Source organism: Cydia pomonella, chromosome 7 (assembly GCF_033807575.1).
Source record: "Cydia pomonella isolate Wapato2018A chromosome 7, ilCydPomo1, whole genome shotgun sequence".
NCBI lineage: Eukaryota > Metazoa > Arthropoda > Insecta > Lepidoptera > Tortricidae > Cydia > Cydia pomonella.
The window spans coordinates 2,763,991-3,731,331 of record NC_084709.1 but is presented as its reverse complement, the minus strand read 5'-3'; the positions used below and the strand labels follow the sequence as shown (position 1 = coordinate 3,731,331).

Genomic DNA, 967,341 nt, shown 5'->3' with positions numbered 1-967,341 from the left:
CTGTCCGGGATCGAACGCGTGACTGCGCCAAGCCAGGCTAGCCACCCGTGAATTTTGGACGGCGAAAACTAGAACGACATTGTTTTGGAAAATATATTATACCGGATGAAATTATTATGTTGCTACCGTACTATTATATATGCTAAGGAGAGAATATGTGGGTCATACTGAATAACTTTTACTTTTTTTATACTACGTCGGTGGCAAACAAGCATACGGCCTGCCTGATGGTAAGCAGTATCCGTAGCCTATGTACGCCTGCAACTCCAGAGGAGTTACATGCGCGTTGCCGACCCTAACCCCCTCCCACCCTCGTTGAGCTCTGGCAACCTTACTCACCGGCAGGAACACAACACTATGAGTAGGGTCTAGTGTTATTTGGCTGCTGTTTTCTGTAAGGTGGAGGTACTTCCCCAGTTGGGCTCTGCTCTAGATCTGGAATGACATCCGCTGTGCTGTGCCCTACCACACAAAGCGAGATGACATTCACAATGCCCATACCTCTCTTATGGACGTAGTTTAAGGACGTACCCGGGTCCAAACCCCGAAACTTCCGAGCAAACCCCGAAATCACGAAAAAAAAATCAGCTGTTCCATAGAAAACATTGACATTTTATTCATCAAAATATATGAGACAGCATATTTTTGCAATTTTGGGGTTGGCCCCATAGCAAAAGTTGTTCAGTATGATCCCTCAGCGTATGGTCAAACATGACAGTTTCGACCTGTCTGACTTAGTGGGTAGTGACCCTGCCTATGAAGCCGATGGTCCCGGGTTGGCGGCAGGCTGCTGATTTTAAAAACACTCGCGTTGTTTACGTGAAGATGTTAAGCATAATTTATTTATTCCAGAAAAAGTCTACTTCACGGCAGTAGAGTAAACTACTTGTAAGTAGTAAGTACTTGTATGGCAGACTTCATTTAAAGTTACTTAATTTTTTTGTTTTTGCGTAAAATACCCATTGATTCCTACTTCTTCTTCTTAGCGTCCCGGCTTATTGCCACGGCTCATTGGAGCCTGGGGTACGCTTGGCAACTATCCCCAAGAATTGGCGTAGGCACTAGTTTTTTTTATTCCTGGACGTTTTGCGTAAACGCACTTTCCCAACATTAAAATAAAGGCACTAGTTTTTAGAGGCAGAGGAAAAACTAGACCTTAATGGGATTAGTCCAGTTTCCTCACGATATTTTCCTTCACCGAAAAGCAACTGATAACTATCAAATGATATATATCGTACAAAGGTTCTGAAAAACTCATTGGTACAAGCCATGCTTTGAACCCGCAACCTCAGGCGCTCAGCTGGTATTTCCTCTTAAATATCTCCATACCAAATTACATCTAATCGGTTTAGCAGTTTAAGAGTGAAAAATAAATATCTAATAATATAGTACATTAAGATACAAGTGCGAAAAATAGGAAATTCGAAACGAGTGGCGATAAATTAAAACACGACCGAAGGGAGTGTTTTAAATCGACACGAGTTGCGAATTGCCTATTCGCACATGTATCGTGCAACGTTTTACAGTACATATGGCCCTTTAAATGTTCGACACAGTAACGTAATATGCCAATTTTCGCACTAGTGCGATAAAGTAGCACCATATGTACTGTAAAGTATATAAGGTTGCAATCAAAATAACCTTATTAGACCTTGCAACCCATTCGACCGGGAAAAAGTGCTCCAGTGATGCAAATCCGCAATAAATTGCCACTCGATGATGGATTCCGAGCATTAATTTGTGTGAAATCGCTTGGAAAATGGAAATTTTGTGCACACCCTAACACACACTACCTGGCAAGCTCAGAGAACTACCGCGAACACCTAAGTTCTCAAATTGCGGGTATCTTTCTCTTTTACTCGAATTCAGACGTAATTAGAGTGACAGAGAAAGATGCCCTCAATTTGACAACTTCGAGGTTTAGCGGTAGGCCCTCAGATCACTTGCCAAACGAAAATGAAACTTATTAAAACTGAATAAGGTAAATTGTAGTTGTTGTTGGTAACACGCAAGTGTTTTAAACGGGCTTGCTTGAGACGTGAGGAGAATATTATTACTTTTTAATGAGGATCAAGGTTTATTATTGTCACGGGTGTTTATGGAAGGATAAGATTATTATTTTGAGACTTATATGGGTAGTTAGTAGACTTGCTTGGTGCTTTCGGAATCAGAATGTATACTAGTCGACTGTAATTGTAGAATTAAGATTTCGTATATAAAAGTATAATTGTGTACTTTTCACGTATGGACTCCCAACTCAACTATAAGATTCATTTCGATACGCTGTAGTCAACTATAAAAAAAAATTGACCAATCACGTGCCGCCGCGCTCCCATAGTAGAGTCGCGCGTTTATGTATTTTGTACTACATTTTTGTCTGCTGAGATACTTACCAATTTTCATTAATTATTTAGGTTTTATATTAAGTATTATTTTAGATGACTCGTAGAAAAGGATTGTATACAAGAGTTGCTTAAACACGGTACTCGATTGATTATAGTTTGGTATAAGAAGTCTTAAACCATTAAAGTCGACGACCGGACCTTTACTTTCACAACCGGAGTGTTTCGAGCCCAAACAAAATAGTATTTTATACAATCGTGATATAATAGAGAGCTTTTCACTCGAGTACCGTGTTTTGGCAACGGAGCTTGCTGAGTTGCCAAAGTGAGGTACGAGATTAAAAAGCTTGATTATATCACAATTGTATACAATACTTTTTCTATGAGTCAATAAAAATAATACTTCACACTAATAAAATCATACAGGTAAACAAGCCAAAAGTATACAGCTATTTAAGATATGCGAGCAGCCGCGATACCTTCATACTCGTACGCGCCCCGGCCGCCGGGACCCGGCTGGGTGGTCAACGACACCTGTCGTAACTCATGAGGCCCTGGTACTTGCTCCTTGCTAAGTTCAATTTTTAGACAGTTTTTTCTCGATTTTGGCCACCGTAGCCTATGGAGACTAACATGCAATGGTAAGCGGTTTTCGTAGTCTAAGGATGTTGCTATATTAAGGGTGTGTCACATGTGCGTTTATGACTTATGAAGCAATTGTTTATACTGTACAACCTAAAATAAATAAATAATTTGAGCTATCGTTTTGTTTCGTCCTCTTGGCCGCGGTGAGCTGTGATTGGTCCATTTCTTTATAGTTAAACTAAACCGTTTCGAAATGAATATTACAGTACATATGGGGCTACTTTATAGCACTAGTGCGAGAAGTAGCATATTACGTTACTGTGTCGAACATTTAAAGGGCCATATGTACTGTAAAACGTTGTACGATACATGTGCGAATAGGTAATTCGCAACTCGTGTCGATTTAAAACACTCCCTTCGGTCGTGTTTTAATTTATCGCCACTCGTTTCGAATTTCCTATTTTTCGCACTTGTATCGTAATGTACTATTATATTTGAGTTGGGAGCCCATACATAAAAAGTACCCAATTACAGTTTGGTGTACGAAATCTTAATTTAACCATTACAGTCGACGAGTAGAAAAAGTTAATATTAATAAAGATTTAACCTTTTTAGTGATTAATAATCAATATTATCGCCAATTAGTCAGCATTAAGTAGGTAAATACTCGTACTAGGTCTCTTATCTTAAAAGCCTCCTCATTAAAAGCTGCTACTTACAGCAATTTTATTCGTTATCTAGATATTTACTTAGCTTGGAGTGTATTTACTAAGCCGGCTGGCATACAAGTCATCTCTAGGGATTATATGTACTTAAAGTAAATATTGTTTTATTTTCTATATCAGTTAGACAATGTAATTCATTAGGTAGGAATAAGCTGTAGGTATCTTATTTATTCGTTCCTTCAAGTTTCTTTTGGTTACAAAATAGGTTTTTACTGAATTTCTACCAGTTAAATATTCTCCCTCTCTTCCCAGCTATGTATCCCACATGGTGGTGGGGTCAGCTTTCCTGCTTAACCTTCTCCACTTCGCCCTGTCTACGACATCTTCCTCGAATATCTTGCACTCACTCATGTCCTATAACACTACATCTTTCCATCTTGTTCTGGATCTTCCATAGGATCTTCAACCTGAGATGGAAAGTTGAAGTGCCAAATTTCCTACGTAGTCAGAAGGCCTCTTCTTTTCGTGACCATACCATCGCAGCCTACTCTCCTGTATTTCGTCGGCGATGTCACGCACACCCAGGCTTCTTAGTTACTACATACCTATACAAAAGCCAGCCTGTAATGACGACACAAATACATAGAAAATTACACACGTCAAAGACAAACGACTGCGTGAACTCGATCGCGGACCAACTCACTCACACTGATGTACCTGTACTGATGTGCGAGGTAACTTTTATAAATTTGTATGGCAAGCGGCTAATAAATCTGCTTGATCATAAAATATTCCAGTTAATCGGCATCGAAGGCAAATTGTGAGCTAATTTGCAATTACTATTTTGATTGAATAGAGAAGTACTTCAAATATAGTCTTTACAGTACATATGGTGCTACTTTACCGCACTAGTGCGAAAATTAGCATATTACGTTACTGTGTCGAACATTTAAAGGGCCATAAGTACTGTAAAACGTTGTACGATACATGTGCGAATAGGTAATTCGCAACTCGTGTCGATTTAAAACACTCCCTTTGGTCGTGTTTTAATTTATCGCCACTCGTTTTGAATTTCCTATTTTTCGCACTTGTATCGTAATGTACTATTATGCCTATTGTTTTACAGTTTATTTCAGTTATACGGACCTTACGGAGAAGGAATGAAAATATACAATTTCAATTACTCTTTTTTTTTATACTACGTCGGTGGCAAACAAGCATACGGCCCGCCTGATGGTAAGCAGTCTCCGTAGCCTATGTACGCCTGCAACTCCAGAGGAGTTACATGCGCGTTGCCGACCCGCGTTGCGCGTTTTGTTTTATTTACATATATATTTAGACAGTCGCACCCGAACTTTAAGATGTGTCAAAAAAATCCTAAAGATACGATGTGGATTGGATTCTCAGTGTCAAAAGTGACGTTTTTATTTGAATAAACGTCACTTTTGACGGTGATATATGATAAATATATATTCACATACCTATACTGTTTCTTAAAATTATGAAATAATACTATTTCGAACGAAATAATAAACAGTTTGTTATTGACATCTATTAAAAACAACTTTGTGTTTAAAGATTTTTTTTTGTATTTCCATTTGTTCTGCTAATAATTTCCATAACAAAGTTTACCTTGTTTTCTTAAACTATTGTTATTGAAAACTAAGAAAAAGTGACCAAGTCCTCCAGTGGCGCAGGCCGGATTCGAACCCGTGTCCTCAGCTCACGCGTCTTACGCGTCTTTTTCAACTACCTGACGTGTCTAGAGCTATTATTAAGAGTATGGAAGGTAGAGGCAAGGAACAGAATCTCCATATACCAAAAAGTGTCCGACAAAAAACCATAAATAGGTGGCGCTACAATACGTAGAATACTTGAGAAAAAAATCTAATCATAGACAGCGCACTTCACTCCGTCAATAACGCCTAGGTTCTTAGCTACTCTAGCGCTACTCTGGAGAGATTTGGAACTATTATTTATAGCCGACAGCTGGACACTTTTACAACAGCTTCGCTTTCTCTCACAATTGAATGCGCTCTTGACATTAGCACCGGAGTGCGACTTGATTGCGTGGCGATGGGCGGCTGTGAGAAGGGAATGCCTGAGATTCTGTGAGATGATGGATGCTAGGCCCTCAACTGTTGTTGTGTAGTTTTACGCTGTTAATTTATATAATTTCATGACGTATTGGTTGCGACTGTAATGTTATGGAAATATGTTTGAAATAAATAATAAATAATAATAATAAACAGTTCTGCCTAAGGAGATTCTGTTCCTTGCCTCTACCTTCCATAATTAAGAGGAAAGGGGACGGCCGCTTCTCCATACACACGTAGTCTCCATTTACCTCTTTAGAAATTGTCATTATGGAAAAATATTACATCATTACATCATTTGATGTGCATTACCAATAGCTATGCCCGTACGTTTGACTTTTTAGATTTAGTAAAAATTGGGAGCGAAAAACAGTTTACATAATAGTACATTGTACAACGAGGGGGGTAAGTGAAGTTTTGGATACGAGGGGGGTAATTCCCGACTGGAGGGAATTAAAGACCCAAGTTTTCAATATTCTTACCCCCGGAATTACACACATTGTTTTTCATCACACTTGCGAAGAAAAAACTAAATTTTAAGCGAAATAATTCTTAAATACGGTGACATATCAAACATTCGTCCACCGTTTTGTAATTTCTTGACAGGTTAGGCATCGAAGGCAGAGATCTATCCGGCATTCAGCCCTGATTAAAAATTATGTAATAGTACATTACGATACAAGTGCGAAAAATAGGAAATTCGAAACTAGTGGCGATAAATTAAAACACGACCGAAGGGAGTGTTTTAAATCGACACGAGTTGCGAATTACCTATTCGCACATGTATCGTACAACGTTTTACAGTACATATGGCCCTTTAAATGTTCGACACAGTAACATAATATGCTACTTCTCGCACTAGTGCTATAAAGTAGCCCCATATGTACTGTAAAAATATTTTAAACGGCTGTTAAATTAATCAAATTAAGTAATTTTAAACATGAACAAAAATATTAAATTATAAACGTCAGTATTTTAAGAGTAAAACTCATTTATGCTACTTCATTTGTATGAATAAATGAGATAATAAAAAATGATATAACTCCCTAGGGAGGTATAGCTTTTTTTACTATCTATAAATCCCACGGGAATAAAAGAGCCCTTTGTCCTTCAGTACACCTGCATGAAATAAGATCTTTTTCGAGCAAGTGGGATGAGAAAAAATTTAAATGCTCCCAACTCTAATAATGAATAAACATTCGAAAAATATCAAATGTAGGATGATGGCCGTGGTCGATTGTGCCAAAATTGTGTCAAAGTTTCTTCAATAATGTTAATATGCAGAGAGGAAAATGAGAACTAAATTTGTACAAGCTCGGTTCTCCATACAAACGTAGTATCTTGTTTCTGACCACTCTGTCACGCTGGTAGTGTGTGTTCTATCAAATAAATGAAAAAAAGTCGAGTGCTATTGCATCTCTGTAGATTATAATTTACATGAGAACAAAAAAAATCGGCCAAGTACGAGTCGGACTCGCACAGGAAGGGTTCCGTACCATTATCTATAAAAACGGTCACCCATCCAAGTACTGACCCCACCCGACGTTGTTTAACTTCGGTGATTGGATGAGAACCTCGAGATTGGAAAGAAATATTTATTTTATTCTGTTTTTTAGTATTTGTTGTTATAGTGGCAACAGAAATACATAATCTGTAGAAATTTCAAATGGCTAACTTTTACGGTTCATGAGATACAGCCTGGTGACAGACGGACGGACGCACGGACCGACGGACGGACGGACGGACGGACGGACGGACAGACGGACGGACGGACGGACGGACGAACGAGCGGGCAGCGGAGTCTCAGTAATAGGGTCCCGTTTGACCCTTTGGGTACGGAACCCTAAAAATCACCTCATACAAAAAACTACACTTCGTCACAATTTTGGGGATAAAAAAAAAACAACGAAAATAATTTTGAACCATTTACGCTCTCATTTTAAAACGACTAGCTAGTTTGCTCTGAAATTTTGTACTTATTAGGATATTTATTTGGTACTCGTATAGCTACTGTATGTAATTGCATGATTTCTATAGTAATCTAAATTGATTTTTTTTCTTATTTATGTTAATTATAAGATGTAATGTTAATTATAAGATGTAATGTTTTGAAAAGATGTGTCCCGCTGAGTTTCTTACCGGTCCTTATTGGGATACCCTCCTCCAATTGGGAGGGGGGATTTAGATCTTCTCAGGTCAAAGGTGTAGGGTTAGAGCCGGTGTAGCTTTATTTCACGTTCATAAGTGCATTTTAATATGCCTACTTCTTCTTTTTTCCTCGCGTTGTCCCGGCATTTTGCCACGGCTCATGGGAGCCAGGGGTCCGCTTGACAACTAATCCCAAGATTTGGCGTAGACACTAGTTTTTACGGAAGCGACTGCCATCTGACCTTCCAACCCAGAGGGTAAACTAGGCCTTATTGTGATTAGTCCGGTTTCCTCACGATGTTTTCCTTCACCGAAAAGCGACTGGTAAATATCAAATGATATTTCGTACATAAGTTCCGAAAAACTCATTGGTACGAGCCGGGGTTTGACCCCGCGACCTCCGGATTGCAAGTCGCACGCTCTTACCGCTAGGCCAGCAGCGCTTCTATAATAATTTAATATGCCTACTTGAATAAGAAAATATCTTTATCTTCATCTTTATCTATGCCTGTAATTAATTTATGTAGCTTCAGACACCATAGTTAAAAAAACCGGCCAAGTGCGAGTCGGACTCGCGTTCGAAGGGTTCCGTACATCACACAATTTTTAGCAATGTGTTTTTAAATTGTGAAACGTGAGTAAAATTTCTTTCATACAAAACTTGTCATTACGGGCCTATCTATATATACCTCATGTCATTGTATCTGCAAAGTTTCATTACAATCCAACACGTAGTTTTAAAATGAGAACCAACTCTGTTTCTATGGGAAGGTGAAATTCGGACGAGCTTTCTGCAGATTATTAATACTAATAAATAATAATAATTATAAATAAACAAGTCGATTTTGCCTCCCGATTGAAGCGGAATAAGAATGAGTAAAAAACAAGGTTATAGTCACGCATATTTGTTTATTTGGTATTTAGGTCTGAATTCTAGATTTTCTATTTAAATTAATACATTAATTGACAGTTATAAGTAACGCTTACAACAAGGGGTACAAAAATAAAATATAAAAAATGACTATCTATAACAGTGGTTCCCAACCTGGGGCTAGACGGTAATTAACCGTAGATTTTCTTTTTTTTCTGACAAGGAAGTAAGAAAAGTTGGGAATCCCTGAATCCACTTAACTCAGACGACCTACTTACCGTAGAAGTTATTACAGTGGAGCTGAGTTAAACATAACTAATTATAAGATTTAGTTTGACCGCCTGAGTTAAGAAGTACGGCTATCTACAGAACATGCGCGCATTTATTTATATTTTTTCGGAGAATCGGAGATTGTATGAGGTAGGCAATAATGACAGCTAAATGCAATAGTGCCAGAATTTAAATTATATATATTGTTTTGATTGAAAGTAAGATCAGTTTCCGACAGACATTTCTTTCATTACAAGATGCTCTGATGTATTGAGGTAACTTCGAAAAAGGTACAGTTTCGAAACTCGCAAGTATATGTTAAAACTAAAAGGACTTGATACATTGTTAACACTTACATCGCAGCCAAACATACTATATCTCAAATAAAGCTATGCAAGTACATGGATGATATCGCATATAATGAATTTAAAATACATCTCAATGTTTTGATCTGTTTACAGCGTTCGTGGTCAACGGGAGACTCAAGAAAAATATACATTCGTCTATGTCAAAATTATATATATTAATTACACGCGATATAATCCTAGAGTACCTATCGAGGTAACCGAAGACAAAATTATACCATATCTTGTTACATGTTCTTGGAAGCCGAAATTACCCCACTTTACCTTATGAAACCTCCAACTAGCTTTAAGATTCTATGACATATCCATTGGAGCAATCATCCATAAATTTCATATTTTCTATTCCCATATTTAATATAAGTAAGTGTACCAAACTTTATTCACGGAACACTCATGGGATCACTTCGGTGTACTGACGTGCTGTCTGAAAGTTTGCAAATTTGCAACATTTCCCCATGAAAAAAATTCGGAAACTACCTACTCATATTTTGATGAAGTTTCCTTTATTTCTTGTGAAATTTTCGTGAAATTTCGAGGAACTTTCCAACTTTATGGAAACTTGCAACTTGCACATCTTTACTTCGGTATCTTTCCGCCTGTCACTGTTTTATTTTTTAATTTAACTTCAAGAATAAAATAAAATGCAGTGTAAATTTTATTTACTATTGCATAAACGCGATCATTGCTTTCGTGAGTAAATTAATTCGCAAATATATTGCAAAATATATAATGTAGACCAAAGTCACATTAAACTTCGTTTAACAATTTACAAGACACAATTTTCAAATGTTAATAAAATATTAGCAATTCAACGTTACAATAATTCCTTATTACACATTCAAGAATTAAAATTTCACCGTCTTAGATTTAGTTTTGACAATCTGGTTAAGACAAAATATTTAAGCCAAAGAAGTTTCTTATACAGAGAAAAATAATGCCCCTTAAGTACATAACAGCCTTCTTATTTTGTATTCGTTTTTTTCGTTACAGAAGTTTTTCGTTTTAAGAGGGAAGAATAGCTTATCGAATCTCACGAAATAACGGTATTTTTTCTATGAAATTCCATTTCGAGAGAAAACGGTTTCCATTAAATAAATCTTCACAAATCACTTTGATTTTGATGTCGATCGCTTCAGCGTATATTCTAGGTTTATAGGTGTATAGGAAAATAAGGAAAACCTATGAACCTAGTTTCTAATTGTGTCAATAACAACAACAAAAAAATCATAGAGAAAGGAAAATATTTAAAAGTGGGAAAACGTTCTTTCTTTTTTATGGACGATCAAGTGGTATACTCCCATCTTAAGAGCTCCTCATTCTGGGTGGAATACAAATACAAAATCCTAATTTGAGATAAAAAAATGTATAATTCTCTGTTGAGTTACGAACGTTTTTTATGTGTAAGTGGAAGATTTAATAGGACATGCGTGAAATTGCGCTTATTCTGTACAGAATAAGCAACGTTATCTATTCACAAAATGTTATCGAAATCCGACAACAAAATAAAAATCCGCCTTTTTGCCATGTTTTCATTAGAGATGCACCGGATATTGGGCTACTATTATTTTATCATCAGTGCTCCCTATCCGGCTGGATACCGGATAGTACCTTTCCTGGATTTTGAGGTAAACAAATTGAATCTAAAAATAGATATAAGAACAGATATAATCGATTGTCATCTTGGCTACCCGCGTAGCCAACATGCCAATCGTTAACGCTCCGTAGCGTAACGTAGTCATCTCTCTCTATCACTCTTACATATTAGTGCGACAGTGACAGTTGCGTTTCATTCGCTTCGGAGCGTTAACGATTGGCATGTTGGCTATGCGGGCCAGTTACTTCTACGCTTACGACCTGAATGTATATTATAAATATGTTTACAAAAAAATTCTTGTGATGAACATGAACTGTTGTGTTGCAGTATAAAATATGAAGAATATTTTTACAATTAAAATATTACCTATATTTGGTGACCTCACGCTTTTCAGAAACACTTCATAATGCGATGTTTAGTATGTGATGTAAACATCAACAGACGTCAAACAGACGTCATAATTATAAACGTAAAGAATGCAAATCGGAACACATCGTACCCTATTTTAATTGTTAATTATCTACATTAAAACCGTTCCACGGACACACCAATTACCTTGAACTCTCGCACTGTAAACCGACACCATATTGTTTGTTTCGACTATAACTTTTTTAGTGTCCTGACAAAAATTTACGAATTTAGTAACGATCTTGGGTATTTGTTATACTTAAGATTCCTCAGTAAGCTCGGGTGAATTTCACCTTCCAATACAAACGGAGCTTCGTTCTCATTTTAAAACTACGTTTTGGATTGTAAGGAAACTTTGCACCTACGAAACAAATGACATGAGGTATATCTATGGTTGTAATTAGTTTATATAACTCCAGCTTATAAAACAAACAAATTTTGTATGAAAAACTTAAATTAGCTGTATTTTTTACTCTCTGAAGCTACATAAACTATAAGTCTGTATCTTTAGGTATTTCAAAAAAGGTTAACAAAATCTACCCTCAAATGGCTCCTTAAGGCAGCTGAGGGTAGATGAAAACATTACATGATCAAATAATGTAGGTTTAAAGTCAGGTCGTTCAGTGACAGATCCAGGCGGTTTCGTATTTGGTTGGTTAACCGATAAATATTAAAACTACCCGAAAATGTACAAATTGTTTGTTTACCTTTTTTTAAATACCTAAAGATGCAGACTATAAATACAGGAATAGATATACCTTATCCTATTGAAACTGCAGTCAAAAGATTTAATTTGTGACCCATTTCGTACCTTGTCCCAGTGACAAACAACATGAAAGTCGCTAGAGACATTCTTCTTACTTATCTATCTCTCCAAAATTGTACCATGTGTCAACACCGGTCAACACTTTAAAAAGTTATGATCGAAAGACGTAACATTCTGTACCCCTAGTGTAACTTTGATCGACATCATAACGTGACGAACGCGTTTGCGTTAACTCTCATTTTGTATAGGATTTTGAGTTTTCAAAACGTCCCGCTTGGCGCGCTCTTTCTAAATCCAATACAAAATGAGACTAAACGCAAACGCGTACGTCACGTTTCGCTATCGACTAAATTTACACTAGGGGTACTGATGTTTAATCACAAGTATGGCGTCGGTCCGCAATGTATCGGTACACACATGAAAGGTGGCTAGAACAAAAGGCTGCAATCTCATCGAATATCTTTTTCCTGTTCATAACCTTCCAAAAATTATGTAAATTGAATTTATAGGGTCCTCCCTGGGAACTACCTTAAACCTTTCGAATAGCTCAATTTTCTATAAGGAAATAGTCTTTTATTTTCATAACTATACTTCGATTTTTATTATTAGAAAAAGGGTAAACGATCTTGATGTGTCTTTTTATTGAAAAACGCCATTAAAAATAGTATCTAACACTTATGAAACCAAATGAATGTAAATAATCATAGATATTATGTTATATACTTAATTGTAACTTATTTTCCTCCTTCATTAAAAAGGCACGTCAAGATCGCTTACCTTCTTTGTAATGCTAAAGACGAAGTATAGAATAAATTTGCAGATTGTTTATTTGGTTAGGACATCTGTATTTTACAGAAGATATTTGATTTTGCCGGTGAGTAAGGTTGCCAGAGCTCAGGGGGGGAGAGGGGTAGGGTCAGCAACGCGCATGTAGCTCCTCTGGAATTGCAGGCGTACATAGGCTACGGCGACTGCGTATAAAAATAACCGACGTAGTACAAAAATAATAAGATTGATTAAAATGTTAATGTTAGTGACATTCAAAAAATATCAAAAAAATGGGTACAGGGTAGTGGGTACTGACTGTAAATTCTATCGAAAATTGTAGTAATCATAGATACGTTTATCAGTTTTTAGTAAAATAAGAACATAATATCTGTAATAAATAAATTTAATAATTATTATTGGACAATTTTACACGGATCAATCTAGTCCCATTGGGTTATTATTACTATAGAGAAGCAATATCAAACAACGAATTTATCGTAATCGCAACCTGTACCACGCGACCAAAACGTCGTAAAAGCCCAAAAAAATCATGGCGCTTACGCGTTTAGGTCGCGAGATTCACGCTCCGCTTCTATAGTTTGTTGTCAAAACAACAACAACTTATGACAAAATCTGTGCCGGTTCTATACGTAATAATAATAATACAATGCCAAATCCCAAAGAAAGCTCAATAAGGCTTAGTTCTGGTTACTAGACGACGAAAATAAATTGAGCTATCTTAACGATGTAAGGTAGTTCACTTGCTGGATCCAATTAGTTCTTCCACACTGTACAGCCATATAGTTCATCTAAACCACGGGTCTCCAAACCCCGCAAGGCGTTCCAATCCGGCCCGCGGACATCAAATGCGACAGCTCACGGTACAGCCCGCGGGCGGTTGCCAAACGGATACCAGACTCCTGGGGTTCAGCATTCATTGAGTTCCTAACAGCAACCACTAACCCCCCCCCCCCCCCCCCCCCCCTCCTCCAAAAAAAACCAGATAGTGGCCCGCGCGAAAGTTTCTGAGGTGCAATATAGCCCTCGGGTAAAGAAGTTTGGAGACCCCTGATCTAAACCATGCATATAAATTATTAATACATCTAGCCATTTATTAAGTATGAGCATGACTGACACGTCACGAACAGCCATCCCTCGCGCGTCGCATGGTCCATATTACAGTTTCATCAAGTCTCTATTGATTGGGCTTATTATAAAGTAATTGAATAAATATGTATCGTACTTTTTATTACTCAAATATTAAATTCCTGAATAAATTAATGTGCTAAACTTACAAAAAAGCCGGCTGTACACACTCATCAAGAAACCCCGAGGCAGGCCGAGAACGAGTGTAGAAACTGTGTATGTGCTACTTTCTCGCCAGACTGCTCTTTTTCGTCTCGTCTCGCCCTTAATCCGATTTTGCTGGAGCGGTGCAGACTAAAGACTATCGGCGAGAGGCTCTCGACGAGTGTGTATTGCCGGCATTACGTGACAGCTACTCCATAAACGTCCAAAAATTAACTGTCATAAAGACCATCGTTCGACGTAGACGAGAGATAGTACGTCACCATTATCCCAAGACCCTATATTAGTAAACAGAGTGACAGTGACGTAGCTGACATATGGCAGATTTATAGTTATGACATGACTCTCAAACCATGACACTCACTGATCACTTTGACAAATCACGAATACCATTCTTTTATTATTCTCTCCGCTTTGGTTTGAGTGTCAATAGTTATTTTAAACTGTAAATTATCTATTTAACTATAACAGTAGCTACTATCAGTCTGATGTCAACAACATTAAATCTACCTAATTATATTTTATTTACATCCTCTATATTAACAATTAGAAGTTATTTGGAGTTATAAATATCTGTGTGAGTATTTTAGGACACTAACAATAGAAAAAAGAATATGATAAACAATAAAATTGACGAAAAATTAAAAAAATCGGGATCGATTATCCCCAGTTTCATCTAATCTTTCATTTTTATCTTAAGGTAAGGCATAAATAAGAGTATTTTTGGTATTTATGATTTTTCAATGAACTATTGTTAGCGTCTTAGCAAAAATAAACTATTTCAAGTTAAAACTTTAAATACAATGATCACTGAGGAGGAGTTTGATACAGTGATAATTATACAATAATAATACATTATAAAATTCACTCCCAAAGCATATACGCTAACATATAAAGTAATATTTTTTAGATGCAACGTGTTCAAAGTGTTCAAACCATCGAACTATTATTACTACATATAAAACCGGCATAGGGAACCAGTATTTTGCGCCATAAGTTGTTGTTGTTTTGACAACAAACCATAGAAGCGGAGCGAAGCGTAAATCTCGCGACCTAAACGCGTAAGCGGCATGAATTCTTACGACGTTTTGGTCGCGTGGTATAGATTGCAATTGCGACGATTTCATATTTGGGATGGCTTCTCTATAGAAATAATAACTCAATGGCATAAACAATACTGCAGCAAACACAGTTTTTTCTTCCTAGCATTTGTCCCGGCCTATTACCACGGCTCATGGGACCCTGGGGTCCGCTTGGTGATTAATTGCAAGAATTAGCGTAGGTCTAGTTTTCACGAAAGCGAGTGCCATCTGACCTTGTAATGTAAAATACTTGAACAAACACAGTAAAAGTCTAAAATTAAAACAGAGAGCCTAGAGTGTTCGTTTTAAAAATGGTTATTAACTTTTAAGTATTAAGGTTTAAGTAATCTTGATATTACAATGAAAATAGATACATAGATCATTTTAATAAAATGTTAAACAAGGGCTTGAAACATAATATGAAAATTTTGTTTAAAGTGGAGGACCCTCGCGAAATTCCCTTTTCATACAAACTTAGTCCTTAACGTTATTGAAAATATTTTAATACAATTTGTTGTATGTCAAACTCAGCTATGTCCCAACGTATGTTTTTTCGATTTTTTGCAATTCATATATATATATATATATATATGAATATATATATATATATATATATATATATATATATATATATATATATATATATATATATATATATATATATATATTTAGGAATATTTAGAAGTTTGTTTTTCGCTCCAAATTTTACAATAATAAAAAAATCTATAAAAGTCAAATGTAGTCATAGTTATGTTTCATATACATCAGAGTATGTAAAAATATTTTCCATAATGTCAATATCCATAGAGGAAAATGGGGACTACATTTGTATGGAAAAGCGGCCGTCCTCTTTCCTCATAACAACATTGAAAACTTTTCAGATTTACTTTGCGATACGATCTCTACTTTAAAACAATGTTGTTCAAAATAACTTGAAATAAAATATGGCTCTGCATATCAGCAAGTAATTTTTGGAATCGTTCCAACTGAAATAAAATACGCAGATAATTCTTGGTGACTTTTATTTGGAAATATTGCCGGTATTTCGATTTAATAAATCTCGCCCATATGTTGTTTCTGTAAATTGTTTGCGTCAGTTTTAAACGTATAAAAAGACTTTAAAATTATGGTTTGAACGAAAATAGAGTGTAGATTTTGTTGAATAACTGGAAAACTTGTTTTAATTTAATGCATTCATTTCTGTTCAAAATATAATGATTTTTAATAGAATACAATTGCAACAGAATTATTGTTCACACATTTACCTACTCAAGAATAAAAAAGTTTAATCGTATATTTACCATTAGTCGTTTCTTTTTAGGGTTCCGTAGCCAAATAGCAAAAAACGGAACCCTTATAGATTCGTCATGTCCGTCTGTCTGTCCGATTCTGTCACAGCCACTTTTTTCCGAAACTATAAAAGCTATACTGTTCAAACTTGGTAAGTAGATGTATTCTATGAACCGCATTATGATGTTCACACAAAAATAGAAAAAAAACAATAAATTTTGGGGGTTCCCCATACTTAGAACTGAAACTCAAAAAATCTTTTTTCATCAAACTCATACGTGTGGGGTATCTATGGATAGGTCTTTAAAAATGATATTGAGGTTTCTAATATCATTTTTTTCTAAACTGAAAAGTTTGCGCGAGAGACACTTCCAAAGTGGTAAAAAGTGTGTCCCCCCCCCCGTAACTTCTAAAATAACAGAATGAAAAATCTAAAAAAAATATATGATATACATTGCCATGCAAACTTCCACCGAAAATTGGTTCGAACGAGATCTAGTAAGTAGTTTTTTTTTAATACGTCATAAAAATTAAAAAAAAAAATTTTTTTCATCAAACCCATACGTGTGGGGTATCTATGGATAGGTCTTCAAAAATGATATTTAGGTTTCTAATATTATTTTTTTCTAAACTGAATAGTTTGCGCGAGAGACACTTCCAAAGTGAAAAAATGTGTGTCCCCCCCCCTGTAACTTCTAAAATAACAGAATGAAAAATCTAAAAAAAATATATGATATACATTGCCATGCAAACTTCCACCGAAAATTGGTTCGAACGAGATCTAGTAAGTATTTTTTTTTTAATACGTCATAAAAATAAAATAAAAAAAATTTTTTCATCAAACCCATACGTGTGGGGTATCTATGGATAGGTCTTCAAAAATGATATTTAGGTTTCTAATATAATTTTTTCTAAACTGAATAGTTTGCGCGAGAGACACTTCCAAAGTGAAAAAATGTGTGTCCCCCCCCCTGTAACTTCTAAAATAACAGAATGAAAAATTTAAAAAAAATATATGATATACATTACCATGCAAACTTCCACCGAAAATTGGTTTGAACGAGATCTAGTGAATAGTTTTTTTTTAATACGTCAATAAATTAAAAAAAAATTTTTTTCATCAAACCCATACGTGTGGGGTATCTATGGATAGGTCTTCAAAAATGATATTTAGGTTCCTAACATCATTTTTTTCTAAACTGAATAGTTTGCGCGAGAGACAGTTCCAAAGTGGTAAAATGTGTGTCCAAAGGGGTAAAATGTTGAACAAGATCTAGCAAGTAGATTTTTTTTAATACGTCTTAAATGGTACGGAACCCTTCATGCGCGAGTCCGACTCGCACTTGGCCGCTTTTGTTTAAATTATAACTTATCAGATTTCAATTTTTTTTTGCAAAACATTGGCTATAACATAATATATTTTCCAAGCAAACAGGTGACGGGTTACCTTTCTCGATTGGCTTATTTTATTTATGATATTTTATATTTAATACCATCGCAAGTCTTCTCTGTATCGTATGAACAGATTGTTAGCAATAAGAGCAATCGAATCAGGTCTTTTTGTAAGGAAATATCTATTCCTCATAAATGTAGTCAGTGCACAGTATATTATGACTTCAAAGATTAATGTTTGTTTAAATTTACTTGGGCCATCGGATAGGATCCTGACCTTATTCTACACGTTAATCACATCAATTAATTCATCCATTACTACATCTGCCCAAACATCTGTTTTTGTTAGAGAGGCCACGGACTGGACGCACGCGACGCGCGGCGCAGCAAGCGGGGCGGCGGACGGAGCGGCAAGCGGCCGCCACTGTCGTCCAATACAGATTCATTCAAGTCTATACATTTTGATCGTGCTGCTCGGAAACCGGCGGCGCGATCGGCCTAATGTAATTTATCTATATATCTATCTAATTTTATAAAAAAAACATGAGGCCTAAATCGAATGAGCTCCGTTTGGGCAATATTTTGCATGATGGCTTGCATTTGGCAAGATTCGCTTGAAAAAAACTGGCGCTTGAAAAACGTTTAACCTAAAATTTGTCATATCAAGACTTAATTCACATGTTCGTAAAAATGCTGTTCTTTTTTCAGATTAGAATTTGAAGTACCTAAAATAATATACAATATATTCATAAATCTACAGCTTTAGCAGGATCTGGGTTAAACAGCGAGTTTTTTGCATGATCCTCGTACAAAAAATGATGTAGGCACATACGGGATTAAAAAACAATTTTACACATCAACATACCAACACACATTCCTATCTATTCATATTTCACTAAATCGACAAAGCGGTGATTGCATCACCATCTATCTACAATCTTAAAAATTATATGTTTAATTTTAACTACATTAAGTATTTTATAATCAGTTAAAACCCTGATGTTTTTCTATTCGTTAATTTTCTTTCTGTCTTCACACACTTCGTGTTTCTATTTGCTGGTACTTATACCAATATTAATAAGTTTGTTCTATTTTTTTTAATATACACTACATATATTATAACTAAACACTGTATTACGATTGTCTTTAAAATTATCTTTGTCAAGGCCTTTGGTGTAAGTTCACTACAGCCGAGTTATGCACTAAATGGTCTTAGTCACTATGTTACTGTCACTTGGACTTGAACTTCCATCCAACCTCTGGAGTTTTAGGTCCTGCAACAATAAAATCAATTATTTGAAAAACGTTAAACGTAATTCTATTCTGTACCCCTAGTGTAAATAAATTCGATTTTGAAACGTGACGTACGCGTTTGCGTTTAGTCTCATTTTGTATTGGATTTAGAAAGAGCGCGCCAAGCGGGACGTTTTAGAAACTCAAAATCCTATACAAAATGAGACTTAACGCAAACGCGTTCGTCACGTTATGATATCGATAAAATTTACACTAGGGGTACTGATACAAGTACACAAAAAGTTAAACGTAATACTGATAAAAGTTATTTCTGATACAATTGCGGAAAGTAAGGAATTTGAAATAAGTGGTGATGTTTTAAAAACAGTGAAATACGAGTTGAGATTCGCCTTTTCTCACTTATATATACATTTTACAGTTAATTTAGAGAAAGAATAAGACATAGTGAAAACAAAAAATAAGTACTCCGATATTATTCATTCAATATTTTCAAATCATAATTGAATAACCAAACTTCCCTAAAACAAGGAAATTGTTTGGCACCTTCATGCTAATTTTTAGGCATCAATTGTGACTTTCTTATGATAATAGGTCCAAATGACTGGTATTCACTAATCAGTTGACAATAAATCAAACTATGTGTTGATTGATGGGTACGAGGGAAATGCAATTACTTAGTTATAGGTTTTGTTAATAAAACTTCAGTTAGAATTCTTCACTATGTTAAGGTATTTATTTGGATATAATTTGTGAATTTTTTTTGGTGTCTGACTTGTAACTAATGCCAATTTTATGGTCTTGTACTAAAAGTACATTAAACTACATTTGTGTGTAGTATTGCATATTTTCGTTGTTTGTTATTTTTTTGTTATTTTAATTTGTTACACAATGCAATTTAATCGTTGACTGTCATTGGCCTTCTTTTATGTAAGCATACATGTATTCAGTTATATTTACGGCTGTTGTTTTCGTGAATACCAATAAAATAAATAAAACTTACTCGCGAGGAAGCAAGTCGTTGTACAACGATCTCAAGCCGGTCGCCTGCCGCTGCGATAAGTGGTACTGTGAGGCAGCAGTCATAGTCCACCGTCCTGGTTCCATTTACCTAAGAAGAAGATGGTTCCAGTTATATATTGAAAGATACTAGAAAACAGTGAAAAAGAAAAGAGAAAGTGACAAAATGAAAACAATGAAAGGAATAAAGGAGAAAGAAGTAAATTTAAGGATGCCCGATTATAGGATCTAATAACGTCTCAGCATTTGACATGGGGGCATTCCACAAAACTGTCTATAGACTGCGAGCCAGGAACAGATTTCCATGACCAATCGCCTCCCGGGTGATTACTCGTATAGTGGTTAACGACTATGTATGATAAACTCTCGTGAACGTAAGCTGCCGCTCCGTTGGTGGGCACACGTAAAAGAATTAATGGTAGTGATAACAAAATTATGAAACTTTGCATGTAGCATTCTATCAGGCGTTTTATTATTATTTTTATACATAAATGGTAAGGCGCGTATTTTTTACATGTCCATGTGACCAGGTCCAGGTTAGAATTTTCTCTTACAAATATATATTTCCTTGAACAATCTTAATAACAATTAATTAAACAGTTGGTCCAAATTAATAAATTGTAATCAAAGTAAAACAATGAACATTCTAGGGATCTGCACATTGTAATTTATACAAGTGAACAAAAAAATATGCTTTTTATACAGCTAACTTAGTGTTATCAAGCTGTATTGTGAATTTAAGGTAATATATTGACTATTAATTCTCTTTCACTTGCTTGTTTATATAGCAGCAGGGTTTGCTTTTATTTACTCTGACATCCATTTTAACTTATTCTTATTCTTACACTTTCATAATTACAACAAGTCTCACAAGAATCTTGGTTGAACTTTACTGACCTGCAAAATCCTATCAAAAGGCCTCAACAGTCCAACAATGTCAGCCGGACCTCCCTTCCTTATCCGATTGATGTAAACACCCCTCTCGTACAATCCATCGGACACGGAAAACCCGTAGTCGTCGTAAATGGCGTCTTTGTACAGAATGACGTGGTGGATGGAGCCTTTGGCGGGAGAAAGGGTATCGCTACTGTAGAGACCTGAAGAAACAAATAATTTGAGATGATTGCAAAGGTAGTCTGTGAATCTGTGATGCAGTTATATTCAAATCCATCAATGTTTAATTACACAAAATTTTTGGTGATTTTATGGTGAAAGAGGGATGTTTTTAGTATGCATTAATGCGTCCCCAATGTCTGCTGAATATTTGTCCTAACACGTATTCTCCATTATCTATTCCGTTTTATTTATATAAAAATGTTTCTTTGCTCGATGATTATATTTTATATATTATTTATGGAAGTGTTAAAGTCAGGTTTCAAATGAAATCAACACGATAATAGATAAAATTAAACTTACTCGGCACATCATTCTCATAAACGGGACTCGTAGAAAATTGAAAACTCGTTCCAGGTACATTTGGTTTCAAAGGTGATTTTTGTGGAGTCGTTACTGTATAAATTCCATTATTTAAGTAATCATTATCCCAGTTAGGCCTTCTGCTTTTAGGCGATACAATGCCATATGGGGCCATTTGTACATAGTCACATTTGCAAGAAGCCTTTTCCATATTATGCAACTGACAATCCTTCATATTAGTAGTAAGTATTTCTATTTGTTGTACATCATCCTCTCTAGTTATATGTTGTTTGTTTTTCAACGTATTTTCTGGGATTATGCAAGTGTTTTCATAATGAAAGGTCTTCAGAGAATTGTTTAGTGAATAATTCGGAAGAGGCAGATCATTTACTCCGAATGGTGCAACAGAGTTATAATTTGATGCCATCAACTTATCTTCATCGGTGGGTGAATATGGTTGCTTTTCGGTGAGTCTATTTTTGTCAGGTACAGCGTATTCTATGACCTCGGAGTTACCTACAATATAAACTGTATTACAATGTTAAGAACATCTATTATAATCATATCATATTTTTATTTTATTTTCAAATTATTCTCTTACCACAACTAGCGCTAGATCTGACAGGCGTGTTTTGATCCCAGGATTCAACAGCGCTGTCATTGGATAGACCAGGACTAGAGGTTGAGTGGCTGGAATCCCTTGCACTGGATTCTGCACTCTCTACCGAACCTGAGTAACAAATTTCATGGTTTTATGTAATTCATTCTAATTATATTATCCAAAACCCATTTCTTAAAAAAGTAACTTACCGGTCATTTTTCTACACAGCTGTAATTGCACTCTCTGGCCACTCTGTTGTAACAATTTAATGGCTTCTGAAAGGGGCTTATTTAAAACACTCTCTCCATTTATTGTTAGTAGTTCATCACCTATTGCTAGTTTTCCACATTTTTCTGCCACACCACCTTAAAGCAGAAATCTCAATAAAAAACAATTCATTTTTTTGATACTTATTGTTTGAAGCTTTATTAATTATTTTCTTACCTTCAACAAGTCCGCTGAGTAATATTGGCTGAGTTATATCTTCGCTTCCAGCAATAGTCAAACCAAGAGGTCCATTTTCTTGTTTGATTAACTCAACAGTAAAAACTGCTGTATTTTCATTACTACCGTGACTTCTTTCACTTTCTTTCGCACTGTTATTAGGACTATCAGTGTGGTGCCCTGAATCATCACCGTTGTGTACTACTGCTTTAATTTCTATATTACTGAAGCTCTGTAAAGCTAGTTTTGCGTTGTGCCTATGAATATTAGACCAATCTTCTGTAAGGTCTCGCTTTCTTATTTTGAGAGTAATTATATCGTCTGGAGAATTTTGAAGAATGTTGAACGCAGTGTCCTAAAAAATGGTCATAATTTTACTAATATTAATGAATAACAAGTACAAGTACATATAATGAGCATTTTATTTGAATATACAAAACAAACATGATTATAATATAAATAAATAAATAATCACCATCCAAAACACAGGCTTTGTCTATATCTTTGTCTAACAGACTTATAAAGCCTTTATCTTGCTCAACTATCCTCATGACACAGCAGCGTTACCACTCTGAATTGCCGAGGAAATTTATTGAAGCAGCTACGTATCCATTGTAATTCTAGCAGTAAAACTACTCACTAATGACGAGTTGTGCAGAGGCTATCCGTTGATCGCCAACAGTTGATCTCCGGGTGCTAAGGCAATACTGCGGTGCGCCACAGAGCCCAGATTGATATCTGATATAACCAGCCGTAAAACTACTTACTAAAGACAGGTTGTGCAGAGGCTGTCCATTGATCGCCAACAGTTGGTCTCCGGGCGCTAAGGCCCCACTGCGGTGCGCCACGGAGCCCGGTTTTATGTCTGATATAACCATTGGCTCTTCGTTGCTTAACAGCTTCTGTTTGCAACCTGAAAACATCATACATATTTATTCATAAACGTCTATAACTGCTATTGAAAATGACTATCTGCCACTTCAACATTTGTGTTTACTAGAAATATACAAAATTTTACAAAGGCCTAAAAAGGTTAGTAATAACACTAATAATAAAACTGTTAAGGACTAAAATGACAATGTAGTTGACACCACCACAGAATTGTAGTTACACCTTTACGAACTATTTTCGCTTCACATCGATAAACCCCTGTTGTCGAATATAACAATGAATGAGTTAAGTATACCTTATACCATGAACGTAGTAATATTTTGGAACTGTTAGCTCATTACTTAGATATTTTTTTTAAATGTTCATTTTAAGTTAAGCTCAAACTAAAGAAATTTGATAGAATTGTCATAGGTACCAACATTCGACGCGAGAGGTAATAGTTAACTAATATTTATCAGAACGCCGAATGTCTTCTCAACTTCATTTGTTATTATTATGATACAACCTTAACACGACTACATCAACATCAAAATCATAACTAAATTTGAAAATCTGAATAACGCTCGCCGCCAACTTTATTTCTATACTTAATCGTCTTTTTTTGCTGTTGTAATGGTAGGCAAGGATATACACACGTATATAGATAAATACATACTTATACATAGAAAACACCCATGACTCATGAACAAATATCTGTGTTCGTCACACAAATAAATACCCTTACCGGGATTTGAACCCAGGACCATCGGCTTCACAGGCAGGGTCATTACCCACTAGGCCAGACCGGTCGTCTAACGTTCGTATAACGTTAAACCGCCAAGTATTTTTACAAACCAAAATCAAACTCAATGTCACATTTAATTTGGAAAATACTTTCCTCTTCGAGTAATGAAAGAAAATGTACATGTCACTGTTATTGACAGATCGGAAACAAGACTGATGATATTTAGCTCTAATACTGAGTGATTTCTTGCGGGGGAGTGTTTTTGTGACATTTAGGGAGAATTACAGATTATACCTATACACTAGAAAAATGAAAATGGATCACTTTTAACAAGAAATAAACAACACAAAATCAATGTCAGGTAAATATAAAATAAGGACTGACAAAAAAAAAGATTTTTGGTGGTTCATTGTTTACTATATATGTACCCATTTTATTTATATTATAATCATTAAGTAAGTACAAACGAGATGCAGTGATTGTGATATCAAAATGAGATCAAATTGAGATAAAAATAACTCTTAAGTGATTTAGTTACGTCTGACCAAACAAACTATAAAATGTATTTTTTTTATAATAAGCTTGTTACAGTTGTAACCTAGTGTAAAAAGAAAACCATTAGTTTAAGTTAACTTAAGTTTCTTATAAGAATTGCCATGCTCTTACAGGGCTCATGTTTGAAACTTTTATTTCATAAGAACTTATGTACAATATGAAAGCAAATAAACTACTTGAATACTTGAATAATTGACCATACTTAACTCTGACAGATAAATTTGTAGGCTATAGTGAATCACTTTTATCATGGGGTCGAACACGAAAATGCGTATATTCATACATTTCACCAAATCACTTTTCGACATTGTTTGTAATTGTTTGTGCGAAATTAACCTTTTCGAAGGCAACGACGTATATATCCGAACCGGAGGTTCAACGCCAACGACGGAATAATCCGTCAAAGACCACACAGCAACATGGACCTACGTGCATGTATATAAAGCTTAATTTCAGTTTTGACAGTTCGTTGACGTGGTGTCCGAGTGAAAGTTTTTGTGTTTGACATGGCGTCGAAAAGGTTAAGCATCAAACTAAATCTTACCAGTAATAGTAACACCGAGTCCCGCCGTCGTCTTCGCCAACTTCACATTGAATACCCCACTAGATGCCTCAATAGTGTTCGGCATACTAAACTCGACGTTCAAAGTTAGGTACTTTGGGTTGTGCGAATCGTTCCGTCGTTGTAGGATCTCGTTGGCAATGTCTAGGGTTAAGTTCTCGTGGCCGTTGATCGACATCACTCGATCTCGTATTTGGAGGCAGCCGGATCTAAAATGAAATACAACAAAGTTTTCTGCAAAATTTGGATAATTAAATTCAAAGTAATTCTAAACATTAACATACCTAAGAGCAGAGCATTTATTTTACATTTGATTTGGTTTCAATTACGTTTTTAAAATGGCTTCAATTGTATGGCAAAGAATGCGTTGAAAATTTTTGCAGGGACCACATTTATAACGTCTCTTATGCGTAAAAAAGACCACGCGGATACATGCGATATGAAGAGCGCGCAGTTCCCCTCATGGACAGCTAGACTGCTGCTGTGTCCTGATGGAACCTCTAGTTGAATATTTAGTGTCTATCTCTTTTTCTTTTCATCCTATTTAACCCTAATGAAGCATGAAATGTGAGACATATATATATCCTAGCGAACAATTGCGCGGCTACATGTGATGTGAGGAGCGCGCAGTTATTCTCATGGACGGCTAGACCGGTGATGTATCTTGGTGTTGGTCTAATGTTCAAAGATTCGGTCTCGTTCTAAAATAGTATGGAACATAGACAAACTTGTAAGCGGGCGGCGACTGCGCGGCGACATGCGATATAAGGAGCGCTCAGTTCTCCTCATGAACGGAATCGCTGCTGTGTTCTGGTGGAACCTATAGTTGAATGTTAAAAGTGTCTGTCTCCTTCTGTTCCTAATGAATCATGAAATATGAGACATATATACTTCTTAGCGGGCGATTGCGCGGCTACATGTTGTATGAGGAGCGCGCAGTTTTTTCTCATGGACGGCTAAACCGCTGTTGCTGTCTGGGTGTCACCTCTAGCTGAATGTTGCTCTTTCTAAAACAGTATGGAACATTAGACAAACCTGTGGGCGGGCGACTGCGCGGCTACGTGTGATATGGGGAGCGCGCAGTTCTCCTCATGGACTGGTAGACCGCTGCTAGCTGTTTCCTGGTGAAACCTCTAGTTGTATGTTCAGAGAGTCTCCCCCCCTCTAATGCCAAAATGATCATGACCACTTACGATCAAATCACTCACTATCAAGAGTCAAATGACATATTTCGGGAGATACCTGTAAGCGGGTGACTGCGCGGCGACATGTGATATGAGGAGTGCGCAGTTCTCTTCATGGACGGCTAAACCGCTGCTGTGTCCTGGTGGAACCTCTAGTTGGATATTCAGGGAGTCTGTTCGGCAGACGCCCATGCTCATGTAGTTCTGTTGGCTGTCTGTTGAAGAAAATGCTTATTTAGGTATAGGAACAATGTGCGAAAAGTGGGTTAGCCAAAAGTGATAAACGTCCGCAAATATACTTAAATAATGTATGGAAGTTATCACGTAACTTTTCGTTTCATCTGTCATTCTGATACATTTCGTTGGTTACCATTGGTGATTGTCGATATACGGTTTTCAACTTGAGTTTCGTATCAACGGCCTAAATTGATAATTAGAGTCAAATATAAATCTAAAATCCCCTTCGGCCGCGTACGCAACCAGAGCTTCGTAACCAGATGCGATCGAAAACTATTTCTGCCTTGTACGAAACCGGTTGCGATCAAAAACTAATTCCGTCTTACTAGTTATCAGTTACGATCGAACACTTTTCTTTGTTGTACGAAACCTTTCGACTGTTGATAAAGTCAGCTAAGATTATATTTATACACCTTGTTATACAGTATAAGTACTGTACGCGTTATATATCTAGTCAAAAATCAGAACACAAAAATTGTACCAGTTGATAATATTCAAATACTTTGTTGGCAAATACAATGTAACCTTGTTCCTTAAAAGACACTGGCTTAAGAGACATGGAGCACTGACATTCAGGATAAGAAATTATCATGAGTATCATGACAAAATATTTGAAAAAAAAAACCTATAGCTAGATGGCCCAGACATTGGTTTCGTATAAGAACGAGAAGTGTTCGATCGTAACTGGTTACGGGTAAGACGAAATTAGTTTTTGATCGCAACCGGTTTCGTACAAGGCAGAAATAGTTTTCGATCGCATCTGGTTACGAAGCTCTGGTTGCGTACGCGGCCGAAGGGCTAAAATCCTAGTAAGATTGGTTGCAATTTTAATAGGAAAATAGATAAGTAAAATATTAAAAATAACATACTTGCCCTATCACGCTAAAAACCATAAGTGACATTTTAAAGCTCGCTAAATTCTTAATAAGGGAACTTATAACATGTTATTATTAAGTCGATTATTGTTATTAACTTTTACCACATTTCAGATTAGCCATTTAAAGAGTGAGCACTACTTTTTTGTCTATGGTCTGAGTAAGAAAGTAATAAATGTAAGCGATACAAAGTAATCACAAAGGGCTCATATTGCAAAGTTTATTAGTACCAGCTGACGTGAATTGTGGGATCTTCCCCAACCCCGTATTTATGTGGTAATAAAATTAATTAATAACTATTGTTGTTTGTGGAAGAGCGGGGAAAATGTATGGTTTCATTTTTCACAATAAATGGTTTGGAAAAGTAATTATATTTTATTTTTATTGCTGCTGTTGTTACTTGTGATGGTGTGGTTCGAAAACCCAATTCTTGACGGTTAGTCATTTTTGAGACGATGGAACTCTTTCAAAATGTGAATCTAACGTATTAGGCATTCATCTGTCATTTTGATATTTTTTTTTATGTTTATTTAGCGTCTGTTGATTTTGAAAGCGCCTGTTTCAATGTTCTTTTTTTATAATGCAATTTTTCACACTTTTTTATGTGCTTTTTCAGTAGGAACGTTATACGACCAAATTGGAACAATGCTTATACGATGTCATAGCGATATGATACCGATCTGTCAATGTCAAAAGGGGCGTTTTTAGATGAATAAATGTCACTTTGGACACCGACAGATCAATATCGTATCGCTGTGACATCTAATAAGCATTGTTTGAATTGGGTCGTTAGTAGGAAACAAATCAAATTATTAATATAAATTATAATAAGTAATAAAGGCTGTACATGAAAAAAAAAAATATAAATTTTAAACTGAAATAAATGAAAGAAAAAGTGGCCAAGGCCTCCATCCAGGTCATGGGCCCTGGGGCTGGAAACGAACCAGCGGCTTCTGCATTCGCAGCATACCCTCAAACCCTCGGCCACCCAGTCAAGGCGGTATTAATCGAATTTTATCGAGTATATGCAATCTCTTGACGTTGTGCGAATTGCGTAGGCAGCGAACTGGACGCAAGCGGCGCGCGATGCGGCGAGCTGCAAATCAAGGCCGTTCATAAATTTGGTCGAACGCAATGTACCCATGAATGGCCTTGACACCGTGCGCCGCTTGCGTCCAAACAGCAGGTTCAACGTTTTATGCAATGTGCACTTAGTACACTGCCCGCCCGTACTTACCGTAATCATCTTGTAAACCTAGTTTAGGCATGGAGCTTTGTCTGTAGTTCCTTTGGCGATGTTTCTTGGCATTCAATGTCGAAGTTCCAGATAGAGAATTTTCTGAAACAAAAAATAGAATAATACTTTTCTACGGTAAAATATTTTCTTCGAGCAAATTATCCGCCTTTTTCAATAAAAGGAACCGAAAATGTCCAAGTTTCAACATTCAACTTTTCTTTTAAAAGTTAATACATTTTAGCCTAGGGGTAAAACTAATAAAAATCCATTATTAAGCGCCGAGTTAAACTTTTCAAATTCTAAAATTTACACAGAAACTCCAAAATACCGAGGAAAAAATACATTCATTCAAGGAAACTCAACAAACGCAAATAAAAAAGTTGTAGGATGGAACTCTAGTAAGTCTACATGGTGAATTTTTTTTTACTTAATACAATTGTAATCATCTTAAACTGGGGCTCGCTAGCGTGAAACTTAAAACAGCTTAACTAAAATAACTTAACAATATCAAAATCACCAGTACCCGTACCATGAGTCACTGACAATGTCAATTACTTTTTGCCAACGTAATTTACTTTTTATACATCTCGCTCGCACTTTTATATACGAGTACGAGTGAGATGCATAGAAAGTAAGTTACGTTCTCAATAGCGTTTATGTCAATGCCAAACTGGTGGTAGCCACGAGTCCTTAATTAAAGATTTTTTTATAATATTTCCTTATATTGTTTGAAAACATATAAACCCGATAAATGCTTATTTTTACGGTATCCTTTAAATATAATATACCTACCCACGGAATAAAACTTTCAGCCAAGTTTATATTATATATAAAAATCTTGGTTACCTTCAGCATAGATAAGACTTCCGAATGAATGTTATGGAATTTTGACTCTTAGAGGCTCTATACATCTCTAAGGATAATTTAATAAAAGTAATTTAGTTCTGACATTTAGCGATATTTACACCTCTAAATAATTTAAGATTTTTTTTGTATCTGTTTGTTTTTTATTATTATTATTTTAGTTTTTTTATTTATTGTATTTTATACTTAATTGTTGATGTGCTTGTTTTTGTTTGTATGTAAATTCCATGTTGACGTGTAAAAGTGCCCTTGTGGCCTATTTGCTGAATAAATGTTGAAGTTGAAGATATAGCTATAAGAAATCTTTAGAATAAAAAGCTTTGAGTGTTTACTCCAAACATAGATAAAACCCCATTTTCAATAAGTGTTAAGCGACCTTAGTAAAACCGTATTAATCCTAAGTTTAACCATACGTTCAATACAACTTATTACACGTAACACCTTGGATTTCACGGGCCTATAAATCCCGGTCTTTGAGGCTTGCGTGGGTATTATTTTATTATTATTCTGTCTTACCATATCTCGGGACCATGGGGTCCCGGACCTTTGGGAGGCATACGTGGGGCCGAAGCCAACAGCGCAGAGGCCCTTTAAGACAAATTAATCTACAAGCAAGGGATACACGTCGCAGATACCATCTCCGAGCGCACAATATGATACATCCGGAGATGGTCCCCGCCAGGTGCAAAGACTATTGCAGTGCAGCACTTTTGTGCTGCGATGGGATCTAAGGTCATAAGGCTATTGATTTGAAAGTTGGATGGACTGGTTAATAGGCTATGGGAGGAGACTAGCGGACACCTGCCGTGACAATCAGTCTCGGAATTGTGTAAGACAGGCGGTGACTCGCCAACTCATTGAGTGGGCCCCACAACGGCCGCACGCACAGTGCGACAATAGGGCAACACTTTCGAGCGGCTGTGAGGTTGTCGAGAGGTGAGTCTGCGGAAGCCAGATCCCGGTAATCCGTTCAGCAGGCCGCCGGCGTTATGACATTTTACACTTCCAACCTGGAGCATAGGTCCCGCTCTTGCGACTCCACTCTGGCCGGCCGGTGAAGGCAAGCGCAGAGGCGAGGGCCTAATAAAAGGGCCCTCTGGAATAGGGGTCCGCGGTGTCGCCAATAGGGGTCCGCGGTGTCGCCAATAGGGGTCCGCGGTGTCGCCCTTATTATTATTATTTTTTTTTTATTCATTTTAATTAACACAGTATAACAGTTAAAACTAAAGCACTGTGAAATTACATATTGAACCTAGACAATCTAGACATGTATAATTGGAAAGAGTTGACATGAAACATCAAAATACTACTTAGAATACAGGTGACACTTATAACACAGAGGAGGGACGAATATCCATCATCTCGCTGAACCTCAGACATTCATCACGCACTGACATCCATCTACTTGCAAACACATCACATTCAGGCGCTGATGCGAGGAGTGAATTCAAGCTGCGTAAAGCTCGAACAAAAGGAGCGTTCCTGCGCGACACAGTTCGGGAACCCGGCACAGATAAAAGACAGCGATTACGAGGCCGAAACTCAAATCTAGAAGGTGTTGGGACAAACAGACGCACTACTTGTGTTGTTAACTCGACACAGTCAGAGTCACCGCGTAAGATATTACAGATTGTAGTGAGAAGTGCTGAGCTGCGTCTTACCTCTAGGGAGTTAAATCCCATCATTCCCAACAAAAACTTGGTAGGATAAAGGAATGGGTAATACCCGTACATTTTTTTGTATAGGAAGCGCAAGAACACTTTCTGTACTTTTTCCAGTTGTAAGACATATGTTGTCTCGTAGGGACACCAAACGACAGAGGCCGTCTCAAGCTTACTCCTCACTAAGGCATTGTAGAGCAGTTTTATTGTTCTTGAGTCAGTAAAATCCCTGGCATTTCGAATGACAAATCCCAACCTCTTGTAACAATTACGGGTCAATGCATTCAGGTGCTCATGGAAATTGAGACGAGAGTCTAGAATGACACCGAGATCGCGGATGGAGCTAACACGAACTATTGCGTCTGAACCCAAAATATATGTGTAGTTAAGTGGATTTCGTGCCTTGCTAAAACTTATAACCGCACATTTAGAGACATTAAAGGATAGTCTATTTTTTACGCTCCACTCGCGCAGTTGGTCAAGATCCTTTTAGGGTATATAGATACAACACGTAGAGGCCTTTTTGAGAGCTGTAATGTCATGTAGAACGCCTGCTAGAACCCGTTCACAGGCGCTACAAGTAAGGAAATCCATGTACAATGGATAGATAGATAGAATACTCTTTATTGGCACACCTCAGTGGAGTGAGCATTCTACGCTTAGTTATTTCTCTATGGTATGGTGGTATGGTGGTATGGTATGGTATGGTAGCTTTTAATGGTTTTAATGATTCGGAGTTAGAATTGAAGTTTTTTTAAAGATAGATATCAGACTAAAGTTTGTCTAAAATATTCCAGGGTCATAAAAAGACCAGAAAATTATCCTTTCTGCACCCAATATTTATGGAGATTTAAACCCAATTTGCGGTTAAGATTTGTTGTATAAATTATTTATATATCGCCGGAAACCGGTCCCGATTTTCCCGTGCCCTCATTTTTAGGGTTCCGTAGCCAAATGGCAAAAAACGGAACCCTTATAGATTCGTCATGTCCGTCTGTCTGTCCGATTATGTCACCGCCAATTTTTTGATATCAGAGGACCTAACGCGAAAAACGATAATCGATATTAGAATTTTCTTTAACTGCTCTAACTAGTGTGTAAATTTCCAATACGGCCAAACCTAATTAATACCACAAAGATTAATTCTGCCAAAGGAAACCTTTGGTTCAGAGAAAGCCGTTTTTACCTATTTATGTAATGTAGAAACACAACTACAACCAATTAATCTGTAAATAAAGTCGAACTTTTCCACTTTGACCTTACTCATGAAATGTGTGACGCGATTCAACTTATCTATATATGAAATATGAATATACATGAGATTTTGCTTCAGATAAAACGAACACAGCTCAATATTAATCTCACTCCACACCTTCATAGGAATATAGAGCTTACCCTCTACATAATAAGGCTGAGTATGCACGGGTAACATTTTGCCAATAGCTGTATGTTCACAGTTTGAGGGTTATAATGATTATAGAGTTAATTCTTAGCGGGCCCCGGGCGAAACTGCTCTGAAGCGTCTAACTTGAAAACAGATGTGTGGTGCAAGTCTCAAGCTTGAGTCGTTTAGTAATGCGTTGCATTTTATGAGTAAAATGTCTTCAAGTATCGACATACTTATGCTTCATGTTTTATGGATGCCGATGGATATAATCACAAAGAACATGAACTTTATGCGGTGCAGACACAATAATTAAAAATGTCATGAAAAAATTGTAATTCTGACATTTGCACTCCAATTTTCTTCTCTCCTATTTCATTTCGTTTCAATCACAACAAAAAGTCCTTTCTGGCATGCATTAGAAATATCATTTTGATTTAATATCTCAAAGCGTCTTACTCTCACTCCAGTCAAGGAATATCAAATCAAGATAATGTTGATGATTAAACGATTACCTACAGAAATATATGTCTTGTAAACTCTGTAACCCTAAAACAATGTTCCACATATTACAGTTAGATTAGATACTCTAATATTGTAAACAGTTCCTTGTTTCCTATCATGTATATTATTTGATATATATTTGATATATATATGATATTAATTCTGTTTTAATTTATGTTACACTACGCAAGTTCTTGTATCGATCATTTAATATGTTTTTTTTTTTCATAAGTCTCAACCGACAGGTCTCTCAATAAAAACTATTTATTGAATATACTCGCTGCCGCTCATAATTTGCACCAACACGATAATAAGTAAGAGCGTATGAACGGCAACTTGGGCCATATAAGTCAAAAGACTCAAGTTTTGATGTTTATAACGCGTGCCGGCCAGAGACTAATAATTTAGTAACTTTGATCGCTTGCGCTAATAGTCACTTTTAACATCATCATCCTAACAGCCGGAAAGCGTCCACTGTTGGACTTAGGCACCAAGGATCACCACAAACATTGACGACCGGTCTAGCCTAGTGGGTTGAAGTTGCCAACCACATCAAAACATTCTTAAGTTTACGTTCAAAAATCGACTCATTTCTCAAACATCAATGTAACTCCAGTTTATCATCCATCAGTAGGATACCTATTGTTACCCGTTAGAAAGGCCAAACATTAAATCTATCGTAAAACAAGACGTAAATAATACAGGATGAAATTTTAACCACCGTTCATACTCCGCGCAGTGACTTTATAGGTCATACTGAACAACTTTCATTACTGGCTCAATGCCGAAATCGCAAAAAAAAAATGGCTATCCCATAGAAATCAGTGGCATCATTGCAGCCGGAATGTATGAAACAGCCATTTTTTTCCCGATTTCCGCATTGGTCCCATAGTAAAAGTTGTTCAGTATAACCTATAAAGTTACTATGTAGAGTATGAATGGTGATTAATTTCACTCTGTATAAGTCAAATAGGACCGTCAGTAATCCCACTGGACTTATTTCCATTTAAAGCGACTTTTGAAAAATAACTTCCGACTTAAAAGTCGGGAAGACGATTTGTAACAAACCCCGGGCAGACCAATTCATTACATACTGCTAAAGAAATCGCCTCTGGCGAAAACTTAGACCGGGAGTTTCAAGAAAGTAACTTCTTGAACTAACGAGAATGGACTTTTAATAAACGGAGTTAAAAATAAACTTGACACTAATGATAAATTACTTTTTTTATGATATGCGAATCACCTGATGAAGCGCTGGTGGCCTAGCGGTAAGAGCGTGCGACTTGCAATACGGAGGTCGCGGGTTCAAACCCCGGCTCATACCAATGAGTTTGTCGGAACTCATGTACGAAATATCATTTGATATTCACCAGTCGCTTTTCGATGAGGGAAAACATCGTGAGGAAACCGAACTAATCCCAATAAGGCCTATAGGTTTACCCTCTAAGTTGAATGGTCAGATGGCAGTCGCTTTCGTAAAAACTAGTGCCTACGTCAACTCTCGGGATTGCAAAATGCCGGAACAACGCGTGGCAGAAGAAGAGATACGAATCGCCTGATGGTGAGTAACAGCAACTTTGCTGGTTAAAATGGTGTAGAAGTGCATATATGTATGTTTTATGTAATAGGGAGCAAACAAGCAGACGAGCTGCCTGATGGGAAGCAGTCATCGCCGCCCATGGACATAAGCAACATCGGAGAAGCCACTTATGCGTTGCCAACCTTTAAGAACCCTAAATACCTGCTTCTTGCAAAACCCCATGTCATAGCGCAAGGGAAACCTTATGTAGTTTATTATCAGTCAAAACTTTAAAAGTTGAAGACATTGCAGTCTGGATATCTGCGGTAACAATGTTGCATACAGATTATATTATTTGCCGGGATCCAAACCTTTAAAAAAGTTGATATGGCCAAATACAAATTTGGCTTAGGTCCGGTTTGGAATAGCTTAAGTAAGTAGGTATATAAACTATGTAGGTAAGCGACGGAATATAAATATAGGCAAAACTCTCAAAGAGTTCTTTGTGGCAATCTTTGTAGCGAAACTTAGGAAAGTCCTTTGACTAGCAGTTTTTCTTCAGTTTGGTGATATGTTGGTCATCGTTCTCTGTACTTATCTCTAGTGTACCCGTAGGTACACACCTACCCTATACCTGCCCATGGAGAGCCATGAGCTATATGCCTGGGAGCCACATGTAGCCTAGTGACGCCATTCTCAAATGCTTGCAATTCTCAAGATAGTTAAGGAAATTGTATTACATGAACAACTGGTGCCTATGATGTGACCAAGATCGTCAGGAACCATATCAAGAGAGTAGTTTTGTGAATCTTAGGGAAGTTCTACATTCTGGAGTCTTTCTTCAGTTTGGTAATGATTAAGTTCGTCATCATTATCTGTACTTACCTCTAGTGTACCCGCCAAGAGCTATATGCCTGGGTGCCACATGTAGCCTGGTCACTCCATGTTCACAATTTTCAAGATAACACATGACCTCCTCTGCTGTGTAGTTGTTGCCGTCGATGACGTGGTCATCAAAGGCGAGGATCTGGTCTCCGGGATGAAGGGCACCACATCTGGAAAAAATTAATAAAATAAAATGGCTGGTAAGATTAATTCTTGAGCCTAAGTTGAAATGGGGGCCTAAATAGCAAAGATGACAATCGTTAAAATATTTAGATAGAAACCACGGTTACAATCATTAGAATTATTTGTCGCTACTGGCGACATGTTTGGAACCCACCGGAGGAGTGAGTGCAACCGTATTATGTACCTAAATGTTTTAAAATGTCTCAAAAAGTTTAATTTCGATGACATTCGTCGTTAGAAAACGCCAATCGTCACTTGACTTTTCGTAGTATGTATCATCATTACAATGCAGTACGGTCACGTCTGAAAATATCGGTACGGACAAAGTGCCAAAAATATGTATACACTACCCTAATATATGGGCCATAAGATCGAGTATACATATTTTTGGCACTTCGAACGTGTCGATGTTTTCAGACGTGGTATGGGCACGTCATGAGGAGAGACTTATGACATATAGGCAAAAGAATATTAGGGATGAATGTTGCTGGACGGAGAGCGGATGGTAGACACAAAAGACGATGGATGGATTGTGCGAAAGAGATATGAGAAAGAAATGAGTGACGAGGTTACGAAAAATAGAGGAGAATGGAAGCGAAAAATATGTTGTGCCGACCCTACGTAACGTTGGACAAGGGCAGGAAGAAGAATAATTCAGTACTAGCATACAATTTAGTGAATGAAACACAATAAGAACATTAAGATCGTTTTACGGTTTCACTCACGTGTTTTTTCGTCTTTCCATCCATCGTGAACGTTACTTGATCATGCACTAATGGTGCTTGAATATAGGCTCTCCGAAACATGCAGCGCGAGTGACTAAAATACTTGAGCGAAATCGCATAATTATTTTAATTTTAGTAAGTCCCAAGGCAGTTTAAATTCGATTACAAGAACATTTTTTTTGTAAGCCTAATTTGGGCGGGACATGGTACCAGGCAGAATGATGGCAGGTGGACCAAAATGTAGACGAATTAGTGGCTGCTTTCGGATGAAAGGGGCGCCTGGCGTCCGTTGGCTCGTTGGGGGGACGACATTCGAAACATCGTGGGACACTTCTGGATGAGACTAGCCCAGGACGAGGATAAGTAATTAATTATTAGTATACTTAAGTATGTTTTACTCATGTAAGTGAATTGTAATATTCTTATGAGTAAAAAAAAAAAGATTCTTTAAACCTAAACCTATAAATAGTGTACACGAAGAGGGACCTATGCTCAGCAGTGGGCGACTGGAGGCTAAAATGATGACGATGAGCCTAATTTAGTGTCGCAGTACTGAGCAAAGGCCTCGCCTCGTTTCCTCCACTCAATCCTGTCTTTTGTAATTTCCCGCCAATCCGGATAAAATGCGTCCAACTCATCCCGCCGTCTCCTTTTCTGCCTGCCCGCACCCCGGCCAGCACCATCCATGGTGTTCCTTGGGTCCCACTCGGTAACCATTTTAGCCCATATTTCAGGGTCTCACTTAAGCTTAGCGGTCTTGACACCTACATCTACAACTCGAGTTCTGGAGCGCAGTTCCGTGTTTATGATTCTCTATGCGCTCTAATATGCGCTATAAGACACACACTACATTTAAAACTTTGGCGTTTTGATCACATAATTAAATCACATATATAACCGGATCTATGTTATAAGAACATCTTCAAACGTTCAAATAAATCAACTTGAATAAGTGCTAAAAAGAACTTAAAGTGTAAAACAACTCAATATTACATTAAAAAGATTTGTAAGACTGTCCGGAAGCAATGAAGAAAGTTTGTTATAAAAGGATTTGGCTCCTGATTAATAGCACTTGCAAAGAAGCTTTTCTTCAAGCCGATATAGCTTGTTAAACCGTGATCGGAAGTATACAGGATGGGTTTGAAATAGGAGCAAAAATGTAATCATGGGGCCAATTAATATTGTCCCCGTGGTCTCGGCGTGGTAGTGGTCTTCTCCGAAATACGAATAGCATCGGAATTCATGATTTTAATCGATTTGAGGTGCCATTCTGTACACTGAATAGTTGCCCCGTAGCAATAATTACAATTAAGCTGATTGAGACGAACAATTGGTCCTCTAAATAATGAGATGTTATCAATAAGCTTAATTTGTGAAATTGGATTGATTTTATTAGTTATATCGATCTCAATTTGGAGTGGATTCCTGAGGTCTAGTCAAAATGACAATCGTATTATAAAAAGACTTCTTGTTTCTGAGTTATATACCTATGTATATTGTTAATGTATGTATATCGTCACCATCCAGCCACCTCACCCATAGTACAAGCTTGCTAAATAAATAATAAATAAATATAATAGGTCATTCTTACACAAATTGACTAAATCCCACAGTAAGCTCAATAAGGCTTGTGTTGAGGGTACTTAGACAACGATATATATAATATATACATATTTATAAATACTTAAATACATAGAAAACACCCATGACTCAGGAACAAATATCCGTGCTCATCACAAAAATAAATACCCTTACCAGGATTTGAACCCAAGACCATCGGCTTCATAGACAGGGTCAATACCCACTAGACCAGACCGGTCGTCAAAAGTAGCTAGATCGATTTGTGTAAGATTGTCCCCGACTATTAATGAATCAATTTGGTATTGTATTTTATTGCATTCGCTCCCAATTAAGTTTTATTTCACTCAGTCATGGGAACCCTTTGGTTATATTTTTTTTTTGCAATTCAATTTTGTAAGAATCACAAAGAAGAAGGCGCTTAAGCGAGTCAGGGCATAAAATTTTATGTGAAAACGTATTAAGCGATTATTCTTCCTGCATCTTTGCAAAATTTAATCAAGGTGTTTTAATAAGTTATATAAAACTCGTTAAACTACGTTTACCTACTATTATTATGAAACTTTCATCCGGAAGGTTAGACCTTTCAACCGGATTATCGTTTTCTTTGTTTGTTTGTTTGAAGTTCTAACGAAGGGGCATAGCTATGGTTCATATACAATAAATAATGTAAGAAAAATTCCGTAAACAGTTTTGAATGATTCACGGTTAGTTTCACTAGACTTGAACTGACCGGGATATAATATAAACCCTAGTTACCCGTGAACAAGATGCATGTAACTGCGTTGAAATATCGGGTGCTCAAAAACCATATAAAAGGTAATCACGGTTTATATCCCGGTCGATTTAAGTTTAGTGAAAAATTCCAGGTTGCATGGTGTGGCGATCGTTAACAATCCTCTAGAATGTCATGTCAACGTAACTACAAACTTACATACTCATCAGTAAGTAATTTAATTAGATTATGCAACTTTGCGAAAACTTATAGACAAAGTAAGCTTTAACTTAATTAAGCCATTGTTTTAACAAGCTATATCAAGCTTCCAAGTTGAGTATATACAACTACGTAAGGGGTTATTCATTAATTACGTCACTTGAATTTGTTACAATTGGTCACATTTGGCACTCTTGGCGTGACGTCACATTTTTGGTAATTTATTTCAATTTTCAACTAAATCGGCAAATTGAATTAGGTATTATTAATATTTTATCAAAATATTGATGAAAGAAATATTAGTGATTTTATAACGCAAAACTGATAAGGTAAGAAAATTAAACTAATAAAAGCGATTGTCGTTCCAAAAACTTGTTATTTAACTGTACAGCAAATATAATTAAAAAACTTTCGGTTAAGTACTGATGAAGTAACGTAACAAAGTTCGTGACTCCCCCTACTCCTTGTCACAACAGGTCACATTGATCATGACACATGATTGATCTTGACCCTCCCTTCCTTCTTCTAAACCTATAATGTAATTAATGGATGACCCCTATCTACCGATGAGTCAATTTGGACGAACACTATGTTATCTACATACAATTTGTCTACGTAAGTGGAAAATGGGACATTTAAACACAGTGCTGGAAGCCAATTAGAACTTATATAATGATAATGTTGTTATTCTTCGCCCGTGCACTCCGCTCGTCCCATTACATGTAACAACAAGTACGAGCGAGATGGACGCGCAAAAAATAACAAAATTACATATTTTTGATATCGGAATGTAAGTTCGAATTCACCTCCTGGTAGCAGGTTCTGCTGAATACTACCAGATATGAGTTATATATTTTTTTTTATAAACTCACAGGCCAATTCGAATGTACACTCACATTATAAGGACATCTAACTGATGTAACAGTTCTCATGCATTTCACTCGTACTTGTCCGTACATGTATTGGCGAGGGCGAGATGCACATCAATACAATCCTTCAAATATCATTCTGATGTTAGTGTACTTTCGAATTGGCATGTTAGATAACCGATCACACAATAAGAAAACCGTAGTAGTAATTTTTTATACTCTGAAAATTCACTTATGGACTTTTTTATTCTTTGTAAAACTTCGTAATAGGTATCATAATTCCTTAAGGACCCTATATTACCTACATTTTTTTTCTTAATGCTTCTTTCTTCGAGAAACTAATTCTAAGTAATTTACAAATCGCATATCTTAAATTTGCCCTCGATGTGTATTAAAATTTAAAACATTCGCTGGGCCCTCGCATTTGGACACTAAACTATTATTCTGTGTTTAAGCACTAACCCTTCGCAGCTCGGCCTTCGGCCTGGCGTGTAAGTGCGCCGCCGGGCCGTCGGCCGTACGCGGAGCTTGACCTTCGGCCTTCGTAATGGCTATCCACGACAAGTTTCAAGCAAACCATTGCGGCTATGTTTCTAATACAACCTACTCGCATTTTTTTTTGGTGTTAGTGTCATTTATTGACGATGAGTTTTTCGGAACTTATGTACGAAATATTATTTGATATTTACCAGTCGCTTTTCGGTGAAGGAAAACATCGTGAGGAAACCGGACTAATCCCAACAAGGCTTAGTTTACCCTCTGGGTTGGGAGGTCAGATGGCAGTCGCTTTCGTAAAAACTAGTGCCTACGCCAAATCTTGGGATTAGTTGTCAAGCGGACCCCAGGCTCCCTTGAGCCGTGGCAAAATGCCGGGACAACGCGAGGAAGAAGAAGAGGAGTGTCATTTATTAACGATATATAGAAAAACATAAACTTACCTGTCACTTATACTGGCCGGCAATATACTGTCAATATAGACAGCATTGCAGCTCCCGACCCTCTGATACGTGTCGGATCCTGAACTGTACACGTCGTCAGAGTACCTATGGTTGGCTAGGAATAACCCCAAATCCTCATTGCACGGTCTCTCTATCTCTATCAGAAGAGGTCCAGTAGCAAGCTTCACGGATTCCATGATAGAAACGTCGTATTCTATAGTCAGGCTGGTCATTTGAGGGCAGTTTTGGAGGATCTGATGGACCTCTGAGAGGGTCTTGTTGGTAAGGGAGATCTGTGGACAAAAATAAATATTTTAGTATATTCGATTACAGCAACCAATTGGGTCCCACAAAATGGAGGTAGCGTCTAACCTCGACACCTCTGCTAAGATGAATCTAGACCGGGATACGCGGAAAGGGAGGAGAGTGGCCTTTGCTCAGTAGTAGAACACTAGGCTCATGTATATAAATATCTCATCAGTGTACTATTGTTTAACAGGCTGCGTGCCACGAAATCCGAGTTGTTTTTGATGCCTTGACATGCGATATTTTTTATTTGATTCTAAACTTCCCTCTGGTGTTGCAGGTGTCCATGGGCGGCGGTAATCGCTTACTATCAGGTAATCCGTCGGCTCATTTGCCTCTATTATAAAAAAAAAAAACTATTAGGTGGATTCAGTGTCTATTGCTTTGTTTATAAATACTTGTAGATTTATTTTGTTTCTATACCTACAAAACAACATTTTAACGACCGGTTTGGCCTAGTGGGTAGTGACCCTGCCTACGAAGCTGATGGTCCCGGGTTCAAATCCTGGTAAGGGCATTTATTTGTGTGATGAGCATGGATATTTGTTCCTGAGTCATGGGTGTTTTCTATGTATTTAAGTATTTATAAATATTTATATATTATATATATATCGTTGCCTAAGTACCCTCAACACAAGCCTTATTGAGCTTACTGTGGGACTTAGTCAATTTGTGTAATAATGTCCTATAATATTTATTTTAAAAAAATTACAAAATAGCACGTACAATAAATATATATATATTATGTGAGGTATCATTGAATTGAAGTTTTTAAAATCAATATGGTATGTAATTTGTTTAAGAGCGATATTATTTGAATGTTGAATATAACGTGAGAGTTTTTAACCTTTTTTTGAAAATGTGTTAATATGTTATGTTCAAGTCTAGAATAAGTGGTTCTCTCAGATGTTTAATCTCAAGGTATATCGTATACGTACGTGGTTTAGTCAGAGCCCTAAGCTAGATATTTCTATCTTTGACAAGTCAATTCTAGAATTTATTAAACCCCATCTTCATCTTCCTTGCGTTGTCCCAAATTCGCACGCTCTTATCGCTAGGCCAATAGCGCTCGATTCTATCAAATCCCAAAACGCCAAATACAATCGAGGTTTGACGTAGCGATATCGCATTTGTTAGGCTGTTGGAAGTGTCCGCGTATTTGAATGTTTGTTCCTTAATCAAGGAAAAAGGTTAAATGTTTAGCTTAAGCTAACCCTTAATAATATAGAGCAGTTCAGCCATCTCAAATCGGAAGCAGAAGCTGGTTATAAAATATGACATCTAAATAGTGCCTGCCCTATTAAAGCACGGCTAAAAAGCTGCCAAATTGCGAAATTCAATCTTCGTAAAGTAATTATAACATTATAATGAACAAATTCAATATTTACCTAAAATTATCAAATAATTTACAGTTGAAAATTTAATCTCGTTGTATAATTACTGTTGTTTAGTAAAATAATTGAAATTCATGTTTCATAAGTTTGGTTGTAGCAATTATGGATGTTAAATGAAATATAAGCTACTGCAATTAATATTTCAACTACATCTAAAATATGTTTATTTGAATTTTAGACGAGATATGAAAAATATTAAGAATGTTTAATAATTGTTTAATTGTAGGCTTTTATTTTTGAAGTCATATTAAAATAACGTATCATTATTATTTTCCAATTATTACAATTAATTAATACAGTGTCAACTTAGGTTTAATTTACTTTGTATGCACTATGTACATTGACTGCCGGAAATATAAGCTTTTTAACCCGCTTTTATTAGGTCTACCTGTATATAACTATGTAATGGAATCTAAGGTAACTAATTTAACCATCTTCCAAGGATCGTAGCGTCATGAAAATTGGCAGCTGTATATAGTTTTGATTACAATATAATAATATGGTACTGTCGAAATGATCTGATGATGGAGCCGGAAGATATGAACTGGAACTTCATGATGGAACATCGTATCATAGCGGTGTTTGGATTTGTTAGAAAAGTCTTGTAATGAACTTTGACTACGAATAGGTTTCAAGGTCTGATGATGAAGCCGGAAGATAGGCACTGGCATTCCATGATGGAATATCGTATCACAGTCGTGTTTGCACTTGTGAGAAAGGTCACGTAATGGACTTTGACCACGATCAGGTTTCAAGGTTATAACAAACCACCATGCAATCTACACCATAAAAAGCGTATTTTGCTAGTGTTTTTTAAACTATAATTTTTTTATTATGTTCGGAAAACGTGTGAAAAATAGAGTAACCGCAGTAGAAATCAGCAGTTTTAGGTAACTCAAAGAAACTCAAATATTTATTTGATTGATTTAAATATTTTCAGTACCTACAAATTCGTAGCAGATATTTAGATAGTAAGTTTTCTCTAAGTTAATAAGCGAACAATCAAACCTTCCTGCTCCTATTGTAAATATTATTTTTAGTATTAAGATGTGCCGTTATTTTAGGTCCTTGCTGTCTGAGTATTGATTAATACACTTGAACTGTAACACCGCTTAGTAGAATTAATAGACATTGCCTGAGGCATATTGGAATATCGGTTTGGTTTCCGGCCTTAGATGGCATCAATCCCTAAGGAATTCTCTGTATATTCGATTCATTAGAGCACTATAGACTCTCTTGTGTGTTATTTGGCTTAGACACCATCTGCCAGTTGCTTTGCTTTTTAATTTTGTGTAAATAACTGAATAATTTCGCGTCGTTTGCAACATTTTAAGAAAGGGCCTTTTCCGGGGGCGAGGAGAAAGAGAAAAGGTGTTTGCGACATTTTAAGAAAGTACATTTTCCCTCTTTCAACTATTATCGTCCGCTCATACTTACATGGTCGACCTTTAGCAGCCATTCTCCCGGCTTGACCTTGAACGTGCTGTACACGGCATCGCCTGGCCGGACATGTGTCACAACCAGCGGCTGCGCGTCTAAAGACCTGCTTAGCACCAGCTCTTACAATAGGCAGATAGATAGAAATCACCTCGTACTCACATGGTCGACATTGAGCAGTTTTCTACCCTGATAAAATTATCCACGACTTTCAGCCCAAGATGAAAGCTGTGACCTGTTTTTGATATACATATATTTGCATAGGCAAAAACGCGATGCTTTTCCACGAGTGAGCGGAAAACCCGTTGTGTTGCTGACATGTAGCCTATTGGAAGTAATACATGAATTGCTATCTGTGATCGACAGTAACAAGCAACCTCTCGCTGAAGCAGATATTGACATTCACAAGATGAGAAAACTTACGTGGTCCACTTTGAGCAGCCGATCGCCTGGCTTGACCCTGGACGTATTATACGCGGCACCTCCCGGCCGCACGTGCGTCACAACCAGCGGCTGCGCGTCCAAAGACCGGCTGTTCAGCACCAGGTCTGCGCTCCCAGAGTTCTCAGGTAGACCTCCTCGGATGGTTATACCGAGAGAGCCATTGATTTTCTCCATCGGTACCTCTGCTAGCTTTGTCGTGATGTATAGCGAGTTTTGTGATGCTGTGGATAAAAAATATTAAGTATTATAAAATTCGCAAACCTACAGCAAAAATGGTGAACCGGCGATCTAGTCAGGATTGCAAGGAACAGTTGGAAAGTAGTTGCAGTGAGGGTATAATTGCACGGGGCCCAATTAAATTACAGAAAATATCATTAGACACCAAACTTGCATACATCCTTCCAGCTAAAGCGATCGTCAGAAACAATCGAAAGATGAATTTGAACAGGAGTTAGTATCATGTATTGAATAACCATTTCCAACATTAAAAGTGTTATCCGTCATGGAAATCAGTAAAAGAGAGTCTTTAGAAAAAACGTAATTGCTATTATAGGATCGTATGTCTTCTATGACAAATTGACAATCGCTTACATTTACGTTCACCGGGTGGAAGATGGCCATATCTGCGGCACCAGATAAAGCAAAATATATCCTTTTAGGATACACACCTTTATTTGTAAATCGAGCTGTGAGTATACCCTTTCTGCTGATGATACTGTCACCTAAACTAGTCCAATCCAAAATGAGTCCTACTCACACTTCCGTGCGTATTTAGAATATTTACCATAATTGGGCAAATATTATTCAACAAAACGCTCGTTCCTCCACATTATCGAGCAACCGCAAATCCCCCTTATTGGTTAATCGACCAGTGAATCATTGTCATTACATAGTCAGGGGGCCCAAACAAAACTGAGTCCTTTTCAAAAGCAACAAGAGTAATTTTAGAATGCATAGTATTCCACCTCCAACGACGCTCTTTCCTCCACATTATCGAGTAACCGAAGCACCTCCTCATTGGTAAGTAGTGGATTATTAACCATACAAAAATAGTCAGCGGGCTCAAGCAAAACTGAGTCTTTTGCAAAAGCAACAAGAGTGATTTTACCTACCTTTCTCTCATCTTAGCGTCTATCCCGGTTAATTCTCAGCTATTGCTTCAGAGCCCAGGGTCGGCGATCTATTTTTTTTCACCCACACTTTTATTTCTAGAACCTTACATATTTTTAGCTTATAAGCATCCACTGCCGTAAAACCCAAGACGAAAGCCGTTTCCAGAGTAAGTGAGGTTGGTCTGAGCTGAAAAGTATTAGGGCCCCATACATACACCATTCAGAACACTTACCATAATTAGGCATATAGTATTCCACCTCCAGCGACGCTCGCTCCTCCACATTATCGAGTAACCGAAGCACCTCTTCATTGGTAAGCCGAGCCGTGGAGATCCCATTCACGCTGCAGATTCGATCGCCAGGAGCCAGTCGGTCCGATTCGTGAGCGACTGAGTCTTTGGCGAATCCGACTATGGACGGGACGATGCCGGGCTCGGAACGACCTGTGGACAATCAGACAGATTCTGTTAAGATTTTGTAATGGCAATATCATAAGTTATTCCATAATTAAATTATATTACTATGGTATGCAGAGCCATAGTGCTCACTCCATACATCAGTTTTCTTACAAAAACTAATTTTCGTAGTCGACATCTAGCGTCAAGTATCAGATTTATCAGTACCGCTACTAGATACTAGATGTCACGAGTGTCGCTGTATGTATTACAAGCAGAAGGAGTTGAAAAAAGAGTTCCGGTTGCTCCGGTTATAATATTAGCCGAAAATTGTTGAGAATTAGACTTTTCGTACGTCGCGATGTAAACATTCAACATAAAAGGGTGAGGTGACTTGCACCTTATTGAATATTTAATTTTTCCTTAATGTCAAAAAATACTATTAGGTATTAAAACTTGTAGACCGAAAGTAAGAGTAAAATAAAAAAGTACAAAGAATTGAATCGATTGCACTAAGAAACGAAACGTTTTTATTTTTTGATTCATGAGATAATATTTAAAGTGTAAATTGAGTTTCCATTTATGATAATAAGCAACAGTAATGTTATCGCTATAAGTAAGTTTGGTTAATTATATATTTATACAATGTGACCCACTTTTATTGCTGCTAAATGTAATATCGAACAACTTGATTAATACCCTCTGTGAAACCTTTTCACATTTACTACGTCATTTGTATTACATTGATTTAAAAAGTTAAATTACTGTATTACTTAATGTGAAAACATGGCACCCTTTGCAGACGCTCCTGCTTAGTTAAAATAACTCGTAATTTAGTATATTGCTTTCAAATATGACCTGTAACTCCAGTAGCCGTGTAAGAAGTATAATACTCTTACGGTAGATGTCGCTAGACGGGTCCCTAAGGCGCGTATGGTGGAAATATTCGCTGTCCTTGAATAAAGTCTCGGGAGCTCAGTTAGCAATAGGCTAGTGACACTCGCCCGAGACAATTTTGTTCGAATTTTAATTTGTTAAGCTTTACTGTGAAAATGTTCCATGGTGGGTCACAAATCAGTTTGATTGTTACCAACGTCAACAATATCAGCTATTAGTTCTAAATGGAACCCAATTTCCGATCCGATAAAATAACCATTAATTCAGCAATAAATGAACCCAACTTGCATATAAATAATGGATTGTACGTGGGCTAGTGGATCTCAAAATTTGATGTTTACTATTTTGCTGAACCACAACTAAATTGCAGTGTTACAAAAGTTCAGGATAATATGGGGAAACAGAATTTGAAGCTCGAATTTACTCTTTTTATCCAAAAAATTGAAAAGTATCATTTAAATTAAATATCACTTTTTCTTTTTTTTGGGATTTGGTATGTTTGCCACTAAACATGAGGAGCTTTTAAACTTATCAACTTTTATCAATATCTCAAAAAAAACTACGATAAAAAAAATCTCCCCAAAATAAGCGCGGTCCGACTGTAGCTTAAGGGCCAGTAAGCTCGGTTCTCCATACAAACGTAGTTACGCTCTCAATTTAAAACGACTAGCTAGATTGCTCTTAAACTTTGTGCTTACAATAGGATACGCTATAATTAGTTTATATGGAGTCTTAATGCTAAAATCATTACATATGTTAACGGCCTAACTTTGCCTAACGACCAGAAATAGTATTAACTTACAATGTCACCGTCAATGATTACATCAACAATGTAAGTTGCTAAAAGCCGTAAAATATTCCGAATTATGCTTTACGCTAGCTAATATCACTATCATCTAAATGAGCTTTCAAAGGAAAGTGCCATTTCATATTTTACGATCCACTTCTACACTTTTATGAAGGTAGTACTCTGTTTTATAGTCGTGTTACTGGGTGAGTGAGAGATCCCGCTATTTTGTTGTGGATGGCAAAATGTTTAAGTATATGGCAAAAGGTTAGGGCCTATTAAGCTTACTTAGTTTTTCCGCGCGTGTATTAAAGTGAGAAAGAGAGTATTGAAGCTGACATCAGCTAGAATATATGTATAGAATATATGTATCTCGACGGCACAATGCCTCAAAGGTATAATTTAGATATAAGCTAGTTATAGTAATCCTCTGCATATATCCATTATGTATATTGTTATTATAAATAAATAAGTATATTTTGACGACCGGTTTGGCCTAGTGGGTAGTGACCCTGCCTACGAAGCTGATGGTCCCGGGTTCAAATCCTGGTAAGGGCATTTATTTGTGTGATGAGCATGGATATTTGTTCCTGAGTCATGGGTGTTTTCTATGTATTTAAGTATTTATAAATATTTATATATTATATATATCGTTCTCTAAGTACCCTCAACACAAGCCTTATTGAGCTTACTGTGGGACTTAGTCAATTTGTGTAATGATGTCCTATAATATTTATTTATATTTATTTATTTATTTATTTATGATGTTGATTACTTTATTTTTACCTGGGACAAATCGAAGGTGTAGCCAAAGGTTAAGATATCGAAGACTCAAATAAAAAGCTTGTGTCATATCCTCCTGGATCCCAGAAGCGATGTTTTGTTTTTGAATTTGGAACCATGGTCTTGTTTAGTAAAAGTTAAAAATAATGTTTGGAATTTGTTATTTATAAAGGCCTCTGGGAATAAGGAGGTTAAAAGGTGCTAACAAATTAGTTACCGATATTTTAAGAGATGGTACTGTACATTAACTTTTAATAGAAGTTAAGAAAACTATTCATAGGTATCATTTTTTTGTTTTAATATACCGAATAAAAAAATAAAACATAAACCTACTTATCTAAAAAATAATCACCTGTGCATTAACTGACAAAGGTCTTTAACACTTTCTGTCATATCAAAATTGTATGTCATAAATGTCTTTATCAACGTATCATAAAGTGTCATTTGATTAATCAACGAGAAGTGGCTAGTTATTTGTTAGATAAAATAGGTTCTAGAATCTGTTCAATGAGGTCTGATTTGATTAGGTATCTCATGGTGTTTTTACAATGTTTTTTTTTTCATTTTCTCCAAAAAAACATCATAAAACCTTTATTTATTTATTAATATTTATATTTACAAGGGTTTTAATTGGTTGGGACCTCTAATATTTTTTTAACAAATAAATACCTGTGCAAACGATAGAGTCTGGCTAGCCAAAATATTGTTGACAGATTTTTCCTTATTTTTTCTTTTTTTTTTATTTTTTTTTTTCTTTTTTTTTTTAGTCTATGATTTAAAAAAAACCTAAAGGCTGTTGTCAATTTATGTCATTCATTCAAATTCTTCGCGGTTTTTAAGAGGCTGTCAACACACAATGTCCTTGAAATTGATGTTACTTAAACAGTTTTTTAAGAAAGACTATTTGTTTTAGTCAAGTAAGAAAAATATATGTTCATATTAATTATATTTCAAAGACCGTGGTTGTACTCGATACATGATTGAACGAAATCGGCTCGATAGAAAATAATTGCAAAGATTGGTCTTAAAATCACAATTAAACGGTTCTATGTCTTTATTGTTTTGACTTATGGGTCTGCAATTAAAATCACAATTTTAAAACATTTATATCTAAACCGCTGTTGAGTAAAATATTACACTAATAATCCATTTTTTTTTATTTAAATAATTTTCTTATTATTCCCTTGCCCAGGCCCAGTAACATGCGACAGTGCTATCTCATTTACTCCGATACAAATAGACAGTGTGCGCGCTTTAGGTATTGACAGCCTCTTAAGGGGTTTATTTTAAATAATATTAATAATGACTATACCGAGTGGGGTCCGCAAACTATTATTTAAGCTCATAAATAATTACGACAATGTGCGCAGTTGACGTGAAGCATTGTATAACGAAAAACTGCCATTTTTACAAGTCGTAAACGATTTAGTAGGTTGGTGCTCTATTACTATTTTAATACTTTAAGTACTAGTTCTAACATTTGCCTATAACTTTAATTAAGTACGTGAATTTATTAATACCTGAATCTCATGAACAGAACAAGTGTGTAAAGAAACGGATAAACTAGAAGTTCTGGAAAATATCAATAAAATCCAAACATTGGAACATAACGAGTTAGTGAAAACCAATATTTAGAAGAAATCTGTGGAGTGAAGTGACTGGTCAGTAGTAATTTGATTTAACAATATAAAATATACGAGTATAAAAATATCTTGGCGAAACATGTCTATATACACCGTGGGCCAATTAAACCCGACAGATTTTAACCACGCATTTCTAAGGTCATAAGGAGCAAAAAATATGAGTTTTGGCCAAATACGCCAATTTTTTTTTTGGCCGAAAAAAAAATTTCCTTTTGCGTTTTCTGCACACGACACGTTATTTATTTTTACACCTTGGTGAAAAAAAATCATTACAACGAATAAGTAAAGTTTTTTATTTATTTACAGACGAAAATTGCGAGTTTACTTTAAAACTTTAATATCTGTCAGTAGGTATGTCTAAACCAAGTCACATACTGGCAGCGTCACAGCTAAAAAGGCGTTTTTGACTAAGTTATAAAAGAAACAAATTTTCACAGAAATTGTCATTATCTCTAAAACAAGACCGATTTCAGAAAACATTGTATGACATTTTAGTCTCTAAATGCGGTCAAGAATACACTTTTGAAATCTGTCGGGTTTAATTGGCCCACGGTGTATATGTCTTTGTATTTTACATAGTGGTAGAAATTTGTCTGAAGAGGGCGTGACATTCACACATTAGGTGTATTACTGTCTCTTCCCCTTCACCACACATTCAACAATCGGTGTTGTCGGAGTGTCCCATCCTGGCCAAAACTCCTTTGACCCCGTAACGGCCCGTAAACATCCCTGTTATAATTTGGACTATTTTTTTAATTCATTTATTTTTTGAAGTAGCAAAGCACGAAGTTGCACTCAGTACAAAGTGGGTTTAATCCAAAGAAAGTTATTAAAATAAATTAAATTAGATGAATATCCTTTATTTTCAGGCAGATAAGGACCATAGATAAATACCTTACAAAGTAACAAAAATATTAAAAGCTAAATAAATAAATATTATATAAGTTGTTACCACTTGTCATGATGTAGCAGCATTGATCAAGCAATCAATAAAACTTAGTGCCTAATTAATTGTAAGTAACGCATGCCTAGCTCGCTGACTAACTAATCAGTACAGTTAACCTAGTTCCACGAAGCGGTACAGTCGGGTGCATTACATTTTATACAAATTCTTTTCATCTACTTTAGTTTGATATATTATTATTTGGAATAATGTAATATGTGGCATACTTTTATATTAACTAATCAACGATATGCATAATATTATTCTTAATATGGTCATAGGGTATATTTACATTTCGTCTAATACTTACTGCTATAATTATCACATATTAAAACACAAGTTATAACTAGTGATATGATATCATTTTACGGGTACAGCAATGTATTCTTATACAATATGTACATATACTTAGAATTAGGCACCTATACTCTCTTATGGTAATTCACGCCATTCTCAAACAAATTGGTATCCTAAAATAAGATACGATACGGTAAATAAACTTGAAAATTACCTCCGACGTTTTATCGCGACATCGCAGTTGAAGCTCAGAGGAAAGCTGCATCTTAGTTAATAATAAGGACGAACATTTAATTCTAATCCAACTGTACTGTAACCTGACAGTACAATTACGCCGACTGTACTTCATTAAATTACGGCTGCACGCTAGTATTGTCACAGAACATGCACGAATAGAAGCAGTATTCAACTCGGGTATTTACAATAGTAGGGTACTGCTACAAATGAAAAGTACCTAATTATAGGTCGTATTCCAGGATGACGCGGCTTTAATAACATGGCATTATAAGATTTATAAGTCAAGGCACGTGTATGAAGGGTAAATCCTTGAAACGAGCTGAAAGCGAGTGAGTGTAAAAGCTGATACAGCCGGAGACTAATTCGAATTTACATTCCGATTTCAAAATCAAGTGTTGTTGCTATAGTTCACCCGTACGTCCCTTCGCGCCAAAACATGTACTAACCAGCTCGGAACCGGTTTTTAAAATACCGGTAAATACCGGTTTATTTCGGTTTTCCTCCGAACGTTTCTAACCACTAACGTGAGTGATTTTTCAGTGACTTCGATTATTATAATAAAATAAGGGTGACAGCTGGTAACTACAGTTACCAAAAGCACGTGAGTGGATAAGAAAGCGAACGTTATATGAACTTTGTTTAAACTTAAAAAAACCGGTTTATTTGACGAGTGACGCAACGGCCGGTCGGCTTGGAGGTGTGCCACGTAAATACAGACACCGACATAGGAAGAAACCGGTTTTATTGTTGTAAACCGGTTAATTAGACAAGAACTGTTCTCATAAAAACCGGTTTAAAAATAACGGTTTTTCAAGTGAAACCGAAATTAAAAGGTTTTGCGCCAAGTACATGATAACGGTTTGGAAATTTAACCGGTTTCCGAACCTTGGTACTAAGAAGTACGAGCGAAATGTATGCGCGAAAATACCAAAGTGATATGAAATAGATATCATAAAATCATAATGTACCTTACAACTCGCGAATTCAAACTTACACTGTTATTGATCTTGTCATTCACGAAAACGTGTGCCTTAACCCGTAAGATCATGTTATTAAAGGTTAGATTTGGCAAATCATCGCGTCATCGTGGATGACACGAACAATACATCAAAATTATACATAAATATTAGTCTCGCTCAGTCGAATACTCGTACATATAAAGACAATTACAACGGAAATGCACGTGCGACTAACATCATTTAGATATCATTTTGATGTCACAGCGTAACGGCCCGATTCGAAGAATAATTAAGACACGTCTAAGATCTTGGGAAGATCTTTAAAAGATCGATAACTAAACGACATGTCAAAATTGACGTTTATTTCGATTCTGCTGTGATTTCAATAAGATCTACGATATTTCTAACGTCATTCAAAGTGACATTGGTTGCCCGAATCGAGTTGCTTCTGTCAATTATATAAGAAACAAACGATATCTAAATGAGAACTTATCAAACCAGAACTTATCGTTATCGTATCTTTGTATGGATTGGCCTCCAGGGGGCCTACCGCGAAAACCGAAATTCGCTAATTGCGGGGATTTTTCTCTTTTACTCTCACAAAGACGGAATTAGAGTGACAGAGAAAAATGCCCGCAATTGATGAACTTCGATTTTCGGGGCTATAGCCCTGGTCTCCTGTATGGTAGACCATCACTGTTTTTCAACCCAAGCATGCTAGGTAATGTTGTGGTACACTAGCATGTTTCGCGTGTATAAACAGATCATTACATTCTTGTGACGAACATTCCACGCTCGTTGACTCTGTGTTCGATCCCGTTTGGATCGCGTTCAAACGGGTCGTTACGCCGAAACTGCATGTCGCATAAAGCAGCATTGCCCGTTAAGGTTGCATGTATTATCTGGCTTACGGCTGTTATCTCAAACTTGCATACAGGGCAATTCGAGTTTTAGTTATTCGATTTGTTTACAATATGAAACTGATATGATACTCACGGCCCAATTTGAAGAATGAGATACGATAACGTTTAGATAAGTTCTCATTTAGATATCGTTTGTATGTCGTATAATTGACAGAAGCAGTAACAGTTTTGAATGATTCACGGTTGGTTTTAACACTTAAATTGACCGGGATATAAACCGTGATTACCTTTTATATTGTTTTGCATGTAACTGAAAGTTGCACCCATAATAGATAAAGTAAGAGCGAATCGCCTAGCGTGGTATGGGCATGTGATGCGGCGGGATGAAAGTCATGTGACGAGAAAGGTGTTACGAATGAATGTGGAGGGATGGAACGGGAGAGGAAAACCTAGGAAAAGGTGGATGGATTGTGTGAGAGATGACATGAAACGAACGCGAGTGAACGATGAGATGACGGGTGACAGAAAGATATGGAAGAAAAAGACATGCTGCGCCGACCCCAAATGAATGGGATAAGGGCAAGCGAATGATGATTGTTTTGCATGTAACTGCGTCGAAATATCCGGAGCTCAATCAAAACAATATAAAAGGTAATCACGGTTTATATCCCGGTCGATTTAAGTGTAGTGACAGAAGCAGATCAATTCGGGCAACAAATGTCACTTTGACGTTAGAAATATCGTAGATAGATCTTATTGGGATCACAGCGAAATCGAAATAAACCTCAATTTTGACATGTCCTTTAGTTATCGATCTTTTAAAGTTCTTTCCAAAATCTTAAACGTGTCTTAATCATTCTTCGAATCGGGCCGTCATTTTAAGTTTCACGATTTTTACACATTATTAAATTATAGAAACGGGGACGTTTCGAAAACAGCGTTGTCCCCGTGGTCTCGGAGAAGACTGGCTAAAGTTGACATCAACATCTTAGCTGCGCGAGTTCTTCGAACTACCCGCACTTGGTCTTGTTTTTATTGGTCGTCGGAGGTAAATTTAAAACTCAATACGCGAATAAGTCCCGTTTCTATGATTTAATAATGATATGATACTTTTCTGTCAGTGTTAAAAGTGTCGGTGTTGGTTGACGGTTGACATAGATATAGGTAATGCGCAATTCAGCAGGTCCTCTTGTCAGATAACAGGCTGATATTCAAGTCATATCTAACGTCAAAGTAGAAAGAATACTTTCATACTTAGATAAGCTTAAATCGACGATCGTGTAAAATCTTAATCCGCGCTGACCACTTGACTGGTTTTGCGCAAATACGGGGCGCCACTTCACTACTTCGAAGAACAGGCCGTCGAAATATACCGATTTTGGCAAAAAGACGGTTGAAGACTGTCGTTTCTTTAAATTTGATTTTCAATGAATTATTATTATTTATGAATTCAATATTAATACAAGTTGATTTTATAATACAATAACAATTAAAAATTACAGCTAAAAATATGTTTTATACTAATTTTCAATTAATTATTCGAATAGGTGCGTGTTGCTGTTGTGTGATGGGTGACATGGTTAATATTTTGAACCAGCTTAAAAAAGAGAAAGTTTAATATGAAAACAAACCAATTGCCAGGTTACAAATTTCAAAGGTTTCATTTGTTACCAAAACCTGGTATATGGCAAGCATTATGTATTCAAGGTGTTACCATAAATTGCGTATTCATAAATTCTGGTACCAAAGCGATGAATATTGGCTATTTTTCACGCCAAAACCGCGCGAGAATAACAAAGGAAGCTTTTGAATAATTACCTTCTGTTTTGCGATTACTTTAAAAACCCTTGGACATCAGGCGGAGCCTAATGAGTCCGTCATTCAGGAAAGTATCGTTCAATCACCAAAACAATATTATTTTAAGAGGGAAGAATATCTTTTTGAATCTAACGAAATAACGGAATTTTTTCTATGAAAGTCCATTTCGGGAGAAAACGGTTTCCACTAACTAAATCTTAAATCACTTTGATTTTGATGTCGATCGCTTCAGCATAATATATTCTAGGTTTATAGGTTACGGTTTTTTGAAAAATAATTTGCAAACTTAAAAAAAAGGACAACCTATAAACCTAGTTTTTCATTCTGTCAATATCATACTAAAAATCATGTGGAAAATAATGTAATGAAAGATAAAGATAAAAAATGTGTATTGCCACTATTACCAAAGATAAAAAATAAAATAACATAGAACGGGAAATAAAACAAAATACACTTAATTGCACAAAATAAATTCTCCAAAAAAAAAAACACAAAAAATTTACTACAGCTCTTAGGTACCTATGTGGTTTTTTGGTATATGCTACACGCGACACGACAGAAGTAGCTCGATTCGGGCAACCAATGGATCACAGCGGAATCGAAATAAACATCAATTTTGACATGTCGTTTAGTTATCGATCTTTTAAAGATCTTAAACGTGTCTTAATCATTCTTCGAATCGGGCCGTCATTTAAAGTTTCACGATTTTTACACATAATTAAAAAATCGCAGCAACGAACGGATCATCTGACATTACGATGTCTAGATTGTCTATGAATCGTATTGTTGGAACGGCACGTTTTTTTACCTGATAGGACACGTACGGATGAATACACTGTAAAAAATAAAAATTAAGAGTATATGTTTATTTGTAACTTAAACGCAAATGTATTTAAGTGAGCGCAAATAAAGGTACTCGTATTTAAAGTGAATTCTATTTCAAAGCATAACTGCGTGTGTTAAGCTAAGCACGTTTTATTTTATTAAGTAATTTATTTCGCTATCGATTTCTTCACTGTCCGGACTTTACGAAATTACCGATTATTTTAGATGTTTCGTTGCATTTGAAAGGACATGGACTAGGAGACAAAACGTTCATTAACCATCACACTAGGTACCACTTTAGACCTCTAGTACCTGGTCTAAATACCCCGCACCTGCCAATTTGCGGGCAGTCTAACACAAGCCTAATTCATATTCATGTAGCATGCGGGACTTACTGCTCGAGGTTCTGAATCAGAACTTCTGATTCGTAATTACTTAACACTAGTTACCATAGGTTGAAATTGGGGTTCTATTTTGGGTTTGGTGATAATTCTTTGAGAGCTCTCAATACAACTTCTAAGTCCCATAAGCGTAAATTTTGTTTTTATGTTTAAAACCTTGTTTTGTTTAATAAAAGTTAAAATTAAGTTTTGGAATAAAACCTTTGTGAGATAAAGATAAAGTGATAAAGATAGTTTATTTTCCAAGTATGAATATTACAATGCGCTTGACCTCTGACCTCTGACCCGAGAAGATTTAAATCCCTTTTAGGAGGGTATCCCAATATGGGACCGGCAAGTAACTCATCTTTTCAAAAGATTACATCTTATGCAATAAAAAAAAATACAATTTGAATTAATATGGAATTCAAAAAAACAAAAAGGACCTCTGGGATCAAAAGGCTACTGTATACACCGATTCCTGTAATAATGCAACTACAATATCAAGAATCTAAAAGAAACTGAGTGATAAATAGTAACTTCACTGTATATGAAAACGCTTACACAGACAGTTCGTGTCGTCCACGATGACGCGCAGATTTGTCAAATCTAACTTTTAATAACATGAAAATACGATTCAAGGCCCGCGTCTTCATGAATGACACGATCTAGATACGAGAGACAAAACGTTAATTGACCATCACACTGGCTACCACTTTGGCCCTCTGTCCACTCCTAAGTACCCCGCGCCTGCCAATTTGTTGGCCAATTTGTACTGCTGAGGGCTCTGATTCGTAATAATTGAACACTAGCGATGATAGTGAAGGATGGGACGGAAATTATTAAGATGAAAATAGGGAATTCCACCCCGTTGTCTTTCACTGATGCCACTCTTTTGATTTTTTTGAGAAGAGTTTTGTTATCATACTGTTAATTAAATCAAGTATGCCTTTCATCAAAAAACGTTCTATGATTTTGTTTTATACGTAGCCATAATTCTGTTTACGTACATAATTTTCATCTAAAAATCACGATGATAAAATCAACGATGATCAACTCTGCACTGTTGTACCCACATATTTAATTGGAGTGCCGGTGCAAAGCGTTAAGGTCTTAGCACATTGTTACAACTCAACAGCCACTCGACTCAAAATTAAATATTGAAATTAAAGCCTTATCTTGTATGTCCTATAGTACAATGTTTAAAATTAGGTAACTGTCGGGTGGTCTACGCGTCGTCCACTCGTCGTCCACTAAGGTGAACCAAAATTGAGTTGAGTTGGTGTGGAATTGGTATAGTGTGCGAAGACCTTCTAGTCGCGCCAGCTGACCATCTGTCATTCGCCGTGAATTTAACCATAGCAAGATTGCAACTGTGACAACGACGGCATTAGCGACATCTGGGATAGGGTCTTGCCGTGGCGAAATGGTGAACACAGGAGAACTGTAACGGCTTATATTTCATCTACATCTCTGAAAAACGAATAGATTTGATTTGACTTCAATTCTAATATCAGTCGAAATGACGTTTCCGTCGTTCATAAACACACTTGTATTTTAATGCCTTTCATTATGTAACAGTGACAGTCACATAAACTATTATATTTAACAACACATAACCAAAAAAGGTATGAGAAATGAATATAATAAAATATGAGAAAGTGAGGTATCTACAAGTACTTTAGTGAAACAACCGGATCTGATAGATGCTCGTTTATTACTGGTTTTTGTACATTACAAGTAGCCGCGCCTGTGTGCGCGCGGACGCACACATGCAAATACACCACATTTCTCCACCGTTAATTGTAAGACCTGCCAATAGAATAAACAATACATGAGTACTTAACACTACATAAGGTGTATAATAACTAACACACACATAACTAAACCACATAATAACATTAACATTTGTAACTAATATTTTTATCTCTAGGCCTTAAATTCGGTCTAGTAATTGTCGGAAGCGGCGGCGGCAACCGTGCGTCGGCGGGCGCGGGCGCCACCTCCGCGGCAGGTGCGACCGCGGCCTCCGCGGCCTCCGGAACCACCGCGGCCGGTGCGCGCGACCCCTCACGCTCCTCTACTTCCTCCTCCTCCCCGGAAAGCCCGGTATCGTACTCATCGCTCACTACGTCACGCGGCTGAACATCCGCCTGTAGGGGACTGTCAGCCCGGAGGGAGGATGGCGGAGGGTTCACGCACGCCGCCGGGGGCGCGGAACCAGCCGGAGCTGGCGGCGGCTCGAGCGGTGGCGACCACGAGTCCTCGTCAGCCCCGGCATCCTCGGTTTCATTAATAACGTCAAATTCACCACCTGTATACATAAGCATTTGATCTACGTGGCGTCTACATACAGTATTTTTAGTATGCACATAAATCAAAAACATTCGGTTACCAATTTTATTTTGAATAGTGCCTAAAACCCAGATCTCTTTTTTTTCAGTAAACCATTTAACCCATACTTGATCCCCGATATTGAATTTTCTACAATTGTCTATAACACATTTGTCAATATTGTCTTTAGTTTTATTAACATCTGGTATCACAAGATCTAGCCGTGATCTTAAATTACGGCCCATCATCAAACTCGCTGGAGTTTGGCCCGTAGAACAATGGGGAGTATTACGGTACTCGAATAATAAGCCCATTAGTTTATCCTCAACTTTTGACTTATCTGTTTTATCTATACATTTAATCATCTTTTTACATGTTTTCACAGAATTTTCGGCCTGACCATTGCTGGCCGCGTGATAAACTGGAGAAGTGACGTAACGAATGCCATTCATTGCACAAAAAGAATTAAATTCGGCCGAATTAATTTTAATATCATTGTCGGATACAATGACATTCGGTACGCCAAATCTGGAAAATATTTCCTTAAGTTTACATATCAGCGCTCGAGTAGTAGTACCTTTGTCCATCAAAAGACACTCTAACCATTTGCTATATGCGTCAATGACAATTAGGTACACTTTCTGATGAATAGACATGTAATCGATATGTACCCGGTACCAGGCAGACGGAGGACGCGGCCAAGGCGCGGGAGCGGCGCGGGGAGGGGCGGCGCGCACGGCCACGCAGGCGGCGCATGAGCCGATCCAGCGCTCGATATCGCCATCAATGTTAGGCCACCACATCTTACCGCGCGCGATGCTTTTCGTCTTGACAATACCTAAATGTCCGGTGTGTAATTCACGTAACAGCTGATCTCGAAATATTGTCGGAATAACCACCCTGTGACCACGGAAAAGAATACCATGATCTATTTGTAAGTCGGCTTTGCATCTAAAATAAGGTACAATAGATGCACAGCTTATCTTTCGCGGCCAACCGAGACTCATATACCTAAAAACTTTTTTTAGTGTAGGGTCATTTCCGGTAGCTTGTCTTATTTTATCAGCTGTCACGGGAGTCACACTGTCGTCTAAAAAGTTTAAATAAGACACGTCATCGTAATCTTCGTTATGCTCATCATTGTTCATGTTAGGCAACGGCGCACGAGAAAAATAATCAGCTACGAGATTATTCGCACTGCTTATATACTGAACCTTATAATTATACGCTGATAAAATAATTGCATATCGCTGTAGCCGGGAAGCGGTCATGACAGGAATGCCGCTATTTTTGCCGAAAATGGACAACAAAGGCCTATGGTCGGTTTTTAAAATGAACGGATCTTGCCTGCCATATAGATACTGGTGGAACTTTTTAACACCAAAAATGATGGCCGCGGCTTCTTTCTGAAGTTGACTGTAGTTCCTCTCGCTAGCATTGAGCGAGCGCGAGGCGAACGCGAGTGGGAGCTCGGCACCGGTTGCCGGGTCGCGTTGTGCCAGAAGGGCACCTAACCCCCCAGGTCCTGCATCCACACTGAGCACTGGCTGAGCCTCCGGGTCAAAATGAGCCAACACGCGCTCAGAGCCTAACTCCCTTTTGACTGCCTGAAACGCCTCCTCCTGTGAACGTCCCCACTCCCATTTTGCCTCCGCGCGCAGTAGTTCGTGTAACGGACTTAACATGTTCGATGCGTTCGGAATGAAACTACGGTAATAATTTACGAGTCCTAAAAAACTCTTTACCTCCGTTACATTAGTCGGCCTTGGTGCCTTATGAATAGCTTCCACCTTTTTTTGAGACGTTCGTAAGCCGTTTTTATTAATAACGTAGCCTAAATAAGTTACACTACTACCTAAGAAAACACATTTCTCTTTCTGTAACTTTAAACCTGCATCACTAAACCTAGTCAAAACCTCTCGCAATCGCGCCAAATGAATCTCGTTCGTCGGTCCCGTCACACACACGTCGTCCAACCAACAGCTGACTCCGTCAATACCTACCAACAGTGACTCCATAGCGCGTTGAAAAATAGCCGGGCCGTTGGCGAGACCATAAACTAGCCTAGTATATTTGTAAAGACCTTTTGTAGTGCTAATGGTCGTAAGCGCCTGAGAGCTATCAGACAAAACGAACTGATTGTACGCGTTGCTAAGGTCTAGTTTCGTGTAACTTTCACCACCGCCTAGTTTAGCAAACACCTCCTCTATACGCGGCATCGGATACTTATCGATAACCATGTCTTTATTTAACGTGACAGAGAAATCGCCTGCAATTTTGACCTTGCCATTTTCCTTCAAAACAGGCACAATAGGCGTTGCGTATTCAGAAAAATTAACCGGTACGAGTATACCTAAATCTACCAGCCGGTCGATTTCTTCCTCTACCCGTTTTTTTAGAGCAAACGGAACTGACCGCGGTTTGAAAAACTTAGGTTTAACGTTCTCTTTCAATTGCAAGTGTACTTTGAACTTATTAAATTTGCCCAACCCTTCTTCGAATAAACTCCTAAACTGTTCTAATAACCTTGTTACCTCACTCGAGCTCTGATTAATTTTTACATCTGTAACAAATTTGTTATCTACAGTGAATGACAAATTAAACTTCGCCATAAAATCACGGCCCAATAATGGCGGGCCGCCGTTTTCTATAACATAAATTTTCAAAAATCGGTCTTTTAACATAAACTTTACTTTCGCAACGAAAAAACCTATTGGCGTTATTTTATGATAATTGTATAGACACATTTTTAAATCACTTTTATATAATGATACATTAGGGAATATTTTCCTGTATAATTTATCGTTAATAATGGTAGCACCGGAGCCCGAGTCCAGTTCCATGTTCAATTCAAGGTTATTAATAGATACATTAAGTAATATTGGTTTATAATTAACGTACCTTAAACTTAGAAGTTTACACTCCTTGCAATTATCGCAGTCCCCACCTTCTACCGAGAACTCTGTCGCTTCAACATTGTTCACACGACTCTTGGACTGCTTCTTGGAAGTACACACTTTCTTGAGGTGTCCCTTTTCACCACACAGCTGGCACCGGTAGGACTTATATCGGCACCTACTCTCGTCGTGGCTCCTCATACCGCACACCGAGCAGGTCCTCGCCTCGGGGTCCCGGCGGCCGGCGGACGGCTGCGCGCCCGCCCGGTACACCGGCTCCTGCTTCACGGCCACGGCCACTGCATCGGCGCGTGCCTTCTGCGCGCACTCCGTCTGCTGTGCCAGCTCCATCGCCTTCGCCAGCGTGAGCGTGGTGGCGTCCTGCTCGAAGAGTCGCTCGCGCTCCTTGCCGGCGCGTAGCCCCAGCACGAACTTGTCCCGCAGCAGCATGTCCAGCGAGTTTCCAAACTCGCAGTGTACGGCGAGTCCTCTGATTCTAGCCGCCCACTTCTCGACACTCTCCCCCACGTCACGCATAGCCTCGTAGAATTTGGTCTTATCAGCGAAGGTACACCTCTTCGGAGTAAAATGACCGTCGAGCACCCTTAACAACTCGTCGTACCCGACCTCTTCTACCTTACTCGGGTACACAAGGTTCTTCAACAGCCGGTATGTATCGTCATGCAGATGTGTCAGTAGCACTGCCTGTCTCATCTCATCTTTAATTTGATTTAAAACAATGAACTGCTTCAAACGACTACTGAAAATTTCCCATTCTTGGGTGTTATGGTCAAAATGACTTAAATTTCCGATAAAAGTAGTAGCCATTATAAATAACAATTATTTTAAATACACACGCGGGTAAGTCACGGATCGTCGCCAGTGAGGTATCTACAAGTACTTTAGTGAAACAACCGGATCTGATAGATGCTCGTTTATTACTGGTTTTTGTACATTACAAGTAGCCGCGCCTGTGTGCGCGCGGACGCACACATGCAAATACACCACAGAAAGACTTACTGAATACACTTATGCTCTCATCTACTCAAAGGTTAACTGGAAGAGATCCCTCAAAGGGATAAGTTAGGCTTTGTACTTCTTACTAATTGTATGTTACTTTTAATATGTATTTTTGTACAATAAAGAGATTACTAAACTACTACTACTACTTATAACACAAGTATTATAATAAATAATTTAATCCTATTAAAGTAAAATTTTACCTAGAGTTATTTCTATAATCAAATCCGGATCTACGCTCCAGCTCACATGACATTAGTACCCAAAGACGGAATAGAACCATGTTGAACCAAGGACAGCATATCAATTCATTCAGATTCAGGGCGTTTCACATGTAAATGTCTGCAGCTACATTTGAATATCTGGAGGGACGTTTGTAGTGTAAATGGGCTTTTTCGATACGTGTTTGTAATTGCATACTTGTGTGTCAGAGAAGGAATAACTCGAGAGGCATCAGCATTTCTTTCCAATATTTCAATCAAAACAACAAGCTTTTAAGATGACACGCTAGACCGGGCCAGGGCCGGATCGGATCTTCCGGTGCTTCGTTTTCTATGGAAAGCACCACGTGATCACCGATCAGACGTCATAGAAAATGACGTGTCAGACGTCTCGATTGGGGTCCCGGCCTAGAGTGAATCATCCTTTATAGTGGCTTTCGCTCGCTAATTCGTTCGCGTAGCTGTCGTTAAAAACAAGTACCCAAATTTTATCCTCTTTGAGGCAGAATGAAATAAAAGGTTCTTAGTGACGCTCTATATTTGAAAAAAAATATGTTTCAAAATTCAAGGTCTTACCTTCAACGGATTAGTCTGTAGCTATGTAACGGGACCACTGATGTGCCGTGGATAAATTTCCTAAATTGCGAAATTTCCACATGAAGAAACTTGTCATATTTTCATTTCCAAAATTAAAGTTACCTTTGTTTTACCCTGAGATTTTTGAGATCATTTTAAACTTTTGGAAACTTTCCATATTTTCTACATTTGTAAACAGGACGGCTTACTTAAGATTTTTAATTATTAACACGAAAAAATGGGTTAGTAATTATAATAAGTTGTGACTATGCCATCGCAGTTCCCAGTATTTTTTATCGAAACTTGTCTGTCAAGGTTTTTAGCTGTTTTTAATGTAAATTTATCAGAAATTATTTGTATTAGTCAGATACTAAGTACATCTGCAAAAGATACAGAGGATACAGAGGACAAGGGGTAGTTTTTGTCAATCATCATCATCAATCCAAACAAATGAAGTTGCGGACAAAAGCTAAATAATATATAGCTGTTATGGCACGAAGTTTTTTTGAACTAAAGCCGTGGGGAACTGTTCTTAGCCATCACGTTGAACGAATATGTTTTTAACATAAACTCACTCTAATCTTACCTATAACCTTTGTTGCAAAAGCAACTTTTTTGATTTGTATAAAATCTCAATTTATTCCCAATGCAGTAGGGTTCAGAACCGGGAAATCCCGGTCTCGAAAGTACCGGGAATTCCCGGTTCTTTTGTCAGTAAAATGGAACCGGGAAACCAAATTTGATTCCCGGTTCTTTCGGTACTTTCGGGAATTTTATTTTTATTAAGCAATTCACACTACTATTTACTTATTTACTCTTACTTTAATTTTCCACACTTTCTACTATTCAAACATTCAAAACTAACGTGAATAATTCAGCGTTAAAATAAATAACGCGCGAAATTAATGGTGCGCTCGATATTACCAATAACTACCTACACTCGCTCGCTGTTGCTACGGCGTCTCAATGTTGCAGCTGCGACTCTGAATTACTTGCAAAATCCAGAAAGTTATTTCCTCCAACAAAATGATGAAGATTCATTAGTTTTTTCGCGGCCAAGCAGCGATGAAATGTGCAACGCAATAGTGTCATTGCTAAGTCGCACCAAATCCTCAACAACTCCGGTATCTCAAGCTGAACCCCTACAAACCTCACAAGGTGAACAGGCGAATGAACGTGAATTTGACTCTGATGTGCTTGAAGTTCAAAACATTGCTTTGACAAAAGGCGATGAGTTAAATGCTGAGCTTGCAAAGGCTGTTAGTGAAAAACGCGTTAGATCTTCTGCTCATGAAGATCTCTTTACGAATGTTAGGATTGAAATGGCTCTCTTTGAGAATGGAGGAGATCGTGGGCGTTACTTGTCTCAGGCATATGACCATCTATTAACGATTCCGCCAACCAGTGTTGAGCCAGAAAGAGTTTTCTCTTCGGCAGGTTTGTTATGCAACAAAATAAGATCTCGTTTGAGTGACAAAAGTCTAGATGCACTGTTGTTTTTAAGGTCCTATTATAGAGAAGAGAGAGCTAAAAGCTCTTAAAAAGCTAAACTTTGGTTACGCCATATTTTATGAATAGGTAGGTACTCGGAAAGAGATATTATTTTTAAATATTTTTTGGTAAAAAAGTTTAATTTTATTGACAGTAAATACTTAAGATCCTAAGAATAACACTGTGATTGACAATAGTCTGATTTATATATAATTACTTACTACTAGGTATGACAATAGAAAATAGTTTAATTTTGTTTTCTTTAAAAATGTTTAAGATAATTCTAAATGTTAAGGAATCTAAGATGACTGCCTTATTTTTACCCTTTAATTGACAGTAAATACTTACTTTAGTACCTAACAATAACATAACACTATGATTAATTATAGTCTGATTTATATATAATTACCTACTACTAGGTATGAGAACAGAAAATAGAAGAAAAAATTTCGAATTAAAGTTACTTGAATACAGAATTTTACCCTTCGGCCGCGTACGCAACCAGAGCTTCGTAACCAGATGCGATCGAAAACTATTTCTGCCTTGTACGAAACCGGTTGCGATCAAAAACTAATTCCGTCTTACTAGTTATCAGTTACGATCGAACACTTTTCTTTGTTGTACGAAACCTTTCGACCGTTGATAAAGTCAGCTAAGATTATATTTATACACCTTGTTATACAGTATAAGTACTGTACACGTTATATATCTAGTCAAAAATCAGAACACAAAAATTGTACCAGTTGATAATATTCAAATATTTTGTTGGCAAATACAATGTAACCTCGTTCCTTAAAAGACACTGGCTTAAGAGACATGGAGCACTGACATTCAGGATAAGAAATTATCATGAGTATCATGACAAAATATTTGAAAAAAACCTATAGCTAGATGGCCCAGATATTGGTTTCGTATAAGAACGAGAAGTGTTCGATCGTAACTGGTTACGGGTAAGACGAAATTAGTTTTTGATCGCAAACGGTTTCGTACAAGGCAGAAATAGTTTTCGATCGCATCTGGTTACGAAGCTCTGGTTGCGTACGCGGCCGAAGGGGAATTTTAGTTTACTTTTGAAGCATAACCCTTGTTTTCTATGACAAAAACTAGCAAGAACCGAAAATACCGAAAAAACCGGGAAATCCCGGTTCCGTAATACAAAAGTACCGAAATTCCCGGTTCTCAAAAAGAATACCGGTTCCGAAAACACTACAATGCAGTAGCTAAACGCAGCCGTCGGGCTCGGCAAGTATTCGGAGGCTTTTCCTAAAGTAACAATAGCATACCTATATTTAAACCATGTTGTATTGTTCATAATCTTGCAAATAACTCTTTCATCAACATCATCCTCCATAAAATCACCAACAACTTTCTACATTTAACCGTTTGGCAAGAAATCCTGTAAACCAGTATCTTTGAATTATATCAGTTCACTAAGAATCGAAGCTTTTTATTTGAGTCCTCGATATCCTAACCTTTGGCTACACCTTCGATTTGTCCCAGGTAAAAATAAAGTAATCAACATCATAAATAAATAAATAAATAAAATAAATAAATATTATAGCACATTATTACACAAATTGACTAAGTCCCACAGTAAGCTCAATAAGGCTTGTGTTGAGGGTACTTAGACAACGATATATATAATATATAAATACATAGAAAATACCCATGACTCAGGAACAAATATCCATGCTCACCACACGAATAAATGCCCTTACCAGGATTTGAACCCGGGACCATCAGCTTCATAGGCAGGGTCACTACCCACTAGGCCAAACCGGTCGTCAAATCATACTGTATACGTGGCTTGATTTCCATCCTGCACACTTAAAAATGGACTCATTGCCGTTCCTACTTCTCTCTCAATGCGCCTATTTTCGCTTGCACATGTTCCGAGACCGAGTGATCGATCTTTAATTCAAGACCTCTTCGCTCAGTTAAGTGGTTCTGCAGTTTTAGCACTTTTCAAATGTTTTCAGCGGATCCTGAAATGTTTTCACGGTTAGCAAACTAATGCAGCCTGCCATTAAAGTGTGAAGCTTTCAGAACGTCTGGAGTTAAATAGATATCAGAGGATTGTGGAATCGATTTAGAATTCTCGGGAATCACTATTTTTGAATTAGTTTAAATGGAGTGTGCATTACAGTTGTATTAGTTATTTATGTAGGCATTTGAGGCATAAGCATTTCTTCTTAGCTATTTTCTTTGCGCTACGACATGGGATATGACATGAATTTAGGGTTCTCAAGGATCGGCAAGTGATGTTGCTTATGTCCATGGGCCACGATGACCGCTTCCCATCAGGCGGCTCGTCTGCTCGTTTGCTGACTATCGCATTAAACAATATATAAAAGTGATTGTAAGTTGTAAATATGTTAGTAAGTAAGGTGGAAATTGGCATGAAAAAAATAAACCCAGCATCTCAGAGGCGCACTTTTCCTTGAAGGTTTGAAGGTCGTATTGGTCCGGAAATACCGCACAATGATAATCGGCGTTGTATTTACATGTATGAATGTATGTGTTTGGCGACCGGTTTGGCCTAGTGGGTAGTGACCCTGCCTACGAAGCTGATGGTCCCGGGTTCAAATCCTGGTAAGGGCATTTATTCGTGTGATGAGCATGGATATTTGTTCCTCAGTCATGGGTGTTTGCTATGTATGTAAGTATTTATAAATATTTATATATTATATATATCGTTGTCTAAGTACCCTCAACACAAGCCTTATTGAGCTTACTGTGGGACTTAGTCAATTTGTGTAATAATGTCCTATAATATTTATTATTTATTTATTATTTTTATGTATTTACACATACAGTGTGTATTTTTGATAAAACCGCAAACTTAAACTAGGCGTAGGTTTTAGTGCTATAAAACGATTCTGAAAGATTATTTTAATTTAGTCTTTATTACAAATGAATTTTTTTTCGAGCAGCAATGTATTTCGTACATTATCGTCACTTTTGACAGTTGTGACATCGCGTCATTACATGCGACGTTTTCTGTGACATTAAGTTTAACTACTAGAGCATATTTTTTTATTTTATTTTTCGAGCAGCAATGTATTTCGTACATCATCGTCACGTGTAATAGTTGTGACGTCGCGTCATTAAATGCGACGTTTTGTGTGACATTAAATTTAATTACTAGAGCATATATATATATTTTTTTTTTTCGAGCAGCAATGTATTTCGTACATCATCGTCACGTGTAATAGTTGTGACGTGGCGTCATTAAATGCGACGTTTTGTGTGACATTCAGTTTAACTACTAGAGCATATTTTTTATTTTTGTTTCCGATGTATTTCATACATCATCGTCACTTGTGGCAGTTGTGACATCGCGCTTAAAATGCAACGTTTTGTGTGACATTAAGTTTAACTACTAGAGCATATTTTTGTTTTCGATGTATTTCGAACATCATCGTCACTTGTAACAGTTGTGACGTCGCGTCATTAAATGCGACGTTTTTAGGTGATATTAAGTTTAACTACTAGAGCATATTTTTTATTTCTGTTTTCGATGTATTTCGAACATCATCGTGACTTGTGACAGTTGTGACATCGCGTCATTAAAGGCGACGTTTTGAGTGATATTAAGTTTAACTACTAGAGCATATTTTTTATTTTTGTTTTTGATGTATTTCGAACATTATCGTCATTTGTGGCAGTTGTGACGTCGCGTCATTAAATGCGACGTTTTGAGTGATATTAAGTTTAACTACTAGAGCATATTTTTTATTTTTGTTTTCGATGTATTTCGAACATCATCGTGACTTGTGACAGTTGTGACGTCGCGTCATTAAAGACGACGTTTTAAGTGATATTAAGTTTAACTACTAGAGCATATTTTTTATTTTTGTTTTTGATGTATTTCGAACATCATCGTCACTTGTGGCAGTTGTGACGTCGCGTCATTAAATGCGACGTTTTGAGTTACAACAAAGTAGTGATACATTACTTCTTTTTTTTTATAAAATCTATGAAAGTGTGTTCATCAAAGCCTAAACTAAGGTCTGTTTTTTTATTCCGTATACTAAAATGACGTTTCATATGTAAGACATGACATTTCTTAGTACCACATGAAATGTCATTTTAGTCTACGGAATAAAAAAACAGAATATAACTACCCTTTGGTTATGCGGTCGTATGTAAAATAAACGCTGTATAGATCGATTATTCAGCGAGGCATTATTCGGCTTGAGTATTATTAGTTTGAGCAAGCTTTGTCCAGAATCGAAAGCCGATTTTTACATAATAGGATAATGTCCAGCCCAATGATCCGCGTCTATATCAATACAAATTATCTGATTGTATATTATTTGTTTCTCATTAACTGGGCATTAATTTTATAAAATATTTAAAGACTCAAGTAATTTTTTAAAAACTGATGAGAAAGTTGCATTTTATCTACAAGAGTGACAAAGTAATGGTGCAATAGATGTAAATTAAAAAAATTATACTTGATCATAAAGTTTCAAGTTACACTGGTATTGTAAACATATTTATGGCACATTGACTGGAAATATTATTTTCTGTAACGTTCAATGTAAACATTTATATAGTATTTCTCACAATGTATGGTAACTTTTCTGTGGAAGAAAGATTGCAAACATAACTTTGGTGCATTAAGTGTAGAGATAAATCTGTCATGTGCGTTGTAACGTGTTTTGCCACTCTGTGTGTTAAGTTATTTAAATGTAAAGATATTTTTGTAACACTCAATTGTAAAGATATTTTTGACCTTGAGTGTACTATTAAAATGTATGCAAAACGCGAAACTTTTAATTTTATTTGATATTTGTCTTAAGTTATTAGAAAAAAAACTACCCTAAGTTATTACGCGGTAATGTTATCATCAAACAAACTTTATTGTCTCATAACAAATGTTAGATGTTAATTATATTTAAATATTATCGACTAAACATTCAACTTATCACCCCTTTACACTTTAATGAGTAACAAACGCACTGACTCACAGAAGTCACGCAATGTGACTCATTTTATACAAAGGGGTTAAACACAAAACACCCCTTTTGTATCATTATTTGTGATACGTTAATTTGATTAGAATCTACACTCGTGAGTCATATCCTAATTTGAAAACGACCATACGTATAATAATATAAACTTGAACGCAATCTTTACCGAAAAAAATGGAAATATGTAGGTTTGTAGACACGTGTTGAATTTTATATTAAAATCCAGTTAAATAGATAGAAAATGAGAGAATAGAAATAATTCATCACAATAAATCAGAAATTTTAAAAATATATGGGAATAGTAAAAAATACAAGACCTTAAAGTTTCAACATTTAAGTTTTTTATAGTTTAGAAAAAATAATGATACCATTCGATTCCTTACATTAAAAAAAATCGGCCAAGAGCATATCGGGCCATGCTCAGAGTAGGGTTCCGTAGTTACTCTTCCGTCACAATAAGCTAAACTGGAGCTTAAAGTATAGTAGATTATTAACCAAGGGATGAACCGTGGATGAACTGTACGTCTTTTTCCTACGAAGGGGAAACTTTTTGCGATAACTCAAAAACAGCTAAACTGATCATCAAACTCTACTTCCACGATTTTTTTCATATTTTTTTGACGTATGGTTCAATAGTTAGAGGCGGGGGACACATTTTTTTTATTTCGGAGCGTTTATCTCCGAATATATTCACTTTATCAAAAAATGTTTGTTGAAGACCCCTATTAGTTTTGAAAGACCTTTCCAATGATATCCCACACAGTAGGGTTAAAGCAAAAAAAATATTCACCCCCACTTTACGTGTAGGGGAAGTACCCTAAAAAAATTAAATTTTTAGATTTTATTGTACGACTTTCTCGGCTTTATTGATATATATATCCATACCAAATTTCAGCTTTCTAGCATTAACGACCACGGAGCAAAGCCTCGGACAGACAGACAGACAGACGGACATGGCGAAACTGTAAGTGTTCCTAGTCGACTACGGAACCCTAAAAATGGAGTATATAAACAATCTTTCCGATGGTATGTCGCCCATCCTTTGATTATAAACAACGCGTGAGCGAGACATAACAAAATTACAAATTACAAATTTCGACAAATTTTACGCTTCTCAAACACCAACCGGTGCTCAAACTTCAAATTCTAGTAACAAGCAACTATTATCCGAAAGGAAATAACCCGAAAACCGCGAATATCCCCGCACCATTCGTCATCCCGACATTTTAACGGGAAACGTTGGTTACCGTCCAACGTGAATTTTAATATCCCAGTAAAGAAATATTCGTAAGAAAACTCATATTGGGTCGGTTATGAAAAATTAACTATGGAATGTAATATTCAGGTGAAATTTCTCTTTAAAGTAATAATAACCCAGTAATTTTAGCTGTCTGAGAGCTTAATAAGGAAGTAGTACAGAAAAAATTAAAAGATATGCGTACCCGTAATATTGACGGCCTGCTTCACCATGTCCAAGTAACGTATTGGATAGCTAATTAACAAATAAATTCAGTGCCAGATAAAACTTTCTGCAAAACTTGGCACTTAATTTTATTTATTTATTTAATCTTTATTGCACAATACATGAACTTACAAATGGCGGACTTAATGCCTTAAGGCATTCTCTACCAGTCAACCAATGGGTTAAACCAGAAAGATTAAGTAGGTGCAGTGTCTTTTAAAGTAAATGAATTTGTAACCGAGACCATATAATATGAATATAAACTATATATTGATAAACTTACACATATACTTAATACAAATATACATATATTAATACATACATAATTATACCAAGTGTGAATCATTAAGTTGATGAAGAAGAAAAAAATTATCGACCAGTTAAGCTTATTTGAAGATTGTGGAACGCCAAAGATGTCTTCATTCGTGAGATAAAAATGGCAAGTAGCTTATTCAGGACTTTACTTGGACACCTCAGATAATACCTAAAGTCGACTTACGGATAGAAACAGCAGGATAATTAATTATTGAGGTGCATAACGCAAAACTGTACTTTTTATTTTGAATTTTCACTCGTTTTAATCAAGGGCAAATGCCATTAAAAATATGGTGAAATTAGGGCCGGGTGGCGAAGATATGTTAGGTTTAAAAATTTAAAATATTTTTACGCAGCTCTTTTTATTGTGAGTTTTACATCTTGTTAGCCATCTCGGCGAAATAGGGAGTATTACTGCAATGTTCTGCTGCCAGAGAGCAGCACTACCACTTATTGTAAACCATAGACTAACTTATACCTACTATGCCTTAAACAGTTTTTAGGGTTCCGTAGCCAAATGGCAAAAAACGGAACCCTTATAGATTCGTCATGTCCGTCTGTCTGTCCGATTATGTCACAGCCACTTTTTTCCGAAACTATAAGAGCTATACTGTTCAAACTTGGTAAGTAGATGTATTCTATGAAAGGCATTAAGATGTTTACAGAAAAATAGAAAAAAAATAATAAATTTTGGGGGTTCCTCATACTTAGAACTGAAACTCAAAAAATCTTTTTTCATCAAACCCATACGTGTGGGATATCTATGGATAGGTCTTTAAAAATGATATTGAGGTTTCCAATATAACTTTTTTTCTAAACTGAATAGTTTGCGCGAGAGACACTTCCAAAGTGGAAAAATGTGTGTCCCCCCCCCCCCCCCCCCCCCTGTAACTTCTAAAATAACAGAATAAAAAATAAAAATAAAATATATGATATACATTGCTATGCAAACTCCCACCGAAAATTGGTTTGAACGAGATCTAGTAAGTTGTTTTATTAAATACGTCATAAAATTAAAAAAAAAAATTTTTTCATCAAACCCATACGTGTGGAATATCTACGGATAGGTCTGCAAAAATGATATTTAGGTTTCTAATATCATTTTTTTCTAATCTGAATAGTTTGCGCGAGAGACACTTCCAAAGTGGAAAAATGTGTGTCCCCCCCCCCCCCCCCCCCCCCGTAACTTGTAAAATAACAGAATGAAAAATCTAAAAAATATATATGATATACATTGCTATGCAAACTTCCACCGAAAATTGGTTTGAACGAGATCTAGTAAGTAGTTTTTTTTTAATACGTTATAAAATTTAAAAAAAATTTTTTTTTCATCAGACCCATACGTGTGGGGTATCTAGGGATAATAGGTCTTCAAAAATGATATTTAGGTTTCTGATATCATTTTTTTCTAATCTGAATAGTTTGCGCGAGAGACACTTCCAAAGTGAAAAAAAGTGTGTCCCCCCCCCCTGTAACTTCTAAAATAACAGAATGAAAAATCTAAAAAAAATATATGATATACATTACCATGCAAACTTCCACCGAAAATTGGTTTGAACCAGATCTAGTAAGTAGTTTTTTAATACGTCATAAATGGTACGGAACCCTTCATGGGCGAGTCCGACTCGCACTTGGCCGCTTTTAAGAAGTTTTCACTAGGTATGATATTAATGCATCAAGGCAGTTTGTTTGTTTTGTTGAAACGCGAAAATTGAAAATTTCGGAATCTGACTGTGCCTATTTATCGCTCGAATATACAAAAGTGATAGGGGGGCAGATAACGAAATTTAAATGTTCGTGTTTCGCAGCAGGCTCTCAGTTGTGCTAGTGGCGCCCCCTACACAGAGTTTTGCGTAATATCCACTATTAGGAATCCCTACGGTAGATACTAATTGCCAACCCTGATTTTCAATGAATTGCTCCATAGATAGCGGGGTTTGCTTATATGCGACATTGTAGTGAGGTGATACACCCTCTATAATACGGGTTAACATCTACTATCTGATAGACACAGTCAAGCGACCGGTGAATAGACCCTAATCTACATAAATTACGTTTCTAGGGATAGTACGTTACTGAAGTGAAACATCAATAAGACCAGTTCCCACCGGCTTGCCTATGCGAAGGTATTTGAGTTATAAATCGACTCGTTGGCAAATATTTGTACACCGTTTTTTTACATTGCATAATTTGTGACGTCGTGTCGTGGTACAATAAGACGTCGTGTCACGTTGTGACCCATGCCCCATGTTTACTTAATTAACGCGATCCGGACAATTATTAACCAATAATAATTTTTATTTTGTCAATTATTGTACTTATTTACAAGAAAACCGGCCAAGAGCATGTCGGGCCATGCTCAGAGTAGGGTTCCGTAGTTACTCTTCCGTCACAATAAGCTAAACTGGAGCTTAAATTATGGTAGATTGTTAACCAAGGGATGAACTGTGGGTGTACGTCTTTTTACTATGAAGGGGAAATTTTTTGCGATAACTCAAAAACAGCTAAACTGATCATATCCGCTATAGTTTTCGTTTAATGTCTTTCTTAAGCTCTACTTCGAAGATTTTTTTCATATTTTTTGGACCTATGGTTCAAAAGTTAGACGGGGGGGGACACATTTTTTTTTCTTTCGGAGCAATTATCTCCGAATATACCTATTCACTTTATCAAGAAATGTTTGTTGAAGACCCCTATTAGTTTTGAAAGACCTTTCCAACGATATCCCACACTGTAGGGTTGAAGCAAAAAAAATATTCACCCCCACTTTAAGTGCACAGTAAGGAGGTACCCTAAAAAAAATTAAATTTTTAGATTTTATTATACGACTTTGTCGGCTTTATTGATTTATATATCCATGCCAAATTTCAGCTTTCTGGCACTAACGACCACGGAGCAAAGCCTCGGACAGACAGACAGACAGACAGACAGACGGACATGGCGAAACTATAGGGGTTCCTAGTTGACTACGGAACCCTAAAAAAAGGTGTATGAGAAAAACATTATATTTCCACGACACGACGTCGCATCGTGGCAAGATTATGACGCCGCGTCTCGCAACGTAAATGACGTCGCAACTTGACACGACATCGTATCTTGCCACGACACGACGTTACAGCGTGTAGTTGTTTTGGCCCTTAAATTCAAAGTGGGAAAAATGTTGGATGGACAATGAACTAAAAATTATCATGTACCTGAATTATTAACGAATGGCTAGCTTTATCACCTTGCCACAAGCGACAATATTTTTAAGTAAAGAAAAAGGGTGATCCGAATCCATTTTCGTCCGATCGTAATTTACTGCATTATACATTATATATCAGCATACTATTGCGCCCATATTTTATGGGCGTCGGAGGAACGTTTCGTTTATCGCCTTTCGACTTACTTTATATTTACGACCTAAATTCTTTCCTGAAATGGTGTGGAGTGAACGAAGTTTTTAGCTTGAGTTTTTAAGAAAATTCTTGTGAAGAAAGACATATTGAAACGTAAAAGTAGTTTAAATCTATTTATCTTCTGCAATATGATGTTACATACAATTTTTGACAATTATATGTTTTTTTGTCGAAAATAAATGTTTTGATCCAATTTTTTATCGCTGAATGTATTTTTCTTTCAACAGGCAACTAATACTCGCCGAGCCAATTCTAACAAACCTTGTACTTTGTTTAACTTGCAAGATTTGACGCATGCAAACATGCAAGATAAATAAACGCTTGTAATAATAATAAAATAGGGATGACATATGACACATGTTGACTTTTAAGACAAAATAGATAGAAAAAGAGCAGGTTATCACAACAAATTGGAAATGATATTAAATACTAAATCTCAAATATTCAAAAGGATTTATTTTACGAAAATGAAAAAATTACATTATTTTTTAAAAGACTAAAAACTGCATAATATAAACGCAATAGTAATTTTCTTATTCTTCATACTTCAAGACGGCAAGTAGGTCCTGTTTAGTAAGCGTGGGGTTTCGTGCGTAGTTAGTCGATAGCCTAGCGGTAAGAGCGTGCGACTATCAACCCGGAGGTCGCAGGGTCAAACCCCGGCTCGTATCAATGAGTTTTTCAGAACTAATGTCATTTGATATTTACCAGTCGCTTCGCGGTAAAAGGAAAACATCGTGAGGAAACCGGACTAATCCAAATAAGGCCTAGTTTACCCTCTAGGTTAGAAGGTCAGACGGTAGTCGCTTTCGTTAAAAATATTAGGTACCTACGCCGATCCTCGGGATTAGATGCCGAGCGGCCCCCAGGCTCCCTTGAGCCGTGGCAATAAAGCCGGGACAAACGTTAGGAGGAAGAGGGTTTTGCGTGAAGAGTTAGGGTATTCCTCGCACAGAGTACGATTATCAGACTTTTGACTGTCATTTCCATAGAGGAACAATTTGACAGAGGCCGCGCAACTGACGACCAGCTGCGACACTGCAATGGCGGACGGATTCAATGTGTGTGTATTACGAATGTATACCTAGGCGGATTGAGTACATTTTCTCTAGTTTGGTAGGAACACCTTTCTAGCTCGGGGTTATAATGGCAAAACAAGTGAGAGTGCCCTCCGCTTTAGGTACAACTTCATGGATTATTATCGTATTTTACGAAATATGATGTGATAATTGATTAACTTATGTATGAAAATTTATCCTTTTTTTCTTCCGATCGGTATAAATTTTGCAACATTCGACCACGTATGCCGATCCGGTATTATGCCGGCGTATTGAATTTTTTTCTTCGAACAATTAATGAGTTTTTAGCTCGAAATAAAATGATTTCAATCAAAATTTCAGTTAATGCACTGGGCTTTCAATTTTCAATTCGACTGACGGCAGATTGGTGGATGAGGCCATAGAGATAACTGTCAATGTGTGTGTGTCACGCGTAAATAGTGTAAATACTAGAAAATTGGTGGATGATGGAATCCTATTCGTGTTTTAGCGAAACTACGTCCTTAGTATTCTAGGTCCATGGTCATTTCTATCTTTTGTATTACAATAATGTTTTAAATTAATAACAACTTGTCATCAATCATATTGAATTATATATTGAATTGTATCTTGAAACATTTTCTCGTGGGTAAGAGTCAACTGGCGATCGAAAGAACGCCGCTAGCTGGGATGAATCTGGATTTGTAGGGATGAGTAGTTGTTGATTCCGAGATTGAAACGAAATAGATTCAGTGGAGAGTAAAAAATATGGAAACGTGGACTGTATTGCCAAATGGATGACTAAAAAGGGGAACCTTCGATAATTATTTATTACAAATATTCTCAAAAGTACAGAAAACAAAAAGAACCTGAAGTAAGCGTAATGGCAATTTCTTTTTAAGTCAATTTTGAATTTGAAACAATAATAGACAAATAATCTTGATGCTGCAGAGTCTGCAACAGAGAGCTAAGTAAAATAGTGCTTGGAAATGTGTTGGTCTACAAAAGAAAAATTGTTGTTGCGCTTTTAAATCTGTCCGCTATGTGATCTGTCAAATATTCAGGTAAGAAAACCTTATGTAATGTTTTCAAGGTTTTTTTGGTTTTCTAGAAACAAGCACATGTCGTAGTTTAGAATTATAGTTATTTAGTTGTTGCTTGAGTATCAAGAATGGGGAATCAAATAAAGAAAAATAGATTTATAGAATTTGAAGACATAGATCGATAGATAAAACTTTATTCGTTTCCACAGCATACATGGTAGATAGGTATAGACAATAAGAAGAACATGCAGCTTAGAATTATTCTTAAAAACTAGTTACAATTCTTGAAACAATAGAAATACAAAACCATGTGTCGTGGCAGAGAATAGGCGCTGGCTCAGCATGATGACGCGGCAAGCCACATCGCTTATATTCTGCCAGGACATAGTGGAGATCCTTCGAGAGCCTTGTCTATAGTGGACGTCTTTTGGCTGTCATGATGATAAACAAATGTTCTCAGTTAGGCATAACGTAATATTAAATAAATATTATAGAGACATTCTTACACAAATTGCCTAAGACCCATCGTAAGCTCGAGAAAGCTTGTGTTGTGGGTACTCAGACAACGATATATAAAATACACAAATACTTAAATACATAAAAAAATATCTATGACTCAGGAACATATATCTGTGCTCATCAACACTAGACCAGACCGGTCGTCATTTTAAATTTTTTAATCACTTAATAATCGATCATATATTTAAGTCACAGTATCAACACAAAGGTAGCAACTAATTTGCCTACGTCTGGTCTCCGAAACACCTAACTTGTGCCTTAATGACGTCACTATAATTACGACTGTAATCACCAGCTCAAAACTATGATCAGGCTGCATTCACGCGTTAAGCGTAGCGATTATTGTATATTTAATGCTTTGAGAGTAAAATCGCTTAAAGAAAACCAACCGTTCAGATTCAGAATACCTACCCCGGTATTACTGCGACAGTATTGTAGTGCGACATTACTGCTGACTGTATTGCTGCCGCTAATGTCAAAAATAGATGTTTGTTGGTGACACGCCCGCCGTCGCATCATAGCAACAGCAATGACGACCCCCGTCACGTCACCGGACCGGTTAGCCAGCCACGGGGCCCGGGGGCTGACCCGCGGGGGGACTATCAGAATCGAAATAACGGCTAGCGGAATTCACACATATTGCGTCGCGTCGCAATTAATTATAGAATACTCTTTGTAACTACCAGTAATTAAAATAGTGTTTACAGTCCGCTATACTTTTATTCAGCGTTCTATGTTGCTGCCCGGATTTTTGATATTTACGACAGCAATACAGTCGGCAGCAACGTCGCAATGCAATACTGCAGCGGTAATGCTGGTGTCGTCTGAATCCAAACGGCACCTATAGCTTAATAAATGTCTACCACCAGAATTCCAAATATGAATTTTAACTTCAATCTATATTTTCAAGAACCTTCTTAGTTAAGCTGTAGTTATGAAGAATACATAGAAGAACAGAACGCAGTCCTACTTAAAATTTAGCTTAATGATGACATTCGGATTGCATGTTGACGTTCTTTGTCGCATTACTGATGCGATTAGAACATTCAATCCTTCGCTTATTTTATTAATTAAATTGATAGTGATAGCGTCAAGTTGACGAAGGTTGTATCTGTAAATTTCTTTGATAAAATGAGTGGCAGAATTAACGTCATAACCGCGGATGCGGAAGTCACTCATTTTATCAAAGCAATTGCCTTATTCAGCGGCGGAAACAACGACGACGTAATAGTAATTAACCGCTCAGCTTACCGCTACGCCCCACGCCCCGCTCGCTCATTAACATAGCCCTAACAGCGTATGCGAACTTTCCGCCCCGCCATTAAGCCCTCTTGTTCAAATCCCGATTAAGCCAATTCAAGCCAATTCACTGGCAAATATGGATTGTTCCCAAATCATATAGAAATAACACTATATTTTCCTGGTAATATATTATTGGAGACTAACTAGGATCGTGTGAAACGAACAATAAACTTGTAACAGCGGAATATTCCAGATGAACTTAATATGGTTATTGAAATATATTGTATATTAAATATACAATTCAATAGAGGGTTCCGTACCTCCATATAAAAGCTTCATAAGACCAAAAATGTGTAGTTACCGTTTAAAGGGCGTATCTGCACAGAACTTGCGTCCCACTTAGGATATTAGTTAGTACATTATGCCGATTCTGATTCAAAAGGTTAAAAAATTCAACATCAAGTAAAGTTAACCACATTTATTTACATTCATGAATGAAAGGCATCATCATTATGACGAAAGCTTCTAGAAACATTCCTGTATTCATGGCCTTCACTAAATTAAAAAGCTACTTTGTCTCACTCACTGGAGTGAAGAAAGTCGCACTTTCCTCACTCCCTGGAGTGGCGAAAGTCGCACTTTCCTCAATCTCTGGAGTGGCGAAAGTAGGCTTGTTAGAGCTGCTGAGGTGAAAAATTAATTTAAATTTGTTTATACATTTATAAACTGAGAAATGGCAATAGTAAAGAAAAAATGATCAAGGCAAGCCCCAGTGGCCGAGGCCGGAATCGAACCGAAAAACACTTTCTTCAACATACGCGGCTAGCGCCATTTACTTCTCCCCTTATATTTATTTGTTTAACTATTTTATTTTTCTAATTTTAATAGCTCTTAACTCGTTCTATACAAAATCGAAAAAAGTCAAACGAATGGAAATAAGTTTTTGGCCAAAATTGAATTTTTGTATGGGATTTTGGGTTTCCAAAACGTCCCGCTTGGCGCGCTGTTTCTAAATTAATTACAAAATGAGACTTAACGCAAACGCGTACGTCACGTTATAATATCGAATAAATTTACACTAGGGGTTCTGGACTACATTTTGTATCGTCTTTACTGCAAACAACACGTTACCGTCGCTAACTTTTCTTACCCCACCAAGGCTAAGATCAGATTTGAAAGTATACTCGATCCGAGTCAGCGCGAACGTGTGGTATCTTTAATTCAGCGGCTCAGTGTAACCTATTCCGAATGCTTTCAGAAGGTCTAGTGTAACATGAAAGCAAAATATTCGTTAACTATTCGATGACGTTAGGTGAGAAAACTACTCGGAAACTAAAAACCTATACTTTTTAGTTAACATGCGAGTGTGATATGCAACCTCAAACTCGTCCTTTACGAAAGATAGCTCATTTTGACAGTAATTTACCTTTTTCGTATGTTGGTAGAACTGGGTGTTATAGGTGGCCAAATTACGAAGTACAGCCCATGTGGGATCTTTGAGCGTATTAAGATCACCACTTAATTGGTTCGCGTTATATTTCCGTTGAATAAATGCAGTGGTCGGCAACCTTTAAGCAGCCAATGCACTTTGTTTATAATTTGCAACTTTATCACTATATCTGATAATTTATTATTATGCAAAGAGCACTCGACAATGTCAACGACGACTGACAACGACAACAATTGTCAACAAATACCTATTTTAAAGGATACAAAAAAAGTTCCCGACAGCGGTAGTACTCTCAAGTTCAAATGCCGCACGGGCTTGCGCTTGCCTTTTACTTGATAGTAATACTTTTCGATATTGAAAATCTACAATCAAGCTGTTTAAAAATATGCACCCTTTCTTCGTGGTTCGCGATACTTATATAGTAAATCTGAATAGACCATAGATTAGGTACAGAAGGTACAATTATAATATGTTAACGGCACCAATCATGGAACATTTAAGAGAAAATTTTGAGTGTTTTTGTAATTTCACCGACACCTGTACAATTTCTACCGCTTTACGCTTTAAAAGTTGAATGTCCAATTCGTCCTTTATGTTTTCTATGTATTTAATGAAAGCTACTGCAATTGGTCTCAATATTATTAACCAATAAAAACTGTGGTTTTTTGTGGCGCCATTAATTTTCAAAATATCAAGTATCAATGAAAAATTAAACTTAAGCAGCTCTTTGGCTCTTGTTTATGATAAAATGTTGCCAGCGATTAAAAACTTATGGTAAATACTTGTTTTACAGGATTTGTCTATACCATTCCATTACTAGTGCCTGTTCCATTATAGGGGTGTTTACTATATGTAGTACTACGAACAAAATCGATGTTTGTAAGCGCGAGGCCACGAATCATGTTGTCCCTGTCATGTCATGTTATGTTATGTCATGATCATTTGCGTTCCGAACGCGCCGACTTGAGAGACGTAGACCTGATATAAATTTTATATACAAAATAACCAGGAAGGTTCGCTGGCCGCCTGTTGCCGACCCCTGAACAAGAATATTATGTATCCGTTTTCAAACGCGCTGACTGCGGGCGAGTGTAAATTCAAATATGACATTCGTAAACGTTTCGAAACCTAAACTCAATAGTTAAATTAGTCACTCGAGAGTTGTCGAGTGAAATGTTGCGTTTGGAGTTTCGACCTCAGGTGGCAATTCCATTTTTTACATTTTCTAACATTTATGAAATATTTACTATTAAATTGTCTCTAGTTTTGTTCTGAAATTTGGCTTAAAGTGTTTTAAAGTACAATAAAATCAAGAATCTGACACTATTCGTTAGGACTGACAAAACCTATGCTGGCGCCATCTGTAAAATACTTCGACCGGTCAACGTGCCCATTTAACGTGCAGTAAGAAAAAGTTCAGACGTACGAGGCCACGGCATGTCGCATTTGCTGCTGTCAGAGAGGAGTGCTGCTGTATCTCGGTTTTAACCAATTTTTGAGGAGAGCAAGAAAACGTAATTTGTAGGTATTTCGTCTAAAATATATCATATGTTTATGCCATTGTACTAAGGGCGATAATATTCAGTTTAAGCAGAGCTTACTTTTTGATATTTTTAGATATTAAACTTTGTACAGGCGAAAAATAGTTTTCTGTGTAGATTACTGCCCGAAAATCTCAGAAGCATTCTACACAAATTCAAGTATCTCTTGTTTAGCATTGAAACAGCAAGCACTTTATCTTCTTAAATACTTCACATATTTGGTTCTTCACTCAATAACTTTTCCAATTTTCATGCCACTCTGAAGAAAATGGTATCAAATGAAAGCTAACCGTAAAACATATTTTTATTTTTCTTATTAGACACTGTTTGACAAAAATCATTTGAAAAAAATAGGTATAGTATCCTTTATATTCAAAATTCCTTGTCTTTTAAAAAACTGCCATGCTCTGACCTTCTGACACATGTGAATTGGTACCTATTACATTCTAGAAATTATTATGTGACACGATGACACATTCCTTCAGCAAACCCGTTTTAAGTCCTCGTGGATGGGTGGTGCAGGATCATGCTTACGAACTTTACTGTTCTTATAGTCCCATTTGACAGACGTGTTCGATAGGAATGAGGCTGGTACGTGGTGAGAGCTCGTGAGTCCATAAAAATCTCACACAGGTCGACCTAGTCCCAAATTCAGAAAAAACTTGTGCTTGGGGTATTAGGCGACGATACACAGACTTGTATAGATAAATTCATACTTAGGTGCATAGATAACATCCATAACTCGGGAACAAATATTCGTGATGAACACACAAATAATTGCCCATACAGGGAATTCAACCTGGGACCTCTTGCTTTGTAAGCAGGCTCAATACCGTCTAGGCTAGGAGACGGTTGAATTAGACTTTAATTGACCGGTTTTATATTATTTTTATGGAGCTCCCGATATTATAAAAACAATATAAAAGGTAATCATGGTTTATATCCCGGTCAATTTAAGTCTAGTGAAACTAACCGTGACCGTTAAATTACTTATATCGGAAGTTTCGTAGTAACAATATAATTAGATCTCTCCATTCCGTATTACCTACTTTTTATATAGCCGTATCGATCTAAAACTTTGCTTAGGTATATATTGTTTACCTTTACCATCGATGAAAATACAATAAAAAAAAATAGAGGTATACCTAATAAAGGTAATCGGTGGATCTATTCGGTTGCTATTTTTTTTTTCACAATCCATATAATCCATATAACTCCCGCGGGAACAATATAGGCCTTTGTCCTTCAGTACGCCAGCATGAAATAAGATCTTTTTCGAGCAAGTGTGATGAAAATGAAAATTATACATAATGTATGTGATGTGTACCTATGTGAAACACCATGGATTACCGTGTTGCAAATTGCCTCCAGCATGGAACTTTTCATCAAAGTAATTGTTTACCTACCTGTCTTGATCTACCCAAAACGCTTAAGTACAAGTGGATCAGGAGGACGAAGATTTACTTCCCAGCATTCAGCGGAGAGAAGTAGGCTACGGACCGAAGAACGGTGGATAGGCTTGACTTATTCGGTCAATTTTTATCCCTAGGTACCTAATAAGACATTGTTTGTAGATTTACATAATTATTATTATGTTAATTATTAAAAAGTTGAAATAAAATAAACGCCTTTTTTAATTGATCGTTCGCTACATTACAATATTTTTTCAGGTCTTGGAAGTAGGTATCCAATATAAACAATACAGTTGGTATTTTGTTTTGTAATATAAGTATAGTTTATCTATGTGTACAAAATTTATGTGCACTCAAAAACAACTCAGCAAGATGTATCCTGTAGAATACTTTACTTGCCTCTGTGCCGCCGCTTCTCGAAGCTCATTATGATATGTTACGCTCTTCATGCTTGCTTTGCACTTGCCACGTAAAGTGGTAAGTAGATATGCAACGAGCGATCTAAGATGATGGGATTACATCTTAGCTGAGATGACAATAGTTTGCTACGATAACGAAACGCTTTCCGTTCTCTTTCTCTTCCATATTAGTGAGATAGAGATACATAGCTACGTCAGCACAAACGATTGGGTAGGCCCCTAGTTCAGTTTTTGATGCTTGCTGAAACTGTTGAAAAAATATCGGACTTCAGGTAGACATCGGGTAATATTAGTAGGTACTCAGCTATATGACCATTATTAAGGGTTTTGCTGTACATACTGGCATGGCATCCACGTTAATGTAAAGTTTATTGCTTGTTCGACACTCTAAAGCTTCTCTTTTACTCATTGGCCTCGTACCTATAGCTTGAACAAATAAAGTAGCGGTCTTTATACGCCGGAATATCCCACATGCACTGTACTTCGTAATTTGATGATTACCACCCAGGTCTGCCAACATGCGAAAAGAATTTAACTATGAAAGTAGTGAGCTAACTTTCAGAATTGTCAAGTGTCACGTTGCGCAATACACTCGCATATTAACGTAAAACGTATCGTCAGTAGTTTGCTCGATTAACTTTTTACATGACAAGTGTCAAACTGAATGTCATCCGAGTCTGGTTACTTTGGAATAATCGTATCTCACCCAATTGTGACATTTTTTTCTTCATAATCAAGGTTCTTAAAGAGGTTTTATCTTCATCGTCTTTGGTGATGTTTTGATTCTATGTTCATTTGAATATCATCCTTAATACTTTATCAGTTAGGTCAATATTAATTTGTGTTGTATTTCTACCATTTTTAATGCGAGGGCTTGTAAACATTTTAACATGTTTATGATACTACTGCTGCTGATAAAGGCTCCACAACGAGTAGTAGATAGGAAAAATCAATGATATCATTATAAAATAGAAAATGAAACAGTCATTCTATTATGCAGATTGATTAGTTAAATACTTGAACGGCACTTATAAAATTAGAATAAATAAATGTCACTTATAAATTTAATTTAATGAAGTTTACTTCTGCTCGATATTGTCTGGACCGTATAGGTAAGTCATATATCTAGCACAGATGAAATCAACCATCAGCTACTAAAAGTTTGAGCTCACTCAATACCATATTTAACAAATTTACATGCCTACATTTTTTTCATCATTTCGGTATAATGTGCAAAACACGTTTATTAGTTTTTTAAATAGACCATAATAAAATTAACGTTAAATAAAAATATTTTATTATTTACGTCCAATCTTTTCAGAAATTTATAAGTAGGTATATTTAAACATGACATATCTAAGTTTTATCATTTGTGACCGGTTTATTGATTGAACATGAACTAAAAAACTTAGTTCTCTCTCCTTATCGTTAAGAAGGTGGCAGAAAAAATCATAGACCTCTACGAAGATGGGAAGACGACTTCAAAACTCTTGCTGGTGCCACTTGGCGGAGGAAAGCCCATGATCGGGAACTTTGGAGAAACTTGGGGGAGGCCTATGCTGGAAAGCAAGACAATCTCGACTCCGATGTCTGAAACTGAGCATTGATATATAATAATAGTTTTTAAACTAAGGATAAGTGAAACTAGGAAATAAGATGTTTATTATATTTTGTAAACTAGTTAATAAGATTGTTAAATAAAGGCTTATTGAATTGAATTGAATTGAATCGTTAAGAAGAGATTATCGTCAGTGTACTCGTACTAATATTAGTTTAGTACCTATTTTACCTCAATCCGATGACAATGCCACTTAAATATGTTCATAAATCTTGGTGGGAATTGTCTCAGGATGTAGGTTGCACTCATAATTTAAAAACCAACAAGGATCCTCTTTTTTGTAACATCTGCCTATGTCTGCGTTTTTTTCCAAAAATAAGAGGAAACGAGCTTTTGTGGTTCGCCGGAACGATGTACCTAATATTTGTTACTCTCGACTTTCGGAGACACTCGGTTAAACTCGTTTGCATGTATGTTAAAAGGATAGCAATATTTGCCGTTATATCTTGTAGATATATTCAATTTAACCGGTTAATTTCTTTCCACAAACACAAAATAAAACTAATTTGCCATAAACTGGTACCTCATTAGAATAGTTCTTTAACCGGTAACCGCAAGCGGAAACGAAAACCTTTTCATTCCCGAGTAATTGTACAAAAACGGTTTAAAAAATAAAACGGTTTGCGATCCCTTATAAATACGATACGAAACGTAAACGTGAGCGACAATTTGAGTAAACGTACTTATAATTTACACTCGCTCTTTGAGTTTCCAAAACGTCCCGCTTGGCGCGCTGTTCAAAATCCCATAGATATGAGACTTAACCTAAACGCGAAAGTTACGTTACGCTATCGAATGGAAGTTACACTAGAGGTACAGAAGGCAGAGTTGAACTTTTAGGAAACCCAGTGTAAAAATGACCTTAAAAGGATAAAAGACGACCGCTTCTCCATACAAACGTATTCTCCTTTTCCCCTTTGGGTATTGACATTATGGAAAATATCTTTACACAAATTGATGTATTTTAAACAGCTATGCCCCTTCGTTTGTTTTTTTTTTTTTCATTATTATGTATACGAGTTAAGAGCGAAAAACTATTCCCACTGATTTCTGTGGGCAGAGTTGATCGCTCGGTTTCTGTATACGCCACGTTATTTATTTTTAAATAACGTGTCGATACAGAAAACGCAAAAAAAAATTCGCATAAAAATCTTTTTTTTCTACAAAAAAAATTTTTTTTTGCAATTTTGGCCTTTAACATTTTTTGCTCATTGCGTGATAAAAATCTGTTGGGTTTAATTGGCCCACGGTGTAGATAAATTTAAATTTACCTTTGAAAATAATATATACGAAAAAATCCGTAGTCAAGTTAAAGTTATATAATGAAAATTGGATATTATAGGAATTTAATGGAAAACTATAACATATATTTTGTAGACTGGAAAATTATACAAAATGAGTTCATTTAGTTTTCTCCAATATCCAGTCGAATGCAAATGGTCCTCATTAAATCGAAACTGTTCTCGATGCATCGCCACAGTAAAAGTATTGAACAGTCCCCTAACCGAATTGTCTGCTAAGTTAACCTCTTCCTCGCGTTGTCCCGGCATTTTTTGCTACGGCTCGTGGGAGCCTGGGGTCCGCTTGACAACTAATCCCCAGAATTGGCGTAGACACTAGTTTTTACAAATGCGACTGCCATCTGACCTTCCTACATAGAGGGTAAACTAAGTAGGCCTTATTGGGATTAGTCCGGTTTCCTCACGATGTTTTCCTTCACCGAAAAGTGACTGGAAAATATCAAATAATATTTCGTACATTAGTTCCTAAAAACTCATTGGTACAAACCGGGGTTAGAACCGCGACCTCCGGATTGAAAGTCGCACGCTCATACCGCTAGGCCACGAGCGCTTCTTGCTAAGTTAACTATACACCCAAAACCGATGGAAATTTTTCGCTTTGTTTGAAATTTGTAGTGTACTTTAGGTAGGTACAATTTTAAATTTTGAAAGTAGGGAGAATAAGTTTGTAGGGTAAGATATGTGTGTGATAAGGAGTTACACAGTTTAAAATATAATTATCATGAAATATCCCTGTACTATCTAGAAGTATAACAAAACTTATTAAGCCGTCTATACTCATGCAGTAAATAATAAAAGAGACAATTTCTACTGATTTTATATTAAAATGCTATGCTGCTTGAGTACGATATATTATTTGACTTTCGGTAAAGGAAACCCTCCAGAAGAAACCAGACTCATCTCAATAAGGCCTTGTTTCCTCTCTAGGTTGCAAGGTCAGATGACAGTCACTTTCATAAAAACTAGTGCCCACACCAATTCTTGGAATTAGTTGCCAAATGGACCTCAGACTCCCATTGGCCGTGGCGAAAATCCGGGACAAACGCAAGGAAGATTATGAATGCAAGAAGAAATACTAACTTCTGACTTTCGAGTCTCTCAGCTCGCCTTAGGTAATTTTCAATATCATCGTTGATATTGAACGTACTGTTATACTCGTATATAATCTGTGCACAAAGCATTTCTCTAGCGATCTTACGTAAACGTAACTACTGACATTACCGGCCGTTAGTTTGGTGCCAAACTGTCCCCTAATTATCGTAAATACTGGCGGACCCAATCAAGTCCGATAGTGGAATGACCCCTTAGCTTCATTACTAACGGTTATTAAGCAGACGAGATTTGTTTCGTAGATATTATCTTCTGTAAATTGCATGCAACTGATGCGACTTACGTTTTCAAGTTTCTTTAACGCGTAAAATGGGGTATTCGTATTCCAAAAAGGTGTAGGGTACGTGATGTAATTTTTTAAGCACATTTGATAAAGCTAAGAAGCCGATATTTGACATGATAACGTTTGATAACTGACGACCGGCCTGGCCTAGGGGGTAGTGTCGATTTAAAACACTCCCTTCGGTCGTGTTTTAATTAATCACCACTCGTTGCGAATTACCATTCGCATGTGTATCGTACAACGTTTTACAGTACATATGGCTCTTTAAAGTTTCAACATATGCACGGAAAGTGCTCATTCCCGCACTTGTGCGGGAAAGTAGCACCATAGGTACTGTAAAATAAACAGCAATGCTACTGCAGTCGTCATGGATACGACTGTTCCATTCACTGGTTCAGACAAAGCGAAAGCTCTCTTGCGATCAGAATAACTTCTTTGAAATTTAAAGCTTGTCTCGAACAATACTGTTGGTTAAGACTTGAGTCCTTTGAGTCATCTGCTTTAAGACTCGACTCAGTTTTTCAGACTCGCATAATTAAGATGAAACTCTAGTTCTTTTCAACTTATTAGAGACTCGAGTCTTTTGTAGAGACTTGACTCCTTTTCGGAGAACTTGTATTTTTTTTACAAATAACTTAGAAATGCGTTGTCTTTATGTAAAATGCATGGATGTACATACATAATATAAATCATACAATAACGTTTATTTAATTTACTGTTGTTTAGAAAAAACTTATAAAATTGTTGACTGAGTCTTTTTCCGGACGGACTCGAGTCCTTTTGAGTTGCGCTTAAAAAAGACTCAATAAAGGACTCGACTCGGGACTTGAAAGATTCAGAAGTTTTTTAAGCTCCGAGTCTCGTAAAAACAAATCGAGTTCTTCAATTTAGACTCAAAAGACTCGAGTTGCCAACAACACTACGGGTGGATGTTCTGCCGAATATAGGTAAAATTTGTTTTAGCTTCACAATAAATCAATCCAAATTCATCGTGTTAAATACACATGACGATTTAAATGTTTACGGGTTAAATCGAGAAAAATCCTTTGTTGTCAACGTTAGATACTATAGTCCTCCTCATCGATTTCGATGACGGCGACCTCAGCAATTACGGATGACGCCGATTATGGGCCCTAATGTGGCTGGCCAGGCCGAACTTGGTCTTAAAGACTCTTTTGCAGGTGTTATAATATAGTTGACCAGATGCATTGTATGTATACGTGTAAGAGCTCTTCGGTCTCTCTTTACGTTGTTGGCGTTTGGTATCTAAGGCATTGAGGCGGTTTTCCTCAAACGATTTGATGTGGTTAAAAATGGTGGACCGCCAAGATGCTCTGTCTGCAGCAAATTGTTATTAGACAAAGGTATGTATTTGGTTATTTTATAACACAGGATAATAGTGATAGTGTGTTTATGTGGATAAAGGATTCAGGCAAGGGTATGTGTTCTCCCACTAGAAAAATAAATTAATTTGAACAGCGCCTCGATATATTGTAATCTTACGCCCAATTTCACAGTGATGAACAAAAAAAAGTACCCACATAACTCCTCAATATGATTCACCAGCTAATACAGAAGTTTGACCTGCAGGCGTATTATGGATGGCTTTACCTAGGTTGGCGTCCCCCAATAACGGTAGAGGGAGTACCGGGAGGAGCGAGTCCCACATACCACCCCCCAAGTTGGCCTCCCCAGCGTGGCTCCCCAGGTGAGATGCGTAAATGCATTTACCCCTGCGTGAAAAAAAAAAAAAAAAAAAAAAAAAAAAAAAAAAAAAAAAAAAAAAGGCTGATAGGTGATAAAATAACACTATCACTTTTTAACACCGCGGGATTAAAAGTGACGGACACCTGTTATCACGCTGTCACGTAGACAAGAACGACCATCATTATTCGTACTGCTTCAATCAGTCTGTCTCACTTCCGCACATAAAGTTCCGCGTTCAAACTAGCAAAACCCCCATGCTTAAAAAATCATTCTTGAATTACCGTCCCTTTTCGTTTCACGATACGCCGAGCGTGACGGAGCAATGAATAGTAATCCGTCTGAAAATCGTCAGCGTTTTAAATGGAAATGACGTGGCACTGAGCTCCTGTGTTACTATTGGTTATGCGAGTCGAATCTCGGGGGAACCAGAGGCGGTTCAAACTTACATCAAAATGATTTAATTTTGTTCTCATTCAGCCGTGTGTCTCGCTCGCGCTAATACATACGGATAAGTGCGAGTGAAATGAACGCGCGAATGATAACTACAGTCTGTATTTTTAAGTAGTTAAATAAATGTAAATAATGTGGATTTACATTTTCAGGTACTTGATACATTTATCAGTTAACCAACTAGATAAAAAAAACTATCCAGATCTATTTCTACATCGTTCTGGAGCCTCTTTCATTCAATCGTGTAATGTTTTCATCTACCTTCAAATGGCTAAATATTCGATCTCGTTTTAGGTTTCTTACTAGGGCGAAGTAATAGCAAATATTACAAAACAAAATCAGTATTGATTAATCAAAAAATCCCGATATATTCGTATCAACAAAATAGCCGATAACAGCAGCTTCATTGTTACATTGAGTAAGTAATATATCGCAGTAAAACTTCTGTAAGTTTTGGCACATCGAGTTAAATTGATTTGAAGAATTTTCTTGCACACTAAAATACCTGATTGTCATTTGTTTACATTCTTTTAAATACTTAAAGATACAGACTATAAACTATTTCATTTAAGTGCGCACACGTGGCGTTCGAATTGGCCCTGTGTAATGAGACCTTTAGATCTGGTAGTGATTTTACGTTATACGTTACGAGGTACAATCCGTGGCACCGGTCGGCGCCAGTTAGCGTTGCCTGTGGCGTTGCTCATACTATTTTTCGTTAACCCGCTCACCCGCTCCGCGTAACCGCGCTAGCTAGCGGACGGCCTTACCCGAACCCGAAACGGAACACACGTTTAAAACAATAACATTTTTATTTTATGTAATAATGAACATATTAAGCCCATCCATAAATTCCATTATTTGAGTTCCTATCTTGAAGGAGAGGCCTCACGAGTCATAGCACATTTAGAAGTTTCCACTGACAACTATACTGAAGCTTGGAAACTGTTGTGTGATAGGTTCAGTAACAAAAGGCAACTAATTACTAACCACTTAAATGCTTTATTTAATTTAGACCCCATACAAAGAGAATCTGATAAATCTTTAAGATTTTTGAGTGACCATGTTACTAAAAACCTCCGGGCCCTTAAAACATTGGGCCAACCAACGGAACACTGGGATACAATGCTAGTTCATTTGTTATCTGCAAAATTGGATACCAATACTAATTCAAAATGGGAAGAGCATAGAAACACTCTTAAAGAATGGCCAACACTTGATGATTTTAGGGAATTTCTAAAGAATCGTGCAGACATTTTAGAAAACTTAAACACTACTACTTGACTTAAATTTCGATTGGCGTTTCTATAGAAGTTTTTCACTTGCCTACAACCCTGAATCCTTACCACGAGTTTAACCCTCTCATACTCGCTATCAACTGCCTAAACTAACTCACAATGCATCATCATACTGACATTGTTGCAAGCTAGATGCAAAGAGTTTGAGTTGACGTAGTCGATAGCGTTTAAGGCTGCGTAAACTCAGTGTAAGGCCTGAGTGGACGCTCGAAGCGGAGCGTTCGGCGGGGCGTGAAGCGGAACGTCGGGCTCACAAGTGATTTGAGCAGCGTGCACTAAGGCCGCTCCTATACGTTTGCATTTGTTTAACATGTACGCCGCACGCCCCGCCCCGTTGCACGCCCAACTCGAGCGTCCACTCAGGCCTTACACTTATGATGAGGGTACAGTGTATACCAGAGTTTTCGACTCTTTGCTCGGGTTTCGATTAAAATCATCCTCACGGGAGTTGTATCTTTTTAATTTACTTTCCAACAATGTGGGGTTTGAGAGAATATACACACGGATGATTATTTCAAAACACGCTCGCGATATTGTGGCGTGAACTGGAGTAGCTATCATTTACAATGGTTTTGGGAGTTCTGAAAATATAACATTTATTCCACATTTTCATTTTAAAATTTTACAACAAAAATTTCGTAAAAGTCTGTAAAAATCATCTTCCTCGTGGCTTATGGGAGCCTGAGGTCCGCTTGGCAACGAATCCCAAGAATTGGCGTCGGCACTCGATTTTAGGAAAGCGATTGCCATCTGACCTTCCAACCCAGAGGGTAAATAAACTAGACCTTATTGGGATTAGTCCGGTTTCCTCACGATTATGTTTACCTTCAACGAAAAGCGACTGGTAAATATCAAATGATATTTCGTAGATAAGTTCCGGCAAGGACTACCCGTCTTTTTCTAAATGTATTAACAAGAGAGGGATAGGTAGTCTATTTTGTGGGCGTGATATGACACATCTTACGTACTTAATACAGCTGACGATATGGACACGCCTATACATTGACAATTCTGCGTATTATTATTTTTTATACTACGTCAGTAGCAAACAAGCATACGGCCCGCCTGATGGGAAGCAACTTCCGTAGCCTATGTACGTACGTAAGCAATTCCATTGGAATTACATGCGCACTGCCGACCCTAACACTCCGCACCCTCGTTAAGCTCTGGCAACCTTACTCACCGATAGGAACACAACACTATGTGTCGTGTTATTTGGCTGCGGTTTTCCGTAAGGTACTCAGTTGGGCTCTGCTCTAGATCTGGAATGATATCCGCTGTGCTGTGCCCTACCACAAAAGGCGAGATGCCATTCACAGTGCCCACACCTTTCTTTTTGACGTAGTTTAAAGCCATTCTCAATTCTGAGGTGTGCGAAGCGTTTTAGCCTATGTACAGTCTTCATTAGTAACTTGTCTTTGACTCTTAACTGTTAGCTTAAGAAACTTATCAATTAAAATTAATTCCAACTCAGTTGGTTGTTGTTTATGTTAAGTAGTTAAGTTTTGTCATTGTTCATTATCATATTTAACTTGTGGCCAAATTTGATGAAATTTTAAATTAAATGGCTTAACCTTTAAAGGAAAACATCGTGAGGAAACCTGCAATACATCTGCGAAGAAATTCAAAGGTGTATGTGAAGTCCCCAATCCGCATTGGGCTATCGTGGGGACTATAGCCCGAGCCCTCTCGCTCATGAGAGGAGGCCTGTGCCCAGCAGTGGGACGTATATAGGCTGAATTATTATTATATATATTAACCTTTAATTGATATTTCAAGCAGTTTCATGATTTTATTAGTTTTTTTTTTTCCGTAAGACATAAACAAATAAATATATGGGGACGATCTTACACTAAATCGACCTAGCCGCAAACTAGCAAAGCTTGTACTATGGGTACTAGGCGACGATATGCATACGTATTTAGATAAATACATACTTATGTACATTTAAAACACCCATGACTCAGGAAAAAATATCGGTGTTCATCACAAAAATTAATGTCCTTACCGGGATTCGAACCCGCTGCGCTGGAACTCGGAGCGCTGGTGGCCTAGCGGTAAGAGCGTGCGACTTGCAATCCGGAGGTCGCGGGTTCTAACCCCGGCTCGTACCAATGAGTTTTTCGGAACTTATGTACGAAATATCATTTGATATTTACCAGCCGCTTTTCGGTGAAGGAAACATCGTGAGGAAACCGGACTAATCCCAACAAGGCCTAGTTTACCCTCTGGGTTGGAAGGGCAGATGGCAGTCGCTTTCGTAAAAATTAGTGCCTACCCCAAATCTTGGGATTAGTTGTCAAGCGGACCCCAGGCTCCCATGAGCCGTGGCAAAATGCCAGGACAACGCGAGGAAGAAGAAGACCGGGATTCGAACCCGGGAACATCGGCTTCCTAGGCAGGGTCACTACCCACTAGGCCAGACTCGTCAATATAGATATAATAAATATACTAAAGCGGGTTACTCACATATTTTTTTCTGAAAAACCGTAAGGGGCAGATCTAAGACATACGAAATTTGATCTCCTAAAACTATGTGTCAAAATTTTGTAAAAGGTCCCACTTCGTCGATTCTATTTTCATAGCAGTTAAGTGAGAACTGATCAAGTTTATACTAATTCGGTCCACGAAAACAAAAGCGTATATAGCTGTACTAAATGAATGCCAGTTATGTTTATGTACACGTATATTTTTTATCTGTTGGCCTAGTTGGCCTAGCGGTAAGAGTGTGCGTCTTTCAATGCGGAGATCGCGGGTTCAAACCCCGGGTTGTACCAATGAGTTTGTCGGAACTTTTCTACGAAATATCATTTGTTATTTACCTTCGCTTTTCGGTGAAGGAAAACATCGTGAGAAAACTAGACTAATCGCAATAGGGCCTAGTTTACCCTTTGGGTTGGAAGGTCAGGTTAGCATACAATTCTCGGGATTAGTTGCCAAGCAGACCCCAGGCCCCCGTGAGCCGTGGCAAAAGCCGGGACGATGCGAGCAAGATGATATTTTTTATCTGTTTGTATAATAATGAATAACAAAAACTACCCCCTCATGTTTGAAATAAATGCTAAAAAAAATACCAGACCTAATTGCCCTACGCTAGAGCCAGATCATTATTCTGAAACCAACATCATTTCGAAACTACCCCAGAATGATTTAAGTTCGCAAACTGCTTTAAATTCACCCTAATTGCGCAGTAATTACAAACTTTTCTCAACTCGTAATAAATGCGGGACTAAACAATGGAATACGGCCACTGTCAACTTTTGGGCGTGTTTCAATTCAGTGTACTTTAGAACTTGCCGAGTTTTAGGAGTAACTCTTGTATTTCGAAAATCGTTTAGTTCCAACGCTGTCTATTATTGCAAGAGCTTCTGTTTTTAGAGGCACGTTTCTCGATCCCTGGACCACGTTATTTAAATTTCTACATTACACTATTAATTTAATTTGAAAAATGTTACGTTATTTCTATACAGAATAACGAGCTCTTTCGATCCTAATAGGAAGAATAAAACATATTTTCATAGTAATTTTACATAATGATGATATTTTACCATGCACGGCATTATACAAATACTATGCAGACTTAACATAGTACGACTGTACCGATGTAAAGGACTTCATAATAGGTACTTTCGAACAAAAAAAAATTGTACAAGCTTTTATCGTTGACTGTACTTTCCATAAAGAGACAATTCTAAAAATCCTATACACAATTAGGTTGCGTTGTTTTATCACAAAGTTCATATGGCCAATTGATCACCTCCTGTCTTCATCATCAGATCAGCTCGATGGTACCATAATATTGCGTTGTCACCCGACTTACATACGAGTATGTATGCTAATTTTCACCTCAATCGGAAATTGGGAACTAACGCAATATTATGCACACCAACGCAAGTTAAATAGAAGCTTGTAAAAACCTTTTACATTAAAGCATAGTTCCGTAAATGTTCACAGACATTCTGTGCACCTTAAGGTCTGAAGAAGGTAGGCATAGTTGACGATGTTTAAAATTAGCAGTGCGTCAAGTTGTAGCTGCCTAACGTTTAGGCCAGTAAATATTCCAGCTCAATCGGAAATCGGGAAGTGGGTTAAATTTTGCCTCCATAATTTGACCCTTATTAATTAGCAAACGCACAGACTAATAGGGTAAGTTGAATAAAATCTTTACCCGCACCATGAGTCACTGACAGTGTCAAAACTGACATATACGCTATCGAGAACGTAATTTACTTTGTATACATCTAGCTCGCACTTATATGCGAGTACGAGCGAGATGCATAGAAAGTAAGATATCTTCTCGATAGCGTTTATATCAGTGCCGATTTGGTGGCACAAGTAAAGACCTAAAGACGTTATATAAGAAAGCATAGTTCCGTAAATGTTCACAGACATTCTGTGCACCTTACGGTCGGAAGAAGGTAGGCATAGTTGACACTGTTTAAAATTTGCGGTATGTCAAGTTGTAGTGGCCTAAAGTTTAGGCCAGTAAATATTTCTGTCCGGGGCAGTCGCGTGATAAGGGTCTATGTAGCGTCATGTACCTGACTAGGGTACACTGCTGTGGAGAAAATTTTAGTTAAAAGTTAGTAGTAATAATCACATTATTGTACATAGCACTGGTTCACATACAACTTTAACACAATAGAATAGGGGTCACCAAATGGTGGACGGCGGTCCGGATCTGCACCGCCTACCAATTTTGACGTGAAACAAACCCGTAGAGGGTCTCGTATCAAAAACCAGATGTAACGAAAAAGTGTTATGGTGCGGTTACTTATATCTTCGCAACTATAATACCTATAAACATAATTTTGATATTGATGTATAAAGGATAGTAGCAATTACTCGGAACTGTATAAGCCACATAGATAACGCTGTTTTTGCGCTAGGAACGACGCTCTCGGAGCTAAATTTACCCCAAATCGCTGTGTTCATTTGGTATTTACTCATCTGTATATTAACCAATTTCAGTGATATTGGTGTCATACCTTATTCCATTTTAATAAAACATTACTAGACTTGCCTTAGGGCCTGTTCTCATATTGATTAGTGTTTAGTATGAGTTTATACATTTTTACTAAACGCAAGTACTATCCAGGACGATCGATATTCGAAAATAAATGTCATAAATATACGATATGGATCAGATGTGTCAGTGTCAAAAGTGACGTTTCTTCGAACAAAAATGTCACTTTTCATACTGACATATCCAATCTATATCGTATCTTTAGGAATTTTTTTACGTATCTTAAAGTTCGAATCGGACGCTAGTAAAACGAGTGTATAGATCTTTTCACCAAAACCGTTAATTCCGTGTAGCAAATTTTCCATTCGCATTTTTTCCCACACGATTTTTTACCCATACCCTTTTTTGTCATTCGCTTGTATATTCTCAAATATGACCTACTGACATTTATCGCAACATTCACCGTGTAACGTCAAACAAACAAACACATCAGTACCCCTAGTGTAAATTTGATCGACATCATAACGTGACGAACGCGTTTGCGTCCATTTTGTATAGGATTTTGAGTTTCCAAAACGTCCCGCTTGGCGCGCTCTTTCTAAATCCAATACAAAATGAGACTAAACGCAAACGCGTACGTCACGTTTGAAATCGAATTTATTTACACTAGGGGTACTGATTCTGATTCTGAGTACATAAGCAGTGTACATTAACCGGCTAGCCAAGTGTCCGAAGGAGATAAATTCCTAATTAAATTCTGTCTCCGTCCTGTCAAAGGGTTTAAAGCTATTTCGCCTTATTTATATGCTTGGGTCAGAGGAGTTCTGATGCAGTCTAAGTAGGATAAACTAATACGCAAGAGGAATTAAAACGGGCTGGTATTATCTGGAAATTTTCATTTAGGGTGACCTTTTTTCCCACTTTAGTGGTACTATACCGTAAAACCAAGTCCAAAATCTCCCAGTTATTGTTCTAAGCAAACTCGGATGTCTTTGTTTAGGTGTGATCAGTACCCCTAGTGTAAATATTTTCGACAGCGAAACGTAACGTACGCGTTTGCGTTAAGTGTCATTTTGTATGAGATTTTTGACGTTCCAAAACGTCCCGCTTGGCGCGCTGTTCAAAAACCCATACAAAATGAGACTTAACGCAAACGCGTACGTCACGTTTCGAAATCGAATTTATTTACACTAGGGGTACAGGTTACAGAAAATACTACAAATAATATTGGTGTTTCTATTATTTTTTATAATCTTAGAAATAGGTATAAGAAAACATAAAATTTTATATAAAGTAAAATAAAGTTCAAATTTTATATTATTTCAGGTGGATGCAGGCCTAGGAAGTAATTTTATACACCGTGGGCCAATTAAACCCGACAGATTTCAAAGGTGTATTCTTGACCGCATTTAGAGACTAAAATATCATACAATGTCATAGGTACAATGTTTTCTGAATGTTTTAGAGATAATGACAATTTCTGTGAAAATTTGTTTCTTTTATAACTTCGTCAAAAACGCCTTTTTAGCTGTGACGCTGCCACTATGTGACTTGGTTTAGACATACCTACTGACAGATATTAAAGTTTTAAAGTAAACTCGCAATTTTCGTCTGTAAAAAAAAAACTACTTATTCGTTGTAATGATTTTTTTTCACCAAGGTGTAAAAATAAATAACGTGTCGTGTGCAGAAAACGCAAAAGGATTTTTTTTTTCGGCAAAAAAAAATTTATTTGGCGAATTTGGCCAAAACTCATGTAACATTTTTTGCTCCTTATGACCTCAGGAATGCGTGGTTAAAATCTGTCGGGTTTAATTGGCCCACGGTGTATACATACAACAAACATGCAAGAAAAGAGCATACATTATACGTAAGATGGGAGTCTTAAATTATGAAATTATAGAACGAGACTTAATCGAGTATTAAGTTTTAAATTTACCTCCGACGTTTTTAGGACGGCGTTGTCCGCATGGTCTCGGAAAATTAATTTAATAATGTGTAAAAAAGGTGAAAGTTTAAATCGGTATTGCAAGTGTCTATAGGCAACGGTAATTGTTTACCATCAGGCGATTCATCTACTCGTTTGTGTCCTATATTTATAATAAAAAAGTAAAGATAATCAATTCACTGACACACAACATTAAATCTCATACCCATAAAATTTCCATCGTAAACCACTTGAATTCCTTCCCAACCTCCCATAAAACTCAATCAGCAGACAAATCGCGCAAAATGGCGACTTTTCGATTTCATGTTCATTGACGTGCCACAATCAACTAATTCTCGTTGTGCCACGAAGTGCCATGTGCCACGAAATGTCGCGTGAGTTCCGCGTTAGTGCCAAGTTAGTGCCGCGATTTGAACGATTGACAGAACGACCGTGTCCTGGGCTTTCGGGCCAAAATTTGCAAACGAAATATACTAAGCCCGTTTTTGAACGGAAATGTTTTAAAATGGTGCATGCCATGGAATGCTTTAAAGCATGTTTTACGTATAGATATTATTTATATTTTGTAAAAAAAAAGGTTACGGGGACTACAGGATATTTCTACCCTTCACCATATTCTACGAGGTGAATATGGTCTTACTGAAGAACATTTATTAAATAAAAAAATAAAAAAAGGTTTTTTTTCGGACAAGATCCATAATACAAAAACACAAAACAACAAACAATCAAAATATTTCCATATAAATTACAAAAAAATAAAATTAAAATATTAATTAATTAAATTAATTAAAGATCAATCCCAAAATAGTCGATATTTGTTAAGTAAGAATGTCTAATGTGACAAAGACTAACTCATAACCCTTGCAAAGTTTGGTTAAAGGTCACCTTCGGATAGCGACTGCAGCTGAACGTTCAATCCGTCAATCATGAATGAAATCACTAGTGATATCGCTCGCGTTGAAGCTGCAACAGCAACGCCACTGCGGTCGTAACTCAAGTGTTACCACGACACAATTTAAGGGTTGAAAAGCAAACTATATTAAATTACTAAAAATATATGTGATTGCGGCCGGCAAAACGTCGCACTTAGTCGCTTACCATAAGGACAGGTTATTCGTATATAGATACAAGCAAATATCGTCCTTATGATAAGTTACAAAGTAGGACCTTTGGCTAGATTTCGGTACATGTTTAAAAAAAGTTAAAGCGAATGAAAAACAATACCTACTTAGATATAATATTTAAAATAGAATTATTCTCAAATATCATCAATTACAAAAAAAAATACAAATGGAACGTGTAAAGATATGTTTTTCTTGATAGATAGTTATTAAAGAAACAAACATATGTAGACATTTAATTCAAAATTCGAAATTGTATTTTGCTACTGGTCGTCAAGGGCTCTTTTCACAAGTCATATCCAGTCAAACAATGTAATATAGTCCTATTATAAAGCAGAAATGGTTACCATTAATCAATGCGATACTATGTAATATTAGATTAATAACGTGGTATATCAAATTGTTTGTAAATTAGGCAAAACCAATAAGAGCAATTGTATACATATAGGATTACAAGCCATTGCACAAATTTGTTTGTTAATTCAATTAATTGACAAGCATCATTCCTCAATAGAGAGCCACAAAATTAATTATGCAAAATTGATAATAGCCAATATAGCTGATATTAGCACTAGGTGTGTATTACAAACGATCTCAGATCGAGTGTGTAACACACACACACATCTTACACTCTCATGAAGAAAACACACTCTGCTGTTCAATTTTTTTCCTAGAACGTCGGTGGCAAACAAGCATACGGCCCGCCTGATGGTAAGCAGTTACCGTAGCTTATGAACGCCTGCAATTCCAGAAGCGTCACATGCGCGTTGCCGACCCTTTAAAACCCTGTACTTCCATAGCCGGAGCGTCCGCGGGGGAAAATTCCTCTTAAACCGCACAATGCGCGACCATTTAGGCTCTAGGGTATGAGGGTAAACACCCTGCCGATGGCGAGCGTTGCGGTGATAGAAAGTGGCCGTTGGCATCATGTCAAACTATACTTCAGAGTACATCCCATTGTATATACAAGCGGTAGAACACACACAAGAAGACAAAGTCTCTCCTTGGACTTAAAGGTTCATGCCGCATGCGAGTTGTCTTACATTTTGTTTTTCGGGGTAGTAAAAGTTGTTTACTATTATACCTACATTTTCATCGCTTAAGAGTTTATACTCTTCCAATATAACAAAATTGTATATAAACAGGATTTATAGCAACTTGAATGATGACAATTGCATTAAATCCGTCCTTTAAATTGCTGTATAAAGAAGAAAAGGTATTTTTTCCGTTTTTCCCCAAACAACATAACCGGACACCACTTGAATTGAAAGTCTTAACTCGATCCAGCACTAACCTATTTTCAAGCTATAAATTTATTTTGTACAGAAGGAGCTTTCAGAAATTTCATTTCGCTGAATCCAAAATTGAATTCTTTCCCCACTGCTCCAATAATCGAATGAATAATCCATTTACAGTGGCATCGCGGAGTGTCCGGGCAAATCAAAAGAAATATTTTGCCAACGAAAACCTTAAGTTAAGGTTCCGTTAGGGTTTTATTGTATTTTTGTTGACGCCGAAACGGCACAAGCCAATAGGAAGGCGTATAGCGTCACTTTTTAACACTGTACGATTAAATGAGACAAACTCTGTAATTTGCTGCAGTGTTGACGCGAGAGATGTCACTGTCAATTTGTAAATCCTACACGCTTGACAGACGATCAAGACTGCGCTTTGTATGTTGTAAATGGCTCAAACCAGCTAGGAAAGATTCAGTTCTGAAACGGCTCAAGCCGGCTAGGAAAGGCTATATACTCATGTCATAAGATCGACATAAATGTAATTTTACTACAACTTGGACGACGCGACTTGATATCGACCTGATATAAAGTTTGAAATAAGTGACGTAATTTGCTCAATCCGATACGTTGACAAATGTGGTAGCACCCAGAGATTACATTGTAATTAAATGTCTTAATTTTAGTTTGTGCCAAGAAAAGTTGAAAAGAAGTTCGGTCTTGAAGTACTTGGCTTAAAAAATTACACCCAAACACGTTTATTATGACATATGATTTATTAGTTCGTCATAATTGATATCAATATAAAAAGGTATGTAAGAATCATATACATTTTGGTGCCGTGACCAGGATCTAATTGTTTGGGGCCAAAAAAATTAATGCCAGATAATGGCATTTGATATTAAATTCTTCATTTGTAAATGGTTATATGTAGTGCAAGGAAGGACAGAAAATAATTTTGAAAGTAAATAGGTTTGTATCCAACCGGTTGATCTCCGGCGCGACAATGTTAACTCGGGCCTCGAAAATAAGCAAAATAAATTCATGCTCCGGCGAACTCCGCCTAAATTGCGTTTTTATTCTACCCGTATTCGCCAGTCCATTACTGTAGGTGAAAATTGAGCGTCAAGTAGAATTTTTAATACATTTAATAAACGAAATTCGTTGGAGTATACGTGAGTTTCATTCTTTATGAGGAATTAGGGAATAAAGCATTATTGTTTCGGTTTGGGTAATCTTTTAAATTGGATATTGTAATATTTTTTAGGAAAAAGATTGTGACAAAAAATTAAATAATGGTTGATAAAGAAATGTCTTTGTTTTTTATCGGTCCCTGGGGAAGGGAAGGGAAATAACATAAACCGACTAAATAGTAACCGATTGGACACTAAACAAAATATGGAGATTATATGTAAACCTACACCACAAAGTATAATTATTTTTTTTTACAACTTCAGAAATGAATTAATAATAAATGGGTCCATAATATTATCTTCAGTTACCGCGATGAGATAAAATAAAACTATTTAAACAGATTATATCACATATAATTGTATGTATAATTATATAATAATTGTATTTTAAATTCAATATACCCGATATAAATTGCCTAAATAGGTTTATTTCGTGTATAACATGGGTTTATACGATTCCCATAAATTTTATTGAACAACGTATCAGTATTGCGATGCAACGAGGAACTGCCGCCAGCATCCTTGGTACAATACCTAAAGGGCCTATTTTAGATTTAAGCAAGTTATTAATTTCGTTTTTTTAATATTTTTTTTACACGTAGTGTTGTGATATATGAGTGTGTTGCCCGTCGCCTCTGAGAGCTTTAAATATAGCCATTGCGTAAAGTATAGCTGACCTTAATTATGGATACTTTGGACAGGGGCCATGCGACGTAAACGTAACGCAGGAAGTGAAATTCAGGGCTTAGAAATAAATGAAAAGTGGAAAAACACACTGTCTGGGCAATGATTTATTATAACTCAAGATAGGTTTTAGGCGTTCCAATATTGAAGCGCTTACCTTGTGACAAGTTGTACAAGTTACCTTAAGTCGCATCTGGGCAAGTGAGAGATGTGCACGTGCAACGAGAACAGACAGAGACAAGCTCAAGTTTAAAAACGAGTATGACAAAGATAAAGGAATGCGAAAATCAATCAAAAATAACAGATTTCTTCGTAGGTATAGAAATAAATATGGAAATATTTCTGTGATACTTATGTATGAGTATAACCTACTTATCTATAGTTATAAAATATCATTGTGTCTGGGGTGAAACTCGAACTCACGACTCCAGGATATCAGTCCGCCGCTCTACTAACTGAACTACCGACACTTATTACCCGTTGACAGCAAATATTAATATGATTGAAAAAAAATATATAAATCCTTATTTATTTGGAGCGGTGGTGGCCTAGTGGATATGACGTCCGACTTTCAATCCGAAGGTCGTGGGTTCAAATCCTGGCTCGTACCAATGAGTTTTATGAGTTTTTCGGAACTTATGTACAGAATATCATTTGATGTTCACCACTAGCTTTTCGGTGAAGGAAAACATCGTGAGGAAATCTGCATAGATCCGCGAAGAAATTCAAAGGTGTATGTGAAGTCCCCAATCCGCATTGGGCTATCGTGGGGACTATAGGCCAAGCCCTCTTGCGCATGAGAGGAGGCCTGCGCCCAGCAGTGGGACGTATATAGGCTAAATTATTTATATTATGAATTTTAAAGTACAAATTTAAGTACAGTGGCCAATGTAAGAGTACAAATCTTACGCTGGCCAGTGAGTATCATACAATATTATAGTAAAGAAATAAATTATTTTTATCGTTCAAAAACTGAAGGTGTTCATGCGCGAAAGTCTGCGGGCCATAAAATCAGCTGAAAAAAGTTATTCAAGCCTGTTTAGGGTCGTCACATCTTTGGAGATATTCCAATAACTCGCTGAGGCGAACGACTAGGTCAGGCATCGGCAAACAATAAAGACTTGAGAAATAAAACTAAAAATACCCGAGCAAGTGAAAGATAAAAGTGAACCAAGACCGTTGCGAGTATTTCGAAAAGTGGAATCTTGAGCGTTGCGAGGGTTTTAAGACACGAGGAATTTTTTTTTTTTGCCACCTAGTAAAACACATTTTTTTTCACCACACCAACGCGAGGAAAATACTCAACTGTAAAACATTCAATAGAATCGAACCAAATCCAAATGAATGTTATTAAATATTAATCATTCAAAATCATAATTTAAAAGTCAAATCAGCCAACATGAGTAAACAACTCATAATTTGCAATAAATTACTTTGTCACATATGTGGATACAATGGTCTTTTCTTGCCCGTTTTTGAAGTACCAAGATAGCCTAGCGAGAGAGCTAGTGAACTGGTAAAAAAAAAAAAAAAACGGACAGACAGACGGACATGACGAATCTATAAGGGTTCCGTTTTTTGCCATTTGGCTACGGAACCCTAAAAAACGTCAACACAAGTCATAATTACACTGGTCATCTGTGTTGGACTTGCTTTCATTCGGAATAGAAAAACGTCTTGAACACACACGGTCCAAGGGTATTTATGGATGGGTAGATGGAATAAGGGTGATATGGACCCAGTGACCGTAAAAGAGGTGACTTAGACTATTTGGAGTCGCGTGTAAAACTATCTGGGTAATTTTAGGCATTGTGAGAGAATAGGACACTAGTACTACATAAAGAATGTTCAAAATAAAACCACGAAGGAAGTTATTCCTGATATAAATGGTATTTAATTATAAATTATAAATGGTGTATATCGGCCTGTAACACGAGCAATAACAATCTGTACGCTGTACTTCTCAACCGGACCAACATTTTTTAGCGACTTTGTATTGCAAATTTTGTTATGTTCAAAGCGTGACAAGCCACGTCAATTACACTGATGATGGCGTACATTGAAAATAATATTGAAGATATCATTTTTAAAAGTTATTAAACAAAATTGTCATCACATGACCCTCCCATCTCAAGGTAACATTAATTGCATGTAAAAATATGCAAGTAAGTATAACGGGTTAGCACTGATCGAGTAGCGCGTTATTTTTTCGCGGATTAGCAAGGTAATATTTTTTGTTTTAATTAGAATAGAATCGAATAGTTTATTTTCTAATAAGTATTACAGACATAGTTACCAGGGGCCCCCGCACTAGGTTACACCTATATACATACATTAGTATGGATTTCCGCAAAGTAACGCCTGATTCTATTTATTATGTTTAAACATGTGCTATTATGTTTTTCCAAACACTGGCGACCGTGTAAACCTTTTTCTTTACCCGATTTTCTTCTCGGATCTATACTAAGACAATAATAATCATATTTCTAGTGTCTGATAGTTTTAAGACTAAACTAAGCCACTTTGTAACTGGTTACATAAGCGAAAACACTCGTGAATTTAAGCAATTATCAGCGAGTTTGGATTACTAAATTCGGTAATCCGAATTTAAATTTATTTTTTGCACGAAAAGTTCGTAATCACAGGACGGGGAATTAGGTAATTGTCTTAATGTCGGTTTTGAAATATGCGTACCGCGGATTTAGCCCCTCTTTTAACCCCAGCATACTCACTACTGGGTAAAAATGACCACGCAATGGTTAATTTTGATCGTACTACTTTAATTCTAGATGTGTGATCGTTAAGGGTAGGTACCGAAATTGATAATTTGAACGGAAAACTCATGGCAATAAAAGTTGATTACGGCATCTCATTTTTTTATAAAATATTCTGATAGCGGATCGACTTTATTTGTGACATTGTAAAAATTTTAGTGTTTAATGTTTTTTTTTTTAAGAATTAGTTGATTTACCCTTCCCCATACTTCAATGCATATTTTTGATATTTTCGAAACAATAAATAATTTACGAGTATATTAAAACACCCTGCACCTACTTCGGATGGTGCCTGCAACGGACACTTGGGCATCATTTTTTAACCGACTTCAAAAAAGGAGGAGGTTCTCAATTCGACTGAATTTTCTTTTTCTTTTTTTTTGTATGTATGTTACTCGATATCTCCGAGAATCGTGAACCGATTTTCAATTTTTTTTTAATCGAACGGGTATAACCTCGTAATGGTCCCGTTGGCACCAAGTCGGGGTCTGATGATGGGATCTTGGAGAAATCGAGGGAACTCTTCAAATGTTATAGGTACATGTATGGCGCTTTTGGTAATTTCTGAAGTCGGTTATATTTTTGTTAAAAAGTTTTTGAATCGGTGAAATTCCTAGAGAAAGGTCCCGAGATTGCTATTCATATTTTTGGTAATCGTAAAATGATCTAAAAAAGCGCAACGATTTTTCAAAAGTTCTGTTTTAGACGTTTTTTAAAGAAAACTTGACTCCACAATTTTAAATTAAGATTTAATCTGCAATAAAGCAGTTTTAAGAAGAATACTTTTTATAACGCCTTGTACTGGGTAGTTTTGACCCAGTGACGAGTGTGTTTGAGAATACCCAGCGAGCACCGGGTTAAATTATACAAGGAGGGTAATGAAGTATGGTAATTGCTTGATTGCCGTATTGTCTTTGAGGTTAACCGAATTTAAACTGAAGTAACTCATGGACGTAACTTGTGTGTGTTTAATTTGAGGGTAATTTTTAGGTAAATATTGCTTTGGTGATTCAGTCCAGGAATGAACAATATTTAAGGTAAACGTTCTAGTATTTGACAGTGTGATTGCAATCGTTGACGAGGTGCTGTCAACGATTTCAATCACATTTAATATTCACATTATTACTTGGAATTTATATTAGAGATTTGAACAATTTGACGTTATTCTAAGGCCGTGGACTGGACGCAAGCGGCGAGCAGCAAATCAAGGTCGTTCATACATTTGGCCGAGTGCAATGGTGTGTTAGGTAACTTGAAAACGAAAATGAAAAATATTGTGTGAGTGTGCGTGTGCGTGTGCGTGCTTGCGTGCATGTGTGCATGCGTGCGTGTGTGTGTGTGTGTGTGCGTGCGTGTGTGTGTGTGTGTGTGTGTGCGTGTGGGGGTGGGGGGGGGATATATGTATGTATGAGATCATGTGAGTGTAGGCAACAACGATTTATTTTTCGGAACTTCTTATAACAATACTTTTAAAAACTGACCTAGTTACTTAGGTAATATTGCACTGTCTTGCTCTACAATATTTAACTGCAGTGTGGATGCACTTTTATTCCAGTCAACATTTAGGACAGGAGGGATTTTCATTTAATTATAATATGAACGATTATTTTAAAAGGAGCATACTGTTGCTTTTGGCATCGGTAGCAAGACAGTGCAAGCATATAAGATAAGATAAGATAAAGATAAAAAATATTTATTGCCACAACTACCAAAGATACAAAATAAAAATAACATATAACGTGAGATAAAACAAAATACACTTAATTCACGAGATAAAACAAAATACATTTCATATCACGTGCGTTCGAATGAGAACACGTTGGTTCCACTTCCAATACTGAAAGGATTCCAAATTCAAACCGAAATTCAAATATAGATCGTGACCGCTCAAAGCTACAATAACGTAAACAAACAGAATGTAGACAGCAGAAGTAGCACGGTCGCAATTTTATCGCCTGTCACGTTCTAACAAGTAAGTACGTGCGAAAGTGACGGGCGTAGTGACAGGCAATAAAAATGGGCATGGTTCCATTGCTACAACTATCCCCATTCCTTTTTGTTGTAATACAATTTTATCCTATAAATTATGTATGTATTTATATCATTTGTCTTTCTGGTACCTTGTTGTACATTTTGCGGCATTTGTCACCCTCTTTTCACTCTCTCCTCTCATCTACTCCAAGGTTAACTGGACGAGATCCCTCAAAGGGATTAGTTCGCCTTTGTATTTCTTACTTATTGTATATTACTTTTAATATGTATTTTTGTACAAAGAGTTTACTAATACTACTACTACTATAGTCCAGTACTATAACTATGGTACACAAGTTCAACACGTGATCAGATTGGCCCAATTGGATCGTGTTATTCTCTCACTCTCACTTAACGTAATCATGAGCGAGATGGATGTGCGTGCTCGCGACTTAGGATATCATGTTTTTTAATTTATAATTTTTAATGTGTTTTAATAATAAAAATAGAAATCGCTGAGGTCTCTCAAGCTCATTTTTAAAAATAATATTCATGTTTTGAGGTTTTATGCAATAGTATTTTATACAATCGTGATATAATAATATTTTATATTTCATTAAAAAAAAAAATTGAGATCTATTTAGTCAAGTACCGTATTTAAGTAACGAAGCTTGCTGAGTTGCCTAAGGTACGAGATTGAAAAGCTTGTTTTATTACTACTGTATACCATACATTTTCTACGAGTCTTCTAAAATAAATAGTTTTTTTTTACTAGAAAACCTAAATAATTAATCAAAATTGGTAAGTATCTTCGGTTCTGACATTTAAAGATATTTACACCTCAAATTTGGCTTTTTTTATCTGTTTGTTTCTTTTTATTATTATTATTTCAGTTTTTTTTTGTAAATCGACATTTAGAGACTTTATACATCTCTAAGTAATAATAATACTTTATTAGACGTACAGTATAATATGCCCAATCGTACAGATATAATATACAGATGTAATCGTTACAGACGTACAGCGAAGTACAGTATAATATGCCCAATCGGCAACGTTTGGGCACATTCGGTAAACCTAAACTGTACCCCTAGTGTAACTTTGATCGACATCATAACGTGACGAACGCGTTTGTGTTAAGTCTCATTTTGTATAGGATTTTGAGTTTCCAAAACGTCCCGCTTGGCGCGCTCTTTCTAAATCCAATACAAAATGAGACTAAACGCAAACGCGTACGTCACGTTTCGAAATCGAATTTATTTACACTAGGGGTACTGAACATCCGTCGTTCACCGCGAATTTAACCATTGCAACTGTGACAACGTCTACATCTACACGCAAATGGTAATGCATTGGACCGGCAATCCAAAGATGTGGGTTAGAGTCCCACGTCGACCAGAGTTGATCATCGTTGATTTTTCCATTGTGATTGACATTTGTATAAATAATTTATCAACTTAAACAGATATTCTGTTATGCAGTGAATCTTCTGTACGTAGTACTATTTATTCTGTACCATAGTCTATAAGTATGTATAGTTCCTTGAGCCATCAAACAAGACTCAAGCCTGGAGTTTATCAACTTTTATTTGCTCTCAGCCAATCAACGCAACTAGTTCCTTCGCAAATATAAACAAGTTAATGAGCCGTATGCTTGTCGCAGCCTCAATTAGTTGCCAAGGGAAATACCGTTAAGATTGCAAATACGAGGATTTAAACCCTCTTAAGGGGAAAGTAAATAATCGGTTCTCCTTACAAACGTGATCCATTTTCCTCTTCACTTACTACGGTGACGCAACGACCCAAAGCGAGTCCTGAGGGCCTACCGCGAAATACGTTCGACGTGTTGCCTCTCTGTCGCACTTGTAAATTCGTAAGTAAGTGTGACAGGAAGGCAACACATGGTTCGCGGTAGGCTTTCTGGCCTCAAACACCAGATCACGCCTTGCTCTCGCGATAGCTCTCGCCAGTCGCAATGGCCGAGGTCGAGCAGATCTTGAGCTAGTACTACAACATTCTTTCTCTTTGGTACTATGGAAAATATTTATTGTATATAAATAAATAAATAAATAAATATTATAGGACATTATTACACAAATTGACTAAGTCCCACAGTAAGCTCAATAAGGCTTGTGTTGAGGGTTGTATACAGTTTGATATATATTGACCATAGCTGTGTCCCGTTGTTTGACTTTCAATTTATTGATAATCGTAAGAGTTAGAAGCGAAAAACAAATTCCATTAAAAAAAATAACGAAGGGGCCAGGCTATGGTTAACGTTCATTAAATTGTGTAAAAATATTTTCTACAATATCCAGAGGAAAATGAGGACTACGTTTGTAATTGTATGGAGAAGCGGTCGTTCTCTTTACTCTTAAGGAACTTCGTCTATCGCAACTACATGGTTGGCATTGGCACAAGTATCTCATCTAACCTGAGCTTCGGGGCGTATATTGAATCTCTGGCTAAATCTGCAGGTAGACGATTAGGCGTCCTTTCTAAGGTCAAGCAGTACTTCACACCGGAGCAGCTTCTTCAGCTTTACATAGCTCAAGTCCGGTCGTGTATGGAGTATTGCAGTCACCTTTGGGATGGATCCGCCAAGTATCAGCTAGCCACCCTAGATTCCATAGACAAACGCGCTAGGAAGCTTATTGGGGATGCGAGATTGGTAGAGGCTAGACTGCAGAGCCTAGAACACCGTAGAAAGGTAGCCTGTTTATCGGTATTCTACAGGATACATTTCGGGGAGTGTGCGATGGGATTACATAATCTTATCCCCCCATCTCCGTTCTGCCACCGTGGGACTAGACGCGGACTTGCGTTTCACCCTTACGTCGTTACTTTACCACTGATTCGCACTAAACGCTACGCATCCAGCTTTATCATGCGTACGGCTAAGGAGTGGAATTCACTTCCTGCAAATCTATTCCCAGTCCACTATAACTTGGACCTTTTTAAATCGAGAGTGAATAGACATCTTTTAGGTAAGCATGTTCCATCCTAGACTACATCGGCACTTTCCATCAGGTGAGATTGTGGTCAAATGCCTACCTTTTCGGAATAAAAAAATAAATAAAAAAAAATGGTACCAATATCAACCTTATTCTATACAGGATATCATTCAAGTTTAGGTATGGTCTCTTTGCAGTACGAAATATTCTCAACACTACGCTTTGAACCACTTTTAGCATGATCTGGAACCATGCATATTTGGCATGGATCTCAAGAGCAATTTATACTGGAAATTACTTTACAACGAACTTTGTGATTCAGACCTTTGGAACCTTGATGAAAATTTGATGAAATGCGTTGAATGTGAGCGTAGTTCGCATAAGATTATGCGAATATGCGAATATTTGAGATGGGTCGGTCACGCATTAGAATAATACAATCTGTTTTAGTAAATAATGTACGTGTATATCATCTGCCCTACCACACCAGTACCCCTAGTGTAAATAAATTCGATTTCGAAACGTGACGTACGCGTTTGCGTTTAGTCTCATTTTGTATTGGATTTAGAAAGAGCGCGCCAAGCGGGACGTTTTGGAAACTCAAAATCCTATACAAAATGAGACTTAACGCAAACGCGTTCGTCACGTTATGATGTCGATTAAATTTACACTAGGGGTACAGAACCGTTAGTGACTTTGTAAAAACAGTTTGGACTTAATTTCTTTAAAATACGTGGAAAAATGGCGTTATTCATTTATTTATTTATCGTATGGCGTTTACACACTGGTTACATACATATAAAAAAAACTTAATTCAAAATTTACATTTCTGCAAATAAATACTCGCATCTTTGGTCAGGTGTTTAAAATCCTCAGCTAGTCTGTTGTATTTCGTGACGGGGCATTCGAATACCATGTGCGTCGGCTGTGGGTGTCCGCATTCGTACGCCGCAGACTCGCTCCACCCCCACTTGTGCCAGAGGTACAATGCGTTAAAGACAGAAGAAGAAGAGTATGAGAGTTAAAATGGGTTCTTACGGTAGATGTCACTATGCACCTCCGTAAAGAGGCTTACTGTTAATAGTCCGCCGGACGGTATGGGTCTGTCAGTGAGACCAAAATGTTGACAGTTCCGAACAACAGGCAGGCCGATACTTAAGCTCGGTCCTCCATACAAACGTAGTGACGCTCTCATTTTAAAACGACTAGCTAGATTGCTCTGAAACTTTGTACTTACAATATTTATTTATTTATTTATTTGGGAAACATACAGCACATAATAATACAATAAGGTACAAGATAAAGTTAGAACATAAGCCAAAACAGTTTCCACTTACAGCTAATACAAAATTCCTTTGCTCCGAAAAAAAGTACAATATTTGGGTATTTTTAATTTAAAGTTGAATTTAACAGTTACATTTAGTAAATAAGATAATACACGAGCACGATTAACAATTATAACAAGCATACTTTAGAATTTTGAAAATAACAAGCACAATTTTTATTTAGACTTTGAAATTTCAAATAATAAGATGATTTAGGATAAGATGTGTGAATATCTATGCCTATAATAAGTTTATGTAGCCTCAGATACCATAGTTGAAAAGATACAGCGAATTTTTTTTGCTCTATTTCGATTATTTTACAAGGTGGAGCAACATAAACTAATTTCAGCCCTACACCTCATGTTATTTTATTTGCAAAGTTTCATTACAATCCAACACGTAGTTTTAAAATGAGAACGAAACGTTTGTATGGGAAGTTGAAATTGGGCCGAGCTTTCAGGCGTGAAAACAAAAGGAAGAAAAAGAAAATTGCACGTTACTGGTCAGCTTTGGTAATCGGTAGCTTAGTTGTTTAAGAGCGTTTTTACCGATGTTCCAAAAGGTCGCAAGTTCGATTCATGCCCGAAGCGGTAAAGTTTTTAATTTTTACATTAATTTAAAATATTTGTAGTATCAATTGCAGACTATTTTTTTTTTGAAATAAATGTTTATTCAAAAGACAAACCTTAAAAACAATCTGTCGTTGATAAGGTAACCTCTTTTTTGAACTTCATCAACTTCATATAACATCGTAATGTTACATTGGTATCTATTTCATTGTATTGCTCTCAATATTTGGGTCAGGTAACGCTTGCCAAACAAAACCACAAACCACGTCCGCTTTTCCTAAACTCATATAGGTACAGGAGAACCCCGATAACACGTATCTCTAGAGAAACAACATAAAGTTCCCTCAAAAACCCCTAACATGGAAGAAGACTTAGCACCTACACTACAAGAAAGAACTGTAACATAATTCCTTTATGTGTTCTTGTACAAAAAAGTGTTAAATATTATTAGAAGTGTGTGTTAACGAGTTTTCTAAAATAGGGGGTATTATTGACTTCGAGAGGTTCTTACGAGTTTTAGTTCCTCTTAAGAGGTTTCGTGTTACAGAGCTATGTCGTAATATAGTGATAATTATATAAACACAGCAGCAGTCTTGTTCTTTTCTTTGAGTTACAAAAAGTGAATAGCGTCGAGATATATCACGCAAAATAGGCGCAAGTCGTCGAGTTGCGAAAAATCGCCCGTATACAATACAATACAACGTCGAGATATTGAGGTTATAAAAGAATGCGTCTTAAGTTTTTGAGTTATGGAGGTAATAATTGTACTGGATAACCGTGAACAAAATCGATGTGTGATAAAATACCTACTTAATCTCGCATTGATTCTCGATTCCCGATTTTTAGATTAAATACCAACTACGAGCTACGGAGATTTTGGATTTGAAAAGGTAAGGAATTGCGTTTTTTGTTTACATTAGTAAGAATTTGGTCTTATCGGGGTTTCACTTTATTAATATTTACACTTACGTCTTTGATGTCTCTTCGAACGCAAAGTTGGTGTCTTCGGCGGCTTTGTCTTTACACTTCTGTAGCAATACAGGGGCTCTTCCTTGCTCTTCTGCTTTATTATGGGTAGTTTGAGATTTCCGAACATATTTCATCACAAACTAAACTTTATATAGAACTTGTTTGTCTATTGTACAAATAACACTATCACATCCTCAATCTCGTACACATTCATTTTCTTCGCATTTCACACAAATACTTTTAACCATTTTGGTAAATTATGTTTCACTTCCGCAATCTAAATTTGCCCGTTTTTAAATTCCGAACGTGCCACTTTTCTTAATCCGTTTCAAATACGTTAATGCGGAGAAATACGCCAAATTTTGCACTTTTTACTCAATTATGAACATTTATAATGACACTTTTTGATCCTTTATTGAGTTTACATTCAAATATGTCGCGTTTTTTTAAAGTTCCGTATGTTTCACTTTCTTCTTTTAGATATAAAAGCTCCTTTTTTCACATTAACTGTCACTAATATGTCACTTTTTAAAACAACAGCTCAACCAGCTAGACATAGACTTATTTACTCTGAATCACTCGTCTCACTAACACCAGACGTGCGTAGCGGCTCTCTTTCACAATTTTGTGAGATGTTTGTAACTGTGATGCGCACGCGTCGGGGTAAATATAGACCAGGCGTCTGCGCGCGTCCGCTCCGAATATTAGTAATATAATAAGTATTGTTTGTCTGTTTAACAATGTTTCAGTGAAACACTGTTTTAGATGAGTTCATTACGTTTATGAAGTAGTCTTTATTAGGTTTGACTTTTAACAATTGTGGATTGTATGAATTAGTTTGAAAAATCATTGCCAGACTTAGAATTTAAAATAAATGTTTTACAAAATAAATGTATTACACCTAGCTAAATAGCATAGTGTTACTCGTTGTGAAGGAGTTGATAAAGAGCATTTAAATCTCAGACAAACATTTCGTATAATACAATAACAGGTACTATACAACCAAGACAATCATGTAATTTATATACCTACTCGAATAAATGACGACCGGTCTGGCCTAGTGGGTAGTGACCCTGCCTATGGTCCCTGGTTTGAATCCCGGTAAGGGCATTTTTTTGTGTGATGAACACAGATGTTTCTGAGTCATGAATGTTTTCTATGTATATAAGTATGTGTTTATCTCTGGAAGAGATCCCTGAAATTGATAAGTTCGCCTTTGTACAAATGATGTGTGTTCTTTTCTGTTTTATGTTTCTTTTTGTACATGAAAGTGTTTTACTACTACTACTTTATCTATATACGTAATATGTATATCGTCCGTAGTACCCATATTACAAGCTTCGATCTGTGTAAGATTGGTCCCAAATATTAATTAATTAATTTATTTATTTATTTATTACAGCGTCACAGTTTTATCACAGTGACAAAATATGGAGAGGTACAGAAATCTAATTGTTTCACCGCATAAAATAATGTATCATAGCTTTAAGCTCAAAAACAGGCAACGAAAGAAAAGAAAGTTAGCAATATTACTCCTTAAACTAGTTCAGAGCTAGTAAATGAATCACGATACAAATATTACATGCAATAAAACATTTATAGCGCAGTGTACATCTTTTATCTCTCTTTAATGAGTACAAATGCATCTGGGACATGTGTGCATTTATAAATAAGTTAAAATCGAGATATTACTTAAAATAGAGTAAGAGGCGAATTCTGTTTTAAGAATTTGATACGGTTTTCATTGGATTACGATCTTGAGTCCTGTAATCAGGTTTCTCATTCTCACACGCATTAAGTAATAGTTGCTTTTTGTTAGCACCAGCCAGAACTGTAACTATCCATTACCTTGATGTAATGAGTGACATTCCCTGCCGCATTACTGTCGATTATGGTATTCATGCCGTATCTCTTTTTTAGCAAGAAAGCATATTACGCAGAATTTTTACCTTTACTTTGAACTAATTACCTAATTGAGATTTACTGCATGATATAACCCTATTTTGACTAATAGTGTTTGTCTGTGATACTATGATTAAAGTGTGTATTTTTATTGCATTTTTATGTCAATAGGCACGACATAGTGATACCGAACTATTTGTGTAACATCTTGTAAGCTACCAATGTTGTACAAATAAAAATCTTTGAAACTGAATTTTATCATGGAAATTGATTTGAACAGTGGCGGCAACAACGACGCTGCAACTGTAATGCAGCTGCAGTTGACATCCGAACGCCACCTTTAGCGGCTAACACTAATTGTGGTAGTGGCGCATACTGACTGCGTGTCAAAACAAAACGACAGCCATATCAAATACCTAAATCAGAATCGGCCTTCAAAGCTAAGTTTTGGCAGAATTTTAACGCTAACTTTGAAAGTTTAGACGAGTATGAAAAGTTTTGGAATAAGTTCTTAAGCTTCAAAGGCTCAGTCTCAGAAGAGCTTAGAGCCAGACTTAACTCGTACCCTAGAGGCGAATATATATTTCAGAAATATGTTTGTTATTGAAAGCGCTAGTTAAGTAAGATTATATGACGTCATCAGCCCGACACCTGTTCGCCACGGACACACTACACCTGCCTGGCTTGTAGTCGTGTTCGCCGCTCCCGTATTGGCCTATACAGCCATGAAAAGCGCTGCCGCCCTACCTCACACTGTTTGAATAGTCTATAATAGATTCAAAGGCCAATGACAGTTAAGTAGCTTAGTAGTAAGAGCGTGCGATTTCCAATTCGCAATCGTGAGGAAACCGAATTAATCCCAATAAACTAGGCCAGTTTAACCTCTGGGGTGGAAGGTCAGGTGGCAGTCGTTTTCGTTGCCAATGGGACCCTGGGCTACCATGAGCCGTTGCAAAAAGCTGGGACAACTCGAGGAAGATGATGATAATTTATTTTGCTTGCACATTGAAATTCATACTGAAACAGTTATTTTTTCTTTCATGGCTTTTTATTCTCACTTATATCATTAAATCGTGCCTGCGATTTCTACCACTTAGAAGCGGTTGAATTGCCCCTATAGGCCTTACAATCCCTTTCGAACCCATTTAAGGCATGAATTACGTTGTCAAGAAAATAATATCTTCTTTTTCAAGTTATAAAATTATCTGTGTGCAAAATTTTATCGAAATTCGTTAAACCGTCCGTGTAATGAAGAAACCTCGAAATATCAGAGGATACAAACTTTTACATTTATAATATTAGTAGGGCTTTTAAATAATAAATTCAAATTGAAACATTTTACGCTTCAGGCATAAATTCGAACTCAATATCACTAATTTTTTATCTGTAATAATCCATTTTAGTACTATTTCACAGTATCAAAGGAACCAAACAAAAAAAAAAACTTAAATATCCAACACCCAGTAATCCCATCAACGATTCAGGAAAAAAGTGCAATGCTGCCAACTCATCGAATGAAGCGCTCTCAAAGTTTTATCAGAATTCAGAGCTAATAGTGAAATGGGTTGTGAGTCCAAACGCTTCGCGACCACTTGCTCGCCTTGTCCACGAAACGCGTCGCACGGTCAACGCTGACACCAACTGCTATCATCATCATTTTAACCTCCAGTCGCCCACTGCTGACAATAGGCCTCTCTTCGTGTACGCCACTTATCCCGGTCCTGGGCTAGTGTCATCCAGAAGTGTCCCAAGATTTTTCGAATGTCATCCACCTAACGAGCCAGCAGAAGCCAGGACGCTTCTTTCATCCGAAAGCGGCCACCAATCCGTCAAAATTTTAGTCCACCTGCCATCACTGGCACGTCCTGGCAACAGCTCCCGCCCAAGTCTTTTTTAGCTTGGTAATGACGTAACCCACGTCTCGCACCTTGGTGCGGCGTCGGAGCTCGACATTCCTCAGTCGGTCTTGAAGTTTAATGCCGAGCATGGCGCGCTCCATGGCTCTCTGTGCTACCAGTATTTTATGCACAGTCTGCTTAGTGAGCGTCCATTTCTCGGCACCGTATGCCATGGTGGGCAGGACACATTGATTAAAGAGGCTTGGAGCATGCATTTCGCGTTGTCTTCAGGTAAGGCCTTGGTCTATGGTTCATTACTGATTTGTGTGTGGTTGTTTTATAGAAATGTTGCTGTGTTCCATAATAATATATATTATAATATAGGAAAACTCGTCAAAAATCGATGACTTACATTACGCGGAGATTACACTCCCAATTTAAGTGCTACAAGTTCGTCTAAGATAGTCTAGTACTATACAGTATTGTGTTCCCACCGAATTGCCTAATTTACAAACATTTGAGTCACGAAACAAAAGAAAGCCACGTTAGCTGCTGCAGCTCCAGCTAGCCTCTGGTTATGTTTGACGCGCCCCCACTGATCGACGATCTATTTCCGCGGTTTCCGGAGTGATTCATAGACACTTTTTAATCTGGATGGACCGCGATGTTAAAATAGCCATAATGGCGAACTAATTTTTAGTGTGTATATTGTTGGTGAAAGGAGAATAATTCACTGATTCGGAGTGAAAACGAAAGAAAAGAGTGAAGACGGAGAATTTATACAAAACATTTTCTAAGTTTAAGTGGTTGAAGTTTCGAAGAACACAGTCTCAATGATCCTAACTTCACCGCCGTAACTATATCTAACTTAAATTTGGAAGTTTTAAGTGATATATAATGAATTTCTTTTTACAATACAATACAACACTCTTTATTGCTCACCTAACATAGTTTACAATAAATGTACAGAAACATAAACAAAGCTTAAGAGCGATCTTTCAGTCAAATAGAAGAGAAGGTATCGGATATTAGAATTAGAATACATGGTAGATGGCGCAAAGAAAAACACGAAAAGTCGAATTGAATTGAGTTGATTGAACTTATATTAATAAATGAGATCAAACTTTATTTTTTACTTCATCGTTACGTGTCACAAATATTTGCACTTCAGGGAAACAAAACCAATAAAAATGACATTAAAATTAAATCAGTTCTCTTCCAAAATTGCAATGCAATTAATTTGCACAGCAACGTTATCAATCTATATTACAAACCTGAGCAAAATGCAATAAAAAATAACAAAAGTAAACGAGAAAATAATGGACGAGAGGGCAATAACTTCTCATAATAAATGAATGCAGCAGGAAATTTTACAACTATCCCTACTCTACTCGAACACTTGTAATCTTTCTATCATTTGAATGTAATGAACTAGTTTTAATAGCAACATTTATCTTTTGGTTTCGTAAACAGGTTTGCGGTTTCTGCTTTTCTGCATTGTAAACAACCTCACTAAATACTTTTTATAACTTCTTCTCCTCAAAGCAATTGCATAAAAGGGTGCAATGCAAACAAAACAATGTTCTCGGTCCGCATAGTTTTACTAAATAACTCTATTTTAATAAGGATCTGTTTCACAAAGTCTGAGTAAAGTATTGGATAGCTAATTATCATGTCGCAGGGATGATGACCGATGGGTCCAGCGAGGACTGTTCTGGAGACCTCGACTGGGAAGACTAGGTGACGGAAAACCACGAGCCAGATGTTCGGACGATATCAGAAAGATGGCAAGGGTCGACCTGGCATAGAACCGCCGCATACAGAACAACATGGAAATCCATGAAAGAGGCATATGTTCAGCAGTGGATATGCTGAGAAGAATTAACAAATAAATTAACTGCCCGATATAACTTCCTGCAAAACTTAACACTTTATCTGAGTTAAGCTTACTTGAAGATTGTGATGCGCCAACGATGACTTTATTCGTCAGATAAGTTTAGTGGCAAATAGCTTATTCAGGTGAGTACTTTCCTTGGACATTATAAAACAAACCATAACGAACATTTTGATTCTAGACTCTTATTATTATTTTTTGTATTTGTTATAATACTAAGGAAGGCCTTAATACTCACTACTCGCCTTTTGTCGTTTATTTTACAATTTTGCAGGCTATCAATGACTAGCCGGTTGATGCGATGATTTCTTGGCAGATTGTAGATATTTACCTGGAACAAAAATAAATGTATTTAATTATACACTGTGAAGTAATTAGGTTCATTCTTAGATAAAGTCGAGATTAAAGAAATCTATAGTCAGCAGCAGAAGTAAAGAAGCAGTCGAGATACGAAATTACTTATTTACGCTCGTATTCTCTTATCAATAAAGGTGTGTTCAGATTTAGCTTAGCTTCTACTGTGGAATGTACATATAAATACGTTTTTTTTTTGCCTTTAACATTATATTTGAAAACTACTTCCGTTCCATTGTCTGGAGACGCCTTTTTGCGGCCCCGATTTTTGCAGGGGGGGGCACGTTAAATGTATGGCTTTTTGTATATACCGTAATAGCATACCTACACGCAAGTAGTGTATTAAAAACAAGTAGTTTCAAATTCGAAACCGTGTTCCAGAAACTAATGTAAGGTCGGAGCGAGGCCATTTAACCTGTAAGTACGATTAAAGCCTACGTAAGACGGTTCTGGTCCCTGTAGCATTGTTAATGTAACTACACTATGCTTTCAGTTCTGTTAACTTATTGAAAGCACACGGGTGTATACTTAGGACGCGTCTGCTGTAACTAAATCATTCTAATGTTTGCTCATACAATTTATTTACGTGGAATCAATCACTATTTTACAATGTGAATAAAAAGATCTTTCTAAAGCATTTGATTGCGTGGAGCACGTGCCGTTCATTTTGAAATGAAACACCATTTTCAAAAATATCAGAAATCCCATGACATGATCTTAATATACAAACAGTTGTTGTAAATAAATCCCTGTATAGTGAAAACCAAGAAAGTCAAGGAGTCAAGTGTGCCACGGGTTCCATCTTGGGTCCGGTCCTGTTTATGATTTTAATGTATATAATTTGCCTTGTATAGTAAAAAAACCTTTGTCAATTTTTGACATTTTTGATGATTTATACCTACTTTACATTGGAACAAAACTGATGTACAGCGAGGTGCATTATTGCATGGACACATTATGAATGAATTCATTATTAAGCGGCCATACAATAAAGATGATGATGAATAAAAGATTAATAATGCATGCTACTGTGGCCACCCGTTTTATCAGACCGTATGTATCTAATAATATACAGCTAAACCCCACTTCCATGGCCTGCGTTTCGTTACTGCTACATTTATTGGGCTAGTTATGTTCCGGATAATGAACCCGCCCGGTCATATGAAAGCGGCCGGTTATCATCCACACAATGCAGCCACGGAATGTTTTAGGTTCAAATTGTAGGTTGAGATAATGCTGAGTAAGGTTAGTAATAATAGGTACCTTGAGTTAAAGTTAGTTGCTACACTCCAGGTAGGTTTACATAGAAGGAAAAATGGTTCTTTATAGTGCAACTAGGTTTTGCCCGCAACTTCATCTACGTAGAATAATGATCAATTTAAAAACTATCCTTTTTTCCTTCCAGGGTATCAAACATACCAAATTTCATGTAAATTGATTCAGCCGATGTTACTGCCCGTACTTTTGTCATTTTCGGCAGCATTGCAGTCGACAGTTATGTCAATACTACTGCAGTAATGCTGGTTTAGTCTGAATTCAATCGGAAACTTTACTAAAATTTCGATTATTATTTTCTATACAGGTTTGTTGTCATTTGGCTAGGCCCCCGAATAGCAATCGAGTCGAGTAGGTTCATGTGAATCGTACATTACCCCGCTAGTCTCTAGGGACAGACCCAATCACTTGAACGACAGGGAGGCTGTAGAATCGGTCCATTTAGACTAATTACGGTCTAGGGTCACACCGCGCGATTAACAAATAGGAATGGGAAAGGTAGCCCTAATGTCGAATTGATGATTAGGGCTATACTCGTAGCTTTTTGGTTCTGAAAGACAATTTAAACCATTGAAGTTAAATTCCTCAATAATTGCTGACGATCCAACAGTGGAAAATAATATAATCCACCTAATCCTGAAGGTTAATTGTTACACACATTGCACAGGAAAAATATGCGAAGTTTCACTTACATACAATGGTGAACTATCTATTAACATATAATATTTAAGTGAAACATCACATCTTTTTCCTTTGTGTGTAGATTTCGTCCTGTTCACGTCTTATGAATCATCCTGCTGAGAGAATGGTTGAAAAATGGTAAAATATTGAAATAAAAAAAAAATATTTGAGCAAAAAAAAAGGAACATTATCCCAATAAATGTTAATGTTTCTTCCAATAAACGGACAAAGAAAGTGCCGAGAAAGTTCCCGAGAAAGTTCTCATGATAACATTCCCGAGAATATGGTCGGTAATTTACCGAGAATGTAGAGAAAGTCACCTTTATAATATAGTACTGCATTTGAATGTTTGCAGATGTCTATCAATTACTTAAATAATGATAAACGAATACTAAAATTTGAACGTTTTTGCAAATTTTTATAACCTGCTTGGCAATTCTCATCCAAGAGAACAAACTCGAGAAAGTGCGGAAATTTCCAAGAGAAGGAATTTCCGGGAGCGAGAATGTTCTCGCTGGCACAACTCTAGACATACCTACTCCTAGCTTTAGTATCCTAGCAAACGGTCGAGTAATATTCTTACTTGAAATAGCAAACCTCGTCAATTTTTTATGATAGCACGGTATAAAAGGTATTTCTCACGGATCCTTACACAAGTTTTCTTAGTTTCTCACGGACTAGCCCAGGCAATATCGAAGAAAAAGCTTTTACCTTTTTACTTAAGTTCAAGGTAAAGTAAATATAAGAATACGCAATCAAGGAAATAACTTCGTAATGGCAAAACAATTTCTGGGTTCGAGATAGATATCCGGATATTAACTCGTAACGACGATACAATATTTCACGTTGTAACAACAGACATATATACTCGTATGTACAATAATATTTTAACAATATCTAATAATAGACTAAGAAAGAAGATAGAGAGAATAAGAAGGAATAGAGGGAAATGCTTGGAACACAATTTTTGACTCCGTAACTTTGTTAAGACTAGTTAGGAGTACGTATTAACAGTTCCCGGCCGTAGTCCTTGAGCCGAGGGGGAGAGGAGGGTTTTTCGGTCTTGGAAACTGCGTTTTAGCGCGACGACTACTTAGACAAAACGAAAGCTGATTAAAGCTACAAGTTTGATTTTGTCAAGTTTTTCGATATAATGAATGGTTTTCGAGATATCCTCTCTTGAATGTTTATTTTAGGGCTCCCAATTTAATCTTGATATATACATTATTGCAGCTTATTAAGCTGCAATAATGTATACCATGTTTAGTCTCGTTTTTGTATAAATCGGTGTCAGCACCCCGATTTATATGAGAAGGATACCAAACACGGCCTAACAGCTTCACTGATGTAGATATTAAGATAAAATTGAGAGCACTAAATAAATATTCAAGAGCAGATATCTCAATAACTATACAATATATCGAAAAACTTGACAAAATAAAAATTGTAAAAAATTTAATCAACTTTCATTCCGTAAAATCATGTCATGTCGCTAAGACGCATAGTTTCAAAAATATACTCAAAAAAACGAAAAGTAGGACCTTCAAACTGGGCAAAAGCCTCCCCTCATTTTTTCCACTCAACCTTGTCATTTGTCACTTTCCCGCCAATTAAAATCCAAATCCGGATAAGATGCGTCCACGTCCATGTCGTCCCGCCATCTCCTTTTCGGTCTGCCTGCACCCCGGCCTGCATCATCTATGCGCATCTATGTATATATTTGTATGTGTTCCGTGGGTCCCATTTATTATTATGATTTAGATATTCCTTGCTATCGATAGCACTTGAGTTGGTATTTAATTAATCACTAGCATTGGTACGTTTTTGCCCCCGGAAATACTGGACATGTAGGTATATAAACGTTACATACACATACACATGTACACGTGTATATCTATGCCCAAAATACTACTCGAGCGTAAGTTCACATTCACAACACCAAACCCTTATTCCATTATCCATAATGTCGAGAGTTAAAACTAAAGGTTCACAAGTGCGTATACAAACTTCGAAGATATCCTGTCCAAAGTAATAACTTTCATGGAGTTAATTAAAGTTCCACGAAGATTATTCAGTGATTTAATAGGCCCTCGTGGTGTAGTTTAGAAATTAATTTTACTATTTAATAGGGATTAGGTAAAATGGGTGGCGTTTTGAAGTTTGTGTTTAAAACAATTTTAAAATTGGTAGTACTGTCATCGGCCCCTTTTTTGTGCGGAAAGACATCACTGCTCCTGGGGATACGTGGCCTAAATTAGTAATACCTAAAGGTATCGTTCAGAGTCAGAATATACCAACATTTAGAAGCAGCAGCAGCAGCTGGGTTCGAATTTCCATAAGACATTTATTTGTGTGTTTATGACGAATATATTCCTGAGTAATGGGTGCTTTCTGGGTATTTGTATTGTACTGTTATACCCACAGCAAAAGGTTTAATTGGACTTACTGAGGAACTAGGTAGAATTGTGCAATAATGTGCCATAGTATTTATTCATGAGGGTATCGTATTGTGTTGTTTTTTGTTATATAAATAAAACAGTTCCTTGAAAAACAACGTGTACAGTTTGACTCGAAGAAACAATACGACAGAAATGTCTAAGAGTTAGCATATTTCTGAAAGCTAGTTGTTAATTAATAGCCAGTTGACGTCCACGAAGAACAATATAATGTTGTTGACATTGCATACCGAGAAATGTGACCTTTCGCCGCTTTATACTGTTACTTGCTTCTGTCCGCGGCTTAGTCTGCGTGGAATGTTGATCATTGATAAAAACTACCCGATGTCCTTCCACGAGCCTCACACTATCTTCGTACCAGATTTTGTCTAAATCGGTTCAGCGGTTTAAACGTGAAGAGGTAACAGACTGGCAGACAGAATTACTTTCGCATGGCCACAAAAAACATCAACGCATATGAAAGTTTTAGTCTGATTGACGCCTACCTTATAGTATGGACGGGGTCCGTATGGTCTACTACATCATCTGATACAAGGATAAGCCACATGGCACACGTTCATCAAGACGCACTTCCGGCCATATAGGAACTGGCAGACGAGTGGTTTCTGAAGCTACATATAAATTCCTATCTGTTACCACCAGTCACATCTTTTTAACAGATGACGTAAATTTCACCTTTTTTTTGTAGCCGGAACTGGTACTTTTTTTCGTGCCTTCGGCCTATTCTATTTTTTTTACAATTTTTTCGCAAACTTAGCATCATTTCATGAACGTGTGCCATGGGGCTTATCCTTGTATCGGAATTATCAGATGACGTAATAGATCATACGGTCCCCGCCCGTATTATTATGAACAAGGATGTCGCAGCAGTAATGTCTCAACAGTAATTCAGCTACAGTTGATATCCGAATTTCACCGTTATTGCTGGCAGATCAATCGAATAGAACATAAATACATAGAAAATAAGATGAACATTTCGATTCATTTTTTTCCGGTCGAATCGATAACGTTTTTTCGGACTTTCGAAATGAAACTTCATCAAAAAACGTTCTTGGAAACCTTAAAGTTGTTTTGAAAGGTACTGATGTGCCATATACAGATTTTTATATGATTTTTTTAATTTTATCATCTAAACTAAATAGTGGCTCATAAAATTACACATCTATTCCAAATTTCATAAAGAAAAACTTACAGTCAGTTTCATCATGTCAGTCTGGACATGACCTAACCTTGAGGTGCTAACCTTGTACCGGACAAATGGTCGTCGGGCCAATATAGCAAGTATGCAGATATTAAAGGTACATACTAACACTAAATATATTATCCTATACATTTTATTCATGAGAAAATAAGTAAGATCTGGCGGCTCTGAGATCTTGGACTATTATGTTGTTATCAATCCAAGAGACATACATACACTGGTCTGCTCGCGAACGTTCGCTAAGATAAACAAAATACTTTCCCAGGACCGTTATTAAAGGTAAGAGGTACAATCTCGTCTAAGTTTTCTTTTCTCCTCCCTTTGAAGAAAATCACGAAGTTTTTTCTGAACGAATCTACTTTAACGGTAACACAATTAGAGTTCTTAGTGCAACTATAAGGAAAAACGAAACGTCAAAGAATATAAAATGTCGGTGATATTGTGAGCTGACCAACCGTGAAAAGAAATTGGTTTCACAGAGGTAATAGATATAAATAATTTTTTTGACAAAATTGCCACCACCTGTGTCCATCATCAGATCAGCTCAGGTACCATAATATGAATAATATCTCAACAAAAACATAAATGTGAAATGACAGCCAAGTTCAATATCTTAATATGTTGTTGACTCTCCGACAAAATAATTGAGATCTATAATTTACTCTCTTGGGCGTTTTTGGTTTTTTTTTTACAATCCATATCTCCCGCGGAAATCATACATGCATTTGTGCTTCCGTATACCTGCATGAAATAAGATCTTTTTCGAGCAAGTGTCTAAAACTTTCAGAATACAACAGCGTTACTGCCAATATTCCGATAAACATTGTGTAAACACGGTAAAATTCCTCTATTTTCTAGAATGTAAAACGCAGCACTGTTTACGAGTCTCCAAAGGAATGTTATTATCAATTTCAGTGGAATGTTCAACTCAGTAAAACCAATTCGAACTTACATTATTAAATTAAAATTATATCATTTTGTTACCCATCGCGCATGCATTTCGCTCGTACTTGTCTGTACATATATTGGGGTGAGCGAGATGCACGAGCGCATGGTAACAAAATGACATCGTTTTGACGTCATGTAAGATTTGAGTGAATCTGAGGGTAATATAGACATTTTTGAGTGATATGGCCCCAGGGTAAAAGATGTTCAGTAGTTCAGTGTGAACTCCATATTCACCGCTCGGAGTACGGTTACACATAACACAATCATAAATATAAAATATTCTTACGGTAGATGCCGTTATATACGCCTCCCCAAGGCGTGTAAACCAAAAGGAAGAAGTGGAAAAAATTACACGCTTCAGAAGCGATGAGATGACATGACATGATCCTTCCGGCCGATTTCGACCATGGCGACCACTTCGACTCCTAATTAGCTTCGGCGCTCATGCACGCGAAGATGGCTGACGTAGCCGATCTTCGAGGTTAACCCCCGTGCACATTGAGGGCACGTGAGAACACCAGATACGTAGTGGTAGTGAATGGACGCAGGCTGGCGTGTTTTCAGCTCGTCGCCTTTAGCGTCGAGGTCAGCTTTACGTTGCTCCTCGAAATCGCGCACATGCCCTGCACCAGCCTGCGCCACTCAGGACGCTGTGCTGCCAAACCTTCCCACTGAGTCCCAGCTATCTTTACAGTTTCCCAATACGATAGTCTAGGCAGGTACTTTACATAGAAAATACTATAACTTATAAACATATCAAGATAATATTAATATACTCGTATTTATGTGTGTATGAGTGGGAAGAATCAGACTAAATTATATTAAAACGGGTCGCTCACGTATTTTAAGTCGAACGCTCGACATATTTCACTCCGTACCGAGGAGTATCATCAGGAGCTTGCGTTAATGTTAATATGTCTGTGTTTAATGGAAGTTTTGTTATTAAAATTGCAGATTCAATTACATTAGTAAAATATTTATTTGTTTTGCAAAAGAGCAAATGTTGTTTTTTAATGTGGTAATATTGATACCAAAGTAAGCTAAAGATTCCAAAATGAAACCACGACCTTAACGAATTGTTCTAAAAGTGAAATCATGAGCTTTGCGGATTTAGACACGAGAGTTAATATTTTGTTACTGAGTGAAAAACTAAAATGTTTCATCGCACTCGAGTAAAACACTAACTTTAAAATATTACAAAATCAAATCCAAATGAACGCTTTTCAATACTTATCATTTAAAATCATCACTTAAAAGTCAATTCCACTAACTAACGAGCAAGCAAATAATAATAAAATAAATAAATAAATAAATAAATATTATTACACAAATTGACTAAGTCCCACAGTAAGCTCAATAAGGCTTGTGTTGAGGGTACTTAGACAACGATATATATAATATATAAATATTTATAAATACTTAAATACATAAAAAACACCCATGACTCAGGAACAAATATCCATGCTCATCACACAAATACATGCCCTTACCAGGATTTGAACCCGGGACCATCAGCTTCGTAGGCAGGATCACTACCCACTAGGCCAAACCGGTCGTCAAAATTTGCATTTGATTACTTTGCCACACGATGATAAAATGCAACTTTGTCATCAGTTTTTGAAGTACGAAGAGAGCCCTTACCAGCTGGTGTGGTGAAAAGAGAATGTTCGTCTGTCGCACATAATCCAATAAAATACCCAACCAGTACGCTACCTAAAACCACCAAGTCCGCAGGAACCTAGATTTCATGCTCGTTTAAATTTACTACCACATACTTTGTCGTGTGATTTATTATATTGTTTTCGAAGTTTCGCTCCGACGTTGTGCAACAAAAGAAAGGAAGCTGTATTTCAGATATACGGAAATCATGTGAGACGAATTGTTTTGTCTTTAAAACCATGTTGATTTCAGGTGAATATAAAAGGTAAAGTAATATGTTTTGTAACCCATTTTATTTAGGACGACTGCTAGTAATACAGTTTACTAATCTGGGGGTACAGTAGGGCCCCCGGATGAGCAAAGCGAAGCATAAGGGCACTACCTACCTTTTCTCGAAGCGCTTCGTCGTTTTTTTAAACCCTCATAGCTTGGGTTTGGATTATACCAGATAAACAAAATTCTCGCGATATAATATCAGTAGTGGACTGAAGTGGATAGCTCTTATACTTTAGATTTTATTCGTGTCTAAAAAAACCCGATTTCGTCATTGACTCACTCACTCACTCACTCACTGATGATCATCAAAACCCTTAGGGTACTTGCTGAAGTCCTAGGAAGCTGAAATTTGGTATGTAGGAGAGTATTAGTATACAAACAACAAAAAAACTCAAAACCTTGAAATTTACCCCCCTAAGGGGGTGAAAACGGGGGTGCTATAACTAACTTTTTAACAGTGCGAGCTTTATGGTATCGTCTTGGAAATATTTTACAAGAAAATGTTTCTGATGGGATTTATACATTAGTGTTTGCGTCAAATCTGGTAGTTCTGATTTTTTGCAGACTTGTTTATGATGTTGGCCCAATGAATAATTCAAGTTTGTAACCTCGAGCGACGAACGCAACGTTCTCAAAAATGCGTACTTACTGTACTTGCTTACCTTACTAATTCAAGTTTGAAAAAAATATAAAATTTTAAAGACTATCTCTGAAACTATTAAGTCTACAGAGACCATTCTAGCCTCATATTGTAGCAAATTTAGTCTTCGTTAAAAAAGTCTTGATAAAGTTCTATGAAAAACGAGTCTTTTAGAGTTGCGTTTTGCATTCGAGGTCACAAACTTGGATTATTAATTGAGCCAACATCATAAACAAGTCTGCAAAAAATCATAGCTACCGGAATCAAGATTTCTATAGCTGCTCTTTTGATCCTTTGGGCTGAGATACGTTAAAAAAAACTTTTTAGGTTTTTTTTCGTGCATTAATGTTTTTTTACAAAATAACATTAAAATTGAAACTAACTACAATCATTTAAATAAGACAAAAGGTTTTGTCTTGAATATATTAGAAAACTAAAGGAGACTTTCATATCAACACTATGCCGCAGTAACATTTTTGGTCCACATATTTTCAATGTGCTACAAAAAGACCATGATATATTTTTTTAATCTAAAACGGTACATATTTTTAGCTAACCGCTAATTCGGTCTCTCTGTCTGTTTGTGATATTAAACCAAAAGTTATGAAATTTTAATCAAATTTGTTCACATAGAGCAAACCGTTACTGGAACAAGCTGGAACTGCGAATAAAAAACAACGAAATATTTTTCTTTATGAACACGACTCTCGAACGGACTCATTTCTACCTTTGTCATGGCGGTTCCGTATATTTTATTGTTTGCCCTAACAATCCTACTCACCTGAACTGTCATGAGTAATATATTATACAGTGGAACCTCGTGGGAAAAGTTCGTGTTAAAGAGGGTTATTATAGCATTTTAGTAAAAACTTCCGAGATATAGAGTAATTATTTCATTTTCCGAGTTAGAGGTAAAAATTGTACTGGATAAGCGTGAAACGTTGGTTACTTCGTAATTATGTTAAACATTTCCAGTTTTGGAGGTTTTCGGCTTTGAAGTGAAGGGCATTTTATATCGTGTTAAACAGGATTTCGTCTTATTGAGCTTTGAATTATCGAGGTTCCATTGTACTACTTTTAAGTTAATGTTACGTATTTTTACGCGGCGCGCGGTTATTGCAACCACTGCTCATGCTCTGTTATTACTTGAAGAAAGTTTTTGGCAAAAAAATCATTTTTGGTACAAGCTTTTATCGCTGACTGTACTTTTTTCCACAGGCAACTAATAATCATCCAGACAATTCTAAAAACACCAAACACAATTAGGTTGCGTTGTTTTATCACAGAGTTCCAATGGCTACCTCCTGTCTCTATCATCAGATCAGCTTGATGGTACCATAATATTGCATTGTCACCCGACTTACATATATATGCAAATTTTCAGCTTCATCGGAAACCGGGAAGTGGGTCAAATTTAACTTGCAAGATTTGTCCCATACATACTAACAGTAGAGCTAAGATGGTCGGCACTTTGTCATTTGTCACCATACCTGTCACGTTCTAACAAGTATGTAAGTGTGAAAGTGACGGGCATAGTGACAGGCGACAAAAATGGAACCATGATAACACCGCAGGGCAAGTTAAATATAATGTAATATCTTGTAATGAGCCTCTCCGAAACCAGGGCTATAACCGCGAGAATCGAAGTTGGTCCATTGCGGGCACTTTTCTCTGTCACTCTAATTACGTCTTACTGAAAGTAAAAGAGAAAGATCAAGTAGCACGAGTGACTTATAGTTAATATATGAGTTAGCAGGTAATCAATGGAGAAACGGTTGAAATTATTTTTCAAGGCTACCCTAAGAGTTACCTGGGTTAAATGGTCTCCTTAGAGGTTGTTTCCACATGTTGGCTGATGGAATTTACTTTTATGTGATGATTTTGAATGACAAATATATTATAGCGTTTATTTGAATTAGATTTGTTGCTTTACACATAGTTTTTCTTTGCTCGCGTTGGTGTGGTGAAATATCTCGTGTAGCAAAACTGCTACAGAGTTACTAGGGCTCAAAAAACACAAAACCTGCGCGGTGGCTAGAATATTGACTGGACACTGTAATTTGAACATGATTCAAATTGGAATGAAACAAGATGGTGGACAGGTTCTGACAGGAGGAGACTGCAATACATACCCTATGAGGTACAGAACATTACGGCCCAAAGAATCTGAAATTTCCTGGATTCAACGGGCATTAGTAATGAACTTTAAACGGCTGTCACATTAGATCACCGCCTGGTCGACGTGGCACTCAAAGGCTTTCCTATAATAATAATCTAGTGTACTAAGTTTTGTTTAACTGCGCCTTGAACCCCTCACAACACTCAAGTTTCCACTTTTTAAACCACTTGGTAAGCTCGTCGTTCAATCTGAAATTATTTCGCTTGCTCGGGTATCACTTTAGCACGAAGGGATAAAATTCAAGTTGACCTCCTTGTAAAACATATATTTTCTCATAAAATAGCCAGTCTTTTTTATTTTTTTCCAAAAAAACAAGCAATGGAACCCTAAAAAACTAAGCGATCTTGTTTACAGAGCTCGCACGCCGGAAAAAATTTACAACACTTGGCCGCGACAGGCACTTCGAGCGTGCATGATAAAATCACCACGCTACCCGTGCAGCTTTGAGTTCCTTATTACAATAGCAATAGAATTTCATTTTCCTTAATTTGATGGAAAAATAAATGGTAGGGGTGTAGGGATGCCTAGTAATAAACTAATATCATTTAACTATTCCTATTACAATAGCGTTAGAGTTCAACTTCCCTTGTTTTGATGGAAAATAGATGGTGGAGATGTAGGGATAGTAATAAACTAATATGAGATTTCTCGCCTCGTCGCCTATTGGAGTGTTTGTTCGTTTGTTTTTGATGGTTTTATTGGTTTAATGGGGTTTTTGGTAGTTTTAGGGTGTGACTTGGGAAATTGCAAGTCGTGTGATAGCGATTTATTAGACGGAGAAGGATGTATTACTATGGAATATCTGACATAACCAATAAGGAAATAATGAATGAGTATTTTGTCTACCGTCAGCTGAGTATAGTGAGGTGAATTTGTAGATTATATTGAACATTATTTACAAAGAGAAATAATAAAATATGCGAAAAATAAATTCTTAGCAGAATTTGACTACGGAGTGGAAATATACACATTTTACGTTTAATTTCATGAAATAATATGTTTTTTTTTTCTCTTCTTTAGACTTTTCTGTGGATCTCATCCATACGGTCTTTTGGTTTTCCGTCTTTCCTTTACCTATTATACTCATTCAATTTATGACGCATTTTGTCTATCTTTAATTTGTACTCCGTAGGCAATGTATGCCCATAAAAAAAATTTGGATCACATTACGGAAAAGGGACTGCGACAATATTTCTTAAAAAAGGCAACAATAAAGCAAAATTAACACAGCCGGCCATGTCGACCTAAAAACCAAAACGTACTCGTAAATTAAGCAATATAAGCGAACCAATGGTTTACAACTCCTGGCTTCCCAACGCTCACATTGTATCCTAAAACCAGTATAAATTTAAACTCTGAATACTCATACTTTAAATCCAAAACAAAATTAATAATTACCTTATGACGCTACTTATCTAAAAATCATTGTACTCGTACATATTATACTCCATTACGGCTTTCAGAGGTCCTTAACATTTTTTTGACAATCTTACACAAATAGGCCTTTTCTACAGTAAGCTTAATAAAATAAGGCTTGTGTTGTGGGGGCCTATATATAAGAATACAAAAGAAACAACTTAAACTCAGTACAAGTCGTGTAAACCCTTTGAACGTCAAAATAAAAACGTCACTTGCACGCCAAGCTCACGAGCGAAAGCGAGTTTATGTAAACCTTACTTGAAAGTGTGAAGGTTACTTTGACAGCGTACGCCGTGCGTCCATGGCGCGGTAGGCAAGATTAGGAACGACGACTTTAGGCGTTCCTTTGCGTTTAAAAGGTTAAACATACATATAAATGCCTTTACCGGGATACCAAACTTCGTAGGGTCACTACAGACTAGGTTACCCGTTAAAATATCATATGAATCTAAAGACCACTTTACGCTGGTTTAGTGAACTTGCCCATTCTAATTTAACGAGTAGGAATATTTAGCCTGCTTTCCTCTTTACCCTAAAAAAGTTCACATAAATGTGATTTATTTGTACACAGTCGAACAAGCCAAGGATTATTGTTACCATTGCTTAGCGCATTACTTCTGCCAAACCATTATATGCGTGTATTTTTGATACGACCACATAATAAAAGGGTAGTTAGTTTAGGCTTAAATGAACACACTTTCATAGATTTTATTTAAAAAACAGCAAGCAGTGTATCACTAGTTTATTTTAACTCAAAACCTCGTATTAATGACGCGACGTCATCGTCACAACCAAAACAAACCTAGAATTATTTAGACAAATATCTCTAAATGTCAGAGCTAAATGATTTTTATCAAATTATCCTTAGAGATGTATAGTCTCTAAGAGTCAAAATTCTCCTCCAGGACCACAAACTTGAATTCCTAAAATGTTGAAATCCCGAAATGTTGACTTTCCCAGAATGTTCAACATTTTAGGAATTCAGCTTTCTGTTCCTGGACGTTTTTTTGTGGTCCTGGAGGTTATTCAACATGGGTATTTTTATATGATTTCTACTTTGAATCGCGAGCTTTTTCAATCCTAATGGGAGAAAAAAATCGTCTCAAGAAGGTTTCCATATATTTACACTTAAAATAAGACAGCCTTACGTCCCACAGTAACCCATACAAACATTTCCTGAGCAACCGAGTAGTGGTTTCGGCTCAGAATGTTAACCAATTCAAGAATCGATTAGACAAACATAGATCTAATACTTATTGATGATAACTGTTTTGATTATCTTACAAGGAAAGGTACCCAACTGTCCGGTTCCGATTTGATTTATATTTATATATGTTATAGAGTAGTCTAAAATAACAGACACGTATTTTTTTTTTAGCTGCCCAAACTCAACCTATTGGGAGAAATTGTCCTCCAAAGTACTAAAAAATGACTAAATCTTCTAACTCCTATAGAAAGTGATGCTCAAGCAACTTGCTAGTTAATGGCTGGTTTGAGTATATGTTTGAAAGCAGCAAAAAATAATGAGCACGTGTTTTGTTATATCGGTTAAAACTCATTTTTTCCTAAAAAAAATCGACATTCGAAGGTTTATAATATGTTATCGCTAAAGTTACACATAAAGACGGGAAAGAATGTTTTTTTAGGAAAACTTGAGTTTAAGCAGATATAACAAAACACGTGTACATTATTTTTTCCTGTTCTCAAACATATACTCAAACAAGCCATTAACAAGCAAGTTGCTTGAGCATCACTTTCTATAGGAGTAAGAAGATTTAGTAACTTTTTAGTACTTTGGAGGACAATTTCTCCCAATAGGTTGAATTTGGGCAGCTAAAAAAAATACGTGTCCGTTATTTTAGACTACTATATAACATATATATATATAAATCAAATCGGAACCGGACAGTTGGGTACCTTTCCTTGTTAGATAAAAGAAACATACGAGAACCGAATGAGGAGGAACCCAAAAACCCCATATAGCAAATTTCATCGAGATCTTTAGAACAGTTTCCGAAATCCCCGAACTAATAAACAAGAATTGCTCATTTAAAAGTATAAGATAAGATTACAGATAATATAGATGAGTAAGAAGACCCTCAAAAATAAATACCACTTCGCCTTGGTAGCTTTGGGAATGGTTCCAAGTTCTTTTGGTATTTTATTGTAACATTCACATTTACATACACTTCATCTTACAGGAACAAGGACCTATCTCCCTATATTCTTGTAGGCACTTACACCTATGTCTAACTAAGTATAATGTATGGAGTATTAAATTATAAATGTATGTATTTGTGTAATGTAATAAAGGATGACAAGTATTTAGGAAGAGTTTTTGCTATCCGAATTGTTAGAATTCTTTGGAACCCTTTTGGAAACTTGAGGACAGTTTTTTTGTTAAATTATTTATAAACAGGGTAAAATTGTTATATTTGACCATAAGCTGAGGGGTGAATATGTGGGTCATACTGAACTTTTACTATGGAGCCAACCCCCATATGAAGAAAAAAAAAGCTGTTCCACAAAAAACATTGACATGTGATTCACCAAAATGTATGAGACGGCAGTTTTCTTTCGCGATTTCGGGGTTGGCCCCATACTAAAAGTTGTACAGTATGACCTATATAATTACATATTCACCCCTCAGCGTATGATAAAACATAACAATTTCACCCTATAAAAGAAACGACTCTATTTTTTTTTATGGTAGAGGAGGCAAACGAGTAGACGGATCACCTGATGGTAAGCGATTACCGCCACCCATGGACACCTGCAACGCCAGAGGGGTTGTAAGTGCGTTGCCGGCCTTTAAAATGGGTGTACTGTTCTCAGTTAGGGCCGATTTTTAGGGTTCCGTAGCCAAATGGCAAAAAACGGAACCCTTATAGATTCGTCATGTCCGTCTGTCTGTCCGATTCTGTCACAGCCACTTTTTTCCGAAACTATAAGAGCTGTACTGTTCAAACTTGGTAAGTAGATGTATTCTATGAACCGCATTAGGATGTTTACACAAAAATAGAAAAAAAACAATAAATTTTGGGGGTTCCCCATACTTAGAACTGAAACTCAAAAAATCTTTTTTCATCAAACCCATACGTGTGGGGTATCTATGGATAGGTCTTCAAAAATGATATTGAGGTTTCTAATATCATTTTTTTCTAAAATGAATAGTTTGCGCGAGAGACACTTCCAAAGTGGTAAAATGTGTGTCCCCCCGCCCCCGTAACTTCTAAAATAACAGAATGAAAAATCTAAAAAAAATATATGATATACATTGCCATGTAAACTTCCACCGAAAATTGGTTTGAACGAGATCTAGTAAGTAGTTTTTTTTTAATAAGTCATGAAATTAAAAAAAAAATTTTTTTTTCATCATACCCATACGTGTGGGGTATCTATGGATAGGTCTTCAAAAATGATATTAATGTTTCTAATATCATTTTTTTCTAAACTGAATAGTTTGCGCGAGAGAACCTGCCAAAGTGAAAATAAGTGTGTCCCCCCCCCCCCTGTAACTTCTAAAATAACAGAATGAAAAATCTAAAAAAAAAATATGATATACATTACCATGCAAACTTCCACCGAAAATTGTTTTGAACGAGGTCTAGTGAGTAGTTTTTTTTTAATACGTCATAAAATTTAAAAAAAATTTTTTTCATCAAACGTGTAAGGTATGTATGGATAGGTCTTCAAAAATGATAGTTAGGTTCCTAATATCATTTTTTTCTAAACTGAATAGTTTGCGCGAGAGACACTTCCAAAGTGGTAAAATGTGTGTCCAAAGTGGTAAAATGTTGAACAAGATCTAGTAAGAAGATTTTTTTTTAATACGTCTTAAATTGTACGGAACCCTTCATGCGCGAGTCCGACTCGCACTTGGCCGCTTTTTATTATTGGCTGTTTGTTCCGTTAGATTTCTGGGTGAATAAAATACGAAATCCCAATTGGGGACATAAAGATGCATGTATTTTTTCGTAGAGTTCTGAAAAGACCACGCGTTTTCGTAACTCTGTCGAAGACTTTTAAGGACATACACGGCCCTATTCGAAGAATGAGATACGACAACGATAAGTGATTGATAACTGATTTAGATAAGTTCTCAATTAGATAATATATCTTTTGTAAGTCGTATAATTGACAGAAGCAGCTCGATTCGGGCAACCAATGTCACTTTGAAATTAGAAATATCGTAGATAAATCTTATTGGGATCACAGCGGGATCGAAATAAACGTCAATTTTAACATGTCGTTTAGTTATCGATTTTTTAAAGATCTTTCCAAGATCTTAAACGTGTCTTAATTATTTTTGGAATCGGGACGACAGTGAACTTGCACTTATTATGTACAGAATAAGAATTTCTATCTATTTACCAAATTTTATGGCCGTGTACTTTTCAGAATGATCTTATCGTAAAAAAATTGTACACATTGTAAGAAAGAGTTAAGAAAAATAACTATATAAGAAAATGTTACATATCTACTACAGCTTTTGATAATATATATGAACTGTCAGTATGACCTAAGTACATATAAAACGGTACATGTATTTACAAAAGGTTAGACAAAGACAAAACCATGTATTTGTGAAGACAAAAAAGGGACAGAAGCAAATGGAAACCTATTTGAGAATCTTCCCAATATCCGGCTCGACTGTTTGAAACTATTGGTAGTAGAGAACTATTGTAATTCAGATACTTTCCATATTTATACGGGAACATAAATTTTCCTTTTTCAAAACGAATTCCTTTATTTTATGTCCAATTATCCAGAATTATGTGGAATCATATGATAATATGAAGATCGGAACGTGAAAAGAGCGTACCTGGGTCACCTAGCAGATCGGACGCCCCAGGTATTGCTGGAGCGACATGGTGGAAGCGGATCTGCGCGAACTTCAAGTTATCAATTGGCGAGAAGTCGCACAGGACCGAGAAAAGTGGCGCTGTCTTGTGTTGGAGGCCAAGTCTCATTTTGCGTCGCTGAGCCAACGGAGTAAGTAAGTATATGATCAACATAGGAGGTTACGACCCTCAGCGCTAAAGAGAATGAAGCAAGGAGTATCCAGAATTGCAATGACCATTTCCAACTTTTTGAAAACTACTCCGTAACTCGCTTATCTGCTATACAAGGTGGCCAAAAAATATCTGCATTCCCGTTGCCAGGGAGGTTTTGGGATTATACTGAGCAACTTCTACTATGGGACCAACCCCGAAATGGCAAAAAAAAAATCCTTTTTTTTAAAATGGTCCAGCTAAATACATGTATGAAACATCCAGAATTTTTTTTTGCGATTACGGGTTGGTCCCATAGTAAAAGTTACTCAGTATAAGCCTAAAACCTGCTTGGCAACGGGAATGCACATATTTTTTCGCACGGTGTATAATCATTTTTACTTGCTAATACATGTGTTTTTTAGTCACCGGCAATAATTTACAAGGTGAATATATAGGTCATACTGAGCAACTTTTACTATGGAATCAACCCCGAAATCGCAAAAAAAAAACTCTCCCATACAAAATTTCAACATCAGACCTTCCAAAATGTATGAAACAAACAATTTTCTTTCGCGATTTCGGGGTTGGTTCTATAGTAAAAGTTGCTCAGTATGACCTATATATTCATCTCGTAAATTATTGCATCCGCAAATACCGATACCGTTACGACCTTCAAACCTTCAATTCATCTGCTCGTTTGCCTCCTATGTCATAAAAAACCTAGAAAACAACCGAATACGCATTTTATAAAAAAAGGGTAAAAAAGTCCAAGTCGCTTTGAGAATCTCTCCAATATCCGGCTCGTCCCGAGTCTGTTTGAAACTATTGGAAGTGGAAAGTTGAAATTTGGCACAAAGGCCGGCACTGATTACGGGGGAACTTGGACGGTTGTTTCGCGGATTAGATATTTTGTAAGGAAAAATTGGAATACTTACAGTTCTAAAGTTTTTCGACTTATTTTATTTATGCAAAAGTTAATTCAGGCAACAACACGTATTACAAATAGCTTACATACTAACATATACAGGTGACTTGAAATTAGTAATACAAAATATTTCATTGTCGGCCCGATTCGACGAATGAGATACGATAACGATAAGTTCTGGTTTAGATAAGTTCTAGTAGTAGCGGTAGTAGTAAAACATTTTATTGTACAAAAAGAAACATAAAACAGGAAAGAACGCACATCATTTGTACAAAGGCGAACTTATCCCTTTCAGGGATCTCTTCCAGTTTTCTTCCACCTTTGAGCAATTGAGGAAGACTATAGAGGATAGAAATCAAAACTGTACTAAACGGCATAAAATAAATTATTTAATTTTAAAAGATAGGTACCTAAACCTATAAGTCCTATAACCTAATATACAAATGGGATATGAAATAAAACAAATATTTAAATAGTCATATATAGTTCTCATTTAGATATCGTTTGTATTTCGTATAATTGACAGAAGCAGCTCGATTCAGGCAACCAATGTCACTTTGACGTTAGAAATGTCGTAGATCTTATGGGGATCACAGCGAAATAAACGTCAATTTTGACATGTCGTTTAGCTATCGATCTTTTAAAGATCTTAAACGAACCGGGCTGTATGGCTCAGTTAATGCCAAAAAAAACAAATAATTAAAGTACCAAAGTGTGGTTACCCCACATTACATACCTAACTGTCATACCTGTCACTCGATATAATAATATAAGTTAATAATTATCCATATTACTATGAGTGGCACTCGTGTACATGGCAGGCCATCGATGACTAAAGAGGAAAATGTTCATTTGATATTCTTTTAACTTATTTGTTAATCATTATATTAGGAAAACCATGTAAAGCCTAAAAAAAGGGATAAATTAAAACTTATAAAAAATACATTTGCTTAATTTTAAAAGCACCGAATAACTCATTAAAAATTATTAGTAGTTTTACATGTATGTAAAATATATAATTGTTGGTGCAATAAAGAATATTTACTTACTTACTTATTATTTATCGATTATTTTTTTATCGGAACGTAAAAAGAGCGTACCTGGGTCGCCTAGCAGGAGGACGTCCTATCGGACGCCCTAGGTATCGCTGGAGCGACATGGTGGAGGCGGATCTGCGCGAGCTTCGAGTCGACAATTGGCGAGAGCTCGCACAGGACCGAGAAAAGTGGCGCTGTCTTGTGTCGGAGGCCAAGTCTCATTTTGGGTCGCTGAGCCAACGGAGTAAGTAAGTAAGTACTTACTCATTGTTTGGAGTCTGAACCCGGAACCTGCCCATTATAAAGCGAGTGTATTCCAACTGAGCCACGAAAGGATATAATGTAAATGTCAGGACTTAATTGAGGGGTTTTGTTTAGGGAAGATGTATGCAAAGCATTGATTATAATTGGAAAAAAATGATTTAGGCGCCAAAATGGCGTAGCTCCGTTGAATCATCTGGTCTTGGGTCGGCTTCGGCAGTTTGTCCCGGAACCTCCGAAACACAACACATAATAAACACACTTGTCCAGAGACACCCTTCGGCCACAGGTCGTCGCACGATGGTCCCCTGCAGGGCCAACTGCACTGCCAACGTTTTCGTAGCGCTACACGCGTAGCCGATTTTAGCGTTTTCCTGCTTAGTAGAGGTAAGCGACTACGAGCAGAGCGGCCGCCGAGCGGGTCCCCGGCATTCAATGTGTTAAAAAGGTCTGTCCCATTATATTTTGAATCTTTTGCTTTGACAAATAATATTTGAATTATGGTTTGGCAAGTTTTGATGTGTAGGCTACAAGATAAAATCAAATATTATTTATTTTCAGGTATCTATTGCCCATACATACAGTTATGTATATACCTACGAAAACCATTTGTTAAAACTGCTTGATGGGATATTCGAGTACATTGCAATGACATGTTTTTAGTATCTTCTGAGCCTGTTTGATGGCATTTAGAGTCCGTAGCAAGATCGGCCGAATTTCACATTCCCATAATGCCGTGTCAGACGTATCTCGCTCTCAAGAGACATATTTTTTTTATACTAAGTCGGTCGCAAACAAGTATACGGCCCGCCTGATGGTAAGCAGTCTCCGTAGCCTATGTACGCCTGCAACTCTAGAGGAGTTACATGCGCGTTGCCGACTCTAAACCCGCCCCCCCTCGTTGAGCTCTGGCAACCTTACTCACCGGCAGGAACACAACACTATGAGTAGGGTCTAGTGTTATTTGGCTGCTGTTTTCTGTAAGGTGGAGGTAATTCCCCAGTTGGGCTCTGCTCTAGATCTGGAATGACATCCACTGGCTGTGCCCTACCACACAAAGCGAGATGACATTCACAATGCCCATACCTCTCATTTGGACGTAGTTTAAGGACGTACCCGGGTCCAAAAACTATAACATAGTTTTAAGTACATCGACTTTAAGTTTATTTGCATTAAGTGTGGTAAACATTAATGGCCATCTTTACATATATAAAATTAGATCACACACTTAGCTAATAATAAGCATGCAAATAATTTTGTATACAGTCTAACTACTATATTTAGTATAAGTACTTACAAACATGAAATGATTTAAAAATTAATTTACGTTTGACGAGTTCTAAATTGTATACTATTCCTTGGCGAGTTCTAAATTTCATACTTTTGCTTGGACGAGTTCTAAATCTTTAATAGCGAAATAATAGACAACCTTTACAGTAACCTCTTAGTCTTTAATATTCGATGTCTGGCACCTTCATTCAACTTTGTTCAATAATGTACCAACTCAATAAAGGCTTTTTGACTATCAAGGGCTAATGCTGTCTCTCGTTAACAATTCGCTCTTCAAGATTTCCACTTTTCAAATTTCCTTCGGTATAAGTGCCTATTTAAGTGGCGGTTTTGACGACCGGTTTGGCCTAGTGGGTAGTGACCCTGCCTACAAAGCTGATGGTCCCGGGTTCAAATCCTGGTAAGGGCATGTATTTGTGTGATGAGCATGGATATTTGTTCCTGAGTCATGGGTGTTTTCTATGTTTTAAGTATTTATAAATATTTATATATTATTTATATCGTTGTCTAAGTACCCTCAGCATAAGCCTTATTGAGCTTACTGTGGGACTTAGTCAATTTGTGTAATAATGTCCTATAATATATATATATTATATATATTTATTTATTTATTTTTATTTACAAGTAAAAAATATTTGCGTTAAGCTCCAAAGCTCCTACACGCTGATATATTTGAAGTAAGTTCATACACGTAATGCACAGCACACACAAGAAAAGACAGTAATTTTATCGTTTTTGAGTGCGTGGCGTCTGTAATAGGAGTAATAAAACAGAGCATCCATTTTCTGCAAATAAAAAAATGTTACGAATAGAATCAGGCGTTACTTTGCGGAAATCCATATTAATTAAAACACAACGTATTACTTTGCTAATCCGCGAAAAGATAACATGCTAGCCGATTAAGTGCTAACCCGTTATACTTAATTGCGTATTTTTACATGCAAGTAATGTTGTTTGATTGACTAGCATGTTATCTTTTCGCGGATTAGCAAAGTAATATTTTGTTTTTTAATTAAAAAATGTAGTCGATATTCATGTAAGTTTGGCATCTAGATTAAGAATAACAGCAGTCTGGAGTTGCAGGCATCCATAGGCTACGGTGACTGCTTACCATCAGGCGGGCTGTATGCTTGTTCGCCACCAACGTGGTATATACACCGTGGGCCAATTAAACCCGACAGATTTCAAAGGTGTATTCTTGACCACATTTAGAGACTAAAATGTCATAGAATGTTTTCTGAAATCGGTCTTGTTTTAGAGATAATGACAATTTCTGTGAAAATTTGTTTTTTTTTATAACTTAGTCAAAAACGCCTTTTTAGCTGTGACGCTGCCACTATGTGACTTGGTTTAGACATACCTACTGACAGATATTAAAGTTTTAAAGTAAACTCGCAATTTTCGTCTGTAAATAAAATAAAAACTTTACTTAATCGTTGCAATGATTTTTTTTTCACCAAGGTATAAAAATAAATAACGTGTCGTGTGCAAAAACGCAAAAGATTTTTTTTTCAGCAAAAAAAATGTTTTTGGCGAAATTGGGTTAAACTCATATAACATTTTTTGCTCCTTATGACCTCAGGAATGCGTGGTTAAAATCTGTCGGGTTTAATTGGCTCACGGTGTATATAAAAAAACGTGAAAAGTGGAGGGGGTAGGTGGAAGGGGGTGATTTTGTGCGGGAAATAATTTTCCCTTTGATGACCACACCAAAAAATGGTCCTACGCTTGATAACTTTTTGGTGTGTGTTTTTTTTTGAGTTTTTCATCATATGTTATATGGAGATAAAGAAAAAACAAAAAAATCGTAAGAAAAACGTATACTCATATAAAAAAAAACGTTAACTTTCCTAGAATCTTTTTATTCAATTGTAAAGTAATCCCTTAAATATATATTTTAATTGAAGTATTTTTTTTAATGGCAACACTTAAAGCAGACGTAGACCTTAGGTGCTCTAGGAGTGCGCAATTTAAAAAAAGGTTCTTCTCTAAAACACCTCAAATATATTATTTGATATAATACGATATAAAGGAATCGGATTTCACAAATGTTAATTTATTCATCAGGCTTAATTAATTTTGAATGAATGAAGCCATAACAAAAGTTAGCAAATGAAGGAATGTCTGTTAGTGAAACCCCGATTTTTGTTAAAATACACCCCAAAAGAACCCCCATCAAAATGACACGTGACCCCACGTCATAGTCTTACAACCCATAGACTCCGCTTTCTGAAGCAATTTTACGAGGCCCCTCTTTTAGGAGGGGGCTAATGCATAACTGATTTTTTACAAGTAATAATCAAGGTCCTTATGTACATGGAATCTAGACTACATGTATTTGCGAGACTACACTTTAAGAGACTTACAGACTTTAACCCATACAACACAAATTTAGCTTTCAAAATTTGACCCACACTAATAAACTAACATATTAAACTGGGCAAGTTATATTAAAGCTCGGTATTGGGGTGACAGATGCGAATTGTCTTGATCAAGTTTAAACTGTTGCGATTCAGTAGGTAATGCGTGGCTATCGTAACCGCTGCTCATGTACTGTTAGTGCTTGAAAGTGGCCACTCTTACCACTGGTCACTAACAGTGTCAACATTGTAATGTTTTTGTTGCTGTTGGTCCAAGGGCACCCCGAAGGTCCGCAGGGCCTCCACAAGATCCTTTCACGCCTTTCTACCTTGAGCAACTGTCTTGGCCTCGTTCCAGCTCAGTCATCGCAGCTCGTTCTCTACGCTCCGCCTCTTGGTGTGTACGGGGCGTTTGCGGGTTCGCATTCCGCCTTGAGGCCGCCGCTCTGTATGCAGCTTCTCTTCGAAGGATATGTCCAATCTATCAGCATTCTCGCAGCTCTATTTCTTTGGAGGTTGTCGGCACATACTCCAAAAATCCTCATTTATTATGGTCATCGGCCAGAAAATGCGGAGGATCGATCGGTAGCCCGCTGGACCGGGGTCAACACTGACATGACATACAGCATGACATGACCTGAAAGTAAGTTACGTATACGTTAACGTATATGTCAGTGTTGACACTGTCAGTGAGTCATGGTCAGGGCACTAGGCTCTTCAAAAACAAACCGCACGAGTGAATAAAAATACGTGAGCTAAACCATAAAAGGGGCTTGGCTTAGTGATTAACCCCCTTACTCATAAACGTCTACTAAAGTTGACAAGCCGCTAATAATCGTTTGTCCCTTTCCGACGTATTGGTATGATGGAAAGAGACAAGCGATTATTAGCGGCTTGTCAACTTTAGTAGACGTTTATGAATAACGGGGGTAAAACTTTATATGCCCCGTCTATCAATAGGTAATCTGTACGTCACGTACTCGGTGACGTAACCGAGACGTGCATAATCGCTCTTTTATTTCGCCATCTACGTAAATCGGGCGAACTCCGCCTTAACAACTTTTTGATAATGATGAGGGGCTTTAACCCTCTCGTGGAGGGTAAATTTACTGTCGTATAAAGTAAATACACGTCATTTCTGGGAGAAAAGTTACGCCACATATGCTTTTTATTAGTTAAACAATTCAACTAAATTAATAGTACATTCCTATAGAGACCGGGAAACGAAGGGTTGCAGGCGGCCGAGCGTAGCGAGGTCAGATAGGGATACGCGGCCGGCAACCCCGTTCCTTGCTGAGATTTTGATAGTGCTTTTCGTCTTGCAATGAAATAAAAAAAGCGGCCAAGTGCGAGTCGGACTCGCCCATGAAGGGTTCAGTTGTTCCGTACCATTTATGACGTATTAAAAAAAAAACTACTTACTAGATCTCGTTCAACATTTTACCACTTTGGACACACATTTTACCACTTTGGTAGTGTCTCTCGCGCAAACTATTCAGTTTAGAAAAAAAATGATATTAGAAACCTAAATATCATTTTTGGAGACCTATCCATACCCCACACGTATGGGTTTGATGAAAAAAAAAATATTTATTTTATGACTTATTAAAAAAACTACTTACTAGATCTCGTTCAAATCAATTTTCGGTGGAAGTTTGCATCATAATGTAAATCATTTTTTTTTTTAGATTTTTCATTCTGTTATTTTAGAAGTTACGGGGGGGACACACACATTTTTTCACTTTGGAAGTGTCTCTCGCGCAAACTATTCACTTTAGAAGAAAATTATATTAGGAACCTAAATATCATTTTTGAAGAGCTATCCATAGATACCCCACACGTATGGGTTTGATGAAAAAAGATTTTTTGAGTTTCAGTTCTAAGTATGGGGAACCCCCAAAATTTATTGTTTTTTTTTTTTTTGTGAAAATCTTAATGCGGTTCATAGAATACATCCACTTACTAAGTTTGAACAGTACAGCTCTTATAGTTTCGGAAAAAAGTGGCTGTGACAGAATCGGACAGACAGACGGACATGACGAATCTATAAGGCTTCCGTTTTTTGCCATTTGGCTACGGAACCCTAAAAAACGGTATGCCAATTTGTTTTATTCGTAGGTTTACACAGCTTAAAACAAATTACGAATCTATTACTATTTGATGGTTCAATACCAAGATGTTGTGTCACAATTTGACTTTTAAAAACAAAAGAAGGTTACTTTACACGCCTAGGTGTGTAAGGCTGTATGAAATTCCTTTACATATCATCTTCACTCATCGCAGCGGATATGTAGTATTTCCGAACCTAATTTGAAGCGAGTTATGTCAAGATTTCATTGCAAGTCTGCGAACAATATTTATTTCTAATTTCGGATCCATAAAATAGTTAGTTTTACAATAAATAGTAATTAAGATTTTAAGCAATAATATGGGACAATCTTACATAAATTACATATACATATTATTGACCTAGTCCAGACCTAGATTACTAAGGCTTGTATTTTACGCACTAGACGCCAATATTTATTATATATTTGTATATCATATACATATAGATAAATATTTAAAACACACAGAAAATTTGCATAACTAAGAAACAAATATCTGTGATAAACAAACACAAATAAATGCCCTTCCCGGGCCATTTTGCTTCGTAGCTAGACCGAATAGGCTTGAAGAAAGTAACTTATATAAGGAAGATTATTTTTTATCATAAATTTACTACGTATTCTTTAAAAAAAAATCATAATTTGACCTATTGGGAGCGTGCACGACTGTCACGCAACCTAGTGTCCGCAATTCTAGGGGAAAACGTCAATTCACTACATCTTATAAAACTACTCCAAAACTAAAAACTATTGAACGGATTTTCATACGACTTTCATCTATCAATAGAGTGATTCTTGAGGAAGGCAAGTATATAACTTGTTAAGGTTTTGTGTAAATTGTTTGAAATATAACGATGTTGTCGGAAAAAATCACGCTGGCTAGGAGCTTTAATCGAAAACGCTGCCTAATCCGTTTGAGCTATAACAACACAATGTATGGTGGGGTTGTTTCTCATTCATAGGTCTACAAAAAAGTCCGCGATGTGAAATGTCTATCTTTTAAGGATAACTTACTATATCCATTCTTAACTTCTAGAAAAAGATCACGTAATATGTGGCATTTGCAAAGCTATTTACATGGATACATTATTAACAATTATCAAAATAAATACGTTAGTTATATTAAACATTTCATACAGATTACAATGGTCCCTTACACCATACAATTTAAATGAATATTTCAGGAGTAATCGTAAATCAAAGTTTGATTTCGAGCCATATCATTGTACGAAATGTTAAAGACGCTATCCGCAGTTAGTTCAAATTTTTACCACCTTATGCGCTGGGATCGCTTTACTTACCCCCACCACGCACTTCGCACGGTCCCAATATATTATACCTTTCTTCATACACTGCATAACTCATTTTTTCCTGTTCTGTATTGTTTACCTGAAACAAAATTAGCATTTAACCGATTTGCAAGACGAAAATCCCATAAGTGTTCCGTGAAGAAAGTTTTGTACGGAACACTAAAAATAATAATATGGAACATTACGTAAAACTCTGCGTAGAGAGCGCCACCAGCAACTGAGGGTCTACCGCGAAACACAAAAATCGAAAACTCTTGCATATTCTCCTCGTTTATTCGTTATAAGATGAGCAAAATTAATAAGTACCATTTATTACTTTCGGAAGTCCTCCAAGTTCGCAAAGTTAGGTTATGTAAATCCTACCTCGGACCGAAAGGTTTCACCTAATTATCTACAGAAGTTACTTTAACCTGGTTTCACGGTGCACAGTTTATAAAAATCTTTGGAAAGTTTTATATTTTGCTAAACATGTGTTTTTGCGAGTTTATAAATTTTCTAGATTTTATTCTTAGGCAGTACTTTATATTTAAACTTGAAGAAATTAAAAAAAAGTGATATGAATAGAACAAAATACGTTGTAACAATGCACAAAACTTTAACAACAAATAGTTTAAAAAATAATTCAAACAACAATTTCGTTTCATTAAAACAATACCACTTTTTGCGTAGCTACTAGTATGTATTTACATTTTGCCATCGATGAAATGTTGTCTAGTAGAAAAAGCAAAATGAAGTCATTTTGTTCATATATGTACACTCAGCTGCAAAACTGCATAAACACTTTATGAATGAATTCCATTTTTAAAGTGGGCAATTGGGGATACAATTTAGTAGCTCATTACACCTGGATTATAATGTAAATTGTATTTGTAGTATAGACATTCGATTGGAAGCTGGCCCGGAGCGGCTACCTGCAAAAAAAGGGTCCGGTCACTTAGTGTAGTAGGTCAGGTAGTGGCACGCGCGATTTTACTTGTCAATAGACAAAGGATTAGCCGCTCTGGGTAGCTACAAATTTAACGACTAGTACCTGGGCGACCGAGCTTTGCTCGGTTATAACTATTTATTGTAATATAGTGGTATATAGGGGATAATCTTAACTACATTTTTTTACTAAATTAAACTTGTCTAAAACAATAAAAATTAAAAAATTATATATAAACTTGTACATATAAAAAAAAAAAAAGTCAATCACCGGGCGAGATTCGAACCCGTAACACTCGTTTAGCAGTCCGCATCTTAACCCGCTGGACCAGACGGACAGTGGCCGGCATCACGAAATTAGCGACCATATTCTGCGTCGAAAGAAAAACGCATGATAACTCGAAAACACACGTTTTCGCAAACATAAGACTAATCTAGATAGATTGTATACCCCCAAAAACCCCCATATACCAAATTTCAGCGAAATCGTTAGAGCCGTTTCCGAGATCACAGAAATATATACAAGAATTGCTCGTTTAAATGTATAAGATAAACACTTCTAACATATTCTCAAAACACAAAATCAAACCCATTACTAACCCATTTAAACGTTCTACAACGCATTAAATATACAAACTTCAACTGTAAACAAAATACGATCACGATACGTTGCAACGACCAATTCTCATGGGTGCTTAAATTATGGCCCTGGCAACTGCACTGCCGTGCAATATTATTGAAATAGGAAATGCAGCCGCATTAAAGTTTGCCACCAAGTGTACGCGGGGGACGATCGTCATTACAGTTCGCAAATGTACAAGCGGACATTTGAACGTTTCAGAGTTTGATAGCGTTGTTTGTGTGATATTAGTGAGTAAATAAAGAAGACTGACAATCCGTACAACGTCGTGAGAATCGTTATTGTATATGGTGCTAAAAATTATATTTTATTTTACATTTTGCATATGTAAACCATCACCTTGCTGCTATTTATAATTTAGAATATAATTTGGAGTGGAGACGCTTGGGCCGTGGGGTCAAGGCACGCATAGCCTTTAGAAAGAGTTGGCCAAGCGCTTAATAGACGCAACGGGTGACCGGAAGGCTGGAGCATATCCCGTTCAGCGCGGCAACGCCGCCAACCTCCAGGGCACCCTACCGAGCGGCACAGACCTGGCGCCAATTTGCTATTTGTATGCTTTTTTTTTAGGTTTTTTTAGTTTAATTTGTTAACTCCTTAGTTTAATTTAGCTTAGCACTTTAGCACTTTCCTCTAAAAATGCGTACTGTATGTGTATTGTCATTTATAATAAGTTACCGGACATGTTTAAGGAATGTGATTTTAATAAATTTAAGAATTTAATTAAACAATGGCTAATACAAAAATGTTATTATAGTATAAAAGACTTTCTAAATGATATTTAATGTTTAATAATTTCAAAATGTATGACATGTTAATTTAATTTTAAGATAATTTAATTTTTTTATGTTAGTTATAGAATTAAGTTAAATTATTTCAAATCGATGTTATATAATGTGATTGTGTGTGTGTGTGTGTCGTCTGAAATATATGTACGCCTGAAAAGGTAGAGTTTGGTGAGACTACTAGAGTAGCAATAGCTAATATATGTAACCCATTCTCCACATGCATTAATAAATTATTTCATTATTTCAAATTATTTCATTATTTCATTTCATTATTTATTTTAACCTGTTTTCCTGTCTAATAAAAAATTAAAAAATTAATAAATTTAATAACGTCAGAGACAAAAACGACATTTCAGACTAGCATGTACCGGACCCTAGAACCCTAGATAGAGTGGCTTAGAGAGCTCTGGTGAAGGGTGTCCACAGACGTCACGTCCCTTAGCCATGAGGAAACGACAAGGAAGAAGAGATAATTTAGACATGTCTTGGACTTGTCTGAGTCATAGATACAGTCAGCATCTAAAGTAGCGGATCAGATTATGCGTCAAAAGGTAGATACTTTATTCTCTAATAACTATAAAAAGATATTCGCCTCTATATCAAGAAAGAATTAGACTGTGACAGATACCTACGAACGCAAACTGCAGACTTGTTGTAACAACGCGCCAAATGTAGATTTCAAGCATAATAAAAGCAATTTAGGCAATTAGGATTCTAGTGGTATTGACCACTCATGTTCAATTCTATTAGTAGAATTTAAATGCCTAGTAGTGGAGATATATTGGAGGAAGTTACACGAAATCGAGCGCTCGAAATTCAAAAATCGGCCTCCCGCACCTCCAGCTTCGTAAGCAGGGTCACAACGCAACAACGCAAATTTAATAAAAAGCGCCACCTATAACAATGATGGGTCACGCGGGGAACGCAGTGTTGTACATACAGGTTGTTCGTCTTGAATATTCACTAGTCTCTGGTGAAATGTATGTTGCTGTCAAAGCAGGCATTTCCAGGTTTACTAAGTTGAACTTCAGTGTTGACCAGTGCTAGTCAAAGTTCGAAACTAATAATCTGTTTGACTAGTGAATTCTGAGAATGACTTACCGAGTTAAAACCTAGATCGCAAAACGATTAACTCAAATTGGCCAGTTAGTAAATGCAGTAATCAAGTTCTTTGTTTCATTCTGAAGATATTAGGTAAATCAGTAAGTTAACCTATCATGATACCTAAAGAACTTACGGCCCGATTCGAAGGATGATTAAGACACGTTTAAGATCTTGGAAAGATCTTTAAAAGATCGATAACTAAATGACATGTCAAAATTGACGTTAATTTCGATTCGGCTGTGATCCGAATTAGATCTATCATTGGTTGCCCGAATTGAGCTGCTTCTATCAATTATACGACACACAAACGATATTTAAATGAGAACTTATCTAAACCAGAACTTATCGTTATGCTATCTCATTCTTCAAGTCGGGACGTTACAGCATTTAGACTGGAGACGCCTTGTCCGAGTTGTCTGTCATTTTCTGTACAAAATAGTCTGCCGATTTTTGCGGGGGAAAAGCACGTCAAATCTATGGCTATACTTCGTTTTTTTTAGCATTAGAAAAAAAGGTAAATAATCTTGACGTCTTTTTACTGAAAAACGCAGTATCTATTACTTATGCAAGCAAAAGAATGTAAGAGATCGAATATGATTTATAATTGGTATCTACGTATTTGGAGTGACTTATTTTTCAAAAGTTTATTTTGCACGTAACGCAAAAAAGCCGTGTCAGATAAACGTCAGTCCATACAAAAGTATGCACAATTGTGCAAGGTATTCGGCGGAGGGGTAAGCTCTTAAGGGCGACTCCTGTCCAAAGCTAAAGAACGAAAACTAATGCAGTCAAAAAAGGGAAGAAAGTAAATTTCTTCGAACTTATAGAGGTGACGCAAAAAAGACCCAGTTCCGTTTTATTTTATTGAATGGCATCTGTACTTGCCCCAATTTAGCCAGCGTCAAGCTTATAAGCCTACAAGAGTTCGGTTCTAAAACATGTACCGTCCATACTACTATGCTATGCTATACTGTGCTATGTGAACTGTCCATACTGGCCTTATTACAAAAGGCATAAAGTCAACCGATGAACAGTTAAGAGTTGCTGTTTGTACCTAAGAGCGTGAACGCATATTTAAATAAAAACTACAAAACTACTTTTTTCGCGTTCATATCGGGTATCGTTGGATAGGTCTTTCAAAACGAATAAGGGTCTCCAAAAATCATTTTAGATAAAGTTAATATTTTTGGAAATAATCGTTCCGAAAGAAATACAATATGTGTCCTGGCCCTCTAAATTTTGAAACAGGATCCAAAAAAAATCGTAAAACAAAAGCTTGATGATTTCAATAAAAACTATAGCGAACGTGATCGGTCCAGCCGTTTTGAGTTTTTGCCAAAAATATTCTCTTCTTAGTAAAAAGACGTACAAAGTACTGCGAACGTATTCCCTTAGTCCTTTATGCTTGTAATGTACATGATGCTTAGGTAATAAAAGCCCCCGTTTGGTTGGTTCTGACAGAATGGTAAATACGAAACCCTACACTGAGCATGGCTCAACATGCTCTTGGCTGATTTCTAAAATTATCCCGCTTTCGACGTTACCCCAATGGTTTACATACTGTGATTTCCATATTAATTGTAATATGTTCGTGCATCCGTCTCTGCAATATTTATCAGCCGTTTCACCGGAAGTTGCGTGTAAGTAAAGCAAATATGGCTGCCGGAAGTGGGTCGTAATTCACGCCGCGGCGCCCGGTCGACTTCCGGCGCCTGATTCTCTGGCACAGCCTCCCCAAACGATTTAAGTAGCTTACGTATTTCCTATTATCGATAACATAAAAATGTGTATTTTTAAGGCTTGAGTTTTCGTTGAAAGGCTTTTTAAAGATCGGAGAGGGTAAAAAGTTGTAAGTTCATTTTAGCGTTCCGAGAAATTAGATATTAAAATGTATTCTTCTAGGAAAAATGTTTTTAAGAGAAAAGGCCAGCTGAATACCTTTATAGATTTGAGAATTTTAGGTGAATATCTCCGTCACGCTAACGGGGCACATAAAATTAGTGCGATAAGGACAACTGCTTCGCAGTACTATTTTTATGTAACATCTATTTACCGTGTTTTTTGCAAAATAAATAAATTATAATAATGAGAAGCCTAATTGGGTAAAGGCGCCAGTGCTCAGCCATGCACCAGTAGTCAGCCTTTCTTGCTTATATTTGGTTGTAATTAGCAAAGTTTTGATAAAGTTTCATCAAAAGTAGTTGATATTATAGATTGATAAACTAATAATTGAAAAATAGCTTAATTTATAAAAGAATTGTTAAAATGGGACGGCTGGGCACTGGGCACTTAAAAGCTGTTTATTGGTTCATAGGGGACTGATTACTAGAAAAAAGGGCCTTTCGTTATATTTAATGGAATATATCCAAAAGCAAAATTCAATTACGTTTTATTCTTCATAAAAAATAAACTTGTTTAATTTTTTGAACATGAAAAACATTAATGATTCTTATTGGTCAATTAGTGGGCAAATTAAACGATCCTGAACATAAAAATTCCGTAAAAAGGCTGACTACTGGTGCCTTTACTCCTGATAAATGATTTTTATAACCGTCTAATCATTAGGTACTTACGTTTTCATAATCTGGGTAATCAAATCGATTGTAATTTTAAATCTATTAACGGCATCGAAATCGTTAAGCAATTAAGCTACATGTCAGTCGCTTAAATAATACTAGGCTTACCGCGAAAAACGCAACTCGAAATTTCATTATATGTCTCTCTATCACTCCTGCATATTCGACTAATAGAGAGGCAGATAATAGTACATTACGATACAAGTGCGAAAAATAGGAAATTCGAAACGAGTGGCGATAAATTAAAACACGACCGAAGGGAGGGAGGGAGACACGAGTTGCGAATTACCTATTCGCACATGTATCGTACAACGTTTTACAGTACATATGGCCCTTTAAATGTTCGACACAGTAACATAATATGCTACTTCTCGCACTAGTGCTATAAAGTAGCCCCATATGTACTGTAAAGTAATTATAATTTTTGTTTTTAGCGGTAAGGTTCTGGTTGGAACAAAAAAAAGTTGACACAAAAAAAATTGAAATGTTTTCTAGCTAAAGTGTTATATAAAATGGTATTCAAACTTAAACATACAATCATTTAACTGAAAAAAAAACGTATTATCTTCAAAATATATTCCTTTAGCTTTGATACAGAAACGCAAATATTTGTTGAAATTATCAACAATGAAGCACTCGGTTCTAAAGAAGTATATTTATTGATTTAAAAAATGCAAAACAAACAAAAACTTGATCAACAAAATAATAACTATCATTAGGTATGTGACCTTTTTTGTACAAGCTGAAATACCAGTTCAACGCTTAGCTCGAGATTCTCACTCGCTTAGTCAATGCAATTCAAGTGCAATAAGGTACAAAAAGTAATATTTGCAAGCACGTCCGGGGATCGAACCCGGATCGTCGCTGTTAGGTACAGTCAGCATCAAAAGTATCGGATCAAACAAGGTTTCAAAAGTATCTACAACATCATTCTGTAACAGCTTAACAAAAAGTGATAGTTCTGTATGTAGAACAATTAAGACTACACATAATATACTTTTGAACGCAAATTTGAGAGATTTATCTATATTTGGAAAAGTTATCCGGAATATCAGATACTTTTGGCGCGTTGTTTCATCCGCTACTATTGATGCTGACTGTACCACCTGTTTCTAAGCGGCTGTTTGTAAGTCGGTGAAATTAGGCTACTTATTCTCGGCAAAGAATTTAAACGAAAGAGGGTCGTGAATCCGTATATTTCATGTGAATCATGTAAAGTATTTAGACAGCTAAAAACCGGCGGACAAAATATACGCGTGACCAAGCAGCCTGATACGCACATGAGCGTCCCACGGAGCTTAGTATAAGCTTTGGAGTGCTTTGAAGATATTTTATATCTTCAAATATGTATGTTTGGGGATTCTTATTTACCCCCGAAAGGTTTAAAATATATTTATTTACTTATTTAAACTTCATTGCACAACAACATTATACAACAATGTACAAATGGCGGACTTAATGCCAAATGGCATTCTCAACCAGTCAACCATAGGGCCAAACAGAGATACCTAGAATTGGTGCAGGGAAAAAATATATTGAATGAATAAAAAAAAACATACCATACTTATAAACTACTTAAATAAATAATAACAATATATAAACTACCACATATTTATAAAATTCATGCTATAAATATAATAATGATGGATATTATTCGAGCTCTTGTTTTAGCAAATGCTTACGTAGCATCCGCTTGAAAGAAAACTTACTTGGAGCTTGTCTAATATTTAGAGGGAGTGAATTCCAAAGACGACTAGCCTGGACGGCGAAAGAGTTAGCTATAAAACCAGTACGGTGTAAAGGTACGGTAAGTTTGAGAATACGGGAGGTACGCAGCTCACATCCTAGACGAGTGCTAGTGTTAGGTTTAGGAGAGGTTATTAGTTTATATATTTATTAACCAAAATTAAAGGTTTACCAAAGAGCTCTGGAGCACAGCATGCAAGGAGTAAAACGGATTGACCGAATCCGTAACTCTATGCTGCGCTAAAAATCGTGCATTACCGACTTTGGAGCAAAGACCGCCAAGCTGAACAAAGACTGGGCCAGCCTTGTCTGCCGCATGCACCCACAGAGGTGGGCCAAAATAGCCACGGTGCGGGTGCCGCAAGATGCCAGGATGACCTGGACATGTCTCAACGGCCCGGCCGGGGATTGTTCAAAAGTGACTCGATGTTGGAGCTCGACTGAGGGGAGGTTCTTCAGCCCAGCAGTGAGACAACATAATATAAAATACTAGTATGCTCATTGTTGAGTATAAGAAATCGCACAGTGTTTGACTACCTATTTATTATTGTGTTTGGTTTTTGGTTCCAGGGTTCCAATCACAGGTTCCGATAATTCAATTCCTCTTAGCCGACATATTATGCTAGCGGCAGATCACACATAAACATATCTATCTATATAAGATGTGACCGCGGTCTGCAAAACGTCCCACATTGTCGCTTGCCATAAGGACGCCTTGTCAGGGTATTCGTATAAAGATACAAGCAAATCTCGTCCTTATGGCAAGCGACAATGTGGGACGTTTTGCGGCCGCGGTCTCATATAATGGTTTGATATCGATTGTTAGTTCTGAACAGTAGTAATTTTCACAGCGTTCTAATCGCAGATTTTTGTATCAGCCATTGACGTAGGTATTAAAAGAAGAGAACGCCCAATGCCAAAGGAATATGTCAAAATATATGGAGCAAACTGACATAAGGAAATGCGTTCTAGTATGGTCGTTCTATTTGAAACTGGCCCCGAGCGGCTAAACCTTTCTCTATTGTTAAGTAAAACCGCGCGTGCCACTACCAAGTGAGTCGTATGCCAGTTTGCCACCAAAATGGTATTCAAAAAATCAAATGTAGACTCCATAGATTTTGGTTCCGTGTCAACCGTTAATTTGTGAACAAAATGAATTATTAAATACCATGAAATTAAGTAGAATTCACAATATATGCCATCCTTTTTTCTTGTTGTTTAGTTATTATAAGCGCATTTTTTCACAGAACATTTCATCATGTTTGACAGTTGTCGGTGTCGATGGCCGAAACGAGACTGCGAGCAAAACTCATGCCCAAGCCGTTCGGGCGTTACTTTTGTGGGGCCATTTTTTTCGGCAGATTGTGAATCCAGAACCCCTAGTGTAAATTTATTCGATAGCGTGACGTGACGTACGCGTTTGCGTTAAGTCACTTAAGTCTCATTTTGTATGGGATTTAGAAACAGCGCGCCAAGCGGGACGTTTTGGTAACTCAAAATCCCATACAAAATTTGACTTAACACAAACGCGTACGTCACGTCACGCTATCGAATAAATTTACACTAGGGGTAGGTACACTTAATTATACTTACATCAATAGTATTAGCCTTTCTAATTTGCGCAACTAATTACAATTTTCATACGAATGTAAGGCCCTCACAACTCAAATTACACATCGACCCTTTATCGGACGCTTACTACCAATGTCGGCATATTTTATGAAAGCCATCATGTTCTTATATTATCGCTGGCGAATGAATTTAGTCGAAAACGGACCACTGTCCGAATCCTTTTACGGTTTATAACGGATAAGTCGGTCCCAAAATGGTTTTACTCGTTTGACAACAATGTTTTATTAGGATAAATGCTGTATTTTGTATCCGCAACTTCTATTTCATGAATAATAGAATAATGGGTAGTTCAAACACACTATTACTCGTACAATACAATGTCATTTTGTGCGAAACGTGAGTTGTTTTTTTAGCTTATTTGAACATGGAGTAATTCAACGTTTAATGAAGTGTTATAGTTGAGAACCTTAAGAGCAATTCCTAGCTGAGCAACTTTTCAAATCTCGAATTTTTGAAGCTATGTTTCTGTCGCGCTGCGGTGGGCGGGAGCCGGAGCTATCTAAGTGTGAGTGCGCGCACACAGACGCGAGACTCGTGCGCTCGCTCATTGCGCGCCGTTCCGTCGACATCGCCCGCGAGCCGGACGGAATTTATCCTACGCTGCCCGACGCAAGTTGTTTTTGTTGTTACCACGTAATATTGTTTTTCATTTTTATATTATACTGTATCTATTACACCCTAATACCAAACACCCTATCACCTGTACTAAATGTATTTTACACCTATGATGACGAAATAATAAATGATTGATTGATTGATTGATATTAATTACCATATAGGTAAAAACTGCAAAAAATAATGATGTTTCAGCTTCGGTTGTCGTTGTACAGTCAAGTGCAAAAATATGTATCGAAAGAATCGTCTCATAAATATGGTACTACGCTCTTATTACACTGGAATAAGATGCTATGGGATATATTTTTGAGTAAGATGTGTACACCCATATTTTTACACTTGACTGTACCTATCCGTATCAGTAAGTTGGGAGTGATCATGGTGTGTTGTGAAATTTTGTAAGTAGGTATAAATCTGTGGCCCTAGTGAAAAAGGGTACAAGTCTCTGGCAGTTTAGGTGTATAAGGGCATACGTGTTACGTGGAACTTACACCCCTTTACACCTGCGCTGCCAGAGACTTGTACCCTTTTTCACTAGGGCCACAGAAATATACCTATGGTTAAACTACAATCTATTTAACTTGTAGTACGATGGGGCTAAACTTGGGCCGCCTTATTGAAGAACGTATCGCAATGACAATCTGGGTAAAGTATGTTGGGATAATGCCGGACAATTTTAGGACCAATTGAGAGAACTCGTGAAAAAATGTTTTTTCGAGATCTCAACACGTGACAGATTCTTGAAGTACGTAGCGAATCGTTAAATAATAACCGTAGATTCGGCCTGAATTTTGGTAATCTTCAATATAGAACGGTTTTAGTTTTGTACCTGTGTAAAGATGAGACATACTTTTTTTTAGGATAACGAGTGTTTTGCCATCAAGGGAGAACATTGGATGGTGAAAAAAAGTTGCTTCTAATGGAAAGAGAATAAGGTATCACAAAGAAATAGGTCCGGTGTCTACCCTTTTGTATCCGATCTTAACCCTGATATAAAAATTGGTAAAATTGTGGCTCTCAAACTTTGAAACCTATGTCATAAGGCAATTTGATAAGTGAACAATGTGCTAAGAAACCTCTTATTGTAAGGTTTACCCGAAGTAATAAAAAAAACCACTAAAATAATAGATACGTTGCGAAGTTTTGACAATTTAAGATTTCGTGAACTGTACAGGTTTAGGGAAAGTGTAAATGTATTGTTTATTGAATGGAATGTACTGGAAGATATTAAGTACTTAAGTAGGAGGGACAAAAATCAAAATAAAAAATAATCGTGCCCAGTCATTTTTAATGAAGGTCGCCAAAAAAATAAGAATCAAACTTAGAAATCAAAGACTAAGTAGTTCTTTAAAAAGGTCAAGGTCACTGAGAGCCCATCTTGAAGTATGGAAAATAATTAAAATTGCGATTTTGTTGGTTTAATTTTGCAATATATATTTGATATACAATCTTTTTTTTTTGATAAAATGTACGGATCGTATGTAAAGAGTAAAGTAAATAATTAAATATATAGGAAAAGAGAGCCCTCTTGAAGCATTTTAAGGAAACTAATTTCGAAGCCCTATCTCTATTTTGTATCCGAAACTAGCAATGTATGTATGCGTGCACATCTACATATGCATCCGTATGTGTAGGTACTTTATTGCGAAAAATTGCTCATTTGCTATCTATTTTACTCGATTTTGTTATAAATTTCAACATGTATCATCATCCCTATACAATATAAATACTCATTATTGCACACCTCAATAAAAGAAAACAATACAAAAGAAAACATACACATAAGCACAGGTAAATAACATGCGGTCTTATCGTTAAAAGGCAACCTTTGGGTTGCGGAAATTAAAAAAATTACATTGTCAGTAACCGTCGCGCTGGTAGAAGTACTGGATAAAAATAATGGTACGAAAGTGTGATCAAGAAAACAATAAATGTGATAATTAAGGTCAGTAGGTAAATTGAAGAAAATTTAAAGTTTGATAATCACTGCTGTTTTTTAAATAGGTAAAGATCTGATTGTTTCTGGTCCGATCTTTACCTGGAAGGGTCAAGATCGGATATCGGTCTACAGCAGTGCTAGGTCTGTTAACACAATTAAAAAAAAATTAAAAAAATAAACACAGTTTCATCACAATACGCAAAATAAATTACAGAGCGAAGATCTGATAGAAGGAAGAATTCGCGAAATTTACCTTGCTCTCTGTGATTGCACATAGCACAAGCCCGACTCCCTGAGCGACGCGGGGACACTGACAGTCGAGGCGCAATGAAATGGCGTCTTACACAATGTTGTCAACATTAAAAAATAAAGCCAAATTAGGGGGAAATGAATGTCCTACGTTCTTCACCCGCATCCGGTATTTACCCAACATACCTTAATCGTTGAACCGCCGCATTTCAAAATGGCCCTTATTTTGATATCGGCTAGCCGTAATGTAATACGGCGGATTATACAATACGACTGCGATACTTATATATAAATCCCCTCGTCAATGTAATTTCATTAAATTTGCTATCTAGTGGCAAACATCAAAGTAGTTATCTTTTACTTGTGACGCACAAGTGTGAGCAATGTAAAATACTATATTTCGAAAAAAAATTGCCTACTACGTAATAAAAGAAAATGTGATTATTAAATTATAATACGAAAGGTGGTCAAATCGCAAAATGCTGTCGTTTTATTTAAAATAATGAAATAATTAGACCAGTTCCGAAAGTACCGGGAAATCCCGGTTCTTTAAAACAGTACCGGTTCTGCAATCCCTAATAAGGATGTTATGCCCATCACTATTCCTTCTGTGTACGTATATTTAGAAACTGTCTCCTCCTCCAATTCGTGCGATAAGGACAACTGCAGCTCGGACCGAAATTCACTCGCAAAAAACTCAAAATCGAGGTTTCGCTCTCGACTGTTTCCTCCTCCAAAACGCAACTAATCATTATGAAATTTTGGAAATTGCAAGAGGAAGAAATAATCTATGCCGCTATGTTTTGATTTTTTGGATATTTTTTGTCATATTTGTATACTGTGCCTTTTTTTACAGCCAATTCAATTTAGCCATTTTTGCGATTTTCGAGGCGCTGTATCTTTCTTCAAAATAAAATAATCCAAAAAAGCAAAACATAGCGGCACAGATATTGATGATATTGATCTTATTTGAAAAAATCACTGCTCTAGGTTAAAAATCCAGGGAGGAATCAGTCGCGTTTGTATGGAAAAATCGCAACTAGGAATTCCTCTTAAGCGTAGAAAGAGACTCAAAAGTCACGATGAATAAATAACAGCTATATATCTCTTGAACTTTGTTTTGTTATGGTATAGGAGAGCGTTTCTTGTTTTTGCATTTTTTTATATGATCTTTTTTGCCACTTTTGTGTTATTTTTCTAGTCACGATCGATCGTGCCATCGCGAGCCCTTTTCCCAAAAAAAAAAAAACAAAAATTTCATGCATTTTTCAAACTTTCCTTTTCGTTACCGCCATACAAAGTAAATGAAGAAATGGTAACACAATAGGAATACAACTCTGGGACATGTTTTTATCCCATGAGGATCGAAACAGCTCGTGATGAGTAGAAATAACACAAAAAACACAAAATTTGTACAAAAAAAATCTTTAAAGAAACACTCAGGGGGCAAACAAGCGGACGAATCGCCTGATGGTAAGCGATTACCGTCGCTCATGGGTCGACCTTCGAGATGGGAGTACGCTATCTTCTTGAAGGTTTGAAGATCGTATTAGTCCGCAAATACCAGCGGCAGCTCATCCTACACTTAAACTGTGCGGTTTTAGGTGTTTTAACTATCACAACTTACAACATATTTAATTAATTTTGGAAAATTTTCGTCATCATTTGTGCCAGTGGCGACGTCATGTTAGTAACAGCGAAGTTTGAATGCAGACAAAGATACCTACAATGTGTACTGAAGTTTTTTAAATCTAAAATAAATATAGATTAAGCTAAGAAGGTACCTTAAAACATGCACTGATTAGTATTTTTTAAATTAACAGTACCCCTAGTGTAAATAAATTCGATTTCGAAACGTGACGTACGCGTTTGCGTTTAGTCTCATTTTGTATTGGATTTAGAAAGAGCGCGCCAAGCGGGACGTTTTGGAAACTCAAAATCCTATACAAAATTTGACTTAACGCAAACGCGTTCGTCACGTTATGATGTCGATCAAATTTACACTAGGGGTACAGTTCTTTTTTTAGGGTTCCGTACCCAAAGGGTAAAACGGGACCCTATTACTAAGACTCAGGAAAGGAACAGCTTCTCTATAACAATCTGCCGCCACCTCATTCAGTCTGTCACCGAATGTAGGGCTTCGAGTAGCATAACATCAAGGACTGAGCGGAATTTGATCTGTGCATCTCATTGGGCTCCTGCGTCTCGGCTGAACGCCTTCATTTTAATAGTGATAACCAACTTTTCTAGCGGTGGCAGCATAATTGCATTTTTATCGCCTGTCACTATTACTATCACTTTCACACTTACGTACTTGTTCGAACGTGACAGGCATGGTGACAGGCGAAAAAACTGCGACCGTGCTACACCCGCGCTCGCTGTACATACTCTGTGTAAGGATCATTATTTATAAATAGCTTATAATTATTTTGATTGTTCTTACTTTTAGCAATGATTAACTTATGAAACAATATCAATTGACTCTTGCATGTCACTGGTTCCCTCCATTTTGATTTGTTATAAAAAGACGGTTACACAGTGACAAAGCCAGGCCAGTTCGAGTACGGACAAGTTATAGTGAATACGTCTTGGGGTAATTATTGTAAATTGGTTGTTATTATGTTTGTGACAAATGAGTAAAGTTAAAATATTGGTAAAAGTATTCGTTTTTATATGGATGGGATATTATATGTAGAAGCTTAGATCAAAGCTATAACAATTTTAAAATGTGCAATGGCGGAGAATCCGCTCGCATGCCAGCTTAAACCGTTATGAGGCTGTCACGGCACAACTTTTCAACTTTTGCGGCAGTGGAGTTGTCTTTTATTTTTTGAAAAAAGGAACAATCAAAATGCGTTGGAAGTATATTTAAACGGAACTTAAATATAAACATAACTTTAATTAAACTGTTTCACTGACTAGATTAAAAAATATTAGGTCCCATTGCCATTTCAGTCTTTAAAAAAAATGTTTAAAATTATGTTATAGGGTGGTAATTTTGGCTTTGCCATGCATTGCGCCCTATAGAACAGTCACAGTGACAATAGTATGGAGAGATAATTTCATATTCATTATCATTTATCACTGTAACAAGGTACGAAATGAACGTTTCTTTTTTTTGCCACTTATCGCGAGCCCGTTTCATTCTTATAGGAGAAAAAAGTTTCTTAACATTTCCATAATTTTTGCAAGCTTTCCTTTTTGTTACCGCCATACAAAGTATATGGGGTAATAGTAACATAATAGAAATAAAACTCTGGTACATTTTTTTATCCCATTGGTATCGAAAGAGTTCGTGATTTTGAGTAGAAAAACACAAATTTTATAAAAAAATACTAAATTAATCAGAAATCAGAAATCATTGCATTTATTCGTGATGAACTATAACATACAAAAGTATAACAATATAACAAAAGAAAGAAACATAGAATAAATAAATAGTTTACCACGAAATGGTCCCGCCTCAGCATAAATGCTAACTCAAAAGTCAGCGCTGATCTTCCGGCGAGACCATTTGTGGGTCACGAACGCAGCTGTACGACACGGCATAAAACTGAACGCGGCTTTGCGGCGGCGAAAGGGCGGCGATCAACGCCATCTAGTCTGCCGGCAACGCTCAAATGGGACTGAAATTAAATTATTTGACTATAAGTACCTATATAAACTGGTAAAATCATAAACCCTCCCGTAACCGGTAAAATATGGCAAATTTTACCTAATACATTGGTTTTAACATCGGGCTGGCGAAATTTTTTTCAATAATACGAGTATAGGAGGAAAACGAGCAGACGAATTGCCTGATGGTAAACAATTACCGTCGCCTATGGACACCTGAAACACCACAGGATTGATCGCAACTAGTTGCGTCAGACTGCCCGATTGGCTCGAATTTGTGAGTGACACCACTGAACTAGCACCAGTCTTAGTGCCCATAAGGCCCGTCCTTAGATATATATGTCAAGGACGTACGCTCGTCATATCGCTCCGGAAATACTGAGGGCGACAGTTCGGCCCATAGTTTTAAGTTCTTTTTTTTCCACACAATAAAAAAACAGACAGGTCACAAAGTACACAGATTAACTTAAAAAAATTGGCATGCGCGGCAAAGGGAACGGGCTTAGCATACGCTGCATCAGCCATTTCATTACAAATTGACTGCGCAGCGCTGAGTTTCAGTCCGTCCCCTTCACTGAACCACATTGATATGACATGCGGGTTAATGTATTATTTTTTATTACCAGAGATAGATAGCTTGTGTGTACAATTACAGTATAAAAAAATAAAGAATTATTTATTACAAGTGAATATGTAATGTTTTAATTTGGTATGTACTTTTACTTTTTGAATTACAAAGAGTTCTTTTTAGTATTAAATTCAGTTTTAGCAGTTCTTATAAAATTAAAATTTAGAAATCAAAATGTACATTCGCGTTGGCCTCCAGTTATATGGGTTTTTGATAAATGATATTTATCAATTTTAGCATATTTTCCGACGTTAATATCGTACACGTGATTCAAAAGTAAATAAAATTTAATAGCGCCATTACACACATTCGTTACACTGGAAATAAAAGCTTTAACATAAATTGGCTGATTGCGAACATATCTCGTCGTTCGCAAATAACGAAATAATTGTTCATAATTAAGCGTACAGGTGTGTGAAGTTAATGTCGCGATTGTTCAATGTGGACAATAAAGCTATTTGACAGCCTTTTGAGATGTTTAAAGTTAATTACATGAATCAGAATCAGAATTATTTTATTTGCCAGAATACAGTCGGTGAACGACATGCAAAAATTAGATAGATAGAAGATAGAATACTCTTTATTGGCACACGTCAGTAAAAATATACAAGAAAAATAAACAATTGATTAAATTTAGAGGCAGACAACAGGCGGTTTTATCGCTAAAAAGCGATCTCTTCCAGACAACCTTTGGGTAGCAGAAATAGAGAAGTTAATCGAAAAAGTAAAAGTTGCTAAACCGTTATGAAGCCTACATTCACACACACAATTACAGTGAATAAACATACACATATAAGGAATACAAATAGACATACATAAACATACATATAAATACATATAAAATTAACCGAAACATAGCTAAATATGACAGCAGCATGTCAGCCACAGAGTAAAAATAACTATGTACTATATAAACACTAAGGGAGAGATAAATAATGTTCTTTGAGTGTTTTTTTAAACACAGCAAGAGATTGAGCGCATCTAGTGCCAACGGGTAAGGAGTTCCAGAATCGGACAGCTTGAAAAGTAAACGAAGTGTTGTAAAATTTTGTAGAAGAAGATGGGACAAATTATTGGAAAAAATTATACAAACTAATATGAAAACTTTATCAATAAGATAACATTTTCTTAACTATAAATACATGTAAAACAATGCTTTAAATTGAAATTATGAGTTCATGCGGACTATTCGAAATTTGAATGTAGTATGTTTTGATTTTATTTAGACAGTAATAGCTTCTTTAGTTTAATAGATGACCACTTTGGCCTAGTGGGTAGTGACCCTGCCTACGAAGCTGATGGTCCCGGGTTCAAATCCTGGTAAGGGCATTTATTTGTGTGATGAGCATGGATATTTGTTCCTGAGTCATGGGTGTTTTCTATGTATTTAAGTATTTATATATTATATATATCGTTGTCTAAGTACCCTCAACACAAGCCTTATTGAGCTTACTGTGGGACTTTAGTCAATTTGTGTAATAATGTCCTATAATATTATTTATAGATATCTATTCAAGTTGAGATCTTAGACTTCAAAAAGATCTCTTGGTTCTTTAGGGCGCCCACAGCATTTTCAGAGAGCTGGCGAAGCGCCTCGTGGAGGCGACGGGTGACAGGAGGGCTGGTTCTTACCTCCCGCCACAGGGCACCGAGCTGGAGCCGGTTTTTTTATTTATATATTTAGTTGTAGTTTTAGTTTAATTCTTTCCCCTTTTTAGGGTTCCGTACCCAAAGGGTCAAACGGGACCCTATTACTGAGACTTCGCTGTCCGTCCGTCCGTCCGTCTGTCACCTGGCTGTATCTCATGAACGGTGATAGCTAGACAGTTGAAATTTTCACAGATGATGTATTTCTGCTATAACAACAAATACTAAAAACAGAATAAAATAAATATTTCTTTCCAATCTCGAGGTTCTCATCCAATCACCGAAGTTAAGCAATGTCGGACGGGGTCAGTACTTGGATGGGTGACCGTTTTTATAGATAAAATGGTACGGAACCCTTCCTGTGCGAGTCCGACTCGCACTTGGCCGGTTTTTGTTTTAGTAGTTTGTAATCTTATTTTGATATTCATAATAAAGGCAGTTTATTTGTTTATTTACATCTGCTGCTACAACCAAATATAATTGTTTTATTTAAAGTGAAATCTGCAATGCAGTTTTATTTACCTAATGATAACAAAAAAATCTAACTGCATACTTTAATATCGTACTATGATATCATATAGCGGGTACGTTAGATTTTGGTGAAGGAGAGCATTTTTTCCACAAAACTGGATTAAATTCAGTTAAATAAATAAATAAATATTATAGGACATTATTACACAAATTTACTAAGTCTCACAGTAAGCTCAATAAGGCTTGTGTTGAGGGTACTTAGACAACGATACTTATATATAATATATAAATATTTATAAATACTTAAATACATAGAAAACACCCATGACTCAGGAACAAATATCCATGCTCATCACACAAATACATGCCCTTACCAGGATTTGAACATTTTGAACCCGGGACCATCAGCTTCGTAGGCAGGGTCACTACCTACTAGGCCAGACCGGTCGTCTATAGTAGTTAGTCTTTGTTTACATTTTCAATATTAATATACAACATTATTTTCAATATTATTAGAGTAGTAGTAGACTAAACTATAGAACAATAATACCTAAAAATATAAGCCTCCGCTATCTGTCCATCCGCCTGTCCATCAGTATTAGTTATATCTCATGAACCGTACCAGATAGACAGTTGACATTTTCATGGAACGTGTACACAGGTATTCTTATAATAAATAAAGTAAAAGAAACGTGAATATTACGCATTATTTTTTGGTGTTTTTCCAGAACGGTAATAGTACATTACGATATAAGTGAGAATTACCTCACATGTATCGTACATCGTTTTATAGTAGAAATTGCCCTTTAAATTTTCGGCATAGTTACTTATTGTACTAATTATCGCACTAGTGCGATAAAGTAGCACCATATGTACGGTAAAACATTATTATCTAACTTGGATTCGGTACTCGTAATTATAGAACTCAAACAGTGTGTGGGGTGTTACGGCCGTCAATGCACATTTAACAGGTTGCAGGCGTTCATAAGCTACGGTGACCGCTTACCGACAAAGTATTATAAAAGAATATACTGCAAACAACAACCATGATTTATAGTCACAACTGTATGTTAGTGGCATCCACGATGACGTGCAGATTTGTCAATTCTAACCTTTAGATTGGACATAACACAAACTTCGGTCACTCCAGCCGTCTTTAATCTGATAATCTGTTTACAACAAATAACGAACAACATAGGTCCTTTGCTGGGAGTGGCGTCTTCTGTCTTGTCTGTTGTATTCTTTAAATAAAGCAGTAGTTTTTTTTTAAACAGGAAAAATACCACAAACTTTAGATTGGACATAACAGGAACTTTGGTCAGTACAGCCGTCTTTAATCTGTTTACAACAAATAACGAACAACATAGGTCCCTTGCTGGGAGTGTTGTCTCCTGTCTTGTCTGTTGTATTCTTTAAATAAAGCAGTAGTTTTTTTTTTAAACAGGAAAAATACCACAAACTTTAGATTGGACATAACAGGAACTTCGGTCAGTCCAGCCGTCTTTAATCTGTTTACAACAAATAACGAACAACATAGGTTCCTTGCTGGGAGTGGTGTCTCCTGTCTTGTCTGTTGTATTCTTTAAATAAAGCAGTAGTTTTTTTTTAAACAGGAAAAATACCACAAACTTTAGATTGGACATAACAGGAACTTCGGTCAGTCCAGCCGTCTTGAATCTGTTTACAACAAATAACGAACAACATAGGTCCCTTGCTGGGAGTGGCGTCTCCTGTCTTGTCTGTTGTATTCTTTAAATAAAGCAGTAGTTTTTTTCTAAACTTTAAGACATTAAAAACCACAAACTTTAGATTAGACATAACACAAACTTCGGTCAGTCCAGCTGTCTTTAACTAATCTGATAATCTATTTACAACAAATAACGAACAACATAGGTCCCTGGCTGGGAGTGGCGTCTCTTGTCTTGCCTATTGTATTCTTAAAAAAAATATACTTTTTTTTAAACATTAAGACATTAAAAACCACAAACTTTTGATTGGACATAACAGGAACTTCGGTCAGTCCAGCCGTCTTTAATCTGATAATCTGTTTACAACAAATAACGAACAAGGTACGAACTCGCCGCCGGGATGGCTGCCAAAAATTTACAAAGATTTATTCACAAAGTTGCAAACCATATCAGTTTTGACATTGATTTACATTCCCTCCTAAACATAAAAGGTCTTAACCGCTATAAACGTTGTATTAATTTAAATCTTTTTGTTTTAGGATCTTCTTGTTTTCCAGAAACGTCTGATAATGTTGCGTTGAAGTTAAAACGTTTGGTTAAAATTCTGATGAAAGTTAAGATAGAGCGCCAATATAATTGGTGTTTTGAGTTTGCAAATGGCTGTTCTAAAGATGGTATTCATGAGCATTCTCCATTATTGAAATCTCTCGTGTATGTAGGTGCAACAACTCTTTCGGGGAGGCGTTGTTCTCATTCGTAAATAAATAAATATTACAGGACATTCTTACACAGACTGACTAAGTAAGTTCAAGAAGGATTGTGTTGTAGGTACTCAGACAACGATATATATGATATACAAATACTTAAATACATAGAAAACACCCATGACTCAGGAATAAATATCTATGCTCATCACACAAATAAGTGCCCTTACAAGTATTTGAACCCGGGACCATCGGCTTCATATAGGCAGGACGCCTTATTTTCCTTAATATCATAAAACTACTGGAAATATCCATTTTCATGTTCAATTTATGAAATTGATTGTCTGTGGGAGGACACCCAAATAATTTTAGGAAATAACAAGGGGATTATATCTTAAATTAGATAACCTATAATTATTTAGGTAAGGTCAATACGGGTAAGTGTGGCTGCGAAGTGTGGCTGGCCTTCACATCGGGGCCTGTTTATATATTGATAAGTGATTATTGCCAGTTCATACATTGACCACTAATGGGTCATCCTTTAATTACATCACACGTTTAGGGGGAGGGAGGGGAAAATGTAACATGTTGTGACAAAAGGGAGGGGGGAAACATATACTTTGCGACTTTTTTTATTCATTGTAAAGTTAAATAACAAGTTTTTGGAACGATAATCGCTTATACCTATTCGTTTAAATTTCTTTTCTAATCAGTTTTCTGCTATAAAATTACTAATATTTCTTTCATCAAAAATATTTTGATTAAATATGAATAATGTCTAATTCCAAAACATGTGACATCACACCAGAGGGGGAGGGGTTTGCCAAATGTAACCAAGTGTAACAAGGAGGGGGGAGGGATAAAAAAAATCTAGATAATTTTGTGACGTGATGAATGGATCCCTAAACGCAAAATAACAAATCTATGAATTCACAATAAACACTAATCAATGGGTAAATTTTAAATTCGTTGTGCACAATCCTGCACCAACTACAAGTTTCTGTTTGACCCAATGGTTGACTGGTAGAGATTGCCTTAAGGCATTAAGTCCGCCATTTGTACAATTTTATATCGTGCAATAAAGTTTAAATAAATAAATTACTCCCGTTGTGAAGGCCAGCCACACTTAAAATTCGTTCTCTTGTTTCTGACCACTGTCAAGCTTGTATTGGTGACTCCTATCAAATAAATAAATAAAGTTGAGTACTATTACATGTTTTTATAGCTGTAAATTATATTTTTCTTAAGAAAAATAAAAAAAACTAAAAATCATCCCATACAAAAAGCTACTTTTTGGGGATAAAAAAAAGACGAAAATAATTTTGACCCAGGGCCACCCCACACTAGCGTATTTTGAGCGTTAGCGTCTAGTCATCGCTATGGAAAATAGCGTCGCTGCGCAGTTGCGCTAACTTTGCGTCGAACAGCAGCCATAGAGTTGACTATACGCCGACGCGAGCGTCTCCCGAGGGAGACGCGCGCCTTGGGGTAGCCCTTAACTGTAAGCCGCACTTAGGTGTACTGGCCTGGCCTTATCTTCTATTTTAAATTATTTTCCCCAATTACTTGACAATTTGAAGAACCTCTAGAGACTCGTACAAAATCTCGTCAAAACGTAATTGACAAATAATTGTTAAAAGTCTAATTTTCCCAAATTAACCAGACTTTCGTCCCGATTTAAACTTTAAGATACCTACGTCAAATATTAGATCTAGATACGATATGGATCAGATATGTCAGTGTCAAAAGTGACGTTTCTTCAAACAAATAGCTTGCGACGCCGGTTACAAGAAATATGTCAAATATCAACAATTTATTTATTCTGATCCAATTTGCCCTGTAACCCGATTATCGTCAGTCTACCCATACGCTATATATCATCATAAATATTAGGACGGTAACAGAGAACGTTTAAAAATAAATGTCCAACAAAATGTATAAGCTTCAAATAAAGCTTGCCTAATAACAATATTTACTGCTGTAATTTCCTCAAATACACATACTTTCCTCAATTTGTAGTAAAAATGGAAGCGGTTCATTGCAATTTTATGTCTTATACCAGCGGTGAAAAGTACAATTTCCGGCAGCAAGTTTTCAAGAATATTTTGTTTAACAAGCAATAATTCCTTGTGCTTAAAATCATGTTTGACGTAGGTACCGCGTTTTTTCTTTTCATTACAATTTAAATGGCGTTTCGGAGACTAATTACATGTACATACTTAAATTGCTACCTTTTAGAGGCTGTCAATACCTAAAGCGCACACACTGTCTATTTGTATCGGAGTAAATGAGATAGCACTGTCGCATGTTACTGGGCCTGGGCAAGGGAATTACAAGAAAATCATTTAAATAAAAAAAGTGGATTATTAGAGTAATATTTTACTCGTTAGCGGTTTAGATATAAATGTTTTGAAATTGTGATTTTAAGACCAATCTTTGCAATTATTTTCTATCGAGCCGATTTCGTTCAATCATGTATCGAGTACGACCACGGTCTTTGAAATATAATTAATATTAACATATATTTTTCTTACTTGACTAAAACAAATAATCTTTGTTGACAGCCCCTTAAGAATGTATTACCAAAGTACCGTGGAATGAGATGTGCGTGTGATGTGGTGAATGTGCCTCTTCCTGATTTTCTGTATTATTGTATTGTTTTCTGAATTGAGGTGCGCAATAAAGGGTATTCGTATTGTTTTGTATCGTATCGTATCGTATCGTATCTTATCTTATCGTATCGTATCGTATCGTGTCTTATCTTATCGTATCGTATCGTATCGTATCGTATCTTATCGTATCTTATCGTATCGTATTGTATTGTATTGTATTATAAAAGTGCCTATCTTGCTCCTCACTGGATAATTGTGCTACAACAGTTTTTATACATGAAAACTATTTCACAACTTATTTAATTTCACAAGTATTTCAACTCAACTGTATTGATAATGACCACATTAATAAAGTTTTCATGTATAAAAACGAATATACCGATTTAATGTAGACTATCAAGTCTACATTAAATCGGTATATTTGTTTTAATAATGGACATTCTTACAAAAACTGACTAAGTCCCACAGTAAGCTGAAAAAGACTTGTTGTGGGTACTTAGACAAGGACATATATAATGATTATAAATACTTAAAAGTACACAGAAAACACCCATGACTCGGGAACAAATATCTGTGCTCATTAGACAAATAAATGCCATTACCAGTATTTGAACCCGGGACCATCGGCTTCATAGTCACAGACATTCTTTATCGGTAATAACTTACAGGTCACAACTTACATATTATTCAATAATAAATTAGTCAATATATACATATTATTTCATTATTATACAGAGGCAGGGTAGGCCACTAGACCAGACCGATCATCGACAACTGATTGTTCACTCATTTTATCAAGAAGATTGACAGTGACATCTACTGTTTCCTATTTCACTAACGCTGCAGCAGAAACTATTGCAGTTGTAATTAGAATACAACCTTAATACGCTCGCAATGCAATAAGAATAAATTTAAACTATGCTTAAGCAAACGAAAATCCTCATTAACACCTCTTTGTTCAAATTACGTAAAACTCTCTAAAAGCGCACTTTTAGGACGAACTATCCTCCAAAAAAACCCTAAGTTACATTCAAAACTCATTCAAAATTCTACCGTATTCCCGCGTAATAAAGTACAACCTAAAACCAGTTTTGCAATGACACATATGGCTTTTATGTCTCATGGGAGCACATACGTTTAATTTAAATTACACTAGGAATCCTTTGCTTGCACTCATAGACGAAATTATCTGGGAGCGCCAGACAGACTGGAGTGGTGTTTGTCTTGAATTAAAACGTGGTAAGTAGTTTTTATTTTTAATGCTTTTGGTAAACGCTTGGAAAATTGCCCGTGCAGTGTTTTTAGGGTTTTGTAGGTAGGTGGAGACAAGATCGATAATAATTTCGCCATGTCTGACTGTCTGTCTGTCTCTCTGTCCGGCCGAGGATAAGCGTAGTTACGGTTAACACTAAAATCTTTGGCATGGGTATACATAAATTGAAAATAAATTAAGAAAAACATTAAACTAGACAAGCAATCGGCTTTATTAAACTCTAGGAGTTACAAACGTAAAATTGATTTACTTAAGGTTGAAATTTACAGAAATATAAAAATGCTCGTATTAAAAATTTAGTTTACAAGAACAAATTATGATTTGTAAAATAACCTTTTTATCAAATCTACAAGTTTATTGTAGTTGTTAATAAAGACACAAGCTAAAACACATGAAGTAGTTTCAAATAATTAGTTGCTGTTGAATAATATACATAAAATACATATGACAAATAAATATTATAATACAATCTTCCACAAATCGTTGTTGTTGTTGTTGCTGTCGTAAGGCCTATTGATTGATCTGTACCCCTAGTGTAAATAAATTCGATTTCGAAACGTGACGTAAGCGTTTATGTTTAGTCTCATTTTGTATTGGATTTAAAAAGAGCGCGCCAAGCGGGACGTTTTGGAAACTCAAAATCCTATACAAAATGAGACTTAACGCAAACGCGTTCGTCACGTTATGATGTCTATTAATTTACACTAGGGGTACTGGATATATTAACGACCATACTATGCTGATTTAATAAAATTACCAGGACAATTTATTGTTGCAATTATTATTCTTAAATAACTGTTTTTTGATGTCAATGTATAAAATTAGAGTAGCCTAAAAATAAATAAAAATAAAATAAATAAATATTATACGACATTATTACACAAATTGACTAAGTCCCACAGTAAGCTCAATAAGGCTTGTGTTGAGGGTACTTAGATAACGATATATATAATATATAAATATTTATAAATGAATGAATGAATGAATAATGAATATTATAGGACATTATTACACAAATTGACTAAGTCCCACAGTAAATACTTAAATACATAGAAAACATCCATGACTCAGGAACAAATATCCATGCTCATCACACGAATAAATACCCTTACCAGGACTTGAACCCGGGAAAAGATTTTTTTTTTTTAATAAATTTGAAAAAAAAATGCAAATCTTATTTATTAAACAGTCAGGTTGTAGATTATTTATAAATTAACAACAGATAAATAAACAAACATAATAAAATTAGTACAAAAACCTTTTTTTTCTAGCCTATTAGTTTCCCACTGCTGGGCAAAGGCTTCCCCTCTTTCCCGCCATTTACCTAGTCCTGTCCAATGCAAAAACCTATAGGTAAAAAATTTGGCCCAGATCGACGTCAACGAGCAAGGCCCCCAGAAGGCTGGCCGTATTTCCTCGCTGTATGGCCATATTAGCGATACTTATGCGCTGTGCGAAATAGTGGCCAGGGTTAATGCCAGTTACCAAGTTTTAATTCAAAACAGTACAACGTCTTGCATAACATCTTTCTCATTGCCGACCTTTGCCCGTGTCTCCGCTGCTACCCTTTCCTCCTTGCAAATTGAAACTGCGGCATTCTACGACGAAACCTGATTATTATGTATCTAGGGCACAGAGAGGAGCAAAATTTGTCACCTGATTTTCTGAGAGGACATAGATTTTGCTCAATAGATAAAGCAAACGGTACTAATTTAAATGTATTTACACGCAAATAAATATAATGAACATTAAATAAATTTCTGCAAAAAACAAGGCCAGTTGCTTCTAATTGTAGCGCTTTACCAATAACATTGGATGAATTGGATCTTAAATAAACCAAGAGTTTGCTAGGCAGTTGTATCCAACTTGTAATTTGACTATATTCCTATTTTCTTACAATCTTTCCCTTTACCGATGAGGAGACGAAAAATCATTTCGTTAGTAAGTAAAATTCGAGAAACCCATTAAGTATAAGCAAAGCTCGAAGCCACGACATCTCGTTTTACAAACACTTTACCTTGTAAGTTCGTACGTAAGTCTGACATGGAGGCAACACGTTGAACGTGGTCGCGATAGGTCCTCTGATCCCGGTATAAAACTTGGATAAACATTGCAAATCGTACTATAAAATAGTGCGGCCTATAAAGTGATTGTTAAAAGAATATTTTTAAACACATTATATAAGAGAGGTATGGGCATTGTGAATGTCATCTCGCTTTGTGTGGTAGGGCACAGCCAGTGGATGTCATTCCAGATCTAGAGCAGAGCCCAACTGGGGAAGTACCTCCACCTTACAGAAAACAGCAGCCAAATAACACTAGACCCTACTCATAGCGTTGTGTTCCTGCCGGTGAGTAATGTTGCCAGAGCTGAACGAGGGGGGGCGGCAACGCGCATGTAACTCATCTGGAGTTGCAGGCGTACATAGGCTACGGAGATTTAAAACGGGTCACTCACGTATTTTAGGTCGAAAATTGCTCGACATGTTTCATTCCATAGTGAAAAGCATCATTATCAATATATTTCATATGTCTGTGTCTAACAGAACAGAAGTTTTTTATTGAAACGTTACTATGGTGACAGGTATCAAAAACGAGTTGGTACACATTTTATAATAAGTGATCTACGAGAGGCAATCTGGAATAATCTTAGGAGTTATTAGGTTGTGAAGTATGATGTGACGGGGTCGTTCAACTTTTTTCATTCCATTGGAAGTGTGATGACAGCAACGTAATCATATTAGACGGTGTGTATACTCGAATAGTCTGGGTATTTTCGAAGTGTAAATAGACTGGATATAGTGAAAATGACACTTTCAGCCCAATGTTTAGACATTTAGCAAATATACACCGTGAGCTGGTAAAACCACACTGATTTTAAAGGTGTATTATATAGGCTCTATGTTATTAACTAACACAAACGGGACTTAATCGCGTGTTAAGTTTTAAATTAACCTCCTACGTTTCGAGGACGGCGTTGTCCCCGTGGTCTAGGAGAAGACTGGCTAAAGTTGACATCAACGAGTTTTTCGAACTACCCGCACTTGATCTTGTTTATTGACTTGAACATTCTGCGCACTAGAGATGTTACTTTGTCGACACACAACACTAACGATATTCGATTTTTCGACTGTCGATATTCGTTCTCGCTTACATAAAGTAATGACTGGATTCCATGTGGATGAGACCCTCCTCGTTAAGTTCCGTTTGTGTTAGTTAATAATGTGTAAAAATCGTAAAAGTTTAAATCAGTGTTAGGCTCTATGTGACTAACTTATGATTAAGACACGTTTAAGATCTGTTTTTTTTTTTAAATATCGATATCTAAACGACATGTCAAAATTTACGTTTATTTCGATGCCGCTGTGATCCCAATAAGATCGATCTACGATATTTCTAACGTCAAAGTGGCATTGGTTGCAAACAGGGATCGGAAACCGGTATTTTTTGTATGGGAACGAAAACGGTATTTTTTCGTTCTTTGTTAATTATATTCGAAGTCGTTATCTAAAAACACAACCGAGTCCTATATTTAGAGTATAAAATAAACCGTTTCAAAGTTTTTCCAAAAAACCGGTTCCGATCCCTGGTTGCAAAGCGAGCTGCTTCCGTCAATTATACGACATACAAATGATACCTAAATCCTAAATGAGAACTTATCGTTATCGTATCTCATTCTTCGAATCAGTTCCGTTGGTTTATTACATACCTGCTGACAGACATTTAAGTTTTAAAGGAAACTCGCAATTTTAGCTTTAAATAGAAAAAACTTATTAATAATTATTAATTATTTTAACTTATTAATGTATAATTTGTTGGTGCAATAAAGAATATTTACTTAACTTACTTACTTATTCGTTGTAATGTTGTTTTCTTTTGCCAAAATGTAAAAAGAAATAATGTGTCCTGAGCAGAAAACTAAAATTTTCTTTTGAAAAATGAAACCATTCCATCAGTATTTTCTTATGACGTTGTCACGTTCAACTATCTTCAGTAAACTGACTTTACAGACAACCGTTTTTAGGGTTTCGTAGCCAAATGGCAAAAAACGGAACCCTTATAGATTCGTCATGTCCGTCTGTCTGTCCGATTATTTTTAAATAAGCAGAATTTTGAGAGCTGATTTCCTAAATCACCATTTATAGTGGCGCCAAAAAAAGCATAAAAAAGTAGCCATCATTGACAATCACCAGTACCCCTAGTGTAAATAAATTCGATTTCGAAACGTGACGTACGCGTTTGCGTTAAGTCTCATTTTGTATGGGTTTTTGAACAGCGCGCCAAGCGGGACGTTTTGGAAAGTCAAAAATCTCATACAAAATGACACTTAACGCAAACGCGTACGTCACGTTTCGCTGTCGAAAATATTTACACTAGGGGTACTGATCTTTTCTCAATCTCGCAATCGAATCTAATACTGTTTCAACAAGGATAAGGCTTAAGTTCCAGATTATCCCACAAGTATATCGAATGACTGAGAACCTACTTTATACGTTTGCTAAGTAAATTGTGGACTGAACGCTTAGTGCTCCGTCAAAGGTTTGCAAAGCTCCTAGATGAAGATGCAGATTACATAATATCACAACAGATTCACCACCTTAAGGGAGGTATGGGCATTGTGAATGTCATCTCGCTTTGTGTGGTAGGGCACAGCCAGTGGATGTCATTCCAGATCTAGAGCAGAGCCCAACTGGGGAAGAACCTCCACCTTACAGAAAACAGCAGCCAAATAACACTAGACCCTACTCATAGTGTTGTGTTCCTGCCGGTGAGTAAGGTTGCCAGGGCTCAACGAGGGGGGGCGGGATTAGGGTCGGCAGCGCGCATGTAACTCCTCTGGAGTTGCAGGCGTACATAGGCTACGGAGACTGCTTACCATCAGGCGGGCCGTATGCTTGTTTGCCACCGACGTAGTATAAAAAAAAAAAAAACCTTTTATATACTTTAGGCGGGTACATATTGGGTTGCATAAAAGTTCAAGTCATATCTTTGATACGCATAACAACTTGTGTCATAATCGACAACATTTCCATCCTCACCACTTAGATGGTTGGCAGTCCTCAACTGTGCGTTTTTCCAGGAACTTTCTGCCTCGCACTGCTAAACTGTGGAATGAACTGTCGCCTGCGGTATTTCCGGACCGATACGACCTTCAAACCTTCAAGAAAAGAGCGTACTCCCATCTTAAAGGCCGGCAACGCACTTACAACCCCTCTGGTGTTGCAGGTGTCCATGGGCGGCGGTAATAGCTTACCATCAGGTGATCCGTCTGCTCGTTTGCCTCCTCTACCATAAAAAAAACATTGCTCATACAAATGAAAAGTCATATCATATTATATTGTGTCTTACATTTTTAGCCATAATATTTGATGACATACATAGCAGTTGTCATATATTTTTTGTGCATACCTAACGAACCTAACCTAAAATTTTATGCAAATTAAATTAATGACTATAAAAATTATGACATAACTCATCTATGACAAAAACCCAATTATGCTCAGAAATAATTCTGACTAAAGATTTTTATGACTTAAGTACAATTTTATGCATAAAGTGTTATGACAATTAAAAATATGACAAAGGTTGTTATGCGACCAGAGGGAGTCCCATTTTAGGCTACATGTTCTCAACGCCCCTTCGTAGACAAATAAATTCAAATTGTGGACTGAAACGCTTCGTCAAAGGTTTGCAGAGCTCCTAGAATTATGCGGATTACATAATTATAACCCTCATGCCTTAAAATCCTCGCAATACTCATGATTCCACTTTTTGAACTACTCGCTACGCTTGTGATTCAATTTTGGAATATTTCGCTTGCTTGGGTATCAATCAATATTAGCACAAGCGGTTAAACAACAACTTTACCATCTTGTAAAACAAATTACTACTAAGTCCTTATTTACATAATAGATATACAGAGGCATTACTATAACTAGCTTAAATCTAAAATAGGCGATAGTGGCATTGTACCAAGGATGCTGGCGGCATTGCCTCGTTGTATCGCAATGCTGATACGTTGTGCGAGGAAGCTGCCAGCTCTTCGGTCTCCACGCTTTTTTTAATTTCCAATTTCAATATCAAATGAACGCACCTAGCGGATTCGGCAGTGAATGAGTTATAAGTACTGATTCTTTTTTGTTACGTCACAGTCTTAGGTTCAGTTACCAGCACGTATACTACCAGTTTGCATTTGACATTTACGTTACACTGCGTGAATTCTATCGCATTCTCTATCGGACCAATACATCAGTGCGAGCGAGATGGACTACGATCGAGTGCAGGCGTGGTACGGCTGCAGGAAATGATCAGGAAAAAAGTGAAAAATGTTTCGTAAAATGTAATCTATGGATAATCCTTCAGTTAATGCATCCGTGAGTGTTCCTTTGCAAGGAAACAATTTGTGATATATGTGTATCTTGCTCGCATCATATTTATATATTATGTTATCAGCAAAGAGAAATAATAAATAAATACGATACGACATTATCACACAAATTGACTAACCTTATGTTGTGGATACCTTGGCTGTTTATTTAGTCACCTGCAATAATTTACGCAGTGAATATAGGTCATAATGAGCAATTTTTACTATGGGACCAACCCAGAAATTGCAAAAAAAAATTGGCCGTTTCATACATTTTGGCTTGACGTCTTATATCGGTATTTGGATCGGTAAACGTACAAATTTGTCAAGTGTCCGTGTAATCATTGACGATCGAGGAAAAACCGACGCGAGACGGATCGCGGCGTATAACGTATCAGATCATAACCATATCATATGATACGATACGGCAAAAAGATTCTCAACCAATTCCCTTAAAATTTTGTGAGCTGATTCGATGATTACAGTTTTTTTTTTTTTGTCGATTCAGTTTTGAGAAAAAAAAATGGGATTAAGTTTTACCGACCCTTTTCTAAATACCTGCTTCTTGAAGAATCCAATGTCGTAACGCAAAGGAAATACCTCAGGAGGCAACTCCACATTCTGCACGTTCACGGAAAAAATAAGCGAGATGCCCGCGTATTCTTGGTGTACCATGTATCTAAAATTAGAGTAGTCTCACTTTTATTCAGGTTTAACTTATGCTCGCGATCTTCAGCTCGCAGAGCAACTAGTTATAACATAGCCTTAATATTTCAATACATATATTTTTTTTTTTTATGTCACGCAAAATAGGCGCAAGCCGTCGAGTTGCGGAAAATCGCCCGTATACAACACAATACAATATATATATATATATATTTTATACAAACAAGCATACGGCCCACCTGGTGGTAAGCAGTCTCCGTAGCCTATAGACGCCTGCAACTCCAGAGGATTTACGTGCGCGTTGCCGACCCTAACACTCCGCACCCTCGTTGAGCTCTGACAACCTTACTCACCGGCAAGGAACACAACACGGAGTAGGGTCTAGTGTTATTTGGCTGCGATTTTCCGTAAGGTGGAGGCTGCTCTAGATCTGGAATGATATCCGGTGTGCTGGGCTCTACCACACAAAGCCAGATGACATTCACAATGCCCGTTCGTACCTCTCTTTTGGACGTAGTTTAAGGACATACCCGTGTCTGGATATATATAGGTACTTTAAGTCTGAAATTAAGATTATTATTGACAGCGGCCGATCGTTAGATAGGCCGATCGTTATGTTCCTGTGCATTGTTTTGAAGATAGTCACATTGAACACAGGTAAGATAGATTCGTTAAGTTGCTTTAAATGCCAGAAGGCCAAACTGCCCAGAAATAGGAACTCCGCGTACCGTTGACTCAGAGAACGAGTCACAGATTTTCACGTTTCACGAAATGTCTAGGAATTTAACGATATGCCTAGGAATTTAACGATATGCCTAGGAATTTTCCGAGTTGCCTTCGAATTTCACGATATGCCTAGGAATTTCACTATATGCCTTAAATTTACTTTTGGTATGCCTGATCTTACGATCGGCCGCCTACGTTACAATTTATAGAAGGTAATATTTTTATTTTTTTTGTATTTCGCTTTTCTTAATATAACTGGCGCCGGTTCCTGGATATGGCCTGAGGCAAAAAGCCTTAAACACACTCCTCTCTTTACTTACACGACTTGCGACTTTATTATTAAAATGTTATAAAGGTAAGTAGGTAGGTACTATGCTTTACTAAAAGAGAATTATTATAAACGCTGGTTCTAACTCGTACCAACGAGTTAGTATCGATAATTAGGTACAGTACCCCTAGTGTAAATTTAATCGACATCATAACGCGACGAACGCATTTGCGTTAAGTCTCATTTTGTATAGGATTTTGAGTTTCCAAAACGTCCCGCTTGGCGCGCTCTTTCTAAATCACATACAAAATGAGACTAAACGCAAACGCGTACGTCACGTTTCGAAATCGAATTTATTTACACTAGGGGTACAGAAAAGCTTTAGAATTACACGTACGGATAAGTCAAATACCAGTTTGATGTCAGTGTATGTCCGAATTGGCCTGTGATTCTCGTGAAATTTTGTTTTGTCAAGCGCGTCTATATTTTAAAGCGCCCGTAGTATGTGATTTACCATTTGTACCTCTAATTTTTAGGGTTCCGTACCCAAAGGGTCAAACGGGACTCTATTACTGAGACTTCGCTGTCCGTCCGTCCGTCCGTCTGTCACCAGGGTGTATCTCATGAACCGTGATAGCTAGACAGTCGAAATTTTCACAGATGATGTATTTCTATTGCCGCTATAACAACAAATACTAAAAACAGAATAAAAAAAATATTTAAGGGGGGCTCCCATACAACAAACATATTTTTTTTTGCCGTTTTTATAAATAATGGTACGGAACCCTTCGTGCGCGAGTCCGACTCGCACTTGCCCGGTTTTTCAATTAAGGAATAATCGGGCGCTAAAATAACATCAAAATTTAACATACATATTTTACAGTTCCAAAAAGATTCGCTTTCCGATCTCGGCCGAAATGGGCCCATTCTTCGAAGCCATTTAGGGTACGTAAAGAGGCCATACTGGGCCAACCCCCGGCCTATAAAACTAGGGACGAAAAGGCTCGCGTTTACTCTTGTTTTACAGTTTTTACGATGAGTATAAAGCCTTTTTGCAGCCTTTAGTAATGGTGAAAATGTAGGTTGTAAGTCGGTTTTACTTCTTGTCAGACGAGTCAAATAAAGCTACGCCACAACTGCTAACAAGTAGGTAAATAAAATATCAAACCCGTAATAGTACATTATGATACAAAGTGTGCCAAGTTGGTCATAAGCGAGCGCGCAATAAAAAAACCGATGTGTGTAATGACCAATGCATTCGCGTTTCATACGACGTTTACGACACACTTGCGAGGAAAAAAACAAAACTTATAAATTAGATGTTTTTTTTTGTCAAAAGAGTAAAAGTTTTTCAAAATGGTGACTCACAGTTTTAACATCGATTAATTACACCAAAGCGTGCTGGGCTTGTAGGCACTTATTCGCCAGTTCATTGAAGTAAGCTACCAACACGATTTCCAAGAAAGACTGGGCGTTTTTGCTGATTTTCCATTGAATAAAAGTTTCATATGCCACCAATTATTTTTCACCCGATTTTGATGGTAAACGGCTATCGTTCTCGGCTCTTGCCTCTTCTACATTTTCAATGCTTGAAAATGACATTTTCGTCAACGATTCCAATGCGCGCGCAAGGCAAAGGCGCGAACGAAATCTACAAACAGGCAATTGAAAAAATGTAAAAAAGCTAATATTTTCGTATTTCTATTCGACGGATGGAGGTCAAATCGATAAAATGTTATGTTTATTCATTAATGTAATTTACGAGATAATTTAATCTATAAATTATGTTTGGTGTGATAAAACCTCATTGAACTAACATTTGAAACCTAATTTATTACTCGACCAAATTAAGAAGGCTCCTTTTCTATGCATATTAAAATCAATCAAATACCTTCTTAACTCAGTCGGATAATATAATGAAAAAGCACGAGTGTTTATAATATACTGAAAAAGCACGCGTGTTTAATATCTTATTATGAGCCAAAAATCGGTGGAACAAAAACAAGTGGAGTGGAATCGGTGGATCAAGTGTGTTGAAAAAGTCATTATTTTTAATGACATTGAAAATGGATAAAGTTGTTTAAAAGTTTCATACAAAGTAACTTGTTTTATTTGTTTTTGCGTTTAGCATAAATACAATACAATGCTTATCAATATTGTATAAACTCGTACCTATAGATCTATGGTCTCAAAGGACGACATCTCTCTTTGGCGGTCACTTTGAGACTTACGTCAAAAAAGTTCAGAATCTGCTTAGAAAAATTGAACATTAAATATTCAAACGCAACTTTTTAAAACTTCAATAACTGAAAGAAAAAGCGTTTTGTTTTTAACAAATGGACGGAGCGATCCCAATTAAAAGTACCTAAAGATTAAAAATAAATCCGCCTAACGAAACACAGAAACATTTTAGGGACTGACACTCGCAAAGTACACTCGGGTGTATTTAATTGGGAAAGTTTTGGAGAAAAAAAAAGTTTAATGAATTCGGAGTGTTGTTTTGTTTCGCATAAATGTACATTCTTTGATTGTTTCCAAGTTAAATTTGAGAGACAATGTATATTATAACAAGGTACTGAGAATTGGCGCCCGGCAGTTATATTATCTATACAAACATGCAAATGGACTATATTTTTTAAAAACACGAGTCAAGTTAAGTCACTTTTTAATACTTTGGAGGGCAATTTATCCCAAGGCTGGCATTAGCACAAAATAAAAAATAAACAGAAGGTCCGTTCTCGCCGTTCTTGAAAATACATACCTAAACTTGCCCGACTCACTAGGGTTGCTTCTGTATTAATTTCGAATTTTAAAAAGGAGTAGGTAATATAAGTTTACAGACATACATACATCGATTCGTTTACACATACATCTTATCATGTTTACATTCCTTAGAGCCTGCATTTTGACGTACATGACAGTGGTACTACGTAGCGGCGGGGACGTCATGTGAGCAATGAGCAACGCGCGCACAGCCCGACTAAGCTCTGCCCGAGAGTGCCCGAGAACGCCTGTAAATGTAACGTCTGCGTAAATGCCACGTCTGTGTGCGTGCGGCGAAAATGGCACTTTGTACTGAGTGGACTCTGCTCCGGCGCGCGCCGCCGCTATTTACTTTGTGACATTAGGCAGCAAAAAAAAAATGGTGTCTGTTATTTTAGACAACTTAACATATACCAAAAAATCGTATCGGGGCCGGACAGTTGGGTACATTTCCTTATTAGATGAAATTTGAATCAGACCAAGATAAGTTGGCAGTGATTTTGAGAGCCTACAGTACAGTAAAATAATAAATAAAATAAAATAAAATAAAAATAAAAATCATTTATTTCAGACCTTGGTCCATACAGTGTTAGTACGACTTACTCTAAAAAATTATATTAAATTATTATTGAAATAAATTAGACTTACGATATTTAAGGGTTTAAAACTGGAGCCAGGCACATACACCAGTAATAACTACATACACTCATGCGAATTGTGTGTATGTAGCTACCACTGAGTGTACCCTGGTCCAGTGCACAAGAAGCTGACTGTCAAGCCTGTCAGCTATAATTGCCAGGAGACTGTTGCGGCTGCCCCGCAGGCGCCGCAGCGCGGCCGCGCAGCGCGCGCGCATGATGGCCTGGAACCCGTCCACGCGCGCATCCGCGAACATCCCGGACGCGCTGCACCAGCGAGGCAACCGCAACAGTGCCCTGAAGGCATTGTTGTATTGGATACGTAGGTCGCTTAGCGACCTTTGCGTATAGCTGGTCCATAGTGCACATGTATAGAAGGTAGTGCAAAAAGCTCGAAACAATGTTATTTTTACTGGCGCGGTGCAACGCCTAAATCTATGTGCCAGCATATTTGCTCTAGTCGCCAGCGCCCTACGCTCCCTTTTTATATCCTCGTCATCCTTCATATTATCACACACTACATGTCCTAGGTACTTAAATACAGATACCTGTTTGAAAGGGACGCCATTGAGCAATACTGGGGGAAAATCAACCTTACATTTATTACTATGCTTAAAAATCATATATTCACTTTTAGTACAGTTATATTTAAGGCCATGACTAATAGCATATTGCTCACATACATTTAGCAATTTCCTAAGCCCTCCTACCGAGGGGCTCAACAGCACCATATCGTCTGCATAACTAATGTTATTGAAACTAGTGTCTTGTATGCGACAGCCAACATGCATGCTGCTGAGCCTCTCGATAAGTGCATTTATATATATGTTAAACAATTTAGGGGAACTTAACCCACCCTGTCTTACCCCACAGTCAAGGCTGTATTCATCAGACATTGTATCACCCCACCTAACAACATTAATTTGACTAGAGTACCAATATCTAAAAACATGTATTATATCTTAGGTACATTTGCATCATAAAGCTTCTTCCATAGAATCTCATAATTTACTAAATCAAAGGCTTTGGATAAGTCAAGATAGCAAGCAAATACAGGGGTTTTTCCACTAACAGTACCCCTAGTGTAAATTTTATCGACATCATAACGTGACGAACGCGTTTGCGTTAAGTCTCATTTTGTATAGTATTTTGAGTTTCCAAAACGTCCCGCTTGGCGCGCTCTTTCTAAATCCAATACAAAATGAGACTAAACGCAAACACGTACGTCACGTTTCAAAATCGAATTTATTTACACTAGGGATACTGGTGTTATTTTAAACGTCAAACTTCTATGACGTTTACTTAACGCACAGGCTGGGCTATCAAAATCGTTGAAAACTTAGCTTGGTCATAGAGTCAGCTCTATGGAGATAGTTAGAGGCCCGAGGAAGGACATAGGGTAGTTTTATCATCATCATTCCACGCAGACGATGTCACGGGCAGTAGCAGGTACAAAATATAGGGACGTGTGAGCTGTAGACCTGCTGTTGCTGACACGGTGATGTTTCGTTCGCGTTTTGACCTCGCTCGGTCAAAAAATAATATCAAAGAGTAAAAGTGCAGCAGTATTGCAGCCCCTTGGTGTCCATCGGCAACGGTAATTGCTTCAGGTAATTCGTCTACTCGTTTGATAAAAAAAGGATTATATATAATAAGAGGTATATCAGTAAAACAATTTTTATTATCCAAATTTTGTTTTCAATTGAGATCATGCATTTAACTTCTATGTTTCTTTACTGTGGTTCTATTTTACTTAATCATATTTTGATGGAGTTACGCACTATTACGTTTAGTTTTTTTGAGTTCACGCAACGATTCATTTGTCAGTGGTATAAAGACTTCCCCCTTATACGCCGCGCAATAATTCAAGAAAAACGCTTGTATTGCCAACCGCTTTTAATAAAGACATCATAAATCATATACGAAGACGTATACTGGGCCACAGAGTAGACCGATTCCGTTTAGACAATTTGATATGATTTTCATCTCAATATGACCTTGATCATGAGTACCAATCTGCGTTAGGAACAAAATTTTAGGCCACGAACTGGAAGCAAGCGGCGCGGCGTGGCCAGCGGCAAATTAAGGACATTCAAACATTGCGCTTTCTTCATTTCTCTTGAGTTCATTATTATTAATATTACTTTTATCTTTTTCCTTCATGGATATTTATTTTTGTGTTATTTTAATACTGGCATCACCGAATGGGCCCTATGGAAGACTAGGAGCCCATTTCTCGAATGGTATTAGACTATTATCATCAGTGTGTTGCCATGGCAACGCCATACGATTTGTACGTGTACTAATAATATTAGTCAAATACCGTTCGAGAAATGGGCGCTGGCGCTGGCTTTATAGCAAGAGTCAAACCAATCTAAGTTGGCAGCGATTTTGACAGCCCAGACGGTGCAAGCGTTATTTTAAACGTCAAACATCTATGGAATTGTGACGTTTACTTAACACTTCCATAGGCTGGGATATCATAATCGTTGCCAACTTAGATTGGTCTGACTAGCATTGTGCTGACTTGGGTCAATTTCTTGATGCACACTTAATGATCTGTACCTGTGACGAAACGTGACGTACGCGTTTGCGTTTAGTCACATTTAGTATGGAATTTAGAAACAGCGTGCAGCGCGCCAAGCGGAAGGTTTTGGAAACTCAAAATCCCATACAAAATGAGACTAAACGCAAACGCGTAGGTACGTCACGTTACGCCATCGAATAAATTTACACTAGGGGCTCTGTTATTTTTTTGCTGTTGTTATATACATATTCGTACATGTTTTGTAATAATCACGTATATGTATTTAATCTTTTAACTTTATCTATACAACTTTGGGAACATATAATAATAATAATTCAGCCTATATACGTCCCACTGCTGGGCCCAGGCCTCCTCTCATGTGCAAGAGGGCTCGGGCTATAGTCCCCACGCTAGCCCAATGCGGATTGGGGACTTCACATACACCTTCGTTGAATTTCTTCGCAGATGTGTGCAGGTTTCCTCACAATGTTTTCCTTCACCGAAAAGCTAGTGGTAAATATCAAATGACATTTCGTACATAAGTTCCGAAAAACTCATTGGTACGAGCCAGGATTGAACCCACGACCTCCGGATTGAAAGTCGGACGTCATATCCACTCGGCCACCACCGCTTGGGAACATATCAAATTATTAATACAGAATTGGCCTTAAAGTCGTATACTGAACCACAGAGCAGTAATTTCAAGTACATTCCGAGTTCTCATACTAACTCCTTTCTGCATTCATTTTTTGCTCAAGAATAAAGCAATAGAAAAGATTTATAGTGGATTTAAATCATGGAGACGTCAGAGTATGCATAACTACATTAAGCGAAAAGGAATTGCGTTTGCGTAATAAGTTCCTAATTTGTGAATTGCGCTGCATTTTAAGATATTACATTTTACGATAGTTAAAGCGCTTGCAGAAACATTTTGTTGTATTTTATTATTTTTTAGGGTTCTGTACCCAAAGGGTAAAACGGGACTCTATTACTAAGACTCCGCTGTCCGTCCGTCCATCTGTCTGTCCGTCTGTCCATCTGTCACCAAGATGTATCTCATGTTAGGTTAGGTTAGAGCCAATCGTGCAGTCTTACGCAACTAGTTGCGATCAATCGCGCGCGTGATGGGAACTCGTCAACCAATCGCGTTGTGGCGTTAGACTGCACGATTGGCTTGAATTCATGTGCGTGACACCGCTATACTGGCCCCATTCTTATTGCCCGTAAGGCCCGTCCTTATATAAGTACAGGGTGGACAAATAAGAATGATACACTTTGTTTTTAAATTTTAATTACATTAAGTGGAAATTTTATTAAATATTTTTTCATAAATATATTATTCAGGGTTGGCAATTGTATACGGAAGATAATTTCTGCCAAATCTATACCACTAGCAGCAAGCAATTTTATCTCAAATGTTTCTGTTGTTTAAAACACGTTGTTTGCTCGATTAATTTTGAAAAAAAGTGACAGTGATTGGCACCCAAATTCTCCAAATTTTGTAGCTCTTGACTTATTTCTGTGGGGCTATCTAAAATTACGTGTCTATGCTAACGAGCTGATGAAATTTAAACAGTTAAAACCGACTATTCGACACAAATGTACTAAGATAATGCCAAAAATGTGCGAATAGATGCTGAACATTGGGATGATAAGGGCTTACATTTGCCTGCTGTTAGAGGTGGACATATGTCAGACATTATGTTTCGCATGAATTTGCCAACCCTGAAGAATATATTTTTAAAACAATACCTAATAATTTTTGAACTTAATACAGTTAAAATTTAAAAACAAAATGTATACTTCTTATTTGGCCACCCTGTATGATATATGTCAATTCCGTCATTTCAATATATTTTAACTCGGCGTTTCTTATTCTATACTATATCTTAAATTACTTATATTTTTTAAAGCGATAGTTTTTAGTGTTTGTTGTCTTCATGTGTTCATGTGTTATTTCTGTAGTAGTAATTAATTCTTCTTTTTCTTGGTTTTTTCTTTGGGATGTTTTAATGTATTGTATGTGTTACCTGTCATGGCATCACCGAATGGAGCATTATGCTGATTGGGTCCATTACGTGATGCGCACTTAATTTTCCGTTCTTCTGTTTTTGTTGCCTGTACATGTTCGTACATGGTTGTGCCTGTCACGAATAAATTTATTTTATCTTTATTTATATTGGCTACAGCCTCTGTAATCTTTAGCTCAGTAGGGTATTATACACACATCCTACAATTTCATCCTGTACCAAAGTTAATGTGAGTTTAACGGCTTTGATAGTAATCCGTCATTATGATCATAAGCCTTTGATTCGTCAGTCTTTGATGCCATCGACGTATTTAACTGAGCAAACGTATACCTTATGGGAACGAAATAGGGACTACCAATAGTCAGTGACGCGTGTAGCTGGTATTATGCACTCTCCATAACGTTAGCTTTTAGTCCTGTTCATTTTACATGAAATGTGAAATATTGCCTGATGGATATTTTGACGACCTCTGACCTAGTCAGTAATGAGTCTTCCTATGAAACCGATGGTCCTGGGTTTAAATCCTGGTAAGGGCACTTATTTGTGTGATGAGCACGAATATTTGTTCTTTAAATATTTAAATATTCATTTATTTATTTATATTCTTTGCTGTTCTAGATAAAGGTTACTCAAGGTAAATACATGGTCACTAATTTCATCAATAATATACATCGCTTATTTTTTATGTCGATATATTAATTTAAACTTATACGATCTTCGCTTAATATCTCGCTGAAATCGTGAGGATAAAATAATAATAGTAAGTGCTAGTAATAAAGTCCCATTTTAGCCTAAATAGGCTAAATGGCTTTAGTTATATGGGTCATAACTTTCTTCATATAAACGGAATTCAAAGCATATCTTAAATTTTCATACTTTATCCTTGGCCGCTATTCTTTATTCTGTGCCTGGGCATGTAAAAACTTTAAACTTCTGAATAGTTAAATAAATAAAAATAAAATACTATAGGGACATTCTTACACAAATTAACTAAGTCCCACGATAAGCCAAGAAGGCTTATATGTTTCCGGTAAAATAAGCATGATGGAAGTCTTATATTTTTATTATACTTATATCGAAATCGTTAACTTTTGTGATGTGCACAGAATAAACCGGTTTTCCCGGATGTTTTTGCCTTATATCCACGTTTCATTTTATCAAGCAATTTTGCCAAAAAAGCCAACTTTACGATTTAACTCACATATTTTTTAGTCACTTGCGCGACATGTTTCGGAGGCAAGTGAGAGTCAACAGTACGCAGTGTGCAAATAGCATGGCACACTGCATCCGGTCCAACACATCGCTCCGATGTTTGAGTGAGACAACGTTATGCGCCTAATATAGCGACATCCCGCTCGCACGTCTAGCTCTCGCTGGATGGACGCTGGCCTATCGTGACCGCTACTCTTGCACTGTTAGGGCTAGAGAAAGGAGACCTAGGGTCTCCGGAACATGTCGTGCATGTAAAAATACTTGAGTTACACCGTAAAATTAGCTTAATTATTTATTTAATCGTGTGGCATAATGTTCAAAAACAGTATACAGACAGCTATTAGTACATTACGATACATACATGTGTGAAAAGTTGTCCTTGTCCTTAGTTGTTGACCTTGTCGTGCGTGTATTGTACAACGTTTCACAGTAAATATGGCTCTTTAAATTTTTGGCATACACGTTTAGTAATATTTTTTACAGTACAGTTAGTGCGGTAAAGTAGCACCAAATGTACTGTAAAAATATAGATTAACTTTTTGAATGCTTTACATCATACACAAAAACATCAGTGTCTCGCCAAGTTAACAGGCGCATGCGCGCGAATGTAAACTTTACTTGAAAGTATCAAGGTTACTTTGTCAGCGTCCGCCATAACACCTATAGTTGTCCTTGGTGCTGTGGGCACGACTAGTAAGGATGACTTTATGTTCTTGGCGTTCAAAAGGTTAAAGGTCAGTCAGTCAACTTAATATGACTCACAGCAGTTTAAAGTTGACAAAAAAAGCTTCTAAGTATAAATATTATACTTATAAGAAACGTGGAAATTGCCGCCGCTGTCAGCACGAACCGTGAGCGAGTCATGCGTAAAGCAAACTCCTACAAAACGAAATTCAATATCATCCAAGCATTTTCTCAGTTAAAATTCTTTGCCTACTCGAATAATCACAACGTGGATATAAAAATACCTCAATAAAAGTCAACCGTAACGGCAGGATATATTTTTTACCTATACTAAAATTGGTGTGAATAACGGCCTGATTCGAACTTTAATATACGTGAAAAAATTCCTCTAGATACGATATGGATCGGATATGTCAGTATCAAAAGTCAACGAGAAACGTCACTTTTGACACTAACATATCCGATCCATATCGTATCTAGAGCAGATTTTTGACGTATATTAATGTTTGAATCAGGCCGTAAGAGCGTTTTCATATCGTGCGATCCGATATCGGATGTCGGAAACGACTACAAAGAAGCAAAAAATAAAGTGTCTTTTTTACATTTAATTATTTTTTATAAACTGAAATAGATATCATACACTCAAGAAACAGTGACCAATCGGTGGCCAAGGCGGGAATCGAACCCGCGTAGCTTCCGTGGCTAACATCCTTAAATTATTTTTTGTTGTTCAATAAAAGCGTTAATGGAAAACTAAAAGGATTTGATGCCATAGTAAATTTTCTAGCAGCCCGAGCCCTACCACAAACACCGAAGTTAAAAAATTGCGGGCATCTTTCTCTTTTACTCCAATTAATTAAGGCGTAGAGTGACAAAGAGAGATGCCCATAATTTGACAAACTTCGATGTTGGCGTTGGCGGTAGCTCTCTGTTTTTCTCCAAACGTCACCCTCACCCGACATCTGATATCGGATCGGGCAATGTGAAAACGCTCTAAATGTAACGTTAGATATCAACTCCACAAAGCACAAAGGCTGTATTTTTTTTACGCGAGTAGGTACAAAGTAAAACAATTAATTTTTTTTTCTTGGCTATCTTGCGTTTTGGGACAGATATTATAACATTTTATTGTTAAAGTAAAAGAGTGAAATTTAAAATACACTTCTAACAACCCCAAAAGCAATGAGGTCACGTTTGTTAACAGAGTTGCTTTCGTAAAAAACAGTGCCTGTAATTAGGTTATCGAGCAGACCCCAGGTTTAAAACTTACCTAAATGAATGCTTTTGGATTGCTAGATTAGCAAAACATTTTTTTTTTATAAAACGAAACCTATAAACCTACGAGTAGAATATATTATGCTGAAGCGATCGACATCAAAATCAAAGTGATTTGGTAAGATTTAGTTAGTGGAATATGTTTTTTCCCGAATAACGAATAGAATCAGGCGTTACGTTGCGGAAATCCATATTAATAAAAACAAAAAAATATTACTTTGCTAATCCGCGAAAAGATAACGTGCTAGTCAATCAGTGCTAACCCGTTATACTTACTTGCGTATATTTACATGCAATTAATGTTTTAATTTTTAGTTTTCTCCCGAAATGGAATTTCATAGAATATTTACCGTTATTTCATTCGATTTGAAAAGCTATTCTTCTCTTTTAACCCTAATTTGCTCCTTCGATTCTCTTTACATCCTTGTCGCTTATAAAAACAGACAAAAATTTCCGTAATCGAAGTTTCGGGCCGGCCGTAACTCCGGACTGTCACCGCCAACGAGGGGTTAAAGAAGCCCACTCACAGATCACTTGCCAAATAGACACAGGAAACTGGACTGCGTTATATTATTCTAGTTATATCCTGGATGCTTTAAAAAAAATCGAAAATTTCCGTAATCGATAACCCCGGCCGTAACTCCGGCCTGTCACTGCCAACGAGGGGTTAAAGAAGCCCGATCACATCTCAATTGCCACAGACATAGATAACTTACAAGGCCCTGGCAGCCAATTTAGACTTACTTTGTGACATCAAAACAAAATGATGTCAGTCGCCCGCCCGTGCGTCTCGCTCCCGCCAACACATGCACGGATAAGCTCGAGTGAAATGCGCGCGCAACTAACATCATTTTAGATAACCTGAGTTCCCTTATAGTAGTGTAGGTGAGATAGCGAGTGAGATAGGGTATGGTATTTTGCGTTTGCGTGGGAATCTACCGAAACCTACACCAGAATAACAGGTGACGCAGCAAAATCTTTTGTTTCGTCAAAATAGTTTTTAAACTTAAAATTCCTGTAAATACACCGTGTTTTTATTAAATTACGTTAACTCTGAGATATGGGTAAGTAGTAAGTACGTTTAAGGAAACTAAGTGGCATAGTTAATATGCAAAAAATAATAAATTATTTTCATAAAAAGTAACTAAATGCTGCATATCGCGATGTTGCAACACGGGCATTACATTTAGTTTAATTTAATCAATGTCATTTCGAACATCGATCGTCTGGGATAGTACTTACGTTTAGTAGCAAATGTATAAACTCGTAAACACTAATTAATATGCTAATAGGCCCTAAGGTAAGTGTATACGCTTGTAAGGGCCTTATAAGATAAAAATAAATTATTGATTATTTCCGAAATTGAGGTAATTAGAATACCGGTGTCTTTGAGAAAGATACTGAATTTAAGCTCATGAATACACCCTTAAAAAAAACACGGTGTATATGTTAATGTCTGTGGAGAATGTATGTCGGACTCTGGTTTCGAAGGGAAAGCATGAATCAAACACCTTATTTAATTATAAACAGAAGTATGTTTAATCTGCCTGAACTATTATCCACACAAATCGTCTCACTGTATGTCTGTACGAGAAATCCACAATAGACAAACGTTCGCTAGTTGTATAAATAAAAATCGACATCTTTTTGCCACAAATTGAGTAAAAATATCTAATTAGGTGTTTTATACAATGTATCTATGGGCCTTTGTCTTCTGACAGCAAAATTATGTTTGATTTTGATTTTGAAATATATTCGTGTATATTCCTTATTCAAGCCTTCGCTTCAAGCGTAGTCTACGAGTGGTATTCTTCGACCCGCCAGTAAAGTTGACGGTAACTTATTACAGCTCGTCGAACTTATACGGATCGACGATTTCCCGAATGACGCTTTGAATATTTGCTGACTTTTTAACTGACACCCTACTTTGGTAACCGAAGCTTAATATAAATTCGGAAGTAATAATAATAAAATATAATAATACATACAGGACATTATTATACAAATTGACTAAGTCCCACAGTAAGCTCAATAAGGCTTGTGTTGAGGGTACTTAGACAACGATATATATAATATGTAAATATTTATAAATACTTAAATACATAGGAAAACACCCATGACTCAGGAATAAATATCCATGCTCATCACACGAATAAATGCCCTTACCAGGATTTGAACCAGGGACCATAGGCGTCGTAGGCAGGGTCACTAGCCACTAGGCCAGACTGGTCGTCGTATTGCGTTGGAATAACTTCGAAAGCGTTATAATTTTGAAAATGGCAATGAGCTTTTTCTAACAAAAAACCTGATTCACACAGATCCTGGTATTTTTAAGTTCTTTCAACTCAGAATTACTAGCATATTCAATCTTAATGCTAAAAAAATGCCCCAAAAAATTGAATGGAAAATATAGTTTCCATTACGTCACACTCAGAAATGAAAATATTGTTCACACTTAATCGTGACGTAATGGATCGGACATTTTGCGACTTTTTTTTTTACACACTTTTATTTATTTACAAACTTTTTTAACACACTTTTTTTAAACACTTATTTTTTTATTATTACCCACTTTTTTATTACACACTTTTTATTACACACTTTTTATTACACACTTTTTACATACTTTTATTTAGCTTCACCGCGTATCTTCTTTGTATAAATCTACATATATATATGTGCATCAAATCTTGTAACTTAAATTTGAACCACTTCCTGGTGTCTGTTTGAGCTGAAATTTGGTATACTTCCGTATTTCCGATGACAATGCAATAGTATGCTAATATGGAGCTGATCTGATGATGCAGTCGGAAGGTAGCCAAAGGAACTCTTCGATGGGATAACGTAAACACATTGAATTTAGGCTCGTTTGAAAGGTTTCCAGAAGTACTTGATAGACATAGAGAAAGTGCAGTCGGCAATAAAAGTATGTGTCAAAAATATTTTGGACAGTTTTTTTTATTTAAATTGTAGGATGGAGAATGCTAATGATTCTGAGTAGAATGAGCCTAAGTAGTCCAGCTTTGTAAGAATCAGGTTTTCAATATTTATTTTAGAAAACGCCTAAATATGTATGAACCAATAACGCAAAACTCATGCTACTACCAAGGCATTTTCCATACTTTGCTACAGTACAAAAGTGCTTCTAAGGAGATATTTGCGTAAATATATTTCTCGTTTTTCCATCGGTATAATAGTTTTAACGTCTTGAAAAAACAAAGAGTCCGACCAAGATAAGTCTGCAACGTTTTTAATAGCACACGCAGTGCAAGTGTTATTTTAAACTGTGTGCTCTCAAATCGTTGCAGGCTTATCCTGGTCTGACCCTACTATTCGACAGTTCATCATCATCATCCTCGCGTTATCCCGGCTTTTTGTCACGGCTCATGGGAACCTATGTTCCGCTCGGCAACTAAACCCAAGAGTTTGCGTAGGCATTAGTTTTTACGAAAGCGACTGTTACCTGACCTAGAGGGGAAACTAGGCCTTACTGGGATTAGTCCGATTTCCTCACGATGTTTTCCTTCACCGAAAAGTGATTTTACTACTACCTCGAATCCTACTTGTACACAACGTGATCGCGAAGAAATGGAAAAAAATTAACCACGTATTCCTGGCGTCATAAGAAGGAACAAATCGTATACAATCTTGGACGCGGGTACGTCCTTAAACTACATACGTTCAAAAGAGAGGTATGGGCATTGTGAATGTCATCCTGCTTTGTGTGGTAGGGCACAGCACAGCGGATGTCATTCCAGATCTAGAGCAGAGCCCAACTGGGGAAGTCCCTCCAGCTTACAGAAAACCGCAGCCAAATAACACTAGACCCTACTCATAGTGTTGTGTTCCTGCCGGTTAGTAAGGTTGCCAGAGCTCAGCGAGGGGAGGGAGGGTTGTTAGGATCAGCAACGCGCATGTGACTTCTCTGGAGTTGCAGGTGTACATAGGCTACGGAGACTGCTTACCATCAGGCGGGCCGTATGCTTGTTTGCCACCGACGTAGTATATAAAAAAAAACAAATACAAATTTAAGTCAATTCCGCCAAAAAACACTTTTTTGTACTTTTTTTACCTTTTGTATGTTTTTATACATAATAAGTAAGTACAGTCGAGGAAATTGATTCTTCAGCAGTTTACGGTTCACTTTACATTGGACAGCTCTTAGCATAAATATGCACAACAAAAATTACTTGAACCGCAAATTGCTAAAGAATCAATTTCCTCGACCGTACATGTTCTTGGAAACTTATGGATTAAGTAATACGAATTGGTACATTTTTCTTCGTAAAAACTTTTCTATATCAAAGTGTTCCTTGTCACTTTGATATCTGTCAATAAGGACGTCTAGACTAAGGGACCTTAGTCTAGACGTCCTTATTGACAGATATCACATAGCCATCAAAAAGAAAAACTTCTTAACAAAAAATAAAACCGACTTCAAATAAAAATTACCAAAAGCGCCATACATGTACCTATAACATTTCAAGAGTTCCCTCGATTTATTAAAAAAAAATACCCGTTTGATTAAAAAAAAAATTGAAAATCGGTTCACGATTCTTGGAGATATCGAGTAACGTACATACAAAAAAAAACAGTCGAATTGAGAACCTCCTTCTTTTTTGAAATCGGTTAAAAAGGAGACCACTGCAACATAATAAACAACGTTTTTTTTTAATTGGTATTAACTCTGAAACTTGGCGAATTAAAAAAAAGTTGATATGACATTTTTGTCTCTAAATACTATCCGAAATATACTGTTAAAATCTTCCGTTTCCTCGCGGGCACCGTGTATATGTAAGTTGCCGTGCAAATATTATTACCTATGCAGGCAAATTTGAATAGTCTAGCATAGCGCCTAATATCCATATTCTCTGTACATATATGTACATATAAGTTAGGCATTAATATATGCATTTTCCATTTTAGCTCGTGACAGCTACACGTGCAATATTACACCTTATAACATGGTAATAAAAGTGTATTTTTGACGTTGAGGAAAAGATGGTCTCATAAAGTCGGAGTGGAAGAGCAAATTTATTAAAGTTTAACATGCTCTTGAAAACTTTATTATACTTGACAGAGGTTCCGGGTTGAAGGTTTGTTTGAGAAAATCTCAACTGCTTTCTAAGGTTCATGTAACACAGGTCGCGCTCATGACAAAGAGGCAGTCAGGGACAGACAGATAAAGGTGCATTTTGTTCAGAGGGCCTACCGTACCACGTTCGAGGTTTTGCCTCCCTGTCACACTTACGTACGAATTGACAAGCGCGAAAGGGAGGCAACACGTCAAACGTGGTTCGCGGTACGCCCTCAGGTCCTCTGAATGTAGTTCGCCGAGCACTGAGTGGACGGCCGTGCGTACACCGGAACGCATAATAAATATATAAATCGTGTCCTTCACGAAGACGTGTACCTTGATTTGTATTGTTTTATTAAAAGTTAGATTTGAAATGTTTGACGTATCTTAAATTTCGAATCGGGCCGTTAGTCATCACCAGAATTTGATATCATAAGCGGTCGGGGTGATGTTCCAAATTCAACTTTTGATACAATCTTGAAAATCGTCTTGACTTGACACACAAGACTTTCACTTCATTTCGGATGCACAAATCAGCGTCAGCGATCTTTAAGCTCGTGTGTGAATAAGATCAAAACTTTAATAATAATTTCTTGGATCAGAATCGGGCTCTAGGCCGCGACTGTACAAGTGATAACAATTAAATGTCTTTGAATTATATATTGTCCTATATCGAGAATATACACATGTTTCGAAAGAAAGGAGCATCTGAGCGCCCGAATCGTTATCCAAACGACCTCTGTTTAAGCCCCCACAAACTCGCTATGTCAAAAAAAATGCCAGGAGTTATTGGTCGTAAACTGTATAACAAATTACCCCAACATCTCAAAAAAGAACCAAGACTGACAGTGTTTCGTGCTAAAGTGAAAGACCTATTATTAAACAAGACTTTGTATAACATTAATGAATTTAATGAAGTGTAAATGTTACAAATTATGACATGCATGCACTTTAGTTTAAAAATGCCTGACTAGTCGCACTTGTTAGTAGTATAGATATTATATACATGATGTATATTTTAAATGTACCTATTACCATGTGTGATGAATAAACTATTATCGAATCTATCTATCTATCTATGTGACCTTGATGGGGCAGAGGGCGTCCACAGTGCACTGCGATAATAGTCCGGCACTGTGTCTGCTTTGGACGGCAACGTTTCCTCTTTCATTGGGGATTCCAGTCTAGGGCTTCCGACGCTTGATCTGCTGGTCGATCGAGGTCTCATTGCAGCTTTTTTTTTTTTTTATAACGATAGGCAAGCGTTTGACCACGATCTCACCTGATGGTAAGTGATGATGCGGTCTACGGTGGAGCACGCTTACCTATGAGATACCTATTTACCCTAGCCTTGAAGAGACCCAGATTGTACTCATGCGGAAACACAGACTCGGGCAGGGCATTCCACTCCTTGGCAGTTCGCACAAGAAATGTTGAAGCAAAACGCTTCGTGCGTATTTGTGGAATACCTACCATGAAGCGATGCCGGAGTGCCGATTGTCTGGTAGTCCGATGGTGAAATGGGGACGGAGGAATAAGGTTGTGCAGTTCCTCGGCACACTCTCCGAAATGTATCCTGTAAAAGATCGTTAGGCTGGCAACCTTGCGACGATGCTCTAGACTTTGGAGTCGAGCATTCGTCAGACCGTCATCTCCACAGGTTGGCGTTAGAAATTTTCTCGGGTCAGTGCGAGAGATGAGATGTCTTTTGTAACCTTCCACGTCTCGCACCCATACAGAAATACGGTTTTTTCGTAATGATTAGTTCGTTTTGAATACCTTGGCTAGCTTTTGCTTTTTACGGTTATAATACGGTTTTTACGTTTAACACTATGATTAGTTCATTTTGAACATCTTAGCTAGCTATTTCTGCTGACGGTGTAACATTCGTATATCATCATTATTAGTATAGGATGTAAATTAAATACGAATACTATATGCTGCTATCAGTAGGTAGCTCAGCGGACATAAGAAGAAACTACAATATTTACTGTACAGTAGAAGGAAGTTCGGATCCAACTCACTAACTAATCCTTAGAACAGACTGTAGACTTCCACCTACAGACTTCTCGTTGTGACGGTTTTTATTTATTTATTAACACAACGCATATACAATACAATACTCGTACAAATCCTCTTTATTGCACAACCTCAGTATAAATGTGCATGGAAATACATATAATAGATAGAGGTAAACAACCGGATCCCGTTGTTTCGCATAATTATTTAAAGGCATAATGGAATGATAGTCATATTATCATTAGTCATAACTCTGAAACCGTTAACTTTTCAGGAATTTCCTTAGGTTATCCTATAGATAAGATAGGATGGGTTAGGATTGTTTTATGACAATCCTGAAAAGTTACACGTTTCTGAGAAAAAACCAATTTATGGCTAACGAAAATGCGGACAAACAATACATTATTGTTTTCCATAAAATTTTAAGTCATAATGTATTGTTTGTCCGCATTTTCGTTAGCTATAATTTGGTTACCTCTCAATCATTAAGCCTTAGGGGACTTTGCTGTCATTGTTTTTAGAATGTATATGTGTTGTTTACGGGTCTCTATTGTTTTCCATAAAATTTTAAGTCATAGAGACCCGTAAACAACACATATACATTCTAAAAACAATGACAGCAAAGTCCCCTAAGGCTTAATGATCGAGAGGTATATGGAGACTTTAGGTCCAGAAACATATCTTCAATCAGCGAGCTCCCATTTTAAAGGACTGCCGGCCTCCTACCTCCCTACCCCTTTTGGTGTTGCAGGTGTATATGGGCAACGGTAATTGCTTACCATCAGGCGAAGCCTTTCTATATCTTTTTCTCAATGCTCCATCTAGTGTGAGTTACAGAGCAGACCTATTCAAATACACACGCACGCCGATAGCCCCCTCAAATATTTGCTAACGTGAGCGGCTCAAACTAATGAAATCGGATGTCATTTAACCGTCTACAGGCTGAATTAGACTTGAACGCCATTTTCAGCATTTCAGACTTCAGTAAATTAGTTTCAGTGCTTTAGAGTTTCTAATCAAGGACTGTTAATGCTCTTGGGGCAAATAACACCAAAGAGAATTGAGTATAGAGGCGTATTGTCAAAGTAAATTTTGTAGTCAATTAAAACTGCCATCTTTCGACACAGGACTAAAACTCTTAGAATGACATGTGGCTATTTGACCCATATTTTTTCATTGATATGTGTTAAACGGTGTCGCCATCTACTCGAAGAGTAACATTATTGCAGGTTGATGATTCCAATATCAAGTATCGGTTTGATATTAGCGCACGTTCGAATTGGCCTGTTAGTCTTTGTCTCAACAGTGCATGGTCTCCTCTTGAACTCTACTTGCAAAATAATATCAATATTCATTTGGTAATATTTAAATATTATATTGAGTGATCGTAGCTTGTAGTGCATCTCGTGCGCACCAGTAAGTACCTATGGAAAAATATCCCATTTCAATAATTAATATGCCTAGTCTCACACAATATAATATAATAAATGTATATATATCTCTAAAACCTATAAAACAAAGTCCGCCGCGTCTGTCTGTATGTATGTATGTTCGCGATAAACTCAAAAACTACTGAACGGATGTTTATGCGGTTCCACCAATCAATAGAGTGATTTTTGGGGAAGGTGTAGATGTATAATGTGCAAAGCCGGGGCGGGTCGACGAATAAACTTAATTAGGAATTTAAACAGGAAAGTTAAAGTTGTACGTCTATGTGTTAGTTTCTGGCATTTTATTAACTTAGACACTGTCATCACTCATCAGTGTCATTAATTGTGTATGGCGTATTTATTTTTTCTGAATAAAGGAGAACTCGAGTAAAGACCAAATGTATATAGCTTGAAAGGCAGTTATTCTCTGTGATAAAAAGTATCTCTATAAAATAATAATGAATTGGAGATCATCATTGGACATGAGATATAAAGAACTGTCCGGTAGAGAATAAATAAATAAATAAATATTTTCGGGACAATCTTACACAGATCAACCTAGCCCCAAACTAATTTATTTGTTTAATCATTTATTTCAAGTAACTTAAGACTCATAAATATGTTAGTATGCACTTACAGCTATGTTAATATGTACAAACTTATCACTAAATAATTACTAAGACAGCTATGTTTCTAGAAGCACCTACTTAGTGGTTAGACATCATAGGTACTTCTAGAAACATGCATATCATCACAATGCCTCAAATATGGGCAGTCAAACCTCTCGGCAATCGAGCGCAGGATTGGGTTGGGGCTGGCCCGCACCCGGCGCACCTGGGATGTGCATCGTTTGCTCACTAAGCAGAGCTTGTATAGCCTGTCCGATTTCTAACGCAGCGGTTTACGTGAGCGAATAACTCGCGAACGCGAAACGGCGCGGCGCGGCGGCCCACCGCATTTGCGTTCGCAATGAGATCGCCCACGTAGGACACAGGTATCAAAGGATTGATTCACCCGCGCCGCGCCGCGCCGCTTCGCGTTCGCGAGTTATTCGCTCACGTAAGCCGCTGCGTAAGATAAGGTTCGCCATACATTTACTATGGCGTACATTTAAAACGGACAGATTATTCTATGGGTACTAGTCGACGATATACATACTTATATAGATAAATAGATACTTATATACATAGGCATACCCATGACTGAGGAACAAATATGTGTTCATCACATAAATAAATTCCCTTACCGGGACCATCGGCTTCATAGGCAGGGTCACTACCCACTAGGCCAGACTGGCCGTCGAGAGAAATAGAGATAATCATTGTTTTTTTAGGCAACCAGTTTGGCCTAGTGGGTAGTGACCCTGCCTACCTACCTACCTACCTGCCTGCCTACGAAGCTGATGGTCCCGGGTTCAAATCCTGGTAAGGGCATTTATTCGTGTGATGAGCATGGATAGTTGTTCCTGAGTCATGGGTGTTTTCTATGTATTTAAGTATTTGTAAATATTTATATAATATATATATCGTTGTCTAAGTACCCTCAATAAGCGCTGGTGGCCTAGCGGTAAGAGCGTGCCACTTGCAATCCGGAGGTCGCGGGTTCAAACCCCGGCTCGTACCAATGAGTTTTTCGGAACTTATGTACGAAATATCATTTGATATTTGCCAGTTGCTTTTCGGTGAAGGAAAACATCGTGAGGAAACCGGACTAATCCCAACAAGGCCTAGTTTACCTTCTGGGTTGGAAGGTCAGATGGCAGTCGCTTTCGTAAAAACTAGTGCCTACGCCAAATCTTGGGATTAGTTGTCAAGCGGACCCCAGGCTCCAATGAGCCGAGGCAAATGCCGGGACAACGCGAGGAAGAAGAGAGAGTTGTCTAAGTACCCTCAACACAAGCCTTATTGAGCTTACTGTGGGACTTAGTCAATTTGTGCAATAATGTCCTATAATATAAAAATAAAATAATAAACAAATACATGCTTGGGCAGATTTACGATGCTTAGTTACGCTTTTGACTAAATTACACATACATACTTATACCAATAGACTTAAATATTTGCTGACGCGAGCGGCTGAAAGTAATGAAATCGGATGTCATTTAAGTGTAGCGTTTAGAGACTAAATTAGACTTGACTGAGGACAGTTTCAGCGCTTTCGAGTTTCTAATCACCGGTCAATGGGCCTTAAATGTGCTTTTGAGACAAGTAAAAAGTTTTTGACCACACCAGCTCGTAAAGGCTCTCTTTATGTTTCAAAATCTGATGAGAAAGTTACAATTTATCGAAAAGATTGATAAAGTAATATGATACGGATTTTTGAGTTGTTATCATATTGGCAGTTTTAAGTGATGATAAATATTTAATAACGTTCTTCTTCTTTATACTTTACTAACCTTCTTCAAAATATGACCCGCCTGATGGTAAGCAATCACCGTACGATCTGGACGACAGGAACTCCAGAGGTGTTACATGCGCGTTGCGGACCCTTTCAAAAGCTGTACCCTCCTTTTTTGAAAAACCCTATACTGTAGACCCTCGGAAAAACCTCGGCATGGGAGCTCATTCCACAGCCAGAGCGCCCGCAGGAGGAAATTCCACTTAAACTGCATAGTGCGCTACCTTTTAGGCCGTTTATGCATTTTTTTTATAATTAGTATTTTCCTAGCGTTAGTATGGCGATATGTTGTGTGTCACTCAGGAGCAAAGTTTATTTAACCCTCGTGCCTAGAAGCCCTTGCAACGCTAAAGATTCCACTTTAAGGATTTGATAAATCTTTCGCTTGCTCGGCTATCAATAGTACGAGGGGTTAAAGAACAACTTTGCCCACTACTAAAACAAATAACTATATTAGAACTTTGAGAGTGTCACTTACCAAAACACTTCTAAACCCTTTGAATCCGCTTTTAAGTCTCGCACAGGTACGAAATATCACTCGACATTGAGACATTGATTCTGGGCTTTGATGGTTTGAAGAAAAGTTTTAACTTCGCTCGCTCTAACAGATCGCTCTGTAATTTTGACAGGATTTTGAAATTTTAAAGTACGGCGCGTTTATTTGGGCGTATCATTTGTTTTATGAAATCGGATGAAAACCATGCTAGCTTTTAGAGACTAAATTAGACTAATCAATGGACTTTTATTTATTTATTTATTTATTCTTTGCACAATACATGAAGGTACAAATGGCGGACTTAATACCTTAAGGCATTCTCTACTTTTTCACCACACCCGCTCGGAAAGGTTCTCTTTATTCATTCAAATTAGTTGCCAATATTGTATTTTATCGTCTAGAGTGCAAAATTATTTCATGATAATGATGATGATTTTAACCCTTTAACGGTCCAGATTAATAAAATGTAGATTCAAGCCTCATTGCCTCGTCAAAGTTCTAAAAATTCTGCATACACGAAAATAACCGTAAAATATCTAAGTGTACCCTATAACGGTTTAAGCGATGATTTTGTTTAAGTACTAAATATTTATACGTAGCATAAACATGACATTCTGAACGTTCAGTAGATAGTATTTTTCTCGCGGTGGCGAAGATACTTTTTTCCTTCGAAAAGGTTTTTTCTCCTATAATGCCGCTAAACCCTCACAACACTTGAGATTCCACTTTTTCGCTCGCTCGGGTCTCAAGATTAGTATGAGGGGTAAACAACAAATTCGGACCCTTGTTGAACAAGTAACTATTATAGTTCAGAGGGTGCCAGACTTAAGTGGTAGGATTAGCGTACTTTCGTTTACCAAGGATCCTTTCTTACACTTCTTAATATACCTACTCAAAAGTATTTTATAATATCGTGAATCGTGATATAATACAGAGCTTTTCAGTCGAGTACAGTGTTTAGTCAACGAACCTTGCTGAGTTGCCTAAGTGAGGTACGAGTCTGAAAAGCTTGATTATATCACTATTGTATACAATACTTTTTCTAAGAGTCATCAAAAGTAAAAAAAAAAAAATACTATAAAAGCTAAAGAAGTAATGAACATTGGTAAGTATCTAAGTAGACAAAAATGTAGTGCCTACAAAAGACATAAACGCGCGAGCCCCCGCCCGCCCCTCCCTCGTTCTATGGGAGCGCGGCGGCACGTGATTTTTTATAGTTGACTACAGCGTATCGAAATAAATTATACAGTTGAGTTGGGTACATATATGAAAAGTACGCACTATAATTTGGTATACGAAATCTTAATTCAACCATTACAGTCGCCGAGTAGAATAAAGTTCTTGAACGATAGGTGGCGCTAGTCATATAAAGACTGACAGACGGACACACTCTTGTGATGCAATACAAAGCATATATGTATAAATAATATGTTAAAGCGAATAATTGTTAAATTATTTAAATTTTTAGTTAACTTTGTAGTGTTTAGCATTGGTGTAAATACTTAATAAATGTTGTCCATGTGTGCAAACAAATTCATGAATTGTACAGAGAAGTCAATTTTAGATCTGGCACAGGTAATTATCTAAGCGGAGCTACAAAACATCACTAGACCAATTAGCTGTTTCCCGTGAAATTTGTCTGAAATTTCCGTAAACTTTCTGAATTTTCCAGATATATCGGAATGGCCGAAGTGCTCAAAATATCTCAACACGCGCGCCATGCCTTGACAAATAGGCGTGTTCAGATATTTGTGAGCACCTTTGCCGCCCCGATATATCTGATGGCCTCTATACGTATTAGACATTAGGACATAAATATCCGTTTAGTAGAGAATCACTGTTTCTTCAAGCCTGCCTGGCTTGTTTGGCATGGTAAGCAATTTTTAGCAAGTTAAGATCCTTACGCTTTGTTATTTAGGAACCTAAATATCATTTTTGAAGACCTATCCATAGATACCCCACACGTATGGGTTTGATGAAAAAAAATGTTTTATTTATTTTAATGAATGAATGAATTAATGAATTTATTGCGTATTTGTAAATTCAGGTTACAAAGTAGCAGTTACAATTGCAGAAAATGAGTCACACCGAACCCTACCTTTACAGGTGTACACGCTATTACATCTAGTTCTAGAATTATATTAAATACAAAATAAAAATTACAAAATGTCAACTAATATAAATAATATTCAATTATTAAATGGTTAATGGTAGGTCCAAGTAATCATTAAGGCTGTAAAAGCACTTATTTATAAGCCACATCTTAACAGTATTTTTAAATCTGTTACTATTGAGATTCTTAAAACTATCTGGCAATTTATTAAATATGTCAATACTCATCATAAAACAATTATTACATGTCAGTTTTAGTCTAGCTAAGGGCTTGTATAGTTTATGTATATACTGGTTTCGAACTTCTCTGGACGAAAATTCCTGGACCTCTTGAAACATGTATTTGTGCTTATGCTTATGTACTGTTTTATGACGTATTAAAAAAAAACTACTTACTAGATCTCGTTCAAACCAATTTTCGGTGGAAGTTTGCATGGCAATGTATATCATACATTTTTTTTAGATTTTTCATTCTGTTATTTTAGAATTTAAGGGGGGGGGGGACACACATTTTACCACTTTGGAAATGTCTCTCGCGCAAACTTTTCAGTTTAGAAAAAAAAATATATTAGAAACCTCAATATTATTTTTAAAGTCCTATCCATAGACGTATGGGTTTGATGAAAAAAAAAATTATTTTATTTTATGACGTATTTAAAAAAAACTACTTATTAGATCTCGTTCAAACCAATTTTCGGTGGAAGTTTGCATGGCAATGTATATCATACATTTTTTTTAGATTTTTCATTCTGTTATTTTAGAAGTTAAGGGGTGTGTGTGTGTGTGTGGTGTGTGTCCCCCCCACACACATTTTACCACTTTGAAAATGTCTCTCGCGCAAACTATTCAGTTTAGAAAAAATGATATTAGAAACCTCAATATCATTTTTAAAGACCTATCCATAGATACCCCACACTTATGGGTTTGATGAAAAAAGATTTTTTGAGTTTCAGTTCTAAGTATGGGGCACCCCCAAAATTTATTGTTTTTTTTTCTGCTTTTGTGTAAAAATCTTAATGTGGTTCATAGAATACATCTACTTACCAAGTTTGAACAGTATAGCTCTTATAGTTTCGGAAAAAAGTGGCTGTGACATAATCGGACAGACAGACGGACATGACGAATCTATAAGGGTTCCGTTTTTTGCCATTTGGCTACGGAACTCTAAAAACGTGAATCGCGATCCAAGTATCTTTTTCTAGGATATAAAAGACAAACAAATCACCTGATGGTAAGCAATTAGAATAGAATAGAAATAATTTATTGAGACAATACATCAAATGAAATCACCATTGCCCATGGACAAATGCAATAACAAAGCCAAGTTGCAAGTGCATTCCCGACCTTAAAGAGGAAAGGGGACGGCCGTTTCTCCATATAAACGTAGTCCTAATTTTCCTCTCTGGATGACATTAAGGAATAGTACATTACGATACAAGTGCGAAAAATAGGAAATTCGAAACGAGTGGTGATAAGTTAAAACTTTAAAACACGACCGAAGGGAGTGTTTTAAATCGACACGAGTTGCGAATTACCTATTCGCACATGTATCGTACAACGTTTTACAGTACATATGGCCCTTTAAATGTTCGGCACAGTAACGTAATATGCTAATTTTCGCACTAGTGCGATAAAGTAGCACCATATATGTACTGTAAAATTTGTTTAGATAATTTGATGTATATTAACCATAGTTATGCTCCTACGTTTGACTTTTTTTTTTAATTATTGTAAAAATTAGGAGCGAGTAACCGTTTTCATATAAATTGTTAAATCCTCTTAACTATTATATAATAATTAAAAATTCAAAAAAAATCAAACACAGGGTTGTGTGTGTGTTAATGTGGTTGATATACGTCAAATTGTATCAAAATATTTTTAATAATTTGTAATAGTATTTGTCATTTATTTTCTTTTTTGTAAAATTTACTAAAATCGTTTTTTAATACAATCAAAAATGCGAGAATGGAGTATTTGTTTATTATATCAAAAAAATATCGTCACTTAAAAAGTATAATTCCCTAAAATAATTCTGTGCAGTATCGCTGTTCTCTTGAAATTATTCCAAAAAAATTAAAATTGTCTACCAATGAGAATGCAATGTAGCCGTGTTACCGAAAACACTTTATCACTATTAATTTAACTAAAAACAAAAGCTTGGACTTTCTTGAGAGGACAGCGGAAGGTGTTAATTGACGGGTATTTTGCGCTAAACATTTTAATGAATGCAAGAAAATAGTTCTGAAGCTGTTAACATTACGGCGTGCTTCCAAAGTTTCTTAGGAATCATTAAGGAATTAAAAAAATAATATATTATAAAAATTCTGTACAATGGAAAATGTTCAGAAGAACTTTTTGAATTGGTGCCACCGTCGCGTTTTTATTACCCCGCCAAAGAAACAAAGTTCATCCTCACTTTGTCGACACGTGGCAAACCAAGAACAAGCGGGCATCTCGCTCGTTTTTGCCCAGAACGGGCAAGTTGTGGAATGACCTACCTTCTGAGGTTACCCTTGCGCTACGACATGGGGTTCTTCAAGAAGCAGGTATTTAGGGTTCTCAAAGGTTGGCAATGCATAAAGTGGCTCCTTCGATGTTGCTTATGTCCATGGGCGACGATGACTACCTCCCATCAGGTGGTTTATCTGCTCGTATGCTGCCTATAACATAAAAAAAATTACTAAATGATTTCTAAGAAACTTAGTACATGATTCCTAAGAAACTTTTTAAATGATTCCTAAGAAACTTAATAAATGATTCCTAAGAAACTTAATAAATGATTCGTAAGAATATCTAAATCTAAATAAATGAATGTCAATTTGTTTACCACGCGCACTTACAACCCCTCTGGTGTTGCGCGTGTCCTTGGGCAACAGTATTCGCTTACCATCAGGCAGTTCGTTTGCTCGTTTGCCTCCTGTATCAGAAAAATAATATTTTACATATTAAGTTGCCAACATGATCAAGTATTTTATATACTAGCGTGACTTTATGTATTGTGCGTAGAATGTCATTTTTCATGATAGAGACTATGCCGATCTTTCTTCGGGCGGCCATTTTTTTAAATTGTACACATTTTTTTTACTATTTATGTTATATTGAAAATCAGGAGCTCTTTCAATCCTAATTTATTCCGGTACCATTTTTCATAGACTAAGTATGTATATGACGGTAACTGAACAGAATGGAAGGAACGAAAAATGTATGGACATTTTCGGACACTATTTTTCTTTAATTTGGATCGAAAGAGCTTGTAAATAGATAAAAAATCCCAAATATGAAAAAAAAACGTGTATTGTAGGTACAGTCACCTGCAATAATATGTTGAACAATGAAGGCCATAAAAATAACTGACACGATCTTATCCGTAGAGCCATAAGGACTCTACGTGGGCTTATATGGCTCTACAAATAAAATCATGTCAGATACTTTCACTGTACAACTTCAAATAAACAAAATGATACAAGTATTAATAACAAGTAGTAATTCTATTCCTACCTAATTTTATCTAAATCAGTTCATCACTTTAAGCATAACCAGTTAACAGACAGACAGCGTTACGTTCGCATTTAGAATACAAGTAAGGATGAATTATTAAGAAAAATGAGAACACAATTCAGTTCACGACGTTCAGTGTTGAAACACGTCGCCATTTTCTCTCAGAGCTCTGTTAAAACAAAGATATGTAATATTTTTTCTTTCCATTATTGTACTGTAGTGTCGTCGGATTTATGGAGCCGTTATTACTTGTACAGTCGGCAAAAGAAGCGAATGAGCATCAAAAGTATCTACCTATAGTCCGTATCTTTAGGTATTCAAAAAAAGGTAAACAAAATCTACACTCAAATGGCTCCTTAAGGCAGTTGAGGGTAGATGAAAACATTACATGATCAAATAATGTAGGTTTAAAGTCAGGTCGTTCAGTGACAGATCCAGGCGGTTTTGTATTTGGTTGGTTAACCAATAAATATTAAAACTACCCGAAAATTTACAAATTGTTTGTTTATCTTTTTTTAAATACCTAAAGATACAGACTATAGTAAAGCAGAGACGCTTTCCATATAGATAGGTTTTCGTACATTGACCCTCCTGTTGCTATCACTATTGCTCGCACATATTATATTTATTGACTTCAAAATTTTCTAACGGGTAATAGTAGTTCTTCTATGGTAATATTGATGCCGACTGTACTTATCCCATGCATCATCGCACGATTTATGATATGTACTAAAACCTCCTGAAACTTAACGAGAGGACATCCGTCACCTGATGCTGGAATAGTGTGGTTGTTATGTCTTCATTTTTCTCACATTAAGGAATATCTTCATAATATCCCATATTTTAGTTATATACATTTAGTATTCGTTTGTTATAAACTGAAGTAGATGTCACAATACTTTAGAAAAAGTACCAATGTACTGTGGCCGACACCGCGCGTTCGCGGCTAATGTCCTTACAAAGGTTTCTCGTCCCGCAAAATAACGTAAAGCTTAGTTACTCTGGACCATTTTCCATATTAAATATGACACTTTCAGAGCAGAAAAAAAAATATGAATCTACAAGATATGAGCAATGATATGGTTTTTCTGAAAATCTATTTTAATTAAAATAAGTGAAGGAAAAAAATCTTGAAGCCACCCCTATTTCTTTCCGTTGTATCCTTATTACTACTGCAGCTTTTATCGAAACTATATAAAACTTCACAATTTTTTTCACAAAACACTAAAAAAATATGCCACAATTCTCAAAAAAAAAAACAGCCTAAATTCCGCCTAGGTTCCTAACATTACCTATCTAGTCAGTGCGGGGCAAGTCGTGTTTCTAGACAGACCTGTGCTGCATTGCGCGAGCGAGCAAACGAAATTCTATTTCGAACGCATAGCTCTGCAAGCTCGATCTTTTGCAGCGGGTGGTGCGGTAAGGGGTATCAGCTCCGCACACACATGCGAGAGGTTGTTAGCGTCGGGTGCAGCCTTAAGCACCCGCGGTCATGGAAAAACCAGTTCAAATTTCTCGAGCGTCGAATAAAAGTGAAAAGTACATACAATGTGATTCTATAGTACAATTGCCTATTTCGTGACTAGTATAATATTAAACTTAAGGTTCAATGTCGTAAAGGTTCGTTTATTTACTTTAAAGTGACAAAAAATCTTAAAATTATACTTTTTACAAACTTTTATTTAGTTTCACCTGGCCTGTTGTCTGTAATCAAATGTTGCAAGTTAAATTTGACCCACTTCCCGGTTTACGATGAAGCTGAAAATTTGCATACATATCTAAATCGGGTGACAATGCAATATTATGGTACCTTCGAGCTGATCTGATGATGGAGACAAGAGGTATCCATAGGAACTCGGTGATAAAACAACGCAAACTAATTGTGTTTGGGGTTTTAGAATTGTCTCGATGAATATTAGTTGCCTGTGGAAATAACGATACAGTCAGCGATAAAAGCTTGTACCAAAAATGAAATTTTGCCAAAAACTTATTTAATACTCAAAATACACAAGCTACAACATATTTGCAAACTTATATTTGCTTAATTATAAACAGAAGTATGATTTTTAATGAATATTTCTAAGAACTACGGGCGGCGTAGTTGAAATAAATCAGAAGTTTAATAATTATTATAATGACGGTAAAAACTCAATCCACCGCCGACTTTCAAACTTTGTTATTTAAAAATTGAAAACAAGGTAAAGTTGTTGACTTTCATATTTATTAAATGTTAATTATAATATGTCATGTTTTTAGACACGTTTTAGTGAATCTAATGTAAACGTACTTATATTTCTACATCTGAGCAAGTTGGATTTATATTTGCTTAATATAACCTCTTCCCATCAAGTGAATGTAACGTAAATCGCTTTTATCTATCATATCATATTTGTCAATAACAGAATTGTCTATGTTTATTTTTAATAACTTTTATTACAAGACAATGTTCTAAGTATTTGTATTATTTTACCGCCTAAATCTCGAAACTCTGAATAAGAGTATTATTTAATAAACCTCTCCTCTTCAATGCGCGATTCAAGTATGTATTTTCTCGCGTACGTACGTAAAAAACTTCAGCGCAATACTTAACCAGTGATATACGGTATTCAATAATATGTTGCATTAGGTGACGTTTCAACACATCTGTCTTTGTCGTGTGGGACAAGATAGAAACGTACAGCGAATGAGACACATAATGTAAAGAATGAATTATTTATTGTTAAGTATGTTAATAATGATGAAATTGATAATTCAATGTATATATATATATATATATATATACCGTATTTTTTACATTTAGATTTTATTCTAGAAAGTTTCTAGACTAATATTTTTATACAATTTTGATGTTTGACGATCCTTTTGTGACATTCTTATTATTATAATATGTTTACCATACCATATCTATAATAATTCAATGTTTTTTTTTAGAACAATAATAACTGCATCAATAAATTGCTCTGATATTTAGATTAAGATGATATTTGTAAAATTTGACGATTTAAAAGTACTTGTTTGCTAGGCCTATTTGAATTAAGAATATTTTATTTTGACTTTGACTTTAATTATTTATAACGTCCCGATCGGATTTAACTGCATCAACCTGTTGCAGTATTGCAGCAAGTTATTGCTGCTAACCACATTGCTGCCGCAAATCTACCTACTTTATCATTATTTATTTCTAAAATAATAGTTACAAAAAACTCGGACAAGTGCGAGTCAGACTCGCCCACCGAGGGTTCCGTATTTTATAGTGTTTGTTGTTATAGCGGCAACAGAAATACATCATCTGTGAAAATTTCAACTGTCTATCCAGTCTATCACGGTTCATGAGATACTGCCTGGTGACAGGCAGACAGACAGATGGATAGGCAGCGGAGTCTTAGTATTACCCTTTGGGTACGGAACCCTAAACAACACTCACAAACAAAGCTGGGAGATATCATATACGGAGAAAATATCGATAATTGGGTTTATCGATACTTAAACTCCGTACCTGTCATTAATTTGCCCTCTAATATCCGATGTCTGATAGATTATTCACCATTCCGTAAATGCAATCGAGAGTTGGTAGCTTACCTGTAATAATAGGAAAACAATCATTAAACACATATATTTAGTTAACTATTAACACCTAAACCTGACTTAATTATCTATCTATCGCTCTTGCGTATTCCAGAGTAAAAGAGGCAGAAAAAAATGGTTTTTCGCGGTAGCGCCTCTGTTTTGATTGATTATCAGTGTACTTATACGCATAATAGAGGTACATTAAAAGGGTTTCGCATAAATTCCGCTATTATTTCCGATAAAGTTTCCATTATAGCCACCAGGGCGTAAATAATTAAACCGTCACGACACAGAGATGTAGGTTTCATCCATCATGCTTAGGTCACCGCCGCGGACAGCTCCAATCTGTGTCGATTTACATATTTTTTGCAAACGATGCTTTATATGGAGCTTAAGTAATGGGAGACAGCGGTTTCAAACTTCGCAAACCACACAATAAAATATGGATATTAATAATATTATTAATATGAATATTAATATAAACGTATCTATAAACCACTACTAGAAAACCTATATACAGGTACATATAGAGGTATGTCAGGATCGTAGCAAGTGGAAATCCGTGGTCTCTGCCTACCCCTTCGGGAAATAGGCGTGATTGTATGTATGTATATATGTATGTATGTATGTTTGTATGTATGTATGTAGAAAACCTGCTAGCTTTCAAATAAAAAAAGCCGCAGCTAAATCGGTTAACGCGTTTCAGTATATATTATATGTTTTATAATAGGTTGCTATAGACAGACACACAGCTAGACGTTTGTCTACAACACATACGAGGAGTGTTATAAGTTTGACTGTTGTATGTCAAACGACAAACAACAGTCAAACTTATAACACTCCTCGTCGTAGTGTAAAAATGAATATTTTTCGATACTATTGAGTGTATTTTTACTCGGAAAAGAGGATAACCTTATTGCATATGTATTTTCTAGGTAAGCCGATTTTTTGATCAAATAATGCTAAAATCACACAGTTTCGTGTATTTTTCTATCACTTTAAGGTACAATCACAATAATAAGTTACACAACGAAGGCGAAAATATCTGACACGATCTTGTTTTTAGAGCGCGTCACATATTTTTGTGGCCTTCGAAGAGTAACATATTATAGCATGTGACTGTACATTATGGTTTAATTCGTTGCCATGGGTACGAAAAAACACTTTAAAATAGCGAATGACAGCTTAATGAGAACACACACAATGATGCATTTACTGTCACGTTGTGTGACAGATGAGAATGATTCATATCAATGCACCTCCCTCCCCTCCTTGCATCGGTTTCTTCATCACTGAGGGTCGTGACCACTTTTAGGGAACAGCTTCACTTTGACAATCTGCCGCCACCTCTTTCTGTCTGTCGCCGAATGTAGAACATCGTGGAGCGTTACGTCAAGGGCTGAGCAAATTTGGTCTGTCCACCTCATTGGGCTCCTGCGTTTCAACTTATCGCCTTTCAATGCATCTATTGCCATCTTTGCCTGGCGAAGACAAATGGGAATGCACCAATAAAACAATTTCCGCATTATGCCGTCCCCGCTCTGTGCCTATAGCTTGTCCACAAGCAGTTGTCTAAAAACAACGTATGGTGCCCTCGTGATGAACGGGGCCACTGATAGCGGCTGATCTGTCTACGCTTGATCGAAGCGCAAATTCCGTATGATTATACAGCACATGACAGTCTAAATAACCAACTTACACACACATTGATGCGTGTACTGTCTTGTTTAAAGGATTAGCGTTGCCCAAACAAATTAACTTACATACGTTTGACAAAAAAAAAACCTTATATTTTTCTCTGTAAGTTAATTCAGCACGCAATGTATCATTACTCGCGCCAATACATGTACGGACATGTACGGACAAGTACGAGCGGAATGCATCATAACTGAATTACATAATTCAGATGTCATTCTGATGTCAGCGTACTTTTAATTGACCTATATAAATATGTACATATACCTATAGGTCAATAAAATTAAAAGTAAGTCTGTCCTTGTATTCACAAAAAGACTTACTTTTACAATAAGAATGTCAAATGTTACTATTATTTTTTCTTATTTGGAAGTTAAATGAAAACTTACATTTCGAAACTTTAAAGTATATATCATTTCCATATATCTTCAGTGTCCAATTTATCGTGAAAAATTGCTCATTATCTATCTATTTAACTATAGGTAGATTATGGTATATTAAGCACTCCTATTAAGGAAGTTACGGTTATATAAAATTATTCATCTTAAGAGGGAAGGGGGCGGCCGCTTTTCCACATAAACGTACATTTTCTTCTCTGGATATTGATATGATAAAAAACATTTTTGCATAATTTGATGTATATTAACCGTAGCTATGCTCCTACGTTTGACTTTTTTCGATTTTTTGATTATTGTAAAAAATAGGAGCGTAATACAGATTTCATACAAATTTTTAAATGATCCTAACTCTAATCATAATTTAAAATTAAAAAATATATATCAAAAGTAGGCGCATAGCTGTGGTTGATATACAAGCAATTGTGTTAAAATATGTTTAATTATGTTAATATTCAGAGAGGAAACTTTGGATTTGTATGAAAAGGCGATTTTGCACGGGTCTTCCACTTCATAATTTTAAAACTAATACGGGACTTAATCGCGTAAACTTACGTTTGTTATATGTCCCGACGTTTCGAACGTGACGTTACGTTCGTGGTCAGCTTCATAAAAAATAATCACGAATATTGGTCTAAAATGCACTTAGAAATTCGTAACAAATTATGCAAATAGGTAAAAATATGAAAGTTGCTTCTAAAATCGGCAGTAGCATGTTTGAGGGAACGTATCGATTCCTTTTTATTTATTTAATCGTACAAAAAATAAAATTAAAAAAACACGATATTCAAACACATACAACCGCCGCGCACGTCACGTTATGACGGCACGTGCACGGATTCACGTCTGTTGTCCCGTAATTATTTCGTTCACAGGCAGACTGGCGAGGAATTGTATCAATATCTTGCTGCGCGGGTAATGCGAACTAAAAAAAATATATCCTCCACTTTTCTCTTACGACATAGCAACTTTCATATCCACGTGCCTCCTTGTGAGTATCTCATACAAGCACATATTATTATCATGTATGTACATGATATATCATTTTCCCAGCAATATTGTAAGTATAATTAGATTTTCAGTGATAAGGGTTTCCCCTTTGTTCCTTAAAGGTTTTCCTTTATTTGCTAATACACGTATCAAATAAGTCCGAACAAAAACTTAGCTTGCCCGTTCAATCTTGATCAAAAGTATTAAGGAAACCTTTTTTCCTTTATAACTCAAAAAAATACAAATTTAACCCTTAATAGGGCAGAGATATGAATTTCGAAGTAAGACAAGTTCAGTGAGTGATTTAGATATTTAATGTAGCGACAATTAACATGGTAGTAAAAAAATATTTTTCAGGAAACTAGTTTTCATGAAAATCGGGGTGGTAACTATATGACTGTTACCGCTTAATGATTTTTAGGAAGTGGTAAGTATTTTACCGTTGCCCGTTCGTGCTACATGAGGAAATGGTGTCTTCAGACTGGTGAAACGTTTTCTATCAATTTCTGAAATATTTTTCATATAAACGCTTCATAAATGTCTTGGTTTCTGTAAAACGGATCTGATGAGCAATATAAGTTGCAATCAGGTAGTGAATTGAGTTCTGTCAAAATAAGTATACCAGGGAACGCGAGTATTTCGGTTTTGTTTGTAGTAAAGTAACCCAATGCCAAGCATTATTTTGTATGGCATAAATGTTTGTTTGTTCTGCAATAAGTTCGCAGGCCGCGTCAGGAAAAAAATATGTTCAAAGAAACCGTCAAGTAGTGTTTTTTGAGTAAATGCCATACTTTTTTTAAATGGCAGTGGTCTAATAAACTTGGGTATGTGATGTACTGGTAAATCTGAGTACCATTCTTGAGCTGGTTCTATACGAAGAAACTTAGTTTCATCCATGTCTTGAGGTATGGTTTGATTGACTTGATTGTCTCCGGTCAGGAGACAGTGTCTGCATTGAACGTAGAAGGGAACTACTTAGGCACAACACAACTTTACTTTGTAATTTAATTAAAAACAAAAAAAAACAAATATAACTCGTGGTATTTCCTTGCTGGACTGAGTATCAGCTGTCTCAGTGGTGCTAGATGAAGCAATAGGGTTAGGCATAATATTTCAGGGAGTAACAGGTCTTGCGATTTTTTCAGTTTCCATGGTTACTTTGTCAACTAATTTCAAAATATCTTCAGAAGACTGATTTAGTATTTAGTGGGGTATATCTAGTATTAAGTGGGGTATTTTCACTTGTTGCTATATCGTCTACCTCTAGATAATCATCTCTGGTATCAACAAAATGCTCTTCGTCAACCTCAGAACTCAAAATTTTTGATAATTCTCGTATAACTTAGTTATCTCAATTATACTCCATAACAAAATTAGAAATATATCACATATCATCATTTGACTCACGTTCAGGGCTGAAAAGATTATTATTAAGTATTTCTTGAATATCTTTATCATTTTACTCCTTTTATCTAGACATATTTACTTAAAACAAGAAAATAAAAATTAATATTTTTTATTTGATCCGTACTTTTATGACCGTAACGGGCACTGGTAAAATATTTACCACCAACTTTGAGCTATCATCCTAAATCGTGGGAATATGTATTTTAGAGTGAATAGCATTTAATTAGCTAGATAAAATAACTAATTATTACATAAAAATAACAAAAACCACCTACCGGAATCTTTATAGAACACTTTAATTACAAATATCCTCTAAACACTATAAAAATCGATCGACTTTCAAATTCTCTGCTTAGCAAGTACAGAACCTACGTATGACACTTCACAGTGTTGCCAACATATTTTTTTATGAATGGCAGGTTATGAATGCGTTCATAAACCTCTTAAACCACCAGATAATTCAAATTGTATTTAATCTGTGCTTGACAGAAAGAAGTGGTAAGTATATGACCGGTGCCCTATTAAGGGTTAAAATAAACCAATGCGTCCACACAACAATTAGGTACTTTATCCTAGAATACTTCTAGTTAATCTAATTTTCTTAAAAATTGCGACCGGGTTAGAAGGTAATGGCCCTGCCTATGAAGCCGATGGTCCTGGGTTCGAATCCCGATAAGGTCATTTATTCATGTGATGAGCACGGATATTTGTTCCTGAGTCATGAGTGTTTGGGGGTCGTACAGAAATCATGTGATCGTTTAGGAGAGTGGGGCGGGGGGGTAAGAAAAATAACACGAAGGTATCACGTCAAAATAAACAATATTACTCAAAAATTTAATCAGATCAAATAATCCGCTCTATTTTATATACCCAATTAAAAAACATGCATCCCACCACCTTTAAAAATATTAATGAAATAAAATAATCCCATCGGATCGCATATTTTAGTGATTTTCCTAGCGAGTAAGAGTCACCACGGTTTCACAGTTATTTGTTTATTAGCGTCCAATGTGTATTTTTATATGATGTCCAAGCTTAAGTATCTGTACATGGATCTTTTTTCTGAGTTCAAATCAGTTTTTGGTACAAACTTTTATCGCTGACTGTACTTTTTTTTCCACAGGCAACTAATACTCATCGAGACATTTCTGAAAACCCTAAACACAATTAGCTTGCCTTGTTTTATCACAGAGTTCCTATGGCTACCTCCTGTCTCCATCATCAGATCAGCTTGATGGTACCATAATATTGCATTGTCATCCGACTTACATAAGTATGCAAATTTTCAGCTTAATCGGAAACCGGGAAGTGGGTCAAATTTAACTTGCAAGATTCTAAGATATACATTTGTATGTATCAAGCAACAAAGATACATACACGCCATACACGTGAAGTTAAATAAAAGCTTATAAAGAAAGGAAAAATAGGAGAAAAAAGTGGGGTCAATCAAACTTTATTTACTTAGTTATAACTGTTCAGTTCAGTTACCTACGTACCTAATGATTAGAAGTACTATATACATTACTCATGCTTTTCAACCACAACTTAGAACTGTCACAATTTGCGAGAGCTATGAGACGTTTTTCCTCAATCATCCGCCATTGCTATCAAAAAGCGGCCAAGTGCGAGTCGGACTCGCCCATGAAGGGTGGTTTGAACGAGATCTAGTAAGTAGTTTTTTTTATACGTCATAAATATTACGGACATTTATGACGTATTAAAAAAAACTACTTACTAGATCTCGTTCAAACCAATTTTCGGTGGAATTTTGCATGGTACATCATATATATTTTTTCGTTTTATCATTCTGTTAGTTTAGAAGTTACAGGGGGGGGGGGGTGACACATTTTACCAATTTGGAAATGTCTCTCGCGCAAATTATTCAGTTTAGAAAAAAAGATACTAGAAACCTCAATATCATTTTTGAAGACCTATCCATAGATATCCCACACGTATAGGTTTGATGAAAAAAAAAATCGAGTTTAAATAATAAATAAATAAATATTATAGGACATTATTACACAAATTGACAAGTCCCACAGTAAGCTCAATAAGGCTTGTGTTGAGGGTACTTAGACAACGATATATATAATATATAAATATGTATAAATACTTAAATACATAGAAATCACCCAAGACTCAGAAACAAATATCCATGCTCATCACACGAATATATGCCCTTACCAGGATACCAGGATTACCAGGATTTGAACCCGGGACCATCAGCTTCGTAGGCAGGGTCACTACCCACTAGGCCAAACCGGTCGTCAAAGTTCTGAGTTTCAGTTCTAAGTATGGGGAGCCCCCAAAATTTATCGTGATATTTTTATATTTTTGTGTGGAAATCTTAAGGCGGTTCACAGAAAATCTCTACTTACCAAGTTTCAACAGTATAGTTCTTCTAGTTTCGGAAAAAAGTGGCTGTGACATAAACGGACAGACAGACGGACATGACGAATTTAAAAGGGTTCCGTTTATTGCCATTTGGCTACGGAACCCTAAAAGCGAATGAATACATATGATCAAAACGTCCGTGTAGCAACACGACTTGCCCCGCACTAAATATACGGACGAGAGCGAGGTAATGGTAGAAACCTAGGCGGGATTTAGGCTTATTTCTTTTAGGAATTGAGGCGTAGTTTTGAATTCGTATAAAGCAAGAAAACCAAATCATTTTATAGTGTTTTGTGAGAAAGACTGTAAAGTTTTATGTATTTTCGATAACATTTGCTGCAGCAATAAGGATACAACTGAAAGAAATAGGGGTGACTTCAAGATTTTTTCCCTTCACTTATTTTAAATAAAATAGATTTCCAAAAAAACCATATCATTGCTGATATCTTGTAGATTGTTATATATTTTTTTCTGCTCAAAAGTGTCTTATTTAATATAGATAATGGTTCAGAGTAACTTAGTTTTACGGTATTTTGCCGGAGGAGGAACCTTAAGTCTGGTGAAACTAACCGTGAATCATTCAAAACTGTTAATGAGTTTAGTTTTACTAACTAACTGCAAATACTGTAACATCAACCGCGTATTCTAATAATCGAACAAATTGAAATCTAAAATAACCAATTAAGTTAATGCAAATATTATGCCACCACATTCCCACGCAAACCTAACAGACATTGTTGAGCCAGTTTTCCATTTCAAACATTATGTTTCCTACTGCAACTGACGTTGAAAAACTCGTCTCCATTTCTCTTTCCCACTACCAAGCAGGGCCTTTATTACTATGCAGCAGAAGCTATAATCGAATGGCTTTCAATTTAGCAATGGAATTACAACTTTTCTGTAAAGCTAGTGGAATCCAATTGTGCTAGACAATGCTGGAATTAACCGTTCTCGGCACTCCTGTGTGAACAGAGCTTTAATTTTGTGCAAATTGGTTTTTCTCAAAAGACTTAGGGAGGTGTTGAATGAGCTTTGTGCTAACCTGAATAATTTAGGTCTGGCGTTGTGCGTATATGTTTGTCTTTAATTTAAGTCTTTTATCATAATAGGTATTGAGGATGTTGCGTATTAAAATGGAAAAAATACATTTGTTAGTTTTGAACCTTAATTAAAGTTGGTCTTTTAAGACGATAGTTACCGCTTCTCCATACAAACGTAATCCCCATTTTCATCTCTGGAAAAGTACTTTTATGCAACTTATTTTATATTCACCATAGCTATATGCCCCTTCGTTTGATTTTCTTGGAATTTTCGATTATTATAAAAGTTATAAGCAAAAAACAATTTTTTAAAAGCTCCTACCGAAAAAAATCAAAGGAAAGAGCATTGTTCTTATTAGTAAATTACATTAAATTGCATAAAAATATTTCTTATAATGTTAATAATTATCTACTTCATTTCATTCTATTAGAACCAAGATGGATTTTTATTTTAAAACTGATATATTTATTTCGAAGTAAATACAAACATTTACATAATTCCGTTCCTATATATATTATCCTATAAACACAAAGTATTATAACTAGTTATTCGTACTATACGAATGGCACAGCTTTGCCGTTTTTTTGTCCTTTTATATTAGTAAAGATAGTGTTATGACTAATCGGTGCAAAATATATATTATTTCGTTGTTTCAAGAATGTTCTAGCCAAATTTAGATCGAATCTGTACGAGCGAACATCAAAATACTGCGTTAATTTCTATTGAAACACTAATTCATTGAGTTTAATAATTATATGGTTGCTTTCGCGTAAATTGTTTGCTGGGTACGTGTGATTTTGATTAATTATTACTACTATATGTTTAATGTTTATAACGTGTTTGTTTACTAAATTACTTATCCTCCTAAGGCCTACTGGAACACATAGTACTTCAATTTAATTTAAATTTCAATTGGAACACAGTTGCATTTATGCTTGTTTAATATTATATAGCTTGAATAAAAGAAACAAAAAAATCAACCAAATGGATCTTATAAAAATAAGGCTCTTCTTATTCCTCGCGTTGTCCCAGCATTGCCACGGCTCATGGGAGCCTGGGGTCCGCTGGACAACTAATCTCAAAATTTTGGCGTAGGCACTAGTTTTTACGACAGCGACTGCCATCTGCCCTTCCAACCCAGAGGGTAAACTAGGCCTTGTTGGTATTAGTCCGGTTTCCTCACGATGTTTTCCTTCACCGAAGAGCGATTGGTAAATATCAAGTGATATTTCGTATCTCGCCAACAATCTGCGATCGCAGTTTGGCGAGGTATGTGGTGTCACAATGTTATGTACCTTTATGATAAATAAATTTTAAAAAAGTACATAAGTTCCGAAAAACTCATTGGTACGAGTCGAGGTTTGTACCCGCGACCTCCGGATTGCAAAAAGATAGCTCAAAAGGACTTCAGCCTGCGAATAAAGACTTCGTCAACAATTTAATAGGTTTAACCTAAATAAAAGTAAAGAAACTATAAGTTATTGTACAATTTGTGTGCCTAATCCACGAATATTACTTAAAGACAAAGCATTTCGGAATTAAAAAATTGAGAGCTCTCTGAAAAAGACTCAAATCCCTACAAAACACTCGAGTATCTAACAAGTCGAAAAGAACTCGAGTTTAGACTTAATATATGAGTCTGAAAAACTGAGTCGAGTTTCAAAGCAGAGGACTCAAAGGACTTGAGTCTTAACTAACACTGGTTTAAACCGACAGCATCAGATCTTCAAAACTTCTCAAATTGCCTCGTCTGACGTCGGTTAGACGAAGGCTCAAAACCTCGCCAACAAAACACGCTTGCGGCGCGAATCATAAACACGTAGACTTCCTTTGATGTTCGTTTCAACGCTTTTAACTCTTTGACACCCGTAACTTTGTTATACCACTTCCTGACGCATTTGATTTTGAACCTTAATCTAAGGCAGGTGAATATATTTTGATGTACAACAGGAGTATTGCAGTTATGAGTCGTTTGTCTGTCATTAAGGTTTTGAAACGATCTAATGAGGATGAATCTCCGTTGGTGCTTCTATACAATCCGTAACTCATCAATTTACAAGCGTCTGATGTTCAGCGAGACTTGCAGATTTGGCAATTCCTTCTTAAAGACAGAATTGATTATTTGCTATTTTGGCAGATACTTAATTTAATTGTGGTGTGACGGTTTGAAAGAGAAAATTGAATGAAATGTGAATAATGCAATTTATAGGTATTACATATTGTAAGTAGGTAATTTATTAAAATAGCCTTCACCTCAAACCTGAGTGACACGATGTAAACTTAGCAAAATTCAATAGTGAATTGTATTCAATAGTGAAAAATTGTCTTTGCTCTTGAATTTTACTATACACGGTATATCATGACTATGTGTGTAATATTTATAAGTAAACTCTTCTATCTTCAATAATTAAATATTTTGACTACCTTGTTAAGCTACCAAATTCCGACACATTTAGGTTTAACTTGAAATACCTTCTCGTTTATTTTTTTTTTTTTTTGTAGCTATGCATTTGAAGCAATATAAAACCGGTGGTTTTAAAATCTGCACTTTTAACACTAAAAATAAACTTTAATAAAAAGCTCAACTGAGACATCTTACACAAGAGAGGATGCCTTTGACGATGAATGTCAAAGGACGAGCAACCGTTTAAGAATGAACACAGGATTTGCGAATAAATATAATCAGATTTTAAAAGAAGTTGTACCTACACTCTAAGTAAATACTTAAAATTAAACGCTAATATATAAATCGAATCAAAACTCATTAATTGTCGAGGCCACAGGCACATTTTGTAACAAATAAAAAAGTTGCAATAAAGAAAATTGGACAAAAGTTTGTTAGCTAGTAACTAGTTAACATATATTAGAAAACACAGCGTTCATAATAGTTTCTTGTTTACCATACTAGTATAGTATGCCATTTAAGAAAAAATAACCATCATCAAAAGTCAGTATGCTATTATTTTGTCGCCTTTATTAGGAGTTCTACTTCACCAGATGTCGCTTTCATAGACTAAATGCAAGGGTTACTATAAAAAATATACAAATCACTATTGGTGTGACCATATTTTAAAGAGTTTCTTCGATTTCTCCAGGATCGATCAAATCCTGACCCAATGATAATCAAACCAACCTTTCAAACAAAAATAATTTTAATAGTCGACCCAGCTAGCAGCAGCCGGCAAATTGGAAACCTCCCACGAAATCTTGAAATCGCTTCAAATGTTCGAAGAGAGATTACTATTCCAAAAATACTCCTCTTCATACCGTGCCTCGCATTTTTCCTTATATTACAACCACAAAGTCAAATAACAGGCATCAATACGGAAAGCTCAAGTACCTCCGTGCTCAAAACCGCTGACGCAGTACTCCCAGAGCCAAACTCTTAAAACTGACGTCAGACGCTCAAGCACCGAGGGACGTGTCTCGCAGAGTCAGTGTTATGAGCTCTTGAGTGGTTATTGATTAAAGTATTAGGGTTCGTTTCGTGATTTATTATGCCGTGTTACCTGGTTCCTTTATTGAAGACGACTTTGAGAAATTGGAGCAGGAAACAGGATGTGAGAGCTTTTTGGTGTCGGTAATCGCAATACACATGTAAGGCGTGAAAAGAACACTTTATTAATTGCATTTTGAGGTACAATTTAAGAATCATTTTTGTGTATACACGAAATCAAAGAAAAGTATGTGTATTTGTAAAATAAATAAAATAATATAAAAAAAATATTTTAAAATATCGATATCTATAAAAACTCGTTCATCCAGTCACATAATCACATAACTCACGGCCTGATTCGAAGTTTAAGGTACTTATGTCAAACATTTTCTGAAGGTACGTTCATTCATTCTTTTAAAATTATGGTTTCAGTCCAGTGGGACTATTTCGTCAGTATCAAGGTAATAGGAGCTTTAAATACGACTAAAATTGTACGGTTAGTACAAGACAATGTACGGTGATTTTATCTGCTCTTGTAAAGCGATAGCTGGACTTTACAAGTAGCACGTGGTAGTCCACGTCCACGGGCGTTGACTCCAAAATGGTGGTTAAACACATTTCAAGACTTATTCTCCATTCGCTGCGCACTACCACATTAGTTAACTGTATAATCTATCGATATTACACTTTAAACAATATTAATGGGCAAAAAACAAAGGAATTAATCACGAGGCTAACTATCAAGATGGTTTAAAGGTGTATTTTTTTTAATTTAAGACTATGTAATTTTAGATGTACTTAATATAAATTTAATTATGTGATCTCTATAATAAATTGTTTAATATTGTATACCCGAAAAGGGTAGCCGTTGTGACTATGCATCATTTTAACATCTTGTTTGACGCGGTAAACAATAAACGAATTCTTATTCTTATTCGAAAAGTCTAAAGATACGATATGGATTAGATAAAAGATCAAGATCAAGAGTGACGTTTTTTCAAACAAACGTCACTTTTGACACTGACATATCTAATCCATATCGTATCTTTAGGAAATATTTGACGTATCATAAAGTTAGAATCGGGCCGTCAGTCATTTGTGTGACATTAGCAATAATTGCAATCGTCACAAAAACATTTTGTTTTGTTCTGAAAGCAATATTTTATTTACTCAAGAAACGACTATCCTATTCTGTTTTTTACAGTAAAAAAAGTTTCATGTTGCCCCAAGAACACTAACAATTGCGTATAGGGTTCGAAATTAAATAAATTTACTTAGTTACATGCACACAGAAAACGGAACCCAACGTCCTTTACAAAGGTCAAATAGATCCGAGGTTATATAAATTGGAGTGCTTGTTTGGCGTGAGGACATTGCCATCCGTTTCATGTTGGCACTTCGAGCAGAAACTTCGCCATGATGCCATCTAATTTTATCTCACTTGGGTTTATAATATCTTTATTTTCTCTTTTTATGTCTTAAGGATCATGTGATTAAGAGTATAATTTCGTAAGTGTTTTATGAATCACTGAACAAACAAAGTTTATTAAAGTCCAACCAAGCTGTATATTGTGGTTTATTAATATTTAGATTGACAAAGTTGAATCCATATTTCAGGACGCCCCTCGCTCACACGAAAATAAGTTGTCAATTTTGTTTACCTTTCCCTCATCCTTAAATGCCTTTGGCAAAATTGCTGTAAAAATTAAAATTTAACGCACACGTTTATGAAAATTATCAACATTATACAGCAGTGAAAATTCTCTGTCAGCGTATTTTTGGGTCACTGTATACATATATTGAGTGCAATCATTATTCATATTGAGATTGATTTTAAATCTCTAGTATTTTCTAACATTTTTTGTTGAGCGTTAATAACACATTTTTTTTTATAATCTAGAGCGTTAAACAAAAATGGAATCGTAATGTTTTTTTTTTTTTTCATTTATACTCAGTATAATTTTAAATTCCTTTTCTACTTGAACCAAGTACTTCAAACACACAATGCGATCTAACGAAAAAGATTTAACTTAAAAAAAGGAATCAATTTACGGTCGAACACATACCCTGTCGTCGGATATAAATAAAAATCACAAACAGAACCAAATACCGCACGATTTCCATGCGTACTTTATATAGCACACCGAATTTAGGCCGCCACTCAATACCCGCTTCAAAACTCTGAAGAGTGAGGGTCTGACCGGGCCAGAAAACACGCTGTTGGAGACACCTCTTCAGTTTGAATAGACGGCTGATATCGGATTTGAGCGTGCTTCAGCTGAATTATGAAATTCAATTCATTGTTGTAGAGTCCTTAAGTATAAATTTTACTTGCAGAAAATCTAAAATTATAAAATATTTCTGCTTCCAATAACAATATACATAATGAATATATACAGAAGATTAATATAACTAGCTTAAATCTAAAATAGGCCCTTAAGTCATTGTATCAAAGGTGCTGGCGGCATTTCCTCGTTGTATCGCAATACTGATACTGACGGCCCGATTCCGCTGTGATCCCAATAAGATCTATCTACGATACTCGTAATTCTAACGTCAAAGTGACATGGGTTGCATTGGTTACAAATCGAACTGCTTCTATCAATTATACGACATACAAACGACATCTAAATGAGAACTTATCTAAACCAGAACTTATCGTTATCGTATCTCCTTCTTCGAATCAGGCCGTGATACGTTGAGCGCAGAAGCCGCCAGCTATTCGGTCACCAGTTACGTCAATCAGACGGCGGCGTCTGTGTTATATACTTATAATGAGACAATTCGCAGCCTAAACGAAATAAGACCTGAGCTTTATTCATATTCTTAAATCTGTTACGGTTTTGTTATTATTACGTGATAGTTTTGTCAAGGTAAGCGCTGGTGGCCTAGCGGTAAGAGCGTGCGACTTTCAATCCAGAGGTCACGGGTTCAAACCCCGGCTCGTACCAATGAGTTTTTCGGAACTTATGTAGTATGAAATATCATTATACATTTACCAGTCGCTTTTTGGTGAAGGAAAACATCGTGAGGAAACCGGACTAATCCCAATAAGGCCTAGTTTACCCTCTGGGTTGGAAGGTCTGATGGCAGTCGCTTTCGTAAAAAGCGCCTACGCCAATTCTGGGGATTAGTTGTCAAGCTCCCACGAGCCGTGGCAAAATGCCGGGACAACGTGAGGAAGAAGATAGTTTTGTCAAGGTCGTATCATAAATCTATCAAAGACATCAATCAATCAATCAATCAATCAATCATCTATCAATTTTAAAATATATTTATTTATACCACCTCTTGAAGAGAAAAAGTATACATATATTTTTATTAAATATTAAGTGAACAAAGTCGCGGGCGGATGCTAGTTGGTAATAAAACATGAAATACGGCTACATAGCAGAAAGTTGCCAAATGAAATTTGGACAATGTGAAATCCTAAGCGGAATTGGAAAAGCGGTTTCTGATTTTCGCTTGATTAATCAAATATCATAAAGTAGTTTCTGAGCCGTTGACTTTTTAAGCTGATTTGTAATATTTATAAAGAAATAAGAATCTTCTTGGTTTGTGTTATTTCAGGATATTTTAACTTCAGAAATGAAATTAAATGTTTCTTAATAATATGTAATAAATAAATTACTGAATATATTGTTAGGGTTCCGTAGCCAAATGGCAAAAAACGGAACCCTTAATATTCGTCATGTCCGTCTGTATATGGTGTCGATCTAACACCGTTCAAAGCAGGGCTCCCCAACTAGCAAAATAGGTGCTTATAGTATTCTTCGAGAGTACTTCTTTTGTACTTATAAGATACCTGTGCTTTGCTACAAACCTGGATTTGGGCACAGTTATAGGAGCATTCCTTGCTTATAATGATCTTATAATCAACTCGCAGAATGTTACTAAGCCTTATAATACACTTACAGAAGCGCAATTACTCCTATAATGTTCTGAGGCTATACCTATTTAAACACAAATACTCTTATTAATAACTGACATAAGTATGTTATAAAACAATCTTGTATATATAATGCACTAGTAATGTTCTTAGTTATTAGTTATAAGTACATTTTATACTTACACTTCTCTCCGTTCGTGCAGTTGTTTTGTGATAAACAATTAGTTAAAAACCAAACTTAGGAAAGTTCATATGGCTTATTAATGAAACTATCATAATTTGTTTCACTTTAGAACATACATAAGCATGGTAAAATATTGTGTACATGGTGTGTAAACTCACCGGGGAAGTCATTTTTATTGTAAATGTCTACCAAAATGTGTTTAATTTCTCAATGCGCTTCGAAAAATAGCTCATAGAATATTTATTATTAAATAATATTCATACAATTATTACAAACATCCGCCATATTTATGAAATACTCTGCATCAGGTGTGTTATGGGACAATTATAGGTACATTTGCACTTATAGCAGTTTCAATCCAGATAACTCGCCTCCATATCAAATATCAAATATCAAATATCAAACATTTATTCAGCAAATAGGCCACAGGGGCACTTTTACATGTCCATTTTTACAAACAATAAATTAAAAAAAAAAAACAATTACAAATATCGAATCTATGAAATAATAAATACTTTATTAGAGATGTATACTGTCTCTAAATGTCAAATTACACAAAAAAAACTATGATAAAAAAATAAAACCATAAAATACTAAAATTCTTTAGAGATGTATAAGTCTCTACGTGTCAGAGATAAAATATAAAAATATATATTAAATTATCCTTAGAGATGTAGAGGGTCGCCAAGGCTTGAATTCTTATATAAATAATTAAAAGACAAAAAAATTAAAACAGACAAGAACCGAATGAAGTGTCTCACGTTAATGTCACTCAAAAGTAAAGTTACATACTTTAACATAACCTGTACCCCGTGTAAGCTTAAACAGACCGGTCTCCACAAACAGCACCCGTTCACGAGTATGACGTGTATCTCAGCCATCGCCTCCCTCAACCTTCATTCGGGAAAGTGGCGACCCGATCAACGACGCCACCGTAAGTAAAGACTTTTAAGCGAGCATGACATGTTCAAGCTGCCGGGTTGTATTAATATAAATATAATTAAAAAAAAATGTGAGATACAACATTTGTGCTTGTAAGTTACATTAAAGACGGCATAGCGCCACATAAACGCGACTACATATTATTCATAAGGAGTGCCTACCTATAAAACTAAATTATAAATTTAAATTGACTTAGAGATGTACAGGTCTCTAAGTGTCCAAATCATTAAAATAGGTATTAAAATAAAATGAAATTTAAAATAAAATAAAATTTAAAATAAAATAAAATCTTAGAGGTGTATAAGGTCTCTAAGTGTCCAAAACTAAAATAATACAATCAAACGAGAACATGATGTTCTCTTGTGTCAGTTCTACTGGACGCTAGTATGGTTATTTCACAGGAAGAAAACGAAAACACTATTACTGACATTTTTATCATACTATCAAGATCAAGCTACTGGCTTAAAGGCATCCTTATCATCTATGAAATCATTCACAGCATAATACGCCTTACTTAACAAAGAGCTCTTAACGTGTGACTTAAAGGAGAATGGGCAATTTGTCCCATGGATGTATACTGTTGAGACATATCTCGTTTGAAAGGGTTTACTCTTAGCATTATTTTATTGTATGACACCAACTTTGGATAACGTGCAGGGACTGAGCAATTTAAAAAAAAGAGTGGCGAATATAAACTTTTGTTTTACAAAGTACTTGTTACGTAGCCGGTTGTTAGGTGTTTTGTATGAAAGAATATGAGAAATTCTAGATTTCTGTTTACCACTACTTACGTTTAAGTACGTACAGGGCTGGAATTAGTTGATATAACATATGCTTGAATTAAAAATACTGCTATTAAACACTGAAACTTGCTTGTATACTCAAGCCATATATATCATTTAAAAGACATTTTTATAAGGTATTTTAATATATATATACTTGCACTCAAATGCTTGCAGGGGCGGTAATAAAACGAGTTTTTTCGTTAATTAATTGTGGTAAATGCCGCTTTGTTTGTTCTACCTGGCACTAGATGGAGCCTTGGTAGCAGTTTGGGTAATTTTTACTATTGATATATACAATTGAGTCATATCCTATTTGGAAGGTCTTCAATTAAGCATTAATTACTTATATGACACCAAAGACCGAAAGTGTCCAGGGAAGATGATATTAATAATTTTGATCATGCGCTGCGGCGTAAACTGGAACTAAAAAATGTCATTCATATAGAGTTACTTTTGTAACCATTTACATCACTTTGCATGCCTGAAATATAATGAAAAAGTAATTTATATATTTTTTTAAATTATTACTGCTCAATAAATGGCACTAAACTACTTAATTATGATTTTTCAAATCCTCTCTAGTACTGACATCTTGCGTGCAGTAGGAGAACCGAATGAGCGGCAAATGCTGGATCCGTATAGTCGCTTATAAACGCTAAAAATGTCACCGAAGAATAAGTTTGTTTAATTCGGAACTTTGACAATAAAACGAGTGGTTACCTTGAACTAGTAAGTTTCGTCTATTTATCTCTCTTGCTCTTACATATTCGAGTGATAAAGGTAGAAAAAGCATTACATTTTTTAAAGTTCGCGTTATGTCCCGCTAGAAACGTTATATAAACTTATTATTAAACATGAAATAAGATTCCTAAGCAATAAGTAGGTAAGTAAATGTATTTATGGAGTAGTTGGAGTACCATAATTAGCAGCAAGAAAATAAATCTAAGTTTATATGTTACGATAAAATAAATCGTAAAAAGGTACTATGTACATACTTGTTTTGTCTCTCTGCAGGAAAATTGTGTAAAAGTGAAACATTTGAGATTGCGTCGCGGTTCAAAGCAACGTTTCCTTCGTTTGCCATATGAAGCAGGATTAAATTGTGTAGTTTTAAGTTCTCATGTAAGTGAATTGTCAAATTCTTAGTGAGAATAAAGAATCTTAAACCTAAAATTAACGCAGTGAATACAATAAAAGCATCAGCGACTCTTAACTGCTTGCCAAGCTAAGATAGTAGCTGTATTTCGTTCCATTATATATACATATGAAATAAAAACTTTTGAATACATTTAACACCTTTATTTCAAATAAATTGAAAAATAACTGACGGCATACATTTTCTTCACGGTCGCACAAATATTAGCAGGATGAGTCGACAAGTTAATTTAAAGCAAGCATTGGTGAATAGGTGCATCCAGATCCAGATAAGAGAATGCATGGTTATTGCGCCAATCTCGGACCATTTGCGATTGGTTTGCTAAGGGCACCGCTAGCTGGTGCGGATGCACAGAGCACTTATACATACCTTATTAAATAAAAACTTTTGAATACATTTAACATCTTTATTTCATATAAATTGAAAAATAAGTGACAGCATAGATTTTCTTCACGGTCGCACAAATATTATCAGGACGAGTCGACAAGTTACTTTAAAGCAAGCATTGGTGAATAGGTGCATCCAGATCCAGATAAGGGAATGCATGGTTATTGCGCCAATCTCGGACCATTTGCGATTAGTTTGCTAGCTGAAGCGGGTTAACGAAAAACAGTAACTGGCGACGCTAGCTGGCGCGGACGCGTGCGACGAATTTTACCTACAAAGGCACCCGCGCACGTGCACCCGTTCCGTGCACTCGCGCCAGCTAGCAAACGCCCTTAACCTTTTGAACGTCAAGAACACCTAAAGGCGCCGTCACTAGACATGATTTAAGGGCCATGAACACATTAATGATTATAGCTGTTATAATCGCTGTCAAAGTCCCTAATGTAATACTCATGCACTTTCAAGCTCACTTGCGCCCGTGACCTTGGCATGTGAGTAACGTTTTTGTTATGGCGTTCAAAGGGTAAAATATCAATGTCGTAATGCGTCGCTAGCGCGTTATTTTCGAATCGCACCCGTGCTCCCGTGTTGGACTGCACACGCGGTGTACACTTCTTGTTATTGTAACCGTTTGTGCGCCTAGATAACACAAGTACACATACACAACTCGCAAAATGCTCGCGTGCTCTTGTTTATATGTAAAGTACGTCTTCTAGGGCCGTGGATTGGACCCACGCGACCGGCGGGGCGGTGAGCGGCATACATTGGTCGCAATGCAAGCTGTAAAGCTAGTGCAGTGCATGAGGGACGCGCGGCTTTCTCTCACCACATCTTTAGGTGTTCTTGCCGTTCAAAAGGCTAAAAGCACCTAATGAGGTGGCTTTACATTAGCTAGATGCCGGCCCACTCGCCGATCCAGTGTGCAGGCTAAGGAAATCGCTATGTAGGCCAATTCGAAAGTGCAACTGACATTAAACCAATTTTAGAATAATATTGGAATGATACCAGTTAGCTGTCATTCGTGTGTTCATTTCGCACTTATACGCATGTATTTGTGCGAGCGAGACGCCCGCAACTAACTGATATATTACTCTAATATCGGTGTGCACGCCCCTTATTATTCATAAGCAAGGTAAGATTGAACCACTATAGAAGGCAGCGAAGAGGCCGGCAATGGAACTGGTAGCGTTTGATGGAGTCAGTTTTCTGTCAAATGCAAGTTCAAATTGGCCTGACTGTCTCACTCGCACACCGGAGTAGCGTTTCATATAAGCGTACTTTGTTATATCCAATCGACCCGCTCTATTCAGTAGGTTTCATTATCTCGATCCATCAGTTAAGTAACAATCTCTTCAATCTGGTGGATCGAGATGGTGGATCCTACTGGACAGATGGAACCTATGGATAGGAAAACGTTATGCTCAACAATTTGGTAGCAGAAGCGATGTGATTTTTTAAAATCGCGACTGTGTCTTTGACATAATATATCTGAGGACGGGCCTTACGGGCAATAAGAATGGGGCCAGTACAGCGGTGTTACGCACACGAGTTTGAGCCAATCGTGCAGTCTAACGCCACAAGTACCACAACGTGATTGGTTGATGAGTTCGCATTATGCACGCGATTGATCGCATCTAGTTGTGTTAGACAGCACGATTGGCTCGAATTTGTGAATGACACAACTGAACTAGCACTATCGTTATTGCCCCTAAGGTCTTAGATATATGGTAAGCGTCAGGATGGCAGTGGACCTCAGCGAATTTCAAAGAAATATTTATAAACATATTGTACCTTCTGTGTACCTCAGTGTACCTTTAATATAAACCAGTGTACCTTTCCCCAAAACGAGATATTTTACAAAACGGTCCACCCGCCAACCTGACGTCAGGATGGCGGGTGGACCTATGAAATCTTGCATTATACCGCACTAAAAGTATGCAGTTATATTGTGCATGAGCTTAGCCTAGCTTGTTTTGGGGAGAGGTACACCGGTTTCTATTTCTATTTACAGAGGTACACTAAAGGTACAGTCACCATCATATATATCGGAGCGGCCAAGGTACCCACGAATATCTGAACATGCCTCTACTGTCAAGAGGTTATAGTGCGTGTTTAGAGATCTTTGAGCACCTCGGCCACTCCGATATATCTGATGGCGACTGTACCATATAACTGCATACTTTTAGTGCGGTATAATGCAAGATTTCATAGGTCCAACCGCAATCCTGACGTCAGAATGGCGGGTGGACTTTTTCTTAAATATCTCGTTTTGGGTTAGGTACACAGAAGGTACAGTATGTTTATAAATACTTACTTACTGCTATGGCGCAGCGACCCGAAGTGGATCTTGGCCTCCGACACCAAAGACCGCCATGCTTCTCTGTCCAAAACCGTTTCCATCTAGTCGACGGCGCCGAGTTCGCTAAGGTCTTTTTGCATTTCATCTCTCCAGCGGGACCTACCTAGGACGTCTAGACGGTCTTCGGCCATTTGGAACTTCAGAGTACGCCCTCCAGGCTGCACGATCCTCACCCATCTGGACTACGTGCCTGAGTCATCGGAGTCTGGCAGCGCGAAAAATCCTAGGACTCACACGTGGAGAGGATGGAACCTGGAGACTCCACAGGAATCAGGAGATTGAAGATCTGGTGTCCGAGCCGGACGTCATTGGATGTTTATAAATATTTCTTTGAAATTCGCTGAGGTCCACCCGCCATCTAGACGCCAGATGTCAATGCCGAGTGCGATCGCCCTTAAAGCGGTGTATTATCTCTAGTCTCTCCAATATGTTCTCCTGGTGGGTCCACGGGGTTTATTTAGCGGGTCTACGTGTACCTAATTATTTTTACCATGGGCCGACCATGAACACGATTCTATTTTGAAAACGTTGCCCGCGTAGCTACTTCAGTCTTAGGCGGTATATACTCTACACCACGTTCACAAAAGATTGATATTTTAGGTAAAAACTCACATTTCGCTATAATTGTCCATAGTAAATACTAATTCAAAAACTACTGTAGGGCCTAAAATCTTCTGTGATAGTAATGTAGAAATAAATACTGTTGACAGGCGGTCAACGGTATTTAGTACAATAATTACACTGAAACAATTCGTATAGAATACAGAACCTATGAATAATATATATCTAGAGAATCTAACTTTAATGCAATAATATAATTGAACAAAAGAAATACATTAGTACGAGTAGTACGATCAACCTATATGTCTATTTTTAATAGTCTTAATGTTCGTGTATCGGTTCTGTATTCTATGGCCATTAATTATACTTTATTTTTCAACTTTCTTTGACTACACACAAGTACACATTATATTTGCTTTTTTCTTGAACTTTATCTTGCCCATGTTCGATTCTTCTTATGTCGATGCATCCTCATTATTTCCGTATGGTTTCTGAAAATACAATAACAGTTTTTGTATTGTTTTCTAATACCTATGTTTGAAGTCGGTTTCCTATTTTTAAGAGAAGTTTTTTTTTCATGTAAGTACCGTCAAGTGGGGTAAATTAGAGCAGATGGGATACCTATCGACAATTATGTCAATAAACAGTTTTACGTTCCATCAAGAATTGAGAGGTTGCCTCAATTCCTCATGGAACCCATGATGTAAGCTAGACCTTAACACAAATATTCCTTAAACCTCGTTAAGCAAGTAGCTTCTTTACAAACATAACAAAGAAGACAAATCGTCTAGCGTGAAATACGCATCGTTAAAGAGTTATTTTCTGGTCCTGATCAGAAGTTCCACTTCTTCAAATAGCACTTTTTTGAATGGCAATGCCTGGTCTGTTGATGAAACTAAAAAACGCCTATAAGATTTGGGGAGTTCCCTTAATTCCTCGTGGTTTTGTCAAAAATAGGACCATCTTGGAACTATATACCCACTTTCAAACGATAACTAATTTTCAACATTGGTTCAGAAAGTTTTTGAAGTCGGTTAAAAAGTAGTATCTTTACAATACTTTCCTTTTACTAAGAAGGGATGACTACTACAATTTGCTTACTAAGTAAGTACTTACTTACTATTAGTATCAGATTGGAGTCGACTCGAGAGTCGAGAGTCGATAAAATGGGCGTCGCTACCCTTTCCGGGTGGGGGGGGATTTCACCGCATGAAAAAGAGACACATATAGTGAGTTCTTACTGTTCTACCAAACTACATATATAAAGTAGTCGTACTTTTTGAGTCAAATTAGTTTAATTCTAAAGGTGCGACGTAATGGCCTGAAGCCCGCTCTTAGCATACCTAGTTATACTATTTGATGGATATTGGTGTCAATTTATAATACGTTTAATTATTCATTGTCTTTACCTAATTATCTTTACCTTTTGCCGACCGGTTTGGCCTAGTGGGTAGTGACCCTGCCTATGAAGTATGAAGCCGATGGTCCCGAGTTTGAATCGCGTAAGGGCATTTCTTTGTGTGATGAATACAGATATTTGTTCCTAAGGCATGCGTGTTTTCTATGTATATACGTAAATATATATTTATCTAAATAAGTATGTTTAACGTCGCCTAGTACCCATAGTACAAGCTTTGATTAGTTTGGGGCCAATCTGTGTAAGATTGTCCCTACCTATTTATTTATTTATTACCTAACGTAACCTACATTAGGTAATGAAAGCATTTTATTTTTGTAAGGGTAACAGTTTTGTTGGGATATAAAATGGTTAATGATAAAAACTAATACTTTTACCAGCATTTTAACTTTATATTCATGCATTCGAAACCTATACATTTATGACAATAACTTTTGCAAGACGATAAGATTTTTTATTCACAATAACTTGTCCGTATTCGAACTGTCTGGCTACCCGGCTGGCCGTGGCTGTGTACCCGGATTTTATACTCTGAAACTGGAACTAGTGACAGATAAGAGTCGATTGATGTTTTTTTTAAAGACACTTATACTTAAATAGAATTACTTACCTATGTTTAATTAAAAGAAAGACTACTTATACATAATAATCCTTACAGTTTTAACCTATTTAACCTACCTACCTACCTACTTTTAATAGTAGCAGTTCGGTTCACTTACTAGAAATACCTGTTCTAAGAATAATGAAAAAGAAAGAAGAGTAATAAAAATAAAGAATCTGGAAGTCGTTGAGGTGTTCCGTTCTTCATCAGCAATTCTACTTCAACAAATGTCACTTTATTGAGTAAAAATGCTTGTAATATTGATGAAAATCCTAAAATGACTATATGTATGCCTATCCTATACAATATGAGAAGCTCCTTCGGTTTCTCGTAGAACCTATCATCAGAACTGGACCTTGACACAAATGTTCCTTAAAAGCCTTACATGCTATAAACGAAATAAAATAAAAAACACGCCTAAGGTAAAATACTTGTCGTTGAAGAGTTTCATTTTGCTCAATATCAGCAGTTTCACTTCATCAAATGTCACTTGTTCAAATAAAAAAACTTGATATATTGACGAAAATCCTCAATTCCTCCCAATTGTGAATTCAAATCGATTTAAAATCCTCAATTCCTCATTGAATCCATCATCATAACTGGACCTTGACACAAATGTTTCCTAAGAACCTAGCTTGCTACAAACTTAACAAAGAATAAGAATCGCGCGCGTTGAAGAGTTCCGTTCTGGTCAATATCACTAACTTGTTTAAATAAAAATGCTTGATATGTTGACGAGAATCCAAACATTACTGTATGTATTGTATGCCTATAAGATTTGAGGAATTTCTTCGATTTCTCATGGAACCCATCCTCAGAACTAGACCTTATGACACAAATGTCTTCAAGAACTTTACTTGCTACAAAATAAACAAATAAAACATATCGCGCGCGAATTGGCGAGTTCCGTTTTGGCCAGCATCAGCTGTTGCATTTCGTCAAATGTCACTTTTTAATAAAAATGCTTGATATGTAAATAAAAATCCAGAAATTATAAGATGTCAGGAATTCCCTCGATTATTTATGAAACCCATCATCAGAACTGAACATTGATATAAATACACCTTAAGAACGTTACTTGCTACAAGCTTAATAAAGAATACAAAACGCGTGCGTTAAAAAGTTCCGTTCTGGACAACATCAGCAGTTCCACTTGATCAAATATAACTTTTTTTAAATAAAACACCTAGAGATATTGATGAAAAAAAAAAACTATATGTATTTCTATAAGGTTTGAGGTGTCCATCATCAGACCTAGACACTAGACACTGGTGTCTACCACAGATATTTCTTAAGAACCTTACTTTCTACAAACTTAAAAGTTCCGAGGAATTGTTCGGATTAATCTCTGCCGCCTCTTTCCGTCACCGCTTTACGCTACATCATTTATATCTTCACCACTTAGATGGTTGGCAATCCTCAACTGTGCATTTCTCTAGAAACTTCCTGCCTCATACAGCTAAACTATGAAATGATCTGTCGCATGCGGTATTTCCGGCCCAATACGATCTTTCAAACTTTAAGGAAAGAGCGTGTTCCTATCTTAAATGCCGGCACCGCACTTACAATCCCTAAGGTGTAACAGATGTCCATGGCCAGCGGTAATTGCTTACCATCAGTTGATTCGTCTGCTAGTTTGCCTCTTATATCACAACAAACAAAAAAAGAAAAAATCTCACGCGTTGAAGAGTTCCGTTTTAGTCAACATCACTAGTTCCACTTCATCAAATGCCACTAATGTGAATAAAAAAAGCTAAAGATATTGATGAAAATCCAAAATGACTATATTCCTATAAGAATTGAGGAGAATGAGGAGTTCCCTCGCTTTCTCATGAAACACATCATCAGAACTGTACTTCGACAAAAATGTTTCTTGAGAACCTTACTCGCTACAAACTTAACAACGAAGAAAAATTGCGCGCGTTGGAGTTCCGTTTTGGTCAACATCAGTAGTTCCACATCATCAAATGTCACTTTTGTGAATAAGACTTGATAATATGTTGATGAAAATCCAATAAGTACTATAATATACCTATAACATTTAAGAAATTCCCTCGATTCTTCATGGGACCCATCATCAGACCTTTACCTTGACACGAATGTTCCTAAAAACCTTAGTACTTAAAACTTACTTGCTACAAACTTAACTAATAAAACAAATCGCGCGTGAGTTGGCGAGCTCCATTCTGGTCAACATCAGCTGTTACACTTAGTCAAATGACAATTTTTTAATAAAAATGCTTGATATGTAAATAAAATCCCAGAAATTATTACATGTATGCCTATAAGATTTTAGGAATTCCCTCGATTCTTCATGAAACCCATCATCAGAACTGTACTTTGACAAAAATGTTTCTTAAGAACCTTACTTGCTACAAACTTAACGAAGAAAAATTGCACGCTTTGGAGTTCCGTTCTGGTCAACATCAGTAGTTCCACATCATCATATGTCACTTTTGTGAATAAAAGTTGATAATATGTTGATGAAAATCCAATAAGTACTACATATATGCCTATAGCATTTAAGAAATTCCCTCGATTCTTCATGGGACCCATCATCAGACCTTTACCTTGACACAAATGTTCCTAGAAACCTTAATACTTAAAACTTACTTGCTACAAACTTAACTAATAAAACAAATCGCGCGCGAGTTGGTGAGTTCCATTCTGGTCAACATCAGCTGTTACTTTTAGTCAAATGACACTTTTTTTAATAATAATGCTTGATATGTAAATAAAATCCCAGAAATTATTACATGTATGCCTAAAAGATTTTAGGAATTCCCTCGATTCTTCATGAAACCCATCATCAGAACTGGACATTGATGTATTAAGTACACCTTAAGAACCTTACTCACTACAAGCTTAATAAAGAATACAAAACGTGTGCGTTGAAAAGTTCCGTTCTGGAACATATCAGCAGTTCCACTTGATTAAATGTAGCTTTTTTTTTAATAAAACGCCCAAAGATATTGATGTATATCCAAAAAAAAACTATATGTATTTCTATAAGGTTTGAGGTATCTATCAGACCTGGATCTAGACACAGATGTTTTTTAACAACCTTACTTTCTACAAACTTATCAGGACAAATCTATTACGGCGAGTGTTCCATCGAATTGCTCGGATTAATCCTTGCCGCCTCTTTTCGTCATCGCTCTACGCTACAACATTTTTATTTTCACCACTTAGATGGTTGGCAGTCCTCAACTGTGCATTTCTCTAGAAACTTCCTGCCTCATACAGCTAAACTATGAAATGATCTGTTGCCTGCGGTATTTCCGGACCAATACGACATTTAAAACTTTAAGAAAACAGCGTATTCCAATCTTAAAGGCCAGCACCGAACTTACAACCCCTATGGTTTAGCAGGTGTCCATGGGCGGCGGTAATCGCTTACCATCAGGTGTGACGTCTGCTCGTTTGCCTCTTATATCATAAAAAAAAAACAAAGAAGAAAAATCTCGCGCGTTCAAGAGTTCCGTTTTGGTCAACATCAGTAGTTCCACTTCATTAAATGCCACTAGTGGGAATGAAAAAGCTTAAGGTATTGATGAAAATCCAAAATGACTATATGCCTATAAGATTTGAGGTGTTCCCTCGCTTCCTCATGGAACCCATCGTCAGACCTTTACCTTGACACAAAGGTTCCTAAAAACCTTGGTACTTGAAACTTACTCGCTACAAACTTAACAAAGAAGACAAATCACGCGCGTGGAAGAGTTCCGTTTCTGATCAACATCAGCAGTTCCACTTCACCAAATGTACTTACTTACCACCCATTTATTTGAAACAGTACCTAGGTACTCCATTTTGATGCCGCCAGCTTGAAACTTCAATGGCCTCAGTGTCCGATGAACAACTTAAAAATGCTGAAAGTAATAACAATTATAATAAGTTGGGGAGTAGCGACCTTACACACCCGAGTGCTCCTGGGGAGTTCTGTTACCGGACATACAATAATAATAACAATAAATAAATATTATAGGGACACTATTACACAAATTGACTGAGTCCCACGGCAAGCCGAGAAGGCTTGTTTTGTGGGTACTCATACAACGACATAATAATATATAATATACAAATACTTAAATACATAGAAAACATCCATGACTCAGGAACAAATATCTGTGCTCATCACACAAATAAATGCCCTTACCGGGATTCAAACCCAGGATCATCGACTTACTAGGCCAAACCGGTCGTGAAAAAAAGAGCAAAAAAAAAAGAAAAATATGTCAAAAGAAAATGCGATTTGGAAACGTTATTCGCCACTTAATATATATCTGGTTCACAGCATTTATTTGGTGCTGATATAATGCCTGCAATATTACCCGAGTACATTAAAATATGAATAAATTATCATAAATTCAAAAGATGGTCCCTATAACAGTTCATTTTTACATGGAAAAATGGCTTTCATATAAAATGTTTGTCAGACATATTTTTGGAAGTATAGTACAATCATTAACTTAGAAATATAGGTAACATTTCACGAATAAAAATACGGTAACACATATTTTTAATTATTTTTTTAACTTATCCTACGCAAAATAGAATTGGAGAAACTGACATAGGGACTATCATTCGACACGACACGTATAGTAAAGTATGAATCCGCTCTAAGTCCCCTTACATAGACAGTGGGAAGTAAAATAATTCTTGTTCTGAAAACAATAAAATGTAAAATGATTAGGTAGGACAATCCAAACTTCTAAGGTCGCGTAGATCAGAAGTAGATATGAATTTGTTCGACAATACGATAGGAAACTTTTCAGCATTTACATAGGCGCATTTTTTTCTGGAATACTATCTAAATTGCACTTTGTATATATGCTACATTTTTTATATAATTTGGAGCCTTTATTTTCCATGGAGTCGAACGCTATATAGCAGCTATACGAGAAAAAATAATACTTTGATCTTACCTACCCCATGAATAGTGAAGATCATCAAGGAGCATACTCTCTGAGATCAATGGAATGGAGTGCCTTTCGATTGGAGAAAATTATAGCGTATTAGAAATATACTATTTTGTAATTACAATGTTGAATATTTTAAATTGCGTGTTTTGACAATTATTGTTGACAATATTACATTCAGAGTCATCTTGACATAACTTTAGAAATCCATAAACTAGTCTATACTTTTTAAAATGATGGAGTAAGACTGACGAGATTACCGCGATGTATAAATGTTTTACGTCAAGTAGAATTTTGCTTTAGAGCGACATCTGGCGTTGAGTAGAAAAGTTAAGGCGTAATTAACTACAATTAATTAACTCATTAAATGGTTTTATTTTGGTGCCTGCAACGATTTGACCCCAGTTATATTATACGAAAAATAGCTTATAAAAATACTTTTCACATGATATACATGGCATTTGTATACACTCTTATTTCGCTGTGTATCAAGTAATTTTTAGAATGACGATTTTTTAAAACTGTTCATTGTGTCCCTTTAAATACTTTATCATTGGTGTTGATACAAAAAACATAAAGCATTTTTTATATTCTTTCGAATAAAATACGCTAAAACTTTTTATATCCCGCGTATAAGGAAATATAACTGCTTATATGCGCAACTTCTTTTTTTATATAGCTCGGTCCCTGCAAGTGGTCCAAGGTTGGTGCCATACAATAAAATAATACTACGATTAAGAGCTTTAAAACGACATATGTCTCAACAGTATACATCCATGGGACACTCCCCATACAAAAGTGCCCATTGTCCTTTGTTAAGAGGCAAATTCACTATATCAGTGGGAACTTTGTTATAAAAACGTGTACAGTTCCCGACGAAAGACGTACTAACCTTACGGAGGCGGTGGGCGGGCACAGCAAGTTTATGCTTGTTTCTAGTGTTATAGTTATGGATATCACTGTTAAGCTTGAATTCGTTAATGTTTTTCCGAACATACATAATATTCTCAAGTATGTATTGAGATGCAACGGTAAGAATGCTTGCATCTTTAAATTTCTCTCTTAGGGATACTCGAGCGCCCAGTCCATAGATGGAACGTACAGCTCGCTTTTGCAGTACACATATTGTCTGAATGTCTGCCGCTTTTCCCCACAACAGAATTCCATACGACATAACACTATGGAAGTAACTAAAGTATACCAGCCTGGCCGTCTCTACGTTTGTTAGCTGTCCGATTCTCCTCACTGCATAGGCTGCTGAACTAAGTTTGCCGGCTAAAGTGGCTATATGTGCATGCCATTGCAGTTTTGAGTCTAAAGTGACTCCCAGGAAAACAGTTCGATCTTCAAATTCCAGCGTATCACCTTTTATTTTAATCTTGCTGTTATTTACCTGCTTGACGTTAGGTAGCGTAAATTTGATGCATTTGGTTTTCTTTGCGTTCAAAAGCAAATTGTTTGCCGTAAACCAGTTTAATACGGTAGATAGCGCGTCATTAATGCTCTCGAATCTATTTTCCTTTCTGTTCACTTTAAATATAAGGGAAGTGTCATCTGCAAACAACACTATATCATGTCTTTCTTGCACAACTTTTGGTAGGTCATTGATGTATACCAAAAACAGGAAGGGACCAAGAATTGAACCTTGCGGCACTCCGAGGGCTACCGGGGACCCAGCCGATTGAGTTCCATTAATAACTACTCGCTGAGTTCTATTCGAAAGGTACGATGAGACAAGGTCAAGGGCACTAGCTTTTATCCCATAGTGGCTTAATTTTCTCTTTAAATTTTCGTGATCAACGCAATCAAATGCCTTCGACAGATCACAGAAAATTCCAATAGCATCTTGAGCTTTTTCCCAAGCGTCAAAGATGTGTTTTAGAAGTACCACACCGGCGTCAGTAGTTGATCGACCTCTGGTAAAACCAAATTGATTGCTATCAAGCAGTTTATTTCTGTTGAAATGTGACGATAGTTGATTTAGAATAAGTTTCTCGAACACTTTGCTTAATGCCGGTAGTATTGAAATAGGTCTAAAGTTTGTGGAGTCGGTTCTTGTTCCTGATTTAAACAACGGGATAATTTTGCTATGTTTCATAATATCTGGAAAAATTCCAGCATCAATGCATCTGTTGAAAATCTCAGCTAAGTATGGTGCAATCGATTCAATAATGGAATGTAATACTTTGACTGACAGACCCCATAGGTCTTCTGTTTTCTTTATATTTAATGACCTAAAAGTCTTAAGAACTATGTTCGGAGTGACATACGAAAATTTGAAAATTTCTGTACATTCCGCCACATTTGTCTTCAAAATTTCTTCAGCGACGTCTGGCGATGAATTAAGAGACTTTGTTGTTTCTACCGGTATATTCGAGAAAAACCGCTCAAAATGATCTGCCACTTCACGGTCAGAACTTACTAAAGTGTCAGCAATTCGTACGGTGTAGTGCGGATCCTTCATCTTACGTTTTCCAGTTTCATTGCCGATTACTTGCCATACAGTTTTAACTTTATCACTAGAACTTAGGATCTTTTTGGACAAATAATCAGCTTTAGCGGCGTAAAAGATTTAGAAAAATTCTTAACGTACTCCAGAAATTCCGGCCTTTTATCAGTTGCTTTTAAATCATACAAGTCGTACAAGTACATATTAAAATATATTAGGGTTCCTCGCGAAATCTCCTCGTACCGTACCTACTACAATCTATAAATCCTAGCAACATTAATTTAATTATATTTTATCATTTTAGTTCTTTTCGCGTAGGTGGCATTTTTAAATGTTAACTTTTTTTAAAAGTAAATATGTCTTTGTTAAAACGCAACGAGTGTATGATACCACATTTCCTATATGAAACGATTCCTTGAATCAAGATTGCCCAGTTTTATAGACCTTATGGACCTTTATGGACCTTACAATTTTTTTTCATACCTACTCAGTATTTTTTTAAATTGTAGTTGCATTCTTCTAAAACTTATCAAACTTTTTCCTTTGAAAATCAAAAAAATAATTTCATTACGGAACCCTCGTTTACATCACCTGTTTTAGCACAGAATTGAATCAGAACACAATGACAAACGTTTACTTGTAAAGTGATTGATCGAGTATCATACATGGTTGTTTAATCTAATATCGCTCTAATAAAGTACAAATACATTTAAAAGAATCTTGTATAAGTCTATTAACGAAGCAAACTTATAATAATCCCAGCTTAGTGTATTATTATATCTTGTGGTTTTACAGAATACTACTATAGGATCAAATATTATTCTAGACTATTTGATCTTTCTGCATACTATTATAGGATACTTATACTTAATAGAGCCTTATAAGGATAATCTTGTAAGAAACTAGAATACTGTGATATAAAAACAAATGATCTTGAGAGTATTTACGCTTGTGAAATGCTACTATTAGTAACAATATCTTGTAACTGTTTTGTGCGCTTGTCTTGTAGCAAACTACAGGAGTGTGAAATAAAAACAAATGATCTTGAGAGTATTTACGCTTGTAAAATGCTACTATTAGTAACAGTATCTTGTAACTGTTTTGTGCGCTTCTCTTGTAGCAAACTACAGGAATGTGAAATAAAAACAAACGATCTTGAGAGTATTTACGCTTATGAAATGCTACTATTAGTAACAGTATCTTGTAACTGTTTTGTGCGCTTATCTTTTAGCAAACTATAGCACTAATATATTAGAATGAATGCTCTTGAGTACGTTACAGCTTATCGCATGCTATTATAAGTAAAATACTCTAAAACAATGCCTTTATAAGAACGTTATTAGTAAACAATTACTAATAATATTGAATTGTAGGATCACTTTGCTAGTTGGGTCGGAACCGGTTTTTAAAATACCGGTAAATACCGGTTTATTTCGGTTTTCCTTCGAACGTTTATAAAAACGTGAACGTTTTAAGAACTTATTTATTGTTCTAAACTGGTTTATTTGACAAAATATTCTCATAAAAACTGGGTTAAAAATAACGGGTCGAGTGAAACTGAAATTACAAGATTTTGCGTCAAGTACATGATAACGGGTTGGAAATTTAACCGGTTTCCGAGCCTTGGTTCAAAGATTGAATCAACACACAAATTAAAATTAAATTACTTGTTTTGTCCTATTTAAATTGGGTGTTAAATAGAGTGAAACATTGTTGACTGCGACCTAGATTAATGGGACACTTCAATAATTGCAACCAAGAGCCCGGTCCGGTCCCTTGACGCCAAAAGACTGTAATTGAAATTATGGAACCACATTCAAGGAAATTTTGTTTCGACACTATTTCTCAATTTTACCTCTATATTTGAATACAAATGCATCCAGGACTTTTTAATTTGTAACAGGTTTAATAAGTTCCCTTTTTGCCCTCCCATTAGGACTTTCTAGAACAGGAATAGAATGGAATAGACTACTCTAGAATTGGAATAATCAGGTAGTACATATTTTAAGTTTTGTCCTATATAAAGAACAATGGGTTTTGGGTAACACTATTGTAATAGCCCGATACGTGTCCCACCGGAGCCACTCTGATGGATGCGTTCACCTTTCACTGAAAATTACAGGTCCTGAGTTATGGGCACCGTACGATGCTTCAATTTGGGATGAATAATAAATAGATCCCGAATATATCAGGATTCGTAGTGTCTTTATTTTCGCCGCAGAATATGTTGAAAACTATTTTTATTTTCTTTCGTTTTAAAACAATTTTACGAAAAAGGATGACATTAAGGAAGGCATTAAGTCCGCCATTTGTAATATTTTGTAGGTATTGTGCAATAGAGGTAAAATAAATAAATTGTATATATTCAAATTTTAGACAAATATGTATAAATCATGTACTTTTCAAATAAAAAGTAAATAACAAAAAATCATTTAAAATTAGTCTAGTTAATTACGCAACCGCAGATGTAATGCATCTGCGGTTGAGTTAAGAAGATTTAAAGAAAAGAAAAGACAATACAAAAGACCTTCATTATTAAAGGACTGTAAATAAGTACCCTAGTTTATGTAACCATCATTTTAAAATACAGCTGAGGTGAATAATTAACATACTGCTATAGTATAAAATTTGATAAAATGGTGTAGGATGCAACTCAATATTGCTAGGAGTGTGCTATCGCATGCTCTTAATAATCGATTTACAACAATACGGCTAGACGCTCATATCATACCTTAATTTTGTCTCTTATTGAACGTAGCACGAAGAATTAACAGATCCCGAATTTATTGATCAAATTAGTTTTTCTATCGTCCTTTATGTGGCTAAACTAACGCGCAAAAAGGTGTCCTTTCAGAAGGCATTAATCATAGCGTAATCCAGGATCATCCCCGAGTAGGTTATTAAGGGAGGAGCATTCGATACGACTTATAGGGACTTTGGGGCAAAAGGAAACTGTTTATTTGGCTTTGCAAAGGCCTTTGAGACAAACGTACAAAATTAAGGAAATAATATTAATAGGGAAGGACTAATGTATTTCTTGGGAAATGTATGTTTGCGTAGGTACGTTCATGTTTTTCTTATGAGTGTGTTTATGTTATTATTGCTACGATAGTGGGTAAAGAAAGTTTCATAAATTATTATTCATGCATTTTTAGACATGTCTGAATGTTGGACGGCATCTTAGCCTAGGATCTAGTGACCTTGCCTACGAAGCAGGAGGCCCTGCTTCGAATGCTGGTAAGCCCACTCATTGGGGTGTTTATCACAAATATTTAGTCATATGAACGTTTACACCAGCTGTTGTCACGGACGAACTATCCAGCAAAATGTCAACGAAGATATTAATAAACAACACTAAACTACCCAATAATAGTTTATTATAAAAAATATTCAGGGAAGGGGTTTTTGCACTGCGCCTCTCCAGCGGTACCTAGGGCGTCTAGACGGTCTTCGTCCATTTGGAACTCTAAAGTACGCCCTCCAGACTGCACGATCTTCACCCATCCGGACTATCTTCAATCTCCTGGTTTCTGCGGAGTCTCCAGGTTCCATCCTCTCCACGTGTGGGTAGCGCGCGCCCTTCCTTTTGTGTTAGTGTCTAAGCTTCGCATCCGTACAATCAACATCATTCTAATGTCCAATATCATTATAAAATAATAAATTCAATAAGTTGGTATTCGTGATATTTATATCCTAAAGCAAAAATTATTGACTTCCTTTGATCTGTATCAATAATTTAGTTAACAAGGTAATAAATTAACCTTAAAGAAAATTTTCCCTTTATTGATTTACGTTTTAATTTGTAACGTTTTCAATCAAAAGGTATAATTATTATGGAATATTGGAAAATTTTTAATAACGCCCACTTCCTACAGCTCACTTGCTAAGGTAAAAGAATTTGTACTTATACAAGTACCCCGGGATTTACGAGGCTATACAGGGCAATTCGACCGTGCACCTGACATCCAACCGGTATTAGAATCAAAATTCAAATTCAAAATTAAAAAAATTATTCTGCAAGTAGGCCTCAAGGGCTCTTTTACAAGTCATTACAACATTTACAATAACATCATATAGTGACATGAAAAATACATAACAACATTTATAAATACAACAGCCAATACCTGGGTAAACATTACATTATAATAATCATAAAATAAATAATTACTACAATACAATAGAGATGTATAGTCTCTATGGTTAAAAACACATTAAATCTGGAGATGGAAAAAGGAGATGTAAAATCATATCAGTAAGCTGTAATTTGCGCCTTGTAAGTATCCTAATAAGCACAATAATTAAGGTAGGCTAAATAAATTAATAAAGGAGTATATGCTCAGTAATGGTCGTTTTTATATCTCCTGACATGGCACAGTCGATAGACCAATTTGAAAGTGCACCTTACACCGATATAAAAAATTTGGAATCATATCAGTTAGCTGTCATTCGCGCGTTCATTTGGCTCTGACTTGTCCGTATATGTATTAGTGCGAACGAGACGTTCACGTGAATAACAGCCAACTGATATGATCGCAATATGATTCCAATATTGGTTTGATGTCAGGTGCACGTTTAAATTGGCCTATAAATCCCGGGGTACTGTACAAGTACATTTTTTTTACCTTCTGAATCATCATTATTATATTCGAATAGGCCTGAGAGTCGTGCTAATCTCTATATTTGTGCTATATTAATACAAATTATATAACGTATTTACTTATGCATATTGATAGTTATTTTGATCTGCGACTTTTATTTTATCTCTATGTAGGTACTGATTTTTTTACACACCAATTATAATTTTCTGTTTGCGCCAATGGTTGACTGATAGACCTGACGGCATTAAGGCCGCCAATGGCACTTTTTTGTAGTGTGATAGATAAATAAACAGTCAATTTCATATTTGTCGAAACTTGAAAAAAACAACCATGTAATAAAAGAAAAAAATTCATATAAAAATACCTTACTGAAATGAAACGAAATTCTGTCCGAGTTAGAAATTTAGGAACGAAATGTGTAAACAATTTCCATTTGGCTAAATTCTCTTTAGGAATTTAATAACTTTCAAACGCCTTAGTCCGGATTTTGTAACTACAGGACTGTTTAAGACACTTTCGTTACAAATTACTTTGATTTTGAGCCTAGGATTATGTTTTAGCGAATTAAAGTTTGAGTAATTTCTACAAGTTTTTCGTTTAGGTAGTGATTTAAACTTTCATGTTTTTTACACATTATTGGTTATAAAACGGGACTAACGGCTCGATTCGAAGAATGAAATACCATAACGATAAGTTCTGGTTTAGATAAGTTCTCATTTATATATCGTTTGTATGTCGTATACTTGACAGAAGCAGTTCGATTCGGGACACCAATGTCACTTTGACGTTAGAAATATCGTAGATAGATCTTATTGGGATCACAGCGGGATCAAAATAAACATCTATTTTGACATGTCGTTTAGCTATCGATCTTTCCAAGATCTTAAAACGTGTCTTAATCATTCTTCGAATCAGGCCGTAACTCGCGTATAATTTACTGTGAAGATTGTGGAATAAACTGTCGCCCGCGGTATGTTTGGACCGACACGACCTCCAAACCCTCAAGAAAAGGGCGTACTCCCATGTTAAATACTGGCAACACACAAGCAACACCCGTCCATGGGCGAAGGTAATTGCTTAGCATCAGGCAATTCGTCTGCTCGTTTCCGTATATAATAGAAAAATATTCTAATAAAAATATGTACTCAAAGAAATTAGAAAACACTAATATATAAAAAATTAGACACAAATTGACCTGGGTATAACTTGCAACTGCAGTAACAATATTTTACTCAACGTAATTGAACTAAAGTTGACTTTACTTCTTCAAGGTATTGGGAGCTAGTGTACGGTGATTTCATCAGCGCTTGGAAAGCGATAGCTGGCCTTTACAAGTAGCACGTGGACTACCGGCCGTTGACTCCAAAATGGTGGTTAAACGCGTTTCAAGATTAATTCTCCATTCACTGCACACTACCACATTAGTTTACTGTATAATAAGCTATCGTTATTACACTTTAAACAATATTAATGAGCAAAAAACAAAGTAATTAATCACAAAGCGTGACCGTCAAAATGGCGCTCAAACCGAAAGTCGAACTAAAGTTGAATTCAATAGAAATGGCAAATAATGTAAACAAATATGACAGATTTCGTTAGCATTTGAAGTATAACTTAGTTTAACTATAAATGTTTTCATTGAAATATTGGAATTCTTCTTAAACACATACAAGAAAATAATATAATACTTTAACGGCTCTGCATTTTCTAGTAAAATCATCTTATCTTATGTCTATTGTCCATTTCTTATCTCTGTCAAAACTGTCACCTTTACCGCTCTTTTTCTAATAAACTGTACATGTCCTGTATTGTCTGTGATGTCCATAACAATACATGTTTTTTGTTTTAGGTACCTGCCATAAGTCCTTTTACCAATCCAAAATGTATCATACATTGATTATTGCCAAAATGTATTGATATATTATCACCAAAATGTATTGATTGATTGATAAATAAAAATATTGATTGATTGATACACCGAGCATGCTTATCGTGCTTGGTACGTCTTGAAACGTCGTCATCATAGGAGGGGAAAGCAACGAAAAAAAAAAACTAATTAATATATATTTTAACTAGTTATTGATATTAAATAAAAGATTTAAGGATATAAACTGTTGAAAAACATGGCTGTCCACAAAAAATGCTATATGACGAAGAAATTAAGGCTCATTAAATTGGCTAGTTTCTATTGAACACTCCTTTATATACCGACTCAATTCATTTTATTATGGTATAAAACCGAATTGGTTCGACCACAATAAACCTGCAGCTCCCACGCTGTCATATGCACTTCGGAATACAACTATTGGTTGGGCTTACGAACAAATTGCCAATTTTCTAGTTCACTAGGTCACTACTCTAGTCTTTGTCGGAACAGAGGCTTGTACATATAGAAGACTGACAAACCTTCATACAACACCTTCGTCCCGCGTGTCACATCACAGTTCTCGTTGCAGGTGACTCTGAACTATTTTTGCGGTATAGTTTTGTGCGTATAACTGTCACAGTATGACAGTGTAGGCATAAAAGTACAATCAAATCATAATAAAAGCATTTTTGACTATGTATAAAACTCCCATGAGACTCAACATTTTTAAAATTATCTTAAAAGGGTAACGCACTTAATTTTTTTCGCTGTAGGTGTTACTCCGTAGATGATACTCGAAACAGATCGAATAATGTCGAGTGATAATCAACTACAATTGCGAGTAGAGCCCGCTTAAAGGATTTTTTTTTACATTTTACTCAGATGTTTAATTTGATAGCGCCATCTAGTAAGACGAAGATTAAACACAAACCAAAAATGCTTTTGTGATTGTCGCAGCGGTCTGGCAAGTCCAATTGTTTAGCGAACTATAAAATGAAATGCAAAATAAGCTTTGCTGCAATGTAACTTTGTACAAACTAGTTAAATAGAGATGACTGTGACCATATAGCTGTTATATAGCTATTCTACAGCAGCATTGATATATACAGGAAAAAAAACGGGACAGGAAAAAATACGGTATGCGATACATTAATACGGTGAAAGTTCCGTATATATTTGGGCGGGGACTAATAGCAACCCTAAATATCAATGCCGTGACGGTTTTTATATACACATAGTTATAAACGCAAAAAAAAGTATATAGAATGTATATGTCAACAAAAAAAGGATATACTTTTGATTTTACTACTCTTTGGTCGTACGTAACTTGCAGAAGTTACTAAAGAAGTTTACGAATGGAATGAGCAACTACGCAAGATCGGTAACTTTTTAAATCTACTTGGCTCACGCTCTCCCGAAAGTAGCCAGAATGTTTTAGAGAACATGTCTGAGCTTGTCTGTGGAAGCACTTTAGTTTTCTGTCCAATCTGCATTATTACACTAAGTTGACTGACTTTTGCGGGTTTTCTATCCTTAGCCAAATAGCCAAATTTTTCTAGGTTAAATTATAGGTAGCAATATGCAAGTTGCAATTTCAAAAATTTCTGGAAAATTTCATGAGAAAATTTTTTCACTTACAATCTATCGTTTCTGCCATTCATAATGTACAGGTACATTGAAAATGCGCTATAGCGCGACCCGACTCCAGCCGGTCGGTCGGAATCTCGGAATCGTACAATAGGTATGCGGCCTTGTGGCTTCTCTACGCGATGGCCCAGCGTTGGACCAACGAGATGGCCTTGCGATGGTTTAGAGCACGCATTATGGAACGGGCCACGTGTGCGTACGCACTACCGCTGGCCCACTACCTATGATGTGCGGACGAAAAACCGACACCGCGGACATCCCATCGCCATCCCGTCGCATCATAAGCTATCCGACACCACTACCCTCATACACTCTGGCCCATATTAGTGGGCCAGTATATAAGTAATCCATCGTATAGAGGAGCCATTTAACGCTAGCGATTGCATCAAGCAGTGCATTTCGCTTGCATTAATGTGACACACAAGGGAGAATAAATTGTCAGTTAGTCTACGCTGTCGCTAGCGAATATGTCAGTGTCATCTCCAGATTTAATGTGTTTTTAACCATAGAGACTATACATCTCTATTGTATTGTAGTAATTATTTATTTTAAGATAATAATGTAATGTTTACCCAGGTATTGGGTGTTGTATTTATAAATGTTGTTATGTATTCTTCATGTCACTATATGATGTTACTATAAATGTTGTATTGACTTGTAAAAGAGCCCTACTTGAGGCCTACTTGCAGAATAAATTTTTGAATTTTGAATTTCAAACTCGTGGTAAGGCTACATGACTACAGATCATAGCCCTTCGGGCCGTAAAACGTGACGTCACTTGATTAGTGTTGTATATGACAATCTCTGCCTCCTGCTTCGCACTTCGCGTACTAACAGATTTCCATGTTAGATATTACGTTACAAAAAGGGTTCCGTCCACTTTTTTGGTGGGACAACTGGCTATATATATAATAGAATTGTTGCCGCATATTGTAATTGTTGTACGAGGGTTGCTTATATATCCGGAAACAAAAAAAAAAAAAAAAAAAAAACAAACAAACGTACACGGCTGAAAATGGTTTTATTGTTTTTCAAAGTATTCCCCTTGATGATCTATGCACTAATTGTGTCAAAATATTTTATATAATATTAATATGCAGAGAGGAAAATGACGACCACGTTTGTATAAAAAGGTGATATCGCGCGGGTCCACTTTCCTCTTAAACAACCCTTGTATTAGTCCCTCGAGTGAACCTCGGCAGGGATCTTTTGAGAAAGTTATCTATGGGTTGCTGGAGGTACACGTTTCTGCCATGTTTGAGCCATGCTAATTAAATTATACTTGTGTGGATACTTGAAGTATTATACCGTATCTACATAAACACTGTATTTCCCTAGGGGAAATAAGACTAGGGATTTCCGCTTTCAAACATGCGGACATTTTTAAGAGGAAGGTAACGATGTCGCAAACTTGCTGTTTTTAGGGTTCCGTAGCCAAATGGCAAAAAACGGAACCCTTATAGATTCGTCATGTCCGTCTGTCTGTCCGATTCTGTCACAGCCACTTTTTTCCGAAACTATAAGAGCTATACTGTTCAAACTTAGTAAGTGGATGTATTCTATGAACCGTATTAAGATGTTCACACAAAAATAGAAAAAAAAAAAACAATAAATTTTGGGGGTTCCCCATACTTAGAACTGAAACTCAAAAAATCTTTTTTCATCAAACCCATACGTGTGGGGTATCTATGGATAGGTCTTCAAAAATGATATTGTGGTTTCTAATATCATTTTTTTCTAAAATGAATAGTTTGCGCGAGAGACACTTCCAAAGTGGTAAAATGTGTGTCCCCCCCCCCCCGTAACTTCTAAAATAACAGAATGAAAAAACTAAAAAAAATATATGATAGACATTGTCATGCAAACTTCCACCGAAAATTGGTTTGAACGAGATCTAGTAGGTAGTTTTTTTTTAATACGTCATAAAATTTAAAAAAAAAAATTTTTTCATCAAACCCATACGTGTGGGGTATCTATGGATAGGTCTTCAAAAATGATATTTAGGTTGCTAATATCATTTTTTTCTAAACTGAATAGTTTGCGCGAGAGACACTTCCAAAGTGAAAAAATGTGTGTCCCCCCCCCTGTAACTTCTAAAATAACAGAATGAAAAATCTAAAAAAAATATATGATATACATTACCATGCAAACTTCCACCGAAAATTGGTTGGAACGAGATCTAGTGAGTAGTTTTTTTTTTAATACGTCATCAAATTAAAAAAAAAATTTTTCATCAAACCCATACGTGTGGGGTATCTATGGATAGGTCTTCAAAAATGATATTTAGGTTCCTAATATCATTTTTTTCTAAACTGAATAGTTTGCGCGAGAGACACTTCCAAAGTGGTGAAATGTGTGTCCAAAGTGGTAAAATGTTGAACAAGATCTAGCAAGTAGATTTTTTTTAATACGTCTCAAATGGTACGGAGCCCTTCATGCGCGAGTCTGACTCGCACTTGGCCGCTTTTATAAAATATTATAGAGCATTATTACACAAATTGACTAAGTCCCACAGTAAGCTCAATAAGGCTTAGACAACGATATATATTATAATATATAAATACTGAAATACATAGAAAACACCCATGACTCAGGAACAAATATCCATGCTCATCACACGAATAAATACCCTTACCAGGATTTGAACCCGGGACCATCGGCTTCATAGGCAGGCAGGGTCACTACACACTAGACCAGACCGGTCGACGGTCGTCAAGTTTTATATTGAGTAGGACCTATGTTTCCAGTGTTTCCACAGGATGTAAAAAAAAAACGGACAAGTGCGAGTCGGACTCGCCCACCGTGGGCCCACTTTTAAGTATTTTTTGTTATAGCGGCAACAGAAATACATCATCTAATCATAAAAACTGTCTAGCTTTCACGGTTCATGAGATACAGCCTGATAACAGACGGACAAACAGACAGACAGACGAACGGACAGCGGAGTCTAAGTAATAGGGTCCCGTTTTACCCGTTGGGTACGGAACCCCAAAAAAAACGTAATGTAGTAGTAGTAAAAAACTTTAATCTAAAAAAAAGAAAAACAAGACAGAAAAAACACAGTCATCATTAGTACAAAGGCGAATTTATCCCTTTAACGGATTTCTTCTAGTTAAGCTTAAACTTAGAGAAGCACCATAATAGTTAGTACTTGAAACGTTTTTGGAAATATAAAAATATAATTATATATTACGTTTTTTTTTTGTTTTTTCTGAAATGATAACAAATTAATAAAATCAAGAGCCCAAACAAGACACCATTAAATAGGGAGTTTTCCCCGTCATTCCTAGGATAAGGTAGAGGAAACCCTCTAAATTCCTATAATAAATTAAAAAAAAAAGTAGGGAGTTCCTCGACTAGCTAGTAGCGAACCTGAGTCTTACTAATAATATTTTATATTCCCTTTTTAAAATAGCCAAGATGTGGGTCCCGATTAGGCAGTTTGTGTTAGGTGGGTCGACCCCCCAGTCAACTTTGGGAACCACTGCTATGTCAGTAACCTTGTTTTTCTAGGATAAGATAAATAACGGTCCACGTGTATTTCATTTCAGCCATTTCAGGGAAATATATTTATATTTCCCTGAAAGTATATACAAGTTGTTGTTTCCTTAATAAGCGGCCTACTCATATTTCTGGTATAATCTTTTTCCAAGGTATCGCGCAACTTACGTAGGATTTTTCGAAATTTAATAGACGAGATGTATAATAAAATAATATAATCTTATTAACTGGCTATTAATAGAGCTAGCTTATACAATTAGGTGAAAAAAACATATGAATGTACTCATTACTCAACATTAAGAACAATTGTTAAAGCCCCGTGGGTCAGGTTCAGATTTTTCCCTCACTGAGGGTGAACGAGACAGCTGTACGTGCCGGACCGCGGACATCATTGTTTTGTAATTGTTATTTTTAACAAATTATTATATATTTACTATAAACTATTTTATTCAACAATAATATAAGTTGATTTTAAAGCTAGAAGAAGATAAATATAAAGATAATTTATTTGTCAAACATGAGTAAAGTTAATATTAGAGATGGTATACTGTACAAAGTTGTCGTTCATGCTTTGCCTCTCGGCGACAAACAAAACAAAAAATAAAATAAAAATGTCAATTTAAAATTACAACTAAATATGTACACAAACAAACCGCTCCCCGCCGGGACCCGTGCGAAGGTGCCCATGATGCTCGTGGCATTTCCACGATTTATTACCGGGGGACAGCCTTTGCATCAAAAAAGGAATCGTCAAGTTCATCCAAAAATGAAATTGCACATTTTTTGTATTGCAAAAAACAATGAAAAACTAGGTTTATAGGTTTTTCTTTGTTTTCTAAATTTTAATAACAAAAAAAAAAATGCGAAACCTATAAACCTAGAATATATTGTGCTGAAGCGATCGACATCAAAATCAATGTGATTTATGAATGTGAAATATATTTTCATAGAAACAAATCCGTTATTTCCCTTTTAATGAGAGGTTTAGTCGTCATTTCTTCAACTGCAGCTAGGGTTTGCAATCCGGATCCGAAGTGTATGAAATTATCCGGTTATGTGTCCAGATCCGCGATACATTTTAGATCCGTCGTGCAAACCGTAACTGCCGCTGCTTTGAAAACTCCGCAATTTGCACATTTGTTAAAACAACCCAACGTTTTCAAACCTTACCGTTAAGTAAACCTTATTTTAAGTTGCAAAGCCAAGAAGACATCACTAAATTACACGAACTTAGATTTATCAAATATTCCCAGTCAAGCATGTAAAGTTTAAGTATTCCTTCCGTAACGGAACCCCCAAAAAAAAAAAACAAGAGGTCGGATATCCGGAAAATGTTATGATATTATGTTATTGGCACGTCGCCAGGAAGTCAGTTGCACACTTGAGGGACATTTACAGGGTACGATTTCTATTCGAACTTTTGATTAAATTTCAAGCACTTGAAAAATGACACACATGTCGCACGAGTGACTAAGAACACGTGAGTAAAGCCGTAAAATTAGTTTAATGTAAGAATATTTCAGCATGAAATTACACGTATACCTAGTGTAATAGATATCAAGGAAATAATTTGCATGACTTACTGGAGTCTGAATGTACGCTCACTCAACCATTATAACACCACATTTTTTTTTTTTATACCACGACGGTGGCATACAAGCATACGGCCCGCCTGATGGTAAGCAGTCACCGTAGCCTATGGACGCCTGCAACACCAGAGGTATTACATGCGCGTTACCGACCCTTTAAAAACCTGTACACTCCTTTTTTGAAGAACCCCATACTGTAGCCCCTCGGGAAAACCTACATTTAAAGCAAATAAATTACTACTACTATTAATATTATCACACTTCATAGAGAACTGATTGAGTGACTCTGTCTAGAGTCGAGAGTTGTATGTGATCTTATCTTACGAGGCTCGCAGGACATATTATTGAGAACCGATTATTATTTTTCTCTAGTTTTTTTTTTTTAAGTTTTTGATTAAATTTACTGAATAAAAAATAGCGTCCTCTATTCTGAAAAATATAAGCGCAGTTTCACTCTCTGAGTTAAGAAAACATGGAATTTTCGAAAATAAGATCATACATACATCATATGTACATTTTTTTTTGGTTTTTACGTTAGGCGATTTTCGTTTAGGGTTATATTTGTTCGCGAATTCGCGATAGACCTGCTATGTATTCAAAGTTTGAGAGTCTTAAATATTTTATATTTGCAAAACGAAGGACAATCCACGTCCACCATCCAAAAATGTGTAACGAAAGTTCATATAAATTATATATATCACTAACAACTTACCTTATTCAAGTCACTATATTTATATATTACGAAATATCTAGATAAGATATAGTATTCTGTATTACTTGACTGTTTTGCCCTATAGTTGACTGGTAGAGAATGCCATGAGGCATTAACTCCGCTATTTATACCTTTTGATGTGATATAAAATTTAAAATAAATAACTGTTACAAAGCAATCATTTACAATTAAATGGGATATGAATAAAATTAAGATTAAATTAAGGCCACAATGTACAAAAAATTATGTCACCGACTTTTCGCCTACAATTGTACGAGAAAAATCGTGTCCTGTAAATGGGCCTTAAGTGGATGGCCCTCGGGCCGGATTTGAATTTCTGATGTCCTGCAAAAACGGTCGTATGTGCCAGTGACGTAAGTGGCATGGTATATTAACATAGTGTATATAGCTTTGCTTTATTTGACATAGTTTTGTGCGATATACCGTGTAATAATTTTATGTACAAACATAATTAGGCCACGGCTAGCACAGATAAATATGTATACATTGCTTGCAGAATTATGTTATATGGAAAAATAAAATAATAATAATAATAATTCAGCCTATATACGTCCCACTGCTGGGCACAGGCCTCCTCTCATGTGCAAGAGGGCTCGGGCTATAGTCCCCACGCTAGCCCAATGCGGATTGGGAACTTCACATACACTTTTAAAAAAAAGATAAAAAAAAAAGTTGAAAAATAAAAGTTGTCTGATTTTTATTTTGTGTGTTCATCAAAGCTTGAAATATAGTTATTTTAGGTTATGCGGTCGTATTAAAAATACAGGCTGTATATAGGTTTGAATGAATTTTGGAACAAAATGTAACAATTTAAGTTGACATTCGGACGGCAACTGCGGAATCAAAGCTTATTTAAAAGTATAATTTAATACATTCACCGCTGAGCTACGGTCGTAGCTAATAACATGGATTTCCCAGTTTGTAGCGGAACTACGTCATACACAATACTCGATAGCAACTCAAAACCATTAACATACATAGATGTAGCAAACGTTGCACCAAAAACGTAAAGCCAAGCAAACTGCATCAGATTTCCTACTGATCCGAACATTATACTCCCAGATTCAGCAAATATTATGTGAAGCGGTCAGAGGCAGGTATTTGCGGAGCCCTCTGTTGGTGAAAGGTTTTAAAGTAGACGCAATTGGTAGTGCCTTGCGTATTGGCAGCTAGGGTTGCTCTAGGCAAGCTTATTCTGCTATTATAATTTGGTTAAGTATCTAACTTATAATAGATTATAAGTTATAAGACAGTTTATAACTTATAATATTTACGTGAATTGGAATAATTAATTGACATTGTATTTTAATTTATAATCATTTTGTAATTAATTATGCCTAAATTGTACTTAATGTGACAGTGTATTATTAATACTAAATAAAATCTATCTATCTATCTATCTATCTATAAGACATAATAAGAGACTTAATTAAATACTACTTTTTGACATTACCTAGGAAGCACTTGTATTATATACAACATAGACATTTGATATCTAAAGTAAGTAAATTTATTATTTATCTAGATTGTAATAATTTTTTTTAATGTAAAATATCATTGGGGATTGAATGGCTTCAAAAGTTGTTCATTCATTAAAACATCAAACATAGTGCTGTTACCTTAATTTCATATTGTACATATTTTCGCAAAGTACATATCGAGGGCTTCAGGCCAAAGGGGCGTATACGCAAAAATGCCATTTTTCGTTTTTAACGGCATCGTATTCGTCTTGTAACAATACGTAAGCACAATTTTTTTCATAATTTTATCATAACAATAAGTTAATTAAATATTAAAAAATCATTTGGCGTATAACTGACAGTCATCATTTTAATGTCGTTCCAAAAAGGCGTACTGAAGGCGTATAAGTGATATTTTCATTCAGTCCCCAATATTCATCGGAGTATAAAGGCGTACGTACTTACTTCTCTCACGTGACAGTGCGAACCACGAAATAGTGTCACGCTATATAGGCGTACATACATACGACCATAAACTTTTACCAACTATCCTCAAAGTGCGTCGCGGCAGAGGCGTATGAACATACGACCGTACAAAAATTACGTCGGCCTTCAAATAATGCCGGGCCAAAGGGGCGCGGAGACAGCGTCCTTGATTGCCGCATATTGCTATCCCTTTCTGTCAAGCGGGTAAGCGCACTAGGGCCGCCTGTCTCTCAGTCAGTGTCTAGTGCATTACAGTATGATGTGCATCTCGTGCGAATAATAACAATGAAGTGGAGCGCTCTGATGCTGATGGCTCTGCTCTGGTCATATAAGAATGACGTAGGCGGCTGTCTCCTCTGCCTCCATGTACGCTCTGCAGATGGGGCTATCTGTAGCACGTAGGGTTAGTAGGTGTTTGTTTAGTGGGGCGTGGCCGGTTATGGCCCCAGTCAAAAGCCGGAGCTGTGGCCTCTTCAGCTGTCTCAGCCTCCTCGACAAACCGGGGTCGATTGTCGGGAGGGCTTCCTTCGCCTGCCTGCACGTGCCTAGGTTAGACCAGTACTGTTGGTGTTTTACCTTGGTGTTGTGTCGCAGCATGTTCCGGAGCCAGGCATGAGGCAGAGATATAATTGGCTCCGGTCCTGCCACCCTCAGTTCCGAACCTCCTCTCGCCAATATGTCGGCCGCATCGTTCCATTCGCATTGATCCACTGCAGAGTTACGCTGGTGGTGGTGCTCACCTCTGACAGAGCTTTGTGGCATTCGTAGATTAGCCCTGAGGTCAAAGTATAACTTTGCAGAGCTTGTAGTACTGACCGACTATCAGAGAGTATGCGGATGGGGTAGTCCAATACTTTCCTTGAGGCGATTGCGTGTGCTGCCATTATGATGCCCATATATTATGCCTGGAAGACTGTGTTGTGGGCACCTAGTGGTGTTGAGATATGTATGTTTAGGTCCTCTAAGAATACTCCAGCGCCATTGCCTGACCTTGTCTTTGTTCCATCCGTGAAGATTCTCAGCTCTCTTGGGTTGAGCCCTTCACGAGGTTCTTCGTGTAACTGTATCTTGTATTTCTTGTCGAAGACGAATTGTCTGGGTATCCTGTCAGTCACCGCTTCTATTAGCGGTTCCTTACCTATTGCCTCGTAGAGGATCTCGGTGTGTGGTACCCTAGGTTGTCTCCAGAGATTAGATTTTTTGAGACGTACCGCCATAGCCTAGCGCTTCCTGTTGTATAAAGAGGTGCAGCGGCGGCAGACCCAGTAAGGCTTCCAGGGCCGCGGTTTGTATTGTCCTCATGCAGCCCGTGGTCGCCATACAGGCCAACCTCTGGAGTCGTTGTAGTTTAGCTTCAACTATGGATAGTTTGGTGCGTGGCCACCAAACTACCTTAGCTTATTATTGGTCGTATGGCTGCCTGGTAAAGCCATAGAGCTATCTTTGGGGTTAGCCCCTAGGTTCTACCCACCATTTTACGACATTGCCAGAATACGACTGTGGCTTTGTCAATTTTGCCGTTTAGGTGATTGCTTCAATTCAGTTTGCTGTCAAGTATTACCCCTTAATACTTTACCTAAGCAGATAGTTGGAGTTCAGTGTCGAACAGTTTGGGAAGGCGGAAGTTTCCCAAGTTGCGTTTGTTGGTGAACATAACCAGCTCAGTTTTGTTAGGATTGACTGAGAGTTCGTTGTTACAATCATTTGCAGTTGCATGATTGCCGCTCGTCAGTATCACTATGTCGTCAGCATAGCCGATTGTGTAATAGTGATTATTGTTTAGTGTGATGATCAGGTTATTCACCACAAGGTTCTATAGTAGTAGTGGTGATAGGACTCCTCCTTGGGGGCATCCTTTTGCTATTAATGCCTGCTGTGTTTCGCCCGTCCCGAGTTTGATGGTTCATTGGCTCAACATGTTGTTTATCAATTCTGTCATAACTGCATTCGCGCCATGTCTTACCAGTGCTGCTGTAATGCTGCTGACCAGGTTCAGCCTGTCGAAAGCCCCTATCTATGAAGGTTCCTAAGCACATGGATCTGTTTTTGATCGCCACCTCAATTTTACTTACTACTGCATGAAGTGCTGATTCTGTAGATTTGCCAGGTTTGTAGGCATGTTAGTTTGGATGCAAGGGCACATGAATTAGCACCCTCTCTCTAAGGTACCTGTCACACAACCTCTCTAATGTTTTCAACATGAAAGAGGTCAGGCTGATGGGCCTGAAGGATTTGGGGTCCGAGTAGTCGCTTTTACCTGGTTTCGGTATGAAGATAAGGTCAAGACCTCCCTCCATTGCTTCGGCACGTACCTATGAGCCAGACAGGCGCGCAGAACGATGGTCAGCTTCAGAGTGAGATGCTTCCCGCCCCATTTAAGAAGCGCAGGGAAGATCCCATCCATTCCTGGAGATTTGAATGAGTCAAAGCTGTTTAAGGCCCACTGCGTGTGCTGCGGGCTGATTACCTCATATGTCTGTAGCCACTCGTCCTCCGTCGGGGTGGTTGTAATTCTTAAGTGTAACATTCCTGTGTTATAATTTGATGGAGACGTAAGTGGGTTAAGTTGTTAGCTAAACTACTTTTAGGTTTATTAGTAGAGAAGGTTTAATATTGTTTCTTTTTATGAAATGACGATAAATGATGTCGTATTTATTTGTTTAGAAGTTTTGAATAATATTTTATTGTTTAAGATAGTTATAATTTTGTTACCAGTGGTACCATTAAAGAAGGAGTAATGTTTATTGTATAAATACAAGTTTTGATACGTTTTAACCTTTTGTTCTAGTTAATGCACTCTACATTTAATCGTTTGATTGTTTCTTGACTGTTTTTTAGTAAAGCTGTCATTGTGTTGTCTTAGCAATTTCTATGCATCCTTTACTACCGATTTCAATTCTTTTTTGTAAAATCGTTCTGTACTACTCGAATTTTGAGTGACTACCATTTACCTAATACTATCACAAATAGTAAAAATGATCTTATTGGAATTCAGTTAAGTCAGTTTTCTTAAGTAAGCCCACACGTTTTAACGCTAACGCCCACCGAACGGCTAAACGACTGCTATTATAGGCAAAAATCCGAGTAAGCGGCGTGATTGTCTTTTGAAACACTTCTTCTTATCGTGTGGGTTGTAAAATTCTTCTTCTTCAGGTACCATATCCTCAACGGATGTCGGCTACCACAGTCCAGAACTCTTCTCTATTTGCAGTCTTTCTGCCCAGCGAGGCAGCGTCCATTCCCGTCCAACTCCTAAGGTTATCCATCCATGTAGTTTTTCTTTTCCCTCTGCTTCTTTTCCCTTCGATTTTTCCCTCTATTATCACCAACGACTTCACACCGTGCCTTCCGAAGCACAGAATCATCTTACTTTTCGGACAATCAGGTGATTCAGCCTGCAATGACCTTGCCAAACCGGGAATAGTCTCACAAAGTCACAAAGCGACTTTTGCTTGACAGTGTCCCCACCGGGATTAGAACCCAGAACCTCCGAATCGAGAGACAACCGCTCTAACCACTAGACCACGGAGGCTATTGAAACACTGAAATGCTCAAAGTGGCAATTCAAAACAGTTACTTACCCAATCGGTAACCAGCTCGAGTCGACATTGCTTAATCTCGTGGACAGTTGTGACACTATATAAACCATCAGGAATCATTTTAATGGTAAAATCTAGATGAACTTATGAATATTTACTCAAAATATAATTTGGCGCCCTATTATACGACCACAAATAAAGGATACTTACACGATAGATTCGTCAGCCCAGACGGGCGTATAAAAATCAGAAAAAATAGAAGAAACTACACAATGATGACTAAATTACTGTAAAATTAAAGTATTTCGAATTATTAATAGTATTTCCACCTTTCATGATTAAATTATCGAATAGAAAAAAAATATGAATTATACGACCATAAATCTCAAGTATTTTTCAAAAAATTTCAACCTAAATGTCGGAAATTATTGTCGTGGTAAAGAGGCGTAACTACATAATTACTGCTTTTTAGAATAAGTAGAACGAAACTAGGCATGACACATGAAAAAGATAGTAATTTAAATACTCTATGCAAAATTGTAGAACAATCGGTACATTGTAACAAAAGTTATTCAGTTTTTTGTGTCTCCTGAAAAGTAGGGTTCTTGCTTATACGCCCCTTTAGCATGAAGCCCTCGATATTTTCGCTTTTTTCGATACATAAATAATTGTTATGTTAGAAAAGTGGAAGAGAAAGGCGATACTGGTTTAAAAAAAAGTCAATTGAATAATAATAGGGTATATTCGAAAATTTTCGGAGATTGGAGTACCCCAAAAACCATTTAAAATTCAGTCATATTCCGGTGTAATGAGAATCCCTTTTCGGAATTATCCACCACTTTTTTTTCGGAACTACCCGAACACAAAGCATTATTTAACGAACTCCCTAAATAAAAGTCAAGAAACTGCTTTGATAAATTAAGTTTCAGTCTAGAATTTCCACGTTATTTTTACTCATTTTAAACCCCAGTTGGACTTTAAAATGAAATCATACACTGCGCACAAAACCTTTTATCTCGCGCAACCACCATAATCCTGACAAATCGCCAGCCCTCCGATGAATAAAATTGCAATATTTTTCCACGATCCGCGCAGCAATTCGGCAAATTGAAAAACTAGCATTCAACTGGGACCCACTTGCTTTGCCCACCGTGAAATTAACCGGTTGGGAGGAGCTTTTGTATCTGTCGCATGGAGAATGGACGGGGATGGAGATGGTCATATGTAAAATTGCAAATACAAAATAGTACATTACGATACAAGTGCGAAAAATAGGAAATTCGAAACGAGTGGCGATAAATTAAAACACGACCGAAGGGAGTGTTTTAAATCGACACGAGTTGCGAATTACCTATTCGCACATGTATCGTACAACGTTTTACAGTACATATGGCCCTTTAAATGTTCGACACAGTAACATAATATGCTACTTCTCGCACTAGTGCTATAAAGTAGCCCCATATGTACTGTAATACAGTTTTACGAGTATATTAAGTAAAACAGGTCTGAGCCCAGACTAAACAGTCACCGCATAATATTATGTTAAAAATTCCTTTTCACATATACCTAGGTATTTGTAAAAGGGCTTTTTTTCCATGCTAGGAGCGATTAAAGTGGCAGTTTTCGGTTAGGTTACTATTTGTGTTTTTTTTGTATTCTAGTTTTTAGCTTAAATAATATTATGAAACAATAATTTACTTCCTCATGAGAGCAGTAATGTGTCACATGGTAGCAAAATGATTTCCACCTTGGGCGTTAACACTTGAATTCCTCACTAAGCTCGGGATTCTATTTTAGAATCCCCTGCTGCGCTCGGGAATCTATCATAAAAGATCTTTCGCTTCGTTCAGGATTCAATCTACGCACTCGCCGTAAATATGTCATTTTGCTCCCTTGTGACACAACACAATCATTTTCATGTATTATGAAAATATAAGTATGTAAATCTAAGTTACACAAAATCTGGATAAACCAAGTAAATAAAACCAGCTTCGCTCCTCGCTTCCATGTTGTTCAATACTGAATAACACATTCCGTGGTAGCGGCCTGGCATTCGATTAAAAATGTAGCGGACTCGAGCAATCATAAAGGGTATCGATTTCACACGCAAACACAACAATAAACCAGTATTTAAGTATTCAACTAAATATTTTGCCAGCGACTGAATATATATAGACGAAGCTCTCAGTACATATTTTACTTCAATAAATAATAAAGGTCCATATGACTGACGCTTATCCGACACATTACTAAAAGTTATCCCTTCTCCATCAATATGCCCCGCCCGCAGCTTTGAATATTACACATAAATTCTATACTCAAATTCCCGCAAATGAATAATAAGTTGTGATAGGTCAATAATAGTTTTATTGCCTGAAGTTCGTGCGCGGCATTACAATATTTGACGTCAACATGCACGCTGTCCAGTTGAGACGCTCGCGGTACAATTTTCTCAGGCTCATTTTTGAGATTTAGTCAGACTTCTATAGTTGTTCCAGTTCCTTGAATTTTACCGTTAAATATTTTGAAGCATAATACCTTGGTACGCTAGGCTTGAAGACGGGCTGGGCAATGTTGAGTACGAACTTCGCCTTCGATAGCAAGAGGAGGCGTATTTTCAAACTATAATAGAGACAAGCAGGAAAAATTTCAAGATGTCAATCTTACGAATTTGTGACAGCTTTCACTGAAACGATTCGTTGTTTCCAAACATTCGAATTGTGGTGGGTCACTTAGCTCAGAACTGGGATAAATTTGAAATCGGAAAGTCTATGTTCAGAAGTAGGCGATAACAGATTGATGATGACGATCCTTTGTAATGCTATTTTTACAACCTTTGTAACATTGTTGTCTCGAAAAATTGCATATAAATTGGGACTGGTAATGTATTATGGACACGGTCAAGGAACAAACCACACCTACTCATTTACGCAACGCCTACATTATCTGTTAAGGAGCCACGATCATACAGACAGAAAACACACGTTAAACTTATAACCAGGGACCGAACACCGGTATATGTTTCATGCAAATTAACCGGTATTAAATTTCGGTATATCGGTTGTTTATCTATATTTTTGCATTTCAATTAGCCAATATGATAACTCATTGTCAGGGCCCGTACTTTTCATGCCGTTTACAGAAAAATTACGTCACTCTACATAGAGTATGATTCCAATTAGTATTTTCGTAATAATTAATCATTTCATTTTTCAATTTTGATACCTAAATAAATCAATTTTTCATTTTCATTTTTATTTATCAACCTCTTTAGGTAATTTATACATATACTTGACAATCAGTACAGAAACGTCTAACTGACTTTCATCTTATTGTCACTCAAATAAATAATAGATTATTAATTTATTAAATAATACATATTATTGATTTTGACAGCGTAACAAGCTTTTATTCTCGTAACAAGTATTTATTTTGATATCCGTCAATAAGTAAATTATCTAAATTTGTAGTACTTATTGTAAAACAACTCCCTGTATGTTCAATTACGTCATTTTTGCGTCAACGGCATGAAAAGTACGGGCCCTGCTCATTGTTCTTACCTAAATATCATTCTAGAAAACCTGAGGAATATTGCGAATACTATTTGTTATTTTGATTTTTAGTCATACCGGTAACGGTCCCTGTTTATAACATCCATTTTCCGTCTGGGGTTAAAATAAAATGCAAATAAATAATTGCAATATGACCCCCACTAAGTGCAATAACCCCAGATTCGCTCAGTATTTCCAATGCGCTGAGGCATATATTTATAACCTAGGTGTCATGAGATGACCGATTCGTTTGAAGTGGTTGACGGAAACATCTTAACGGCCGACGTCTAATGATGACTGAGTGGGTTGCGACTTGAGATCGTAATAAACTTAAATAAAGGCATGCGCGTTTGTGTAAAATGAAGTTGTAAAAGTGGTGACTGTGTGTGGCTATGTCCCACTTTGTCGCTGGTCATAAGGACGCCTTGTCAGGTTATTCAGGCGACATCACATATCATCGATCATACAAGTTACATATCATCGAACGTTGGTAATCGACAGTCATAAGATAAGCGACACAATGGCCAACATAAATTACATATTACTTACTTACTTATTTTATTTAATAATATAATTTATTAATAATTATTTACCACTTTATAAGCATGTTATAGTAGTTTATGTGACTGCTACATAATTAAGGGCATTAAAATACACGACTGTGGGTTTAAGAAACAAACGAAGTGAATTTCTTAAAAGGATCACACAAGTGTTTTAATGCCTACTTATGTACAGTTACATACATTATTTTATTTAAGAATAATTTATTATCATAAAATAATACATAGTAAAAGTTGCACAAATGCTGTCCTGTGTGTCCCAAACTAGGCTGAGCCTGTATCTTGGGACCCACCGAGCCGGTTCTACATAAACATTTTACCCAATTATATACTAGGATGTATAACAAATTATCAGAAGTTAAATTAAATTACATTTAAAGTAAATTACAAGTACATTTAACATTATTAGGTTGGTTAAAGTAAATTACATTTTACTTTATAAGTTTGAGAGCTAGGGTAAATACAGGGATGAACAAAAAAAAAGAATAATAAATAAAAAATGAAAAGGAGTACTTATTCTATGCTAACGATAAAAATTGGAATCTTACAGCTTAGACATATGTGTGTAGTGTATGTATGTGTGTATGTGTGAGTATGTGTATGTGTGTGTGTGTGTGTATGTGAGTTATACCCACTAACATAGCTTTAAATTCGCATAATATCTTCCGTGTCGTTGTATGAGAGGGAAGCAAACCAGTTCCTTAACACAGTTCCGAAACATGACACAAATGTTGCGACTTTACTGCTGCGCCGTTGATTTTGACGCTGTTAATTTTCTTGACAGCAAAAACGTAACATCGCAACAGTAACGCAGCTGCATTTGCCATTCGAATGTCACCTTAAAAGCATTGACATCTAAGGACGGACCTTTCGGGCAATAATAATGGGGCCAGTACTGCGGTGTCACGTACACGAATTCGAGCCAATCGTGCAGCTTAACGCCACTACGCGATTGGTTGATGAGTTCGCATCACGCGCACGCGTGGTCGCAACTAGTTGCGTCAGACTGCACATCATCATCATCATCATTTAAGAGCATGGCTCTTGTCGGTGGAGTAGACGCCAGTTTTCGCGGTCCTCGGCCAAGTTCTTTAGGTCCCTGTAAGACACGACATTTACTTTTCCTTTTAGTTGCTGCGTGTAACTTGCTCGTGGTTTTCCTCTTCCTCTTCTACCTTCGATCTTGCCTTCCAAAATAGTTTTAAAGAAAGTGTCGTGTCTTATCAAGTGACCTATCATTTTTCCTCGTCTATTCTCTACACACTCAGACTGCACGATGGGCTCGAATTCGTGAGTGACACCACTGAATTAGTACCATTCTTAGTGCCCGTAAGGCCCGTCCTTAGATATATGTTAATGCTTACCCCAAAGCAGACGGCAAAACCAAAAAATAAACTAAATTTGCAAAAGTTGTAAAAAGTCCTAATCTCATAACAACCCTTTTCAATCGTCGGAGTTTAGAAATAAGCAAATTGCATTTTAAAATCCGAAAGATTTTCTCGAAACATGAATTCATTTCTTAGTAATAATGTGGTTATTTGCCTAATTGAGTTGAAACGATGAAAGGGAATTTCTGATCTTCAATTTAAATCCATTGAGAGATGGAATCGAATGATTCGATTAAAGATCGAATCGGCAATTAATTTGAGTGCTGATTTAAAGGACATATGATAGCTAATCCTGTTAGGGATAAATGTATGAGATAAGATAGATTCCACTTTAATTAATTTGTAGGTTTCTCTATTTTGTGAAATTGAATATGGAAGGTAAATATTTGTTGGATTCCAACTAATATTAAATGAGATTCTTATTTACATAATAGATATATACAATGTATTACTATTAATAACTAGCTTAAACCTAGAATAGGTGCTTGAGGCATTGTACCAAGGATGCTGGCGGCATTTCGTCGTTGTATCGCAATGCTGATACGTTGTGCGAGGAAGCCGCCAGTTCTTTGTTCACCAGTTACGTCAAACTTAGCGATTTATGTAAAAAAAAACTTGTGCGTGCTGGAACCCCAGGTCTAGAGTTTCAACGCCAAATGGTACAATTGCTACTCTCTACCGAGGATCTTATATTTATTACGTTTCAAAATATTGGCAAGTTTATGCCAATATTTTGAAACGCATATTTTTATTAAGCAGAAAGTGCAAATGATGCAATGAAGCTAAAAAATAAATTAAAAGTGTAAATAAAATCACTGTCTCGGATGAGTATCGAACTCGCGACTATAGATCACTAGCCCATCACTCTCCCGCCTCTCCTCCTCCTCGTCTCCTCGTCCTGAGACCTCCTCTCACGTATTTCGAATACCAATGTTGGACACTTCACATACGTAAGATCGAAAGTTAAAGCGATTACGCCTCCGCGACACGTACGCGACGCTTGGTGCCCGGTCTCTACGCGTCTCGTACTCGTAACGTTTTTACGATACGCTTACACCGCGCTTACGCTGACGCCCCGTGTGCTAAAAGTGCAAATAATTATATATTTATCTAATTTTCTGTATTCACCTGTTCGCAAATGCAACCGTGGTTTACTGCTTACCTGTAACAGAAAGAATATCTTTAATAATGAATCAGTCTGTTTCATTCTTAAAGTCAGGGATGTACTAGGGGACAGATGTCTTGCGACACGTGTCGGCAACATGTCAGGCGAAGTCGCATGAGTTCACGAAACTTCGCCTGACATATGTAGCGACACTACACCACTTACGATACGCGCTGGCGACACGTGTTGCGCGATGTTGCGAGACATGTCGAGTGAAGTTTGGCAACGTCGCCCTGCTTCACCCAACATCGCTGGCGACACTTTTCGCGAGACATTTATCTCCGTGTACTCGTATATCTGGTTTAACATTGAAACGAATGATCGGATATGTCAGTGTCAAAAGTTACGTTTCCTCAAACAAAAACGTCACTTGTGACACTGACATCTCCGATCCATACCGTATCTAGACCTAATATTTGACGTATCTTAAAGTTTGAATCGAGCCGACAACATGAATATGTAGGTACTTATACTATATTATCTTTTTCCAATTTATCCATTTCTTCACTCTATATTATTTTAAGTCTTTCTTTTTCTTGTCTGTTGCCTTTTGTGATTTTTCTCAGTAGATGGTCTCATCGGAAGATCAGCGCTGGAAGCCACCAGCAACATGCTGAGATGAGGCCATTTCGTGGCACTTTATACTTTCTTTGTTTTTATTATATTATGTAATTTGTCTTGTTTGTGTTTACGAATAAAAATAAATCTTTTCTATTATATTCTATGCAAAATACTCATTATCTTTCATAAATTTGTTGAAATTTTTTTATGGATTTTTTATTCCTTTATCCACTGAAAGAAAAACTGCGAGTACTATTGCTACAAATCCCCGAATAGCTTTTGCACAGGACACAGGACACACGGCACACGGCGATTCTTGGAAATGTACCAACAACAGATAAAAGTAACGTATTTTTTATATTTATTGTGTTGCTAGATAGAGAAATATGAAAATGGCATAAACATTATATACTCGCAGCAACTGAAAGTTGTTCTCAAGAAAAGCAAAAACTTCAAAACTTCAAAACTTTTTTTTTACTTTTTTTATGTCATAGACCAGATCCAACAGGTTCTGGGGAGCTGTGACGGGAAACCTAGAGTGCCAGGTCCCTTCGCATTTTTTTCTTGATCTGGGAGAAAGGGAAGTATTATTGGACGGTGTCCTCAATGGGCAACGGTAAACGATCGCATGGTAGACCCCGAGAATTTATTACCGGTGCCATTAATGTCCTAGTATAGCTGAGTTTGGGGTGTTCCGCACAAGTAGTACTCTCAACAAGGGAAAGAACTCCCGCGTTGGGTGCCTTCGACTGCGGCGAGGGTCACGAGCCTATAACTTGACCTGACGGGCCGGAGGTTGCCACTGCTGGCCGGTGCTGGCGCGGCGGCCACGAGGAATCACCTCTATATAAATCGCCAAGGCAACCCAAGGGGATGGAACCCGGGGTTATTCCACCTCGCTCCTGGCGTGGAAGTTGCTAGGACCAATACAGGTAATACATTCACTGTCACAGCTAGCTTACTCGCTCCCGCATGACTATGATGACGCCCTGACTGGTATGCGATACATTAAGGTACCATTCGGTTCCAGACTACACCATTACTGCCGACTGTATTGCAAATGCAATATTGATTTTGTTATTTTCAGTAATGTTGCCGACTCCAGTACTGTCCTTAATGTCAAATTTAATATAAACTTCAAGATAAAACTATATATTTGACGTTTATTGCAGCAATGCAGTGAAATTATTATGTTTTCTGTAAATTGGAGGCACTTCTCCACTTAGGCAAACTCAAGTAAAATAATAACAGATAATGACAAAGCTTGTAAAATATGCGAGAACATACACAACCCTGCTCTAATGTAATTAGCTGGTACAATTTTAGAGTTAACGTGTCATCCGCCGGATAACGAGTGAGATAATTTATATTCGCTCCTTGAGTTACTGTTATGGCTGGCTTAATGTGCAGATAAAGTTGCAGTTTTCCTGCACACTTCTAGAATTATACAGTCTTGATGCCTTCTTTTTACATGCTGTTACTTACAGTCATCATCATCATCCTTTTAAATTATGGCTTCAGTCCAGTGGGAGTATTTCACCAGTATCAAGGAGCTTTAAATACGACTAAAATTGTACGACTTAAGTGTACAGTGGTTTTAACAGCTCTTGCAAAGAGATAGCTGGACTTTATAAGCAGCACCTGGAACCGGCCGTTGACTCCAAAATGGTCGCTAAACGCATTTCAAGATTAATTTACCGTTCACAGCTCTGACGACCGGTTTGGCCTAGTAGGTAGTGACCCTGCCTACGAAGCTGATGGTCCCGGGTTCAAATCCTGGTAAGGGCATTTATTCGTGTGATGACCATGGATATTTGTTCCTGAGTCATGGGTGTTTTCTATCTATTTAAGTATTTATAAATATTTATATATTATATATATCGCTGTCTAAGTACCCTCAACACAAGCCTTATTGAGCTTACTGTGGGACTTAGTCAATTTGTGTAATAATGTCCTATAATATGTATTTATTTATTTAAAAAACAGCACACTACCACATTAGTTTACTATCAAGATGACGCTCGAACTGGAAGTCCCCAGACCAAGATAAGTTGGCAGCGATTTTGACAGCCCCGACAGTGTAAGTGTTATTATAAACGTCAAACTTCTATGAAATGACTTCACATTCACAGGCTGACTTATCTTGATCTGACTCTAGCGTCAATTACTTTGCTTCGCGCCTCACTCCGTATATTAGTTTGATTCAAGTAAACTTTTTTTTTATACCACGACGGTGGCAAACAAGCATACGGCCCGCCTGATGGTAAACAGTCACCGTAGCCTATGGACGCCTGCAACACCAGAGGCATTACATGCGCGTTGCCGACCCTTTAAAAACCTGTACACTCCTTTTTTGAAGAACCCCATACTGTAGCCCCTCGGGAAAACCTCTTGGTACATTTTCGAAATGAGATGGAAATGCAATAATATAAAAACACGAAGCTGATTTGATGATGCAGCCAGAAAGTGAATTAGATTATTGAAGGAAAAGAGCAATTACCTACCGACGAGTTCAAGCTCAAAAAGAAGGAATTAATAGACTTGCATATAGGGGGTCAGGAATAAGTGTATCTTTCCATCATAAATCTACTTTACAGTACATACGGTGCTACTTTCTCGCACACGTGCGGGAATAAGCACTTTCCGTGCATATTAAAATGTCGGTTGTGTTTAGCGAGAAAATCTGCCTGCACCTACGATACTCTGCCGCAGAAGTCATTACTGTTTTTTGTAGATTTACTTAGTAATGTTTCAGTTTTATTTTTATAATTACCGAACTATCATGTAATTATTTTTTTTTATAAATACTTTTTTTAATGTTTAAAACATACATAGATGGTACATATGCAGTTGGAGCCCTGGAGACTGCGTTAGTTTACACCGTGTTGCAGCCCCAGTGGTTGCCCGTATTACATGATTGGTTAAAAGTTGAAAAGAACAATTAGACTTAATTTGTAACATAAAAAGGTATTGACAAAAAAAAAGCAAAAATATTAAAAATGTGTTTTAATAAAAAAGTACCTTTTGTCAATTTTGTATGCATTTCTATACAGCGTGTATTTTTGACACGACCGAATAACCAAAGGGTAGTTAGTTTAGGTTTTAATGAACATACTTTTATTTTTATAAAATAAAATAAAAAAATATAAAAAATAGACCACTTTTATTTTCCATATAAAATAATTCAGCAAGCAATGTATCACTGTTCAAGCAATGACTCAAAACGTCGCAGTAATTGATACGACGTCATCGTTACAACTGTCATAAGTGCCTATGATGTACAAAATAGAATGCCGCTTGAAAAATATTCAAAAATTAATTATGCTCTGGTAGTTAAACTAAATTAAAAAATCTTTCAGAATCGTTTTATAACACTAAAACGTGCCTAGTTTACGTTGCCCGCATCACTGCTCGGAGCTGGATCTGAGGGACGCGACAGCCAGGGCTGTCAACACCGCTGCCTATTGGGCTTCCATTGTATAAAAAAAAGGAACCTCGACACGAAAAGAAGAAGAAGTTTACGTTTGCGATTATATCAAATACACACAGTATACAGTATGAATAATTAATACCTACCCAGCGAACACGAAATAATATAACATTAGTACTGCATTAGAGTTTCAGGTGAGCATTTCCCCGAATGCAAACGCGAAGAGTATTCTGTACGTAATGAAAATTAACGACAACAGCTCCCACTAGCGTTTCTGTTGCTATATTGTTACTAAAAGGTAATGTCATAATGTAAAGTAAAGTAAAGATAATGTTTGTTGTTACTTTAGGTTTTCTAAATATATGATGAGTCAATCTTAACCTACATAACAAAAAAATCTCAAGAAATAAATATTTCGTACTTTGAAATTATTTCTTGCACCTAGTAAAGTAGTTAAGAAGCTGTGATTAGTCTAATTGATTCATTTGTATTACTAAAATTAACCATGTATATGGTAGTGTATTGTATTGATTGTACTTAATTCATACACATATAAGTCTATAGCATACGTAAAACACTTTCATGCATACATCATAAATAGAAATGGCTTAAAATTATCGTCACACAATGGAATTCACTTTAGACTAACAGGTCCTTAACTATGTACAAATTTTAGCAATTTACTCATTTAGTATGTGACGACAGCTGATTACATTTTGATACAAACCAATTATTTCCCGATTACCAACATCAGGTGACTCGTGAAATTAATGTACCTACCTACACAAAACTTTATTTGCATCGAGTTTCGGCAGCGGTTATGAAATTACTTCTAGTTGATGTGACGAAACGAAACATATTATATTACCTGGTTAATGTTAATAACTTATTAATACTTGTGCATGTTGATGAACTGTTAATCAAATTCCAATTTAATATTACTCACCGTTTACATATATATTTAATACAAAGTATGGCACTTCTACATTCTCTCTATCCAAAGTTAATAAATAAATAAATAATAATAAATAAATAAATATTACAGGACATTATTACACAAATTGACTAAGTCCCACAGTAAGCTCAATAAGGCTTGTGTTGAGGGTACTTAGACAACGATATATATAATATAAAAATATTTATAAATACTTAAATACATAGAAAACACCCATGACTCAGGAACAAATATCCATTGCTCATCACACGAATACATGCCCTTATCAGGATTTGAACCCGGGACCATCAGCTTCGTAGGCAGGGTCACTACCCACTAAGTTAATCCTTGAATCTGGTTTTGTAATTCTGTAATCAATTGTTCGTAATTGGTGGTGATTGATAATTAGTCTCGTAGCACGGTTGAAGAAAGTTTTGCACATAACTACCGAATATCCGTGAGGACAGCGGCAGAGGCTTATTTTAAGAACCGGACCCCTGATTTGGTCGGTTGGTACTCAGTATGTTTATGTGTCTAGATCTTGGAGGATTTTACAACTTGTCTGTAATGTTCTGTAGAAAACAATATACCGATTTTTGTGGGGGAGGGGCACGTTAAATGTATGTCAAATAAACGCCAGTCCATACAATAATTATGAACATGGGGCGAGGTTTTTGACAGAAGGGTAAGCTCTTAAAGGCGACTACGGTTGTTAATCTTCCAAGGCCTATCCTGAGGGCCTACCGCGAACCACGTTCGACGTGTTGCCTCTCTGTCGCACATGTAAATTCGTACGTAAGTGTGACAGGGAGGCAACACGTCGAACGTGGTTCGCGGTAGGCCCTCAGGACTGAGGTTGGCACGCGGTGAAAGCGTGCGATAGCATTGCCATTAGCCGTATTGTACTAACATCAACACTTAACTGACCAAAAGTGAGCTTTATGTCTTTGGAATAAGGCTTAAAAATTGTCAATGAATATGGACAATGGATTAGCTATCGCTATCGAGACGTATTGACTTTGGACGTGACCTTTGTTTACGATAGACGTGTTATAGCAAGCATTTAGGCTTTTTGTTAGCATATTTCGTATCGGGCCTTTCGGCCCAGTATCGCAATGATTTAAATCGTTTTCATATTGTTCGATCCGATCTCAGATGTCGGATTCGATCACAAAGAAGCAAAACGTAAAAATTGCTTAAACAAATGTGAAATAGTACGTCAATAAATGTAAATATACGTGTTACACATATATTTATTTTCCAAATAGACATGACATGAAACATTCTTCTTCTTCAACCTAGCGTTTTCCCGGCCTAGCGCCAGGGTCCGCTTTCCTACTTAATCTTCTCCACTTTGCCCGATCTTCGGCATCCTCAGATGTGAGATTGTTCTCTTCCATGTCCGCTCTCACGACCTCCAGCCAGCGCTTCTTCGGCCTACCGCGGCCGCGTGTTCTAGGGTCATGAAACATTAGTCATTAACACACTGTTCACACCCTTGCTGACTTATTTATTATCACATACGACTTATATATTATAAACATGTAACACACACATACCCTCATTTTATACATCTGCTGTGACCTGGGTTCCGGCAGAAAACCAGTGCTTTACTCGAAAGAGTGAAGAGTATCACTGAGCCGTGACCCTTTTGTCCTGCTGCAACGCACACAGTATGTAGGTAGGTACTTTTATTTTATTTTATTGTTTATTAATTATGCCTATTTTGTTGTCTCAATTTTCTTTTGTGCTATTTTTATTTTGTTCCTGTAATAATTTGTGTTCTTTATGATGATTTAAACTTTATATTGTGTGTTTTTGCAGCTGCCAAATAAATGATTTATCTATCTATCTATCTATCTTAAACTTAAATTAACTATAGAATTATGTACTATAATATGTATAACAGCTACATAGAACAAACAATAGCCTTCACACTAGGCCGAACCTGTGTCGTGAGGACTGTGGGGCATTAAGGCACTCAAGTTGCGTACGATACAGGATCTGAGGGCCTACCGCGAACCACGTTCGACGTGTTGCCTCCCTGTCACACTTACGTACATATGTACAAGTGCGACAGAGAGGCAACACGTCGAACGTGGTTCGCGGTAGGCCCTCTGATAATTAGAGGCATTTTTTTCAAGTAAAATAATACTAAGTATACGTAGTACGTAAGTATGCTATAGTAGTATTAACGGCACCAATCATGGGACATTTAAGAGAAAATTTGCAGTATTTTTGATATTTCACCGACATCTGTAAAATTTCTACCGCTTTATGCTTTAAAAGTTGAATGTCCAATTCGTTCTTTATGTTTCCTATTTTAATAAAAGCTACTTCAATTGGTTTCAATATTATTAACCAACTAAATAACTTATGTTTTTTTGCTCCAGTCATGGCGCAATTATTTACAAACTAACAAATATCAATGAAAAATTAAACTAAAGCAGTTCCTTAGCTCTTGTTTACGGTAAAATGTTACCAGCGATTAAAAACTGATGGTAAATATACGTACTTGTTTTACAAGATTTGTCTGTACCATCCCATTACTGGTGTCTGTTCCATTATAGGGTTGTTTACTATATGTAGTATTAACTCATTTATTGTTTGATGTTCAAAGGAAAGAATCAGTCTCCTTAAAGTTAATAAAAACGCATACGAGGTTGTCAGCGCTTCGTACAAAACTTGTCTCTTATTAATATTTCTTGGACATCGCACAGTTAGCAAACGGACATTGCCGTACCAGTAAATAAAAGTAAACCTAGTCGGTAAGCAAGCATCTGTCTCGCTCACACCGGAATCAGTAAGTGGATTATCGCCCAGCGCTTGGCTCGCGCCGGGAAGCTAACTAGTTAATGGAATATATACGGTATTACGGGGCACACGGGCGGAAAGGATTCTCGGCCTTGGGAGATACTGGACAGGCGAGAATTGGGTTAATGTTTAGCAGCATTTATGAAGATATGATGCTGGTAAATAACCCTTTCATATGTGTGTGGTGTCAAAAATCGTGGCTTTGTGCTGTATAGAGTAAAAACAAATATTCTGAAAAAAATGCACAGATTAAAACTTCTGTCAGGTCCTAATCATAAACAGAGATGTTAAAGGTAACCTTATATACATACATGGGGTAAGTAAGTGCATTGAGTATGCAATTTTGTCTCAGGTGATAGTTCCTTAAGTCAAATAAACCCCTCTTTTTAGAGGGTAGCCTAGGCACCATTTCGTAGCTACCGGGCTAAATCAGCTTTGTTTGACCTAAGGAACAGTCGTGCCAAGCGTCGCTTGAGACAAAAGTGCAAACTGACCCATACATTTCTGTACTTACTGGGTTAAATGGACTTAAAGCAGAAGTATCGAAGTGTCAAAAGTGAATGGTGGTATTTATGATGATACATCATATTTATTTAGAAATATGACGTAAATATGTCGTTACACACACCATTTTCGGCACTTTACGATGATAATGGACTATTGTATCCCCATCCCCATTTTCCTACGTGGGATTAATATACATTAAATTGGGTAAAAATATGTTTATAATGTAAATATCAAGCGAGGAAAATGGGGACCATGTCTGTATGGAGAAGCGGTCACTACTTCGTCCCTTTTCCTCTTAGTGTGTCTCTAATCTCATTTCAATAACGTCAATAAACTAGATTTTTATTATATATAGATTATGTGCGAACATCTTGAAAGATTTAAACCATTTCTTCTCTAAAATGAAGTCTTCTTTAAAAAATGAAGTATCAAAATAGATTAAAAATTCATAATTTAATAATGTTCTGAAACATTTCATTTTCCTTGATAAAGTAATCCTAAATAAATCGATGATTTCGATTCTAAAATGGAAATTTTGCTTCAGAATATCAGATAAGTACTCAATTTTACGCTGTGTGGGCTAAAGCTTATTCTCAAAAGCATGTGAAAGCTGTGTTCGTGTTGCTACATCCTCTTTAATGGGCTTATTATCTCTTTAGAACAAAATCGTGAAACTTTATGATGAGTTGAATCGTTAACGCAAATTCGGTTTCTGGGAATCTGTTTTCATTATCCGACGGTTTGATTAAAACTTGCACTTTAAAGGCTGACTTGAGTTAAATTAAATTCAACTTTTCATATTGTTATGACATGTATGGCGTTTGGTATTAATTTCAAACTTATTACGAGATTGATATTGAGTATAAAATACTCGTGAATAGCTTTGAAATTTAAAAAAAATGACTATGTGTATGTTTGAGTTTAGTATGAACCCTTGACTTGAAAGAGTTCCTGTTCGTAATTTAGTACTAAATACTATATTATCATTTATCAGCTAAAACTCCAGTTTTCATTTATGTCACGTTTTGCTTGATACACTTTATGTTTACGACAGTAATAAGTGTACACCGTGTTCGCAATATTTACCAGTACCTATACACCATTTTCTTTTATACCATCAAAATTTTACTGAGACCATTTAATTTTGAGGGCAAGCGAAGAAAATCATTTTTTTTTTTGTTATAGCTGATTTATTTGTATGTGTAGTTCATAATAAATTAAATACTACAATAGTACATTGTGTATTGACAGGTTAGGCATCGAAGACACAGACCTATCCGGAATTCAGCCAGGATTGAAAATTGTGTATTTTTTTAAATGACTTTAAATTAATCAAATAAAATGTTAATAAACATGCACAATAATAATAATTTATAAACGTCGGTATTTTAAAGTATAACTCATTTATACCTGCTTGAAAAAAACATTATTCCCAATATACCCGTAGCGTAAAGAAATTTAAAAAATCTATAACGCACGGGGGCATATAATATAGCTCATTCAATCTGAGTATGCTGGCATACAATAACACCGTTTACGAGCAAGTGTGATGAAAAGATAAATTAAAGATTATCAATACTGGCAATGTTGTACGAAATTGATTATCAGCGTGTTTACTAAATCGCCCGCAATACGATTACACTTGGACCAACCTTACACTGCAAGGAATTTGAAATGACAAAGTGTGGCATTGGCATGATCAATGTCAAAAAACATGACAATATGACGTCCATAATGTCACTCGTTCACTTTGTTATGTTCAAATCAGCTTACACGGACTCTAGCCTATTACTATTAATTATCACGAATTTAATATTTTGCTGGAATTGATTGAAGTTAATAGCATTGGTTCATCGGTCATACGACCGTGACTTATTACTTAAAATGATGTACACTTAAATTATATAACTTGACTACTTAAACACTTAGATAAATTACACTTTCTTTTAATTAATAATCAATCTTAAAACAATATTAAATAGTACACCGTACAACCCGTCTTCAAAAGTTATTCATTTCAAACTATATCTACCCACATTTATTCATCAGTAGTTGCACAAAGACGTAACTTGTTTAACAACGCTCCCAAAATTCATCCTTTTAAATAGAAGACCTAGTTCACTCCCCTGCGGAACTCCGCACGTCGTTGCGTAATTTTTCACTGAAGCCAACGTCTAACAAATGGCGAGGCAACTTCCTACATCTTTTCAATTACCTCTTCTTTATGTATGCTCTTAAGTTTTAAAGTATGCTCCGAAAGTAATGAAGTTGCACAGTGTCGATATTGTGCTGGGGAGTATGTGAAACTAGAACGTTAGAGTGCATTTGAAAGAGTTATGAGCGAGATTTTGAAATTGCTAAAAAGTATTTAAACTTTTATGAATGAATAAGCAGATGTTTAATCTTTTTAATTTCTTAATATTTTGGTTGAATTTTAAATAGTTGAATTCGTGTCATATTAAACTTACATATAAATTGTATTAAAGATAAATATATATATGTATATGGCACTATGACAAGGGGGGATATGTTGTATAAGTTTATTGTTTATTTTAACACTAGTTTTCTTATGTAAGCTTTAGATTTGTCTAGTTTTTCGTTTATATTTAGTATAAAAAATATGTTTTTTTTTTAATTGGTTTAATTGGTTACTCGGAAACAAGGCGAATTCCAGAAAAGTTTATTATGCTTTTATGATGGAGTTAGTCAATCTTTTTCAGTGGCACCTCTATTTTAACTGTCACATTTTACCATAGATATAAATCTAATCAAAATGGAGACGGTTTACTACTTTGGACTTTGTGAATCTTCTATAAAGTTTCTTCATTGAATATTGTTTAGTTGTCTAAGATACTCCCGTTCTAGACTTAAACATCACAGGATAGAACAAGCTGAATAAGATATAATTAACAGAACACCCACTCCACTTATCGCCACATCAAAGTTGCGCGGATCGTGCAGTATTTGAATTTCAGATGCGGTTGTCTTGTTTGCACTAGTTGGAGTGTCGCTTGGCGTAATTCTTGCTGGGAGATTAGTACCCGCATTTTATTTGCTCATATTACAGATTGAAGCTTCGTCGCAATCTTCGTCGTTGTTGATTAAAGACTCAATATAAAGTGTAATTGGCCAAAAAAAACCTCATTTTCCTGGACTCCTTATCTACTATTTTCTTCCCGTTTTATCCTATGCTTCTGGTCCGAATCTCATTAAGCGAATTTTTGTGAGTGTTTATTCCGAATATTTGTACCATTATGGAAGTGTCTGTCTTCTTCTTCTTCCTCGCGTTGTCCCGGCATTTTTCCACGGCTCATGGGAGCTTGGGGTCTGCTTGACAACTAATCCCAAGATTTGGCGTAAGCACTAGTTTTTATGAAAGCGATTGCCATCTGACCTTCCAACCCAGAGGGTAAACTAGGCCTTATTGGGATTAGTCCGGTTTCCTCACAATGTTTCCTTCACCGGAAAGCGACTGGTAAATATCAAATGATATTTCGTACAGCGCTTATTTAGAAGTTTTCTATGTATTAAATATTAATATATTAATGGCCGTCTAGTGCCCACAACGATAGCCATGAGATACACAGCTGTGGTACAAGCTCAACTTGCGTAATATTGTCTCATAATATACGTCCCCACGCAATAATAAAACAGCACCCGCTTCACTAATCGCCACATCAAAGTTGCGCGAATCGCGCAGCATTTGAATTTTAGGTGCGGTTTTCTTGTTTGCACTAGTTGGAGTGTGATCGCTTTGCGTGATTCTTGCTGGGAATTGAGAACCCGCATTTTATTTGTTCATGTAAGGAAGGTTCACGTTCTTCAAACAAACGTGGAAACATTGTCGTAATAACTATACCCCGGTTTAAGGAAAATGCACCAATCACTATAAGTATTAATTCACAAACTCGTCTAAGCCAGCAAAGTTGAATGAGGTACTTATTTTTATATCTTTAAAAAAAATGCATTTTAGTACAAGTACTTTCTTAATTACATTATTTTCTTTTATTACTGACATGACAGTTGGGTACCTACTTACAACGTATTTGACCAACAGATTTCAGGTGTCAGATAATTTGTTGATAAATTTTTTCGAGCACACGTTGGAAAGGAGGAGCCCAGGCGATGTCTTACCGTATAAATCATTCTGCCATTTTTGCGGGGGGAAACGTGCACACAGTCGCACTTCTCACTCACGACATACAAAATCCAATCTCTAATGACGACACAAATACATAGAAAATAGCATACATCCGACCTCGACCTTTTTTTTGTACGGACGAGTCACATTGGCATGTGCTTTGGCAGAGGGAAAATAGCGAAAGTATTGCTCGAAGATAAAAATAATGTAAATTTCATTTACAAAATTCCGATAGAAAGAAATGTCCAAATATCGACAACGACAAAATTCGAATATAAAGACATGTCCAAACATGATCAAAGAGCAAACTCAAAATATTTCTTGCCGGGAATAAGCGAACAAATACTGATGGAGCCCATTCGGATTTAACACATGTTTATTTATTCTTTTCGCATGCACCAGTCAGCTTAAGCGATCTTCAAGGTAGTAGTTAAATAATATCAAAACCATAACAAATTGTGCAATCTGAATCGGGTGCGTGGTTTGAATTTCAAATTTGCGGTTGCACTATTTGTTTTGTGTGCTCGCGACACTCTGCGCCCGACGTGTTTGATACGACATTACATTTTGATATTGCAATAATAATAATGTGGAATGTTTTGGTGACGTTCGTATGTCAACTGCAGCTGCATTACTGTTGCGGTGTCGTTGTTGTCGCCGCTGTATTTGTCAATTTCCGTGATAAAATGTGTGATCGACCTGTCAGTTATTCGCAATTGTCAGCTTTTGCAAATAACTGACAGGCCGATATCGTCCGGTGAACAGTGGGCCCTTTTAGTCGCGGCAGTAATTCACTCATTTTATCAAGAAAATTGTAAACGCTGCAGCAGAAAGGTAGCAAATCACCGAATATCACCTTTACGTTGACATTCTAATGACAATGTTTTTTTTTAATACTACGTCGGTACCTAACAAGGATACGGCCCGCCTGATGGCCTACCACAAGCAGTCTACGTAAGTCCGTAGCCTATATATGCCTGCCACTCCAGAGGAGTTACACGCGCGTTGCCGACCCTAATACTCCACGCCCTCGTTGAGCTCAGGCATCCTTACTCACCGGCAGTAACGGTTTAGGTGTATTATAAGTATTATCTCCATTACCATGCAACTGGGTTTTATAAAACAGTAAAAATATCAAAATACAAATTAACTTTCAGAAGTGAACAACCTGTCACCTCGAACAATTATCTGAGGTGTGATAAATTTAAATTTCGCAATCAGTATTTATAGGCTTCTGATTAATTTCGGGCCTTTCATTAACGGCGATACCAGATGAAATATGGAGGATAACGAAAGGTCGACAAAGAGCAGCGAATTAAAAAGACGTACCGTATAATATAGATTAACAAATATGGATTCACTACATTCATACATATACAACATAAAAAAGATACTTACTCAGATACTTGGTCTTGAAGCCAGGAATATTGATTGTTTCAAGATGTTTTTGAATTTCGATATAAGAAAACTCGAAAATGTCTTCATATAAGAAATAAAATGTCTTGTACAATAAATCTTGGGCAAAGAACTACTTTCTGGTATCAAATAACAAATTATCAAATAAAAAAGGTCAGATTCTTGTCACACGAAATGAATGAAAAAATGTTGAATTTAGAGAATTTATATGAACCGTTAATGACCGTTATAGTCAAAGTAACCTTGGATCAATAAATATTATATCAGTTAAAACATATCTCGTTCTTGTTTCAAAAGTAGATATTTTTTCTGCCTTGTCCTCCGTAAAGTGTCTTCTTAATAAACTATATTATTATCATTAGATTAAACTGCCAGCATTTTCTCTGCTAACTAATATTAAAAACATGACTATATAAAAACACAAAATTTACTGCCAACTAGGAAGAGATGAGGAATTTAAATAGTGTCTAAATTATGAGCGCAAATTGCACTTAACTTTGAAAGATAGTTCCATTATTTTAGTCACGAAAAAATCATGACTCATGAATCATGTGGGTCTATAGAAACCATGTGTATTGTTCTACAGTAAACGAAACTAAGAAAAAACGTCTACCACATGAGTAGATACTTTTGGTCAAAAAGTAGCCGAAAAAACCTCGCGTGATTTGTGCACAAGCCCAAAAATGAAACCATCATATTCTTACCATTTGAATTCTATGGTAAAGCTAAAGCTGCAAACAGTAATTTATCAAACGTGAACTCAAACCCAAGCTGCCCCTGACCGCCCCGGGACAGTATATCTAAATTTTAAATCGGTGCAACCTGATTAGATGAAACTTCCACCATGTAATATTCGATATTGCTGAGCTGTTACATATGTAAGTAGGAATCGCTGAGTCGCAGAGCGCGAAATGTTTGCACATTAGGGTTCCACATCAACTTAGGAATAAGATGCGATCCGAAAGCTTTCGGCGTGATATAGAAAGAATCGAAGAAACTGTACATTTATAATATATATTTACAGTACATATGGGGCTACTTTATAGCACTAGTGCGAGAAGTAGCATATTACGTTACTGTGTCGAACATTTAAAGGGCCATATGTACTGTAAAACGTTGTACGATACATGTGCGAATAGGTAATTCGCAACTCGTGTCGATTTAAAACACTCCCTTCGGTCGTGTTTTAATTTATCGCCACTCGTTTCGAATTTCCTATTTTTCGCACTTGTATCGTAATGTACTATTATGTACGAATTTTAGCGCCATCTTTATTTTGTTTAAAGATAGTTTTTTTTCATCCAAGTTTTTTTTATGAATTGCCATTTATTCACACGTTTACTATTAATTCAACAATGTAAATAAGGTGCGATACGAAAGTTTTCGGCCTGATATAGAAAGAATTGTGTTACATCGAAGAAACTGTACATTAATACTTATATTTATATGTACGAATTTTAGCGCCATCTGACTTTTATTTCAAGTTTGTTTAATTTTTTTCATCTAATTTTATTTTATGAATTGCCATTTATTCACATTTCCTATTTTCACAAAATATAGGACCAAATCCTTAATCTTGAGATTTGAATTCTCTTCCCCTTTTTTTATGTTAAGGATAAATACCTAGTTCTTGTCATATTTATTTTACTCTTTTTGGCAAAGCAAAATCTCAAAACAGTGATTTTCAAACATCCAAACCTAGCTGCCGACGCTGACCGCTCCGGGACAGTATATCTAAATTTTAAATCGGTCCGCAACCTGATTAGACGAAACTTCTCGTCGCTATGTCATCGTCCGATATTGCAGTGCTGAAGTAATACATATTTAAGGAGCGTTGGGTTTAGCGAGCAGAGTTGTCATAAATCGTAGTGCCTTTTTAAATCTTAATACGGTAGTAGAAATATATGAATAGCAATCTAAATAGCAAGTGAATCGAGAACATTCGCTCGATAGAAAAAATACGAATATAGGTCTAAAGCGCATCTTTAAAGAAATTCTAATTGTTTTTGCACAAATTTCATCTAAAAAATACGTAATGCTTTCTCTGATCGCTTTGATCTAACACATCAATAACTTTTCTTTAAAAAAAAAACTAATATTAACAATTCAATAAGAATGAAATCCGCGATCCCGGGCACGCACGGCCCCCGCTCAGTGCTCAGCGAGCTGCGTTCGGAGAAGGACCTGGATTCTCTGCACCTTAAGTAGAAGTGGCTACGTATTTTTGCGTTACATTACAATTCCAAATCCACAAGTTTCCGGCCTGATAGAGGTAGAAGGATCCTATTATCTCGATTAAAATTGCGCCAAAAGCCATAATTCAATTTACAATTTAAATGATTCAATTTACAAATTGAAAAGTCCTATCTTCACTTGATAATTGAAATATTTATCAACATTTCCACCCATAAACATTTTCCGGTTTCACTATTAAATAAGTCTGTTTTAGGAATTACGTTCGAACTTTTTGTTAAAGTAACGGTAGTGTAGGGTCGGCAACGCGCATGTAACACTCAAAGAAGAAGAACTTTAACTCTATGAAGGTCTGAAACGTGTCGTTGGCCCTGTAGCAAGGAAGACAGCTCCTCTTAAGGACGCGAACGGAGCTATCATAACAGATAGTCAAAAACAACTTGACCGTTGGGTGGAACACTACACCAATCTCTATTCGAACCCAATATACAAACATCCGGATGCAGCATTGGGCATGCCCAAACTAGATGTAAGGTCCGAGCTAGATGATACTTTTTAAATAAATGTATCCACAAAGACAAACGCAATCAGCCAATTAATATAGCCGCGAGCCGACACGACCCAGCAGCGTCATTTCAAGCTATAGGATAGAGTCGTGTCGTGTAAGATCGTGCAAATATTGCTTAATAAAATCAAAGACTATATAACTTTTATATTTTTTTAAGGATCTCATACGTGCATATACAGATTATATTGCACAATTATATTGAATGAGCGAATATCGAATGGTACTGAATGGCAGAATAAGTTGTGCCTTTAACTTTATAAAAATAATTAAACACGGAAATTGATTTCGGAAGTTCGATTTGAGCGCTGGTTCATGCTTTCATTTAACCTTATTTATCGCATGTTTGGAGAAAAGCACTATTATATGCCTCGGCAGGAACAGCATTTCGTGGATTCATCTTATTTGTCAGACGACGCGAAGTGAATCGAAACTCATCCACGAATTGCCCTTTCCCGGCCTCTGCTATAATGTACTATTTGTAAGAAAAATAAGAATCCTCCTAATTGCCCTGGCGTAAAATGCACCCGATTTATTACCAGGAATATTCCTATCTGAGAAATGGCACATAAACATCATCATTACGTTTTTTATTTTTATATATTTATTTAGCGATAGTAAACAAACCAATGAAGCAGCAAAGCGAGGTTAATTAAAAAAACTTTGGCAGTACAATCAAGTGGCAAAATGAGACTTTCAAGTTCCTGCGAAAGTTCAAAGTGGTTTTCTTCTTTGATGTTTAAGATAAAATTTCATATGCAAAATAAAATTAGAGGGCGACGTATACACTCGAGTGTAGGTACGCTACACGCGCGTCGTGTGTAATAGGCATGCAAAAAGAGATGGTTGTTTGAAGAGCGCCGTACTAAGGAAACTCATTATTTCGCGGGTTCATGGTTTCGTTTTTGAGAATAGAATTGCGGGAAATGTTATCATTAAAAATTCGCAGTAACTGCTGACATGATAAAATAACACTCACTCAGATACATACAGATAGTTGTTCCTGAGTCATGGATGTTATCTATGTATATAAATATGTATTTATCTATATACGTATATCGTCCCTGTTTGGTTGGGCTAGGTCGATCTGTATAAGATTGTCCCTAAATAATTATTGGTACGTTAGTTCTCGTGCGTCTCGCTCGCACCAATACATGTACGCGCAGGTACGAACGAAATGCACGATAGCTGAATGACATCATTTAGATATTATTCTGATGTCAGTGTATGTACGAATTGGCATGAGAGTGTGCAGGCACCGAAAGTAAATAGTGCTGTACACGTAACGATAACTATGCATTGTTATATATCTAATAACGGGCCTTACGGGCACTAAGTATGGTGCTAGTTTAGTGGTGTCACTCACGAATTCGAGCCACTCGTGCAGTCTAACGCAACTAGTTGTGACTAATCGCGCGCGTGATGCAAACGCATCCTTTTGTCCGGGTCTACCTAAAACGTAGTCTGACTAATTCGCGTTATGCCTAGACCAACCGAGAAATAGTCGCACTGAGACTTAGGCCTAATGAGTTTTTGTCCAAATGCGAATCTGGCACAAGAAGACTTAGGCCTCTTGCATTATTGTCGAAAAGCGAATCTGGCACAGAGAGACTTACACTTATGTATTAAGTTTGCATGTATCCAAAAGCGAATCTAGTGTTACTTCTCCTATAATAGATTTTTTCTAATAATTTCTTTTCCAAAAACATTTCTTCTTAAATGTAACTAGACGGAGCCCCGATTTGTGGGGCTCCTATTTCTGGGTAGTTTGCCCTCCGGGCATCTGAAGCTACCTAACGAACCTAACCTACCTAACTATTAACCTGACTAATTGTGACTTCCCTGAAAACATTACACTTTGGGGGGCGACTAGGTTATTAGGCGTATCGCGAAATGGACAAACAGCTACTTAGGCTTACTGCGTTTGGGACATATTGCGAAATAGGTAATATAAGTAATAGGTCAATAGTAATTTAGACGAATAGCGAATTTCAAATGAAGTTTTGTCATAACGCGAATTAGTCAGACTACGTTTTAGGCAGACCCGGACAAAAGGCTGGCCCCATTCTTATTGCCCGTAAGGCCCATATATAGACATAATCCATATAGGTACCACAAAACGCTGCTAAAATAGCCCCTAAAGCAAATAAAATAAATAAACAAAATTCAGAATACGTTTTTTTATATAATAATGTAACTTAATTTAATTTAATAAGATAACTTTCGTGTCCAAGTCAAAAATCGCCTTTTTTCTTCCAAATAATACACTGAATATAAAATGTAAATGAATTTTGTGGTAGGACCCTTATCATTTCAGGAAAATAACTTAAAAAGTACTTGAAGCGGTACTTTTCCTCGGATGTTGTGTATTGTGAAGCATAATTTTCATGAAAGAGTAACTTCGTAACATATGTGAACCCATTTGCATATTCTTTTGCGTTTTTTTCAAGCGACCGGTTAATATGATTATTCCATGATTTACTTCGTATGCTTTGTGTGTTTTTATTTAACTTCAGAATATACAGTGTGTAAATCCAATACGGGCAATAAATCAAACCAGACCCAGAATTTACCCGTGTAATCATGAATTGATTATGATATGATATATTATGATTTATTTATCTCACAATAAACAATTTCACTTAATACTACGCGTGGTAAATTCTTAGGAATTTATATTGTGATTGTCAGTTTGTCTTACTTTATATAAATAGGAAAAACATGTGACAATTAATAAATCATTTAAAATGACTAAAGTTTTTAAATTTCAATTGTAACCCTAGGAAACACTTCTTGCCAAATCGTGTAGTAAATGTGTGGAACTCTCTACCAGAAACTGTTGTTAGTGCACCGTCAGTGAACTCTTTCAAAAATAGACTAGATACACATTTTAGAACATTAAAAAGTGCTAAGTAAACACAAGTGCTGCGATATACACGCATCAGCTCCAAGAGCTGCTAGTGTATCAAATAAAAAATAAATAAATAATAATAATAAATAAATAAATTCACCAAAAACGGGTCGTCATTACGGTAGAAAATAAATAGCTACAGTTACAAAAATAATGTCACCATTAGAAAATAACGACCGTTATTAAGCTAACAAAGAATTAAATCATAGTAAATCTTAAAATACAGATGTCGACAATATGCTTACTATTTAAATAAATTCTAATTGGTAATGTCATAAAACTCTTTTATAGAATACAATGGGTTATCCAATAAAAAGTTTCTCAAACGGCTCTTAAATTTTTCATTAGAGGGCTCGTCTTTTAGGTCTTGGGGTAGTCGCTCGTAGTAAGTTGGACCGATGACACGCGGGTTTTTCCCTGCAAGTGCCATGCGACGCGGGACGGTTCTAAGACGTCCTGTTGAGCGAATCACCTTGCCAGAGACGAAATCAAGGAGTTTTTTAAGTTACACTAATTTATGACCCATTTTTGAAAACTTACTGAGCAGCTCCTATGTACTGCATAATGGATATATACAGTGTATTACTATAACTAGGTTATAGCTAAACTAGGGCCTTGAGGCATTGTACCAAGGATGCTGACGGCATTTCCTCGTTGTATCGCAGTACTGATATGTCGTGCGAGGAAGCCAGTTACTTCAACTTACTTCGATCATCAGTTACTTCAACTAGACGTTTCGCAGTTTCTCCAAAAAACTTGTGCACGGATGGACCTAGAGTTTCAACGCTAAATGGTACAAAATGGTATTCTCTACCGAGGCTCTTATATTTATTACGTTTCATAATTTCGGCGCTTTCCTACTGCAAACATTACGACACATAAGACACTAGTGCAGAAATGAGCACTTTCCGCGTATATGTCGAAAATTATACCCACTGTAAAACATTTTACTATACATGTGCGAATAGGTAATTCACAATTTGTGTCAATATAAAACACTCCCTTCAGTCGAGTTTTAATTTATCGCCACTCGTTGCATATCTCCTACTTTCCGCATTTGTATCATAAATAACTATTAATAATGTATTATTTTCTACTTCACTTTTAAATCTCATCATGGTCAGTATATTTAGCATGGTACATTCAGATTTTATTTCTTTAAATCATTTCATGATGCTAGAATCTTCTCTGAAACAACAAACAAAAAAAGTAGTTTCGAAAATGGACTATAAATCTCCCGTGAGACTCAAACATATTCAAATTAATTTTAAACGGTTTCCTCGCGTAATATTACGTAATTTGAAGCAGTCTTGAAGTTTTTTTTTTTTTTTTCTTTATTGAAAGAGCTTTGTCACTGAGTGACGATGTCGCTCTGTAAGTACTACATAAATCTTAACGTCTACTTAAGCCTACATTTACCAACTTATAAATTAGGTTTGCAGCCTCTGACAGCGGCTGAGATAATATATAATTACATCCACCAATCCTAAAAAAGTTAACGTCCTCAATCTCTCGGCGAACTGATTCGTTGCGAACACATTCCATTAAGATGTGATAGACGTCTTCCTCTACATCACACTCCGAACAATTCAGTGATGGAACTTTACGCATCATGTAAGCAAATTTGTTTAATGGTATGTGTCCACTTCGAAGTCTCATAGCAAGTGCTGTGTCCATACGATTTAAATTGCAGTCTTCAAACCATGGTGCGCGTGGAAGTTGTTGTTGGACCGTTCTATACCATATCCCCTTTTCACGCGATCTTTGGTCAAAAAACTCGCACCATAATTCACGACAGTGTACTTTTGACAGCCCAAGACGATCAGAAAAAGTAGGTATATAATGAAAATCTATTCCGTCACTATATGCTTCTCTTGCCAGTATATCTACCGTTTCGTTTTCCGTAATGCTAATATGAGCCGGAATCCATTGTAGCTTCACGGTCTTAGACTGCGTATTTAACATCAATATTGTCTTCAAAATTGAATAGGCTATCGGTGCTCCTCGAGCAGTCTTGAAGTTAATGGAAAACAAGAAAATTGCGATTTCGACGATGAAATATTGCGTGTAGACATGTAGGTACCATTTTATATTTATTTTGGAAGGATTTGAATCTGTTGCATTTTTTAAATTTACATGTTTTATTCGTGTCTAATACATTGTGATACATTTATTCTATAAAAACAAACCAGATTATTCTATAAAATTTCACACGTGTCTGGACACATAACTTGTTTGTTCTCAAATATAACGCTAAATCATATCCCAATTCCGAGAAACATCTATAAAGGTGATTCATAAAAACTTTCATATAAAATACAAGAGTCTTTTTCTGAATTGAAGAGGGACATCAAAACAGATCATTAGGGTCATTACGGAGCTCATGACGACAATGGGAACGGAACAGTAACTTCTGAGGGATAGTAAATGATTGATCTGGAGGCCGATTTTAGTTTAACAAATTGATACCATAAATTCTAATAACTGAAATAGATTATACACTGAAATAGATGTCACTTTCTTCTCTTATCCACTCAAAGATAAGCACAAAGGATAAGTTCTCATACTCATACTCATATATTTTATTGCGTTTCATGTGTACAGAAGATCTTATGATTCTGATTCAGAAGGTCTCAACATGAACCTTGCAAGGGTATAGCAACATAAACTAGAAAAAGCAAATCAAATATTAATAGTAGTATTACAACATAACTCAACATCTAATTCTCACTTAATGAATGAATGATGAATGAATGATTAATGAATGATTATTTATTTGTCAGAAGTGGGTTTACAAGGAGGTCTTAACTATTTACAATATGTCACTTCATATGATCTCCACTTTTTTTTTTATACTACGTTGGTGGCAAACAAGCATACGGCCCGCCTGATGGTAAGCAGTCTCCGTAGCCTATGTACGCCTGCAACTCTAGAGGAGTTACATGCGCGTTGCCGACCCTAAACCCGATGTCTAACAATACGGGAGCTCATCTGTTGTGTTTCTATGAAAATCTTTAAAAAATCTTCTATACAGTAATATGCTTTACTAATTAAAAGACGCGTTAATTGCTATTTAAATCTATGTATATTTGTTTCCACCTGTATTGACTTAGGAATTTTGTTAAATATATTAACTGACATGGCAAACGGACCGAGTAGATCATTTGGCATGTCAGTCAAGTTCACCTTTGCACTTCGCTTTTCCTAATTCTATGTTACTTTCAATATGTATTTTTTGTACAATAAAGAGTTTACTACTACAAATACTAAAGGAAAATGGACAAGGCCGGATACCAAACAACATGTTTAGCTATCGCCGCTATCCGGCCCTCACAACTGGAGGACATACAATATACGATACAATACAAATCATCTTTATTGCACAGACTCAGAATTAATTTACATGGAAAAACATATGATACATGAAGGTAGAGGTAAATAACAGGTGGCCTTTTCGTCAGACACATAACACATGACACATTAAATATGACATCTATTTCAGTTTACAATTTATAGAATATTATGAGTAATGTGTCAACTTTAGGAAAAAAACAAATCAATATATTTGATAAAAATAATTTTATTTGTTCCCAAAAAATGAAAAGAGTTCAAGAAAAGCGGTGCATATTAAAAACCACCTAAAATAGTTAAGTAGAGGGAGATGTTGGGACACCTGCTACGACACGATGAAATCACCAAGACTATCATAGAAGGGAAAATCGAGGTAAACAGGCAGAGAGGGAAGCAAAAAACATACATCGATGAAGTTAACAAAGTAAAAGCCGTGTCGTACCAGGCTGTCAAGAGAAAGGCTAAGGAAAGAAATACATGGACACTGCTTCACTGACAAGAGCGCAGCGCTTAAGTTTCCAATGATGATGGTTTCCATTATATTTTGGTACGACCGTGACCGTGAGATCCAATCACAGTTCAGCAGCTCATGCTCAATGGTGCTTACGAAATGTAAACAGAGGGCCTACCGCGAACATCGAAGTCCGCAAATTGCAGGCATCTTTCTCTGTCACTCTAATAACGCCTTAATTGGAGTAACAGAAAAGGTGGCCTCAATTTGAGAACTTTGGTATTCCCGGTAGGGCCTCAGGAGCCATGTCATAACGCATTCAATTCGCACTTATTGGTGTGCCAAGAATACTTGGTGACAAAGTCAGGGTTGTTTCAAACTGAAATAATAACCATATCAAATTGCTAAAACAGAATTGGCCTCTGGCTATCAGGATAACTAGTCTTTTGAAGCAAGTTTGTGTTACGAACCTTTTTTATTTGATGTTACTTTAGTTAGGAAAGTAAAACGGATTTAGTGAGGCGTGTAAATGGAATACTTATACAGGATGAAAGTTGTTAATCGATATAATTGTTTTGAACTAAATACGCAACGTAATGAAACAATATATAATGAACTGTTTCAAACTGAATAATGTTATTATGAGAAATAAGTAAAAGATGATTGAATCATTGATTGCTATTTTAGATGTTTCATTTTGATCGTTTTGGTAAAAACAATACAATACAAGTAGAGATAAACAACAAACGGTCTTATCGCTAAAAAGCTATCTCGTCCAGAGAACCTTCAGGTAGGGGAAATTAATAAATTTACACATGCTACATATACGCACATGAAATGAAAGAGACCTAGCACAAAATGCACGCAAAATAAACAATGTACCATGCAAATAAAAATAAAATAAAAATACATATACCGATATGCATAATGTGAAGTGCCTATATATTACTATATAGGGATATGATTTAATACATTATATAACAGTGGCAGCCATAGAGAAAAAGGAATCAAATCAATGTTTTTTAACAAGCAAGTACGTCTGCAAACAACACTACAAATGACGCCACCCTGAGGCATATTTACAAAGAAGGTATGAATTAAAAAGTGTAGTTTAAGGAGTATCTTGAAAGAGTTAGGAGATTCAGCGCACCTTATATCAAGAGGCATAGAATTACATACATTACACAGTTGAACATCTTGAACAGTAAAGGAATTATTATTGAACTTTGAAAAAGAAGAAAATAATCAAATTCTAGAGGACCTAGTAAAACAGAAATAACTTTTTTTTTTTTTTTATAGGACTTTAACTTCTTAAACAGTTCTTCTTAAGCAGTTCTTGTGATAGCGGGGAGTTGCAAGGTTGAAAGAATAAATAGTATACAGAAAGTGCAAATTGGGACAGTTATGATGAAGGCGAATATACCTAATTGTTATATTCAATAATTATTGTAGATTCGTAACTTAAAAGTTTCTTTTTAAATTCGAATACACCAAAAAGGAGATGACTAATATCTATGTTATTGGAATACAGAAAACGTTTGTTTATTTTTCGTTCACATTACATTTTCAGTAGGTAACGTTTGTCTTAATAAGTAAATTAAGAGTAATTAATATTATATATTTTATTATTTACAAATATCATGTTATCAGCCTTCAATCAAAGTTATAAGCAGTTCTGTACCTGATATTAAATCAAACACAAAACCTACTCGTAAAAGAGCACGTTACAAAATTCACCCTGTATATGTCGCTTAGCACTACAGAATACACGTGTATGTAAATAACAAGGTTCATGACAAACTTCAAAGATTTTTATATGCTAACGAAGGAAAGAAATCTTTCAAGGTTTTCGAGACGTTTCTAAAACAAAGTTTAATTTGGCAAGAAATGGAGTTTGGAAGTAGACAAGTAATTCTGTAAACAAATTGTTTCAGTTTTTTTTGCATAAAACAGTTCTGTTACTTGAAACTCCGCCAAAAAGCCACACCCAATCGAAGTTAAGCGCGCGGTTATACTGTCATTATGCCAGTCTCGTTCTAATAAGTATGCAAGTGCGAAAGTGACGCAAGACATGACAAGTGATATAAATGCGATCATGATACAGCCGCGGATAATCTAATGGCCATACAAGGGAACACCAAGATTAGAGTTTACAAGACCGTGATAAGACCGATCTTGGTATATGGATGCGAAGATTAGACGTTGATCCTGAAGGAAGAGAATGAGTTGGTGGCAGAGAGGAAGATCTTTAGAAAGATATAGGCACTATAAGACGAGAAGACGGCTCTTGGAGAGTGAGAAGGAACTTAAAGGTGGAAGAACTGGTGGGCGAGCCCAACGTCATCGGCGAGAGCAAGGCTGCTTGACTTTACTGGCTCGGACATGCGGAGAGGATCGGAGAGGATCGTGCGACCAAGAGAGTTTATCAGGGGCGACCTAGGAGAAGTCCGGTCGGAAAGCTTACGTACTGATGGATCGACGAGGTCCAGAAAGACCTGTGCGACATTCAAGCTGAATGGCATCGAATCACACAGGATAGGAACGAATGGCGAAATCTAGTGTCGGAGGCTAAGATTTACTTCAGGTCGCTGAGCCAGTAGTTGGTATGGTAGTAGTTATGACCGTATATTGTTTTACGCGCTAAACGCAGCGGTAAGCGCATTGTCATAAAACAACCGCGCGTTTTAGACTTTAATTTTAAAAGATAAGCTGAAATGACAAGCGTCAGCAGGAAACAGACAGACAGACAGAAAGAGCTACGTTCGCATTTATAATATTAATAGGGATGATATAAATGTCATTGAGAAATTCAAGACCGCTATCATTTCTTGGAAGATAATCATAGGTTTAAATAAAAACCTATTTATGTAACAGATTCTTTGTTAAAAACATGAAAGCAAATATTCCATTACTCGAGTATTATCAATTTTCTTACACTAATATTTCATAAATAACACAAGCATGTAGTTTGTATAACTCCGGGATATAACATTCTCTAAAATAGTTTTATTGTAAAGACATGACTACACTTTGAAACAAAAGCTGCCCCGTCGTTTTCGGGCGGCGGGATTATATAATTTTACTCGTACCGCAGAACATATTATAATTCTTTTATTGATAAAAATGCGAAAAGTATTTTACAGTGATACGTACAAAATAAAATACATATAGATATTTTACCAGAATATGTACAGTGAGCTGTGAAATTGCAAGGAGAAATTATTAATAAAGTCGCCATGCACAATAGTACCTACCTATAAAAGGATAAAGAAAAAAAGCAAACATTTTTAATGAACCCCATCTAGCAGCAGACTTCCGATTTCAAAGTTTGATTAAAAAAAAAAAAACATTATAACCAAAACTATTTGTTTCTATGAAAACAAGATGAATGTGGATTTTATTTTTGGGAAATATTTTATCTGAATTTCGAATTAACGATCGGTAGCGAAGAGCTGGTTTTCTATGTTTTTAAGTATTTGTATAATTAAATAAAATTTTACTCCTCCGCAACGCAGGCTTCGTCAGATTTTTTTTATTTAAATAAAAAGATTGGAATTATTATACATATGGTAGAGGCACCAATATCTGTTTCCATTTCAAATGAAGAACCCAAGAAAACAGGTTCTTAGCCATTTAAGCGGCATATAAATGTCCTTTTTCCAGCTCTCGACCTGTAAAACCCGAACCAGGTCTACAAAGTTTGTAAACGCCGCAATTCAATCCACTTAGACCTTTAGTGATGTGACATAAGTAGTATATTGTGTACAGGGAAATATTCTTAGAGACGTACTAGGGAAAATTCCCAAGTGGGAATTGCGTAAGAAATTCTTAGAGTTGGGCCACGTTAAGACGAAAATGGACCCGCGCGAAATCGCCTTTTCATAGATACGTAGTCCTCATTTTCCTCTCTGGATGTTAACATAATTGAAAATATTTTGACACAATTTGTTGTATTTTTTGTTACGTTAGAATTTTTCGAATATTTAATTACGAGTATTATGAGAGTTAGGAACATTAAAAGTTTGTTAGAAATCTGTTTTTCGCTCCTAGTTTTTACATTAATCAAATAATCGAAAAAAGTAAAACGTAGGAACAAAGCTATGGTTAATATACATAAAATTATGTAAAAATATTTTCCATTATGTCAATGTCCAGAGAGGAAAATGGGGACTACGTTTGTATGGAGAAACGGCTGTCCCCTTTCCTCTTAAGGTTTCATGCCAAGTGCTACATCAAGTATGGACCTTATAGAGATATACGTGTGCATTATTACTGCCAAGTTTGTGCAAAGTTATCGTGGCCAGAGACTCTCTACGTATTAATACTTTGACAATACAGTCAGTCAGTATATAAAGATACATTTCTCGGTTATTAAGAAAAATTAACGAACATGTCAAATCAGCATAAACGATAAGAGCATAAGCACAGATAGAAACAAAGAAATACGTATTTTACCTATACAAATACATCTACCAAATATTAAAAAAAATGGTTAGAAATGTTTCACAAAAGCTTTCTACTTTTAAATTAGAATTTATTCATTTATTCTTAGTATTAGTAATAGAACGAGTAGGTAGGTTGTTGCTATAACTATCCCAAAATTTTCCGGTCTCCGTGGAAACCGCTTTTAACCATTTCCAAGACGAAAGTGTTCCCATAAGTGATCCGTGAACAAAGTTTTTTAAGAAGCACTAAAAAATCGAAGTCCATTTCTAATGAAGATAGTAAAATCAACGAAAATCCTGGCACTACATATGACAAGCTTTAGTAAAACAGATTTCAGATTAAAACAACTTTCCGGGAATATTTCCGGGACAAAATATCCCTGCGGCAATCACTAACGCTGTTTGTCCATAAAAACCCTGTCCATTGTGAATTGTGGCCGCAGCCGACAGAGAAAAGACACTGCAGTTGCTGCAGAACTATTATATAATCTGTGCCATGTAATGGCTGTAATGCGATTCTTTGTTTGCGGATTTGCGGGTGTTCTGTACTTATAGTTGAAATGAAGTTTGTAGTGGGATTTATGGCAAAACTTGCCTGCATTCATTTTAGTTCTAAGTAGTTTTATATGATCCAGAATATTTTTTGAAATTAAAGATTTCGGTTACCTGAGAATACATTGTAGTGAAAAGTTTCTGCAAACAGTCAATACATACAAATCAATACAAAATGAGACTTAACGCAAACGCGTACGTCACGTTTCGAAATCGAATTTATTTACACTAGGGGTACTGAATGGTCCGTGCACGCAAACGTCACACAAGTGGTGTATTGTTTCGTATAGAATCTATATAATACACGACGATATATGATATAATTACACCGCGTGTTATATATATTTAACACATCATACCGAAAACGGAAAATCAATTTAGATTTCATATACCGTGCCCACGTTCGCCACCAACGCTGGGGTGCGAGCGCCACTGCGTCGCATTTGCGACACATACAATAAAAGCCTCGTCTCAGTCGACATCTTTAACACTACCAAAATTCAATTTAAAAAGCAAATCCTTGGAATAATCCCAGAAGACTGATAGTTAATAAGTCACATCATATGTTAATTAGATTACCTTTTCTTTTCCTTGCAAAAATATAAATCCAATAATTGTTATTTGTAAATATAGCCTTTACACATAAGAAGCTATAATTTGTTCGTTTTTGTTTACTAACATGCAATATTTTGTGCCAATAGAAAATAGATATTCATATCATAATTAGAATAAGTAAACTGAACTGGACTGTGTATCTCGGTGAGGACTGTCGTGGAGGAAAATGCATGTTTTACGTGTAAGTTAGTTTTAATAGAACCTTATGTACATTTTACTCTGTTTGTTCTCCTAATAAATAAAATAAAAATAAAATAAAATAAAATATACCTCATCATCATCCTCCTAGCGTTTGTCCCGTACTGTGACGGGGTCCGATTTCCTACTGTTCTCCATCCACTTCGCTCTATCCTGGACATCGTTTTCAGCTAACCGACAGGCGTTTAAATGGCGTTTGGTGATGACATTGGGCGACCGCTGCCTTGGTTTGCCCCTCCTTTTTGGGCCTGGTAAAGCAAAGCTTAGGGCTTTCGTAAAACCTAAGGTTTTTTTTTAAGCTAAGATTAGTAAGTTAAGATTTCATATACCTAAAAGTGATAAACATGTTTCGGTCATCATTTTATCGACATCGATTTATAGAAAGTTTCACTGGTCCTCGCTACTTTAAACGTTAAACCAAATTGCACCCGAAAAACCTAAGTTTCATATGCAGTGTCGCATCTGTCCCCCACAGCTACGTTAACCACGCCAGAACTCGAGACTTACCTACGAAAATTCGCTGTCCAAGCGTCAAAACGATTCCGACACACGTCTTCCATTTCAACCGTATCTCCAGGCATATAAGCCCATTTTGCTTTGTCTTTTTGCTTATTTTCACGAAACGAAATTCGGATGTGCCGTTTCTGAATTTTTGGATGAGCCAGTGTTGGGTTTTCATCATTCGTTGGTAATATTTGAACTATATTTTACTTCTGAATACCCAATTGTCACCCCTTTAAAGACTTTCTATACAAAAGTAGTCCCCATTTTCCTCTCTGGATATTAACATTATTAAAAACAATATATTTGTGTTTGAAAAATCTAAAACACGATTTGTCTAACACAAATAAAATAAAAAATGCAATCATTAAAAAATACTTAAGGACTAAAAATAAACTATCAATAAACTTAGCTAAGAATAAAACTAAAAACTAACTGATAAAAATCGGCCAAGTGCGAGTCGGACTCGCCCATGAAGGGTTCCGTACCATTTATGACGTATTAAAAAAATCTACTTACTAGATCTCGTTCAAACCAATTTTCGGTGGAAGATTGCATGGTAATGTATATAATATATATTATTTTTAGATTTTTCATTCTGTATTTTTAGAAGTTACAGGGGGGGGGGGACACATATTTTTCCACTTTGGAAGTGTCTCTCGCGCAAACAATTCAGTTTAGAAAAAAATTATATTAGAAACTTAAATATCATTTTTAAGACCTATCCATAGATACTAGTTTAATATTATTACTGTGTTGCCATGGTAACGCATACAACTTGACAGTTCGTGAACTAATATTACTAGTCTAATACCGTTCGAGAAATGGGCCCCATGCCTTAAAATATGTGTTCGAATCAATACACGCTGTATTAAAAAGACAGTACAATTTAATTTATATTCCAGTAAATTGAACTTTCGGAAACCAATTTCTTACGAGGACGCCACAGGGTAACCACTTATAAGAGTTATAAGGAAAATGTAGCAATAACCAAGCTAAAATTGCCCCCGCAGAGGAAAACTGGATTTAAGTTTCGTGTACCCATCAAAGGATAACGCGGCGAAATATTAAGTTATATAAGTTTATATCTTCCTTATTTCGATGGTTTGCTGCAATAAAAAAGAAACCGGAGCAGAGGATATTAAATAAATAAATATTTGGGGACAATCATACACAGATCGACCTAGCCCCAAACTAAGCAAATCTTGTACCATGGGTACTAGGCGACGATATACATACGTATTTTTTTTTATAAATGTCTTACGGCGCGATTCGAAGAATGACTAAGACGCGTTTAAAATCTTGGAAGGATCTTTAAAAGATCGATAACTAAACGACATGTCAAAATTGACGTTTATTTCGATTCCGCTGTGATCCCAATAAGATCTATCTACAATATTTCTAACGTCAAAGTGACATTGTTTGCCCGAATCAAGCTACTTGACAATAGGGTTATTTCCAATTTTTTGAAATGCTCGTATTACGTTATATATTAACTAAAAGTTGCCCTAAAATTCAACTTTTATACTAAAAACGGCTTTAAATATGATAAATTAACAAAATATATTTTGATAGATGCTTTCGCGCCCAAAATGCTCTTTGAAAATTGTGTGACGTCACAGTTTACGGTTTGACACATAACTACATACACACGTAGAACATACGAACTGTCAACTGACATTTGTCATTTGTTGTTTATCGCCTAACTGTCAACAGTGTCAATCCGAGAGTTGTGACGTCATCAGAATCTTCAAAGACGTTTCGAGTTTGGTCACGTGACGTGTGCTAAAAGATATTTTAAATTAAATATTTACAAAAATATGGTCATTACAGGTCCCCTAAAAGTAGTTTAACATGTTCTTATAATCCAAAAGAATTTATTGGGATACAATTCTGCCCTAAGATTTGTAGATGGAAACGACCCTATTATACGACATATAAACGATATCTAAATTAAAACTTATAAAAACCAGAACATATCGTTATCGTATTCCATTCTTCGAATCGGGCCGTGTGTCTGAGTGTAGCATGGGTCATAAGGAAAAACTTTTCTTATGGGACCAACTTACATGTACGTATTTCACGAGATCAAATGACAATGTGTTCTATCGGAAAGCCTTATTTTATCTGTATCATAGAGGATAAGCAGCTAAGCTTAGAGTACTCACTCCATGGCATGCATCAGTTTCTTTACTCAAATACTTATAAATAATGTAAAAGCTGTATGGAAACTAGCTTAAAAGTGAATACTTACTTACTAAAGCAAAAATCTTATTACAGTACCCCTAGTGTAACTTTGATCGACATCATAACGTGACGAACGCGTTTGCGTTAAGTCTCATTTTGTATAGGATTTTGAGTTTCCAAAACGTCCCGCTTGGCGCGCTCTTTCGAAATCCAATACAAAATGAGACTAAACGCAAACGCGTACGTCACGTTTGGAAATCGAATTTATTTACACTAGGGGTACTGAATAGTTTTCGAAAAACTTTCTTGAAACTTATTATAAATGGGTCGTATTGGACTCTTAGCTGGTCACACGAAACCAACGCGTGACAAAAACTGTTTAGATCACTTTATTTTAAAAATGAATAAAACCAAATTTTCCCCTACTATAGCTATTATAAAAACGACTATAACTGACCATTACACGACATTTCTTTCTGTAGCGAAATCAAAAAAAATACCTTCTAACCATTATAATAAAACCACCATAAATTTTGAAAATGCCCTCAAATACTTAAAGCAACTAAATCTGCCTGAACTAATGTTTTGCGCTGATCCTGACGCTGTGACAGACCGGCTTGTAAGTATGCTTGGTGAAACTATAAAAAGGAATACTAAAGTTGCCCTAATACCTAGCACAAAACGCATTATAAAGCCGTGGATCACTCCAGGGTTATTACGCTGCATTCGTAATCGCAATAAGCTACAAAAAGAGGCTCAAAAAAATCCTTATAACGCAATCTCAAAAATAACCTATATTCGATACAGGAACTTCTGTAACAATCTTCTAAAGAAAATTAAAAGAAAATACGAAAGAGAACTCTTAGAAAAGTCTATGCATAATAATAAACTCCTCTGGAAAAACATAAAATCACTAACATATACTAATAAACCTAATAAGCTTAATGCTGAGCTTTTAAATATTAAACCTACAGCTACGGAATCAGCCGACACCATAAATAAATATTTTGCAAACTTAGGTAAAGAACTTGCCGAACAAATCTGCACAGACTCTCAAGAAGAATTAAACGCTTTCCTGAGCAATATTCCATGTCAGTCTGGATCCTTCGTACTACTACCTACCACTCAAGACGAAGTGTATATTACACTTATAAATCTAAAATCAAATAGCGCGCCTGGCTGGGACAATATATCCACCAAATTTCTTAAATACGTTGCCAAGGAAATAGTTCCTATTATCACTCACATAGTGAACCTAAGCTTTACTTTAGGAATCTTCCCTAAATCGCTTAAAATGTCTATTATTACTCCCGTGTACAAGAGTGGAAAGAGGGACGACATTAGCAACTATAGACCTATCTCAGTATTGCCAGTGATTTCAAAAATTCTAGAAAAAATACTGAATAATAGGTTATTAAAATATTTAACCAAATTTAATCTCTTATCTAGCTCACAATTCGGATTCAGACACGGAAGATCAGCTGAAGATGCAGTAATATTTCTTACCTCGTCAGTTGTAGAAGACCTGGATAACAACAACAAGTGCTTAGCTGTCTTTCTAGATCTGAAGAAAGCTTTTGATACAGTCTCTCTTCCCATTCTTGTGCAAAAGCTGGAGCGAAAAGGTATCAGAGGAATACCACTTTTACTTTTCAAAGATTACCTCTATGGTCGACAGCAACGGGTTAAACTAGGCGAATGTGTCAGCGAGGAGGAGGATGTCGAGTATGGCGTACCGCAGGGAAGCGTTCTGGGTCCGACTTTATTTTTAGTTTACATAAACGATCTCTGCGACATGTCCATTCCCAGCGCAAAAATACTCTCTTACGCAGACGACACAGCTATTATTTTTAGCGGAAAATCATGGGGAGAGCCATGACCCTTGCTCATGGCTGAAGTCGGAATGGCTCACATCTCAAAGTGGTTAAGGATGAACCTACTAACATTAAATACCAACAAGACAAAATACGTTTGTTTCAGTATCTCACAGCCAACTTCTCAATTAGATTTAAAAATTCACTCCTGTCAGCAATCTAACTTTTCTACTTGTAACTGTCCAACTATTGAAAAAGTCTCAGAAACAAAGTATTTAGGCGTACAATTGGATGAGCATTTAAATTGGTATTCTCACCTTGACCAAGTAATCGGTAGAGTCAGAAAACTGCTCTGGATCTTTAAGTCGCTAAGGCACATTGCACCAGGTAAAACAAATCTTACAAAGTCTCGCAACATCCTAAATGAAATCTATATCTCCCTGGTGCAATCTGTCTTGTTGTACTGCATATCGGTCTGGGGAGGTGCAGCAAAAAGTCGCTTCATCTATCTTGAAAGGGCTCAACGTGCACTCATAAAAGTCATGTACTTCAAAAAAATTAGATATCCCACTGAAATGCTTTATCAAACTAGTGATCTTCTCTCGGTAAGGAAATTATATGTTCTTCAAACAATAATAAAAAAACATAAACTAATACCCTACAACCCCAATTATAAAAACAAAAGAAATATGGTTAATGTAGCTAAATCTTTACGCACGAGAACTAAATTTGCTAGATCGCAGTTTAACTCAAAGTCGTCCTACCTTTATAATAAAATCAACAAAGAATTAGACATTCACTCAAAATCATACCATGAATGTAAATTATATCTCACTAAATGGCTTAAAACTAAAACCTACGAGGAAACGGAGAAACTGCTAAGATCGGAGTACTAGATACATACACACACACGCACACGCGCACGCGCGCACACAAACACACACACACACACACACACACACACACACACACACGTACATGAACATCCGTCTCAGTCGACATTCTCACCTTAAATTTAATGAAACAAATAAGAATTAACAGGAACAGTGTATCTGATTCTTATTGCATGTCTAAGCAATAGGTTAAAATCTGTATAATTACCCATACTTGTAGTTATAATATAATATATATATGTACTAGTTGTAAATCTAGGGAAGAGCGGTGCCTCCCAACACAAGCATTGTTTTGCTTACCGGGCGGCTCCATCCCCTGCATCACAAAAATGTATATTATTAAGAAATAAACAATTTTGTATTTGTATTTTGTATCGATGTATAAAGTGAAATCTAAGCTACTTCTTTCGCTACGTTTGTGCACTAGTTACCTACCTTATTCTGGCTCTCGTTGTCATAATTTAATTTTAAATTTTCATTGAACATATATTCCTTAACCTTATACAGGACGAAGCGCTGGTGGCCTAGCGGTAAGAGCATGCGACTTGCGATCCGGAGGTCGCAGTTCAAACCCCGGCTCGTATCGTACCAATGAGTTTACGGAACCATTGAACGAAATATCATTTTATATGTACATGGATGGAAAACATCGTAAGGAAACTGGTCTAATCCCTATAAAGCCTAGTTTACCCTTTGGGTTGGAAGATCAGATGCCAGTGGCTTTCGTAAAAACTAGTACCTACGCCAAATCATGGGATTAGTTTGTCAAGCGGACCCGGCGGTAATAAATTGCCGGGACAACGCGCGGAAGATGATGATGATTATAAATAATATGTATTATATATGCGTAAAAAAAATCTGGTACTTTTTCTTAATCATAATACGATAGCGAATATGCTTTTCGATTTAAAATATTTTTTTTCTTACAGCCTGTATTTTTTTCTTTCATCCTGTATTTTTTTCTTAGATCCTGTATTTTTTCTTACAAAATGACCTGATTTTTTATCTCAAATTTAAAACACATGTCACAGCAATAACGATCTACTACTGCATTGTCAAAACCCCATCCTCACCAGAAAAATAACCGTAGTACACTCACGGACTTTAAATCTTGAGCCGTTTAGGGTTCAAGCTAATTTGGTTGTTAATACTAACAGTATGATATGTCCAATGTAAAATAAACCCTATATGCCTCAACAAGTCCGTGACTGTACAGTCAAGGTATTAAATACACTTAGGAGCAAAACTGTCCCAATTATAGCATCTTAGTAGAATGTGGAGAAGTTGATGTCGATCAAGGGGAGGGCCAAATGATTAATACATAACAGTACTCCTTGAAATTTTCTAAAAATCGGCCTAACATATGATGTACTTGGCATTTACGGTTTTTTTGTAATTTCGAATCGAAACGTAGAAAAAAAACACATTTTTATCTTTTCCAATATTTTTATTTCCTCCTATGGAAACTCCAAATAGGGAACCATATATAATTAAGAAATTCTGCCACTATACAATCATCATGAAATTGTTTTAATGGGGCATATTTTTGAAGTTACTTTTAGTTTAGGTGACTTATAGTTCGGTGCAAAAGTGTACCATTAAAAACAGCCATAGAAAGTGTGTGTTAGTTCAATGTTAAAGTAGACTGTTATTCTGCCATAACTAGAAAACTATGTTCACGATTTAAACAGTTTATACCTCATTTTAGAGTGGCTAAATTTCTTAATTATGTATGGTTTCCTATTCGGAGCTTTCATAAGAAACTAGAAATATTGGAAAAAATAAAAATGTGTTTTTTTCTACTTTTCGATTCGAAATTACAAAATAATCGTAAATGCCAAGTACATCATATGTTAGGCCGATTTGTAGAAAATTTCAAGGAGTACTGTTATGTATTAACCATGTGCCCCTCCCTTTGATCGACATCAACTTCTCCACATTCTACTAATACGAGTATGCTACTATTGGGACAGTTTTGCTCCTAAGTGTATACACTGCCTTAAAGTATAGGCAATAAAGTCGTGTATACATATTTTCGGCACTTTGTCCGTGTCGATATATAATACCTTGACTGTACGTACAGTCAGCGTCAAATACTTTGTAGCAACCAAAGTGGCCAAATAGTTCGGTACACCATATATTTAGTATGGTGTACCGAACTATTTGGCCACTTTGACTGCTACAAAGTATTTGACGCTGACTGTACAAGCCACAAAGCCAACTAAATATTCATACAAAACTGCATTTTCACAAGCATTCGCCGTATAATCTCACCACAGAATACACGAAACAAGCTATGCGAAACAAACTAAAAAACAGCATCACGAAAAAATACCTTGAATTTGCGTGAAATTTTTGGAAAAAGCGGGGATTATACAAAGATTTTGCTACGTGAGATACTGGGCTTTGTTTAACATGAGCTTTTCCAGGATCTAGCACTGTGTAACGGTTTAAGAAAAACGTTTGGTGTCAGTTGCGAATGCATTTCCCCCACTGTTTTAATAAAAGATAATTCAATGCCATAAAAAACATAACTTGTAAAAAAAAACAAGTCTAGCATGTCATTTTTACCGTAAAAAGTTGTGAGATCAATAATACCAAGTCTGTTAATTTCTTAATTCCCTACTTAGGCACCTTCTGTCTTAAGTTATTACGTAATAAGCTATCGTACAAACATCTTATAGTGACCATATAATAGTTGTTTAAGTGACTGCTACATAATAAAAGGCATTAAAATACACGAGTGTGAGTTTTCTTAAATGGATCACACGAGTGTTTTAATGCCTAATTATGTACGGTTACATACACTATTTTATCTACACACATATAATAAACTTTCTATGATATATTCACTAACCCAAATTACAGCCAACGTTGGGGCAGGGCAATTTTAACTGACGTTATAACTCCCTAGGGAGTTATAGCTTTTTTACAATCCATAACTCCCGCAGGAACAAAGTAGGCCTTTGTCCTTCAGCACACCTGCATGAAATAAGATCTTTTTCGAGTAAGTGTGATGAAATAGTACATTACGATACAAGTGCGAAAAATAGGAAATTTGAAACGAGTGGCGATAAATTAAAACACGACCGAAGGGAGTGTTTTAAATCGACACTAGTTGCGAATTATCTATTCGCACATGTATCGTACAACGTTTTACAGTACATATGGCCCTTTAAATGTTCGACACAGTAACGTAATATTGCTAATTTTCGCACTAGTGCGGTAAAGTAGCACCATAATGTACTGTAAAAGTAATTTATTTATGTACTTTGCTTACACAAACTCATACTTTACCATCGTCCCCAAAATAATACTTACAAACCAAACAAAACTTGGTACATGGGAAAAGCATCGATAATTTCTATATTTATGTTTGAAATCAGTTTTGTTTCTAGAAGCTTTTGTTTAACTTGCAATGTTTGTTTGTAATGTTTGTTCGGTTAGAATCTGTCAACCTAAATTATACCCGCTTCCCATTATTCCCTTCAGCTGAAACTTAACCTACTACCGTACGTAATATAAACTATTCATAAGTTGGGTGAAAAAGCAATATTATGGTGATATTATAACACTTTCCGGCAGGTTGACCCTCAGTTGCTTCCGATGTCTGTCCATCAGCTCGTCCCGATCAAATGTGTGCTGCCAGCTACGAGTATTCTCCGTTCCAGGTTCCGTTTACCCCTTCCTCAATAATCAGATTTAAATAATGTTGCCATACAATGAATAAAATTTACCCTAGAACCTGTCAGTGATTACCATGTTTAAATTAATTTTATTTATTAAATCATGACAATATCATCGAGCTGATCACATGATGTACACCGGAGGTGGTGATAGGAACTCTATGATAAAAAAAAAAATCCTTTCAATATGTCTGGGTTAGCGTTGTTCATAACTGTGCCAAATTTCAAATCGATAGCTAAAGTGGTTCTCCTGATATTTAGCGATGTGACAGACAGGGACGGACAGAGTCGCACCATAAGGGTTCCTTTTGTACCTTTTTGGTACGGAACCCTTAAAAAGCAACCTCATTTGTTTTTCCCTGTTTGGGTTTCTTAGAATTGTATCAGTAAGTAGGTATTTATTTAAACTTTATTGCACAATACTTGAAGAGTACAAATGGCGGACTTAATGCCAGAAGGCATTCTCTACCAGTCAACCATGAGCCAAACTGAAAGATCCTAATTGGTGCAGGGTCAGAATACAGAGTAAAATGACAAAAAAAATATCACAAAATTATAGAAAATTATACGTAGGTACAATGATACATAAATATACATACATACATACATACATACATACATACATAGGTATTAGTTGAATGTTGAAAGAAAAGTACAGTCGACGATAAAATTTATATCATAGAAAATATTTTTGACACAAAACTTATTCAAACTGTCGTTCGTGGGCTCAAATTCTAGACACGTTAGAGAATTTCAAACCCTCCCCCTTTCCGGTCAAAGGGGTGTCGGCATCCCGCCATTTCACGGCCAGTTTCACTTTAGGTGATTACCACCTTATTGGATTCCTTGATCGAATAAATCTGAACATACTACACACCGTGTTTTTATTGAATCCCGTTAACTTCGGGGTATGGGTTACTATGTTTAAGGAAACTAAATGGCATGATTCATTTTTTTTTTAAACATTATTTTTTATAAAAAGTAATTAAATATTGCATAAAGCGTTGTTTTAACACGGGTATTACATTTAACTCAACCAAACAATTTAAAACTGTGACATATCAATGTATAAACTCGTACTAAACACTACCCAATATGCACACAGGCCTTATGGTAAGCAAACACGCTCGTAGGGGTCTTATCAGTTAAAAATAAATTATTGATTATCTCGGAAATGAAGTTAATGAGATTACGGGTGTATTTGAGAAAGTTGCTTAATTTAAGTTCGGGAACGCAACCTTTAAAATAACGGAAATAAAAAAACACGGTGTATAAATTGTATGATATTGATTTATTATTAAAGTGTTCTTTTTAAAGTGTTCGTCTGTAAGTTGTATATCTGTATTATGAAATAAAGACTGATATTTTCTACCTTAAGACAAACTCAATAAATTGATATTGATTTATGTTAATATGTAATTAATTTATAGTTTAATTAATAATTAATATAAGTTTTATATGAACAACTTAAGTTTATTTATAGTATCTAAAGCTACATAAACTAATCACAGGACTAGATATCTCTCATCCTATTGTAAGTACAAAGTTTCAGAGCAATCTAGCTAGTCGTTAAAATGAGAGCGTAACTACGTTTGTATGAAGAACCGAGCTTGCTGGGGACCCTTAAAAGCTACAATATATTTAGCATTTACCGTGTTTTTAGTAATTTAGGCCGTAAAAATGGAAAAATCATTTTTTATCACCATTGTTTTGACATCAACTTAATGATTCACCCTTGGTATAATTATGTATGTATTAATATAAATGTATATTTGTATTAAGTATATGTGTAAGTTTATCAATATCTAGTTTATATTCATATATAGTCTCGGTTACAAATTCATTTACTTTAAAAGACACTGCACCTACTTAATCTTTCTGGTTTAACCCATTGGTTGACTGGTAGAGAATGCCTTTAGGCATTAAGTCCGCCATTTGTACCTTCATGTATTGTGCAATAAAGATTAAATAAATAAATAAATCAACTACTTCACAGGATATTTGAATAAAAATCGTTAAAATGTTCACTTTATATTTTTAATAGTTTATCTAATAAAAGTGAATGTTCAATAGAAATCCAGCCCAATTCCTTTGCAAAAACCCTCTCTTAAAACCCGATTCAATATTAAAATATAATAACACCTCATTTTGTCTTCGGTGCGGTTACCGCGGAAAAGGGTTGCTTTATGAATATTGTACGCCGACTGGGGAACGCGAAGTGCGCTAAAAAATATTCAGTAAAAGGGTGGAGTCTATTGGAGTGAGTCTATGAATATATTTATGGAGAGAATCTTAAGTAGGTTTTCAAAAATGTTATTTTTCCTAAAGGTGTATTGAGAATGAGAAGTTATATTGTTTTGATATGAATCTCAGCGCACCGTGCTCACCTTATTTAGATTGACGAGCTGTAGGACGAGACCAAGATGGTTGCTCAAAATAGAAAGGCATGGAAGGATCTTGTGGAGGCCTAATGCACCTCCGGGGTGCCCAACAACAACAACACCAAGTGAAACAAAAACTTCATGCAAACTTCCACCGAAAATTGGTTTGAACGAGATCTAGTAAGTAGTTTTTTTAATACGTCATAAATGGTACGGAACCCTTTATGGGCGAGTCCGACTCGCACTTGGCCGCTTTTTTCTTCTTTTGGCTTCCGAAATGCGTGGTTAAAATCTTTCGGGTTCTTGATACACCGTACCTATTTTAACAATGTTTAGTATAGTAACATATTGGAGATGAAAGCGTATTTTTCGAATACCTGCAGAAGGCCTGCGGGGTTGAGATTACAAAATAAACGGGAGGTGGGAGGCTCCTGGATATCGCCTTCTATAGATTACTTTTCAGACTCCGTATTATAAGTTCTACAAACTAGCTTAAACGCAGATTGTAGCTGTTTACCGTCAAAACATACTTTTTTTAACTGAAATGTCTTTATTCCTAAGTTAGTCTTTATACCTATGACATCTGTTTCAATTTCTTTTTTTTTTTTTCTTTTTTTCGTTTATATCAATTTATTATTTCGTTTCAGTTTCTTATATTGTATAGTATGACTACTTAAAAAATTGGGCAAGTTCGGATCGGGCTCGCGCACGAAGGGTTCCGTACTATTATCTATAAAAACGGCAAACAAATAACTTTTGTTGTATGGGAGCCCTCTTAAATATTTATTTTATTCTCTTTTTTAGTATTTGTTGCTATAGCAGCAATAGAAATACGTCATCTGTGAAAATTTCAACTGTCCAACTATCACAGTTCATGAGACACAGTCTGGTGACAGACGGACAGATGGACGGGCAGCGGAGTCTTAGTGATAGGATCCTGGTACGTAACCCTAAAAACACATACCAAAATATAATAGTGAAATAATTTGATTCGTTCCCTGAGCTGTACATTTTTATTTTTAAACATTTATGGCACAGCAGGGGCGCCCTCATAGTGGGTAATAATTTACCTATACCTATGTATAGGCTTAGAAGATAAAGATAAGATAAAGATAAAGATATTTTATTATTCAAGTAGGCATATTACAATGCGCCTATGAACGTCAAATAAAGCTACACCGGCTCTAACCCTACACCTCTGACCCGAGAAGATTGAAATCCCCCCTCAATTGTAGAAGGGCATATACTATGTGTAGTGACCGTCCTAGGCTGCGTTCCAACAAACGAAACGCAACTGTCACGGTCGCACTTACATGTACGCGTGATAGAGAGCACAAAGCGTTTCGTTATCGTAGCGCAAGCGATTATCACTTTAGCTATGCACCCACGGTCCGTGTATTTAAAAGGTAAGTGATCTTTGTACCCACCCAATAATAGCGCTGCTCAGAAAAATATGTTATTCGGGATGGAATTTAAAAATGTGTAAATGTGCTGGAGTTGGCAAGATTCACTCGCAAACAAGCAGTAGGGGTGTCCAGGAAACGTCCCCAAGCGAAGGATGTTCAAAATGATGGATTCGAATCGAATGAAAAGCTATTTTTACAGAGATATTTTCAATAATAATTTGTAAAAAAATGTGACTAATATTAGTAAGATGATATGTACCAACCACTATTTTAGTTAATAAAGCTTTTGTTTTTGAAAATATCGATATCCAATTCTTGAAGGTTATTTTTTAAATTAACAAAATGCGTCAGATAATTTGAGGTAATTGCGTCTGTGTATCGCATTTGCCCCAATGTCAGATGTCGACAACCTTTTTCTTGATACGTAGTTTTAACATATGAAAAGTAATTATACAAAATGTAGTGCACCCCTATTACGCACTAGCATGCCGAACACTGGGTTTGCCTCAGATACTTAGCGGTGGTGGCCGAGTGGATATGACGTCCGACTTTCAATCCGGAGGTCGTGGGTTCAATGAGTTTTTCGGAACTTATGTACGAAATGTCATTTGATATTTACCACTAGCTTTTCGGTGAAGGAAAACATCGTGAGGAAACCTGCACACATCTGCGAAGAAACTCAAAGGTGTATGTGAAGTCCCCAATCCGCATTGGGCTAGCGTGGGGACTATAGCCCGAGCCCTCTTGCACATGAGAGGAGGCCTGTGCCCAGCAGTGGGACGTATATAGGCTGAATTATTATTATTATTTATATGTCTTTCCCATCACGGAACAATGGTGTTCCGGACCTTTGGGAGGCGTTATTATTATTACTTATTACATTTTTTTGTTTGTGTGAAGCATACGTCTCGTGGAAGATGGATGGTTGCCGTACCTGAAAAAAGGAAAGAAACGTGAGAGTAATGTATTACAGGTACTATGTATTGTATTATTAAGTACTGCGAAGAAAACGTGACTTTCGTGTTGTATGTTAACATAAATAAGTTTTTCATCATTTTTGGTACAAGATTTTATCGTTGACTATACTTTTCTTTCCACAGACAACTAATATTCACCAAGACAGTTCTAAAAACCCCAAACACAATTAGATTGCGTTGTTTTATCACAGAGTTCTTATGGCCACCTCCTGTCTCCATCATCAGATCAGCTCGATGGTACCATAATATTACATTGTCACCCGACTTACATATGTAAGCAAATTTTCAGCTTCATTGGAAACCGGGAAATGGGTCAAATATAACTTGCATGATTAGACCCGTAAAATTAAAAAAAAATGTTTTAATTTAATGAAATAAAATCTTGCAAAATGTATGTAAATAACTGAATAATAAATATTAGGCAACAATACCCAAATGAACCGACTATTTTAGCTCAATAAGGCTTATATATGTTGTGGGTAGATGCCGATATAATAATAGTTAAATAAATATTATACAAAAGGTATACAAAAAATAGTCGGGATCCGTGGGCATAATTATTCTGTACCACGATACACTTTCAATAAAAACGTGTTATGTAATAAGAACGCGTTCTTATTAGGAAAAGGTAAAAAGAACAATTTTTTGACGCGTAAAGTTTTTACTTGGACGACCTGGTCCTTAGAAAAAAAAATCGTGAAAAAAAGTTTTCTTCTGCTTTTGCGTTATCAGAATGATATTAAACCTTCTAATAAAACGCATAAAACTTACGAATATAACATTCAATAAAAAACTATTTTTCTCTAACTTGTAATGAAATGTTGACATGACTTAGGTACTTCAAATTAGGTCCGGAAATACTACATATCAGGTGCGATGTGTGAAGATGATATGTAAAGGAATTTCATACAGCCTTACACACCTAGGCCTGTAAGGCGACATTATTTTGTTTCTAAACGTCAAATTACGGCACCTATATATATATACATAGTAGATATAGTAAAATGAATACTGATGACCTTGCTAGTAACTTCATTGTACGGCGCTGATCACAATTTGTTTGATTCATTTAAGATACCTTCTCTAGTAGCTTATTTCGTACCCCTATAATAATGTTTATAGAACCTATTTTAGGAGTTAGTAATTCTCAATTATTATTAGATGGCTAGGAGGTTTTCGATTTATCGGCATTGATTAACTTTTTATTCAGACAAATTATAATGGATGCTGCCTACTAATATTTAACTAATACAATTAAGGAACAAAACTATACCCAATCACCTTATATCTAAAGATTTCCACTCTTGAGCGTAGTACAACTATTTATAGGTATACTATGTATATAAACTTATACTTCGTCTTTTTTTAGGATTTACTTTAAAAAAAAAAGACCTTCAGACTAACTTAAGTCTAGTCAAAAAGAACCCCCCCGAGTTGTCCCCGGCACAAAGGTATCCATAACGCTAGCCGCATTGCCACGTTGAATGGCGATGGATAACCTTTGCACCATAGGTAATTTGGGGGTCAGACTCCCTCTCCTTAATTCGACGTTTCACTTCCCTAATCCCTAATATATATATATATACACCGTGTTTTTTATCAGATAATCATTTTTTTTTCTTATAAGGCCCTTACGAGAGTTTACACTTGCCTTAGGGCCTGTTTACATATTGATTAGTGTTTAGTACGAGTTTATTCATTTGCAACTAAAGCTAAGTACTATCTCGGACGATCGATGTTCGAAATGGCATTGATATGTCACAGTTTTTAATTGTTAGGTTGAATTAAATGTAATGCCCGTGTTACAAAAACTCTATAGGCAAGATTTAATTACTAAAAAATTTTTTTTTTGAGAATTACTTATGGCGATAAGTTTCCTTAGTCATACTTAAGCATACTCCGGAGTTAACGTAGTTCAATAAAAACATGGTGTATATGTTTCTATTTGTAATACTATTACATGATATCAGATATTTTTCTGACATGATTTTCGATGATGTTTTTTTGTTTTTTATGGAGGCTGTCTGTACATAGACAATAAAAAAGAATTACAACGGTTGACAGAGCTCAATTTACTTGACTTTTATTCATAAGATTCCGTCGGCATTTCGGGTGGCAATTTTCTTTGTTACCATAAATTAGTAGTCCGTTTCCGTTATAGCGATGACAGGGTTCCTGGAATATTAACGCTTAGTAGGCTCATTTTTTACTAGTAAAAGTTTTTTTTTTATATAAACGGCTTAAACCGCTATTAACTGATTAGAAATAGGCACATTAAATAAGTTTTTGGCAAAAAAAAATCATTTTTGGTACAAGCTTTTATCACTGACTGTACTTTTCTTAAGTACAAAATTAACATTAGTTCCTAAGTTATACTAACAAATATGGATGGTTGTAAATCTGAAATAAATATTTTCAGATTTACAACCATCATTCTTACCACAAGCAATTAATACCCATCGATACTCATCGAGGCAATTCTAAAAACCCCAAACATAATTAGGTTGCGTTGTCTCATCAGTTCCTATGGCCACCTCCTGTCTCCATCATCAGATCAGCTCGATGGTACCATAATATTGCATTGTCGCCTGACTTATGCAAATTTTGAACTCAATCGGAAATCGAGAAGTAGGAACTAACACACGAGAAACATACATACTAACAGGGCAAGTTTTTTTTTATATACTACGTCGGTGGCAAACAAGCATACGGCCCGCCTGATGGTAAGCAGTCTCTATAGCCTATGTATGCTACGATTTTTGGAAGATGGTTAATTTAGTTACCTTAGATTCCATTACATAGTTACATACAGTACCCCTAGTGTAAATTTAGTCGATAGCAAAACGTGACGTACGCGTTTGCGTTAAGTCTCATTTTGTATGGGTTTTTAAACAGCGCGCCAAGCGGGACGTTTTGGAAAGTCAAAAATCTCATACAAAATGACACTTAACGCAAACGCGTACGTCACGTTTCGCTGTCGAAAATATTTACACTAGGGGTACCGTACTCCTAGTGTAAATTTGATCGACATCATAACGTGATAAACGCGTTTGCGTTAAGTCTCATTTTGTATAGGATTTTGAGTTTCCAAAACGTCCCGCTTGGCGCGCTCTTTCTAAATCCAATACAAAATGAGACTAAACGCAAATGCGTACGTCACGTTTCGAAATCGAATTTATTTACACTATAGGGGTACAGGTCGACCTAATAAAAGCGTGTTAAAAACGTAAACGTTTTCTTTAAAAATAGAAATAATAAGTATTGGTTTTTATTAACACGTCTTCTCATCTTGCCTTTTAATAATGAGGTCGCAAGCGTGCGTCCCCGGTAATATGTGTCGAGAAGGGACAGTTTTTAAAAATTCATCAGAAAACGATGGTGGAAAATTGTACTAAATGATGTATAAAAACAGTTTCAGCAAATGTTGTAGATTGTTAAAGTATCAAAATTACGTTGAAATTAAGTCGATTTTCAGAGAAATTGTCACTTATTTTGAAGTAATTTCTGGAGAAAATTATTTTCGTCTAACTTTCATTTACACTACTTTAAATTTATAATAACAAAAATGTAGTTTATTAAAGTTGAAGTACAGGATATGTGTAATACAAAATTACCATTGTTAGCAGTCCAAACATTACGAAATTAACAAATAAGATCGACAAAATCAGTGCTTTAGGCGCGTTTACCTAAACGTCCATCAGAAAAAAAATCATTACTAATTAAGTGACTCTGTTTTCAAAGAAATACTTTATTAAAATGAAAGATAACAAGACGTGCTAATAGAAACCGGTACTAGTTATTTTTATTAGTTAACAAAAGGTGTACAATTTCATCGACTAAATCTATCAATTTGACATTTTTGCGACTAGCTTCGATGACGGCCTCGTAACTGGCCGGAGGAAACACCAAGTCGGGAGTCGTGGAAGTTAAAGGGAGATGCCTTGGCCCAGCAGAAGGACACTCAAATCGGCTAAAAAAATAAACTCTTTTTGGTTATTATACAATGGTTAGTACCTAGTTTTTGACGCGTAGTGCCATGCAATTATATTGAAGCAGGCTGTACCATTGAACAGTGTCTGAATAAATAAATATTGACTTAAACCGCAATCATTCGATTCATGGAAAACAGTACAGCACAACATAAATTAAATTCGGCTGAAATCGATTATATCCCCTTTACACAGGCAATAGCGACAACAGCCGCCGTGAAGGTAAATATAATTAACGCTTTGCATACTTATGTATGTCGAATAAACAAAGATTATTCTTTGTTGTTGTACTCTTTGCAGAGCGTCGTGGTAAACTGCTGACATCAGGCGCAGATGTTGCTTGCCGTACGACTTTTATGATAAGAAAAGATAGTAAAATAGTATGAGTAATTTTTATATGAAAATATGTCTTAAGTGTTCTGTAAGCAGACTGTGCGTAAAGCCATTAAATTAGAAAAATATATGGCCGTCGCGTGGGTTTTACTTATCTCAATTATGCTTAAAATACTTGATCGGAAACCGGTATTTTTTTTGTATGGGAGCGAAAACGGTATTTTTTTTGTTCTGTGTTAATTATTTCATTTATAATTGGGCAATCTAATAATACGAAGTCGTTTTCTAAAAAACACAAATAACAAGAAAAGGTACCCAACTGTCCGGTTCCGATTTGATTTATATTTATATATGTTATAGAGTAGTCTAAAATAACGGACACATTTTTTTAGCTGCTCAAACTCAACCTATTGGGAGAAATTGTCCTCCAAAGTACTAAAAAGTTACTAAATCTTCTTACTCCTATGGAAAGTGATGCTCGAGCAACTTGCTAGTTAATGGCTTGTTTGAGTATATGTTTGAGAACAGGAAAAAATAATGTACACGTGTTTTGTTATATCTGCTTAAACTCAAGTTTTCCTGAATTCCTAAATCTATAACATATATAAATATGAATCAAATCGAAACCGGACAGTTACCGGAATATAATTATGGTTATTTCGAAGATTTTACAAGAAAACCGGTTACGACTGGTCTAGTTTCCTTGTTTTTTATGGCATTATCCCTTCATTAAAACGTGTTATTCAATACAAAAACAATATGACCTGTCTGGCCTATATAGTTGTTAGTGACCCTACCTATAAAACCGATGGTCCCGGGTTGAAATCCTGGTGAGGCCATTTGTGTGATGAACACAGATATTTTTCCTCAGTCATGGGTGTTTAAAAAAAAAGTATGTATATCGTCGTCTCGTACCCATAGTACAAGCTTTGCTTAGTTTGGGGCTAAGTCGATCTGTGTAAGATTGTACCCATATATTTATTTATTTAATTAATTTCGCGTTAGCCCCCTCTTTACGCGAACTGGAGGTACTTTTACTGATCGCTTTCCTTGAATACGGAACGATTTACATATTTATTGGCAATGTTCGGGACAGATGCGGTATACAATCGGTACCGAACTTTTCGGGTAATTAAAGGTACCGGTACCTTAAATTCAGGCTCAAAATAAACAAAGTTAGGATTATGAAAAAAGTTTATTGTATGATAATAAGGTGATTTTAAAGTGGTAATATATACTAAATATGTTTTTACATAAGTCGTATACCAAAAGCCTAGACACATAGTTTTATGTACCTACTTGTAATGTATGAGTTATCATAGGAGTCGTCACACTAACACCGCATCATCAGACGCTGTGCAACCATGACGTCTCTTAAGGTACCGTTCGGATGCAGACTACACCAGCATTACTGCTGCAGTATTGCAGTACAAAATTACTGGCGACTGCATTGCTGCAAAATTCAGCGTTAGAGTGCGTGTTCAGATATAATTGAACACCTCAGCCGCTCCGATATATCTGGTGGCGACTGTACAAAAAGTACTAAGGTAGACTAAAGCAGCATGGCAAATACGAACGTTTCCGAGAAAATACGATTGCAAAGGACTGTTCATTACACCTACTAAAAATCTGGCCCTAAATTTTTCTCTCAACACTAAACTTTGCACATACCGTAAATATCTATAAAACACATCGAGGTCTTACCCTTATAATTCGTGTTTACCCGTACCTACAACCATTACCTTGTATGATACATAAATTTAACTTAAACATATGTTATCCGACTGCAAACAAGAAAATAGGCGTTCCCCAAGGCACACCGCAAGGAGATAAAGCTTTTGCAAAGATTTATTTGATATATTACCCTGGAATTCTTGTTCATCAATTACCTTAAATTTTCTATAGGATTCTCACCTTTTGCGAGAAGTTTTAGTATATTGCGTTAGAGATAATGTAGTCTGCTGTTTGGTCTGAGAAATGTTTCTGAAGATGATTGATCATGCCAAAAGTATCTGTTTTAGAAAGGATGTTGGAACAAGGAATTTCATAAATTGACTCGCCTGTTTCTATCTCCGTCGCACGCGCGTAATTAAATTGCTGTCCCGCCAACGCTGATATCATTGACACTGTGGCTACTAAGTTTATATGTGTACAGTGACGAGGCGTTTTCTAAACTTCTGTACACATAAGTTGAATATGCTTACACATTGTATTAACTTATGTATAATGTGATAATCGCATTGAATAATTTGGTTTACTATTGTACTTATTTACTATTATTGTTAAACCTTTTGATTTGTGACTTGTAACTTTGGCGTTATAAATAAAGATTTGTATTTGTGCAGGCGGGACAGCCATATAACTATGTGTGACTTGCGCGAGCGATAGCGATGAAACAGTACGAAATTCCTCGTGCTAAGCGTCTTTACCTCGAATTTCCAAATAGGACAAAATACTTACAGTTCGCGATCAAAAGTATCTTTCGCAGTATAATTATTCTACATATTATAGTGACATAATTTCGGCAATTCATACTTTTGACGTCTTTGATCCTCCTCCTTTGATGGTGATTTTACTGTTTTTTTCCAAGAAAAGTTTGGCATGGTAGGTTTAAAATGCTGTTATCTTAATTAAGACGCGATTTAATTTTTTTAGGCTTAAGTTTAAATAAAAAAGAATGTCTCGAAACCTTTACGGGATTTATAAGAGCGACAATAACGCTTTTCAGACGAAAAAATGTAAATATCAAATAAGTTATATTAAACACTTCATTGAATTTCTTTTAGGCAACGCTTTTTTGATTTTACGCTAACATAGGTTACGATATTTTATTTCGTTACATGTCTAATGATTTGAAATTTTCTAATAACAGCAAACATAATGGATATATATAGTATTATGTACAGTGGTTCATATATCGTTAATACCACTGGTATTAACAATAACTAGTTTAAATCTTAAATAGGCCTTTGAGGCATTGTACCACGGATGCTAACATTGCTAACTGCATTGCCTCGTTGTATCGCAATGTTGATACGTTGTGCGAGGAAGCCAGCTCTTCGGTCACCAGCTACGTCATCCAGACGCTTCGTGATTTTTGCAAAAAACATGTGCGCGCTGGGACCCCATGGACCTAGAGTTTCAACGCCATATTGTACAAAATGGTACTCTCTACCGAGGCTCTTATATTTATTACGTTTCAAAATTGATTTTCGTCTAATGACGGTTAATCGAAGCGTCCCAAACTTTGCCATGGGCATTTATCAACAATTTAACCGATCAAACTAAATTCTCTTCTGCCAATCAAGTCCTCGAATGTGACCTAAAGGGTCGTGTATCCACTAATTAAATAATACTTCCCAATTAAACTCCAATACCAATTTAACTTTGCGGGCGGCGACAGCGTTGCAAACTTGAAACCACGAACATCGAAGTATGCGATACGTTAGCTTCTTATTTTATCCACCGGCAAATGTTAAGTCTGTAACAGACGGACCTGATAGAGTAATAGTTTAGGGAAACAAAACTGTACAGCGAAGACGTTTACTTTGCAAGGGATATTTGGGCTGAATGTTTATCTAGAATTCTTGCGAGGAATATGTGATGAAGTAGTTTGGAATTAGTGTTGGTTAAGACTTGAGTCTTCTGCTTTAACACTCGACTGTGTTTTGACTTATTTAATAGTATTTTATACTCGTGATATGATACAGAGCTTTTGAGTCGAGTGCCGTGTTTAGGCAACGAAACTTGCTGAGTTGCCTGGTACGAGATTGAAAAGCTTGATGATATCACTATTCTATACAATACTTTTTCTACGAGTCATCTAAAATAATACTTTTTTTGCTAAGAACCCTAAATAATTAATGAAAATTAGTAAGTACCTCAGTAGACAAAAAAAATAGACATAAACGCGCGACTCCCGCCCCACACCCCGCGCCTGTTTATTATTTTCTATGGCAGCGTGGCGGCATGTGAGCGTATCGAAATGTATCTTATAGTTGAGTGAGAGCCCATACACGAAAAGTTCGCAATTATAGTTTGGTATACTACATCTTAAGTCAACCATTACAGTCGACGAGTAGAAAAAATAAATTATTTCACACCATGTACGAAATAAAGCACCAGAAAAATATTAGAGAAATCCAGACCACAGTTATTTTCAGACACAATTCATATTTATTAAATCCTAAAGAACTAACTAACTAACTAACTGCTTTGGCTCAGCGATCCAAAAAGAATCTTGGCTTCCGAAACGAGAGAACGCCACCTGTCCCGATCCAGCGCGGTTTCCTGCCATGAATTGGCATTCCGCCGACGCAGGTCCGCCTCCACGGCATCACACCAGCGGTACCTGAATCCTAAAGAACTACCTATATATTGAGTAGGTAAGTTGACCGTAACGTCATTGTTCTGTATTTTATATAGACTAAATAGCGGCTAATTGTTTTGATAGTTCGAAAAAAGATACTGATTTGATTAACCAGTCAACTACCCAATTAAGGCGAGGAGGCTTGTTTCTGTCGTTTATTTTTTTGGAAATATACCAAAATGGCGGAAGACGGCTGAAAGGACTTAAGCGCCAGTAGGGTCTATGGCACTTAAGACTATTGTGAGGTCACTCTGATAATGATTGAACGATTTTTTTACATTATTTAAGCTTATCGCGAGGCCACTAATGTAAAATTCGTGTGTGTGTGTGTACTACACCATACATTAACGCTTATTTTCTTTACTGCTAGTATTTAGATACAATACACAAAATTATTGACGAAGTCTTTATTCGAGGCTCGCTTAAAAAAACTCAATAAAGGACTCGGGACTTAAAAGACTCGGAAGTGTTTTTAGCGTAAAACAAGTCCTACATAGAATAAGTCTTTATATTGCTGTGCCCCAACGGGGCTTATACTGAAACATGTAAATACTTTAAAATCTTGTAAAACCCATAATTTTTTATGAGTTTTGAACATTTAAATTATGGAGTTAGCTAACAAGTTCATGTTCATTTTGTAAAATGATTTTGTCGTAAAAACAAGTTCTTCAAAAAGACACATCATTTGTGTCTTTTTGAAGAACTTGTTTTTACGACACTGTTCGATCATCACTAGTTCGGGACATGTCGACATTTGTCTCCTAAACCCTTCTGTGACCCATTATTCTCATTTAACCGAATGCCACGCGTCGTAAGGTCGTAACCAAATATGTGCCTATAGTTTGGAAATGTAAAAAGCTCCGAGGAATTGTTCGGATTAATCCTTGCCGCCTCCGTTGGCTGGTCCACCTCGTAAAAATGGGTGAAGATCGTGCTCTAAAGAGGGCATATTTGGGTCAACCGACTGGACGTCGTCCTGTAGGTCATCCTAAGTAGCGGTGGGCGGATAGAGTGGAGGTAGATCTCCGTCAACTCGGCTTCAGTGAAAACTGGCGTGAATCCGCACAGGACCTGGTAAAACGGCGTGCTCTTGTGTTGGAGGCCAAGACTCATTTTGGGTCATTGCGCCAAACTAGTAAGTAAGTAATCCCTGCCGCTTCTTTCTTTGCTCTGCGCCACATTTCCATGTTCACCATTTAGATGGTTGGCAGCCCTCAACTGTGCGTTACTCCAGAAACTTTTTGCCTCGCACAGCTAAACTGTGGAACGAACTGTCTCCTGCCTTATTTCCAGACCGATATGACATACAAACTTCGAGCAACACACAGGGAAGGGAGACGGCATTCATACTATTTCCCCTCTGCCAAAGCATGGGCACAACTGTGCCTATGGCGGTGCATGTTGTGACTCGTCCGTACACAAAAAAAGATCGAGGTGTGCAGGATTTTTCTTTGACGTATGTCATTTTCTATGTATTTGTGTCGTCATTACAGATTGGATTTTGTATGTAGTGAGTGAGAAGTGCGACTGTGTGCACGTTTCCCCCCGCAAAAAATGGCAGAAAGATTTGTTCGGTAAGATATCGCTTAGGCTCCTCCCTTCTGACGTGTCGGAAGCCGGTGTTGCTCGAAGCATACAAATATTAAAAAAAGAGCATCATCTTAAATGCCCGCAATGCAGTTGCAATCCCGCTGGTGCTGGGAATATCCATGGGCGACGTCAATCGCCTACCATCAGGCGATTTGTATGCTCGTTTGTCTCCAAAATCATTTTAAAAATGAACATGAACTTGTTAGCTAACTCCATACTTTAAATGTTCAAAACTCATAAAAATTTATGGGTTTTACAAGATTTTAAAGTATTTACATGTTTCAGTATAAGGTAAGCCCCGTTGGGGCACAGCAATATAAAGACTTATTCTATGTAGGACTTAAAAACTAGCACACACTAATAATAATAACAATATTAAAACTTATAATTAAGATACTCCTTTATATTGTAAAATGAGTTTTCAACTAAGAACTTCTTTAGTTTGTTCATTCTTTTCTTTCGCCTGTTCTAGCGCAGCGGAGCTTAAGCAAATACGTGTGTAAGACATTTCAGCAAGTTCCTTAAATTTTACCGCACACTTAATCGTAAATATTAACGCATAAACAGGGGTTTTCCAAGTGAGTGCCGCTATAATATGGGGGTCCCGTGTGCAATAAATTGCGTGCGGGCCGTAAATCGGCGGCGGCATTCTTCGGCGGCCATTTTGAAATTAACGCGCCATTTTGAGGTTGCCGCGGTTTTATATTATTAAAAAAGGGAAATTTAAGCCGTGATTGGTGGTGGAAGATTTGTGAGGTGCGTATTTTGTACCGTTATTGCTGTTTTATTAGCTTCTAAAATCGTTTATATCGTTTATATTAGCGTACCGATTCATGACCGCGTCAGTATTTCACAAACAAGCTGAGGAAAGGGGCCGCGCTTCTCCATACAAAAGTAGTCCCCATTTTCTTCATATTTCATTTTTTCATATTTCTTTATTTATTGCAACCATGGTATTATCGATATTACAAAGTCTGGGTAGTTCCACATGGACCCTGTAAGGGCATAGCAATATAAAGTGCATAGGATCTAATCTTAAAACTATGTGTATAATATAAAATTAAGTAAATTTAATAGTTTGTACATATGAAAGTTATACTGAATCAAATAATTGTCAGTGAATTAAATACAAATAGCCAAATAATTAATTATTAAGTAATGTCAAATTAATAAGTACAAAAAAAATAAGAGATGTAAAATAATTGTATTAGAAATAGAATTAATATTTAAATGCAATATGTCAATGATTTGATTCATTTTAACCTTACATACAATAATATCTAAATTTATAATTAATGCACAGAAATAGAGGTGTTGCTAAACGGACGAATCAGTGAAAAAATCTTCTAAATTGTAGTAGCATTTGTCAATCAAGTAAGTTTTAAGTCTGGTCAAGAATGTTTTGTTACATTTTTCTGCTTTTATGCTGTTATCTATTTTATTGTACACTTTTATTGCCATGGCGTACGGACTTGAGCTGTATGTTCTTCTCTGCATATTGGCATAATGGCAAAAATGTTTACATAATTTGATATTAATTAACCATAGCTAGGCCCCTACGTTTGTCTTTTTTCGTTTTTTTTTAAATATTGTAATAATTAGGAGCGAAAAACAGATTTCATACAAAATTTTAAATGCTTTAGGTGTTTTAATTTTTTAAACTCTCAAGCGCTGCGCCTCCCTGGTGCGCAGGGTGAGGGGCAGCTCCAACAGCATTCTGACAATGATTGCGAGCAGGTTCGACTGCGCATATATGAATCATTGTTGCATGATCCAACTTAATAAAAATGTTATTTATGATATTGATTATTAATGGGTATTTATGTGTAAATAATTTAATATAAATAAATTGTGTATAATAATAGTATTTATTTGTGGTCTAATTTGTAATTGTAATTTTTAATTTTATTTTATTTTATTTCATTTGTAGTTTTAACTGTAAGATGTTTATGGACCCTGTCTGAAATAAAAGAATTTTTATTTATTTTATTTTTAATCATTAATAATTCGAAAAAAGTCAAACGTAGCCATCGTTGATATACAACGAATTGAGTCAAAATATTTTTAATTATGTTAATATCCAAAGAGGAAAATGAGGACTACGTTGGTATGAAAAGGCGATTTCGCGCGGGTCCTCCACTTTCGTCTTAAGACTCACACGAATCTAGCGCCGCCATACAATCGAAGCTACGCTCTTATTTTAAAACGATGTTTTGAATTAACATGAAATTTACACATTTTATATTCATCTATGTGTGAAGAAATGAGATAGAATAGAAATTTTACATTACGAGTAGAAACTAAGTATCTGCTTTGTATATATGATTGCAATTTAAATTTCGTACGCCTAAACGGTTCATCATGGCTGATGTACATAATTCATATTAATTTACTGTCACCTAACTGTTACCTGTGATGACGAAATAAATAAAATTGAAATTGAAATTAAAACTTCCACTCGCTCCAATTTTTTTAGGTAGCAATTTTGTGTCTATCTATTCCTCCGAACATTCCAATAGTTGGTATATGAAAGGTATCCGAGTTTTTAATCTATTTAGTTTGAAGTTTCAAACTTCCCGACTAAAAAAATAAACTACTGCGAATTATGTTCCAAGGTAACTTAGTTTTCTGAGTTGAAAGTTTCAGTTAGAGCGAGGTTTAGGCTACTAGAAGCTAGAACAAAACTAACTGAACTAAAGTTTTTACTCTAGCAATAAACTTCCGCGTATTTTTTGGCCGTTTTAGAGCTGCTTTAAGGAACCTAGTTCTTATAAAAACCAGAAAATTAAAAAAGCGAAACGTACAGATGCAGGTAATGGTAATATGAAACTCATGTAGGTAAAAAACCGGACAAGTGCGAGTCGGACTCGCCCACCGAGGGTTCCGTACTTTTTAGTATTTGTTGTTATAGCAACAATAGAAATACATCATCTGTGAAAATTTCACCTGTCTAGCTATCACGGTTCATGAGCCAGCCTGGTGACAGATGGAGGGACAGCGGAGTCTTAGTAATAGGGTCCCGTTTTACCCTTTGGGTACGGAACTCTAAAAAAATATTCATCTAGGGCTTAATTCCAGAAAGAAAAATTTGTATGGAAGAATTACCATTAATGTTTCCTCTTAAGTGTAAACGTGCCACAACAAAAGTATTTTTTTTGTAAGAATTTGATATTTATTTATATTTTTATTCTGGTTTGGTTGGTTGGGGTTTGGTTGGTTGGTCTGGTTGGTTTTGGTAGTGGCAGATGGCAGACCCTCCAACATGCACGGCCTCTACACCTATACCATTCGCGTTCATAAGTATCTGTCTAATCGTTCTAAATAATACAGATTACGTCTCTTTTTGTTTACTTAGAGATTAGAAAATGTTATGTAGATACTTTTGACACGTGGTCTGATCCGTTACTTTTGATCCTGAAGGGGTAAGTTATAACAGCTACCATTTTTTCAAAAAGCGCCTAGAGTAAAAAATAGGTAAAGATTTTCAATTATTTTTTAATTGGAATTAGTGCTGAGATATATACTTTATAAACCCTCTTACTCACAATCACGAATGCATACATATTTTAGGCAATACAGATCTTTTTAAAAAACTGTTACATCTAGCCCCGCACTCCCCTAATACCACCTAGCTTCACTTACTCCGATCGAATTATTTATTGTTAATTTTGAATCTAGATCAAACCACTTCGAACCACTTACCAACTAACACTATAGGTACACTGGCGTGCAATAGCAGGCCACCGTTAAGCTTTGTACACTGGCGGACATTCATTCGAGTCGAGTTCATTCGGACTGCAGTACTGCTAAGCGTCATAGCTCCCGACTGCATTGCTGCTGCAAATGTCAAAAAAGTTATTTTGTCAAGACGTTTATATTGCATTCGTTTTTTCGTTTATTTCTAAACAATTTACAACTAATATTACAAGCAGAAGGAGTTGAAAATAGAGTTCCGGTTAATCTGGTTAAAATGTTAGCTGAAAATTGTTGAGCATTAGACTTTTCTTTCGTCGCGACATCTATTGTTAATTAGCAGTACTGATAATCCGCTACTTGACGCTAGATGTCGACTACGAAAATAACAAGCGTTTATGTAAGAAAACTGATTTAGGGAGTGGGCACTGCACTCTATGTTTACTTTTTTTGTGTTTCTAGACCTAATATTTGACGTATCTTAAAGTTCGAATCAGGCCATAAGTTGTACGTGCCTGCACCGCAGCGTACGTAGCTCAAGGACGTTCTATGCTTTACAAAACCTGGGCTATAACCGCCAAAATCGAAGTTCGTCAATTGCGGGCATTTTTCTATGTCACTCTAATTACGTTTTAGTGAGAGTAAAAGAGAAAGATCCCCGCAATTTGCGAATTTTTGTTAGCGCTGCGATGCGTCGCCTGCGGTGCGTCTCAGCATACGCTTACCCTTATCGCGGCGCAATTCTGCAGCAGCAACGCTGGTGCAGTCTAAAACCGAATGTTACCTTTAAACGGTCTTCACATCGGACGCAAAGTCCGTACGTCGCTCCAGAGCACGAGCGGGACGCTATGCATAGTGCTGTCTTGCTTACACCGGACAGCGCTATGCATAGCGCTGTCTCACTCACACATCGGATAGTAAAGCTTTAGTACACTGTCGAGCATTCATAACGGCGAGTTAATGCCGTCAGAAAGATTAACGGGGGAATTACAACATCGAACGTGCACAGATTTAGGTCGCACTGTGGTCCAGGTGCGATAGATCGTGGACATAAATAAACAAGTTAAATTTTACATTTAAATTGACAATTTTACACAAAATAGACGTTTAGGCCAATTCGAACGTAAAGCCTGACTAGTAATATATGATCACGCGCCATATTGCGGAATTTCATTGGAACTACTAATATGAGAATATAAAAGCGCCCTCCTGACAATTATCATATATTTCTGGTCGGGCTTTACACTGGCATCAGAATGATATTTGAATAATGTTATTTAGTTATCGTGCATTTCTTATTTATTTAAACTTAATTACACAAAATATATACAAGAATGTACAAATGGCGGACTTAATGCCAAATGGTATTCTCTACCAGTCAACTATAGGGCCAAACAGAGACACATACAATTGGTACTTATCCGTAGATGTAACGGCGCGGGCGAGCCGCACGATAAATAGATAACATGATCCAAATATCATTCTAATATCTGTGTACGTTCGAATTGTCCTGATAATGAGCGGTATTCATATTTTACCAATTGTTAAAGTTTTCACGACACGACAGATCTTTATTTGAAAGAAAATAATTCTTGTCACTTGTTGCAATGGTCACATCTGCTCAATTTAGACATTTGAAATCTTCTTTTGTGACTATCAATTAAATGCACAAATAAATAGAAAAAAAAACATGCATATTTGATGTTATAAGTTATAAGTTACAATATTAGCAAGCTACTGGGCATTTTTTTCAATAACTGTGTTTCTGTTGTCATTAAGAAATAATAATTAAATATAAATAATTTTTTGTTTAGTTTTAGTCGTTTTATTTATAAGTAGTCATAATTTAATTTTATTAATTTAATGTATCCTCTTTTCAATAAGGATTTATTGTCATTTATAGTGATCAAAAAGTTATATTTAAGGTACAAGTTGAAACCCGGGGACGTGAAGTGCAACGTCACTACTGGTTTCTATGTATTTCTATGAAATATCATTCAAACTCAGCGACACGAAGGCGGGCTCCACTACAGATAAATAGTGCTGCTGCCGTCAGAGTTAAGTACGTGAGCTCAACGAGGGGGGAGGGGTGTTAGGGTCGGCAACGCGCATTTAACTCCTATGGAGTTGCAGGCGTACATAGGCTACGGAGACTGCTTACCATCAGGCGGGCCGTATGCTTGTTTGCCACCAACGTAGTATAATAAAATAAAATAAAGTAGATACGTGGCATACGGTCGGGTTTGCAACTAATACAGCGACATGACGAAACGATGTATGCAGAAGTCATCTGCGGTCGCGACACGTCGCCGGGTCCCAATTTGTACCTTACAAAATATTTGCCATGCCAAATGCCATGCAGTTAGCTTGGTCCGACTCTATTAATTTAAGTAGTGAAGCACTGAATACACTTATTTGCAGACCAGACACTATCATTTGGAATGACATGACTAGTCATGATTTCCAAAACCTCCCCACACACTTGTCAATATTTTAGTTCATTACTATCCAAGTAGCCACGGATAGTTTATGTTATTATTTTCCTATTTATCTGAGGGTCTACTGCAAACACCAAAGTTCGTAAATTAAGTATTTCTATCTCTTTTACTCCGACTAAGGCTCAAGACAGAAAAAGATGCCCACTATTTGCGAATTTCGATGTTATGCCCTCTGTTCTCTCACAGTTGACGGGGGAGAACAGCAAAATTTATAGTTAATCGACTCTTTCAAACTTTGATCGAATTGTCGTGACCAACCCACAGTGCGGGTAGAATCCACACTGCATACCAAGTGTACTCGCTCGCCTGTGTACGTGTGCTAATCAAGTGTTTATTTGACCTCTCGGATTAGAGGGCTCGGTGAACTTTAGTTACGAGTTTCGACTGTAACGCCTTCTTTAGCCTAGTTCAGGGGTCGTCAAACCTGTATGTCAAAGAGCCAGGTTAGTGGCTAACTGATAGCTGAAAATTAGTATAAATCATCGAATTCCAAATTGTTACCTATCTTTAGTATTATATTGGGGATGTTAATGTTATTTGGTTATTGACGTTGCTAAATATGTCCAAAAGACTCAAGGTCCTTCTAGTGTTTGTCGCGTACTATAACAAGGTCCACTTTCCTGCTTTTTTCCTCCCACTTCGCTGTACCCTGGACGTCGTCTTCAGCTCCATATGTTTAGATGTTTGGTGATAACCTTGCCTTGCTTGCCCATTCTGTTTGGGCTTGGCAAAGCAACGCTAAGGGTTCCACGCGGCCTTTTTGACATGCCCAAACCACTCGACTTTCTTCAAACGAAAGATCCAAGCTCAGCCGAATTTCACCTTTCTATACAAACGGAATTTCGTTCTAAAACTATGAGTTGGATTGTAATGAAACTTTGCACATACAATGACATGAAATATATCTATGCCTGTAATTAGTTTATACCGGGTGTTTCCTGTAACACGAGCAAATAATTAAACTATATATTGTACTCCTAAAACGATATAACTTTTGATTAACAACTTTTTAAAATTATGAAATCTTAAGATTTTATCTTTTTCATACAAATTAAATAAACGGGATCCTAAAGATGATAGCAGATAGGCTGGACTCTGCCGTCCTTGCCCGGTTCACTGATCTGCATGGACAACCTAATCGGAGAGGCGAGCAGGGAGGGTGGGGGCCAAAGAGGCTTTTAGTTTTTTTTTTTGTAACATATGGACCCTGTGTAACAGTGTTGTCGGATTTTTTTTTTTGTTTTTTTTTTTTATTATTTTCAATGTACGCTGACATCAGTGTGTTTGACGTTGCTTGTCACACTTTAAACGTTACAAAATTCGCAATACATTGCGTCTTAGAATTAACTTGAATGTGTAATAAAAATTAAAACATAAGTTATTTTTAAAAGTTCCTGAACGAATGTTGGTGAGTTTGAGGAGTACAGCCTACAGTTTAATTTATTGCTCGTGTTACAGGAAACACCCGGTATAGTTCCTGCTTATAAATAAAACAAATGATATAGAGCAAAAATAGGTTTTGTATGGAAAAATTAAAATGGCTATATTTTTTTTAACTATGGTATCTGAATCTACATAAACTAATAGAATATTCCTTATTGTATTGTAGGTACAAAGTTTCAGAGCAATCTAGTTGAGAGCGTAACTACGTTTTTTTTTTGTATGAAGAACCGAGTTTGCTGCGGGCTCTTAAGGACAATAAATCCTAATTTTCAGATGGCACCTTTATCCTAATAAAGTATTACGTTTATATTAACTTGTATACATATATACACAAGCTGTTAACTAGGAGTGACAACTTTTGTTTACATCAGACCCTAACGACCCTGACCTTGGCAATATCAACTGTATGTGGGTCGACAAAAACAACACACGCCCGGACCTCAAACAAATTCTTACCCTCGCAAAGTGTGTTTAGCTCATTCATTCCGTTCCACCCATTCAATTGGGGTACGATATAATTTTTCCTCTATAAGAGGAATATGTGCTGCACTGGGGACTCCCTGTGACCCGTCACTCGACGCCATAATATAATTTTTCTTTCGATATCCACCTTTAGGGGGTACCCATAAAGGCACTATGGGTTCCCCTGTGACTTTTCACTCGTCGCTTCCTAGTTCCTTCCCATAGTCATTCACACAACCCGACCTCTTGAAACTCCGTACTAGGGTTCGTTTCGATCTACAGTAGGTAGGGGAGACCTGTCTCAGGGGTTGCCACAGCGGCCATAATAAATACATGAACTCGTTCACTTAGTTGTTTACTAAGGCTGTTGCGACTACCAATCCCTGAGACCATTCCTGCAGTGTCAGCATGGTTCCATTTATATCGCTTGTCACTATGCCCGTCACTTTCGCACTTACATACTCGTTAGAACGTGACAGGCATGGTGACAAATGATAAAAAGCCGACCATCTTAGCCCTACTGGTCTCCGTACTTAGCAGTTAAAGAATGTGAGGGCATTTCTAAATAATTAATTTTATTTCGATCCACAGATACCTACCTAGCCTATACACATATAGGTAAGTAGGTACGTCAAATGTCTGTCTAGCAAAGCTAACGTCGGATATCAGACTGCACCAGCAGTGTTGAGCAGAGCACCTCATGGTCCCAACTTCGCCCAAGTAAAATTATTAATTCCATATTTTACTTGGGTGAAGTTGGGCACCAACGGCGAAGTTAGGTTTTTCCTACGGTAATTACTTGTGCCAATCCTGATTTCCAATTAATTTAAACACTGATAACGGGGTTCAGTAATTACATAGTCTCCAAAAGGTTAAAAGAAATTCCATATCTCTACGAAATCATAACGAGAGCGAGAAGTCGCTTGGACAGATTAAAGGCGTCAATTAGACTGGGCTAAATTTGTAGCGGGGGAGGTAAAAACAGTTTTATTATGAGCACCTCAAGGTCCCAACTTCGCCCAAGTAACATTTTTAATTCCATATTTTACTTGAGCGAAGCTAGGCACCAACGGCGAAATTCAGGTTTCCCCACGGTACGTACTTGTGCCAACACAAAATTTTGAATAAATTACAAAAAAAAAATTCTATAAAAGATCTTACATTTAATTGAACAGAAAAGTGCTGTGAAACCCTATCGGGTTCGTATCGACACTACATTCGTGGATACATTTTACATTAATAACATTGACATCGGGATTTAGTAATTTCATGGCAGTCTCCAGAAGTTTAAAAACTAGAACCTCCATATCTCCGCGAGATCATAACGCGAGCGGGGAGTCGCGTGGACAGATTTAAGGCGTCAATTAGTCCGGGCTAAATTTGTAGCGAGGGAGGTAAAAATAGTTTTATTATAAACGCGTGTTGGGGCGTTACTAGATGTGGCATTTAAGCGAAATGACATTGACACAGTGCTAATGTAGCTTCAATCAAGAAAAAAAGGATTAGAAATTAGTTTAGAAATATAATAGTGTCTATAATAATAGTACATTACGATACAAGTGCGAAAAATAGGAAATTCGAAACGAGTGGCGATATATTAAAACACGACCGAAGGTAGTGTTTTAAATCGACACGAGTTGCGAATCACCTATTCGTACATGTATCGTACAACGTTTTACAGTACATATGGCCCTTTAAATGTTCGACACAGTAACGTAATATGCTAATTTTCGCACTATGTGTAATGTACTGTAAAATAATTTAAAAAACTATGTCTTCCTTAGTGCACTCTTTCAGCGGTATCTTTGTTAATAACGAACAGTCGGTATTAAACCTGCCTATGAAGCTAGAGGTCCTAGATTCTAATCCCAGCTAAGTACATTCATTTGTACGATAAGATAAAGATAAAAGAAAATTATTAGTGTGTTTATCGCGTATATTTCTTACTGAGCTATAAAAAAATTATAATTAACCTATTTAAAGCATATATATTATTGCCACTTTAAACTCATAGTAGAAGCTTTCATAGTTTTAGGTTAAGCTGATCTCGGTATGGTTGTCCCCAAACATAAGTATAACTTGTTTAATTTCACCATTTATTTTCATTTCAAACCTGTTTATAGCTACCGTTTCTACTCCCCACACAGATTGTTTCATATTTATTCGTTTATTAATCAAGTAACATGGTATATAACTTAAAAAACGAAAAAAAAAACTAATCATTAAAATTAAAACTAAAATATAAAATAACTTAAAATAAACTTATAAATAAAATATGCTCCCCAGGTCACCTTCATGCATTATGGTACCAGTTTCATATTTTAATATTCACATAAAAACTGATAACCGATGGTTTTCGCTATACCAGCCCTACGATCGATATAGGGATGATGATACATGTTGAATTTTATAACAAAATCTAGTAAAATAGATAGCAAATGAGCAATTTATCGCAATAATGTGGTTACTAAAATAATATATGGAAATGATAAATACAGGACCTGAAAGTTTCAAAATTAAAGGTTTTTTTTTATATTTCCAAAAAGGAATAAAGAAAGGGTACCATTTATTTCACCGACAAAATCGCAATTTGAATGTTTTCAAGATGGGCTCTCGGTGACCGTGACGTCACGTTTGCTTATCGTTTTGTTGGGAGCCTTTCGCGAATGAAATACGACTGTACTTTGACTATCATTTCTGACTTTTGTATTGCTTTAATGCTTACATTAGGCGATTCTTCTAATACTTCTGAAAATACCTACATTTAAGAGAGGTAAGTATGGGCATTGTGAATGTCATCTCGCTTTGTGTGGTAGGGCACAGCACAGCAGATGTCATTCCAGATCTAGAGCAGAGCCCAACTGGGGAAGTACCTCCACCTTACAGAAAACCGCAGCCAAATAACACTAGACCCTACTCATAGTGTTGTGTTCCTGCCAGTGAGTAAGGTTGCCAGAGGTCAACGAGGAGAGGGAGGGGTGTTAGGGTCGACAAGGCGCATGTAACTCCTCTGGAGTTGCAGGCGTACATAGACTGCGGAGACTGCTTACCGTCAGGCGGGCCATATGCTTGTTTGCCACCGACGTAGTATAAAAAAAAATCTCATTATACAAAAGCAATTTGTCCCATAACTTCCAAAACTTCGTATCGACATAACGTAAAGGCAAACGTGATCCAAATCAAATATCCAAATTCTAGACGTAGTTTCGCCTGTACTAAATTAGTTTGCACTGTTCTTGTTGGCACAAAGCAACGCTTACGTAATTGTTACTTGATTTTGGTACCTACAGTTAATAAGAACCCCTAGTGTAATTTTATTCGATAGCCTGACGTGATTTACGCGTTTGCGTTAATCCTCATTTAGTATGGGATTTAGAAGCAGCGCGCCAAGCGGGACGTTTTGGAAACTCAAAATCACATACAAAATGAGACTTAACGCAAACGAGTACGTCACGTCACGCTATCGAATAAATGTACACTAGGGGTACTGAGGTCCGCAGAAACCCGATTCTCCATACAAACTTAATTACGCTCTCATTTTAAAACGACTTGCTAGATTTCCTCGAAACTTTGTACTTACAATAAGATAAGGTATATATATATATATATATATATATATATATATATATATATATATATATATATATATATATATACCTTAAATTATAATAATTATATATATATATATATATATATATAATTATATACTGTAGCACATAAAAACTCGCCTGCTGTGCGGGCTCTAAGGCTGCTGAACTCCCTTCTGTCATGGGCACCAGATTGTGATATGTTTTCAAGTCGATGGACGGCTGTGTATCAGATGTGTCTGCGAGGTGATGGACGAAAGTTGATTGTGATCTGTTTTTCTGGGAATGTAATCCTATTATATAATCTGAATTGTACAGTGCTTTGGTCTCGACTGTAATGCTGTATATTATTACGTTTCAAAATAAATAAAATAATTTATGTAGCTGTAATTAATTTATGTAGCTTCAGATTCCATAGGAAAAAAAATACAGCGAATTTATAAAATAGGTACTTGTTTTTGCTCTATTATTTAGAAGCGCTGGTGACCTAGCGGTTAGAGCGTGCGACTTGCAATCCGGAGGTCGCGGGTTAAAACCCTGGTTCGTATCAATGAGTTTTTCGGAACTTATGTACGAAATATCACTAGTCGCTTTTCGGTGAAGGAAAACATCGTGAGGAAACCGGACTACTCCCAACAAGGCCTAGTTTGTCTTCTGGGTTGGAAGGTCAGATGGCAGTCGCTTTCGTAAAACTAGTGCCTACGCCAAATCTTGGAATTAGTTGTCAAGCGGACCCCAGGCTCCTATGAGCCGTGGAAAAATGCCGGGACAACGCGAGGAAGAAGACTTGTTTTTGCTCTATTGCGTTTGTTTTTTAAGCTGGAGCTACATAAATGAATCACAGGCATAGATATACCTCATGTCATTGTATGTGCAAAGTTTCATTACAATCCAACACGTAGTTTTAAAATGAAAACGAAACTCCGTTTGTATGGGAAGGTGAAATCCGGCCGAGCTTGCTGCGGACTGTTAAGGCGGCGATGTTTCAAAATGTTCGGAGTCATTTTGTTTAAGTAATTATGCAAATTATGAACACTTCTGCAGTTTAGATATTTCTGCAGCTGATTGTATAATCCCCTGAACTGTTAATACATATTGGTTTTACATGGCATGACAATTTATAATTTTATCTGATTTTGATATTTTAATCGTTTTTTTGAAGGAAAATATCATCAGGAAGCCACACGAACAAAATGTTGTTTCCCCTTTGGGTTGGAAAAAGCGGTTTCAGCAAAAACTAGTGTCCGCCACAATTCTTGGATCTCAGTGAGGATATCACCCGAAGCTGTCTTTAGTAAGGCGTGATATAAAACCGGGACAACGTGACGTGACGACAATTTAGACTTAACTATTTCAGATGCAACGATAAAGCAACAAAAAAGCTTTATATACCTACATATATTTCAATCTTCGAAAAAAGGTATATAAACTTCATACTTTCCATTTTTGGAATTATATATTTTTTTTTTTTTTTTTTTTTATTTGGAGATCCAACAGCTGTGACATTAATATAGAAAAATATAGTAGATACAGGAGGCCAATTATAGGAACTCACAGGTAGTGACATAATACTAAACTAAGATTACGCACTATTGCAACCACATATGTGAACAAAGCGAATACAAATGATACTTAATAAGGATAATGTGGGAGTTCAAAATACTAATTAACTTACTAACATAATGATGTCTAAGGTAAAATTATAAATAGTAAATCCGTAATTAATAGGTATTCAAGAAGGCCACAACACGCTCACTCAAAAGACTCAAAGTATTTCTGCACTAAATTACGTCTCACGCTAGGAATGCCACAGTTGAATATATCCATATCCAATTCTTTAGATAGCTCATTTAGGTTACGACTGGCGCGTGGTAAAAAACTATTCTGTCTGTATTTGGAAGATGCATTGCTGATTGCTATTGGGGGATGATACCTTTTAGAACGAATGGGGGTTTTGAAACATAGTTTACTTAGCAACTCAGAGCAATCGATTACACCATTGGTAATACTTGGGAGATATGTAATATCTGCTATTTTTACTTTAATAGTTTTTTATACATCACAGTCAAAAGAACTTACTAGCATTATCGAAATAATGTACCATATTCCCAACTCGCAATACATTCAGCCGCGCCACTTCAACTGTCTATAGGTCCGCGTAAAAAGTTAACACCACACAGCTGTCGTGACGTTTCAGTTTCGGTCTTAAAACTCCACCCGTAACAGCCACTCAAAACTTAACCCACTCCCATGCTAATAAGGCCCGTTTCACTTTGGCGCCCACTTTGTTTACGAGTCTCACACCGCTTGGCGATGTTTAGTAACGCTTCGGGTTCCGACTGTACTAAATGAAAGATCGCAACCCTAATAACACTTACAACCTATACACCGTTACACAAAAGTGAACCTTATAATAAGCATATTAGAGTTTAAAATTGTTCGTTCCAAATTAGTGGTTGTTCTGTTTTGTAATAGGGCTGTCCAAATGCGGGCTTTACTTGAAAGACAACATTATGTGTGATTGTGGTTATGTTGGCACCTAAGTATTTTGTCACAGATATTTAAGCATTTGGTTGCGGTGTATTTTTGGAGCGTCAACCCTAGCCAGTAAGTGCTTGGGCGTAATTTATTGTTTTTATACTTTTTTAGGCATATTAGTTGAAGCATAGTCTGACCAATCATCTGTTGTGAACTGACTTCCAAATAGATTTGACATACACCGTCTTTTTTAACTAAAAAAAAAATTCATTGCATTGAGTATTTCAAGATCATTTTAAGAGTTTATCTCTTCATTTTTTATTCTATTGGAGAATTTTGTCCAATCGTGTAATGAATACAGCGATATTCTTTTTAATTTTTTTTTATACCACGACGGTGGCAAGCAAGCATACGGCCCGCCTGATGATAAGCAGTCACCGTAGCCTATGGACGCCTGCAACTCCAGAGGTGTTACATGCGCGTTGCCGACCCTTTAAAAATCTGTACACTCCTTTTTTGAAGAACCTCATACTAATAAAATGTATGTCAAAAAATATATAATTAGTAACCTGGTGGCCTGGTGATGGCCTACTGGATATGACGTCCGCCTTTCAATACGGAGATCGCGGGTTCAAATCCGTCCGTACCAATGACTTTTTCGGAACTTATGCACGGAATATAATGATATTCACCACTAGCAATTCGGTAAAGGAAAACATCGTGAGGAAACCTGCGTACATCCGCGAAGAAATTTAATGGTGTACCTATATATGAAGTCCCGAAGCCGCCGCATTGGGCTAGCTCAAGCCCTCTCGAACGTCAGAGGTGGCCTGTGCCCAGCAGTGAGACGTAATACTGAATTATTAAGTAACCTGTATTTGAACCCCATTGGCTATTTGAAATAATAATAATAATAAAATTCTTTATTGCACACTACACAAATAATCGGACAGACAGACGGACATGACGAATCTATAAGGGTTCCGTTTTTTGCCATTTGGCTACGGAACCCTAAAAAAAGATACAGAAATTGATAAAATATACACATTGGTAGGTAACAACAGGCGGACTTATCGCTAAACAGCGATCTCTTCCAGACAACCTTCAGATAGTGAAATTTGTGACGCATCGCGCTTAAACTTCCAAGACTCCAACTAAATCTAATTTCTAACTGCATTTCAAATGCATATAGAATTGGAAACTAGTTCCATACTAATTATGTGCATTTGGAGCGCCACTGAATTACTTATGTCATGAATATATTGAGTGCAGTGCAGCTTTTGATGTTTAATTTAAATTCTAACTGACCAATTTGGACTTGGACTGTGAAATTCATTAAGTATACGACGTCAATGGGTGATACATATTTTATTCTAAGTATATGCTTGACTTCGTCATATTTTGTCCTATTCTTAACGTCTAAATCTCCTGATGATATCGCAATACTAAAGGAATCATAAGCTATTTTTTTTAAAGCAATTTAATAATTTTAGGTTGTGCCCGGTAAGATGGCGCCGCTTTTTGATATTTAAGAAATTTAACGCATATCAGTGAAAGAATAAGGACTAAAGTGAAATGGCGTTCTAAAAGTTTTAATCGTGTGTCGAAAGATGGCAGTAAATATACGTGGCTACAAAGTTTTCTTTGGAAATATCTATTTCAAATTCTCTTTGGTATGAGTTAATAAATTTGCTACAAAACAGAAGCAAGTACTAACTCAGAACGTCGATGTTCGAAATGATATTGATATGTCAAAGTTTTCAATTGTTTGGTTGAGTTAACCTTTTTCCAGGCATAGTACAATTTATCGACCACATGGCGCGCCATTAGAATTTCAACTTTAGCATTCCGATTTAAGGTTCAAATTAGACTACACTTGCAGGAAATGTTACTTGTCTTCAAATTAATCATCAAAGCTGGAGTAATTGGAATATATTTGGATTTTTTGGGAAAACCTTGTAGATTGGTGCGGCCTGGAAAAGGGTTAAATATAAAACCCGTGTTACAACAACGCTAGATGCATCATTTAAGCACTTTTTATGTTTTTTTTTTAAAATATAATTTTGAATTTCGGCTTTTAAATTGATTGTAACTCTGTGATAAGGTACAAGCAAAGAGAATTGAGTAGATATAGAGGCTTATTGTCAAAGTAATTTTTGTATAGTAAACTAAATTTATTGTCATTTTTCGAAACAGGACTAAAAATCTTAGAATAACATGGCTTTTTGTATATTTTTCACGTATTTATTTTCATGTGTTAAAAACATCAAATCGGCAGACATCACCAGCCCAGTCCCATTTCAACTTAACCGTTTTACGAGCTACGTCTATTATTTGAGTCTTGGAGCGCAGCGTGGTGTTTCGGACCCAATCCCTTAATAAAATTCCTAATATGCTGCGCTCCATTGCTCTCTGGCAAACCCCGAGTTTGGACTTCTGAGCTTTCGTCAAAGACCAGAGCGCCTACCGCGAATCACGTTCGACGTGTTGCCTCTCCGTTGCACCTATAAATTCGTACGTAAGTGTGACAGGAAGGCAAGACGTCGAACGTGATTCGCGGTAGGCCCAGATCTGAGCACCGTAGATGAGAACTGGAAGTACGCACATATCCATGAGCCTACGTTTCAGTGACGGAGGTAGGTCTCCCGTCACCAGGTGTTATTTATTTTATACGGAGTTATACAGTATGTATCTGAATGAAAAGCAATTAATTAAACCCGTTAATGTTAAGGTCATACTGAGCAACTTTTACTATTAGATCAAGCCTGAAATCGCGAAAGAAAATTTGTCCGTTTCATACATTTTGCTGGTCTGATGTTGAAATTTCCTATGGGAGAGTCACATTTTTTTCGCGATGTCGGGGTTTGCCTCGTAGTAAAAGTTGCTCAATATGAGCTAAACGTTAACGGGTTTGAGTAATTGCTTTACGTACATACTGTATACAGGGTGACCTTAGCCATTGGACAAACCCTGAAATCCCACGTAGGGTTACTTCCCAGGACTGCTCTGACGTTAATATTTTTTAATTAGAACAAAAGATAAAAAAATAATTTTTTGATCAAAAGTTATTTGCAATAATCGACAACAAAAAGAAACACACTGTGTTAATCTTTCGCAGTATTTTTGAAAATTGGTTCGAAATATTTGATGATGATAACAAAAGTCAGAAGTTTATTAGTGTCATAAATAAAAAAGATAATCTAAAAGGTCGAAGAAGGTTCAATACTATTCTTTGAAGATATTACCTTAGGAGCTACTAACACATACAGACTGCTCCAAAGTAAAAAATGGTAATTTGTTAATTTCTTCGAAACCGCTACACCAGATGTTATGATACATTGTACACTGGTTCTAAATACCCTAATGCATATGTACATTTCGGCTTTGTCCAATGGCTAGGGACACACTGTATATCTTTAGTCTAAGGTACGAAGTGACATAGCAATCAAATTCCGTGTCTGTACATATTGGAATCATATATCATTACCCAAAGATACATTTCCGGACATATAATCACAGTATCCATTCCCAGAATACTCTCACCGTATCCACGATCATTCCGAGAACCAATAGCCAAGTGTAACCGGATATATAACATTAACAATCCAGAATATTACGATGAATTGTTCAAAGAGGTTTTCTCTTGAATAATCAACAAACGTTTGGTCGACAACGTTTCCAATATTTTCATTCCCCATGGTCTGAAAGTGGGTCATTGTTGTTTTATCAACTATGTAGAAAGAGATACGTTTCTGCACTAGAGCATTTTTCAATTACGTTTTTTAAAGAAAAGCAGAAGAGAGATGGCAAAGGTGGTCGCCGACGTCCGTTAGGGTATGGCAAATAAAGAAGAAGAAAGAAAAAAATATGTTGGACTGTTTTCATTTTCATATTTAATTTTAACTCCCCATTCCATAAGTAATGGTACTAATACTTAATTTTTTAATTGCAATTACCCTTAAGTTAAGCAAGCTCGGTTCTCCATACAAACGTAGATTAGCTCTAATTTTAAAACGACTAGCTAGATTGCTCTGAAACTTTGTACTTACAATAGGATAAGGTATATCTAGTCCGGTAATTTGTTTATGTAGCCTCAGATATCATAGTTAAAAAATACAGCAGTTTAAGATTTTTCTACAAAACTTGTTTTTTGTTCTAGTTTATTTGATTTTTAACGGTGGAGCAACATCAACTAATTTCAGCCCTAGATATACCTCACGTCACCAAGTTTCATTACAATCCAACACGTAGTTCCAAAATGATAACGAAACTCTGCTTCTATATAACTTTATTGAGATAACAATATACATAATAGATATATACAGATGATTACTATAACTAGCTTATATCTAAAATAGGCCCTTGAGGCATTGTACCAAGGATGCTGGCGGCATTTCCTCGTTGTATCGTAATACTGATACGTTGTGCGAGGAAACCGCCAGTGCTTCGGTCACCAGTTACGTCAACCAGACGTTTCGCGATTTCTCCAAAAAACTTGTGCGCGCTGGGACCCCATGGACCTAGAGTTTCAACGCCAAATGGTACAAAATGGTACTCTCTACCGAGGCTCTTATATTTATTACGTTGAAACTCTGCTTGTATGGGAAGGTGAAAGCCGTGCTTGCCGGGGACTCTTAAAAAGTAGTGTATAAGTTTATACTTAGTAATGTTTTTAATATACATGTAACTATTTTACTTTCCTCGTATATGAAATGTAAAGTAAAGTATTTAACTCGGGTAAAAGGTGTCATTTCAGTCTCACTATTGGCGCTTTCACTGCGAGATTGTGAATTTCGAAAATGGTGACTATGGCTACCAGTTTGTTTTTTATTGTTAATTAATGGCATTTTCCTTTGTTTTGTGTTATACCTTTTCATTGTTCTTCAGTGTACCCCCACAAAAAGTGAGTTAAACAGCGTTCTTTATTTACTTACATCAAGTTAAACACATTACTGAACTGAGTACGAGTCGAGGTGACCCACAAAACTTTAGGGATGAGGGAGCCTTTAGCGTTCTTTCGCCATTATACTTAGTAAGACAGTAGGCGAAGAAAATTTAATTTATATATGTATGTATTCACATTTGCCCCCGTGCACAGATAGGAATAGGTGCATGCATATGAATCATTCCCATCTGTCCCTCATGTATGGCCACGTAGGTCAAGGCCAAATGGGAATACACCTATGGAAGCAAACAAGGGTACGGTGCAAGATATGGTAACTGGAGAACGTAGCCTAGGATTCACAGAAAATAATAGGTTAATTTTAAATTGGGATGATGATGATGATGATGTAATCCTGTTATCCCTCATTAGGGACATAGGGCTCGCAGAAGAATTTTCCATTTGTCGCGATCCTGAGCAGCTACTTCCAGCTCTTTCCAGCCGAGTCTAGTTGAGCCAGCCTCCTTCTCAACTGTACCCCTAGTGTAAATATTTTCGACAGCGAAACGTGACGTACGCGTTTGCGTTAAGTGTCATTTTGTATGAGATTTATGACTTTCCAAAACGTCCCGCTTGGCGTGCTGTTCAAAAACCCATACAAAATGAGACTTAACGCAAACGCATACGTCACGTTTCGCTATCGACTAAATTTACACTAGGGGTACTGATCGCCTCCATGTACGAGGCCGCGCCGACCGTCTACTGCCAGTCTATTGCCAGCGGAGACCCTGCTTGGACAGATGGTTGTCCGGTCTACGGTCTAATTTCAATTGGAGTATCTATTAAAAAAAACAGGCTCCACCAAACATGAATTACCAACAACGAAAACTACGTTTTGAAATTTTGCCTCATGTCATCTAGCGAACAGGCATAAATAATCCCTAATCGCAATAATGAAACAGGAGCCAGCAACTTTCCTAACACCCACATAATCTACTGCCGTACTGATAAAAAAAAAGCTTGAATCACAAATAATAAAAAATACGATTTCAAATTTTGCATTATGTCAAATAGCGAGCAGTTAAGTTAAATATCTTTCCCTAATCACAATAATGAAACAGGAGCCAGCAACTTTCCTAAAAAACTAACTGACGACTAAGATCAATGCTATCACCTTTACCCTAGTTAAGACCAACCAAGAGTGAAAAAGATAGCATTATGAGCTGACTCGCCACTTAGGTTTGCGGCAAGTATAACACCCACATAATCTTCTGCATTACTATTCATACTGCGCGCCGACTGGCTTATGGCATAGTTGTTTTATATGATGGATCGCAGTTTTCCTACAAAGCCCTTTGGAGAATTTATCGGAATCCGTATTGCTGATGTTCGGGTATTTTATTATTGTTGGTTCTTGGAAATGTCAAAAGCAAATTCGGTATTATTCTGACTTTATTCCAATAAGGATTTCTTTAAGTAACAGGTATAAGTCATCTATCACATGATGGTACGTTGTTGTTCTTCGTTTTCTTTCTTAGGCTATGTTATTTATATTATTATACGAGTAGGACATTATTACACAAATTGACTAAGTCCCACAGTAAGCTCAATAAGGCTTGTATTGAGGGTACTTAGACAACGATATATATAATATATAAATATGTACAAATACTTAAATACATAGAAAACACCCATGACTCAGGAACAAATATTCATGCTCATCACACGAATAAATGCCCTTACCAGGATTTGAACCCGGGACCATCAGCTTCGTAGGCAGGGTCACTACCCACTAGGCCAAACCGGTCGTCAATATGAGTATAAAAGTGAAACATAAAAATATTATAAATAAATATTTGGCAAAATTTCAGATCAATCGGAAATCGGGAAGTGGGTCAAATTTTGCTTCCATGATTTGACTCACACTAAGTAACATACTAACAGGGCAAGTTAAATAAAAGCTTGTAAAAACCTAACCTAGGGTGCTGCCAAGCCCGGACCCTAGTGGTCAGGGCCGCAGAGAGAGGAACCGCTGGACTATCCGCGCCGTGTCCAAGACATGCCTTCTGCATCTGATCCTTGAGCCAGTCATCTAGCGAGAGTCTCTCAAAGTGTTGGCCAAGGTATCGTTTTCAAAATGGCACCCCAGAAAATGTCAGAAGTAGAGCCATGGCTACTTTAACGAAAAACGAGTAAAAATTTCCCCCCCCCCCCCCTGCATACGCACCCCCGAAATCCTCGGAAGCGAGGGCCCTGACTACTTTTCTGGTTTTAATAGTTGTTAATGACGAGTATATGATGGATCGCAGTTTTTTTCAATTTTTTAGAAAATTTACTGGATTCCGTATTGCTGATGTTCTATTCGGTTCTTGTTGGTTTTATTTTGATGATTGGAATTCTCAAGGAGGTTTCAAAGTAAATTTGGTGGGATGACGATTTTATTTCAATATGGATATGATTATATTGAAGTAACATACTGGATGACTGGTACGATATCATTATTAATATCAATACTACTAATATAGAATTACAAAAATAATCCAAGATTTTCTTACCTAACTTATGACTCCTCTACACGATGGCTCAGCGCTGGACCAGCGAGGTGGCCATGCGATGGTTATGACTCCTCTACACGATGGCCCAGCGCTGGACCAGCGAGGTGGCCATGCGATGGTTATGACTCCTCTACACGATGGCCCAGCGTTGGACCATTGTCATTAAATAAATTGTCATTTTAAGAAGAAAACTTCAGTTAAAATTACCTACTTAATTGTTTTTTTACTGTTGAAAAATATGAACTCGCGTTCCAGTTTTCCGACATAAAATGTCTTTTCGAGGTATTTACAGTAAAGTGTATATATATATGAACATGATATGCAAGTAGCATATATCTATGAGTTACTAGTTGTCCTTACCTTTTGCATACTGCTACATTTCAACTAGATCGAAAACCTGTACGTAGGTTACCTATTATGTGCCTGTACCTAGCATTTTTATTTAAAGTTTTGTTATTGATTTTGGAATTCTTAGATTACTTCCACTCCGAATCACGAGCCCTTTCGATACTAATACGAGAAAAAAGTGTTCCCAAATTTCATATATTTTTTGTTTGTACATTTTGTTACGGTGTTAGATGGTTATATTGAAAACGAAACCAAATGGACCAAAAGAATTGAGGATTATTTTTCTCAGTACAAATGGAAATAATATAAAAATTCTAAATAGAAATTCCCAACCACCGACTACTAAGAAAAGTAAATCATTTGAAAAAAAACCTATCAAAAGAATCTTCCACCACTTCGAGTGAGCATAAAATATATTGTATTGACGGTTTTCCTCCTCATATCGTTCGTGTTTTTGAAAAATGGTTGAATTTTCGAGTGCCATCGCATCTTCATGCCTCAGTGGTTTGAGGCACTTCAATCGCGCGATCACTGAACCGGCTCACGATAACGTTTTATATACACGTAGTAAAATAAAAACTTTGTATGTATTTATATCTAAATATATGTATATTAAACACATCAGCCGCGCTAAATAGAGACTGCGCTTGTACACTGTCTCGTACTCGCCTCTTTCTGATTGATACAGCTAGTTAGAAAAATACGGGTAGTTGATCTCATGGCTCCTCTACACGACGGGCCCACTTTGCCTCCACTGACTCCGCCTTCACTGTGGCTGCCACTAAGATGGGCCAGCGTGTAGAGAGGGTAGTGGTTAGTGGTATCGGATGGCGCAGCGGGATAGCGATGGGATAGCCACGGACGCCACGGTGTCGGTTTTTCGTCCGCACATCAAAGGTAGTGGGCCAGCGATGGTGCGTACGCATCTACATGTTGGCCCTTTTTTTTTTTTTTTTGGGGATTATTATAGGAATTTAGAGGGTTTCCTCTACCATATCCTAAGGTCCCGGAGGGACATCCCGGGGGAACACACATGTTGGCCCATTCCATAGTGCGTGCTCTCAACCAGCGCTGGGCCATCGTGTAGAGGAGTCATAATCATCGCATGGCCAAATCGCTGGTAAAGCACCTGGTCATCGTCTAGTGAAGCCATTACACGTGAGATACTTACCTTACAACCGACAACGTACGCCTAACAGTTGAAGTTAGGATTTAAGAAACATTCCAAAAGAAAAAAAAACTTTAATTACCCCCTAAGGTAAGGGGATGAAAATGTGATTAAAAGTACTTTCTTAACGATTATGAGTACGGAGCCATACGGTAATTTTAATAAACTTTTATTTAATAGTACATTACGATACAAGTGCGAAAAATAGGAAATTCGAAACGAGTGGCGATAAATTAAAACACGACCGAAGGGAGTGTTTTAAATCGACACGAGTTGCGAATTACCTATTCGCACATGTATCGTACAACGTTTTACAGTACATATGGCCCTTTAAATGTTCGACACAGTAACGTAATATGCTACTTCTCGCACTAGTGCTATAAAGTAGCCCCATATGTACTGTAATATATATTTTTCATCAGCCGTAAAAGTGCATGGCGAGTTTCTCAATGAATTCATTCATATTTTTTTCCGTTCAATTTCGCAGCTGTAACTATGTATGTTTGTACGCGTCCACTCATGCAAGATAAATTTGACCCATTTGGTGGTCCTATTTCGTGGTTTCCATACATATGTAAGTCGGATGACAATGCAATATTATTGTATCATTGAGCTGATCTGATGATGGAGACAGGTAGCCTATAGAACAACGCAACCTAATTGTATTTGGGGTTTTTAGAATTCTCGATGGGTGTTAGTTGCTTGTGTGCGATAAAAGCTTGTACCAAAAATGAAATTTTTGCCTAAAACTTATTATTCTTGGCAACTTGAACGACGTCGTCGGTCCGCCTTGAAAGTTAAGTAATGTTAAGTCTTACCTGCCAGTTTAAGTCCGATCCTCTTCCCGGGTGGTTTTATCAGCTCTATGTGCGTCCGGCGCAGCCCGCGCTCTGTGCACAGACCACTGTCAGTTGACAGAGAAGTCTGGGATTTGAACACTGCAACAAAAAAGGTACAATCAGTCTGATTCTGATTAAGTAACACATTAACAAAAACTTATAAATAAAAATTTATTGATTGATGAACAAATTTTGAAGGCAGCAGTGGTTACTTTAAAAAAGAATGGTGGTCAATGGCACATGAAACGACCCATCATTGGGTCCGTCACACGGTAAAATCTAGGTACTTCAAATTAAAATAATACGTAGATAGCAAAATTGTTGCATAGGATAATAGTCGTTTTATTCCACTTGAGTGAAGTTCTTGCTCGAATAATTGAAACAAATCGATATCGATAAAAAAATCCGTGCTATTTAAGAAGCCAAAGGTCCTCTATTAAGAGCCTAGAGGGCAGGATCACTACCGACATGGTTAGGAGGTCGATTATCTAGTTACTAGATTCTAATATATTAGATACAAGTCAATCTGTTTGGCGCTATGATTGACTTATAGAGCATGCCTATAGGCATTAAGTCTGCCGTTTTTACTCATGTTTTGTGCAATATAGTTAAAGTTTCGAGACCCGTGGTCCGTGGGGCCTTGGCGCTCTGAGGCTCTTCAAAGTTCTAGACAGATCTACGAGACTCAGAGATGCCACCGGAGATCAAAGTGCTAGCAAATTCCTCGCTCATCGTATCAGTCTAACGATCTGAGGAAATGCTGCCAGCGTCTTAGGTACTATGCAGCAGGGGCCATTTTTATATATATTGTAGATTTAATTTAGTCATATTTTTGTTTTAATTTACTTATAGTTTATATTATTAATTCTAATAATTATTTTATATCATAATTGTATTTGTTTGTTATATTTTATTAGATTTAGATTTTAGTTATTTATAGTTTTATTACAGAATAGAAACCATTTACAAATATAGCTTTTCACAATATTAAGTTTAAAATATATAAGAATAAAACCAAAACGTGACATATAAGTCCTGTGCAAATGCAAGCCATAAACATAAAACTATAAAACACTTAAGCTCGTCCACGCGAAATCTCGCAACTTTTCTTCACTGCTCTTGGATGAACTGTCACAGATCACTTCTTGCACTTCTTAGGCAGGGTCTTACCTGGGCGAATAACTCGCGAACGCGAAGCGGCGGCGCGGCGCGGCGCGGGTGAATTCAATTCTTTGATACCTATGGAAGTGTCCTACGTGAGCGATCTCCGAATGCCGAGTCATCGCTCACGTAAGCCGCGCTGTTACAGCCCGTAAATTCACCCGCGCCGCGCCGCTTCGCGTTCGAGAGTTATTCGCTCAGGTAAGACAGCGCCTTACACGTTTCTAAGTCGGGGGCTGAGAATGTGGAGAAGTTCGCTACATTGCAAAAATTGGACACTCGTTACGCTAGTTTAATCTTAGAACAGGGCTACTTTTAAGAGAGAAGTATACCACGTACTGATCCATACAAAAAGAGAAAATGTTTTTCCACTTCTAAATATTTTTCATTCTCCATGATTTTTTAGTATGTTATTGACACAATGAAAACCTAGGTCTATAGATTTTTCTTTTTTCAAAATATGCGTAACAAAAAACAATATTTTTAAGCAAAACCTAGAATAAAATTATGCTGAAGCGATCGAAATCAAAATCAAAGTGAATTATTAAGATTTAGTTAGTGGAAACAGTTTTCTCCTGAAATGGACATTTCATACAAATAGTACCGTTATTTCGTTAGGATCGCAAAGCTATTCTTCTCTCTTAACAAAATATCAAAATGATTCATCAGTATGATGTTTGTATGAATTAACAACACGAAATGTCACATGTCACTAGTGTCTATCCTCACACTCTTTTTAGTTTCGTAAAACATCAAATTCAATCATTTTATTCAATTCTAGTCCGATATCTTATTGATTAGATAAAATACTCATAAATATTAATTACGTAAATCATTCCCTGAGACATGAATAACTCAAAATGTACATTAAGTGGAGAGGAAAGAGCTAGTGTCAGTCGTACTTATATCAGCAATTGGAAAACAAGTTTGGTTTTAGAATTCATAATGAAAAACCGGTAAACATTCGAATGACTTTTCTAATTGCTGTTATGCGTAGTGATGTAACATAGGAGTATACTGGAGGCTGTTTAACGACTGATATAACTCGCCATGTTCGCTTTATCGATGTTAATTATCGCAAATAGAATGATCAAACTCATTGTATAAAGGAAATTAACAGCGAGTACAGCGACATCTCTCGTGTCGACGCCGCAACAATAACGTCGCTTGTCTTTCGTATGTCACCTTGCGCAGTCTAAAGCAGCTAGTCTAAAGACTGGCATAGCGTTTTCAAGCTGTTTAGCGACTGATATAACGCCTGCATGCTCGATTTATCTTCACCTTTATTGTTCTTGCAGCTTCGTATTTACGAGTTACAGCTTGAAATTTAACTTAATGTACTATACTTTAGTACAAAACTGTGCTTAATTGTCTTAGGGATTTTAGAGGGGCCGTAAAGCTATGAAATTAGGCGGAAACAAAAGATATGGCGCGCAGCGCGCAACTTGCGACAGAAGGTTTGGCCGTCGCGCGGGTTATTACGTTTCATCTCATTTACTTAGAAAATATATTTGTGCTTAAATTATTGCTCGTCATATCACTGTTCTATATCACTAGCGATTTTAAACTGCTATAGTACCTATGCGGCGTAACGATATACAATTGAATAATGTTTGTGTTTTTACAAGCTTTTAATTAACTTGCCCTGTTAGTGTGTATGTTAGCTTGTTAATATCGGAAAATTCTTGGAAGCTAAATTTGGGCAACTTTCCGATTTCTGATTGAGCTAAAATTTTACCAACTGAGCTGAAGCTTTGCATACATATATGGATGACAACGCAATATTATGATGACATGGATCTGACCTGATGATGGAGACAGGAGGTGGCCATGGGAATTCTGTGATAAAACAACGCAAACTAATTGTGTTTGGGGTTCTTAAAATTGTCTCGATGAGTATTAGTTGCGTGTGGAAAGAAAAGTACAGTCAGCTATAAAAGCTTGTACCAAAAAGAAAATGATGCCCAAAAACTTATTTACTATCGAGTCAATTTTATATTTTTAGGGTTTTGTTTGAGTCTGCAAGTATAGTCTGCAAATATAGTCTTGTTTCCGTGTGATTTTTCTATGGGCCTTTGATTAAGAAGTAAAAATTCTATAATTTTACTACATTTTTGCGCTAGTCCCCTCTTAATCTTTAATAAATATATAAGGCAATTTTGTCAAAAACATTTATGATACAGGATTTTAAAGTGAATTTTCTATCAACATTTATCTAGTACAGTCAGCGTCAAATACTTCGTAGCAGTCAAAGTGGCCAAATAGTTTGGTACACCATACTAAATATATGGTGTACCGAACTATTTGGCTACTTTGACTGCTACGAAGTATTTGACGCTGACTGTACTACTATCTAGGAAGACATCTATAAGGTGTAACAGTAATGGTGGGAATCCGTCTATGGGCATGTTTGATATCGTGTTTTGGTAAGGGAAAGTAAAAGAAAAAAAAGGAAAAAAAATAGTTTTCTTTGGGGTAGATCGCCCAAGTCCCCTCCATAAAAACTACAAAAAAGTTCGCGTCAAAAAATTTTTCTTCTTCATTTTTTGAATCTCAACACGATACGGTATGTGCCTTTGAACGGATTATCACTATTTATGATACACCTTGTATAGTCTGGTAAATCAATTTAATAAGTAGCAGTAGAAAGCTCCCTGCCGAGGTTTTTTCGGGGGACTAGAGTATCGGGTTTTTCAAAAAAGGAGTGTACAGGTTTTAAAAGGGTCGGCGATGCGCATGTCACCTCTGGAGTTGCAGGCGTCCATAGGATACAGTGACTGCTTACCATCAGGCGGGCCGTATGCTTGTTTGCCATCGACGTGATATTAAAAAACTAGAACGGTCCGGGTTCATGCCGAGGCGTCCGACTCTTCGTTTTCTGTGATGGGTGATCGTTGATCACGTGAGGATTTCTGTAGAAAGGAAGCGTTGGAGGCCTTGTTTCAACCTTGGACTGTTCTGGCATATGATTTAATTTTGTGTTTTTTTTTTGGTTTTCCACTTCAAATTTTCAAATTCTTTACTAATTTTGTACAAAAGTAGAAACTGCAAGGTTTTTTGTATGACATCTCAATATATGTTTTTGCTATCTACTTTAATTTCCAACATTTTCATACAAAAGCTTCCACGTGCAGAACAATAGAAAGTTTAAACACAAAAGCCTTCATCAAGTGTTCCCGGGAGATTTTAAAATAAGATACCGTGATGCAAAATGTGGAGCATTTTCCAAATTTTTGCATTGTTGGTAGTTTTATGAACATATTAAAACTTAGTTACTTTGTGAGCTGCAGACCTCGCGATAAGCTTATTTTAAATTTAAAAAATATTAACTTCTTTGAGTCATTATCAGAACGAACTCACAATAGTCTTAATAGACTCTTCTAGCGCTTAAGGCTGCACCCGACGCCAACGACCTCGCGCGTGTGGTTGGAGCTGATACCCCTCATCGCGCCACCCGCTGCAAAATATCGACGCGCAGAAATATGCGTTTGAAATAGAATTTCGATTTCTCGCACGCGCAACGCAGCACAAGTCCGTCTAGCAACACGACTTGCCCCGAACTGACTATATGGAAGAGAACGGGGTAATGTTAGGAACCTAGGCGGGATTTAGGCTTATTTTTTTAGGAATTGATGCATAGTTTTATGAATTTGCAAAAAACAAGAAAACCAATCATTATATAGTGTTTTGTGAGAAATATTGTAAAGTGTCATAAATTTTCGATTTCAAGTTGCAGTAGTAATAAGGATACAACTGAAAGAAATAGGGATTACTATAATATTTTTTTCTTCACTTATTTAAATTAAAATAAATTTTCAGAAATACCACTTCATTGCCCATATATTATAGATTGTTATATATTTTTTTCTGCTCAAAAGTATCATATTAAATATAAAAAATGGTATTTTGCGTGAGGAGGAACCTTAACTCCTTCATGCCAAGTTCCGCCATTTTTATATATTTTTTCCCAGCAATGGGACACCAAAGGCTCTCAATAATAATAATAACATCAGGCCCCAATGTGAAGGCCAGCTACACTTATCCCGCAGCCACACTTATCGCAGTCACTTTTCGGTGAGGAAAACCATTTCCAATGAGGCCTAGTTTTCTCTCTCGCTGGGAAGATCATATGGAAGTTGCTTTCGTAAAAATGTACCAAATCTAGGGATTTAGCTGCCAGCGGACCACAGGCTTCCTTAGGGAGCATTGTAATAGTGGTATTATATTGATTTATTTTGTGATACCAAAATATAAATAAATCACATTTACAGTACATATGGTGCGTAATTTACCGCATCACTAGTGCGTTTTTTTAATCCTACGTTGGTGTCAAACAAGCATACGGCCCGTCTGATAGTAAGTAGTCTTCGTAGCCTATGGAGGCTTGCAACTCCAGAGGTATTACATGCGCGTTGCCGACCCTATCACTCCGCACCCTCGTTGAGCTTTGGCAACCTTACTCACCGGCAGGAACACAACACTTTGAGTAGGGTCTAGTGTTATTTGGCTGCGGTTTTCTATGGCGCAGCTACTTCCCCAGTTGGGCTCTGCTCTAGATCTGGAATGACATCCGCTGTGCTGTGCCCTACCACACAGAGCGAGATGACATTCACAGTGCCCATACTTCTCTTTTGGACGTAGTTTAAGGATACATCCGGGTCATTGGCACATTGCGTGACTATGTTGAAAATTTAAAGGGCTATATGTAATGTACTATTATTTACTATCGTTTTATTTAACTACGTCCTATTTTATTCATCAGATAAATAGGTTTACAAATTTAATTTATGCCTACAATATATAACAACATAAATCAAACGTATCTTTAGGTACTTGTATTCAATTTCGGCCTATGAAACCATTCCAATCCTAACAGAATCAACGAAAAAAGTATCAAATGTCACTCTTTGTAACAAAATATTGATGTAGCTGGGACCGCTTCATGATATAGCCGCCATAGTAGAAGTTAAAACAGCAGGACATTACCCATTAACATGTGACTGTTGGTTATGCAATATTAACTGATATTTCATTTTATTTTACCTAACCGAATACCTACTTCAAAGTTTATAAACTTCTAAGCTAAGATGGTGATTTAAATTAATTTTATATAACTAGTTGCAGTTAGCATCAATATTAGCGGATTAAATATGCTCCAAAAGTATCAGCCATCCTGGAATTCCTTTTAAAATATGGATGTCTACAGTTTACGTTCTAAGTGTCTGTCACAGTGTAATTTCTACATACAGGACTTATTTATTTTTGTTAAGCTATTACAAAATATTAGATACTTTTGACGCTTTTGACGCTGACGCGCTTTTTCTAACGCTGTTACTTTTGACGTTGACTGTACTATTAAACGTGTACAAAACATTGTTACACATACTGTTTCCTTTTGTTACCGTGAGCAAAAAACGAGTGACTTATTTACGCACAAGGCGAAGTTATTCAATATGATTCCTTCGCTGACTCACTACATTAGAAGCACTTCATATTTTGCCAAGGCATCTCAGCCTTAATGTTGCTACTCGTACAGTTGACAGTGCCTGTAGTTTAGTCTATATTCAAAATATTCAAAATTACACCGCTTTCGAAGTTATCCCAAGGCACCTTAATTTATTTCTGAACACAAAGCCGCGCTTCAAAACTGTTATCGAAGATGTGGGTGTGAAGGCCGCCAAGCTCAAGTGGGATTGGATGGGACACATTTGTAAGATGCACCCGGACAGATGGGTCAAAATAGCGACCGAATGGGCACCATAGATCACCCGAGGCAGAAGCAGGCCAAAAACGAGAGGGCGAGGTGACCTGGACTCATTTTGTGGCGACTGGCGGGAGCATGCACAAAGCCGTAATGAGTGGCGGAAGACAGGAGAGGCCTTTGCCCAGCAGTGCAAAATTACTAGTCACTTCCACCTATTTTAAACTTTAACTAAGTCATTCACTCAGACACCTTTATTTTATTGGGTATCGAACTATAATCAAATAAATGATTTAGAGGGTAGCGTACTATATGATCGGGCTCTAGCTGCGTAGGGTAATCAAAAAAAGATCCTTGAACTGCAGGGGTATTTTAAAACCGTATACTAGCAGGAGGACATCCTGTCGGACGCCCTAGAGGTATCGCTAGAGCGACATGGTGGAGGCGGATCTGCGCGAGCTTCGAGTCGACAATTGGCGAGAGGTCGCACAGGACCGAGAAAAGCGGCGCTGTGTCTTGTGTCGAAGGCCAAGTCTCATTTCGGGTCGCTGAGCCAACGAAGTAAGTACTACTGTTTTAAAGCCTACTATGTTTCGGTCACTGTGAACGTAAAACACGAAATCGCATCGGGTTTCAGGGTGAGTCATAAAAAGTTAGCAATATTGATGTTTGCAAACAGACAGACAGCTATAAATCATAAAAGAATAAATGGTTCAACAGAGAACAGAGGTCATGTCTTAGCGAGTAAACGACATCTTTTAAAAGGCGGAGAATTAATAGTCTTTAGACTTTAGAAAAAAAGATTCAAAAGATGAAGCATTCTCAATGTTTTTACTCCCGACGGAATGAAGATTGTAAATGAATTTAGTTTGAGAGACCGTTTGTTTTTATTTATGCAAATAAATAAACGTTATTTATCTCCAAAATGAATTGACGGATTTAGTTAAATTCCATTATAAAATCTACTCATATCTGCATTTATTTATTTAATCTAAAAAATATATAATAACAATTAAACGACTTATCTGCCAAACTACAGTGCAGTTTGTTGGCAGAAAATTTAATCTACCCACACAATCAATTGATTTTTTTTATTATACTACCCACACTAGTATAATAAAAAAATAATTAATACTATTGACATATTTTTGTCTACATATGTTATTCTATATTGAACCTAAACTATTACTCTAGTGGAATCTGTTATTGAACACAGGTCATTGTAAAAAACTTCTATAAAATCCACTCGTAAGATCTGCGATAGAGAGCTCATTTCTTTTATTTCTTCAGTAAGTATAATAAACATTTTTGCTCAGTACGTATCGGTTCGTGTTTTAACGGAATGAACAACAAAAAAAACCAAGCCTTAAATTTGATCTTACTCATATCTGCATGGCTATCCAAAAGAAATCACTTTTTTCTTATTGTAATTCAAGCTTCAGCATTTAATTAACCCCACTCGACCTGTGCAATAATGAATATAAAACTAACGGAAAATTATTATACCTTCAAATTTCCATTACAAAATCAACACATACTCGTATCTACATGATCCACAAGAGAGCAGATTCTCCTTTTCTTAAATATAATTTGAATTTCGTGTTTTAATTAACAACAACGTGTTAACAACAACAAAATATCCATAATATTTTAAAATTTCCCAAAGATCCAAATCTACTTATATCTGCATGGTTACCGTCTATTTTTAGTCGATTTTTAAACGCGAACTTAACAAAAAACTTAGCCGGTTTATACTTTGGCTGTCTGATCTTGACATTTTCTATGGGAGAGTAATTTTTTTTCACGATTTCGGGGTTCGTCCCATAGTAAAATTTGCTTAGTACGACCTATATATTCAGCCCCTAAATTATTGCAGGTGATTAATAAACACCCTGTTTAATAAGAATAAGAACAAAAATGTCCTATTTTAAAATTTGCCTTTTTAAATCCACAGTAAAACCTATTCATATATGCATGATTATTAAAAAGAGAAAAAAAATCCCCGTCCCGGGCTCGGTCTAGTCCATTCATCAACTTTTTGTTTGCCCCGCTCGCTGATTACTTTAATTCTTGTTTGCGTCGTTAGTAAAACTTGACGTTTCATTTTGAAACGCAAAAAGATTTCCCTTAATTTGTTGTGGAAACTGTTTTTGCGTTATCTTTGTGGATTCGTTTGTGAGTTTGTGGTAGTTGTTGGGTTAAGAGTGCTTGGTTGTTATGTTATAGTACATTATGATACAAGTGTGCTGCTTTGGTCATTACACTCGAGGCGATATGGTGCAATAAGAAAGCCGATGTGTGTAATGACCGAAGCACACGTGTTTCATATGATGTTTTTCAACACACTTGCGAGGATGAAACAAAACTTCTATATTAAGGCTGCACCCGACGTCAACGACCTCGCGCGTTTTGGGCAGATTCCTCACCGCACCACCCGCTGCAAAAGATGGAGCGCGCAGAATTATTATATGCGTTCGAAATATAATTTCGCTTACTTGCGCGCGCAACGCATCACAGGTCCGTCTGGCAACACGACTTGCCCCGCAATGACTATACGGACGAGAGCGGGGTAATGGTAGGCAGTAAGGCGGGATTTCTTTAGGAATTGAGGCATAGTTTTATGAATATGCAAAAAGCAAGAAAACCAAATCATTTTATAATGTTTTGTGAGAAAGATTGTTAAGTTTAATATTTTTCGATAAAACTTGCAGTAGTAATAAGGATACAACTAAAAGAAATAGGGCTGACTTCAAGATTTATTTCTTCACTTATTTAATTTGAAATAGATTTCCAGAAAAACCATATCATTGCTTATGATATGAGCAATGACATGGTAACACAACAACAAGACAAGATATGTATTGTACATTCTTTTTTTTCTGCTCAAGTGTCATATTTAATATAAAAAATGGTTCAGAGTAACTGTTACGGTATTTGGCGGGAGAAGGAGCTTTAACACAAACTTTTTGGTGTTTCTCTTCATATTCATTATATTGAGGTTCCACTGCCGCACTGTATAAGATGTATATTAATGTAGCCTCGTAAAAATAAGGCTTTGCCTGCAAATAAGAGCACAGAATACTCGTCAAATGGAAACGAGCCCCATAGCTTGAATATATGTTGCACAGCTTCACTTTCATTGCCTGAGGTGCGCTTTTTATAAAGATTCAGGTTATTTTTTGGGAGCTCGAGCTCTTATGTTTGGTGCTAGTTAATAAATTAGAGTACCTATTTTACTTTACAAATATTTATTGTCTTAGCGGTAAGAGAGTGCGACTTTCAATCTGGAGGTCGCGGATTCAAACCCCGGCTCGTACCAATTAGTTTTTAGGAACGTATATACGAAACATTATTAGATATTTACCAATCGCTTTTCGGTGAAGGAAAAGATCGTAAGGAAACCGGACTAATCACAATAAGCCCTAGTTTACCTTCTGGGTTGGAAAGGTCAGATGGCAGTCGCTTTCGTAAAAATTAGTGCCTACGCTAAATCTTGGGATTAGTTGTCAAGCGGACCCCAGGCTCCCATGAGCCGTGGCAAAATGCCGGGACAACGCGAGGAACAAAAAAAAATCTTTAAGTATGGGTTGGTTAATCTCCGATCTCCGACAATAAGCCCCTTCTATTCCCAAATTGGCGCAAGTTTTCTGAAGACGTTTTCCAGAGTGCTGGTAAATAGTTTCGGCGATAGCGGGTCTTCCTGCTTAATTACTCTCTTATATGTTTTCTTATTCTTTCTCTTTATTCTTAATTCTTCTCTTCTACAGGTCGCAATTCTCAACCGATTCTCGTGAAATTTTGTAAGCACACCTTACGAAATCCCGTGATATTGTTAAGCACACTTGTAACACCAGTGGGGTTGCATGTTCGCCGGCCTTTAAGGCGGGAGTAAGGAATTTAATAGTGTTCGTAAATCTTACATATTTAGACTTAAACCTTATTTTTGCCCATTTTATACCTACATTATATAAATCAAACGAAACACACACGAGGACATACTAAAGAATAACTACTACCAATGAAACTAGGTATTGCCAAAAACGATGTCTTACTATGGCACACAAATAAAAAACAGACATTTAACAAAGCATCAGAACTCTTAAAACATATATTTATCATAGCATTAAAAATCATATAAGTATTTTATTTACGTAAAACGCATCTCACAGAGCCAGACAGATTTAACTAGACGCAATCAGCCAAGCATGTAAATGTAGAAATGGAGATTTAATATTCTAGAATTTTAACGACAAGCTTTTGACATGACAGACGATCAACCACAATAGAAAAATTTAACAAAAAGGTCCTTCAAGTAGAAGCAAATAAAAATTATAGGACATTTTTTTACACAAATTAACTAAGTGCCACGGTAAGCTCTGGGACCAGGTCGATTTGTGTAAGATTGTCCTATAATATTAATATATAAAAATAATGACGACTGTTCACATTTATGTCCTTAAACTACGTACACAAGAGAGGTATGGGCATTGTGAATGTCATCTCGCTCTGTGTGGTAGGGCACAGCACAGCGGATGTCATTCCAGATCTAGAGCAGAGCCCAACTGGGGAAGTACCTCCACCTTACAGAAAATCGCAGCCAAATAACACTAGACCCTACTCATAGTGTTGTGTTCCTGCCGGTGAGTAAGGTTGCCAGAGCTCAACAAGGGTGGGAGGGGGTTAGGGTCGGCAACGCGCATGTAACTCCTCTGGAGTTGCAGGCGTACATAGGCTACGGATACTGCTTACCATCAGGCAGGCCGTATGCTTGTTTGCCACCGACTTAGTATAAAAAAAAATTAAACACCAGAAATACAATTCCAAAACACTCCTCCGCAAAGAAAATTTCAGCTTCGCGCTTCTCGTCTGTGCTTAGCAAATGGCATACAACAGCTTCGCTGCATCTGACATTCCGTTAAATTCCGACAGCAGGAATTAGCCGGCTCCGGAGAATCATTTAACAAGGGAAGAAATAAGTAAACACAAGTAAATAGCGAGCTCGTGTTGAATCTACAATTAGCATAGATACTTTGACTTCTTTTTAGGGTTCCGGAGCCAAATGGCATAAAACGGAACCCTTATAGTTTCGCCATGTCCGTCTGTCTGTCTGTCTGTCCGAGGCTTTGCTCCGTGGTCGTTAGTGCTAGAAAGCTGACATTTGGCATGGATATATAAATCAATAAATCCGACAAAGTCGTATAATAAAATCTAAAAATTTAATTTTTTTTAGGGTACCTCCCCTACACGTAAAGTGGGGGTGAAATTTTTTTTTTCGCTTCAACCCTAGAGTGTGGGGTATCGTTGGAAAGGTCTTTCAAAACTAATAGGGGTTTTCAAGAAACATTTTTTGATAAAGATAATATATTCGGAGATAATCGCTCCGAAAGAAAAAAAAATGTGCCCCCCCCCTCTAAATTTTTAACCATAGGTCCAAAAAATATTAAAAAAATCGTGGAAGTAGAGCTTAAGAAAGACATTAAATGAAAACTATAGCGGACATGATCAGTTTAGCTGTTTTTGAGTTATCGCAAAAAGTTTTCCCTTCATAGTAAAAATACTTATTTTAATTAGGTACTGATTATGCAAATTTGCCTATTTGTTTAACTCAGGTGAAAGGTACCGTTTCATCCCTTGGTTAACAATTTACTATACTTTAAGCTCCAGTTTAGCTTATTGTGACGGAAGAGTAACTACGGAACCCTACACTGAGCGTGGTCCGACATGCTCTTGGCCGGTTATTTATAAAATAAAATCTAGAAAAGGGGTGCAACATAAATATCTTTTTCCCCAATATGCTCGGAAATGTTCACCTTATTGTTACAAAAATTGCAAGGGGAGTTCTTCATGATGATCAAACTCAAATTAAAAAAATCTGATCATTATTGTCGTGTTTTAGGGGACGGGAAGTTATTGCTGTATTGTTTTTTACTTTTTTTTAAACATGTTTCAACTAAGAAAAACGTAAACAGCCAATTAATAACTATAGCTGCGGGCCGCCGGTGGATGCTTACATTATGATTATTTTACCTTATTTCCTCGCATGTTTGGAGAAAAGCTCTTTACATGCCTCAGCAGGGACATCAATTCGTGGATTCGCCTCCTTTGTCGGACTCCGCTTCGCGTCATCTCGAAAAGTAAACTATTCCACGAATTGCACTTTCCCGGCCTCTAATCCCGGCAATAATGTACTATTCACAAAAACAATCGATATCAGAATACGGAATGCATTTTTTTCCGTCTTCGTGAAACCTAGGAAAATAGGTATATAATAATCCACAATTAGTAGTGTCTATATCTACTTGGCCTGCAACCATACGTTTCCCGGCCTCTATCTATAATATATTGCTATGCTCCTATTTTCATATCATAACACTGACTAGTACATTAATCAGCATGTGATAATAATTTGATAGAAGTCATCGCATGCGTTGATCCAGTTAGAATAAAATAAATGTTGTACCGCCATAGATTAGGAATAAAAACTACTACTCGCTCTATTTTCTTTAAATAACAATTTTAAGCAACGAAAACTAGTAACAGAACCGCTAATATAAATTTATTCGGAAGCGTGACGTGACGTACGCGTTTTTGCGTTAAGTCTCATTTTGGGATTCTTCGTGGGGGTCTTCATGGGATTTAGAAACAGTGCGCCAAGCGGGACGTTTTGGAAACACAAAATCCCATACAAAATGAGAACGCAAACGCGTACCTCACGTCACGCTATCGAATAATTTTACACTAAGGGGTACAGATAAAGATATATATTATATATATTACGTAAATGTTCATTCCAAGTTTTATGTAATTTAAGCAAGGCGTTATAAAACGAAAATGTAATTTCGATTGTATAGGAGCGACTTTTGGAGGGCGGGTTCGTGTGATAATTAAAGTTACTTTAGAAATAAAACAATTGCTTCTGGGTCTTGGGAGGCTGTAGTCTTAGCCTCCTAAGGCCCAGAAGCAAATGTGACTGCATTCAACGACAAAATTTCCTATTCTCCTCGTCCTAGTCGGAACGTCATCTTATGAGATCCTATAAGCAACTGCTATTACCTAAGCTATTATGTTTCATATTTTACTCCGACAAAACAATTTAAATCGAATAATTGGAAGCAAGCATGTGGCTTTGCCATATGTTTGGATTCATTGAGTTGATTGTATTTAATTATAATATACTTTGTTTTTATTCTAAACGTCGTACTTATTGGAGCAACGTCACAACTATCACAAGTGATAACTGCAATAATTAGCGCATAATTTTTTTCTTCAAAAATTACCTACGCTTTTTTAATTAAGGCTAAATTAAAATTTACTCCCAAAACCGTTTCATATCACTTAAACCTACGCTTGGTTTCTTCGCGGTGTTACACACCTTATGAAACAAGTTCCCCCGCCGCGTCTGTGTGTATGTATATTCGCGATAAACTCAAAAACTACTAAACGGATTTTCAGGCGGTTTTCACCAATCGATAGAGCAATTCTTGAGGACGGTTTAGGTGTATAATTTGTTTTTGTAACGCGTGTAAAGCCGGGGCGGATCGCTTGTTAAAAATAAACGTATATTCCCGAAGCCACTACATTGTTTAGGTAGCTATGTATAGAATGTGTGCAACAGTTGCTGCTAAAGTTATCACAAATTTGATTTTCCTTCACAATAGCCCTGGAAGTCCCTCAACTTCTTACCATCAATGGTTCAATAGTTAACAAGATGCCGAGGATATTAAACGTATTCATAAAGCAGGGTGAAATTTAATCTCAATCAGGTAACGATTTAACGTGATTGGATTTTATACAATGTTCTGGATTTGCTTTTGTGTCTAGGCATGTATAATAATATGTACAGTCAACCAATTTGAATCCTAGGCCACTATAGAACCTTGTCGCTTTAACTACTAGATACTTGACACGCATCACTCAATAAGCACTGTCGTAGAAGTCATTATGGCATGGTTCTATAGTGGCCTAGGAATCAAATTGGTTGACTGTACGTTGATGACAGTTCTCAGTTATAGCATGTTATATTAGTTATTATCAGGCGTATTTTGATTTTAATAACAGAATATGAATTAGATTTGAATTAGTTACGGATCTGTCAGTGTTAAAAAACCGGACAAGTGCGAGTCGGACTCGCCCACCGAGAGTTCCGTACTTTTTAGTATTTGTTGTTATAGCGGCAACAGAAATACATCATCTGTGAAAATTTCAACTGTCTAGCTATCACGGTTCATGAGATACAGTCTGGTGACAGACGGACGGACGGACGGACGGACAGCGGAGTCTTAGTGGATAGGGTCCCGTTTTACCCTTTGGGTACTTGTTCTTCTTCTGGTGCCATGCCCAGTCTAATGGGCGTCGGCGGTCAGCATGGCATTCAGCTCTCTGGTCTTTGCTAATCTCTTGAGGGTGGCTGCGTCTTTTGTATGCGTCCAGTGTTTAATGTTATTTATCCATTTATTTCTAGGTACGGAACCCTAAAAATGACATTCTTCAACCAAAACCGTCATTAATATAATAATGGTCATATTTTCATACAAATTTAACGTTGAGGGTCCCCAGCAAGCTCGGTTCTCCATAGAAACGTAGTTAAGTTCTTATCTTAAAATGACTATAGCTAGATTGCTTTCGAACTAAAGGTATATTCCTGAAATTAGTTTATGTAGCTTCAGATACAATAGTTAAGAAAAATACAGCGAATTTAAGTTTTTCTTACAAAACTTGTTTTTGGGTGAATCAACTTTTTTTGTTTTGTTATTCTGTCCCGTTGTCCAAGGGACAACTGTGGCACAGTTTGTTTGAAGAGACGTTGTATGCCGTTCTATTAACATGCTTAGTAGGGGGCCCATTATGGACATTGGCTATAGCGACCACAAAAAAGCAAGTTTAATACATTTAAGTACCATAAAATCAGTATTTCAATGAACTTTTGTCCCCTGGACAACTAATCGTAACCATGGCAACGAGTGACGCTAAAAAGTTGATTCTCCCTTTTGCTCTGTTTCGTTTGTTTTATAAACTGGAGCTATATAAACTAATTACAAAACTAGGCTCATGTCATTTGCAAAGTTTCATTACAATCCAGCACGTAGTTTTAAAATGATCACGAAACTCCGTTTGTATGGGAAGGTAAAGACGGCTGAGCTTGCCGGGACTCTTAATGATGACATTGTCATACTCTGTCTTTGCAAATGCCACGCAGAGATAGCTTGGTCCTACTCTAACAAGCATCGGTTTGGTTACACAGTGTATTTTCTCTACAGTCGACGTTAAAGGTATGTCTACATTTTTCGCCTTATTGCAAAGGAGTGTAAGGATCATTATTTATAACTAGCTTATGTTTTGTAACAATTCAAAATGGCGGATACACATTGGTTCTCCGCAAAAGGCGGGTAAGCAGCAGGGGCGTAGCTACCGCCATATCTGCCGTATCAATTATACGGGGCCCTCGGGCCACGGGGGCCCCCAACGTGCGTTTTTGTGAGAAATCTTTACCCTTCCTAAGGGCCCCCAAACGAATTTTTATACGGGGCCCCGCCAAGGCACGCTACGCCACTGGTAAGCAGTGACAAGCGGCCAGTTCGAGTACGCACAAGTAATAGTAAAGACGTCTTGGAATATTGATTGTAAATTGGTTGTTATTATGTTTATCACAATCACATAAAGTAAAAATATTGGTACGAGTATTCGTTTTCATCATCAATCCAATAATATCCCAACAGGAGTAAGGTGCAAAAGTATAAACATATCTTTTTGACTTTATTATTTTATTTGAACTTTATTGTACAAAATATACAGCTGATTCAGGAGACGTGAACAGGATCAAGCCTGCGTATTTAGTAAGTTATCAGTAACTGTTTCGTACCAGTATTTGTGAGATTAACGTTAATAGTACATTACGATACAAGTGCGAAAAATAGGAAATTCAAAACGTGTGGCGATAAATTAAAACACGACCGAAGGGAGTGGTTTAAATCGACACGAGTTGCGAATTACCTATTCGCACATGTATCGTACAACGTTTTACAGTACATATGGCCCTTTAAATGTTCGACACAGTAACGTAATATGCTAATTTTCCCACTAGTGCGGTAAAGTAGCACCATTATGTACTGTATTTTTTTTTCCATTAATTTTTTTTTGTTTACGACATTTATGGTCACCCTCTTTGTTATATCCATAACAAGTGACAAATTGAATGTCATCGGAGTCTGGTTATTTTTGAAAAATCGTATCTCACTCAAGTGTGACATTTGATTTTCTTCATAATCAAAGTGCTGTCATAACGGTTAAAGAAGTTTTATCTTTGTTACTTAAGCGTGATTGTTTTACTTAAATATGACGGTGAACGATTCATTAACATTTACTGACTGTGTAGGCTTGGTCCTGCTCACGTCTCACGAATCACCCTGTGTACAACAATGTACAAACTTTACTAGTACGATTATCCATTCTGGATCGTAAAGTCCCCCAAAACCTATGTAACCGTTTCCTTAAATAAATAAACCAAAATGCGTGTCACGAGTAACCGAGGGTCAAACCCATAGCTTGAAGCTTGAAACCCATAGCGTCACAGATAACTTGAAAGAATAATGTAAGGCCCCTCCTGACTCGGCAATGAGGAAGTGGGATACTAATATCCAGACATCGGATTCTAGGGGGCAAAGTTAACAGGTAGGGAATATCTATATAGATAAAGTCAATTATCGATGCTTCTCTCATATACATGTATTAAATGTGAAACAAAATTATAATACAATTCCCAATTCCTTCTCCTTTACTTTAAAGGGATTTTTTAAACTTCATTCATCATTTTTTTTCTAATTTAGCGATCATATAAAATTTGCTTTGAGTCAGATTTATCATCGACCCTGAAATAATACTTAAAAATGAAATACAGTTACAAACGAAGCTGGGGGGCGATAACTAGTATTAAGAAAAGTATTTATAATTTAATTTATCTTTGTACGAATTAACTTTTCTAAACTCTACCTCATCCATTGAATATATTAAAATCACATACTTACCTATTATGTTTAATATTAAATAAATAAATAATAAATAAATAAATATTATAGGACATTATTACACAAATTGACTAAGTCCCACAGTAAGCTCAATAAGGCTTGTGTTGAGGGTACTTAGACAACGATATATATAATATATAAATATTTATAAATACTTAAATACATAGAAAACACCCATGACTCAGGAACAAATATCCATGCTCATCACACGAATAAATGCCCTTACCAGGATTTGAACCCAGGACCATCAGCTTCGTAGGCAGGGTCACTACCCACTAGGCCAAACCGGTCGTCAATTCGTTATGAAAATTACCCGTCCTTTGCCCCCTTAGAATCCAATCTCTGCTAAATATCCTACCGGACTAGCAGTACGATAAGTAAAACTACTCCATGATTGGTACAGATGCAAAAGTAGGTAACTCTGTCTGTCGGTCATATCTTCAGCGACTCCCCGGCAAGCTCGGCCGAATTTCACCTTCCCATATAAACGCAGTTTTGTTCTCATTTTAAAACTACGTGTTGGATTGTAATGAAACTTTGCACATACAATGACATGAGCTATATTTAGTCTTGTGATATATATGAATAATAGCTCCAGTTTATAAAACAAACGAAAAAGAGCAAAAACAAGTTTTGTAAAAAAATCTTAAATTCGCTGTATTGTATAGCGCTTCAACTGTTGTTTACTCTGAGTACGTCTGAATGTCTGTCAAGTTAGACCTGTACCCCTAGTGTAAATTTTATCGACATCATAACGTGACGAACGCGTTTGCGTTAAGTCTCATTTTGTATAGGATTTTGAGTTTCCAAAACGTCCCGCTTGGCGCGCTCTTTCTAAATCCAATACAAAATGAGACTAAACGCAAACGCGTACGTCACGTTTCAAAATCGAATTTATTTACACTAGGGGTACAGTTTGTCAGTACTGGCTCCCCTCGAATACTATGTTCTGTTAACTATGGTATCTGAAGCTACATAAAATAATTAAGGGACTAGATATACTTTATCCTATTGTAAGTAGTATGGAAAAGTATCAACTCACGCCGCTCTCCGGATAGCCTAGAGAGAGTTGTTACGGCGGGCAAAGTTGAAGGCACCAGACCTCAGGGCCCTCCCCCTACTAGATGGTGTGCTCAAATCACTGCACCTATGCAATTAAAACTGCACGAGGCCATGCGCTTGGTGAGGAATAGAAGTCAATGGCGGAATCTGGTATACAACTGGACATGATGTCACGATCCTCAGCATCGAGGGACTGACTGAAGAAGAAGATTGTAAGTATAAAGTTTCAGAGCAATCTAGCTAGTTGTTTTAAAATGAGAGGGTAACAACGTTTGTGTGGAAAACGGAGCTAAACCACAAGACCGATAATCTATATTTGTATGAAAGTTTGAGGTCCAAAAAAGTTCATAGGATAGTTTTTATTAGACGTCATCATGATTATAATTATGCAGACGAAATCGTGAGAAAAATCTGATCTGACTTGTTACCAAAATTGAGATTTAAATAACACTACTTTATTCTCTCTTGTTATAAATCTACTCTGCCGAGGATCACGCCTATCCGTAACATCTGGGTATATCAAATAAGTTAGCGAAGTTCGCCGGTAAACTCAATGCAAACAGGTGAACTTAACTTTGGGGTTCAAGTGCAAAGTACCTGCTATATATCACTTGATGAGATTTTAAGAAACTGTGTTTTTGCGCTTTGTTCAATACGAATATAGTTTCTTAAAAAAATCTTTGCAGACTTGGATGGTATTTCTATTGTTTTTTCTTAGTTGTCATACTTTACTCACATGGTCGACGTTATGCAATATAAGATAGGTAAAATTGTTACATTTGATGTCACTAAGTCACTGCTTAAACTTATAACCGGTATAGCAAAATGTATTTTATTAGCTTTTGTTTACCGACGTTTCAACACAGGTTTAATAAATAATAGATTGTTAACCAAGGGTGCAAAGTGAACCATATCACCCGAGATATTTTGATCGCCAGGGTGAGATGGTTACTTTTACCCGAGGTTAACACACTACTTTTCATTTCGACTTTGAGGAAAGTCAAACACAAGAAATTTAGGTTATGACTGGAATTGGCGCCATTTACATTTAGATCGGAAAAAATCCAAAACCATAGACAATCCAATCTCAAATTGAGATATGTCTGAATCGGCCTTAATGTATACGCGCCTTAAAAAAAAGTGAAAGGGAATGAATGAATGCAATGTAATGATAATATTTTAAACATTCAAAGTCATTTAAATATATGTTAACAAATACATATGTTTATTTTATACATTTCCATATTGAATACAAATAGTAAGTATTTTTTAAATAAGGCAATGCAATAGGGTTGTTTCCATCTCCAAATCTTAGAGCAGAATTGTATCCCAATAAATTCTTATGGATTATAAGAACATGGTAAACTACCTGTAGTGGACCTCTAATGAGCATATTTTTGTAAATATTGAATTTAAAATATCTTTTAACACACCTGACGTGACCCAAGTCGAAACAACATTGAAAATTCTGATGACGATTTAATATTCCTGTATATTATCGGTATATTACTGTTATATAATGTATTATTTTCGGTGATGTTACGCAATAGGAGTATTCATATTACCGATATCATACGATAAGTTGTTAATATTCTATATAGAACTTTAATGTTATCTACAGTTCGTTTCGCAGTATTATTAATGCTTGTACACCCACCGATAAGCCTAAAAAAATCCTCGTCTTCCATTTTCATTATAACCTATTTTAAAACAGATCAAAATTACATTTTGTTTCAAAAGGTTTGTATGTGGGCGGCTATTTAGATATCAATGATGAATTTAGACATCACACGTATATACTAAACTCCCCTATAATGGAACAGGCACCAGTGATGGGATGGTATGGATAAATCCTGTAAAACAAGTATTTAATTTACTAACAGTTTTTAAACACTGACAACATTTTACCATAATCTAAGAACCAAAGAGCTGCTTAAGTTTAATTTTTCATTAATATTTGTTAGTTTGAAAATTAATAACACCATACATCCCATGTCTGGAGCAAAAAAAAACATAGTTTTAATTTGGTTAATAATATTGAAACCAATTGCACTAGATTTCATTAAATATATATAAAACGTAGAGTACGAATTGGACATTCAACTTTTAAAGCATAAAGCGGTAGAAATTAATATAATATAGACCAGTTTCAAGACCTGTACAAGCGCAATAGTAACACCCGTCTGCGAGGCCACCAATATAAGTTAATATCTGAACTGTCTAAAAACAACCCCCGCAGACATTTTCTCAGCAACAGAGTGATCAAAGCGTGGAACAAACTACCAGAAGATGTGGTCTCAGCACTGAATGTCAATCAGTTTAAGAACAGACTAGACAAATACTTAACCAGCGCAAAGAATACATATTAAGTGAAGATCACTCAGATACAGGCAACTATCAGTTGTTTCAACTGCCTGCCTGATTAATAAATAATAATAATAATAAATTGTAGAGATGTCGGTGAAATATCAAAAACACTAAAAAAAATCTTTTAGATGTCCCATAATTGGTGCCGCTATCATATATCATTTTGCGGAAAATTCCCAATTGTCCCACCTACGCAACGTAATAACGCTCTTATTTTAAAACGACTAGCTAGATTGCTCTGAAACTTTGTACTCACAATAGAATACGGTATATCTTTGACTATAATTAGTTTATGTAGCTTCAGATACCATTGTTAAAAAAATACAGCGAATTTAAGTTTTTCTTCCAAAACTTTTTTTGCTCCTTTTCGTTGTTTTATTAGTTGGAGCTATATACACTAATTACAGGCATAGATATACCTCATGTCAGTGTATGTGCATAGTTTTTATAATATAACACGTATAGTTTTATAATGAGAACGCAACTCCGTTTGTATGGGAAGGTGAAATTTGCCGAGCTGGCTGCGGATTCTTAAGCTTTCAAACGTTTGAGAAACATTCGCACGGTCTTCTTCCTTAACGCAAAGGCAGATAAATAAAATTGCTTACAGCAAAACGCTATTCCAGATGGGTCAAAATTGTTCGGGAAAATGAGATTTTTTTCTAGGATATTACAAAAGTGAACGATTCGGACGCATTATTCTGAGTTTTACATCATACAGTTTTTTAATAAAAACTTTTAATGTGCCTATAAGAATAAAACTTTTTAACAAAGAATAAAACCGACTTCAAATATTACCAAAAACGCCATACATGTACCTATAACATTTGAAGAGTTCCCTCGATTTCTCCAAGATCCCATCATCAGACCCCGACTTGGCGCCAACGGGACCATGTCTAATACCCGTTCGATTTAAAAAAAATTGAAAATCGGTTCACGATTCTCGGAAACAGTTGAATTGAGAACCTCCTCCTTTTTTGAAGTCGGTTAATAAAGTACGAAAAGGCTTTAATACATTCACTGCCAGCGCGAGCTACACGTTACGATACCCGATAACATTAAGTATTTTCTGCTTTAACCGTTTTGAATGATTCACAGTTAGTTTCACTAGACTTAAATCGATTTGGATATAAACACAACACACACACACACTCACAATACACGGGATATAAAAACAATATAAAATGTAAAGAATTTATATACCGGTCAATTTAAGTCTTCTGCTTTGTAGCGAAAAGCGTCTACGAACAGAAAACCCGCTTAGCGAGTCGCTGGCAAATAATGTGATAAAGTCCGTTAACTTGTGATATCCACATGATGTGTTTTTAACCGAAATGCGTCCCAAGTAAAACAGGAGAATCATTTAAGGTTATAAGTAGGTACTGTGAAGGTTGGAAACCTTCACAGTCTCGTGGTAGATAACTGGCAACGTTTATTTGAATTTAGAACTATCGCCCTGCTGAAGAAATAAAGATCTGCAGGCGATTTACTCTGAAAGCGGCAAGCATCAACGATAGTCAGTCGATATTTCTGTTATTAGTTTGAAGAACAAATATTATTATAGATTATCAGAAATTTACCTCAAGCGTTTACATTCCCCACCTCAGATAGACCGTATCTCTTTACAGTACTGTGGACTATTCATTAGGGTTCCGTAGTCAACTAGGAACCCTTATAGTTTCGCCATGTCCGTCCGTCCGTCCATGCCGTACCGTAAAGGTACCTTTTCATCCCTTCGTTAACAATTTACTATACTTTAAGCTCCAGTTTAGCTTATTGTGACGGAAGAGTAACTACGGAACCCTACACTGAGCGTGGCCCGACATGCTCTTGGCCGGTTTTTTTTTAGAATACGAAGGCTTTGAGGATGACTCACGCTTGACCGGGCCGTGTCCGGGCCGAAGCGTTCGACAAGTTATTTTCTATGACGGCTGATCGGTGATCACTGATGACGTGGTACTTTCCATACAAAACGAAGCGCCAGAAGCTCCGGTCCGGCCCCGGCCCAGTCTACTCAACTAAAAATTATGAATGTAGTGTATCCATCATATATAAAACATACAGGAATTAGGGGACTATATTTGTCTGATGCAGATGGTGGTTTGTGTGTTAAAAAACAATAAACAACAATGTAAATAAATTATTCTGACGTGGCTGATTACAATAAACGACAATGTAAATAAAATATTCTAACGTGGCTGATTTTGCATTAAATTCCTCACTGCCTAACTACAAGAAACTGATACACAAAGAAAACATAAATAAACTTAAAAGATTTAAAACACTATATTTGCAGTGAAATAACACAAATCATTAAATTGGAGCTAATAAAAAAAAGATTAACTATAACTATAAAAGACCTTATGTTTCTTAAGTTTGATGATTGGTTTGAATCAGTTTAAAAGTCTATTCATATTGATAAAACACTCATTTTAAGCTTCGCGAAGCCGAAGGTCGTAGACAATCACTTCCACCGGTTCAGTGAAATATTAGGTTCGCTTGCACCCGTTACGCAATGGCAATGTAAAGCTTGAACCACATCAGGGCTATAACCGCGAAAATCGAAGTTCTTCAATTGCGGGCATTTTTCTCTGTCACTTTAATTACGTCTTAGTAAGAGTAAAAGAGAAAAATCCCCGCAATTTGCGAATTTCGGTTTTCGCGGAATTTCGGCCCCTTGATGCGGCTTTCTCCCCAGGTATGCAAAACAGATCCTGCAACGTAGCTGGCAAAACCCTGGCATATGACAGTTCCATTTTGCTGAAACTTTATTGTACTATGAATCTTAGGATTAATGATTGAACGAGAACATTACTGCTCATCTGCGGTTTAATTGGGTATCAAAGAATAATTATTTGTTTTACAAGGGGGCAACGTTGTTTTTTAACCGCTCTTGTTTATATTGATACCCGAGCAAGCGAAAAATTTCCAATGTTGAACAACGAGCGTAGCGAGCGGTTTCAAAGCACGAGAGTTAAAATGTTTCGTAGCACATAAGGGGGAGTTTCAAAGTTGCACCTATTACAGAGAAAATAACTGCCTTTAAAAAAGTGCCTTTCCATGACTACACAAAAGAGAGGGAAGGGTAGGCCAAAGACCACGTGGACTTAGTTCCAAAAGGATATGAAAGAATGTGGCCTGTCTGTCGACGATGCAAAACAGCGGAATAGATGGCGCCTTAAAATCAAGAAAGTCGACCCCGCATAACGGGATAAGGCGAGGACCAAGAAAAAGACCACCAACCCGAAAAAATATGAACTGTATTATATCAAACAAAATCAAACCAAATAAAATCATTAATACTTATCATTTAAAAACCTCATTTAAAAGTAAATAAGGAAACAACTCAAAATTTGCCTCTGATTAATTGCCTCACATGTAAATAAAATACAACTTTCTACAGCTGGTGTGGTGAAAAATAAATTAACATAATAAAAAATAATAATAACTCAGCCTATTTACTTCCCACTGCTGAGCACAGGCCTCCTCTCATGTACGAGAGGTCTTGGGCTATAGTCTCCACGCTATCCCAATGCGGATTGGGGACTTCACATACACCTCTGAATTTATTGATTTAAACCAACACGATTTTCATTAATAATTTTAAAGCTAATACGGTACTTAATCGCGTAAAAGTTTACGCAGTTTAGTTTCAGGCAGACTGTGACCACGAACGTAACATCACGTTTGAGTAATAAACGTAAGTTTACGCGACTATTCTTCGCAGATGTATGCAGGTTTCCTCACGATATTTTTCCTTCACCGAACTAAATAAAATGAACATGTCAATGTTAAATGCGTATCTGTCATTTTGTTTGTGAAATTATGTTTTTTTTTTATTTCGTTCAAATATTCATATGGAATGTTTATTATTTGAGAAAGGTATTGGTGTGGTGTATACATACTTATATATGTACATAGAAAACAGGAAGTCACGACTCAGGAACAAATATCTGTGTTCACCACACAAATTAATACCCTTACCGGAATTCGAACCCGGGACCATCGGCTGCCTATGAAGGCAGTAGGGAGTGCTTGCGGTACTGATTTTCTATACAAATACAGTACCGGAACCAGGAATTCCTGGTTCTCGTCATACAAACTCAATACTTCTGGCATTCCCTAATAGGCAGGTCCTAGCCCTTTACGGCCGGGAAAAATATTTTGCAAAGATTCATAAAAAATGCATGTGAACCGTTTTTAATTGTTATAAAATACGCGTATAAAATGTTTAAAAAAATCCTAGTGTCCTTTATCATAAAAAAAATCGCGTGCACGAAAGTGACGTTCAGGAACTATCTGGAAATGCACGAACGTGCAAACTCATTGAATTTTGTAAAATAATATGACTAAAACGCAACATTTTACAGAACAATGCATGTGTATGCTGCACATGCATAGCATATGAAGTAATCAGTATTCAATTTAGCATAATTATCACAATTTTCTTTAAGAATCAACATCTTAACGATTAAAGAATGATTAAAAACAATAATCAACAATTGTAAAGTACTCTCAATTCAACTACATCTAAAGGAAATGCTTGAAAAAATTATTTTGACGTGTAACGAACACGTTGCATTTAATACAACGAGTAATAGCCCTGCTGAAGCAGTCTGAAATTGGCGGGCTCTTGGAGATTTGGTATCGTCAAATTGAAGCATCATCTGAAACATCACTCAGACGCCTCAGACATGCTTCACTACGTCGTTTTCTTGGTGGTTTAACCAACATTTCTAAGATTTTGAAGCGAAAATCGAGTAAATCCAGTATTTTGCACCTAGGACGGCCTATGGCATCACAATCAAGCGAATATCCATAAAATGAATATTGATTCATTCACATGTAAAAAGAAAGAAAGACTTTAGTTTCAGTGTCCATCTCCTTGTTTAAAAAAAGGTATATCAACGCCTCCCATGGGTTTATTAGTTCATAACTTTTTCTGAACCTGTAACATACACGTATGACCGAATCTTTATCTCCCATCTCTTGACAACCTTAATGCTGATCGTTCCCGAGCAGTTAGACAGTAGGAAAACATATTTGTTCTTTCCTCCTAACTAGTGACACTGGGTCTGTCACCATCAGCAGACTCTCTTTAGGTACATCTCATCGTATTCGTCGTTGATTCTTTGATTTCGTTTTCAATTCATTCAAAAAGCGAATAAGGGAATTCTTCGAGGTCATCGTATAATTCCTCAATATGTGATATACTCGTATCATTATTGCACAAAATTTCAAGGAATTTTTTGCCTCTTAATGGACGCTTAAAAAAAAACACAAATCTAACATTACAAAACGAAAAGTATTATAAAACTATCAAACATATGACTATTTCTTTTGATTTGATTTTGTTCACGCGAAACGGAACGGTTAACATGATTACCGGACGAGTAGAGCTACGTCACGGACCAAGTGTCAAAATAACTCCACATCATCGTATATCTGTCAATACCTACTCATATCTCTACAACGGAACTTTGCGTGTCATACACATTTTGTATTTTTTTATAATTTTAATTAAATATCTACAAGTTTAAACTACGACTTCTTATTGTTTGTCCTTTCGTGGACAAATCTGGCGACCGTTTACAAGACAAGAACTACAAAATTCACTGCATCGGACAACGGCGAGCAGCAGGTCAAAGGGCACTCGCAAATGAATTACCAACCAAGTCTACAAAGGCCCAGTCTACCACCCTGCTCACCCTGTATACACGAAGACCGATCGAGCTACGAGGCAAACATCGAGTTTTTTCAATTTCGGAGGACTACAAGGACAACTTGGACTCACCAGGACCAGCCGGCCAGCAACGGATTACCAGCACCGCAGCATTGGTTCACCTAAATAAAAAGTGAGACCGTTCCACTTCTTTCCTTCCCTTTAACTGTTACTTCGATCTGACTAGAATCGAGAACATAGTTCTTTGCACTAGCTTTGGGCTGCCAAATTTATTTTCACGCAATCAGCCACTTCATTTACGTTTTCTAGCATTTTATCTATCCATTTTAGCCATTATCACTTATATAAATTCAATATTTAACAAATATTCCTATTATTAAACACGCAAAGTCAATATATACCGTTATAGATCATAGTAAACACTACGCACCTATATAGCTAAGCAATACGCGTACAAACGATAATTAAGAGATAACTTGCTATAAACAATTGCACTGCTACACTTCATACCTTAATTATTTGCTTTTCGTTGTATTTATAGTGCATTTAAGGTGTAATTTCACATATTCACTCACTAAACCTGCTTTTCGCACATACTAGGCACATAACGCCACCTAGATACTTATATATTTTCAACAATCTATTCCAGCATTACTGCACTGCTATTTCCCTATCATCGAGCGCTCGCGCAGCGTGCATCTCTCGTCACCGACCGCCTGCTACTAAGGGCCAGTTTCGCTTACCACAGCCAGACTGCAGCATCAGCAGATCGGGGATCGAGCGTATGCCTATTATTCATTTCAAGTAAACAACTTTTTTTGCAAGTACTACTTTGCTAATAACTTGTTACTATGAGCGAGTTAAAAGAATTATTGATAAAACGTAGTTCAATTAAAGGACGTTTAACTAAATTTAAGAATTACCTAACTACATTACCGCTTGACGATACTATTTCACCAGTGGAAATTGGCAAATTAGCTTGCAAATTAAATAATTTTGAAGCGTTATTTAAGGACTTTGAGGCATTGCAAGATGATGTCGAATTATTAAATGAAGCCACATTAAACACGGAGTTGACTGAACGGGATTTAATCGAACAAGATTTCTACCATTGTATTGCCACGGCCCGGGATATTTTAGACAAACATAAGCGTAATAACCCCGATCGTGATAATGAGTACAACTCAACCGTGACCAACCCTCATAACGCTGACCAGGATCTTATGGGTTTTCGTCTCCCTGTTATAAAAATTCCCACTTTTGACGGAACTTATTACCGCTGGTTAGAATTCCGGGAAAGTTTTCACTCCTTAATACACAATAACGAAAAAATTAAAAATATACATAAATTCTATTATTTAAATTCGTATTTAGAGGGCGAGGCAGCTCGAGTGATTTGTAATTTAGAGGTTTCTGACGAAAATTATCCCGAAGCGTGGAAATTGTTGCGCGAACGATATGACAACAAACGTCAATTAGTCAACAATCATTTAAAATCATTATTTAATTTGGAACCTATCACGCGTGAGTCTGATAAGAGTCTTAGATATATTGTTGACCACGTTTGTAAGAACTTGCGTGCTCTCAAGACTTTAGGTCAGCCCGTAGATCAATGGGACACCTTGATCATTTTTATGATGACGTCAAAATTGGACAGCACCACGTCTGTAAAATGGGAAGAGCACAAAAATTCTCTCGCGGACATGCCTACGCTAGATAATTTTCATTCCTTTCTAAAAGGTCGTGCAGACGTCCTTGAAACCGTTCAGCGGAACAAGCAGGACAAGTCATTTAAGCGCCAATCAGACTCACCTGTTTTGCCGCAGCGGTCTAAACCCAGTCAGCCTAGTGTCAAAGCCTTCGTTGCTCACACCAGTGAACCTTCCAGTTCCAAACAACTTCACTGCGTGATTTGTGATGGAGAACATCGTATTTTTGACTGTGCGTCTTTCAAGGCCAAATCACCTGAGGACAGGCTAGCTCAGGCAACTACTTTAAAATTATGTCACAACTGTCTAAGAGTAGGGCATGAAGTGCGACGTTGTAGGTTGCCAGGAACCTGTCGTTTATGTAAACAACGTCACAACACTCTCTTGCACAAAGAAACCGAGGCTAGTGATGATGCTATTCAAGCTAACCTTTCTAAGCTGAATGTGCCAACCCAGTCTAAGGGTCTACTAGCAACGGCTTTGGTCAATTTGGTAAACCCGACTTCAAAAAAGGTAGTCACCGCGCGCTGCCTACTTGATAACGGCAGCGAGTCGTCGTTTATCACTCAGGACATTAAGCAAAGGTTAGGCTTGACTTCTCTCACACCTAGCAATCTCACCCAGAAGCTAGAAGGTGTATGTGACATTGAAGTTAGTATCAAGGTCGATCGTTGCATTGTCGAAATTCAATCTCAGCGAAGTTCGTTCAGTGCTATATTAACATGCACAGTCTTGCCACAGATAACTAAACCTATACCCAAGGTCAACTTTGACATCAGCCATCTCAATCTAGCTCCCTTTGAACTTGCGGATCCTAGCTTTAACAAATCGTCCCAAATCGACATGCTCATAGGTTCTGACCTCTTTTGGGATATACTAGGATCTCAGCAACAATCTTTAGGTCAAGGCAACCCTATTTTGCGGAGCACTAAATTAGGATGGATAGTCGTAGGTCCCAGGCAGCAGTTTAATACTCAATCTAATTCCACGATTCGTTGCAACTTTGCTCGCACAAGCGACCTTCATGACGAACTCGCTAAATTCTGGGAATTAGAGAGTCTACCTCAGAAAAAACAACCTTTGACCGAGCAGGAACGTTTGTGCGAACAAAGCTTTGTCGCAACCACCGAACGTTCAGACGACGGGCGCTTTATTGTCAAACTTCCCCTAAAAGACGAGCCCGACTGCTTGGGTGATTCTTACAATGCAGCTAAGAAAAGGTTTTTTCATCTAGAACGACGTTTTAGGAAGCAGCCAGAAGTCAAGGAACGTTATTCCAAGTTCATTCACGAATATGAAGAACTTGGCCATCTTTCTCCTTCGACCATTCCAAAGCCTACTAATGCGTTTTTTCTCCCCACCATCCTATTATCAAGGAAAAAAGCGAGTCTACAAAGCTGCGCGTTGTCTTTGACGGTTCGGCGCGCACTTCCTCTGGACTCTCTATAAATGACCTACAAATGGTGGGGCCTACGATACAAGACTCACTCTTCAACATTCTCATCCGTTTTCGGCAATATCGCTTTGTGCTTTCCGGGGACATTGAAAAAATGTACCGCCAGGTCTTGGTGCACGAGTCCCAACGCAATCTGCAGCTCATACTATGGCGTGATGACGAGTCGCAACCATTGCGAACTCTAAGACTTAATACAGTTACATATGGGTTCGCTAGCGCTAGTTTCCTTAGTACTCGGTGCATCTGGCAGCTTGGTGAGGAGTGTCAAGATCCTTTAGTAAAGACCATCATCCAAAAGGATTTCTACGTCGATGATCTCCTGACCGGGCATGATGATGAAGAGCAACTTCGCTTTATTCAGAAGTGTGTCTCTCAAAGCTTAGCCGCAGGAGGGTTTCCTTTAAGAAAATATAGGTCCAATTTACCTTCTATACTCACTGCGGAAGCCAACAACACCGAGGGCAACCTGATGCTCAGTGCTGCCACTGACACCCTTGGTCTTGACTGGGATCCATCAGAGGACGTTCTACGGTTCACCATTGAAATGGACCCAGTTGAAGCTCTAACTAAGCGGAGTATACTTTCCTCGACCTTTAAAATATTTGACCCGCTTGGTCTCCTCTCACCTTGCACAATCATACCTAAGCTCATCATTCAAGGTCTGTGGTCTTTGGGGCTAAATTGGGACGATCCTGCTCCTCAAGACATACAGTCAACTTGGCAGAAGTTTGCTAATACCATTAATAGCATTTCTGATTTGTCAATCCCTAGGCGAGTCTTGATTGACAACTACATATCCGTGGAAATGCACGTCTTCTGTGACGCCTCTCAAAAGGCGTACGGTGCGGCTGTCTACCTCCGATCTATAGATGCTGAGGGTAGAATTTTAGTGCGCCTTCTGTGCGCTAAAAGCCGAGTCGCTCCCTTAAAACCTGTCACTATCCCGCGTATGGAATTATGCGGCGCCCTTCTTGCAGCCCAATTGAGCGTCACAGTGACTGACGCCCTCCGCTGCCAAATATCGCGTCATGTCTATTGGACTGACTCAAGCGTCGTATTATCGTGGCTAAACACAAGCTCAAACAAATTAAAAACGTTTTTTTGCTAACAGGGTTAGCGAGATAGGAAAACTAACTGAAGTGTCTGCTTGGCGCCACGTTCCCACTTTAGAAAACCCAGCAGATCTTCTATCTCGTGGCGTTGATCCGAATCGCATCGGCGGCTGCTCCGCTTGGTGGCAAGGACCTACCTTTCTACAAGGCCCTGAAGTATCCTGGCCATCGCTGAACTCCACCCCCAAGCAGGACCCGCACGAGCTGCTAGAATTGAAGGTTCATACAGTCACAATCACAGAACCTTTAATTCAATTCTCAAATTATTCAAAACTCTGCCGATTACAACGAGCTCTGGCTTTTGTCTACAGGTTCATCCACAATTGCAGAGAGCCTAATTACAAACTATCTGGTCCCCTCCAAGTTGATGAACTAAATAAGTCATTTGACTCTTTAGTCAAGTCTTCTCAAAATGAGTCCTTTGGTAACGAGATAAGGCTATTAGAGAACAAAAAGACTCTTAATCGCAAATCCAATGTTATCTCTCTTGATCCCTTTCTCGATACTCAGGGAATCCTTAGAGTTGGTGGTCGCTTGGCAGGTGCTTCAGTATATACCTTCGATAAAAAGCACCCTATAATTTTACACGCGAACCACCCCTTTACTAAGCTGCTCTTTCAAGAAGAGCATCAGCTATTATTTCACGCTGCACCACAATTATTGTTAGGTGCCATAAAGGATCGCATATGGCCTATAGGCGGAAGAAATTTAGCGAGGCGTACTTATCACCTTTGTTTTGTCTGCAGGCGTTTCAGAGGCAAAACTCTAACAAATAAAATGGGCAATCTGCCCGCTGAGAGAGTTACTCCCGACTACCCATTTTACACGACTGGAACTGACTTTGCCGGGCCATTCTTAATTACCGATCGTAAAGGCCGAGGATGCAGGATAACGAAAGCATATCTTTGCATTTTCATTTGCTTCCGATACAAATGCATTCATCTTGAAGCAGTCAGTCAGCTGTCTAAAGACGCTTTTACCTTGTGCCTCCAAAGGTTTGTATCCCGTCGCGGCAAACCTAAACAAATCTTTTGCGACAATGGTAGGAATTTTGTTGCTACTGCAAGGGAAATTAACGATTTCTTAAAACTTAATACGGATGACATTATTGATTTTGCAGCCAATAAAGGCATTGAATTTCGCTTCTCTCCAGCATACGCTCCTAACTTCGGTGGGCTGTGGGAAGCCGGTGTTAAAGCCGCCAAGTATCACTTGAATAGGGTCCTAGGCAATGCCCATTTAACGTTCGAGGAACTATCATCCCTATTCAGTCAGATCGAGGCCATCCTAAACAGCCGTCCCCTTTGTCCTTTGAGCTCATCACCCCAAGATTTCGCTCCTCTCACCCCGGGACACTTTTTGATAGGTAGGCCACTCACTGCATTACCGTCGCCGTGCTTACTAGACTCCAACACAAATCGGCTCGACAGATTCCAGCGACTTGAACAGATTCGACAACATTTTTGGAAGCGCTGGAGCTCAGAATACGTCCCCGAATTGCAGCAGCGTACAAAGTGGAAGCTCAGATGCAAGGACCTTAAACCAAATGACCTTGTTCTGCTGAAGGAGGATCTCACACCGCCACTCAACTGGCGCCTCGGCAGGGTCGAAAGAATCTTCCCAGGCACTGATGGCATCCCTCGAGTCGCTGACATTTCCACAGTTCGAGGCACCGTTCGTCGGGCCATCAACCGCATCTGTCTACTCTCGTCCCCAGATGACGCAGAGTCTTGAAAGCTTCAGGAGCTTTCAAGGGCGGGGAGAATGTTCACGCGAAACGGAACGGTTAACATGATTACCGGACGAGTAGAGCTACGTCACGGACCAAGTGTCAAAATAACTCCACATCATCGTATATCTGTCAATACCTACTCATATCTCTACAACGGAACTTTGCGTGTCATACACATTTTGTATTTTTTTATAATTTTAATTAAATATCTACAAGTTTAAACTACGACTTCTTATTGTTTGTCCTTTCGTGGACAGATTTTCTGCGCAGAAGCCGGATAGACAAAAACTTGCAAATAGTTATGACCATCGATTTACGGGCTACGGCCGAACCCACAAATTCGTGCACTTCTTTTTTAGGAGCATGTAGTTTCCCCTTAATAACTTATTGTTACTCTAATTTGTGATAAATAAACACACATAACTCTTTTACTGTAATAATTAAGTATTAAATAACAAGTTTGATACCAAAATTATACAAAATTAAGAACTTACGTGTGCCACTACTCCCATCAAAAAATGCCACCATCTTCAAAGCAGTCTCGCGACGGACTGATCCTACTGACCTGCGGTATTTAGTACTGAAACGTGTCGCTAATGTCTGCAGATTCGATCGGAATAGGTCTGAGCTCGAAAAGACAATTTACTTGCGGGCAGGATTTTTTAAAAGTAATTTGCAGAATTATATCGAACCGGTCGTAAAGGGCTAGGCCAGACTGGTCATCATACAATGAAAATAAGTTTTTTGCAAAAAAAATATTTTTGGTACAAGCTTTTATCGCTGACTGTACTTTTCATTCCACAGGTAACTAATTCTCATCGAGACAGTTCTAAAAATCCCAAACACAATTAGGTTGCCTTGTTTTATCACAGAGTTCCTATGGCTACCTCCTGTCTCCATCATCAGATCAACTCTATGTCATAATAATATTGCATTGTCATCCGATTTATTATGCATGCAAAATTTCAGCTCAATCGGAAACCGGGAAGTGGGTCAAATTTAACTTGCAAGATTTGATTACAGACCGACAGACAACGGGACAGGTGAAACTAAATAAAAGCTTATAAATATGACGTTAACAATGACATTACCTCACTCTTTTCTCTCCAAATCGGTGTAAACTTAGCTGAGATGGACTTTACTGTTCCAGGTGTGTTTCAGCCTTTACCCCGTCGGTCCAAGTCAAGAGTCACGCACCTAGTAATGGATTACGTGATCTTTTCACTGCCGATACCTCCCGCTCCATTGTAGGTATTTTCTCTGGCGTTGCATTTTTGACTCGCTTTAAATTTTGTATGGACGTGAGGTTTATTTAAATGAGGTAAATCTTTTGCAGTGAAGTTTAAAATCTATAAAGAGACATCTATAATATTGGTTTCGAAAAAATCATATTGGTATTTCAATTTTCTGCTAGACGCTTTCATACATACTAGATACCTTCGTTGGATTATTGTGATCTTTTCACTGCCGATACCTCCCGTTCCCATTATAGATATTTTGTCTGGCGTTGCATCTTTGACTCGCTTTAAATTTTGGATGGATGTGAGGTTTATTCAAATGAGGTAAATCTTTTTCAGTGAAGTTTAAATTCTATAAAGAGACATTTATAATATTGGCTACGGAAAGGAAATAATTTATAATTTCTGCTAGACACTTTCATACATACCTTCGTCGTATGATTTAGATCTTTTCACTGCCGATACCTCCCGTTCCCATTGTAGGTATTTTTTTTTGGTGTTGCATTTTTGACTCGCTTTAAATTTTAGATGAACGTGAGGTTTATTTAAATGAACTGCGTTCTATTCAGTTAAATCTTTTTCTGTTGAGTTTACAACGTATAAAATATTCACTAAACGCTTTTGCAACGCTTAATAGCATTATGTTTCATGCTGCTAAAATTTCTAAAAAGTTATTACGTTATTTTCCAATCCCAAGAACTCTCGCTATTTTTTGGGTATTTTCTTTTGGATGGACGTCCACGTGGACGTGAGGTGTATTTAAAGGTAAAATATTTATTAGTTCCGATTAAAGTCTATAAAATTGGCATATTATATTGAGATACCTTCGAACAGAAAACAATTTTTCAATTTGCAATTTTCTACTAGACGATTTCATACCCGATAGGTATCTTCATAAAGATTATAAAGAAGAGTTCAAGTTATTATATGGTTCCCATTGTTAGTATTTTCTCAGAAATTGCATTTTTTTAAATTAATAGTCAACAAACGAGCAGACGAGCCTCCTGATGGAAAGCAGTCATCGCTGCCTATGGACATAAGCAACATCGGAGGAGCCACTTATGCGTTGCCAACATTTGAGAACCCTAAATATTTACCTGCTTCTTGAAGAACCCCATGTCATAGCGCAAGGAACCTCACCATTTTGACTTGCTTTAAATTTTGTACGTCAGTAGTAGTAATAAAAAACAAAACACATTAAACTTAGCAACAACGCTAACTAAATTCTACTTGCTGTGGGTCCCCAAAACCATCAAACGTAATGAAATCAAACTCAAATACCGTAAAATGGAGATCAAATTTGATCTCATGAATTGGTTATCTCCATTTGGACAATTTACTGAGGAGTTTCTCTGGAGCTAATATACTCAAGTAACTACTTCAGGAAACTGTTAAATGTTGCCTCAAGTTAACTATTATAAGTACGATGTCAATTCTAAATGGCCTCTAGGCTAAGAGCGTACTCCAAGCTTAAAGCGAGGCAACTCACTGTTGCATTGCAGGTGTTCATGGGCCACGGTTATTGCTTAACATCGGGCAATTTGTCTGTTCGTTTGCCTCTTCTATCATAAAAAAAGTTTGACATTATATTTTTATGATAGCTCATGTCGGTGGTAGTTTTTTTATATATTTATAAGTGCATTGTAAATATTGTAATGTAACTCTTTTGAATAATATAATTTTTGTCTGTGTCATGATTCACTGAGTGAAGTGAGGTCTTAAAGTTAACTGTAGGTTCACTTTGTATAAAATAAATATATATTATAGGACATTATTACACAAATTGACGAAGTCCCACAGTAAGCTCAATAAGGCTTGTGGTTGAGAGTACTTAGACAACGATGTATAGAATAAATAAGTATTTATAAATAATTAAATACATAGAATATGAATATATATTCTAATTGTCAGTCAAAAAACCGAACATCTCACATTTGTGAGATTGTACAAGTTTGGAGAGATCTTTTCATTGAACGAGCACGCACAACTCTAGTTCTGAGCCTTGCCCGCTACTCCTCTCGCGTGAATTTCGGTCTATGTAATTATCCCACCTTGAACGTCATCTTTGAAATGCCTAAATTATGCAAAGTCAGACTTAACAGAATGTTTAAGTAGAACAATTACTTTCGCGAAATTAGTCGTAACAGAGAAAACGGCAAAACTTGCAAGCACATGTCGGAGCCACTTTTAGAATTTAAGTGCTTTCCTAATTTCAAAGTCGTAAGACAGTGGAGTTCATTTGTTTCTAAAGTAAGTGCTGCTCATTATAATTAGAAGCGTTTAAGTCACTTTAAAGAGTTTGTTCACAATTAAACAACTATAACATATTCCAACCTCAATTATTACGACGCGCCGTGCGCATACACCTAATTCTGAGTATCAGTATATAACTTTCATCCCCAATGAATCTAAGGTGAATTTTAATAGAACAGTGGTCTCAGCGAGCACAAGTTCTTTGTAGAAATAGCCAAGCGTCTGGTTGACATAACTGGTGATCAAAAAATGGTGCGGCTACCTCACACAACGTATTAGTATATGATACAACGAAGAAATGCCGCCAGCATTCTTGGTACAATGCCTCAAGGGTCTTATTTAGATTTAAGCTAGTTATTGTGATACCTCTGTATGTATCGAGATGTATATTGTTATTGTAAAAAAATTGCATTTATGATTAGAGAACAGTGTAATGTGATTTGTATATTGATTATTACACAGAGATCATTCAAATCTTAGCAAAATTCCTCACCTGTTATCAACTGTAGATAGGCGCCAATTCAACAACACAACGACGGTCTTTCACCAAATGTTACCGAAAGGATTCCAGAACTATTCACAACATATCAAACCTGTGTAAAACCTGGACCCGGGCATGTTCTTAAACTACGGCCAAAAGAGAGGTATGGGCACTGTGAATGTCATCTCGCTTTGTGTGGTACGGGGAAAATCGAAGTTCGTCAATTGCGGGCATTTTTCTCTGTCACTCTAATTACGTCTTAGTTCTCACTAAGACGTAATTGGAGTGACAGAACTCTAATAAAACTCTCGTAAAAGAGAAAGATCCCCGCAATTGACGAACTTCGGTTTTCGCGGTAGGCCCCCAGCACAGCGCACAGCAATCCAGATCTAGAGCTGGGGAAGTACCTCACAGAAAACCGCAGCCTAATAACACCAAACCCTACTCATGTGTTCCTGCCCAAACTGAAAAGAACGCTTAGCACTCGCTCCTTCAATAATCTGTGGGGTTTTAACCCCATTAAAATCAAAGCCCTCATTAACATTTTATCTTCAGCTTAACGTATTACGTACACTTGTGGACGTAAAAAGTTATTTTCCCAACACGTGACCACGGAGAGCCTTAGCAGAAATTTAATTAAAAAGAGCGCGTCACGTACTGCATTAAACCTTCTTGTAGTGCGGAGCGGTGCGGAATAAAGAGATTGTCTTGTCTTTCTGTTTGCTTATTATTAGTTACTGTCTCTTTTCTTAGATTAGGTATTTTACGATACAAATAGGTATCGGGAAATAGACTACGGTACCCCGGTAGTATCAGACGGTCCCAAATACGAAATCGAGAAAAATTTGCGGTGGCTAGAGTTCTAGCCCAAAAAGAAACACGGAGTTAAAAAACCTTTTTTATCACACTTGCTCGAAAAATACCTTATTTCATGCACCTGCATGAAATAAGATTATACCTGTATGGTACCTGTCCTGAAGGACAAAAGCCCTGTATTGTTCCCGCGGGAGTGATGGATTATATATTTTTTGAATTATGTCACTTATTGATACAAAACAAGTAGCATAAATGAGTTTTACTTTTAAAATACCGACGTTTATAATTGAATATTTTTGTTTATCTTTTTAATTATTTAATTTGATTAATTTAACAGCCGTTTAAAATATTTTAACATAATTTTCAATCATGGCTGAATGCCGAATAGTTCTGTGCCTTCGGTGCCTAACTTGTCAAGAAATTACAAAATGGCGGACGAATGTTTGATAACCCTTTACGACCGGTTCGATATAATTCTGCAAATTACTTTTAAAAAATCCTGCCCGCAAGTAAATTGTCTTTTCGAGCTCAGACCTATTCCGATCGAATCTGCAGACATTAGCGACACGTTTCAGTACTAAATACCGCAGGTCAGTAGGATCAGTCCGTCGCGAGACTGCTTTGAAGATGGTGGCATTTTTTGATGGGAGCAGTGGCACACGTAAGTTCTTAATTTTGTATAATTTTGGTATCAAACTTGTTATTTAATACTTAATTATTACAGTAAAAGAGTTATGTGTGTTTATTTCAGGGACCGGACCCGCTTACCCTAACCCGTTCAAAAACCCGGGTTATTGTAAAGCTGTGTTCCAAAAACCGCTTCATTTCGGTAAGCTTTTGATTGGCTTACCGGTTAAGAAACTAATCCTTTTATTTGAATTAATTCAGGTTAGCGCTTACCGATATTAAAAACCCGGGAAGGGGTTATCGCTTCAAGCGCTGATTAAATACGAACAAGCTGTTTTAGCTTTTACGTAAACTGCATATGGTCTATTAACGTAGCGCCCGACGCGAAACTCGGCGGTTCCATTCCCTATGAGCACGTGCGAGTGCGCGGCGCGGCGCGGCGGCAGTCGGTATTTGTCAAAGGCTTTGTAATTAGCCGACCTAATATTGCTAATTCAAACAAAAGTGTACGTTAAGTCAAGTAGCGCACAACGTAGATTTCAAAACACATGCTAAGGTTTAAGGCAAATTACCTAATATGGTAAGGCGTTGCATTTATTTTGGTATATTTTTGTCTAGTACCTATTACTCCTATTATTGTCACTTTCTTTATCGTTTGCTGTCTGTGCACATCTCCTGTGTCAGTGGAACTCATCAATGGCTTCTAATAATTTTATCGAGTTAAGGCTCATTTTAAAGGTCTTGACGAGTTCTTTACGATACACATGGTGGAGAGGGTCTGATGGTGGAATCGGAAGGTGTCGATGGAACTCATCGATAACTACTAGTAATGCTATCGAGTTAGGGCTCATTTTAAACGTCTTGACGAGTTCTTTACGATACACATGGGGGAGAGGGTCTGATGGTGGAATCGGAAGGTGTCGATGGAACTCATCGATAACTACTAGTAATGCTATCGAGTTTGGGCTCATTTTAAATATCTTGACGAGTTCTTTACGATATACATGGTGGCGAGGGTCTGATGGTGGAATCGGAAGGTGTCAGTGGAACTCATCGATAACTCCTAGTAATGCTATCGAGTTTGGGCTCATTTTAAAGGTCTTGACGAGTTCTTTACGATACACATGGTGGCGAGGGTCTGATGGTGGAATGGGAAGGTATCGATGGAACTCATCGATACCTACTAGTAATGCTATCGAATTTGGACTCATTTTAAATGTCTTGACGAGTTCTTTACGATAGACATGGTGGCGAGGGTCTGATGGTGGAATCGGAAGGTGTTGATAGAACTCATCGATAACTACTAGTAATGCTATCGAGTTTGGGGTCATTTTAAAGGTCTTCACGAGTTCTTTACGATACACATGGTGGCGAGGGTCTGATGGTGGAATCGGAAGGTGTTGATGGAAGTCATCGATAACTACTAGTAATGCTATCGAGTTTGGGCTCATTTTAAAGGTCTTGACGAGTTCTTTACGATACACATGGTGGCAAGGGTCTGATGGTGGAATCGGAAGGTGTTGATGGAACTCATCGATAACTACTAGTAATGCTATCGAATTTGGGCTCATTTTAAATGTCTTGAAGAGTTCTTTACGATACACATGGTTGAGGTTCATCATTTTTGAAAACCACATTTCCTAAAACCTATAAAACGACATCCATGACAACTTTTATGACAAGTTGCATGGCCGCCATCTTGGATTCCAAAATAGTCATCACTTTCGAAATCCGCACTCCCTAAAACCTACAAAACGACATCCCTGACGACTTTTATGACAAATTGTATGGTCGCCATCTTGGATTCCAAAATAGTCATGATTTTCGAAATCCGCACTCCGTAAAACCTATACAACGACATCCATGACTATTTTTCTGACTTATTTCATGGTCGGCATCATGAATTCCAAAATGATCATCTTTTTCGAAATCCGCACTCTCTAAAACCTATAAAACGACATCCATGATGACTTTTATTAAATAGTACGTGGCCGTCATCTTGGCTTCCAAAATAGTCATCATTTTCCAAATCCGCACTCCCTAAAACCTATAAAACGATATCCATGACGACTTTTAAGACAAAAAGCATGGCCGCCATCTTGAACTCCAAAATGGTCATCTTTTTCGAAATCTGCACTCCCTAAAACGTATAAAACGACATCCATGACGACTTTTATGACAAATTGCATGGCCGCCATCTTGGATTCCAAAATGATCATCTTTTTCGAAATCCGCACTCTCTAAAACCTATAAAACGACAACCATGATGACTTTTATTAAATAGTACGTGGCCGTCATCTTGGATTCCAAAATAGTCATCATTTTCCAAATCCGCACTCCCTAAAACCTATAAAACGATATCCATGACGAATTTTATGACAAAAAGCATGGCCGCCATCTTGGATTCCAATATAGTCATGATTTTCGAAATCCGCACTCCCTAAAACCTAAAAAACGACTACCAAGATGACTTTTATGACAATATGTGTGACCGCCATATTTGATTTCAAAATGGTCATCATTTTCGAAATCCGCACTCCCTAAAACCTATAAAACGACATCCATGACGATTTATATGACATAGTACAAATAGTACATGGTCACCATCTTGGACTCCATCCATGACGACTTTTATGACAAATTGCATGGCCGCCATCTTGGATTCCAAAATAGTCATGATTTTCGAAATCTGCACTCCCTAAAACCTATATAACGACATCCATGACGATTTTTATGACATTGTACATGGTCACCATCTTGGACTCCAAATGGTCATCTTTGTCGAAATCTGCACTCCCTAAAACGTATAAAACGACATCCATGACGACTTTTATGACAAATTGCATGGCCGCCATCTTGGATTCCAAAATAGTCATGACTTTCGAAATCTGCGCTCCCTTAAACCTATATAACGACATCCATGAAGATTTTTATGACATTGTACATGGTCACCATCTTGGACTCCAAAATGGTCATCTTTTTCGAAATCTGCACTCCCTAAAACGTATAAAACGACATCCATGACGACTTTTATGACAAATTACATGGCCGCCATCTTGGATTCCAAAATAGTCATGACTTTCGAAATCCGCACTCCCTAAAACCCATAAAACGACATCCATGAAGACTTTTATGACAAATTGCATGGCCGCCATCTTGGACTCCAAAATGGTCATCATTTTCGAAATCCGCACTCCCTAAAACGTATAAAACGACATCCATGACGACTTTTATGAAAAATTCCATGGCCGCCATCTTAGATTCCAAAATAGTCATGATTTGTGAAATCCGCACTCCCTAAAACCTATAAAACGACGTCCATGAAAACTTTTATGACAAATTGCATGGCCGACATCTTGGACTCCAAAATGGTCATCATTTTCGGAATCCGCACTCCCTAAAACGTATAAAACGACATCCATGACGACTTTTATGAAAAATTGCATGTCCGCCATCTTGGATTCCAACATAGTCATCTTTTTCGAAATCTGCACTCCCTAAAACGAATAAAACGACATCCATGACGACTTTTATGACAAATTGCATGGCCGCCATCTTGGATTCCAAAATAGTCATGATTTTCGAAATCCGCACTCCCTAAAACGTATAAAACGACATCCATGAAGACTTTTATGACAAATTGCATGGCCGCCATCTTAGACTCCAAAATGGTCATCATTTTCGAAATCCGCACTCCCTAAAACGTATAAAACGACATCCATGACGACTTTTATGACAAATTGCATGGCCGCCATCTTGGATTCCAAAATAGTCATGATTTTCGAAATCTGCACTCCCTAAAACCTATATAACGACATTCATGACGATTTTTATGACATAGTACATGGTCACCATCTTGGACTCCAAAATGGTCATCTTTTTCTAAATCTGCACTCCCATAAACCTAAAAACCGATTTACATGGCGACTTTTATGACTTACTGCATGGCCGCCATCTTGAATTCCAAAATCGTCATCATTTACGAAATCGGAACTCCCTAAAACCTAAAAATGATGATTTTTATGACAAAGTGTGGCCGCCATCTTACTAAAACCTGTTATAAACCGGATACAAATAAGCATCTATATAGTAAGTCAACATTAACGAAAAGTACTTTTACGTCGGTAGTTACAATATACCTATCGAATCAATTACGTAATGCCCATCTCTGCCGCGGTGCCGCAGCGGCGGGGGAAAGGCGCGGGAGAGGGTAAGGCTTACCCTAAACCGAAAGGTTACCGGTTAGTACACGCAAAACACAAACCGAATCAGCTCCTGTAAGCGGTAACCACTTGTTACGATTAGGTTAATCTGAATAATACGGGTTATCATTATTGTTGGGTAACCGGTTGAACGGGTTACCCAAACGATTAGCTTATCATATGAAGGGGTTACCCATTCGAACGGGTAAGGCAAATGAACGGGTTTTCCGGTCCCTGGTTTATTTATCACAAATTAGAGTAACAATAAGTTATTAAGGGGAAACTACATGCTCGTAAAAAAGAAGTGCACGAATTTGTGGGTTCGGCCGTAGCCCGTAAATCGATGGTCATAACTATTTGCAAGTTTTTGTCTATCCGGCTTCTGCGCAGAAAATCAAATCAAAAGAAATAGTCATGTTTGATAGTTTTATAATACTTTTCGTTTTGTAATGTTAGATTTGTGTTTTTTTTTAAGCGTCCATTAAGAGGCAAAAAATTCCTTGAAATTTTGTGCAATAATGATACGAGTCTATCACATATTGAGGAATTATACGATGACCTCGAAGAATTCCCTTATTCGCTTTTTGAATGAATTGAAAACGAAATCAAAGAATCAACGACGAATACGATGAGATGTACCTAAAGATCTGCTAATGTTGACCGACCCAGTGTCGCTAGTTAGGAGGAAAGACAACAAATATGTTTTCCTACTGTCTAACTGCTCGGGAACGATCAGCATTAAGGTTGTCAAGAGATGGGAGATAAAGATTCGGTCATACGTGTATGTTACAGCTTCAGAAAAAGTTATGAACTGATAAACCCATGGGAGACCTTTTTTTAAACAAGGAGATGGACACTGAAACTAAATTCTTTCTTTCTTTTTACATGTGAATGAATTAGTATTCATTTTATGGATTTTCGCTTGATTGTGATGCCATAGGCCGTCCTAGGTGCGAAATACTGGATTTACTCGATTTTCGCTTCAAAATCTTAGAAATGTTGGTTAAACCACCAAGAAAACGACGTAGTGAAGCATGTCTGAGACGTCTGAGTGATGTTTCAGATGATGCTACAATTTGACGATACCAAATCTCCAAGAGCCCGCCTATTTCAGACTGTTTCAGACTGCTTCAGCAGGGCTATTACTCGTTGTATTAAATGCAACGTGTTCGTTACACGTCAAAATAATTTTTTCAAGCATTTCCGTTAGATGTAGTTGAATTGAGAGTACTTTACAATTGTTGATTATTGTTTTTAATCATTCTTTAATCGTTAAGATGTTGATTCTTAAAGAAAATTGTGATAATTATGCTAAATTGAATACTGATTACTTCATATGCTATGCATGTGCAGCATACACATGCATTGTTCTGTAAAATGTTGCGTTTTAGTCATATTATTCTACAAAACTCAATGAATTTGCACGTTCGTGCATTTACAGATAGTTCCTGAACGTCACTTTAGTGCACGCGATTTTTTTTATGATAAAGGACACTAGGATTTTTTTAAACATTTTATACGCGTATTTTATAACAATTAAAAACGGTTCACATGCATTTTTTATGAATCTTTGCAAAATATTTTTCCCGGCCGTAAAGGGATATGTCACCATATTTAAGAATTACTTCGCATAAAATTCGCAAGTGTGTTGAAAAGCATTGTGTGTAACTCCGAGGGTAAGAATATTGCAAACTCGGGTCTTTAATTCCCTCCAGCCTGCTATCGGGAATTACCACCCTCGTATCCATAATTTCACTTACCCCCCTCCTTGCACAATGTACTATGGAGAGTAGTCAGTTTTATTCTGTTTTTAGTATTTGTTGTTATACCGGCAATAGAAATACATAATCTGTAGAAATTTCAACTGGCTAACTATCACCGTTCATGAGATATAGCCTGGTGACAGACGGACGGACGAACGGACAGCGGAGTTTGGGTACGGAACCCTAAAAACATTAAAGCCTTTTACCTGCTGTAAAAAGTAATGAAATAAACGTATTTGTATTTGTAAAACATCATAAAATGCTTCAATATATTTAAGCATGAAACATTTTAGGTTTTATAATGTTTTTTGGAGAAAATTGGAAAACAAATTTGCTACGTAAAAACACCCTGTTAATGATATAATTAAGAGACCTCATTAAATAGATTCTAGAACCTAGTTTACCTAACACTTAACTGGCCACTTCATAACAGTACCCCTAGTGTAAATTTATTCGATAGCGTGACGTGACGTATGTCTTCTGTCTTCTCAGTTAAATGCAGATGATTATTTTTAGATCTATTATTCTTCATTTTTTTGTCCGGTAAGTTTTCTTAATTTCTATTTAAAGTAAATTGTTTTATTGTAAAGTACCAACATTTAAAATATCCGCAGCTAATTTGTTAGTACATGATATAGATAGTATTTGTGCAGATTTTTCATCAAATTGCGAAAAGCAAGCACAAGTCAGTCCCTTTATTTTGCAATCACGTTGCCTTGCAATTTCATGCAATCTTATTTCTAATTACCCCTCCCTCTTAATTAATAAGTATGTTAATTAGAGTCTTGGCGCAAAGCAACAAGCTAGAAGGTATTTTTCCAGTGTTGCGTTGCAGTAATTTTCAATGTAAATTTATTTCGAATTTCTTGCTGTTTCTCTTCTTTGGGATTTCTACTGTTGAGCGGTTTCCATATTTTTCTTTTATCTTATTATTTTTGGGCTTTTTCTGCTCAGCCTCAACTACATCTTACGATTTTGAACGAAATATTTCATTATAGATATATATGTTATGGACCAAGTGATAAATTGGGCATTTTTCATAATGCCCGGGCATTATGAAAAATGCCCAATTTGAGATGGCAGTTTGATAATAAATATAAAAATAATTAAATTGCCCGGGCATTATACATACTGCCTCTCACCTATTGGGCAAAGTAATGAAAAAACATGTTTCAATACTATTTACTTTTATTTTTAACATTAAAGTGAACGCAAATAACGTTTACCTATGATTATAAAACTTGAAATATAATCCAGAAGAAGCCTAAAGATGCTGCTACAAAACAACAACCCCTACAACCCTAGATGATCCCATACTCCAGCATGGTGGCGCCGGTACTGCTTAACTGAGATAGATAGATAGATAGATAAACCATTTATTCGCTTGCCACAATACACACAACTAAACAAAAAATAATAACTGAGTAGCGGTGGTCAATGGAATCACCGCGGAATTGGGCCGAGCCGTCAACGCGAAGCCGGTGAGGGCAGGTATTCGGTTCGAGCCCAAATCAGAAGAGGAGTACCGTAAGGTGTTCAGGCACCTCGACAAATTGGCAATGCTGTAGAGTGGGACGTCTACGAGTTAGACTCGGAGAAGCTTGCAGACACGCCTTGTAGAGCACATCAAGCAGATGTTATAGTTTTTTTTTCACAATCCATAACTCCCGCGGCCTTTGTCTTACAGTATACCTGCATAAAATAAGATCTATTTCGAGCAAGTGTTATGAAAAGTAAATTAACACTCAATAAATGCTATGTGAAATGCGAAAATGATTTCGCAGATGGCATGGCAGACTAAATAAGAAGAACTGATCTTATTTAGTCTGCCGTGTTTTATTTATTGAGCAAGCAAAGGTTTTGTCCCTCAAAGAAAGGGTTCACTCGGCAGTTCGGATTACAGCGACGTTCGGATTAGCCCGTGTACGGATTATCGAGGCCCTACTGTACTTTAGTAGGTAGGTAGGCAATTGGGCTGCTTGGAGGGGGTTTTGGAGAGACGTATGCCCAGCAGTGGGTGCATAGTCGCTGAGGAAAAAGAAAATACTTAATTTTAATTCAAAGTTTGTAACCGTCACCAAAAAAGTTAAAAATTGCACCTCATCCATTAAAAAAGCAGTTTATTTTGTGACGAATTTTAGTGTAAGTATAGCGTTTTCCCAACCTAGCACCCGGGTCCGCTTTCCTAGTCAATTTTCTCCACTTTGCCTGGTCTCCGGCATCCTCAGGTGAGAGATTGTTCTCTTCCATACCCGCTATCACGACGTCCAGCCAGCGCTTCTTAGGCCTACCGCATCCGGGTGATCTAGGTGATCATCTACTTTCCGACCCTGAATACCGTAGCAGAATAATTTTACTATCAAATAGCTAGCTATAAGTATATCACTAGTGATTACTGTGGCAAAATTTTAATCAGAACCCCTAGTGTAATTGTAATTCGATAATGTGACGTGACGTACGCGTTTGCGTTAAGTCTAATTTTGTATGTGATTTAGAAACAGCGCGCCAAACGGGACGTTTTGGAAACTCAACATCCCATACACAATGAGACTTAACACAAACGCGTACGTCACGATTCGTTATCCAATAAGTTTACGTAAAACGTACCCACGCGATCGCCAAATCTTCCGTCGCTATATCTTTTGTTCATTTCTAATTTCCCATCTTAAGTGGTAGATCTAATAATAACCAAATTAATAATCTAACGAATATCTCATAATGATTTAGCGGTCTTAACCGAGACAGAATATTACCCCAGTTAGATCGTTTGATGTGCGAGACCACGATATAAATGTTATAATTAGTCACTCATGAATCATACAAACATCCTGCGAGACTAAATATACATACATAAAACTATCGTTGACTCACAGGCCTATTCTGTACCCCTAGTGTAAATTTATTCGATAGCGAAATGTGACGTACGCGTTTGCGTTAACTCTCATTTTGTATGGGATTTTGAGTGTGCAAAACGTCGTGCTTGGCGCGCTGTTTCTAAATCCCATACAAAATTAAACTTAACGCAAACGCGGACGTCACGTTTTGCTATCGAATAAATGTACACTAGGGGCTCTGATTGTAACTTTACTTTTGAGTCTTCATTCGGTTCTTGTCTGTTTACCTGATTTAATTTTTATTTTTTATTTTTTTTTTATTTAACAAAAAAAACAATATTTTAAGTAAGTACCTTAATCTAATTTTTCGCCAAACTGTAAAACAGTTTGTTGGCAGTTTCAATGATCGTTTTTAGGGTTCCGTAGCCAATTGGCAAAAAACGGAACCCTTATGGATTCGTCATGTCTGTCTGTCTGTCCGTCCGTGTCACAGCCACTTTTTCCGAAACTATAAGAACTATAAGTACTGTTGAAACTTGGTAAGTAGATGTATTCTGTGAACCGCATTAAGCTTTTCACATAAAAATAGAAAAAAAAACCGGGCAAGGGCGAGTCGGATTCGCGCACGAAGGGTTCCGTACCATTATTAATAAAATCGGCAAAAAAAAAATGTTTGTTGTATGGGAGCCTCCCTTAAATATGTATTTTATTCTGTTTTTTGTATTTGTTGTTATAGCGGCAACAGAAATACATCATCTGTGAAAATTTCAACTGTCTAGCTATCGCGGTTCATGAGATACAGCCTGGTGACAGACGGACGGACGGACAGCGAAGTTTCACCCTTTGGGTACGGAACCCTAAAAACAATAAATTTTGGGGGTTCCCCATACTTGGAACTGAATCTCATTTTTTTTTATCAAACGTATAGATCTTCAAAAATGATATTGAGGTTTACATATCTAATCAATTATCAAATATTTCATTGATTCCATATTTGTAACTGTATTTTGTTATATTTAATGATTATAAAAATTTGACATGTAAATGCCATTGAGGCCTATTTGCTGAATAAATGTTTGATTGATTGATTGAATACAAATTTAAATGAATAGTTTAAAGTTTATGAATTAGATCTGGATTAGTTATGGATGTGACCTGTCAGTGTCAAAAGTGACGTTTTTCGTTGAAGTAATGTCAGTTTTGACACTAACAGATCAGATTTATAATTAATCCAGATTCTAATACATAACCTGATATGAAAATCAGAATAGGTACGCGTAATAGACAAATGGCCAATTAGCGACATAACTGCAATGAGATACCATAAACCGGGGTGAAAAGAGACGATTTTCAACTTCAAGGACGACTTTCACCAATAATAAAAAATGAATAAAGTAAACATTTTGACATAATTTTTTGAGTCTTTGTTAGTACTTCAATTTTGCATTTCTGAAATCAATTTTTACCCACCGAATTCAGAGAAAGTCAATTATAACTACCTGTTTTGTCCATATCCTTAAAACGGGGTCGATAGACACAAGGAAGGGGTCAGTTTAAGTTGTCATAGACATTGAATTTGGTTATTATTATTTTGATACTCTATTGCGAAAGAGTATATTTATCTATTAAGGAGTTTATTGACATAAAATTATTTTTCCGAATTTTTTTAATCCCAAGATGTGTTTTTTCACCCCTTTGTTGTATCTAATCACCCCCCTTGGCGTGGCTACTCACTCCATATGGTGCTAGTTCAGTGGTGTCACTCACGAATTCGAGCCAATCGTGCAGTCTAACGCAACCAGTTGCCCTTATAAAATATAAAAAATGTACTCATCATTGTCTTTCTAAAGTTTTTTCTTTTTTTAATTCCTTTACAATGCTTTAGTTTCCTATTAACTATATTAAACGTAAGAAAACACTATAGCAAGTTCGATAAAAGTACCGATAACTCATTGGTTGGTCTTTTTTTTATCATTGGGGGATTAGAAATATAGAAACTTGTTTACTAGTTAAGGCAGTGTCTTACCTGAGCGAATAACTCGCGAACGCGAAGCGGCGCGGCGCGGCGCGGGTACGTGAATTCAATCATTTGATACCTATGGAAGTCTCCTACGTGGGCGATCTCCGAATGCCGTTGGGCATTAGGTATATATCGCCAATCGCGCGCGAGATGCGAACTCATCAACCAATCGCGTTGAGGCGTGCACGATTGGCTCGAATTCGTGTGCGTGACACCGCGGTACTGGCCCAATTCTTATTGTCCGTAAGGCCCGTCCTTAGATATATGTCAATGTCACTACATTAACTGCTAGAACAAAGTTCAGATAAGCTTCATTTCTTACTTCGGCGAGGTCTTACTTTAGAGTAAAAAATATAAAGATTACTTACTTTCAATCAAAAGTAACTATAATATAAAATAACAAGAACAATCGCTATAAAATACCGCCTTTTCACCAAAAAAAATTGTCAAACCGCCAATATTAGGTACTAAAACATACAATTTTTGGCAAAAAAGGAAACCCATTCACGCGCAACCGTGTTCTGCGATTACTCCCCGACGGCTTTACGATTAATAAATCTGCTGCGGATAATTTCAATTTTGGGTTTTATTGTTGCTAAATTGGAAACGCAACGGCTTGGAAGACGGCTCTGTTTCGCGTGTAATATATGGTCTGCTTTGCACTCTTTAAAGAGATGGAAAGCGTATTTTTGATTATTTTTACTTTTTATATGACCTTTTTTTAGAAGACCGGTCTGGCCTAGTGGGTGACACTGCTTATGAAGGCGATGGTCCACGGTTCGAATCCCGGTAAGGGAATTTATTTGGGTGATGAGAAGAAATATTTGTTCCTGAGTCATGGATGTTTTCTATGCATTTTAGTATTTGTATATTATATATATTATTGTCTGAGTACCCACAACACAAGCCTTCTTGGCTTACCGTGGGAATCAGTCAATTTGTGTAATAATGTCCCTATAATATTTATTTGTTTATAATAAAGGAAATACGGAAAAAATCGCCGCTTCTGGCAAGACTCGAACTTGCTAACTTTCGGAACACCGGTCCGATCGATCTTTATCAACTGAGCTACCAAACTTAATAGAAGCGTGCGAATCTATCCATACCTTCTTTTTGTTTACACGCCTCAGGGAGGCGTATAAAAATAAAAGCACCTATAATAGTATATTACGATACAAGTGCGAAAAATAGGAAATTCGAAACGAGTGGCGATAAATTAAAACACGACCGAAGGGAGTGTTTTAAATCGACACGAGTTGCGAATTACCTATTCGCACATGTATCGTACAACGTTTTACAGTACATATGGCCCTTTAAATGTTCGACACAGTAACGTAATATGCTACTTCTCGCACTAGTGCTATAAAGTAGCCCCATATGTACTGTAAAAGCTTTTATGGTTTCGTAAGCCTTATAAGTAATCAGACCATATTCACTAAGAATTTACTTTAAGGGCATATCTTATGATAATATGCACCAAATCCCAAAATTACTTTTCTTTATTTCATTATCATCAACAGATCTGCCAAAAGACCTCCACTGCTGGACAATGAACATAATACATAAATATTACTCACTGTTAATGATTAAATTTAACAAGGTTGTTTTTTTGAAGTCTTCTTACTCGTATGGTGTATTTTTCGTTAAGTAGTTGCCACTCAAGAACCTCCCGCCCCAGCAACCATGCCATGCCTCGCCCACTGTTCTAGATATGTCATTATCTTGATTTGCCTTGCAAATCTCACTTCTCATTTAAACTTCCCGACTTTCTAAGAATTAGGATACAGCTTTGCTATTGACCTGCCCTTATAAAATATAAAAAATGTACTCATCATTTTCTTTCTGAAGTTTTTTCTTTTTTTATTTCCTTTACAATGCTTTCGTTTCCTATTAACTACATTAAACGTAAGAAAACACTATAGCAAGTTCAATAAAAGTACCGATAACTCATTGGTTGGTCTTTTTTTTATCATTGGGGGATTAGAAATATAGAAACTTGTTTACTAGTTAAGGCACGCCGCGGCGCGGCAAAATAGTGTCCTTATATGATATTTTTTTTACAATTATAGAAATTAACTTTTTACATGCCTTTCCAAAAAAATACTTTAACTATTTAGAACCGTACTAAGAGCTGCTCACTGAAAAACGGTACCCCATAATCCTGTTAATAGTCAGGAAAACGGCTGCAACGGCGTGAGCCAAAAATATTACTGTCATGTACGAAGTTTTGATCCATAACAACCGCTATTTAAGTACAATTCGGCCATTTCGAGGTTTAACGCTGACATTTATGACCAAAGTTCACTTTTTGGTCGTAAATTGCTATTTTTTTTCATTTTTCCCTTTCGTGCTTGGTTTGTAGCAGGAACATGCTAATCGATTTTACTAAATTACCGTTTTATCTTTACTTTTAAAGAAGACATTCTAAAATAGCCTTTTACTTTGAAAGTCTTAGATAAAATTAAATGGATCTTTTTAAAAGTCTACAGAAGTCTGCTAATTTAATTTATTCTGTTTCTAAATCCCATACAAAATGAGACTTAACGCAAACGCGTACAACACGTTTCGCTATCGAATAAAAACTAGGGGCTCTGAAGGCAACCTTTTATGTAAGTACTGTTCGTACATATATATATTATAATCAATTCTTGCGGCCAGTACGATCCTCAATAATTAATCCGAAATTAGCTGAGCCTTGATCCCCGGCGCTAGCGGCGAGTTCAATAGATCAAAAGCTTCATACAGTTTCCCGACTATTTATAAAGTCAATCAACATTTAATTAATCCTAACTTTAGATCTCGAATATTCTCTGGAATATGCGAAAATGTGGTTTTAGAACTTTTAACTATCACAAATATATTTTCATAGACTATGTAGTTTATGAAGCTAGCCTTCGCTCATAAATTAATTGGTATAATTGTAATGAGTGAGCTAAGTTGGTTATTGCTTCGTGTAACTTGCTTCAGTGGCTTCCCGTCGTCATGGCAACGATTGAGATTATCACGTTACTTATAACTGTGCGAACAAACGATAAAGCGATACCGATAAATTGGGGTCTATATAGTCGATCTAGTCTTCCCCGGTGTGAAGTTTTGAAGTTCATGAGGCGGGTGACACACGCGACGTTGTTAAACGACAACAAAAAGGTATATTTTCGCTAAAAATATCACAATCAGTAGTATTTTTAACCGGAAACAATAACTAAACATGTTACAAACGTTCAATTATTATTAACAGGTAATGTATATTAACGCCGAATAGCTTTGTACAGTTACATTGATTTTGGTAACAAACCGCTAATATTTATTCGAGTATTAAGTGGTTCTGGTTTCCATTTAATAATAGACGATATGTACAAAGGGTATCAAATAACCTCGGAATTCAATAACATTGAATTATTGAGGTAGTTTATATTAACAGGAAACATGTTTTTAGAAAACATATTTAGCATTACCTTATATTACAGGATTAGAAGCTATATTTTATGATTAAACGCCAGTTTAAAGTATGGTGTTCGTAAGTATATTAAATAAATGTGAGTTCCCTGAGTATCATATATAAAAATCAAGAGTGAGAATATAAGTAAAGTTACAATATTTTTTTGACAGTTTAAAAGCGTCTGACAATATTGATTATCAATTTTTAAGAATGTTTTCTAAAACATAAATAAAAATCAGCCATAAGAATATTGAGAAAAGTAAGTAATTTACCAACCTTTAAGAACCTTGTACCGGACAAATGGCCGTCGGGACAATATAGCAAGTACGCAGACATTGAAAGTACATACTATAACACTATATTATTTCATACATTTTATTCATGAGAAAATAGGTAAGGTCTGGCGGCTCAGGGATCTTGGACTATTAACTCTTTGCCATGTTTTTGTTGTTGTTCTTCCTCGCGCTGTCTTGGCATTTTGCCATGGCCCATGGGAGCCTGGGGTCCCCTTGACAACCTGTCCTAATATTTGGCGTAGGCACTCGTTTTACGAAAGCGACTGCCATCTGACCTTCCAACCCAGAGGGTAAACTAGACCTTGTTGGATTAGTCCGGTTTCCTCACGATGTTTTCCTTCACCGAAAAGCAACTGGTAAATATCAAATGATATTTCGTACATAAGTTCCGGAAAACTCATTGGTACGAGCTGGGGTTTGAACCCGCGACCTCCGGATTGCGGACGCTCGTACTGCTAGGCCACCAGCGCTTCTAGGCCACCAGCGCTTCCTAGGCCACCAGCGCTTCTCTAGGCCACCAGCGCTTCAACTCTTTCTGTCATGTCAATAATTATTTGTCTTAAATGTTATAATCAACGTGTCATTTGATTTATGAACGTGAAGTGGCCAGTTAAGAGTTAGGTAGTGGTTCTAGAATCTGTTCAATGAGGTACATTTAATTATCTCATTAGCAGGATGTTTCATGTTCATGTAGCAAATTTGCTTTCTAGTTTCTCCAAAAAAAAAACATAAAACCTATGCATTTTTCTTACTTAAATATGCTCCAGGAGCCAAGTACTATCAGCTGTAAAAATTGTGATTTGTTAGCAATTTATATTTTAAATGTAGAGTTCATTGGACCCGAGTATGACCTTAAACTCCGTCCAAAAGAGAGATATGGGCACTGTAAATGTCATCTTGCTTTAAATGGCACAGCGGATGTCATTCCAGATCAAGAGCAGAGCCCAACTGGGGAAGTACCTTACAGAAAACCGCAGCCAAATAACACTAGACCCTACTCATAGTGCTGTGTTCCTGCCGGTAAGTAAGATTGCCAGAGCTCAACGAGGGTGCGAAATGTTAGGGTTGGCAACACGCTGCACGTAACTCCTCTGGAGTTGCAGGCGTCCGTAGCCTATGCAGACTGCTTACCACCAGGAGGGCCGTATACTTGTTTGCTATCGACGTAGTATTAGAAAAAAAAACAACTGCTGAGCAGAATAACTGCATCACCAACTCCAAAAGCGTTGAAAAGTGAAAACCATAAAAATAAACTTTCCAAAACCCAATAAAGTCGAAATGTTCTCCACGCTATTAAGTTAGAACATCGTAACTGAAAATTTATAACTTTGACGTGGTGCCAGGTCGCAGGTCGACTTTTTTCAGCGGGGTCGTTCGTGCGTGGATTTTATTGGAAAGTTGCCTTTAAACGAGACGGTGGTCATGATAAATGTCTTTCTGTTGCGTTCTTGTGTGAGCTTTTAACCTTATAAACTAGTTAGGGTTATTTAGGGTTCCGTACCTAGAAAGGAAATCGAAACCCTGATAGGATCACTTTGAGATCCGTCCGTTCGTCTATCTGTCAAGACCAGTTGAAATTAAAACCATATAGCTACTTAGGTCTACGGCCCCTTGAATCTGGGAAAAAATCAAACTTCTAAGCTAACTTAAAAATATATCTACGGCCGTTTATGCCGCAAAAAATTACAAATCTCGACATTCAAGGGAATCAAAATTTATAGGGAATTTTGGTATAGAATTCGTGTCGAGAATCCAAATATCGGATTGATGTTCTTCGACATGGCCTGTTATTAACTGTCATAATAAGTTTCGGATTTATTATAAGTATAGCCTGTTATTTTTGACCATCATATCAGGTTGAATTAATCCCTGCTCTCGTTTGAGAACCCCATTCATCAGCCACGGCTCATTAAATGCTCGTTACCATATTTGTCCACTCCTTTAAGGGCTATAACTCACCATTTTCTTTCATTACCTCCGAGGGTCCGAAAGGCAGAAGGTCGCGGGTTCAACCAAAGTTTTTTTGGAACGTATGTATGAAATATCCTTTGATATTTATCGAAATAGTAAATAGGAATAGGAATTGGTGGCCTAGCGGTAAGAGCGCGCGACTTTCAATCCGGAGGTCGCGGGTTTAAACCCCGGCTCGTACCAATGAGTTTTTAGGAACTAATGTACGAAATATCATTTGATATTTACCAGTCGCTTTTCAGTGAAGGAAAACATCGTGAGGAAACCGGACTAATCCCAATAAGGCTAATTTACCCTCTGGGTTGGAAGGTCAGATGGCAGTCGCTTTCGTAAAAACTAGTACTTACGCCAATTCTGGGGATTAGTTGTCAAGCGGACCCCAGGCATGAGCCGTGGCAAAAATGCCAGGACAACGCGAGGAAGAAGAAAAAATATTTATCGAAATAGTGATAGACCCTGAAATAATCCTAATAAGGCTTAGAGTTCCCTCTAAGAGTTGGAAGGTCAGTCAGGTGCCAATATCGATTTTTGGGATTAGGTCACCGAGCGGAGAAACAAGTTATTTTCATATTTTCAATCAAAATACTTTATTTAACTTTAGACCGATACACAGACAAGAATTACAGACATAGAAAGAAATGCGCGTCCCTGGTGCGGCGGGTGCGGGATAGCCGCAACAGCATCCTGGCCATGATAGCGGATAGGATTGATTGTCCTTATATACAACATTGCTGCAGTGTGCACATCTCTAACAATGCTCAAGTAGTGGGGTGATGTGCGCGCTGTTGCAGTGGAGTATTTATTTATTTGTGTACATAGTCATAGTAATATAAAAACCTTAGATATAAGAATACTAACGTAGATAATAAGATAATGAGCTATTATGTTACTAACCATGTATTATGAATCCTTGTTATTTGAAATAAATGATTTATAATAATAATAATATAGACAGAAGCGCCATCTCTTGGTGGCAAGATTGAAACCTAAAACTAAACAAGTAATTGAATTAGTGTGGGCAGGGTTCAATTTTCTAATTATTTTAACAAGGCGATCGATTAGGTACTATATTTAAATCCGAGATCGCTGTCTCGCTCACATATCGGAATGGCGAACGGAGTGATAACTGCGTAAGGAAAAACCTACAGATTTCCGCCATTTTATATAAACAAGGTAGATCGGGCCTTCGAAACTCGGAAGGTTTAATCTTGGGATAATTTACTTCAAACCACCGGAAGTTTTAACGCCATTCCCAGATTTCTCTTAAGCGTGAAGCGTTTTTTTTAACAGAAATGCAAACCCGGAACTCGTTGGGGCGGTGGAAAAGTTTTTGGAAGTTTTAATTCAATGACTACGAAACGAACTTTTTGAGTTTGGCGAAATAATGAAAGTGACTGGAACGGCTTTAACTTCTGAAGAAGGTGTACCGGCAAGAAATTAAAGATAATGCAATATTGATGATCCACTAACACGATCAGTTTTAAGATCGTTTTCGGTTAAGAATGTAACTAAATTGAGTTGTAAAAGAACGACCCTTGTTTATGATATTACTTTTTTATATTAGCTAATCTATGACCTGAACTGAACTGAAGTATTAATTATACAACAATTGCGACACCTGTAATATTTATTACGCAACACTTACTCCCTGTTGTAGTAAAAATATACGCGCCTTGAACCTACCATTTCATTTCTGTGGGCCTTTGATTTTCAATAGATCCTTACCTGCTTACTTACTCCGTTGGCTCAGACACCCGAAAACGATGGCCCCCGATTCAACACAAGACGGCGCTACTTTTCTCGGTCCTACGCTAACTCTCGCCAATTTTTGACTCGGAGTTCGCGCAGATCTGCCTTCACCATGTCACTCCTGTGATAATTGGGGCGTCCGACAGGACGTCCTCCTGCTAGACGTCCTAGGTACGCTCTTTTCACACTTCGATCTTCATCCATATTCTCAAGACTAACCAGAGTTGGTGAGTTTTAAGTAGATGATGTGTGTTGATGTACCCTTTATGTTAATAATTATTATTTATTTATTGTATAGGAGTAGCAATCTGCAAATTGCAGAACTTAAAGAACATTCTCAAAAATTCCTAAAATATCTGGAAACTTTAATGATAGTTATCATGCAAGTTTCCACTTAGAAAGTTCCCGATCAGATTAGGGATTATTAGGTACTCAATGTCCTTTTGGCTGTTTCATTTAATAGTACCTGGGCGACCGAGCTTTGCTCGGTTATAACTATTTATTGTAATATGGTGGTGTATAGGTGATAATCTTAACTACATTTTTTTACTAAATTAAACTTGTCTAAAACAATAAAAATTAAAAAAAAAAAATAAACTTGAACATATAAAAAAAAAACAAACGTTAGTCACCGGGCGAGATTCGAACCCGTAACACTCGTTTAGCAGTCCGCGTCTTAACCCGCTGGACCAGACGGACAGTGGCCGGCAACACGAAATTAGCGACCATATTCTGCGTCGAAAGAAAAACGCATGAAAACTCGAAAACACGCGTTTTCCCAAGCATAAGACTAATCTAGATCGATTTATCGATCGATCGACAAATTTCAGCAAAATCATTAGAGCCGTTTCCGAGATCCCGGAAATATATATACATATATATATACAAGAATTGCTCGTTTAAAGCTCGTTTTACGAGACTCATTACTCTCATTAGCGCCTATATCAAGGATCATAGAAATGGAAAGTAAAATGTAAGGTCTGGCAAAAAATTATAGTACCTCGTAGGTTACCATAGTAACAGGATTAACATTTCATGTCTAGAACTTTTGGCCAATCAACCAGTACTCAATTTGAAAAAATCTGTAATATTATGCCAGGATTATACAAATAACGAAAGACTAAGCTGAAATAAATAAAAAACTACAGTTGCGCAGAATTTCGCTCAAAATAGTAACTACAAACAGTGACTATTTTTCAACGAACATTTTATATGTAAATCAATAGTGAAATAGTGCAACCAGCATTTTTGGTGCACACAAAAGTGTTTAATTTCATTCTGCATCTGACGCAATGGCTGCCGCTGGTTTGATGCGTGTGAAATATTTCCTTTTTTAAACCATATTTTATGGCAGAATAAATAATTGTTATGGGGCAATGTTACACGGAACGATAGTTTAAATGTTAAGTTTGCATGCAGCTGTATAAAGGGCCACTGATTACCAGTTCGCCGGAAGATATCAGCCTGTCAGTTATTCGCAATTGCCGGCTTTTGATTGGCCGATATCGTCTGGTGAACTGGTAATCCGTGGGCCCCTTTACAGTGGCCAGGCGTCGTCGTAGTTTCCGCTGCTGTATATGACAATTTCCTTGATAAAAGAAGTAACGGTCGGCGAAAGACAATCGTTTTTTTTTAAGAGAAGACCATCATCTATGTATCTCTTTCTCTTTTAACTCTTGCGTTTGTACACATACTTCACTTTATAAGGTCGGTAGAGCAGAAGGAGCGAAGCTCTTCTTTTCTGACTCTGAGCGATGTACGTACATACAAGAGAGTTCCCTGCAATATTGTTTATGCCTTTATTCTTCCCCTATGTTGGAAATTAAAATTGCCGAATATTTGTACATGTTACTGAATACGGTAAATTAGTTACTGAATTGCTCGCTAGATGTCACTTTTTAAAATGCAAACAAGCTAACGATGGTTTTTCCGGAAACGATGGGGTCGAGCCGTGTTCACCGTCAAGTCGGTCACCAAACAACATAAAGTTAAGTTGACACAGTGACAGTAAAATGAACTTAAAGTGAAGTGCTTAAGTGCGGATTTTTAACAGCCAAGTGCGATCATTGACATTAAATGTCTATTTTTCACACGTGTAGTTAACGCTCTAAGCGTTTTCATCTCCTAGGTATTCTAACCTAGCCTTGGACGTCTAGACTTGATCAAAAGACTGTTATCTCCCGCAATACGACCTGTCATGAGCAGGAACGTGTGTTATCGTCACAGATTACTTACCTCTTAGACAGAGCACACGCGAATCCACAAAATAAGTGATGTTCCTATAGAAACGGTCAAGTAATTTTATTTCAGAAGCGCTGGCTGGACGTCGTCACAGCGATCTTGGAAGAGATCACACCTGAGGATGCCAAAGACCGGGCAAAGTGGAAAAGATTAAGTAGGAAAGCGGACCCTGACGCTAGGCCGGGAAAACGCTAGGTTAAAGAAGAAGACCAAATGGTCTTCTTTAACCTAAACTACTAAATAGTACGGAAAGTAAATTCTTTAACTGTACAGTCACCATCAGATATATCGGAGCAGCCAAGGTGCTCAAACACATCTGAACAAGCTCTGTAACGCCATGGAAATAGTAACTTGCAAATTATTTTCAACAAAAAAACTAATTTTAGGGGTAAGTAAATACTTATAAGAAAAAAAATGTTAATTTAAAAGCAAAAACCTTATTAACATTTAAAAACTACTGAACACTAGTACTGGCTCGCGATGCACTCATGTCGTTTAATTATTATATAATGTTATATTATAAGAAGGTGTATGCTGCAATCGATTGGATGGCATAGTACTTATACGAGTATATTAAAATAAAATCCCCGGGGTACTCAAAAATGACACCGCCACCCCTTTGGATTTGCAAGTGTCCATAGCACACATTAACCGATTACCATCAGGTTATCGACTTTTCGGCCACCGAGAGCACCTCGATGACCTCGGTTCTCGTAAACGCTTTGTAAAGTAAATTAAAGCATTCACTGCCAACGTTTTCGTGTCGCTACATGCATAGCCGATTCTAGCGTTTTCCCGCTTTGTAGAGGAAAGCAACTACGAACAGAGCGCGAGCAGGTTCCGGGTAGGTACTCAATGTGTTAAGAACGTTAAGCGCGAAGAATTTCGAACATTGATCCGTTTCTTCAATACCGGCTATCAATGACACTGTGTAAGCGGGAAAGCAATATAATTACGTGTGTGTGATAGAGATAGGAATAGACGGGTCAATGTACGAGATTCGTCATGCTTAGCGTCCTTACTTTAGGTTAAACGGCATCTATGTTTGGTAGTCTATGGGAATCATATATCGTTCCTTTGAAACTGGATGGCGTAATCTATTACTTCTGCCTAGATACACGTGTCTTCGTATGGTCGAGTTCACAAGTAGATTGTGTCACAAAAGAGCAAAATGACATATTTACGGCGTGAGCGTACATTGAATCCTGGACGAAGCGAAGGACGCTATAATAGAATCCCGAGCGTAGTGAGGGATTTTTTTATATAATATTGAGCGTAGTGAGGGATTCAAGTGTTAATGCCCAAGATGGAAATCATTTTGCTACTATGTGACACATACTGCTTTTCACATCACCTATGAGGAAATTCCTTCTTCCTCGCGTTGTCCCGGCATTTTGCCACGGCTCATGGGAGCCTGGGCTCCGCTTGACAACTAATCCCAAGATTTGGCGTAGGCACTAGTTTTTACGAAAGCGACTGCTATCTGACCTTCCAACCCAGAGGGTAAACTAGGCCTTGTTAGGATTAGTCCGGTTTCCTCACGATGTTTTCCTTCACCGAAAAGCGACTGGTAAATATCAAATGATATTTCGTACATAAGTTCCGAAAAACTCATTGGTACGAGCCGGGGTTTGAACCCGCGACCTCCGGATTACAAGTTGCACGCTCTTACCGCTAGGCCACCAGCGCTTTAAAAAATATATGCTATGAGGAAATTATTATGCTTCAAAATAGTATTTAAGCTATAATCAATCAATGCATGTAATCGATTACAAAGAAAACTTTTTCGCTATTTTATACGTAAAATAACTTTTGTATTTTAACGAAGTCATTTCTTTGTTTAACAAGTGGTTTTCTCTAATAAGCTTAATTATTCGTAACTCCATTTTCTCCTTAATTAAGGATCTTAGTATTTATATTTACCTAATTAAACTAGGGCTAACAAGGTGCCTAATTAGTTCAGTCTAGTTATTTCGGCAACGTGGTTAGGTATCTGTATAATATTAATTCTAACAATATTATTTTTAACATGGTCTCCTATCACATCTTCGAATTCGATTGTCAAGACCCCGAAATGTTCATTTACCAACCGCGTTTATTCTGAAAACCGTAGAATTGTTAGAAGGGTCACTAATCTAATCCAACCTTACCCAATGACATCTACAGTATGCCTTTTTCAAAAATTTGGAAAAATTAACGATCTTTGAAAAATACTTACGCGTTCGGTCAAATGAAATTTCGGCAAATGAAACACCATCATCACACAACAAAAGTGCAAAATGGTGCGTTCAGGTCCCATCCTAGACAGTGAATTTTTGCCAATTTTAATTTGTTTTTAAGCTTAATAGCATCGTTCACAGACGTGCCTGCTTGATAAAAAAATAATATGGGATAGCGCATCGTTACTGGTGAATTTCTAATATGACTTGGAACTCCAGTAGCCGTTTGAGAAGTATAACACTCTTACGAGTCTCTTACTCTTCTGAGCGGGACCCACGGAACACGATAGGGAGCACAGGATGGGGTGAAGGCAGACCGAAAGATGACGAGACGACTTGGACGCATTCTATCCAAAATGGTGGGAAAATGCCAAAGACAGCGTCGAGTGGAAAAAACGAGCGGAGGCCTTTGCCCAGCAGTGGGACACCAAATTAATCTAACAAAAAAACAGTCTTACGGTAGATGTTGCTAGGTCCTCCCTATGGCCCATATAGTGTGGAAAAATTCGCTGTACTGTGTAAGGTCTTGGTAGCTCAGATGGCAGATCACTGGGCTAGCGATCCAGTGTTCGTGAGTTCAAGTCCCGCCCAGGACTGTGTGTTTTAATTTGTTTCTAAGCTTAAGAGTGCAAAAAGCGGACTTAACGCCTTTTGAAAAAAGAGTTTAATTACCAGCAAGGCTTGAAACCGGTTTTAAAAATAGCGGTAAATACCGGTTCATTTTGATTTTACTCGGAACTTTAATAAGAGCGCGATCGTTTTAGGAACTGTGTTGTATCCTAAATAAACCGGTTTATTCGACGAGCGACGAGACGACCGACCTGCCTGGTGTGCCGTGTAAACAAAGACACCGATATATGAAGAAACCGGTTTTTATTGTTCTAATCCGGTTAATCTGACAAGAACTTTTTGTAGATATTCTCCTAAAAACCGGTTTCAAAATAACGATTTTACGAACAAAAAGGACATTAAAAGGTTTTGCGCCAAGTACATGATAACGGTTTGGAAATTTAACCGGTTTTCAAGCCTTGATTACCAGTCATCATATCGCGCCAATTACCTTTACAAATTATGCGTGTACACTATCGTGTATGTGAATTGTCTGATTGTCATTTGCGGTACTAATTTGCTCCAATATTGGCTCAACAATCAGCAAATGTAACGACAGCCGCCATTGGCGTAATGTTAAACGTGTTTACAGAATGGAATTATCCACAGACCATTGGTTGAACTAGATATAGCATGCGCCCTTATTAGTATGACATGACAACCGTGATGACCAGACATAGAAGTTTTAGTGGCAAATAAAGTGATTAACAATATCAATCGACATGTCTATTATCGATGTTACCTTAGCGTTATAGATATTTTTAACATTGTATAAAAAGATAGCTACCGCGAAATACACAACACATTGGTAGCTTTCTTATTTTATCTTTTTTTTGCCACTGTCTCCTACAGTAACTGTATCCTACGGTAAATTAAGGTAATAAAATAAATTCGCTATTAACCTGGTTATAAATGTGATTTACTCTTTTTCTTCTTAGCCCTTTTTAATCTTAGAGACGTCGGCTTTTTTCACTTTTTGCAATTATGGTCTAGTTTGCTCTCTATGTACCCATTTTGCATCCAGCTGTTCTCTTGATATCATCATACCAACGCATTTTTGGCTTGCCTGCTGGGCGCGACTCTCCCCAAGGTCTCTACTCTACCAGCCTCTTACACCATAAGCCGTATTCAGTCCCATGCCCCACTCCCACTTCAGTTTTGCTGTTCCTGGTTACATCAGTGACTTTACTGAATTCTCGAAGCCACTTTGTTTTCCCGTCCCTAATTGAGATAAATGTGATTTAATATACAGTGTGTCGCCTGTAACACGAGCAATAAATGGAACTGTAGACTGTACTCCTCAAACTTACAAACATTTGTTCAGTAATTTTTGAAAATTATGAATTCTTTAGACTTCCTATTTTTCATACAAAATAAATATTACCTTCAATGTACGCTGTCACCAGTGTAATTGACGTCGACTGTCTGTCACGCTTTAAACATAACAAAATTTGCAATACATTGCGCTTAGAATAAACTTTAAAGTATTCTAAAAATCAAAATAAGTTATTTTTAAAAGTTCCTGAACAAATGTTGGTCAGTTTGAGGAGTACAGCCTACAGTTTAATTTTTTCCTCGTGTTATTTACAGGCGACACCTGGTATGTAGTTTAATGTTATGGTCTGTAGAATTATCTTTAGTCATTGTTAATTAGTTTGTGTTGATAATAGTATTGTGTATGGGCGAATATACTCGATAGGCACTGTATTTGTGCGTATTCAGGATTATTAATTGTATTTATGAGTTGACTAGCTGTGCCCGCGGCTCCGCTCGCGTGGTACTCGGTCTGTGTCAGTAACCGGCTCATTCACCGCTAATTTCTCTGCAGAGGACTGTAGTCTAGATAAAATATTTTACAATTAGGTACCACTTAATAAAACTACACTCGGCATTTTTCACAAGGCATTTTCAGTTTTTAGTTCTTATGGCATTTTAACGCGTATAAAATGCGAGTCCTAAATCGTTTGACATTTGCACCGCAAACATCAGAGAATTTTTTTTTCATAATACCCACCTTCGTAGCCATTATTAAGTGCTTAAAAGGCGATACGTATGAATATGGATACGATAAAATTACGATTAGGTATAATTCATGCCTGTAGTTGACTCTGTTCACCCAGCTCAGATCACCCGGGTCAATTAAGTAAACTAAAAATACACTTAGTTCACCTATGATTTTCTTGGGGGTATTAAGTAAACTTTAAGTATATTTGATTCCCCTTTGTTCACCTGAGGTGCACAAAGCTAACAGACAGTAAATTTAATGCACCTGTGACCAATTATGGGTGCATTAAGTATACTTTAATTTACTTTTTGTTTACTATGTTAACAAATTTAATGCATCAGTGACCCATTATGGGATTTATGTGGGTATAAAAAGTACGTTTAGTGTACAATACTGTAAATCTACTGTGGTGTACCTACCTAATTAGTAGTAGTAAAACACCTTATTGAACTGAATAATTTATAGTTAAAGAACTGTTTATTCAAAAAATTTAAGGACTGTAGTTTCGGAGACAAGAAGACTTCAGCACATAAGTGCCGCGACAGTATTTCACTTGTGAGATAAATTACCAGTCCCTCTCTAATTAATACCGCTTCAAAAATACGGGTAGTCTATTTCGCGGGCGATATCCTGGCGCGCCACTCCTGTTCTAGGCCGGAATGTGGGGGAATGGTTATTTTTTACCCATATCTTAAATAACTTCTAAACTATTTATCTTTAATTTATAAAGAGATTCTCTTAATGAGTCCTTTCATTCAATATTTTAACACGATATTGTTTGCATAACTTTTTTTTTAATTTTTAAGAGTAATTTATATACGTTTCATGGCCGTCTTTGGGTTACAGACTTAGGTACTTCAATATCTGTACCAAATGTTAACTGTAGTTATTAACTGGTTACATAGTTTCGGGACAAATAGGCTACAGCTGGACAGATAGACGTATTTAACCGAGGCACAGAAGCCTAAAAATCGGTCAAATGCCTCTCGGGTGATGGATAGTTTTCGTATCTTCATAAGTGTCGCACGATATCAGAAAGCCGGCAGGACCGACCTGGAATAGAACCGCTCCATACAGAACAACATGGAAATCCATGAAAGAGGCATATCTTCAGCAGTGGACGCATATATTCTGAGAAGAAGAGAGAATTTTAGCGTCGCAAAAGCCTACAAATCTGTGCTTTTAATTCTTTTGAATCTCTACAAAAAATGTTTTCTACTCAACAATAGATGCCGCTACATGTCATAATTGTACTTAAATATTTACATTTAAGAACGACGTTATTGTGACGTTAATGCCGTCGGTCTTACTCCATCATTTTATTAAAACGTATATAGATAAGTTATAACAAATTGTCTATGCATGAACAAAAATAGAGTTGTCACCTTCTATCAAAAATGACATTTTCAATCATTAGTGAACAATTTGCTAATACAGTCATGATATTTTGAATGTATAAATGAAAAAAAATTAAATACCCAACCACGACTTCGTAAACATTGTGCCATTTATATTATAACTATAATAATAATCTTGAAACGCTGTGGCTACGTTCAAGAAGTCTAGCTAAAAATTCCGTCACTCTTCCCATCATCCCTGAGAATGTTGGGCTATATTGAAATTAGTTGATGTAGAACTAGCATGTTGACGCTGACAATAAGAGACCGACTGAGAATATCGTTGAGCGCGGCGTGCCTGTTGTGTTCAAAGGCGTCGTGGCGAGGACCTCGGGTGGTCGATCACGTCGGCGTCGACATCATTACCGCAGTGGCACCGAGTCGCAGGCAGGTTGCAAAGCACTAAGTGTGATATTCGAAGAGAGTTTCAGTGTGTACAGACGGAAGAGCGTGTAACCAGACAGCAGATTCCTTGCTGCTAAGCGTCTGGCGTATGCAAAACCTGTGCTGCGTGATATAAATGTCGGAGAACGGCTGAATTGTGCCATCAATCGCTTTTAACAAGTGTATAATCACGCTATCTTTTACAAATAGAGCAAAATCAATCTTCAGACGAAAAGAAGCGGGAGAAGATGGCGTTAGTGGTGGTTCTTGGGATCAAATCAAACCCACTGGTTTGCTTAGGCTAAGTAATGTAACGTGTACTATGATTTTGTAATCAGTATTGTCCAGGAAAGACTGTGAGTTGAATATCGTTTTTCATTGAAAGCCCTCGTCATACACGATTGAAGGTTCTAATGTACTGTCTCTAGTATTTTGTAGTATCTAGTATATACATATTCATTCTTTTACCATAGAACAGTAACCATGAGCCTCTAAATAGAATGGTTTAACTGTTTAACTGCAAATTCTATTCTTTAATAAAATTAAACCTAAAATAAAATTTCAATTGTCCGTACTTATTATGTTTGTTTGAGAGGCAAGGCTGAGCAAGTGTTTTTTTTATATATACTTTGTTTTACCCACTTACTTGATATAATGCTAGGTCTCGTAAAAGGTATCGACTGATCAGTACGCGTCAGACACTAGTTTGGATTTAAGTTTTTATTGAAACATTCGTCGCCAGTGGTTTGTTTTAAGTCCAGCGGGATTTTGTTATATATGCTTTTCATTTCTCATTCTCTGGAAGTGGGCCGTTGTTCTAAAAAGTGTACAGAAAATGATAAGTTTCTGCTTTAGAGCACTGTACTTTTTAAGTTCATCTTTTTGTACGATAAGCAATTAAAATTTGGTTTTAAATGGATTTGTCTCTCTCCATTCCATAAATACCGATATTTTTACCGAAATTGTTAATTGAAAGTACGCTACTGAAGTTTATTATTATTATTATTTAAACTTTATACCTACCTACCTATTATTTTAGTTTATACCTACCTAGCAGTATTTTGTGAAATGCACAAGTCTTTTAATTTCCTCAAATATGAAATGAAAATTAAAGTGTTTAACTCGGGTGAAAAGCACCAATTCAAATGGGTGCCTTTCATCTCTTGGCTAACAATATACTATTTATAAATTGTATATACAGATGTCAATCACAAGGAAAAAACAGCATATGGTTATTTATTTAATCTATTGAATCGTCTATCGTACTGGTGTGGGACGCAACGTGTGTCAACACCTTTCCACAGTCCCACATTGGGGCAGCCCGCAATCAGGCCGGCGCTGCGGTTGACCAGGCCCAGATGCTCAAGCGCCGCAAATACTCGGCCTTACTCAAAGTCTATGAGTTTGCGCGGCGCTCTCGGTTGAGACTTTTGGTCCCTGGTCAGCCGACATGAAAGCATTTATGAGGGCACTGTCGGCGCGGCTTGTCGACACAACAGGGGACCCCAGGACTGGCGCGTACCTCTCTAAACGTATCTTCCTTGCGATACAGAGAGGTAACGCCGCCAGTTTCATGGGGTCCATGCCGCAGGCAGATTTATTGGACGGGGTGTTCTCTTTGTAATTGGGTTTTTTTATTATTTTGTAGGTAAGTATATTTTTATTTTTCCTTTGTTATTTTCTATACTTAGTTTCAACTTTAGTATTATTTATTTTTTTTATTTAGGTTTTACGTTTTTATTGGTTACAAAACTCTAGCATCATAGAAATAATATTACGCCATTCAATATTATTTATAAACGCGCTGCAAGGCTAAATTAGCTTTTTCATTTACGCTTTACATCCCCTTCGGCCGCGTATGTAACCGGAGTTTTGTAACCAGTTACCTAAGAAGAAAAAATGATCCTCATAGGATACTGGTATCCAAGTGATATATTTTTTTCCTTTCACGTAACCGAGTTACAACCTAGGAAAACTTCCTAATGATTACGAGTAAGTACTTTATATTCCTCGCAGGTAACTGCTTGAAAGATAGGTATGGTATTATCAACCTCTTTTGATATCATGCACTCAACATTCTTTATATAACTGACGTTTTCATAACACCTAGCACGGTACTGCTACAACCTGAACGCACAAACTGAGACAGAATAGTATAGTACTGTTCTGTCTCAGCTTGTGCTGCCTACTATTCTGCCCCGCTGCTCTGCCCTCGTGTGAAACGGGCATAACTTTGCAACTCAAATATCATGAACTAAGCGTAATACTTTCTGTTGCCATGGTACTTTTCACTCTTTTCTCACCACGATATTCGTCACTTATTCCAGATGTCTTCAATTACAAAAAAAATAATATGGTATAGGTCCTCGGTAAAGCATGGGTCCGGATGACTCATTGTTTCATAAGAGTATTATTTATTCCTTACTGGATACTAGTTACGAACAATCATACAGGTATCAGTAAAGGTAAAAATCCTATTACTTGGATACCAGTATCCTATGAGGATCATTTTTAGGGTTCCGTAGCCAAATGGCAAAAAACGGAACCCTTATAGATTCGTCATGTCCGTCTGTCTGTCCGATTCTGTCACAGCCACTTTTTTCCGAAACTATAAAAGCTATACTGTTCAAACTTGGTAAGTAGATGTATTCTATGAACCGCATTATGATGTTTACACAAAAATAGAAAAAAAACAATAAATTTTGGGGGTTCCCCATACTTAGAACTGAAACTCAAAAAATCTTTTTTCATCAAACCCATACGTGTGGGGTATCTATGGATAGGTCTTTAAAAATGATATTGAGGTTTCTAATATCATTTTTTTCTAAACTGAATAGTTTGCGCGAGAGACCCTTCCAAAGTGGTAAAAAGTGTGTAACTTCTAAAATAACAGAATGAAAAATCTAAAAAAAATATATGATATACATTGTCATGCAAACTTCCACCGAAAATTGGTTCGAACGAGATCTAGTAAGTAGTTTTTTTTTAATACGTCATAAAAATTAAAAAAAAATTTTTTTTCATCAAACCCATACGTGTGGGGTATCTAAGGATAGGTCTTCAAAAATGATATTTAGGTTTCTAATATCATTTTTTTCTAAACTGAATAGTTTGCGCGAGAGACACTTCCAAAGTGAAAAAAAGTGTCCCCCCCCCCCCCTGTAACTTCTAAAATAACGGAATGAAAAATCAAAAAAAAATATATGATATACATTACCATGCAAAGTTCCAACGAAAATTGGTTTGAACCAGATCTAGTAAGTAGTTTTTTTAATACGTCATAAATGGTACGGAACCCTTCATGGGCGAGTCCGACTCGCACTTGGCCGCTTTTTATTTTTATGTAACTAGTTACAAAACTCCGGTTACATACGCGGCCGAAGGGTTTATTTACATCATAAACAAAAACCTCTTTGACATGCCAAGGTCCCGGGCGCAAGCAAGCTAATGTATACCTAACTTGTAAGTGTCAAGTTTATTTTGACAGTGTCTTATGACAGACGTTTTTAGTTGTCCCTGGCGATGTGGGGCTGTGGGCACGACTACAGTCAGAACAAGACAAGTCTTCAACGATTTTGATAGCACACGCAGAGCAAGTGTTATTTTTCTACGTCATAATTTCATAGATGTTTGACGTGCCCCTCCTCCGCAAAAATCAGTAGACTGTAACAGGCTTGTTTTGTACAGAAAATTCAGGCAAGGCGTCTCCAATTGTCAAATCCTCCAAGGTTAAAATCGACAATCTAGTCCAAACATCTTAGAAAGGCGTCATCATAGTCTATGAATAAAGCACTAAAAAATAAAAGTGACATTTGTCATTTTATATCGGGTGTCATTTAAAATCATAAATTTATTTACAGAAAATAATTCTAAAAGAAAATCTACCAAACTAATTTACAATAAAAACCATAAATTCCCAAGATTTGATCAGTGTTCCGTCCTATTGACAAGGTTAGTTGACTTTTATTCTACTAAGATTGCATGCGTTTGCTGCTGTTGACTATAAGTATAGCGGACTAGCAGACCTGCGATAATTATTATTGTATTTCCAACTGACTTTTAAAAGGAGGAGGCTCTCCATCCGGCTGATTTTATTTAACGAGATAACGACAAACCCAAAAAGATAGAGTTATGATTTTAACAGTTTTTGTGTGCATGTCTTTGATGTGTCTAAAGAATAAATTACTCTTGATGAATTGGAGCTGCTCCTAAAAAACATTACACCGTCAATGTTTACTTATAAGTATTATGATGATAGCTTTATAGTCGTTCGTAAGATATTAGCATGCTGGTATAACCTGTAAAGTACTAATAGCAGAATAAGCAACCAATTGCCACCTAAAAACCACTATATTTATTCTTTACAAATAAATACTGTAGTTAGGTAGATACTTTGTTAATTATATTCCATATCTGATCATTAGATTTATTTGTTGAAAAAGAGGACCTGTTCTAGTGCTCATTAAGATCGTATAATGATTAACGGAACTCCATAATAAACCAATTTACCTATCCTAGTCATGTTTGGAACAATTGAAATAAGATGCACAAGTATATGTGAGTAATAAATGATTTCAAAGGTATTTTCACTACTCTTAAGTTATTATTATTATTATACTTGTTGTATTCCGAGGTTATAAGCATTATTTGTTATAAGTTAACTATAGTCGAGCACGACGTTCTAATATTTAGAATTAATGGTTTCGTAGCCAAAATGGCAATAAAGATCCATCCGTCCGTCCGTCCGCCCGTTCGTCCGTCCGTCCGTCCGTTCGTTCGTCGGCCGTCCGTCCGTCCGTCCGTTCCCAGCTGTCCGTCCTTTGTCTGTCCGTCCGTCCGTCCGTCCGTCTGTCTGTCTGTTTGTCTATTTGTATGTTAGAGCCATTAGACTAGGAGTGTATATAGGTATAATAATGATAATGACATTTAGGATGTAGGTAGTAAAAACGTATAAGCTACTCTTTTTTACAGAGGCAACCAGGCGTACGGCCCAGCCCGTCCGATAGTTTAGTTTAGTTTATTCATATCACATACTTACAGGTTTCATTTTATTAAATTAGCTTAACCGTTATAAAACGATTGTTTAGATACTTATGCAAAGTAAGTTCCAGAAGAAGAAAATGAAAAATGAATTACTAGTTTTGAATTTTGACAAAGTATGTATTTATATAAGCACCAGGTTTTAGTAATGTTACAGCAAGTCGGCAATCTACGACGGTCGCTTAGCTTACGAGTAGTTGCTGGTGATTCTACCCACAAAACTGCAAATCCCGGGTTCGATTCCCGATAAGGGCATTTATTAGCATGATGAACACGGATATCTTTATTTGTTTATGTAAGCCCATACAAGCTTTTATTTAACTTGCTCTGTTAGTATGTAAGTTTGTTAGTTAGGGTGGGTCAAATCTTGGAAACTAAAATTGACCCACTTCCCGATTCCCGATTAAGCTGAAGATTTGCACACATAATAACATATAAGTCGGGTGACAATGCAATATTATGGTACCATCGAGCTGATCTGATGACGGATACAGGAGGTGGCCATAGAAACTCTGTGATGAAACAACGGAACTATATTGTGTTTGGGGTTTTTAGAATTATCTCGATGAGTATTTAGTTACCTATGGTAAGAAAAGTACAGTCAGCGACAAAGGTTTGTACCCAAAAAAGATAAAAGCTTTTTTTTTGGCAAAATCTTACATATTTATAAAACAGTTTCGTTACTTATATACTGACAGACAACACATACAGCTTAATAAATCGTTGAAGTTAAAACTATGAAATTTAAAACATTACATATATAGTACAAATGGTGTAGAGGTGCCCTAAGGTAGGATTTTCTGAAATTTAACCCTTAAGGGGTAAGAAGGGGCTTAAAGTTATTTAAGTTATCTTTAATTATGTGAGTGTATTTTTCAGTTAAAATATAAGTGATTGTGACTGATAATGTTTTTTATTTTCATAACTGCAAATCTGCTTTCAACTGGCCTGGATATACAAGGAGACAAATCATGAATGGACCAGAGCAACCATGTTGAGCTACCTTCTTATAATAATTAAGAAGTGGAGGGCGATCCTTATTTTAACAGTCGGAAACTTATGCCTGACGAAACCGAGACGTTATATAAAATGCATTTATGGTAAGATATTGTGTATACATAGAAATGTATATTCCCAATTATTTCCAAATCAGTTCTACTGATCTAGTTGCAGTTATATGTAAAGCATTTGTGATACACCAGCGATGGTTATTAGATGGTTTTGAGGTGACATTGTTATAATTGTCGATTTTTTTAAATTTAAACTTAAACTTCTTAAAGACTACACATGCGCAGGCATGTATGTTCGTAACAAGTAAGTCAAAGATATGTAAGCCTATATCTTCTTTAAGTAATTTAAGATCATATGAATTTATCCTCGAAAAGTCTCGATTTTCTCATTATGAAAACGCAACCCACTGAGTGATTAACCTTGATACTTTTTTATTTGTTTTGAAATTCGACCAACATTTGTAATAGTGTCATATGATTAAATAAATGAATAAATTACAAATATACTGATATCCCAAGAAACAGAAAAAAGAATCGCATAATATTGCCGAGTTATGTCTGTGGGTTAGCTTAGAGAAGAACCACTAATTACGAGTACATACTCGTATTACCAATACTCTGTCTATGAAGTAGGCGAGCCTGGCTTCGAATCCTCGTACGGGAATTTAATTGATATGTTTTTTGCAAATACCTTGGTAACCTTTTTGTTACGATGTGAGAACTGTTACCTAAAATTAATGTAAGTACTTTTGTCAAGGTAGAGAACTATAGTACAATGGCTACAAATATACATAAATAGTTGGTACCAAATATGAGTCGTGCGTAACAGAAATAAAATATTTTTTATGTCATATTCCCCTATAGGTACTAGGAAACTTTAATGTGTAACTCATCATCCCTTAATGTGTGTTTTTTTTTTGCATTGCTTAGACGAAAAGCTTCATTAGTTTGGCTACGGCGGTGATCAGGTGTCATCGGAGCGATGTTGTCAAATTGAAACGGAGATAATTTATAATTATATTGGTGACAATATTGGCTTGTTTTTATTTTGTAAGTAGGTGTGTAGATTTAACCTAAATACTTATTTAAATAATCTTCAGAGTGGTACTGTCAGCATCTATCATAGTGGATAAAACAACGCGCCAAAAGTATCTGCCACCATCGAACACTTTTCCAATATATCAGTACAGTTCGCGTTCAAAAGTATTTTCTCGCAGTTGATTTTTTAGGGTTCCGTACCCAAAGGGTAAAGCGGGACCCTATTACTTAGACTCCGCTGTCCGGCCGTCCGTCCGTCTGTTCGTCCGTCCGTCCGTCTGTCCGTCCGTCCGCCCGTCTGTCCGTCCGTCCGTCCGTCCATCTGTGCGTCCTTCCGTCCGCCCGTCCGTCTGTCCGTCCGTCCGTCTGTCCGTCTGTCCGTCCGTGCGTCTGTCTGTCTGTCCGTCCGTCCGTCTGTCACTAGGCTGTATCTCATGAACCGTGATAGTGAGAAAGTTGAAATTTGCACAGATAATGTATTTCTGTTGCCGCTATAGCAACATATACCTACTAAAAACAAAATTAAATAAATATTTAAGGGGCCTCCCATACAACAAACATATTTTTTTGCCGTTTTATAGATAATTGTACGGAACCCTTCGTAGAGTCCAACCCGCACTTGGCCGGTTTTTTGTGTATAGAGACGTATCTCTTTAGGTTAAGTTATATGTAAAGCATTTGTGATACACCAGCGATGGTTCTTAGATGGTTGTGAGGTGACATTGTTGTAATTATCACTGTTTTTTTTTTTTAAATTTAAACTTATAGTACTTAGTATTAGCTTCTTAAAGACTACACATGCGTAGGCATGTATGTCCAATGTGTGTATGAATGTATGTAGAATGATAGCTACTTTTGATGCTGACTATACGTATAAGTAGCGGCTGTAGAGTTCGGAACATTTGACTAGGTATATCTAATAAGTGTAATGTTAAATGTAAATCCCTACTAATATTATAAATGCGATTAGTATCTAACTCTGATTCAAATGAAGTTCAATTCAGGGAGTCCTCGGAGATAGGATGTAGGTTAGTTTTATCCTGAAATCCTGTCTACAGGAGATGAGAAGGGAGTATTGGATCGCGTACGCAATACATATTTTTAACTAACTACCTCTTAGCCAATTTGAAACATTGCAAAAAAAAACCCTTTCATTATAATAAGTACCTAATTATGTTACTAATAAATAAATAAATATTATAGGACATTATTACACAAATTGACTAAGTCCCTCAGTAAGCTCAATAAGGCTTGTGTTGTAGGTACCTAGGCTTGTGTTGTAGGTACTAATTAAGCCTTATTTATATCTATTGATTTTGTATCATAATGTAAAGCGAAGTATTTGCCGTGCACGTAGGTATGTACGAGTATGGAATTATATCGTTAAGTATGTATGTGTGATCGTATATTACATGTGACGAAGATGTTGATATTTGTAAGAAGGATCCCTACAAACTACTTTAAACTGAGACGAAGACTAAGCCTAATTTAAGCCTAAGCGACCCTATCTGAGAAGTAGGCGGTCCCAGGTTCGAATCCTGGTAAGAAAATATAGATGTTACAATCCACTTACTGCACCACTTAGCAGAATTGAAACTAAGATAACTGTTTGTAGCCTTTTGGATAGAAACCTTACTATGTCTTACTTACTTACTATGTCGACTTACTACTGTGACTACTTAATAAAAAAAAAACACAAATCAAAATATTTAATAATATGATTTGATTTGTTCCCAATGTTGTAGGTATTATGACTGTGTGTTACTTTATTTTATGTAGGTACGTATTGTATGTGTTTGTGTACATGGTTGAAAATAAATAATTTGAAATTAAAATATTTAGAGAGCACTAAATTTGAAACGCTTGTTTCATGTATAAAAAATAAATTAAGTATGGTGACTGCTATAGTTATTGGCCACTACATAGGAATTGGCCACTCATAACAATAAGACTTCAATTGGCTTCTTTCTTCCTGATTTGTTAGGAGTGGCCAATAACTATAGCAGTCACCCTAGGTAAGCGTAACCAAAACTAAAACGCACAATTTCTTTTTCAGAGATGCGAGTATCTACTTTTAATATGTGTGACCAGCCTATAAGATCGAACCTGAAGCAAACAAGACAATTTACCCTTAAATGTATTAGTATAAGTTTGCCTATTTATTATTAATTCTCCATATTGCCTAATAAAACAACTATATTGTGCATTAGAAGACAGTATCATCCGGACATAGTATATCAGAATGTTACGTTCTGTGGATATACTCTGTTCTAATGCACAGACATTTTTATTGTGTGATTAATTCATGGGATCCATAAATTGAGACTATGACGATTGCCCATGGTATGTGTTTAGTAGTAGTAGTAAGAAAAGCATTCCTTTTTACCAATTTGAGAAAGGCCCTTTTTTCTTGTATCGTCCTGATATATATTATGTCAACCTTAAACTTGTATGTAGTATTAAAGTCACTTCTACGGTACTTTTGAGGGTTTAATTCTACTTACTTACATATATGACATGACAATAGGGTTAGTGGAAGAAATAAGATGTAGACGAGTGCATGCTATAATAGCGTAAATTAAGTATCTATAAGTATTACTCATTAAGTATTAGACCTATATAGATGAGCCTTTCAGCTTTTTTTGGACAACATTTGTAACACTTGATGAGGTTATTGTACATTTTTTTTCCTTATTGCTATCTACTCAGGTTGCATTTTTTTGTGATCCAAGCTTGCCTTTTGGAGTGAAATATAATGGCGAAAAGATGAATGTAAATATTGTTGTCCATTGATAACGTTCTCTGCAGATTTTGACGGCGAAATTAATAACACTGTCAATAACTATATACGTATTTTATTATTCATATTTTAAAGGGACTCTTATTATAAAAGTATGATACAAATTTCGGATCGGCAATCCAGAGGTGTGGGTTCGAGTCCCACGATGGCCACAGTTTATCATCACAGTTAATTTATTACATTGTGATTGACATCTGTATATACAATTCATAAAGTATACCATTTTAATATTTGCTGCCCACCTTATTAAATTTTAGAGAAGAAGAAACAATATACGAGAAGTTCTGTACTAAGTGCATAAATACCAACAGAATGACAATATTGTGTAATAATTCTATCTATTTTTGTTAAGTACCTACGTTATAATGTATAGTTTTTATTTTATTTATTGATTAATTAGTCACCTTAGGATGTCGTTATAGGTACTTGCTAAGCTATAGGTTTAGCTTGTAAGACTCCAGTAACATCATTATTAAGATGTAACTCGTTTGTAACTACAGGATCTACAATAGCGTCTCATAAGTGTAAAGTATTATTTTCTTTTCCGATATAAGGAGCTCTAAAAGACTTTTTTACGCCTGTTTAGACCCAGAAAACGCAAATAGCAGCTGTTTATTGCGTGTATGGATGTTAAGGTAGTACGATTCACTTTAAGCTATAACACTAACTTCTCACAAGTAGCATGCATTATAGCGACCAATACAGCTACCTGTGGCTCGGTGAACCTCTTAAACACTTTTATGTCAACTGTACCTGTAGGCTAAGACTACGAGTATGTAGCTATTCTAGAGCTGTTTTATGTCTATATTAGGTTCGGCTTTCCGTCCGTCTGTCTCTCTCTCTCTCTATCTCTCTCTCAGTTACCACTTCACGCTTAAACCGCTTTAGATAAAATTTGTTCTGGAGGTAGTTTGAGGCCCGAGGAAGATAATAGGATAGTTTTTATCAATCATCATCATCATCCCACGCAGACGAAGTCGCAGGTAGAAGATGGTTAACTATAATAATGGATTGGATAACAATGCGTACGGTTACAGATAACTTCTTGGTACGTTTTTGGTGACCGTAAAAAATAACTAGTATTACATTAGCAGCATGCAGAGGCCTTGGAAATTGCACTTAAAATGTAATACTTATATAAGCTGTATATAATGTAAATGGCCTGTGATAAGAGTATATCGATCACTTATAGACAAGAAGGAAACTTATCGTAAGGAAATGTGATGCAGTCGGCGAGACAATACAAAGTCGTATAGATAATATAATATATTAATGTAAAAGGCTGAAAGAGAATAGTTAAACTGATTATGTAATTGATGATTCGACCAAGAAGAAAATGAATGACTGAGATGTCTAGTAACCGAAGTCTGAAAGCGATACTAAGGGCCAGTCGCACCAACCGCAATTAGCGGACTGATTAACGTCACTCACCGGTGACATGAAATTTCCTAAAAAATAAATTTAAGTAGTGAAAGCTTTAACTGTGACAAATGGTCTGTGTATGTGATATATGCAAACGGATGACAAACTGCTATAATAGTACGGGCACGTCTGAAAATATCGATACAAAAAAAGTACCAAAAATATGTGTACACGACTTTATTGCCCATATATTAAGGTGGTGTATATTTCAGACGTACGTTACTGTACGTCCTATTATTAGAGTGGAACCAAGGGCAAGATTTTTAAACTCTTTTTTATTTAGTTTACATAGTAGCGTTACAAAATCGTTTATATAAGGTATAATTATGGTAAAAGGGAATGCAGTATTATATTTCTAAAGTCGTCGTTACTAGTCGTGCCCACAGCGTCGTGGCGCTGTGGGCACGACGAGCGACGACGCCTTTAGGTGTTATTGGCGTTCAAAGGGTTAAAAAAATCAGAATGAAGTGCCTACCGCGAAAATCAAAATTTTGCTATCCGTCTATCACTTGCATAAACGAGCGATACAATGGCGGATAGAGAAATTTCGATTTTCGCGGTAGACCTCGATGGTCTACCGTGAAAATCGTTTTTGGTGACCATAAACAACGCATTAATCAACAAAGCCGTAATATTAACCCCCTTAGTACATTAACCTTACGTCTATGGACGGTAGAGAACTCCATACTTACGTCCGAAGTACGTATCGGGTCTACGTTGGTCAATTTAGATATACTAATAGTCGCGTGTCACCATGAGGTATACGGCCGTTTCCGATTAGCGTTTTATACAAGCGTACGTGTACGCGCGCGTAAGCTGGTATAGACTAAATGTAGGTAAAAGTAACGCGCGCGTATGCCCGTAAAAAGCAAATGCAGGGAAATGTAACGCGCGTATAAGCTCGTATTGCTGTAAGGGCCGTATACGCTAGGCTGAAACCGCTCATAACGAAGCGGCCGAAGTGCACAAAAAAATCGAAACATGCACTCTAACGCCTTGACAATAGAGGCATGTTCAGATATTTGTGAGTATCTTGGCCGCTCCGATATATATAATGGCGACTACATATTACCAAAGAGCAAATTTTGTAGCCACAGTAAAGTTACTGCCATCTTTCGACATATGATTAAAACTTTTGGAACGCACGAATAAAAAGTGGCAACATCATACTGAGCATTGGCTAAAGGTCGTGGCGCCATCGCTCGAAACGATACCGCCATGCATTTGGCTTTTGATCTATTAGATTTATTCATTAACAAATTTAACATATATCAGTGAAAGAATAATGATCAAAGTCAAATGGCGTTCTAAAAGTTTTAATCATGTGTCGGAAAATGGCAGTAATTTATCGTGGTTACAAAGTTTTTTTTTACAATCCACCTCTATTTCAAATTCTCTTTGATACCCATACATTAACCCTTTGAATGCTTTATGTCATAAACACAACATCAGTCAAACACCAAAATCCCGGGCGCAAGGGGGCCAATGTAAACCTTAGGTATTCGAAAGTGTGAAGGTTACTTTGACAGCGTCTGCCAGAACACCTATAGGTGTCCTTGGCGCTGTGGGTACGACAAGTAACGACGATTTTAGGTATTTTTGGCGTTCAGAATGTTAATTTGTACTGCATATCTCGTTTTCGCTCATCCTAACCTATCACCCATCCTGCGTCCATAGACGGTAGAGAAAGGACGAAAATCTCTTATGACAGAACTATTGCAAAAGTAACCAGCTTTCAGCTTTAACCTTTTGAACGCCAAGAGCCACTAAAGTGGTCGTGTGCTGTCGTGCCTACCACGCCAACGACCACTAAAGAGGTCATGGCAGACGCTGTCAAAGCAATTTTACTGTTGACAGATAAGGTTTAAATTCGTTTCTCAATATTTGACATATTGGCGTGTATGCCACATTTTGATGCGAGGGAGAAAGCGTTGAAAAGGTTAAATAATAGTTCCTAATCTCTCCGGTGGCGCTAGGTAGGCTCATGGATATTACATGAATCATATACGTATAATAATATAGAGATGAAATGGGGAGGGGCAGCAAATAACCCGACCAAATTACGACGAGCCTACCTAGCGCCACTGGAGAGATTATTAGGAACTATAATTTAACCTTTTGTACCTAACCCTTACTTGAAAAAAGTTTACTTTGACAGCGTACGTCATGACACCTATAGTTGCCTTGGCGCTGTGGACTAGATAACGACGCTTTTATTTTATTTTCTTGGCGTTCAAACGGTTAAAGCTGAAAGCTGGTCACTTTTGCAATAGTTCTGCCATAAGAGATTGTCGTCCTTTCTCTACCGTCCATACTTTAGATTGACCTATGTTAGCCTAATTTGACATTGCAAATGTCAAGCAGAATTAGCTTTATCCGACACGACAGTGTGTACACCAACCATACAAATGGCGACAGCACACGAAAACTGATTGCATTCACACTGCGACAGAGTTAAGCGCCACCATAGCGTTATATTCCTATAAAAATGTGGTGTTTACCTAGTGGCGCTGGCACACTTTGGAGGGGAAGGACATTATTGTAATATTTATAACACAAACGTTATGATTTTTTTCTAATGTCAAGCAAATGTTAGTCAAATTTATATACGTTAAATAAAGTATCTGAATGATATATGAATGTTTTATTAACTAAAGAGGTTTTAGTGAGGTATTAGTAAGGAATTATAGGAAGCCCGGCAATCCATCGTAGCTATTAAATTTGTAAAGTCCAGCGGTGGCAGCATGGTTGCATTTTTATCATTTGTCACTATGCCTGTCACTTTCGCACTTACATACCTATTAGAACGTGACAAGCATGGTGACAGGCGATAAAAATGCGACCGTGCTTAGCCCGCTGCTATCACTTTACTATGAGCAATCACCGTACAACGTCATGCTTTACGAGCACATTTTTATATGGTGAAATCTTTATATAAATTTGATCGTTCAACCTTGACGCTGGCAAAATTGTCCCATTTTACAAATGCCACCAAAATACTGGATTGAATTGCTATATGCGTGACAGGGAGCGAGGGACAGAATATAAGCATTACGACGAAATTAAAAACAAGTTTTTACTTTGCCGTCAACATACTCGAAAACGACCTACGTAATTTAGTCGTATTTAACAATGTAACCTCCTTGATGAGTCCTTTAGATACTTTTTTCGAGCGTGTAAAGTTATCATGTGGAGCCAACATTATTGACAGATATACCTATGGTTAGTTCGGCTACTCGCCACCTTACAGTTTGAGTTCTTCTATCGCATACGAGATGTCACTAGCTAAAGTGGACACAAAGCTTAAACATTTCATTTGGAATTTTTATAAACCTTTCCTCGGTTTGTAAATTACTTATTATTCAGAAAACTTGCAGTCTCACTGATATTTCTGTACAGTATTAAGTAGACTGGAATCGTTTTTGTGTCTAGTATTACACGTTTTTCTTGCACTTAAAACATTTCAGTAATTTCAGAAACTACTTACTTGCTCATTTTGTGGTACGTGGTACTTACCTAACGCTAGGCCATCAGTGCTCTCTTTGAAATTCCTTCGTTTTGAATATATCAATGAGCATGCTATGGCCGTTTCATTTAAACAATTATACACTGCATTCATTCTCCTGGTAATATTATAAGAGTTATAAGACCCGTTTGGCCTAATCTCATAATTTTTAATAAAATTTTATACATTGCAATAGGATTTAACGGATTATTTTATTCGGAACTCAGTAGTAGAACAAAACAAATTAGTTTTCTACTGCGAAGTCAGTTCCTGTCTTGAATATATTTATTTCAGGTAAACTTACTATATTTAGGAACTATCATAATACTTGACCCTGTTAGGAAAACTAAATCGAAGAAAAAATATACTTGGTGCATCGGCAATTCATCGTGAACATTAAATTTAAGTCAGCTTAATTCATCTGCATTCGGTCATAAATACATCAAATAAACTTTAAAAAAACTTAGTTCACCTGCAGTTGGTCACAAGTACATTAAGTAAACTAATAGTTTACCTAATGCACCTTGGGTGAACAAAGTAAACGAAAAATATGTCACAAATTTGACAATGACGTAAAGGTGAATAAAGTGTATTTTTAGTTTACTTAATTGACCCAGGTGATTTGAGCTGGGTGAACAGAGTCAACTACAGGAATTCATGACGGAGAAAATATTTTTTTAGATAATTATGCAGTTATACGCGTGTTGATATGTGTGTTGATTTGGCCACTACTTAACTATGTAAGTAAACTCATTATTAACCGACTTCAAGATTTCAAAAGGAGGAGAATCGAGGGAACTCTTCAAATATGAAAGTCATACATATAATGATTTTTGTATTTTCTTTAACAAATCTAGCATTTTCATTAAAAAAAGTGACATTTGATGAAGTGGAACTGCTGATGATGATCAGAATGGAACTCTTCAACGATGCACAGTACACGTTTAGCGATTTGTCCTCTTCGCTGTGTTTGTTAAGTAAATTAGATTTTCAAGACAAATTTTTGTCAAGTTCGAGTTCTGACGATGGGGTCCATAAGGAATCGAGGGAACTCTTCAAATGTGAAAGGAATACATATAGTGATTTTTGTATTTTCATCAACAAATCAAGTATTTACATTTGTAGAAATGACATTTGATGAAGTGGAGCTGTTCATGATGAACAGAATGGAACTCTTCAACGATGCATAGTTCACGTTTGGCAATTTGTTCTCTGTGCATGTTTGTCAAGTAGTTAGGTTTTCAAGACACATTTTTATATTTCTATCCTATTTAGTTTTTTTAATAATTATCTGGTGCTTTATTTCATGCATGGTGTGAAATAATTTATCTTAAATACAGTCGAATACCCTATTGCGGGTATCTTACCAGTCAACCATAGGGCAAATCTGAAATGTGTCAAGGTGGGTGCAGCGACAAAAAAAAAACATGTTACCTCCTTTTATACATAATTAGGCGTAGGACGCTGTCTTTTTAATTTAATTGTATGAAATCAAAAATCAACAATAATCGTTCTTTCACCGGTCTACCTCATTGAAGTCGGTTTTTTTTTCTTAAAAATTATTAGTTTACTTGATTACTAAATTTTTACTCAGTTTCCCAAAAGATGGCACTGTACAATGTATGGCAATTAATTTACTGTCGTTTAATTTCGTTGTATTATTACATAAACACAATTGAAATTGAATTGATATCCGTACCCCCCTCTTCTAACTTTCGAGTTAATTTGGCAAAATCCTTCCTCGGTGGCTTAATTTCAGCACCATATCTGTTAGTTTAGCAGGGTACTCGATACTCGTAGCACATATTTGTTGTAAAAGTTTGCACCTCCTTCCTAAGTAGCGCCATAAGATTCAGGTGCAAACTTAACTCAATCGAGTGTAGTGGCTACCCCCCCCTTCTAGGGGTTGAATTTTTATAGCCTATAACTTGGCCGGGCATTTTCTCGACAGATTAGTGAAGTTTGCATCAAAATCCGTTCAGCCGTTTTCACGTGATGCGAGGTCAAATAAACAGACAAACAGAGAAACAGACAAACAGACAAAAATTCTAAAAACTGTTGGAACGTGTTCTGTTAACGATTCTTAGTATCCCCAGCCTATTTTTTTTCGAATATCTTCTATGTACAGACTTTCGACCCCCTTCAGCTTTATTATATGTATAGAAGATGATGGTTAACTTTGTTTAATGATAGCTAGTGATATGCCACGAGATTAGCATCACGGGTTGTGTAACAATTTCAACGTGCAATGAATTGTTGGCCTTAATCAAAAACCGGCCAAGTGCGAGTCGGACTCGCGCACAAAGGGTTCCGTACCATTATCTATAAAAACGAAAAAAAAATCACGTTTTTTGTATGGGAGCCCCTTTAAATATTTATTGTGTTTTTTATTATTTTGCACTATAGCGGCAACAGAAATAAATCATTTGTTAAAATTTCAACTGTCTAACTATCACGGTTTATGAGATACAGCTTGGTAACAGACGGACCGACAGCAGAGTCTTAGTAATAGGGTCCCGTTTTACCCTTTGGGTATGAAACCTTAAAAAGTAGTATAGAGACAGAAAGTGACGGTCTTAAGGTATTAAACAACCAAATTAGCTTGAACCCTAAATGGCTCAACAATTTAAGACCGTGTCTGTACAAACTCTATTTTTATTTTATTCATCACACGAAATATTTTTCGGAGAACCTTGGTTACCATTTTAAGGGTGTGCCTATAGTACATAGTAGGAGAGTCCAGAAAATCGCTCAAAGATGGACGAGTGAGTTAGTAATACGATTCCATGTTTAGCGTTTCCGGCCGAGGCATTACATAGTGCTTTTCACGACTACTGCGAGGAAATAAGACAACATTTGCATAACTATAAATATTAATATTTATATTGGCGTGAGGACAATTGTTGAAAGAACGCGATGTATTTTTGCCAGGAACGTTTATATTTCCTTCACTAGAAGACCTCATTTTTATAGCGTAGGTACGTGTTTCTTGTATTTTTTAGCCAAACACAATTCACACCCGATTCCCATCCCGATTCACATCCGATTCAGTAAGTATTTTCCGATCCCCCCTTTTTTTGCTTTTTTGATCACTTCTAAGAGGCGTTTTTCTGTTGTTTGCTTCAAACCGACTCTAAACTTAGAAGCGTTTTTGCAAAAAAAAACCATAAACAGCTACAAAAGTAAAAAGCCTTAAGCGTGAACTGAATGGTTTTGACGATTCTTTTTTTAAACAAGTAATTGGCCCTGTAAATAACCTAATTTTATTTTTGAAGGAAAAAATTGCGCCACAAAAAGACCTTTTACCATCACCAATGATAATAACAATGATCACCAATTACAGATGATGATAACAATGAAACATTGTATGGTGGTTCAGGTGCTACAGCTATTGCCTACTTTCTAGCTTGGTTTTAGACCGTCTATTACCACATTTCCGAACTGTGGCGTGAAAAGTATATTCTAGTAGTAACCTAGCCTAGTTAAGCTAGGAGGCTGTTCATTTAATTTGCTAAATACTCCTAAACAGTATTATTAGCTATACTTACTTAAGTAGGTATTCTCCCCTATTTAGGTAAGACGTAGATCCCATAATCCCCTGAAAGCTTTCATTTACCTATGCGACATTACCCCGGCATTTTCCTTCTGGTTCCGTAAACACGAGAGGCATTGCCATCCCTTACTGATTGTAGGCGATTTGATCAGGGAACCGGTATAAAATAAGTTTCTGCCAACATTTCATTTTTATTTATTTTTGGTTCCAATAACATTGTGATTATCATACAAGTTATTTAACCAGGAAACGAATATATCTTAGGTACGGTTCGATTTTAGTACTAAAATAAGTTTCTGCCAACAATTTCATTTATCATTATTTTTGGTTCCGATAACATCGTGACACGAATACAAACTATTTAATCAGGAAACTAATATAACTTAGGTACAGGTCAATTGCAGCTCTAAAATAAGTTTCTGCCAATAATTTTCATTTACATCATCCTTAAATCACGATTAAAGAACACGGGTTAAAAAATATAAACAAGGAGGGTCGAATCAGAGAGCCTACAGTGTAACACGGAAATTGAAATATCGTTACCTGCTCTATCACTCTTGCATACTCGAGCGACAAAGAGGCATATAACGATATTCCAATTTTCGTGTTTTACGGTAGGCCTTCTGACAATAACAGACCGTCATCAGACCAAAGACCATCAAACGAACATTAGGCCCCTCAGTTGAAGCACTGATTACTAAGCCCCTATAACCCATTTAGTTTTATTACGGGCTAAATATGACATCTATAATAAAGGCAAAGTAATCATCGTTATCGGAAATCCCCGCATTTTGTAGATTAAGAGCTAGCCCCGAAAAATGGCTAGCCAGCAAAAGCTTTCTTCTTTACTGTTTTTGAAAGAATTCTTATTGTTTTTATGCCGGCCATATTGTGATTATCATACAAGCTAAAATGGCTAGCCAGCAAAAGCTTTCTTCTTTACTGTTTTTGAAAGAATTTTTATTGTTTTTATGCCGGCCATTATTTAAGAGAATACCTGCTTCACATTGATTTTAGTATTTTTACGTTTATAAAAATTTATTTTCTATTTTATTAAGTTTAAGGGTCCACTGAAAATCAGCGTCGTTGCACTAAGTGTGACACATGCAGAGTGGTATCCTCTTCGAGACAACAAAATGCATATGTCACATGCATAGTTAAAATTGCGCAAGTAGCTTCTTAGCAATACATTTTATTCCATAGACGAGTTTTTCAATCTCCCTAACATATAAATATTATTTATTATAATCTAATCACCTTTATAAAGCATAGATACTTAAATGCGTTGAATGTGTAATAATCAAATTGAATATGTGCCTATTGCCTAATGATATGAAAACCATCATGTTCATGGCATGTAACTTAGCGTTATAAATAAATTATTTGTATTTGCATGTTCAACGTCTGTTAATTTTAGGATTGTGTTGTTTCAAATAAATTATTTTCATTTCATTTCATTTCATATTGGTTCCTGCCACTACGGAAAAATCATTACACAGGGACATAACGATCAGCCTGATTTCACTATCGGCTGTCGACATAGCGAACTGTAAAGTTTCGTTTCTCTCATTATAATGTACCATTTTCCGTCGCCAGCTCTCCGTCTATTGGACCTCATTTCGGCTAATTTCGAATTTTGTTTCGACATTTCCTTGGAGCATCCAATATACTTGTATTGCTGCCTCCGGCCACGACTGAGATTGCAACGATTTGCCAATTTGGCTCAAGATTGGTACTTTTGAATACGCCTTTTGTTTTTTAGATTTTGAAGTGTATTTTCGTTCTTCATCTGTGTTTATAATACTCAATTATAAACACAGATGAACAACGAAAATATACTTTGAAAATCTAAAAAACAAAAGGCGTATTCAAAGTACAGTCAGCATCAATAGTAGCGGATGAAACAACGGGCCAAAAGTATCTGACATCTCAGATAACTTTTCCAAATACAAGTATAGATAAAATTCTAAAATTCAGGTTCCAAAGTATATCTTTTACAGTCTCAGTTGTTATAGACAACATCAGTTTTTATTAAGTGGTTATAGAATGGTAGATACTTATGAAGCGTTATTTGATCCGCTACTTTTGATGCTGACTGTACCAACCTTTCATATTTTTATCCCCCTTAGCCTATTTCTGTTACATCTCCACCATCATTCGAACCATGGTTCGAATTCGGCCGTATAGTCCTCTTAAGTTTGAGTAGAAATAAACCCAAAACTTTGTGATTTTTCTAAAAAGTAAATATTATCTGAAAATGCTGTTTAATTACTATACATAATTAATTTATTTTAATCCGCTTATTAAGATTGAGGTACAAAAATACAAATACCTATACAATATTTCTCATTTAATAATATAACAAAGGTTTCCTTAGATTATTAGCTGATCAAGTTTATTACGATATATGACGTCTAGACATTGACCTTGCCCCATTGTTATTATTATTACTCGTGGCTCTGTGGGCTGCAGACCTAGAGAACCCTCTTAGCTCCGCCATTTTTGGAAAAATTACAAAAACTGTCGACAAAAAAATCTAAATAATTCGACCTGTTCACCAAACGAGAATTACCTGAGCTGTGTCACCTATAACTGTACACATAATACAATGATTTTAATTGCCACTTGTATTTACAGTTCCTGGTTTAGACCATGCATGTTTGTCTGTCAAATAGTCCTCGACTCTGTAATAAGCCTTCAAAATCAATGACTTTTTTAAGTAATTCTTAAGAGCTGGCAAGGGTAATCTTAAAGCATCGTCAGGTAGCTTGTTATAAATATGAATGCATTGCCCAACGAATGACTTTTGTATTTTGCGGACACGAAACTTTCTGATAGAAAGCTTATTTTTATTTCTTGTGTTATAACTATCAAGTTATGGACATCAGAATTCTTAGTGAAGAAGTCTAGATTCTTAACAACATAAATAATACTATCATAGATGTATTGGAAAGCTACATTTAAAATATTAATTTCTTTGAAAAGTTCTCTCAATGATTCACGTGCTCTTAAGTTATATATAAAACGAATGGCTCTCTTTTGTAAGACAAGTATAGTCTGTATGTCAGCTGCTTTGCCCCAAACCAGAATACCATATGACATTACACTATAAAAATAACTATAATAGACAAAGCGAGCTGTCTCAACATTGGTCAATTGCCTGATTCTCCTAACTGCGTAAGCAGCCTAAAATATATACTTTGTAACTGTAGCTTTGCGCAAAAATTAATATAAAATAACCAGTTTTATATAAAACAAATACATTGAATATATTATAGCAAGAACAATGTATGAAATAAAGGTTCATTTATGAAAGCATTTTTGCTCTTCAGAACTCTTTTTAAATAACAACCAAATTAGGGGCTTCAAAATGGAAAAAGATTTAATAACAGGCAGTATCTACTTCCTTTCCCTCTTAATTTACGGTGAAATTTACTCCCGAAAATATCTCGCGTCAAAATACCCGGGTTCTCTGTATTTTGTTACCTACAAAAAAGGTTTTACTACAAAAACAAATTCGTCCTCTGTCTTTTGCTTTTACGGTATGGAGGAAGATTATATATTATTAGGAAGATTATTATTGTCAACTATATGAGGTGTTCAATAAATAGTATTGTATTGTATATTGTAGCGTTTTGATATAGTTTTAATCTTTGTTATGACCTTGGCCCAGCAATCAGCGATAGTGGCTTACGCTCTGGTGCTGACGAAATGATAAAGAATGGACGCTCAGCACTAGGAACTTCGTACAATGACCCGGCTGTTTCTATCTTTGTCGCACGTGCGTATTAATATTACTCTCCCGCCCATGATGCTGGCGCCAATGACGCGACAACAATATAAATAAGCGATAACATGATGAATAGAAATAGGCAAGTCAATGTACGAAACTTCTCGTGCGACACATTTCTTGTGACACAAATCAATGTCATATCAAAACAATACGAAAACCTATCGATTCGTAAAAGCAGAATTGGCCACAGTTCTCTTAGAGAATTCTTAATTAACAGTTTTTTTATAATCCTGTCGAAAATTGGAATTTCAATTATTCGCTCACGTGAAACATGCTGATATCGGGGGATTCGTTAAAATCCTTTTGTTTCAGTTTCCCTTTTTGTCATTACCGAATGTGGTATCTTTACTTTGATCTTTTTGTATGAATTCATTAGTTAAATGGGTTTTAAAATGAAAACTACATACTCAAAAGTATATTTGTACAGGGTTTTTTTAAATAATCGGCAATATTTTGGGAGATGAATTATAGGTCATACCGAGTACCTAACTTTTACTATGGGACCAACCACGAAATCACGAAATAAAATTTGGCTTTATTACGTACATTTACATACATTTACGTACATTTTGGCTGATCTCACGTTGACATTTTCTATGGGCGAGTCAATTTTTTTTGGCGATTTCGGGGTTGACATATTAAAAGTTGCTTAGTATGACCTAAATATGAACGGATTTAAGTAAATGGTTTTAGTTAATATACATACTATACAACTATAGATAGGTTATACATACTTAGTTATCAGGAGCACTAAAAATACTACTACGAAGAAATCTGTTATTTTTTATTATTTCCGCATTCCATTCATCTTTGTCATACTCGTTGTTAAACATGAGCTTGTCTCTTTCTGTATCGGTAAGCGGGAGCTCGCCAGGACGTGCACTTTTCTCGCATGCCCAGGTACGACTAATGGTAACTGGTACAATTTGTCACAACTCAGTATAACCTATATATTCACATAGTAAAATATAGCCGGTTATTTAAAAAAAATGTATAGAAGATGTTGTATATGTATGCAACTATTACCTATGCATGTGTGTGTGTGGCTGCGCCCACGATCCATCTTCACATCAACAAAGCAATGTGCTCTAAACCAACGCTCGTGTCAATCGTCCCCTCGGCCCTATATTTATCAGAAGAGATATTTTTAGTGTCATATTGTAAGATCGAATTGTAAGATCATTTATTTATTTAATCTTTATTGCACAATACATGAAGGTACAAATGGCGGACTTAATGCCTTAAGGCATTCTCTACCAGTGAACCAGTGGGTTAAACCAGAAAGATTAAGTAGGTGCAGTGTCTTTTAAAGTAAATGAATTTGTAACCGAGACTATATATGAATATAAACTATATATTGATAAACTTACACATATACTTAATACAAATAAACATACATATATTAATACATACATAATTATACCAAGTGTGAATCATTAAGTTGATGAAGATGAAAGTTTGTCAAGGAAATACTTGCGCAACATGCGCATATTGCGAATCAGTATGGAGATTTCTACACCATCAATGTTGCGGGCCGCTAGGCTTAGTACCCATTTAATATGTGGCATTCCACATCAGAATGAACTTTATGGCTGCATAAAGTATATTTAGCCACGGGAAGCCGCATTTAGTTTACGATAGAGCAAAAACTTACCATCCAGCTCATACCCCTGGCCCCACTGCGGCAAACCCTGGCTAAACGCCTTGGGGTCAGCCCGGCTGCCGATGGAGATCTTCAGGCTCTTCCACAACTTCATGGTGACATCGCACTACCACTGAACACTGCACTACACAAGGTCATATCTGGAACAAGCATAAAAAACGTTGAAGACGGAAGAAATATGTACCCCCTTATACATAGAACTTTACAAGCCTCAGTTAGTAAAATGGTTTATCCAATTTTTGCAAATGCATAAATCAAAATGACAGATTAAAACAATAACGCCGTACGACTATATATATATCTTATCTTATCTTAATTATATGAAACTACAAGTAAGAAAATTTTATGGCCCTCGATGGAAATGACAGCAAAAAACGCTCTCTAAGTAAATATACGTTAATAAAAAAATCCTATTAGGGAAACTTAAAAGTAATGTCTTAATCATAATGTATTTGAAATGTATTGTAATGTATACATTTCAAATACATTTTTTATATATTTGATGAATACATGAAGTTTTAGTGTATGAACAATAAAATGGAAACAAAGATGAAATGCGATCGAGGAAATAACTAGAAGCTGTCTTTATTCGTTTAAATTTTAAAATATTAAATATGAATTAACCAATAGGACTGTTGGTCAGTCGAGATGAAAGATATCTTTACATTTTTTGCCTTATTACAAAGTGGTAAGGTGCAAAATTGTAAATATAGATTTGACCTCGACTGGTCATAACTTAGTCTAAAGTCCGAAGTTTTTCTTAAGATTTAAAATCGCTGCCTACACAAGTTTTATTCAAAAATAAAGTAGTTCGTAGATTGTAGGATAAAATGCTATTAGTATCTTTGCAAATTTATAGCGCAACATTCCTGGATGTTAAAGGTTTTGTGTATATAGCAGTAAGCTCCTTTGGATTTAAGCTCTCGATATACCGGGTTTCGTTGATCCGTACAGAATACCATCCCGATTCTATGCGCGAGGAAAATACAAGCCGAGGCTTATCTACGTAGTGGTAAATTGTAGATTGAAATGTATGCATGGCACATATACCGCAAAGATTATTCCTACTTTGCTCCAAAATATGCATCAAAATTCGAATTTGTAAACTGTTAAGGCAGAATTACAGTGAGGAGAAAAGTGGGACCAATTTACAGTTAAAGATTGTTAAAGAAGTGGAGGCTTCTAACTAAAGAAAAGCGAAATTTGAATGATCTGAATTCAAATACGTATTTTAATAACAATAATACGTCATTGAATTCAGTACCCGTAGTGTCATTTTGTATAGGATTCTGTTACCACTTGGTTTGATTTGATGATTTTCATTTGTCATCAACATCATATATATCGCAGACGAAGTCGTTGGCACAAGATAGTCAGCTATAAATATCTGTATAGACTCACACAGAAACTACGTATGTCTAATAAGCAGTTATTAGCCTGCTGATTGGCGCAGTGCTTGCACACGTCACGGTTCACGGGGCTTAACCCGTCGCGCGCAAACAATGCGCACCGAGACACTGTTTCCATACCTTAACATCGCTACCGAGTAATTGCTAACTCAAGTTGAGTTGAGTTACTCAACATAGATATGTCTTCTTAGAAATAATGTATTTTGCTCTCGGTACTGGTTTCCTGTACATCATCAGTCTCGGAACCGTGAATTCCCGGGACTCGCCAATGGCGAGTCGCCATACAATATCACTTCTTGGAGCATTTCCTAATCGTTTAATAAAAGCGTTGTTGAATATTTTACCTTTTTGAATGAATTAATGAATGAAAAACATTTATTTCGAGTAACTTAAGACTCATACAAATTTGTTAATATACTTACGTTCCTAATGTTAGTACCTAATTAATTATTCTATACCTATTTATAAATTATCATAATATGTAAATAATTATCATAATATGTAAAAAAAATACCCTTACCAACAATACCAACGCTGGCGAGCGATCACTAAAACAAAACTAAATACGAAAAACCCCTGACAATAATAGCTTCTAGACAAAAGTCAAATATTTATACCGGCTGTACACATTCGTTGAAAAATCCCGAGACAGGTCGAGTGTGTACACACTGCTTCCATCTCGACTCGCTTACACGTCTCGTCTTGCCCTTTTCCGATTGGGCCGGTTTTTTCTGAGACTCGGCGAGAGGCTTTAGACCAGTGTGTATTTCACTCTAGAAAGTGATCGTATGAGTTTATTCTATGCTTCAATGCTTCATATGCTCTATATATTTCATAGTCTCAGTTTAATAAGTAGTTATTAGTTTGCCTCAATCCATGCTTGCACACACCAACGGTCACAGAAGTGTCTTGTGTGTTCGCCACAACAAAACCAAATATGAAATAACCTTGAAATTAGTAGCTTTTTAACAAAAGTCAAAACTTTACACTCCATAAATTGAGCATATGAGTTTATTCTATACTACATATGCTTTGTACGCTTCATAGTCTCTGTTTGATAAATAGCTTGCCCTAATCAGTGCTTGCTCACGCCAAGGTTCACGGGGCATAATCCGTAGCCCGCAAACAATGCCTTGTCTTGCAATGCCTTGTGTGTTACCGACGAACGAACGATCGCCTCAACAAAACAAAATACATAAAACCCTTGATATTTGCTTCTAGGCAAAAGCCAAAACTCTAGAAAGTGATGCACTCTGAAGTGACAAACCGAGCAAGAAAATATTAGTTATAAAGAATTCACATAGGTATTATCAAACAATGTTTGTTGTATAAAAAAACTAACCAAAAATATCTAGCCGTGGCCTCAAATAAGACGTTTAAAAGCTTGTTTTTATATGATGACAGAATATATTCTTAAACGTGAGAATATTTTATAACATTTTCTTGATGAACAACAATCACCCCTGAGGGCCTACTGCGAACATCGAAGTTCGTAAATTGCAGACATCTCTTTTACTCCAATTAAGGCGTAATTAGAGTGACAGAGTAAGATGCCTGCAATTTGCGAACTTCGGTATTCGCGGTAGGCCCTCAGGAGCGATGAATGTTCTGAATGGTATAGTTTAAGTATATCTGACAACCGGATATGTTGCTCAATATATTTGTGTGTGGTAAAGGTGATACGTCTACGGTTATCATATAATTTGTAATAACGGTGAATTATTATATAATAGGGTGAGCCTAGGTCAAATCCGCATTACGTTCAGATAATTAAATTGATTGGGATAAATACAACTATGGGATAATTGCGTCTATTTGACGTATTTTCTCAAACAACTACAAGAGCTCCTGTCATCTACTAGTAGTATATGACGGCCTCTATAGTAATAACTATAGAGGCCGGGAAACCAAGGGTTGCAGGCAGAGTACATATATACTACGGCCGAGGAGGATAGGGAATATAGGGATACGCGGCCGGCAACCCAGTTTCTCGCCGAGATGGATTAGTGCTTTTCTCAAATATGCAATGATAAAAAAAATGTAGTCTATTTTATTTTATTCGTAGGTGTACACAGCCAAAAACAAATAACGCATCTACTACTATTTGATGGTAGAACGCCAAGATTGTGTCACAATTTGATGTTTAAAAACAAAAGAAGATTGCTTTACAGTCTAGTTGTGTAAGGCTGTATGAAATTCCTTAAAATATCATCTTTAGTCATCGCACCAGATACGTAGTATTTCCGGACCTAATATGTAGTAAGTCAGTCAAGATTTCATTGCAAGTTTGAGAAAATACAACTTAATATAAAGAGCATTCCGATCAATCGTATTTGAGCAATAACGGTAAAATTTTCCTCAGTTGACCTTACCTACATTTGTCCCTTAATGTCAACACGTTCACAGGCCTTTGCGTCTATTGCAGACGATTTAAGCATTGCTGTTTAGACAACGGGTCACCAAGACTGTGGAGGCCGATGCGTGAGCGGCACGACCTCCCACATTTTTGGCAGAGAAAGCTCATGCCACCTGAGGTTCCAGTCCCGATTTGCTTTCTGCGACACCTTCTGCTATCTAACGTAGTAAACACACAAATAACAAGCTGTGCCGTTTTTCCCACCGAAGTAATATAAAAAAGTCATAAAAATATTTAACAAAGTAACAAAAAAAATACCCGACATGGTATCTGTGTAATAAATGAAAATTACAGTCTAATTTGTCACAAAACAATGCTAAAAATGTCTTCAAATATTTTCCTCAGAACTTTATGACATTAAAGTTTCCTTTTGTCTTAAAGAAACCGATTTGAAATGAGCGTTCAAAACTTAATATAAGCGATGCCGCAAGCCATATAATAATTCAAATTTCCAGCCCCAATTATAAGTTTATTCCTAAACTCTACCCTTTGGCGTCAGCGGTTAAAAATAATGGTTTCTTTGAAGTACAAATTGTCGACGCGTTCAAAATAAGCCTAAATGAAATATAACTGAATAAGAACGTTTTTAAATAAAGTGTCTGTTGTTTGAGATGTTTAAATAAGTCTCGCAATACATTTGGTGGTTTATGATGTTTTATTTCTTGTGTTGCAAACCTCGCAACATTTTGTTAAGGGGAGGCGAAAGCCAGGAAATTAGAAGGAAATTAAAGATATATGGTGACGCGAGGGTTTCTATCATTTCTATTTCTCAGAAAACAAACTGTTGTATAAAATTTTACTTGTCATATCCCTCGACTATTTTAGGCCGCGAACTGGACGCACGCGTCGCGCAGCGTGGCGGTATAGCAAGAGGCCGCCGCTGTCGGCCAAAACAGAACTCTGTACATTTTGATCGTGCCGCGCGAACCACCGCTCGCGCCACCCGGCTCCGAGCGGCATGATCAAAATGTATAGACTTGAATTAATCTGTTTTGGACGACAGAGGTGCATGCAACGCGCGCCGCGTCCCGTCCAGTCCGCGGCCTTATACTGAAATTGTACTGCTGTAATAGGTGTGCTGTACAACTGAAAATAAATGAAAATTAGACATACTCTCGTGTTTTTTTTATCGAGCCAACATTAACCTTTTAAAGTCTGCTCTTATAAAAAAGTCTGTTTTTTTTTATTTATTTCACAAATCACTATATATATCATGTAAGTACCTATAATTAAAGTTTCGCCAAACTGTAAAACAGTTTATTGGCGATGCGCTCCACCAACTAAACTAAAACAACAATACTATTTAGGTACCATCATATATCGACAACACAGCTGTCCCCCGACCAATAATAAGCCGTATGATTGTAATTACCGTTTACCTACCTCTTAAACTTTTGTAAGCAGGTTCGATAGTTAGACATAATTTTTGTGTTGTTTCGTTTTTTGCAAAACGTTTTAAATAGCTGGAATTGGCACAAAGAACTTAAGCGCCATTAGGATTTATAGCCTATTATGACATGGCCATGGTTTTAGTTTTTGAACTTATTTTTTATTAAACGTATCGTGAGAACGACAGCTCACGGAACCACTAGTGATATTTCTCATAAGATTCGCTTTGAATTGGCAGCTGCAATGCATACGAATAAATTCCTTGACAAAACGTGCTCCAGGTCAAATAAAAGCTAATAATATCCGTTTAATTTATCGCCAAAACCACATTCAGCATGTCCTCTCAGCATAAAAGGTAAAAACATAAGCAGCAATTAAAATAACTTGAGCATTCTGCAAACATTCCAAAACCGTTCGTAATAGAATAACGCCCAGCGCAAAGCGCTAAATTCAGCGGTACCCCTACCATGAAATGTAACCGAGCTTAGCGCGAGATACGCTAACGATAGGTTCTGGTTTAGATAAGTTCTTATTTAGATATCGTTTGTATGTCGTATACTTGACAGAAGCAGCTCGATTCGGGCAACCAATGTCACTTTGACGGTAGAAATATCGTAGATAGATCTTACTGACATCACTGCGGAATCGAAATAAACGTCAATTTTGAGATATCGTTTAGTTATCGATCTTTTAAAGATCTTAAACGTGTCTTCATCATTCTTCGAATCAGGCCGTAACTCTAAGTTAAAAACTATAAAATAAGCGATTATATCATGGATAGGGATGTTTGGTAATGATAATGCATTAGCAATCTAGTGCATCAAATGTCTATAAGAAGTATAAGAACCTACTGTACGTTACCTACTGTATGTTATTTTAAGATTTTTTAAAATTCCATTTTAATTTAAATTGTATTTTATTATGTAATGCATGTTAGTTATAAGATGTAATCTTTTGAAAAGATTGGTTTTAAATCTTCTTGGGTCAGAGGTGTAGGGTTAGAGCCGGTGTAGCTTTATTTGACGTTCATAAGCGCATTGTAATATGCCTACTTGAAAAATAAACTATCTTTGTGTTTATGAGTTTACATCCGTAGTTGCTAGCGACTATTATTGAAACTCACTGCATCTCGCATCAACATAATCAATACTTTCAGTATTAATAATAGCGGATGAAAAAACTCACCAAAACTATCTGCCACATTTAAATTATTTTATGGAAGAGATCCTGATTAAGGGATAAGTTCGCCTTTGTTATATTTAATGCATGTCAAACTAGCTCTGTCACGCCTATGTGATGTCAGAAATAGATAGCTATATACATTTGTGCATTGCCTGTAATGCACGTACCTATCGATTCATGTCAGTAGTGAAAGCGAGGGACAGTTAAAGTGTGAAGTTAAGCCGCTCTGTGCACTCATGTAAACTCATAGTAGGGGTACAGAAAGCACCGGTCGTTAACATAAGCCGTTAATGTCCGCCGGTAGGTATTTGATGATGCCTAATCATTTTAATTTTAGTTACGAGCGAGGGGAGCGCGCCGTAAATAATACCGAAGTAGACTATACAGACACCGCATTTTGAAGCGTTTATAAGGACGATGTCACCACGCTTAAGCGCCATTTTATTGTAAAATGCTGCAATAAGATTAGGAAAACTAACTTGCCTGTGAAGCCGATGGTCTGGGGTTCGAACTCCGGTAAGAGCAATTATTTGTGTGATGAATACTTCCTTCCGCGCCATTTTACTTGTAAAATGCTGCGATTCGAGTAGCACAAAAGTTGAAGCCTACACCATTTTATACTTCAAAAACCATGTTTGTAAATATTTTTTCACCACGCTAGCTTGTAATGGCTCTCTTTGTACTTGAAAAACTTACATAATAAAAAGTTGCATTTTATTTTTATTTTATTGATAAAAATGTTTACATGACATTACAGTTGAACCAATGCGTCACGAAACTTAAACTAACAGCAATAATAATTATAAGTATTAACAATTATAAAACAATAATGGCACATTAACAAATTAAATTGGGACAGTTGAGCACCTATCATCCATCGCCTCACAGAATCTCAAGCATTCACTATACACTGCCGCCCATCGCCAAGCAAATAGATCGCATTCAGGCGTCGATGCCAGGAGCGCATTAAGCAGTGAGAGGGCGCGGGGCAGCGGCGAGTTCCTGCGCGATACGGTGCGCGCCGGCGGCACGGCCAACAGGTCGCGTTGTCGTGGTCTGAGGGCCATTCTCGGGACGTCCGGAACAAACAGGCGCACGAGCCCAGAAACAACTTCGGGACAGTCTGACTCCCCACGCAAGGCTCGGCATGCCATGACAAGGAGTTGGTAATTCCGCCTGACCTCCAAGGAATTGTACCCGAGGGAGCCGAGAAGATACTTTGTCGGGTACAGGTACGAATAGAATCCGAATATTTTTTTTATAAAGGAACCTTAAAAACGTTTTCTGGACCTTCTCAAGCAGTAAAGCATACGTCGACTCGTAGGGGGTCCAAATGATCGACGAAGTCTCCGAATTTTATTCACATGTGTGGCAAACGTTCATTTCAATTTGATTTGTAATGTTTTACAGTTGGCATTTTCCTCGCGTTGGTGTGGTGAAACATTTTGTGTTTAAAAAGAAAATGGCTGTTTCATATATTTTGGCTGGTGTAATGTTGATATTTCGTATGGGTAACACATTTTTTATTCGCAATTTCGGTATTGGTTCCATAGTAAAAGTTGGTCAGTATGACCTATATGTTCACTCCGTAAATTATTGCAAGTGACTAAAAAAACCCTTTTTATTTTTACCTTATTGGAATCCCATGTAATGAAATTCCTGGAACTAAGTATTATAGAGTTAGAGAGATTATAGAGCAGAAAAGAAAAATATATATTTTTTTTTAACCGGAGTACAATTTTTCCATTCCATTTCCATTACCTGAATCCTTAAGAGGGAAGAATAGCTTTTTGAATCTCACGAAATAACGGTAATTTTTCTATGAAATTCCATTTCGGGAGAAAACGGTTTCCACTAACTAAATGTTAACAAATCACTTTGATTTTAATGTCGATCGCTTCAGCATAATATAATCTAGGTTTATGGGTTTCGCTTTTTTGAAAAATGTCTTTTTTTTTGTTTAAAAAAAGGAAAACCTATAAATCTAGCAACCTTTAAGTTTCACTTTATGAAAAAAAATTTTTTTTTTGGTTCGCAAATTTTGCATAAAAGGAAAACCTATATTATACCTAGTTTTTCATTGTTGCAATAACGTACCAAAAAAAAAAACATGGAGAATCGAAAATATTAAGAAGTGGAAAAACGTTTTATATGAACGATCAGGAGGTATACTTTCCTCTTAATTATTCAAAAAGCGATTTCATTAAGTATGAATATTTATTTCATAACAAGTTTTCAATCAAAAATTTATAAATAAAAACAAACATGTATCTCGTAAAATTTTAATATTATTATGTTCAATTGAACATCAAATTTTCACGAAAATAACGAGTTTAACAATTAATTGGGTAAACCCAATATTTTCCAAACAAAATTACATTACCGCTTGGCAATATTACCGAGGTACACGTTCATTGTTCAAATTCAAACTAGCAATTACCGAATTTATTTGGGAATTGTCAAAGGACCAATCAGCTCTATTGGGAACTGGGCTGGTATAAATTTAATAAAAGAATATTTCGGTTATAAATATTCTGGGTTGAATATCATTAAATCAGTACCTACTACCTAGGTATATATTTTAATTTGCTTTGCCTGACTGAAAAGGTGGAATTTTATAACAAATTAAATATAATAAATAAATATTATAAGACATTATAACACAAATTGACTAAGTCCCACAGTAAGCTCAATAAGGCTTGTGTTGAGGGTACTTAGAGAACGATATCATCATCATCGTCTCCTAGCCGTTTTCGGCCACAGCAACTGCTTTCTACCGCTGAGAGTGTCGCTGGTGCGCTCTCAGGTGACTGACGTAGCCAATCTTAGCAGCGAATGTGCGGCCACATTCGCTGCAGGTCAGCAACCCTCCGACGTAATTATATGTTATGGCCAACATTTATAAATACTTAAATACATAGAAAACACCCATGACTCAGGAACAAATATCCATGCTCATCACACGAATAAATGCCCTTACCAGAATTTGAGGCAGTCAGCTTCGTAGGCAAGGTCACTACCCACTAGGCCAAACCGGTCGTCAAAATAAATAAAATAATCTTTTATCTTTATGATTTCCTCTTTTCTTGCTTTTGTTGTCTGTACATTTTCGTACATGTTTTGTGATCGTTAAGAATATATAACTTTTATATTTTTATCTTTATCTTTATTCAATTCAGGCATGACCCATATTAACAAAACTTAAATACTATTTATTATAGAGTACAATTTTCATAAAATCTACCATGCAAAACAATATACTTAGGGCTAGGACCATACAACACCGGGTGAGCCATACTTCTTCCTCGCGTTGTCCCGGCATTTTGCCACGGCTCATGGGAGTCTGGGGTCCGCTTGACAACTAATCCCAAGATTTGGCGTAGGCACTAGTTTTTACGAAATCGACTGCCATCTGTCCTTCCAACCCAGAGGGCAAACTAGGCCTGGTTGGGATTCACGGAAAAGCAACTGGTAAATATCAAATGATATTTCCGAAAAACTCATTGGTACGAGCCGGGGTTTGAACCCGCGACCTCTGGATTGCAAGTCGCACGCTCTTAAGAGTCCACAATCGCAAGCCGGCTAGAGCGATTTCGCACCCCGCGCCCCGCTCCCCTCTACAATACACCGCGAGGCTCAACTCGCAAGCGCGGCCGGGCCATAGACCATATTCCGAGAAACGCGCCCGCTCGCTTTAGTTTTAGAACAATGAAACTCGTAGAGTCTAACTATGGTATAATCGTAATATCGCAATCATAATGTGTTTTGTAGTTTTTAGTTTTAAAATATATATTTTTGTAACATGTATGCTCGTTTTAAGGTATATAGGTAGGTAGGTAGGGTTTTTTCTATGGGCCACTAGTTGCCCGAAATAAAGTTTAGACTCAGATATGCCCAGTTCTAAATATGTAATATGCATAATGTGTATGCATTTAATATGCGTTAAAAACGCGAAAGCGTTAAATGATATATTGTGTAAGAGCGTCCCCCGATATTTCTTTCATTATTTTTATATTTTCTAGAAAATGGAAATTTGACATGGATAAACATATAAATCACGCCAAGAAAATGGTAAAATGAAATAATTAAAACACAATTTAAATAATTCATTCATTTATTTAATTTTTGTTCTTGCTTCCAGTAGATTTGCAACAAATTTCTCTTACTTGCTACAGTTGCTTTGCAGGACTGTTTTTTTTTTCTCGTTCCTCATCTGTTTTATCCAATTTTTTTAGAAAAGATTATTTTAGCTTATCTAAATCTTCTTGCAGCAAATCGGGCTTTAAGCAATTTTCGCCGTAATTTTTATCTTTATTTGGATATTTTTCAATGATAACATTTCTTCGCGGCTAACTTTTACGTCTGGAATTACTTGCTCTGTACCTCTGCATCTTAGTATTTATAAAAAATAGTTAGGTGAAATAATTTATAAGGTGTTTTAAGCCAAATACGTTATCTAAATTCCAAAATAATGGCGGCGTCTCTGCCCGCCACTCGTTAGGTGAAGTATTGGAAGTTTTTCTGTAAGATAAAACAATATAAAATAAAGTTTGTAAACTAGTACTCACTCTTATTTTACGTAATTTAAAACTTTAATATAGATAGAACGTAATAATTAACATTACCCATCATCTCTATTTTGCATAAATAACAGCGACTCCATTCTGTTCGATGCGCTCTTGTTCGCCGAATCGGCAGCCGTATGTTACGGTCAAATTTATATAGAAAGTACTTAATGTTATTATGTACCTAAATGTGTTTAATTATGTACCACACAAAACACAAATAACGAAAATATTTACAACTAGCTTAACAATTTTTCTATGTATTTACAAACGCAATAATTAATGATCAGCGAAAATTTGACACACGTCCGTCGCGCAATGAGTTTGGCGCAGTCTGTTCTAAAAATAGAAAGCGAGATAGATCTAATTGCCAGAACACGCAAAACATGAGAAGGCGACAGTAGGCGGGTGCCTCAAACTACATGGCGTAAGCGCCGAATCAGATAATTGCTGTATACAACTAAACTATAAAATTTATAAGAAAAAGCTTTTACCAGATTAAAGAACTGGTAATTACTCAACTATTAAACTAAGAATCATTTTTAAACACTCAAGGGTTTCGACGTCCCGACCAAAAACATGTAAAAAAGGGGCAATGTTTGAAAAATAAAAGTATCGAGGCTTTTTTTACTAATCGTGTTTTCAAGTTTACCAGTTTGAAGGATATATGTTGAAGTTTAATGTATATGAATATCAGGCATGTAGTTGTTTTCAATATTGAGATCTAGACGCCTGAATACTAACAACTTTGGCACTTGTGGCCTCTTAACGCTTCTTCACCGGGTGAGCCAAACACTTTGATAAAATAAAATAAATTTTCTATTAATATTTAATTTAGAATTCACACGCACGGTACACGGTGTGACGCGGGGAACCCGTAGGATTTTACTCAACTGAAATTACATAAACTAATTACAGGCATAGATATACCTCATCCTATTGTAAGTACAAAGTTTCAGAGCAACCTAGCTAGTCGTTTCAAAATGCGAGCGTAACTACGTTTGTATGGGGAACCAACTTTGCTGCGGACTATAAGGTAAGGGGTTATCCTAATACAACCTAATAATGCGAATTTTACTCGCGCGAACGCGCGATTAAACATATTGAACTCGAATAGGTGTCCTAATCGGTCGCGCGATTGTCAATTAGGACACATATTCGAGTCCAATAATTGCGTAGTCGCGTTGTATTAGGACGACGCCTCAAAGTCTTTAATTTTTTTTTTAATATCCAATTACTAACTATTATTATACAATAATGAAATATTAAATTTAACTATATGTTGGTTGACCTGAAAGCGATATAGTCGTGAAGATTCCGCAATAACATTTAACCGCCGATTATTTCACCTTAGACACCCTTCGCAATAGCAAACCGACGCTTTCCACTCCGACCTTCGATAATGTCCTCCCTGTCACGGATACTTATCGCTTTTGAAGAGTAAAAGAGACAGTACAAGGTCACGTTGAACTCGATTATCAGATAACCACGAAATTTGCTTAACGTCACCCTTCATTACTTAGCGTTAAGAAATTAATGGCGGTCTTTGGTGCGAGCGCGACATCGCTATATACGTGCATAGCTGTTTCGCTCACACACCGGAGCGGAGTGCGGATATGAAGACATTGGCGAATGAAAAGGGGGGAGTTATTCGGCCATTGTATAATGTTGATTAAGTGCTAGTCGAAAGGTTTTAAAAAGGAAAGAGGGTGACTTTAATTTTTTACATAATTGAGCTTTAACCCTTAACCCGATAATGTATAAAATGTTATACTTTACCTTCTTTTTGTATTTGTTTCCTATCCCAATCATCATTGTTTTATCAAGGGGTCAAAACTGATCCTTTCGGGAATTCTCGGCTACGTTCGGCTCAGCATTGCTCCGAGCAATTATTAGGATTGACACAACTTGACGTCCCTTTGCGTGCACGACCACAGATAAGATAATGACTTGAATTCTGACAACCCTAAATAGTCGAAAATAATAGTGCTATACATTAGAAAGGGACAGCATGATTCGTCCCTGAATCGCTGTCAAACTTCGGTTGTATAGGAAGTTTGTTTTCTGTACGGTAGTAGGTACAATTATTAATATTGAGCGCCAAGAAGGCTTGGATTCACTGTATACCTTTTGTTAAATTCTCCGAAGTGTTTATTTTTCTACAATTTCATTCATCTATTAGAGTATTTAACGAAAATTATTTTTTAAGTGTTTTAACCGCATTAATGTTTACGCTCGCTACCTTAGATTAAATATTATGGCTAAGTTATGCATGTGATGTTTCCTTTTCTCAAGTAAGTGAATTATTGTTATTATTTTGAGAAAGATGTTTAAACCAAACTATGTACATTTGTAACGATATAAAATAGTTGAAAATAATCCTAACAATATTAAGAAGAGTATAAACTTATATAAATTCAACAATACAAATCAATGTTGTATTAAAGACATTTAAATGAGTATAATGTCACGTAAAATAATAATAGGGTTGTTTCCAATTTTTTGAAACGCTTGTATTACGTTCTATATTAACTGGAAGTTGCCCTAAAATTCAACTTTTATACTAAAAACGGCTTTAAATATGTTAAATTAACAAAATATATTTTGACAGATGCTTTTGCGCCCAAAACGCTCTTTGAAAATTGTGTGACGTCACAGTTTACGGTTTGACACATAACTACATACACACGTAGAAGATACGAACTGTCAACTGACATTTGTCATTTCTTGTTTATTGCCTAACTGTCAACAGTGTCAATTCGAGAGTTGTGACGTCATCAGAATCTTCAAAGACGTTTCGAGTTTGGTCACGTGACGTGTGCCAAAAGATATTTTAAATTCAATATTTACAAAAATATGGTCATTACAGGTCCCCTAAAAGTAGTTTAACATGTTCTTATAATCCAAAAGAATTTATTGGGATACAATTCTGCCCTAAGATTTGTATATGGAAACAACCCTATTCTCTGGCTGGTAGACCTCCGCGGTTCAGTTAGCAGAAGCGATTGGATCGGTGTTACAATCGTCGCAGGTTCGAGTCCTGCCGGAGGTGTACATTTTTCCTTTAATTTTAAGTTTGTAGTAACGCTCGCAGACATTTCTGCTTCATATTTTTTTTTTTTAAATTACATAGTTCTCTGCCTCTCAGTATATTATTCAAAAATCTTCATTTGCAAAAAAAAAAAAACACCAACCTTGTTTGTAACGATATACGCAGTAATTTCACATACAACAAGAATTATTCAAAGTATCCAACGGAAACTAAACTAGAAAACAAATTAACAAACAATCCTATTGCAAAACTGTAACGTTTAAATGTACGAAAGTTGTAAGTTAAGACTGAACGTTCCCAACTTCGCCAATAACAAGGGAAATAGTTTCCAATGCGATGCACCAGGCAAATGCAAGGGATGTAACACACTCGATATTGATGATGTCGATAAAATTTTCGATCGTTCTCATAGTCTATCGACCTCTGTCTATATGGCAGGGGAACGTAAGAGGGGATTTTTGTAGTTTCTCGAGCGCGTCAGATTAAAATATGAGTGCTATCTTGCTACCCGCGGAGTCTACCTTAACCACTTTTAGCAGTCTATGTTGGTCCGTTGGTTGGTGGGGAGTTGGTGAGTAATTAAAATAAGCTCCAAGTAGATTGTGAATTAGATTTTTGTTTGGTTCACGTTGATGCTATTCCTATTTTGTGCTTAATCTTTCAAATCGCTTAAGCTCCTCTACACGATGGCCCAGCGCTGGACCAGCGAAATGGCTATACGATGGTTAAGAGCACGCACTACGGAATTATTCACGTGTACGCGTACGCACCATCGCTGGCCCACTACCTTTGATGCATTAAAGCCGACGCCGTGGCCATCCCATCGCCATCCCGCGGCACTATAAGCCATCCGACACCACTACCCTCTCTACACGCTGGCCCATCCTTGTGGGCCAGTATGAAGGGCCATCGTGTAGAGGAGGTTTATATCTGACGGATAATGTGTTTGTGTTTAGAACTTGTAACCTACCAGTATGAGCTGTCTGTCAAATAGGCTTCTTCATCGTAATTAATCGTGACAAGTTTTTCGTAAGAAAAAAAAATGTTACTTCCCTTAAAAACCCTATTGCAAGAATACCTCATCCAACAAGTCGTTTAGTATGATCGAGTAGCACAGAGAGTTCCATAATAACATCATGCTTGACATTCAACTTTAAAACCGAGTAACGTAGGTATGTCGAGATCCGACGTCGCACCAAGATGCAAGACGTGGCTGACGTCATCACCAAGCTTAAATGGAATTGGGCGCGACAGAATGATGGCAGGTAGACCAAAATGTTAACTAATTGATGGCCGCTTTCGTATGAAAGAAGCGCCTGGCATCCGTTGGCTCGTTGGGTGGACGACGTTCGGAAGATCGTGGGGCAATTCAGGGAGAGACTAGCCCAGGACCGGGATATGTGACGAAGTGGCCTATGCTCAACAGAAGAGGCTAAAATTATGATCAATATATTCATCTTTAAAAGTAAGGTCAGGTTTAACACTCTCTTTAAAAACCTTTGTCCAGTGCCCCAACAGGTAACAAAGAAAAACTTAAACGGCGGAGTAAAAACATCGATAAAAACGTTCAAAATGGCGCCACTATGATTTATCAAAGCCGTTGAAGAAACCGTTTTATTACCGGCCCATAAAGCTGATAATGGATAAGTTATTGCCGGAGAACTATTTCAAATAGTACACTCGGGTTAGATTCGATTTTTGAACAAATGTAGCTTTTGTCGGAGTTAAAAGCGTTTATTCCTGTAGAGTTAGTAGGAAATGTTTCAAACTATTTCTATTCTATGATAGGAGGCAAACGAAGAGACGATTCGCCTGATGGTAAAGCAGGCCCCACAATCAGATGGGAATAATAATGCTTCGGAGGGAGAGAGAGGCAATAGACCGGTTAAATAAATAATAATAATAAATAATAATAATAAATATTATAGGACATTATTACACAAATTGACTAAGTCCCACAGTAAGCTCAATAAGGCTTGTGTTGAGGGTACTTAGACAACGATATATATAATATATAAATACTTAAATACATAGAAAACACCCATGACTCAGGAACAAATATCCATGCTCATCACACAAATACATGCCCTTACCAGGATTTGAACCCGGGACCATCAGCTTCGTCGGCAGGGTCACTACCCACTAGGCCAAACCGGTCGTCAAATAAAAACTGTAATATTTTTTTTAAGGTACTACTATAATAAATGTTTTGTTTTTATTTGTTTGCTGTGACCCAACAGTGTGGGGCATCGTTAGATAGGTCTTTCAAAGCGAATAAGGGTCTCCGGTTAATATTTTCGGAAAAAATCGCTTGGAAAGAAAAAATATATGTGTCCCTTTCCTCTCTACCTTTTGAACCATGGTCCCAAAAATTATGAAAAAAATTGTGAAACAAAAGCTTAATAAATACTTTCAATGAAAACTATAGCAAACAACGGTCCAGTCGTTTTTGAGTTATTGCAAAAAATCTCATCTTAAAAGACGTACAAAGCGCCGCAAAGCCCTTATGCTTGTAATGTACATAATACTTACTAATCTGTCAAAATAGGCCCCAGTTAGGCCTATTTTGACAGAATGGTAACTACGAAACCCTACACTGAGTATGGCGCGACATGCTCTCGGCCGATTATTTTGTCAACGTTCAGTATTTTTTTCGAGACCGTTTTTTTCTGCTCAAAACAGCACAACCGAGATTCTAACCTACGATTTTTGGCTACCACACGCATAATGAATGGTCAATTTCAAAATATGCCATTAAAACTTTTAAAGAACTCTTTGCCCACCCTGTGTACCATTTTAAACTAGAACTTTTTCTCACAACTGCAAATCGACTTACTTATTCATTCGGTCATACTAAAGAACTCAAGACTGAGCATAGAACTTTTCGCTATCTCGTTTCTCCACATAAATACAGACACAGTTCTTAATTTCTGTTTAAAACCTTAACAACTGTCAAACTTGCAGCACCAAGGAACAGGACATTAATCTTGGACGTACTTTCGTAGCTTGGCACGGTGCTGTTATCGAAAGCAGTATTTTTATTTTGACTGAAAATGACATGGTCTTGACCATAAAGAAATGAATAGAATATAATCAGGCGTTACTATGCGGAAATTTCATCATCATCATCATCATCATCATTCGCTTGCCCTTATCTCATTCATTTGGGGTCGGCGCAGCATGTCTTTTCTTCCATATCTTTCTGTCTCCCGTCATCTTATCATTCACTCGCGTTCGTTTCATGTTATCTCTCACACAATCCATACACCTTCTACATCTATACTAATTAAAATAAAAAGTATTACTTTGCTAATCCGCGAACAGATACCGTGCTAGTCAATCACTGCTAACCGGTCTGAGACCGATTCCCATCTTGTTGTGTGTGTGTTGGTGGTGGGTTGTTGTATTTATTTGCGTTTTTTTTTGGCGGTAGGAGGGTGGGATCATTAATTGTATGTAAAAATAGTAAGTAATAACGGGTTGGCACTGATTGACTAACACGTTATCTTTTCGCGGATTTGCAAAGTAATATTTTTGTTTTAATTCATGCGGAAATTTGTATGCGATTTTAACAGTAGTTACTTTAAAGATTAAGTTCTGCATTGGACGGATGAATGTGTGGAGATCGCAAACACAATAAAAAGCAGAAAGTTTGAATATCTAGGCCACATAACGAAGTCAAAAGTACGAGTTATTACAATTTATAATACAATGGAAAAGAAGTTTCGGAGGAATAAAGGTCTTAGCACATTGTTACAACTCAACAGCCACTCCACTCAAAATTAAATATTGAAATTAAAGCCTTATCTTGTATGTCCTATAGTACAATGTTTAAAATTTAGGTAACTGTCGGGTGGTCTACGCGTCGTCCACTCGTCGTCCACTAAGGTGAACCAAAAGTGAGTTGAGTTGGTGTGGAATTGGTATAGTGTGCGAAGACCTTAAGAATATCGTCAATGGTTCCTAAAAAGCACACCAATTTTCAGAGCTATGCTGTTGAAGGCACAGATTGCTATAATGATTGCGGAACTGCGATAGCAGATGGCACCCAAAGAAGAAGCGTAGTCAAAATACTGTTTTCCAAAACTAAATTTTACTCGCGACGTGCATTAAAACTTCCGTTAACTTTTACATTATTTTAACCCTGCTATGATGAGCTGGCTAACCCGAGTAATGTCGAGAAACGTCGGATTTAATTGTCATTTGAGTATTTTAGTCGAAAGACTTTGTAATTGGGTCGGCTCTTTCATTTGCATGAGTGATCTGTAAATTGAGATTGAGAATTACTTTTGAAATCTGTGTAACTGTTTCCTTTGTGAGCGAAATTGTCAGCTAAATTAACTACTGGCCTTAGCGTCTATTTCAGACGATCTATAGTGCAATGTCCAGAGACTTTACACCGCCTGGGACAGAGTTAAGGAAAACGCAGGGATGCCCAGCACCTGCGCCACCCTCTCAACCTCACTGGCCGGACCCACAGGAAAGGCAAGCCAATACATGTGGAGCCAGGTTGGCTGCAAAAGTCTACCGCACATTTTAGGTTGGACCCTACTCACGCCTAACAGGGACTCCGTCCCGGGATTGATTTTGGAGTTTTCCTTCTCCTAGATAAGTTGCAACCCAATGCCTAGAGGCTTATCTCCCCAGTGACGAAGCGTAAGATGACGGCTTCCTTCGTGAACTTAGTCGCCCCTTACGACACCCTCGTTCTTTTAGGTTTGGTGCTATTCTTAAGCCGGACACCACACGGAGAAATACACACAGCTAAATTACATTGGAGGTATTAAGTGTCCTCAGCAAGCTCGGTTCTCCATATCAACGTAGTTACACCCCTAATTTCATAAAGACTAGCTAGATTGCTCTGAAACTTTGAACTAGGATAAGGTATATTTATGCCTGTAATTAGACTAATTAGTTTATGTAGCTTCAGAAAACATAGTTAAAAAAATACAGAGAATATAAGTTTTTCATACATAACTTATGTTTGCTCTATTTCGTTTGTTTTGTAAGCTGGAGCTATATAAAGTTTCATTACAATCCGACACGTAGTTTTAAAATGAAACGAAACTCCATTTGTATGGGAAGGTGAAATTCGATCTTGCTGCGGACTCTTTTTTTTTTATACTACGTCGGTGGCAAACAAGCATACGGCCTGCCTGATGGTAAGCAGTCTCCGTAGCCTATGTACACGTGCAACTCCAGAGGAGTTACATGCGCGTTGCCGACCCTAACCCCACCCCCCTCGTTGAGCTCTGGCAACCTTACTCACCGGCAGGAACACAACACTATGAGTAGGGTCAAGTGTTATTTGGCTGCGGTTTTCTGTAAGGTGGAGGCACTTCCCCAGTTGGGCTCTGCTCTAGATCTGGAATGACATCTGCTGTGCTGTGCCCTACCACACAAGGCGAGATGACATTCACATTGCCCATACCTCTCTTTTGGACGTAGTTTAAGGACATACCCGGGTCCGACTCTAATTTATTTATTTATTTACAAATACTAAAAAGAACGGAACCCTCGTTTTAACTGACACTTTCGTGCAACCATATAATTGGCAGCTCTCCAAACGATTCACTCCGATTGCTAATTGAACGATCGTGAGTCGATTTCCCAAAAAAAACGGTAGAAATCTATCTCCCTCTATAATCTCAGAGTTTTTTACCGATTGTATCCTCAGCTGATGTGTTATCCCTTTCTTACAAATAGCTAAATAAGTTAAAATGACAGATAAACATAAATGATAATCGCTAAGGGTGTCCACCTGTCCAATTTCTTGGTCCAATACATTGCGTCTCACTCTCCCATTAAGCAAAAAGCTTTTACTACGAATCGGTTTAACCAAAGGTATTGTTTCTTTTATGCAGCAATAACAATGCTACTGCTACTGACTGAACGGGAACAAACTCGTTTAAAAAGCAATTTTACTGTTCTATTAATATGGGTCAAATTTATGTAACAGCTTATTCTCTTACCTGACAGACCACTACCGACCGATCGTCCTACATTACCCAAACTCTTTACTTCAGAATGAGCTGTCACATAAATTTGAACCTTATTACTATCACGATAGTTTGGTTTTACAAGCTTTGTATCAGTGTTGGCCGAAACGTTAATGCAATTAATTTATTGTCCATTAACCATCATAAATTAAACCATATAACTGTCACCGTCCGGTATGGTTACGGTTCAATTTATAATGGTTAATCGCCATTAACGTTCGGCCAACACTGCTTTATATTAACTTGCCATGTAACTAATGTATGTAAGATAATTTTGACCCACTTTCCGGCTTCCGATGAAGCTGAAAATTTGCATACATATGTAAGTCGCATGACAATGCAATATTATGGTATCATTAAGCTAATCTGATGATGGACACAGGAGTTAGCCATAGGAACGCTGTAATAAAGCAACGCAACTTAATTGTATTTGGGGTTTATAGAATTGTCTCGATGGGTCTTAGTTGCCTGTGGAAAGAAAAGTACAGTCAGCGATAAAAGCTTTTACTTAACAAAAATATTTTTTTGACAAAAATTGATTAAGCAACATTGTTACTTTGGTACACGCCGAAGAAGGTTCCGCATAAAAGAAACAAAGGCTTTTGTTTATTAGATTAGGAACCGAGGCGAAAAATCATCTCAGAATACTCATACTACCTGTAATCAAAGAGAATTTGAAAAAGAGGTGGATTGCGGAAGAATTTTGTGGCCACAATAAATTGATGATTAAAAACTTTTAGAAAGCCAATTGACTTTGATCTTTATTCTTTCATTGATATGTGTTAAATTTGTTAAATATCAGAAAGTGGCGTCATCTAATAGATCAAGGGCCAACGATATTGGCGGCATTGTTTCGAGCGATGGCGTCACAACCTTTAGCTGATGCCCGGTAAAGATATAGATATACTTTTTGATATTTAACAAATTTAACACATATCAGTGAAAGAATAAAGATTAAAGCCAATTGGCATTCTAAAAGTTTTAATTATGTGTCGAAAGATGGCAATAAATTTACCGTGGCTACAAAGTTTTCTTTGACAATCCATATCTATTTCAAATTCTCTTCGCTATAACGAGGACAGCGCACGACCGTTGGAAATATTCTTGTCAGTGGTCATCTACGAGAAGCTAAAATAATAGTAATACCTCTCTCTCTCTCTCTCTCTCTCTCTCTCTCTCTCTCTCTCTCTTATACTGAGAGCCTACCGTGATCATAAAAAATCTTGTTATCTGCCTCTCTATCGCTCGAATTAGAAAGAAAAGTAGATAATTCGATTTTCAAAATGTGCGGTAGGCACTCTGGTTTGCCTGAACTAAGCGGCGACAGTAATAACAGCTAACACGAAAGCCCTGAATCACCGTTTGTGTGGTCGCAATCAGTTTCGCCCCTCGTCACTTATTTTAGTCATTTGATCTTGAACCTTGTCAAAAATAGCAGAAAGTGCTTAATTGCTTGCTTTGTTTAACACGTTCGCTGCGGAACTAAAACTGACGTTTTTTTATATGGTGCGTTAAATGGCCGATTGGCCTGATACTCAATGTTTACGCCGCGGCGATATGGGGCTCATTGACCTAGTAAGGTATCGACTCATATAAATGACTATAATTATACAAAAATGGAAAAATGTGGACACATCCCTATCAATATCGATAGTCGACGAGTTGGTGGTTACAGTACTTGCTTCGCCCCGGGTTCCTACTATTTACTTGAGAGATATATACAAAAATACATGTAAGGCCTTGTAACCCGATGACGCACTGAATAATAGGTTTATTTTAGGAAGTATTAGTGATGGGAAATAAGTTATCGACATATCCTTTTTATATCATTTATTAAAGAATCAAAAAAAATAGACAGCCAGTATTATTTTTCACATTATATGTGAAAAATTAATTAATTACATGTGAGTTTTATAGAAACATGACAAGCAGTATCCTTTCTTACATTCTACGCAGAAAGATTTTATTTTCTTTACTTTTCTATTTGCTTCTCGGCTGTTGAGTGTACCACGCAGCTTTTGGTAGCAGCCGGCACAAATTCTCCTCTTCTCACCTTTCTTTTCGAAGTTGTGTTTTTTCTTTAAGACTACCTCATTTTGACCATCTGAAAGTAAATAATATATATTATTAATATGGCATTATTTTTTCACTAATAATTCTTGCCTTACCCACCAATTAACTGTAAGGCTTGTTTTGCGGGAACTAGATTTACATTGCGGGATCTATTGCCATACTAATATTATAAATACGAAAGTAACTACCTATCTGTCTGTATGTTATCTCTTTACGCCTAAACCGCTGGACCGATTTTGAAACCTGGGTAGAAGCTAGTTCTGTATATAAATAGATACATAATATTATCATATAACTGCATGAAAATTACTCATGATATTATTAAATAAATATTTCATACAATACTAATTATGTATATGCACTTATGTCATAGTTGCGTAAGTGCCAATGTAACTAATTGAAATACATTTTAATTTAATCCAATTTGTAAGACCCAACAACTGTTTGAGCGAACATAGAACTATTATTGTTTTGTCAAAATAAAACAGAGCTAGTGCACTATCGTATTTACGTCTATTCCCGCTAATGATGTCACAACACTAATCGGAAGTAAACTATTCTATCACCTACAACAGTGCGGGAAGGGGTGGAGAGACCTTGTGATCTATGTCGGGCCTTACGGCCTATTACCCGCAAGGAATCGAAAAAAATATTAATCAGTGCGTTATCAGGCCGAAAAACCTTACCACAGTTTTAATGCTTTATTTAGTAGCCCTTAAAGTCCTAAACTCAAACCTATACTTGTCTCTTTTGTACATATAGAAATTCTCATTATACACCCCCCCGCACCACGGGAAGTTCACCGTTTTTCGCCTCCGCACGGAGTGGGAGTACATGCATAGGGCATTTAAGCCTTATATCGCAGCGAACGTGTTAATTGCGTTTGATCTTTCTTTGGACTATATCGAGTTAGTGTTGTCTGGAAAAAAGAGAATTGAAATCCCGTTTAAGCTAATATAGACCAAGTTAACTTGTGTTAAGGGTTAAATTTGTACATATTTTAATAGGGTATTTTAAAGTACAAAATATTTGTAACTTGTAATTGGTGTGGCATGAACTAAAAGTGGGTATGTTTTACTTTAAGACATTATACAGACTAATAATGAAATAAACTTTGCTCATTTGGATACATGCCAGCGTACAGTGACCATATTTTACTCTAGTAATGAAATTAAAAATAAGAAACCGGGTAATTGCGAATGGGACAAGTACAGAAAACATTCCTTACTTATGGTATGAAGGCCACTTACACTTACTCCTTAGCCACACTTAAACGTATTTATCTTATTCAATCAGTTAAAGTAAAAAAAACTAAAGTATCTAAGAATAAATATGTATAAGTATGTATAATATATGAGACATCTTTTTAATTTTGACATTCGCATGTTATTATGACTACATAATTATAACGAACGATCCCAACGATACTATGTGAACGTAAAAATTAACGGTCCCAACGATAACATGTGAACGTAAAAACACTTATTTTATATTCTGTATTTTTTTACATTTAAATTGTAAATTTGGCAATTAAATGAATTGATGTTATTTATCTAACTAAAATATTGACTATTATATAAATTCTTGTAGATTGAAATAGCATACTCGTAAATGGGTACTTGACACATGTTGAATATTATAACAAAATTTAGTTTAAAGGATATAAAATGAGCCGTCCATTATAAAAAAGTGGAATTTATAAAATTATATTGAGATTATAAAAAAATACAAGGCTCCGAAATCTCAAAAAAAAATTTTTTTTCTCCTTCTAAAATAGAAAAGAAAATGGTACCATTCGTATCCTTACATTTTATTGAAAAATAAATTGTTGTTTAAACACATAAACGCAATATTTCAGGGTCAAAATGGCAATTTCCTTGAATCTGCCATACATTTAGGACAGACTTATATGATGTGTTGTTAGAGGCGTTTCAATCGTCGAATGCGAGCGTCAGACTTTAACTCTCATTTCTGATCTTTGTGTTGCTTAAATGCCATGAGTCTTATATAGACAGTTGATCCTCAGGAAAATCAAGATCGTTTGACATTATTTTCAAAAAACAGTCAAGTAGCCAATTTGTCCAGATTTTTTTATTATTATGAATTAAATGAAATCAAATACTTAACAATGGTAAACTTTCATAATACTGGTCATATGATCACCATGTTACATACATTATAAATAAATCGATTAATCCACTAACGATCAACTATTAATCGATAATCACCCGCCTAATACACATAAGTAGTCCCGTTTCAAATTTCGTTTATTTGTTTAGACAACTGAACGCCCATTATAATCAACTGACAAGAACCTTATCCCAAAGCATTAAAGTTTACATTCGCACGGCTCACGGTTGACATAGAACATGTCTGGAACACGATACTTATTCTAAATTCAAAACAAGACGAGCTCTTACGCTACGGATGTTCGAATTCGATAGTTGGGATCAGTGATTAGGTAGAATAGACTACGCATTATGAAGCGTTCATTGCATCATAAGATACTATAAAAACTCCCAGTTCATTATTGGCACTGTAGTTTATGGTGCAGGTGCGGCAGTTTATGGTGGGGGTAAGTAAAGCGATCCCAGCGCATTAGGCGGTACAAATTAGAACTAACTGCGGATAGCGTCTTTAATATTTCATACAAGTTGTATGGCTCCCTTTAATATTTCATACAAGTTGTATGGCTCCAAATGAAACTTTAATTTACGATTACTCCTGAAATATTCATTTAAATTGTATGGTGTAAGGGACCATTGTAATCTGTATGAAATTCTTAATATAACTAATGAATACTATATCCGTGTAAATAGCTTTTCAAAAGCCATATGTTATGTGATCTTTTTCTAGAAGTTAAGAATGGGTAAAGTAAGTTATCCTTAAAAGATTTCAGACGAGACATTCAACACCGTGGACTTTTTTGTAGACCCATTAAAGAGGGACAATTCTACCATACATTGTGTTGTTATAGCTGAAACGGATTAGGCAGCGTTTCTGATTAAAGCTCCTAGTCAGCGTGATTTTTTCCGACAACATCATTATATTTCAACCAATTTATACAAAACCTTAACAAATTATATACCTAAAACTTCCTCAAGAATCACTCTATTGATAGATGAAAGTCGTATGAAAATCCGTTCCGTAGTTTTTAGTTTTGGAGTAGTTTTATAACATGTAGTGAATTGACGTTTTCCCCTAGACTTGCGGTCGCTATGTTGCATGACAGTCGTGCACATAGCGAATACCCACCCATTTTATGTGATGCGACTCGCTGGAACGAGTATAATGCTGCAGTGACGTGCCGATGGTCCTGGGTTCGAATCCCGGTAAAGGCATTTGTGTGATACGAGTTTTTTAAATTGACTAAGCCTAAAAGTAAGCTCAATAAGGCTTGTGTTGAGGGTACTCAACAACGATATATAATTATAAATTATAAATACGGAAATATATAGAAAACACCCGTGACCCAAATATTTGTGCTCATCACACAAACCCTGCCCTTACCGGATTCGAACCCAGTACCATTGGCTCGTCATAGGTCCGGCCGGGTTTTCTACTCTCATACTATATGTGAGTTTCAACGTGTGATGAGTTTTCTATTCCCCATCTAATAGGTAAATAATCTGTAGTCCGGAAACTATGCTGTCGAAATGTCTTGAGCTGCCTGATTTGCAAACGGTATCGAGTATCCGAATCTCATCCTTTACGTCGATACAAGATGAGATACTGCTACTAAGAGCCTGAAGGCCTATTGCGAACCACGTTCGACGTGTTGCCTACCTGTCACACTTACGTACGAATTTACAAGTGCGACAGAGAGGCAACACGTCGAACGTGGTTCGCGGTAGGCCATCTGTTTCAAAATGTCCAAGTATTGGATAGCTAATTAACAAATACATTTTCGCCACACTTGCTCGAAAAAAATCGTATTTCATGCAGGTGTACTGCAGGACAAAGGCCTATATTGTTCCCTCGGCAGTATAGGGTTGTGGAAAAAAGGCATAACTCCCTAGGGAGTTATAGGGGAAATAAGAATATTGCAAACTCGTGTCCTTAATTCCCTCCAGCCTGCGTCTATCCAAAATTTCACTTGCCCCCCTCGTTGTACAATGTACTATTATAACTGCCAGATAAAACTTCCTACAAAACTTAGCACTTTATCTACCAGTTTGGCTTATTTGAAACGCCAATGATTTTTTTATACTACGTCGGTGGCAAACTAGCATAGGGCCCGCCTGGTGGTAAGCAGTCTCCGCAGCCTATGTACGCCTGCAACTCCAGAGGAGTTACATGCGCATTGCCGAACCTAATAACCCTCGCTCCCCTCGTTGAGCTCCGGCAACCTTACTCACCGGCAGGAACACAACACTATGAGTAGGGTCTAGTGTTATTTGGCTGCTGTTTTCTGTAAGGTGGAGGTACTTCCCCAGTTGGGCTCTGCTCTAGATCTGGAATGACATCCGCTGTGCTGTGCCCTACCACACAAAGCGAGATGACATTCACAATGCCCATACCTCTCTTGTGCACGTAGTTTAAGGACCGGGTCCATGATGCCAATGTTGGCTTTATTCTTCAGATAAGTGGCAAGTACCTTATTCAAGACTTTCCTTAGACATTGTGAAACAGGCCATTTGTTAATTAGCTATCCAATACTTTACTCAGACTTTGTCACACTGAATCTAAAAAATCTATTAAGTCATTCGAAACTTAATGACTTGATAGATTGTCTAGATTCTGCAACTGTACGAGCAACTTATAAATGGACAATTTAAAACAAAATCTTCAACCTCAGCGGTGGAAGCATGGTTACATATTTATCACCTGTCACTTTTGCACTTACATACTTGTTAGAACGTGACAGGTGATATAAACCGTTAGCCCGCAGCTGTGGTATGAGCTCCCTGCCGAGGTTTTCCCGAGGGGCTACAGTATGGGGTTCTTCAAAAAAGGAGTGTACAGATTTTAAAGGGTAGGCAACGCGTATATAACACCACTGGAGTCGCAGGCGGCCATAAGCTACGGTGACCTGTTGCCACCAACTTGGTGGCAAATAAACATAAACCCCACCTGAAAAAAACCTAGTTAATTTATTGAACCCATCAAGAATAATGGCCCGATTCAAACTTTATGGTACGTCAAATATTAGGTCTAGATACGATATGGAATGTATAAGTCCGTGTCGTCACTGACTGATCTTAAAGTTCGAATCGGGCCGTAACAAGCGTGTTATTGTCATTAGCCACCCCCGGTTCCAACCCACATCTGTCAGCGCATTAACTTTGACATATTCACTTTTTAATTAGAACAACGGGGTAAAGACACATGCTCGGTTTTGCTTAACTTTGATCAGTACCGAAATCGTGAGAATGAGACACATTTTTTTGATTAAACAAAAAATTGAGTCGTCTTATATGTAAAACTTGTTTTATTTTATTGCTTTTCCTGCTGCAACTATATACCTACGCTATGTACGCTCACGAATCGTCATAACTATTTATTGTGTCTAATATTGTAAACTACCTACTCATTAAGTGAAATGTAAATTTCTTTTGAGTAAATAAATGTCTTTAACCAGAAAACTTCCACTCGCTCTCATTTGTTTGTATTACAATTTCTGGCAATAAGAAGGCATCAGGCATAGATATTGGGACCGTGCGAAGTGCATGGTGGGGGTAAGTCATTTTAATATTCCGACCCGGGTAAGTCCTTAAACTACCTCCAAAGAGAGGTTTGGACACTGTGTGTCATCTCGCTTTGTGTGGTACACAGCACAGCGGAAGAAACCAACCTTACAGAAAACCACAGCCAAATAACACTAGATCCTACTCATATTGTTGTGTTTCTGACGGTGAGTAAGGTTGCCAGAACTCAACGAGGGTGCGGAGTGTTAGGGTCGGCAACGCGCATGTAACTCCTCTGGAGTTGCAGGCGTACATAGTCTACGGAGACTGTTTACCATCAGGCGAACTGTATGCTTGTTTGCTACCGACGTAGTATTAAAAAAAAAGACAGATTCTATGGCAGCGACTAGGTTCGCGTGTCTCTTAAGAGTCCTCGGCAAGCCCACACATGGAATACTGTTCTCATCAGGGGCAGTACCAGCTTCTCCCTCTAAACTGCATCCAACGAAGAGCGACTCGAATTGTCGACTGCCAGCGTATTTCGGATCGGCTTGACTTCTTAGCGCTGCGTGTATAACGGGGAGTGCTCCGAGGATTTGTTCGGATTAATCCCTGCCCCTTCTTTTCGCCATCACCCTACGCGACAACATTTCCATCCTCACCACTTAGATGGTTGGCAGTCCTCAACTGTGCGTTTCTCCAGAAACTTCCTGCCTCGCACAGCTAAACTGTGGAATGAACTGTTGTCTGCGGTATTTCTGGACCGTTACGACCTGCAAACCTTCAAGAAAAGAGCGTACTTCCATCTTAAAGGCCGGCAACGCATTTACAACCCTTCCGGTGTTGCAGGTGTCCATGGGCGGCGGTAATCGCTTACCATCATATGATTCGTCTGCTCGTTTGCCTCTTATATCATAAAAAAAAGCTCGGCCGAATATAACTCGTCTCATTTTAAAACTACTTGTTGGATTGTAATGAAACTTTGCACATACAATGACATGACGTGCTGTTTATAAAACAAACAAATAGACCAAAACAATATTTATTTGAAAAACTTAAATTCGCTTTTTTTACTTCTTCTTCTCAGCATATATGCGTCCACTGCCGAACATATACCTGTTTCATGAATTTCCATGTTGTTCTGTATGCGGCGGTTCTATGCCAGGTCGGCCCTGCCGTCTTTCTGATATCGTCCGACCATCTGGCTCGTGGTTTTCCGTCACCTCGGCTTCCCAGTCGAGGGCTTCAGAACAGTACTCGTTGGCCCCATCGGTCATCATCCCTGCGACAGATATGGCCGGCCCATTCCCACTTCAGCTGCGCAATTCTTTTGGCGATGTCTGTAACTTTTGTGCGTTGGCGAATGTTCACATTCCGAATTGTCTCGCAGGCATATCGCAGGGATATTTTTTTACTATAGTATCTGAAGCTGCATAAACTAATTACACGACTATATATACGTATATTAATATACAAAGTTTAAGAGCAATCTAGCCAGTCGTTTCACAATGAGAGCGTAACTACGTTTGTATTGAGAACCGAGCTTGCTGGGGACCCTCAAGTGTTGCTGTACGTTATAGTAATTATATTTTAATCACCCCTGAGTGACAGTGACGGGGGGCTTAAGATAAATATAGAATTCTCTGAAGAAATCTAATTAAGTGCTGGAGAAGAGGGTTTTAAGAACTTCAGTTACTGATGTACCTATTTATGATAAACGAACTTCTGCCCACGACTTTGTCTACGTGGGATGGCCATTATGATGACTGATCTTATGTCCTTGGGCCTCAAATTATCTTCATATTAAATTTCATCTAAATCGGTTCAGCGGATCGGTTGCGAGTGTCCACGGGCGAAGGTAATTGCTTACTATCAGGCAATTTATCCACCGAGGTTTTCCCGAGGGTATACAAGTATGAAGTTCTTCAAAAAAGGAGTGTACAAGTTTTTAAAGGGTCGGCAACGCGCATCTAACACCTCTGGAGTTGCAGGCGGCCATAGGTTATGGTGACTGCTTACCAACAACATTTCCATCCTCACCACTTAGATGGTTGGCCGTCCTCAACTGTGCGTTTCTCCAGGAACTTTCCGCCTCCCACAGCGAAACTGTGGAATGAACTGTTGTCTGCGGTATTTCCGGACCGATACGACCTTCAAACCTTCAAGAAAAGAGCGTACTCCCACCTTAAATGCCGGCAACGCACTTACAACCCCTTTGGTGTTGTAGGTGTCCATGTGCGGCGGTAATCGCTTACCATCAGGTGATCCGTCTGCACGTTTGCTTCCTCTATCATAAAAAAAAAAACATCAGGCTGGGTTGCCACCGACGTCGTATAAAATGTATCTGCTCACGTGTCATAAAAAAAATAAAAAAATAAAAATTGTCAACGTAAATTTGGTCAACCCTGTAAAACGAGAGGTGATCTAACTCAATTAATTGCATTATCCCTTCACCAATTAAACTTTGAACATCACTCATCGAAATTTAATACAATACGTTACCTACAGATGTGCCAAATTTTGATGATGGTTATTAATTAAGGCAATTCGTTTCAAAGGTTAATTCGGGGTGAAATATTTGGCACTTAATTTGTGAGACGAATGAGATTATTAAAGTAATTGAGATTCTTGAGAAATTGCCAGATATAGATAAAATGGGAGACTGGCTATTCACGCTAGAACGGTCCCTGTTCGGTCCAAGGCATCCGACACTTCATTTTCTAAAGAAAGTGTCAATCAATAATAATAAAATAAATAATTATTATAGGACATTATTACACAAAAGTCCCACAGTAAGCGCAATAAGGCTTGTGTTGTGGGTACGTAAACAACGATATATATGTATAAAATATAATTTATAAATACTTAAATACATAGAAAACACCCATGACTCAGGAACAAATATTCGTGCTCATGACACGAATAAATGCCCTTACCAGGATTTGAACCTAGGACCATCGGCTTCATAGGCAAGGTCACTACCCACTAGGCCAAACCGGTCGTCGGTCGGTTGTATATCACTATTGTATACAATACTTTTTGTACGAGTTAACAAAAGAATCCTTAAAATAGTAAAATCATATTGGCCGCGATACCTTCATACACTGCGCGCCGCCTACGCACTTAAGGGACTCCAGCAAGATCGGTTCTACATACGGACGTAGTTACGCTCTCATTTTAAAATGACTGACAAGATTTCTCTGAAACTGTACTTACAATAGGATAAGGTATATCTGTAATTAGTTTATGTAGCTTCAGATGCCATAGTAAAAAAAATACACCGGATTTGCATACAAAACCTGTTTTGGCTCTATTTTGTTTATTTATTTAATCAGTTTACATTATTTGTGACAGTATCTATGAAAAGGGGCCTTATTGTCGATGGTGCTTACGCTGCACTGTGTAGCGTAGCGTTGTTTATAATATGGGAGCATCGTTGAAAACGGCGTGAGCGTCACCGACAATAAGGTCCCTTTTCACAAATAATGTCACATTTCGTTAATTTTATAAACTGGAGCTATATAAACTAAACAGGAGATATACTTCATGTCATTTTATGCGCAAAGTTTCATTACAATCCAACACGTAGTTTGAAACTCCGTTTGTATGGGAAGGTGAAATTAGGCCGAGCTTTCCGGGAATGCTTACACCCATTGCCGGATTTAGAGGTCTGGAGGCCTCGGGCAATAAAGGAGTGGAGGCCCCCTGGCCCCAATTTTTTTCCAAATAAAATGGTAAATTTACCGAATTCTCTATTGTGGGGGGCCCCTCTTTTGTGGAGGCCCGGGGCAGTAGCCCCGGTTGCCCTCCCCTAAATCCGGTCCTGCTTACACCATTATAAAACAAACTGCCTTACATATTTTTGGAGAAGAGCTGATATTCTTCAAACATAGCTAAGAACTATCGCAAGGAAACTCGCTTCCACGTAAAATACCCGCATCGAAATCAGTATATCCTTTGAGACAGCTATGATGCCACAGACAGATACACAGACAAAAATTGGCGTCAAACTTATAACACAAACGTATAAGTCAAAAATTTTATATCCTGACAAAAAACCAGTCAGCACCCTAAAAATCCTGACATTTCATCGACGGTCAATTCTTCAAATAAACAGCCCATAATATTGGTATATTTCATTAAACCTCCATATCTCCAAGTTTTTAATTATTATTTTTTGATTTTATTAAGCCCCCTTTTTGCCACTAAAAGGCGATATAGTATAAAAGCGCCTATTAAAGCCCTTATTCCAAAATCAAAGTCATAATCGCTTACTTTCCTTCTAAAAAATCCTTACACTCGCTATGTCTCCCCGCAATCCTGACAAAGAATCAAAAATCCTGACATGTCAGGAGAAATCCTGACGTATGGCAACCCTAAGTATTACCTTCATATTTAATAACATTTATGCTAAAAATAGGGTTACTCCAAAATTAGATGGTAAGCCGGATTGTAAAGATGAGAAAGTAAGATAGGCTGGTAATAAGACTAATAAGGACTGGAATTAGGTTTTGTATGTACTAAAATAGAAAATAATATTTTCTTCTGTTTATGTTAATTGAAGATATTATCTACCCGTGGGATTTGCCTCGATATAATAAAATCGCAATGGCATTCAATTTTGTATTTTATTGACGAAATGTTTATGTCGTGGCCAAATAACCTCATGAAATGCCATTATAGAATTGACCACTTCATGATATGGTAAAATATACTTATTTATTTACAATAACAATATACATAATGGATAAATACAGAAGATTACTATAACTAGCTTACATCTAAAATATACCCTTGAGGCATTGTACAGTCACGTCTGAAAACATGGACACGATCGAAGTGCCAAAAATATGTATACACGACCTTATGGCCCATATATTAGGATAGTGTATACATATTTTTGGCACTTGGTCCGTATCGATATTTTCAGACGTGACCGTACCAAGGATGCTGTTGGATGATGATATGGTTAGGTTAGGTTAGATTACTTTTACTTTCTCATGATGAGGCCGACCGAACCGATCATATCATGAAATAATTGTCATATTACGAAATAATTCATTCTAAGATCTTGCCACTTCACTTATGCAGTCACTTCTGAAAATATCTAAATAGCACTTTTAAATCGTCAAATTTTACAAATATAATCTTGATCTAAATATCAGAACAATTTATTGATCGGTGATATTGATGATGACCGGTCTGGCCTAATGGGTAGTGATCCTATGAAGCCGATGGTCCTGGGTTCGAATCCCAGTAAGGGCTTTCCCTCATCTAGTCACCGGATCACAAATAAATGTATTTGTGTGATGAGCACAGATTTGCTCCTGAGTCATGGATGTTTTCTATGTATTTAAGTATTTGAATATTAAATTATTATTTTTATTTTGTATTTAATATAATTCTAGAAATATATATCCCAACAAAAACATAACTGTGAAATGAGAGCCAAGTTCAATATAAAGAATATGTGTCGTTGTTGACGCCGACAAAAAAATTTAGACCTAAGATATGGGTGCCAAGTTCTGTGGTGTGTAAAAAATCTTGAAATTATAAAGAATTAGACTTGGCTAGTTTATACCAACAAACCAAATTTTAGAAAGTAACATAGACAAATATATTAGCCTATATGTAAAAACTAGCCAAAACAAAGCCTTTATGATTTCAGGATTTTCTAGACACCATAGAACTTGGCTCCTTTGGCAGATCTCAATTTTTTTGTCGGCGAGTCAACAACGACACATATTCTTAATATTGGACTTGGCTCTCATTTCACAGTTATATTTTTGTTGGGATATCATAACTTTTTGTACAGAAATTACTAGTATTCATCATGAAAGCCGTTTTGCCCAAGCTCAAAAGAAGACCCTCGCTAATGCGCGGTCAGTTGCAAAAAAAATTGTTTTGAGATTTTTTTCTTTGTACAGCCTAAAAGTCTACCTTGAAACCATATATTGAGGTTCTAGGTAATCTTGAAGTGGATTACGTTTTTGATCTATGAGTCTATATAAATCTAATAATTAGTAATATATGATATTTTTTCCATCGAATTATCAATCATTTTCAGTTTTCAGATTTTTCCCTCTATATAAAGCTAATAGTCCATGATGCCAAATTTCTAGTTTCTAGGTCATCTGGAAGTGGGTTAGGTTTCTGATCTATAAGTCAGTCAGCCACAAAAATGCCGGTTTTGAAACGTTAATAATTTATCAATGTTTGAGCTACGTTTATGAAATTTTGTATTCTAGATAATCTAAGGGGCTTAAGTAAATGAGCCAAATTTTATGTGTAAGTTCAATAGGTTTCAAGTTGTCAAGGGGTCGAAAGTAGCTCGAAATGGTTCGTGTAATAAATTATTACACGGATTAATTTACGGATTAATTAGAAATTATTACAAGGAAAAGTGTGTATTATTACTAACACACACACACACACACAGGAAAAGGAATTGGCGACGCAGCAACCGTGTGTATTATTACTAATAATACACACGGTTGCTGCGTCGCCAATTCCTTTTCCTTTGAACTTGGCTGGACACGCTGTGTACACCTGTAAAGGTAGGGTTCGGTGTGACTGTGACTCATTTTCTAGAATTGTATCTGCCTTGTAACCTACTTTGTAACCTGAATTTCCAAATTCGCAATAAATTCATTAAATCATTCATTCATTTGATTCGTTGTCTGAGTACCTACAACACAAGCCTTCTTGACTTACTGTAGGACAATTTGTATAAGAATGTCCTTGTAATAATTGTTTATTTAAAGTGAATATAAACGAAAACCATCGTCGAAGTTTTATTTTTCTGCGAGGCACTTACTTAATGTAAAATCTACCACCAAAAATCAATGTAATTTCTAAAACCTAAACACAAACAAGGGGCATAAAAAATGATTCCATAGGCGTAATCGCCTATATCCTACTTCCGTAAAATCAAGCTTCTATAATCATTTATCCCTTCACTCTACCCGTTTTGCAAATACTCCCTATGAAAGTGAAAACGTAGTAAATTCACAGCGATATCGACGATAAACGATAAGTAATAACCCAAAACGATGACCCAATAGTCCAATAACAACCAACAATCTATAACAACTGCCGATCTATAATCTATAAGCATCGAAGGACGATGCACACCGCTTCCGAAATGAGAGCGTTCGGAGGACCAATAAAATGCCGGACATCTTTGCCAAGTCGATCAAGTTTTCTATTTCGCTTGTAGGATACTCTGTCTACTTATATGTACGTAAAATTACTGTGATTCTGCCTTAACGAAAACTGTATATGGGGGATCAAAACCAGTTAGAACAAAAAAAAAAGACTGCATATTTTTTTTTGTATTTTTAAAACTTTCAGTATTACCCACGTACATTGTTCCTAGGCTATTTTGGTATTCTAATTTGGGAACTCAATGATTTTAAAAGTATATCACGATAGGTATGTGTATCCATATCTATCGAGATTCAAGTGTTTACAAGCTTTTATTTAACTTGCCCTGTTAGTGTGTACTATGTATGTCAGTTTGTTAGTGTGGGTCAAATCTTGAAAGCTATATTTGACCCACATCTCGATTTCTGATTGAGCTGAAATTTTTCATACATATATAAATCAAATGACAATGCAATATTATGATGACGTGGAGACAAAAGGTGGCCATGGGAACTCTGTGATAAAACAACGCAAACTTGTGTTTGGGGATGTTAGAATTCTCTCGATGAGTATTAGTTGCCTGTCGAAAGAAAAATACAGTCAGCGATAAAAGCTTGTACCAAAAAATTATTTTTTGCCGAGAACTTATTTTTATTTCTGATGCATAAATATTTATATAATATATGATTCATATTACTATTAGTATCATATGAATACATGTTATGTCATGTGGATAAGTTCCTACTACAAGGCATGTACTCGTAGAAACTCTATAATTAAAAAAATATATATCTTGTGTTACTTAATTAACTGATTTAATTCCTCAAAAACCTTTTCCTAATTCTAAACCAAATTTTGTATCCCGGTAACACTGTGCGATGTCGCCATAATGTCGACAAACGAGAGAATCTCGTCATCCCATAACCTGAATGCGCGACCCTAATAACACTAAGGGTTCCGTGATAATATCTCGCCCATTTCCGTTTGGACTTGGACTTAGATTGGTATTGTAAAGTCCTGGCTTTATTTTAAGGGTTGGGTGTCACATTCTATTTGAGTTTATATATGTATAAAGGTGCAGTCAGGTTTATTTTCGTTTTTTTACAAGATGGCTGAAATACATACATTTTTTCGGGATGGCCGAAATAGGCATCATCTAATAAATAAAAACGTACCAACTTTCATTCTGCCTTAAATCACACTCACAGACCTTAACCGCAGTCTGAGGTCCATGGTAAAAATCCCATATAAAACGAGACTTAACGCAAACCGTACGTCACGTCATGCTCGTCATACACTAGGGGCAAGACGACCTTTCACTCTGAAGTGTCAATAGACTCAAACTTGAAAAAGGGTCCTGTAAGTGCAACCTATTTATTAATTCAACTTAATAAAAACTGAAATACTAAATCCTCGAAATTGCATTACTAACTCCACAATACTTGAATAATCACCAATACTTAAACAAGTATTCTTTGACAAAGTCATTAGCATACATCTTTAATCATTGTTCCCATCAGCATTACCATTTCATTAATATCTCTCAAGTATTTACATAAGGAGTGGCCATTATGCTTTATCGTTCCCAAATTAGCGGAAACAGCTAAATAACGACAAACAGTCGCCATCAGATATATCGGAGCGCCGAGGTGCTCAGAAATATCCGAACCAGCACTCTAACGGCTTGACAATAGAGGCGTGTTCAGATATTTGTGAGCACCTTCGCCGCCACGATATATATGATGGCGACTGTAGAAAAGGACATAAGAGGCGATCACTTTGTGTTAGGAAATATATGACTTCAGAAATTATTCGTATTTGTAATATGTGCCCTTAATGTCAATTTATTCGATAGCGAAACGTAACAAACGCGTGCGTCACGTCACGCTATCGAATTAATGTACACTAGGGGTACTCGTACAATAAAAAAACACGTTAATTTAAGTACATAATAATTTCAAACACACAAGTAAAAGCAACCAGTCATAAATTTAAAACTAAATAAATTAAAATAGAATATAAAATGAAATAATAATATTATATTTCAAGAAAATGTAATAGACTACAAAAGTATCGGAACATTAAACTACTTCAAAAACATCGGTTTTTGATATGATAGTATGTAATCGTATTTATACAAGGTGTAACGATACTATAATTTTTAATAAAAAAGCGAAATAAAACCTATAAATCTAGTATAAGTATATTATGCTGAAGCGATCGACATCAAAATCAAAGTGATTTAGTTAGTGAAAAACGTTTTCTCCCGAAATGGAATTTCATAGAAAAAATACCGTTATTTCGCTAGGTTTGCAAATTATTCGGTATCGGGTTCTGACTACAAAAAGTAGAAGAAATACATTTTCATGCGAAAAAAATTGGTCTTTGTATGGAAGGTTGGGACTTGGACGACCAGTCCCATACAAATAAAAATTGTTTTTTCGCGTCACAAAAATGTTTCTTCTACTATTTCCTTACCACAACTCGACACCGAATGCCATTAATCAAACGAATCACCACTATTTTTGTTATACCTTGTATAATATCAGATCAATTCAATAGAAAAAATAATAATTGAAATTCACTTTAATTCAAGTGAATAAAGAATATCAACCGTCGATTTGTGTACACATTTATTTTATTTTAACTTAAATATTCACTTAATTTAGAAATGTCCCGGAAGCCTTCAAATATCGGAGCACACCACTCGCTCACGATCACAGTAAAAAGGAAAACTTTCTCGAAACTTCGCGAACGTTCCAGAATCTTTGGAAGGACACGAGAGGGAAACATGTAATTGCTTGGTGCCAGAAAAGGACAGGACACTAATGTCCCCAGTTTGCACGTGACGCTTTTTTATTTCTCTGAAATGCTTTGTCTTGAAACAAAATTGGGTTTCTTGGAATCAGTTTGCGGTCTAATTGTGTTTCAGATGTAATTAAAGTACGAGATACTTGTGTTATTGTGGGTTATTTTGGGTGTTGCGAATGATTGAGGGGCTATTTTTGCCCTGTAGATCTGTTTGACAGCTATTTGTGTTAAATGGTAAGCCCACGCGTTTGGTCCCTTGAGCACCATAACGAAACAAACATAATATAGTCCTCCACATCGATTTCGATGACGGCGACCTAAGCAATTAAGGGGTTTTCTTCTTATGAGCTCTTATGTGGCTGGGTAGGCCTAACCTGCTCTTAAACACCCTTTCATATTCACAGCAGTAGAGTTGTTCGTCCGTGTTGTATGTATTGTATACACGTAGGAGGGCTTTGGTCTTTCCTTGCGTAGTTGGCGTTTCGTCTAATGTCGTGAGGCGGTTTTCCTCAAACGACTTGGTGGATTCGAAGATGGTAGACCGCCAAGATGACCGTTTCGCAACGAGCTTCTCCCAACGTGCAGGATCGATTGCACACGCGTTTAAGTGACGCTTTAGCACATCCTCATATCGAAGGTGGAACAAACATACATCCCTACTAACATAATAAATGTGTAAGTAACTCTGTCGGATACCTCTTCACGCTTTAACCGCTGAACCGATTCAAATCGCTCTAGAGATAGTTTGAAGCCCGGCATAGGAACTAAAGCAGTGGTGGGCAAGCTTTCTTCACGGTGGGCCAGAAAGTTTATGAATTTTAAGAGGGTCAGAATTGCAGCATTAAATATTTTAATTTGCTATTATGGTGGGCCAATGCCATATACTAATAATTTTAAAGGACCGGCGGCGGGCCGAATAAAATCCATTCGCGAGCCAGAGCTGGCCCGCGGGCCATACTTTGTCCACCACTCGACTAAGGGTTAAAACTATATCTATCATTCCATGCAGTAGAAGTCGCGGCAGAAACTAGAAAACTGATAAGCACAATAGTTTCCCGAAGCGAGTAGACTGATAAACACAATAGCCACCTGAAGCTAGTAAACTGATAAACACAATAGCCTACTGAAGCTAGTAGACTGATAAACACAATAGGCTCCTGAAGCTAGTAGACTGATAAACACAATAGCCTCCTTCGCGTTACGCTATTGGGTGGGTCAAAATAAGTCTTGTTTCTGACCACTCTGTCACGCTTGTATTTGTATTTTCTATCAATAAAAAAACCAGTGCTATTGTGTGTCTTTCTAGCTGTAGATTATATGTTACATGACAAAAATTTAATTACTTAAAACTAAATTTCATATCACACAATCGATATTTATTGGGGCCAAAAAACAAGACATCGGAAAGAACTTTGACCCGGGTTACCCGGGTAGCAAAAATCAATAAAATTAGACATCAATTTATAACGGAAACTTTCATTTAACATAAACAGATCAAAGAAATTATCGACGTATCGAAGTCCTCTATTCTGTACATTTTTCGATATCCTAACTTCATTAATTCATTCGTATTCCGTCAACGCTATTGCCCAACCTACGTTAATTACACCACGCCAATCAATCAGCCAATCAGCTGCGACGATGGGGGTCAATTGTCATTACGATACGATCCATTATGATCAAGATATTTATTAAATTACCGTAATAAAACACATAAGGGTTGATGAATCTATAAAGTTGATTATGACTATGGGTAATTGAATTTTATGCTTCAGCACTGTTGAGCACAAGAGGGCTTATCAACTAATTTATAATAATAAATGTTTGGAGGCAATCTTAGGGCACCCGCTAGCTGGCGCGGTTGCACGGAGCGGGTGAGTGGATTTACGAAAAATAGTACGGGCAACGCTAACTGGCGCGGACGCCTGCAAAGGATTTAACATGAATCATAGTGGCACCCGCTTGCGTTCAACCGCCCCGTGCACCTACGCCAGCTAGCGGACGCCCTTATACAAATCGACGACGAGGAAGCGGTAAGGAAGAAAAGGGACAAAAGAAAGGAATATTTGCCAGTGAAATTTTTACCGATTATGTATGAAATAAAGTTGATTTTAAATGATGATTTTATATATAAATCGTCGTCTAAACCTACAAGCTTTATCGAGCTTACCGTGGGACTAGGTCAATTTGTGGAAGATTGTCTCATAATAATATTTAATATAATATTTATAGTGTCCTGACCCGAAGGGACAGACATAATGGAAATCATCTGCTGACCCTTTGATGTGCCGCTCACTGAACTGGACACGTAAACAAATGAGAACGGAGAAATTGTCAACACCCGGACACTAAAAATGTCGAAAAGTTTCCTTTAAGGCAATCAAATATGGAATTTTACAAACTATACGTTACTTGTAATTTGAATTTCTCGTCAGAGAAATGACATAGGATCGATCAAAAGAAAAACAATTCTTTTTTTTATTTACAATTGTTTTTTTTTATATATAAGCATACTAGCGCCCCCCCCCCCCCCTAAAAATTAAATTAAATGGAACATTTATGGAATGTCAAATTATTATTATTTTTGTTGATCGGAAGATAGCAAAAAAAAACAAATAATATTTTGTAGGTACGTTTGTAAAAAATAATTTTAGATATAATGACGAATCCTCACTAATAGTAATGTGAAAGTATCTGTCTATAACCTTTTTATGCTTAAACCGCTAACGCAGCGACTTACGTAAGCGAACGAACGCGAAGCGAAGCGGCGCGGCGTGAGTGAATCAATCCTTTGATACCTATAAAAGTGTCCTACGTGGGCGATCTCGTTGCAAACGCGAATGCCTTGCGCCGCCGCGCTGCGCCGCTTCGCGTTCGCGAGTTGTTCGCTTACGTAAGCCGCTGCGTAAACCGCTTTAGTAAGGAAATATTTTGGGGCCCGGGCCCTATGTCCTTACTTACTATGGGATGGTTTTTATCAATAATAATAAAAAATATTTCGGACGATTCCATCCATAGTTTGTTACTTACGAATCAATCATTATCATTATTTCACGCAAACAAAGTCGCTGGCAGGAGCTAGTATGTCATAAGCATAACATTTGTACATGCACACGTAGACTAATGTAAACGTACTTAAGAGGCCACAAGTGCCAAAGTTGTTAGTATTCAGGCGTCTAGATCTCAATATTGAAAACAACTACATGCCTGATATTCATATACATTAAACTTCAACATATATCCTTCAAACTGGTAAACTTGAAAACACGATTAGTAAAAAAAGCCTCGATACTTTTATTTTTCAAACATTGCCCCTTTTTTACATGTTTTTGGTCGGGACGTCGAAACCCTTGAGTGTTTAAAAATGATTCTTAGTTTAATAGTTGAGTAATTACCAGTTCTTTAATCTGGTAAAAGCTTTTTCTTATAAATTTTATAGTTTAGTTGTATACAGCAATTATCTGATTCGGCGCTTACGCCATGTAGTTTGAGGCACCCGCCTACTGTCGCCTTCTCATGTTTTGCGTGTTCTGGCAATTAGATCTATCTCGCTTTCTATTTTTAGAACAGACTGCGCCAAACTCATTGCGCGACGGACGTGTGTCAAATTTTCGCTGATCATTAATTATTGCGTTTGTAAATACATAGAAAAATTGTTAAGCTAGTTGTAAATATTTTCGTTATTTGTGTTTTGTGTGGTACATAATTAAACACATTTAGGTACATAATAACATTAAGTACTTTCTATATAAATTTGACCGTAACATACGGCTGCCGATTCGGCGAACAAGAGCGCATCGAACAGAATGGAGTCGCTGTTATTTATGCAAAATAGAGATGATGGGTAATGTTAATTATTACGTTCTATCTATATTAAAGTTTTAAATTACGTAAAATAAGAGTGAGTACTAGTTTACAAACTTTATTTTATATTGTTTTATCTTACAGAAAAACTTCCAATACTTCACCTAACGAGTGGCGGGCAGAGACGCCGCCATTATTTTGGAATTTAGATAACGTATTTGGCTTAAAACACCTTATAAATTATTTCACCTAACTATTTTTTATAAATACTAAGATGCAGAGGTACAGAGCAAGTAATTCCAGACGTAAAAGTTAGCCGCGAAGAAATGTTATCATTGAAAAATATCCAAATAAAGATAAAAATTACGGCGAAAATTGCTTAAAGCCCGATTTGCTGCAAGAAGATTTAGATAAGCTAAAATAATCTTTTCTAAAAAAAATTGGATAAAACAGATGAGGAACGAGAAAAAAAAAACAGTCCTGCAAAGCAACTGTAGCAAGTAAGAGAAATTTGTTGCAAATCTACTGGAAGCAAGAACAAAAATTAAATAAATGAATGAATTATTTAAATTGTGTTTTAATTATTTCATTTTACCATTTTCTTGGCGTGATTTATATGTTTATCCATGTCAAATTTCCATTTTCTAGAAAATATAAAAATAATGAAAGAAATATCGGGGGACGCTCTTACACAATATATCATTTAACGCTTTCGCGTTTTTAACGCATATTAAATGCATACACATTATGCATATTACATATTTAGAACTGGGCATATCTGAGTCTAAACTTTATTTCGGGCAACTAGTGGCCCATAGAAAAAACCCTACCTACCTACCTATATACCTTAAAACGAGCATACATGTTACAAAAATATATATTTTAAAACTAAAAACTACAAAACACATTATGATTGCGATATTACGATTATACCATAGTTAGACTCTACGAGTTTCATTGTTCTAAAACTAAAGCGAGCGGGCGCGTTTCTCGGAATATGGTCTATGGCCCGGCCGCGCTTGCGAGTTGAGCCTCGCGGTGTATTGTAGAGGGGAGCGGGGCGCGGGGTGCGAAATCGCTCTAGCCGGCTTGCGATTGTGGACTCTTAAGTGTATCTCCTATAAGTTTAGTCGAAGAACGGGGGGAAGCACTTGGGACCCTTAGGGGACCACTTTCTTGATTATTTAAGCAAAGCTAATTTCTCTAAGTCACTCTTGTAATTAACCTCACTGTTACTAGGCTTTTCTTTTAGTGTTATAATCAACCTATCTTATCGTCTCACATTAACTTATTGTGAAGGAGATCGATGAGAGTTATAACAAAGGTATAATTATGAAGCATTATCGATCTGGAAAAAAGGATATTTAGCCTCGTCCCTTGGCTCAACGGCTTGGCCGCTTCATATGTAATACCTGGGCGACCGAGCTTTGCTCGGTTATAACTATTTATTGTAATATGGTGGTGTATAGGTGATAATCTTAACTACATTTTTTTACTAAATTAAACTAGTCTAAAACAATAAAAATTAAAAAAATTATATATAAACTTATAAAATAAACATATAAAAAAAACAAAAGTTAGTCACCGGGCAAGATTCGAACCCGTAACACTCGTTTCTAGCCGTCCGCGTCTTAACCCGCTGGACCAGACGGACAGTGGCTGGCAACACGAAATTAGCGACCATAATCTGCGTCGAAAGAAAAACGCATGAAAACTCGAAAACACGCGTTTTCCCAAACATAAGACTAATCTAGATCGATTGTATACCCCCAAAAACCCCCATATACCAAATTTCAGCGAAATCGTTAGAGCCGTTTCCGAGATCACAGAAACATATATATATATATATATATATATATATACAATAATTGCTCGTTTAAAGGTATAAGATAAACGGCCAAGCCATATATTTTGACTAACGTGTAGAATTTGTTAAGTTATGGCTTGTACCATACCTCCCATACAATTATTATTATTAAATTAGATATCTCCTGTGTGGAGTGAGCACTCTTTTACTTATTCCTCTACCTTAAGTGTAAGGACTACGATTAATAGACACTTAACATCACTCCCAGATACGGAACCCTAAATAACGACCTTTACGTAAATGAGAAATGAAAAACCATTATCTTTATCCCTTCCCACACGGAAAAGGGTTCCAGATAAAAACAAGACTTGGAATAATTAATAAAATGAGAGAAATAGGTAACCCGAGAAGAGTAAACATTATTTTATATGTATTTACCCGCTTTAAATATTTCTAAAAAGCATATTTCCTCAAATTAAACCGAGCATGAACTAAGGTTCGGATAAATAAACTCTTGGGGGAATAGCATATAAATAAAATATTATATATATTATATAAAATATTATAGGACATTATTACACAAATTGACTAAGTCCCACAGTAAGTTCAATAAAGCTTGTGTTGAGGGTACTTAATACTTAAATACATAGAAAACACCCATGACTCAGGAACAAATATCCATGCTCATCACACGTATATATGCCCTTACCAGGATTTGAACCCGGGACCATCAGCTTCGTAGGCAGGGTCACTACCCACTAGGCCAAACCGGTCGTCAATATGTATTTTTTAACGAAAAATGTAAGTAGTCTATTTACTAGGGTTGTCGCTGTTTGGAGAACATGATCGTCCTCGGAAAAGTGGAAGGCGAAAGACCGCAGGGCTCGCCACCAACTAGACGATCCGATGAAGTTAAGAAGGCCACAGGCAAACTCCGGTGAGGGCTACGGGAGATCGAGACTGATGGAGACAAATCACAGGAACTGCAAAACCAAGTAGTCACGAACCTCAGTAATGAGAGACTGACAAAGAAAAAGATTATACTAGGGTGGAGCGAATTTCTTCAGTTTTAGTTATTCTAAATAGTTGCTAGTTTAGTTGCTTTTGGGGTTTAAGATATATTATGTGAACAAAACGTTTTTCTTTGATCCTTTTTCATTTATTTACAAGCTTTTATTTAACTTGCGATGTACCTATGTATGTGTCAAGTCTTGCAAGTTAAATTTAACTTCCCGGTTTTCGATTGAGCTGATATTTTGCATACCTATGTAAATCGGATGACAGAGCAATATTATGATAACATGGAGCTGATCTGATGATGGAAACAGGGGGTGGCAGGATTTCTTTCGAATAATGTCAATCAACTTGAGGATATTTCTAATAAACCCATTAGGTATCTATTGTATGATCACATAACTGAATATCATTGTGTTACCTTATAATCTGAATAAGAATGAATTGAAACGACTCGATTCGAATTTCAAGATACTAAAAAATAAATATTTATATAGCATTAAAAATATTTATATAAGTATATCGTTGTCTAAGTACCCTCAACACAAGCCTTATTGAGCTTACTGTGGGATTTAGTCAATTTGTGTAATAATGTCCTATAATATTTATTTATTTATTTAATATTTATTCTTCTTCTTCCTCCTCCTTGACCTTTTTCCCATTTACTTAGGTTCTTGTCCATTTCCTACACATTCGAACTTTAAGATATGTCTAATATTAAAATATGAGTACGTTTCTTCAACCAAAGACATCACCTTTGAAACTGACATATCCGATCCATATCCATATCGTATACCTAATATTTGACGTATTTTAAAGTTCGAATCAGGCCGCTAGTTTCAATATAATATAATATAATTTATGTCAGTAGTTACATATTACCTTCTGTATCCATACTAGTATTACACTCCAAGTCTAGAAACTATCTAATTTATGCCCTACTCCCTACTCGTGCCAACTTTGTTCGTGAATTCCAATAATAATTAGTACAGAAATTACTAGAACAGCGAAATATCCTGTACAAATCTAAAGGCATTCTGAATAAGACCCATAACTTAGATTAGATTCAAGAATGTCAGGACAGTTGAGAAGGACTGTCGTAAAACGTATTGCAGGTATGATAGGTACACGAATACTTGACGAATACCAATATCTTCTTGTTCTTCTTTTTATCCTGTTACCCCCTGCTGGGGTGTAGGGCTCGAACCATTTTCTTCCACTGACTCCGGTCCTGGGCAGCTTGGGTAACCTCCTCCCACCCCATCCCCAATACACCCAACTCTTGCTCCACGGAACGGCGCCAACCAATACAACCAACCAATATACCAATATAGTTTATCCGAAATAATGTACCTCGTACACTGACATAAATGTACTACGTACTAGACACGCTATCGAGAACAGCTTGTGTCCGTGTGTTGATAATTTATTTTAGTTTCCATTAAAGTGTAATGTTTTTTTTTATTCTTGTGACACTGCCGATATTAAAATTTATAAAAAAAGTTATAAAACCCTTTGTATTTGACTCTCGTACTCGTAGCAATTTTGATCAAATCGTGCTTATACCTAACGCATCGGAGTTTCTATCGCATGGTAAGATTGATAGCGAGCTATGGAGTCGACATCAGCAATAAAATTCAACTCATATTCATACTCATACTCATTCATCCATTTAATAAGTGATTTTAATTTTATAAACAAAAACTAGAACTTGGACGAGTTATATACTATACTTTAATTTTGTCTTTGTGTATATAAATATTACAAATAAGAATATTTAATTACTTACTATTTTTTGTATTGATTATATTACGAAATTTCATTAAAAATAAACAATATGTATATTAAAAGAGGTAAAAATAATATGAATGTAAATTAATCAATACATTAAAATGGTCATTATTTTTTATCAGTAATATTTATGTCCCGAGAGACAAAATTAAAGGATCAAACATTCTTGTCCTTGTAAAATTAAAATCACGAATTAAATAAGTGAATGAGTATGAGTATGAATATGATTTGAATTTTATTGCTAATGTCGACTCCATAGCTCGCTATAAGTCTTAACATGTGATAAAAACTCCGATGCCTACTTATAACATAATATATTCTTTAAATATAATAAAAACACCTTAAAAAAATACAAGATAACAATTAATATATAATTTTTGTGTACAATACCTATTCTACAAACAATAAGGTAGATTATCATTAGTACCTCCGTGTTACATCTGCAAAAAAATGTAATCTTTCGAAGACGAAGACGTTTCTCTCGAATAATCTAAATAAGCTTAAAACAAAACAATTTTCGTAATGGATTGTTAATTATATTGCTTTTATTATGTTTCTAGATATTATTAGAATACATTTTCATAATGCATAAAGGCATTTTAAATTTATATGATATTTTTTTATTTTCGTTACATGTGTGGCATCTCGCCAGTAGTCGGAGACGTACTAAACGCAATGAAGTGCCGGCACTTCAATGAGTTGCGGAATCATTTTGTTGGAGATGCCCACTCTAGTACTGTACCTCAATAACCTTGTATGTATATTTTTAATATAACCACTAACTTAATTTACTTTTAATTTACTCTCAACCACGAGATTTTTTTTTTTGTTTTTTTTTTCGAGCGGCAATGTATTTCGTAGATCGTGATCACTTGTGACAGTTGTGACGTCGTGTCATTAATGCGACGTTTCGAGTTCAAACAAAGTAGTGATACATGCTGGCTAAATTATTAAAAATGAAAGTCGTAATTTTTTTATAAAAACCTATGAAAGTGTGTTCATTAAAGCATAAACTAACTGCCATTTGAGTATGTGGTCGTATCAAAAATACTGTATTTAATTTATATGTAATTTAATTTTGTATGTATAATTTAAATTAGCTTATTAGTTTTCTTTTACTATGGTATCTGAAGCTACATAAACTAATTACAGGCATAGATATATCTTATCCTATTATAAGTACAACGTTTTAGAGCAATTTAGCTATTCGTTTTTAAATGAGAGCGTTACTACGTTTGTATGGAGAACCGAGCTTACTGCGGACTCTCCACGGCCAAGAAAACATACCTTAATAGGAATACCAATAAACAATAGAAACTAGCGTAAAAAAGGTAAAAAGAAAAATATAAATAAACCCTAAGTCTGTATATCAAAGGATTCAAAGCTGTTATTTCATCAATAGCTAAAGGAAAATACATTATTGAGTGAAACAGGTAATATTTCTCTGAGAACAGAAGCAGAAATATTTTATTCCTGGACAATAAAAAACCGGGCGGACTCTATAAAACTTAGTCACATGAAAGATGAAGTATCGCATGTTGTGCTGGGGCCCTAAACGGAGCGATTTATGTACTAAGTAAATAAATAAGTTTTTGGCAAAAATTTCATTTCTGGTACAAGCTTTTATCGCTGACTGTACTTTTTTTTCCATAGGCAACTAATACTCATCGAGAATTCTAAAAACCCCAAACACAATTAGGTTGCGTTGTTTTATCACAGAGTTCCTATGGCTACCTCCTGTCTCCATCATCAGATCAGTTTGATGGTACCATAATATTGCATTGTCACCGGACTTACATATGTATAAAAATTTTCAGCTTCATCGGAAACCGCGAAGTGGGTCAAATTTAACTTGCAAGATTTGTCCCATACATACTAACGGGGCAAGTTAAATAAAAGCTTGTATTAAATAAAATCAATGAATAGGACATCCTTACACAAATTGACTAAGCCCTACAGTAATCTCAAGGAGGCCATATTAAATTAAATTATTTCTAATTATTTATTTTAATTTACATTTTATACACGACTATATATTTACAGATTATACATAATAAATATTATACATTATATAATAAATAGATTTTATAATTTGCATCAACTGGGTCGTTTAATTCCGACCCTGAGCATGGGTTTATTTACTTTTTCAGTTTACAATTTATGCTACATTTACAATTATTGTTTATATAGTTATACATTTAGAGTACATATTTATACGTTTTCAATTATTTTTATTTATTACAAAAAAAAGATAATGAAGTACAAAGCGTCTTTAACTAGCTTTGTTTTCATTTGTCGTACAAATGAAGCGTAACTCGGGGCCTGCTTAATTGCCGGAGGGACCTTATTATAAACTTACGCTCCAATGAAGGTAAGACATTTTTTAGTTTTAGCCAGACGTGTGTGTGGCAAGCTCAGGTCATGCCGCCGTCGCGTGATGAAGCCGTGCGCATCAGCGTAGGTATGGAAGTGGTTAATGTGACACCTAACATACAAGTACTCAGCCAGTTCCAAGATGTACGGTTTATATATTGTGTTCTTTGAACAAGTCTTTTGCAGGATGATCCCAATTTACACCAGCGATGAAGCGCAATGCTTTTTTGGAGTTTAAATACTCGTTCACGTTCCACATACCAGCCCCAAAGGTCAATACCGTAAATAAGTATGGAGTTAAAGTAGCTGTAGTAGGTTTTTTTACGATAGCCAAATCCATACATCGGCATGGTCTGCTAAGGGCGTAGCAAGCTCAAGATAACCGCGCGTAGACACAGCGCGTCTATATGAGGTGCCTAATGCAATAATAAGCACCTAATGTATATTTAGCTCATGCAATATAATAAAAAAAAAAAGAGTAATCAAAAATATTTCACCTGTACCCGTACCATGAGTCACTGACAGTGTCAAAACTGACATATCCGCTATCGAGAAAGTAATTTACTTTCTATACATCTCGCTCGCACTTATATGCGAGGACGAGCGAGATGCATAGAAAGTAAGTTACGTTCTCGATAACGTTTATGTCAGTGCCGAACTGGTGGTAGTCACACTGGTCGACTTGAGATACAGGTTGGCCATTGATGTTTAATTTGTTTAGTGATTGATCAGTTAGGCACTGTCGCCTAAACTGTATAATATTAGTGTTACAATATTGAGCACCATGATTATGAGGGAATGAGAGAGCATATACGGAAGAAATTGTGACCAAGGCCTCCAATGCCTGAGTCAGCTATCGGACTACATAGCGTATACTGCATTCGCGGCAGAATTGTCATTTTAATCAATGATGTATGTTTTCGCGCGATTGTTTTTCTTTCTAATTAAAAGAAAGGGGAGCTTAGGGACCAAATCTAAGTAGATATAGTTCGTGTCATCCACGATGACGCGCAGATTTGTCAAATCTAACCTTTAATAACATGACAATACAACTCAAGGCAGGCGTCGTCGTGAATGACACGATTTATAGTTCCTTTAATTTCAGTTACTGAGCATTCTAAACAAGCCAATTCGAGTTATAGTTATTCGATTTGTTTCTAAACTTGATCTGACAGTGTCAAAAGATGACATTTCTTCAACCAATAACGTCACTTTTGACACTGACACATCAGTATCACATCGGAAACAGATCGAATAGGTAAAACTCAAATAGGTCTAAGAGTCGTAGATATACTTTAACCATATTCAGCAGCAACTTCCCATCAACCGGAGTTAAGCGCTGGCTACCGCTTAAACATTATCGCGACTTTCGTGGCCACACATTGAGACGTATCGGAATTCAGAGTTAGTTTTCGTCCTGTGTCCGAGCGTCTGTACATAATGTATGGAAATTTTAGATCTAGCACGGGACAAAGTGAGATTCACCTTTTCCTCAAAGTTTCTGAACGGGTTTATTTTATAGGTACAGTCAGCAATCATAATCAAAAATAGAGGGGATCTGACTACGCCTTAAAAGTATCTACCACCCTCTAATAACTAAACCACAGAATAAATATAATAGTACTATCACACAGAAATAACACTTCCTACAAAACCGAAGGTTGACAGCGTTTTAGGGACAAATCATGATGCCTCTTTTTAATGTATGGCACTATCCCTTGCAGCTCTCCCGCTTGCGATACGCTCTGCAATTTTTATGATTACTGATACTTTGCTGCTACCCAAAGGTTGTCTAGAAGAGATCGCTTCTTAGCGATAAGACCGCCTGATGTTACCTAGCTTTTCTTTTCCTGACTATTTTTAACTGTATCGTGCACATTAAAGAATATTTACTTATTTATCAGTCATAAAAATATAGGAAACTATGTCTGATTTTTGAATTTTTGACTCGATTTTTTCAACTTTCGAAACGGACTTTTTGAATTCGAAGCAATACGAGAGTCAAAAGGATCTCGTTTTTTTGCTTTTCACCTTTTTAACTACACTACGTTCAGTAGCCATAAAAACATAGTTTCATTCAAAGCTAAGCTCAACTAATCCTATAGCTCCACTATAAGTACTTACCCACTAATCCTACAGCCTTACCATGTCTCCACAGTTTCGACTACATCAATTCCTTTACCCCTTATCGGCTTCACTAACTCACCTACATCCAATTTGTAAGGATTAACGAAAACCAACTAAGAATTACTTGAAAAATTGAGGCCATTTGTCGTGGCGCGGTTCGTTGAAACTAAATACTGGAGGTACAGTCAAAGTACCTTGTGGCAATCAATATGAAAGTCGCTAGGATACCTTTATTTGACATAATTATTAAAAGTCATAATGTAATAATTGTCAGATTATCATTAATCATAATTCTGAAACTGTTAACTTCTCAGGATTTTCGTAAGGTGATCCTTTGTTTTATGGCAATCCTGAAAAGTCACGCGTTTCTGGGAAAAACAAATTATGGCTAACGAAAATGTGTACAAACAATAGATTATGACTTAAAACTATATAGGAAATAAGAGAGACCTCATAATTAGACTATCATAGAAATGATCATATAAATAGGAACCTATGTATTTAAAAGCAATTTTACAATAATGATCATATAGATATATCTAGATATGATAGATATAGATAGAATACTCTTTATTGGCACACCTCGGTATAAAGATACAAAAGAAAAGAAATGAAACAACAAAACATAGAAGCCTCAGAGGAGCAGACGTATCTTAGGAATGCTCTAACGTTAATATTTTATTAATTCGAGCAAAAGATAAAAAAATACATTTTCAAGTTATTTCCAGTAATCGACAATAAAAAGAAACATACTGACAGGCATTACATTGGCAGTGTATTTGACATTTTTTTTCAAAAATGTTCGACAATGATGACATTCGTCAAAAGTCAGAATCTTATTATAAATCAGAAAAATAATTAACAAGATCGAAGAAGGTTTCATACTATTCTGGATGTATTGCTGCTCTGGCTGCTCCAAAGTAATTTAATTTTTTAATTTCTTCGAAACCGTTATACCGGTTGTTATGATACTTTGTATACTGGTTCTAAATACCTTAATACATAAGTGCATTTCGGCGTTGTCCAATGGCTAGAGACACACTCTATGTTTCTCTTATAATGCAAATAGATTATATTAAACGATTACACGATTTATACGATGTAAATTGCTTTCAAAGTTAATTGGCTACTCTAAAAAATATAGTTAAACGTAAGTTGTTTTAGTTCCCAGGTACTTATATATTTATATTGTATGCAGTTCATTTTATATCTGATACATTAGATCTATACATTAGATATACTTAGATATACGAGTAAGTACTTATTTCAGTTAACATTATTTATAACTATGAACCTCCAGGTCTTTTTGTTGCCTTGTTCTTTTGGTGCAGTACATATTTTGTATTACCTTTTTAATCTGTTTATATGACTGTTTGGTTTCTGAATAAGCTAAAAAAACAAATAACCAGTACGATCGTTAAGGTTTTTTTCAATAATGAATACTTTATCTTTGTTAAATTCTTATCTGTTATCTTCCGTAATACTAAATAATAAATCTAAATAATCAAGAATATTTACTTACTTAATACTAAGCTCATTAAACTCCTTAACTATTTAGCCATTCAACCTATTTCACCTTTTTTATGACTGTTTGGTCTCTGAATAAGCTAAAAAAAAACCAATAACCAGTACGATCGTTAAGGTTTTTTTCAATAATGAATACTTTATCTTCGTTAAATTCTTATCTCTTATTTTCCGTAATACAAAAAATAAATCTAAATAATCAAGAATATTTACTTACTTAATACTAAGCTCATTAAACTCCTTAACTATTTAGCCATTCAACCTATTTCATCTTTTTTATTACTATTTGGTTTCTGAATAAGCTAAAAAAAAAAACGAATAACCAGTACGATCGTTAAGGTTTTTTTTAAATAATGAATACTTTATCTTCGGTCAATTCTTATCTGTTACCTTCCGTAATACTAAATAATAAATCTAAATAATCAAGAATATTTACTTACTTAATACAAAGCTCATTAAACTCCTTAACTATTTAGCCATTCAACCTATTTCATCTTTTTTACATCCTTTTCCAAGCATCTTCCATTATAGACTAAGAGCTAACCCCGGAAAATGGTATAGCATAATGAGAACTACGAAATTTGTGCTAGTGTTCCCTAGTACAGGCTAGATTACAAATTTATTAATTTTTTATGAATGGTTTTATCAGGTTTGTAAGGAGCAAATGTCTATATGGGACCCATTGCATTAAAGCAATACAAAACTCAGAAATGGTAGTCAAAGTCCGACAGTCGTACTTTACTCGCGAAATGCTCTTAACAAAACGATAAGTGACGGTGACGTCACGACCACAGAGAGCCCGTCTTGAAGTATGGAAAATAAGAAAAAAATTTAAGAAATCGAATACCCTTACTTTATTCCTTTTTAGATGTAAAAAAAACCTAAAGTCTTAAAACTTTCAGGTCCTGTATTTTTTATCATTTCCATGTATTATTTCCACATTATTGCAATAAATTGCTCATTTGCTATTTAATTTACTAGATTTTGCTCTAAAATTTATGCGGAGGTTAAATAATGAAAGCCACTTGAATAAGTTATAGAGTTCTGAGTGTGATAACAGTAAATATATATTTAATTCAAATATAACATCAGTCATTTTGACAAGGGAAAACAAAGGCCAGGTGACATCTAACATTTTTTACGGTTTTTATTTCCATTTTCCGCAATAATGCGCATGCTTTTAAAAACATGTTCATTGTATACATCGGTCCAAAACTGGATATAGTGAATAAAACTCACTAGATCTTTCATGGATCTATTGTGTATATATTTAGATCTACATATAGAGAATGAAGGTGATGGTCCCGGGTTCAAATCCTGGTAAGGGCATTTATTCGTGTGATGAGCATGGATATTTGTTCCTGAGTCATGGGTGTTTTCTATGTATTTAAGTATTTATAAATATTTATGTATTATATATATATATATCGTTGTCTAAGTACCCACAACACTAACCTTATTGAGCTTACTGTGGGACTTAGTCAATTTGTATAATAATGTCGTATAACATTTATTTATTATTATATTATTTATTATAAAATATAAGACATGATTGATTGGCCTTGATTGGCGTCTATGGCGGAAGATTTATGGTGTAATACCGAAGAGACACCGTTTTTGGTGGGTTAATAGACCGATGCAAGACTGACATGGTCTACCACAGGCCTGACAAGATAAATTTGCGGAAAACCGTACTGAGACGCCTTGTCGTCGTGTCTGCTCTCTATGAATGGGACTCCTTATTTTCTAACTAAAAGTTAAGCTGGCTTCTAACTCTGATTTCCTTTTTCCGGAGCGAGCTCTCGGTATGTTAGATTTTTACGTTGAAAACATCAGCATAAATACCTGTAGGTTATCTAGAGCAGCAGGAAAGGAATATTGCAGAAAACGTTGGGAAATTGCGAAGGAAACTTAATAATAAAGGTCGTGGACGTGTTATCGCATCAGACACGGTATTTATTAGGGTTGAGTGGTAACGCGTCGTCGACTAGTTAAAAAGGTCCTTAATGTAATCTCACAGAAATTTCAAGTGTAATAAACACATGTTAAGTTGGTTAAATTGCAAACTAAATTCGGACACGTTTTTTGTTCATAAATAAAAGTTATCAAGATAGATATCTGATTATATTTATAGTAATGTTAATGTTATGTAAAAAATCATATTTTTTCTTAGCTAAACGTCGGAGATAGGGGGGAAATGGTATTTTTTCACATTTTCGTTCATGAATAAAAAAAAATCTACTACTAAAAAATAATACAAAATTGTTTTGGAATGGTCAATTTGAGTTCTTTCAAATGATATCCCCCTTGACCTAGTCACTAGACTTTGAAATTTTACCCCCTCTTCATATTGGGCATTTCCCATAGTTGTTAAAAATAAAATAAAATAAATATACTTTCGATGTGTCTGGGTTAGCGTTGTTCATAACTATTCCAAATTTCAAATCGATAGCTTAAGTGGTTCTCGAGATATTTAGCTATGTGGTAGACAGACAGACAGACACAGACAGACAGATAGACACAGACAGACAGACAGATAGACGGATGGACAGAGTCGCACATTATGGGGCTCCTTTTGTACCTTTTTAGTACGGATCCCTAACATTACATAAACAATTGTGCTGTGCTTTAAACAATTAGATAGAGAGTAAAAGTAGGTACGTGTGTGTAAACATGAAGCAAAATTAAACTAATAAAGTAATAATAACATATAGCGCAGTACAATTACATACTTTTTAATCTTATCTTTAGCATAACTTTTGGACCCGGGTACGTCCTTAAACTACGTCCAAAAGAGAGGTATGGGCATTGTGAATGTCATCTCGCTTTGTGTGGTAGGGCACAGCACAGCGGATGTTATTCCATATCTAGAGCAGAGCCCAACTGGGGAAGTACCTCCATCTTACAGAAAACCGCAGCCAAATAACACTAGACCCTACTCATAGTGTTGTGTTCCTGCCGGTGAGTAAGGTTACCAGAGCTCAACGAGGGGGAGGGGGGTTCAGGGTCGGCAACGCGCATGTAACTCCCCTGGAGTTGCAGGCGTACATAGGCTACGGAAACTGCTTACCATCAGGCGGGCCGTATGCTTGTTTGCCAACGACGTAGTATAAAAAAAAAATTAATAGTGGTACAATTTCTTATAAGAACATTCACTTATTCAGACATTCACTTATTTCCTTAACAGTGAGAGAGGAGTGGAGATTTGAGGGAATCAACCAGTACCATTGTTTGTAATGTAATCTACATCTGTTCTCCGCTCCGCTTGATTACTTATGCTATTGATGATCTCCGCACGTCTCCTCTCATGTCTCCGCTTCACTAGAACGGCAGCCTCATAAATGTAGAGATCCTATTGCGTAATGAAAAGTTATCAAACGCTGACTATTTAAGTATTAATTAAAGTAAATTATAGTTTCTATTCGAATAGGATATTCGTATTTTTTTACACAAATTTGAACTAAAATTTTTTTATTTTTTTTATGTAATAGGCTGCAAACGAGCAGACGAGCCGCCTGATGGGAAGCAGTCATCGCCGCCCATGGACATAAGCAACATCGGAGGAGCCACTTATGCGTTGCCAACCTTTGAGAACCCTAAAAACCTGCTTCTTGAAGAACCCCATGTCATAGCGCAAGGGAAACACCTCAGAAGGTAGCTCATTCCACAACTTGCACGTTCTGGGAAAAAACGAGCGAGATGCCCGCTTGTTCTTGGTTTGCCACGTGTCGAGAAAGTGAGGATGAACTTTGTTTCTTTGGCGGGAGGTGCGGTGATAAAAACGTGACGGTGGCACCAATTCAAAAAGTTCTTCAGAACATTCCCCATTGTACAGACGGTAGAACAGGCATAGAGAGCCAACGTCTCTCCGAAGACTGAGAGGTTCCAAACCGACTGTGAGATCGGGGTCACCAACAATACGAACTGCCCTGATTTGATTAAAATATTTTCAATAAGTATGTACTCTATACTAATGAAAGTCAATAATAGTCAAATTCCATATTACAAAATACCTCCTAATTCTTTACAATGCCCAATTTCTAGAACGCACGATTAAATTTCAAACTCTACACAAAAAGGTAGCGGGCATCTGACGGATGTGGAGAGAAAAGGCAATACTTCTAACAAATCATGTGTAAAACCGGCCCCTGTGTCCCGGACATAGAATATAAACAAGTACAGAACGTGAGCGGATTTCAAAAGCGGAGTAAATTTTAAATAGGACCAAAGGTTTATGATCCTTTCTTTATATAGGTATTATAAATTTAAATAGGACCTAAAGTTTATGATCCCTTCTCTGTATAATATAATTTTAGATAAGACCAAAGGTTTATAACGCCCGCTCTGTTTTTAAAAGATATTAAAAGGTACCCTAATTGTTTGCCTTGGGATCAATTACGTTATTGGATTAATTAAACTTTGGTGGAAGGGAGAAATTCTGAATTTTGCGGCTTCACTTGTTTTTGCACCGAACCGCCATAGATATCATCAGGATAGGACACATGGAAAACTTTTTAATAATTCCTATGTGTAACGGGTTCTCAACATATATGTCGTTGCATTCATGCATTGTGTGCATTCTTTTATTGAAAAAATCTCAATCGCAATTTTGCATCTTTAATTGCAATGAGATCGGAATTCGCGTTACTTGTTTCGTGGAACTGAAACTATTGGATTATTGGTTCATTTTATATTGAAATTACTGAAAATTATGTGAATGAAAAGACATATCAGGTGTAACGTTACTCCCTAGGGATTATGTCCTCTAGGAAAGTTGGCAGAGATAAGAAAAAGAACTACCAGCTACGTTAACAAAAATACTTTATTATATATAAAAAAAACTAGAATTTAATAAAGGGTCGTGGGAACTCAATGGCCGGTCTTAAATTTGCACCCGGAGTGGTACTGCCCTGGCTGGTCGAAAGGTCCGCAGCTGGTGGGTGTCACGACAGCGCAGAAGAGGAGCCGAGGCGACGGCGGGCGAACGACTAGGGCTCCAGCCCTGCCGTCGAGGTGGTGAAGGCTCGAGGGTCTCTTCGACCGGAGATTATTTTTAAAAATAACGACGCACCCTGTAAATTTCCACGTCTTACAAATGTGTTCCTGCTCGCTCTGCTATTGTGAACACCCTGTGATGATGATGATGATGATGGGACCATGTGTAAGCCGGTGCACCATGAGCAAAAAGCATGTTTGTGTTCACAAGCAGAGCGGAGTCACAAAAGCGAAGGGAAAGCACAGAGTAAAGAAAAATAGAAGAAGAAAGAACAAATAAGTGAATTTAAATAACGGAGCTACTTAACGCTAAAACTAAGCTACTCAAACATTCAACACTTTGCACTTACCAGTACGTGGGTGTGGGATTAACTATAATGCGCGAAAGCGTCGCGGATTAATTTTATGAATAATAATTATAATTGTCCGCGCTCACAAACATTAAAATTAAGAATTTAAAAATCGTACGGCGCGCGAGACGACACTGCTCCGTGTGCGCGGCCGTACGTGCGTATCTTATCGGGTGTGGCGCGGACTGGCTGCCCTGGCGGTCAACGGAAGGACAAGGCGCTCGCCCCGCTGCATCTCGAACTTTCCATGACGTAGTCGCTGGACCGGCCGCGAGTACAGTCGTTAAGGAAAAAATATATTATTTAAAGTTGGGAAGATAATATAATTAAAACTTGTACTTAATTAAAACATGTACGTTATACGTATACGTACAACGTTACATTACCCCCTCGCGCCGGAAAAGGATTTTGTTCCTCAGAATAAAATCCGCGCAATATACGTTTGCGTATTTGCATTTACTCTTTCAATCTATCTATCATAAATACATCACGCAATCATAAAAAAACATTAGTAACTAGTTTTCAACTACAGATGCTAATGCGCCCAGACTTTTGTAGGTAATCAGTTGTCATTCAACTGGAAACCAATACAAATACATTTCATGCACTAAGATAGGTGTTAACAGCGCGATTTGGGAATTAATGCAACAATTTTTTTTTTTTTTTTTCTAACATTATTTATTCAAGCTTGATAATTTTAAATCTTTTATGTGCCAAGTCCCTAAATTCCTACCAGACATGTCCTCCAAAACATAAACCAAAGGCGACTTTTTCTCAACAATACGACATTGTAGAAACTTCGGGGCTAGTTTTTTACTAAAGAACTTATCTTTGTCACTTAAAACATAAGCACGTTTCATGACTATATCTCCCACATTAAATTCGACATGCTTACGACGTAGATTATAATGAGCGGTATTCTTTGCATGAGCTTGATATAACTTTGCCTGTACATTATCAAATATTTCAGACATGCAACCTAGGTTTTCGGCGTAAATGTCACGTGGTAAGAACATTAAGTTCCTACCGAGGTCACTATCCACATAATGCGTACCGCAAGTCACAAGGTCTCTGGCATATACAAGGAACGAAGGAGTGTAACCCGTTACTTCATTTGCAGAATTATTTATGGCAAATTGTACCTTTGGTATAAACAAGTCCCAGGTCCTGTGATCTTCATTGACAAATGTTGATAAGCAAGTGACAATTGTGCGATTCTGACGCTCGACGGGATTAACCTGCGGTGTGTATCTAGGCGTATAGAATACATTGGGTACATTATATTTTTTAAACAAATCTACGGTCATGCCGCTTGTGAATTGACTGCCGTTGTCGAGAAAAATTGTTTGAGGAACCCCATGAACTAAAAAGAGTTGGTCCTCTATTATTTTGGTGATTATAATTGAAGTGGCATTACGAATAGGGAAAATCAAGCAAAATTTTGAAAAACAACAAGTTATGACCAGGATATATTGGTTTTGTTTCCGAGTGATAGGCAGAGGGCCCATGAGGTCAATCGAAACCATTTGAAGGGGACGACAACATTGTTTGGGACGACCCATTTCACCAAGCACCTGATGGTTTTGATGTTTATACTGTAAACACTTATTGCACGAGCCTACAAATTTTACGACGTCGTTATGCATCCCTGGCCAGAAATATCTCAACGCCAATCGACGATACGTTTTAAAGATACCTAGATGTCCAGCCATGGGTTCGGAATGATTTTGTTCCAAAACATCGTGACGAAATTCGCTTGGGACGACTTCCTTCCAAGAGAACTCGGAGGTTTGCTCGTGTTTGTTTTTACACAGTCTATACAAAGAACCGTTTTTAATTAAAAAATTAGGAAAATTTTGAGGTTTTGTTAGGCAAGAGTTATAAATATTTTTATACCATGCATCAGACGTATTAAGGTAAGAATTAGCCAAATCAATAGCGCTAATAGGGACTGCTCTGGAAAGAGCGTCGGGTATCACATTATCCACGCCTCTACGATGTTTGAGTTCGAAGTTAAAACACGACAAACGCACGCCCCAGCGAGCCAGACGACCGGTAGGGTTACTTAGAGAAAGGAACCACTTTAAGGCACTGTGGTCTGTAAAGACAGTGAACGGCTGTCCATTCTCCAAGTAACACCTCCAATGCTCCAGGGCTATAATTACCGCGAGTGTTTCACGCTCAGTTATGCTGTAATTACGTTCAGCCGGTGTCAATGATTTGCTCATGTAAGCTACCGGGTGCTCCTTACCGTCAATTGTTTGAGTCAGCAAACCTCCTACGCCATAGTTACTCGCATCAGTATGTACCTCGAATTGCTTGTTATAATCGGGGCAAGACAGCACTGGTGCTGAAACTAAGCATTCCTTCAGCTTGCTAAAGGCAGCATCGGCTTCAGGAGTCCACTTGAAAGGCGGTCTACCCTTCCTGGTGGATGTCAACTGATTAAGGGGACCCGCTATCGTACTGAACTGTGGCACAAACCGACGGTACCAGGTGGCAGTTCCTAAAAATTTCTTTATGTCCTTGACACTAGTAGGTGTCGGATAGTTTAAGATGGCGTCAACCTTACCTGGGTCCGTGCGAAGACCATGGCTGTCAACAACATATCCTAAGTATTTAAGCTGACTTCTAAAGAATTGACATTTCTCCAAGTTTACTGTCAGGTTCGCTTGGCGAAGTTTATCCAATACCCGCAGAAGAAGTGACACATGAGAATTAAAGTCCTCAGAAACTATAATTATGTCATCCAAGTAGGCAAAGACCTTTAAGTCAAATTCTCTAAAGAGCAGATCAACTAAACGTTGCTGCGTTGCTGGCGCATTTGTGAGGCCAAATGCGGTTCTCTTAAAACGGAATGTACCACGTCCAGGGACATAAAAAGCAGTTTTGTCTCTGTCCTCGACAGCAATTGGAATCTGCCAAAAGGCTTTGGACAAATCGATACTCGTAAGGTAGCGAGCGTCACGCAGGTTGTCCAATATTTCCGTGACATAAGGTAAATTATACGCATCCTTTCGAGTAACTGAATTCAGCTTGCGACTATCGAGGCAGAAACGAGGCTGGCCATTCTTCTTTGTGACTAGCAGGACAGGTGAAGACCAGGCGCTTTCGCAGGGCTCGATGACGTCGAGACTAAGCATTTCGTCAACCTGTTCGACGAGGATCCGTTGTTTCTCAGGTGACATACGATAATACCGTTGCCGGATCGGCTGCGCATCACCAGTATCTAGACGGTGTTCAATGAGACTGGTCTTACCCAAACCTTTGCGTTCGGTAGAAATATCCTCGAACTGTGAAATAATGTTGTCAGCAATGGACTTCTCCGAAACGCTTAAATGATCATAACCATGAATAAACGTAGGATTATAAGGCTTCGGTTCCTCTTCAACTACTGAGGCATTAGGAAAAGTAATGCTACTTAAGTTAGGGAGAATATTAAATTTACGCCAAAAATCTACGCCTAATATAAAATCCGTGTTTACATCTGGTACAATATGTGCAGTAATAAAATGGAACTTATCTTGAAAATGTACAGGTAAGTTAAAGTAACCCCGGCTCTGCATAACACGATTGCCAGCCCCTATAGCTGAAATACATTGATCCCTATGAATCGGTAAACCTTGGAGTGCTTGATGAGCCTCACTTTTTAACACAGTTATGGCAGCACCAGAATCGAGCAAACCTGTCATATTAATACCATTAACTTGTACCGTTGCATAAGGACGATTGTCAATACTGGGATCATCATTCAGAATTGCGTCGATCTTATACGAACTGAAAAAAAATGTTAATAGTTTTCAGCCATTTGCCCCAATCTACAGAATCGAAATGATTAACGAGATGGTTGACACAATTCCGACTATTTAGTTTTTTGAGGTGGAGGGTTTATCCTTTTTGCAACTAGGGCAATCTGGGGACTTGACACCTTTATGACCACACTTAAAACAATAAACTTCATCTTTATTTGCTGGACACTGACGCAAGTTGTGGCTATTGTTGCGACATCTAGGGCAAAATAAAGTTTTGGCAGAGGGTGTAGTAACTGCATGTACTTGTTTCATGTTGTTGTTATATTTATTGAAATTACTGTTATTAGTATAAGATCTACTATTATTGTGATTAGAATTAAATTGATGATACTGTTTATTATTGTTATTCTTGTACGTGAAATTCTTGTTGTAATTGTTGTTATTATTTTTATTATAACTAATACCAGTATAAGCAAACTCAGGTGCCAAGGTGTCAGCTGTCCGCCTGGGTGGTTCACGAAAGTCAGCAAGACGTGCCTGAATGCTTTCGTAGTTACGACAGTGATTACGTAAAGTGTCTATGTCAGTGATCGCGGCTGCTGACGCTAAAGTACTGGCATAGCAAGGCCTAATGTTATGGAGGAGTATCTCTAATTTCTCGTCCTCAGGTAAAGGTTTAGAGAGGCGCGAGAATAAACCAGCCATAATTGATAGGTACACGGTAATGTTTTCAGATTCACCCTGTGTGCGTGAACGAATCTCATTACCGAGCCTATAATCATAGTCTCTCTGACCGAAATCTTGTTTTAGCAACGTAGCGAGTTCAACCCAGCTGGACACTTGACCCTTAACATTACGGTACCAGTGTAGCGCATCACCAGTAAAGAACTCTGTGGCATACGACAAAAGTTTCGTGTCCGAAATAGACCTAGCCTGACAAAATTCCGTTATGCGTTCCACGAAGGCACGGACGCAAGACTTGCCATCAAACTTGATCTTGCAAAGCTCATTGTGACTACCACGGTCGCAAGTGACATTTACGTTTATCGGCGCCGTGCTAACAACGGGTTCTGTGTTAGGAACAGGCAAAACGGTCGCGGTAGCCGTGTCCTTGACGGAATTAAATCTAGCTGTAAGAGCTCGAAATTCCTGCTCGCAAGCGTCATACATGGGTTTGGTCGTTTCATCACATACTATACGATTGAGACGGTGATACAAGTGATTTAAAAGATTTTGTGTGCGAAGCAAAACGTTCCTATCCGGTCGTGAATCTAAATTCGACTGAACCTTTGCGAGAGCATCACAAACCCCCTTCAAATCGGCAGAGACAGAGAAATTACTTTCTAAAATATCCTCGGAAGGAAACAAAGGGCCTAATTTTGAAATTTGTTTCCGCAAGTCCTGGACAGTTGAACCCGGTGACTCACCACGAATGCTAACCTCATATTCCAATTCCGGCTTTTGAAGCGACAAAAATTTCACAGGAAATTCCATCTTTTTTTTTTAAATAAAATAATGATAATTTAATTAATAATAATAATAACGTGCTAAATGGCAACCGTGGAAAGTGTTGAACGCTTGTTTTTAACTAACACTACTCCGTCTGTTACAATAATAAACTACGTAACGTTTTGGTTGGCAAAAAAAAAATCAAGCGCAAATTAAAAAATAAAATAAACAATCACAAAAATAAAAAATAACAAGCATTAAATAATTGCAACTTGTGTGTACCACAAAACTACAAAATAAAATATCACACGATAAAAATATTCATAAAAAATTTGACTGACTGTACTAGTCTACAATGTACTAGCACAGCATGATGTAAAAAATTCTGAATAAATTATGACACACAAAATGAATTATATTATTAATGAATATTAAAATTAAAATTTGATTATAAATAAATAATTAAAATTATTATTATTATTGGGGTACACCTAAGTTACATGCAACCAAAAAAAAAACAACGTTTCACAAAAATAAAAAACAACAAACACACATAAATGCTGCGGGGCAAATTTAGACCATTTAGACCACGTTTAAGGCGCCAATGTAACGTTACTCCCTAGGGATTATGTCCTCTAGGAAAGTTGGCAGAGATAAGAAAAAGAACTACCAGCTACGTTAACAAAAATACTTTATTATATATAAAAAAAACTAGAATTTAATAAAGGGTCGTGGGAACTCAATGGCCGGTCTTAAATTTGCACCCGGAGTGGTACTGCCCTGGCTGGTCGAAAGGTCCGCAGCTGGTGGGTGTCACGACAGCGCAGAAGAGGAGCCGAGGCGACGGCGGGCGAACGACTAGGGCTCCAGCCCTGCCGTCGAGGTGGTGAAGGCTCGAGGGTCTCTTCGACCGGAGATTATTTTTAAAAATAACGACGCACCCTGTAAATTTCCACGTCTTACAAATGTGTTCCTGCTCGCTCTGCTATTGTGAACACCCTGTGATGATGATGATGATGATGGGACCATGTGTAAGCCGGTGCACCATGAGCAAAAAGCATGTTTGTGTTCACAAGCAGAGCGGAGTCACAAAAGCGAAGGGAAAGCACAGAGTAAAGAAAAATAGAAGAAGAAAGAACAAATAAGTGAATTTAAATAACGGAGCTACTTAACGCTAAAACTAAGCTACTCAAACATTCAACACTTTGCACTTACCAGTACGTGGGTGTGGGATTAACTATAATGCGCGAAAGCGTCGCGGATTAATTTTATGAATAATAATTATAATTGTCCGCGCTCACAAACATTAAAATTAAGAATTTAAAAATCGTACGGCGCGCGAGACGACACTGCTCCGTGTGCGCGGCCGTACGTGCGTATCTTATCGGGTGTGGCGCGGACTGGCTGCCCTGGCGGTCAACGGAAGGACAAGGCGCTCGCCCCGCTGCATCTCGAACTTTCCATGACGTAGTCGCTGGACCGGCCGCGAGTACAGTCGTTAAGGAAAAAATATATTATTTAAAGTTGGGAAGATAATATAATTAAAACTTGTACTTAATTAAAACATGTACGTTATACGTATACGTACAACGTTACACAGGTACGTTATTGTTTCGAGGAAATTATAACACTCCGTATCAGGAAGATTTTGAATTATTACAAGTTTTAACCAAAGCCATGAAAAAAATCACACGGAAAGACAGAGCGAGAGCGAAAGTGTCTGTTTCAGCTTGGGCAAGAATTCTATGTTCTGATGTTTTTTCTTAAACCGATTCTCGAGAAATTTGGTGATCAGGGCGTAGCCAACTTGTCAATCGTTTACGCTCCGTAGCCAACGAAACGCAACTGTCACTATCAGACTAATTAGGAAGAGTGATAGAAAGACAAAAACCGTTTCTTTATCGTAGCGCAAACGATTTTTACTTTGGCTAGGCACCACCGTTCGATAATTATATGGTTTTTTATATGATTCATTTTTATATTAAGGGGAAGTGCATTCCAAACGCGCGCCGCCTGCACGCAGAATGAGTTTGACTGAAGCTAGTTCGATGAGAGGGGATGAATAAAGACATATTGCCAACCCTGACATAGAACTGTCATATGCCATGGTTTTGCCAGCTCCATAACATTGCGGGATCTGTAGATTATAGAGTTTATAGACTTCAGTACGTTGATGCAGCATGTTTCCCGACTGTTTTACCGTCCGTCCGACCACAGAGGCCAATTTGTACGGATTATGGGCACGATTGCCCGCAATATGGAAAGCCGGCGGCTTCCGTACCGATATTGCAAAATACCTCATTTAAAACGCTTCCTTTGCAGAATTTTGTATTTATTGGCAATGTAATAGAATATTGTACGATGTATTGGTTTCGTTGGTATTCAGAGGACGAAGGCGAGGAACAGAAAATTAGATGGGAACAAAAGATGGTCCCGGGTGGTCCCGGGTATGCCCTAAAACTACGACCAAAAGAGAGGTATGGGCACTGTGAATGTCATCTTGCTTTGTGTGGTAGGGCACAGCACAGCAGATATCATTTCAGATCTAAAGCAAAGCCCAACTGAGGCAGTACTTCCACCTTACGGAAATCGCAGCCAAATAAAATTAGACTCTACTCATAATGTTGTGTTTCTGCCGGTAAGCAAGGTTACCAGAGCTCAACGAGGGTGCGGGGTGTTAGAGTTCGCAAAGCACATGTAACACCACTGGAGTTACAGGCGTCGAAGACTACGTCAAACACTTACCATCAGGCGGGCCGTAAACTCGTTTGCCACCGACGTAGTATTAAAAATATATATGGTGCGCCGCGGGAAACTTGCGACGGTAGATGTCGTTTTTCCTCAATAACTCAGAAATTAATACTTTTATTCAAAATTGGGTCGATAAATTCCCTCCGCTATACCACTAGCTATTTTTTTATGTATGTTATATGTATTGGGGTAACGATATACAAATAAAAGTACCTAAGTGAACATTATAGTAAGTAAGTAAATAATATTAATGTATGATTTTAATTTTATTCGAATAACTTGATAATTTTAACTGGACATTTTTTTTGTATTTGTATAATTATTAATGGTATATTTAATTTCACCTGACCAAACACTGTTCTTGTACAACCTATTATAATTACTGACATGTAAAAAAATTATATTTTACCAATAAACGAGTATGAGTATGAGTAAAGTAAATATTCTATACAGCCCATATGGTGCTACTGTTCCGCACTAGTGTGTAAATTAGCACATTATGTAACTGTGTCGAGAGTTTAAGGTCATATGTGCTGTAAAACGTTGTACAGTCAAGGTATTAAATATCGACACGGATAAAGTGCCAAAAATATGTATACACTACTTTAATGTATAGGCAATAAGGTCGTGTGTACATATTTTTGACACTTTGTACGTGTCGATATTTAATACCTTGACTGTACGATACATGTGCGAATTAAAACACTCCCTTCGGTCATGTTTTAATTTATCGCCACTCGTTATACGAATTTTTTATTTTTCGAACTTGTATCGTAAATAACTATTATTGCCCCAAAAGAAAATAAATTAAAAAAAAAACAAATTTACAGTGTAAAGAAAGGGTTCAACAGGCGGTCTTATCGCTGTAAGCGATCTCTTCCAGACAACCTTATACATGTTATTATGTATTTTGTCTCTCGAGCCTACTTTCACCTTTTAAGATTTGGCTCTGCCCTTGCAAATGAAGGTGGGTTTTTTGTGTGATTTTTTTCATAGTGTTAGCCCTTAAAACGTGTAGAAATTCAATATGAAACCTACAATTTTGTGTAAACCCCCTCTTAATATATCAAAACAAAATTCGGAGGATCTTAAACGATATTTGACATCAAGTATACCTATACTATACCTACCTAGGTATTACTTTTAATAACTAGCTTAAATCTAAAATAGACCCTTGAAGCATTGTACCAAAGATGCTGGCGGCATTTCCTCGTGGTATCGCAATGCTGATACATTGTGTGAGGAAGCCTCCAGCTTTCACCAGTTACTTCAACCAAATGCTTCGCGATATCTGCAAAAAACTTGTGCTCGCTGGGACCCCCGTGGACCTAGAGTTTCATCAAGTTAGTCATGTATGTTCATGTATGGAAATATATGTTTGTCTCTGAAATAAAATGGATGCGCGTCTATGAAGAAACATTGTTTGCAGTTAATTATGATTATAATTATTAAAATACTATATCATAACACTCTAGAGGTGACAGTCCATTTCCAACTGCAGCTGCACTACCGTTGCGACATTACTGGTGCGACATTACTGCAGCGGCCGACTGCTGCTGTTTGCGGCGTGCAGTCGCGGCAGCGTTCGTCAGTTGATTGCCAAAGTCAATGAATAATGTCACTGTCAGACGTATAAATAAAATTACTAATTTACTTATTTGTATTTTTTACGAGAAGAAGTAAATGACGATAATGCTACATGGTACACGAAAACGAAAAACATTTTGCCTTTCTACAAAAGTCACATTCAGTCGAAGGCAGCTACGCAATATTATTAAAAAAACCAGATATTGTTGGTGATCGTTTGTTTGCCGATTAAATGAATAACAATGTAACTTCAAATTGAAGAAATACAACCAAATTACTCAAATTAAATGAATGCAGAGGAGAAATATTTCTTCACTTAAGGTAAGTTAACATTTTGAAATTATCTTCCCCATTCTCTTGACTAAATGCGTGACCACTGCACACAGCAACCCGACGAGAGCGGGACTCATGTTGCTCGTGATGGATACGGTATGCGCACTTGATCCACTTGCATCACGTGATGCAGCCAAATCCAGCCGGTGGTGTCTGCACGTTTTTAGTGGCCTAGTACCGCCTGGATGTAGAAGTCTGCGATAAACGTCCCCTCAAAAAGCTAGGTAGGCTCTTTTATCCCGGGTTTACTTTATTTTTGCAAAGGGATTCGTGGGCTTCGGAGATGGCGATGCGACAAAATAAATTCTCCAATGCAGTCGTTCAGTGTTAGCAAAATATTACAGATTTATCTTTCTGAGTTTTCATATTAAACCAATCTTTCATTAGTTACCTAAAAGTAAAGAATAAACGAATAAATTGATTTGTAAGAGCTATAATTACGCAATTTACACTTAATATTGTCCAGTTTCCTATTTCAAACTAAAGCACAAATTTAAATCTTATAATCGCTCTTGTGTTGCAGGTGTTCATGGGTGACGGCACTCGTGGTCGTGGCAGATACATACAGTGTATGACTAGACCATATAAAACTTGATGGGCGAGACAAGAAATCCTTTATGAAGAAAGCTATTTACGTTAGCCAAGGGGCTGATAGAAAGAATATTTAATAAATTAATTGGAATAATAAATATTTTCCTCGTGATGGTGTGATAAAATAAATTCGTGTTGCGCTCTGTAGCAAAGTTTGTTTAACCCTCATGCCTTGAAGTCCCCGCAACTGTCAATACAATTTTATTTTAAAACCGCTGTCGCTTCTCTTGTGGTTCAATTTTGTAATTTTTCTTACGTTTGAGTATCCATATGCTACCATGAGGTGTTAAACAACAACTTTGCCTTTTGTATTTCTAGGTAATACAACTGAATTATTGCTTCTTTTATCTCAAAAATGTAAATATAATATCGTGACACTTTCTCACTTTGAAATGACAAAGTGAGAAAGTGTCACGATATTATACACCGTGGGCTGGTAAAACCTGATAGTTTTAAAGTTGTATTCTTAATCGCATTTAGAGGCTAAAATATCATACAAATTTTCTGTAATCGGTCTTCTTTCAGAGATAATGGCAATTCTTGCGAAAATTTGTTTCTGCTATAACTTTGTGAAAAACGCCTTTTTCGCTGCGGCGCTGCCTTTATGTGACTTGGTTTAGTCATACCTTCTGACAAACATTACTCAACTAAAAAGAACACTCGCAATTTTGATCTATAGATGAATTAAGAAAACTTTACATCTTCGTTGTAATGTTTTTTTTTTTCGCCAAGATGTAGAAAGAAATAACGTGCTGTGTGCAGAAAATGGCTTTTAAATCGGCTAAAAAAAAAACAGAACATTTTTTTTCCGAATTTTACTAAACATTTTTTGATCCTCAGGAATGCGTGGTTAAGATCTGTCGGATTTTACCAACCCACGGTGTATATAATATGATATTACGACACTTTCACATTTTATCACGCCAAATTCACTGTGCCACGGTACTGTCAGCGAGAATTCAGTAATTAATCCTGTTAAATATAAGCGTGACTGAAACTCCTAAGCACGCCTCCAACTCCAGAAGTGATACATGCGCGTTGCCGACCCTTTAAAAACCTGTACACTTCTTTTTTCAAGAACCCCTACTGTAGACCTTCAGAAAAACCTCGGCAGGGAGCTCATACTAAAGCCGGAGCGCCCGCGGGAGGAAATTCCTCTTAAGCCGCACAGTGCGCGACCATTGTTGCCACTAAAAAATGTAATCTACTGTGGTTTCGTAGTATCCTAACACAAATATAGAGGATACAGAGTAAGCTATTTCATTCAAAACATTTTCTCAGTCAAAATTTGGAAAAAGAGAGAAAGAGGAAAGAGAGAGGAAATTGCATACGACCACTCCGTTCAGTATTAGAATCATCATAGAAATATTATGTTGTCACATTTTTATGCTATGTGTACATGATTGTACGATAATGGTTAGCATACCTACATCGATCTTATTCTAACACATAAGTGCGTCCTGTAATTTAGTAGTAGTAGTAGTAAAACTTTTTATTGTACAAAAATGAACACAAAACAGGAAAAAAAACACTCATCATTAATAACACTCAAAACGCAAAGCGAAGCGAGTGTTGTTGTCAAAGGCGAACTAGTTTTCCAGTTTTTTCACTATTATTAGTTACCTGATAAATTCATTAAATAAACAGTTCTTTCCTTTTTTCGTAGTTTTCCGAGAACAGCTATAAGCTCGAAAGGGCAAGAACGATAGAGAGCCAAATATACGATTTTCAAATTAAGATTTTCAAGGTAGGCAAAATATCAGGAAACATTAAACAAAAACAATAAGAGCAACGCCAAGATACAGAGGAACTACCGCGAAACACAGAAACTATCGGGGTTGTTTATCCGCGGGTGTAATAAACTCCTTATATTGTAGTGGTTATATCCTCTTTGCTTAGAGCTACTAATATCTGTGACCAAAGACATTTCTGTAAAGATTTGACGTGCGGTTTGCAGTTGCGGTCGTATGTACACGAAACACTAAAAATCACCATGCTACGTGCAGTCGGTCTTGTCATCATTTTACTATGGAATTTGACAATAACACTGACGTATTCAGGCCGCTGCAGTAATGTCGGAGCAGTAGTGCAGCTGCGGTCGGAAATACGTTAAAATTACCATATTACGTGCAGTCGGTACCGTCATTGATTTTACTATGGAAATTGACAATAACACCGACACGATCAGGCCGCTGCAGTAATGTCGGAGCAGTAGTGCAGCTGCGGTCAGAAATGGACTGTCACCTTAGTACTTATTCTTTACGTTCCTTGGAGATATATTTCAACGTCGGGCATATTTAGTTTTAATTAAGTTTCAGACATGCTTAACCATTCGGTTTTGTTTATCTTACTGTTTTCGTATGCATTTAGAGAATTAATTTGTAATTAATAAAGTTGAACTATGAAAACACAAACTTGGTGATGTAGCATAATCTTATACCTTTAAACGAGCAATTCTTGTATATATATATATATATATATTTCTGTGATCGCGAAAACGGCTCTAACGATTTCGCTGAAATTTGGTATATGGGGGTTACTGGGATAAAAAATCCCAGTAGTTACCACCAAATCGAGTTGGTGGTAACTAGTGGGATTTTTTTTTCCCAGTAGTTACCAGTGGTACAAGGTGGGAAAAAAATTCCCAGTAGTTACCACTGGTAACAACTTGGTGGTAAATAATGGGAATAACCCGTTAGAATTGTTGCGATGAGTAGCTATTCGTTACCTGTTGAACGAAACCTTCAGTTACCGATAAAAGCAATGAAATTTTATACAAAATATATATTCTCATGAACTAAAACTTATTTTCATTGTTATTTTTTCATATGCCTACAATGTGTAACATTTCGTTACACGACGGATAGAGAAAATATTTTTCTTGAATTTTCTGAACCCAATGAAGCTAATAACAATTCCAGCAAGTCGTTAACCCGACCTAAGGATTCCAGAAGCCTTTCAGGCGAAGCTAAGCGCCGTTATCTCACTGTGTGCATTAAAAACACAAAGGTTGTGATAATTCAGTCTTAAGGCACTGTCTAATGGGCGAGAATAGGAACACATTCGGTAGAGAGGGACAACATGAGAGGCAACAGGAGTGGTCATTTCTCCATACAAACGTACTCGACTGATACCTCCGTGGTTTCTGAAGCTAGGACAATGATTTTTGTAACATAGATTATTATTATTAATATCTGTGTCGTACTGTTTTCCTTATTTTTTTATATTTTTGTTTCTTAAGGCGCTAGTGCACTTCAATTATTCACAAAAATGGCCTAATTTAATAGGCCGCAAAGAGAAGCATGGTATTCAAAACTGACATCAATTAGGCTAAAAAGCAAAACAGTCTGACACAGATAATTTGATTACCATTTAGATCTCAAAATTTCGTTACATTTGGTTCAGTTTTGGAGGAGGAAAGAGTTGACTACGAAACATCGTTCTTTTTAGATTTTTACACAGCATTTTTAACCTAACCTGGCGTTCTCCTTATCGCACATGTTTAAGGAGCCGCTTCCATTAGTGAGACGGATATATTGGCCTAAAATATAAAAAGCATCCTCTAAGGGTCTCCCCAAACTAGTCGACGCCGTTTCGGCAAATCGCGTACGGAAAAAGCTTTATGTCAACGCAATAAGAGCGAATAAGTCGTAAATCGGCTCGGCCCACGCGAAACGACGTCTTTCGACGGGAAAACGGCGTTTTGCCGTAAAGCTGTTCGCATTCGTACGACGCTGTTTGCAGCCTACCGCACACGTTCGCATTCATAAATCTCCTTATACCGCCGTACGGTGCCGGAAAGAGTTGAACGGCTCCGATCACGGCCGAGTACCTACGATAAGGACCGGTCAGAGCTGGCGGAAGCCGTTCAGCGTCTTCGACGGCCGAATATAGCTGACGACGGCCGAACAGAGCCGATGACGGTAAAAATGCTGGTGGGTGGATTTCAAATTCCGGCAAAAAGTTACGTTTCGGTGTTTATAAAAAAAACTAGTAGGTTATACGTATTGCAACTTTTTTATTTGTTTTTAAGTGGTGTCATCTTAAAGTTCCTTCAATTAAAAACTCCGATAAATGAACAGTTTTTTTTAAATAAAATGATTCATGTGTCTAAAATCATCACCGTCTACCAAAAAAATCTGAACCTCTTTGTTTGTGGTAAAAATTGTCGAATACCTAACGTACGATTGCGATTTATTATTCATTTTTAGATCATCGAAGGTGTTGTTTTACATATAAATAAATATAAAATTATTCCGTCACCGAGTACGTACTTTAAAAATTTAATAAAGTTTTGTCACGAGGTTTCGTCAACACCGTCAGCGTATTGTCAAAGTCGAGGTAGTTATGTATTTATACAGCAAAATATAGCGGGGCGTACCCCCGCCCGCTTCCTCAGCTCGGCTTAAGCAACGAAAGCGAGTACACGTTTCCTTATGCGCGCGCTAAGCAGAAAAATATAGAAATCTGTTCCTCAAAAAGGGATTTGTCACGCTGTTGCTTCATAACCATCCAGGAGAAGTTTACAGTATGTACTTGTCTGATATTAAAATCAATTACCTACGATAATGTGACTCTATGGGAACATACTGGTGTCATGACCCTGTCGTTATGAATGTTAGTGTTCAAAACCAATCTACAATAAATGCGTAAAATCGTCAACACCGTAACCGTCATCACCGGCTCTCAAGCAATGGACGGTTGTGATTCCATATGTACGGTAATGACGTTTTTTCTAAATTTGTTCAATAAAAGCCTCCAATGAAGTTCAATCCCTTCATTTCGTTGGTAGCCGCAAAGAACTTTGTCTTCACACTGCTGTCATTCATGCATTTGATTTCCAAATAAGTGATATAAAAGCCAATTCACTCTACACAGTCAGCGAATGTTTAAACTTTAAACATTCGCTGCACAAACAACTGGAGCGTTGGCTTTAAACTTTAAAGCCAACGCTCCAGCCGTATGGGCACACCTCATACCACTTATCAATAAAGCAATGGAAAATAATCCATTTATAAACATATTCATATTCATTTATTTTTATATATTTTCAGTCTGACTCACCGATATCTCAATACCGAAATAAATATATGTTTCATATAATGGTTCAATGATTTTCCACAAATTACCGAAATAACATGGAACTACACCTAATCTGGGCACGGTAAAGGCGCTGTTTCGCTCAATAGGTAAAAGAACGGCTGATTTTGCAGTTAACCATAGCACGGATAGGTATAACATCTATTGAAAAATTTATAACTATCGTACAACCACGCACCAATATCACAATGATTCTTGTTGATAAAACTGAAGTAGAGAACAGAGTAAAGATGATTGCTGATAAACTTCAAACATTCAATGGCAGTCTGAGAGTTCATCAGGTTTTATGGCAGCGCAACTGTAACAGATTGACTCTAAGAACTTCAAGTTGTTTCAAATGCACTTATGGACAGGTGTGCAGTCATGGAAAACATTTACGCTTTATAGCAATTACAAGTTCCTGTGGCAAACCCAAGAGCTAAGCTAAAAATAAAAGTCAGGTCACAACGCTAAAAAATGACCAAGCAATCAACTCTTTCGGATGTCACGAATTTACCATCTTACTTCTCATGTTCGGAACAAAATTGTAGCTAAACCATCAAATATAAAAATATTGTCAAACAAGTTAGTCACTCTCCATACGAAATCCATAAATAAGTAGTTCTATTAAATACGGAGAGAATATTATTCTGTGAATCAATGATACGAAATAGATAATATAAAGTAAAAAAACATTTAATCAAGTAGTATTTTATGATGATTAAATACACTATTTAAAATGTAAAACTTATGACTGATACTGATAAGTAAAAATGGAAAGCTACAAAATCAAGCTATAGACAAAGAATAAAAAAATATATATATAAAAGATATCTATATAATAGTAATATTAGTTTAAGTTTGACAGATAACAGGATAAATAAGTGATAAAGAGTACAATGCTAAAAATAAATCAAAAACTAGAACTAAGTACTTAGAAGATTACTATATCATGACAAGGGTGTCTAAGGCATCACAAGGGTAATCATTAAATAGAAAAAAAAGATTTTAAAAGTGTGAAAAGTTTTCAAAACAGATATTATATACTAATCAGTACGAAAAAAATATACTGTGATTATAACTAAGTAGATAATTATTATTTCGTATTATGGGTGCGTTAAGAATCACAATACTAATCATTAAACGGAAAAAGGCAGAGATTAAAGGTGAGAAAAGACTGATTACAACTAAGTAGATGATTATTAGTTTATATTATGGGTGCCGAAAGCATCACAACACTAATCATAAAACGGAGAAGGAAGAGATTAAAAGGTGAGAAAAGCTATCGAAACAGAAATTATAATAAGCGGTACGAAAAAAATAATATGTCAAGAATAGAAAACTGATTATAACTAAGTAGATGATTATTAGTTTATATTATGGGTGCCGAAAGCATCACAACACTAATCCTTAAACGGAAAAGGAAGAGATTAAAAGTGAGAAAAGTTATCAAAACAGGAATTATAATCATCGGTACAAAGAAATACAATTTTAAGAATAGAAAACTGATTATAACTAAGTAGATGATTATTTTATCATATTATGGATGCCTTAGGCATCACAATTCGAATTATTAAACGGAAAAAGGAAGTGATTAAGGATGAGAGAAGTTTACGAAACCGAAATTATAATAATCGGCACTAAAAACTACAATGTTAAGAATAGAAGATTGGTTAAAACCATATAGTTGATTATTTAATCATGTTGCTGATGTTGTTGTTCTTACGTGCCTATAAAGCTAATATAGAACAATTAAAATGGTAAATTTATTATTTGAGAATTCAAATAAATACCCATGTTTGTTGATATGCTTAAAAAAATTATTTTATTTACACCTTTTTTTAATAAAACATCATTACCATACACATGATGTCATCCCCGTATTTAATAAAATCATTACCATACCACCGTGGTCATCACCATCTCGTGTTATTATTTTTCAAAGGTCATAATTTCGAAAATATGCCATCATCTCGCATACAAATCTAACATAATTACTCAGTAAATATCACACAACAAATTAGAGTAGATATTCTCGCATTTATTGAATAAAAAAAATTAAATTTATTTTTGTATGGTGAAAATTTTCTTGATGAAATCCACCCTGGTAAGCCTTTTTTTCCATGCCCGTCTACGTAAAATATCCATCATCACAGGTTATTTATTTTATAATATGTAACAATTACCAAGGAAAATAATCTTACAGGTCTGTTCAATTTCAAACTCAGGTTGTTACTAACAACCAGTCTCCAAAAATGAGATTTACGATTGCCGATCACCCGCTGTCCTACATCTGTTCGTCGGACTCAACGGCTGTACGTGTGCTGTCTGACGTCTCGACGGCAGGACGGAGCACGGGAGAGCCGACCGTCGCTTTACAACTGTTGCGATAGCAAGTCGCAGGCGATCGGGCGTCTCTACGGCCGCAAGGAGGATGAGACTGCTAAACGCAGGTGTCCAACCGCGGAGACGGTCGATCGGCTAAATGCGAATAGTGTGGTGTAAAACATTCGGCGAAAGCCGACTCCGCGTCGACTGGTTTGGGGAGACCCTTAATTATCGGTTTTGTTGGTCAGTAGCAGATTACCGGTTTCAAATTCAAATAATTTTCGAAAGCGAAGTGAGAGGCGCGGTGTGTTGTTATTATTTCGTGTGCTGTGTGTGTGTTTCATGTGTGTGTTGCGCATTGATTACTGACAATGGATCGCTGGTCTGCTGACCAGGGCTACAACCGCGAAAATCGAAGTTCGTCAATTGCGGGCATTTTTCTCTGTCACTTTTATTACGTCTTAGTGAGAGTAAAAGAGAAAGATCCCCGCAATTTGCGAATTTATATTTTCGCGGTAGGCCCCCAGCGACCTGCTCTGCGCCGTCTGGTCCCGGCCCGTCCCGTCTACTGCGGAGTCTGCTTTGGTCCGCTGAGCGGCGTGCATATGCTATCGAAGCCTATTAAATACACTATATAGGCAGATTCTTTCGAACGGGTTTTCATATAGCAAGCGGTACTTCTTACTTAACTCCTCTGTAATTCCTTTGACGTACATAGGCTACGGGGACTGCTTACCATCAGGCGGGCCGTATGCTTGTTTGCCACCGACATAGTACAAAAAAAGTTTTGCATTAATTTCGGACTTTGCGGAAAACGTTGGAGGATTGCGTACACAGCGAAGTTCGGCATTAAGATAATGTAATGACTTTCAAAAAATAAAATATGCATTCATCTTATATTCATAAAAATAAAGAGTATTGTTTTATGTTTTAGATTTTTTAAATCAAAGTTCAAAATGTGTAAGCTGCCGCTGGCCTCCTCTGTTTTTTTAATACTACCTAACCTTCAAGAAAAGAGCGAACTCCCATCTTAAATGCCGGCAACGTACTTACAACCCCTCTGGTGTTGCAGGTGTCCATGGGCGGCGGTAATCGCTTACCATCAGGTGATTCGTCTGCTCGTTTGCCTCCTCTACCATAAAAAAACTATGTCGGTGGCAAACAAGCATACGGCGCCTGATGGTAAGCAATCTCCGTAGCCTATGGACGACTGCAACTCCAGAGGAGTTACAGAGGAGTTAATTACGTCTTGCTAACTGAAAAAGCATTCGATAGAATCTGCGTATATAGCGTATCTAGTTGCAAATCCATTTTACATGTTATAAAAATAATCAATTTGTGACAGTTTATCATCCAATCACAGAATAAGTAACCCTACATATGTATATACTTACTACATATATACCTACATATATACTCAGTTACACAATCGACAGACGAAATATTTTTCGAAAAGCATTTTCTCGACCCAATTAAGACAATAACAATTCCACCAAGAAATCGAGCAGCTTTTCAGGCGAAGTTAAGTGCCTTTATCCCAGTGTGCATTAAACCACAAAGGTTGCGTCGTTACCCTTGCGGTTTCTAAATGACCGAAAACTGAATGAATGAATGATTATAAGTATAGATGCTTGTTCAGTTTTAGCACACAATATAATAATGTCTTACACAATAAAATCACCTATACCCCGTTACACAACGGCGCAGCCAAATTATTTTTCTATTATTTTCTGCTCAATAAACGTAACAAGCCAGTAAGTCGTTAAGCCGACCTAAGACATCCAGTAGCTTTTCAGGCGAAGCTAAGTGCGGTTATTCCAGCGTGCATTAGAGCACAAAGGTTGCGTCGTTACCCGTGCGGTGTCTAAATGACCGAAAACTGAATGAATGAATGAATGGTACTGTTCTGACGCCAATTTTAGTTTTCAGTGTGAAATTTAGGTGTGTATGTTAGTTTGTAATGTTTATCTATGGGGCTTTGTTGTTAGTTTTTTGAAAAGAGCCCCGTTACTGAGGCCTTTAGAAAGATTTATGTAGGTCTTACTGTTTACAATGATAGCAAAGAATACATATAGATGCTAGCTCAGTTTTAGCTTATCAAGTTGCATTACTAAAAGCTTTCTGTATTGTTTGTTAAAAAAAAATAACATTTTGAAGTTTCGTACCTTAAAAGGGAAAATGAGCAGCCTTATAAGCTTCCTTATATATATCCCTCTGTCATAACCAAATTCCTCTAAAACTACAGGATTGTTATTATTTCCTCATGTACCTAGGTACAAATTTCGTCACAAAATATAATAATATTGTCTTACACAATATACCTCGTTACATAATCGGCGCATCCAAATTATTTTTCCAACATTTTCTGTTCAATAAGTCGTTAAGCCGACACAAGACATCCAGCAGCTTTTCAGGCGAAGCTAAGTGCGGTTATCCTAGTATAAATAAATACAAAAAATAATAAATAAATAAATATTATAAGACATTATTACACAAATTGGCTAAGTCCCACACTAAGCTCAATATCAATAAGGCTTGTGATGAGGGTACCTACTTAGACAACGATATATATAATATATAAATACTTAAATACATAGAAAACATCCATGACTCAGGAACAAATTTCCATGCTCATCACACGAATACATGCCCTTACCAGGATTTGAACCCGGGACCATCAGCTTCGTAGGCAGGGTCACTACCCACTAGGCCAAACCGGTCGTCCGCGGCCGGCCGGAAGTATGCATTAGAGCACAAAGGTTGCGTCGTTAGTGTCGTTACCGATGCGGTGTCTAAATGAGCCGTTACTAAACTAAGCCCACTTTACTTACTAAAGAATACAGCTATAGTTAAGAGGAAAGGAGACGGCCGCTCCTCCATACAAGCGTAGTGCCCATTTTCCTCTCTGGACATTGACATTATGGAAAATATTTATACATAATTGGCAAGATATCACTACCGTTCTAGGGAGTTTTCAGAAAATTGTACTTACAGTCACGTCTGAAAATATCTACACGGAAAAAGTGCCAAAAAAATGTATACACGACCTTATTGCCCATATATTAAGGTGGTGTATACATATTTTTGGCACTTTGTCCGTAACGATATTTTCAGACGTGACCGTACCCAATTAGGGTGAGTAGTTAAGAAAAGTTAATCGCTCAGTTTTGTGACGATCATGAAATCTTTGTTTTATAAAAAAAATTATAATGAAAATTGCGATTAATGCAATTATTTAGTTTAATTGACCTATCGTAATATTTTCCTTTTGTTACTGAAAAAGCATAATTACATAGACTAAGTGTTAATAAATTGTCTACTTAGCGACAATTAAAAAACAATTTTCATAAAGCGGGTCCACACAAAGCGAGCATACGCGCGAGGCAAATTCCTCGCGCACATAACGGCCAGTGTAGACGTGCCTCGGCCGAGGCGGCGCGCTCGGGCGAGGATAACGCGCGCGCCTCCTCGGCCGACGCTAGTCTACACTGGCCGTTTTGTGCGCGAGGAAATTACCACGCGCGTATGCTGGCTGTGTCATGCTTATCGAGTATTTCACTAGTTTTACCTTGAAATAAACATTTTTGGTGGTCAAATTCAATACAGGTGTTAATTCGAGAATACCGAGAGGCCAATATCGGATTTCAATACCGGTATTGAAATCCGATATTGCGTTGAGTTTTGTGCGCGAGGAAATTACCACGCGCGTATGCTGGCTGTGTCATGCTTATCGAGTATTTCACTAGTTTTACCTTGAAATAAACATTTTTGGTGATCAAATTCAATACAGGTGTTAATTCGAGAATACCGAGAGGCCAATATCGGATTTCAATACCGGTATTGAAAATCGTCCGATATTGAGCCGATGTTAACTTGTGAGAAATATATTTTCCCACCTAAAATCAATCAGTCATAACGGCATAACCTCTAGCTTTTACTGGCATTCTGTAATCCATCTTATATACTACGATTATTGTACATTACCTGCTTTCCTCTAAATATACTTGCAATTTTAGGTATAGACCATCAATGGGTTGTATAAGTGTAAGGGTACTTGATTGATGCGGAAAAATAAACAGCATCGGCATATGAAAATGAGCATACCTGAAACAAGCAAAAATATATTATGTTAGATAATATATAGTAAGATTTGACAGCGATACAATAACGATCTAGTGTCAAAAGTGATATTTTTTCAACCAAATATGTCACTTTTGACATTGACAGATCTTTATAGTATCGCTGCCACATATTTTAAGCATTGTTCGAATTGGGCTAATAATGTCTACGGAATACGCAAGTTATAGACTCTACTGAGAATCAGCGTCGTTGCACTAGTTGCATTAGACCGCGAGCCAGGAGCATATATCGTCAATCATCGCCTCCCGGGTGATAATATGTCAGATGATAGTTTAGATGCTATCATGAATTAACGACCGGTCTGGCCTCGTGGGTAGTGATTGAAGTTAATTTCCCGTTCCCGGGTTCAAATCCTGGTAAGGGCATTTATTCGTGTGATGAGCATGGATATTTGTTCCTGAGTCATGGGTGTTTTATATGTATTTAAGTATTTATAATTATTTATATATTATATATATCGTTGTCTAAGTACCCTCAACACAAGCCTTATTGAGCTATTCAATAAGGCTACAGGGTACAGTACAAGGCTTTGTCAATTTGTGTAATAATGTCCTATAATATTTATTTATTTATTTATTATATTTATTTATTAAACAGTCAGCAGGTTGTATCGCCGTGGAAAGACCGTCAGTTGATGACAAGAACATGTAAAAAATACGCGCCTTAACACTTTATGTCCGCAAAGTATGCGTACGAGTAATGTCATTATGTATAAATTGCGTAACCGTTTATTTTGAACGCCTGATGGAATGCTACATACAAAGTTTCATGATTTTGTTATTACTACCATGAGGTAAAGCGCTTATTTTTTACATGTTCATGCGACCAGCTGACGTTCTTACCACCGCGAGACAACCGGCTAATGTTTTTTTTTTTTTAATTAACAATAGCATCTGAACTATCATCTGACAAAGTATCAAACGGGAGGCGATGACAAAAAAAAATACGTTTTTCGGTGGCTGCCATTCCTCACTCCACCAACGGAGCGGCAGATGACGACCACGATGGTTTTCACCCGGGAGGCGATTGGCCATGGCAATCTGTTCCTGGCTCGCGGTCTACATGCTGAGAGGTATCCATTTTAGAACAAAATTTTATTTCATAATTTACACTTATCAGCAGCAAATTAGTACCTAATGTAATAGTTGACATGGCTCTCTATGTAGACACCTGTATTCCAGGAATAATTCCATAACCGTACACTTCATTAATTAACTTAGGTTCTCTTCTTCCTCGCGTTGTCCCGGCATTTTGCCACTGCTCATGGGAGCCTGGGGTCCGCTTGACAACTAATCCCAAGATTTGGCGTAGGCACTAATTTTTACGAAAGCGACTGCCATCGGACCTTCCAACCCAGAGGGTAAACTAGGCCTTGTTAGGATTAGTCCGGTTTCCTCACGATGTTTTCCTTCACCGAAAAGCGACTGGTAAATATCAAATGATATTTCGTACTTAAGTTCCGAAAAACTCATTGGTACGAGCCGGGGTTTGAACCCGCGACCTCCGGATTGCAAGTCGCATTAATTAACTTAGGTTATTAGGTTATTAGTTATTAGGTTACTACCTAGGAGTAAAAGTTGCCACAAGCTACAAAATATAAAAATTACATCCACGTTCACATCGTTACTAGAAAACGGTTAAAATAATTCCAAAGACGGTAACAATCGTTTGAGTCATCAAAAACCGAGTCAGAGCAGTTAGATTCGGATTTCTTTAATAAAGTAGCAAAGCTCCGGAATCAATCTTGCAGAATGACCCCTTCCGCTTTCATCTTTTTTTCATTAAGCTTGGATTCCACTGATTCTGCCAAGTCTGTTATCGGGAACTAGTGAGGCGCATACGCATTTTGTTCGAATTTCGAATCTTAGAAATAAAATTAGTGATATATTTGGACATAGGTTTCTCAGTAACAAGAAAATTGAACTGTCAGTCATGAGACATTTAAGAGAAAATTTGGAATATTCTTTGATAATTTACTTATACCTGTATATTTTCTACCGCTTTACGCGTTAAAATTTTATGTACTAACTATTCATCCTTCATGTTTTCGACATGTAGAGAAGATACTGGAATTGGTTTTAACAAATTTGCGGCCCGATTCGAAGAATGATTAAGACACATTTAAGATCTTGGACATATCTTTAAAATATCAATAACTAAACGACATGTCAAAATTGACGTTTATTTCGATTCCGCTGTGATCCCAATAAGATCTATCTACGATATTTCTAACGTCAAAGTGACATTGGTTGCCCAAATCTGCTTCTGTCAATTGTACGACATGCAAACGATATCTAAATGAGAACTTTTCTAAACCAGAACTTATTGTTATCGTATCTCATTCTTCGAATCGGGCAGTTGAAACTTAAAACTATGATTTTTTTTTCAGTCAGTCGTTAAATAGTAGCTCTTGGTAATAGTACAGTCGCCATCATATATATCGGCGCGGCCGAGGTGCTCAAAAATATCTGAACACGCCCTGTAACGCCTTAACAATAGAGTCGTGTTTAGATATTTGTGAGCACCTTGGCCGCTCACTTATATCTGATGGCGACTGTACATGATTTGTGATTGTGACACGGCGTTTACTATAATGCAACATTTTGTAAACACCGCAATTCGGTTGAGCGCACAGCTTTGATGTCTAAAAATGTCTGAAACATCTGAAACACACACAGCAGAAGTTTCACGAAACATACAACCCAGCTCCGGGCTTGGATCAACAGCTTCCCACTATCTATCTTTCTAAGGCAGCTATCTGTCCGATGGCGATAAGTAACAAGCGACGAGCGAGTTTCTTTGCGAGTGTATTCTCTGTGTAAACTCGCGCGTCATGATTTAGCAGTCATGATTTCTATTGACTCTCGTAATCAATTTTGTCCATACCTCCCTTTTTTAATGTATATACTAGTAAAGGAATGTAATTATTACGTATACTGATTGTTTTTTCTCAGGAAATCACTTTCAACACCCAACAATTTTGGACCTCACTTGTATCAATTTCTTTTTATTAACACCACTGCTTCTCCATACAAACGCAGTCCTCATTTTCCTTCCTGGATAATGTATTTTATGGAAAATATGCTTATACAATTTATTGCATATTAACCTGCTGCTAAGCTATTCAAAGCTGCTAACTCTTATAAAAGTTAAAATACCGAAGAAATTCGAACGAAAAACCATAGCCATGACATATACATAAAATTGCGTCAAAATATTTTCTACAGAAGAAAATTGGAACTACATTTGAATGGAGATCCAGTCACATGACATCGTCACCTTTCCTCCCAACACGTTCATTTCTTGCGCGAGAATATAGAGCACAAAATACGACCGGTTGCTTTCTCGTTACTAGTCGGACAATTTCCTAAGGCCGAGGGTTGCGGCGGTATCATGGTCGCATTTTTATCACTTATCATGCCATGCGTCACTTTCGCACTTACATACTTGTTAAAACGTGACAGGCATGATGACAGATGATAAAACCGACAATATTAGCCCTACTGGACACCACGGCGCGGCAACACAAAGCCGTATATATATACATTTGGTCAAGCGAAAGCTATGAATGTCCTTGAATTTCCGCTCACGCTCCCGCGGACAGCTTGTGCCCAGTCTGCAACCTAACCCAGTTTCACGTTATTAAGTCCCCGCACTGTTTTTAATCGCGCCTTATTGTGTGTCCGTCCGTCCGTCCACGTAGAGATAAGCCATTGCTGATTCGTTTCGTTGTTTGCTTTCTGTTTTCGCAAGTCAGTGCAACTCCGATAAGGAATGGGAGTTAAGGCTTGTTTGAGATATTTCTGAGGGAAATAAGTAAAATGTTTGGTTTTTAGAAGATAACTTTAGCGATGAAATAAAATAAATGTCATATACTTAGTACAGTGGCGGTGTCCGGGGTTGGTCACTTACTTTAGTATGTGAATATGACATATGTATTTCAAATTAATTTTGTGATTTAGTGTGACTCCTATTGAAAAAAAGAAACACGAATCGAAATATTTTAATTTGATTTGGTTTGTTTCCAAATTTGGAAATTGAATTTGCCTATCTTCAATATGTTCTTCAATAAGTTTAGCCAAGAATAAAATTTTTGGTACAAGCTTTTATACTTTTCTTTCCACAGACAACTAATACCCATCGAGACAATTCTAAAAGCCCCAAAGACAATTGGGTTGAGTTTTTTCACAGAGTTCTTATGGCTACCTCCTGTCTCCATCATCAGATCCGCATAATGATACCATAATATTGCATTGTCACCCGACTTACATATGTATGCAAATTTTCAGCTTCATTGGAAACCGGAAAGTGGGTCAAATTTAACTTGCAAAATTTTACTTGTACAAACATACATAGTTACATGGCAAGTTAAATAAAAGCTGTATACCGTTACTTTGTTGTATTGCAAGTACCCAGTCATCTTTACTTCAATAAATTATATTTTCAATTTACACTTAATATTGCTAACTAAACAACTCTAAACAATTTCAAAAACTTTATCCGTGTCGAACTTTGTTTCATAATTTGCAAAGTTACCGAAGCGTCACTTCGTAGGGATTTGATTTACAAAAATAAATTTCGTGTAAACATCAACCTTATAGACGGGGAGCTGGCCACGGAAAACGGTTCACGATTTCAAGAACAACGAAATTAAACAGTTACTTATAGCCTATAGGTTTACGGTTTAACTGAGGTGGTTGGTAAGAAGGTAAATTAATCAATGCAGGTAAAGCTAAAGCAAAGAGAATTTGAAATAGAGTTTGATTTTTTTTAATACCACGATGGTGGCAAACAAGCATACCGCCTGATGCAGCAGTCAACGTAGCCTATGGACGCCTGCAACACCAGAGGTATTACATGCGCGTTGCCGACCCTTTAAAAACCTGTATACTCCTTTTTTGAAGAATCCCATACTGTAGCCCCTCGGGAAAACCTCAGCAGGAAGCTCATTCCACAGCCGAAGCGTTCGCGGGAGGAAATTCCTCTTAAACCGCACAGTACGCGACCATTTAGGTGCTAGGGTGTGAGGATGAACACCCTGCCGACGGCGAGCGGTGCGGTGATAGAAAGCGGCCGTTGGCATCATGTCGAACTTCAGAGCACAGCCCATTGTACGAGCGGTAGAACACACACAAGGAGGTAAAGTCTCTCCTTAGACTTAAAGGTTCAATACCGCTTGTGAGTTTGGGATCGTCGACGATTCGTTTCGTCATTTGATTGTCAAAGTAAAGTTTATAGCCACAGTAAATTTACTGCCATCTTTCGACACACGAACTAAAACTTTTAGAACGCCATTTGACTTTGATCCTTATTCTTTCATTGATGTGTTAATTTTTAGGGTTCCGTAGCCAAATGGCAAAAAACGGAACCCTTATAGATTCGTCATGTCCGTCTGTCCGATTCTGTCACAGCCACTTTTTTCCGAAACTATAAAAGCTATACTGTTCAAACTTGGTAAGTAGATGTATTCTACGAACCGCATTATGATGTTTACACAAAAATAGAAAAAAAAAACAATAAATTTTGGGGGTTCCCCATACTTAGAACTGAAACTCAAAAAATCTTTTTTCATCAAACCCATACGTGTGGGATAGATACCGGATAGGTCTTTAAAAATGATATTGAGGTTTCTAATATCATTTTTTTCTAAACTGAATAGTTTGCGCGAGAGACACTTCCAAAGTGGTAAAAAGTGTGTCCCCCCCCCCCCGTAACTTCTAAAATAACAGAATGAAAAATCTAAAAAAAAATATATGATATACATTCCCATGCAAACTTCCACCGAAAATTGGTTTAAACGAGATCTAATAAGTAGTTTTTTTTTTAATACGTCATAAAAATTTAAAAAAATGTTTTTTTCATCAAACCCATACGTGTGGGGTATCTAGGGATAGGTCTTCAAAAATGATATTTAGGTTTCTAATATCATTTTTTTCTAAACTGAATAGTTTGCGCGAGAGACACTTCCAAAGTGAAAAAATGTGTCCCCCCCCCTGTAACTTCTAAAATAACAGAATGAAGAATCTAAAAAAAAATATGATATACATTACCATGCAAACTTCCACCGGAAATTGGTTTGAACTAGATCTAGTAAGTAGTTTTTTTTAATACGTCATAAATGGTACGGAACCCTTCATGGGCGAGTCCGACTCGCACTTGGCCGCTTTTTTTTTATATCAAAAAGTAGCAACATCTACTCGAGCATAGGCCAAAGGGATGGCGTCATTGCATCGCTCGAAAAGATATTGATTAGATATGTCAGTATCAATAGACGCATAATAAGCATAGAGATGAAACGGTAGAGCCGGGAGATGACCAAACGAGATGCCCTTATGGAAATTTCAGTAGGAGTAGCAGAGACAGCGCTATGATTGTTTGTCCTAGTCACAGTCTCATTTCTTTTATTCCCCACCCTTCATTTTAGTATGGTTTACGGTGGGCAACAAATAACCGACCAAATTACGTAGGTTGTTTTTGGTATGTTGTTAGGAATGTTAAAACGTGTTTAATTTGGCGCATTGCGTATGTTCTGTCCCTCACGGGCGCATGCGTATAGCACATGTATTTGATTCTACCATATAAGTATGGTCAAAAGTGAAGTTTCTTCAAACAGAAACGTCACTTTCACACTGACATATCCAATCCATATCGTATCATTACGAATTTTTTGACGTATCCTAAAGTTCGAATCGGGCCGTTAATCTCAAAACTCAGATCGCCCCCAAATAAGTTTGCTATAATATTCTTAACCCTTTACAAACCAGAGGGAATATATTTCCCACTTGATTTTAAACTTTATTTAAAAGTGATAGGGTTCAATTTTGCATAATACTGACACTCTTATATTCATCGGAGGAAAATGAAATTGAAAGACGAACGTTTTAGGGTTTCGTAGCTCTCTTTTTCATATACTATTTATCGGGGCTAGCTCTTTTAGTCTGTTATTGTACTGTTATGAGATTTTGTATGCCTAGTATTGTTGTTTCGAGTTACTTTAGTTGAATTTTCGATCGAGCTGCTTTGTGCCTATGTTAATTAGGACTCATGTTTTGAGAAGAACTTTGTTATGTAAAATTTTGCACAGAGTCTGTAAGCAGTTTTAAACATGTGTAAACCACAAAATAATTAAAGTTTGTAAAAATTTTGAGTTATAGGCACTTAGGCACACCTAAGTAAATCAGTACAGCTAAAAGTAAAATAATTGATTAATGATATCGGCAGACAACGGGCGATCTTATTGGTAAAGAGCGATCTCTTCGAGACAACGTTGCAAACAAAACAATCAAAAAGAGTAGGTTCTGTATACTTAGTGCAGTCAAAAGATTTCAATTCAATTCAATTCAAATATACTTTATTCATGTAGGCCTAGCAACAAGCACTTATGAATAGTAAGACAGTATTACATATAATTATCTTAATCTAATTATCAGAGCAATCTATTGATGTTGTAAATATTATTCCATATATAATACTAATGAATATAATTCATAGATCAAATTTAATACTAAAACTTTCACAAAATATAGTCATACAAAAAAAAAATGTATAAAAAATACTAGTCTAGATTGTTTCTAGAATAAATTCTAAATGTCAAACAAATATAATAAAAACAAAAAAGGAAATACATTGAATACATTTAATTTGTGACCCATTTCATACCTTATCAGAGTGACAATAGTTTGAGGTCTCTAGCGACTTTGTTGTTTGTCACTGTGACAAGGTAATAAACGAGTCACAAATTAAATATTTTCTACTTATATAAAATTTTTTTTAAGTGAAAACTTTTTTGCGGCGCTGTGCACTTTTTTGTGATGGGGAAAAAATGTTAAACTCGCGACAGCTCACGTCACCGACAGATTAAAAATTCGTAAGACGGACACGTGACCTGATCGAAAAACTGTTACAGTAAGAAAGTGAAGCCAATAGTAAACTTTTTAATGTAATATAAATTGTCATGTTTGTGTACGATAGCGCAATAAATAAATATTGTATTCTACCACATAAATGATAGTACTTTTATACTGATAATTAAATCAATTCGTGCAAAATAATTCCCTAACCATTCCAAAATATCAAAAATGCACAACGTTAATATTCAAGTTTTCACTTCTGCCGGCACTCCCGGAGTGCAACCGGTTTTTTTTTATTCAACTCATAACAAGGTAAAAATGGCATCGATAGTGTCAAATGCTAGGCTAAATTTTTGAGGCTAGTTAAACATGATGATTCCGGTATTCAAATATCTTAAAAATCTGTCCCATATTCCGGTAATTCGGGATTCCGAAATTCCAGTATTCTTGCCCTAAGCGCAATCAATCCCTGTATGAAAAATATCGTTGTATCATAGCAAGTTTCAATTTGATTTTGTCCATCTTGCCCACCTGTGCAAATATGCTTCTCTCCTGGTAGCTATTACAAGCATGAATTTAAATTAGCCCAAAATCCGTAAACGGTTTATACAAACATGGTGATTGCATTTCTATTTATCCCTGAGATTAACATAAGCTTTATTGGCCATTTGGTTATACATTAATTATTGCACGAAAGTCCGGTTAACCGTATAATCCAATGGTATTCGCTAATACCACATAATTTGCTTTTTATCATGATTTTGGAGATGTGGGACTTAATACCTAAAAAATACTGGTAATGGTGGACAAGGGCAAAAAAAAATTAAGTATACAAATTTCTCATCCAGTCAGTAATTTATGATAACTAACTTTGTTACGAAACCAATATTTTATGATCATAGTCTACATACGAAATATATTCCAACCAAATATCGCCATGTTTTCGGGAAAAAATATGCACATAATATTACAGCCGTTTCTCCCTTTTTCGAAGCTAGTATTCGTCAGAGAATACATACAATATGGTAGCGATGTTTATTAGCATATTACATATCTCAAACAGCAATACGAAATATGCTACAATAATCCTCTTAAACGCTTTGGTGGGAAATTAGCGATTTTGCGGCCTATAAATGCGGATGTAACCGGATATCCTGCGAGCGACAAGCGTCAGAATGATTGGTTCAATCGGCTCAATGTTAACGTTTGATTATTTGTAGTTTAATTTGGATCGATTGTCGAACATGACAACATTTACTGCTTCTCAATTTAGATAGTTGGCAGCATTGACATATATCATATATCTAAGGACGAGCCTTACGGGCACTAAGAATGGTGCTAAATCAGTGGTGTCACTCACGAATTCGAGCCATTCGTGCAGTCTAACGCATCTAGTTGCAACCAATCGCAAGCGTGATGCGAACTCATCAACCAATCGCGTTGAGGCGTTAGACTGTACGATTTGCTCGAATTCGTGTGCGTGACACCGCTGTACTGGCCCCATTCTTATAGCCCGTAATGCCCGTCCTTATATACAGCCAGCCCTTAACTGTGCGTTTCTCTAGAAACTTCCAGCTTTGCGATTAACCGTGGAATTAACTATCGCTCGTGGTAATTCCGGACTGATGCGACCTTCAAACTATCATTAAAAGAGCGTACTCCCAAATTTTCGGGCAGAAGATAGTTGGAAATATGCAACTTTACAATCCTCTAACCCATCGAACATTCAGCGGCGAAAATCCCGGTAAAACCGGACAGTCTGTGGACTGCGGCCGACGGGCGTCACAGTTACGCATGATTGGAATCCGCTCAAATGGTACTTTGATTATTTGTCGTACAAAATGTAGCAAATGTAGCAAAATATAGGGGGGGAATGAGCGTAGGTAATTAGGGATTTCAATCTATTTAAATTGTACCATTGACTGGTTAGGCCATTTTCCCAAAATCATTATTTCCTTGTAGCGTAATTTCCAGTCGCATTTTTTCCTATTCTTAATTTACACCAGACGTAATTATTCCTAACATGATTTTTCCATTCGCATATTTTCCCATTAGACAATTTAACTATTCTTAATTTACACTAGACGTATTTATTCCTTGCATGATTTTTCCATGCGTAGATTTTCCCATTAGACAATTTATCCACAATCACCCAAATTGCGTACAGTTAGCAATATCGACGGAGCCCCGCTTGCGCGGGGCTCCTATTCTGTGCCGTTTGGCCTTCGGCCGTTTGAAGATACCTAACCTACCGTTAAATTTTCACCGTCCCAATCCCAACACTCCCAACACCGACAATTTTGCAAGGAATAAATACGTCTAGTGTAAATTAAGAATAGTTAAATTGTCTAATGGGAAAAAATGCGAATGGAAAAATCATGTTAGGAATAAATACGTCTGGTGTAAATTAAGAATAGGAAAAAATGCGACTGGAAATTACGCTACAAGGAAATAATGATTTTGGGAAAATGACCTAACCAATCGTACCATTGCGTACAAGTTTTTTATATAAAATATTTAGCGGCCTCAAAATGATGAAACCTGGACTCTGTGGCTGACGGGCGTTACATCCACGCATGGAATCCGCTCAAATGGTACTTTGATTGTTTGTCGTTCAATATAAATATGAAGCAAAATATAGATAATTGTAAAAAAAATGCGTAGTTAGATGTTCAATTGTTAAAAGTTAAATCTCACATTCGTCCTCTATGTTATCTACGAGTATGTATTAAATGAAAGCTGCTGTAATTTCTTTTAACATTATTAACACATTAAAGCTGTGTTTTTCTATAAGAATAATTTTGCTTATAAATGAGTAGAAATCCGTTTTGTCCATATACTAAAAATAAATAGCTTAAGCGAGCCATCAGAGTCCGGCGGCTTTCGTTTCTCCAATGATGGCACGTAGTCCGGATGGGTGAGGATCGTGCAGTCTGGAGGGCGTACTCTGGAGTTCCAAATGGCCGAAGACCGTCTGGACGCCCTAGGTACCGCTGGAGAAGTGCAAAACGAACTTAGCGAACTCGGCGCCGTCAACTGGACAGAAACGGTTTTGGACGGAGAAGCATGGCCGTCTTTGGTGTCGGAGGCCAAGATCCACTTCGGGTCGCTGCGCCACAGCAGTAAGTATTGATAAAACAAAGGCCTACTATCCGGGCGTTTACGTTATGGTTCGGTTACAAGATTTACCTTATGAAAGTGGGTTTCTACTTTCTAGGCAGATTTAATATTCAAAGTAGGCACAAGTAAAGTTCTTAGTAGGTACAAGTTGGGGCTTCTTATTCGTAACTTAGCATGACCCTGTTAAGGTTTATGACCCACATTAAGCTTCACTTTCAGCAACTTGAAGTAAGTAAGATTTAAATAGGTTAGTTTTCTCGTAAATTTCAAACAATGCCACGATTAGAAAACAATATAGGCTTCAAACTTGAACGACCGGTTTGGCCTAGTGGGTAGTGACCCTGCCTACGAAGCTGATGGTCCCGGGTTCAAATCCTGGTAAGGGCATGTATTCGTGTGATGAGCATGGAAATTTGTTCCTGAGTCATGGGTGTTTTCTATGTAAGTATTTAAGTATTTATAAATATGTATATATTATATATATATCATTGTCTAAGTACCCTCAACACAAGCCTTATTGAGCTTACTGTGGGACTTAGTCAATTTATGGAATAATGTCCTATAATATTTATTTATTTAAACTCGTGTACTACTAACAACTCAACTCAACTACTAAGGTCAGTAAAGGGTTACCTTTAGCCTTTAACGCTGCTGAAGTCGTAATCTAAATTAACATTTATTAAAGCGTAAATTGGTGATTTCGCTGTCAATTTCTTTGAAAAATTGTGTTGCTTTAGTTGTCACATTATTATCGTGATTAAGGTATCTTTCGTATTCAAACTACACCATTACTGCTTCAGTATTTACATTTGCGGCAGCAATGCACTCCGCTCTAATGCTGGTGCAGTTTGCATTCGAACGATACCTTTAGAACGTTTCTGTCACTAATTTATCAAGGGTATGTCCTTAAACTACGTCCAAAAGAGAGATATGGGCACCGTGAATGTCATCTAGCGTTGTGTGATCTAGAGCAGAGCCCAACTGGGGAAGTACCTCCACCTTACGGAAAACAGCAATCAAATAACACTAGACCCCCCTACTCATAGTATTGTGTTCCTGCAGGTGAGTAAGGTTGCCAGAGCTCAACGAGGGTGCGGAGTGTTAGGGTCGGCAACGCGTGAGTTATCCTCTGGAGTTGCAGGTGTCCATAGGCTACGGAAACTGCTTACCATCAGACGGGCCGTATGCTTGTTTGCCACCGACGTAGTATATTTAAAAAAATCAACGAGATTGACATTACCATCGCCCTAAAAGCAGTAATGCCGCTGCAGTTGCCATCCAAATTTAACCTTTAGTCCATTTTTTCTTAGTTATACACCAAATAGAAATCGTTTCTACTCAATCTACAGTACCACTTTACCATCCATCCCTAGGGACTGAAAAGGGCCAATCACAGTAACGGAATTCTCTCACGATTTCCGTTTGGACCAATCAAATGGCTCGTGTAATGGACTAATGTCTCCGCTGGGGCCTGATGCCAATGTGATGTTACAATACAAAACAGCTACTATATACCACAGAGTAGATAATAATAGTACGTACATACTAGTTAAGTACACAGTACAAAACAGTTACAGTCACGGCCACAGAGTAGAAAATAATAGTGTGGGAAGCAATTTCCATAAGTGGAAAAAGGCGGCAAATTGTCCTACTATAGAAAATTTGAATTTCGCGCCTTTTACTACTGACTAAATGTTTACCAGAGTATACTGACGTGAAGGTATCACGATTGAAGTAATAATGAGTAATACTTACACAGGTATAAATATTGTACATGATCAAATTTTTATTTTGAACCTTTATTAAATAAATAAATAGATGCTTTCATTTCATAAACCATAAACCAAACATTGCTTCTGGAACTCAAGAGGTTAAGTCCCGTTTAATTAAAATAATACGTCTCTTGTAACATTTGGTAGTCTATTTGAATTTGGAATTCGTAGCAGAAAACGGTAAACTAAGTCGCAAATCGTCAGTGTGGTAAGCATGTGGTGAGGCTCTAAACAGCACCGCGCAAGAAAATACGGGCAAGAATTATTTCAATTTGCTGAGCAAATTCAATCCTTGCTGTGGAAATAGTGTCGGCCAATAATATATCACCTTTGTGTTCTTTTCTACGAGCATATATTAAGTAAACAATATTACTAGTCATTTTATACAAATATATGATGAATGCTGCAATGAATGAATTCCACTCAAAGACAGCATTATTTGCAAGCAATGTGCTATGTATGTCTATAAAAATATTGAATAATTTGCCCGTGGAAATAAGGAATTCTGACATGCCTGAATTTAAACATGAATTATATAAATTTTGTTTGGATAAATGTTATTATAGAATTGACGAACATTTAACTTAACTTGTGTAAACTAATAAATAATAATGATTATAATATTTTGTAAATCTTAGATATAAACTGATTAATATTGGGTGTATAATTAATATTAGGTGTAAACTAATAAATAATAATGAATTAAATCTTAGATATAAATTAATTAATGTTAAAGTATATGATTATAATGCATGGTTATATTGTTCTAAATTTTTATATGCTATACTTAGTTATAGTACCTAGTTATTAGTTAATAAGGAAAGTTTGCATGCTCCATTAAGTAAAATGTACGCGCTTAAAATTACTTACAGACCAACTATGTTTAACACTAAATTTTGCAAATATACGGCCTGATTCGAGTTTTAAGATACGTCAAAAATTTCCTTAAGATACGAGATGGATTGGTCAAACGTAACTTTTGACACTGACATGTCTACTCCATATCGTATTTGTAGCAAATTTTTGACGTATCTTTTAGTTCGAATCGGGCCGATACCGGAAATTACAATAGGAGAAACAGCATACGTATTACTAAGAAAGCTCTAATAAAAAAAATGAAGTTCACTATATATTTAAAAAAAAATCTATGAAAAAACCATTAAATGAGACCATCTTTCTCATCGCTCGGACAAAGGACTACTAGTCTACCTAAAATACCAGTAGTGAAGTGGAAATCAAAAATTTGAAAAATAATTCTACCGTAAAAATATACCTAGGGGCACAGGTATATTTTTACGGTAGAATTAGTAATTTTTAGTGTAAATTTTATCGACATCATAACGTGACGAACGCGTTTGCGTTAAGTCTCATTTTGTATAGGATTTTGCGTTTCCAAAATGTCCCGCTTGGCGCGCTCTTTCTAAATCCAATACAAAATGAGACTAAACGCAAACGCGTACGTCACGTTTCAAAATCGAATTTATTTACACTAGGGGTACTGATCTATTCAGTATATGATATAACTTACAGCTAGAGGTCATGCACCTCCTTTCCCCAAACCCCAGCACATACGGTTAATATGTCATTGTCTTCGATGATTGATATCTCATGACGTCACGGATTACGTATGTTTTTGTTACATTAGCGGGGAAGAAGGGATATATGTAACGCTTTGGTTAGTTACGCTCTGGGGGGCTAGCCAAAATGACAGTCGTAGATCGACAAACGCCAAACAAAAGTAACAGGATGACAGATTTTACGAAGTCATATGGCTATTTCCACACATTATTTAAGTTTCGGTTGGCGTTTACGATCAACGATTTTCCTCCAAAGACGGCATAGTCTCTATTGGACAACGGGAAAAGTCAAGGCGCTACCGTTGGGTAAGTATATCCAAAACTTTACCCTTACCAGTGTAGCGACACTCCTCCTTTCGGCTTTTCCCGGTTCCGTTCGGCTCAGCATTGCTCCGAGCGATTTGGCCGACCGGGTTGGCATAACTTGACGTCCTATACGTGCACGACCACAGATGACTTGAATTTTGACAACCCTAAATGGCCGAAAGGGATAGTGCCGTACATTAGAAAGGGACAGCATAATTCGTCCCTGAATCTCTGTCAAACCTCGGTTTTGTAGGAAGTGTCATTTCTGTCCGGTAGTATTTATTTATTATGTTCCCTTCCCACGAGTCACTGACATTGTCAACATTAACATATTCTATGTAACTTACTCTATGCAGCTCGCTCGTACTAACAGTCATATCAATATCACTATCTCTCTCACCCTACCTACGAAGTACGTAGTGTGAACGAGAAGTTTTACGACCCCGGTCGTCTGTTCGGTTTGCGTCTACAGCGGTCACGGATTTCCATGCCCAAATCCCCAGCATGTACGGCTATTGTCTCAGAAATATGTCAACGATTCTCAACCATAATCCATTGAAATAACGTAATAAGTGTATACATATTTAAGACCTAACGGCTCATATCATATGTCATTGTCTGTGATGATTGATATCTCAAGACGTCACGGGTTACGTATGTTTTTATTACATTAGCGGGGAAGGAAGGATATATGTAACGCTTTGGTTCGTTACGCTCTGATCTGTTTTTATTGACCATCTGAGATCGTTGTTATGTAATTAATAATTATTGTAGCCGTCGTGCAGGTCAGGATCTCGACGACTTAAATAAAACTTCGATTTATAATGAAGTATAATCTTCCAAAGGGTACTGGTTTACAAGGTTTCTTGACAAAACGGTTCAATGTAGAAAAGTGTGTGTTGATAGTATGGAGGATGATGAAAGAGTGATTTGCTATATATGATCAGTACAAAAAAAGGTAGTTTAAATTTAGATGCTTCTAATTGGCCGCGTTAGAAAATATGTGGAGCGCTCCTATTGGTGCTTTTAAAAAGCCTCCGAATACTAGCCGAGCCCGACGGCTGCGTTCAGCTACTGCATTGATTTTTATACAATAATAAGTTGCATTCGCAACATTATTATACGGCTGTTTTTATGGTTCCGTACCTGAAAAGGAAACACGGAACCCTTATAGGATCACTCTGTTGTGCGTCTGTCTGTCAAAACCCTTTATCCCGGAACACGTGGAGGTATAGGGTCGGCAACACGCATGTAATTCCTCTGATGTTTCCTATACGAAAGGCTTAACGCTAATTTATATTTATATACACTTAACTACACAAAGTAAGGGAACGCTCCGAAAAGCCCTTCTAAATATGACGTACGAAGACAGAGAATCTACTAAAAATTGTACAAAAATTTTAAGCAATATGTCTGGGTTTACAATAGGATAACTAGGATAATTATTCAATTAATGTATTATCATCATCATCATCATCATCATCTCAGCCATAAGACGTCCACTGCTAAAATAGACCTCCCCATTGAACCTCCACATGTACCGGTTGGAAGCGACCCACATCCAGCGTCTAATGTATTATAATAGTACATTACGATACAAGTGCGAAAAATAGGAAATTTGAAACGAGTGGCGATAAATTAAAACACGACCGAAGGGAGTGTTTTAAATCGACACGAGTTGCGAATTGTCTATTTCCACATGTATGTACAGTACATATGGCCCTTTAAATGTTCGACACAGTAACGTAATATGCTAATTTTCGCACTAGTGCTATAAAGTAGCACCATATGTACTGTAAAATTAAGTTACTAAATTGTACTATGTACTTTGTAAGTGAAAATTAATTTACATGAACAATGTTTGACATATATTTCGCCTGAAACACAGGGAATCCTAGTTCAGGCACATGTAAACAATCACTGTTTTTAAATCTGTCTAATATGAAAGTAACCATGAAATAAGTGTTTTGAAATAAATTATGTTTATGTTTATAAGCTACGGTGACTGATTACCATCAGGCGGGCCGTATGCTTGTTTTCCACAGACGTGGTATAAAAAAAGGTATCGAGTTTAAATTAAAATCGTATACTCAGATCTACGGTCCCTGTAAGCTGCGATTAAATCAAACTTCTAAGTTAACGTAAACGAAAAATACGGTCATTTATGCCGCAAAAAAAAACGTATATTTTGATACTCTCAAGGGAATCAAAAGTTATAGAGTGCTTTCTGTTGTTCCCTTCACCTATAAATAGGAAATTTTGCAAGTAATATCGTCTAACACTACAAGTACAGGGAAAATCTGAAAAATACATGTACATTTGGTATTATAATTGTATGGGTGACCAAATCTTTTTGTAGTTGTTTTTTTAACAATTTATAAATCAAGTATAAACTTTTACACTACAAATCACTAAGACTGCGTTGTCCGTCCGTCTGCCCGTCTGTCATCATGCAGGCTGTATATCATGAACCGTGATAGTTAGACAGTTGAAATTTTCACAGATGATGTATTTCTGTTTCCGCTATAACAACAAATACTAAAAAGTACGGAACCCTCGGTGGGCGAGTCCGACTCGCACTTGTCTGGTTTTTAAACTTAATTGTCAACGCTAATGTAATGTCATGACTGTTATGTCTTGTAATATTTGCGGTACATTGTTCGTTAAAATTTCAAAAAATATAACGAGGTCATCATTAAATATAACATAAAAAATATTCTTATTTAATTATTACCTGGATAAATTTTAAATCTGGTTTAATTTATTACCTGTATTTATAGATTTACACATTGTATACATAGCTCAAATCATAACTCCGTGTCCGTAAGCGCGTTAGAAAAAACCGGACATAATAATAGGGTCTTAGTAAAAGGTTCCCGTTTTACCCTTTGGGTACGGAACCCTAAAAATTCAGGAATTTAAAAACTATCTACTTTTATTAAGACGAAAGATGAATACCAAAAGAAAATTACAATTTTGCGGCCATTTAATGACATAAATCATAGATCAGACTATAAAAATAAATCAAAAATTGCATCATAATAACGCAAGGCACGTTAGTAACTGAGGTAAAAGGGGAAACAGAACCGGAGCAAGGGTCAACCCATAAATTACGTGAAACCGTACGGGCATTATTCTCAATGACACGGCTCGCGTTTTCTCATTTTCTTTCTATTATTTTCGTTACATATTTTAGATTCTCGCTAGGGGAAATTCCTTTAGAAGTATAGTGTTTTTCTATCGAATGTTCCAAACCCCGAATAGACTGTCTTTAAAGTACTGATAAGTTAATAGAAATTATAAATATAAATGTTTATGGACTACTCACTGGTTTTTGTGTAGATAAAAATGACGACGACGACAACAACTCAACGAGGGGGGGGGGGGGGCGGGTTTAGGGTTGGCAACGCGCATGTAACTCCTCTGGATTTGCAGGTGTACATAGGCTACGGAGACTGCTTGCCATCAGGCGGGCCGTATGCTTGTTTGCCACCGACGTAGTATTAAAAAAAATTATCTACTAATATTTAAAATGAATTCCAAAACATATTAAATTCTATCGAATTATTCAAAATCTAATATAAGTACTTGAAGTAATAAATTACTTCTGGACAGCACTTCAACCATGTTTTTTAAAATTATGACGTCATCTATTCATTATTGTCATGAGCAAGCCAATTCAGCACGCAAATTCGTTAAAATGTCTCTTCTATAGCTTGAAGAATGTCTATGTAATTAAATATTGATTTTATGTTCAAATTTGTTATCAAATAAATAGTTGTAGTATCAATAAGCTAAGTGACTATAAAAAATATTAAATAATGGCACCGGCGATGGCAAAACAAGTGACAAAGGCAGCGGCCGTTACAAGGTTAGTGGAAGAGGTTTCGAACCTTAAAAATCAGATATTAGACATGAAAAAGGAAATAATGCAGTGTAATAGTGTAATAATCCAACAGAATAGGCTACTTACATACCAAAGCAGGTGCATACAAAAAATCATGAGCACTGTCACTAACACTGAGGTAGAACTTCCACTGACTAGTTCAAGTGTTCAACACGAACTGCTCAATGAATCTGGCCCGGAAGGTCTCATATTCCTTGACACTGATTTGGTATTAGATACCGAGGATCACATATCGACGCCAGTAACACCCGCTTATCAGTCTGCGGCCTCCATTGCTGTAACCCCGGAGACCGAGAGACCCGTGATGCCAGCCCCGAAACCTGGACAGTCTACGCCGGTACAGTTAGGCACTACCAATCTACCTGAGGCGCGCCGACTCCGACCGCGTCGTGGTGCTGCGTCAGAAGAGGATAAGTCAGGCACAAAAAGGCAAGCTGACATCGTTCCAACTGCTCCCCTCTCTCCTCCCGCCAACCCTGCAGCAAGTCCTGGGCTATCATCAGCCCCGGTACAGCCCAATGTTCCAGCTCCACACTCGTCCAGCACCTGCAGCTTGCGAGCAGCGGCACCTCGCGTCGTCAGCCTTCATGTATACAATCTCAACGAGGCTACGACCACAGAGGACGTCGTCCGCCACGTCCAGACACAGATAGGCATTGCATCACCGGTTTGTCAACAGCTGGTGGTCACACGAGGAAATTATAAATCGTTCCGTTTGGATGTGCCAGCCGACAAGGTAAAAGCTGCCAGGAATGCTGCAAATTGGCCGACGGGGGTTGGAGTACGATATTTTAACATCGTACAGCCAAAAAACGCCAATGTACAACGCGCCAACACTGTGATCCGATAACAACACAATTTACAATTATTCACCAAAACGTTCGATCCATTGGTGGTAAAACCTCGTTATTAGAATTATTATGTTACGATCAAAACCCAAACATTCTTGGATTAAGTGAAATTTGGTGTCGGAAAAGTGAGTTAGAATGCGTTAGGTTAAGTGGGTACACGCTCGCGAACGGCTACTGCCGCGCTCGCGCAGATGCGCACGGTGGGGTAGCTCTTTTCTTACGCGACGATGTTCACTTTAAACCTCGTAACGACCTTCATAGTCTTTGTGTCCCATACCATATAGAATTTACTGCTGTTGAAATACCGATTTACCGCTTGATTATTATTGTATTATATAGAACATGTAATGGCGACTTCGACATTTATTTGGAAAATCTTGAATTGTTATTAAGTAAGCTAACCGACGAAAATAAAAAATTCCTCATAGTCGGCGATCATAATGTGGATTACTTATCTGACAATAGTTCGAGACGGCGGGTTGACGATGTACTTGGTTGTTTCGGATGTTTGAACACTGTGACCTTTCCTACTCGCGTAACCGCTGAGAGTGCGTCATCCATTGACTGCGGCCTAGCGAACTACGCGCGCGACTGCCTCACTGTAACGCCAGTGGACACTGCCATAAGTGATCATAACGCGCAACGCTATGTGTTTACGTTGGAAAGTGAGATTCAAAAATCCAAAGCAAATAAGACATTTGAACGCCGATTATTTAATACTGAATCTATTTATTTATTTTATACTGACATATCTTATTATAATTTTAATTTTATTTATGATGATAATATTGACATTAATTCTAAATTTGACAAATTATTTAATATATTGACATATTATATAGATTTGCATTTCCCTGTTAAACAGTTAAGGCCCAAAAAGAAATTACCTGTTCCGTGGGCAACTGACGAGCTGTTTGGATATATGCAAAAACACCGCGACCTACACGAGATACGACGTCAATATCCTAACAACCCGATCATATCGGACTGCATAGATCATTACTCGAAACTCATCAAGTCAGAGACGCTCCGTGCGCGTCAAAATCACATTGAAACCAGACTGGCAGAAACCGTAAATCCTTCAAAAGAATTGTGGAGGATCATAAATGAGGAGATAGGTAAAAAATCAAACTCCCAGAAGGTCTGCATTAAAAAACAAAATGATAATGCGTATATGTCTCATGAAGAGGTTCCGAATGCATTCAACTCACACTTTTTGAACATCGCTAAAAAACATGCAATAAACAGTGATGAAGAACTGTCCAAACAGTACGTCAGTAGGCACTTGGGCAGCGCTGATATACCGTCATTCACATTTCCTGTTGTTACTCGTGAGCTTTTGGATAAAACTATAAAGTCAATGTTAAAGACCAGTACGACTGTAGATGTATATGACATATCTTTAAATATCATAATAAGTATATGGCCTATTCTATCTGACATATTAATAGTTTTAGTTAATGACATGTTTAAAATTGGAATATATCCGAATGTCCTTAAAACTACACGCGTATGCCCGGTGTATAAAGGAAAGGGTGATAAGAGTGATGTAAACAATTACAGGCCCATAACTATAGTACCTACCGTCTCAAAACTTGTGGAGTCCATTTTATCATCTTCCCTGATGACCTACTTAGAACAAAACGCTTTACTCACCGACAACCAGTACGCCTACAGACAAAAACGCTCCACTACTACGGCAGCACACAGAATCGTTGACTGCATTTTGACTGGTCTAGATGACAGGTACAAGATGGCCGCCATACTGTGCGATTTGTCTAAGGCTTTTGACATCATTAGCCATAATTTGCTATTAAATAAATTAAGCCTCTATGGCATAAATGGTTCAGCACACAAATTGTTTGCATCATTCTTGACTGACCGTCAACAAGTAGTGAAAATGTTACTTAGTGGCAAAAAATACGTTTCAGACACTGGTTATGTTGATTTGGGCATTCCTCAGGGGTCAGCAGCCGGTAATACACTGTTTTTATTATTTGTGAATGACCTACCCTCTGCCATCACAAATGGGCTATCTGTGTTATTTGCAGACGACACAACCGTTGTCCTGAGGGCAAAAACACATGCGCAGTTGGCCGAGGGAATACATGAGGCTTGTGACCAATTACAAACATGGTTTTCATCGAATGGCCTACTGTTAAATATAACGAAATCCAATGTGATGATATTCTCGGGTCGCAGCACCACAGTGCCTCCATGTATTAGTAACGGTCCAATGCCACTATGTAATGAAACAAAATTTCTGGGTTTCATACTTGACTCGAATCTTAACTGGAAGTGCCATGTCGATCTGCTTTGTAACAGGTTGAGTAGTTCTATCTTTGCATTAAAAAAATTACAACCTCTGATATCAAGGAAGTCACTTAAAGCCGTATATTTCTCGCACTTTCACTCCTTGATGTCATACGGTACACTGCTTTGGGGAAATTCCACAGATGCAAAGAGAGTATTAATTCTCCAAAAACGTGCGATCCGTTTACTAGCTGGAGTTAAACCAATGCACCATTGTAAGGAACTTTTTAAAAATAATGGTATAATGACGCATTATTCGTTATACATGTTTCAAGTTCTGATGTTCGTGAGAAAAAACTTCTCTATGTTCAAACGTGTCGAAGTCATGGGCAAACAAATCAGATCGACGGGAAGACTGCGAACAGTGCCGCGTCGCATGGCACTTTCATGTAAGAATCCGCGAGTAATAGGCCCAACTTATTACGAACGTCTACCCGCCGAATTAAGAACTGAAATATCTGACGAAGCATTTGAACGTCAATTGAGGAATTTTTTATTGGAAAACCCATTATATTCAGTGAATGAATACATGGAATTAAAATTATAATAACTGTTTAACATTATAGTTTATGTAAAATTGATTTAAGATGACATTTGTTCTAGAATATTATTATTACTGCTCTTAGTTTTAATGACGATCATTATGTGATATCTACTAAATATTTAGTTTGACATGTATTCCATTATTTCTTTTTAGTTTTCCTGTTTCTTTTGTTTCGTAGTTTTTAATTTGACGGTAATTTCGAATTTGTTTTTTTTTTTTTTTTGATAATTATTATTGAAGTTTTATAATTATATGTTTGCATGCCAAATCATTGACGATCATAATGTAAATTCATATAGAATAATAAATAAATCTAAATCTAAATCTAAATCTATGATATAAATACAATTTCGTAAAAATCGAAATACAATTACTCCCCTTATAATGTCAAGGAAACCAATCGCAAAACATGTTCTACGATTGGTTTGTTCATTGGTTCTGCGAACATTACATGTAACAGACCCGGAAAAGCATGTCCAGAAAAATCGGAACAATGCGAACCGCCGGATCGACAAAAGTGACCCAATGACCCCTCTTTATCTTTCGCGACCTAAGGAAAAATTACGTACCTATGCTAAGTTACTACATAGTCTACTTATATATTATATCGTAGGGCCAATCTGGATACAAAAAGCACACGATAGATCCGATTATTCTGGAGGAGGCTTTACCTAATTTATTAGAATGTTAACGAAATAATCCCAATACATCTAATTTCCTTAAATTATATTCCACATGTTCTCTTTCAATAGCAGAACATGTAACAGACGTCGTAACTTACAATAAGTGGAATTAAAGGACGACGACGGAGACGAAGTCATAAGTTTTAGGAATTTCCCAAAAAAAATTTACGGGAAAACGGGGAACAATGCGAACGGAATCGTCAAGTGACCCAATGACCCCTCTTTATAATTCGCCTCGGGCTGACTTTTGTCTAAGTCCACAAATTGTTACGGCTTTAATCATATTTCGATATGACCTTGAAGATCGCTCAAGCTGATTGGTGCATGCCAAATGAAGTAAAATCGTGCGTGAGATTTGCGTCAGTCACCAAGACCATCGTCAACTTACTAGTTTAGCGGAATGACCCAAAATGAGTATTGGCCTCCAGCACTAGAGCATGCCATTTTACCAGGTCCTGCGTAATTCACGTCAGTCTTCTCTGATGCCGAGCTCACGGAGATCTACCTCTCTCCGCCTACCGATACTTAGGATGGACGGCGTCCAGTCGGTCGACCAAAATATGCCCTCTTTACAGGACGATCTTCACCCATTTTTTCGAGGAAACTTGTCGACATGATCCAAGTAGCCACTAGTAAAAGCCTAAATGCGAGAGTAGGCGACGAGCTTACGGCTGATTTCACAGCCTGAAGCAAAGCGATACCCTGTCCCCTATGCTCTTCATTTGGTTCTGGAACATTTTATTCAAAAACGATCATCAAGGTCACATCAAAATATGGTCGAAATCATAACAAATGGTTAGATCAGAATCGACCTCCGTGCCCAGAAAAACGAAGAACAATACGAACGGGATCGACAAAAGTGACCCAATGACCTTTACCTTTCACGTCGGTTGGCCCGGCTTTTGTCTAAGTCCGAGATCAAGGCACGGTGATTTGAATTAGAAACGTGAATGTTATGGTAGGGGATGGTATAATACATTGCGCAGCGGTTTGAACTTATGTGTCCATGTGTAAAAGCGGTTTGAACTTGTGTCTCCTGAAAACACCTATACAAAAAGCCAGCAAAATTACTGATGCCCTAAAGTAATGATTTGGAATTAGGACTATTTTCTGGAACTTCTCACATTTTTGGATGGGAAACGAAGTTTTCCATTTTGAGAATTTTATCGCATTTAAAGAAACTTTCAATAAAAAAAAAGTTCTGACTTGCTGAGTTGTGTGTTTGACGCTTTATTATCACAAGTGCCCGTCATAATGACGTATTAAAAAAATATTTTATTAAACAAAGTAAAGAGATTAAATAGTTTATAGTTGTTTTAGTGTCTCCTTTTATAACGTCAACGGCAAGAGGTCCTTGCAATTTATGACGAGGCTAACTGTACTTACAGTGAGTTACTTAGGGTCTGTTTCACAGTGACCAAGCAAAGTATCAAATAGCTAATTAACAAATAAATGAACTGCCATATATCATGCAAAACTTACCAGTCAAGCTCATTGAAGATTGTGAAACGCCAACGATTACTTCGTCAGATAAGTCGTAAGTTCTTATTCAGGACTTAGGCATTGTAAAACAACTTCTTACTGTTCCAAGCTTAAATAACGAGTTTTTAAAATACCTAACCTCAAAAATCCCTGAACCGTAGTTTATGAACAATTGGAGATTGACAGTAATCTGTCTCGGGATATTTGGGGCTCACGTAAAAGTTGGTTGCAACATACATTCAGATTAATTCGCGCTTTACTTCTTTTTTTACAACAAAATAGAACTCTGAAGAAGCAGCCATGAGGATTTTATATGCAGTACATTTTCATTCTTCCAAATGTTACCTCAAAAAGTTAAGATTTAGAGCCTTATGCGGATTTCTTTTTAATTAAACGAATAATATATATACACCGTGTTTTTATTGAATTGCGTTAACTTCGGGGTTTCGGTAAGTACGTTTAAGGAAACTAAATGGCATAGTTAATTTTCAAAAAAAAAATTTTTTTTTTTTTTTTACTATTTTTATTTTTATAAAAAGTAACTAAATGTTGCATATAGCGTTTTTGTAACACGGGCATTACATTTAACTCAACCAAACAATTGAAAACTGTGATATATCAATGTCATTTCTAACATCGATCGTCTGAGATAGTACGTACGTTTAGTAGCAAATGTATGAACTCGCACTAAACACTAATCAATAAGTAAACATGCCCTAAGGCAAGTGTACACGCTCGTAAAGGCCTTATAATATAAAAATTTATGATTGATTATCTCCGAAATGGAGTTAGTTAGAATATCGGTATCTTTGAGAAAGTTACTTAATTTAAGCTCAGGAATGCACCCTCGAAATTAACGCAAATAAAAAAAAACACGGTGTATATAGCCAAGTCAATTTAATATAAGCGCTAATAAAGCGCTCTTAGATCTTTTATTATAATATGGGAACAACTTTTATTAATCTAGTAACTTCTCAACAGTTACTCGTCTAACGACGTACGTTTTTATTGGTACACAAAGACATTCCACGTCACGCTTCTGCGACAAGCAACAATGGATGTGACTGACACGACATATATGACTAAAGGTCTCGTTCGGATTCAGACTACACCAGCTTACTGCGGCAGTATTGCAGCGCCACATTATTGCCGACTACTCTGTTGCCGCAAATGTCAAATAGCCCGGCAGCAACATCGATTTTTGATATTTGCAGACGCTACTGCCGACTGCATTGCTACTGCAAATGTCAAAATCGATGTTGTTGCCAGGATTTCTGATATTTGCGGCAGCAATGCAGTGCGCAATAATGTCGCACTCCAGTAATGCTGGTGTCTGAATTCGAACGGTAGCTTAATGGTTCTATTCGAATTGGCACTGCAGTAGCGTGTAAAATGAGTGACAGATTAAAAATTCTCATTGCGATAGCAATGTGGCAACCACAGCAACTCAATTTATTTTAGACAGTTAGCTTCTGCTTCTGTCGTCTGTATAGAATGATGATTTCCGTGATAAAAACCATCCTATGTGCTTGTCGGGACTCAAACGACATAACCCATTTTCCGCTGTTGATCCAGCAACACTGTCGTTGTAACGCTATTCAAACCTTAATGCGTCAACGACAGCATCGTAACTCATCAAGATTTCCCCATTGCTTTCGAATGCACCAACAACCGCAGCAACGCTGCTATAGGCCTCAACCGAGTCGTCAACCCATACAGATCAATCTCCTTAATAAAATGAGTGACGTTTGCCGCCGTATTACTGCCGCTAGACTTCATTCCGTCACCATTTTATCGAAGAAATTGACGGAGACAACGGCGGCAACAACGACGCCGCAATAGTATTCCTGCAGTTAACATCCAAACGTTACCTTAAAGATCTGCCGACTGTCGAGTCAATATTGGGCTTGTACGAAAGGTAATAAGTCGGATATATGACTATTCAGTTACGATTTTCTGTGAAGTCGGAAGTGAAGGCAGTCAAGCGTGTACGCAGCTTTATAATGAGACCAGTGAGGGTACGAAGAAAGATTATTACGGTTTATTGATCATTGCTTTAAGCACTTCTGGACTCACGAAGTGTTTGAGTTTGTTTACCAATAAGCTTATTCTTTTAAATAATTTCAGTACGATTTCGTACATTGTCAGTTGTCACAGTGACAATCAATATGAAAGTCGCTCGAATTGTCATACTATTATCATAGTAACAAGGTACGAAATGGTACTAAAATTAATTCCTTGACCGTTAGTGAGGCAATTAACTATGCGCTAATTTGTTATTCAAAATCTGTTGGTATTAAAAGATAAGAATAAAGTTCAGCGCTCTTTAGAACTGTGCTTTTTGGACAATTGATTGGTTGAATTGATAATAATGAACCCATAAGACTACGAGTAATTAGCCACAATGATGCCCAAAATAAAATAAAAATATTCTTGAATGTATCGAACTCGCATCTCTAATATTTACCGAGAAATGAAAATGAAATCCCCTCAAGCTACGAGTCAGAGGGACGTAACCAAGCCGACGAAATTTTCAATGTATTTGATCCTTGCATTTGACGTCTGATTCCGTTTTGATTACCATATTAAAGACACGTTAACAAGCGTGAAATTGGCAATATTTTTGTGCACAATTGCACATAATAATACGGTGATTTGAACAGAGAGAACAACATGACATCGTACAAATCTCCCGACGTTTGTCCAAAGTTCAATCGAATATCTATGTTCAGTGTGAGTATTATTTGAATATCGTAGATTTATAGCAGAATATTTTTGCACATGGAAGAAAAATCTCAAAATAAAATCAAGAATAACATTGATGTTGATTTAGTTCGTGTCATTCACGAAGACGCGTGCCTTGACTCGAAATGTCATGTTATTAAAGGTTACATTTGACAAATCTCCACGTCATCGTGGATTACACGATCTATCGGCCCGATTAGATGAATGAGATACGATAAAGATAAGTTCTGGTTTAGATAAGTTCCCATTTAGATATCGTATAATTGACAGAAGCAGCTCGATTCGGGCAACCAATGTCATTTTGACGTTAGAAATATCGTAGATAGATCTTATTGGGATCACAGCGGAATCGAAATAAACGTCAATTTTGACACGTCGTTTAGTTATCGATCTTTTAAAGATCTTTCCAAGATCTTAAACGTGTCTTAATCATTCTTCGAAACGGGCCGTATAGCTCTACAAGGTTACTTTGTCCACCCATGAAAACCAATTTTATTGAATTAATAACGCTTTCACAAATGTAGATTAATCACATAATGTGGATTTTAAGAATATATTCAATAAAATAGATTTTCGTGGGTGGACAACTTTGGAGGGCTAAAGTATCCCGACCGATTTTACGGTTATTTTTGGATCAATAAGTAACGAAAATACATAGCGTCAATGAAAACTTGTTGGTCCAGGTACCGATTTCACCTTGACAATGCTCCCCTAATACTGACAATCTATATATTACTGAGTCGGTAATATAGGTAATAGAAAGTGCTCCCGGTACTGGTTTTCTATACAAATACAGTACCGGAACTGGTAATTCTTGCCATACAAACTCAGTATTCCTTGGTAAATAAGGACCGTAGGCGCTAGTCAATGTTCAGCTCAACAGGACCAGTAATGTACGGTGAATTGTCATTGCCAGCGTGGTGAAACATGGGCCTGACTGTGACTTGTTTTCGTGGAGATGCTTGTCTGTGTGCCGTGTCAGTTTATCCAACACTTGTGCCATGTGTGATATATGTGGTGGTTATATTGCTACCCCACTAGCGTCTTTTGAGCGTCGGCGTCTAGTCAGCGCTATGGAAAATGGCGTTGCGTTCGCAGCTGCGTCAACGTTGCGTCGAGCATCAGCCATAGAGTTGACTAGACGCCGACACTCGGGAGACGCTAGTTTGGGGTGGCCCATATTGTTAACATTTTAGTAACTCGTCAGTGTATTGCAGATTTCCTTCAATACCGTGATATTTGTAAAAAGTTGAATAAAAATAAATAAATATCAAACGGCAGATTTTACTTCATGAAATCACGACATTCTTAAAGATACATTACATTTGTAAATTAATTATTTGCTATTGTATTTTCACCGTATTCATGTTTAAATAAAAATTAATAAATGTCCACGATTCCAGAAATTCACGTTTGGGTTGATAAATGATTATCAATAATTTATTTGCATTTTATAAAGTATACAAACGAAAATTCTGTTGACTGCATACATCTCAACAAAATTCAATAAGAGAAATAAATAGGCACAATGAAATTAACTACTCGTAAAAGTGGATTGGTAAAGAACAAGCGGTTGTGAAGTATTTATTTCATTATTTTCAGAGTTTATTCCAATATTTTGAGAATCAATTTCTGGCGAAAACGAATTTGATGAGAGGAATTGAATTAATGTTAAAATTAAACATGAAAATTGCACTAAATTATTTTACTGCCATCTGAAAAGAATAAAATTTAAAGCTAACTTTGCGTATTTATTCAAACAAAAACTATTCTTAAAAAGACAAGAAAAATAGATGACCTTTAGAGACGTAAACAGAACAGATTAGGATTGAAAGAAGAAAACAAAAACAAAGTACTTAACCCTAACATACTCCTGCGGTGGCGGTATGGTTCCATTTTTATCACTTGTCACTATGCCCGTCACTTTCGCACTTACATACTTATTAGATGGTGACAGGCATGGTGACAAATGATAAAGAGCCGACCATCTTAGCCCCACTGGAAGACACAAAACAGTCACTAGGAAGAAATTAAACTCAGAAGTCCTAAAGAAAACCGCAATATATACAAAACTCGTCGTAGAGTACAAAGATCCCCAAAATGCCAGAGGCCAGTGATACTTTCATTGCCCATCCTTAATCAACCCAGTATTAATTTGACCTTAAGCTCCATAACAACTTTGAGCTATCAAGGACCAATTTATACTAGTCCATCCTCGTAGATGGTTCGGTAAGGGATGCCACAGGGTACGGTTCTCGAAAAGGCAATTTATTTGCTAATATATATTTCGGCCAGTGAATTTAATCTACAGGGCGACATGGCCTTTGCAAGTATAATCGCATTACTACACTTGATTTTAATGTTTATAAAGTAGAGGATAAAACATTTTCTTACCTTTGTACCTTTTTAGATTTATGATCACCCGATAAGTATTAAAAAAGAAAAGCTTTAATGAAGTCTCATAATTACTTTAAAAAAATAAATAGCACAAATAAAAATGCTTATCTCAATATTAATTTTACATTCAATAGTTAAATTAATGTTTTTAATTAATCAGCAAAATATGGACGCAAAAATAAAATATAAACGTCACATTTTATTTGTAAGTACATAAAATGTCCTGAGTTTTAAATTTAAGAAATTGTATAAGAATTATTAGGTAATCTAATCATTAAGTAGATAGATCCTTAATTCGACAAATTGTTGCTTACTTGCGACACAAAATCTTAGAAGTCTACTACCTTTTCTATTATTAATATTAATGTTCGTGACGTGCAAATAAAATAACAATGAAACCAGTCTAAAAATAATGTTGCAAATAAGCCAGAATAACGAAGAGCGAAAAGCTAAAATCCCTATATTGCAAACAGAATCCTGTAAATAACAAATGATACATCTCAATGGGCAGACTTGCTTTCTCGCTGTACAATAATTTTCTCCGCACATTTTTTGCTGAATAACCTGAATTTTGAGCCAGACATGATTGAAATGACAGCAACATCCTGCTTATAAATAAATCGCTTGAGGAACGAGTTCCCCTAAGGACTTGCAAGCATTAAACTGCTGAAGCATAACACCTTCTTATGGACCGTGACTATGTATGCTTTAAAATTGTTTTGCGCTTCTACCAAACAAATATCAACTCTAACAACTAGATAACAAGGATGATAACAGGTGCTAGCTTCTGAATGATCGTTAGTGATAGTTTATTTTGCAGTTGCGGCTAACGATTTTCGACTTTCACCCTTGAGCAGAAGAGCTATAAGAAGTGTTTGATGTTTGGCGATGTTGAAATGGGAATGCAGATACCCAGGAATGGATTCTATTCGCGCGGAGTGAGGGATTAAGTGTAAGTATGAATAATATTATGATGTATCGGTCTGCAATACAAACTACAAATGTAGGCAAATAAATCCATTACGGTGTCCCGCAGGGTTCCGTACTTGGTCCTATTTATTAAAACCATGTTGAGCCCAGGCGTTACCAACTTCTGCGTGGGTCGCTTCGCGTCATAATTAGCAAGGGAAACGAAAAGTTTTGCCAATATAAAGAGCCTAAACATTTGTAATCAAAGTCGGGAGATCCTGAAGCGGCTTTAGAAATAGAAACTTTAAAAATCTGAATTTGCTTTGATATTGTATTCACACTATTTGCAGTGCATTTTGCGTGTAAAATTCTGCTTTTGATCTTGCCCTAGCCCGATGGAATTTTAGGCTATGATGATAAAATGATGGTGCTAATTTCTAGTCTTTTATGGGAACCAGACGAGTTAGAAGCAAGGAAATATGACTCTAATCCTTAGAATTTAGTCAGTAAAACAAACTGAGATTGCGCTCTAAAACACATCATACTAAACATAGCACCTCATTTCTCCCGCACCTCACATCAGACGTTTTCAGTTGATTTAAAACCAAACAAGTAAAATGTATTTTACAACAGATCCTTTCAAAGGTTCAGGAGTAATGATCTACACAATCTTAAAACCGTGGAAGTAACTTCAAACCCATATAGTGTACTAGATTACTTCATTCTTAGATAGCATCACTGACCTGTAAATAATCCGGACTGAGTAATTCGACAAAAAAGTGTGACCGAAAGGAAAGTGAAGCTAGAGGTTTGCATCTCATTTTGATTAAGAGAGAATGACGTCAACGTTATTAGTCAATAATGCCAACATTACACTAAGTAAATTTATGTTAACACTGGAACTAAAAAATTTGACGACCGGTCTGGCCTGGGTTCAAATCTCGGCATTTATTTGTGTGATGAGCACAGATATTTGTTTCATGAGTCATGGATGTTTTCTAATATGTATTTAAGTATTTGTATATTATATATATATATCGTTGTCTGAGTACCCACAGCACAAGCCTTCTTGGCTTACCGTGGGACTTGGTCAATTTGTGTAAGAATGTCCCTATAATATTTATTTCGTTTAATATTTATATATATATACAGGGCGTCCCAAGACTATGGGACATCAAGGGAAAGTACTTTAAATATCGTAGATAGGCTATTTTGCTGAAAGAAGACTATATATATTTTTTTAAAGTAAGTAATATTGCATTCGAAGAATTTCAAAACAAATTTTTAAATTGCTTAATTTTTCTGGGAATTAAACCGAATCTTGAAATTTTAATCAAAAATGTTACTCTATTCATTTCTTTTACGATATCATATTTCTGAGATGATATATATTTTATACATTCTTTCGATTGGCATCATAAAAAAAACAGGATGTTTTTTTTTTCACATTTGAGTCGGTTCGATTTCCAGACAAAGTAACTTATTTTTTTTAAATCTTTAAATGCAGTATTATTCAGTTTTGAAAATAAAATATAGTCTCTTTTTAGCAAAATATCGTATGTCTTATTTTTAAGGTACTTTGCCTTGATGTCCCATAGTCTTGGGACGCCCTGTATATCTATGAATACTTGGTTTTCTTACGAAACAAATTCTTGCGGCATCTAGTTCAATTTATGTTCTGTGAGTACATCCATCCTTATTCCTGCTTTTCCCCGTCCAGATCCTTTTACGAGTATCGTTACCGTCCAAACACCTCCGCAGCTCCACACATTGCCATATATTCCTGCATAAGATCTGTTTTAACACTTTCGCGCGAGCACCCCACTTCACCAATAGTACTTGGAGTGCACAGTATTTTCCCATACAAAATAAACCAACGTTAATATACGTACTGCTTTTAACTTGTGAAACGATCTTTTGAAACGTGACACAAACGTTCAATGACGTCTACGGCTAGAAACGTTCAGCCATATGTTACCAATTTCTGCTTATAAACAAGGAAACAACGTCTGATCACGTCAACGTCTATTAACGTTCCGCCTTATGCCATCGATGTATGTTTATATATAAGTACTCAACGTTATATGACGTTAACGTTTATAAACGTTGCGTCGTATAAGAGCATGTCAACGTTTATATTTGTGTGACCAACGTGTAACGTCGTTAACGTTTAAAAACGTTCCGTCACATATTACTAACGTATTTGTTTGCACAGGGTTACAACGTCTTATGACTTAGACGTTTATGTACGTTCCTGCCCATCATATTCATGTTTCAGAAGTACATTCAACAACAACGTTATTATACGGCAATTATAACGAAGAAATTTGACAACTGTAGCCCTCTGTAAACATCTAAATATTCGTAGGAAAAAAAAGGAAATAATCAACATTATACTCTTGTGTTATTTTTAATATTTATTATAGTAAATCAATGTCCGATAACATTTTTTGCCACATACAAACATCAGTCGCATGACAATTTTTTCAGTCTTTTATCCCTTTTTCTACTTCTTCATCACTTCCTGTATACATGAAAATATTACGTATGAAACCATCAGAAGTAATCAACTCGTAGAATTTTATTCCATAACGCGCTTTCTTAGACTTGATATACTGCCAAAATGATAAACGCCTGTGAAACAAAAGTAACGATTCATCCAAAAAGAGTTTTTTAGTAGGCTTGTAGTAATCACGGAATTTCTTAGAAATAGCATCTCTGAACCTTACAATTTATTCTTTTCTTGGTGCGTTTAACTCAGATACACACAGGCATCACAATATTTGTTCGAATCTGCGCCCAGACGTGATGGTAATTGATATACCCAAAAATCTGATGATAATAACGGGGAACAGTGTAGGTAAAAAGTTTTCGTTTTTAGGGACATCAATATGTCCCATAAAAATACATAAACCCAAAAATTCCTGTATTTCTTTGCAGTCGGTATCTTTATCTATAACGACGCGAGTTTCTAGTAGAAGGCCTGTTTGTAGCGCAGAGAGCTCTTCCGTTTTCATTTATTCTTGCTACTACAATGAAGAAGTACTGAAGTCAACAATGTGCGTAGGAAATAAATTATCAAAAACGTCTTTAACTGAAGCGTTTGGTCCTAAATCAGATTGAACACCTGCAGAAATAGTGTCGAAATCAAAAGTAGGTAATTCGGCAGTTGTTTTTTCCCAAACATCATCTCTAGGAGGAGTCCTGCACTTTGGGCCTAATCTACTTGTTGAAGGATTGCTTAGAGTACGGTTCCGAGAGACATCTGTTGATAACGGAGGAGTAGAAGGTTCATCAGGTCATGGATCACTCCTTACTCCCCTGGAATCAGGAAGCGTTGACGTGCCTGGTGAGTTGCCCTCATTGCCCATGACATTAGGAAGCGGTGTTGGGTTTTCTTCTATATCCACGCGCTCAGGAGTTGGCGGTCCATAAGATGAAATATAACCATTTCTTCCTTCAAGATTAAGAGGAAGCGATGCGATAGAGGACGGGTTAATCTCTATCTCCGCGGGACTGGGAGGTGGTGAGAGGGTCGGTGATAGACGCCTCTCTATTTCCTAGAGATCAGGAGCTGGTGAGGCGTTCGGCGACAAATTGCCCTCTATATGCTCGCGAACTTGAGGGAGTGCGGCGTTCGGGTGAGGGCGGACCATGCATCCCCAATAAATCAAGAGGTTGTAATTCGTGCGGTGATGGGTCTCTCTCCAACTTCACGGGGTCTGGAGTTGGCATCGCTGATGGACATTAGCGTTTATCGCTACAGGAGACGGCGAAGCGTGCGGTGTTAAGTTGTCCTCCATTTCCAGAGGATTAGGAGACAGCGTCGCGTGCTGGACGGCGTTAGCCTCTATTTCAGGACCGGGTTGCGGCGAGGCATGAGGATTGTCTTCCATAGCCACAGGGTCGGGGAAGTGGCGATGTCTCAAGTGTGCCCAATCGAATCTATTGAGATCGTATCAGCAGTATCCATATCTACGCTTGAATTGTGTCTCAGTGGTTGTACTGTTTCAGCAAACAAAGTGTTTACGAAATAAAGATTTATTTATTTATTATTTATTTAAAAGCACTTATGGAACTATCGCTACTGTTATGTTGCTCATCGACTGGATCGTAGTCTTTATCAGACCAAAACTCTCCATCGTCCTCATATGGGTCTGCTGATGACTCCCGTGACGAAGATCATTCAAACACCTGCATAAATTTCTTGTGGTTTGTCTTATCCATCTACGTATAAGACGATTAAATTACTTTGATATACGTAGAAGATAACACTTACTGCCCGTAACATAACTTTTGATTACAATCTTACACTCAAAATCGATAAAAAATGTACTTACATTGACACAGAACGGCCATTGCGAATATAAAATCTCGGCCGCTACATAACCGCATGCGCGTTACCCTTTTCGCGTACGCAGGCGAACCGAATGTACCGCGCGTATAGGAACGGACGGCGTCCATTGACGTTGTGTGTGTGTGTGGGAACACTTGCATATGTGTGAGTGAGCCCTACAGAAAATAAAAAAATATCGACTTAGCGTGGCGCTAGGGATTTAAAATTGAGCCGTGTTGTGGCGCAATGACGTAGCTATAGGAGTAAAGTAAGGCCAGCCGACGTTTACAAACGTTGTACCCTTAAAATGCATTGTTGTAAAGACGTGTTTAGACGTTGTGTCTCGATACATTGGTCAATTTTTGACGTCAAATGACGGTGCTCGCGCGAAAGTGTTAAGATGGTTTTAAGACCAAAATAGAAACACACAATCTTTAATTACCTCCGCTACTATGTTCCTACAATAGATCAATAGATTATAGTGCTTGGGTAACACAGACAAAAACTAACCTTACTATTATTAATATAAAGTCCGAAATTAAGCAGCTTTTATGTTTTTTCTTTGTAAGTTACGTTCGAAGAGTAATTGTGTTCCGTTGAAAGTAAAGTTTGGATTGGATGGGAAATGTTTTACTGACATTGGTATAGTTCCTTCTTGGTAAATCGATGAACTGTGTGTAATTAAATGTATTGTGAGGGCTTCAAAAGACTTTAGTATTTATTTATATTGTAGTAAAGGAATGGTTAACATTAGAAGTAATCACATAATTTTCTTTTTATGTGTAATATGTTTCATACTAAATCAGATTTATGTAGTATCTTTTGCACCGCAGTAATGTCGCACTAATTACTGGATTACTGTAGAGAAAATCAAAAAGATTATTGAATTGAAATTTTATATAATTTGACATTTGTGTCAGTAATGCAGTCGGCTGCATTACTAAAGTTGTATTGAAGAGCGACATTATTACCGACTGCATTACTCTTGCAAATGTCAAAATCGATGGTTGCTGCAGATTGTAGTCGGCAGTTATGTCACGTTGTGTTACTGCAGGTGTAATGCTGGTGTGGTCTGCATCTGAATGGTACTTTAAGGAAGACTAATATTTGGAATAATTATACGATAAGATCATAGAGGAACAATTTGACAGAGGCCGCCCAACTGACGACCAGCTGTGACACTGCAATGGCGGAAGGATTCAATGTGTGCGTGTCACGAATGTATACCTAGGCGGATTAAGTACATTTTCTCTAGTTTGGTACGAACACCTTTCTAGCTCCCATAAGGTTCAATTTAGTATGACAAAAAAAGTGAGAGCGCCCTCCACTTTAGGTACAACTTCATGGATTAATATAGTATTTTACGAAAGATAATGTGTTAATTGATTAACTTATAAATGAAAATTTATCCTGTCTCTTTTTTTCTTTCGATCGGTATAATTTTTGCAACATTCGGCCACGCATGCCTGCGTATTTTTTTTTTCTTCCAACAATTAATGCACTATTGCGAAGATTTTACAGACGTTTCAATTCGACTGACAGCAGATTGGCAGATGAGGCCATAGAGATAACTGTCAATGTGATTGTGTCACTCGTAAATACTAGAAAATTGGTGGATGATGGAATCCTATAATTTGTGTTTTATCGAAACTGCGTCCTTAGTACTCTAGGTCCATGGATAAGATAAGAAGAATTGATCAGTACATAGAAGAACATAAATCATTATACACAAATTAATTCTGTTTCTTTATATAAGAAACAGAAAATTGTGCTAATAGGATTTCACTCAGCTTGATGTCACGAAGTAAGTCCTAGGACACATTACGTGACGTTGATCTTCAGTGAAGCCTGGTAAGACCAAAACTAAAACTAGAACTAAAACTAGAATTAAGTGGCACTAAAATCCAAGGAAACATAAAAACATAGTAAATAATCACAGCATTAGTCCAATATTAACTTACTATATTTCATTGTTTCTAAAAGAAATGGAATACATCGTGTAAATTCCAGTGCTTGACACTTTTAGTTGCCATCTCTCTTCAATCGTAGTTCCAAGCAATAGAAATGGATTGATATATGTATGTAGGACGTTTACCATAAAATATATACTTTTTTGCAAAACTAAAATAACATATATTTTAGTTTCCACATGAAAGGCGATACGATGTCGTAAAGTTTCTTTACCTATGGCTGGCTTAGGAAACACGATATGAGAAAAAACCAGTTAAAAGTTGGAGTATCTTACCAAAGTTTGTTTCACTCTTTCCCAAGTTTTTGAAGTGCAACTGCAACCTAGAAGGTGAAACTTGGTGTGGAAAATTAAGAAAAGACGTTTGAAATTAGGAATATAATACTGTTGCAAAATATAGAAAAAATCAAGGGATTAAAAATATCCCTTTATACGAGATCAGTGATGTTAGATGCCAACATCAAATGAATGCTACAAATATGATACAGTAAACTGCAGAGAAAAGGTACCCCACCTGCATATAAGTTTGTATGCAAAGGTGCTAAGCGAATAGTATTGCTGACTATACTCAATGGAACGTCGAGAAAAAAATATGGTACCCCATACAAACGTCCAAAATTTTACTGTATAAAAATTATGGTACGTGTATGGACACGCATCAAATTTTACATGGTAAAGGGGATTGAAAAATGGTACATTTGCCATAATTATGGTACGTTTAATAACCCTGTACGAGATTATAAATGTGAAGATTACGATAATCTGTTATTAATCCTAAATTTGCTCAACATGGACTAAAACGCCAAACATTACCTGGTTTGAAAAGTCTGTGATTTGATCTACGAAACAGTTTTCTAAATAGTAGGATAAATAAGTGCAGAAATGTATGGAGCAGTATGCACTTTGGTCTCTGTCGACGCTGCTTGGCACGATGGTACCTTGACTCACGGCCCGATTCGCGAACTTTAAGATACATCAAAAATTAGTTAAAGGTAAGATATGGATCGGATATGTCAGTGAAATTTCTTCAAACACAAACATCACTTTTGGTACTGCATCTTTAGCAACATTTTGTCGTACCTTAAAGTAATCAAGCCATCATATTAAGCTGATCTATTTAATGCCCTAGCCACGAGATGAAGTATTTGTTATCTCCCCTTCCAAAGGGAGGGGGGAAAGGCGGTGCCAGCGTCTCCATACTTTTTGGCTATTCTAAGCTCTCTAAGTTTTCTATAGAAAAGCATTTTTTACGATTTTGGTGTTTCAGTAAAATAATCTCTATAATTTTTTGTTATTTGATATAATGACAGCGGGGTCAAATTTCGTTGTCTTGTTTCTGACCACTCTGTCATGCCTGTATCTATGTCTTCTATAAAATAAATAAAAAATTTAACATGAGAAAGAATTAAAAACAAAATATCATCTCATACAAAAAGCTCCACTCCGTCACATTTTATGGAGACAAAAAACTGGACGACGAAAAACAATTTTTAACCCGGCTAACCCAGTACTATTCCAAATGAATTATCTTTATATAGAATAAAAAGATCAGGGTTTCAAAGTACAAACTCCGCTGAAGTATATTAGGTACTTTAGGGCATTAAACAATGCTGTGACCTAGATAGACATGTGTGCAATGGCTATCAATTAATGCTTGTAATCGACAAACCACTAATGGAGGTGCATCTGTTGCAACATGCACCATAGATGAGGCCGACAGACATTACTAGTAATAACTAGACAAATAAGTAAGCTTAGAGTGCTCACTCCACACATCAGTACCCCTAGTGTAAATATTTTCGACAGCGAAACGTGACGTACGCGTTTGCGTTAAGTTTCATTTTGTATGAGATTTTTGACTTTCCAAAACGTCCCGCTTGGCGCGCTGTTCAAAAACCCATACAAAATGAGACTTAACGCAAACGCGTACGTCACGTTTCGCTATCGACTAAAATTACACTAGGGCTACAGTTTCCTTACTAAATAACAAAAAATATGAGTAACATTGAGGTATATAGTACTAGAGTCGGCATCCGTAACAAAATGTTTCCGCACCTCAATGAAGTGCCGGCACTTCACTGCGTTTAGTACGTCTTCGACTACTGGCGAGATGCCACGCATGTAACGAAAATTAAACAAAATAATGAAAATTAAAACTGCCTTTCTGCGTTATGAAAATGTATACTAATAATATCAAGAAACATAATAACAATCCACTGCGAAAAAACTCTTGTTTTAAGCTCTTTTAGTTTATTTTGAAACGTCACTTTAAACACTCGTAATGGTACGCCATTTTCTTTGGCGCATAGATACCATTTCGCAGATGTACTAATAGGTACTAATGACTACCTACATTATTGTTCGCAGAATATATACTCAATAATGATATATTACACTTTATTTCGTAAGTTTTGTAGTCTTTTGCTTATTTTTAAAGAGGATATTATGCTATAAGCGCGACTTTATCAAAATTGCTACGAGTATGAGAATCAAATAGAAAGAGTTTTATGACTATTTTTATAAATTTTAATATCGTCAGTATCACATATGTAAAACAATTTAAATACCCTTGTAAGGAAATAAATACATTTAATTCAGGTTCTTCACAGTGTGTATGTAGGCAGAAAATGAACAGTTGTCATAACAGTTTCGCCTCTGGCTAGCTACACAGCTATGCTTATTCTTTAGCTTAGTGTCAAACGCCGAAAATGGCGGACAAATTTTGTTCTCGATACCCTGTCTAGTATATCTATGTCAGTGATGAGTCATGGCAGGCATGGTATAACATTATTAATAAGTTTAAGAGGAAAGGGGACGCCGCTTCTCCATACAAATGTAGTCCCCATTTTCCTCTCTGGATATTGTCATTATGGAAAATGTTTTTAAATAATTTGATGTATATTAATAATAGCTATGCCCTTACGTTTGACTTTTTCGAGTTTTTGATTATTATAAAAATTAGGAGCGAAAAACAGTTTTCATACAAATTTTTAAATGCTCCTAAGAGCGGTTTTGCATTACGCCCGAACCCGTGAAAATATGGTCCGTAGTAGCCGTAAAACCATTTCTATGGTAAGTTACGCACTATATCTGATCTCCGTCATCCGATTTCTTTCGGATTCGGATCGGACATAGTGCGAAACCGCTCTTACTCTTATAGCTCTGGTCGATATACAACAAATTATATAGAAATATTTTCAATAATGTTAACATCTGGAGAGGAAAATGAGGACTACTTTTGTATGAAAAGGTTGTTTCGCGCGCGTCCTCCACTTTTGTTTTAAAGGATGATTCATGTCAAACCGGACCGAGTCCGGACCGGAGCCTCCGGCGCTTACTTTTCTATGACAGATGATCGGTGATCACGTGCATGGTGCTTTCCATCGAAAACGAAGCGCCGGAAGCTCCGGTCCAGCCCCGGCCCGGTGAGTCATCCTTTATTTATTCTTCTTCTTCCTCGCGTTGTCCCGGCATTTTGCCACGGCTCATGGGAGCCTGGGGTCCGCTTGACAACTAATACCAAGATTTGGCGTAGGCACTAGTTTTTACGAAAGCGACTGCCATCTGACCTTCCAACCCAGAGGGTAAACTAGGCCTTTCCTTATTATGAATAAGTTAAGTAGTATTTATTTATTATGAATAAGTTTTCGCAAAGCTCACTTAGAACTTATAAACTATTTTTTATCGATGTATGGAGTGAGCACTCTAAGCTTACTTATTTGTCTGTGGTATTAATATATGTGTATCAATCAGGCCAATTTAAACGTCCACCTGACATCAAACCGATATTGGAATAACTTCTCTCGAACTCGACTGTAATGGTTGAATTAAGATTTCGTATAACAAACTATAATTAAGTATTTTTCATGTATGGGCTCCCACTCAACTATAAGATTCATTTCGATACGCTATAGTCAACTGAAAAAAATTACCAAACACGTGCCGCTGCGCTTCCATAGAAAAGACTAAACGGGCGGGCGGGGCTTGAGCCGCGCGATTTCTACATTTTCTTTATATTAGTTATATTCAATTCGACTTTTAAATATTATTTATTTTTTTGTTGTTATTTTTCTTTGTGCCACCTACCATATATTCTAATTTTATTCTCTCCGATACACAAAGGTTGTCTGGAAGAGATCGCTCTTAAGCAATAAGACCGCCTGTTGTTACCTCTATCAAATTGTCTTTGTTTTTTTTCTGTACATTTATTGTAAACTGTGTGAAGTGTGCAATAAAGATAATTGTATTGTATTATTTTAGATGACTCGTATAAAAGTATTGTATACAATAGATAGATAGATAGAATACTCTTTATTGGCACACCTCAGTAAAAATATACAAGAAAAATAAACCATTGATTAAATCAACACACACAACAATACACACAATACAATACAATACAACACAATACAATACAACACAATACAATACAATAGTGATATAATCAAGTCAATCTCGTACCTTACTTAGGCAACGAAGCCTGCTGAGTTGCCTAAGCACGGTACTCGCCTGAAAAGCTCTCTATTATATCACGATCGTATATAATACTATATTTGGTGTTTGAGAGAAGCAAATGTCATCTATGCCTATTACTCGTAACCATCTCAAAGTGCAATGTTGTCATAAATTAAGAGAAACTTAGGTGAAGAACTAATTTGAACACTGCCAAGAATTCAGCGGCAGACGATCAATTCCCACTGTCCTGTTTTTAGTACATTCCGGGAGCGCACGGAACTGTTGTAAAAGCCTTTATTTAGTCTATTTACATACTTTACGTGGCCATTACATTGGATTGGTTTCTTTATGGTTGCTTTTTTGTGGTTATTTGTTCTTTAATGACAAGAAATCTTTAGTTAGTCAATCTTTGTTTTACAGATGTTTCAAACCGATTGTATTCTTGTCGTTTCGCGAAACGACAACGTGTAAGTGACAATGTGACGGCGACAGTGACATTAACAATATAGTTGAAGAGACGTTTTATTTGTGGTAATGTTATAATAACGTCGATATCGATTTAATCAACTGTCCCGGGTACGTCCTTAAACTACGTCCAAAAGAGAGGTATGGGCATTGTGAATGTCATCTCGCTTTGTGTGGTAGGGCACAGCCAGTGGATGTCATTCCAGATCTAGAGCAGAAGTACCTCCACCTTACAGAAAACAGCAGCCAAATAACACTAGTCCCTACTCATAGTGTTGTGTTCCTGCCGGTGAGTACGGTTGCCAGAGCTCAACGAGGGGGGGAGGGGCGGGTTTAGGGTCGGCAACGCGCATGTAACTCGTCTGGAGTTGCAGGCGTACATAGGCTACGGAGACTGCTTACCATCAGGCGGGCCGTATGCTTGATTGCCACCGACGTAGTATAAAAAAAAATATTGTTCTGACAAAACAGTTTACTTAACTTTTTGCTGGCACTAATTCGCGGTTTTTGAATACATCATTGAGGGTCTATGATAAATCTACATGTATCGCCTACATTTTAGCCTACGCTTGGCACCGTTTTTTACAGAAATATGGCATTTTTGTAAAAATATTGAAAAACAAAATAGTTTTTACTGGGGAAACGGAAGCAAATAGGACACCAATTTGAAGCGAATTGCGGCGGTTAAACATCCAGTCGCATACAAACATCGGTGACATTTATATACCCCTTTCTTTAATGATGAAAATATAGTATTTTTCGTAATATATTGTTTTTGTATAATATAAAGTGCAATTCAGTAAAATATAGTACGATCCACACTCGTATTTTAATGCCGTTCATTATGTATCATTCACAAAAACTATTATTAAAACATATAAGAACACTTTAAGAATAAGCGATTTCTGTGAGATATGTTGTAGGTACCTATCTCACAGAAATCGCTTATCACTATAAAAAAAAACATGACTGCATAATATAAAGTTATGACAAGCAATTGCGAACCCCTTTTCACCCGAGATATTTTATCTAAACGCATCCAAAGTTGGTCGATTTATTTTAAAAGGGTGTTCCATAATTTTTTTACAACTGTCTTATTATTTTATTACCGTATCAGTGATGCGGGCGGACCCGTCGGTGTGAAATCGTATCAGTTTAGTAACTAAATTGTAAAATACAACCTTAACGACATAAGAATAAGATTTAAAATAGGAACTTTCGCGAAACGACCCTACACCAGTAAAATTACCTTCAAAAGGGCTTAACCGACGCGCTTTCGTACTGTAAAATGACATTTTAAATTAACAACAACCGTGCACTTTTACTTAATGCTCATCTTTTGATGCGCAAGTGAAATTATACCTTAATACGCTTACCGTTAAGTTCAAATTCCATTGGCATATAAGTCAGTGGTGACAAACTATAGGTCTATAACAACTTAGGGTCGATAAAATAACAAATAATACGTCATGGTGATTTATTTTATGCATCATAAAATGGGTGATAAACAATAAAGCTATAAAATATATTGTGAGTCGTAAGAAATCATTATGGGTCTTTTGCAGAATTGTCTTTATGAGTATGTTCGCGCGGATACTTAGGGAGGAATAATAAAATTATATAATCGGAAATTACTCGTATATAGATTGTCATTGATTTGAGCATCAAAAGATAAAGGAAAGATGTATATAATATGTATTGATCAGAGGAAGCTACAAGGTTGTCTCCATCACCGACTATAGCGATTTCGAATTAAATTTAAAAATTTTCAATCTCAAAAAACTACTATCAAACAATGGGGTTAAGCGGCAGATATATCTTACAGATGGCGCCAGCATAGTTTTCCCTGTCAATCTTTAGAATTGTGTCAAATTCTTGTGCTTTTTAGGGTTCCGTACCCAAAGGGTAAAACGGGACCCTATTACTAAGACTCCGCTATCCGCCCGTCCGTCTGTCTGTCACCAGGCTGTATCTCATAAGCCGTGATAGTTAGTTGAAATTTTTACAGATGTTGTAATTCTGTTGCCGCTATAACACCAAATACTAAAAAGTACGGTACCCTCGGTGGGCGAGTCCGACTCGCAGTTGGCCGGTTTTATTTTTATTTTATGGCGTGGATGCCAGCCCTTTAAGCCAAATCTCATAGAACAAAACTAGAAAAAGGGACAAGCTATGATGGCGCCATCTATGCAAACCTTTGACAGTTGCCAACCCCATTTTCGTAACAGCAAAGTTACATTACCAGTAAAATATATATACGGTTGATGCTGAACATTGGACTTACCTGGAAAACAAAGAAAAATACGTTAATTTTGTTTATAAAAACTGTACCCCTAGTGTAAATAAATTCGATTTCGAAACGTGACGTACGCGTTTGCGTTTAGTCTCATTTTGTATTGGATTTAGAAAGAGCGCGCCAAGCGGGACGTTTTGGAAACTCAAAATCCTATACAAAATGAGACTTAACGCAAACGCGTTCGTCACGTTATGATGTCGATCAAATTTACACTAGGGGTACTGATTGCGGGCTCAAAATTAGTATAACCAACATCATTTCACACACAACAACAACACACAAAAGTGGTTGACTATCTAAAATACTTACATTAAGGGCCTTTTTCACAATGTCCGAGTAAAGTATTGGATAACTAATTAACAAATTAACTGCCAGATAAAACTTGCTACAAAACTTAGCACTTTATCTACCAGAATTATTTGAAGATTGTGAAACGCCAGCGATGACTTTATTCATCAAATAAGTTGCAAGTAGCTTATTCAGGACTTTGCTTGGACATTGTGAATCAAGCCCTTAAGAAATAAATAAAATAATAATATAATAATTCAGCCTATATACGTCCCCCTGCTGGGCACAGGCCCCCTCTCATGCGCGAGAGGGCTCGGGCTATAGTCCCCACGCTAGCCCAATGCGGACCTGCATATACATCTGCGAAGAAATTCAAAGGTGTATGTGAAGTCCCCAATCCGCATTGGGCTAGCGTGGGGTAAGAAGTAAATAAATAAATAAAAAAAAACTGATAAAACAAATAAGGACAACCATACTTATATACAGATCAATCTATCCCCAACCTTAACAAAGTTTTTTCTAACTATAGGTACCTTAATAGGTAATTTAAGTGATAATCAGTGAATCATAATTATGTCTTCGCAATAAATAAAATATATAAATATTATGGGACAATTTTACATAAATCGTCCTGGCCCCAGAGTAAACTCAATATAGTTTGAATTGTTAGTACTAAACGATAATATACAGGTTGATTTATGAGTCGTTAGCAGGATCAAGCCAACACAATCAGTAAATGTTAATGAATCGTTCACCGTCATATTAAGGTAAAACAATCACGCTTTTTTCTGTTATCTAACTTTTTTTAAGGACAAATTTGATGATCTACCATCATGGACACCCCACAACACTTAATTAACAAGGATAAAACCTCTTTAACCGTTATGATATCAAACAAAATATTAACTTGTAAGCCACCCAAGTAGCCCTAATATTATGTAGAAAAGTTTAAAAAGAATGGAAACCAAAATAAAGACATACTTTATAATAAAGCAAGTATATGTTTATTGTTTTCAATTTGGTATACAAGATAGATACTAGGTGTTGTAAGTACTTGAATTGTTCATCTTTGTGTACAAAGCTGCATTAGCTTCGTCTTCTGTGACTTGTTTCTCAGTCTGACGTAGAACTCTTTCATGTGCGCATAACTGACTTGCTTAGTTCTCAACTGAGCGTTTCTTCTTTGACCTTTACATCCAAATGGACTTGAATTCAAGATATTCCGGAGGTAAAGTGCACATTACGAGAATTCCTGGTAATTTCGTCGCCAGTGCCGGATTAACCATTAAGCAAAATAAGCACTTGCTTAGGGCACCACGTCTAGGGGGGCACCAAAATCGTAGGAAAAAAACGCGCAGGCTGCATCGCAGTCGTAGTACTTATGTACACGAAACTTTTTGTCGACTTTGACGAGTGCAAGTACCCATCTAATAACGAAGGGTCGTAATAGAGTGAGGACACGTCAGCACATCTCCAACCCTTCGCGGATGCCCTCAAAGCTCATAGCCAAAATATCTTACCGTCGGGCTTGTGGCCAACCGATTTTCTCGACGTAGATTACCGATTTTGTAGCGAATTTTGCTCTCTTACACGTCAGATGTGTCGGCCTGGCCGAGTTGCTGCAGAACCACGATCCTGCGACCTAATTGTCACACTGTTATAAAGGGCCCCGCGAAGGCACAAAACCAAAAGCAACTTATCAAGTTTCGGTTTCCAGTTAAGCCAAAGGCCGAGCAGTAGGAGAACCGTGATTACATAGGTTCGATTTTAAGCCACTCTTTTGCAGTTCGGCGTTAGGTCATGTGACGCTAGGCCTTCTACTTTGTGCAAACTGCCTTACTTTCACTTAACATGGATCCAAATCTAAACTGTCCTCTCTCGAAGCTGGGCCTTCTGCCTTGCTCACACCTCGCCATCAGTTTTATTGTATGATAACCCACCGCGATCGGACATTCCGGACGTTCAGCCATTCATACCTCGCCAGTGGTCAAATTCAAATGCTTTCTTCCAGCTCGACCTTTGGCCTCATCCATGCCCCATCCATAAGCGCCGATCGAACGCTCCGCGCGTTCAGCCTTATGAAAAGCTCAGCCTTAGACTTTGCCTTTAAAAACACTAGATTTAAACTTTCACGATTTAGGCCAATCAAATTAGATCCAAAAATAGCGTTTTGAGAAATTAATTCCCAGCAAGCTGGAAAATGTTTTAATACTTTCATTTCATTCTAAATGCGTGTAATCCAAGTTTGCTCCATCCCAGGTGATTCTTAGGAGATAATTTTTTCCTTTCGAAACCACTTGATTTTGAAGGACAGGACAGTTCGTGGATCAGACACTGGTAAGAAGGCGTTTTCGGATTTTTAACATGATTTTACCAAAAATAAAAAATGTCGACCTTTTTATACAATTTAGACTAGGAATACATATTAGGGTACCTTCAATAAATCAATATGTTTTATTGCAAGAACATAGTTAAATTACATTTCGGATCCTCAGATATCAGTTTTAATTGAATTGAAATATTTATTTCGAACTTGACGTCCTTTAATCATTTAATCATAATTGGAACAAATTTTCCGCCGGACATACCGTTTTCGATTTTCAAGCAAAAAAAAACTGAAAAAGAGGAAACATTTATGCACACCTCCTGGAATGGAGCAAACTCGGATTACACGCATTTTTAGGACCAAATTCGAAAAAAACTAATTTTATTGGCCTAATTATGACACATTATTATTTAAGAAAACGGGATATAATCGCGTTTGATTAAGTTCTAAAATTACCTCCAACGTCGACTTAACCCACTCTTCTCCGAGACCATGGCGACAACGCCGTTTTTGAAACGTCGGGTCAGAGGTAATTTTAAAACTTACCCTATTAAGTCCCGTTTTCGTAAACAATGATTTGCTATTTAAGACACTTGCGGCCATTGGTTCTTGTTCTGACAAGAACCAATGGCCAATGGCTAAGCTCCTACTGAAGCTCTGCCTTTGCCCTCACATAAATGAGCTTCGCAGGAAAGCTCTAGAGGTTGCAAAACCCTGTGCGCAGTACTGCCTATGCCTTTTATGTCTTCTCACACTTGGACATTGGTTGGCTCGCCTCCGGCCTTATGAAGCACGATCTTCAATTTGCGAACACTTGATCTTACACATTGTTGGAACATTACTGCTGCAGTACTGTAAATTTCCGTGATAAAATGATGTGTTGGATTTAAAATTCTATTCTCAGCAGTAATGCGGCAATAAACGTCACTCAATTTACCAAGAAAATTCAATGTAATCTTGATGAGGGGGCACCATGGTCTAGAAATGCTTAGGGCATCAAAATGTCTTAATCCGGCACTGTTCGTCGCGCTCTCTAGCTCTGTACCTAAAAAATTTGCTCCAGATATTCTTTAAAATAAACACATGAGTAATGATGTCATGGTTCGGGTCCTTCTTGTACTAATGAACTTCAGGCATAGGACGTATATCTTGTCTAATGTCTACGCACGTACCGCCACAGATGCACTCTATCTCGTCTAACTTAACCGAATCAAATTGCACAAATCTTGGCAGAGTGTCCGCGGAAATGTTTGTCGTAAACAAAATGGAAATAATCATCGGTTGTTTTCATCGCTGCTTGAGCGCTAAGGAGCATGGTATTTTCTTCTTACCTTCGATATCTGAACCTCCCGGCATTGAATACTGTTAACATTTTAAACCTCCAGGTTTTGTAACATTGGAACTATTGGGATTCTAATTTCCCTATTTGAAATTGACTCGTGTTTAATGCTTGCTCCGATTTTACTCTGCTTTGCTCTGCAATTTAAAATTAATAGAGAAATAATAAGTTCATATCAATCATATCTTTGTTTACATTTATTTGACAGTAAACAGCGGTTGCTAGGTAACAACATTATAAATAAAGATAGGTCTTGACATACGAGGTATATGCAACCTTCTTAATGTTGTATTCACGCCTTTAAATTGTACCAATTTTATAGTGATATCTGGTGATGTAGTTTGCGCAATCGGTAGTCAACCTTACGCAAAAGTAGGTTATCGGATCCAACAGATTAACATATATTTATCCTTAAATACAAAGAAAACATCCACAACTCATAACAAATATTTGTGATGAATACACAAATAAATGCCCATACCAGGATTTGAACCGAAGACCTCCGTCAGCGGCCGTTAAGGTAATGAATTGTCAATTTACAGTGTAAACGATGGTACATACGTAAATAAATAAAATTTAGATACGAAAAAATAAATCCAAACTCCAAAAGTTAGGTCAGGTTTGGTGCTTTTTCTTTTATCCTCGCTCTGCCCAATGTGATTCCTAAAGGACATATTCCATTTTTAGCAAGTTATGAATGAAAGGCCTGGATAGACTAAGGCTATACCAGGGGGAGGAAACTAGTGCGTTCGGGCTCTCTCGGCTGCGTTCGCCTCAACATTGCTTCGAGCCATTATTAGGGTTGGCACAACTTGACGTTCCTTTGCATGTACAACCACAGATAAGATAATTACATGCATGTCGATAACCCTAAATAGCCGAAAGGGATAGTTCCAAAGATTGAAAGGGACAACATGATTCGACCCTGAATCCCTGACACACTTCGGTGTTGTAGGAAGTTTCCTTTCTGCACGGTAGTACTATTACTCGTATTTATTCTGTGGTTGTACTGAAACTTTTTTTTACTAATTCTGGAAACAAAGGAAAATCAACTCTATTTTCCAAACAATTTGTTTTGAATTCCTATTCTATCCTAAAACACATCATCATTCGCTTGCCCTTATCCCATTCATTTGGGGTCGGCGCAGCATGTCTTTTCCTTCCATATCTTTCTGTCACCCGTCATCTCATCGTTCACTCGCGTTCGTTTCATGTCATCTCTCACACAATCCATCCACCGTTTCCTAGGTTTTCCTCTGCCGTTCCATCCCTCCACATTCATTCGTAATACATTTCTCGTCACATGACTTCTATCCTAAAACACATATGTACATAAAATGTTTGTTTTATCTCAAAAATCTTAAGTCTCTTTGTAAGTACCGCGATACGGTTCGCAATAAAATTATTTATCTAAGAAACAGGAACAACCATTTGTTTTTTTACTGCGGGGTTGTTATTGTGGGGTGTAAAATAGGGGTGCGTTATTTAATTTTGTGGGGTTCCAGCAATAACATCGGGGCCCTAAAATGGGATGCGTTTTAGGGGTCAATTTGAACATCGTATCTTTGATTTATTTGTTAACCTTGATGTTAAGATGCATTAATAAACTTATCACTAAGAAATGGTGACGGTATATGCGCTTGAGGGTCACACTAGCCTAGCCTCGCGGCCCGATTCGGAGAATGAGATATGATAACGATAAATTCTGGTTTAGATAAGTTCTCATTTAGATGTCGTTTGTATGTCGTATTTATAATTAAGAGAAGCAGCTCGTTTCAGCAACCAATGTCACTTTGACGTTAGAAATATCGTAGATAGATCTTATTGGGATCACAGCGGAATCGAAATAAATGACAATTTTGACATGTAGTTTTGTTATCGATCCTTTAAAGATCTTTCCAAGATCTTAAACGTGCCTTAATCATTCTTCGAATCTGGCCGTCGGTCATATAATTCAAGTTACGCTATCGTTTAGTTTAGGCCCTCCCCACACTAACGTATTCTGAGCGTAGGCGACTGGTCAGCGCTATGGAAAATGGCGTCGCTGCGCAGTTGCGCCAACGTTGCGTCGAGCAGCAGTCGTACAGTTGACTAGACTCTTAGACGACCTCCTAGCCCAGTTGTTAGTGATCCTGCCTACGAAGCAGGGGGTCCCGGATTCGAACACCTGCAACACCAGAGGGTGTAATGCAAGTGCGTACGCATCAAATACCGACGCATTTAAGATGGGACTTTTCCTGAAGGTTTGATGGTCGTATCGGTATCGGTCCAGAGGCCCATTTCTCGTACAGAATTAGTCTAATATTATTAGTATGTTGCCATAGTAACCCATATCATTTGACAGTTCGTGGACTAATAATATTAGTCTAATACCATTCGAGAAATGGGCCCTTGCAATACTGCGGGCGACAGTACATTCCACAGATTAAGTTTTTTAATTCTATATGTTACGTAACCTGTATCTCGCCGTTCTTCTATCTAAATGAAAAATATAAATTTTCAACGTATTTGGGTCAAAATTATTTTCGTTTTCTTGTTTCTGACCACGCTGTCACACTTGTATTGACGCGTTCTACCAAATAAAAAAAAGTCGAGTGATATTGCATGTCTTTATAAGATAAGCTGTAGATTATATTTTACTCGAGAAAAATTAAAAACTAAAAATCACCCATACAAAAAGCTACACTCCGCCATATTTTTTGGGGACAAAAAATAAAGAAAAAAATGTTGTGACAGTTAAACGGAAACTTCTGCTAACATTTATTCCACTACAGCAAGATTTCCTTAAAAACAAAGGACAAGATAGTAAACTGCAACAGTACAAAATTAAAGTAAAACACAAAGGGAGCTCGCACGTGTAAACTGTGCAGTTAGCGCTGCAATTTGGCAAATGTTGCCGTGGACTACAATGCCTTTATTTTCTTATTAGATACACTTGCGAACATTAACTGGACAGTCTTTGGATACTGGTTCCATATAAGACTGTGCTATTAAAGCGACGTCCGTGATAAATTAATGAATATATCGTAGCACTAGGACTTGGAGGATTTAACAACTAGAGTCGCCTTTAACCTTTTGTACGCCAGACGGCGAAGGAACATGCCGTGCCCCGGACGCAGGCGATCACGATTATTTAAGCCAAATTGAACTTTACGGAGCCCCGCGTTAGTCCCTATTGCATTGGCGAAACTGTCGGCTGTAGCCGTCGTTGGCGTCCTTGGCAAGTCTTTCAGAAGAAGCCATAGCCGACGGTGGCGATCAAAAGGTTAAGAGCTTACCCCTCTGTCGAAAACCTCGGCCAATGGTCATATGTATGGACTGATATTTATCATACATTTGACATGCCCCTCTCCCGCAAAAATCGCAAAAATCGGCAGACTGTTTTGTACCGAAAATTACGGACAAGGCGTTTCCAGCTGTTAGATCCTCCAGGAGGTCGATTTAATTTAACAACTTGTTTTGATACGACGTGCATCTCACGCACGACTTTCACTTAATTTCCCATGCACCGATCAGCGTGAACGATCTTAAAGGTCATATAGAAGTAAGATCAAAACTGAAAGTTGATTCTGAATCGGGCCTTAGGTACCTATATAAAATAAGTACAAGTTTTTTAGTAAGTTGTGATTTTTATATTGCATTATAAAGAAGACATGTTCCGATTATGTATGGAATAAAATATTCGCCAAATGGCCCACTTTTCTCTTTTCATGAAATTTTCGATGAGTTTGTGACAAATATGTGATCTCACTGATAAAGCGTCGGATCTTGGCTTTGAGCTCAGGAACTGTTTCTAGTGTATTCACATAAATCCGATATTTCACAAAACTCCAAAGAAAGAAATCGCACGGCGTTAAATCGCATGATCTCGGTGGCCAGTTGACATTTGGATTTCGTGTGATGATACGGTCTGGTAATTGTTGCTGTAATAAATCGATTGTTTTTATTTATATTTATTTTATTTTATTTATTAGGAGAACAGACAGAGTAAAATGTACATAAGGTTCTATTAAAACTAACTTAGCTTAGTTTAATGAGCGTTTTCACAATGATAACACGTTCTTATTTTGTGTAACAACATCGTCATAATAATCAAACAATCATAGGTGACAGCTGTCAAATTTCAGAGTTGTCACATACACGAAAAAAATATACAAAATTTAAATCGTTCATTGTTATTGAAACAAGCCCTTTTGAACTTAATTGCTAAGTTTTTAAGCCTTTATAATTAAGACTTGCGTAACTCGACAGACAGCTCAATTGAAAGAAATTAACAATAAGAACTCTTTCATTAATAAGTTATTTAGGATTACATTGACTTCTGTATTTATGATAAACAAAAACCCTTACTAAAGGTTACTAGATTTACAGCTTCCTTCGTAGCGTCATCACCAAATAAAATTCATTTTCATACCAAAAGCCATGTATGTACACACCACATCATAGAAATACTTAAATCCATACACCCTTATTCATAAAATTTTACTAGACTAAATTAGTTATATGTATGTTATATCCGTTTTCAAACACACGATAAGTCAAAATAACGGAAGACGAACGACAAATAGCTGATTGAGGCTTAGAAAACACTTATTACTCAAAAACAATTCTTGATTTCACAAATTAAAAATATTCCGTTCATAAGATGTTTTAATTTTCGACATTAAATGTGCACTTGCTTAAAACTATCCAAATAACATTAAAACAGCGTTCCTTTTATACACTTAGGAGAATTCCTACCACTTTTATTCAAGCTGTAACGCAACAATAACAATCTAGTAACAACTTTTCCAAGCTAAAGAGCAGCTTAAGTATTACACAATGAAAATTTTCAGCGTTTTAGTAAACTCGATTATATCGTAGATGTAATGGGAAATGACATTTTATGTAGAAAGGAGTTACATCATTATGACAAACGTGACCGGTAATGAGACGCACATGTCACTACCGTGGTATATTCTGTTTGTAATTTTTCATGCGTCCATGGTAAGAGGAAAAGATGTGTGTGTGTGTGTGTGTGTGTGTGTGTGTGTGTGTGTGTGTGTGTGTGTGTGTGTGTGTGTAAGTTTCGGTTTCTGTACCCCTAGTGTAAATTTATTCGATAGCGAAACGTGACGTTACGCGTTTGCGTAAGTCTCATTTTCTATGGGATTTGGAGTTTCCAAAACGTTCCGCTTGGCGCGCTGTTTCTAAATCCCATGCAAAATGAGACTTAACGCAAACACGTACGTCAAGTTTCTAAATCGAATTAATTTACACTAGGGGCTCTGAACTGAAGAACCGAACCTTCGGTTCCAATTTCAGTCAAACACTAACGAATACACAGTTTGTTCGCTATAGGTATCTAATACATATGTATGTATACACTTAAGCGGAGCGGCAACACTGCCAACCTTCGGGGTACCATAACTCATGGAGGTGACATGTGGAACATATATAAGTTAGTAAGTGTATTGTGGTGTAGTTTTATTCGTAGTACAGGGTGGCCAAATAAGAAGTATACATTTTGTTTTTAAATTTTAACTGTATTAAATTCAAAAATTATTAAGTATTGTTTTAAATATATATTCTTCAGGGTTGGCAAATTCATGCGAAACATAATGTCTGACATATGTCCATCTCTAACAGCAGGCAAATGTAAGCCCTTATCATCCCAATGTTCAGCATCTATTCGCACATTTTTGGCATTATCTTAGTACATTTGTGTCGAATAGTCGGTTTTAACTGTTTTAAATTTCATCAGCTCGTTAGCATAGACACGTAATTTTAGATAGCCCCACAGAAATAAGTCACGAGCTGCAAAATTTGGGGAATTTGGGTGCCAATCACAATCACTTTTTTTCAAAATTAATCGAGCAAACAACGTGTTTTAAACAACAGAAACATTTGAGATAAAATTGCTTGCTGCTAGTACATTTGGCAGAAATTATCTTCCGTATACAATTGCCAACCCTGAATAATATATTTATAAAAAAATATTTAATAAAATTTCCACTCAATGTAATTAAAATTTAAAAACAAAGTGTATCATTCTTATTTGTCCACCCTGTACTTTATTTTGAAATAATTTTGTTATTGTTTTATGTCCCTGCAAATACTTAATTTCTTGCCTGTGTTCACACCTCCAAATCTTATTAGTATTAGTACTCTCACATTGGGGACCTATTGCATCTCTAAATCTAATGTGTAACCATAGAGACTATACATCTCTTTCATATTGTTGTAATTTTTTTTTAAAGATTATTATAAATTAATGTTTATAGGTATGTTGTGTACTACGTCGGTGGCAAACAAGTATACGGCCCGCCTGATGGTAAGCACTATATGATGTTACTGTCAATGTTGTATTGACTTGTAAAAGAGCCCTTGAGGCCTAATTATAGAACAAATTTTTGAATTTAGAATTATGATAAGGATACCGACCGAAGTTTGAGTTAAGCATAGAATGTTTGCATTTTTTTCAAGAATGATTGTTTCTGCTCTATGTATATAGCATGATCGATTTTTGACCACCACACACATATTTATTTATTTATTTATTTTAGCCTTTTTTTTTCCTTAATATAATTTGATTTACAATGATATTGTGATTAAAGTGCATGCAATTTTTACAAATGATAATTTTTAATAATAGCAAAAGCAATTTCAACACAAATAATTAGTTATAACTTTTTTATCAAGGACCTCTTCATAGAGTAAAGGCCTCCTCCATTTTTCTCCACATAGATCTGTCATTCGCTTTATCAGTCCAATACATATTAGTACCACACACATATTATGAAAGGTTAAATAACAGTATGACAGGAATGTTTCCTATACAGATACGCGCAATTTCCTAAATTTAATACTTTGTCCGAGCGACAGCAAACTCAGCAAAGACTTGTCCTACAGTAGCACTAACAATAGTTCGTGTCATTCACGATGACGCGCAGATTTGTCAAATCCAACCTTAAATAACATGACAATACGAGTTAAAACACGCGTCTTCGTGAATGACACGATCATTTCCAGTAAATATTCAATACTTTACTAATCGTAAGTGAATAATAGGGCTTCGCAAATAGTTTTCTTCAAGCGCGTGCCACATGTCGCATTTCTAAACCGATTATCGTGAAATTATAATAACAATAATTTTTATGAAAAAAAAACCGACTTCATTGAGGGAGACCGGTGAAAAAACGATTATCGTTGATTTGAGATTTTATAGAATGAAATTAAAAAGACAGCGTCCTACGCCTAATTATGTAGAAAAGGAGGTAACATGTTTTTTTTTGCCACTGCACCCACCTTGACACATTTCAGATTGTTGACTGGTAAGATACCTACCCGCAATAGGGTATTCGACTGTATTTAAGATACATTATTTCAAACCATGCATGAAATAAAGTACCAGATAATTATTAAAAAAACTAAATAGGATAGAAATATAAAAATGTGCCTTGAAAACCTAACTGCTTGGCAAAGAGAACAAATTGCCAAACGTGAAATATGCATCATTGAAGAGTTCCGTTCTGTTCATCATCAGCAGTTCCACTTCATCAAATGTCACTTTTTTAAATGTAAATGCTTGATTTGTTACAGAAAATACAAAAATCACTATATGTTGAAGTCGGTTAAAAATATACTACTTACAGAGCCACTAGTTTTAAGTTGCTTTAGATGACTTTCCGGATCCCTTTGTCTGACATACGGAAGGTGGAGGTAAGGAAATAAATCTCCATGTACCAAAAAGTGTCATCAAAAAACCTTAAATAGGTGGCGCTAGAATACCTAGAATACTCGAACAAAAAAATTAAATCATAGACAGCGCACTTCATTCCGTCAATATCGCCTAGGTTCTTAGCTACTCTAGCGCTACTCTGGAGAGATTTGGAACTATTATTTATAGCTAACAGCAGGATACTTTTGCAACAGTTCTACCATAAGAGATGTCACTCCTCTTAATTCCACACTCCATAGTCTGACAGAATCATTGAAAGTCATAACATAATCTAATGGTTGTCAGATTATCATTTGTCATAATTCTGAAACTGTTTACTTTTTAGGATTTTCGTAAGGTTATCCTATAAATAGGTTAGGTTTGTTTTATGCCAATCCTAAATAGTTACGCGCTTCTGAGAAACCATCATCATCATCAATACTATCATCATCATCAATATCATCATCATCATCGTCATCCCGTCCTGGCCGGTTTTGGCCTCTTCGATTGATTTTGTACTGGCTAGTGAGTGAGTGAGAGCGACTATCGTGAGCTCTCAGGTGGCTGATGTAGCCTATTTTCGCAGTAAAGGTGACAGTCCATTTCCAACTGCAGCTGCACTACCGTTGCGACATTACTGGTGCGCCATTACTGCAGCGGCCGACTGCTGCTGTTTGCGGCGTGCAGTCGCGGCAGCGTTCGTCAGTTGATTGTCAAAGTCAATGAATAATGTCACTGTCAGACGTATAAGTAAAATTACTAATTTACTTATTTGTATTTTTACGAGAAGAAGTAAGTGACGATAATGCTACATGGTACACGAAAACGAAAAACAGTTTGCCTTTCTACAAAAGTCACATTCAGTCGAAGGCAGCTACGCAATATTATTAAAAAACCAGATATTGTTGGTGATCGTTTGTATGCCGATTAAATGAATAACAATTTAACTTCAAATTGAAGAAATACAACCAAATTACTCGAATTAAGAGCAGGCAGAGGAGAAATATTTCTTCACTTAAGGTAAGTTAACATTTTGAAATTATCTTCCCCATCCTCTTGACTAAATGCATGACCACACCGCACACAGCAACCCGACGAGAGCGGGACTCACGTTGCTCGTGATGGATACGGTATGCGCACTTGATCCACTTGCATCACGTGATCCAGCCAAATCCAGCCGGTGGTGTCTGCACGTTTTTGGTGGCCTAGTACCGCCTGGATGTAGAAGTCTGCGATAAACGTCCCCTCAAAAAGCTAGGTTGGCTCTTTTATCCCGGTTTACTTTATTTTTGCAAAGGGATTCGTGGGTTTCGGAGATGGCGATGCGACAAAATAAATTCTCCAATGCAGTCGTTCAGTGTTAGCAAAATATTACAGATTTATCTTTCTGAGTTTTCACATTAAACCAATCTTTCATTAGTTACCTAAAAGTAAAGAATAAACGAATAAATTGATTTGTAAGAGCTATAATTACGCAATTTACACTTAATATTGTCCAGTTTCCTATTTCAAACTAAAGCACAAATTTAAATCTTATAATCGCTCTTGTGTTGCAGGTGTCCATGGGCGACGGCACTCGTGGTCGTGGCAGATACAGTTTATGACTAGACCATATAAAACTTGATGGGCGAGACAAGAAATCCTTTATGAAGAAAGCTATTTACATACGTTAGCCAAGGGGCTGATAGAAAGAATATTTAATAAATTAATTGGAATAATAAATATTTTCCTCGTGATGGTGTGATAAAATAAATTCGTGTTGCGCTCTGTAGCAAAGTTTGTTTAAGAGCAATTCCTAGCTGAGCAACTTTTCAAATCTCGAATTTTTGAAGCTATGTTTCTGTCGCGCTGCGGTGGGCGGGAGCGGGAGCTATCTAAGTGTGAGTGCGCACACACAGACGCGATACGTGAGCGCTCACTCATTGCGCGCCGTTGCGTCGACATGTCGACGTCGCCCGCGAGCCGGACGGAATTCATCCTGCGCTGCCCGAAGCAAGTTGTTTTTGGTCTCATATCACAGATCTCATATTTTGATCACATAATATTGTTTTTCATTTTTATATTATACTGTATCTATTAATTACCATATAGGTAAAAACTGCAAAAAAGAATGATGTCGATGCTTCGGTCGTCGTCGTACAGTCAAGTGCAAAAATATGTATCGAAAGAATCTTCTCATAAATATGGTACTACGCTCTTATTACACTGGTATAAGATGCTATGAGACATATTTTTGAGTAAGATGTGTACACCCATATTTTTACACTTGACTGTACCTATCCGTGACAGTAAGTTGGGTGTGATCATGGTGTGTTGTGAAATTTTGTAAGTAGGTATAAATATATGGTTAAACTACAATCTATTTTACTTGTAGTACGATGGGGCTAAACTTGGGTCGCCTTATTGAAGAACGTATCGCAATGACAATCTGAGTAAAGTATGTTGGGGTAATGCCGGACAATTTTGGGACCAATTGAGAGAACTCGTGAAAAAACGTTTTTTCAAGATCTCAGCACATGATAGATTCTTGAAGTACGGAGTAAATCGTTAAATAATAACCGTAGATTCGGCCTGAATTTTGGTAATCTTCAATATAGAACGGTTTCAGTTTTGTACCTGTGTAAAGATGAGACATACTTTTTTTAGGGTAACGAGTGTTTTGCCATCAAGGGAGAACATAGGATGGTGAAAAAAAGTTGCTTCTAATGGAAAGAGAATAAGATATCACAAAAAAATAGGTCCGGTTTCTACCCTTCTCGAATGTATATAAATTGCAGCCACCAATAATTACAAACTTAAAAGTTGTCATCGAAAGTTTTTAATTCGTATTTTTGAATCCGATCTTAACCCTGATACTAAAATTGGTAAAATTGTGGCTCTCAAACTTTGATACCTATGTCAGAAGGAAATTGTGGCTCTCAAACTTTGATACCTTATATAAGGCAATTTGATATGTAAGCAATGTGCTAAGAAACCTCTTATTGTAAGGTTTACCCGAAGTAATAAAATAAGAAAAACGACTAAAATAATAGATAGGTTTCGAAGTTTTGACAATTTAAGATCTCGTGAACTGTACAGGTTTAGTGAAAGTGTAAATGTATTGTTTATTGAAAGGAATGTACTGGAAGATATAACGTGCTTAAGTAGGAGGGACAAAAATCGAAATAAAAAAATAATCGTGCCCAGTAATTTTTAATGAAGGTCGCCAAAAAAATAAGAATCAAACTTAGAAATCAAAAAGACTAAGTAGTTCTTTAAAAAGGTCAAAGTCACTGAGAGCCCATCTTGAAGTATGGAAAATAAGTAAAGTAAGTAGTAGTAGTAGTAAGTAAGTAGTGGCGGTGTAGTGCGTCTGGTATGTTCGCCGAGAACAGAGTAGATGACTTTTACGCTATAATGCGTAAAAGGCACTGGTCGTTTGTCGGGAGAGTGAGCGAATCGGCGAACAGTATTGTTAAAGTAGTGTATACAACCTGCTACTGTATGAGCAAGGTTTCCCCGCTGCACCTATATCTATAGTCTTAATTTTAATTGTATATTTTAATTGTATATTTTATTTTATTGTATTGTTGCTTTATTGTAATTTAATGGGTTAATACCTGAATAAATAACATTTTTATTTATTTTTTATTTTATTTATTTATTTTATAATTTTGAAATTATATATATAGTTGATATACAATCTTTTTTTTTATAAAATGTAAGGATCGTATGTAAAGAGTAAAGTAAATATATAGGAAAAGGGAGCCCTCTTGAAGCATTTTAAGGAAACTAATTTCGAAGCTGTTATCTCTATTTTGTATCCGAAACTAGCTATGTATGTATGCGTGCACATCTACATATGCATCTGTATGTGTAGGTACTTTATTGCAAAAAATTGCTCATTTGCTATCTATTTTACTCGATTTTGTTATAAAATTCAACATGTATCATCATCTCTATACAATATAAATACTCTTTATTGCGGTCTTATCGCTAAAAAGCGATCTATTCCAGGCTACCTTTGAGTTGCGGAAATTAAAAAAATGACATTGTCCGTAAGTAGGTGTACATACACATACAATATACATACATACAAAATAAACTCCCAAAATCTCTTCCTTTTGATTTACCGTCGGGTTGGTAGTGGTACTGGATAAAAATAATGGTACGAAAGTGTGATCAAGAAAACAATAAATGTGATAATTAAGTAGGTCAGTAGGTAAATTGAAGAAAATTTAAAGTTTGACAATCACTGCTGTTTTTTAAATAGGTAAAGATCGGGTTGTTTCTCTCGGATCTTTACCTGGAAGGGTCAAGATCGGATATCGGTCTGCAGCAGTCCTAGGTCTGTTTTGATTGGATAGTTATATAAAAAATATCGAAAAAGAAATTATACATTAAAACAAAAACAGTTTCGTCACAATACGCAAAATAAATTACAGGGCGAAGATCGGATAGAAGAAAAAAATTGCGAAAATATCTTGCTCCCTGTGATTGCGCATAGCACAAGCCCGACGCGACGTCCTGAGCGACGCGGGGACACTGGCAGTCGAGGCGCAATGAAATGGCATCTTACACAATGTTGCCAACATTAAAAAAATAAAGCCAAATTAGGGAGACATGAATGTCCTACGTTCTTCACCGCATCCGGTATTTACCCAACATACCTACCTTAATCGTTGAACCGCCGCATTTCAAAATGGCCCTTATTTTGATATCGGCTAGCCGTATTGTAATACGGTGGATTATACAATACGACTGCGATACTTATATATAAATCCCCTCGTTAATGTAATTTCATTTTTGCTATCTAGTGGCAAACATCAAAGTAGTTATCTTTTACTTGTGACGCACAAGTGTGAGCAATGTAAAATACTATAAGTATTTCAAAAAAAAAATTGCCTTGTTTATAGTGATTATACGTAGTAAAAGAAATTGTGATTAATTGATTATTAAATTCGCAAAATGCTGTCGTTTTATTTAAAATAATGAAATAATTAGACCAGTTCCGAAAGTACCGGGAAATCCCTGTTCCTATTTCCACCAGTACCGAAAATCCCGGTTCTTTAAAACAGTACCGGTTCTGCAATCCCTAATAAGGATGTTATGCCCATCACTAATCCTTCTGTGTACGTATATTTATAAACTGTCTCCGCCTCCAATTCGTGCGATAAGGACAACTGCAGCTCGGACTAAAATTCACTCGCAAAAAACTCAAAAATCGAGGTTTCGCTCTCGACTGTTTCCTCCTCCAAAACGCAACCAATCATTATGAAATTTTGGAAATTGCAAGAGGAAGAAATAATCTATGCCGCTATGTTTTGATTTTTTGGATATTTATTGTCATATTTGTATACTGTGCCTTTTTTTACAGCCAATTCAATTGAGCCGTTTTTTGCGATTTTTGAGGCGCTGTAAGTTTCTTCAAAATAAAATAATCCAAAAAAGCAAAACATAGCGGCACAGATATTGATGATATTGATCTTATTTGAAAAAATCATTGCTCTAGGTTCAAAATCCAGGGAGGAAATAGTCGAGAGAGTTTGTATGGAAAAATCACCACTAGGAATTCCTCTTAACCCTCATGCCTTGAAGTCCCCGCAACTGTCAATACAATTTTATTTTAAAACCGCTGTCGCTTCTCTTGTGGTTCAATTTTGTAATTTTTCTTACGTTTGAGTATCCATATGCTACCATGAGGTGTTAAACAACAACTTTGCCTTTTGTATTTCTAGGTAATACAACTGAATTATTGCTTCTTTTATCTCAGAAATGGCTTTGAAATGACAAAGTGAGAAAGTGTCACGATATTATACACCGTGGGCTGGTAAAACCTGAAAGATTTAAAGTATTCATAATCGCATTTAGAGGCTAAAATATCATACAAATATTCTGTAATCGGTCTTCTTTCAGAGATAATGGCAATTCTTGCGAAAATTTGTTTCTGCAATAACTTTGTGAAAAACGCCTTTTTCGCTGCGGCGCTGCCTCTATGTGACTTGGTTTAGTCATACCTTCTGACAAACATTACTCAACTAAAAAGAACACTCGCAATTTTGATCTATAGATGAATTAAGAAAACTTTACTTCTTCGTTGTAATGTTTTTTTTTTCGCCAAGATGTAGAAAGAAATAACGTGCTGTGTGCAGAAAATGGCTTTTAAATCGGCTAAAAAAAAAACAGAACATTTTTTTTCCGAATTTTACTAAACATTTTTTGATCCTCAGGAATGCGTGGTTAAGATCTGTCAGATTTTACCAACCCACGGTGTATATAATATGATATTACGACATTTTCACATTTTATCACGCCAAATTCACTGTGCCACGGTACTGTCAGCGAGAATTCAGTAATTAATCCTGTTAATTATAAGCATCACTGAAACTCCTAAGCACGCCTCCAACTCCAGAAGTGATACATGCGCGTTGCCGACCCTTTAAAAACCTGTACACTTCTTTTTTCAAGAACCCCTACTGTAGACCTTCAGAAAAACCTCGGCAGGGAGCTCATACTAAAGCCGGAGCGCCCGCGGGAGGAAATTCCTCTTAAGCCGCACAGTGCGCGACCATTGTTGCCACTAAAAAATGTAATCTACTGTGGTTTCGTAGTATCCTAACACAAATATAGAGGATACAGAGTAAGCTATTTCATTCGAAACATTTTCTCAGTCAAAATTTGGAAAAAGAGAGAAAGAGGAAAGAGAGAGGAAATTGCATACGACCACTCCGTTCAGTATTAGAATCATCATAGAAATATTATGTTGTCACATTCTTATGCTATGTGTACATGATTGTACGATAATGGTTAGCATACCTACATCGATCTAATTCTAACACATAAGTGCGTCCTGTAATTTAGTAGTAGTAGTAGTAAAACTTTTTATTGTACAAAAATGAACACAAAACAGGAAAAAAACACTCATCATTAATACAAAGGCGAACTAGTTTTCCAGTTTTTTCACTATTATTAGTTTGTAAATAATTTATATATACATACATACATAGCTACTATCTACTTATTGCCTACCATGAAAATCTTAATTTGAAAATCGTATATTTGCCTCTCTATCGTTCTTGCCCTTTCGAGCTTATAGCTGTTCTCGGAAAACTACGAAAAAAGGAAAGAACTGTTTATTTAATGAATTTATCAGGAAACATTAAAAAACAATAAGAGCAACGCCAAGATACAGAGGAACTACCGCGAAACACAGAAACTATCGGGGTTATTTATCCGCGGGTGTAATAAACTCCTTATATTGTAGTGGTTATATCCTCTTTGCTTAGAGCTACTAATATCTGTGACCAAAGACATTTCTGTAAAGATTTGCTTTCCGGTGCATGCGACACTAAACTCAAAATACACCAATCCTCAATTACTACCAATATTATAACAAACTATTCTCATAACGAATGAAACTCAAATGAACTTGTTACCAAAATGAACCGTTCTCGATTTGCACTTTCCTCAATATGGGCCAATTCCAAATGGACTGAAGCTCATAAAAACCGATACACAGAAGGCTCTTTTCCCAAAATACTCTAAATTTAAATCACAGAACACCCGTTTCCCATAATGATTGATTCACAAAACGGCCTTTTCCCAAAATACACTAAATTCTTGATTGTCATATTTTAGGAAAGGAATCGATGTCATCATTTATTGTTTCTTGAGATTCGCCATGGCCCAAGAGGAGTTCCAGCACCGAAATTATTTTTATTGAGAACCAAAACGGGCGCCCGCTCTCCTTTATGACGGGCACAGGTATAATTTTAGTCACGAGAACAAAAATTCTTATAATTGGAAATGTGCGAATCGCACTATAGGTTGCTTCGCATCCGCGAGATCATTTGAACCTACACAATTGGATTGAAGCGAAAAAAAATGTAATTCCCACTTAACGTGTATGTGGCCGAAGATATTAATTTGTATATCTATGTCAACTTTTAGCTTAATAGCACTAACCATCACGGAGCAAAGCTGCGGACGGACAGACAGAAAGACAGACAGACGGAAATGGCGAAATTATAAGGGCTCCTAGTTGACTACGGAATCCTAAAAATAGTAAGGATAGGGAGGTTACAAAGAAAGTTTTTTGATTCAGTGTATATGTTTGGAGGAAATCGCCTTCCTCGAAAAATTTTGAGCAGTAGTAGTCATCCGCATTGCCCTATATAGTTCTATAAGGCAATACTGACATCTTAGAAAAATACTACTATACCGAGCTTACCAAAAATATGAAAAATCAAGGGAATAGTGCATTACAAGTACTTTTAACAAAAATAGTTTTTGCTGAAAATCTCTCTTCCCTAAACATAAGTGCCGTGAATTTGATACGAATTAAAGAGCCCGGAAACGTTTTTTTTTTTTTAATTTCACTCAATTTATCGATACTATTTTGCAGCAAATTGTAATAAATATGTTAGTATGTATACATATTTCATATGGAACCCTAAAACATACATAACACACATTACATAATCTTATCCCCCCATCTCCGTTCTGCCACCGTGGGACTAGACGCGGACTTGCGTTTCACCCTTACGTCGTTACTTTACCACTGATTCCCACTAAACGCTACGCATCCAGCTTTATCATGCGTACGGCTAAGGAGTGGAATTCACTTCCTGCAAATCTATTCCCAGTCCACTATAACTTGGACCTTTTTAAATCGAGAGTGAATAGACATCTTAGGTAAGCATGTTCCATCCTAGACTACATCGGCACTTTCCATCAGGTGAGATTGTGGTCAAATGCTTACCTTTTCGGAATAAAAAAAAAAAAAAAAAAAAAAAAAAAAAGCAACGTACCCGTATAAAGTATGACAATCGTGAATTTGGTGTATTTTGGGAACATGACGTTTTGTGAATCAATCATTATGAAAATCGGGTGTTCTGATACTTTCCCGTATTTCAAATTTAGGGTATTTTGGGAAAAGAGCCTTTTGTGTACCGGTTTTTATGAGCTTCAGTTTATTTGGAATTGGCCCATATTGAGGAAAGTGCAAATCGAGAACGGTTCATTTTGGTAACAAGTTCATTTGAGTTTCATTCGTTATGAGAATAGTTTTTTATAATATTGGTAGTAATTGAGTAGTGGTGTATTTTGAGTTTAGTGTCGCATGCACCGGAAAGAAGATTTGACGTGCGGTTCGCAGTTGCGGTCGTATGTACACCAAACACTAAAAATCACCATGCTACGTGCAGTCGGTCTTGTCATCATTTTACTATGGAATTTGACAATAACACTGACGTATTCAGGCCGCTGCAGTAATGTCGGAGCAGTAGTGCAGCTGCGGTCGGAAATACGTTAAAATTACCATATTACGTGCAGTCGGTACCGTCATTGATTTTACTATGGAAATTGACAATAACACCGACGCGTTCAGGCCGCTGCAGTAATGTCGGAGCAGTAGTGCAGCTGCGGTCAGAAATGGACTGTCACCTTAAATGTACGATCACACTCACCGCAAGTCAGCACCCCTCCGACACTTCTGAGATAAAACAAATTATGACTAACGAAAATGCGGACAAACAATAACATTATGACTTAAAACTTTATGGGAAACAATAGAGACCCTGACTGCATATAATTAACTAATCTTATACAAAGAACTGCATACAACAAACAGTAATATAAAATAATTTTCCATTAAACTCGACTAATTGATAAGGGAAAAGTGTGGACTGAACGAAGATGTAGTGACAAAAATTGAGAAAGGTATGTTGAGATGGTTTGGACACGTGGAAAGAATGAGTGAAAGAAGGTTAACAAAGAGAGTGTATAAGGGAGAAGTAGAAGAGGGAGCTGGAAGGGGTAGACCTCGGTGGATTTTCTCTGATCAAATCGGGGAAATCCTGAAGAAAGGCCAGGTCAAAAGTACCCTAAACCGACGAGCGTGTATGAGGAATGTCATGAAAGTGAAGGAAGCGAAAGAGGTATGTCAGGATCGTAGCAAGTGGAAATCTGTGGTCTCTGCCTACCCCTTCGGGAAATAGGCGTGATTATATGTATGTATGTATGTATGTAAACTCGACTAAGCACATTAATGCGAATATAAGTAGATTATTTCCGCAATAAGTCTATTTGCCTTTTCACCGTCAGAATATTAAAATTGTATTCTTCAATTTCTTCATATATGGCAATATAAACTGGGCAAACTGGAAAGAAAAATCTCAATACGAGTAAATAAAATAATCCAATATAAAATATATATAAAGCCGTATCTATGAAACGTTATTACGTTATTCCCCCGCGTAGGGTAAGCGCTCCGATTGTTGACTGGCTACAAATAACATTTCAACAGTTAGCTCATGTGTTTTGCTTTTATACCCCAAGTGATTGCGAATGTAGGGCAAACAGTGAAATAGTAAACGTGAAACCGTGGACCTTAATAATGGGGGATAGGGCATGTTTTATGTATCTACGCTTTGGATTGGGGAAGCAAAAAAGAATTTGGGCAAAGAAAATGAAACATCTTTGTTGACTTGCAGTTTATTATTTATTTTATTAGACTTCAGTAATGTCAAGGGCATATTTATGAAAGACAAGAGCATGTCGGGCCACGCTCAGTGTAGGGTTCCGTAGTTACTCTTACGTCACAATAAGCTAAACTGGAGCTTAAAGTATAGTAAATTGTTAACCAAGGGATGAAACGGTACCTTTCACCCGAGTTAAACAAATAGGCAAATTTGCATAATCAGTACCTAATTAAAGTAAGTCTTTTTACTATGAAAGGAAAACTTTTTGCGATAACTCAAAAACAGCTAAACTGATCATGTCCGCTATAGTTTTCATTTAATGTCTTTCTTAAGCTCTACTTCCACGATTTTTTTCATATTTTTTGGACCTATGGTTCAAAAGTTAGAGGGGGGGGGGACACAATTTTTTTTTCTTTCGGAGCGATTATCTCCGAATATATTGACTTTATCAAAAAATGTTTCTTGAAAACCCCTATTAGTTTTGAAAGATCTTTCCAACGATACCCCACACTCTAGGGTTGAAGCGAAAAAAAAATTTCACCCCCACTTTACGTGTAGGGGAGGTACCCTAAAAAAAAATTAAATTTTTATATTTTATTGTACGACTTTGTCGGCTTTATTGATTTATATATCCATGCCAAATTTCAGCTTTCTAGCACTAACGACCACGGAGCAAAGCCTCGGACAGACAGACAGACAGACAGACAGACAGACAGACAGACAGACAGACAGACAGACAGACGGACATGGCGAAACTATAAGGGTTCCGTTTTATGCCATTTGGCTACGGAACCCTAAAAAATGATACTTTTGTTTAAGGAGAACTTTCTCTAGTAGAACATATGATATAATACAGACGAATTAGGTCTTCGATGGATGCCAGACGCTGCGTAGAGCGTCAAACAAGGTAGTTACATCTATCAAAAATAAAACCTGATATTTATTTTTAATTTCAAAATTAAAATCATAGTTTTATTATTTGTATGTAACTTGGGCCGAAAGACAGTAACGTGATCGAAAACGCCGACCACCATTTTTCTGTGAGTGAGGTCATAGCAGAAACAAATGTTAAATTTGTAACAACGGCGAAAAGTTTGCACTGCACATATTTTGACGTTTCATTCCAGTTTTTTTGTTACAATATAGACTAGTTTCCATGTATTTTTTTCATGACCTTTGCCCCTGAATGAAACGTGAAAAAAATATAACACCTACAATTTGCGTTACTTCTTGATTTGATTTAGCACTAAAGTTTCTTACAGTCAAAAATATGGATATCGAAATACGAGTATATCTATTTGGTACCAATACGTATAAAACCTCTAGCTAAAGAAAATCCTGACCTGTTGGCTTCACCAAAATAATCCAAAGATAGCGGATTCCAGACAAGAACGTAAAGGAACGCCCGCCCAAATTCCTGGCTTGAGGTCGCTCTAGGAATTTTTATTGTCAATATTACAGTGCGAAGCTATGAGCGTGTTTATACGATTATTTGTTTATGCGATGTTATGTTCACTATTTATGGATAATGAAGGAAAGTGGGTCAAAAACTTTGATCCTTATGAATTAAGTTTAGCAATGGCGAGAACAGCTTTCAACACCAAAAAACATTTACTTAAGGCTAACATCTCTAAGGATCTGTGTCACAAAGCCTGAGCAAAGTATTGGATAGCTAATAATTAACAAATATATTAACTGTCAGATAAAACTTCCTGTAAAACTTAGCACCTTATCTACCAGCTTCTTTGAACATAGTGAAACGCCAACGACGACTTTATTCGTCAGATGAGTGGCAAGTAGCTTATTCAGGACTTTACTTGGACATTGTGAAGCAGATCCTAATAGTACAAAAAAACGCCTAATTAAGACATACATCTGGAGCAGCATTGGTTTGTAGGGTGTGGACATTGAGACAGAATTTCCAGAATTGGGAAACGATAGGATGTGAGATGTGGTTGTGGAGAAGAATGGAGAGAATAAGTTAGACGGAGAAAAAAACGAACGAGGAAGTGCTGCGAATTGTTGGAGAGAAGAAAAACCTATGAAGACCATAGAAAATAGACAATGCAAAATGATAGGTCACTTATAAGACAATACACTTTCTTTAAGACTATATTAGAAGGCAGGATCGAAAGGAGAAGAGGAAGAGGAAAACCACGAGCAAGCTTACATAAACTGAAAACCAAATGTTGTGTCTTACAGCCTACAGGGACCTGGACGAGGACCGCAATGCAATGCTATTATCTCGTCAAATAGGTAATGAAAGAAGTAACGCTTCTAATTAAGGTGACGCATCGTTAAACAATAAAATCTTAAAATACGGCGCTTGCTTGCTTCCCGATACTAAAGCAGTGCTTTTAGTAGTAGTGTGTTTAGTTTAGCAATAGTGATACTAATTTGCTTTTGCGTTAGCTTATTCTATAAAGTTTTATGCGGCAAAATGAGCTTTACCGTTCAAAGTAAAAAAAAACAAGAATTAATCGAAAAATCACAACTACGAGTACAGTATTGAAGTGCGTGTTTAGAGTAATCTACAATTCTACATGGAAAATTCAGAGGCTTGAAGTGATCCAATTTGCCTGTAACAATGAAAATATTTGTTTAAAAAGAAACATCTTTGACACGATTTTCTCGGCTATACAAGTTACCCTATCGTGTAACGAAACGACAACTACAGAAATGAAATTGATGCCATGAATAACCAGTTCACCAAACAATACTTTGACGAGTTCTTCGATTGCCGAGAAAAATCCAAGTTACCTGACGCCAAAATTGACAATGCGTCTTCTTAATTACCTTCTTACTTCAAGAAATTAGTCACATTTGTTATCATGGTTTAGAAATTGCTTGCTAGATAACGATAATACTTGAGTCGATATTTAATTAATCACTAGCACGGGTACGTTTTTGCCCACGAGAAACCGGACAATAAACATACGATATCTAGCAATCTTAGTAAGAGCACGGCGAAGTAAGATGGCGGCGACAGGAACTGTCATCGCTCAAACGTCAAACTATCCAAGCGGAACTTTCACGTGACTCGATAGGTTTAGTGAAGAGTATATCGACAAATTAATGTGACGAGAAAAGTTTCGGAAACATCTTATAACTATTCGACGAATATTTGCTAATTGATCCTTTAATAATACGTTCAATAAAAGAAATAGAAGCTTTTATCTTTTAATTTTATTAGGTTGAAAAGACATGCGGCGGTTCATTGGTATGTACTTTTAAAAGTCGGTTAGAAATCGACAAAAATTGACGGTTAATGACATATTCCAGACATTTCATCGGGAAAGTGACAGACGTGACTTAAACACGTCTCAAACCCTCAAACACAGACATCTTAAATATATCTCTGCATTAGATACGAGTATCATAAATTACTTAAGATTATTTATGTACTGATATAAAAACTGTAATTAAAACATAAACGATAGAACTCATGTCTTATTCGTCTACCTGCTTGCCTACCTTATGTATCTTCGTGAGACACAGCGAAATTTTTGCGCATTGAATTTGAAACTTTCTATTACTTCTATAAGAATTCAAACCACGAATGTAATCAATATATGCTCCATTAAATAAGCTAAGAATATTCTAATTAATCTTATACCTTTAAACGAGCAATTCTTGTATATATATTTCTGTGATCACGGAAACGGCTCTATCTAACGATTTCGCTGAAATTTGGTATATGGGGGTTTTTGGGGGTATACAATTGATCTAGATTAGTCGTATGTTTGGGAAAACGCGTGTTTTCGAGTTTTCATGCGTTTTTCTTTCGACGCAGAATATGGTCGCTAATTTCGTGTTGCCGGCCACTGTTCGTCTGGTCCAGCGGGTTAAGAGGAATTCCTAGTTGCGATTTTTCCATACAAACGCTCTCGACTGATTCCTCCCTGGATTTTTAACCTAGAGCAGTGATTTTTTCAAATAAGATCAATATCATCAATATCTGTGCCGCTATGTTTTGCGTTTTTGGATTATTTTATTTTGAAGAAAGATACAGCGCCTCGAAAATCGCAAAAACGGCTAAATTGAATTGGCTGTAAAAAAAGGCACAGTATACAAATATGACAAAAAATATCCAAAAAATCAAAACATAGCGGCATAGATTATTTCTTCCTCTTGCAATTTCCAAAATTTCATAATGATTAGTTGCGTTTTGGAGGAGGAAACAGTCGAGAGCGAAACCTCGATTTTTGAGTTTTTTGCGAGTGAATTTCGGTCCGAGCTGCAGTTGTCCTTATCGCACAAATTGGAGGCGGAGACAGTTTCTTAATATACGTACACAGAAGGAATAGTGATGGGCATAACATCCTTATTAGGGATTGCAGAACCGGTACTGTTTTAAAGAACCGGGATTTCCCGGTACTTTCGGAACTGGTCTAATTATTTCATTATTTTAAATAAAACGACAGCATTTTGCGATTTGACCACCTTTCGTATTATAATTTAATAATCACATTTTCTTTTATTACGTAGTAGGCAATTTTTTTTTACAAATATAGTATTTTACATTGCTCACACTTGTGCGTCACAAGTAAAAGATAACTACTTTGATGTTTGCCACTAGATAGCAAATTTAATGAAATTACATTGACGAGGGGATTTAAATATAAGTATCGCAGTCGTATTGTATAATCCGCCGTATTACATTACGGCTAGCCGATATCAAAATAAGGGCCATTTTGAAATGCGGCGGTTCAACGATTAAGGTATGTTGGGTAAATACCGGATGCGGGTGAAGAACGTAGGACATTCATTTCCCCTCCTAATTTGGCTTTATTTTTTAATGTAGGCAACATTGTGTAAGACGCCATTTCATTGCGCCTCGACTGTCAGTGTCCCCGCGTCGCTCAGGGAGTCGGGCTTGTGCTATGTGCAATCACAGAGAGCAAGGTAAATTTCGCGAATTCTTCCTTCTATCCGATCTTCGCTCTGTAATTTATTTTGCGTATTGTGATGAGACTGTGTTTGTTTTTGTAATTGTGTTAACAGACCTAGCACTGCTGTAGACCGATATCCGATCTTGACCCTTCCAGGAAAGATCGGACCAGAAACAAACAGATCTTTACCTATTTAAAAAACAGCAGTGATTATCAAACTTTAAATTTTCTTCAATTTACCTACTGACTTTAATTATCACATTTATTGTTTTCTTGATCACACTTTCGTACCATTATTTTTATCCAGTACCACTACCAGCGCGACGGTTACTGACAATGTATTTTTTTTAATTTCCGCAACCCAAAGGTTGCCTTTTAGCGATAAGAGCGCATGTTGTTTACCTGTGCTTATGTGTTTTAAATTTTCTTTTGTATTGTTTTCTTTTATTGAAGTGTGCAATAAAGAGTATTTATATTGTATAGGGATGATGATACATGTTGAAATTTATAACAAAATCGAGTAAAATAAATGAGCAATTTTTCGCAATAAAGTACCTACACATACGGATGCATATGTAGATGTGCACGCATACATACATTGCTAGTTTCGGATACAAAATAGAGATAGGGCTTCGAAATTAGTTTCCTTAAAATGCTTCAAGAGGGCTCGCTTTTCCTATATATTTAATTTACTCTTTACATACGATCCTTACATTTTATAAAAAAAAAAGATTGTATATCAACTATATATATATATATATATATATATATATACATAATTGCAAAATTAAACCAACAAAATCGCAATTTTAATTATTTTCCATACTTCAAGATGGGCTCTCAGTGACCTTGACCTTTTTAAAGAACTACTTAGTCTTTTTGATTTCTAAGTTTGATTCTTATTTTTTTGGCGACCTTTATTAAAAATGACTGGGCACGATTATTTTTTATTTTGATTTTTGTCCCTCCTACTTAAGTACTTAATATCTTCCAGTACATTCCATTCAATAAACAATACGAGTACATTTACACTTTCCCTAAACCTGTACAGTTCACGAAATCTTAAATTGTCAAAAATTCGCAACGTATCTATTATTTTAGTGGTTTTTTTGTTATTACTTCGGGTAAACCTTACAATAAGAGGTTTCTTAGCACATTGTTTACTTATCAAATTGCCTTATGACATAGGTATCAAAGTTTGAGAGCCACAATTTTATCAATTTTTGTATCAGGGTTAAGATCGGATACAAAAGGGTAGACACCGGACCTATTTCTTTGTGATACCTTATTCTCCTTCCATTAGAAGCAACTTTTTTTCACCATCCAATGTTCTCCCTTGATGGCAAAACACTCGTTACCCTAAAAAAAAGTATGTCTCATCTTTACACAGGTACAAAACTAAAACCGTTCTATATTGAAGATTACCAAAATTCAGGCCGAATCTACGGTTATTATTTAACGATTCGCTACGTACTTCAAGAATCACGTGTCACGTGTTGAGATCTCGAAAAAACATTTTTTCACGAGTTCTCTCAATTAGTCCCAAAATTGTCCGGCATTATCCCAACATACTTTACCCAGATTGTCATTGCGATACGTTCTTCAATAAGGCGGCCCAAGTTTAGCTCCATCGTACTACAAGTTAAATAGATTGTAGTTTAACCATAGGTATATTTATACCTACTTACAAAATTTCACAACACACCATGATCACTCCCAACTTACTGATACGGATAGGTACAGTCAAGTGTAAAAATATGGGTGTACACATCTTACTCAAAAATATGTCCCATAGCATCTTATTCCAGTGTAATAAGAGCGTAGTATCATATTTATGAGACGATTCTTTCGATACATATTTTATATAGATAGCTGGTGGCGGAGGTAGAATAATACACTGAAGGTTGGATGGTTACTGAACTGTTCGCTTCAGTTAGCTTGTGAATCAAGTTTAGCATATCCGCCTTAGTAACGTCGTACATGTTTTTTGTTTTTGTGTGGATGTCTTCTTGAAAGTAGGTGATGTTTTTGTCCTCGATTTCTGTTTCGAGGACCCCATGTTGGCTCTCGAACTTATCCCATAAGGCGTCGAGATTGGCCAGCCGTTTGTTTAAATAGTCGCGAGTTTTCCTGTCCGCTGAGTCTTTCTTGTAGTTGGCGCTCAGGGACTTGAATGTCCCTTTGTAGGTTAGGACCTTTTTCTTGGAGGCTATTTAAGCTATAGCCGCTGCTGGTTTATTATTATTATTGTACCACGTGAATTATTAACTATACGTAATATATAGGCTGAACACATACATTAATCCACACACACACACACACACACACACACACACAAATATACGAATGTATATATGTATATATATGTATATATATATACATTCGTATATTCACTCATATATTCATATATTAATTAGGCTAGAACAAAAATAAATATTTTTCATTTTTTCATTTCATTTTCATATTTTTGCACTTGACTGTACGACGACAACCGAAGCTGAGACATCATTCTTGTTTGCAGTTTTTACCTATATGGTAATTAATATCAATCAATCATTTATTATTTTGTCATCATAGGTGTAAAATACATTTAGTACAGGTGATAGAGTGTTTGGTATTAGGGTGTAATAGATACAGTATAATATAAAAATGAAAAACAATATTACGTGGTAACAACAAAAACAACTTGCGTCGGGCAGCGCAGAATAAATTCCGTCTGGCTCGCGGGCGATGTCGACGGAACGGCGCGCAATATGCGAGCGCACGAGTCTCGCGTCTGTGTGCGCGCACTCACACTTAGATAGCTCCGGCTCCCGCCCACCGCAGCGCGACAGAAACATAGCTTCAAAAATTCGAGATTTGAAAAGTTGCTCAGCTAGGAATTGCTCTTAAGACGCGGACGGCTAGAAACGAGTGTTACGGGTTCGAATCTCGCCCGGTGATTAATTTTGTTTTTTTTTACATGTTCGAGTTTATATATTTTTTTTTAATTTTTATTGTTTTAGTCAAGTTTAATTTAGTAAAAAAAATGTAGTTAAGATTATCACCTATACACCACCATATTACAATAAATAGTTATAACCGAGCAAAGCTCGGTCGCCCAGGTACTATTATATTTAAGTTTCACACATAACAAAACTTCTATTTCTGTATTATGGAATATTAGAGAGCAAAAATTCATTGATTGTATATCGTTAACTAAGGATGACTCACGCTAGAACGGTGTGGGGTCATCCGACACTTCAGGGTGTCGAAACCATCACGTAATCACAAATTACCCGTCATACAAAACGAAGTATCGGATGCCTAGGGCCGGATCTAACAGGAATTACAAAAAGTGTTTTATTAAGAACATTGGGCAGGACGAAGTACAAAGCAAAATAACTAGAGATACCACGAACAGTGGTTTTGGCCGAATACAGAATATTCGGCTACGCTCTAGGCTGATGCGCCGAATATTCGGCGTCCGAATATTTGGTAAAAAATGTGTACCTACTATTGATAGTCACATTTTTAAATATTAAAAGTACTTAACAATACTTTGCGACACACTTAACTATTTTTTTTCTCATAATTAGGAGTAACAGATATTCGATATTTTTTTTGTTGCTTTTTTTATTAAACATAATGTAACATGATCATTACATGGTAAGTCAGCATTTCACAATATTATGAATTATGAATTTACTATACGAAGTAAACACGAATAATAAAATAAAAAATCTATTTACAATTTGCGTCAATTAAAATATATTTTAATGATTAATATTCAGCAATCGAATAGAAGGCATGGTTTTGGAAAAGTCTTGACTTGATGTATTCGGCCGAATAATACGCAATATTTGTCCGAATACCGAATATTTGGTAAAGTGGCCGAATAAGCCGAATTTTCGTGGCATCTCTAAAAATAACCCCAAATAGAATGAAATAAAGAGTGATGTGGCTTTATTAAATCCGTCTGTCAGACGCATAAGGGAAAGATTCCTTTGAAATCAGTTCCGAGAAAACAAAGAGACAATGTTCTATCAAAATATAATTACTAAATTGTTTTAACGCTTTAATTTAATATTCTTATACAATTTAATATTCAAATCGACTGGGCTTTTTGTGGCGTGGTAATATTTCCGAGTGAAGAAGACTTGGTAAATAAAATTGATTTTGTGTGACATGGTTGAGGGATTTTCTTCTTTTAAAATATGGCCTCCATCAAATCTATGATGATTTTGCCAATGTCAAGTGTCGTTGTTCAATGGTAACTTTTAATTTTATTGTGCTCGTAGAGTATGATGTTGTTTGGTAGTTGCTTTTAGTAAAGAGATAGTTGGACTTTACTAAAAGCCACGATGGACTGCCGGGTTGATTAAAACATGTTTAAACACGTTTCAAGATTTATTCATTAGCTGCACATTTCCACGATAGTTCAAAGTCAGTTAATTTAAACAACATATTCTTACACAAATTGACTAAGTCCCACAGTAAGCTCAATAAGGCTTGTGTTAAGGGTACTGAAACAACGGTATATATAATATATAAATATTTATACATACTTAAATACATAGAGAACACCCATGACTCGGGAACAAATATCCGTGCTCATCACATAAATAAATGCCCTTACCAGGATTTGAACCCGGGACCACCGGCTTTATAGGCAGGTAACCCTATAAAGGCCAGACCGGTCGTCAAAGCAAAGCACAAAAAATATTCACGAGACGTCTTCGCCATTTTGAATCTCAACGACAACCCCGGTTGGGGGATATGAAAGCAATTTTTATACAATTTTAAAAGAAGTTATAACAAATGCCTACTATAATAATATTATAATTAATTAAATGCAATAGCACATTACGATACAAGTGCGAAAAATAGGAAATTCAAAACCAGTGGCAATAAATTAAAACACGACCGAAGGGAGTGTTTTAAATCGACACGAGTTGCAAATTACCTATTCGCACATGTATCGTACAACGTTTTACAGTACATATGGCCCTTTAAATGTTCGACACAGTAACGTAATATGCAAATTTTCGCACTAGTGCGGTGAAGTAGCACCACATGTACTGTAATAGTCATTTACGATATAAGTGCAAAAAATAGGAAATTAGCAACGTGTGGTGATAAATTAAAACATGTCCGAAGTCCGAAGGGAGTGCTTTAAATCGACACAAGTTGCTAATTACCTATTCGCACGTGTGTATCGTACAGTCAGCATCAAAAGTAGCGGATGAAACAACGCGCCAAAACTATCTGATATTCCGGATAACTTTTCCAAATATAGATAAACTTCTAAAATTCGCGCTCAAAAGTATATCTTTTACAGTCTTAGTTGTTCTGTATTAAATACATCACTTTTTATTAAGCTGTTACAGCATGGTAGATACTTATGAAACGTTATTTGATCCGCTACTTTTGATCCTGACTGTACATCGTACAACGTTTTACAGTACATATGGCTCCTTAAAGTTTCGACATATGCACGGAAAGTGCTCATAGGACGCCCGGAAAGTAGCACCATACGTACTGTAAAAGTAATTGTCATACCGCTATTACCGCTGAACCGATTTAAATGAAATTTGGTATGTGGAGATAGTTTGAAGCCCGGAGAAGGACTTATGATAGTTTTTATCAATCATTATCATCATTCCACGTAGACTAAGTCACGGGCAGAAACAAGTAAATAATATATCATATAGCCGCCAATCGGGCGGTATGTATTCAGCGTGAAAATGCTATAAATAATCGGAGTATTCCCATCTGCCCCAGCGGGAACAGATGGGAATAATACATACAAATCATTCCCATCTGTGCCCGCCTCTTGTATGGCGGCGGTCACGTGGGGCGGGTACTGATAGAAATACCATCGAGCTGATCTGATGATGGAGACAGGTGGCCATGGGAACTCTGTGATAAAACAACATAGCGAACGCTTCGGCTGTGGAATGAGCTTCCTGCCGAGGTTTTCCCGAGGGTCTACAGTATGGGGTTCTTCAAAAAACGAGTGTACAGGTTTTTAAAGGGTCGGCAACGCGCATGTAATGCCTCTGGTGTTGCAGGCGTCCATAGGCTACGGTGACTGCTTACCATCAGGCGGGTCGTATGCTTGTTTGCCACCGTCGTGGTATTAAAAAAAAATCATAACCTAATTGTGTTTGGTGTTTTTAGAATTGTCTCGATGAGTATTAGTTGCCAGTGTAAAGAAAAGTACAGTCAGCGATAAAATCTCGTATGAAGAAGGATTTTTTTGCCAAAAACTTATTGACATTTCACCTTATTGGTGTTTTCACCAGCATTCTCGCAAAATCCGAGCACAGAGTGCTGCAAGCAAGAAATTACAAACTCGGATACTTTTAAGTCGGATACATGTAACTTATGCCGCAAGAAATGTTCTTAACAGCCAATGATGCGAAACTCTCGCAGAATCTTCATTTTCCCTCGAAATACGCGAGTCAGCCAAACGTTCAACTTTCGAACTAGAACTCCGGTCGCCGCTTAACACGTTCACTGCGGCTCAAAATATTGCTAACTTTCAATTAGTGCTGTAAGAGGTCTTTATGCCTTAACTGTACCATTTTACCGGTGCGGTTAGGGGCCTTAAGACCACTCAAGGAACAAGAATATTAAAAATGATTTTTTTGTAATGAAATTCACAAATTTATGAATGATACTTATATAAGGCTGTTGCTAAAGGATTGTTTTGTCTTGTTTTGGCTTCGCCCGACGTTCTCATGTCAGAATATGGAATAATGACAAAAAAATATTAGGAGGCTTTTAGGCCTCTTACAGCACTGAATTTGAGGTACATTTGTATTTACTGCTAGTGATGTTCCTAATAAAAATGCATTTTATCGATAAATCAAAACTCTTTATTATATATTGCAAGTGAATCACATATGACTGTTATAGAAACATTTAAGACACTGTGGCTTGTTACAATCACGGCAGTAAGATTTAATTTTCTTAACTTTTTTATTGGCTTCCCGACTGGACAGCGTAGTGCGCAAATTTTCGTAACATCCTGCACATTTTCTTCGTTTATCTCCATTTTTTTCAAACGCATGATCATCCGACATCTCTTGTTTACACGACCCATGATTCATTACCTATAGATTCGATACTTATTGATAATATTACTCACTAACCAACAACACTTCTTGAGTATTTAACTTAAACACTAAACACAATTGACGCTTACTACTTCGAATGTACGTATTTTCACTTACGAGCAAATGCAATAAATTACGTACATTGCTCATAGACGCGTGCACATCACTGAGGTCATAGTTCGACTATCATAGATACAGACAGGTGCGGGAGGGGGCGGATAAGCCCGTACTACCGATATGAGGTCTTTAGACCCCCTATCCGCACTGGACGTACACTTTTCACTCTCAGTGCGATGAGAGGCCTTAAGACCTCCTGCGTGTTTTAAAGTGTCAAAAAATTCTACATTATAATAGAAATCAAACCATATATTGGACTCTTTTCTACCTATACAATTCTATAAGCTACGAGGTCCGCACCAGAGCGAAACCACAATATTTTTGCCCGCACCGCCCGAGAGTACTAGCAGGGGGTCTTTAGACCTTCTATCGCAGTGAACGTGTTAAACTTTCAAACACTTGCATTCGCTTGAATTATTGTATAATATACGGCAATAAACGTCGATTGTTCATAGTTATATGGGTGTGTAAAGAGTAGGGAATGCAAACCGGTTTTAACCGAAACCGAAAAAACCGGTTAAAACCGGTTTTTTGACGGAAACCCAAAACCGGGTTTTTAGAATTTAAAAAAACCGGTTTCGGTTTTATTCGGTTTTTTTTATTTACCTAAGTTGCATGTTTTATTCATTATAAGGGTATAAATCGGTCCTAAACCGGTTGAATCGACATCAAATCAAATAATGTGGTGTTGTGTTAGTTTGATCATTTGTAACGCTAAATGAATTTTTACGGTACAAAATACACAAATACGAAAGATTTAAATAATATAAAGTACTGGCAGTGGCAGGACATCCGTGCTGGTGTACGAATTGTATAGTAGTACTTTTTAATAAAAATGGGTATAAAAGGTCTTACTTATAATTTATAATTTTATTATGCGATGCACTGTAGAAAAATTCCACGTAATCAATTATATCAATGGCAGCTTTAGAGTCTTTTGTTGGTTCGGTGATAACGACTTACCGAGAACCTTTTTTTGAGATTAATAGTACAAATACTAATTAAAGTTGATTATGGAGTAAAAACAAAGCTTGTTTCATTTATTTCCTACTTTACAAATCCATAATAACTTAGCAAATATTTTATAAAGGAAGGTAGTAACAGTAAACGAATTAACTACTTGAATATATACTAGAAGACAGCGAAAAACTTAGAGCAAGATTTCGGATTGGGCCATTTGATTTAAGACAAATAACATTAAATTATAAATTGATATAGATTTAGATTTATTTATTTCACAACATATGATTACAGTACAAATTACATCAATGTCAATTTATAAGAATCTATATTGTGATCGTCAGAAATAAACTTAAATAATAACAAGATAATCCAAATAAATTAATTTCAATAATAATATATATATATGAAAATTTTCACCTGAAAAGGATCGTCAAATAATATCAAGAATACGCAAACACAATGTCAAATCATTATTCAATTATAAATTATACAGTTATGTCAAAAAATTCACTTATTGAATATAATGGGTTGTCCAGTAAAAAGTTTCTCAATAGACGCTTGAATGTTGTATCGGATGTGTCCGTCCTTATTTCTGCAGGTAATCGCTCATAATAAGTCGGACCGATGACACGCGGGTTCTTAGCTGCAAGTGCCATGCGACGTGGAACTGTTCGTAATCGACCTGTAGTTCTAATGTTTATACCAGCTACCTCAACGCGTTTAAACAAAGATAGGTTATTTCTAACATACATAAGGATTTCGAACAAATATAACGAGTAGTGCGTCATTATTTTGTGCGTTACAAAAAGGCCCCTGCATGAATGTCTAGGCTTCGCACCTGCTAGTGTTCTTATTGCCTATTTTTGCATGATAAACACTGGGTTAGCATGCGTAGAGTTTCCCCAAGTGAGTACACCATACGTCATTAGTGAGTGGAAGTGAGCGTAGTAAATCGATTTTAATGTAACATACGAAACAAGGGGTTTCAACTTCCGTAACGCAAAGACTGCACTACTCAATCTATTGCATAGCTGGTCAACATGGCACTTCCAGTTCAGATTCGAATCCAACATAAAGCCAAGGAACTTCGTTTCACTGCACATTGGCATAGGGCAGTCCACTACACATGGGGGCGCAGTAGTCGTCCGTCCTGAGAATAACATGACGTTAGACTTGCTGACGTTAAGAAGTAACCCATTTGCAGTAAACCACCGTTTTAACTGCCTACATGCCTCATTGATATTCTCGCCAAGCTGTTTGTATGTTTGCGCGCTGATTATGACCGTAGTGTCATCTGCAAATAGTACTGACAGCCCGGTTGTGATGGCAGATGGGAGATCATTGACGTAGGCTAGAAACAGAGTGTTTCCAAGGGCTGATCCTTGGGGAATGCCTAACTTGATATGGCCAATGTCAGACTGGAAGCAATTAAGCGATGCGCCTCACCCGTTACGCCATAACATTTTAACTTATCCAGGAGCATTGTGTGACTTATTACGTCAAATGCTTTAGATAAGTTATTGTCATATATTAAAGAAAAAATGACCTATCCCATCGGTGTCTAACCAACAAACCAAAAAAATAATTAAATTAAATTGGTGTGTTCCTACTCCTAGTTACAAATAACATTAAGTCATTTGACAATTCCCATACAATACAATAAAATAGTCCGATATTCTGTCTTTAATTTCGTGATAAAATCGTGTATATACTATACTTGCATTCGTTTTTACACGTGAAGCAATCTTTTCTTTATTCCATGGCGATGAATTTAAGAATTATTGGTCCTTCGAACCGAAACCGGTTTTAACCGGTTTCGGTTTTTTTGTTGGTAAAACCGAAGAAAAAACCGGTTTTAAAAAACCTCCGGTTTTTGCATTCCCTAGTAAAGAGTTCGTTTTACGGTTTTATAGAGCCCTCGAACTAACAAGGTTCGTACGGTCACAAAATTCGCAGACAGCAACTTGCTTTCATAGCTTGAACGAGTGTAGTTTTTTAACTGACTAGTTTAAGCTGACCTCCTGTTCTTTAACAGCTGTAAGTGATTCAAGAAAGAATTTGACTGGTTATTTTCACCTTTTCGTTTGACACGTATCTGGTAAGCGATGGCAATGTAACAGCTCGCACAAATTGCGTTAGTGAGGTTTGTGAACTCTTTTAGACGATTTATGAACTAACTGGAGGGCTCGTAACGTAACTTTGTACGTGCGAAAAATGTGAAAATACCGTTTGTAGTGTTGCAGTTCGTATTCGTATTGTCGTGCAATAAATTTAAAAATCGAACTAGTTTTCCTGCATATCACGGCTATTATAATTGTAAGTAACTGGCACTAAATTTGAAGTCACACACAACAATAAAATCATGCAATGGCAGCAAGATTTCGAAATTAATGTCCTTTTTTTCGAACCGAGAGCAAGTCGAACTGCCAACTGCAAGACGAACCAAAAAGTTTCTTCAGGGTTTTAATTCTTTTAGCTTAAAGGCGGGATCCAACAGTGTGCGGCACAAGCATTTTTGTACCTATTGAATATGCTTGTACCGCGCCGTGCCGCACTCTGGTGGTGGGTTACGCCTTTATATCGTGCGCTTAAGACACATTCACTCATTCATTCACTGTTTTTGCGAATAATATTCAGTGTAGCTATGTGTATAATCATTCACCTCAGCTCTCGTGCCGATACCTATGTGTGTGGTGGACCAGATTGACAGGTAATGACATAACGGTAATGATTGCGGGCCGTCATTGAGACGAGTGATGAAAAGCGCTAATGGAGGCCAGAAATATATAAATGTTTACAGATAAATGCTGGCAGAAAATATTCCAGTCACGTAATGCGAAAATAATTGACACACCGGAGTATGCTAGGCGTTTTGTTATTTGTTTTTGGAGGGTTATTTCGTAATTTTCTTTTTTTAAAACGGCATGGACGTATCGGTATTTATTCAGTAATTTGAATTTGCTTTTTTTATAATTCAAATAAGTTGACCGATCAATAGACAAGAATAATAAAAATAAGAAATAAATAAATATTATGGAACAATCTTCAGGATTTGGAGACCTAGGGCCCTTAGGCACTTGGTATAACTAACTAATGTGCCTCAGTGACCTAAAGAGGGTCTTAGTCTTGACCTCCGAGCAAGATCACGCCCCTTTTCCCGATCCTGCGCCGCTTCCTGCCAATTATCGTCTTGGAGCTGCCGCAGGGGCGCTTCAACGCTGTCTCCTCAGCGGTCTCTGGGTAACCCCACCGGGCGGTCACCAGTCGGTCTTCCCAAGTACGCCCTCTTGGCAGCCCGTTCCTCTTCCATTCTAAGTAGGTGGCCGAACCAGCGCAGTCTGTGTGATTTGGTCTCGCCGATGATATCAGGTTCGCCCACCAACTCCTCGATTTCGGCATTCTTCCTTATCCTTCACGTGCCATAATCTCTCTCAGGATCTGTTGAAAGACCTTCCTTTCCTTTACCAGAAGCTGACTTTCCTCTTTTTGTATTAGTGTCCACTTGGAATAGCACGTAGAATTCAGGGACTCCTTTCTCCATCTCAAAACCATTGCTAAGTTGCCTGGGCCCCTAAACCCGGGCCTAGGTTGACATCCGGCCCTGACAATCTTACGCTAATCGACCTGGTTCCACAGTCAGTGTTGGCCGAATGTTAATTAGAATTGACCAATAACCATTACAAATTGAACCGCAAACTGTAACCTTCCATTCAGTTTACGGTTCAATTTGTAATGGTTTATTGACAATTCTAATAAACGTGCGGCCAACATTGCCCACAGTAAGCTCAATACAAGGCTTGTGTCGTATTGTCAGACTTTATAATGTTACAAAAAATATTATTATGTTTGCACCGACTCAACTATATTTTTTGTTTCGAGAAATCTGTGCAAACCAGGTACGTTTCAAAAGCTACATATATGTTTTGATATGATCTCAGCTTAGTCCGGAAACTATAATTTCTAACAACTCTGTTCTCATCAGTCCCAAGGGTCGGACCCTCTATGAATCTATTAGGTACCTTTACATAATCATTCACCATTTGAATAATCCTTTTCAGATCCTTCCCTTACTTTTATCACATAAATGAATTATGAATATTATGATATTATCTAAAGCCTTACCAATTTCCCTTGGGTTTTTCCTCAAAAATGAGTTTGAGTTTCTGTTGTAAGGAGAAAACAAAAGACAAAAGACAGTGTTAATTCTAATTCATTATGTTTAGAACAAAGGATTAGCAATGTTTCTTTTGTTTTATAAATATCGTTAATGGGACATTTCATTCATAGTTGTACAATTCTTTTTTTTATTAGGGACTTTTTATTTTATTTATTATAAATAAATAAACATTATAGGTACATTCGTACACAAATTATTTTTATTATTTTATTATTTATTTCCAAAATAGTTGTACAGCATAACAGTATATACTAAGTCACCGCAAAACTACAAACAAATTGAAACAAAAATAAGTTAACTAATAATATTATATAGGTACAATTACTAATTAGGCATCGACAGTTTCTAGGCAGGTTACCACACTAAGATATAACAACCACATTCAAACAGTTGAAGGACGTGCAACAAATGTACTAAGTCCCACGGTAGGCCAAGAAGACTTGTGTTGTGGGTACTCAGATAACGATATATAAGATACAAATACTTCAATACATAGAAAACATCCATGACTCAGGAATAAATATCCGTTCTCATCACACAAATAAATGCCCTTACCGGGATTCGACCCCACGACCATCGGCTTCATAGGCAGGGTCACTACCCAATAGGCCAGACCGGTCGTCGAGTTATTCCTACTCAGAATCACGGGCTCGGTCAATCCTAATAGGAGAAAATGTTTCAAGATCTTTGCTTCAATTTCGTTACGATTTTTCATAGACTTTGTATGACTGTAGATTAGAAGGATCGAAAATATTTTTTTTTACCTATTAGTATCGAAAAACCGGGTGCTTTTGAATATAATAACAACAACAGTCCATTTGAAAAAAAAGTGTAGTGTACAGTCATCTCTAAATAAAATGGCCAAATGCAAGGTCTTAAATCGACCGGACGATTTAAGTCTAACGAAACTAACCGTGAATCATTCAAAACTGTCAATATGCAAGGTTTTTTTATTCTTCGCGGGTGCCATCATGAGTACAATCAATCAATCATTTTTATTCAACCCAAAATAATATAAAAGGTCAAAGGTGGGTCGAGGTTCATTAATCGCAATTATACCTGCGTTCGTACAGATGAGTGCATGAGGATCAGTGCCGGACTTTACTTGCCACATTGCGGATTTGATCCACTAAAGGTTCTCAACTCAAAATAAAAGTGGGAGTTTTCTATGAAAGGTTCATTAACACCTTTAAAAAATCATATATAACTCCCACTTTTATTTCCCCCATAAGAGCCACACTAGCATCTCCCGAGCGTCGGCGTCTAGTCAACTCTATGGCTGCTGCTCGACGTAACATTGGTGCAACTGCTCAGCGTCGCCATTTTTCATAGCACCGACTAGACGCCGACGCTCAAAAGACGCTAGTGTGTGGTGGCCCTTAAATCTTAGGACATAAATTCTAAGATAACTATCCCATCTATATTAATGTGTATGTGTATGTTAATGTCAGTGCAAAGATACTTAGCGAGGGATTGCTTTCGGATGAAAGAAGCGCCTGGCGTCCGTTGGCTCGTTGGGTGGATGACATTCGAAAAATCGCGGGACACTTCTGGATGCGACTAGCCCAGGACCGGGATAAGATACACGAAGAGAGGCCTATGCTCAGCAGTGGGCGAATGGAGGCTAAAATGATGATGATGATGTGATGATGAGAAATGTCCACTGACTAGTGTCTGATGCGCTGAGGATAGGTTAATGCCACTGATTCTTATGGTTCATAAGAGGAAATACCAGTTGAGCCCCGTTGAGAATTTTACGTAAATATCTCCATCGCGCTCGCACGGGGCGGCTCCTAAAATTAGTGTGATAAGGACAACTGCAGCTTTTGAACGCTTTTGCGAGTTTTGAACACATTTCAAAACATATTTAAAACCTGACCTGCGTCGAAACGTCGAAAATAAAGGTAACATAATAAATTCGGGACAGCCCGGTTTTAATAGTGCATTGTGCAACAAGGGGGGTAAGTACGCGTACAGAGCGTTGTTGCGGCTGCCGCGCTACTGCAGTGCTTCTGCGATGTTCGCAGAGTCGCGCACGGCGGGTTTCGCCGCCATTATGCGCGCGCGCTGCGCCTCCATGATGCAGCGCACACGCGACAGCACACGCTCCTGCGCGCTGTTATTGATCGCTGGGACTCGCCAGTGTTGAAGAGGTGGATTGGGCTCCATGCCCTTACATAACATTATTTTTATTTCTATGTTATACACTAACACTAGTTACTATGTTTTTTTTTAAATGTTTTTATGTACATTACTAACAAAATATGGATCCTTGGTCTGAAATAAATATTATAATCTAAGTGAAATTTTGGATACCAGGGTGGTGATCTAGCCCCAGACTGGAGGGAATTAAAGACCCGAGTTTGCAATATTCTTACCCCCGGAGTTACACACAGTGTTATTCATCACACTTGCGAAGAAAAAATTAAATTTTAAGCGAAATATTTGTACTATTGTATTACGTCAACATCCAGGGACGAAAATGGGGACTACTTATGTATGAAACAGCGGTTGTTCACTATCTTAGCACTCTTTATTCCACTTTCCTCTTATGCCCAGAGGGATGCTCTTGAATTTATTTATCTTCAATGCGAGCTAGTGAGCAAATTTGATATTACGAAGCTGAAAGATACTTTAGAAACAGTTCAGAAAGTTATCCTTCCGGTTAACGGAGCTATAATAAACTACAAATTCTCGTGAGAGCTAGTAACTGCAGTCGATATTAGATATATCGGTGAGAAAAATGTGGCCGCAAATACAAGAATATAAGTTTTTACAAAAATATCATTTCTGGTACAAGCTTTTATCGCTAATTTAACTTTTTAACCACAGACAACTAATACTTATCGAGACAAATCTAAAAATCCGACACACAATTAGGTGGCGTTGTTTTATCACATATTTCCTATGACCAACTCCTAACTCCATCATCAGATCAGCTCGATGGTACCATAAGATTGCATTCCGACCCGACTTAATATGTATGCACAATCGAAAATCAGGAAATGAGTCAAATTTAGCTTATAGTATTTAGTACCACACTAACGAACTAACGCACTAAGGTTCACCCCACACTAGCGTCTTTTGAGCGTATGCGTCTAGTCAGCGCTGAAAATGACGTCGCTGCGCAGTTGCGCCAACGTTGCGTCAACCAGCAGCCATACAGTTGAGAAGACGTCGACGCTCGGGAGACACTAGTGTAGGTTACCCTAAAGCGGGCCACTCACACACCTGCCGCAGGGGCAATATTGGAATTGGACCCTTAATTGCCTCCTTAATTGTGATGTGTGTAGAGAAGCAGGGGCAATTTTTAGATTGGGCCTGCAGCAGGGCGGCAGGGGCGCAAGACCTTCCTAGCTCCTTAGATTGTATCTACCGCCCTGGTAGGTTGTTACATGTGTAGTACGATTGGGGCAATCCAGTCAGTTCATTGGCGACTACCGAACCAAACGGAGGTCACTTGTCACAATGAATAAAGAACGTGAAATTTGGACACGGATAATAGATGTACGAGTATATAAAGGCCGGCCCCACATGTGGGATAAAAAATCAAAAAATATTTAGACCGTGACATGCGAAACCAAACTTTCGAATTAATGTTCGAAATATATCACGACCTCACAGAAAGTGCCAAGGCGATACCAATCCTTTGGTGATTTGATAACACAGGAGCCATTCTCGTCGACGTGCGTTCAGCGGGACTATCACTTACACACTGAGTGGCAGGCTAGTGTGTAGAAAACAGCCTAAAATTGCTCCGACCGCCGTGCGACCGGTATTGCCCCTGCGGCAGGTGTGTGAGTGGCCCGCTTAACAGGGCAAGTTAAATAAAAGCTTGTACTAAATAAGACCTTGTAATAAACGTGCCGTCCTATTCAGATTAAACCAGCATTTATGGAAAAGTATTGCGGTGCGACATCAATGCCGACTACATTGCTGCCGCAAATGTCAAAATCGATATTCCTGTCTGAATTTTTGCCAGCTACCGCTTTTTAGGGTTCCGTAGTCAACTAGGAACCCTTATAGTTTCGCCATGTCCGTCTGTCTGTCTGTCTGTCCGAGGCTTTGCTCCGTGGTCGTTAGTGCTAGAAAGCTGAAATTTGGCATGGATATATAAATCAATAAAGCCGAGAAAGTCGTACAATAAATATTTTTTTTTAGGGTACTTCCCCTACACGTAAAGTGGGGGTGAATTATTATTTTTGCTTCAACCCTACTGTGTGGGATATCGTTGGAAAGGTCTCTCAAAACGAATAGGGGTCTTCAACAAACATTTTTGATAAAGTGAATATATTCGGAGATAAACGCTCCAAAAAAAAAATGTGCCCCCCCCCCCTATAACTTTTGAACCATAGGTCCAAAATATGAAAAAAAACTTGGAAGTAGAACTTAAAAAAGACATTAAACGACAACTATAGCGGATATGATCAGTTTAGCTGTTTTTGAGTTCGCAAAAAGTTTCCCCTTCATAGTAAAAAGACGTACATCCACAGTTCATCCCTTGGTTGTTCAATCTACTATACTTTAAGCTCCAGTTTAGCTTATTGTGACGGAGGAGTAACTACGGAACCCTACTCTGAGCATGGCCCGACATGCTCTTGGCCGGTTTTTTCTAAGAACTCTCGGGCGAAAATACAACTCGCTCATCGCTACTCGCATCTCGCTCAGTTAGACATCTGCCTAAGGATTCTACTAATTGCAAAATGATATTGACCGGTGTCGGATTATTCAAGAGACGTTATAACCTTAATGTCGAATAAAAAATATCGGTGTGTAGCATCCACAACATTACGTAAGTACAACCAGGGGCGGATTAAGAAGGCGCGGGGCCCTTAGCACAATAGCTCGCGGGGCCCCGTGGTTTGAAAAAAAAAAGATTAAGTCCTAGTCGGACTCGCACCCCGAGGATTCAGTACCATCACAAAGTTTTTACGATGTCTTAATTTTTTTCGACTTGTTCTCGATTAGTTTTTAATATGTTATGCAGTGTATGTTTTAGGGTTTCGTAGTCACCTAGAAACTCTTATATAAAGTCTGACCAGTAATATATGATCACGCGCCATATTGCAGAATTTCATAAAAAAAAATTCCTTACTAAACTGAACTGTCACCCTATACAAGAGAATAACAGCGCCCTTTTGACAATGATCATATATTTCTGGTCGGGCTTTAAGTAGTTTCGCCATGTCCGTCTGACCAAGGGTTTGCTCCGTTATCTTTAGTGCTAGATAGTTGTAATTTGGCATGGATACATAAATCATGCATTGCGACAGAACGGGTAAAATAAAAACTATACAAAAAAATTAGGGTAGGTACCTCCCATACAAAATGTTTTTAATTTTTTTTTTTGCTTTGATGATAGTGTCATAGTGTGGCGTATGATTGGGTGAGGTCTTTCAAAACGAATAACGGTCTCCAAAAATCTTTTTTTTATAAAGTTATTATTTTCGGAAATAATCGCCCGAAAGAAAAAAATATGTGAACCATGGGCCCAAAAAATATGAAAAAAATCGTGAAACAAAAGCTTAATAAATACTTTAAATGAAAACTGTAGCGAAAATGATCGGTTTAGTCGCTTTTGGGTTATTACAAAAAACCTTCTCTTCTTACTAAAAAGACGTACAAAGCGCTGCAAAGGTTACTCCCTTATGCTTATAATGTTATGTAAATGATACTTACAAATAGCCCCCGTTTGGTTCCTTTCTTCCTCCTTACCTTCGGCTTTCATCATCAGATCAGGTCGATTTTGCCAAATTTTGACAAATGGTCAAAAAAATAGTTTGCAAGGAAAGCAGAGCCTAGAATGAAACCAATGCCATAGTGTGAAGGAGGCCGTAGGCCGAGCTCCGTATAAGGGCGGAGACCCGAAGCGTTCTATCGCGGCGCGCCACCATGCAAAGGCTGAATTGTAGGAGAACAGAGTTTGGAATTGAACCAATGTGATCTCGGCGCGCCTGCTGCTCGGCCTTAGTTCTTGCTCGAAAGTGCGACTTGCTGGGATACTTTGGGCACAGATCATATAATACTAGTTTGGGTATAGATCATATGTATCACGGCTTTGCAGCAACTCGGCATATTTTGGGAGCGCGGCCAGCCGTAGAGGAGCGCGTCATTTGGCCTCCTACGGGCTCAAAGCTGATCATCATTAGGCATTAGTTGTAAGGTGCAATTTGTTATTTGAAATAGTAATATAAATAAATCATCCTTCCTTGCTTTTCACTAATATGTTTTTAAACACAGTATCTTCTTTTGTTCGTTTCCGAGCTATGCTGTTTCCTGCAGCTTAGCCATGCACCAAAGTTTTGGGACACTCTGCATCTTCGGTTTTATGCTAAACTCTGTTCTTGGTCTTTGCGTAAGCCAAAAAATTCTTTAAATTTGGTATCGTCATAAAGAAAAATAGACAGGATAATAACAAATAATGATAATTGTTACTGACTTACGAAAAAAAATACATTGTAAATAAAATGTGGTGGTACAGGATCCGCGGAGTGCGAGTTCTACTTTTTGAACTTGGCCGGTTCCGCGTGCCGAAATCGCATGGTCAGGGTCGGAGCGCGGGGCCCCCCCTAGGCGCGGGGCCCTTAGCATATGCTTTTTCTGCTGTTCGGTTAATCCGCCACTGAGTACAACCTGGATTTGTTCGTTACATAATCGCTATATTTTTATGATATATAAGGCAAACGAGCAGACAAATCGCTTGATGGTAGGCACTTACCTTCACCCATGGACATCTGCAACACCGGAAGGTTTCAAGTGCGTTGCCGGTCTTTAAGATGCTCACATGCCCATCTTTACGCTCTTCAATTTTTTTTTACTACGTCGGTGGCAAACAATAACATACGGCCCGCCTGATGGTAAGCAGTCTCCGTAGCCTATGCACGCCTGCAACTCCAGAGGTGTTACATGCGCGTTGCCGACCCTTTAAAAACATGTACACTCCTTTTTTGAAGAACCCCATACTGTATACCCTCGGGAAAAACTCGGCAGTAACTATTATAAAGCCATTTTTGACGGGTGCTCCTTTTACCACATACTTACTCTGAAAAGGATTGTGTCAATTAGGATTTTAGTCGTGTAAAGTTTTGGGATCAATGTAACCGTCTGGTTCAAAAGTTTTGGAAGCAGTGTGGCATAAATAATACCTCGTCCAGTTACAGAATGCCAAAATGGCACAAAGATTGTGAAAAAAAATTGATACTTTAGTCATAGCAAAAAAAAAGCGTCCAAAAGAGAGGTATGGGCATTGTGAATTTCATCTCGCTTTGTGTGGTAGGGCACAGCCAGTGGATGTCATTCCAGATCTAGAGCAGAGCCCAGCTGGGGAAGTACCTCCACCTTACAGAAAACCGCAGCCAAATAACACTAGACCCTACTCATAGTGTTGTGTTCCTGCCGGTAAGTAAGGTTGCCAGAGCTCAACGAGGGGGGGCGGGTTTAGGGTCGGCAACGCGCATGTAATTCCTCTGGAGTTGCTGGCGTACATAGGCTACGGAGACTGCTTACGATCAGGCGGGCCGTATGCTTGTTTGCCACCGACGTAGTATTAAAAAAAAGCACAAAATAAATAATAGTACTAACGTACAGAAATGACTTTTCCTAATACAAAACCGAAGTTTGACAGCGATTCAGGGACAAATTATGCTGTCCCTTTCTAATGTATGGCACTATATCTTTCGACCATTTAGGGTTGTCAAAATTCAAGTCATTATCTTATCTGTGGTCGTGCACGTCACGTTGTGCCAACCCTAATAATTGCTCAGTGCTGTTGTTGGTTACTTCTAAGCTTTAGATTTCTAATTTTACCCATGGCAATGTTATAAACACTAAGTTTTTAAAAAGTTTATAATGAGCGCCTATAGCTCACTAAACTGTATTATTTTATTTTTATTACTGTGTAGGATGGAAATGTACACTAGATTAAGTAATTACATTGTACTAAATTATGTTAAATAAAGAACTTATAAAAAAAATTGCTCGGAGCAATGATGAGCCGAATAGAGCTGGGAAAAGCCGAAAGGAGGAGTGTCGCCCCACTGGTCATAGTTAAGGATAACAATGTTAGAACCTTGAGGTGGCAAATGGCCAGAGTGATAGAGGTCTCCCACTGGAGTTGATAAAAAATACGGCGCTCTCCTTAAGGTCACCTACAGGGTCATAAGAATACGCATGTAAAGTGTGTGTTCTCCCAATAGATAATTAAGGTAATATCGTTGATGATACATAATTTTATCTACATCTATATCATAACCTCCCTATAATATATTCAGACGCGATAAGCTAACGGCCTGTATTGACAAAACATGTATCTGTTGGTGCTGGGTGCATCGTAATATTCACTTTAAAGTTTCGATAACCGATAACTTATTACATTCAAATTTAGAAGATCTCTGAGAAACAAAGATATCTGATTTAACCGCCATTCAAATGTCAATCGAGATGACGTTTTATTCTTACCGATGTGTCAGTTGCAAACAATTTTGACAAATCTTGCAAGCTGACATCGAACCATATGGCAGTCGGCCCGCAACTCTAGTTTGTCTCTGAAAAAAAAACAACGGATGTCGTGTGACAAGCGCGAATAAGTTTGCATTACCGCCATTTGACGTTTAGTTTGTTTTTTTATTAGTTTGTAAGTATAAAATTAATTTATTTTGTTGAACCTTATGATGAAATGAAAGCACTGTTTATAATTAGCCATCAAAATACGCGTGATCCTTTTATGAAACTCATTTCATTCGTTTCATAAACGCACACTCGTATTTTAATGCCTTTCATTATGTAGCAGTCACATAAACTACATAATACTATAAGTATATAAATCTTAAAAGCAGAAGTAGAAAATTTAATGACCGTGAAACTGACAGTTTGTTCCGCAGAAGCGCCGCAAATTTTCCGTGTACTGCACGCCTTATGCACGTGTAGGTATTTTTGTCTGGTTTTAGATATGAAAAGTTAATTAAAAATCGCTTTGAATCCAATCCTTTGAAAACGGTACCTTTGATGACAGGTTATTTGGCTAGTGCTCTTGCTACGTTTAAATTTTTGATTGAACGCGCATATAGGGCGTGGTTTTGTTAAACTTTTTTTTAACCGACTTCAATTTCATAGGAGGAGGTTCTGTATTTGGTTGTGGCTATTTTTTTTATGTACGTTCACCGATTACTCCGACACCCGTGGTCTGATTTGAGAAATTCTTTTTTTGTTAAAAACACTTTTTACTTGAAAATTTGGGAACATAACAAATTCCTTTATTAAGTATTTTGATTTGTGTTTTTAGGGTTCCGTAGCCAAATGACAAAAAACGGCCGGAACCCTTATAGATTCGTCATGTCCGTCTGTCTGTCCGATTATGTCACCGCCACTTTTTTCTGAAACTATAAGAGCTATACTGTTCAAACTTGCTAAGTAGATGTATTCTATGAACCGCATTAGGATTTTTACACAAAAATAGAAAAAAAAAACAATAAATTTTGGGGGTTCCCCATACTTAGAACTGAAACTCAAAAAATATTTTTTCATCAAACCCATACGTGTGTGGTATCCATGGATAGGTCTTCAAAAATGATATTTAGGTTCCTAATATAATTTTTTTCTAAACTGAATAGTTTGCGCGAGAGACACATCCAAAATGAAAAAATGTGTCCCCCCCCCCCCCCTGTAACTTCTAAAATAACAGAATGAACAATCGAAAAAAAATATATGATATACATTACCATGCAAACTTCCACCGAAAATTGGTTTGAACGAGATCTAGTAAGTAGTTTTTTTTAATACGTCATAAATGGTACGGAACCATTCATGGGCGAGTCCGACTCGCACTTGGCCGCTTTTTTCTAAACTGAATAGTTTGCGCGAGAGACACTTCCAAAGTGAAAAAATTTGTGTCCCCCCCCCCCCTGTAACTTCTAAAATAACAGAATGAAAAATCTAAAAAAAATATTTTATATACATTACCATGCAAACTTCCACCGAAAATTGGTTTGAACGAGATCTAGTAAGTAGTTTTTTTTTTTAATACGTCATAAATGGTACGAAACCCTTCATGGGCGAGTCCGACTCGCACTTGGCCGCTTTTTTCACTATTATACACTCGAGAGCAAAAGTTCCGGGTCACTAACATTTACTTGAATATCTCGAAAACGAACAAAGGGTGCAATATTGTTACAGTAGAACCTCGAGAAGTTTTCACTTCAAAAACCCAGCTAAGTATAAACTTCAGTAGTATTTCTTGACTTTCAATTAACTATTTAGGTAAAAATATCGTTATTTTAATTGCTTATCGTAAAAAAAGAGAAACCAACGTATTTATAAAGTACAGTGCTCTAGACCAGAAACGTATCATTTTTTGCACACTTTTTAGAACAAAAACAACCCACTTTCAGAGCATGAAAAATAATTAAACCGCTTTATGAAACCTAATACAACATTGTCAATAATAGTTAGCAGTAACCCGCGTTGGATTACATCTGACACGAGGCTGAAAATCGATGCCCGTTCGAGACGACTTAAAATTAGAAATTGATTTGACAGCTTCCCCAACCGTTATCATTAAGGGGGTCTTATAAGACCAGTGTAAGCGAGATCCCTGATCACGTATAGTTTGTATTGAACACCGGGTAAAGTATACTGGTTTTTAAATAAAAACAGGCGTTTGCGTTTGGGACTATGAATAATTTATATTGTAATCTATGAGGAAAATATTAAGTTTTATTACGGAGCATAATCTATTCCGCGTTTTTTTTTTTATAATTGGGTACCTAATCAATGTAATTATCATAACCAATGTATAATATGTGCGGAATAAGTGAATTTAACTTAAAGAGTCCGCAGCAAATTCTTCAAAAAAGGAGTGTACAGGTTTTTAAAGGGTCGGCAACGCGCATGTAATGCCTTTGGTGTTGCAGGCATCCATAGGCTACGGTGACTACTTACCATCAGGCGGACCGTATGCTTGTTTGCCACCGTCGTGGTATTAAAAAAAAAGCAAGCTCGGCCTAATTTCACCTTCCCATGCAAACGGAGTTTCGTTCTCATTTTAAAACTACGTGTTGGATTGTAATGAAACTTTGCACATACAATGACATGAGGTATATCTATGCGTATGAGACTGTATATAGCTCCAGTTTATCAAACAAACGAAATAGAGCAAAAACAAGTTTTGTATGAAACACTCATTGACGACCGGTTTGGCCTAGTGGGTAGTGACCCTGCCTACGAAGCTGATGGTCCCGGGTTCAAATCCTGGTAAGGGCATTTATTCGTGTGATGAGCATGGATATTTGTTCCTGAGTCATGGGTGTTTTCTATGTATTTAAGTATTTATAAATATTTATATATTATATATATCGTTGTCTAAGTACCCTCAACACAAGCCTTATTGAGCTTACTGTGGGACTTAGTCAATTTGTGTAATAATGTCGTATAATATTTATTTATTTATTTTATTTACTTAAATTCGCTGTAATTTTTTAAATATGGTATCTGAAGCTACATAAACTAATTACAGGACTAGATATACCTTATCCTATTGCAGGTACAAAGTTTCAGAGCAATCTAGCTAGTCGTTTCAAAATGAGAGCGTAACTACGTTTGTATGGAGAACCGAGCTTGCTGGGGACTCTTAATTAGAATTCCATACCGAAAGGGTAAAACGGGACCCTATTACTAAGACTCCGCTGTCCGTCTATCACCAGGCTGTATCTTATGCAATTTGCACAGATGATGTATTCTTGTTGCCGCTATATGAACAAATACTTAAAAAACTGAATAAAATAAATATTTAAGGGAGCCACACAACAAACATGTTTTTTTTTTGGCGTTTTTATAGATAATGGTACGGAACTCTTCGTGCGCGAGTCCGACTCGTACTTGGCCGGTTTTTTTTCTTTAACCCTAAATGAGACTCAAATCAATATTATGGTGATCATTTAGGTAATATTATTACTTAAATGAAATCTAACATAGTGCACGAGGTCACTAAAGGTGACGTTCGGATGTCAACTGTAGCTGCATTAAGGCGGGATTCTACCAGTGTGCGGCATAAACATATTTATTGTAGTACAAAAATGTGCTGCACAGTGCCGCACACTGGTGGAATCTCGTCTTTACTGTTGCGGCGTCGTTGTTGCCACCGCCATCTGTCAATTTCCTTGACGGCGGAACGCCCCTTTTTACATCGGAGGTAAAAACGTGAATAAATGAAACATAGTCCACAAGACACACTATGGTTTCGAAATGAGAACTCTGGCTCTCGCGCGGAGTGACGTGCTTCGCTATATCAACTTTTACTTTTAACTAGCTTCCACTTAAACATAGTATTTTATACTATTTCCTTTCTTCATCTTTTTACTAGAAAAAATAAGCAATCAAATCGAACGTAGTGCACAAGACACACTTTAATTTCGAAATGAGAAAGCTGGCTGTCGCGCGGAGTGACGTGGTTCGCTTTATCAACTTCTACTTTTAACTAGCTTCCACTTAAACATAGTATTTTACTCTATTTTCTTTCTTTATCTTTTAACTAGAAAAAATAAGCAAACAAATCAAACGTAGTGCACAAGACACTTTAGTTTCAAAATCAGAACGCTGGCTGCCGCAGGGAGTGACGTGGTTCCCTTTATCAACTTCTACTTTTAACTAGCTTCCACTTAAATATAATATTTTACACTATTTTCTTTCTTTATCTTTTTACTAGAAAGAATAAGCAAACAAATCGAACGTAGTGCACAAGACACTTTAGTTTCAACATGAGAACGCTGGCTGTCGCGCGGAGTGACGTGGTTCGCTTTATCAACTTCTACTTTTAACTAGCTTCCACCTAAACATAGTATTTTACACTATTTTCTTTCTTTATCTTTTTACTAGAAAGAATAAGCAAACAAATCGAACGTAGTGCACAAGACACACTTTAATTTCGAAATGAAAACGCTGGCTGTCACGCGGAGTAATGTGGTTCGCTTTATCAACTTCTACTTTTAACTAGCTTCCACTTAAACGTAGTATTTTATATACTTTTCTTTCTCTCTTTTTTTACTAAAAAAATTAGCAACAAATCGAACGTAGTCCACAAGACACACTTTACTTTCAAAATGAGAACGCTGGCTGTCATGCGGAGTGACGTGGTTCGCTTTATCAACTTCTACTTTTAAATAGCTTCCACTTAAACATTGTTTTTTTATATATTTTTCTTTCTCTATATTTTTATTTGAAAAAATAAGCAAACAAATCGAAAAATAGTGCACAAGACACTCTTTAGCTTTAGTTTCGAAACGAGAACGCTGGCTATCGCGCGGAGTGCCGTGGTTCGCTTTATCAACTTCTACTTTTAATTAGCTTCCACGTAAACATAAGTAGTATTATATATTCTTTTCTTTCTCTCTCTTTTTATACTAAAAAAAATAAGCAAACAAATCGAACGTAGTGCACAAGACACACTTTACTTTCAAAATGAGAACGCTGGCTGTCGCGCGGAGTGGCGTGGTTCGCTTTATTAAACCGCGCGTCGCCGAGAAACGATGTGGCGTGAGGCTGGATGTGGCTGGCTTAAACACTGAATAAGAAATAGTTGTGCGGGCGTTAGCGAAGGGTCTCCTTTTCAGCTTGGGCAAACATGCTTTCATATATCAGGATGTCCTCTACAGATCGCATTTCTCAACCGATTCTCGTGCAATTTTGTGAGCAGATCGTATCGATCGTTAGACAGTTGTTTTTTGTCGTTTGGAGCGCGCTATGCTCGGCATCAAATTTCAAGACCGAGTGAGGAATATCGAGATCCGACGTCGCACCAAGGTGCAAGACATCGGACACGTCATTACTAAATTAAAATGAAGCTGCGCGGAACATGTTGCAGGCAGAGTGATGGCAGGTTGGCAAAATGTTAACGGAATGGTGGACGCTTTCACAAAAGGAGTGCCTTGCGTCCGTTGGCTCGTAGGGTGGACGACGTTCGGAAGATTGCGGGTCACTCCTGGATGAGTTTGGCTTACGACTGGGATAAGTGGCGTACTGGAAGAGAGGCCTTTGCTCAGCAGTGGGCGATAAAAGGCTGATATGATGATGATGATGTTGAGGATCTATGACACTTAACACCATTGTGAGTTCGCTGTGATAATAGCTGACCGACCCCGGTGTATGTTGATAAGCAAAATAATCTCTCCTTGCAGGAATGCAGTCTGCTGAAATACTGTTGCAATTAGAATGATACCTTTATTATTCGTTGTTGTTCTTGATACATTTGGTTGCTCGTTCTTTTTGCAACTTTTTTGCAAAAGACCGATTACTTCGAAACTGAGTTTTTTTTTTTTTACACTGTGGGCCTGTATCACAATTTCCAAGTATTGGATAGCTAATAAATAAATAAATTAACTGCCAGATAAAACTTACTGCAAAACTTAGCACTTTATCTACCAGTTAAGCTTATTTGAAGATTGTGAAACGCCAATGATGACTTTATCCACTCACATGATTCCAGCAACTAAGGTTTCAACATTTCGCACCTCTAAAATGATCGTCGCAACTCGAGTTGCGAACGGAGTGTATGCGGTTTTTTATTTCTTATCTGTGAAGGGCTGCACAGATATGGTGTAAACAATTATTAAAACACAGAATACCAACGTGACAATATTTAAAAAATGTTTCAACCACATAGACATAACCACAGTATTTTTTATCTATGTCACTTTGCAAGTTGTTCGGAAAAGTGCGTGTGTTAAAAGTTGCTGCGTGTTTTAAAATGCCGTAAGTATTCAAATTTACATATTTCTGTTAGTATTATATATTAAATTACTCCGCGTTTATTGGTCTATTAGATTAAAACTATATTTTAGACCTACTTAATATTGATGACCATAAAATCTCACTTCAAACCAATAACTCTGTAGATTTTTGGCGTGTTTCCTATTTTAATGCCCTAGATTTCTATGATTACCAAATATATCTTGAGCAATCTATAGTCATTAAATAGTTCGATTATTAAATTACATTAATAAACAATAAAATGCATTAAATCACTGTGTATTATCCAGGATTAGCGAACAAACCATGTGACGGAAAATTGTAAGTACAAACACAGCAACTCTGGTTGCTTAAAGCATTTCTGTACATCGTAAGGCATGTGGTACACTAGACGTTGCATACGCGTTTTGGGGTGTTTGTTACTACTTACTTACAATTTCTATTTACTAATATTTCTTTGCTATATTGCCCGGATCCTGGGGTAGCTTGCAGTTTTTCGTCTGGCAGTGAATGTGTTAAAAGTTCCTATTTCTGTTGAACATCTGCACCGCGCGACTGTTGTGTCTCCGACCTAAATAGGTAGCCATCTTTGTTTTTGACATGGCGCAGGTCAGTTTGTTTGTTTATTTACGTTTGTAATCAGTATAATTTCATGTGTTAATAGTTACTATTTGCTTATTGTGCTTAATTTGTTGTAAAGTGTATGTTATGGTGTATATATTATACGTGTTAGTGTAGTTATAAGTTAGTTCGGTTGTTGGTGATCGGCCGTTTTAAAAACACCAAAGTTTAGTAGGTATGTAAATACTCTTTTGTTATTTTAAGTTATAAAGGCACTATCATTGTCATAATTACATAAATTATGTATTTTATTTCAAGGTAATTAGTGTCTTAAACGGTTTTTTACTATATTTTTGTACTTCAGTGTCTAAATTAGCCACAAAAAAATCACGAACATAGCACATAGTTACACGCCAGGTGGAGCAATTCGAAAGTTCCTTATCAGAATTTGAATCAGTTTTACTCTGCAATTTTATAGGTGAGCTGTCAAGGTTTTTAGTATCAATTAAAAGCTTATTAAGCCTTCTTTAAATTGAATACAAAAAAAAGATATGTTATCGATTTAGATTTTTTATTAAAAATAGTTTTCTACTATAACTCGGAAATTATTCCTTTGGGTAAACTTCGTGAATTTTTAATAAATATTTTTATTATAACAGCAAATAGCTAAAGTAAGAAAATAAATTTCTTTGTTTCTTTACCATTATAAAACCGAAAGAATTATTCCAAATGCTTAAGCAGAAGCAAAGTTATCGATTTTTGAAGATATCACGACACTGTGCCGTCGTATCTGCGAAATGGCAGAGCAATTCAGGGCACCTTTCGTTAAAATCGGAATCATGTGAGTGGTTATTTATCAGATAAGTAGCAAGAAGCTTATTCAGGACTTTACTTGGACATTGTGAAACAAGCCCTAAGCATATTATACCCATTGTGGAACTCCAAAGATATGAGTGCACACGTCGTAAAAGTCAGACTTCTTGAACTTTGTAATTTAAGTCACTTCGTGACCTACTTATATTAGTACTTTTCGATTCTCTCTTTACTCTTTTTCTTGTATTTTCTTCTCTATTATATAACGGATATTTCTAATGATTATCTTTAAAATTTAATTGTTCATATAATGCTGAAAAACAAGATTCTGTCCTGTTTTTCCTACGCAAGACTACATTTAACTGAATTTAATTTTGAACAATTAATGAAAACTAATTTTCACCGAGGCACTTTGTGTAACCTATTAATCTTGGATGAAAAATCCTAGTTTAAACCATTGATATAAATGTAAGGATAGGCCTTACGGGCACGAAGAATGGTGCTAGTTCAGTGGTGTTACTCAGGAATTCGAGCCAATCGTGCAATCTAACGCAACTAGTTGCGACCAATCGCGCGCATGATGCGAATTCATCAACCAATCGCGTTGTGGCGTTAGACTGCACGATTGGCTCGAATTCGTGTGCGTGACACCGCTGTACTAGCCCTATTCTTATTGCCGGTAAAGCCCGTCCTTAAATGGTCAATGGTTTAAGTAGTTTTTACCAAGACAGTTATAATCGCGGATAAACATACCTACATACATACAAACATACGGGTCAAACTGAGTACCTTTTTTTTTTGAAGGCGGTTAAAAACCGGTTTTAACTTAAAACGGGTTTTCACGGTAACATACAAAAGAGGTTAAAAATATGTATCCTGTATGATATGTTGCCAAGATAAGGGTCACATTGATTATCGAACATAAAGAAAAAGCACATCTAGTTTCTTTAAAAGTAGATCCCGCAAGTCTCTCCGGATGATTTCCTACACGTAGACTTTAATAAAATATGGAACTGAACTACTTTTGCTTTGTTATGTTAGATGTGCACAAGTTAATATGTATACTACCTAAAGTTTCTGCTTTTTGGAGTATTTAGGGAATGTTTTCCTAGGTCCATCATAGGGACTCATTTGCGCAAATACTTGAACATTTGCGTTTCTGTTATTTTTTAATTTATATTCGATTTATTCGTTTGTATGAAAATGTTATATTATAATAAGGTATTGCGATCATTCTATAAATGTTATCAAGCAAACGAGTTAAGTAATGTTTTCCCGAGTTAATGTGATTGAATATTGAGATAAAAGCGCTAAGCTTAGCGCAGATGGCAATGCAGAGAAAAATACATGTCATTAGATATGCTAAACCACGTGAGTTAAACTATGGAGGGTAGAGGTACACTTAACCCTTATATGCAGTTTGTTCTGTACTCTGTAGGTACCTAATATAAGGCACAGACTATTACTTATAATAATAATTGAGAGCACTATACGCTAGCAAACTGTCTTCAGTGTGGCGAAGCTTTTATATGTAATCATAAGCTTTTTTTAAATAAATAATACGGTTAGTAAAAACGATTGCTAATAAAATATAAAAAAAAAGAGATTTAAGAACTAAATTGTATTTTATTGAGGAGCGATAAATTATGTTAATAATATTAACGATATTTACATAATAAAAATCGGACAGACAGACGGACATGACGAATCTATAAGGGTTCCGTTTTTTGCCATTTGGCTACGGAACCCTTAAAAACATATAGGACGCTTAATTTTTGAAAACAATAAGCTATCATCAATGAGAGGCAATTTGTGATAATGCGTAGATAACAATTTTGTTTTTAATAAAAAAATATTTAGTTTAAAAATACGTGACTTAAGTTTTATCGATGTTCTAGATATATGCATGTTCCGCAATAGTGCCCATTTACGCTCCACTTACTACCTTTTATTAAGGGTTTTATTAAGAAAACTCAAAAATGGCTTAAAGTATTTTTAGTACTGTATTCCACGGGTAATCTCTCGATATTTTTTCATATTTTTTTTTACTTTGGTTTGAAAGTTACTTAAAGAGGGATAATAGTTATTTGTACAACAAGAGAGAAAAGTTTGATATTTCTTCGAGTGCTTGTTTTGAGTCCCGTGCAAGCGAAAGATTCAATAATAGACTCACGAGCGTAGCGAGTGAATGTAATTTAGAATCTTGAGCGTAGTAAGGGACTCAAAAGCGCACGAGATGTAAATAACTTTAATCTCGTGTAGTACACAAAATTTTTCACGTCAGTCAGCCATCAAAAAATACAACCTGAAAAAATGTAATCCAGACGGACGGATCACTATTTCACTCATGTTTTCTGAAGGTATTCTAACAATTAACTTTAATTACCGCAATAAAACAAAACGAAAGAAATTTCAATAAAATAATACGAAAATAATGAATTAACGAACATCAATTGACAGTTCAATCGACAACTTTTTTTTTGCAAAAAAAAAAACTTTGTAAGACACGGTCCGAATTGCGGATACTACTATTTGTCAACTATAGTAGAGATCGTTAAAAGTAGTTAAGTAGAATTATTTACTGCGTAACAATTGCGTAAATTTGTATAAGTTCATTGTTTTGATTGTATAATAAAATACGTAAAATATGGTGTTTTTATTAAATTTTAAACTTTTATTTCATTAATTAATTATTACGAATGACGACTCGTAGGGTGTTTTGGAACGATGCGGTCTGACTTATTTTATTATAAACCGTCAATATACCGTGGAATTACGTATGCACTTTTTTTGTCTCTTTCTTTTTGCTAATGACGTGAAAGGGATAAAGACAATAGAATCCAAATATTTCGAACTTGTATTAGGCCCCGCACGTTGAAATGACATTCGAATCTAAAGGTCACTTGAATGTTATTTTGTCTCACTCGGTGAGCAAAATGCGATTTTGCTCACTGTTTTTAAGCAGCAAATTACCCTTGTTCGAGCTGCTGGCGTGAAAACATTATTTCGGCTTTTAGAATCGGGTCTTTTCCTTAAGTATTCAATTATTCCAAAAAAGATTTTAGAAACATTCAAGTTACTATTCAAGACCCATTTAATGATGTGGAACACGTTGGTGGTTTGAGTATTTAATCCAGTAGCTTACAAAATACACCTATATTTCAAATGTTTATGCCTCTTTCAGCACTCTAAATAGTTTATAGTGTTTATACCCACCAATTTGGGTACAAACGAGTAAATACTGCTAAATTGAGTAAATGCTCAGTATTTACTCCTGAATATTTACTAACTACCCATCTCTAGGGAGACCTGTTGCTAAGGTTCCATCTGGCAACTGTAAATAATAGTTCGAAATTTCTATTTAATGTTTTTTGATGGACACTTTTGAGACACATATTGTTCTTCTTAATGCATGTAAGTATGGCTTACGACATTTTAATTCGATTAGTTGCGAGGCATTTATAATCTGTGGATTTTTTACCTCATTGAAACAATAATAACAGAAAAATACGTCATAAAGCTTCAAAAACTATCAAAAATGATCCGCACACATCCTTATTGTACGGAGTGACGTGTTTCCAGCTTCCCTCATTCTTTGGAGCAATTTCGTGCATGTTTTGAGTCGAGTAGGTCAGCGGTTTTGAGGTAACGAGACAGGAAACTTTGAGAACCTTAACTGGACGTCTAAGTTTTGTTCGGGAGGTCGTTTTGTGTTCTACAGCAAGAAATTTACTCTTGTAACTATCATTTAGAGTCGTGTTCTTGAGATTTAAGTTTTATTTGAACCATCGTACGGTGTTGGTTAAGACTTGAGTTTTTTTAGGCCTCTGCTTTAGGACTCGGCTGTGTTTTTCAGACACATCAATATTGGAAGTTATAGTCCGTATTTTTTTGGTATTTAAAACAATGCAAACAAACCACAATTTGGTATTTGATTAGGCAAGAAAATTATTCTAGTCAATATATATTAAATATATTATAGGACATTCTTACACAAATTGACTAAGTCCCACAGTAAGCTCAATAAGGCTTGTGTTGAGGGTACTTAGACAACGATATATATAATATATAAATATTTATAAATACTTAAATACATAGAAAACATCCATGACTCAGGAACAAATATCCATGCTCATCACACGAATAAACGCCCTTACCAGTATTTGAACCCGGGACCATCAGCTTCGTAGGCAGGGTCACTACCCACTAGGCCAAACCGGTCGTCAATGAATTTAACTCGATGTGCCAAAAGATACAGAAGTTTTACTACTATATATTACTTACTCAACGTAACAACGAAGCTGCTATAATCGTGCTATTTTGTTTATAGGAATATATCTAGCTGTGCCCGCGGCTCCGCCCGCGTGGTATTCGGTCTGTGTCAGTAACCGGCTCATTCGCCGCTAATTTCTCTGCCTCTCCCCTGGAGGTGGAACTTGAAGTAAAGTTGATAGATGGATACGCTAGAGGACTGTAGTCTAGATAAAATATTTTACAATTAGGTACTACTTAATAAAACTACACTCGGATGATTAATCAACAGTAATTTAGTTTTGTAATATTTGGTAGTACTTCGCCCTAGTAAAGAACCTAAAACTAAATCGCATATTTAGCCATTTGAGGGTAGATTAAAACATTACACGATTAAATGAAATACGTTAAAGCCAAAACGATGAAGGAACAGATCCAGGCAGTTTTGTATTTGGTTGGTTAACTGATAAATGTTTCAAGTACCCGAAGATGTAAAATGGATCGATCTTAGATGATGTCGACAAAGGCCATGGCAGGGTAAGGGAACATCTTGTGCCTTAATAGCTTTTCCGTTTGTTTTTTTTTTTGATGATAGGTCACAACGTTAGCAAGTGATGTACAAAATTTCATAATTAAGAAGAGGAGTCTTCTTATTTTTGAATAAAATAAATAAATAAGAAAAATGAATTTTCATGGATATCTCCGCTTTAATGGGACGAATAATTTCGTGCTTCATACATATAATACATTTAGCTAACAAGGAAGGGTACCCAACTGTCCGACTCCGATTTGATCCATTTCGATATATGTTATAGAGTAGTCTAAAATAACGGACACGTATTTTTTTTAGCTGCCCAAACTCAACCTATTGGGAGAAATTGTCCTCCAAAGTACTAAAAAGTTACTAAATCTTCTAACTCCTATAGAAAGTGATGCTCAAGCAATTTTAGACTACTCTATAACATATATCAAAATGAATAAAATCGGAGTCGGACAGTTGGGTACCCTTCCTTGTAAGACATAATATGTCACTATAAACCGCATGACATTCCATATAAAAAAATAAAAATAGATGTGTTGACATTTTTCAAAAAAAAAAAATCTCTCTCTCAAAATGGATGTATTCCATGGTGCCTCGGTCAATACTGTAATATGCTTTTGTGAAATCCACAAATAGTGAATGGATACTCTGAGCGTACTCCCATTTTTCTCCATGATTTGTTTGAGGAAGAAGATCTAGTCGATTATGCTACAACTACTTTAATAAGGGGTTGTTTTGCTAAAGTGAATTTCGCAAGAATAGTACACAATCGACTAGATCTTCCTCCTTAAATCATGGCGAAAAAAATAGCGTTGTTTTGTTTATATATTTGCGGAAGTCCTCATTTGTCCTCGTCAGTCCCGAAGTGCCAGGGACCATCAAGGGGGATTAAAAACCAATGGACCAAAGTGGAACAAGGAAGATTAGTTATTAATAGTTTAATCCTTATTCCAAACTTTTAATTGACAAGCAAAATCCCAGGCTTTCCTAACTGTTTTCATATTAAAAGGTTTTCACGGTAACGTTTCATTATAAAATGTATAAAACCGCGACTGCGTGTTACACGGGCGTTTAATTAAATTTAATAAAAAATACTTTACAAATATTACTAGGGTAAGTAGGGTATGTATGTTTTCACCACACCAACTGGTAAATGCCCTCTTGATTGTTCAAAGACTAACGAGAAAGTTGCATTTTATCCACATGTGGTGCAAAGTAACAGATGCAAATTTTGAGTTGTTCCCTTATATTAGCAAGTAGAATTAACTTTCAAATGATATTTTTTATTACGTTCATTTGGATTACGTTTAATTAGATTTATTTGGTATTTCATAGGGGTATGGGGTATGGGTGTTTTCTATGTATTTAAGTATTTATAAATATTTATATACTTTATATATCGTTGTCTAAGTGTACCCTCAACACAAGCCTTATTGAGCATACTGTGGGAGTTAGTCAATTTGTGTAATAATGTCCTATAATATTTATTTTATTTATTTATTTTTATAGTTACTTTCCTAGCGTTGATGTGATGAAAATTTTTGTGTTACACTCGGAGGCAAAGTTTGTTTAACCTTCATGCCTTAAAACCCTCGCAACTCTCAAGATTTCATTTCTCAAACCACTCGCTACGCTCAATTTTGGAATCTTTCGCTTGCTCGGGTATCAATATTAGCACGAGTGGATAAACAATAACTTTGCCCCCTTATAAATCAAATAACTATTAGTATCCTCTAAGGTATAAGCCATTTCACATTGGATGCAGATCTGCACGCTGCTCCGGTGTGCAAGCGGGACATCGCTATACGTACGTACATAATTCAGTCTCGCTCACACCTTAGCAGCTTACGGATCCGCATCAGTTTAAAATCAATATAATCAATTTGAAATCAATTAGAGATTTTTATTTCAATCGGCCTCCAATGTCGAAAAGTCACCAAAAAGTGGTTCAAGCAAAGAGAATGGCCTTATTTCTTAAAACAATGGACATTTCCGTTTAGTATGAAAATGGCGTATCACTTATGTAATCTGTGACTAAAGGTTAAAGGTAAAGACAAAGACATTGTTTCGAAACGAATGCTATTCTGTACCTCTAGTGTAAATTTGTTCGATAGCGAAACGTGACGTACGCGTTTGCGTTAAGTCTCATTTTGTATGGGATTGAGAAACAGCGCGCCAAGCGGGACGTTTTGGAAACTCAAAATCAGTACACACGCGTACGTCACGTTTCGCTATCGAATAAATTTACACTAGGGGTACAGTGCTGGTCGATATAACGAGCAAGCGAGTCAGACGCCCAACGATATAGTGTAAGCATAACATTAATCATTTTGGTACAGAAGTCTCACTCTCTAACACTTACTTAAGAAACCCGAATTATGCGTCGCTTAGCACGTTATCTTGCTAGTTCTAGGGTTGTCAACTAAGCTCGTCATTCTTATCTATTTACCCTGTTTAGCTTTACTTTTGGCTTAGCTTGATTTAGCTAAGAAGGTCATAACATTGACCAAGAGCTGTTAATAGTGCTTCTTTTTCTGGAGCGATATACACCGTGTTTTTATTGAATTCCGATAACTCCGGGTTATGGGTAAGTATGTTTAAGGAAACTAAGTGGCAAATATTTATAAATATTTTCATTTTTTTTTATAAAAAGTAACTAAATGTTGCATATAGAGTTGTTGTAACACGGGCATTACATTTAATTTAACCAAACAATTGAAAACTGTGAAATATCAATGGCATTTCGAACATCGATCGTCCGAGATAGTAGGTATTTACGTTTAGTAGCAAATGTATACACTCGTACTAAACACTAATCAATATACAAACAGGCCCTAAGGTAAGTGTATACGCTTGTAAGTAATAAAAATAAATTATTTATTATCTCCGAAATGAAGTTAATTAGAATACCGGTGTTTTTGAGAAAGTTACTTAATTTAAGCTCAGGAATGTACCCTTGAAACTAACAGATAAAAAAAACGGTGTATAGTCTGTTTTAAGGTTACCTAGAAACCCTTATAGTTTCGCCATGTTAGTCTGTCGATATCCACGAGATCGTTAGTACTAGAAAGCTGCAATTTGGCATGAATACATTAATTATGCATGGCGGCAGAACTGCAAAAAAAAAAGGTAAGCTTATACCTCCCATACAAAATGTTTTTTTTTTTACACAATAGTGTGGGGTATTGTTGGATAGGTATTTCAAAACGAATAAGGGTGTCCAAAAATTTTTGTTTGATAAAAGTTATTCTCGGAAATAATTGCTCTGAAAGAAAAAAAAGATGTGTCCCCTCTAACTTTTGAACCCTGGAGCCAAAACATATGAAAAATATCGTGAAACAAAAGCTTAATAAATACTTTAAATGAAAACTATATCGGACATAATCGGTCGAGCCGTTTATGAGTTATTGCAAAAAAAATTCACTTCTCTGTAAAAAAAAAGACGTACAAAGCGCTGTATACTTTATGTATCCGACGAATGAAAGCGGGATAGAAGACATTCCATCACTATCGTTAGAGGCGCGATTTACGTCGAAGGGTAGAGAAGATTCTACAATTCTAAGGCAGTGTCTTACGTGAGCAAAAAACTCGCAAACGAAAAGCGGCGCGGGTGAATTCAATGCTTTGATACCTATGGAAGATTCGCAAACCATCGCTCACGTAAGCCGCTGCGTAAGACACCGCTGTTTCTTTCATCTCCTCCTGCCTGGACACCCAAAAACTATATCATTATATCGAAATAGAATCAGCCCCCAGTTATTCCTGAACACTCTCCCCTGTATACCTCTATAGAACTCCCCTCGAAAACACCGAAGTTTAAACTAAACGGGAAAGCCATAACACTTGGCACCGTGAAGGGCACTCACGTGTGGAACGCGAGGTAATGTGTTAGCAGTACAAGCACATTATGTTGTAACGGAATACTACAAATGTGGGTTCATATTGAGTTGCATAAAAGTTTAAGTCATATCTTTGATACGCATAACAACTTGTGTCAATCATCATTGCGCATACAAATGAACAGTTATATTGTGTAATAATGTCCTATAATATTTATTAAAAAAAAAATTGTGTCATACAATATTAAGCCATAATATTTGAAGACCTACATACCTAGCAGTTATCATATATTTTTTGTGCCTATCTAACGAACCTAATCTAAAATTGTATGCGAATTAAATTTATGACTATAAAAATTATGACATAACTAATTTATGACAAAATCCCAGTTATGCTTAGGAAAAATTCTGACCATAGATTTTTCTGACTTACAATTTTATCGGCGCGGCTCTGTTCGGATCAGCATTGCTCCGAACAAATTTTAGGGTTGGCACAACTTGACGTCCCTTTGCGTGCACAACCACAGATAAGATAATGCCTTGAATTTTGACAACCTTAAATACCCGGTAGCGATAGTGCCATACATTAGAAAGGGACAGCATGATTTGTCCCTGAAACGCTGTCAAACTTCGGTTTTGAAGTTAATTTCTTTTCTGCACTACTATTACATATTCTGTAGTTCAAGCGAATTTGGTCGTTAATATAAACGCTATGATATCTCCAATGTAAAGTAAACCCTAATTGGCTCAACAATTAAAGTCCATGACTGTACACTTACATGTTTATATTTTCTTTAAACTGTCACTTAACACTTTTAGCTTTAGCTCGCAATCTCGCAATATTTGTTCATCATTTTAGTTTAGTTCGCGTAGCTGCCGTATGGCGCTAGTTGTAATCTCAGGCGTAATGTACGGCCAAGTAACGTTTAGGCTACGGAGACTGCTTACCATCAGGCAGGCCGTATGCTTGTTTGCCACCGACGTAGTATAAAAAAAAAGTATTACTATCTTTGTATTTTGTATATTTTGTATTATTAAATTTGTTGTTATTTTTGTTACCTAAGTGATTGTTTGACCGGATAGTCTCATCGGAAGACCAGCGCTGGAAATCGCCAGCAACATGCTAAGATGAGACCATTGCGTGGCCTTGGTTTTCATGTTTTTTATAATTTTCTAGTTTGTGTTTGTGCTTACGAATATTTTTTTTCTATTATATTTCTATTCTTTAATAATACCCAACAGACGTTAAAGACAACGGGCCAGTTGAAATAAAATAAAAGTTTGCAAAAAGGAATATTTATTCTTTTAACAGTAGTTTAACCGGGAAAGCCATAACACTTGCCGCCGTGGAGGGCTCTCATGTGCGGAACGCGAGGTAATGTGTTATCTGTGACTACATTTGGCGGGAACGTCAACAACTTTAGTGTTTTAGGGTGCCACGTTTGAGAAGCTCGAGGGGGCTACCGCGAACATCGGAGTTCAAAGATCGTCTGCATGTTTCGTTCTAATTTTGTTCATGGGGCTTTTCAGAAAAAAAATGTCCGGTAAATTTTTTGCCTTAATTATCATTCATTTTTAATACGAAATTTATTAATCGAAGCGCTGGTGGCCTAGCAAAATCACCCGGAATTGAATACTCACAAATATCTAACCTGTCTTCTTCTTCTTCCTCGCGTTGTCCCGGCATTTTGCCACGGCTCATGGGAGCCTGGGGTCCGCTTGGCAACTTGGCGTAGGCACTAGTTTTTACGAAAGTGACTGCCATCTGACCTTCCAACCCAGAGGGTAAACTAGGCCTTATTGGGATTAATCCGGTTCCCTCACGATGTTTTCCTTCACCGAAAAGATGGTAAATAATGATATTTCGTACATAAGTTCCGAAAAACTCATTGGTATTTTGGTATGAGCCGGGGTTTGAACCCGCGACCTCCAGATTGCAAGTCGCACGCTTTTACCGCTAGGCCACCAGCGCTTTTTTTTAAATAAATGCGCTCGAATATCTAACCTGTCCAATACCCATTAAGAATTCAATTCATATTCGACGTATTTTTGCAAAATATATTTTTAATAGTATTTTTGCACAAAAATTCAATTTGAACTAACGAGACATGCTCGAAAAAGGCATAAAAGAAATGTAGTGTTTTTGTAAATCCTATTATCGATAAAAGCTGTTATTTTTTTAAATCACTCAAGGCGGGATTTAATGTGTTGGTATTGAATAGGGTTGTTTCCATCTACAAATCTTAGGGCAGAATTGTATCCAAATAAATTCTTTTGGATTATAAGAACATGTTAAACTACTTTTAGGGGACCTGTAATGACCATATTTTTGTAAATATTGAATTTAAAATATCTTTTGGCACACGTCACGTGACCAAACTCAAAACGTCATTGAAGATCCTAATGACGTCATAACTCTCGGATTGACACTGTTGACAGCTAGGCGATAAACAACACAACAAATGTCAGTTGTCAGTTCGTATCTTCTACGTGTGTATAGTTATGTGTCAAACCGTAAAGTGTGACGTCACACAATTTTCAAAGAGCGTTTTGGGCGCGAAAGCATCTGTCAAAATATATTTTGTTAATTTAAGATATTTAAAGCCGTTTTTAGTATAAAAGTTGAATTTTAGGGCAACTTTTAGTTAATATAGAACGTAATACAAGCGTTTCAAAAAATTGGAAACAACCCTATTTTCGTGTCTGATAGAGCCTTAAGTGTAAAAATATGAATTATTTACTCAAGGTGATTTTTCGCGCTCTAATGCGATTTGAGTAAAGTTTATTTTGAAAGGCACTTACTCTGCTGTGCTCTGTGATTTTTTTAGTTGCTTTTAGTTTTATTTTTTAAAATATATTTCGTCGCTGCCATGACAGCTACTTCATAATACATTAAATTGCTGTTTGCAACAGTGTATATTTTGCGTTTAAGAGCCACCGCAATACAAACGTAGTCACACCACCACACACACGCTCATTTTATAACGACATGCTAAAATAACATAAAACTTGGCATGAACATTCAGGTATTGAATCTATGCCTTTTTTTTCGGTAGAAATTATAATACAAAGAAAATATAGCGAATAGAATATTTACCTCCAAAAATTATAATCGCTATATTATATTTGTGTTGTGATTTCTAGCAACGAATAGTATTTTATACAATAGTTATATAATAAAGAGCTTTCAGTCAGGCAACGAAGCTTGCTGAGTTGCTTAAATAAGGTACGAGATTTATAAGCTTGATTATATCACTATTGTATACAATACTTTTTCTATAAGTCATCTAAAGTAATATTTTTTACTATAAAACCTAGTAGACAAAAATGTAGTACAAAAGACAAACGCACGAAAGAGGCGGGGCAACTATCTCTGCAGCTGACTGTACCTCACAGGTCAATTCGAACGTACACTGACATTAGAATTATATCAGTATACGAGGAAAATGCACGGTAACAAAATAAAATGATTCTAATATCATTCCGTTACATCACTGTACGTTCGAATACGATATCTATAGTCTGTATCTTTAGGTATTTAAAAAAAGGTAAACAAAATCTACCCTCAAATGGCTCCTTAAGGCAGCTGAGGGTAGATGAAAACATTACATGATCAAATAATGTAGGTTTAAAGTCAGGTCGTTCAGTAACAGATCCAGACGGTTTTGTATTTGGTTGGTTAACCAATAAATATTAAAACTAATGTACAAATTGTTTGTTTACCTTTTTTTAAATACCTAAAGATACAGACTATAATAATATCACAAATTAAAATTATCCTAAGCGGAGAAAAGACAAAGAAAAGCTCACGTAGATACACAATAAGTACCTAATAGAAATTAGGTACCTACGATACATTTAGCTTATAAATAGGTTTTTGTGATTGGGACAAAGTAGTAATTAATTGTAGCAAGAGAGAATAATTATCGGGTTTAGGATTATCCGGCAGCCCGAGTTTCTCACGGGAAAATAATTGCGTATTTTGGGAGCAAGAAAACATTTTCTGGTACGGATTTTGTAGTATTTGCCTTTATTTAAGATAGAACTCTGAAATGCTGAATATGTATGTATGTAAACACTTTATTGTACATAAAGGACAGTAGGGCTAAGATGGTCGGCTCTCTATCATTTGTCACCATGCCTGTCACGTTCTAACAAGTTTGTAAGCGCGAAAGTGACGGGCATAGTGACAAGCGATAAAAATGGAACCATGCTGCCACCGCAGGTAAAGATATGTACAACTACTAGGGTATGAAGCTAATACAAGTGATTGTCAAGAAGTCCCTCCGGTCGATCCTCCGCATTTTCTAGCCGAAGATTTGTGGAGTATGTGCTGACAACCTCCGATCGCCCAAGAAGTAGCGCTGAGGAAATGGAGATGGATCGGACATACCCTTTGAAGAGGAGCTATGAACAATGCCAGTATCGCATTTGAGTGGCGGCCTCAAGACGCAAACGGCGTACACACCTGGAGGCGGAAGATGGTTGCTCAAGATAGAAATGCGTGGAAGGGTTTTGTGGAGGCCCTTTGTGAAGGACCTCCGGGGTGCCCTAGGACCAACAACAACAACATCACCAACAACAACAACAGAGTATAGGCTCTGCAAGGTTACTCGTAATGTACTAGTAAGTAGGAATTTAATTTATATTCAATTTTGTACCGTTGTTACAGTGATCATCATTATGAGATCCCTAGGATTGCCTGGCCCCTGATTCACGACATTTACAATTGTCAGTTAAAGGGGTGTATTGAAATATAATGCCCTATTTCAGGTGCTCTTTTGATGACTCACGCTAGAACGGACCGGGTAAGGGCCGGAGCTACCGACATTTCGTTTTCTATGAAGTATGACGGGTGATCGGTGATGGTTTCTATAGAAAACTGAAGTGTCGGGCGCCCCGTTCCTTTATCCGTTAAGTCTAATGGGTAAAGAAACAACAGTTTTACATATTCTGCCTTGAAACTAGCCGAAGCCAAAAATTTAATTTTTTTCGGTGGTCAAAACCTAATTTTTTCCGTTATTTTCCTTAGCTTACTTAAACCATACAATATAAAGAAATATAACGAGTAAATATATGGTACTCCGATTCAAAAACAGTTACTAAAACGACGCCACATATTAACCAACACTACAGATTTGCTCAAAAAAGAGTTTTGTATCTCTTTATTTCGTGGTGTGGCTTAACCAAATCAGCTTTAATGTGTGAAACACTTCCAACACCCAACCGCTTAAAAACTCACAATAAACAAATACTTATAACTCACATTAAGTATGCAAGCGGCACCAACAAACTTCTTAACCACGCCATATCCTTTTAAAACTTTAAAATCCACTGAATGGGCCCCAAAGTTGCACTCTGTACCTTGTACGTGATCCATTAAGTGTGCAAATATCTTTTTAAATCTCCGAGACGTGACAGTAGCGAACGCATTTGCAAATTAAATGTGGCACTTAAGCGTTGTAAGATAATGGCCAGTGTTTCCGATTGAATTACTGGCAGGACTTGAACGGTAGTCGGATTCTTTTTAACCCTTTACCAGGCCCCGAAGAACCAGCGTGTCTTAATACGTACTTTATATGCTGTTGCAACCGTATTGAACGCCTTGTAAAAAATGTATTTATGAACGTCGGAGATCTTCCTTTAAACCAGAAATAAAAATGTGGGTTAAGGTTATCCCATCGCCTGTCTAAGTAATGAACTGTCATACTAGATTTTGTCTTATTATATTCTTGATCAGGCCAAGGGATATATTCCACCCACATCTTATATCGGTTATAATAGTCAAGGTTTAACTCCAAATCTCCTACGTAACATTATATCAATCACTGAAAAAAAATCACTTACTTACGTGAGTTTTTATGACATGACAAGACAATTTACCGGGCCATGGGAAATATAGCTCCCACACAGTTAAACTCTAATAAGGCCATGGGATAATGTCAACCCACATCCTAATTCTGGTCATACACAATAATGCATGAATATTTAGCAATGTTTCCGATTACATTAGCTTTCAACACTCAAAATCTACAAAATATCAAAAAATTGTTCGACCTATGTACTTCTGTTTCATAGAAATTATGAAAAGTGTTCGAATTTCTCCGTAGTTTACTGAAATTAGCGTTCAAGTGAATTTAAACGGCTGCCAAAGATATATTACGCAATTTAGAAGCGTGTTGTGAATGAAGATCATAAAATAATATTTTCAGGGATTGACAAAATATTTTGTAGGTGGTTTGGAGTTAAAACCTGACTACGGTAACAACCGATATAAGATGTGGGTGAAATATATCCCTTGGCCTGGTAAAGGGTTAAAGACCTTACTCGAGAATTCCCATGCGAGTTTCATTACATTGCGGTATTGATCAGTCGACTGAAGTGGTTGTAACTTCAATAGTCCGCAATGTAATTAAAATCGCATGCTATTTTGCGTGCCGTCTAGATCATGACATGGCCGTATTCGGATAATGCTTCTAAGCGCCACTTGCACCATCCCACTAACCCGGGATTAACCAGTTAAACCGCTAACCCAGTGTCAAATCTTCTGAGCTACCTTCTTGCCCTGGGCTCCACGGAAGATCAGCGCTGTAGCATATATATGTTAGAGCATATGCTGAGTGGTGTCCATTTGTAGCCTTTATTGCAGCATCATCACTGTAAGTAAGGACGTAAAAACGTCATTTTTGACACTGACAGATCGGTATCGTAAGACAGTTATCTCTTAGGGCCACTTGCGCCAATCACTAACCCGAGGTTAACCGGTTAAACCTGGAGTTTCCATAGTTACCAGTAAGTACAATTTGACACTGAGTTATTGGTTTAACTTTTTTTTTTTTTTTACTTTTACTCGTTTTATTGCGACATTCTAATAATAAATTACATTTAATGGGAAACATACAGCACATAATAAAACAAAATGGTTTAACCAGTTAACCCCGGATTTTAGGAAAAAATAGTTTCAGTCGATATAACAAAACACGTGCTCATTATTTTTTCCTGCTCTCAAACATATACTCAAACCAGCCATTAACTAGCAAGTTGCTTGAGCATCACTTTCTATAGGAGTCAGAAGATTTAGTAATTTTTTAGTACTTTGGAGGACAATTTCTCCCAATAAGTTGAGTTTGGGCAGCTAAAAAAAATACGTGTCTATTATTTTAGACTACTCTATAACATATATAAATATAAATCAAATCGGAACCGGACAGTTGGGTACCTTTCCTTGTAAGAAGTACAAAGCCTTCGGTAGGCGAGTCCGACTTGCACTTGTCCGGTTTTTAATTCAATCACAAAGAGTTGATACCATACCAACAGTTATATTTGCTTTCAAGCTGTGTAAAACAGGGTTATATTTAACCGCAAAAATCGAAGTTCGTCAATTCCGGGCATTTTTTCTGTCACTCTAATTATATTTTAGTGAGAGTAAAAGAGAAAGATCCCCGCAATTTGCGAATTATGATTTTCGCGGTAGGCCCCCAGTGATATATCAAAAGCACGTCTATCACTAGTTGGGACCAATTGCGCGCGTGATACGAACTCATCAAGCAATCGCGTTGTGGCGTTAGACTGCACGATTGACTCGAATTCGTGTGTGTGACACCGCTGTACTGGCCCCACTCTTGATGCCCTTAACGTCCTTAGATATATGTCGATGATACCGACAGTATTTGTTTTCAAGCTTAAAACAAAGATATAGAGCGTTGAAACCTTGTAAACATCAGAAGCAAGTCTATCCCAATATTTACAGGCTATGTTCTAAAATATGTTTTATTACGATACGAAAACAAGATACTTTAACATAGTGGGGTCCCAGCGCTCCGCGTCGGACCCTTCTCAAAATGAGGGGCAAATAAAGGACGAGAGCGGCGAGGTCTTGTTTACAATACACAAAATACACGTATTTTGATTATTTCGTAAAACGTTGCAGATATTTAGAGGATAGTGGATGACCGCTTCTCCATACAAACGTAGTCCCCATTTTCCTTCCTGGATATTAATATTTTGGAAAATATTTTTATACAATTTATTGTATATTAATTAAATAACCATAGCTTCTTCAATTAATTTTTAGATTTTTGAAAAAATTGCAACGCAGTGGAGTGCATTAAAGACTCGAGTTTGCGATATTTTTACCCCCGGAGTCACACACAATGTTTTTCATCACACTTGAGAAGGAAAAAATAATTTTAAGCGGAATAGCTCTTAAATATGGTGACATTTCCAACATGTGTCCGACATATTGTCATTGGTTGACAGGTTAGGCATCGAAGACACAGACCGATCTGGCATTCAGCCATGATTGAAAATTATGCAAAAATCAAATTAAATATATTTTTACATAAACATTAAAGATAAATAATAAAAGTCAGTGTTTTAAAATTAAACCTCATTTATAACCTATTTGGTTGATATCATTGTATGGATTAGTGACACAATAAAATAAAACTGTAACTCCTTCGGGAGTTATTGCTTTTTTTCACAATCCATAACTTATGGTTCCCGCGGACAATACAGTAGTACTTTGTCCTTTAGCACACCTGCATGAAATAAGATCTTTTTCGAGCAAGTGTAATGAAAAAAATCGATCAAAATGAAACGAACGGGCATATCTAATATATATTATGAATCCTTGTTATTTGAAGTAAATGATTAATACATAAATAATATACATCGAATTACTTAAAAATATTAACCATATAAATATTAACTTGGGAGGAAAATGGGGATTGTATGGAGAAGCGGTCGCCCACTATCCTCTTAATAGAATAAAGGTTATTTTATTTAACGTGGAAAAGTGCTGCGGTCAGCTGTGAAACGGTTATGGCAGTCAGTTAAACTGAAAAATGTGCATACGAAGGATTAAAAACGAGTTATGTGGATTTTCAACACGTCGGTTACCAGTGCGCGGAATCAATTTATTTTTAGAAGGGTTTTTATGTCAGCGGTTAGATCATTGCGTTTTTGGCTAGTACGTAGATACAGTCAGCAAAAATATTCGCTTAGCACCTTTGCATACAACATACAAACTATTACAAACTTATAGTCAAGTCAATATACTCTTTATTCAAAAGGCCTAGCTGTTAAGAACAAACAATCGTTCAAACATATAAACTTTATTATTATATATTTAAGTTTTAGTAAATAAATTCATACATTTCTTCTTTGTAAAAATAAAATCTATCACACCATAAGAAAATTAATTGGCATATCTATCGTCAAAGTCAAAAAAACTGAATTCAAAATGAATACGGCGATCAGCGGCCAGCCACGTAGAAAGGTAGCACCAAGGAGGCGCTAACACTAGCAACAAGCACTTTTAAATTATAATCTGAAATTAATGTCATATACTAAGAAAAAGTGACCAAGGCCTCCAGTGCCCCAGGCTGGAAACGAACCAGCGTCCTCTGCTATCGCGGCAGGTGCCTGAGCCACTAGGCCACCGGGGTCACGGCAGCATTGGTCGAATTTTGCAAGTATATGCATTTCACTTTTAAATTGCACTTTTAAATTGTCTAATATTACAAATATCATCTTAATCTACATTTTTTTTTGTATACTACGTCGGTGGCAAACAAGCATACGGCCCGCCTGATGTTAAGCAGTATCCGTAGCCTATGTACGCCTGCAACTCCAGAGGAGTTACATGCGCGTTGCCGACTCTAACCCCCTCCCACCCCTCGTTGAGCTCTGGCAACCTTACTCACCGGCAGGAACACAACACTACGAGTAGGGTCTAGTGTTATTTGGCTGCGATTATCAGAGCAATTTATTGATTCAGTTATTATTTTCCTTAAAAAAACATTGAATTAGTATAGATATGTCAAACTTAATAATAAGAATTTCACAAAATGATCGTCAAACACCAAAATTGTATGAAAAAACTAGTCTAGAAACTTTCTAGAATAAAATCTAAATAGAATAGAATAGAATTTGTTTTATTCATAAACACACAAAAAGTAATAGATAGACATAAAAGAGAACATAGTGAGAGTAAAGTGTCACGAAATGGCCTCATCTCAGCATGTTGCTGGCGACTTCCAGCGCTGATCTTCCGATGAGACCATCGAGTGCGAAATAATCACGGAAGGTAACAGAAAAAAGGAAAGAAACATAAAATAAACATGACGAACATACTATATGTGGTTGCGATTAAATTCTAGGAAGATTTTGTTACAACTTCGCCGAAGGGGATTATATAAATTAATGTTTTAGTTATTCCCCAATATTCCATTGAAAACACTCACGCTTGGCCTAATATTATTATTCATCGAACCTACGGTTGGTAAGGCACTTATTAGGGTTCCGTAGCCAAATGGAAAAAAACGGAACTCTTATGGATTCGTCATGTCTGTCTGTCTGTCCGTCCGTATGTCACAGCCACTTTTTTCCGAAACTATAAGAACTATACTGTTGAAACTTCGTAAGTAGACGTATTCTGTGGACCGCATTAAGATTTTCACACAGAAATAGAAAAAATCCCATACTTAGAACTGAAATGACTACGTCCCACTGCTGGGCACAGGCCTCCGCTCATGCGCGAGAGGGCTCCGGATATAGCCCTCACGCTAGCCCAATGCGGATTGGGAACTTCACATACACCTTTGAATTGCTTCGCAGATGTATGCAGGTTTCCTCACGATGTTTTCCTTCACCGAAAAACTAGTGGTAAACATTGACATATATATCTAAGCCCTTACTTACGGACAATAAGAATGAGGCCAGTACAGCGGTGTCACGCACACAAATTCGAGCCAATCGTGTAGTCTAACGCCGCAACGCGATTGGTTGATGAGTTCGCACCACGAGTGCGATTTGTCGCAACTAGTTCCGTTAGACTGCACGATCGGCTCGAATTCGTGAGTGACACCACTAAACTAGCACGATTCTTAGTGTCCGTAAGGCCCGTCCTTATATATGTCAATGGTAGTAAATATCAAATGACATTTCGTACATACGTTCCGAAAAACTCATTGGTACGAGCCAGGATTTGAACCCGCGACCTCTGAATTGAAAGTCGGACGTCATATCCACTCGGCCACCACCGCTTAGTATACTTGAGTCAAATTAAAAACGATAAAAACGCTTCCGCCTATAACTTGCAAGCTCGGGTCAAGCACTAACTGACCCCACGCGTTCGAAACAAAAACCCGTGAAACCCGGGAAGGGTGACAAAAGGTCAGTAAGTAATAACTTAGTGGTTAGCGGTGACAGAATCTGACTCTTCTCATTTGATGGTAAAAACGGGTAAACTAGCTCTTCTGGTCCTGGAGGGTGCTCGTTGTAATTTAAGATGTTTATCTCTGATGACCGGTGGAGGTTCTTGAAACAAATTTTAACTTTCACTCTATTATGGATAGGGTTATGGAAGGTAGAGGCAAGGAACATAATCTCCATATACCAAAAAGTGTCCGACAAAAAACCATAAATAGGTGGCGCTACAATACCTAGAATACTTGAGAAAAAAATCTAATCATAGACAGCGCACTTCACTCCGTCAATAACGCCTAGGTTCTTAACTACTCTAGCGCTACTCTGGAGAGATTTGGAACTATTATTTATAGGTGACAGCTGGACACTTTTGCAACAGTTCTGCCTAAGGAGATTCTGTTCCTTGCCTCTACCTTCCATAGATAGGGAATTATGATTAGTTGTCATACCTGAGTCATACGTCGGTCTGACGGGGGCAATTTTGTTTGACGTTTAATAGTGCGAGGGCAAATGAAAGTTTCATAAGTCGATATCGATAAACTTTGACATATCACTGAGGTTTCTTCCAAAAAATATATTATGATTATCTGCAATGAGTAGAGTTGCCATAATTATTCGGAACGGATATGTCACATAGATATAGAAATAATGTGGTTAAACAGGAATGATTGTGACAAATATTTATTTCTGTTTTAATGTTATTGTTTAAATACGTATTCCACAGCGTTATTGATTTACGGGACAAAAACGGGACGGGTGAAAATACGGGACGGGTAAAAATACGGGACGCGTTACTTAAATACGGTGACAGTGTCATATATACGGGACGTACGGCAACCCTATACCGGGTGTTTCTAGTTACAGGAGCAATAAATTAAACTGTAGGCTGTACTCCTCAAACTGACCAACATTTTTGCAACGACTTTGAAAATTAACTTATGTTTTGATTTTTATTACACATTGAAGTTCATTCTAACACGCAATGTATTGCGAATTTTGTTATGTTTAAAGCGTGACAACTTGACAAGCAACGTCAAACACACTGATGTCAGCGTACATCGAAAATAATATTAAATTTCTTTTCACACTGCACTCACCTTAGCAAATTTCAGTTTGGCCCGTTGGTTGGTAGTTTAAGTCCGCCTATTGTACGTTATTTTTGTATTTGTGCAATAAAGTTTGAAATAAATAAATAAATAAAATCTAAAGATTTCATAATTTTATAAAAGTTATATATAGGAGTACAATATATGGTTTAATTATTTGCTCGTGTTACAGGAAACACCCGGTATATGAGTATAGTGTATTGCTTCGAGATACACATCCATACTAAACACATCAATATAATAAACAGATTTGCTCTAATTTCCAGTAATCCGAATTTTCCAGTAGTCCGGCTCTCTTGCGTCAACATTAGTGCCGGATTAGTGAGATTGTACAGTATTTGAAATCTTAAATGACGTGACTTGTTCTCGGCTGGTTTTTATAGAGGATTTTTTTATAGAGGGTTTTTTGAAGAGGGTTTTTTTTATCCATACCAACCACTTAAAGCACTAAAGAAGTCGTTATTCCGTTTTATTCCCATTTCTTTACATTTTTGATTGAACTCTCGAAGCCCTCGAATCAAAGAACTGGATACAATGCTCTTTTAACTCGGTAAGCTGGCACAGATCACTCGTCTATAGATGCCGCATATTAGAAGACTGATAACACGCATTTCACTATTTTTTTCTTGGGCACGCGTTGCTTACGACTGTTTCGTTCGATACAGCTGGCCTAGCCAAGGTAATCGCTACCCTGTATAATAACGAAGCGGCTCATTTACTAAGCACAGCATAATAGCAGCAAAATTATTCACGCGCGCCTCCGCAAACATTGTTGATACGCTACGCTGCTGCAGCGAGGGAGCTCCATCAGCGCTATAGATAGGTATTTAAACTATATCTTCTTCTTCTTCCTTCCATCCTGTTACCCCCTGCTGGGGTGTAGGGCTCGAACCATTTTCTTCCACTGACTCCGGTCCTGGGCAGCTTGGGTAACCTCCTCCCAACCCCATCCCCAATACACCCAACTCTTGCTCTACGGAACTGCGCCAAGTAAATTTAGGGCGACCATTTTTCCGTTTTCCGGGCATTTCCCAGGTCAGAGCCACTTTGGATAGGTGGGTGTCAGGCTTCCTGAGGATATGCCCAATCCAATGCCATTTGGGAGTTTGGATCTCCTTGTGTACGGGTGCTTGTCCGGTAATTCTCCATAAGTGAGCGTTTGTGATCCAGTAAGGCCAAAAGATGCGTAGAATTTGCCTTAAGCATTTGTTTACGTATATAGATTTAGACTACATAGATGACTAAAAATTCGACCAGGCTCTTTATCACTCGTATTAAGAGGTAAATGCGGCGTCTGTCGGAGATAGTCTACAAATGCCATTGGGAATCAAAAAGCTATCCCTTTGGAGGGGATATAGAAACAGCTCTCGGATCGTTTTTGTGATCCATGATTTGACTGCGTTTCATCGAGTAAATCGCCGTCAAAACGGAGGTTACAAAAGCTGGCGGGAATGGATTGAGTAGGTTATATTTAGTAGAAAATATGTGTACATGTATATATGTTGGTGTTTGATGACCTATCTGGCCTAGTGGGTAGTGACCCTGCCTATGAAGCAGATGGTCCCGGGTTCAAATGCTGGTAAGGCAATTTATTTGTGTGATGAGCACTAATATTTGTTCCTGAGTCATGGGTGTTTTCTATGTATTTAAGTATTTATAAATAGTACCTGGGCGACCGAACTTTGCTCGGTTATAACTATTTATTGTAATATGGTGGTCTATAGGTGATAATCTTAGCTACATTTTTTTACTAAATTAAACTTGTCTAAAACAATAAAAATTAAAATATTATATATAAACTTGAACATATAAAAAAAAAACAAAAATTAGTCACCGGGCGAGATTCGAACCCGTAACCCTCGTTTAGCAGTCCGCGTCTTAACCCGCTGGACCAGACTGGCAGTGGCCGGCAGCACGAAATTAGCGACCATATTCTGCGTCGAAAGAAAAACGCATGAAAACTCGAAAACACGCGTTTTCCCAAACATAAGACTAATCTAGATAGATTGTATACCCCCAAAAACCCCCATGTACCAAATTTCAGCGAAATCGTTAGAGCCGTTTCCGAGATCACAGAAATATATATACAAGAATTGCTCGTTTAAAGGTATAAGATATTATATATATCGTTGTACCCACAACACAAGCCTTATTGAGCTTACCGTGGGACTTAGTCAATTTTTGTAATATTGTCCTATAATATTTATTTATATGTGTGTTTTGCTGGCATCCAGAGTCTCATAGTAATCGTCCAAAAAGCCCCAAAAACTCCGGAAGCTACTAAAATACACTTACACATTTTTTGCTAGCCGGTTATAATATAATAATAATAAATTATTTATTCACGACCAACTTGGATCATTTTGTGTTAGTGACAATTTTTGTCTTAACGCTAATGTTAGTATATAATTATAGCAAACTATATACTATACTTGAGATTCTTATATTATAGTGTCCCACTACTGGGCAAAGGCCTCTACACCGATATTAAATCAGATCACTCACGAATTTTAAGTCGATATTTGCTCAACTAGAAATATATGAGTCAAGTGAAACATACACTCGACTTAAAATACGTGAGTTTCAACCCGTTTTAATATGTCCGTGTCTCACGTAAAATTTCGGTATTTACCAATAGTTTCAAAGCAAAAAAATAATCTTCGCCATCCGTCCCCAGCTTCGCCTTATAAGGGTGAATCAACTTTTAAATATCCACATGATGAAATTATGGACTTATATTTTTTTTTCTTATATTCCATATTTCATTATTTTATTTAAAAGATAATTTTCTATAATTTATGATTATGTATAGAGCAGAGCACTTTTTTTGCGAATTTAGTGAATTTTACTAAAAAAAGTTCACCACCTTAAATCTGCTGTCCCCTGGACAACTATTTAAAATTATTTTTTTAACAAACTAGACATCGATTATTGTGAAAACAGTTATTTTACCTACATTGATTAAACAATATAGTTTCATGTTTTATCTATAAATATGGCAATATCGCCCTGAATTTCACAATATTTCCCCTTATCATGTCCCCAGGACAACTGTGGCTTCACAGGATCGGAACTTTTCAATTAAAACGCTATATAGTAATAGTAATGTAACAAAATTCCTCCTGCTACTTGGTTTTGTATTGTGCTATTGTATTTTTAAAACAATATGAATTATTCTGGATGTTAAAACGAAAAAAATATCAATAAGTGGTTTTCAATTCAGGGACAACGTAGTTGTCCCAAGGACATATCTGGTTGTCCAAAGGACATTTTAGAGCGCAAAGGAGAGTCCAAAGGATATTTCAGCACACCGAACAACAGAAATATTATCACAATTCTTAATAATCAACAACTTTATACAAAATATAAGATTTGCTTCATAAATCAACTAGTTAACATTTTTTTATACTTAGTGCAGTCTTTGACAGTCTCTTTCTTATAATTAAAGATCACAATACGAGTCATTCAGAGACTAATCTTTAAAAAATCTTAGACTAATGGAGACCAACAGTTGTTGTTAAACCCCTAAAATAAAAATCGTTTTATACAGACAGTTTTATTTACATCAAATACGTGTAAGCAAGTTATTTAATTAAGGTAAGGATCCCCGTGATTGAAAAAAAATGTAATTGTTGATATTTTAAAATTAACTTTATGTCAAAGCGAAAGGTCAAAGACTGGGTATTTACCCTATTTAACATCTTATCACATGTATTTACCCTATTAAAAATCTTATCACATCGTTTTTGTCTAACGGACAACCAAAATGTCCCAAGGACAACCAAATCAGTTGTCCGAGTGACTAGTTGTCCGAGGGACTTTTCTAAAACTTTGAACCGTACAATAAAAATTAATGATTTGTTGTGTTTTATTTCACCCTTACCGTAACATATACATATAACAGAATCTAGTACGACATAATTTATTCAAATATATTAAGTACTTACGAATTTGTGCCGGTGGTCCGATGGACAGACATTAAAACCACCCCGCACTCACCAACAGTACCCGACCGACTGACGCCGCGAGTGTTGTGTATTCAAAATGGTGGCTAGACCTATCAGATTACCAGGAAATTAAACTTGTTGTCAAGTGCCTTACTGTGCCATCTACATTTAGATTCCGTAACTAATTTATGGTTGCCCGATGGACCTGCATGACGCGGATAATTTCAAGGGACAAAATTAAAACGCAAGAAATTCATAAACGGTTTAGTACAAATATAAGAAATGGGTGTTTTATTGATGATACTTATCCATAAAAATTATTATGTGTATGTATATCAATCCCACAATAGTATTTTTTTTCATGATTCGAAGTTTTATGGTGCACCATCGCAAAGGGACAATTTGACGTACTATGAAAACCACCTTTTGGTCTTTCGGACAACCATTAAAAACCGGGTAAATTGTAAAAAACAATTCAATGTTTGGTGATGAAATGTTACGTAATATTACTGGGAACAGAATGGAATGCAAATAAAGCTCATTACCTTTATATAAATTTGTAATATCGATCAGGGACTCTGTACGTTTGATGTTGAACATTAAAAGTTGATTCACCCATAAATCTTATAATTCTTTTTCAATGTGAAAATAATAAGTACTGAAACTGATTCTAAATCCAAAATTTTGAATTTCTAAATATTTAAACGCCCATGGTACAAGTTATTGTGTGATTATGATTTAATGCTAGTTAAGGCGAAATTATGCATAAAGGCGAATTTAGGGTACGTATTTTCACCAAGCCTTAGTTTCAATGAACTGCATCTTTCATTACGGTGTTTGTTCAAAACATATTCATATTCCTCGATGTGCTTTTGCTTTCCAGCGTTAGCCGCTCTTTGAGTTTCTTTTTGCAACGGTGACTGGACTGGGAACTGGTATTAAGTGCACCGTTTACTTACTTTATTTTTTCTATTCCGATATGTGTTTCTGAACATAATAATTTTACCCGTGTCATAACGTAACAGTGTTGCGGTGTATTTATATTACGGGATGTACAGCGAGCTGCAAAATTTAATACGAGTATCCACTGTATATAGGGGATTCATTTTTAAAGCCGGTATGCACTTTTGTATCTGGATATACTTGTAGCAACGATACGAAATCACACAGGGAGTCGCATGCCCAAACTGAGCAAGGCTTGGAAACCGGTTAAATTTCCAAACCGTTATCATGTACTTGGCTTAAAACCTTTTAATTTCGGTTTCGTTCGTAAAACCGATATTTAGGAGAATATTTCCATAAACTTCTTGTGAGATTATCCAGTTTAGAACAATAAAAACCGTTTTTTCTATGTTCATGTCTTTGTTTACGCGACACACCACCAGGCGGGCCGGCCGTTTCGTTGCTCGTCGAATAAACCGGTTTATCTAGTTTACAATAAAGTTCTTAAAACGTTACTTATTTTTAAAACCGGTTCCGAAACTTGAAACTGAGATTCCGTCAATCTGTAGTTAATCTGCCGCCGCGGTGTGAGGTAATTCCATTCGGAGCAAGGCGGTCACAACCATTCTATATGCAATATTACATTATTACTTATTCTGTGTTATAATTTATCTAGTGACCCGAAAATTATACACCTAAACCTTCCTCAAGAATCACTCTATTGATAGGTAAAAACCGCATGAAAATCCGTTCAGTTGTTTATGTAGTTATATCGCGAACATACAGACAGACGCGGCGGGGGACTTTGTTTTATAAGGATTAGTGATATTACGTACGTAAAGTTGTGTATAAAATGAACAGTTAAACCTCAAAAACATATTGCTCGATATTCTTTTGTTTTATCGTAAACCGCCCGTAGCGTTTCTTTTTGCAACTCTCTGGGGACTCGCGCCGTCTATTTTGAAAGCATCCGGCGCCGTTCGACAAAAACGTAAAAAAAACTGTTGCCTTTGGCTTTAGAAAGAACAGTTTATAAATATCGCAGAGCCATTGCAGTTAGTCTGTGACTCTGTGCTTTTCTGGACACGTGGGAGTTCTTTGGCAGATTGGTGCAGTGAATTTATTTTTTACCTAAAAGGAAAGAAACGAAATGAGTTGATGTCTCTTTCTTTTACTTAACTGCACTGAACTATAAATTTTTGAGGGTATTACGAGGAAATACTGTTATGAAAGATATCTTGCTATATATATTAATTATTATTATAATTATTATTATTTATATATTTAGTTAATTTTGTTCACCATTTTTTGTAGCCAAAATATTACTCGACGAAATATTATTCGACGACCGGTTTGGCCTAGTGGATAGTGACCCTGCCTACGAAGCTGATGGTCCCGGGTTCAAATCCTGGTAAGGGCATTTATACGTGTGATGAACATGGATGGAACTGCAAGTTCTATAAATGCAAGTGAGGACATTCGGATTGAAAGAAAATGGCCCGTTCTAACTCTGGCCAGACAGATGGGACTTTCGACCCTGGGCCGACCCCGGTCACTGACCTGGGGCCAGGGGTTGCTTGAATTAGCAAATGTACAACCGTTTGGCTTTAAAAAAATATAAATATTTAGTCTTAACTACTAGAGCATAATTAATTTTTAATTGTTTTAGAGCGGTAATGAATTTCGTACATCATGGTCACTTGTGACAATCGTGACGTCGCGTCGTTAAATGCGACGTTTTGAGTTATAATATAACTAATTAGTGGTACAGTCAGCATCAAAAGTAGCGGATGAAACAACGCGCCAAAAGTATCTGATATTCCGGATAACTTTTCAAAAAATAGATACATTTCTAAAATTCGCGTTCAAAAGTATAATATATATTTTATAGTCCCAGTTGTCCTATATTAAAGACATGACTTTTTTTACTAATCTGTTACAGAATGGTAGATACTTATGAAGCGTTATTTGATCCGCTACTTTTGATGCTGACCATTGACCATTTTACATGGAATAATAAAAGTCATCTCATTTTTAGGGTTCCGTACCTCGAAAGGAAGAAACGGAACCCTTATAGGATCACTTTGTTGTCCGTCCACCGTCTGTCTGTCTGTCTGTCAAGACCCTTTTTCTCAGGAACGCGTGGAGGTATTAAGCTGGAATTTATATCAAATACTTCGATCTACTGTCCCTTGGAGCTGTGAAAAAATCAGACTTCTAAGCCAACGCAATCAAAAGATACAGCCGTTTATGCCCAAATTTCCGCAACTTTTTGACACTCGCAAGGGAATCAAAACCTACAGGGTACTTCCCGTGAACTCAGAATCTTGAAATTTGTACGAAGCAACGTCTTATAGCACAGATAAAGGAAAAATTGCGAAAACCTTAAATTTTTAGTTACATCATATAATAAAAATATTTTAAATAATTGATATGACTCGATTGCCGTGATGGGTGAACTTATATACTTACAGGTTTGTATGGAACCCTCGGTGCGCGAGTCCGACTCGCACATTGGCGATTTTTTACAACACTTATGAAAATGTGCTAATTAAAATCTAAACTAACTACACTTTGATATTATGCGACCATGTCAAAAATACACGCTGTATATATTAAACGACATTATTACAGAAATTGACTAAGCGCCACAGTAAGCTCAAGAAGGTTTGTGTTGTGGGTACTCAAACAAAGATAGAATATATAAATACTTAAATAGGTACATAGAAAACACCCATGACTCGAGAACAAAATAAATATTTTCTGATGAAACCGATGGTCCTGGGTTCGAATCCCGGATGCCTGATGGCAAGGTCACTACGGACTAAGCCAAATCGGTCGTCAAAGAAGTTTTTCAGAATATAAATGTGCCATTTACAACTAAAAAGGTACTTATTGTGGGTTGTCAATAAGGCGCTATTTCCATATAGCTTCAATTTGAAATCAACCTTATCGACAACGACAACCGACAGTGTGGTACCTTTTGGTTGAAAACGTTACAAATATTTGAAAATACGGTATAGGGTTCTTTAAAAATTGTTCAGGTTTTTAAAGGGTTGGTAAAGCACATATAACTTAGAGTTACAGGCATCCATAAGCTACATTTGTCGCCTACCATCAAGCGACCCTAGCTTGTTTGCCGACGTGGTGTAAAAAAATTTAAACACGGGTGGGTCAACTGATTTTCATTGAATATATGAAAGAAAATGTCCTTGCTCCAACTCTATCCAGATGAATGGGAGGTTCGACTCTGAGCCGACCCCGGTCACTGACCCGACAATCAGAAGCTAGGGTTTGTTTAAACTAGCAAATTGTTAACCATTTGGTTTTGTTTGGAGAACGCCTTGAGTGTTGTTAGGTCAATTAGTCTTCGCTACGTGGACAGCCGATGGTCCTTTTCGCAAGTAGTACATAGGTTCAGAAATCAGAAATCATCGCATTTAGGTTCGGACTTAAATATTATTAGTTTATAAATCTTAGTGGGAATTGTCTCAAGATGTAGGTTGCACTTATGATGTTAAAACCAATATCCTCTTTTTTGTATTATCTGCGCATGTCTGTTTTTGTCCCCAATCAAGAAAATAAAATAAACAGAAACACATAAAATATATAATGTCTTTAATATAAAGATAAAGATAGTTTATTATTCAAGTAGGCATATTACAATGCGCTTATGAACGTCAAATAAAGCTACACCGGCTCTAACCCTACACCGCTGACCCGAGAAGATTTAAATCCCCCCTCAATTGGAGGAGGGTATCCCAATATGGACCGGCAAGAAACTCGGGGGACACATCTTTTCAAAACATTACATCTTATCATCATTTATTTATTGCAGTCATGAAGTTACATAATAAGGTGTTACAATTAATTTAGTCAGTTCATGACACCATGTTAGGGCACACAATATTAAATTTAACTAAATATCTAATACCTATTAAAACATTTCTACATAATATGTCTCGTGTATATAAACTTCGAATAATAATAATAACATTATAATAGTAAATAAAACATAAAAAATTAAATAACATTCCATATCTTATAATTAACATGCATTAAATAAGAAAAAAAATACAATTTAGATTACTATAGAAATCATCTATAGCAATCAATAATGTCCTAACTCTTAAATTCCTAATCCACCGTAACCATATGCATAAAAAGCATTAAATCAATGGATTTGTATAAAAATCCTAAATTATGAGTCATACTTCCTATAGAGATCCTTCCTAGGAAATCATGCCTTTGATTACAAAGTAATGTGTCAACAGATTTCAAATCAACGCCTAACTCTATGGATAGAATTTTGCTGATTTAAACTACCCGTGGCTTCAGAACATTTGGTTTCATTATTGTTACCATTTGAAATTAGACGCAAGTCCAAGTCCACACAGAGACGATAAACTACGACAATAAAAAAACAAATTGAAGTAAGAAACACTTTTCTCTTGCTGATCTGAAAAAATGAGACCTCTTCTCAGGGCATATTTCTTTATTACAAAAGTTACGGCCCGATTCGAAGAACGAGATACGATAACGATAAGTTCTGGTTTAGATAAGTCCTCATATAGACATCGTTTGTATGTCATATAATTGACAGAAGCAGCTCGATTCGGGAAACCAATGTCACTTTGACGTTAGAAATATCGTAGATAGATCTTATTGGGATCACTGCGGAATCGAAATAAACGTCAATTTTGACATGTCGTTTAGGTATCGATCTTTCAAAGATCTTATACGTGTCTTAATCATTCTTCGAATCGGGCCGTTAGTGTGATTAAATACGAAAATGGCACCGAGGTTAATAACTACCCGATCTCGTGCTGCTACGCGAAACTGGCCTTAAAACTGAAAACTATGTATTTTTGCTGCAGTCCTGGGTCCTGGGATGTATGGCGCCATTAATTTTAAAACCAACAAAAATCAATGAAAAATAAAACTTATGCATCTCTACGGCATATTTATGGTAAAATGTTGCCAGTTGATGATAAATAGGTATTTACTTTAAATTATTTTTCTATACCATCCCATTACTGGTGCTACGTCCATTATAGGGGTGTTGACTATATTTGGACCATAACAATCATACATTGTATGGACACATTATGATAGGTACAGCACAATTAAATCACTAGAAATTCCTGTTCAAAATCGAACTTGCTGAAATGAAAAAAATGAAATCTGAAATCCCACGTAGGGTTACTTCTCAGGAATGCTCTGACGTTAATATTTTTTTATTAGAACAAAAGATAAAAATATACATTTTTCGAACAAAAGTTATTTGCAATAATCGACAACAAAAAGAAACACACTGTGTTAATCTTTGGCAGTGTTTTTGACAATTTGTTCGAAATATTTGATAATGATGACATTTTTCAAAAGTCAGAAGCTTATTAGTGTCATAAATAAAAAAGATAATCAAAAAGGTCGAAGAAGGTTCCATACTATGCTTTGAGGATATTACCTTAGGAGCTACTAACACATACAGGCTGCTATAAAGTAAAAAATGGTAATTTGTTAATTTCTTCGAAACCGCTACACCGGTTGTTATGATACTTTGTACACTGGTTCTAAATACCCTAATGCTAGTACATTTCGGCTTTGTCCAATGGCTAGGGACACACTGTATGTGTTAAGATTTGACGAATAGATTACGCAAAATAAAAATAAGAAGTATGCTGGTGTTAGTTATACCGGATGTGGCCATAACACGAGCAAAAAATGTTAATGTAGGCTGTACTCCTTACCAACATTTGTTCAGCGACTTAAAATGATGAATTCTTATTTTTCATACAAAATAAATATTATCTTCAACGTACACTGTCATCGGTGTAGTTGACTTAACGTTGCTTGTCACGCTTTAAACATAACAAAATTCGCAATACATTGCGTCTTATAATAAACTTAAACATTCTAAAAATCAACCTACAAGTTATTTTTAAAAGTTACTGAGCTAAATGTTGTTTAGTTTGAGGAGTATGGCCTACAGTTTATTTTTTTGCTCGTGTTACAGTCCACACCCGGTATACCTATCTATACTCTCGATTTCCAAGGTTCAGGTTAATAGGTATTTACCTAGGCAGGTACGAAAACCACAATTATATGAGTATTACGAACCCACAGTGCCTCCCTTGTACACGTATATAGATAGATAGATAAATCATTTATTTGGCAGCTGCAAAAACACACAATATAAAGTTTAAATCATCATAAAGAACACAAATTATTACAGGAACAAATTAAAAATATGTATAATTGTATAGGTACGTGTGTATGCAATATTATTACCTAAACGTAATAAGTAAGTATATCTACCATTAAAAAAAGTAAAATATAGGTTACCTGTATCGAAAACATTTTAAAAATAAGAGTTAGTTTTTAACTCGGTGTAAGTTAAAAACAAAAAGTTTTTTTTTTTTTGTGTCATGTATTTTTCAGCGTAAGTACATATTTTTCAGATGATTACTTAATTTTTAAGACTAAATACACAGATAAAACCATTTATATGTTTACTATATTTTCTATTTTTGCATTTCTATTTAAACCTATGTTAGTAGTAAGTACCTATTTTTAACTAAAACCAACGGTTGATTTTTCATTAAATAAAAATACGCACCAATGAATATTTTATCCCCAGCTGAGCTAAACATTTTACGGTTGAATCACAAAATAAAAAAATACTTTGCAGTATATTTAATAAGAAGGTAATTTGATCGTGGAAAATGGTCAATCTAATTCGATCAAATTTGTTTTTAATTAATATTTGCCACGGACAACCTCGGAAACCTTTGATCATCTTTATCCGGCAAATAACGAGCGCCAATACCAAATTAACGATTAAATAAACCCCTAAAAATTCTGACACAGCCACTCCAATTAAGGAAAACTCACCAATATAGCAAAAATCCGAGTGAAAAGCTTCACAAACTCTGTGCCACTCAAACCATTTATTTCACTGTCACCGCGTACTATTTTCGTAATACCGAAGTTCGCTCGACAAGCCGCGAAACACGCGCGTTCCGCCCGGACGCCGGGAGTCAACTGACGGACGGGAACCCTCCCGCGATCCAGATGTTTTGAATTTGGAATTAGGAGGGATTTGATTGAGTTTGATTTATGACAGGTGACGGGAATTTGGAATTGTTTATCGTTTGTTTTTTACGCTTTCTTACGAATTCTGAAGACGAAAGTATGTACGTAAAGTGCCGTCCTACCGTTTTTTGGCAAAACAAGCATACAGCTCGACCGAATGTTACCGTGATTTATACACGGTGGGTGTCACATACGCGTTGCTCACCACTACATTCTTGAAAAATTAACATACAGCAGAATTTTATGAAATAACCTACTTACCAACTTTGGCGAGGAGTTCATTCCACAGCCGGAGGGTTTTGAACCCCTGACGCCAAAACAAAGGAGCGTTAATAAAGTTTTTAAAACGCCGTAGGTTCAGGGCGCGAAGTTTTTTTGAAAAACCGTACCACTTTTTTATTTATATACGGTTGCCAAAAATTTAATTAGCAATCTTCAGGATTGTCTCTCGTGACTTCATTTATTCGAATTGTTTTTTTACTTTCGCTCGATAAAAAAAAACATGAACATAGGCCTAACACGCACTTTAAAATGTTGTTACAATTCATGCACAAAAGCTAATATGAAAATTGCTTATAAAAATGTGCAATTTTATTTTTGAGGGAGTTCATAGAGTCAGACCAAGATAAGTTGGCAGCGATTTTGATAGCCCTGACCTGACGGTGCAAGTGTCAAAGTAAACGTCATAATTTTATAGAAGTTTGACGTTTAAAATAACTTATCTTGGTTTGTTAGATTACTTACTTTTTTTTATTAAAACTTACAACAAATAAAAATTCAAAATCATTATATCCGCGGTCCCGAGCCCAGGCACGCAGGACCTCTACGTGTTTGCCTCCGCGCACGCCTCCAAAATGTCCGGAACACCATTGTTCCGTAATGGGAAGGACATATGAGTCATATCACCTACATATGTTAACGGCACCAATCATGGGACATTTAAGAGAAAATTTGGAGAGTTTTTGATTTTTCACCGACACCTGTAAATTTCTACCACTTTACGCTTTAAAAGTTGAATGTCCAATGCGTCCTTTATATTATCTATGTATTTAATGAAAGCTAATGCAATTGGTTTCAATATTATCAACCAATTAAAACTTTGTGTTTTTGTTCCAGTCATGGAATGTATGACGCCATTCATTTTCAAAATAACAAATATCAAAGAAAAATTAAACTTAAGCAGCTCTTTGGCTCTTGTTTATGGTAAAATGTTGCCAGCGATTAAAAACTGATGGTAAATACTTGTTTTACGGGATTTGTCTATACCATTCCATTACTGGTGCCTGTTCCATTATAGGGGTGTTTACTATAATTATACGAGACAGATATACTCACAATATAATTCAGCCTATATAAGTCCCACTGCTGGGCACAGGCCTCCTCTCATGTGCGAAAGGGCTCGGGCTATAGTCCCCACGCTAGCCCAATGCGGATTGGGGACTTCACATACACCTTTGAATATCTTCGCAGATGTATGCAGGTTTCCTCACGATGTTTTCTTACACCGAAAAGCTAGTGGTAAATATCAAATGATATTTCGTACATAAGTTCCGAGAAACTCATTAGTATAATACGAGCCAGGATTTGAACCCGCGACCTCCGACGACACAGGCACACACGACGAGACAGATAAATATGATATATAAAGAGAGGTATTCTTATAAAATATGATAAAGTTTTGATATTTATATTATTGATCTGTCGTATTATCGTTGAGTCGTTTCATTACATATCTCGCTCACACAAATTTGCCACATAATAATAATATAAAAACTTTAACAAATTGAAAAATCAGAATACCGCTACAGTAGACTTGAAGAGATCAAGTTGTATAAGTTGTTTGACGACCGGTCTGGCCTAGTGGGTAGTGACCCTGCCTATGAAGCCGATGGTCCCGGGTTCAAATCCTGGTAAGGGCATTTATTCGTGTGATGAGCACGGATATTTGTTCCCGAGTCATGGGTGTTTTCTATGTATTTAAGTATTTATAAATATTTTTTATATACAGGGTGATTCATGAGACGTGAGCAAGACCAAGCCCACACATTCAGTAAATTTATTTATTTATTATTTATAAGTACTATGAAGTAAAATGAAGTTCGTATACTTTGAATGCAGCTGTAGATTTATTGTTTCCTTTAATTTTACACATTTTATAAATTGCATTGAAATAAACTTCTATCTGCCTCACAGCCAGTTTGTTTATTTTTTAAGCTTACCAATCTAATGTAGGTCTTACTAATTAGCAAGGCTCGGAAAGCGGTTAAATTTCCAAACCGTTATCATGTTACGCACCTACTTGGCGCACAACAATACAATACAATACAAATCCTCTTTATTGCTCAACCTCAAAATAACATTTACAGATACACATACACAATACATGAAGACAGAGGTGACAACAAGCGGTCTTATCGCTAAAGAGAGATCTCTACCAGACGACCTTTAGGTAGCGGAGAAGTAATAATATTAATTTATCTTTATAATCATCCTTTTTTATTAATTTACCTTTTTATTTCGGCTTTGAAACGGTTTTTTTAAACCGGTTTTTATGAAAATATTTCCATAAAGTTCTTGTCAGATTAACCGGTTTAGAACAATTAAAACCGGTTTCTTCCATACCAAATGTGACATGTACATGTTAAAGAGATAGGAAAAAGCGTGACAAGGCAAAAACTCGAAATTTTGTGTAACGTAGTATGAGCGAAGTGTTAAAGATAAAGATAAAGATATTTATTATTCAAGTAGGCATATTACAATGCGTTTATGAACGTCAAATAAAGCTACACCGGCTCTAACCCTACACCTCTGACCCGAGAAGATTTAAATCCCCCCCTCAATTGGAGGAGGGTATCCCAATATGGACCGGCAAGAAACTCGGCGGGACACATCTTTTCAAAATTTAATGAACACCTTCGTTCTCGGATTTCATTTCTTCAACTTGTTAGTTCGTCGGCGATTCGTCTCCTTTTTGTCTCCTTTATCATAAAAAAAAAAAAAAAAAAAAAAAACTACGGTGCGAGCAAAACCCAGGGTGGGTTAGATAATTTTTTTATTGGTTCAATATTCGACGTAGGATGTGATGAGGGGCACCAAGTTGTTGTTGATACCTATTCCTAACCTGTCTACCCATTGCACAAATCTCAACCGTAGACATAACTGTACCCCTAGTGTAAATAAATTCGATTTCCAAACGTGACGTACGCGTTTGCGTTTAGTCTCATTTTGTATTGGATTTCGAAAGAGCGCGCCAAGCGGGACGTTTTGGAACCTCAAAATCCTATACAAAATGAGACTTAACGCAAACGCGTTCGTCACGTTATGATGTCGATCAAAGTTACACTAGGGGTACTGAATTGAAAGGTCTCCCCTATATATACCAGAATCAATAAACTTGTAAGGTTGGCGAGAAGAAACTATCGTTTTTTTTTACGATATAAAACGAAACAAGCAGACGAATAGCCTGATGGTAAACGATTTTCGTCACCCTTGGTAATCTGAGGGGTTACAAGTACTTTACCGGCATTTAGCATGGGAGTATGCTCTTTTCTTGTAGGGTTGAAGCCGTTGAAGGTCGTAACGGTACGGAAATGCCGCGGGCGACAGTTCATTTCACGGTTTAGTCAAGCCTATGGAGGCCTGCAAATCCAGAGGTGGTGCACGTTGGCGACCCTACGAGTAACACCCCGCACCCTCGTTGAGCTTAGGCAACCTTACTCACCGGAAGCAACACTATGAGTAGGGTCTAGTGTAGTAGTGTATTTACTACCTTTTACGAGCAAGTGTGATGAAAAGGCATATTTCAAGTAAATCTAAAATTGTATTAATACGTGCCCCGTTTTTTGTCCAGCAGTGCAAGGCATCGTCCGCGGACTTGTAATGCTGACAAATCGGCCGTGGTTGGCCGTAGTGTTGGTGACGCTTGTCGAGTCGCGGTAAAACCAGCAAAATTTTTATATTCAAGGAAAATCGTTACGTCTATTTTTGACCCAGTGGTTGACAGGCAGAGAATGCCTTAAGGCATTAATTTCACCACAAAGTATAAATAAATAATAATAATAAATGGGAAATTTTACGCTCCTGGCAGGTCTTGCAACCTTTACAATCCGTGCGTTGCTCTTAACCAATGAAGCTACGGAAGCCTACCAGAACCTCGCAAATCCTTCCATTCCTACCATTATAATAAATAAATAAATATTATAGGCCATTATTACACAAATTGACTTAGTCCCACAGTAAGCTCAATAAGGCTTGTGTTGAGGGTACTTAGACAACGATATATATAATATATAAATACTTAAATACATAGAAAACACCCATGACTCAGGAACAAATATCCATGCTCATCACACGAATAAATGCCCTTACCAGGATTTGAACCCGGGACCATCGGCTTCATAGGCAGGGTCACTACCCACTAGGCCAGAGTGGTCGTCAAGCATTATGTATACACACTTTCTGAGGTAGCGTAAAGCGATATGTACCGAAAGCGATGGAATGGAAAGATTTGCGAGGTTCTGGTAGACTTCCGTAGTTCAATTGGTTAAGAGCAATGCACGGATTGCAGTTTGCGGATTGAAGTCCTGCCGGAAGCGTATTTAATATTTTTTTCATATAATACATATATATATATATATATATTTGTACTAACATATGTACAATACATAAAATGGCAACTTAAGGAAGAGATAAAAAGTATAGTTTCAGCCGAAAAGAGGCATCAGAGCCAAATGAATGCATTGAAAATGAGAGCGTTGAAAAGTGTGTAAGTATGGTGTGAGATAACAAAATAGAATTAGGAACATTGTGATAAGGAAAAAGTGTGGACTGAACGAAGATTTAGTGATAAAAATTGAGAAAGGTATGTTGATATGGACACGTGGAAAGAATGAGTGAAAGAAGGCTAACAAAAAGAGGGTATATGGGAGAAGTAGAAGAGGGAGCTGGAAGACCTCTGATCAAATCGGGGAAATCCTGAAGAAAGACCAGGTGAAGAGCACCCTAAACCGGCGAGCGTAAAGAATGTTATGAAAGTGAAGGAAGCGAAAGAGGTATGTCAGGATCGTAGCAAGTGGAAATCCGTGGTCTCTGCCTACCCTTCCAGAAAATAGGCGTGATTATATGTATGTATGTGTCCTTGAGCTCTCTATAAACGTTTTATAATGCTGTGTCTGTGTATGTAGTTATTGCAGGTATGTGAGTGAGTTTCTCTGTAAGGGACGAGTAATAAAACCCCTGTGTCGTGATGATTCATGGCGATTGGCGGTCTGCCAACCCCTCGGACGACGTTGGCGTGTCGGGCCAAAGTTTGACAAACATTGGCCGAGCATTAGTCACTATAACGTGTGTCTTAACACGTACGATGTCTTGGTTAGAATTATGCTTGTTTACAGCGAGTAAGTTTTTGTTTGTACCGGCCAACGGACTTCAATTTTTTTTTTTTGTTATATGCAATTGTCATTCATTCATGCAATAAACGTTGGACATTCTTACATAAATCGACTAAGTCCCACAGTAAGCTCAAGAAGGCTTGTGTTGTGGGTACTCTGACAACGATATATATTTAATAGCCTATCTTGTGTCCCACTGCTGGGCAAAGGCAAAGGCCTCCTCTTTCTTCCGCCACTCATCACGGTTTGGTGCATGTTCCCGCCAGTCGCTGCAAAAAGCGTTGAGGTCATTCCGCCATCTCTTTTGCCCCGGTCTGCCTCTGCCCCGGCTAATCTGCGGTGTCCATTCGGTAGCCAATTCGGCCCACCTATCCAACATAAATACTTAAATACATAGAAAACACCCATCAGGAACAATATCTGTGCTCATCACAAAAATAAATGCCCTTACCGGGATTCGAACCCAGCACCATCGGCTTCATAGGCAAGGTCACCCACTAGGCCAGACCGGTCGTCAAACCCATTGATGTCCCATTTAAGGTTCAAGCTGGTTCTCATTAGTAACGCTGTCACATAACGTGATAAAGTATACCCTAAATGGCTCAGCAATTAAAGTCCGTGGCTGTACGGTCACGTCTGAAAATATTGATACGAAAAAAGTGCCAAAAATATGTATACACGCCTTTATTGCCCATATATTAAGGTAGTGTATACATATTTTGGGCACTTTTTTCGTATCGATATTTTCAGACGTGACTGTACACTAAATGTAAGTAAGTATACTTGTTTTATTGTTGTTTTGCACTGCCCAATAGCCTATTTCTTGCCACTGGTTCGCTATCTGAAGGTTGTCTGGAAGAGATCGCTTTATAGCGATAAGTCCGCCTGTTGTTACCTAATAATTTAAGTCCTGTCTTTGTTTGTAAAATGAGTTTTTCTTTAGTAGTGCACAATAAAGAATTTTATTATTATATGTACTGATAGTACTCAAGGGATGTGTTCCCCTATGGAGTATTCATGCCATACATACTTACTAGAACTTTAAATTTAAGCTTAACTATTATAATCTTAATTAACTTATTTATAAAATAGTGAGACTAATATTTGACTCCACGTACAAACACCAACAGTATCACAGAAACAGCACAATCAAAATAAATATAATTTAGTGGAGCTTGCGGCCCGATTCAAAGAATGATAAAGACACGTTTAAGATCTTGGAAAGATCTTTAAAAGATCGATAGCTAAACGACATGTCAAAATTGACGTGTATTTCGATTCCGCTGTGATCCCAATAAGATCTATCTACGATATTTCTAACGTCAAAGTGACATTGGTTGCCCGAATCGAGCTGCTTCTGTCAATTACACGACATACAATCGATATCTAAATGAGAACTTTAATAATATAATTTAATAATTGACATTCGTACATATACCTACTTAATTAATACTCTGAATCAGACAGGTATTCTCCGATCGAGTAGTACGCTTCAAAGGGTAAACTATGGTAGTGTTACGCTCTCCTAACAAAAAAATTAAACAGACTAAATATCAAATCAAATATCAAACATTTATTCAGCAAATAGGCCACAGGGGCACTTTTACATGTCCATTTTTACAAACAATAAATTAAAAAAAAAAAACAATTACAAATATCGAATCTATGAAATAATAAATACTTTATTAGAGATGTATACTGTCTCTAAATGTCAAATTACACAAAAAAAAAACTGATAAAAAAATAAAACCATAAAATACTAAAATTCTTTAGAGATGTATAAGTCTCTAAGTGTCAGAGATAAAATATAAAAAATATATTAAATTATCCTTAGAGATGTAGAGGGTCGCCAAGGCTTGAATTCTTATATAAATAATTAAAAGACAAAAAAATTAAAACAGACAAAAACCGAATGAAGTGTCTCACGTTAATGTCACTCAAAAGTAAAGTTAAGTACATACTTTAACATAACCTGTACCCCGTGTAAGCTTAAATAGACCGGTCTCCACAAACAGCACCCGTTCACGAGTATGACGTGTATCTCAGCCATCGCCTCCCTCAACCTTCATTCGGGAAAGTGGCGACCCGATCAACGACGCCACCGTAAGTTAAGACTTTTAAGCGAGCATGACATGTTCAAGCTGCCGGGTTGTATTAATATAAATATAATAAAAAAATTGTGAGATACAACATTTGTGCTTGTAAGTTACATTAAAAACGGCATAGCGCCACATAAACGCGACTACATATTATTCATAAGGAGTGCCTACCTATAAAACTAAATTATAAATTTAAATTGACTTAGAGATGTACAGGTCTCTAAGTGTCCAAATCATTAAAATAGGTATTAAAATAAAATGAAATATAAAATAAAATAAAATTTAAAATAAAATAAAATCTTAGAGGTGTATAAGGTCTCTAAGTGTCCAAAACTAAAATAATACAATCAAACGAGAACATGATGTTCTCTTGTGTCAGTTCTACTGGACGCTAGTATGGTTATTTCACAGAAAGAAAACGAAAACACTACTCTTTCTGAATAATCCTATGTCATTTGATTTATTAATATTGTCTGGCAGTGTATTACAAAGTAATAATATAAAGGTAGTGGCCTTCCATACAACACATACATATTTCATGATACAATATAATCTTGGAGGATTTGGTAACGGAGTGCCTTACTAAATCAGCAAAAACCAGCCTGCTTACATATATTTTGGTATAGTATTTTCACTTAGCTTTCATTTGGTGGGAATAAACACCCTCCCCCGTTTTTAGGGTTCCGTAGTCAACTAGGAACCCCTACACTGTCCGTCTGTCTGTCCGTCCGCGGCTTTGCTCCGTGATCGTTAGTGCTGCAATTTGGCATGGATGCATAAATCATGAATGGCGACAGAACGGGTTAATAAAAACTACAAAAAATGGGGTACTTGCCATATGAAATGTTTTTATTTTTTAATTTAGTACTAACCCAATTGTGTGGGGTATGGGGTATCGTTGGATAGGTCTCTCAATACGGGTCTCCAATAGTAATTTTTTGATAAATTAAATATTTTCGGAAATAACCGCTCCGAAAGAAAAAAAATGTATCTTGTGAAATGTAATCAATTGCTATAAAGTTAAGAAACCAATCAGTTGGAATCGATTCTGTCTTAATTTGATTTTGGGGTGATTTGAAATTGTATTGGAGCAAGTTAAATATTGAGGGGCGTACCTGTTTCGTAGAAAATTAAATTATGTATTCAAAAGGATCAACTTTGATATTAATTTAACATGGTGGTTCGATTTTCATACAAAAACAATTCCATTTTATTAAGTCATTACACATTATTGTAGACGACCGGTTTGGCCTAGTGGGTAGTGACCCTGCCTACGAAGCTGATGGTCCCGGGTTCAAATCCTGGTAAGGACATTTATTCGTGTGATGAGCATGGATATTTGTTCCTGAGTCATGGGTGTTTTCTATGTATTTAAGTATTTATAAATATTTATATATTATATATATCGTTGTCTAAGTACCCTCAACACAAGCCTTATTGAGCTTACTGTGGGACTTAGTCAATTTGTGTAATAATGTCATATAATATTTATTTATTTATTTTATTATTATTTATTATTACCTACTGCATAAATATGTACGCATTTTACACAACTATCTACTTTCGAATATTCGTTTGCGCTAAATTGATAGAAAAACTTTGTTATATACAATCATGCAAAATATCGTTATTTTTTTACCAATGTAACACCAAAATAACGTTACGTGCGTGAGCGCATAAATATATTGCTATCCTGCTCGCACAGTGTCATTTCCATTGATAAATCATAATAATGCGTCGAATAAAAGAGATTTAATTAATTAAATAAATAAATAAATAAATATTATAGGACATTATTACACACATTGACCAAGTCCCACAGTAAGCTCAATAAGGCTTGTGTTGAGGGTACTTAGACAACGATATATATAATATATAAATAATTTTGAATACTTAATTAATTAATTATTACATTTAAAGCGTAATATTAGGTCATTCGTCAACGTTTGGGGACGTGGACGTAGTTTAAGGACGTACCCGGGTCCAATCTTTATTAAAGTATCTAATATTTAATTGATTCCATACTTGTAACAGTATTTTGTTATTTTTATGTTTGTAAAATAATTACATGTGAAAGTGGCCCTGTTCCTTTCTTGTTTGTTTGCTATGACTTCTCCAATCTAAAGAAAACCCTAAAAGGCTCAACAATTAAAGTCCGTGACGTAGATGCAGTCCACTAAGCGCCACTTGCACCATCCCACTAACCCGGGGTTAACCGGTTAACCTGCTAACCCACTGTCAAATTGTACTGGTAACCATGGTTACTCCAGATTTAACCGGTTAACCCAGTGTCAAATTGTACTGGTAACCATGGTTACTCCAGGTTTAACCGGTTAACCCAGTGTCAAATTGTACTTGTAACCATGGTTACTCCAGGTTTAACCGGTTAACCCCGGGTTAGTGGGATGGTGCAAGTGGCGCTAAGTTAATAAGGATAATCTACTTATAGATATGAATAAGTAACTTTAAAACAACTTTCCTAATTCCTATTTCAACATGTCCTTGATTTGCAATACATTTCAAGAATTACCTCCCATATTTTCAAATTGTATTCATGAATTGAACTTTATAATTAAAGTATTAAAGTTCATATTTCTAATAGAGCTTATAGTATTAGTTCGATCTTCGCATTTACGGGCTAATAATGTAAGCTACTTATGCTCGGATTAACTTGGAACATATTGGAGTATGAATTATGTTAGCTTACTCGTATGTTTGATGATGTTTTTGCGATTCGTATTATAAGAAAAGTTTATAAGTATATGAATATATTCAATGTATAAAAAACTTTCAAGATTTTATTTGGCCCTGTAGTGTCGCTACAAACAGCTTACATATGGCAATATGTATACGTATGACGTAAAGTAAAAAAAAAACGGTCAAGCGAGAGATCGTTTTACTCGCGCACCGAGGGTTCCGTACGAACTTTGAATTATCTCGTGTAACCATACAGGCGAAAGACTTTTGGTCAGAAGTACCTATACCACAGATCATATAATACTAGTACCTATACTAATTATAATTGTGTACAGCGCCATCTATCGGCAAATTGTGTAACTAATTCGCGCACTGTAATGCACGTATCTATGTTGGTTTTTCGACGATAATTCTCTATCAAATGAACCGATTTCAAAAATTGTTTTCATATGCTACTTAGGTCATACTGAAAGTTTCTATAATTTCAAAAACTGTAGTAGATTTTTGTTTTATTAGCATAATCCTTACAGTACATATGGTGCTACTTTACCGCATTAGTGCGAAAATCAGCATATTACGTTACTGTGGCGAACATTTAAAGGGCCATATGTGCTGTAAAACGTTGTACGATACATGTGCGAATAGGTAATTCGCAACTCGTTTTTTCAAACATTAGATAAATAAATAAAATAATAATTATAATATGAAATTCTTACACGGATTGACTAAGTCCCAGTGTAAGCCCAAGAAGGCTTGTGTTGTAGGTACTCAGACAACGATTTATACAAATACTTAAATATATAGAAAACACCGTTGACTTAGAACAAATATCTGCTCATCACAGAAATACATGCCTTTAGCGGGATTCAAACCCAGGACCATCGGCTTCATAGGCAGGGTCACCACCCACTAGGCCAGAGTGGTCATTTGATTAAATTTGTCATTTATGTATAGGTATGTGTCCAAAATAGCTCCAACTTGACGAAATATAGCAATTATAACCAGTACCCCTAGTGTAAATAAATTCGATTTCGAAACGTGACGTACGCGTTTGCGTTTAGTCTCATTTTGTATTGGATTTAGAAAGAGCGCGCCAAGCGGGACGTTTTGGAAACTCAAAATCCTATACAAAATGAGACTTAACGCAAACGCGTTCGTCACGTTATGATGTCGATCAAATTTACACTAGGGGTACTGACCGGTCGTCAAACATATTCACGTAAACGTATTCTTTCAAGGTTAACTGGATAATTATAGAAACTTTCAGTATTACCCACGTAAAACGAGGAATTTCATTTATTTTTCTATGTATGTACTGCGATACACTATACATAGGTATAACAGTTTAATACAGACTTGGGGGCAAATAGCTCGTCACACAAATATTTGCACTACCGGCGATGCAGGGAGTCACAATATTTGTGCAGCTAGCTGGCCGCTGGCTCGTGCAATGTCATATTAATACAATGTAAATGTAACAAAAATATACAAACTACATAAAGTCTTATTTATTATTATTATTTATTTATTTAATATTAGCACTAACAGATAAACCTTACATGCTAACACTCAGATTACATTTAGGTATATTTACTTCTTAACTTATAATAGCAATATACAATACATTTCTTTTTTTTAGGTAGTTTGTTACATATTTAATTTTAACAATTTGAAATATAATTTAGTTTATAAAGGCTTAAAGTATAGCTGTGTTTATTTTGTGTTGGAAGGTAGACTAGTAGTTAACACAGTATAATTATATTAGAAGGTAATAGAACTTTTTGTGACTAGTATCTCCAGGTAATGGCTTGATGCTACCAAAAGTTTTGATTCAGGGGTAAAAAAAAAGTATTTCATTTTCGTAATACACGGCCCGATTCGAACAATTATTAGACACGTTTAAGATCTTGGAAAGATCGATAACTAAACGACATTGACGTTTATTTCGATTCCACTGTGATCCCAATATGATATATCCCATATCAAAAAGAATACTTGTCAAAAAAACCAAGTCTCGCAACTCAGTTGTTCTGCGGTAAAAAGTTGTGAGATCCATGTAATACCAAGTCGGTTATTAATTTATTCAGTCTCTACTTAAGCGACTTTCTGTCTTAATACGTCCAGTCTCTAAGACCACGATCGTGGTCCATAACAATTGAAAATCAATTGTGTCTGGAATCTCCGTACTCGAAGCATTAAGTTGTTACGTAATAATTAACAGCATCTTATAGTGACGCATATCAATATTAAAATTCTTTAATGTTTTATATAAATATATTGAGACTTGGCCATCGCACTAAATAATTGAATTTACATGTGTTTTCAGGCGATTGAATTTACACGTGTTTTCAGGCGATGGCCAAGTCTCAATATATTTATATAAAACATTAAAGAATTTTAATATTGATATGCGTCACTATAAGATGCTGTTAATTATTACGTAACAACTTAATGCTTCGAGTACGGAGATTCCAGACACAATTGATTTTCAATTGTTATGGACCACGATCGTGGTCTTAGAGACTGGACGTATTAAGACAGAAAGTCGCTTAAGTAGAGACTGAATAAATTAATAACCGACTTGGTATTACATGGATCTCACAACTTTTTACCGCAGAACAACTGAGTTGCGAGACTTGGTTTTTTTGACAAGTATTGTTTTTGATGGGATCTCATTTCTTTTTGTATTTTGTAGACAGTTCTACTTTTTTCCTTTTCGGTACCTTCTACTTATTGTATATATGTATATCTACCAGCAACGAATTTTCTTAAAGCCCTCTCTCTGACTTATGAACTATTTACAACCTTACGCACTCGTAATAAGTACGAATACGCACGTAGGTACGTTTTTCGCATAAAATAATTTAATTTACACGTGTTTTCATGACGGGAATACCCATTTTTTGCTCGATTTGGCAGGGGCACTACCATGCGCCTATATTTATATAGGACTAGCTTAAACCCGCGGCTTCGCACGCAATAATAATAACTGCCGTAAAACATAATAAAACTGAAGACTTGGCTGTATGGGCTTAATTTTCTTTGCGGTCTTTTCTAGTTTTTTTAGTTTTTCCTTGATTCATACACCAAACACTACTTATATTCCAAATTTGAAGCTTCTAGGTCTGCTAGAAGTGCCTTAGAATTTTGATGATCGGTGAGTCAGTGAGTGACAAAATTAAGAAATTTGACCCGTTATAATTCTTAAAATACTGGTTCAAATTGAATGAAATTTGAAATATACCGTGTCTTTACAATGCCTGCATGGTTACTGAAAATTTCAGTCTTCTAGTTTTATCCACAACGAAGTTACAGGGGGTCGAAAATGGTCTGAATTGCTTCGAGAAAAGGATGTTACGGCCGTGACTTTTTTGCACGACTTGGTGGGGGCACTGCCGTGCCCCCAGATCTACGATATGACATTGGTTGCCCGAATCGAGCTGCTTCTGTCAATTATACAACACACAAACGATATTTAAATGAGAATGTATCTAAACCAGAACTTATCGTTATCGTATCGCATTATTCGAATCGGACCGAAAGACACATTTTGTAAAGTTGAACAAGGTACGTGTTAATAAAATATTGAGTTTCAAAGTTTCATAGAATGACTTTAAAAATACAATTTCTCGAAGACTAATAGAAATAGAAGCTATTGGTATTCCTAACTTCTAGCCATCCAGGTATCAAAACTTGCCAAGGCAAATGTGGTTTTGATTTGTCGCCCTGAATCAGTAAATAGACATAAAAAAACTCCAATTGCACTCCGAGTCTGTCCTCGCCTCTTTATGCAAATTAGTTTCGTCCAATACTCAGTATTCCAAGTCCGCCACTACAAAAAGGCATTTTCAGTAAAAAAAAGACATTTCCAGTAAAAAGTAGTCAAAATAACGTTTGTCGGCTCACATTAACGAGTTCACGTAGTGCGGGATCGAATTAGGCCTCGTAGTGTTGCTCACAACAGCTAGATATAGTTTTAAAGGGTTCCGTAGTTAAAGTTTAATAATTACCGATGAAGTTTGCTTCCTTTATTTTGGTGCGGATGGCTAAAGAATGGAATGCGCTCCCGCCATCTGTACTCACTGATAATTATGACCTCGGCCTCTTTAAAGCAAGAGTGAATAGGCTACTACTGAACTGGTGAGCTCCATCTTAGGCCCTGTCTTCACTTTCCATCAGGTGTGACTTGGGCCAATCGCCAATCAGTTTATAAAAAAAGTGTAGTGTTGTTACCTTCTTGTTTCTGACTCGTACGTCACGCGGAGACATTTTGGCCGATATTGGATAAGTTTGTAACCGACACCCAAAAGTTAAGTAAGGTTACTGGAGAGTAACCGCTTACCATCAGGTGATCCGTCTGCTCGTTTGCCCCCTCTATCATAAAGTTTTCCTCAGGAATTCGTTTTTACAAGGTTTAATTTAATTCAACTTGCCCTGTTCGTATGTATGTGTGTTAGTTTGTGTGGGTCAAATCTTGAAAGCTAAGTTTGACCCATTTCCCGATTTCCAATTTATCTGAAATTTTGTTTGAGGAGATATCTAAATTGGATGACAATGCAATATTATGTCATGAAGCTGATCTGATGATGGAGACAGAAGGTGGCCATGGGATTTCTGTGATTAAACAACGCAAACTAATTGTGTTGGGCTTGCTGGGGAAAGAAAAGTACAGCCAGCGATAAAAGCTTGTACCAAAAATTATTATTTTTGCCAAAAATCTATTAACAAAAGTTTCTCGCCGGTGTAACGGCACGGAACCCTACCAGAGCAGTTCCTAACTCAACCCACACATACATGTCGCCTCCGATGCGCAAATAAATGCAATTAGAAGGAGCGGGACATCTTTAACGGGGAGGCTGTAAGCTACAGATTCGTAGCGTTTTCCAGCGGTTTGTCATTAAATTTTTCGCCCGGGATTCGCACGGGTAGAACCTTAATAAATTATACACTTAAACCTTCCTCAAGAATCAATCCAATGATGCGTGGTAACCGGATGAAAATCCGTTTAGTAGTTTTTGAGTTCATCGCCAACATACAGACAGACAGACGCAGCGGGGGACTTTGTTTTATAAGGATTAGTGATTATATGTGTGACCAAAATATGAAATAAATAACACAATTTGATTTTTGCCAAAGTTGTCTTTCATTTATGACACGTAAACTTACGAATACCAGTTTTGATAGGTTATTGCTAACATTTCGTTACTGCTTACACAAAAAGTCCTTGCGAACAAAATTGCGTGTCACAAAATCGGTTGCGGACAGCCTTTATTTGCTTATAGGAAATATTCTCGAGCGAGAACATTATCCATACAAAACGGAGAACATTCTCGAGAACGGCACAAATCTAGTTACATCAACTGAAAATCCTTATTATTATTTTATAGTTAAAATATGGATTATGAAACCGCTGTATCTCGTAACTTAAATATTAACAATAATTGTTACGTACGACTCACACCGACCCAACCACGGAGGGGCGGGCCGAAGTGCACCTCAATTAGGGTTGCCAACTTGCCATAAGAAAAAATTGAATATCCTGACAAAGGTTCTGTCATCACCCTAAAAATCCTGACATTTCGTGGACGGTCCTTGACGGACGCGAAATAAATCCCTAACCTTACTTAAAATGTTCGTGCGCCACTAGCCCTATAACTTGCCACCACAAGCTGTAGATATAGCATAACCTTCCCTTTGCTCTAACTCATTTTTTTAGCTGGCCTGGTTAGTTGAGGTTTCTAAAAACCTGACAAAGGAGCAAAAATCTTAAATCCTGACGTGTTTCGGTGATGGAAAACATCGTGAGGTTTCGGTGAAGGAAAGCATCGTGAGGAAACCGGACTAATCCCAATAAGGCCTAGATTACCCTCTGGGTTGGAAGGTCAGATGGCAGTTAACAGTCCGCCGGACGGTATCGGGTTGTCAGTTGTTCTGAACTGTCAACTTTTTGTTCTGACAGGCCGGTACCAGTTGGCCTCTTTATGGCCTGGTTATATATTGAAGAGTGTTTAGTACGAGTTTATAACATTTGCTACTAAACATAAGGACTATTTCGGATGATCGATGTTCGAACTGACATTGATATGTCACAGTTTTCAATTGTTTGGTTGATTTAAATATAATGTCCGTGTTTATTGTGATTTAAATACAACGTTATATGCAACATTTAATTACTTTTTATAAACAATAACAATGGAATTGAACTATGCAATTTAGTTTCATTAAACGTACTCACCCATATGCCGAAGTTAACGGAATTCAATATAAACACTCGGAAGAAGAGGCGGTCGATTTTATCTAGTTAAGAATTTTATCTACCTGCTTTCAGATCACATCTCATAGTATATTCTATACTAAACATAGTGCGTTTTCCAAAATGCATTGCCAAATCCTCCACATTTTTCTGTTTCCATATCTGGGGCTATAATAAAATAACCAACTAGGTTTCTTCCTGTAGCAAAAGATCACAGACTATTTACCAGCGACTCTACACTACCAAACATTCACGAAAATTCACGGTCAGCAGACAGGCACACAAGTACTTAATAGTCACAAGAACCCGCCTTAATTACGTAACATTTGTTTGGTGCTAGTTCTCATTGCTAAAAATCGTTGGTCAAAGAATATAGAACATGTCATTCACGACGATGTGTGCCTTGAATCGTATTGTCATTTTATTAAAGGTTAGATTTGACAAATTTGCGCGTCATCGTGGATGACACGAACTATATAGCGAGTAAAAGTTATGCATGTAAAAATTCTACTCTCCCGAATGCCTTTGTATTACTATTTCTAGCAATGAAAACCAGTACCAAAACTACCAGAAACAGATATACGTACTTGAATGTTCATGTCAAATTTCATGTTACTTCAGAACGTTTGTTAATTGTTGTCTGTAAAATTATAGATCACACCAGATGACAATTGCTACTCTGACTTACTCTAGCTGGTCGTTACTGCTCTGAATTTGTTTAGGTGCAGTCAGCTGAAGAAATAGTTCACATTTGGACTGAACTACATACTTAGTTAAGTGGTACATCTACTTCCATTGTGGCTATACTTCCTGCCTCGCACAGCTAAACTGTGGAATGAAATATCGCCGCGGTATTTCCAGACCGATACAATCTTCAAACCTTCAAAACAAGAGCATACTCCCATCTTAAACCCGGCTACGTACCTGCAACCCCTCACACTTACAGGTGTCCATGGGCGACGGTAATTATTTACCACCAGGCCTCCTATATCAATAAAAAAAAAACCTGAGCTGAAATTGGAGCTGCGCCTGATACAATGAATTTTATCGGTTGCGCTCTCATACTATAGTGTACTAAGATAATTATGTTAGTGAGCACGAATTGCATTATGCTTCATCTATTAAGAAAGTAATCAGTGGCTGTCGCTCGGGACAAGCAATCTGCAGTAAACTTTAGGCAATAGAGGTCTTTGTTCTGCTTTTGAGAATTATTTTGAAATACAATGCACTCACGCAGGAATTTAAACGAAATTGGGTAAAATCATTTTGAAATTATTATATGTTTAGTATTCCTACTACTATCTAAAGCTATGTTGAAATAACTAAAATCAATCGATTCTTTTATTATTCTAGTTTTTCTTGACTTTTTCTAGCAATATTCCTAATAACTTATCGAACTAATAAAAGTCTAGGCGTTGACTACTAGAAATAATTGTACAATTTCCCGGGCGGGCTAAACGAGGATAAAATTAGTTTCTATTGGCAATCAACAGCGCACTCTGCACTGGTCTGCGACAGTATACAGATATTTACAGTGTTCACAATGTTATGGTTATTTTATGATTTTTTATTTAATCTTATGGCATATTTTAAACAGAATACAGAGCTATAAATGTAGATTAATAGCAGTCAGCCACTTGATGGCCTCGTCGCTAAAGGTGATCAGGTCTTCAGGAGGTCAATTGGCATAGCGCGTTATGGAACACTCCTGGATAATGTGCTGGGTTGTTAGGGCAGCCTCTCCACAATTACATACCGCGAATTCCACACATCCACACCGGTGTTTGTAATGAGCACAGCGGCCATGGCCAGTATAAAGTCTGTTACACCGGTGCCGTCTTGGGAGGTCATGCAGACCCTTTAATAATGGTACCTGGAATGATCCCAGAGCCTAACTGGCAGGAATATGGTGGGAAGCCATCAATGAGTTCCACGAATGTGTCCACTCACGCTTCAGGATGAAGCAACTATCGAAGAGACCTTTGGAGATACTGTAGAAAGTATTGCTAGATCTTAAACGACAGTTGGCTGGTTCCAGAAACTTCGCGTGGGCTTCTTTTCTTCGCAAGTCTGGCGGAGCGATCCAAGAAAGTACTGGCAGCCAGTGGGTGGGGGTAGACAGTAGCGTACCGGAGACAAGTCGCATGGTCCTACTCTAGTGGCGTGGAGTATACTAAGGACCGAGCGGAGGTTCTCAGGACGTCAGTACTTGCACCCCAAGACATCCCGCTCAATTTCTGGAGGATGTTGTTTCGGGTCTGGAGTTTGCGAGCTGTGTAGGTTAGGTGTTTATACATCAAAGAATGATCGAGTGTGATGGCCAGGTATTTAGGAGATAAATTGTGCTTTAGCGTGGATCCTTCGAACTTCACCTTAAGCTCCAGCGTGGCACATTGATTGTGCAGATGGAAACAGGATACCTCTGTTTTGCTTGTGCTTGGTGTTAGTCGCCATATCCTGAATTATTTAGCTAGTACCTCCATATTGCAGACAGTGAGGCCTCTAAGTTTTTGAGGTTCTGGTCCTGCTTCACAAGGCAAATGTCATCGGCGTAAATAAACTTCCGGGCAGTGATATTTGAGAGATCATGAATGTAAGTTGAACAGAACAGGCGTCAGCACCGTCCCTGGGGCAGGCCGTTGCTTAGCACTCTGGTGTCGCTAGCCTCCGAAACTAGATGCACAGTGAACCGCATCTGAGAAAGCATGTTGGAAATTAGCTTGAAGATGGTTAGGTTACGGACAGCCAGCAGTAACTTATAGAGTAACCCTTCCCTGCAGACGGTGTCATAAGCAGCAGTGAGATCGACAAAAACAGCTCCAGACTTTAGCCCTTTCTGGAAACCGTCTTCCAAGTGAGTTGTTAGAGCTAGTACCTGGTCCGTACAGTCCCGCCCTGTTCTAAAGCCCGCCAGTTCATCCGATTTCCATCAACCGGGTAAAACTGAGAGAATACACGAGTAATAAATAATTTAACCTAAAAATATTATTTACAAATTAAGAGCAAACATTAAAGGTAATTTTTCCATATAAAAGTTCTCGACATATTCCTCTCTGGATTTTGGACCTAATGTGATGATTTTTTTTTATAAACTTAATATCACCGGTACCTATGTCAGTACTCTTGATCGGTATTCTTGTTTTTATAAGAACTAGGTTACGTTAAAAAGCGCTGTAAACAGACGCCTACCATACAATAATTAAAAAGGTCAGAAACAGATAATTTGTTTTTCATTCCGTTCCCGAAATTACGTTACGATTGGAAGTTTTGGAGGAGGAAAATGTCGAGACGGAAATATCGATTTCTGAAATTTTTAAGCAAAATTTATCAGCTAAACTGCAGTTATCCTTATCGCACACATTTTGGAAGCCGGCCCCGTCAGCGCGATGGAGGTATTTACCTAAATTTTCAAATCTCAGAAGGCGATCAGCTGACATTTCCTTTTAAGTACTGCATTGAGGTACCCTTTCCTATTATTGTAAGATTTATAACTTCTACTGTGTTTCTATATTTTTTAAGTTAAACAATAAAGAGTATTTATATTAACATAAGTGTTGTTATTTAATTGTTCACCTGAAATAGACTAAGGCCAGGAGCGTACTGCAAAGTGTACATAATTAATATGCAAGAAAAAATAGGTCCTGGTTCCATTCTAATCTACTGTGTGGTGCCTTCTACTGTGACATGGTGCTCCAAGAACTCCTCGATATAAAAGAGGCACTTACTTACCGCTAATCGTACGCATACTGAAAGAAATCCGCTCGTCTGAACTTCTTGGTTTTACTTCAATTCAAACAACCTTCAAAAAACCTTAACCTGATTATAAACTGAAATATTGTCACGTAATACAATGTAAGTTTTGGCAAAATTTACATTTTTGGCACAAGCTTTTATCGCTGACTGTACTTTTCTTCACACAGGCAACTAATACTCATCGAGGCAATTCTAAAACTTCAAAAACAAATAGGTTGCGTTGTTTTATTACAGAATTCCTATGGCCACCTCCTGTCTCCATCATCAGATCAGCTCATTGCATTGTCACCTGACTTACATTATGTATCCAAATTTTTAGCTTAATCGGAAACCGGGAAAAGCGTCAAATTTAACTTGCAAGATAAGTAAGTAAGTAAGTAAGTCCTTTATTTGCATTCATGTTGTACAAATAGGTATTAAATAACAAATGAGTTGTTTCAAACATGAGCCCTGCAAGGGCGTAGCAATATTACTTAAACTAACTTATTCCTAATACAAATATAATCGTTATTGTAATCTTATTACATCTTAAAACTTATTATTTAAATATTCGTTGACAGTGTAATAGCTTTTGTTTATTAGGGTTTCTTTTAATTTTCGTACAAATAGGTGTTCTTTTTTTTCTTCCTTTATATTTTGTGATAGTTTATTATATATCTTTATGGACATTGATAAAGGGCCAGACGAATGAAGTTTTAATCGTGAGGGTGGTTGATTTGATTGATAAGATTGGTGGTTGATAAGATTTGACCCGTACAAACATAGTTACATTGCAAGTTAAATAAACGCTTGTAAAAAAGAAAATCTTGGCCATTGGCGTGCATTTCTCGCACGACTTTAACATTATTTCACATGCGAGCGATCTTCAAGGTCGTATAAAAATAAGATCAAAACCGTAACATGTTGCTAAATGTGAATCGGGCTCCTAGTATGAGTTTAACCAAGACTCGGAACCGGTTTACCGGTAAATACCGGTTTATTTCGGTTTTGCTCTGAACTTTTATAAGAACGCTAACGTTGTAATAACTTTATGGTAACCTAAAAAACGGTTTATTTGACGAGAACGTTACGAAACGGCCGGCCGGCCTGGTGGTGTGCCACGTAAACATAGACACTGACACAGAAAGAACCCGTTTTCTATTGCTTTTAACCGGCTAATTTGACAAGAACTGTTCTCTTAAAAACCGGTTTAATAGTAACGGTTATTCGAGCAAAACCGAAATTAAAAGGTTTAGTGCCAAGTACATGATAACGGTTTGGAAATTTAACCGGTTTCCGAAACTTGAGCTTAACTAAAAAGAGGAACTTTTCGAATAAAGAGTTCGCGGCAAGCTCAGTCGAATTTCACCTTACCATACTAAACGGAGTTTCGTTCTCATTTTAAAACTGTGTGTTGGATTGTAACGAAACTTTACACATACAATGACAGGAGGTATATATATGCCTATAATTAGTTTATATAGCTCCATTTTATAAAACAAACGATATAGAGCAAAAACAAGTTTTGCATGGAAAATTTAAATTCGCTGTTTTTTTAAGTATATTCTCTGGAACTACATAAACTAATTAGAGAACTAGATATCCCTTATCCTATTGTAAGTACAAAGTTTCAGAGCAATATAGCTAGTCGTTTTAAATGAGAGCGTAACTACGTTTGTATCGAGAACCTATACAATGAACAGCAGAACTCTTAACTAAAATGATGTTTTCTATCCGATTTTGCAGTGTTAAGCTAATCGTAATTTTAATGATTATGGGATCATTAATGATTCTTATGACATTTCAAACCGTTGTAAAAAAAATTAATTTTTTTGTAAAATTATATTTTATCTATGCTGTGCTTTAACGAGACTGCTAAAAAACTCCGAGGCCTAGGAATTCGAAACAGCTTTTAGTCAGTCTAAGCTAGTCTAACTTTGGCTCTTCTCAACTCTAAGGCTTGGAACCGGTTTTAAAAATACCGGTTTATTTTAATTTTACTCCGCACTTTCATAAGAATGCGAACGTTTTAAGTACTTTATTGTAACCTAAATAAACATGTGTATTCGATGAGCGGCGTAGGCAGAAACCGGGTAATATTGTTCTAAACCGGTTTATCTGACAAGAACTGTATCAAAATATTATCCTAAAAACCGGCTTTAGAATAATGGTTTTATGGACGAAACGGAATTAACAAGTTTTCCGCCAAGTACGTAATAACGGTTTGGAAATTGAACCGGTTTCCGAGCTTTGTTCGTAGAAACTTAACAATTCAGGAGGCACTACTCATTGGCACTGCCAAATTCTACGCAGAGATAGTTTGGTCTAACTCTATGAAGTATGTAGGTACATACGGCCCGATTCGAAGATAACGATAAGTTCTGGTTTAGATCTGGAAGCAGCTCGATTTGGGCAACCAATGTCACTTTGACGTTAGAAATATCGTAGATAGATCTTATTGGGATCACATCGGAATCGGAATAAACGTCAATTTCGACATGTCGCTTAGTTATGGATCTTTTAAAGATCTTTCCAAGATCTTAAACGTGTCTTAATAATTCTTCGAATCGGGCCGATGATATAAAAATGAATTGGAAATGCAAACCAGAGTGAATCGAGTAGTGCAGCCAGGCCCACTTACCTCGTGCCCGATATGGATCCGTGGATTGCATTTAGAGATAAATGGGGATAATCAGCTTCACTTCTACACTTCTAATTACTTTAGATCTTTATATCAGTGGTTCTTAGCCTTTTTGTAGCAAGAGAGGACTCGAAAATAGTTAATTATTACAACAACAACAACAACAACACCACCAAGAACAACAACACAAAGAATATTGAAAATGATCTGATATTCTACACTCGATTAAAAAAATGGCTGACTACAAATGCCTTTTATGAAATGTCAGAATATTATAATAATGATTTGAATTTTAATTTAATTTAATTTATTGGCTGTATGAATTGTGTTGATTATTACTATTTTATATTGTTATATTTTATATTATTTGATTTGATAATGATGACATGTCTGAATATTATAATAATGATTTAATTTAATTTATTGGATATTTGAATTGTTTTGATTATTTTTATACTGTTTTATTTTACTGTAATTGAATTTGATTATTATTATCTTAATTGTACTTAAATTGACATCGACCTAATTATATATTGTATTACCTTTTGACATGTAAAATTTGTAATTTTATCAATAAAGGAATATGAATATTTGTATTAAGTCCCATTTAGATGGATCAAGACTTGCATGCGACTTTTGTTAGATTGCTGTATTTGGTTAATCGACTAATAGCGGATGCTACGTAAGCATTTGCTAAAACAAGAGTTCGAATAATATCCATCATTATAAAAAAAATAATACAATCATTAAAATACTTAAGGCCTAACAAATAAACTTAACTATAAATAAAACTAAACCTAAACTAACCTCTAAAAAAAAAAACTAGTCAAACAACCCACCCCGCGTCGCTCCCAACGGAAAGGTGCCCATCACGCTTGCTGCGTTTCCGCGTTGAACCGCGATGGACAACATTTGCGCTAGGAACGACCCGGAGCGGGGGTCGAGACCCCTTTCCTGCAAGCGCCGCCCCAGTTCGCCAAGAAAAGATTTCCATCATTATTATATTTATAATATGTATTCTATGGGGTAGTTTATATATTGTTATTATTTATTTACGTAGTTTATAAGGATGGTTTGCTTTTTTATTCATTCAATTTTGTTTTCTCTGCACCAACTCTAAGTATCTCTGTTTGGCCCTATGGTTGACTGGTAGAGAATGCCATTTGACATTAAGTCTGTCATATGTACATTGTTGTATATATTTTGTAAAGTACCCACCTATTTAATAATACATGCAAGTTCTCGCGCCGTGTAAATGAGGCTTTATGAAGGGGAAGTTGTTGTTTAATTCTTCGTGCTGATATTGAAATCCGCGAGCAAGCGGAAGATTCCAAAATTGAACCATGAGAGAAGCGAGATGAGAAAGTGGAATCTTGAGTGTTGCAAGGGTTTCAAGGCACAGAGGTGAAACATAAACAAACTTTGGTTGCAAGTGAAACACAAATTATTTTCAACGCTATTCAATATTTATCACTCACTATCTTCACTTAAAAGTCAATTCTAACAGGCAACATGAGGAAAGATATAAAAGTTTGCATCGAATTACTTTGCCAATCTTATGGATAAAATACAACTCACTCATCAGTTTTTCGAACTTAAGAGGCTGTCAATACCTAAAGCGCGCACACTGTCTATTTGTATCGGAGTGAATGAGATAGCACTGTCGCATGTTACTGGGCCTGGGCAAGGGAATAATAAGAAAATTATTTAAATAAAAAAAAGTGGATTATTAGTGTAATATTTTACACGTTAGCGGTTTAGATATAAATGTTTTGAAATTGTGATTTTAATTGCAGACCCATAAGTCAAAACAATAAAGACATAGAACCGTTTAATTGTGATTTTAAGACCAATCTTTGCAATTATTTTCTATCGAGCCGATTTCGTTCAATCATGTATCGAGTACAACCACGGTCTTTGAAATATAATTAATATGAACATATAGTCTTTCTTAAAAAACTGTTTAAGTAACATCAATTTCAAGGACATTGGGTATTGACCGGCTCTTAATGGTTGGGGAGCCAAAGAGGCGATTTTTGGAGTAAGGTGGATTTGTTGAGTGTAGAATTGCCCGTCAGAATAGTAAAAAAAATCACCACCTTGAAGTACTCGAGCGCGTCAGATAAATGGATGGAATGAATTAATTACTTACTAAATAGTGCCCATTTCAATAATCTGATGATTTTAAAGATCCGTAAGCGAGTGGCAGGGTCTCAAATTGGCAAAAGGGAATAATGCAAAAATAACGAAATCAGTCAGAACAACTCTTGCAACTTAGTGGCCCTGCCATTTACACAAGGATTGCTGAAATCGTCAAATTATTTAAATATACACTTTTGTGGGGTCCACTTAGTCCCCTTTTAATATCTGACGTGGTCGAATAAATTTTATTTTCTTAATATTCTACCCTTCTGTACGACCACCCCGACCATCCGTCAGATTAACATACCCTTGTTTTCAGAGATATGTTTCGGAACTCGCGACTGACACTATTATATATAGAATTGAATAATATTTTATGTGATGAACAAAAGGGATTCAGGAAAAACTTATCAATAAACATGGCCATATATGACTTTTTACATAAAATATATACTAGAATGGATGATAGTCTCCCAGTCTATGCTGTCTTCATAGATATGACTAAGGCATTTGATTATGTTGACCACAAGATACTACTGGACAAATTATATTTATACGGTGTTAGAGGCAATGTGTACAATTTGATAAAATCGTACCTTACTGGTCGAACTCAAAGGACAAATATAACAAGAATATCACCTCAGACTAAAACTGAATCAGATTTTCTTTCTGATAAAAGAATAGTTACTTATGGAGTGCCACAAGGTAGTATTTTAGGTCCCCTACTTTTCCTTGTGTACATAAATGACCTCCCAGGAGCTATCATACATCCTACAGTTTTGTATGCAGATGATTGTACGGTTGTGCTTACACACAAAAATCAAATAACTAGCAGTCTAGAATCAATAGTACAGTGGCTAGATAAAAATAACCTGAAAATAAATTTACAAAAAACTACAATAATGAGTTTTAGCCAAAGAAAAACTGAGGATAGCACTGCTGTAGCATTTAACGATACCAACATTGCTAGCACACATGTCACAAAATTCCTAGGACTATACATAGACGACAAAATGAATTGGACGACTCACACTGACAATCTCTGTAAAAAACTTATGCAATATTCGTATACCTTATATATGCTAAGTAAAGTCGTAAATCGCACTGCTGTTATGTCTGCTTATCACGGCTACGTATCTTCTGCTTTAAGATATGGAATTATTTTCTGGGGGAACTCTAGCCAAGCCAACGATGTTTTCAAAGCACAAAAACGGTGCGTAAGATCGATCTGTAAGTTGCGGTATAATGACAGCTGCAGACCATATTTTAAGCAACTTCACTTACTAACCGTGTCCGATTTGTACATTTTGGAGACTACAATGTTCGTCAAAAGAAATCCACATCTTTTTAAAAATGTTGCTAGTGTACGACATTGTGATAAACTTTACCCAGTTCCTGGCAAATCAGCTCTTTTCCAGAAGAGTATTTTTGCAATGGCGCCGAAAATCTATAACGGGTTGCCAAAATCACTGAGGTTGGTAGATGACGAGGTAGTTTTTAAGAATCTTTTGGTGAAGTTTTTGAATGAGCACTGTTTTTACTCAATGACTGAATTCTATAATATTAAGCATTGACTTGTATAAAAATCTCAATTGACATATTTAACAATTTCATCTTTAAAATAAATTATTTCTTTTTGACATTTAATGTATTTCGATAGTGTATTTTTTTTTTTTCTTGCTAGCTTTTTAAATCTACCAAAAATAACCAGAGATAGCCGTATTTTCGTTTTAGTTTTGTTTTGACATGTTTTAATTTTAGTTTTAAGTTTCTTTGTAAATTTGTAAATATTTTGTAAATATGTTCTATATGCTATGATTTGCATGCCTTCTGGCTGAATGCGCTACCTGGGTAAACATTACATTATAATAATCTTAAAAATAAATAATTACTACAATACAACAGAGATGTAAAGTCTCTATGGTTAGGCAATTTAATAATACATTAAGGGGCTCCCTAGCGCCAATGACCTTCGATCTGAATCCCTTAGTTTTCTAATATTTTTGTAGCTTATCATATTAACAGTAACAGCTTTAGGCAATATAGTATCCAATATTTACTTTTAAGTTCATTGTCTTCGAGATATTTGGCATCATAGTTGAACAATTTTATGCCAAAAAACTAATTTTCTGGCCATAACTTTTGTGTTAATTCGTTTAAAATTAAAATCTCTTACCAGTTTTTAGAGACGTCAAAGACGAACCCAACGTGTAGATTTCGTATATGTAAAATCCTCCACAACAATCGAGTAACGAAAAAAGTATTTACTTAGACAATGTTTGCAAAAAATAAGTGTTCATTTCTTTAAAATCCTTCAGACCAGAATGGAGATAAAAGATTGAAGAACTGATAGCCGTTTATCTTATAATTCTATTTATAGTGCAAATGTGTGAGTAACGACTCAAAACTTGTCTAAAATCTATGAAAACCGCGGGGAGCCCCTTATGTGATGTAAAAGGTCCCCAATGTCAGGGTACCAATACTAATAAGATTTAGAGGTGTTAAGTCTCTAGAAGTGTCAAAATTAAATTTATACTAAATAAATAAATGGCGTCTAGACTGTTAAGCTAACTAAGCTAGCAGTCTCATTAACTAATGCTATGCATAACTAGTAGGTATCAAATAAGTCAAGTATTTTATACAATATTACAGAGACGAATAGTCTCTTAGCATCTTTCGTCTCTTAGCGTCTTAAGCATCGGCGGCTCCCCAACTATAACGCTGTTCAGCTAAAAACTAGATAATAAAGATACGAAAACCACATTATTTTCGGAGCCTTTCACCACTATTTTATCTTTCATATACTACTAACTCCCATTGTATTTCATAAAGAGGAAACATCTTTAACGTTTCAATCTATCCCGAACATAAAATATTGTTATTGAATAGCCCACAACAATACAATACTGATTCATCTTCCACGGTTCCGTAAATTGACAATCACTTCGCAAGGGTTCCGTGCACAATACAATATATGGACCCCTTGGGAGCATTTTACTAAATCAATGTTGTCCGAAATAGTGGCGCGAGGTGCATTTGGCATTTTATGTGAACGGACCTATCTGTCTGCCTATCTGTTGCTATAGGAATGTAAAGTTAGCGTCAAATAGATAATGACTGCCGAAGTGGTCAAATATATCGGAACACATTTTGAGGAATTTGGAAACAAATATAGGCTCGCCCAATAAATCTTTTTAAAGATCTGGGGCCTACCGCGAAAACCTAATTTCGCAAATTGCGGGGATCTTTTTCTTTTACTCTCACTAAGACGTAAATAGAAAAAATGCCCGCAATTGACGAACTTCGATTTTCGCGGTTGTAGCCCTGCCATCGAAAACATAGTCTACTTTTTGAGTGATTTTTTCATGAGATTTGCCTAAGATTAAAACGCGTAAAAATTTAATTAAATATAAAAACTGCATTTTTGCTTTAGAGAAAACTTAAAAGTCCCGATAACACATTCGGTACCAACGTTTTCGTAGCGCTACGCTAGCCGATCCCAGCATTTTCCCGCTTTGTAGAGGAAAGTGCCTACGAACCGAAAACTCGCCGAGAGGGTTCCCGGTACTCAATGTGTTAAAGTAAATAATACCCACCTTACCAATTGTCTTGTTGTTGTGTTGTGTTGTTGTCGCGTAGTCAAGGAAGCGTACTTGGGGCGACCAACCGGCCGTCGACCGATCGGGCGCCCCAGGTACCGCTGGTGTGATGTCTTGGAGGCGGACCTGCGTCGGCTGAATGCCAATTCATGGCAGGAAACCGCGCTGGATCGGGACAGGTGGCGTTCTCTCGTTTCGGAGGCCAAGATTCTTTTTGGATCGCTGAGCCAAAGCAGTTTGTTAGTTAGTTACCAATTGTCTGACTTCAGTGGCAGACCTATAATTTAGTGACATGTTTCTATCTAGGCTTTATAATCAAGCCAAATCAAACCAACTTCAAATCGAGCAAAGACCCTAACCCCAAAGCGATCTCATTTCGATGAATGTTCCCCTCATTTGGTGCATTTTGATTGATGCGCGCGATGACGGGGGCTCAGACCCTAGGACTTATACCACAGTTTACACAGTACTACAGTAGCATTATTTTTTTTCACCTCAGCAGCTCGAGCCAGCCTACTTTCCTCACTCCGGGGAGTGATGAAAGTGCGACTTTCCTCACTTCAGGGAGTGAGACGAGCTTTCGTCATAATGATGATGCCTTTCAATCATGAATGTAAAAAAATGTGGATAACTTTACTTGATGTTGAATTTTTTTAACCTTTTATATGTTCTCACTGCTGAGGTGAAAACTTGTATGTGTCACACGAGAGCAAAGTTATTTTACATCTCGTGTTTTTGAGTCCCTCGCTACGCTTAAGATTCTAACTTAGAATCATAGAATCTTTCGCTTACTCAGGATTCAAAATCAACACTCGCAAGAAAAACCAACTTTCCTCTCTTGTTGCACAAATAACTTGTCAGATGTCAGATACTGCAAATTGTTAATTTTGCTATTTTTAATACGTTTGTTGAGGCAATTAATTTAAGGTGCGGTGAGTTCAGTACCCCTAGTGTAAATAAATTCGATTTCGAAACGTGACGTACGCGTTTGCGTTTAGTCTCATTTTGTATTGGATTTAAAAAGAGCGCGCCAAGCGGGACGTTTTGGAAACTCAAAATCCTATACAAAATGAGACTTAACGCAAACGCGTTCGTCGCGTTATGATGTCGATCAAATTTACACTAGGGGTACAGTACCCCTAGTGTAACTAAATTCGATTTTGAAACTTGACGTACGCATTTGCGTTTAGTCTCATTTTGTATTGGATTTAGGAAGAGCGCGCCAAGCGGGACGTTTTGGAACCTCAAAATCCTATACAAAATGAGACTTAACGCAAACGCGTTCGTCACGTTATGATGTCGATCAAAGTTACACTAGGGGTACTGGTCCTTTTCCGAACGCACGGCAGCTATCATTGTTATCGCGGATATCATTGTTTCTAGTTAATTTTATTAAAAAAAAGTAATTGATGTGTTCGCTAAAAATAACATTACTTATTTTTAGAAGCAATTTTTAAGTAGTTTTGTGCTAAAATTGTTACAAATGTTTAATTTTGGGACTACAATCGTATTTAATTTCTAACGAGCTAAAGTTGTTTCATCAAGGTTCGAATCGATGAAATTACTAGAGAAAATTCTCAATTTTGCTATATATATATAAATAATAATAAGAGCATAAGGCAACCGTATAAAGATCTAAAAAAGCGCTACAATTTATCAAAAATAGTTGGCTGGAGCCACCTTAACTCGTCAATTACCCAGACAAATGTACTGGGTCGAATATACCCAGTACCGCTGCAAGCGTGTTCTGAATTCAAAATATAAAGGATTAGGGTCGGCAACGCGCATGTAAGTACTCTGGAATTGCAGGCGTACATAGGCTACGAATACTGCTTACCATCAGGCGGGCCGTATGCTTGTTTGCCACCGACGTAGTATAAAAAAAAACTAAAATGGGACTAAATCGCGTACCTATCATTCAACTTTAAAATTACCTTCGACGTTTCGTGAACGGCATTGTCTTCTTCGAAGGTCTTTCTTCAAGACCACGTTGCCGACCTCGAAGTCCCGTTTTCGTAAATAATAAAGCATAATATGTACTTTGTAGGGATTTTCCTTGTCATCACTCTTAGTTTCTCTCCGACTACCCGACGCGACGCACTTACAAGTTTGTCTTATCTTAGTTGACCTACTGGACATAAACTATGTTTATATACTGTGACACGAGATACCTCTACCACATATTGCAATTTCATGTTTGTAATGCGCGGGCGGATTGATGAATGACTTTGAAGATCAAGTAATACCTCTTAGTCATTATGCATTTTCTATCTCTGTCAGTTAAGCGAATATCATTTGAAATATATATCTAAGGACAGGCCTTACGGGCACTAAGAATGGTGCTAGTTCAGTAACGTCATTCACGAATTCGAGCCAATCGTGCAATCTAACGGAACTAGTTGCGACCAATCGCGCGCGTGATGCGAACTCATCAACCAATCGCGTTGTGACGTTAAACTGCACGATTGGCTCGAATTCGTGTGCGTGACACCGCTGCACTGGCCCCATTCTCATTGCCTGTAAGGCCCATCCTTAGATATGTATATGTCAATGGCGAATAATAACTTTATTTTGCACTTGGCAGAGAATCAAAAATATCAAGCAATCTTATTAAATATATTAAAACGAGTCACTCACATAGTCACGTATTGTTCTTGACTGCGTCATCGACGTCGGAGTCGGAGCGAAACATACACGAGGGCCTAGCGCTGGACTAGCGAGATGACCATTAGAGATGCAACGAGTAGGGTTGTTTTCAATTTTTTGAAACGCTTGTATTACGTTCTATATTAACTAAAAGTTGCCCTAAAATTCAATTTTTATACTAAAAACGGCTTTAAATATGTTAAATTAACAAAATATATAGTACAATGTTTCCAATTTTTTGAAACGCTTGTATTACGTTCTATATTAACTAAAAGTTGCCCTAAAATTCAACTTTTATACTAAAAACGGCTTTAAATATGTTAAATTAACAAAATATATTTTAACAGATGCTTTCGCGCCCAAAACGCTCTTTGAAAATTGTGTGACGTCACAGTTTACGGTTTGACACATAACTACATACGCACGTAGAAGATACGAACTGTCAACTGACATTTGTCATTTGTTGTTTATCGCCTAACTGTCAACAGTGTCAATCCGAGAGTTGTGACGTCATCAGAATCTTCAATGACGTTTCCAGGTTGGTCACGTGACGTGTGCCAAAAGATATTTTAAATTCAATATTTACAAAAATATGGTCATTACAGGTCCCCTAAAAGTAGTTTAACATGTTCTTATAATCCAAAAGAATTTATTGGGATACAATTCTGCCCTAAGATTTGTAGATGGAAACAACCCTATTATTCGGCCACTATTCGGTAATCGGCTAGCTATTCGGCCACAATTTCAGTATTCGGCTGAATATCGAATAGTGGCATAGTATTCGGCCGGATACCGAATAGTACGTTAACACGTAGATAACGGTAAACGAGGGGTAAAAAAAACTACAAATAATCAATTATTAAGATCAGTAAGTATAATCTTTCAGACTACCTTTATATTCATACTATTCATAGATATGTGACACATGAGAAAAAATAATACAAACTATTTTTTTTATACACACTACGCAAACTAATAATCGCAATGTCTGCAATTAAATATGCACTGCGTGCAGAATAAGCGCAATTTCTATCAAAGACTGCCTACAGCGAGAAACAAGTTGTAAATAACTTGCATAACGCACACACGCGCGCGTTCGAATTTACTTTATTTTAAGCATAACTTCTAATCGAATATTCGGCTGATGGCTCCGCCGGATATTCGGTATTCGGCCAAGCCAATATTCGTTGCATCTCTAATGACCATGCGATGGTTTAGGGCACGCAATATCGCTGGCCCACTCCATTACCTTTGATGTGCGGACGAGAAACCAACCCCGTGGCCATTCCATCGCCATCTCGCCGTGCCATAACTAATCCGACCGGTCGTGCCTCTGCATACTTTTCAGAATGTAGATACTGTTCAGATACAGCCCGCTGACGGACTTATGAATGGACGGAAGTTAAGTAGGTACCACCATTCACGATGTAGTCTTAAATTCTTAAATCAACGCCATCTAGACTGAAACCGTGGCAACTGAGAGACCCTTACAAAGCTAAGCTACGACGTTCCTTGCAAGCTCTGGTAACATCGTGCTTGCAACGTAGTTTTAATCATTTTACAAAGATGGCGCTGTTATAATTATCTTTAATGCCATCTAGGCGTACCCGCTGGCAACTGTATGAATCTTATAAAGCTAAACTACGATGTCCTTGTAAGCTCTTGCAAGTCTTGCAACTCATCGTGCTTCCATCTTAGTCATAGTCATTTCACAAAAATGTCGCTGTTATTATTTTTACAAGTTGCGTAAAATAGGTATTTGAACTTGACCAGGCCGATCAGAACGAAAGAAATCAATGAAGTGTTAAGGTCATCTTCAGAAGAAAAACAGCTTCACTTGAAAACAGTATTGCAATACTCCAAGAATCATAATCACCAAAATTATGTTTTTATAAAGTGATACGATGATCATGAATATTTTAATAATTATGAAAAATAAGTAAAAAGTTAAACAGTTTATTTCATTACCCCTTTTTTAGTCGACGAATGAACCAGTAAAGATAATTTCCTTCCTTATTTTAAGAATATATTGGAATGGACGGTTAGCGTTGAATATTATTGTTTCTTTAAAATTGCCCAGACTAGCGCTTTTCTCACTAGCCACAACTGAAAAGACATTTAAAAAATAAAATGGAGGCGAACCTACGGGAAAAGGTTACTACGGCACCAATAAGTCATACTGATTTTAACCTGTCACGATTTTCGACTATTTAATTATAATATTTATAATTTTTATTTACTAAAACGGGACTTAATAGGCTTAAAAATAATAAAAACAAAACTTCCGCGAGACAGACAAACGGCCCGATTCGAAGAATGAGATACGGAAACGATAAGTTCTGGTTTAGATAAGTTCTTATTTAGATATCGTTTGTATGTCGAATAATTTACATCGAATAAGTTGATAATTGGAGGGTCGAAAGGAGATTAAGTAAACTCATACATTGCCGAAGATGTGTTGTATTCTTGGTTTACAAGTATATATAAGAGCGGGTAAAACTAAACATAACTTATTTATAGGCTAATATTGCTTACATGCTATTTATACAATTACGTGCGTCGCATATTTATGTTGCAGGCAGTAACGTAAAGTAACTGTTAATATGTTAATTTAAGTAGGCATATGGTACATACAGAAGCAGCTCGATTCGGGCAACCAATGTCACTTTGACTTTAGAAATACTTATCGTAGATAGACCTTATTGGAATCACAGCGGAATCGAAATAAACGTCAATTTTGACATGTCGTTTAGTTATTGATCTTTTAAAGATCTTAAACGTGTCATAATCATTTTCGAATCGGGCCGAAAGCTAATAAAACAGAACACTCACGTATTTTTAGTTGAAGATCACTTGACATGTTTCGCTCCATAACGAGGAGCTTCAACGTGAGCACGCGTAATAGAGTAAAACGTATCGGACAATCTTCGACATAAAATACGTGAGTGACCCATTTTAATATTTTTAATGAGCTTAAAATTACCTCATTTTGACTAGGATATAGTGTGGTTCCGAAGAAAAAACTATAAAATTGACATCAATTTTAGCTGCGCAAGTTTTTCAACCTTCACTTGGGCTGAGTTGCATTTGAAAACCATTATTTTGTTTGAACCGTCGATATTAAATGTACAGTTGGAATTTAATTTTAGTACCCCTTCGTAGGTAAGTCCCTTGTCACAGTGAAAATCAATATAAAAGTCGCTAGAGACCTTATACTATGACAAGTTCCGAAATGATACTGTAATTAAATTCCTTAACCGTACTACTGAAGCAAAATAGCCTACCGCGAACATCTAAAACAGAAATGTCGTTATGTGCGTCTCCATCGCACTTGCATATTCGAGCGATAGAGAGGCAGAATTGTGGAAGATAGACGAATGAAAAACGAATTGATTCGCGCTAAGCCCTCCGGGGGGAGTTAATTGACAAATTCCTAACCACCATGGCATCATCTAAATAAGTACTTAGGTGAAGTTACTATTTATATGTTTAGTATATATTTATTTAATTTTAAACATTCTTTCAGCGTTGCCAGATGGTCACAAAAGTCACATTTTTCGTGACTTTTCGCCTTCTTGTGTGACATGTGCGTGACTTACGATTTTGAGGCAATTTTTGTGACTTTTTAAGCTAGCCGATTTTTGGATAAGTTTAGTTTTGCAATTCGTATTATTTAAGATCGCACCCAAGTTTACTAGCCCTTGAACCCGTGTCCAGACAAGACAATTTTTCGCCAATCTGATGAAATTGTCCGATCTAATCAGGGCTATAACCGCGAAAATCGAAGTTCGTTAATTGCAGCCATTTTTCTCTGTCACTCTAATTAAGTCTTAATGATTTTGGTTGTCGCGGCAGGCCCCAGGCCGTGCGGACGCAAATGCCAATTTGGCTGCCAAATTCAACCACCGATTATTACCGATAATATGGAGGTGTGGACGCAAGAATACAAATTGGTGACGCTAGTTTTTGAGCATTTTTGAAGTGAAAACTTCTTTAGCGGCGCTGTGCACTATTTGTGATGGGGAAAAAATGTTAAACTCGCGACAGGTCACGTGACCGACAGATTCGTGACCTGATCGAAAAACTGTTACAATGTCATTGAAGCCAGTAGACCGCTGGCGCAACTTAAATATTAACGTTGTGCATTTTTAAGTTAAATAATTGTAATAGTTCTGAAGTGTTAAATTTTTAATGTAATATAAATTGTCATGTTTGTGTACGACAGCGCAATAAATGAATATTGTTTTTTACCACATAAATGATTGTACTTTTATACTGATAATTAAAGCAATTCGTGCAAAATTATTCCCTAACCATTCCAAAATATCAAAAATGCACAACGTTATTATTCAAGTTTTCACTTCTGCCGGCACTTGTTGTTGTTGTTGTTTTTTTTATTTTACAACGCTCAAATCTTCCTCGCATTGTCCCGGCATTTTGCCACGGCTCATGGGAGCCTGGGGCCCGCTTGGGGAGCTGGGGACAACTAATCTCAAGGTTTGGCGTAGGCACTAGTTTTTACGAAAGCGACTGCCATCTGATCTTTCAACCCAGAAGGTAAACTAGGCCTTGGTAGGATTAGTCCGGTTTCCTCACGATGTTTTCCGTCACCGAAAAGCGACTGGTAAATATTAAATGATATTTCGTACATAAGTTCCGAAAAACTCATTGGTACGAGCCGGGGTTTGAACCCGCGACCTCCGGATTGCAAGTCACACGCTCTTACCGCTAGGCCACCAGCGCTTTTTAGGGTTCCGTAGCCAAATGGCAAAAACGTCATAAAATTTAAACAAAACAAACATGGGGGGGGGGGATATCTATGGATAGGTCTTCAAAAATGATATTGAAGTTTCAAATATCATTTTTTTTCTAAACTGAATAGTTTGCGCGAGAGACTTCCAAACTGGTAAAATGTGTGTCTCCCCCCTGTAACTTCTAAAATAACAGAATGATAAAACTAAAAAAAATATATGATGTACATTACCATGCAAACTTCCACCGCAAATTGGTTTGAATGAGATCTAGTAAGTAGTTTTTTTTTAATACATCATAAATGGTAGGGAACCCTTCATGGACGAGTCCGACTCGCACTTGGCCGCTTTTTTTTCAAATATCACCACGTATCGTTTTACAGCGTTCAAATATCACCATAAAACTAACATTGGAGTATGATGCCAGGTTATTTTCTGATCGAATCGGTCGATTTGATCATCCCGTCTGGGTGCCTCCATTATATGGGTGTTTACTATACTATAAAAACCGGTTAAAGTGCCAATTACATCCAAACTTTATCAGGACCCGATTTCGGGCCCGAAAAAGAATATTTTTCCGTTTCACGGAATATCAGCACATCGTTAACAATATTTGAAATGTTAAAAATAATTTGTCTCTAATTGCCAAAAATGTTCAACGTTTGATATTTTTGCATATGAACCATTTTTTTACATTTCAAATATTGTAAATGATGTGCTGATATTTAGTGAAACGGAAAAATATTCTTTTTCGGGCCCGAAAACGATTATCATGCCCGAAATCGGGACTGATTTCGGACCCGAAATCGGGAACAGGAATGTAATTGGCGCTTAAGTGCAAGTCAGACTCGCCCACGAAGGGTGGGCAGCCTGGTGACAGACAGATAGACGGACAGTGGAGTATTAGTAATAGTTTTTACGTTTACGGTACGTTTTTACCCTTTGGGTACGGAATCCTAAAAATGTGACTTAAGCAGCAAAAATGTGACTTTTAGGGAAACGAAACGTAACTTATGACTCCAGAGCCCTGGCAACACTGCATTCTTTGCACTCACAGTCACTTGTTGCCATGGGTACGTTCCCCTGGACAACTCTTAAAAGGCTGACTTTATAGTGGGTGGATAAACTTTTTTGTGTTGTTATTCTGTCCCGTTGTCCAAGGGAAAATGGTAGCAGGTTTTTAGACAACATGTTGTATCACGATCTACTAACATGCTTAGTAGATGACCCAATATTCTTGGTAGACTTTAATCCACAATTAATTGTAAACATAAGTGAAAATCTTCTCCTTCCTCACTATGATAAAATAATAGAAATATATATATACTTGTAAAACTCGTATTTTAAATAATTATTTAAATCCGTTTAATCTTCAACTTGAATTGGCAGCTGAAATTACGGGACATATTTATTGCGGTACTGTACCTTCTCCAAAAATTGTCCACGAATAATTCCATTATAAAATGTCACATTTATTTTTCAGTCAACATAGGAACCACTAAAGAACACCTCTTTCATAATTTTGATATAAAACAGGAAAGGGCGGTTGGCGTTATATATTATTGTTGTTTCTATTTTAAACGCTGGTCGTGCGCCTAAATTCGTTACAACTGAAAAGATGTACTCCAATCAATATTTTACCCACTATTTCTTGTTGTTATTCTGTCCTGTATAACAGGGGACCATGGTATTCATTATTTGCAAAACTGCTTAGGTACTACCTTACTTGGTAAACGAGACATTAAGGAAAGGCCTTATAACTACCACAAAAATGCATATGTGGTTAATTCAAATGCCATAAAATCATGGTGTAAAAAGTGATCCAGGAGAACGGACCCTTGGCAGCGAGTCAGCCTGATTCGAAGAATGATTAAGACACGTTTAAGAACGACTTGTCAAAATTGACGTTTATTTCGATTCCGCTGTGATCCCAATAAGATCTAAGTAAGTATCTACCATATTTCTAACGTCAAAATGACATGGTTATGTTATATCTAAATGAGAACGTATCTAAACCAGAACTTATCGTTATCGTATTTCATTCTTCGAATCGGGCCGTGTGCCACAAAAAGTTGATTCGTCCTTAAAAAACAAAAAGTGCCAACTGAAGGGATAATAATCTCCCTTTCTATTCCCGTAAGAGGAATATATAAGTTGTTTAGAGTCACGAGTCAGACTCAGTCATGGTAATTTATTTTCACTATAATTAAAGGCGTTTCATTCCAACGAGTGACTGCGAAACATTTTAAAAGGTTATATCTCCGTGTAGTAACCGCAGTGTTTACGCCGTTTTATAAACCGCACAATGAACCCAGCAAAAATTAATTGTAAAACTTCGTTTAAAGTTTAAAACTTGATAGAAATTCATGTTACACAATAAAGAAAAACATTATAGAAAACATAAATAGACATACATCGCATATCGTAATTAAAAATAATAGCAATAGGTGTACAGGTGTACTTACATTGAGAATGTCTACTTACCTACTTCTCCTATCTATCAGAAGAGCAAATACGCTATTTTTAATTAGTTTTGTTGTTTTTGCATCCATCCACACTACAAGCTGTGTTATTTGTTCGTGACGAAGATATTTCTTTCGCATACCCCTGCGTGTGTGCGTGACCGCGTGTGACAACCAACTGGCTTGCTTTTGTACCGTGAACGGGACGAGATTCGTAGGTATAAATCCGAGCTCGCGCGGAGAGTTCCATAGGCCTGGTAGTAGCAACAGCTTTACATATGTACATTAAAAAACCTAAATGGTGAACACGCAATTAAAAATACTTCTATTTGTTTCTGGTTGTTTGTTTGTCAGCCAGGACATACACAGCAGTTACAGTTCGTATAAATTAAAAGCTACTCTGACTGTAAAATAAAGATATTATGATTTTAAAGACAAACCCAGGGGACATAACCCTGGCTAAGAAAGACAAGAAGTAAGTAAATTATAACCTCCACAAATTTGTAAAGTTTGACCTGGTCTCAAAAAAAAAAAACATTACATATATTTCAAAATTTATTTGGTTTAAGTTGCTTCGTTATTCTTAGAATAGAATACATAAATTTTGCCAATGTAAATTAAGCTCTGTTTAAAGTGGTAAGTTCTAGATGATGTTTGGTTCGGAATTTCGGAACATCATTATGGGAACGAAAGCCAGACTCCGATGGCTCGGGGACGTAGTCCGGGTGGGTGACACTGACCAATGTGACGATCGTACAGTTTGGAGGGCTAACTTGTCAAAGTATACGCCAGTATCAAATGGCCCGAGGACCTTCTGCACGTCCTTGATACCGCTGAAGAGACGAAGTGCAGAAAAACCTTGGCGCCGATGACTGGACAGTAACGGGTTTGAACAGAGTGCAGAGAAGCATGACGGTCTTTGTTATCGTAGGCCAAGAGCCACTTCGGATGGTCGCGCGGTCGCGCCACATCAATAAGTAAGAAAATAAGTTGTAGATTATTACACCCATCGATTATTTAATTGTAAACACCCGTAAAAATCTTCTCCTTCCTTACTTTAACAAAATAATAAAAAGGTCTGTTAGCTTCGAATATTATTTCGAATAAATTATTAGACATTAATGCAGCTTCCCCCGCTGAAAGAAAAGATACTCCATAAAATCATTGTTTAATTTTCAGTTATGATTTTCAAAGAAAACCAAGGGTAACGCAGGAGACAGGAAAAAGTTAGTTAAAATATTATTTTCAGTGACAAATCTGTGACTCACCTACTACACACAAGGCAACATATTCTACTCGTAACTTTTACAATCGCTCTTTAAATACTTATTCTTGTCTAACTTGAAACATGAAACGAATAGAAAATGGTCATTAATTACAGAAAAATAACAAAATGAATCAACTTCGTCTTGTTATCGTTTTGCTATGTCAGTCAGGCATAACCATAAAACTAATAATGACAAGAAAAATATCCATCTTAATAACAAAACCTCCATAAATTTATATTATACGAATTAAAAAAATACACATAGTACAACATCTATTTGGCATAAGGTGATAATATAATGTACACATAGTATTACATACTAAGATATCTATGATACACAAATTAGGTAATTGTAAGTCATGTGTTGTTTAAAGTGTTTTAAGTTGTAGATCTTCATAAAATTGATTATTTTAATTGTATACACCCGTAAAAAGCTTCTCCTTCCTTATTTTGATAAAATAGTAAAAGGGTCGGTTGGCGAGTTTTATTTCGTAAAAAAATTGCAGACTTTCCTACATGTTCCACAACTGAAACAAAGTATTCCGTAAAATTATATTTAAATTGTATTTTTCAAACAATTTGTAACGCAGGACGCAGGAGACAGAAAAAGGCTGATTATAATATGTTTTTACATGACAAATCTTTGACTAACTTGGCAGTGTATCTAATAAAGCACATTTTTTTTTGGTTACAGTTTTGTTCTACCAACTGTTTTGCCAACTTTAGGGACATAAAAGGAAACGAATGGAAAGCGTCCTATTTTTTATTACAAATTACAGAAACACAACAGATATGATTTTAATTGTAAACACCCGTAAAAATCTTCTCTTTCCTCACTTTGATGAAATAGTAAAAAGGTCTGTTGGCCTCGAACTTTATTTTGGTTAAAATAAATGACAATAATGAAATTTCCACCGCTGAAACAAGATGTTAAATACAATTATTTCTTAAATTATCAATGTTTTATATCAATTATGTTTTTCATAAAACATAATTGATATAAAAAATGCTGTAATTATTTGGAAGAACACTAAGAGTAACGCAGGAGACAGGAAAATGTTGGTAAATCTATATTTTTCATTGATAAATGTAATTTTAAAATCTTACGTGTTTACAACATTTCATATACATATAATTATTTGAATAAATGACTCCCACCAAATTTCATTTCAGTATCATCTCGCGAATCAGGGCAATACCTAAATTAAAGAATCAGTTTCATTTACACTTCAAAAAACTTGATTTTATGACTTACCTACTCATAAGGTAACATTCTACTGAATAAAAATTGCATTTTAAATATTTATGGAAAAACCAAGCGAAGCGAAGTTCTTTCAATTAACTTGGAACATTTCAAAGTTAAAGTATAAAATGATTTTTGCGAATTTTCAGGCCTTTGTTTTATTAAGTATAGTTATAAAAAAAGATAAACACCATGAAACGTTGACCGACAAACAACATCAGAAGTTGGTCATTCATACAAACTTCTTTTTTTATATATTTTATAATGTAGGAGGCAAACGAATAGACGTCGCAATATCATTGCCGATTCCTGATGTCCAGCAGGGCTAAGACGGTCGGCTCTTTATCATTTGTCACCATGTCTGTCATATTCTAACAAGTATGTAAGCGCGAAAGTGACGAACAGAGTGACAAGTTATAAAAATGGAACCATGCTGCCACCGCAGGGATCAATATTAGTAGAGTTCATAAAAATGAATATTCTAATTATTCTATCACGTTCTACTAACATGATTAGTGGCCCATTATGAAAATGCCTTATAACTAGTTACCACAAAAATGAATGGTTGTAAAATAAAAAAAATCTATAAAATCAGTACCATGGCAACGAGTGACTAGAAAAAGTTGATTCAGAATTGGAGTCTTTTAAAAGTAATTTCAGCGGAGTTTAACTGCACATTATACGAATTATACGAATAGAAGATGGTCATTAATTACAGAAAAATAATAAATGGATCAACTTCGTCTTGTTATCGTTTTGCTATGTCAGTCAGGCATAACCATAAAACTAATAATGACAAGAAAAATATCCATCTTAATAACAAAACCTCCATAAATTTTTATTATACGAATTAAAAAAATACACATAGTACAACATTTATTTGGCATAAGGTGATACTATAATGTACACATAGTATTACATATAGCCCAATTAATATCATATAGCCCAATTTTTACTTAACAACTTATTACGGTTTAAGATCGCTCACGCTGTTTGGTTCATGCGAAATGAAGTGAAAGTCATGCATGAAATGCACGTCGATCACCTAGACGATCGTCAAGGCCATATCAAAACCAATTCAAACCCTTAATACATTATTTGATCTGAATCGGACTCGTATGCAAGTTCACAATGCATCCTTTTTTCACCCTTGTTTTAATATGAAGCTTTAATTCAAATTCAGAATCTCTAAGAAAACATTACACAGTTATAATGTATATGTAACATTAAACACGTAAAATTAAAGGATAGAGTAAGGAATGATGATATCCGAAGAAAAACTAAAATTACAGACGCCTTAACATTCTCACTCGAGAGAAAGTGGAAATGGGCAGGACAGGTTGCCAGATATAGAGACGACAGATGGACCATACGAACAGTAAAGTGGTCTGGGCTGCAGGGGTGAAGAGGCAAAGGTCGACCATGTGGCAGATTGTCAGACGAATTAGTAGCAACGGCGGGTCCAAAATGGCTAGAGACAGCCCAAGATAGAGAGAAGTGGAATACCTTGGGGGAGGCTTTTACCCGAAAGGGGCCCACATATTTTTTAAGTTAAATATTGAGTCAAATTCTTTTATTTTAATTTCTATATTTATCTTGTTTTTTTAAAATATGAATGGAAGAAAATAAAGCTCTTTATATTATTATTGTAATGTTTATATGTCAAGCCTGACCAGTAATATATGATCACGCGCCATATTGCGGAATTTCATTGGAACTAAATTTTTCATACTACACTGAACTGTCACCCTATACATGAGAATAACAGCGCCCTCTTGACAATGATCATATATTTCTGGTCGGACTTTACTATGTTTAATCAAACACAGGCCAGTCATGCGGTGTTTCTATAGAAAAAAGATGTGTTCAATAAAACAATTGAAATATTTGAAACAGAAATCTGTATTATAAATTATAGTAAATACATTTTGCACAAAAGACTTAATGTGTCCTAAGAATACAATAACAATTAGTGGCGTTATTCATAAACACATTACAAGCATGTATTAGCTATAAATCGTTTATCTTTATCTGTCATTTTGACTTATGCACTTGTAAGAAAGGGATAAAACATAATTTAGCTAATTCAGTCTCGTCAAGTTTTATAAATATACCTACCATATGCATTTTGAACAGTTTTTGAAGTACGAGTATGTACTTACGGCACCTCATTTCTATTTTGGACGCACTTCATTTTATATTCATCGTATACCTTCATTAAAGTTGGATAGATGTATTTAACAAAACAATGTAAATAAATAGACGAGATTTACTGCCAGCGACCCGCTAGGCGGGTTCTCTCGTAAGCGCTTTTTATCTACAAAACGGAAAAAACGTGTTATCAGCTACAACCGTAGCGCGTGGCTCGCGCTGGCAGTGAATGAGTAAACAGTAAATTATTGAAGTTTATTTTCGTATCTTACCTTACTTACTGCCTACTACCTTATCTACCTACGAAAATACCAGTGAAAATTTTCTCCTTCCTAACTTTGATAAAATAATAAAATGGTTTATTCGCGTTAAATATTTTCGTATTTAAAATCTTCATCACAGACGAAATTTCCATCCCTGAAATAAAATGACGATAATTAATATTAATTAATTAATCGGTTTTCCATAAAAAGAAATAAAATAAAACCAGAAAATGCGGCATTTGAAAGTGTGCCAAGAGTAACGCAGGAGACAGGAAAAGCTTGGATATAAACTTTCTCCTTTCAAACAAATTGTATATTTAAATATTACTTATTACATTTAGGTAAGTGCTTTACTAATCTGTACTAATATAAAGAGTAGAATTACTAGAAGCCGGGAAAAATTGAATTTACTCAAACAAACAAATAATGTACCTATTTATCCCTTTTTATGCCCAGAGAGATATTGTTAATAAATATAAATGGATGGAACTTTTTCAAAGAGTCCTATCTTGCATAGTAAATAGACTCTTATTTTAAATTTACTTTTTATCATTAGTTTTAAGTTTATTTATAGCCTATTTTTAATTTAGGAATAAAATTGTATATATTAAAAAAAAAGAGACATATGTAGAATTACTGGAACTTTTTAATGTCACACGTTACCATGGTTACGTTCTCCTGGACAACATTATCAACCCTGACTTCATACGCCCTTTTATTAATGGGCCATCGACATCTTACTTCGCTTACTCGTACTAGAACGTCTAGAACTGTACGGTCAGCTGCAAAGAAAAACCGTTAGGCTGCGACGGCTGTAGCGGGTCGCTCCCAACCGATGTGGGGAGGTCATTCCACGTCATTGTGTGGACGTGTGTGGTGCTGGTGAAGGCGAACTCTTCGTCACTCTTCGCTACCGATCGTTACCCAACCCCACGACCCCTGAAAGGCATACCCTCCTGCTCCTTTTAGTTTATATCTGCAGCTAACTATACTACTATTGTCTCTTAGACAACTGAACCGAATAACTACCCAAAACTTTGTTCCACCCAAATGACAATGCAACGGATAAGGAAACACGTATTTTAGCTACATAACTTGACACGATTATTGTGATTGCATTATTTAACTTAGGCTAAATTTAATAGATAAATGGCACGTAAAATAAGAAAACATGTTGAACAAAATCATGCACTTACCGTTTTAAAACTATTAACTACAATAAAAAACACAATTGCAACGACAACATTAAACCGGGATCTATTAGCTAAATAGATTTAAAGTTATTAGTAAATTATTCAAATAAGTATATCAGTACCTGTACCTAAACACACACACAGAGCCAAAAACTTAAATTACATCTAGGTTTTAGAATAGTGTATAAACTAAACTCAACCTAGACAATAATTATTAAGGAGTATAATTTACAAATAAAAACAAGTCCAAAGGACAGTTCCAGCCTGCCCAAACTGCGGCAGTGACATGTTTACCCTAATGACATGATTTCCCCTGACATTCCAAGATATTCAGTCCTTAGTCCCTTGTCAGTGTTCCAAGGAAACTTGGCGAGCGTCAGGGTTTTTCATGAAGCCCCAACTAACCACTAGTAAGCTAAAGAGTCGGAATTGGATAGAGGAAAAGGAAGGTTAATGCGGTAACTAGGTACAGCATAAGTAAATTCTTCTTATCGTATCTTATCTTATCATAATGATGGCGACTTAATGGGCTAGCGGCCCACGAAAGGTTTTGAAATAAGGAACTTAATGGGTAATAGTTAACAGAATCAGGCATTACTTCGCGTAAATATGGATAAAAACAAAAAAAAATACTTTGCTAATCCGCAAAATAAAAACGTGCTAGGCAATTAGACCTAATGCTAACCCGTTATACTTACTTGCGTATTTTTACATGCAATTAGTGCTCCCAGCCTTCTACCGCGAAGATAAATATATAACAAACAACCACCAAAAGTCGACATGTGTCTTGCCTCTCTACGAGACATTATCAAAATATGCTGAAGACGTTGACGGTCTAGCGTCCGGCAACGGAATGAGCTATCTCCAATGGTCCGCCATATTTATACCTTGACCACCCCCCTACAGTGTAAGTGCGATTGAGATGAAAAAAATATAATAATGACGATGACGTCATGAAAAATTAAATTGTTCGTGAAGAATCACGTAATGTTTCAAATCAAATCAATTAATTTTACGGTAATACTCGTTTGTGGTAATGTCTCCTGCGTTACTCTCAACAGTAAGGTTTTAACAAATTAACCACTATTTTTTTGCGGACTATGCTAATCACACCTTATAAGATTTTGTAGATTTCTCTATTGACTCCTGCGTTACGAGACAGAATAACAACATACAACTATCCTTGTCCATTTTTTTCTCAGTCAAATTAGTTGTTTGTTCTTATATTGATTATTCTTTTATTTATTTTTTATTTTTATACATATAATTTATTTTTTAATCTATTTTCCTTTGGCAAAAATGGATTAACGTATTAAGTCACACGAATCTAACTGGAGAAATTAGAACGAGTATAGTTATGCTTACAAAACCTCTACTCGCTCTACTTTGTAAGTACAGCAATTTTAAGCGGCGAATCTAGTAGTAGTAGTAGTAGTATATATTATGTAAAATATTTTTTATGCATAGTTTCATGTCATTTAAGCATGTCGTTTTAAAATGAGAGCATAATTTTGATTGTATGGGAGCGGCTTTTAAGCGGCGGGTTCGTGTAACTCTTAACTAGTTAAACAAGTACAGCACCAATTCTATCATTTAAACATAGTCATTTTATATAACAAATGTACCTATAGTTAAAATTGATCGAGCTATTGAGATACATCCTGTATACAAGTGATTTCAACAAATTAGGCGTATATGATCATAATTGTAGGATTGCTTTCAAATAGTATCTCATATATATTGATCATTTCTATGATAGTCTAATTGCATTTGCGGACTAAAAGGGCTCACTGATTACCATTTCGCCGGCAGGGACCGGAAAACCCGTTCATTTGGCTTACCCGTTCGAATGGGTAACCCCTTCATATGATAAGCTAATCGTTTGGGTAACCCGTTCAACCGGTTACCCAACAATAATGATTAACCCGTATTATTCAGATTAACCTAATCGTAACAAGTGGTTACCGCTTACAGGAGCTGATTCGGTTTGTGTTTTGCATGTACTAACCGGTAACCTTTCGGTTTAGGGTAAGCCTTACCCCTCTCCCGCGCCTTTCCCCCACCGCTGCGGCACCGCGGCAGAGATGGGCATTACGTAATTGATTGACGATAGTTATATTGTAACTACCGACGTAAAAGTACTTTTCGTTAATGTTGACTTACTATATAGATGCTTATTTGTATCCGGTTTTAGTAAGATGGCGGCCACACACTTTGTCATAAAAATCATCATTTTTAGGTTTTAGGGAGTTCCGATTTCGAAAATGATGACGATTTTGGAATCCAAGATGGCGGCCATGCAGTAAGTCATAAAAGTCGTCATGTAAATCGGTTTTTAGGTTTATGGGAGTGCAGATTTAGAAAAAGATGACCATTTTGGAGTCCAAGATGGTGACCATGTACTATGTCATAAAAATCGTCATGGATGTCGTTATATAGGTTTTAGGGAGTGCAGATTTCGAAAATCATGACTATTTTGGAATCCAAGATGGCGGCCATGCAATTTGTCATAAAAGTCGTCATGGATGGAGTCCAAGATGGTGACCATGTACTACGTCATAAAAATCGTCATGGATGTCGTTTTATAGGTTTCAGGGAGTGCGGATTTCGAAAATCATGACTATTTAGGAATCCAAGATGGCGGCCATGCAATTTGTCATAAAAGTCGTCATGGATGTCGTTTTATACGTTTTAGGGAGTGCGGATTTCGAAAATGATGACCATTTCGAAGTCCAAGATGGCGGCTATGCAATTTGTCATAAAAGTCTTTATTGATGTCGTTTTATAGGTTTTAGGGAATGCGGATTTCGAAAATCATGACTATTTTGGAATCCAAGATGGCGGCCATGCAATTTGTCATAAAAGTCTTTATTGATGTCGTTTTAAAGGTTTTAGGGATTGCGGATTTCGAATATCATGATTATTTTGGAATCCAAGATGGCGGCCATGCAATTTGTCATAAAAGTTGTCATGGATGTCGTTTTATACGTTTTAGGAAGTGCAGATTTCGAAAAAGATTACCATTTTGGAGTCCAAGATGGTGACCATGTACAATGTCATAAAAATCGTCATGGATGTCATTATATAGGTTTTAGGGAGTGCAGATTTCGAAAATGATGACTATTTTCGAATCCAAGGTGGAGGCCATGCAATTTGTCATAAAAGTCGTCATAGATATCGTTTAATAGGTTTTAGGGAGTGCGGATTTCGAAAATGATGACCATTTCGAAGTCCAAGATGGCGGCCATGCAATTTGTCATAAAAGTCTTTATTGATGTCGTTTTATAGGTTTTAGGGAATGCGGATTTCAAAAATCATGACTATTTTGGAATCCAAGATGGCGGCCATGCAATTTGTCATAAAAGTCGTCATAGATGGAGTCCAAGATGGTGACCATGTACTACGTCATAAAAATCGTCATGGATGTCGTTTTATAGGTTTTAGGGAGTGCGGATTTCGAAAATCATGACTATTTTGGAATCCAAGATGGCGGCCATGCAATTTGTCATAAAAGTCGTCATGGATGTCGTTTTATACGTTTTAGGGAGTGCGGATTTCGAAAATGATGACCATTTCGAAGTCCAAGATGGCGGCCATGCAATTTGTCATAAAAGTCTTTATTGATGTCGTTTTATAGGTTTTAGGGAGTGCGGATTTCGAAAATCATGACTATTTTGGAATCCAAGATGGCGGCCATGCAATTTGTCATAAAAGTCTTTATTGATGTCGTTTTATAGGTTTTAGGGAATGCGGATTTCGAAAATCATGACTATTTTGGAATCCAAGATGGCGGCCATGCAATTTGTCATAAAAGTCTTTATTGATGTCGTTTTATAGGTTTTAGGGAATGCGGATTTCGAAAATCATGACTATTTTGGAATCCAAGATGGCGGCCATGCAATTTGTCATAAAAGTCTTCATTGATGTCGTTTTATAGGTTTTAGGGAGTGCGGATTTCGAAAATCATGACTATTTTGGAATCCAAGATGGCGGCCATGCAATTTGTCATAAAAGTTGTCATGGATGTCGTTTTATACGTTTTAGGAAGTGCAGATTTCGAAAAAGATTACCATTTTGGAGTCCAAGATGGTGACCATGTACAATGTCATAAAAATCGTCATGGATGTCATTATATAGGTTTTAGGGAGTGCAGATTTCGAAAATGATGACTATTTTCGAATCCAAGGTGGAGGCCATGCAATTTGTCATAAAAGTCGTCATAGATATCGTTTAATAGGTTTTAGGGAGTGCGGATTTCGAAAATGATGACCATTTTGAAATCAAAGGTGGCGGCCGCACATTTTGTCATAAAAGTCATCATGGAAGTCATTTTTTAGGTTTTAGGGAGTGCCGATTTCGAAAATCATGACTATTTTGGAATCCGAGATGGCGGCCTTGTTTTTTGTCATAATAGTCGTCATGGATATCGTTTTATAGGTTTTAGGGAGTGCGGGTTTTGAAAATGATGACTATTTTGGAATTCCAAGATGACGGCCACGTACTATTTAATAAAAGTCATCATGGATGTCGTTTTATAGGTTTTAGAGAGTGCGGATTTCGAAAAAGATGATCATTTTGGAATTCATGATGCCGACCATGAAATATGTCAGAAAAATAGTCATGGATGTCGTTGTATAGGTTTTACGGAGTGCGGATTTCGAAAATCATGACTATTTTGGAATTCAAGATGGCGACCATGCAATTTGTCATAAAAGTCGTCATCGATGTCGTTTTATAGGTTTTAGGGAGTGCGGATTTCGAAAGTCATGACTATTTTGGAATCCAAGATGGCGGCCATGCAACTTGTCATAAAAGTTGTCATGGATGTCGTTTTATAGGTTTTAGGGAATGTGGTTTTCAAAAATGATGAACCTCAACCATGTGTATCGTAAAAAACTCGTCATGACATTTTAAATGAGCTTAAACTCGATAGCATTATGGGAAGTCATCGATGAGTTCCATTGACAACTTCCGATTTCACTATCAGACCTTCGTGACCATGTGTATCCTAAAGAACTCTTCAAGACATTTTAAATGAGCCCAAACTCAATAGCATTACTAGTAGTTATCGATGAGTTCCATCAACACCTTCCGATTCCACCATCAGACCCTCACCACCATGTGTATCGTAAAGAACTCGTCAAGACCTTTAAAATGAGCCCAAACTCGATAGCATTACTAGTAGTTATCGATGAGTTCCACTGACACCTTCCGATTCCACCATCAGACCCTCGCCACCATGTGTATTGTAAAGAACTCGTCAAGATATTTAAAATGAGCCCAAACTCGATAGCATTACTAGTAGTTATCGATGAGTTCCATCTACACCTTCCGATTCCACCATCAGACCCTCTCCCCCATGTGTATCGTAAAGAACTCGTCAAGACCTTTAAAATGAGTCCTAACTCGATAGCATTATTAGTAGTTATCGATGAGTTCCATCGACACCTTCCGATTCCACCATCAGACCCTCTCCACCATGTGAATCGTAAAGAACTCGTCAAGACCTTTAAAATGAGCCCGAACTCGATAAAATTATTAGAAGCCATTGATGAGTTCCACTGATACAGGAGATGTGCTCAGACAGCTAACGATAAAGAAAGTGACTATAATAGGAGTAATAGGTACTAAACAAAAATATACCAAAATCAATGCAACGCCTTACCATATTAGGTAATTTGCCTTAAACTTTAGCATGTGTTTTGAAATCTACGTTGTACGCTACTTGACTTAACGTACACTTTTGTTTGAATTAGCAATATTAGGTCGGCAAATTACAAAGCCTTTGACAAATACCGACTGCCGCCGCGCCGCGCCGCGCACTCGCACGTGCACGTAGGGAATGGAACCGCCGTGTTTCGCGTCGGGCGCTACGTTAATAGACCATATGCAGTTCACGTAAAAGTTAAAACAGCTTGTTCGTATTTAATCAGCGCTTGAAGCGGTAACCCTTTCCCGGGTTTTTAATATCGGTAAGCGCTAACCTGAATTAATTCAAATAAAAGGATTAGTTTCTTAACCGGTAAGCCAATCAAAAGCTTACCGAAATGAAGCGGTTTTTGGAACACAGCTTTACAATAACCCGGGTTTTTGAACGGGTTAGGGTAAGCGGGTCCGGTCCCTGTTCGCCGGACGATATCGGCCTGGCAGTTCTTCGCAAAAGCTAACATTCGCGACTGACAGGCCGATATCGTCCGGCGAAATGGTAATCAGTGGGTCCGGGAGCCCCGTCGCCGGCGGCGAGCAAATGCGTTCGAGTTTTGAATTTCGAGTATCAGAAATTGTTCAAAGATAGACTACTGGGTCTAAAAGACACCTTCGTTTCCTTATATTGTGGTATAACATAAAGTACTCACCAGAAGCAGCAGCGGCTTCTGTGCCATTTTCATTTACGTCTATAACTGCCTTTTGTATGGCTTTAGATACGTATAAATGATGGTCTCCTGACACTATTTCATTTAAACCGGATTTTTGGGTTTTTAACATTTCATTTAATCCCAACTGAAATCAATTATTATTTAAGTCAAATCTTCAGAAATGAATATATTCTTCAGAGTTTGTCTAAGCTAACTCCGAGACCAAATCTAGGATGAAGCTTTCGGTTAAAGATGATTAAAGTGTGCAAAAGGGAAGCCATCACACTTATAAATATTTCATGAGTGCGAAAGGGGCAGATGACAAATAAAAAAAAAACGTGACGCCGTTCAGCCGTTCTTACTTCATGATGTACCAAAACGTAAGGTTAACGGATTAAAAAAACGAAAACCTGTAATCAGGACATAAAGTAGCTTGATAGAAAAGAACGTAAAAACATTACTATTTTTTTTTAACGAATTGAACAACTTTATTTGGGCACTTATAGGTATTTAAAGTTGTTCCCCCAACTTTTGTGATAGGATTCGGAATTTTCATATTATTTCTACTCAGAACTCTATGGCTGCTGCACGACACGACGCAACGTGGGTCTAACTGCGCAGCGACGCGCTTTCCATAGCGCTGACTAGACGCCGACGCTCAAAAGAAAATGAAAAAAGAAAATGTAAATGAAAAATTTTCTTTTATCATTTACATTTTCTTAAGAATCCTTAAGGGGCCCTGATTTACATTCCGCCGGACGGCCCGGACGGCATCGGCCGGTCAGTTGTTCGGAACTGTCAACTTTTTGTCCTAACTGACAGGCCGATACCGTCCGGCGGACTGTTAATCAGTGGGCCCCTTCACTAACAAAAAATATCCCCATGTTTTTGGTCCATTCTGTTACCTTTTATTCGTCGCTCGAACAGTGTAAGAATGTAAAGTCGAGTCATAACAAGAATTCATAACCCATTTCTTAAAAGAATCCTAGGACCTGAGAACCGAAATTCGCAAATTGCGGGTATCTTTCTCTTTTACTCTAATGAAAAGATACTCAGAGTGACAGAGAAAAATGCCCGCTATTTGTGAACTTCTATTTTCAAGGTTATAGCCCTGTTCCGTGACATTACAAGGGGATAATAGTTATTTGTTTAACAAGAGGGCAAAGTTGTTGTTTAACCTCTCGTGCTAATATTGATACATAAGCATGCGAAAGATTCCGAAATTGAACCACAAGCGTAGCGAGTGGTTCGATAAATGGAATCTTGAGCGTTGCGAGGGTTTCAAGGCTCGAGGGTTAAACAAATTTTGCCACCGAGTGAAACACAACATTTTTCACCACACCAACACAAGGTAAATACTAACTGTAAAATATCAAACAAAATAAAAGCAAATCGATTCAAAATGAATGTTATTAAATATAGATGATTCAAAATTATCATTTAAAAGTCAATTCCACGAGGCAACATAAGGAAACAACTCAAAATCTTCATTTGATTACTTTACCCCACATGTGGATAAAATGAAACTATCTCATCAGTTTTTGAACAATCAAGAGGGCCTTTACCAGTTGGTGTGGTGAAAATTGTATTCTTATATCCCGGTGTGACTTCTTTTATTGCATGTGGAACACCTACTGACATAACTTTTTTTTCCGCTACCTAAAGGTTGTCTGAAAGAGATCGCTTTTTAGCGATAAGACCGCCTGTTGTTTACCTCATCTTTATGTGTTGTATTATTTGTACTGTTTCTGTATTGAGGTGTGCAATAAAGAGAGATTTGTATAGAGGGACGTATGACAACCCTATTCTAGACATTATTATTCCAAGGCCATTAAAATCTTTTACCTTTTCATATGAAACCTTCAGATCTAATTCCGTAGTAGTTTTAAACTTCGGCATAGACAATATTACATTCTCCACTCGCATTTTATTAATAGCAGTCTGCATCAAATCTGGGGCTAGTTTTAATTTGTATAGCAGCAATGGCAACCCGTCCCTTGTATTTGGCAGGAATATAATAAATGATGCTTGGCCTCCAACGTAGGGGATTTCTATCATCTGTAAAATTAGTCCGTAAGTGTTTTGCCATAAAATGTATAAAAGTACAGAACGTTTTATGGTAATATACTTAAGGTGCAATTTTAGTTTTATGTGGACGAAATCACAGGTAAATGCTGAATTTTGTATAGGTAATTTCCTGCGGGATCCCAGACAAAAACCTTGTAATAATGAAAGATAATAGGTAACCTGGCACAACCACATTGTCAGTAGAAAAAAGCTGCAAATTTTAAAAACTTCTCATAGAAAAATTGAATTTCGTGCCGTTTTCTACTGTCTAGTAGGTGTGCCAGATTTATATATTATTTAATAATACCTAGTATTTTATGGCCTGGTTTATGGAGTGTGGAATTAAGAGGCCACAAGTGCCAAAGTTGTTAGTATTCAGGCGTCTAGATCTCAATATTGAAAACAACTACATGCCTGATATTCATATACATTAAACTTCAACATATATCCTTCAAACTGGTAAACTTGAAAACACGATTAGTAAAAAAAGCCTCGATACTTTTATTTTTCAAACATTGCCCCTTTTTTACATGTTTTTGGTCGGGACGTCGAAACCCTTGAGTGTTTAAAAATGATTCTTAGTTTAATAGTTGAGTAATTACCAGTTCTTTAATCTGGTAAAAGCTTTTTCTTATAAATTTTATAGTTTAGTTGTATACAGCAATTATCTGATTCGGCGCTTACGCCATGTAGTTTGAGGCACCCGCCTACTGTCGCCTTCTCATGTTTTGCGTGTTCTGGCAATTAGATCTATCTCGCTTTCTATTTTTAGAACAGACTGCGCCAAACTCATTGCGCGACGGACGTGTGTCAAATTTTCGCTGATCATTAATTATTGCGTTTGTAAATACATAGAAAAATTGTTAAGCTAGTTGTAAATATTTTCGTTATTTGTGTTTTGTGTGGTACATAATTAAACACATTTAGGTACATAATAACATTAAGTACTTTCTATATAAATTTGACCGTAACATACGGCTGCCGATTCGGCGAACAAGAGCGCATCGAACAGAATGGAGTCGCTGTTATTTATGCAAAATAGAGATGATGGGTAATGTTAATTATTACGTTCTATCTATATTAAAGTTTTAAATTACGTAAAATAAGAGTGAGTACTAGTTTACAAACTTTATTTTATATTGTTTTATCTTACAGAAAAAACTTCCAATACTTCACCTAACGAGTGGCGGGCAGAGACGCCGCCATTATTTTGGAATTTAGATAACGTATTTGGCTTAAAACACCTTATAAATTATTTCACCTAACTATTTTTTATAAATACTAAGATGCAGAGGTACAGAGCAAGTAATTCCAGACGTAAAAGTTAGCCGCGAAGAAATGTTATCATTGAAAAATATCCAAATAAAGATAAAAATTACGGCGAAAATTGCTTAAAGCCCGATTTGCTGCAAGAAGATTTAGATAAGCTAAAATAATCTTTTCTAAAAAAATTGGATAAAACAGATGAGGAACGAGAAAAAAAAAACAGTCCTGCAAAGCAACTGTAGCAAGTAAGAGAAATTTGTTGCAAATCTACTGGAAGCAAGAACAAAAATTAAATAAATGAATGAATTATTTAAATTGTGTTTTAATTATTTCATTTTACCATTTTCTTGGCGTGATTTATATGTTTATCCATGTCAAATTTCCATTTTCTAGAAAATATAAAAATAATGAAAGAAATATCGGGGGACGCTCTTACACAATATATCATTTAAACGCTTTCGCGTTTTTAACGCATATTAAATGCATACACATTATGCATATTACATATTTAGAACTGGGCATATCTGAGTCTAAACTTTATTTCGGGCAACTAGTGGCCCATAGAAAAAACCCTACCTACCTACCTATATACCTTAAAACGAGCATACATGTTACAAAAATATATATTTTAAAACTAAAAACTACAAAACACATTATGATTGCGATATTACGATTATACCATAGTTAGACTCTACGAGTTTCATTGTTCTAAAACTAAAGCGAGCGGGCGCGTTTCTCGGAATATGGTCTATGGCCCGGCCGCGCTTGCGAGTTGAGCCTCGCGGTGTATTGTAGAGGGGAGCGGGGCGCGGGGTGCGAAATCGCTCTAGCCGGCTTGCGATTGTGGACTCTTAAAAGGAGTGAAATCTCTTATAGGTAGTAGAACTGTTGCAAAAGTGTCCAGCTGACAGCTATAAATAATAGTTCCAAATCTCTCCAGAGTAGCGCTAGAGTAGCTTAGAACCTAGGCGTTATTGACGGAGTGAAGTGCACTGTCTATGATTTAATTTTTTTTCAAGTATTTTAGGTATTGTAGCGCCACCTATTTAAGGTTTTTTGATGACACTTTTTGGTACATGGAGATTCCATTCCTTACCTTCCATAGCCTGGTTACCAAAAAAAATTAAAATGTCATGTCGGGTGTTGCCTGTTTTTGGTATGGACTAGTGTTGTACTAAACCGAAAAGAATCGCAAAACATGAGTAAGAACTCCTCTCATTATTGTCTTATTGTTGAAAAAGCTATAATAAAATACGAAATAAGGTGCGTTCGGGTAATCCCGGACATCGGGTATGATCGTATTATTTGATTGTACCCTTATTTTGTGGACTTTTTTAAATGCTGGCAACCCCACGTGATGCGCCATTTTATTCTGCTCCCCTCTTCAGTCCGCACTGGTCGCTCCGACCGACGAGTCGCGTGTTATGTGCCGCGAAGTAAAATGCTAGAAGAAATCGTGTGTCCGAAAATACACTCCGCTAGTGTTTTGGCATTATTTGGTAAGTAGTTGCGTTTATTGTTTCTTTTACATAGTACGTATTAGTTTTATTAAATTTGTGATATATCTGTATAATTGAAATTGGGCTACGGCTACTGTAGGCTGAGATCCGGTCTTACCCGAGGTAGTGAAAGATCGGATGAAAATTATTTGATCTGAAACTGTCAGGTATTCCCAAACTTTGAATCTACACGGATTATAAGGAAGCTCAATTATGATGTTGATTATTGTGTTATAGTCTGATCATGGAGTCAGGATCAGGATAGTGGAACTTCTCAATGGTTTTTTTTGAGTGTGGGCTTGGAATTTTATTGCTTTTTGTTCTTAAGCTTAAAAATGTACATTTTTAAATAAAGAAAAGATTTAGTTCCAAATTATAAGAATAGATGGCGCTGTCATTATTTGGCCGATATGATTTTGGTTTTATGAGATTTCATTTTGCGTTTCGGAGTTTGAAAGCCTATCCGTGAAAATTAATGTTGGTACGGGCAGTTCACCCGACTGCCCTAACATGAGCGTCTTTCTCTAGGTACAAGATTCCACCAACACTAAACAAGAGTATAACTGCGTTATGCATAATTCCTTCTACACTTTATTCTTAAAGATTCACTATAAAAATAAAGAAAGCAAAACCATTTATATAAACCATAAACATTAAACTTGGATTTCAGAAATATTTTTTATAATTGTGTTACAGATTCATCATGCCTACGAAATACATTAGAAGTTCACAGCGAGCTTCATATTCTGAACAAGATTTGAAGACGGCTGTTGAAAGAGTGAGAAGGAAAGAGCTCACTAATGCCGAAGCATCTCGATTATATGGAATACCTACTTCCACACTCAATGACAGGGTGAAACAAAGGACGGGCCAAATAAGTGATAGCCTTGGTCGACCAACAAGTATACCGCCTGAGACGTGGTAGTAGTAGAGTCTGATACTTCTGACAACTTCTACTAGTCTCTTAAACGTTCTCCTAGCTTGATCTTTACAGCTAGTTATTTTGATGATTGATGTTAATAAGAGAGAAGATTTATTAATACGTGTAGGTACATACTTAGTGCAATTTCAAGTTGTTTCTATTTGTCAATCCAAGCTTATCCTGCACTCAAGGTATAAATTATGGTTCGGTTACGCTTGGTTTATTGTTGACAAAATGGTATATTTTACCTAATTATTTCGATTTAGAATGTTTATTATTATAAATAAGTAAAACTCCAATCGTGTTCAATTATTTCGACTGAAATTAAACAAGTAAACTTAAAGAAGCCAAAAAAACTGCGTGTACCAAATAAGATTGATCTGTAAGTAAGATATTAGGTATATCTAATTCTAATTACTTAGGTACACACATTTTGAGTTTTCTGACATTTGTATTAAAAGTATATAATGAATGTTGAGTAAAACTCGAGACTGATTTACAATGGTTGTATTTATTTTAGTTTTAGTAAAAAACACTTTCCTGATTTTCTTAGCGCTTGTAGATACGGCTATTGACCCAACACTTGTAGGTCGTTGACCCCACGATAAAAAGTTTGAGATCCACAATTTCTGTGTTTTTGGGTGGTTTGGGTAAGATCGGACGGAAAAAGTCGAAAAAAATATAATAGCTCCGGAAACTTTTGTTTCCTATACTTTTGTACAAATCTACTATATATGTTTGTCAGCGGATAAAGTCGGATTATTCTCTATAATGAACTCTCTACTAGCAGTAATAGAATCGATTTTACAGACCCGTCCGTTCTTACACCACCACGTAAAAATTCACAGAGGCCGAAAAATTTTTTTTTCATTTTTAAACACTCATTACACATTTACCTGCACGTGTAGGGATTTAATAAAATTACACGCAGTAGATTAGTTCTTTCTCTTTATTTTGATATATGAATCAGGCTCGTAGCGTATACACAAGCTGAGTAAATAAAATTCTATCAGCATCAACAAAAAACACCTAAAATTGTCCGAAACTTACCCGAACGCACCTTATAGTTTGGCTAGTCACTGCCGTCATTAGAAAAAGGCGGTAAATTTAAAAATACACGCGTGAAGGGTTGTCTTCTGATATAAAATTTTAATTCCGCACCTTTTCTACTGACAAGGTGGGTTTGCCACTATAATTAATATTTTTTACCAAAACAGATGAGAGATTTATGAGGATACTATTTCGGTAAATTCTTGCTAATAATTAAAGTATTTGTTTAACTCCCGACATCAAACAAAAAGTTCTAACACGTGTATCTATGACATTTGTGTGGCCGTCTGAGGCATTGAAATTTCCAACCGTATGAACCGATTTGTGTGTGGATTTCTATAAAAGATTTACAATAAACAGAGATGGTTCTTAGTTAAGTTTTAGTTCACTTCGAGGCGCTGTTGTGATTTTTATAGTGGGTATTTCAATTTTTCAATTGAGAGAGAATCTGAGAATTGCTAATGAAAATTAGTATTTACAGTATTATAGTCTAACAAGCCAACTTTGTCAGTAGAAAAGGTGAAGAATTTAAAAGACGTACGATGATCGATACTTTGCGCCTACGTTTTTGTCGTTTTTCGAGTTTGTGCACATTTTCTATTGACAAATTCTGACTTACCGGAGTATATCCCCCTTATTCATAAATCTTAGCAAACCTTTGTTAAACTTTGTTCCTTTCTAACAATGTCAAAATTACAATAAAGGACAGACGATTATCAAGCGTTTGCTAGACTTGACAGGCATTTATGAATAAGGAGGGCAGGCGGCCATATAGTCGGTCAAAAAAAATTTGTCAGTAGAAAGAGGCGCCTTTTTCTACTGACAAAGTTGTTTGACAGTTCTACTTACGGAAGGTGGGATAAGGAATGGAATCTCCATATACCAAAAAGTGACATCAAAAAACCTTAAATAGGTGGCGCTACAATACCTAGAATACTTGAAAAAAAAATCATATACCGCGCACTTCACTCCACTACTACTAACGCCTAGGTTCTTAGCTACTCTAGCGCTACTCTGGAGAGATTTGGAACTATTTTTTATAGCCGACCACTCGACACTTTTGCATAAGTTCTGCCTTTAGAGATTGCGTTCCTATAGTTCTACTATTCTCACCTGACAATCCAGCGCATCGTTTTTAGTATATTTGTATTTGCCTTCCCTCGTCATCATAGGAACCTTGCGAATGTCAGTAGCTGTATAAAAGTCTCGCATTTCGATGTCGTGGAATTTATTCATCCAGTTACCCTGAAATGAGTAATATGAATCACGTGTTTTTATCAATATTTATTTTGACAAAGAAATGGTCAACAATCTACAAACTAATATGCTGTATGTAGTGCTATATTATTATATGATTATCCAATTATATACATACCGAAAAATACACCGCGTTGACTAGTATCACCGAAGCGTGTGGAGAAATACTATTTGGCGTTATTATTTCCGGTATCAGGTTTTTTGTTTTTTCTCTTACCTGTAAGTGAAATGCACATTAAAACCATAATACGTAGAATCGACAAGATGGTTATAGATCTGAATCATAAATGTGCGACCGTACACCTACAATACACCGTACACCTACCCTTTAGGATGTCCGCTAGCTGGCGAGGGTGCACGGAGAGCGGGTACACACACGGGTGCCATTGTAGGTAAAATTACTCAAATCCGTCGCATCGCACACGTCCACGCCAGTTTCCATTGCTCATACTACACACTGTACTATTTTGGATGACCCGTTCACCCGCTCCGTGCAACCGCGCTAGCTAGCGGACGCCCTTAAGAGGCAACAGGAGTGCACAGTGGATTTTGGGACCCGAAAAAGTGACATGGTTCAGTTTATCACAAAATCGAATAGGCCTCCCCGAAACAAGTTAAATTTTTTTCTGATAACTTGTAGTTTTTTTTCTAGACGAATTTCACAAACGCTCAATACGACCCCGGAAAATTGGGAAAATGATTTATATCGACAAATGGATACAATGAATATGAACTTTTTTTGAGATTTTTCGCCTAACCTGGCGTCGTCCTTATCGCACTAGTTTTAGGAGCCGCTTCCATTAGCGAGACGGATCCTCTTAAACGTAAAATCAGCAATATTTAATGGCATTTAAGAGGCAACAGGAGTAGTCATTTCTCCATACAAACGTACACGACTGTTTCCTCCGTGGTCTTTGAAGCTAGAGCAATGATTTTTTTTCAAGACAGGTTATTATTATTAATACGTTCATTCATTGATTTATTTTTAATTTTTTATTGCATATTAATGATGGTACATAACAGGTATAATATCGTTGAATTTGGCGTTGTCCTTATCGCACTAGTTTTACGAGCCGCTTCCATTAGCGAGACAGATATTCACATAAAATATTTAAATCTCAGCTCCCGTATCCTCATAACTATTTTAATAAAATTGGGACTATTTTATTTACCCAGTTATTAATTTTACGGGCCACTTTCTCGGGTTGATGCATGTTAATTCTTTTGAAGGTAGATTTGAAAACTTCCTTTGCATCGCTTCTGAATTGAGATCTTAGCGTGTGGTCTGTGGAGATATATATTCTACTGCAAACTGTTAATTTCACACCAAACAGTGATCTTAGTCCAACCAGTAACGATTGGAAGCTCTTTTTCAGCTGTGGGAAATTATAAACAATTAATATTTAGAAGTAATAGTCCAGCGAGCAGGGGCCTTATTCGAGATGCACAACTGTCAAATTTCGCGTCCACATCAAATCAACACTTGATTCTATCGCATGTTGATTGTATCAAGTGTTGATTCTATCAACTGTGGATATTATCATTTGGAACAATCAAAACTCATTCATAGAAAAAATAATCAAACAAAAATCAACTTTGTTTATTACTACTATATAGTTTGAAATGGCTCTGAACTCGAAGTGGTTCGGTTTGATTTGATTGTCACCTGACTGTGGATTGCTAATGTCAAATTTTGACAAGTGTTGATTTTATTGCTAGACTTTATTGTCCATGGGCTTGGGCACCATCTTGGATTTTTTGACGTACGACAGGGAATACCCTTCCTTTCCTACAATATATGGCATAGAGTAAAGCGTCTTTTTTTTAAACATAAGTTTACAGGAATCAGCGACATCTTGTATTCGATAGGATAAGTAATGCGTTATGAACAATGCGGTGGCGAGTAGTGAAACTGTACCTGACAACGTCAATCAATTAAAAAGTGACCACACAGTTGATGGTCGATAAAGGCGATTATTAATTGAATTTTAACGACAATAAAGAACTATTGACATGCGATCTTTTTGTTGAACCCACACCTACACGTCGAATAATGCTCGCTCCACATATTCTCCTATAAACGCTCAAAATTGTAAAAAAAATTGATGCAATTTACTCCGCACCCAGTCTCAAGTTGCTTCTAAACCACATTCACGAACCAAGTTGTAACCTAACACATCTGTAAATATAAGGCATATGATTAGGAGATAAAGTCCGTTTTTTTTTAAATTACGAGATGGTTCATGAATAACCTTTATTACTATAAAAATAATACTACATTTGTCAAAAAAAAAATTCTGTATTGCGCTATTACATAATGCATAAAATTGATATAAAGATAGGTACCATAGTAGCTCGCTCACTTGGTCTATCAACAACTATTTTAATGCTCTTTGTACTCGTATACGCGACCCCATTGTATGTACAGTCGCCATCAGATATATCGGAACGCATGTATGAGATCTCAAATTATTAAGATAAGACCTACTGTACTGTCTATATTACTTACCAAGACCTAAGTACCTATTATTTATATGTACCTACACAAAGAGAATTCCTATGTTAAAAGGAGATTAAATACATATTTTGTTATTCAACTACAAATAAAATAAAATTTATCTTTTTCAGTTAACACATTTTTTTACCGATTTCTTTAATAAATCATCATCATTCTCCTGGCGCATTCCCTATTTGGGGTCGGCCCTCCTGATACATGATCGCCACTTGTTGCGATCTTTAGTCATTGCTGGCGTTAGGCCTAGCTCCGTCATGTCCTTGGAGATGGTTCTAGTCCAGTTGGTTGGCGGGTGACCTCTGCCTCTCTTGCCCTCGTCTATATCCATCACTCGTCTCGTCATGTGGTGTTCGTTTCTGCGCATTACATGACCATACCAGCGTAATCGGCCTTCCTGCATCTTATGGTGTATATCTGCAACTTTAAAAGTACCTCGGATATACTCATTCCGAATTTTATCTAACCGAGTAACACCTCCAGACCAGCGCAGCATTTTCATTTCAGTGACATGTATTTTCTGTTGGTCACACTTTCTCATTCCCCAACATTCAGATCCGTAAAGTAAAGCGGGTCTCACAGCTCGTTTGTACACGATGCCCTTGGTTTTAATTGGCATTCTTGCGTCACAGAGAACTCCAGTAAGAGATCTCCACTTGAGCCATCCTGTTTTTATTCTATTTTCAATGTCACTTACGGTATCGGCTTTAACATTAATAACGGACCCTAGGTACTTGAATTCCTCGACCTTATTCAAAGGGTTTCCATCGATTGTGGGTAGTGACTGCGTGCATATGTCGCTGTTAGAGAAATTGCAGTGCATATACTCAGTTTTCTGCCGGCTCACTCTCAGTCCATTGCCTTCCAATGATGCCCGCCATGCTTCGAGGTTCCTTTGAAGTTCCGGCAGTGATTCCTCTACTAGGACTACATCATCCGCATATAGCAGTGTCCATGGGGCCGGTTTTTGCAAGTCATTGGTGATGTAGTCCATGACGATGTTAAAAAGCAGGGGACTCAGAGTAGATCCTTGGTGAACGCCGACTTTCACTTCGAAGGTGTTACTCATGCCGGCAGGTGAAATAACTCGGGTGGTAACATTGTTGTACATGTCTTGAACGATACTTATGTACTGTTCCGGTACTTGTTGGGCCCTGAGTGCTTGCCATATGAGTTGACGCGGTATTCGGTCAAAAGCTTTTTCAAGATCTATAAAGACCAAGTGGAGATCCTTTTTAAGGGCTTTGTATTTGTCCATTAGTATCCGTAAAGTGTGTATCGCATCCGTAGTGCCTACTCCCGCAGTAAAGCCACACTGGTTTGATGAGATGGTTGTGAGTTTATAAAGTCTTTTGACCATTACTCTTTCCCAAATCTTAAGGGTATGTGACGTCAGCTTAATCGCTCTGTAATTTCCACACTCCGCTATATTTCCCTTATTCTTATAGAATGGTACCATGTTGCTCAGTCTCCACATATCAGGCATAGTTCCTTTAGATAAGATAAGGTTAAATAGATTTGTTAGCCATTTTACACCGTAAGCACCAGCTTTTTTCCATAGTTCTGCAGGTATTTCGTCAGGGCCTGAAGCTTTGCCATTTTTCATTGCTGTTATAGCGGTTTTAACTTCAGTAGGTGTAATGACTTCTATGGGGCCATGAATAGGAGAGAGTAGTTTCATTGGCTGATGTGGAAATTCTTCATTCAGCAGCTTTTGATAATATTCGTGCCACCTGCTATTTATCTCTTTATCTGTTGTTAATAATTTTCCTGAGTTATCATTGATGTATTTGTTTTGTTTGAAATCTTGTGATTGTTTATTACGTTGTTTGGCTATTTTAAAAAGTTCCTTTTCGGTTTCAGCATTTTGAAGTCGAGATATTAGCGCATCCTCTGATGAAGCTTTAGCGATGGCTGCGGCTCGTTTTGCTGCTCTTTTTGCAACAAGATACTCATTTTTATCTAAATCCGCTTTAGATTTTTGCCATATTTTAAAGCTACTTTTCTTTTCAGCGATCGCTTGCTTTACTTCATTGGACCACCAACTAGCATCCTTACCGGTATTTAGTTTACTGCCTTTGGATATCCCCAGGGTCTTCTTGGCAATCGTTATAGCATGGGCGTGTAAATCATTCCAGGCTGCGTTGGCGTCTTTTTTATTGCAATCATCTATAGAGTCTACGAGATATTCTTCTACTTGTTTCATGGTTGTGAAACCTTCGGGTTTATTCAAATTATACCACTTGATTCTAGGGAGCGATTTAATTTTGCGGTTTTTGTTCCAATTTGGCAATGTTAGACAGGCTACAAGAAGACGATGTTGGGTGGTTAAAGGTTCACCTGGGATAACCTTGCAGTCTCGAAAGAGTCTGCGCATGGCCGCATCACAAAGAAAAAAGTCAATCTGTGTGGAGACACCTCCGCTTTTGTAAGTGATTAGGTGTTAAACCTTTTTCTTAAAAAAGGTATTGACTATGCGCATATCGAAGTTTGATGCTAATTCCAATATGTCCTTTCCTTGATCGTTGAGGATGCCATACCCAAAGTTACCATGAGCATTGCCGTCCCTTGGAGCCTTTTGGCCTACGTGTCCATTTAGATCACCTGCAATGATTTTCCTTTCCGTACTTGGCATACTTTGAAGTAGCTCTTGTAGTTCCTCCCAAAAGGCTTGCTTTTCTTCTTTTTTGCGGCCTGTCTGTGGTGCATATGTAGAAATAATGTTAAGACACGGCTGATTGTCGAGCGCTAGTTTGACGTACATAATTCTATCGTTGATTCGGTCTACTTTAATAACTCTTTGTTTAAGGTGTTCGTCGAGTATAATGCCCACCCCGTTCCTAGTGGACGAGCCATGGTAATACAGTTGGTAGTTGTAACCAATATTTCTAGACTTTGAACCTTTCCATTTGAGTTCTTGAATACAACATATATTTATATTACGTCTATGTAAAGTTTGTGCCAATTCGTGGCTACGTCCGATTTCTTTAATAAAATAAAACATTAAAGTATTATGTGACTATATTTCATTGTCTTCGGTGTAGATTATTTACTGATGTTCCAATTTCCTGTATCAGTTTGGTACCAGGAAATATAAAAACTACACCTCTTCAAAAACATGATAAAAACACTTAAGTCAAAAACGTATACATAAAATATTTGCCCTATATTCTGGTCGCTCGGTAGGGTGCCCAGAAGGCTGGGTGCATTTCCGCGCTGGTTAACAATGCTGATCCTCTGGTCACCAGAAGCCTATATAAGGCGCTCTCATAGAGCCACGCTAGTGCCCTAGAGTTTCAAATTCAACCCCAAGTGCCACAAATATGTAGTTAAGGGTTTAAATTCTGGATCAAGAACATGGAATACTATTCGCTAGTAAGGCCATAGGTATTAGAAAAAAATAATAGTAGGAGACGGCCGTGGTCATGGTAGGTGGTACAGGTGGGCCAGGCAAGCTCTGAAATTATGCACCTATTTTACTATAACTTTGTTCACCTGTGTATATTTACTGTTTCCATGATAATCATTTTTAATATGTAGCCCGTGTAATCGGGCTGTATAATTGGTCTCATATTTTTTAACACAAAATCATAATTATAATTCAATAATTAATGGTGTTTTACGTATTAATCATTAATGTACCTATTTTGCAAAATTTTCTTGCATATAATAATACTGTTTACTTCAATTGACGTGTTTATTATTTTCGTTACTATGTCAACGTTAATACTTAAAAAATTATAACGTGAAGGTTGAGTCCGCAGTACAGTTACAGTTTACATACATAGTGGCATTAGCACAGTCGGATTAGGACCAAACTCGAAATGTCTGAACATTCATGAAATTTGGTATGTATATACGCCCCTTAAAGGCCCCTTTTTCATTTGACATTTGGGGACCTCGAGGAACCGCAGCCATCTTGGAAAATGTGGACCATCCAGGAGAAATTCGCGTTTTACTCTAAATCTACGTTCTTTATTCAATAATCGTGTAAGGCAACATTCAAGCTTATAAAATTCTACATAAAATAGTTTTAGACATCTTTGCGAAAAAAAAATGATCTTGCTTTAAAAAATACTTGCTAAACCCAGATTTAGCCCTTATACCTTTTCATGGGATATTCTCTTAATAGGAAACTTGTAAGAATAAAAATTCCACTTTTAACTATACATTTGTACATAATCTACCCCAATATCAATATTTTACTTGACTGCAACTTAACCAGAAAGTAGGGTTATGGGTATAAGTACTGAGGATTCAGGACACCCTGTAGCTTAGGATACTGGACGGATTTTTTAAATGACGTATTATTTAGCCCTAAACCTTTTTCTTCCGTTAATTTTAGTAACTTTGTATTGCATAGCACTTGTATACTAACTGTGGATCTACTGATGTCTGTTTTACTGTACTCCGCTCAATAGTTTAGGCGCTAGAAGAAAAAATATGATTTAATATTCGGAGTCCTCTCAAGGCGGCTGTATTGATTTTTCTTTAATAGAACAAGTAAAAGTAGGTTGTGAATGGCAAGAGGAATCTAACGATACGTCATTTAAAAAAATCCGTCCAGTATCCTAATACCTAGCTACTGGGTGTACTGAATCATCAGTACTTACACCCATAACCCTTCTTTCTGGTTTAGTCACAGTAGAGTAAAATGTTAATATTGGGGTAGACCACGTAGAAATGTATAGTTAAAAATAGAATTCATATTCCTCCGAGTTTCCTTTTAAGAGAATGTTTTCTGGAAGTGTATAAGCGTTAAACTTAGATTCAGCAAGTATGTATTGTTCAAGTATGTATGTAACAAGATGTATTGTTCTGCAAAGATATCGAGGACTTTTTTGTGTAGAATTTAATAAGTTTTAATGTTGACTGTTGTGTTGATGGTACACATTTTCCAAGATGGTTCGGATTCCTCGAGGTCCCCAAATGTTAAATGGTTTGGGCATGAAAAAGGGGCCTTTAATTTATATACATAATAATTTTCATGACTGTTACAGAGATTTCGAGGTTTGTCCTAATCCGCAGCAAATTCGGTTCTCCATACAAATGTAGTTACGCTCTCATTTTAAAATGACTTGCTAGATTGCTCTGAAACTTTGTACTTACAATAGGATATGGTATGTCTATGCCTATAATTAATTTAAAACATAAATGTGAAATGAGAGCCAATTAAGTTCAATATTAAGAATATGTGTCGTTGTTGACTCGCCGACAACGGAATTGAGATCTATATGGGTGCCATGTTCTGTGCTGTGTAGAAAATCCTGAAATTATAAAGGATTTGTCTTGGCTAGTTTTTACGTATAGGCTACGTATCACCGAAACGTCACAAACACCACGAAGGTTCGGCTTGTACGGGCCCTCGTTTTTCCTATATTCTTATACGCTGCGGAGACCTGGACTATCCGAAAGACAGAGGAGAAGACGATAGACGCCCTAGAAATATGGTGCTGGAGGAAAATGCTGGGGATATCCTGGACCGAGTTTCGGACTAATGTCTCCATCCTTAAAGAACTCCGTATCAAGCAGCGCCTTTCGACTCTCGTAAAGACCCGCATACTCAGTTTTTTCGGTCACGTCTCGAGGAGGAACAACGACTCCATAGAGCGTCTAGTGGTGCAGGGTAGAGCAAACGGAAAAAGACCGCGCAAAAGGCCACCTATGCGATGGACTGATCAAATCTGCCATGAAGGGTCCCCTGAACGCATTTGCCAGAATGGCCCCCAACCGCGAAAAATGGCGAGAAATCGTACGGCAAGCAACATCTGCGCCTGATATCAGCAATTGACCACGACGCTCTGCAAAGAGTACAACGACAAAGAAGAAGAAGACGTATCATATTTGTCTAAAATTTGGTTTGTTGGTACACACACAAGGGATAGTCTCTAGCTAGGTACGGGGTGCCACACTCGTCAGCGCGACGGCGATATTTTTTACCTTTTACCTAAAAATCTCAAATTTGTGTACGGGCTCAGCTCCTGTTTCGTCTTAAGCCTGAATTTAACAGATTCTGACTCACAGGGGGCTTTGAGCATGCTGTTGCGTTCGTTTTCAAATTTTGAAAAAAAGAACTAGCCTAACAACACAATAAATGCTTGTTTTTCCGCATTCTTCACTATATCTCCCTGTCTCACTACTATCTGACCTTCTAACCCAGAGGGGAAAATATACCTTATTGGGGCTACTCCATCTTCCTCATGATAATATATTTTACTTTACTGAAAAGCAATCGGTACATGATACAAGATGCACATTGTTAAGAGCCGGGGTTAGAACCCACGACCATTGGTTTTAAAATGAAGCTTTGTATATAATTTGTATTTTTATAATAAATCTGTTTTCTTGTTGACATTTTGTGGTATTGTATTGCTTTATGTTAATTGTCAAGATATTTCTTTCATCCTGGACAATTGTCACATGCGTCACATGTACGTTTTTATGATAGATCTACATCGACGCAACTGCATGTCATTGTCAAAGAGCATATAATCACTACGTTTTAAGAGACGGGACTTCCATACTAGCGAGTGGAATCAGTTTGTTTCGCAAATCATTACCAAAATGTACGACAAAGAACTGTCAAAGAACCATAGTACCAACATAAGCGATTTAAATAGTGTAGTACGCTACACGCTTACGATTCTTATCGATATCGATAAAATGGGGAGGGTTGAAACATAGGCTCCTGTCTACAAATTTTGTACTCGAAATCAGGTTAGCATCGAGTCCACATTTAAGTTGTATGTTATAAAGTGGATAGTTCTTAATTGGACTACTATCTGGTCGGGCTTAATGTGGACCCGAATTATTTTAATACAGTTTTTAAGTCGTGTTTTTTTATTTTATTAAATGCTTGATTTTCATAATGATGTGCACATACATGTTTGAATAAATGTAACTTTTCTATGGGAAGATGTATCAGGTTCTCAACAAATTTGGCCCACTGCCTGCATCTGAAAACATACAGCCTTGGAAAAACATGACTTTATCTACAGTTTATATTCCATGTGTTTGCTAATGAGATGATCAACTGATTATTTCGCGCTAATATGCATCTATAAATCATGTTTTTCGGCATCCAGTTATCAACAACCCTTTATCAATGCTTTAACTTTTTATGTATTTATATGTCTGTTAATCATGAGAACGGGTCTGGCCTTGTTGGCAGCGACCCTGCCTATGAAGCCGATGGTCCCAGGTTCAAATCCTGGAACGGGCATTTATTAGTGTGATGAGACATGGGTATTTTCTATGTATTTATAAATACTTATAAATTAGGTCTATGTACATATATATATACATTATTGCACAAACTGACTTAGTACTAAAGTATGAATGGCATGTGTTGTGGGTATATATATATATATATATCGTTGTCTAAGTACCCACAACACATGCCATTCATACTTTAGTACTAAGTCAGTTTGTGTAATAATGTCCTATAATATTTCTTTATTTATCATAAAAACAGAGATTAATTTTGTTACATTTTAGGTTAATATATTAAATAATCACTAGATAAAAAAAATGTTAACTAATGACCATTAATGCATAAGTAATAGATAATTTATGCATTATTAAGCTTCGACGAATTAATTATGGTCATATTGCATGCTAGTTCTAAGGAAATTTCACATATTTAATTTAATTATTTACACTGATATACAAATAAAACTACAGTTATCGATAGTTATAGTACATCCCTAGTTCACAACGAAAAATAATGTAAAATATCTAATTTTCAATGTGTTTATAGCCTGCTGACCCAAAATAAGGTCATCGTATCTAAAGCAATACTTACCAGTCTTCATCCAAGGGAAAATTCGCCATAAAATCCCTTTTTTCGTGATTTTCTCGAGTGGCTCGCTTGCCACATATTTCACACTTAGTAAACCGTTTTCTCGCTGGCATTGTAACAAACTCGCTCTTTGCTCTGATCACGGTTGACTATTTTCGATTTTTGCACTAAATAATAAAGAAATTACACGAAATACCCGAACAAAACATTGAAGCCTTCAAAACAAACAAAGCAATTAGGCTGACAGTAGACTTGATGTAAACTTGACAGAATAAATAGCACTGACGTTTTCTTTTTCTTCGTTGGCAATGATTTGCGAAACAAATTCCATACAAAACTTTTCTCTTCCTAGTTGCGTCAGCCTGATCGGAATTTGGCAGCTAACTCCATCTTGCGTCCAGTAGAAGAATCAAAATCGTACAGGTAAAACTACTCTCTGCCTTAGGATCCCCTTTTAAATGTCATAAATCCAAACATGGCAGCCATACCCATCGACAAAAAAGTCTACCGTTGATCTAATTTCATTTGACAGTTAACTAATACGTATTCGACACGCTTATATTTGACAACTAGAATCCTGACTAGAGCTGGGACTGCGTACCAAAAGTACGTCTCTGTTACTCGTACCAAAAGTACGTCTAAAATACCAGTTTTACGAGTATGACCCCCAATAGGCAGTTTACGTATTTGCCGTGCTTAGGCGTCTTACAAATAAGGATTATTTATACAAATATCGACTTATTATTTCGGTAAGGGTCGGAAATATGGTGACGTTTTGAGTGAAGGCTATGAATCTATTGTCATATTTTTGTTATATATTATTACATTATTTTTAGATACAACAGACACCCAGACGACCATCTGTTAACAAAATTTTATTTTACCTAAAGTAACGGTAAGAATGGAGGTACGAGGTGATAAAAGTTTCATATTTGTTTTATTTCAGAAATCAAAGTCCGTACTTTTAAATACTCGACAAGCTAAAAGTAGTCTATTACAAATAACCTGTTCCAAAAACTATTCCGGTACAACGCCCCGCCTCTAGTGTGGATATTGCTCACTGACAGGTGGTGATAATAGCAATTCGACAAGTCACAATATTTCTCACATCAAATGGAAATCAACACGAAACGTCACTTTTAGCATGTCGAATAAGGGCCCAGGGCTTCCATTACACTTATCTTACTCATCACCTATCCTATAACAGTGATTACAGACAGGTCCGCGACCTTCGTGGCACTCCTCCGCCCATCGACATACGTATATATCTAGGACGGGCCTTACGGGCAATAAGATTGGGGCCAGTACAGCGGTGTTACGTACACGTATTCGAGCCAATCGTGCAGCCTAGCGTGCGTGAGTTCGCATCACGTGCGCGACTGGTCGCAACTACTTAGTTGCGTTAGACTGCATGATTGGCTCGAATTCGTGAGTGACACTATCGAACTAGCACAATTCTTAATGCCCGTAAGGCCCGTACTATATACATATGTCAGTTCCTCTGCCCCAGTTAGCGTTGCGGATATAGTTGGAATTTTTTGAGGTGATTTTTTGAGTTCAAACCGCTAATATGTTACACAAAAGATATATTTTTCTATAAGCGTTCACCCGCTCCTAGCATCCGAACAAGACAGTGGAGGCATTTACATCTTATGGGCCGGATTGCATAAACTTTGGCTCTCCCGTTTCCATTTCGCAAGCCAAAAGTAGAAACTTACGGTAGTTGTGAGATCCCTTTCCTAAAGAGTCAATCATATTACCTCTGGCCTCGATCTTACACCAACAGCTTCCTCCAACTGCTTTTTACAAGTGCCTGTTGCCCCTAAAGCTAGCTTCCCTAGTGGCATTAGGGCCGAAATGGGTGAACAGACAAAACTCTTGCCTGGGTCAGCAATGGCGCCATTCTGCAAAAATTTTAGAAATAGGTATAATGCATGTTTTTTTTTATTAAGTCCGTAAAATTCAAGGGTACATTCCTGAGTTTAAATTAAGTAACTTTCTCGAAGAAACCGGCATTAGAAATCTCCATTTGGAGATAATGAATGATTGCTTTTTATCAGATAAGGCCCCTACGAGCGTGTACACATGCCTTAGGGCCTGTTTACATATTTATTATTGTTTAGTATGAGTTTATACATTTGTTACTAAACTCAAGTACTATCTAGGACGATCGTTATTCGAAATGTCATTGATATAAATCATAGTTTTCAATTCTTTGGTGAATTTAAATAATATGTCCGTGTTACAACAACTTTATTAATTAAATTTTATGAAAAAAATAACTATGCCATTCAGTTTAGCCATACCCCGAAGTTAGTTATATATAATATGTTACATATATTATAACAGCCATGTAGAAGGCAGCTTTGAGTTAGTTGACAATTTATTTACACTGCTGCATCGTCCAAAAATCTAAAAATGCGTAAACGCCGATGTGCCTGTGTCATTGTCAAGGCTCGGAAAAACGCCCGTCAGTTTGAAAACAAAAACATTATTTTAGGACTCATTTACGAGTCGAAAATGTTAGTTCGCAGTCTACGGACGTCATTGATAGGCAATCACGGATAAAGATTGGCGATTCAAGATCTCGTAAGAAAAATCCGAATCGAGATTGGGTGTTTCGAGACTTCGGCGCCGTCAGACTTTCGAGATCGAGATTAATCTCGACGAGATTGAGATTTGACAAACTAATTAAAAATGTGTTATCTTGATTCAAAATCTCTAATAATTTTCAAATAACAATCAATAAAAAATCGTTTTTAATTTAAAAAAAAAATAACATACATATAGCTCTAATATGCATGTAAATAAAAAAAATGTGTTTATAATTATTTTTAATTAAAATTTAAGCAGAAGCACTACTGTCAGACGAATATAAGTTGGCAGCGATTTTGACAGCCTAGACAGTGCAAGTGTTATTTTAAACGTCAAATGTCTTTGAAATTCTGACGTATACTTAACACTACGTTCACATTCTGACGTATACCGAAAAATATAAAAGTAGCATGTAACAATAACTACTCGAACCTCTTTGAACACTGTAAGGTGCTTCCCGTACAAAATATAGTTAAATTGTCCATTCTTAAAGAAGAACACCTACACATAGATAATTAAATGAATATCACAGAAACAATAGATTAAAAAGTATCCCTAATGTACCTAGATTCATATTACCATCATATAATAATGTCTACAGAACGAGAACTAATAATTTCATACTTACGAAAATAATAAATAGCCTTCCGAAACACATACAAGATTTATACCTATCCAACTCTAAACAAATTAAAAAAGGTAAAAATTATTACATATCAAATAATTACGACTATATTTTTTAAACATATATTTGCTTTGTTATATAAATTAGTTTAATAAGTCCGAATCCTTGGTATAATTAAGCCATTCAAGAATTTAGCCATAAGTAAACATGGAACTCTGCGTTTTTTTTAAATTTTATTGAAACTTTAATTAAAAAAATCTAAATCGCTGCCAAAATTGCTCCCAAATAAAATCTTCGTCTGATTCTAACATGCTTAGTTTATATTTTTGACAGACTTCGCCTGATTTTTCCGCATAAAGCGCGCCACAGATTTTATCGTCAGCTAAAGCCGGCCGCACACAATCGCACTGCCTAAACAACATGATCGAATGCAAGGTCAAAAAGAAGCTCTAAACAAAATAATTCACACAGATCAGTTTTTCAGTCTCGATCGAGATCTCAAACATATTACCGACCGAGACCGAGAATCGAGATTTCCCGACAACGAGATTGAATCTCGAAAATTCGTTTAATCGTTGAGATTGGTACACATAAGGAAGTCTCTGTTGTCTGATACAGGGTTATATTTAAAAAAAGGACGGGTGTTCTACTGAGCCTTGGTCATTGTGCAAATGACGTTTATCCTTTTAATTACCCTATTTTGACAATATAGAATTAGAACAGCAATTAATATTACCTTTAAATTGCTGCTGTTTGAAAATGAAACTAGAACACGGCATAAAAAAAATGGTTGATAAAAATTACTATTTTTTTTATATAAAGATAGGCAGGCGTTTGACCACGATCTCACCTGATGGTAAGTGATGATGCGGTCTACGAATTTGTTCTAAGAATGATTCGTTTGTAAGATAGAGCTGAAAATAAGACTTAAATTCATATTATTTAAGTCGAATTTACTCACCAAAGCCATGCGTTGTCTTAAAGATCCCTCCAAATTAAGAGGATAATCTCTTGAGTCATATAAGGTATCCTGATAAGTGACTTCATCCTCCGAGGAGGTACTTCCAAGATAATAATCATCATCATCATCGCATATTACTCTACTTATGAGTACCAGCAATATACCTGTAACATTTGTCGTGGTCCAGTTATTTGTCATTGAACTACCTTTAGAAGGTAGAATTTTTTTCCACACGTTGACTGTAATGGTTGAATTAAGATACCTTATACCAAACCATAATTGCGTGCTTTTCATTTCTAGGCTCTCAACTTAACTATAATGTTCTTTTCGACAAGCTGTAATCAACTATAAGAAAATTGACCAATCACGTGCCGTCGCGCTCCCATAGAAAAGACTAAATGGGGGACTGGCGGGCGGGGAACTTTGCACGTTTATGTCTTTTGTACTACATTGTTGTCTACTAAGATACTTACAATTTACATTAATTATTTAGGTTTTATAGTAAAAAAAGTGTTATTTTAGATGACTCGTAGAAAAAGTATTGTATACAGTAGTGATATAATAAAGCTTTTCAATCTCGTACCTTACTTAGGCAACTCAGCAAGCTTCGTTGCCTAAAGACGGTACTCGACTGAAAAGCTATTAAGTATATCACGATTGTATAAAATATTAAAGGAAAAGGAAACTAAACCTTATTGGGAACAATCCAGTTTCCTCGCGATGATTTTACTTACCATTGATTAAAATGCGTTTCATTTTGTTTATATTACAATTAATTTATTCTTAGTCCACTCATATGTCAAAAACTATAAACTACAATAGCACGTCCATAATATTTTAGAAAAATTAAAAAAGCCGGACAGTTTTTTCCCAATTATACAGGGCTGTCCAGATATTTATTGTGCTATATAATCATGTTCAAGAAAGATTTAATTGGAAAACCATTTTATTATTCAATTAATTTGCTGCTTATAGATTTCGCGTGATAAAAATGATTAACTTACAACATTCACTGAGAGTGATGGTGTAATAAAAGGCATTGGGATATTGTTTTTTTTTTTGTCTGGATAATATTATGCAGCTAACCTCCTTAAGCTACGGTATTTGCTTTCCATTAGGTTCTTGCTGGCCTAATATCTTAATGGGATGCAGCATTACTATTTGAGCTATTGAAAAATTAAAATGGAGATTGTATAGTTGTAGAAAAATATATATTTATAATTCGTTTTTAATGTTGAAAGCAATTGCAGGATCGTTTATTGAAAATTTTCTGTGATTATTATGGTATCGTACTATATTTTAATCAATTGTACTATATATCATACAAAAACAATATAGTACGAAAGATACTATATTTTAATCACTAAAGAAAGAGGCATACAAAATGTCAACGATATCGCATCGTACGCGACTTGGATTTTTTAACGCCGCAATTTGTCTCAAATCGATGTCCTATTTTTTTAATTTTCCCAGTAAATATGTTTTTAGGGTTCCGTAGCCAAATGGCAAAAAACGGAACCCTTATAGATTCGTCATGTCCGTCTGTCTGTCCGATTATGTCACCGCCACTTTTTTCCGAAACTATAAGAGCTATACTGTTCAAACTTGGTAAGTAGATGTATTCTATGAACCGCATTAGGATGTTTACACAAAAATAGAAAAAAAAAACAATAAATTTTGGGGGTTCCCCATACTTAGAACTGAAACTCAAAAAATTTTTTTTCATCAAACCCATACGTGTGGGGTATCTATGGATAGGGCTTTAAAAATGATATTGAGGTTTCTAATATCATTTTTTTCTAAACTGAATAGTTTGCGCGAGAGACACTTCCAAAGTGGTAAAATGTGTGTCCAAAGTGGTAAAATGTTGAACAAGATCTAGTAAGTAGATTTATTTTAATACGTCATAAATGGTACGGAACCCTTCATGCGCGAGTCCGACTCGCACTTGTTTTTATATATTTTGACAAAAATAACATACCTAGTTTTGTAATAAAAAGGTGGCAAACCTAACTCCGGAGCACACAGTCGTTGTGGCCGAAATCGTCGGGAGACTCATTATCACAGTTATCAGTAAGATATAAATCAAATACCCCAAAATTTATCTTAAACGTTTCATAATTGTTGCCTTTATTTAATTCTGAAAGCATAGGGACATTTACGACGATGATCGTTCTGATCATTACGTTAAGACCAAATCTATTTGTAAAATGGCGCCTTTATACGTTTATACTTCACGCGGCTAGTGATGATTCCTATGACCGTTCATTTTTGTATGGAGTAACTGTCAAATTCAAATGTTTTTGGACTTTTTTTGGTAATTTGTTATTTCAGAAATGTTACAATTAAGTAAGTAATAAAAACTGAAGAAAACCTATTTCATCAATTATTTTTTTAAGTTATGGTTATCCAAAAGCGAATTAGAGGATCTATCATACGGATCATCATTGGCCGAGTATAGTAAAGTGTGTCAAATTGACAACATTTAAATTTTCTGACCCTATAATTTTATTGGTTCTCTACATTTTAATTGAAACGAGGAATACGCTAATAGTAAGCTAATATTTTTTTTACTAGGAGTTGCATTTAATTTATTATCATTTTTTTTAAGTGTACTTATTCTAAAATGGCGTAACTCCAGTTCTACGCTAGAAGCTAGGTCTTATCTCATAAGAAAAAAAAAACATGACTTAACTAATCTGACGTTTATTGGCATTGTCAATGTCTTAAACTGGTCCGTTGTTGTTTTAAAACAATTTTGATAAAATATCAGATTTCTACGACGATTTGGATATATAACGGATACTGATACATGAATACGATACCAGGCTTTCATATGGATACGACGGATCGACGGATAAACACTAACGAATGTAATGTAATTAAATGTTTGCTTCGATTAATCATTTTTGCTATTTTTGCAGTAGGTGAGGGACGAAACAGTATTTGGTATACTTTGGAGGAGTATATACCTTATCGATATATACGGCTTTGTCCGTTTTAAAAACGATTAGTAGATTGTAACTTAATTATGTAAATAAATTTCTCTTTCTTTTGAAATTCAATCAATACATCGTATTTAATTGACAATGTCTAATCCAATATTATGACAGCTATTTTTTTTTCGTGATGAATGGCAATGACATTTCATTTATAGTGCCGTAGAATTGGTAAAAACACAATTTTTTTTCATTCTTTTGTATTTTTTGTAATAAGCCATATTAAATTTATATTAATATATTGCGGTATTCAGGAAGCAAAATAGTTCCAAATCATATGTATAATTTCAGGTTTTATAAAAATGCAATGTTGTCAATTGTAAACCCAGATTTTAATTCCCATCAGTAAAATTAGGTGGCAAATTTAAAAGTGTAGGCGCGAGGGGTTGACATCAATGAGTATAATAAATATAAGAATATAATTATTTGGTTGACATCCAATTTTTTTCGCGCCTTTTTCTACTGACGAAGCAGGTTTGCCAGATTATAGTAAATTGTTGTATTGTAAAACAATGTTATATGTATACTGAATCACACCTAAACTGTCAGTAGAAAAAGGCGGGAAATTCAAATTTTCCATGGGAAGTCAAGTCTTCGCGCCTATATTTTATAAAGGGTCTAGCCGCAATCCTATAGTGAAACTGCCCCTGGCTGAAATGTATACCTTTCTTAGAAGCGTTAATTGGTCTTATTATAAGATATCATTTTACAATATTTCAAGCCTGGAATCCCCTTGGTTTGGATAAAAAAAATATATATATATAAAATCTTTTTTAATTTTTCTAAGCTAACCTAATGATTAGATTTCTTTGAAATTCGGATTATACATGGCACTAATAGCAATACATTTTCAAAAAAAAAATCAAGGTTCTAACTTATTTACAAAGGCCTAAAAATTTTTTTTTTATTCTTTACAAGAGGGCGACAACCTCAATTTTTAGGTATTTAATGCACAATACAATATTGTATGAAATTATATTTTTTTCATAAAAATCCATCTGTGGCAACAAGATAAAAATGTCTTACTAATGCAGGCCATTCGTCTTACGACTATTAACCGTAAAATACAGATACATTCTCGGCATATGTCTAAGAAGGTATATAGATGCTTCATAAAGAATGATGGCGAAAAGACGGGAGTAGAAGCAATCGATCAATATTGTTGTGAATGTGCATTGGGTTGGGTTAAGAACAGTAGGTTGTTGTTCACAAGTAGCGGCAATTATACTATATTACTTGTCGTATGGCAGATTTTTATCCAGAATTCCGCGGCCTAGCCATAAACTCTGTGCACTGTTCAAGACCGAAGGTATAGATGTTAGTATTAATACAGACAGTGACGAGGATGAGTAATTATAAGTGTTATGTTTAGGTGTAAATTGTAGGATTTTAATAAAATGTGCTTTACTTTTTTAGTTTCTTTTGATACGTAATATTTTTTTAAGGCAGTATTGCGTATGTCATAATAGTTGGCCCAATGTGTAACCTACAGACGCCTTAAGTCGAATGGCCTGCATTAGTAAGACATTTTTACCTTGTTGCCACAAATGGATTTTTATAAAAAAAAATATATTTCATACAATATTGTATTGTGCATTAAATACCTAAAAATTGAGGTTGTCGCTCTCTTGTAAATAAAAAAAAAATTAAACAAAAAAATAATAATTTTTTAGGCCTTTGTAAATAAGTTAGAACCTTGTTTTTTTTTTGAAAATGTATTGCTATTAGTGCCATGTATAATCCGAATTTCAAAGAAATATAACTATTAGTTTAGCTTAGAAAAATTAAAAAAGATTATATATATATATATATATATATATATATATATATATATATATATATTTTTTTTTTTTTTTATCCAAACCAAGGGGATTCCAGGCTTGAAATGTTGTCAAATGATATCTTATAATAAGACCAATTAACGCTTCTAAGAAAGGTATACATTTCAGCCAGGGGCAGTTTCACTATAGGATTGCGGCTAGACCCTATGCCGCCTTTTTCTACTAACGGAAATGGCCTAGCAAACTATAATATAAACAAACACAACAGCTTTTGTTGGCATTTGACATCTAACCTATAAATAGTCGGACTTAATTTAATGTATTTTATGACGGTCTTTGTACAGTTATTCCATAATTATATTTATTTACATCCCCACTACCCGATATTGGGTCCGAAATCATTCCCGATTAACAATATTTGAAATGTAAAAAAAACTTTGTCTCTAATTGCCAAAAATGTTTAATGTTTGATATTTTTGCATATGAACCATTTTTTTACATTTCAAATATTGTAAACGGTGTGTGATATTTGGCGAAACGGAAAAATACTCTTGCGCGGGCCCGGTTTCTGGCCTGATATGGAAATGTAATGAATTACTTACGCTAGGTAAAGTTGCATTTTGTTTTTTAATAAATGGAAATGTTAATTTACCGGTTAACATCACTATTTACGTTTGTAATGGTAACACTGCGGATATCCGCCATTGTCCCGGTCAAGTCAATCATTCAATGTCATAATAATATTCGTAAATCGTATTATTATCGTCATTAAAAAAATAACTCAAGATTTTTATGTATAAACACCGTACATTTGTATTTAGTGTAGTGTCTAAGACACTTTCGCGAGTACTAGACTTTTATTGATCGTTTCCAAGTTAAGAATCGATAATGATACTGAGCGAGATTTTTACTGAAGATTTGATGAGCACGTTGATAAAATATGGCCTATACCTTGGTGCAGCTTTTCAATTGATATGTCTACTGGCCTGTGTTACTTTGACCGACGAACAGTCTGACCCGGATGCTTATGAACAGGTGATTTAATAATGTATGAATTCCCTTATTGGAGTTCCGAAGGGCTCCTTCCTCAACAGTTCCACCAAATTACGCTATATTTTAAAACTTTAATATTGTTCATGAGTGAAATAATAAATATCCAATAAAAAGCTCATAGAAATTATGTAGTTCCTTATTTGTGCAAGTTGCTTTTTAATTAAAGATAAAGTCTAGTTAAATATGGTGGATATTTTAATATTTTTTTTTGGGAAGTTTTATAATGAGAAGTACCTAGTATTATAAGCTAAATTCAATTTCGGAAAACTATTTTTATTAAGTCAATAAAATAAACTTTCGCTTATAATTCAATTTGTGGTATTTCATGAAATGATTCAGTGATAGGTATTATATTAACACCATCCTTCCCTGGGCCTCAAACTCCATACCAAATTTCAATTGAGTCCATAGTTTAAGCAGGAAGAGGTAACGGACAGACAGAGGTAATATTAGTGGGGATATAAAAGTTGAATAGAATTGATAGAAAATTATGAATTGTTGTTCCAAATTCATTTTGCTAGCTCTATCCTAGACCTACCTTAAGCTATTTTCATCTACAAGGGAGACTATAAAAAAGTTGAGGAACCCCTAGCAAAAGGCTAGGTCTGAGCAGAAATCATTGTGTTATTATTTAGATATTGGCTCAGTTGACACAAAGCAATAGAAGTCTTATTGTTAAGAGTGGCCAATACATTGACATATAACTAAGGACAGGGTTTTTTTTTCTAGGGCTTACGGGCAATAAGAATTTCACACACACATATTCAAGCTGATCCGAGCAGGTTGATGAGTCGCATCACACGCGCGAGTTGTCACAACTTGTTGTGTTAGACTGCATGATTGACTCAAATTTCTGAGTGATACCACTGAACTAGCACCATTCTTAGTGCCTGTAAGGCCCATCCTTAGACGGGCCAATAACTATAGCATTCACCCTATCTGCTAAGTAACAAATAGTATTAGATGTTATTATAATTATTTGCTATTATTTTCAGCCATACACGGACAGTGATGATTACAGCTCGGAGCACTCATCTCCAGGACACCGAGGTAATCGTGCACGGAAGCATGACAAGAAGAAGCGACGCTAGGTACAACACCTAAAAGTTAGTAGTATGTAGCTATCGCTCATTACAACTTGCGTAAATGCTACAATAGTAAAATATTGGTGTCTATGTAGCTGCTATACATTCCATAAGTGCAACACAGATGTTGTTTAGTTTAATAGTTTCAAAACATGAATGAATATGCCCCTATTAAGTCTGCCTTCCAGGGTAAGTCACTATTAGAGTACCTAATAAATACTGCCCTACTATGCATATGTTAAATTGAACAACCATTGATGTTTGTGGGGGGGGGGGGGGGGGGGGCATTCCATAAAAAGGTTTACTGTGTCGGGGATGTGACGCATGTTATGGCAGCTACCTTACACTCAGAGGCGGGGTTTCGTATAAGTGGTGTATATGAAGAGAGGCCTATGCTCAGCAGTAGGCGACTGGAGGCTAAAATGATGATGATGTTAAAAAAATAAAATCACATACCACACTATTCTGGAATGCCCCTTGTTATGCATGGTAGGACAAAGTAGGAACATCTATGTGGGGTCATTTAACTCGTTTAACCATTACTATCTGATATAGATTAATTTATATATGCTCTGTAGACTACTACACCAATTGATTACTTTTATTATTTTGTTGGTGTATTACTCTATAAAAAGGTTATTCTTAAATATTGTTATGTTGTATTTAAAAGTATTATTATATTGAAAAACATGACTGAAATAAATAAGCACACTTTTTGGCATCCACTTTTCATAAAAAGCACACTTTTTGGCATCAACATATTCAGTGCCAGCGCGTCGTTCCGCTCCGAGCGTAGGCGATAACATGCGAAAACTCGTATGCAGCGAAAAGCGACTGAGGGACTGAGCGCCTGCAAAAATATAGATAAGCAAGCAAAAAAGTCATTTCCTTAAATAAGTATAAGAGTCCGCAGCAAGCTTGGTTCTCCATGCAAATGTAGTTACACTCTAATTTTAAAACAACTAGCTATATTGCTCTGAAACTTTGTACTTACAATAGGATAAGGTAAATCTATGCTTGAAATTAGTTTATGTAGCTTCAGATACCATAGTAAAAAAATACAGTGATTTTAAGGTTCTCATACAAAACTTGTGTTTACTCTATTTCTCTTGTTTTATAAGCTGGAGCTATAAATTACAGGCATAGATATATTTCATGTTATTTTATGTGCAGTTTAATTACAATCTAACATGTGGTTTTAAAATGGGAACGAAACTCCATTTGTATGGGAAGGTGAAATTAGGCCGAGTTTGCCGACGTTCGGCATGTGCCCAGCGGGTTCAAAAATGCGTGCAATTATATTTCTTTAAACCATATTTTAATTATAAGCTTTATAATATTGGAAATTTAAAGTAATTTCATATTTTGACATAAGATTTGTACTGTAATATTCGTAAGAGCTCATTAGAAGTACTGAATGGATCTCATATTTATTTGTTTATTTGATCTGTAAGTTTTATTATAATGTAGGTGTAACTGTATACTCATGTATTCATAAATAAAACACAAAAATTTCTAAAAAGCGTTTATTTACTACACAGACTAGAGTTATGGCATTATTATTGCTTGTTATACTTAAAGTATTAAAATCTCATAAATCCAACACAGTATATTTTTATACACAACAATTAAGTACATTAACAACATTTAAAAGGCACCGCTTTTCTGCATAAACTGAGTAAGTACAAATATAATATATTTTTAAAATAGATATAAAATATCTTACAAAAATGACATTTCATAATAAACTACAAATATATTACAACAATATGTACCTAATATAAAACTTGATATTGACAACACATATTTGGCACTAATATACTATATAAATATTTAATAAGTATTCTGACAAGGCATCTTTGGGTATTATTGCACTTAATATCACACGATTCATTCATGTATAAAAACTGCAGTTTTTTGTGAGTTTTGTGACTGTCAAGTATATATATAACACATAACACTAATAAGGCCAATACAAATTGAAAAATAAACCTGTTTTAGGCCTAAACTTAGGACATGTATGTATAATGCTCTTAGCATAGTATTGGCCTAGATTAATGCTGCCAATTCCATAACATACAAAGAAAATACCAATTAGAATGTGTATGGCCTTAATTGCAAGATTTGTTAAAAGCATAATTTTATTTCATGGTTTTTCACCTAAAATGTATATTGCATTGTTAAATGTAAGCGAAAAGAACTGGTAACAATGTAAAATTAAATGCATCACATAGAAGTCAAATCTAAATTGTGCGCTTTCAAGGCACCCAGTAGTTCATGGTCTGACAAAAACTGCTTGAATGCTTCTAACTTCTTAATGCATATTGTAACACAACATTTATCTTTGGAAGTATCTGAACAACCTCCGCCATTTGAACATTGATTGTTACAAGAACCTTTACTTTTGTAAGTAGACTCTTTCTTACCTTTGCAAGGCTCTTTCTTACCCTGGCAAGTAGATTCTTTCTTGCCTTCGCAATTGGAAGTACTTTTACTCTCACAAGAGTCTTTCTTGTCCTGGCAAGATTCTGTTTTACTCATGCAAGCAGATTCTTTATTGCTCTGGCAAGCGCTTTTCTTGTTACCCTGACAAGTGGGTTCTTTCTTTCCCTGGCACACAGACTCTTCCTTGCCTTCAGAAGTTTGAACACCCTGACAACCAGTTTCCCAATTGCTACTTTCTGAAAAGCCTTCTGATTTCTTATTAACATTAGAGGATGTAGATTCGTCACAAGAACAAGATAATTGGTCAACAAATGTCGCTGTTGATAGATCATCTTCATGAACGGTGTATACTCCTAGTTCTTCCAAGCTAGTCAGTTTATGTCTCCGATGGTAGTCCAAGAAGGTGTTATGGTTTGTGTCAGTAGCTTTTCCACACCCAACAGCACATTTCATAGCTTCATGATCACATTGGCAATCTTCGTCGCAATCGCACGTATCAACTGGGCATTTACCTTTTTCTGGTTGTACTGGTTCTGGTTCCTTACTTTGACAGTCGCCCCTACATTCTCCTAATGTAGGATCACATTCGCATGTCATGCAACTGCAAATACCAGCGTCTGCTGCTAATTGTGCCAGTGCATTTCTTTTTGCTATTTCTTTCCCGAATATATTCTCAGTTCTTACGACATACATGTCCGATAAAGGTTCATTGTCAAATAACAATGTGTCTTCTAGATCTAAATCAGAATTGAAAAGTACTGAATTGGCCGGATTAATTTCGATGTTCTGGTGAACTCTGCAAGGGGGTGGAGTATTTAAAGATCTGTCATCTTTTAGGAAATTTTCAATGTCTTCAATTTTAGTGGACATATTGGAAACCAGTTCGCTATCATTAAACACTTTATCTGCTACATCTAAAATGTTTGGTGAAGCCAAATCGAAGGCGCTTTGCGTTATCACATTGGCAGTTTCAGGATTTAAATCAATATAGCTTTGCATATGTGTCGGTACAAAAGTCGCCATAGTGAAAATGCTTTCCGGGGTTTTTTCTTTAATGCTAACCGGAGTCTCTGAAATGGATGCCGCTAAAGCGCTCACATCGACCCACGGGGCTTGTACTTCGATCTCATTCGCTAAAGCCAGTTGCATAGCTTTTCTTTTGCCTTCAATTCTGTCATCAATTAGCGTCGGTTGTAGATTAGTCCAGGAGTTATCCTTCTTTTTGTCGAACTGCAAGTTAAGGTCGTAGTCTACAGCGTTAGGGTTGGCGTTGTCAAATAATAAGTCAGTTATGTCTACATTGGTGGTTGTGAGAAGATCAACTGTGTTGATATCTTCGAGGCTTCCGTCTGTGGAGTTGGATTCTGTGGTGATTCTGCCGAAAGATTCGAGGAGGCCTTCCCAGTTCATGGCGTCCGTCGGTTGCGGTTTGGCGGGGAATTTGAGAAACGGCTCCGTTTCGATCTGTGAATAATGAGACGGTAAGATTGTTAAAATAATACAATAAAATAATTTTGTTAATAAGAAAAGGTCAGTAAAGTTCCATAGATAAGATAATAAAAAGAAAGAGAGATATGGTTATTTATGTAGGAAATCCATATACCTATAGTTAGAGAAGCAGCGTTATTTCCAAAATCTAGAAATGTAGTACTAATACTTTTGGTTTTAATTGGGAAGCTAGAACTAAAAAGATATTTCTTTCTATATGTTTGAGTGCTATACTGCCCCTGAATCCATTAATGGAGATGCAGCTGATGTTTACAAGGTTACATTGTGCATTTTTCTTTACTTTACGAGTTAGTGTCCAGGTAGCTATGACTACCGGATTGTTTTCCTTGGTCCGCGTTAATTGAACTCGGGTCACGGTCGGTATAAAGTTGGGCGGATACCCTGAGTCCTCGGAGTGCGGCCCTATTGCGCCGGCCGCAGCGGGCCATAGCTCTCAGGGTGGCTCGAGCGTACCGCGACAACTCGCACGCAGCAGCCGGCCTGCTAGCTGGGAGCCCGCCATGGGATCTTGAAGCCAAGGTTCAGTCCGCGGTCTATTGGCGGGTGCTAGCAGCAAGGAGGGAGGAGAACTGGCCTGCCCCTCGTGAGGTCCGCCAGTGGCGTGAAGAGGCACGAGACGTCCTCTACCAGCAGTGGTCAGAGCGTCTGGAAATCCCGGGAGCTAGCCGGGACCTGGTGGCCGCTGTTCGGCCCGTTTTGAAAGAATGGGTCGAACGCAAGCATGGCGCACCCTCCTTCCATCTCACGCAGCTCTTAACGGGGCACGGCTGTTTCGGCTGGTACCTGTGTGAGAGGTTGGGAAGGGAGCCGACGACAGCGTGCCATCATTGCGATGGAGGAGCCGTGGACACGGCGCAACACACGCGCGAAGAGTGCCCTGCGTGGGCGGAGCCTCGCGCTATCCTGTCCTCGGCCATAGGAGGAGACCTCTCGCTGCCGGCGCTAATACGCCGCATGCTCAGCAGTGAGGAAGCGTGGGCGGCAGTGGCCTCCTTTAGCGTCACCGTCCTGTCGCAAAAGGAGGCTGCAGAGAGAATGCGCGAGGACGATGCGAATTCGCTCCCTCAGCGCCGTAGGAGGCCAGGTCGGCGTCTAAGGGCATACGCAGCCCGAATGATACCGCCTTAACGGGAACCTGCGGGTGATGGGCCGGGAGTTCCATCACTCGCCTAAAGAGGTTCCGAGCTGGAAGGCCCTCAAGTGTTCCGAGGCGTCTTCAGCGGAGTAGGCTGCTGCAGCAGCCACAAAAGTCGAGCCCGTAATGGCAACGCCGACGGGGTATCGGAAGTCTACAATCGCGTTCCCGAAACCCCGTCCACAAAGCGCGCGGTGGAACACCCCAGGGGGTTTAGTCCGTGGGAGTCGGACATACCCACTCGGCTTCTCCCGTGCCAGTGGGATCCATAACGGATTCCCCCTAAAAAAAAAAAAAAAAACGGTCGGTATAAAGTTGCAACAGCGCATACCTGAGTGTGCGGCGGCGGGGCGGGGCCGGGCGCCGCTCCTGGCGGGCGCGCGTGCGTGCGCGCGTGCGCCTTGAGGTGGTGCGACGCCGTGAACGACTGACATACCTGAGTGTGCGGCGGCGGGGCGGGGCCGGGCGCCGCTCCTGGCGGGCGCGCGTGCGTGCGCGCGTGCGCCTTGAGGTGGTGCGACGCCGTGAACGACTGACATACCTGAGTGTGCGGCGGCGGGGCGGGGCCGGGCGCCGCTCCTGGCGGGCGCGCGTGCGTGCGCGCGTGCGCCTTGAGGTGGTGCGACGCCGTGAACGACTGACATACCTGAGTGTGCGGCGGCGGGGCGGGGCCGGGCGCCGCTCCTGGCGGGCGCGCGTGCGTGCGCGCGTGCGCCTTGAGGTGGTGCGACGCCGTGAACGACTGACATACCTGAGTGTGCGGCGGCGGGGCGGGGCCGGGCGCCGCTCCTGGCGGGCGCGCGTGCGTGCGCGCGTGCGCCTTGAGGTGGTGCGACGCCGTGAACGACTGACATACCTGAGTGTGCGGCGGCGGGGCGGGGCCGGGCGCCGCTCCTGGCGGGCGCGCGTGCGTGCGCGCGTGCGCCTTGAGGTGGTGCGACGCCGTGAACGACTTGCCGCAGCCCTCGCGCACGCATCTGGAATCACATACTATTTTAGACAAGCATGGTATAATAGAGAGCTTTTCAGTCGAGTATCGGGTTTAGGCAACCTTAGTAGGTACGAGATTGAATAGCTTGATTATATCACTATTGTATACAATACTTTTTCTACTAGTTTTTTACTATTAAACCTAAATAATTAATGAAAATTGGCAAGTATCTCAGTAAACAAAATGGTAGTACAAAAGACATTAACGCGGGTAGGTATGCGTCCGAGTGACGATAGGTGGCATCTGTAGCTACATTACCGTTGCGGGGTTGTTGTTGCCGCCGCTGTATCTGTCAATATCCCTGATAACATGAGTGACGGAATAAACGTCATAATCGCGGTAGTACTGCGACGGCGATTATCACTAATTTTATCAGGGAAATTGACAGATACACTCATGCAGCTGCAGTTGAAATCCAAACGTCACCTTGTATGTGTTACTTCAAATCGCGTAGTAAACAACTTCAAGCAGTTCTGTCACTCCACCCCCAAGTACGACTGGAAACTACACAGCAAACAGCTAACCTCAAAGCTCAGTCTAATTGGTCTATAGGAGTGTCCATGCGGAGTGCGGGATATTTCCATAACTCATGTCATGACGAGTTTCACTAGTCGTTATACCGCCCATAACTAGTGGGTTTCCAAGTTATCAACCAATGAAACTGAGCCTTTACTCTCTTCTAGCAAACAGAAATGTCAAAACGATTATCAACGGTTAGATTTGACAAACGTTTGTGAACAACGCCATTAGTCTGTTCAAGATATTTAAGGCATACGTACTTGTAAGGCCGCTCCTGCGTGTGCGTCCGTATGTGTTTCTTCAAATCGCTGTGTGTTGTGAAGAACTTCGCGCATCCTTCCGCTTGGCAGTTGAACGTGTCGCCGCTGTGTAGTCGTTGGTGAGCTCGCAACCTGAATTTAAAGTGAGGTTAGCAATCTTCAGCAATGATACCGACCATCAACAGCTTCACAATTGCCTCACCATGCCAAACATTGCCTGGCTTGAAAAACAGTGGTTATTCTACCAAATCGCTGTCTATATTTAATTCTTAATAATGGAAAGAGGGTCACCCTTAAGAGGAATACGACATACACTGCTATTTGATAGAGAATCACTGTTTTATCAAGCCAGGCAATGTTTGGCATGGTACCTATGACCTAATGGGCAATGTTGAAGCAGTTGATGGCAGTGCAGTGAAATGGTAACAAATGACAGGTTTCGTGAGTTTGAATTACAGGTTTAAAATGAAAACACTTGTTTACCGAAAGCGAAGGTCCCTCTTTCAGTTTGGGCAACAATGTTATCGTATGTCTGTCCGGCTGTTATCTACGGGTCGCATTTCTCAACCAATTCAGTTTTTGTTATTTTTTTTTTCAAAATGGCGGAGTCATGGGGGTTTTTGCGAGGTATCGCGCTCAACTCGCCGAGCCACTGGTATTTTGATGCGTAAACGCTGCGTCAACGTCTTTGGACCAAGGCCTTTTGGTGTGGTCAGTCCTTATAAGTTATAAGTACCTAGACCTACCTCTAACCTCATTTACTGTCGCTCCTGACAGGTTTGTTTTGACAAAACTTAGGTATTATTCAAAAGATTCAGCAAGAACGTAAACAAATCCTTGACATTTGAGTCGTCTACAAAAATAAAATATGATTCAGTCTCATACGAATGATCGGTAAACTAATATAAAACATGTTCCAGATGTTCTAGTATCTTAAAGACATAATACCTAAAATGATTAAGCATCTGTCGATCAACAACTGCATTTTCAACCTTAACTATAAGTATGAAGTGAAAAAATGTGCACATAATAAAATTGTTGCTGTATAGTTTTCACAAACTTAACAAGCCAACGTTACAAATAGTTCGTGTCATCCACGATGACGCGCAGATTTGTCAAATCTAACCTTTAATAACATGACAATACGAGTTAGAGCACGCGTCTTCGTGAATGACACGATCTAATAAATTACACGCCTCTATGACACTAACAATAAGGTCGTGTGAATTTATTTCTTGTTATGAACTCGATCGTACACATAATTATTGCTGTACAGTCCGCCATCAGATATATCGCATCAGCCAAGGTGCTCAAAAATATCTGAACATGTACTCTAGCGCGTTGATAATAGATGCGTGTTCAGATATTTGTGAGCACTTTGGCCTCTCATAAACTTAAACTGACTATCGATGGATTTTATGCCTTTACAATAGGGTTTATTTTCAGTCAATAGTGTGATGCTGATACGTTTGCTTGGCCAAGTTCCAAATGGACGTATAAATTGTAGTGATTTGTGGGTTCTAATGTTGTGTTGTCATTATTGGGATGCTGTTGTGAAACTTGTTGGGTAAGGACGTGATTTAGTGTGGATGATATCATCAATTTTGTTTTTTCTTGATACATTTTTACTGTTGCATGTTTTTTTATTTTAAACGTTAGTACTCGTATCTGATTCATGCGTGATTTTCTGTTTTAAATGGTATTACACATGAAAACATCAAATACGTGTAATGGTGAAAGCGAACGGTTGATGGCATTGTACTTAATGCCTAAAATGTCCGTAATAAGCGTTAATTGTTATTTTGTAGTTTTGTGCCCATGAGTATAGATAAATATGTAATCATAGAGTGCTTACTCTATACATCAGTTTTCTTACCAGAACTCTTATTATTTTCGTAGTCGACATTAGCGGATTTATCAGTACTGCTACTCGACAATAGATGTCACGATTTCGCGACTGACGAAAACATACGTTTTGACAGTTCGTGGACTAATAATATTAATCTGATACCGTTCGAGAAATGAGTCCCAGGTAGCAGAGAGATGGCAACTAAGTACTTGTACATAAAAAGGTAAAATGCAAACATGGTCACTACCTCCATCTACCTATAACTATGATGAGGCAGGCGGCGTTGTATGGTGGTTAAAGAACTAGCCGGTGTCGAATTTAATTTCAGTGCCCAAATGGATAAACCTCAAACAAAATTAGGTTGCGTTGTTTTATCACGGAGTTCCTATGGCCACCTCCTGCCTCCATGATCGGATCAGAGCGATGGTATCATAATATTGCATTGTCAACCGACTTACATAATTATGCATGCAATTTTCAGCTTCATCGGAAACCGGGACGCAGAAGCGCTGGTGGCCTAGCGGTAAGAGCGTATCAAAGGATTGAATTCACCCGCGCCGCTTTGCGTTCGCAAGTTATTCGGTCACGTAAGACACTGCCTTAGCTGTCATTTGCGCGGGCGTCTCGCTCGCACTAATACAAGTACGGAACACGTGAATGACAGCTAACTGATATGATTTCAATATCATTCTAATATCGGTTTGTTGTCAGGTGAACGTTTAAATTGGCCTGATTGATACACATGGATAATTACAGGACATAGAGAAATAAGTAAGCTTAGAATGCTCACTCCATACATCGACAAAAAACCTACAGCATGCGGGTTACTCCCCGCAGGCGTTAAGGTGGTATAACGACTAATGAAACTCATAATCGCATGCGTATTGGCCCTACCAATGAAAACAGTTCCCCGAATGCGGGCCTTATGTCATGCTTTATGGAAACCTCGCGTACCCCGCACGCGGCTATCGACCAATGAAACTGAGCCATTAATCAGGATCGACAAAAAAATACATTTTAATCATGGAATCTGGTCACAACATTTTGTATTACGACCCGTAGAGGAGAACATCCCGACATACGAAAGCAGATTGCCGGAGTCAGAGACCTTCTAACGCTTCGATGGCAGTGATAGATACGTACCGTTAAATACGCCAACTTTGCCCACTTTTTTGGGAAAAACTAAAAAAAATCTAGTTTTTTGTATGAAACCTCGGAAATATTTATGTATCTGTGGTAACACCGAGATCATGCGCATTTAAATTTAACTTTAGTCAACGTTTTCTCCATCATATGACCGATTTTGAGGTCGGGTAAAGTTATCTGGACTTTTAGCCAACATTGCCCACCGTGATTTTTAGCGCAACTATAGACCTTATTTGGTTGCCATAAAAACCAATGAAAGTATTTTGGCAATGAAGGCGATCGGTTCAAAAATTTACTCGACATAATAATACATGCTCGAAATACTTTCCTATTAAAATGAGTGGGCAATGTTAGCCTGTACATTTTTTCTTCTTCATACAAACGGCGTGTAGCGATTTAAAAGTGCTAGGGTTGTCAAAATTGAGAAGATAATAAAAACTGAACATTAATTTGCACAAAGTTGGTAGGGTAGGTAAGAAACAAAAAATATTAATAAGGCGCAAAGTTGTTTATTTCAATAACGTTATATAAAAATCTAATAGCAGAATCTAATAGCTTTTTTTCGCTGACTGTGCTTTTTGTTGACTGTACTTGTATTGTCAACTGAGATCTATATATGTACCAACCAAATTTCAATTGGTTGCCTTAAGTTTTCTGAAGTGGCCATTACTATATTTTTTTTTTAATAGACGCATAATGGAGTTCAGAACTCTAGCTACTTTTTTAATTACTTGTGGTTTTGTAAAAATATTTTTTTGAATATTTATTTTGACATAACACACGTTTGAACGCATTTATAGCTTAGATGCCTTAGTCTGTCGTAAAAAAGTAAAAATGTCGAGTTGACAGCTGCCAGTTGCCAAATGTCACACACACAGCTGAACCGCGTACAAACAAAGTCGTAGTTGTAACCAATGAGGAAGCAATATTTGACAACTGGCAGCTGTCAACTCTACGTTTTTCACTTTTTTACGGAAGACTAAGGCATCTAAGCTATAAATGCGTTCAAACGTGTGGTATGTCAAAATAGTTATTCAATTTTTTTTCTGAAAAACGGCCAGTAATCAAAAATGAAACTATAGTTTTCGACTCCATTATATATTAACCATAGAAAAAAAAAAGAATTCCTCATGTGGAGACGATCCCGGTTGAACCAGAATGTTACTACCAGATTGTATTGTCACTGGTAGTAGAAGTAGAAGTAGTATGCTATAATCTCAGCTCAATCGGATACCAAAATTGGTCGAAAAATTGCTTGCAAGATTTGATCCGAACATATGTACGTACATACAAATATTGCAAGATTTGCACATTAATAAAAAAAAAAGTTTGTAAAAAAAAGTGTCAACCCTAAGCATTTTTTTACTGCGGGCAATGTTGACACTCATACGACGGTACATTACTGGGTAATTTTGCCCATCAGCATAACTTTTGTAATATACTAGTTACAGTAACGAACCTAGCATCAAAATACTCAGCTCATGGTTTTACATTACATACAATCGATTCAACATACCTGTGTATTCGCCATGATGTACAATTCCCTTCCAAAATTTCTCAGTAATTGGCCCGCAAAAATACACTCCGTACTCGACAAGTCCCGACTGGTTACTGAATGAAGTCAGGAGTGCACGCGCTATTCTGTGTTGCCACAGGTATAGTTTACTTTCTACCAATGTCATCAATGTTGCCATAATTTTGTAACTTTTTTAGATATTAGTAGATTGCCTTAGAAATTGTGTTTTGGGCAATGTTCCCCCTGGTGGCAAAGTTGGCGTATTTAACGGTAACTTTACTTTTGGGTGGCATTAACGTAAGACACTTCATTCGGTTCTTGTCTGTTTGTCTGATTTAATTTTTTGTCTTTTAATTATTTATATAAAGAATTTTAGTATTTGTTGTTTGTATGTGTTTTATCATTGTTTTATTGTGTATTTCAACATTTAGAGACTGTATACATCTCTAATAAAAGTATGTAATATTTCATTGATTCTATATTTGTAATTGTATTTTGTTATTTTTTTATTGATTGTAAAAATTGCTGAATAAATGTTCGATTGATTGATTCGGTCAGTTACGTCCTTCCTTACGGCCTTACCGTGGGATTTAGTCAATTTATGTAAGAATGTCTCTATAATATTTATTGTTATTTATTATTAATTACCTGTAGAGAGTATTAAATGCCTTCCTGCAGCCACTGATAGTGCACGCGAACGGCTTCGCTTTCGTGTGCGCCCGGACGTGTATTTTCAAGCTATACGAAGTGAGGAACGCCTTGTTGCACGACGGCATGGAACATTTGAATCTATATTCACCTGTAAATTAATTAATACTATGTTAATTTACTTATAAATTTTAGTTATAAATTCTCTTTTGTCACGCGCAATATACGGGACCGGGTTCAACCCTTACTCAAATTTAGTGAGGTGAGAGAGATGAATCAGATGAATATGGTAGGTATAGGTTATACCTGAGCAACTTTTACTATTAATAAAACTAAAACTATGAGACTTACCGTAAGTAAAATCCCAACAAAAACAAATGTGAAATGAGAGCCAAGTTCAATATTAAGAATATAAGTCGTTGTTGACTCGCCGTCAAGATCTATATGGGTGCCAACTTGCCAAGTTCTGTGCTGTGTAGAAAATCCTGATATTATAAAGGATTTGACTTGGCTAGTTTTTACTCACAAGCCAAATTTTAGAAAAGTAACATAGACAAATATAATAGCCTAAAACGTAAAAAATAACCAACTAGCCTATACATAAACCCGTTAGTTTTTTGATCTGTAAGTCTAAATTAATCTAATAATTATCAATATATGATTGTTTCCACCGAATTATCAATAATTTTCGGCTTTCAGATTTTTTCTTCAATAAACGCCTTATAGTCTGCCTTGATGCCAAATTTCAAGTTTCTAGGTCACCTGGAAGTGGGTTGGTTTTTAATAGATTTCTAATCTATAAGTCACTCAGTCACAAAATGCCGGTTTTTAAAACGTTAATTTATCAAGTTTGAGCTACATTTATGAAATTTTGTATTTTAGACAAGCTTGAATAAATGTGCTAAATTTCATCTGTGTAGGTTCAATAGGTTTCAAGTTGTAAATTGTGAAGGCATCAAAAGTAGCGCGATATGGTTCGTGTTATTACACACGGTTGCGTCGCCAGTTCCTTTTTCTTTGAACTTGGCTGGACACACTACCGCGTGTCTAGATAAATTTAGCTCTCCCATAGAAAACAACGAGAAATATTCTGCCAAAATGTATGAAACAGCCAATGTTTTTTTCGAGTTTGCTTAGTATGTAATTACAAAATAAAAAAATAGTCTAATAATATATTTACAGGTAGTGCGTAAATTAGCACATTATGTAATAATGCGATAAATTAAAACACGACCGAAGGGAGTGTTTTGAATCAACACGAGCTGCGAATTACCACATGCGCACATGTATCGTACAACGTTTTACAGTACATATGGCCCTTTAAATGTTCGACACAGTAACGTAATATGCTAATTTTCGCACTAGTGCGGTAAAGTAGCACCATATGTACCTACTGTAAATAACTATTGTTTCACTATCTATTACGATAAGGTGGATAAGAAACGATTTCCGCGATCCGGGTTTTCCTTGTAGGTATCATGAAATTTGATGAAACATTGATAACACTTTCACCATTTTTACACATGATTATTTACGAAAACGGGACATATCGTGTATAATTAATTAAGTTTTAAAACTTGTTATCTTTCTTCGAGACCACGGGATAATGCTGTCCTCGAAACGTCAGAAGTAATTTTAAAACTTAATTATATACGATTAAGTCCCGGTTTCGTAAATTATAACATTGATAACATTTGATTGAATGAATGACCTTTATGCGTTTTCATATATGTGGTGTGCGTTGCAATAGTTGCGTTCAGAAAGTTTTGCGTTGATTCGACTCGGAATCACGAATAAGCATTGATTTAAAAGCAGAAGAAAACGGGCAAGTGCGATTTGGAGTCGCGCACGAAGGGTTCCGTACCAATTACGCAAAAACGGCAAAAAAAATCACGTTTTTTGTATGGGAGTTCCACTTATATATTTATTTTTTCTGTTTTAGTATTTGTTGCTATAGCGGCAACAGAAATACTATCACGGTTCATAAACTACAGCCTGGTGACAGACAGGCGGACAGTAGATTTTAGTAATAGTGTCCCGTTTTTACCCTTTGGGTACGGGACCCTAAGGGCCGGTACAGACGGACTGCAACTTGTATGGGAACTGCACGTCGACGTTGCAGTTGGAGTGCAGTCGGCATGCAGTTCTCATAAAAGTTGCAGTCGAGTTGCAGTCCGTCTGTACTGGCCCTAAAAATTTTCAAAAAAAACCTTTGTGTTACCTTCTCTTTAATTTTTTTTTAACTTTTAAAACTTACAGATTGGTTCAAGAACATGTGGGGCCTGGATAAGTGTCCTAAAAATCAAAACAGAAGATACTTTCAATGGTCGGTGAACAAATGTTGGTCATCGACCGTTATGTTGGTTTAATCCTAATAAATCCTCTCATAGCTGTCGTATTCGCACATGTATCGAGCGTGATCTGATTTCTATCTCAGGGTGACTTTGTTATACTGTCAGACCACACTCTGAAGGTGAATATGTAAGTCATACTACACATACACACACACACACACACACACACACACAGACAGACAGGGACACACACAGACACACACACCCACCAACACACACACACACTCACACGCACACACGCACACGCACACACACACACACACACACACACAGAGAGAGAGAGAGAGAGAGACACACACACACATCTACGCAAAAAATATATATGTAAAATAAATTTCACTGTATTCTTAATAGAATGGCATTTGTTTTCTAGTATTAAAACAAGCCTTAATTGTCTACTTTAAGTCTAAAATAAAAATTGTAAATGTAGTTTAATAAGTCTTAGTAGTTACTATTATGTTTGGGAGAGGACACTGACTTCTGTAACACAGGTTTTTACCTAGCTCAGAAGTCAGGGCCTTCCACACTAAAAAAAAAATACTGAACAACTTCTACTACAGAGCCAACTCCTAACGCGAAAAAAAATCACCTGTTTCATTCAGCAGATTTTTTCTTTGAGTACTTAATCGGGTTTCGCCCCATAATAAAAGTAGTTCAGTATGATCTACAAATTCACCCCCAGAGTGTGAGACGTGAGACAAAAAAAACACTATATACACACCTTTGTGCGTTTTCATGTGTGTGCGCAGGTTTCCAACGGTACTGTAAGTCCGCTCGCATCCATCGTATTCACATCTGTATCGGGCGTCATCTGATTTCCTTTTCTTATCTGGGTCCATTTCGATTTTTTTCTCCGGCTCATTTTGGCTGTAACGACAAAATGGATTATTATTATTTATACCACGTCGGTGACAAACAAGCATACGGCCCGCCTGATGGTAAGCAGTCACCGTAGCCTATGGACCTCTGCAACACCAGAGATATTACATTAAAAACCTGTACACTCCTTTTTTGAAGAACCACATACTGTAGCCCCTTAGGAAAATCTCTGCAGGGAGCTCATTCCACAGCCAAGGCGTCCGCGAGGAAATTCCTCTTTAACCGTACAGTACGGTACATATTATTTGCTATTAAATATATAGAAGCGATAAATAATGTTTTATAATATTCGATTTTTTATTCTGAGACAGTTACCTATCTAATATGTTTTCCGATACTTCCAATATTTAACCTCTAATTGCCAAAAAAATGCAATTTTGATTTGTCAAAATAATTATTCTAAATACATTGGGATGGAAGACCTTTTCATAGAAGCTCATTAAAATTGGGGCCTTTCAATCTCCTTACTTCTTTCATCATATACCTACTTACTGAAGATCAGGGTTCCTCAATTAAATAAAAAAACGAATGAAGGTAATTGATATCACTGACTCGTTTCAATAAAATCAAAGAATAATTGCAATTTGGCATCAATGTGTTGCTTTGAAATCCAAATGGAAATTTGGAAACTTTATTACGGATAGTACGTATGAACAAGGACTTTGATTACCATTTCATACATTGTCACAATGGCAATAATATGAGATACTTACTGTCTACCATTTACAACATTTTGTCTACAAAATATCACATTGTACAAATTATACATTAAAAAATTTGATTTAGGTACTTATTTAAGTATTATTTATTGCTATCCCTTTACCAGTGCCAGGTGCCTAGGGATTTTCGCTTGTTTTCCTAGGAATTCCCTAATCCCCAATGATAATACACATTATAAAACCTATTAAAAACAATTAATGGTGATACTTTGAAAATGGTTTTTGATTTTAATGCAAAAATACCGCGCTTAGTTGCCATAAGGACACAAATTCTTTCCTATCTGACTGCAATTGGTTGGGCATATCTAAACTATTTACAAGGTAATACAAAAATAAATTATGAGTAAATTGAGTAAACATAAAAGTACACTTGGTATTTTTATGACACTGTTACATATTTCAATACAAAATTACTTTGTATTATTTTTAGTTTATTGACCGAAAACATCCAGGACTCTGGAACAAATATCTGTGCTCATCACACAAACAAATGCCCTTACCGGGATTCAAACCCCGGACCATCGGCTTCATAGGCAGGGTCACTACCCACTAGGGTAGACTTCATCAAAATAATCATCAGATCATTGTTTCAGCTCTATACAGCACAACCCAGATTTGAACCCACTTTTTTTGACCTCCACAAACATAAATAAAAGGTTAATCATAGTACTGATGAGAATTAGCATCAGGAACTATAGACACTGAATAATTTTTGTTAACAAATAATGCTATAACATTTAATATGCAGATTAAGTTTAAATTGGACTAAAGTATGAGTGCTCTTTGTTAGATTTTGTCATACCATTACTAAATATAACATAGACATTGAATAAATATGTTATTTCGTTGTAATAAAAAGCTAACCTTTCACCACCTTATCTATACCACAGGGATACATTTTTATCTGCATTTGTAGCTTCAATTCAGATGTGAAAATAAAGTTTTAGATTAAATAATGTAAGTAATGACAAATTTAGATAATTTCAAAGCGAAATTGGATGGTAACATACCCAATATTATAAGTATCTAACTCATACAACACTTTAGGATATTAGTATCATGTAGGAAGGTAATGGACCAAAATAGCATGCCCAAAATTGATATTGTCGAAAAAGGTCAGACATACGCAAACGTACAAGTGCGAGAGAGACGAGTATATATTGACAAACAGCTGATTGAATAATGAGATACTCAAACAAAAGGCGGCAAAGCGGTAAAAAGCAATCTTGTTATGGGAAGTAATTCGAACTGCTCTTAATAAAGTTTATAAAATAACTTACGGTAACAATCTTTCATATTTCTCCGATTTCCCGTGCTTGGAAACTATTCCGCTTTCCGATGTTACGTCGTTTTGAATCACTTTATCATATTTAAACTCTGGCACTTCACACGCGTAGCTACCATTTTCGATATTTAAATTAAATTCAGCATTTAGGAGACTTGTTAATTTGTTGTTTTGAGCGCGGTTATCGGATGCGCTACTGTCACCGGGCCATGCGGCCATGTTTGTTTCGAAAGTAGTGTTGTGTTTCCGCCATAACAAAAACCGGTAATACTTAATCGGTAATTTGAGCCGTATCAGTTATCGTGTCTGTGCATAGGTGGCGCTTTTATTAAATTTATCTGAAGAGAGAGCGACCGCTTTGAAGGCGAAGTAGGCGCCCGCAGTGAAGACTCCTGGCCGAACTCCCGTTATAATGAACACCACACTTGTTGTCTTGTGCGGGCAGTGCGCCGACCGCACGCCCTTCCATACGCGCGAATGTGTCATTACCACATTCAAACAATTTCGAATATAAAAAGTGTGCCACTCAATTTAATTATCATTATAACCGGTGCAATTTGTTATTAATTAATATTTAAAATGTGTTCAAAGAATATATTAATATGTTTGCAATTGGTAAGTTTTAATTTTTTTATACAAAGTTTACTGTTTTACTTTAATATTAACAAAAGTAGTTTTGCTTTTTAAAAGAATAAAGGGTTATAATCCTATATTTTTTTTCATCTAACTTTGACATTAGTTTAACATAACAACTTCAAATTGTAAACAAACCTATTGTCTGACAGTTGAATGTGGGTAGTTAAATATTTTTTTCATAATGTATGCTATTGCAAACAAATTTTGTCTCTCATTAAATATTTTAGTTGAAATCTCATCTTACTACGGTTCGTTCTGACTTTTTACCATGGCTCGCAAAAGAAGCCTAGGGTTCGCTTGGCAACCTAATATCAAGCACTGGCGACAAATTTCAATCTTAATGCACAAGTTTTTTTGCTATTGACCTATCTTATTAGGTAGGTACTACGTGCGGTGTGCATGTATGTTACAACCAATTAGTATCTTCAGGAGTCCGGTTCTTAAAATAAAATGACCATCGCGGTCCGTTTCTAGTTAACTAAATAAGCAAAAAAATAAAATAGGTCGGCGGTCTGGATCCGGACCGCAGTCCGCCACCCGCAGTTGGTGACCCCTGCTCTTTATTAAATATCAAAGAATTCTATTAATTAACCTGATAGTCGCAAATTTCATCTTATACGCCCGATAATTTCTACATAAAGATCAATTAGTCATTTTCCAACATTCATTCTACTGACATGAAAGTGGTGTGAAAAAGTTGAAAATAATCAATTTAACATCGTTAAAGATAAAATTATACTTAATAGGGTACTGGTTGACTGACTCATTGCCTATGCATTCAGAGTAAACGGACCGTTCACAGGAAAAAAGGTATGAAACAGTGGGCAAAGTTTTATCTGTATTTTACTGTTACCCAAGGCATCCGTTGGTCGTCTAAGCGCATTAACGTGTCATTAGATGAAGGTTGCTGACCGACTCTTCCATATTCATGCGATCATACGCAGACGCAGAAGCTATAAACATAACAGCATAATACGAATTCGCAAAGCTTCAGTTAGCACCTTAATGTTTGCTAATTTCACTGGGTCTTTTACCGTTACGTTTCAACTTTTTAATGATAGGGACCAGTTATCTGAGTAAAAACAGCAGAAGACATGTTTCCAAAAAGTGTATTTAGTAAGGAAGTTTGTACAAACAGTCAAACAATTTAAAGCTAGGCAGGCACCTACATTTATCAGAGTTTATTTCTAGTATATACAATAAAAGATATATAATTTATGCAAATAAAGTCGGTTTCCTAAGTAGGTAATCAGCTGGTATGACTTAATTATGACAGTTAAAATAACTTACTTTTTCTAACTAAGTAAAATTAAACTAACTACGTTAAATCAGTGTAAGTAAAACTGTCTGTAGATATTAAGGATCGGTTACGGCGGGGTGAGCCGAGGCCTATATGTCAAATGTTCAATACTATTTTCTGCTTATCACATTTTATTAAATCGTGTACTTAATCCAAGTAAATGTCTCTCTTTTGAAATTTGAACTAGTTATGTTGCTGCAGTATGCTAGACAGCTCCGAAAAATCGTCACTTACGTTCTGCCATAACCGTAATTTTATAAAAGAGATTTTTAAACAAGAAAACCTTTAAAGCTTGCTTTTAAGAACAAGGATTAAGAGGCAAGACTGGTGGTAATTTTTAATATTCTTAATATCTGTGTGGGACTGTTTTTCTTTTATATATATATATATATAATTGTTTAAAGCACTAGAGCCCTTCAAACATCGTAATAACGGCCTAATTGACAAGGCCACAATATTGATACCAATTACCCCAAAAAGCAAGAGATTTAGATTTCAACATTTCGTTACGATGGATAAAGTTTTAGAAGAGGAAACAGTCTAGTACGAAACCTTGATTTTTGACATTTTCACGCATGATTTTTCGCCTAAGCTGCAATTGTCCTTATCGCACTGACTTAAGGAGCCGCCCACATCAGTGAGACGTTCGATATTCACCTAAATTCTCAAATCTGAGTAGGGCTCTAACGCTGGCAACCATACCCACCATCTCAAACTGGATAACGAATGGGATGCTTTGGGTTTATATATTACATATATTGTAATGTTTTCTCAGGCATTGGCTGTTGTATCTATGAAAGTTGCTATGTGTTTTTCATGTCATTATTTATAACAACTGTAAAAATTATTTTTACATGTGATTGTGACTGAAGCCTACTTGCAGGAAAAAATCTGTTAGAGAGTACCGTGGACATCAAAAATCGAATCCTATCAAATATGTCAAAGATATAATTAATACCCAAGTTACAAAGCGTAGCCAAACAGCCTAACTAAACTGTGTTCCTGGTAAATGTCTCTCTCATTATTATTTAATAGTTTTGCCATGCTTGTCAACAGATTTAATGTTGTTGTGGTTAACTACTCGCCTGTAAAGTTATAGCTTGTTGCTTCGAGAAATGGACCACTTGAATAAATTGCGTATAATTCTTTAATTAATTTACATCATTACGGTTTAAGAAGAATTTTTTTTTGTTTTATTGCCAATGGCCCGCTAAAGATGCAGTTGCGCAAAACATTCAATGGTAAAAGCTAGATATTTTTTATAAATATAATTTTAATAGGGTGATATGTGCAGGTGATATAATTCAGGAATCCTACAAATATTTCAGCCGGAAGTAGGTCTTTTTTTTTTTTTTTTTTTATTTATTAACACAAAAAATTTATACATTTTCAAGATAATTCCAGCGAACAAAGCCTCCTAGGGCTTAACTGCCGCTGTAATCGCTCTTACACTCTATAATATTATATAAGTAGGTTTATTATTTACATTTAAAAACCATGGAGTGTTTCATATCACGAAGTCGGCAATCTTGATCCCTATTCTAAGGTGTTAGGATCTCGGTTCCGCTTATACCCGCCTTCGTGAAAATATATTTTTTTTTACTGAGGTAAAATCAGTAAAAAAAAATATATTAGACATTCGTACACAAATTGACTAAGCCCTACAGTATTGTGGTAAGGCTTGTGTTGTAGTGTCTCAGGTGTCTGTGCTCATCACACAAATAAATGCCCTTACCGGGATTCGAACCCAGGGCCATCGGCTTCATAGGCAGGGTCACTACTGACACTAGGCTAGACCGGTCGTCAAAAGTTTTATTTTGCTAGTACGAGTACATAATTTGTTTTGATGCTAATTAAACGACCTAGAAAATATACATATCTCTTTAGCGATAAGACCGCCTAAGCCTATTTTCTGTCTCTATCATTAATCAATTGTTTTTCTTTACGATGTATCTTTTACTGAGGTGTGCCAATAAAGAATATTCTATCTATCTATATATTCATAAAAATCCTGTTTGCTGAATGTGAAGTCAACTTCGTTAAGAGATTTCGTTTCAACGAAGGCTATCCACAACCATCCAATTTCTTTTATCGGAAGATGAAAAGCTCATATGGAAGGGTTTAGTATAAGTGACCTTAATGATATTATTAATTCCGTACCGTGGAAGGTAGAGGCAAGGAACAAAATCTCCATATACCAAAAAGTGTCCGACAAAAAACCATAAATAGGTGGCGCTACAATACGTAGAATACTTGAGAAAAAAATTTAATCATAGACAGCACACTTCACTCCGTCAATAACGCTCAGGTTCTTAGCTACTCTAGCGCTACTCTGGAGAGATTTGGAACTATTATTTATAGCTGACAGCTGGACACTTTTGCAACAATTCTGCCTAAGGAGTTTCTGTTCCTTGCCTCTACCTTCCATATTCTGTACATAGCCGAAAGTGTCACTAAGACGTTTTCTACCTTATTTATCATAGGTATTAAAAACTTATAGAGACATGGCATCATTTTCATCCGATTTGTAATTAATTCTGAATTTATTAATGTAAAAAATTTCGTGGTGTATTTGACCGTGGCTTATCTACGCAGTTGTTGTTGTAAACAACAAAAGTTTTCTCCGTTTACCTAAAATCACGTACTATGTGATCATTGTACCTCGGAAATCGAGTATTTAAATGTCGTCCAAGAACGTGATACTCATACAATGGACCTTTGAGACCACTGAACACTTTCGCTGCTTTTTCTTTATACAATTTCACTTTTTAATTATTTCCTAGATACACCTTTGTGGTCGATAATGGACAACGTAATTGTATAGTAATTTATGCATCCCTTAAGACAGTATTGCGTTAAATAACGATTGAATCATATTTATTACAGATTTACAGACCATTGATAAATGATTAAATGTATTGTAGTTTCTCTAAGGTGCCATTCTTTATTACGTACGACGATTTATGGGGGCGGGAGAGGAGTCCTACATGTCTTATATTTTCTTACAAGGGTTGGGAGATGGTTTTCATAGTTCTTACGTAAAATCACAAACATGCGAAAAATTTAATGAAATTATAACGTTTAAAATCTTCCACATTCTATGCTATCAAACACGGCGCAGAGTTAGCTTAGACGGGCTCCAGTAAGTACCTTTTGCAGGAATAAATAAACGTTCCAAAATTTTTTTTTTTTTAAATTAACACTAACACAAACGAAACTGTATTTTTTTTTCTTTAGATTCTTACGTAATATAGGGGTGAGGGGGTCAGCCTATTCTTATTTTTTTCTTAAATTAGGGATAGGAGGGGGTTAAAAACTGGGATAAATTGTCTTACGTAATAAAACCTTTAGCCATGCTTTATTTACAATTAATCGTAGTATTACTAGTATTAGGGTATTTTCATTAAGTTAATAACCTATAAATATTGCTTGTTAAAGCGATACAAAAACTATAATTAATTTTCTGTCTAATAAATAGGTATATGAAACTAGATAGCTCTTGCGTTAGTAGCTCTTTGTGTTGTCTTAACTAATGTAAACTGGAAAAGCAAATGTTTAAGCTTAGCGGAAAGTAGCTTTCCCTCTATTTAGCCCGTATTGGGTATCCTATAATATAATAGAAAGCTTTAAAACAGATGAGTAAATTACACCTGACACCCATCTGTTTAAAGGTTCCTACAAAGTTCAATGACAGTTATACGCGAATGACCCAGAAAGTTGATACTGACACTTTCTTATTGAGGATCTTTCCGATTCGCCACACATCACTAAATTAGCCTTCCGTTTGTCTTTAACAAAGACCGGAAATAGAATAAATTTAATTATAGTTAAACATGTAAATTAACTTACTTTTTTTCTTATCAGTTGCTTTAAAAAAAACTTGCTATCTAAAATTTGTGCCAAGAAGAAGTTAAACAAGTTTGCAATATTTCTAGTCCAGCTTATCTGTATCTATAACTGATTCACCAGTTCGTGACCAGGGAATGCCGGATCAAGGGTACTAGATTCGTGCAAGAAAGGGGACAGGTTTCGTTGTTGAAGATAGTGCCAGTGGCCACGGAAACTATGTCATTCGGCCACGACGCGGCACACATACCGCTCACGCATTCTATGAAGAGTGACAATCGATCATTTTTGTCGGTTTATTGTCCTACATAAAGCTTTATTATATTATATGAAATGTAATCATGACCTCCCGCAATCATGATGTTCATTAATCGGCTTGCGTGGATTATTATCTGACTGCAGTGAAGTTAAATAGGCGGGGTTATGTTATGTGTCGATTCCTATCTTCTTACTATGTCACTACATTTTAATTTATAGCTTTTTGTGAGATTGTGTTTAAATTTAACATACGGGCAGATGGACGAAGATGTGACGAAACTTTGCTTGCTTGGCTTTGTCATTTTGTCTATGGGAGCCTAAGAATCGCCCGGTTAATTTTTGGAACAACTTAACCCTTTTCCATGCATAGTATGGGTTATCGACCACATACACGCCAATAGAATTTCCACGTTATTCCAATCTAAAAGTTCGCAACAATCTCGGTTCTCCATACAAACGTAGTTACGCTCTCATTTTAAAATGACTAGCTGAATTGCTCTGTAACTTTGGACTAACAATAGGATAAAGTATATATGTATATGCCTGTAATTAGTTTATGTAGCTTCAGTTGCTCCATTTCGTTTGTTTTATATGCTGGAGCTATAGAAACTAATTACAGCCATAGATAAACCTCATGTCATTGTATGTGCAAAGTTTCATTACAATCCAACGCGTAGTTTTAAAATGAGAACGAAACTCCGTTTGTATGAGAAGGTGAAATTCGGCCGAGCTCATAAGGTTCAAATCAGATAGATTGCACTTTCGGGAAATGTGGCTTGTCTTCAAATGAATCATCAAAGCTGGTTAAGTGGAAATAGAATATATTTGGATTTTTAAGGAAAACCTTGTAGATTGGTGTGTCCTGGAAGGGGGTTAAGTAGGTACATACTTGACTTGTTACTTTCTTGCATTATAATTCAACAAACTTGTTCTCTTGTTTCAGGCTCTGTTAGCCGGGTTCGTGTCTGCTGATTGTGGTCCAAGATTAAAATATGCCTGGGGCGATGCTCTACAAGGCACAGAATGTCCGGGTCCAGACGGCTCTCCTTATCCTAGGTAGGGATGTTCGATGACGATTCTATTTTCGATTTATCGGTTTTTTCATAAAAAAGGAAAAAAAAATGGTTTTTGTCGTGTATTCAAATAAAATAAAATAATTACTTACGAAATAAAAATAAAATACAAAAAATGAATCTTTTTGAATATTGAAAGAATGGACAAGTCAATCGAGGAATAAAGAATAGGAATTAAAATTGGATGCAATCTTCTATACTTAGTAAAAAAGTAAGAGATCAATTATTTGGAGGCTTCGTAAATATCTATTACCATACTAGGCAATCGATTAATGAGTCAACGATTACCATTCGGTATCACACGTAAACTGATTTGAAGATAAATAACTACTTGTTTAAAAATACGATGATGATTTTAGTAAGTTTGTGTCGTGGGACTCGTGGGAGTCCATTTTTGCAAACAAAGACGTTGTATGTTTTCGTGAATTAAAACTGTTAATTGGTACCTACGTGACTTATTATTAATTATTGTTTCATTATTTTATGAAGTTATACTTAGCCGCTTGGAATATTTTATTCGTTGAATTTTATTTTAGTTATATTTTATAATAGCATAGCAAAATACATATGATACCGTAAAACCACCCAACTATAATGCAAAGCTCCCAACTATGGTCCACAAATAAACTCAATTTTTCTCGTTCAGGTGTGTATATTACTATATTTTTGTAGTTCTAAGGCAAAGTATGTTTATAAATGGAAGGTAAAACTAGGAGTAAACCACAAGGAACATTGGTATAGATACTTAATTTCCTTTTGAACTTGTGGACCATAGTTGCAGTATTGGACTATAGTTGGGTGGTTTTACGGTATTTAAATTTCTTTAATATGGAGTGTAATTACAGCGATGGAAGAATGTTAGTGCAATTACTGTAATTAAATTACATAATAGATACTTTAGGTAGGTACTTTAGATAAAATGTATAACAATGTCTGTGCCGCGATCAAGAGGTTATTTTAGCGGTTAATTGCTACAATCCTCTTGACTACCTACCTAATGCGTAGGTACTCAATGCGTTGAGTACCTATATCTAATGCAATGTCTTGAGTATGTGATGCGTGATGTTTTATATTCATGAGTGATTTTTATACATTACTGAAAACATACTTATCAACACATTTTATTACTTCAACGGAGGCAAACAAGTATCCGGACCGCTTGATGTTAAGCAGCCACCACAGCCTATGGGAGCGCTTGCATAAATTGCTATTATTAATCAATACAACTTTACACAACTTAGACTATAAGTACTACAATTTTTAAAATTATTAATAATAATAATAATTCAGCCTATATACGTCCCACTGCTGGGCACAGGCCTCCTCTCAGGTGCGAGAGGGCTCGGGCTATAGTCCCCACGCTAGCCCAATGCGGATTGGGGACTTCACATACACCTTTGAATTTCTTCGCAGATGTATGCAGGTTTCCTCACGATGTTTTCCTTCACCGAAAAGCTAGTGGTAAATATCAAATGATATTTCGTACATAAGTTCCGAAAAACTCATTGGTACGAGCCAGGATTTGAACCCGCGACCTCCGGATTGAAAGTCGGACGCCATATCCACTCGGCCACCACCGCTTTTTTTTTTAATTAAAGAAAAAAAAACACCTCCAGCAGGACTCGAACCTGCCACCAAAAAAAAAATCTTACAGGCTGTTTATTCTACGTATTTAATCTAATTATTCAATAAATAATCGAAGAATTAAACTATTAAAATACGTACTTCTTAACTAAAAAAATACTTATAGAGAATTACTATTGAGTCGAAGTCAAGAAAATAGGCAAGGTACGATATTCGCCTAACAAAGTGCATTTTTGCGAATTAGTTGAACACTACTAACTTATTTCTAAGTAAAATTACTTATAAATATTATAGGTACCAGTTTTTTCATTCATCACGAAAGGCATGCAAACAAACAATATTATCGATTATTATTATTTCCTTTCACTTGCTATATAAATATTCAAGTATAGTATAACACATTAGTAATTAAACAATCTGTTCATTATAACCGTTAAAAGCTACCTAAAGGTAACGAGATTAGCGATAAGCGTCGATGACCTTAGTACTCAATTTGTTCTTAGTTGAGTTAGTTTCAGGTTTAAATACAATCAATAGGTACATTGTCTATCGAGTGCGCAACTAAGTATGTATAGAATCGGTAAATCGGTAAATGCCACAGCGCGGTTCAACCGGTCGGGCGACGCGGGCAATCTGCGCTTCGACTGTAGAGCGACTAGAGCGAGACGCGGCGATTATTCGGCTTTGTCCAACGCCCGTTCGGGCAACATCGGGCATTTCCGTTACATCGTGGGTCCGAACTCGACGCCATTACCTCTCCGGGCATAGTGTGAAGCATTTATTTGTGGAATACGTAAACAAGTTATTGTAGTAAGTGTCTAATTTGTGCGTTATAACTTGTAAATAATGTCGGAAAATGAAGATGTTAATAGAGAAGAATTTAATCGAAGAATTGAAGATATGTTCATATCCAAGAAGGCTCCAAACACATTTTTACTATCACGTTCCAAATATAACACGCTTATCCAACAAGTTAAAGCGGCAAAGATAAAAACGAAGAAGACACCCGCGGACTATCGACGTGCGAAACGATATGATGTGATCAAAACACCAGAAGGAGAAAGGCTCATAATGGCCACCAAGCCCGGTCAAACTACGCAACAGGTATTCGTTACTATGGACGAAATATACGACGTTGTACGTGTTAACCATTTGAAATTAATCCACGGTGGCCGAACGAGAATGATGGAATATATAAAACCTATGTACAAAAATGTCACGGCTGAATGTGTGTCCGTTTACCTATCTATGTGCAAGGGATGTAAAAATAAAAGTTTTAAAAGAGGAAAAAGGTTGCCAAAAATTACATCAGATGGGAGTTCGGAATTACAAGAAGAAGTTTTGCAAACCTCTGATGAAGAGGCAGAAATTGACCCTTTCAAAATGGGCAGTTCAGAAACATTGGTGGAGGTTCCACTTCAAAAAAGACAATCAAATCCTATTTCAGAAGAAACTTACCCTGAACTTTATTCTAGAGGACAAATAGATATACTAGCGGTGACAGGAGAAGAAACTGAAGAATATAAGTATATGCTGGTTTATAGAGACTTTATAAGCAAATTTACGCATCTAAGAGCATTGAAGACGACTTCTATCGAAGAGTCGGTTGATAACCTACTTGATATTTTTTTGGTATTTGGTGCACCGAACATCTTGCAATCTAAAAACGGGACCGCTTTGACAGCCCCGATTTGCAAACGCATAACGGTATTATGCGCCGATATTATAATTCTCACATCCGAATCTAATTTTAAAACTTATGATTTGGAAGGAAAGACAAATGAAGATATTCTTAAGAAAATGAATAAGTGGTTGTCGGAAAATAAGAAAGCAAAATGGCAAAAGGGCTTGAAATTTGTTCAGCATTCGTTGAATACAAGATTTCATACTACATTATGTAGAACGCCTAGTGAATTAGTTTTCGGCGCGGATCCGAGAAAAGGTATAGCATCAGTTTTGCCAATGGATGTATGCCAGGCTTTATCGACTGATTCTGATTTGAAAAGAACTTTAGAAAAGAAGGAAGACCAAAACACAGAGCAAATTATGTCGGAGGAAACGTTGATATTGCCGTGCGATTTTATTAAGATTGAAGCTATGGAAGACGAGGTAATGAAATAATTGTTTACAAAACATTCCAGTTTGTTAATTCTAAAAAATAAACGGCAGTTGAAATATGATAGTCTTTTTCATTTATTTTAATGATAAGCATTTTCTTTAATTAGTTAATACGGGTGTCAGATTTTAGATGTGTACCTAAGTGCAAAATAAAAAGATAATCAATCAATTTGTTGTTTTTTATAAGAATATTTTTAATATAATTAAATATTTTAGTTATAGATTATAGTACAATCTCACTAATCCGGCAATAATGCTGAACCAAGAGTGTCGGATTACTGAGAGTTAGAGCAAATCTGCTTATTATATTGATGTGGTTTTTAGTATATCGAAGCAATACTCTATACTAATATACTAAATTCATAGAAAATTGCATTATTATCTGGATTTTAGGCATTTATAAAGATATTCAAGAGTGATAAGATTATGTTAAGCACATGGTAAATTTGGAGATAGAATGATCAATTGATCACTTGCACCCCTATTTTAGTGCCAGACTACTGGGTGTAGCGGACCATCGAAGTGCTGGAGATTTCACTTTAGTCACAAGTATCAAAATAGTAAGAAATACATTGTTACCTTTGCCCCTCTACGCTCCGAGCGTTGACCCGAAACATAGCTAATGTCTCATAAATAACCATAGACAACAGATTCCCGTTAATAATTCTACTTATAAGCAAGACGATTATCTATGGCACACCTTGAGAATTTTCCCACCGCGCCGGGACGTATGCAAGCAATTTTCTCTACTCTTGCAATGTAATTTCAAAATGATCATTATTATGTCTCATTACATTATAATAACGCACAACGGTATATGGGAGTTTAATTTTATTTCACGCCATCTTGAGATTCGTATTGCATTTTAAATATTTTAATGGTGTGTGGAGTGAAGTATTCTCGGCTGTCCTTATGGTTAGGTTTTTGTTTTCTAATAATTGGAAAGATGGCGTTGTATTCAATGGGCCGATTTCTTCTAGTAATAGAGAGACGTAAATTAATAAAATAGTGTTAACATTGTTTTGTTAACCTCTAATGTCTAATGTCTTGCAATTGTTAAATTTTTAGTGTATAGCAAAGAGTAAAGTAAGTATACCTATATGGTGTGTAGCTACAAACACTGTCGCCTTACCATACCGATGTATTTTATAACTTCTAACCATAAAATCGAATTAGACATTTTAGAAATGTACAACCAAGTAGAAAATTGCATGAACACAAATTATGGATGGAATTTAAAGTATAGCGCCATCAGTTCTATCTTAGAATGTCCAAGTTAGATGTTGTTTGTCTATGTTTAAACTCTATTATCTCTTTTTTCCAGGCATTTGGTAAACCGAGCATTGAAATCCGGGGCATGGGGGCAATCTTCACGTCAAGCACGGAACGTGCGGACGGTAGACCCGGCCATCATGCGACGGGCGCTGTTGGACGCTCATGTCGGATATTCCGAGGGACTGAGGACGCAGAATGGCAGTAGAACTGGTATGTATTTATTTATTTAAACTTTATTGCATAAAGTTACAAAAAAGCCTTAACGCCTTGAGGCACCAGACTGACCAGACAGTTAGTTTGGTCGGAAATAGACACAATCCGAGACTAATTATCATACTGTACTTACGCAAATGTGCATAGTGTATGTAGCAACTATTGTAATCATAAATATAGCTCAGAGTTTTAGGACTCTCACGTCAGTCTGTGGAAGATGTTGTGGTCATAGCGCGCAATTTGCTTGACGCAGGAGGGTTACTTCGAGAGTTTGAGGACGCAAAATGGTAGTAGAACTGGGAATGTGGGTATGTGGTTATGCCCTCCTAGTAATATAGAAACTCACTGAAAGAAGAGAGACAGGAGGCCTACCGCGAAAACTGAAATTCGCAAATTGCGGGGATCGTTCCCCTTTTATTCTCATTAAGACGTAATTAGAGTGACAGAGAAAAATGCCTGCAGTTGACGAACTTCGATTTTCGCGGTTATAGCCCAGATGTCGGAACTGTGCGTTTTCTATTTAGGTTATAATATAAAAATAGTCTAGCTTTCTTGCTCATTAGTGTGTAGAATATTTTTTCATTCCTGATCCATACTTAATGAGGTGAATGAGAAAAGGTACTTACATCACCATACTAAACGATTTTTCTACGAAACCAACACCGAAAGGCGAAACTAACTCCTAACTAAAGAAATATTTTTGCTTAATTTATATTTTTAAGGCAACTAAATTTAAGTAGTTGTACAGTCGCCATGAGATATATCAGAGCAGCCAAGGTGCTCACAAATTTCTGGACACGCCTCTATTATCAAGGCGTTACAGTGCGTGTTCAGATATTTTTGAGCACTTCGACTGCTCTAATATATCTGATGGCGACGGTACGCCCTTTCCATCTGGGCCATCTAACAAACAAATAAGTAGCACAACAGTTTTTCTAACAAACTGCACTTACTACGGACATAGGGCTGCCATCTCGAATTTCGCCAAACCCGGACAACGATTCAAAAAAACCCGGACATTTGGCGTAAATCGCATTTTTTTCCTCGGACGAGTCCGAAAATAATATTTTTAATGTGCTTCCTTACGTGAAGTGTCCGGTTTTTCCCCGGACACTTCCTGACACCCCCCCCCCCACCCCGGACGGCCCCCGGACGGCCTCCAAACTAGGACAAATCCGGGAAAACCCGGTCGGATGGCAGCCCTATACGGACAGAAACAAGAAATAGTTGTTCCGCCTACTTATTTCACTTCTTCCCGATATTCTTTCTGAATTACAATTAGGTGAGAAAATGCCATTATTATAAAATATCCCACGCTCGCGCGATCCACTTCCCAAACACAGCTTCACAGTCATCTCATGTGTCATATAAGGAGACTGCGTTTTTAGTCCATTCAAGTTAAAGTTTACCGTGGCGTGGGTATTTATATTATAGAGCAATGAAAACGGATAACTTTGTTGAAATTTCACACGAAGCAAACAGTTCTCATTGTTTTCGAGTGTAGTTGGCGGTAAATGAACTTTACGAGTATTATCAACTATTATTAAGTCATTAGCTTCAGTAAGTATGTCGTAAAGGTGGTTATGATGAGTAATTTTCTCAAAAACTTGCTTAGCGGAGAGTGAAAAGACTTTTAATTTTTTATTTATTTATCAGTCAGATCGGAAAGTTTTTTATCAACAAATAATTTAAGCATTTCTCATTTCATAACAAATGTTCAGCAAGAACAAAAGTGAATACCCATTTTATGAATGGAATTTATTTATAAAGTGTGTATGAACTTTTGCAGCTGGGTATACATTTTTTCCCTAAAACTAACTGACTATCTGTTACTGACGTATGCCTTGCCAAGTTGTATTTTTTTTCTTTTTTTTTAATAATTAAATATTGTGGTACCTAGTCCCACGGTAAGCTCAATAAGGCTTGTGTTGTGGGTACTAGGCGACGATATATATAATATATAGTTGTATATAAATTCTTATATACATAGAAAACATCCAAAACTCAGGAACAAATATCTGTGATAATGATAAACACACAAATAAATGCCCATACTAGGATTTGAACCCGGGACCTCCTGCTTCGTAGGACTTCGCCGGAATATATTATTTTGTCCATTTTCCCTATTGTAAGTATCGTAGACGGCTGGGCTAATTGTTACCAATTGTTATTTTGGTATTTTTATTATCTTTCCAGTTGATTCAGGCGATAAACGAAGCGCTTGTCCTTTTAAGGTCTCGAAAATGCAGCGAAAAAATGACAATAATTTTAAAATACAACACTCATGTTCATAATATTTAATATTAATAACTTTGATATTCACCGCTTCGGGCCAGACACGAACTTGCGGCCTTTCGAAACACCGGTATTTCTAAATTCCGTTTAATATGTATAATATTTTGTAGTATCTGCTTGGAAATATTACTCTAGTTCATTTCGTCCATTTTCAGGTCGCGCCAGCAATCTCCCCGGCTTGTCCCCGACCACGACCAACTCCTGCGGAGGCGGCCGCCTGTGCCGGACGCGGTACAACACTACCGCGCCGATGTACGGCGTCTCTCTGACATCCGGACAACCTGTTACTATTGTGCAGAAGTTCCCGGATTTGTTGCAGCAAGTCGTGTTTGAAGTTTGCGAGTGAGTATTACCAGTGGGGCGACACTCCTATTTTCTCGGCTCCGTTCGGCTCAGCATTGCTTGGGGCAATTATTAGGGTTGGCACAACTTGACGTCCCTATGCGTGTACGACCGAAGATGACTGGAATTTTGACAACCCTAAATAGCCGAAAGGAACAGTTCCTTACATTAGAAAGGAATAGCATAATTTATTGACCCTGAATGGCTGTTAAACTTTAGGAAGTGTAATTTCATCGTATAAGATGAATATAATTTAATTAATTAAAAAAAAAAATATTTTTTTTCATGTAACATATAATCTATAGCTAGAAAAACATAGAATAGCTCTCGACTTATTTATTTGTTTGATAGAAGACATACAAGCGTGACAGAGTGGTCAGAAACAAGACGACGAAAAAAATTTTGAGCCACATAGTGTATGAAACAACGCGCCAAAAGTATTTGCTGCCCTCGCATACTTTTTCAAGTAGAGATGTATCTCGACAGTTCGCGTTCAGAAGTACATCTTTCTTTTTGTTAAGCGCAGCTATCAGAGTATGGTCACAACTGACTTGATACGCTACTTGTGTTGGTAACTGTACCAACGAGTATCAATGAAACGCGTCCGTTGAAACCTAAGATGACATAAGTATCTTACGATCTTACTTAATGTTCATATCATTAATTAGCAATAAGGCAAGCAAATATTGATGTAGGTATTTACTTTTGGACAAAATAGATTGATATTTCTTAGTGTGCTTGACTAAGATATTGGTAAATATACTCTGGCAAACCCACTTTGTCGGTAGAAAAACGCGGGAAATTCTAGTATTCTATGAGAGAGCAAGCCTTCATGCCTACTTTTTTTATGGCATGGCTTGCCAAAGTAAAGGTAACACTAGGGCTTGCAATCCGGATCAGAAATGTATGAAATTATCCGGATCTGTATTAGGAATATCCGGATCCGCGGAACTTCGGGTCTATTGGTCGTGCAAACCCTAGGTACCACATTTACGCAACATTCACTATTTACATATATGCAATTGTTAAAGTTACATACGATGAATAACTTGTATGATGTGAAAGTGTACGTGACGTTTGGGGTCAAATATTCTACGTTGAAATTCAACAAAACACTAGCAACCAATCCTTTAAAATTTTGTTAATACAAATAATATTACGTTAACCGACGCCAATTGGGAAAAAACCGGTAATTCGAGACTTTTGGCCGTCTATTTATCGTCGCTATCTCCTTCAACCAATAAAGAAGAAAGTATTGCTTCTTGGTTGTTTCATTTCATTCTAACTATATTATGTCAGTGGCAAAAGTTTCGCGCCATTTAAATTTTTGTACTACTTTAAAAAAAAATGCCAGACAGACATGTGTCAAATCTAGCCTAGTCAAGAATATTAGTTACCATTTTATCAATGTCTAAATTATTATTCTAATTATTATAAATGAAGTTACTAATAACCTTTCTCGTCATTCCAGATCAAGCGAATGCTCAGTCATCCGCGGTTCGTGCACACAAACGTACGTCCCGTACTTGTTCCTAGTGCTGCCGCTCGGGCCCGTCACTCTCACCGGACAGGACTACGTGCTGGTGGAGTCCGGGTGCGTCTGTCGGCCGGATCCTTAAAAAAAAACTTGGTGATAAACTTACTATAAAATGAAAGCGATTAAGAATCTTTTATGGACGTCAATCGATTGTAAATTTCATAAAGTTAGATCCTTGTGGCTCCAGTACTATAACAGCTTATTTGATAGGCAAAATTGTACCCGTATTAAATAAATAACAATAGTTTGTGACACCACTATGACAGGACGGGCCTTACGGGCAATAAGAGTGGGGCCAGTACAGCGGTGTCACGCATACGAATTTGAACCAATCGTGCAGTCTAACAACACAACGCGATTGGTCGATGAGTTCGCATCACGCGCGTGATTGGTCGCAACTAGTTGCGTTAGGCTGCACGATTGGCTCGAATTCGTGAGTTACACCACTGAACTAGCACTTAGTGCCTGTAAGTGCCCTTAGATATATGTCAAGCGTCTGGCAGTTGTTCTATCTCTCCGTCTACCAGCTTCAAAGCTGAACACTAAACATCTACGTGGCTAATAACATAAATATTGCAAACTTCCGGCATTACCTACGTATGTTTGAAGGGTGAACCAACTTTTTTTGTCACTCGTTGCCATGTTTATGTGGTTCCATTACATGGCTTCTTTAATGATAAAGCGTTATCACGTCGTGTTGATTTTTTGTTTAGGAAAATGTAGGTTCGTGGAAAGTAAATCTGAGGGCCTACCGCGAACCACGTTCGACGTGTTACCTCCCTGTCACGCTTACGTACGAATTTACAAGTGCGACAGAGAGGCAACACGTCGAACGTGGTTCGCGGTAGGCCCTCTGATGTGTAGGTGTCAGTTCAGTAGCACAAACAACATGTGTCATACGTACTGAAATTATTAAGAACTAATCCGTATCAATTTAGCTTAAAATATGTTTTATTAGTATTTGTTTAACGCCTTTTTCGGCCCGATTCGAAGAATGAGATACGATAACGATAAGTTCTGGTTTAGATAAGTTCTCATTTAGATATCGTTTGTAAGTCGTATAATTGACAGAAGCAGCTCGATTCGGGCAACTAATGTGACTTTGACGTTAGAAATATCGTTGATAGATCTTATTGGGATCATAGTGGAATCGAAATAAACGTCAATTTTAGCATGTCGTTTAGTTATCGATCTTTTAAAGATCTTAACCGTGACTTGATCATTCTTCGAATCGGGCCGTTTGTACAGTGAAAGAATTATTTTCAGAATTTTAAGTGACATGTTACTTTGTTACATGATACTTTTAATAATGTATTCTAATAACTTTCCATTATGTTACTTCTTGACGTCAGCTTACCTACCCTGGTATGGAAGTAACGGAATAAGTGAAATTATTATTGTGTTCTTTCGGAATACTGAAGTAATTTTATTTAATCTGCTTAACGATACGTAAACATTTTAAAATGTTTTTTGAAAATGTATATTGCTAGAAATATTATCAGTATTTTTTCTATTTGATATCAAATTTGAAGCGATCAGTATAACTATTTGAAAGTATACGAGATTAATTTCAAGGCTGCTTTGATGGAATTGACACAAAAGTTAATCTTTTGTTTTGATATTAACGTATGCATTTTTGTTTGAGTATTAAATCAAATAACTTGTTAGACAGGATAATAAAGTTTAACTGTTTGTATTATCACATAGGTATACCCTATTTCATTTACCATGGCGGGATTCCACTTGAGACGGTCATTAGGCGTAAACAAGACGAGAACTGACAACAAAAGATACATGTAACTGTCCAGTCTTGATCCTTTTGTGTTATTACTTGACCACACGCTACGTTTGAAAAGCAGAGCTCGTAAAGCAATTGTTAAACAATAGATCAACATTATGGTTTTCTTTGTGCAGTTTCAAGTGGGATCCCGCCATGGTAAATGAAATGGGGTATAACGAAGTTGCTAAAATGATGACACTGTTTTCGTCGTTTTATATTGCATTTAATAAGAATTTGCATTTATTTAGGAATGACTTTGGGATATTGTTCTAATATACTGTAAAATTGCCGGTGAATTTGTCTCATTAATTTGACTGGATTTGATTCTTCGGCCATTTTGCGGTTGAATGGTTGGATTTTATGTTTAATTGACTTTTTATGTTTAATAGACTGAATTTATTAATGTTAATTTATAAAAATTGTATTTATTATTTTTAGTTGTTTTGGTGCAAATGTGTTTGAAATTGAATGTAGTTTATGAGAATAATGTTTAAGATTTTAAATTATTTTTGGTTTGTTACAATCTGTCAAAAAGTTTCTGTAATATAATAAACTCACGAATGATAAATGTATCAAAGATTAATAAATTGTAGAAATAACTTATTCTCTTATTTTTAAATCATATTTCATCAATGTTCAAGCGATTCAAGTATATTCAGAGGAAATTTTATTTTTATACGTTCAAGAATTATCTGGCCATACATACTAGAGTACGACTGCACAGTTTTGCCTGTACAGTTCAACTGCACAGTCGAAGCTGGTAAGAAAACTGCACAGTCGAACGCCACATACGCTACGTTTTAACTGTGCAGTTGGCAAAACTGCGCAGGCGTACCCTAGTGTGTATGGTCAGCTTAAGCTAAGCGGGCGCCATGTTCAAAATAATGAGAAACCTGTTTCTTGCTGAGAACATTTAAGCATGTGCTGGTTTTTACGGGTTATTCTCACTAGTTACCACCAAGTTGTTACCAGTGGTAACTACTGGGAATTTTTTTCCCACCTTTTACCACTGGTAACTACTGGGAAAAAAAATCCCACTAGTTACCACCAACTTGGCTTGGTGGTAACTACTGGGTAAAAGGTGGGAATTTTTTTTCCCAGTAGTTACCACAAAAATTTGGTTAGCATTCAATACTAATAAAAACAGTATAAATATGGAGTTCCTTTATCAATAATTAATTGAACGTCGAATTAATTATAAGTTAATTACTTAAGTATTCGTTTCATTATAAGTAATTGTAAATTGAGCTAATTGTGACGTTATCTATGAAACCTGGATCTTTTGTCAAGGGCGCTTACGCCACACTGCGTAGCGCAGCGTTGTATTTGTATAGGAGCATCGTTGATAACGGCGTAAGCGCCATCGACAATAAAGTCCCTTTCAATAAATAACGTCTCAATTATACGAACAAACAAACAAATCAGTCAAAGACCAATTGTTTTTATCACTTTTAAGGCAGTTTACTGAAACAGTTATCGACTTATAATGAAACGAATAACTTATTAACTTATAATTAATTCGACATTTAATTAATTATTGATTATGGAACTCTATATTTATACTGTTTTTATTAGTATTGAATGCTAACCAAATTTTGGTGGTAACTACTGGGAAAAAATTCCCACCTTTTACTGTGGTAACTACTGGGAAAAAAATCCCAGTAGTTACCACCAAACCAAGTTGGTGATAACTAGTGGGATTTTTTTTCCTGCAGCCGACTAAATTATATGATTAATAAATAAGAAATAAAAGTATTTTAAATATTTTATTAGGTAACAAATCATCACCTTCTACTTAACTATTTACATAATAGTTTATTAAAGTATAAAAATAAAATATAGTTAACTAATGTATAGTTTACTAAGAGGAATAACATTTTATAATAGTAACTTTCTATGTTACAAAAAAGTGTCAAGTAAACGTCCTTCATTGTTTTTTTCAACATCTTGGCACACTTAGAAAATCAGGGTTTTCGTATCAGAACATTTATATAATAACTAGATTTAAATAATATCTGCAAATATTAATAAAATTTAATTGTATAAAGCTTTTACTCTGCTATACATTATCAAAAGTTCATAAATTGATTTTTTTTTTCGGCTACCTTCTTCAGTTAAACATGTCTTTAGCATTGAAAATGCCAAATACGTATGAAATTTTGCTTTGATAATATATGCAGCACCAAATTGTGGGTCGACAGGAATGGCCACAGCTAAAAACTATTTACTTTTTTTTATCTATGTATGGACTTGACTCGTAAAGATGCTTACGGGCACTACGAAGTAGTGCCAATTTGTTGGTGCACAAATCGCGTTTGCACATGTTTGTTGGTGCACACGTGTTCGTTTGGCACTATATGAACGAGCCTATCTTTAAATTTGATATTGTTGCGAGCATACGCCTTATAAAATGAAAGTTAATCAGCATTTCTAAAAATAATAATACATTAAGTATAGCCAACTAAACTCATTTAACTTTCCTATTTTGTAACCATTTTTGATTACAATATTATTACTGATCTATTTTTAACAATTAAACATACAATTATACTCGATGAGATTTTAACTATAAAAATAATCAATAATAATGCTTTATTTTATTTTTATTTAATAAATATGGTAACAAAATGGGAACTTAATTGCGGTTGAGTTAGCTAGCCATTGACTATATTGACATATCTATCTTACGGGCACTAAGAATGGTGCTATTTCAGCGGTGTCACTCACAAATTCGAGCCAATAGTGCAGTCTAACGCAACTAGTTGCGACCAATCGCGCGCGTGATGCGAACTCATCAACCAATCGAATTGTGTCGTTAGACTGCACGATTGGCTCGAATTCGTGTGCGTGACACCGCTGTACTGACCCCATTCTTATTGCCCGTAAGGCCTTAGATATATATCAATGATACAAGCTGTTTTTTCTAGAAATGCTCATGTTACTATATTCTTTTAATTGTCAATTTCCAGGTTATTTCTTTTGTTACTATTCGGCCATTTCTTATAATTACTGTTGGTAACGGTAGTACTGGGGCTGCTGCTGCTGCTGGTGCTGGTGCTGGGGATGGGCCTGGGGCTGCGGCTGGATCTGCAGCTGGGGTTTGGGCGTGGGGATCTTTACCACGATGTCGGTGGGCTGCCGGGATACCTGTGATATGGGGTTGATTTTATTTTAGGTTTAGGAAGTAAAGTAGACGTGGAGAAGACCGTCTATCAGATAAGACCGTCTACAGTCTCTTTCATAACTTCGAACTCTTGCACTTGTTCACATACGATACGAGAAGGTGCGTATGAACGATGTACGACAAATACGAGAGTTTTAGCCCTTTGACGATCTTCCCTGCAATCCATTTTTAAATTTTTTTATATTAAAGGAAAAAATGGAAATAATTACGCTTCCAACAGGACTTGAACCCGTACCCGTTACTGGTAGGCTTCCGTAGCTCAGTTGGTTAAGAGTGATGCACGGATTGCAGAGGTCGCGGGTTCAAGTCCTGCCGAAAGCGTACATTTTTTCCTTTAATATAAAAAAAACTATGTATCGCTCGTAGACGTGTTTGCTTGATAACAAAATGGTTTATAACATTTTATTTATATACTGATCTTACCGGTAGGTATATATATATTATGCATATACTGGTCTTCCCCAAATTGACCTTAGTTTATTTCAGGTTTAGGGAGTAGACCAACAAATCAATTATTTAGGACAGGACATGTGTCTAGTCTAGGCTTCATATCATAATTTACATTGTTAATATATCTAAAAGTTAATAATTCGCCAGTACCTGATGTACTTAAGTGATCTAAACGTGCCTACTGCTAATTTTAAAATCATGAGCAGTACTTGATTTTAATATAGTTGACGATCTAACGTATACTTGCAGTTACTTTTTGACAAGTAGGTATGTTTGAAAAAGTTACGAAATGGGAGAAAATCTTTAACCCTTTACCAGGCTAAGGGAGATATATTTCCCACATATGGCACTTCAAACTTGTGTTCTATTTTCGATGAGTAAGACTGATATTCGATTTTCATTTTTGAACTGTCAGCCTGATAAAGGGTTAATCAAAGATAAAACAAAACCTAAGCTAGTTCTCAGTTCACACACTTTAAGTCTTCATTTTTTCTTGGGGCTCTCGTAAAGCGATGTATAGGCCATCGATGCAACTGCGATTACCCGATAAATACAAGTTGGTCGTGAGGGTTAGAGGCCTTACAACATTACACACTTTCCTTTTCCTACCTAGGAAAAGTTGCCTAGGGAAAGCATTTGCTCTCACTGACCTCTGTAACGTCGAAGAGATGTTTACATTTTTCGCAGCTGCAAAATGTAAACATTATCTTTTATGTACTGTACATAAGTTACGTTTCATAATCATTAGCGATATTTAAATAGGTAGACAAAAGTAGCTACACTGAAAAAAACAATTGCCGCACACATTGAAAACGCAATAAAGAAATACATTTTGCTCAATATCAGAAAACCGACTCTGTAACAGGTTTGCATAGGTCGCAAGTCCCATTTAAGTAATTAGTAATATGTAAATGTTATGCAAACCTTTTGAACCTACTATACATATATGTATATACCTGTGTGACGTCACTGTCCCTCTGCCTTTCCCAGTTGTTCCTAAAGTTAACAAGTAAATAAAATCCTAGATAGTAAAACGAATTAACCCGATGTCTTTCTCATCTCAGCCTTGAAACCTTCCTTAGGATCAGCAGTATACGTCACGGTCCCGACGATCCTATCGCTGTCCACGACGGAATACGAGCCCTCGGTGACGTCACAGTCCCTCCGCTTTTCTCAGTTGTTCCCAGACGTAATAACGACAAAAAAATCCTAGTTGTTACCAGTGGTTACCATTGGTAACAACTTAATAGTAACTGCTGACCCGATTTGTTTTGTTTCTCACCTCAGCCTTGAAAGCTTCCATAGGATCAGCAGTCACGTCACGGTCCGCTGTCCTCAACGGAGTACTATACCTCTGTGACGTTACCGTCTAGAGGTAAGAAGTAAGAAAAAAATGTAGATAACAAAAGGGATTAAACCGATTTCTTTCTCACCTCAGCCTTGAAGCCTTCCTTAGGATCAGCAGTATACGTCACGGTCCTGACGAACCCATCGCTGTCCACGACGGAGTAAGAGCCCTTGATGACGTCACCGTCCCTCTGCTCTTTCCTGTTCTGGTAGTTGGTGTACTGGTCGTCGTTCACGTCGAAACCGAACTGGTAGGATGGGTGAGGCTGTGGAAAAAAGACATGTTAAATCCAATTTTAAAGTAAACAATGGCTCACCGCCATAACAATTTGAGCTCATGCTGTTTTGAAACGCTGACACGCAAATTTATAATACTGCTTCACATGGACGTCGCCGGCGGGGGGACGGGGGGGCGCTGCCCCCCGAGAGAATAAAATTTCTGCTAATGTATGCTCCTTTCCCTCCCCGTGGCCATCAGCTGGCGATGCCTTTGCTGCTTCACTACGCATAATAAGTATTGGAAAACTTCTTCAATTCAATAAAAAAATTGCTACTTTTACAAATTCTATCTGATTCTGCTTTTGTGTTTTTTTTTTTCAGAGACAAGAGCCATTTTATAAAGTTTCTGAATGCAATTTTATATTGTTGCTAGTTTAGGAGCTTTGTCGTTTTCTCATGGATCCCAGTATCAGCCAGAAGTACTCAATTAAAATAAAATGAAAAATAAAGGCAAAATTACAAATATCTCCTTTTTTCAGAATTCTACATTACCACTATTCTCTCAACACTACCATTATTCTGTCGATGTTCTTGACTAAATACTTAATCTCACGTTAATGGAAGAAATTTAATAGGAAGTTGTGAAGTCAATTGCAACACCACGTAATACAATCCAGAGTTACACAAATCACCTCAGATCAGATTCCACGCATCAACCGCGGTCATTGCCTTCAGATCGAGTTGCTTGGCCACTGGTGTTATTAACGTCGTTCACCGAGAGCAGGCGACTGCAACGCTCAGAATAACCAAAATACGCAAGCTCTCCTAGATCATTTTTATGGTGACAATCGATTCTGTTTTTTGTGAAGAGCACATGCTTTTATAAAAATAAAAGCGTGTGCTCCGCAAAAAGTAAATAAATAAATAACTATTGGATAACACAAATCTCGAAATCAGAATCTCAATCGAAGAGTTCAAATCTCGTTGACGCTCATGATAAATAGTTTTAACGATTGTAAGGAAAATAAAATATGCAAAAAAAGGTCAATCAAGGGTTTAAGTACCTACCTATGTCCAGTACTATGGATGTTAAAATAAGAGTCAAAGTACTGACATTTTATTATTTATTTAATCTTTATTGCACAATACATGAAGGTACAAATGGCGGACTTAATGCCTTAAGGCATTCTCTACCAGTCAACCAATGGGTTACACCAGAAAGATTACTTAACCTACTTAGTTGCAGTGTCTTTTATAGTCCTCGAAAGACCTCTTTACCACGGACAAGGGTTTGTAGCATTGTTTGTTCTTCATCTTGAAATAATTGTACATCGTGAAATCGTGTTTAATTATAACTTAACCATGTACCTACATAATTTATTGGTGTAAAAGAAAATTATACAAAACTTTGATGTTTTGCATTTTTATCATTCCATTTTCCACTTCGTTCATTTAATTTTATTTCATGTAACTATAAACAATTTTGTAAAATTCAACATATGTCTCAATTTACTCTGGTTTCGCAAGTTGACTATTTAATCGTTGGTAATACACGACCACTTTAGTCCAGTCCAGTGAAAGTTGTCCGTGATATGATACGTTACGTCTACAAACTTGAAGGACCGCGATTAGAAATGGAGCGGAAGGGCCTTAGGGAGGTTGTCAATTAAGTATCGTAGTTACGTACGCTCTGATGAAATATATTATAGTGGTTTTGTAATAGCTTATTGATTGGTTTACACGTGTCGTGTGTGTTATATAGAGTGTATTTTGATACGACCGCATAACCAAAGAGTAGTTAGTGGGCTTTAATGAACACACTTTCATAGGTTTTATAAAAAACAGACGACTTTTATTTTACCATATAAAATAATTCAGCAAGCAAAAAGTTTTATACATTTCAGTGTTCCTATTTCGTTACCGTTAAAAAGGTTTACATTGATAAGGTAACGCAATATACGGTAGAGTAAAAAACATCTTTACAAGCAAATGTACCGAAAATATTATACGGCCTTATTGTCAGTATCTGAGGCGTGTAAATACAACGTGTATATTTGATACCACCACATAATCAAAGAGCAGTTACTTTAGACAACAATGAACACACTTTCATAGGTTTTATCAAAAATGGACGACTTTTATTTTTTTATAGTAAATAATTCAGCAAGCAATGTATCACTAATTTGTTTTAACTCAAAAATTTCAAAATGTTGCATTCAATGACGCGACGTCACAACTGTCACAAGTGACCATGATGTACTAAATACATTGCCGCTTGAAAATTTTTCAAAAATTCATTATGCTCTGGTAGTTAACACTAAATTAAAAAAATCTTTCAGAATAGTTTTGCAGCACTAAAACCTTATAGTCAGTGTCTGAGCCGTGTAAATGTATTCACACGACCTTTAGTCTCTGAGGCGTATAAATATATTTACACGACCTTATTGCCAGTCTCTGAGGCGTGTAAATAAAGTATGTAACAGAACGAAAGGCAAAGAAAGAGACCTATTAATGTTTAGGTAATACTGAGCAACTTTTACCATTGGACAAACCTTGAAATCGAGAAAAAAATTACTCTCCCATAGGAAATTTTAACATCAGATCAGCAAGATGTATGAAATATCAAAAAAAATTCAATGTCTGAAGCGTGTAAATACATATATTTACACGACCTTATTGTCAGTGTCTGAGGCGTGTAAATATATTTAAAAATCTTAGCTTGTAAACCACACCAACTGGTAAAGGCTCTGTTGATTGTTTAAAAACTGATGAGAAAGTTCCATTTTATCCACAAGAGTAGCAAAGTAATTTGATGCAGTTTAAATAGGAATGTACTATTATTGAGTCTGAAGCGCAGTACTGAGGACTATTGATGTCGTCTAGGTACCTACTATACCTATACACGGCTTCTGCTGTGTTCCAGGCTTGTATTTTGCAGGTTGAGGTCTGTACTGTTAAGTAAGTGCTAGTACTTACATCGTAGTCTTCAGGCTCGCGAGCCGGTACTGAGCAGGTTGCGAGCTGTTCGTCTGTTGAGGCTGTTCTCAAACACAGTCTAGTCTATGCTAATATTGTACTTACATCGTAGTCTTCAGGCTCGCTGGCGTGCTGTTGTCTCGCGGGCTGGTACTGAGCAGGTTGAGGGCTGTTCATCTGTTGAGGCTGTTCTCAAACACAGTCTAGTCTATGCTAATATTGTACTTACATCGTAGTCTTCAGGCTCGCTGGCATCCTGTTGTATCGCGGGCTCGTACTGAGCAGGTTGAGGACTATTTATCTGTTAAGGCTGTTCTCAAACACAGTCTAGTCTATGCTAATATTGTACTTACATCGTAGTCTTCAGGCTCGCCGGCGTCCTGTTGTCTCGCGGGCTGGTACTGAGCAGGTTGCGGGCTATTCATCTGTTGAGGTTGTTGTCAAACACAGTCTAGTCTATGCTAATATTGTACTTACATCGTAGTCTTCAGGCTCGCCGGCGTGCTGTTGTCTCGCGGGCTGGTACTGAGCAGGTTGCGGGCTATTCATCTGTTGAGGTTGTTGTCAAACACAGTCTAGTCTATGCTAATATTGTACTTACATCGTAGTCTTCAGGCTCGCGGGCGTCCTGTTGTTTCGCGGGCTGGTACTGAGCAGGTTGAGGTCTGTACTGTGGTTGAGGTTGAGGTTGAGGTGCGGGTCTGTACTGTTGAGGTGCTGGTTGGTACTGCTGGTACTGGGGCTCGGCTTGTACTTGGTATGGCTGCGGAAATATTTCGGAATTGAGTAAGAATTCGTTCTTGACAGCTGTTGATGGAAGTAACGATAAAAATAAACTTCAATAAACCTTAGAATAAATAAAAATGCTAAAGGTATAAAAATACACTAGAGTACAGTATATAATATTCTACTATTTTGTTGTGAAAATGTAAGATTAACAGAACTTTCAGTATCGAAAATAAGGTTTGAAACTTTTTCTAATAATTAAATTTTACTAATTCTTATTAGTATTTTTTTATAGTTCGGTAACAAAATGGAAAAATATGAATAGGCATATAAGTAATACAGTCTAACTTTGTTTGACTAAAAAAAAACTTACCAGTCTAGCGGGTGCTGGTTGTGGGCGGGCGAGGACCTGCGTCTGCGCTGGTGCTTGATGTGCCAAGTACTGTCTCAGGAGGTGTGGGGGGATTTCTTGCTGTGGGGTTTATATAGAAATTAATCAAAATATAAATCAACTTCATTCGAATTAATAAAAAATTGGGAGAATTTTAACTTTAACTAGACTGAACTATCAAAGTTCGACCTTGGTAAATCTTTCTATGCTCCATAATTTAATTAAACAAAAGAGGTCTCGGCGCCGAGTATAATTTTATTCCATGCCTTTGCCCTTGGTCCGTGAGGCCCTGGCGCTCTCAATCTCCTCAAAGACCTGTCTAATAGACTCAGAGACGCCACAGGAGATCAGAGCTGGCAGCTTCCTCGCTCAACGCATCAGTCTAACGATCCAGCGAGGAAATGCTGCCAGCGTCTTCGGTACTATGCAGGGCCATTTTTAGATTTATTTTGGATTTAATTTAGTCATATTTTAGGTTTAGTATACCTATACTTTTTATTATTTGTATTTCTTTATAATCGTTTGAATAATAGTACATTACGATACAAGTGCGAAAAATAGGAAATTCAACAAAAAGCTCGATCACTGTTTATTATTATTTTATTACCTATATATTTTACTTTACTATAAGTTCCATGAATACAATTCTTGTTTAGAACAATATCAAAATTAAGGTACTTAGTATCAATTATTTGTATTTCTTATTGTTGAAAATGTCATTCGAATTAAATATGTTCATTAAACAATAGTATTTTATACAATCGTGATATAATAGAAAGCTTTTCAGACGAGTACCTTGTTTAGTACGATATTAAAAAGCTTGATTATATCACTATTGTATACAATATTTTTTCTACAAGTCATCTAAAATATTTATTTTTTTACTATAAAACCTAATTATAACTAATGAAAATTGGTAAGTATCTCAGTAAACAAAAATGTAGTACAAAAGACATAAACGCGCGCTGAATGAATATGCTCATGAAATAGTTACCCGTTTATGTCTTTTCTATGGGAGCGCGGCGGCACGTGATTGGTCAAATTCTGTATAGTTGACTACAGCGTATCGAAAGCCGCCCGCCGAGTTTGTTGCCCCTCCCCCCTCCCCACCCCCCAATTGTGGGGGATTTAAATCATCTCGGATGAGAGGTGCAGGGTTAGAGCCGGTATAGCTTTATTTGACGTTCATAAGCGCATTATAATATGCCTACTTGACTTATAAAATATCTTTATCTTATCTTGAAATGATAAGTACGCAATTATACAAACTATAATACGCAAGTATACGAAATCTTAATTCAGCCATTACAGTCGACGAGTAGAAAAATACATTTTAAACACTAGGTCACTACATACAGAAAACAAGAGCACGAAACAAGTTCCAAAACTCATTTAAACCATAACCAGACCATATAAGCATAACCATCGGTCAATTGCGTTACGTAACGTACTTGCAAAAGTAACACAGTGGACTCGCCTGATTTGACTGGTTTCATACATCGTTGTTGTGCAAATTAGTTGCACACTTTCCGGCCTATTTTCTCATGCCAATTGTAGTGAGGAAATAATTAAGGTAATTTGTAAGTTGACAGACATATTTATAGTGTATTTATTCGACCGCTGGTGGAAGGGTAAAGTTTTTCAACGGGAGTAAAGTACTTTGAAATATTTAATTCCAATGATAAAATCTGTCTAAAAGCAATTCCTTATAATGTTTCCCCGCGACCAGGGATCGGAAACCGGTATTTTTTGTATGGGAACGGAAACGGTATTTTACAGTACATATGGGGCTACTTTATAGCACTAGTGCGAGAAGTAGCATATTACGTTACTGTGTCGAACATTAAAAGGGCCATATGTACTGTAAAACGTTGTACGATACATGTGCGAATAGGTAATTCGCAACTCGTGTCGATTTAAAACACTCCCTTCGGTCGTGTTTTAATTTATCGCCACTCGTTTCGAATTTCCTATTTTTCGCACTTGTATCGTAATGTACTATTTTATCAAAATTTCTGTTGGAATTACAGATAAAAAGGATCTTATTGTACTTGAAGCAAAAGGATCATTTTGTTATGGAAAGCCACATATGTTTACCAGTATATGTTAAGAATATGCCTGTCAACTTACTGCTAGCTTAACAGTCCAGACGCGATTTATTTATTTAGTATACATTTTATTTTTACACTCGGAGAGACTTTACACCTCCAAATCTTAGAGAAGAGTCGAATCGGTTTGTTTTAAGGATGAAATATCTACATATACAGGTACCATTTTTTCATTTTGGATGATAAAAAAAAAACAAATTGAAAGGTTAGTTTTTGTATTTTTATAATTTCCATATATTTTTTAATGTCAAATTTTTGTGAAAATTCTCAGTTTTTATTTTTTTTATAACTTTTTTTGTTATAATAGTCAACACTATGTCATCAACCCAATTTTGGTGTTAATACATGTTTAGAAACCTGCCAATTGCCTAAAAAGTATTAGATATCGGTAAACAATAATCAGAACCCCTAGTGTTAATTTATTCGATAGCGTGACGTGACGTACGAGTTTGCGTTAAGTCTCATTTTGTATGGGATTTAGAAGCAGCGCGCCAAGCGGGAACGTTTTGGAAACTCAAAATCCCATACAAAATGAAACTTAACACAAACGCGTACATCACGTTTCGCTATCGAATAAATTTACACTAGGGGTACAGTTACCAGGATTTCAAACTATTTTATTGTCTACATTTTCATTTGTTTCAAGAAAAGCCGCCGGCGGCTCGGTAAGCACGGTATTCTGACCTTTGACCTAATTTAAAGTTCAGTAATTTAAACTGCAGGTTCTATGACGACAACATTTCGAAATGTAGATATTTTCCATGAAACACTATTTAACTTCACACGATTATCTTTAAAATGTATTCAACAGCCATAATATTGTTATGTAACTGCAAGTTTTCTGGCACTGTTTATTAACACACCGTTTATGTTATTAACGATTTATATCGATAATTCGTATAGTTTAATGTTTAGGTTTTCATAATTTTATTAAGGAAACTGTAAGTCTACAGTATTAGTAACTACTATTGTATCAAATATAACAATACGAGACTGTTTGTTTGTAAATAAAATAAAAATCCTCATCATCAAATAAAGAATAGTTACAAATATGAGGAAACATGAAGCTTTTTTTTTTTTCAAAGTTCAGTCACTAAAAATTGCTATATTTTATTATTGGCTCTAAGTAAATTAATCTTATATGATTAAGCATATTATGATGTACATTTCCAAATGTCATCGCACCATTATTGATTTGGTCATATTTACACAATATTTATATTTAAATAATAAACACAACTTTTAAAATATATAGGTACATTATAAATTCAAGTACCGATTTATTTATGCACTTTACACCTTGTATTGTATTCTTCCTGAATTACACACACACTGATAATATTCAAATAAAGAACAAACACCAACCTGTTCCTGTTGTTGAACTTGATACTGCTGATGCTGTGCCCTAGGAGCGGGTCCCGCCAAAACACACCCCAATGCCGCCAACGCCACGCACTTACGCAACATTTTCACACACTTTTTAAAAAGTAAAAAATAAGGCCACAACACACGCGCGTCACGTCTCGTATGGTGCGTGTGCAGTCTCTTTCACCTTATATAGAGGCACCCCTTCTAGTCGTTGTGGCGGGAGAGGTTTCATGAGTTTTGGAACGGGATTTGAAATTGGAACAGTTTGTGTGAGCTTGGAGTTTTGGGGAACACTGGCTGGTTATGGTGAAATTAAAACAAAAAACTTTGTTAGTAGAAAAAGGCGCGAAATTCAATTTTTTTACAGGACGATAACCCTTAATATAGATTTTTTAAATTTACCGCTTTTTTAAAACCGAACCAAAGAAATGTTTTTAAACCGAAAAACATTTCTTTTAAAGTCTGTCAAGCTATTCAAGTGTCGAAAATAAATAGTGGAACTTTTAAATAGAAAATTCAACGGATTTCATGTTCACAGTGTCAACAAAAAAGTTGGTAAGCTATGCATAAGCAATGTTTTAATTTAATTCAATTAATGGTTCTTGTGTTTTATACAATTTTTAAAATAAAAAACTTTCACTTGCTCGGATATCAATATTTATTAGCACGAGGGGTTAAACAACAACTTTGCCCCCTTGTAAAACAATAAAACTATTGGAACGTAAAGATGATTGTGAACTCGTCCATAATACTTATGAAAATATTAGGTCCATTTTTTTTCGTATTAAGACCGGAGAACCTCAACTTTTTTTTGGATATGCACTATAATATAAATGGAAGTATAAACCATGAAAATGGGAATAACTTTAATTGATAAATCTCATAACAACTATTTTTTTAAATATTTTTAGTCTAATTTCCCCATTCCTTTTTGTGTAATATAGGTATGTTTTTTTTTTTAATCATTTACTGCACCGTGGTAAAAATACAAAAGTAGTTACGGAAGTTACATTTCTAAATAAAATATGTCACATTAAACTTAAATATACATAATCATTTATAATATAGATTTATAAAGTGATAATTAAAATTAAGGGATTTAAAGATAATTATAGTATAAATTAAGATACATAGAAACAAAGTAAGATAAGTTGAAAGCGATTTTGATAGCCCAGCCTATGCAAGTGCCTATGTAATTTACTAATTTCATACAAATTTGACGTTTAAAATAACACTTGCACTGTCTAGGCTGTCAAAATCGCTACAAACTTAAATCTTGGTCTAACCAAGTTTTGCTACACAATATTAAACGATTAGCTGTTACAGCAATGCAGTATCGAATGCACACCACGACGAATACAATTGCATTGGCCTTGCACTTATAATGTTATGTGCTTTGAAAGCGAAGATGCCCTTCTGTTGCGGACAGAAATTGCAAACGAATTGCACAGTAATATGGAAAGTAGAGTTAAGGAATAGAATCTCCATATACCAAAAAGTGTCCGAAAAAAACCATAAATAGGTGGCGCTACAATAACTAGAATACTTGAGAAATCTAATCATAGACAGCGCACTTCACACCGTCAATAACGCCTAGGTTTTTAGCTACTCTAGCGCTACACTGGAGAGATTTGGAACTATTATTTATAGCTGACAGCTGGACACTTTTGCAACAGTTCTGCCTATGGAGATTCTATTCCTTGCCTCTACCTTCCATACACAGTAAGATACATTTTCTGCCAGGGCACAGAATAAATAATAGTACTACCGTAAGGAAACTTCCTACAAAACCGAAGTTTGACAGCGATTCAGGGCGAATCATGTTGTCCCTTTCTAATCTATGGAACTATCCCTTTCGGCTATTTAGGGTTATTAAAATTCATGTTATTATCTTATCTGTGGTTATGCACGTAAAGGGACGTCAAGTTGTGCCGACACTAATAATTGCTCGGAGCAATGCTGAGCCGAACGGAGTCGAGAAAGCCCGAACGCTCTAGTTTCCTCCCCCTGGCCAGGGCCAGTTTTAAATACCATGGGTGGCTTTTAAATACCATGGGAAGCCTTTTAGGATCCGTTAGATAGACGTCCACAGGGCCGCATCGCATGCATTGGTCGCATCGCACGGAACGGATTTTAATATTCTTTTTCTACTTGTCTACTGTAATGGTTGAATTAATTTGGTATTCGCAATTAGTACTTTTCATGTATGGGCTCCCAACTCAACTATAAGATTCATTTCAATACGATGTAGTCATCTATAAAAATTACCAATCACGTGCCGCTGCGCTCCTATAGAAAATACTAAACGGGCGCGGGGCGCGGGGTTGCGCGTTTATGTATTTTGTACTACATTTTGTCTACTGAAATACTTACGAATTATCATCAATTATTCAGGTTTTATAGTAAATAACGAGTATTATTTTAGATGACACGTAGAAAAAGTATTGTATACAATAGTGATATATATAATCAAGCTTTTCAATTTCGTACCTTACTTAGGCAGCTCAGCAAGCTTTGTTGCCTAAACAAGTTACTCTACTGAAAAGCTCTCTATTATATCACGATTGAATTAAATACTTTTGTATACTTAGTCACACAAGTGTGTTCACTAATCCGATGCGGCCCTGTAGACGGATATGTACCTCTTAATTACATGGCCAGCAATCCCTTATTTCCCATGCAGACTTCCAGCTTCCTTACTATGTACCTATATCATGCTACGGTATTTCGGGTGCTTGCCACATCTAGATTGTGCAAGTGCTAGTTCAATATATGGTCTATGTACCCGACCATGTGAAGCATCGTTGTCCGTGAGCCTATTCTCAGGTGTGCCAATAATCACCGATAGCCCGAGATAACCCCGCATTGGAGCCAAATGCCACACGATACTACGTCGACGTCAGATATATCGGAGCGGCCGAGGTCCTAAAAATATCTAACGAACTCTAAAGCCTTGATAATAAAGGCGTGTTCAGAAATTTGTGAGCACCTTGCCCGCTCCGATATATCTGATGGCGACTGCACGCCGACGTATAAAATATGTTTACACTTTTGCATCTTACTTCTTTGTGATAAAGGCGAAAAATGTACACATATATGTGACGTCGAATGCATTAACATTGCCCCGCTAATACAAAACGATAAAGGGGTCGTAGTTGAAGATTATTTAATGATTTCATAAGTTTAATCGGAAATATGAAAAATATAAGTATTAAATTTAAAACATATTATATATAATAGCTATTTCGTAAGGAAAACAAACATCAATCGTATTGAGTAACGTTTTCCTTATGAAATAGTTGAGCAAATTAAATAAATTGTTAAGTGAAGTGCGTAGAATATAAATAAGAGAGGGGAAGGGGGGTTGGGGAGGGATGTATGTAGCCCGGGGAAAATGTCCGGAAATCAGAAATAATATCCAAAATGTTATACTATTTGGTATCAGCTGTCGCCCGCCAATGCACCATTATGCCTAGGTCGTCTAATCTTAACACGTTCTCGGACACAGAGTCATTCTCGAAATTGCCAGCTGAGGCACAGGTAAATCCCACACAAGATGTTTTCCTGTTTATGGACGGACTGCCACGTTGCATTATCTATAAAAGTGGTGCCACATATTGACAGCTCAGTTTGTATAATATATCTTCATACATTAAAGAGGCTCGTGATACGGCATCTCGTCTATTATAGCCGTAACGTTCTCAGTCATGTCGTGCCGCAGCATGCGTCATGGCCTTATACTGGTGAACTGGGTAATTCTCTCAGAATATTTTGCTGTGACACTAGTAAGCCTTTTGATGTGCCTAAAACGGCACAAGATACCCATTATAGGTACTCCTATGAAAACTCGCCATCTGTGGACGGGATAGTGGTTTTGTCAAAGTAGAAATCATTGGCTACAGACGTGGTGCCATATCATGAGGCTCTCCATTTACGTCTCTCGACGGACTGTCCGTGAACGTGTTAAGATGATAGTGGATAACTGCTTTATATGGCTAATGAAATAGAAATATAAATCATTTATATATTACTTACTATTCCGTTGGCTTAGCGATCCAAAGTTTTTTTTTTCTTGGCATCTTCGCGTCCGATATGAGTTGGCGCTAGTGAGCCCTGTCTTATGCGATTTCCTCCGAGCTTTCTGCATGCAGTGTGAGTAGGTCTCTTTTAATAGTGTAGAAAATAGACATTTTCAAAGTAACTCAGCATTTGAAGTGATCCCAATTCTCCTTAATTGTAACTGATACTTTCAAGGAGCATTTGTTAATCTTAAACATTTTCAATCGATTTTAAAAAAAGGAGGAGGTTACATTGATATATATGGGACGGGCTTTACGGGCACTAAGAATGGTGCCCGTAAGGCCAGCGGTGTCACTCATTCGAGCCAACCGTGCACTCTAACTTAACTAGTTGCGACCAATTACGCGCGTGATGCGAACTCATCAACCAATCGCGTTGTGGCGTTAGACTGCACGATTGGCTAGAATTCGTGTGCGTGACACCCCTGTACTGGCCCCACTCTTATTGCCCGTAAAACCCGTCCTTAGATATACGTCAACGGGAGATTATTAATTTATAAAAATCGCGTAACTGTATTGCTAAAAATGCATACAGGGCTATTCTGACAAAATCGTAACCGGTCACAAATGTCGAGCAAGGCTCGGTGACCTAACGGTTTGGGAGCACTTATGAAATAATGTCCTTTCACCGAGATAACGAGGGTGGGCGTTAGGAGTAGGTCAAAATTCTTTTTGTCGTATCGTTTTTGACCTTTCTGTTATCTGTTATCTTCAAACCGATAAAAAATCCAGAACCATTTCTGGATTTGCATCTTATTTATATTGCAAATAATATATATAATATTTATTTATTAAATTTAATATAAATAGGACATTATAACATAAATGGCGTGACGAGCTTGCCTTTCACAAAGACTGGTGGAAGACTTCAGGGGATGAGGATCCGTGGAGGAATAGGAGGGAAGCCTTTGCCCAGCAGTGGGACAATGTAGGGATCATAATTATACGTGTAGGACATGAATTTACATAATTCGAAAGGTCTTAAGAATTTTTTATGAATTTTGAAAAAGATTTGCTTTAGCCAATATTGACGACCGGTCTGGCCTAGTGGGTAGCGACCCTGCCTATGAAGCCGAGGGTCCGGGGTTCAAATCCTGGTAAGGGCATTTATTCGTGTGATGAGCACGGATATTTGCTCCTGAGTCGTGGGTGTTTCATATATATTTAAGTATTTATAAAATATTTATATATTATATATATCGTTGTCTAAGTACCCACAACACAAGCCTTATCGAGCTTACTGTGAGACTTACAATTAGTCAATTTGTTTAATAATGTCCTATAATATTTATATATTTATTCAAGTAAGGCGAGAAAGAGACGTAGACCGATTGCCCGGTAGATAGACGACATAGTACAAGTGGCTGGCAAACAGGGGATGAATACGGCGAGAAATCGGGAAACTTGGAAATCACTAGAGGAGGCCTTCACCTTCGAGTAACGAGGGGTTCTTTCTTAAAAATAATGTTTATAAATATATTATAAATCTTAATGTAAGCTTTGTTAAAATTCAGTCAGTTATTTATAAACCTAAAATTGTGTTGTTATATTTGTAATGTTTTAGTAAGAAATATAAGGCTTTTTTATTTTAATTTTATTTATTCAAGTAAGGTCGATCTGTGTAAGATTTTCCCCAAGATTTATGTTTTAATAATATTTAACAATGTCATACAAAATACTAATCCGTACTAAATTCCAGCTTGTAGCTTTTTAAAATCAGGCCCTACCCGCGTAAAACGAAATCGATCGAATGTGCAAGAGCGATACGCAGATAACGAAATTTCGACTATCGTTTTTCGCGGTAGACCCTCAGGCTTTATGCTACACTTACCTAAAGCTTCCAGCAGACAACCAGTCTCAGATCTTAAGTTCAGTTAGCAACTGCATTGATTCAATGCACACAAGAAACCATTCATTATGTAATACGCATGACTTACTCGTGCACGTACTGTTGACATTAAAACACGTTAATCAACAGCCGGATCCCACGCTAATGCCACTAGTTCATTGCAACCTCGGACAGTCGCCGTCAGATATATCGGAGCGGCTGAAGTGTTCACAAATATCTAAACAAAGCCTTTGGTATCAAGACGTTAAAATGCTTGTTCTGATATGTTGACCGTCTAGACAGCTTATCGCATCGCGACTGTACAGCAGTAGCAGAAGTCGATAAACAGGCGAGGTGCTCAAAATGATCTTAACGTGACTTTCTCGATTCAAAAGTTATGGGGGATATATACAAGGTGCCCGTGAGCATTGCGAGAGATTTTAACGGTGCATTCCTGATGGCAACAGAAGCAAAAAATGTTATGACTTTTTGTAAAAATGGACAAAAAAATTTTTTTGACTTTTTCCCCCTTTTTTTTAACACTCCGGTACATAAAACGTAATTTTTATTGATAAACACATAACCTAAGATTAACTAAAAAGTTTTTTTTTATTTGGGGGTAGCCTCTTTAATTTTTCGATGTCAATCAATAGGTATGTCCTAAAATTACGAATACTTACTTTACCGTGTTTATATATTTTTGAAATTGTACTTTTTGTTAAAGGCAATTCACAGTTATTCCAACAGTTTAAGAGTATACAGTACAAAATAAATTCGTTGCCTTCGAAATCAGCTTTACTTAGGAAAAGTATATTTGGTATGGCTCCAAAAAATTTTTATAAAATTCCGAATGAGTTAAGAAATACAGATGACATGATTAATTTTTATTTGACATAGCATATTATAGTATAAGTGAATTTTTGTTAGATGATTATTAATGGTAACTGTGCACAGCATGCAGTCACAGTCCATGAATAAAAAATTGTACGCTTTACGGCACAACATAGTGATACGATGATGATGTATATGGGACCTGTACAATCGTATACATACCTATGTTGGACAAATAAATGCTTTTGACTTTTTGACTTTTTAGATAGGTACATATTCAACTAATACTAAGTAGGTAGAGCATTTCTGGATTTAAAAACATGTTTTAAACAGAGCATATACATAATTAGTAGTCAATAGGGTCGCATTTTCTATCTAGGCTAATATTATTAGTGTGTTGTCATGAAAACCCATACAATTTGACAGGGGCCCATTTCTCGAATGGTATTAGACTAATATTAGTCCACGAACTGTCGAATCGTGTTGGTTACCATGGCAACACACTAATAATATTTGACTAATACCGTTCGAGAAATGGGCCCCTGGACTAATAATATTAGTCTAATACCGTTTGAGAAATGGGCCCCTGTTAAAATTGATTACAACACGCTCATAGCTCCCTAGATAGTAAAATAGCTGTGTAATACCTACAGACAGATGGACATGGTGAAACTATATTCCCTTTAGCTATTTTGGCTGAAAAAGGCAATAACTGAAGTCCACCTTACCTGTTCCATCAAGAACATAAGATGTTTTATCAGGTGAATCGTCATTTATAGTTTCTATGCTATCTAAAGTTCAAGCCAATGTAGATTTGTCACATTTTCTCATTAACTGAGTGTCTGTATCAAATAGAGACGGAGGCAGCACAGATTCATAATTGAAATTATCTTTTAAATTTTGAAGATCAGGATTAACAGATATAGCTACCAGCATTCTCTGAGTGAGTAATCCTAAATCAATAGCTCCGTGAATAACAAGACCTTTTTTTTATTTTTTAAAAATTTTGATTTGGAAATTTTACCTATTACTGTTTTTACCTTTGTAGCTTCCGCATGTAGGTACCTACTTTTACCTGCAAATAAAAAAATGCAGATTATCGACCGGTTTGGCCTAGTGGGTAGTGACCCTGCCTACGAAGCTGATGGTCCCGGGTTCAAATCTTGGTAAGGGCATGTATTCGTGTGATGAGCAATGGATATTTGTTCTTGAGTCATGGGTGTTTCCTATATATTTAAGTATTTATAAATATTTTTATAATCTATATATCGGTGTCTAATTAAGTACCCTCAACACAAGCCTTATCGCGCTTACTGTGGGACTTAGTCAATTTGTGTAATAATGTCCTATAATAATATTTATACTATCAACGATAAAAATCATACATGCTAGTTATTAGCGAAGTAATGCAACGAGTCACTGAGCACATGTTTCAAGTGTTGCAACTGAGTTGTCACACCCGTGCATTGGCACGGAAAACCACACCCCTACATGTTACACTTGCTACATTCTGCAACGCCCACGTAGGGTTACTCTTATAAGTAATCATTGTATAAAAATTACCACCATTATAAAAAGAACACCAGTACGTACGGTCAAAGAATTAAATTTATTTGTGTGCCACTTCGTACTTTGTCACTTCGTCCGAGATAGTAATTGCGAAATAGTTGTTGCTAGGTACGAATATTGTTCTTCTTTCTGCTTTCCATCCTGTTACCCCTGCTGGGGTGTAGGGCTCGAACTAGTTTCTTCCACTGACTCCGGTCCAGGGCAGCTTGGCTAACATCCTCCCACTCCTAACCCATCCCCAATACATCCAACTCTTGCTCCGCGGAACGGCGCCAAGTAAATTTAGGGCGACCATGTTTCCGTTTGCCGGGCATCTTCCAGGTCAGGGCCTCTTTGGATAGGTGGGTGTCAGGCTTCCTGAGGATATGCCCAATCCAATGCAATTTGCGCGTTTGGATCTCCTTGTGTACGGGTGCTTGTCCGGTAATTCTCCATAAGTGAGCGTTTGTGATCCAGTGAGGCCAAAAGATGCGACGAATATTGTTATAGAAATTTAATAGGGTTGTTTCCAATTTTTCGAAACGCTTGTATTACGTTCTATATTAACTAAAAGTTGCCCTAAAATTCAACTTTTATACTAAAAACGGCTTTAAATATGTTAATTTAACAAAATATATTTTGACAGATGCTTTCGCGCCCAAAACGCTCTTTGAAAATTGTGTGACGTCACAGTTTACGGTTTGACACATAACTACATACACACGTAGAAGATACGAACTGTCAACTGACATTTGTCATTTGTTGTTTATCGCCTAACTGTCAACAGTGTCAATCCGAGAGTTGTGACGTCATCAGAATCTTCAATGACGTTTCGAGTTTGGTCACGTGACGTGTGCCAAAAGATATTTTAAATTCAATATTTACAAAAATATGGTCATTACAGGTCCCCTAAAAGTAGTTTAACATGTTCTTATAATCCAAAAGAATTTATTGGGATACAATTCTGCCCTGAGATTTGTAGATGGAAACAACCCTATTCCTAGATCGTACCTCATGACAATTGATTTGCTTTTGAGGATCCCGAAACTTTTAATTTTAGCACGGTGTTAATGTTAACATTGATAAATGTAATAATATACCTCTTAATGTAAGTCTGCATTATTTTGAATCACACTCTAGCAGCATTGGAATAATAAGCAATTAAAACGGGCAAAATGGTCCGTCTATTAATTAGGTATAGCTAGTTTTTCGGGATCCGTACCTCACAAGGAAAAAACGGAGCCCATTATCTCGGGAACGCGTGGAGGTATCGAGCCAAGTTACCCTACTCATAGTGTTGTGTGCAGGAACACAACACTATGAGTAGGGTGAGTAAGGTTGCCAGAGCTCAACGAGGGTGCGGAGTGTTTAGGTCGGCAACGCGCATGTAACTTCTTTGGAGTTACAGGCGTCCATAAGCTACGAAAACTGCTTACCATCAGGCGGGTCATATGCTTGTTTGCCACCGACGTAGTATAATAAAAAATAAGTTACGAGGGTTCTAAAATATGACGAGGAGTTTGGCGGGGGCACTACTGTGCACCCAGATAAATAAATAAAAGTTAAATTTATACCGAACACTCAGTGGGCGAGTCCGATTCGCACTTGTCCGGTTTTTTCTATTCAAAATTACTTTATTATTAGTTGGCAAATTTCGACTACCTACGACGTATCAGTATTGAAAAGCAACTTGACAATTTACCTAATTTATTAGGAATAGGATAAATAAAACAAACAAAAACACTTAATACTCTTAATCAACAACCAAAACAACAATTAAATTAACCATAAAAACTGAATAAATACTAAAGCAAAACTCCCCCACATTACGAAGCGTACTTATTCCCCACATGGTGTCTGACCCCCCATTTGTAGTTGGCATTTTTGTCGGTCTTCACGAACGTGTGGATGGGGCCGGTCACACCCCGGGTCTGGTCGTGATCGTGGTCATGACCGTAGAAGTCGTGGTCGTGACCGCGCTTCGGCCTTTGGTATTCTTCGGTGGTCTCTTGAACTGGAACTGAGATGGTCACGTATTGGAATCGAGAGTGTTTTGAATTTATAAAAACTGCGTAGCCTATTGTAGTTCAATAATTGTAACCGTAGCTGTGTTAATTTTAGTTTTATATCCTTTATATTGTTACCTAGCGCTATATATTGTAGATTTATCAGTAGATAATCTAGTAATCTGTGGACGATGTTGTTGGTCTCACACTTCATTATTCTTTGTATTTTATTTTTGTGTCTAAACCTGTGTGTTACTGTTTTTTTGTCCCGAAAAAAAAATAATAATAATAAGGGTAGTAAGTAGGCAATTGGGGTCATTCATAACAATGGTAACAACCATTGAAAAACTAGTTTGAATTTGACATTTATTGCGTGGGAATAACGTGAAAAATTAGGGGTCACTAGGCCAGACCGGTCGTCAAAAATTATTAGAAATTGAAGTTTGTTTTTGCGCCATTTTATCTATTTAAAAGTTTGTACTCACACTACTTTTTTTTCGGATTTGGCATTTATGGATTTTTTTTCTCCTATTAGGATTTAATGAGCTCGTGATTTTGAGAAGAAATAACATAATAAATCCCAAATCGAAAAAAGTAATATACTTACTTAATATAGTGTACAACTTCAAATAAAATGGCACTTTTACGCCTCATTTCATTTAGTTTACAATAGTACCTACAAAGCAAGTAAAGTTTGTATGTATAGATAATTTCGATATTTGACTCCTACTCAACTCGGATTTCAATAAAATTAAATTAGACACACGGAACGGTATTATTCGCACGATTTTTTGTACATGACGTTAGAAAATAGATATTGACACTTAAAAAGAAACTAGTGCGCATGCGCAGCTGTGTGTTCCGGATACGATCCATTAATTTTACACTTAATGTGTTACGCTCCATCTAGCAATCATTTGCCAAAACCTACGCTGTCTATGGATTGCTAAATAATTTGAGTTAAAACCACCACACATTCGTTCAATTCACTTGTCGCTACATTATGCTAACTACAGTGGAACCTCCATAACTCAAACCTCGATAAGAAAAAATTCTCCTTGCCACGAAATAAAATGTTATTCACTTCCCTTCAAAGGCCGAATCCTCCATAACTCAAAATATTTAATCTCAATAAGATGAATGGATTTTTAACTCCAAAACCCGAAAAACGAAAAATAATGTGGACTATACTGTACGCGTCTGTATAATTAGGGGTCATCCATTAATTACGTCACACGAATTTCTAGGTTTGTTGACCCCTCCCCCTCCTTGTCACACCGTGAACAATCACGTTTGAAAACCCTCCCCCTCTGGCGTTTGATGTAATTAATGGATGACCCCTTACTTCTCTAGTTCCAATTTTACATTCGGTTTAACTCTAACTAGAAAGAAACCTGGTTAAGACGAACGAAAACATATCAGAACCTCTCTAAGTTGATATCCCCGACTATAAGACGAAAACGTTAGCACGAACTTTTTGAAGTTTCTTTTGAGATCCGTGTTATCGAGATTCCACTTATATGCCTTCATTTTCTTATTCACAAAAACTGCCTCTCAAACTAATCGAATACACCGCCTTCGTTCCATCGGGGGAATTTAGTGAATTTCCACCATTTTTTTTATCTTTGCCTGGATTTGCTATATTATGTGTTATTTGATTTGATGTGTTGTCTGAATAAATTATTTCTATTCTATTCTATTCTAGATAACTTACTAGGAATCCTGTGAGGTTGCGATGGTGGTGGTGGAGGGGCAAATCTGGTGTATCTCATCCTCATTGGGGCCCTTTGCACCGGGTAGAAGGGCATGGACCATGCGTGGCATGCTACTGCTATGGACAGGAGAATCTGTAACAGTGAAATGGGGAGCAAATACAAATAACGAACTTTTTTCAAGTAAAAAAGTGCAAACGGGGCGAGATAAAAAAAACCGGCCAAGTGCGAGTTATACTCGCGCACCGAGCGTACCGTACAAAGCTGTAGAGATATATTATTATATGATGTAACTAAACATTTACGGTTTTCGCAATTTTTCCGTTATCTGTGCTATAAGATTTTGCTTCGTAACAAATTTCAAGATTCTGAGTTCACGGGAAGTACCCTGTAGGTTTTGATTCCTTTGCGAGTGTCGGAAATTTGCGGCATTACCGGCTGTATCTTTTGATTCCGTTGGCTTAGATGTTTGATTTTTTTCACAACTCCAAGGGATAGTAGACCTGAGTATTTGATATAAATTCCAGCTTGATACCTCCACGCGTTCCTGAGAAAAAGGGTCTTGACAGAAAGACAGACGGACGGACGGGCAACAAAGTGATCCTATAGGGGTTCGTTTTTTCCTTTCGAGGTACGGAACCCTAAAAATGATTTCTAAGAATATGTTTTCTATTAACTATAGGTACATTTTTATTATCTGTAACAATCTTGAGAATCTGATAACATAGATTAGAGAGGTTGAAAGCTTTTGAAATGGGATGTAATGCTGACAGATATTAGTGAAGTTAAACACATGTGTGTTATATTTATTGTCTTGTCACAAATACAACATGTTTTCTACTAAAAATAGAAGCATTACAATAACTCTTATACTCGTATGTATAGGTATGGGTACATAAACAAATTTGTTAAACAATGTCGTTTTGGGCAAATCATCGCTGGAGGAAAAGTTTTACATTTACTTAGTAGGCCAATAAAATACATAAAAAAATGTTTTAGGAATTAATTACCAGCAAGCTGAAAATCATTTTGAAACGATTTTCATCTTGCTCCAAAATGCGTGTAATCTGAGTTTGCGCAATCCCAGGAGGTGTGCATACATTTTGGGAGGCTTGGGATATATATTTACCTGTCCCTTATGTACAATAAAGTGTTTACATACATACATATTTTACCTTGGATTGCCAAACCACTCGATGTAGTAGGAACTCACTATCAGTTAAAATGTCATTACCAGTAAGGTTTGGTGGATCAGACACTGTTGAAAAGGCGTTTTCGGATTTTAATATGATCATACCAAAAATAAAGAAATTCAAGATGGCGGCCATTTATTACAACTTTGACTACAAATTCATATTAAGTACCTTCGGATCCTCAGATATCAATTTTTATCATGATTAGAGCAAATTTTCAGTTGAACGTACCGTTTTCAAGCTACATACAACTGTAAAAGAACAAAAAATCTAGTACACCTGGGATTGCGCACACTCAGATTCCACGGATTTAGCACCAAATTAAGGTATTAAAACGATTTCCAGCATGATACATAGATAAGTATACACAAGTATAACATACTTATCAGGCGAGCTGTCAGTTTCCTACCGACATGATACAAAAATATAATTTCGCAAAACGAAATAACTAAATTAGAAAAATTAATGTAACAATAAACTTTCTATGATACGAATCTGATTGCATTGCGTCAATCAAAAGTTTTTGGACAAGTATATCAGGCCATCTACTATATTCCTACTGCTTACGTAAAAACCGGCGAGTGGAGGACTGCTGATCAGCCTATAGTGAACCGTACATTCGACGTCCAATATAAGATAAACCCACGTAGAGAAAAAAAACGTGAGTTTAAACCGAAAAAATAGTTTAATGTTAGCATGTAAAATTCATATTCATATTTATTTATTGCAACCATGGTATTATCGATATGACAAAGTCTGGGTAGTTCCATATGGACCCTGTAAGGGCATAGTAATATTACATGCATAGGATCTAATCTTAAAACTATGTGTATAATATAAAATTAAGTAAATTTAATAGTTTTTACATATGAAAGTCGCATTGAATCAAATAATTGTCAGTGAATTAAATACAAATAGGCAAAGAATTAATTATTAAGTAATGTCAAATTAATTAGTATAATAAGAATAAGAATGTAAAATTACTGTATTAAAATAGAATTAATATTTCAATGCAAAGGGTGTAGCAGGATAGCCTAGGAAAAACTGCCCCCAGCGATTTTGGGCCGAAACTGTAATCAAACGATGCCTTTTGGGGAGGTTATACTCTGCACAAAGTTTCATCCCTCTGTTACCTCCTGGGGGTGAAAAACACCCGATTAACCCCAAAACTGTTTTAATTATTTTTTCCTAAACTATGAAAGTGACGAATTTAAAATTTTGTACAAATATTAATAAGACTAAAAGCTATGTGCAAAAAAAATATTAACCCCCTAACCATTTAAATTCTTGTAAAAAAAAACAAAAATAAAAAAAGAATCACCCTGTATATCAAGTTTGGCTCATGGTACCACACCATTTTTTTTTTCAAAAATGAACCAGTTTATATTCTACATGATACAAAAGTTTCATGGACCTACTCCAGAAGGAACATTGCGAAATTAATATGTATTGGCTCTTTGGTGCGTACTATTCATTGAACTCCCACTAAGAGCCTTGCATTATTAATAAACAATGGCTTGCGATCGGACCGCTGCTCGTGCCCGATTTGAAAAAGGTGGGGATAAAGAAGTATGAATCAAACTCATTTGTACATGGATCTCAAGTTTGGCTCATGGTACACACACCATTTTTTTTTTTCAAAAATGTACCAATTTATATTCTATATTATATAAAAGTTTCATGGACCTACTCCAGAAGGAACATTGCGAAATTAAAATAAACGTACTATTTCGTAGCTACTAATCATTATACTCGTATCATGCTTAATACGCAACGTCTCGGACCCGAAAACAAAATAATTTAAAAAAACCGGCCAAGAGCATGTCGGGCCACGCTCAGTGTAGGGTTCCGTAGTTACTCTTCCGTCACAATAAGCTAAACTGGAGCTTAAAGTATAGTAAATTGTTAACCAAGGGATGAAACGGTACCTTTCACGTGAGTTAAACAAATAGGCAAATTTGCATAATCAGTACCTAATTAAAGTATGTCTTTTTACTATGAAGGGGAAACTTTTTGCGATAACTCAAAAACAGCTAAACTGATCATGTCCGCTATAGTTTTCATTTAATGTCTTTCTTAAGCTCTACTTCCACGATTTTTTTAATTTTTTTTGGACCTATGGTTCAAAAGTTAGAGGGGGGGGACACATTTTTTTTTCTTTCGGAGCGATTATCTCCGAATATTTTCTTTTAATCAAAAAATGTTTGTTGAAGACCCCTATTAGTTTTGAAATACCTTTCCAACGATACCCCACACTGTAGGATTGAAGCAAAAAACAAAAATTCACCCCCACTTTACGTGTAGGGGAGGTACCCTCAAAAAAATTAAATTTTTAGATTTTATTGTACGACTTTGTCGGCTTTATTGGTTTATATATCCATGCCAAATTTCAGCATTCTAGCACTAACGATCACGGAGCAAAGCCTCGGACAGACAGACAGACAGACAGGCAGGCGGACATGGCGAAACTATAAGGGTTCCTAGTTGACTACGGAACCCTAAAAATGTTTTTATAAATACAAATGAGTTTGATTCATACTTCTTTATCCCCACCTTTTTCAAATCGGGCACGAGCAGCGCCAGCGGTCCGATCGCAAGCCATTGTTTATTAATAATGCAAGGCTCTTAGTGGGAGTTCAATGAATAGTACGCACCAAAGAGCCAATACATATTAATTTCGCAATGTTCCTTCTGGAGTAGGTCCATGAAACTTTTGTATCATGTAGATTATAAACTGGTTCATTTTTGAAAAAAAAAATGGTGTGGTACCATGAGCCAAACTTGATATACAGGGTGATTCTTTTTTTATTTTTGTTTTTTTTTACAAGAATTTAAATGGTTAGGGGGTTAATATTTTTTTTGCACATAGCTTTTAGTCTTATTAATATTTGTACAAAATTTTAAATTCGTCACTTTCATAGTTTAGGAAAAAATAATTAAAACAGTTTTGGGGTTAATCGGGTGTTTTTCACCCCCAGGAGGTAACAGAGGGATGAAACTTTGTGCAGAGTATAACCTCCCCAAAAGGCATCGTTTGATTACAGTTTCGGCCCAAAATCGCTGGGGGCAGTTTTTCCTAGGCTATCCTGCTACACCCTTTAAAATTGATGCACAAAAGTTTTAAGTCTGGTCAAAAATGTTTCATATTTCATATTTATTTATTGCTGTTTTGTTTCATTTTTCTGCTTTTATGCTGTTATATATTTTATTATACACTTTTATTGCCATGGCGTACGGACTTGAGCTGTATAACTTTAATTTAGAGCCTAACTTATTTTGAAATCGGGATTGATATCGTCGCGGCTGATCTTGAATATAGATGAATAGGTTTGGGTTTCCCTAACAAATGTACCCAATTCTAAGATGTATATGGAGGTCAGCGTAAGAAGTTTATATTCCCTAAAATACTGTAAGCACTTTTCTGGGATGTAGATATTAACTAAATATTCTTATACATTTTTTAAAAAAGTATAAATAGGTCATTCACATCTGTAATATTTCCCCATAGTATTATGCCATACTTAAGCCATGAGTAGGCATAGGCATGGTATGCGGTAAGCGCGGATTGTAGATCTGTTGGTTTGTTAAGCTCTCTTAACGCATAAATAAATGATGAACATTTTGTTTTTAGTTTCGCGATATGCTTTTTCCAAATTATATGTGTATCGATATCAAACCCTAACAGTGTTGCTGTCTCTACGCACTCCAAACCCATGCCGTTAAGTGTTACTTTTAAGTCTAGAGGAACTTTTGATGTATCACGACAGTTTAAATTCGGTTCAATATAAGGTTTATGATGGTTGTAATTAACATTTTCCAAAAAAAACTGGAAAAATGGTTCTTACAAATCTGGACTTTCTTGGGCTCATTTTACTCACAATCTTCAGCATTTTCTATCTTACCATTAAAGAAAGATGTCCTTAAATGTCCGTTCCATTACGTCACGTTTTATCATATTCATATATTTATTCATAATAATTCATATTATATGTCACAATATTATTTAAAATTAATTATTTACAAAACATGATTTGTAACATTTAACATAATAATAAAAAAAAATATAATTCATATTAAATCTAAGTTTTTAGGTACTGGTATCGTGATTTTTTCACTTGTATGTGCGTGACGTAGTGGAATCTAAAATTTTCATACAAATATTTCGGACATTTTATGCGTCAGGATTGAATATGCTAGTGATAGGGAGCGTGCAGTGTATAAAATGTAGGCAGGCTCCCTACTTTTTGAAGTGTAAATGTCAAATTTAAGCTTCCAATGTAGCCCATAAGATGGCAGAACCTACAATAAAAACCACGATGGATTGCCGAGCGTTGATTAAAACATGGTTAAATTCGTTTCAAGATTAGTTTTTCATTAGCTGCACACTTCCACAATAGTTCAGTGCATAATAAGCTATCAATATTACACTTTAAACAACATGAATGAGCAAAACACAAAAAAATATTCGCGAGCCGTCTTCGCCATCTTGAATTTCAACGACAAACTTTTTTTCTAACTAGAATTATCACGACAATTGAGCGCCAGTGAGGTTCACGGTTCACGACCTTCCCTGTTTTGTGTCGAATTAATGTCATAAAACTGGTAAAGCCTTTTAAGTGAAAGTAGGTTATAAGGGGTCACGCAAAAAATAAAATGGAGCTTGGATGTTTCTTCACAAAAACTACAAAAACAGTATTCTTCTTTTTATGTTGCTTAAATATTTTTTACAGTTCTATGGAACACGTTATCCATCAAAAAAAAGATAAACACCATTTTGATAAAGGTTAGAAATAATGAAAAATGCAAAAAATCGCTGTCTCCGGCGAGACACGAACTCACGGTTCTGGATTACTAGTCCATCGCTTTGCCAACTGAGCCACAGAGACTTCACTTTCAACATTTCCACTATATCAGTCATATGCGAGAACATTCTGTATACAAAACGAAAAACGTTCTCCAGAACGGCACAACTATTATATACGCCTGATAACTTTACCATTTTGATATTAAAATGTCTGTCTGAATTGGCCTCCTAGTTCCTTTGAGTCATCAGCGCGACAAGCAATTAGAATTTTACTACAAATAGCTCAACATAAAAGGCGTAATTATGATGTTGATAAACTGCCATAATACCACTTCGAATTAGTTTTACACTCGTTTAATTCTAATTTGACAGGTTACGTAACTGATGGAAGCACAAAATGAACGCATTATATCTCTGTTATGTAACAACTGTAACAAGTTATAGTAGCTATTAGTCTCAACTCAATAGGCATAACAGCTGTAAAAGCAGTAAAAGTCATTTAATTGTTTACCGTATTATTATGCAAAAAAGTTCCAAATTAAAACAGTTTTTTCAATAAGAGCGTTTTCACATTGCAAAATTTTTGCTGTTTTTCTCATAGGCACCATCCGATATCGGATAACGCAGAGGCACTTTCGATAATTTTAGCCATGTCAGACCCCCGTCAGGGGTCGGATCGACATTATCGAATGCTGGTTATCGGATGTCGGATATCGGATGTAGGATCCTACATCCGATATCGGGTCGGATAATGTGAAGATGCTCTCACGGCTAAGTTTAAATTGCTATAATTAAAATTCAACAGTAGGTTAATGGTGTTTAATTGGACGGAAGGTAATTGAGCAGATAAGCTGCTAATTCATTTAAATAAGTCTTAATAATTATGCATTAAGCAAGCTTATAAAAATGCACCTCTCCCACGAAAAGTTTGACGTTTATATGAAAAATACCGCCCAGGATTTTTTTACGTACAAAATTAGAATTATTTCCGAATAGGGCCTGCAGCCTTACCACGACTGCCTTCTTAGTGTTGAACTGACATGTTGGCTAACGTCTGCATACCTTTCTTTCTATAGGTACATCTCGCTCGCACTAATATGTCAGTACGAGCCAGAATAATTCACTTGTTAGCGTCAGTGTCAAACTGGGGCCCATTTCTCGAACGGTATTAGAACAATATTATTAGTTCACGAACTAGGGCCCATTTCTCGAACGGTATTAGTCTAATATTATTAATGTGTGGCCATGGTAACCCACACAACTTGACAGTTCGTGGACTAATAATATTAATCTAATACCATTCGAGAAATGGACCCCTGTTTGGGTTACTATGATAACACACTAATAATATTAGACTAATACCGTTCGAGAAATGGGCCCCTGGTGGTAAGACTACTGTTGCAAGCGCATACTAACTAATTTATCAAAATAATCCGAATAGCGTGGTGCGGATAACTAAAAGCGATGACAAAGAAATCTAGTAGGCATACATTTACATGCTATTTGATAAGCTTAAACAACAAATTAATATGTCCAGAGGGCGTACCGCGAAACACGTAATTTCGTTATCTGCCTCTATACGAGTAGGTCATGTATATTTGGGTGATAGTAAGGCAGATAAAGTCGATCTTAGTTTTTCTCGATAGAGCTTCTGAGGGTCTACCTCGAACCACGTTCGACGTGTTGCCTCTGTCGCACTTGTAAATTCGTACGTTAGTATGACAGGGTGGCAACTTGTCGAACGTGGTTCGCGGAAGGCCCTCTGTTGCCTACATCGGCACTACAATCATGCATACTAAGAGCTATGCTAACCGCTTTCCCAGCAAGCTCGCCTTACGCTTGTTTCTGACCCGCGTGATGTAAATTATTAATACCTTATTTTTATCAGGTATTCATAACTTGTGAATCGTTTAAGCTTTGCTTTATAGGTGCATAAAAATCTACCATTCAATACTACTTATGTCCCAATTTCCAGGTAAAGTACTTACAAGAACTGTTCTGCTCATTTCTTTAAATTATGCTCCTACGTTCGACTGTCACTGTGTCAATGGCGTTCGAACTATAGATCGATCTCTTATAAGGGAAGAAAACGAATTTAAACACTTTCTATTGACGGTTTCATGCTCTGATGCCTCTGTGATCTATTCGGCTAGTATTTTGTTATCGTACGTAACTTTATGCTAGTATACAATGAGCTATAAATTTATAACAATCATGCGTATTTGGAAGTTCGATGTATAGTGGTCAGTAGTGAATATAATGCTTAGTAAATGTCGGTCCAAATGTTTATCGAACTGATATTTGATTGTGTTTGCTAGTAGGCTACTTTATTTACGTCAACGGTGCTTATTTTAACATTTTGTACTCTTTCATATAACTTCTTTTAGGCCGTGACTTTATGTATCAGGGATATTAATATGGGTTATTTCCTCTAAAATGATTTTTATTATAACCTCATGTCTAAGAGACGTGAGTTATATGATTTGACTGATGACTTTCTCGAGAACTGCTCTTCATGCTATCTAAGCCTAAGGCTTGTATATGCCTATACAAATACTACAGACGCACGCTTGTAATACCTAAGTATGATCTGAATATTTTTTTGCAGTGGCGTAGTTAGGCGTGGGCGAATGGGCTCGTCGCCTATGGGGCCCCACAAAGCCAATCTTTTTATTATCTTGGGAATACACATTGAAAAGGGCCTCACGTGTGTGGGTACGCCTACGGCTAGTATAGTTCCCGCTACGCCACTGTTTTTTTGGACTGCCACACTGACTGCAACTGTCCCTCTTCGGGGCGCATTTTACTCATTTGCAATTTGTCTGCGCTTCTGTTGATCGTTATGCTATCTGAGTTTACTTATTTAGGTATATTACGATCTATTCCGGCTTCGAAGCATACATTTACATACTGAGAATGAATGAATGGATGGAGCCAAGGAAGAATAAAGTACCAATGACTCACGCTACAACGGTCCGGACCCGGATCGGGGCGTCCGACACTTCAGTTTCTATACTTTCTATAGAAAGCATCCTTTAATAGAAAAAGAAGTGTCGGAACTACCTAATGCATTTTTAATACCATTCCAGATTGGGCGATTTTTACTTTATTGACAATTTCTTTTCGGTACCTTTGGATAAAATTTGAATGGTTTGAACAACAATCATTTGAGCGGAAATTCCGCCGTGGAATAAATATGAAAATATCCCAAAAAATTAAGTATGTAGTTTTCTGTTGAGTTACGAAAATACCATACGTTTTCGTAACTCAGAGGTTTCTTTTCATACTATCTCAGTGGCAAACAAGTATACGGCCCGCCTAATGGTAAGCGGTTTCCGTGTATGTAACTCTGGAGGGGTTAAATGCTCGCTGCCGACCCTATAACACTCCGCACCCTTGTTGAGCCCCTTGGCAACCTGGCTGATCGGTGATCACGTGGTGCTTTCCATAGAAAACGGAGCGCCGGAAGCTCCGGCCCGGCCCCGGCCCGGTCTAGCGTGAGCCATCCTTAACATCTTTCATACATATATCAACGATTATATGATTTTTTCGTTAAATTACAAATGAGGAGTAACAACAAAACACACGCCCACAAAATCATGTTTATTTTATCTAATTGTAAATGCAATAGTATTTTTTCCACTGAAATTATTAGTAATGTAATGCAATGTAATTGCATTTTACACTCGATCTGTTATAAAACGATACCTAATCGTGTTCTTGCCTAACCCACGTTTTAATGACTGACAGACAATTATCAAAATTGATATGTTACGCTACTTACCTAATTGGGATATTTGGAATACAGGGGCCCATTTCTCGAACGGTATTAGACTAATAATATTAGTCTACGAACTATCAAATCGTATGGGTTACCATAGCGACATACTAATAATTAGATATATACCGTTCGAGAAATGGGCAACAGTGGTATATTCTACGTGGTACTAGCTGAAACCCGTGACTTCGTCTGCGTGAAATTATAATGATGATTAATGATGATAAATGAAAAAAAAAATCAGATGTCCTTTCCCGGACCTTAATTATCTCCATACCATATTACGTCGTTTTGTACTATGTCGGTGGCAAATGATCCGGTCCGCCTGATGGTAAGCAGTCTCCGTAGACTATGTACGCCTGCAACTCCAGAGTTAAGTATATGCGCGTTTCCGACCCTAACACTCCGCACCCTTGTTGAGCTCTGGCAACATTACTCCCGGCAGGAACACAACACTATGAGTAGGGTGTGATTGTGTAGTGTTATTTGGCTGCAGTTTTCTGTAAGGTGGAGGTATTTCCCCAGTTGGGCTCTGCTCTAGATCTGAAAAGACATGTGCTGTGCTGTGCCCTACTACACAAAGCGAGATGACAGTCACAGTGCCCATACTTCTCTTTTGGACGTAATTTAAGGCCATATCCGGGTCCAGTTTTTCGGCGGCTGGTTCGTGGGACTCAATGCCTATTAGGCGCATTTCTTTATTTAAAAAATATATATACTTGGGGACAGTCTTATACAGATCGTCCAAGCCCCAAACTAAGCAGAGCTTGTACTATGGGTACTATAATATCTATAGTCTAATGCAGCTTAGAAGTCAATCTTAACAGTTATGAATTGACCCTTATATTTAAGAAGCTAAGACATACCGTTAACACTGAAAAGAAGTTAACTAAATAGCCTTAGTGTCTTATATACAAGGATCGATTCATAACTATCAATATTTTTTCTAATTATTATTATTATTAATTTCGATGGTTATAATTTAGTTTAGTTTATATGTTTTGATACAATATTTATGTTATTTGGTTTACTTGAAATTTGTTGATGAATAAATAGTATTTTACTATAAAGATTTTTTTTTTTAATTCCGCTACCTAAAGGTTGTCTGGAAGAGATCGCTTTTTAGCGATAAGACCGCCTGTTGTTTACCTCTTCTTTATGTGTTGTATTATTGGTACTGTTTCTGTATTGAGGTGTGCAATAAGATTATTTGTTTTATATTGTAAGATTGAATTTATGTCCAAGTACTTGCCTCTTATCTGACGAATAAAGTCATCGTTGGCGTTTCACAATCTTCAAATAAGCTAACTGGTAGGTAAAGTGCTAAGTTTTATCAGAAAGTTTTATCTGACCGTTAATTTATTTGTTGATTATCTTTCCAATACTTGGACATTGTGAAACAGGCCCTAAGGCCACGATGTATTATACATATTTAGTCAACCAAATCTCCCTTACAATATTTAGTCTAATTAATGCCTACCGTTTGAGCAATAGGCCTTTGGCTGTTTTAATGTACTATTAAGTGCCTTCCCTAACAAGCTGGTAACAATCTACAACAAAAGAGGCTATTATTTACATAATCCTAACATGTTACACTTTGTTTGTTATATCTCAGAGGCCCAAACTGACATACTTTCTCGTACACAATACGTTGCCCAATGCAATGCCTATTGTCCTCAAATATGGAGTTATCATTAGGTGATAAATGTGTCTATAATGATCAAGTGTCTGTATAAAGTTGCTCTTGTTTATACTTCACTTAAATAATGACTATTTCTATTCCTTCCTTAAAAAAAGGGCATGGAAATTTAATTGTAAAAAGGCTTCAGCGTGGTTAACTTTATCCTTCCCTGTAGAAGTTCTGATGCCAGGAATGCAGACAGAAAGAAAAGATTAGGCAATCCAGCTTCAACCACCACCATACCATTTGCTGCGCCCTGCAACACCGTCGACACTGATGTATGTATCCCGTTTACCTTATGAAGGTCGATGACATCGTAAAGTTCTGAGAGTAACGTCCGGACTCCTCCTGAGGGTCGCGAAGTTGGAATCTCGACACAGAGCGTATTTTGATGTTTACCTTTTGAAGGTCGATGACATCGTAAAGTTGTGAGAGTAACGTCCGGACTCCTCCTGAGGGTCGCGAAGTTGGAATTTCGACACAAAGCGTATTTTGATGTTTACCTTATGAAGGTCGATGACATCGTAAAGTTGTGAGAGTAACGTCCGGACTCCTCCTGAGGGTCGCGACGTTGGAATCTCGACACAAAGCGTATTTTGATTAGTTTGTGGTGATTCGACTGCGGCATTAATTCCCTATGTTTTTTCTCCAGTAGACAGTTTGGGAAATCCCCCGTACCGCAATGAGTTTTTCTGAACTTATGTACGAAATATTTGATATTTACCAGTCGCTTTTCGATGAAGGAAAACATCGTGAGGTAACCGGACTAATCCCATCAGGGCCTAGTTTATCCTCTGGGTTGGAAGGTCAGATGGCAGTCGCTTTCGTAAAAACTAGTGCCTACGCCAAATCTTGGGATTAGTTGTCAAGCGGACCCCAGGCTCCCATGAGCCGTGGCAAAATGCCGGGACAACGCGAGAGAGAAGAAGAAGAAACAGTTTGGGAAACGTGTAGCAATTTAACGACGTTCTTCGAGAGACAAAAGCACAAAGCACACTATAAGTATCTATATTCTGTTCCTTAGGTAAACGACATGGCTAGCACTCGACAGAAGATACAATAAGCCGTCCGAGTACTCGACGGAAGATACAAGTCCGTAGGTTAATAACATTTCCATCTGCAGCACTTAGTTGGTCGGCAGTCTTCAACTGTGTGATTCTCCAGAAACTTCCTGCCTCGTACAGCTAAACTGTGGAATGAACTGTCGCCCGCGGTATTTCTGCACCGATACGATCTGTAACCCTTCAAGAAAAAAGCATACTCCCATCTAAAAACCGGCAGTGCAACTCCTCTGGTGCTGCAGGCGTCCGTAGGCAACGGCAATTACTTACCATCAGGCGATTCGTCTACTTATAATTTGCCTCCAGTATCCAGTAGGGATACTTATTATAAAAAATGCCGCTTACCGAGGCTATATCGTTCGTTTGCTTTCCACCAACTTCCCACTTACGTGGTAAGTATTTAAACTATACTAAAACTAAACTAAAAAATTAGACTAAAAGTATTAAAACTTCAACAGGAGAAGTAGCTATTAGTTAAGCGTATAATTGTTTTATCGCTATAAGGGCGTCCACTCGCTGGTGCCGCGGGTGCACGTAGCGGGCGCACGCACACGGGTGCCATTGTAGGTAAAATCTGTCACACGCGTCCGCGCCAGTTAGTAACGCTCATATTTCGCGCTCTGTGCAACCGCGCCAGCTAGCGGACGTCCTAAAGCCAAGTCACAGAATAAATAATAGTACTACCGTACAGAAATAATACTTCCTACAAAACCGAAGTTTGATAGCAGATTTAGGGTCGAATCATGTTGTCCGTATCTAACGTATGGAACTATCCCTTTCGGCTATTGAGGGTTGTCAAAATTCTGTATTCACGCAAAGAAACGTCAAGTTATGCCAACCCTAATAATTGCTCGGAGGAATGCTGAGCGGAACGGAGCCGAGAACGCCCGAACGCTCTAGTTTCCTCCCTCTGGCCAAGTGCAAGACTTGTTACGAGAGGACCACTGTGATCAATAGCCTTGTAGTCAGATATTTTGAAGCCTATGCCAGTGCAATAAGAATCAAAATTGCGTATCCAATGTTACGCTAAATACTATTGTTTCAATAAACAAAGTGAGCTAGACTTCCGATACATTGCAACACTTTTAGCGTTAAATAGAAAACTATACCACCTGTTGAGATTAGATAATTATATCGGAACTTAGATAACAAAAGGCTTGAGAAACTACCGATTAACTTTTCAGTCACCCGCCTCTTTTACTTCTTGCTTCGTGTTTGCGTTTAATGATCGCAGAACTTTCATTTGCGATAAGGAATATGCAACAGGAATATCTAAGAAAATACGACAATGTGTGTTGGTGATTGGTGACTTGAATGAATTAAGTAATAAAATAAAATAAAACCATATATTACCTTACTACTTACTACTTATGCAAACTGCTTTTGATAGGGCATATGTACGTACTTACTTATCTAATATGCATAGGTACTTTTAAATATATTTTCTTCTAAATTTCTAGATTTAAGCTAGTTATAGTAATACCTGCCACTGTATACAGGTGTTTATTTAGTATTAGTCTACGGGCTGAATGTATAGGTCACACTGAGCAACTTTTACTTTGAGACCAACCCCGAAATCGCGAAAAATAAATTTACAGAAAGTATGAAACAGACCATTTTTTTGCGATTAATCTATATTGCAGTTGACTAAATAAACATATATCCATTATGTATATAATGTTATTGACGTTATTGTAAATATATTATGTTACTTATGTATACCTTTATGAAAAACGAGGACGATAAGTTCCCTTTTCTGTGATATGGTCATAAATATGCCCATGAAAATAATCATCAAAGTTCTATTACACGAAATAAAATGCGTTTGTACGGGACATCTCATCTTATAGACCTTACGTCACTTGCTCAGTGACCCAAACAGGATCTTGGCCTCTGACATAACGGAGCGCCACTCTCCCCTATTCTGCGCCACTTCACGCCAGGGGCCCATTTCTCAAACGGTATTAGACTAATATTATTACTCTACGAACTGTCAAATCGTATAAGTTACCATGGAAAAACATTAATGAAATTAGAATAATACCGTTCGAGAAATTTGCCCCTGGTGGGTATTCCGAGGGCGGAGAGGTCTTTTAGGGTTTCGTCACTCCAGCGGTATCTGGGACGCCCAGACGGACGTTTTCACCCGGGTGCCCCACAGCTCTTCTCACAGCACGATCCTCTTTCATCCTCTCCAGCTGACCGAGCCAACGGAGTCTTGTATTGTAGCTTTGTAGGCCTTGTAGTAATAAATAATTTCTAAACAATAAATGATTTAAGATATTCTATTCTAGTTAAGATCTGTGGGTGACAGTGCCACTGTCAATGTTCATCATTATGTAAATCTGTGATCGTACCGAGATTTAATTACTAATCATTACGTAACAGATAATTACACGGCATCTGCCCCGATAACACAGATCACTTGCCGTGATCGTGTGGCTTTCAAATTGCGTGTTCACTGTGATCGGTTTCACGGTTAATTGCGTTATGTTACTTATGATATTTATAACAAGCTTTTATTAAATTGGGCGTTTTAGTATAGTTCTCATGTTGTCTGTAGGTGGTATGTTATATTTAACGCGTCAAATGATGATTTCTATCACAGTTCCTCAAAGGCGCTTTTGGAAAATAATTGACGAAATATGTTTTTACCGTATTTTAATTACTTAAATGTTACATTTCTAAATAAATTAATGTGCTATACTTCCAAAAATTAATTGCTCCGTATAAAAAAGAATTATCATAGGGATCATTAATGGACGCGCGAGGTATAGTATTGTTGGAATTTTATGGTGTCAGCAATCAGCATATTATAACACCTTAATTGGAGTAAGAAAGAAAGATGCCCGCAATTTGCGATCTTCAGTATTCGCGGAGGCCCTCTGTTGTAGTAGACCTACTGGGGGCACAGAATAAATAATAGTACTACCGTACAGAAATGACACTTCCTACAAAACCGAAGTTTGACAACGACTCAGGGACGAATCATGCTGTCCCTTTCTAATGTATCCCTTTCGGCTATTTAGGGTTGTCAAAATTCAAGTCATTATCATATCTGTGGTTGTGCACACATGGGGACGTAAAGTTGTGCCACCCCTAATAATTGCTCGGAGCTCGGAGCAAGGAGAAGTGTCGCCCCGCTGCTGGCGGTAATCGTAACGGATCAAGAACCGTAGTCTGCGTGTGGTAGTCTGCGTCCCTTGTTTTCTCTCAAGTCGCACCCCAGTGAGCCGTGATGCTCCATTTGTTATTACGTTCTGTTTTAATTGAGAACGTTATGAAATTCGCGTAACACTTAATTGGTGTTATCGTTATCTTATCGGATTAAAAGATTTTGGAATGTTTAGGTATCGGTAATGAGGTAATGACTATGCTGCGTGATCATTGAATAAGAAAATGTTTAGATATGCTTAATACAAGGTGTAATATAAAAGTGGGGAGCCATTTAAAGGCATATTCGTTATCGTGTGCCTTGAAGGAAAATGTTGAAAAAAAAAATTACGCAAAAATATTTTGGACTTAGTATGGATGGTTGGCCGACTTGGACGTCCTGTCCTAATGTGTTTTGTTACAGCCTGTATATCAGGACTACTTTTTAGGGTTCCGTACGTGGTTCGCGGTAGGCCCTCTGATTGCATTATGTATACTTTTTACTTCAGTAAAGCCAGGAACAGAGCCTGTAGTGTAAATTTATTCGATAGCGTGACGTGACATACTTACGTGTTTGCGTTAAGTCTCATTTTGTATGGGATTTCGAAACAGCGCGCCAAGCGGGACGTTTTGGAAACTCAAAATCCCATACAAAATGAGACTTAACGCAAACGCGTACGTCACGTCACGCCATCGAATAAATTTACACTAGGGGTACAGAACATAGGCGCGCCGCGCGAAACTTGCGTTGATTGATTTGACCATCTCAGGTTTATTAACCGACTTTCAAAAATAACCGCCTCTTTTCCTCTCCTCTCAATTCATTAGATTCATTCCCTAGTAATTCGTTAAATATATTCTTTAATTTAGCATTATCCTCCTCGGTTCTTGGTAACCTCCTCCAGTCTAGGCTCCACAAAAGCAATGTTTCTTCTTCCGAAGATAAATTATCTAACCACAAGTTGCACGTACGATAGCATAAACAAAAATAGAACGGTATACATGCCTCTTTGTGCGCGTTAGAACGCTTACAACCCAAGCATAGCCTACCGCGGAAATCGAAATTCGCAAATTGCGGGGATCTTTCTCTTTTACTCTCACTAAGACGTAATTAGAGAAACAGAAAAATGCCCGCAATTGACGAACTTCGATTTTCGCGGTTATAGCCCAGATCAGCGGTCAGAGAAACACGGAACTCCAGACCGCTCTGTGTGTGCGGGCTCTTATCCATGTGAATTAAAATAGATAAATGTTTGTTAGTTTGTGCTCCGGTCATTTGGACACTTTGCTCATTTAAAATAGAATAGAATAGAAGAATTTTTTTCAGAAAACGCTTAAATTTAGGTAATACCTGAGGCTACAGAACCAGTTTATTATTAAGCGTTACTGAAAAGGCCCTCAGTCAGTTTAATGTCAAGATACCACCTAAGGATCTCGACGCTGGTCTTTTGTGGAAACTTTTCCGAGATAGCGCAACTACACGCTAAAGTTTCAAGTAAATATAATAAATTAAAAGCTACAATAACAAATATTTAACAACTTCTTTTAATATTTAGCAACTTCTGCTCCTGGCTGTACTAAGAGCTCATTTAGACCTGCGCGCGAAATCGGTTGCTGCTCGCTAGGTATGGTATATCTAATGCAGCTGACCCATCAAATACTTCCTTCTTCCTCGCGTTGTCCCGGTATTTTGGCCACGGCTCATAGGAGCCTGGAGTCCGCTTGGCAACGAATCCCTAGAATTAACGTTGGCTTTAGTTTTTACGAAAGCGACTGCCATCTGACCTTCCAACCCAGAGGGTAAACTAGGCCTTATTGGGATTAGTCCGGTTTCCTCACGATGTTTACCTTCACCGAAAAGGACTGGTAAATATCAAATTATCAAATACCCATCAAATATCTTCCGCAATGTAATTAAACTCACATGCAAATTCTCGCACCACCAAAATGAGCCTTACGGGCCGATTTGAAGAATGAAATACGATAACGATAAGTTCTGGTTTAGATAAGTTCTCATTTAGATATCGTTTGTATGTCGTATAATTGACAGAAGCAGCTCGATTCGGACTACCAATGTCACTTTGACGTTAGAAATATCGTAGATAAATCTTATTGGGATCACAGCGGAATCGAAGTAAACGTCAATTTTGACATGTCGTTTAGTTATCGATCTTTTTAAAGACCTTTCGAAGATCTTAAACGTGTCTTAATCATTCTTCGAATCAAGCCGTTAAGCCGACTTAGTGACCTGGTCTTCTTTTTAGTGTTTAAATCTATATCTTTGATGTGCCCAAACTTTCAATACTCCATCAGTGAGCCCTCAGACAACAGTACCCCTAGTGTAAATTTATTCGACAGCGAAACGTGACGTACGCGTTTGCGTTAAGTGTCATTTTGTATGGGATTTTGAGTATCCAAAGCGTCCCGCTTGGCGCGCTGTTTCTAAATCCCATACAAAATGAGACAACGCAAACGCGTACGTCACGTCACGCTATCGAATAAATTCACACTAGGGGTTCAGGTCATAACACCACCATCCCATGAAAAAATAAATAACTACTTACATACTTCAATCTTGAAACTTGTGCAATAGAAAGTAAGAGCATGTAATTATGAGAAATAATAATAAATAAAAGAATGCAATGCATGACTTTATGAAATTATTTATATTGATATCGGACGTGAGATTATTAACATATTCGATTTATTCATAGATAGACAACATTTTGTTAAACCATATATAAATTCATAACATATATTAGAGTGTTTATGAACTTTAAGTCATTATTTTAAAAAAAAACCTCTGCATATGATTAGTAAGTACTTACATAAAATATAGGTACCCATTTCGAAGCATATACGTGGCTTTTAAATTACCTAAATACAAGCCTAGCTCAGTTTTAGATTCGGAATAAGTCAATCTGTGTAAGATTGTTCACATAACTTTTTTTTATATGTATTTAATATAAGGGACATTGTGTTTTTCATCTTATTTGATGGTTTTTACTATATTTTATTAGAATAATTTGTGACTTATTTCAATAAAATATAGTAAAAGTAGAGGAAAACGGACCCTGGCAAAGGCCAGGATAACGCCAGGTAATAGTAAACGTTAAGGAAATAATGTCATGTGAAACATTTTATGTCAAAAAAAAGTAAAGCAACCCTACTTCCCGAAGTCTACCGAAATCGAAGTAAAAGAAATGGCACTTGAATCAAATTTCAACACCTTTGCTCCTCGCACAATAAAGTCCAATTTCGATCAGCAACAATAACAATGAATTCGCCGATTTATGTAGATCGAACCATTCGGTTCCGAGCATCTGATAACGCCCGCAAGTTGTGTATTCTATAAAAGAACTTACTCGGACCGTTCACTGACACCCATTGTCAATCACTCAAGATGTCACAACGTCCGGCTTTTACGGTACTGATCATTTATTTACATAAATAACCTTTTTTACCTTAAAAATCCTTGAAAACTAACTTAAATACCAAATAAAAATATTGTAGAAATGTAAAATTAAAGTGATTGTGATGAATGAAGTTTCCAGTGATTGTGGAAGTGATGAAAGTGTAATTTGTAAAAGTGATTTAATATTAGGATCCAATTGTTTGTGAGAAATGTCATTTTTGGTTCCTTTATTATTTTAAGATATATTCACTAATAACTAATAATTAAGGTAAATAAAGTGCTAATATGCTAACTCCTATGTGTAGAGTCCAAAAAAATAAAAATGAGAGCTTGAAGTATATGCGTAAAATTAAAAAAAGTATAGATAGAGTGTATACAATGGCGTCAGTACATATATTTAGTGATTATTTCAGAAAAATGAAGTAATAACGGGAGTGGTGAAATTAAATAATTTAGTTAGTGGAATAAAATTTAGGTAAGAAGTAAAAAAAAAAATAGGACATTATTACACAAGTTAACTAAGTCCCACAGTAAGCTCAATAAGGCTTGTGTTGTGGGTACTTAGACAATGATATATATAATATATAAATATTTATGAATACTTAAATACATAGAAAACACCCATGACTCAGGACCAAATATCCATGTTCATCACATGAATAAATGCCCTTACCAGGATTTGAACCCGGGACCAATAACAATGTAATAATAAAAAATAATTGTGCTTTCCGAGAATCTTCCATATAAACACTTTCAGTGTTGGCAAGCGCCCCATTTCCAATACAAAAAGCGGCCAAGTGCGAGTCGGACTTGCCCATGAAGGGTTCCGTACCATTTATGACGTATTAAAAAAAACTACTTACTAGATCTGGTTCAAACCAATTTTCGGTGGAAGTTTGCATGGTAATGTATATCATATATTTTTTTTAGATTTTTCATTCTGTTATTTTAGAAGTTACAGGGGGGGGGGGGGGGGACACATTTTTTCACTTTGGAAGTGTCTCTCGCGCAAACTATTCAGTTTAGAAAAAAATTATATTAGAAACCTAAATATCATTTTTGAAGACCTATATATCCCTAGATACCCCACACGTATGGGTTTGATGAAAAAGAAATGTTTTTTTAAATTTTTATGACGTATTAAAAAAAAACTACTTACTAGATCTCGTTCAAACCAATTTTCGGTGGAAGTTTGCATGGGAATGTATATCATATATATTTTTTTGATTTTTCATTCTGTTATTTTAGAAGTTACGGGGGGGGGGGGGCACACTTTTTACCACTTTGGAAGTGTCTCTCGCGCAAACTATTCAGTTTAGAAACAAATGATATTAGAAACCTCAATATCATTTTTAAAGACCTATCCATAGATACCCCACACGCATGGGTTTGATGAAAAAAGATTTTTTGAGTTTCAGTTCTAAGTATGGGGAACCCCCAAAATTTTTTTTTTTTTCTATTTTTGTGTAAACATCATAATGCGGTTCATAGAATGCATCTACTTACCAAGTTTGAATAGTATAGCTTTTATAGTTTCGGAAAAAAGTGGCTGTGACAAAATCGGACAGACAGACGGACATGACGAATCTATAAGGGTTCCGTTTTTTGCCATTTGGCTACGGAACCCTAAAAACCAAAGTTAATAATAATAATAACACTTCTACAGTACAGTGAAACAATACTTTAAAAAAAGTAATTTCGAACTCTATTCAGCGGAAATCACATAAAAACAAGGTCCCCGACCAATCGAGGGCATCCTCTTTTTTAAGAGGCACATCGCCGCCGCCATACTATAGAAGTTGACGCTCTTATTTTGAAACGACATCGAGAATCTGAAATGACATGAAATTTGTCTCCTTAAGTACAATGATATTATATAACTATAGATAGGTTATACTCATACATAAGGAATAAGGAGCACAACAAAAGACTTCCATATTTATTTTTTTACCTTCGAAGTAATCTGTTATTTTTGATTAATTTTCGCTTCTATTCATGTATGTATATATGTCACTTTATTGCACATAAACAGGTCATACTCGTCATATTCATCTTTGTCATACTCGTTGTTCAACATGAGCTTGTCTCTTTCTCTTTCGGTGAACGGGAGCTTGTAAGCACGTGCACATCTCTTGCTTACCCAGATGCGACTTACTTAATTTGTGTAAGAATGTCCCTATAATATTTATTTATATTTATTATATAACTATATGTAGATAGGTTATACTCATAATTAAGGACCACCAAAATACTTCCATATTTATTTTTTTACCTTCGAAAAAATCTGTTATTTTTTATTAAGTTTCGCATTCTATTCATCTTTGTCATACTCGTTGTTAAACATGAGCTTGTCTCTTTCTCTTTCGATGAGCGGGAGCTCGTAAGCACGTGCACATTTCTCGCTTACCCAGGTGCGACTGAAGGCAACTTGTACAGTTTGTAACAAGGTAAGCGCTTCAATCTTGGAACGCCTATAATCTATCTTGAGTTATAATAAATTATTGGTTAAGTACAAAACTTCTCGCTCTATTTTCTTTTTAAAATTAGAGCGTAACTTCGACTGTATGGGAGCGGCTTATGGCAGCGAGTCCGTATTACTCTTAAGTCAATTTAAAATACCAAATAAACAAATAGACTAACATAACGGACAATTCTCTAATAACCTAGATTTTCTCATCCAAGGCCTGTTTTTAAAACAAGACAATCTTGTGGTTTTTGTTTTAGAAATCTATCAAATCTAAAAAACGCCACCTTAATGACAATTTGTGAAACTAGTATGTCAAGGACAGTGTTCCGTCAACTATTCATTTGTTAAAGTATCTTCATTAGTTTTAGTATTGTTCTAGTGAGAATTTTAAGCCGTGTTGACTAAAGCTAATGTTGTAGACTAGTGCAACAATGAGTCATTTTGAAGTTACACTATTGTTCATAGTATGTACTGTGTGAAGCAAGTTTTTAACAGGTGCTTTTAACATAAAGGATTATTTACATTTGTTGTGTTAATAAAAAGTTAATGCGAGGTTAATTAGAGTCAGACCAAGATAAATTTTGATAACCCGCACAGTGCAAGTGTTATTTTAAACGTCAAACATCTATGAAATTATGAGGTTTACTTAACACTTGCACAGGCTGGGCTATAGGGACCGTGCGCGTTGGAGGGTCTGCCATATTTTGGCCTGAATCGGAACTATAAACATCTACATTTACACGTCACGTGTTTTCTTGTGCATAGTAGGTTCTGCCATCTTGTGGGCTACATCGGAACAATAAACATCACATTTACGCCTCGCGCCAAAAATCTAACGGCTCCTGCCTGCCTACAGTTCATGCACGCTCCCTATCAAAAGGGGCCCATTTCTCAAACGATGTTAGACTAATATTATTAGAGTGTTGTCATGGAACCATAAAATTTGTAAGGGGCCTATTTATAGAACGATATTAGACTAAATGTTTGTCCACGAACTGTCAAATCATATGGGTTGCCATGACAACACACTAATAATATTAGACTAATATTATTCGAAAAATGGGTCCTATTCGTGGGCTAAAATGTTTAGTGAAAGTAATACCGTCTTAAAAATGAGCCCCAAGTACAGAAACGTCCTCGTCGCTTTTAACTCTTGCGTTGGTAGTTGTTGCTCGGGAAAAGAGAGACAGTATGAGGAAAGTCCGTCTGTGTCAGTATTTTTAAGTTAAGTTTATTTATGCATTAGTTTTCTTTTTAGTATTATCATTTAATTTCGTTTTTAATATCTTTAAGTATCTCTCACTGTTTATTTTGTCTATAAGTGTTTCTCTTGTCCTAGTGTTTCTCTTACCCTCCTAACCTTCCTCCTACTTCTACTTCACTTACTTTTGTAAGTACCGTCCTTTTGGTCGGTAGAGTAGAAAGACCGAACCTCATCCTTTAACTGTGTCTAAGCGATGCACGTATACATGGGTCAAAATTATTTTCTTTGTCTTATTTCTGACCACTTTGACACGCTTGTTTTGGTGGCTTCTATCAAATAAATAAAAAAGCCGAGTGCTATTGCATGTCTATATTTTACTTGAGAAAAATGAAAACCTAAAAATCATCCCTTAAAATAAGCTACACTCCGTTACATTTTTTGGGGACAAAAAACAAGACAGCGTAAAGAATTTTAACTCACAAATACGAGAGTTCTTGCCCTGTGACGATCTTCGTTTTAAATGTATTTGCAGAAATGGCTGTGGTGCCTCTTTGCCGTGTACGCGGGCCCGGGCTGGAGTCGAGCCGTGTCCGTCCGAACCCCACCTAAGAACCCTACCACGATTGAGGCCCAGGCGAAATTCTTTCAGTAAGTATTTTATATAGCAACTACGCAAATAAGTACCAATCTACAACTTATATTAGACTTGTTAACACTCTCAACGCCACGACCGACACGTTATAAAAAAAATTAGCTGGCTTGCTGGAGTCTATGTGCGCTTTGGCCTGTCGGTAAAATTACTAAATATCCATACTTAATTTCAAGTTCTTGAGGCGGCCAGCAACCTTAGAGCATACATTAACTGAAGTAGCCTTTAAGTAACTTAACTTACCTCTCTATCAAAAACCTTGCACAATGCATGTGTGATATGTTTGTGTACGTCAAAATGTGAATGTGATTTTTATTTAAATGTGCGTGAAATACACACATTTTTTTTTGTGTTTCGACATGGCAATTCGATATGGAATTTTATTTACAACTGTTATAAAAACGATTCAGTTACATTGATGTTGAACAAAACCTTATGTTTATAGGGATTTTTTCTCAGTACAGTTGAGTCCGTACAAGATAGAGTTCGGGCATGTGTGCGAGGACCCCGACACGTGGGAGCAGCGATATGAGAAGAAGGATTTTAAGAACCACAGGGATATGGGCAAAGTAATTGGGCCTTCATTAAGGGGGACGAGTTCAATGACCTCATTTTTAACCAACTTTTTAAAAAGGGAGGTTCTCATTTCGTCGGAATATTGTCGCATGTCGTGACAATTAAGGACTAGTTCAGTAGCTCATGATTCGACGCGGATGGTACAATTTTAGAGACTTTGTGACAAGATGTAGGACAACACAGTGGCAGCATTTTTTTAATATACAAATTAATCGTTTTTTTACTTTACGCTCAATCGATATGTTTTGCGACCCTCGGTCATGTAACTCGTTCCCCTATCTCTCTCCGTCTGTCCTCTAACTTTTTGTTCTTGGTTCTTCTGTCTCTAACTTTAGCTTGCTTGCATGAAGGTATAGGCATCTTTCCTCGCATGAGGACTACCAGTACAAACATGGACACAAGCAGTTGACTGATGACTTAGTGCTTCATCACCTTGAGATTTTACGACTAAGAAAAAAAAACGACGAAGGTGATATTAGCCGCAAATTCGCAGTAAAAGTGTATACTGCTATTATTAATGAATACAAGATATACCTTTTTTTTTAAATGAACTGTTTTATTTTATCTTGAAAATCTTGAGTGTGATATGTTTCGCGATCCGCGGTCATTTAACTCCTCCGATCTCTCTATTTCCATCTGTCCTCTAACTTCTTGTTCTTGCTAACCTCTTCTATCTATCTCTAACATTCGCTTGCTTGCATGAAGGTATAGGCATCTGCCCACGCATGAGGACTACGAGCAAGGACATAGGGCAGGCAGCGAGCGACATTTCACCGAGAGACACGAGCGCGCCAAGCCTTCTGATGGACTGTTTTCTGCTAAAGTATGCTTTGCTTCCATCAACAGGTTATAGAGAGATTTAGGCGCTGGTAAAATGCGGGTCGCCTGGTATAAGATGTAATGTTCCTCTTTAACATTTGCGTTAAAATTTAAGAAAAATTTCGGAAAGTTTTGTTGTTTGAGTCACTTTTGGTCTCAGTAAAGGTCAAACACCAAAGAACATGTGATACTATGTGACCTAACATATAAACACCTAAATCTCTGCATGACCTTGCTTATATAGAAAACATTTTATCCATCAAGCGGTTTTATTATATAGCGTGAGAAAGCTTTATAAAAGTAGTAATTGACATGAACAATTTAGCTGCTTTTGTAGTTTACTCATGTTAAATGTATTGCATAATGGATTTAATGTTTTCTTTTCAAGAAAATATTTTTAAATGATTATTGTTTTCGTGTGACTTTACTAATACGCTAATATAAGAAATTATCATTAATAACTAACTGTGGGAAAGCGACTTTAACCACTGCTATTGCCATCTTCAGTGTTCTTTCTATTTCTCTTAACTAATATGTGATATTAATGTTTAACTAAAATCTTAACCACACTGTCAAACATTACCATTTCGTTGTCTAACACTGTTTTTAACCCAGGTACGTTGGGGTGATAAACATGGGGGATACGGAGAGCATTACTGGGATTTGAATCATGCTGGTCACGCTGCTAACCATGGCAATGATGGATATGATGGTTCAGATGATGATGGTTCATATAATCACGAATTAGACCATGCCCATGATGAAAATGACACATATGATGAACCTAGTGAACAACTACCCACGTATGGAACAGAGGAATATGACCCTGAGCAGGCAGCGAAATATGATGAAAGCGGCAGAACTAAACGAGCTTATCCTAGAATTAAAAATGAAAGAAAATTCGTACGGCAAGAAGAAAGCGACGAAGAACCGCCAAAAGAGAAGAATCATAGAAAAATCAAACAACGGCAAGCTCCTCAAGAAGATACAGTAAAAGAGGCTGAACAAAATCAACAACCTAAACGTAAAAGAAGGCAAAGAAGACCAGAAAACGAGGAAGATAATGACGCAAAACAGACTCATAATCAAAAGGAAGAACAAAAACAAGAACCACAGTATTACGTCAAAGATAAAGAGGAACAACGTCAATCAGAAAAGGAGCCACAGTATTACGTAAAGAATAAAAACGAAGAACAAAATCAACAACAACCGCAGTATTACGTAAAGAATAAAAACGAAGAACAAAATCAACAACAACCGCAGTATTACGTAAAGAATAAAAACGAAGAACAAAATCAACAACAACAACAATATTACGTAAATAATAAAAACGAAGAACAAAATCAACAGCAACCACAATATTACGTGAAGAATAAAAATGAGGAACCAAAAGAACAGCAACCACAGTATTACGTGAAAAGGACTGAAAACCAATTTGTTCCGTACGAACAAGGTGCAGGAGTGAGACAGCATCAGCATCCTGAGCTAACATTAGCCGCTTCAGCCCCAAGGCTCTTCTTAGAGCCCACTACTGGACATGTTGTGGACAGAGCCACAGGACAAGCCTATGTTTTACAGCCAATAGCTGTCAATAATTATAATTAGATTATTTAGTGTTAGTGTTACAAATAGGTAATTTATTTTCTTAATAAAAGGACTGCTGAATTAGACCGTCTATCTATTTTGATCTAAAATATGTCACACAGCAGGGATTCCTTTAACTATTATTTTGTAAATATAAAGAAATTGCATACTATTAGCATACACATGATGTGTTGACCAACAAAATTGCATGTTACCACCATTTTATACCATATTTATAAGTAGAGAGTAGAAGTACCTACATTTATTTTCATTTCTATTAACGAATTGTCAATTTTGGTAAAAAAGGGTAATAACAGCTCAACGGTTTGAAATTTGGCACATTGGAATGAAAATTGGGTAATAAAATTACAACGGATGTACTAAAAGTAGGAGCTAGGGAGTTTTGTGACTCTATGCCGATTTTGCCGTGCCGACGAAGTTTGGGGCAAAGGCAATGGTTATAATATAATATCATTCGGCAAAGGTTACTAATATCAGTAATATTAATGGGGCCGGTCAAACTATTTAGATGGCGCAAGCAAGGTTTTATCTGTCAATCCTACAAATAGTCTAACTACCTATTTGTATTTTTTTAATCTGAATTGCAAGCCCGCCTTTTAACTCGAATCTCATAGAAAAAAATTAGCGCAATCTATAAAAACCTTTGACAGTTGCCAACCCCATTATGGCTTCATTATGTTGTAGTAAACCATCCCACCATGTGGAGAAAACGTGTAATAGAATTAGAAAATGATGGTCGTTAGCATAGCTGCATCCTTATAAGAAGGAAGTGCACCTGGTAAAACCAGTCTAACGTTAGTACACGGGTGATTTCAAATAGGATTAAATTCCTACACAGTGCCTCGCTGTGAAACATTATTCTAACTAGATTACATTATGGTAACTAGCCAACCTATTCACAAACCGATTTGTGCTTACTCCTACTATAATTTGACTTCTAGTTTATTTTTTGACTATTATTATAAAATAATTGTCTAGATGATAACATATCAAGAAATGACCACCGAAATCTTAAAGCCTGCTTCTAACGGCATTTAGACGAATATTATGCCACGAACTTATCAAGGGCCCATTTCTCGAACGATATGAGACTAATATTAATAGTTCCTAACTGTCAAGTCGTATGGGTTACCATGGCAACACACTAATAATATTAGACTAATACCGTTCGAGAAATCGGCCCTACCTATGAGTATCGTGAAACCGTCCAGTTTTGGCTTGAAGGGTAAATTTGTCCATTGAGAGATTATGGACAAAATAGACAGAAAGATTTCTTTCAAAAAATTATTATTCATTATTCCATTACTATGTTCACACTTAGTAGGTAATCGATTAGTATGTTCACACATAGTAATGGAATAATGGCAAGCGAATGATGATACATTTAGATACACTGTAGGCTAATATGTATATTTTATGTTTTACTACTAAAATGGTTTGACATATTGGGGCAATGGCACTAGTATCTCACATGGAATCAAGGTTACATGTTTTTGAGGTATAGGAAGGTTCAAGGCCTATATTTGTGACGTTATCTATGAAAAGGGACCTTATTGTCGATGGCTCTTCCGCCGTTATAAACGATGCTCTGATACAAATATATCGCTGCACGACGCAGTGCGGCGTAATCGCCACCGACAATAAGGTCCCTTTTCCTAGATAATGCCACATTTTAAAAATTTTATAATCTCTAACACTGGTTTTCAAAGCGGAGAACGAAGTTTCATGAATTGCCTACGCACTGTGTCCAGATGAAAACGCAAGTAGTGGCAATGCACTTGGCTTTTCGCTTTGGTTCCTTGAACCGATTTCGCTCGGATGGAGCCAAAGGCCTTGGAATATTATTGCTAATTTTAAACCTTATACCATTAGCATAAGGTTTACTCAAATTAGAATGAGCCCTTTAGTTTTAGTAATCAATTTTAATAGTGTATTCAAGTATTGATACACTGCTGATAATTTAGCTTTCCATGAAATACGTCTACAGCAGTTTCTAATAGGTATTCCGTTTTCCGGAGGCGATATGTAATTTTACCAAATTGTAATCGTCCTATCAGTGGTAGGTAAGTGAGTGCTAGACTCTTGGTCTGCCAAGATGAGTTGGATTTTAATAGCGTAGACTGTGCAAATATTGTTTTAAACGTCAACTTTTATGAAATTATGACGTTCAAACTTGCACCGTCTAGGCTCTAAAAACCGCTGTCAACTTAGCTAGGTCTGACTACGATTTTATTGATAAAAAATTGTAATACTGTTAGCTTTGTACTTTAAAAGTTCTCACTGTCCAAATTATTTGAAAAAACTTATCTGAATTTCGATTAAATTTAAAGTGTCACGGACAATTTAATTCATGTCAAATGTAAAGTATTCCGACCTAAGGTGAAGTTAGAAAAATAAACTGAAATTGTTAAAAACTAAAACGGAACTTTTCGCGTAATATATAGTAAACACCCCTATAATAGAACAGGCACCAGTAATGGGATGGTATAGATAAATCCTGTAAAACAAGTATTTACCATCAGTTTTTAATCGCTGACAACATTTTACCATAAACAAGAGCCAATGAGCTGCTTAAGTTTAATTTTTCATGGATATTTGTTAGTTTGAAAATTAATAATGAAGCCATACATCCCATGACTGGAGCAAAAAACCTAAGTTTTAATTGGTTAATAATAGTGATACCAATTGCAGTAGCTTTTATTAAATACATAGAAAACATAAATGACGAATTGGACATTAAACTTTTAAAGCATAAAGCGATAGAAATTTTACAGATGTCGGCAAAAAATCAAAAATACTCCAAATTTTCTCTTAAATGTCCCATGATTGGTGCCGTTAACATAATGTAACTGTTAGACTTAAAATGTAGTTAAATGTTTCTCCAGAAATTCTCAGGTGTATTTAAATAAGTAGCACTCCCACACATATACTTCGAAAACATTACCATCCCTTTCTTTACCAGACGGTCACAAACTTTTATTTTTAAGGGCTTCATTTTCCTAGAGATTTCACAAATGTCAACAGTTAACACCACCCCTTTTCCCACGCGTTATCTCAATATTCTGTCAACACAGGTTTTGGACAGGAGGGCGACAAATCTTCATTTGTCTGTCTCTAATTGTCTTACAACACAACAAAGGAAGTATGAGGGACATACGGGGTGGCTATCTGTGGCCGAATCAGTAATAACCGTTACAGATTTAAGATAAAAGTCGATGAAAACAGGCGGACTTACTGTGCATTACATACACTTAAATAAGTAAATGAAATGCAAAAAAATATTACCGTATGCTGATGCGATGCCCCACATTTGCGGTGTGAAAATGATTGCTGAATAAATAACCCTGGTATTTAAAAATTATACGTTCAGCACTCAAAACTTTTGACCGCGAAATGTATAATTTTTTAATACAGAGGTTAAATAATGAGAAGAGGCCTGTGGCCTGTGTTTTGAGTCAACACACACATCTCACATTCCTCTGAGATACGACTCATCTCAGATTTTCTATGCAATGTGAGTAGGATATTTATTTGAAACATTCATTGGCTTTTTTTTACCAAAAGCAACAAGCAATATTTTTTTCGACTCGTCGTCTGGAATGGTGGAATTAAGATTTCGTATACCAAACTATAATTGCGTACTTTTCATGTATGGGCTCCCAACTCAACTATAAAATTATATACTTTCGATACGCTGTAGCTGGTTTCGCGTTTCGTTGTAGTTGGTCGCGCGTTTATGTCTTTCGTACGCTTTTTTTTCTACTTAGATACGTACCAATTTTCATTACCTGTTTATGTTTTATAGTAAAAAAAAATATTATATTTGATGACACGTAGAAAAAGTATGCAATAGTGATATAATCAAGTTTTTCAACCTCGTATCTCACTTAGGCAACTCAGCAAGCTTCGTTGCTTAAACACGTTCCTCGACTGAAAAGCTCTCAATTATATTACGATTGTATAAAATACTATTATAGTTGAACTAAATATATAAAGGTCGGTACGTTAACAAAGTTGCAAATAACATCATCATGTATTTAATTACAGTATGTACATTATGTAAACGAAGACAATGCCAATAGCCGCATTATGTATCGGTTCAGATACATAAGAAGTGAAAGGAGGATCTGTTGGGCAACGAGTTCTGATTCCCACAAAATTTTATGGTCTGTTTATACCTGCTGTTCTCAAAGTGTGCAATGGGGCTTTTAAACCCATTACCTTTTTATGTAATAGGCAGCAAATGAGCAGACGAGCCGCCTGATGGGAAGCAGTCATCGCCGCTCATGGATATAAGCAACATCGGCGGAGCCACTTATGCGTTGCCAACCTTTGACAACACTAAATAATTGCTTCTTGAAGAACACCATGTCATAGCGCGAGGGAAACACCTCAGAAGGTACCTCATTGCACAACTTGCACTTTCTGGGCAAAAATGAGCGAGAATCCCGCTTGTTCTTGGCTTGCCACGTGTCGAGAAAGTGAGGATGAACTTTATTTCTTTGGCGGGAGGTGGGGTAATAAAAACGCGACGGTGGCACCAATTCAAAAAGTTCTTCAGAACATTCCCCATTGTACAGACGGTATAGAATAGCCACAGAGAGCCAACGTCTCTCTGGCGACTGAGAGGTTCTAAACCGACTGTGTGTTTCCAAGAACTCAGACATATTAAATATATAAAACGGGTCACTAACGTTGTATACCTACTTCTAAAAACTTCGTAACTACTATTGCACCAGAAGTTTTGCCCGATTAGTAGGTAGGTACTTAAACAGTGAATAGAATTTAAGTTGAAATATTCGCAGTGTGTTTTATCATAGGTCTAGTTGTAGCTAGAGTTATGATTCTATGTCTAAGAACGGTAAAAAATAATCAATTTTGGACAGGAAAGTGGTCTATTTCTCGAGTGTATTAGACTAATATTTTTAGAGTGTATTAGTGTATTAGACTAATATTTTAATATTAGTAGTCTGAAGACAATGGTATAATGGATATATACAGATGATTACTATAACCAGCTTATATCTAAAATAGGCCCTTGAGGCATTGTACCAAGGATGCTGGCGGCATTTCCTCGTTGAAGTAATAAGCTAGTTATAGTAATCATCTGTATATATCCATTATGTATATTGTTATTGTCAATAAATAATTCTTTCTCAAAAAAAAAAAAAATGGTATAATAATGTTTAAATAATCAACTGTTTAATAATCGAATAACACTAGATATTAGTCTAATCAATTTTGCCAAATAAACCATTTGTCTTAAAGTATTATATAAGTAAGTAATTGAGGGCAGTTGCGGTAAAAATAAGTTGCGACACAATACGAGAATTTTTTTCTTTAGATCGGGGCGGTAGATCCAGAAAACGGATACAAAAATGTCGTAGCGCTTTTTAAGGTTCCGTTCCGAAAACGGGACTTTATCACTAAGACTCCGCTGTACGTCCGTCTGTCCGTCTGTCATCAGTCATCAGGCCGTATCTCATGAACCGTGATAGCAAGACAGTTGAAATTTTCACAGATGACGTATTTCAGTTGCCGCTACAAGGAATACTAAAAAGTACGGAATCCTCGGTGGCCGAGTCTGACTCGCACTAGTCCGTTTTTTTAGATGAAACACGAAAAGAACACGAACGTACTACACCTTAAAAGGGCGGATCGCCTCATAAATAACTAAAGTTTGGAAGACACTGGCTTAGGTTTACTATAGTGTTTACTGCTGATGACAGGCTCCTGTTCCTTTATAATATATGGTTCTAAAGTTCTAATGCCTTTATTATTAATTTCCGCAATAAAAATATCTTAAGATGCTGGTTCACAAAGTGGAGTTTTAGAAAAATCCTAACGCTTTTCAAGGTTTTTAGATAACAATACGGTTGCCGATAATTTAATTAAGTAGCAATCTTAAGGATTTTCTCTATGGACTTCAGCGATTGTAATACAATTTTTTGACCTTCGTTCTATAGAAAAAAGTCACGAACATCTTTACTTACAACTTAAATTATTTTTAGCAATTGAATGCACTAAATTGCTCTTAAACTCTTGATAGTCTCTCCTCGTGATTTATTCCTTTGCTTTATTTCATTAATATTGTTCAAAGTGTAATATCGATAGCTTATTTATTATACAGTAAACTAATGTGGTAGTGTGCAGTGAATGGAGAATTAATCTTGAAACGCGTTTAACCACCATTTTGGAGTCAACGGCCGGTGATCCACGTGCTACTAATAAAGTCCAGCTATCGCTTTACAAGAGCTGATAAAATCACCGTACAACATTAGCTGTATTTAAAGCTCCTAATGCCTTGATACTGGCGAAATAGTTCCAATGGACTAAAAGCCATCATTTTAAAAGAATGAATGAACAAGTCATATCCAAACGTCAATGTGACAATAATTGCCCGAATCGCAGCTACTTCTGTTATCGTAAAGAGATTGGAACCATCTAATATTAGAATTATACTTCGTATCCAAATCCAAGACAACAAATATAATTTACTAGCAGCAGTACACGTTATCGTGCAGTCCAAGTCACACATTTTAGAGATTATAGTATTTAAAAAACAAGTTCGCGCTGTCCCTCTCACTCGCTACGCTGCGTTCCTGCTTCGACATCGCTTCTCCAGTACTCATTACATGTTTTTGTGTTAGTCCGAGTCACACGTATTTTCGCCAAAATAGTGTTCCTCTAAATATGTGTACCTAATTGTGTTTCGATTAATGTTTATTGTGCGCTGAACAAGAAGTATAGAATCAAAACATTATTTGAACTGCCGACCGCCGTACCCTCGAACGAAAAATTGATGTTTATTCAGCTCGGCAAGTCTAGTCTCGTTTGCCATACTTACATGGCAGTTAAACTTTCAATTTGAAATTGTAGGTATATTCGTTTAGCGTAATAAACTTATTACCTAAGAAATCAAGTAAGTAATTTTTACGTTCATACGAAATCACTTACTACAACTACCTACCTTCTTTTTTGAATAAATAAATTACGGAAAAAATTAGTATGGGGCTACAAATAGATTACAATTTGAACTTTAAATAATTGTAATACGTACTATTATAGTATTATTTACTAATATAATATTATTTAGATTTCATTTTATGATAGCATAAAATGCAATGTTCACTCACAATTTCTTTTTTTACGAGATGCTTTCGCGTACAGATTTAAATATACAAACCATATCTGAATAAAGTTAATATATACTAGGTAATCGTTTCACGAAAGCGGCTTTTACCATGTCCGATCTACCCTACCATACAATAAAACAGATAACAATGGTAATCCTTGCCGATTGGTAATAAGTGCCTATGAATGATAACAAAACGCGTCTTTATGCAAATGTACATACACAGTACCAACAAGTTTAATGAGCGTCTTATGAGGATACCTATAGGTATAATACAGGTGTAATGTCAATCAATACACAATCTATAAGACATTGGAAGACTATTTAGTCTGACTGACAGTTTAAAGTGTTTAACCGATACCGTGCGCCCCATGCCCCATATGAGGGCCATAGTGAATCTATCGTATGGATCATGACGGATTAGGTAGTAGGCTTTAATCGGACATCGCGGTATCGTCGAGTCTTGGGTCCAATCGATGTGGTCGACTCCTAAATTTGATTATCAGTTAGTTACCCGCTTTGTTATTATTAGACAGCTTTGATTAACATAATGTAATATAATTTTAAAATGAAATATATTATGGAAAGATATACTTGATTTGTGTAATATTGTGGACTCCGTCTAATAATAATTCTCCTTTCCGTGAGTACTTAGAAGCTTAGGTTTACTGTGCAACGAGATATTCATCAAACAGAAAATCGGTATTAACTGTGTTGATTAAAGTTTTAATGTAATTTTATAATGCACATTAATTAATAGTTCAAAATTAAAACACATATTAAATAAATATTTTCTTATAAATGAGATGTCGACATGGTACTATATTTGCCCCACTTTAATAGTGAAGAGGCTATCATTACTCCACAATCATTGTGTCGAGGGCTCCGCTTTCACCGCTTTAAATATTTAAGGTTGAGCTAAAGTTTACAGGACTTGTAAAAATAATGAAATATAAAGGAGGTTCTTGTTACGCTGAGGTAATTTAATAGGTGTTAATGCGGCCTAAAATACCTTAAACAAAATGTACGCAATGTCATTGCCCTTACAGACAAAGAAATGCTGTATGTAAACAACATATAGGAAAAAATATATCTGTAAACCCTTTAACCCAAATTTATGATTCGTACTCATATCACGCTGTTATATACTCCTAATAACTTCAAACGTCAGCTTTGATATGCTGTCAAGAATATACCATATCAACGAGCCTAATGTAATAAATCCGGTACAATTTACTTACGAATTCTCAGCTCCAAACTTCAGGGGAACATCGCCGCATCAAACAAGAGGTGAACCGCCGTTGATGCACTATCCCGCGACGCGAAATAAGTGCTGTAAATTGTGCAACCATGCAACTAGAGTTATGCTGCCACGTGTTGCAGTCGCTTGCGCTAAGTAGCTAGATTAATAATCGCAATAAAGGGTTGAAATCCTTTAACAATAACATTATTATTGTCTGAAATGTAAATGCTCGGGTTGTCATATTGTCTTGCTGTAAAAGAAAGCTTAAATAGTTTTCATTTTTCGTCGCAATGCACACTGTACAGTTTTATTGTAGGTAACGTTAAAAAATGTTACTCCTTAAAATGAAGTACAAGTTACAAGTCATGCCAGATATTTTGTTCACAAATATATCATAACTCAACACATAATCTACCTAAGTTCCTTGCCACTTGTTAGCGTAGTAGCCATCATCGTTCAGATACGCATAAGCAGATGAGATTAGCTATTTAGTTATAAATAATATCATATTACTATTTCTTGATCTGTGGTAATAACTAAAATTAGTCCATCTATATTTTCAAAGTGATAAGTTTCAAATACTTAATACCTACAGGATACTCTACTAGTAATTGTCCAGACTTAGTTTTAAAGTACTTACATATAGCCTTGATATTTATGGTAGCTTTACAATGAAGAAAATTCTCCTTTATCTACCTCACTCAAAGGCTATTTACCGAGGAAAGTATTGATTGCTGTATTCAAAATTAACTTTAAAGTGTCGTAACATAAAATTAGATTATATTTTAGGGTCAGTAACGCGCATGTAATATACCTCTGCAGTAGCGGGCATTCATAGGCTACGGTGATTGTTTACCATCAGGCAGGCCGTATGCTTGTTTGTCTCCGTTGTAATTACATCCAGAGAATGGTTGGTAAATTCTAAATTATACAAAATGGTTTGTTTATATGGTTACTGACAGAAAATGCCCATCTAAAACTTATTTAGAGCCAACTAAAGCTTGAAAACACATTTACACTTAATGGCGTCCTGGCTTGTAAATGACATAAAAATAGTTGTACCTTGTGAATATTAAGATATATACAACTTTATCAATATACTACAGTGAAATCAAAGAAAGTTTTATACTTTTTTAATATTAACGAAATGAAATACCAAGAGCAATTTCACTCCTTAATTTTATTATGCTATACATACATTTTACATTTATACTATGTGGATACATAAATAATTATTTAAATTGGATATAAATTAATAACTTCTAGGTGGTACGTTGTTCTCTTTAGTCAAAATCAATAATATCAGTATGTTCGTAACATACTGATTTGATATCGATATTTTATTTTATTTTCGCATTCAGGATTTGAATTTAAATACAAAGCTCTGAACATCTGCTAGTAAATTATATTTGTTGTCTTGGATTTGGATACGAAGTATAATTAATAATCAAACGAACTTACCTGTGAAGTTTGATTACAATTATGCGAGTATCCAAATCCAAGACAACAAAGACCCGCCCCCCATCCCCAAAAATGAAAATAAAATAGTCTCTGTTAATAACACAAAAATAACTCTGAAATAATGAGTACTGGAGAAGCGATGTCGAAGCAGGAACGCAGCGTAGCGAGTGAGAGGGACAGCGCGAACTTGTTTTTTAAATACTATAATCTCTAAAATGTGTGACTTGGACTGCACGATAACGTGTACTGCTGCTAGTAAATTATATTTGTTGTCTTGGATTTGGATACTCGCATAATTGTAATCAAACTTCACAGGTAAGTTCGTTTGATTATTAATTATGTCAGATCAGGGGCTCATTTCTCAAACGGTATTAGACTAATAATAATAATGGTCCACATACTGTCATTTCGTATGGGTTACCATGGCAACACACTAATAATATTAGACTAATACCGTTCGAGAAATGGGCCCCATTACTCGGTATCACATCACATTATATTGTTGGGATTGGCACGTAGGTAAGTGCTTAGTTTAATTTTCTCCTAGTACTTTCACTAAAATGCCGTCACGTTGCTAGACCGAGCAAGGCAATAAAACCACTAAAAGTAGTCATTGAAGCTACAAACATAATATATACCTACTATAGTAAAAATACAAATACCTAATCACAGAGAGCAAACTAGAAAGTAAAAATACTTATAAGAGAAAAAAATGTAATGTAATGTAACTTTACACCGACTTTGACAAAGAAAGTGTGGAAGTGCCAGTATAAATGTAAAATTTTTATATTAAGAGCTGAATTTTTATACATTTGAATGAAGGGCAAATAGCATGAAAGAATTAATACGGAAATTAGACTAAATAAGGACGTCTATCCATCTAACCGAAAACCGCAACGTATTCGCCGCGAGAGCGCAACGAGCAGGCACTCGGCGAACGCGAACTCGTTAAGCACTCGCGGTGAACACGTTGCGCTCTCGCAGCCAATCACCAGTTAAAATTGGCTCTATATAAAAATCACGAAAATAAGTCTAATTTTCATTTATTTACAATTGTATATTGTTACCCTGGAAACCCTACTAATATAATTTTAGTATAAAATAGTGATAACGCCGAAAGAATCTGACGAGCTAAACAGAAGTATATTTTCAGAGATATTGATATAAAAGATAAAAACCATGTAAAAACCGACCATATCTTTGGTTTCCTTCTAATTTCATGGATTTACGTCCTCTCTTTATAATAATTTAACGTTTTCAATGACACCGCCACACTCTGTCATTGCAGTGTGTGCAGAGTTGGCTTCGTCCGACCCCCCTTCGGCCGCGTACGCAACCAGAGCTTCGTAACCAGATGCGATCGAAAACTATTTCTGCCTTGTACGAAACCGGTTGCGATCAAAAACTAATTCCGTCTTACTAGTTATCAGTTACGATCGAACACTTTTCTTTGTTGTACGAAACCTTTCGACCGTTGATAAAGTCAGCTAAGATTATATTTATACACCTTGTTATACAGTGTAAGTACTGTACACGTTATATATCTAATCAAAAATCAGAACAAAAAAATTGTACCAGTTGATAATATTCAAATACTTTGTTGGCAAATACAATGTGACCTTGTTCCTTAAAAGACCCTGGCTTAAGAGACATGGAGCACTGACATTCAGGATAAGAAATTATCATGAGTTTCATGACAAAATATTTGAAAAAAAACCTATAGCTAGATGGCCCAGACATTGGTTTCGTATAATAACGAGAAGTGTTCGATCGTAACTGGTTACGGGTAAGACGAAATTAGTTTTTGATCGCAACCGGTTTCGTACAAGGCATAAATAGTTTTCGATTGCATCTGGTTACGAAGCTCTGGTTGCGTACGCGGCCGAAGGGTCCGACCCTAGTTCGGTTACTTTTTATTTCAGCAAAAGTTGCGATAAGAAAATATGACTATGAATAATTTAATACATAATAAAAATATTGAATGAAAAAAAGACCCACCAGGGGCCCATTTCTCGAACGGTATTAGACTTATATTATTAGTCCACGAACTGTCAAGTCGTACCTATGGGTTGCCATGGCAACACACTAATAATATTAGACTATTACCGTTCGAAAAATGGGCCCCTGGTGGGTCTTTTTTTCATTCAATATTTTTATTATGTATTCAATTATTCATAGGCATATTTTCTTATCGCAACTTTTGCTGAAATAAAATCTGCACACTCTGCAATGTCCTCTTATGGCTACTGGTCCTTTTATGGCTCCTCTACACGATGGGCCATCATACTGACCCACTAAGATGGGCCAGCGTGTAGACAGGGTAGTGGTGTCGGATGGCTAATGGCACGCCGGGATGGCGATGGGATGGTCATGGTGTCGGTTTTTCGTCCGCACATCAAAGGTAGTGGGCCAGCGATGGTGCGGACGCATCTACATGTGGCCCATTCCACAGTGCGTGCTCTCAACCATCGCATGGCCACGTCGCTGGTACAGTGCTGGGTCATCGTGTAGAGGAATAGTGTAGTTACTCTATCACACCTTACTTATTTTTAAATTTACTTTCTTTGTGGTGCAATAAAGAATATTAACTTACTTATTTCTTTTTTAACCTAGCCTACTCGGTACTGACCCTTCCTACGGAGGTCCTGGGTTCGTATCCTGGTACGGACATTTAGTGTATTTATCTATATTGATCTATTATTAAAAGGTAATGTGTGAAAAATTAACGACAATTTAAACATTTTAAACAAATTAAATAAACTAACACAAATACAGGTTCAAAATTAAAGGGGAGTTTACAATAGAATCCAATGGACCCCTGGTATGGACCAGGGTTCCATAGAGATGCAAATACGGCACGCGACAAGAAAAAAACAGGTACCTAGAGATGCTGGTAGCGTAAATGTTTTCATCGGTGTATGGGTAAGTAAGATGTTATTGAACGGTTACATTGAAAGAAAGGTGTGTGTGAAATTTATTTATTTTATTGATAAAAATGTTTTCATGACATAATAGTTGAACCAATGCGTCACGAAAGTTAGACTTAGGCAATAATAATTATAAGTATTAAATTAACAATAATAAAAACAATAACGGCACAATTCAATTGGAACAGTTGAGCACCTAGGATCCATCGCCTCACAGAATCTCAAGCATTCACTACACACTGCCGCCCATCGCCACGCAAATAGGTCGCATTCAGGCGTCGATGCCAGGAACGCCTTGAGCAGTGAAGCGGGGCAGCGGTGAGTTCCTGCGCGAATTGCGCGATACGGTGCGCGCCGGCGGCACGGCCAACAGGCAGCGTTGTCGCGGTGGCCATTGGAGGGAAATGGTAGGTATCACATTGATTTGTTAGATTGTAATATGTAAGGTCAACCCAAGTAAATAAATGCAACTATACCCATATATTGCGTCTATTCCTTTTGTCGACGATTTGTCGTAATGTGTTACGTTTTATTCTCCTACCTAGGTACGAGTAGTTATAGATGTTGGCGGCCGATCATAAAATCAGGCAAATCGTAATATTCCTGTGCAATGTTTTGATGGTCATCACATTTTAAACCAATAGATAAGTAGGATAGGTTCGTTAGGTTGCTTCAGATGCCCGAAGGGCAAACTGTTCAGAAATAGAAACTCTTCGTAGCGGGCTAGCGGGGCTCCATCAACTAAGAAACAAAGATTTTCACATTTCACGATATGACTAAGAATTTCACGATTTGCGATCGGCCAGCGACGTATATGTTGTTAAATGATCAAACTTTTTTAAATAAATAATGATAGCCTGTGGATAAAGTTCGTGTCATACACGATGACACGCAGATTTGTCAAATCTAACCTTTAATAACATAACATTACATGTGAAGGCATGCGTCTTCGTGAATGACGATCTATAGCCTGATAATCATTTGGATCCAAAACGACAATAGGTAGAGTCCTTCGGCCTTCTAAGTTACTCGTAATTAGGCACCGACAGAATAAAGTAAGGGAATGTCATTGTCCCACAGTTCGCCCTTACGAGTTTGTCCCGTTAGCCATTATCAATGCTATTTCCTACCAAATCCTTACAAGGCAGCCCTCCACACGTTTTGCAGAAAGTGTAATAGTTAGAGTCAGACCAAGCTAAGTTGGCAGCGATTTTGATAGCCCAGCCAGTGCACGTGTTATTTTAAACTTCAATGAAATTATGACACTTACGGCTGGGCTATCCAAATCGCTACCAACTTAGCTTGGTCAGACTCTACAAGGGTCATATCATACAATGTTTGCAAGGGTGTCCCGTTTTTTCTAATTTTTGAAATAAACAACCCAATCAATAGGGCACAAAAGTTTCGGATTTATTTGTAATTTTAAATACTTAGACATATAGTTTATGGGTCTATAAGCTGCCGAGGAATGAAATTAAAGACAATTTCCAAAAGATTCTAAATAATTAATTATGTGACGAGCTCCTAGAGCTGTTTGAGATTGCTGAGACATAACACTACAATTTCGAAACAATCAAGACCCATAACAGTCCCAACACTACAGCCTTGAGACCCGTAAAGTACCTATGGTTATAGTCTTGTCTTACGTTATTTATTCCAGTTACCCCAGCGTCTGACCCGGAGAACCGTTGCAATAACCCCTAGAAACCAGTTTGACCAGTTCGCCCGTGGGAACCATTGTCCACTGTCACCCTTACCAATAAGGGTTGAAATGCACTTGTTAGGGCTTCAATACAATGGATAGTGTAGTGTCCTGTTCCGGGTTCGTAGTATACGGGTGTGGTGGAAGGCGAGATTATTACAGGATATGAAGTCGGGTGTCGAAAAACTTTAAGATGTTCTATATAGTTATTAGAGGTTTGAAATTTGATTGCACGCAATTGATGCAGTCAATCGTGACATAGAAAGCTTATAAGTAGGTTACCACTTGGCGGAAGAGAGCCCATGATCGGGAACTTTGGAGAAACTTGGGGGAGGCCTATGCTGGACAGCAAGAAAATCTCGATTCCGATGTCTGAAGCTGAAAAATTCAAATATAATAATCGTTTTTAAAGTTTATTTTAAGCGAAATTAGGAAATAAAATGTATTGTTATATTTTGTAAAACTAGTTCATAAGATTGTTAAATAAAGCCTTTTGTAATTGAATTGAACACTGGAGTACGAGTACTCACAGATCTTACAAAACTTAAGTTAACGGTAGGTTATAAACACACAAAAAGAATCTGTTCTCGAAAGTTTAGGATATAAGTACTGGAACATAATTTCTTTCCCGGACATTTATCGTCAAAAACCGCCCTGTCGTAATTTTATCCTGTCATTTTATAACACGTCGGACCCTGACCAGCTTACAGCCAATATAATGGTAAGCGGTTACCGCCTGTGGACGCTCGCTCACATGCGTCTGCCTGTCTGCATGCCTGTATAATCTGTTTTACAAAAGTCCTTAAATTTTGTCAACAGAAACGAGAAAACAGAACCTAATTTTGTTTATCATCCAAGTATCTATAAGTTACAGAAAAGCACCGAACATAATTATTAATCGCCGTACGCACCGTCTCTGTGTCCCCTTTCTGCACATGCAAATAAAGGGTCATTCCTTACTGTCCTTTCTCACGAGGAGGTGGTCAAACCAGTTTTTGGACGAACCCTTTTCGCAATCACACGGACAGGACAATGTCTTCCGGGCCCTTTGTCCAAACTTGTCTGACCAGTTTTGGGTCATGAGAATCTTGGCAATTTAATTGACATTTTTAAAGAGTAGAAGGTATTAGTATTTCAAGGAAGATAGTGGCGGTTAAATTTAGCCCCACACAAGACATCTTATTAGAATACTTTTACGCATTTCGCATTTTACTAAGAGCCCGACGAAAGGTATTAGTCTAATATTATTAGTGTGTTGCCATGGTAACCCATACGACTTGACAATTCGTGGACGAATAATATTAGTCTAATACCGTTCGAGAAAAGGGCCCCATAGTAATTTTATTTGTACTTAACGCATTCACTGCCACCGACGCATATATGCGTTCACCGTCATATAAGTTTGTTCCTAGGCCACGCCCTCTGGCAGTGAATGCATTAATGTCATACAAAATTAGAGAGGCCCGTTTCTCAACGGTATTAAACTTATATTGTGTGTTTGATTGTTTTGTCAAAAAAACTTATCCTTACAACACTACTTCCATTTATTGATTCATTTACAACAATAATAATAAGTTAATAACCCATTGATTTAGATAATTGTGTTTATCATAAAAAATATATAAACTTAGTCTTGCGTTAGAAGTTATAAAACATTTAAATGCAGATTTTAAATAAACAGATACGGGTCCATTAGGGGAGATAACAATGGAACTTAAAGGACCCGGGGGTCCATATGGGGTCCATATAGATGCAAAAACGGCACGCGACGAAGTAAAAACAGGTAGAGATGCTGGCATTGTTAATGTTTTCATCGGCTCATTGAGAGAGAAGTGTGAATGCGTGAAAATGCTAAAGATAGATATCAAGTTACAGGTAAAATCTAAGAAATAAGTCAAACAAGGAGCTGATTTACAGTAGGTAGAACCTCGGTTATCTGGCCTAAATGGGACCGAGACTACTTCGGGTAATCGGAATGTGGGTTTTTAGGACGAAATCAAACAAAAACAATAATTGGGTTCGGATAAACTAAGTCAGCGTTCGGATATTTGGGGGTTCGGATAATCGAGGTTTTATATCCCAGGATACTGAAATGGGTGATGGCGCAACCGAACTGCCATCTTACCTAATCATCTACTTTAAGAATGAACAAGACTGTACCTCCCTATTATATTCGTATGACGATTTAAGTACCTTCACAAAATAAAAGACTACATCAAACGTCAGTACATATTGTTTTTTTTTTATTCTTAGAAAGAATAAGGGAAATATATAGAAACCAAAGTTATTTACACAAACTACATTACAATTAAGGATAAAGGATAAGTACCAACTATTTACCTTCAAATTGTAATACCTAAGTAAGACACAAATGTTACTTACCAAATAAATATAGAACTATTCCTTTTTTTACCAACCATCCGTTACTCCATTCTTGTCTACACCGTTACTGCGAATTCCCACCAATAATCCTTGCAAGACGACCGTCCTCACGCGCATTTCGCAACATCGCAGATTATGCAATCGCCGCTAGGGTCACAACTGGAAACCTGTCTGACAAGTTTCATGGGAACCATTGTCCACTGAACCCCTTGGGGTGATGCACTTGTTGGAAGGGCTTGAATACAATGGGATGTGATCCGGGTTCGTGGTATACTGAAGTTAGGGATGGCAAGCTTATGGTTTGTAAGCAGTGCCGGATTAAGAAATTTTGATGCCCTAAGCATTTCTAGATCTTGGTGCCCCCTCTGCCTAGGCTCATCCAGATTACATAGACAACATTGATTTTTTTTTTGTAAACTAAGTGACGTTCTTGGTCGCATTACTGCTGCAATTTGTATTTTCAATCCATTACTTATTTTATCAAGGAAATTAACAGTGCTGCAGCAGTAACGTTGCAACAGTAATGCTGGTGCAGTCGCCATCCTAATGTCACCTTTATCAAAGCATGCGTGAACTAAATGACTGAAATTACCTATATCTATGATTGTGTACTTGCCTTTCCGGCTAACTATGCTATGTGATTAAAACCTGCTTTGGTTCACTTCACAAATAAACCCTAGAAGTAACATGACCAAAAGTAAGTAGGAAAGTTACATAAGGACTGAGGCCCAGAGGCAATTGTAAATTCGTATGTGCGACAGGGAGACAACACGTCGAACGTGGTTCACGGTTGACACTCAGTTGTTTCTACCGTGGCGGGCAATCGTGCGAGGCCGAAGGCCGAACTGTAGGATAGCAGTGCTTGGAATTGAACCAATGGTGGAAATAGTCAAAAAACGAATCCAACGGCCATACTCATAAGGTTGAAGATCCGGAGTGGCCACTTGGCGCTTCCGAGCAAGACCTAAAGGCGGAGTTGCGAGAGAGCTGGGTTTTGTGACTGAAAAGATACCCAGTGTAAGCGAGGACTAAGGTCGAGCTCCACACAGGGTTGAAAAGAGAGCTTTTCTGAGAAGCGCATTCATGTGAGGCCAAAGGTCGAGCTTCAGCAGGGCCGAACTCTGGCAAGAATCTATGGCCAAGTGTCTTAAAAAACTAAGTCGAAAGCTGAGCTCTTCATAAGGCTGAAAGCGCGGTCCGATCGGCGCTTTTATGTATGAGGCCAAAGGCCACGCTGCAAGAAAGCAGAACTTGGAATTGACAAATTGTGTGAATGAGGCCGAAGGCTGAGGTCCTCATAAGGTTAGACGCCTGGGGAGTCTGATGGCGGCGCGCTATAAAAAAAAACCAATGGCGAATTGTAAATAAGGCATAATGCCCAGCCGCGAGAGACGAAAGCCTGGATTTGGACACATGGCCAAAATGTGAGGCTTAAGGCTAACTTTTGCATAAAGTAAAAAGCCGAGTATGAATAAGACCTAACGAAATCGAACCAATTTGATCATGGCTCTCCTGCTGCTCGGAATTTGGCCTCGCTCAAAAGGGCACTTGATTAGAGTTAGTTGCAGCCGATGAAATAGGCGTTTCGAACCGAAGATTTCCTTTGGCAGGATTGGCCCCTAGGAGTTAGGACCCAAGGGTTGATTTAGTTAAAAAGTGGAGCCACCAAGTTTTGTAGTGTACATTTTTAGAGGAGGGGGTGGGCTCTCAACTTTACCTTGATATCTACATCAGTTAAGCTACTAGGCTATGTTTGGTATCGTTTTCGTATAAATCGGGAATGCCGAACTCATTTACGATCACATTGACTCCATTCCGAAGTGAAACATGTAAAATTTTCATTTTTTTTAAATATTCCTCTTCACGCTTCAACCGCTGAACCAATTTAGTTGAAATGAAATTTGGTATAGAGATAATTAGTTTAGACCCAAAAATATAATCAAGAGTTTACAGTTTAGTCCCAAGAAAGGACAGGATAGTTTTACTTAATCTAAAAAAATCATCGCTAAGGATGTGTAAAGAAGGGTGGAAGTTTATGTGGGGAATCAATAACCGCTGCACCTATTTGAATGAAATGTGGTATGATCTACATTTTAGATTTTGTCGAAAATGAGAACAAACGTAACTTAGAACCTAAACTTAAACAGTTATTGACCTCCGACTGACCGACTTCGCCGAAGCTAAAATAAACCTGAATCAAAAATCTGGGTGGCATCACTTTTTAATTACATCTTAGGAAACCAAAGATTAATTCTGCTAAAGGAAACCTTTGGTTCAAATAAAACCGTATGCTTTTGGTTTTCGACCTTCGTGGGAAACGAAGCCCCGAACCTGCACTTTAGCCTTTGATTCCGTCATCAGTTTTTTTATAATAAAACTTTGACAATTAGTTCGCACGAGCTTGGCCGTGTGCAATACGTCGCAAACCAATCTGGTGTGCAAGAGCTCGGGCAGCATGAGTGACAAATTCCGATCCTCGAAAATTTGTTAAGACTTCGGTGCGAATCCGAAGGCCGAGTTGCAAGAGAGCGAAATTCGGACACGACATAATTATAAATTAAGACGAAAGTGTAGATCTACTATTAAATTCGACACTCCGAGAAGGCTGAAGAAAAAGCTCCACGTAGGGTTGAAGACAAGTAGATTTCTAAAACTGAGCTCTACGTTGGGTGTAAGGCCCTTTGGCCCAAAGGCTGACAGATTTGCAGAATGCTGGAAATCAAAAATCAACCACGAACCAATAGGTAAAGTATGATGAAAAAATCAGCATATTGCAAGCCTGATGGAATGGGCCCTCGTAGGGGCAAAGGCTTGCGTTGGAGACGCACTTACGTGCCCTATACACGACGCACAAAGTTTCATGTACTTACAAATTACCCGTTTTTTCCCACGATTTTGGTGCCCCCCTAGACGTGGTGCCCTAAGCAAGTGCTTATTTTGCTTAATGGTTAATCCGGCACTGTTTGTAAGGCATAGCTCGTTTGAAATTCCCACCACGATGTGTAGGTAGGTATGTGATGTGACCATTGAGCACGTTATGCTACAGATCTCGGAAAAATAAGTAAAATGAGCTTAAGCTTCCCCAAGCCTAGCCACCATCAAAAGTTCATTCGGTAGTCACCAATGCTACCATCACCAGCTACTTATGTGCCCCACTCCTATGGACAGGCCTCCTCTTTCTCTCTTTCTTTCTCAGTATGTACAAGAGGGTTTAGGGTATAGCCCTAGGTAATTCAAAGTTTTCATACATCTCTTCTTCCTCGCGTTGTCCCGGCATTTGCCACGGCTCATGGGAGCCTGGGGTCCGCTTGACAACTAATCCCAAGATTTGGCGTAGGCACTAGTTTTTACGAAAGCGACTGCCATCAGACCTTCCAACCCAGAGGATAAACTAGGCCTTGTTGGGATCAAAGTTTTCATACATATTTACATAATATATGTTTAAATTTTTTTCGCATATGCATGCTGCGGGCAAACGCTGACGCGAAGTTATGTTTAGGCGTATATTTATTCTAGTAAATCTAAAGTCCATTACTTACAAAAATTACAAAACATCGCATCATTCCCTGAACGCACCAACATTGTGTCACCCTTTTTGCAATCTCATGCAAATAAAGGGTCATTCCTTACTGTCCTTTCTCACGAGGAAGTGGTCAAACCTGTTTTTGGACGAACCCTTTTCACAATCGCACAGACAGGACAATGGTAGTGTCTTTGGCGTCCTTTGTCCAAAGTAGTCTGACCAGTTTTGGGTCATGAGAATTTTGGTTTTAATTGATTTTTTTAAGATAGATGGTTTAAGATTTGGACGAAGATTAGATGTCGGTTGCAAACTGTTATTTGAAGTTTGTTACCGCCGAAAGTTCTACTACGTCTGTACATAACGTCTATAAAGATCATTTAAAAGCATGATAGAATAAAATGGATGTATGCAGCACGCTCGGCTTGATTTATTGAAGTAGAATCTAGCCTAGGTTAAAGGCCTACTCTACTCTAAAGTGGACGCAAAGTTCACACAAAATTTGTTGAGTTTTTCGGGTTCCGTACCTCGAAAGGAAAAAAACGGAACCCTTATAGGATCACTTTGTTGTCCGTCCGTCCGTCTGTCTGTCAAGACCCTTTTTTTCAGGAACGCGTGGAGGTTGCTGGAATTTATCTACTCAGGTCTACTGTCTCTTGGAGCTGTAAAAAAAAAAACTTTTAAGCCAACGCAATCAAAAGATAGAGCCCTTTATGCCTCAAATTTCCGCAAATTTTCGACACTCGCAAGGGATTCAAAACCTACAGGATAGGTACTTCCCGTGAACTCTGAATCTTGATATTTGGTACGAAGCAACGTCTTATAGCACAGATTGGGAACATTATATAATAAAAATATTTTTAATAATTGATATCGTGTCGTGATGGGGTAAGTAATGAAACGTATACGTACTTATGGTATATTCCTAGAACATATAAACTATAAGTATAACATTCACTAAGAATAACGATTATAACGAATAACAATGAAAAATATAATTTCATAATCAATAACACCCTTTAAGTATACTATCATTTATGATAAAATTCATGTAATATAATGTTGAATTAATATAACTTTAAAAATATATAACCAACATTACCAATAATAATCTAAAAAAGTAACATACTCATAAACTCAAAACTTTGTCTTTAAAATCTGTAGGGTTATGAGTAGAAACTGAAATATTAGCACAAAGAGTTTTATTTGAAAATCAATAAAAAAAAAAACAGTTCAATTAGCTCGCAGTTCACCTAACTCGCACCTCCTCGCTTCGCTCGTCGTCTCACCTATCTATACTCTGTCAAACAATACTCTTCCGTGACAGTATCTCCACGCTCTGCTGCTTTATATTCAAATATTGTTTAAAATGTTATTCGACATTTTGATATGTATACTAAATGTAGATTATTTCTAACGGAATTATTTCTTATGATCGTTAGGCGAAACAATGATATATTTTATGTATGTTATATCATTATGAGCTTATACTTTTTGAAAATAGACAATTCGTACTTGTCTTAACGTTATTATACGTTATGAACGTTTATAAAGTAAAATTATACCAAAAGTGCGTATACGTTTCATGACGTACCCGTCGTGATGGGTGAACTTTTACTTATATTCCTACAGGTTCGTACGGAACCCTCGGGGCGCGAGTCCGACTCGCACTTGGCCGGTTTTTTTTGCATGTTGGTTAGTGTCCTATCTATGACAGTAGTACCCAAAACATAAGTCTTACCTAATGGACTTAGTGAGTCTACTGTGATACTAAATGGCTTACTTTTCATCAAAAACTTTCTGCTGTGATAGAGAAAGTTATTTCCCCGTCTCTCTCAGCAGAAACATGGCATAAAGTGTCCTGCAAGAAGGAAACTGCACCTACCTAAGGCATAATTCTTTAAAAGGGTTCAATATGGTTCATTCAAATTAAGTTTAGGGACTTTATGGTTAATTCACGTTGGTATGTGCATGTACGTAGAGGTCAACGACGGTTTGTAGTAAGCTTTCCCTTAAAGTACTTGCCGATATTTTATCTGTTGTACAGGAAGCACTATAGATTACAAGATATAGTCAGATAAACTACTCGGAAGTCGTTAACTTAGAGCACGAATTGCATGTGGTATGGAACTGAGGGTCTACCGCGAAAAACTAAAGTCGAAATTCTTTATCAGCCTCTCTATCGATGCAAGAACGATAACGAAATTCAGATTTTAATTTTATGCGGTAGGCCCCGAGAACCGCACTTTTTTCGCAGTATTCTCGTCTAATTCTTCGATTTTTGTCGGTTTTTATTCCGTTTCTCGGCAAAGAATAGAAGAATTTTACACATTGGTTCATCATGGGCAGCTCCTTGGCGTAATTTTAACGCTAAAGCCAGGGACACAGTAGGGGACAAACGTTCCGTGACATCTGGCGGCAATATTTCAAGCGAAGTTGAGCGATTGCGCGAAACTTTGCCTAACATACTGGGCTATAACCGCGAAAATCGAAGTTCGTCAATTGCGGGCATTTTTCTCTGTCACTTTTATTAAGACGTAATAAGAGTGACAGAGAAAAATGCCCGTGAGAGTAAAAGAGAAAGATCCCCGCAAGTTGCGAATTTCGGTTTTCGTAGTATTTTAACTATTTCTGACACACACTGGCGACACGTGTCGCGCGATGTTGCTAGACATGTTTAGCGAAGTCGACACTCGATGTCGCAGGCGACACGGGTCCCAGGATATTTGTCCCCTAGTGTATCCCTGGCTTAAATGTAGCGGGGCTTTCCAAGGAAGTCCAAGGAATCATAGTGGGAGTCATTTTTGCAACCAACACTCCCAAATATTGTGTAGTGCACTGTGCATACCCTCCCGCTTCTTCGTTGATCATCAGTGAACTATTAATTATTTATACTAACTCAATGTTGCTCATATATATTTCAATTTTACTCCATAAAGGATTAAAGGAAGTTGTTTCGAAATTTTGTCATACTTGACTTACGTTGGACTAACAGAATTTACTAGCAGATTCTTATCGAATAAACAACCGCCACAAAATGGAAATTTATATATCTCATGGCAACGGAAAATAACTTTATATAAAACTACAAACTTTAACTCAAAGAATTCAAAAAAATCCCTGTCCCCCGTCGTCAAAAACTGCTTTCTTATCTGTGGGTCAGTGCATAATGAGACGCCTTTTCATAATCAAACGCCGCCACCTTTTTTTTAAACAATTATGGCCTGGAACGCCGCGCGCCGCCACCGTATGAAGGAACGCAAATAGGGCGGGGAAAGAGCCCTTTCGCTACCTGTGTACCCTTATAATCGAATACAATAGAATATGCAAATTGCGACATGACTTATAGAGCATCTTTATTTTGATGTCAGTACAACACAGGTCCTTCGACTGTGTACTTCAAAATAAATTTGAATGTTCAAATACAGTTAAGTGAAATACAGTGTGTTTCTGGTGATGTTTATTTGTAAATAAAATCAAGGAACTATAATTTTAGGAAAGGTAAGTGATTATAATTTTCCCAAAAGTTATACAAATATTAAATAAATCTTTTCTCCTACTTGTATTAAATAGTTATATATTTGTAAGATACGTATTTTTTAACTAATTTGACTAAATATTATCTCAAAATGTAGTTACATTACATTTAACAATGAGATGATAACCTAGTACATAATTTAGACACAGCAAAAAAATAAATATTGATAAATAAATTGGTAAAAAATAAAAATAAAGTAGATACACAGGAGGATAGTTTCATGGTCGACACTTGCTTGGTTACAATATTTTTGTATTTTTAGTATATTTTTCTATTTTTTTGTTAGTTTTTAAAGTGTGTTTATTCCGGCTCGTTCATTCGGAGGCGAGCGAAGTCTTCGAAGACAATGTTGTCCTCCTCCTCGTTGGTGTATAGAGAGTTCTCGTAGCGGTGTCTCTCGATGCTCTGCATCTTCTTCATCGCATTGAAACGCTGGCGTTCGACAGTGCCTATAGAACATACATAAATAATAATAATAAATATAATAAATATTATAGGACATTATTACACAAATTGACTAAGTCCCACAGTAAGCTCATTATGGCTTGTGTTGAGGGTACTTAGACAACGATATATATAATATATAAATATTTATAAATACTTAAATACATAGAAAACACCCATGACTCAGGAACAAATATCCATGCTCATCACACGAATAAATGCCCTTACCAGGATTTGAACCCAGGACCATCAGCTTCGTAGGCAGGGTCACTACCCACTAGGCCAAACCGGTCGTCAAAACATATACATGTAGAATCTTACAGTCCGTCTAGTTAACTTTGCTTCAACTGTCATGTTTTCATAGACATTTGACACAGCTTGATCCTGTTCTAGTTGGGTCCATGGCATTACAATTATGCTAAGTCAGAGTAAGAAAAGCAAAGCAGAAATTATGCTTTTAATTTGCATCTTTTGATTTTGCCATATTTTGTATAATAAAATCTTAGACTAACACTACAATATCGTGATGGATTTTGTATTTTGTCTTCTTTTATATTACTCTAAAAAAACTCTAACTTTAATTGTCTAATATTAGATGATTAAAGTTAGAGTTAATTTTTTTTTATATAATAATAGACTAAAATGCCATTAAATAACAAAGACTAAATGTATTTGGGTACATACCCAATACATTTCATAATTTGCATAAAAATGAGGTCGACTGGCTCATCAGCCTAAATAGTATTCGTACCTTCAGCGGGATGCAGAAGTTTGAAAGGCACATCAGTAACCAGCTCGCCACCCAGTGTTCCACAGTTCAGCTTCACACGCACGGAGTAGGAAACCACGATACCAATGGCTTCAGTCGGGCACTTGCCATCAGCCACCAGGGTCGAACTCGCCAGGTTCACATCGTCTTCCTTCAGGTGACCGTCCAAAGCCACACCTGTATAAAATTTTATATAATTTAATTTTAATATTGACTGAGTAAGCACGAAGCGCGAGTAAAGCCGCTTTCGAGGCCTAAAGCGCACGGAGCCACTAAATTGGTATCTAGGTTTTTAAATTTCCTGGTATAAAGTACACAATACGGTTGTTAGTCAGTACTTTTGACCATTACAAAAGTTAAAATGTTCTCTTACCACGAATGTCTTTGTTGGTACGTGCCAAAGGCACCAGGTAGAAAGTCTTTGACAGACTAGCTCCAGGGGTGATAGGGCATCCTTCACGGCTCTCCAGTGAAGCAACATGACGGCTGAATTGAGAGTTGATCATCGTAATCTCAACATGCTGAACGACCATGCAGCGGATGTTGCGGACCGACTTCCGGGAGTTGTTGGATACTATGATGTTGGCCGCCAGTTTTTCACCATGGTAGTAGATCTCCTTGTCGAGGGTCACTTCCAGATTGATCTTTCCGTTGCTGAAAGTGAAACCCTTGCTCACGAGAGAGCTTGGAAGACGACGGCCGCGGTTAGCAGGAGCGTGCTGCAGCTGTAGACGCAAAATTGTATGAATTAAACACACATATTGGTAAAAACAGTGTCACCTTAGTCTATCATCAGATAGTGACACCGAATTCTTTATGTCCTCCAGGAAGATAAAGATTCAAATATTACATGAGAAAATCTGAGGTCTTCGTCCAGTAGTGGAATCAAAATTCATGACGATATTTAAAAAAATCGTTGACCTTTTTCAATAATCATTTGATATTTACCAGTCGCTTTTCGGTGAAGGAAAACATCGTGAGGTAATCGGACTAATACCAATAAGGCCTAGTTTACCCTCTGGGTTGGAAAGTCAGATGGCAGTCACTTTCGTAAAAACTAGTGCCTACGCCAATTCTGGAGATTAGTTGTCAAGCGGATTTTCAATACTTTTCCTTACCTTCTTGATAGCAAGTGTCACTGAGCTCCTTTTGTGGCTCTTCTGATCTTCGGTCTCAGCCACATAGGTTCGAACGCAGTAATCCACTCCCATTGGCTTGCCCTGATCTTCTTCAGCAGGTTGCAGAGTGATCTGAATTATCAATTTACATTATTAATACTGGTAACACAAGTAGGTATTTGTTAACGTACACTCAATTTTAGTTAGTTTTACCGAGCTAGGAGCCATTTCAGGGAAGTTGAAGGTGAATGGATAGGCATTAGGGCCCAGCTTCTTAATGAGTTTCTCCTGAACCGAAGTAAGCTCCATCTTCGAGTTGATCATGGGCACAACTTGCTCCTGACCGATCACCATTTCCTTGGAAAACTTTACTCCCATCACTTCATCTTCCTCCCTACCATAGCGGTACGTTGTCACGAGCTGAAGGAAGAAAAATAATATGATTGATATTTACAAAATTCAAAAACCCTTTCCCGCAGGTTAGTGCAAAACACAAGGGATAAATCGATCTGATTGTTTCGACGATTAATGGTTTAAATGCTGACCTAATACGCTGGAAGCTGATGACTTCTAGCCGCGAAAATAAGTTGAACGCATTAAAATATTTCTGTATGATTTGATTATTGTACTTTAGTATTTATCAAGCTTCTATGAGAGGGTCACGGGGACCCAACAATTCTGAGCAAAACATTGAAGGCACAGGATTGCTAGATATTCATACCAAAGGGTTCGCGTCATAAAAGTGTTTGAGAAACACTGCGTAGACCAGTTAATAAATCCTTGGAACTTCACTTCACTGTATTCACTATAACACTTCACTTATGTACCTGACAGTAGACCTTCCTTCCTTTCAGGTAATCGTTGTCAACAACCACCACTCCATCCACGGGATCGCAGTAATCCATATGATCAATGAAGTCCCGCTTGCCGAGGTAAACCGTAACTTTGCCATTTGGTGTAGTTTTCTTAAATACTTTAACAGCGACGACCATTCTTATTAAGGTATTTGGATATAACGGACTAGGGTTAAATATGAGATTCTCTCTCCGTATGGAGTTGTGATGTCTCAATGAGGATTGACCAGAAATGATTAGTAGCAGGGATATTTGCTTTTATATAGGAACATGTGAGGTTTCTTGCGGAACGTATTCTAATAAGATTATGTAGGTGGGCGTCCAAATAGGATTAAAATCGTGTGACGCATTGCAATATCGATTTTGATGTCACACCACTATTTTAAAACCGAGCAAAATGTCGTAGCGAAACGAAACGTCACACTGACGTTTTGTTTTGACAGAAAAAACTAGGTTAGGCCCCGACTTTATCGGATTCTTCTTATTAATGCTGTTTTAGGGTTTGTTTATGCTGATAAACAATGAAATTAGCTTATAAGTATCTTATTAGGCTTATTACATTATGCACTGATAAGTTGTCTACGTATAATACGTAACTACGTGAGTTTATACTTAAGATTTTCATTACATTTCGCATTTAAGCATCGTAGTTTTACAGAATTGTTTTGTTTTAGCTATACAATCAGTATGCCGACGTTCCTGACGCCGGGCCGGCACGGGTACGCCGTCCGGTTCTCTCGAACGCGGCCGGACGCGCTGGCGGTGGCCACTAGTCAATATTACGGGCTGGCTGGCGGAGGCACCCTTTTCTTTTTGGAACTTGCTCCCGATGGGGCTACGATAGTAGAAGTACAGAAATTGGAATGGAACGACGGGCTATTTGATGTGGTAATTATCTTTATTTATTCAGGCATGACATTTTATTTGAGACCCTTTATTTGTTTGTGATGGCTGATGTTTTACAGCCAAAAGGTAATCTTTCTGTTTAATCCTACTAGTAGAGAATGCTTAAAGATATGATATCTGCAATTTCTATTTTCTTCACATTCACGGGCCCACCATACAAGAAAAAATGTCAGTCAAAGTTGAATCAATGGTATTACAAAATATAATTGAATTTTGTTTTTAAATCCAACGAAACAAAACAAAACTGTATTTCATTCAATAATGATTTGAATTTCATTGTAGGTAATTTGTACTATTATAAGGACTGGGATACTAGAGGCATTTAGGGTTGGCACTTGTATAGAAAACCTGAAAAATATACTTTTATCACCCCATAATCTTGCTATTATAAATAAATTCTATATTGTCAATGGGGATAGTTAATAAATGTGATATTCTCTCTGTAGGCTAATTTCATATTTGGCAAAAAAAAATTACAAATATGCATGTTGCTTGTAAACAACATACATTTAACATCATTGCTGTTGCAATTAGTGTAACTTGTAATTAAGCATATTTTGTCGGTCAACCCTATACCACAGTAATTGCGTTAATCTACAGTGTTTTCTATATTCTCAGCATGAGTAAGAAATAAAAATAAACCCATGCCCATGTCCCATGTCTGATTAGGAAACCATATTGTAACTCTTGACTTAAACTAAACCAATTGGATTTCATTATCATAAGCCGCATTTTGCCCTTAAAGTAAATACACTCAAGAATTAATTAACAGCCTCCTTACACTAGTTGGTAGTGACCCTACCTATGAAGCAGGCTGTTCCGGGTTTGAACATTATTTTTGTTTATCATATTTATTTGTTCCTGTTTATCATATTTATCTAAGTATGTAATCTATATAAGTATGAATATAGTTGCCTAGTACGCATAGTACAAGCTCTGCTTAGTTTGGGGCTAGGTTCTGTGTAAAATGGTCCCCATAAATTTAAAAGTGGAAAAATTACTGCCTTGGGTGAGACTTGAACTCACGGCCTCTGGAGTATCGATCCTGAGGCCGTGAGTTCATGTCTAACCCAAGGCAGTAATTTTTCCACTTTTAAATTTATTCTAAGCTTAATAGTATCGTTCGCAGACGTTTTCGCTTGTTAAAAAATATTATACATAAGTATTTAATTTTATAGGTTCTAAGCATACTTTGAATTAAACTAGATATTACAAGACTTATATTTCAATAACTCTACATAAAAACTATTGTTTTATGTGTTAAAATAATTCTTGAAATCATTTTACGAAATTTAAATGTACTCACTCTAAGTGGCTTATAAACTGCTATAGTATTAACACTCTTTTGTAAGTAGTGTGGGACCTAATTGATGGCTCATTGTGTTGCAGATTATGAGCGTAATTTTATACTTGCCCCTGTTTGAAGCAGTAGTTTTAAAAATCAATAAATAGTAAGGTATTAGCATGAAGATTTTCGTGGGTTTCCGACTATCTTTTGTGGAATATGAATGTTTAAACACTAACAAACTACTCCGTTTTTCAATAATTTATTTAATATTTAAATGATTCTCTTATTGTGTTTGTGTAAGCTCTGTTTTTATATCAAATACTAAAGATTGCAGTTAAAGTTCAGTGCAGATGCTAAGGAGAGAGATAGGGGTTGCGATCCTTGCTCTGGATTGTACCTGGTCCAACAAGATCTTGGGAATTCAACCAAGAAATGCTGCAAGTGTGATTTGAGCCTGCTACTGCCCGGGGTGGCTCTTTAACCCAGTTTAATTTAGTGGTTATGATTGACAGAGCCTGTTACGGATTACATCATTTGCTAGTAGCTGATTTTATTTTGTTCACTTGACAAAGCCTGCATTGCTGATAATGAACTATGGATTGACGATTTGTTTATACTTATATTGTTTTTCAAATTACAGTTTGATTAAACCAATTATTTTTTAATATTTGGAATATATAAACAGGGTTTACTTTACTAAGAAATTTGTAATTAAGTATTGTAGCCACACCTTCAACCTTGAACTAAAAGAACTTGGCATTTACACATTGAAATATGCGCCGAAGCCCCACAACCACGCAACGTCACTAACAGGCTTATATCTAGTTGGATCTGTTTATTTATAGACAATTGACTTAAGACTTAGTGGCGTGTTTTTTAAATTATTTGCTGTTTATGTAAGTGCAGTGGTGGGTCTTGGTTTGTGTAATGTATTTATGTTTATGTGTCGTACAGTGCTGCGTTGGTGATGAGATACGTTGGCAGCAAACTTGTTAATTCACTATGATTTTCGGCCTTTGCGGATACACTTCGACCCATATGGATCTTTTGTGTAGTTGTAGTTGATCCGTCAGCTACTCAAGAGCTTTTTTGACCATCTCCATGTATCGGATGATGGAGCTCATGGGTAGCCTTTTGAATTCCTTTGGTTCCAGATAGCCTGCTCCAAAGTACTTCATTCTTTTTCTGGCGAGGGCGTGACATAATTGACTATTGGTGAACCTTACTTATTTTCCATAAGGTTCACAAAATTTTAAGCTCCTGGGGAAGCACTTGTATTGTTTTTAAATTTGGAGCTCTTAGTTACCCTTTAAAATATTAATACATATATACACCCATTTGTACAAAGGGTATCAGGAAGTTTCAGTTCAGCTTCAGTTCGCGGACTTGAGACTGACAAACAGTGTTACTTGAAATTTCCCTAACCGGATCTTTTACCATGAACATCAACAATATATCAGCCGAAAGACATAGGCCTCCCCCAATGACCTTTACAAGAACTAATTTTTCTGTAATCTTGAACATGGTCAGGGCCCTTCTCTAGCTGTGTCTGCTGGTCATCCAAGAAACGTTCTGCCCATTTTATATCTGTAATTTGGCTGTGTTTTTTTTCCAGACATGGTCAGGCACGACAGACGGCGCGGCAGCGTGCGGGGCGGGGGACGGGGCCGTCATAGTGTTCAGGGTGGGGTGTGCGGCGCCTCTACGGGTACTACGGGCACATACAAGTGAAGTGTGCTCTGTGGACTGGCCGAGGGCGCATCTACTCACTGCCAGCTGGGATACTACTGTTAAACTGGTGAGTAGGTTCGTTAGTAGCTTAGTGTGACCTTTGCTCCAATTAAAGTTGCTGACATGACAACTTGTACAGGCTGAAGCTCAACTTCGAATAATAACTTCCAACCAAATTTTCTTCAACTTCGTTTCATATAAAAAGTTCAAGAAACACCGGATGTTTTAGTGAAATCGAGTTGTTGCTATTATTTGATTACCAAAATTAAATTGTTTGTGTATACCATTGGTACCAAAGTGTTATGGGAAGGCTCAGGACGTCTTTGTTCACAATCCTATTTCGTCACTATTTTAAATCGTCCACAATGCCATTTCGCTAGCATACAATTCCTAAATCCTCACCTTCCCAACTCGTCCACATTCTTATATCGTAAATTTCTTATATAGTTCACAGTGCTAACTCGTCACCATTCGTGTGTCTTCTATGGTAGCACTGTGGTCGATATAGGAATGCTGACGAGTTAGCACTGTGGAAGAAGGTAATCACATAGGAATGTCGATGAAACAAGAGCGTGGACCATATGGCAATGAGAAAAACATAAGATGACGAAGTAGAACTGTAGACAAAGTCGCCTTGAGCCCGAAACATCACAATTTTACAGACAAAACTGTTCAAATCATTGTCCAATTTCAACCATATTTTAGCCATTTTGTGTTGTACCTAACACTAATAAATTGTCATTTCAGTGGGACCCCGAATCAGAGACTTGCATAAGTACATTCTCCGGCCACTCTGCGCTGGTGTACACGGCCACGTTTTCGCCGCATTCGCCAGCTACCTTCGCTTCTGTGTCTGGCGATGGTCACCTCAAGCTATGGTCGTGTACGGACCCTTCTCCCAAAGCTGTGGTAAAGGCGCATGATGCTGAGGTATGTACTTTTATTATTTGGCATCCATTAATTACGTAACGCAAAAATTCGAGTTTTTGGACGCCAATAAACAGGGGGATATGTACTGTGCTGCCCCCTACAGTTTTTGTGCCTACTATTAAATGTAATATTGTTGTTTCAGGTGTTATCGTGCGACTGGAGCAGGATAGAGTCGCACGCGATTGCTACCGCGGGATCCGATGGACTGATTAGGGGCTGGGATCTTAGGAGGCTTACATCTCCCATGTTTACTTTAAAAGGTGATTAATATACAGGGTGATTGGAGCAGGATAGAAACGTCACTGCTACCGCGGGTCCGATGGACTATACCGCGTGCGCCCGTGCGGGACAGAACATACGCAATGCGACAAAATTAAAAACACGTTTAAACAACATACCAAAAAATGGTGAAAACAACTATGTATTTACTCTAAGTTCTCGTTAAGTGAAATGTAAATTTCTTATGAGAAAATAAAAATTATATTACCTGAAAAATAACCTACGTAATTAGGTCGGGTTATTTGTTGCCTCCATAAACCATACTCAAATGTATGGTGGGGACTTTTTTTAATGTGACAAAGAAACAATAATAACGCTTTCTCTGCTACTTCTACTGAAAGATACATAATTATGCTAAATCAATACATAATACTAGATGTGTATATTGTAGGATGCGAGTGCGCCGTGCGGCGCGTGCAGTTCTCCCCGCACGCGCCGTCCGTCGTGGCGGGCGCGTCCTACGACTTCACCACGAGGTGGGTACATTTCCAGATATTGCCTAACAATCTTTTAAATTTGATTAATCTATCTTGCGGTTGAATAATGTAATTTTCTCAAACATGCAATGAAATTTTGATGTTATGTTCCTTGTAAGCTGCAAAGTATGACGTTTCAGGTGCGGCTAGGACAATAGGTCTTTAATGGAATTTCATACAAAACTTTTTTTTTTAATTTCCATTCCACATAAATTTGTGGCACAGGCATCATGACATTCAGTTATAAAAAACCAAGCAATATTTTTTTTCTTTTATTTTTCTTTTTTGTCTTTTATTATTATTAATTCAGGGTTTCCTAAAGGGGAACGAAAATTTGATTATTTTTGCGCTATGACGCACGGTTTCCGAGATACAGCCCTTCATTATCTTATTTTTATTATTATTCCATTGCATGTTTGAGAAAAGCACTATACATACCTCGGCTGGAAATATGGGGTTGTCCGCCTCAGACCTATGAAGTCTATATGTCTTCGGCCGGCAACCCCTTTCGTCCCGGCCTCTGTAGTAATGTATTATTGTTTATTACAGGATATGGGATTTAAAGAGAGGTTGTGACCCCTTGGAAACGATCCGGCACCACTCGGAGTTCACGTACGGGCTGGACTGGAGCCCGCTGCGGCCGCACCAGGTGGCCGACTGCGGCTGGGACTCGCTCGTGCACGTGTTCACGCCGCGCTGCCTCAAGTGAGGTAAGTGGCCGACTGCGGCTGGGACTCGCTCGTGCACGTGTTCACGCCGCGTTGCCTCAAGTGAGGTAAGTGGCCGACTGCGGCTGGGACTCGCTCGTGCACGTGTTCACGCCGCGCTGCCTCAAGTGAGGTAAGTGGCCGACTGCGGCTGGGACTCGCTTGTGCACGTGTTCACGCCGCGCTGCCTCAAGTGAGGTAAGTGGCCGACTGCGGCTGGGACTCGCTCGTGCACGTGTTCACGCCGCGCTGCCTCAAGTGAGGTAAGTGGCCGACTGCGGCTGGGACTCGCTCGTGCACGTGTTCACGCCGCGCCGCCTCAAGTGAGGTAAGTGGCCGACTGCGGCTGGGACTCGCTTGTGCACGTGTTCACGCCGCGCTGCCTCAAGTGAGGTAAGTGGCCGACTGCGGCTGGGACTCGCTCGTGCACGTGTTCACGCCGCGCTGCCTCAAGTGAGGTAAGTGGCCGACTGCGGCTGGGACTCGCTCGTGCACGTGTTCACGCCGCGCTGCCTCAAGTGAGGTAAGTGGCCGACTGCGGCTGGGACTCGCTCGTGCACGTGTTCACGCCGCGCTGCCTCAAGTGAGGTAAGTGGCCGACTGCGGCTGGGACTCGCTCGTGCACGTGTTCACGCCGCGCTGCCTCAAGTGAGGTAAGTGGCCGACTGCGGCTGGGACTCGCTCGTGCACGTGTTCACGCCGCGCTGCCTCAAGTGAGGTAAGTGGCCGACTGCGGCTGGGACTCGCTTGTGCACGTGTTCACGCCGCGCTGCCTCAAGTGAGGTAAGTGGCCGACTGCGGCTGGGACTCGCTCGTGCACGTGTTCACGCCGCGCTGCCTCAAGTGAGGTAAGTGGCCGACTGCGGCTGGGACTCGCTCGTGCACGTGTTCACGCCGCGCTGCCTCAAGTGAGGTAAGTGGCCGACTGCGGCTGGGACTCGCTCGTGCACGTGTTCACGCCGCGCTGCCTCAAGTGAGGTAAGTGGCCGACTGCGGCTGGGACTCGCTTGTGCACGTGTTCACGCCGCGCTGCCTCAAGTGAGGTAAGTGGCCGACTGCGGCTGGGACTCGCTCGTGCACGTGTTCACGCCGCGCTGCCTCAAGTGAGGTAAGTGGCCGACTGCGGCTGGGACTCGCTCGTGCACGTGTTCACGCCGCGCTGCCTCAAGTGAGGTAAGTGGCCGACTGCGGCTGGGACTCACTTGTGCACGTGTTCACGCCGCGCTGCCTCAAGTGAGGTAAGTGGCCGACTGCGGCTGGGACTCGCTCGTGCACGTGTTCACGCCGCGCTGCCTCAAGTGAGGTAAGTGGCCGACTGCGGCTGGGACTCGCTCGTGCACGTGTTCACGCCGCGCTGCCTCAAGTGAGGTAAGTGGCCGACTGCGGCTGGGACTCGCTTGTGCACGTGTTCACGCCGAGCTGCCTCAAGTGAGGTAAGTGGCCGACTGCGGCTGGGACTCGCTCGTGCACGTGTTCACGCCGCGCTGCCTCAAGTGAGGTAAGTGGCCGACTGCGGCTGGGACTCGCTCGTGCACGTGTTCACGCCACGCTGCCTCAAGTGAGGTAAGTGGCCGACTGCGGCTGGGACTCGCTCGTGCACGTGTTCACGCCGCGCCGCCTCAAGTGAGGTAAGTGGCCGACTGCGGCTGGGACTCGCTTGTGCACGTGTTCACGCCGCGCTGCCTCAAGTGAGGTAAGTGGCCGACTGCGGCTGGGACTCGCTCGTGCACGTGTTCACGCCGCGCTGCCTCAAGTGAGGTAAGTGGCCGACTGCGGCTGGGACTCGCTCGTGCACGTGTTCACGCCGCGCTGCCTCAAGTGAGGTAAGTGGCCGACTGCGGCTGGGACTCGCTCGTGCACGTGTTCACGCCGCGCTGCCTCAAGTGAGGTAAGTGGCCGACTGCGGCTGGGACTCGCTCGTGCACGTGTTCACGCCGCGCTGCCTCAAGTGAGGTAAGTGGCCGACTGCGGCTGGGACTCGCTCGTGCACGTGTTCACGCCGCGCTGCCTCAAGTGAGGTAAGTGGCCGACTGCGGCTGGGACTCGCTTGTGCACGTGTTCACGCCGCGCTGCCTCAAGTGAGGTAAGTGGCCGACTGCGGCTGGGACTCGCTCGTGCACGTGTTCACGCCGCGCTGCCTCAAGTGAGGTAAGTGGCCGACTGCGGCTGGGACTCGCTCGTGCACGTGTTCACGCCGCGCTGCCTCAAGTGAGGTAAGTGGCCGACTGCGGCTGGGACTCGCTCGTGCACGTGTTCACGCCGCGCTGCCTCAAGTGAGGTAAGTGGCCGACTGCGGCTGGGACTCGCTTGTGCACGTGTTCACGCCGCGCTGCCTCAAGTGAGGTAAGTGGCCGACTGCGGCTGGGACTCGCTCGTGCACGTGTTCACGCCGCGCTGCCTCAAGTGAGGTAAGTGGCCGACTGCGGCTGGGACTCGCTCGTGCACGTGTTCACGCCGCGCTGCCTCAAGTGAGGTAAGTGGCCGACTGCGGCTGGGACTCACTTGTGCACGTGTTCACGCCGCGCTGCCTCAAGTGAGGTAAGTGGCCGACTGCGGCTGGGACTCGCTCGTGCACGTGTTCACGCCGCGCTGCCTCAAGTGAGGTAAGTGGCCGACTGCGGCTGGGACTCGCTCGTGCACGTGTTCACGCCGCGCTGCCTCAAGTGAGGTAAGTGGCCGACTGCGGCTGGGACTCGCTTGTGCACGTGTTCACGCCGAGCTGCCTCAAGTGAGGTAAGTGGCCGACTGCGGCTGGGACTCGCTCGTGCACGTGTTCACGCCGCGCTGCCTCAAGTGAGGTAAGTGGCCGACTGCGGCTGGGACTCGCTCGTGCACGTGTTCACGCCACGCTGCCTCAAGTGAGGTAAGTGGCCGACTGCGGCTGGGACTCGCTTGTGCACGTGTTCACGCCGCGCTGCCTCAAGTGTGGTAAGTGGCCGACTGCGGCTGGGACTCGCTCGTGCACGTGTTCACGCCGCGCTGCCTCAAGTGAGGTAAGTGGCCGACTGCGGCTGGGACTCGCTCGTGCACGTGTTCACGCCGCGCTGCCTCAAGTGAGGTAAGTGGCCGACTGCGGCTGGGACTCGCTCGTGCACGTGTTCACGCCGCGCTGCCTCAAGTGAGGTAAGTGGCCGACTGCGGCTGGGACTCGCTCGTGCACGTGTTCACGCCGCGCTGCCTCAAGTGAGGTAAGTGGCCGACTGCGGCTGGGACTCGCTCGTGCACGTGTTCACGCCGCGCTGCCTCAAGTGAGGTAAGTGGCCGACTGCGGCTGGGACTCGCTCGTGCACGTGTTCACGCCGCGCTGCCTCAAGTGAGGTAAGTGGCCGACTGCGGCTGGGACTCGCTCGTGCACGTGTTCACGCCGCGCTGCCTCAAGTGAGGTAAGTGGCCGACTGCGGCTGGGACTCGCTCGTGCACGTGTTCACGCCGCGCTGCCTCAAGTGAGGTAAGTGGCCGACTGCGGCTGGGACTCGCTCGTGCACGTGTTCACGCCGCGCTGCCTCAAGTGAGGTAAGTGGCCGACTGCGGCTGGGACTCGCTCGTGCACGTGTTCACGCCGCGCTGCCTCAAGTGAGGTAAGTGGCCGACTGCGGCTGGGACTCGCTCGTGCACGTGTTCACGCCGCGCTGTCTCAAGTGAGGTAAGTGGCCGACTGCGGCTGGGACTCGCTCGTGCACGTGTTCACGCCGCGCTGCCTCAAGTGAGGTAAGTGGCCGACTGCGGCTGGGACTCGCTCGTGCACGTGTTCACGCCGCGCTGCCTCAAGTGAGGTAAGTGGCCGACTGCGGCTGGGACTCGCTCGTGCACGTGTTCACGCCGCGCTGCCTCAAGTGAGGTAAGTGGCCGACTGCGGCTGGGACTCGCTCGTGCACGTGTTCACGCCGCGCTGCCTCAAGTGAGGTAAGTGGCCGACTGCGGCTGGGACTCGCTCGTGCACGTGTTCACGCCGCGCTGTCTCAAGTGAGGTAAGTGGCCGACTGCGGCTGGGACTCGCTCGTGCACGTGTTCACGCCGCGCTGCCTCAAGTGAGGTAAGTGGCCGACTGCGGCTGGGACTCTCTCGTGCACGTGTTCACGCCGCGCTGCCTCAAGTGAGTTTACTGTTACTTTTGTGTTAATAAGTTTAAAATTAAAATCTCTGACCAGTTCTTAGACGACGTCAAAGAACCCAAATGTGTAGATTTTGTACATGTAAAATCCTTCACAGAAATCTAGTAACGAAAAAAGTGTTTTTTAGACATTGTTTAAAAAAAAGTGTTCATTTCTTTCAAAATCCGGCAGACCAGAATGGAGATAAAAGATTGAAGAACCGATAGCCGTTTGTCTTATATTGTATCTATAGTGCAAATGTAGGAGTAACGACTCAAAACTAGCCAAAAATCGATGAAAACCGCGGGGAGCCTCTTAGCAAATTATACACCTAAACCTTCCTCAATAATCACAATTGACAGGTAAAAACCGCATGAAAGTACTTTAGTTTTTGAGTTTATCGCGAACATACAGACAGACAGACGCAGAGGGGGATTTTGGTTTATAAAACAGTACTTAACCTTTTGACCGCCAAAGACGTCATGTAACGTACGGTAGTCACAAGGTTCACAATTAGACGCGGCGTTCAAATGGTTAAACATCTTTGAACTTAATTATAGTTAAAATGTAAAAACAAAATATATACTTTTTATTTGCCCACCTGTACATCTTACTCGATACAACCTAATGAAAAAAAAGAAAGTTTTACTTTGTGATAATAATTTGCTGTTACAGTAATATAACTTGAGCATTTCTTTTAATTTCAGATGAGAAGGACTAGTCAATATAAAGAGACATTGCTGGAAGGGACGCTTCAATGCCAACAAGGTAGCTGAAAACGTATGGATGGTATTGATGGTAGGCAGACACCGTAGCCTATGAATGACTGCAACTACAGAGGTGTCACACGCCCGTCGTTAACCCTTTATATAATAATCATTCACTAAGATAAATGCAGGTCCTTTAAAATGAACATCATTATAAGAGACCATTTTTAAACTGCACGCCGCTCTACAACACAATATGTGAGCAGTCGCTTTCTTAAAAACTAGTTCCTCCGCCGATTAACAGTTGCCAATATTTATTGATTAGGACCCTAGGGGGCCTAGCCAAGATGCCAATCGTTTGCGCCGTAGGGAACGAAACGGCAAGAAAGCTGCCCCTTAGTTCGAAAAGGGGTTATATGAGGAGATGCTGCTCCAGATTCCAAATTACATTCCATTGTGCCAAGTTTTCGACATATGCACGGAAAGTACTCATTCCCGCACGCGTGCGGGAAAGTAGCACCATTATGTACTGTAAAAACTGTTATAATATAAATTGACTGAAGTGTAAGCTATGATTTCATATCCCAAATACTTTTACTCTCATTAGTCTCATTACCCAATCTGCCTAATCAAAATGGCATTTTAGTTGACAGATTGGGAAGTAGATTGGCCAATCAAAATGCCAATTTAGTACTTAAATGGATTTTGGGGTATAAAAACAGAGCTTGGTTAAACTATAAAAAATATTCACAATTATTTAATAGAAATGTAAGGTGATTGTTACAACTTTCTAGCAAAGAGAATTTGAAATAGAGGCGAGTTGTCAAAGAAAACTTTGTAGCCACAGTAAATTTACTGCCATCTTTCGACACATCATTAAAACTTTTAGAACGCCATTTGACTTCGATCCTCATTCTTTCCCTGATATGTGTTTAATTTGTTGAATATCATAAAGTGGCGCCATCTAATAGACCAAAGGCCAAAGATATGGCGGCATCGTTTCGAGCGATGGCGTCACAAGCTTTGGGTTATGCCCGGTAAGATGGCGCCACTTTTTGATATTTAACACATATCAGTAAACCAATAAGGATCGAAGTCAAATGGCGTTCAGAGTTCTGATCATGTGTCTAAAGATGGCAGTAAATTTACTGTGGCTACAAAATTTTCTTTGACAATCCACCTCTATTTCAAATTCTCTTTGTTTCTAGTTATTAAGTCTGTAATCTTTAAATCGTGGAAAAAGGATAGCCAAAAGCTGTAAAGTGTATTCGAGTAATTCTGATTACTTCACAATATCGGGTATTCCTTCTGAATTACCTAATAATCGTAAGTGTTTGAAATTATTCGAATACACTTCAACCCATTTCCAGGCCGCACCAATCTTTGAACCCAGCTTTGATGATTCATTTGAAGACAACATTTCCTGAAAGTGTAATCTAATTTGAACCTTAAATCGGAATGCTAAAGTTGAAATTCTAATGGCGCGTATGTGGTCGATAAATCGTACTATGCCTGGAAAAGGGTTAAGGATATGATGGTTGCACTATATCGTCTTCCTTATTATGGTATCACTCTCGCATTTATGACAGACGATAAAGCGCGACTGATTTATTTATTTTAATATCAAACTTTTAGGCATTTAGGAAAAGTAATGTTTTGTTATTTTAGTTTTAAGAAGCAGTTTTTATTATTTTGTACATAAATTTAGAGATGTTGTATTCTATGATGTAAAATATAATCTGCAATGTAAATACATTATGATAACTTATTCCAAAGCCATAGTTTTTTATTTTTATTTTAATCATTTATTTCAAGTAACTTTAGACTCATAAGTATGTTAGTATAGTGTATTTGGCTGGTAATATATTGTTTTTTTTTTACGCTTCATCACGTAAACACAAAAATACTGTTAATAAATTGTATCAAATAACAAAAAGCATTGTGTAATTTTTGACATTCCGGGGTTGGTCCCATAGTAGTATGTTGTAAGTTCATAGTTTCCTGCTACCCAAAGGTTGTCTGGAAGAGATCGCTTCTTAGCGATAAGACCGCCTGTTGTTACCTAACTTTTACGTGTTTTTTTCATTTCCTGTCTATTTTTAACTGTATGGTGCACAATAAAGAATATTTACATACTTATTTAAAAGTTGCTCAGTATGACCTATATATTTACTTCGTAAATTATTCATTATTGTAGGTCATTAAAAAAATCATCATGTATGTCAAACATCACAATATTTGGCGCTGTCAAACTGCACGCGGTACAGTCACGTCTGAAAACATCGACACGATCTAAGTGTCAAAAATATGTATGCACGCCTTTATAGCCCATATATTAGGGTAGTGTATACATATTTTTGGCACTTTGTCCGTATCGATATTTTCAGACGCGACCGTACAGCCCGCGTAGCCAACATGCCAATCGTTAACGCTCCGTAGCGTAGCTTAGTCATCTCTTTCTATCACTCTTCTATATTAGTGCGACAGTGCCAGTTGTGTTTCGTTCGCTATTGGCATGGTGGCTACGCGGGCAGTTGAGTCGCTCGCGGCAATTCTGTGTTGTCAATACACGTGTGCATTTTTGAGCTCTAGCCAGATTTCTAGTTTTATTATTTATAAACTGCAAGCCAGGAATAGATTTATGTCACCAATCGCCTATCGGGCGAAAACCCGTATAGTGTAGTAACCCTCGTTGACATCAGCTGCCGCTCCGTTGGTGGGTTCAGAAATCACCAAAACACGTAAAAAATTAAAGTCATTGCCTCCCGTTTGATACTATGCCACATGATAGTTCAGATGCTATTGTTAATTAAAAAAATAAGGTAAGAACGTCAGCTGGTCGCATGAATATGTAAACAATAAGTGCTTTACCTTTTTATGGTAGTATAACAAAATTATGAAAACTTTGCATGTAGCATTCCGTCAGGCGTTTCAAATAAACGGATTACGCAATAACAATATACACATTACGCATATCTTGCGGACAAAGTGGTAAGGCGCGTATTTTATTCCTTTTCCAGGCCGCACCAATCTACAAGGTTTTCCCAAAAAATTCAAATATATTTCCATTAATCCAGCTTTGATGATCCATTTGAAGAAAAGTCACATTTTCCGAAAGTGCAATCATTTTTTTTATACTACGTCGGTGGCAAACAAGCATACGGCCCGCCTTTGTAAGCAGTCTCCGTAGCCTATGTACAGTCAGCATCAAAAGTAGCGGATCAAACAAGGTTTCAAAAGTATCTACCATTCTGTAACAGCTTAACAAAATGTGGTGGTTCTATGTGTAGAACGATTAAGACGGCAAAAGATTTACTCTTGAATGTAAATTTTAGAGATTTATCTATATTTGGAAAAGTTATCCAGAATATCAGATACTTTTGGCGCGTTGTTTCATCCGCTACTATTGATGCTGACTGTACACCTGCAACTCCATAGGAATTACATGCGCGTTGCCGATCCTAACACCCCTCCCCCCCTCGTTGAGCTCTGGCAACCTTACTCACCGGCAGGAACACAACACTATGAGTAGGGTCTAGTGTTATTTGGCTGCGGTTTTCTGTAAGGTGGAGGTACTTCCCCAGTTGGGCTCTGCTCTAAATCTGGAATGACATCCGCTGTGCTGTGCCCTACCACACAAAGCAAGATGACATTCACAATGCCCATACCTCTCTTGTGGACGTAGTTTAAGGACGTACCCGGGTCCTCTATCTAATTTGAACCTTAAATCGGATGGCTAAGGTTGAAATTTTATTGGCGCGTATGTGGTCGATAAAACGTACTATGCCTGGAAAAGGGGGTTAACATGTTCATTTTACAGCTGACGGTCTTTCCACCGCGATACAACCGGCTGACGGTTTTTTAAAAAGAGCATATAAACTATCATCGGACACGTAGTGATTATATGCTCTTTGCATCGGACAAAGTATCAGCCGATATATGCTCCTTTTATAGTTAATTGTTAAAAAACATGAAAAAACGACTAGTTCAATAATTATTCATTATTATCACAACGTTACCTTAATTATTACGAGTATGTATATATTCACTAAATTATAAGACGTTTACGTACAGACAGAAAAAATGTACAGTAATTTCATTATAACCAAGACAGTCAAACTTTAGGGGTACACAATTAGTCACTCTTCTAAACAATTTATGTAGGTACGAATTTCCATACAAGCAGATAGGTACCCTTTTGACAAAAAAAATAGTTGATTTTGTATCAGTATAAACTAAATCACAATTTTTGAAATAAAGAAAAACATTCAACTCGGGTGCATTGACCTAAGGACGTTACGGGCAATAAGAATGGGGCCAGTACAGCGGTGTCACGCACACGAATTCGAGCCAATCGTGCAGTCTAACGCCACAACGCGATTGGTTGATGAGTTCGCATCACGTGCGCGATTGGTCGCAACTAGTTGCGTTAGACTGCACGATTGGCTCGAATTCGTGAGTGACACCACTGAACTAGCACCATTCTTAGTGCCCGTAAGGCCTTTAGATATATGTCAATGCTCGGGTGAGACTCGAACTCACTCAGTAAAGTAAGCACGAAGAATTTCGTACATAGACACGCAATTTCCTGTCTCTTTCTCACGCGAATAATTATATTGCTGTCCTGCTCGCACAGTGGCATTGACCGCCGGCATCTTCAACGGGACAGCAATATATATATTGATAGAGATAGGAAATCGCGTGACAGTGTACGAAACTGATATTAAGCGGCGTTCTGGTATAACCGACACCAAGTCTCGCCCGAGGTAGTGATTATTTTATATAATCCATATATTACAACACAGGTCTTATGCCTACTTATTTCTGGCAAATTTTCAAGAAAACAACCTATTAATATTGACCCTTCTAACTCTCCCTTCCATCGCCGTTAACAAAAAATACGCCAATCTAAGTTTCTCCATCTCCTTCCCACTGCATATGTTCGTCACGCTGAAGACGCGGTTGACTCTGCTCTGTCCTACTCTAACACATAAGGTTTGAGAGGAATCGCAGCTGCTGTAGCTTTCTTTTCTTGTGTGTGTGGCGCAGAGTGCGGTGCTCCATATTGAAATGGTGTTGGGTAGATGTTTGTAAGTAATTGCTTCAGGTAGAGAAACTGAAACCAAATTGACACATTATTCCCTTTGTTAACTCGTGATCAGAGTTAACAGCGCCATCTATATGATTTCGTATGCATTTATAACCATTTGTGCATTCGAAACCTGAACGAAGATGAAGATGGCTTATCAATAATACGAGATACGACCACATAATCAGAGGGTAGAAGATTGCTAGTTTAGGCTTTAATAAACACACTTTCCATGGTTTTATAAAAAAAAATAGCGACCCCGGCCGACCCACCTTCGCACACGTTAACAAATTAAACACCTAAATCTTCCTCAAAATTCATTCTATTCATAGGTGGGAACCACATGAAAATCCGTTTAGTAGTTTTTTAGTTTATCGCGATCATACCGACAGCCTGACTCGGCGGAGGACTTCTATAAGATGATGAACGTACATATAAAATCCTTCACAGTAATCGAGTAACGAAAAAAGTGTTTTTAGACAATGTTTAACAAAAAAAAGTGTTCATTTCTTTCAATACCCGGCAGACGAGAATGGAGATAAATGATTGAAGAACCCATACGAGAAGCCGTTTGTCTTATAATTATACGAGTATCTATACATATAGTGCAAATATAGGAGAAACGAAAACTAATCAAAAATAGATGAAAACTACGGGGAGCCCCTTAAGGGTACATTAAGTTTCTTTCCGAATAATTTCATTACTAAAACCTACGCCTCGTTTAAGTTTATGCTTATATTAACAATAAACGCAGTATATCTACTCACCCAAAACTCGATTAACTTGAACAGGGGGCTTCAGGCTAGCTTGGGACTTCGGGCTAGCTTGGGGGCCCCGGGGCTCATTAATTCTTGACGTCTGACAGCAGATGTCGTCACGCCCTCCAGGATCAGCATTCAAGCCCTTTAAGAATGCTTCTAAAGGCGTTTCTTCAAACACTGCGTTTACAGAAAACAATTAGCTCAATAAACAAAGATTATAAAAAAAAAAAATTCAGGTATAGCAAAGAGAATTAAGAAGACCAAGAGTGTTCACAACATACAACGGTCTTGTTACCAAAAATACCTACTACTCTAAGCGTAGAAGTTGAAAATTGAGTTCCGGTTACTCTAGTTATAATATTGCAATTTTGACGTAGGTTATTAATTACTTTTCATCACCAACGCAGGCTTCGTCAGGTGGTCACAGATGCATATCAGCAACATGCTTCGTCCCAAACATACCAATGATGATATCCGTAACAGGCTTCGTCATTTATACGAGTAAACAATAATTTAAACTAAAGAAAATAACCGTCACGAATCGTACCTGGCTCAAATGTCCCCATCACACTGGCAGTGTTACCACGCTGAATGGCCAATGAGATCTGTTGGGCCAGGTACGATCCGGACCGAGGGTCGTACCCCGTCTCCCTCAGCCGCCGACCCAAATCCCTATTCATCATCATATTTTGAACAGTGGTGTGGACGTAAAAAAAGTTGTGGTTCGTCAAATTTATAGTTTAAACTTACTGCACTTCATTTTTTTGCTAAATAAATTGCTGATGTACCGGACACACGACAATTTTCGCGGCTTTTCTGAAAAAATATATACGGGTAGGTAATCGATAAACATACTTAGTTAAACCTGCAATAAAAGTTTCCAAAAACTTGAAGAAATTCTTGGATATTTTGGAAAACTTGATGAAGTTTTTGAAAACTTTCCGTGACTTGCACATATGAAAGTATCAACCAAACTATTAGCTTAACACCCCAAATATTTTTTGTATGTAGGACTGAGTGCTAAGCTAACAGTTTTGCTGACTGTACCCACTATAAAAATAAAAGTACCCATTATAGGCATGTGAGTGTCCCTTCTCAGTCAAGAAGGAGAATTGTTGAAGGAAAGAGAAAACCTCATGTTTTCTTGCGCGCTCACACTTTCTTCTGTATGCCCTCTACAAAGGTCACGGATACATATGGTGCTGATTATCGCACTAGTGCGGTAATTAGCACCATATGTACTGTAAACATAATTAGTACCTCCTAAATGAAAATAGGATAAATGGAGACTAAAATTAGGTAACTTAAACCGTATTTTTTGGCTTAAGAGGGAAGAATAGCTTTGCGATCCTAGCGAAATAACGGTACTTTTTCTATGAATTTCCATTTCGGGAGAATACGTTTTCCACTAACTAAATCTTAACAAATCACTTCGATTTTGATGTCGATCGCTTCAGCATAATATATTCTAAGTTTATAGGTTTCGCTTGAAAATTTTTTTTTGGTTTTGCTAATTTGGGCTTGTGCACAAATCACGCGAGGTCCAATAGGGGGGGGGGGGGGGGGGGCACGAAAAAATCACGACGGATCACGTTGGGGGAGGGGGGGTATAAGAAAACCTCACGTGTATTTTTCTATGGTGAACGAAACTAAGAAAAAATATCTACCACATACTTTTTCTCGGTTTTGTTTAACATAAATCTTCACTTGGCACTTCAAAATAGGGAGTCTAAATAAGATTTACTCTATAAGATACTGTTTATCTTAAAATTAGGTCGAATGAAAATAATAATAAAAAAACCACCTTCGCCAAAAACCTCACCAAATATCACCAAGGGGGAGGGGGAGTCAAAAAAGTAGCCAAAAAACCTCGCGTGATTTGTGCACAAGCCCTTTCGAAAAAAAGGAAAACCTTTAAACCTAGTTTCTACACAACATCAATCAAACATCATGACTACGTGGTATAGGTACAGTCACGTCTGAAAATATCGGTACGAAAATATGTACACACTACCTTAATATATGGGCAATAAAGTCGTGTATACAGATCTTTGGCATTTTTTTCGTATCGATATTTTCAGACGTGACCGTACTTCCCTCCTAAGTTATCTAGTACCTGCTTCATCGGGTTCTGTCGTCTTATCCTTGGTCGGTGGGCACTGAGTGGTCGGTGGGGCCTGGGAGTCGTCTGTGGGCTGTTTCGCTGTTATATTATGAGAAACGAAATTTATTATCAGGCATCGGAGTTTTTGTCGCACTGATATTAGTAATAAAATTCAACTCATATTCATACTCATACTCATTAAATTTAATTAGTGATTTTAATTTTACAAGTACATGAATGTTTGTAAACTATCCTTTAATTTTGTCTTTCGGGGCATAAATATTACAAATAAGATTTTTTTTTGTATTGATTAATTTATATCCTAATCTGATGCTTTATTTAGTTATGTACTATTTGTAATTTCTATCATCCGATAAATATGCTCAAAATGTTTATATTTTAAATTGTATTGTTTGCATGTTTGCTTGACGCTTGCTTTATATTGCATGCCTTTCGTAGGGTAGAACATAAGGACTTTTTATTCTAAGACTACCAATTGTATCAAAATACTATGTTCTTGTAATAAATATATTTCTATTTCTATTAATATTATTTCTACCTCTTTTAATTACATATTATTTGTTTAACGAAATTTCGTAATTCAATCAATACAAAAAATTTAAAATATTCTTATTTGTAATATTTATATACAGACAAAATTAAAGGTTAGTATATAACTCGTCAAAGTTCTAGTTCTTGATTATAAAATCACTTATTAAATGGATGAATGAGTACGAGTATGAATATGAGTTGAATTTCATTGCTAATGTCGACTCCATAGCTCGCTATTAGTCTTACCGTGCGATAAAACTCCGATGTCTGTTTATTAACAAGTGGCCATTGGCGGTCGGCCGAGGTGTTCAAAAATATCTGTACACGCCTTGATAATAGAGGCGTTTGTAAATATGTCGCAGACAACTGGTTAAATTAGTTAGCTAATTAGTTGGCTGAAGAACAACCAGCTGAGTCATCGATCGCACTTTTAACCAGATGGCTGAACGTCGTGTAGTCATTTAGTTAATTTGGGCATTGATGGATTTGATTTACGGTTAGGTTAGGTTAGGTTTTTATGGTAATTTGATTTGCATAGAAACTTGTTTGCGGGGGCTAATTATCTCTGTAGCTTACTGTACATACAAACCTTCCGTTAGTTTTTGTTTACCTTTGCATTTGGATTTTTGGTTGTTCGGCTTCACGTCAGCCGTTTCGCAAGTTGGTTTATCTTCTTCAGCACAGCAAACTAGAACAAATCAAACGTTTTCAGCTCAAACAAGGATTGTTCTTGTCAAAATAATGTTGATAAGTCAATAGACAATAATAAAGTTTTAATTTTTCCCAAACTAAGGACCTTAGAGCCGAATCCATGGACCCTTTTTCAATTTCATGGAGGTTAATTTCACTGAAATATTATTAACTAACATATATTTTAACAAAAAAATTATACAAATAAAATATTTAAGTAAATATTGTTGATAACTTGATATGACGTGGATTTCTAAGAACAAATTGCAACTGCTCTTTATGGCGTCTCTTCTTTTGCCAAACTTTGAAGATACTAGGTCGAAAAACCTCAAGCTAAATTACGAGTTACACTAATTGCCGCGGCGAAGGTGTTAAATGCCCGGCGAAGGTGTTAGACGCAATGCAACGCACCAAAGGGGAACAACCAATTTAATAGACAGGTATGTACAGTTAGCTGCAGAGATAACTGACCCCCTGTATAGAAACTCGTTTTCAGAGAAGTCAGTTATCTCTGCAGCTTACTGTACAAACCTCCGTTTGTCTTTAGTTACCTTTTCCTTTGACTTCCTGGTTGTTCGGCTTAACGTCAGCCGTTTCGCAAGTTGGTTTATCTTCTTCAGCGCAACCACAGCAAACTAGGGGAAATCAAATGTTTTCAGCTCAAACAAGGATAACTCTTGTCAAAAGAATGTTTATGAGTCAATATAGTATAATATGTTAATGGCACCAATCATGGGGCAATTAAGAGAAAATTTGGAGTATTTTTTTATATTTCACCAACATTTGTAACATTTCTACCGCTTTATGCTTTAAAAGTCGAATGTCCAATTCGTCCTTTATGGTTTCTATGTATTTAATGAAAGCTACTGCAATTAGTTTCAATCTTATTAACCAATTAAAACTATGGTTTTTTGCTCTAGCCATATGTATGGGGCGATTTATTTTCAAACTAACAAATATCAATGAAAAATTAATCTCAAGCAGCTTTTTGCCTCTTGTTTATGGTAAAATGTTGCCAGTGATTAAAAACTGATGGTTAATACTTGTTTTATAGGATTTGTCTATAGTTCTATACCATCCCATCACTGGTGCCTGGTCCATGATAGGGGTGTTTACTATACAACAAAAATGGCGTCTTTTTTGACAAACTTTGAGGATACTAGTATGTTGTGTTGCGTTATTTCTTCGCAATCGTCGTCTTGTATGTATTTTTTATGATCAGACATAAAAGTTTTTGTGGCAAAACGAGTGCATGAGAATATGAAACAGTCAGTTATAGATTAATAATTAAAAGGTGTAAATTCTACTTTCTGTAATATACCAGGAAATTTCAACAATGCAAATCAATTACAAACCCGAATATAATTTCTTTATTACATTTAAGTATTTAAAAATAAAAAACTACCAATAGGTGTATCAAAGAAGATAACGAACGTGTTGTGTATTTCGCGGTAGCTATCTTTTTATACAATGTTAAAGAATATCTATAACGCTAAGGTAACATCGATAATAGACATGTCGATATTCGATTTTGTCAATCACTTTATTTTGCTATAAAATCTTCTGTCTGTTTATGACACACCATCACTGCGGCAGGAGGTCGAAAGACCCCATGTAAAGTATGGTTAATTACGAGTTACACTAATTGCCGCAGCGAAGGCACAGAATACTATAACTATAGTAGCGAAGCTAATTGGGCCTTTAAACATTATCGTTGCGTTAGCGCATTCTAGCGCACACGACATGGCCGATAATTTAATCAACAAATTTAAGAAATAGGTAAACACAGTAAGCTGCAGATATAACTGAACCCACTGCATACAAACTTGTTTGCTGGGGGTTACTGCCCAAACCTTCGTTTGTCTTTGTTTACCTTTGCATTTGGCTTTTTGGTTGTCTGGCTTCACGTCAGCCGTTTCGCAAGTTGGTTTATCTTCTTCAGCACAGCAAACTAGAACAAATCAAACGTTTTCAGCTCAAACAAGGATTGTTCTTGTCAAAATAATGTTGCTGTGTCTATAGACAACAACAAACTTTTAGGACCCAGAATGCCAGGATCCGAATACATAATTCTGTTCATAATACAAACTACTCCGTGAATAAAAGAGAGGTTGGGAAAAGAATCTCACTCGAATTTTGAACAGCCTAACTCGGGAAGTACTTATACCAAACAGAAGAACACAGTCATAGCACTGTTTATATTTAATATGTTGGTTTACAACTAGTGCTTTGTACCTGATGTAAAGTTTTCGGTGCTTCTGAGTAGGAATTCTGATATGCTTGAAATGCCAACAATGCGCGTGTAACTGTTTAACATCAGTCGGGACGCACGGTTGTTTGCCAACATCTCGGTAAATAAAATAAAAAAAAACCGGCCAAGAGCATGTCGGGCCACGCTCAGTGTAGGGTTCCGTAGTTACTCTTCCGTCACAATAAGCTAAACTGGAGCTTAAAGTATAGTAAATTGTTAACCAAGGGATGAAATGGTATCTTTCACCCGAGTTAAACAAATAGGCAAATTTGCATAATCAGTACCTAATTAAAGTAAGTCTTTTTACTATGAAGGGGAAACTTTTTGCGATAACTCAAAAACAGCTAAACTGATCATTTCCGCTATAGTTTTCATTTCATGTATTTCTTAAGCTCTACTTCCACGATTTTTTTCATATTTTTTGGACCTATGGTTCAAAAGTTAGAGGGGGGGGCACATTTTTTTCTTCTTTCGGAGCGATTATCTCCGAATATATTCACTTTATCAAAAAATGTTTGTGGAAGACCCCTATTAGTTTTGAAATACCTTTCCAACGATACCCCACACTGTAGGGTTGAAGCAAAAAAAAAAATTCACCCCCAATTTACGTGTAGGGGAGGTACCCTAAAAAAATTAAATTTTTATATTTTATTGTACGACTTTGTCGGCTTTATTGATTTATATATCTATGCCAAATTTCAGCTTTCTAGCACTAACGACCACGGAGCAAAGCCTCGGACAGACAGACAGCCAGACAGACGGACATGGCGAAACTATAAGGGTTCCTAGTTGACTACGGAACCCTAAAAAGACTCTGGCATATTAATCACGTCACTGCGTTTACGGTGCGTTTACATTATTTGCGTAGCGCTGTGGCTGGACGGCAAGAAGGGGCCGCATTGATGCGTTGCGTCGCGTTGTTTCGTCACAAACAGCATCGCAGTGTCGTCTTACATGTATTTTTTTATGACATATCACATTAAATGCGTTGCGATGACGCAACGCAACGCCCTAAGCCCCTAAGCGTTAAACGGTACAACGTTATCGTTGCGTTAGCGCATTAAACAACAAATTTAAGAAATAGCTACTTACAGTGAGCTGCAGAGATAGCTGACGCCCTGAACCTGCAGGGGGCTGGTTGTCTCCGCACCTGACTTTACAAACCTCCGTTTGTTTTTGTTTACCTTTGGGTTTTTGGTTGATCGGCTTCACGTCAGCCGTTTCGCAAGTTGGTTTATCTTTCTCAGCACAACCACAGCAAACTAGGAAAAACCAAATGTTTTCAGCTCAAACAAGGATTGCTCTTGTTGAAAGAATGTTGATGAGTCAATAGACAATAAAAAAGTTCTCATTTTTCCCAAACTTTGAGGACCCTAGAGATTAATCCCTGGATCCGATTAGATACACAATTATGTCCTCAAACTACTCTGTGATTGACAGAAGGGTTAAGTTAAAAAGCAGCGAAAAGCAAATAATGTAAACAAATATGACAGCTTTTGTTGGCATATTTATGACATGTAACCTAAAAATTTTATATATTTTTTTTTATTTTTTCACTGAAATATTAATTAATTACTGAAAAATATATATATATATACAAATAATTATTATTGTCGTCAAACAGTGCTTGATAACGAAGTAATGAGGGTAAATTGGTTTGTTTACATTATTTGCAATCAATATTGGACTCCACTTTACAAACCTCCTTTTGTTTTTATTTACCTTTGCATTTGGCTTTTTGGTTGATCGGCTTATAGTCTGCGGGTAATTCTTGAGCACGGTCTACGAAACATCAAATATTAATGTCAAACAATGATTGTTCCTGTCAAAATTATGTTGATAAAAGTCGTTAAAGAGTTCTATTACATGCGTTAACCTTTTCACCGCCACGTCAATTACGTAATAAAGTGTCATCAACGCCACGTCAAAAATTGCACGTATGCAAAACTGACCAAAACCACGACTTGATATGAAGTCGTGGCGTGTGGGGCACGGAATGTTATGTAAGTCAATGGTGGCGAAAAGATTAAAGGTACCGTACCTTCGAGTACCCGAAATGACAATAGTTTAATGACGAACGACAATCCCATTGCCCTCCTAGAACTTAATTTCTGACGCACGCGTATATATTGCGTCAACAAATTTTGAGCAGGCGTAATGGACGGTAAGTTCACCGAGCGTCAGAGTATTTTTTTGTACGTTTTTAAAAGTTTTTAGGTTTTTTAAAACTGTCTCAATCTAGCTAGTGTTAGAAACTTTTTTCTAACGATATGGTTAGTTGTGTAAAAGATGAAAAAAATGGTTAGTTGGTAAGTTTCTTACGCAAAGAATACTTAGGCGCTGCTAAAAAATAAGACTGGCCTACTATACGAGTATTTATAATTTGACGGCTGCCTAATTCCTGTTTTCCGAAAGTAGATAAAAATTTCACAAAAAAAGACATACTGATGTCAATCACTACGAATAAATCAACGATGATCAACTCTGGTCAACGAGGGACTCGAACCTTTGGATTGCCGGACCAACGCGTTACCAATTACCTACGCTAGTTGGCCATCCGTCATTCACCGCGAATCGTCATTAGCGACATCTGCACTTTTAAGGTTCATAACCTTAACCATGTGGTACGTTCCACAATAAAAAGGAAAAATATTAACAATAAAAAAGTATTTGAATACATACGTTTTGCACATGTACAGTCCCTAATTTTCTGGCAAGGCGGCTCTTTCACAATCTCTTTCGGTTTTTCGTCGCATTTGCAGCAACCTTTAAGTAAGCAATTAAAGGTTTTTTAAAATTAACAAACATTGCTCCTGTAATGGGTCAACAGATAATATTTCTACAAATTTGGAGTTTATCAGAAAAAAATGTACGTACCATTTACTTTTTTCGAAAACTATCAATTGTTGGGTTATTTTGACTCAAAATCACAAAAACTATTCAAAAATAAAAGAGGAAGTGTCTCCAGTTTTACATACAAATTTTAAGTATTAGATTTTTGACGGTCCATACAAAATATATATGAAAATGCGTCACAAAACTGACAATTATTTTTGTACACTCATTTATCCTCTATATGGCTCCTCTACACGATGGCCTAGCGCTGGACCAGCGAAATGGCCATGCGATGGTTGAGAGCACGGACTATGGAATGGGCCATGTGTAGATTCGTGCGTACGCCCCATCGCTGGCCCACTACCTTTGATGAGCGGACGAAAATCCGACACCGTGGCCATCCCACCGCCATCCCGCCGCGCCATAAGCTATCCGACACCACTACGCTCTCTACTCGCTGGCCCATCGTAGTGGGCCAGTGTGATGGCCCATCGTGAAGAGGAACCATTAAATTGATAGTCCTCGCGATTCTGAGTAGAAATAACCCAAAACTCGGCTTGAACTTGAGTTTTTGAAAAAAAGGTTCACTTTTTCCTGAAAAAGTCCATTTGCCAAACGTTAAAGAGCTTACAACTTGCAATGATTAGATACTTATTATTATTATTTATTGTTGTTGATATATAAAAATAGACTTAAGATGTAAATGTAAATAATTAATGTAAATTAACATGTAACTTGCGTTATGAATAAATAAATTGAATTGAATGAATAGCATGCGATTGTCGAAACATTGTGGAATTTGATCTCATCATTTTAGCCTCCAGTCGCCCACTGCTGAGCATAGGAAAAGATAATTTGAAATAGAGGAGGATTGTAAAAGAAAATTTTGTAGCCACAGTAAATTTATTACCATCGTTCGACACATGATTAAAACGTTTAGAACGCCATTTGACTTTGATCCTTATTCTTTCACTAATATATGTGTTAAAATTGTTAAATATCAAAAAGTGGCGACAACTAATAGATCAAAGGCCAAAGGTATGGCGGCATCGTTCCGAGCGATGGCGCCACAACCTTTAGCCGATGCTCGGTTTTATGACCAATATTTCTCATCGCTCACACAAAGGACTACTAATACTAGACTACATCACTACATACATTAGTAAGGTAGACATCACTAACAAATATTTAAAAAAAGTTCTACCATTAAAACCTGGAGGTGAGATATTCCTGGCCGGTACTTATGTCCTCAAACTATTCGATGATTGAAAGAGAGGTTGGCACCAGCGAAAAAGCAAATAATGTAAACAAATATGTCAGTTTTTGTTGGCATCTGACATGTAACTTTTAAGATTTTATGGAGATTTAACTAACAAATATTTGTACAAAAAAATGATACAAATAGAATATTTGAGTATATAAAATGTTGATAAGATCATGATTGTCGTCAAACAGCGCATTACGAAGTATTGAAGGTAAATTGGTTTGTTTACATAACTTGCAATGAATATTGGACTCCACTTTACAAACCTCCGTTTGTTTTTATTTACCTTTGCATTTGGCGTTTTGGTCGTTCGATAAATGAAACAACAAATTTAAGAAAGAGATAGCTGACCCCTGCACAGAACTTTGTGTGCAGGGGGTTAGTTATCTCTGCAGCTGACTTTACAAACCTCCGTTTGTTTTTGTTTACCTTTGGGTTTTTGGTTGGTCGGCTTCACCTCAGCCGTTTCGTAAGTTGGTTTCTCTTTCTCAGCAGAACTACAGCAAACTAGGAAAAACGAATGTTAGCAGCGCAAACAAGGATTGCTTTTCAAAAGTATGTTGATGAGTTAATAATTATATAGATAATAAAAAAGTTCTCATTTTTCCCATACATTGAAGACCCTAGAGCCGAATTCCTGGATCCAAATTAGGGAAAGCAATAACCGGCCTACAATGAAATACTGTAAACTACAATAGGAAACTTAGTATATTACTAAAAAAAGTTCTAATATAAAATGAATTTGACTATATATTAAAAAAAAAAAAATCATTGCATGACACCAATTTTTCTCATCGCTTGCATAAAGGACTACTACTAGACTACATAAATTATTGAGGTAGAAATCACTTACAAATTAAAAAAAAAAGTTCTACCATAAAAACATTGAGGTGAAAATACTAGCCGGTACTGTATGTCTTCAAACTACTCCATGATTGAAAGAGAGGTTGGAAACAGCGAAAAAGCAAATAATGTAAACAAATATGACAGTTTTGTTGGCAAAACAAAAAATTAATACAGTTAAAATATTTGAGTATATAAATGGTAGTGCTGTGTGGTTGTGTTCATGATTGTCGTCAAACAGCGCGTGATTACGAAGTATTGAAGGTAAATTGGTTTGTTTACATTACTTGCAATGAATATTGGACTCTACAAACCTCCGTTTGTTTTTATTTACCTTTGCATTTGGCGTTTTGTCGTTCGATAAAAAAAACAAATTTAAGAAATAGGTACGTGCAAAGCTGCAGAGATAGCTGACCCTTGCACAGAAATTTGTGTGCAGGGGTTAGTTATCTCTGGAGCTGACTTTACAAACCTCCGTTTGTTTTTGTTTACCTTTGACTTTTTGGTCGGTCGGGTTCACCTCAGCCGTTTCGTAAGTTGGTTCATCATTCTCAGCACAACCACAGCAAACTAGGAAAAACCAATGTTATCAGCTCAAACAAGGAGTGCTTTTCAAAAGAATGTTGATGAGTTAATATATAATAAAAAAGTTCTCTTTTCCCATACTTTAAAGACCCTAGAGCAGAATTCCTGGATCCAAATAGGTACATAATTACAGTACCGGCCATTAATATGTGTTTTTTCGTATGAGCGTGTATAGAGTAAAGAATATAGGTTAGTTTGTAGATTGTATATTTTACTAGTCATTTTATACAAATGTATTATGAATACTGCAATAAAATACTGTAAACTACAATAAGAGACTTAGTATATTACTAAAAAAAGTTCTAATATAAAATGAATTTGACTATATATTTAAAAAAACCTCTATGAAAAAACCATTACACGACACCAATTTTTCTCATCGCTTGCATAAAGGACTACTACTAGACTACATAAAATAGTGAGGTGGAAATCACTTACAAATATTCAAAAAAAGTTCTGCCCTAAAAACATGGAGGTGATAAATTACTAGCCGGTACTGTATGTCTTCAAACTACTTCATGATTGAAAGAGAGGTTGGGAACAGCGAAAAAGCAAATAATGTTAACAAATATGACAGTTTTAACTAACAGACATTTTAACAAAAAATTGATACCTATAAATAAAATATTTGAGGATATAAATGGTTGATAAGATCATGATTGTCGTCAAACAGTGCATGATTACGAAGTATTGAACGTAAATTGGTTTATTTACATTACTTGCAATGAATATTGGACTCCGCTTTACAAACCTCCGTTTGTTTTTGTTTATCTTTGCATTTGGCGTTTTGGTCGTTCGATAAAAACCACAAATTTAAGAAATAGGTTAGGAAAAAACTGCAGAGATAGCTGACCCCTGCACAGAAATTTGTGTTCAGGGGTTAGTTATCTTTGGAGCTGAATTTACAAACCTCTGTTTGTTTTTGTTTACCTTTGACTTTTTGGTCGGTCGGGTTCACCTCAGCCGTTTCGTAAGTTGGTTCATCTTTCTCAGCACAACCACAGCAAACTAGGAAAAAACAATGTTATCAGCTCAAACAAGGATTGCTTTTCAAAAGAATGTTGATGAGTTAATATATAGATAATAAAAAAGTTCTCACTTTTCCCATACTTTGAAGAGCCGAATTCCTGGATCCAAATAGGTACATAATTACGGTAACGGCCAATAATGTGTTTTTTCGTATGAGCATGTGTAGAGTAAACAATATAGGTTAATTTGTTGATAAGTATTACAAGTCATTTTATACAAATATATTATGAATACTGCAATAAAATACTGTAAACTACAATAGGAGACTTAGTATATTACTAAAAAAATTCTAATATAAAAATGCATTTGACTATATTTAAAAAAAAATAACCTCTATGAAAAAACCATTACATGGCACCAATTTTTCTCATCGCTCGCACAAAAACTACTACTAGATTACATAAAGTAGTGAGGTGGATATCACTTACAAATATAAAAAAAAAGTTCTACCATAAAACCATGGAGGTGATAAATTACTGGCCGGTACTGTATGTCCTCAAACTACTCCTTGATTAAATGAGAGGTTGAGAACAGCGAAAAAGCAAATAATGTAAACAAATATGACAGTTTTAACTAACAGATATTTTAACAAAAAAATTATATAAATAAAATATTGGAGTATATAAATTGTTGATAAGATCATGATTGTCGTCAAACAGCGCATGATTAAGAAGTATTGATACGAGGTAAATTGACTTGTTTACATTACTTGCAATGAATATTGGACTCCCGCTTTACAAACCTCCGTTTGTGTTTGTTTACCTTTACATTTGGCGGTTTGGTCGTTCGATAAAAACAACAAATTTAAGAAATAGGTACGTGCAACGCTGCAGAGATAGCTGACCCCTGCACAGAAATTTGTGTGCAGGGGTTAGTTATCTCTGGAGTTGACTTTACAAACCTCCGTTTGTTTTTGTTCACCTTTGACTTTTTGGTCGGTCGGGTTCACCTCAGCCGTTTCGTATGTTGGTTCATCTTTCTCAGTACAACCACAGCAAACTAGGAAAAACCAATGTTATCAGCTCAAACAAGAATTGCTTTTCAAAAGAATGTTGATGAGTTAATATGTAGATAATAAAAAAGTTCTCACTTTTCCCATACTTTGAAGACCCTAGACCCGTTTCCTGGATCCAAATGGGTACATAATTACGGTAACGGCCAATAATGTGTTTTTTCGTATGATGCTCATACGAAAAAACACATTAGTATAGAGTAAAAAATATAGGTTAGTTTGTAGATTGTATATTTTACTAGTAATTTTATACAAATATATGATGAATACTGCAATGAAATACTGTAAACTACTGTATGTCCTCAAACTACTCCTTGATTGAAAGAGAGGTTGAGAACAGCGAAAAAGCAAATAATGTAAACAAATATGACAGTTTTAACTAAGAGATATTTTAACAAAAAATTGTTATAAATAAAATATATGAGGATACTCGTATAAATTGTTGATAAGATCATGAATGTCGTCAAACAGCGCATGATTACGAAGTATTGAAGGTAAATTGGCTTGTTTACATTACTTGCAATGAATATTTGACTCCGCTTTACAAACCTCCGTTTGTGTTTGTTTACCTTTACATTTGGCGGTTTGGTCGTTCGGCTTAACTTCTGCGGGTAATTCTCGAGCACGGTCATCTACGAAACATCAAATGTTTAATGTCAAACAATGATTTTTACTTTCAAAATTATGTCGATATCGATAAAAAAGTTTCTAACACTAGATTGCGTCAGTCTTTTGTTCTGCCGCGAAAATTTCGGGCTTTGCTTATTATGGACTTCTCATTTATCGACTTTCGATATAGGTACTTTCCTATATCGATACAATGTAGAATATAAGTAATACACAGTCGCCCACTGCTAAGTATAGGCCTTTCTTCGCGTACGCCACTTATCCTGGGCTAGTCTCATCCAGAAGTGCCCCGCGATTTTTCGAATATCATCTGCCCAACGAGCCAACGCCAGGCGCTTTTTTCATCCGAAAGTGGCTACCATTCCGTTAACATTTTGGCCCAACTGCCATCACTCTGCCTGGCTACATGTCACGCGTAATTCCATTTTAGCTTGGTAATGACGTCACCCATGTCTCGCACCTTGGTGCGGCGCCAGATCTTGTCTCGTCATTCCTTACTCGGTCTTGAAGTTTATCGACATAAATCTCGGCAATGTATCAAAAAATTGCATCTGATTTCTTGCATGTCCCATACTTACGGACTTACTGCTGTGGTGCAGCGAACCGAAATGGATCTTGGCCTCCGACACCAAAGATCATGCTTCTCTGTCCAAAGCTGTTTCTGTCCAGTCGACGGCGCTGAGTTCGCTAAGGTCTTTTTCCCGATGGCGAAGTGGAGTTGAAATGAATGGCAGACACCGGTTTGTTGGGTATGTCGACGACCTGGCCCTTCTAAGAGAAAGTGAAGAGGATGTCCGCAGAGCGGTCCAGAATCTAGAGGGGAAGCTGTGCGAAGCTTGTAAGTTCCATAGAGCCCTTAAATTAACGGACCCTCCTTAAAATTGAGATTCCGGTGTCCGTGAGGCAATCCCAATCTGTAGCATCACTCAAGGAGAAGCCTAAAAAATTGTGGCTTTCCGATACTTTGGTTACGACTTCCTAGTTCCATTGAGTACTTCTACTTGTTTAATTTCCTTAACTTTTCTGGTTCGAATTCATATCTATTTATATTATATATTGAATATTTATTTATTTTTATTTATGTTATATATATATATATATATATATATGTATGCATTATTTTATGGTTATTTTTCTATCTATGTATATTTGTATCAATTTGTATTCAAAACGTGCATTTTATTAATTTCAGTCATTGTACACTTTTGTTTCTGTTTGTCATTCATTCACCGTTACTTCTGTTTTACTCATTTCCTCAAAGGTTAACTGGAAGAGATCCCATACAGGGATAAGTTCGGTAACTGTGTTTTTCGTGTTTTTATTTCTATGTACAATAAATATATACATACATAAATAAATCAGTAATGTAAGAAATACATGTACGTACTTTTTATGTTGTTGGTAATTTCCTGTAGTCTCACATCATATTTCGGTTTCATAGCCGTGATTTTGAATGTAACTTGTTCCGCCTGACTATTGCGATCTAGGAAAAAAATCAAACGTCTTTAGAAGCTTATAACTTGCCCTGCAATATTATGATGATATGGAGCTGATCTGATGATGGAGGCAGGAGGTGGCTATGGGAACTCTGTGATAAATCAATGCACACTAATTGTGTTTGGGGTTTTTCGAATTGTCACGATGAGTATTAGTTGCCCGTGGAAAGAAAAATGATTTTTTTGCCAAAAACTTGTACTTATTTATAGTCATCGCGTTTCTGTTTCGAACTGAAATTTTTACAATAGGTAGATAATCTGAGGGTCTACCGTTAACACCAAAGTTCGCAAATTGAGGGCATCTTTCTCTGTCACTCTAATTACGCCTTAATTGGAGTAAAAGAGAAAGATGCCCGCAATTTGCAAACTTCGGTGTTCGCGGTAGGCCCTCAGATTATCTACCTATTGTAAAAATTTCAGTTCGAAACAGAAACGCGATGACTATATAAAAAAATATAATTAATTCTGTAAATGTAAATATTATTATAAACTATGACATGACTAATACTTATGAACAAAAACGCCAATTTCATAGGTAATGAGTAATAGAGAATAAGGTCATTACTAATGACCCAGTATATCAGCATGTTTTTTTTAATACAGGTAATAATTACTTGATATCGATAAGAAAATGTTTCTAAAACTAGCAAGATTTCGACAGTCTTTTGTTTTGGCTCGGAAATTCCGGGCTCTGCTAATAATATAACACTTTATTTGCAAATAATAAGTAATAATCTTTAAATGTTAATTCATGAATTCATGATATTTAAGCTAAAATGTTCATTTGTGGCTTGGAAAATAATTGTGATTATTATGTAACTTACCAATTTGACAAGTTTCTTTTTTGAATCGACCAACAATCTCATTGTTTCCTTCATGCTCGGTGATGGTGATTAGGAATTCATTAGAAGGATTAGTAGGTTGCCAACCTAGAAAATAACGATAAATAATCTTATTAAAAACGGTTTGTATTGTTTTGGTATGTGCTTTTGTATTTTACTTTTGTATTCATGTTTTAAATAACCTTAAATAAGAAGGAAAATAAATAAATATTATAGGACATTATTACACAAATTGACAAAGTCCCACAGTAAACTCAATAAGGCTTGTGTTGAGGGTACTTAGACAACGATAATATATAATATAAAAATATTTATAAATACTTAAATACATAGAAAACACCCATGACTCAGGAACCAATATCCATGCTCATCACACGAATAAATGCCCTTAATAGGATTTGAACCCGGGACCATCAGCTTCGTAGGCAGGGTCCCACTAGGTCAAACCGGTCGTCAAAAAAATAAAGAGGATTATAATAATACTTTTAAGCTTTTCGCGAGGTCTATAGCTCACAGGGCAAGTAAAGTATAATTCATATTATTGTAACCTCGACTTACTACTATCAAGTACTTTGGATTGACGTGACGGTGGTATGATATGTCAAAGTTAATTCATATCGGCTTTTAACGCAACTGCCATCGTACTATGTAACGCCAAACCAAAGTTGCCGCCGTCAGACCTAGAGTTGGTATGATAGGAACTCGAGCCTTTAAAGTCTAAATTTGAAGAAATCCAGTGAATAAATTTAAAAATGGAAAAATTACTGTCTTGGGTGAGACTTGAACTCACGGCCTCTGGATAGATACTCCAGCGCTCTGCCATCTGAGCCACCAAAACCTGATTCCTAGGCAGCAAATTTTTCCACCATATGGGTCTAGGGGACCCTAGCGACATCTACCGTAAGAACGTTACACTTTTTAGACGGCTACCGGAGTTCCAAGTCATATTGGAAATTCACCAGTAACGATGTTCTATTTACCCATACTAAATTAATGTATAATAAGCAGAAACGTCTGCAAACGATGCTATTAAACTTAGAATAAATTTAATAGTGGAAAAATTACTGTCTAGAGATGAGGTTTTGGTGGCTCAGATGGCAGAGCGCTGGAGTATCGATCCAGAGGCCGTGAGTTCGAGTCTCACCCAAGACAGTAATTTTTCCACTTTTAAATTTATTCTAAGCTTAATAGCATCGTTCACAGACGTTTCTGCTTGTTAAAAAAATCCAGTGAAGTCGTTATTACGTGACTCTGCGCGTAAATAACTTCCGAGTTTCAAGTCCCAAGTCGAGTCTTTTATTTGAGTTTTTTGAGTGCAACTGAAAAGGACTCGAGTCTTCTAATGAAGACTTCTTCAACAATTCTAAAGGTTTTATCTATGAGTAACACAAAGGAAAATGGTTTTTTTTTTAATAATTTGTGCACAACCCATGAATTTAATGTGGAGACAATGCCTTTTAGGAAACTTTTGTACATAGTTTGAGAATTATCTTTAAAGTCTTAACAACTTAGGTCGTTATATGGACTCAAGTTTCGACTTAGAGACTGAAAAACTGCGCAGAGGACTCAAAAGACTTGAGTTCTTAACCAACAGCGGTCAAACCGGACTAAGGTCCTTTTTCATACAACTAGTATTAACATGCCAAAAAAAGGGATGAATATGGTTCATTAGCATTACTCTACTGCTACTGAAAAAATATTTTTTCACACTGTCGGCCCAATTCGGACTTTAAGATAATGAGATTTTCATTTGAAGAAACGTCACTTTTGACACTGACATATTGTTGTTATCGTATCTAGACCTAATATTTGATGTATCTTAAAGTTGGAATCTTGCCGTGCAGCTCAAAAATTGTAATTACTTACTTGATTTGTTTCCATAATAACGCCGTTTCAAATCTGAGTATCGTTGAGAACATGCTTTCAGCTTCTCTACTTCGCACGAAATTTGTGTCGCTAATTGTTCCATTATATTAAAAAAATCTAGAACAAAATGTATACCTTAGATGCATGAACTCTCAATACTCTTACTCAATCAACCAAATACAACGAAATACATTTTAAATTAAGAATTTATATCGTTATAAGTTCGACAAAAGAAATTGAAACTATGACATATCGATAGTCCGTGACAGTACAACTTGCGTGTTACTAGCAAATGTATACAATCATACTAAACACTAATCAATATACACCGTGTTTTTATTGAATCCCGTTAACTTCGGGGTATCGGTAAGTATGTTTGAGGAAACTAAATGGCATAGTTAATAAAAAAAAAAATGGTTTGTTTTTTACTATTTTTATTTTTATAAAAAGTAAATAAATGTTGCATATAGCGTTGTTGTAACACGTGCATTACATTTAACTCAACCAAACAATTGAAAATGTGACATATCAATGTCATTTCGAACATCGATCGTCTGAGATAGTAATTACGTTTAGTAGCAAATGTATGAACTCGCACTAAACACTAATCAAGAAGTAAACAGGCCCTAAGGCAAGTGTACACGCTCGTAAGGGCCTTATAAGATAAAAATGAATGATTGATTATCTCCGAAATGGAGTTAATTAGAATATCTTAATTTAAGCTCAGGAATGCACCCTCGAAATTAACGCAAATCTAAAAAAAACACGGTGTATAAACAGGCCCTAAGGCAAGTGTACATGCTCGTAGCTTCATCAGATAAAAATAAACCATCGATTATATCCAGTTTCTTTGAGAAAGTTACTTTATTTAATCTCAGGTTGAAAAAATACCGTGTATAGCCCAACCAGAAATATATAATGATTGCCAAGAGGGCGATGTTATTCTCCTGTATAAGGTAACAGTTCAGTTTAGTATGAAAAAAATAGTTCCAATGAAATTCCGCAATATGGCGCGTGATCATATATTACTGGTCAGGCTTTACAAGCCATACAGCTGTGACCATCGTGTAACCTTTAAAATATTTCCACACGATGACCCTGTGTTTTTTTTTAATGGAGAATTAATTTTAATGGAGAATAGGCAGGCGTTTGACCACAATCTCACCTGATGGTAAGTGATGATGCGGTCTACGGTGGTACCTATGAGATACCTGTTTATTCTAGCCTTGAAGAGATCCAGATTGTACTCATGCGGAAACACAGACTCGGGCAGGGCATTCCACTCCTTGGCAGTTCTCATAAGGAATTTTGAAGCGAATCGCTTCGTGCCTATTTGTAGAATACCTACCATGAAGCGATGCCGGAGTGCCGGTTGTCTGGTAGCCCGATGGTGAAATGGGGACGGAGGAATAAGGTTGTGCAGTTCCTCGTGTCAAAGGAATGATAAAACCAATGAAATGATTATGTACCATCTTCGGCTAAGCCGGTATTGAGCATTGTACGACATCTTGCGATCCCCGAGCCTTCAGAGTACGCCGGCCACAAATTCAGCTTTATCGGTTGAAAATTTATTAAATCTGAGACAAAAAAAGAAATTAAGTATTAAAATAAATGGAATGTGTTTAAGGCGCCGTGAGTTCCGGTCGCAGCTCGATGGCATTTTTATTGCCTGTCACATTTTATTTAAAATACGAGTATCAATAATATTACATGTCAATTGTGTATACAGGGCGTCCCAAGACTATGAGACATCAAGGGAAAGTACCTTAAATATAAGACATAGGATATTTTGCTAAAAGAAGACTTTATTTTATTTTCAAAACTGAGTAATACTGCATTCAAAGATTTAAAAAAATAAGTTATTTTGTCTGGAAATCGAACCGACACGAATGTGAAAAAAAACAACATCCTGTATTATTATGATGCCAATCGAAAGAATGCATAAAAAATAAGTCATCTCAGAAATATGATATCGCAAAAGAAATGAAAAGAGTAAAATTTTTGATTAAAATTTCAAGATTCGGTTTAATTCCCAGAAAAAGTAAGCAATTTTTTTTTTTTTTAACTCTTTGAATGCAATATTACTTACTTTTAAAAATAAAATTAAGTCTTCTTTCAGCAAAATATCCTATCTACGATATTTTAAGGTACTTTCCCTTGATGTCCAATAATCTTGGGGCGCCGTGTATAAAATAATTTACAATTTACAATTTAATAAATTTAGTTAGCAATAAAGGTAAAAATAAATTTGATTAACTATTCGTATAATTGTTTGCGTATTCGTATATTTTTACAAGCTTTTATTTAACTTGCCCTGTTAGTATGTAAGTCTGTTAGTAAATTAGTGTGGGTCAAATCTTGGAAGCTAAATTTGACCCATTTTCCGATTTCCGATTGAGCTGAAATGCTGCATACATAGGTCCGTAAATCGGATGACAATGCAATGGGAATGGGAATTCTGTGATAAAACAATGTAAAAGAAATGAATTGTGTTTCAGCTTGTAAGATTTGTCTTGTGTATGTCTGTGAAAACAGTCAGTGATAAAAGCTTGTACTTAAAATGAATTTTTTGCCGAAAATTTATTTAAACTCGGCTGGCTGAGTCCACGGCACTCAATCAATAATATAATTTCGAACTTAAGGCGCTCTTATAGACGGATTTAAGGTTTTTGAGGGGGTGAAGCAGACGAAGTGGTAGAACAGGCAGGCGGGCGCCCCGCGCGTCGTACCCGCAGCACACCTACGTCCTCATTCTGACGCCATCCGTATTCTGATTTGATAGTTCTGGGATCTTTTCCGGAAATTTATTTATTGATTATGATTTATTCTAATTAATTTAAAAATTAGATAATTATATACAATACTGCACTATACTGCGGCAAACTGAGAACCTAGTAAAATGATATCAAATAAGTTTGTGACGAAAAGATAGTACTTACTAATTCAGACAAAAGTTATAACTGTCTGCTTTAAATCATATATAGATACCTATTCAAAATTTAGTTGACCTTAAAAATGCAATAGAAGTCAATTTCGGGCATATAGTGAACAAAGGAAGAATACTAGCAAAGTAGAATACTACATACTAGAAAATAATCGATGAAATCCTTGTACATATCGATTTAAAAACAGCGCATTTTACTATAAACCGCGCCTTAATAATGTCGCTCTTGGCTTTTGATAACTGCTCACCTGGATCAGTTTCTGACTTCAGTTTGAGTTTAGGCAAGGACTTGGAGCGTATAGAGGAGTCTTCCGAGGGTTGGCCAGTGAAGCAACTCAGAAATGCTTGCTTGGGTAGACGGAAGGGCTTGCGACGTAAATCTGACGGAAATACAATAGGTTTAAAGGCATTATTACAGTAATAAAACTTCGAGCAATACCGGCTTCCGACATGCCGGAAGGGAAGAACCCGATTGATGTCTTACAGTACAAATCGTTCTGCCATTTCTTGCGGCGGGAAACGTGCACAAATCCAAACTGTAATGACGACACAAATACATAGAAAATGACACATGTCAAAGACAAATCTTGCACAAATGCACACCTCGATCTCTTATTGTGTACAAACGAGTTACCACACGCATCGCGCTATGCCCAGTTGGGCATGTGCTTCGGCAGAGGGGAAATAGTGCGAATGCCCATGCCGGTGTTGCTCGAAGGTTTTAAAGAATTAAAAATAATATTTAATTGATTTAATAGCAGTAAGGTCACTGTGAGGAAGACTGACATATTAATTTTATTGCAGGGTAAACCGTTATTGGGAAAAAACTTTCGTATTTGTATAGGTGTATAGGTACGTCATTCAGACACACTCAGAAAGAATAAACTCCTGTTCTACCGACCTTCTGTAAGTAGGGCATGTGTACAAACACTACAAACGCAAGAGTTAAGCGGATATGCTGCATGAGCCCCTTCTCAGATATGACATTTTAAGATAAATATCTCTGTTGCGCTGACGAGAACGGCTCCTAAAATTAGTGCGATAAGGACAACTGCAGCTCAGGCGAAACCTCCTGCGTAAAAATCTCAGAAATGGGGGTTTTGTTCTCGACATTTTCCTCCTATGAGCACTAAGAATAAGAATAAGAATAAGAATCATTTATTGCCACATACAAGTACATAGGAGAATAAGGTTACATAATAGTTAAAAAAGATACATTAATAATTTATACAAATCAACCGGTATTGTATTTATTGTATTGGGCAAAGGGTTCCAGTCTCAGCGTGTGCCGGGCCGACATGCCCGGCGCTGGTTTTCAGACCGGTCCCAGACTAAGGACGGTCGGACATTATACATCGAAATATATAATACTACTTTTGTGCTCATGAAAGAAAGAGAAAAGATTGAGAGAAAAAAACATGGTAAATTTTACGTCAATAAACTTAACACTGATTAAACTTTCACGGTTTTTACACATTATTAAGTCCCGTTTCTATGAGCTATCAATAAACTTAGTCACTCTTAGTAACAATACTTGTACTTCTTAGAGTATTGCATTACAAAGATAGGTAACTATTAACTATAATTAATATAAAAAAAGTAAGTGATTAGGATTGCTCGCGATTATGCTTGTGTGTCTCTGTAAGTGTGTGTGAGTATGTGTATGTGAGTGGGTTGTGAACGCTTATGAGAGTCATCTTTAAGAGGGAGGGAATGCCTCATCGCTCTGCTTGGTCAATAGGTGAGCCTGCACTAACCTTTTGTATTTAAACAACGATACACTATATCCTCTGATGACGTGTATGGCTCGCAAAAGCGATCTTTCGCTTAAATATCCGGTCGCACTGTGCACAACAAAGCTGCCCTTGGTCGTTATATGTGTATGGGAAGGACGGCTTAGGTCGAGACTTCAGTTGAAGGCGCTTTTCGTCCAGCACGGCTAGCACATGATTACACGCGGGATAACTCGCGCCGCGAGAAACAACAGTCGCTTGTCACAAATTTCTATCTCGACCTGTCAGTTTCTCGATTTTGGTAGCATAAGTTGGCAGATCGAGAAAAGAATTCCACGCGAGAGAGCCATCCCGCGCGCGACTTAGCCAGTGTGGCCATTTATACTTGGAACAAACTTTTCTTTCGTGGCAACACTGAATCTGTACTAACATAATCGGGAAAATAATGAATAGTCAGCTTTAGAAACGGAACGTCCCTAGTCACGATAACTTTGTCTCCTTCTCGCAGTATTAAGATTAAAGAAATAGCAAATATTATTTTGAAGTCGGAAATGTCAATGTGTCAATCATAATTTGATTCGCTTTGTCGTTACAAGTTGGAGTACATTATTATATCTAAAGATAATTACCTACCTAATAATTAAATACCACTCCTTACGAATGATTGGTGTTTTTTCAGGATAATTGAGATTACCCGAAAGTGTTGGCAAATAAGCTACCATCTTTACAAAGAAGACTGAAGATCTCATGATAATCCCCAACATATCTTCCTTGTGGCTGGCTAGTTGCTGCACCGCTGGCTTTGAAGATAGATTGATGACATGCACAAGTCTGTCATCAAACACGGCGCCTATACCTAAGCATGCTGCTGCTGGGCGCAGCCATCCTGCCACGGAGGACATAGAAGGGCTCAAGTTGGGAACCTACTCCATACAACGAGAATGTTTAAAACAATGAGTTATTTTTGCGTGTTTTGTATTTTAGCGATCTATGGATGCAGCGTTAGTTTTTTAAGTTTTCTCATATTGCAAATACACAAAAACATTAAGTTATTTTATTTACTCTGACCTCTTTTAGATATTTAGATTTAAGTACGACTACTACGACTCCCACCGAACGGGCGGAGTCGGATCGCATTTCACATTTATGTGGCCGCAAGCCGGTCGACTGCTCGCGGACGCGGAGACGCCTCCGGACGGATTCTATCGCTTCTGCGATATATAATATATAGGCACATTAAAAATGCGCTCCGGAGCGGCCTGACTCCAGCCAGTCGGTGGGAATCGCACATTAGGGTGGTAACTACAGAATACTCGTATTACGGCCGTGGCCTTTTGTAAGGTGGAGGTTAAGTTGGGCTGCCAGATTCATTATTTTGCATTATTTTATTATCTGCGTATAATAAAATAATGCATATAGTAACAAAAGTGTACTTAGACACCTACTTAGGGTAAGTAATAGGTACCTAAGTACAGTAGGTGTAGGTTACCTTACCCAATCTGAAGGCTTTCTCCAAAGTTTTAAAATACATTGCGTTTTTGTACTACTACTACTACTTCACTCGTTCAGTGACCCAAACAAGATCTTGGCCTCTGACGCAAGAGAGCGCCACTCTGCCCTATCCTGCGCCACTTCACGCCAGTTGGTATTCCGAGGGCAAACAGGTCTTTTAGGACTTCGTCACTCCAGCGGTATCTGGGACGCCCAGACGGACGTTTTCCACCCGGGTGCACCACATACACTCTTCTCACAGCACGATCCTCTCCCATCCTCTCTAGGTGGTGCATTTTTGTACACATATTATAAATCATTAGTACCCGGATATACCTATAATTAAACCCCAATACCGCGGTTTATATCCCACAATCAATTGAAGCACGTGACGAGTTTTTGTACTTAGGTGGTGGTTTATTTAACTATTTGCGTATATATTTTTAGGTGGTAGGTTGCATGCATTGACTGTAAAAACACGCGTGTAAGTGTAACGGGTTAGCACTGATTGACTAGCACTTAATTATTTCGTGGATTAGCGAAGTAGTATTTTTGTATCAATTAATACGGATTTCCACAAAGTAATTTCTATTAATCACCCTCCAGTCAATTCGCCATCAAACTGTTTGCTTTGTTGATGTAGTGGCACAATCTTAGGCTTTTAATTTTTCTGTCGGGTTTTCATTTAACTTAAGAGAACAAACAAGTAAATGTGGAAAAATACAATCATTTTGTTATTACCGGCATGATATAGATATAGGTATCTTAATAGGTATGTTATAAAGCAATACCACGTACCTACACCTTACCTATCTAGCTAACGGACAAATCATAAAACTCAGGATTCATATTAAAATTACACAGAAAATTGCTGTAGTATGAAATAAATACAAAATATAGAAAATTAACTCTCTTTTAGGACCAAAGTCAACAAAACTGCGACAAAATATGCTTCTCGCGACCCTCTAGCCTCGAACAGTTTCTCTCCTTTTGACGTTGAAACGCGGGATATTTTCTCTCCCATAGTGCACTTGTGCTACGAGTTTCGAGAGTATCCCGCGTGGAACTGTCAAACGACAAAATTATGTCGCTTTGACATTTGTCCGCGAGACAGCGCGTTGTCGCGCGCGTCTTATGCTACCGATTCGCGAGAAAGCTCTATGTCGCGGCATTTTCTCGCCTGTCGACTGTCGCGCCCGTCATGTGCTAGCCGTGCAGGTGTTCAAGTCGAGCTTTTTCAAAATTAGCTACACCTTCTATTAGGTACCTTATTGCACCATTCTGATATCTTAACCGCAAGCTCTTCCCAACGCTCTGATGGGATGTCGCAAGCTTTGAGATGGCGCTTCAGAACGTTTTTATATCGCAGAAACTGTCCCCCGTGGCTACGTTTCCCATCCTTGAGTTCCAAATAGAAAACGGATTTAGGGAGTCTACAGTCATCCATGCGACAGAGGTGGCCAGTCCATATCTTAGTTGGCTTTTCAATAGAATGGCCTCCATACCGAAGATATTGGCCCAACGTAATACCTCCGTGTTAGTCATACAATCTTGCCACTTAATTCTAAGTATGCTGCGTAAACAACGCATGTCAAGCTATTTGATGTCTCCATTGTACAGGCGCCAAGACTCTGAAGCGTACGTAAGTATTTGAGACACCATGGCCTTGTACACAGAAAGCTTGGTTTGGAGTTTTAGATCGTGCGACTTCCAAACGTGTCTTATCAAGTGACCTATCATTTTGCATCGTTTGTTCTCAATGGTCCTCAAAATTAAAGTTGTAGGCAGCTAAATTAAAAATAAATTAATAAATTCGTACTTGAATCGTTCTTCAAAACGGTAATATTGAGCTTGGTGGAATGGTTTGAGCTATTAGAATTCTCTGATAACTCTGCAGAGGCACTCTTTGGTGCTTGTTCAGATGAATGAGAACTGTGGCATTCTGTAACAAATCAGAATCAGAATCAGAATCAGAAATATTTATTGTGCAAACTGTGTAGGTACAAGAATATTACTATTAGGTACATTTTTTGATGAGTATCAACAGTTTTACCCTTCTCGGGTATACAATTATTTTTAACTTAAAGTAGGTTTTAATATTTTATCTTAAACTATATTTTAATATACATTTAGGTATACATAGTTATAAAATTCTTTTAAATTATAGAAGACTTTGTCTATTAAAAAGTTTTTTAAGCATCTTTTATAGGTATTTCCTTCGAGGCTTTTTATTTCGTTTGGCAGATGGTTGAAGACATTAATAGCACATATGAACGTACTTTTTTTATATATTGAAGTGCTAGTTCTCGGAAGTACCATATTGTACTTATATTGTGATCTGATATTTTCTTTGCATGAAATAGAAAATAATGTTTAACTCTTTGAACGCTTTATATTATAAACACAAACATCACTCAAACGCCAAGCTCCCGGGCGCAAGGGAGCTAATATTAAACCTTATTCGAAAGTGTGAAGGTTACTTTGACAGCATCCGCCATGACAGCTATAGGTGTTCTTGGCGCTGTGGGCACAACTAGTAACGACCTAACGACGCCTTTAGCATATTATTATATTTATTGGCATCTTGTCTACTCGTACGCTGCCTGCTGTGCTCACGAAAAGTTTCCAAAATGGAGAAATTTCCACATGGAAAAATATCGGAAACTTTTCATATTTTTGTGCGGGAATATAAATTTTTCATTTCTCAAATTAAATGTTCCGTTTCTATCCTGTGATTTTTCTTAAAATTTCCCAGAACTTTCCTAACTTTCCGCAACTTGCACATCTGTATAAAAGGGCCTTTTAGTATTAACTAGAGCCAGGCTTAGCTAAATCGGCAGCTTTTATGACAGCAAGTGTTATGTTAATTGTTTATTTAAATTTTAATTATTAGCACACCCCGCGCCACCAAAAACGCTGCAGAGATAGCGTAGACTGACTCTAGTAGCCCTTAATACCTGTGTCTTTCTCTACGACGGTATTTTTGTTCATATCGTCGCTGGTTGAGTGGGAATTATTTTCCGGGGTTTCAGGATCAGATTGCAGTTTCTCGCAATCTAAAAGAAATAAAGATATAATTGAATTTCTTATAATGTTTATTTTCATTTACACTACACATTTATCACTGTTAACCAAAGAAAATTTGAAATAGAGGCAGATTGTCAAAGAAAATTTTGTAACCACGGTAAATTTACTGCCATCTTTCGACACATTATTAAAACTTTTAGAATGCCATTTGACTTTGATCCTTCTTCCACTGATATGTGTTCAATTTGTTAAATATCAAAAAGTGGCGCCATCTAACCGGGCATCGGTTAGATATATACCTATGGTCTTTGATCTATTACATACTTTTGAGGAAACAATGCTAACTGGCGCGGACGCGTGCGAAGTATTTTACCTACAATGGCACCCGCTGCGTCCACCCGCGCACGCTAGCGGGCGCTCTTAATGTATAGAAAGTACCTGTATCCTCCTCTGGTATCGTGCATTTGTATAGCTTCAATGATTCGCTTGAGCGTGGGGACTCACTTTTTAGCGCCCGAACGGAGCTGTGAGATGGGTGCTGGGCTCCGAGTTGATATATACCACATTCTGTGGGTAAGCAAAGATTTTAATTTAAGGGTATTGACTTATTATTATTACATACAGTATAACCACATAACGTCACTCGATATAACGATTGACTGCCTATCACGTCGACATTTATTGGCTATAAGTTGGTTTACTTTAGTATTAATTTCTCTCAATATAATGAATCTTTCTGTAGCGTCAAAAAACGTTCGATCCCTTGAATGTCGCTATATAGATTTTACATTGTATATTACTTCGTAAATACGGACCTTACGGAGACTACGAAGTGCACTAGCCAACGTGCCAATCCTTAACGTTCTGTGGCGTAGCGTAGTCTCTCTCTATCAGTCTTTCATATTAGAGCGACAGTAACAGTTGCGTTTCGTTCGCTACGGAGCGTTAACGATTGGCATGTTGGCTACGCGCCCAGTTCATTGGTGCACAAATCGCGTTTGTGCACATGTTCGTTGGTGTGCATGTTCGTTGGGGTGCGTGTCTGTTGGTGTGCATGTTCGCTCGGCATTATATAGCGTGTATTTTGGATACGACCGCATAATGAAAAGGTTTGGGCTTTAATTATGCAATTTCTTCTAGCTACGAAAGTAACAGAAATATATGTGGCTTTCCATCAAAGAAGGGTCCTTATGCTTTTTTCTTTCCGGTAGTTTCGACATATACACTGAAAGTGCTCATTCCCGCACGTGTGCGGGAAAGTAACACCATATGTACTGCAAAAATATTTTATTTTAAAGTATGGTTTCTAGTACGTTGCGTTGTATACTTTCTTCTTAACCTTTTGAACGCCAAGAACACCTAATGGCGTCGCAACTAGTCGCGACTCGCGACCACAGCACCAAGAACCCCTATTGGTGTTCTAGCGTACGCTGTCAAAGTAACCTTCACACTTTCAAGTAAGGTTTACATTAGCTCGCTTGCGCCCGTGGCCTTGGCGTGGGAGTAACGTTTTTGTTTATGACGTAGTGTTCAAAGGGTTAAGAAACAGCTAAAGCAGGGGTTCCCAATCTTTTTCAACATGCGGCGCAGTTACAAGTTTAGTATTTTGCAACGGCGCCCTTGTAAATTTAAAATCACGGTCGAAAAAGAGTGACACGACGCTATATTATTTACCGATGCGAGCGCTCAAATAGGTACCCGCGAATATTTGTGGTTTCGGATAATGATAGAACTCACGGCGCCCTTTTACTTTCTACGGCGCACCAGGGCGCCGCGGCGCACACTTTGGGAACCCCTGAGCTAAAGAAAAGACCTACCGGTCGCCACATCGGCGCAACATTCATCGGTTGGCCACCCGATAAGCTTATATCCCGTGGGCTTCTTAGTAATATGTATAATGATTTTTTCTGCGAGTTTCTCAGCCAAGTCAGAAGGGCAAAATGGTAAACTGTAATTATCTGCAAAACAGTAAATGTTCATTAAATTAAATGTGAGGTAAGCTTTTCAATAGTGTGCGACCGAAGTTTCGGTTTCGGCATGTATCGCCATAAAAATCATGTTTCGGCCGAAGGATTGATTTCGGCTAAAAAAACTACCGAATCCTTCGGCCGCGCCGAAACTGTATAATTTCGATAGTGACCAACCGAAGTTTCAGTTTCGGTATCGACAGGTTTCGGCATAAAAAACGTTGTCTTTCTCTTGGGCGCGCTTGAATACCTCACAGCACTCAGAACTCAGTCTTAATTCCCTCGCTTCGCTCGGGAATTTACTAATAACCCGTTAAATCTGAGTCCTTCCTTACGTTCAGGATTCAATATCGCGCCCGTGACATAAAACAGTACTTTATCCTCTTGGTGTATAATCTACTATTATCTACAACTATACTTAAATTAGTTTTTACACGATCTATTTTACCCATTTAGCTGTTGTTGGTCTTCGTTTGGTGAGCTACAAAGCTTACCAGAAGCATGCGAATCTTTTCATTCCTGCCTTTCATTGTTTACACGCCTTAGGGAGGCGCATTTTTCATTTTTCCTTAATATTAAAAAAGGTTATTACCTGTTTCCATGTTACAGAAATTAGATGTATTACAATCCCGACTGCACTTGGAGGAGATTATTCCTAATTCATCGTTAGGCATGAAATACGAGAGCATGCTTCTTGTGTCGTTTGAGAAAGAACAGGTTGTAACTGAAAAAGGGGGTTAAAATAGTAGATAGATCACAACTTGCACTATATTGTCTAGCTGGCAAAAACAGTGTTTCTCTGCGAACCAGCTGTCCTGAGAGCCTAGACAAGATGCCTGTCTCTATCGCATTAATGGAAGAGTGACAGAGAGACAATAGTGGTTCGTTTGTTTTCTAACGATTGTTATAGGGACCGTGCGCGTTGGAGGGTCTGCCATCTTGTAGTCGGAATCGGAATTATATACATGTACATTTACACGTCACGTGTTTTCTTGTGCATAGTAGGTTCTGCCATCTTGTGGGCTACATCGGAACAATAAACATCACATTTACGCCTCGCGCCAAAAATCTGACGGCTCCTGTGCTGCCTCCTACAGTTCATGCACGTTTCCTATCTTAGCTAGGCTCCCCGTGCTCTGCTAAACATCTATTCATAGATGTAGTGGTCAATATTGTTTATCTTAAAATTATAAAAAAAAGATGTGTATTTTTTTTGGGAAAAGTGATCCCTATGTTTAAAATTCATTTCTTTTGTTTTGGCGTCTCAGCCACAGACCTATGTATGTGTATTGTGTACATTTCAACTTAACTTCTTGTACAAAATTTCCCGTAGACGTATCGACATTATTAACATTATGAACGACAAGAACATGTGGACGTCGTAACTAGTCGTGCCCACGGCGCTGTCAAAGTAACCTTGCTTGCGCCCGTTACCTTGGCCTGTGAGTGACGTTTTTGTTTACGGCTCATGAGGAAAGGGGACGACGGCCGCTTCTTCATATAAACGTAGTCCCCATTTCCTCTCTGAATATTGACATTATGCAAAATATTTATACATAATATTATGTACATTAACCATAGCTATGCCTCTACGTTTGACTTTTTTCGTTTTTTTAATTATTGTAAAAAATTGCAGCAAAAAACAGATTTAATGTAAAATTTTAAATGCTCTTAACTCTTATAATAATAAAAATTCGAAAAATATTATATACAATATATTATATACAACCAATTGTGTCAAAATATTTTGAAAAATGTTAATACCCAGAGGAAATGAGGACTAAGTTTGTATGAAAAGCCGATTTCGCACGATTCCTCCACTTTTGTGTTAAGGCCGTCCGCTAGCAGGCGCGGGAGCACGCAGCGGGCGCCCGCACGCGGATGCCATTGTAAATAACATCCGTCGCACGCGTTCGCGCCAGTTAGCGTTGTTCATACAACTTTTCGTTAACCCGCTCACCCGCACCGTGCAACCGCACCAACTTGCGGACGCCCTAAAGCGTTCATGGGTTTAATTTAAGCATACCTGGAGTCATCGTAGTCGCACGAGATTCGGTAGTCAGTTTCTTTCGAGAGTTCGATCGGATGTTTTTGATTATCTTATTGACGACGATATCGGCCCATTTAGACGGGCGAAATAAGGGTCGGTTGTGAAGGGTTGATTTCCCTGAAAACCAATAATTAACTTATAATAAAGTTCTACCACGGACAGAGACGTGGTCGATCACAAAGTCACAATGGATCTCATAAAAAGTCACTCAAAAGGCTGCGGAGTAAGCTATGCTCGAGTTTTCTCTGCCAGATCGAAGGAATGAGAGTCATGGGTGTTTTCTATGTATTTAAGTATTTATAAATATTTATATATTATATATATCGTTGTCTAAGTACCCTTAACACAAGCCTTATTGAGCTTACTGTCGGACTTAGTCAATTTGTGTAATAATGTCCTATTTTTTTTTTTGAGGAGATCCGGAAGAGAACCAAGGTTGTTGACATAGCTCAAAGAGTGGCCAAACTAAAATGGCAGTGGGCTGGATACATTGCTCGCAGGATCGATGGCCGATGGCGTAGAAAAAAGAAGGTTCTTGAGTGGCGACCGTGAACCGGGAAACGCAGCAAGAAAAGACCCACAAGAAGGTGGTCCGACGACCTGGCTAAGGTCGCAGAGAGATGGATGAGAGCGGCGCATCGTGGAGATCCCTGGGGAGGCCTACGTCTAGCAGTAGACGTCTTGTGGCGGATATGATGAAGATGAAGATGGTTAAATAGCCAGACGGTCGGTAATATTCTCGCTGGGTGTTTTTCTAGCAAAATGTCTAGTAACACACTTTCAAAATTCAAAATTCAAATTCAAAATTCAAAAATTTATTCTGCAAGTAGGCCTCAAGGGCTCTTTTACAAGTCAATACAACATTTATAGTAACATCATATAGTGACATGAAAAATACATAACAACATTTTTATAAATACAACAGCCAATACCTGGGTAAACATTACATTATAATAATCTTAAAATAAATAATTAATACAATACAATAGAGATGTATAGTCTCTATGGTTAAAAACACATTAAATCTGGAGATGTAAAAGGTCCCCAATGTCAGAGTACTAATACTAATAAAATTTGGAGGTGTAAAGTCTCTCCAAGTGTCAAAATAAAATTTATACTAAATAAATAAACCGCGTCTGGACTGTTAAACTAGCAGTCTCATAAACTAATGCTACATTCTGTACATAACTAGTATTTAGCTAGTTAGCTGCGTAAGTTTATACACACACACACTTCTTCATATTTTAAATTCATTATACGCAATATATCCGTCCTATTCGTTTTATGAGGTTTAGATGCTGCTAGGAACAGTTACACTCTCAATGAATGCTGAAGTCTTGGAGCCTATCTGCTTGGCAACCTCCCGCGGGCCGGAACGTGTGGGCTGTCACATTGGGCGTCTGCAGGCCGGATTGGGCAGGGGTTCAGAGACCTCTGATGTAGTCGGAAGGTAGCCAAAAGAACTCTTGAAGAAGAAGGGGTCTATAGCCTTAGAAATATAATCCATATTTGTATCTTTAGCAAATGTTTGACGTATCTTAAAGTTGGAATGGGGCCGTAAGTCAATTTGACACTGCTCAGGCTATAGACCTCTTACTCCCACATTTAAAGTAGGTAAAAAAGTGTATTTTTTATATGATATTCGTTATATTAAAGCTTACTTGATTCGACTCCCCGGGAAAGTTGAGTTGGGCGGAATGGGGGTTGTCCGGGTGTGTTGGTCCCAGCCATTACTGTGCAGTCCACTTTGGGCCTCAGGCTGGACGACCGTTGACCTGAGAGAATATCAAATTAATTGTTATTTGTTTTACAAAATTACAAAGAGCTAAAATTATTCTTTAATTCTTATATTTGATTTATGAAAAAACCGGACAAATGCGAGTCGGACTCGCCCACCGAGGGTTCCGTACCTTTTAGTATTTGTTGTTATAGCGGTAACAGAAATACATCATCTGTGAAATTTTCAACTGTCTAGCTATCACGGTTCATGAAATACAGCTTGGTGACAGACGGACGGATGGACGGACGGACGGACAGCGGAGTCTTAGTAATAGGGTCCCGTTTTACCCTTTGGGTATGGAACCCTAAAAACGGGCCCTACGGGCACTACGAAGTAAGTCAGTGGGTTCATACGTTCGCTCAGAATTATATGAACTACGAAGTAAGTCAGTTGGTTCATAACGTTCGCTCGAAATTATATGAACGGGCCGCCTATCTTTACATTTGAAATCTTTGGTTTAACTCCTCGTGCTAATATTGATATCCGAGCAAGCGAAAGGTTATAAAATTGTACAATGTGCGAGCTTAGCAAGTGGTTCGAAAACGAAAGTGGTTGGAATCTTGAGCGTTGCAAGGGTTTCAAGATACGAAGGTTTCACAAGCTTTGTTACCGAGTGAAACAACATTATTTACCATACAAATACCATAAAACATTACAAATCAAATACAAATGAACGCTATTAAGCATTTAACATTCAATATCATCACTTAATAGTCATGTAAGTTACGTAAGCACCTTTCTAACACGTTTAAGGGTGAATTATCTGCATATTACTTATTATATATCGGAAGACAAAAAGGGTAGCGCCTGAACTAGACTTTGCTTCATTCTTTCTACGCGGTCCGAGGTTACTGGTACAAAAGTTATTTGTTTTCTCAAAGTATTTTTCCTTAATGTCTCAAATACCATTAATTGACCTAAGTGGTCTGATTCTAAATTACTGATAACTTTTTTAGTAATAGGAACAATATCAGTGAAAATATTATCTATACAGGTTGCACTAGTAGCAGTCACTCTAGTAGGCTCCATAAACATGTGGTTGAGATTACCAGATTTGAATAGATTCAACAATCTACAAGACATTGTTGAATTTTCCAAAATATTTACATTAAAGTAAATATTTTGGAAAATTCAACAATGTCTTGTAGATTGTTGAATCTATTACTTGGGTATATTATATATTTTTTTATAATCATGCGGTGTTTTTTAAGCTACGTTAATTTCGGGGTATGGCTTAGTACATTTAAGGAAACTCAATGGCAAGCATTATCTCTGACGATCGATATTCGAAATTACATTGATATGACACAGTTTTCAATTGTTTGGTGGCACGTGGTGGCACTAAGCTAGACGACATTCACAATGCCCATACCTCTCTTGTGGACGTAGTTTAAGGACATACCCGGGTCCACGGGATCTTATGGTTGAGTGGGAGCCCATACATGAAGGGTACGCAATTATAGTTCAGTATACGAAATCTTAATTTAACCAACTAGTAGAAAAAATAGTATGAGCAACGCTAACTGGGCAGTATAACCGCGAAAATCGAAGTTCGTCAATTGCGGGCATTTTTCTCTGTCACTCTTATTACGTCTTAGTTAGAGTAAAAGAGAAAGATCCCGCAATTTGTGAATTCGGTTTTCGCCGTAGGTCCCTTGGCGCGGATGCGCGCGATGTATTTTACCTACGTCACCCGCGAGCGTGGGCCATCCGCACCAGCTAGCGGACGCCCTAAAGGATCAAACGAAAGCGACATTTCATAGAAACCTTATAAAATAAACGAACACAGCGTGAGTAAGATAAATGAAAAGTCACTTTTGAAACCCACAGCGAGCGTATAATCTCCATCATTCCGAACCATTACTCGCAAATTGTAAAAAAGATGCGGTGTGGAGTGAAAAATTGGCATCAACCACGTCATTGTAAAAACAACTCTATCCTTTTAATCATAGAGTTGATATTACTAATGTTGTATAGGAAAGATAGGAGGATTTTGAAGTAGCAATGAGAATGAGAATCTTAGTATTTGAGGTTATAATTTTTAAGAAGGCTATTTTATTAGGCGTTTTTCTGTTTTGTGGTTAGTGTTAGGGTTTTTAATTTTGATCTTTGTTTTTATTAAACATAGTTATTTGCGAAAAATAGGAAATTCGTATCGAGTGGCGATAAATTTAAATTCGAATACCTATTCGAATTTAAATTTTCGAGTTAGTTACATAATGTGATAATTTATGCACTAGTGCGGAAAAGTAGCACCATAGTACATTATGTATGATACAAGTGTGCTAAGCTGGTCACTACACACGAGGCGATATTATGCGCGCGAGCTGTAAGCGAGCGCGCAATAAGAAAGCCGATGTGGGTAATGAACAATGCACACGCGTTTCATACGACGTTTTTCAACACACTTGAGAGGAAGAAACAAAACTTATATATTTTTTTTGTCAAAACAGTAAAAGTACAATTTTCAAAATGGTGGATTACAGTTTTAACATCGAATAATTGCACCAAAGCGTGCTGGGCTTGTAGGAACTTAGTCACCAGTTCATTGATGTAAGCTACCAACACGTTTTCCAAGAAAGACTGGGCTGGGATCAATTACGTTTAGTGTTTGTTAAGACTCAAGTCCTTTGAGACTTAAGTCATTAAGTCGAAACATGAGTCATTATCGAGACCTAAGTCTTTTGTAAAGACTTGAGCCCTTTAAAGAAAACTTTCGAATTATGCACAAAAGTTTTCTAAAAGGCACTGTCTCCACATTAAATTCATGGGTCACACATCATTAATAAATGTCAATTTTCCTTTGTTTTACTCGCAGGTAAAACCTATAAAATTATGACGAAGTCTTTATTCAAAGACTCGAGTCCTTTTAAGATGCACCAAAGAGAATTAAGAAGACCAAGAGTGCTCACTCCATACAACGGTTTTGTTACCAAAAATACTATTATTTTCGTAGTCTACATCTAGCGTCAAGTAGCGGAACTCAGCCAATATTATAACCAGAGTAACCGGAACTCTATTTTCAACTCCTACGCTTACTCTGATTATAATATTAGCGGAAAATCGTTGAGCATTTGACTTTTTGTTTGCCGCGACATCTATTGTCGAGTAGCAGTACTGAGAGTTCCGCTACTTGACGCTAGATGTAGACTACGAAAATAATAGTATTTTTGGTAACAAAACGTTTGTACGGAGTGAGCACTCTTGGTCTTCTTAATTCTCTTTGGGTGCACTTAATTTTTCGTATCGATATTTTCAGACATGACTGTAGAAGACTTAAAAGACTCGAATTCTTATCAACTCTAATTATGTGTAATTCTGTAAGGCTACGTCCGCACAGACAGGCGGGTTGCTTAGCGTCTAGAGTCTAGTGGCTTGCATTATGTGCTGACACAGCCGACGCAGTCAAACAAGTGTGTTTACTTCGATACACGCTAAGCGACTAGCTAGGCGCCAAGCGCGCAGTGCGGTCGGTCGCGAAAATTATATTTTATAGTTCTTCGTTTTGTAGCTGGCCCCAAACGGCTAATCCTTTGTCGATTGTAAGTAAAACCGCACGTGTACTTACCTGTAAAAAAATTTGGTTGCTTCAACCGATTATTGAATCTTGAAATTATGTTACGTAGCCGTAAATTTGACTGGTATTGACGCCTCGTGACATGCCTTTTCAGCCACTTTGAAATAAAAAGCGTAGTACTTATACTTACAATATTTATTAGAACTAGAAGAATGAGCTCATAAGGATATTCATATAGCAAAATCCTGATAAGTATTTGACAACCAGTTCAAATGAATTTCGATTTAGCAGATTCGGGATCTGTGATACTATACCTACTTAATCTTTGTGATTTTTACTAACATTATTAGCTTTATTTTTGCCGCGTTGGATTCACTCAAACTAACAACAATTGTCTGAATTCCGAATCTATAGTAGTTGCAATAAGATTCAAATAAACTTTGTAATGGGAATAGTACATTACTATAGAGGCCGGGAAACGTAGGGTTGCAGGCCAAGTAGATATAGACGGCTGAGCGAGAGCCGGATAGAGATACGCGGCCGGCATCCCCGTTTCTCGCTGAGATATGTATAGTGCTTTTCTCAAACTTGCAATTAAAACAAAAAATGTAGTTAATTTGTTTTGTGGCAACCTACTCGGCTCGCCACTCTACCAGCGGTGCCCTGCGCGCGTAAGTCCGCGCGCCTGCGCGATGCGCCGTCGCCGTTGCTTAGCAACGAATATGCACAGCAACGGTGATTTGTTGTGCATATTCGTTGCTAAGCAACGGTAGCGTACCTATATTTGTTGATGGTTGAATGTCAAGATGTTGTGTCACAATTTGACGTTAAAAAACAAAAGAAGGTTGCTTTACATTACAGTCCTAGGTGTGTAAGGCAGTATGAAATAACTTTACATATCATCTTCACTCATCGCACCTGATATGTAGTATTTCCGGACCTAATTTGACGTAAGTCATGTCATCATTTCATAGCAAGTTTGAGAAAAATATTTTACTGAGTGCCGGCGAGTCAAACGCTAGAGTGCCAGTCTAAAATGTGTCATCGAGAATATCGAGATGCGTAACAATGGCGCGTTATCGGAGAGCGAACTTAAACGGTTTGAGCGCTGGACTAGCCCACGCTTAGGTGCCGATTAAAATTATGCGCAAAGACTGGTAAGGACAGGGACTTATTGTGATGAAAACATTTGGATGGATTCATGATAAGTATGTATTTGTTTAAAACAAACAATAATCATTTTCTCTCTAGCGAAGGTACCTCGCTAGGCTCTAGACGCTAAGCAAGCCGCCTATCTGTGCAGACGTAGCCTAAACGTATAAAAATTCATAAGAACTGAGGCTGCTTAATCGACTTCAGCGTCTAATTAGAAGTATACAAGCAAAGACGTATGTTAGCTAAATTGATTAATTGTAATTAGCAACGGACTACCGACGAAATTATAAGCAACGGCAATACCATAGGCCAATCAAATTAGATCCAGAAAAGCGTTTTGTGGAATTAATTCCCAGTGCATGGAAATTGTTTCAATACCTTCATTTGTTCCTAAATGCGTGTAATCAGAGTATGCGCAATCCCAGGAGGCGTGCATACATTTTGGGAGCCTAAAAGTACAAATGAAACCCGGCGACGTGTCGCGACCGCAGACGACAATGCAGACTTCGTGTCGCGGCGACGCGTGGCCGCGACATGTGACTGTGTTTGTTTCAAACCTGAGGGCCTACCGCGAACCACGTTCGACGTATTACCTCTCTGTCGCACTTGTAAATTCGTACGTAAGTGTGTCAGGGAGGCCACACGTCGAACGTGGGTTGCGGTAAGCCCTCTGACCGCATACCATGTACTTCGCTCTGACGTCAGCGACACCATTGATCTGCGATCGGGCTCGGCGACGCGTAGCTTGGCGATGCGTAGCCAAGCCCGACTTCGTGTAGCTAGCTTAGTGTCGCTGAGTTCAAATGGTTTTTCATATAAATATACAGAAACCAATCATGACGCGGTGACGTTGTCGCAACAACTAAAAGGTAAAGCAAATGTCGTGTCTTACAGGGACCTAAAGAACTTGGCCGAGGACCGCGAAAACTGGCGTCTATTCCACCGACAAGAGCCATGCTCTTAAATGATGATGATGATGACGTTGTCGTCTGCGGTCGCCTCACGTCGCCGGGTTCCAACTTGTACCTTTAGGAGATAATATGTTGAAGGAACCCACCATCAATCACAAGGACACTACCAGCAAGGTTTGGTGGATCAAACACTGGTGAAAAGGCGTTTTCGGATTTTAACATGATCATAACAACAAAAAAAAAAAGAAATTCATTATGGCGGCCACTTTTTACAACTTTAACTACGAAATCATGTTAAGGTACGTCTCGGATCCTCAGATATCAGTTTTTATCATAACTAGAGCAAATTTTCTGACGTCCCGTTTTCGAGCTACAAGCAAAAAACTTAAAGCAAAAATGTATGCTCACCTTCTGGGATTGCGCAAGCTCGGATTACACGCGTTTAAGACCAAATGAAGGTATTAAAACAATTTCCAGCTTGCCGGAAATTCTTCGAAAAATCTAATTTGATTGGCCTATTAGGAGGGTACTCACATGTGACTGTGTATATAAGTGCAATGATTTGTCTTGTTCCTCACTGTGCTTTCAGTAAACGACATGAATTTCGCCATTATATGTAAGTATACCACAAAGATTTTTTTGTTATTGTTTTTATATTTTTGACGTCACGTGTCAAACATCATCCAACGCATACGCAACGCATATTTTTAATAAAATAGATACCTTTTTTATTTTTTGGAGATTACCTCTTAGGGCCGGTACAGACGGACTGCAACTCGACTGCAACTTGTATGGGAACTGCACGTCGACGTGACAGTTGGAGTGCAGTCGGCATGCAGTTCCCATACAAGTTGCAGTCCGTCTGTACCGGCCCTACAGAATCGATTTTCATATATAAGCCTGGGATATTAAAAATCAAACGTACGTTACGTAGATACGCGTAAACGTTATAAGGAATATCTACCCTCATCTGTTTTTTACTTGTGATAAGAAATAAATGATAGATAATATTTGCATTAACACATTGCAAATAGGTTGCCTAGAAAAAAATATGTTTGTTGTTTAATCGTATGATATACGTATAGATATATCAAATATTTATATTATCTTGTAGTAATATTACTGTAATAGGTTGCCTTATTAAAAAGTTGGTCCAGTCCATGGTTGCCTAGATTTTATTTTAAAATCTGTAAATCTAGGCAACCATGGACTGGACCAACTTTTTACTCGTAGTATTTTGATTTATAATGTATTTTATAATCGTTCATAAGGAACAAACTACAGTCGTGCGTCGGAGCTGACACAGACACTTTTTTTATTACTGTTTTACGTTTCAATAAATTTAAATTTAGATTTAAAAGTTACTAGAGCCCACCGCCTACAAACCATTTTTACGTCATCCGTATAAATTGTTCGAGCCCTGTTCAAAAATGATTTATAGAGACTAAGGCGTACATCGTAAGGGACGAGTAGCGAACATGCCCAAAAAAGAACGAGTTGCCAATAAAAACAAAAAAATAAATAACGAAAGTGACAAAAGATAAAGTGCGAATGATTCTAAACACGAGAGAGATAAACAAAGACGTAGTCCTAGGAAGACCGTGACGAAAAACGATTAAGACTTATTAAGAATAAGACAATTACAGAATTGGACTTAAGAAGACAGGGACATATAGCGAGCAAGACGAAAAAAGAATCAGTGATGAATACAGAATGAGACGAAATTAAGAATTGAACGAAAAACGAATGGGACGAATAACGCTGATACCTTTTCAAAGTAACAGCCATAAAAACTCAAGACATAAGTAATAAGCTGACAATTTGTCAATGTTAATTTGTTAAATTTCCCGCCAAAGTGATGGCATTTGACGTACACCTACTTCCCTTCAATAAAAGTGGTTATTAATTTTAATGATATCAGTGACTGTAATTAATTAGATGGTGAAGTAAATTGCATGAAATTTCACGTGTTGAATTCCATTTAGGTTGGTAATTAATATTTTTCAACTCCTGTACCCCTAGTGTACATTTAATCGACAGCGTGACGTGACGATCGCGTTTGCGTAAAGTCTAATTTTGCATGGAATTTTCAGTTTCCTAAACCCTAAATGTCCCACTTGGCGCTGTTTCTAAATCCCATACGAAATGAGACTTAACGCAAACGCGTATGTCACGTCACGCTATCGAATAAATTTACACTAGGGGTTCTGACCACCGATTAAATTTCACCGTGTAATCTATATCTGGTAGTGTTGCTTAACATTGACAATAATGTACTAAAAGAAAAAAGAACTATAGTAGAAATTATGTATGTGTAACTTCTGGGCTGGACATGTTTGCCGCATGCACCCTGAACGGTGGGCCAAAAATGGTTATCGAGTGGGACCCATGGAACACCATAGATGGTGCTGGCCGGGGTACGCGCAGACCAAAAAGGAGATGGCGGAAATGTACAAATTATGACAGGGTTGAGTGGAAGAAGCGAGGGGAGACCTTTACCCAGCCGTGGGACACTAAATTACTAAAAAAACTACTTCTACTCACTGCAAACAGTACACCTTCTAGCGTCGAAAATTAATTCCAAACCATAATATGAGACTTGAATGTTCTGGCTAAGTATCATGTTGGAACAGAGTTGGATTTGTTTTATTTTGTTAAATTTTCAATACCAACTTTGTTTCCTAGAGTGTAGAATCAAAATTTACTGTAAAATTTTGGTTTTTTTTTGTTTTTTAACTGGGCCTTAGGAGGTTGATGTGAAAAATATTCTGTCAAAGGTCTGATGGCCTGATGAGAACCAACTCCTGCAGCGTTATTTTTTTGTTTTCAGTGATTTTATTCGGATTGATTGGTGGAATTCTCTGTGATTATATCAGGACCGATGGTCGGCTTCGCCCGAAACGGCTAAGGCATAAACACAAATTGAATGATTTCATCAATTCCGAATGCCGTTTCTTTTGCCGCAAGCCGCAGCCTCCGTACAAACCGTTCTGTGCCAGCAACTTTCGCAATTATCTCAGCAAGTGTCTGATGGATTGCGACAGCACGAGTGTCGTGCTCTTCAAGACCCACAACGGTCCATGTTAGGTTAAAACACGTTTGTGTGTACCTAATAAACATCTACATATGTGCTGTAGTTTTTTTTCTTTGAAGTCAACTCCTAATGCCGTAAGCCGATGACCGTGTTCGCCGTTCTAACAATAATAAATAAAATAAATTATTATCTGAATAACAATATAATAACAATATATATTATATATCCATACCTATTAATATATACTATGCAGACTATCCATTCTAATATTATAAATGCAAAAGTGAGTCTGTCTGTTATTACCTCTTCATGCTTAAACCGCCGAACCGATTTAGATGAAATTTGGCATAGTTAGTTTGAGTCCCGGGGAAAGACAAGTTCTCTTCAAAAGGTATTTTTGATTTTGTATTTGCATTTTCTTTGAACCGCTAGGCTAAAATGGCCGGTCACGTCTACCGCATGCACCCAGAGAGGTGGGCTAGCATAGCCACCAAGTGGATGCCGGTAGAGCGACGTGGACGGGGCAGGCCCAGGCGGAGATGACGGGATGACCTGGACAGCTTCCTGAACAACTGGCCGGAGGAAACACCAAATCGGGAATCGTGGAAATCAAGGGGAGAGGCCTTTGCCCAGCAGTGGGACATTCAAAGAGGCTATTAAATGTATTTTAAATAAGTCACATCTCTGTCTTTAGCACGGTACCCTAAAATGAGACTTGGCTTCCGACACAAGACAGCGTCACTTTTCTCGGTTCTTCTCTACTTTAAACATAATAAATAAATATTATTATAGTACATTATAACTTTTATTACACAAATTGACTAAGCCCAACATTAAGCTCAAGAAGGCTTGTGTTGTGGGTACTCAACAACGATATATTTATATACAATACTTAAATACATAGAAAACAGCCAAGACTCCGTAATAAATATCCGTGCTCATCACACAAATAAATGCCCTTACCAGGATTTGAAGCCGGGACCATCAGCTTCATATGCACGGTCACTATTAGGCTAAAACAGTCGTCAAATTATTCAGCCGGAGTTCGCGCAGATCGGCCTTCGCCATGTTGCTCCAGGGATACCTGGCGCGCCGGATATCATATCCTCCTGCTAGCCAGCCCAGGTACACACGTGCCAGTACTGACACGTGATCGATTATTAATATAAATGTACAACGAAGGACGTATGTTACATTAAACCAATTAGCTACGGAAAACCGAATAGATAAAAATTACAACAAGTATTTACAATACCATTAGGAAGGTAATGTATATAAGTGATATGATTCGACTGTGTTCCGTATTGTGCTGACAAAGTATACGATATGAAGCCCTCCATTATATGTAAGTATACAACGTTTTCTTTTGGATTTTATATGGATATAATATATGTATATTTGTTATTAATAATAAAAACAAACGTGAAAACGACGGATAGGGATAAACAGTTGTGTGTAATATAGTAGCAGTCAAGGGGGCGTCCATTAATCGCGTCATATTGTATAGGGGGGGGAGGGGGTCAGCAAAAAATCACCAATGATCACCACAGGGGACGGGGGGGTATGGACACGTATCACGTGTATTTTTTTTTCATCTGTGCTATACTGTATTATAGTCAATAAAATAAAAATAATAGTTTTCCGCCCTTATTATCCTTCACGTGTACTTAGGTTCATTTGTTAGAAAACTGTTCTTTAGTTATCGAAAAAAATACACGTCATATTGGATGGGGGGGGGGGGGGGTCCTGAAAATATCACCAAAGATCACCATGGGGGAGGGGGGGGGGGTCTAAAACAAGCCAAAAACGTATGACGCAATTAATGGACGCCCCCCAATAAGAAAATAAAAATTAGAGTAAAACTATAACTTTAGATCAATTATATTAGATCTTTTTATATAATTCTTCTGCATTACTTGACATTGTTTCAAAATTAACTGTAACCTTTACTTCAATAATATTGAAAGTAAAAAAATATCATGAAACTCGGCTTTTTTACTAACTTGAGGAAATTCTTATAAAAACGTTAAACCCTACTAAAAATACAGTTGTGTATTATAAATTGTAATTTAGTATCTTACCTATTATTTCCCATCAAAGCTTTACATCTAAACCCATGTCAACCAGAAAAATAAACTTTTCTATAAGACGATCTTCGTCGCAGAGTGTACACGTACAGTACAAGTGGTCCAACATTCGGATTTTGTTGTTGATTTTTGACCGACTATTTGGTTTGTCATGGGCGGCACTATCATTTAACGCCTATAAACCAAGTATTAATTTTATCGTCCCCATGTCTAATTGTCTATCGCCCATGTCGGGTGTCTGTCTACTCGCAGCACCAGAGAGGTTTTAAGTGCGTTGCCGGAATTTTAAATGGGAGTACGCTCTTTTCTTGAAGGTTTGAAGGTCGTATGGCATCTCAACTTCATATTTATACTATGAATACGTGCCCTAAGCATAATTTCAAAAAAACCCTATCGGCCCGATTTGAAGAGTGAATAAGACACGTTTAAGACCTTGGATCTTTAAAAGATCGATAACTAAACGACATGTCAAAATTGACGTTTATTTCGATTCCGCTATGATCCCAGTAAGATCTATCTACGATATAAAGTCAATGTGACATTGGTTGACTGAATCGAGCTGCTTCTGTCAATTATACGACATACAAACGATATCTAAATGAGAACTTATCTAAACCAGCGGTGGCAGCATTGTTCCATTTTTATCACTTATCACTATGCCCGTCACTTTCGCTCTTACTTACTTGTTAGAACGTGACAGGCTTAGTGACAAATGTTAAAGAGCCGACCATCATAGCCCTGCAGAACTTATCGTTATCGTATCTCATTCTTTGAATCGGGCCGTATGGTTATTCAGTTCAGTCGTTATTTAAAGAGCACAAAATCCTCACGCTACCATACTGTTCTGTTTATCTTTGCCTTGTATTTGCTGTATGTGTTTTTTTTTCTTTTTATTCACTATTAATTTTGAAACAAGGTTTAACACAAAAAGCCACTTTTGAAAACCTCTAGGGTTTATGTAATAGTTGCCGAGATCGCGCGGACCGATCCGCGTTTGCTTAATACTATGATTACATACTTAGTTATATTTTCCTGTCGAAGCTGTTGTTGTATCTATCGTTTAAATATCGGCCTTATGTATGAGATAGTACAATCAATTTACAACGTACAGCTCTTACAGGTGATCAGTAAACTTAATTTATCTTTAAACATTATCTCTGTACTTATATCTAATATACATTACTCTGGGCTTAGGTAGTGTTAATGAGATTATACAGTAAGTTCTTAGGTAAGGTGTTTAGTATATGAGGGAGTAGTAAGTCGGTTACTCTTTTACCATATACATTGTTACTTTTTGGTATTGGATATTGGATATGTTATTTGTATTGATGTGTTGTCTAAATAAATAACTTTTATTCTATTCTAATTACATCAGCGTGTTGGCGTGCTACACTATAAATTAATTTATGTTTAGGATGACTATGTCAAAATGAAGTGATTGTTAATTTGAATTTTCAGAATCTAAAAAACTGAACAGTAATGTTCCTATTAATTCTATTATATTAATTTTAAGATAAAAATAATGTACCTAATCTTCTAAATTGTGTCTGCCAATCTAGTCTAGTGGCATATTTTTTTTGCTATGTGACACGTAATTTTAATTTTATCAAGAAATATCTCAATCTCATCAATTATCAACATATTGTTCAATTGAACTTTAACAGACGTTTGTGAATAGGTATGTAACTCCAAATTCATGCCTTGACAAAATAAATGACAACCCATGCTACAACGTCTATATACCAAGGTAACGCCCAAAAAGTATCTCCACTTAGAATTGACGTTTATGTCTCCGACATAAACAGTTTTTTTTTTTTTTTTATTAAAAAACTGATCGGCGATTGGCTCTAGTCACACCTGATGGAAAGTGAAGACAGGGCCTAAGATGGAGCTCTTCGGTTCAGTAGTAGCCTATTCACTCTTGCTTTAAAGAGACCGAGGTCATATTTATCAGGGAATACAGATGGCGGGAGCGCATTCCATTCTTTAGCCGTCCGTAACAAAAAAGAGGAGGTAAACCGTTTAGTGCGAACAAATGGAATGTTTACCACGAACGGGTGCATTCGCTCCCCACGCCTGGATGTCCGATGATGGAAAGGGGAAGATCGTGCAGTTCCTGTGCGCACTCCCCGAAATGTATCCGATAGAACACCGATAGGCTAGCGACTCGACGGCGATGCTCAAGGCTCTGAATTTAAAATTGTATTCACTTTTAAATTTATTCTAAGCTAGTTAGTTTATATATTATATCCGTTATTTAAGTCATTACTTCTAAGCTTAATATCATCGTTCGCAGATATTTCAGTTTGATACAATATTAATTTAGTATGAGATGCCGCATCGTTACTGGTGAATTTCCAATATGACTTGGAACTTCGGTAACCGTTTCAGAAGACAACGCTCTGACAGTAGATGTCACTAGAGTGCCTCCAATAGGCCCATATTTGCTGTACTTATGTTTTTTTTTTATACTACGTCGGTGGCAAACAAGCATACGGCCTGCCTGATGGTAAGCAGTCTCCGTAGCCTATGTACACCTGCAATTCCAGAGGAGTTACATGCGCGTTGCCGACCCTAACCCCACCCCCCTCGTTGAGCTCTGGCAACCTTACTCACCGGCAGGAACACAACACTATGAGTAGGGTCAAGTGTTATTTGGCTGCGGTTTTCTGTAAGGTGGAGGTACTTCCCCAGTTGGGCTCTGCTCTAGATCTGGAATGACATCTGCTGTGCTGTGCCCTACCACACAAGGCGAGATGACATTCACATTGCCCATACCTCTCTTGATACGATGTGAGATCTTGGTAGCTCAGATGGCAGAACAATGGGCTAGCGATCCAGTGCCCTGAGTCCAAGTCTCACCCAAGACATTTCTTTCCACTTTTAGAATCATAAACAGTAACTCTTTTTTATTTTCAGTGATTCTGTTCGGGTTATTTAGTGGAGTTGTCTGTGACTTCTGGTTTACTGGGTTGACACCGGTAGTGAGGCTGGCACCGTCCTTAAGGCAGAGGCAGATAATGCGTAGTATGACGTCAACAGAGAGTGCATGGCATGAGCATGACGTCAAATGAAGAGACACGGCTACGCTAGTCGTGTGACTAATAAACATCTACACTAAGTTTGTCGTTATTATTCGATGCTAAGCCGAATCAGAAAAAGTACCAATAGTATTCTGAGTGTTGATTGCTCAAAACCGAGACGAATGGAAATCGAGGGGGAATACCTTTGCACAGCAGTGGGACACCGTATAGGCTTATTATAATAATAGTTGCTCTAAAAATGGTAGTAAATGAAGTTGAGATTCACATATTTTACTCGTGACTGTATTTACTAATACTCTCAAGTATTGGGCGGTTCGCAAACTATCATTTGCTAGAATAGATGAGTTATGACCAGATTCCAAAAGTTGGTCGCCTCAACATACAGGCCAATTCACTCGGGCGTCTCGCTCGCACTAATACTTGTGCGGACAAGTCTGAACGGAATGAACGCGCGAATGACAGCTAGAGTTACACCAAGTCTGCAAGGATTTTAATAGCACAGTGCAAGTGTTATTTTTACGTCATAACTTCATAGAAGTTTGAGGTTCAAAATAACACGTGCACTGCGCGTACTATCTAAATCGTTGCAGACTTGTCTTTGTCTAATTCTAACTGGTATGATTCCAATATCATTAGAATACCGGTTTGATGTCAGTGTACGTTCGAATTGGTCTAATAATACATTCAGCGATTGTAACTTAATAAACATAAATGAGCTAGCTGGCGGTGAGCAGTAACATGCTGATCCATAGATGCTGTGTAACAAAAACATAAAGATCACTCTATTTAGGGCATACTGTAAGTCATTTTACACCTGCAGTCTATGGATCAACTATACTCAAAAAACGTGCACCGCCCTGCATGTCCAATATAACAACGCTTTTAGAATGCTGTTGGGGCTCCCGAGGCATTGCAGTGCGTCAGGCATGTTCGCGGAGGCGCGCACGCATGGTTTTCACGCCATAATGCGAAAATGTGTCGCGTCCCTGCTGAGACGTATCGCCGGTAGCCCCAACAGTCTCCTGAAGACAGTGGCAGGACGGGAAGATGGTCCCTTTCCCTTCCATTACTTACTATTGGAACCTGATCCACATGCTGTCCACCTAGTTTTAAGTCTAAAAATGTGTACAGATTATAAATGAATATGGAATAATTGAAGGTTTTAGAGCAATTATTAACGAAAAAACGAATCATTACAAGATAATGTTTGCTTTACCTTACATCATTTTGGAAAAGAGCTGATACTGTTCAAACTGCTGGATCAATTAATATAAAACTCTAAGAACCGCCGCAAGAAAACTCGCTTTTACGAAATCGGCCCATCCGTTTGTGAGATACGATGCCACAGACAGACAGACAGACATTGGAGTCAAACATAATATAACATCCGTCTTTTTGCGTAGAGGGTAAAAAAAGGGTTACAGCTAAGCTCCTACCGCGAACCACGTTCGACGTGTTGCCTCTCTGTCGCAATCGTAAATTCGTACGCAAGTGTGACAGGGATGCAACACGTCGAAAGTGGTTCTCGGCAGGCCTTCTGGTTTCTTAGGAGAGCTGTGCCTTCATATAGTAGCCGTCTCCATACAAAAACTACTCCATCGATATTAAGCCGTATTATTTTGTATGGACACTGCCGTTATATGACAAAATGTATGAAACAAAAGATACTTTTTAACACGCTTTTATTAGTTCGACCTCTATGTAACTATGTAATGGAATCTAAGGTAACTAATTTAACCATCTTCCAAGGATCGTAGCGTCATGAAAATTGGCAGCTGTATGTAGTTCTGATGACAATACAATAATATGGTACTGTCGAACTGATCTGATGATGGAGCCGGAAGATATGAACTGGAACTTAATGATGGAACATCGTATCATAGCTGTGTTTAGATTTGTTAGAAAAGTCTTGTAATGAACTTTGACCACGATTAGGTTTCAAGGTCTTATGATGAAGCCGGAAGATTGGCACTGGCATTCCATGATGGAATATCGTATCATAGTCGTGTTTGCACTTGTGAGAAAGGTCACGTAATGGACTTTTTTTTTATACTACGTCGGTGGCAAACAAGCATACGGCCTGCCTGATGGTAAGCAGTATCCGTAGCCTATGTACGCCTGCAACTCCAGAGGAGTTACATGCGCGTTGCCGACCCTAACCCCCTCCCACCCTCGTTGAGCTCTGGCAACCTTACTCACCGGCAGGAACACAACACTATGAGTAGGGTCTAGTGTTATTTGGCTGCGACTTTGAACACGATCAGGTTTCAAGGTTAAAAAGCGTGTTTTTCTAGTGTTTTTTAAACTATTAATTTATTTGAAATGAAATTTAATAATAACGACAAACACAGTGTAGATGTTTATTAGTCACACATAGATCAGCGTGTCTCTTATGGCTCCTCTACACGATGGCCCAGCACAGGCCATTGCCGGAAATTCTTCGAAAAATCTAATTTGATTGGCCTATTAGGAGGCTACTCACATGTGACTGTGTATATAAGTGCAATGATTTGTCTTGTTCCTCACTATGCTTTCAGTAAACGACATGAAGTTCGCCATTATATGTAAGTATACCACAAAGTTTTTGTTATTATTGTTTTTATATTTTTGACGTCACGTGTCAAACATCATCCAACGCATAGTGCCAATGAATCTGTTTGTTGGTTCTTAGTATTTTTTTAATACAATAGATACCTTTTTTTTGGAGATTACTCCTTAAGAATCGATTTTCATATATAAGCCTGGGATATTAAAATTTATGGTAAGTAAAATCAAACGTACGATACGTATAAACGTAAACGTTATAAGGAATATCTACCCTCATTTGTTATTTATTTGTGATAAGAAATAAATGATAGATAATATTTACATCAACACATTGCAAATAGGTTGCATAGAAAAAAAAATGTTTGTTGTTTAATCGTATGATATACGTATAGATATATCAAATATTTATATTATCTTGTAGTAATATTACTGTAATAGGTTGCCTTATTAAAAAGTTGGTCCAGTCCATGGTTGCCTAGATTTTATTTTAAAATCTGTAAATCTAGGCAACCATGGACTGGACCAACTTTTTACTCGTAGTATTTTGATTTATAATGTATTTTATAATCGTTCATAAGGAACAAACTACAGTCGTGCGTCGGAGCTGACACAGACACTTTTTTTATTACTGTTTTACGTTTCAATCAATTTAAATTTAGATTTAAAAGTTACTACAGCCCACCGCCTACAAACCATTTATACGTCATCCGTATAAATTGTTCGAGCCCTGTTCAAAAATGATGAAAAATGATGTTGAGACTAAGGCGTACATCGTAAGGGACGAGTAGCGAACATGCCCAAAAAAGAACGAGTTGCCAATAATGACAAAAAAAAATAACGAAAGTGACAAAAGATAAAGTGCGAATGATTCTAAACACGAGAGAGATAAACAAAGACGTAGTCCTAGGAAGACCGTGACGAAAAACGATTAAGACTTATTAAGAATAAGACAATTATAGAATTGGACTTAAGAAGACAGGGACATATAGCGAACAAGACGAAAAAAGAATCAGTGATGAATACAGAATGAGACAAAATTAAGAATTGAACGAAAAACGAATGGGACGAATAACGCTGATACCTTTCCAAAGTAACAGCCATAAAAACTCAAGACATAAGTAATAAGCTGACAATTTGTCAATGTTAATTTGTTAAATTCCCCGCCGAAGTGATGGCTTTTGACGTACACCTACTTCCCTTCAATAAAAGTGGTTATTAATTTTAATGATATCAGTGACTGTAATTAATTAGATGATGAAGTAAATTGCATGAAATCTCACGTGTTGAATTCCATTTAGGTTGGTAATTAATATTTTTCAACTCCTGTATCCCTAGTGTAAATTTAATCGACAGCGTGACGTGACGATCGCGTTTGCGTAAAGTCTAATTTTGCATGGAATTTTCAGTTTCCTAAACCCTAAATGTCCCACTTGGCGCTGTTTCTAAATCCCATACAAAATGAGACTTAACGCAAACGCGTATGTCACGTCACGCTATCGAATAAATTTACACTAGGGGTTCTGACCACCGATTAAATTTCATCGTGTAATCTATATCTGGTAGTGTTGCTTAACATTGACAATAATGTACTAAAAGAAAAAAGAACTATAGTAGAAATTATGTATGTGTAACTTCTGGGCTGGACATGTTTGCCGTGACATGCATCCTGAACGGTGGGCCAAAATGGTTACCGAGTGGGACCCGTGGATTACCATAGATGGTGCTGGCCGGGGTACGCGCAGACCAAAAAGGAGATGGCGGAAATGTACAAATTATGACAGGGTTGAGTCGAAGAAGCGAGGGGAGTTTACCCAGCCGTGGGACACTAAATTACGCAAAAAAAACTACTTCTACTCACTGCAAACAGTACACCTTCTAGCGATGAAAACTAATTCTAAACCATAATATGAGACTTGAATGTTCTAGCTAAGTATCATGTTGGAACAGAGTTGGATTTGTTTTATTTTGTTAAATTTTCAATACCAACTTTGTTTCCTAGAGTGTAGAATCAAAATTTACTGTAAAATTTTCGATTTTTTTTTGTTTTTTAGCTGGGCCTTAGGAGGTTGATGTGAAAAATATCAAAGGTCTGGTGGCCTGACGAGAACCAACTCCTGCAGCGTTTTTTTATTGTTTTCAGTGATTTTATTCGGATTGATTGGTGATTATATCAGGACCGATGCTCGGCTTCGCCCGAAACGGCTAAGGCATAAACACAAATTGAATGATTTCATCAATTCCGAATGCCGCTTCTTTTGCCGCAAGCCGCAGCCTCCGTACAAACCGTTCTGTGCCAGCAACTTTCGCAATTATCTCAGCAAGTGTCTGATGGATTGTGACAGCAGACACAGTGTCGTGCTCTTCAAGACCCACAACGGTCCATGTTAGGTTAAAAAACGTTTGTGTGTACCTAATAAACATCTACATATGTGCTGTAGTTTTTTTTCTTTGAAGTCAACTCCTAATGCCGTAAGCCGATGACCGTGTTCGCCGTTCTAACAATAATAAATAAAATAAATTATTATCTGAATAACAATATAATAACAATATATATTATATATCCATACCTATTAATATATACTATGCAGACTATCCATTCTAATATTATAAATGCAAAAGTGAGTCTGTCTGTTATTACCTCTTCATGCTTAAACCGCCGAACCGATTTAGATGAAATTTGGCATAGTTAGTTTGAGTCCCGGGGAAAGACAAGTTCTCTTCAAAAGGTATTTTTGATTTTGTATTTGCATTTTCTTTGAACCGCTAGGCTAAAATGGCCGGTCACGTCTACCGCATGCACCCAGAGAGGTGGGCTAGCATAGCCACCAAGTGGATGCCGGTAGAGCGACGTGGACGGGGCAGGCCCAGGCGGAGATGACGGGATGACCTGGACAGCTTCCTGAACAACTGGCCGGAGGAAACACCAAATCGGGAATCGTGGAAATCAAGGGGAGAGGCCTTTGCCCAGCAGTGGGACATTCAAAGAGGCTATTAAATGTATTTCAAATAAGTCACATCTCTGTCTTAGCACGGTACCCTAAAATGAGACTTGGCTTCCGACACAAGACAGCGTCACTTTTCTCGATTCTTCCCTACTTTAAAAATAATAAATAAATATTATTATAGTACATTATAACTTTTATTACACAAATTGACTAAGCCCAATATTAAGCTCAAGAAGGCTTGTGTTGTGGGTACTCAACAACGATATATTTATATACAATACTTAAATACATAGAAAACAGCCAAGACTCCGTAATAAATATCCGTGCTCATCAAACAAATAAATGCCCTTACCAGGATTTGAAGCCGGGACCATCAGCTTCATATGCACGGTCACTATTAGGCTAAAACAGTCGTCAAATTATTCAGCCGGAGTTCGCGCAGATCGGCCTTCGCCATGTTGCTCCAGGGATACCTGGCGCGCCGGATATCATATCCTCCTGCTAGCCAGCCCAGGTACACACGTGCCAGTGCTGACACGTGATCGATTATTAATATAAATGTACAACGAAGGACGTATGTTACATTAAATCAATTAGCTACGGAAAACCGAATAGATAAAAATTACAACAAGTATTTACAATACCATTAGGAAGGTAACGTATATAAGTGATACGATTCGACTGTGTTCCGTATTGTGCTGACAAAGTACACGATATGAAGCCCTCCATTATATGTAAGTATACAACGTTTTCTTTTGGATTTTATATGGATATAATATATGTATATTTGTAATTAATAATAAAAACAAACTTGAAAACGACGGATAGGGATAAACACAGTTGTGTGCAATATAATAGCAGTCAATAAGAAAATGAAAGTTAGGGTAAAACTATAACTAGATAATTTATATTAGATCTTTTTATATAATTCTTCTGCATTACTTGACATTGTTTCAAAATTAACTGTAACCTTTACTTCAATAATATTGAAAGTAAAAAAATATCATGAAAATCGGCTTTTTTACTAACTTGCGGAAATTCTTATAAAAACGTTAAACCTTACTAAAAATACAGTTGTGTATTATAAATTGTAACTTAGTATTTTACCTATTATTTCCCATCAAAGCTTTACATCTAAACCCATGTCAACCAGAAAAATAAACTTTTCTATAAGACGATCTTCGTCGCAGAGTGTACACGTACAGTACAAGTGGTCCATCATTCGGATTTTGTTGTTGATTTTTGACCTACTATTTGGTTTGTCATGGGCGGCACTATCATTTAACGCCTATAAACCAAGTATTAATTTTATCGTCCCCATATGTCTAATTGTCTATCGCCCATGTCGGGTGTCTGTCTACTCGCAGCACCAGAGAGGTTGTAAGTGCGTTGCCGGAATTTTAGATGGGAGTACGCTCTTTTCTTGAAGGTTTGAAGGTCGTATGGCATCTCAACTTCATATTTATACTATAAAACGTGCCCTAAGCATAATTTCAAAAAAACCCTATCGGCCCGATTTGAAGAGTGAATTAAACACGTTTAAGACCTTGGATCTTTAAAAGATCGATAACTAAACGACATGTCAAAATTGACGTTTGTTTCGATTCCGCTATGATCCCAGTAAGATCTATCTACGATATAACGTCAATGTGACATTGGTTGACTGAATCGAGCTGCTTCTGTCAATTATACGACATACAAACGATATCTAAATGAGAACTTATCTAAACCAGCAGTGGCACCATGGTTCCATTTTTATCACTTATCACTATGCCCGTCACTTTCGCTCTTACTTACTTGTTAGAACGTGACAGACATGGTGACAAATGATAAAGAGCCGACCATATTAGCCCTACTGCGGTGGCAGCATGGTTCCATTTTTATCACTTATCACTATGCCCGTCACTTTCGCTCTTACTTACTTGTTAGAACGTGACAGGCTTAGTGACAAATGTTAAAGAGCCAACCATCATAGCCCTGCAGAACTTATCGTTATCGTATCTCATTCTTTGAATCGGGCCGTATGGTTATTCAGTTCAGTCGTTATTTAAAGAGCACAAAATCCTCACGCTACCATACTGTTCTGTTTATCTTTGCCTTGTATTTGCTGTATGTGTTTTTTTTTCTTTTTATTCACTATTAATTTTGAAACAAGGTTTAACACAAAAAGCCACTTCTGAAAACCTCTAGGGTTTATGTAATAGTTGGCGAGATCGCGCGGACCGATCCGCGTTTGCTTAATACTATGATTAGATTACATACTTAGTTATATTTTCCTGTCGAAGCTGTTGTTGTATCTATCGTTTAAATATCGGCCTTATGTATGAGACAGTAGAATCAATTTACAACGACAGCTCTTACAGGTGATCAGTAAACTTAATTTGTCTTTAAACATTATCTACCTAATATACATTACTCTGGGCTTAGGTAGTATTTTTTTAGTAATGACATACATTTGACATGGTTTTCTTCAGTGTTAATGAGATTATACAGTAAGTTCTTAGGTAGAAAGTCGGTTACTCTTTTACCATATACATTGTTACTTTTTGGAAGCGCTGGTGGCCTAGCGGTAAGAGCGTGCGACTTGCAATCCGGAGGTCGCGGGTTCAAACCCCGGCTCGTACCAATGAGTTTTTCGGAACTAATGTACGAAATATCAGCTGATATTTACTAGTCGCTTTTCGGTGAAGGAAAACATCGTGAGGAAACCGGACTAATCCCAACAAGGTCTAGTTTACCCTCTGGGTTGGAAGGTCAGATGGCAGTCGCTTTCGTAAAAACTAGTACCTACGCCAAACCTTGGGATTAGTTGTCAAGCGGACCCCAGGCTCCCATGAGCCGTGGCAAAATGCCGGGACAACGCGAGGAAGAAGAAGATTGTTACTTTTTGGTATTGGATATTGGATATGTTATTTGTATTGATGTGTTGTCTGAATAAATAACTTCTATTCTATTCTAATTACATCAGCGTGTTAGCGTGCTACACTATAAATTAATTTATGTTTAGGATGACTATGTCAAAATGAAGTGATTGTTAATTTGAATTTTCAGAATCTAAAAAACTGAACAGTAATGTTCCTATTAATTCTATTATATTAATTTTAAGATAAAAATAATGTACCTAATCTTCTAAATTGTGACTGACAATCTAGTCTAATGGCATATTTTTTTTTACTATGTGACACGTAATTTTAATATTATCAAGAAATATCTCAATCTCTTTCTCAATCTCATCAATTATCAACATATTGTTCAATTGAACTTTAACAGACGTTTGTGAATAGGTATGTAACTCCAAATTCATGCCTTGACAAAATAAATGACATTGTAGCATGGGTTGTCATTTATTTTGTCAAGGCATGAATATACCAAGGTAACGCCCAAAAAGTATCTCCACTTAGAATTGACGTTTATGTCTTCGACATAAACAGTATTTAAAATTGTATTCACTTTTAAATTTATTCTAAGCTAGGTAGTTAGTTTATATATTATATCCGTTATTTAAGTCATTACTTCTAAGCTTAATATCATCGTTCGCAGATGTTTCAGTTTTATACAAAATTAATTTAGTATGGCGTGGCGCATCGTTACTGGTCAATTTCCAATATGACTTGGAACTCCGGTAACTGTTTCAGAAGTTCAACGCTCTGACAGTAGATGTCACTAGAGTGCCTCCAATAGGCCCATATTTGCTGTACTTATGTTTTTTTTTATACTACATCGGTGGCAAACAAGCATACGGCCTGCCTGATGGTAAGCAGTCTCCGTAGCCTATGTATACCTGCAACTCCAGAGGAGTTACATGCGTGTTGCCGACCCTAACCCCACCCCCCTCGTCGAGCTCTGGCAACCTTACTCACCGGCAGGAACACAACACTATGAGTAGGGTCAAGTGTTATTTGGCTGCGTTTTTCTGTAAGGTGGAGGTACTTCCCCAGTTGGGCTCTGCTCTAGATCTGGAATGACATCTGTGCCCTACCACACAAGGCGAGATGACATTCACATTGCCCATACCTCTCTTGATACGATGTGAGATCTTGGTAGCTCAGATGGCAGAACAATGGGCTAGCGATCCAGTGCCCTGAGTTCAAGTCTCACCCACATTTCGTTCCACTTTTAAAATCATAAACAGTAACTCTTTTTTATTTTCAGTGATTCTGTTCGGGTTATTTAGTGGAGTTCTCTGTGACTTCTGGTTTACTGGGTTGACACCGGTAGTGAGGCTGGCACCGTCCTTAAGGCAGAGGCAGATAATGCGTAGTATGACGTCAACAGAGAGTGCATGGCATGAGCATGACGTCAACTGAAGAGACACGCTACGCTAGTTCATGTGTGACTAATAAACATCTACACTAAGTTTGTCGTTATTATTCGATGCTAAGCCGAATCAGAAAAAGTACCAATAAGTATTCTGAGTGTTGATTGCTCAAAACCGAGACGAATGGAAATCGAGGGGGAATACCTTTGCCCAGCAGTGGGACACCGTATAGGCTTATTATAATAATAGTTGCTGTAAAAATGGCAGTAAATGAAGTTGAGAATCACATATTTAACTTGTGACTGTATTTACTAACACTCTCAAGTATTGGGCGGTTCGCAAACTATCATTTGCTAGAATAGATAAGTTATGACCAGATTCCTAAAGTTGGTCGCCTCAACATACAGGCCAATTCACTCGGGCGTCTCGCTCGCACTAATACTTGTGCGGACAAGTCTGAACGGAATGAACGCGCGAATGACAGCTAGAGTTACACCAAGTCTGCAAGGATTTTGATAGCATAGTGCAAGTGTTATTTTTACGTCATAACTACATAGAAGTTTGAGGTTCAAAATAACACGTGCACTGCGCGTACTATCTAAATCGTTGCAGACTTATCTTTGTCTAACTCTAACTGGTTTGATTCCAATATTATTATAATACCGGTTTGATGTCAGACTGTCAGTGCACGTTCGAATTGGTCTAATAATACATTCAGCGATTGTTAATAAACATAAATGAGCTAGCTGGCGGTGAGGAGTAATATGCTGATCCGTAGATTTGCTAGGTGTAACAAAAACATAAAGATCACTCTATTTAGGGTATACCGTCAGTCAGTTTACACCTGCAGTCTATGGATCAACTATACTCAAAAAACGTACACCGCCCTGCGCGTCCAATATAACAACGCTTTTAGGATGCTGTTGGGGCTCCCGAGGCATGGTAGTGCGGCAGGCATGTTCGCGGAGCGCGCACGGATGGCTTTCACGCCATAATGCGAAAACGTGTCGCGTCGCTGAGACGTATCGCCGGTAGCCCCAACAGCCCCTGAAGACAGTGGCAGGACGGGAAGATGGTCCCTTCCCCTTCCATACTCTTACTCTTATACTATACTCTTCAAACTGCTGGATCAATTAATATGAAACTCTAAGAACCGCCGCAAGAAAACTAGCTTTCACGTAACAAAACCGCATCGAAATCGGCCCATCCGTTTGTGAGATACGATACCACAGACAGACAGACATTGGAGTCAAACATAATATAACATCCGTCTTTTTGCGTAGAGGGTTAAAAAAGGGTTACAGCTAAGCTCCTACCGCGAACCACGTTCGACGTGTTGCCTCTCTGTCGCAATCGTAAATTCGTACGCAAGTGTGACAGGGATGCAACACGTCGAAAGTGGTTCTCGGCAGGCCTTCTGGTTTCTTAGGAGAGCTGTGCCTTCATATAGTAGCCGTCTCCATACAAAAACTACTCCATCGATATTAAGCCGTATTATTTTGTATGGACACTGCCGCTATATGACAAAATGTATGAAATGAAAGATACTTTTTAACCCGCTTTTATTAGTTTGACCTCTATATATGTAATGGAATCTAAGGTAACTAATTTAACCATCTTTCAAGGATCGTAGCGTCATGAAAATTGGCAGCTGTATGTAGTTCTGATGACAATACAATAATATGGTACTGTCGAACTGATCTGATGATGGAGCCGGAAGATATGAACTGGAACTTAATGATGGAACATCGTATCATAGCTGTGTTTGGATTTGTTAGAAAAGTCTTGTAATGAACTTTGACCACGATTAGGTTTCAAGGTCTTATGATGAAGCCGGAAGATTGGCACTGGCATTCCATGATGGAATATCGTATCATAGTCGTGTTTGCACTTCTGAGAAAGGTCACGTAATGGACTTTGAACACGATCAGGTTTCAAGGTTAAAAAGCGTGTTTTTCTAGTGTTTTTTAAACTATTAATTTATTTGAAATGAAATTTAATAATAACGACAAACACAGTGTAGATGTTTATTAGTCACACATGGATCAGCGTGTCTCTTATGGCTCCTCTACACGATGGCCCAGCACAGGCCAGTCCAAGGGACGTATTTATGCGTTAGAGGGAATAAGTGATATTGCTATCTCATTCCACCGCATAGCTGCGTCCCTTAGACTGGCTTACGCTGGGCCATCGTGTATAGGGGCCTTTATAGCTCGATCAGTTGACGTCATGCCTCGCACTCTCTATTGCCGCCACGCCACGCATTCTCTGCCTCTGCCTCAAGGACGGTGCCGTCCTCACTATAAATATGTCAGAGAGAACTCCACTAAACAACCCGAACAGAAACACTGAAAAAAAAAAAAAAAACTGTTTATGATGAATTCAAAAGTGAAAAAAATTACTCTTTTTTTTAATATACTACGTCGGTGGCAAACAAGCCTACGGCCCGCCTCATGGCAAGCAGTTTCCGTAGCCTATGTACGCCTGCAACTCCAGAGGTATTACATGCGCGTTGCCGACCCTAAACCCCGCTCCCCTCATTGAGCTCTGGCAACCTTACTCACCGGCTGGAACACAACACTATGTGTAGGGTCTAGTGTTATTTGGCTGCAGTTTTCTGTAAGGTGGAGGTACTTCCCCAGTTGGGCTCTGCTCGAGATCTGGAATGACATCCACTGTGCTGTGCCCTACCACACAAAGCGAGATGACATTCACAATGCCCATACCTCTCTTTTGGACGTAGTTTAAGGACGTACCCGGGTCCGGGTCTTGGGTGAGACTTTGAACTCAGGGCACTGGATCGCTAGCACATTGCTCTGCCATATAAGATACCGACATCTCACTCAATGACAGCAAATATCTAACAAGCTAATAAGCTAATGTAATTAGAATAGAATAGAATAGGAATCATTTATTCAGACAACACATCAATAAAAACGTTTTAACAAAAAATATAACCGACTTCAGAAATTACCAAAAGCGCCATAGATCTCCCTCGATTTCTCCAAGATCTCATCATCAGACCCCTACTTGGTGCCAACGGGACCATCTCTAGGTTATACCCGTTCGATTAAAAAAATTTTTTGAAAATCGGATCACGATTCTCGGAGATATCAAGTAACATACTTCCAAAAAAGAATCTGTCGATTTGAGAACCTCCTCCTTTTTTGAAGTCGGTTAAAAATAACACATACAGCAAAAACAAGGCAAAGATAAGCGAGGCGATACTTTACTCCGGGGCAAAGGCTGCTGCTATATAAATCGCAAGTCAGACCCCATATGGAGTATTGCTGTCACCTTTGGGCAGGAGCACCTGCATGCCAGCTTGGACCCTTTGACTCAGTCCAAAGGCGCGCTGTGCGAATCGTTGACGATCCCAAACTCACAAGCGGTATTGAACCTTTAAGTCTAAGGAGAGACTTTGCCTCCTGTGTGTGTTCTACCGCTCGTACAATGGGCTGTGCTCTGAGGAATTGTTTGACATGATGCCAACGGCCACTTTCTATCACCGCACCGCTCGCCGTCGGCAGGGAGTTCACCCTCACACCTTAGAACCTAAATGGTCGCGTACTGTGCGGTTCAAGAGGAATTTCCTCCCGCGGACACTCCGGCTGTGGAATGAGCTCCCTTTCGAGGTTTTCCCGAGGATCTACAGTATGGGGTTCTTCAAAAAAGGAGTGTACATGTTTTTAAAGGGTCGGCAACGCGCATGTAACACCTCTGGAATTGCAGGCGTCCATAGGCTGCGGTGACTGCTTACCATCAGGCGGGCCGTATGCTTGTTTGCCACCGTCGTGGTATAAAAAAAAAAAACAAAACAGTATGGTAGCGTGAGGATTTTGTGCTTTTTAAATGACTGAGCTGGGTAACCATAGGGTTTATTTGAAATTACCCTGAGGGCACGCTTTAATAGTTTAAATGTGAAATTGAGATGCCGATGTTGATACGAACTTCAAACCTTTAAGAAAAGAGCGTACTCCCATCTTAAAAACCGGCAACAACCTCTTTGGTGTTGCGGGTAGATATCCGACATGAGCGTTAGACGTGGGCAACGATAATATATTTTACAGTACATATGGTGCTACTTTAGCGCACTAGTGCGCAAATAAGCATATTCCGTTACTGTGTCAAACATTTAAAGGGCCATATGTACTGTAAAACGTTGTACGATACATGTGCGAATAGATATAACTCCTCTGGAGTTGCAGGCGTACATAGGCCACGGAGACTGCTTACCATCAGGCGGGCCGTATGGTTGTTTGCCACCGACGTAGTATAAAAAAAAAGATAATTCGTAACTCGTGTCGATTTAAAACACTCCCTTCGGTCGTGTTTTAATTTTTCGCACTTGTATCGTAATGTAGTATTTTTAATTTATTTAAAGTTTGATTAAAAAATACATGTTACACCAGCCACTGAATGTGGGGTGGGTACACGTTGTATAGGTCATACTGAGCAACTTTTACTATCCACTCACATGATTTTGGTAGCTGTAGTTACCAGTTGTCACTTTTATTTTATTATAATAATAGAAGTCACTGAAAAATATCAAGCACGTGATTGGCTATGAGACCAACACCGAAAACGCGAAAAAAAATGGACTCTCTCATACATTTTGAGTGGCTGATATTGATATCTTGTATGGGAAAGTCATTTTTTAGGGTTCCGTACCCAAAGGGTCAAACGGGACCCTATTACTGAGACTTCGCTGTCCGTCCGTCCGTCCGTCCGTCTGTCACCAGGCTTTATCTCATGAACCGTGATAGCTAGACAGTTGAAATTTTCACGGATAATGTATTTCTGTTGCCGCTAGAACAACAAATACTAAAAATAGAATAAAATAAATATTGAAGGGGGGCTCCCATACAACTAACATAATTTTTTTGCTGTTTTTATAAATAATGGTACGGAACCCTTCGTGCGCGAGTCCGACTCGCACTTGCCTGGTTTTTTTTGTATCGCGGTTAAAGTCAAAGTCGCGCGAGTAAAAGTTCCTGAGCATGACTGACACAACTTGTACCCACCCCAATTTCAGTGGCTGGTGTAACACGTTGTATATATTTATCCCTATCCGTCGTTTTCACGTTTGTATTTGTTAGGAAGAGACAACATTTTACAGAGGCTTGCTAAGTTATGAATTACAATAATACATTTATTATATTCATATAAAATCCAAAAGAGAACGTTGTATACTTACATATAATGAAGGGCTTCATATTGTGTACTCTGTCAGCACAATATTGAACGCATTCTAATCGCATCACTTATATACATTACCTTCCTAATGGTATTGAAAATACTTGTTGTAATTTTTATCTACGCGTTATTCCGTTGCTAATTCATTTAATGTAACATACGTCCTTCGTTGTACATTTATATTAATAATCGATCACGTGTCAGCACCTGGCACTTGTGTATACTTGTTAGATTTGTAGCTGGCCCTCAACGGCTTATCTTTTGTCCATTGTTAACTAAAACGGCCGATTTAACCGTTTATTTAATTACAACTCCTATGGTAATTGAAATAAGATTCAAAATGAACAAATGGAAAAATAATTTGCGAGTTTTTGTGTGGTCTCTATACGGTTACTGAGTGCCGGCGAGTCGAACGCTACCGATCCAGACTAAAATCTGTCCTCGATATGCGTAACAATCTCGTTATCGGAGAGCACACCTACACTGGTTTTTTGAGCGTTGGACTAGCCCGCGTTCAGGCGCCAATTAGAATTATACGACCCTTTTTTTTTGCAGGTCGTGGCACGCGCCTTTTTAGTTAACCATGGACAAAAAATAAGCCGTTGAGTGCTAGCTACAAATCTAACAACTATACCCGGTCACCTAGCAGGAGAACGTCCTGTGGGGCGCCCCAGGTATCGCTGGAGCGACATGGTGGAAGGAAAATAAGAATATTGCGATTTTGTCAGTGAAATATTGCGTTTACATTTGCAATACAATATTTTTTGCATTATTAACTAATACAAACGGGACTTAATCGCGTATTAAGTTTTAAATTTACCTCCGACGTTTATTTTCGTGAGTCTTCTCCGAGACCACGGGGACACAACAGCCGTCCTCGAAACGTCGGAGGTAAATTTAAAACTTAATACTTACGCGAGTAAGTCCTGTTTGTATAAGTTAATGTGTTAAAATCGTGAAAGTTTAAATCAATATTTTTTGGTTAAAATGTAAGGAAAAGAATGGTACCCTTACTTTACTTTTTTTTTAAATAAACAAAAACCTTAAAGTTTGAAGCTTTCAATTAGGTAGGTACTGTATTTTTTTTCATTTCCACATATTTTAATATCCACATTATTGTGATAAAAAAATAATAAAAAAATAAAAAATAAAAATAAAAATATTTTTATTCAGTAGCTTAAAAAACAAATTACAATATCTGCGCTGGTGCCTCTTTTTAAGTGAGAAAACACTTGTGCTAAGAGCACCGCTCTTCCACGCGGTTAATTTACAGTAACTTAGATGTAGAAAGTAGGTATGTTAAACTATAGAAAAATAACAGATAACAACATTTTTTCATTTACAAAAAAATTTAACAAGACACTATTATGAATATTATGATACGAGAGATGCATTGGGTACTTAATATAAAACAGACGTGTGTGTGTGTGTGTGTGTGTGTGTGTGTGTGTGTGTGTGTGTGTGTGTGTGTGTGTGTGTGTGTGTGTGTGTGTGTGTGTGTGTGTGTGTGTGCGTGTGCGCGTGTGTGTGTGTGTGTGTGTGTGTGTGTGTGTGTGTGTGTGTGTGTGTGTGTGTGCGTGTTTGTTTGGGTCTATATCAATTGCTAGTTTTCTTATTTTACTATATTTTGTTATAAAATTCAACATGACTGTGTTGACCCTTAGGTATTGGCGAGAAATCGCACAGTACCGAGAAAAGTGACTCTGTCTTGTGTCGGAGGCAAAGTCTCATTTTGGGACGTACGTGTTTATGATTCTTATGATTAAGAATTTATCAAATTGCAGACTTAACATCCTGATGATTTCATTATAAGTAATGTGTTCAAAATATGTAGGTATATGAACCATTTTTTATCGACCGAGCGTTAGCGAAGGTTTCAGCTTGGGCAAAAATACTTTCGTACCTATGTCCGGATGTTCTCCTCTTCTCTCAACCGATTCTCGTGAAATTGTTGGTAGGTTCGATGAGTTAGTTTTTTTTGTCGGTTCAGTTTCGACGAAACGAACGAGAAAAAACGACGTCACGCTACATAGAGTATGATTTCAATCAGTATTTTCGTAATAACTAATCATTTGTCAACCTTTTTAGGTAACTTATATAGATACTTGTCAATCAGAGCAGAAACGTCTAACTGACTTTTATCTTACTGTCTAAATAATAGATTATTTATTTTTAAATTTTTAACAGTGTACTTTGCGTAACAAGTATTTATTTTTCTACGCGTCAGATTTGACGCCAATGTCTGTCTGTATTTGGCATCGTAGCTCTCCAACGGATTTTTTACACGAAAGCGAGTGAAGGTGGTTGTTAACTATAATGTTTAATAGAAATCAATCCAGCAGGTTGAAGAGTATGAGCTCTTTTCCAAAATGATGTACGGTGACACGTGTGTCAAGTAGCGGTAGATAAGTCCACTACTAGACGCTACAAAACTACGAAAATAATAAGTGTTTTGGTAAGAAAACTGACGTATGGAGTGAGCACTCTATGCTTAGTTATTTCTCTATGACAAGGGTCACAGATAAGATAAAACAGGCTCGATTTTGGCATTTGTACCTATGCTTAGGCCACGTTTGATGTTTTTTTAGTATGGCAAAGTAGCATAAGGCCTGCCTGATGGTAAGCAGTCTCCGTAGCCTATGTACACCTGCAACTCCAGAGGAGTTACATGCGCGTTGCCGACCACGCCACCCCCACCGCCCTCGTTGAGCTCTGGCAACTTTACTCACCGGCAGGAACACAACACTATGAGTAGGGTCAAGTGTTATTTGGCTGCGGTTTTCTGTAAGGTCCTCCACCTTACAGAAAACCGCAGCCAGTTGGGCTCTGCTCTAGATCTGGAATGACATCTGCTGTGCTGTGCCCTACCACACAAGGCGAGATGACATTCACATTGCCCATACCTCTCTTTTGGACGTAGTTTAAGGACAAACCCGGGTCCAAAAAACGGTGTGCGGACGAAAAACCGACACTGTGGCCATCTCATCGCCATCCCGCCGTGCCACAAGCCATCCGACACCACTACCCTCTCTACACGCTGACGCAGCTTAGTGGACCACTATGATGGTCCATCGTGTAGAGGAGCCATAAAAAAAATATGCCTTCCTAAGGAAACTGATGTAAAGAGTGAGCACTCTATGCCTGCTTATTTCTGTGTCTATGTGAAAAGCCAGGGGTACAAGCCTTACGCAGCTCAGATTTAAAAGGGCCATATGACATTTGTACCCTTATTTCCATCAGAGCTGCGCGAGCCTATGCCAATTTTCACTGGAACAAAAGATTTATAAGCGAATTCAAATAAAAAAAAAACTATTTCAATGCAAAAAAGAAAAATAGCTAATTGGTCTCCATCATAATAACAGTGTGGACTCAGCAAGTTTATAAAAAAAACTAAGTAAAATATCGTAGAAGTTATTGATATTAAGGGTGTCACACACGTGAAGACACTGTAATATTTTATCTAGCGATATATTTTGTATCTTAAGATGTGATATCGTTAGAAGCATGTTAACCGCTAGTTGTTATGTGTACACCAGATTATACTTATATTGTATACAAGAGATAATAAGCGATTTTGAGAAATACAACCCCCTAAGGTGGTTAACAAGGGGATGAATGGTTGTATAAAAAAATTGGAATAAACCAACGATTCATTCCCTTCTGTGGCCGGCGGGGACAACTGGAAAGGAATCCTTCCCATCTGTGTCCACCCCCTGACCGGTGGGCAGCACAGATGGAAATACACCATAAATAATAATAAAATAACCTAGATCGAACGTACTTCCAAACTATTAAATTGTTGCTTTGAAAAAAACATTGGTTAAAGGGTTAAGATATATTTTGCATCTTAAGATGACATCTTTGCATAGCTAGGCATCGTAATATAAAAGTTTCATATCGCTCGATAACTTAAGATACTGCAATCATCATCATTATCATCATTATCGTAGCCTACATCCCATATCCTAGTGTTTGAAGTCGGCTCTCCGTGTCATTTTGCGCCATTTTTCTCTATTTTGCGTCATGTTGGGGCTTGCGCCTATCGTCCTCAAATCTTTCGACACTGTGCTCATTCATCTCGTTCTTAGCTTTCTGTGATAGTTCATACAAATTGTAAGTAATGTGTTTTATCTTAAGATAAAATATTGTAGTATCTTCGCCGTGTGTGACACCCTTTAAAACAAAACTGTTGAACTATTTTGCGTGAATCTGAGTGCTTGCCAACGAAAAACAACAAACCCTTTTTGCAGTCTATTGAGAGGATATTTTAACATCTAGATTTGAAATGTGCAGTGTTAATCATTAATCAATAGGTTTATGATCGTCGCATTTAGATTTCACACAATAAAAACTATAGAAATCATGGAAATAAATCATAGAATTACGCTTAAACTATGTCTTAAAAGCTTGCTCGCCAAGAGGCAGAACCGAATATCGACCAATGAAAATCTTGTGGTAAATATTTTTGACAAATCACACCGCTTACTTGGGAACCAACATTTGATTGGTCACAAAATATTGGATTTCTGTTGATGATAACCGTTAGAAACGGAACTTCTATTGCCATATCTGCTTCGAGTTATTTTTGAGAGTTTTTCTTGAGCTTAGGTGTGATTAATGAAAAATGTTTTTTTTACAAGCTTTTATTTAACTTGCAATGTTAGTCTGTAATGTTTGTTCGGGTCAAATCTTGCAAGCTAAATTAGACCCATTTCCTATTACCCGATTAAGCTGAAAGCTGGGTGACAAAGCAATTTTGGTTGACAATAGTACACGAGTACGATACAAGTACGAGAAATAGGAAATTTGAAACGAGTGGCGATAAATTAAAACACGACCGAAGGGAGTTGCGAATTACCTATTCGCACATGTATCGTACAACGTTTTACAGTACATATGGCCCTTTAAATGTTCAACACAGTAACGTAATATGCTAATTTTCGCACTAGTGCGATAAAGTAGCACCATATGTACTGTAATAGTACATTACGATACAAGTGCGAAAAATAGGAAATTCGCAACTCGTGTCGATTTAAAACACTCCCATAATATGGCCCTTTAAATGTTCGATATAGTAACGTAATATGCTAATTTTCGCACTAGTGCGGTAAAGTAGCACCATATGTATTGTAAATTAATAATAACCGGCCAAGAGCATGTCGGGCCACGCTCAGTGTAGGGTTCCGTAGTTACTCTTCCGTCACAATAAGCTAAACTGGAGCTTAAAGTATAGTAAATTGTTAACCAAGGGATGAAACGGTACCTTTCACCCGAAGTTAAACAAATAGGCAAATTTGCATAATCAGTACCTAATTAAAGTAAGTCTTTTTACTATGAAGGGAAAACTTTTTGCGATAACTCAAAAACAGCTAAACTGATCATGTCCGCTATAGTTTTCATTTAATGTCTTTCTTAAGCTCTACTTCTACGATTTTTTTCATATTTTTTGGACCTATGGTTCAAAAGTTAGAGGGGGGGGGACACATTTTTTTTTTCTTTCGGAGCGATTATCTCCGAATATATTCACTTTATCAAAAAATGTTTCTTGAAAACCCGTATTAGTTTTGAAATACCTTTCCAACGATACCCCACACTCTAGGGTTGAAGCGAAAAAAATATTTCACCCCCACTTTACGTGTAGGGGAGGTACCCTAAAAAAAATTAAATTTTTAGATTTTATTGTACGACTTTGTCGGCTTTATTGATTTATATATCCATGCCAAATTTCAGCTTTCTAGCACTAACGACCACGGAGCAAAGCCTCGGACAGACAGACAGACAGACAGACAGACAGACAGACAGACAGACAGACAGACAGACAGACAGACAGACGGACATGGCGAAACTATAAGGGTTCCGTTTTATGCCATTTGGCTACGGAACCCTAAAAAAGGGTCAGAATGTTATGGTGGGAACCATATGGTCCGATTTACACATTGATTAGTGTTAAATGCAAGTTCATACCTAACTTTGCTATTTATAACGGAATATGAACATGAATTGCGGTACTTGGTCGAACGATTCAATTCATTCGAAGCTGTAGTTAGCAATGTACAGTCAAAAGATTTAATTTGTGACCAATTTCGTACTTTGTCACAGTGACAAACAACATGAAAGTCGCTAGAGACCTCATACTATTGTCACTGTGACAAGGTACGAAATGGGTCACAAATTAAATCTTTTGATTATATCTATCGAGTATGGCATGAAAGTTCTCGCGCCGTGGAAATGGGGCTTAACATAATAGAACATTTATGGCGAGTGCGAAAAGTGTGTTATTTATGCACGAGTCCCGAGATGTCTTTTATATTATGAGCCGTTGGTAGTCGAATAAAATCCATGGGATAATAAGTACTCGTACATAGGTAATAACACTTGCACGTATCATGAACGACGGTTTTTAACAATGATTAATAACACAAGATACGTTATAGGCGTTTTAAAATTGAAGCGCTTACCTTGTGACAAATTGTACACAGCTGCCTTTAGTCGCATCTGGGCAAGCGAGAACTGTGCACGTACTAACGAGCTAGCTCACCAAAAGAGAAAGAGACAAGCTCATGTTTAACAACGAGTATGACAAAGATGAATGGAATGCAAAATTCATCGAAAATAACAGATTTCGTCGTAGACACAGAAATATATATGGAAGTATTTTCTGTGCTCCTGTGTAACCTATCTATAGTTGTATAATATCATTGGTTTTTAATAAATTTTCAAAAAAAAAAAATCACAACAATTGTTGGTTACATATGTAGGTTAGGTAGTTTACAGTACAGGTAGGTGGCATATGTAGGTATTACACTTATACTTACGAAATTTCCCCAGAACTTGGGTAGTACTTATTATTCAGCATTGTATTACGTTCAGCGATGATAAATACATTGCAAAAGTTAATCATATATTATATTAATAACTTATTTCATACAAAAACACTCACACTGTTGCAATTTAAGCAAAATTATTTTGCTCGAACTAAATTTTGAGTGATCGCGGGCCCCGGTTTTTCGTTTTAAGTTTTATTTTGTTCTGTTTCCGACAAACACCGTGGCAATGATAGTTCCATTCAGCCAAATAATAATATAAGTTTTTTTGTGAAATATTGTATTCTGTAACGTTTTATTTATGTAATAACAAATAAATATGTGTTTTATATCTTGTAATAATATTTTTTGTAAGTAAGAAATATCTATAGGAGAAAAAAATAAAGTTTTTGAACATTCAAACTCTTTGGTGTGGACGTATGGATTACAATCAGAATTAAATTTTAAAAAGTTGAAAAAGTAAAAACAACTAGTTCGCAAAAACATACTTCGCGAACTCTAAACAGATACGTAAAGTAGCACTTTTTGAGCATCTGTATTAAAATATGATGATATGATATGAAGATGGCAGTCGCTTTCGTAAAAACTAGTGTCTACGCCAAATCTTGGGATTAGTTGTCAAGCGGACCCCAGGCTCCCATGAGCCGTGGCAAAATGCCGGGACAACGCGAGGAAGAAGAAGAAGATGTATTAAAATATAAAACAATTTTAAAAGGGCACTAACTTGTAACTTCAGTTGATCCACCATTAAAAGATACTCCTCTTCTAGTTAGTGGACCTGAAATGAAACGAAAATGATGCATAAGCATATAACTTTTTTTTATACCACGACGGTGGCAAATAAGCATACAGCCCGCCTGACGGTCAGCAGAATCGCAGTCCATGGACGCCTGCAACTTACTTGTAATATGACTAGACGACCAGGCAAATTGATAAAACTTCAAAAGGATCAATATATCATATGCGTTACATACCTATGCCTACTGATGCGCCGCCGCCGTCGGAAAGTTTCCAAAATTTCCAAGTTTTCACATGGAAAAATTTCCGAAACTTTTTATATTTTTGTATGGGGATCGAAATTCTCCATTTCCAAAATGAAAGTTTCCTTTGTTTCCTGTGAAATTTTCCTGAAATATCCGAGAACTTTTTAGAAACTTTCCGCACCTTGCGCATCTGTATTTATACACCGTGTTTTTTATTTCCGTTAATTTCAAGGGTGAATTCATGAGCTTAAATTAAATAACTTCCTCAAAGAGACCGGTATTCTAATTATCTCCATTTTGGAGATAATCGATAGTTAAATGTTATCTGATAAGGCCCTTAGAAGCATATACACTTGCCTTAGGGCCTGTTTACATATTATTGATGAGTGTTTTGTGCGAGTTTATACATTTGCTACTAAACGTAACTACTATCTCGGACGATCGATGTTTAAAATTACTTTGATATACCATATTTCAATTGTTTGGTAGAATTAAATGTAATGCCCGTGTTACAACAACACTATATGCAACATTTAAATACTTCGTTTATAAAAAACTATACCATTTAGTTTCCTTAAACGTACTTATCCATACCACGAAGTCAACGGAATTCAATAAAAACACGGTGTATAAGTATCAAAGAGAATTTCAAATAGAGGTGGATTGTCACAGAAAACTTTCTAGCCACAGTAAATTTACTGTCATCTTTCGACACATGATTACAATTTTTAGAACGCCATTAGATTTTGATCCTTATTCTTTCACTGATATGTGTTAAATTTCAAATTCTCTTTGTATATAAAGTTATACTTATATCTGTACCTTTATTCGAAAACGGACTTCTCGTAATCTGTGTCCCAGCGTGATATACCGTTGGTGCAGGCAGTAGGTGCTTCACATCTGAAAATTGACACCATAATTCACAAATAAGGAACAAGAATAACTGTAATAGTCTATCTATAGTCACAAAGTAAATAGCGGCGGCGCGCGCTGGAGCAGAGTCCGCTCAGTACAAAGTGCCATTTTCGCCGCACGCACACAGACGATTTTTACAGGCACATGGTATGGTATCAAGTCAAATAGTGACCGCGGGTCAATAATACGCTTACACCAGGGTCGGCATCCGATTGGACGATGTGTTGACACATTTAAGATTTGACTTGGCACCCACTTCAAAAATATGATATATATGTTAAGAGCGCTGGTGGCCTAGCGGTAAGAGCGTGCGACTTGAAATCCGGAGGTCGCGGGTTCAAACCCCAACTCGTACCAATGAGTTGTTCTCGGGCACTCTCGGGCAGAGCTTAGTCGCCCTGTGCGCGCGTTGCTCACTTGACGTCCCCGCCGCTTCGTAGGTACCTACTGTCATGCACGTCAAAATGCAGTCTCTAAGGAATGTAAACATGATAAGATGTATGTATAAACGAATCGATGTATGTATGTCTGTAAACTTATATTACCTACTCCTTTTTAAAATTAATACAGAAGCAACCCTAGTGAGTCGGGCAAGTTTAGGTATGTATTTTCAAGAACGGCGGGAACGGACCTTCTGTTATAGTAGACACCCCTATAATGGAACAGGCACCAGTAATGGGATGGTAAAGACAAATCCTGGAAAACAAGTATTTACCATCAGATTTTAATCACTTCCAGCATTTTACCATAAACAAGAGCCAAAGAGCTGTTTAATTTTAATCTTTCATTGATATTTGTTAGTTTGAAAATGAATGGCGCCATACATCCCATGACTGGAGCAAAAAACCATAGTTGTAATTGGTTAATAATATTGAAACCAATTGCAGTAGCTTTCATAAATACATAGAAAACATAAAGGACGAATGGGACATTCAACTTTTAAAGCATAAAGTGGTAGATATTTTACAGATATCGGTGAAATATCAAAAATACTCAAAATTTTCTCTTAAATGTTCCATGATTGGTGCCGTTAACATAGATATCAAAAATACGAGTAGCCTCACGTGCGCCGCGAGTTTCTAGAGTTTCTTGGATCGATAAGATATACAAATATACATAAAAAGAACCTTCAAAGTCGCTAAAATCGAAGACAAACTCCGCGAAAACCACCTGAGAAGGTATGGGCACGTCATGAGAAGAAATGGAGACCACATGATGAGAAGTGTGACAAATAAAAAGAGGTTCAGGCTTACCTAGCGCAACATAGAGTCAGACCATTAATAAGGACATTTCTGTAAGAATATCCTAATATATTTATTTTTTTATTTACATATACAGCCAAGAAGAAGCAGTACTGTGCTGCGAGCGCCGCAACTGTACCACAGTATAAAGAAGGTGTCTTACTGTACTGCGCGCAGATTATCAACGTAAAAATACTTCGATGCCGCGCAAGCGGCGCAAGAGGATTGATTTTTAGCTAATCAAAACTTTCATTAACCAATCACAACTTTTTTCAATAGCGGGATATTGTATATTGGGCAATATTCAAAGCTGCAAGTGAAGCGCTTTTCGGTGAAGGAAAACATCGTAAGGAAACCGGACTAATCCCAATAAGGCCTAGTTTACACTCTGGGTTGGAAGGTCAGATTGCAGATGCTTTCGTAAAAACTAGTGCCTACGCCAAATCTAGGGAATAGTTGTCAAGCGGACCCCAGGTTCCTATAAGCCATGGCAAAATGCCAGGACAACGCGAGGAGAAGAAAAACCGACTTCAAAAATATTGCTAGCGCGTATAAACGGGATAATACATTATTTAATACTTCTTGAATTGGATTTTTCATTTCTTTTAGTTAATTATATTAAAACCTGAAGTCAAGTCAAGTCAATATATTCTTTATTCAAATAGGCCTAGCAACAAGCACTTTTAAATCGTCAAATTTTACAAATATCATCTTGATCTAAATATCAGAGCAATTTATTATTTATTGTTGATGCAATAAAAAAAAATCGTAATAAATAACAAACACTGTAATCACTTACCGCTGATACTTGTGGCAACACACAGACCCTTCCTTTTCTTAACTGATAAACCAGATGTCGCTGAAAGCAGAATAATTTATATAATAATATGAATATTCTGACCGCCATGCGTCATTATGATCATATTTATTTGTTTTACAAGGGGGCAAAGTTGTTGTTTAACCCCTCGTGTTAATATTGATACCCGAGCAAGCGAAAGATTCCAAAATTGAACCACGAGCGGTGCGAGTTTTGCCTTCGAGTGAAACACAAAATTTTTCACCACCCCAACACGAGGAAACTACTAACTATGAATAAAAATTAATTAAATCCAATCCAAATGAACATAATACAATAATTATCATTTAAAAGTTAATTCTACTAGCTAACATAAGGATATAACTCAACATTTGCATCTGATTATTTTGCCCCACATGTGGTTTTTTTTTTATACCACGACGGTGGCAAGCAAGCATACGGCCCGCCTGATGGTAAGCAGTCACCGTAGCCTATGGACGCCTGCAACTCCAGAGGTGTTACATGCGCGTTGCCGACCCTTTAAAAATCTGTACACTCCTTTTTTGAAGAACCTCATACTGTAGACCCTCGGGAAAACCTCGGCAGGTAGCTCATTCCACAACCGGAGCGTGCGCGGGAGGAAGTTCCTCTTAAACCGCACAGTGCGTGACCATTTAGGTTCTAGGGTGTGAGGATGAACACCCTGCCGACGGCGGGCGGTGCGGTGATAGAAAGTAGCCGTGGGCATCATGTCAAACAATTCTTCAGAGCACAGCCCATTGTACAAGCGGTAGAACACACATAAGGAGGCAACTGGGATGTGGTAGGAGGAAAGAAGGAAGCCAAGAAAGAACATACATTTGCCAAATTAAGGGCCTGTTCCAGAATGTTCAAGTAAAGTCCTGAATAAGCTACTTGCCACTTATTTGACGAATATAATCTTCAAGCTGCATAAGCATAGCATAAGCTGTTAAGCTTTGCAGGAAGTTTTGACTGACAGTTTAAAAATATTCTGCTACTTTATTTACATGTGCTTTTGTATAGTAATTAACAAACATAAAAACTAAATCTAAAAAAAATACAATATTATAATATATACTAGGGTCGACAGGTACCCGGGTAAATGTGCCTAGCAGGCTGCTGGCGTTACCTCTTTGGATGGCCAACGAAATATGCTGGACCAAATATGCGCCGGACCTGGGGTCGCCACTTTTTTCTCGGAGGCGTTGACCCAACTTTCTTATAAATCTTTTAGCATCCGCGCACCAAGGGCCACTGGTCTCAACGGCTACTGGTACAAAATCGAAGGTTGGCTCCAGATTTGAGTATGTAGCCCGTTTCAATTTGGCGGCGTTTTCGGCAGCAGCTCCAGCTTTGTGTATCGTGTGGCTGAGATGCGAAGGGGCAAATGTGCTTACGCACGTCGCGTCCCAAATGAGGCTACGTCCTCGCGCCCATGGGATCAGTGTCAGACCGTCTGGTCTTTTTCCGTCGGTCCTGTTTATGCCTTGGGGGTCCAAGACACAAGGCACATTCGCAGACACCAGTGCACGTCGAATAATTTCGTTAATGCACTGGTGTCTGGACAACCTACCGGCGCAACGAACGCAGCTCAGTCCGTGGTGACCGTTTTTTTGGACTGCAGCCCCGCACACACACTGGTGGGGTTTGCAAACAGCACTGCCCAGTCGTAGTACCACGCCTTTGCGGAGTGTGCCCAAGTGTGGTGATGGTAGTGCGTGCAACCATGCTCCGTATTCAGGCAATGCCACTGCTTTCAAACGTGCCACATCGACATCCATAGCGGCTTCGAGTAGGTCGTCGTATGTTTTCTTGCTGAGAATGTCGTCCCAGGATCTTTGAAGCTTCAGATTTTCGGGTCTCGCATCATTTGGGCACCTAGCCTTCCACTCATAAAAGGCTTCTTCCAGAAAAGGGATTCGGACATTGCCACCGTTTACTGGTAAGATTCGAGTGACAAGTTCCATGGAAGCTTGAGTGGAGGCTATGAATGCCACCAGTCCGACATCGTGCGCTCGACGAATTCCGAGACCACCATACCGGATAGGCAGCGAAGATTGAGACCACTGGGACACATTCAAGCTGAATTTGAGCATGATTTCTAGCCCATTTCGCACCAATGAAACTGAGCCATTAAAGCAGAAAACTCAAATAACTATTATTAACCGTTATTTTTAAATAACACTATTACAAACCTGCTGCTGTGTCTCGTAATAAGTTAAAATGTCGACTTTTGGCCAAACTCGATGTAATAGTTGCCGCGTTGATCATGGTGTCCATTTCCGTTCCTAAAATATCATAGGTATATTTAGATATTATAATACATTCTTACGTGTACACTTGACTGAGAAAACTTAACAGAAATTAACTTATGGCGTTATTCATAAACTCATTACTGGCCTGAATCAGCTATGAATGGTTTGTTTTAATATGTCATTTTGACATATATATTTGTAAGAAAGAAATAAAACATAATTTCAGGCCGTTAAGTTTTATGAGTAGGTAAGGGGGATAGATGTTATACGTGTAAAATGACCAGCCTATAACAACATCTTTCTGTATTTTTTTTATGCAAAATATTTAGGACCTTAAAGAGGAGTTGAGTGTTGAATCTTGTACTTCTTTTTAAATCTTGACCGTTAAAGCGTTAAGTATATTTTTTCAAACATATTATTTGGTTTTACAACATTTTCGAGTAGGTGAACGAATTAAACGTACACAGGTAGAGGAACGGAGGGATGGACAGACGAACATGATGAAACTATAGGGGTTCCGTATTTGCCATTTTGGCCAAGGGAACCTTAAAAAACCGGCCAAGAGCATGTCGGGCCATGCTCAGAATAGGGTTCCGTAGTTACTCATCCGTCACAATAAGCTAAACTGGACCTTAAAGTATGGTAGATTGTTAACCAAGGGATGAACTGTGGGTGTACGTCGTTTTACTATGAAGGGGAAACTTTATGCGATAACTCAAAAACAGCTAACCTGATTATATCCGCTTTAGTTTTCATTTAATGTCTTTGTTAAGCTCTACTTTCAAGATATTTTTTCATATTTTTTGGACCTATGGTTCAAAAGTTAGAGGGGAAGGACACATTTTTTTTTTCTTTCGGAGCAATTATCTCCGAGTATATTTACTTTATCAAGAAATGTTTGTTGAAGACCGCTATTAGTTTTGAAAAACCTTTCCAACGATATCCCACACTGTAGGGTTGAAGAAAAAAAAATGTTTACCCCACTTTAAGTGTAGGGTAGGTACCCTAAAAAAACAATTTTTTTTAGATTTTATTGTACGACTTTGTCGGCTTTATTGATTTATATATCCATGCCGAATTTCAGCTTTCTAGCACTAACGAACACGGAGCAAAGCCTCGGACAGACAGACAGACAGACAGACAGACGGACGGACGGACGGACGGACGGACGGACGGACGGATGGACGGACGGACCGACGGATGGACGGACAGACAGACAGACAGATAGACAGACAGACAGACAGACAGACAGACAGACAGACAGACTATAAGGGTTCCTAGTTGAGTAGCATATCTCTCGTATGAGAGTGCAACGATGATAATAATAGATCGTGTCATTCACGAAGACGCGTGCCTTGACTCGTATTGCCAGGTTATTAAAGGTTAGATTTGACTAATCTGCACGTCATCGTGGATGACACGGACTATAACAGGTAGGTACATTAAACATGACTTGTTTTCAACAAGAAACCTTTTTCAAGTACAATATTTTTATTTCTCATAATCAAAAGAATAATGCAAAAACGTTACATTAAAATTATTTTATTAAATATTCTCCTTTTTTCTCCGGTTAAATAAAAAAAGTGTAAAATACTAAAAACCTCTGTAGCCAGTTGCAGCTGTTTGCATTTCATAAACTATTATGAAGTTGTGAAATTCTTTGTTTTACAAAATATGTGCATATTTCTATGATAATTATTTTAAATTAAAAGCGTCCTTTTAAGTTTCATAAACACTTGATAGGTGAACAACTTTATGTAGTTAACTTTATATTAATTATGTTTTCATTTGTTTTTGTATTGGAGGTTACTTAATTCAAAATAATAATATTCATTTTAAAAATTGAAATTAATACAAATCTATGAATGGATGGAGAGAAGTACTTGGGTTTTGTTTAAGAGGATAATGGACGACTACTTTTGTAAACAAACGTATTCCCCATTTTCCTTCCAAGATATTGATATTCTGGAAAATGTTTTTTCTCAAACCTGCCTTAATCATGAATGAAATATTTCTCATATACCTATACTTCTTTCTAGACCCTCTTAGTGTCGTGTAGTATGGAAATTGAATTAAAGGAATACATGGCTTTTTTCCCAAAATACACTAACTTAGAAAGCTCCTAGCTTCTAGTAAACTCGTAAATCTTTCGACACTTCCTTTTGCTCAGTTGCTTTATTCGACCATAACATAATAAACAAAAATGAAGACAAGAAGTTATTTTTACCATGCTAAGACTTAAAGATCTAGAATAACGTTTACGGTAAAAGAAAAGCAAGCGTTTGAGATGTGGTGTTTGCGCCGGCATTTACGGATACGTTGGCTATGCGTGCTAATAAGTCCATATTGGAAGAGCTACGCATAAAACGCCGGTTGGCAACTATATGCTAGGACCTAATTCTCATATACTTCGGACATATATTTTTTTCTTTATACTACGTCGGTGGCAAACAAGCAAACGGCCTGATGGTACACAGTATCCGTAGCCTATGTACGCCTGCAACTCCAGAGGAGTTACATGCGCGTTGCCGACCCTAACCCCCTCCCGCCCCTCGTTGAGCTCTGGCAACCTTACTCACCGGCAGGAACACAACACTATGAGTAGGGTCTAGTGTTATTTGGCTGCGGTTTTCTGTAAGGTGGAGGTACTTCCCCAGTTGGGCTCTGCTCTAGATCTGGAATGACATCCACTGTCCTGTGCCCTACCACACAAAGCGAGAAGACATTCACAATGCCCATACCTCTCTTGTGGACGTAGTTTAAGGACGTACCCGGGTCCATCTCTCACGCCGCTCCCCGGATATCCTAGAGAGAGTTATTATGACGGGCAAAGTTGAAGGCACAAAATCTCAGGGCCCTCCCCCTACTAGATAGTCTACCGAAATAACTGCACCTATTCAATTAAAACTGCACGAGGCCAGCAAGCGCTTGGAAAAGAAGCCTATGTAGGAATCTGGTTTTCAACAGAAGGACATGATGTCACGTTCCTCAGCATTGAGGGACCGACTGAAGAAGAAGAAGAGAAAAGAAAAGCTAACTGAAGTTCAAAAGGCAAGCCATCACGTAAATAAGAACATTTTTGTCCACGGCCGGCGAAACGTCCCACTTTGTCGCTTACCATAAGGACGCTTTGACGGGTTATTCGTATAAATATACAAACAAATCTCGTCCCTATGGCAAGCCATAAAGTGGGAAGTTTTACTGCCCGTTACTGGCTTTTTGAGCTACATAAGCGTACTGGAAAATATGAAAAGCTATATTTAGGATACGGTGGATGATTATAAATATCATGGAATATAAAAACAAATTATTTACGCCATCATATACTAAGGGGCATCCATTAATTACATCGCAACTTTTTCTAGGTTTTTTGACCCCTCCCCGCTCCTTGTCACACATGGTCACATTTAGCAAACCCCTCCCCCCCTAGTGTGACGTCACATTTTTGGCAATTTTGTTTTCAACGAAATCGGCAAATAGAATTAATATTTCATCAAAATATTTTTGATTAAAGAAATATTAGTAATTTTATAACCCAAAACTGATTAGGAAAGAAAATTTAAACGAATAAAAACAATTATCGTTCCAATAACTTGTTATTTAACTGTGCAGCGAATAAAAAAGTTTGTGTTTTTTTAAATAAATCTACGGTTACTGATGCTTGAATGCTTAAAGTGACGTCACAAAGTTTGTGACTCACCCTCCCCCTTGTCACAACATGTCACATTTTCTTGGTGGCTTAGACATCGGGATTTTCCTAATCTAACTAAAACGTTTTATCGGTCGAAGCTATAGCTAAAAATAATTGTCCTAAATCGTATTTACCAATGTACAAGTGGTTTCAGGACGTTCGCGAGTTCTTAGGTTAGTTACACGTTTAAGGCGGTGCGTCCGCCATTGAGCACTTTTGTTTCTATGGGCCCGATTCGAATAATGAAATACGATAAAGATAATTTCTGGTTTAGATAAGTTCTCATTTAGATATCGTTTGTGTGTCGTAAAATTGACAGAAGCAGCTCGATTCGGGCAACCAATGTCTTTTTGACGTAGATAGATCTTTTTGGGATCACAGCGGAATCGAAATAAACGTCAATGTTGACATGTCGTTTAGTTATCGATCTTTTAATGATCTTTCCAAGATCTTAAACGTGTCTTAATCATTCTTCTAATCAGGCCGTATCCTACATTTCCTACAAGTGTGTAAAATGGAACAATTCTTCACTCGAACCCGCTGAAATGTGATTTGAACACCCAAAAAGTTAATACTAAAATAAAAGTTACATTTATATGGACATTCTGATGTTTGAATACTATCGACAAATACTAGGAGTGATTTGAAACCACAACGCCTGACAGTAATATGGTAACAAACGCGCATTCAATGCAATCGGCCCGATTCGAAGAATGATTAAGAGGCTGTCAATACCTAAAGCGCGCACACTGTCTATTTGTGATAGCACTGTCGCATGTTACTGGGCCTGGGCAAGGGAATAATAAGAAAAATATTTAAATAAAAAAAAGTGGATTATTAGTGTAATATTTTACTCAACCACGGTTTAGATATAAATGTTTTGAAATTGTGATTTTAATTGCAGACCCATAAGTCAAAACAATAAAGACATAAAACCGTTTAATTGTGATTTTAAGACCAATCTTTGCAACTATTTTCTATCGAGCCGATTTCGTTCAATCGTGTATCGAGTACCACCACGGTCTTTGAAATATAATTAATATAATTATATTTTTCTTACTTGACTAAAACAAATAGTCTTTCTTAAAAAACTGTTTAAGTAACATCAATTTCAAGGACATTGGGTGTTAACAGCCTCTTAAGACACGTTTAAGATCTTGGAAAAACCGTTAAAAGATCAATAACTACACGACATGTCAAAATTGACGTTTAACTATTTCGATTTCGCTGTGATACCAATAAGATCTATCTACGATATTCCTAACGTCAAAGTGGCATTGGTTGCCCGAATCGAGCTGCTGTTAATTATACGACATATAAACGATATCTAAATGAGAACTTATAAAAACCTAAACCAGGGCTAAACCAGAAATTATCGTTATCGTATCTCATTCTTCGAATCGGGCCGAATAGCTAATTCTAACAGGATAATGTTTTTTATACAATAAAAATAAACATTTATTTTACTCACCAACTTCATTGTATACAGATTTTTTACAACTGGTTTTGGTTTCTTTCCGTGTAACTAGAACAATATAAGAAATAATTCTTATTTTTAGCAATTCACCCATCATAATAATAAATATAGATTAATATTTTTTTTATCCCATAGCCCAGTATTTAGTCCATCGCTTTCACCCAATAGCCCAGTTCATTTTAGATTCCATCAACTCTCAAATAGTCCTTACACCCTGGCGGGTGCTGCCTCTGCGTGCGTCCCATGACATGGGCAAGGGCAACATCCGCTAGGTATACCCATTACATTTCATTAAAGTGTCAAAAGGGTCTCTACGTGTTGGCTTCGGCTCCGCGCACGCCTCCACCAACACCATTGTTCCGTGATGGGAAAGACAAAGAAATATAGATTAATACATGTATTAATCTATATTTATTATTATTATTGACGACTGGTCTGGCCTAGTGGATAGTGAAGCCGATGGTCCTGGGCTCGAATCCCGGTAAGGGCATTTATTTATTTATTTTAAGGAGTACCAACAGCTACAAAAACATTATGCAGATTTAGGTAACAATACAAAGCCAATTACAGGTACTCACAGATAGAAATGGAATAACAATATAACAACTTTGATTTAAGTAATTATATAATATTATGTATATCGTTGTCTGAGTACCCACAACACAGGCCTTCTAGTTCTAGGGCTTACCGTGGGACTTAGTCAATTTGTTTAAAAATGTCCCTATAATATTTATTTATTTATTATTTGTTTAAAATTGGTCTTTATTTATAGAAAACGTGTTATCTGTCCAAATATACACCTAATACAATCACGTTTAAACGTATTGCTGAAATTCTAACCGTGTCCGAAAAGGTAAATAACATTACACCTACCTCTTTTAGACATGAATGCGTGCTCGGACTAACTTGTACACAATCGAACAATTCCATGACATGAATAAAGTTACAAACGAGATAAAAATATTTTTTACTTTACTTTTTTATTTAAAACTTAATTTGGTTAGAAAATTTAAAAATAAAAGATAAAATATCGAACCTAAATATTTATTAAACCCGCCTTATTTAAAATATGATTTCGTTTTGTGTAGTAATTCCAGAAAAAAGGTAAGTTACCCAAATGATATTAATTCGTTATTGGCTCAAACTGTGTCATACCAACACTTCTCGAGACTGAGGTCTGGAGTTCAAAACCTAGAACGATATCTTTTACACAATTTGTATTTATATACAATAAGTTATTATATTTAATCATATAATATCTTAGTAATTCCAACTCACGACCTCACTATCAAAGAGGGGCTGTTTTCCAGTGTTATCCAATACCACCACGCTAGGATATGCCTAATTAGGTGAAGTATGGCTACTTATCCTCAGGCTGAGATGAGACCAGAGTGGCGTAAATCTCAGAGTAGAAGCAGAGATACAAGAGTTAAGTAGTCGGCCCGATTCGATGATTAAGACACGTTTAAGATATTGGAAAGATCTTTAAAATATCGATAACTTAAACGACATGTCAAAATTGACGTTTATTTCGATTCCGCTGTGATCCCAATAAGATCTATCTACGGTATTTCTAACGTCAAAGTGACATTGGTTGCCCGAATTGAGCTGCTTCTGTCAATTATACGACATACAAGCGATATCTAAATGAGAACGTAACTAAACCAGAACTTATCGTTATCGTATCTCATTCTTCGAATCGGGCCGAGTGTTAGGGACACTTGCGCGTTCCAGGGTTAGCCAACTAATTCTGAGCTAACCGTTTATACTCGTACCTACAGTACAGTTTAACGATGTATGCATGTGACCTATAATAAAAATTGTCCAATATGAAAATGAAATGAAATGAAAATGAAAATAATTTATTTGAAACAACACATAACAATCTTAAAATTAACATTTGACTTTAGTAATTTGTTGTCCTACAGAGGATACCACTCAGCACGTGTCGGAGCACATAGCCCAAGTGGCATTCGGGGTTCTATATGAGATGTCTAGTCGTTCACATGTACTCCACAAGCTGTGTAAGTCAGCTGTATAAGAGCTGTATAGCTTGCTATAATGCTCTTATAGAACCAGTTTGGGCACAAATTAGACAGCCTTAAGTTCACTATGGCTGTACATTAGCAGTATAATAGCAGTTTAAGTAGTAACATCGGACTTAAGGCTGACTAATGGCACTATATGGGACGCAGTGTGAACCATACAACGTACATGAGTGTAATAAAGAGTAACAAGTGGCTAAATACACAGCTATCACAGTTATAAAATCCGACAAAAGTACTCCAGTGCTACCTAAAATTCACGTGGGTCCATTTATATTTCTTTATTTTATTTATTCCTCATTAGTTTGGTTTTTTGTGTGCCATCAGAAACACCGGCGGATATCCTTTGGATAAATTTTATGATAACACGCGGTAAGGTACCGGTAAGGTACCTGTTTTAAATACTTAATAATGTTAAATGCTATGGGAATGCAAGTTTATCGTGAAATGTATACATATTTACAGCTAAAATATTCACGCGCCTCTGTAAAAACGCGATATTCATTTTAAAATATTTAAAACTGGCTGAGAGGAAATCAACAATTTTCAGTTTTTGACATTATATTGGCATTATAATTATACTACGGTAATTAATTATAGCATGAAACCAAAACTCAATCGCTCTATCTGCGTATTTTGTGATAAATCTGCATGATAATTTTGGAGAGTTATTTGGTAAATATTTTAGGTTACGCAGAACAAAATGGTGGAAATGAAATACGGCTATGTGAACTGATATAACTCCAATTTAATGCGGTGAGCGTATAATAGGTTCACATGTGTTCTGTTAGAATGCTGTTACCTATAAAAAGTCCCACATTTGTACCACTACAGAGCCAATGTCTATAAATTTATTCTAATGTGAACTAATGTACAGCTTTAAGATGTAGTTTAGGTCAATTGTGTATCATCGTATAATTCTTTCAATATACTGAAATTTTAGAGATCCGCAATAATAATTATTGTCCGTTAAATCGCCTAGCCCAGGTACTAATAGTCAAGTTTTGCACGCGACGTAATATAAACACACAGCTTGTGGGATAAGTGTAATAGAATATCACATTCACATTCATTTTCAGCTTACAGCAAATTAGAGTAGTACTTGTGGACAAATAAACTGCTATTGATGTTAATGGACAACACATATAATCCTTTTAACAGCCTACAGTGCACATGCGAACCATTTAAACACTTCTGTACAGCTAGTAAAAAAAGGTTATTTTAATGATCACAAACAAGTCCTACTACAGCTACTAGCTGTATAACAGTCTCAAACAAGTAAACATAACAGCTTTTGGCTTTATAAATGACCATGTGTGTTCTATTAAAATGCTAGCTCTACAACATCGTACAAGTAGGCTGTTAAACAGCGGTTGCCGTATCTCTACCCTCCTATAATGCTCTTAGTCAGACGGCTGACTAAAGGATAGTTGTTAGAGTATTATAACACCAACAGTCGTATAAAAGTATAACTCTACCCTCCTATAAGTCCCTTAAACAGGTATAGGTGTTATTAATCGCAATAATGCAGCTTATACATCACGAGTGAACTGTAATAATGCTTCAAGTACACCTGGGAACTAAATGTGTACTCTTAAATGGAGTAAAATGCTACTTGGGAGTGCAACGACGCTGAGCTTCAGTGGACCCTTAAACTTAAAACCTAAATCTTAAAATAGAAATAAATACGTTACAACGTAATAATTGTAAAAACAATGCGGAGGTAGTCTTATAAATAATAACCAGCAAGAACAAAATAAGAACTGTTCAAAAACAGATAGAATGTGAAAAAGATCATTATCAAGGTGTGTAACGCAGCGGCTTACGTGAGCGAATAACTCGCAAACGCGAAGCGGCGCGGCGCGGCGGCCCACGGCATTTGCGTTCGCAATGAGATCGCCCGCATACGACACTTCCATACGTACTTATCAATCAAAGGATTGATTTACCCGCGCCGCTTCGCGTTTGCGAGTCATTCGCTCACGTAAGTGCCACTGCGTAAATACCTGATGAATTCCGCGATCTACGAATGGTTGACTTCTTGATGAGATCCCAGCGACGCACAAACATACGTCGTAACGCCACCACGCGGGCTGTCTTTTGCACTGTAAAATTAAATGTATATTATATTATTGATACATAATTAGAGATTAAACGAACTTACCTGTAAGTGAAGTTCTATCCTAATTATGCGAAGGTTTCGTCCGAAGATATTAGCATAAGAGACACATGTAGTATCGCGTAGCGCATGCCATTTCACACTATTTTGAGAATTTTAAGTTTTTTTTTTTTTTTTTTTGTAAGGTAGATTGCCTACCAGCTCCCAACTGTCTACCTGTACTTCATTTCTTTGAGAGTATAACCAGCAGGTTTGTCATATTTTTACGATCAATGGGGTGTAATACTAGTAAGACAATGCGGAGGGGGGGGGGGGTTGCTAATATCTTCGGACGAAACCTTCGCATAATTAGGATAGAACTTCACTTACAGGTAAGTTCGTTTAATCTCTAATTATACTCGGTTTCGTCCTCTATATTAGCATAAGAGACACATGTAGACTTTTAGAGACAATGATCGTAAAAGTATGAGCAATAGAATGAAATACCTTAAGGTACCTACCTACTCATAAATCATTATTTATTGATTTACTTTATAAATGGATGTTTACATTGATTGAGTATGTATGTATATATATTGACTAGGAGGTAATCTTTATTACTTAATATAATCTTTGAGATTTACTTAACATTTCAATATATTTAACTTCTCATGATTGTTAAGCCAAAGCAATCATCGTCATTTGGATCAACAGAACCATTATAATTTTTTGATTTCTAATATTTTTAGTCTTTTGTAAATATGAGTTAACTGTTCTTGTCGGACAAATCTCTGGCTTCCCATTAAAAAACGGCATGATCAGTAATGGTTGTGTAGAACCGATTCACAATGTTTTAATTAGATCTGGGTTTTAATTTTATCTGAGATATTTCAATATAACATGTTTTAATATTAGCCAGTGTTTGTACTCTATGAGCTGTTAATGTTATGACAGTCGAAAGTGTTATTAATTTTTTAAGGTATCTGCCCGTGAGTTAAATCTTCATTGGGACACCATTTTGCCAAAAAGTATTAACACGATTGATGGATCCCAAGTTTCATTATATTTAGGAAGCGGAGGTCTAGAGCGAAATACTCCTTTTAAAATCGCTTTAAATCATCGATATCGGAGAGTTTTTGTTAGCAATCAGTGAGAGGGCAGATCTATAAAAATTTAATTTTACATATTAGGCACCATTAGAAAACAAAATTGTTAAAAATCGTAATTATGATTTTCTGGAATTTATATATTAAAAATTTTCTTTATACAATAAATTTACCTATTTTTAAAACACCCTTCATACTGTTTATATGAATTAATAGATAATGAATATAATAGTATATGCGTCGAAGATGGTGGGATACCACTTCTTAGCATCGCTTCGCGGATAAATTTCTCCCGGCGGCTGGAAGTAGCGGACAAAATGAAATTATTAGTTGCATCCAGTAATAAAAGTTTTGTAACTAATAAACTTTTGAAAAGTGGATACCATGGCTGTGTGAGCCTCGTGGAAACATCATTATACCTCTGGCTTTATCGTAAGTAATTTTTCTTAATGATTTTAAATGAATGGGAGAAAGGCATAGAAGTAAAAGTTAAACCAGAAGACTGTAAATGCATTTATCGTATACGCGTCGGGGTCTAAGGGCTAAGCCAAAATATATGAAACGGGTATTTGGTATTTATTTACAGCCAAATTCATTTACAATATTTTTAAAATGCGTAGTTAGCAAGTTCCCACTCTGTATCAGGATGACTCCTGATTCGCTATAAAATGATCCGCCAGAGCGAATACGTATATGAGGCGAACACAAATAGTTTTTCATTTCGCAATATTGCCAAAGTTGCTTAGTGATTTCTGTCAAATGAGGGAACTGAATGCCTCTCATTCGATTAAATACTCGTATTATTAATGCGATGAAGAATTTGTTTATTGTACAAGTTCCTAAATTATAATTTTAGACTTATAAATCCCGACATAATTCCTAGCTGAATTATATGGTTTTTGATTGCATCTGTCACGTCTGCATTACATGGACCTCTTGCCTTCTGTTCTCATCATGCTACCCCCCACCCAGTAGTTGAGGCATCAGAGAAAATTTCTGTATAGTAATAATTGGTTTTGATTTTACAACTAGAATTTTCTATTTTATTTTCCTACATTTCAAAGTCAACGGGTAAGTTGTTTGGGATAGTCATGAAGATATTGTAATTGTCTTGATTTTTTTTTTTTTTTTAGTTCAATAATTTGAAAAATTTCGTATAATGCCAGCCATATTCGACGGCTGGACATGCAAATGTTAGAAGATCTACAAAACTTGCGAAATCTATTTTTTGTATCGTTTAACTGTAGAGAGATTTTTAATTTCATTATTTTTTTTTTATTTTAGTATTTTATCTTTGGTAAGGTAACTTCCAGTTAATCAGACTTTATTATATATCCCAAAAACTTGCAAAACTTTGAAGGGTCAACAAGGATTGCTCTTTTCTTTATTTATAATAAAGCCTCGAGAAGTAAGAAGATTTTTGGTATTTTTTAAGAAATTAATCATAATCTTTACCGATAACCAATAAGTCATCACGACATAAGGTAGATAGGTAACCACATGACCTTACCAACTTTACTACTGGTTTCATCACTTTTGTGAAAACAAAAGGAGCACTGTTTAACCCGAACGAAAGGACATTAAATTCGAAGATATTATTTTCAAATTGGAATCTGAAGTATTTTTTGTCATTTTTGTGTATTTTAATATGGAAATAAGCACTCTTTCAATCTAATGTGCTTTGATAGCAGTCCTTTGAAATTAACTTTAAAGCAGTGCTCAAATCCTCCAAATTGAAATGAGGTGTATCTATGAATTTATTCAAAGATTTAAGATTTATAATAAATCGCAATTTTCCATTCAATTTTGTTATAAGAAAAAATAGGCGACAAAAAATGATCGACGTGCGCCTCACGTTGTGAGATTGCTCCAATTGACAGTCATTGTCAGATAGATTCACGTATATGATTTTTCTTGATTGGAGTAGTTTCTTGTACTTGGTGATACTATTTGTGAAACTGGTTAAGAAAATGGAATTTTATAAGCCTTGATAAGACAAGACAATACTAGAGGATCATCTGTGAGCATTAGCTATTGAGTATAAAACTTAGCTAATCTACCTCCTGGTATTACCGTTGTTAACGATGTCTGTGGCTCGTCGATGTCGTGGCCCAGGTGCTGCAGGGCCGCTGACGTATCGAGTTCGCACGACGCGGTTTCTTGATGCGAGCTGGACTCGGTTCCAGTTCAAATTTTGATTTGTATGAGGTATATTAGGCTTTTTAGCCTGAGCTTTAGGCACCGGAATCTTAAAGTCTGCTCTAGATATAGTAATGGCTTGAGCCGATTGCATAGTGTCAGCCAAGTTTTCGCTAAATAAAAACTTGTCCATTTTAGTATTTTGCAGCACACCGTCATTTCTTTCTTCATGGCGTGCATTTAAAAATAATGTTTGGTAATGGTATTTGCATGTTGACAATCACATAAGATTTTACTTGAAACTATCAAAAGTTTCAGTAAAGGTGTATAATTATCTTTACTTGACATAACGAGCGTTATAGCCTTTCTTAGGCAGCTTATAGCAGAGGTAAGTTGTTTTTGTTTAGTTTTCTCAATAGCTTTGTCGCGTTTATCAGAACTTATCAGGTGTCAAATATCTCTCTTTGGATTATTTGCGCAACTCTTTCGTTAATACGTTTATTGCACAATGTTCTGATCTAATCAATACATAGTATTTCCATCAAATTATCATCTAACGCTTCTTCTGTTTCAGGTAACGGCTGGTTAGTGTTCTCGATGACGGGAGTAGCTGTAGAGTCTAGGAACGACGCGGTAGGAGCAGCTGATGCAGCAAGATTAGCTGGCGCGGCAGGAGCCGGTTGCGGGTCTACTGGCGGCGCGATGGCGGCATGCCTCGACATGGCGGCCACAGGCGGAGAAACGTCATAGAATATGGAACTTGTATCTGTCTGGTTCAACCCCGAAAATTGCTGTGCCGCTGACGCATCATAGGTTTCATCCTCAGGAATCACCCAAGCGTCTAAAAGATCCGTGTCTGAGAAGGAGCCACAGCCTTATCTCCACGGTGTAGTATAAAAACTGTGTAAGTGGCAGTCGCAAGTATATTGAACAAGAACTGCCCCCGAACACCCCGAGAGTTGCTGTGCCGGTGACGCATCATAGGTATCATCCTCAAGAATCACCCATGCGTCTAAAAGGTCCGTGTCTGTGAAGGAGACACAGCCTTATGTCCAAGGTGTAGTATAATAACTATGTAAGTGGCAGTCGCAAGTTTATTTAACAAGAACTGCCCCCGAACTGTTATTCCACACTTTTTAGTGTACTACGACCATTGTACGTGATACTAAAATAAACACGTATAAAAAAATGTAACGTATTTTTATTCACAAGTTAAATTATTGACTGAACAGTCCCATTGCATAGCAAGTACTGTCCGTAGCCGTAACTGTGCTGTTTACGTTTATATATTGCTTTCCTATATACACTGTACTTGTACATGAAGAAATGATTAACTTTATTCAAGAAGAAACAGTCCCATTGTACTGCCCGCAACTCGAATATAAAAGTAGGTTGGCAACTACGTGCAAAATCCGATAATAAAATTAAATACTTAAACGTTTAAGGTTTAAAGTTACATTTGTTTATTAATTGAACTGCTATTCGTGTTTTATTTTATTATTATAATTTATATATATATATATATATATATATATATATATATATATATATATATAAACACGACCAATTTTATAATCAGTTCATTCTGCTATTCATAAGCAAATAAGTTTTAGAATGCTGTTTATGTAAATCTTAACACAATTAAAATAAGGTTGCCTATCGCATACCTGAGTCATCCTGCGAGTTCGATGAGTCACGATGTTTGTCGTAATTTCTTCTAAAGCCGTTGGATTTTCTTTAAAAGATAATCGTAACTATCCTTATCCTTTGCACGATTACGTTTAGGCATCTTAAAACGTTAATCACTGATATTTAATCACTCTAAACACGGGAGCGCGGTGTGAAACGGCGGGGCACTAAAAAGCGAATGAAGTACAGGTAGACAGTTGGGAGCTGGTAGGCAATCTACCTTACAAAAAAAAAAAAAAAAAAACTTAAAATTCTCAAAATAGTGTGAAATGGCATGCGCTACGCGATACTACATGTGTCTCTTATGCTAATATAGAGGACGAAACCGAGTATAATATACAGTAATGAAGGTTTCTCAGCGCACCATGGAGCAGTGAGTACTCTCGCCATGAAGTTGATAGATCGCATCAAAAATACTAAACTACGGCATAAAACTCATTTTTTTTTTACATGTGGTGTGGGATAAAGCAATCCTGTGGTAGGGCACAGCACAGCGGATGTCAGTCCAGATCTAGAGCATAGCCCAACTGGGGAAGTACCTGCACCTTACAAACAACCGCAGCCAAATAACACTAGACCCTACTCATAGTGTTGTATTCCTACCGGTAAGGCTGCCAGAGATCAACAAGGGTGCGGCATGTTAGGGTCGCCTGTCGTATTTCCGGACCGATACGACCTTCTAACCTTGAATGAAAGAGCTTACTCCCATCTTAAGCGCTGTCAAGTCACTTACAACCCCTCTGGTGTTGCGGGTGTCCATGGGCGACGGTAATCGGTCTGTTTTTTTGCCTCCTAAATCATAAGAAAATAATTGGGTCCCACAAAATAGAACCCGCAGTCGCTGGAAACCTGGACGGCTCCCAAGGCTCTCAATTATAGTTCAATATTAAGTTATTAACCCGAATATATTCGTTCAGGTTTGGTTATTATTTGAATGTGGTGTTTAGTTCAGGCTGTGTGGCAGAGATCACTTTTTAGCGATAAGACCACCTGTTGTTACCTGGCTCTCTTTTCCTTTAAAATTTATTTGTAGTTTTACATGTATGTACCTAAAATGTATAATTGTTGGTGCAATAAAAAATATTTACTTACTTCATTAGTGATTATACATTAAATGATTTTTTCGATTACCAATAATTGCACTTAATTAAGTTCAGAAAACAATAACAAAAATTACATAACATATTGTGTAAATGACTCGATCTCCTCTTGAGTAAACTGTTTGCTGTGGGATGTTTTCCAGGCATAGTACGATTTATCGACCACATACGCGCCATTTGAATTTCAACTTTAGCATTTCGATTTAAGGTGCAAATTAGATTACACTTTCAGGAAATGTGACTTGTCTTCAAATGAATCATTAAAGCTGGATTAATTGGAATATATTTGGATTTTTGAGAAAATCTTGTAGATTGGTGCGGCCTGGAAAACGGTTAAGTACGAGAATGTTAAATTTGGCTTGTTAAGTTTGTGTTACCTTTCTTTTCATTTTTGCTGGGAAATGTGCAGACGGACCCACTGCACGGATTCGATGTCATTGTTTCTTTTGATGGCATTTCATCTGCAATAAAATAATCTAAATGTGAAAAACTCGTGCTTTAAAATCGTGTTTATGAGATTGTTGAATGTTCACAGCTAATGGCTAGGAGTCACAGGAATCCCGACGTCGAAAAACTACCTACACAAAATTGAAGTTACTTATATTCTTATTTTAAAATAGCATGCTTAAAATACATAAATCTTGGCATGTATTTACGTAACATGTATCTAATAATTCCATAAAACATACATGTCTGGTAGATTCGGTTTCGCTACTAAGAATTATGGCACTAATTTCATTTTATTACAATTTCTATAGCGTATCCGAACGTTCCAGAAAACTATCCCGACACACGAGAGGTTAATACAAAAATCTCATATCACTTGTATGGTCCCCCGAAGAAATGGACGGGCTGTAAGTGCTCGTATCATTCTAATTCACCGGACAGCCTTGGCACCAGACACTTATCGGTGACCAGCGACGAGCAGCTATACCCTACAGAGCTTGCTAGGGGCTGGTAGAATTGGGGCATGTACACAGTGCTGCCGCCTGAGCGCTGGGATATTGACGATGGACTCGCATTCAGCTCGTTTCATATACCCACACTCGTATTTTAATGCTTCTGGTAAGCTTTTGGTGACCTCAGTTAGTTAATAGCGACCAGGTTAGTGTTTCGAAACGCCGCAAGTTCGAGTCTTTGTCAAAAGTGAATTTGTCCATTTTTCCTTTAACGTAAAAATACCATACTCACTACTTGTATGGTCCCCCGAAGAAATGGACGGGCTGTAAGTGCTCGTATCATCGTATTTCACCGGATAGCCTGGGCACCAGATACCCTTATCGGTGACCAGCGACGGGCAGCTTTGCCCTACGGAGCTCGCTAGGGGCTGGTGGTAGGCTTCTGGCATGTTGTACACAGTGCTGCCGCCTGAGCGCTTTGATATTGACGATCGAACTGTGAAATAGATGTTTAGTAGAATTGATAACAGCTTTTCCTTGTTTTGGAAATTCGTTGAGAGTAAAACTAAGTTTTCAATCATATGCTATACTAAAAGTAGCCACGGAAAAAGTTAAACGAAACTTTTCTAGTTAATTTAATATAAGTATCTTTATTATATTGTATGCTCCGGTAAAATTTTGATCTTACATGATTCAGTTGAATGTTCCCTACATTGGCACTGATCAGCTCAATCATATTAAAGGTGTGAAATGGATTCAGGAGTCTGGCAGCTGTTCGTATGATCTTATAGTGAAACTCGCTTCGCTCGTATGATAAAAACACGATCGTATTTTAAAACCTCTCATTATGCATCAGTTGCATAAACTAATATTACCTATATATCTTGTGTGTTATTATATAAATGCGAAAGTAACTCTGTCTGTCTATCTGTCTGTCTGTTACCTCTTCAACCGTTATATAGATTCAGATGAAACTTGGTCTGGAGGTAGCTTGTGGCCCCGGTATAGACCATGTCATTCACGAAGATATGTACCTTGACTTCTAATGTCATGTTAATAAAGGTTAGATTGGGTGACACGAACTAATACACAAGGTAGTTTTTATCAATCATCACTGTTCTACGCAGTCGAAGGTTTATCTTTCTAAAAACAAGGAAATGTCTCACCAGCTGTTCCATAATCGATAGTCTGTTGGACGATTTCGGATGAGCAGTAGTACTTAACATTTGAATACATAGACGAAGATCAGTTCGAAGATTTCGGATGAACAGAGTAGTACCATTTGGATACATAGACGAAGATCAGCTCGAAGAACACTGGGAGGCTTTTTATTTCTTTCTGAAATAGGTAATCATCATAACTTTCATTATAATAATAAAAACAGCAGGCCAGCTTGTGGCGAGCTGTTGGGGAGTAGGGACCCCACAGATCCGAGGACTCCCGAGAGTTGGTCAGGGTCTCCGTCTCCGGCGTATCTTCGTCGGTAGGAGTGGACCCCAAGGGGACCCGGAGGAGTCTCAGCTCTGACTTGCCTTCATTGGTCGTCCAAAGAAAAGTTAGAGCTATACATACATATAGTGGAAGTGAAACATGCATACGCGACAAGTTGGCACAGTGGCTCAGCCACTGGGTAGAAAGCGGCGTATACCTCTCGACACCCCTGAGCTGCTCACACCGGCTCCAGGTCGTCTTCACGACGGCAGTTTCAGGGGCAAATGTAGTGAGCGGCAAGTCACCGCCTGACTCGACAACTAGTGAAAACATTGTAATGGCAGATACCCCGACATCTTTGCAATAACCCAGTCTCATTGTCCACCCAAATTTCAATCCATAGACCATTATACTGTTCATTTTTTCTACGACCGGTTCATGGGTGTCTATTGATGCTCCTGTGAACGGGGTCCAGCAGGCGTTCCACATGACATTAAAGCTCTCCAAGGGGCCGCTACGTGTTGGTTCTATATCCCTAGGCAAGCCTATCAAAAGACCGGGATTTATAGGCCCGTGAAATCTAAGAGATACGAATTATAATACCTAAATCATTTTAGTATTTCAAGCAAGTTACGCTCATATCGTGGTCAGGCAACTTAATTCTAACATATGTGTTAGTATTTATACCTAGATTTTATTTTACATGTATAAGCTATTTCTTGTTATCAGATGAGTACAGCACGTGTAGCCGACTGCAGCGTAGCAAATAAGGACAGTCGAGCCTATCCCCTATCATCTTCATGATGATGTTGGGGCTGGCGCGTATCCGGCTCACCAGGGATGCGGCCCTCCTACTTGTAGTGTCATAGAAACATTGGACCTTGGCTTCGGCTAACATCTCTGATGCGCTACAGAAGCGCGGCAGCCCCATCAATACCCGGGACTCGTTATTATACTGGACGCGGAGGGCTTCATAGGCCCGTTTTATATATGAAAGCCACATCATAGACAAAACCAGAACTTTTGGTCTCAAGCTTGTAGATACACTCTCATACTGATTTAGTACCGTGAAACCACCCAATTATAGGTATCCCAAATTTTTACAAGTATAGTACAAAACGAACTGTAACTTACAAGCATGTCTTCGGTCAAGTGATATTTACGGTAGGCGATAGTTTTTATCAGAGGGTCGACTCATTGGGCAGGTAGTAGGCAGGCAGCCAAAGTGGTCAAAAACCTTCAACCCATTTTTGTTGGGATATAAATAAGTAAATGTTAAGATATATTTGGCCACTTCTGCGTTCAGTATCTATTTGATGCTGACTGTATTCGAGTCTAGTCTGTAAAAGTACCAATATGGTCGTACGTCTGGTACCCAAGATAAAAAGCAATTATTACAGTATACATTCAAATAAACCTCTTATTTTGATTGCGAACGAATCCATTCGAATGTTTGGATTTAATTGGAGCTAAAATCCTAAAACAATATGAAACCGAATCAAACTTTTTGCCCTCTGTCAATAATAGACCGTGCGCATTTGAGAGTGTACCTGCGTCACTTTGTCGCCAAAAATGAAAAATTTAATAAGATATAGGACGATTCACGAAAACCGACGCGGATTTTCTATGAAAATGTTGAAATATCAGTACAAATCTCGCGCCAGTCATTAGTTTACCTATATTGAGGACGGTGCGAAGTGGATAGGAAAAAGTCAGAAACAAAATCCTGGGCTCCAAAGCAGCAGCTGAGGAGGCAGCCCGATTAAACGCTAAGAAGAGAGACGTACGTGAGTACGGAATGGAGGCACGTATTCGGTGATAATATGGTTCGATTAACATCAGTAAGGTCAGTGCGCAGAAGACTATACGTAAAGGAAGACCGTGTACAAGCTCTTTTATCGCCTTTAACTCAAAGCATTGCGGTGCGTTTGCAGGTCATTTAACTCTTGTATTTGGACATTTACTACACTTACAGAAGGTCGGTAGAGCAGAAGGAGTTAAGATCTTCTTTTCTGACTAGGAGCGATGCACGACTGCACGTATACAAATACGTTAACTTCTCGCCCTATGATGCTCTTCCCAGCAATACATTATAGGTTTATGGCGGGGATCCCCACACTGAACTTACCACGAAATTAAATAAATTAATTAGACGTAAATCTCTAGATCACATTTTTATACTTACTGTATGGGTATGAGTTTGGTTCCTTAAACTGACTAAAGTTAACTCTAAGAAAACATTTAGACGAAGTAAACTACACTTGACTGAGTTTTTTTTTGTATTTTTGTTGCTTTATTTCATTTTATGTTAATGAAATAAAACAATATTTTTCATCGTATATTTAATGTTTTACATATTGACATCAAATTTTGACAGTGAATGTTACATGTCAATGTATTCTTTTTAAGAGGTTCCTGCTTGCTCAATATCTTCTTGTACGACCTGCATGGGTTGGTCTACTTTTTTAGCGACTTTTTGCTCGTGCACTAGTTCTTCTAGCTTCCCTTGTAGATCTTCTTGTACACTGTCTACGATTTCTTTTAGGTTTTTAGCTGGAAGACAAAAAGATATAATTAGTTGACTAAAATTTTTACTGAGATGTTTTATAATAATTCCAATGCCATCGTCGCGTACATAACATCAGTGACAAAGAGTTATTTTGATTGAAATTTATATCGTATTAGTAGTTATGTAGATCAGCCCTTTTTGCTATTTTAAATGACTTGCCACATCATATTCTGATCTATTTTCTTTGCTGATAGGAATTTTGCACTTTAGTATTCTTAACACGGCATCTGATTCTTTCGCAAATGGAATTACGACGATTATTAATCTCCTTTGTGTAAGCTAAATAGAAGAGTGCCTTTTTAAAAGAAATTCTCTATGAAAACTATACAAAAATGAGCCCTCTTGAAAATACATTCCTCAATTACTATACTTACTTAGTTTACCTAAAAATACATTACTATAATGAGACACGAAGTGTGCGATGGATTTAAATTTTGGTTTAATTTGACCTAATATGTGCCAAACACCCCAAATCCAATACAAAATAAACAAATCTAGCGTGTTCTTAACAGTAATTTTGCTAACTACTTTTACCTGTCTTTTGATTAAACTCCTCAGCAATAAGTGATATCTTCTTCAAAGTGTCAACGTATTTTGCTAAACTGGAGGCCATATCATGGTTACTACTGGTATTAACAGCCACGTCTTCAGTTGGTACAAGAATTTTCTGCTTAAACACATCACTGGTTATCACGGGCATTTTTGGCATCTTGAACTTTTTCTTGACTTCTTTTGGTACTTCGGTGTTCTCTGCTTCTTTGGATACTAATTCTAAGACATCGTTCAGTTGAAGTTCTGGGGCGATTGATTGCAAAGTCTCAATTTTAACTGGAGATTGGTTTCTGACTGGTGAGCCTTTGCAGACAGCGACTGGCAATGCCTTGGCTAAACTGCTAAGAATACTACCTGTAAAAATATTTTCGATGAAGGTTTATCCAAAGAAAACTTTGTGAGTAAATCAGTAATTATATACATATTTAGTACTTTCGGTGGGAGCCTATGTGATCATCTAGATAGGGGTGAACTAGGAAAAGCGGTTTTATAAATAAAATTATAATGATAAAAGTATAATAAATTAAAGGAATGTGTGACATAGTAACAAATGGGCGTAAGTTTGAACCAATACGCCGTCAATAAAGCTGAATGAAAAGTTTACCGAAAGCTCAAAGTAAAATGTTTCGAGCTTCTTATTTAATGTAGGAGTAGGAATTTTTAAGTGTAATTTAGTGTTGTCTTTGATAAAGCAATTTGCGGGCGATGAAACAGGAATTTCGTAAAAGATTATCTAAATATGTTTCTAATCGACCCCCAGTAAGGGAAGAGGAACAACTAAAATGAATATCATCCTTTTCTATTATACTGGTAAACTGGGATTGTTGTTTGATTCGTGGGGTAACTTTATTCATAGATTTTTATACTCTAAGGAATTTGTTTCTGAGCGCTTTTTTTTCAGTTCAAGTTTCCAGCGACATCATTATTTTACGCATTCGTTCAGCAGGAAATTCCCTATTCTTCGATAATCTGGGATCAATGTTACCCCTCAAATCAAAGTAACACCAGTACTAAGAACAAAGAAATCCTCCTTTCGTTCTTACCCACGATATTTATAGGAGCTTCCTGCTCTTCTTTCTTCTTCTGGGCTAATTTTTTGGATAGTTCGACAAGAAACATCGAACATGATGGACCTATAATAAAATGCTGGTCAACTATTTAATAAACTGTAAGTATTGAATCATTATTTGGTACAGTCAAAGGTCAGTCAGCAGAAGAAGTAGCTGCAATCGCACTGTCTAAAGATTTGGAACCTAATATTTACATATTTTTCAAAATTTGTAAATCTTTACTAAGAAAGGTTTGGCAGGGGGTTTTGGAAGGGGAGGAAAATTGGGTAGAAAGTTTTAAACTTGCGAAAGAGCTACTCAGATAATAACTTTTTCATCACACTTGCTCGAAAAAGTTCTTATTTCATGCAGGTGTACTGAGGGACAAAGGCCTATTTTTTTTTCCGCGGGAGTTATGGATTGGGAAAAAAAAGCTATAACTCCCTCGGGGTTGTAGGAAACACAGTAAAATTGCGAATTGGTTTTATCAAATTCTGACGAAATCAAAACTACAGCAATACATAGACCAAAAAATGCCTAATTTTAGGTACAATTTCAGCAATTTATTAAGCTAATTCTGTTGCTGACCTGGGGGCCTAGCCAAGTGCGAAGGGAAATCATCACGTGACTTTTCGTTGCATCTGTCATCTCGGTTTATTCTTTCTTTTCGGTATTTGTCTATGTACGATTTTTATCTTGGCTAGGCCCCCCGTTCTCTGACATATATAAGCATTATTTTCACCTTGATTAATATTTGAAGGCTTGGTAGATAAATATGTATACTTGGAAAGTTTAATCGGGGCATCGGACATGTTTTGAGTAGATATTACCAATTTGCTCTAACCTTCGTTGGTCCTCTTTTTACCAGATCTAGGTTTTGTTGGTGTTTTCCTGTTTTTGGTTTTACTGCGTTCCTTTTTATCCATGTCTGCAATAAAATTTAATCTAATTTGATGTACAGATTTCAGTAAATGTACATTTTATTTGTTAAAAATATTTTTAATCAAATTCTAAAGGCATGATTTGAGTTCTAAGCTGTAAATAATAAATAAATATTATAGGACATTATGAACAAATTGACTAAGTCCCACACTAAGCTCAATAAGGCTTGTGTTGAGGGTACTTAGACAACGATATATATAATGTATAAATATTTATAAATACTTAAATACATAGAAAACACTCATGACTCAGGAACAAATATCCATGCTCATCACACGAATAAATGCCCTTACCAGGATTTGAACCCGGGACCATCAGCTTCGTAGGCAGGGTCACTACCCACTAGGCCAAACCGGTCGTCAAAGCTGTAGGACAAATTGTTTAGTTATTTTACGTAGAACGGGAGTAGCAATACGATAAAACAAAAATATATCAGTTTAGACTTTATTAAGTCTCAAAACTCTGATTTTGGTGATACAAAATTGATTAATAAATAAATTAATATTTTAGTATACTGGACCCCATAAGACGATACGTTATGCGCTATTATGGTCAAAAGTTTTAGGTTTTAGGTTGTAGGTTTATCGGCAGTTAAATGGGAGTTAGTGAACTTATGATTTTTTTGATACAATCATTTAACAAACCTTCCTATTGTATTACCAAACCAACGGGATGGCGTAGATGACATTATAGTCGTGTAAGACTAAATACAATGAAAGTATTCAGTGTTATAATCGAATAACTAAACAAAGGCGAACAAAAAATAATTAAAACGGTACATAATAAAATACACTTAAAATTTGACAATGACAAGAAATTGACAGTGGCATGACAAGCGCCACAGACTTTCCATAAACTGCCATAAACAGATACAAACTTTAACCTTTTTCGAACGACTTGGTTTATCCTACTCGTATATGTCATAGAGAAATGACTCAAATGAGTAAGTTTACTTATTTATTTATTTATTTACAATAACAATATACATAATGGATATATACAGATGGTTACTATAACTAGCTTATATCTAAAATAGGCCCTTGAGGCATTGTACCAAGGATTCTGACGGCATTTCCTCGTTGTATCGCAATACTGATACGTTGTGCCAGGAAGCCGCCAGCTCTTCGGTCACCAGTTACATCAACCAGACGTTTGGCGATTTCTCCAAAAAACTTGTGCGCACTGGGACCCCATGGACCTAGAGTTTCAACGCCAAATGGTACAAAATGGTACTCTCTATTGAGGCTCTTATATTTATTACGTTTCAAAATTACGCTTTTACATTAGTCCGTTGGAGGTGGGACGGTGCCAGTAAGTTTACTACCTTCTCTCTCTCTTTTGTGAATGGTACTGGAACCTATGGAATGTAGAAAATTCTGCCATATTATAGTAGGCTGGCAAATAAGGTTTTAAGTTACTTTCAGTTCATGTCATCTTGGATATGGGTGAATATGGTACAAAGAATACAATTCTTGGTTTGACGTCCCTGAACACACATATTTTATGACTTTTATGAGATGATAAATTCATTGAGGCAGTACAAAGTTTTTTACTTATGTCTTTTAAACATACTATGTGGAATGCCAAATGAAAGGGCTTTGTGAGTAGATTACAAACATATCCGCTACTATAATAATTTCACTACTTGGTCTAACAAATTATTAGGTAACGTCCAAAAATTTAACAATCCAGAGTCGACTGCGAATAGCTCTAAATTAAAATGGTTGAATGGGTTATTCCAAATTTCAATTATATAATTGTACAGCCGCCATCAGATATATCGGAGCGGCCGAGGTGGACAAAAATAACTGAACACGCACCTAATTCCTTGAAAATAAAGGCGTGTTCAGATATTCGTGATTTCCGATATATCTGTTGGTGACTGTACATAACAAGTACCTAAATGTTATGGTAAAACTGGCCCTTACATTTTTTTTCCGTAAACCGTAAAAACTAGTGCAAGTAACTGGCACGGCCTACATCCACAAGCAGTTCATCCCACTTGTAAAAATAAGAACAAAAAACTGTTTCAATTTTTATTGTTGCAATTTTAATAAGTAGTCATTTTGTGTGTGGGTGTCTCTAGTGCCGATCTCTGTCGCTGCATCACTCTGGATTTCTTGGCCGAATAGGTTTCTGTAACAATTAAGCATTCAAATCGTTTAATATTGTTTTAGGAGCCTACATTATGGCTAACTGCTAACGCAGGCTGCGGTGGCAGCATGGTTTCATTTTTATCACTTGCCACTATGCCCGTCACTTTCGCACTTACATACTTGTTAGAACGTGACAGGCATGGTGATAAATGATAAAGAGCCGACCATCTTAGCCCTACTGTAGGGCTAATATGGTCGGCTCTTTATCATTTGTCACCATGCCTGTCACGTTCTAACAAGTATGTTCGTGCGAAAGTGAGAGGCATAGTGACAAGTGATAAAAATGCGACCATGATACCGCTGCTGGTCCGTTTTAATACAGAAGCTAAATATCCTTTTACAGTACATATGGGGCTACTTTATAGCACTAGTGCGAGAAGTAGCATATTACGTTACTGTGTCGAACATTTAAAGGGCCATATGTACTGTAAAACGTTGTACGATACATGTGCGAATAGGTAATTCGCAACTCGTGTCGATTTAAAACACTCCCTTCGGTCGTGTTTTAATTTATCGCCACTCGTTTCGAATTTCCTATTTTTCGCACTTGTATCGTAATGTACTATTTCCGTATCCCTCGACCTTGACTAATATTTATTTTACTTTGTATTCTATTACACATTCCATCATACGCCAACAAACGTTAGAAATAATGAATTATGAAACCCCGTTCCATCATTCTGATTCTACAGTCAAGACCACAAATATCTCCACACAAGCGAACGTTCCGAAAATATATGTACAAGCCTCTAAGACACAGACAATAACTACAATAAGGTCGTGGAATAGTATTTTATACAATAGTGATGTAACAGAGAGTAACGAAGCAAGCTTCGTTACTTAAACACGGTATGAAGTGTTTAAGCAACAAAGCTTGCTCCGTTGCCTAAGTAAGGTACAAGATTGCAAAGCTTAATTACCGTAAAACCACCCAACTATAGTCCAAAGCTCCCAACTATGGTCCACAAATAAACTCAATTTTTCTCGTTCAGGTGTGTATTTTACTATATTTTTGTAGTTCTAAGGCAAAGTATGTTTATAAATGGAAGGTAAAACTAGGAGTAAACCACAAGGAACATTGGTATAGATACTTAATTTCCTTTTGAACTTGTGGACCATAGTTGCAGAATTGGACTATAGTTGGGTGGTTTTACGGTATATAACTATTGTATACCTCTGCAATACCTTTTCTATCAGTCATCTAAAATAATCCTTTTTTTTTAATAAAACTTTTATAATTAATGAAAATTGGTTAGTATGCCAGTAGACAAAAATGTAGTACTAAAGACATAAACGCGTATTGAATGAATATTATGCTCATGAAATAGTTGCCCGTTTATGTCTTTTCTATGGGAGCGCGGCGGCATGTGATTGGTCACATTTTTCATAGTTGATTACAGCGTGTAAAAACGAATATTATAGTTGAGTTGGGAGCCCATACTTGAAAAGTACGCAATTGTAGTTTGGTATACGAAATCTTAATTCAACCATTACATTCGATGAGTAGAAATTAGTCCTATATATATAAGTGTGAAAAGTAGGGAATTCGCAATGAGTGGCGATAAATTTAAACACGACCGATGGTAGTGTTTTAAATCGACACGAGTTACAAATTACCTTTTCGCACGTGTACAGTACATACCCTTTAAGTTTTCTATATAGGCATGTATAGTGCTAGTTACCGCACTAGGGCGGTAAAGTAGCACCATATGTACTGTAAAATAAATTTGGGATATTGGCGTGTAAAGAAAGGATGTTTGTGAAACCGACCTTCCAAAGGTTAACATCGCATTAAGGGCAGTCGAAATATTGTAATCAATCATGAATCCCTAAATTTATTGGGTAAATGGGATAAAGATAAAGTACATTTGTGGCTTATATATTTATAGGGCTATCTGTATGCGAAACATCTGCCATATTTTGGTAATGATATGTCTGATGGTTGGAATATAAATGTCATTAGAAAAATGACAAAGGCTGATTGATGTGCCGTAGGAACGTTTCCAAAATTGCAAAATTTATGTTTCCAAACTTGCAAAATGGAATAGTTTTTTTTTTATTTGAACACAATTTCACCTGATCGTAAGTTCCCATGCAGTATAGGATGGAACATGCTTACCTAAAAGATGACTTTTCGCTCTCGTTTTAAAAGATCCAAGCTATACTAGCTATATAGTGGACTGGGAACAGATTTGCAGGAAGTGAATTCCACTCCTTAGCCGTACGCATTATAAAGCTGGATGCATAGCGTTTAGTGCGAATCAGTGGCAGAGTAACGACGTAAGGGTGAAACGAAGGGTTGGGTTTAAAGTTAGAAAACAAGACAAGACACGTACAGTGGCTTGTCAGAGGCATCTGCCCGGTCTCAGTGTCTTGGGTAGCAGCGGACGTGGTGGTGTCTGAGATTGCTGCAATCTCCGGTAATCTACGGTTGTTCCGTTGTGTGACCAGCTTACCTTCAGGATTTCCTTGAGTGCCGATGAAAGCGCTGATGTCAGCGATGCTTCCAAGGTTCGGATATTCAAAATATTAATCAGAAGATAAGACAAGACACTTACAGCGCTGGTCAGAGGTGTCTGACCCGTCGCAGTGTCTTGTGTAGCAGCGGTTGTGGTGGCATCTGAGACAGCTGTATTCTCTGGTACTGGTTTGTCTTCTGGAGTGGTCTGCGGCGTGGCTAGACGCATGGCTTCCGGATTGTTCGTTTGTTTTGATGTGACGCTGAGACGATTGGGTGTTGTACTTGTTTGGTCCTCTGGAATTGGAAATTAAATTCATTGATATAGTCCAATTGAACTGATGTATATTGATGGATACTACGCTTCTTTATTATTTATGCTACTCAACCAAAATACCTTATGCTAAAAAAAACAGGTTGTGCTTATAAGACTCAAAATCATAAGGATTCTTGATCAAAATAAATGGTTTTGAAACGACCTTGAAGATTGTCGTGATGGTTGCTGTGCAAGTCACGCACGATTTTATCATGCGCCAATCAGGATGAGCGATCTTCAAGGCTATATCAATTTTGATAAGATCAAAACTGTGACATATTTTTAAATATGAATCGGCCTCTTGGGCTGGGACAAAACAGAAGCTTTCATGTACGTCGGTTAGTTTACCTTGAATATTATAATAGCTTTCATGGGCATCAAAGAACTCCTCCTGCTTCTCCGGCACTGGTGGAACCACGGAGCTCTCCGAGCTGCTGCTCAGGCTGCCTGCGCTCTGATCCTGACCTTGATCAGGTCTGGGCCGCTTCTTCTTCATGAGCTTCCGAGTTTTCACCTGAACATGAGATTTATAAGTTATGATGTGAAATCTAAAGTGTTTTATCTATATTCCTTCATTCCATTGGCATCCTCCTTATTTATATAAATAGTAGTACATAGCAATGTATAACCTAATGCCAAATATGTTTTCATCTACGTAGTGTTAGTTAGGAACACGAGTTTTTTGGAGTAAAAATTTAAGGAATCGTGTCGTCTTTACAAGACTCAGTGCTTAAGAAACTTCCGAGTCTCAAGAATCGAGTTGAGTCCTTTATGGAATCTTTTTTAAGTGCAACTCAAAAGGACTTGAGTCTCTGAATAAAGATACCGACTGGAAATCTGTCGATACCCCCCGTCAGGGGGGTATGAGGGGCCGCTACCGCCTTTCGGCTGCGGCGGCTGTCGCGGGTCGCTGCCCCACCGACCGGTGGAGTGGTCAATTGGCCGTCGTTTGGGGGACGGTGTGTGTGGCTGGTGTGGGCCAGCTCTTTGCTACCGATCGTTATCCAACCCCACGACCCCTAACCTGGTGATACCGTTTGAGCGGGGCCAGGTTTCGGGGCCGCGGTAAAGGCGACCGGTAGCTTAGCTGGCGTGTGCGGCGTGCTTAAAGATACCGTCAAAAATGTTGGAGGTTTTATCTACACACTATTAGAAGTAAAAAAATAAGTGTTATAGGTGAATGACTTTACATGAAGCCAGTGCATGACTTTTTTTTTGTAAAAAACTCAAGTCTCTACAAAATAATCGGGACAAGTTGAAAGTTGAAGTTGAATTTGATTTTTTGCAAAAGGGTCTTGAATACGTATCTTAACTAAAGGGGCTCACTGATTACCATTTTGCCGGACGATATCGGCCTGTCTGTTATTCGCGATTGTTAGCTTTTGCGAATAACTGACAGGCCGATATCGTCCGCCGAACTAGTAAGCAGTGGGCCCCTTAAGACTAACATAGTAGGACATAGGCCTTTCTTCATCAAGGTTGCGGTTTCAGTTCTTACTTAGAGTTAATGCAATAATATCTGAATTGAACCTCAGGAAGTGGATTATCAGGCAACTCATCCCGCTGCATTCCGTGCAGGTCCATCACCAAGGTCTGGCTCTTGAAGGGTTGTTGATCATTGGATGATAAGGAATTATCAGAGTCCGTTTTATTGAGCAGCTCGTTTTCGGGAGCGACCACTGTAAGAAGTTTAAGGTAAAGAACACACGTAGTGGTTTAGCATCGCTCCCCGCGGTGGTACGCGGTGGAGTGGCTTGAAATTTTGTATCACAGTGTAGGTAATCCGTCTAGACCGCATAAACGACGCCGCACCTCCGCCGTTCAGCGTGGTGGACAAAATTTGAATTCGCTCCACCGCATGCCCCTGTGGCAGACGGTGCCATACTTATTAGGTGTCTTTCGCTCAATAAAGTCTTATTAAATCTGCAAAAAAAAGTTTTAGCTGGAGCGTTGAAGATTAGTTGGCGATTATTATTTATCGATTTATTACAGTTTCCGTTGCCGCTTGTTAAAGTTTAAATTATGCTCTCATTTTGAAACGATAAGGTTAGGACTGTATTGTCTGAGAATAAATGTATATTTTTTATTTTTTTTTATTTCATTTATGTAACATAATTATATTTATGTCTGGTACGTTAGTTTTCGTTGCCAAAAACTGTTATACGAAGAAAATAGAGCGAGTTGAAGTATGTAAAGGACTGTGCTCCGTTCAGCGCTATTGACGACACGTTGTCGTTTTGCCTCTACGAAGTATTACTGCGACATACCGGGAAATCCATGTTATCGGCTACGACCGTAGCTCAGCCGTGAATGTGTTAAATGGAAAAATATTCAAGGCAGATCAGTTCTTTGTTTAAGTCGTTCGGAGGGTTTGAAAGGAAATTATGAATGCATTGCCATAGCTTCCAAAGCGGGGTAATTTTGGCTAATAAAATAATAAGTATATCTACATAGTAAACTAGAAGCACTTTAATGTCATCTCTCTTTGTGCGGTAGGGCACAGCACAGCGGATGTCATTCCAGATCTAGAGCAGAGCCCAACTGGGGAAGTACCTCCACCTTACAGAAAACCGCAGCCAAATAACACTAGACCCTACTCATAGTTGTTCCAGCCGGTGAGTAAGGTTGCTAGAGCTCGACGAGGATGTGGAGGTGTCCATATAGGCTACGTTGACTGCTTCTAGCCAGGCGAGCCGAATGCGCTTGCCCTCGACTTACAAGGATAGGTACCCAACTGTCCGGTTCCGATTTGATTTATATTTATATTATGTTATAGCACGTGTTTTGTTATATCGGCTAAAACTCATTTTTTCCTAAAAAATCGACATTCGTAGTTTTATAATATCTTATCGCTAAAGTTACACATAAAGACGGGTATTTTTTTAGGAAAACTTGAGTTTAAGCAGATATGACAAAACACGTGTACATTATTTTTTCCCGTTCTCATACATATACTCAAACAAGCCATTAACTAGCAAGTTGCTTGAGCATCACTTTTTCTATATCAGTTTGAAGATTAGTAACTTTTTAGTACTTTGGAGGACAATTTCTCCCAATAGGTTGAGTTTGGGCAGTTAAAAAAATACGTGTCCGTTATTTTAGACTACCCTATAACATATATAAATCAAATCGGAACCTTCCCTTGTTAGTATAAAAAACAAATGGCCCAAAATAGATATTTAATGTTCTTAAAATTACCCAATTTCGATTGTCTCTATGAGTCTTAATATATGTAATCGAAAGAATATTCAATAAATGTAATTTAAGTATTATATTTTGTATTAACTCACGTAAGCTTCTTCCTTTCATGTTGAGATTTTTAATATTTTTCCTACTCATGATGAAATACGGTAAGTATATGCTATTGAAAGCACAAATATAAAGGAATTTAAAAAGTTGGATTGGTTATTGGTCTGTTAAATCATATTTTTTAATAAAATTGAGTCCGACATTGTGAATTTTGTTGAAATTTTGTCAAAATATTTTCGAATAACTTGTCTTTTTTGACATAATAAATTAAAATATTGATTTAATCGTTACAAAAAGTTCTTATTTTTGTCAGAAAGGAGGTTATAATCACTGAAATATTTAATTTGTGTAATATTGGGAGGAAGATACACTAATTTGTTTGCGCGACGGTAGAATAGGAAGTCCGATTTTTGGCGCGTGTACATGTGAAGTTTATGCTTCCTATGTAGCCCACAAGATGGCAGGACCTACTATGCACAAGAAACCGTACGGGAACGGTAGATGGCAGCAATTGCTTTGGCGTGAAGTGTCAATGTACATGTTTATGTTTCCGCTTCATGGCCACAAGATGGCAGACCCTCCAACGCGCACGGTCCATAGTAGGTTCGGCCATCTTATAGGCTACGTCGGAACAATAAACATCACATTTACGCCTCGCGCCAAAAATCTGCCGGCTCCTGTGCTGCCTCCTACAGTTCATGCGTGCTCCCTATATCTAGTCTAGTGATTAGTTTATATAGATCCAGCTTATAAAACAAACGAAATAGAGCAAAAACAAGTTTCGCATAAAAAATTTAAATTCGCTGATTTTTTTTTACTACATAAAGTTATTACAAGTATAGATATACCTTATCCTATTATAACTACAAAGTTTTCGCGGTTCGCTGTAGGCCTTCAGTATGTGCTAGTTTTGGGTATTATCCCCTATTCCAAAGTGACTGCCGTTACTTTTCATGACTGCTGTTGTTAATTTATGAAAGGAATCGCTGGTCTCTAAGATTTTAACCCTTCAAATTTCATGTCGTAAAAGTCTGAATTGGAATAGCAGCTAGCACAGGCAATCTTATTACCAGTACCTTAACTCTGTACAATAACATCTTACATTTAATCATGGAGAAATAATATTTTTACCTCATACCGTAGAGTAATAGAGTCTACGAAAAAACGTCCCACCTAGTTCGACAACAAAATAGATTTGTGGTCACTGAATTGTCAACCGTAATTCCTTAACAACCAGAGTAAGCGTATATACAGGTTGTTGATTCAGTCACCTGCAATAGCTTACGGGCTTTTATTTTTTTCGCTATTTAGAAGTTGATCTCCTAGTAAAAATTGCTCAGTATGACCTATATATTCAACCCGAAAATTTACAACAGTGCCATCTCTAGCTGTCAAATTCGAAGCACGAAATTGTCTTGGACCTTACTGATCTAGTGTAATAATAATAAAAGAATACTCAATAAATATTTGCTCATAAGAGCGCCGTGCGGTGATGTGACTCGTCCGTACACAAAAAAAGATCGAGGTGTGCAAGATTTGTCTTTGACGTGTCATTTTCTATGTATTTGTCCTTAAAGATTTGATTTCGCATGTAGTGAGTGAGAAGTGCGACTGTGTGCACGTTTACCCCGCAAAAAATGGCAGAACGATTTGTACGGTAAGATATCGCTCGTGCTCCTCTCTTTCAACGTGTCGGAAGACGTTGTTGCTCGAAGGTGCAATACTCTCGTTGGTAAATAGTCAAAATGGATAAAAAGTCAAGCTACTGGCAACATTTTCACTGTTTCAGCGATCAGCTAGTTAAGAAAGCAGATTTATGCGACTCACAGCTCGCTGTAAACTGTCTAGGTTCTATTGGCGACTAGGGATAGTAGGGTGGCCACAATTTTATCAAATTCAGGATTTTCGAAGCTGACAAAAAGAGTTCAACCTTGTGAGACGTTTTTAATCATTTTCCTGGCCGCAACAATCTACAAGGTTTTACCAAAACAGCTATGGAAATATTCCAATTAATTCAGCTTTGACGATTCATTTGACTACGAATCACTTTCCCGAAAGTGCAATGTAATTAGAACTTTACATCGAAATGCTAAAGTTTAAATTCTATTGGCGCGTATATGGCCGGTAAATTGTACTAAGCCTGGGAAAGGGTTACAGCGCGATTCTGGTCTCGAAAGTTATTAAACTTAGTGATATCAACGTCTACAATTTTGATAATCATGGACCTACATCATTTTTGTCTACGATGTGTCTATTTATTCAAACACATTCAACTGGCCATATTGTGATATTGGTAACCGTACTCATCTTAATCAGATTTGAAATGAATTTAGTCAAACCCATAATGAAGGTTCTCTGAGCCGCTCGGGCGATCGGTCGTCAAAACTAGAGGTTTACCGAATAGCAAGACGTTTCTTTTATATGTAAGGCCGCTCGAGGGGACGCCCGAGTTGGGCATGCAGCCGGGCGGGGCGTGCGGCGTGCATGTTAAACAAATGCAAACGTATAGGAGTGGCCTCAGTGCACGCTGCTCACATCTCTTGTGAGCCCGACGCCACGCTGCACGCCCCGCCGAACGCTCCGCTTCGAGCATCTACGGACTGTTTGGGATTCCATAATCAAAAAGGCAAAATCATTAGTTCTAGGTAGGCTTATATGTACACACGCAGTGCAAGTGTTATTTATACGTCATAATTTCATAGAAGTTTGACGTTTAAAATAACACTTGCACTGCTTCTGCTATCAAAATCGTTGCAGACTTGTCTTGGTCTGACTCTAGTTCCAAAATTAAAATATATTGTTTTATAGGTTTATGACGTTATTTATAAATGTCTCTTAACTCTAACAGTCTGTTTGTCCCTATTTATATTTATGATATTAGTGTTTGTTAGAAAAAAAAAGTTTGGCAAACGATTGATAAGTTTTATGATTAATGTAAATTACACTATCTGTTTCTGTAATTTTCTGGAATCAATTGACATCCAGTTTTTTTCGAATTCATTTAAAAACATTGCCACCGTACAAACTTCAGTCAGACTTTGAATAGAAACTAGTCAATCCAGGCAATAACCACTGTTCAGACCCGCCAGGGGGCGATCGGTCGTCAAAACTAACGGCTTGCCGAATAGCAAGCTTTCTTATAGTCTATTCTAACTTTATAAGAAGCCTTGCTATTCTGTCTGCGTTACAAATTTACAATGTCCCAAGAATTTGCGTAAACTCTAGTTTTTACGAAAACGACTCTCTGGCCAACCCAAAAGAGAAACTAGGCCTTAGTGTGAGGCCACACTGGTGCGTTGCGTTACGTCGCTTTACATATATTTTTTATACATTAAATGCGTTACGATGACGTGACGCAACGCAACGCAATGCAATGAAACGCAACGCAACGCACCAGTGTGGCCTGGCACGATTTGGCTTAGCCCGGTTTCCTCACGATGTTTTCCTGCACCGAAAAGCTAATTGGTATATATAAAATTATATTTTGAATATCGAAAAAGTAGTATGTTTGTGTGGATCAAATCTTGCAACCTAAATTTAACCCACTTCCCGGTTTCCGATTGAGCTGATATTTTGCATACAAATGTAAGTCGAGCTGATCTAATGAAGGAGACAGTAGGTGGCCATGGGAACTCTGTGATAAAACAACGCAACCTAATTGTGTTTGGGGCTTTTAGAACTGTCCGGCCCCGATTTAGAGACCTAGTATCTCTAGGCACTTAATATGGCACTTAGAATTTAGGGAAGCCCCCTTCTCCATCTAAAATCCATTGCTATGGTTGCTTGGGCCCAGGCCTAGGGCCTTGTGGGTCTAGTCGGAAATCCGGCCCTGAAGATCACATTGGCCTGTTAGGCGCAAATTGAGCATTCCACGGGCTGTCCCGTCGGGACGCATTTTATTTCCTGTATTGCGACTTTTTTCGGCGTTTAAAGCAGGCGATTATTTTCCTATGCATATTTTTGACCATTAGTCACAGAAAGGGAAACTCCTGTACCGGCAAATCTACAGAAAATTGTCGTTTGCACGGGTCAACGGTAGACAAGTTCATGGAATGCTCCAAATATGTTGCAATATCATAGATAAACCATTTATCCGCTTTCCACAATACACACATCAAAACA

The 967,341-nt window shown here is 37.1% G+C and overlaps 17 protein-coding genes, 7 long non-coding RNA genes and 1 other non-coding gene across 35 annotated transcripts; 11 read left to right on the top strand and 14 right to left on the bottom strand.

Moving 5' to 3' along the window:
- Window positions 1–17,685: 17,685 nt before the first annotated feature.
- On the bottom strand, window positions 17,686–646,698 carry LOC133519599 (glutamate receptor-interacting protein 1). 4 transcript variants are annotated; one of them, XM_061853622.1, is made up of 18 exons: window positions 646,230–646,698; window positions 434,575–434,723; window positions 345,191–345,310; window positions 45,918–46,127; window positions 44,552–44,793; window positions 40,992–41,284; window positions 35,765–35,934; window positions 28,948–29,049; window positions 26,657–26,813; window positions 25,397–25,623; window positions 23,450–23,595; window positions 22,683–23,037; window positions 22,448–22,603; window positions 22,239–22,367; window positions 21,638–22,165; window positions 21,119–21,318; window positions 20,205–20,312; window positions 17,686–19,224 (listed from the first exon to the last, which is right to left on the bottom strand). In XM_061853622.1, the coding sequence occupies exons 2-18, from the start codon at window positions 434,675–434,677 to the stop codon at window positions 19,153–19,155; spliced, it is 3,318 nt and encodes a 1,105-aa protein (XP_061709606.1). In that variant the 5' UTR covers window positions 434,678–434,723; window positions 646,230–646,698; the 3' UTR covers window positions 17,686–19,152. The 4 variants fall into 4 exon arrangements, with proteins under 4 accessions (XP_061709606.1, XP_061709608.1, XP_061709607.1 ...); XM_061853624.1 differs by having other exon boundaries at window positions 21,638–22,153; XM_061853623.1 differs by lacking the exon at window positions 646,230–646,698 and having other exon boundaries at window positions 434,575–434,892.
- Window positions 58,210–62,754, bottom strand: LOC133519597 (uncharacterized). The gene is made up of 2 exons (XM_061853621.1): window positions 61,747–62,754; window positions 58,210–58,323 (listed from the first exon to the last, which is right to left on the bottom strand). Exons 1-2 carry the CDS (start codon window positions 62,568–62,570, stop codon window positions 58,311–58,313), a joined length of 837 nt encoding a protein of 278 aa, XP_061709605.1. The 5' UTR covers window positions 62,571–62,754; the 3' UTR covers window positions 58,210–58,310.
- Window positions 192,939–194,772, top strand: LOC133519596 (uncharacterized). Its single transcript, XR_009799640.1, has 2 exons — window positions 192,939–194,688; window positions 194,743–194,772. It is a non-coding gene; the product is annotated as an uncharacterized LOC133519596 (long non-coding RNA).
- LOC133519595 (uncharacterized) lies at window positions 232,793–239,381 on the bottom strand. The gene is made up of 2 exons (XR_009799639.1): window positions 238,393–239,381; window positions 232,793–233,066 (listed from the first exon to the last, which is right to left on the bottom strand). It is a non-coding gene; the product is annotated as an uncharacterized LOC133519595 (long non-coding RNA).
- LOC133519594 (uncharacterized) lies at window positions 377,261–378,437 on the top strand. The gene has a single exon (XM_061853619.1). The coding sequence runs from the start codon at window positions 377,261–377,263 to the stop codon at window positions 378,215–378,217; it is 957 nt and encodes a 318-aa protein (XP_061709603.1). The 3' UTR covers window positions 378,218–378,437.
- LOC133519617 (uncharacterized) lies at window positions 409,073–413,466 on the top strand. The gene is made up of 2 exons (XR_009799644.1): window positions 409,073–411,166; window positions 411,477–413,466. It is a non-coding gene; the product is annotated as an uncharacterized LOC133519617 (long non-coding RNA).
- Window positions 646,699–686,749: 40,051 nt separating the features above from the next.
- LOC133519477 (antichymotrypsin-2-like) lies at window positions 686,750–720,068 on the bottom strand. Its single transcript, XM_061853482.1, has 8 exons — window positions 719,871–720,068; window positions 717,450–717,593; window positions 706,549–706,752; window positions 705,495–705,593; window positions 705,233–705,364; window positions 699,161–699,373; window positions 697,316–697,460; window positions 686,750–687,026 (listed from the first exon to the last, which is right to left on the bottom strand). Exons 1-8 carry the CDS (start codon window positions 720,066–720,068, stop codon window positions 686,908–686,910), a joined length of 1,254 nt encoding a protein of 417 aa, XP_061709466.1. The 3' UTR covers window positions 686,750–686,907.
- A 5,288-nt stretch (window positions 720,069–725,356) lies between these two features.
- On the top strand, window positions 725,357–726,907 carry LOC133519591 (protein anon-73B1). The gene is made up of 2 exons (XM_061853617.1): window positions 725,357–725,685; window positions 726,699–726,907. Exons 1-2 carry the CDS (start codon window positions 725,539–725,541, stop codon window positions 726,792–726,794), a joined length of 243 nt encoding a protein of 80 aa, XP_061709601.1. The 5' UTR covers window positions 725,357–725,538; the 3' UTR covers window positions 726,795–726,907.
- Window positions 726,908–728,300: 1,393 nt separating this feature from the next.
- Window positions 728,301–744,383, bottom strand: LOC133519588 (uncharacterized). Of its 2 annotated transcripts, none has more exons than XM_061853613.1 (6): window positions 744,039–744,383; window positions 741,882–742,027; window positions 738,807–738,957; window positions 733,648–733,779; window positions 732,209–732,854; window positions 728,301–730,697 (listed from the first exon to the last, which is right to left on the bottom strand). In XM_061853613.1, the coding sequence occupies exons 1-6, from the start codon at window positions 744,260–744,262 to the stop codon at window positions 729,015–729,017; spliced, it is 2,982 nt and encodes a 993-aa protein (XP_061709597.1). In that variant the 5' UTR covers window positions 744,263–744,383; the 3' UTR covers window positions 728,301–729,014. The 2 variants fall into 2 exon arrangements, with proteins under 2 accessions (XP_061709597.1, XP_061709598.1); XM_061853614.1 differs by lacking the exon at window positions 744,039–744,383 and adding an exon at window positions 743,623–743,867.
- A 20-nt stretch (window positions 744,384–744,403) lies between these two features.
- LOC133519590 (uncharacterized) lies at window positions 744,404–762,899 on the top strand. Its single transcript, XM_061853616.1, has 5 exons — window positions 744,404–744,658; window positions 751,027–751,139; window positions 756,183–756,343; window positions 758,797–758,983; window positions 760,455–762,899. The coding sequence occupies exons 1-5, from the start codon at window positions 744,623–744,625 to the stop codon at window positions 760,600–760,602; spliced, it is 645 nt and encodes a 214-aa protein (XP_061709600.1). The 5' UTR covers window positions 744,404–744,622; the 3' UTR covers window positions 760,603–762,899.
- Window positions 752,916–754,920, top strand: LOC133519589 (SCAN domain-containing protein 3-like). The gene has a single exon (XM_061853615.1). It carries the CDS (start codon window positions 753,587–753,589, stop codon window positions 754,859–754,861), a length of 1,275 nt encoding a protein of 424 aa, XP_061709599.1. The 5' UTR covers window positions 752,916–753,586; the 3' UTR covers window positions 754,862–754,920.
- Window positions 762,900–764,053: 1,154 nt separating the features above from the next.
- On the bottom strand, window positions 764,054–775,245 carry LOC133519587 (activating signal cointegrator 1 complex subunit 2 homolog). Its single transcript, XM_061853612.1, has 5 exons — window positions 775,067–775,245; window positions 771,576–771,674; window positions 771,078–771,239; window positions 767,368–767,547; window positions 764,054–765,447 (listed from the first exon to the last, which is right to left on the bottom strand). Exons 1-5 carry the CDS (start codon window positions 775,166–775,168, stop codon window positions 765,307–765,309), a joined length of 684 nt encoding a protein of 227 aa, XP_061709596.1. The 5' UTR covers window positions 775,169–775,245; the 3' UTR covers window positions 764,054–765,306.
- A 9,849-nt stretch (window positions 775,246–785,094) lies between these two features.
- Window positions 785,095–795,153, bottom strand: LOC133519586 (uncharacterized). Of its 3 annotated transcripts, XM_061853609.1 has the most exons (4): window positions 792,369–792,390; window positions 792,169–792,219; window positions 787,076–787,208; window positions 785,095–785,375 (listed from the first exon to the last, which is right to left on the bottom strand). In XM_061853609.1, exons 2-4 carry the CDS (start codon window positions 792,169–792,171, stop codon window positions 785,182–785,184), a joined length of 330 nt encoding a protein of 109 aa, XP_061709593.1. In that variant the 5' UTR covers window positions 792,172–792,219; window positions 792,369–792,390; the 3' UTR covers window positions 785,095–785,181. The 3 variants fall into 3 exon arrangements, with proteins under 3 accessions (XP_061709593.1, XP_061709592.1, XP_061709594.1); XM_061853608.1 differs by lacking the exons at window positions 792,169–792,219; window positions 792,369–792,390 and adding an exon at window positions 795,059–795,153; XM_061853610.1 differs by lacking the exons at window positions 792,169–792,219; window positions 792,369–792,390 and adding an exon at window positions 793,263–793,468.
- On the bottom strand, window positions 793,081–793,152 carry Trnat-agu (transfer RNA threonine (anticodon AGU)). Its single transcript has one exon. It is a non-coding gene; the product is annotated as a tRNA-Thr (tRNA).
- A 10,644-nt stretch (window positions 795,154–805,797) lies between the features above and the next one.
- On the top strand, window positions 805,798–813,541 carry LOC133519585 (putative uncharacterized protein DDB_G0271606). 2 transcript variants are annotated; one of them, XM_061853606.1, is made up of 4 exons: window positions 805,798–806,170; window positions 810,362–810,477; window positions 810,924–811,047; window positions 812,489–813,541. In XM_061853606.1, exons 1-4 carry the CDS (start codon window positions 806,147–806,149, stop codon window positions 813,476–813,478), a joined length of 1,254 nt encoding a protein of 417 aa, XP_061709590.1. In that variant the 5' UTR covers window positions 805,798–806,146; the 3' UTR covers window positions 813,479–813,541. The 2 variants fall into 2 exon arrangements, with proteins under 2 accessions (XP_061709590.1, XP_061709591.1); XM_061853607.1 differs by lacking the exon at window positions 810,924–811,047 and adding an exon at window positions 811,760–811,877 and having other exon boundaries at window positions 805,799–806,170.
- Window positions 813,542–837,295: 23,754 nt separating this feature from the next.
- LOC133519583 (arrestin homolog) lies at window positions 837,296–840,821 on the bottom strand. The gene is made up of 6 exons (XM_061853604.1): window positions 840,545–840,821; window positions 839,931–840,137; window positions 839,718–839,849; window positions 838,973–839,324; window positions 838,582–838,776; window positions 837,296–837,835 (listed from the first exon to the last, which is right to left on the bottom strand). Exons 1-6 carry the CDS (start codon window positions 840,707–840,709, stop codon window positions 837,687–837,689), a joined length of 1,200 nt encoding a protein of 399 aa, XP_061709588.1. The 5' UTR covers window positions 840,710–840,821; the 3' UTR covers window positions 837,296–837,686.
- Window positions 840,822–841,030: 209 nt separating this feature from the next.
- LOC133519584 (peroxisomal targeting signal 2 receptor) lies at window positions 841,031–852,468 on the top strand. Its single transcript, XM_061853605.1, has 8 exons — window positions 841,031–841,171; window positions 841,246–841,459; window positions 844,381–844,563; window positions 845,244–845,426; window positions 845,569–845,686; window positions 846,097–846,181; window positions 846,731–846,891; window positions 851,687–852,468. Exons 2-7 carry the CDS (start codon window positions 841,259–841,261, stop codon window positions 846,888–846,890), a joined length of 930 nt encoding a protein of 309 aa, XP_061709589.1. The 5' UTR covers window positions 841,031–841,171; window positions 841,246–841,258; the 3' UTR covers window position 846,891; window positions 851,687–852,468.
- Window positions 852,469–855,669: 3,201 nt separating this feature from the next.
- Window positions 855,670–871,819, bottom strand: LOC133519476 (adhesive plaque matrix protein-like). The gene is made up of 15 exons (XM_061853481.1): window positions 871,789–871,819; window positions 871,271–871,333; window positions 870,611–870,688; window positions 869,591–869,668; window positions 867,662–867,739; window positions 865,816–865,899; window positions 864,856–864,915; window positions 864,318–864,395; window positions 862,756–862,833; window positions 861,434–861,517; window positions 860,803–860,880; window positions 859,653–859,739; window positions 858,287–858,352; window positions 857,543–857,713; window positions 855,670–856,802 (listed from the first exon to the last, which is right to left on the bottom strand). The coding sequence occupies exons 1-15, from the start codon at window positions 871,817–871,819 to the stop codon at window positions 856,522–856,524; spliced, it is 1,395 nt and encodes a 464-aa protein (XP_061709465.1). The 3' UTR covers window positions 855,670–856,521.
- A 644-nt stretch (window positions 871,820–872,463) lies between these two features.
- Window positions 872,464–952,245, bottom strand: LOC133519600 (uncharacterized). 3 transcript variants are annotated; one of them, XM_061853627.1, is made up of 23 exons: window positions 952,114–952,245; window positions 949,664–949,835; window positions 948,790–948,993; window positions 947,976–948,059; window positions 941,473–941,571; window positions 937,416–937,469; window positions 932,194–932,286; window positions 929,981–930,040; window positions 927,848–927,925; window positions 927,017–927,169; window positions 926,767–926,820; window positions 890,406–890,519; window positions 888,721–888,861; window positions 887,287–887,418; window positions 886,545–886,685; window positions 885,166–885,294; window positions 884,658–884,756; window positions 883,520–883,642; window positions 878,725–878,856; window positions 877,002–877,109; window positions 875,533–875,649; window positions 873,649–873,753; window positions 872,464–872,811 (listed from the first exon to the last, which is right to left on the bottom strand). In XM_061853627.1, the coding sequence occupies exons 2-23, from the start codon at window positions 949,731–949,733 to the stop codon at window positions 872,687–872,689; spliced, it is 2,415 nt and encodes an 804-aa protein (XP_061709611.1). In that variant the 5' UTR covers window positions 949,734–949,835; window positions 952,114–952,245; the 3' UTR covers window positions 872,464–872,686. The 3 variants fall into 3 exon arrangements, with proteins under 3 accessions (XP_061709611.1, XP_061709610.1, XP_061709612.1); XM_061853626.1 differs by lacking the exons at window positions 949,664–949,835; window positions 952,114–952,245 and having other exon boundaries at window positions 948,790–949,105; XM_061853628.1 differs by lacking the exons at window positions 927,017–927,169; window positions 949,664–949,835; window positions 952,114–952,245 and having other exon boundaries at window positions 948,790–949,105.
- Window positions 900,427–904,349, top strand: LOC133519441 (uncharacterized). The gene is made up of 2 exons (XR_009799629.1): window positions 900,427–900,486; window positions 904,148–904,349. It is a non-coding gene; the product is annotated as an uncharacterized LOC133519441 (long non-coding RNA).
- On the top strand, window positions 906,787–909,252 carry LOC133519440 (uncharacterized). Its single transcript, XR_009799628.1, has 2 exons — window positions 906,787–906,836; window positions 908,960–909,252. It is a non-coding gene; the product is annotated as an uncharacterized LOC133519440 (long non-coding RNA).
- On the top strand, window positions 910,232–914,120 carry LOC133519615 (uncharacterized). The gene is made up of 2 exons (XR_009799642.1): window positions 910,232–910,498; window positions 913,917–914,120. It is a non-coding gene; the product is annotated as an uncharacterized LOC133519615 (long non-coding RNA).
- Window positions 916,036–920,501, bottom strand: LOC133519616 (uncharacterized). The gene is made up of 2 exons (XR_009799643.1): window positions 919,220–920,501; window positions 916,036–916,370 (listed from the first exon to the last, which is right to left on the bottom strand). It is a non-coding gene; the product is annotated as an uncharacterized LOC133519616 (long non-coding RNA).
- Window positions 952,246–952,269: 24 nt separating the features above from the next.
- Window positions 952,270–955,871, bottom strand: LOC133519610 (uncharacterized). 2 transcript variants are annotated; one of them, XM_061853646.1, is made up of 5 exons: window positions 955,685–955,871; window positions 954,841–955,026; window positions 954,093–954,182; window positions 953,032–953,403; window positions 952,270–952,481 (listed from the first exon to the last, which is right to left on the bottom strand). In XM_061853646.1, the coding sequence occupies exons 2-5, from the start codon at window positions 954,908–954,910 to the stop codon at window positions 952,333–952,335; spliced, it is 681 nt and encodes a 226-aa protein (XP_061709630.1). In that variant the 5' UTR covers window positions 954,911–955,026; window positions 955,685–955,871; the 3' UTR covers window positions 952,270–952,332. The 2 variants fall into 2 exon arrangements, with proteins under 2 accessions (XP_061709630.1, XP_061709629.1); XM_061853645.1 differs by having other exon boundaries at window positions 954,943–955,026; window positions 955,685–955,870.
- A 1,191-nt stretch (window positions 955,872–957,062) lies between these two features.
- Window positions 957,063–963,470, bottom strand: LOC133519611 (uncharacterized). The gene is made up of 5 exons (XM_061853647.1): window positions 963,261–963,470; window positions 961,501–961,649; window positions 960,319–960,484; window positions 959,755–959,951; window positions 957,063–957,176 (listed from the first exon to the last, which is right to left on the bottom strand). Exons 1-5 carry the CDS (start codon window positions 963,307–963,309, stop codon window positions 957,147–957,149), a joined length of 591 nt encoding a protein of 196 aa, XP_061709631.1. The 5' UTR covers window positions 963,310–963,470; the 3' UTR covers window positions 957,063–957,146.
- Window positions 963,471–967,341: the final 3,871 nt, after the last annotated feature.

What these genes read in the sequence shown, in the direction of transcription:
- LOC133519597 (XM_061853621.1), bottom strand. Translation starts at nt 62,570, where the DNA reads ATGGCTACTACTTTTATCGGAAATTTAAGTCATTTTGACCATAACACC.
- LOC133519594 (XM_061853619.1), top strand. Translation starts at nt 377,261, where the DNA reads ATGGGCAATCTGCCCGCTGAGAGAGTTACTCCCGACTACCCATTTTAC.
- LOC133519599 (XM_061853622.1), bottom strand. Translation starts at nt 434,677, where the DNA reads ATGAAGTTGTGGAAGAGCCTGAAGATCTCCATCGGCAGCCGGGCTGAC. An exon ending in GATCGGACTTAAACTGGCAG is followed by an intron (nt 46,128 to 345,190) that starts GTAAGACTTAAC and finishes GATTGTCCACAG; the next exon opens with GTCGTTCCGAGCCCGGCATC. An exon ending in ATACTATATGCCTAATTATG is followed by an intron (nt 44,794 to 45,917) that starts GTAAGTGTTCTG and finishes TTTTATCCACAG; the next exon opens with CATCACAAAACTCGCTATAC.
- LOC133519477 (XM_061853482.1), bottom strand. Translation starts at nt 720,068, where the DNA reads ATGACAAATAACTGGACCACGACAAATGTTACAGGTATATTGCTGGTA. An exon ending in TAAGACAACGCATGGCTTTG is followed by an intron (nt 717,594 to 719,870) that starts GTGAGTAAATTC and finishes AAATTTTTGCAG; the next exon opens with AATGGCGCCATTGCTGACCC. An exon ending in TGAAGGTTTCATATGAAAAG is followed by an intron (nt 697,461 to 699,160) that starts GTAAAAGATTTT and finishes AATTGATTTCAG; the next exon opens with TTGGGATTAAATGAAATGTT.
- LOC133519591 (XM_061853617.1), top strand. Translation starts at nt 725,539, where the DNA reads ATGATACTGAGCGAGATTTTTACTGAAGATTTGATGAGCACGTTGATA. An exon ending in ACCCGGATGCTTATGAACAG is followed by an intron (nt 725,686 to 726,698) that starts GTGATTTAATAA and finishes TATTATTTTCAG; the next exon opens with CCATACACGGACAGTGATGA.
- LOC133519588 (XM_061853613.1), bottom strand. Translation starts at nt 744,262, where the DNA reads ATGGCCGCATGGCCCGGTGACAGTAGCGCATCCGATAACCGCGCTCAA. An exon ending in GCATTTAATACTCTCTACAG is followed by an intron (nt 733,780 to 738,806) that starts GTAATTAATAAT and finishes CTTTAAATTCAG; the next exon opens with GTTGCGAGCTCACCAACGAC. An exon ending in ACGCAGGAGCGGCCTTACAA is followed by an intron (nt 732,855 to 733,647) that starts GTACGTATGCCT and finishes ATGTGATTCCAG; the next exon opens with ATGCGTGCGCGAGGGCTGCG.
- LOC133519590 (XM_061853616.1), top strand. Translation starts at nt 744,623, where the DNA reads ATGTGTTCAAAGAATATATTAATATGTTTGCAATTG. An exon ending in GCAGAATGGCAGTAGAACTG is followed by an intron (nt 756,344 to 758,796) that starts GTATGTATTTAT and finishes GTCCATTTTCAG; the next exon opens with GTCGCGCCAGCAATCTCCCC. An exon ending in GTCGTGTTTGAAGTTTGCGA is followed by an intron (nt 758,984 to 760,454) that starts GTGAGTATTACC and finishes TCGTCATTCCAG; the next exon opens with ATCAAGCGAATGCTCAGTCA.
- LOC133519589 (XM_061853615.1), top strand. Translation starts at nt 753,587, where the DNA reads ATGTCGGAAAATGAAGATGTTAATAGAGAAGAATTTAATCGAAGAATT.
- LOC133519587 (XM_061853612.1), bottom strand. Translation starts at nt 775,168, where the DNA reads ATGTTGCGTAAGTGCGTGGCGTTGGCGGCATTGGGGTGTGTTTTGGCG. An exon ending in AACCAGCACCCGCTAGACTG is followed by an intron (nt 771,240 to 771,575) that starts GTAAGTTTTTTT and finishes ATATTTCCGCAG; the next exon opens with CCATACCAAGTACAAGCCGA. An exon ending in AGGAAGGCTTCAAGGCTGAG is followed by an intron (nt 765,448 to 767,367) that starts GTGAGAAAGAAA and finishes CCCATATCACAG; the next exon opens with GTATCCCGGCAGCCCACCGA.
- LOC133519586 (XM_061853608.1), bottom strand. An exon ending in GCAACCTCACAGGATTCCTA is followed by an intron (nt 785,376 to 787,075) that starts GTAAGTTATCTA and finishes TGACCATCTCAG; the next exon opens with TTCCAGTTCAAGAGACCACC.
- LOC133519585 (XM_061853606.1), top strand. Translation starts at nt 806,147, where the DNA reads ATGTCACAACGTCCGGCTTTTACG. An exon ending in CACAACGTCCGGCTTTTACG is followed by an intron (nt 806,171 to 810,361) that starts GTACTGATCATT and finishes ATGTATTTGCAG; the next exon opens with AAATGGCTGTGGTGCCTCTT. An exon ending in ACCACAGGGATATGGGCAAA is followed by an intron (nt 811,048 to 812,488) that starts GTAATTGGGCCT and finishes TTTTTAACCCAG; the next exon opens with GTACGTTGGGGTGATAAACA.
- LOC133519583 (XM_061853604.1), bottom strand. Translation starts at nt 840,709, where the DNA reads ATGGTCGTCGCTGTTAAAGTATTTAAGAAAACTACACCAAATGGCAAA. An exon ending in TGACACTTGCTATCAAGAAG is followed by an intron (nt 839,325 to 839,717) that starts GTAAGGAAAAGT and finishes TTGCGTCTACAG; the next exon opens with CTGCAGCACGCTCCTGCTAA. An exon ending in ACTTCTGCATCCCGCTGAAG is followed by an intron (nt 837,836 to 838,581) that starts GTACGAATACTA and finishes TATGTTCTATAG; the next exon opens with GCACTGTCGAACGCCAGCGT.
- LOC133519584 (XM_061853605.1), top strand. Translation starts at nt 841,259, where the DNA reads ATGCCGACGTTCCTGACGCCGGGCCGGCACGGGTACGCCGTCCGGTTC. An exon ending in ACGACGGGCTATTTGATGTG is followed by an intron (nt 841,460 to 844,380) that starts GTAATTATCTTT and finishes TTTTTTTTCCAG; the next exon opens with ACATGGTCAGGCACGACAGA. An exon ending in TCCTACGACTTCACCACGAG is followed by an intron (nt 846,182 to 846,730) that starts GTGGGTACATTT and finishes TGTTTATTACAG; the next exon opens with GATATGGGATTTAAAGAGAG.
- LOC133519476 (XM_061853481.1), bottom strand. Translation starts at nt 871,819, where the DNA reads ATGACGAGACAAGATCTGGCGCCGCACCAAG. An exon ending in GATCAACCAAAAACCCAAAG is followed by an intron (nt 862,834 to 864,317) that starts GTAAACAAAAAC and finishes GATTTGTTCTAG; the next exon opens with TTTGCTGTGCTGAAGAAGAT. An exon ending in TAGCAAAAAAATGAAGTGCA is followed by an intron (nt 857,714 to 858,286) that starts GTAAGTTTAAAC and finishes CTGTAAACGCAG; the next exon opens with TGTTTGAAGAAACGCCTTTA.
- LOC133519600 (XM_061853626.1), bottom strand. Translation starts at nt 949,078, where the DNA reads ATGATTGAAAACTTAGTTTTACTCTCAACGAATTTCCAAAACAAGGAA. An exon ending in TAGATCGCGGAATTCATCAG is followed by an intron (nt 937,470 to 941,472) that starts GTATTTACGCAG and finishes ATATTGTTCTAG; the next exon opens with TTACACGGAAAGAAACCAAA. An exon ending in TTGCGCCGATGTGGCGACCG is followed by an intron (nt 885,295 to 886,544) that starts GTAGGTCTTTTC and finishes GCTTACCCACAG; the next exon opens with AATGTGGTATATATCAACTC.
- LOC133519610 (XM_061853645.1), bottom strand. Translation starts at nt 955,024, where the DNA reads ATGGATAAAAAGGAACGCAGTAAAACCAAAAACAGGAAAACACCAACA. An exon ending in TAAAAAGAGGACCAACGAAG is followed by an intron (nt 954,183 to 954,942) that starts GTTAGAGCAAAT and finishes ATTTTATTATAG; the next exon opens with GTCCATCATGTTCGATGTTT. An exon ending in AGCTCCTATAAATATCGTGG is followed by an intron (nt 953,404 to 954,092) that starts GTAAGAACGAAA and finishes ATATTTTTACAG; the next exon opens with GTAGTATTCTTAGCAGTTTA.
- LOC133519611 (XM_061853647.1), bottom strand. Translation starts at nt 963,309, where the DNA reads ATGAGTAGGAAAAATATTAAAAATCTCAACATGAAAGGAAGAAGCTTA. An exon ending in CTGATAATCCACTTCCTGAG is followed by an intron (nt 960,485 to 961,500) that starts GTTCAATTCAGA and finishes TCTCATGTTCAG; the next exon opens with GTGAAAACTCGGAAGCTCAT. An exon ending in AGACACCTCTGACCAGCGCT is followed by an intron (nt 957,177 to 959,754) that starts GTAAGTGTCTTG and finishes TAATTGTTACAG; the next exon opens with AAACCTATTCGGCCAAGAAA.